This window comes from Equus przewalskii, chromosome 12, assembly GCF_037783145.1.
Source record: "Equus przewalskii isolate Varuska chromosome 12, EquPr2, whole genome shotgun sequence".
Lineage (NCBI taxonomy): Eukaryota > Metazoa > Chordata > Mammalia > Perissodactyla > Equidae > Equus > Equus przewalskii.
Genome location: NC_091842.1, coordinates 16,914,235 through 18,036,853, shown reverse-complemented (window position 1 = coordinate 18,036,853; position 1,122,619 = coordinate 16,914,235). Strand labels below are relative to the sequence as shown.

The window sequence follows — 1,122,619 nt, the reverse complement described above, 5'->3', positions numbered from 1 at the left end:
AATATCCAACTCAATGAGGAAATGCAACATAAGGATTATAGGTATTCCAGTGGAAGAAGGGAGGGAGAAAGGAGCAGAGAGCTTGTTCAAAGAAATAGATGAGAACTTCCCAAACCTGGGGAAGGAGCTGGAATTACAACTAAAAGAAGTTAATAGAACTTCTAATTAAATCGATGTAAAAAGATCTTTTCCAAGGTACATATTAGTAAAACTGGATAAGTTAATGACAAAGAAAAAAATATTAAGGACAGCAAGACAGACAAAAATAACCTACAAAGGAACCTCTATCAGGCTTTCAGAAGATTTCTTAGCAGAAACCTTACAGGCTAGGAGAGAGTGGAATGATATACTCAAAATCAGAAAGACAAAAACTTTTAGCAAAGAATACTCTATCCAGTGATAATATCCTTCAGATATGATGGGGAAAAAATAACTTTCCCAGATAAATAAAAGCTGAGGGAGTTCATTGCCACAAGACTCCCCCTGCAAGAAATGATCAAAAAGGTCCTCATACCAGAAAAAAAAGGGGGAGGGGGGCTTACGAAGCCTTGAGCAAGGAGATAAGTAGGCAGACATAATCAGGAAATTGCAGCTCTCTATCAGAACAGGCTAGCTAACACTTAATTATAACATTGAAGATAAAGGGAAGGAAAACATCAAAGATAACTATACCACTTCATTTTAAACACAAAACAGAATAAGTTGTGACAACAATAACTTACATGGGCATGAGGAAAGGGATGGAACCTGCTTAGGCTAAGGAAATAAGAGGCTATGAGAATGGATGACCTCATCTATGAAATCTTTTATACACACCTCACAGTAACCACTAAATAAAAAATCAGAACACAGACACAAATGATAAATAAAGAGAAAACTACCATAAAGAAGACCAAACTGAATTCGCAGTGCAAAATACATGGGATGAGAACAAGGGAAATACAGAATAACTGGAAAATGTGATAAAATGGCAGCATTAAGCCCTCATACATCAATAATCACTCTAAATGTAAGACACAGAATGGCTGGATGGATTATAAAAACAAGACCCGACAATATGCTGCCTCCAGGAGACACATCTCAGCTCTAAGACAAAAACAGGTTAGAGTGCAGGGATGAAAGATGATACTCCAAGCTAATGGCAAACAAAACAAAGCAGGTGTTGCCATGCTTATATCAGACAAAGTAGACTTCAAGATAAAAAAGGCAATGAGAAACAAAGAGGGGGAGTATATAAAGATAAAAGGAACACTCCACCAAGAGGACATAACACTTATAAAGATATATGCACTAACACAGGAGCACCAAAGTATCTAAAGCAACTATTAACAGACCTCAAAGGAGATATTAACAGCAATACAATAATAGTAGGAGACCTTAACAAACCACTTATATCAATGGATAGATTCATCCAGACAGAAAGTCAACAAGGAAATAGTGGAATTAAACAAAAAACTAGATCAGATGGAGTTAATGTATATATATATAGAACACTCCATCCAAAATCCCCAGAATACACATTCTTCTCAAGAGTACATGGAACATTCTCAAAGATAGATCATATGTTGGGAAACAAGGCAAGCCTTGATAAATTTAAGATTGAAATCATATCAAGCATCTTTTCTGACCATAATGCTGTGATATTAGAAATCAACTACAAGGAAAAAGCTGGGAAAGTGACAAATATGTGGAGACTAAACAACACGCTACTGAACAACCAATGGATCATTGAAGAAATTAAAGGAGAAATCAAAAAACATCTGGAGACAAATGAAAATGAAAATACATCATTCCAACTCAAATGGGATGCAGTAAGAATGGTCCTAAGAGGGAAATTCATGGCAATACAGGCCTACCTTAACAAACAAGAAAAATCTCAAGTAAAGAATCTTAAACTACACCTAACAGAACTAGAAAAAGAAGGACAAACAAAGCCCAAAGTCAGGAGAAGAAGGAAAATAATAAAAATTAGAGCAGAAATAAATGAAATTGAAACAAAAAAAAAAGTAGAAAGGATCAATGAAACAAACAGCTGGTTCTCTGAGAAGATAAACAAAATTGACAAATGGTTAGCCAGATTCACTAAGAAAAAAAGAAAGAAGACGCAGATTTAAAAAATTAGAAGTGAAAGAGGAGAAATTACAATGGATACCACAGAAATACAAAAGATTACAAGAGAATATTATGAAAAACGATATGCCAACAAATTGGACAATCTAGAATAAATGAAATAGTTTTTAGACACATACAACCTCCCAAAACTGAACCAGGAAGAAATAGAGAATCTTAATAGACCAAACACAAGTAAGAGATTGAAACAGTAACCACAAACCTGCCCCCCCAAAAAAGTCCAGGGCCAGGTGGCTTCCCTGGAGAATTCTACCAAACATTCAAAGATTTCATACCTATTTGCAAACTATTCCAAAAAATTCAAGAAGACAGAACACTTCCTAACACATTCTACAAGGCCAACATCACCCTGATCCCAAAACCAGAGAAGGACAACCCAAAGAAGGAAAATTACAGGCCAGTATCGCTGATGAACGTAGATGCAAAAATCCTCAACAAAATATTTTCAAACTGAATACAGTAATACAGTAAAAGGATCATACACCATGGCAAGTGAGATTTACACAAGGGATGCAGGGATAGTTCGACATCTGCAAATCAATCAGTGTGATACACCACATTAACAAAATGAGGAATAAAAACCACATGATCATCTCAATAGATGCAGAGAAAGCATTTGACAAGATCCAACATCTGTTTATGACAAAATCTCTCGATAAAATGGGTATAAAAGGAAAGTACCTCAACATAATAAAGGCCATATATGACAAACCCACAGCCAACATCATACTCAATGGGGAAAAACTGAAAGCCATCCCTCTGAGAACAGGAACAAGACAAGGGTACCCACTCTCACCACTCTTATTCAACATAGTACTAGAGGTTTTGGCCAGAGCAATTAGGCAGGAAAAAGAAATAAAAGGTATCCAAATTGGTAATGAAGCAGTGAAACTCTGTTTGCAGATGACATGATTTTATATATAGAAAACCCTAAAGAATCCATTGTAAAACTATTAGAAATAATCAACAACTATAGCAACGTTGCAGGGCACAAAATCAGCTTACAAAAATCAGTTGCCTTTCTATACTCTAATAATTAACAAACAGAAATAGAACTCAAGAATACAACCCCATTAAAATCACAACAAAAAGAATAAAACATCTAGGAATAAATTTAACCAAGGAGGTGAAAGACCTATACAATGAAAACTATAAGACATGACTGGAAGAAATCAATGATGACATAAAGAAATGCAAAGATATTCTACATATATGGATTGGAGGAATAAACATAACTAAAATGTCCATATTACCTAAAGCAATCTACAATCAGAATCAATCCAATCAGAATCAATGCAATCCCAATCAGAATCCCAGTAACATTCTTCCCCGAAGTAGAATAGAGAATCCTAAAATTCATGGGGGGCAACAAAAGATCCCGAAGAGCTAAAGCAATCCTGAGAAAAAAGAACAAAGCCAGAAGCATCACAATCCTTGACTTCAAAATGTACTACAAGGCTGTAGTAATCAAAACAGCGTGGTATTGGTACAAAAACAGACACACTGATCAATGGAACAGAATTGAAAGCCCAGAAATAAAACCACACATCTACGGACAGCTAATCTTTGACAAAGGAGCTAAGAACATACAATGGAGAAAGTAAAGTCTCTTCAATAAGTGATGTTGGGAAAATTGGGCAGCCACATGCAAGAGAATGAAAGTAGACCATTATCCCTTGTCATACAGAAAAATTAACTCAAAATGGATCAAAGACTTGAAGGTAAGATGTGAAACCATAAAACACCTGGAAGAAAATATAGGCAGTACGTTCTTTGACATCCGTCTTAGAAGGATCGTTTTGAATACCATGTCTACTTGGACAAGGGAAACAAAAGAAAAAATAAACAAACGGGACTTCATCAGACTACAGAGCTTCTGCAAAGAAAAGGAAATCAGGAACAAAACGAAAAGACAACCTACGAACTAGGAGAAAATATTTGCAAGTCATATATCCAACAAGGGGTTAATCTCCAAAATTTATAAAGAACTCACACAACTCAACAACAACAAAAACAACCCAATCAAAAAATGGGCAGAGGATATGAACATTTTTCCAAAGAAGAAATATGGATGGCCAACACTATTCAATATCACTAATCATCAAGGAAATGCAAATCAAAACTACAATGAGGTATCACCTTACACCTCTTAGAATGGCCATAATTACAAAGACAATAAACAACAATTGCTGGAGAGAATGTGGAGAAAAGGGAATCCTCATACACTGCTGGTGGGAATGCAAACTGGGGCAGCCACTATGGAAAACAGTATGGAACTATCTCAAAAAATTAAAAATCAAAATACCATTATGACCCAGCTATCCCACTACTGGGTATTTATCCAAAGAACTTGAAATCAACAATTCAGAGACTTATGCACCCCTCTGTTCACTGCAGCATTATTCACAATAGCCAAGATGTGGAAGCAACCCAAGTGCCCATCAACTGATGACTGGATAAAGATGTGGTATGTATATATATATAATGGAATACTACTTAGCCATAAAGAAAAAGACAAAATTATCCCATTTGCAACAACATGGATGGACCTTGAGGGTATTACGTTAAGTGAAATAAGCCAGACAGAGAAAGACAAAGACGGGTAGGATTTCACTCATAGTAGAGGATAAACAAACACATGGACAAAGAGAACAGATCAGTGGTTACCAGAGCGGAAGGGGTTGGAGGGTGGGCCTAAAGGGTAAAAGGGCACGTATGTATGGTGACTGACAAATAACAATGTACAACTGAAATTTCACAATGTTATAAACCATTACGACCTCAATAAAATTAAATTTTTTTAAAAACGGTTTGAAGACGTAAAACGATCCCTAGAAGAGCCCCTGTGCTGCCCCGGCCCCCACCAGGGGACACAACGCCCAAGGATGCAGACAGGTATGTTGGATGGTGCTGGACTCCGCCTCACCAGTCTGTGAGCTTCTTTGGATGGGGTCTGTCTCCATTTGCGTGTCCAGCTACCCAGCGGAGGAACTGGCACGGAGACGGTGGAGACTCTGTCATTCTTAACTGAACTCAGTTACCCCTATTTTGAGTTTTCGTTTTCAGATTCCCGCTTGAGTCAATAAAGAAGGACTGGAAACCCAGGTTTTGCAGCTTAAGGAGAGTCAGCCCTGTCGCCGTGCTGCTCTCTTAACACCTCAGTGGCCTCAGCCATCCTCCGCCACATCTTCAGGCGTCTTCCTGCCACCTCCATTGAGGCGACCTGTGCCCCGACCTCCCCTTTTCCCTAGCCTTCGACGCCCAAGGAGCCACAGGACCCGCTGTCCTGGAGACATACGAACGACTAAGCCGCGAGCCCGCCCTCTTCTCAAGTCACTAGGTTTCGACCCCGACGCGGGAGCCACCCTCACAGCCACAGAGAAGGCCCGCTTAGATGCTGTGGCCGCGCACGCCCGCCCTGCGCGGCGGACGAGGGGTAGCGGGTGGAGAGGGCGCGCCGCTGGCCAGAGGGCCAATCAGAGCACGGCAGGCCAGCAGGCCCGGCTCCCAGTGGCCACTCAGGCGCAGGCTGAATGCGCCGCCTGCTCTAGGTCTGGGCGAGCTTCCTGCCAATCAGGGGCGGAGCAAGTGGGGGCTCGGCCAATAGTGGGAGGCGGCCGGGTCGGGTCGGTGGCCCTGCGGTCCGCGCGGTGGTCCTCAAGCCAGCCGGCTGAGGGAGCGGCCGCCCTACGGTCCGTGGGCGCTCGCTCCCGGCTGCTCCGGCCCCGCTTGTCGGCCGCGCCGCGTCATGCCAGGCGCTGCTAGGCGCTAGTGCCCAGGCCTCCGCCCGCCTGCCCGTAGCCGCGCCCACTGCCTAGAGCCAGAGGGATGGTGGTAGTCACGGGGCGGGAGCCAGACAGCCGTCGCCCAGACGGTGCCATGTCCAGCTCCGACGCCGAAGACGACTTTCTGGAGCCTGCCACCCCAACGGCCACGCAGGCGGGGCACGCGCTGCCCCTGTTGCCCCAGGAGGTACCTAGAAGGAGGGAGGGGGGCCGTGGGAAGGGGCGCAGAGGGAGAAGCAGGGGCGGGTCAGAGCTGACCTTGGGATGTGAGCAGCGCTGGGGATGGCGATGCGGGATCAGGCTGAGGGCAGCCCCAGAGGAGCTGTAGCCCCCTGCCCACCCACCCACTCCCACCCCTCCGTAAAACCCACCAGGTGTGTCTCTCCTGCCCCGGGGGCACCTGGCCCCTCACCCTCCTCTTCCCAGTACTCACTGCCTTCAAGGTTAATATACTCTGGTCCTTATGTCCCACCCTTACCAACCAGAGGAGGGAGGGTAGGCCGTGGGAAGGGGACCTTGGAGCCCCAAGAGATGATAGTGTCTTCTAGAAAATCAAAGAGGAGGCCTTGGTGGTTGCCCAAACCCAATCTCCAACTGCTCAGAGAGTGAAGTAAGGGGCTGTGTGCAGATAAGAAGAAGGGCAACTAATGGATGTGTCCACACTCACCTGACAACTCCATGGCTTTCCCTCACTAGCTGCTGTCCCGTGATGCCCCGGTGGCTTCTACTGGTCTTACTTAATGTGTATGACACTATCATATTAACGCCTGAAATGATCATCAAGAGAAGGGAAAAGAGGAGGGAAGGTGGAGCACTGCTGGGTACCGAAGCCAGAAACTAGGAGGAAGGGACTAAGGTAGTGCTGAATATGCATGTGGAGTATGGAGTCCTAGGAGAGTGGACAGAGCCCCAGAAGGGCAGGGCTGGGCTGGGGGAGGCTCTTGGGAAGCAGATAGTGTCCTCTTAGAAGCCCATGCCCCCAATATTGTGGGGCACTTGAGAAAGTGAGCAAAACCCTAGAAGTACTTTTTGCAGTTGGAAAAATAGAGCTATCAGAGACACAGTGGTGCAATTTTTTGTGCACTGTCATTGGGGAAACAATGTGGCTTGAGAGAAAGAGCACAGGACCCAGAGACTATAGGCCAAGGCTATAGCGCCAGCTGCTCCACCGGTTACATTGCTTCATGTGAGCTCTAAAACTACTTTTGATTGCTTTTTCCTCCCTGCTTTAGTCTTTTCATCACTAATATGGAGCAAACGCTTGGATTAGTATGAGATATCCTTGGAAAAGGTTTAAAGAGCTCCAGAAATGTAAAGTATTATTATCCCAAAATAATATTTGAGTCCTTGGTATGCACATAGAATAGTTTTAGAAGAGCTATACCATATGCAGAAGGCATTCCTATCCTTTGGGTGCAGAAGAATAACAACACCTGGCTGTTTCATTCATTGATTCAGTGCATATTTGGGTCTTTACTGTGAGCCAGGCACTGTACAAGGCCCTGGGTAACTTTGACTTATTGTATTTGTATCCTGCTTTATTTCACAAAGGATTTGAAAGTTGGGAAAAAGGACTGTCTAGATAAATATACATAGACTTTCAGTGGAGCCAGAGAGATGTCATAATATTGAAAAGTATGCACTGGGATAAAATTTTAGTTAATCTGGAAGAAGTTTATGGAAAAACTAGAACTGGTTTCATTTCTTTCAAAACTACAAGCAGCAAAAGATATCCCCCCAAAATGGTCCTGAGCATTTTAGGGAGAACCTCAAGCTTCTCAGGGCAGATCTATACCATCATTCTTTGTTCTGCACCCTGCCCTTGCCTCCAGAATGTTAGCCGGACTGGGTACTAATCTTCTCACTCTACAGATTAAGAAGGAGAGAAGTGGTAAGGTAGAGAAAACGAGGAGTGGATGCCTGGAATTATTCAACAAACATCTATGAGCCAAGCTGTGCGTGACTTCCTGATTGATGAACAAGATGCTGTCCCTGCCCTTGGGGTCCTGTAGGGTAGGCTGACAGAAGAAAATAATTGCCCATGTATTCTGCTAGTCACTATAATAGAGTGTGACACATGGTGATGGCCCAATGGAGGGAGTGTTTAGTTACCTCTGTCTTGGGGACAGGTGAGAGACAATAGAGCAGAAATGCTCGCAGAGTAGGGAAACTTGAATGGAAGCTTTTAGAGTGAGTGGATGCTGCTCATCAAGGATGTGCCTTGGTGTGCATTAGAAAAAGGACACACAGCCCTGCTAGCAGATCACTCTCATCCAGGTGCCCCGTGCAGTGAACAACGTACACCACCATATGGGGAAGTCAAATTTGTTAGATGGACAGAGGGAGAGTGGTAAGAGCATTTTGGACAGAGAAGACAGCATGAGCAAGACACAAATATGGTAAATTAAGGAAGTGGAAGGAGGACAATGAAGGCTTTGAACTCTAGAGCAGAGAGAGTGGGATTGGGGTGGAGAGACCTGATTTAAGAGCTATCAGAGGGAGGATGGAAGGACTTGGCAATTGACGAGTGTGGGGAAAGGGAAGAGAGAAAAGAGTGTTCAGAAAGACTCCTGGGTTTTGGCCTTGGGTGACTGAGTGAATGGAGAAGCATAATCAGACCCAAGAAGACTATAGACAGAGCAGCCCCAGCTCTGGTTCCCCAGTGCCTGGCTGAAAGTGCCCCATGGTTCCTTTCCAGTTTCCTGAGGTTGTCCCACTTAACATTGGAGGGGCTCACTTCACCACACGCCTGTCTACCCTGCGGCGCTACGAAGACACCATGCTTGCCGCCATGTTCAGTGGGCGGCATTACATCCCCACTGACGCTGAGGGCCGCTACTTCATTGATCGGGATGGCACGCACTTTGGGTATGTTTCTCTCTAGTCCTGGCAAGTGAGTGGCCTGGGCTTGGGTATGGGGCTTCAGTATCTTTGTAGATACCTAGAAGAGGAGATATCATACTGAGGGAATTTAATAAATGTGCTTATGGAATTGGATCAAAATTCTTTCCCAGAGGAGATAAGGACAGCTGGAGAAATCCCAAGTAACACACACTGGCTGGAGTGATAAAACTGCTTCCATCCTACACAATTTAAGATTGGGAAGTTGTCATCTGTGTGGAAGGAATGGATCACACCTAGTGGCTGGGAGTTCCAAAAGAACTTCTTGGAGAATACCCTCAGATCTAGATTTGGGGCTCAGCATTGCTGAGGGAGGAAGCATAGTTATAGAGGTGGTTCCCAGACTTCTTTCAAAAGTTAAAACAAACAGACAAAAAAGGTGAGGGAAGGGCCAACACAGGGTTGCCATCCTTTAATTTTGCCCAAAGAAAGCCTTAAAAAAAAACCCTTTTAATTATTATTGCCATTTTAATACTAAAACATGGAAAGACACAATCTCTAGAAAAAGATAGCACTTCCCAAGAAAAGACTTTTGACAGCCTTACCCATAAATAATTTAAAGACTTTATACTTCAGTTTCCTTGTTTTTGAAATGAGAAATAATTATAGCTGCCTCGCAGGCATGTTATGCTGATTAAATAAAGAGCCTTGATGTTACTCCTGGCCAAGTCCTTTCAGTGTATGTGGCTGAAGCTCTTTGCCCCTTCAGTCTGACTTTGGAGATGACTAGAGAACTAATGTGGTCCTTGACCTTGAACAAAAATGACCAGGGAGGCAGAAACTCTCAACCACCGTATCTCTGTGCTGGCCTTCAAGTAGGATTGCCCACATTGGGAGAATGGTCATTTTTATCCTCAGAAAGGAGCCTATTATCAAATAATTTGCTTTGAAGCATCTGGGTTTCCCCAGTGGGCTGTCAGCTGCCTCCAATGCTGAGAAAACAAAGTGTCACATCGCTCTGCAGAGCTATAAAAAGATTTTTGTTTGCAGGCTGTTTGGGGGAGGAAAGTGCTGGCCTCAGCTGGCAGCTCCCACAGGGCTCTTAGCTGGGCCTTGTCCCTGAGGTTATGGTTTTCAGAGCTCACCAAGATTTGCTTAAGATCCTAGAGGACTAATTTTGGGAAGGGCTGTCGGGAGGGGAAACAGGGTTTGGCTCGAGCCTGATGCGCCCATGCCCAGGTGGTCATGGCTAGAGAGTGGTAGAGCCAGACAAGGATGTGGCAGAAAGCAGGATATTGTGGCGTTTATCCTCAGGCTGCTGGACTCCAGTGGCCTATGATTCATCAGCAGCAGATGAAGCTGTTGAAAAACTCAAAAGAAAATAGGGATTTAGCACATTTGGTGGGGTATATTTCTCTGCTGGTGTAGCTCATATACGCCCAGCACCTACCATGGAAGCTTCTTGGGCCTCCACCTGAGGTGGTTTCTCATTGTGATCAGTGCACAGTGCTTTGGACTAAAGTATGAACCAGTGGGTGTGGGCTTGGAGTCAGCAGGGTCTGCATCTGAGCCTCTGGCTAGCTGTGGCTCCTTGAGCAAAGGTGTCCCTTAACATCTCCGAGTTTCACTTTTTCCTCATTTATGAAACGGACGTAAGATAGCACTTACTCCATGATGTCATTGAAAGTATATGTACCATATAAATGGTATGACACATAAATAGTGGCTGACACAGATTAGTACTTAGTATTATATTATGGTCAAAGACTAACTGCTGAGGTAACGGCTTGATTTTGGCGTTTACTCACATATCCTTACCGAAAAGCCCTTCCCAGGCGTGCCAGTGATGGATCTGATTACTCTTAGCACTAAAGAATCTGAGGAGAGGATTAAGAGAACTGAATTTTTATTTTAAGACAATGCAGTATGTGATTTTATTCACTCCTGGAACCAGTTTGTTGGGATGTTAGGGTTAGGCATTTGATCTTCTCCATATAGCTACAGAATAATACCAATGGCAAGGGTTTGTAGAAGATGTGGGACTCTCCTATGTTGCTGGTGGGAGTGTAAAATGCTACAAACACTTCATTAAACATGCATGTACTCTATGACTGAACAATTCTACTCCTAATATTTACCCAAGACAAATTGGTGCATGTGTCCACAAAAAGTCTCTTATAGGAATGTTCATCACAGCTTCACTCATAAGAACCAAAAACTGGAAACAACACAAATGTCTATCAACAAGAGAATGGGTAAATGAATTAGAATATACCCATACAGTGGTATACTACTTAGCAATAAAAGCAAAAACTACTGTCACACACAACATAGGGGATAAATTTCAAAACCATGTTGAGGAGAAGAAGCCAGGCACAAAAGTGAACATATTGTATGATTCTACTTAGGTGAATTTCAGGAAGAGGCAAACTAATCTTTGTTCCTACTTGGCTTCTACTTCTGTAGAAGTTTAGAGTGGTCGCCTCTGTGAGGACTGACTGGGAAAAGGCACAAGGAAACTTTAAGCAAATGGAAATGTTCTGTATCTTGATCTAGGTGGTGGTTATATGGGTATATTCATACATAAAAAAGTAATTGAACTATACAATTAAGGTTTGTACATTTAGGGGCCAGCCCCGTGGCAAAGTGGTTGAGTTTGTGCACTCCGCTTCGGCAACCCAGGGTTTTGCTGGTTCAGATCCTGGGTGTGGACGTGGCACTGCTCATCAGGCCATGTTGAGGCAGCGTTCCCACATAGCACGGCCAGGAGGACCTACAACTAGAATATATAGCTATGTACTGGGGGGGCTTTGGGGAGAAGAAGAAGGAGAAGGAGAAAAAAAAAGATTTGTACATTTATCAAATATTAGTTATACCTCAATTAAAATACATGAAGAGGCTAGATATCACATCTTTCCATTATTGTTGTATATAACCTAATCATAACAATACCTAATATTTTATCTAATAATAATTGTAATTATGATAATGATACTGATAATAACAACTACTAACATGTAGGGCTTACTCTGTGCCAGGTATTTTCTAAGCACTTTTTATATATTAACTCATTTAATCCTCTCTTAACATTCTGGGGTGGTTTTCTTATTTTCTTCCATTTTGCAGGTGAGAAAATCAAGGCACAGAAAAGTTAAGTTCACTTACCAAAGTTCCACTGCTGGTTGTCCAGATTCTGTGCTCTAACCACTAAGTAGCACTACCCAGGTCCGTTAGCTCTTTCTCACCAACCTCTTTCCTTCCTGCTCAGAGATGTGCTGAATTTCTTGCGCTCGGGGGACCTGCCACCTCGGGAACGTGTACGGGCTGTGTACAAAGAGGCCCAGTACTATGCCATTGGGCCCCTCCTGGAGCAGCTGGAGAACATGCAGCCACTGAAGGGGGAGAAAGTGCGCCAGGCGTTTCTGGGACTCATGCCTTATTACAAAGGTGAGGGGTCAACTGCCCAGGGCAGACAGGGTGTGGGGAAGGAGGGTTGCAAGGCTTCTGTCAGGGCCTATGTCTCCACCAGAACAGGTTCATCTATATTACTTAAGATGAGAGAGAATCCTGCTTCTCTTCCTGTTCTCCTCTCCCAGTCACACTGGCAAGATTCACGTTAAATAGAGCCCAGCTTGCCTGTGACAGCCTTCAAATCACCTTTCAAAAGGACAGTCCTCATCCCACCCCATTGGTTTCCTTTTGCTGTGGAGAACGATGATCCCTGTTTAAGTTTGTGCCCTTCATAGGCCCACAGAGTCCCTTCCTCAGGAATCTGTCTCTTCCCTCTTGGATCCTGCTGTCACTGGGGCTCTCTTTTTGTGCCCTCCCACTGTCTTGCCCCACCCCACCCTCACCTGTCAACCCCTGTCCCAGTGATGGGTGCTGTGTTCACCCCATAGACCATTTGGAGCGGATTGTGGAGATTGCTCGGCTGCGTGCGGTACAGCGGAAGGCCCGCTTTGCCAAGCTCAAAGTCTGTGTCTTCAAGGAGGAGATGCCCATCACCCCCTATGAGTGTCCGCTTCTCAACTCCCTGCGCTTTGAGCGGAGCGAGAGCGATGGGCAGCTCTTTGAGCATCACTGCGAAGTGGATGTGTCTTTCGGGCCCTGGGAGGCTGTGGCTGATGTTTATGACCTGCTGCACTGCCTGGTCACGGACCTCTCAGCCCAGGGCCTCATTGTGGACCACCAGTGCATTGGGGTGTGTGACAAGCACCTCATCAACCACTACTACTGCAAGCGCCCCATCTATGAGTTCAAGATCACATGGTGGTGAGTAGTCCTGGTAGGAAACAGGGTCCCATCAGGAAGGGTGTCCATTCCCCTTGGTGGCTCTGGGAGTAAGATCCCCGGAAGGGCTTGTGGCTGCCCCAGAGCCTGCTGAGGTGAGGACTGAGTCCTGAGGCACAGCTCCAAGCAGACAGAGGTGCAGCTCCAGTCTCCCCCACTGTCCCTCAGGGTTAGGCTCAGGTCTGGTGGCCCACAGGGACTTGGTACCTGCACTTACCTGGCCTTTCCTCGAGGCACGGCAATCTTTGTCTTAGACTGATGGGGTCCGGCTCGCTAGGGCTTGACCAGGAAGTCCAGAGAGGTTTTGTCACTTCTTTGACCTTGTGAGAGAGTTTCTGCCCTTTTTAGAGCCACATTACCAGCTAATGTAGGTATGATCACTTCCTCAGCCCTGTTAAGTATCCCTTCCCTGTGCTCAGTGTATAGGTCTGAATATAGAAAATGATGGGGATTTACCCAAGTAGCTACTCTGTAGGGGTACTTCCTCTGGCTGAAGAAGGAACATCATCTCTCCCTTTTCCCCCCAGAATAGTCCCACACTTTGATCTAGGATGTGGAAAGACTCTTTTCCCCCCAAACATATTCTTCACCACCTTTTGGAGATATAATCATAGTTGCCAAAGCCATGCACCAGGTTGGCCTTAGAAAAGCACAATGTTTACAGCCCTGACTCAGGGCCTTGGCTTCTCCTACCTTCCACCAACCTTCCTTGCTTGAAGGGTTGTCTTCTCACAGAGCTGGAATGCAAATTTCACAGGCTCCTTTTGAAGATTCCCTAAGTCAAGGAGGCAAGATACCTAGGTCTTCTGTTATCTTCAAGATGTAACATCCTTTCTAGAGGCTCAGAATACCTCCTTGACTGCCATTTCATGTATTAGGATCCAATGTGTGGTGAACCTGCTTGGATGGGAACCCCCTCTTTAAAGCCTGTTGCTTTATCCTGCTGTCTTTCTCCTTCAGGAGAGTGTCTATTCTGGAGAAGTAAAGAATACTTTACTTGGGTCAGGTGAGAGGCACAGCTATCCCAGGAGCTATAGGAAGATAGTAGCAAACCTCTGTTATGTTTTATTCCCTAGATTTCAGAGAGAAAAAGATCCGCAAGGTTCTCCTCCCACTGCATTTCCTTCTTGCTCCGTCTGCAACCTGGGGCAGCTAGTCAGGGTATGGACATGTGTCTTCTAAAGAAAGAACTATGTGGCACCAGTAATTGGAATGTAACATCTCTGTGCTGCATTAAGGGCTTCTCCCCATAATCCTGATTGTACTTGACCGTTCCTGGGGGTTCTTGTAGGGAGATTTTTTTTATATGTAAAAACTGGTGACGACAGCCTCACTGGTCTCAGACTTACAAGACCAGATTGGTGAGGTAGGGCAAGGGGGAGCTGAAGATGTCTGCGTCCTGAGGAGAAGACCAAGCCCTGGGACCTTGGCTGAATTCCTTCACAGAGCAGTGATCTCCTGGCCCTGGTGTGGGGACAGAGATTCCAGGGCATGATTTTGCTCTCTTATATTGTATTCTTATATGGGTGGAGCAAAGGTGCAGACTGAGATCAAAGAGGAGAATACAGTCCGTTGTTCAGGTTCCGCAATATGCATTCTCTCTGTTCTCATCCACAGTTGGATTGCTAACTTTTCTGGAGCTGGTGTCCCTGCTTGGCACTTAGCCCAAGAGCCTGGAGCTCTTGCCTTGTTCTAATAGAAAAGTCTTTCGTTTAAGTTGCTCTGATTGGTGTTACCGCCTAATACAAGTTCATCTTTTGACAGACATTGAGGTAAACTATTCAGGAGGTTGTCAGTGTGGGTAGAGAGCAGATAATTAAGCCCAGTGCTTTCAGTAACCTGGCCTTGGCCCCTTCTCTTTCCCACCCCCAGCACAGAGCTTCACAGTGCTTGGTTATATAGACTCCGTACATGTAAGACAGGGAGCAGCTGGTTCACTCAAATGTAGGTTTTCTCAAAAACGGGTCTGAAGACTTGCTTGCGACTACAGGGATGTTGGATGTCCCTGTGCCTTTTGCTGGAGACACCACTGTTTTTCTCTTCCCCACTGTTGTCCTCGTGGTGGTGTGCTCTGTGCCATTGTGGGGAGACAAGACTCTGGGCCAGTAGACCAGGCAGAGCAGGGGCAACTGGCAGCCAGCTCAGAGCTCTTTCTAGGTGGAATAAAAGAATTTAGTGGCCCAGTTTGGCCATTCTCTGATGAGAAGCTAAGGCCAGGCTGAAAGTGCTTTTGGTTGTGGTGGTTTATGGTAGTGGCCTCCAAATAAAGGTCATCTCTGAGGAAATGACTTCTCCCAGTTGGATCCCTTCCCACTCTAAATGTCCAGGCCCAGAGCATGAGAAGGGTTGGGGCAGGAAGGAGGACTCCAAGGGATCAATGCTTCTTCATGATCGAGAGGAAGTCTATTTTCATAGAATTCTTGTGCATTATGTCGATGGGTCAAACCAAAGTGCCTGCCTTTGGAGCTTCCCTTATGTTTGATTTTGGGCACCTTTTCTCCCAGATGCCATGCTCACTGGTTGGGAAGGTGAAAATTTAGGAGATGAGACTGTGTGGTGCAATGATAGCCATAACAAAATTCAAGGAAAATGAAAAACTTAATGGCAACAAAAAAGACTGAAACAAAACCACAATGAGACACATTATGCCATCCCAAGTGGAGGAATTCTTTGGATAACACTAATAGAAGAAATAGAGGAATCATCACCATCCTCCTTCTGCCTCTGGTTAATTTACCAGGCTGTCCAGTGCTTATCATGTGGAAAGCAATCAACTGTGCTGTGAAAGTTTCTATTCTTTCTTCCTGGGGCTTAAGATATCCTGGGAGCTGTCTGAGCCTTGCACCTCGGGCTGGTCAGGTGATATAATCTTCCTATTCTGGGTTGCTTGTTAGAGGATTAGGAAATTGACATTTGCAAGCCACAAAGTAGGGTGGGCCTCAGCATGTGATCTTGGTCTAAGCTAGATCCTGAAGAGGTTAAGACAAACAATAACAAAACAAAAACTACTCATACTGAGCATTTTGATCCCAGTTAGAATTTCAAATATCATCCTTCTGCATACCTTCTGTCCATATTTGATTCTGATATAAGTGATTAAGCTTTCTTCCCGTACCTTTTTGCTGGGCCTCTTTCCTGAAGGTAGTGCCTGCCTCGTGATCCTTAAAAGAGGGCAGCTTCATTCATCAAAAACAAGAGTGTGGGGAACTGTTGTGGGAGAGTCACTTTGGATTTCTGAAAGAAACATATATGTACACATATGTTAATTGGGGGAAGGGTGGGTTGGCAGGGATCAGAGGAGGTGGGAACGAAGACTGGGTGTAGGAATAAGCAGTTGCCTCTGGAGTATGGGAGGTCACCTGGGTCCATTGTCTTCCTTCTGTATGGCGTTTGGTTTGTATACACAATGTAACACTTCCTGTGTTCATTCATTACATGTCCGTGAGCGCTTTGGTGCATGGAGCCTCAGTACCCTCACATGGCATTAAAGTCAAGAATTAGAACCTGGGTGCTGTGCCTTTCTTAATAGAGACTTACTCTCATCCCTCCTCTGCCTCCTGCTTTGCCAACAAATTTGTCTTGATTTCTGCTTAAAATTGGTATGTTCTGGCATGCCACACTAAATAAAACAGGTTCTTCCCTGAGACCAGAAGCTAAACTTCTACCCTGACTTGAAGAGGGATGGGCCCACAAAGGCCCTGCTGCTATTACTGTAGCCTTGTCTCTGTTCCAGGTAGGAGTGTGCCCACCCACCCTGGGCAAACAGCTCTATTCTCTCCTGTTGAGAGGTCTCCAAGGGAAGAAGATGCCACAATTGCATAGTCACTTGTATGGCTCATAACCATGTCGGGTAATTCTGAAAGAAAGCCCTCCTGTCATATCACCACTTCTTTCCAAAGGACAGAGAAGCGGCCCTAAGCTTATGTGAGCCTCAATGGTTAAGACCATTCCTTGAGGAAAATGGACATAAGTTGCCCTTCCTCTGAAAGGAGAGTTTGACATCTTCCTGGCTAATGAGCGTCCTCATTAAGATGCTCCTTGGAGTCGCTTCATGGATTAACCCAGAAAGGTGAGTTCTGAGATGCTGGGTAGCTATGCCACCCTCCAACTACTTCCCTTAAATCTCTGATTATTCTGACTTTTAAACAAAAGCACTGCATAATCTGTGTCAAATGTATCCCTTGACCTAATTACTGCTCACATAATCACATAGTAATAATACACTAATAACACCTTACAAGTTGGAAACTGAAGTGTAAAGGGTGTAATTTCCCCAAGGGCAGATAGCTAGTAAGTGGCAGAGCCAGGATTCAAACCCAGAGCCCTTTTCTCAAATCCTCAGGGTGTTCAACAGCAGGACCCTCCCTTCCTCTTGGCAGCTCGGCATCCCACCTGTGAGGCTCAGGGCTTCATCCTGCTTAACCTGTGAAGATTTGAAAAGCAAATATTTCTAGAAGGAATATTAGAAAGACTTCCTTAGATGTGTAGGTTAAGTAGCACCTAAGCATTAAGAAGATAGATGATGTTCCCAATTTACTGTCTTTCTTTTTTTTTTTTTTTTAAAAGATTTTATTATTCTCCCCAAAGCCCCCCGGTACATAGTTGTACATTCTTCGTTGTGGGTTCTTCTAGTTGTGGCATGTGGGACGCTGCCTCAGCGTGGTCTGATGAGCAGTGCCATGTCCGCGCCCAGGATTCGAACCAACGAAACACTGGGCCGCCTGCAGCGGAGCGCGCAAACTTAACCACTCGGCCACGGGGCCAGCCCCTACTGTCTTTCTTGATGAAGGACACATGTCCACTAGGTGGAGAAGGGCCCTGCTCATGGGGCAACGAGTGGAGGATGACTTAGCAGGTGAGTCATGGTTCCCTGGCTGGACCCTGGGTGTGGCAGGGTAATCCAGGACAGCCTGAGTTAATCAGACTCCTGCAGCGTATAGGTCTAATCATACAGAGGTGCTGTGCAGCCTGACCCCATGGGGAGGTATGCCCATACCACGAGTGACTGGCTCGTGTCAAGAGAATAATTGAATGGGAGGCTCTTAAGTTTAGCTCAGGGGATGTTGTATGCCTGGCTCATCGCCCTTGGATTCTGGGTCCCTACTCTGCCTGTGTGTTCCTTTGTCATCATTTTGAAGATGGCCTCTTAGCTGGTTTTGCCTACTTTTCATTTTGATTTAACTTAGAGTGTGTTCCTTTAGCTTTTAGTTACTTACTTTTAACTTTCTGTCCTTTGATTCCTTACCATTTTGTTTTTCCTATAATATATTTTAGCTGTCTCTATTTTTTACATATGATTTTAAACTTTATTTATAACATAACTTTTAAATAAAGCACATGTATGAATAGGATGTCAACGAAGGTGGTTCTTGTTCTGAACAAGGGTAATTATGTGCTTTTTTTTTTTCCTCCTCCATTCATTTCTACAGTGATCTTATTAGATGTGAACGTCAGGTACATCATTTTTCCCTTAGATAAATATCTTCTAAAATATAAGTAACAAGAAAAAACTGACAGTGTTTTATGAAAGTCATAGATCTTGGTTATCTACTAGATCCAATAGCCAAACTTTACCTCTCCCTCCAAAATGCACCCCTCCACCACAAACACACACATACACAAAATAACAGTAAATAAAGCCTTAGGAACAGGGCAGTTCCATTCCTGGACTATTAAGGGCTTCTTCCCTCACACACTTGTTTTTCCTGAGGAACGACATGATCTAGAGACGCTGGGATCCCACCTCCTCCAACCACCCAATACCAAGTGGAAACAGGACTATCATGCACCAGGAAAAACTCCACCACAACTCTGGGAAAGATTTTGAATTGTACTATCCAGAAGCACTCCATAACAGGGGTCTGTAATCAGATTATGATGTATCTTTTCCAGCCTTCTATAATTTCATTAGCAAGCTGATTCACCCTTTAATAAACTATGACTTTTAGAGGATTCTCCTGATTATTACAGACCCCGATTTCTTTCCTATATCATGCGATCTTGGTAGATGGTCCCAGCTCAAATAGATCTTTGGAATAGTTTCCATACTTCTCTTAGTTATTAAAAAAAATCAAGAAATAGAACCCCAAAGCACCACAAAACTTGGAGCTTGACCTCCATTAAAAGAAACTTACAAATTGAGAGTCGAGTTGAAGAAATTTTCTTTATACTTTTGTTATTTTTGTAAAGAGAGTAGGATGGTATCAGGAATAGACTTAAGTCCCTAGAATGTGTATCAGGCTCTATAAATGCCTTTATTAGTGTCTTTCTCAACATTACATCCTGATCACCAGCTATATCTCAGCTTACTCTGCCCCAGGGACCTATCTGTGTGCACATGTTGTGGTGCTTACTGTCCCTACTCTCACCATGTCATCTCCACTTCCTCCCTCTGCTCATGACTGTCCTGTTTTTGGCATTTTAAAGCTTGTTGGCCACTTCTGACCATGCCTCATCCTACTTCTTACCAGATGATGCTTTGCCCAGGACTGCCCCCTTTTTATTCTCAGGCAGGGAGGTGTTGTTTGCACTGAGGTCCCTAGCTGTCCAGTTCAGCTTTCTCATCTGGCCTGCTAGGATTTGGAGAGCATTTTCAGCCTCCCTCTCTAAGCTGTGTATCCACCTCCATGGTGGCAGCAGAGGACGACCACAGGACCCCATTGAGCAGACAAGTTAAATTCATCTCCCGCTACCCAGGAAGGGAGAATTGAAACACTTTTTCTGGAAACCAAGTTCACCAAAAGCTTCCTAACAAAAATATGAACTTCCCTGGTGAGCTGACCACATCAGTATTGGCTGAAATAAGGGTGGCATTATTCACTTGGCACTCCCGGAAGTCAAAGCAGAATGTATCTGCTTTCAGGCATATTCAGGGAATATTCCACCCAATTACCTGAATTTATTCTTCAAAGTGCAGGTCTATTTGGAAACTCGCATTGGTCCGGAGAGGCAGAATGTCGAGGAATCTCCTCTGTAGTCACTTGCAGGAATATTCCACCACTTTCATAGGCTGGGCCTTTAGCCCAGAGGATTCCAGTAGAGTGGCATTTATTACTTGATTTTTAACCCGTCAGTGCTGTTCCCTGCTGGGATGGCAATCCTGACCCCTTTATGGCAGCAGCACCCCTAAGACAACCTGGATTTGTAGATTGAGATCCAGAGGTAGAATTCCCAGATAGTCTAACCAAGGTATCTGCATTATAGCGGACAAGAAAGTGATGTTTCTTAGGTGGAAGGCTTTCTATATACTCATCTGTGCCCCAGGATTTCTGGGGTTTATAGGCAGTAGGGTCATGTGGTCATGACCCTCAACTTCCTCACTTGACCATTCTGTCTTTTTAGAAAGTGAGTTCACCTGATCCCTCGCTAGGGACCCAGAATTCCAATAGCTGAAAACCTTGTACATCTTTTTTCTTATCCTGGCCTTACACCACCAAGACATACTTCAGTGCCTTAGTAGGGGTCACAAGAAGGCAAGAGCATGGGCAGCCTCTGTCCCTTGTTTCTACATCTCCATGATTGGCTGAGGCCAGCAACCCTTGTAGATGTGAGAGTTGCAATATAATTAACAGATTCAAGGTCTAGAGGCACCATTTGAAAGAACTGCTTTAGAGATATCTGTCCACAGCAGCTTGGAGCAGTTAAGGTAAACCTGGGAGCTTGGTCCACACAGTGAGGGTGGGCCATGTTTTTCAAACATTTTGGCTTCAAAGATGCTCCATTATCTATGCAAGACCCCAAGAGGCCAGCAGAATTCCAGCTCTGGTTATAGCTGACTGAGAGAAGCCACTGCAAGCTGCAGTTAGGTACCCATGTGCAGCAGAGGCCAGCCAAAACCCAGAGCTTCTCAAAGTGGACACAAAAGGGACTGTATCCTCTTACAATGGTTGGCTAGTGTGCCAGGAGGAAACTGAACTCAGATGCTCCTGCTCCACCCTATTGCCATCCATGTAACTTTACATCTTACCCATTCAAAATGGAAAATAACATATAGAGACTTCTTGGGACCTTACATCTGACATATCAATGTATATTATCTCCTTGGGTGATCTTGCCTGAATTTCGTTTAGAGTAATTTGTATCAGGAGGAAAAAAAAAACAAAGTAATTTGAACAAGTTATATATTTAATATAAATAACTATTAATTATAGGGTTGGAGTAATGAAGGATTGGTTAATAAAAAGTAGCAATAATTACAAAGAATATAGGAATAGCAGATATAAGAAGCAGCCACTACCCTTAGGGCTGAGATAAAGGGTACAGGGAAGGGTATCCACCCTCCCCTCCGAAGCTGATATCCAGACCTTTTTGGAGAGGGCATGGTCATGGTTCACTGAATGGCAGAGAAGTTACTGGGGTGCTGTGCTGTTGGAATTTGCTGGAAATCCACCCTCTAGTGTGTTGGGACAATCTGTTCATGGGAAAGTGTCTTGCCAGAGGCATTGTACTACAAAACCACCCAAGGGGAGTGCTGGGAAAAGCTGCTGGTCTTTTTGTGCTGCTGATTACCATGCACTGCAGGAGCTGGGTGCTGGAGAAGTTATATGTGTTGTGAGCAAGGACACCAGAACCAGAAAGGAAAATATCTTTTCTCTGACAATGTCTCACCAACATCATCTACTAACAAAGCTTATTATCATGTTAATTGGCAAAGAGAAAAAATATTCAAAGGTCCCAACCCAATTTTTGCAGAGGCAATAAAGGATGAATAGGGAGCTAAGAGGAAATCAATAACTGGCACATCATCTATATGTTAATGACTCCCAAATTTATACTCCTGCCCAGGCCTCTTTCCTCAACCTTGAATTATATACCCAATAACCTGCTAAATATTGATACTTCAGTATCTATTAGCCATGTCAAACTTAATACATCTAAATAGAATTCTTTATTTTTCCCTCCCTACCCCAAACATCTTCCTCATTCCATCTTCTCTATCTTAGGAAATGGCACCACCATCCACCTCGTCAACAAAAACCAGTTAGCAAAAAAAATCTTTGACTCCCCTCCTTACCTCACCTTCTACTTGCAATCCATCACCAAGTACTTGAATCTGTCTTCAAGATGTATTTTGAAAACGTTCACAAATTAGCTTGTCTGAATCACCATCGTCTTTCACCCTGCATTACTACAAAGACCTCTTGGCTTAATTTGGCCCTTGATTACCCCCTCTAACCTATTCTCCAGAATAGTCTTCTGAAAGGGTTGATTAGATCCTGTTATATGCCTACTTAAAACATTTTGCTTTTAGAATGAGATTGAAAAGACTTAGTATGTTTGATCTGGCTCCTGCCCACCTCTCCAGCCTCATTTCACAACCCTACTCCTTGTTTCCCACTTTCCACCCTGGCCTTTTTTCAGTTCCTACCTCAGGTTTTTGAGATTGCCATTCCCTCTGCCTGAAATGCCCTTCCCCCAGCCTTCTCATTCATGGCTGGCTCATTTTCATATTTTATGTTCCAGCTCAAATGTCACATACTCAGTGAGACCTCTAATCACGCCATCTATAGCATACTCCCATTACTGTCTATCGCATCACCCTATTTATTTCCTTTATTGCGTTTTTCTTTACCAATATTAATTATCTTGTTTGTTATGTCTCTTTTTCCTTTCAAATAAGCTCCCTGAGGGCAGTGATTTTGCCTCTAATATTCACAGATATCCCAATGCGTAGAACAGTGCCTGGAAAAGAGGTGCTCAGTTAAGATCCGCCAAACGACCTGTCTAGTACTTGGGCAGGAGACCTCTTAGGGTGTCTTAGTATTACCCTGCCTTGTGATTAAAGTCAATGGAAAACTACAACAACCCAATCCAGGCAGGACAACTAATGGCCCAGACCCTTCCTTCATGAATGAAAGTTTGGGTCATTTCCTCCCCCCCAGCCCAGGTAAAGAGATTGAGTATGGAGATTAAATATGATTTAAGGAGATGCATATGGGTGCCAAGTTGACAAGGGGTGGATTTGTGGTGGTTAATTTTATGTGTCATCTTGATTGGGCCACAGTGCCCAGATATTTGGTCAAACGTTGTTCTGGATGTTTCTGTTAAGGGTGTTTTGGGATGAGATTTACATTCAAATCAGTGGACTTTGAGTAAAACAGATTTCCCTCCACAATGTGGGTGGACCCCATCCAGTCAGTTGAAGGCCTGAATAGAACGAAAGGTTGACCTCCTCCAAGTACAAGGAATTCTGACAGCAGGCTGCATTCAGACTTCATCTGCAACATCACCTCTTCCTGATTCATCAGCAGACTGCCTTTGGACTTGAACTGCAACTCTTTCCTGAGCCTCCAGCCTGCTGGCCTCCCTCATCAGATTTTGGACTCACCAAGCCTGGATAATCACATGACTAATTCCTTAAAATAACTGTCTTCCTAAATATGCTATATCATCTGTCTATCCCAGGATGTCTATATCTGTCTATATCTACAGTCATGTGCTGCATAATGACATTTCAATCAATGACAGACAGCATATATGATGATGGTCCCATGAGATTAGTACCATATAGTCTAGGTGTGTAGTAGGCTATACCATCTAGGTTTGTGTAAGTGTACTCTATGATATTCACACAATGACAAAATCACCTAATGACACATTTCTCAAAACATGTACCCACTGTTAAGTGACGGATGACTGTATCTATCTTCTAGAAAGAGATTTATACACATCCTAGAATATGTATCTATAATGAAGTCCAAAGGTAGCACACCACATGTTCTTCCACCTTATTATCCTCATTTAATACTATCTTTTGGATATCTGTCCATTTCAGTACATGTAGAGCTACCCCTCCCCCCCATTTTTTTTTAAAGATTGGCCCTGAGTTAACATTTTTTGCCAATCTTCCTCTTTTTTTCCTTCTCCCCAAAGCTCCCCAGTATATACCCCCAGTTGAGTAATCTAGTTGTAGGTCCTTCTAGTTCTGCAATGTGGGATGCTGCCTCAGCATGGCTTCATGAGTGGTGTTAGGTCCCCACCCAGAATCCGAACTGGTGAAACCCTGGGCCGCTGAAGCGGAGCATGCAAACTTAACTGCTTGGCCATGGGGCCAGCCCCCGTGCCCCCTTTTAAATTTGACAGTAGTATTCCATTAGAAGTATGTTCCACAAAAGAAACTTTTAAAAATAATTTCTGCTGCCTTTTGAGAAACACATGCCTCTGACTATAAACAGATTAATAAGCCTTTCCCACACTTAGGCAAACACAGCTCTCTCATTCTTGATACAATAAAGACTACTTGGAAACTTAAGAAAAAATGTAATATGAAGATCTTTGGTTTAGCTGGTTGATTCTATAATGTTTATAGATTTGGGTCATGGTTGCCCACAATATGGTTTGAGCAAGAGAGAATGTACTCCTTTCCTTATCTAAACAATCTGTTTTCCCCAATTTTTGATCCTACAGATAGTGGCTTAAATTGTGTGGTTCCTAAACTGCTTCTCACTTGGGAACCTTGTAATATGGTAAGCCCTTCTGCTGTAGCTATTTGGTCATCTCCCTGAGTCTATCCCTGAGACTTTCCCCTGGGTTGCCTTAGTCTTAGGCAGTCTTTTATCCACTGGGGCAGAGATTGCCTTTGCCAACTAGGATTACACTGCCCTTAGCAAAACCAGAGAAGAGAGAAAGAGGGTGTCTCTTTCTTGAAAGCAAGAGAAGTCCTAGGAAGGACTTATGGGCAATCCTGATGCATTCATTGTGGCCAGGGGAATGACAGAGCTCACATGCCTACTCTTGGAGCCAAGGGATAGGGTCATCAATGGCTGAACTATGTGCACTAATTATGTAGGGCAGTGTGGTTCCCCAAAGAGAAGCTAGTTAGACCAAAAAACACACATCCTCTGCAAGTTTTACAAAACTGTGTACTCTTTCTCTGTTCTAATAGGGACCTCTGTTTTCACTGTTGGACATTAGTCATGGCCACATTATATGAGTTTAGCATAGATACCCAGCTGCTGATGGTTTCTTAAAGTCTTACAATTTGCAAAAATAAGAAAAAAATTATTTCCCCTGTGGGATGAAGTAAAAAGGAAGGAGAGGGCCAGCTTTAACTCCTTTTATCTTTATTTATTAAATGGTTTAATACTAGTTTTTGATGAACTGAAACATGCCCTATCATATAGCAAGTAGAAAAACTAATTCTCCTCTCTGGTAATGATGTGATTTTACTATCACAAACCAGCTAAGTCTCATCAAGAAAGATTTGTTTCCTTAATAATATTGCTGCTAGAAATAATGGCCCAATATTATATAAAGTTAAAATTCCTGTCTTAGACACACATAAAATTTGAAATGATGGGATAATTTGAGCATCAAAATAAATAATTATAGTAATGGTTTATAACCTACTGAATAAAGTAAGAACCTATGAATTCATGTTGACACCAATAAATAAATAATTACATAAAAGAGGTAGAAAGGAAAGTTCTCAATTAGAGTAAAATGTCAGCTAATAAATATAGGAGGAATGATGGCATTAGAAAATCTCTTATTTAGCAACCATCAGAATTGTAACTAATTTAGGCAAAAATCATCAATGGATTCTGAAACTGATGGATGAAATTTTGAAGAAAAACAGGATATTTACATAGTCTCAAAGTATTTCCCTACAAATGAGTAATTAATTACAAAAGTAAACATAGTAACTTCACAGTGAAGACACCTGAAAGACTCCACCTTAATTATATAACCAACGCCAACATCAGCCAAAATAGGACAAACTAATATCATGTGCATCACCTATCTTAATGCCCTGAGGACACAACATTATTTATGTTTTTTTTCTGCCAAAAATGAATAACCTGAATCTAATCGTTAGAAAACATCAGACAAACCCAAATTGATGGACGTCCTTTAGAATAATTATCTTATACTTTTCAAAAATGTCAAGATCATAAAATAAAAATTAAAATGGAAGAACTATTCCTGCTTAAAGAACAATAATAGACATGACAAGTGATCCTGGGTTAAGTTTGGGACCAGGAAAAATAATAGCCTATAAAGGACATTCTATGCACAATTGATGAAAATTGAATAAAGGCCTGTAGATTAAATAATAGGATTTTATCAATGTTAATTTTCCTCATTTTGATAATTTTGCTTTGGTGGTTTTTTTTTTTTTTTGAGGAAGATTAGCCCTGAGCTAACATCTGCTGCCAATCCTCCTCTTTTTGCTGAGGAAGACTGGCCCTGAGCTAACATCCATGCCCATCTTCCTCTACTTTACATGTGAGACACCTACCACAGCATGGCTTGCTAAGCAGTGCCATGTCCACACCTGGGATCTGAACTGGCAAACCCCAGGCTGCCAAAGCAGAATGTGCGAACTTAACTGCTGCACCACTGGGCTGGCCCCTGCTTTAGTTTTTCAAAGAGAATATCTTTATTCTTAGGAAATACACACTGAAATATGTAGGCTTCAAGAGTATGATGTCTGCAACTTAGTCTCAAATTCTTCAGGAAAAAAATGTGTGTGTGCAAGTATGTGTGTAGAGGGAGAGAGACTGAGCAAATGATAAAGAAAATGGGGCAAATCTACAAATTCAAGAAGCTTAAAGAACTCCAAATAAGATAAATGCAAAGAGACTGTCACCAAGACACATTGCAGAAAGAAAACTCAACAAAAATGTGGAAATTAAAAAACAAGCTCTTAAGCAACCAATGGTCAAAGAAGAATTCACAAGAGAAATTAGAAAACTTTGAGACAAATGAAAATGAGAACACAACATACAAAACCTATAGCATGCATGAAAGCAGTGCTCAGAGGGAAATTTATAGCTGTAAACATTAGAAAAGAAAAAAGATCTCAAGTCAATAACCTAACTATACACCTTAAAGTAACTGGAAAAAGAAAAGCAAACTGAACCAAAGTTAGCGAAAGGCAGGAAATAAAGATCAAGTGGAGATAAATGAAATAGAGAATAGGAAAATGAGAATATAGAAAATCAACCAAACCAAAACTTGGTTTTTAAAAAGAACAGCAAAATTGACAAATCTTTAGATAGATTGACTAAGAAAAAAAAGACTCAATTGCTAAAATCAGAACTAAAAGGACATTACTACTGACTTTACATAAATGAAAAGGATTATAAGAGAATATGAACATATGTACACCAACAAATTGAATAACCAAATGAAATAGACTAATTCTTGGAAACATTCAAACAAGTCTAAATCACAAAAGAAACAGAAAATTTGAATAGACCTATAATTTGTGAGGAGATTGAATCACTAACAAAAAATCTCCCAACGAAGCAAGCCCTGGACTTTATGGCTTCACTCTGGTGAATTCTACCAAACATTTAAAGAACTAATACCAGTCCTGATCAATGTTATGCACTATCTAAGAGAATAAAGGGGGAAAAAACACTACCTGATATTCTCAATTGATACAGAAAAAGCTTGTGACACAATTCAACACCCTTTCATGATAAAAACACTCAACAAACTAGGAATGGGGGAAACTACCTCAGTATAAGAAAGCCATGTATGAAGAACCCACAGCTAACATAGTCAATGGTGAAAGACTAAAAGCTTTCTCACTAAGATCAGGAACAAGATAAGGATGTCCTTTTTTGCCAGTTCTATTCGACACAATATTGGAAGTTCTAGCCAGAGCAACCACGCAAAAAAGAAATAAAAGACATCTATGGTGGAAAGGAAGAAGTAAAATTATCTCTGTTCAAAGATGATATGATCACATATGTAGAAAACCCTAAGGATTCTGCAAAAACCTGTTAGAACTAATAAAGGAATTGAGCAACACAGTAGTACAAAATCAATGCACAGAAATCAATTGCATTTCTATATACTAACAATGAATAATCCAAAAAGGAAATTAAGAAAACAATTCCATTTACTATAGCATCAAAAAGAATTAAATACTTAGGAATTAATCAAGAAGGTGAAAGACTTGTACACTAAAAACTACAAAACATTGCTGAATGAAATTAAAGAAGATGTAAATAAATGGAAAGACATCTTATGTAAACTGGTGGTTTGTTGTTGAGTTTAGGAGTTTTCTACATATTCTGGATAACGATCCCTTATCAGACAGGTGATTTGCTAATATTTTCTCCTATTCCGTGAGTTACGTTTGTACTCTGTTGATTATGGCCTTTAAGACACAAAAGCTTTTAATTTTAATAAGTCCAATCTGTCTATTTTTTTTCTTTTATCACGTGTGCCTTTGGTGTCATATCTAAGAAATTATTGCCAAATCCGGTGTCATGAAGCTTTCCCCTTGTGTTTCCTTCTAATTTTTATCTCTTACATTCAGGTCTTTGATCCATTTTGAGTTAATTTTTGTGTATGGTGTTAGGTAAGGGTCCAACTTCATTCTTTTGCATGTAAATTTTCTGTTATGTATATTTTACAACAAAAAAATAAAGTTTAAAAAAAATTTAATACCCTTTCATGATAAAAACACCCAGGAAACTAAGAATAGCAAGGAACTTCCTCAACATGATAAAGGCCATAAATGAAAAACCCAAAGGTAACATCATACTCAATGGTCAAAGACTGAGTTTTTCCACTAAGATCGGGAACAAGACAAAGATGCCTACTGTTGCCACTTCTATTAATATATTTTCATTTCTCTTGGGTAGATCCATCTTACCTACCTTTCTGCAGAATCTGACTCTTCCATTCAATCCCTTGGCTTTCTCTCTTTCCTCTTAGCTTCCACATTACTCCTCTTTTTTAGTTTTCCTCTTCTGTTTTTTTTTTCACTCTTTTTTGCTGGCTTTTTTTCTTTTGACCCACTTTTTCTTTTGACCCACTCCAGGATTCATTTTTAGTCCTCTTTTATCTTCACTTTTTCCAATGGGACTAATTCTTATAAATTTATATGCAAAGATAACACATAAACTGAAATAAAGAATAATATAATGAATATCTATATACCTATTATCCAACTCAAGAACTAAAACATTACCTGCTCAGTTAAATATACCTTCAGTGCCCTTTTCCAGTAGCCTCCACTCCCCTTTCTCCCAGAGGAAGAAGGCATGTGGGATAGTTTGTTCCATTAATGGCCCCAATGAGTCAGACATTCTGGTGTCCTCAATTTTGCTAGTCCCCTCCCACAATGACTTTGGGGTTAGCCCCTCACTTGCTTTGCCCAATTACCTTTTGATCTCTACTACCTCCCCCTAATTCACTCTAGTACAGCTATACATGTTGGAGGTGTCAAGAGGACATTTGCACTTGCTGTTCCCTGTGCCTAGAACACTCTAGCCCAAATATTTGCCTAGTAGCCTAGCTAGCTTCCTCACCCTTTGTTCAAGTCACCTTCTCAGCTAGGGCTTTCCTGTCCACTCTAAAACTGCAAACCTCTTGGTTGCACTTTCTGTCTCTCTTCCCTGCATTATTTTTCTGCGTAGCAATTGTTACCATCTCATGTACTAGTATAAATAATTTTTTGTTTGTTTATTGGCTCCTCCACCTCTACCCTACAATGGAGGCTTCTCAGCATAGGTACTTTTATTTTATACTGTGGTATCCTCAGCCTAGCGCATAATAGGAACTGTAGGGGAGGGCAAAAATTTTCCCTCTACCTGTCTGAGTTCTTGGCTCAGATCCCTGTAATAAAAGACAGATTAACAAGAGAAAAACAAATAGAAATTTACTAACATGTATATTTCATTTACACATAGGAGATACCCAGGGAAAAGGCTTAGAATGCCAACTTAAATACCATATTCAGGTAAAGACAAAGGAAGAAAGGTGTGTACTGGGGGGGGGGGGTGGGGTGGGGGGACCAGTTATGGAAGGTGACCAGGGAAAGAAAAGTAAACCAAGCTTAAGCGTTGTCATGCCGAATTAAGTCTGTGTCTTTTCCATTGATAAGTCTCTTGTGATTTAGAGTCATCCTCTTCTTCCTAGTGGAGAGGGAGAAAATGGAGATTTCCTTTATAAACGTAAATTTCCCTTACAAAAGGGTAACTTCTAGTTTGTTTTCAGAGTTTCTCTTGTGTCTACTTTCTCCAAATAATCCTCATGCCAAAGAGGCATATTTTGGGGTGGCATATTCTGCTACCCTTCAGCACTTAGGAAGAAGTGGAGGAACGAATCAATCTCCATTTTGCAAACAGTGAAGAAAGACTGAGAAATAAGGCAACCTGTCCAATACCACAGAGATAGCATCTAGCAAAACTGGGATTCCTATCCAAGCCTACCTCCCACAGTATGGTATTTTCTTTTCTTTTTTTTCCTTTCCCTGTTGTGGCTGCATTTTATGCCATAGATGGTGTCCAGGATAAAGAAGCAGCTGCTGTTTCCAACATTTCTGAAATGGGAATCACGAGAACTGGATTCCATTTATTTCTAGACCATTAATACTGGTGACACGGTAACATTTAACTTCTGGGTCTTAGTTATGCTCAGCTGTAAAAACAGCTTCAGAATCAAGCAATCTCTTTAAGGTCCTTTAACTCGAACACTTTTAAAATCCCAAGATCCATGAAGGGATGGAACTCATTCGTTTTTCAGGCGGCCTCATTCCCTACGGGCTGACAACTATCTACTGGCCCAGTGACTACACTCCCGCAGCCTTGGCGGTCAGCGCCTCCCATTCCACCCTACTACAGCGGCCGAGGGTCAGGCGACACCGAAGGGGCAGTGTCACCCTCCGGCTACCGCGAGTCGGAACCCGGAAGCAGGGACTGACGAAAAGATAAGGAACCACCGGCATCTCCGCCAGCGCCCGAGTCAGTGCCCCAAGCCTGGCCTGGGGGCCGCCTCCTTTCCCTCGCCCTCCCACATCGTCGGTGCTGTCATTCAGGCCAGCCTCGGCCTCGCTCCACCCAGCGCAGATTCTCAGCGGAGCCCGCAACAGAATTCTCCCACAGAAGGCCACGGGCCCCGGAAGTGACGCTGTGCGTGCGTGACGTGAGCTTGCCGCGCCGGGGGCGGGGCGTGGAGAGGGAGGGCGGGCTGGAGGGCGGGTTGTGGACTACCGGAGCCGGGACCTACTCGAGCGACGCGCGGAGAGCGGCGGTCCCGACGCCGGTGGAGCAGTGGATAAGGTAAGGAGCAGACTGATGGGGGCCGAGGGCGGCGCAGTTCTCGGCTCCGGGCAGCGGGGAGGCAGCGCCGTGCTGGCAGGGGTTGCTGGGTCATCCGTCCGTGCCGTCCAGGCGGCCGGGGCCGTTTCGCTTCAGTGCCTCCTGCCTCCCCCCGTCCCAACCCCGGGCCCCCAGCGCGGCCCTGGCCGGCACCAGGCTGTCGCCCGCTCCCTTAATCCCCTCAGTGCTCAGTCTCTGGGTTTCGGCTGCTCGTCACCAAGTTCTCCACGGCCCGGCCCAACTCCGACGAACCGATGCTTATCATTTCCTGGCCGCCTCCTGCCACCCGTCCACCCCTCGCGGGATAGCTTCTGTCTGGCTGGCTCCCTCACTGTCCCGTCCGCGGAGTCCGAGGGGACACCTGTGGTGGCGGCCGATTGGGTCGTGCTCTCGGCCCCTCGGGGATCGGTCTGGATTGGAGGCTCAGACCTAGATCGCAGTCCCGCCTTGGCAGGGGCGCCGGGACTTCACGAACCGGCGTTGGTCTTGGGCAGGGTGCTGTCTTTCATGGCGCGGAGACTTGAAGACTCGTCCTAACTTTCGCCCCGTGGCTTAGGGCGAAGTTGTGGGCCTGGGATTAGGAACAGAAGTCCCTGCTTCCTACCCGTCTTGGAGGAGAGCGGAGGTGATGCCCATCACGGAAGTTTAGTAGATAGGGAGGGAAGGACTCAGCTGCTTTAGAGAGTAGGTCATAGACTGGTGGTGTCTCAGCGCTGGTGACCAAACCCTGTGGTTGGGAAGTGTGTCAGTCGGCGTTGGTGGGCTCGTGTTGCCCTTGAGATAAGATGTGCACATTTGCCAGGACGAGTTTACAGCATCACCTGGTGAGCAGTGTTTTGGATCTGAAGAGTCCTTTTTTTTTGGTAAATTTAACACTGCTAAAAAAAAAAGTATTAGTTAAAATAGTTGTAGCAAAAAAGCTTGCTGGAAGTGCAAGAAGATTTGATTATATTATTAGTCTATTTCATGATAAATAACAATAACTTTTAGAGAGTTACTGGTTCTTAATTTTGGAGATTAAGAAGTGTTCAGGATTTAAATTTTTACTGACCTTCGAAGCAATCGTGTTTCTTCTCTAGAAGTTAGCCAGTTTTTAGGAGAGAGAGGACAGCAAAGATACTTTCAATATAATGTGGTAAGTAGTGTGAGCAAGGATAGCACACTGAGGAGGGATACTTAGGGACTGCAGGGTGTGAAGGGTGGAGGAAGGTATCAAAGAATACTTTCTGGAAGTGTGTTGAAGGGTGAGTAACATTCAGATTAACAAGGTGGGGTGGGAATTTTAGGGGTAGATGGGTATGTGGGAGTCGGGCAACTGAAGGAGAATTGGCCAGTAACTACCAGGACATGGTTTTTGAGAAGCGAAAAAGTGCAGGGCAGAGGGTGGTGGCAGGTAGGGGCAGAGATGCAGGAGCTTGGACTTTTATCTGATGATGACCGAACTAGAGTTTTAAGGAGGGTCATTGTGTGTTTAAAATGGAATTTTATGTAGATCTTACACACAGGCTGCTACGCGGCTGATGAGGATTGTGCCCAATACAGTGCTTCATTATGTGCTGTCTTGTGTTTTAATCTTTTCTGCTCATTAAATGTTGGAATTGAATTGTATAGTCATTTACTAATTGTTTCTTTGTGTGAGCGTGTCTGACCCTGCTAATTTGTAAGCTTCTATAAACAAGAGTTCTGCTTTTGTCTCTTTGCATTCGCGATCCAACTTGGACATTCACAAGTGTTCCATGAGTACTTGTTGACTTAATGAGAATTCATTGATTTCTGATACTGATTTTCAGTGAAAAAAAGTTCGATCAGTACTCAACATATTTTATTATCTATGTATAGAAGAATTAAGATCCTATTTCATTTATTTGTGTCAGTCTTTGGCTAGAGACACAGAATTTCAGTCCTGACAGGGTGGGTTTAATTTTTGGCACATATGTTAATACTGGTTGCAAAATAAACATCTCTAACAGAGATGACTCATCTCTAAGATATAGGAGAGACCTGTATAACATAACACTTGTCTATTCTGTGACTCAGAATAGAGATGCTATTAAGTAGCTTCCTAACCCATCAATAATGTTATCATACTAAAAACAAGAGTTTCACAGTAGAGGCCAAACATTTTGAAAGTCTTATTAAATGCTCATTTCTATCATAAAACTTTGTAGAAACATTATGTATGTTGTTTGATGACTGAAATGTCTTGAAATAATCTAGACTATTGTTGAATAAACACTTAGGAGAAACAACAGTTGACTTATCTTTATCCCACTTAATGTTATGTAACTCATATTTTATCTGTTTGATATTTGGATAAAGCTCCTAAAATGTTTTAAGAAAAGGCTGTCCTTTTATGGTGCTGCTTTCAAGTTGTTCTGTGAGATTCCTGTTGTTGATCAAGTTGCTGTTGGTGGGGTAGGAAGTGTAATTTTTGTCCTATAGTAGAACATTTTTTCATGTTTCTCATAGCATAGCTCACTTGTTTATGGTCACTAGAAGGGTGAAGAACTGTAATTACAATCAATTAACTTCATAAATATGTGGTTAAAAGTCGGAAGTTATAATCACAATGGTAAGTATGAGTTTATGAATGGGTAAAATTTTACACACTAAGAAAGTTGTAAGCTTTTTGTTTTCCTCAAAAGGCAGCAAGGAGATTGGTGAAATCCCTGAAGCAGGAATGTGGCAAGAGCCTTTGGGGCTCTAAATTCACCTTAAGGAATGGTTGGCAGCATCCTCTTCTGTGCCAGGCCAGGGCAACTCTGAAGGAATTGTACAAAAATCTTCTAAATCATTTTTGAAGCTAGTCTTTTTAGTTCCAGTTGAGAATAAGGACTCAATTGTAATTGCATTTATGTTGATTTGGTCTGTATTTTCAAACTAAAAATGACTTTTGGGGGATTTTTACATAGGGATATACTTACAATTTTCTGTGTGCTCCAAAGTTAAAAATACCTAATGAAAGTGTTTTATTTTTGTAGGTCCTCTGTTGCTAGAATTTCTAATTTTAGACATAATATTTACTAAAGCATTTTCTTTTTTTTCCTTTTTGAGCACAAAAAAGATAATGCCTTTAGAAATTGAACTCATAAAATGTTTATTAATGTTGGAAAAGGCTTATTGTGCTATAATGTCTTTAAGTAGAACGTATCATTTACTTACACATCTTGTTCCAGAAAGGATTTCTAATAACTTACAAAGATACATACGGCACATACTGTTGGTAACTTACAGAAATAAGGGGGTGATGAATTCAGGACGAGGGAGAAAAATTAAGATGGAAACAGGAATGAGATCTGTACACAAAGTTCTTGGACTGAAATCTTAAGTATGTTAGAGTGCCACAAATTTGACTCTGTTTTTTTAGTAGCCAGTTCAGAGAGAAATATAATCAGTTACGTGGTTGAATGATCATAAGACAAAAGGCCAATTTCTGCTTTGGATTCCCAAAGACTCCTTGTATTGTGAAACTCCTCAACTACATCCTTGAGTAAATACGGCATGCATTTCAAAGGGCTGTGTTGTGTTTTACTTTGTTTTTCAGTGAAATTCCTCATTGCCTCGTTGTGTGGGTTGATGACATAAAAACGTAATTCAGTAAAAGCAGTTCTGGTGCTGGCAAAATTATGTGGTCTAAGGACTTAGATCTCTAGACTGATTTAATTTAAGGAACTGTTTTTGATTATCTAGATAAGAAGACGGATTTCATGTTCTTCGGGTTTCCTTCCATAACTGTTTTGTTTCTCAGTGGAACTTTTATTACGAATTTATCAGCAGTGGGGTTTGAGTTTGTGTTTCCTGACAAGTTCCTTGAGTACATCTATTTTTTGTGTTGTTGGTTAATCACAGAGCCATGTTTTTAGCAGACATGCTTTATCATGGGGGTTATAAAAATGAAGGAGTCTGACAAGGACAAATATTTATAGGAAAGTCCCCTCACCTCCACACAGAGATGGGCTAAAGGAATACCAAACATTAGACCTAAGATTCCTTCCTGGAAGTAGATTTGGGATATTAGCTCCAGCACAGAGAGCATGGCTTGAAAAGTTCTGGCATATCATTTAATTTTAAGAAGGGAACAGATCCACTCATCTTGGATGGAGCGTCCAGTAAATTGATATATCTGTATTTTGCTCAAGCTAAAATGTTGCCCTTTTATGTAATAATAATTCACATTTATCAAGTGCTAAGGTGGGCCAGGCTCTGTGCTAATAATAAGCTCTTTACTTGGATTATCTCAATGTGATCATCTCCCCTCACCCTGCTTCTTAAAAGGAAAATATAACGAAATGTGATTCAGAACAGTAACTTGTTCCAAGTCATACAAGAGGTGCTGGAGATTTGAACTCAGGTAGTCTGGCTGACTTAGTGTCTGCACCTAACTAGGACTGTGTACTACCTGAGGCGCACGACTCTGGGCCCCCAAGATGGAGCTGGACCTGTACAGTTAATAGAAGTAAACACATTGGCAAGTATCAGAACCCACCGTTACAAAAAGCCATTGAATAGTTCTGGATCTTCCCATCCAGAAAATGTGCTGGGAGCTACAAGTTCAGGGTATTTAGCCATAGTTTGTAAAGCTGGAGAAAAAATACATCCTCTAGGCATCCTTCAGGACTGGGGAAATGGGAATATTGTTTTATGTGTTTGCATCTAAAATGCATGTTTCTGCTTTCTATTTGCTGTAAATGTGTCTCATGAGATCAGGAAATCCATAATGGTATTTATATAGAGAGTGTGCCATTCTGGAAAAAGAGGTTTATATTTATATTTCAGAGTAAAACTGGAACTGGTAATGTCACCGCTGTGATTTGGGATAAATTTAAGTTATACTTTTGTAGTGACATTGCTTAGGTGTTTGTGTTTTTAAATCTCATTCTGTGTTTTATTAGGAATTGTATTGCATTGGAGTTGTACAGATAAGTCAGACCGTTATTTATTGTGAGTTTTCATATGAGACTATTCCGGGTAATTCCAGATCATTTTATTTTGAAGTATTATAATTCCTACAGTATACCATGACTTGTGACCTAGCCTGTGAAACTAGAGAATAGAGAACATCCTTATTCATCCTTAATCAGTAAACAGTGGGCGGAACTGTGCTTGTCTAAATATAATTATGTAACGTGGTGGTTCCTTAATTGCATTTCCATGAGCTTTTGACATTGTTTTTTAAATATGGTCCTGAAAAATGAGTTGGGCTAGTGACCAAAGTTTTGAATAGAATATTATAGAAGGAAGCAAATACAAAGTGTGAAAACAAAAAACAAAACTGTAGGCTGATGAAATAGGATGTCTAAAATCCATTATAATTAGCGTCTCAGGAAGTAAAATGCTTGGCTTCTGCTTAGCAAATAAGAGTGTATTTTTATTTGTATAAATTTATTAGCCATTGCAGTTGGGGTTGTAGTGTGATAAGTATGTAGATTTTATTTGTCTAGGGTTTCAAATGTTGAATAGTCATGAATGGACACATCTTAAATATCATTTATGAGAAATAATCAAATGGCAAAGTGTTTTCATACCCATATGCTAACTGCTGATGCTTCTACAAAACATCGTTATGATGTTACCTGCCCCAGGAAACAGGATGTCTGATGACAGAAACAATATGAAAATTCAGTATTTAAGTCCTTTGAATGTCAGCGGCATTGAGTAGATACCTCTTTCTCCCCAGAGTCTATTCTTGTTCTTGGGCATTTTTGGGGAACAAATTACAGACAGATTTTTGTTGTTGTTGCCCATAAGAGGTTGTAGGCTAATTCCTTAAAGAAGAATTTTTGCCTTTTCAGAACTTTGGTTTAGTAAGTGAATAAATAAATTACACATATATTATAAGAGTCTCAACTTATTTCTTTATATATAAATAAAATAGTGCTTGAGAAATAAGTTGAGGTTCTTTTGAAGTTTAAAATTCTTAGTTTCTGGCAGAAAAACTGATCAGGAGTCTGGATTTTAGGCCCAACCAGTTCCACCCCAAACGCAACCAATAATGTTTGTGATGATGAGTCTGCCATTTAGATTATGTGTTAATGCAAAGATTTCAATTTTGTTCTTCATTAAATACTTCAGCTGTATTTCGGGAAGAAGAATCTGAGTACTAGAAAATTGCTTTAAAAGGTTTTTTTTTCTCCTTTCTGAGGGTTTAATTTTAGGAAGTATAGTTTTTATAGTTATGAATTTTAGTGACTTTATCAGACTACCCAGTCAGTAAACACTATATCATCTCAGAATGTCTTCTGATCCTTATTAATGTACAGTCGTGTACTGCATAATGACGTTTTGGTCAATGACAGACTGCATACATGATGGTGGCCCCATCAGTTTATAATGGAGCTGAAAAATTCCTATTGCCTAGTGGTGTCATAGCTGGCATACTAGCACAATGCATTACTCACATGTTTGTGGCAAGGCTGGTGTAAACAAACCTACTGCGCTGCCAGTTGTATAAAAGTACACCACATACAATTATCTGCAGTGCTTAATACTTGCTAATGATAATAAATGACTATGCTACTGTTTTATGTTTTTACTGTACTATACTTTTTATCATTATTTTAGAGTGTACTCTTTCTGCTTATAAAAAATAAAGTTTACTGTAAAACAGTATGCTCTGTTACACTGGCAGCAGCCTCATACATCTCGTGTTTACTGCGTCTCTTGATTGCATTATTTTCTCTTGTGTTTGATTTAATCTTTTGTTTTTTTCATTATGGCCCCTAAGCATACAAAATCCACTGCTAATGTTGCCAGTAAGAGGCCACATTGGGTGATTGACCTGGAAACAAAATTAAAGTGATTAAGGACTATGAAGGTAGAAAATCAGTGGTGGTTATTGCTCACTGGTCAGGCATATCCCATTCCACCATAGCTGTGATCTTGAAGAACAGGAACAGTGACAGAAGCTGTTACAGAATCTGCTTCATTGAAGGCAACAAGACTAACAGAAATTCAAGAAGGGCCTATATCAGACATGGAGAAACTTCTGATGACCTGGATTGAAGACCAGGCACAGAAGTGTATCCTTCTCAGCCCCATGACAATCACGGCCAAAGCAAAAAGTTTGTGATGGTGAAAGAAAAGACTGGATCTGACTATGATGTTGAATTTATTGCTAATTGTTATTCATTAAATAATGTGAAAGTGAGTAGTGAGTCTGCAAATGCTGATTTGAAGGCAGCTAAAGAATGTTTGGAAACTCCAGATAAGCTGATTGTGGAGGAAGATTACTTGCCACAGCAAATATTCACTATAGATGAAACCTCCCCATTCTGGAAATGGCTGCCTGAAAGGACTTTCATCCATAAGGAGGCCAGATCAATGCCAGGTTTCAAGGCTTTTAAGGACAGGATAATATTCTTGCTTGGGGCACTGTTTCAGGCTACAAATTGCGCCTCTTTGTGATCTGGCACAGTGAGAACCCCAGGGCTTTCAAGCATATCAGTAAGCATACACTGCCAGTGTACTGCAGGACCAAGAAGAAGTCATGGATGACCCAGCTTCTCTTCCAGGATGCCCTCCTGAATTACTATGCCAGTGAAATAGAGAAGTACTGTTTAGAGAATAACATACCTTTCAAGATTTTGCTTATTGTTGGTAATGCTCCCAGACATCCTGCTTTTTTATTAGTGCTCTTCATCCCGATATCAAAGCAGTGTTTCTCTCTCCAAACATCGCTTCTTTGATCCAATCAATGGATCATGGAGTTATAACAGCCTTTAAGACCTATTCCCTGAGGAGGACCTTTGCCCAGCCTATTGCTGCAACTGAGGAAGACACTGAGAAGACACTGATGTAAATGTGGAAGGATTACAACACCTGTGACTACATCAAGAATCTTGCTTGGGCTTGGGGCGATGTCACCAAGGAGTGTATGAATGGCATCTGGAAGAAGGCACTCAAGAGGTTTGTCCATGACTTTGAAGGATTTGCCAAGGAAGAGGAGGCTGCAAAAATCAGCAAGGCTGTGGTTGAGATGGCAAACTTTAACCTGGGTGTGGATGAGGATGACATTGAGGAGCTCCTAAAGGTGTTTCCTGAGGAATTGACTAATGAGGAGTTATGAGAACTGGAACTCGTAGCTGAAGAAGAGGCAAGAGAACAGGAAATTGCAGGAGAAGAAAAAGAAGAACCTTTAAGAAAATTCACAGTGAAGAGTTTAGCAAAAGCTTTTGCAGACCGCAACAAGCTGCCTAAAGTTTGAAAACATGAACCCCAACACCAAAAGGTTTTCATTAATAGGAATATTCTGGTTATAAGCAACGTGGTACATTATCTGCTTGCAAGCAAATCCGTGATGAAAAAAAAAAACCCCAATCAAACCACCATAGACATATTTCTGAAAAGAGTGACACTTCCTCAAGAAGAGCCTTCGGCAAGTCCTTCAGGTGGTCCTGACGAAGGCATTATTATCATAGGAGATGACAGCTCCACATGTGTTATTGCCCCTGAAGACCTTCCAGTAGAACAAGATGTGGAGGTGGAAGACACTGCTATTGATGATCCTCACCCTATATAGGTGTAAGCTGATGTGTGTATTTGTGTCTTAGTTTTTAACAAAAAGTTTAAAAAGTAAAAAAAAATAAAAAATTTTAAAAATAGAAAAAAGCTTATAGAATAAGGATAGAAAGAAAAAAACTTTTGTACAGTTGTACAATGTGTATTTTAAGCTTTGTTATTACAAAAGGCTCCAAAAGTTAAAAAAAATTTATTGTGTTTATAAAGTTAAAAAGTTACAGTAAGTTAAGGATAATTTATTATTGAAGAAAATATATTTTTAAATAAATTTAGCATAAATGCACAGTCTTTCTAAAGTCTACAGTAGTATATAGTAATGTCCTGGGCCTTCACATTCACTCACCACTCACTCACTGACTCACCCAGAGCAACTTCCAGTCCTGCAAACTCTTAACTCCATTTGTCTTTTCTCTGCCTTGTTATATTACTGTTTCATCCGTTTTAGTTCTACATATATTTTAAGACCTATAAGAAATTATTGTTTTGTATAATCAGTATTCATATACATTTACTTACATATTTACTCTTTCCATTGCTGTTCACCTCTTCCTGTATTTCTGTGTTTCTGTTTGGGATAGGGTAATCTTTTCCGTGTGAAGAGTTGCCTCTGGTATTTCTTCTGATGCAAGTCTGTATGTAATGAAGTCTTTGGTTTTTTGTTTGTCTGAGGTATCTTTGTTTTGCCTTTATTTTTAAAGGAAATAGTCACTGAGCACCACATTCTAAAGGGTGTTTATTTTCTTTCAGCATTTTCAAGGTGTCATTCCATTGTCTTCTGTTTTTTATTATTTCTTTTGAGAATTTAGCTGTTAATTTTATTGTTGCTCCTAAGAAAGTAATGTGTGTTTTTTCCTCTGGTTACTTTTAAGCGTTTCTCTTTGTTTTTAATTATCAACAGTTTAATTATCCTATAGCTTTGCATGGTTTTCTTTGTATTTATTCTGCTTGGGGTTCACTGAGTTTCTTAAATTTGTAGGTTGTCTTTTCATCAGTTTTGAAAATTTCATTCTTCTTCTTAATATTGCTTCTGCCCTATTTACTCTCTCCTCTCCTTTTGAGACTACATACCTGGTAGACTTTTTCAGTGTCCTTCATTCTCTTTATACTTTTTCCCCCTGTATTTTCTATTAGTTTTTCTCTCTGTTTCAGTATGGGTATATTTTATTGATTTTGTTTCCAGTTACTAATTTTCTCTTCTGCTGTATCTGGTCTGCTGTTAAATCTACTCTTAGAATTCTTAATTTTAGTTATTGTACTTTTCAAATCATTTGATTCTTATAGATTCCAGTTCTCAGTTGAAGTTCTTCATCTTTTTATGTGTTCTTTTCCCTTTTTTAAATAGGAAATTTAAATAACCATCATTATTTTAAAGTCTTTCTTTTGACTTAAGTGTCTGGGTCATTGGAGCATCTGTTTCTACTGTCTGTTTTTTCCTTTTCTTTTTCAGTTATATGAATGCTGGGTGCTGTGAAGAAAATGAAGCTCCAGTGATGCTATTCTTTTTCAGAAAGGAAATCTCCCCTTGCTTTTGCTAGCCAGGTAGAGTGGGGGCCCATCGTCTAATACTGTTATGGACTGAGCTGATGGTTGAGGTTGTGTTGCAGATTCAATAAGGCTGTGTTTTCCTCTAGTTTGCCTTTTACTACTAGCAAGTAGCCATCTGGGGCTTCCAACTAATTTTCTAGTGAATTCACAGGGGCCCCTCCCTCTGATGGCTTCTATACTGTAATCTTTGTCTCCTGAGAATAGTGAGATTGCTGAAAATTCTACTCTTGATTTTCAGAGGCTTTCAGTTTTTCTTTTGAAGCCTTCTCTCTGCAGCTGCAGAATTTAGTCAGTGTCTTTAGGGGAAAACCAGCCTTGTGTCAGGCTCATTTCTTCGACTCTCCTCTTTCACTGAGATCTTGGCTCCTTCAGTGTTGCTTTTCATCTCTTCCAAAAGCACTCTTGGTTCCTCTGCCTAAGGAAAGTCTGGATTCTCAGCCTTTTGCCCCAGAACCAGCAAATGCACTTTGGGAAAAAGTGTCTGCAGATTGTCATCTTGTTTCTCTGCAGTTCCTCTGTTTTTCCAGAATCTAGACCCCTCTAGTCTTGGTTGCTTCAACTGCTTTCTGATGCCTTTGAACATTGATTTAAAAAATGCGTCTAACTTTCCTAGTTCTCAGCAGGAGTGTTAGTGGCCACAAGCTACTTTATCATATTAAGAAAAGAGAGTCTCCCACTAGGAATGAAGTCATGAGAAGAAATTAATCTTTAATAATTGTAGTGCTTACTTTATAGCAGTGATTCTCAAAGAGTAGTTCCTAGCTGCATCACGTGGGAATTTGTTAGAAATGCAAATTCTCGGCCCCTACCTTAGAAACTCTTGGTTGGGGCCCAGTACTCTGTTTTAACAAGTCCTCCAAGTGATACTGATGTGTGCTTAAATTTGAGAACCATTGCTTTATAAGTTAGTTGTTTTGCTACTTAATTTTCTACTCCTACCTTCTTTGGGACCTGGAGAGTGTATAACGGACAAAAGTGAAAGAAAACTGTCTATGCAGGTACTTTGTCAATCTTCTGAATAAATCTTTTGATAAATTTAGAAAATATCTATCGAGTACTCACTCTGTTCCTGGCAGTATGCTATGTGTCTATGAACATGGAGTGACACCTAAGCAAGTAAGTGTAACAGGATGTGAGTACTGTTATAGCTGTATTTATAAAATGCTGTAAGAACCAGAGAGATAGGATTATTCTGTCAGTGGGGAAAGGGGAGTCAGATATTATTTGAATAGGGTGGACAAATAGAAGGGTATTGCTGGGCTTGTTCATAAATAAGACAACCATGTAATTTATTTTCCAAAGCGAGTAACTTTTGAGAATCAAAGCAGTGCTTTTATGCCAGGACAACAGGCGTAAGCCAGGACTGTTCTCACTCACTGGGGTATATGATTACCCTTTTTGTAAAGAGCAAGTGATGCTGTGAACCCACAATTCTATGTCAACTTCTGGAAAACTCATTTCTTTTAATTATTAATAGAGTTTACAACAATTCTTAATGGATGGTTTATTAGCTTCCTAGGGCTGCCGTAATACATCGTAAACTGGGTGGCTTAAAACAACAAACTTACTCTTTCACAGTTCTGGAGGCTTCAAGTCTGAAATCAAGGTGTCAGCAAGGCCATGTTCTCTCTGAAGACTGTGTGGAAGATGAGTGCTGGCAGTCCTTGGCTTGTAGCTGCTAGACTCCGTTCTCTGTCCCCACGGCCGTAATGCCTCAGTGTCCGTGTGCCTCTGTGTCTCTCAGAGCCTTCTTATATAAGGACACCACTCATTGGATTTAGGGCCCATCCTAATCCATTATGACGTTATTTTAACTAATTACATCTGCAAAGACCTTATTTCCAAATCAGTTCACATTCACAGTATTGAGGTTCAACCTATCTTTGTAGGGGACACAGTTCAACCCACAACAGATGGGATGGTTTTAGCAGCTTTTGAAAGTTTCTGCAGTTTGATTGGATTACACTTTTTTTTTTTAAAGATTGGCACCTGAGCTAACAACTGTTGCCAGTCTTCTTTTTTTTTCCTGCTTTTTCTCCCCCACCCCCCCTCCCAGTACATAGTTGTATATATATATTTTTAGTTGTATATATATATTTTTACTTGCAGGTCTTTCTAGTTGTGGCATGTGGGATCGCCTCAGCGTGGCTTGATGAGCGGTGCCATGTCTGCGCCCAGGATCCGAACTGGGGAAACCCTGTGCCGCTGAAGCGGAGCATGCAAACCCAACCACTCGGCCACGGGGCCGGCCCCTGGATTACATTTTTGTTACTCATAAGGCACTTCTCAAAGGCTTAAAACATAATACAAATATTTATTTGCTGAGCCATCTAACAAATCTGAATAAATACATGTTCAATCCAGACAATTGCTTTTTGTATTTCTCTCATCTCATAGATGTGTGTATATGTATCACTTTGCGCAGCTTCAGCAAATGGCTGAGGATGAAATGGCTGCTGCAAAGCTTAAAACTGAGGTATAACTTTGGGGAAAAAACCGTTAATGGTTGAAACCACCTTATATATTGCAGCTCGTTATTACATTTTTTTCTCTTGCCTTTTTTTTTTTCTCTGAGGAAGACTGTCCTATGCTGACATCTGTTGCCAATTTTCCTTGTTTTGCTTGAGGAAGGTTTGCCCTGAGCTAACATCTGTGCCAGTCATCCTCTGTTTTGTATGTAGGTTGCCACCACAGCTTGGCTGATGAGTGGTGTAGGTCCGCACCCAGGATCCAAACCTGCAAACCCGGGCTGCCGAAGTGGAGCATGTGAACTAGGCCCTGGGGCTGGCCCCTTGCAGCTTATTACTTTAAGTGGAGTTGAGACATCATTTTTGGTCTGTTACTTATGGAATAAATTGACCAGTTGGGGAATTGGCTGCTTCTGTGGAAGAGAGAGTAGAGCACGATAGGAAGTAAACTAGAGCAGCCAGATGATTTTGCATGTAATTTTGAGTTATTAGCCTGGGAAATGGCATGCTCAGGTTGGAGTCATAATTTCACTTAACTGAAGAGAGTGCAATTTAGTATGATAGAAGATTGTTGTCTAGAACTCATTCTTCAAGAATGCTGCTCTGCTGGCTCAACTCATTCCAGCAGCATGAATCTGCATTATGTTGCAAGGGTTTGATTATCATTTGGAATTATTTGGGCAGGCTAGCGTTTGGATACTTTGTTTTGTTACATTTAACATCGAAACTCGGCTGTTGATTCTCTGTGACATTCACTTTCATTTTGGAAGCAATGTCTTTAATGATATGAAAGTTGGTGAAACTTGGATACAGAGTTAAAACACTAAGTCCTTGATTAAATGGTGTCTTCATAACACATAAAGTCAAGGACTAAAAGATAACAAAAAGAGCACATATAAAAAGAAAAAAGATGGCAGAAAAATGAGCAAAGAAGATGAACAGTTAAATTCTTCAAAGAAGATAGACTAGTAGTGGCCAATAAATATCTATAAAAATGGTTAATCTCCTTAAGGAAATGCATTTAAAATGAAATGATTTATGTTTTTGCCATTCAGATCACCAGAAATTAAAGATTCATAATGCAATGTGTATGAGTTTGTGTGAAAGCAGGTTCTTTGGTACACTGTAGGTGGGAAGGTAAAGAGGTACAACCTTTTTGTGAGGTCAGTTTGGTAGTATACTATCAAAACTTAGTTTAGTATCAAAATTTAAAATGCGCAAACTCCTTTCACATTCCATTTCTGTTTCTAGGAAGCTATTCCCGTTTCACGAATGGTCTGCTCATTCTCTTATCCTGCACTTCAGAGATTTACCAGTTCTTTTTATTTATTTATTTATTTATTTTTTATTGAGTTATTGATAGGTTACAATCTTGTAAAATTTCAATTGTACATTAATGTTTGTCAGTCATGTTGTAGGTGCACCATACCAGTTCTTTTTATTGATATAATTTCTAAATATGATAAAAGACTTCATTCTCCTATTTATTTAAAGTATTTTTCATAGTCTCTTATTTGCCTTTCTATTTTGGTTCTGAGTGGGGCCTTTTAAAAACTAGATAGAAGTTTCCATTTATGTATTCAAATCTGTTTCCTTTTTGATTTCTTCTGCAGCAGTCTTTTTTTTTTTTTTGAGGAAGATTAGCCCTGAGCTAACATCAGCCGCCAATCCTCCTCTTTTTGCTGAGGAAGCCTGGCCCTGAGCTAACATCTGTGCCCATCTTCCTCTGTTTTATGTGGGACACCTGCCACAGCATGGCTTGATAAGTGGTATGTAGGTCTGCACCTAGGATCTGAACCAGTGAACCCTGGGCCGCCGAAGCGGAACGTGGAAGCTTAACTGCTGCACCACCGGGCTGGCCCCTCTTCTGCAGCTTTTAAGCTTAGCCCTCACCTCTTTAGAAGTTTCATAAATACCTAATTTTAGTTCTTTCTATTTTTCCGTTTGTCTTTAAAAAACTTTTTTTTTTTTTAAAGATTGGCACCTGAGCTAACAACTGTTGCCAATCTTCTTTTTTTTTTCTTCTCCCCAAAGTACCCAGTACATAGTTGTATATTCTAGTTGTGAGTGCCTCTGGTTGTGCTGTGTGGGATGCCATCCCAGCATGGCCTGATGAGCAGTGCCATGTCCGCACCCAGGATCCAAACCCGCGAAACCCCGGGCCGCCAAAGCAGAGCGCGTGAACTTAACCACTCAGCCACGGGGCCAGCCCCCAAAAACTTTAACTCTTTAAGATACCTGTAATTAATTTTGGGGGTACCAGATTGCTGAGCAGTTACTCCAACATTATTTACTGAAGATTCTTCCCTTCTCCTCTTTCCTCTAAGAAGAAGTTATTTTATGTATTATATTAGCATTCATTTTTGGGTCAGTTTATTTTGTAGTGATTTGCCAGTTCTGTTGCTAAGTTCACACTATTTTAACTAGTCTTCAGAAAACTAAAATTCAGTAAATTAAATTAATTTAGAAAATTTAAGAAAACTTCTTGCCTGTTTATTATTGCTGATGAAATATGAAATAATTTTGTCAAGTTCAAAAAAGTCTTAGAATTTTATTGTCATTTATAATAAACCTATACATTTTTAAACATTTGCCACTTATATAATATTTAATTTTCTCATACTGTATCCTGGTATGTCTTACCAACTATTTGAGCCTTCTTTATATCTCAGTATTTTTATGTAGATCACATACTTTTCTTATTAGAATATTTCCTAGGTGTTTTTACATTTGATATCATTGTGAATGAGATCTCTTTATATTTACTAACTTGTTATTGTTAGGCTATTATAAGAGTTCCATAGATTTCCCGTACACATATTTAGCTTGTTTCACATGAACACAAATTCTTGTGTGAAGTTTCGTAATTTTAGAATTAATTAATTCCTCAGTGTTCATAGTGTTTTAATTTCCTCTTTCAGGCCTTCTAGATATATAGTCATATCTTCCATACTATACAGTCAGCGCCACGAGGACTAAAACTTTATTTTTACTTACATTTGTATCCCAATTACCTGTCATACAGTGTAAATCAGTGTATAAATATTTGTTGAATAATTGAATGAGTGATGAGTTGAGAAAGCACTACAAGAGTTTAGTGACTGTCTCTGTATGATGTTTTTCTTTATTTTCTTTCCACTTTATTTTCTGCTTGTCTATATATCTCAGGTTTTTTAGAGTAAGCGTCTTTTACCTCTGCTACTAGAAAAAGCAAACTTAAGGACAAAAGTTTACCTATAAGTTTTATTTCTTCACTGAGGTCAAGAATAGTTTGTCATTTTGGTAGAATTGATTGGATGTTTCCTGTAAATCCCAGGTGAGTTGCCTACAGGTATGATCTGTGAGGATATGACGTTGAACCCAAGAATAGGAAGCAGGACTCTCCCAAGGAGATAGTGGGAAGCTACTCAAATCCTCAAAGTGTTGTTTCTGTTTTTGTTTCTTATGAGATCAATCTGGTTTGCATGTAGAGCCTTAGGGAAGAACATATACAACTCTCTGGGCTTTGTACTCCTCTGCCCTTTTTTAGGGTACCTCAACCCATATTAAATCCTGGCCCTGGGGCGTAATTCTTGGGAATCTCAACTGTCTCAGCAGTAGAGATCGTTTTTCCTCTGTCTTTCCTAAGGTGAGTGGGATAATTGAGCTATGTATGCCCAGGTTGCTCAATAAAAGCCTACTTATTGGAGTGGGGTACTCAAACAGGAGCTGGGTGTGGCCCCGGTGACCTCTCTGCTGGGTGCAGTGGTACTTTTATAGCTTTCCTCTGGATTGTGGCTCCACTGACTAGGGATAGGTGTTTCTGCCCAGGAAAGACAGAATCGAGTCTCAGGCAGTTAATCCCCTGTGTTTCTCTCTAACTGAAGAGGATACGCTGTCCATATACTTGTCATGTCTAATCTGAGTGTGCAGACTGTACTACCTGCTTTGCCCCACCGAAACAGCTATCATCACCATTACATAGCTTTTCAAATCATGGTATGAACTTTTGGGGGTTCATTTGCTTTCTTTGTTTTCTATACTTAGAAATTGAGTGCTATGTTTAACTGTATGATACACTTTGGTTCCAACCTATCAGTCATAGGTATTTCTATTTAAAAAAAAATTTTTTTTTTTGAGCAAGATTAGCCTTGAGCTAACTGCTGCCAATCCTCCTCTTTTTGCTGAGGAAGACTGGCCCTGAGCTAATATCCATGCTCTTCCTCGGCTTTATACATGGGACGCCTGCCACAGCATGGCTTTGCCAAGCGGTGCCATGTCCACACCCAGGATCCGAACCGGCGAACCCCGGGCTGCCAAAGTGGAATGTGCGCACTTAACCGCTGCGCCACTGGGCCAGCCCCTAAAAATTTTTAAGTGGAATTTCTAAAAAAGTTTTTAATTTGAAATTACAGATTAACAAGAAGTTGCAAAGATAATACAGAGAGGTCCTGTGTACTCTTCACCCAGTTCGCCCCACTGGTTACATCTTACGTAACTATAATATCAAAACCAAGAAATTGACATCTGTACAATGTGTGTGTATAGTCCTGTGTCGTTTTATCATGTATGTCGATTTCTGTAACCACCACCATATTCAGGATACAGAGCTATTTGATTACCACTAAGATCTCCCACATGCCACCCCTTTATAATCACAAGTCCCCAAGACTGCCCCCAGGTTTGGTAATTCACTGGAAGGACTCACAGGACTCATGTATTCCTGGTTATGTTTTATTACAGTGAAAGGATACAAAGCGGGATCAGTAGAGGAAGATGGTGCATTGAGCAGAGTTTGGAGGATACTAGACATGAGCTTCTGAGAGTCTTCTTCCAGTGGATGCATTTACTCCCCCAGCAACAAACTGTAGCAACACATGTGAAGTGTTTTCTGTTAGGGAAGCTCGCTTAAGCCAAAGATTCCAAGGTTTTTATGGAAGGCTGGTTAACATAGACACAAGCCTCTTCATGATTGACGATTACTGTAACTCCAGCAACTACCCAGAAGGAGAGCAGGTGTTCACCATACATCACAGTGTTTGCACAAACTGTCTAGACAAGCTGATACTGTGTGGTTCAAGGCTCCAAGCATACAAAACACCCTTATCAGTTAGTACATAAGGACACTCCAAGACCTCTGTTCCCAGGAGCTGGCCAAGAGCCGGTCTTACAAGCAGGTCCTTCTTAGAATGTGCATGATTTGAGCAACTCAAGCTTGCTTGGTTAACTGTTTCCTGCACACCTTTCCTTACTCTCCCTTGTTAGAAATAGGTAGGATTTGGGGAAACAATGCTGGACCCAGGGTGGAGGTGAAGGTTGGGTAGGTTGGGATAGGTACTACTTTAGACAGAGTGGCCAGGAAAGACCTTTCTGAAAGTGTGACGTGAAAACTGAGACCTAAATGATGAGAGAGAAAGCAACATATGAACAGCAAGGAGCACAGCATTCTAGGCATTAGCACACATATGCAAAGGCCCTCAGAAAGAGAGAAGTAGGAAGGAGGCCTATTCAGTTTTCTGTTGTTGCCATGACAAGTTACCACAAACTTACTAGCAGCTTAAAACAACACCCATCGTTATGTCAAAGTTCTGTAGGTTAGAACTCCTGGCTGGCTCAGCTGGGACTCTGTTAAGGATCTTGAGAGGTCAAAATTAAGGTGTCAGCCAGCCAGGGCTTTTCTTCTCTGGAGGCTGTGGGGAGAATCTGCTTCCAGACATACTCATGTTGGCAGGATTGAGTTCCATGTGGTCATAGGACTGAGGTCTTCATTTGCTTGCAGCTGTCAGCGAGGGCTTTTTCTCAGCTTCTGGAAGCCACCCACATTCCTTGGCTTATAGTCTCGCCACATTCAAAGCCAACAAAAGTGCTTTGAATCTCTCTGTCTTTGCATTCTGCCCTCTTCTGCTGCTTTTTATTTTAAACACAACTTTATTGAGGTATAATTTACATTCCATTAAATTACCCATTTAAAGGGCACAATTCAGTGGCAACCATCAACATGGCCAACTTCAGAACATTTTCATCACCTCAAAAAGAAACCCCATACCCTTTGGCTAATTCCTTTATTCCCGTCCTCTCCCTCTCAGTCCTAAGCAACCACTAATCTACTTTCTGTCTCTATAGATTTCCTTGTTCTGGACATTCCTAGGAATGAGATCATATAGTACACGGTCTTTTATGACTGGCTTCTTTCACTTAGCATAATGTTTTCCCGGTTGTTTTTGTTGTAGCATGTATCAGTACTTAATTCTTCTTTATGACTATATAATACTTCATTGTGTGGATATACTACATTTTGTTTATTCATCAGTTGATAGACATTTGGGTTATTTCCACCTTTTGGCTATTATGGATAATGCTGCTATAAACATTTATGTACAAGTTTCTGTGTGGACATATGTTTTCATTTCTTTTGAGTTTATACCTTGGAGTGGAGTTGCTGGGTCATGTGATAACTATATTTAATCGTTTGAAGAACTGTGAGATGGTTTGCGGCTGCACCATTTTTTTTTTTTATTAAGATTATGATAGTTTTGGGGCCGGCCCGGTGGCGCAGCGGTTAAGTTCGCACGTTCTGCTTCTCGGCGGCCCGGGGTTCGCTGGTTCGGATCCCGGGTGCGGACATGGCACTGCTTGGCAGCCATGCTGTGGTAGGCGTCCCACGTATAAACTAGAGGAAGATGGGCACGGATGTTAGCTCAGAGCCAGACTTCCTCAGCAAAAAGAGGAGGACTGGCAGTAGTAGTTAGCTGAGGGCTAATCTTCCTCCAAAAAAAAAAAAAAAAGATTATGATAGTTTACAACCTTGTGAAATTTCAGTTGTACATTATTGTTAGCCATGTTGTGGGTACACCACTTCACCCTTTGTGCCCTCCCCCCACCTCCCCCTTTTCCCTGGTAACCACCAATCAGTTCTCCTTGTCTATATGTTAACTTCCACCTATGAGTGGAGTCATACAGAGTTCGTCTTTCTTTGTCAGTGTTATTTCGCTTAACATAATACTCTCAAGGTCCATCCATGTAGATGTGAATGGGACGATTTTGTCCCTTTTTATGACTGAGTAGTATTCCATTGTGTATGTATATACCATATCTTCTTTATCCAGTCATCAGTTGCTGGGCACTTAGGTTGGTTCCACGTCTTGGCTATTGTAAATAATGCTGCAATGAACAGAGGGGTGCATGGGACTCTTGGGATTGCTGATTTCAGGTTCTTAGGATAGATACCCAGTAGTGGGATGGCTGGGTCATAAGGTATTTCTATTTTTAACTTTTTGAGAAATCTCCATACTGTTTTCCATAGTGGCTGCACCAGTTTGCATTCCCACCAACAGTGTATGAGGGTTCCTTTTTCTCCACAACCTCTCCAACGTTTGTCACTCTTAGTTTTGGATATTTTTGCCATTCTAACAGGTGTAAGGTGATATCTTAGTGTAGTTTTGATTTGCATTTCCCTGATGATTAGTGATGATGAGCATCTTTCCATGTGTCTATTGGCCATCCTTATATCTTCTTTGGAGAAATGTCTGTTCATGTCCCCTGCCCATTTTTTGATCGGGTTGTTTAATTTTTTGTTGTTGAGCTGTGTGAGCTCTTTATATATTATGGAGATTAACCCTTTGTCAGGTAAGTAACTTGTAAATATTTTTTCCCAATTAGTGGGCTGTTTTTTTGTTTCAATCCTGTTTTCCCTTGCCTTGAAGAAGCTCTTTAGTCTGATGAAGTCCCATTTGTTTATTCTTTCTATTGTTTCCCTCGTCTGAGGAGTTATGGTGTCCACGGCTGCACCATTTTACATTCCCACCAGCAGTGTGTGTGAGTTCCAATTTTTCTGCATCCTTGTCAACACTTGTTATTATCTGACTTTTTTATTCTAGCCATCCTGCTGGATGTGAAGTGGTATCTTGTGGTTTTGATTTGCATTTCCCTGATGAATGATGATCTCGGACAATTTTTCATATGCTTATTGACAATTTGTATATCTTCCTTGGAGAAGTATCTATTTGCATTTTTTACCTGTTAAAAATGAGTCATCTTTTTAAATATTGCCTTGTAACAGTTCTTTATATATTCCAGATACAAGTTCTTTATCAGATACATGACTTGGAAATATTTTCTCCCATTCTGTGGATTGTCTTTTCACTTGATTGATGAGGTCTTTGGAAGCACAAAAGTCTTTAATTCTGATGAAGCATGATTTCTGTATCTTTTCTGTTGTTTCTTATGCTTTTGGTGTCATACTTAAGAATCTTTTGCAAAATCCAAGATTATGTAATTTTACCTCTATGTTTTTATCCAAGAGTTTTTGTAGTTTTAGCTTTTTTTTTTTGAGGAAGATTAGCCCTGAGCTAACATCTGCCACCAATCCTTGTCTTTGTTTTTTGCTGAGGAAGACTGGCCCTGAGTTAACATCTGTGCCCATCTTCCTCTACTTTATATGTGGGATGCCTTGCCACAGCATGGCTTGACAAGCAGTGTGTAGGTCCACACCCAGGATCTGAACTGGTGAACCCTGGGCTGCCAAAGCAGAATGTGTGAACTTAACGTTTGGCCACCAAGCTGGCCCCTATAGTTTTAGCTTTTACATTTAGATCTTTGATCTATTTTGAGTTAAATTTTGTATATGGTATGAGGTAAGAGTCTGACTTTATTCTTTTGCATGTGTCTATCTAATTGTCCTGGTGCCATTTGCTGAAAAGACTTCTTTTTCTGTTAGATAGTCTCAGCATCCTTATGACCATAGATGTATGAGTTTGTTTCTGGACACACAGTTCTATTCTATTGATTTATATGTCTATCCTTGTGCCGGTACCACACTGCTTTGATTATCATGGCTTTGTAGTAAGTTTTGAAATTGGGAAGTATAAGTCCTCCTACATTCTTTTTCAAGATTGTTTTGGCTATTCTGGTTTCCTGTCCTCTTCTGCATTTAGGGCTCATGTACTTGGGCCCACTTGGATAATCTAGGATAATCTCCATATTTTAAGGTCAACTGATTGCTAATTAATTACCTGCAAAGTCTTTTTTGCCATGTAAGGTAACATAATCATAGGTGTGACACCAGAGAGCAAATGTCATGGGGGCACAAGGCCTATGAGGCTTAGATTTGTAAAAAGATGGAGAATGGTAGGAGCAGAAATTGGACAGAGAGATATGAATGGAAGTTTCAGAAGTAATTTGTCCAAAGTCACATTTCTAATAAGTAGCAGAGCTGGGATTTGAATGTAGATTTGACTGATCTCCACGATCTCATGTCCTCCCCAAATCAGTCTTTATAGACTCATAGCTATTATCATTGTTTTCATCTCAATACCTATTAAGCCCTTAGTATGTGCTAAGTAGTTTTCACAGCAATCCTATTATGTTTTTCTAGCTCTAGAATAGTACCTGGACAAGTCTGGGTGCAGATAATAGGCTTTGCTGGAATTAGCATAAGAAAAAAAGAAAAAAACAGTGGGAAGTCAAGCAGTGTGTCTCAGAATCTGAGGGTAGACAGGCATCTAAATCTTAGCAGAGGATTGGAACTGAGAAATGGAAACCCCTGAATACCTAGGGAGTATTTTTCTTTTTCTTTTAAAAAATTTTATTGAGGTCACAGTGGTTTATAACATTGTGTAAATTTCAAGTGTACATCATTATATTTTGGCTTCTATATAGACTGTGTGTGTTCACCACCAAAAGTCTAGTTTCAATCCATCATACACATATGTGCCCCTTTACCCCTTTTGCCCTCCTCCCATTCCCTTCCCCTCTGGTAACCCCCAATCTCTTCTCTGTATCTATGTGTGTGTGTGTTTATCTTCCACATGTGAGTGAAATCATATGCTATTCGTCTTTCTCTGTCTGCCTTTGCTTAACCTAATACGCTCAGTGGACCTAGAGAGTGTTTTTCTTCTGCCACTTTTCTCTGCTTCTTGGTGTGTATCTATCTATTTCACTCTGCAGATTGGTTATCCTATTACTGAGACCATTTGATGGAAGATGGTCATCCCACAGCTCCTCCATCGTTTACGAGAACAGCCTAGACTTAGTCCCATTTCCAAAACTTCAGTTTGGGTTATGTATCCACCTCTGGTTCAGTCAGCTGTGACCCTGAAGTGGCAGGGAACGGGGGACACTCACTTTATACACACATGGCTGTTAGCAGTCTACCTTTGTGGGTTGGGGACTTAGTATAATTGTAGGCTCTAGTGATGTCCCTGCCTTTCTACTTTTCGATTGAACAAATCGTAACTTCATCTCAGTGTTGTCATCTGTATTATAATAAGAGAAAGTAGATGATTTTTAAAGTGTTTTCAATTCAACATTCTAGACTCTGGCTAGATTTACTTATTCGTCCTTTCTACCTCCACCTCGTTTACTAAATGGTGGGCGTGTTGAATCTAAATCCTGTCCATGGAGGGTTTTAATCTTGTAGAGGCAGTAAAGAGTGTTTGTAAACTTGCAAGTCTCCCTGCCATGTCTCATTCGTTAACTGTTTCAGATGCAACCTTCACAGTGTTTGACCATCCCTCCCTTCTCCATCCCCTCTGTATTACCTCTATTATATAACTTCTTATTGAAGTTGTCTCTTGATCACTATCTCTGTCTGCTACATTTTTCTCAACCCAACCTAGAAATTGCCTCTCAAATTTTTTTAAAAATCCTACAGTAAAATTGAATTTGGAGGGAATGTACAGTTCTATGAATTTTAAAACATGTATGGATTTATGTAAACACCTCCATAATAACAGTTACATCACCTCCAAAAACCTCTTGTGCTATGCTGTTATAGATACCCTCCCCGAACCCTAATTCCCAACAAACGCTCATCATACACTATGTAAACTTTTAAACGTGGCTTTGTTCACTCAGCATAAAGCCTTTGAAATTCATCCAAGTTGTTGGGTATATCAGTACTCCCCACCCTTTTTTTTTTTTCTGAGTAGCATTCCATTGCATAGATGTACCACACAGTTTGTTTATCCATTCACCCATTGATGGATATTTTGGTTGTTTCCGTTGTTTAATGATCATGAGTATTGCTATTAGAAACATTTGTGTGTAGATTTTTGAGTGAACATCAGTTTTATTTTTCTAGAGGAAATAACCGACAGTGGGATTGCTGGGTTGTGTGATAAGTGTATATTTAACTTTTTATGAAACTATCAAATTTTTCAATGGTAGCTGTACTATTTGCATTCCGCTAGGAACATGTGAAGGTTTAGTTGCTCTGTATCCTTGTTACCACGGTATTAATGGTATTTAAAATTTTTGCCATTCTAATAGGAATGTAGTGATATTTCATGGTGGTTTTAATTTCCATTTCTCTAATGGATGATGATGTTAAACAGCTTTTCATGTGCTTATTTGCCCTGTTGTTAAGAACTGTGAAGGACCTGAGTTTTTTTTTTACCCGACTTAGAAGCAACAAGTCAGCCTGCCACAGTTTCATGGATCCTGGCAGAAGACATGAGATTCCTGAGTTGGAGACAAAAGACTTTATTATTCACAGGACATCAGCAAAACAAGCTTTTTCTTCACATGGGCTGTCCTTGCCCCCCAAGTCCCATGGGATTGATGTCGCAGCTGAGGAACCCAAGTTTAGAGAACCCAAATCTTTTGTAAAGGCAGCAAACAAACCTGCCTGACCTTTGACCTGGAGTGAAACAATTCTATCTGTTGTTTGGGACAGTAAGCAAACTTGCTCTCTGCTCTAGAGGGAGATAATCATCTATGTCTTCTAAGAATGTTAGATACGCAAACATGTGCAAAGAGATAGTCTGTTCCAAAGGCCTGTTGTACCGAAATGTGAGTCCCCCGTGGAGAACTGTCTCCCAGTGTATATATCCTCTTTGGTTAAGTTTCTTTGAAGTCTTTTGCCAATTTTTTTAATTGGGTGGTTTTTCTCACTATTGTGATTTGAGGATTCCTTATGTATTCTGAATACAAGTCCTTTGTGAAATATGATTTGCAAATATTTTCTCCTGGTCTGTAGTTTATCTTTTCATTTTCTTAATAGTGTCATTTGCAAAGCAAAAGTTTTTAGTTTTGCTTCCAAGTTTGGGCTGCAAGTTCCAACCCACCTTCTGTGGGCCATGGTTCCAATGGCTGTTCCTTTATCAAAGCCTTTGCAGTGCTGTTTTGATCTGTTTCATGCATGCCAGTCTGAAACCTGTGTGGTGGTCTCCATTAATTTGAATTTTAGTCTTTGGTCCTGCATAGCATCAGATCCATGCATGCACAGCCTAGGGGGAGCCCAGGAGTGCACAAACAACATTTTCAGGTTGCTTTCTTGAGTACTCCTCAATGATTTCTTCTGTACTTTTTTTTGTTCCTTAGGGACTCACCTTTTCTTTCCTCTGGCCAGAAAACTGTGGAGTTCTTTACCCTACTCTGTTATGTATTTCCACAACAGTCTGCACATTTGGGGCCAAGAAATAGGAGGATAGAACATAGGAAAAACTGATAGTTCCTCTTCCTCAGAGTTTGGCTCCTGCAGACTCTCACTTCAACCATTGCTGCAGACACCACGTGATTGCTTAGGTGCTGTGGCTCAAGAGAAGGTGGGGAAGACAGTAAAATGGAGGGATTTCCATATTTTCTCAGTGCTAGGAATTCCCTTTCTCTTTCCTTGAACAAAAACCAGAGGAGCGGAGGGGAAAAATGGTAAACTTACTAGGGTTCGGTGATTTGTTGACTTGAGGTCATCTTCTCCAATTCTCCTTCTCCCTTTTGCCTTTGAGAATCCTCAAAAGTAGTGCTTGATGCAAACCATCCAGGTTTTATAGCTGGACTAAATCTGTGAGGTTTCTCTCTCCCACAAGGTGTGGCCCCTGATATCTGTGCTCAATTTTTTTCTTGTTTTTACTTTTTTAGTTTTATTCCTTCTAGGGGTCATCCCTGTGCCTGCATACCTTAATGTTCAACCAAAAATTGTTGTTTATTTAGACAAAGATTAAGTTTGTGTGCAATCACATCTAGCTAGTAAGGCCAACAGAGCCTGTGCATACACGGAGACACGAGAGACCCCAGCAGAAAGAGCTGGGGTCCTGAGGTTTAAATGCATTCCTTGCCTCACGCTTAGATCCGTCAGCGGAGAGTAAGTTTTGTCCATCTTTATGGTTGATTTTAGGGCAAGGATTTTATTGTCCTTCTCACTTCATCATGATGGAAGATAGAACTCCATCTCTCAAGCTTTATGTCTTAAAATAGAGACTTTATGATTTCCCCATTTCAGGAGCTTTCAATGATGCTTCAGTCCATACTCTCTAGCCTGGAGTTTTAAAAAGCTATCATAATTTGACTTCACACCTAACTTCTTCAGTTTACCTCCTATTTATACCACGTCATTCATGTTCTACATTTACTTTCCTGTCTCTGAACTTTTTGTGAAAGATACTCTTTCTGTCTGTAATGTCCGGCCTCTTTTGTGTCATGTCTCCAAGATCCTCTAAGGTTCAACTCAAGGCTCTTGAAAGTCTACACCCCCAAACCCCTACCTCTGGCCCAAGTTGTCTCTCCATACTCCCTCAGTCAGAATTACCTGGCCTTCTCCTCCCCCACAGTTTCATTTCACTTTCTCTTTTTCTGTGTTGTATAGTCTGCCTGTGTTTTTGGTTATGAGCTTCTTGAGGGCAAGGACGTGTTCTGTGAATGGCATTATCAATGGCATCTAGCTCAATTCTGTGCACACAGTTGACACTCAGTAAATGTTTGAATTAAATTAATGGTAGGCTCCTCAAGATTTAGGACTTAATTTTGTCTGGACTTTTGAATTTCTTGAATACACACTGTGAAGTGCCACTTTTTCTGTGCTTGTTTGGCAGTTTATTTGTTTATGTAAAGAAGAATGAGGGCCATATGATTTGAATTTGAAGGGAAATTGTTGGGTAGCAATTTATAATACAATCCTGATGCTATGAGCAAATAAGATATGATATAGTAGAAAAGAAAACAGACTTTGAAACTTAAGATGTCATTTCAAATTTTAACTCTAACATGTGTGACCTTACCCAAGTACTGACCTCTTCAAGCTTCATTTATTTAACTTTGAAATGGGGATATCAATTCTTTAACTTTTGCTAAGTAAATGATTCTCTATTTTGTAAGTACTTGACATAGGTAGGTTTTCTACAACTGTTTCTCTCTCTCTGTCTAAACCAGAGTTATCTCGTTCTGTTTACTGCCACGGGCAAAGAATCCTTCCTTTTAGGAGCTCTTAGGTGGTTCTTCTTCACTCCCTTAACAGCTATAACACGATAGTAGCAAGAAGAAAATAGGGGTTGGTAAGATGAGTCAACCTCACAAGATTGGTGAGATCCAGTTGATTGCCAAAGATGAAGTCTGCCATAATATTTTTTACCTGCCAAGTAAAGAATCTTGTTAGGAAATAGAGTTGCAGAAAAATCTACATTATTTTGCTGATAGTCTAAAAATGAAAGTCATAGGTAAAAGTTTCCCTGGTTTCATAATCAACTCAATACACATTTTTTATTGGTTTCTCCTTATTATTTAAACATCTTTCTGACTTTAAACATTACATAAGTCCTCAGATTTGTATCAAATCTTATAGGGAAGCTTATTCACTGTCCAAATGAAGGCTGAGTACAAAACCGCCCTGTCTCCATGTGCAATCGAAAACACATATCGAGCACCTTACGGCCTCACTGTGTTCTGTCGGGAATATAGAGCAGCTCCTCAAGATGCTTCTAGTCTAGGCAGGAGGAAGACAAACATAAAGACAATTCTTTATAACAATGTAAAAGACAATTCTTTATAACAAAGTAGGATGATAGAATTGGTTCCTAAATAAGCAGTGTTACGAGAATGCAGGTTCCAAGTTAGTGCTGGTTGGGAGGAAGCTCATGGGAAGCTTCACTGAGATGACTCTTAAAATGAGCTTCATCTTCAGAGAGAATCGTCTTTGAAAAAGCAGAAGAAAGGTACAGGAAAGAATTCCAGGCTGAGGCATGAAGACACATGATCTTTTTTGGAAATGGTGATGTGATTGAACTTTACGGTGTTCGGGGATGTGAGTCTAGACAAGTAGACTGGGAATAATGTGATGCAAGGATTTCGGAATCCTGCCTGTTTTGAATCTCTGTTGCTTGTTTTTAGTAGAGTTTACATACTTTTGAAAATTTCTCTGAACCTCAGTTTTCACATATAATAAAGTAGAGATAATATCTACCTTGGTTCTTGTGAGAAATAATTGTAAGTATCTGTCACAATATTGGGCATGTAGTGAGTGTTGGCAGATAGTAGGCTCATATTAATTTGTCCTATATTACTGAGGGCCTTGAATGCCATCTCAACAAATTTGGACTCTATTCTGATGCTTTAATTATACTCACGTTCTTGGTAAATATTAAATAATTTCATTTGAGACAAAGTATTCACTTTCATATCATTGAAATAAAGTTGTCTTTTTGAGCCAAATAGCATACTGTACTAAGAACACAGAGTATTTTACTTTATCGCTCAGGTTAAAAATGTAGAACTTTTTTTGGTAGCAACTAAGAAGGATCTGTTAGCCCTTTCTTTTTTGTTAATGTTAAAATCTATTTTTTATTGTGGTAAAAAACATAAAATTTACCATCTTAACCATTTTTAAAGTGAACAGTATAGTAGTGTTAACTAGATGCACCTTGCTGTGCAACAGATCTCTAGAACTTTTTTGTCTGGCAGAAATGAAAGTCGGTACCCACTAAACAACTCCTCTTTGTCCCCTCCCCCCAGCCCCTGGCAACCATTATTCTACTTTCTGATTCTAGAAGTTTGACTACTTTAGATACTTCATGTAGGTAGAATCATGCAATATTTATCTTTTTGTGACTGGCTTATTCTACGTGGCACAGTGTGCTCAAGGTTCATTCGTGTTGCTAGCATATGACAGGATTTCTTTCCTTTTTAAGGCCAAATAATATTCCATTGCATGTACCACATTGTCTTTATGCATTCATTCTTCGATGGACATTTAGGTTACTCCAGCTCTTGGCTATTGTGAATAATGCTGCAATGAACATGGGTGTGCAAATACCTCTTCAAGATCCTGTTTTCAGTTCTTTTGAATACATACCCAACAGTGGAATTGCTGGGTCAAATGGTACTTCTGTTTTTAATTTTTTGAGGAACCGCCATACTGATTTCCACAGTGATTGTACCGTTTTTCATTCCCACCAACTGGACACAGGGGTTCCAATTTCTCTACATCCTCACTGACACTTGTTATTTTCTGTTGTTTTCATAGTGGCCATCCTAACGGATGTGAGGTGCTATCTTGTTGTGGTTTTGATTTGCATTTCCCTGGTGATTAATGATCTTGAACATTTTTTCATGTTAGTTGGCTATTTGTATATCTTCTTTGGAGAACTGTCTATACAAGTCCTTTGCTAATTTTTAATTGGATTATTTTCGTTGTTGAGTTGTAGGAATTATTTATGTATTCTTTATATATTCTGGATATTAACCCCTTATTAGATACATGGCTTACAAATATTTTCTTTCATTCCGTAGGTTGCCTTCTCACTCTTTCCTTTTCTGAGCAGAACTTTTTAAGTTTGATGTAGTCCCATCTGTCAACTTTTGCTTTTGTTGCTTGTGCTTTTGGTGTCCTATCCGGGAGATCATCACCAAATGCAAGGTCATTAAGTTTTTCTCCTATATCTTCTAGTTTCATGTCTTACATTTAGGTCTTTAATCCAATATTAGTCCTTTTTTTAAAGTGTTCTTTATATTATTGTGCAGAGAATTAGAAGTCTTTTCTCATGACTGTGTCAGACATTTGCTATATTTAGTCTTTCTCTTTCCCTCTTTCCCACCTTTTCTTCCTTCCTTACTTCCTTCTCTCCCTTATAGCTTGAAGATTATGGACTCACTCATTTTTCTGTTCTTAATTGCTGTGCTGATAGAATGACAAGAAATTCATTTTCAGCAATACTTTCTTGTTTGTTACTTCATTAGCAGGAAGAAGATGAGCCTTAAGTCTGAACGCCGAGGAATTCATGTGGATCAATCGGAGCTCCTATGCAAGAAAGGATGTGGTTACTATGGCAACCCTGCTTGGCAGGGTTTCTGCTCCAAGTGCTGGAGGGAGGAGTACCACAAAGCCAGGCAGAAGCAGATTCAGGAGGACTGGGAACTGGCAGAGCGGTAAAAGGACTTAACTAGGGGTGGTTTAACAGAGATATAACTGGATACATGGTTTTGTCACTGTCAGAATACATGTTTCTCTTCTGTTTTGATCTATCAACAAGTCAGCTTAATATTAACAGAATGAATTTTTTTCCTTTTCTTCTCAGTCAACACTTACTGAATAGTTTTCAGTGATTTCTTCACTTGGCTTTGTCTTAACTTTTAATTATTTATGTTTGGGGTATGTTAGTCTTACTTTTCTAATATAGGCAATAAGATCCTTGGAGGAGAAGAATGGAGATAGAATGAGGTGAAGATTAAATGAAGTAATATATGTGATGTACCAACCACATGGCTCTCATCAAGCATTGTTTTCCTCGTTCTTTTAATATATCCATTATGGCATCTGGCACAGTGATAAAAACATAATAGTAGAAACCTGTTGATTTGTATACATAGTCCTTGCATTATGGAAATTTAACTTTTCCTTAAAAATGGAGTTTGTTAGTCAAAAGTAGTTTGTATTATGCAGAAATATGATTACGGTAAAAATTAAAAGAATACCTAGTGAGCATAGGCACTAATAAAATGCCATGCATAATGTTAATTCTTTGCCAGAGCATCCTAGAAACTGTAAAACTTCTCAATAAAAGAAAGTCTGCCTGAATGGTGACAGCTTTTGCTAGTTTTGTGTCTAAATTTCATCAATATTTGTTGAGTGACTACCTTGCTAGCATCTGTGGTGAACTCAGAAAATTATAAAGTACACTCACTGCTTTCAGTGAGTCCATGGTCAATCAAAGAGAGAAAATATAGACGTAGAATATTAACTGCTTCCTCATGCTTCCTGCTGCACTCCTATAATTCTCAGTAGCTGATATTATTTCACAAAGAAACTAGAGGTCACTAGGTGTGAATTCCCTTAGTTTTCTCCCCTTTCCTCATCAAAAAGTACTAATATCTTTATGTATGTTAACTTTTAGTTTGTCTCAGAGAAAGATGTGTCCCTATTCCATTCTCAGACTAACATCTCTACCTGTGATTTTCTTGCTATTTGTTACTGCTTCCAGTTGTGACTTCACTTGAAATTTCCCACAGCATTATTTCTCAAATTTGAACAGGTATGAAAATCACCTGGAAAGCTTGTAAAAACAATGATCGCTGGACCTCACCCTCAGAGTCTCTGATTTTAGTAGTTGGGAATGACGCCTGCGAATTTACATATCTAACAGATTCCCAGGTTATACTGATGCTGCTGTCTAGGGAACAATTGTTATATAGGTAGCCTTTGAGATTTAGTATAAGTACCTCAAATTCAACTGGTCCAAGGCCAAGTTTCTTTCTTTTATTTTTTCTAATCCCCACTTCCAACATTTCCTTCTAACTCTCCTCCTGTATCAGTTAATGACATCACTATTCAGTTGGCTAAAAAACATTGGAGTCATCTTAATTTCTCCTTCACCTCTCACACTATCTACAACTAATTGAACAAGTTCTACTTACTCCAGCCCAGAGAAGTCTTTTGAATTTCCTCCTCTTCTGTTTTCCAGGTTCTTATTTTCTTTCACTTAAGTCTTTGTAATATATTCTTTGTTTGTTTGTTTGTTTGTTTGTTTGAGGAAGAGTGGCCCTGAGCTAACATCCGTGCCCATCATCCTCTACTTTATATGTGGGACGCCTGCCATAGTATGGCTTCACAAGTGGTGCTAGGTCTGCACCCAGGATCTGAACCAGTGAACCCCAGGCCGCCAAAGCAGAATGTGTGAACTTAACTGCTGCACCACCACAGTTATAATATATTCTTAATTATTCTTAATAATTAAGAATTAATATGTTCTCTTTTTTTTTTTTTGAGGAAGATTAGCCCTGAGCTAACATCTGCTGCCAATCCTCCTCTTTTTGCTGGGGAAGACTGGCCCTGAGCTAACATCCATGCCCATCTTCCTCTACTTTATATGTGGGTTGCCTACCCCAGCATGGCTTGCCGAGTGGTGCCATGTCTGCACCCGGGATCCACACCGGTGAACTCCACGCCACCAAAGCGGGACGTGTGCACTTAACTGCTGCACCACCAGGCCAGCCCCATGAATTAATGTATTCTTAATTATTGTTCCTATCTCTGGTCTCTGTACCTCTCAAATTGTCACACAGCTACCTGCATTATTTTTCTAAAGTACAGATCTGATGATGGTAACTTACTGGATTGCCAGTCTTTTTTGGTTCCCTGCCATGAAATCCAGGATTATAGAGTAAGTTGGCAGTCAAAGTTCCTTACCACTTGGTGCGTACCTGTACCTCCAGCATCATAGTTCATCATACCATCAGTACTCTGACTATGGTCAGCTTGGTCCACAACAAAAACCACATGCCTTCACATTTGTAGTTCCTTCTTCCTGGAATGCCCTTTCACTTGACGAAATCCTACTCATCCTTTAAGACCAACCTAAATGTCACTCACCATTATAAGACCTTCTTGGACTCCTCCAGCACGTTTAGTTTTAGTTGTTCTTTCCTCTGTTCTCGTAGCACTTGGGTTTCACTCTCTGCCGTAGGAACTGTCATGTTATATGGTAGTTATTTACTTACCGCTTTCTCCCTTCCAACCTTGAGCTTGTTAGGGAAAAGGACTAGACTTTATTTCTTTTATGTAACCCTAATACAGTTACTTGAATGAACATGATCCATAGAGAAGGTCCATTTTGAAGTCGGTAGTGGCATGTAGGGTAGTTTCATATCAGAGACCTCAGACCTATTGGGTGTATTTATCCTCTAGTTCTAAAAATTTCAGATCCTCCTCAATTAGTTGAGTAATAACCTTTCGATACAAGGAAAACTTGGGGAATATCTGGGTCATTCTTAATCCTCTCTTGAGTTACAGACTTCAGCGGGAGGAGGAAGAGGCCTTTGCCAGCAGTCAGAGCAGCCACGGGGCCCAGTCCCTCACATTTTCCAAGTTTGAAGAAAAGAAAACCAATGAGAAGACCCGCAAGGTTACCACAGTGAAGAAATTCTTCAGTGCTTCATCCAGGGTTGGATCAAAGAAGGGTAATTTTCTGATTTTTTTCTTTCTGTGCCCAAATGAGATACAGAGTAGATCCACAATGCATATGGGCTCACTTTTTTAATTTCTGTAAGCTTTCAGAAAATATCACCCCAGATTTGAGACCCGAAATTGGGTTTGAGGGTCAGATGATATATGAAACCAAAAATCTCTTTGGTTGGAAGACACTGTGTTGTAGAAAAGCTCTTTTATTCTATAGGAGGAATAAAGAGAATTGAAACAGTATATTGTTTCCTTTATAAAACTCATTATCATCCAGATGGCTGTCTTTTGGGATGTTTTATTTTTTCTGCCTTTAATTTTTGGATTCTGGTTTATTCTCCTTTGTATAGTATCCTCATTCTCCATAACTTAATCAGAAATGGCTGTTTGTAGGCTGAAGTCATCTAAAAAAGAGGTTTTCTGAGAGCTTCTTTGAGAGACAGCTTGTGTCTTGAGGAAATAGAGAACATATAGGAAAAGGCTCACTTTAGGCTTTTAGAGGAGTGAAAGTAACCCATAGTAGGTATTTTCTAGTGCATGGATTTCCATGTACTTGACCTTATTCATCCTACTTCTTAAAATGCTGTATAATCAGCAAAAGGATTGTCACTGAAGTCACACTTGTTCTACCAGTGAGCAGACAAGCTAGTGGAAGTGGCCTAGGAGGAAGCAAGAAAGAATGTCTGTTCTTAGGGCTCAGTCTCTGAACCTTCATGTTGGTAATCAGAGTTATGCAGGAAATTTGAAATGGTAGGGAGACTGGGAAGCACCGCTGATGCTATCAGAAGATCTGTCCTTTTGAACTCCCATCTTGCCCCTGCACCCCACAACCTGGGATAATTGTCATGAGGTTTTTGGTCTGCGTAAAAGCAGGGGAATGAATAATAATATCGCACCTGAAGATCTTTGCTGATCATTAGGATTTCGTGACTTTTGTTGCTTTGTTTTTATTAAAAGGAAAAATTGCTTACAACCAAACTCACTTCTCTTTAATAAATGCAAACCTCTAAATAATCTTTTTGTTCACATGATTAATTTGGAATTGTTTCTTGGTCGGCTGTCACTCATAGCAGTTTTCTCTACTGCAGTAAGAAAGGGAATAATCAGTATCTGCTAGAGATTAAATTAAGAATGTGTTTGGCTGATGATTTATTTATTAGGAGGTAGTGTAGTAGGCTGGTTAAGAGCATAAGCTTTGGAGTCACCCTGGTTTGAGTCTCAGCTTTGCAGTTTACTGTCTGCATGACCGTAAGTAAGCTAATCTCTTTAAGCATTGTCTCTTCCAAGGGACAGTAATACTTAGCATAGGCATGTTTTGAGGATTAAATGAGTTGATGTGTGTAAAGAGTTTAGCATAGTACCTGATAATGTCTTCAATAAGTGTTAATTATTTAAGAATATGTTGTTTTTTTGATAGAATAATCTCTGCTGGTAAGGAACTCAAGGGTATTGACCAAAGCCATTCATTACTATTTAGCTAATTTCTGTTTCTGGCTTTGGGAATGTCTCATTAACCTTACGAATTTATGACGTGGTGAAATGGTATATGGCAATAGATAAATTAGTAAAGAAATTATAAAACCATCAGCTCTGCCTCATTTTACAAATGACAGTATGAAAGTCCATAAAGGTTAACTAATTTACCCAAGGTCATATAATGCATTGATGTATTAGAACTCAGGTCACCTAATTCCTGGTTCAGTTTTTTGCTATTATATCCCTTGTTGTCTATATCTATATAGATATATGATGAGGTTTCCAATACTGAAGTGCATAATAGTCACGGACATTTGCTGGCTGTCCTTGGCAGTTTTAGAAAAATCATGTCCTAAGAGCTTCTGACATCGTGCATTGTATTATAGAAAGAAAGTTTGTACTTTAAAAGAAACAATTCCAAGTAATTTTTATTTTAGAAACTTTTATATGGAATAGTTCTTACCTTTTTTCCTTTTCTTTTAGAATGATAGATTTTTACTTTAGATTTTTGATCTTTAGTTGTTTTTTGATCTATGGAAAGCATATGGGGATAAAGACCTCAAAGTACTGAAAAAAATTGATGAGTGTGTATTGGAAAAGAGGATGCTATTGGATCTTTCTTTCATAGATTGCTTATACAACTTTGCCAGATGAATGTTGCATTTCAAACTGATTTGTTTGTTTGGCCTTTGTGTGCAGATAAAGTTAGCCTATACTAAATGCAGATTTAATTTATTGGGTCTATACTAAAACAGACCTTTTGTGTTCTGTATTCTTTATTTTACTTAATTAATACATGATCCCCTTGCTCTTGATATTTTACTTACTTCTGTTGGTAGCACAAAAGAAAGACCTTAAGCTAGGGCAGCTTGGTAGTAAACAGGACACAAATAATCTTCTAAGGGATTTGAAGAATATTTTAACAAGAGTTAGATGCCCCTTCAGAGAAGGTAAATGGAATAGCTTGACTGTAAAAACTCAGAGAGTTTACTTACAGTTTTTTAATCTCCAAAGTAAGGTTGAGTGAGCTGTAGCTTAAATAGTAAATCGTAGTGGATCGGCCAAGTTGATACGCTTGCTCATACATTCAAAAACGCCCCTTTCTTTTAGAGTTCAAATAATCGTTGTCACCCCGAGTAGAATCTTGTATACATCTTTTGCAAATTAATCTAAAAGCAATGCTTCCAGGCAGAATGTGTGTGTGTGTGTGTGTGTATCTAGAATTAAAATACCAATCTTCCCATTCAGATTTTAAATAACTATTCTTCACTAAAGTAAACTAGGATTCCTTGGAGAAATGACTGATTCCGGGATTGGAGCAGGGAAAGAAGGCCCCTCCCCCCCAAGATTTGGGGACATGTGGAAGACCCAGAAGCCAGCTTGAATGGGTTCCCACTGGCCAAATTTGAGTATCAAAATAAATAAGGACAATAAATGGGGTATAACTGATTGAATAAAATAATAGTCCAGGGGCCGGCCCAGTGGCGCAATGGTTAAGTGTGCACATTCCGCTTCCGCGGCCCAGGGTTCACACGTTCGGATCCCGGGTGCAGACTTGGCAGGCCATGCTGAGGTAGGCATACCACATGTAAGGTAGAGGAAGATGGGCACGATGTTAGCTCAGGGCTAGTCTTCCTCAGCAAAACGAGGAAGGATTGGTAGCAGTTAGCTCAGGGCTAATCTTCCTCAAAAAAAAAAAAGTAGAAAAAATGTTAATCCGTTAGTCCATCCAACTAATAAAAGAGATACAAAGGGAGAAGAGAAAGCTTTTCTTTACTATAGAATGTTGACAAATATAGAAGAAGCAATGGAGATAGAAAAATCACCATTTTGCAATCATCATAGTAAGAATTGATTCAGGCAAATTTCTTTCTTTTTTTTTTTTTTGAGGAAGATTAGCCTTGAGCTAACATCTGCTGCCAGTCCTCCTCTTTTGGCTGAGGAAGACTGCCCTGAGCTAACATCCATGCCCATCTTCCTCTATTTTATATGTGGGATGCCTACCACAGCATGGCTTGCCAAGCGGTGGCACATCCGCGCCCGGGATCCGAACCGGTAGGCCACCGAAGTGGAACGTGCGCACTTAACCGCTGCGCCACCGGGCAGGACCCAATGCAGGCGAATTTCATCAATGGATGCTAAATCTGGGGCAAGGGGAGGGAGTTTCCTGAGGAACAAGTTGTGAACGTGATCTCAAATTAACTCCTACAAGTTATTTATTAATTACAAATAGGAAAATAGTAACTGTATAACGGTGGGGGGGAAATAGACATTATATGTCTCCATAACGGTGGAGGGGAAATAGACATTATATGTCTCCAGATATGATACTTTGAGAAGAACACAATATGAATTATGTAATATTTAAGCTGAAAATTTATAACCTGAATCTAGTCATGAGGAAACAGCAAAGAAACTTAAATTGAGGAGCGTTCAGTAAAGTAACTGGCCTATATTCTTCAAAATTGTCAGTGTAGTGAAAAACAAAGGAAAGCTGGGGAACATTTCCAGATTAAAGGAGACTGAGTATACATGACCACTAATGAATGTGTGACCCTCAGTTGGATCCTATGTGAGAAAAAAAACACCCTCTTTTTCTTTTTTTTTTTAAAGACGACTTTTTTTTTTTCCCTTTTTCTCCCCAAAGACCCCCAGTACATAGTTGTATATTCTTTGTTGTGGGTCCTTCTAGTTGTGGCCCTTTTTTTCAATAACATGCTGTAGTTATGTAAAAGAATATCCTTGTTATTGAGAAATACTGGTATTAAGGGGTAAAGAGCATGATCTGCTCTGAAAAAGTTTACAAAAATTAATATACACAGACATGTAGCAAAATATTAAAATTTTGTGAACCTGGGTAAAGGAGTTAAAGGAATTCTTTGTTAACAGTCTTACAACTTTTCTGTAAGTTTGAAGTTATTTCAAAGTAAGATTTAAAAAAAAATTATGAAACTATAATCCTTCAGCATTCAGTGCTATTCCAAGACCTCAGAATTTCAGATGTTAATTGAGTAGAAGCATAGTATTAATTACATCATTTGAAGGCTCACTAGTGAATTACTACTTTAATCATAGGGCCTCTGTGGCACTTAGATGAAACTGGGGTAATAATTCCCCAAGTTGAATTTGGAACTGATTTTATGATCGTGCCTATTTTTACAGTCATTTCTCAAGTCAGTTTCTGCTTGGTTGCCTCTTCTTCTTTACTCTGAAACTTGTTTATCTGGTGAAATCATCTTTTATAATGTATCGAATAGAATGTATTTGGAACACAATCAGTTTCTGACTTGCATTGATAACGACTATGAGAATCTTTTCCTTGACACCAAGTATGTGGTGTTTTTTATTCTCTGACACCAACTGGGTGTCCAACAATTCAGTCCTATTCTGACACTAATTACCTGGAGTCAGCACAGACCCCAGAGGTTAAGGGCTCAGTCCCACAAGACTTTCCCCACTTCGCTTGCCAGCTGCAATCTCTGGGAGTGAGGGCACTTGTACTTCTGACCAACCAGCTGTAAATCGAGGGTTCCCACAACCCTCTCCTAAGGTTTGATATTTTGTTGGAACAACTCACAGAACTCAGGAAAACACTTTATTTGCACTCAACGTTTATTATAAAGGACACAACTCAGGAATAGCCAAATGGAAGAGAGGCATAGGGCAGGGTAGGGAGGGGGCGCCAAGCTTCCATGCTCTCTCTGGGCATGTGCTCCCAGTACCTCCATGTGTTCACCAATGTGGAAGCTCCCCGAACCTCGTTATAGAATGGAGGTTTCATTTCATAGGGACGAGTGATTAAATCATTGGCCACTAGTGATCAAAAATCTTCATCCCCTTTTTTCACCCTGGAAGTCAGAAGTTGAGGGTGGGGTATAAGTGAAAGATTCAACCCTCTAATCTGAAATTTCCAACCGTCTTATCCCATGATTGGTTCCTCTGGTGACTGGCCCCTATCCGAAGCCCTGAAACTATTTATGGGCCCACAAGAGTCACCTCATTAGCATAAACTTAGATTTGGAAGAAGGGGCTTGTGAATAAAAAAAAACACTTCTCTCACCCCCATCTCTTAGGAGCTTCCTAGGGTTTTAGGAGCTCTCTCCCAGGAACCCAGGGGCAAAGACCAAATATATATTTTTTATTATACTACAGACTATCTGCCTTTTAGTCCATGTTATATAACTGTAGTCAGAACAGCTGAAAAAGTCAGAAGAACTGTAATATTCTACTCAACTGCCTTATTGTGTTTGGATAATCTGAGAAATGGGGGTTTTCAATAAATTTTTTAATATTGAGATATAAAATCTGTTTTTAGTACTAGAAATGGTGTTAATCATCTTTACTACATAATCATGGTCTTTTTTGGTGTTGACATTTTCAGGTGGTTTTTACTCTTTCCCAAGTATTTTTCAGATAAACTTATTAGTGAAGACTTTGCTTTTACAGGTTTAGTCTGTACATTAAAAATTTAACTAGATTTAATATGTGATCTGCCTTGCAGACAGCCTTACATAGTAGGTGCTCAGTGATTAATTTCAATAGGAATAAATAGATGCTGTAATAATAGGATGGACGTTATGGTGTGGTTGTGAAGAATTTGGGATTGGGAATCACACAGATCTGGATTCAAATCCCAGCTTTTCCTCTTAACTACCTGTGTGACTTTCAGCACTTAAGTGATTTATCCTCTAACCTCAGTGTATTCGTGTGTAAAGTGATAATACCACCTACCTAACAAGAAAAATTTTTAGTGGCTTAAATAGTAAACATTTCTTATTTCATATGTTTTCAGGAATCTAACAAAGTTTTTAAGGATTAATGAGAGAGTATAGTCAAGCACAGTGTCTGCCATGTAGAAAATTCTCATTGAATGGTGGCTGTAAATATTATCATTATAATTCAAAAGCTATGCTGGAAAGACTTTTTAAACTGAGTCTTTAGAGTGTGAAATGGAAAGCTTGGTAATCATGGCAAACTGGCTAAACTTGAAATACAAGCTTTGTTTCTATATTAAAAACAAAAGATTTTAAGTTGAGGAGCAAGCAGTTGCCCTTTGAGTCCTAGCCAAAATGTAATGTTTCTTTCCGTTCTCCCTTCTGAATATCCGTTGGCCATTCAAAACTACCTCTCACCTTCTTTCTGTGAACCAAACACCTAAGCTGTGTCTCTCTCACTTTCTACTCTCTAATCCAAACTTCTATTCATTCATTAGAGGTTGATTTCTAGGAAGGTCTGAGAGAAATAACCAAGTGTTGATTTTAGTAATTTTTACTAATTCATTATTAGTGAATAGAATTAATCTTTAAAAAAATTTTTTTTAATTTTAGATTTTTTTTATTGCAGTAACATTGGATTATAGCATTATATAACTTTGAGATCCATCCAATATGTTTCGAATTCTGTGTAGATTACATCATGTTCACCACACAAAGACTAATTACAAGCCATCACCACACACGTGTGCCTAATCATCCCTTTCACCTCCCCCTTCCCCTCTTCCCCTCTGCTAACCACCAATCCAATCTCTGTCTCTAATAAATTCTTTTCTCCAAAGACAGGTAATCTTGATTTTAAAAACCCCCCTTTCAAAATGTAAATGAAAATAAAACCTAAGTGAAGATACTCTGTATGAGATACTATAATGGTGTATACACATTGTTATTCGTTTGTTCAAATCCATAGAATATATAACACCAAGAGTGAACCCTAATGTGAACTATGGACTTTGGATAATGATGTGTTAATGGAGGCTCATCAATTCTAACACAAAATGTACCACTCTGGAGGGGATGTTGATAATGAGGGAAGCTGTGAATGTGTGGAGCAAGGGATATATGGGAAATCTCTGTACCTTCCTCTCAATATTACTGTGAACCCAAAACTGCTTAAAAAAAAAAAAAAGTAAATCAAGACTAATCCTGAGTTTCTATACACTATGCAACCCCTATCAAAGTTCCAACAACATTTTGCACAGAAATAGAACAAAGAATCCTAAAATTTATATGGAACAACAAAAGACCTGAATAGCCAAAGGAATCCTGAGGAAAAAGAACAAAGCTGGACGTATCCCACTCCCTGATTTCAAAATATACTGCAAAACCATAGTAACCAAAACAGCATGGTACTGGCACAAAAACAGACACACAGATCAATGGAACAGAATCAAGAGCCCAGAAATAAACCCACACATCTACGGACAGCTAATTTTCGACAAGGGAGCCAGGAGCATACAATGGAGAAAGCAGAGTCTCTTCAATAAATGGTGTTGGGAAAACCGGACAGTCACATGTAGAAGAATGAAAGTAGACCATTATCTTACACCGTGCATGAAAATCAACTCAAAATGGATTAAAGACTTGAATGTAAGACCTGAAACTGTTTGTTTGTTGTAGCTTTTATCTTCTACTTATGAGTGAGATCATACGGTGTTGGACTTTCTCCCTCTGACTTATTTCACTTACCATAATACCCTCAAGGTCCATCCATGTTGTCACAAATGGCTGGATTTCGTCATTTCTTATGACTGAGTAGTATTCCATTCTGTATAGCACGTCTTCTTTATCCATTCGTCTCTTGATGGGCACCTAGGTTGCCTCCAAGTCTTGGCCTTTGTGATTAATGCTGCAGTGAACATAGGGGTGCATATATCTTTATGCGTTTGTGTTTTCAAGTTCTTTGGATAAATACCCAGCAGAGGAATAGCTGGATCATCTGGTAGATATATTCTTAATTTTCTGAGCAAACTCCATACTGCTTTCCATAGTGGCTGCACCAGTTTGCACTCCCACCAGCAGTGCGCGCGGGTTCCCTTCTCCCCACATCCTCTCCAACACTTGTTGTTTCCTGTCTTGTTAATTATAGCCATTCTGACTGGAGTGAGGTGATACCTCATTATAGTTTTCATTTGCATTTCCCTGATAGTCAAAAACCCTGCTGCCTATGTTTTCTTATAGAAGTTTCACAGTTTGAGGTCTTACATTCAAGTCTTTAATCCATTTTGAGTTGATTTTTGTGCAGGGTGTAAGATAATGGTCTACTTTCATCCTTCTACATGTGACTGTCCAGTTTTCCCAACACCATTTATTGAAGAGACTCTGCTTTCTCCATTGTATGCTCCTGGCTCCCTTGTCGAAAATTAGCTGTCCGTAGATGTGTGGGTTTATTTCTGGGCTCTTGATTCTGTTCCATTGATCTGTGTGTCTGTTTTTGTGCCAGTACCATGCTGTTTTGGTTACTATGGCTTTGCAGTATATTTTGAAATCAGGGAGTGGGATACGTCCAGCTTTGTTCTTTTTCCTCAGGATTCCTTTGGCTATTCAGGTCTTTTGTTGTACCGTATAAATTTTAGGATTCTTTGTTCTATTTCTGTGCAAAATGTTGTTGGAACTTTGATAGGGATAGCATTGAATCTATAGGTTGCTTTAGGAAGTATGGACATTTTAACTATGGTAATTCTTCCAATCCAAGAGCATGGAATATCTTTCCATTTCTTTGTGTCTTCTTCAATTTCTTTCAATAATGTTTTATAGTTTTTGGTGTACAGGTCTTTCACCTCTTTGGTTAAGTTTATTCCTAGGTATTTTATTCTTTTTGTTGCAATTGTAAATGGGATTGTATTCTCAATTTCTCTTTCTTCTTCGTTGTTAGTGTATAGAAACTCAGGATTAGTCTTGATTTACTTTTTTTTTTAAAAGCAGTTTTGGGTTCACAGTAATATTGAGAGGAAGGTACAGAGATTTCCCATATATCCCTTGCTCCACACATTCACAGCTTCCCTCATTATCAACATCCCCTCCAGAGTGGTACATTTTGTGTTAGAATTGATGAGCCTCCATTAACACATCATTATCCAAAGTCCATAGTTCACATTAGGGTTCACTCTTGGTGTTGTATAGTCTATGGATTTGAACAAACGAATAACAATGTGTATACACCATTATAGTATCTCATACAGAGTATCTTCACTTAGGTTTTATTTTCATTTACATTTTGAAAGCGGGGTTTTTAAAATCAAGATTACCTGTCTTTGGAGAAAAGAATTTATTAGGGGGGAGAGTATGCACAAGTAAAGCAATAAGGGTGCTTTACTTGTTGGCTTAGAGACCTCCAAAGTGTCGGGTACTCCTTTGAGGAGTCTTCGGTCCTCTCTTTGGCATGCAGAGGCAATTACAGCATAATAAAGAGCTCAGACTTGGAGATAAGGCACGTAGACCTGGGGTCGAATTCCAGAGTTTACCACTTAAATAACTGCAACATTATGCAAGTTATGGAACATCTTCAAGCCTCAGCTTCCTTGTTTGTAAACAGCATAAAAGTACTACCACATAGTGTTGTGAGGATTGTACAAGAAAGCATTGTAAAAGCCATTAACACATAAATGTTCGTGTATGGAAACTGTTATCCTTATTTTGTCAGATTGAATGTGTATTCTGTTTTTGTTGGGCAGAATGTTTTATATCAGTTAGGTCAAGTTGGCTGTAGCATTGGTTAAGTATTCTGTCCTTAACTGATTTTCTTTTTATTACCTATAGTATCAGTTACCAAGAGAGGAATGTTGAAATCTCCAACTAAAATTATGGTTTTTTTTTTTTCTCCTTTCAGTTCTATCAATTTATGCTTCATGTGTTTTGAAGTGGTGTTATTAGGTGTATACACATTTAAGGTTACTATGTCTTCTTAAAGAATTAACCCCTTTTTCATTTTGAAATGCTCCTCTTTATCCTTGGTAATATTCCGTGTTCTGATATTTACTTTTTCTGATACTGATATAGCCACTTCAGCTCTTTTTGATTGTTTGGTATATCCTTTTGATTTCTTTAGTTTTTAACATATCTGTATCTTTATATTTAAAATGGATTTCTTATAGACAGCATATAGAGGGATCTTGTTTTTATCTAACATGACAATCTCTGGCTTTTTTGAATTTGCTTTTTGCTGAGGAAGATTTGCTCTGAGCTAACATCTGTGCCAGTCTTCCTCTATTTTGTATATGGGTTGCCACCACAACATGGCTGCCAACAACTAGTGTAGGTCCATGCCTGGGAACCAAAGCTGGGCCACCGAAGTGGAACACGACAAACTTAAACACTAGGCCGTGGGGCTGGCCCTGACAATCTCTGACTTTTTTTTTAATTTATTTTTATTTTTTTTTAAAGATTTTATTTTTTCCTTTTTCTCCCCAAAGCCCCCCGGTACATAGTTGTGTATTCTTCGTTGTGGGTTCTTCTAGTTGTGGCATGTGGGATGCTGCCTGACAATCTCTGACTTTTAATTGGACTATTTATACTACTTATATTTAATGAAATTTTTGATAAAACGGAGCTTAAACCTACCAGCTTGCTCTTTGTTTTCTATTTATCCCATCTGGATTTAGTTCTTTTTCTCCTCTTTTCCTGCCTTCTTTTTGGCAGATTATTTTTTGTGATTACATCTTTATCTCCACTCTTGGCTTATTAGCTATACCTCTTTCTTTTGTTGTATTCTTTTTAATGGTTCTGGGGTTTACAAAATACATCTTTACTCTAACTTCAAATAATATGATACTTAATATATAAGAACCTCACCAACAGTATTCTTACGTTTCTTCCTCCGACCCTTTGTGCTGTTGTTGTCCTACATTTTACTTCTACATGATGTAAATCTCACAGTCCATTATTATTACTTCAGCTTTGAACAGTTATCTTTTTTTGTTTTTAAAGATTGACACTTGTGCTAACATCTGTTGCCAATCTTTTTTTTTTCCCCTTCTTCATTTTTTTTTCCCCAAAGCCCCCCAGTACATAGTTGTATAGTCTAGTTGTGAGTGACTCTGGTTGTGCTATGTGGGATGCTGCCCCAGCATGGCCTGATGAGTGGTGCCATATCTGCGCCCAGGATCTGAGCTGGCAAAACTCCAGGCCGCCGAAGCAGAGCGCACGAACTTAACTACTTGGCCACAGAGCTGGCCCCCTAATTATCTTTTAAAGAAACTTTTAAATGGGAAAAATACCTTTTACATTTGCCCACATATCTCCCACTGCTGATGCTCTCTGTTCCTGGCTGGTGGGAAATGAATGACTCCCAGCCATGTGTGCTCTGGGATTGTTGTGTCTACTCCTTTACCTGGTCTTGGGTGGTGTTCTCACATACACGTGCAGTACTCAGTAGAAACTCAAGGGAACCCCTCTGCAGTTATCTGGAGTTTTTTCTGTGCAGCTCCATCCTCTCTGTATTTTGTCATGCAAATTCGAGAGACTTTGGCCTCCCTGAGCTCTAAATGCTGTTTCCCTAATTCCACAAGTCTGCTGGGCTCTGTTGAATTGCCTCTCCCTGTGCCATTGCTTAAAAATTCTCCCCACAGTGAGCTGGGGTACTTGTAGGACATGAGCATGTTTGTCCCCTTCTTTCATGGGTTGCTCTCCTGTCTGCCTGTTGTCCACTATCTAAAGACCATTATTTCATATGTTTTGTCTGATTTTTCTAGTTGTTAAGGCTGTAGGGTAAATCCAATCCCTGTTATTCCATCATGACCAGGAGTGGAATTATCAGATTGAGTGAAGGATTAAATTTCAAGTGTTAGAGAATCTTTTCTAATCATACAAGATGTCAAATACAACTTTTGGTTTTCCATATTGGTGAAAAAACCTTTCAGAAAAGATGCTGCCAGTTTTTGTTTTGAGTTCAATTGTACCTGATTTATTTGCTTAGAAAAAATAGGTGGTGCATCCAAATGACTTAAAAATAAAAGGTGTATATTCCTGACCCACCTAGTTCCCAGCCACTTCCACCATCCTTCCCTCATGTTCAGATAGCCTTTGTTGTTAGTTTCTTGTGTATTATTCTGTGTTTTTGTTTTCATTTATAAACACATATTCTTATCCCACTCTCCCTTGTTTTACATAAAAGAGAACACACTACACGTACTCTGCTTTTTTGTACTTAGCAGTACATTTAAGAACTCTTCTTATCAGTACATAAAAAGCATACTCTTTATTTTAAAACTACATAATATTCCATTTTATGGATTAAACCATAATTTATTTAGTCCCTTAGTGGTGGCTGTTTATGCCATTTCTAGTCTAGTAGCCTTGTGCATATTTCATTTTGTACATGTGCAATTATGTCATAGAAAATTTATGATAAGTGGAATTGTTGGGTCATAGGATAAATTATTTTTAATTTTGATGATTATTAACACCAAATGCGTTCCATTGCAGTTATGTAATTTACATTCTCACCTCCACAGTATGATAGTACCTTTTCCCCCATATCCTCATCAACATCAGCATCAAACTAGTTGCAAATTTTTAAAATGGCATCTCATAGTAGTTTTAATTTGCATATTTGTTATTGTGAGTGAGATTGAGCACATGTCTTATGTTTAAGATCCATCTCTGTCTCTTTTCTGTGCACTGTTAGTATTCTTTACCCATTTTTCTATTGAACTTTTGGGCTTTTTCTGTGTTAGTAGGAGTTCTTACACATTAGGGAGAGTAATCCTTTGTAATGGAGCTTACAAACATTTTTTCCAGTTTGTTGTCTGACTTTTGACTAACAGTATCTTTAGTCATACCTATAAGTGTTTTTTGTGTGTTTTTTTTTCTTTTCCTTATTTCCTCTTTTAATGTGATTGAATTCTTTTAGGGCTTCTACATTTTGAATCATAGTTAGGAAGCACCTGATAATTTAAATGATAGGTAAATAATTTGGAAAGATAACTATAAAGTGCAGTTTTGTTGTGCTAGCTACTTAATAGTGCAGTTTGGCGGGGGGGGGGGGGGAGGTGTTTTTACTTTAATTTGAACATAAGTCAAGCAACTAAGTACCACATTAGTTTCATAGCCAGTTATGTAATAATAAATGAAAGGTGGAATCTTTAGTTTGCCATAGTTAATAGTGTATTCTTTTAGGTAATCTATACGTGTTTGTCTCACTTGAATAAACTAGTCACTCTAATAGGAATAATGCTTTTATTATCTTAAAACTTTATTGCAGTTCCATCATGAAAATGTATCTCAGGTACTAAAGTTCAAAAGATAAGATTATAAGAAATTATTCTGAGAAGGCATGTAATAGGTTGATTTTAATACCTGCAAAAGATACTTTTTCTTCTTAATTATCTTTCTTTTTGTGTATACAAGGGAATCATGGGGCTATGAGGTACTTCAATTCCTTACAGGTATTGAATTAGAGAGCACAGTTTAAAATTAGGAGCCATAGAATGTGATCAGAGACCATGCGCTAGTTTATGCTTTCTAAGAGCGCCTACTGTGCTACAACACCCTTATCTGTTCTGTGGAGATCCCATTTTCCTTTCAGTGTATTGATTTGAAGAGGGGAAACAGCTGTGTGGCCAACTGATTGGACATTGTTTTATTTGCTTCCCTTGCCTCTTTGCTGTCTTCTCTGTCATGGTCATTTGCTATTTTGGATGCATTCTTTCACTTTGAGAAGTATGACTTGAAAACTGAATGTTGGGTAAATAATCGTTAGTCTCCACTTAAGTAAATTAGCCGTTGCCTTTTTTGGCAAGTAAAATGGATTTGGAAAGGTTGTCTAACATTTTATAAGTCTCTAACATTTTTGTGCTTCTACTGATTATTTTACTCGTTGACTGGTTTTGTAAACTCATACAATCTTTGAGAAAGTTGTTCAAGATAGTGGTGTCATTTCAATATTATCGATTAAATATATAGATCAAAGCTTGATATATTTTAGCTAATAAAATACTAGTAGAGCAATTTTTGAGTAGGAATATCTTTTAGATGATGTAGTTTTATCTACTTGTACTTCCTACTCATAAAATAGATTTAGCTTACTTTAAGGAAAGTTGTTTAACGTAAAATAATTCAAATTCAAGTTTAACTTTAAGCACAATTTAAATAATCTTAAGTTAGATACTTAAAGTAATTCCATGCATGGATCTTCTATGTAATGAAACTTACTATGTTTAATTTTCCCAGCAGAAATTCAGGAAACAAAAGCTCCCAGTCCTTCCATAAACCGGCAAACCAGCATTGAAACGGATAGAGTGTCTAAAGAGTTCATAGAATTTCTCAAGACCTTCCACAAGACAGGCCAAGAAATCTATAAGCAGACCAAGATGTTTTTGGAAGCAATGCATTACAAAAGGGTAGGTTGAGAATAAACACTTAGAAACATAGAGTTTTGGTTTTAGGAAAGGTCTTAGAGATAATCTAGTGCACTTTGTCATTTTACACCTGAGGAAATCAAGACCCAGAGATGTTAAGTTACTTACCTGAGAAATGTCACTGAACTAAGTTAAAACCCAACTCCCAGGCTAGTACTTTTGGTTGAGTACAACTTGGGATAGCTCCTGTGAGGTAATGAAATGTGTCATAGTGAGAATAACCAACTAAACTTTCTAGTTATCTTATTCTAATTACCTACTGAATATGAAAATTCATTCTCATCTGTTTGAAACTGCCCTGTTGACATTGCCATTAACTGATAATTCTTCCTACTGCATCCCCACAGTATTATTCTTCCTGAATTTCTGAGGTCTAGAACAATGAACCATTCCTGCCATCTTTTTCCACTTCATTCCTGTTTTCTTCAGTCCTAGTGTATGCCAGTTGTGAGCAACCTTTTCCACATGTAGGTCAGGTCTGGAAAATTAAATATTTTCAGAATTGCATTAAAAATTTTTCAGCCATCTTATCTTTATCAAGAAACACTTTATCTGCACTCAGCCTTTTTAAAAAATTTCCTCATCCCAAAAGGGTATGTCTTTTGGCTAAAATTTCATTCAGCACCTACATAATTCACACACACTGCAGTATTGCAATATAATGCTTTACTCGTCAACAAATATTATTTGCTAAGACTTCTGAAGCTGGTTTATTTTGCCACTTTTTAGAAATTAATCTTATTAGCTACTTACTATTAAAATATGTATTGTCTTATAGTCCCTTTTCATGTTCTTTAAGAGATATTTCTATTACAGACAAGACAGGCAGCCAAATCATTAACACAAAATCTATTTATATTGAACATAGAGTTGTTATCACCTACTTTTCTCTTCTTAGAAGTCACCATAGCAAGAATTTAAAGTTTATTGAGCAAATGGCTGGGGGTTCAGGGGAGCAGCCTATGCAGAAGAAGCTAAGAAGAATTTACAAGGTTTAGTTTTTTAAACTTCTCTTCATTACAAAATAACTAGAATTTAAAAATCTCACTGTAAGAACCAAGCTTCCAATAGGTCTAAGAGTGGCCACAGATTCAGGGATATATATGGTCAGCAGTGAAATGAAGGATGTGTAGATTTCTTTTGTTGTTTGGACAAAGCCTTATGTGCCCAGAGTAATTTTAAAGCATCACATAGATACAACTAGATGTTAATCTTTCCCATCATAACTAGAAAAACCATAGTTTCTACTTGATGAAATTCCTGGCTTGGGGAAGAGTTTTTTCCCACAAGTTTATTTATATGAAAACATTTTCAAAACACACAGACTACAGTTAAATAAAAGTAAATAAGACTCCAGATACATTTTCCTCTCTTCTGAAAGTGTAGCCTGCCCTGTTTTAAAAAGTGTAGCCTGTGTAACCCTCTACTTCCTCAAAAGACAGAACCTTTAATTTATTGGATATTGCATTAAAGCTTTTTAATAAATACATTTTCTGGGTTTCTCAATGTAGTTTTTAAAACAAGATTCCTTTATTAGCAGTCATTCAAATATACTCTTTTTTATTACTAAGGAAGCAGTCAAACACAACATAAGACCTTTGCTGCTTTCATTGTTCTTTTCCCAGCTGTTCATTCTATTAAAATCTGGTATTGATTACATTATGTAAACTTAAAACTTTTCTGATATTTTCCTGAAAAACTGTTTTTCTAAACCTGAATGAGGAGAAAAATCTGTTATATATAGTATATAGTTTAAAACATAGCTATATCTTCATTTGTCTCCTTTTACCCAGAATAAATAGAAAGATAGGCATCCCTCCTATACCTTAAAATGACTTCGCTATTCTAAACCCTATGTGTATACAAGGAGTAGTTTCCTTGCTGAGTAGTTATTGCTAGAAGAGCAGAAATATATATCCAAAACGAAGAAACTTAATCAACAAAGACTTTAATTATGGTAAGAAAATCGGGGGGTAGGAGGAAGTAACCAGGACCCAATTTTAAAATTAGAAGCAGCAAGAATGAGAAGTGATGCAGCAAGACAACAGGAAAACATCTGAGCTGATGGAATCTGTACATCATAAGACATAAAAGTAGATAAAAGATTGAGTTGATAACTGTGTTGAAAGTGATGAATGAATGAAAATAAGAACATGTGATAGAAGAATACAGTGATATGTGAGAGAAAACTTACAACATTGTTGAGTGGCTGCCATCATGTCTAAGTGAGTGAGGCCAGTGCAGCACAGGCTCCTGGCTTTGGCGTTGTCTCTCAGGACCTCTCCTGTTGTGCACTGCTACAAAACAATTGAACAATAGCCAGAATAGAAGAGGAGATGGGTCAAAATGGAACAGAAGAGAGAGACGCCCTCTACAGAGAAGAAACTCACGGAAGAGAAGGTCAAGTTAGAAGAGCAACTAAAAGAGACTGGAAAAATAAAAGCAAGGTTTGGCAGATACTGAGAACTTGTGGCAGAGGAGCCAAAAATGGTGGAGGCTGCAAAATTATATTTTTAGATATTTAAGGCTTCTGCAAGGACTTGTTAAAGGTTGCATACATCTTGGAGAAGGCAACATGATGTGTTCCAAAAGAAGAAATTGAAGGTGATAACCCTCACCTGAAGAATGTCTATGAGGGCCTTATAACGACTGAAGTCCACACTCAGAAGGTGTTCATGAAGCATGGCCTACCCATGTTGAGTCAATTATGGTTCAAATTGAGCCAAATTTAACTCTTACAGGTGTGAGACTTTGTTCCACATGCTGATTGAGAGGAAAGAGCCAGTCACAGTGGTGCTAGTTAACAAGGTAGGGTACAAACTGCACAGGCACACCTCAAGACCCACCCTGGTGGATGCGGGGAAAGAAACTTAGCTGCCTCTTGAAGAGTTTCTTTTCTTTTTTTTTAAAGCTTTTATTTTTTCCTTTTTTTCCCCAAAGCCCCCCAGTACATAGTTGTATATTCTTCGTTGTGGGTCCTTCTAGTTGTGGGACGTGGGACGCTGCCTCAGCATGGTTTGATGACCAGTGCCATGTCCGCGCCCAGGATTTGAACCAACGAAACACTGGGCCGCCTGCAGCGGAGTGCGCGAACTTAACCACTCGGCCACGGGGCCAGCCCCTAGAGTTTCTTTTTTTTGACTAGCCACTATAACTCTTGAAAGGCTGGTTCACTTTTTTCATCTGTGAATACTTTTGACCTTTTCCCAAACATTGTTGGAAAGCTCAAGTGACCAGTGGCTAAACACACAGTTGCATTAATGAACTCTAATTTGGGAGTCTGTTCATTGATTTTAGGACTACATGTTCAGTAGTTCCACATTCTTACAGAATAAGCCAACAGGACACCACTGGACCTCTAGAGTATCATGAATAACACTATGTCTGCTCAAACTCTGATGACGTTAAAGTATTTTAAACGAATACAACATCTACGGGAATTCTGCTGTTTGGCTACCTGGCCACACCGAACTGTACTGTTTTTTCTGCATCTCACTGTAGCATGTGAGTTACTGGAATACTTAGCCCACTACACATTTCATTCAGTGAAGGAAAGGCAAGAGTTTAAATATTTTTCTTGCTAAAAAAAATTTATGACCTGTCTGAAGAACATGTAAGTTTATCTGTAATTAGTAACTGTCCAGCTGCTAAAAATGATCAACTACTGGCTTTTCCTTAGAGATGTGAAATGAACATATGTACCTTAACAGTTCTCACTGCCTTTGTTTTGCTAGTAATTGAATTTGACAAAAATCAATTACTTTTGCCCTATTTTGTTCCTCTAAATGTAGAAATGTTTAAGTCTATATTCAGCTAACTACTAATGACCTCAAGGTATCTTCGCTGCTAAGACAGACAGTCTCAAAATATGACGCCTGCATGCTTGCTATACTTTAAATGTTAATGTTTACTTTTTAAGTTTTATTGAAGAAGATTAAAGTCCTAATACGTTTATTTTCCTAGAAGAAATTATTGAAGGCAGCAGAATCTAGCAGTACAAAAAATATGGACATAAAAGCTAAAATCTTAATAGATCAAACGGTTAACTATAGTACAAAGGAAGCCTAATGAACCCAGGAAGTAAATCATGAAGATCCAATTTCTAAAGATAGGAGTTCCAGATGAAATACACAGAAAACATAATTTAAAAAATAGTCAAAGATTTTCAAAAGTAGGGGTGGGGAAGAAAAGACTTTAGCCAGACAATTAAGAAAGTACAGAGACCCTCTCAGTATTAATATTCAAAGGAATACACCCACTTGTCAAACTTTTAAACTACAAAGAAAAATTTTTTTAAGAAAAAAACTGTACACAGACGTAGAAAACATGATTCCAGGCAATGATTAGAGAATACTTAAGGAAAGTGGTTCGTTTACACTGCTAGACTCAGTTTTTTCTTAGAAAACTATGAAAAAACTTGGAATTTTGTAGAACCTAAAAGAACTTACCAGCACAAAGTTGCTATCACTTAGCTCCTTTGGCAAGAACTGTGAAGAATCTGAGATTTACACTATTTGCAGGTTAACAAGTTAGCCTGCCATAGTTTCATGGATACTGGCAGAAGACATGAATCTTCTGGGTCAGGAAAAAAGGCCGGTTTATTACAGCAATAGCAGTAGCCAGAGTATTATCAGCATTCGCACCAGTTCTCTGAATATCAATTCCCACAGGGCAATGCAAAGAAGACTAGGTAATGCCTGTACATGCAGTGAGTTACATTAGAGAAGAGGACCTTTAATGTGCTGGGAGCTTGCCTGACCCTTGCCCCAGAGGGAAATACTATGATACTGGACAGTAAACAATTTACCCTTTACATTTAAGGGGGGCCTTGTCTGTCTTCCAAGTCTGTTTGCTGTGCAGCTGTCCTTGAAAAGAGTACAGAACAAAGGCAATCAGTGCCTGTCCTCAGAAGATGTGTAGAAATATGAGATCTATGTAGAATTGTCTCTCAGCATCTTTGCAGTATTATAAAGGGAAGAACAATAATAAATGGCCACAGTCATTCCTTCTTTCATTCCACTACTGTTGAGCGCTAGTCCTATGCTTGGCTCTGTGTAGGCACTAAGGATATGTTGGTGCACAGTGTACTCATGGAGGTGACATTTTAGTGGAGATGATAGATGACAAACTAATTTATAATTTAACATAGTGATAAGTCCTACAAAAAGTCTAAAGCAGGGTAAGAGGACAGAGTAGAAGGAAAGTTATTTTACATTATGAAATAAACATGAAAAAGTTATTTTACATTTATGTGACTTAAACACTGTCAATCTGTGCAGTATAAATAGAAATATAAAGAATTTTCTGAATTGTAACATACATTACAGTGATTGTGTAGAGCTGGGGAAGGAATACATGATCCCTTGCCACCGGTAAAACAGGCAATTTAGGCTTTTAAAAGGAGGTCCAGTGTTTCTAGTTAGAAGTGAGTACTAGTAATAATCATAAGAAGGAATGTAGTTTGTTCTGAGTTAAATGTTAGGATTTGGTGCATATCTTGGTAACCACGTTTAAGCTACCTAAGTAGCTGAAAAGAATGGATAATCCATTGCAGAAAGTCCCTAAACTAAAAGAATAATAAATAAAGCATAAATAAAGGAAAATGAAAGTATCACAGTTAAAAAGTTAAGTAAGGTCCTCCATATTAAAAATAAAATTAGATTTACAAATTTAATAGTAAAAAAAAGATCTCTTAAATTTCATAATGATAGTTCATCTTTCATTTATTTAAACCCACTGTGTTTATTGGAAGAATTTGAGATTTACAAAATGATTTAAATTAAGAATTAGAACAAAAGGACAATTTGATAATATTTAGAATTTACAAACATGTTTTTATGGACATATTCATCATGTAGCTGCTGCTTTTGACTACCCTCATGAAAATCCAAGCATAATATTAAAACCAGACCTGAAAATTGTTTAGTCCATGGGTATATTTGTCTGGTGATCTAATTTAGTACAAAGATGAAACTTACGGAATTTATAGTATAAATTTCTTTGATAAACTCAGAGATTAGGACTAGATAGGAAACAAAAGATCGAAGTCTTCTAAGGAACTGGCAATAGAGAAAGGAAAGCCATGTATTTGACTTATTTGACTTTCTGAGCATGCTCACATGGAGACCCACCCTACCTCCTCATAGTGGAGCAGCAGGAGTGTGGTCGGTAGGATCAGGACTTTTCTCATATTGTAGCCAAGAAATCTACTTGGGTTCACACCACAGAGCATGAGAGAGACAACCTTTCTCATGAGCATCACTAGAAACATCTCATCACTACCATCTCACACAGATACTAGTATGAAACAGTAATACTTACTACTGCTATCGCCATGCCTATTTAGAGATGATCGTTGAAGATAGACAGAGGAAGAAAAAGAAGTGAGAGATTTAGTGTATACCCCATGACACTTTGTCCTTCTGGCTTATAATTATAATAGAATATTTTAATTATTTATTTGCACTTAGTCTTCCCATTTAATCTGAATGCTCTCTGAGCATTTTATTAATCTTTTTTATATTACTGTCTGGTACAGTAGCTGACACTTCTGCTAATCATGTAATAAGTGTTTTCAGAATGGATAGAAATATGATTTTCAGGAAATTTGGGAAAAATAATCTTGAAAATCCAAAGGAAAACAGCATAGTAATAGAGGTATAAACTTAGCAACATGGTGAGATAAATCCACAAAATTCACTTACAATATGACATGCTAGTGACAAAAAGCTAAAAAGCCTAACACATTTTTTAAACATAGCATTTTTAAAAACGATAGCAATGAATAACATTAAATATTAATAACTTAATCTAATATAGGAAGAGGTTCATTCAAAGAATTAAAAGACTTTTGAGGATTGTATCTTGGACCTAGCTGAGGAAAATAAAAAGATAAATTTACAAATCTTTTGCAGATCAATATAAACACTTAAAATATCATTTAAATTACGTTGCATTGTTTATTCTAGAAAAACAAGGACACAAGTATACCACATAATCTTTTTGGGTGATGGGGGAAATAAGGATTTAGGAGGGGAGGTTTCTAAATCTAGCAGACTTCAAAATGCATTCTAAAATGAAAGTTATCACAACTAGATGTGATTTTGATTAAAAAAATAAAAATATAGAATAGTGAAATAAACCAGGGATTCTAGAAATAGATTTAGTTTCTCAGGAGCAAATTATAACTGGAAAACAAAGGGGAACAGGGTTTCTTTTTACTAATTGCTGCTAAAAAAAGACAAGGAAGTTTGTATAACAGATTATTTAAGATCTATGTGCCTTATATTCCAGCCAAATAAAAGAGCTAAACATGAAAAAACTTAGAAGAAAGTAGATTAAGATATTTATTTCACCTGTGGAGAGGACCTAAAATTGAACTGTTGAAGAATTGTTCTTAATGATCAGGTAAAAGGTTTAATGGTATTAACTTTGTAAACATCTGTGCAGTGAAAAATTAAAGTCAGGTTAAAGTGGAAGGAAACAGCAGGAAATCGTGGTGAGTATATAAAAGCTTAACATTATAAAATATATAAAATTTACTAAGGGTAGTACATAGACCTTATTAGACAAGGGATCAATTTTAATTCAACCAAATGACTCTTGTATAAATAACTAATTAAAAGAGTAATGAGAGTTGCTGTCAGTCTAGTCACAGAGTGCTGTAAGTGCTATGAGGTAACTACAAGGTTGTTTTGACTAAGGGAATGAGGACAACTTGTTAGAAGAGGTAAGATGTGAACTGAGTCTTAAAGGAGATAGTCTGGGAACTTGCTTGGACAGCTATTGGACAACTGGAGAGGAGTAAAGGTAATCTGGACAGAGAGAGTAATTTCACAGTGTTAGAGAGATGGGAAAACTAAAAGCAGATACTCAGAACAATAGGAAACCTGACAGGGTTAAGTGAGGAGCAGGATGGGCTATTTGGACTGAGTGTGCTCTTCAGCATCCGTCTGATGGACAGCCATTGGAGGTTTGAGACCCAGTTTGACCAGATCATAGTCTAAGATCATCAGTTGGACTGTGGTGTGTAAGATGGGTGGAAAAATGAGGAAGATCAAAGGTGAGGAGATAGCTAAACTCCAGGTGAAAGGTAACGAGGGCCCAAACCAAGAAGGGATCGACAGGAGAGACATTGTAAAGGCAGAGGGACAGGATGTGGTCCCTGCTGCTGACCCCAAGGCATCTTTTCTGAACTAAGCCAGAACATCAGGGTCTGCATGCTTCCCTGGGGTTTTATCAGCCCATGGTGTGTGTTGTCATTGGCCTGTGCAGAGGCAGTCTATGAGAAACAGTCCTTTGGAATTTGTCCTGGGCCATATTCATGCTCTTCTACGGTGACATCTTTATAAGACTGCTTGGGAGAAATTTCTGATTTTGTTGTCAGAATTTCACCTGAAGAATTAATTTCCTTTTATATTTTGGGCACACAATTATGCAACTCTTTTCATTTTAGTGATGATTGCTAGAAAGTTTGGTTAAAGACAAATTTATGGGGTGGCTCTTGACTGACTTCTGTGTCTTCAAGGAGTACATTTTTGTGTTGTCATCATTCCTGCCTCTACTTTCTTTTTCTCTCCATGTTTTGTTTTTCTTTTTTATCACCTTCTAGTTTATTGTGCTGGACTGCGTTTTTCTTTTATAGAGACTTCAAATAGTCTTTGGAAGAAAGTGGAGAATAAATATATGTAATTATACCTATAGAATTAGTAAAACTAAATAAAAATTATAAAGCCCAGCATTGTAGGGTCCATGGAGAAATAAGTACACATACTTGGCTAATGACTGTACTGTGGGTTTTCCTAGGATTGTAGCTAGCAGTAGGTACTTAGAGCTATAAAGTTTTCATACTTAGTACTGTTAATGCCACTTTTGAAAATGTATCACAAAGAACCCGAAAGAAACAGTCTCACACAACTCTTTCGAGCTGCAGTACATCACAGTGAGGCAAGGAAAGGAGCCCAAATGCGCAGTGGCAGAGGATGGCTGAACTAACTAGATAATATGATGGAATGTCACAAAGCCATCAAAAATGATTAAGTAGATTAGATAAATAGAAATGTACATAAATGTGTAGATTATCAAAATCTGCATTATACGCATGTAAGAATATATATGTACAGCAAAAAGAAATAAGAGGTCATGGGATGTTGTAAATAGTATTACTGGGTAGGCTTTTCTTCCCTGCAGAGTTAATATAGTTTGTAAGTACTTTTGAGATTAGTACCAATTCAAGGAGTGAGTTTTGGAAACTGTGAAATTTAGACTTTACTCATGATCTTTCTTCAGCTACCAAGCAGCCTCTTTGTCCCTTTTTTTCAGGATTTAAGCATTGAGGAACAGTCAGAGTGTACTCAGGATTTTTACCAGAATGTGGCTGAAAGAATGCAGACTCGTGGAAAAGGTAATACTTTGTTAGCCAGCCATTGAGGGATTGCTGGTGGTTGCACAGGCCTGACTGCTGAGTCTCTTAGCAGTTCCTCTCTTTCTCTGAAGGCCTGGTTGGTTGTCCACTCTGTCTGTAACTACTCCACTGATACTCCGGTAGCTAGTCTCATACTTAGCAGTGCCTTTGAATACCACCATGTATACCATTCCAAGATCATCAAAGCAGTTGGATAATTTATTGAGCAATGCTTAATAACTTCATTAGGGGAAGAAGCAGAGTCAGTTAAAACCCCTTGGAAGGGTTCTAAATGAAACCTCCATCTTGGAATTACCGTCTTAGTGAGTCTTTGTTCATGGTTATGTATTTGGGGCAGGAAAAAAATCGAGAAACACTGACTTAGTGCTTTAGGTTTTTACGGACTCTTGAATTTGACTTCCAGTGATGTTGGATTTTAAGATGTACTTAGCATATATGTATATATGAGAAATCTGCCCCATATATATACGTCAGAGAGATCTCTAAGGTTTTATAGTAAAGCTCAGAAAAATGAAAGGTGAGTTTTGCCAGCATTCATCAGTATTGGGAATTTCAAGTGCTTTTCTGATGTAGTAATAGAGAGTGACCCATGCTGAGGTTTTTCCACTTGGCCAGGTATCTACACCTGTTAGGTCCTGCCACAACAGCTTAACTTAGAAGTGGGGATTCGGTAAAACGCAGTCCCAACAGTAGAGATACTTTTTAAAAGAGTATTTTTTTAATGTAACATCTCATACTTTTGTTTCTGGGTGTATTTAATGTCTTTTTAGTAAATTAGTTTTCTGCTGTGTAGAAAGTACTATGAAAACATAATCTTAATTTTAAACGTCCATCCTTCTCTTAAGCTTTTATATCCATTTGGACATTTCAGTGCCTCCAGAAAGAGTTGAGAAGATAATGGATCAGATTGAAAAGTACATCATGACTCGCCTCTATAAATATGTGTTCTGTCCAGAAACTACTGATGATGAGAAGAAAGATCTTGCTATTCAAAAGAGGATCAGGTAGTTGATTGTTTTGCTTTGTCTTGTTGTATTTACTACTACTGATGGAAGAACACATTGTGGGAAAGCAAGGGCACTTGAGTTTCAAACCTTTAGAGCAAGTAACAGTAAGGTCTCTGCCATCCTTAGCATGTAAGCTTCTTGGTGGTGTCAGAAAGAAAAGGAATATGGTAAATTGACAGGAGGCTGTGACTGTCAAGGCAGTGGGTGTCATTTTTCCTCATCCCTACCAGGTGTGCTCATTGTTCAGCCATTCCTCCAATCACGTCTTTCCACTAGCACTGGGTTGATAACACTTTGCAAAGCATCCAATCTTCCATGGCCAGTAGACTGAGCCCCAGTGCTCTCCATGTCAGTGGCAGTAAAACAGTTAGGAAATAGGCCATCTAAATGTAGGAGTAGGGCCAAGATTTAGAATGATGAGGTGTTTCTGGAGAAGAGGGGCCTAGGAATCCCAAATGGAGTTCCAAGATAACAGGGCTGGTAATTGGTAGATCTGTACTTGATGGTGTTACACCAGAAGTGAGGAGTTGATGTTGGGAAGATGGAAAATAGGCTTTGGACTGAGAAGCAAGGTGAAAGCATTAATCAAGCAAGTGGTGAACGTCAGCAGCAGAATCTCTAGAGTGAAGTTACGATGTGACCAGGAAACTCAGTGATTCAGTCTGAGGTGACACATGCTTGTTGACCTCTTACATAGGCTCTGCTGTGCCTTGGAAGTTAAGGACAGAGCCTAAAAGGACATTAATGGTGGTGAACAGTAAGGACAGGGAGCAGCAGATTCTTCTCAAATCTGCACTCTCAAATATCGAGTGCTTTTCAGTCTTAGTATAATCTCATTTCAACCAATAAAATTGCCCTCTGCTTTTCTTGTGTTAAGTGCAGAAGAGAAGCCTCATTTTAGGTTTCTAGTTACTTGGATACATCAGCTAAGCTCCTAATATGTGCAGGGGGGATGTGTGTAGGCCTAGGATTGCCTCATTAGTCAGTGGTACCCCATATTTTCCCTTAACTGAAGGAAATGACAAGATAAATTACTACAGTCCATTCTTGGAACTCTTTTTTTACTGTCTTTCTCTCTTTGTAGAGCCCTGCACTGGGTTACTCCTCAGATGCTTTGTGTCCCTGTTAATGAAGAAATTCCAGAAGTGTCTGATATGGTGGTGAAAGCAATTACAGGTCAGTGAAATGGAGAGCTTTTATATTTGGATCTTTTGCCCTTGAAGTTCACATTTTGCTTTGTAAATCCATACTTATTTCAGTGAGCAAAAAGACAGTGAAGTATTTCTAAAATGCAGACTGCCAGAGATATATTGAAATGTGGTAAAAGTGATTTGCAACAGTGTTAGTTTTATGAATTTGAAGCGTTCAGATTAGCAGGTCAGCTACTTTTCCCCTTCACTTTCCCTGATCAGGGTCTCTTATTTCTTGGGCATTGAACTAAACTAAGGTCAAATACAGCTATGGTAAATTTCTTAAAACTCAGTTGCATTTATGTATTCAAAATAATTTTGGAAGATGGGAGAGACCTAGTGAGGCAAGGTAAGCCCCAAGCTAGAGTTAGGTATTAAAGTGATGCCTCTAATTGGTTGTTAATCAGAGATGTGCTTTGAATTATTTTTCTGGTTTGTTCAGGAAGTAAATGAAGTGACCTAAATTGATGTGGCTCTGCCATTCTGAACAGGTCCAGGCATCTGTTTCTTATTCATAGGAATAACTCAGGAGAAGTGTAACACAAAAGTTAAAAAACAAAACAAAACAACAACCTCCTAATGGAGAAGACATCTAGTCTTGGCCAACTTCTCCTTTTAATTAAGGAGAAGAGTTGGAAAGACTTGCTCATTTAGAAATTGTTGATGAAATTCTACTGGGAAGGAAAGTGGGTCAGCTACTGTTAGCGTTGTTGGAGGCAGGCCATTAAGTAGGTTCCTTGGGTTATAAGAACCAGAAACTCACTCAAGTTACAGGAAGAAATGAGGGTTTGCTTAAGATGTTGTCAGGGTTGGCAGGGAGTCAGGACTCTCACCGAAACTTAACTCTAAGACCCTTCTAGGGACTGGGTTATCCTCTATTAACATGGTTCTTCCACTTTCACAGGTTCTGCTTCTCTTTATATATCTTCGCATTTCAACTTCTCTTATTAAATGAATTATTCTCTGTAATTCCCTATGTAGAGCCTGATTAGCCTAGCTAGGTACTGTCATCTTTGTTGTTCAAACTTTTCTGCTAGGCTATGTCAATAGGTCCCATAAATTGACTCCTTTGGGTCAGTGCCCACCTCTACTCCTACCTCTTGCTCAGGGAACTTTGTAAGAGATTAAAGGTGAGAGCTTCTCAAAAGCCTGGATAAGGACCTTGTACTTGCATTTTTCCAAAGACTCTTAGTAGTAAGTTCAAGACCAACTGGTTTATGTTTAAAGTACTGCATAGGAATTTATGTTGAGGACTCTTTTCTGAAAAGCCACAGGACAGACCTTGTAAAGCCAGAAACTACAAGTACCAGACTGTTGTTTACTTAAACATAGAACTAACAAAGTGGATTTCAGCACATCGACAGTTCGTTGTTAATAGAATTTAAGAGGTAAAACTTTTCTCTTAAGGAAGCTAAGATAGAGTGTCAAGAGATCTTTTGATAGTGAAAATTTGGCCACAAGATTTTAAAAGCCTTCTTACTCTTTCTCATCTTAGCTCCCATATCTTGCTAATCCAAGTGCAGAGACATTCCGCCTCTCTGAGGACCAACGGTTGTATGACCACTTTCTTCCTAACCTAAAATTCTCAGCCTAAGAGAGGACAGTCTATAACAATGGTCTTAAACATGGAAATATCAGTTAAATTTCTCCAAATTGTCCTGTGTGCTACTAATCAGCATTATCAGTTTTGTTTATAAATACACTGAATGAGGAATTTTCCATTTCACTTGACATCTGTCACCATTGGGTAGAGGCCAAGGATGCTACCAAACATCCTGTAGTACACAGGACAGTCCCCTATAACAAAGAATTATCCAGCCCAAAATGTCAATAGTACCCAGGTTGAGAAACCATGGTGTAGGAATATAGCCTGCTTTGTTTCCTGTTAAAAATAAGTCTAGACATCTGCTAAGAAAGAGTGCCTACACTCAACTCTATCTTTCTTACTGATTACAAGGAAAAGCCCAGGACACAACACCCAAGGCAATTTTCTGAGGACTGAAAAGTAAATAATAGCAGACAGATTAGGGGGGATCATTACTAGAAGAACGGGGAGTTTCTGTTTTATTTGGTGTTTCCTCCCATATCTCCTAGTGTGGACTTTGGGGCAGTGCAAATCATGGAATAGCCCATCGGGGTGAGGGGTCCAAAAGAGTTCCAAAAAAGAATCTTCTTTCAGGCTAAAGCATACTTAGGAAGGGAAGGTTTGCTGCAAGATGAGTATGGGAGAAATCCCTTGCGTCTTGGGGTTTTTTCCCCCTTTATTCTTCTTTCCTTTCCTTCCATTCTCTTCCTGTTTACACTCCTGGCTCTGCCCCTTAACAGTGGCAGCTACACATGCATCCAGATAAAAGGTAATTCACTTTTGGTGCTGGCCCAGTGGTGTAGTTGTTAAGTTCGTGCACTCTGCTTCAGCAGCCCAGGGTTTGTGGGTTCGGATCCAGGCATGGATTTTAACCGTTTTAAACTATGTTAAACATTTAACCATTTTCTCATTAATCTTTATTCTTTAAGTTCTAAAGTGAATAAAAAGTGAATTACTGGGGCCAGTCTCAGTGAATTTAAAAGAAGTGAATTAGGGGCCAGGCCAGTGGCATAGCAGTTGGGTTCATGCACTCCACTTTGGCGGCCCAGGGTTCGCTGGTTCGGATCCTGGGTGCAGACCTACGCACTGCTTATCAAGCCATGCTGTGGCGGGTGCCCCACTAATAAGTAGAGGAAGATGGGCACAGATGTTAGCTCAGGGCCAGTCTTCCTCAGTAAAAAGAGGAGGTTTGGTGGTGGATGTTAGCTCAAGGCTCATCTTCCTCAAAAAAAAGAAAAAGAAAAAAGTGAATTAAAAATAACTCACTTTTTTTTACATGTGTGGGGAAGACTGACCCTGAGCTAAGATCTGTTGCTAATCTTCCTCTTTTTGCTTGTGGAAGATTGTCCCTGAGCTAACGTCTGTGCCAGTTTTCCTCTGTTGTATATGTGGGATGCCACCACAGCATGGCTTGATGAGTGATGTGTAGGTCTATACCTGGGATCCAAACCCACGAACCCTGGGCTGCTGAAGCAGAGTGGGCAAACTTAACCAGTATGCCACCGGGCCAGCCCCAGTAATTCACTTTAAAACTTAAAGAATAAAGATTAATGAGAAAATGGTTAAATGTTTAAAATAGAGAATGAAAATCAATGATAAAAGGTAGGCGAAATAGAGTGGATGAAAGTAGTGAAAATAGTTAAAAAAAATCTTCCTCCAAAATCTTTTTTATAATAATTTCTATTTAAATAGAAAAAGAAAAATAAATAGAATGAGACACAGTAACAATAATTACAGCCCAGAATTAAAAGATTGAAGGAACTTACCGATAAAATAAGCAAAAATTATGTAATTCACACAATAAATGTGTAAGTATGGAGAATAAAAGTGTTACTGAGTTAAAATGAGGCCTCTGCACTTCCATGGCTGGTGGTCCTGTGAGCATTCCCCCAGGTGGTCATCCTCAGAGATGAGAGCTAAGATTGGCAAGAACTCTTTGGCATGTACCACCGTCTTGCCTAAATCTGAAACGTTTATTCCTGCTACTGGCAAGAAATTGCTGTCAAATTAAGCTTTCTCAGCTATTTTCTTGCACGATGTTCCAGACTGCCAGCAGATATATACATCCAAAGGCACACTCCCTCCCTCCTCTTGTGTGGTTCAAGCTGTGCTGACAGTTTGTACCTAACTTTTCCTCACCACCTCCTAGTCTTTGTGACAAAGGATGCATTTATAAGAGCCTACCACTTGGACTTAGTTGTAGTTAGGGGCAGTGAAATAATTTTTTTTGAAGAAATACAGTAGTGTTTATGAGATTAAATTTATACCTATGCTTTATCCTGTCTGCTAACCCGCAGGTTATAAGAATCATACAGGTGCTATAGATGTTCATAGCTCATGGAGATTTACATGCCATGAGAATTGGCCACAGTGGACCTCCATGTGATGAATTTCAGCATCTGTATTTTGATATGCAATACACAGATGCTTTGTATAGTAGCCACATTTCTAAAAAGCAGTATGCAAATTGAGGCTTTCTAAACTGAGTTTTACAATGTATTGAGAGGAACAGAAGCAGTAAAATGACTCTTCTTGTTTCTCCATTGAACTAATTAGTAGTTTACCATCATGAAAAAGAATGGGCTTTCGAGTCAGATAGACTTCGTTTCAAATCCCGTCATTTGCTGTCTGTATGGTCTTGGGGAAATCATGAAACTTGTCTGAACCTCAGATCCCTTAATCATTAGTGTCCATTACATAATCTGAGGATAAAAAAGCAAAGTATGCTTGGAGAGCATACTGTGTAGTGCCTGGCTCATGGTCATGTGTTCTATAACTATGAGTTAGTATTTACTCTTTTTTGCCATCTAAGTTTTTCATACACTAAGTTAACTGGTAGAGAAGGGGTTAGTAGGGGAACCTCTGTAACTTAATAGATAAAAATTGATTATCCTAATGCTTCCTTTATGTAATTATTTTCTCATTGGAAGCAGTGTCTTTTCTGCTTTATAGATATCATTGAAATGGATTCGAAGCGTGTGCCTCGAGATAAGTTGGCCTGCATCACCAAGTGCAGCAAGCACATCTTCAATGCCATCAAGATTACCAAGAATGAGCCAGCTTCAGCCGATGACTTCTTACCCACTCTCATCTACATTGTTTTGAAGGGCAACCCCCCACGCCTTCAGTCCAATATCCAGTATATCACCCGCTTCTGCAACCCAAGCCGATTGATGACTGGAGAGGATGGCTACTATTTCACAAATCTAGTAAGTATTTGATTTCTTGGTGTTATGGAGAAGAACGATGAAATTATTTATTTTGCAGATGTGACAAGTCACTCATAGGCCTGTGACAGGTTAATGCTCCTGAGTTGAGGAGTCAGCATAGCTGAGGATGCTACCTTGGTGTCACAGAGCACATGTGACCAAGCTGTGCAGACACCCCACCTCCCAATACTTGACCAGAGACCGTGGTACTCTTACAGGAAACATGACAGCCTCGTTGAGGAGTCTCTGCTGCTGTTGGCCATCACTCCCTGGGGTCCTAGGCACAAGAGCCATTCACTTAGTTGGGTTGTTTCAAACATGAAAAAGTCAGATCTTGGACTTTGGTTCCTTTATTAAAAGACTTGAGATTTATTTATTTTTTATTTCTACAGTTACCTCTTAGAACTGAATACTCAGTATTTTAAGAAAGGGTCAGTTTAGAGAGTATGAAATGGTTTTCAACTGTTGTTCTGTTACAGTGCTAATTGATTCTAGGCAAGACGGTATTAAAGTATATATATCTAAGCTACACGGCTGAATACTTCTTTACTGACTGCTGAACTTCTGCTTCTTTGCTTTAGACTAGATTTACTGTCAAGCTAATGAATTTGAACCTCAAGACACGTATGTGCTTTGTGTCCTGTGCTGAAAGTTGTACAGGGTAATAGGTAGGGAGAGGAGGCCTGGTTACGTAAGGAAGCATTTCTGGTAAATTATCTAAAAGGTACTTGAATCTCCAAGGCACCAGAAGTGTGTTGTGGTTTATTTTTACATCCTAAATATGTGTTGACTTTTGTACCTAATTTTGTATCTGTCTTTTTTTGTTTTACTTTAAGTGGGTTCACAAAAGTATATAAGCTTTGAGTCCCTCAAAACCTGGACCTGCGCCTGTTACTTATCACCCTCAGCCATTGTGTTCAGCTGCTATTGACTGCAGTTGCCAGCATCTTGAGAGTGTGGTTTGCAGATGGAGGGACTTGGGAATGCTCTTTTTCAAAATGGTGGTTCTTCCGTTATTTGCAGTGTTTTTCATCCTTCTAGACACATGGTTGTTTAAACTATACTCCACAGAAAAGTTTGTGGCCAAAGTATTCATATTCCTTAACATAAGTGAAATATGCACTTGACAGCACCTTGCTAGAAAAGAGCCTTTTGGATTCAGTTCTTTATCCAGAGAGTATCAGACAATCTGGAAATCCCTGAGAAGTGTGGGGATGGAAACATGACCAGTGGTAGGAGAAATGAAGCAGGACCAGGAGGTGTTTGAGGGTAGCCCTTGTCAACAGTGAAGGCTGCTGGTTCATCTATTCTCTGTATCTTCCCAGCACCTTGACCTAGAGCCTTAGCTATATTTGCGTCTTCTTTCTTCATCCTCTTCTTGCCTAACACAGAGTCTGGCTTCTGCTCCCACTGCTCCAATGAAACTGCTCTGGCAAAAGTAAAAAAATCTGCCATTTGCCAAATCCCATGGAAACTGTCAGTCTTCATCTTACTTCTTTAATACTCTGACGACTCCTTTGTTCTGGAACTTCTTAAGTCCCTTGGCTTCCACAATTCATTTCCTTTTCCTTGTCTCTTTGTGGGCTTTGTGTCCTCTACTTCATCTTGAAGTGTGTTATTCCCTGGGTTTCTGTCCTCTATGCATCTCTCTCCCTAGACTCCTCTGGTCACAGCTCTGTGGTCCACCTGTACAGTAAGGACCTACAGGTTTATGTCACCTGTGTTGACCTCACACTGAGCTCCACTTCCAGCTATTTGTTGTGCCTCAAATTTAATTTGTTCAAAACTGAAACTGCTTCCCTATAAAACGTTTTTCTCTTTTCCAGTATACACTATTTCCGTTGGTGGCAGTACCATATATCCATTCACCTAAGCTGGGAATGTTAGAATCATCTTAGATTCCTCCTCTCTCCAGGGAATGGGGCTGCAGCGATTCCACACACACGGCGTGAGCCTGTGTGGAAGGGTCACATAGGCACCTTCTCATCACATGAATCAATTGTAATAGATTTGCTAAATATTCCTTAAAGAGATGATTCTCTTTTTTATGAATAATAATGTAGGATCCTGTGAATGAGTTACTCAGAAGAAATTCTGAGAACTGCCTATCACTGAGTGCCCTAGCATTTCTATACTAATAATTGCTACCATTATTCATTGCTTAGTACAGACCTATGACCTAAGCACGTTACATGTGTTATGTTGTTTAAGTCTCACAATAAATCTGGGTTGTATTTCCTCCATTTTATGGATGCGGAAACCTCAGAGAGCTTAGGTTACTTTCCTAAGGGTCGTACAACTCTTGGCTGTCAAGTAACAGAGATGACACTTAACTCAGGTTGTCTGATTTCAAAGCTTATTTTAACCATTTGGTGTTAAAATATCTTTTTGAGGACCAGAGGTCTGTGTGCCAAACCAGTACCTGAGGACAAGCCCAGTGACTGGCCTTGTACTGAGTGGGCATTGTGGGTCTGGCAAGACCTCAAAAACAGTGACTTTCTGGGCATGGCCCCCAGACACTTGACGCTGGAGCTCCTGGACACAACAGTGATTTCTCTGCCCTACAGCCTGACAGGGAAGCGGAGAACCTTCGACTTCAAGGCATTATTCAGTGTTTGTCCACGGGAAGCTCTGTAGTAGCCAGCGTGGAACAAACACTGAAGGTGCTCCTAATTATTTCACTCTGTACTAGACCCTAGGACCGTCACATAACCCAAGGAGAGGACTAAATGTCTGACAGTCAAACTCATGGGAGTTGGCAATTAGATTTAGTTTTTTTTTTAAAGGAAGAAAGTTATTATTTCAGATGGGAGTATAAAGGAAACATGATTGGTTACAAGTTGGTTATTTTTGAAGCTGAAGTCCATGGAAGTTCATTAGTCTGTTTTATCTACTTTTTTACTTGTTTCTCTGTTTGTTTGAACACAGTTTATTCGAAGAATATCTTACCCAAGGTCTGAATTTAAAAATTAGCTCATGGAGGTCCAGCCCCATGGCCGAGTGGTTAAGTTCACACGCTCCGCTTGGGCGGCCAAGGGTTTTGCCAGTTTGGATCCTGGGCACGGACATGGCACCGCTTATCAAGCCATGCTGAGGTGCTGTCCCACATGCCACAACTAGAAGGACCCACAACTAAGAATATACAACTGTGTACCGGGGAGCTTTGAGGAGAAAGAGGAAAAATAAAATCTTTAAAAAAAATTAGCTCATGGAGGGGAACTGAAGCATTCTCAATCACCCATATCACCAAAATATTATCGTTAATATTTCCTTTATTATTATTAAGACTTTATTTTTTTAGAGCAGTTTAAGGTTCAAAGCGAAAATGAGAGGAAGTACAGATTTCTGCTATAGCTTCTCCCTCCACACATTCACAGCCTCCCCCATTACCTACATCCCCCACGAGTGGTGCATTGTTACATGATGACCTAGTGTCACATCATGATCACCCAAAGTCCAGAGTTTACATCGTGGTTCACTCTTAGTGTTGTACATTCTGTGGGTTTACAGGAACTTATTTACTTACTTTTTTATTGAGGTCATAATAGTTTATAATATTAGAAATTTCACTTGTACGTTATTATTTGTTAGTCACCATATAAATGTGCCCCTTCTCTCCTTGTGCCCAACCCCCAACCCCTTCCCCTCTGGTAACCACTAATCTATTCCCTTTGTCCATGTGTTTATCTTCCACATACTAGTGAAATGATACGATGTTTGTCTTTCTCTGTCTGGCTTATTTCACTTAACATAATATCTTCAAGGTCCATCCATGTTGTTGTGAATGGGATGATTTTGTCTTTTTTTTATGGCTGAGTAGTATTCCACTGAATAAATATGTGACATCTTCTTTACCCAGTCATCCATTAATGGGCACTTGTGTTGCTTCCATGTCTTGGCTATTGTGAATAATTCTGCAATGAACATAGGAGTGCATAAGTCTCTTTGAATTGTTGATTTCAAGTTCTTTGAATAAATACCCGTAGTGGGATAACTGGGTCATATGGGATTTATATTTTTAATTTTTTGAGGAATCTCCATACTGTTTTCCATATTGGCTGCACCAGTTTGCATTCCTGCCAGCAGTGTCTGAGGGTTCCCTTTTCTCCCCATCCTCTCCAACATTTCTTATTTTTTGTCTTGGTGATTATAGCCATTCTAATGGCTGTAACGTAATATCTTAGCTGTAGTTTTTTTTTGAGGAAGATTAGCCCTGAGCTAACATCTACTGCCAATCCTCCTCTCTTTTTGCTGAGGAAGACTGGCCCTGACCTAACATCCGTGCCCATCTTCCTCGACTTTATATGTAGGATGCCTGCCACAATGTGGCTTGCCAAGCAGTGCCATGTCTGCACCCAGGATCCAAACCAGTGAACCCCGAAGTGGAATATGCAAACTTAACCACTGCACTACTGGGCTGGCCCCTTAGTGTAGTTTTGATTTGCATTTCCCTGATGATTGGGGGTGTTGAACATCTTTTCATGTACCTATTGACCATCTGTATATCTTCTTTTGGAAAAATGTCTGTTCATATCCTCTGCCTATTTTTGGATTGGGTTGTTTGGTTTTTTGTTGTTGAGTTGTGTGAGCTGTTTATATATTTTGGAGATTAACCACTTGTCAGATATGATTTGCATGATTTCTTTTTGTTGTGATTTTAATGGGATTGTATTCTTGAGTTCTCTTTCTGTTAGTTCATCATTAGAGTATAAAGGCAACTGATTTTTGTAAGTTGATTTTGTACACTTCAGCTTTGCTGTAGTTGTTGATTATTTCTAATAGTTTTCTGATGGATTCTTTAGGGTTTTCTATATAGAAAATGATGTTGTCTGCAAACAGCATGAGTTTCATTTCTTCCTTGCCAATTTGGATACCTTTTATTTCTTTTTCTTGCCTCATTGCTCTGGACCAAACCTCCAGTAACATGTTAAATAAGAGTAGCAAGAGACAACACCCTTCTCTTGTTCCCCTTCTCAGAGGAAGGCTTTAAGTTTTTCCCCATTGAGTATCTTGTTAGCTTGTGTTTGTCGTCTATGGCCTTTATTGTGTTGAGGTACTTTTCTTCTATACCCATTTTATTGAAAGCTTTTAATCATAAATGGATGTTGGATCTCATCAAATGCTTTCTTTGCATCTATTGAGATGATCATGTGGTTTTTAGTCCTCATTTTGTTGATGTGGTGTATCACATTGATTGATTTGTGGATGTGAAACCATCCCTGCTTCCCTGGTATGAATCCCACTTGATTATGCTGTATGATCCTTTTAATGTATTGCTGTATTCAGTTTGCCAATATTTTGTGGAGGAACTTTGCATCTATGTTCATCAGTGATACTGGCTTGTAATTTTCCTTCTTTGTGTTGTCCTTGTCCGGCTTTGGGACCCTGGTGATGTTTGCCTCATAGAATGTTAGGAAGTGTTCTATCTTCTTCAATTTTTTGGAATAGTTTGAGAAGGATAGGTATTAAATCTTCTTTCAATGTTTGGTAGAATTCTCCAGGGAAGGCATCTGGCCTTGTACTTTTATTTGGGGGGATGTTTTGATTACGATTTCAATCTCTTTACTTCTGATTGGTCTATTCAGTGTCTCTATTTCTTCTTGATTCAGTTTTGGAAGATTATAAGAGTCTAAGAATTTATGCATTTCTTCTAGATTGTCCAATTTGTTGGCGTATAGTTTTTCATAGTATTTTCTTATAATCCTTTGTATTTCTGTGATATCCGTTGTAATTTGTCCCCTTTCATTCCTAATATTATTTATTTGAGCCTTTTCTCTTTTTTTCTTAGAGAGTCTGGCTAGGGGTTTGTCAATTTTATCTTCTCAAAGAACCAGCTTTTTGTTTGATTGATCCTTTCTACTGTTTTTTTGTTTGTTTGTTTTGATTTCATTTATTTCTGCTCTAATTTTTATTATTTCTCTCCTTCTGCTGACTTTGGGCTTTGTTTTTCTTTTACTACTTCTGTTAGGTGTAGTTTAAGATTGCTTATTTCAGATTTTCTTTGTTTGTTAAGGTGAGCCTGTATTGCTATGAATTTCCCTCTTAGAGCCGCTTTTGCTTCATCCCGTATGAGTTGGTGTGGTGTATTTTCATTTTCATTTGTCTCCAGATATTTTTTTACTTCTCCTTTAATTTCTTTGATGATCTATTGGTTGTTCATTAGCATGTTGTTTACTATCCACATATTTCACTTTCCCAGCTTTTTTCTTTTAGTTAGTTTCTAGTTTCATAGCATTATGGTTGGAAATGATGCTTGATATGATTTCAGTCTTCTTAAATTTATTGAGGCTTGCCTTGTTTCCCAACGTATGGTCTATCCTTTAGAATGTTGCATGTGCACTTGAGAAGAATGTGTATTCTGCTGGTTTTGAATGGAGTGTTCTGTATATATCTATTAAGCCCATCTGGTCCCATTTTTCATTTAACTCCACTATTTCCTTGTTGACTTTCTGTCTGGATGATCTATCCATTGATGTAAGTGGGATGTTAAGGTCCCCTACTATTATTGTGTTGTTAATATCTCCTTTTAGGTTTGTTAATAGTTGTTTTATGTACTTTGGTTCTCCTGTGTTGGGTGCGTATATATTTATAAGTGTTATGTCTTGTTGGAGTGTCCCTTTTCTCATTATATACTGACCCTCTTTGTTTCTCATTACCTGTTTTATCTTGATGTCTTTATCTTTACTTTGTTTAATATAAGCATGGCAACACCTGCTTTCCTCCGTTTGCAATTAACTTGGAGTATTGTCTTCCATCTCTTCACTCTGAGCCTGTGTTTGTTGTTGGAGCTGAGATGTGTTTCCTGGAGGCACCCATATTGTTGGGTCTTGTTTTTTAGTCCTTCCAGCCACTCTGTGTCTTTTGATTGGAGAATTCAATCTATTTACATTGAGTGATCATTGATATTTGAGAAGTTAATGCTGCCATTTTATCACTCGTTCTCGAGTTTTTCTGCCTTTCGCTTGTTTCTCATCCCATGTATTTCGGACTACCAATTCAATTTGGTAGTTCTCTGTGATGATTTTCTCAGTTGTTTATCATTTGTGTCTCTGTTTTGATTATTTGTTTAGTAGATACCATGAGGTTTGTGTAAAAAATCTCATAGATTTGATTGTCTGTATTCTCATAGCTTCTTATTTCCTTAGACCAAGATGATTCTATCCTATTCCTCTTCCCCTTCAAAGTTATTATTGTCACAACTTACTCTGTTTTGTGTTGTGTTTGTGGTTAAAAGGACGAGATTGTATTTATTTTTGATGTTTTTCCCCCTTTATTGTTAATGTTATAATTAAGAATTTGCTAACCTGTTCTGACAGAGAGTGCAATTTTCTGATTTTGCCTACCTATTTATCTCCTTGCTTAAGGCTTTGTAACCCTATTCTTTTTTTTAGGTATGAGGGCCTTCTTGAGCATTTCTTGTGGGGGTGGGGGTCTTCTGGTGATGAGCTCCCTTAGCTTTTGTTTGTCTGGGAAAGTTTTTATTTCTCCATCATATCTGAAGGATATTTTCACTGCATAGAGTATTCTTGGCTGAAAGTTTTTGTCTTTCAGAATTTTGAATATATCATTCTAGTGTCTCCTAGCCTCTAAGGTTTCTGCTGAGAAACCCACTGAAATCCTGATAGGGGTTCTTTTGTAAGTTATTTTCTTCTGCCTTGCTGTCCTTAATAGTTTTTCTTTGTCGTTGACTTTTGCCAGCTTTACTACTATATGCCTTGGAGAAGGTCTTTTTACATTGAAATAGGAGATTTATTGGTTTATTTCACTTGTATTTCCAGCTCTTTCCCCAGGTTTGAGAAGTTCTCAGCTGTTATTTCTTTGAATAAGCTTTCTGCTCCATTCTCCTTCTCTTCTCCCTCTTGAATACCTGTAATTCTTCTGTTGCATTTCCTAATTGAGTCAGAAATTTCTCGGGAATTTCTTCATTTCTTTTTAGTCTTAGTTATCTCTCCTCCTCCATCTGAATCATTTCTATATTTCTGTCATCCAGACTGCTGATTCTCTCCTCCATAATATCAGCTCTGTTATTTAAGGACTCCAGATTTTTCTTTATCTCAACTATTGTGTTTTTCATCTCCAACATTTCTGATTGGTATTTCTTTATAGTTTCAGTCTCCTTTGTGAAGAATTCCCCCTGTTCATTAATTTTGTTTCTGATTTCATTGAACTGTCTATTTGTATTTTCTTGTAATTCATTGAGTTTTTTTATGATAGCTATTTTGAATTCTCTGTCATTTTGCTTATAAATTTCTGTGCCTTCAGGATTGATTTCTGGGTGCTTGTCATTTTCTTCCTGGTCTAGAGTATTAATATATTTCTTCATACTGTTTGATGGTGTGCATTTGTGCCTCGCAGCTTCCACCTGCCACCTCTGGTGGGAGTCAAGAGTTGTGTATTCTGAATCTGCTGCAATCCCTGGCTCACTCACAGCTGCTGCTTTTCTAACCTGTTTGTAGGCACTCTGGCTGACAGGCTGAGCTGCAGCACCTGGTGTGGGGAGGGGTGCTTTCTTTCACTTGCGCCATCCTGGGGAATTCTCACTCTGCCCGGGCTCTCTACTCGCCTGGTGTGCTGGCTTGATGAAGATACCCCTGCACCTTTTCCACCTCTGTGTGGGGCTTTCCTGAAGGCTGTGAGGGAACTTAGAGAGCAAAGGTGTTCCCACAGAGTGCTGCCCCTCCCTTTTTTCTATGAAAGCTGTGCTTGGTCCTGCAACCTGGGTTGCTGCCACTAGGGGAAGGAGAAGAGATCCTCTTACCGCCTGCCACTTCCTCCAGGGGGTCCAGCACCTCCACTTTCAGATGTATGGCTGCATGGATCTCTCAGATGTCTTTTCTGTTGTGTGAATGTTCTCCGTTGGTTTATGAATGTCGTTTTCTTTGTATCTTAGTAGGGAGAGTCTAAGGGAAGAGCTCACTCTGCCATGATGCTGACATCACCTCATCTACTTTTGATTCTGTTATAAATTCTCCATTAAAAAAGGATTTTTAAAAATCTTATTGAATATGTGTGTAACATTCCTCATATGATCTTAATAAATAACATTCTCCTTTTTTTGTAGTGCTGTGCCGTGGCTTTCATTGAGAAATTAGATGCCCAGTCTCTAAATTTAAGTCAGGAAGATTTTGATCGATACATGTCTGGCCAGACTTCTCCCCGGAAACAAGAATCTGAGAATTGGTCTCCTGATGCTTGCTTAGGTGTTAAGCAAATGTATAAGAACTTGGATCTCCTGTCTCAATTGAATGAACGACAGGAAAGGATTATGAATGAAGCCAAGAAACTTGAAAAAGACCTAATAGATTGGACAGATGGAATTGCAAAAGAGGTTCAAGACATTGTTGAGAAATACCCACTTGAAATTAAGCCCCCAAATCAGTCTTTAGCAGCTATTGACTCTGAAAATGTTGAAAATGATAAACTTCCTCCACCATTGCAACCTCAAGTTTATGCAGGATGATAAAAACTTACATGGATAGTATTTATTTGAATCTAAATTGTTGCTAGCCCTTACTACAGTCCACTGATTGGGATCTTGAGTATGACTTAATTGCTTATAAATGTCAGAGCATTTTTATAAAGGTACAGTTTGTGGGGATTGTTTTGTTTTATTTTGTTCTTCCTGGCAAAGGAATCTTAGTAAATAATAAAGTACTATTTATTTGAGTTACTGAAATAGATTCACTTAAGGTTGTGTGAAAATTTTGTCTCAGTCTATTTTTTTTTCCTCCATTACTTTTCTATGTGCTTCCTTCATGGCATTCACTGTGTTTGGATTTGGGTAAATAATTCCCTTTCAAAGGATAAAGCAAATGAATGCCACCAAATGTGTGTTTAAGGAAATTCAATGGTACCACTCTTCTACAGTTTGAAATAATTTTATAATTGTAAAGATAAAAGATATATTGATAAGTAAGTGTGTAAAGTTGTAAATATATATTAAAGAAAGAATGGCATCTGCTGTGCATGGCATTTCATCTGTTAATATTTTTAGTTTGAAATGAAGTATATTGAATGTTTGCCTTTAACACCATTTTATTTGGTTTGCCCCACTAAAATGCATCTAGAAGTGTTTAGACATACTCCCTTTAAAATATTAGCTCCATCTTTAACAATATATTAGCCATAACTTTGAGGTCCTGTAGAGTCAGAGACTATGACACCATTGAGGTTCAGTATAATTTTTAGGTCATATAAAGTACTATTCAGTATAGTCAATTGAAGACTTTGAACCATGCTTCTTACACCCCTTTCCTCCATTCATTCAGCAAATACTTATTGAGTTCTTTGTAAAGGAGCTGGCCTTGGGTCTGGGTCAAAAGACAGAAGAATGAACAGGTCTCTACTGGTAAGAGCCAATGGGGAATCCCTCAGAGCTGTAGTGTGCAGGGAGTGCCTCCATAGTGTACTTTTGACTGTATGGACAACCCAGGCACATGTCGTACAAACCTCTTTCAGGGTGTCTCAACCTCAGTACTATTGACATTTGAGGCCTGAGGAGTTTTTGTTCTGGGGGCTGCCCTGTGCATTGTAGGATGTTTAGCAACATCCCTGGCCTCTATATCTGCTAGTTTCTGGTAGCACTCCCAAGAGTTGTGAAAAATCAACAGACATTGATTGCCAGATGTCTCCTGGAGGGAAAACTGTCCCCAGTTAAGAACGACTGATCTATTTTGTAAGCAAGGGATTTATTCTTATGGTGGTTAATATGATGTAACCAAAGAAGATTGCATTAAATGCACAGTATAATGTTAACTGATAAATCATTCAGTCAGGCTTTACCACACTGTGGAACCTTTTCTAATTCTAATGGAACCTTTCATAACCTAAATACACCATTTATGATCCTCCTTCCAATCAATGATTTCTACCGATTATCAGCATACCTGTGAAATTGTAATTCTCAGGGCACTATTCTTGAACAAGGTCACATCACACAAGCAGTTAGGGAAGGTTCCCTTGCTTTCCCAGTATCTTCCTGGTAGTGTAACACAAATTTATAGTGCAGTAATTTTGGAATAAAACTATAGTGATTATAAAACTTTTTATCCTTTCTTTAAATTTACATATAAAATCCATCAAGTTGACACATGTATTGTCATAAAGCACTGAAGACTTGAAGCAGTTGAGTCAGCTGATCACCAAGCTTACATGGACTGTAATGAGTTATTATCAAATGCCGGTGAGAATCAGCTCTTAGAAACCTGGGCCCAAATGATTTTCATAGAAAGTTTTCCCCTTTTTTTTTAAAATTTTCTATGTACTTTCTAGGTGCTAATCCAGATATACACACTCTTTAATTCTCCTGGGACTATACAGTTCTTTTAGTCGTTGTACATTATGTTTGTTAAATAAAATGTACATACCGGTATCCCAGAAAAGCTGTCTTCTTTTGGTTTCTTACATATCTTTAAATTGTTGAATTGATTTTTTTGGGTATATATCTCAAATTGGTTGAATTCTTCAGATATAGACTCTTGCCTTAGGTAGAAACATATATTTCTCTTAAGTCAGCATCAATACTGATGGCCAAATTTTCTGTTTTCTCAACAAGAAAGTATTGATATTTTATGTACTATAAATGTGATTGGAATAAACCTTTGAAACAGAAGTCCTTATCAATAAAGTTTCATAATCCATCCCTCTTTCAAATACATTGATTTTGGTTCTTCATCTTAGGAAAATATACATTATTAATATTCTCTTGTTACAAAGCTTTCCTTTTCAGCCACAGCTATGATTATCAGACTTAAAAATGAACCATTAGAGACATTCTAGTTAAAATTAAGAACAAAAGAAGGACATTTGCTATCACTAAAATCAGCATTGTTCTGAAAGTTTTACCCAAGGTACTCAGTCTTCAAACAGAAATAAAGGTAGAGGGAAAAAGGAGTCAATCTGATCAATATAGAGCTATCACAGCACAGTGGTTGAGGACATCAACTTGAGCTTGGCGGCTTGGATTTGCTTTTGAATTTTGACTCTGGCACTTACTTGTTAGCTCTTTGGCCTTGGGCAAGTCTCGTGTTTCACATACCTCATCCTGTGAAATGGGCATACTAATAGTACCTGCTTCAAGGAGTTGTGAGGGTTAAATGATTTAGAACAGTACCTAGCAATGCTAACTGCTCAAGAGATGGTAATTATTTGTAGATGATTTTTCTATGTAGAAAACCCAAGAAAATTGATATTGAAACTATTATCCCTAAAATGGTGAGATATGAAATGCTAAAATAGCCATTAAAAGTAACTGTACAAAATGACTTTTATATATCCCATTACTATCTGGTTAGCAAATATCATGGGAAAAATTTATTCACAATAGAAACAAATATAAATCACCTAGAAGTAGCAAGAGCTTTTGGGATTTATATGAAAAAAACCCTGCAAAGTTGAGTGAGATACATGAAAAGAATAGAGAGACATACACAGGGCCTGTGTGGTTGCATAGGCCCCTGTGCTCAGAAGGTCCCTGCACTTGGGCTTTAATGTTCTGTCTTCCCCATCTTGGAATTCTTAATAATTTTATCTTTGAATTTGTGTTTTCAGGTGAGGTTTGATGGGGCAATACAGCATGCAGTGGGAGACTTGGACCTTCTCAGCTCACACACAGTTCTGCCTCCCACCATCCCCCTGGGTGGGTTCTTGGTCTCCCCCAACCATGCTGTGACCACTCTAGCCAGGGCCTGGGCACTCAGGAATGATTGGGGCTGGGCGTGTATTCCTGTGGTGTCTTGGGGTACAGCATGATGGTGCATATAGTTGGCAGCTGGCTGGGAGTTGCATCTTGGCCAGTGGGGGTCAGGGACAAACCTCTTGCCCACCCATGATCCAGTGTGCTCCTTGGAGAAAACACTGAATCCAGGGCTGGGGAAGGAAAAAAATCAAGGAGTGAGAAAGATCTTTTTGGTCTGAAAGTAAGCAAGTAAGAAAGACTAATGGGCATATCTTGATAGGACACAGGAGTCAGCTGAAGGGTTCCAACAGGCCAAATTTGGAAGAATTTGAATGAAAAACTACTGAGAGAAGTTAATTGTAACACAAAAATATTATTTAAAAAAAAAATACCTTACATATTGGAGGTTGCCATTATATCAACCCATTTTGAGGAAGAACTGTAGTTGACACCCAATTGATAGAAGGAAAGCCTTCTTCACAGAAAAATGATATAATAAAATTTTTAAAATCATTGTTTTATCCCAGGACCAGATGGCTTCACCAGCTAATTCTACCATTTAAGGAGGAATTAACATGAATCCTTCTCAAACTCTTTTTAAAAATTGAAGAGAAGGGAACACTTCCTAACTCATTCTTATGAGGCCAGCATTGCCCTGATGCTAAAGCCAGATGAGGACACTACAAGAAAAGAAAACTATAGGCCAATTTCCCTGTTGAATATAGATGCAAAAATTCTCAAAACTACTAGCAAACTGAATTCAACAGCACATTAAAAAAGGTTATACACCACAACCAAGTGGGATTTATTCCTGAAATGCCAGATGGTTCCATATGCAGAAATCAATGAAATACATCACATTAACAGAATGAAGGGAAACCACCTTATGATCATCTCTCTTGTTGCAGAAAAAGCATTAAACAAAAAACACCCTTTATGATAAAAAAAAATTCAATAAACTAGGGATAGAAGGAAACTACCACAACACAATAACAGGCATATGTGAAAAACCCAAAGCTAACATCATACTCAATGGTGAAATACTGAAAGCTTTTCCTCTAAGACGAGGAACAAGACAAGGATGCCCACTTTTACTACTTCTGGTCAAGAAGACACATGTTGGAATTATTTGACAAGAATATTAAAGACACTATCATAAAAATGCTTCAATGAGCAAGGATGAGCATGCCTGAAACAAAAAGTTCCAGCAAAACAAAGATATAAAGAAGAAACAAATGAAAATCTTAGAACTGAAAACTATAATAACTGGAATTAAAACAAAACAAAACTCACTGATAGGCTGTGTATCAGAATGGCAATGACAGAGGAATGAATCTGTGAACTGAAGATGGATCAATAGAAATTACCCAATCTGATCAACAGAGAGAAAATAGACTGAAATTTAAAAAGTGAATGTAGCCTCAGGAACCTCTGGGACAATAACAAAAGATCTAGCATCTTTGTCATTGAAGTCCCAGGAGGAGAAAAGTTTATGGATAAAAAATATTAAAATAGGTAGCAGCTGAAATTTACCAAATTACCAAAATTGGCCAGAGGTGTATATCTATAGATTTAAGAAGCTGAGTGAATCCCAAACAGCATAAACCCAAAGAAATCCATGCAAAGATGCATCACAAACTTCTCAAAATTAAAGACAAACAAAACAAGCCTTGAAAGTAGTTAGCAAGGATACATTCCCTGTAATGGAGTGATGATTTGAATGACATTGGATTTCTCACCAGAAACTATGGAGATCAGAAGGAAATACTGACAAGGATGTGGAGAAGGTGGATCACTCATACAGTCCAACGAAAATTTAATATGGTATAGCTGTTCTGGAAAATAGTTTGGCAACTTCTTGTAAAACTGAACATGTCATTATCATACAACTCACCAGTTGCATTACTCGGCATTTATTCCAGGAAATTGAAACTTACGTTCACACAAAAGCATTTACACAAATGCTCATAGCACCTTTAATTCATGATAGCCCTAAACTGGAAACAATCCAAATATCGTTCAACAGGTCAGTGGTTAAACAAACTGTGGTACATTTATACAGTGGACTACTACTCAATAAGAAGAAGGAATGAACTGTTGATACAGCAGCTTGAATGGATCTCAAGGGATATATTCTGAGTGAAAAAACTCCAGTCCCAAAAGGTTATATACTTTATGATTCCACTTACATGTAGATAATTTTCTGAATATATAATTTATATAATATTTAAGTATTCTTAAAATGATAGTTATGCAGAAGGAGAACAGATTAGCCGTTTACAGGGATTCAGAATGGGGAGAGGAGGGAGCTGAGTGTTGTTATAAAAGGGCAGCACAATGGATCGTTTGGGTGTGAAATTGTTTTGTATCTTGACTGTGGTGGTGATTACACAGATTTACAAATGTGATAAAATTGCATAGAACTAAACCACAAATGATGTGTAAAACTGGTGAAATCTGTGTAAAGTCAATGTATTGTTTCAGTGTAAATTTCCTGGTTATGACATTGTATCATAGTTGTGCAAGATGTTGCCATTGGGGAAAACCAGGTGAAGAGTACATGGGATCTCTATTGTTTACTCCTGCATGTGAATCGACAATCATCTCAAAATAAAAAGTTTGATTTTTAAAATCTATTAAATCATGTGGAAACAACCCAAATGCCTACCAAGTGATGAATAGATAAACAAAAATGGTATATCCATACAATGGAATATTATTTGGCCATAAAAAGGAATAAAATATTGATATGTTCTACAACATGGATAAACGTTGAAAACGTTATGCAAAATGAAAGAAGCCAGACACAAAATACCACATATTGTATGATTTGATTTATATGAGATGTCTAGAATAGGCAAATCCACAAGAGAGAGAAAGTAGGTTAGTGGTTGCCACAGGCTGGATGAAGGTGAGAATGAGGAATGACTGCTAATGGGTACAGGGTTTCTTTTTCGGGTGATGAAAATGTTCTGAAATTGGATAGTGATGATGATTTCACAACTTTGTGCATATACTCAAAACACTAAATTGTATACTTTAAAAAGGTGAATCGTATCGTGAGTTACATTTCAATAAAGCTTTAAAATATCAGAATAGCAGCTGTGGAGCTCATTGTTAGTGTCTAAAATTTTTCAGACAAATCCTCCAGGCTGAATTGTGTCATTTGCTTTAAGGTTTTTTCTTTACGTCAGGATACTATTAATTAACATTGATGCACTTTAATGCACATCAGACAATGCGCTGTACATAATTTTCGCAGGTTTCATTTAAAGTTTTCCTGGTGATTTTGCTAAGATGTTTAGGGGAATAAATATTTGCCAAAAAAAAAAAGAAATATGTTAGCAAAAAGTACAAAAATAAATGGAAAGTAAATAGGCACTTTGCAGTGTAGGATGATAAACGTTTGATCCTCTTTTGTTTAAATAAAAATAAGGTTTTGTAGACATAAAAAAATACATTATATATATGCCAACAATGAACAGCTGGAAACCAAATATAAAATACAGTACTATTTACAAATTCTCAAAAAACAATATATTAAGGTGTAAATATAATAATACATGTTCTGGACATCTGTGCTGAAAACAACAAAATGCTACTGAAGAAATCAAGAAAGAGCTAAACAAATAGACATTCTATGTTTATAGATTGGGACGCTCAATGTAGTAAAGATGAATTCTCCACAAACTGATCACTAGCTTTAATGCAATTCCTATCAATATCCCAGCAAGTGTTTTGTAGATATAGATGAGTTTATTCTAAAATTCATATGAAAAGCCAAAGGAATTAGAACACCTAAAACAAATTTGAAAAAGAAGAATAAAGGGAAGGAATCACTCTATCCAGTTTTAGATTTGCTGTATAGTTACAGTAATCAAGACAGGGCAGTATTAGTGGAGGGATAGACATATAGATCAATGGAACAGAATTAAAAAACCAAAATAGACACATAGAAGTATGACCAATTTTTTTTCCTCAACTGATTTCGGTTAAAGGTGTAAAGCAGTTAAATGGAAGAAGGATAGACTTTCAATAAGTAGTGCTGTAGCAATTGGACATCCATAGGCAAAAAAAATAAGAAACCAAAACTTTCACCTATGTGTTATAACTTCTATAATACTTATAAAAGAAAGCAAAGAAAATCTTTGGAACCTTAGGGCTACGTCAAGAGTTCTTAGACATGACACCAGAAGTGTGATCCATAAAAAAGATTGATGTTGGACTTAATAAAAATTTAAAACTTTTGCTTTATGAAAGTCCTTGTTAATAGAATGAAAGGGCAAACTAGAGACTGCCAGAAATGTTTGTAAATTGCATGTCCAACAAACTAATATCCAAATATATAAAGAATGCTCTGAATTCAACAGTTAAGAAATGAATTAGAAAATGGGCAAAAGATTTGAACAGAAACTTACCCAAAGAAGTTATATACAAGACCATTCAATGGGGAAAGGATAGTCTTTTCCATAAATGGTGTTAGGAAAACTAGATATCATCACGCAAAAGAATGAAGTTGGACTCTTACCTCACAGCATAAACAAAAATTAACTCAATAGATCAAAGACCTAAACGTAAGCTAAACTTATAAAACTTAGAAGAAAACAGAGGGGAAAATCTTTATGGTATTTTGTTTGGCAATGATATCTTGACTGTGACAACAAAAACGCAGTCAACAAAAGAAAAAATAGATCAATTGGACTTCATCAAAATTTAACACTTGTGCATCAAAGGACAATAACAAGAGAGTGAAAAGATAACCTACAGAATGAGAAGGAAAAAACCTTTTAAGTTCTACCTATTTAATCTATACAACTCTATGAGTTTGAGGATAAATATACATCTGTGAAACCATCACCACCATCTAGGCCATAGACATATCCATCACCTCCCACAGTTTCCTCTCATTCTCTTTATTAATATTATTTGTGTGTGTATTAAGAACACTTAACATAAGATCTATCCTCTTAGAAAAATTTAAGTATATAATACACTATCATTAGTTCAGTATAATACACTGAAACCTTGTACCCTTTGCCAATCCACCTCCTCATTTCACCCTCCTCCCCAGCCCCTGGAAATCACCATTTTACAGGAGAAAATATTTGCAAATCATGTGTCTGATAAGGGTTTAATATCCAGAATATATAAAGCACTACTACAACTGAACAACAATAGAAAGAAAACCAGTTCAAAAATGGACAAACAGCTTGAATAGACTTTTCTCCAAAGAAAATATACAAATGCCCCCATAAACACATGAAAAGATGCTCAGCATCACTAGTTGTTAGAAAAATGCAAATCAAAACGACAATGAGATACCACTTCACACCAATCAGGATGGCTATTGTCAGAAAAGCAGAAAATAACAAGTGTTGACGAGGATGTGGAGAAATTGGAATCCTGGAGTATTGCTGTTTGGAATGTAAAATGACACAGTCATTGTGGAAAACATTTTGGTGGTTCCTCAAAAAGTTAAACATAGAATTACTGTATGATCCAGCAATTCCACTTCTAGACATAATACCCAAAAGAATTAAAAGTATAGATTCAAAAAGATACTTGCTGTATTAGTTTGCTAGCACTGTCATAACAAAGTACCACAGGCTGGGTAGCTTAAACAACAGAAATTTACTTTCTCACAGTTCGGGAGGCTATATAAGTGTGAGATTAAGATGTCAGCAGAGTTGGTTCCTTCTGAGGTCTCTTTCCTTGGTTTGTAGATAGCCATCTTCTCCCTGTGTCTTCACATCAACTGTCTTCTGTACATGTCTATGTCCAGATTCCCTCTTCTCATAAACACACCAGTTATATTGAGTTAGGGCCCACCATAATGACCTCATTTTAACTTAATTACACCTGTAAAGGTCCTATCTTCAATTATGCTCACATTCTGAGGTACTGGGAGTTAAGACTTCAATGTCTAAATTTTCGTGGGGACACAAATTCAACTCATAACACTTGTACACCAATGTTCCCAGGATCATTATTCACAGTAGTCAAAATGTGGATACAACCCAAATGGCCATCAAGAAGTGAATGGACAAACAAAATGTGGTATGTTCATACAATAGAATATTATTCAACCTTAAAAAGGGATGAAATTCTAATATGTGATACATACTTTGAAAACATGCTAAGTGAAATAAACCAGAGACACAAAGGGCAATTATTGTATGATTCCATTTATAAGGTAACCAGTATAGACAAATTCATAGAGACAGAAAGTAGAATAGAGTTTACCAAGGGCAGGGGATGGGGCAATGCAGAGTTATTGTTTAATAGTATAGAGTTTCTGTTAGGGATGATGGAAGAGTTCTGGATTTGGGTAGTGGTAATGGTTCCATAACATTATGAATATAATTAATGCCACTGAACTGTACACAAAATAGATAAAATGTTAAATTTTGTTACGTATTTTACCACAATTTTTAAAAATTTAAATATAAATAAAGAAGTGAAAGGAACTAGTATTGATAAACAGAAAGGAAAATGAATCCAAGAAATAAATAGGAGCATGGAATCAGAAAAAAAAAAGGGGGGGGGGCGGGGAATTGCTGGGAAGATGGCAGTGTAGGAGGACTCTGAACTTAGCTCCTCTCACAGACACAATAAATTTACAACTACTTTTGGAAAAATTACCCCTGAGAGAGAACTGAAAACTGGATTTTAAAAATCCCACAACAAGAGACAGTGCTGACTAAGGTAGAAGAGGAAGAAATTCCTTTCTGCAGAGGAAATACCCACATTCTAGCCATGGCACTTCATGGCTTGGAGCTATCTTAAGGTATGATGCTTTTCCTGGAGGAGTGAGAGATCTGAGCAGGAGAGCTTTTCCACAATAAGCAGCTTTTGAACTCAGTGCAACCAAGACAAGTATCATAATATCTGGCTTTGCTGGCTATTAACAACAGCAGGGAATGCCCCCGGAAAAGCTATCAGACATAAGAGAAAGAAAAGCCTGCTCTTAAAGGGCCCACTCACAGATTCACCTGTTTTGGAAAGCAACCTAATATCACCAGAAAGAAAGGTGTATAGTCTTTTGCTGAAAAGAGAGTCACTTGATAGGCTCTGGGCACATCTCAGTGAGAGATGACCTCCCCAGGCTGGGACCACCTCCCCAGGGACTGAGACATTGGCAGCAGCCATTATTGTGACCTAGGACAGGCATGCTGACACAGACACTGGCAGACGCCATTGAAGTTCTTCTGGTCTTTTAGCACAGGGGTCTGCCACACCCACTAGAGCACTGATTCAATCCAGCTCAGCCAGGACAAACAGCCCACCCTAGGGAATGGCCCCACTCAAGAGCAAGCCCTTGGGCAACTTGTGGGCCCTCGTAGGCAGGATGTGTGGGACCTCTGCAGTGGAGCGAGTGGGTCCACCCTTGTGGGGCAGGACATGCACTAGGGGCAGGGCATGGTCAAGGGGTGGGCCTGCATTGGCAGAGTGTGTGGGGCCTCTGCAGTGGGGTAAGTGGGTTCACTTCAGTGGGTGGGGTGTGCACACAGGGCAGGACTGCGTTGACTGGATGTGTGGGCCTGTGGGCAGTGGCGTTTGTCAGCTGCAGCAGACGTATGCTTCTCAAACAGCCACATAAGAGATTGGCTCCACCTTCCAATGCCTGAAATAGCATGCTACCACACCTGGGGCCAGCCCCACCCAGCTGCACTCCTGAGAGAGCTGACAACAGCTTTGCAGCCTGTAGGCCTATAGCAATTGTAAGTCCCTGAGCCTAGAAGCCAGCCACACTGGGGGCCTACTCACTTAACAGAAAAACTGCAGCAGGAATGTGCTGCTAGACATTGTAGCCAACTGTGCTGGGGCTCCCCACACCTAATAAAGTGACTGAAGGGACCATAGCAGCCACATGCAGCTGAGTATTACAACCAGCCAGCCACAGGGACAGCCTTGTCTCCCCATGCACCTGTAGCAAGAACAACCCTGCCACAACAAAAGGACACACACAGCTCACACAGGGGATGCTCTAGCACTGGTGACAAGAGGGAAGCACATTGCTGGGCCTCATAAGGCACCTCTTACATAAGGCCACTAATCCAAGATTGGGAGATGTAGCTGACCCACCTAATATATAGATATAAGCACAGAGAAAGAGGCAAAATGAGGAGGCAAAGGAATCTGTTCCAAGTAAGGGAACAGGACAAAATGCCAGGAAAAAACCTAAATGAAACAGAAATAAACAATCTACCTGACCAAGAGTTCAAACAAAAAATCATAAGGATGCTCACTGGTCTTAGGAGAAGAATGGATGAACTCAGTGAGAACTTCAAAAAAGGATTGGTAAATATAAAAAAGAACCAGTCAGAAATGAAGAATACAATAGTGGAAATGAAAAATTCACTAGAGGGACTCAATAGCAAAGTAGTTGATACAAAAGAATGGTAAGCGCGCTGGATGAAAGACTAGAGGAAATCACCCAAACCGAACAGATAAAAGAAAAAAGAATTAAAAAGAACGAAGACAGTCTAAGAGACTTCTGGGACAACATCAAGCACACTAACATATGTGTTATAGGAGTCCCAGAAGGAGAAGAGAGAGAGACAAAGGGGCAAAGAATCTATTTCAAGAAATAATAGCTGAAAACTTTCTTTTTTTTTTAAAGATTTTATTTTTTCCTTTTTCTCTCCAAAGCCCCCCCACCCCCCCCCCCCAGTACATAGTTGTATATTCTTCATTGTGGGTCCTTCTAGTTGTGGCATGAGGGACGCTGCCTCAGTGTGGTTTGATGAGCAGTGCCATGTCCACACCCAGGATTTGAACCAATGAAACACTGGGCCACCTGCAGCGGAGCACACGAACTTAAACACTCGGCCACGGGGCCGGCCCCTGAAAACTTTCTTAAGTAAGGAAGGAAACAGACATGCAGGTAAGGAAGCACAGAGAGGACCAAACAAGATAAACCCAAAGAGGCCCACACCAAGACACATTATAATTAAAATGTCAAGAATCAAAGATAAGAGAGAATCCTAAAAACTTCAAAAGAAAGGCAATAAGTTAAATACAAAGGAAACCCCACAAGGATATCAGCTGACTTATAGGTTAGAAGGGAGTGGCATGATATATTTAAAGTGATAAAAGGAAAAAAACTACAGCAAAGAATGCTGTACCTAGCAGGTTATCATTCAGAATGGAAGGAGAGATAAAGAGTTTCCAAGACAAGCAAAAACTAAAGGAGTTTATCACCAAGAAACCAGCCTTACAAGAAATGCTAAAAGGGCTTATATAAGTGGAAAAGAGAACACTACAAATAGAAATAATAAAATTATCAAAGAAAAAGCAATAAAATCACTGGTAAAGGCAAATATACAATAAAAGTAGCAGATCAACCACCTATGAAATAAATGTTAGGTCAAAAGACAAAAGTACTAATATTATCTATTTCCATGATAAGTGGGTAGTGGATACACATGCACAAAAAAAGAAGTTAGATATGGTATCAAAAAGATAAAATCTGGGAGGAGAGGACTAAAAGAGTAGAGCTTTTAGCAAGAGGTCAAACTAAAGAGACCATCAACTTAACATAGACTGCTATATACATAGGTTACTATGTATGAACCTCATGGTAATCACAAACCAGAAACCTATAATAAATACACAAAAAATTAAGAGAAAGGAACTCAAAAGTAATACTAAAGAAAGCCATCAAACCACAAGAGAAGAGAGCAAGAGAAGAAGAAAGGAACAGGGAAGAACTAGTAAAACACTGTACCCCCCAAAAATGGCAATTATCTTATCAATAGCTACTTTAATTGTCAATGGACTAAATGCTCCAATCAAAAGGCATAAATTCTCCAACTGGATAAAAAAACAAGACCATATATAAGCTGCATGCAAGAGACACACTTCAGACCTAAAGACACTCACAAACTGAAAGCAAAGGGATGGACAAAGATATCCCATGTAAATGGCAAATAAAAGAAATCTGGGGTAGCCATAGTTAGACAAAATAGGCTTTAAAACAAAAACTGTAACAATAAAAATGAAGGGCATTACATAATGATAAAAGGAAGAATCCAGCAAGAGAATATAACACATAAATATCTATGCACCCAACATAGGAGTGCCAAAATATATAAAGTAATTATTAACAGACATAAAAGGAGGAATAGACAGTAACACAATAATAGTAGGGGACTTTAACTCTCCACTTACAGCAATGGATAGATCATCCAAACAGATCAATAAGGAAATATTGGCCTTAAATGACACATTAGACCAGATGGACTTAATAGATATGTACAGAACATTCCATCCAAAAGCCACAGAATACACATTCTTTTCAAATGCATGCAGCACATTCTCCAGGATAGATCACATATTAGCCTACAAAACAAGTCTCAATAAATTTAAGAAGATTGAAGTAATACCAACAATCTTTTCTGACCACAATAGTATGAAACCTAGAAATCAATCAACTACAGGAAGAAAATTGGCAAAGACACAAATATATGGAGATTAAACAAAATGCTACTGAACAATGATTGAGTCAATGAAGAAATCAAAAAATAGCTGGAGACAAATGAAAATGAAAATACGACACGCCAAAATTTATGTGATACAGCAAAACGGTTCTAAGAGGGAAGTTTATAGCAATACAGGCCTACCGCAACCAACAAGACAAACCTCAAATAAACAATCCAACAGTGCACTGAAAGGAACTGGAAAAAGAAGAAAATACAGAGCCTCAAATCATTAGAAGGAAGGAAATAATAAAAACCGAGCAGAAATAAATGAAATAGAGACTAAAAAAACAAGAGAAAAAAATCAATGAAACTAAGAGCTGGTTCTTCAGAAACATAAACAAAATTGAGAAACCCTAACTAGACTCACCAAGGAAGGAAGAGAAAAGGCTCAAATAAATAAAATCAGAAGTGAAGGAGGAGAAATTAAAATGGACACCTCAGAAATACAAAAGATCATATGAGAATACTATGAAAAGCTATACACCAACAAATTGAATAATCTAGAAGAACTGAATAAATTCTTAGAATCATACAACCTTCCAAAACTAAATAAAAAAGAAATAGAGAATTTCAACAGACCAATCACCAGTAAGGAGATTGAAACTATAATCAAAAACCTCCCAAAAAATAAAAGTCCAGGACCAGATGCCTTCCCTGATGAATTCTACCAACCATTCAAAGAAGACTTAATACCGGTCCTTCTCAAACTCTTCCAAAAAACTTAAGAGGAAGGGAAGCTTCCTAACTCATTCCATGAAGCCAATATTACCCTGATCCCAAAACCAGACAAGGACACTACAAGAAAAGAAAATTACAAGCCAATATCACTGATGAACATCAATGCAAAAATCCTTAACAAAATACCAGCAAATAAAATACAACAGTACTTTAAAAAGATCACACACCATGATCAAGTGGGATTTATTCCAGGGATGCAGGGATGGTTCAACATCCACAAATCGATCACCATTATACACCACATTAACAAAATGAAGAATAAAAATCACATGGTCATCTCAACAGATGCAGAGAAAACATTTGACAAGATACATCATCCATTTATGATAAAAACTCTGAATAAAATGGGTATAGAAGGAAAGTACCGCAATATAATAAAGGCCATATATGACAAACCCACAGCTTTAATCATTGTCAGTGGAGAAAACCTGAAAGCTATCCCTCTAAGAACAGGAACCAGACAAGGATGCCCACTTTCACCACTCTGATGTAATATAGTATTGGAAGTCCTAGCCAGAGTAATCAGGCAAGAAAAAAAAATAAAAGGGACCCATACTGGAATGGAAGAAGTGAAAGTCACTATTTTCAGATCTCATGATTTTATATATAGAAAATCCTAAAGAATTCACCAGAAAACATTTAAAAATAATAAATGAATATAGGAAAGTTGCAGAATAGAAAATCAACATCCAAAAATCGTTTGCATTTCTATACACTAACAACAAAGTAGCAAAAAGAGAAGTTAAGAATACAATCCCATTTACAATTGCAACAAAAAGAATAAAATACCAAGGAATAAATTTAACCCAAGCAGTGAAAGACTTGTACACTGAAAACTCTAAAACATTGTTGAAAGAAATTGAATAAGACACAAAGAAATGGAAAGATATTCCATGCTCTTGGATTGGAAAAATTAACATAGTTAAAATGTCTATCCTAAAGCAATCTACAGATTCAATGCAATCCCTAGCAAAGTTCCAATGACATTTTTCACAGAAATAGAACAAAGACTAATAACATTTATTTGGAACCACAAAAGACCCTGAATAGCCAAAGGAACACTGAGAAAAAAGAACAAAGCTGGAGGCATCACAATCCCTGATTTCAAAATATACTACAAAGCTATAGTAATCAAAACGGCATGGTACTGGCACAAAAACAGACACACAGATTAATGGAACAGAAGCAAGAGCCCAGAAATAAAACACACATCTTTGGAAGGCTAATTTTTGACAAGGGAGCCAAGAGTATACAATGAAGAAAGGAGAGTCTCTTCAATAAATGGTGTTGGGAAAACTGGACAGCCACGTGCAAAAGAATGAAAGTAGACAATTATCTTACACCATGCACAAAAATCAACTCAAAATGGATTAAAGACTTGAATCTAAGACCTGAAACCATAAAAACTTCTAGAAGTAAACATAATCAGTACACTCTTCGACACTGATCTTAGCGGCATATTTTTAAGAACATGTCTTACTTGGCAGGGCAAACAATAGAAAGACTAAGCAAATCAGACTGCATCAAACTAAAAGCTTCTGCACAGCAAAGGAAACCATCAACAAAACGAAAAGACAACCTAACAATTGGGAGAAGATATTTGCAAAACATATATCTGGTAAGGGATTAATATCCAAAATATATAAAGAACTCACAGAACTCAACAACAGCAAAAAAACAAACAACCCACATAAAAAATGGGCAAAGGATCTGAACAGACATTTTTCCAAAGAAGGTATACAGATGGCCAACAGGCACATAAAAAGATGTTCAACATCACTAATTGTCAGGGAAATGCAAATCAAAACTACAATGAGATATCACCTCACACACATCAGAATGGCTATAGTTAACAAGACAAGAAATAAATGTTGGAGAGGATGGGGAGAAAAAGGTACCCTAATACACTGCTGGTAGGAATGCAAACTAGTGCAGCCACTATGGAAAACAGTGTGGGGATTCCTTATAAAATTATGAGTTAGAAGTACCACACAACCCAGCTATGCTACTGCTGGGTATTTATCCAAAGAACATGAAAACATGAATGCATGAAGATATGTGCACCCCTATGTTCATTGTGGCATTATTCACCATAGCCAAGACTTGGAAGCAACCTAAGCTCCCATGAAGGGATGAATGGATAAAGAAGATGTGGTATATATACACAATGGACTACTACTCTGCCACAAAATGATGATATCTTACCATTTGTGACAATATGGATGGACCTTGAGAGTATTACACTAAGCGAAATAAGTCAGAGTGAGAAAGTCAAACAACGTATGATCTCACACATGAATAGAAGAGGAAAACAACAACACACAAATACGTAGAGACAGAGATTGGATTGGTGATTACCAGAGTGGAAGGTGGGAGGGAGGAGGGCAAAACAGATGATTAGGCACATGTGTACGGTGATGGACGGTAATTAATTCTTGGGTTGTGAACATGGTGTAATCTACACAGAGATCAATGTATAATGATGTACACCTGAAATTTATATAATGTTATAAACCAATGTTACCTCAATGAAAAAAGGAAACATTATTTTTTTAAAAAGATAAAATGTTACTACAATAAATTGCTTTTCCAAAGATCAACATGTAATAACCAATTATTATAACTGTGGAAATATATGAAAGTTATAGAATAAAAAACACTAATTTTCTACAAAAGAAGATATATGGAAGGCAAATAAGCACATGAAGAGATGTTCAATATCATTTGCCATTAGAGAAATAAATTAAAACCATGATGAGCTACCACTACGCACCAAATAGAATGGGTAAAAAAACACAAAACACAACAGTATCAACTGCTGTTGGTGATGCAAAGAAATTAGATCTTAAACATTGCTGGTGGAAATGCAGACTGCTACAGTCACTCTGGAAAATAGTTTGGCAGTTTCTTAGAAAACATACTTACCATGCATCCCAGTACTGCTGGGAATTTATCACAGAGAAATGAAAACTTGTGTTCATGCAAAAACCTGTGCACAAAGGTTAATAGCATCTTTATTTTGAATAGCCTGAAACTGGTAAATTTCATGTGTCCTTTCATGGGTTAAACTAACTGTGATGCATCCATACAATGGAACACTACTCAGCAATAAAAAGGAAGAACTCTTAAGACATGCAACAACTTGGATGGATCTCAAAGCCACTATGTTTAATGAAAAAAATCCAGTGTGAAAAAGTTACATATTTCATGATTCCATTTATACAACATTATTGAAATGAAAAAATTATGGAAATGAAGAAAAGATTAGTGGTTTCCAGGGGTTAGGTACGTGAGTGAATGTTAGCATGAGGGTGTTGCTTTGTGATGGTGAACCTTGATTTTGTTCTGTATCTTGATGTTGGTGATGGCTACACAAATCTACACGTGTGATAAAATTGCACAGAACTACACACATGTGTGCACACACAAATGAGTGCATGTAAAAATGATGAAATCTCAATAAAGTTTGTAGATTGTACCAATATCTATTTTCTGGTTATGATATTGTACTACAGTTGCCGTTGGAGGTAGGAATGTCCAGGAGACCTCTCTACTGCTTTTAGTAACTTCCTGTGAGAATTTCAAAATTTAAAATTTAAAAAATAATGTTAAGTATCATTATTTCAATGGTTTACAAACTTATTTTCACATTTGAGAAGTACCCAGGGGTGACACACTTGGATAGAGCCAGCTTCAATGGTAAGATGCTTTGATGGAAGAATGAAGTCTATATAAGAAAGACTGGGAGAGGGGAATATGTACACTGCCCAGACAGCTCATTTTCACTCTACTTCTTATCACAAGTGATTGCTCCCCACTCCCCAGTCATATACCACTGAAGTACCAATTTTTGGTAAGTAAAAGTAGAGCTTCATCTCACACTATCTTGAACTCAATTCCAGGTGGATTAAAGAGACAAATGTAAAAACAGTAGATGGTAAAAGAACTAGTGTAAAATATATATAAATATTCCTTTTACCTTTTGTTGGACATAACATGTTTCCTTTACATTGGTAGAATGTATATTCTATAAAGGTGATTAAGTTGGTAGAAATTCATTCTATGTATAACACTAATTAAATAAAACACTATTAAATGTAAATGGATTAAATTCTCCAACCTAAGGCATAGAGTGGCTTAATGGATAAAAAGAAGACTCAAATATATAAATCAATGTTACCTCAATAAAAAATTTTTAAAAAGAAGACTCAAATATATGCTGCCACAAAAGACTCCTTTCAGTTTCGAGAACACACATAGGCTCCAAGTGAAAGGACAGAAAAAGATATTCCATGCAAATGGAAACCAAAACAGACCAGGGGTAGCTATACTTATATTAGACAAAATACACTTTAAGCCAAAAACCATAACAAGAGACAAAGAAGGTTATTATATAATGATAAAGGGGTCAGTTCATCAAGAGAATGTCATAATTGTAAATATATGTGCACACAACTGTTGGAGCACCTAAATATATTAAACAAATGCCAACAGATCTGAAGGGAGAAATTGAAAACAACGCAATAGTGGGGAACTTCAATTCTGCACTTTCAACAAAGAATAGATCATCCAGACAGAACATCAATAAGGAAACATTGGACCTGAATGACACTCTAGATGAAATAGACCCAACAGACATATACAGTACATTTCACCCAACAGCAGCAGAATACACATTCTTCTCAAGTGTACATGGAACATTGTCCGGGATAGATCACATGTTAGACCACAAAACAAATCTTAGCAAACTTAAGAAGACTGAAGTCATATCAATATCTTTCTTGACAAAAATGGTATGAAACTAAAAATCAATAACGTGAAGAAAAGTGGAAAATTCACAAATATATGAAAAATAAACAACACATTCCTGAACAATCAATGGGTCAAAGGAAATGAAAATATTTCTTGCAACAAATGAAAATGGAAACACAACATATCCCTTATGAGATGCAGCAAAAACAGTTCTAAAAGGGAAGTTTATGGTGATAAATGCCTACATTAAAAAAAGGGAAAAATCTCAAATAAACAATATATGTTTACACATCAAGGAAATAGAAAAAGATCTAAGTAAGGAAGTTAGGAGAAGGAAAGAAAGAAAGATCAGAGCAGACATAAATAAAATAGAGACCAGAAAAATAATAGATCAGTGAAACTAAGAACTGGTTTTTTAAAAGATAAAAAAAAATTACAGATCTTTGGCTAGACTATCTAAGAAAAAAAGGAGAGATGATTCAAATAAATAAAATCAGAAATGGAAGAAACATTACAATGGATACTATAGAAATATGAAGGATTATAAGAGACTACTATGAACAACTATACATCAACAAATCAGATAATCTAGATGGAATAGATAAATTCCCAGAAATACACAACCTACCAAGACTGAATCATGAAGAAACAGAAATTCTGAGCAAATCAACGAGTAAGGAGATTGAATCAGCAATCAAAAACCTTCCAATAAACAAAAGTCCAGGACCAGATGGTCTCAGTAGTGAATTGTACCAAACATTTAGGGAAGAATTAGTGCCAATCCTTCTCAAACTCTTCCAGAAAAATTGAAGAGGAGGGAATACTCCCAAACTCATTTAACGAGGCCGGCATTATCCTGATACTAAAGCCAGTTAAGGACACTACAAGAAAAGAAAATTACAGGCCAATATCCCTGATGAATATAGACTCAAAAATTCTCCACAAAATACTAGCAAACTAAATTCAACAGCACATGGAAGGATCACAGAGCATAATCAAGTGAGATTTAACCTTGGGATGCAAAAATGTTTCAATATATGCAAATCAATAAATGTGATACAACACATTAATAGAATGAAAGATAAAAATCATAGGGTCTTCTCAATAGTTTCAGAAAAAGCATTTCACAAAATTCACCATCCTTTCATAATAAAAACTCTCAACAAATAGGCTGTAGAAGGAACTTAATGAATGCAGTACATGACAAGCCCTCAGCTAACTTCATACTCAGTGAAAGGTTGAAAGCTTTTTCTCTAAGATCAGGAACAAGACAAGAATGCCCACTCTCACCACTCCTATTCAACATAGTCCTGGGGTCCTAGCCAGAGCAATTATGCAAGAAATAGAAATAAAAGGCATCAAATTTGGAAAGGCATAAATAATATTGTCTGTGTTTGCTAATGATATGATTTTATATACAGAAAATTTTAAAGACTCCACCAAAAAACTGTTAGACTAACAAATGAATTTAGTAAAGTTACAGGATACAAAATCAGCTTGCAAAAATCAGTTGCATTTATATGTACTAGAAAAAAATTACCTGAAAAGAAGTGAAGAAAACAATACCATTTATAATAGCATCAAAAACAATAAAATACATAGGAATAAATTTAACCAAGGTGGTGAAAGATCTGTATACTGAAAATTATAAGACATTGATGAAAGAAACAAATAAATGGTAAAGTATCCTGTGTTCATGGATTGCAAGCACTAATACTGTTAAAGTGTCCATACTACTCAAAGCCACCTATAGATTCAATGCAATCCCTATCAAAATTCCAATGGTATTTTCCACAGAAATAGAAAAAAAATTCTTAAAATTTGTGTGGAATCACAAAAGATCTGAATAGGCAAAGCAATCCTGAGGAAGAACAAAGCTGGAGGCATGATACTTTTTGATTTCAAAATATATTACAAAGCTATTGTCAAAACAGTATGGTATATATTATTAAAACAGTATGGTGCTGGCCTAAAAACAAAAACACAGACCAATAGAATAGAATTGAGAGCCCAGAAATAAACCCACAGATACTTGTCAAGCAATATTTGCCAAGAGAGCCAAGAATACTCAATGAGGAAAAGATAGTCTCTTCAATAAAATGGTGTTGGGAAAATTGGATATTCACATGCAAAAGAATGAAATTGGACCCCTTTCTTACATTACTCACAAAAATTAACTCAAAGTGGATTAAAGACATAAATCTGAGGCCTGAAACCACGGAAGTCATAGAAGGAAACAAAGGGAAAAAGCTGCTTGGTATTGGTCTTGGCAAAGATTTTTTGGATATGACACCAAAAGCACAAGCAACAAAAGCAAAAATAAACAAATGGGACTGCATCAAACGGAAAAGCTTCTGTGGAAAAAATCCAGTTCAGTGGGGCCGGCACCGAGGCCAAGTGGTTAAGTTCGCATACTCCACTTTGGCAGCCCAGGGTTTCGCTGGTTTGAATCCTGGGCGCAGACATGGCACCACTCATCAGGCCACGCTGAGGCAGCGTCCCACATGCCACAACTGGAAGGACTCACAGCTGAAAATGCACAACTAAGTACTGGGGGGCTTTGGGGAGAAAAAGGAAAAATAAAATCTTAAAAAAAAAAACAAACCAGTTCAAGATGGCAACGTAGTAGGCTTCCGAACTCGCTTCCTCCCACAGAAATACTGAACCTACAGCTACATATGGAACAATTTCCCTCTGAAAGAAATCCAGAAACTAACTAAGCAACTCCGATACATTGGATGAACAAGAAAAAAATCTCCATTGAAAAGGGTAGGAGAGGCTGAGGCACAATCTTGCCATAACCCCCACCCCTGGTACGGTGACAGATAACTGAGAGGGAACTCAAAACTCTCAGCTTCTCCCTGAAGAGTAAATAGTTTGGGCCCCACATCTGGCACACTAACTTTTAAGACTTTCACCTGAGAAATGGGCTTCCAAAACATCTAGCTTTGAAGCCAACGGGGCTTGCATCCATGAAACCCATAAGGCTATAGCAATTTAAGACACAGTTCTTAAAGGGTTTACATGGAATCACCATGGCTAACCACCCCACTGTCTGGGCTCAGCAGAGACAACAGACTAAAACCAGTCTTTCCATGAAAGAGGTCTATTTGCTTATATTAATAGCTTGGCCTAAGAAGCAGGAGTCTTACTTAACACACATCAAAAGGCCAACTGCAATACTTTCCAGAGACAGGGAGGCTGGTAGACACCATCTTTTCACTCTCCCTCTTCCCCACCCCAGTTTGCCAGTACCTCTGAGAAAAGAGCTTGTGCAAACATCTGGCTCCCTGGATTTTGTGGCAGCTTCCAAGAGGACACGTCCTTTGATAGCATGGCTCCGGTGACCAGCAGAGTTTACGTTCATAGGTTCAACAAGACATCAGCAAAACAAGAAATAGTCCTTAACTGGCTATCACCCCAGGGCTCAGGGCAGAGGGAACAGAGAGAAACCTCCATCTCCCAGTCTTCTCCTGAAAGAAGTATATTTGCATACTTTAAAAGCTGCTGTCTGAGGGTCTGGTGTCCATTCAGCCTGCATCTAGGTGCTGACTGAGATCCTCCACTTTGGGACACTAACAGGTATTGGCACACCCCCAACTACTGGGAGCCACTAAGAACAAAGAAGTCTACTTGGACAACCACAAAGATTTGAGAAACAACCAAGAGCTGGGGCAGGATTGAATAAGGTTCATCTCCTACACAAGGCCAGTCCTTCAAGACTGGGAGAGGTGGCTGTTTCATCTAATGCACAGAAACCAACATAGAGGGTCAAAGAAAATGAAGAAACACAGGAATATTTTCCAAAAGAAAGAACAAGATAAAACCTTAGAAAAAGACCTTAGTGAAACAGAAATAAGTGACTTACCACATAAAGATTCAAACTATGGTCATAAAGATGCTTACTGAGGTCAGGAGAACAATGCATGAACAAAATTAGAATTTCAACAAGCAGATAGAAAATATAAGAAAGTACCAAACAGAAATCCAAGAGCTGAAGAATACAATAACTGATGTGAAAAATACAATAAAGGGATTCAGTAGCAGACCAGATGAAATTGAAGGAAAGATCAGTGAACTTGAAGACAAGACAGTAGAATTCATTCAATCAGACTATCAAAAAGAAGGAAAAGAGTGAAGATAACTTAAGAGACTTATGGGACAATATCAGGTGGACCGATATTTGCATTATAAGGTTCTCAGAAGGAGAAGAGAGAGAGAAAGGGGGAGAAAACTTATTTGAAGAAATAATGGATGAACCTTCCCTAAACTGGGGAAAGACAGACATTCAGACACAGCAAGCTCAGAGAGTACCAAACAAGATGAACTCAAAAAGACCTGCATGAAGACATAGTATATTTAAATTGTCAACTTTAATGACAAGGAGAGAATCTTAAAATTAGCAAGAGGAACACATCTTATTACATACAGGGGAACCCCCATAAGACTATCAGCACATTTTTTTAGCAGAAATTTTGCAGGCCAGCAGGGAGTGGCACAATATATTCAAAGTTCTGAAAGAAAAAACTGCGAATCAAGAATACTCTACCCAGAAAAATTAACCTTCAGAATTGAAGAAGAGATAAAGAGTTTTCCAGATAATCAAAAGCTGACAGAGTTCAGCACCACTGCTGGACTTACAAGAAATGTTAAAAGGACTTTTAAAGCTTAAATGAAAGGGCACAAATTAGTAACTGGGAAACATATTAAAGTATAAATCTCACTGGTATAGATAAATATGTAGCTAAATTCAGAATAATCTAATGTTGTAGCAGTGGTGGGTTAATCACTTATAAGTCTAGTATGAAGATTAAAAGACAAAAGTAGTAAAAAATAACTATAGCTACAATAACTTGTTAATGGATACACAAGATAAAAAAATGTAGATTTTGACATCAAAACCACAAAATATAAGGGGGAATAAGGATGTGGAGCTTTAAAATGTGTTCAAACTTAAGTTGTTATCAACTTAGAGTATTATAAATATAAGATGTTTTACGTAAGCCTTATGGTAACAACAAAGCAAAAACCTATAGTAGATACACAAAAAATAAAGAGAAAGGAATCTTAGCATTCCACTACAGAAAATCATCAATCAAAAGGAAGAGAGCAAAAGAAGAAAAGAATAAAGGAATTACAGAACAACCAGAAAATAATTAACAAAATGGCAATAAGTCCATACCTATCAATAATTACTTTAAATGTAAATGCACTAAATCTCCAATAAAGACATAGAGTAGCTGAATGGATTAAAAAACAAGACCCAACTATATGCTGCCTACAAGAGACTCACTTCAGCATCAAGGACACATAAAATGTGAAAGTGAAAAGATGGAAAAAATTATTTCATGAAAATGGATATGAAAAGAAGCTGGAGTAAAGAAAAAAACGTTGGAGTAGTTATACTTATATCTGTCAAAATAGACTTTAAGACAAAAACTGTAATATGAAACAAAGAAGGTCATTATACAAGGATAAAGGGGTCAATCCAACAAGAGGATATAACTTTTGTAAATATTTGTGCATCCAACATAGGAGCACCTAAATATATAAAGCAAATGTTGACAGACCCAAAGGGAGAAATAGAAAGTAATACAATAATAGGAGGGGACTTCAATATCCCTGTTTCTTAAATGGATAGATCATCCAGACAGAATCAATCAGGAAACATTGACCTTAGTTGACAAGTTAGACCAGATGGACTTGAAGATGTTTACTGATCATTCCATCCAAAAGCAGCAGAATACATATTCCTCTCAAGTGCACTTGGAAAATTGTCCAAGATAGATCAAATGTTAGGCCACAAAACAAGTCTTAATAAATTTAAGAATACTGAAATCATATCAAGCATCTTTTCTAAACACAGTGCTATGAAACTAGACATCCATTACAAGAAGAAAACTGAAAAATTCACAAATATGTGGAGATTAAAGAACATGCTACTGGACAACCAATGGGTAAAAAAGTAATCCAAAGAGAAATAAAAAATATCTTGAGACAAATAAAAGTGGAAATACAATATACCAAAACTTATGTGATAGCAAGAACAGTTCTAAGAAGAAAAATCATAGCAATAAACAACTTAAGAAACAAACCTTAAGGAATTCATTAAGAAATAAGAAAGATCTCAAATAAACAATCTATCTTTACACATCAAGGAACTAGAAAAAGAACAAACTAAGCCCAAAGTTAGTAGAAGGAAGGAAATAACTAAGACCAAAGTAGAAATAAATGAAAGAGAGACTAAAAAGACAATAGAAAAGATCAATGAAACTAAGAACTGGTTTCTTGAAAGATAAATAAAGTAAACAAACCTTTAGCTAGGCTCACCAAGAAAAAGAGAAGACTCAAATAAATAAAATCAGACATGAAAGAGGAGAGATTAAAACTGATAACACAGAAATACAAAGGATCATAAGAGACTACTATGAACAATTATATGTCAACAAATTGGACAACCTAGAAGAAATGGATAAATTCGTAGAAACATACAGCCTATCAAGACTAAATCATGAAGAAATAGAAAATCTGAATAGACAAATTACTAGTAAAATGATTGAATCAGTAGTCAAAAACTTCTCAATAAACAAAAGTCCATGAAAAATGGCTTCACTGGTGAATTCTATCAAACACTTAAAGAAGAATCAATAACAATCCTCAAACTCTTCCAAAAATTAGAAGAGGTGGCAATACTTCCAAACTCGTTTTATGAGGCCAGCATTACCCTGATACCAAAACCAGACAAGGACACTACAAGAAAAGAAATTTACAAGAAAAGAAAATTACAGTCCAATCTCCCCGGTGAATATACATGCAAAAATCCTTAACAAAATATTAGAAAATCTAATTCAACAATACATTAGAAGGATCATACACCATGATCAAGTGGGATTTATCTCTGGGATGCAAGGATGATTCAATATATGGAAATCAATCAATGTGATACACCATATTAACAAAATGAATGATAAAAATCATATGATCATCTCAACAGACGCAGAAAAAGTATTTGACAAAATTCAACATCCATTCATGATAAAAACCCTCAACAAAGTGGGTATAGAAAGAATGCACCTCAGCATAAAAGAAGCCATATATGGGGCCGGCCCATTGCTGACTGGTTAAGTGTGCAATCTCTGCTTTGGCAGCCCAGGGTTTTGCCAGTTCGGATACTGGGCCTGGACATGGCACTGCTCATCAGGCCATTCTGAGGTGGCGTCTCAAATAGCACAGCCAGAAGGACCTACAACTAGAATATTCAACTATGTACTGGGGGGTTTTGGGGAGAAGAAAAAAGAAAGATTGGCAACAGATGTTAGCTCAGGTGCCAATCTTTAAAAAAAGAAGCTATATATGACACACCCAAAGCTAACATCATACTCGCTGGAAAAAACTGAAAGCTTTTTCTCTAAGATAAGGAATAAGAGAGTGTCTACTCTCACCACTCCTATTCAACATAGTACTGGAAGTCCTAGCCAGAGCAATTAGGCAAGAAAAAGAAGTAAAAAACGTCACCCAAATCTGAAAGGAATAAGTAAAACCATCTCTATGTGAAGATGACATAATCTTATATGTAGAAAACTCAAATGATCGCACACACACCAAAAAACCCTGTTACAAATAATAAACAAAATCAGTAACCTTGCAGGATACAAAATCAATCTACAAAAATCAGTTGCATTGTTACACAGTAATGAACTATCAGAAAGAGAAATTAAGAAAGCATCCCCATTTACCATAGCATCAAAAACAATAAAGTACCCAGGAACAAATTTAACCAAGAAGATGAAAGACTTATACACTGAACATTATAAGACACTGATGAAAGAAATGGAAGAAGACACAAATAAATGAAAAAATATTCTATGCTCATAGATTGGGAGAATTAATATTGTTAAGATGTCTGTACTACCCAAAGCAATCTACAGATTCAATGAAATCCCTATCAAAGTTCTGATGGCATTTTTCACAAAATTAGAACAAATAATCCTAAAATTTGTCTGGAACCACAAAGACCCAGAATAGCCAAAGTGATCTTGAGAAAGACGAAAAAGCTGGAGGCATCACACTTCCTGATATCAAACTATATTACAAACTATAGTAATCAAAGCAATAACGTATTGGCGTAAAAACAGACACATAGAACAATGGAATAGAATAGAAAGCCCAGTAATAAGTCCAACCATATATGGTCAATTTAATTTACAACTAAGGAACCAAGAATGTACAATGGGAAAAGGACAATCTCTTCAATAAATGGTTCTGAGAAAACTGGACAGCCACATGCAAAAGAATGAAAGTAGACCTTTATCTTACATCATACACAAAAATTAACTAAAAACGTATTAAAGACTTGAATGTAAGATCTGAGACCATAAAACTCCAAGGACAAAACATAAGGGGGTAAAAGTTTTGACATCAGTCTTGGTGATGATTTTTTGAATTTGATGCCAAAAGCAAAGACAATAAAAGCCAAAATAAACTCATAGGACTACGTCAAACCGAAAAGCTTCTGTACAGCAAAGGAAACCACCAACAAAAGGAAAAGGCAACCTACTGAATGGGAGAAAATACTTGCAAATCATATATCTGATAAGGGGTTACTTTCCAAAATATATAAAGAACTTACATACATCAATAGAAAAAACCCAAACGATTCAATTTTAAAAAACATTTTTCCAAAGAAAGACATACAAATGTCCAAAAGATACATGAAAATTGGCAAAGATGAAAATTTATGATAACATTTTATGACTGTGACTGTACAGAGAAATATACTTCATTGATGGAAGTACAATTTGTAACATTTCCAGAGAGCAAATAAGTGTATCAAGAGCCTTAAAAATCTTTTTATTTCTTGGCATAGTAATTCCATTTCTAGAAAGCTACACTAAGAAAATAATTTAAAAAACAATTAAAATTTTATATAAAAATATTGACTACAGAAGTTAAAAATTTTTAGTGTTTAAATTGTGTAGAAGAGGGTGTTTAAATTAAAGAATAATTATGCAGAAAACTATCCTAGCATAACGTTAAGCATAGTTCCAAATTTGTTTTAAAATTCCCTACAATGCTAGAGAAAAAAAGAAAGAAATACAGCAAAATCTTATCGGTTGTCACCATTGGGTTTGGGGATTACAGGTGATTTTAATTTTCCTTTTTAATGTTTTCTAAATTTTCCTAACTTTATACAATACCATGGTTATAAGCAGAAAATTGGAAAAAAAAAATTATTCTAAGAGTATGAAAGCAAAAGCTATCCAGAACACAAGAGAAAGCAGAATTGTTAATAGTACATCTTAGCTCTTAAAGGGAGAAGTCTGTTTTAAAAGTGACACAGCTGCCTCTGAACAGGGTTTCCCAGGCAACCTCTCCGTGGTTGCCAATACAGAATGCCACCTCTAGAGGGAGAATCACCCTCTTGGAAGGTTCTGAGGCCTGCCCCTCTGTAAAAGAATAATGAGTTGTTTGCAGGGGTAGATGTCTGGTTGAAATTCCATCTACACAAGTGCACACCTGATGAATGGTTTCACTGCCAGAGGAAAATCACTCACTCCCTTAATAAAAAGTCAATGAAGCCGAAAGAAATCTAGTTCCTTGGGTTTGGCGTGGCAGCCAGAAGACTGGTAAGCATTCTTAAATATGGAGAAATCTCACCTAAGCACCGACAGCTTGTTATCAGAATTAATCTGAAATTCTGGTGGCTCCTGCTATGCGGTGGTCAACAGGCAAGTTGCAGGTGGTATCTGATCATTTTCTCCTGATTTAAAGTCAGAAGGGCGTGGACATGATCACTATTGCAAGTGGAAACTTTCTCTTATCACTTTGTAAATAATAGTGACTCATTCTGAAAGCTCTCTCTTTTTGTGTGTTTGGATGACCAATCAGTGGGGGGCTGGACTAGGTGGTCTGCTGAAGGCTCTTCCTTTTAAACTGCATTAATTATATGCCCTAAATATATGTCCAGCCCAGAGTACATATAAAGAATGGTGCTTGAGGGATCACAAAAAGGCTCATGTCTTGGACTTTGCTTTCAGCTTATTTACAATCCATAGAAACAGGAAGGTATAAAAACGTGAAAAGTTAAATAGCTCAAGACTTGGTTGAGTATAAGATACAACGGAAGTGAAAAGGCACCAAAGGTGTGTTTAACTTCCCAGTGGAATAATTACAGTGTCTTACATGTATTTAGCTTTTATGTACCAGGTACGGTGCTAAGCAAGCACTTAAAGTGTATTACCTCTTTAATATGTCTAACAAACCTAGTCTAGCAGGAATAAGATGAGGTAGCATTAATTAGTTAGTGCTTCATACACACTAGGCACTGTGCTAAGTGCAGATCATGTGGAACAACACATTGAATCCTCTCAAGTTCCCTGCAGGCATGCATGATGATCATCCTTTGGCACAAAGAGGAAGCTGGTGCACAGAGATGCGAGCATCTTGTGTAAGATCACAGAGCTGAAGTAAGGGAGCCAGGATTCCAACCCAGGCAGTCTAGCTCCAGAGCCCCACTCTTAATTTTTTTTACCTTTTATTGTGGTAAGAACACAATAAAATCTATTCTCTTAACAAATTTTTAACTGCAATAGAATATTGTTGACTCTAGGTGCAATGTTGCACAACAGATCTCTAGAGCTTATTCATTTTCCTTAACTGAAACTTTATGTCTGTTGATTAATAACTCCCATTTCCCATTCTTTTCAGCCCCTGATAACCACCATTCCTATGTTTGATTTTATTAATTTGGCTATTTTAGATACCTCATGTAAGTGGAATCATTCAGTACTTGGCTTTCTGTGTCTGGCTTATTTCACTTAGGTTAATGTCCTTAAGGTCCACCCATATTTTCCTGTATTGCAGAATTGCCTTATTTTTTAAGACTGAGTAGCATTCCATTATATGTATACACATTTTCTTTATCCATTCCTCTGTTGATGGACATTTAGGATATTTCCACGTCTTAGCTATTGTGAATGGTGTTGGGATGAACGTGAGATTGCAGATCTCTTCAAGATCTTGATTTTGATTTCAGTTCTTTTGAGTATATACCCAGAAGTGGAATTAGTGGATCATATGGTAGTTTGATTTTTAATTTTTTGAGGAACCGCCATATTGTTTTCCATGGCGGCTGCACCATGTACATTCCCATAGAGTCCCCACTTTTAAGTATCATGTTACACCGACTCCCCGCAAGATCTCAGAGAACTGAGAAAGGAGTTTACAATAGGCATTGGAGCTTTATTTTTTTTATTATTTATTTATTTTTTAATGGAGGTAACATTGGCTTACAAGATCATATAAATTTTAGGTGTGCATCACCATATTTTGACATCTGTATAGACTACACAGTGTTCACCACCAAAAGTCTAGTTGCCGTCCATCACCGTACAAACGTGCCTGTTTACTTCTTTCGCCCTCTTCTCCTTTCCCATCTGGTAACCACCAGTCTATTCTCCATATCTACATGTTGGTTTGTTGTTGTTGTGTTTGGAGTTTTAGACCTTTGGATTCAGGGATATAATGAAATTTGAAGAGATTTTATTAGAGGAAAAATGAAAAAGAGGAGATGACATCTTAAGTGAGATGTGACTGTTAGATCCTCAGTTATTAGCAGATTAGGACCACAGCATTTCAAACTACAATATTTGATTCATGTTGTAAAAAAATTTGTCAATTCCTGAGCAGCCTTGAATTTCTAGCTGACCATAGGATCAACTAGACATTGGATAGCCCTGAATTTCCCAAAGCCTGAAGTGGGGCTCAGAAATATGGCCTGCAGCCAAATCTGACCCATTACCTGCTTTTGTAAATAAAATTTTACTAGAACACAGCCACACTCATGTTTGTTGCTTCCACAATACATGGCAGAGATGAATATTTGCAACAGAGACCATATGGCCCATAGAGCCTAAAATACGTTTTGCAGAAAGTTTCCTGACTTCTGGGCTAAATGTATTACAGTGACTGGTATTTTTTCCCCTAAATTTTTATTTTGAAAAATGTTAAATCTACAGAAATATTGCAAGAATACTATAATGAACACTCATATGCCCTTCTCCTTGATTCAACACTTAACATTTTGTTTGCTTCCTCTCTCTCGTCAAATGCACACAAACACATAATCACTCTCTGGCTGTGTTATCTGAGAATTAGGTGCAGATATCATAACCCCTAAATACATGAGTATATATCTCCTAAGAATAAGGACAGTCTATTACATAACTACAGGATTTTAACATTGATGCAATAAACAGATCACATCCAAATTTTCTAAGTAATATCTTTTACAGATTTTTTGAAATCCAGGTTCTTGTGCAGGTTTAATTATTGCATTTAGTGGTCATGTCTCCTAGTCTCCTTTAATCTAGAACAATTGCCCAGCCTTATTTGTTTGTTCCTTTTTTCCCCTAGCTGTACTGAGGTATAACTGACAAGATTGTAAGATATTTAAAGTGTATATCATGATAATTTGATATATATATATACACATTGTGAAAAAATTGTTTCTTGTTTTTCATGACACTGATATATTTCAAGAGTGTGGGCTAGATGTTTTACAGAAGACCCCTTATTCTGGATTTTTTAGATTGTTTCTTAATGATTAGATTTAGGTTTAACGTTTGGGACAGGAATACTGAAGAGGTAATGTTACTGGCCACAAACACAGGTTCTTTTACCTGCCACCCAAGAGAGAGACCAAAATAAAAAAGGGAGCACTAGGCTTATGGCAAGGAAAGAGTTTTATCAAAAGGCAACCAGATAAGGAGACGGGAGGCCATTAGAACTCAGGGCCACCTCCTCAAAGGAAAAAAGGTAGGAGTTTCTATTTGAAGTTTTAGGTAGGGGAGGGGGAGCACGTGGCCTTACAAGTCAGCACTTTCCCACCAGCCTGCATTTGGCCTTGTGAGGCTGCTTGTAGAAAGGAGGATGGCAAGATAAGGGAATCTGCAGGTGGATGTCCTTGGTTGTCTGCCTCCATGGTAGATAGTGGATTCTGGTGGCAGGAAGCCAAGGAGTTGGGGTCTGGGAAGCTTCAGCTTCTTGATAGTCTCTGGATATCAGTTTCCCTGTAATAAAACTTTAAAGGATCCATAACTAGCCAAAATTTTAACATGAGGCCACCTGGGCTCTAACAATTTGTAACTTCTGTTTGCCTTGTGAAGTTCAGGGATACAAAGGTTTAAAAAACTGATATTTACATATGAATGTAACTTAGAGAAGCAGGGGAAGGGGATGAGTGCTTTTGGTTTTAACGCCATATCTGCTGGGTTTAATGTAGGTGAACTGATATCAGGGCCGTTATCAGTAATATGTCTTTCTCATTGCACCCCATCAGAAGACTTGGTGATAGTTAATGCATGAAAATTGCACCAATGGTAGTAAACAGTTGAACTGCTAAAGACAACAGTTTGTCAGTGCTTACAAATATATGCAGTCATGTGCTGCATAACAATGTTTCAGTTAACAGTGGACTGGATATGTGACGGTGGTCCCATAAGATTATAATGGAGCTGAAAAATTCCTATCACCTAGTGACATTGTAGCCATCATAACATCGTAGTACCATGCATTACTCATGTATTTGTGTCAAGGCTGATGTAAACAAACCTACAGAACTGCCAGTCATATACAAGTATAACACATACAATTATGTGCAGTGCATAATACTTGCTAATGATAATAAATGACTATACTACTGTTTTGTGCATTTACTATACTATACTTTTTATTTCTATTTTAGAGTGTACTCTTTCTATTTACTAAAAAGTTTACTTTAAAACAGTACTCTGTGTTAGGCTGGCTGCAGCCTCATACATCTTGTGTCTACCATGTCTCTTGATTGCATCATTTTCTCCTGACCTTGAATTAATCTCATGTTGTTTTGTTCATCATGGCCCCTAAGTGTATAAAATCCACTGCTAATGTTGCCATTTAAGAGTCCACATTAAGTGATTGACCTGGAAACAAAATTAAGGTGATTAAGAACTATGATGGTGGAAAATCAGTGATGATTATTGCTCACCAGTCAGGCATGTCCCATTGTACCATACCTATGATCCTGAAGAACAAGAACAAAGTGACAGAAGCTGTTAAAGGATCTGCTTCATTGAAGGCAATAAGACTAACAAAATTCAAGAAGGGCCTATATCAGACATGGAGAAACTTCTAATGACCTGGATTAAAGACCAGGCACAGAAGTGTATCCCTCTCAGCCCCATGACAATCACGGCCAAAGCAAAAAGTTTGTTTGTGATGTTGAAAGAAAAGACTGGATCTGACTATGATGTTGAATTTATTGCTAAGTGTTATTCATTATATAATGTGAAAGTGAGTAGTGGGTCTGCAAATGCTGACGTGAAGGCAGCTGAAGAATGTTTGGAAACTCCAGGAAAGCTGACTGTGGAGGAAGATTACTTGCCACAGCAAATATTCAATATGAATGAAACCTCCTTATTTTGGAAACAGACGCCTGAAAGGACTTTCATCCACAAGGAGGCCAGATCAATGCCAGGTTTCAAGGCTTTTAAGGACAGGATAGTATTCTTGCTTGGGGGCAATGTTACAGGCTACAAATTGAAAGCCTTTATGAACTGTCACAGTGAGAACCCCAGGGTCTTCAAATATATCAATTAGCACACGCTGGAGTATACTACAGGACCAACAAGAAGTCTTAGATGACCCAATTCCTCTTCCAGGATGCCCTTCTGAATTGCTATGCAAGCAAAATGGAGAAGTACTGTTTGGAGAATAACATACTTCTCAAGATTTTGCTTATTGTTGATAATGCTCTAGACATACTGTTTTTATTGGTGATCTTCATCCCAATATGTAAGCAGTGTTTCTCCCTCCAAACTCCAGCGTTTTGATCACCAATGGATAAAGGAGTTATAGCAGTTTTAAGGCCTGCTGCCTGAGGAGGACCTTTGCCCAGGCTATGACTGCAACTGAGGAAGACACTGAGAAGACACTGATGTAACTCTGGAAGGATTACAACACCTATGACTATATCAAGAACCTTGCTTGGGCTTGGGGTGATGTCATCAAGGAGTGTATGAATGGCATCTGGGAGAAGACACTCAAGAGGTTTGTCCATGACTTCAAAGGATTTGCTAAGGATAAGGAGGTTGCAAAAATCAACTAGGCTGTGGTTGAGATGGCAAACAGCTTTAACCCAGGTATGGATGGAGACGACACTGAAGAGCTTCTAGAGGTGGTTCCTGAGGAATTGACTAAGAGGAGTTGTGGGAACTGGAATAGGAACGCATAGCTGAAGAAGAAGCAAGATAAAAGGAAAGTACAGGAGAAGAGAAAAAAAGAAGTCCCAAGAAAATTCACAGTGAAGGGTTTAGCAAAAGCTTTTGCAGACCTCAATAAGCTGCTTAAAGTTTGAAAACATGAACCCCAACACCAAAAGGTTTTCATCAACAGAGAGGAATATTCATGGTGCATAATCTGCTTACAAGCAAATCTCTGATAAAAAAAAGAAACAAACCAAGCAAACCAACATGGACGTATTTCTGAAAAGAGTGAAACTTCAAGAAGAGCCTTAGGCAAGTCCTTCAGGAGGTGTTCCAGACGAAGGCACAGGAGATGACAGCTCCATATATGTTATTGTCTCTGAAGACCTTCCAGTGGAACAAGATGCAGAGAGGGAAGACAGTGCTGGTTATGATCCTCACCCTGTGTAGGCCTAAGTTGATATGTGCGTTTGCATTTTAGTTTGTAACAAAAAACTTTACAAAGTAAAAAAAAATTACAATTTTTAAAAATAGAAAAAATCTTATAGAATAAGGATATAAAGAAAGAAAATATTTCTGTACAGCTGTACAATGTGTTTGTGTTTTAAGCTAAGTGTTATTACAAAAGAGTCAAAAAGTTTAAAAAATTAACAAGTTTATAAAGTAAAAAAGCTACAGTAAGCTAAGGTTAATTTATTATTGAAGAAAGAAAAATATTTTTTTAAATTTAGTGTAGCCTTAGTGTACAGTGTTTATAAAGTCTACAGTAGCGTACACTAATGTCGTAGGGCTTCACATTCACTCGCCACTCAACCTACTGACTCACCCAGAGCAACTCTCCGTCCTGCAAACTCTATTCATGGTAAGTGCCCTATACAGGTGTATCATTTTTTATCTTTTATACCATATTTGTACTGTACCTTTTCTATGTTTAGATATTTCTAGATACACAAATACTTGCCATTGTGTTATAATTGCCTACAGTATTCAGTACAGCAACATGCTGTACAGGTGTGTAGCCTGGGAGCAACAGGCTATACCATATAACCTAGGTGTGTAGCAGGCTATACCATTTAGCTTTGTCTATGATGTTCGCACAATGATGAAATCACCTAATGACTCATTTCTCAAAACAATTCCCCATTAAGTGACACATGACTGCAGTTTATTTCAGGAAGAGGATACAAAATAGTGTTAACCTAAAAATAAAGAGCCAGGGGGCCAGACTGGTGGTGTGGTGATTGAGTCTGTGCATTCCGCTTCAGCAGCCCAGGGTTCACCAATTCAGATGCTGGGTGTGGACCTGCACACCACTCACGAGGCCATGCTGTGGCAGCATCCCACATGGAAGAACTAGAAGGATTTACAACCAGGATCTATGGCTGTGGACTGGAGCTTTGGGGAGAAAAAATAAAAGAGGAAGATTGGCAACAGATGTTAGCTTAGGGCAATGTTCTCCACCAATAAATAAATAAACAGCCAAAAAGACGTAAAAGAGTGTTTATTTGGGATCAAAGAATTGCAACTCAGGGAGCACAGATTCAGGTAGAAACCCAAACAGTGTCTCACTAAGGAGTGAAAGTCAGGGGTTTTTAAAGGTAAAGTAGGGAGGTTTGCTTGAGTCACCTACAAAGAATTTTAATTGGAGCTGGCAGCAGAAAGCTAATCTTGGCTAAACATGATCGATTGATAAGACTGTAGCTAAGCAAGGGGTCCATCATTGCAACAAGTTGCAGGTGTTTTTGTAGCATCCTTAGAATCTTTGCCCTTTGGCCCAGTTCATGGTTTCATTCGGTGAAGATGTGCATAAGGCCCATTTCCTTAATGACCTTGTGGCTCCGTTTTAAAACCCCTTGACTTAAGTAACTCCATTTTGTTCCACATTTTTCCCTTTTGATCAAGATCTTTCTCTGAAATCATCGTTGATCAACCATAGATTTCTTAGTCCTGAGTCACTGTGATGGACCTGTCCCAGAGTGTCATGTCCCACATTGGGGGGAATTTTTAATCTCTGATGGCTATTCCAAGGATCAGTGTCATCGAGGTTATGCCACACTGAAGCAACAAGGAGGCAGTCAGGAAATGACTCTTAGGTAATTTCCTCATCTGGGGATTTCATCAAGGAACTTGAAGGCTCAGACGAGTAAGCCATTTTTTAATCATTTTGTTCCATTGAACAATCATAATCTTGGTGTTTCTAGAAGTTCTGAAGCATATCTGAGTTACTAGTAGAATAAGAATTTTAGGGGCTGGCCCTGTGGTTAAATTTGCATGCTCTGCCTTGGCGGCCCAGGGTTTCACCAGTTCGGATCCTGGGTGTGGACCTGGAACTGCTCGTCAGGCCACGTTGAGGTGGCATCCCATGTGCCACAACTAAAGGGACCTGCAACTAAGATATACAACTGTGTACTGGGGGGATTTGGGGAGATAAAGCAGAAAAAAAAAAAAGATTGGCAACAGTTGTTAGCTCAGGTGCCAATCTTTAAAAAAAAAAAGGATTTTAGACACGAATACACGTAGCAATCATCCAATAATAATCATTAACAATATTTGAAGGCCTGATCTTAACCAGGTGCCTACTCCTGAAAGGAGCCAGCTAAAAATGTCAATAGGGAACCAGACGGTGCTAAAAAAAAGACATTGGACCAGAGAGATCCTGTTTTTTTTCTAATTTTTTCTAATTTTTTTGAGATCTAAATTCACCAGCATAAGGACATGTTGGCTATGGCACAGATGCTGCCCTGTTCTGCAAAGAGATAATTGAGTGCTATGTGATTATCTAATACCACTCTTGCTAGGGAATCCAAGAATCATTGTTGTTGGACCAAGGCACAAGCAGTTAAATTTGATAATTTAACTATGGTTAAGGATAAATCTTTTTTTTAAAACTTTTTATTAAGATTATGATAGTTTACAACCTTGTGAAATTTAAGCTGTACATTATTGTTAGTCATGTTGTAGGTGCACCACTTCACCCTTTGTGCCCTCACCCCACCCCCACCCCCCCTTTCCTCTGGTAACCACCGATCAGTTCTCTTTGTCTATATGTTAACTTCCACCTATGAGTGGAGTCATACAGAGTTCGTCTTTCTCTGCCAGGCTTATTTCACTTATAATACCTTCAAGGTCCATCCATGTTGTTGTGAATAGGACGATTTTGTCCTTTTTTATGGCTGAGTGGTATTCCATTGTACGTATATACCATATCTTCTTTATCCAGTCATCAGTTGATGGGCATTTAGGTTGCTTCCACGTCTTGGCTATTGTAAATAATACTGCAATGAACATAGGGGTGCATGGGACTTTTGGAATTGCTGATTTCAAGTTCTTTGGATAGATACCTAGTAGTGGGATGGCTGGGTCATAAGGTATTTCTATTTTTATTTTTTTGAGAAATCTCCATACTGTTTTCCATAGTGGCTGCACCAGTTTGCATTTCCACCAACAGTGTATGAGGGTTCCTTTTTCTCCACAACCTCTCCAACATTTGTCACTTTTTGTTTTGGTTATTTTTGCCATTCTAACAGGTGTAAGGTGATATCTTAGTGTAGTTTTGATTTGCATTTCCCTGATGATTAGTGATGGTGAGCATCTTTTCATGTGTCTATTGGCCATCCGTATATCTTCTTTGGAGAAATGTCTGTTCATGTCCCCTGCCCATTTTTGGATCGGGTTGTTTGATTTTTTCTTGTTGAGCTGTGTGAGCTCTTTATATATTATGGAGATTAACCCTTTGTTGGATAAATAACTTGTAAATATTTTTTCCCAATTAGTGGGCTGTTTTTTTGTTTCAATCCTGTTTTCCTTTGCCTTGAAGAAGCTCTTTAGTCTGATGAAGTCCCGTTTGTTTATTCTTTCTATTGTTCCCTTCATCTGAGGAGTTATGGTGTCCAAAAAGATTCTTCTGAAACTGATGTCAAAGAGTGTACTGCCTATATTCTCTTCTAGAAGACTTATTGTTTCAGGCCTAATCTTTAGGTCTTTGATCCATTTTGAGTTTATTTTTGTGAATGGTGAAAAAGAATGGTCAATTTTCATTCTTTTACTTGTGGCTGTCCAGTTTTCCCAGCACCATTTGTTGAAGAGACTTTCTTTTCTCCATTGTAGGCCCTCAGCTCCTTTGCCAAAGATTAGCTGTCCATAGATGTGTGGTTTTATTTCTGGACTTTCAATTCTGTTCCATTGATCTGTGCACCTGTTTTTGTACCAGTACCATGCTGTTTTGATTACTGTAGCTTTGTAGTATGCTTTGAAGTCAGGGATTGTGATGCCTCCGGCTTTGTTCTTCTTTCTCAGGATTGCTTTAGCAATTCGGGGTCTTTTGTTGCCCCATATGAATTTTAGGATTCTTTGTTCTAATTCTGTGAAGAATGTCATTGGGATTCTGATTGGGATAGCATTGAATCTGTAGATTGGTTTAGGTAATATGGCCATTTTAACTACGTTTATTCTTCCAATCCATGTACATGGAATGTCTTTCCATCTCTTTATGTCATCATCAATTTCTTTCAGGAAAGTCTTGTAGTTTTCATTGTATAGATCTTTCACTTCCTTGGTTAAATTTATCCCAAGGTATTTTATTCTTTTTGTTGCAATTGTGAATGGGATTGAGTTTTTGAGTTCTTTTTCTGTTAGTTCATTGTTAGTGTATAGAAATGCTACTGATTTAGGTATGTTGATTTTATACCCTGCAACTTTGCTGTAGCTGTTTATTATTTCTAATAGTTTTCCTATGGATTCTTTGGGGTTTTCTATATATAAGATCATGTCGTCTGCAAACAGAATTTTACTTCTTCATTGCCTATTTGGATTCCTTTTATTTCTTTTTCCTGCCAAATTGCTCTGGCCAACACCTCCAGTACTATGTTGAATAAGAGTGGTGAAAGTGGGCACCCTTGTCTTGTTCCTGTTCTCAGAGGGATGGCTTTCAGTTTTTGTCCAGTGAGTAGGATAAATCTTTTATTAACAGATGATTATGGATTGCCCCAAACCAAGGCACAAATCCCCTGGCAATGGTGAGCAATGGAGAGTAGATGGGATGTAGAGAGGAGCTGCCAAGTCTCACCTAACTCTATGATATCGTGGTTGGGTTTTTCTTTAATGAGGACTTGAAATGGAATGCTGTGGTAGTCCAAAAGATGTTGTCCTGCCATGTGTCAACTATCTATAATTCATAAGCCTATGGTTCCCCACTGTAATCACATACAAAGGTGTATCTGGAAGGGCACATAGCACACCACCAAGAATGCAGTTATTTATGTTTTCATTGACAGATATGAGCTTAGGAATACATTCCAGCCAAGGATCAGTGTGGCCGTTGCAGCCTATTAAGGGGCAGGCTGACAACCATTTGGTCCCAGTGTGACAAGAAGCTTCAAATAGAGGGGTGAGATTACATTTTTTACAACTTTGGCCAGCCATCTGCTTGATGCTGAAGATGAAGGGAAAAGTGGCAGGTTCCAGGCAGTTGGAATGTTGTGGGAATAGGGCTTTTGTGAAACATTTTGTGGAGACATCAGCCAGAAATAAGGTGGACGTGCTGGCTCAAATAGTTTTACTCTGTAGGCGGTTTTTAGGGATAAACACTTAAAATCTTCCATAGCATTGGGAACCAAGGAGAAATTGGTGACAGGTATAACTAGGGAGTCTCTATATCTGGATGATTGCGGCCTTTGGAGGCATCCTGAGCATTCAGAGAAATTTCCCCCAGTCGCTACAGTTGGACAATTTGCTAGGACATTGTTTTTTCATTTGCTAACAAAAATGCCCTCGAGGGAGGTAAAAACTCCAGTTAAGATTAAATAAATTCCCATAAGTTACAGTCTTGGACATAATAAGGCAAGTTATTAAGTGATATTCTAAAGTCATCAGCTAATTAAGTGGACCTTCCATAGCAAAACATGTTGAACTATTATTGAGAGGCTTAATAAACTTATCAGTGACAGAGTAGGTCTGTTATAAAGAGGGTCAGCAATAAGGTTAGAGTGGTGTGTGTATATGTACTGGCTTGGTCTCAAATCTTGGGAAAGCTGTCAGCATCAGATGCCATCTGCTTCACTTCTTGGTTATTTTAATCTTAATTCTCCAGTCGGTTCACAAGTCCAGTTGGGCGATGAGGCCTTCTTAAGAGAGAAACATGAATCCTTAAGTTTTGCAGCAAAAGGATTAGTCAAAAGTACCTGATATAGTCCCTTCCATCTAGGTTGTAAAGAATCTTTTTGAAGATGTTTTCAGTAGACAAAATCAACTGGTTGCAGATTGTGATGTTTGTTGTCTTGTCTCCCAGGACCACACTGTGGAAAGACTGCTCTACTAGGGTATGGTTTTTATCCAAAACTCTAATCATTCCTTGGCAATATGGGAGCATGTCCCCATTAATTTATTGAATATCAAGAGCAGAGAGAGCAAAGTGCATAGGTTGGCTGGTAATTATTTCAAATGGTGACAGCTTGTTTCCCAAAGGGAGCAGCTTTCAGATTTAGAACGACCAGAGGAAGTTCCTTAGGCCAAGCCAATTTTAAGGTCTCCATAAATTCTGCCAATTGAGTTTTAATAATGGCATTTGTTCCTTCTACCAGTCCAGAGGACTCAGGGTGATAAGCACATAAAAATACTGTAGAATAGGCCACAGTTCACAGACCTGTTTTATAACATGGCCAGTAAAATGCATTCCTTGGTCATTATGCAGTTCTGAGGGAACACCCCAGGTGGGTATAATTTTTTCCAATAATATTTTTGCAACTGCCAAAGTGGAGGCCTGCCAGCCAAGGAATGCTTCAACTCAATGAGAAAACATGCAAACCATAACAAGAACAAACTTATAGCCTTGGGAAGGAGCCAGCTGGATAAAATCCATTTGCCATACCTTGAAAAGACCTTTAGGCAAGTCACAGTACCCTGGGGCTGTTTGGATAGTTTTCTCTGGATTGAATTTAGGACACATGGCACAGGTCAATTGCACTTCCTCGGTAGCCTTAGAAATATTTCCCCACCAGTTTTGTTTCATAAAACTTATACAAGATTATGTGCTGCCCAGTGGGTCATCTGGTGAGTTATTTCCATCAAGAGTCTTTTCATGGACTCTGGAAAGATAGGTTTTCTGTTTGGATTAGTTACTGAGCTAAAAATATAATTTCTGTCAGCCCAATAAAGTCTTTCTTTATAAGGTGCCTTAGATTGTGTGTTCTTGATCATTTCCATTAAATCTTCTTTTGAAAGATAGTCAAATTTGCTATAACAGTTTCAGATTTGGGGGCTTGTAAGGCAGCTGTCCGTGTGACCCAATCAGCTAAATTATTTCCTTTGGTTTCTTCTGAATTTAACCTTGAATGCCCAGGCGCTTTAATGATGGCTAAGGCAGATGGAAATCGAATCGACTTTAGTAACTCGTCCACCCAATTTCCGCTCTTGATCTGGTTTCCTCCTGAGGTCAAGAATCCTCTCTGTTTCCACAGCATGCCAAAGTCATGAACTACCATGAAAGAATAATAGTGGCTATCTGTATAGATACTTGTGGTTTTACCTTCTGCTGAGTTGCAAGTCCTAGTTAGGCATGGAGTTTCCCCGGCTGAGCTGCAGTAGCGGGTGGCAGGAGAGCTTCCTCAATAACTTCAAAGGAAGAGGCGATCACATACCCTGCACGATATTTTCCTTCATCATTGTTTAAACTAGAACCATGAGTAAGTCATGAAATCTCTGCATTAGCGCTAGGGGTTTCCTGTTAGTCAGCCCTAGGGGTTAACAATTGATCAGTCAGGGTCAGACAGTCATGAAAAGTTTCATCAGCTGACGGAAAACAGAAAGGTTGCAGGATTGAAACTGTTGCAGCAGGAAAGGGTTATGGGAGAAGAAGTTAGCAGCGATATTTCATTTGAGGTAAGACGGCTTACAGAAGGGTGTTGAGTGTGATAAGAATTGAATAAGCATTCTCCTGCTCCATGGGGAACACACATGGTGAGTGGAGAGCCCATAACTAATTCCTCAGTTGATTTTGTAAGGGTTGGTGTTGCTGAACTAGCTCTCATACATGGAGGGAGACCTTTGGCTACAGGGTCTAATTGTTGACTGTAATAGCCAAAGGGTAGGTGTTGACCCCCATGCTTTTGAGTAAGCACTCCTAAGGCATTCCCTTCTTTTTTCATATATGAAAAGGAAAAAACAAAGCTGGTAATTAGGATGTCCTAAAGCAGGGGTACTGAAAAGTCCGTTTTTTTACTGAGCTCATAATAGTTTACATTAATGCGAGATTTCAGTTATCCATTATTTCTTGACTGTCACCACATAAGTGCTCCCCTTCACCTGCTATGCCCAACCCTAGACCCCCTTCCCCTGGTAACCACTGAAGTGTTTTCTTTGTCTGTGTATTTGTTTATATTCCATGTATGAGTGAAATCATCCGGTGTTTGTCTTTCTCAGACTGGCTTATTTCGCTTAGCATAATTCCTTCCATGTTGTTGCAAATGGGATGATTTTGTCTGTTTTTATGGCTGAGTAGTATTCCATTGTATATATATACCACATCTTCTTTATCCAGTCATCAGTCAGTGGGCACTTGGATTGTTTCCATGTCTTGGCTATTGTGAATAGTGCTGCGATGAACATAGGGGTGCATATGTTACTTTGGATTGTTGATTTCAAATTGTTTGGGTATATACCCAGTAGTGGGATAGCTGGGTCGTATGGTAGTTCTATTTTTAATTTTTTGAGGAATCTCCATACTGTTTTCCATAGTGGCTGCACCAGTTTGCATTCGCACCAGCATTGTATGAGGATTTCCCTCTCTCCACACCCTCTCCAACATTTGTTATTTTTAGTCTTAGTGATTATAGCCATTTTAACAGGCATAAGGTGGTATCTTAGTGTAGTTTTGATTTGCATTTCCCTGATGATTAGTGATGTTGAACATCTTTTCATGTGTTTATTGGCCATCTGTATATCTTCTTTGGAAAACTGTCTGTTCATCTCCTCTGCCCATTTTTTGATCAGGTTGTTTGTTTTTTTATTGTTCAGTTGTGTGAGTTCCTTATATATTATGGAGATTAACCCCTGTGAGATATATGATTTGCAAATATTTTCTCCCAAATGGTGGATTGTCTCTTTGTTTTGATTCTGCTTTCTTTTGCCTTGCAGAAGCTCTTTAGTTTGACGAATTCCCATTTGTTCATTTTTTCTTTTGTTTCTCTTATCTGAGAGAACCTGGTATTTGAAAAGATCCATTTTAGTTCTATGTCAAAGAGTGTACTACTGATATTATCTTCCAGGAGTTTTATAGTTTCAGGATGTAGCTTCTAGTCTTTGATCCATTCTGAGTTTATTTTTGTGTATGGCGTGAGATAGTGGTCTACCTGCATTGTTTTGCATGTGGCTGTCCAGTTTTCCCAACACCATTTATTGAAGAGACTATCTTTTCTCCATTATGTTCTTGGCACCTTTGTCAAAGATTAGCTGTCCGTAGATGTATGGTTTTATTTCTGGGCTTTCAGTTCTGTTTCATTGATCTGTGTGCCTGTTTTTGCACCGGTACCATGCCATTTTGATCACTATGGCTTTGTAGTACATTTTGAAGTCAGGGATTGTGATACCTCCAACTTTGTTCTTTTTTCTCAGGATTGCCTTAGCAATTCGGGGTCTTTGGTTGCCCCATATGAATTTTAGGATTCTTTGCTCTATTTCTGTGAAGAATGTTACTGGGATTCTGATTGGGACCGCATTGAATCTGTAGATTGCTTTGGGTAGTGTGGACATTTTAACTATGTTTATTCTTTCAATCCATTAGCAAGGAATCTCTTTCCATCTGTTTATGTCATTATCAATTTCTTTCAGTAATGTCTTATAGTTTTATCATATAGGCCCTTCACCTCCTTGGTTAAATTTATTCGTAGGTACTTTATTCTTTTAGTTGCAATTGCAAATGGAATTGTATTACTGAGTTCTCTTTCTGTAAGTTTGTTATTGGAGTATAGAAAAGCAACTGATTATTGTAAGTTGGTTCTGTACCCTGCAACTTTACTGTAGTTGTTAATTATTTCTATTAATTTTCAGATGGATTCTCTGGATTTTTCTGTATATAAGATCACGTCATCTGCAAACAGCGAGAGTTTCACTTCTTCACTCCCTATTTGGATTCCTTTTATTCCTTTCTCTTGCCTAATTGGTCTGGCCAAAATCTCCAGTACTATGTTGAATAAGAGTGGTGGTAGTGGGCATCCTTGTCTTGTTCCTGTTCTCAGGGCGATGGTGCTCAGTATTTGCCCATTGAGTATGATGTTGGCTGTGGGTTTGTCATATATGGCCTTTATTATGTTGAGGTAATTTCCTTCTATCCCCATTTTGCTAAGAATTTTTATCATAAATTGCTGTTGGATCTTGTCAAATGCTTTCTTGGCATCTATTGAGATGATCATGTGGTTTTTATTCCTCAATTTGTTGATGTGGTGTATCATGTTGATTGACTTGCGGATGTTGAACCATCCCTGTGTCCCTGGTATGAATCCCACTTGATCATGATGTATGATCCTTTTGAGGTATTGCTGAATTTACATTGCCAAAATTTTGTTGAGGATTTTTGCATCTATGTTCATCAGCAATATTGGCCTGTAGTTCTCCTTTTTTGTGCTGTCCTTGTCAGGCTTTGGTATCAGAGTGATGTTGGCCTCGTAGAATGTGTTAGGAAGTGTTCCATCCTCTCTAATTTTTTGGAATATCTTGAGAAGGATAGGTATTAAATTCTCTCTGAAAGTTTGGTAAAATTCCCCAGGAAAGCCATCTGATCTTGGGGTTTTATTCTTTGGGATGCTTTTGATTACTATTTCAATCTCTTTCCTTGTGATTGGTCTATTCAGATTGCTTCTTCTTGACTCAGCTTTGGGAGGTTTTAAGAGTCTAAGAAGTTATCCATTTCCTCTAGGTTATCCATTTTGTTGGCATATAGTATTCTCTTATAATCCGTTGTATTTCTGTGTAGTCTGTTGTTATTTCTCCTCTTTCATTTCTGATTTTGTTTATCTGAGCTTTCTCTCTTTTTTTCTTTGTAAGTCTGGCTAGGGTTTTGTCAATTTTATCTTCTCAAAGAACCAGCTCTTTGTTTTAGTGATCCTTTCTACTGCCTTTCTTGTTTCAATAGCATTTGTTTCTGCTCTGATTTTTATTATTTTTCTCCTACTGATTTTGGGTTTTGTTTGTTCCTTTTTTTCTAATTCAGTTAGGTGTAATTTGCGATTGTTTATTTAGGATTTGTCTTATTTGTTAAGCTGAGTCTGTATTGTGATGAATTTCCCTCTTAATATGACTTTTGCTGCATCCCATATGAGTTGGTATGGTATGTTATCATTTCACTTGTCTCATGATCCATTGCTTCTTCAATAGCATATTGTTTAGTCTCCATATCTTTATCCCTTTCTCAGCTTTTTTCTTGTAATTAATTTCTAGCTATATAGCATTATGATTGGAAAAGATACTTGTTGTTATTTCAATTTTTAAAAAATTTATAGACACTTGCCTTGTTTCCCAACATATGGTCTATCCTTGAGAATGTTCCATGTGCACTTGAGAAGAATGTGTATTCTGCTGGTTTTGGATGGAGTGTTCTACATATATCTATTAAGTCCAACTGTTTTAGCTTTTTGTTTAATTCCACTGATTCCTTGTTGATTTTCTGTCTGGATGATCTGTCCAATGATGTGAGTGTGGTGTTGAGGTCCCCTACTACTATTGTGTTATTTTCAATATCTTCTTTTAGGTTTGTTAATAGTTGCTTCATGAACTTTGGTGCTCCTGTGTTGGGTGCATAGATATTTATAAGTGTCATTTCTTCATGATGGAGTGTCCCTTTGATCATTATATACTGTCCCTCTTTCTCCCTCTTTACCTATCATATCTTTAAGTCTACTTTGTCTGATATAAGTATTGCAACACCTGCTTTCTTTTGTTTGCCATTAGCTTGGAGTATCATCTTCCATCCCTTCACTCTGAGCCTGTGTTTGTCATTGGAGCTGAGATGTGTTTCCTGGAGGCAGGAAATTGTTGGGTCTTCTTCCTTAATCCATCTTGCCACTCTGATCTTTTTATTGGAGAGTTCAATCCGTTTACATTTGAGGGTGATTATTGATGTATGAGGGCTTAATACTGTCATTATATCACTCATTTTCTGGTTTTCCTACATTTCCTTTGTTTCTCGTTCTGTGTGTTTTTTTCCATATTTATTTTTTGTGTCTCTGTTCTGCTTTTTCATTTAGTGGTTACCCTGAGGTTTGTAATCAGAATCTCGTATATAAGTTAGTCCATTTTCGGATGGCCTCTTATTTCCTTAGTATAAACTGATTCAGTCCCTTTCCTCCTCCCGTCGTAAGTTGTTTTTTTCATATCTTATTCCAACTTGTGTTGTAAGTTTGTGGTTAAAGTGTCCGAGAGGTGCTCCAGCCTCTCCACCCTCCATCATGTGGCTGTGTGTCTCTCTGAGGTTTTTGTGTTGTTAGGATGTCTTCTGTTATAGTATGGCTGTCCCTTTTCTTTGTGTGTTGGAGAGGAGAGTGTCCCACGCAAGTTCACTCTGCCATGATGCTGATGTCACTCCTGAAAAGTCCATTCTTAAGTCCTGGGAAGCCATGAAGTTGTTTCCTTCCAATTCAAGATGTCTGGTCTTTCAGCTTTGAGCACTGTATAAAGAGGCAGGGCAATTAGGGGAAAGTTAGGTATCCAGCTTCTACTGTATCCAGCTATATCCCCAAATCCTCAAAGTTGCCTTTTGTTCTGTGGCTGTGGGAAGCTTAAAATGCTTTGAATCCTGTCCAGGTCTAAAAGGAGCCCTTGATTTGAGATCAAGTGTCCTAGGTATCTGACCTGTGTCTGAACTAATTGTAATTTCTTTTTAGACACTTTATGACCTTTAGTTGCTAGGAAGGAGCTTGAGGAGGTGAATGCTGTTTTGCTCACTTGCTTCCTTAGGAGGCAGCAGAGAAGATGATCAACATATTTTAAGGGGGTGGACCATTGTGGAAAAATGACATCTGCTTTTAGGATCTGTGAAAAGTAGGAAGGGCTTTCAGTATAGCTTTGTGGCATAACAGTCTGGATATGTTGTCATCCTTCCCACATAAAAATGAATAAGAATTGACTTTCAGGATCCACAGGGATCTATTACGGTGAAAAATTTGTTTTCTGTGGGTTCTGCCATTAGAAGAGTATGAGGGTTAGGGACTACTGGATAATAAGGGATAACAACAAATCTTGGAGAAATCTCCATCGTCGCCCATGGTGTTTCTTAGGAAGAATGGGCATGTTACAAGGAGTAGTGCAAGGGTCTAGGAAGCCTCATGCCTTATACTCTTCTATAATTGGTTTAATTTCTGCTAAAGCCTTGGAATGTAAAAGATATTGTTTAATGTTAGGAAGACGCTTTCTAGTGTAAATTTGGATTTTCATTGGGGAAGCTGAGTGAATACGCCCAATACCAGTTGTGGATTTTGGCTTCTCAGGGACTACTTTGAGGAGTTTTAGGTTTGTGTTATTTTTAAAGCTTGTTTGAAGGGCAAAACTTAATGGAGTAGAGGAGTCCTGAATGCCATCAGTTGTTGATGAGTTTGAATCAATTTCGAGGATAATTTCCCCCTTTTAATAAAAAGAGATGAAAACGTGATATTTTTCTAGAAAGTCTCATCCCAGTAAGTGGACAGGAGCAGAACCGACCAATAGGAAGGAATGAATGTCCTGAAGAGGGTCTAACTGGAAAGGTAAGAGAAGGGATTTAGAACCTATGAGGAGTTTATGAGATACTCCCACTATTTGAATTTTTCAGTTCTCTGAGGAAGGGGTTGTTTGAGGTTGGTCGGGTTGAGCATGGAAAGTGTGGCTCCAGTATCGATTAAGACAGTAAGGATCTCATTTCTGGTCACAAGGGAAGTTTTGCACAGGTGATTAGGGGGAAGGATTAGAAAAACCCCTTGCTTGTCCTTGGAGCAGCCTCAATTCATGGGGGAGCTTAAGGCTCAATGTTGGAAGATTGTTTAAGATGTTTTAGCTTAGGGCAATCCTTTTTCCAATTTTTGCAAAAATGGCAAACATTTTTAGGAGAAGTTAATAGTCTAGATTTAGGTTATCATGGCTTATGAGAGGAAACAGTCCGTTGTGGCATCATCAAGAGTTCTGGCCAACTATTTGCTAAGTTAATTAGGTCAGGGGTAGAGAAGGTTTCCCATTTTATCTTACTTCTTTTATCAAGGAGGGAAAGAGCTTGGTTTAATCCACTTACAAACACTGAATTAAAGCCAACTTTAGTAGAATCTTCACTTAGAGGAATACCTGGATTTTCTTTGAAGACAGTTTGGAGCCTGTTGTAATAGTTATGAACAAATTCATTAGGTTTTTGGGTACAGGCCTGACTCTTATTCCAATCAATGGCTTTGGGAAAAGCCCTAGGGACGGCCTCATGCAGCACCCTAGCCATTCACCCAGTGACTTCAAAGGCTCAGGACCTGTGAGAGGTCATCTAGAGGATGGCTTTTAACATCTAATGTTGGACATGACCTTCTCCAACAAGGAGGTGAATTAACTGATAGAGGCCAGAGAACACAGGTTGGTAATTCTGGATGAGAATATAAAATTCTTTGGCAAACCTGTGGGCGTTCTCAGTCACCTTAGGAAATTCTTTAGCTATATTTCTTAACTCTGTTTTGGCCCAAGGAGTATAGGTAGGAATGACTCACAGTTGAAGGAGATGGTGGTTTGTGGAAGCAGTGAGACCCAAAGGACTAGTGTGGGTAACTGCACCTGGTTCCAGGAGACACTGATCTTGTGGTGGTGAGATGGCTTTATGTCCTGCTTCTGACACCAGATATGTTAACATAAAATAAAGAGGCAAAAGAGCCTTTTTTTTGGATCAAAGAATTGCAATTCGGGGAGCACAGATTTAGGTAGAAACCCAAATAATATCCCACTAAAGAGTGAAAGTTTAGGGTTTTTAAAGGTAAAGAGAGGAGGCTTTCTTGAGTCACTCACAAAGAATTTCAGCTGGGGCTGGTGGCAGAAAGGCACTGTGGCTAATCATGTTTGATTGATAAGACTATCACATAGCCGAACATCCATCATTGTGACAAGTTGCAGGAGTTCTTGCAGCATCTTTGGAATATTTGCAGTTTGGCCCAGTTCAAAGGTCATGGTTACACTCAGTGAGGATGTGCATAAGGCCCGCTTCTTTAACAGCCTCCTGGTTCCATTTAAAATCCCTTAACGTAAGTGACTCCATTTTTATCACATTTCACAATAGCAACAGTGTTAAAGTAAGGAAATGTGTCACAGCCAAAGGCTGTCTTACAGCAAGGGTCTAGAAAGGCCAAGTGCAAACACCTATTTTTCTCTTGGATCAGAAACCACCTACATGTGCACAGAACACCTTGGAACAAGGATCCTGTTCATATAGAGAATCCAAATGTGCACACAGTTTCCAAAAGTCTGCAGTCATTTGAGGGGTTGTTATTCATTTAAACAGACAGCTGACCTACCCAATAATACCAGCACAACTTTTTCATACTTTGTAATTCTTTTCCTCCCAGATCAATGACTACCTGCACTTTATCGCATACTTCTGTTGACTGATTAAACCATAATTAATCTATCGTTGATTATTTTGTCCCTCCCAACAAAATCTACCTTTTCTCATATACCATATATTATCTCTTATAGGAGTCTAGGCTAGAAAACTTATCTGTTATTTCAGGTTCAAAATATCCTGAGGGCATAGCCAAACTGCTTTTCTCAGGTCATGTGGTTTGACAGAGTTTGGTTCCCATTAGGAGGGGTCCTTCTTGGGATCCCTATTGGGCCCATGTGTCCCCCATGGGAAGAACTCTGGTGCTGCTTAAAATCTGTCCAATACCTGCAACTTGCACTCAGTCATGGTACCAAAGTGCTAAAAGCACTTCGATAAGTTGCATTTTCCTGTAAAAATCCCATACACTGAGGTATGTCCCCCATAAGTGCAGATCCTGGGCTTCTACTATGAGAATTCCAGGCCATTGTGCCTGGGATGCCCAGACACCTAACCTAGCAGTGCTGACATGCCAGCTGTTCCCATTGTGGGTGTGGCCATGTTGTCTTAGTGTCTGCTCTAATTGCAAGGCCCATTTGACAGTGCCCTGTTACCATTCCAGGCAGCTCGCACCTCCTTACCATTCCTCTTGGAATAGGATGCCTTTAAAGCAACTTTATGTGCACTAGGAGGTCTTTTTCATCAGTATGTCTTTCCTCATTAAGAGTGATTTCCACCTAGCCAACTATGCCTGGCCCAGTTCCTTATTCTCCTTGGGCTCTTTCATTTCTAGTGGGTCAGTGGTCTGACCCATTTTTCTAGCTCCTGAGGTTCAGATTCTTTCATTTCCAGATTTCACTGGAAAGTTTTGTTATTAGTATCTAATTCCAAAGTCTGTGCTATTTCAAACCAAGAGTAACTTGTTTATTTTCATCAGAATCATCTATTTTCTTTCTAAGTAATGCCTTAACCATATTTATTTATTTAGTTTATTGAGGTTACAATAGTTTATAACATTAAGAAATTTCAGTTGTACATTGTTATTTGTCAGTCACCATATAAATGTGTCCCTTCACCCCTTGTGCCCACCCCCCAACTCCTTCCCCTCTGGTAACCACTAAACTGTTCTCTTCATCTGTGTTTTACTTTATTTTCCACATATGAGTGAAATCATATGGTGTTTGTCTTTCTCTGTCTGGCTTATTTCACTTAACATAATACCCTCAAGGTCCATCCATGTTATTGCAAATAGGATGATTTTGTCTTTTTTTAATGGCTGAGTAGTATTCTGTTGTATATATGTATATACCACATCTTCTTTATCAATTCATCGGTCAATGGGCACTTGGGCTGCTTCCATGTCTTGGCTATAGTGAATAATGATGCAATGAACATAGGGGTACACAGGTCTCTTTGAATTGTTGATTTCAGGTTCTTTGGATAAATACCCAGTAGTGGGATACCTGGGTCATATGGTATTTCTATTTTTAATTTTTTGAGAAATCTCCACACTGTTTTCTATAGTGGCTGCACCAGTTTGCGTGAGTCCCTTTTCTCCACATCCTCTCCAACATTTGTTGTTTTTCATTTTGGTGATTATAGCCATTCTAACCGGTGTAAGGTGATATCTTAGTGTAGCTTTGATTTGCATTTCCCTGATGATTAGTGATGCTGAGCATCTTTTCAAGTGCCTATTGGCCGTCTGTATATCTTCTTTGGAAAAATATCTGTTCGTATCCTCTGCCCTTTGTCTAAGCCATATTTTGAGTGAAGAATGAGTCAGGGGTTTTTCAGTAAATCCTACTTCTACCAGCTGCATGAACTGTGGCAATTAAGTAGGGTTTAACAGGGTTTGGGTGCTAAAGAAGACACACAGGACCCTAAGTGACAATGCTAACAAATCTACAGTTTATTACGGGAACAAAAATATAATGTAGCACAGTATTAAAGTAAAGATATGCATCACAGCCGAAGGCTGTCTTAGAGCAAGAGGTCTGGGAAGGCCAGATGCAAGGTCCTATTACCTTTCTTTTGTAAAAGCCAAGAGAGAACCCATTTTCTCTCTTGGATCAGGGACCATCAACATGTGCATGGAACACGTTGGAATAGGGAGCCCAAAGTGGAGTTTGAGTTTTTTTTTTTTTAAATATTGTGCTAGTCACATAGGCATAGTCTTGCTATGTAACGAGCCTCAATTGCAGAGCCATTTGGGGGGAGGGGTCTCACTGAGACCAGGTGAAAATCATCAGTCTGACTATTATCAGTAAATAATGCTAAGAAACTGACCTAAACTACTCTGAAGCTCCTTGAACCCGTGAGTTACAAAGCAATACTCTTAATCAGTTTCTGTCATGCCTTGACCAGGGGTCAGAACCCTGGAGGAACTGTAACAAAGCCGTTCAGGTTAGCTCTGGTCCTACCACGGTTAACTCTCACAGCACACAATTTATCTCTGGATAGTGCTTTCTAGTTTACAGAGTGTTTGGAAGGTTTTTACCAACTTGAATAAGCTGATATTATCATCCCCATCTTACGAATGAAGAACATGAGGTTCAGAGTGTTTGTGACTTGCTCAAGGTGACCCACACTGTTACCGAACCTGAAGTGAGTTCGCTCACCCGTTGCGCAGCAAGCCAATCTCTGACACCGGGGGTGGTGGAAGAAAGTAGGAACTTTATTTTTGCACAGTGCTGAGCAAGGAGAGAGGGCAGCTAACGCTCAAACTCCAAAAACTCCCCGAAAAGCTAAAAGGAAGGGTTTTTATTTGGGGCTTTAGGTAGGGGAGGGGGAGCATATGGCCTTGCTGGTCGGAGCTTTCCCACCAGCCTGTCTTTGGCCTTGAGACACTTGCAGAGAGGAGAGAGCTCATGACCTTGCTGGTCAGGAGCTTTCCCACCAGTCTGTATCTCTTTGTGGGGAGGAGACAGTCCAGGTGCTTGTCCTTGACGGTGTCTGTCTCCATGGAGCATAGTGGATTCTGGAGCCAGGAAGCCAGAGAGTAAGCAGGGAATGAGTGTTTTGGTTTTAACCCCATATATGCTGGGTTTAGTGTGGGGAAGCTGATATCAGGGTCGATATCAAAACTGTGAGCCCCAGAGCCAGGTCTCGACCCCAAATCCCGCCTCCAACCAGTGCCTCCCACTCTCCTTCCTGCTGTCACATACCCTTCTTCCTAGTAAACTACTATCTTATCCTCAGTGAGTCCCTTATTGTTACTACCCATGAAAGATGTCATTGGTAATGTCAGTGGTAATGACAGAAAAAGGTGTTCTGTCAGAATTCAAATTTCTTCTTTTACGAGGAAGAAATTTCACTTATTCAACAAGTATTTATTGATTCAATATTTCATTGAGTGTAAGATGGTCATTGATTTACTAACACGTTTTCAGAAAAAAATTACATGGTGTGTATGAAAATAGTGGAGTGAAACGTTTTTTTTTCCTATTTGGACTTTGATGCACAGAGCTGACAAAATTTATTTTTAACTCATGACAGAATATATTTATCCTGACTCAATGACCCACCACGTTGCTCTTCACCTTCACAATCCAAGTTTAAGTTTAATCCATATTCACCAAACTGTAAATATGCATTTAAATAACCCTTGGTCATTGGCAGTGTTCACTGCTTGCATTGGCGTGCTTGTCAAAGCCTCTACTTATACCTTGGATTACTTTAACAACTTTAAGATTGAGGGTATGATCTTGAGGATAGAAGCTTTATCTTCAGTTTAAGGACTTTCTACAGAAATTAAGCAGCTTCTTTTGAAAACCAGCTGAAAGCTGTTGACACCTTTGTCAAAAGATATATGTTTGGGTCTGCAGTCATTCTCTGTCATGACTCATGAATGACTCACACCAACGTCTCCAAGATTTGACCTATTTTAAGGTACTTAGGAACTTCTACTGCCTTTGTCATCTGCACACTCAGCAACTTTGTAGTTCAATGGTAAATCATAGTGTTTTTTGTTTTTATTAACTATTTAGTAGATACAAAATAATATTTGTAAGTTATGTATAAAATACAAACAATGACAATTCAATAAATAACTGTGTAACCATCACCCTCTTTAAGATAAAAAACATTTCTATTACCTTTGACATAACCTGTGTACCCCTCCCCCGTTCCATCCTCTTAACACTTATCCTGAAGTTTGTGCATCTTTTTCTCATGCTTTTTGTCAGAGTTCTATGAATTATATATGCATCTTTAAACAATATGTTGATTAGATTAGCATGTTTTAGAATTTTATGTAATGGAATTATGCTGCAATGTATCATTTTGTGATTTGCTTCCCCAGCACATTATATTCTGAGGTTGATCCTCATTGTTGTGTTGGCTGTTTTCAATAATTTTCACTGCTCTTTTGTATTTGATTATATATGAATATACCAAAGTCTATTTTTACATTTGACTGTAAGGGAATTGGTTTTTGTCCTCAATTCTTAGTCATTACAAAAAGTGGTGCTATAAACATTATTAGGTCTACTTGTGCAGATGTGCAAGTGTTTCTCCAACACAATGTATCCTCCAGAGAGGAAGTCTATCTTCAAGTTTACTGGATAATGCCAAATTATTTTGAAAAGTGATCGTACCAAATTATACTTTCATCAGCAGTGATTAATATACGAGCATAGAAACACACACACACACACACCATACATACCTATGCATGCACCCACCCTATATTCACACCCACCACACACTAAACATGCGTACAGATCCACGTGTGTGCATGGGAAACGGCCTTGTACATAATGCATACTGACACAGACAGATCTGCTCCACGTATGCACGCTTAACTGTTACCGAAACCAAAGTGGATTCCCTCCTGGTGAGTTAAATCAGACTCTCCACCAGAAGTAAGTTGTCTCACAAAGGCTATTTGTAGCAAATAGGAGGCCATGAGGAAGCACTTCCAAAGTCATGGCATTCCCGAACAAAGGGAAGCAGGGACACTCATTTTGGATAGGAAATGAATATTCAAAAGGGGGGGGGTTTGCTTGCGCAGGCTCAGTTGGAAACCATGCTTCCACCTACACTGCAGGCTATGAGAATAGAATTTAAGCTCCTCCTGGAGAGATTTTAGCATTAAAAATAAGGCAGGGGCTGGCCCTGCGGCGCAGCGGTTAAGTTCGCAGGTTCTGCTTCGGCGGCCCAGGGTTCGCCAGTTCAGATCCCGGGTGCGGACATGGCACCTCTTGGCAAGCCATGCTGTGGCAGGCGTCCCACATATAAAGTAGAGGAAGATGGGCATGGATGTTCGCTCAGGGCCAGCCTTCCTCAGCAAAAAGAAGAGGATTGGCAGATGTTAGCTCAGGGCTAATCTTCCCCCCTCCCCCCTCCAAAAAAAGGCAAAGGTCTTAGGCATAGCTCTTGTGGTGAGGCTTGGTCTGGTTCAAGGTGGTTGTTGATTACATCTCCTTGATGTAACAAAAGGAAAAAAAAAAATTTGGAAAAACAGTTAAACGCTTCCAAACCCACCCTTGAGTTCCTCGCGGCAACTAGTCGGTGACATTACCACAGTCCCACTCTCACAACAGCACACTCACACGCAGAAACACACATACTCCATGCCTGCACGCACACAGCCCACGTGCTCGGTTGCAAGCCCCCCTTGTGACCCAACCAGGAAACGTGGTCTCCTCCACCCTCGACTGAGGAATCTTGTCCCAGCCGCGCTGCCGTTGGGCGCCAGGTGTCGGAGGTCACGGCAGCGTGGGCGGTGGCTTTTTTTTTTTTTTTTTTTTTTCCTACCCGGAAACCGCGACTGCCGGATCCCAGGCGGGCCCGTGTCGCGGCGGCGTGAGGCAGACTGGCCTGGGGCTCGCGGCTGTCCCGTGGAGCCAGACGCTGCGGCCGGCGCGCTGGGGAGGATGGTGCCGAGCGGCCCCGGGCCCGCCGCGCGCCGTCGCGAGTGAGCCCTGGGCGTCCGCGGGCGTCCGCCGAGCAGCTGGCCCGGCCGGGCCGGGGCGCGCCGCTGCCCACCGGGGCGTGGTGAGCCGGGGCGGGCGGGCTGGGGTCGGGGCTCAGCCGGGGCTGGCCGCGAGGCCGGGAGGGGCCGCGCTGCTCCGGAGCGGCCCTTCCGGCGGGTTTCTTCGTCGCCTTTCGGGGCTGCAGCCCCCGCCCCAGCTGCTGGTGGGGGTCGCGCGCCTCAGTCCGGGACTGGCCTGCGCTGGTGGCCTTGGCCTGCTCACCCGCCGCCGGGATTTGTCCACCCGCATCCCCGGAGCAAGGGCTCTCCCTCCCCACTCCCTCACCCCCCCCACTCTCTCACCCCCCGACATGGTGAGACTGCCGGCATATGGAGCTGAGGCCTGGATCATTTGGATTTGGCACGGGGAACATTTTGGTAGTTTGCTGTTTTTGACTTTGGGTAGTGTTTCGTTACTTCTCCGTTTGCGAATTATACACATTTCAGAAAGAAGATGGGAGGGACAGACTCACGTATGTGCAAAAACTTAAAAGTGAAATAGTGGCATATTATACGTGTCAAACTTGGTAAATATCTAGAGATGGGATGGTTTCTTATTTGTAGTCGTATTTTAATAGAATGAGTAGCTTTAGGGTCATCCCGAGGAATGTAGTTCTAGTTTCCTTGCTAGGCACCGTCAGAAATAAAACTAGGCCTGTTGTGCGGTTTTGAATTGTGTGAACACCATAACCGATGGACAGCTGGTGAGGGGGGCTCTTGTTGAAGAGTCTAATGTCTGTAGTTCTCAACTAGTAGATTACAGCCCTCACTGAGTGATGAATGATGAGCTGCTTTGCAGCCTGCTAAAGCAGGAAAGATTGTGGCTCCTCCTGAATTGCTACTTTCCTGCCTCACAGGTGAGCTGCTATGGGAGGTAGTGGGAGGAAACGCTCCAGGACTGATGATGAATATTTGATAAACTGGTTCATCCCTATAGCACTCTTGGTCAGCTTGGGGTCTGAGCATTTGTATCCCAGCTGTAGATGTCAGTGCTTGAAAGGTGAGAGCACCTTCCTGCATCCACACTTCATTTAAGGATTCCAAAAGGAAATAGATCTGTTGTGCAGCTAGGATATACTTCGTCATTCCAAGCCTGTTTACTCTCTAGGAGTAAGGAGGCAGTGTGTTGACTTCCTAGTAAAAGTGTGGGAAGAATTTCTGTGGCCTAATTGAGGTAGACCGGAATCAGAGCTGCCACCTGCAGCTGGGTACTGAGCTTACCAAATGCTGATTGAGCGCACCTTCTCTGTTTGGACTGTAGCTGCAGCTGCTGCAGGGAAGAGAGACCTAAGTTCGAATATTAGTTTCTCCCTGCAAGGAACTTACTTAGAGAAAGCAATAGGCTGTAAAATGTGAGAGGATTTAATTGCCCTATGGAGCTAACAACTATTAGGGATTTCGTTATGGTTAGGATAAGAAAAGGCTTCATAAAGGAAATGAGTTTTGAGGTGGACCTCGAAGGATCAGGAGGATTTGGGTTATTCAGAATTAGCTGGGAAATGAAAGAGCTAGGGGCAGTTGGCGGAACAGCACCCAGGCTGGGTAGCTGGTCAGTAGGTACCTAGAAGTATTGACAGAGGCAGCCAGGTAAGGATTCGTTGCTTTTCTAAGACAGAAAAGCATGTGCTACCCAGTCTGGCTTCTGGATATCAAAGGATTGTTTGCATTTGATGAGTTTTTCTTGTTCTGTTAAGCAGCCAATGACATAAAGCAGTACTTAGCTTATTTTAAGGACATTGAAGAAGATGCTGATTGTAATTCCTGTCTGGTGTTAACAATCAGGAAATTAAATTTGGTGTCTGCAAGTTGTTTCAGTGCCTGTGTTTCATTTGCGGGAGCACAGCTCTAGTACTGTCTCTGCCACTCTGGCTACAGCCAAGTGATAAACGGCAAGCTCCTTAGCCATCCCCTGAGTGTTTTTAGTGACATCTAGTTCACTTCACAGAGATGCTGTTTGTTTCTCTTACCCAATATTATTGAAGAACCTTTGAAGCCGTTCACACATGATGCCATGAAATTGCTCTGGAACGTTGTGACTAGTCTCCGGACCTCACTTGCTTCAGCCTTACCCTTTTAACATGCTCAGGACTACATTATCTTAAATTTTTAATGCTTTTTTTTTTGACTCTTCTACCTTCTCTCTACCCACTTCTCTATCTCCTTCTCATTATAGACCTGAAAAAGGGTGGTCCTAACGGGACACAGCATGTCATATTACAGGGGATGGCAGATCTATGGGATGTTTTTTTGGCAATGTTAACATGCCACAGAATTCTATTGCCGTGTGAGAGGGCTTTAAGATTTTTATTTTATCTTATTTTTTGCTATGGCATTCCAGTTAAAATGAAAAAAAAGGAAATGAAGGAAAGATAGGATTTTTAGCAGATTGAATTTCCATTTAGGATTTATTTTGATAAACATGGAAATCCTTAAATTATCTTTCCAGATGTACAAATTGACTAAATTTGAGAAGAGGTCTATAGCTCTTTCTGTGTATGATTACAAAGCTAAATGTAGTCCTGGGGACTACGCAGTGACCTTTGGTGATGATAGTCTCCAAAGGACTATCATTTGCTAGTTGGACTTTTGTGCTGTTTGGTTAAAAGTACTGTTTTCAAAACATTTCCCAGTTTTTACATTGAGTTTGGATGTAATAATATAATTTTATATTGAGCTTGTAGTGTTCATTTAATCTTGTTATTGCTTATAGTTTTTTTCTTGAATATCTAATTAAACCCCAAATCATTAAATTTTAATATGAGGATACTTTTAATTTGTCTTTTAAGATGTCAGCAATTAAAAAATTGAAGAATAAAGAGATTTTCAATTTTGGGACTGTGGTGAATTTATTTTTTAAAAAAGAGAGGGGGCATGTTGGAAGTTACCATGATTTTATATCATGACTTTGAAAATAGAACAATGCATTCATTCGTTATGAGTAGAAATACAGCTGAAGTCTGAATTTTGGGAATAAGTCTGGTTACAGATATGTAATTATATCAGCCCATGTTGTTCTTCCCTTTTTGTCTTTATTCGAGTACCGAAGTTGCCTGAAATGCATGTTTAGCAACTAAAAGTTGATGCTTTCTGTTGTAGTTTCTCTTTTGATCATTTAAACTTGAGTTATTGTGAAAGTTTCTTCTGCACTGTGAATTGTATTAGATTAAGAAACAAGAAACCATTGGTAGAAGATTCCACTCACCTTTGCTTTATGCTCTAATTGATGAGAGTGCTGAGTGAGATGGGAGTTGCTTTGCTAAAGAGATGGAAAATAAGTTAACCATTTTAAACTTCAAAAAATTGATCCTAATTGTGCTTTTATGGAAGTCAATGACTAAAATACACTTTATGTATCTGTGACATGTGATTTTTTTTTTTTTTTTTTTTTTTGCTTTTCAACTTGGCATTTGACTTTTGAAACCTGCTTATCCACCCTGGTGTTGTGATTGATGGCACAGCTTTTGGGGTCAGATGAATTAAGTCACAGTCTGTCTCTGCCATTTCTTTGAAATATAACCTTGTACAAATTACTTCTTTTATTTTCCTTTTCTGTAAAATGAGGATAGTAACGTCTACCTAGGAGTATTGTGAAGATTGAAAAATAATGTATGTAAAGCACTTGGCATGGTGTCTGGCACATGGCACGTTTTAAGTGGTAGCTGTTAAAAATGCTGCTCTCTCACTCTCTCCTTAGCCCTTTGTAATGTGGTTTCTGCCTTCACATCTCCCTAATGAAAGGGGTTTCACTTACATCACTGTTGGTGTCTTGATTGCAAAATTGTATGGATACTTTTCAGTTTTTATTTCATTTGATGGGATTGACTTTTTATTCAAACCCATCACATTTGTTGGGAGGCAGTAGCATGCCTAATGGTTAATGCGTGGGCTCTGGAGGCTGGCTGGTTGACTCTAGTTCAGTTACTACTGTGTGACCTTGAGCAAATTAGCTAACTTTCTTTTGCCTTAATTTCCTCATTTGTAAAATACAGATGTTGTGAGGATCATAAAACAGGGGCAAAACTCTTAGAACGGTGTGCCTCTCTCACAAAAAGTTGGCAATAATGTTAGGTGTTACTGTTAAGCACCTTCTCAGTGCTGGGCACTGCCGACATACAGAGACTGCAGAGACAACATCCTAACAACGAGAGACAGCAGGAGCAGGCTGCATTTGGAGTGCAGTTTGGCTGACGAAGGCAGTGTCATTTGGGAGGGAGTGAGAGCAACTTGTGAGAGACATTTAAGATGTGGGAACGGAGTGGTCACTGATAACTGGTTGTAGGAGAGTGAGAGAGTCAGAAATGGCTGGCAGGGGTCACTGGGTAGATGGCTGTCTTTCCTTATGGGGAGGAGCTGATTTGGCGACTTGGGATAGATTTTGGCCTTGTTGGTGCAAGGTGCCTGTGGGTCATCTAAGGAGGGAGCTTCAGTAGGTGGATGTTTGGATCTGGAGTGAGGAGATACGTAAAACTGACAGGAAGCTCTGAATGAGCGTGTCCACCTTGAGCAGAGGCCCAGCAAGAACTCAGGGGGACTTTGGAAGAAGAGTGAGAAGGAAGGGGTGGCCACAGAAGTAAAAGGAAAGCCAGGAGAGTGAGGTCCTGGAAGCCCGAAGGCGGCGTGGCTCTCAGTGTCAAATCCCACATGGAGGTGAGTTAAGGCCTGAAACTCAGAGTGGCTTTAGCATCTGAGCCCTTACTAGGTCTTTAGACCTAGCGCGAGGTCTTACTGGAGACCTTCAAGTTTTCCTTTGTCTTCCTTGCTACTCATTTGCCTCTCTGAGGATCTGTCTGCCTACACTCACTGCTTCATGATGGGGGAATGAGGATGGTTTCTACTCAGTGCTGTGGTAGCTGGGTGCTTGAGGTTGCACGGGGTTTCTTTGATAGAGCGCATATCTTCATCTCTGCTAAGTTTTAGATGATCTGGCACCACATCCATTAATGTTCTTTATTAGACTCAGGGTTTGCAGCCCCCAGCCTTAAAGCCCTTTGAATATCTCAAACATCACAGGATATTTGAGAAATGCTACTTTAATTTTTACATTCCAAATGGACCTCTCGCATCAAAGTGAGTTCCTGCCATCCTGTCCTAGCACAAGACCAGTGTGTTTGCCGAGGTGGGCATATAGAGCAGGCTTGTGCTCTCATCCTCCCCTCTCTCTCATTCTCCCTATGGCCTTCCCCCCCGGGTCCCCCAACACTTAGTCTCTTCAAAACTTTGAAAAGGGCATGACTTTATAGGAGAGCTTTAAGGAATTTTGCATTTAGCCTGAGGTCAAAAATCTAGTTTAAGATGAATGGTGATTTTGTTCATGAGAAGTGAACTTTTTGGTTTGGGTCTCAGGTAGTGTTTTAGTGTATCTTAATTGAAAATGTTAGGAGCTATTTAGGAGATATTATCTGGGAATACGGACTCCCTATCCTGTCCAAAGATTCTAGTTTTAAACCTGGAGAAGTAGCCATGTGGTATAAACGGGCTTCAGAGGGAGGGAGAGAGACTGTGAAAGGACTCGTGTATCTGGCATAATGGGTGTTAATTTACTTCCTTTCTAATAAAATATTATAATCAAGTTGCAAATTAGATATTTCTGCCCTCCCTGGTCCCTTGGGAGACCAGCGTCTTTTCCTGGCTCTGTTCTCTGCTTACAGATGTGTTTGTTTCCTCGCTTCTTTTGACCCCACGGTCTCTTGTCCCTTTCATTTGAACCAGTGGTGTTCACTTAGTCCCTCAGTGTCCTCATCCCTGTTCTTATCTCCTTTCCATTTGATTTCTCCCCTCCTGGAGGAGGATTTCAGAGGTCACCAGTGATCTTGCCAGATAGAGGATTATGCAAGCTCAATTTCACTTGCATGCTTTTAAAGAACAGAGAGGCTCAGAGGTCTTTCTTTTCTTACTCTTGTTCACTTCTCAGCAACATTTGACTGATACCTCTCGCTTTCTGAATCTCTTTTCCCTTGCCGTGCAGGACACCTCACCATCCTGGGCACCCTTTTGGCTCATGGTCACATCCTCCACTGGCTTCTCAACCTCTGCCCTAATGGAGGAGCCTCTGCTTCTCTGGAAAACCTCTGTGCACCGCCTGCCCCAGGAGCACACAGTACTGGATTGTGTGGAGGAGCCTAGTCTATATGTTCTTTTTCATTTTATTCTTGGTTTCTCACAGATCCGTCTAACTACAAATCAGTGCAAGTTAAGCTTTGCCTTTTTGTAGTACCAGGACCATTCTGGTTTTAGAGGATCATGTTGTTTTCTATTTTTTTTTTCTGGGTTGGTTTAAGAAATCACTCTGAAGTTCTGTTTTTTCCTATTTATTGCCTTTATTAATGAAGAAAATGAATGGAATTAAGATTTAATGAAGTTTTATTTTGGCCACCAGTCTTGCAGGATCAAATGAAGATTATTTATATTTATAAATTTTATGTTTTTGTTTTTAAATTTTATATAATATATAAAATTTATATATGATAAATTTTGTTTTTATATTTTTATATAAAAATATATTTTATTGTTAGAAATTATTACAAAGGAAATACATATTCATGATGGATATTTTAAAAAAACATAGACAGAAGAAAAAAAATGTAATCTCACCAGCTAGAGATAATCACTGCTGTTTACATTTGAGGATATGTTGTCTTTTTTCCCATGTGGATGCTTTCATATATAAATATACTCTCTCATACTTAAAAAATCTGAAATAGCCTTTATTTTGTGAATGTTACTTTAGATTCTTTTTTTGTATTATATAAGTTTCAGGAGTACAACCTTATAATTCGACATCTGTGTACATTACAAAGTGATAATCTCCAAAAGTCTAGATAACCATCCATCACCCTACAATTTGACCTCCCTTCACAATGCTTGTGCCCACCCTCCAACTCCTCTTCCCTCTGGTAGCCACAGTGTATGCTCTCTATCTATGAGTTTTGTTTTGTTTTTTGTTTGTTTGTTTTAGAGTCCACATATGAGTGAAATCATATGGTATTTGTCTTTTTCCTTCTGACTTTTTTCGCTTAGCATGATACCCACAAGGTCCATTCATGTTGCTGCAAATGTCAAGATTTCATTCATTTTTATGGCTGTCGTATTCTATTGTGTGTGTGTGTGTATATATATATATATATATAGCATAGTTTCTTTATTCATTCATTCATCAGTGAACAACTTTGGTTGTGTCTGTATCTTGGCTATTGTAAATAATGCTGCAGTGAGCATAGGGGTGCGTATATCTTTTCAAATTAGTGTTTTTGTATTCTTTAGATAATTAGCCGGAAGTGGGGTAGTTGGATCAAATGGTAGTTCCATTTTTAATTTAGCTTTTTTTTATTGAGTTTATAGTAGTTTACAACATTGTGAAATTTCACTTGTGCATTATTACTTGTCCGTCACCATGTAAGTGCTCCCCTTCACTCCCCTGTGCCAGGAAGCCCCCTTCCTGGTAACCAGTGAACTGTTCTCTTTGTCCGTGTGTTTGTTTGTCTTCCACATATGAGTGAAATCATGTGGTGTTTGTCTTTCTCTGTCTGGTTTATTTTGCTTAACATAATTCCCTCCAGGTCCATCCATGTTGTTGTGAATGGGACGATTTTGTCTTTTTTATGGCTGAGTAGTATTCCATTGTATATATTTACCACATCTTCTTCATCCATTCATCAGTCGATGGGCACTTGGGTTGCTTCCACATCTTGGCTATTGTGAATAATGCTGCAATGAACATAGGGATGCATAAGTCAGTTTGAATTGTTGATTTCAAGTTCTTTGGGTAAATACCCAGTAGTAGGATAGTTGGGTCATATGGGATTTCTATTTTTAGTTTTTTGAGAAATCTCCATACTGTTTTCCATAGTGGCTGCCCCAGTTTGCATTCCCACCGGCAGTGTATGAGAGTTCCCTTTTCTCCACAATCTCTCCAACATTTGTTATTTTTTGTCTTAGTGATTATAGCCATTTCCTGTTTGTTTGTTTTTTGAGGAAAATTAGCCCTGAGCTAACATCTGCTGCCAGTCCTCCTCTGTTTTGCTCAGGAAGACTGGCCCTGAGCTAACATCTGTGCCAATCTTCCTGTACTTTATATGTGCAACACCTACCACACCATGGCTTGGCGAGTGTTGCATAGGTTCGGCCTGGGATCCAAACCAGCGAACCCCAGGCCGCTGAAGCAGAACGTGCAAACTTAACTGCTGTACCACCAGGTGGGCTCCTGATTATAGCCTTTTTAACAGATATAAGGTGATATCCTAGTGTAGTTTTGATTTGCATTTCCCTGATGATTAGTAATGTTGAACATCTTTTCATATGCCTATTGGCCATCTGTCTATCTTCTTTGGAGAAATGTCTGTTCATATCCTCTGCCCATTTGTTGATCAGGTTGTTTTTTTTGTTGTTCAGTTGTGTGAGTTCTTTATATATTATGGAGATTAACCCCTTGTCAGATATATGATTTGCAAATAAGTTCTCCCAGTTGGTGAGTTGTCTTTTTGTTTTGATCCTGATTTCCTTTGCCTTACGGAAGCTCTTTAGTGTGATGAAGTCCCACTTGTCTGAGAAGACTTGGCATTCGAAAAGATCCTTTTAAGATAGATGTCAAAGAGTGTACTACCTATGTTTTCTTCCAGAAGTTTCATGGCTTCAGGTCTTACCTTCAAGTCTCTGATCTGTTTTGAGTTTATTTTTGTGTATTGCATAAGATAATGGTCTACTTTCATTGTCTTGCCTGTCACTGTCCAGTTTTGCCAACACAATTTATTGAAGAGACTATCTTTCCCTATTGCATGTTCCTGGCTCTTGTGTCAAATATTAGCTGTCCATAGATGTGTGGTTTTATTTCTGGGCTTTCAGTTCTGTTCCATTGATCTATGTGCCTGTTTTTGTACCAGTACCATGCTGATTTGAGTACTATAGCTTTGTAGTACATTTTGAAGTCAGGGATTGTGATGCCTCCAGCTTTGTTCTTTTTCTCAGGATTGCTCTAACTATGTGGGGTCTTTTGTTGCCCCCCATGAATTTTAAGATTCTTTGTTCTATTTCTATGAAGAATGTCGTTGGGATTCTGACTTGGATTGCATTGAATCTATAGATTGCTTTGGGTAGTATGGACATTTTAGCTATGTTTATTCTTCTGGTCCATGTACGTGCAATTTCTTTGTCATTAGCAATTTCTTTCAATAATGTCTTATAGTTTTCTTTGTATGTGTCTTTCACCTCCTTGCTTAAATTTACTCCTAGATATTTTATTCTTTTTGTTGCTATTGTAAATGGAATTTTATTCTGGAGTTCTCTTTCTGTTAATTCATTATTAGAGTATAGAAATGCATCTGATTTTTGTAAGTTAATTTTGTACCCTGCAACTTTACTGTAGTTGTTGATTATTTCGAATAGTTTTCCAGTGGATTCTTTAGGGTTTTCTATATATAAAATCATGTCATCTGCAAACAGTGAGAGTTTTACTTCTTCGTTTCCTATTTGGATTCCTTTTTCTTGCTTAATTGCTCTGGCCAAAACCTCCAGTACAATGTTGAATAAGAATGGTGAGAGTGGGCACCCTTGTCTTGTTTCTGTTCTCAGAGAGATGGTGTTCAGGTTTTTCCCATTGAGTATGATGGCTGTGGGTTTGTCATACATGGCCTTTATTGTGTTGAGGTAATTTCCTTCTATCCCCATTTTGTTAAGAGTTTTTATCATAAATGGCTTTTGGATCTTGTCAAATGTTTTCTCTGCATCTATGTAGATGATCGTGTGATTTTTATTCATCGTTTTGTTAATGGTATGTACCACATTTATTGATCTGCAGATGTTGATTGCTCCCTGTGTCTCTGGTATAAATGCCATTTGATCATGGTATATGATCTTTTTGTTGTATTCTTGTATTTGGGTTGCCAATATTTTGTTGAAGATTTTTGCATCTATGTTCATCAGTGATATATTGGCCTGTAGCTTTCCTTTTTTGTGTTGGCCTTGTCAGGTTTGGTATCTGGGTGATATTGGCCTCATCAAATGTATTAGGAAGTGTTCCATCTCCATAATTTTTTGGAATAGTTTGAGAGGGATAGGTATTAAATCCTCTTTGAATGTTTGGTAGAATGGTAGGGAAGCTGTCTGGTCCTGGACTTTTATTTTTTGGGATGCTTTTGATTACTTTTTCAATCTCTTTACTTATGAATGGTCTATTCAGATTATCTGTCTCTTCTTGATTCAGCTTTGGGAGGTTTTAAGAGTCTACGAATGTATCCATTTCTTCTAGATTGTCTGATTTGTTGGCATATAGCTTTTCATAGTAAGTAAGCTTTTTCTTTGTAAGTCTGGCTAGATGTTTGTCAATTTTGTTTATCTTCTCAAAGAACCAGATCTTTGTTTCATTGATCCTTTCTACTGTCTTTTTTGTTTCGGTTTCATTGATTTCTGCTCTGACTTTTATTATTTCCCTCCTTCACCTGACTTTGGGCTTGTTTGTTCTTCGTTTTCTAAATCAGTTACGTGTAGTTTGAAATTACTTATTTGGGATTTTTCTTGTTTGGTAAGGTGAGCCTGTATTGTGATGAATTTCCTTCAAATACCACTTTTGCTGCATCCGATATGAGTTTGTATGGTATGTTTTCATTTTCATTTGTCTCCAGATATTTGATCTCTCCTTTAATTTCTTCAATGATGCTTCTGTTGTTCAGTAGCATTTTGTTTAGTCTCCACATCTTTGTCACTTTCTCAGCTTTTTTCTTGTAATTAATTTCTAGCTTTATAGCATTATGATCGGAGAATATGCTTGTTATTATTTCAATTTTTTTTTAATTTATAGAGGTTTGCCTTGTTTCCCAACATGTGGTTTATCCTTGAGAATGTTCCATGCACGCTTCAGAAGAATGTGAATTATGCTGTTTTTGGGTGCAGTGTTCTATATATGTCTATTAAGTCCAACTGTTTTAGGTTTTCGTTTAATTCCACTGTTTCCTTGTTGATTTTCTGTCTGGATGATCTGTCCAATGATGTGAGTGTGGTGCTGAGGTCTCCTACTTTTATTGTGTTATTTTTAATATCTTCTTTTAGGTTTGTTAATAGTTGCTTTATGAACTTTGGTGCTCCTGTGTTGGGTGCATAGATATTTATAAGCGTTATTTTTTCTTAATGGAGTGTCCCTTTGATCATTATATATTGCCCCTCTTTGTCTCTCTTTGCCTGCCTTATCTTGAAGTCTGTTTTGTCTGATAAAACTATTGCGACGCCTGCTTTCTTTTGTCTGCCATTACCTTGGAGTGTCATCTTCCACCCCCCTTCTCTGAGCCTGTATTTGTCGTTGGAGCTGAGATGTGTTTCCTGAAGGCAACAAGTTGTTGGATCTTGTTCTTTAATCCATCTTGCCACCATGTGCCTTTTTATTGGAGAGTTCAATCTGTTTACATTGAGGGTTATTATTGATGTATAAGGGCTTAGTGCTGTCATTATATCACTCGTTTTCTGGTTTTCCAGCATTTCCTTTGTTTCTCGTTCTGTGTGTTTTGGTCTACCCATTGAATTATGCAGTTTTTTATGCTGTATTTCTTAGTTTTTTCTTTCTTTATTTTTTGTGTCTCTGTTCTGCTTTTTAGTTTAGTGGCTACTCTGAAGTTTGTGTTCAGAATCTTATGCATAACATAGTCCAATTTCTGATGGTCCCTGATTTCCTTGGTCTAAACTGATTCAGTCCCTTTCCTCCTTGCCTCCTAAGTTGTTATTCTTATATCTTATTCCAGCTTGTGTTGTGAGTTTGTGGTTAAAGTGACAAGATTGTCTTTGTTTTTAGTGTTTTCCTTTCCTTTAGTGGAATGATATACTTAAATATTTGCTGCCCTATTCTGATTCTGTCTACCCATTTAGCACCTTACTCTGTGTTTTGTGACCCATTTCTCCCTTTTTTCTTTTTTCAGGTATGAGGGCCTTCTTGAGGATTTCTTGGGGGGTGGTTGTCTTGTGGCTGTGAAGTCCCTTAGCTTTTGTTTGGGAAAGATTTAGTGTCTCTCTTATATCTGAAGGATATTTTTGCTGGATAGAACATTCTTGACTGGAGATTTTTATCTTTTAAAGTTTTGAATATGTTGTTCCATTTTCTCCTAGCCTGCAAGGTTTCTGCAGAGAAATCTGCTGAAAGCCTGATAGGGGTTCCTTTGTAGGTTATTTTCTTCTGCCTTGCTGCCCTGAGTATTCTTTCTTTGTCATTCATTTTTGCCATTTTTACTACTATATGCCTTGCAATAGGTCTTTTTCCATTGACAAATCTAGGAAATCTGAAAGCTTCCTCCACACACATTTCCCTCTCATTCCCCAGATTTGGGAACTTCTCTGCTATTATTTCTTTGAGCACGCTTTCTGCTCCATTCTCCTTCTCTTCACCTTCTGGGATACCTATAATTCTTATGTCACATTTCCGCATTGAGTGGCATATTTCTCAGAGACTTTCTTCATTTCTTTTTAGTCTCAGTTCTCTCTCCTCTGTCTGGAGCATTTCAACATGTCTATCTTTGATTATGCTGATTCGCATCTCTCTGGTGTCCACACGAGCATTCAGGGAATCTGTATTTTGTTTTTTCTCTTCCATTGTGTCTTTCATCTCTAATATTTCTGATTGATTCTTCTTTATAGTTTAAATCTCTTTTGTGAAGTAGCTCCTGAACTCGTTGAATTGTTTCTCTATATTCTCTTTTACCTCATTGAGTTTTTTGATGATAGCTATTTTGAATTCATTGGCATTTAGTTTACTTATTTCTGCATCTTCAGGACTGATTTCTGGGTGCTTTTTTTCTCTCTGATCTGGAGATTTGATGAATTGTCTGATGCTGGAATGACAGGTCTTTCCTGTTGTGATATTATTCGGTTGCAGTTACAGCCTGTCGCCACTGGATGGGTGTCGAGAGCCACATATTCTGAGCTCTCTGCCTTCAGTGGAGATGCCACAGTGTGGGTTGGGGGAGGAGTGCTTTCCCCTGCTTGCAGTCCTGGGTTTCCTGATCAAGTGTTGCTGTCTGGTCCCCTGGGGTTGGCTTGATGATGTCACCCCCACACGAAAGCTTTCACCCTTCACGTTAGAGGGCTCTCCTCTAGGCTGCAAGGACCCTAGGGAGTCCTGGGTGATCCCACTGATGTGCGACCCCTCCCCCACTCCTTCCCTCATGTAGCCTCCCGTGGCAGCTATCCCGGTCTTTAGGGGAGGGAGCGAAGTTTTCTCCTACCCCATTCCAGCTCCTCTGAGGGCTGCTCCAGCCTCTCTGCTCTCTGTCGTGTGGCTGCTGTGACTCTCTGAGGATTTTTCTGCTTTTAGGGTATTTTCTGTTGGAATGTGGTTGCTCCTTTTTGTGTATGTTGGAGGGGAGGAGGAGTCCCAGGCAAGCTGATTCGCCATGATGCTGATGTAACTCCCACTGTGTGTCTTTTTATTAGAAAATTCAATCCATTTACATTTAGAGTGAATATTGATATATGAGGGCTTAATGCTGCCATTTTATCACTCGTTTTCCAGTTCTCCTGCATGTCCTTTGTTTTTCGTCCCATGTACTTCGGACTGCCAATTTGGTTAGGTGGGGTTTTTTTGCTGGATTTCTTAGTTTTCTCCTTATTTATTATTTGTGTCTCTATCCCACTTTTTTGTTCAGAGGTTACCATGAGGTTTGTATGCAAAATCTCATAAATGAGATAGTCCATTTTTTGATGACCTCTTATTTCCTTAAACTAAGCTGATTCAGTCCCTTTCCTATTCTTCTCCTAAGTTGTGTTTGTCACTTCTTATTCCATCTTGAGTTGTGAATTTATGGTTAAAATGACAAGATTATTTTTGTTTTTGGTGTTTTCCTTCCCTTTTTCCTTAATGTTTTACTTGAATATTTGGTAACCTGTTCTGTTGGATAGCTACACTTTTCTGCTTTTGTCTACTTATTTATCTCCTTATTCAGGGCTTTTAACCCCTTTCTTCTTTTTTTTTTCTTTTCAGGTATGAGGGCCTTCTTGAGGATTTCTTGTTGGGGGAGTGTGTCTTGTTGCAGATGAACTCGCTTAGCTTTTGTTTATCTGGGAAGGTTTTTATTTCTCCATATCTGAAGGATATTTTCGCTGCATAGAGTGTTCTTGGCTGAAAGTTTTTGTGTTTCAAAGATTTGAATTAACCATTCCATTCTATCCTAACCTGTAAAGTTTCTGCTGAGAAATCCCCTGAATGCCTGATAGGGGTTCCTTTGCAAGTTACTTGTTTTCCCTTGCTGCCTTTAGTAATTTTTCTTCCTCATTGACTTTTGCCAGTTTTACTACTATATGCTTTGCAGTAGGTCTTTTTACATTGATATAGTTAGGAGATCTGGTGGCCTCTTTCACGTGGCTTTTCATTTCCTGCCTCAGGTTTGGGAAGTTCTCTACTGTTGTTTCCTTGCATAAGCCTACTGCTCCATTCTCCTCCTCCCTCTGCAATACCTATAATCTTTATGTTGAATTTCCTGGTTGAGTCAGATATTTCTCAGAGACTTCCTTCATTTCTTTTTAGTCTTACTTCTCTCTCCTCCTCCATCTGAAGCATTTCTATGTTTCTGCCCTCAATTTTGCTGATTTATTCCTCCATGATATCAGCTCTGTTGTCCAGGGAATCCTTATTCTGCCTTATCTCATCAGTTGGGTTTTTCATCTCCAGTATTTCTCATTGGCTATTTATAGTTTCAATCTCTTTTGTGAAGTAGCTCCTGAGCTCGTTGAATTATCTATCTGCATTCTCTGTTAACTTGATGAGTTTTTTAATGACAGCTATTTTGAATTCTGTCATTTAGGTTATAGATTTTTGTGTCTCAGGATTGATTTCTGGGTACTTGTCATTTTCCTTCTGGTCTGGAGACTTAGTGCATTTTTTCATACTGCCAGATGGTGTGGATTTGTGCGTCTGCATTGTGGTAGTATTTGATTGCTGCTTGCACCTGTTGGCATGGGCTGTAGGTCAAGAGCTGCATATTCTGAGCCTGCTGTGATCCACAGGACAGCTTCCAGGTGAGGGGCTGGGTTTCCTGGTATGGGGGCGGAGCTCTTTCTTTCTCCTGCGTGATCTCAGGGGCTTCTCACTCTGCCTTCACTATCTGTTCTCCTGGGGTGTTGGCTTGATGAAGACACCACTGCAGTAGCTAGTCACGTGGGGTTTTTGGACTTTTGGACATCCATGGTGTTCTTGTTAAGGGCTGCTGCTCCCTCCTCACTTTCCTCTTGGAGGCCTGCAATACCTGGGATGCTGTCCTTTGGGGAGGAAGAGAAGCTTTCTCTTCCCTTGTTCCACTTCCTTGGTGGAGAGGGGGTGTTACATCCATTGATGTAAGTGGGGTAATAAAACCCTCTATTGTTATTGTATTGCTGTCAATTTCTCCCTGTAGGTCTGTTAATAGTTGCTTTATATACTTTGGTGATCCTATGTTAGGTGCATATATATTAATAAGTATTATGTCTTCTTGATAGATTGATTTTTTTATCATTATGTAATGTCCATCTTTGTCTCTTGTTATCTTTCTTAGCTTGAAGGCTATTTTGTCTGCCGTAAGTTTGGCTACATCTGCTTTCTTTTGGTTGCTATTTGCTTGGAGTATCAGTTTCCATCCCTTCACTTTGAGCTTATATTTGTTTTTATAGCTAAGAAGGGTCTCCTGGAGGCAACATATTGTTGGGTCTTGTTTTTTAATCCATCCAGCCACTCTGTCTTTTGATTGGTGAATTCAATCAAATTCACAATCAAATGTAAATTCACCGTAATGTACATTTAGTGTGATTACTGATATATGAGGACTTAGTGCTATTTTAGCATTTGTTTTCTCATTGCTCTTTGTTTCCATTATTTCTTTTTCCTTGTGTTTCTGTCTGCCATTTTGGTTCGGTGGTTTTCTGTGATATGGTTTTCAGTTTCCTCTATTTTTATGTTTTGTGACTCTGCTCTGAATTTTTGCTTTGTGGTTACTATGAGGTTTGTATAAAAGGTCTCATAAGTGAAAGAGTCCTTTTTTTGTTGATAGCATCTTCATTTGCCTATGCACATTTCATCCTTTTCCTCTTCCCTTCTTTTTTTATCACAAATTATCCCTTTTTGTATTGTGAGTTTGTTACCAAATTGAAATGGTTATTTTTAGTGCTTCCTTTCCCTTTGTCCTTTATAAGTGTTTACTAACCTATTCTGATGATACAGAGTTGCCATTTTCTGATTCTATTTATCACCTTGCTCAAAACTTTGTATACCTTTGCCTTTTTGTGTTAGGTAGGAGAGCTACTTTGAGCATTTCTTGTAAGGCAGGTCTAGTGGTGATGAACTCCCTCAGCTTTTGTTTGTCTGGGAAAGCCTTTATTTATCCTTCATATCTGAAAGATAACTTTGCTGGGTAGAGTATTCTTGGCTGACAGTTTTTATCTTTAAGTGTTTTAAATGTGTTTTTCTACTCTGTCCTGGACTGTAGACTTTTCTGTTGAGAAATCTGCTTAATGTGAGTTACCTTGTAGGTTATTGTTTTCTCCCTCCTGGCTTCCTTTAATAACCTTTCTTTGTCATTGACTTTTGACAGTTTTAGCATGTGTTTTGGTGAAGATATTTTTGCATTGAGATAATTGGCTGTTCTTATAACTTCAAGGATTTGTATATCCAGTTCCTTCCCCAGGTTTGGGAAGTTTTCTGCTATTATTTTTTTAAATAAACTCTCTGCTTTCTCTCTCTCTTATTCTTCTGGGACACCCTTTATGCTTATGTTGCCATTTCTAATGGAGTCAGATAATTCTCATAGAATTTCTACATTTTAAGCCCTCCGCCTTTAGCCACAATGGTGGTGCGCAGCGTGGATTGGGGGAGGAGGGGCACTTTTTCTTGGGCACAGACCTGGATTCCGATCAGCTCTCACTCTCTGGTTTCCCGGGGCCCTGGCTTGATGGGGGTCCCCCCACATGAAAGCTTTTCCCCGATAGAGGGTTCCTGCTGCACGGGCAGTGGGAGTCCTGGATGATCCCACGGACATGTGGCCCGTCCCCCGCTCCTTCCCTCACCCGTGGCAGCAATCCCAGTCTCTAGGGGAGGGAGTGAAGTTCTCTCTTACCCCGTGACAGCTCCTCTGAGTACGGCTTCAGCGTCTCTGCCCTCTGTCATTTGGCTGCTGTGGGTCTCTGACAATCTCTGTGTTACTAGGATTTTTTTGGTTGTAATTCAGTTCTTCCTTTGGTTGTAGTTCCTTTGGAGGGGAGAGAGTCCTGGTGAGCTCACTCCAGCATGTTGCTGACCTGGTTGGAGGAGGAGCTCAACAAGGAATGTCTCTCTCCTTTTCTGCTCCCTATTTCTTTTTATATGCAATTCAGATTGTGTTCTTTCTTAATAAATGAAAGCCTAATTTAATATTGATAATTTCATTTCTGAATCCATTTATTAATCTTATTTAGGGTCATTACTAGATTTGTACTTGTTTTTTAAAAAAATCAGTTTTTTAAAGCAGATTTCAGGTCACAGCAAAATTGAGAAGAAGGTCCAGGGATTCCCCATATAACACTCGGCCTCCACACATGTGTAGCTTCCCCCATTGTCAACATCCCCAAGCAGAGTGATAGATTTGTTACAGTTAATGAACCTGTAATTAACCTGAACACATCATTATCCCCCAAAGTCCATAGTTTACATTCGGGTTCACTATTGGTGTTCTATGTTTTAAGAGTTTAGATATGTATCTACCATTATAGTATTGTGCAGGGTATTTTCACTGATCTAAAAATCCTCTGTGCTCTGCCTGTTCATCCTTCCCTCTCTTCTGCAACTTCTGGCAACCACTGATCTTTTTTTGCCTTTTCCAGAATGTCATATAGTTGAAATCATATAGTAAGATAGCCTTTCAGATTTGCACCTTTCATTTAGTAATATGCATTTAAGCTTCCCCCATGCCTTTTCATGACTTCATAGCTTGTTTGTTTTTAGTGCTGAATGATAGTCCATTATCTGGATATATTAGTTTATCTGTTCACCCACTAAAAGATATCTTGGTTGCTTCCAAGTTGTAGCAATTATGAATAAAGGTATTCTAAACATCCCTGTGCAGGTTTTTGTGTGGACATAAGTTTTAAACTCCTTTGGGCAAATAGCAAGGAGTGAAGTTGCTGTATCATATGGTAAGAATGTGTTTAGTTTTGTAAGAAATCACCAAAATGTTTTCCAAAGTGGCTGTACCATTTTGCACTCCTACCAGTAATGAATGAGTGTTCCTGTTGCTCCACATCCTTGCCAGTGTTTGATATTGTCAGTGTTTTGGGTTTTGGCCATTCTAATAAGTGTGTAGTGTTATCTCCTTGCTGTTTTAATTTGCATTTCCTGATGACATATGATATGCAGCATCTTTTTATTTGCTGATTTTCCATTTGTATATATTCTTTCATGAGGAGTCTGTTAAGATTTTTGGCCAATTTTTTAATTGTGGTGTTTATTTTCTTATTGTTGAGTTTCAAGAGTTCTTTGTATATTTTGAATAATAGTCTTTTATAAGATATGTCTTTTGCAAATATTTTCTCCCAGTCTATGCTTACCTTCTCATTCTCTTAATGTCTTTTGTAGAGCAGAAGTTCTTAATTTTAATGAAGTGCAGCTTATCAATTCTTTCTTTCATGGATTGTGCCTTTGGTGTCATATCTAAAAAGTCAGCACCAAACTCAAGGTCATCTAGGTTTTCTCCTATATTGTCTTCTAGGAGTTTTATCGTTTTGTATTTTACATTCAGGTATGTGATCCATTTTGAGTTCACTTTTGTGAAGAGTGTAAGGTCTGTGTTTAGATTCAGTTTTTTGTATGTGGATGTCCAGTAGTTCCAGCACCATTTGTTGAAAAGACTTGTCTTTGCTCCTATGTCAAATATCAGTTGACTTTATGTCGGTGGGTCTATTTCTGGGCTCTGTATTCTGTTCCATTGAACTATTTGTCTGTTCTTTTGCCAATACCACAATGTCTTGCTTATTGGAGCATTATAGGAAGTCATGTAGAGTCAGTCGTCCAACTTTGTTCTTCTCCTTCAGTATTGTCTATTCTGGTTCTTTTACCTCTCCATATAAACTTTAGAGTAAGTTTGTTGATGTCCACAAAATAACTTTGCTGGGATTTTGATTGGGATTGTGTTGAATCTGTAAGTAAAGTTGGGAAGAACTGACATCTTGGCATATTGAGTCTTTCTATCCATGAACATGGTATATCTGTCCACTTATTTAGTTATTCACTTTTGTTCATGAGGGTTTTGTAGTTTTCTTCATACAGATCTTGTACTTTATTTGTTAGATTTGTACCTAAGTATTTATCTTTGAGGGTGCTGATATAAGTTGTACTGTGTTTTCAATTTGGAATTCAACTTGTTCTTTGCTGGTATATAGAAAGCAATTAACTTTAATATATTAGCCTTATATCCTGCAGTCTTGCAATAATTACTTTCTAGGTTATTTTTTAGTTTATGTTTTAGGTCTGGATTCATTTGATTCATTCATTTAAGAAACATGCATTTTTAAATCACCTATTTTGTGTCTAGATATTGATTATGCACAGACAAGTAAGACATTGTATCTGCTCTTAAGAGGCTTACAGCTTGGTTGGGAAGATAGGCATATACACAGGCAACTGCAGTAAGATGTTTCAGTCTCTGAGAAATTTGCAGAATAGAGACATAAAAGTGAAAGTGATTGCTTCTCCCTGTGGGGCTGGCAGACAGGGGCCAAGGGACATTTCATAGAGGAGGTAACCCTTGAGCCAAGTCTTGAAAGAGGTGGGTGAAGTAATTGGGTGTGGTTCATTAAGGTCAAGAGGACCAATAGACTTGAAAGCTTGAAGCTCCGATATTGTCTGCTATGTTCTGCGAATTGGAAGCAGTTAATCAAGCCATTGAAAAGTAGATAAGACGTGGCTCATGGTGGACTGCCATTCTAAGGAGCTTGGACTTTATACCTTGGTCATTTGGAGCTCTGAGAGATTTAAGCAGTAACATGATTAGATGTGCATTTGGAAAAATCACTGACAGCATGTGGAGGATGGATTATTTGACTGGTAGCAGGAGGATCCAGTTGAGACTCTTAGCCACAGTTAGAAAAAAATATAACAAGGGCCTGAACTAAGGGGAGTAGCAGAGGATTATGGAAAGGAAGAGGCAGAAGTAAGAGATGTTAAAGAAATAGAATCTTTAATACTTGGTAGTTTTGTGGATATGAGGGGTAAGGCAGAAGTAGTCTAGGATGTTTTCCAAAGTTCCAAATTGAAATGGGGAATACAAGAGAAGGAGTCAAATTGGGCAGAAAAGCAGATGAGTTCAGTTTTGGATATGTTGTGGAACATATAGGTATAGAGATATTCAGTGGGCACTTGGATATAGAGGTCTTAGGGCTGTAGAGACATGTGGCAAGCTCATACAGTGATCAGTCTATCATCTTAACAAGAAGATAGAGCACAGTGGGTGGATCTGAGATGTATTTTGGAAAGAAAATCAGTAAGATTTGCTGTTGGATTAAATTGGTGGTAGTGGTGATGAAACGTAATGCAGCTAAAGAAGGAGTGTGTTGAGGGAAATTTATATTCTGAAATGTTTAATGAGAAAAGACAAAAAAAAATCTGAGATAAGGTTCCAACTGAAGAAGTTAGAAAAACTGAACTGAGTAAACCCAAAGAAAGCAGATGTAGAAAAATAATAAAAAATGTATTTAGAAATTATTGAAGTAGAAAACAAACAAATTACCTAGATATAATCTACAAAACCAAATATTGGTTCTTTGAAAACAACAAATACAATACATATCTGTTAAGATTGATTAAAAATAGAGTGGAGATGGCAAACAAACAAAAACGTTTGTAATGAAAAAGAACATAACTACAAGTAAATTAAAAATTAAACAAAACACAAAGTAATACTGGGCCAGAAAGCTTAAAAACTAGTATGAAATGGGCAATTTCCTAGAATAATGTATCTTATCAAAATTGACTCAATAGAAATAGAAAACTATAAGTAAAACTGTAAGTCTATACAGATTAGTCATTAAAAACATGAATAAGTGGTTAAGACAACCCACCAAAATACAAAACCAAACAAAACTTGATGGACCCAGATGGTTTTTTAGTCATGGTCTATCAAGCTTCCAAGAGATAGAAGCGAGTATCTTATACACATTGTTCTAGAAATAGATGAATGAACACATTTAATTAATTTTATGATAATAGGATGACTTAGTCATACTAGTCAAGGAGTTACACAGTTAAGGAGAGTGTGACAATGGCCTATAATTTTCTTATCCCACTTATGAATAGATGTGGCAATTTGAATAAAATTTAGTAAGTATAAATCAGCAATGTAGTTTTAAATCATCACATTAAGTTTTTCCAAGGAATGTAAATATGAATCAACATAAAATCCATTAACGTTGTTTGTTTGTTTGTTTGTTTTTTAAAGATTTTATTTTTTCTCTTTCTCCCCTAAGCCCTGGTACATAGTTGTATATTCTTCGTTGTGGGTCCTTCTAGTTGTGGTATGTGGGACGCTGCCTCAGCGTGGTTTGATGAGCAGTGCCATGTCCGCGCCCAGGATTTGAACCAACGAAACACTGGGCCGCCTGCAGCGGAGCGGGCGAACTTAACCACTCGGCCACGGGGCCAGCCCCTGTTTATTTGTTTTTTGAGGAAGATCAGCCCTGAGCTAACATCCGTGCCCATCTTCCTCTACTTTATATGTGGGTCGCCTACCACAGCACGGCTTGATGAGTGGTGCCATGTCTGCACCTGGGATCCGAACTGGCGAACCCGAGGCTGCTGAAGCAGAATGTGCGCACTTAACTGCTGTACCACTGTGCACCCCATTAACATAGTTTATGGTAACAGATTAAAGGAGAAAAATTGATTGTTCAGAGGTTGCAGATAAAGAATCCATTAAAACGTAAAATTTACTTATAATGAAAGTCTCTTTGCAAACGTGAAATAGAAGAGTACTTCCTTAACCTGTTGAGGGATTTCCTTCAGAAACTTTTATCATATACTGTATTTAATAGTGAAGCATTGGAAGCATTTCCTTTAAAGCCCAGGGATGAGGCAAGGATTTCTATTGCAACTTCTTTCTTCTTTCTAAGAAAAAGAAAAAACAAGAGCTGAAAAGGAAGAAACATTATTGTTGCTTGCAACGTGGCTGTCTACACAATATCCAAGAGAAGCTACAGACAGGCTAATTAGAATTTAAAAGATTTCAGCAAAGTGTCTGGACTCAAGATTAATATGCAAAAGTCTGTTACTTTTGTATAAACTCATAACAATAGAAAATGTACGATTTTTTTTTGTGTGGCTTTGTTTCTTTTTCTTATTTATTTTTTTTAGTGCAGTAACATTGGATTGTAACATTGTATGGCTTTCAGATGTCATCATAATGTATTTCAAATTCTGTGTAGATTACATCATGTTCACCACCCAAAAACTAATTATAGTCCGTCACCACACTTGTGAGCCTAATCACACCTTTTGCCCCCCTCCCTCTCTCCTTCCCCTATGGTAACCACCAATCCATTCTCTGTTGCTATGTACGTGTTGGTCGTTTTTATCTTCTACTTATGAGTGAGATCATACAGTATGTGACTTTCTCCCTCTGACTTATTTCGCTTAGCATAATACCCTCAGGGTCCATCCATGTTGTCACAAATGGCTGGATTTCATCATTTCTTATGGCTGAGTAGTATTCCATTGTGTATATATACCACATCTTCTTTATCCATTCGTCCTTTGATGGGCACCTAGGTTGCTTCCAAGTCTTGGCTATTGTGAACAATGCTGCAGTGAACATAGGGGTGCATGTATCTTTACACGTTTGTGTTTTCAAGTTCTTTGGATAAATACCCAGCAGTGGAATAGCTGGATCATATGGTAGATCTATTCTTAATTTTCTGAGGATACTCCATACTGCTTTCCATAGTCGCTGCACCAGTTTGCACTCCCACTAGCAGCATATGAGAGTTCCCTTCTCTCCACATTCTCTCCAACACTTGTTGCTTCCTGTCTTGTTAATTATAGCCATTCTGACTGGAGTGAGGTGATATCTCATTGTAGTTTTGATTTTCATTTCCCTGATAGCTAACAATGTTGAACGTCTTTTCATATGCCTGTTGGCCTTTTTAATTGGGTTGTTGCTTTTTTTGTTGTTGATGTATGAGTTCTTTGTATATTTTGGATGTTAACCCCTTATCTATATATGGTTTGGAAATATCTTCTGATTGTTAGCTTGTCTTTTCTTTTTGTTGATGGTTTCCTTTGCTGTGCAGCAGCTTTTTAGTTTTTGTTTTTTTTTTTTTAAAGATTGGCACCTGAGCTAACTGTTGCCAGTCTTCTTTTTTTGTCCCCCCCCAAATCCCCCCAGAACATAGTTGTATATTTTTTAGTTGTGGGTCCTTCTAGTTGTGGCATGTGGAATGCTTCTTCAGCATGGCCTAACGAGCAGTGCCATGTCCACACCCAGGATTGGAACTGGCGAAACCCTGGGCCACTGAAGTGGAGCACGCGAACTTAACCGCTCGGTCACAGGGCCAGCCCCCCAGAAGCATTTTAGTTTGATGTAGTCCCATTTGTTCATTTTTTCTTTTGCTTATTTTACCCGTCAGACATGGTACTTGAAAATATGCTGCTAAGACTGATGTCAAAGAGCGTACTGCCTGTGTTTTCTTCTGGAAGTTTCATGGTTTCAGGTCTTACATTCAAGTCTTTAATCCATTTTGAGTTAATTTTTGTGCATGGTGTAAGATAATGGTCTACGTTCATTCTTTTGTGTATGGCTATCTAGTTTTCCCAGCAGCACTTATTGAAAAGACTCTCTTTTCTCCATTGTATGCTCTTGGCTCTCTTGTTGAATATTAGCTGTCCATAAATGTGTGGTTATTTCTGGGCTCTCAGTTCTGTTCCATTGTTCTGTGTGTCTGTTTTTGTACCAGTACCATGCTGTTTTGGTTACTATAGCTTTGTAGTATATTTTGAAATCAGGGAGTGTGGTACCTCCAGCTTTGTTCTTTTTTCTCAGGAATCCTTTGGCTATTCAGGGTCTTTTGTTGTTCCATATAAATTTTAGGATTCTTTGTCCAATTTCTGTGAAAAATGTTTGAACTTTGATAGGGATAGCATTGAATCTATAGATTGCTTTAGGAAGTATGGACATTTTAACTATGTTAATTCTTCTGATATAAGAGCACAGAATATCTTTCCATTTCTTTGTATCTCCTTCGATTTCTTTCAACAATGTTTTCTAGTTTTTGGTGTACGGATCTCCCATCTCTTTGGTTAAGTTTATTCTTAGGTATTTTATTCTTTTTGTTGCAATTGTAAATGGGGTTACATTCTTAATTTCTCTTTCTGCTACTTCGTTATTAGTGTATAGAAACGCAACCGATTTTTGTATGTTGATTTTGTATCCTGCAACTTGACTGTATTCATTTATTATTAAAGTTTTTTAGTGGGTTCTTTAGAGTTATCTGTATATAAAATCACATCATCTTGCAAAGAGTGACAGTTTCACCTTTTCTTTTCCAATATGGCTCCCTTTTATTTCTTCTTCTTGCCTGATTGCTCTGGCTAGGACTTCAAATACTATGTTAAATAAGAGTGGTGAAAGTGGGCATCCTTGTCTGTTTCCTGTTCTTAAAGGGACGGCTTTCAGTTTTTCTTTGTTGAGAATGATATTTGCTGTGGGTTTGTCATATATGGCCTTTATTGTGTTGAGGTATTTTCCTTCTATACCTATTTTAGAGTTTTTATCATAAATGGATGCTGTATCTTGTCAAATGCTTTGTCTGCATTTATTGAGATGACCATGTGATTTTTATTCTTCACTTTGTTAATGTAGTGTATCACATTGATAGATTTGTGGATGTTGAACCATCCCTGCGTCCCTGGAATGAAACCCACTTGATCATGATGTATGATCTTTTTAACGTATTGTATTAGATTTGGCAGTATTTTGTCAAGGATTTTTGGATTGATGTTCATCAGTGATATTGGCCTGTAATTTTCTTTTTTTGTGTTGTCCTTGTCTGGTTTTGGTATCAGGATAATCTTGGCTTCATAGAATGAGTCAGGAAGGCTCCCCTATGCTTCAATATTTTGGAAGACTTTGAGAAGGATAGATATTAAGTCTTTGAATGTTTGATAGAATTCACTAGGGAAGCCATCTGGTCCTGGACTTTGCTTTTTTGGGAGGTTTTTGATTACTGTTTCGATCTAGTTACTGGTGATTGGTCTATTCAAATTCTCTACTTCTTCTTGGTCCAGTTTTGGAAGGTTGTATGTTTCTAAGAATTTACCCATTTCTTCTAGATTATCTAATTTGTTGGCATGTAGCTTTTCACAGTATACTCTTACTCTCTTTTGTATTTCTGAGGTTGTCCATTGTAATTTCTCCTCTTTCATTTCTGATTTTACTTATTTGAGCCTTCTCTCTTTTTTTCTTGGTGAGTCTAGCTAAGGGTTTGTCAATTTTGTTTGTCTTTTCAAAGAACCAGCTATTGGTTTCATTAATTTTTTCTATTGTTCTTTTAGTCTCTATTTTGTTTATTTCTGCTTTGATTTTTATTATTTCCTTCCTACTGCTGATTTTGGGCTTTGTTCTTCTTTTTCCAGTACCTTTAAATGCACTGTTAGATTGTTTATTTGAGATTTCTCTTCTTTGTTGAGGTAGGCCTGAATTGCTATAAACTTCCCTCTTAGAACCACTTTTGCTGTATCCCATAGGTTTTGGCATGTCATATATTAATTTTCATTTGTCTCCAGGAATTTCTTGATTTCTCCTTTGATTTCTTCATTGACCCAATCATTGTTCAGTAGCATTTTGTTTAATCTCCACATTTTTGTGGCTTTTTAAATTTTCTTCGTGTAGTTGATTGATTTCTAGTTTCATACCTTTGTGGTCAGAAAAGATTCATGGTATTGTTTCAGTCTTCTTAAATTTATTGAGACTTGTTTTGTGGCCTAATAGGTGATCAGTCCTGGAGAATGCTCCATGTGTGTTGGAAAAGAATGTATTCTGTGGTTTTTGGATAGAATGCTCTATGTATATCTACTAAGTCCATCTGGTCAAATGTGTCATTTAAGGCCAGTGCTTCCTTGTTGATCTTCTGTTTGGATCATCTATCCGTTGGCATAAATGGAGTGTTAAAGTTCCCTACTATTATTGTGTTACTGTCTATTTCTCCTTTTATGTCTGTTAATAATTGTTTTATGTATTTAGCTGCTTGTATGTTGAGTGCATAGATATTTACAAGTGTTATATCTTCTTGTTGGATTGTTCCCTTTATCATTATGTAGTGCCCTTCTTTGTCTCTTGTTACAGCTTTTGTTTTAAAGTTTCTTTTGTCTGATATAAGTATTGTTACCCCCACTTTCTTTTCTTTGCCATTTGCATGGAATACGTTTTTCCATCCTTTCACTTTCAGTTTGTGAGTGTCTTTAGGTCAGAAGTGGGTCTTCTTTTTTTATCCATAAGGCCACCGTAGGCCTTTTGATTGGAGCATTTAGTCCATTGACATTTTAAAGTAGCTATTTATAAATATGTATTTATTGCCATTTTGTTAATTTTTTTTTCTGGGTGTTTTAGTAGTTCTTCTCTGTTCCTTTCTTTTTCTCTTGCTCTCTTCCCTTCTGGTTTGATGGTGTTCTTTAGTAATATGTTTGCTTACTTTTGTCTTACTTATTTGCTTACTTACTATAGGTTTCTGATTTGTGATTACCATGAGAATCCTAAATAATATTCTACGTATATAGCAATCTATATTGAGTTGATAGTCTCTTTAGCTTGACCTCTTTCTAAAAGCTCTACTGTTTTACTCCCCTCCTCCTACATTTTATATTTTTGAAATCACAACTAATCTCTTGTTTTGTGTGTGTCTGTCCATTACCCTCTTATCACTGAAGTAGATAATTTTAGTAGTTTTGTTTTCTACCTTCATATCATCTTCACAGGTGTTGGTCTGCTACCTTTACTATATTTTTATCTCTACCACTGATTTTATTGCCTGATTTTTTGGATAATTTTCTTATCTCTATTTGTGGTCATTGCTTTCCCACTTAAATGAGTCCCTTTAGCCTTTCTCATAGAACTGGTTTCTTGGTGATAAACTCCTTTAATTTTTGCTTGTCTGGGAAGCTCTTTATCTTTCCTTTCATTCTGAATGACAACCTTGATGGATAGAGTATTCTTGGCTATAGGTTTTTTCCTTTTAGCACTTTAAATATGTCATGCCATTCTCTTCTTGCCTGTAGGGTTTCAACTGAGAAGTCCACTGATAGCCTTATGGCCTTTCCTTTGTATGTCAATTGTTGTCTTTCTCTTGCTGCTTCTAGGAGTCTCTCTGTATCTTTAATTTTGGGCATTTTAATTATAATGTGTCTTGGTCTGGGCCTTTGGGCTTATTTCGTTTGGAGCTCTCTGTGCTTCCTGTACTTGGATGTCTGTTTGTTTCCTTAGGTTAGGAAAAATTTCAGCTATTATTTCTTCAAATAGATTTTCTTCTCCTTTGTCTCTCTCTTCTCCTTCTGGGACACCTGTAATACGAATGTTAGTGTGCTTGATATTGTCCCAGAGTTACCTTAGACTGTTCTCATTCTGTCTAATTCTTTTTTCTTTTATCTCTTCAGGTTGGGTGATTTTTCTCTAGTCTTTCGTCTAGCTTGCTGATCCATTTTTCTGTATTCTCCACTCTGCTATTGAGTCCTTCTAGTGAATTTTTCATTTCCAGTATTGTATTCTTCATTTCTGATTGCTTCTTTTTTTTATATTTTGCAATTCATTATTCATGAGCACACTGTATTCATCCAGTTTTCTCCCAATACCTGTGAGCATCATTATGATTTTTTGTTTGAACTCTTTGTCAGAGCACTTATTTCTGTTTCATTTAGTCCTTTCTGGGGTTTTGTCCTGTTGCCTTGTTTGGAATGTATTCCTTTGTCTCCTCATTATGCCTCTTTCTCTGTGCTTCTGTATTAGGTGAGTTGGCGTTGTCTCCTGATCTTGGAGAAGTGGCCTTATGTAAGAGATCCCTTTTGAGGCCCAGCAGTGTGCTTTCCTCTTGTCAGCAGTCCAAATGATCCAGGAGTGACCCCTTTGTGGGCTACTTGTGTCCTTCTGCTGTGGCAGGGTTGCTCTTAATGCAGGTACCCAGGGAGTATAGTCTTTCCTTCCCTGGCCTGCTGTTTGTAAATCTGGTTTGGGGAGCCTCAGCACCGTTGGCTACAAGGTCTAACAGCACACTCCTGTTGCAGTTTTCCTCTTAATTGGGTAGGTACCCAGTGTAGCTGGTTGCTAGGCTCAGGGGTTTACAGTTGCTATAGGCATCAGGCCTATAAGGCTGTTGTCAGTTCTCTTAGGAGTACACCTGAGTGGGGCTGGCCCTAGGCACGGGAGCACTCAATTGTTTCAGGCTTTGGGAGGTGGGGCTGATCCTTTTTATGGGTATTTGTGAAGCACAGGTCTTCTGCCACTGATAAGCCTCACCCCCCGACAGGACCACACACACTGTCAACACAGTCCTGGTCCATGCACACTTCCCAACCCTCTGGAGTGTAACCCAACGCCCCACTGCAGAGGCCCTCACCTCTCCACCAGTGCCCCCCACAGTTGTCCTGGTTCTCAGACAGGCCTTGCCCCACAGAGGTGGACACACTTGCCTGCCTGTAGAGGATCAAGGCACTGAGTCAATGCAGGCCGACAAGTTGCCTGAGGGCTTGCTGTTAGGTGGGGCTGGTCCCTAGGGCAGGCTGCCTGCCCTGGCTCAACTAGGTTAAATCTGCACTCGAGTGGGTGTGGCAGACCCCTGGGATAACAGGCTAGGGGAAGAACTTCAATGGTGTCTGCCTGTGTCAGCACTCCTGGACTAGGTGACAACAATGGCCACCACCAATGTTTCAGTCTCTGGAGAGGTCTCTCTTCTCACCGAGATGCATGCAGAGCCTAACGGGTGAGTCTCTTTTCACCAAAGGACAGTCAGCCTTCTTTCTGGTGATTTTAGGTTGCTGAGACGGGTGAGTTTGTGCCTGGGCCCTTTAAGACCTGGGTCTTTTTGGCTTTTGTCCAATAGCTTTTCTAGGGGTATTCCCTGCTGCCATTAATGGTCAGCAAAGCCAGATAGTAAGACCCTCGTCTTAGTTGTGCTGTGTCTGAAGAATGCTTATAGTAGTATCAGCCCCCGCTAGTGCCTCACTTCTCCAGGGAGGGCTGCGTACCTTAGGGATGGCTCCCACCTGGCTGGCTGAGAAACTCTCCTGCTCCTGAAGGTGGCTTTTTTGTCTCCAGAAGGAATTTCTGCCTCTTTTGCCTTAGTCAGGATTGTCCCTTGTTGTGGGGGTTCTTTTCATCCAGTTTTCAGTTTTCTATCCACGGTAATTTTTCCAAAAATAGTTGTAACCTGGTTGTGTTTGTGGGAGGTGATGAGTTCAGAGTCCACCTATGCCGCCACCTTGATGAGATGCCTTAAAATGTACTATTTTGAAGATAATATCAGTGATAGCTGCGTAAGTTAGTATGTCTTTGAATCAATCTAACAAGATATGTAACAGAAAGTTTTAAAAAATTATTGGAAAAAAAAAAGTGGACCCAAGTAGATGGAGAGAGAGATACTGTTTTCACAGGTTAGGAAACACAGTGTTGTAAAAATGTTATTTCTTTCCCAAAGTAATAGTACATGTGCTGTAATTTCGGTTTAAATCTCAACAGGATTTTTCTGGGAACTATACAGTTGGAACCTAAAATTCATAAAGGGCAGAGTAAAGGGCCAAAAATAGGCACGGCAATTTTGAATCAAATAAAATGGTAGACTTCTTGTTGTAGATAGAAAGATTTAAAACAGCATGGTATTGAGGTAGGGAGAGACAGATATAGTGGTGGAGCACAAGTAAGAGCCTAGAAACAAACCTACATATGTGTGGGAGCTTGTTATATGTGAAAGACAGCATTATAAATCTGTGGGAAATCTATGTTGAATACAAAACCATATTCAGTAAGTGGTATTGGACAATTGGCCACCTATGTAGGGAAATACTAAACAAGAAACCTACCTGATTCTGCACTCCTAAATCAATTCCAAGTAAACAAAAGACTAAAAGTCAAAAGTAAAACTATAAAACTTATAGAGAAAAATAAAATCTTATGACATATAAAGATAGAGAAAGGGATTCTTAAATAATACACATACAATCATAAAAGGAAAAGGTTGATAAATTTGAATATATTAAAATCAAGAACTTACAGCTATCAAGGAAATGCAAACCAAACCTGCAGTGAAACACTGCCTCACACACACCAGGATGGCTAGAATAAAAAAGTCAGATAATAACAAGTGTTGGTGAGGTTGTGGAGAAATTGGAACTCTCCTTGCACTGCTATTGATAATGCAGAATAGGGCAGTTGCTTTGGAAAATGATCTGGCAGGTCCTCAAAAGGTTAAACATATGGTTACCACATGACCCAGCAATGCCACACCTAGGTATTTATAGGACAGATAGAGCCAAGAGAAATGAAAAGATATGTCTACACAAAACCATACATACACATGTTCATAGCAGCAGTAGTCACAATAGCTGAAAAGTGGAAACTCAAATGTCCTTCAGCTGATAAATGGGTAAGTAAAATGTTTATGAATAAATAAAACATTTCATACAATGGAATATTTTTTGCAATAAAATGGAACCAAGTACTGATACATGCACTGGATAGACCTTGAAAACATTATACTGAGCGAAAGAAGTCATTCATAAAAGACCACCTATAATTCCACTTACTTAAAATGTCCAGAATGGGCAAATCTGTAGACACAAGGTATGTTAGTGGTTGCCTTAGGGCTGGGGGGAATAGGAGGTTACAGCTAAAAGGTATGAAGTTTCTTCATGAGATGATGAAAATGTTTGAAAATTGGTTAATAGTGATGGTTGCCCAATTCTGTGAATTGAATTGTGTACTTTAAATGAGTGAATTGTATGGTATTTGAATTATATTTCAGTAAAGCTTTAAAAAAATCAGGAACCTTTTGTATGGCAAAAGATACCATAAACCATATTAAAGAAAATCCACAGACTAGGAGTAGTTATATACAGCTATATATATATATATATATATAAAGTTGGAAAAGGCTCACCATCCAGAATAGAAAAAGAACTCCTAAACATTAATAAGAAATTGACAAACATCCTACTAGTAGATGGCCAAAGATTCAGGCAGTTCACCTAGGAAGAACCCAAATGGCCGATTAAGAAGTGGAAAGATGCTCAGTTTCAGAGAGGTGCAATTTAAAATAATGGTGAGATACAATTTTACATCCATCTTGTTGGTTCTAGTAAACAAGACTGCCTTAGAATATCAAGTGTTGGCACAAACGTTGGGAAATGGAGGGGGCCCTTTCATTGCTGGGGGAAGTGTAAATTGATACGACTTCCTTGGAGAATGGTCTGACAATAGAAAGTCAGGTTGCATGTGGGCCTACCCTGTGACCTAGTTGTGCTAGAGCCACTCTTGTGCCTGCTGCAGTGCCTTTTGTGAGACAGTAGGAAGAACCTAGCTGGGCTCCTCAGCCTGGGATAACCCAACTGTAACACAGTTGTGTGCTGTACAGTTCAATGGAATAGGTCCACAGAGATAAATCTTCTCAGAATGTCAAGCAAAAATAGCACAAAGATATATCCTAAATATTATTTCTACCATGTTTTCAAATGCAATGTCAGTAATTATATCTGTTTATGTATCCACATGTAGTAAAAGTACACAAAACATGCATGGATAGTGGTGCTTGCCCATTTAAGAACTGGGGTTGCCTCTGGGGAGAGTGGAAAGGATATTATTTCCCATCTCCAAGGACTCTTGTAAGGACAGACAAGTACACAGCCTGGCTTATTACGAGTGGTTGCTGTTAGTTCTTAGGGGCTCTTGGTGCTTCTTTTTCTCTCTAAAATTTAAAAGCTAGTACTGATTGTTTTGATTGGGTTTTTTAGTGTTGTGGTAAGTCTGCTCATATAAGTGCTCATTGTGTGTCAGGTACTGTTCTGGGGACCCGTGGCCAGGGCTATCGCAGTGAACCAGACTGGCCAAATCTCGGCTTTCCTGGAGCTCACAGTGCGGGTTAATAGACAATAAACAAGTAGAAAATTAGTTGTACTCTTGACTGGCACTAAACAGTGTGAAGGAGGTAAAGCATGCACTGAGAGACTAGGGGCTGAGGGTGGTCAGGGAACGCCTCTCTGAGGAGCTACTACCTGGAGACCTGTATTATAAGAGCAAACATACGGAAATTTGGGGGGAAATCTTTCCAGGCATAGGTAAACACCTTCAGACATGTATTAATTAAAAAATTCCAAAAAGAGGGGCTGGCTCCGTAGCCGAGTGGTTAAGTTTGCGTGCTCCGCTGCGGCGGCCCAGGGTTGGGATCCTGGGCGCGGACATGGCACTGCTCGTCAGGCTACGTTGAGGCGGTGTCCCGCATCCCACAACTAGAAGGACCTGCAACTAAGATATACAACTATGTAGAGGGGGGTTTGGGAAGATAAAGCAGGAAAAAAAAAAAAAAAAGAAGATTGGCAACAGTTTAGCTCAGGTGCCAATCTTTAAAAAAAAAAAAAAATTCCAAAAAGAGTAAAATACTTAGAAATAAATTTAGCAAAAGAACTGCAAACCATATACTTTGAAAACTACAAAACATTGTCAGAATAAAGGAAACCTAAATAAACGGAGAGGCATCCGAGGTTCACGGACTGGAAGACAGTATTGTTAACGTGGCAGTACTCTCCAGACTGATCTATAGATTCAGTGTAATCCCTCTCAGAATCTCAGCTAACTGCCTTGCAGAAATTGACAAGCTGATCTTCAAAAATAGAAAGGCCAGTGTGGCCAGAGCCCAGTGAGGGAGAGGGCGAAGTTGGTAGAGATACAGTCATTGAGATTGGCAGGGCGTCTGGATCATGAAACCCTGTGGGCCGTGACAGGGAGCTGTCACTGACCTCATCCTAGGTCTAGTGGGAAGCCTTAGAAGGGTTTTAAGTAGAGGAGTGATAAAATTCAATATTTATTGAGTGCCTGTTCTGTGCCAGGTGCTGGAATGGGCATGAATATGGCAGTGCACAAGACAGAATGTTGAATAAGTGGAATTCAGCTTCTCACTAGTAGGAAATGAGAGCGTCGTCAGTTTATTTTCTTATGTGTTGGCATATATTTGTGTCATATTACTAACCTACTTAAAGATTTTCTTAAGTGATATGGAAGTAGCAAATATTCACTATGGAATAATTAGAAGATTCATACCAAAAGAGAATGCATATCTTTCAAGATCTTACCCTTTGGAAATAATGACAGTTAACATTTAGTGTTTTTTCCTTCTAGTCTTTTGGATGGATTTATGATCAAACACTTCTGAGGTTCAGTAATGAGTGACCCCCTCACCCCCTCAACACCATTAAAGGAAGTAAAAGTGAGAATCATAGGTTTTCTTGCGGCAAGTCAGTCCGTGAGTTTTCTGATTACTTCCTTTCAGGTGGAGCTGATCAGAATAATGTTCAGCATCAACCCCCTGGAGAACCTGAAGCTGTACATCAGCAGTCGGCCTCCCCTGGTGGTCTTTATGATCAGTGTAAGCGCCATGGCAATAGCTTTTCTGACCTTGGGCTATTTCTTCAAAATCAAGGAGATTAAGTCACCGGAAATGACAGAGGTATAGTATACATTCTAAGTTTTTTTCTCAAGTTGGCTGGACCTTATAGAGTGGGAAAACACCTTTGGGCTCTCCACATACTTTTCTTTGGTTGTGACTTTTTTTATCCCAGTAAGAAAGATCAGTATCTATTCAGAGTTCTCTGTCTTCCTTCTCCCTGTGACTCTCTTTGTTAGGAAATATCTAGTCAGATAGTTATTAATTTAAATAATGCTCCCAGTTTCAGTTAGACTGTTTCAGCAAAGAAACGTGTATTTTGGAGAATATATTTGTAAAATGTTTGTGTCAAGAAGCTATAGAACTAGCTTCTTTGATATTTGCATTAAATTAGTTCATTACAATTTTTAAAAAGTAAATGTTTGTTATTTTAAAGCCACATATCATGGTGAAGTTTTATCGGCTCTACTAATAGCTTTTTCATTGAATAAGAAGAGATCTGAAAGAAATTAGAAAGCGGGATCTTATTTCCAAATATATGTCTTTTTTTTTAATCAAGGAAAACTTCAGTTATCTACAAACTTGCCTTCTGGATTTTACATTTTGGTCAATATAAATAAATTATTAGGGCTTTGCTCTTTAATCCTTAGTCTAGGCGTAATAGAACACTCAATGCAGATTTTATAAGATGTGTATTTTTACATATCAGAAAACAATTAAAAGTTAATAATTTCTGTTTAATAAAGGTGAATGTCAATATACCTATTAATAAATTTACATGTTAGAAATTATGCTGAATTAGTGATATGGTGAATTTACTGGTAGATAAGGTTTCATTTAGGACAAACTAGTTCCTGTCTTGGTAGATCCTTGAGGCCCGTCTTACACTTTTTCCTCTTGGATATGTTCCTTGATGGGAGTGGGAATGAGAGTAGGGATTGAAATGACTTTGTTGTCGCGTTGTCTGTGCCTTGTGTGGGAGAGGAGAGTTCTATGCAGTGTAACGGGGATAGTGGCTTTCTCTTGAGCTCCCTGGGATTCCTGATCATAGATGCTCTTGGGAGGAGGCCCCACCTTCACACTTGAACTCTCTAACAGTTAAAATAACAAGCTTTAGCTATTTCTACCATGGAACCCTTTCAGAGAGTTTCTTAACCAAGAGACGTACTGGCTGGCTTACTTCTCCCTTTTATGACCCTGCCTGAGTCTTTAAAGGTTGTGCAAACAGGCTGCACCCACGTTAGGGCTTAAAATGACCATTCCAGTCACAACCAAAGCTCTGCAGCATCCTGGCATTGCTTTCCCTCAGAGCTCCATGTTCGACACTTGGCCAAGGCCAATGTTTAGGATGTAGCTTGGATAATTAGCCCTTAATAATCAAAATGGGGACTGACATTGGCTTTGGCAGACTGTCCAAAATTGACTTGAGCTCTACAGAAGAGCAATGCCAAGATGCTGCAGAACTTCGGTTGTGATTAATTTAGTGATTTTATTTTCAAATAAGGATCCCGGGTATATGGGAAGAGTTTTGGCATGTGAATCAGAAAACTTAATCCTGATTCTGCCTTCAACTGTGGAATTAGAGAGTCCCTAATTTGCTCTGGGCCTCAATTTCTTTATGTCTAGAATATGAAAGGATGAGACTGGAACGTTCATTTTCAGCCCTAATGTTCTTGAATGGTCTGCTGAGTTTGTAGATGTTAGGGAAAATGTAGTTCAGTTGCAGTCTTACTGAAGGCCATACACTGATATGCTGACGCTAGAAAGGTAGACTTGCTCAACTGCCTGGGGATTGCTCCGTTGGCATTTTTAATTAACGCTAGTGTTATAATAATCGAAAGTGTAAACTTGGTTTGTCTTCATATTTGCAACTTTTTGTAGACTAATGTTGCTTAAGAGAAAGAAGTTAGACGTAACAGCCTAGGTTAGGTTTATCATTGCTGTTTCGGCTTGAGTTCCTCTTTGGGTTTCTGCTAAAATTAAAACAGACCCTGGTGGGTACTTTACTATGTTGCCATCAGTTTAACTAGGAAATAATTGGCTGTATGTGTTGTTAAAAACTGCTTATGATTTAACCGTCAGTCCAGGGTGTAGATTTTCTCCTTCCCCTTGAAATTCTTCCTGTTCTAAGGTGGCATCCAAAATCTGTGATGAGGGGAGAAAGTACCACATATGCCTTGGTGTGTACTGCAGTTTTGCATTCTAGAGAAAGAAAACAAGATGTATAGAATTACCTTTTGAGGAATTATTTTAAGGCAGCCTTATTTTTTAAGAAAATAACTAATTGTAACTGCTAAATGAGTTTGGATTAATTTGATTCTGAGATTAGATTATTTTCTGTAACTATAATACACTGTTACGGTTTTTACGTTTTCTTGAATAAGTTGGTTTAGTCTCACAGCATATTTAATCTCTCATGCCAATGAAGTGTTTACATTTTAGATTATGAATATGAGAGTGGTTTGGGAAACCACACTGCTATGCTAGTGCGAGAGGCTGATGGCTGTATTGTCATTGTTACTTTAAATGATTGACTCTGAAGTGTAGTTTTCCCATTGTGGTGTGATGCCCCACTTAGGGTCATGGCTATATGGCTGAAGTGACAGCACTTTCAGACCGCTTACACTTGTTTCTCTCCATTTCATTTTACTGAAGGATTGGAATACTTTTCTGCTGCGGTTTAATGATTTGGACTTGTGTGTATCAGAGAATGAAACATTAAAGCATCTCACAAATGACACCACAACTCCGGAAAGCACAATGACCAGCGGACCGGCCAGAGTGTCTACCCAGTCCCCACAGGCCCTGGAAGACTCAGGCCCAGTTAACATCTCAGTTGCAATCACCCTAACCCTGGACCCACTCAAACCCTTTGGAGGGTACTCTCGCAATGTCACCCATCTGTACTCAACCATTTTAGGGCATCAGATTGGACTTTCAGGTATGTGAGTGTTTGTCAGTTTCCTTTCAGACTTTCTCAGGCAACAACTATTACAAGACAGAGTATTAGCAGTGTATGGTTATACTCATGAGACTATTTTTTATTTTTGCATGTGTCTCCTCTTTTGTTGAGTTTGAACTAAATGAAGTCAAGAAGGAACCATTTCTACTATATCTTTAGTTAATAAAGTGCTTTGTACACAGTAGGCTCTCAATAAAAGCCTATAAGAATGAGAAACTAGGAAGAAACTATAAGGCCTATTTCTGGTCTTAATATTTACAAACATAAAATTTTTATTCAGGTTTATCATGTTGGAGTTTTCAATACACACTACAAATATTGCTGTTAGTTTACAGATTTTTGAATGCCCACTATTAGCTTAACACTGTGCTAGCTACTAGAAAGAACTAGAAAAAGCCTAAGATCTGGTCTCTTTCCTTTGGAATATTGGGATTCTGGAAGAGAGTAGGATAATGGGAGTTCATATTTATCAAGCACTTAGAGTAGTTCCTGGTACAATGGATATGCTATATAAGTGCTTGTTAAATAATACTAAAAATAAACATCTCTCAAAACCTTGAGCACTGCCCTTTGACCAGTACTAAACCTGTTAGAGACTGTAAGTGATTTAGGAGAAGGTTGACAAAGTAAGGGAACCTGGAAAGGCTTTAGGCCAGAGACCTGGGCCTTGGAAGAATAGTCTTTGGTTCTTTGGTTACCAAGAGCCCTTTAAACTCCTTAAAGAAACTTGGGAGTGTCTGCCAGCCTCCTCTTGGCTGTTACAGGCGAGAGCTATTCCCATGGTAGAAAGGCTCAGGGCGACTTCCGGGTTTTCCGTGTAGTGAGTGGACCTCCTTCTGCTCTGGTGTTGTAATACCTTGGTTTTCATTTAAGCTTCACCACTTACTGGTCCCGTGACCTTTCTTAAGTCTGTTAGACCCTCCGAACCTCAATCTACTCATATGTAAAAGGGCAACAGTAACACTTCTTTGCTCATGTTTTTGGGATAAGGGTAGATTTTAAGTGAGACAATACATGTAAAAGCAGTTTGAAACGGTAAGAATGCTGTACAAATGCTGAAGCAGTGGTGGTGATAACTCACCCGGCCCCCAGCCTTCCGACTTGGGCGCTGCCGGGGCTCTTGCCTGGCCTTTGCAGGTGCTGGCTGAAAGTGGTTGCTCTCCCTTTGCCATTTTGTGGCTCTACTAGGTCAGCAGGCTCAGAGTCTGGCTCAGAGATCTCACAAAGGCAGATATCCTGCTTCTGTGGGCTAATGGGTGATTCCTGAGTGGGTTTGATTTCAGGATTCATTCAAATCCCAGAGAATAATAAATACATGAGTTCTTACCTTTAATTACAAAAAAAAAAAACCAAAACGATTTCTCTTTCATAGGCAGGGAAGCCCACGAGGAGATAAACATTACCTTTACCCTGCCTGCAGCTTGGAGCTCAGACGACTGTGCCCTTCATGGTCACTGTGAGCAGGTGGTGTTCACAGCCTGCATGACCCTCACAGCCAATCCTGGTGTGTTCCCCGTCACCGTGTAAGTGGTCTCCAGAGCCCAGTAGCTGTGTGTGAGAAGCTCCGTTTAGCGTGAATATGACTGGGATGCTTCAGCAGCAGATTCGCAGGATGGCTTGCATTGTACTTTGTGGAACTGCCACTCCTCAGACCTGTCTAAAGGGTTATTTGATTTAATCTGGAATTCTAAAGGTGGAGCTTCTACATATAAATACTAGAAAATGAGTGCTTCACTCAGGTAGTAAAAGCATGTGGCTGTTGTTGCATGTTCGTAGGCTGCCTTTCCCATCACTGGAAGCAGCACGTCACAGAAAAGATAAGTAAGAGCTGATCCTATGACCAGAATGATGCATAATTAAGGCTTCTGAAAGAGAAAGGTTTTGTTCATCTCCATGATCTAGAAAGAGCTATTTTTTAAATTGAGAGCATAAATTGAACCTTATTTTCTATGAAACAGTTACTAATTCTGAAGCTTTTGCTTCATATTTTTTGAGCAGCCATCAATGTTATTGCTTGGCCTTTAAGGGTTTTTTTTTTTTTTTTTTTGTCTTTTTCTATAAAGGACATAATGATCTATAGATACATGAAATACACAAGGTGTAGCCTATTTAAAAGAATTCTGTGGTGAATCCTTTTAAAATAATAATTATCCCAGGATTTCTCTATTTTAGACATTTGGAGGTTTTTAGGACAAGATCAGATAAGTCAAACCCTATTTGCTGTTGGTTGTTATATCTGATGGAGAAGTTTCTATGTAAAACTTCCAGTTATAACTAAGAATTTAGATAATTTGAGAAAATAGGCTTAAAAGGAGCAGGTCCCTCTTTGGCCACATCATATGCGAGGGGACTGTGGGTTGAATTCCAAAGGCAAAAATATGACACCCAAAGCCTAAATGTCAGATGCCTATTGCTTATAGTGTTATTGTTAATTAAAAAAAAAAAAAATCCCTGAACTAAAAACATAGTGATACTTATCTCAAGAAACATGTATGTCTCTTATTTCTCCTTTCCACACATGTGGCTATGCTCAGTGTTATGACAGGGACCTTGGGGGAGACACAAGTAAATGTCTCAGGCCACTGAGCATGTGTCTGTCCCTCTCTTCCCCTGCAGACAGCCACCGCACTGTGTTCCTGACACATACAGCAATGCCACGCTCTGGTACAAGATCTTCACAACTGCCAGAGATGTCAACACAAAATATGCTCAAGATTACAATCCTTTCTGGTGTTATAAGGGGGCCATTGGAAAAGTCTATCATGCTTTAAATCCCAAGCTTACAGTTATTGTTCCAGATGTAAGTAAGAAAAAGTGTGTGTGTGTTTGTCCCCGGGAACTGAGGAGGCCCTGTTTACCTCCTTGGGTTAGCTCAGCCTCTGCCATTCTAGATTTCTAGCTGGGTTGGGAGACTAAGTGGAGTGGTGGTGGAGACTCGGAAAAACACACCGCCTTTTGGTTAAGAAAACCCTGCTTTTGTTCTTGTTTTCCATTTTGTTCAGCAGCAGTTGTCATTGAGCAGCTGTGGTGTGCCTGACTCATGGGAGTGACAAGAGATGCTTGCACAGTGTTACTCATGCACACAGATACTCACAGGGCAGTATTGGGCTAGTGTCAGTATGAGCTTTGGAATTCAGAAAGTTAGACATAAATCGGAGGAGATGAATCTTTGGCTGGATATTGAGGGCTATATGGGATTATACTTAAAGAGGCAAAGAGAGGAAGACACAGTAATCTAGACTGTGGGGTAATATGCTCGTTTAGCTTCCCGCTTAGACTTGAGCCCATTTTTAAAAGACTGCACTGATTTTTGGTAAATGCTCGTACTTTTCTTCCTGTCAGTATATGTTAGGTAGATTTCTTTTTGCCTGGTCCTTTTTTCTTATGTCTCATTTTTATCAAGTTGTAGAAATTGGTAGGCTGGGGGCATTTGAGTGAGCTCAACATTTTCAACCAGGGACTTGTAAAAGTGAGAAGAAGGCAGAAGGAAGGAAGCTGCCTCCAGGGAGAGGTGATGTGCAGAGGCCTTCCTGGGGGGAGGGCGGGTGACAAGGAGTTGGGAACACAGGCTTGGACTGTCAGCCATGCAACTTGAGGGCTGTCAAAGGATGTAAGAGAAGATTAGGGGTTAAAGACTGCGTCTCTGGAAGCTTCTCAGGGGAGGAGACCTGTGGGAGAGGGGTTCGGGCAGTGTGGGGTGCAGAAGCCGGGGCAGAGGGCTGCTTTAAGAAGGAGTGGGTGGTCTCAGGAACACCATGTCTTCACCTGATGAGATCCAGTTTTCATAGTTTAGAAGACAAAAGGGGAAGCCGCCTGTTCCGGTTTAAGAATTGCAGTTGAGGCGAGTCTGGAGGCTGTGAACCCTGTTTCCAGAAATGTAGCATTAAGATCTTTCAGTAACTCAATGCAGATGTTTTTGGTTTATTTTCTTTATTTAGGATGACCGTTCATTAATAAATTTGCATCTCATGCACACCAGTTACTTCCTCTTTGTGATGGTGATAACTATGTTTTGCTATGCTGTTATCAAAGGCAGACCCAGCAAATTGCGTCAGAGCAATCCTGAATTTTGTCCTGAAAAGGTGAGCAGTGGATGGGGTCTGGCCCAGCATTTTGCTAGAGATCTCTGTATGCAGAAAGTCCCAGTTAGTCCTTATTCCATTTATTGTGGGTGGCATCTTTCCTTCAGAGAAATCAGTTCCTGTCTTTTTATCAGAAGTAGTCTACCTTCAGCCTAAATTATGATACTGGATTTTCAACTATATTACCCAAGTCTTAGCTGGTTAAAGGTACTGATTGTTCTCAAATCCCCATTGCAGAGCAACTGACCCTGGAAGGCTGCCTCCCCTCCACTTTCGTCAGCTTGAGAAATCATCTCACGGACTGCTGAGCAGGGTTCCAAAACAGTTAACTTTGTATCTCAGCTGAGTGGTTCCATTAGATCAGCTGCTTTTTGCAGGAGACTTTTAGATTTCTATTCTTTCCTTCCTACGTGAGACTTTTTCTTAGGGATTTAGTAATTCCCCTGCCTGATAGATCTATGCAGTATGGCTCCCTAGTCTTTGGGTTGGGACCCGAGCCCAGTAAGGGTACTAGTGGGGCTGAGTTACCTGGGCTTTGGTCTGTGACTGGATTGCTCATCTTGCTTTTTTCTAGGTGGCTTTGGCTGATGCCTAATCCCACAACTGCCTGTTTTCTGAGAGAACCATAATCGTTGCCTGCTGAACCCAGCCTGGCCCTGGACACTCTGTGAATACGTTATCTTGTGATGTTGGGTTATTCCAGCCAAAGACCTTTTTCAAGTGCCTGTAACTGATTTGTATATATTTATAGAGATCTATTCAGAAATTGGTCCAGTGATGCACGTGCTTTGCACTGGGTGCAGCCAGAACCCTTCAGCCTCATCCGTGGACTTGGTGGGATGATTCCACGTGGCGCCAGAGAGGATCCGTGGTCTCACTGCATTGGAGAGGGCCATGCTGTCTTTACCAAGGTCACGGGCGTTTCATTACTGGTGGGGTTGAGGTCTGCTTTGGTTCTTGTTTCCGCCCGATATGTACAGAATGTTCAAAACAGTCTGCACCTTTGATATGATACTGCATTTCCAAAGCCACCAGTCTATTTTGTGGATTTTATGTGTCTGTGGCTTAATAATCATAGTAACAACAATAATACCCTTTTCTCCATTTTGCTTGCAAGGAAAGATATCTATCTTTCTAAGTTTTTTTTGAAGACAAAAATAAAATAGTCACATTTTAATACTACTCTAGTTAGGACAAGACTTGTGCTTTTATCTTGAGTAAAAGGCTAAATATTTAAAAGTCACCTACGTGGTAAAGATCTAAGTTTCATTTTCCACATGGATGATGAGGAACCTGGTCTTGTTTGAGTTGAGTTGGCACAGAATATTCCACTGTCTTTCTACTTTATTGTCCCCTCCATTATAAAAGTTAAAGCAGCTTTCTCACTCAAAAAGGCTTAAAAATTAAGTAAATGGCTCTAGAGTAGAGTAAAACTAGCTATTCTGTTTTCTGGAATGCACATGGTAGAAGAGAGAATGATGATTTGGTTTAATAGTTATGAAAGGGTTTCCTGTTTTCTTTGAAGAGGGAGTGGATTTTCCTTCCTCCTCCTTCTCTTTTTTTTGTATTTATTTTTATGCAATTAATTTATCTTCAGAAGGAAAATGGCAGCTAGTAGGTCAGTGACTTTATGAAAACGATGCTTGTAAATTTGAAGGAAAGCAATTCTCATTTGCCGTTTGTCAGGAAAACCAAAAGTGTTTTTCTTTCCTTTAATATTTCTATAATCTAATTCCTTTATCCCTTTTTCTTTCTAATCTATCTTCATTTAAAAAAATCGTGTGTTATCTTTTCCAGTCCTTTCTTGTTACTTGTATTCTTACTGTTTTTCTGTGTCTTAATAGCTCTTTGCCTTAATAACTTGTCATTAATGACTTCTGTGTTCTCCCAAGCAATGTTATAGCAGAAGGGCAATTAAAATCTTGGGCATGACTGGCAGCACTTCTTTTCCTTAACTCCAGGTCTATAGTCTGTTATAAATCAGAATCAGTCCTGCAGTCTGAAATATATTGGCCTAGAACGAAATTTTATCCCAGGCATTCTTTTTTTTTTGGTGAGGAAGATTGGCCCTGTGCTAATATCTGTGCCAGTCTTTCTCCACTTTGCATATGGGACCCTGCCACAGCATGGCTTGATGAGCAGTGTGTAGGTCTGCACCTGGGATTGGAACCCATGAAACCCAGGCCACTGAAGTGGATCGTGTGAACCTAACCACCACACCACTGGGCTGGCCCCTCCCAGGCATTCTTGAATGGAAAACAATTGTGGGCTTTTATCAATGATTGTTAATCACAAGAGTAACTTGGTATGTTAATATTCCTTTCTTCCTTTTACTACATTTCAAGCGCAGTAATCATACTTGTCTATCCAGTTTTTTTGTATTATGAGTTACTTACATGGTGCATGGCTAACCTGTTAATTTAGTTTTCTCTTTAGAGACTTTGAGACTCTTACAAGACAAGATTGAGAAAGAGCCATTTGGCTTGGCTTTTAGAAACATCAATATCATTAAGAACAGATTTTAGGTTAAGTTGCTACTGAATTATTAAAATCCCAATGAAGCAGAACTATAGGGATAGATTTATAACTGGGAGAGTAACATAAAAGGAGAAAGGCGAAAGTCAGTTTCACTGGTTTGTTCAATCCAGCTTTTTTGCTGATATTAGTTACCCTTGTTTGAATTACAGGGAGTGGCTGGAATCTGTAAGCAGGGAGGAAGGACACTGTTAGGCATGAGGAAAGGAAGTGCCAAAAATGCCTGGACAGTATGACTTGTCATGAGGCCAGGACACACACTTTAAAATCCAACATCCACCCTAATAGGTAATTCTCAAAGATGTAACTGAAATCCAGAGTCAGTCAGCTATATAAAGGAAGGCTGGGGAAGAGGAGAGGCCCTGGGGCCTGGGCAAAAGAGGTCTAATAACTGAAGAGACTCCACTGAGTGTCTGGAGGTCCAGAGGACCTATTACTGTCTGGGCATTTACAGACAAGGCCCGATCCCCCGCTGTATCTTGCTGGGGGACCTCAGGATTAGAAGAGTATCACGAACAGGGCCCGTTTGCCATTCAGAGGCGACCCTGCTGGGACCATCGGCTCATCCTCAGGCATCTTGGACTGGAGGTCCAATAAAAGGTCAGCAACTTACTATTAAAATGATTGTTTCAGATCATATTGATCTCTTTCCTTTTTCCTTTTGTCCTTTCACTCTATGACTTGAATCAGTTTTGATTCTATTTGTAAGTTTTTCTTGTCATAGGAACCTGCCATTTCCGTTGCATCCTCTCGGGCGGTCTGTAGGGATTCAGTCCCCTGGTTCTGCAGCCCTGCTGCAGGCACTGTGGGGTTGCGAGGGCCAGTGGATCCATTTCACTTACCTTGCTGCATGATGGTCAGTAGCTGATCTGTTATGGCATTCACTCTCAGATTAATTTTCCGTATTTGAACTATGTGCATATGTGCTTTACAGAATAAAACATCTGAATTTATTTGCTGTATCTTTGTTTCCTCCAGTCTGATGAGTGTTTTCTAAAGGAAGAACATACGTGAAAAGTAATTGAGGGTTTTTTGCAAGCTGTTCTTTTGAAGTGTCACCTATCATCAAGATGAGGGGTGGGCAATATTTCCTACTAAGCTGGTGTCGCTAAGCACATGGGTCTTTTCCCTGAGAGTACAAAACCTCTTCTAGTGTATTGGACCAACAAGTATTCACGGACCTGACCCAAATCCTGCCTCGGAGAAGTAAGTAATACAGACAAGTAGGGAGCGCTCGAATAGGTATGGGAATTTAAAGGTACTTTTCTCAGTTACATAAACCCTTCGTGCGCACTTGGTCTGAGTTACCAGAAGCAGTCTCCTAGCCGGCTCCGCCTTCTAAGTTACAGACCTCCCACATGTGCTAGACTTCTTGCCCAGGATAGTGCATCCTCTACAGTTACTTTTGTAGAGTTAGTTTTAAAGGGAGATTGTGTTCACTAATGTGAATTCTTCCCTTTTCCAATGGGCAGAGGCTCTGTGGACCTTCCTTCACTCCCCGGCAGGAACCAGAGGTGGTAGAAGTCCATCTCAAGGCACTCTGTGGGACAGGACAGCATTGAGGAACAGGACACCTCAACGGGCTCTTGGTTTCTGCCTCCTCCAGCTCTTCCTGCCTTCTCTCTCTAACGGGTAAAATAGTTATACACGCAACACTTTGTGCCATTCACTGCTCTGTCCTTGAACTCTGAGATTTGTGAGTGTGTGTAGAGAAGTCCTTGGAGGATAAGATCAAAAAATTAAAAATAGAACTACCATATGATCCAGCCATTCCACTACTGGGTATCTATCCAAAGAACTTGCAACGGGCTCTTGGTTTCTGCCTCCTCCAGCTCTTCCTGCCTTCTCTCTCTAACGGGTAAAATAGTTATACACGCAACACTTTGTGCCATTCACTGCTCTGTCCTTGAACTCTGAGATTTGTGAGTGTGTGTAGAGAAGTCCTTGGAGGATAAGATCAAAAAATTAAAAATAGAACTACCATATGATCCAGCCATTCCACTACTGGGTATCTATCCAAAGAACTTGAAGTCAGCAATTCCAAAAGTCCTATGCACCCCAGTGTTCATTGCAGCATTATTTACGATAGCCAAGACATGGAAGCAACCTAAGTGCCCATCAACAGATGAATGGTAAAGAAGTTGTGGTACGTATATACAATGGAATACTACTCAGCTGCAAAACAGAACAAAATCATTCCATTTGCAATAACATGGATGGACCTTGAGGGAATTATGTTAAGTGAAATAAGCCAGTTAGAGAAGGATAATCTCTGTATGACTCCACTCATATGAGGAATTTAAAAATGTGGACAAAGAGAACAGATTAGTGGCTACCAGGGGAAAGGTGGGGTGGGGGGTGGGCACAAAGTGTGAAGTGGTGCACCTACAACATGAATGACAAACATTAATGTACAACTGAAATCACACAAGATTGTAACCTATCATTAACTCAATAAAAAAAAAAAAAAGAAGTCCTTGGAGGATAAGAGTTCACACCTTCCTCCTGTACGTCTAAAATCTGGCACAAACCACGTCATCAAGTGAAGTTAAAGATGGTGCTTTAGGCAACCAGAAGGACCTACAACTAGAATATACAGCTATGTACTGGGGGCGCTTTGGGGAAAAGAAGAAGGGAAAAAAAAAGATCAGCAACAGACGTTAGCTCAGGTGCCAATCTTTAAAAAAAAAAAAAAAAAAAGATAGTGCTCTAGACCCGTTTCATTTTCCTGGTAGGTGCACTGTGCTTGAAGTTCTGAGACTCACAGACAAGGAGTACAGAAGAAGCAGAATGAATGCACAGACCAGAGGAGTGCTGTGAAGTCTTGTCAAGCTCCTTGTGAATTTATTTGCTATCTCAAACAAACTTCTCTGCCCATCTGTGAGAGCCCACTTTTTTTCCACCTCTGAAGACCCCAAACTCCTTACACCATGCTGGGTGTTTGATTATGGTTGAACTGGAGTGGTTTGAACATACCAAGAATAGACGGCAAATAAATGATGCTGTGTCCAAGGGGGGAGAGGGTTTGAGTTTTGCTTGTGATACTAGTCAGCCTCTTTCCTCCAAACTTTTGCTTATTCAGTAACAACTGTTTATGGGATTCCTCTTAAGTGCCATCACTGTTCAAGGAACTCAAGTTACAGCAATGCGTGGACAAAATGCTTGCCCTCTTCGACTTCCTTCTAGTTGGGAGACAGTCCATAAACACTTAAGTTTGTTCATAATCTAGTGGCAGATAGTGATGAAATAGAGGGTTTCTGGGATGGAGAACGATAGACATGATGCCCCAGGGTGGTCACAGATGGCATCTTGGCAGAGGTTCATTTTGAAGGCACACGGAAATGGGGGAGTTCTGCACCCAGGCATTCCATGCAGAGGGCAGGGCTGGCCCTGCTGCGCAGAGGCTGTGCTCTAGGGGCCCTGGTTCATTGCCAGGTGGAGAATGGGAGTCCTATAGGGTCTTGTCTCCCCACATGAGGATAAGATTCCTCAGACTGCTACCAGAGTGACACTACAGGGATGGCGTGCCAGAGGCAATGCAGGTAGATACTCCTTCACCATCTGGTCCAGGAAAGGAGTTCTCAGAACTGAAGCACAGCATGGTAGGTGTGAGCCCTGGCTCCACTGCCTGTTGCCATGTACCTTTGGCCATGCTGCGGCAGGTGTCCCATGTATAAACTAGAGGAAGATGGGCACGGATGTTAGCTCAGGGTCAGTCTTCCTCAGAAAAGAAAAGAATTAGTTTTGTCATTTTGAGCAAGTTACAACATCTTCAGGTCTCAGGACTTTGGAGCCTGACATCTTGAAATCATGTTGACCAGACCTTTGTTTTAAAGATGAAGAAGCTGTTGATCTAAAGGGGAAAAAAAGACACATGAAGAGGCTAGGGAAAATACTCCTAGTTAAAACCTTTGTGCCTTTAAATGCTTTCTCCATCCAACAGTCCATCACTCCCCTGCCCCTTTATCACCAGCCTGGCTCTCAAATCACATCCTGTATCTGGAAAACCCTTCTCAGAGGCACCTGACACCTTGACAGACTCCTTCTGTCCCTATCCTTCAACTGAATCTTGATGTCTTCCTTGCACCGGTATCCATGACCATGCGACTGGTTGACTTGCCTCATCTGGGCAATCCACCTCCTGTGCCCAAAGTGCACCGCTCCTTGGCATAGGGGTTCCCACCATTTCCTAGTCGGGCACGCATGGTGTGCACTGTGGTGGTCTGCTACCTGGAAGGGGGCCCTTCCCTTTCCTGCTGGTCCAGAGCACCCATTCCAGCATCTGCCTGGCTGCTTTCCTTCCCTAGCACTGCCCCAGGGGCCACTAATGCTGTGGTAGCTGCAGGCTACCCATGGACACACTCAAGAGCAGAAGCAAGGTCACATGTAATACATCAGGGACCTCATGGCCTTCTCTAGCACCTTGACCTCAACCTGATCACTCCTGATCCCTTTTTGTGAATTTTACTATCCTGAAAAGAGAGAGAAGATAGAATTTAAAAAGGAAAATAAAGGATTAGCTGAAATGTAAAGAAGGAATAAAAGAAGAACAACATACAATAAACTCACATGTATTTCAATAAGTAAAGGCCTGGGCGCGACTGCCCTAAAAGTGGTGACAACGGGATTAGATGCTTGTATCTGTGAGAGAATTGCTGCGAATGGGACAGCTCTACACACACAGTGACAGGTGAGGTGTCGAACGGGCCACTGTGCCTCCTGCAGCAGGGGTACTGGAGAGATGATTTTTGTTAAGTTTCCTAAGAAGACAAAGTACGCTCTTCCTCAGTTTACTTGCATTCCTAGGAATTACTGTGTATGTATAGAAAATACTTTGTCAAAATAGAGTTAGGTTCCAGGCTCCAATGATTATAAACATTTTTCACCTCTACCTGATTGTTGGATAAGAAACTGGAAACCATGTAAAATGTGACAAATCTTTGCACTGTCTTATGCTTTTTTGAGTCCACATCTAAGGAGTGGGCCCCTGTTATTGTGATGACCAAAAACATCCCCCACATCTCCACAGTGTCCCTTATTGAAAATCAGGGCTCCAGCATATTCACCCTGTGCATCCTGCTCCAGACTGAAAGGTTTCTGATACCTCAGCTTTTGGCCTCTAACCAACCCCAGGAGCTTAGAGCAGCTGTCATCCCCCAGCTGCTACAGACCAGGTCCATCAGCCTGTAATCTATGCCTCTTCCTCCCACTTTGTCTGACCGTGGCCCACACCTCAAGATGATGCTGTGACCTGGAGAGGTACTGCCTTACTCCTGGCGCTCTAGGAGGAAGGGGGATTGGCCCAAGAGAACAGTCCTGGGATTTGCCTCCTGCCCCAAGATGTCTGTGTGGCACCCTAGGAAGCCCAGGTTCCGCTCAAGCAGGCATTGGGGCTGGGAGACAAGTGGTGTAATTCCTGTCCCCATCCCTTTTCCTGCATACAACACCCGCCACCACACACACACACCCCTAGTGCACAGAATGCCATAGGAGCTAGAAGAGGGAGTAACTGATCTTATCCACAGTCGTACATTTTTGCCATACCCAAATACAAAAAGGATAGCTTATAGCACTGGGGTGTAAGAAGTTCTACCCATAAAGTTGCTGGTGCCACAGAAACCTGTATATTGGACTGGGTGGGTGGGCTTGCATTGGAGGATTCATAAGGTGGTAGTGGTGTGGGCTGGAAACAAGCCAAACTACATAGTGAAAAACCAAGACTTTGGCCAGAAGTGTGCAATTTTTCAAGAACATGGGATACACAGTTCTATTTTAGCGATAGTGATGTTAGAAATTTTGGCCTGGGTTGGACTCTGAAAAAATGAGAGATTTTGTTAAAAATCTAAACAAGGCAAGCAAAGCAAAGCAAATCCTTGAAGGGGTCTGCCCAGAATCTGAAAATGTTGGCAACAAATGGATGAAGGAAGATGCTGTGTGTGGGTGCCTGTGGCTTTTAGGTAGGGACCCTCTGAGTACATCTCCATGTATCTTAATCCCCAGTTATGTAAACCTGCAACATGCATACCCTATTTGGAGCAAACGATGGGTCTGTCCCTCTGGTAGCCAGTTCTAATGCCAGAAATTACTGGTGACCAGGTCTTGGACAGATAGTTGCATATGGAGAGGCGGGAGAACACAGTGGTTAATAGTGGTTAGGAGATTAGGATTAGGAGCTGGATTGTCTGGGTTCAAATTCTGACACTGCCACTTTTGGGCAACCTTGGGCAAATTTCATTTATACTCTCTATGCCTCCATTTCCTCATCAGTAAAAACAGGGATTAATAATAGTGTTTACTTCCTAAGGATCTCGTTGAGGATTCAATGAATTGAAATATGTGGAGTGTGTAGATGATAAATTTTAGCTGTAAGTGTGGAGGTCTGGAGTCAGCCTACTTACCTTATCCCCTGTCCTTGCAGGGAATATTGTGGGGATGCGGGACAGCTATTGGGGGTCAGTAGGCAGAGGCAAGACCAGAGCTGAACTCATACACCCTGCCTACTGTCCTATTCATGCCCTCCCTCCTTTGGTCCTTGGAAAAGTTAAAGGTTAATGGTGCAATTCCACCAGTGATCTACTCCATTGTACAGATCAAACTATGTGAAAGAAGACATTTCTCATGACCTCTCTGATGGCAGATATAGAGGACTGGGAGGTCGCCCATCTGCAGTTGTTAGCCCCCATTGATAAAGCAGATACCTTGGTTTAGGGCAGGAGAGTGATTTCAGAGGCTGCAGGACATAACTGCTGGTTATGTATTGAGTTCTGGTCCTGAAAGTTCTGCCCCAAAGCTGCATGACACATGACTGGAGCCCAAGATGGAGAGTGTTTGGGACTTGCCAGTCCCATGGGAGAGTCCCCAGCTGGCCAATGGGATCCCAATGCAAGAGTACCCCAGAGACCAGCAGGACTTTATCTCAGACCTCTATTGGTAGGGAATTGTAGTGCACGTAATGGATGTAAATTTGCTTAGAATGTTATGTACGTGCACTACTATATTTCTATATCATGTACCTAATAAAATATAGATAAAATCAGAAACATGAAATACAGCAGTTTAAAGTGCCTTGGCAATTGTGATGACATCATGATGTCAATGGCTCATATCTCCAACTACATAAAGGGTTTAAGGTGAGGTTCATCACTGAGAATTTGTCAATCTATATTTGAAAATGTAGTCTTGTTAATTTGGCTTTGTTTGCTGGATAGCTTCTTGTCAGATCTGATTAAAATATCATTGTACTTAGCTCCTAATGGGACTTAGGGAGACCACCTAGTAGGAGGAGGAGAAGGGGTTGGTTCTGCCATTATCTTGTTCTTTGCTTGTACTTGTGTATTATTTTCAATCAGTGGTTTATTTGAAGGAGTCTTTTTAACCCATTTGTCCATGTTGTGGGGATTAATTTAAAACTACATAATATAAGGGCACGACTCCCCTTAATAGTGTCCATATGAACTGCAATACCTCTTGATAAGCTGAAAGGGAATGAAAGTGTGAGGGTGCTTCCATCCAGGCAACTGTATGAAGAACATCCACTCCTTCTGCAGGAGTGTGTGCTTCTAATTTTTATATAAAAGTTCCCACACCTGGGGCCAGCCACATGGCTGAGTGGTTAAAGTTCCACATGCTCCACTTTGGCGCCCGGGTTTGCAGGTTCAGGTCACAGCACAGACCTACTCCACTCATCAGTCATACTGTGGAGGCAACCCACGTACAAAGTAGAGGAAGACTGGCACAGATGTTATCAGGGCTAATCTTCCTCCAGTCAAAAAAAAAAGGAGGAAGATTAGCAACGGATGTTAGCTCAGGGTGAATCTTCTTCATAAGAAAAAAAAAGTTCCCACACCTTTATGAATTGACTAGTGCCATCCTGTCCTCTGGGTTATGTGTACTCCACTCTGGAGATTATTGTCCTAGACTGTTGGGACCTCTCAGTAGGCAAACCTAAAAACTTCTGAGCCTTCACCAGAAGAGGCAGGTCTGGTGTTTGAATGGAGAGCTTCGTTTAAACAAGGCTTGATGACTTCTTTACACTGGGGCTGTGGCTGGGAGGGTAGAGTGAGGATCCCAGCTGGATCCTAAGATGTGTCCAGCGCTGAAAGGTTCAGTTATGTCTGGGTATTTCTGACAAAGTGTTAGGCAGCTATAAAACAGGACAAAAATTTCAAAACCAAGCATTTCAGGGCTCTGGAAGTTGACCAAAGGTAATTAAATAAAATAGAAAAGCATCTATTTATGGAAAAACTGCTGAACTTCAAGAAGAGTGTGAGTCTTGGCTGGAGCTACTTCCATTTCCTCCTGCACCCCCAGCTTGTAGTGCCACCAGGGTGAGCTTGTCTCTAAAAACTAGCAGCTTCATTATTGGACTTCATTTAGAGGGGAGGGTGGAGAACCCATGCTCAATGGCATTGTCAGTAAAAATAGCAAACTTAATAAGAAATGAAAGAGGAAAGCCCACAGCTTTGCTAACCTGAGGTTGCAGTCCCACTTGAGGCAGGTGACAGACAGTGGACTACACAGAAGTTTACCAGGTAAGTCCTGGAAAAGACAGCCAGAGAGGGCTAATCAAACTTTCCTCACATTCCTGGTTGAATGAGAGGCTGCATGCATACACACAGTGGAGACCCAAATAGGCTCAAGCTCTGCGGCAGAAAGTAAAGGCTAAGATAGACTTCAAAACTGACTGACGTTTTAATAGGCTTCCCGCAAGCCCCTGGATCCATTGGCAAAGGATGAAAGCCTTACTGGCTCAAGATGTTTGAGTAAAACCTCTAACCAATCATTGCCTGACCACTATGCTATACAGACCCAGGGGTAATCTTTAGGGAGATTTTATTTTGCAAACAAATGAAAATATGAATTAAAAAACTGCACAGAGACATCATGGGCTGCATACCACAGGGGAGACAGATTCCACAGATTGAGTCTAGGCAATTTATTAAAAATAAAACAATAGCAACCACCACCTTCAGGGGAAAAACAAATTGGAATCAAAAGTTCCTACAGTATTTTATCTAAAATGTCCAGTTTTCAACAAAAAATGGAAATTTCAACAATTTTCAAAATTAAAAATACCATTTACAATCACTTAAAAATACTTAGGTGTAAATCTAACAAAATATATAAAGAAGTTATATGCTGAAAACTACAATACACAGGTGAAAGAAATCCAAGACCTGAATAAGTGGAGAGACATACTCTGTTCATAATTTGGAAGACTCGACCTAAAAAAGATGTCAGTTCTTGCCAAATTGGTTTAAAAGTTTAATGCAATTCATATCAAAATCCCAGCAAGAGTTTCTTTGTTAGACATAGACAAGCTTATTCTAAAATTTATAAGGGAAAGCACAGGCCCTAAAGTAGCCAGAACAATCTTGGGAAAGAAGAAAGTGAGAGGAATTGCTCTGCCCAACATGAAGGCAGATATAAGTGATACTAATGAGGACAGTAGGGCATTGTTGGAAAGACAGAGACATAGGTCAATAAAACAGAATAGAGAACCCAGAAGCAGACCCACACAAATATGCCCATTGTATTTTTGACAAAGGTGCAAAAGCAATTCAGTAAAGGAAGGATAGTTATTTCAACAAATGTTGCTGGAGCAATTGGACATTCATAGAAAAAAAATTCAACCTTTACCTAAGTCTCACATGTTATGCAAAAATCAACTCAAAATTAATCATGGACTTAAATATAAAATGTAAAACTTTAGAAAAAATACTTTCTTTACCTTGGACTGGGTAAAAAATCCTTAGACATGCCATCACAAGCACGATCCACAAAAGGAAAAATTGGCAAATTGGGCCTCATCAAAATGTAGAACTGCTCTGTGAAAGACACTGTTAAAAGGATAAAAAGACAAGCTACAGACTTAGAGAAGATATTTGCGAACCACATATCCAACAAAGGGCTACCATCTAGAATATGTAAAGAACTCTTGAAACTCAACAATAAAAAAAAATAACACTGAGGGGCTGGCCCCATGACGTAGTGGTTAAGTTCACATGCTCTGCTTCTGTGGCCCAGAGTTTGCAGGTTCAGATCCTCGACACAGACCTACACACTGCTCATCAAGCCATGCTGTGGCAGCATCTCACATACAAAATACAGGAAGATTGGCACAGATGTTAGGTCAACGACAATCTTGCTCAAGCAAAAAGAGGAAGATTGGCAACAGATGTTAGCTCAGGCCCAATCTTCCTCACTAAAAAAAAAAAAAAGTTAAAAACAACCCAAACAAAAATAAACCAATTCCCAAATGAGCGAAAGACATGAGCACGTTTCACTGAAGAGGATATACAGATTTTAAATAAGCACATAAAAAGATATTCAACATCATTAGCCATTAGGGAAATGCAAATTAAAACCCCAATGAGAGTGGGGGCCGGCCCAGTGGCACAGCAGTTAAGTGTGCACGTTCTGCTTCTCAGCAGCCTGGGGTTTGCCGGTTCGGATCCTGAGTGCGGACATGGCACCTCTTGGCAAGCCATGCTATGGTAGGCGTCCCACATATAAAGTAGAGGAAGATGGGCATGGATCTTAGCTCAGGGCCAGTCTTCCTCAGCAAAAAGAGGAGCATTGGCAGTAGTTAGCTCAGGGCTAATCTTCCTCAAAGGAAAAAAAAAATCCAATGAGATATCACTACACACCTAGAATTGCTTAAATGAAAAAATAGAGACATCAACTGCTGGTGAGAACACAGAAACTGAATTACTCATACACTGCTGGTGGGAATGCAAAATGGTACACTCACTCTGGAAAAAAAGTGCGAAATTCTCATAAAACTAAGCATAGAACTACCATACAACCCAGAAATTATGCTCCTGGGCATTTATCCCAGAGAAATAAAAATGTATGTTTACACAAAAACCTGTACATGAATGCTCCATAGCAGCTTTATTTATAATAATCAAAAACTAGAAGTGACCCAGGTGTTCTTCAATGGGTGAATGGTTGAACAAATTGTGTCTTAGTCTATTTGGGATACTATGACAAATTACCATAGACTGGGTGGTTTGTAAATGACAGAAACTTATTTCTCACAGTTCTGGAGACTGGGAAGTCCAAGATCCAGGTTCCAGAAGCTTTGATGTCTGATGAGGGTCTGCTTCCTAGTTCATAGGTGACCATCTTGCTGTGTCCTCACACGGCAGAAGTGGTAAGGGAGATCTCCGGAGTCTTTTATAAGGGCACTAATTTAATTTATGAGGGTTCCATCCTCATGACCAAATAATTTCCAAAGGGCCCGCCTCTCAATGCTATACTCTTGGGGATGAGGTTTCAACATATGAATTTTGGGGCAACACAAACATTCAATCTATGGCACTGTGGTATATTCATACCATGAAACACTACTCAGTAATAAAAAGGAATGAACTATTGATATACGCAACAACTGGGATGAATCTCAAAGGCATTATGCTAAGTAAAAGAAGCCAATCTTAAATGGTCACATAGTATATGATTCTACTTATATAATTTTCTTCAAATGACAATTATAGAATTGGAGAACACTTAATAGCTTCCAGGAGTTAGGGATGGAGGATAGATGTGGTTATAAAAGGACAACAGAAGGGATTCTTGTGATCCTTCTATCCCTTTTATAGATAGAACTGTTCTGTATTTTGACTATCAATGTCAACATCATGGTTGTGATATTGTATAGTTTTATAAGATATTACTATTAGGGAAAACTGGATAAAGGTTTCATGGCATCCCTCTGTATTATTTCTTAAAACTGCATGCATACAATTATCTGAAAATAAAGATATCAATTTAAAAAACTGATCAGAAATCTCATTCTCCCTCACACGTTCCACCTATTAAGTTCAGGCAAGTTACTAAAAGCAAAACAATATCACCTCTTCAGGCGAAAAATCAGAATCCAAAATTACTAAAATATATTATCTAAAATGTCCAGTTTTCAACAAAAAAGTATGAGGCATGTGTACAAACAAGAAAATATAATCCATATTCAGGGAAAAAACAGTCAATAGAAGCTGTTTGTAAGTGGACGCAGATGTTGGATTTAGCAGACAAAGACTTCAAAGCAGCTATTATAAATATGCTCAGAGAATTAAAGGAAATCATGATTAAAGAATTGAAGCAAAACATAATTACAACTAAAAAACATCTCAACAAAAACAATGAAAAATATAACAAAGAACCAAATGGAAATTCCAGAGTTGAAAACTGCGATAATTCAAAGGAAATATTTTACAGTAGATTTGAGATAGTAGAAGAGTCACTGAACTTGAATATAGATTATAAAAATTACCCAATCCTGAAGACGAGAGAAAAAGTGGCTGAAGTAAAATGGATAGAGCCTCAGGACCTGTAGACAGCATCAAACATACCAACACAGGGAAATGGTAGTCACAGAAGAAGACAAGAGAAAGAAAGGGACAGAAAAAATATTTGAAGAAATAATGGTCAAAAGCTTTTATATTTGATAAATAGCATTAATCTACACATCCAAGAATCTCAATGAATCCCAAGCAGAATAAATACAAAGAGATTACCACCTAAACACATCATAGTCACACTTGAAAGACAAAGACAAAGTCTTAAAAGCAGGAAGAGAAAAATGACTCAGGGAAACAACACCGCAACTAACAACTGACTTCTCAGAAGCAACGGAGGAAGAAGACAGTGGAGTGGCATATTCCAAATGCTGAAAGAAAAAGCGCTGACCAAGAATTCTACATTCAGAAAGATTATCCTTCAAAAGTGAAGTTGAAATAAAGACATTCCCAGGTAAACAATGCCTGAGAGAATTCATTGCTAGCAGATTTACTTTCTAAGAAATACAAAATTAAGTCCTTCAGGCTCAAAGGAAATGGCAACACGTGATGTCTCAAATCAACTTGGAAGAAATGAAGAGCACTAGAAATGGTAAATATGAGGGTAAATATAAAAGACTGTAAAAATATGCATGTTTCTCTTTCTTTAATTCCTTTAAATCCCATAAGATTATTTAAAGCAATAATTGTAGCACTGTATTTTGGGCTTTATAATGTATGGATGTGATACGTATGACAATAATAGGTAAAAGGAGGGGAGAATGAACTGTCGGCAAGCAAAGCTGCCATGTTTTGCCAGAATGAAGTCAGCATTAACCTGAAGTATATTGTGATAAGTTAAAATGTATATGGCAATCCTTAGAGCAGCCACTAGGAAAATAACTCAAAAAAATCATTGCAAAATCAAGAGAGGTGTTAAAATGGTACACTAAAAATATTTTTTAGCACAGAAGAAGACAAAGGAGAAACAGAGGGGCACACATATACGCAAATAGTATAATGGCATATGTAAACCCATTAGATGTGAATGAATTAAACACTGTTATTGAAAGGCAAAGATTCAAAAGCAAGATCCAACCATAGGCTGTCAACAAGAGATAGATTTCAGATTCAAAGCCACAATTAGAGTGAAAAGAAAAGAATGGGAAAAGATATATCAAACAAACAGTAGCCATGAGAGCTGAGATGGTTACATTAATATCAGATAATATAGACTTTAAGACAAAAAATATTACTAGAGCCAAAGAAGGACATTTCAAAATAGTGGCCAAGTGTTAAGTTCATGCATTCCACTTTGGCGGCCCAGGGTTTCTCTGATTCGGACCCTGGGCACCGACCTAGCACCACTCATGGAGCCATGCTGAGGCGGCATCGCACATAGCACAACTAGAAGGACTCACAACTAGAATATACAACTATTTACTGGGGGCTTTGGGGAGAAGAAGAAGAAGAAGAAAAAATGTTAATATATTAGGAATATAAGAAATATAGAAATGTATATACACAGCTAACACCAGCCCTAAAATACATGAAACAAAAACTGACAGAATTGTAAGGAGAAATAGACAATTCAACAATTGTAGTTGGAGATTTCCATACCAAACTCTCAAAAATTGATGGAATAACTAAGCATAAAATCAAGAAGGAGACAGAAGAGTTGGATAACACTATCACTCAGTTGAACCTAATGTTTAGTTAGTTAACTCCACTCAATAGCGCCAGATTTTACGCTCTTTTCAGGTGCACTTGGAACATTGTTGGGATGTTAGGCTCTAAGAATGAAATCATTCAAAGTATGTTTTATGACCAAATGGAATGAAATACAGAAATAAATTTGGCAAATCCTCAAATATTTGAAAGGTAAATAGCATCTTTCTAAATAATACATGAATCGAAGAAATGACAAGGAAAATTTTGAATGGAATGAAAATGAAAACACAACATATCAAAATTTATGGAATGTGGCTAAAGGAGTGTTTAGAGGGTGTTTAGAGTTTGTTGAGGTACATGAACATCTAGAGCTGATGGAAATGTTCTAAAACTGGATTGTAATGGTTGCACACCCTATAAATTTACTAAAAATATCATTCAATTGTACACTTAGAATGGATGGATTTTATCTGTGTAAATTATACCAAATAAAGTTGTTTATTGAGTATTGGAGGAGGGAAGAATGGTTAACTGCAAAGGGCCCACAGGTAGGGTGACCAACTTGTCCTTGTTTGTTAGAGACTTTGCCAGTTTCGTAACGTTGTGGGACCCCCTCCTCAGTCTGGGTAAACCAGACAGTTGGTCACCCTATGCACAGGGGAATTTTTAGAGTGATGGAACTGTTCTGCATGGTACCAGGGTGGGGTATACTCCATGAATTTGTCAAAACCCATACATTGTAAACGTTATGCAAATTTTAAGAAATCGACCCAAGACATCATGGGATCCCAGAGTGGAATGCAGACTGTGACAAATTAATTTAACATTACATATGTACAACATAACCTCAGTGAAGGGAGTGGGAGAAAAGAAACTGATCTAAATGACTTTGGAAAATGATGTTTTGACTAGATACTGGACGGCTAAAGACAAAAAAGTGCTGTATGTTAACACTGTACTCTAGTCGGTAAGTTTGTTTCTCACAGAGTATATGTAGGCAATTCTGAAACTACTTTATGTATGTACTAGGACTGAACAAATAAATAAATAGACTGTAGATAATGGGAGCCAGGTTACAAATAAGCAAGGGGAATGACTATAATAAATGTGCTGGATTAGAGTCAGAGCTCTCACCATGAACTCATGTTTATTTTAGTATATACAGATAGTTATATGTGTATACACATGGGTTAGTATGCATACATATGTATATTTCCAAACTCTGTCAACTGAGAGGGCCTTGAAGCAGAGACAGTCCAGTAGGAACAAGCATACCTGGTACCCAGATCTTGGTTTCTAAATACCACATTCCAGTAAAAGAAACCAGGGCTCCTTAGAAAAGTGACCAATTTTAGGACTAGGCAGGGAATGTAGGATAAGCCTGAAGCATCTTGTACCAGAAAGTAACAAAGTGCTTAAAAAGAAGAAGGAGGAAAGCGATGGGGAGGGAGAGAGAAGAAAAAGAAAATGAAAAAGAGGGACATGTCAAAAGGACACAGGAGCTGACCTGAAAGAGCTCCAATACCCAAAGCAGAGCAACAGAAATAATGGCAGTGTTGAGTTACAACCCATGAGTCCATACTGATGTAAAGAAATGATTAATAAATGGAGAGGAGGGGACAAATTTTCCATACAGAAGAATTCCAAATAGTAATATGTGTAGATGCCCCCTGCCCCATTCTGGGAGGTGGAGCTTAATTCCTTTCCCCCTTGAGTGTGGTCTGGGCTGAGTGATCCACTCAAAAAGTAGAGTAGAGAGAGAGAAAAACAGTAAATTTATAGTGGAGAAACCAGGCAGATGCAATCTTAACCAAGTGATTAATATTAATATTACCATTAATGTCATGTTAATATTGTGTGCCCCTAATATGATGCATTCAGAGGGTACTTCACTTGTGCTATTCTTCCCAAAAACTTATAGCCTCTTTCTGATCACAAGAAAACATCAGAAAAACCCAAATTCTACAAAACACTTGGCCAATATTCTTCAAAAGTGTCAAGGTCGGGGCCGGCCCCATGGCTGAGTGGTTAGTTCGCATGCTCTGCTTGGGCAGCCCAGGGTTTCGCGGTTTGGAGCCTGGGCGTGGACATGGCACCGCTCATCAAGCCACAACTAGAAGGACCCACAACTAAAAATATACAACTATGTACTGGAGGGCTTGGGGGAGAAAAAGGAAAAATAGTCTTAAAAAAAAGTGTCAAGGTCATAAAAATACAGGAAGATTAAGGAATTGTCACAGATTGATAGAGACTAAGGGGACACGAAGATGAAATGTTAAGGGGACCATAGGTTGGGTCCCGGAACGGAAAAAGGATATTAGTAGACAAATTGGTGAAACTGGGATAATTCTGTAGTTAAGTTAACAGTATTGTACCAATGATAACTTCTTAGTTTTGACAAATGTGCCATAGTTATGTTAGATGCTAATATTAGGAGAAGCTGAGTGAAGGGTGTATGGGAGTTCTCTACTGTCTTTGCAATTTTTTTGTAAAACTAAAATTATTCCAAAGCAAAAAGAATTTGTTTAAAGCATGAGAAAGATGTCTATGTAATGATCGAGAGAAAGCTCCAACACACAAGTGAAAAGAGTAAGGTGCAGAATGATAGGTATAGTTTGCTATCTTGTGGTTGTAAATGCTGGGACCATTTCTGGAAAGATACCACCAGAATTGGTAAGAGAATTGCCTTAAGGGATGGTAATTGAGTGGGTAGGGGGCAGGAGTGGGAGGGAGACTTTTTGCTTGGGAACTTTTGTACCTTTTGGATTTTATATCGTGCAAAAAAGTAAATTCAGAAGTGGGCAAGATACAATTGCTTTTGGTCAAAAGTACCTGTAAAATCCCTTCAATTACCCAGGATTAGGAAAAAAATGATTTAAAAAAATTTGGTCAAGCTCCCAGAAGAAGCTGCTGGCTTGAATGTAGGAGCCACGATGAATGGTATCCACACTCAGGCAGTGAGAAGGGGCTGCCCTGCGAAAGCTGTGAGCCTGAGGCAAACGAGGCACGGCAGGTTTGCACATCCATGGACAGATGGTCCTCAGTGCCCATTCTCTGCTCTTCGTTCTTGCTGGGTTTTTTCTTCCTTAGCAGTTTTGGTTGAATTCACTTAATTTGCCACTCTCCTCATCAGCATTTCACCTACGCTGCTTTGTTTTTCTTTATAAAACTCTCATTGCATAACACTGACATTGCATTGTATATTTCTTTGTTCTGGTTATGTATTGCGGCATAACAAGCCATCCCAAATTTAGTGAGACAAGAACCATTTTATTATGCTTGTGGGTTCTGCAGGTCAGGAATTTGGACAGGGCACAGCAAAGATGAGTTGTCTCTGCTCCACGATGACTGGGATCTTGGTTGGGAGTGAGTCCAGTGGCTGGGGGCTGGAAGCATGTGTCTGGCACCTGTAGCTGAATGATTGGAAGACAATGCTCACCTGGGACTGTGAATGGAGCACCACCATGCGGCTTTTCCACTTGATTTGAGCTTCTCAGAGCATTTACAGGTATGTCCTGGAGAGGAGTGTCAAAAGAGCAAGTGTTCCAAGAGAACATGGCCTTTTATGTTGTCTTGGGGGGCGCTTCGGCCGTTCTCTATTGGCTGAAGCAGTCACAGCTCTGCCCAAACTCAAGGGGGAGGGACCTTGACTCCACCTCTCCCTGGGAAAAGGGGCAAAGAATGTGGGGCCATGTTTTAAAACCACCACACTTGTTTATTTTCTGTCTCCTTTCTGTGAGGGCAGGGACTTTTTCAGCTTTGTTTTCCACTGTATCCCTTGTAGGCACACAAAGAAACGTTTGCTGATGAATATTGTATAATGATCATGTAAGGAAAGTCTCATTTTATTCCTTGTTTTAAAAGTTTTTATTAAGAAAACTCAAATGGTGAGAGTATCTTCTCAAATGTCTCTGTGAAGACAACCAGATGGCCCACCCACCTCACTTCTTCTGAATTCACACACTGTACTCACAGCCTTTCTTCCCACAGCCCAGTGCTTCTGCCCTTTCTGCTTCCCAACACCATGGTCTTGATGGAATCTATGAGCTGTTTAAGACACTCTCAGACTTGCTGAGGAATGGGTGTAACCTACGCATTCCCAGGACCAAGCAGCATTTGCACATGCTGAGCAGTGTCAAGCAAATTAGGGGCCCCCTGGATTTGCAGTGCCTTCTGGCTCTTCCTGACAATGCCAGTTGTGGACACCAAACCCTGCAGCATGAGTTCCTGGGACCTCACAACTTCATAGAGCTGAGAGACCTCTGGGCTGAGAATGTCCCCTACCGTGGTGATCCATCTTGACCCTCACTGAATCCTGGTCCTTTTGGCCCAAACCGAGAGCTTCTTGACATACTCTTGTACCTTGCTCTAAGCAGAACAAGAATTTGCCTTTTTTTTTTTTCACTGAGAAAGATTTGCCATGAACTATCTGTTGCCAATCTTTCTTTTTTTTTATATATGTGAGCTGCTGCCACAGCATAGCTACTTACGGATGAGTGGTGTAGGTCAGTGCCCAGGAACTGAAACCCGGCCGCTGAAGGGGAGCACACCAAACTTAACCACTAGGCCACCAGGGCTGGGCCAAGAATTTGCTGTTTTGAGCACACACAGGCCTTCTTGGATGACCACACATTATTACACTTTGGGAACACCTCTCTGCCATTGTGTGCCATCTTGTTGGGATGGCACATCCCAGTTATCTCCCTTTCTGCTATAGAAACTAGAGCAACTCGTGGTCGTCCCTCCGATGGACACTTTCTTCCCCCTCTTCAAGCTGCCAAGGGCCAGGCTTGCAATCTATGTGCAGCTGGTCAGTAGATCAGTTGTGGGGCCAAACATCTTGAGGGCGGTGACAGGGTGGAAAAATGCCTAAAGCCACTCAGCAGTAGCTCCCAGACAGGACTATTGAGCAGTTCCTATTATCGAGGCCCCCCCAGAGATGCCAGGTTCCTGTCTGTTCTAAGGCTGGATCTTCATCCTCCCTTTAATCCTATAGCTTCTCCCACGTTCTTCTCATAACATTCCTATTGCTTGAGATGTGAGCTGGACTCAGTCCTGTTGCTTGCCACCAAAGAAGCCTGAGTGATGTGCTGTGACCCTAATCACCTGAGATTGGGTTGTAGACTCCCTGTAGCCCTAAGGCTGGTCCTAGGGTCTATGGTTACTAGGAGAGGTATAAACCAGGAGCATGGCTGCCAATCCCAGAAAGCATCAAAAAAGATTAAGGTCTTGGGGCCGACCCCGTGGCCGAGTGGTTAAGTTCGCGTGCTCCACTGCAGGTGGCCCAGTGTTTCGTCAGTTTGAATCCTGGGCATGGACATGGCACTGCTCATCAAGCCATGCTGAGGCAGCGTCCCACATGCCACAATAGAAGGACCCACAACTAAGAATATACAACTATATACCAGGGGGCTTTGGGGAGAAAAGGGAAAAAATAAAATCTTAAACAAAACAAAACATTAAGATCTTGCAACAGGCAATGTCAGAACATCTTAGGACGTGGTGAGGCTGCCCTATCCTCGAGATTCAGCTGATGTGCTACACAAGCATTGAGCAGTCATTTGTGGGCAGCTGTGCTCACTGCGGGGCCTCCTCTCTGTTCCCCATGTGACCCATTGCTACGTCTACCTGGTTCCTGAGTTTGTACCCGGCTTCCTTTATTCGGGGACTCTTTAATAAGTGCTTCTCTGGCCAGCCTTCTCCTTAGTTCTAGATACTACACACACCAGATTAGGAGAACTGTCCCATCTGTTTCATCCCAGAGTTGCCATTGCTGAATGAGCTATCTCCCCTCTAACATTGCTCTTCCTTCCAGATGTTTATGAGAGGGCATTCCAGGCCTAGAGCATTCATAAAAAGAGATGAGAAAATGTGAGCCTGGAAGATACTAAAGGGAAAAGATAAGCACTGGGGGTAGTAAGGATGTCATGGAGAAGAGGAAAAATGAGAGGGACATTGGAGACTCCAGTCTTTCTTTTGGTTGTCCAGTAGTTGAACCTTCTCTCTCTGTTTGCAGAACCCTTCACATTATGAAGCTGACTAACCTCTAGGTATAGACATTGAAAATGCCAGCCTGGCTTTTTAGGCTCCCTTGGGCCCTGATGAAGGCTGCTGTGGACTGAATTGTGTCCCCTCAAAATTCACATGTTGAAGCCTTAACCTCCAGTGTGACTGTATTTCAAGATAGGGCCTATAGGAGGTAATTAAGGTTAAATGAGGTCATTATGGGGCCCTGCTCCAATAGGATTAGTGTCTTTATAAGAAGAGACTCCAGAGAGCTCTTTCTCTTTAGCTAACCCCTCTGCCAGCATGTACAAAGATGAGGTCATGTGAAGACACATCAAGATGGAAGCCACCTGCAAGCCAGAAAGAGGCCTCACTAGAAACTGACAATGCTGGTGCCTTGAACTTGGTCTTCTAGCCTCCTGTGAGAAAACAAATGTCTGTTGTTTAAGCCCCTCAGTCTATGGTATTTTGTTATGGCAGCCCTAGCAGACTAAGACAGGGACACATGACCCAAGGTCCACCAATCAGGTGCACCCATCCATATTCTACTAATCGGAAGCATGTGATGAGAAGGAGCTGGGTCTGGCAAATCTCTTTTGGTGAAGGTGCAGCCATGTTGGCTGATATGTCCAGCCTCAGAGGCAGTTTTCAGGGTCCAGTGTGGGTGATGTGAGAAGTATTAGTGATCTTGTATGTCTTCAAAGCTGTGTCTTCAGCAGACAAATTCTGTGGGGTGTTCTTACTGTCTCTACAGACTAAAAGCCTGGTTCTGTGATCCTTCAGAGAGTCTGTGAGCCAACCAATAATAGCCCTTTAAAAAAAAGTAAACCATTTACTGAAGTATAACATATCACAAGCATACAACTTGGCAGGTTTTTACAAAATGACTATGCCTATGTAACAAGCATTAAGATCAAGGAACAGAAAATTAATGCCGTTCCCCCAAAACATTCCTCATACCTCCTTCCGGTCACTACCATCCTCCTATGGATAACTACAGTTCTGACTTATAAAAGCATAGTTTTAGTGGATCACAAAGAATATATTCTTTTGTGGCTAGGTTTTATTGCTTGAATTATTTTTGTGAGATTCATACATATGTTGCTTGTAGCAGTAGTTCATTCTTTTTCATTGTTGCATGTTATTCTTTTGTATGAATCTACCACATTTTATCTGTTCTATTGTTGCTGGGCATTTGGAAGTTCTCCATTTGCGATCTATTACAAATATTGATGCTATGAATATTACCGTACATGTCTTTTGTTGGACATGTGTAAGCATGTCTTTTCTTCTTTGGAGTGCGAGTGTTGGGCCTTTGGGTATGCACATACTCGCCTTTAGTAGATAATGCCAAACAGTTTTCCAAGGTGATTTTACCAATTTATCCCCTCTCCAGCAGTGCATTAGAGTTCTCTTTGCTCCGCATTCTCTTCAGTATTTAGAATTGTTTGTCTTTTTATATTTTAGCCACTTTAGTGGTTGCATTTATTGGCCCCTTAAATATTCCTTTTTTGAAGAGCCTATTTAAATATTTTGCCCATTTTGAAATTGCATTGTCAGTATTTATCTCACTGATTTCTTTATATTTTTGAGATACAAGTCATTTGTCAGGTAACGTATTCCAAATATCTTCTCCCACTTCATGACTTTTTCATTCTCTTAATGGTATAGTTTAATAAGCAGAAGTTTTTTTGTGTGTTTTTTTTTAAAGATTTTATTTTTTTCCTTTTTCTCCGCAAAGCCCCCCGGTACATAGTTGTATATTCTTCGTTGTGGGTCCTTCTAGTTGTGGCATGTGGGACGCTGCCTCAGCGTGGTTTGATCAGCAGTGCCATGTCCATGCCCAGGATTCGAACCAACGAAACACTGGGCCGCCTGCAGTGGTGTGCATGAACTTAACCACTCGGCCACAGGGCCAGCCCCTAATAAGCAGAAGTTTTTAATATGAATGTAGTTTAATGTATTAATTATTTCTTTTATGTTTGCAGGTTTTGTGTCTTGTTTAAGGAATCTTTTCCTAACGCAAACTCAAGAAGATATTCTTTTTAGGTTTCCTTCTAGAAACTTTATTGTTTTATCTCTCACATTTAGATATGCAATCCATTTGGAACAGATGGAGTGCATGAGGTAGGAGTCAAGTATTTTCTCTGTATAGTTAGTTAATGACCAAACAGCATTTATAGAAACAACCATCTTTCTTCACTGAACTTCAGTGCCACCTTTCTAATAAAATCTCTATTCTGTTCTACTGATTTCTTTGTTTATCCTTATTCTCACATCACAAGACAATTTTTTTCCAATTTTTTATGGTGGTAAAATACATACAACATAAAATTTACTATCTTAACCTTCTTCTTTTTTTTTTTGGAAGATTAGCCTTGAGCTAACATCTGCCACCAATCCTCTCTGTTTGCTGAGGAAGATTGTCCTTGAGCTAACATCTGTGCCCATCTTCCTCTATTTTATATGTGGGATGCTGGCCACAGCGTGGCTTGATAAGTGGTGCATAGGTCTGCACCCAGCACCCAAACCAGTGAACCCTGGGCCACCAAAGCGGAGCAGGTGAACTTAACCACTATGCCACCGGGCCAACCCCTATCTTAACCTTTTTTTAAATTGAGGTCATAATAGTTTATAACAGTGTGAAATTTCAGTTGTACGTTATTATTTGTCTGTCACCATATAAATGTGCCCCTTCACCCCTTATGCCTGCCTCCCAACCCTCTTCTCCTCTGGTAACCACTAATCTGTTCTCTTTGTCCACGTATTTGTTTATCTTCCACGTATGAATGAAATCATGTGGTGTTTGTCTTTCTCTGTCTGGCTTATTTCACTTAACATAATACCCTCAAGGTCCATCCATGTTGTTGCAAATGGGACGATTTTGTCTTTTTCTATGGCTGAGCAGTATTCCAATCTATATATATACCACATCTTCTTTATCCAATCATCAGTTGATGGGCACTTGGATTGCTTCCACATCTTGGCTATTGTGAATAATGCTGCAGTAAACATAGGGGTGCATAAGTCTTTTGAATTGTTGATTTCAAATTCTTTGGATAAGTACCCAGTAGTGGGTTAGCTGGGTCGTATGGTATTTCTATTTTTAATCTTTTGAGAAATCTCCATACTGCTTTCCTTAGTGGCTGCACCAGTTTGCATTCCCACCAGCAGTGTATGAGGGTTCCCTTTTCTCCACATCCTCTCCAACATTTGTTGTTTTTTGTCTTGGTAATTATAGTCATGCTAAGGCATATAAGGTGATATTTCATTGTAGTTTTGATGTGCATTTTCCTGATGATTAGTGATGTTGAACATCTTTTCACGTGTCTGTAGGCCATCTGTATATCTTCTTTGGAAAAATGTCTGTTCAGATCTTTTGCCCATTTTTTATTTGGGTTATTTGGTTGTTGGTTTTTTTTTTTTTTTTTTTTGCTGTTGAGTTGTATTAGTTCTTTGTATATTTTGGATATTAACCCCCTTATCAGATATATGGTTTGCAAATATCTTCTCACAATTGCTAGGTTGTGTTTTTGTTTTGTCGATGGTTTACTTTGCTGTGTAGAAGCTTTTTGGTATGATGTAGTCCCATTTGTTATTTTTTTTATATTGTTTCCCTTGCCTGGTCAGACACGGTTCTTGAAAATAGGCTGCTAAGACCAACGTTGAAGAGCATACTGCCTATGTTTTCTTCTAGAAGTTTTGTGGTTTCATGTCAGCTTCACATCTTCAATCCATTTTGAGTTTATTTTTGTGTATGGCGTGAGATAATGGTCTATTTTCATTCTTTTGCATGTGGCTGTCCAGTTTTCCAACACCATTTCTTGAAGAGAATTTCCTTTCTCTGTTGTATGTTCTTAGCTCCTTTTAAAAAGATTAGCTGTCCATAGATGTGTGGGTTTAGTTCTGGGCTTTCAATTCTGTTCCATTGATCAGTGTGCTTGTTTTTGTACTAGTACCATGCTGTTTTGATTACTATGGCTTTGTAGTATATTTTAAAGTTAGGGATTGTGATGCCTCCAGCTTTGTTCTTTTTTCTCAGGGTTGCTTTAGCTATTCAAGGTCTGTTGTTGCCCCATGTGAATTTTAAGATGCTTTGTTCTATTTACACGAAGAATGTCATTGAGATTCTGATTGTGATTGCATTGAATCTGTAGATTGCTTTGGGTAGTATGGACATTTAGACTATGTTTATTCTTCTGATCCATGTGCATGGAATATCTTTCCATTTCTTTAAATTATTATCAATTTCTTTCAGTAATGTCTTATAGTTTTCTTTGTATAGGTCTTTCACCTCCTTGATTACGTTTATTCCTAGATATTTTATTCTTTTTTTTGTGATTGTAACTGGGATTGTATTCTTGAGTTCTTGTTCTGTTCGTTATTAGAATATAGAAATACTACTGATTTTTGTATCTTGATTTTATACCCTGCAACTTTGCTGTAGTTGTTGATTATTTCTAATAGTTTTCCAAGGGATTGCTTGGGGTTTTCTATATATAAGATCAGGTTGTCTGCAAACAGCGAGAGTGTCACTTCTTCATTCCCTATTTGGATTCCTTTTATTCCTTTCTCTTGCCTAATTGATCTGGCCAAAATCTCCAGTACTATGTTGAATGAGTGGTGATAGAGGGCATCTTTGTCTCATTCCTGTTCTCAGGGGGATGGTGCTCAGTTTTTGCCCACTGAGTATGATGTTGGCTGTGGGTTTGTCATATATTACCTTTATTATGTTGAAGTAATTTCCTTCTATCCCCATTTTGTTAAGAGCTGTTATCATAAACGGCTGTTGGATCTTGTCAAATGCTTTCTCGGCATCTATTGAGATGATCATGTGGTTTTTATTCCTCAATTTGTTGATGTGGTGTATCATGTTGATTGACTTGCGGATGTTGAACCATCCCTGTGTCCCTGGTATGAATCCCACTTGATCATGATGTATGATCCTTTTGATATATTGCTGAATTTGGGTTGCCAAAACTTTGTTGAGAATTTTTGCATCTATGTTCATCAGCGATATCGGCCTGTAGTTCTCCTTTTTTGTGCTGTCCTTGTCAGACTTTGGTATCAGAGTGATGTTGGCCTCATAGAATGTGTTAAGAAGTGTTCCATCCTCCCTAATTTTTTGGAATATCTTGAGAAGGATAGGTATTAAATCCTCTCTGAAAGTTTGGTAGAATTCGCCAGGAAAGCCGTCTGGTCCTGGGGTTTTATTCTTTAGGATGCTTTTGATTACTGTTTCAATCTCTTTCTTTGTGATTGGTCTGTTCAGATTGTCTGTTTCTTCTCAGCTTTGGGAGGTTTTAAGAGTCTAAGAATTTATCCATTTCCTCTAGGTTATCCATTTTGTTGGCATATAGTTTTCTCTTATAATCCATTGTATTTCTGTGGAGTCTGTTGTTATTTCTCCTCTTGCATTTCTGATTTTGTTTATTTGAGCTTTCTCTCTTTTTCTCTTTGTAAGTCAATTTTATTTACGTTCTCAAAGAATGAGCTCTTTGTTTCATTAATCCTTTCTATTGCCTTTTTTGTTTTAATAGCATTTATTTCTGCTCTGATTTTTATTATTTCTCTCCTTATGCTGACTTTGGCCTTTGTTCTTCTTTTTCTGATTCAGTTAGGTGTAATTTGAGATTGCTTATTTGGGATTTTTCTTGTTTGTTAAGGTGCGCCTGTATGGTGATGAATTTCCCTCTTAACACAGCTTTTGCTGTATCCCATATGAGTTGGTATGGAATGTTATCATTTTCATTTGTCTCCAGGTATTTTTTGATTTCTTCTTTAATTTCATCAATGGTCCATTGCTTGTTCAATAGCATATTGGTTAGTCTGCAACATCTTTTTCCCTTTCTCAGCTTTTTTCTTGTAAGTGATTTCTAGCTTTATAGCATTATGATTGGAGAAGATGCTTGTTATTATTTCAATTTTTTAAAACTTTATGGAGGCTGGCCTTGTTTCCCAACATATGGTCTATCCTTGAGAATGTTCCATACGCACTTGAGAAGAATGTGTATTCTGCTGGTTTTGGATGGAGTGTTCTATATATGTCTATTAAGTCCAACTGTTTTAGCTTTTCATTTAATTCCCCTGTTTCCTTGTTGGTTTTCTGTCTAGATGATTTGTCCAATGATGTGAGTGCAGTGTTGAGGTCCCCTACTATTACTGTGCTATTTTTGATATCTTCTTTTAGGTTTGTTAATAGTTGCTTTATGAACTTTGGTGCTCCTGTGTTGGGTGCATAGATATTTATAAGCATTATTTCTTCTTGATGGAGTGTCCTTTTGATCATTATATATTGCCCATCTTTGTCTCTCTTTACCTGCCTTATCTTGAAATCTACTTTGTCTGATATAAGTATTGTGACACCTGCTTTCTTTTGTTTGCCATTAGTTTGGGGAATCATCTTCCATCCCTTCTCTGAGCCTGTATTTGTCATTGGGGCTGAGATGTGTTTCCTGGAGGCAACAAATTGTTGGATCTTGTTCTTTAATCCATCTTGTCACCATGTGTCTTTTTATTGGAGAGTTCAATTTGTTTACATTGAGGGTGATTATTGATGTATGAGGGCATAATGCTGTCATTCTGTCACTCATTTTCCGTTTTTCCTGCATTTCCTTTGTTTCTCGTTCTGTGTGTTTTGGTCTACCCATTGAATTATGCAGTTTTTTATGCTGTGTTTCTTAGTTTTTTTCCTTATTTATTTTTTGTGTCTCTGTTCTGCTTTTTAGTTTAGTGGCTACTCTGAAGTTTGTGTTCAGAATCTTATGCATAACATAGTCCAATTTCTGATGGCTTCTTATTTCCTTGATCTAAACTGATTCAATCCCTTTCCTCCTCCCCTCCTAAGTTATTCTTCTCATATCTTATTCCAATTTGTGTTGTGAGTTTGTGGTTAAAGTGACAAGATTGTCTTTGTTTTTAGTGTTTTCCTTTCCTTTAGTGGAATGATATACTTAAATATTTGCTGCCCTATTCTGATCTGTCTACCTATTTAGCTCCTTACTCTGTGTTTTGTGACCCCTTTCTCCCTTTTTTTTCTTTTTTCAGGTATGAGGGCCTTCTTGAGGATTTCTTGGGAGGGGTGTGTTCTTGAGGCTATGAAGTCCCTTAGCTTTTGGTTGGGAAAGATTTAATGTCTCCCTTATATCTGAAGGATATTTTTGCTGGATAGAATATTCTTGGCTGGAGATTTTTATCTTTTAAAGTTTTGAATATGTTGTTCCATTTTCTCCTAGCTTGCAAGGTTTCTGCAGAGAAATCTGCTGAAAGCCTGATAGGGGTTCCTTTGTAGGTTATTTTCTTCTGCCTTGCTGCCCTGAGTCTTTCTTTGTCATTCATTTTTGCCATTTTTACTGCTATATGCCTTGCAGTAGGTGTTTTTCCATTGACAAATCTAGGAGATCTGAAAACTTCCTCCACACACGTTTCCCTCTCATTCCCTAGATTTGGGAACTTCTCTGCTGTTATTTCTTTGAGCATGGTTTCTGCTCCATTCTCTTTCTCTTCACCTTCTAGTATACCTATAATTCTTATGTCGCATTTCCTCATTGAGTTGGCTATTTCTTGGAGACTTTCTTCATTTATTTTTAGTCTCAGTTTTCTCTCCTCCTCTGTCTGGAGCATTTCAACATGTCTATCTTCAATTATGCTGATTTGCTCCTGTATGGTGTCCACATGAGCATTCAGGGAATCCGTATTTTGTTTTCTCTCTTCCATTGTGTCTTTCATCTGTAATATTTCTTTTCTTTCTTTTTTTTTTTTCCTTTGAGGAAGATTAGCCCTGAGCTAACTACTGCCAATGCTCCTCTTTTTGCTGAGGAAGACTGGCCCTGAGCTAAGATCCATGCCCATCTTCCTCTACTTTATATGTGGGACGCCTACCACAGCATGGCTTGCCAAGCGGTGCCATGTCTGCACCCGGGATCTGAACCGGCAAACCTCGGGCCGCTGAAGCAGAACGTGCGCACTTAAAGGCTGTGCCACCAGGCCAGCCCCTAATATTTTTGATTGATTCTTCTTTATAGTTTCAATCTCTTTTGTGAAGTAGTTCCTGAACTCGTTGAATTGTTTCTCTATATTCTTTTACCTCATTGAGTTTTTTGATGATAGCTATTCTGAATCCATAGTTTACTTATTTATGAGTCCTCAGGACAGAACTCTGTGTATTTGTTTTCTCTCTGGTCTGAAGTTTTGATGAACTGCTTGATGCTGGGAGGACGGATTTTTCCCATTGTGATATTATTTGGTTGCAGTTACAGCCTATTAACACTGGATGGGGGTCGAGAGCCATGTATTCTGAGCCCTCTATCTTCAGCTGAGATGGCGTGGCACAGTGCAGTTTGGAAGGGGTGCTTTCTCTTGCACACAGTCTCTGGTTTCCTGATCAGCTCTCACTATCTCTTCTCCTGGGGTCTTGGCTTGATGAGGTCACCCTGCACGAAAGCTTTCACCCCATTAGAGGTCTTCCCTCTAGGCTGCAAGGCCGCTAGGGAGTCCTGGGTGATCCTGCAGATGCAGGACCCCTCCCCCACTCCTTCCCTCACGATCCAAGTCTTAGGGGTGGGAGTGAAGTTCTCTCTTACACCATTCTAGCTCCTCTGACAGGGGGGCTCCAGCTTCTCCGCCCTCCACCATTTGGCTGCCATGACTCTCCAAGGATTCCTGTGCTATTAGGATATTTTCTGTTGGAATATGGTTGCTCATTTTTGTTGTATGTTGGAGGGGAGAAAGTCCCAGGAAAGCTCACTCCACCATGATGCTGACGTCACTCTTCTAGATTCATTCTTTTGTATGTGGATGTCCAGTTGCCCCTACACCATTTGTTGAAAGCCCTCCTTTTCCTATTGAATGCCTTGGCAAAATTGTCAAAATCAATTGAACATAAATATATGGATTTATTTCTAGTCTCAATTCAATTTCCTTGGTCCATAGACTGTCTTGACTATTGTAGCTACGTAATAAGTTTTGAAATTGGAAAATGTGAGTCCTCCAACTTTACTTCTTTTTTTCAATATTGTCTTGACTTTTCTACATCGCTTGCAATTCCATACGAATTTTAGGACCAGCTTGTCTATTTTTGCAAAAATATCATGTAGAATTTTGATAAGGATTTTATTGAATCTGTAGACCAATTTGCCATCTTAACAATATTAAGTCTTCCAATCCATGAACATGGGATGTCTTTCCATTTATTTAGATGTTTAATTTCTTTCAACAATGTTTTATAGTTTTTGGTGTAAAAGTCTTGCACTTCTTTTGTTAAATTTATATTTAGGTATTTTATTATTTTTGATGGCATTGTAAATGGGATTGTTTTCTTAATTTCATTTTAAGATTGTTCATTGCTAGCATATGGAAGTGCAATTGAATTTTGTATATTTATCTCATATCCTACAATTTTGCTGAACTTATTTATTAACTCTAATAGGTTTTGTAGATTCTTTAGAGTTTTCTATTATGTAAAATCATGTCATCTGTAAATAAGACAGTTTCACTTCTTCTTTTCTAATCTGGATGCCTTTTATTTCTTTTTCTTACCTAATTGCCCTGGTCAGAACTTCCAGTACAGTAGAATATAAGTGAATAATACAGTTGAATAGAAGATGAGAGCAGACATCCTTGATTTATTCCTGACCTTAAGGGGAAAGCTTTCAGTCGTTCACTATTAAACATGATGTTAACCATGGGTTTTTCATAGATGCTCTTTATCAGATTGAGAAAGTTCCCTTCTAATAGTTTGTTGAATGTTTTTATCAACAATGTGTCAGATTTTGTCACATGCCTTTTCTGTGTCTATCAAGATGATCTTTTGTCTCTCCCTTTTTAACTAGTGTAGTGTATTACATTGATTGATTTTTGTATGTTGAACTAACCTTGCATTCTTTGGATGAAGCCCACTTGGTCATGTTGTATAATCCTTTTTATATACTGCTGGATTCAATTTGCCAGTATTTTGTTGAGAATTTTTGCATCTGTATTCATAAGGGAGGCTATAATTTTCTTTTCTTCTGATATCTTTGTCTTTGGTATCAGTAATACTGGCTACATAGAAGGACCTGGGTAGTGTTCCCTTTTCTTCTATCTTTTGAAAGATTTTGGGAAGGATTGGTATTAATTCTACTTTAAATGATTGTTAGCATTCATCAGTGAAATCATCTTTTGGTCCTGGGTTTTTCTTTGTTGGAACTTTTTTGATTACTAACAATATCTCTTTACTTGTTACATGTCTATTAAGATTTTTCTGTTTCTTCTTGGGTCAGTTTTTGTAGTTTGTGGGTTTCTGGAATTTGTCCATTTCATCTAGGTTATCTAACTTGTTGGCTTACAGTTATTTATAGTATTCTCCTATAATCTTTTTTATTTCTGTAAGTCAATAGTAATGTCAGCTGTTTCATCCCTGGTTTTAGTAATCTGAGTCTTCTTTCTTTTCTCTTGGTCAGTGTTGCTAAAGGTCTATCAATTTTGTAGATCTTCTTGAAGAACCAGGTTTTGGGAGTTTTTGTCTTCTCTATTTTTTTGTTATTCTCTATTTCACTTACGTCCCTCTAATGTTTATTTTCTTCCTTCTGTTTGCTTTGGGTTTAGTTTGCTCTATGTTTTCTAGTTTCTTAAGGTGTAAGGTTAAATTATTGATAATGTCATAATCATATCCAGAAAATTTTTGAGTTGTAGGACTTCTTCATGTATTCTGGATACACTTCTTTTATCAGATATACGATTTGCAAATATCTTTTCCCAGTCCAGCATTGCCTTTTCATATTCTTAATAATGTCATTTGAAGTGCATAAGTTTTAAATTTTGACCCCAGCAGAGTAACATAACCTGACAGAGAAGACGAAAATCCCACCTGGACCTGTAGAGTTACCCTGGACAAATGTTTGCTTTGCCCTGGAAATCAAGTTAGGAGTTATGCTTAATCTTGCTTTCCAGATCTTGTCATCCCCCAAGGGGTCAAGACAGGGGCAAAGAACACTTCAAGGACATCAAACCCATCACAGGCCTGTCCACATTGAAGGGGAGGGGAGTGGTAAGTTTCTAGAAGAGCATATTAGGCAGGAGATATTGATGCTGCCATCTTTGGAAAATACGCATTTCCACATCAAGAATATTTGCTTTTGGGGACAGCCCAGTGATGTAGCACTTAAGTTCATATGTTCTGCTGTGGCGGCCCGGGGTTCACTGGTTTGGATCCTGGGCACGGATCCACACACTGCTTATCAAGCCATGCTGTGTGGGCGTCCCACATATAAAGTAGAGGAAGATGAGCACAGATATTAGCTCAGGGCCAGTCTTCCTCAGCAAAATGAGGAGGATTGGTGGTGGATGTTAGCTCAGGGTTAATCTTCCTGAGAAAAAAGAGAATATTTGCTTTTATCTTGAGAACATTTTTAATTGTGCAATTTACCAGATTTCTGGTTTTGCATTAGCTGTATTATTTATCCTTAAGTTTTTTTCAGGAATATGATGGTGAATAAATTAATAAAGTTATCTGAAGGTTTTAAAAATATTTTAATATTAGGATATATATTAATATTGGTTTTCTATTTTTATGGGTCAATATAAAAGCCATATGATTATTGTTGGTAGATGTTAAAAATGCATATAACAATATTATATACTTTATACTGATGAAAAATTCCCAGTAAACTAGAAAGCACTTCCTTAATATGATAAATAATATCTCTCACAAACCAATAACTAATATCTTACTTAATGCTGAAAACTCTAATTCTCTTTTAATATTTTGATTATACTTTCCAGCGGCTCACCCTTAATATTTCCAATCATAAAAAGGAATCATAACTCTTTCCTATATTTATACATTAATAGTATTCCTAGAAAATTCTGTGTATATTAAAATAGTGCTGAAACCTTTAGTGTCTAGTATACAAAATAGAGTTAGGTTCTGGGCTCAGATAAGCAGATTTTTCACCCACAAAATAATGATTACAAGTTACTTGAGACCCATAATTCTTTGCTTCTTTATGACTTCTTCCTTTTGGAGTGGGAGTATCTATCCTATGCCTGTCCCCCCATTGTCTTTTGGAGGCAGATAGCTTATCTGGTCTCACAAGTTCGCAGCTGGAGAGAAATTTTGCCTCAGAATGAGTCAAATCTCACCTGCCCTTGACTTAAATGATATTTGGATGAGATTTTGGACTTACAGTTGATGCTGGAATGAGTTAAGACTTTGGGCTGTTGGGATGGGAGTAAATGTAGTTTGCACATGAGAAGGACATGAATTTGAGGACTCGAGAGGTCAGAATGTTATAGGCTGAATTGTGTCTCCCCCAATTTATATATTGCAGTCCTAACACCCAGTATTCAGTATGTCACTGTATTTGGAGATAACCCCTTTAAAGATGTAATTAAGGTAAAACAATGTTATATGAGTGGGCTATAAATCCAATATGACTGGTGTCCTTATAAAAAGAGGAGATTAGGACACAGATATGCACGTGCACAGAGAAAAGAGCATATAAATATAAAGTAAGAAGGCGGCCATCTACAAACCAAGGAGCAAAGCCTCAGAAGAAACAAAGCCTGCCAAGACTGATCTTGGACTTCTGGTCTCCACAACTGTGAGCAAATAAATTTACAAAGTTTAAGCCACCCAGGATGTAGTATTTTGTTATGGCAGTACAAACAAACAATGAGGAAACGGGCTGTATGGAGCTTCCTTTTTTTTTTTTAAAGTAGGATATATGGGAAACTAATAAATTGGTTGCTTCCTGGAAGGGGTACAGAGTTGTCTCGGGGTCAGTAGAAAAGAAATTTTCACTTTATACCCTTTGGAATTTAAAAAAATCTTTTAAAACTTTTAAATTAAAGGTTTAAACTTCTATATGAGAAGTTACATACATAAAAGAACACAAATCATAGGTGTTCTGCTTGATGAATTATCACAAAGTGAACACACGTGAGTAACTGCCACCAAGTAAAGGAATGCAGCATTCTCAGCCTCCATGCTCTCCCCTCCTGTCCCCTTCTGATCACTGCATCCTTCCTACTTCCTGAAGGTAACCAACCTCTATCCTGACTTCTTGGATTAGTTTTGCCTGATTTTGAATATTATATAAATGGAATCAAATACTGTATATCCTTTTGCATCTAGCTTCCTTTACTTTACAATATATAATTCAGCCTGATATTTTCCATTTACCTATAACTCAGTTTCCTGATTCTCTCTTGATCTGTGTTTAATCTATTACTAAACTCATGCATTGCATTCTTAATTTCAGTCCTTCTTTTTTCCCAGTACTTCCATTTGGTTCTTTTTTTATACTTCCAGTTCTCTCTCAAAGTTTTCAAGCGAGTCTTTGAATTCTTTGAACATTAATCTATTCTAAGGTCTTTGTCTATGTCTGATAACTTTGTTATCTATCTAGCGACGTTTCTTTATAATGTTAACTTTTTATTGAAGCATAACATACATACAGGAAAGTACACAAGTCATAAGGGACTGCTTGATCAATTTTCACTGAGTGAACACACCCATGTAACCAGCTGCTCAAGAACCAAAACATGTCCAGAACCCCAGAAACCCTCTCATGTCCCCTTCCAGTCACTATCCCACGAAGGGTAACAAATATCCTGATTTTTAATACAACACATTTTCCTGATTTGGTACTATTGAATGAATTAATATAAATTAAAATAAAGCACAAATGGCTCCTTTCACTGTGATGTTGCATGTAGTTGTAGTTCATTTGTTGACACTGCTATCTAGCATTCCATTGTGTAAATATACCACAGTTTATCCATTATACTAGTGATGGATATTTGATTATTTCTGATTGGAGACTCATGAGATGCTGCTATGAACTTCTTTGAATATGTCTTTTGGTGAATGTATATACTCATTTCTAGGTGCTCATTCTAGGGCATACTTAAAAGTGAAAATTCTGGGTACTATAGTATACACTCAATTTTAGTAGATACTGCCCAAATAAAATTTTCCAAGGCGGTTGTACAACTTTACACTCCCACTAGCAGTGTATGGGAGTTCCAGTTGCTCCACATCTTCACCAGTACTTGATGTTGTCTGTCTTTTTATTTTAGCTGTTCTGTTGTTATGTTAGCGTATGGTTTTAATTTGTATTTCTCTGCAAGGAGGATTTCCTTTTGCTTCTGAGAGGCAGCTGGACTGTGCATACTAGCAATTCTCTCTCATCTTAATGCAATCAAGAAGGGAGCTAATTGCAGTTCCTGTGAGGGCTGTGCAATTTCCAGTTTCCACTTTGCATTCTTTTCTAGAGTGTAGCCTGAAGATTCCCTCTAAAAACCTGGTGCATTTGCCGGAGACCTTCCTTCTTGGGAAGCCCTGAACAACTTTTCCCCCTAGACCCAGGAATCTATCAAAGCTCTGCTCAGCTTCTCATATTCTCTGGCACCTTTTATAGAAAAGGCAGGTGACTCTAAGGCAAAAGCAGCCACAGATTCTGGACTCAGGTCTCCAGGTTTTCTCTTCTCTGATATGTTGGAATTAATTCTTCACTACTCGGTAGCTCTATAAGGCCTTCTAATAGATATGTTCTATTTCATCTAGCTTTTCTAGTTGTTTTCATTTGTAGGATTTGTCTAATCTTCTTAGTCTATTATTTCTATTAAAATTAAAAAATATTTTTAAAATTTTTATTGAATAAAAGAAACCATGGGGCACAGAGAAACGTGGTTTGGCCTGTGGACATGTTTGCACCCATTTGAGAGGCAGAGGAGTCTCCAACTGCCTTCACTGCTTTATCTGTAAAATGCATCTCTTTCAAACCTAAGAGAAAGTTTGCAGCACCAGTAATATAAAACCAGGCGATGGCCTTGTTCTCACCCCATGTGCTGGGCCCTGGACGTGTGAGGTCAGCACTGTCCCAGGCAGGGCCTGGACTTCTGCTGGCAGGTTGTGCATGAATATAAACTCTGGAATTTGAGTGAGCACTTTTAGCACATATCAGTAGCTAACATACCATATTTATACTGTTATTTGTTTGTCTTCCTTTCTTAGGGCAGAAAAATTTGTCTTTTGTTCACTGTTGTGTCCTCAGTACCTAGAACAGTGACTCAAACAGTATTTGTAGAATGAACGAATAATGAAGACTGATAGGTTGAGACCAACAAGGTGAAAATCAGTGGAGATCAATGTAAGTAGTCGAAGTTAGATTTTAAAAACTAATGGCACAGGTACAGAATTCAGGAGTTGTAGCTTAAAATAAAAGTGTGATAGGGGCTGGCCCCGTGGCCGAGTGGTTAAGTTCGCGCGCTCCGCTGCAGGTGGCCCAGTGTTTCGTTGGTTTGAATCCTGGGCGCGGACATGGCACTGCTCATCAGACCACGCTGAGGCAGCGTCCCACATGCCACAACTAGAAGAACCCACAACGAAGAATATACAACTATGTACCGGGGGGCTTTGGGGAGAAAAAGGAAATAATAAAATCTTTAAAAAAATAAAAATAAAAATAAAAGTGTGATAGGGGCTGGCCTAGTGGCATAGTGGTTAAGTTCATGCACTCCATTTCAGCAGTCTGGGGTTCGTTGGTTCGGATCCCAGGCACAGACCTACACACTGCTTATAAAGCCATGCTGTGGCAGCATCCCATATACAATAGAGAGGAAGAGTGGTACAGATGTTAGCTCTGGGAAAACCTTCCTCACACACACACACACGCACACAAAGTATAGCTAAGAGAAAAATAATGTGATAAAATTATCACAAAATTGAGTTGCATTCTTATCTTGAGGTAATTACACATATTAGTTTCCTATGAGGGAGGTAAGGGCCTTTTAGCACTCTGTCTGAGGAGGTGACATCCTAATTTCAAATATGTGTTTTTGACAGTATTACACTACTAGCTTTATAAATCTGAATGAATATTACATGACACACATTTGAGTAACATACACATATGGGTCCATTCCAGATGCTTAATACACTATACGGATAATTCGCTATTCATTTTGGTCATTAAGGCATAGAGTGGATCTGAAGATACTTCCAGAAGTATATTTATTGGCATTTATTTATTACATTGAGATGTAATGTTCAACATGATGACTATAGTTAGCACTGCTGTGTGATATATATGAAAGTTAAGAAAGGAGATTCCAAGAGTTCTCATCACAAGGAAAGAAAACCAGTTTTTTCTTTATCTTTTTTTTTATATCTGTATGAGATGATGGATGTTAACTAAACTTATTGTGGTAATCATTTCACAATAAATGCAAGCTAAATCATTATTCTGTACACCTTAAACTTATATCATGCTGTATGTCAATTGCATCTCAATAAAACTGGAAGAAAAAAATGAACACTGATCATGAAAAAAGTGTGTAGGAGGCCTTTAAAGGTGGCTTTACGGGTGGGCTGAAGACTGCAGGAGCCTTCTCCAGGGGCACTCAGTGTTGACTAGCCCAGTGGATTCCTGAGGGCCTGGGAACGGAAGGTCCATCTCAGTGCTGGGTAACTGCCACGTTTCATGCTGTGTGGTCATTCTCTGTCTGCTGTGACGAGTGCCACAGAGGCTAAAAGGGCTCATTAATTATTACCAACCAATAGAGTACTATGAGCTTAGTACTCTACTAAGGTCAAAGGGCTTTCACATAACATTGTTTTTTGTGATCACCAAAACTCTGTGAGGTAATCTGGAGACCCTAATCTCCATCACGAGGGAGGCAACTGAGAATGCGCCATGGGAAGTGAGATACCAAGGCTGGTGGTTGGCAGAGGCAGTGCAGGAACCTGACCTCTGACCCTGGGACCCTCTCCACCCCGCACGCCCACCTCCCTTGCGGTGAGGTGGCGGGAAGGCGGGGCTGATGTTCTGGGACGACAGCACTCGTTGCTACTCTTCTGGTAGTGGAGACAGCTCTCATTGGGATGGGCATTTGCCGCTAGTCCAGCTGGGCCCGCTGTTTGATGGAGAGTGAGAGTCTGAGCCAGGGTTTCTCAACAAAAAAACCCCAGAAGCTTTTGTCAGTAATAAATGTACATTTTAGTCAACTTGAAATTTTACAACAGTTCCTTTTGGGCAGTTTATTTTTCTTTGAAGCTGCTCAGAGTTTGGATGTTTGGACTCAGTTAGGAGCAGTCTGGCGGTAGAGGCCGTGGAATGAGCGCGGGTAGAACGGACTTGAGCATCACGCAGTAAAATCTGTGTCTCTTTCACTGCCATGTAATGATGTGTTTTTAGACATATCCCCTTATCATCTGTGGGGTCCTTGAGGGCATGAGGTGTGTCTTTCTTGCCGCTGTATCCTCAGCATCTGGTGTTATCCATTGATTTGTTTCAAATCAAGGAAGAAAAAGCTCTGTCTTTGTCATTTTAAGGGGTTGTTCTAGGATACCCAGGAAGACTGATCTTAGGAAAGGAAAGAAGCTTTCTGAAAGCACATCAGCTTCAGATATTGAAATCACAGAAAGGCACCTTGTCATCATTTCCTTGCCATCAGAACAAGTTATCTGTGGATGCCCAGGCTTCAGGTCAGCGAGCAGAGACTGGGTAATAGTCATAGGAGACACCCTGTTCCTTCTGCCTGAGAGCAGAGAGGGAAGTACAGAGCTCACTCTTAAGACTTGGAGGGGCAACTTTACTGAGCCCACTGTGTGCTAGACATTGTTTTAAGTATTTCATGTACATTATCTCATTTAGATTGTCATCAACCAAGATAAGGTATGAGGTAGATATTACACACCTCCTTTCACAAATAGACATTGAGGTTTCAGGAGATTAGATAAGTTGCTCAAATGTCTTAGCAAAGACTTGCTGGTTGTGAGTCACAAAATCAACTTGAGCTCTACTTTTTTTATTTTTTTATTTTTTTGAGGAACATCAGCCCTGAGCTAACATCTGCCACCAATCATCCTCTTTTTGCTGAGGCAGATTGGCCTCATACATGTGGGACGCCTGCCACAACATGGTTTGGTAAGCGGTGTGTAGGTCCATGCCTGGGAACCAAACCGGCGAATCCCGGGCGCCAAACTGAAGCGCATGAACTTAATCGCTATGCCACCGGCCGGCCCTGAACTCTACTTTGTAAAGAAAAAAAGAGAGGACCAAGGAGGATCATTTTAAGGATCCAAGGATGTCTTATCAACCCAAGAGCAGACTTGACACTAGACTCAGGAAGGTATTGAGCCTGGATCAAGAAAGAACTGGGAACCTAGGAAACATGCCCCTGATTCATCTTTCTCTCTGCCAGCAAAACAGGTTCTTTTTCTTGGCATCTTCATCTCTGTAGAGAACCATGGCTGCCCCACAGCTCCTGAAGTTGTATATTACAAGTCCAGCCACCTGCAAAAACCCGTGATTGTTGCTCAGTTCTGATTCTAAACTCCTTAGAGAGACAACCGTATCTTCCTAGTAGGTCCTGGAGTCAGGCACACAAACACGGTTGCAAAAGTGTCTCGACGTGTAGAAAGCCTGAGACACAGATTCTGCACAAGCAATGGAAAGACCACAAGATGCGCAGACACCCTGAAAACGTGCCTGCTGCGCACCAAGTTCACACAGCTAGTAAGATTTAAATTCCTGTTTATCCAAATCTGCTTTGAACAGATTCTGGGCTTTTCCTACTCCCGCAGTACTTTAAAACAGGTCTGCTTGATATTTTCTTTTTATTCCTTTTTGGCCTCCCAAAGGGTCGTCATGTTTCTAGAAAATTTGTTGCAGAAAGCTTGCTGGCTGAAAGACTGCTTCATGTGCTTCATGTACATTTGAACTATCTAAATGCCTGCTCTTAGCTTAAAATATTGATTTATGAACTCGAATAACGGTCCTCAGACTTCAGTGTGCATCAGAATCACCTGGAGAGTTTCTTGAAACACAGATTGCTGGGCCCCACCCCCGAGTCTCTGATTCATTCGGTCCGGAGTGAGGCTCAAGAATGTGCATTATTAACAAGTTTCCAGCAGACTGTAATGCTGCTGTCCTGGGGATCACACTTGTAGAACTGCTGATCTGGAAAAGCCAGAGTCATGAACAAAGCCCATAGCATAATGCCCTGCACCTGGTGGGTGATCAACAAACACTATCGTACAAATAAAATTCCTAATGCTGAAAGGGTATTTTTTTCTTTATTTCTTCATGTCTGTTTAGTTATTTAGATTGGAGTCCTTCTGTCAAACAAACTTTTTAGGATTAAAAAAAACTGTAATAAAAAGCTTTTTGCCTGCATAAAGTGGGATTTATTTAGCTCTTCTTACCTTCAGATACAAAATACTTTAATGCTTAATAAAAAGTTAAGTGTAAGAAGATGCTTTTTATTGCCATAAAGAGTGATCTCGGTAGCCAGGGCCGTTGCACTGCAAGAGTAGATGATGTGACCCCACCCAGGGAATTGTGCAGTGCTCAGCCTGTGCAACCACATGTGGCAGCCTGATGGGGTGCTCCTTTGCAGCAAACAGGAATGAAACTTTTCTCTCCCTTTCTCGCTTTCAAAACCTCATTTGTCAAAAGGTTTGGGCTTCTTTTAGTAACTTTTAAAATCTCATTTAATTCCCCTACTCCTTCTTTTCATTTTCAGGTGACTATTACACCACTTTACAAAAAAGCTGAAGTTTTTGTTTTATTTATTTATTAAAAAAAATTTTTTTGAGGAAGATTAGCCCTGAGCTAACATCTGCTGCAAATCCTCCTCTTTTTTTTGCTGAGGAAGACTGGCCCTGAGCTGACATCCATGCCCATCTTCCTCTACATTTTTATATGTGGGACGCCTGCCACAACATGGCTCGACAAGCGGTGTGTAGGTCCACATCCGGGATCCCAACCAGCGAACCTCAGGCCACCAAAGCGGAATGTGCGAACTCAACCGCTGTGCCACGGGGCTCACCCCGAAACTGAAGTTTTTAAATTCTTCTCTTCACAAATGAAGGTGAATGAACTGGTCAGCCCATGTCTGCCACATCACTTACTGAGTTAGTGTTCTAAAAATAAAATTGTAATACCCTAAGGGAAACATTTATACCTAAATTCTGGGCCTTGAAATGCAATTGTACCCCCAAGCCATTAAGTTCACGTTCTCCGCCTGAGAAGGATGTACAAAACCAGGACTACTTTGTAGACAGGGTAAATAAAATGATATCCGAAAACTACTCGTGACACACAATTGCCATGTGTTATGTACTAATAGAAGACACTGAATTAACAAAACATGCAGGGAAAATTCGGCTGTATTCATTCTTTGTCTGGGCACAATTTGGTAAAGAAATTGCTCAGCACAGTCTCTCTGAAGAGCTTGGGTACACTTACTATGATTTGCAAACCTTGGAAATGGACTGAATTCTTGAGAGCTGTAATCAGAAAATGGAACTGCTGCAATGAATTCGTAAAATAATAAAGGAGTCTAAGAGAGAGAGAGAAATGTCATTTGATGTTCTTTGGTCGTTTGAAAAGGGAAGTGTTTTCCTGTAAACACATTCAAGACTGTAAGAGACTCATGAACCCTTTGGGGTATTATGGTGTGAAGTCAACAGACATGGCAAATTACCTGTTGGCCCTGCCTGCCCCTCTGCCCCCGCATTGTGGCTTTTGAGAGAGGGGCAGGAAGCAAACGTGGGGTGCTAGATGTTGTGGAAATTTAATAAATAGAAACCTCATTTAAAATGGAGTCTGATGGCCAGAAGAGAGAACTCAAATGCACACGCCACTCAACTTACACCACAGACTCCAATAGGAAGAGACATATTTTATACCTCTGACAGGAAGTGATACTACTTTATTACCCCAGCAGAAAGAAGAAATTCCTCCTTGCCCAGCAACAGCTCAGCCAATGAGAGACCGCCATAACCCAGCCAATGAAGCCACTATAATGGGAACTCCCAGTTTCCTCCAGTGGACTCTTGGTTTATAACAAACCCTTCTAACTTCATAAGAGAATGGTCCTTTCCTTTGTTTCTCTGACTTGACTATAGTTCATCACAGACCGAATGTCCCAAATTATAATCCTTTGCTATTCCTGGATAAACCCATTTTGCTGGTAAATAACTGGCTGTTTATTTGTTCCAGGTCATCGATGTCCTAAGGCAGAGAGTTGGATAAGAGGTGAATAGCTGCACGTTCTGCACGTCACAGGTGCTGCAAGTGTCTATTGGAAATCACAATTTCTTTATGAGGAAGAGGAACGCAGACTCCATTGAGATGCAGCAAATAAAAACACAGGCCAAGAAAATGAAGGTTCAGAAAGAAGTGAGTTAATTCTCTTTAGAAAATCTATGTTTTGCACTAGACTGTGTCTCTTCACCCTTTGCTTGCTATTCCTGAAGGAGAAGGGCCAATTTTAAAAACTGAAATGTCTTCTGAAATGTTAAATGTCTTCCCACTCGGAAACCTACTCTAACACAGCAGTTTACCTTGAAGATACTTCCTTTCTTCTAATGGCCTGGTAATAATTTTTGGCCAAAAGTAACACAGTATGACTATGTAGAAACAAAATGATGGAAGCCCTGTGTTTTAAAAAGGAAAACAGCAGATCAGAAATATGGGTCTCCCTTTAAGAAGGGAATCATCTTTAAAGAAAAGGAAATTCTGAATCATGTCATTTTGACCCCAATGTGCTTGTTCATTCAGATGCTGTGCTGTAAAATGACTTAGTTTGTGCTAAGAAAATGAAATCTACAAGCTTCTAAACTCTACCAAGAGCTTGGGCTAGCCGATAATTTAATTTCAAGAGAGGGTCCCAAGTAAGACCAAACTTAATTATGTTCTGTGGTTTCCTCTGTTGTGTTTCCTTCCATCTAATGTAAAGAGATAAAGGCTCTTACTGTCAAATTGTTTTAGCACAGAGCTTTATAGAATTTTAAACATTTAAATAAAGTCTTATGAAAGTCAAAGTTTTCAAAAAGTGTTTTAGATAATTGTAGAAAGACACAGTAGTTGACTAGGGCAGTAAATGATGATGGTTCCCTATTCATTGATATTAAATGGACATTCTAAATGAAAACTTTTTGCCCTGCCTTTCTGGGTTTTTCATCTGCAAAAAACTATAAAAACCCCAGAGTAGCTTTTAGTTCCAAGAGTACTGTTATAATTAACAGCTTCTCTTTTGCAGATAGTTACAAGTTTAGATCAAATCAAAGTGTTTCTGACAGTTTCAAAACCCAACCCAATAGGGAGTTAGATTGTCATAACCTATGAGGAAACAGGAGATGGATGCATGGTCCAAGTGACATTGACTGAGTCATCCATTGACTTATCAAGTGCTTACCACGCTAAGCCCTGTCCTCTCTGGAGCCTCAGTTAGCAGAGGCATTGTGGTGATTACCAGAACAGAGAGAGACCTGCCTCTTGGACACGTCCATATCCTTGTTTGTGTCTGATCCTCACGTCCACTCTATAGGGTGGGCACATTTTATCGGCTAGAAGTCTGAGGTTCAAGCTATGGCTCACCTCTGGCCACAGTCCATCAACGTCTATCTAAAAGAGGCGGGAAACTTACCTACCCTCTGTTTCTACAATAGCACAGAACTTGGCCGTCACTCAAATTCAAGACATGAGGCCCATCTGCAAGTGCCTTTCTGTCACAGAAGGCAATGCAGCACACGTTGTGGAAGTGCAGTCTGACTGAGCTTGACTCGGTTCCACCTGGGCTACTGATCTGTGGTATGAAGGGGTACCAATTCTGCAATGCCCTCGCTCTCATTGACTTGGTAGCTGGAACGTCAGAGGTCCAGAAGCAGCTTGGGGAAGATGTGGAGAGAGCCTGAGACCAGTTGGACAGACAGCTCTTCTAGGTGGAAGCTGAAACCCAGCAGACCAAGAAGGCTTCCATGAGTGACAGCTCCTCCCTCCCAATGTCACTCCTCCTCTGAGATGCAAAGTACCTGCGATACTGCTGATTGAGAGCCTTAGAGGTAACCTCTTGCTTTTGGCCAAAGGGGAAGTCCCCAGTCCCATCAGGGACATTTCTCCAACTTCCCCTGAAATACTCTGTGTTTCACCCATCAAAAACCCATTGAAGAAAATGGTTTGGCAGTTCCTCAATGAATTAAATATAGAATTATCACAGGACCCAGTGTATTAGTTTGCTCAGGCTGCCATAACAAAGTACCAGAGACCGAGTTGCTTAAACAACAGAAATGTATTTTCTCATAGTCTGGAGCCTAGAAGTCCAAGATCGCGGTGTTGGCAGGGTTGGTTTCTTCTGAGGCCTCTCTCCTTGGCTTGTAGATAGCCACCTTCTCCCTGTGTCCTCATGGTCTTCCTTCTATACCTGTCTGTGTCCAAATTTCCTCTTTTTATAAGGACAGTCCTATTGGATTAGGGCCCACTCTAATGAACTTATTTTAACCTAATTACTTCTTTAAAGACCCTATCTCCAAATACAGTCACATGCTGAGGGACTAGGGGTTAGGACTTCAATCACGCATTTTTTGGGGGACACAATTCAGTTCATAACACCCAGTAATTCCACCCCTAGGTATACACCTAAAAGAACTGAAAATAGATGGTCAAACAAAAACTTGTATATGAATGTTTGTGGCAGTACTATTCAGAATAGCCAAAAGGAGGAAACAACCCAAATGTCCATCAACTGATGAATGGACAAACAAAATGTGGTCTATCCATAGAATGGAATATGCAGCCACAAAAAGGAATGAACTACTGATATCTGCTACAATGTGGATGAACACTGAAAACATTATGCTATGCAAAAGAAGTCAGATATGAAAGGCCACATATTACATGATTCCCTTATATGAAATATCTACAACAGGCAAATGCATAGAGACAGTACATTAGTGGTTTCCAGGAGCCGGAAGTGGGGGGAGAGGATGACTGTTAATGGGTACAGGGTTTCCTCTTGGGATGATGAAAATTTCTGGAACTAGATATGGTGATAGTTGTATAACATAGTATTTAATGTACTTAATGTCACTAAGTTGTACACTTTAAAATGGCTAAAATGGTAAAATTTATGTTATTTGTACTTTACCACACATAGGAAAAAGACCATGGAAGATTATGGCCGGACATGTGGCCTGGTGTCCTTAGCGTCCCCCTAAATGCTGGCATCTCACTCTTTTCTCCCTTGTTCTGAGGCAGGATTGCAGACTCAAAGCCCTCTGCTTCTTCTGTCTCCTCCAAAGAGGACTAGCCAAAACCACTTCTCAGTCATCCTCTTCACCTCCTGGTTGGGTCTTATGTGTCCAATAAAATCTTTCCTCTTTTGCCTCTCAAGTTTAGAACTAAATAACAGATAGACCTGGAGATCAAAAATCAGATTCGTACCTGAGAGAGGTCGTAGTCGAGGACCCAGCTTAGCCAGGCTCTTCAACTCTTCCCGCATTACAGGCTCTCCAGACTTGGTCAGCCTTGGATCAGCTAAGCTTGCCACATGTATGACCCATGAGGGGCGCACCTGTCACTGGGCAGGCAGATCTGAAGGAGAGGGGCCAACCCTCCTCCTCAACTCACCAGCTACGTATTCCCTCATCCCTCTGGGGAGGAGTGAGAAAGGCTGGAAATGTTCCCGCAACACTTTTCTCTGGAAAGAGCATGAAAGTTCCCTCCCTCTGTGGAAGCAGAGGAGGAAGATATGAGTGCTCCTCACCCTACATACCTTTCCTCCTCTCCCCACCTTACTCAATTGCTATTCACAGTGAATGCTCTAGAGAAGTTTGATTGTTTCTAGGCCTTCCTTCTCTTAATATTTAAGGAAACTGGACAGAAAATGAGCCCTAATTTTTTGCCTTTAACACAGCCTCCATTTAGCAGAGCAGTGGCTCTTAAACTTGAGTGTGCATCAGAATCCCCCAGAGGGCAGGTTAAAAGGCAGATTCCTGGCCCTAACTCTAGAATTTCTGATTCAGGTGATCTGGGTTGGGGCCTGAGAATGTGCATACCTAATAAATTTCCAGGTGATGCTGCTACTGGGGGTTGCTCCGGACACGCACCAGGTCTATTGCCTCAGCTGGACTCCCAGGAGGCAGTGGAGCTGCTGGCAGAATGTGGCTGAGGCTGAGAGCATGGCTGAGACTGAGCAGAAGTGATGGCTCCTGGAGCTTACCACTCTGAAAACCAAGGAGGGATGGGGCTGGTTGAGAAGAAACTGCGGGGGGCTGAGAGCGCACTGACGAACCTGGTCAAGGGTCTGATCACAGGTGAGGGAAAAGGCCTGTCAGCTTCTGCCCTGGTTGTCACCTGTGGCAGGAGCTGCAGCAGGTGGAGGCTCAAGAAGCCCCGTGAGGTTGGAATCTTCTGTAGCCCATCTCACCTGGGAGTGCCGGTGACATCTGTGAGGCAGGGTTCCTACTTCCTTGGCCTTAGAAAATTTATCTAGACACTGACACACTTTACTGTGATTTTCTATCTTGATGTACTTTCAAATTTACAGAAAAATTGCCAGAATAGCACAAAGAACTGTATATCTTTGGCCCACTTGCTTTATCTGAGTGTATGTGTGTGTGTGTGTGTGCATAGTGCATAATTTTTCTGAACCATTTCAGTAATTGGCATCATCCCCCTTTGCTCCAAGGATTTCTGTGAGTATTTCCTACGAATAAGGGCATTGTCTTACATAACCACAGCACAACACTTAAACTGAGGAAATTGAACATTGATACAAAACTGTTATCTACTCTATAGCCCATATTAAAATTCTGTGAGATGGCCCCATAACGTTGTTTACAGCTTTTCTCTTCTGGGATCCAGTCCGCCACCACACATTGCATCCAGTTTTCCTGTCTCTACCAACTCCTTTGATCAGAACACTCCCTGAGCCTTCGCCATTTTTGATTTTGTGTGACAAACTTGCAATGGAATGAAATGGTATTTGATTTTCAGGGCTCTTTCTCTTTGCCTGGGGACTGCTGTTGCTGTTGTTGCTGTCATAGTCTTGTGGGGTTGGGATGTTCCTGAGTCCTAACGTACCTTTTTCTTAGACATTTATCTGAGATGTGGTTGGTGAGGGGTGGAGACCTTGTCTTGGCATTACCCTCCAACCAGCTGGATTGAAAAATCCAGGCCACACTTTTGGACTCCTTTGGTTACTAGCCATGTTGATGTGGATTTGAATCTTGAAGCGAATTACACCAGACTCCAAAGGATGGGAGTGGGAAGTTATCTGAGTCCAAGAGGCTTGAAGACCTGTCAGGTTGCATCAGTGGGAAAGTGGGCAGTGGGAGGAGTTAGAGAGAAGGCAAGGCCAAACCAGGGGTGGCTCCTGTCAGCTGGCTCCACATTGTCTGCAGTGCACATGTGCCCATGCTCTGGCTGCATGGAGTCTCTGGGCCAGGACCAGGGGCCTGCCCTGTTCAGTGGGCACCAGACCAGTGAGCCTGGGATGAGGCCCCCTCTGAACAAGAACTGCTGGGCTGTGTTTCCGCTTCATTTCAGGCATGTTGTCTTTGAACAGAACCAAAGAAGCTCATCTTCTGAGACAAGACCTACAAAAAGCCAGAGAAGCTGAAAGAAGAGCCACATGGAGTTACTGGCCTGTGGGTTTGGTATTCTGCCCTGGGCCCTGGGCTCACTCCCTGCACTGCTTTAAGCACATCACATATATGACCTCATTTCACCCTCATCTCTTTGAGGTTGCTGATATTGATCCCCACCCGTTTCACAAACAAGGAAGTGAGCACAGTAAAGGTCCTCCCCTTTCCCCTGGCTCCCTGCCAGATCTGGACCCAGAAGCTGGTCTTGGTGGCAAAGGCAACAGCGTCCAGTTTCTCCTCAGCCTGCCTCCTCTCCCACTTGCTCTGCTGAAGGGAAGGAACGGAGCAAGAATCGTACAGGGAGTGAAGAGGGTTTACTTGACTGCACAGTTGTTACAAGACCTCAGTATCTCCTGCTGGTGGCAGATCCTGAGTGTTGGCTCACTGTACTGTCGGGTGCTTTTGTGGGTCTTCTGCTCACCACCCTGTGGGGTTCCTAATGCATAGTGCCCTTATGCAAGTCCCCCTCAGCTGGCAGGGTCCAGCTTCCTTCTCAGCTTTGCTTCTGGCAGTTGGTGGTACCTAGCTCTTGGGTGGGGTCTTTGCAGATGGTTTGGGTCAACATCCTTTTGAGCTTCCTTGGTGTCCACTCTGGCCCAAGGGAACACCCACCCTTGCCCCACCCTGAGTGGGAGAGCACCTTGCTCAACTAAATTTCTCCCTCTCTGCTCTGCTCTCAGCTTTTCGCCTTTTGGCTTTTTGAGACAAGAGGCAAGCATCAGTGTCTGTGTCCTTAAAGTTCCAAGGGACACACCTCAAAGTTCTGCAAGTCCCTTTGGCTTTTATTCATAAGTCAGCATGTTCTGTGTGGATGGGTCCTGCGTGGATGGCTGGCATTTCTCTGTAGAATGAGCAATTTGGAGATACTGTGAGTCTAATTTTGAAGTCCTGTTAGGCAGTGATGTCATTGAAACCTCACCCTGTGAGATAGATGAGGTATTTTTCTCCATTTTAAAGGTGAGGCATCTGAGCATCAGATAGAGCATGTACGAGGTTGGATTTGGGAGATATGGGCCTAAAGAGACTCTCCTTGGAGATCTAAAGACAGAGGCAGAGTTTTGCAAAAGCCATTTGTCATGCAACGGACCTGTTAGGAGTTGACCTCTGAAGTCTTGGGTCTCAGGGCAGGAAGGGTTAGGAACACTAATCACATGGTTTGCCCGTTGGGTAGGTCTGGTGTAAAAATGCCTGGCTTTGAGTGCAGGTGCTCAGCTAGAGTGAGTGCACAGGTGTGGGACTCCCTCTGTGTCAATGTCAGAGGAGGAGAGAGGAACGGAGGGGAAGATACTTTGTTAAAGTATCACTTCTAAAGCCAAAGGACAATGGAAAAACCATAATCCTTCCCAAAAGCTTTTGCTCATTATCTGGGATGATGTCACACAGAGCAGTGTTTTCAAACTGCGGGTCATGGCCTGCATGAAAAAACAATAAAAAAAGAAAAAAGAAAACTAATAAAATAGACAATAGGCACATTGTATGCAGCAAGGGTATTTTTTTCTGGGAAAAACCTGCATCTTAAGGATATATGTACACATATGCTGGGTCATGATGGAAAATGGAAAATGATGTAAAATGGGTTGCTCCCAAAATGTTTGCATATGATGCCCTGCTCATTTGCCCATCTGTGGTTTACTACACACTAGGGATTATTTGGAAACAGGCAAAACATTTGAAGACTGATTAAAAGAGCTTAAATCTGAGATCCATGCCATGAGACTCAAGGACAAAAAAATGGGACAGTTGTTTCACTAGCACCAAGTCCCTGGGCCCCAGGACCCAGCCTAGGAGGAGAAGTACATGGACAAAAGTTGGGGCCAACATATTTTGTCTGCCCCAGGGAGATGAACTAAGGCAAGAAGTAACCGCTATGCTTGAAACCCTCCTATCTTCTCTCTTCATCGGGAGCCTCCACCCGTTCCTGTCTCTGCTTTTGTTTGTTTTAAATCCTCCTCATGCTTCCCTGCCCGCTGTCCTAAGTAGCTACTAAATCAAATGCTTCCTTAGTGCCTGAGGAAGGTGGGAGACCACAACGTGGAACAACTCATTCATAGCTCTTAGGGTCAGGGTTGCCTGGTAAGGTCCTCATTACGTGAGTGACAGAGTTTAAGACCTCAAGTTCCCAGAACTAGGGAAGTCTCCCACAATTTCCAAAGGGCAGAGCAGAAGACATCCTTGAAAATGAACCTTGATGAGAATAAAGATTGAATGTTAATTTAAATTTACCAAAAAGTTTATTAAAGAAAATTCTTTTTGTGGTGAATCATTTTATTCCATGAAGAGTTGTCCCCCTCCAATTTATTTTTATAAATTGAACGTTTTCATGATTTAATTTCCTTAAAATTTGAGTCCAGTAGTATTCAAGACACGACAGTTTAAAAATTAGTATTTTCTTTTGTATTTCTGAGGTGTCTGTTGTAATTTCTCCTCTTTCATTTCTGATTTTTATTTATTTGAGCCTTCTCTCTTTTTTTCTTGGCAAGGCTAGCTAAAGGTTTGTCAATTTTGTTTATCTTTTCAAAAAACCAGCTCTTGGTTTCATTGATTTTTTTTTAGTCACTATTTCATTTACTTCTGCTCTGATTTTTATTTCTTATTTTTATTTCTTACACTTTTGAAAATCTGTTACTTTTTAATTTCAAAAGTAATCACACTGCCTGTGATACACCTGTGTAAGAGTCAGATGTGTCTTTCCACAGATTCCCCCATGCTCTTTCAAATAGACATCAATCTATACATACATATTTAGGGGTTTTTCTCTGAAAAAGGTACAAAAATAGGATCATAGCATAATACATTACTCCATGATTTGCTTCCCTCTCCCACCGCCTCCCACCTGCCTCCACTGTTTATTATCATGGATATTATGGAATATTACACGGGACACAGGTAAATATGTCTTATTTATAAAAACTACTTATTATTTTACAATAAGGAGGTATCTCAACTTATTTAACTATTTGCTATGGATGGTTATTTTCAGTTCTCACTATTACAAGCAGAAAACATCATTGTATGTATATCCTTAGAATTTAGGTAATTTTATTTCTGGAGGATAGATACCTAAACGTAAGATTTCTATATCAAAAGGTATACATATTTAAAATTTTTAAAATACCACCAGATTGCTTTCTTAAAAGGTTGTCACAACCTATACTTCAGTAAATGCATGAAAGGGTCTATACTGCCACATCCTTGCCAATGTCAGAATTATTTTTTTTACCTTTTCTTCAATATGATGGACAGAAAATGATTTCTCATTATTTTGCATTTTTCTGAGAGAAGCTGACTCTCGTTTTGCAGATTTTAAAATTCATGTATGCCTTGTTCCAGAGCTTGGGGGTGAGCAGAAGACCTTTTTATTGGTTTGTCTCACCTTGTTCATATCCTGCCTATCTTACATGCTGCACGTATTTTCTTCCAGCCATATTTTCTTTAAACTTTCTTGAAGTGTCTTTTGTCATTCAGAAATCTCACCTTTTTATGTAGCTAAATCTCTTAGTAACTTCCTTTATAATTTCTAGGTTTCTATTTTCCTTAAGAAAGCCTCTTTTCCTGTTAGGTTAACTATTTTCCTATATTTTCTAACACTCGCACAGTTTAATGTTACACTTCGTTCTTTAATTCATGTAAAGTTAATTTTCTCCCTGTTATGACGTAGGAGCCTGCGTTAGATACACAGCCAATCACCCCGATGTCGTTTAGCAAATCAACCATTTTTTGCTCATCATATTGAAATATCCATAATCTTTAGTTTCTATTTCTGGCACAACACATTACCACAAGCTTAGCAGTTTCCAATGCACAAACTTGTTACCTCACCGTTTAGTGCATCTCCCTGGGCTAAAACCAAATGGTGGGCAGGGCTACGTTCTGTCCTGGGGGCTCCAGGAGAGAACGTTTCCTTACTCTTTCAGGTTGTTGGTAAAGAATTTAGCTCCTTTCAGGTCTGCATTTCCTTGGCTGTCAGCGGTGGGTCGTTCACAGCTTCCGGAGGCTGCCTGTGCTCTCTGGCTCAGGGTCCACTCCTCCATCTTCACTGCCAGCAACGGCGGGTCAAGTACCTCTCATGCTTTAAATCTCTCCTGCCCCTTCTACTGTTTCATCTTTCTGGACCAGTTGTTCTGCTTTGTGGGTCCATTTTTAAAGGCTCATGTGATCACACTGCAACCACCTGGATAATCCAGGATAATCTCCCAATTTTAAGGTAACTTTAAGTCCATCTGCAACATTTCTTTTGCTAGGTATGAAAATATATTCAGGGGTTCCAGAGAGTAGAGCATGGCCATCTTTTGAGTGAGTGGGTGGGTGGAGGCATTATTCTGCCTACCAGAGCTGCATTTATCACATATTACGTTTTCATCTATTTTGGGTCTTGGGCGCACATCTCCGGGCTCTGTTCTGTTACATTGATTGATTTGTCTATTCTGTGCCAATTCTATATTGCCTTGATCATAGTGTCATAGTGGCTTTACAGAAAGTTTTATTATTTGGTAAGACAATTTCCTCTTTTTTTTTTTTTTGAGGAAGATCAGCCCTGAGCTAACTGCTGCCAATCCTCCTCTTTTTGCTGAGGAAGGCTGGCTCTGAGCTAACATCCATGCCCATCTTCCTCTACTTTATATGTGGGACACCTACCACAGCATGGCTTGCCAAGCGGTGCCACGTCCGCACGTGGGATCCAAACCAGCGAACCCCAGGCCGCCAAAGTGGAACGTGCGCACTTAACTGCTGTGCCACCGGGCTGGCACCAAGACAATTTCCTCTTGATTAATCTTTTTCAAAATTGTCTGGGCAGTCTTTTTTTTTGAGGAAGATTAGCCCTCAGCTAACACCTGTCACCAATCATCCTTCTGTTTTTTTGCTGAGGAAGACTGGCCCTGAGCTAACATCCATGCCCATCTTCCTCTACTTTAAATGTGGGATGCCTGCCACAGTGTGGCTTGACAAGCAGTGTGTAGGTCAACACCCGGGATCCAAATCGGTGAACCCTGGGCCACTGAAGTGGAACGTGCAAACAATCACTGCGCCACTGGGTTGGCCCTGGGCAGTCTTTATCCAGGCTTTCTTCCAGACTCTTAACGTCAGCCAAAGTGATTTTGTAGTAATTTTGGAGTTGCTCTAGCAGGCAGTTGGGAGAGCAATGATTTTATTAAAAATTTCTAAACATTTTATAAAAAATTCTTATGCTAAACATTTTATTAAAAACTTTTATGCAGGCCTGACCCAGCGCTGTAGTGGTTAAGTGTGCATGCTCTGCTTTGGCGGCCCAGGGTTCACAGGTTCTGATCCCCAGGCTCAGACCTAGCACTGCTTGTCAAGCCATGCTGTGGTAGCATCCCACACAAAATAGATGAAGACGGGCACAGATGTTAGCTCAGCAACAATATTCCTCAAGCAAAAAGAGGAAGATTGGCAATAGATGTTAGCTCAGGGCCAATCTTCCCCACAAAAAACAAAGAAAACCTTTTATGCTATTGCTTTCATAAACATAAACTTTGGGACTACTGTTGAGAAGGATTTTGGAGTTTGGGGATAAACATTTTATTAAGAACTAGTGGGCTTCCCCAGGGTGCTTGGGGGATGAACTATTGTAAATAAATCTCTGGCCCTCTGACACAGGAACACACTATGTTGCTCCTGTGAGGAGCGGCTTTGTGGTACATCAAACGATCATGATTGACCGCCCTTGTGACTTTGGGTTGAGGGTTCATAATCTCCAGCAGTTTGTCTTTTCTTCCATGGTCACTTAATACCAGAGGCTCACGCAGCTTTCCTGATGAAAATCATAATGTCCTCTTTCTAACCAGTTCCCACTCTCTGGAAGATGTCTGTGTCTCTGAGAGGGGCCCCCAAAGTGAGTTTCATGGATATTTAAAGTTATACCCTCCATATCTGGAAAAGATCCATCTAGCTGCTCTTGCTTGATTTGGCAACATAATAATTTTATTTACATAGTTGTAATGTCCATACTGTTTTTAACTTCAAAGCAAAATCAAAATTGCCGTGATAAGTCCTTTTTTAAATAATATTACATACTATTATGAAACCTTAATTATGGCAGCATATTCAGTAAAACAGCTGAACTCCTGAACAATCACCATATGTCTCTGAGAAAATCAGGCAGTTATCAATCAAGCTTCACGCAATTCTCTCTTTACACAAATTTCATTAACAAATGCTTTCTTTACTATTGCCTCTTGTCACGCCAATGTATGTCCAAAACCTTTCTATGGTCTGCCAAGTTTTAATTTTCAATTCACAAACTATTTTACCTTAATTACATGCAAGATTCCTAGTCTTGATCTATTCTCTCTGCCTGATAGTAAGAAATAAGCCTGTGGCTCTTTTCCCTTGTAAAGCATGTCAGCTATGCTTGTCCACCACAGGAAAAGTGCCACTCATGAGTCTTCTGGGAGTCAAGTGGCTTGCCAAATAGAAAAATCTCCTGAGATGTGAATGGTATTGAGTGTAGGAGACACATCTACTCCTTTCTGCAGTAAAAATGACTCTGCTGTCTTCAATTTACCTCCATTCTCTGCCAACTGAAAATCTGTAGAAACTCAACTAGGAATTGGTGAAATGGATGACGCTTCTGGGGGTGTTTGGAAGGAGCCCTGGGCAATTCAACCAAGTGTGCTCAGTTTTGCGAAACTGTTCCTGGGTAGAAGCTGGAATAGTCAAGCTGATAAAGATTCGGGTCAGGATTATCCTTAACCTCAGAATTGATGCTGTAAAATTACATTTAGACCCTTATGTTCTAAGTACCAACATGGATATATACGTGATGAAAATCAATGGCCTTCATCATCTCAGCCATTAAATGATGTTAGTGGCAAACTATGTATCCACAACCACCTCCATCTTACAGCAGCAGAAAAATATTTTCAAATAATCAATACCTTGAATTTCAGTAATCTAAGAGCAGGCACACAAAAAACTATAAAGGTAATAAGGAATGTCACTGCTACCAAAATCATAGGGACTTCATGACGTAGGCTCGATAGTAGCATGCAGGTTAAAATCGTGTGTGTGGTTATTGCTTATAGCAATGAGTGCTACCCAATTTCCTCCCATCACAGCCCATGGAATATGATGTGTCTGACACCCTGGGGCAAACATGAGAGACTGCTTGCAGGCAAAGACAAATGCTCTGAGGGCTGAGGGATCTGAGCAGACCAGAAACCACCAAGTGGCTACACCAGCATGTGTTCAGCATGAAGGGTGGGAATCTCTGGCTTAGGTGACAAAACCTCTATTCCAGCTTTAATGATGGATATGAAAAAGTCATTAGCCAGTCAAATTTGTCATCACCCATCCTCACTTCTGATGGCATGGGCCCTCATTTGAGATAGCACGTTTATTACTCCACAGACATTTATTCCAAATCTACTAGGTCCAAACCATGGTGGGATGCACACAAATGGCTAATCTCCTGCCTGGAGGAGCTCACAATCTAGCATGCCAGACAGGTATGAAGGCAGCTCCCTATAATACAAGGTAGGGTGAAATCGAGGCCTATGAGAAAACTTCAAAGTGGACGGGCTTCCATAGGCTGGAGCAAATCACTGTGCATGGGTACAAGAGAAGCTTCACAGGAAAGAGCTGTGCTCACAGAAAAGGGTTAATTCTGAAACGTCACTCTGACCCAAAGTACACAATACAGCTTGCACTGAATAAGCAAAATGAACACATCAATCCTTAAAACAATCCAACCCAGTATTCAGGAATTGACAACAGTGTACACCTGAAATTACACGTTACAAACCATTATAATCCCAATAAAATTACTTGAAAAAAATAATCCATCTAGTAGGGGTACTGGGAAGATGATCGCACACCTAAATTAACTACTTTTGAGTAATGAGATTAATATAAGGTAAAATTTTTTTATTTTTTATAGGTTCAGATGTTTACTCACATGTGATTGACATTTGACATTTCTTGAAGTTGCAGCTTTTTAGAAGAGATGAATAATGAGAATGAGAAAACGTAAAGCAAAGTCGTAGTGTTTATCTTTTCCTATTCAAGATGCACCTTTTGAACATCTTTAGTAATTAGGACTTTCAACTTGAAACATTGTTTTAACTGTTTAAGATGGAAATAAAGTTTAAGCTGGAAATAAACTACATTGGTTAAAATTATTTCCTGAGACTTCAAGTTTGGATCATCTTTATAAAACAACAAACTTGCATAAAGTAAAACGGAATCAATAAGGGAGTGATCTTAAGGACTATATCAAAACAGTAGTTCAATTTCAGTGTTAACACAAAGTGTGTGTTCCCAGGTTATCAGACAAGGATATTTCTTCTAACACTACAAGAAAAAATTTTGACTTCATAATTGAAGTTATTTTAAAATGGGAGCTTTCTGAGAACTTGTATTAGCAGTGAATTCTGCGTGCTTAAAACCAGTCAGGACCTGTTCAAGTTAAGAACTCTTTTTTCAATTAAAAACTTCTGTCCACAAAATACATCTGTATGTTTACTTTGAGTGAAACCCTAATTTATATTCTAGAATATCTCTTTTGAGGTTAAGATTTTAAAAAACTCACATGTTGTCCAAGTAAGTATTTACATACTAAAATAATTAAGTTCGATTACATCCCAAATCACGAAGATTTATCAGGTGTTTATCAGAACAGGCCCTGTTCTAGGTTCTCCTCATAATGACTTATTTAATCCTGCTAAGAAGTCTCCAACCCTACCAGACAAGAGGCAGAGACAAGAAAGGGAGTTAGGAAGCTGTCTAGAAACACAAGCCATAGTTTAATAAAAATAAAGAGTGGTTTTATTGGTTACATATAATTTCAGCTATATTAATATATACTATAAACTTTAAGAATTAGAAGTAAGTGACTATTTTTACCAATAATCATCTAGGTTATGGCAGCACGTTCAATGGATATTATTTAAGTCCTGCACAGCCATCATCTGTTTTTCAGAAAATCAGGAAGTCATCATCCAAGCTTTATGTTAGGCCATGATAAGTACCCCTAAACACACATTTCATTAAGTAGAAATAAGCTGTTATATGCTTTCTTTTTCACCAAATACTCCCATATTGTCATGCAGACATGAATATCTTATTGTACAAAATTTAAGTTTTTATCCACAAGAGTTGCATCTAATAACTTTTATGGTGGAAAGCTACAAAGGCCTGAGACAGCAACAAAATGCTACTCTGGACTTTGTATCTTGGATTTTTCATTTTTGCCTAAAACCCCACTTTATAATTAAAACTAAATTAATCCCACATTATAACTCTTATTTAGGAAAGTCTTTTTGTGCATATGTTTAACACAAAGATGGAAAACATCAAAGTTTGAGCAAGTATTTGGCAGACCAGAGAGTAAACAAAACTGGGAAATGAAAATGATTTAGTGTTTTATAGCTGAAGAGACTGATGAATATCATTCAAATTTCTCATCTCCTTCTTCCACATCTTTCAAATTGAGTACTTCCAAAGACCCTTTGCCTTTTGTTTCCTTTTTTATTAGCTCATCAATTTCTCTGAAGCAGCCCGGGTCAATGAGACACACCTGAAACATTTAACACAGCTCTTTACCACATGAAGATGAGCAATACAACAGCATGAACACAGCTTTAACTTCCTCTAAGACAAACACACGGCACTTTCTAGATATCTCTACTACCACAGTTCTGCAGTGCAAGAGAGAAGACCACGCACAGGCAGGAGACTAGGTCCTAGTCCAGCCTCTGTTCTTAATTATGCATGAAGGCTCCTGTTACAGGAATTAACCTCCCTATTTGAGGACTTATTCAGATTCCTCAGCTGTAAAATGAAGAGGCTGAACTACAAAACTATGGTCTTTTTCATACTAAAATTTAGCATTAAAACTTATAGTTCAATGAAATCACCTCTTTTTATCCACATTTGAAAGAAAAAAATTTGAAGGCCTATCTAGAAACTATGGGTAAAGTTTTGAAACAATTTTAGAACTTCAAAAACTGTCAGATGTGTTGTTTCACATCTAGAGTGGAATGTTCAACAATCCTCCAGAGCTCATTTATTTAAGAAGCTATGAAGCCTCAAAGACAAGACGGGAATTTGCAGACAGCTGAATTTATACTATGTCTGAAGCTGTGGGGTGAGAAGCCAAAGACACAATACTTTTGCTGCTTCTTTAAAATGTTCTGTGGTAAACGAGACTGACAAACTTTTAGTCCCATTTCTAATTTCCCCATAATAGAGGACTCACTGTAAAATATATTCTCTCATCTAAAACAAGCACAACCAACATAATTTTATCATGAATAATTTAAATAAAAAACAAAGAAACAAAAATTCTAAGTGTGCCTGACTACAATTTAGTTCTACTACTCAGACTTAACATTTTTACCTAATTCCAGGTGAGGTGTTTCTGGATACGTTTTACTGTTCATATCCTCTAAATGTTTATTACACATTTATGACTAGAGAATAAACTATTTCGGTAACAAGGAAGCAAAGAAATAAAAATATTAAACCTTACAATTTCTAACTGTTGACTGTAGTCTTCACTTTCTATAACCTTGATCAGTGGCTTGAGCTTTTCTTTCAGTTTTTTCCCTTCATTCACTGGAAGAATGAACCGAAGTCTCATGTGAGCACGTTCTATCTTCATTTTCTCCTTTAATTGCTTTATCACTTCCAAAGCCTATCAAAACAAAATTGCAAACATTTAGGATGTCTTTGCTTCTTCTGCTGACTTATCTCCTAAAATATTCAAAACAAAGCAGTTTCCATCTAGCTGGATTAGGCAATGGTTTCTTAGATATGACACAAAGAACACAAACCACCACAGAAAAATAGATAAACTGGACTTCAATTATAAATTTTTGTGCTTCAAAAAACTATCATGAAAGTGAAAAGACAACTCCTAAAATAGGAGAAAATATTGGCAAATCACACATTTGATAAGGCAGTAGTACCCAGAATATCTAAAGAACTCTTACAACTCAATAATGAAGAGAAAAATAGTCAATTAAAAAATAGTCAAAGGATCTGAAAAGTGATTTCTCCAAAGACAAAAGGTCAATAAGCACATGAAAATATGTTCAAATCACTAGTCTTTAGGGAAATGCAAATCAAAACCAGAATGATACCCCCAGGATGGCTATAATCAAAAAGGTGGACAATAAATATCGTCGAGGAGGTGGAAACACTGAATCCTCGTACACTGACTGTGGGAATGTCAAACGGTGCAGTTGTTCTGGAAAATGGTTTGGCAGTTCCTCAAAAGGTTAAATACAGTTACTATATGACCTAGCAATTCCATTCCTGGGTATAAAGAAATGGAAACATATGTACAATGGGATATCACTCAGTCCTAAAAGTCATGAAGTACAAACACAAGCCACAACATGGATCCTTGAAAGGGCCACATATTGTGTCATTCCGTTTATATAAATGTCCAGAATAGACATGTGCATAGAAACAGAAAGCAAATTTGTGGTTGCCAAGGACTTGTCAGAAGGGAGAATGAGCAGTGATTGCTAATGGGTACAGCGTTTCTTTTTGCATTGATGAAAATGTTCTCAAATTAGGTAGCAGGGAAGGTTGCAAAACCTTTCAATATGCTACCCAACTGTACACTTTAAAAGGGTGACTTTTATGGTATGTGAATTATGTATAAATAAAAAAATCTGAAAATTGGAATTAAAATTAAAAATCCAAGTTTTATCTTTAAAGGTTTGATTTAGATAGGAAGATGAAAGTCCTAGCATATTTGTGTTTAGTTAAAAAAATCCCATTACTCCTTTCTACAACCCCCATCCTCTCCCTCCCTTCTCTCCAAAACTTCCTACCCATTTGCTTCCAAGCAGTATCATTTCATTATTACAGACCGACTACTTTAATGCTTTCTTCAGAGAAAACTGATTTTCATGGATACTTTCTGATGACATTAAGGACCACTCACCTGCTGTTTTGTACTCTTGTTGGTTTTGACTGAATAGTGGATGTCCTTCATAGCTCTCTCAATAAGGATAACTGTGTATGGTCTCTTTGTTTCAGGGTTTACACATTTGTCAGCTACAATAGTTGCAATGTCCCTAAACATCTGCTCCAGCTGTGTGTGTCGTTCTTTATCTGATACTTGAACCTCTCCTTTAGTCAAAATCTAAAAAAAAACCCAACAAATTTAAGACAGCAATGTTTTTATTACACATTATTTGTTAACGAACCACAAGAATTAATAACTGAGAAGAAAATTAAATTCCATCCTCTCCAGCTACTGATATGCAGGTAATGATTTGAGCTTTGTCTAAAGAATGCACTGGATTATCTTGTGCTCCAAGATTTCGCTCATTTAGGGAGGGGGAAAAAGCAATCTTAGCAAAGGGTGTAAATGATGAAATACTTAGAAAGGAATTCTATTTTCAGGTATATTACATTAAAGATATATAAATGGACAAAATAAGGCAATTTAGCAGAAAATTTAAGTTCTGAAGTCTCTGGAAAAAAATATGCACATCCTGAATTATTAAAAAGTGATACGCACGTCAAATTATTGGGTGGTAACGGTTCACTCCAAAAAGTAATGTTTTAAAGTTTGACATACATATAAATACTTACACTACAAATGGATATTAGGGTCAATTATCCTGTGGCTGTTGCAACCCACCTGCTTACAGATTTCAGTCTGGTCGTCTGTTCCAAATGCACTGATGAGATCTTCTTTCTTTGCAACTTGGCCTTTAGAAACATTTACAAACACTGAGTGGGTCTGTAGAACTTCATCAAGGTCTTTTTCCCTTGGGAGGGCAGGAAAAAAGATCCTAAGTGAATACACTTGAAAGTTGGAAATTCATTCATATTTAAATACAAGATGGCAACACAGTAAATAGTAAGAAACAACAAATACTTCTAAATGACCCTCAGTGCTGAGGGAACATTTTCAAAACTCAGAACCAAATTTGTATTCGTATTTCCTCACTTGAGAAAAACCTCGTGGGAGTATGCATGAAACGCGGGGCGGGGGTGTGGTCGGGCTGCTGCCACGGAATACTGATCTCTAGAGGGCAGCAGTGAAGACACTACGCACTTTGCGGAAACTAACTGTGCTAAGATTTGTGACATCCAACGTACTCTATGGAAGTATTTGGAAGACTAGGCCCTTTGCCTTTATCAGTATTCTGTCAAAACGACTGAATATGGGGGTTTCTGGGCTGTAACTTTTATGATACCAACAAAGCAAAACCAAATCCCAAACCAACTAAACGAAAGATGAACGTTTGGTTTAGGCGCTAAGCTCGGGAAGGACAGTGACACCTCACGCACATAGCAAGAATAAATTTTCCATTTCCTTCCCATACAAGACCTCAGCCAGACCCACTGATTCGACGACCCGAGGTAGGCCACCTCGGAGGCTACCAGCTCCGGCCAGGGCCAGGAGGGTCACTCACACGCCGCTCCGCCAGCCGACGACCTTGTTTTTGTAGCAGGCGATTTCGAAGCGCTTCCCGGCGCGCTTCATCCGCACCACGGCCACATTGGTTAGGCGGATCTGGTTGGTGGGGGTGAAGATCGACATCGTGGCTGCTCACAGATCTTGGGTCGGGCGAACCAAGGTAGACCCGCGCCCCCGGCCTGGGGGCCGCCTGCGCTTCGCTGTAACGACCCGGCGGCGCGCGGCTCGGCAACGTCTGCAGAACGCCCGGTCCTGCGACTAACTCGGTCCGGGGCCGGCCGCCACAACACTCAATTAAGTTATTGCGCAGGCGTCAGGTACTGCGAAAACCGGGCGAAGAAAAGTGAGCAACAACGCCTGCGCATTGTGGTTTTTACGACATCGTTCCGCGCCGAGAACGGAGGCGCTCTTCCTGACGTAATTTACTTTGGCCAATGAGCTAGAGAGCTGTGATTGACTGAGTTGGTGTTTGCTGACCCGGTGGAAACACAGCGCCGGCGCCCCATAGTTCCGAGGCGTTAAGGGCTACACCCACTTTTATTCTGGAAAATTTTTAACACAAGACGTAGAAAAAAAAGTGCAGCGAACGCTCATGTACCTACCACCCCAACTCAATAATTAACATTCCGCCATTCTTGTTTCATTCTCCCTCATTTTTTTGTTATTTTAAAGCAAATCATAAGGTTTTAGCTTGAAATACTCCAGTCTGTACTCCTAACAGATACACCCAACATGATGAACCATAATCCCTTAATATCATCTAATAGCCAGTCCATAATCAAATTTCCCCTACATAATGCCTTTTTACAATCGATGTGTTTCAACAGACATCCAAAAGGGCTGACAGGTTGCACGTGGTTGATGACGCCCTTAGTTTCTTTTACAGCCCGCTTCTTTTCCCTTTTTACCCCGCTACCATGCCTGTCCTGACGGCCCCGACCCTTCCTCCTCTGAGCCAATCCGAGCGCGACCAGGAGCGCTCAGGCGTCCTCGCCCGGAGCTCTGGCGGTGCTTCCCTCTGGGCCCGCCTCCTTCCTCCTCTGAGCCAATCGGGACGGGCCTGCGAGTGGCATGGCTGCCTCCTGCTCCGCTTTGCGTGGGTTTACGGGTAAATCCGCGAGGCGGTAAACCTGCGCAGGCCGCCAGGTTTTTCAGGCCTGCGGTCCTAGTCTCCTGTCGGGCTCCGGGCCCGGGCTCTGAGGAGAATGGGTAAGGGCCCCGGCGGGCAAGGTTCGTGGGGCGGGAGGGGAGAAAACCGTTTTTCTGAGAACCTCTCCGGGCTCAGTGGTACCCTCGGGCCCTTCCTTCAGAGGTGGTTGCACTTGTTAGCACTCGACTGGTGCAGCTGGGGGCAGGGGAGGACTGATCTCTGCTTTTGATTGGCTTTTGCCTTTTGAGGCTAGGGGGTGAGTGTAGAACTATGCTTCTAACCTCAAAAGGCAGAGACAACTGCCCCTCCCCCCCTTATCCACGCGTGTTGGGGACTTTGGGTCCTTTCTAGGGTGGAGCGGCACCTTTAAGTCCCCAGTTTTACGCTTCGCCTTTTGAAATTGGGCACAGGTTCAACATTTGAGGCCAGGTCCATCCACATGTCCTTCCAAAAAATGGGGCATGAGGTCAATTATTTGAGAACACTTTACAAGTAGCCATAAGTCTTTAAAAATAAAATTAGAAAAAAGGGAATACATTTAAGTACTTTTTAAAGCTTTTCTTATGGAGCAAGCATAACAGAGCAAAATTAACTCCTAATTCCATATAAAGTGTTTTGACTTTATTCCCCTCTCTACCTTCCAAATGCTATATCGAAATGAAGTTACAATTTTATGTTCTTTTTTATTTTTCAGTTAGCATAGTCATTATGATAGTTTTATCACGTTACTGCATAGTGTATTATTTTTATTAGTTGATTATTGATAGACTTTTTCTCCCAGTTGTTGAATATGAAGGTTTTTTAAAAAAAATTCTTAAAATAGAGATGGATGTCTTTGTATATGTAGCTTTAAGTTACGTTTATGTATCATTTTAAATTTAGATCCTTCTTTGGATACATGGGACTTCTCACCTTTAATATCATTGTGGATACACAGGTTTTACATATATTGGGGCTTTGCCTTTGGCATCAGCCTTTGGATTTGTTTCCAGATTGTCATCAGGAAGCAGGTAAGTGGAGTTATTTTTTATAGGAGAGTGTTTAGACATCAGATTTTATAGAGAATTCATAGTACAGATTTTCTGAGAGTTTCAGGAAAATACAGAAAAGCTAAAAAGAACTTTTAAGTCACTCGTGTTTTTTCTCTAAAGTTTTTTGTAATGCCTAAAAAAATTTCTTCTCAGTTTTTAGAGAATAAGTTATTATCAACTAAGTTATTTACCGTTTCTTTGATGGGCTGTGTCTCATTCTTAAGATAGAGGAAGATTTGTAATGAAAAATTAAACTTTCATTAAAAAAATCTGTTTAGCACCTTTAAGTCGTAGTAGTCGTCTCTTTTCTTTCCACTAATTAAGAATCAGAAAATAGGTTCCTTCTGTTATTCCGCTAAGACATATTATGGGTGAAAGTATGTATAGTTTTATCCTGGAGGGAATGAGAATCATTATAGTCTTAAGAAATGTGGGTTCTGCCTTTAAAAGACCTAATTATATATACCAAGGGGTTAATGTTTGAGGAGAACAACCAGAGAGATTAAGAGAATAATAAAATGGGTCAGTGACTTTGCTAAGTTTCATCTCTCCCAAAGCTGGGAAAAGATTCAAATTTGATGGATTTTGTGCAATCGTCTATCCTCAAGGACAAGACCTCACAGGAGAAATCTCTTTCAAAAGCGACTCGGGATTTGGTGACAAATGGTTATATCTCTCTTCAAGAGAAGGAAGTCTTTGTGTCTGGAGTGAAGATTTTCTATGGTTCCCAGACTGGTACAGCAAAGGTAGGAACTTTATATGATGCTTTTTCTTGGGTTTCCTGATGTTTTCAGAAAATCCCTAGGAGCATCCTTTAGTAGTGAACTGAATTGGTCTTCTGATCTTCTTTAGTCTTCTTTTTTTCCCTTTTCCATCATACATTTTTCCTTTCTGGGATGGTGGGTGGGTTTTATCTCTTGTGCCCAATTCCACCTACTTGGTGGTATCTGATGGTCCCTGTCGTGAGGGCTCTTCGTTCTGAAGCTTGCTTCTTGCTTTAGCAGAATGGAGAGAGTTCTCAGTCTATTATTGACGCCTCTGGGGTTAGGGGTAGGGGACAGTGAAAAGAGAATGGCAGCACTAGTGTCCAGTATGGGCCCTGACTTTCAAAACTTCACACAGCTATTTAAGGAAACATTTTGATTTTTAACAGTGTTAAAAGTGTTGACAGTAGACATTGAATACTGTTTAAAGCAAATATACTCCACAGATATTTAGCTGAAAGATGCTTTCCATTCTTTAATTGTATCTAGATGCTGCTTGCTTCTTTGTTAGGAAGGTCACATCTATGTAGTGCTTTCTAGGAAGGAATTCTAAGGCTAACATGAAAATGAATTAAAAAAATCAAACTCCATTATTTTTGTAGAGCACTAAACAGGGTTCTACTGCCCCCTTGGGGATATTTTGTAGAATAGTACTTTTTAGGTTTTTGGTACTTCAGTGCAGGTTCTTTGTGCCACATCATAGTTTGAAAGTCACTTCTTATTAAGTTCAACCTTAAGCAGCAGAGGTGGGAAACCAGAAGAAAGGCAGAAAAGGCACCTAAGCAGCCAAAACAAAGTCCTTTTACGTTACTCATAAGAGTAATTCAGAGGCTCTTTGTGGTATGTTTTTTTTAAATCTTTTACATATATTCTTTTTTTTTTGAGGAAGATTAGCCCTGAGCTAACTGCTGCCAATCCTCCTCTTTTCGCTGAGTAAGATTGCCGTGAGCTAACATCCATGCCCATCTTCCTCTGCTTTATATGTGGGACGCCTGCCACAGCATGGCGTGCCAAGCGGTGCCATGTCCGCACCTGGGATCTGAACTGGCGAACCCCGGGCTGCCGAAGTGGAACGTGCGCACTTAACTGCTGTGCCACCAGGCCGGCCCTCTTTATGGTGTTTTTAAAATTTTTAAAAGATCAAATTAATACAGGTGTATGCAACAAATCCAGGTGTATGGAAGGTTCATGATGAAAAGTACTCTCCAGAGAACTTTTAACTATTTCTATTTTTAGTTTCTCTGATGGTTATTTCTTTAACTTGCTTATGCTGTGTTTCTAGATTTATCAAGATTACATAAAAGTTATTGATTCCTTTTATTAGTCAGTTAACGCAAACATTTCTCAAATCTCAGTGACTTAACATTGTTGCCCACATCACAGTTGATGAGTTAGATGGCCTGCCTTCTTAAAGCTATGCCATTGGAATTTCTTTCTTTTTTTTTTGTATACATCGTGAAATGGTCACCATAGTAAGTCTAGTTAATATGTGCCACCTTACATAGTTACAAAAATAATTTTTTTTCTTATAATGAGAACATTTAAGAGTTACTCTCCTAGGGACTTTCAAGTATGCACTACAGTATTGTTAACTGTCATCACCATGCTGTACGTTACATCTGCATAACTTATTTATTTTTTAACTGAAAGTTTGTACCTTTTGACCCCCTTCACCCATTTTGCTCACCCTCTGTCCTCCCCCCAATCTGTTCTCTGTATCTGTGAGCTTGGGTTTTTTGTTGTTTTTAGATTCCACATATAAGTGGGTATTTGTCTTTGTCCAACTTATTTCACTTAGCATAAGGTGATTAAGGTCCATCCATGTTGTTGAAAATGGCAAGATTTCTTTCCTTTTTTATGGCTGAATAATATTCCATTGTGCGCATGCGCGTGTGTGTATGTGTATTTTATTTATATATATATATATATATATATATAAAATATATACACATCTTCTTTATCTGTTCACTCTTCAGTGGACACTTAGGTTGCTTCTATGTCTGGGCTGTTGTGAATAATGCTGCAGTGAACATGGAGGTGCAGATATCTTTTCAAGTTAGTGTTTTTATTTTCTTCAGATATGTACTCAGAAGTGGAGTTGCTGGATCATATGGTAGTTCTATTTTTAATTTTTTGAGGAACCTTCAACTGTTTTCCACACTGGCTACACCAATTTGCATTCCCCCCAACAGTGTGCAAGGGTTCCCTTTTCTTCACATTCTTGCAAACACTTATTTCTTTTTGATGAGAGCCATTTTAACAGATGTGAGGTGATATCTCATTGTGGTTTTGGTTTGCATTTCCCTGATGATTAGAGATGTAGAGCGTCTGTTCCTGTACCTGTTGACCATCTGTATGTCTTCTTTGGAAAAATGTCTCTTCAGATCTTGTGCCTGTTTTTTAAGTGGCTTATTTATTTTTTGCTGTTGACTTATATGAGTTCTTTATAAATTTTGGCTATTAATTCCTTATCAGATATATGATTTGCAAATATTTTCTGCCATTCAGTAGGTTGCCTTTTCATTTTGTTGATGATTTTCTTTGCTGTATAGAAGCTTTTTAGTATGATACAGTCCCACTTGTTTTTGCTTTTGTTGCTTGAATTTTTTTATTCTGCTTTCACATTTGATTGATTTATATTTGGCTATAGAAGACTAGGTTCAAGTATTTTTCCTTACACCTTTGAACGAATTGCTTTATTATCTTCTAGGAGGTAGTGTTGCTGATGGGAAGGCTTGTCCTTGCATACTTTTGTAGATGACTTGGTTTTTTTCTTTCTGGAAGCTTTTTGAATCATTTCTTTGTTCTTTATGTTTGGAAACTAAGCGTGATGGTGTCTAAGTTGAATCTTTTTCCAACCATTGTGCTGGACACTTGGAATCTTTGTTTTGAAGATTTGTGTGCACTAGTTCTGCTAATATTTCTAGGCTAAATTTTTTTCCCTTCATTTTCTGTTCTTTCTGGGACTCCTGTTAGTTGAATGTTGGGCTTTTTGGATGGTCTTCTATGTCTCAGATCTTTTCTTTCATTCTTTTTACAACTTTTATTTTCCATTCTTATGTTCTTGGATTTCAATTCCAAACCGTTTTTTGAATGTCTTATTTTGGCTCTTATGTTTTTAATTGCAAAAATGCCATTTTGTTCAATTTTTATAGCATCTTGTTCATAATTTGAGAATCTGTCTTCATGAATTCCTTTTTCTGTTCCCTGATTTATCTGCTTTCTCAGTTTTTCTGCTGCTAGTGTTTCTCTTTCTTGCTGCTTGTTCTCATCATGTTCTTGGTGATCCATGGTTTTCTGTTTATAGTTAGGACAGAATGATGGGATAGGTGGTGTGGATTTTCTCTGTGACTGTGTGAACAGACTTGTTTTGTCTCACTGTAATTCTCACTGGATGCTCTGTGCAAGGTGGGTCAGGCATGCTCTGTGAGTTTTTGGTCCCACATCCCCCTCTCACTACCACCTAACAAGAGATTTTCACATGTTGAGGTAGATGGAGTAGCTATTCTGGTTCACAACTGATTCAGCTTGAACTGAAGAAGCCTGTCTCATGGCCCAACAAACATACATTGTACGTCTGCTGTCACATTAAAGTAAAGAATGCGTTCTCTTAAGATACAGAGGCCAGTATCAGTAATGCATGCCTGTATTAGTACTCCTGAAGATAAGGTCCCTTTCCTGGACATCAGGGTCATGTTTACCTGCTAATTTGCAACTGAATACTTCTTTGAAACTTTGATGAATGTGTATCCTGGGCGTGTTTAATGTATGTTCTTTGTTCTAAAAAGCTCTAAGACTGTACTGAAAACCATGCTTCTCCAGATTGCTTTCTTCCTTTGTGGAAATTGCCTTCCCTGGTTGTAATCCTCACCCTGGCTCAAGTAAAGGTCACTTTCTCTCTTTTATCTGTAGAATGGTTCTTGGTTATTTTGTGTTGACACACCCCAATTTTTTTTTTATAGTGAAACTCCCTGAAAGTGTTCTCTGTGTTTGCTATCTCCAGTTTCTCTACTTCTGGTTTTAGAGGGCTTGCATGCCCAGATGTGCTCCCATTGGCTTCCATCTTGCTAATTAATTCTCTGTCTTCATTTTACTTGACCCGTTAGCTGCATGACCACTCCTTTCTTCTTGAAGTACTTTCTTCACTGAACTTTTGAGTGACCGTTCTCTAGGTAGTCTCCTCTTACTTTGCTGAGGCTGCTCTTCCTTACTCTCATTTGCTGATTCTCTTCTCCTTGACCTCTAAAGGTAGGAATGTTCCAGGGCACAGTCCTTGAGACCATGTCTTTATCTGGGCTCATTTTATTCTCTAAGGGATCTTATTGTCTAGAGCTTTAAATTCTATCTGCTAGGTAGAATTTGACAAACTTTCTCTGGAAAGGGCCAGATATTTCGTTTTATATATATTTTTTAGGCTTTTTGGTTTTGCAAGCCATATGGTCTTTGTTGCAATACTCAACTCTGCTGATGTAGAGTGGAAGCAGCCATAGACAATATGTAAATAAACGGGCATGACTTTGTTCCAGTAACCTTTACTTAACAAAAGCAAAGAGAGGGCTGGATTTGGCCTGCGGGTCTTAGTTTGCTAACCCAGTATTAGATGATGACATCTAAATTTATGTTTCTAATATGAACTATTTCTCTCAACTCCAGACTCTCATATCCAGTTGCCTATCTTAGATCTTCATGTGAATGTCCAGTAGGCATCTCATAATTAATATGCTCAAAACTGAACTCCCAATTAGAAAATTGCCTAAACCTCTTCCACTTATAATCTTTACCACTTCAGTAAATGGCAGCTTCATCCTTCCACTTGCCTAGTTCAAAAATACTTTGACTTTTCTCTTACAACCCACATCCAATCTGTCAGCAAATCCTGTTTGTTTTGCTTTCAAAATAGACCCAGGTTCCAGTCACTTCTCACCACCCTCACTGCTACTGCCCTGGTCCAGACCACCCTCATATTTTGTCTAGATTACTGCAGTCAATTCCCTGTTGGTCTCCTTCATTCAGTACTGCTCAGCTCCTCCCCTGACTTCAGTATACTTTCAACTCAGCCACCACAGTGGCTCTGAAAACCTAGGTGAAATCTTGTTCCCCTCAGCTTAAAACCCGGCAGTGACTCCTTCATTCATAAGCGTAAATGCCAGAGTCCTCATAGTTGCCAAGGAACCCTCACATCTGATTCTCCATCCTCTCTCTTATCTCATGTCCTTTGTCCCCACTTCTCCAATCTTATTAACCTCCTTGCCAAGTTGGCTCCCTCCTTTGGGCCTTTTTACTTACATGTTCCCTCTGCTTGGGATAGCCTCATGGCTTGCTCTCTCATTTCCTTCAAGTTTGGCCTGAATCTTCATCTTGGAGACCTGCTGAAGTGTTTTCTGACATTGAATGTTTGTTGTTTTTCCACACCAATTCACCAGCTCTGACACTGACACCCCAGGGTTCTCCTCGGACTCCACAGGTTTGAGGGCTCAGTCTACAAGACTGTCCCCACTTCAGACACCAGTCTCAAGTCCCAGGGGCCACCCATACCTCTGACTGGCCAACTGTAAATTTGAGGGTTCTCACAATCCCCTTCTTAGGTTCAGTACTTCACTAGGATGACTCACAGAACTCAGGAAGTTGCTTTGCTTACCTTTACTGGTTTATTATAAAGGCTACAAGCCAGAAGCAGACAAATGGAAGACGTGCATAGGGCAGGGCTTTTGGCGGGGAGGAGTGGCACAGAGCTTCCATGCTGTATCTGGGCATTCTGCCTCCTCAGCATATCAGTGTGTTCACTAACCCCTATCATTTAGGGGTTTTATGGAGCTTCCATTACATAGGCATGATTGATTAAATCATCAGCCATATTTGATTGAACTCAGTCTCCAGCCCCTCCCTCCTCACCACAGGGAGAAAGGGTGCTGAAGGTTTTTACCCTCTAATCGCAGGGTTGATTTTCCTGTGACCCACCCCAATTCTCAAGTTACGTGGAGCTGCCTCCCCCCTCAATGAGTCATCTCAATTATATCCCAAAGATAGTAAGTTCTAAGAGTTTTAAGCTTTGTGCTAGGAACCGGGGTCAAAGATCAAATATTTATTTTTTATTATACATGTTTGCCCTGATCCTCCCTATGTAAAATAACAACTCTCCTTGTACCTCCAATATTGTGTTCTGACCCCTTATCCTGATTTATTTTCCTTTATAGCTCTAATCACCATCTGATATCCTGTGTCTTTTCTCATGTCTGTATTTATTTACTCTCTGTCCGTTAGAACATAAGTTCCTTGAGGGCAGGAACTACGTGTGTCTTGTTCAATGTTGTATAATGTTGTCCAGAACTGAGACTGGCATGGTAGATGACCAGTAAAGGAATAGACGCTTGGCAGGTGTAGCGTTAGTCTTGGCAGATAGGGAGCCAAGTGTTAGACTACTAAGCAAAAAAGAGGAAGGCGTTTTCCTGGGGTGCCAACATCTGGCGAAAAATTTTAGTTTACCGCAAACATTTGGTTCATCTTGTTTGGAAAAGAGCTGGCAGGTGTTTTGGCTAGGGGTAAAAGGTAGATGTTGCCTAGGCTCTGTGAGCACCTGTCCCATGTACAAATTGTCTGCTCGTTGACTCTTCTCTGCCCTGCGGTTCCCTCCCATTTCTGCTACAGTGGCTGACTCTGAGCCCAGAGCCTCTCTGGGGTTCTGTCAAACATATGAACTCTCTCATAAGGCTTTCATTTATCAGTCACCCTGCTCCTATTTGCTTTCTGTCTTCCAGAAATGTGTGAACATTTCTCATATTTCCCATTCACTCTTCAGTATTTCTTTTTGTACATCTGTGTGTTTGTTTTAATGGGACAAAGCAGCTGGAATGTCAAAAAGCCAATTTAGATTTAGTCCCATATGTGTACTTAGAGAGTGAGAACACCACCATTGAATGACTGATCTCTATAAATATGCTTGAGAAAATGGTAGAAGTGAGAATAGTATTTGTGTTTATGATGATAAATGTTGGTCACCAGAAAAGTTTTTCATGATAAATGCCTCATTCCCTTGCTAATGGGGTAAATGAAGATGATGCTTTACTTAGCTTACTGAATGCTTTATTTTTTTTTTCCTATTAGGGATTTGCAACAATTCTTGCTGAAGCAGTTACCTGCCTAGGTCTGCCTGTGGCAATTATTAATCTGAAAGAATATGATCCAGATGATCATCTAGTAGAAGAGGTTGGTAGTTATCTTATTTTTTCTTCAATAAAAACTCTCAGATTTAATTGATCTCTTATGTTCTGGGATAAATAGAATCTTCAGAATAAATTTAATTTTCATACTAAGAGATTTCCGTTGGTTGAGTTTTCACTGTCAATCAGAGGTGTTGACTGTATGGTACACTGATGTGTAAAGAGGTGTCTAAAGTGGTGTGAGTCCTGTCCCTCTGGAGTGTTAGGCTCTCCTGGGGTAGGGGTAAGAGTGGGAAAGATTGGGTGGTTTGAAGTTCCCTCCTCCTTCCTGCTATGAATCTCCTAATCAAGAGATGGTTGTTATTGATGGCAGTGTGCTGAGCATATGAACCATGTGTAAGCCTACCGAAAGGTCCGGAGCCACTTGGGTAGCAGAAGGAGTATGAGTTTTGGAGTTAGAGAAATCTCTTAATAGCTATGTGACCTCCATGTGTTACTTAATGTCTATGAAGGTTTAATTTCTTCACCTAAAAACTGCTCCCCCTCCTCTAGTCATAGCCAGTTAGGGAAGTTTGCCTTACAACAGTGGTTCTCAAAGCTTGTTCCTTGAACCAGCAGTACCAACATCTCGGAACTTATCAGAAATGCGGATTCTCAGGTTCTAGCCCAGCCCTGCTGCATCAAAGTCCGGACATAGGACTGTATTTTGACAAGTGCTCCAGGTGATTCTGAAGCAGCTGAAGTTGGAGAAGCACTTAGAGCATGGCTCGACAAACTTTTCCTATAAAGGGCCAGATAGTAAATATCTTCAGCTTTGTGGGCTGTGCAGCTACTCAGTTCTGCCTTTGAGGCACGAAAGAGCCATAGACAATGTGTAACAAATGAGTGTGGCCGTGTTCCAGTAAAACTTTATTTACAGAAATAGGCAGCAAGCTGGATTGGGCCTATGGGCTGTAGTTTGCCAGCCCCTTCTTAGTGGATAAACTTCTAGCTGTGACTCTCTCCATTTCTTTCTCCCCTAAGAAAACATTGGAGTGCACATGAATGAGCTAGAATATGCCCTAAATTTTTTGTGAAAAATTATTAGCTTTGGTATTTAATTATTAGTAAAGGATTACTTATAACTTACCTCATGACTTGGAACTGTTAAGATATGTTCAAGCAGATGAAATACTGTGGCAGGGCTAAAGATGTATTTTTTCCTTTGTATAGATGATGGTGCTAAGTGTTAAGTTACTTTACGTTTAAAAAGTTTTATTGTTTTAATTTTTCAAGTAATTTTTTAGAGATCTTTCTGTATTTTTCCTGACTGATTTGGATTTTGTTTTCAGTATGACATAGTGGAGATGATAGGAATTTATAGTCTGAGAAATAGAGTGGAGTCTGTGGTGAAGGGCAGCAGGAGGTATATTGGCAGGAACAAGGCACTGGGTGTTCTCCCGTGTGCAGGGTGTCGGTGCTGTGTTTTCTTCACTTTCGAAAATGAGTAGTGTTTCTGAAAGCACCTTTTGTCCTTAGAGATTAGTTGTGATATGAATGTTGGCATTTTAAAATAGGACTTTCTTCATTGAGATAACTTATATATTGAATATTCTTCTGAGGTAATTACTTTCTTGGTTAGGTTACTAGTAAAAGTGTTTGCGCCTTCCTGGTTGCTACATATACTGATGGTCGACCAACTGAAAGTGCAGAGTGGTTCTGCAAATGGTTGGAGGAAGCATCCATCGATTTTCGATTTGGCCAAACTTACCTGAAGGGTATGAGATACGCGGTGTTTGGCCTGGGAAATTCTGCCTATGCAAGCCACTTCAACAAGGTAGGTACAAGGTAGGTATATGTTGAATTATAGGGCTAAATTCTCTTTTTTCTTTTTTAGATTTAAAAAAATTTTTTTTCTTTTTTGTTCCCAAAGCCCCCCAGTACATAGTTATATATTTTTAGTTGTGAGTCCTTCTAGTTGTGGCATGTGGGATGCCACCTCAGCATGGCTTGATGAGCAGTGCCATGTCCGTGCCCAGGATCCGAACTGGCGAAACCCTGGGCCGCTGAAGCAGAGCGCACAAACTTAACAACTTGACCACAGGGCTGGCCCTTAAATTCTCTTTTAATTAGGAAAATATTCACACACACATACACATATATGTGCATAATAATCCACAAACTTTGGTATTTAATAATAAACTTAGTGTGTTGTTCTTTATAGCTGGGAATTGCTACATGTATATATCGAAGCTTCCTGTTTAGTAGGCTTTCAGTAAATTTTTATTGAGTCAAGTGAATGAATATGCCTCCTATTGTCTAGCATCTTAGCGGCCTTCACTTATGGCCATCAAGTCCAGCCTCCTGTCCCTAAGCAGGACCTTATGGGTGGAAAATCACTTATTCTTTGGACTTTGTCAACTGCCCCTTCTGTTCTTGAACAGCCTTTACTGCCCAAGCTAACTCTAATACAGTTGAACTCATTGTCTTTTTTTACTTTTTTTTTTTAAAGATTTTATTTTTTCCTTTTTCTCCCCAAAGCCCCCCAGTACATAGTTGTATTCCTTTTTCTCCCCAAAGCCCCCCAGTACATAGTTGTATATTCTTCGTTGTGGGTCCTTCTGGTTGTAGCATGTGGGACGCTGCCTCAGTGTGGTTTGATGAGCAGTGCCATGTCTGTGCCCAGGATTCGAACCAACGAAACACTGGGCCGCCTGCAGCAGAGCTCGCGAACTTAACCACTCGGCCACGGGCCAGCCCCTGAACTCATTGTCTTTTAATCATTAACTTCTAAAGGGAAGTAGAGGAAAAACATTCACTGCCCTTTATGTAGTAAAACATTGTTTTGTTTTCCTGGAACTTTTTTTTTAATGAAGTTAACTTGGCTCCTTTTCTTTTGCATTTAGTTCTCTATACTTTAAAAAGTAAAAATACAGAGCCTCTCCATTTCTTAGTGGTTCTGGAAAGTTACCAGAACTTTTGTGTGTGTCCTTCTCCCCAGTTATAGGCCTAGCCTGGCTCACCGGTCTTTGGTAGAATGTGAGCACAGGTCAAAGTGGAGATCTTTCTTTAAACTGGTTTTCATTCAGTTGTTGTATCAAGATGTATATTTTCCCCCATATTTTCAAAGGAATTAGATAAGAAATGGTAAAATTCAGATATGTAAATATTTTGTTTAATGTCTTGCCACTGAGGAAGCCTGTTTTTGAACTCTTAACTGTGATTCTTGATAACCCCTGTTCCTCAGCTTCATCGTGTCATCTTGCAGTAAGATTAATTTCCGACTTTATGAAATCACCAGTCTTGCCAGATGGGCTTTGTTTTAGCTGGGCTTTGGCACCGTAGGCTTTGTTACATCTTGGAACAAATTATTTTGCTAATGAGTTGTTTTATTCTGACTACGATTTAGAATAGTAGTTTTCAAATTCTTTTTTAGGTATTAATCCTTAGTTTAATAAAAGGGTTTGTCTGTCCCTTTACTTAAAAAAAGTCTTGTACCAAAAATCGAAATATATGTAAACTGCAGCCCTTCTGGGTCAAGGCTCAAAATCCTTAGTGCTGAGCAGCTCTCTCTTCCTCAGCCTCAGCCTGCGACTGGGGCCCCAGAGGAACTTTGGGCTTTTGCAGAGCAGTCTATAAACCTCTGATTTAGAGGATTGTGTTTTTAACTCACCTATCTCTTTTTCTTGTAGATTGGCAAGAATGTTGATAAGTGGCTCTGGATGCTTGGTGCTCACCGTGTGATGACTCGAGGGGAGGGCGACTGCAATGTGGTTAAAAGCAAACATGGCAGCATTGAAGGTGACTTTAGAGCTTGGAAGACCAAGTTCATCTCGAGGCTACGGGCGCTTTCTAAGGGAGAGAAAAAGTCCTGTGGTGGCAACTGCAAGAAAGGCAGATGCAAATCTAGTCAGCATGGCTCAGAGGAAATGGAGCCAGGATCTCCCGCCCAAGATGGATTGCATCAGAGAGACACTGAGGTATGAAGCCTATGTGTCCATGTCTCGTTGCTCTCTTCCTGTGTTTGGAGATGCTGAGCCTTACCTCTGCCATGAGAAACTCTTTCATTGGCTTCTGGTTAGAAGGAAGATCTGAAACTCGTGTAGTGGTGTTTTAGAGAGAGGGTGGTCTTAGGAGTTAAGCCATGTTGTGCTGGATGCTTTTCTATATCTCTTCTTGAATCCTTGCATTGCTAGAGTCATGTAGATTTCTACCAGTTGCAAGTTAGGAAACAGAGGCCCCGAGAAGTTAAATATGTCCTAGGCTGAACTCCTATCTTTTTATCCCCAAACCACTTATTCCTCGTGACCTACCTTCTTTAATGACTCCATGATCACTCAAACTCGAAGGCCGCAAGTCATCCTGGATTCATGTCTTTCATCTCTCACATTCCAAACATTTCTCTTTGTTCCTTCTTCAGATACCCCAGTTCCTTTGAAACTCGTGTCATCAGGCCACATCATCTCTGCCGTCTTCATAGTTGTTCTTTTGGCCACCTGGTCACTTGAGTCATTTAGAAACAGCTTTGCCTGCTCACTCATTGTGTGTCTACCTTTGTTCCTGTCATTACTCTTTGTGGCTGAGTCATCTGTGTAGATGACTTATCCAGCACCCTGGCCTGCCAGTCTCCTGGCCTTTACACCTCCAGCAACCATTTTCTTCACTGACCTTGGCCTCTCACTTCCATGATCACCTCTGAAATTTCATGTTCCTTTGACCCAAATTCTGACCTCTTTCTGGTGCTCCTACTTTCAAATTCTTTAGATCCCATACCTTTTTCATTGGATAGAGAAAACTGCTTACTTCTCTTCTGTCCTTACCCAGTTTAGATTTTATACTCATTCTTTTATAAACATATTCAGTTGCCCTGCCTTTCACTTCCTTTCTAATCCAATTAGCTAAATCCCTAACCAGGGTGAAACCTGCTATCTGCCTTCCCCCTTGCCTGCTGCTTGCTGCTTGACCACAGATTCATGGCCACTGGCTTGAGCCTGTATGCCCTCAGACCTACCCAACAATCGCCAGCATTCTCTCCTAAGTTCCCTTTCTCACTCTCCAAGATGATATTTCATATTCTTTTTCTCCCTACCCCTTCCTCCAGCTCTCAGAGGAGAGCTGTGTTAGTCCCCTCACCCTATCTACATATTTTCGTCTTTTCTGTCACAGAAGACCAAGTGTCTTCTCTCATTTTCAGGTCAAAAGACCACTCTCTGGATCTGCATGCTCTGGAATCAGGGACTTTTTTTCCTTTGTTTATTGCCTCTCTCCTGCATTGTTAATCTTTCCCTCTCTACTAGATTATTCCCACACATATATAAACGTGATCTGGAATCACCTGTGTTTAAACAAACCCAAAAAGGCAAACAAAAAATAAATCTTTACTTTGTTCTATTTTTCAGCTAGTTTAATTTTTCTCTTCTCTTTTGTAGCCAGTCTTTTCGCTTACATTCCCTTATCTTCCCTCCACTTGGCTCTTAACGTGTTTTTAAACCTTTTCTTAATTGAGGTAAAATTCATATAACATAAAATTAACCATTTTAGAGTATGCAATCCGGTGGTATTTAGCACACTCACAGTTTTGTGCAATCACTGCCTCTATCAAGTTCCAATACCTTTTCATTGCCTCAAGAGAAAACCCCTTACCCACTAAGCAGTCACTCTTTACTCCCCTTCCCCTACCCCTGACACTCTCCAATTTGCTTTCTGTCTCTATAGATTTACTTATGCTGGGTATTTCATATAAATGGAATCTTTACAATATGTGATCTTACAATACAATATGTATTTTTTGTGTCTGGCTTTTAATCACTTAGCATGATGTTTTTGAGGTTCATCCATGTTGTAGCATTTATCAGTACTTCATTCATTTTTGAGGCTGAATAATATTCTGTTATATGGATATACCACATTTTGTTGATTTATTTATCTACCAATTGAAATTTTGGTTGTTTCCACCTTTTGGCTATTGTGATTAGTGCTGCTGTGACATTCAAGGACAAGTATTTGTTTGAGTAACTCTTTTCTGTTCTTTTGGGTATATACCTAGGAGTGGAATTACTGAGTCATGTGGTAATTCTATGTTTAACTTTTCGAGGAACCACCAAACTGTTTTCCACAGTGGCTGCACCATTTTACATTCCCACCAGCCATGTACAAGGTTCCAGTGTCTCTACATCCTTGCCAACACTTCTTATTTTCTGTTTCTTTATTTTTAAATTATAGACATCCTAGTGAGTGTGGTGTCTCCTTGTGGTTTTGATTTGCATTTCCATTTAATGACTAATGATCTTTTCATGTGTTTATTGCCATCTGTATATCTTCTTTGGGGAAATGTCTATTCAAGTCCTTTCCCCATTTTTTAAATTGGATTGTTTCTCTTGTTGTTGAGTAGTAAGAGTTGTTTATTTTATCCTAGATAGTAGACCCTTCTCAGGTATATAACTTGCAAATATTTCCCCTCATACTGGTTTTCTTTTACTTTCTCGATCATGTCCTTTGATACACTAAAGTTTTTAATTTCTATGAAGTCAAACTTAGCTATATTTTCTTTTGTTGCTCATGCTATTGGGGTCATATATATGAACCCATTGCTAAATCCAAGGTAATGAAGATTTACTCCTATGTTCTAAGAATTTTATAGTTTTAGTTCTTATGTTTGGATCTTTGATCCATTTTGAGTTAATTTTTGTGTATGGTGTGAGGTAAAGGTCCTTGTGTATGGTATGAGGTAAGGGTCCAGTTTAATTCTTTGACGTGTATATCCAGTTGTCCCAGCAGCATTTATCAAAGTGGGTGTTCTTTCCCCATTGAATGAACTTAGCATCCTTGTCAGAATTCATTGTCCCTAGATGTGTGGGTTTATTTCTGGACTCTCAGTTCTACTCCATTGATCTGTGTGTCTCTCCTTAGGCCAGTACTACACTGTAGCTTTGTGGTTAGGTTTTGAAGTCAGGAAGTGAGTCCTCCAACTTTGTTCTTTCTCAATATTCTTTTGGCTATTTGGGGTGCCTTGCAATTCAATATGAACTTGAAGATTGGTTTTTCCATTTCTGCAAAAGAAATTGTTGGAATTGTGATAGGGGTTGCTTTGAGTCTGTAGATTGATTGGATAGTATTGTCATCTTAGCAATACTAAGTTTTCCAGTCCATGAACTTGTATATCTTCCCATTTATTTAGGTGGTCTTTCAGCAATTTCTTGTAGTGGTATTTTGGATTTTCAGAATACAAATATTTCACCTCCTTGGTTATATTTTTTCTTAGGTATTTTATTTCTTTAGATGCTATTGAATTCCACAGTGGTCAGAGAAGATATTTTGGATGATTTTAATCTTTAAATTTACTAAGACTTGTTTTGTGGCCTAACATATGGTCTGTCCTGGAGAATGTTTTATGTACACTTGAGAAAAATGTGTAATTTCCTGTTTTCGGGTGAAATGTTTTATGTCTCTGTTAGGTCTAATTGGTTTATAGTGTCATTCCAGCCATCTGTTTCATTATTGATCTTCTATCTAGTTGTTCTCTCCATTATTGAAAGTAAGGTATTGAAGTTTCCAACTATTGTTGTATAACCTTTTCTCCCTTCAGTTCTGTCAGTTTTTGTTTCACATGTTTTGTTAGGTGCATATGTCTGTTAGGTGCAGTATGTTTATAATTGTTATATTTTCTTGATGGATTAGTGCTTTTGTCAATATATAATGTCTTTTGTCTCTTGTAACCAGTTTTTACTTAAAGTCTGTTTTCTCTGCTGTTAGTATAGCTACCCCAACTCATTTTTGGTTGCTATTTGCATGGAATATCTTTTTCTGTCGTTTGACTTTTAACTTGTTTGTATCTTTGGATCTAAAGTGAGTCTCTTGTAGACAGCATCGAGTTGGTTCCTGCTTTTTTTTTTTATTTATTCCACCTGTCTCTGCCTTTTAATTGGAGAGTTTAATCTATTTTCATTTAAAGTAATTACTGATAAGGAAGCACTTCTGTCATTTTAATGTGCAGTCTATATATCTTACATCTTTTTGGTCCTCAGTTTCTCCATTACTGCCTTTTGTGTTTAATGGATTTTTTTGTGGTGTACCGTTTTGATTCTTTTCTCATTTCTGTTTCTGTACATTTGAAGTTATTTTTTGGTAGTTACCCTGGGAATTGCAGTTAACCTCTTTAATTATACCACTCTATTTGAATTAATGTTACCTTAATATACAAAAACTTTGCTCCTATTCATCTTTGTCCTTTCCTCTTTCTGTTGTTCTTGTCACAAATTATAGCTTTATACATTAAGTGCCCATTAACATGGATTTACAGTTAGTTGTTTTGTGCATTTGTCTTTTAATCATATGGGGGGAAAAAAGAGGAATTACAAACCAAAAATACAATAATACTGGCTTTTGTATTTACCTGTGTAATTACCTTTGCCTGTGTTCTTTATTTCTTTGTATAGCTTTGAATCACTGTAGATGTCTTTTTCATTTCTGCTTGAAGGACTCTCTCTAGCATTTCTAGGGCTGGTCTACTGGTAGTGAACTTCTCAGTTTTTGTTTGTCTGAGAGAGCCTTTAGTTCTCCTTCAATTCTGAAGGATGATTTTGCTGGATATAGAATTCTTAGTTGGTTTTTTCCCCCTACAGTGGTTTAAATATGTCATTCCACTGCCTCGCAGCCTCTTGGTTTCTTGATGACAAATCAGCTGTTAATCTGATTGAGGAGCCATTGTATGTGAAGAGTTGCCTCTGTCTTGCTACTTTCAAGATTCTCTCATTGTCATTGTCTTGACAGTTTGATTATAATGTGTCTTGGTTTGGTTCTCTTTGAGTTTATCCTTGGAGTTCATTGATTTTGTCGACCTATATAGTCATGTCTTTTATCAATTTGGGAAGTTTTCAGCCATTATTTCTTCAAATTGTTTTTGTTATTTCTTTCCTCTCCATTTGGAACTCCGCTTTTGTGTATATTTGTATGCTTGATGATGACCTACAGATCTCTTAGGCTCTGTTCATTTTTCAGACTGGACAATTTCAACCAATCTGTCTTCATGTTTGCTGATTCTTCTGCCTGATCAAATCTACTATTGAAAGCCACCAGTGAAATTTTTGTTCAGTTATACTTTTCAGTTCAAGAATTTCTTTGTTTTGTTTTTATAATTTCTATTTCTGTGTTGACATTCTCTGTTTGTTGAGACCTTGTTCTCTTGGTTTCCTTTAGCACTTTGTCCATGGTTTTCTTTAGCTCTTTGAGCATGTGTAAGACACTTGACTTAAAGTCTTTATTGGGTAAATCTAAAATCTGTGTTTCTCAGGAGCAGTTTCTGTTAATTTTTCCTGTGAATAGGCCATACCTTTTTCTTTCTTTGAGTGGTTCATAATGTTTTGTTGAAAACTGCATATTTTGAATATTGTAATGTGTTAACTCTGGAAATCAGATTCTTTCCCCTCTTCAAGGTTTATTTTTGTAGTTTGCTGTGGGTTGTAATTGTTTATTTGTTTAGTAACGTGTGTGTGTGTGTGTGTGTGTGTGTGTGTGTGTGTGAGGAAGATTGGTCCTGGGCTAACATCTGTTGCCAATCCTCCTCTTTTTGTTTGAGGAAGATTGTCATTGAGCTAACATCTGTGCCACCCTCCCTCTACTTTATGTGGGATGCTGCCACAACGTGGTTTGACAAACAGTGCTAGGTCTGCACCCGGGATCTGAACCTGCAAACCCTGGGCTGCCAAAGCAGAGCAGGCAAACTTAACTACTACACCACCAGGCTGGCCCCTGTTTAGTAACTTTTTAAAACTGTTTTTATAAAGACTGTATCTTCTGTCACGTGTGGTTTCTGAGGTATGTTTCTTTGGCTTGTGTTCAGCTGGTGTTTTGCAAAATTTCCTTGAACTCCATTTTTAAGTTTCTTTTTCTTGATTCAGTGTTTTATTGGTTGTTGTCAACCATTGACTAATTTCCAGAGTTCTGACAAAGTTGAATCTGTTGGTTTTTGCTTAATTTTAGGTGTTTCTATGGGGGAACAGGCCCTTGGAGTTACTTACTCTGCCATTTTTGCTGATATCACTCTTAGTTCTTAACATTTAAAAAATTTAAGTTAAAATTTTATTTTTAAATCAAAAATAACACTTGTATGTTTTAAATTTCAGATAGTACTTCTAGACTTATAATTAAAAACTGTACTTCCTTGCCTCCTTCTATCTAATTCTTATTTTCCCAAGGCAACCACTTTTAAATCTTTTACCTTTTTCATGAGACATTTACCTCTATATTCCTAAATAATAGGGCCTTCCTGATATTTCTTGATTTTTTTTTTTTTATTTCAAAACCACACACACACACGTAGACTGAGAGGCAGTATCATTTCCCTTCCTTTCGTTTTCTTGTATAGTTGTGTCACACTTTCTGGTTAGACCATTATTCATTGTTTCATTATTGTGGCTATGTACGTATTGACATCTGTGCCATGTACTATATTGTTATGTTTTCATTTTTATACATTTATTTCCCTTAAGATAATTACTGCATCTGCTTTGATTTCTCTGTATCACTAATTCATTCTAAAACTCCAGCAGAACTGAAAATTGTTTTTCAGTGTTCTGTAGTTTTTATTGATTTCTTGAAGTCTTCTGTGAGTCTTCTTCTTCTGCTCCAAATTGGTGTGGCTTCCCTCCAAGCCTTGGTACAGCTGACGTCCTGTGTCTTCCATCCACTGTGATGCACAGCCTTCCTTTCATTAGCTTCCTGGGTTGCATTCCCTGATTCCAGTATCTCATATCTTGTTTCTTGATTGACTTGTTTTTTGGAGCACCTTCTCTAGTAGCTCTCTGAGAAAGGGTGTTTTGGAAGTAAGTTTTCAGACTTTTCGTATCTGCTTGTCCTTATCCAACCTTCACAGTTGATTAATGCTTCAGCTTGAGTATAGAATTCTAGGTGAGAGTAATTTTCTTTCAGAAAATTGAACACATTGATCCATTGTCTTTTAGTTAGAGTGTTGCTTTTGGGAACCCCAGTTTAATTTGGTTCTGAATTTGTATTATATAATCCTCCTTCTCCACCCCTCCCAGAAACCTTAGAACCTCTGCATAAAATCCTTCTGATCATCTGTCTTTGGCTCTGTTCTTTCCCCCAAATTCTCTGCCTATCTTGCTTACTTTCTACTCTTGTACAGATCATTTATTTCTAGTTTACTTGTATACCAAGGATGCAGCCTTGTGGGGTCCCAGCTTTGACTCTGGTCTTCTGTGTTAGACTCCCCTCCTAGTGTTGTTTCCTTGACTTTACCTGCTCTTCCCTTGTCCTGTCCAGCTCTCAAAATATTTTCTCCAGAGTTCAGCAGATCCTCTCAGCTCCATTTCTCACTTACCTCCTAGGATTCTCTTTTTAGTTCATATTTTTTCTCTTTGGATTCCTTACATTTTTGCTAACTTAGTGGTACATTTAAAATTATGATTTTAAAATATTGTTATTAATTTTTAGTTCTTTTCTACAGTAGAGTTGTTCAATGTAATCCACCCTGCAGCTGTGAGCAGAAGTCCCAGTTAACTCTCACCCACTCCAGTTTGGCTTTTACCCCACTGCGTCTGCTTTTTTCCAGGTCCAAGGGACTTCATGTTGTCAAGCCCTGTGGATATTTCTGTCTTCATTTTACTTGACCTCTCAACAGCAGTTGACATTGCTGACTCCTCCTTTTTTTTTTTTTTTAAAGATTGGCACCTGAGCTAACATCTGTTGCCAATCTCCTTTGTTTTTCTTTTTTCTTCTCCCCAAAGCCTCCCAGTACATAGTTGTATGTATATTCTAATTGTGAGTGCCTCTGGTTATGCTGTGTGGGATGCTGCCTCAGCATGGCCGACGAGTAGTGCCATGTCCGTGCCCAGGATCCGAACTGGTGAAACCCTGGGCCACCGAAGCAGAGCCTGTGAAGTTAACTACTTGGCCATGGAGCCAGCCCCACTGACTTCTTCTTTGAGAAACTCTTATTTTTTGACTTTCGTGACATCATTCTTATGGTTTTCTTCCTTTTTTACTTGGGATCCTCTTCCTTTATCTAACCTGTACGTGTTGGAGTGATTCAAAGCTTGGTGCTATGTTCTTTTTTTTGTTGATAACTTTCTTCCTGGAGGATCTTATCTAAATTCATGGCTTTAAATACTGTCTATGTACCACTTATTCGTATGTTTGTATTTCCAGCTCTAAGGTCTACCCTCAATTTTGTTCTCTTATATGCGGCTCCTTTTTAAAATCTCTACTTGGAGGTGTAAGACGTCTCATACTTCACAAATTCAAAATGGAGCTCCTAATTTCAATTCTCCCAGTCTGTTTCTCTCTAGCTCTTTCTCATCTTAGTAAACACCACCACCATCTCAATTACTTAAAAAAGAAACCCAACAGCCGTGCTTGATTCCTTCCTCTTCCTCATTCGCATATTTAATTCCTCACTTAAGTCTGGTTTGTTCTTTGTCTAAAACAGAAGTCAGGAAACTTCTGTACAGGGCCAGCTAGTTTAAATATTTTCGTATGGTGATATGGTGGGTCATATGGTTTCTGTTGCAGTTATCATTGCTGCCATTGTATCAAGAAAGTAGCTATAGATAATGTGTAAATGATGGTCACCCTTAGATTTGACTTGAGGCTGGCTGGATTTGCACTGTGGGCCATAGTTTGCTGACCTGTAGCCTAAAATATGTCAAATCCATGCAGTGAACTCATGATTTGGGAGGGAGTATTGGATGGTTTACTACTTTGAACAATGTATTTCTGGACATTGATGTTCCAGGAGGAAGAACCCTTTGCGAGCACCAGCGAGGAAGATTCTAGTACTGAGGACCATCAGAGTCTAAGTTCTGTTGTTGATGTTGAGGACCTTGGCAAAATTATGAATCATGTGAAGAAAGAAAAGGTACTGTAATTCTGGGTAATAGTGAACTTGGATCCTGCAGTTGGCTAACATCTAGCATTCTGTATTGGTGTGTAATCCATCTGAGCTCATAACTAGACAGTTTTGTTTCTTTGCCTCCTGTCTTGAGAGTTTTATTTATTTATTTTTTTGCCATTTTTACATGAGCTTTGTGAAAATCTTCCTTCTTAGCCCTGTGAAAATGAACTTGTAGAAGGACAGGCAGAAGATTTTAGGACAAGAACTGAGGAAAGGGTAGATGAGTAGAGGGATTTCCAGCAGAGTTGTGGCTGATGATGGCGGGGTGAACAGCACGATAAAATTGACTAGTGTTGAGGTTCCAAGTGGCGCTCTTATGTAAAGTTGCTACCCTGTCGTACAGACCTAGTGCTGTTGGGCTTAGGGGTGTGGCAGCTTGATCTCGGTGTTGAGATCAGTGTAGGTGGAGGCCCTAGGAATCTAAGAAAGGTTAGTCTGGGGTTGTCATTGTCTCACTGACTAGATGAATGTGAAAATGTACAGTGCAGTTGGATTTTATGCAGATTCCAAGGATCTAAAATTGAAATACTATACTACATACCATAATATAAAAATATATAGCCTTAACTTATATGTGAGTTTCGGGAAATGAGAATATCCTAAACGAAAAATGTATCAATTGCATACAGTCTTAGAAACTTAACAGAAACTCAAAGAATTCAGTAAGGTAGCAGGATATAATAAGGTAAAAAGTCAATAGCCTTTATATTTCCAAACAATAATCAGTTAGAAGCTATAGTGGAAGAAAAGACCCCATTTACAACAGCCACAGAAGAAACCAATAAGTACCTAGGAATAAATTTAAAAGTAAATATCCTAAATCAACGTGAGGAAAACTTTCAGACATTCCTGAAAGATATAAAAGTGCCTTGACTAAATGGAAAGATGTCTGTTGTTTTTAGATATGGTGACTCAGTGTTGTAAAGATGTCAGTTCTTTTAAGTTAATACATAAATTTGATGCAATCCCATTAAAAGTTCCAGTAAGAGTTTTTTTTTCTGGAGCTAGACTGGGTGATTCATGTGGAAAAGTAAACGTGCAAGAATAGTTAAGGAACTTTTGGCAAAAGTAGTAATGAGAAACACTAGCCCTACTAGATATTGAAACTTACTACAAGGCATCTGTAATTAAAACTGTGGTACTGGCTCCTGATGGGTGCAGCAGAATAAAATTTCAGAAATAGACCTAAGAATATGTGGGAATTTCATATATGGTAAAGGTGACCTCTCTTTTCCCTGGGGGGAAAATAGACTTTTAAGATAAATGATTTTGACAACTGGATAGCTACTTGTGAAGAGATAAAATTGGCTCTGTACATTATACATACATCAGAATGAACTTCAACTGGGTCAGAGGTCTAAACGTTGAAAAAATATATATGTATATAATAGGACTAGATGCATTATTTTATAACTTGGAGAAAGGTTGTCTATATGATTCAAAATCTAGAAGCAATAAAATTAAATTTATCAATGATTTTTAAAAAAGATTTGCATGGCCATAAGCAAAATCAAAAGACAAGTGATAAAGTGAGGAAAAATATTTCCCCCTTCTATCAGAAAGAAGGGGTTAATTTTTCTATTCTTGAAAGAAAAAAAAAAGACCCAAACCCTAAAGGAAAAATCAGCAAAACATCAATAGTCAACTCTCAGAAAAAGCTGTACAAATAGACTAAATATATTGAAAAATGCTCAAATTCCATCATAATAAAGGTCATGTAAATTAAGACTACACTGACATACATTTCTCACCTGTCTAAATAGCAAAAGTTCAAAAATTGGACAGCATACACAATTGAGAGGCTGTGGGGAAACAGGCATTCACACCTTGCTGGTGGGAGTCCAGAATAGTATAACCTGTATGGAGGGGCTTTTGGCAGTCTTTACCAAACTCACATGCATTTACCCATGATCCAGCAGGCCCTCTTGTGTGAATTTACCTTGAAGATACATCTTTACAAACACAGAACAGCATCTGCACAAGGTTATGCCTCGCAGCATATATAGCAAACAGCTGTTGGATGCTGGTTGAAAAAAGCATGATATGTCCATACAATGTAATATTGTTGTGCAACTGTGAAAAATAAGCTGGATCCATTTGCATTAATGTGTTTGCCAGGTGGTATGGGATTTGAATTGGAGGCTGATATGAACTTAAGATTTAAAAAAATGTATATTTATTGTCATGTTATATTTGCAAATTTATACTTTGTGTGTGTGTGTATGAACAATATTTTGTAGCTGTGTTCACGGAAAGGACCTTTCATGTTCTGACACCAACTAACACCCAGTTCAATTGAAATGACCTACGATTCAATTCAGTTCTGACAGACTCCATAGGTTTGGGTGTATTCCTGCCCAAGACTGCCCCTGCTTCAGGTGGCAGCTGTAAGTCTTGGTGGCCACCTGCACTTCTGATCAACTGGTTATCAATGTGAGGGTTCTCATGACCCCCTCAAGTTTGATAATTTGCTAGACTGACTCAGAACTGACTGAAAGCACCATACTTACGATTATAGTTTTATTAGAAAGGATACGAAGTAGAAACAACCAAATGGAAAAGACACATAGGGCAAGGTCTGGGAGTGGGGGGATAGGGAAGAGACCCAGAGTTTCTGCGCCCTCTCTTGTGGAATCTGGGCACATCACCCTCCCACCACATCAATGTGTTCATCAACTAGGAAGCTCTCCTGAGCTTTAGTATCCAGAATTTTTATTGACTCTTCATTATGGAGGAATGTTGGATTAGCTGATTGGCCACGGGAATGGATTCAATCTCCACCCAACTTCCCTTCTGCTCTCCTCTCCCTAGAGACCCAGCTGGCCCAGAGTTGCGTTATGTGGTTGCTCTTTCTAGTGACCAGCCCCCATCCTGAAGCTCTCTAGAGGTCCCTGTGGGTCACCTCATTAGCATAACAAAGATATTTCTGTCATTTAGGAAATGCTGAGGTTTTTGAAGCTCTGTGCCAGGAACTGGGTTTAAAGACCAGATATATTTTTTATTATGCCATAGACCTAGAAACAAGCATAGTGAGAACTCAGATCTTGTTTTCTAAATATCATTCCCTGCAAAAGGAACCATGGCTCCTTGGAGAAATGGTTGAACCATTCCAGGCTTCCGGAAGGGAGAGTGACAGATGGATCTGGAACATCTTGTTGAGCAAGTAGGTCTTCAATGACTAATGGAGACAGGTCAAAAGGATATAAGAACAAGCTTGAACAGTTTCCTGCATGCCAAATTTGGGACAATGTGAGCATCAAAAAGGAACATAATGATTATCTAATGAACATAATGGATTGTATTACATCAAATTAAAAAAAATCAATCCTTGTGCTATTCAAATAAAGGAGAGGCACAGGAGAAAATCTTTATGGGAGATTTCCAGATAATAAATATAGAAGGTATGATAAAAATTAGAAAATTGCCTGTTTGCAATCCCCGGTGTCATAATTGATTCATGCAGGGGTTGGGTGAAATTTTGGAAACAGATATTTGTATAGTCTCTAAATATCATCCCAGAGTCTAAACCACTTAGATGTGTCAAATAAATCAGTGGAAAAAAAAAATATCCCACAGATTATTTACTAATTACAAAGGGGAAAATGTACCCTTTACAAATGGAGCGATTAGGTGATTCCCACCTATACCAAACAATCAAATTTAGCCTGATCGTTTGTATTAAAGCTTGATCTTATGTGCCTCCTGATCACATAAGCACATATAGCAAGACGTATATAACATCATGTATGTAGTTTTTTGTGAAAAATGTTTAACCCAAATCTAATCATGGGGAAACAATCAGACAAATCCAGAATTTGGGACACTGTGAGACAAATGGCCAGGCTCTTTAAAAGGTCCATGTCATAAACAATAACAACAACAATAAAACACGGGGTGGGAACTGTTCTAAAATTTAAAAAGACTAATGAAACATTACCAAACTCATTATATAAGCTTTTGTCTTGAATCTAAGAGAAAAGGCCATTGTCTGGACATTTGAGGATATTTGAAAGGGATTTTTATTTAGATATTGGATTTTTGTTCATTTTCTTCATTATAATAATAGTATTATAGTTCTATAGCATCATCTTTTTTTGGGAGGTGAATTCTGCAGTATTTTAAGGGTGAAGTGTCATGGTGTCTGCAACATACTTTGAAGTGGTTCAGCAAAATTTTATTTATGCATGTGTGTATTTTATAAATATGTGTGTGGATGGATGGATAGATAATGGTCAAGCAAAAGTGGTGAATCTAGGTGAAGGGACTATGGGTCTTCATTATACCTTTCAACTTTTCTGAGAATTTGAAATAAAAAGTATGGGGAGGAACTACTTTCTATGACCCGAAAACAAAAGACTAGTATCAACTGAATTTTAAATTATGATATTACCATATGAGAATATCTCCCATTTTTGATAAGACTAGTTGGTGACTGACTAGTTTTGAATTATATGAGGTTGTAAGAACTATGCGTTGCATAAAACATGAGGACCCTGTAATTTTACTCTGTGTGGCCCCATATTATAGCAAGTGGTAATTTAAGGAAACAAATTTAACATTTATTTAACTTGCCTGGTTAAAAATTTTTTCACTATAAATTAACATACCTGTAACAACGAGAGTTTAGAAAATAGAGAAAGGGCAAAAAACTGCTGATAAATTTCCCCAGAAAAATCACTATTAGTATTTAGAATTTGAATTTAGAATTTAGGGTTTGGAATATTTATTTAAATTTTGTTTCATATGCACCTAAATTTCTATTTTACTACAAAAATGTTTGTTATATTCTCAGATAGTCTTTATAACTTTATTTAAAAATCTTAGAGAACAATCTTTTAAAAGTAATAAATACTGGTATAGCCTGTATAGCACCAGTTTGATGAGTGGTGCTAGGTCTACACCTGGGAGTCGAACCTGTGAACCCTGGGCCTCTGAAGTGGAGTGTGCAAACTTAACCAGTATGCCACCAGGCCAGCCCCTGAAGCTGCTTTATTTTGAGTTTAATGTCCCTTTCAACCGTGCAGGAGGGAGAACCTTCCCCCATCTTGGGGTGAAAACTCTGGCAGACTGTATGACTTTTCTGGTCAGTTTTGGTAATAAAGCGTTGTATGTACTTTAAGACAAAAGTCTTTTTTTTTCTTTGAGGAAGATTAGCCCTGAGCTAACATGTGCTGCTAATCATCCTCTTTTTGCTGAGGAAAATTGGCCCTGAGCTAACATCCTTGCCCATGTTCCTCTATTTAATATGTGGGATGCCTGCTACAGCATGACTTGAAGAGCGGTGCGTAGGTCCATGCCTGGGATCCGAACTGGCGAACCTTGGGCTGCCGAAGTAGAGCATGCGAACTTACCGCTATGCCTCTGGGCTGGCCCAAGACACAAAGTCATAATTAGGCAATAGAATGTCCAATGTAATCTCAAGTAATATTAAATAAACTAAGTCAAAGTTCCTGATTTAATTCAGAAGTGAACCTTCTCCCTTCTTTATTGTCTACTTTCTGGCCTATTTGCTAGCTACTACTTTGGATCTTCTTAGGGTTTTGGGAAGGGATGGGGGAGGCAGGAGAGAGAGTGGGAAAGTTCTTCCTTGGCACTGTGATGACATGACTTTGTGCTCTCTCTCCTCATCAGGTGTTTAAAATTGACTCTTCCAGGCAGCATTTTCATCACTGCTTTGGAGACATTGTCCAAGCCTGTCTCCCAGCCTGGTCCCTTGCACTGAGCCAGTGTACTCTGAGAAGTGTGCTTCTCATGGTCACTCACTTTTTCCTCTGAGCCCTGTACCTCTGGCTTGCTCTCTTTTGAGGTCTGTCAGCTGTTCTCCTTGGTAGTTGCCCAATTGGTCAGGATCTAAGATCCCCCCACCCCCACCCTGCTTCCAAGAGAACCTTCCTGAGTTCTCTATTCTAGGAGGACAGGCTGATTCCTACCTAGCAGCAGTGCTCACTTACTAAAGCAACTAGTCAGTCCTTTTGCTCTCTGAATTTCCTGGGCAGGAATCATAAACCAGTCTGTGATGCCCTCTGAGCACAGGGGATACATAGCAGCTTCTTTGAGAGGCCCTGTCGATGTCTCTCTCCTTGGGCCTGAGGTGAGAGACAGGCACCCACCCGCCAGCGTCTCTCCGTTGAGGCAGAGAGGGAACTTAAAATTCCTTACCAATATTCTCCAAAATCCTCACAAATCCTCTTATCTCCATACTTTCTGCCCTTTCATATCCTTGATGTGAGGGAGGCATTTTTAAAGTTGTTAAACTAGTTCTTAGATATTTCCTTTGAAAATTTATAACTTGATCTGACCCTTTCTTTGGAGTTTCATTTAATACCCTTTTTACATACGTTTAAAAAATTCAAAGAATACGATTCCCTGTCCCTGTTCTTCCAGAATCTACTTTTAACAGGTAACCGTGTTTTACAGTTTGGCATTATTCTTCTAGGTACTTTACTGCCTTTACAGACACACCTAGATTTTGGTGTGTACTCTAAACCTACATACTGCTTTTTTTCATTTAACGTGGCAGTGTTCTAGTCCTGTCATATAGATCTACCTAATTCATTTTAATGTTTATGTAGTACTCCATAATTATTTGACTCTTGTTGATTTACATTTAGGTTTTTTCTAATTTCTATAATGAAGACTCTTGTTCTTATATTTTTTGTGGCTGATGTCAATTTATCTCAAGAATAAATTCATAAAATTAAGTTTCTGGATCAAAAGGAATGTCATAATTTTGATAGATAATTCCAAATTGCCCTGTAAAAAGTTGAAAACATTTTTATTTCTTTGTACAGTACAGGAGAGATGAGAATGCCTATTTCTTGATACCCTTGCTACCCTCCAGGTATTATCAGTCTTTTAAATCTTGCCAACCTGAAAGGTGAAAAATAATAACCTGATTTTAATTTGCATTTCTTCAATTTTGAGTGAGATTGAGTGTGTTTTTCCTGTGAGCCATTTCTTTCTGTCTGCCTGGAGTTAGACAAACGACTGTGCCCAAGACTGCTTTCACTTCTGACACCAACTGCAGGTTTGAGGGGTTCCTAAAAACCAGTAATTTGCTAGAAAGATTCACAGAACTTATTGAAAGCTGTCATTTTCACAGTTGCAGTTCGTTGCTGGGAAAGGGTACAGAAAATCAGCCAGAGGAAGAGATCCATAGAGCAGCAAGCATCTGGGAACCATTCGTTTGTTGTCCTCTGGACGAGTTACCCTCCCAGCATTCATGGGTGACAGTACACACGGAGTATTGCCAACCTGGGAAGTTCACTTGAGCTTCCATGTGCAGAGTTTTTTTGAGGCCTCATTATGTAGGTATGGTTGATTGATTGATTGCCCATGTGGTTGAACTCAGTTTCCAGCACACCCACTATCTGCACTTTGGCGTGAGTCACCTCATTAGTGTTAACTGTCAAGTGTGGTCTGAGGGGCTCACCATGAATAGCAGAGATACTCCTATCATTCAGGAAATTCCAAGGGTTTCCAGGAACTGGGGACAAAGGCCAAACTTCTCTTTGGGAAGGCCAAATTCTTTACTACACACTGTCCTGTATCCGTTTGTGTATTGGGCTGTTTGGCTTCTTTTGTAAAGCACATAACCAAAAAATACTCTGATGAGTGTAAAACTAAGCACAATATCCAAAATTATTTTCTGAATTTAAAATTACTATCTGTCTTTCCTGTTGTTGCAGCATTTTGTTACTTATTTCCTAATACTTCCGCATGTTGGTGTAGTCTCTCTCATTTATTATAGCTTTTGTATTTTAGAAGCCCTGGCAGAAGTGATGTTAAGAATGACAATGTGTGGAATATAGGTTCAGGGCCTGGCCCAGCCAGTTAGTAACTTGGTGATCCAAGGGCACTGCTTAACTTTGCCTGGCCTTAATCCTCTTGTCTGAGAAACATGGACTGCAACCTCTGCCTTCCTCACTGAACTGTCATGAGTCAGATGAGAACATGCATTATAATCTCAAAAATCCTGGCCGATATCAAAATGAGAAGTAAGTTTGCTTAGACATTTTAAATATTTTAAATGTGCGTATACATTTTCCTAGAGTTGGTCATGTATTCTGTTTCAGGTTTTCTGCTGTTATAATTAACACTGAAAAAGATCTAAGACCTTTATTACTTTTTAAAAATGTGTTATTTTCTTGGGTTATATTTTCCCCAAATTGATATACTGGGTCAAAGTGAATGTATAATTTTATGGCTGTTAATTAAAAATATGAGTAATTTGCAGTGGTGAAACTGTCGTAAAACAGGATAGATTTCAGTGTATGAGAGATCTGATTTAGATAGATGTCTGAATTTTTCTGCTAGGTTAAGAGAAGATATTTAAAGTTTTATTTGAGTGGGTGAAGAGATTGGAATAATTTTTTCCAACTTTATTGAAGTATGATTGACAAGTAAGAATTGTATATATTTAGGTTGTACAATGTGATTTTTTTAAGGTGTATAATGTGATTATTTGATATATGTATGCATTGTGAAATGATTACCATAATCAAGTTAACACATCCATCACCTCACATAGTTACTGTTTTTTTGTGCATGTATTGAGAACACTTAAGATCTCATCTCAGCAAATTTCAAATATACAATAAGAGTTTGGGATAATTTGTGGGTACATTTTGTTTTTTTTTAGTATTTTATTTTTTATTGTCATAATAGCTTTTAACATAGTGAGATTTCAGTTGTACGTTATTGTTTGTCATATACCATGTAAGTATGCCCCTTCACCCCTTGTGCCCACCCTCCACCCCCCTTCCCCCGATAACCACTGATTTATTCTCTTTGTCTATAAGTTTGTTTATGTTCCACATATAAGTGAAATCATGTGGTGTTTGTCTTTCTCTGTCTGGCTTATTTCACTTAACATTATGCCCTCAAGCTTCATCCATGTGGTTGCAAATGGGACGATTTTGTCTTTTTTTATGGCTCAGTAGTATTCCGCATCTTTATCCAATCATCTGTCAATGGTGACTTAGGTTGTTTCCATGTCTTGGCTATTGTGAATAATGCTGCAGTGAACATAGGGGTGCATAAGTCTCTGAATTGTTGATTTCTGGTTCTTTGGGTAAATAGTAAGTAGTGAGATAGCTGTGTCATGTGGTATTTCTATTTTTAATTTTTTAAGAAATCTCCATACTGTTTTCCACAGTGGCTGCACGAGTTTGCATTCCCAGCAGCAGTGGATGAGGATTTCCTTTTCTCCACAACGTCTCCAACATTTGTTGTTTTTTGTCTTGGTGATTATAGCCATTCTAATGGGTGTAAGGTGATATCTTGGTGTAGTTTTGATTTGCATTTCTGTGGGTAGACTTTTTTGTTTGCTTTTTCATCTTATGTCCATTAGAGGGCACTGGAGAAAAAGCACTGACAAAAATTTTGGCCATCCATGTAAATTATTTTTTGAAATGAAATGGTTTTGGACTTTATGGACTTTAAGTAGTTGGTTTGTGATATTTCATATTTCTCGTTAAATATTTCTGATAAAATCATTAGATCTGGCATAAAAATATGTATTTTTTCCAACTTTAGCATGAAATGAAAATAAGCCACCAGTTTTTGTTTTACATTATTAGTTTGCAGCAGAGTTTCCAAATATGTCTTGTGTTTTCATTTTATATTGGACATAGTATACTAAACTCAGTAGTGGATGTTATTACTACTTGGCTCTTCTTTTCCATATCTTTTTTGTCATTTTTGGGGGTCTCTTCACATGTATTGTTGAGCTGCTTTCTGCCTGATCATCATTACACATCACACTGAATTTCCTGAGTTGTTACTGTAAAGGAAGGTCTAGTATTTAAGAGCATTGGCTCTAGAGTTGGGCCAAAGCACTCCTATTGTAAGACCTCTTTAATAATACTCACAAACTGTCGTAGATCACACTGTCTCAGCTTGTGTGTTGGTGGGAAAGTTATTTCACTCTCTGTGCTTCCCTTTTCTCTAAAGTGGGAGATAACAGCAACAACTGCCTTATAAAGTTGTTTCGAAGTTTAAATAAGTTCATCCATCTAAAGCCTTTATTTTATTGCCGTCATGTAGTGTGCACTTAACTTTTATTGTATAAGAAGCTGTCTTCAAATGGGATAGGTTTGACTACTATACCAGAGTGGTGTTCTGCCTCACTCTGTAGCAAGATCTAAGACAGTAATTCTAGACCTGAAGAGACTTTGAAGGGTGGGAGTGATATCCAAGAACAAGAGAGCTAAAGTTTGAAACACTGGAAAGTTAGGAAGATAGATTCAGATGCAGAGGAGATGGGTGCTAGGAAGCATGACATGTTTGGGGAACTTGAAACAGTTTGGTATTTCTAGAGTTGAGTAGGGGTGGGGATGTGTGGAGAGGTGAAATAGAGAAGGAAGGCAGGGGCAGGATCCTGGAGGCCTTTTCATCCTCTGTCATGGGGGTGTGAGCTTTATTCTAAAGAACATGGGAAGCAGTGTGATTTGACTGAATAGGATGAGTAGGTTGGGGGTGTGGGCAGAGAGTAGTTCTGGTATTGGTTCAGAGTATTAGGAGAAATCAAAGTACACGTTGGGTTATATCATTCAGTCCTCACAATGCCCCTGATGTAAGTATTTTTATCATCTCCACTTTACCGTTTTACAGGATAGGAAACTGACTTAGACAAGTAAACAGTTTGTCCAGAGTCACATGGCTGGCTGGTGATGGGTCAAGCCTGGGCCCCATGTCTTTGTTTCACTCTCCTTTGCTGTCTTCCCAGGGGAGAAGTGGTTCCCAGAAGGGAAACTGAAGAGTTTGGGTGGAGAACAAGATGTCAGAAAGAGCCTGGCGATGCTTAGGTTGTTTATTTTCTATTTCTCTCATATTGTGATTTCCAAATGTAAAGCGGATTGCTACTTTTTTTTTTCTGTAGTAAATAATTGTTGCTAAGTACTCTGCAGCATGTTCTGGTTAAGCCGACGAACTGTGATATCAGTATCATTAGTTTTGGAAATAAATGGAGAATGCCTGGTAATTGCTCAGCAGAGAAACATTTCAATTTACGGAAGGATCTCAGTGCGTCCAGTTCTGATTATAAAGTTCCTTAGTACTGCAGTGCAATAACTTGAAGCTGGTTCTCCTTTTGTACTTATTTTAAGGCTTTGAGTATTTAGTTCTCCCAGAAACAAAAGGTGACATCCCTTCAGCCCCAAGACACTACCTTTACACCAGCCTGATTCATCCACTTTCCATGCAGCCAGGAGCACGTTATAGTGAGTTCTGGAATTATTTCCTTAAGTCAGGTTAAGGAATCACCTAGTCGAAGGAAAACCATTTTAAAGCTCTTGACACACCTGCTTAAACTGCTTGTCAAATAGTTCAAAAAGAATCTTTAAAACCTACCATACACAAAAAGCTTTGAATCTTGCTGAAAATTGGTCATTTAAAAACTGAGCTACGACCAGTAAGTGGTATATAGGGGATTCCTTTATTAAAGAAATAGGAACCTGCAGAAGTGGGGTTAAATTGCAGCATCAGGAGTTTTAGTTACACCTGAAGAAGAGTTTTATTGTTGAAAGGGGAAGTAGAGATTGGAGACAGGGAAACCGTTGAGTTGGGCTATTGTGGTTGTTCTTAGGAGAAACAAAGGCTGTGGGCAAAAGCAGTAGCATTGTGGATGGAGGGAACCAATATGTTAGGAATTAAAACTTTAGAACTTGGTCATCCATTGTCAAATAGGTGTATAGGAGAGGGAGGAATCAAGGTTGACCAATTCTGGGATCTTCGTTTATTTCTGCTTAGGCTGTGTAACAGCTATTAAAAAATAAATAAAAATACGTAAGTTCTCTGTAATTGTTGTATTGTTATATTCTGGGCAAACGTCTACACTTAGAAGATTAGAATTAGAATTTGAGTGGTGCTTTGCACTTCCTGGGGAGTATTATGAACCAATGTGTTTCTTTTTGGAAATGAAATTGCTGCTGCATATGGAAGATAGGATTAAACTACTGTAGAGGCAAGGAGTGGTAAATGTTGTTTGTCCTGAATGCTCAAGACCTTTAATCATAGCCTCTGATCTCTTTCCATATAAACTTTTTATCTAAATGATTGAATCTGGGCTGGCGACACTCACATTTTATAATAGATAATTTCTTTAGTTACGGGACATAGTCAGTGTTCCATCCTTTAAGAGTATATTTGTGTCATAGGGGTCAGAAGTTTCTTTTTAAAACCACAAGGGAGTGTCTGTAGAACTATGAGCACCATGGTCAAAGGCCAGTATCATGGACTGGCTCCAGTTTTGGATTTATGTGGCCTTTGGGGTAAGCAAATCAGCTGATGATGTTTTGTGGTGAAGACTTTCGAGGGGAAATACTGCTGCCTCTTATCAATTCTTGCATGATTAGTAGGGAATTACAGTAACTCACTGTGGAATTACTTCAGAGACTTTTAAATGCTTCAAGGTCAAGGTTAGTTCATTTTGCTCAATCATGGGATTTCCTTTTAAAGCTCATATATTGCTTTTAGGTCTGAAATAGACAAAAAAAAGCCAAAAGATTCTTTTATTTTGAAATATTTTAAAATAGTAAGTGGAGTCTTTTAATTTTTAATAAAATACCCAGCATTAAATTGATTATTTTTATGATAGATGAGAACAGATGTGATGTTTGTTTATAGTTTTTTTCAGTTCCATCTGAAAATGTAGTTGAGAACTCTATTAACAGAAGCAAAATTGTTTATTAACTTTGCATTTTGATTATATTTAGTAATTTGGAATGCTGACTTTTTAGGACAGAGAACTAACTGTGGGTTTATTTTTCTCATTTGGTACATTTGACTCTCTAAAGTGCTTTTTCACTGATTTCCTGTTTCAGAGCAAGTCCCTAAAGTAACAAAGAAGGTAGAGAATTTAACTCCAAATTTCATTGGTTTAACCTTTTTCTGTTTTTTAAACAATTTTAATCTGTTTTATGCTTTATACTAGAGAACTTTGAACATTACAAAAGTAGACAGAATGGTACAGTGAATCCCTGTCACCTATTGCCCAGCTTCAAACGTGGGCCATCCTCGCTTCTGTATTAGTTGGATGCACTTCTCAGACATCGTGTCATCTGTGAGGTGTTTCATTTTTAGGTAGAAAGGGTATTGCCGTGAGTCCACTTACTGACTTACTGGGGACTGGACATTGATAATGAACAGGGACTGAGGGTGGTCTGGGGCTTGGTGGTAGGGCTGCTGCCAAGGAGAGTTATTTTCAATGTCTGCAGCTCTTATTAAGATCTGCTGAGTGTCTCCTCTCAAGTGTAACACAGACTTTGTATGTTGTCTCCAAATTAATTGGCATTCTACCATCTTCCAAAAAGATATTGAGATAACTTTAGAAATATATATATACACACATATGGTAAGATTTAAAAAGAGAGGAAGAAATCAGTATAAAGAGTGAATGAGGGTCATCTTGTAATATGAAGCCACTTACATAGAATACAAGACAGGTAGTATGCAAGGCCTTAGACAGTGTTCAGAGGTGTGCTGCTGAATTGTCTAGTGGCCAAAGTCAAAAGAAAACACAGTCAGTTTTATATTATCCTTCAGATTTTTTTCTATCACTGAAGACAAATTTTCCCCATTGGATCTTCAAAAGGAGCCATGGAGGTGGAGGTGGTGGAGTAACTTGCTCTCTGAGCAGGTGGCTGTCTGGGCAGCTGAGAGCACTCTTTTGACTTGTATCTGGGGTTTGTAGATGTAATAAGCAGCAGTAGCTATAATTTACTGACTTCCTATTATGTATCATGCATTGTGCTAGGTAATTTTATTTCATTTAACCTTCAACACATTCCTGCTCCTTAGATACTACTATTCTTTTTCAGGTGAGCAAATTGAAATTCAGAGAAATACCTTGCTGCAGTTAGGCAGCTGTCTGTACTCAGATTGCTAAAAATATTTGACATCTAGATAAGTGGATTGTTGACTTATGTTTTGTTAGTGTATGTGTCTGAGTATGTAGTTACATTTTTTGGCGGGGAGAAAAGACTCTGGTATGTATATCTTTAGATCATTGTCTGCCTGAAATGTGATCACTTTGGAGCGAACAGGGTTTATGGGCCATGGTTTGTGATGAACCTTTTTATCCATGCTATGTGTTCGTGATTGTTGTGCTGTTATTTTTGTTGTACATTACCACTTCTGGATTTCATTCTTTTTATTTTAATACAGAGAGAAAAGGAGCAGCAGGAAGAGAAAACTAGTTTGTTCAGGAATACAGTGAAGAATGAAGCCAGTGAAAGAAGAGCTATGATAACTCCTGCTCTCCGAGAAGCCCTTACTAAACAAGGTGAAAATCCTCAAGAATCGTTGTTATAATGCTACACTCTTCAGCATTCTAGTTTAATAGCTGAAAGAGGAAGCATAAATTAGGGATTGCTAACAGGAAAAAGGATAACGAAGTTGCTCTGTCGTTGGCTCAGCAGCTATGTTACTGTGGAAGCTGTAGCTGTCTAAGGAGTCACTGCCTTGTTTCTGTGGATCACTTGTGTGTGGGTTGCCTGGGCCAGCAAATTTCCTCTTTGCTTGGTTTGTTGGGATGTTACTTTACCCTCAGTGTGGCTCAGGTATGCAGATAGAAAATTAAGAAGGCTGTAGTCAAACAAATTAATTATAATATTGGTTTCCTGTAGAAGAAAGAGTAGTGAATTGGGAGTCAATAGACTGACTTCCTCCCCTCCTTCCCTCTTTCTATATTTGTTGAGAGCCTTTTATGTGACAGTTCTGGCAATGCAGAGAAATGTAAGATAAAATATTTCCTTCAAGGAACTCAAGCTATTACAGGAGACAGACAAGGATATACAGATTTTATATATAGTAATATATATAATACATATAAATTATGTATGTAGTATATAAATAACAATTTATATATAAACTCTGCTTTTTAATTAGAGTATTTAGACTATTTAAAGTGATTTTATGATGGGTTTAAATCTGTCATCTTGCTATTTGTTTTATACTTGTCTCATGTGTCCTTTGATTTCTTTTTTCCTGTTTTTCTACCTTGTTTTAGATTAATGATGATGATGATGATGATAATGGTTATTATTTTTTAGCCCTGAGCTGATATCTGCTACCAATCCTCTTTTAGCTGAGGAAAATTGGTCTGAGCTAATACCTATGCCTGTCTTCCTCTGTTTTATGTGTGGGACGCCTGCCGCAGCATGGCTTGCTAAGTGGTGCATGAGTCTGTGCCTGACATCTGAACTGGTCGACTCCGGGCTGCCCAAGCGGAGTGCACGTGCTTAACCACTACACTACCAGGCCAGCCCCAAGATTAATTATTTTTTTATGATTCTGTTTTCTATCTTCTGTTGGCTTATTAGCTATAGCACTGTTGTGTTATTTTGTGGTTGCTTGAGGTTTTATACTATGCCTCTTTCTCATACCACAGTGTATCTTTGAGTGGTGGTCTACCACTTTGTGTACAATAGAAGAACCTTCAATGGCGTACTTCTGTTTTCCCCCTTCTCCAGCTCTGTGCAATTGTTATTACACATTTCACTTTTACACGTTACAAACCCTCCACTACGTTGTTACTGTTTTGGTTTAAGTAGTCAATTATCTATTAACGATTTAAGGAATTAGAAACAGTTTTAAATATTGACTCATGTAGTCACCACTTTGGGTGCTTTTCATTCCTTTGTGTAGATCTGCGTTCTCTCTAACAGTGTTTTCCTTTTGCCTGAAGTACTTCTTTTAGCATTTCTTATAGTGTGGGTTTGTTGGTGATGAATTATTTCAGCTTTTGTGTGTCTGAACAAGGCTTTATTTTGCCTTCAATTTTGAAGGATATTTTTTGATGGATATAGAATTGTAGGTTGACGGCTTTTTTCTTTTGCTGCTTTAAAGATGTTGCTCCACTGTCTGCTTGCTTGCACTGCTTCTGATGAGAGCTCTGCAGTCATCTTTTGTTTGTTCCTTTGAATGTGATGTTTTTTACCCCCTGGCCTCTTTTAAGATTTTCTCTTAATTACTGATTTTGAGCACTTTAATTATAATGTGTCTCAGTGTAGTTTTCTTCATGTTTCTTTTACTTGGCATTTGTTGAGCTTCTTGGTTCTGTGGATTTATAATTTTAATCAAATTTGTACAAATTTTGGCCATTATTTCTTCAAATATTTTTCTGTCATCCCCTCTCTCTCCTCTTTCTCATGGACTCCAATTACATGGAGTGTAACAGGCCGCTTGAATTTGACCCACAGCTCACTGATGCTCTTTTCATTTTTTAAAATTATTTTTTCTGTCCCATTTTTCACTTTTGGATAGTTTCTATTGCTGTGTCTTCAAGTTTAGTTTACTAATTTTTTCTTCTCTAATGTCTGATCTTTCATTAATTCTGTCCAGTGTATTTTTCAGCTTCGACATCATAGTTTTCATCTAGAGAAGTTCAGTTTGGGTCTTTTTATATCTTCCATGTCTCTGCTTAACTTTTTGAGCTTATGGATATGATTGTTTTAGTGTCCTTATCTGCTAATATCTGTATCATTTCTGGGTCAGTTTTGGTTGCTGGATTATTTTCCTCATTATTGGTCATGTTTTCTTATCTGTTTCATGCTTGGTAATCTTTGATTGGATACAAGATCTAATTTGACCTTACTGGGTGGTGGATATTTTTGTATTCCTATAAATATTCTTGAGCTTTGTTCTGGGGCAAAGATAAGTTACTTGGAAACAGTTTGAGCCTTTTAATCTTGCTTTTGTGACTTGTTAGTTGAGAACAGAGCTGGCTCAGTATACAGCTAATTATTCTCCACTATTGAGGCAAAACACTTCTGTATACTCTGCCCAGTGCCTTGTGAATGTTGAGGTTTCCTGTCTGACTGGTAGGAATAGGCACAGCTCCCAGCTGACTGTGAGTTCCAGGGATGCCTCTAATCCTTTCAGATGGTTCTGTCTCTTTCTTGGGTAGTTTTTCTCTCACATATGCACTAAGCAGTACTCAAGCAAATACTTAAAGGAATCCTCTGCAGACTCTAGAGTTCCATCTTTGTGTAGCTTTTGTCTCTCAAGTACTCAATCCTGCAAACTCTAGCCACGTGGGCTCCTCAGACTCTCACTTCTATGTCCTCAACTCAGGGAGAACACTGAGCTTTGCTTGGGTTGCCTCTCCTTGTGGCACAGCCTTGAAACTTTCAAGGCAGTAAGCTCGGGTAATCATAGGGCCCACCTTGTTTATTTCCCATCTCTCTGGGATCACTATTCTTTGTTGCCTGGTGTTTCATGTCTCGAAAACTATTGTTTCATATATTTTTTCCATGTTTTGGTATTTCAGCTGGGAGAGTAAACCCTCTGATACTCCATCTTGGTTAGAAGCAGATTCTGCACTGTGATTTTCAGCAACTGCATACCATTGGCTTATCTTGGTGGTGTGGTCAGCTACAGGCCTCTCTATCCTGTACTGTGCAGTATTTTTCATAGCCACCTAAATACAAAATTTTGTAGAACCCTATGTATCTTGGGGGAGAGAAAGATATAAAGAACTAGTATAATAGAGTATGATTTCTATGATGGTGGGATGAACAACATGATATAGGAATCCAAAAGAAGAGCTAGAATTTTCTCTCGGAATCTTTTAAATGCTTATTCTTTATCTGAGATTAGCTATTCAGTTGGACTCAGTTCCATCTTCAAGTAGATAATCAGTGCTTTATTTATTTATCTGCAAGATGTTTACATAAATGTGGAAGAGGATAAAGGGCAAAGCCCTGTAATGTTGCCACTAGAGACTTGTAATACAAATTGGCATTGTTCCATTAATCATCACACTGTGAATATGGATGTTTAACCAGCCACTGATCCACTTATGCCATCATCCAGACTGTATTTCTCCACTTGCCTCATTTGTCTACAAGTCGAGTCTTTTTTTGTTGTTGTTGTTTTCTTCTTCTTCTCCCCCAAGCCCCACAGTACACAGTTGTATAGTCTAGTGTAGGTCCTCTGGTTATGCTACGTCGGACACCGCCTCAGCATGGCCTGATGAGCGGTGCCATGTCCAGGTCCAGGATCTGAACCGGTGAAACCCTGGGCTGCCGAAGCAGAGTGCGTGAACTTAACCACTTAGCCACGGGGCTGGCCCCAAGTTAAGAGTGTTTTTGTGCAAGAGACTCATGATAATTGTAGCTTAACACTTGCAGCCTCATGAGAAACTTTATTACATCCTTTCTAAAATCAGAATGTTTTACTTGTTTGCTGTAAGTAGTTTGTTAAAAAAAAGTGTGATTACTTTGGCATGGCTTTTCCATACTTTTCATGGCTTATGTGGCTCAAAAATTTTAAGTGATAGGTTGTGGAGTGGTGCGGAGAATTCATGTTAGGTTGTAGTTGCTAGAGTTTGATTTTTCTGCTTTTCGGAGCAATGTTTCTTTATTTTAATCTCCTGTTGCCCATCTGATTCTTCATCTTTTTTCAAAGATTACTGCTGAGAGTTCCCAGTCATTCATTTGAAATATATTGTTACTTGCTTTTGCTTTATGGCCCTGCATATGTTTTTGGTGTTTTTTTTTTGAGGAAGATTAATTAGCCATGGGCTAACATCTACCGCCAATCCGCCTCTTCTTGCTGAGGAAGACTGGTCCTGAGCTAACATCTGTGCCCATCTTCCTCTACTATTGACGCCTGCCACAGCATGGCTTGACAAACTGTGCCATGTCCGCCCGCGGGATCCAAACCAGCGAACCTCTGGCCGCCAATGCGGAATGTGCGAACTTAACTGCTGTGCCGAGCCGGCCTCTGGTTCATTTTTTTAAAAAATTATTTTATTGAAGTCATGTTGGCTTATAATATTGTGTAAATTTCAGGTGTACATTATTATATATTGGTTTCTGTGTAGACTGCATTGTGGTCACCACCACTAGTCTAGTTTTTATCCATAGCCATACGTATGTGCCCCTTTACCCCTTTTGCCCTACCCCCACCCCTGTCCCCTCTGGTAACCAGTAATCTGTTCTCCTTATCCATGTGTTTGTTCATCTTTGACATATGAGTGAAATCTTAGGGTGTTTGTCTTTATCTGGCTTATTTCACCTAGCATAATACCGTCAAGGCCATCCATGTTGTTGCCCATCCATGTTGTTGCAAATGGGACGATTTTGTCTTTTTTATGGCTGTGTAGTATTCCATTGTGTGTGTGTGTGTGTGTGTGTGTGTGTGTGTGTACTGCATCTTCTTTATCCTTTCTTCCGTTGACGGACAGTTGGCTTGCTTTCATGTCTTGGCTATTGTGAATAATGCTGCAGTGAATATAGGGATGCACAAATCTCTTTGAATTGTTGATTTCAAGTTCTTTGGATGAATACCCAGAAGTGGAATAACTGGATCATATGGTATTCCTACTTTTGAGGAATCTCCCTACTGTTATCCATAGTGGCTGTACCAGTTTGCACTCCCACCAGCAGTGTATGAGAGTTCCCTTCTCTCCACAGCCTCTCCCGCACTTATTTCTTGTCTTGTTAATTATAGCCATTCTGATGGGCATGAGGTGATATCTCATTGTAGTTTTGATTTGCATTTCTCTAATAATTAGTGATGTTGAATATCTTTTCATGTGCCTCTTGGCCATCTGTATATCTTAGATTCATTTTTATAAATGTTCCCTGGGTCCTTGTAAAGCATGTGCGTTCTGTAGTTGTTGAGTGCAGTGCCCTCTCTGAGTCCTTGATCAAGTTTACTGTGTTGCTCAGGTCTTGGAGCACTGATGAGTTTTGCTCTATGAGATCCGTTAGATGCTGAGATGTTAAAATCTCTCCCTCTGATTTTGGATTAGCCTCTTTTTTCTTTATGTATTTTTAGTGTGTTGTTAGATGCATACATATTCAAATTGTTTTGTCATTCTGGTGAATTAACGTTTTAGTGTTTTTTTGCCACTGGGTTATTGCCTACCATTATTTAAGCAGTGAAAAATGATTTTGCTACAGTTTTATAATCATCTTTTGACATGAGGCTTTGAATTGATTCAATTTCGTGTTCCCTTTTTTTCCATTCAGGTTATCAGTTAATTGGGAGCCACTCTGGTGTGAAGCTTTGCAGGTGGACAAAGGTATTTGTTTTTATTCAAATGTTATTTCTGTTTAATGCATTGTTATGGCTATTATATGCAGTCAATGAATCTTACCATTTTAAAGGTGTAATTTACATTTAACAAAATGATTTTGAATGAATTTGTTAAATGAGTTCAGCAAATTTTGATGGATGTAAAAAACCTTTATTCACCACTTGAATTAAGATATAGACTATTTTTATCACCTCAGTAAGTTCAGTTGTGCACATTTCTAGTCAGTACCCCTCCCCCACAGCCAGGCTACACTTGTTCTAGTTCTATCACTGTAGTTTAGTTTTGCTGTTCTAGAATTTCGTATGAATGGAATCACATAATGTGTAGTTTTTTATAGGTGGCTTCTTGAAATCAACATAATGTTTCTAACGTTCATCCGTGTTGTAGTGTGTATTAGTGGTTCATTCCTTTTTATTGCTGAGTATTCAATAGTATGAATGTACCACAGTTTTTAAGCTGTTGATAGACATATGGGTTGTTTTCAGGTTTTGGCTATCCTGAATAAAACGGCTATGAACACTTTTGTACAATGCTTTTTTGTGACCATATGTTTCAGTTTCCTTTGAGGGTGTGTACCTAGGAGTGGAGTTGCTAGGTCATAGGGTAGGTATATTTAACTTTATAAGAAACTCCCAACCTGTTTTCAGTGTAGTTGTACTATTGATACTTGCATCAGCAAGTTATGAAAGTTCCAGTTGCTACATATTCTCACCATGATGTGATCTTGCAAGTCTTTTTAATTTTAGCCATTCTAGTGAGTGTAATGTGGTATCATTATGGTTTTAATTTGCATTTTGCTAATGACTGCTGTTGTTGAGCCAACGCCTTTTCATGTGCATATTGGCCATTCATATTTGTGAAATGTCTGTTCAAATCTTTTATCCAAATTGAGTTGTTTGACTTTATATTGTTGATTTGTAGGAGTTCTTTATATATTGTACATATGAGTCTTTTGCCTGATGTGCACTGTGAATATTTTTTCCTAGTCTATGGCTTCCTTTTTCATTTCTGTAATGGTATCTTCTGAAGTCTTTAATTTGAATAAAGTCCAATTTATCATTTTTTCTTTTATGGTTAATGTTTTTTGTATGTTAAAAAATCTTTGCTGACTTCAAGGTCACAAAGATATTCTGTGTTTTCTTCTGGAAGCTTCATATATAGTTTCAATTTTTATGTTTATGTCTATTATTCATCTTGAATTAATTTTTATGAATGGTGAGAGGTAAAGGTCAAGGTTAGTTCCTTCCCAACCCCTGCCCCCCATGTGAATATTCAGGTGTTCTAGCACCATTTGTTGAAAAAGACTTTCGTCTCACCATTGAATTAATTTTAGACCTTTGTAGAAAATCAGTCAACTATATATGGGTAGGCCTATTTCTAGACTCTTCTTACTCTGCTCCATTGATGTGTTTGTTCTTCTGCCACTACCACATTGTCTTGATTACTCTAGCTTTGTAATAAGTCTGAAATCATGCAGTGTAGGTTTGGTGGCTTGGTTTTTTTATTTCCAAGCTTGTTTCCACTCTTCTGAGTTCTTTGCATTACATTTTAATATAAATTTTAAGAATTTATAAATTCTTAGAATCAGACTGTGAATTTCTATTGTACATATTTGTTATGTTTTCTTAGATTATGTATTTGTCTGTTTGCCATCCATTTATGACAGGGCCAATTATATTAACTATTTTTATTATTTTCTGTATTCTTGATGCTCTGGCATTTGGGGACCTTACAGAACTGGGGAGAGACTGTCCTCTGAGCGAGCTAATTCCTAAAGATAACAGCTTGCCCCAACATACCTTTCATGTAGAAACCAACCAATCCTGAACCTAAAGCCTTGAACTACCTCCTTATTTAACTCACACACCAAGCCTGTATATTCCCTGCTCTAAATCATCCCAGAGCCATACCAGACAACTAGAGACAACCCTGTAGCCCAAAGCCTGCAGGAATTACTCAAACTGGCCAATCTGACATTGTTTACCCTGCTGTGCCTTGTCTTTCCTGAGGAAACCTTAAAAAAGGTTCTGGTTTAGGCCTTCTCCTCACTTTTCTCTCTGCCTCTTGAACAAACCTGGTGCTCTTCCAGCACCCTGTGTGGCATGGTGTGCCTCCTCCTCTTGGGAAATGTGAGTGGTAATATATTTTCTTTCAATGGCATTGATCTCTCCATGTTGGCACTCAGTCACCTCCATAAGTTAAAATCCCATGGGTACAAATAAGATAGCATTTTTTAATAACATTATTGAGATTTAATTTACATATCATTACAATGCACCTGTTTAAAGTGTACAGTTCAATAGTTTTTGGTATATTCATGGCGCTATGCAACCATTATCACAATCTAATTTTAGGACATTTTTGTCCCTTCTAAGTGAAGTCATGTACCCATTAACAGTCAATCTCCATTCTTCCTCCTCTCCCCAGCCCTAAGGAATCATTAATCTACTTACTGTCTCTATAAATTTGCCTAATCTGGACATTCCATATAAACGGAATCATACAATATGTGGCTTTTGTGTATGGCTTCTCATTTAGCATAGTCTTTTCAAGGTACATCCAAGTTGTAATATATGTCAGTATTCTATTCCTTTTTATGGCCAGTAATATTCCATGCATAGATATATCACATTTTGTTTGTCTGTTCATCAGTTGATGGACATTTGGTTTGCTTCCACTTTTTGGATATTATGAATAATGCTTCTTTGAACATTATTATATGTGCAAGTTTTTATGTGGACATATGTTTTCATGTGCTTTGGTTATATACCTACTAGTGGAAATGGTGGATCATGGTAACTCTATGTTTAAACCTTATGGCGAACTGCAAAACTGTTTTCCAAAGTGGCTGCACTATTTTATTTTATATTCCTACCTACAGCGTATGAGGGTTCCAGTTTCTCTACAACCTTGCTAACATTTGTCATTGTCCATTTTTTTGATTATAACTTAGTGGGTGTGAAAGAGTTATCTTTAGTGGTTTTGATTTGCATTTCCCTTAATGACAAATGTGTTTGACTATATTTTCATGTACTTATTGGCCGTTTGTGTATCTTCTTTGGAGAAATGTCTATTCAAATCCTTTGCTATTTTAAAATTGGGCTATTTGCCTTTTTACTGTTGAGTTTACTGTTGAGTTGTAAGAGTTCTTTATATATTCTGGATACTAGTTCTTTATCACATGTATGATTTGACTCTTCTTCTGCTGTTTGTGGCTGTGTCACTGAAAGTGGCCTGTTATGATTATTTGGGGATATCTGAGAAACTCTTCTTCCTTTTTTTCACCTCTCTTCCTCTGCCTTCATCCTTAGGGGGCGTGAACATTACAGCTGATGACACTTCTGGCACCTTATGTCATTCGACATATTCTTGCCCGCGTCTGTCTTTTTTTTCCAACCTCTCTAACATTTCACATTTGTTTCTTCCAATCCAGTGATTTTCAGTAATGTCAGACTCAATGCCTTCGCTTATAACCAGTATTTTGTAACATCCCTTCCTATTGCTAGATTAAATTTACAGATTTATAAATATAAGCTCACATACAGAATTTTTTAAAAAATTGGTGTTCTGCTCTAGCTATAATATAAAGAGAGGAAAAAGGAAGTACTTTATATTAAATAGTTTGTATTTCTGTATGAATGCTCAGACTCTACTACATTAGAAGGCATAATGGAACAGCTACTTGCACTTACTTATAATGGATAGGATGGTATTTAAGAGAAGTAAATAGATGAGAAGTTATTCTGTACAGGAAGTAATAACAACCTAGACTCTAAGAGTAATAACTCTAATTGAAGTAGGGCTAACATGCCAGTAAATTATAGACTATCAAAATGGAATTTATGGACAAATTATAGACTATCAAAATGGAAAATGAGAAAGGAAGATGTACTTGCAAATGAATGGGGTCTCATTTATAAGTGTTGAATCAGAACAATTTCTTATGCTGTAACTTGGGAGGAGTAGTGATGAATTGTCATAGAAAATATATCTCCTGTCTTGAAATTACATATCTTGTTGAGCTCTACATTCTGTCTTTAATTTGTAAAAAAACTTTGAAGACCATATCCTTTAAGTGGCAATGGGAATAGAGGTTGGATTGGAAACAGAAATGGTAGTAAGAGTGGCTGAAAGAAGTGTGGTGGACCTCTGGTGACAGTTTCAGAGTAATATTAAAAAATTTGTTAAAAATATTTTTTAAAATATTAAATCAATATTTAAAAATTAACATATTAATATTAAAATATATTAATTAAAATATATTAATATTAAAAATATATCCAGAATGCAGCTACTTTTTACCACTTAACTGCTATGGCTTGGTCCAAGTCCCCATTGGATGTCCCTTATATTATCTCAGTTCTCTCTCAACTGCTTTTCCTGGTTCTACTCTTGTCATCCTCTACTGTCTGTTCCCTACACAGCAGCCAGATATATCAGATCGTGTTACTCTTTTACTCAGAACCTCCAGGGGTTCCTATCTCACTCAGAATAAAAGCATAAGTCCTCAGGGTGGCCTCCAAAGCCCTATGTGATCTGCTCTTCCGTTCTTGAGTCCAACTATACTAGCCTTCTTGCTATTCCCTGAATATGCTGAGCCCAAACTCCTCCCTAGCTTTCCACTCTCTGTCTACTCTCTTAGATCTCTGCTCAGAAAGCCTCTGTCTGTCAGAGAAGCTTTCCCTTGACCACCTTATACAAAATAATAACCTTCCCTCTTCTCCCCTTATGCTCCTTGGAATTTCTCCACAGCACTTATTACCACTAATAGATTATATCTTTGTTTATTGTCTGTCTCCTTCCTTCCTCTCTCAGCCCCTCCTCAACTTAAGAGTCTTCGTTTTCTTTCCAATACCAAGAAAAAAAGCCTGGGCATAAAATGCTTCCTTAGTAAACATTTGTTGGATGAAAGAATTAGTAAAATAAAGCCTGATCCCAAGGAGGATCCTCCTCAGTATAGTTCTGACCCACTTGTTCAACTTTATTTTCTGTTTTAACCTTCAACCACCGTATGCTGCTTTTCTTCCCCACTCTAATCTCCACCTGACCAAATCCTACCCATCTGTATCAGGCAAACAGAAACCATTCTGGGTATTTTAGCAAGAACAGATTTAATAAAGTAAAATAACTAAGTGCTTCTAAAGCCATTGAAAGACCCTGGAGTAGTGAAGGTCAGAGAGAACTACTCCTGGCTTTGAGAAAATCGAAAAGTGCTGGACTCACAGGACACTGCTTCCAGTGACCTGAGCCGCTGGCAACATGAAGAGAATGTTTCCCAGGAGCTCGCTTGGAAGCTGCTGCTGACTTGATGTTTGCTGTATGTCCTTGTGTCTGCCAGCTGCTGCCAAAGAGCTATAATAGGTTCTCCTTTTTTTGCCTTCTGTATCTTGCATAAGTGCCTCTCGTTGGTGGAGTCTAAATCATAACCTTTCAGACCAGTGAAGCTGAGAAGTAGGGTGTTAGGGCTTCTAGCCCCTGTTTAGAAGGGCAGACACGGGACTGAGCATAACACAGTCTACCTTTTTGGATACTCAGCATCTGCACACACCCTTCTACCTGTATTTACATTTTCAAACAATAATAAACACAAAACCTTTTCTTCTGCCTAACCTGTTGAAATTATTACTCATACAAGGGAGGATGTATTCACTATCTTCCTTTAAAAGGGAAAATACTCTTTTGAGATCCTATACCTAAGGATGAAATTATAGGTTACCTACCACTGACCTATCTTACATAAAATAGTTGATGGAGAGGGGAAAAAAATTGTATATACCAAAGCAAGGAAGACAGTATGCATAGGTACAACTATCCTGATATTTGCGCCTGGTCACCTGTTCAATAGTTGGTGTTCATAACTTCTTTCTTCCTTAGCCAGGTCACGTTTCCTTTGTGCTCTATCAATACCTCCATATGCTGATTCCTTACCAGGTTAGTGATCCAGTCTGTCAGTGGAGAGTGAGCCAGTAGTGAGCCCTCCTTCAGTCTTCTCTTAACTTTTACTACTGTACGTGAGAGTACTAAGAGATGCCACAGAGGTCCTCTTGGTTCCTGACAAAATTTTTGATTCTGTGGCATGAAGAGCTCAGGAGCCAGGTGATAGTGGTAACTGTCAAGAACTGTGGAGTGTCTGCTATTTTACCCAACTTGCAAGCTAAGAAGTTAGCCCGGCAGAGTTTCATGGATGTCGGCAGAGGACACAGGACTCCTGAGTCAAAGACGTGGTACAGCAGGCAGCTTGAGCTTCATGTTCACATTGGTTCCCCTGCCCTGCAAATGCTGTAAGGGTGATGTGGAGGTGGGCCAGGGGAATGCTGGATGCAGAGTGGATTTATGTTACAGCTGAGGAACCCTAAGCTTAGGAAATGCCCAGTCTTATAAGAGGGTTGCTTGCAAACTTTCTCAACCTTTAGGTGTGAGGGAGATATTATCTTTATTATGCTGGTCAGGAAACAAATCTGTCTTCTACACTGGAGGGAGACGCTTTCTGTATCTTCCAAGACACTTTCTCTATCTTTGCTCTACAAACGTCCTAGAAAAGATAGTCTGGAAATAAAGCTGATCTAAGAAATGCAGAACCACCATGGAGAATTGTCCATTAACATAACTTCCCTGAAATCTGGTGGAATCGTTCTTCCCTTAGGAACCTGTAAACTGGAGTCAGTGTTCCGGGGATGGAAGGCAGCAGTGGAGTGAGTGGTGTATTGGTGCTAATAGTGAGAGGAGCCACACCTACATCCCTCTCTTCAGGTCTGTCCAATAGGACTCTCTGCAGTGATGGGAATGTTCTGTATCTGCATTATACAGTACAATATACTGACCATATACCTACCACCTAACCTAATACATAATACTTGATACCTAAGGACATAACCTGCTACTAGCCATTTGTGGCTGTTGAACACTTGAAATGTGGCTGGTGTGACTAAGGAACTGAATTTTAAATTTTATTTAAATTTAAATTAAATAGTCATAAGGGGAAGTAATTTTGACTACTCTTGATTCCAAAGCTCTTTTTCTGCATCTCTCTGGAAGCAGTTATCAGTTTCTTCCTCATAACACAAATGTTAACCAGGTGCCTCATTGCCCCATTGGAATATATATTCTGATTCATTTAAAAAGTAACCTTTTATTATTGCAGAAACAGTATCTGTGCATTGTTGAAAATGAGAAAATTTAGACAAATAAAAATAACAAGGTAAAACATATTTCCACTGTAGCAAAATCAGCACGAACACCTTAATTCATATGCTTTCTGTGTGTATATGTGCACTTTAACCTGAATGAGATCATACTGTATATACTATTTTATAACCTTTTTTTTCAGGCAGTGAATCTTGAGTTTCCTTTTCAGTAAATCTTCATCTCATCTAATACCCAGAACATATTCAGATTTCTTGAATTGACCTCCAGATGACCGTTATAACTCATTTGTTCTCACGTTTAACCTGGTTGTGTCTGTTGAGTCTCTTTTATAATCAAGCCCACTCGTTTTTTATTTTTTGTTAAGTGACACTGATTTAAGAGACTAGGCAAGTTTTGCATAAGATCCAACCTTTTAGATTCTTTGGTTGTTTCTTTGCTTTTTGGGTATATTTCTTTATCCCAAGTATTTCTTGTAAAGGAGAAGTTACATTGAAAGACTTGATTGATGTCTGACACTTTTGTGTTATCATAGAACACAGGTCACGTTTATTGCATCCATGTGATGTGTGTTGCGCCACGTCAGTAGACTTAATATGTGGTTGAGTCATCACCATTAATGGTGCTGATATTGACCACTGAAACAGGATAGTGGCGTTCTATTCCCCCCTTTTGTTCATTTATGTTTTTCTCCTTATTATTAGAACTCTACTTTGGCATTATTAAAACATTCGGCTTCCTGTCAACCATTAAGCTAGTGTTTACTTTTTTTGAAATACCAATTGATAGTACTTAGTTAAGGTTTGTAAAATCATAATATCAATTCTGTTATTTCTTCTACATTTATTAGCTAGCATTCTTCTGTTAAAAAGAGAGCTTTTTTTTTTAATCAACTGGGGTTATTTGGTTACTCTGAAATGCAGTTCCTATTGGCAAGTCAGGATAAATGCTTAATTCTTTCTCTTTAGTTACCACTTTTCAAAGTAGAAGTTGTTTTAATAGCCATCTCAAATGGTGACAAATGTTTCTTTTCATCTCTTTTTTGAATATCATTATGTAGTGATGTATTTTCATCAGTTTAATCCATCACAGTTATTTTCTTTTTTGATTCTCAAATTTTCACACTTTGGCTGGTGGGAACTTTTCCAGCTAACTCCTGTGTACCCCTCCCCCTGTTTTCCTTTTGTTTTAGTTAAAATTGTTTCAACTTTATTGAAGTATAGTTGACATAAAAGAAATTGTATGTATTTAGAGTATACAATTTGATGAGTTTTGGCATGTATATACTAGTGAAACCATCACAAAATCAAGATAATGAACACCCCCCCAAAATTTCCTTGTGCTTCTTTGTAACCCATCTGTCTCTTTACTCCTATCCCCAGGAAACCACTGATTTGCTTTCCTGTCTCTGTATATAAATTTATGTTTTTTAGAATTTAATACAGTCATGCATTATGTTCTCTTTTTGATCTGGCTTCCTTCATTTGGCGTAATTATTTTGAGATTCATCCATGTTTTGTGTGTATCAGTACTTCATGTCTTGCTGAATATATTCCATTGTATAGATATGCCACATTTGATTATTCATTCACCTGTTAATGGACACGTAGATTGTTTGCAGCTTTTTGCTATTTCGTATGAAGCCAATGCTGTGAACATCATGTACAAGTCTTTGGAGATAACACTCATTTTTCTTGGATGTATACCTCGGAGTGGAATTGCTTAAGTTTATGTTTAACTTTAGTAGATATTAACAGTTTTCCAAAGTGCTTGATTTTAACATTAGTTTTCAGTAATTTCTTTGATTTTATAATTGTACCACTTTTTTCCCCTCAACAAAATTCTTGATTTCTAACATTGACATAATTATTTATTGCCATTAACCTGCAACAGTGGGTCTTAAAGTGTGGTCTCCAGACCCATTGGGGTCCTTGGAGGGCAAAACTATTTTCATAATAATACTGTGATGTTATTTGTCTTTTTTGCTGTGTGGACATTTGAACTAATGGTGCAAAAGCAACGGTGGGTAAAAGCACTGACCCCTTAGTATGAATTAAGGCAATGTACTAAAGTGTGCTAGTAGTCAAGGTACATGTACTTCTTGTTTTTTTTAATGCCAATTTCACTTAAGAATTACCTTGATGAAGTAGCAAAAATTATTAATTTTTAAAAATCTCTACCTTTAAATACCTGTCTTTTTAATATTCTGTGTGAAGAGTTGAAAGTATCCATAAAGTACTGTTGTTGCATACTACAGTATATAGTTGTCTTAAGGAAAAGCATTTGTGCAGTTGTTTAAGTTAAGTTACTCTTTTCATGAAATATCATTTTTACATTTAAGAACAGTTAACTATGGTTATTCAGGCTTAGATATTTGACACATGTGTTTTAAAAAATAAAGTGAGCCTGACACTTCAAGGAAAACAACTGAAAGTATTTGTTGCTAGTAATAGAATTTGAGCTTTAAAATGAAAATTAGAATTTTGGAAGACTTGTATTAGTTGCCGTAAGTTTGACAGACTCCCAGTACTTAAAGAATTTAATGATGAGATCAGTTGTGATATTAAAAAATGTGATTTTTAAATATTATACAGTGAAACGTGTCGCTATTTGGAAGATCTGCATAAGCTGGTGAACCAGTATTTTCCAAATGACTGCTGCATGGTTATGAAATCAAATTCAAAGTGCAAGTTGGACAAATAGATTTTAATGTAACAAGATATGAAAAGTTTATTAATATGGTTTCAGATACCACAATCTAGTTAATCTTTATGAAACTACCACTTGTGGAGTTTTGGTAGTATCAAAGTACAACATTCATAATTTTCTGAAAAGGCTATTAAAATACTCCTTTTCTCCAGTTGTGTATCTGTGTGAGGCCAGATTTGTTCATATACCTTAACAAAAACAACATATCACAATTGGAATGTATAAACATATATAAGAATTCAACTGTTTTACTCTTTTTTTTGTTTTGGAAAATATATTTTTCATAAAACTGTGCTATTGTGTTGACATGTAATGGTCTCATCTTAAATGAAATACGTAAATATTTTAAGCATTTCTTGATTCTAATTTCTAATATGTAAATTTTGATTGATGTAAACCACATAAATGGAAGTTCTTTAGGGTCCTTGAATTTTTTTTTTCTTTGTATGAGGAATATTGGTCCTGAGCTAACATCTGTTGCCAATCTTCCTCTTTTTGCTTGAGGAAGATTGTTGCTGTGCTAACATCTGTGCCAGTCTTTCTCTGTTTTATGTGCGATGCTGCCACAGTGTGGCTTGACGAGCAGTGCTAGGTCCATGCCTGGCATCTGAAGCTGTGAACCCAGGGCCACCGAAGCGGAGCTCACAAACTTAACCACTATGCCACTCAACTGGCCCTAGGGTTCTTGATAATTTTTAAGATGAGAAAAGCTTTGTAGCTCCTTCTCTCTGTAGAATGCATCTCATTAAGCGTGTACATTCAAAATATTTTTTCTGAAGTTCTTTGGAATAGTATATTTGTGTGATTATGGAGGTAATTTGATATTTGGTTGATGTATTTCAGTTTAGTTTCAGTTTAAAGAATTGAAAAATTTGTTTATTTTTTTTGAATAGGTTAAACTTTTGTTTTTTAAGGTCAAAGCTGTAGGGTTATATAAAAAAGTATACAGTGAAGTCAGAATCATTATTCCTCTGTATCACTTAGCACATACTATGGTAAACATATATTAAATAAACATATTAAATACCTAAAATCAAGATATTTTCCTGTCTACTCTCAAAGAACTGCAATAATCACCAAATGTTAAAAGAATTTTGTTATAATAAGCAAAAAATTGATCTAGAGCTATTAGCTCTTAAAGCTCTTTGAAAACTAATAAATTATGATCACGTGAGGACTTTTTGTCTTTAGGCTTGAAGGTGAACATAATTAGTATAAGTGATGTAGGAGTCTATTGGCTGGGTAGCCCTTCATGAACCATGGCTTCCCGTGTTCACATTCTTGTTGGTCCTTTCCCATATGACACTAGGATTGGCCATGTGACCTGCTTTGGCCAATGGGATATTAACAGGCATGATGCAAGTAGAGGCTTGCTAAGTGCTTGCACATTGAGGCTTGTCCTCTTGGAATGTTTCCTCTGGGAACCTAGAATGTTTCCTCTGGGAACCTAGATACCATACTACAAAGAAGCCAGTCTTAACTCCTCAAGGAGTGAGGTGCCCCAGCCAGTGTCAAGTCTCAGATATCTGAGTGAGATCTTGGTGTGCAGCCCCAGCCAAACTCCTTCTGCATACAGCTGCGTGAGGGACCTCAGCACACACTTCAGGGAGTGGAAGAGCCACCCAGCTGAGCCGCAGAATTAGCAGAGAAAATAATAGATTGCTGTTGTATTAAGCCGCTGAGTTTTGGGGCAGTGTGTTACGCAACAGCAGGTAACTGAACCAGAAGACGTTGGCTACTTATATGGAAGTGATTGTGGTTTGCTGCTGATTTGGTGGGTGTTAAATATCTGTGTAGTGGGGAGAACAGTCATAGTGAAGAATGATAAAGCTTGAACTGCTGGGAGCCCTGAGCTGAAGCAACTCTCATGGTATAGATAAAGATTTACATGACAGTGCTGAGCAAAGCACGGGAAGTATGATTTTTTTTCTTTTCTCAGTGCTGTATCAGGGAGTATCTGCCTGAAAGGTTAAGGGCTTGGCAAGCAATCTGTCAGATGCTTTGTGGCTTTGCCATCTTCATTTTCTAAATCTCTATCACCTGAGTGGAATCCTGGAGTAGGAGATTGTTTCAGCCAGGAAAACATGACTTTAAGGATACTGATGGAGGAGGACTTGCCTATTTGATGGTCATTTACTTTAATTGACAGTGTCTTTTCCTATCCTGACCGTTGCAGTGTCCTAGTCTGGAAAATAAATGTATTTATCGTAAGTATATGTGTGTATGTATATATAGCGTATTTAACTCATATATAGTATATTTATACACATATATAGCATATATCATTTTTGATATAGCATTTTGACTTTTCATTACAACTGCGACTTTGTTATGTTGAGTTACAGTGGTAATATAGAAAATCATAAGGACTACCTAAGTCACATGTCACAGGGAGTAGGAGAAATCGAATTGTGATATTACTACACTACTGTCAGCAAGTATCGAGTGCTTTCTATATATCTAGAGATAATGTGGAAGGTAATAGGGATATGCAGGAGGCCTGCCCTTAGTGAATTCAATCATTAAGCTTGGTGAAAAGGTCCCTCTCCTATCTTTACTTTGTATGTCTTTTCCTGTTTCCCTCTCCCCACCCCCAAATACAACTCCAGGAAACCCAAACCCATATCAAAAGTTGATTTGATACTAGTCATTTTATATCCTTGCTGATTTTCTATCTACTTGTTCTGTCTGTTACTTAGAAGGGAGTGTTGAAGACTCCAACTCTAATTGTGGATTGGCCTATTTCTCATTTCAGTTCTATCAGTTTTTGCTTCATGCGCTTTGCAGCTCTGATGTTAGGTATACACATTTAGGGTTGTTATGTCTTCTTGGTGAATCCGCCCTTTTATCGTTATGTAATCTCCCTCTTTATCTATGGTAAGAAGTCCTTGTTCAGAAGTTTACACTGTCTGATGTTAATATAGCCATCCCAGCTTTCTTTTGGTTAGTGATTGTATACTCTACTTTTCCCCATTCTTTTGCCATGACTTCCTTTAGCATTTTGTGTAGAGCAGGTCTGCTTGGCAGTGAATTCTTAGTTTTTCTTCACCTGAGAATATCTGTTATTTTGCTTTCATTCTTTGTTTTTGGTGCATATTGAATTGTGTATTCACATCTTTTCTTTCAGTACTTTAAAGATGTTGCTTCATTGTCTTTTGGCTTTTGTTGTTTCTGATGAGAAATTCTCAGTAATTCATATCATTGTTCCCTTACAGTGAGTTCTGCTAGAACATGGAAGTTGGGGGAGGGGAATGTCTGTAAGTCTTATTGAAATGCCCAGCCACAAGAAAGTGCTGAAAAAGCACATTGTCAGCACTTGAGAATAGTGTGAAGTACACAGTGCATGGTGATGAATTATGCAGGTAGCAGTTGGAAAAGCTCCCATATTCTGGTGAAAAAAATAAAGTCACACAGAGCTTCAATTTGTGACTTTACATTGATGAAAATATTCACACACTTGTGGATGTTGCTATGTCAAGTTTATGATTCAAATTTTTTCCTTAACAAAATTGCTTTTGTTTACTAGTAAAAGAACATATTTTATGTAAAAAATAAGAAAAATATAGGAAATAAAATAAAAATTATATTCCACCTTGCAGAAATTTGGGTGTGTTTTCGTTCCAGCTTTTTTTACTATTCATCTTTATATATGTTTTTACATATTTGAAATCCTATTGTATATGAAATTTTGTATCAATTATTTCACCTAACATTATAATATAAGCCTTTTCCTATTGAAAAATCTTTTTTACATATAATTCTTAATGGACTATATAATTATTGATGAATGTGCCATAATTTAATTTGCTATTCATCTGGTGATGACATAGTTGTTTCCAGGTTTTTTGCTCACTATTACAATTAATTATGTGAAGAATATGTTTTTGCATAAAGTTTTATTTGCATTTAGATTATTTTCTTAGAGTGAAATCCCAGAAAAGACATTACCAGTTGAAAGGGTTTGCTAACAATCTTTTCTTATAATTTTCTGTTAACTGTTTGTAGAATTATTAACAAAGACTGGATTTGTTGTCTACTGAAAATATTTTTCCTAGTTTGTTTTTTTGATGTACTTAAATTTTACATTTTTATGTAGTTTTATCCATTTAATGTTACCTTATATTTTCTTCTCCAATTTTTCTTTTATTGAAGTCACATTGGTTTATCGCATTATATAAATTTCAGGTGTACACCATTATATTTTGTCTTTTGTATTGACTACATTATGTTCACTGCCAAAAAGCCAATGATAGCTGCCATACGTCATTGTACACGTGTGCCCCTTTGCCCGTTTCGCCCTCTCCCCACCCACTTCCCCTCAGGTAGCTACCAGTCTGTTCTCCGTATCTATGTGTTTTGTTTGTTTATACTCCACATATGAGTGAAGTCATACTGTAATTGTCTTTCGCTTATGCGTAATTTGCTTAGCATAATACCCTGAAGGTCTAGCCATGTTGTCGCAAATGGCAAGATCTTGTCTTTTTTAATAGCCAAGTAGTACTCCACTGTATGTGTATATATATACATACGTACCACATCTTCTTTATCCATTCATCTCTTGTTGGGCACTTAAGTTGCTTCCAAGTCTTGTCTATTGTGAACAGTACTGCAATAAATATGGGTGCATATGTCTTTTTCAATTAGTCTTTTCATGTTCTTTGGATAAATACCTAGAAGTTGAATAGCTGGATCGTCTGGTATGTTTATTTTTAATCTTTTGAGGGATCTCCATACTGTTTTCCAAAGTGGCAGCACCAATTTATGTTCCTGCCAGCAGTGTATGGGGTTCCTTTTTCTACATATCCTCTCCAACACTTGTTATATCTTGTCTTTTTAATAATAGCCATTCTGATGGGTGTGAGGTGATATCTCATTGTAGTTTGATTTGTATTTCCCTAATAATTAGTGATGTTGAACATCTTTTCATGTGCCTATTGGCCATATTTATATCTTCTTTGGAAAAATGTCTGTTCATATTCTCTGCCCATTTTTTGATCAGGTTGTTTGTTTATGTTGTTGTTATTGTGTATGAGTTCTTTATGCATTTTGGATATTAACCCCTTATTAGATATATGAATTTGCAAATATCTTTTCCCAATTGGTAGAACCATCTTTTTGTTTTGTTGATGGTTTCCTTTGCTGTGCAGAAGCCTTTTAGTTTGATGTAGTCCTGTTTGTTTATTTTTTCTTTTGTTTTGCTTGCGTGAGGAGACATCGTATTCAACAAAGTACCGCTAAGACTGATGTCAGAGAGCATACTGCCCATATGTTCTTCCGGAGTTTTATGGTTTCAGGTCTTACATTCAAGTCTAATCTGTTTTGAGTTAATTTTTGTGTATGATGTAAGATAATGGCCTACTTTCATTCTTTTGCATATGGCTGTCCAGTTTTCCCAGTACCATTTATTGAAGAGACTTTCCTTTCTCCATTGTATGTTCTTGGCTGTTCTATTTTTTTAAGCTTACAGAATTTTTTCCACACGGGGATTTGGAAAATAGTCACTTCTTTCTTTGTTTATATTTTTTTTATTTTATGAAGAATAATTTTTTAAATTCTGTTAAAATAAATACATTTGCCGTCTTAATTATTTTTAAGTGTACAGTTTAGTGGTACTAAATACATTCACCTTGTTGTGCAGCCATCACCACCATTCGTCCCCATAACTCTTTTCATCTTGCAAAACTGAAACTCTATATGAAACAGTAATTCCCCCTTTTTCTCTCCCCCCGCCCACTGGCAACTACCTTTGTACTTTCTATCTGTATTGTTTTGATGACTCACTACTTCATATTGGTGGAATCACACAGTATTGGTCTTTTTGTGGCTGGCTTGTTTCACATAATGTCCTCAAAGTTTATCCATGTTGTAGCATATTGCAGAATTTCCTTCCTCTTTTAAGTTGAATAATATTCCATTGTGTGTACACACCACATTTTCTTTATCCGTTCATCTGTTGATAGACACTTGGGTTGCTTCCATGTTTTAGCTATTGTGAATAAGGCTTCTGTGAACATGTTTGTGCAAATATTTCTTTGAGACCTACTTTCTCTTCTTTTTACTATATACCCAGAAGTATAATTACTGGATCCTATGGTAATTCTATTTTTAATTTTTTGAGGAACCTCCATAGTGTTTTACATAGCATCTGCACCATTTTACATTCCCACCAACAGTACTCAAGGATTCCAGTTTCTCCACATCCTCACCGACACTTGTTGTTTTCTATTTTTTGATAGTAGCCATCCTAATAGGTATGAAGCGTATCTCATTGTTACTTGGATTTGCATTTCCTTAATGATTAGTGATGTTGATCATCTTTTTCATGTGCTTATTGGCTATCTGTATATTTTCTCTGGAGAAATGTGTAGTCAAGTACCTTGTCCTTTTTTGATTGGTATTAGTTCTTTAAAATGTTTGGTAGAATTCACCAGTAAGACCATTAGGATTAGGTCCAGGGCTTTTTTTGTTGTTGGGAGATTTTTGATTACTGATTCAATCTCATTACTAGTGATAGGTCTATTCAGGTCTTCTGTTTCTTTGTGATTTAGTCTTAGTAGGTTTTCTGCTTCTAGAAATTTGTCCATTTCAACTGGTTATCCAATTTTTTGGTGTACAGTTGTTCATAGTACTCTCAAATCCTCTTTATTTGTGACAATGGGTAGTAATGTCCCCACCTTCATTTCTGATTTTAGTAATTTGAGGCTTCTTTCTTTTTTTCTTAGTCCATTTAGCTAAAGTTTGTAGATTTTGTTGATTTTTTCAAAGAACCAATTTTTTGTTTCATTGATTTTCTGTTGTTCTTCTATTCTCTGTTTTATTTGTCTCTGCTCTAATCTTTATTATTTCATTCCTTCTGCTAGCTTTGGGTTTGTTTGTTCTCCTTTTTTTAATTCCTTAAGTTGTAAAGTTAGGTTGATGTTTGGAGTTCTCTTTTTTTCTTTTAATGTAAGCATTTATAGCTGTAAATTTCCCTGTTAGCATTCCTCTCACTGCATCCCATAAACTTTGATGTTTGTGTTTTCATTTTCATTCATCTCTTAAGTGTTTTCTAATTTCACTTGTGATTTCTTTTTTACCGAAGAAGATTAGCCCTGAGCTAATATCTGCCAAGCCTCCTCTTTTTTCTCAAGAAGACTGCCCTGAGGTAACATCTGTGCCCATTTTCTTCTACTTTATATGTGGATGCCTACCACAGCATGGCTTGCCGCATGGTGCCATGTCTGTACCCAAGATCCGAACCGGTGAACCCCGGGCTGCTGAAGCGGAACATGAGCACTTAACTGCTGCACCACTGGGCCAGCCCCTCACTTGTGATTTCTTACTTGATCCATTGGTTGTTTAAAAATGTGCTGTTTAATTTCCACACTTTTGTGAACTTTCCAATTTTCTTTACGTTATTGATTTCTGTCTTCATCCTGTTGTGGTCAAAGAAGATATTTTGTATGATATCTATTTTTTAAATCTGTGGAGACTTAATTTGTGGCCCAACCTATGGTCTGCTTGGAAAATGTTCCATGTGCACTTGAGAAGAAAGTGTATGCTGTTGTTGTTGGGTGGAGTGTTGCATATATGCTTTTAGAGCTAGTTGGTTTATTGTGTTAAGTCCTCTATTTCCTTACTTATTTTCTGTCTGGTTGTTTTCTCCGTTACTGTGAGTGGAGTATTGAAATCTCCAAATATTGTAGGACTATTTCTCCCTTCAATTCTGTACATTTTTGCTTAATATATTTTGATAGTCTGTCATTAGGTGTGTAAATGTTTATAATTGTCATCTCTTCTTGTTGTATTGAACCTTTATTAATATATAATATCCTTCTTTGTCTCTTGTAATCTTTTTTGATTTAAAGTCTATTTTGTCTGATACTCGTATAGCCACCTCTACTCTCTTTTGGGTATTATTTACATTGAATATCTTTTTTTAATTGACATTATGATAGTTTACAACGTAGTGAAATGTCTGTACATTATTATTTGTCAGTCATCTTATAGGTGCACCCCTTCACCCTTTGTGCCCCACCCCCCCACCTCCGTTCCCCCTGGTAACCACTAATCTGTTCTCTTTGTCCATGTGTTTGTTTATCTTGCACATATGAATGGAATCATACAGAGTTTGTCTTTCTTTCTCTGGTTTATTTTGCTTAACATAATATCTTCAAGGTCCATCCATGTTGTTGTGAATGGGGTGATTTTATCATTTTCTGTGGCTGAGTAGTATTCCATTGTGTGTATGTGTGTATATATGTATATGGATATCTTCTTTATCCAGTCATCAGTTGATAGGCACTTAGGTTGCTTCCACATCTTAGCTATTGCAAATAATGCTGCGATGAACATAGGGGTGCATGAGTCTCTTTGAATTGTTGATTTCAAGTTCTTTGGATGGATACCCAGTAGTGGGATGGCTGGGTCATATGGTATTCTTACTGTTAATTTTTTAAGAAATCTCCATACTGTTTTCCATAGTGGCAACACCAGTTTGCATTCCCACCAGCAGTGTATGAGGGTTCCTTTTTCTCCACAACCTCTCCAACATTTGTTATTTTTTTCTTAGTTATTATAGCCATTCTAACAGATGTAAGGTGATATCTTAGTGTAGTTTTGATTTGCATTTCCCTGATGATCAGTGATGATTAGCATCTTTTCATGTGCCTATTGGCCATCTGTATATCTTCTTTGGAGAAATGTCTGTTCATATTCTGTGCCCATTTTTTCATTGGCTTGTTTGATTTTTTGTTGTTGAGTTGTGTGAGTTCTTTATATATTATGGAGATTAACCCTTTGTCAGATATGTGATTTGCAAATATTTTTTCCCAGTTGGTGGGTTGTCTTTTCCTTTCAATCCTGTTTTCCTTTGCCTTGTAGAAGCTCTTTAGTCTGATGACATCCCATTTGTTTATTCTTTCTTTTGTTTCCCTTGTCCAAGAAGACATGGTATCTGAGAACATCCTTTTAAGGCTGATGTCAAAGAGTGTACTGCCTATGTTTTCTTGTAGAAGTCTTATGGCTTCAGGTTTTACCTTAAAGTCTTTGACCCCATTTTGAGTTTATTTTTGTGAATGGCATAAGAGAATGGTCTGTTTTCATTCTTTTAACATGTAGCTTTCCACTTTTCCAAGAACCATTTGTTGAAGAGACTTTCCTTTCTCTGTTGTATGTTCTCAGCTCCTTTGTCAAAGATTTGCTGTCTGTAGATGTGTGGTTTTATTGCTGGGCTTTCAATTCTGTTCTCTTGATCTGTGTGCCTTTTTCTGTACCAGTACCATGCTGTTTTGATTACTATAGCTTTGTAGTATATTTTGAAGTCAGGGATTGTGATGCCTCCAGCTTTGTTCTTTTTCAAAGGATTGCTTTAGCAATTCAGGGTCTTTTGTTGTCCCATATGAATTTTTAGGATTCTTTGTTCTATTTCTGTGAAGAATGTCATTGGGATTCTGATTGGTATTGCATTGAATCTGTTGATTGCTTTAGGTAGTCTGGACATTTTAACTATGTTTTTTCTTCCAGTCTAGGTGCATGGAATGTCTTTCCATCTCTTTATATTATCATCACTTTCTTTCTATTTCATAAATGGATGTTGGATCTTGTCAGATGCTTTCTCTGTGTCTATTGAGATGATCATGTGGTTTTCCTCATTTTGTTAATGTGGTGTATCACATTGATTGACTTGTGGATGTTGAACCATCCTTGTGTCACTGGTATAAATACCACTTGATCATGGTGTATGATCTTTTTAGTGTATTGCTGTATTCGGTTTGCTAATATTTTGTTGATGATTCTTGCATCTATGCTTATCAGTGACATTGGCCTATAATTTTCCTTCTTTGTGTTCTTGTTTGGCTTTGGTATCAGAGTGATGTTGGCCTTGTAGAATGTGTTAGGAGTTGTTCCATCTTCCTCAATTTTCTGCAATAGTTTGAGAAGGATAGGTGGTATCTTCTTTGAATATATGGTAGAATTCTCCAAAGAAGCTGTCTGGTCCTGGACTTTTATTTTTGATCACTGTTTCAATCTCTTTACTTGTTATTGGTCTATTCACATTCTCTAATTTCTTCTTGATTCAGTTTTGGGAGGGTGTAAGAGTCTAAGAATTTATCCATTTCTTCTAGGTTGTCCAATTTCTTGGCATATAGTTTTTCATAGTATTCTCTTATAATCTTTTGTATTTCTGTGCTATGCATTGTAATTTCTCCTGTTTCATTTCTGATTTTATTCATTTGAGTCTTCTCTCTTTTTTTCTTAGTGAGCCTGGCTTAAGGTTTGTCAATTTTGTTTATTTTCTCAAAGAACCAGCTGTTTTTTTCATTTATCCTTTCTACTGTCATTTTTGTTTCAATTTTATTTATTTCTGCTCTAATTTTTATATTTCCTTCTTTCTCCTGAGTTTGGGCTTTTTCTCCTGTTTCTAATTCTCTTAAGGTGTAGGTTGAGATTGCTTATTTGAGATTTTTCTTGTTTGTTGAGGTGAGCCTGTATTGCAGTAAATTTCTTAATACTGCTTTTGCTGCATCCCAAATGTGTTGGTAAGGTGTGTTTTCGTTTTCATTTGTCTCCAGATAACGTTTGATTGTTCCTTTAATTTCTTCAATGATCCATTGGTCGTTCAGTAGCGTGTTGTTTAATATCCACATTTCGCCCCTTTCCCAGCTTTTTCTTGTAATTGATTTCTAGGTTCATAGCATCATGGTCAGAAGAGATGCTTGGTATTGTTTCATTCCTCTTTAATTTATTGAGGTTTGCTTTGTTTCCCAGTATATGGTTTGTCCTTGAGAATGTTTTATGCCCATTTGAGAAGAATGTGTAACCTGCTGTATTTGGATGGAGTGTTCTATATATATCTATTAAGTCCATCTGGTCTAGTTTTTCATTTAATTCTACAGTTTTCTTGTTGACTTTATGTCTGCATGATCTGTCCATTGGTGTTAGTGGGGTGTTGAGGTCCCCTACTGTTATTGTGTTGTTGTTGATGTCCCCTGTTAGTTTTGTTAGTAGTTGCTTTATGTTCTTTGGTGCTTCTGTGTTGGCTGCATATATATAAGTGTTATGTCCTCTTGGTCGAGTGTCCCTTTTATCATTGTATACTGCCCCTGTTTGTGTCTCTTTACCTATTTTGTCTTGGAGTCTACTTTGTCTGAAATTAGCATGCTGACACCTGCTTTCTTTTGTTCACTGTTAGCTTGGAGTATCGTCTTCCATCCCTTCACTCTGAGTCTCTGTTTGTCTTTGGGACTGAAGCATGTTTCCTGGAGGCAGCATATTGTTGCGTCTTGTTTTGTAATCCACGCAGCCACTCTCTGTCTTTTGACTGGAAAATTCAATACATTTACATTTAGAGAGATTACTGAAATGTGGGAACCTAATGCTTATCCCTCGTTTTCCAGTTCTGCATTTCCTCTGTTTCTCGTCCCATGTATTTTGGGCTATCAGTTCAGTTAGGTAGTTTTTTATGCTGGTTTTCTTAGTTTTCTCCTTATTTGTAATTTGCGTCTCTGCTCTAATTATTTGTTTAGTGGTTACCAAGTGGTTTGTATAAAACATCTCATAGATGAGATACTTCATTTTTTAATAGCCTCTTATTTCCTTAGATTAAGCCAGTTCCGTCCCTTTCCTCCTCCCCTTCTAAGTTATTATTGTCACATCTGTTTTTCTTCTTTTGTTGTGAGTTTGTGGTTAAAATGACAAGATTATATTTATTCTTGATGTTTTCCTTCCCTTTATCTTTAATGTTATACTTAAGCATTTGCTCACCTGTTCTGATGGAGAGCTGCAATTTTCTGATTTTGGCTTTCTACTTATCTCCTTACTCACAGTTTTCTAACCCCTTTCCTCTTTTTCTTTTCTTTTCTTTTCTTTCTTTTTTTTTTTTTTTAAGGTATGAGGGCCTGCCTGAGGATTTCTTTTGGGGGATGTCTTGTGGCGATGAACTCCCTTAACTTTTGTTTATCTGGGAAAATTTTTATTTCTCCGTCATATTTGAAGGATATTTTCCCTGGTTAGAGTATCCTTGGCTGAAAATTTTTGTCTTTCAGAATTTTGAATATGTCATTCCACTCTCTCCTAGCCTGTAAGGTTTCTGCTGACAGCCTGATAGGGGTTCCTTTGTAGGTCATTTTCTTTTGCTTTGCTGCCCTTAATATTTTTCTTTGGCATTGACTTTTGTGAGCTTTACTACTATATGCCTTGGAATTGGTCTTTTTACATTGATAAAGTTTGGAGATCTATTGGCTTCTGTCATATGGATTTCCTGCTCCCTCCCCAGGTTTGGGAAGTTCTCAGCTATTATTTCTTTGAACAAGCTTTCTGGTCCATTCTCCTTCTCTTCTCTCTCAGATACCTTTAATCCTTATGTTGCATTTCGTAATTGAGTTGGATATTTCTCAGAGAATTTCTTCATTTCTTTTTAGTCTTAGTTCTTTCTCCTCCTCTCTCTGAAGCCTTTCTATATTCCTGTCCTCCAGACTGCTAATTGTGTACTCCATATTATCAGCCCTACTGTTCAGGGAGTCCTGATTTTTCTTTATCCCATCCATTGTGTTTTTCATGTCCAACATTTCTGATTGGTTCTTCTTTACAGTATCAAGCTCTTTTGTGGTGTAGCTCCTGAGCTCATTGACTTGTCTATGTATATTCTCTTGTAAGTTATTGAGTTTTCTAATGATAGCTATTTTGAATTCTTTGTCATTTAGGTTATGGATTTCTGTGTCTTTGGGATTGTTTTCTGGGTACTTGTCATTTTCATTCTGTTCTGGAGATTCAATATATTTTTTCATACTGCTTGATGGCGTGGATTTGTCCAACTGCATAGAGTTTGGTTACTGCTTCCACTTGCTACCACTGGTCGGGAGGGAGCAGGAGCTGTGTAATGTTTGCCCACCAGGATCCCTGTCAGCTGTTCCTGACCAAGCCTGGGCCACTCCTTGGGATTTCAGTGACCCTGTTGGATCTCCTGTCAATTGTGGGAACAGTCACATGGGGTCTTCAGGTTGCTGCTGCTTGCTCCCACCGATCCGCCTGGACACTCTCACTCCTTAGGGACTGCAGCGGTGTTATGGCCTTTTGATGCAGCCAGGAGCTTATTTGCCCAGACTTACAGCTCTGCCGCCATCTGGTCCCCCTGGATCTCACTTGCTCCATCAGGGCTGCAGCAGAGCTATGGGTGTTTAAGGCAGCCCGGCAGTTTGCTTGCTCAGCTATGCTGCGTCTGCTCCTAGGTTGCACCAGCCTTTATGCTTGGTGGGTGGAGACTCTCCCTGGGGCCACTGAGGGACCGTGGATTTTCCCACTGGATTTGGAGCAATCGTGCTGGAGCTCCTGATTGTTACCGCCTGCTCACATGGTCCCACTGGATCTCACTTGCCTCCTCGGGGCTGCAGCAGTGCTATGGGCGTTTAATGTACCTGGTGGCCTGCTCGTGCAGCTGCACTGTGTCTGCTTCTTGGTCTGAATATCATTTTTCATCCTTCAGTTTCAACCTGCCTATGTCTTTGGATGTAAAGTGAGTCTGTTATTGACAGCATTGAGTTCGATCCTGTATTTTTATCCCTTATGCCAGTATCTGTCTTTTGATTGGAGAGTGTAATCCATTTACATTTAAATTAATTACTGATAAGAAGACTTGCTTTGGTTATTTTGCTGTTTGTCATCTTTATCTGCTATAGCTTTTTTGACCCTCATTTTCTGCATTCCTTTCTTGTTTTGTGGTCACTTTATCTTTTCTAGTGAAATGTTTAAATTCCCTGTTAGTTTCCTTTTGTATATATTCTATACCTATTTTCTTTATAGTTTCCATGGGGATTACATTTAACATTTCTAATGTTATAACATTCTAATTTGAATTTATAGCAGCTTAGTTTCAGTAACATTTACAAACTCGGCACCTTTACACCCCCATCCCCACCTCTTTTGTTTGTTGATGTCACAGAATTACATCTTTATACATTGTGAGCTCAAAAACATAAATTAATAACCCCTTAATTGCATTAATCTCCTAAATTATGTAGAAAACAAGATTTGGAGGTACAAACCAAAGTTACAGTAATACTACCTTTTCACTAATAATTGTTTTTTTACCCTTTAAATTTGTTAATCTCTTATGTAGAAAACAGAAAGTACAGTTACAAACCATCATTACAAATAACAGTAGCTTTTATAATTGCTCATGTGTTTACCTTTATTGAAATCTTTATTTCTCCGTGTGTGTTTGAGGCTCTGTCTAGTGTCCTTTCATTTCACCTTGCAGGACTCCTTTGAGCATTTCTTACAGGGCAGGTCTAGTAGTCATGAACTTTTTTTGATCAGCTTTTGTTTATCTTGGAATGTCTTGATTTCTCTCTCACTTTTGAAGGACATTTTTGCCTGATATAGGATTCTTGGTTGACATTTCTTTTCTTTTAGTACTTTGAATATATGGACCCACTGTGTTCTTGCCTCCAAACTTTCTAATGAAAAATCTGCAGGTAATCTTATTGATGATCACTTGTATGTGATGATTCACTTCTCTCTCCCCACTTTCAAGATTTGCTCTTTGTCTTTTGAAAATTTGGTTTTAATGTGTCTCAGTGTGGGTCTCTTTGCAGTCATCTTACTTGGAGTGTGTTGATTGTCTTGGATGTTTGTATTCGTGTCTTTTATCAAATTTCAGAAGTTTTCAGCCATTATTTCTTCATTTGTTCTCTCTGGCCCTTTCTCTCTTCTCCTTTTGGGATCCCCACAAGGTGCATGTTGTTCCACTTGATGATGTCTCATTGGTCTTTTGGACTCTCTTTGCTTTTATTCATTATTTTTCCTTTATGTTTCTCAGACTCAGTGATTTCCATTGTCTTGTCTTCAGATTCTCTGATTCTTCTGCCTACTTAACTATGCCTTTAAATCCCTTTAGAGGGGCCGGTCCTGTGGTGCAGTGGTTAAGTTTGCACGTTCCGCTTTGGCGGCCTGGGGTTTGCTGGTTTGGATCCCGGATGTGGACATGGCACCGTTTGGCAAGCCATGCTGTGGTAGGCATCCCACATATAAAGTAGAGGAAGATGGGCACGGATGTTAGCTCAGGGCCAATCTTCCTCAGCAAAAAGAGGAGGATTGGCAGCAGATGTTAGCTCATGGCTAATCTTCCTCAAAAAAAAAAAAAAGAAATTTAAATCCCTTTAGAGAATTTTTCATTGTAGTTATATTTTTCAGCTCTGGACTTTCTTTTTGGTTTCTTTTTAGGCCTTTATGTCTCTACTGATATTTCCATTTTGTTCACACATTGTTTTCTTGACTTTCTCCACATCCTTCTTTAGTTCTTGAGCATCTTTAGGACCGTTTTTAAAAAGTCTGTCTAATATATCTGCCATGAAGTACTTTTCAGGGACAGATTTTGTTGAATTATTTTTTTCCCTTTGAATGGAACATACTTTCCTGTGTCCTTGCATGCCTTGTGATTCTTTTTGAACACTGGACATTTGAGTCTAGGAATGTGATAACACTGGAAATCAGATTCTTCCTCTTCCCCAGGGTTTGCTGATTTTTGTTATTGTTTCTGTTTTTTGATTTTTGTAGGCTGTACTGAGGACCATAATGAGGTATAAACTTAATGTCTTATGTCTTTTCTGAGTCTTTCCTTGGACATGCACAGTCACTTTCTGTTTTTCCCCAAACGTGCTTTGTTGTTTTTGTTGTTTTTGAATGTTCTAGTCTTTAATGTTTGGCTTCTGAAAGGGGAAAAGTGAAAAATGAAGGGGGTTAAAAAGACAGAGCAGTCCTTTAAATTTTCTGGAAGTCACTTCAGCTGGAAGGGGAGAAGTTTGCAAAAAGGGAGGGAGGTGTAGCAACAGCAGCTGCTCACCTCTTTGTCTGTACCTTTGTGATAAGAGTCAGCAATCAGAGCACAGATCCCCAATATTTGGAGGACAGGGTCCTTTTTAGCTGTACCCTAGCTCCTGAAAGCTGTTGCAAACTGGTCTAGGAACATGTGCGCAGCTGCTTGCTATGGGGCTAGATGTGGGGAATGGGTATCTCCTACTGTGCTAAGAGCTGAAATTGACTGAAATGAACTGTGCAAGCCTTGCCTTGGAAATTGTAGGCCTTCACCAGACTCTGGACTCTGTCACCAGACTCCGTTATTTCCAACATGGTTCTATTAGATGGATTCTGCCAATCCGATTGTTCTCCAAGTCGGGGAGACACATTCCTGGTACTTGCTTCTCCTTTATCTTCCACAAATCCTCCTCTGGTTTGTACTTTTTAAAACAGTCTGTTTAATCAGTTTGGAATTTATTTTGCTCTGCATTATGAAATAAATATCTAAGTCAAGGGTCAGCAAACTTTTTCTTAAAGAACCAGATAGTGACTCTTTTAGATTTGTCGGTCATATGATATATATTGATGCGGGATCGGTGAGCCGAGGAGTCGAAAGAAAGATTTCTTAGACTCTCAAGATCTGGCAGTAGTGCTCTTTTATTTAGAAAATAGTGTGGAATAGCATGGGGACAGGACCCATGGGCAGTTAGAGTTTCTGCTGCCGCCGCTTCTGCTGCCCCCGCTGGCATGGGGACAGAGCCCATGGGCAGGCAGAGCCGCTGCTGCTGCCCCCGCTGGCATGGGGACAGGATCCATGGGCAGGCAGAGCTGGTGCGTGGGGACAGGACCCACGGGCAGTCAGAGCTCCTGCTGCTGCCCCGAGTTGAGGGTTAGGGCTAATTTTATAAGGCATAGGTATATGATTCATCTCTTTACAAGACAAAGGAAAGAACATGAAAAAAAGTTAAAATGGTATCAGTGCGGGTGGGGTCTGGTCATTGGGTGATCCCATGACTTTTAGACAAGAATCAAATCGGATTAAGTAAAGGTTAGAAAGGTTAGACACCACCACCCTAAACCAGTTACATGAGATTGCCAGACAGCAACCAATTTAAGTTCTTGCCTCTGGCATTGACCAAGAGCCTCTAGAGATAAGACCATCCCCCCCTCTTCCTGGCACAGAGAGGGAGGCATCTTCACAGATAGAGGGTTCCCTTAGAAATGTAAATGTTTCCCAACAAAGGGGCAAACAAATTCCACTCCTTGGAGCCTGAATCTCATCTGTAGTTTTAAAACTAACCAGCCTAAAAATCCTCATCATAAGCCATTTTAAAATTAAGCAGCCTAAAACTCCTCATCATATATTACAACTTCTGAACTGCCATTGTAGCACAAAAGCAGCCACAGAAATAAGTAAACAAATTTTGGTGATGGTATTCCAATGAAACTTTTCGTACAGAAATAGGCAGCATTTGGCCCATGGGTTGTTGTTTATTGACCTTTGCGTTGAGCTTTCTATCCCATGTCAAAAATGAAGACTATGAAATTTTACCCTACTTGCAAGCTAAGAAGTTAGCCTGCCACAATTTCATGGATGCTGGCAGAAGGCAAGGACAGTTTATTACTTATAATAATAGCAGTAGCCGGAATATCATCTTTTACTCTGGTTCGTAAGCCTCAGTTCCCATTAAGCAGCACTAGGAGGGCCAGATAAGATCTGCACATACATTTTAAGAGAGGAACTGCAAGCTTAGGGAACATGAGCCTTTTGTAATTGACAGTAATCCTGCTTGACCTTTGCCCTAGAGGGATACATCTTTGTTATGCTGGACATTAAGTGTACTAGTCATTTGCTACAAAGGGAGACACTATATTTTCCAAGACTATTCACTATACAAAGCTTTTGAGAAGGTAGTCTAGAATAAAGGCAGTTAATGCCTCATCTTGCAAGACATTCAGAGAGAGAGACCCGTGGAGAATTGTCTCCCAACACTCTGCCTCCATTCCCCTTCCCTAAATTGATGTGCACAGAGCCTTCCTAGTGATGGTGTCTTGTGTTAACTTAAAAAGTATGTTGGCCAGTTGTTTTACCCGCAAAATGAGTTTATTCGGGAACAACTAAAAGAATTGGAATTTGAGATATGCAGACTATGGCGGCCCATAGGTAAATCCAGGGAAACAAAGAAGGGGCTTACTTTTCCAGAGGAAAAGGGAAAGTTGGGATGGGCTGTAGTAAACAAAGAGTCCATTGGAGGAAGCTGGGAGTCCAAAGTGTAGAGGCTTCTCACTGATTGGGTTGCTACAGTCTCTTATTGGCTGGGTTGTTCCCAGGCGGGGAGAGGAATCTTCCTTCGTCTCTCTGGGTAGTAAAGAAGAAAACACTTTCCTGTCGGAGATGCACGTGGCTCTTCCTTTTTGGAGTAATTGATGTATGATAGGGTCTGAGAGCTCCCCCTACAGGCCTTCCCTGATACCAGTTTAGTTGAGGTTTCTTTAATTAGTTTCACACTTGAATTTATTCACTGTGGCTCTGCTGGGCTGCAGTTCTATTTTCTCAGACTCTTGTTTGCTTCAAGGACAAGCATTCATGGATTAATGAATCTGCAACTATAATTTCTTTTCCCCTAGATTCATAACATGAACACTTTTAATTCTAAACACGTGTTGCTCTTAGGTCTTTTCCTTTTCCACCCTGTTTACTAATTTTCAGATGAAGGAGTACTTCCTTTCAGAATGTAGTATCTGAGGACTTCTGGTCTGGACAAGATGGCATAAACCCTGCTCCTTACTGCTACGCACAATCTGAACTCTGGAAAACATAAGAGGTAACCAAACGAGAACTCTGAAAGTTGGTAAGAGGGAGGCTGACTGGTTTCGGACCCCAGAACTGGAGGAACAACAGCGCAGGATGTCTTACATCGCCCCACGTAAAGAAGAAGGCATCTGAGACCCTGTGTTTCCTGACTCTATTAAGAGTCAGAAGACTGCCTGAGGCGGCTCATGGAATGCAAGTGCCTCCGACAGGACCAGGTGAGCCCAGTACCACTTGCAAAGGAGATCAGTTGGGAGCCTCACTAATAATAAGCACCTGGGGCCAGTGCTCTCCTTCCCTGCTTGGTCTGAAATTCCCCCTCTCCTGCCAAGCGATACCAGGGCAGCCAAGTGGAAGTGGAAAGAGACAGACTCCTCTCCATCACCCTACCCCTGCCACAAGTGATCTGGCCTGTGAAGTGCTCTCCATCCTTGCTGGGCCTGAGACTCCCTTCCCTCTACTGAGAGATGCCGTGGTGGCTAGGTGACACTGGCAAGTGGAACCCCACCACCAGAAGTGGGCACCTGGGGAAACCTCTTGGTCTTTGAGGCCTGAGACTCCTCTTCCACCTACAGGTACTGGGGCTGCCAGGGGCATCAGCTAGAGACCCTGCCACACAAATACCCTGCCCTTGGAACCTGCTGGCCTAAGACCTCCCCTCCTTCACTGAGGGACCCCCATTGGGCCAGGCTGGAGAAACCCCTTCCACGCCACCTCACACAGCACCAGCAGAGACCAGTGGGAGCCCAAGAAAGATGACACTGCAAAGGTTCTGAAAATTAAGCTGCCATTGGAACTACAGGACACAAGAGTTGTCCAGGACCTGCATGCTCAGCTTAAACCAAGTGACTATCTGCTAAAGTAAAGAGTTAAATAGGATCCAGAGTTTCCTAACATAGTATAAAATGGTCTGGGGTGCAATAAAAAATCACCTGTTGTACCAAGAACCAAGAAAATCACAACTTGAACAAGAAAAGATAGTGAACTGATGTCAACACCAGTTGAATTAGATGGTGGAATAATCTGACAAGGATTTTAAAGCAACTGTCATGAAAATGCTTCAGCAATCAGTTACATATTCTCTTCAAACAAATGAAAAAATAAAAAATCTCAGCAAGGAAATGGAAGTTATAAAAAGAACCACGAGGGAATTTAAAAATGAAAAATACAACAATAAATAAAAACCTCATTGGATGGATTCAGAAGTAGAGTGGGGATGACAGAGGATAGAATGAGTGACTTTACTAGATCAATAGAATGATCTGTGAACAGGACAGGTCAATAGAATTTACCCAATCTGAACAACAGAGAGTGAGAACCCACAATAGGATAAAACCAAAGTAATCCACACCAAGACACCTTAAAATTAATGATCTGAAAACTAAAAAAAAAATCTTGAAAGATGCTGGAGATAAACAATATATTGACATCAGTTTGACATCAGATTTTTCATCTGAAATCATGGAGGCCAGGGGGGAGTGTCACATTTTTCAAGTGTTGAAAGAAAATAGCTATCAACCGTGAATTCTATATCCAGTAAAACTATCCTTGAAGAATGACGATCAAATAAAGATATTATCAGATGAAAGAAAACTAAAAGAATTTGTTGCTAGCAGATCTGCCCATAAAGATCAGCTAAAGGAAGTTCTTCAAACCTAATGAAATGATGAAACAAAGATTCTTGGTGCACCAGGAAGGAAGAAGGAATGATGTAAAGAGCAGAAATTTGGGTACATACAATAGATGATCATTTTCCTCGTGAGTTTTAGAAATTGTATTTGGTGATTGAAACAAAAATTGTAGCACCATGTCATACTTAAGAAAATGATATTTAATTTAAAAGAAAGAAGGTTAAAGGGACCTGAATGGAAGTGATGTTTTCACACTTCGCTTGAAGTGGTAAAATGTTGATATTAGTAGACTGTGATAAGTCATGTATGTATATTGTAATACCCAGAACAGCCACTACAAAAACTATACAAAGAGACGCTCAAAAACAAGGTAAATTAAGGCGGAATCCTAAAAATGTTTAACCTGCAGGAAATCAAGAAAAGAGTAACAGGAATGAGAACCCGAGGAAACAAGCAGGAAACAAATAATAAAAGAGCAGACTCAAGGGAAAACATATCAGTAATTACTTCAAATGTAAATATTCTAAATATGCCAATCAAATGTTAGAGATTGGGAGGGTAGATTAAAAAAATGACCCAAATATATGATGTTTACAAGAAACTCACTTCAAATCCATTGACATAAGTAGGTTGAGTAAAATGATAGAAAAATGTGTATCTTGCCAAAAGTATCCAAAAAGCAGGATTGTCTATATTAATACCAGATTAAATAGAACAAGCAAAGAAAATTGCTAGAGACAGAGAACGACACTTCATAGTGATAAAATTATCTATCCATACTAAATGAATATTCACCAAATATCAGAGGCTCAAAATAAATCAAGCAAAAACTGATGTGGTTGAATAGAGAAATTTAAAAAAAAAAAACCTAACCCACAGTTATAGTTGGGGACTTTGAAACCCCCCTCAGCCACTGCTGGAACTAGAACTACTAGACGGAAAATCACAAGGATATAGAAAATCTGAACAACACAGTTAATCAATAGGATCTAATTGCCATATAAAGAACACCACCCAGCAACAGCAGAATACATATTTTTTTTGAGTGCTTATGGAACATGCACCAAGATAGAGCATTGTCCTAGGCCATAGAACAAACTTCAGCAGATTTACAACAATTGAAATCATACAGAGTGTGTTCTCTGGCCATAATGGAATCAAACTAGAAATCACTAATAGAAACAAAAGGAAAATCTCTAAATATGTGGAAATTAAACAACACATTCCCAAAAAAGCCATAGGTCAAAGAGGAGGTCTCAAAGGAAATGAAAAAATACTTGCAACTGAATGATAAAAATAAAACATATGTGGGATGTTGCTCAATTAGTGCTCAGAGGGAAATTTACAACAATAAATGCTTACATTGGAAATGAGGAAAGATGTCAGTTGGGAAATCAATGAAAATCCAAATACATTGAAACAAATCTAAATAAATGTTTATGATTGGAAGACTCAATATAGTAAAATAGTAGTTTTCCCCAAATTGATCTGTAGGTTTAATGCAATTTCTATTAAAATCCCAGTAAGGTTTTTGTAGAAATAGACAAGCTTATTCTAATATTTATAAAGAAAGTCACAGTTCCTAAAACAGCTTAAACAATGTTGAGAATAATAATAAAATGGGAGAATCATATACCCTGATATTGTATCTTACTGTATTGCCACAGTAATCAAGACAGTGGTATGGGTGGAAGGGTGGACACATAGATCAATAGAATAGAATAGAGATTCTGGAAGTGAATCCACAAATGTGCTTAACTGATTTTTTACAGAGGTGCCAAAGCAGTTCATTGGAGGAGGATAACCTTTCCAACAAATGGTGCTAGGGCAATTAGATATCCACAGGTAAAAAAACCCCAAAAACACCACCACCACCACCAAACCACACACACCAAAAGTACACACAAACACACAAAAAACTTGTCTTAAACTTCACACTTTATATAAAAATTAACTCAAAATAGATCACGAACTTTAAAGTGTAAAACTTTAGGGGAAAAAACTCAGTTTTTTAAGGAAAAACGTGTCATCCCTTCTCTCATATGTCTTTGTCCTTTTATCTTTTGAGCCCTTCCGTATTCACTTTGGACATCATACCTCTGGGAAGTTCTCACTGGTCCTGCAAGGCTGGCTGGATTGGTCCTCTATATCATGGGCTTCAGTAACACCATGATGGATATTTGTCTTCTCTGCTTGCGCAGCATCTTAGCCTTTTCGTGGTTGGGGAATGCTCTGTTAAATGGGCTTTGTTTGGCTCGAGGGCCCACTGCCTGCTACAGAAGCTAAGGAGGACAGATACTGCTTCCTTTACCATGCTCTGGCAACCCAGTTATAAAAATATCATCTAGGATAGTCATTCTGTTCAGCCTGAGGCTTTGAGTGTGGAGTGAGTGATGGAAAGAGGCTGGGACACGGAGAACTCATTTTTTGTGACGATGGCAGCAGTATCTGCTTTTCAGGAGTGTGTGGGTTATGGTATCCAGGAGAATGGTGGTGTCTGTAGTAGATGGTTTCTGGGGCATTGAGTGGTAGTCCTGCTGCCAGCCTTCCTTCATTCCTGCCTTTCTAAGGATTCTTTGAGCTATGAGATAGTTTCTGTTTAGCTAAAGTCAGTTTTTCTTGCTTGCAAAAGAATCTTGATTGATCCAATCACTCTATCGTAGTAGTAGTGCACATTTTGCCTGCTTAACTCACCAATTCCTCAGACCAGATCATGGGTAGGGGCTCTGTCTTGTTCATCATTGTACATTCAACACAGAGCGTGCTTGAGGTCTATTAACTTCTCAGTAAATAATGAATGAAATGTGCAGGTCTTCAACTTTGTTTCTCTATTGGCATGATATTTAGTGATAATTACTCTGTGACTTTGTCATTTGGTAGACTTTTATTTTTAGTTTTCAGTGCTATTTGCAAGATCTGAATGTTTTGTTGGCCTTTCTTGGATAGTTTCTTGGGAACTTGGAAAAGAGTTTGTAGGCACAGTTATCATGAACAATATTTTTCCTTTACTCCTTTTTTTCCCATAATGCAAATACTAAGTGAAATGGACAGGGAAACCCCTTTTATCAGGACAAAAAAATAAAAGATTTTGTGATCAACTGACGTAGTAGTCAGGCTGGTAGATTTGATGTAGTTTTCTTTTGTTGTGCACAGCATTATAATATTAGTACACTGGTACATATGTGTAAAGCCTAACCATCTGTATCTTCTTGTTTGTTGTTCCTGTTTTTAATTCCATCAAAGTTCTGTCACATAGGCTCAAAATCTTAGTTATCTTGGATGACTTTCTCTGTTTTGCCCCTCTAATCAGGAATGCTAGTGATTGTATTTCTTTGGTACCCTTTCCCTTTATTCCACTAGTATTATAAGCCAAGTCACCATGACCTTTCTTGCATAACCTCCTCACAGGTTTTACTTTTACTGAAATCAGCCTTATCTTACACAGAGCTTCTGGATGGATCTTTCTGATGATACCTCAAAAAGCTTGATATTATTTTGTGATTCCAACTCTAAGTTGATCCTCAATGTTTCTTCAATTATCCATTCATACTACAGTTACCATGGTTTTACCACTCACATAATAAATGGTGTTCTTTTTTGGGATAATCTGTTTCTTACATACATGCTGCTTGTCCCCTTAGCAGTCTCAGTATGTTCAAATCTACCATTCAGTTGACATAGAATATGCTCCAGGATTCATTCCCTTAGGCACCCTCCCTTATTCAAAGCAGAGATACTCTTTCACCTGTGTGTTGTCCCCCTTTTCTAGGAGCCTGTCTTATCTATCCCTTGGCGTTATATATTATTGTACTAATATTATTTGAGGCAGTTGGATGGATTTGAAAATGAAAGCATCAGTGGTCCTCCCTATAGAGCTTTCAGAGTTAATGAATCATAGGTTTATTTTATTGGGTTTTAGAAAGCCAAAAGCGCTATCAAAACCCAATGCACCATCAAAACACTGTAATGCTGTAAAATTAATTTTTTGCATCCTGCAGATACCAGTAGGGGTATTTATGGTTATGAAATGCACGGTTTCTTCTTAAAAAATGATGCCTTGGTGTTTTGTTTCCTTGCTTTGAGGATTTTATTCAAATTATCATTTTTTTTTTTTACTTGCACAGTCGATGCTCCGAGGGAGAGGAGGTTGCTATAAACATACATTCTATGGCATCGAAAGCCATCGTTGCATGGAAACTACCCCAAGCTTGGCATGTGCAAATAAATGTGTATTCTGTTGGCGGTAAGTGAAAATGAATGGCTGTGGTGACCAAATATGTAATGATCTGTAATAATCAATTTCTGCCCAACGCTGTACTCATTTTTACCTAAAGCTCTGCTGTTTCTGTAATTATCTCCTTTTCCATTCCTAATGCTATATTTGTGCATTTGGTTGTTTTTTCTTGAACAGTTTTATCAAAAATTTGCCAATTTTTTTCTTTTAAAGATTTTATTTTTTCCTTTTTCTCCCCAAAGCCCCCCAGTACATAGTTGTATATTCTTTGTTGTGGGTCCTTCTAGTTGTGGCATGTGGGACGCTGCCTCAGCGTGGCTTGATGAGCAGTGCCGTGTCTGTGCCCAGGATTCGAACCAACGAAACACTGGGCCACCTGCAGTGGAGCGCGTGAACTTAACCACTCGGCCACAGGGCCAGCCCCAAAAATTTGCCAATTTTTTAAGTCTTTGAAGATCTAGATTTTAGCTTTGTGAATCCTCTCCATAATATCTTTGTTTTCTTGTTCAATAATTTACTACTGTTTATTCCCCCTGTTCTTTTTCTAACTTAAATTAGCCCATTAGCCCATTAATATTCAGTCTTCTGTGAATCTTTAATTATAAATTTCCCTCTATGTACATCTTCAGCTACAGTCCATAGATTTTGATTATTATTCAATTGTAGATATTTTCTGATTTCCCTTATGACTTTGTAACTCGTGGGTCAAAGAAATATTTTAAAAACTAGACATAAATTAGGTTCTTAGAATTATATTTTTGTTATTAAATTTCAACTGAATTGTATTATTGTTACAGTTACATAGTTTCTAATACAAACTATTTAAAATTTATTGAGAAGTGCTATATACCTAGTATATGGTCAGGTTTTAAAAGTCCATCATAGAACCAGTCTTGATGGCCTAGTGGTTAAAGTTCAGCACTCTCACTGCTTCAGCGGCCTGGTTTCAGTTCCCAGTGTGAAACCACACCACTCGTCTGTTAGCTGCCATGCTGTGGTGGCAGCTCACATAGAGCCAGAAGGACTTAGAGCTAGAGTATACACATATGCATTGGGGCTTTGGAGAGGGGAAAGAAGAAAAAGAGAGAGAGAGAGAGGAAGATTAGCAAGAGATGTTAGCTCAAGGCGAATCTTTCCCAGCAGAAAAAAAAAAATCTGTCATATACTCATGAAAAGAGTATACTTCTTAATTGTTGGGTAATAAAACAGCAGTAAAAACCGTGGTACTGATTATTTGTTTCATCATTGCTTAGTAGTCCTGTTTATCCATAATAATGCTTTTTACCTTAAAGTTTATGTTTTCTGATATTGATATAACTATACTAGATTCTTTTTGGTTACTAATACTTGTCAAGTCTTTCTTTTTCCTTCCTTTATGTGACTTCAACCTTTATGTGTCTTTATATTTTAGGCGAGTTGCTTATAAACAAGTGTTTGGCTGGACCAGGTTTTTAAAATCAACTTTATTGAAATTTTATTTATAATACAATGAAATACATCTATTGAAAATGTAGAATTCCCTGAGTCTTTGGTAAATACGTACACCTGTGTGAGGATGACCGTGATCAAGATGATGAACGTTTTCATTACCCCCAGACGTTCCCTTGTGCCCCACTCCCAGTCAGTTTCTCTAGACTCGCCCCAGCCCCAGGGAAATTGATTTTCTTTCTGACCATATTTATTAGTTTGCTTTTTCTGTAGACCTGCATAAAAATAGAATCATTCAGTACGTATTTTTGTGTCTGGTTTCTTTTGCTCAGTAAAATATTTTTGAGATTTATCCATGTAGTTATGTATATCAGCAATTTTTATTGCTGCGGAGTAGTGAGTTTTATGGTTTATTCCACAGTTTGTATATCTCTTCCCCTCTAGTTGAATATTTGAGTTGTTTCCATGCTTTGACTGGGTAAAACAGCCATGAATATTAGTGTATAAGTCTTTTGAAGACAGATGTTTTCACCTGTGTCTGGAATTGCTGGATTTTTAAAAATCCATTTGGACAATCCATCTTTTAAGTGATGAGTTTAGTTAGTCTTATCTATAGTGATTGTTGATATGGATAAATATTGATAAAGTGATAAATATTTATTTTTATTCTGTTATTTTGTGCCTTCTATTTACCTTGCTTTTCTACACTTTTTTCTTTATCTTTTTTCTAGCCAAGACTACTTGTATGGTAAGGTATCAGTTTGGATGTCATGTTGTAGGAGGCTTTTCAGGTTTTCTTGCTGGAAATACAAGCCCTGAGTATTATATTTAAGCTGGCTACAGTCCATCATATGTAGAATTGAATCTTTTAATAAATTGAGAAAATGCCTAAATTGCAGAAATCTGTCATGCTTGCTGCTAATCCATTTTTCTCTTTCACCTCCTCAGTTCTCTACAGGCTGACTCATGTCTCCACTGAAGCTCATTTTCTTGTGATCACTAGTGATTTCTTTACTATCAAATCTAATAGAGGTGACTTAATTCTCATCTTAATTGGACTCTGGCAAAGCATGCTAGAAAAGAAGGACTTCTATTGGATTCAGATATACCAATCTCTTGTAGTTTTTTCCCCAACCCTTTGGCAGTTTCTTTTTAATGTCCCCTCTTAGCTCTTCCTTGGCTCATTCTTTGCCTGATGAATTCTCTCTGATTCTGTCCTTAGCTTTCTTTTATTACTCTACATTATGATGGTAGGAGTAGTAAGCCATCTCCATGTCATCATTGAATACTTGTAATTTGACACCTTGAAGTTCTTTATTTCTAGCCCCAGTCTCCTGAGTTTTCATCCTCGGTTTTGCAGTTGCCTGTTGGATATATTCTCTCAAATGATCCACAGGCACTTCAAGCTCAGTTTGTCTACAATGAAGTTTATCATGCTCTCTGTTAACCTCTTCTTATTTTGGTAATGGTACCATTAGCTATCCAGTGGCTTAGACTGAAAATCTTCTTTCTCTAACTTACTATATCCTTTTGCATACCTAATTCTATTGATTGTGATTTAGATTCTCATTATTTCACCCTTTAACAACTGAAGTGATTTGATACTTTCCAATCTATGTCATCCCTTAATTTATCTTTCATATTGGTGCAAGAGCTATAATTCTTTCTTAAAAAATATTTTTTTATTTCATTGATCATAAAAGTAATCCATACCTAGTGTAGAAAATTTTGGAAAATACCAAAAAGTATAAAGAAAAACAGCTATTTATAATTCTAGCATTCAGACAAGTTGTTGTTAATGCTTTCAAGTATTTGCTTTCTTTTTTTTCTAAATCTTTCCCTTTTTTTATTTAACATGGTTGAAGTTATTCTCCACTGTTTTATGATCCTGTTTTAATTCTTTCTTAATAGAAGACTCTTGCTCTACCATTAAAATCTTATATTCTTAAACTTTTTGTTTTGAAATAATTTTAGATTTACAGAAGAGTTACAAAGATAGTAGAGTTCCTGTGTATCCTTCATCCAGCTTTCTCTAATGTAAGACCTTACTTAACCATGGAACAGTTATCAAAACCAAGAAATTAACATTGATGCAGTTCCATTAATTAAACTGGAAACTATTTGAGTTTCATTGATTTTTCCACTAATGTCCTTTTTCTTTCAAGATCCATTTCAGGATCCCACATCCCATGTAGGTGTCATGTCTCTTTAGTTTTCTCCGGTTTGCCATGGTTCTTTAGTCTGTCTTTGTCTTTTATGACTTCAACACTTTTGAAGAGTACTAGTCAGATATTTTGTAGAATGTCCCTCAATTTGGTTTCGTCTGTTGTTTTCTCATGGTTAGAGTGAAGTTACGGATTTTGGAAAGAGTACCATAGAAGTGATGTGACCTCAGCATGTCATATTAGGGAGTACCTGATATCAGTATGTCTTATTACTGGTGATGTTAACCTTCATTAATTGATTAAAGTAGTGTCTTCCAGGTTTTGAAGTGTAAAGTTACATCATAAAAATATTTTTTTATGGTGTAAAAATAAATAATAAAATAAAAACTAAAAATAATAATAGTATTTTGTAATTAATAAATATTTTAGGGGATAGATACTTTGCGGATATGCAAATATACTGTTTCTCCTTGATCTTTTGCCCACTAAATTTTTCATTCATCAGTTTATCTTACCTGCATCAGTTATTACTTTGGTATTCTCATGGCTGTTTTTTCTTTCTTTTTGTTTTGCATTTAAAAATTGAAATTCCTTTCTAAGGAAGAGTTACTTCTCCCTCTATTTATTTATTAAGTTATTTATATTAATTTGGGCTCAAGGATCTTTATTCCTTTGGTTATAATCCAGTGCTATTACTATTCATTTTATTGCTCATATTTTTCCGGCTTTAGCCATTGGAAACTCTTTTGGGTTGGCTTCTGTATCTTTGGTTTGTTTCTTTTTAAAACACTTCTGTATTTTCTGATGCTGGAGAGGGTCCAGGCTCATCTTGTGTTTTTCCTGCCTAGCCCTGGAATCAATCACTTCTTTAAGGAGCCCTAGTTCCTTTTACTAAAGAATGGTATTTAGAATCCAAAATTTGGATGCATGATGTGTTCATTTCAGTTGGAGTGTTAGTGCTTCTAGGCCCTCTCAGTGGATAAAAGTAGGACATATGTGTATGTATATATGTATCTTGGTCTGTGTATGTAAGAGTACAAAACCTCAAATCTATGAGTTTTTGCTGATACTTCCAACTCCAGTCACCACCATAGAACTTATTCTTACATTTCCTTTTTGCTTGTTTGTGACTTTTTTTTTCCTGTGATCTTTTCACATCAAAGTACATAAGCTTTAGAACTTGATTTTTAATCTACTAAATTAAATCATTATTTGGAAATCAGGAGAGGAAAATATGTGTGTGTATATATATATATATATATTTTTTTTTTTTGAGGAAGATTATCCCTGAGCTAACATCTGCTGCCAGTTGTCCTCTTTGTGCTGAGGAAGACTGGCCCTGAGCTAACATCGGTGCCCATCTTCCTCTATTTTATGTGGGTTGCGTGCCACATCATGGCTTGACCAGCAGTGCATAGGTCTGCACCGGGGATCCGAACTGGCAAACCCTGGGCCGCCGAAGCGGAAGGTGTGCATTTAACCACTGCGCCACCGGGCCAGCCCCAGAAATATATTTAAAGAGCCTTTTGTTTTTAAAGTAGTTACTAAGGTGTGTACCTGCCTCAAAAATGTCCTCATTCCCTATGTTTAGTAAGATCATGAGGTAATGTAATCATGATGTAACTCCAAAGCAATGTTTTATTATTATTATTGTGGTAAGAACACTTAACATGAGATCTACCCTCATAACAAAAATTTCAGTGTATAATACATATTGTTAATTATAATGTTATATGACAGATATCTCTAGAACTTGATAATCTTGCATAACCGAAGCTTTATACCTTTTGAATAGCAACTCCCCGTTTCCCCCTCCTCTAGACCCTGGCAGCGACCAATGTGCCCTCTGCTTTTATGTGTTTGACTATTTCATATACCTCATATAAATGGCATCATGCAGTATTTGTCCTTCTGTGTCTTGCTTATTTCATTTAGTATAATGTGCCCCAGATTAATTCGTGTTGTCATGTATCGCAGGATTTCCTTCTTTTTCAAGGCTGTATAATATTTTGTTGTATATATATATAGAGAGAGAGAGAGAGAGAGAGAGCACATTTTTAAAAAAAATTTTATTGAGTTAATGATAGGTTACAATTTTGTGAAATTTCAGTTGTACATTATTGTTTGTCAGTCGTGTTGTAGGTGCACCCCTTCACCCTTTGTGCCCACCCCCCACCCCACCTTTCCCCTGGTAGCCACTAATCTGTTCTCTTTGTCTACATTTTTAAATTCCTCGTATGAGTGCAGTCATACAAAGATTGTCCTTCTCTATCTGGCTTATTTCACTTAAAATAATTTCCTCAAAGTCCATCCATGTTGTTGCAAATGGTACGATTTTCTTCTTTTGTTATGGCTGAGTAGTATTCCATTGTATATATACCACATCTTCTTTGTCCACTCATCTGTTGATGGGCACTTAGATTGCTTCCATGTCTTGACTATTGTAAATAATGCTGCAATGAACATTGGGGTGCATGGGACTTTTGGAATTGCCAACTTCAAGCTCTTTGGATAGATACCCAGTAGTGGGATAGCTGGGTCGTATGGTAGTTCTATTTTTAATTTTTTGAGAAATCTCCATACTGTTTTCCATAGTGGCTGCACCAGTTTGCATTCCCACCAGCAGTCTATGAGGGTTCCCTTTTCTCCATACCCCCTCTCCAACATTTGTTATTTTTAGTCTTAGTGATTATAGCCATTTTAACAGGCATAAGGTGGTATCTTAGTGTAGTTTTGATGTGCATTTCCCTGATGATTAGTGATGTTGAACATCTTTTCATGTGTTTATAGGCCATCTGTGTATCTTCTTTGGAAAACTGTCTGTTCATCTCCTCTGCCCATTTTTTGATTGGGCTGTTTGTTTTTTTTATTGTTCAGTTCCTTATATATTATGGAGATTAACCCCTTGTCTGATATATGATTTGCAAATATGTTCTAGCAATTGGTGGGTTGTCTCTTTGTTTTGATCCTAGTTTCTTTTGCCTTGCAGAAGCTCTCTAGTCTGATGAAGTCCCATTTGTTTATTTTTTCTTCTGTTTCCCTTGTCTGAGAAAACATGGCATTCAAAAAGATCCTTTTAAGTTCAAGGATAAAGAGTGTATTACCTTTATTGTCTTCCAGGAGTTTTATGGTTTCAGGACTTATCTTTAAGTCTTTAATCCATTTTGAGTTTATTTTTGTATGTGGCATGAGATAATGGTCTACGTTCATTCTTTTTGCATGTGGCTGTCCACTTTTCCCAACACCATTTATTGAAGAGACTATCTTTTTTCCATTGTATGTTCTTGGCACCTTTGTGGAAGATTAGCTGTCCGTGGATGTGCGGTTTTGTTTCTGGGCTTTTGGTTCTGTTTCATTGATCTGTTTGTCTGTCTTTGTACCAGTACCATGCTGTTTTGATCACTATGGCTTTGTAGTGTATTTTGAAGTCAGGGATTCTGATATCTCCAGCTTTGTTCTTTTTTCTCACGATTGCTTTAGCAATTCGAGGTCTTTGGTTGCCCCATATTAATTTTAAGATTCTTTGATCTATTTCCATGAAGAATGTCATTGGGATTCTGATTGAGATTGCATTGAATCTGTAGGTTGCTTTGGCTAGTATGGACCTTTTAACTATGTTTATTCTTCCAATCCATGTGCATGGAATCTCTTTCCGTCTCTTTACATCATTATCAATTTCTTTAGTAATGTCCTATAGTTTTCATTGTGTAAGTCCTTCACCTCCTTGGTTATATTTATTCTTATGTACTGTATTCTTTTAGTTGTGATTGTAATTCCCCTTTTTCTTTTTTTTGAGGAAGATGAGCCCTGAGCTAACATCTACTGCCAATCCTCCTCTTTTTGCTGAGGAAGATTGGCCCTGAGCTAACATATGTGTTCATCTTACCCTACTTTATATCTGGGACACCTGCCACAACCTAGCTTGATAAGCGGTGCGTAGGTCCACACCTGGGATCTGAATTGGCAAACCCTGGGCTACCAAAGTTGAGCATGTGAACTTTACCGCTATGCCACTGTTTCAGTCCCTATTGTCTGTTTTTTTCATAGTGGTCATAGTAATGGATGTGAAGTGATATCTCTGTGGTTTTGATTTGCATTTCCCTGATGATAGTGATGTTGAGCATCTTTTGAACATCTGATTTGGAGAAATGTCTGTTCAAGTTCTTTGCTCATTTTTAAGTTGAGTTATTGGTGGTTTTGCTATTGAGTTAGACGAGTTTGTTATATATTTTGGATATTAACCCCGTATCTGATAGATGGTTTACAAATATTTTTTCCCATTTTATAGGTTACCTTTTCACTCTGTTGATTGCTTCCTTTTCTTTTTGGTTTTTCTTGGCCTGGATATGGTGTTTAGTTTGTTTTTAGGCAAATGAACTTAAACTGCCCCTCAGATTTTCCCATGTGCACTTTTGCTCTGGTAGGAGATAAATAGAAAATAAATACACAAATTATAAAACAAGTAAACAAAACTCTCAGTTGGCTGAATTAAAGAACTGGTCATTAGGCATTACATATGTATGTGTGGAGATTTCAAATATGATTGGAATTGGTAGAGGTTTTATTTATGATTGTATTTGTAAGATCAAAAATGGAGAGAGGGAACAAATAATATTAACTGTAAATGAAAGAGGACATGTAACTATAGATGCTATAAAGATTAAAGGCAATTAACTAAGTGAAAATTTAGAAAAGTAGCCAAATTCCTTATAAATTTAGATTATCCAAAGTAATACAAGAAGAATGTTATTCTAAATACTCCTTTAATCACTACAGTAATTGAATAAGTAGTTACAACTCATATCAGAAAGGAAGAGGCCTAGATGGCCTAAGTAAGTTCTAGCAAACATTCAAGGAAAAGGAATTCTCCTGATAGCAAAGAAAGAGGGAACTCTTCCCTTCTCATTTTAAGAAGCTATTGTAACCTTGATACCAACCCAGAGAAGAACAGCATGAAAAACAAAAATTGCAGTGCGGTTTCACTTATGAGCATGGATGTAAAATGCTAAGCAACATATTAAAATACTAAGTTTAGTATTGAAAAGCAGTGACGAAAGATCACGACCAAGATAGGTTTATTTTTTGCAGATATAATCTTTAATTGCTGTTATAGCTAGCTGTGTAATTAATATTCCGATGCACAAAGTGTTGTTTGCATTTTTGAGTATGTATTTTGGATGCAAATTATATCAATATATACTTCGGGATATGAATGCTAGTACTTCTTTCCTGTGTTTCCATCAATGTATAGCTCCTTTTTTTTAAAAAAAAAAAAAAAGATTGGCACCTGAGCTAACATCTGTTGCCAATCTTCTTTTTCTTTTCTTTTTTTTTTTTAAGATTTTTATTTTTCCTTTTTCTCCCAAAGCCCCCCAGTACATAGTTGTGTATTTTTAGTTGTGGGTCCTAGTTGTGGCATGTTGGATGCTGTCTCAGCGTGGCTTGACCAGCGGTGCCATGTCTGCGCCCAGGATTCAAACTGGAGAAACTGGGGGCCACTGAAGCAGAGCACATGAACTTAACCCCCAATGTATAGCTTTTTTTTTTTTAAAGATTTTATTTTTTCCTTTTTCTCCCCAAAGCCCCCCGGTACATAGTTGTGTATTCTTCGTTGTGGGTTCCTCTAGTTGTGGCATGTGGGACGCTGCCTCAGCGTGGTCTGATGAGCAGTGCCATGTCCGCGCCCGGGATTCGAACCGACGAAACACTGGGCCGCCTGCAGCGGAGCGCGCGAACTTAACCACTCGGCCACGGGGCCAGCCCCCCCAGTGTATAGCTTTTTAAGAAAAGCAAACCTTTTCTTATATGACAGGTTGCAAAGGTAGCATAGAGAGTTCCAGTATACCTTTCATCTGTCTTTCCCTAAAGTTAACATCGTCCTTGACCATAGAACAGTGGTCAAAATCAGGAAACACATTGATACAATGCAATTAATTAAACTGGAGACTATTTAGATTTTTCCAGTTTTTCCGTTACTGTCTTTTTTCTGTTCCAGGAACCAGTCCAGTATCCCACATCACATTTAGTAGTTGTTTCTTTAGTCTTTTCTAGTTCCTTAGTTTTCCTTGTTTTTCATGGCCTTGACACTTTTGAAAAACATTGGTTAGGTATTTTGTAGGTCTCTCAATTTGTGTTTGGTGTTTTTTGTTTTTAGCAAGTGCTTTTATGTTTTCATTGAGGTCATAATAGTCTATAACATTGCGAAATTTCACTTGTACATTTTTATTTGTCAGTCACCATATATATGTGCCCCCTTTACCCCTTATGCCCACCCTCCAACCCCCTTGCCCTCTGGTGACCACTGATCTGTTCTCTTTGTCCATGTGTTTATCTTCCAGATATAAGTAAAATCGTATGGTGTTTGTCTTTGTCTTGCTTATTTCACTTAACATAATACCCTCAAAGTCCAACCATGTTGGTGCAAATAGGATGATTTTGTCTTTATTTTTAATGGCTGAGTAGTACTACAGTTTGTGTGTGTGTGTGTGTGTGTGTGTGTATACACATCTTCTTTATCCATTCATCAGTCACTGGGCAGGTGAGTTGCTTCCACATCTGGACTATTATGAATAATGCTGCAGTGAACATAGGGGTGCATGAGTCTCTTTGAATTGTTGATTTCAAGTGCTTTGGATAAATACACATTGGGATAGTGGGGTCATATGGTATTTCAATTATAAAATTTAGGGAACTCCATACTATTTTCTAGAGTGGCTGCACCAGTTTGCATTCCTACCAGCAGTGTATGAGGGTTCCCTTTTCATGACAACCTTTCCAACACTTGTTATTTTTTGCCTTGCTGCTGCTAACTGGTCCAAGGTGATATCTCAGTGTAGTTTCGATTTGCATTTCTCTGATGGTTAGTGATGTTGAACATCTTTTCATGTGCCTGTTGGCCATCTGTATATCTTCTTTGGAAAAATGTCTGTTCACATCATCTGCCCACTTTTTGATCCAGTTGTTCTTACTGTTGTTGAGTTGTGTGAAGTCTTTATATATTTTGGAGATTAACCCCTTGTCGCATATATGATTTGCAAATATTTTCTCCCAGTTGGTGGGTTGTCTTTTTGCTTTCTTCCTGGTTTCCTTTGCTTTGCAGAAACTCTTTAGTTTGATGAGTTGCATTTGTTTATTTTTTCTTTTGTTTTCCTTGTCTGAGTAGACATGGTATTTGAAAAGGTTCTCTAAGACCAATGTCAAAGAGTATATACTGCCTATATTTTCTTCTAGGAATTTTATGGTTTCGGCTCTTACCATCAAGTCTTTGATCCATTTTGAGTTAATTTTTGTGATGGCAAAAGATATAGGTCTACTTTCATTCTTTTGTGTGTGGCTGTCCAGTTTTCCCAACACCATTTATTGAAAAGACTTGCCTTTTGTCATTGTATGTTCTTGGATCTTTTGTTGAAGATTAGCGGTCCACAGATGTGAGACTCTATTGCTGGGCTTTCAGTTTTGTTCCATTGATCTGTGTGTCTGTTTTTATGCCAGTACCATGCTCTTTTGTTTACTATAGCTTTGTAGTGTATTTTGAAATCAGGGATTGGGCTGCCTTCAGTTTTGTTTGTTTTTCTCAGTATTGCTTTAGCTCTTCGGGGTCTTTTGTTGCCCTATGTGAATTTTAGGATTCTTGCTTCTGTTTCCATGAAGAATGTCATTGGGATTCTATTTGATATTGCATTGAATTTGTAGATTGCTTCAGGTAGTATGGACATTTTAACTGTTTATTCTTCCAATCCATGTGCATGGAATATCAGTCCATTTCTTCATTTCATTATCAATTTCTTTCACTAACATCTTAGAGTTTTTATTTTATGTGCCTTTCACCTCCTTGGTTAAATTTATTCCTAGATATTTTATTCTTTTTGTTGCAATTGTAAATGGGATGGTAATCTTGAGTTCTCTTTCTGTTAGTTTGTTATTAGAGTATAGAAATGCAACTGATTTTTGTACCCTGCAACTTGATTGTAGTCGTTCATTATTTCTAACAGTTTTCCAATGAATTCTTTACGGTTTTCTGTATATAAAATCATTGTGTCTGCACACAGGGAGAGTTTCACTTCCTTGCCAATTTTGATAGCTTTTCTTTCTTTCTTTTTTTTTGCCTGATTACTCTGGCCAAAACCTCCAGTACAATGTTGAATAAGAGTGGTGAGACTGGGTACCCTTGTCTTGTTGCTGTTCTCAGAGGATTAGCTTTTGTTTTTCCTCGTTGAGTATGATGTTGGCGGTGGGTTTGTCATATATGGCTTTTATTCTGTTGAGATACTTTCCATCTATACCCATTTAATTGAGAGTTTTATTATAAATGGCTGTTGGATCTTGTCATATGCTTTCTCTGCATCTATTGAGATGATCATGTGCTTTTTATTCCTTATTTTGTTAATGTGGTGTATCACGTTGATTGATTTGTGGATGTTGAACTATCCCTGCATTCCTGGTATAAATCCCAGTTGATCATGTTCTATGATCCTGTTAATGTATTCCTGTATTCAGTTTGCCATATTTTATTGAGGATTTTTGTATCGATGTTCATTCAGCAATACTGACCTTTAATTTTCCTTCTTTGTGTTGTTCTTGTCTGGCTTTGGGATCAGGGTTATGTTGGCCTCGTAGAATGTGCTGTCTTTTTCAATTTTTTGGAATAGTTTGAAAAGGGTATGTATTAAATCTTCTTTGAATGTTTGGTAGAATTCTCCAGAGAAGCCATCTGGTCCTGGACTTTTATTTTTGGGGAGGTTTTTGATTACTGTTTCAATCTCTTATTTGTGATTGGTCTATTAAGATTCTCTATTTCTTCTTGATTCTGTTTTGTAATGTTGTATGAGTCTAAGAAGTTGTCATTTCTTCTAGATTGTCCAATTTGTTGGCATGTACTTTTTCATAGTATTATAATCTTTTGTATTTCTGTGCTATGCACTGTTATTTCTCATCTTTCACTTCTAATTTTATTTATTTGAGCCTTCTCTCTTTTTTTCTTAGTGAGTCTGCCTAAGGGTTTGCCAATTTTATCTTCTCAAACAACCAGCTCTTTGTTTCGTTGATCTTTTCTATTGTCTTTTTTGTTTCATTTTCATTTATTTCTGCTCTAATTTTTATTATTTCTCTCCTTCTGCTGACTTTGGGCTTTGTTTGTTCTTTTTCTAATTCTGTTAGGTGTAGTTTGAGATTGCTTATTTGAGGTTTCTCTTATTTGTTAATGTGGGCCTGTGTTGCAGTGAATTTCCCTCATAGGACCGCTTTTCTTGTATCCCATATGAGTTGGTATGGTGGGTTTTTGTTCTCATTTGTTCCCAGATATTTTTTGATTTCTCATTTAAGTTCATCAGTGATCCATTGGTTGTTCAGTAGCCTGTTGTTTAGTCTCCACATTTTTGTCCTTTTCCTAGCTGTTTTCTTGTAGTTTATTTCTAGTTTCATTGCAGTATAGTTGCAAAAGTTGCTTGATTTCAATCTTAAACTTATTGAGGCTTACCTTGTTCCCCGGCACATGGTCTATCTTTGAGAATGTTCCACGTGTACTTGAGAAGACTGTGTATTCTGCTGTTTTGGCATGGTGTGTTCTCTATATATATTAAGTTCATTTGGTTTAGTCTTTTGTGTAATTCTTCTGTTTCCTTGTTGACTTTCTGTCTGGATGACGTAGCCATTGATGCAAGTGGGGTGTTGAGATCCCCTACTATTGTTATGTTGTTGCTAAATTTCCTTTTAGTTTGTCAATAGTTAGTTTATGTACTTTGGTACTGCCGTGTTGGGTGCATATATGTTTATAATTGTTATGTCTTCTTCTTGTAGTGTCCTTTTTACCATTATATTCTTCCCCTCTTTGTCTCTCTTTCCCTGTTTTGTCTTGAAGTCTACTTTCATATAAGTATGGCAATACCTGCTTTGTTTTGTCTGCTTTTAGCTTAGGGTATTGTCTTCCATACCTGTGCTCTGTGTTTGTCTTTGGAGCTGAGATATGTTTCCTGGAGGCAGCATATTGTTGGATCTTGGTTTTTAATCCATCCCACCACTCTGTCTTTTGATAGCAGAATCCAATCCATTTACATTTAGGGTGATTATTGATATATAAGGGCTCAAAGCTGTGATTTTATCACTTATTTTCTGGTTCTGTTTCGTTTCCTTTGTTTCTCATCCCATGTATTTCATACTACTAATTCAGTTAAGTACTTTTCTGTGATGGTTTTCTTAGTTTTCTCCTAATTTTCATTTGTGTCTCTGCTCCTCCAATTATTTGTTTAGTGATTACCATGAGGTTTGTATAAAAAATCTCATAGATGAGGTAGTCCATTTTCTCATAGCCTGTTATTTCTTTCGACTAAGCAGATTCCATCCCTTTCCTCCACCCCCTCTAAGTTGTTATTGTAGCATCTTATTCCATGTTGTGTTGTGGGTTTCTGATTAAAACAACAAAATTATATTTATTTTTGATATTTTCCTTTCCTTTATCATTAATGTCGTAATTAAATGTTTGCTAACCAGTTCTGATGGAAAGCTGCAATTTTCTGATTTTTTCTACCGATTTCTTTCCTTGCTCAGAGCTTTGTAACCCCATTTCTTTTTTTTTCCTTTTTCAGGTATGAGGTCCTTCTTAAAGATTTCTTGTAGGGTGGGCTTTTAGGGCAATGAACTCCCTTAGGCTTTGTTTGTCTGGGAAAGTTTTTATTTCTCCATCATATCTGAAGGATGTTTTAACTGGATAGAGTATTCTTGGCTGTAAGTTATTTTATCTTTTGGAATTTTGAAGGTATCATTCCAGTCCCTCCTAGCCTTTAAGGTTTCTGCTGAGAAATCTCCTGAAAGCCTGATATGGGTTCCTTTGTAAGTTATTTTCTTTTGCCTTACTGCTCTTAATATTTTTCGTTGTCATTGACCTTTACCAGCTTGACTACTATGTGCCTTGGAGAAGGTCTTTTTATATTGATATAGTTAGGAGACCATTGGCTTCTTTCACTTGTTTTTCCAGCCCTTTCCTCAAGTTAGGGAAGTTTTCAGCTATTACTTGGAACAAGCTTTCTGCTCCATTATCCTTCTTTTCTCCATCTGCCATACCTGTAATCCTTATGTTGCATTTCCTAATTGAGTCAGATATTTCTTGCAGAATTTCTTCATTTCTTTTTGGTCTTAGTTCTCTCTCATCTTCCATCTGAAGCATTTCTATATTTCTGTCCTCAAGATTGCTTATTCCTTCCTCCATCATAGTAGCTCTGTTGTTCTGGGAATCTATATTTTTCTTAATCTCAACCATTGTGTTTTTCATCTCCAATATTTCTGATTGATTCTCCATTATAGTCTCAATCCCTTTTATGGAGAAGTTCCTGATTTCATTGAACTGTCTTTCTGAGTTTTCTTGTTTCTTGTTGAGTTTTTTTATGATATGTATTTTGAGTTCTCTTTCAGTTATGTTATAGATTTCTGTGCCTTCAGGAGTGATTTCTGGGTACTTGTCATTTTCCTTCTGAGCTGGAGATTTAATATATTTTTTCATATTGCTTGACAGTGTGTATTTGTGCCTCCACATAGTGGTAATTATTGGTTGCACCTTCCACCTGCTGCCACTGGGTCGGGGTCAAGATCTGTGTATTCTGAGCCTGTCACAATCCTGGCTCAGCTCACAGCCACTGCTTTTCTTGATCAGCTGAAGTGCAGTACCGATCAAGGAGACTGGCAGTTTCTTTTGCCTGTGTGATCCAGGGGCTTCTCACTCTGCCCTCACTATGTGGTCTCTTGGAGTGCTAACTTGTTGAATACATGCTCACACTTGCTGGACACCTCTGTGTGGGGCTTTCCCTTGGGTTGTGAGGGACCTTGTAGAGTGATGGTGTTCTCACAGAGGGCCACCCTCACCCCCCTGTCCTCTCTGATATGTACTCAGTCCCAGGGTCGTGCTCAGGATGTGGAGGAGATTTCCTTACCTCCTTTGACTACATGCAGGCGTCCAGCACCTCCTACTTTAGACATAGGACTGTGTGGGTCTCTCAGACGTCTTTTGTGGTGTGTGAATGTCCTCTGTTCGTATATCACTGTCCTTCTTGTTGTGTCTTAGAGGTGAGAATTTAACGGGAGAGCTCTCTCTGCCATGTTGCTGACGTCACTCCAAAGCTCTCTCATTGCCTTTGTTGTCTTGAAGTCTACTTTGTGTGGTATAAGTATGGCAACACCTGCTTTCTTTAGTTTGCCATTACCTTGGTATCATCTTCCATCCCTTCAGTGACCCTGTGTTTGTCTTTAAAGCTGTGATGTATTTCCTGGATGCGGGATAAATCGTTGGGGCTTGTTTTTTAATCCATCCATGCATTCTGTGTCTTTTGATTGGAGTATTCAATCCATTTACATTTAGAGTGATTATTGATACATGAGGGCTAATGCTGACATTTTATCACTTCTTTTCTCCTTCTTCTTCTATCTGCTTTGTCATCCTGTGTATTTCAGACTACCAGTTCAGTTTGATGGTTCTCTATGAAGGCTGTCTCATTTTTACCTTTACTTAACCATTTGTGTCTCTTTTCTGACTTTTTGTTTAGTCGTTACCATGGAGATTGTATGAAAGATCTCATAAATGAGATAGTCCATTTTCTGTTAGCCTATTTCCTTATTCTAAGTAGAGTCCATCCTTTTCCTCTTCCCCTAAGTTATTGTCACAGCTGATTCTGTTTTGTGTTGTGAGTTTGTGATTAAAATGAAGTGAGTGTAGTTATTTTTTCTGTTTTTGTTCCTTCCATCTTTATTGTTATAATTGTTTGCTAACCCGTTCTGATAGAAAACTGCAATTTTCTGATTTTGTCTTCCTATTTACCACCTTGCTCATGGCTTTGTAAACCTTTTTCTTTTTTTTCAGGTATGAGGGCCTTCTTGATCATTTCTTGTAGGGCAGGGTCTTGTGGCGATGAACTCCCTCAGCTTTTGTTTATCTGGGAAAGTTGTTATTTCTCCATCATATCTGAAGGATATTTTTACTGGGTAGAGTATTCTTTGCTGAACGTTTTTCTCTTTTGGAATTTTGAATATCTCACTCCACTCTCTCCTAGCCTGTAAGATTTCTATGGAAGAGTGCACTGAAATCCTGATAGGGGTCCTTTTGTGGATTATTTTCTTCTGCCGTGCTGCCCTCAATATTTTTTTTTCTTTGTCATTGACTTTTGCCACATTTCCTAATGTATGCCTTGAAGAACTTTTTACATTGATGTGATTAGAAGTTATATTAGTTTCTTTTTCTTGTAATTCCACCTCTTTCCCCAGGCTTGGGAAGTTCTAATCTATTATTTCTTTGAACAAGGTCTCTGTTCCTTTCTTCCTCTCATCTCCCTCTTGAATACCTATAATCCTTATGTTGCATTTCCTAATTGAGCCATGTACTTCTTGGAGAATTTCTTCCATTTCTTTTTCATTTTAGTTCTCTGTTCTCCGTCTGAAGCATTTCTATATTTCTGTCCTGAAGATTGCTGATTCGCTCCTCCATAATATCAGCTGTGTTATTTAAGGACTCCACATTTTTCTTTATCTCATACATTGTATTTTTAATTTCCAACGTTTCTGATTGGTATTTCTTTAATGTGTTAATCTCTTTTATAAAGGATTCCCTGTATTGATTAATTTTATTCTTGATTTCATTGAACTGTCTTTCAGAGTTTTTTTGTATTTTGTTGTGTCTTTTTATGACAGCTATTTTCAGTTATCTATGACATGGATTGTCAATTTCCATGCCTTTCGGATTGATTTCTGGGTGCTTGTCATTTTCCTTCCCGTCTGGAATGTTAATATGTGTCCTCATACTATTTGATGGTATGGATTTATTCTGTCTCATAGTGGTACTATCTGGTTGCAGATTCCACCTGCTGCCACTGGGGTAGGGTAGGAGATGTGCATTCTGAGCCTTCAGTGATCCCCGTTAGCTGCTCCTGTCCTTGGAAGCTCTGATAACAGGGCCCTTCTGCGTTTGCGTGCTGGCTGCCACTGCTTTACATAGTGTATGTGCCAGTGCTCTTGTGGCACTCCCTGGCCCTGGCCAACCAGTGGAGCTGGTGTGCCACGCAGGAGGAGGAGTTCTTGCTTTCATGTACATGATCCTGGGGGTACTCCCTCTTTGCCCTTGCTCTCTGCCCTCCTGAGCTGCCTGGCTTGGTGAATATGCCTCCACAATTGCTTAGCCTCTTCCTTGTGGAGCATTTCCCAGCACTCGGACTCAACTCCAATTCCAGAGGTGTTCCTGCAGATGACTGCTCCCTACCCTCTGTGTTTTCAGAGCTGAACATAGTCCCATGCCCCAGGTCACCTTAGTTCGGGGAGGCAGAGGATATTGCTTTACCTCTTTCTATTGCTTCCTGGAGGGTCCAGCACCTCCCCCTTTACATGTATGGCTGCAAGAGACTCTCAGATGTCTGTTGTGTGGCATGAATTTCTTCTGTTGGTTTATGAATGTTTAGTTTGTTGTATCTTAGGACCAGAGTCTAAGGGAAGAGCTCACTCCATCATGATGCTGACATCATTTTCAGCAAGTACTTTTTTCCCCTCTTTTTTTTGGTGAGGAATTGTGGCACTGAGCTAACATCTGTTACCAATCTTCCTCTTTGTGCTTGAGGAAGATTGTCTCTCAGCTAATGTCTGTGGCAGTCTTCCTTTATTTGCATGTGGGACACCACCACAGCATGGCTTGATGTGTGGGGTGTAGTTCCACACCCGGGATCTGACCCCGTGAACCTCAGGCCACTGAAGTGGAGTGCGCAAACTGAACCACTGCATCACTGGGCCTGCCCCTCAGTGAGCACTTTTTTAATCCTTAAATAGTGTAGTGTATATCTTCAGAAAGTATGCTTACTTTCCTGATGTCTTAACAACCACCATCAGCATGGCCGTGGTGACTGTGGCAGCAGCAGCCTTGTGGTTTTTTTAATGATACATTTAGATTATGGATTTTTGTGTGTGTGAAATATACCCCCTTCTCATGACATCATATAAGAAGATTCATGCTATCAATTTGTCTTACTACTGATGATGTCCAAGGCATGGATAGAAGCTCTTTTTTCTTTTTCCTATGGATATTCAGTTGTTCTAGCAACAGTTGAAAAAGACTCTTTTCTCCATTGAATCGCCTCTACATCTTGTCAAAAATCAATTGACAGTATATGTGTGCATATATTTCTGGTCTCTCATTGCGTTCTGTTGTTCTGTCTCTCTCTCTTTGTCACACTGTCTTGATCCCTGTAGGTTTATGAGTCTTTTGAAATTGGCTATTGTGAATCTTCCATCTTGATTGTCCTTGTTTAAAATTGTTTAGCCATTGTGGGTTTTTTGCTTCTATGTATAGATTTTAGACTCATCTTGTCACTGTCTACTAATTGGGGTTAGTATTGAGATTCCCTTAATCTATAGGTTTTTAACAATAGAATCTTCAGTCCGTGAGTTCATTAGGTCTCTCTTTTTGTCTAGGTCTTTCACTTGTATTCTTAGTTGTTTGCAGTTTTCAGCATCCAGATGCTGCATATATATTTTTAGGTTTATTCTTATGTGTATAATTTTTTTTGTTGTTTTTCTTTTTTTTGAGTTACAAATTATAGTTTTTTATTGCTAGTATATGTAAAGACAGTTGATTTGTACATATTGACCATGAATCTTGTGCACTTGTTAGGCTTTCTTACTAATTCTTATCATTTTTAGTATACTTTTTGTAGATTCTTTTGAATTTTCAGAGTAGATAATCATGTTGTTTGTGAAGAGAGTTTTAGTTTTTCCTTTCTTTTTCTTGCCTTATTTCACGAGATTTACATGCTGAATAAAATGGTGGGGAAGGACATTTTACCGTGTTTCTGATCCTAAGAGGAAAGCATTCATTCCTTACCTTTAAGTTTGATGTTAGCTATGAGTAATTTTTTTGGTCCATTTCATGAGATTAAGGAAATTCCCTTCTTTTCCTAGTTAGCTGAGAGTTTTTATCATGAATAGATGTTGAATTTTGTTACATACTTCTTCTGCATCTATTTAAATTAGCACATTTCTTTATTTCCTTACTCTGTGAATATGACGAAATACAGTGATTGAGTTTTGAATATTGAAAGAGGCTTGTATTTCTGGAATAAAGACTACTTGGTTGTGACACATTATCCTTTTTATATATGTTAATGCATTTGATTTGCTACCTGTTTTGTTTTGTTTTGCTGAGGAAGATTACCCCTGAGCTAACATCTGTGCCAGTCTTCCTCTATTTTGTATGTGGGTTGCTGCCATAGCATGGCCACTGACGAGTGGTGTAGGTCTGTGCCTAAGAACAGAACCTGGGCTGCCAAAGTTGTGCGCGCCCAGCTTAACCACTAGGGCATGGGGCTTGCCCCTGTTTTGTTTTGTTTTGTTTAGGCTTCTGTGTCTGTGTTCGTGGGGATATTGTTCTGTAGTTTTCTTTCCTTGTAATGTCTTTGTCTGGTTTTTGTGTTAGGGTAATGCTGGCTTCATATAGTTGGGTCTTGTATTTTAAGTTCATCTGATAATCACTGTCTTTCACTTGGTGTGTTTAAACTATTTATTTTTAAAATGATAATTGGTATGATTTGATTGGAATCTACAGTCTTTCTGTTTTCTATTTGTTCTCCATGTTCTTTTATTTTTTCTTCCTGGTTGCTTGTTAATTGAGCATTTGTAATGATTTTATTTTATGTCCATTCTTGGTTTATTATCTTTATACCTTTATAAATTCTTATAGCTTCCTTTAAGGTTTACAATTTATATCTTTAATTAATCAGAGTTTCTCTCTAGACAATATTATACCACTTCATGTGTAGTGTAAAAACTTTAAAACAGTGTATTCCCTATTCCTCTTTACATCCTTTGGCATTCACTGTACATCCATTGTTGGCATAAGTTTTACTTTTACATAAGCTGTAAACACACAATACATCAGTATTCTTTTTGTTTGTTTGCTTTTTTCCTGAGGAAGATTCACCCTAAGCTAACATCCATTGCCAGTTTTTCTTTTTTGTAAGTGTGCTGCCACCACAGCATGGCCACTGACTGACAAGTGGTGTAGGTATGCACTTGGGAACTGAACCTGGGCTATCAAAGCAGAGCGTGCTGAACTTAACTACTAGGCCACCAGGGCTGGCCCATGTCAGTATTCCTTTTAGTGACACTGTCACTTATTTTTAGAGCAATTAGAAGTAAAAAAAAAAAGAGTAAATTTTATATTTCCTTATTTTTTCCTTTTCTAACATTTGTCATTTCTTTGTATAGATCCAGGTTTTTATCTGGTATCTTGTTTCTTTTGTCTGAGCAATTCCTTTTATTGTGTGTTGTAATATAGGTTTTCTGTCAAGGAGATCTCTCAGATTTTGTCTGCAAAAGTCTTTATTTCTCCATTTCTGAAAGATATTTCCAACGGGTTGACAAGTTTGTTTGTTCCTTTGTTTCCTTTAAGCATTCTTCTCAGGTATCATTATAATTTTGTCTGGCTTATTTGTTTTCTGATAAGATGTCAGATGTAATTTTTATCTTTGTTCTTCTGTAATGTGTCTTTTTTTCTCTAACTTAAAGATTTTCTCACTTTCTTTTGTTTTCATCAGTTTGAATATGGTATTTTTAGGCTGTTTCTTATTTTTAAATAATCCTGATTTTTGTCCTGTGAGCTTCTTGGATCTGTGGTGGTTTCTCATTAACTTTGAAAAATTGTTGGCTGTAATTTTTCTACAATTTCTTCTGTTTTGTTCTCTCTTCTTCCCTTCTTGGATTCCAATTATACATATTTGTGACATTTTGATATTTTCCCACAGCTCTTGGACGCTGTGTCCTTTTTTCACTGCAAAAATTTCTTTTTTGCCTTTGTGTTTTAATTGGCTTATTTGCATTGGCCTCTCCAAGTTTTTACGCTCCTCAGCTGTTTGTAGTCCACTGTTGTGCCTTTCAAAGGCCTATTTTTTCATCTTTAGCATTTCTGTTTGATTATGTGTTACAGTCTCCATCTCTCTGCTGAATTTACCCATCTGGTCTTCCATGTTGTCCACCTTTTCTATTAGGGCTTTTAACATAGTTATCACAGTTTTTAAAAATTCCCTTTCAAATAGTTCTAACACTTGTGTCAAAAGAATTTGGTTCTGTTGATTGCTTTGTCTATTAGAAATGTGTTGTTTTTCTTACTTTTTTGTATGTCTCGTAATTTTTTTGTTTAAAGTCAGACACCTTGTTTAGTACATTAGAGACTAAGGGGAATGTTTTTTGTGTTTACAAATCGGCACACCTTTCCTTTCTGCTAGGCCTTTATTGTTGGTACCTTTTAGGGATACCTTGTGTGCAGCATGGGGGCTGATTTGCTAGAAGTTTTTCCTCAATGTGTGATCCATCATGAGCTTTAGGTCTTCCCGTTGCACTGCCTCTCAGGAAGAGTTTATCACTATGATCTTGCAACTCTTCAGGCAATATTCTCAATATTCTACTGTTAGTTGTTACAGGATTCTTGTTAGCCTGGTGGTGGGTGGCTGGGAGGGAGGGTTGCACATTTTGTATTGTTCTGATTAAAACCTCAATCTTGGCCGGAAGGTAATTCTCTATCCACTTCTCTCTGCTAGGTGTCCTGACTTAAAATAAGTTGGAAAATATAACTATAAATAGCTGAGCTCTTAGAAGGAAACCAACTCTGATTTTGTGATTTTTATGGACTACGTTATAGTAAATGACTAGCTGAGATCTTTTTACAGGGAGTCTTTTAGAACTTTTGCCTCCTTTTCCTAGACACCACACCAATCCAGTGGGCACTGAATGGCGGTGGAAAATGGACCAGCCTGAAATGATCTTAAAGGAAGCCATTGAAAACCATCAGAGCATGATCAAGCAGTTTAAAGGTATTTATCTTCCATCTACAAAGGAATGTTAGTAGCCTGAATTAAATTGGTAGAGAATTGCCTCTTTGTCAGGATTTTGTCCCCTCTGGCAAATTTTCATAGGGCAAAGTGAAAACTCTATAGAAGTATTATATACATTTTGGCCTGTTTAGTTTTTACTGATAACTTCATATTTGATTTCATGGAAGAACTGAAAATTTAATTCAAAGTTTAGCAATTTATAATATGGCGTACTCAGCCTGTAAGTTTTGCCTGGGAATGTAGCATCATACTTCCTCACAACTTTTGCGATTGTTCTATCTCGATGGGCACAAATAAGCCTTATGACTGGACTGCAAATTTTAAATCATTGGAAAATTCTTAAATATCAGTTACAGTATTAGGAAAGCATTTTTTAATAAATGCCATATAAAAGAGGAGAGAGAATATTAATAAAATTTCCTCCACATTTTTCATTGTGATGTAGTAAAATTCTGCCACTCAGTTTCTAGAATTTCATGATTTAGTTCTGTCTCATGGTTAAAGATATTTGACTTTCCATAGGTTACTAGTTCTCAAGCTTTAGTGTCATTTGGAGGGCTTGTTGAAACACAGATTCCTGGTTTCCTTCCACAGAGAATGGTTCAGTAAGGCTGAGGTAGGGACCAAGAATATGCATTTCACAGACTTCCAGGTGATATTGATGTTGTGCTGGGGACCACACCTTGAGACCCACTATGGTAGATAGATGTGGTGGACTTATAAAGTGATGGGTTTATAAAGACAGTTACAGATGATGAACTGAAATTTGTTAGGTTCCCTGTTAAATCTGTATGCTTCTGTCTCTACCTACCAGTTCTAAGTCCTTCTCCCCTATATTCTCCTTTCCTTTCTCATGCAAAAATAAAGAATGAATTCCAACCAAGGTTGTTTTGCTATAAGCACCCTTGTGGTGCTAATATCATATGCAGGAGTCTTTATAAACTCTAATAATTAGCATTTTGAAAAATCACGTGATTCTTTATGTGAAGAAATTTGTTTTCTTAGGTCACTCCTTCTTGAGATTATGGTGCTTCCGATGTGTGTTTTTTTCCAACACCATCAATCAATTCTTCAGTTCTCAGTAAACACTGACTGTCCTATAAATTTAATTCAGTTCTGACAATATCTGGAGATAGCATCAGACCTCTCAAGTTGAGGGTTCAGTCCTATAAGACTGCCTCTACTTCAGATGCCAATAGCAAGGCCAGGGTGTTGCCTGTGCTTTTGACTGACTAGCTATAAATTGGAGGTTCCCACAACCTCCTCCTTGGATTCAATTAATTTGTTAGAGTGGCTCACAGAACTGAGAGAAACACTTCCCTATGTTTATCAGTTTATTATAAAGGATATGATAGAGGACACCGATGAATAGCTAGATGAAGAGGTACGTAGGGCAAGGACTGGAAGAGTCCTGGGCCCAGGGGCTTCCCCATGGAATTGGGGTACAGTACCCTCCTGTACATTCACCAACCTGGAAGCTATAAAGTCATGAACGATCTTGTTGTTCAAGAGTGTTTATAAAGCTTAATCTGTAGCCTCCTTTTCCCCTTCCCACAGGCCCATGGGTGTGACTGAAAATTCCACCCTCTCATCACTTGGTCTTTCTGGGGACGAGCCCCATTCAGAGGCTATTTAGGGATTCTACCCTAAGTTACCGCATAAGCATAAACTCAGGTGTACTCAAAAGAGGCTTCTCATGAATGATAAAAGACACTCAGGAAATCGCAGGCATTTTAGGAGCTTTGTGGCAGGAACCAGGGACAAAGACCAAATACATTTTTTGTTATACCACAGTACTTCTTATTACTCTTCTCATTTCTTATGAGAAATTGAGAAAAGGAGTGCAAATGCTGATTCAAGATCAGTAGTATCTTTGTAAAGAATATAATTGTTATATCCTTTATCAATGATTATATCAATAATTATGCCTTTATTTTATTCTTTATGAATTTTCTAGGGAAAGTTTACCTGTACATATTTGTGTGTGTCTTAGGTCTGTGCTTATTTTTGTACATTTGCAAAGGTGCTAATCAATATTTTAATATTTCATCTTGACTTTTAGTCTCAAACTCCCCCCTCCCCTTTTTTTTTTTGAACAAATTACATTCTCTTATTTGGATAAAGCAGTGTCTCTTAGCCGTCTTATGGAAGATTAAATGAAACTGGTGAAGAACTTGTAAGTCTCCACATCTGGAATTTGACTAGCTTTTCTTGGACTCATTGTTGATTTAGTTAATATTGTTGATTGTTGAACTTCCAATAAACCATATGCCTTTTAAATAAATTTCAAGGCAAAGCCTTATTTTCTTTTGGATAGTGTATTAGAGTTCTCTAGAGAAACAGAGTCAACAGGACATTGTGTGGGGGTGTGTGTGTGGAGAGAGAGATTAATAGAGATTGATTTAAGGAATTGGATCACATGCTTGTGTAGGCTCTGTGAGTCAGAAAAAAAAATCTGATGGAGTAGGCTAGCAAACTGGAGATTTAGGGAAGAGTTTCAGCTGGCAGAATTCTGTCGTGCTTGGGGGAGGTCAGCTTTTGTTCTGTTAAGGCCTTCAACTGATTGGATGAGGTTCCATCCACATTCTGGAGGGCATTCTGCTTTACTCACATCTACTGATTTAAATGTTAATCTCATCCAAAAGACACCTTCACAGAAACATCCAGAATAATGTTTGACCAAGTATCTGGGCACCGTGGCCCAGCCAAGTTGACACTTAAAATTAACTATCACACATAATATCAGAAGCAGGCAAATGCCAGTAATTTTGTCTTTATGTTCTAATATGTTTGTTTTCATTTAGCTCCTAAAGAGCCAATTGAACCCTTAAAAAATGGCACAGTGACTGAGGATGTGTGTTTTCTGGATATCTGGGAATCTCCCTGAATGAATTGTGTCCCGGGCAGTTTGTGTGGGGAGGAAGCAGCCCTGAGGAGTAGACATTCAGTTTTCCATTCTGAGATGTCCTTGATACAGAATGACAATCTGAGTTTTGATAGTAATTTTTCTGACAGGAACATTTTTGCAAACTCACTTTTAATGGAAATAAGTGATGAATAAATCATGAGGCCAACTTTATTCACATTAGTAACGTGTTAGGGGAGCTCAGTGAGCACATATTTTTGTCTCCCTAGCTTGTTGAGGGGTTTGTTCTGTGCAGAAGGGTGTTATCTGATTTAGTAACTGTGGGCTTCCTTTAATCAGTAGGCATCTCAAATACTTTTTATTCAGGTTCCCATGGTGTAAGAAACAAAGGAGTTTTAAAATATGTATTGTCTTGTAGGGGGATGATAGATACAGGACCACAGGGAGAAAGAATAGAGCATGTCTGTGGATAAATGAATCCTGATTAGGGGTCAGAATGCCTAAGGGGGAGGGAATGATCTCCAGAAATTCCACGACTGCCATCAATTTCATTCTGAAAAATAGCATTTATAGAGCATCTACTTTGCCCTAGTAATTCCCACAAAGGATTCTTTCTTCATACCTTAATTAATTGACTTGACAAAATGCTACCATGTCAGCAAAACATCTGTTTATTTAATCAACGATAAATTTTCTAGAAAGGTTTTCAAATTGGAACTGATTGATATCAGTACACCTATACTCTTCAGGGTACCAAAGCAATTTTTCTTTAAAAGCAGTATTAGAAAACAGGTGTATACTTAAAGGTGTGCTGCGTTGCAGACTGGCCGGCACCTGGGTGAAAAGGAGCTCTCATTTGCTATACTTTCACAAAGGGTGAGAACTCCCTTAATTTGAATTTTTGGATTGTGGTGACTATCTGTCAGTGCTTCATTCTGAGCTTGAATAAGACATTACTTTTTTGGAAATCTGTCTCATTGCTGTAATAATCACAGTAAATCTTGTTTGAAACAGTAGTAGTAGAAGAGAAAAAAACTATTAAAAGATGAAATGCATAACTTGTCAGAATCTAGAACACTGCTGGAAAACTGGTAGTGGTCTGCAATACTTAAAAGACAAAAATGTTAATTGTTTTCTTTTTAACAATGTCTTGACTTTGGCAAAATCATAGAATTTTCGTATTTCAGAATACTGGTTATGTTTTCTATCTTGGCTCTCTGCAGAAAGTTATCTAAACCATTCAAATTGATAGTTGCTTATTTTATTGTAGACATTCACTAGGCAATGAGATTTTTTAACTTCACTCAGTCTTTATCAGTGATTATAGTCTCAAGTTTTCAATTTTATGAACCTGAATTTTCTCCTGCAATCAGTGAAATCTGTGTTCTGTCTTTCATTCATCCCAAGGGAGTAGGGTAGAAATAAAACAAGTCACCGTCCTTTCTGGATAGGCAGCCTCAGAGTAAGAATAGTGAGGCTAATGCAAGTCACTCCACCTGTTCTGAACCCACTCCCCTCACCTGGGTGCAGCTCCTACAAGGATCCTACTTTTGAACTCTAAAGATGCAGGAATGACTTTAGATCTTATTTCAGCCTGGTGGAGAGTCTATTCTCTGTCTTCCCCAGATCTGAACTCCTCAGTAGAGATTGGTTTGGAGAAGTGGCTTATCTCTTGTGGTGTAGAGTGACTCACCTACAGATGCCCTGCAGGAAACTAGTTCCCTTTCTCTTCTTCCACACCCATATTAGAGTTGCCCTGTTAAAGCCCCTGTGTCCCTTTGTGGCTTAAAACAAGCAAAACAAAATAGACCAAAAGGAAAGAAATGTTTCTGGTTTCCTTAGTTGGAAGTTGGAATACATTTTCCTATAGAGAAAATATTTGAATTTGATTAGGTGATATTGAAATAGATTTATTAGTACTATAGGTGTTTTACAGATTAATTTGATGTTGGGGGTTGGAATGACAACTTAATCTCCATTTTAGTAATAGTGTATCTGTGGGAATATGAATTTCTGGTTTAAACAGAAATGCTAAGTAACAGGACTCTGGTAAATTGGAAATTACAGGTAATTTTCAAAGGTTTGAAGCCATTTTCTTCTTAGTTTGTTATATTCTGAGTATCTCCACTTTAGCCTCTCTTTAGAGATCCACTCTTTTAACTCATTAATAATTTCCCTTAGTCTCCCTTTGTTTTATAGGATGCTTTCCCACTCCATGATGAACACCCACTCTCTCCCTGGGTCTGGTTCAGTCATTTTTTGATTTTATTTTTGTGTAGGGTGAGACTTGTGGGTATTGTTGCTTATTGTTTCTTAGTTTCCAGCTTTAGCTGAGTGACCAGCCTTGAACAGATTCTGAAGATATTCTAATTTTTTAAATGCTTCCCTTTTGTGCTTCTATTCTCAATTCTGAGGGCAATCATTGTCTTTTCAGTTATTTAATTAAATCATTAAGCCAGCTTTCTTGTCATGACCTTTGTTAGCTTTCCCTTTATACACATGCAAAATTAACTTTATATTGATTACAAGTGGGTCAGAATTTCAGTGCAACACAGCACCTTTTCAAAATGCTGCCTTCCCCAGTCTAAATACCACCACTGCAGGAAGAACTAATTCCCCAGGGAATGGGACTGAAGTTTCTTTAGCTCGGTTTCCCATCAGTTCAGCAGATGTCACGTGAGTGAACAGTCTTTGTCAGGAACATCCTCGGTGCTGAAGATACAAAGATGAAAAGGACATCGTTTTTTGCTAGAGGTTTATCTATAGTTTAAGCCAGAAAGAAGTGAAGTAATGGAAAAAATAAAGGGTCTCCAATAGATGGTTTTCACAAGCGACATATGCTAAAGTACACATCCAAAAGAAACATGGGGCAGGTGGGGGAAGTGAACACCACCTGCTAATTGTTTTCTGAAGCTTGTTTATGAAAGTCTCAGAGTGGAAGTGGCTATATTGAAGATATACATGACGTTCAGCCGGGAGGGGTCTTTAGGAAGGTCTTTGGCCAGGAACTGTATTGTTGTGAGAAGAAAGAAGAGAATATTTTATTTCTGATTGGTCTAATCTTTCGAAATAGGAATACTCATATATGTCTATTATACCTGAATAAAAAAAGAAGACATAAGAAAGTATTCAGAATAAAGGTGCATTATTAACCACTCCTCCTCAACCCCTCCAAAAGAAATAGCAATACTCTATGCTGAACAATATACCCTGTTTGTTTCTGTGTCATTCGGCTTATTGCAGCGACATTAGGATAAGAATTCTGGAATCTTAAGTTTCTCCTTTGGCATCTTTCGCTGAGATAAGGTATGCTTCTTAGTTAATCTGATGACTATAGTGATTGTCCAGGATCAGGAAGCTGTTTAGGATAAGAGAAATATCAGAAAACTTGCTTAAGAAAAAAACAAAATCAGAATAACAAAGCAGATTGTAGTTGTGAAAAGGACAAAGTTTAAGGAGACAGGAAGAGAACAGATTGTGGATGTGTGTGTGCGTGTGCATGTGCATGTGTGTGTGGGCTGCATAGTGGGAAATTATCCCTATAGATTTGCTTCTGAAATATAGTGTTTGCTGTTCCCTGGACTGTCTTCCTGCTCTGGGACTTCTTTCTATTAGAAAATTAGAGGATATCTTATTTTCTGGCACATTTCTGTGAAGACGGTGAAGAAATGCATGAGGTTGAGTCCCTGAGGGTCTTGTTTTCCGGAGGACTGCTGTAATAACCTCTAGCAATAGGCATGAAATAGAAATGTGCTTTTTGAAGGAGAGAACCAAGGTTTTACATACTCTCAATGCCTTACTTTTGAGAAAATTAGGATAATTTTTAAATCTCAGAATCATTACTTTAAAAGCTTTACCCATAGGGCTTTTTTTGTCTTGTTTTTTTTTTTCCTTTTTTATTTTGAAGAAGATTAGCCCTGAGCTAACATCTGCCACTCCTCCTCTTTTGCTGAGGAAGACTGGCCCTGAGCTAACATCCATGCCCATCTTCCTCTACTTGATATGTGGGACGCCTACCACAGCATGGCTTTATAAATGGTATGTAGGTCCGCACTCGGGATCCAAACTGGCGAGCCCCGGGCTGCTGAAGCAGAATCTGCAAACTTAACTGCCGCACTACTGGGCCGGTCCCCTTGGTTTTTGTTTGCTTGTTTTTGTAGTTGTCTAAATGGGCAAGTAAAATATTTTTGGTTGTAGCTTTGAGAGGCGGTGGTGGTTGATCTCTTTGCTTTTAAATTTTCCTCTTTCTTCCCTGGCTGCTCCTTGGCAGTGTTTGCTGGCCCCTCTTCCTTTCCCCAGATATGTAAGTGTCCTAGGACTGAGTCTTGGTCCTCTTCTCTCTCTATACTTACTGCCTTGGTAAATTATTCAGCCCCTGGATGGAAATACCATCCCTGTGTTAAAATGTTTATTTCTACCCAGTCCTTTCTCCCAGAATTCAAACTTGAATGTTGGACACACATTCAGATATCTAACAGATATTTCAAACTTCACATGTCTAAAATTGAACACATGATTCCCGTCCCCCCTGCTCCCCCGCCCCCAAAATTTCTCTTACCCACAAGGCTTTCTTTGTCTCAGGTGATGGCAACTCTTTTGCTCTGGCCAAAAACAGTAGAAATCATTAACACCTCGTTCTCTTATATCCTACGTCCAATCCATTAAAAAATCTTGTTGACAATACCTTCAGACTAGATCCAGCTGATGATCCCTTCATGCCACCTCCACTGTCACCACCTTGGTTCAAGCCACCACATTTCTTGCTTACATTATATAGTGGCCTCTTGGCAGATTAGCTTCTCTCCTTGCCCATCTGTTCTCAATGTCGCACCCAGTGTGATCCATTTAAAACAAAAATTAGATTAGGCCCCCCCTTCTCAAAACCCTGCATTGGCTCCCCACGTTACTCAGACTCTGAAAGTGTCAGCGTGCTCCCACCTTAGGGCCATTCAATAATAAATAAAAATAAAATAATTTAAAAAATTGAGTTTCTGTTTCAATTCACAAAATGATTGTTATTATGATAAAAATATTTGCAGCTAATATTTTCTGAATGCTTCTGTGCTAGACCTGCATCATACTAGTTATTTCATTGAATTCTTATAATAGCTGCGTGTGTGTGTGTGTGTGTGTGTGTGTGTGAGAGAGAGAGAAAGTGAAATCTCCATCTGACAGATCAGGCATTGGGTGTAGAGGGGGCGAGTGGCTTGACCAAGGGCACAAACCGGCTTAGTGGTAGAGCCAGAGTTTGGAACTGGTGCATCTGACTCCCAGTGGGTCAGGGCCTAGCCAGTGCTCAATTATTCTGCTTTCTGAGTTTTAGGTTAATTTTGCAGTTAAATTTGCGGGTTAAATTTGCCCTTCTACTCATTTGCTCACGGGGGGATAAAAATTAGTGATATTTTTTACATAAAAGAAATTTTATGTTTAGTGCTGAGTTGTCTTGGCAACACAGAGTAAGTTAAGGGTCAAGTTTTATTTAAAACCTTGATTCACTTGAGTTAAGATCTTAGATTTCAGTAACCTAAAAAATTATTCATCCAGAAATACTGACATGAAATACATTCTTAGAAATGCAGTTTGATGTCATAAAAGAAGATATCACCTGCCACTTTTAGATTGTTCTGATTTTAGCCTGTATTATGTTGGTTTGACCTCTTGAATATTTACTTCTACTTGCTTATTTCCAAGTAGCTTGTGTGTGTGTGTGTGTCTAAATTAAAATCACTTCATGGAAGCTAAGGCACAAGCGAGCAATGAAAGCTAACTTTATTTTCTACGGGTTTTGTTGTTGTTGTTAAGGCGATAGTGCCTGGGATTTAATTATTTTAAGAAACGAGGATACAAGTGATAATAACAAATTCTTAATGAATGTTTCTTGTGTGCCAGGTACTCTGCTAAAGCCTTTACATGCATTATCTCATTTAATCCTAACAACAGTTCTGTGAGGATTGAAAAACTAGTGACCGAGAGGGAATGTGAACATGCTTCCCCCACCACCAGTCTCCATGAGGAGTCTGTATCCCTTGGAGAGAATATGTTCCTCAAAAGGAACATAGAGATAATTGATGGAAATATCTCAGGTAAAAGAGAGAGATTTTTATTTGCCTTCTTACACTGTTTCCAAGTCTTTCAAATTCGGTCTTAGATTGAGGGACTTTCATGAATGCCTTCTACGTTTGAGTCTAGTGCAGTGCTTCTCAACTCATGCTGAACACTGGAATCACATGGGAGCATTTAAAAAACACTGATGCCTGAGTCTCATCCCCAGATACTGCAATTTAGTTGGCTTGGGATACTGCATGGACATTGGGACCTTTAAAAGTTCTTTGGGTAATTCCAGTGTCTGACTAGGATTAAGGACCAGTGGTGTGTGCCAGTGTTCCCAGACTTGTCTGAACATCTGGGGAGCTTCAAAATCTCCTCATGCCTGTGCTCCTTCTCCAGAGATGGTGATTTAATTGCTCTGTGCTGCTGCCTGGAGCTTGGAAGGTTTAAGATTCCCAGGTGACTCCAGTGTGCAGACATATTTGGGGACCTCTGGTTTATTTAGTGGTTTTCAACCTTGGCTGCATATTAGTATCACCAAAGGAACTTTTAAAGCTCCCATTACCCCCGGCTTGCACCCACTCCAGTTCCAGTGTCTTGGTGGTGGACCTAGGTGGCAGTAGTTTTTGACACTCTCCAGTTGATTCTCAGTATGAAGCCAGAGGTGAGAACTGCAGATTTCTTCTTTTTCTCTCTCTTGTACTTTTGGACCAGCTACATTTAGTTTCTCAATTCAGAATACATACTTGAGGAAGGAAGGAGGACATGGACATGATCAGTCTAGAGAGGCTTTTGCTTTGTAGATTTACTACGTTCGTTTTCTTAGACCAACGTGAAGGAATGCAGAGCTAAGCAGGTTATGGAAAGTAGTATGTGCTGTGTTCCATAATTAGCTAACAAAGTTAATTTAGCCTGCTTGTATTGCTGTAATTTAATTACTACTAAAGCCCTGAAACCAAGAATGAGATTGCTGATTTTTCTGATTTAATAATTCTAGTTTTTTTGCCCTCTGGCCCTTGTTTTGTATTATTGGCTGGTATCAAAAATTAATTTGCCCTCTGAAATCAAAGAACCATTAAATTTTTATTTAAGAAGAATAAAAGTGATATCTTCTATTTGTGCCTTATTGAGCTTGTTCCTATTCACTGTGTTCTCCAGGAGTACCGGGTGTCAAAGAAGAACGCTTTGAAGAAGGAATGACAGTAAAGCACTGTGCATTGTCCCTTGTGGGAGAACCCATCATGTACCCAGAAATCAACAGGTTTTTGAAACTACTCCATGAGTGTAAAATCTCCAGTTTCCTGGTCACAAATGCACAATTCCCTGTGGAAATCAAGTGAGTGGTCCAGCTTATTAAGCTACATTACTTGAATCTGTATTTGACTGAAAAGTAAAACTAGTAGGCGTTAATATACTCAAAAAGGTTTTATTGATTACTAACTACATACAGTTGTTGGCTTTTGGGGGCAAGGTGGTCCCGCCCTTAAAAATCCGTTCTTTTAGGAAAGATAACATTAAAATATAGAATATAAGAACATAAGGCTAGACGCACAGATAAGTTGCTGCAGGAATTCAAAAGAGAATGCAGTTTTTTCCAGATGGGAGAAGCGGGGTAAAACTTCTCAGAGAAGGCATTTAATTTGGATCTTAAAATACAGCTGGGATTGGTACTTGGGGAGGTTGAAAACTTTAGCTTTTTAATAAGAACCTCCCAAAAAAGATACTGAGTTAGGGTATTTGTGGTACCATTGTGAAAATATAATCAATCTGAACCACAGAGTGTACAAAAGAGACTGGCAGCTGGAAACCAAGTTGGAAAGGTTGGGAATAGATTGTGGAGGACTTCAAATGCCGTTCTTTAGAAAGATCTTACTTTCTGCAGAGTGATCTACTAGCGTGGTATAAAATGGGAGAGCCAAAATGCAGGAAACTGGATAGGAGATTATAGGCTTGTTTAAGTAAGAGTTATAAGGATGAAAGTACAACAGTGAGAATGAGGAGTCTTAAAAACAAGATAATATTGAGGCACAATAGATAAGCTTGGCAAACTGTATGACTCTGAGATCCCTGCATAAAAGAGGACTAAATGATGACACAGAGAGTTCTAGCCATGTTGGTTGCTAGGATTATGGTGCCCTGTAAGAGTAGAGGGATCACAAGGAAAGAGCAGGTTTAGGAGGTAGGATGATGAGGTTGATTTGGATGACTTAGAGGGAGGGCTCTCCAGATGGAGAGGACCATCTCCTGGGGTCTGGAAATGACCTGTTTTTGCATTTTACTTGAACTATGCACATTTTATAGTGCTGAAAACATTAAATTTTACTTAGTTGTTATTTACCTGTGCTTTCCCTATTAGACTGTGAGTTCCTTGGCCAGTGACCCCTGCTTATTTATCTTCATGCCACTAGTATAGTGTTAATGCTCAGTAGATGACTGGTAAAGTATTAGGCAAGTTCCCATATAGTAGTAAAAGACAATGATCTTTCTGACTGCAAATTTGTTTTGTAAATACTGGCCAATAAGGTATAACATGAAAAAAAGGAGAAAGTAATTGTCAAATATAAAAGACACTATAATGTGTAGAAAGAATGATCACATACACACAGGCACATGGACAGTCATGCACAAAGTTTAAAATTTAGCATCATAGGAAATCAAAGAGTTGATTAAAATTATTGGCTACCAGGCAATAATATGAAAATCAGCGACTTTGTTACAAAGACAGCTAAAATGCTGCTTTTTGCAGTTGTATAAAAAGGTAAAAGGAAAAAGTTTTTAAAAAGTGTGTAAATTTTGCATAGGGCCACCATTCCTTTTTTTTTTAAACTTTTGTTAGGTTTAAAATCCTTGACTTTTCAGATGGCTCATAAGGGAGAAGTTGGAATAGAGTGGTGTTAGGATATATACACACATATATAAAAAGGGAGTCTGGAGCTGGCCCAGTGGTGTAGTGGTTAAGTTTGTGTGCTCCACTTTGGTGGCCCAGGATTTGCAGGTTTGGATCCTGGGCGCTGACCTAGTAATGCTCGTCAAGCCATGCTGTGGTGGCATTCCACATAAAATAGAGAAAGATTGGCAACAGATGTTAGCTCAGGGCCAATCTTCCTCACACACAAAAATGGGGGGAGTCTATGCCAAATTTAAGGCATATATGCCTAAAAAGAATTGAATCTGCTAGGAGTAGCATATAAAATGGTAACCAGAGAGAATGATTCATTGTTTGATCATGCGTGGTTTACCTTGTGAATGTCATCATGGATTGAGGAAAATTATTGAGAATTAAATAAGATATGTACTTGAAAGTGTCCAGCAAAATGCCTGACACATAGTGAACGTTCAGTAGATGTTATTGGGTCTCTCCTCCCCACTGTTACTGGTGAGCCTCCTCTTGTCAGCAGGAGAATCATGATATGATAAGATATCAGTACTAGTCTTGACTACTCTCAGCCAAAAATGGGATACAATGGTGTATGGTTCCAAATAAATAATTCTTGATTGACTAAACCAGTCTTTTAGTAGTATGGGTACTGGTAAATTGAGAGGGAGGCAAAAAGGAGGACGTAAGCTGGCAGAAGTGGAGGAATAGGCTATTAGCAAATTTCTCCCATTTTGAACACAAGAGTTTAAAAATGGAAGAGTGCACTCTATGAGAAGTTCTTGTTAGTGCCATCGAGTCGATTCTGGCTCCTAGTTCTCCTGCCTGGTCTTTTTGTGCCATCCTCTCACCTTCTGGTGCCATATCAGACAATGCTCTGCTGCTATTCACAGGATTTTCATGGCAAATTTTTTGAAAGTGGGTGGCCAGGTCCTTCTTCCTAGTCTGGGAGTTCCACTGAAACCTGTCCACCTTGGGTGACCCTGCTGGTATTTGAAATACTAGTGGCATAGCTTTCAGGATCACAGCAATAAGCAGCCACCACAGTATGACAACCACAGTAGCAGATGTGTGATGTGGTTCCCTGACTGGGAAACAAATCTGGGTCACGGTGGTGAGAGTACCTAATCTTAACCACTATACCCCCAGGACTGGCACTATGAGAAATATGCAAGAAAGAAGGAATACTTAGAAAAGGGACATTCCTTTTTTGGATTTTTAATGTATTCTTCAAGCTCCTAATATTAAGGGTGCCATGATTCAGAGAATTGCATCCCTTTTTTGGTTATATGCTCTCCTGAGCATAGGAGAGAAAATGTAGAAAGTAGCCATTTTAAGTTTGGACTTTAAAGAGTGAGTGACATGTTGGGGCCAGCCCCCTTGGCCAAGTGGTTAAATTCTTGTGCTCCGCTTTGGCGGCCCAGGGTTTCACTGGTTTGGATCCTGGCTGGGGACATGGCGCCACACATCAGGCCATACTGAAAGGGGCACTCCACATGCCACAACTGGAAGGACCTACAACTAGAATATACAACTATGTACTGGGGGCCTTTGGAGAGAAGAAGGAAAAAAGAGAGAGAGAAGATTGGCAACAGATGTTAGCTCAGGTGGCAATCTTTTGTTTTTTTAAAAAGAGTGACATGTCTTGGTTATCCACTGAAATACCTATCTAAACAGAGGGGAAAAAAAACCAAAGGTGAGATTGACAGATTATTGCTAGGATCTGGGAAGAATTTCTGATAACTGAGACCCTGATAGAGACGAATTGAAGAGCATAACCTTTAGGTGTACCTGTCTCTGAAGAAGTGCAATCCTGCTGGCTTGGGAATAATGTATGTGCCCAAATGTTGGGAGTCCTAAATATAAGGCAACCTCCTGCCCTCACATTTCCCCAGTGAAGGATGTGAATAATTCAGAAAAAGTTTAAAAGAAGAGCAATGGGCTTTGCCATAAGAGATACTAAAATATATTATAAAACTCAAGTTTCAAATACTCTGGACTGTAGAGGAATGATACAAAATAGTCCTGAGACTCTATCTACTTTTAAACTAATTGTTCCATCACGTAAGGCCTCTTTGGGTTTAGCTAAGGGCTCTCTCCCTTAGCTCCCACCCCCATGCCCAAGAGAAAATGGAAAGAGAAATAGTTCTCTAAGTGCAGATAATATTGCTTTATTTCTGTGAATTAGGAGCAATCTAAATACCAATTGTCTCTAGTGTCTTAGTTTTTTTCAGAAGGAGTAGTCTATAGATTTATGAATATAATGCAGAGGTCATGAATTTTGGAAGTTACCCCTAATGTGTGTGGTACTAATTCTATATAACAGGTCAGCTGATTCAATTCAGCTATTAGGTGAACCTCTTGCAACCATTTTATCTTTGAGCCTACACTAGGAAGTAATACTAACCCATATTCTGGTATCTTTTGAGGAGAATCTTGACTTTGTCAGTTGGTCTTCCCTTGACCCACATGCAAGTGTTACATTCAGGCTAGTGGCCTTTTCAGGATGCTTAACTTTTCCTTAAGAGGATTTCAGTCTCCCCTCCAGCTCCAAAACATATGGCTCTTTGCTGACAGTGCTCCTATTGAGGGGAGTTTTCACAGTGAGTGGTCCTCAAAGATTTGTGGAAGATAGAAGCAAACAGGTAAATGAGAATGCTGTTACACTCTGAGTAGCTTTATATTTTTGTTTGTCAACACAGAGGCTAATAAAAATGACAAGAATGTGTAAGACACTTAGTGTTAGTAATAGAGCCGATGGTGTTTGGACAATGAAAGCCATTTCTTTTGTGGAAAAGCCCTTAGTTTTACCAAAACAAGTGCTTTTATAATGGTATTTTTGGTAGGCATATAACTGATATTCTGTAGCATGTATCATTTATCTTTTGTTGTAACCACTCACCTTAAAACTGAGTCACTCAAACTAGCAGCCATTTATTTAGCTCATAATTCTGTAGCTCACTTGGCTTTGCTGGTCTCAGTGTTGTTTATATGTCTAGTCAGTTGGCAGATTCACTGGGCTGGCTGGTATATGATGGCTTTGGCTGGAGCTGGAGCCTCTGCTCATGTAGCCTGTTATCCTCCAGCAAACTTCCTGAACTTCATTACATGGTGGTAGGGTTTCAAAGAAAAGCAAGAGAGGGCAAGCCCCACTGTATAAGTATCTTTCAAGTATCTGCCCTGTCACATTTGCTCACTTCCCATTGGCCAAAGCAAGTCACACTGCTGAGCTTAGAGTCAGTCAGTGAGAGGGCACTCAAAGCTACAGGGCAAGGGGACATGGATATAGGGAGAGGAAGAATTTATGGCCATGTTTGCAGTGTACCATATAGTAAAACAGACTTTTCTTGTCAAAGAGGATAACATTGAACTACTGGGACTCAGTATTTTTCAGGAACTCAATTGAAAAAAAATTGTGGTTATGTGTGATGGCCAGAGAGTTGTTAAGACCAGAGGTCTCAAACTGGCAGTTAATGAGAAGCTGGTCTTATTTGTCCTGAACCATGATTAAAAACTTTTTTTGAGCCAACATTTAAAATCCAGATTTTAGGCAAAATCTGACTCTTGAAAAAAGACAGTCTTGAAAAAAGACAAGTATGAAGTGCTGTTTTTACAACACAAGAACACTTCACTCTTATCTGTTTTTTTACTCACAACACTTCTGACACCACATGTGTGGGTTTTCCCATACCAAGTAATTCTGCAGTTCTCTGCGGACACCAGCTGGTGTCCTACAGTTCAGTCCTATTCTGACACTACCTGGAGTTAGTGCAGACCACACAGGTTAACGGTTCAGTCCCACAAGGCTACCCCCGCCTTCAGACACCAATTACAAGTCACAGGTTGTCATCTGTGCTTCTGAACAACCAGCTATAGATTGAAACTTCCCATGACCCCATCCTCAGTTCGATGATTTGCTAGAACAGCTCACAGAATTCAGGGAAAACAGTTTACTTAACTATTACTGGTTTATTATAAAGGATACAACTCAGGGACAGCCAAATGGAAGGGATGCATGGGACAAAGTATGGGGGGAGGGGCACAGAGCTTCCACACCCTCTTCAGGCGTGCCACCCTCCTAGCACCTTGAAGTTTTCAACAACCCAGAAGCTCTCTGGACCCCGTCATTTAGGGGTTTTTATGGAGGTTTCGTTACATAGGCAGGATTGATTAAATCATTGTCCATTGGCGATTAACTCAGTCTCTAGCCCCTCTCCCCTCCCTGGAGTTTAGGGGGTGGGACTGAAAGTTCCAATCCTATAATCACGTGGCTGGTTCTTCTGGTAACCAGCCCCCAGCCTGAAGCTATCTAGGGGCCCATCAAGAGTCACCTCATTAGTATAAATTCTGGTATGGTTGAAGGGGGCTTCTTATGGATAACAAAAGTTACTTCTCTTACCTCTGTTACTCAGGATTTAATTCTAAGGGTTTTAGGAGCTCTGTGCCAGGAACTAGGGACAAAGGCAAAATATGCATTTGTTGTATCACAATATGACACCAAGTAATGATTATCTTTTCGATAAAGCCTGTCCTTCTCAGTTTGCCCCACTCTTCACTATCTTGTTGTCTCCTCAACCCTGAGGCTGTGTCATCTGCTACTCTTCAGAGGAATTGCAGTGCTGATTCTCTTCCAGTAGAAAAATTTCTGTTATCATTTCTAACAAATGTGCAACAATGAAAGGTAGACCAAGAGTACCACATAGTCCAAGAAAAATGGAAGCATATTGCTTTTAGTCCACCTTTACTTTTATCATAATTTTCTTATCTATTTATTTTATATTATTTTTCAGTTTACATTTGAAATCTTATATATTTTCTTTGTTGGTAGATACTGTTAATTCACAACTTTCTGTCCGGTAGCAGGCTTCATAATAAGATAGAGCTGTGTTTCATATTTAACTGTGACACAGTTAACCTTTAACTTCCCACACTCCCCTCACCACCAAATTTGTCCTTTTGTACACTTACTTTTGAGCACCTTCTTCGCTGAAACTGGTGTGAACTTCATTCTTTTCCTTTGCTTTTCCCACCTGTGTATCTGTTACTTTGTTTACTTTGTGTTTTGTTTTCTTTAGTTTTTGCTAAGAATTTCACCATATGTGTTAGAGGACCTCTATAAATTAGATAGCTCTTCACATATTAGATGCTTAGTAAGTGTTTGAAGAAATGCATGGATTTTAATAAAAATAAAGTTTTCTTGTATTGTTAGCTCAAAGTGGTTACCGAAGACAGCTACAATGAAATGAAGATTGATTATAAATACCATCTGATCCTTTCAATAGAAGTTTTCTTTTTCTGCCAGCCTGTTTATGTGTAGTAAATATGTTAAATTTAAAATATAGTCTTCTCTTGTGTCTATAAGTTGATGGAACACTTGTAAGAAATATGCATGTCTAGATAGGCAGTGCAGTGAAGTGGTGAAGAACTTGGGTTCTGGTCTAGAAGAGATCTGGGTTTGAATTTTCACTGGATCTCCTGCTGTCTTTCTGACGCTGGAAAGGTAATTTTTCAATGCCTAGTTTTCTTACCTGTAAAATGATTATAGTAATAATGACTACCTTATAGTGACATTGTGAGTATATGAGATAATGCATGAAAAACACTTAGAAGTTTCACCTTTGGAAAGGTAGGCTAAGTAATGTTGTCAAAGTATACTTTAAGGCAAGAACCATTATGTAAGATGGACTTTTCTGGGGCCGGCCCGGTGGCACAGCGGTTAAGTTCACACGTTCTGCTTTTCGGCGGCCCAGGGTTCGCTGATTTGGATCCCGGGTGCGGACATGGCACTGCTTGGCATGCCATGCTGTGGTAGGCATCCCACATATAAAGTAGAGGAAGATGGGCACGGATGTTAGCTCAGGGCCAGGCTTCCTCAGCAAAAAGAGGAGGACTGGCAGTAGTTAGCTCAGGGCTGATCTTCCTCAAAACAAAAGATGGAGTTTTCTTAATAATAAAATATTAAACATAAACATAAAACAATATAACAATTCAAAATTTGTAAACACTCAGTAACATAATCTCAGAATTGCCAGAACTAGAAGGAGAAATAGTAGGTTTTTAACACACTTCTTTCAAACAGATGAAACAAGCAGATCAAAATCAGTAGCAGTAGTGAAGACTTGAACAACTAAATTAACAAATTCAGCCTATGTTACAGAAATAGAGCACCGAAACCAGAAACTTTGGAATATCACTTCTTTTTAAGAGCATAGAACTTGCTTGCAGAACAATTGCCAAATGGCCATATGCTGGGCATTATAGCAAGTTTCAACAAAGTATTGAAATCATATACTAGTATTGTAATTTAAGCAGTGTGCTTCTTATTTGCTTATGGGTCAAAGAAGAACACAATGGACATAGAAAATATCGTGATAAATGGTGATGGAAATAAAAACAAAACTTGTGTGTTGGATATTAGCAGGAATAGCCCAGTACAAACATTCAAAAACCTCTTCCTCTATAGAAACAATGAGAACCCTGGAAAAAATTGTCAGAATCAACTTTTTCTTAACCAAAGGTACGCAACAATCTAAGAAGCATTTATTCTAGAAAAATAGTGACTCTCAGTAAGAACAGTAAACTTTGTGATGTGTTAATGTATCCTATTCCACTCCAACTTCCCCAGCTCTGCAGTAGCCTTAAAACCAGTTGCCTGCAGTCATAGTGAAAACCAGCAGCTTGGCAGTCAGAGGAGGGGGCAAAACAGCATTGGAACTCCTTCAAAGTCCCATTCCCAGATAACTGTTATCATATGGCTTGTGTGGCAGTTTCCTGGAAACCCTCACTCACAAGGATTGTCTTTACTTGAAGTGACTCAGGGTTTTTCCAGTGAAAAAGCCTTTCATGGGTGTTTCTCACAAACAATTACTGGCAGTTGTAGAACTTCACAGCTGCCTGAGGCAGCAATAACAGTTGGGGCAAACAAGAAGCTAACCAAAATCTTAAAAGGAAAGGCTGGGGAATGAGTTGTCCATAGGGGACTTTGAAAAGCTCCAGCATATTCCTGGGAATCCGAAGACCACATGCATGGGCAGAGCTGTGGGCATGTGGGAAGATTTGAAAAGGCCCTATATTCTTACCTCTGGCTCTTTTACCAGGTTGCCACATATTATTATTTAAAATGTCAAGTTTTCATCCAAAAGTGATATAGACAAAGAAATAAGATTATGGCCCATATTTAGAGAAGAAAATAACAAATAGAAACTGTCCTTTTATTAAATTCCACATTTAGGTGAGTTCCTGCAGTATTTGTCTTGTCTGTCTGGCTTATCTTACTTAGCATAATGTCCTCCAGGTTCATCTATGTTGTTGCAAATGGCAGGATTTCCTTCTTTCTCCTGACTGAATAATATTCCATTCTGTGTATATACACATACAACATTTTCTTTATCTATTTATCTGTCAACAGACACTTAGGTTTTTCCATGCCTCGACTATTTTGAATAATGCTGCAATGGACATGGGAATGTAGATCCCTCTTCAAGACAGTGTTTTCATTTCCTTTGACTATATACCCAGAAGTGGGATTGCTGGATCATATGATGGTTCTATTTTTAATTTTTTGTGAGTCGTCTGTACTGTTTTCCATGATTGTACCAATTGGCATTTCCACCAGCAGCTCGCAGGAATTCCCTTTTCTCTACATCCTCGTCAGCACTTGTTAGCTCTTACTTTTTGTCTAACGGTCCTGACCGGGGTGAGGTGATATCTCATTGAGGTTTTGATTTGCATTTCTCTGATGATTAGTGATGTTGAGCACCTTTTCGTGTACCTATTGGCCGTTTGTGTATCTTCTTTAGAAAAATGTCTGTTCGGTTCCTTTGCCTATTTTTTAATCAGATTATATTTTTTTGTTATTGAATTGTATGAGTTCCTTATATATTTTGGATATTAACCCTTTGTTAGATATATGATTTTCAAATATTTTCTCCCATTCTGTAAGTTGCTGTTTGATTTTGTTAGTGGTTTCTTTTGCTGTGTGGAAGCTTTTTAGTTTGATGTAATCACACTTGTTTATTTTTGCTTCTGTTGCTTGTGCTTTTGGTGTCATATGCAAAAAATGATTGCCAAGACCAGTGTCAAGGAGTTTTCCCCCTATGTTTTCTTCTAGGAGTTTTATAGTTTCAGGTCTTATATTTAAGTCTTTAATCCATTTTGAGTTAATTTTGTGGTCTAAGATAGGGGTCCAATTTTATGTTTTGCATGTGAATATTCAGTTTTATTATCACCATTTATTAGGAGACTGTTCTTTCCACATTGAGTATTTTTGGCTTCCTTGTCAAATATTAGTTGACCATATATGCATGGATTTAGTTCTGGACTCTCGATTCTGTTCCATTGGTCTATGTTTTTGTTTTTATGGCAGTACCATATTATTTTGATTGCTATAGCTTTGTAGTATAGTTTGAAATCATGAAGTGTGATGCCTCCGGCTTTTTTTCTTTTTCTCAGAACTGCTATGGCTATTTGAGGTCTTTTGTGGTTCTATACTAATTTTAGGATTATTTTTTCTATTTCTTTAAAAAATGCCATTGGAATTTTGATAAGGATTGCATTGAATCTGTATATTACTTTGTGTATCATGGACATTTTAACAATATTAATTCTTCTGATCCATGAACATGGGATATCTTTCCATTTGTGTCATCTTCAATTTCTTTCATCAATGTTGAGAAGTTATTGAAACCAATATAAAAATACACTTTCCAAGGCCCTATCCCTGGCGACTGATTGAGTTTTGGAAGAGTTGCCCAAGCACCTGAGTTTCAGGTGTATCCGATGCAGATCGTCCTGACCACACTTGGAGAAAAGCTGCTGTGAGACTTGAAGTACTGCTCTTGGCTTTCTGTGACAAGAGGCTCAGCCTGCACTGCCCACAAACTGGCTGTTCTGCTGGAGGACTAGGAGAACAGACTCCAGAGTCACTTTCAGGCTTGAGTCTTGTTGTTGACACTTATCTTTGTGGGTCCTCGACCAAGCTGCTTAACCTCTTTGAACCTCAGTTTCATTACCTCTAAAGTGGGCATAAGTAACAGCTACCTTGTTGTTTTATTATGAAGATTCAGTGAATTCAATGAGAACATAAAGCACATAGCACAATGTGCCAGCACATGATGAGTACTCAGTAAATGGTAAATAGCTTTCTTCTTCTCCTTTATGCTCCTTCCCACCTCCTAAATTATTTGGCCTGATGTGACAGCCCCAGATTTTCTTAGAGATAATAGCATTGGATGTTCGGGCCACTTGGGTTACTTTTTGTCCAATAGGAGCATCAAACTTACTGTTTAAGCCACTTGATTTCTTACAAGCATAAATGTCTCTCCCTTTTCCCTTTCTATAGAGAGGGAAAAAGAGAGAGGGGTTTTTCTGTTCTATTACAATGCATTTCTATGTATGATCATTCTTAATTCAGAGATTTAAAATTAGCAGGATTAAGGGTCATCACAGTAATCATATCAAGATTCATTGGGCATTTTCACTGGGGATTGGGCTAAGGTTATATATCCCTTTTATTGTCCTTTTTAATTCTCCTCAGCAGCAATGTGAAAATCTCAGACACAGGAATTATTATGATGATTTTAAGGATATAACATTCTCTTGCTTTTTGCAAACTAAAATGATGCTATCTCTGTATAGACTGGAGATGGTCACATGCCCATGCTGGTAGTGTCATTGCCTGTCCTGAGGAATAGAGGCCAGTACTAGGCAGACGTAAGATCCTTGAGGCTCAGAAAATTTCTCCAAGATCCTTTTACTGCTTTTGAGTCCCTTAGGAATGAGCTCTATAATTCCTAGGGACTTTTCCTCTTCTTCATTCTTCCTCTGCTCCCTAGCAAGAGATCTATCAACTTCCTTGATAATAACGTCTCAGGCATTTAGTATTGACGGAAATTCCTCTTTGGTACTGTCATTGTCCAGGGCTTCCTTTTTCACAAATGATGGAGGTTTGTAAAATAACTATGGCTTTTGGAATTTACTGTTCATAATCTTAAGTAGTTATGGAGGCATAGTGAAAAGGTCAGACCAGTTCCCATTTTGCATCAGGCAGCTGTATGACAAAGTCCTGTAAGTATGAGAAGGTGATAGCCAGCAGTATCCATTAAGACAATCTTTTCATTTTTTTATAATGTAAAGTCCAGTTACGGTAGCATAGCGAGTCTATTTTTAAAGAGGCCGCCAGCAAAAGGGGTGATGAGACACTGCTCCTATTACAGTATGCTGTTATTTTGCATTTTCAGTAGTCGATATCCTTTGCTCAGTAGTGACACGTTACTGAACTTTTAAGGATTCCCTTTGTGTGTTAGTGTTGGAGAGGGATTAAAGCAATGAGAATCTGCCAATATTTTAATCTCTTCTTTCCTAATTTTGGTCAGAGTTTCTCCAGTTTTACTAACTTGGGGTTTAGACTCTTCTGATTTTTTTATATGTTACTAAGCCAGACCATTACGAACATTTGTTTGGCCTGTATGCCCTTAAAAGTTCTGTCAGCTGAGGTCAACAATATCAACTACAAAAAAAGTAGCTTTAAGTGTCTGCCCGTATGGCTGGATAAAAAGAAAAATATGGTTCTTGTCCTTCAAGATCTTACACTCGAAAGATTGATAACACTGATTCTGATAGAAAAAGTACGTAAACCACTTTGATGGTGAATTTTATGGCATGTGAATTATATCTCAGGTTTTAAAAGTGTATAGACTTTGAAGCAAAAAAAATGCATGAATAGCATTCTAGGAGTAAATACAAATTGTGGAATAGTTATAGTAAATTAATAGTGGGAGAATTTGGTCAGAGGATTGTTAAGGAGGAATTTCTTCTTTCTAGATCTAAATTCGTTGAAGAGAATGAATTATGAGACCCATTTGAAGGGAGAACAGAGAGGCTTTGGAAGAAGTACAATCTGGGCTTAAAACGTAACTGGCAAGAAATCTAATAGATAAGAATGACATTGTGAAATGAGTCAATGAATTTGAGAAAAGTGAAAAATGAGTGGTATGCATGGGTACTTATTAAGAAGGCAAAGAAAAATAAGAATCTGCAGCATACATTTTTCTTCTGGGGGATGGTCGTTTGTAAGTTCTTGATTGCTGTTCTAGCTCTGTGTTGCTTAAAGCTCCCTGAATGGGTCATTGTTTGCCCACACGAGGCTTCACTTTAAAACCACTCCTGCTCTCGGAGGCATAGGTGAGGCATTGCTGTGGCTTTGTGCCCTTCCAAGCAGCCTTGAGCTTTTTGGTTTTTTTCTTGTTCCTTAGAAAACTTCCAATGGGAGAGGGCTCATCAGCACAGACCCCACATGGTTGTGAGATTTCAGCTGTATAAGTCTTGAGTGGCAGAGTTTATGGAGAAACTTTGGTCTGAGACCCCGCTCTCATTGTGCTGAGCTAATGCTAGATCTTGTTTTATTTATTTTCCACTCAAACCTAGTGTTTGAAGAGGGATCAGTTTTAAGTAAGTGAATGTTTTCAGTTTATTAGGGATGGTGTCCAGTCATTTTTAAAAAAAACATCTTGTCATGTTATTAAAATGATTGCTTCATTCTTCTGGGAGAAGTAGAAGCCTCTAGACCTAGTGAAATGTTTAATTACTACATCTATTACAGATTGTAAGTTTTTGGTCATGAAAAGCCTTACCTAGGCATAATTTGGTTTTTCTCTCTTTTTTTAAATTACCAAGGAATCTCAAGCCAGTTACCCAGCTATACGTCAGTGTAGATGCTAGCACCAAAGATAGCCTGAAGAAAATCGACCGCCCACTCTTCAAGGATTTCTGGCAAAGATTCCTCGATAGTTTAAAAGCCTTGGCAGCAAAGGTAAGAATTATGACATCTTTAAAAGGAAAAAAAAAAAAAGAAATAGAGGATGTTTTTTTCTTTTTAAAATAAAAAAGACAATAAAATCTTTAACCTTCTTTTTAGGCCTCCACTTTTATTATTCAATAAGTATTTATTGAGTTCCTCTTAAGTTTGTAGCATCTGTCTTATATATAATATTTGCATTACATGTATTTAGGGAGAGAGATACACATTCCCAAAGGTCATTAGTAAGACATGGTGAAGTAGCAGTACATAGCAACCCTAGAAGAGGTGTCAGCAAATTGTACATGTTTAAATATGAAGTTAATTTTCTTGAATTTCTAGAACAAAATTTCCTACCCAGTAAGGGTAAGGAACTCAGCCTTAGAATGTCCAAATTAAATGTCTTTTCCTGCAGACACTTGCTCCTTCTTATGTCTTCTCTTATGGCATACTTACTTTCCCTGTTCTTTTAGACCTTAAGTAACCTTCTGATTCTTCTTTTCCATTCGCCCCATATCTCAATGGATGGTATTTTCTGTTAGTTTTCTCTGCCTTCTTCTCTTGTAACCATTTCCCCTTTTCTGTTCTCTTTGCTTCTGCCCTGCAGTCCTTCCTGCTCTACCCAAATCTGACTATTACTGAGAATCACTACCGGAGCTTAAATAATGACTGTTTCCTGTTCCTAGTGGGATTGGAGAATCTGCAGGATGTTTCAAACATCCCAGGTGACTTTGATGTGCAACCAGATAAGGGTGTCACTGTCCCAGAAAACCTTCCTTTCTCTCTTTTGCCCAGCACTTACTTTGGCATTTCTAACCCCTCACTGTTTGGTTACAGTGAACGTTTTCAGACTCGTTGTTCATGATATTTCCCAGGAATACTATACTTCCCTGCTTATCTTGCAATTTCTACAACTGTGCCCAACACTTTCTCTAAGTCCTTGGTTATCTCCTCAGAGTCTAGACTATCCTTTCTTTCCATTTCTTTGACTTGTAGAAATTCTATGCACCCTTCCAGTCTCAGCTTCCTTCGTACCTCTACTGTGAAGCCTTTTCCAGTTGTAAATAACTGCCCCTTTCTCCCTTCCAAAGTATTTTATCTATAAAGTCATGAACCATATACCTTACGTTTTTGGTTAACGATGGACCGCACATACAACAGTGGTTCCATAAGATTAGTACCACGTAGCCTAGGTTTGTCGCAGGCTATTCCATCTAAGTTTGTCTAAGTACACTCTATGATGTTCACACAATGATGCAATCGGCTGAAGATGCATTTCTCAGAACATTTCCCCGTGGCTAAGTGACACATGACTGTAAATACACTTTATTTCTTCTGTTTTATCCTAGTTTCTCTCTCCCCAACTGAATTCCTTACTCATGTATGAATTCCACACAGTGTCTAGCACAGCACATTTCAGGATATTTGATAAATGTTTTAAAAGAATGAATAAATGGAAACTCACCATAGCTCTATAGTGTACAGTATACATTTTCTTGACTGTTCAGCTGATTAAATCTTGTTTTCTCCCCCTATTTTATGTTTGAGAAGACAAATCAAAGTCTTTTTTGGTGATTAACACTGACATTATGTAAGAAATACCAAATAAACATTACTTTAGTTTCTGATCTGTCTTGGATTATTTAGAAAGCTAGCAGGTTAGGTGCTTCTTGGGTTCCTAAAATTTCTTGATCTTAGAATTTCACCTTTAGCCATATCATCTTCACTTGTTGTTGAGGCAGGAGATAAAAATCATAAAAATCAGAATGGATTTTTATGTGAGTAAACAGCAGGAGTTGGCAATACCTGAGATTGTTATCTAGCATATGTTCTGTTTCAGAGTGTGGAAGATGAGAAGTAGGCATTAGTAGAATGGCTTAATAGCTTACTTTTTTTTTCGGCCAAAATTTTCCACAAAATGAATTCTTATCTTGAAGTTACAAGACTTTGGATGCCCAATTCAATTGTTAAGTACTCTGGGTTGACTCATTGACAGTAATGCCGTAACACAAAGTTCTACAGTATTTCTAACTTGTGAACTTCTTACATAACATTATTGTGTCCATGTAATTCTGATTGAAAGAGTTTCCTTGGGTTCTTTAAACTCTCTGCCTGTAGATTAGGACAGTTGCTCTCTAAGCATTTTTTAGCAGTTATAATTTTTGTTTCTCATTCTTGTATTGTTTATGTTGTCGTTTAAGAAAGATCTGTGGCAGGAACCTGTTCTTAAAATAGAAAGTTTTCGGTAACTCAAGTTATGTTATTTCCTTTTGAATATCTATTATTATTGGTGCAGTAGATGCTCTCAAAAAAGGTCTGTTTTACTGCTCTTGAACACTCAAAAATAAAGCACGTATGTTTTGACTATACTTACTAGCTAGGGTCACCCATATTACTATAATCTGATGAAATTTGAGTTTTTAAATGAAAGTGCTATTTCCAATAATTTAATTAGAATATCTTCTGTTACTTGTTTAGGCTTTTAGTATACCTGAACAAGGAAAGGTATTTGATGAGAGAGACTTTCTTGAACTTTATAAACAAAGAATTTTGATTTGCCCCGAGATTTTCAGCTTATTTATTAGCTAGTGCAACCCAAAGGACAGGAGGTGGCTTATTTTGTTTTTTTACCCTTGGCAAGTATAATGTTTACATTTCCAGTTCTTTATCCTCTGTCAAAATGTTCCTTTTCAAATATGAGGGGAGAAATATATTGGCACTTGAGTATGTGGGGCTAAAAAGTAATTCCATCTAAATAACAGCAAAAAAATGTGTTAGCTTCAATTTCGTTTCGTGACAGCTACTTGTGAAACAGTCATTTTCTTAAGAAAGAGAAATCCATCTTGTATAAGACAAACACTGCCTACCTTTGGCAGGAGACTTTTATCAGCAGTGTGACCAGGTGTGTTTCTGGTGGTACATTATTATGCCAAGTCAAAGATCCGGTAGGAAATTGAAGTAATTAATCCTTTTCCATGTTTAAGCAATAATACTGCTATTCTTGAAATCTCATTTGAAAAGAAAGAAATAATTCCATGCATTCCACATTCTTGGATATCAAAAATGAACACGAGCCCTCTTTGTACAGATGTGAGCATGCTCTGACCTGACATTATCGGAGTAACGTTGTTCTGTAGTTAAGAAGGGCTTGGTTAGTGAGATAGCTCTCTATCTAATATTTAAATAAACCAGTGTATCCATGTGGCCCACAATTTACAGATTAAAAAACACTTAATATTTGATGTTCTTATCTGTGATTATAAAAATATTACATGCTGATTATAGAAATTTGGGAGAAATAAAGAGAAATATAAAGAAGCAAAGAAAGAAGTTAAGTATAATTCCAGGACTTTGAGACAATTACTACTAACATTTTGAAGTACTTCTGTTTAATCCTGTGTATTTTACTTACAAAATGAGATCATATTGTACATATTTTTGCAACTACTTTTTATTTAAAATATCATGAACAACTATGTCAACTTGTCGCCGTAGATTAATTTTGCGTATTCTTGAACTTTTAAATTTATTTTTTTCTGCCTATTTCTGAATTTTATCCAAATGGAATCATTTATTATGTATTCTTTTGTGTCTGATTTTGTTTTTTTGCTCAGTATCATCTTGAGATTCCTCCATCACATTATATGTAACAGGTTTTTGTTCATTTTTACTGCTGTACAGCATATATTATACAACAGATTATTTAGTGCTTCTGTCATTGATGGACATTTGAATTGTATTATGGTTTTGACTATTACAAATAATTTTTATGGACATTCTTTTTTTTTTTTTGAGGAAGATTAGCCCTGAGCTAACTGCTGCCAATCCTCCTCTTTTTGCTCAGGAATACTGGCCCTGAGCTAAGATCCATGCCCATTTTCCTCTATTTTATGTACTATGTACGGGACGCCTACCACGGCATGGCTTTTGCCAAGCGGTGTCATGTCCACACCCGGGATCTGAACCGGCGAACCCCGGGCCGCCGAGAAGCGGAACGTGCCAGCTTAACCACTGCGCCACTAAGCTGGTCCCCTGGACATTCTTGTATGTGTTTTTGGTGCACGTATACGTGCATTTCTATTGGGTATATACGTAGACTGGAATTGTAAGATTACAGGGTAAGTGTACGTCCCACTCTAGTAGACACTACCGGTTTTCCAAAGTAATTGTACCAGTTTATACTCCACTAGCAATGTGTGCGGGCTGGTTGTTCTACATTCTCACCTACCCTTGTTTGTTTTAATTTAGCCATCCTGGTGGTTGTTTAGTGGTATTTCACTGTAGTTTTAGTTTGCATTTCCTTGGTGAGTACGTTTTATGTTGAGTACCTTTGCAGATGCTTATTGGCCATTTGGATATCCTTTTTATGTGAATTGTGTGTTCAAATCTTTTGTTCCTTATTTATTTAGATTATTGTAATTTTCTTACTGATTTGTAGACATTTTAAAATATATTCTGGATCCAAGTGCTTTATCAGATACATGTGCTGAAGTTGTCTTCTCCCAGTCTGTCTTTGCCTGTTTACTCTTAATAATATCTTTTGATAGGCGGGAGTTCTTCCTTTTAACAAAATCCAATTTATCAATTTTTAAAAGTTTTATGGTTAGTACTTTACATGTCCTATTTATGCAATCTTTGCCTACCGCAAGTTCATGAAGATATTTTCTTATTTTTTTTGTAAAAGCTTATTTTTTCTTTCACATTTGGGTTTATGAGCCATCTCAAATTAGTTTTTATATATGGCATAAGAGAGCAAGTCTGGGTTAATTTTAAATTTTGAAATCTGTTAGTATAAGTCTTCTAGCTTCTTTCTTTACAATCTAGTAATCTTTGTCCTTTGTGAGTCTTGCCTTTAGTAACATGCTTAAAAAGTCCTCGTCCACCTCTCCTAGTTTATAAAAATATTTATGTATATTTTCCTGTTCTTTCATTGCACAATTAAAAAAAATTTAGCTCTTTAATCCAATTAGGATATAATTTAGTATTCATTTTTATTTAGTTATTCAGTACCACTTATTGAACGATCTATTTTTTATGCAATGATTTGATAAGCCACTTTTAGTATAGACTGGAGCATATATTTATACCAGTCCATTCCAAGAAGATGCTGTAGGTGTTGATTTTGAACTTTTTTCCATTAACAGTGTGTCATAGACATCTTTCTGCAGTAGTAAATACACCACTACAGCACCGTTCTTATTGTGTGGGTTATTTCTTATTCTATGGATATAACAATTTAGTTTATGGGTCTTTGGTGGCCTTCTCTGAGTCGCTCCTGCTCCCTCTCCCTCAGTCTGTATCAGCACTTATGTGCAGATGGTGCCTTGTGCTTTCTTTGAGCACTTCTTCCCAACACTTACCAAGGTTGGTTGTGATTGCTTAGTTCCCTGTTTCTTCTTGTGAACTGAAAGGTCCCTGAGAGAAGGCACGGTATACGTCATGTCTTTTTTGCTCACTGTGGTATCCCCAGCTCTTATCACAGTATGAAAGAATTGCCACATGATAAATGTTTGGTGAACGAAAAAATTGGATTTGTCCACTCCTCTCTTGACATATATTTAGTTTCCCAACAATCTGTCTTGTGTAGTAAGGAGCTTGGGATTTTGAAATAAGACTACCCAGGTTTGAATCCTGTCTCCTACCATTTCTTGGCTGTATTCTATTGGGCAAGGGACTCAGTTTTCTCATCTGTAAAATGGGGTTAATAACAGTGCCTGCCTCATAAGATCTAGATAGAAACATCTGAAAACATCATGGGGTACTTGTGTTTAAATTTTAAAATGTATTGTCTCTATCACTAATTTTGTATGTATGATTAAATATTTTGGATATATAAAAAGATATAATAAATAAGATGGTAAATGCCAATGTAATTACCACCTAACTTAAGAAATAAAATATTATAAATTTTTTGCAGTCGCTGTGAGCCTCTTTGCTATCATATTTCCTTTCCTTCCCTCTCTTTCAGAGGTCATTAGTATTCTGTATTTGGTGCTTATCATTCCATGCTGTTTATATACTTCACTCTGTATTTACAACTCCATAAACAACAGAGCTGTTTTCCATATTTTAAATCTGTACATAATAGTATCGTCCTATATGTATCGTTCTGCAACTTGGGTTTTTTTTGATCATTTAAAAAATTTTTTAAACATTTTAACAGTTTTTACATGTGCAGTTCAGTGGCATTAAATACATTCACATTGTTTTGCAACCATCACCACCATCTACTTCCAGAACTTTTTCATCTTCCCAAACTGAAACTACATACCCATTTATAATAACTCTCCATTCTCCACTTTCTACAACTTATTTTTCTTTGTTTAATGTTGTGTTTGTTAGATTTACTCATGTCGATACATTTAGTTTTTGAGACATTGTGACTGCTATATAGCATTTCATCCTATAGATATTCCACAGTGTATTATTCATTCTCCTATGTTTGGGCATTTGGGTTTTTCTGAGGTTTTCAACTCTGCAATGAACATTATTGAAAGTGTCTCTTTGTGTACATGTGTAGTAATTTCTTTAAGGTTCATACCTAGGGGTGGAAATTGCTGGATTGTAGGATATTCACATCTTCAACTTAACTAGATTTTTTCAAAGTACTCAGGAGAGTGGCTATACTTTGGAGACTAGTGTACTAGAGTTTCCATTTTCTATCCTCACAAATGTGTGGTATTGTTAGCTTTTAAATTTTGCCAGTCTGATGGATGTGACTTGGTATCTATTTGTGGTTTTATTTTGCATTCCTCTAATTAGTGGGGTGAGCATCTTTTCATGTTTTGGGCCATTCTTTTAATCGCCTTTCCATACCTTGCCCATTTTTCCATTGGTTGTTTGTATTTTATATTTATTTTTATTTCTTTCTTTATTATTTATTATATTTTATATTTATTTGTTTATTTTTTTAGGATTTGTTCTTTCTGTCTGTAATATTCTTTCCCTAACATTGGGGGGTTTGTTTTCTCACTTTCTTCAAGACTCCATTCAAATATTACCTTCTCAGGGAGTTACCCCCGACCATCCCTTGTAGAATAGTACTCCTCCTCGGCAGCATTCCTATCCCTCTTCCCTGCCTGTTTTTTCCATAGCGCATATCACCACCTGACTTGTGTGTTTATTGTCTGTCTCTTCCCCAACTCCAGTGTAAGCTTGTGAGAGGAGGGATGTTGTCTCGTTCACTGCTATATCCTCAGTGCCTATGATAGTACTTTGCCTGTAGTATGCATTTAATAAATATTTATAGAATGAATGTAAGAATGCACGTATGCAGGGATTCAGGTTTCCAGAAATGATTACCTCCACCCCGGGCTATTAGAATAAACAAGCGCTAAAAGATAATAAAAAGATACCATTTATCTGAACAACTTTGTGCACCTCAGCAGGATGAATGCATCCAGCTTGTCAGAGAATCTAGGGAAAAGCAGAAAAGCTTTCTGCTAGGCCAGAAAACTAAAGTCGACAAAGATCATAGGTAACCATTCTTAATTCTATCGATCTCCCCTCAGCAATGACCCCCATCCCCCACAATTGGATAGAAACTCCTTAGAACCATGGAAATGGAGAGACAAATGTTCTGTGTCTATGTTTCTTTTTTTTTTTAACTTGAGATGTTTATATACCATAAAATTCTCCTAGAGTGTACAATTCAGTGATTTTTGGTATATTTACAAAGTTGTTCAGCCACCACTACTATTTAATTCCAGAACATTTTCATCACCCTAACCAAATTTCTTTTTGATTTATAATGTTAAAACTTTTTTTTTTTTAAAGGCTTTACATGCTTAGTTCTCCAACTAACTGTGTTTCTCTGTAAAGTGTGTACTACATTTCAGGGCTGCTCCTCCTCCAGGGTCTGGCCAGCAAACCCACCCAGTCTAGTCCTGTTTTCTTATTTTTCTAAAGGTTTTTTGGTTGAGAATTGGTTGGTTCAAGTAAACTCCTTCTTCCACCACTTTTTAGAGTGAAAGATGCTAAAACTAAAGGTTATTCTAAGCAAGTCCTCAGAATTCCTACTCTCTTGCAGTTAATGCCTTATTTATTGTTACTGTCTTCTAAGACTAAGACTTTTTCTTCATCTCTTTCTAGGAATATTACAAAATATTCCTAACTTCACTTTTTTTGGAATATATTTGATAGTCCTGCCTAACAGGAAATGGTAAAGAGCTCTTTGCTAGTTCCACTGGGTGAAATGCTCCTAAACCCACATAAGAGGAATTCAAGCTTAGTAGTGAGTGGAATGGTTCGACACTACATTGCCAGTTTAAACAAGGCCTCTGGAAGTCATTGTTGTCTGACTTAGTGTGCGTGGCTGAACATTCCAGCTTCCCCGTTGGATAGATTTGTATGTCTGGAGGTATGGATTGAGACTCAGCCTTAAAAAAAATCCTTGAGGTGGCCTATGGGAGGAATCCATAAAGCCCCCCTGCATCAGGCATTTTCATCACTGTGGTGCTTAAATAAGTGCTTCCCTAAAGAGGCATCACAGCCACTGCTGAAAACAACCTTATCTTAGCAGCAGAGAGAGGCCCACACTCTCACCCCATGCTCCTCTTCCTCTTGATCTCAGGGTATTGAGAAATAAGTTTAGACCAAGAAACCTGGGAGATGGCCGCTGATGTGGGATAGACCTTGTGTTAAATGGTTGAAGTGGCTTTCTGAGAAAGGCGCTGGGCAGCTACCTCATTGTGGCCGAGGGATTGCTTTGGAGTTCCACCCTAACCAGGACAGCCTGTTCTGTGGAGCCTTGGCTTTCATGAGGCTTGGTTCTAGAGCAGGTGTAGCCACTTCTGAATCTAAGAGGGAGATAAATAAAATCATATGTGATCTTCTGGGCCAAGATATCACCATTGCTTGTTAATACCCTTCTGTATTTACTTCTGGATTCTGCAGACCTCCTAGTGTGGGCTACCCTAGAGCAGCCATGGCGCCTTGCTTCATATGAACCCTAGGAAATGTACCATATTTAGCCAAGGCATCCATATGGTACCAAACAGGGAATGTGGGGCAATGAACCTGGTAGGCCCCCTGGGCAATCAAGCACATCCAGTGATTTCTGAGAATCTCTGGATGCTCCTGGCAGATCATCCTGCGCTTGTCCAAACTGAACACTTTGGTAGACCTTCTAAAGAGAGGGCTTTGTCTTAGTCTCCAGCTGTTGATCTCAGTTGAAAGTGATCAAGGAATTCTGACAAGGATAGATTGCATACAGTTGTCCTTAGCCAAAAGCAAAAGCTGTCAGGGTACATAAATGGGGAAGCAAGGGCAGGGTAGTTCTCGGCTAATTCAGTCACTACATCCTGGTTTGTGTGAACTACACTTAGGTAGCTCTGTTTGGATGTACTCCACTGCATGCAGGCTTGGCTCTAACCCTGGCCATCTTGTACCTGGCAGAATGCTCTCCAGTGGGCCATGTTCAAGGTGGGGAAGGATGGAAGAGGTTATTAGGAAGAATGATAGTTGGATGCCCTTGTCATAATATGCTCCTTTGCTGTTAAGATTCGATCCTGATTGTCAACATTGATAATACTAGCAAGACAATGAGGTAGATCCATGCGATTGCGTGGCCTACAGCACTCTTTTGACAGCTTTCTGACTGGGGTGCCTGTGCTCTGGAGCCACACTGTCTGTGTTTGAATGTTAGCTTTGCCTCTTAGAGCTTTGTGATCGTAGGCAGCGTCCCTTTGCTTCAATTCTTCATCTGTAAAGTGGGGATAATAGAGCACCTACCTTCTAGGATTGTTGTGAGGATTAAATGAGTTATAATGGAAAGTGCTTACTGGAATGGCCTGAAACACAGAGTAAGATCTAATAAATAACTTACTTAGAACTCTCCAAAATGGTTTAATGAAAATTTATAATCTATATTTCATGTTGAGGACTTTATATGTCCTGAATTTTAAAAATACGTATTCTTTTAAATAAAAAATTATTCAGTGAAAACATTGACTTGAATTTATATCTATTTTGGATACGTACATTTTAAAGCATTCTGTTTACCTGGTCCCTCTGCTTTGAATGTTTATTCTCAAGATCGGAAAGAAGCTTTTTTTTTCCACTCGGTAACTCTAGGCCAGAGAAATTCAGTGCGTGAGGAAGATTCTGAAAAGAGTTTTGATGCAAATATCTGCAGTACTTAATCTTCCCTATTGCCTTATTACTTCAGTGTGTAATTATGTGTGGATCTTTTTTTACTTGTTTTAAAATGGAGCAAATATTTGTAATACTTGAAGCAAATGTATAGAGACACGCACACACGTATGTATGTATACACGAGTATGTGCATATGTATATTTTTTGTGGTATCTCCATATTTATGTGTATGTGATATCTCCAGATAAAAAATTTAAGTCCCAAAACTCTAGAAACTGTAATGCCCACCATATGAAAAAAAGGTACATTTCTCTCTTAGAATTATCTCCCTTGTGAATCATCATTTTGCTTCATGATCTGTTAATGTAAGAGGAAAAAGAGCTCTTGTTCTTTGCCTTTAGACTTTATAAAATACTAGTCAAGGGGCTGGCCCCGTGGCCGAGTGGTTAAGTTTGCGCGCTCCGCTGCAGGCGGCCCAGTGTTTCGTTAGTTCGAATCCTGGGCGCGGACATGGCACTGCTCATCAGACCACGCTGAGGCAGCGTCCCACATGCCACAACTAGAAGAACCCACAACGAAGAATACACAAGTATGTACCGGGGGGCTTTGGGGATAAAAAGGAAAAAATAAAATCTTTAAAAAAAAAAAAAAAATACTAGTCAAGCCCTTCGTTTCTTTCCTTGAATTTTTTCTGTTATGTAATGATGTGTTTTGGGATAGGGACAGTTTGAAAAAAAGATTTTTAAATTATATTTTAAAATAAAGCGAATAAAGTTAGTAAAGTTTAAAAAGTACTAAACTGTTTTAAACTTAATGAAAATACTACTACCAATCATTAAGAAAAAGACCGATAAACCAATAGAAAAATAAGCAAAAGATACAAACCCTTAATGGAAAATGAAATACAAATGGCCCTTAAATATAGATAAAAATATCAGTGAGGATAGGTGGAAGTTAACATACAGACAAAGAGAACTGCTCGGTGGTTACCAGGGGAAAGGGGGCTGGGGAAGGGCACAAAGGGTGAAGTGATGTACCTACAACATGACTAACAATAATGTACAATTGAAATTTCACAAGGTTGTAAATTCATAAGCTTAATTAAAAAAAAAACTTTGTAGCTGAACATACATTTTATGTTACTCTATTTGGTCCTATGATCTATCACTAAAATAAATGCATTTTCAATTGATAATCAAGTTACCATGAGTATATTGAATTCAAAACTGCCCTAGGGTCAAGTGCAAATTTTGTAATAAAAGAAGATATTTATAAGCAAAACAAAAATTAGTGAGGAAACATGTCCTCTCATACATCTCTGGTGAGAATATAAATCGATACAACTTCATCTGTGAAGGACAATTTTATCGTATCTACCGAAATAAAAATGCATGTGCCCTTTGAGCGAGTGGTTCATGTTTAGTAATTTACCCTGAGACATACTTACATCCACATAGAGTAGAGTATATACAAGATTATTCGTTGTGACATTATTTATAATAGCAAAAGATTGGAAGCAAATGAAATATCCTTCAGTAGAGAGCCAGTAAATTATGGTGCAGCCACACAGTTGAGTTCTTTATGATCTGAATGTTTGGAGGTGCAGGGAGATCTTTGGCTCTTATCCTCTTTGTACACTTTCAGTGTTACTTATTTTTAGAAAGGATAACCATCAGAAGCTGCCCCGGGAAGATAATTTTTCTAGGGAAAAGAATTATAAATACCGTTTTATATTCTTCTTTCTAGTATTAACAGTCATTACTGAAGCTTGTGTAAAGCAGAGAAGGTACTATAGAAGCTAAAAAGCCCCTAGCAGAGAGCAGAAATTTGTGAATCAGATCATGGAGGGTTGTGGAAAGTACAACATGTTAATTGTCTCATGTACAAACATTTTTATCTTGAGCTCGTGTTTCTTCAACATTACGTATAGTTGTTTTTCCTAAATATTCTAACCAACACATAAGATAATTTCCCAAGACTTATGCTCGTAATCGGTCATCTTAAACTTTTTTTTTTTCCTTGAGGAAGATTGTTGCTGAGCTTACATCTGTACCAGTTTTCCTCTATTTTGTATGTGGGATGCAGCCACAGCATGGCTTGATGAGCAGTATGTAGGTCTGCGCCCAGAATCCAAACCCGTGAACCCTGGGCCGTGGAAGCAGAGTGGGCGAACTTAACCACTACGCCACCCGGGCAGCACCTTAATCATGTTATTTGGTCACCATTTGGTACAATGTTTACTGAGAAACTTGACTTCCTTCATATTCCATCTCTAATTTTGTTGGTTGATTGGTTTGTTACCCTTTAGAAGCTTTCAGGCAGTGGTTTTTCTTGCAGTTAGTGTTTAGAGAGAGTATTTGACTGGAACCCCAAGGAGGTCTTTCCAGCTCTCAGAAAGTGAGCATAGTGGAGATATCTGACACCACAGTGGTATCATACCAGCTACGTGACCTTGTCTAAACTACTGAACTCCTGCAAAGCCTTTGCTTCTTCACCACCTAAGTGAGGTTAAGAGAAGTTCCTAACATGCCAGATTATGTTTAAGGATTAAATGGTGTAACACATATCTAACTCTTAGTACACTGGTTGGCACATGGCTCAATAATGTTAGTGCTGTTATTGATAAAATTAGTTTGGACTTAAATAGTGATCATTTGTCTCTTAGAATAATTTTTGGTTACAAATGATTCTCAACATTTTGGAAACTTTGTTGTTACTGTATTTATTTCAGCTACCTCTTACTTTGAGCTTATTATATTTCAAGTTCTGTTCTAGGCTCAGGGATATAATTACAACTAGGATGTGGTCCATGCCGTAGAGGAATTGCAGTCTTCTGGGGAAAAATCGACAGTTTCAGTATGAGGTGACAAGTGCTGGGGTAGGAGTATGCACAAGGGCTACAAGAGCATAAGGAGAGACACTGGGATCAGAGGAGGCTTCCTGCAAGAGGGGACAGCTAAACTGACTTAACCATCAGTTATTACTTAATGCATAATCCACTCATCAGATATAAACTGAAAATGTGAATGATGTGGAGTTAAAAGTAAGCTTCCCTCCAGCCCTCGTCTCCCAGCTGCCCAGTGCTCCTTGAGAGCTACCACTGATTCCTAAGGTGCATTCCCAGTGCGAAACAGGAGCAGAGCCTGGAGATAGGAAAAGCATGAGTGACTTGTTAATTCAGTTCTACTGGAATCCAAGAGCAAGGTGGTGGGCTGGGGTGAGGGATGGAATGACAAGAGTGTTGGGAAGCAGATTCCTCAACTGTGGTAAAAAACAGATCCATACTACTCAAAAAATGACAAATGGTCTTAAAAATCTATCCACAGGTTAATAGTACCTACCACAACACAGAATTTTTTAAAAATCTGTTAAAATAATTCTGTGCTTCTAAAAACACTCAGTCATTTGAAGCTGAAAAAGCCTTTGTTCTTTTTTTTGAGGAAGATTAGCCCTGAGCTAACATCTGCTGCCAATCCTCCTCTTTTTGCTGAGGAAGACTGGCCCTGAGCTAACATCCATGTCCATCTTCCTCTACTTTATATGTGGGATGCCTGCTACAGCAGGCATGTTTGCACCCAGGATCCAAACCGGTGGACCCCAGGCCGCCAAAGTGGAATCTGTCAACTTAACTGCTGCACCACCAGGCTGGCCCCTGATAAAGCATTTTTTAATGTATGTCGTAATTAGATACTTTTTAACTTAAAAACTGTGTTGAACAAAAATATTCTAATAGTTGTTTAACTCTGGGGTCATGGTACTATTTTAACATGTTTTTCAGTTTCCATTAAAAATAAACAAAATATGATAACATTAGAGAAGAACATTTGTATTTTATCTTTAAGGTTTGCTGTAATGCTATATAGTTCATTAATGTAGGACTAGATAATTTATTCAGTAGAAATTTCTAGAAATTGATGGTCTAAACAACCAATACACAGAGTAGTGTCTGTTTTAGGTGGATGACTTTCAGCGCCAAAGTGTTTTTCCATTTGCGAAAGTGTCTTTTACATGAAGCTTGCTGTATATTAAGGTCAACCCTGAGTAGATTTTGGTTTGAATAACAGTGAATAGTAGTGACACAACTCAAAAAATGAGAAATGGTTTTAAAGATCTAGCTATCCCCAACTTAGTAAGGTTTTTATCTACTCTTGACCTTCAGTTCATATATCATCAGATTGTCTGAAGGATGTAGGAAAAGATATCTCTTCCAAATGCAGGCATACCCCACAGACCATCTCCCTGTAGGTTATTGGTTTCCAAGTAGAACACCTTTTTGTTTTTGATATCCAAATTTCATATAGCATAGAAGTCTTTCAATACAGTGTTTTCAATTGATATTTACAAGGGCAAAATTTATATTTATTTTCCAAAACTTAATACGGCTTTCAAAACAAAACAAGATGCAAGAAAAGTCTTGACATGCCAAATACAATCATCAGATTCAGGTGTAGATGATTTGAAAAGCTCTCCAGGTGTCGTCTGAGGGGGATTTCCTTCTGAGCACTGAGAAAGGCCACTTTCCTTGACTGAGCAGCTGCTGGTAACCTTGTTTGTTTGTTTGCTTTCAGTTGTTAAATCAGAAGTAGTGTTTACAGACTAACACAATAGTTGTTACATTTGGGGGCATTTTACCCTGTTTTAGTTTCGTTTTAAGAAAGTCTTTGGAGGTTTTCAGTTGATATGTAACACATTTTAATTTTTCCCGTTTAAAATATTGGGAAATATGCTTCACTTAGCATTTTTATACATAATATTAGATTTGAGGAACAGATTATGCTCTTAACTGGGAGATGCCTGTGTTACTACTGTTTCATCACTTTTAATTAACCAGTGATATGATGGCTCTTGAAATGTATTGGATATGTGTTTCCTGTGGTCCTTTTTTCTGGTTGTCTTTCTGCTACCTACTATATTTTAAGTTGCATTTTTCAAATTTATAGTATTCAAGGAAGCACTACTTATATTCTCTTTTATTATGTTTTTAGTTCTTATTTAGGCATAATCTTGAGTTTTGGGTACATAGTTGTAATCATACTATATGTGTAACTTCATCTCCTTTGTAATGGAAGTGTTTTTCCATTCTGTGATATAATCTTGCTCTGTTATTTACCAATAATGATGGATTGCCTTCCTCTAATATTTATCAATTTTCCCTTGTATGTTTACTTTGATTATTATTCCCTCTTATGTGTGATGAAATTTCATATACTGGACTGTAAACAAATGTTTAAAAGATCTAAACTGCACAGACTACGTTAATTTGTTCAGCAAATATTTATTGAGTGCTTATATTTGGTAAGGATTCTTCTAGTCATTGGGAATTAGTGAATAAGGGACATAAGGCCCCTGTTCTCTGGTAGGAGAGACAGAAAATAAATAAATGAAGATATGCCAGTTATAGGCCACTGAACACAATGTGGCAAGACCAATAAAAGTTTAAACAAAGCCCAATCACTTGGTAATTCAGAAGAATAACTTTTAATTTTCATTAGGTAAAAGAACATCAAAACTACAATTACAGGTATTTGTAAAATAGTGAAAATCAGAATACTACATAACAATATCCAGAATTGAACCAATGGTGAACTGTATCACTTGGGATTCAGATTAGCTGCATATGACAGAGATCCTCAAATAGTGAGTGGGATAATCAAGTTAGAAATACCTTTTCTTCTAATGTCACAGAAGCCCAAATATAGATGAACCGAGAGTTGATATGGTGAACCAAGGGCTGTGAAATAATAGAAAACACATGTATTGGTCTGTGTCCCCACTTCCTGGCACAGAGCTCCTGAAACCTTTGTCATTTCCTAAGTGATCAGAGCACTAAGAAAATCTTTTGTTCTAATATTTGGTCTTTGACCCTGGTTCCTGACACAAAGCTGCTAAATCCCTTGGAATTTCCTTTCCTGGGTGATAGGAGTGTCTTTTATTCTAATGTGCTGACTCTTGGTGGGCTGCTGGTTGGGGGTTGGTCATCAGAAAGACCAAGCCTTGATTAGAAGCTTGGAATTTAACAGCCCTATTCCATATCCTCCAGGAAGGAGACGGGGGCTAGAAATTGAGTTAGTGATCAATCATGCCTACATGATGAAACCTCCATAAAAGTTCCAAAGGTACAGGGTTCAGGGGGCTTCCGGGTCACCAAACACATGGAGGTGCAGGGAAAGTGATGCACCTGGAGAAGGCATGGGAGCTCCTCACCCTTTCCCACATACCTTGCCCTACACCCCTCTTCCATGTGGATGTTCATCTGTATCCTTTATCATATCCTTTTATAATGGACTAACAGAAACAAGTAAACTGTTTTTCTGAGCTCGGTGAGCTGCTCTACCAAATTAATTGAACCCAAGGAGGTCGTGGGAATCTCTGACTTAGAGCTCATCAATCAGCAGCACGGTAACAACCTGGACTTGCAGTTGGCATCCGAAGTGGAGGTGGGAGCAGTCTTGTGGGGCTGAGCCCTTAATCTGTGAGATCTGTCACTGTCTCCAGGTAGATACTGTCAGAATTGAGTCATATTATAGGATACAGCTGGTATCACATAATTGCTTGGTATGGGAAAAACTCCCACAGATCTGGGGTTGGAAGTATAGTGAATGTGGTAGTAGTGTGAGAGTAAAGGAGAGACAGTGAATTTTTCCTTCACAGTGGCTTCACAGTGTCATCAGAGACCCAGGTTCCTGTCTTTCTCCTCTGGCATTCAACATGTGACTTTCATTCTAAAGTTAACCCCGTGGTCCAAACTGTTTGCTAGAGCTCCAGCCATCATCTTGGCATTCCAGCCTTCATTTTGAGCAGGCAGTGCAAGGATGGGTACAGGAAGGGTACATCTTCTTCCTTTTAAGATGATTTGCATAACTCTTCCATTTACGTCTTGTTGGCCAGGACTTAGTTCCTTAGCTATATCCTGGTCAGGGAGGCTAGGAAATCTATTCTTTTAGCTGAGTGTACTGTTGTCCCCAAATAGTTCAGACATTCTGCTTATAAGGAAGACAGGGAGAGAATGGGTATTGGTTGGCAACTAGCAATCTACCATCAATGAACTAAGCATTAAATTCAAATGTTAGACAAATAACAGCAAAGTAAGCCTATTAGGAAGAAGGAAATAAGGTAAAAGAAGAAGTCTATTAATTTTGGGGGGAAAACTCCCAAATATTGGACATATAAAAGATTACTGATGCCCATTACCAAAGTAATCTCAATGGTTTGGTGGAGACAGAAGGCAGATTGTATAATGTTTGCAAGAAGGACAGAGAACAAGTGAGGTCTTGGAGGGAGACAGAAGGGCTTTGGGGTTTGTTTAGGGGCTGTCATTTATTGCTTGGTTTGAAGTAGAGGAGGCTTGAACATGAACGTGTGGGTAGAGAAGAACATGTAAGAGATACTTGATCTTTATTTATCTTGGATAGAGGTATGTTTTATTTCTGATTTCTAGGATAGTGATTTCATTAGTGCCTCAGGATTCTTGAGTTACTGTGATGTATATGTTATTAAAAATAAATAATATTCTTTATACTCCTTCAGCACAGTATTTTTAGTAAGATTTAAAAAAAAATAGTGATAGTCCTGGACACCAAATTGGAACTAAGATCACCTAATAAGGCTTATTTGAGAGGAAGAGTTATTTGTCCTCGTGTGCAGGGATCATGGATTTTCACCCGGCAAAGGCTTGAGGGGGGATGCTCCAGGGGTGCCCAGGTGGTTTGAACAGATGTTTTCAAAAATGACCACCACTCTCAACTTGTTTTTACCTATATTTACTTTAAAATTTCAAATAGCATTAAAGGAAAATTTTCATGTGTATCAGAAGTGGTTTCGAGTTAACAATGATTGAAACTTACTGCCACAAATGGGTGTCAAGGAAGTCATCAGCCGCTCATCACTAAGAGACCAGTGGGCATTTTTTCCTGCCTCCTCAGAGAGTTCATCCTCTTTAATTCTTCCAAATGCAATCAGTCAAGGCCATTCATCTCAAGCCTTATTTGAAAAATTTTAGCTTAGGTATTGCCATTTTGGAGATTAGAATTGAACCTTTTTATGAGAATCATTGTTTTTGATTTATGAAAAGAGTTTGGAGGAAAAGAAAATTGAAAAGAATGGTCAGAAACTAATTTCTTTTGCTTACTAAAACTAGAAAGAAGGAAGTACTTTCTCAAATTGACATTTGAAGATCCTTATTAGTGCATTAGGGAAATGAAGATAGTGGAAACTGTGGGTTCTGTTTGATTTATGGCAACGTGAAGATAACTTGCTCCTTTGACGTAGCGCATAAGAAGCTAGTGGCAAATACTTATTTGCCACCTTCATAGGAATAAAAAAATTATGTCATTAGTTCCTTCATAGTCTGAAATGTTAGATTGAAATAAACAACATTTATATTCAGCCAATTGCACCTTCATTTCATCCAGCCACATAGTGGGGGAAGAATGTGTTTTGCCTGTGACAAGTTTGAAGGGTTAAAAAAAACCCATGTAAATAGAATTGAACAACCCTTGGAGTTTATTTCCACCAGTTTCAGAGTCTTTCTGGTGAGATGTCTTCTAGCTTTGGAGTTTGTGAAAAAAGAAAAAAAAAAAAAGGCAACCAAAAACACTTCTCTGCCTATATTAAATGTCAGTCATCTTCTTCTAACTATGAACCGCATCTCAAGATTTCGGGAGACCCTGACCTGGTACAGTGATTGAAGGAAGCTTCCATTTTATGTTACCCTAAAGAGCATTTCTATTTTTCCTGTTCCTGGCTCATGAGAGAAGATTATCGTCTTTTGACTTTTTATACTTTGAAGAATCTCTGGTAGACACTGAAGAAACTGGAGAATCCTTCAGTTGTAGATCCATTTGTATATTTGTAACCCTACAAGTAGAGTGTGTCATCCCCATTTTTCCCAGAGGAAAGGCAGTGGTTATCTTTGGACTCCTGGTTGCCTGTTTCTGGGGGTGGTAGGATGTAGGGACTGAGGGCAAGGATGGGGAGGAAGGCTGGAGACCACCTTATTTTCCAGATCTTACTCCTCATAATCTCTAAGAGGGAAGTAGAGAAGTACAGTCCACAAAACCACCTCTGACCCATCTTTTTAGATGGTCCTATTTAGTGGAATTGCATTTTTTAAATATTGTGGTTTCTTTACCAATCATAAAGATTATATTCTAAAAAGGTCCACATAGTAGGAGAAGTCAAGTTTGAGGAATTTAGCACATATGAAGGAAAATTTAGGCTGAAGTTGGGAATTACAGTGAATCAGTGAAAGCCCTTGTAAATACCATGTTCATTAAATAAAAGGACAGAGGAAATCATATTGAATACAGAGAATATTAATAACATTTTTCATATCTTTAAATTAGTAATGGGTGTTCTTCAATTAATTTCTACTTCTCTGTTCCTTGCTTGCAGTAACATCTTCAGACTCCCTGCAGTGACCGCATGATAATTATAAATTTGTCTTGTTCTGTGTTTGCACATAGAAATAAAGCCTTTGATCTTGTTTTCTGTCTGAGCCATGACTAAATTGTTGACTTTCAGGTTCCACTCTGGTTCAAGAAAGGCGGAGAATTTGATGCTTGAAGTTAAAAGCCTGGGAGTAAATATTGTTTAACCCATTTAGTTTATCATATTTTAAAATGTGCTTCTTGACACATATAGGTAGCTACCTTTAGTGCCAATCCATGGTAACTTTACACCAGACCTCACCAGAATTTAGTGGGACACCCTAATCCTGCTTGTTCCTCTCCTCCTAATAGGTTCCAGAGTGCATTGTTAGGGCCTGGGTTTGTTTTGTCCCTTTAGTTCTTACTCATGACTATAATCCAAAAACCTCCACTGCTCTCTCTTTTATTTTCTATCCTTTCTTCTCTTACTAATGCCTAGATCTCTCTTTTTTTTTTTTAACATTTCCAATAGTGGCGATTAAAACTCCCTCTACATTCTCAGTTGAATGTTCACAGTTAGGGAAAATAGATACAGGAGTAAATCTACAGGTGGTAGAAACAAGGAAGTGGTGACTGAGGAGGGATTACTGTGTCTAGAGGCAGAATCTGAAAGCAGTTATTTCTCAGTAGGAATGGTAGAGACTGGTGTGGGGTTGGGAAACTATAGCTCAGGGTCCTAATTGGACTTGCACCTGTTTTTGTAAATAAAGTTTTATTGGAACACAGCCAGGCTTCTTGTTTACATATAGCTTGTGGCTGCTTTCCTGCTGTACTGGCAGAGGGGAGTAGTTGCCACAGAGACCATTTAGCTTTCAAAGCCTAAAACAGAAAATGTTTGTGACCCCTGGATTAGACCCACCATTAGGATGTTTGGAAACTATTCTTCTGAGGCTTTGCTCGCTAATTGCCACATCTAAAACTGCTTCCTACTTGGTTTTCCTGAACTGTTTCACCTTACTTACCACCATTTTCTTCGTGAAACTCTCTCCTTCCTTGGTTTCTTAGAACACTTCACTCTTCTCAATTTCTTTCTTGCTCTTTGCTGCCTTCTTCCCTTTTAGACTTCTCCTCCTTTTATCCTCTAGTGGAGGTGTTTCCCAAGCTTTAGTCCTCAGGCTTGCTTTCTCTCTTATGATCTTGCTTGAACATACCCTTCTGTCCTCCCCTTCCCACCACCCAGTCTTGTTCTCCCTCTGTTTCCTGTTTTCTAACTGAATGTGCCTCCTAGACTTACTCACCAGTTGCTTTCCTGGCACTTTGGCATCCAAATGAGTGAAAATGAACTTGTCTCTCTTCAAGCCTGCTTTCTTCCCTGTCCTCATTCTCCTTATTAGCACTGCCATCTCCAAATCACTCTTCACCAGGAGGAACTCATTTTTTCTCTTAATTCACACTTATAGTTGCTACATGATGTTTGTCTTATGTTTCTCGGGCATTTTGCTTAAATTACCAAAGCAATGCGTACTGAATGTATGTTTTTAATCCTGTGTTTATGTGTGTGTGTGTGTGTATATGTATATGCACCCATACCCGTATTTTTAAAGTACAGTATATACTATTTTGTAGTCTTGTTACCTCTCAAGGTGGAAACAGTCATCTGCCCATCATGACATGCCAGTAGTTGAGAGGCAAGGTGGTGGGAGAGAAAGGGTTTTATTACAGCTTTCTAGGAAAGGTGGAGATGGCTAACTAATGTCCAAAAGAACCATCTTAGAGAACAAAAACTTGAGGCCAATTATATAGGGAGCTGGTCTCTGGGTCAGGGAAGCATCTGTACTTCAGGTGGGACAAGCATCTGGTTTTAGTTCTTGATAATCTTTTGTTTTACTGATATGCATCAGAGACTGGAGCAACGCCCTATAGCCAGATCTTTCAGTTGTCATTGATGATGGCTGTCAGCATAGGCTCTCTGCCCAGGGGTCGTCACATTCCTAGGGAACTCAAAAGAACTTATCCCAGCTAGGAGGGGCCATAAAATCTACAGAGCGTGTATGTTTCCTGAAGGGTGCACATCCAGCTAGGTTAGTTACTGAGAGGTCATTCAAAGTTAAAATATGATTTCTTTTCTACAGTATGGCTTCCCTTATGTCAACCTTGTGCTGAGCCAGTATCTGTCTTTTTAAGAAAAAATTTCCTTTGTCATATTTACTCTCATAAAAAGTAAGACGTATAAAAACGAAAACTTAAAACTGCCTTGTTTGAACCCCCACTTGCTCTCTCCTTAAATCTCACTCCCCAGAAGGGATCTCTGTTTACTTTAGGAAATATCTTAATTGGCATGTTTTATCCATACAAACTATACTTGAATTTTTAAAAATGCAAGTTTGATCTTGCCTTACATACTGCCTACAATTGCTTTTTTGATTATCAATATATAATACTTTCTGTTTGAATACAAATAATTTTACCTCATTCTTTTAAGTAGCTGCACCGTATCTCATGGATATGTTGTCATTTTTTTTTTAACTATTTCCTGATTGATGATTATTTCCATTTGTTTATTATTATAAATAGTTGAGCATATTTTTATTTTTTAATGAACTTGTATTTTAGAACAATATGCACCCTCTCTCCCCCCACCTACCCAGTTTCCTCTGTTATTAACATGTTACATTTGTATGGTACGTTTGTCATAATTAGTGGACCAATATTGATACATTAAATTCATATTTTATTCAGATTTCCTTTTTCTGTTCCAGGTTCTTATCCAGTATACCACGTTACATTTAGTAGTCTTCATATGCTTCTCTTGGCTGGTTCTTTTTTCAGACTTGACTTGTTTTCGATGCCTTGAGAGTTTTGAGGAATACTGTTCAGGTATTTTGTAGAATGTCCCATGATTTGGATTTGTCACGTTTTTCTCATGATTTGACTGCGGTTATGAGTTTTTGGGAGGAAGACCACAGAGCTAAAGTTTGTAAACATTAAGGTTCCCTTTAGTACTATAAAGTTCTGTGATTTTGATTAATGCGTATAGTGTCATCTATGCAACATTACAGTATCCTATAAAACAATTGCACTGCCCTAAAAAATCCCTTGTGCTTCCCCTGTGCAGTTGTCCCCACCTCCCCCAAATCCCTGGCAACCACTGATCTTTTTACTCTCTCTGCGGTTTTGTATTTTCCAGTGTGTAATATATTTGGAATCATATGGTATGTAGCCTTTTCAGACCGGCTTGTATCACTTACATGTATACATTTAAGGTTCCTCCATGTCTTTTCATGGCTTGATAGCTCATTTCTTTTTATCACTAAGATTTCATTGTATGAATATACCATAGATGATCTCTTTGCCTGTTGAAGGATGTCTTGGTTGCTTCCAGTTTTTGGTGATTATGAATAAAGCTGCTATAAACATTTGCATACAGGTTTTTGGGTAAACGTAAGTTTCAAATTAGTTCAGTAAATACCTAAGAACTCCATTGCTGGATTGATGATAAGTCTATGTTTAACTTTATAACGAACTGCTGAGCTGTCTTCGAGGGTGGCTGTAACATTTTGCATTTGCCCCAGCAGTGGAGAGTTTCCTTTGCACTGCATCCTACCCAGCATTAGGTATTGTTAGTTGTTTAGTTTTCATCATTCTAATAATAGCCACATAGTGGTATCTCGTTGTTTTAATTTGCAATTCTCTAATGGTAAATGATGTTGAGCATCTTTTAAAATGTTTATTTGCCGTCTATATATCTTTTTCTTGAGTAGTCTGTTCGAATCTTTTGCCAGTTTCTTAATGGAGTTGTTTTTTGTTTGTCTTTTTAGTTGTTGAGTTTCAGGAGTTTTTAGTGTATTTTGAATACAAGGTCTTTATCAGATATGTGTCTTGCAAATATTGTCTCTCAGTCTGATTTGTATTTCATTATCTTAACAGCATCTTTCTAGGAACAGAAGTTTTTAGTATTAATAAAATCAGACTTGCCAATTTTTTTCTTTTACAGATTGTGCTTTTGATGTTGGATCTATAAATTCATTACTAAACCGAGTCAGATAGATTTTCTTCTGTTTTCTTCTAGAAGTTTCATAGGTTTGCATTTTACATTTACGTTTATGATCCCTTTTCAATTAATTTTTGTGAAGGGTGTAAGGTCTGTGTCTAGGTTCATTAATTTTTTAATTTAATATGGATGTCCAAATATTCTAGCACCATTTTGTTGAAAAGATTATCTTTTCTCTGTTGGATTGCCTTTGCTCCTTTGTCAAAGATCAGTTGACTATATTTGTGTAGCTCCATTTCTTGCTTATTTTTTGATCTGTGTGTCTTCTTTTGCCAATACTATACTGTCTTAATTACTGTAGCTTTATAGTAAGTCTTGAAAATGGGCAGTGTGAGTTTTTCACCTTTGTTCTTTATTGTTGTGTTGGCTCTTCTTTTACCATTCTGTATAAACCTTAGAATCAGTTTGTCAGTGTCTACAAAGTAACTTGCTGAGATTTTGATTGAGATTGTGTTGAATCATAGATCAAGTTGGAAGGAAATGACATCTTAACAGTATTGAGTCTTCCAATTCATGAACACAGAAGAATCTCTCCATTTATTTTTTAAATGCCTTTGTCTGGTTTTGGTATTAGGATAATGCTAGCCTCATAGAATAAGTTGGGAAGTGTCCCCTCTGCTTCTCTTTTCTGGAAGAGATTGTGATGAACTGATATCATTTCTTTCTTAAATCTTTGATGGAACCCAACAGAAAGCCTACTGCTTTCTGTTTTGGAAGTTAAAGAATTATTGATTCAGTTTCTTTAATATACAAAGTCCTATTCAGATGATCTCTTTCTTCTTGTGTGCATTTGTGTTCAAGGAATTTGTCCATTTCATCTGTTATCAAATTCGTGGGCATAGTTTGTAGTATTCCTTTATTATCATTTTATTGGCCATAGGATCAGTAGGGCTGATCCCTCTTTTCACTTTTGATATTGGAAAATTATGTCTTTCCTGTTTTTTTCTTGGTTATCCTGGGAAGAGGTTTATCAATTTTAATTATTTTTTATTTTTTCTTCAAAGAACTAAGTTTTGATTTTGTTGATTTTTCTCTATTGGTTTTCTGTTTTTGCTTTCATTGATTTCTGCTCTAATTTTTATTTTTCTTTTCTTCTACATGGTTTAGGCTTAATTGCTTTCTCTGCTTTCCTAAAGTAGAGGCTTATGTTCTTGATTTTTTTCGCTTAGGGCTGTATCATGATCCTTTATATAAGTATTCTATTACATCAAGTTTAACTGCCACATAGTCATTCATCAAATGGGTTTCCCATTATTTTCTTGACTTGTCTACTATTAAGTATCTCTGTGAAAACCTATGCACATCTTTGCTCATATTTCTGATTATTTACTTAGAATAAATTCTAGAATAGATTACAGTTATAAAGGTTTTTAATAAGTATTGCTAGATTTGCCCTTTAGTAAGTTTGTATCATATAGTCTTGTCATTTCTGCACACTCTTACCAACTTCAGATATTAATATTTCTTTTTTTAATTTTTTAAATTAAATTAAAAGTAAATTTAATTAATTTAATTAAATCCTTAAAATACTGTCATTACACTAAACACATATATTGCTCAAGTTAAACTAAATCCTTGTACTGCTTGAGTTATATTCTTTTGCCCGTTAGTCAGCTTTATAAATAGTAAAGCTGTTATTTTATGTACTCTTTTATGTTCTTGTTTTTAATGTTAGTTTTCCTTTTATTTAAGTATAACATACATCATTAAAGTATACAAATCCTAAATGTACAGCTTGATGAATTTTTATAAAGTCAATTTACCTGTATAATTAGCACCCTAAAGTCCTCTTTCATGCTCCTTCTCCACCATTCCCCACCCCCAAAAGTAACAGATATTCTGAATTATTCAATGTGTACTCTTTTATTTGGTCTAACTTCTTTAGTAGCGTTATGTCTATCAAATTTATCCATGTTATGTATATAGCAATAATTAATTTCTTTTCATTGCTCTGCAGAATTCCACTGTAAACATGTCACAGAAATTTTTAAATTCATTCAACTGTTGATGAACATTGAGGTTGTTTCCAATTTCTGTCTGTTATGAACATTGCTACTCAGAACATTTTTTTTTCAAATGCCTGTTGTTCTAATGTATATTTAGTTATTTGTGATATAAAAAAATTGTGATATTTTTATTTGCGAAATATCTGTTCTGGTTCTTCATTATTGTTTTCTTTTGAGATGTTTGTGATTTTCATTGATTTACAAATTTTTGTGTGTCTGTGTGTGTGTGTGTGTTGATGAGGAAGATTGGCCCAGAGCTAACATCTGTTGCCAGTCTTCCTCTTTTTGCTTGGGGAAGATTGTCGCTAAGCTAACATCTGTGCTGGTCTTCCTCTTTTTTGTTTGTGGGATGCTGCCATGGGATGGGTTAATAAGCAGTGTGTAGGTCTGTGCCCAGAATCCAAACCTGCAAAACCTGGGCTGCCGAAGCAAAGCGTGCAAACTTAATCACTACGCCGTTGGGCTGTTCCCAACAAATGCTTTTTATTAAGGATTTAAGATCTCTTTCTGTAAGTAGTATACCTGTAGACACATACACATATGTATATGTGTGCATATCTATCTATATTTATTTTTTTAACTATTGTATGAGACAGAGATTCTTTTACCCCATATGGATTATTGATTGAACCGGCATCAGTTGTTGAATAATTCAATCTCTAGCCCATGATTTATAATGGCTGCCTGTTGTAATCAAGTTTTCATATATTCATGGATGTTTCTGAACTTCCTACTGTGTTATATGGGTTAATTTTTCTATTTTCTTGCATTACTGCACTAAGTTACTATAGTGTTATAATAAGTCTTGATATTTAGCACAAAAGACCCCTCTTACTTCTTCAAAATTGTTCTTTTTCAAAATTGTCTTGCTTATTCTTAGCCCCTTAATACATTTTCATATTTATCTTAGAATCAGTTTATCAATTTTCACACACACAGAATTTTGGGATATTGGCTGAAGTTGCATTTAATTTGTAGGTTAATTTGGGAAAGTTGCCATCTTTATGAAGTCATTTCTTCTGTTTATCTCTTAAAGTTGCCTGTTCTATCACTTTAATTTTTCTTTGACTGAAATTTATCTTCTAATTATAGAACGTGTTGGCTGTCTTTCTGGAGTGTTAGATTTCCACACGTCTTTTGGAGTTGTTGTTTGCAGGCTCTTCTTGAGTAGGTGGTTATTTTTGCTCGTGTGCTCCAGCAGGCAGCTAGGTCCAATTCATGGTCACAGGCTGTTTCATTATATTTTTTTAGCCAGCTTTATCCATTTAATTTTCCTTTTTCATTTTGTCTATGTTGCCATAGGAATGTCTCAAGAGATGAACTTAAAGTACCCTTTTGATTATATGTCCGTTTTGTGTATTATTTGGTAAATACTGCAAATTAGATAAGTAAAAATTTTGGATGAAAGCTTAAGTTTTGGCATTTTAGTGTTTGTGTAGCAAGTTCCGTCTTTCCTTCTTCTTCCAGCTCATCTTGCTATCATGCCAGGTTGACTTTCTTAGGAGTCAGACATGAGGTAGAGTGCTGTATACACAGGCACATCTTGTCACTAATAAGCTTTCCAGGGAGGCAACTTTATAGGCTTACTTCAAGGACTGAGTCACCTTCTAATGAGTCTGGGGTTGTTTTGGTTTTCGTTTTTTGGATTTTTTCTTTTGCAGATCCAGGCTTAGGCACAGGGAAGTTAATTGGTGGGTTAAAAACAATCTGAACGTTCCTAGACTACAAAGTGTTTGTGTTTGGACAGTTAGTTCCCTAGGAAGGCAGCCTTTAGTATATAACATCTGAGACTTGAACTTGTGAATTGTTAAAGTAATATTTCTGGAGAAATAGATGTATAGGAGTTAATTGATTTTAGGAATGTATGGTTTCTGGCTGCCGCATATTCCTTTCAAATTTACTTTGTTTCAATAGTTATGTGAAATATGTTTTAGCTATATTGCAATATCTTCCTCATACCATCTTCTGCACACTTTGGGTCTGTGTGTTTCTATCTGTTTGTGTCTGCTGCAGGATGATGGATAGACTTTGCCTGAAGGAATGTTGCCAGAGATTGTACTTTTTTGTCAGTCTCCTCGGACATCCAAGTCAATGTGTTGCTTCAGTGATGAGTGTGTGTGTATGCACCCTGGTGTAGACTATAACATGATCTTCTGCTTAGTGATTTTTTTTTTTTTTTTTTTTTTTTAGATTTTATTTTTTCCTTTTTCTCCCCAAAGCCCCCCGGTACATAGGTGTGTATTCTTCGTTGTGGGTTCTTCTAGTTGTGGCATGTGGGACGCTGCCTCAGCGTGGTCTGATGAGCAGTGCCATGTCCGCGCCCAGGATTCGAACGAACGAAACACTGGGCCGCCTGCAGCGGAGCGCGCGAACTTAACCGCTCGGCCACGGGGCCAGCCCCTGCTTAGTGATTTTTATGACATATTTCTCTGACTTCTTTTGACTTTTCTGTGGTTAGATTACCTCTCTCATTCACCTTCTACTGGTGACCTTAGACTTCTCAGTATAGGTCTTCTCCCATGTGGAAAGCAGAAAGAGCAGCCCTGTGATTTTGTAGGCTCTTTCTTCCTCTAGAAACCTTACCATTTACTTATTCTCTTTCATTTATTTTGATTTTGTTTTTATTCTTTACATTCTGTATCCCTTATTAATCATCGTTTTTTTATTGTTATTATTCTCATTTGTTTCCTTTTTCTTGTATTGGTGGTTCTCAGGCACAGGTCATTTTCACATTGAAAACTGTCCCATTCAAAATGCCAGTGGAGCCACGTCTTGCCAATCTCTTCCAACCTCCAAAGGATGGAAAAACAGTGCTTCATATTACTCCTTTGCTTTTCTGAAGTGTAAATAACTGTTGCTTTTTTAATCCTCTAGTGGGAAGTTTTTTTCTGCTATTGAGTGTTTATTCACAATTTCTCCTTGTCTCATTCAGCTGCCAGCGCTCTTAGTTTCTTTTGTCTTTGCATTTTACACTTCTCAGCTTTCTCTTCTTGTGATTTCTCAAGAGATGAACTTAGAATACCCGTTTGGCCATATGTCCATTATACGCATTATAATGTGTGTGTGCATGTGTGATATATATAGCACATATGTGGTTTCACCCTCCTCCTACTCCTTAACGTCTTCCTGCATATTAACTACATTGCCAGGAGGACGTCAAGCCCTTCTTTTCTTTTTGCTATTGTAAGTAACTTGTAGGGGTACATGACTCTTCAAATTCTGGCTGCAGTCTGTCTCACATTCCAGTAGGTATGCATGGTCTTTGAAGCTCTGCTGAACCCAAGACAAATCTTTTTCCATTTCCTTTACCAAATTTCTCGTCTTTGAGCATAAGAATTTTGTTTAAGGCATCTGCTATAATGGATAGTTGAGATCAGGCATCTCAGAAAACTTAAATTGATCCAGTTTCGTCTCCACAGTCAGAACTATTAAAAAGTGTGTGTGTGCCTGTGTGTGTACGTGTCCCACAACTTTTGTTTATTTCCTTCCAAGCCTTTTTTTCTGTGCATATATATATGTATGCCATTAATACTATGGTGCATGTACAATTTTGTTGGTAGCTTTTTAAAAATTCAACCCTATTATGTAAAAATTACCCCTCATCATTAGACATTTTTCTAAAATTGTTATTCTCAATGGGAGCAAGGATATTAAAAAAACAAGTTCCCCTCCCCCTTCTCTAGTCCTTTCTAAGAATCACATCTGCATTGAGCTCTCCTGTTGTTAGGAGTGTGTTCCTCTATCATGTTAGGATTCATAATCACTGTTCTGAAGTGTTATCTTTGGTGCTAAATAGCTGTATCGTAAATCATCTAGCTATTTCTTGGAATTTAACCTCTTGAGAGTTTATAATATCTCATTATTGTCCATAAAGCGGAAATGAACATTCTTATTCATCAGCATTTGTCCACAATTTTATCATTTCCAAAGACTAAATCTTTAGAAATGCAATGATTGGGTCAACAAATTTGAATATTTTTCAGATTCTTTAATTGTGTTGCCATGTTACTTTCCAGAATGTTTGTACTGAATTATGCTTTCACCATCAGTAAGCGAGTATGCATGTCTTGCTAAACTCTAGGCAGCACTGAATATTGCTATTTAAAAAAATCTTTGCCAATTTGATAAGCCAAAATGGTACCTCGTTACTGCTTCAATTTACATTTCTTTGATTACTAGTAGCTCCGTACCATATTTCAGGAGATCATTTTATCTTGTTTAGACACAGCTTCAACTCTAGTTCATCTTGAATTGCAACTGTCAAGATAAATCATTGAAATTAAGAGCTCTAGTCCTGGGATATAATAACCTCATCCAGACTATGTGGCGCTGAAAGCTGCCTAATTAGAAGCAACAGAATTCTATCTCATAACTTTGTATTTTTTAACTTTAATTATGGGTTTTTAAAACAGCCAAGAGAAGAGAGAATAATATAGTGAATTCCTGAGTAGCCATGATCTTTTAGTGTACATATTGTTCATTTATGTTGGCTATATATCTGGGAATGGAACTGCTGGACCATTTGGTATGCATTCATTCACCTTTAGTTGATAATGCCAGACAATTTCTAAAGCAGTGAATTTATGAATTTAGAGTCCTAACAGCTGTGTGTTCCAGTTGTTCTGCATCCTCTCCGTCAACTGGTTTTGTCAGTCTTTGTGGTGACTGTGAAGTACTATTTTCATGTGGATTTAATTTGCATTTCTTTTTATTGGTCATTTGGATAACCTCCTGTGAGAGGGGTTATTGCTTCCAAGTTAATGTTCTCTATCATCAAAACATAAAAACCATTCGTACTCAAGGCCATGCAAGAACATTGGTGGCTTCTGTCAATTTTTATTTTGCATTGTCTTTTTCTTACTGGTTTGTTAGGAGTTCTTTATATTCTAGATATGGGTAAGTGTTTTTTTCCATCCTGTGGCTTGTCTCTTTATTCTCTCATATCTTTTTATAATGAAAGGCTGCTAATTTTAATATAGTCTGGTTTAATCATTCTTACTTTTCTATTGAGTGCATTTTAAACTGTTTAAAGTTAAATCGATCGTTTTATTATTTTCTAGAAATTTGTTTGGTTTCCTTTCACATTTAAGTCTATAATCCATTAAAAACATTTTTTTAAGTATATATGTTTTTTCCCCCACGTAAGTATTCATTTGACCCAGCACTGTTGGTTTAAAATACTATCCTTTGCTACCCCATTTTTCAGTGCCAATTTTGTCATAAATCAAGCATCCATATGTGTTCGGGTCTGTTTTTAGACTCTATTTTGTTCCTCTGCTCTCCTTATACTACTGCCAATACCCCTTTGTCTTAGTTATTGTAGCTTTATTAAGTCTTGATATCTAGTAGTCTAAGTTGTTTACTTTGTTCTTCCTTAAGATTGATTTGGCTATTCTGGACCCTTTGCATTTCCATGTAGATTGTAGCATCATCTTGTCAATTGAAAAGAAAAATCCCTTCATTTTAGATTGAGGTTGCATTGAACCTGTATCCAATTTTGGGAGAGATGAATTTTCTTCATCAGAGGTTAGCAAATATTTTAGACTTTGCAAGCCATGAGATAAAATGAAGGATATTATGTAGATATTGATGTAATGAGAGAAGACACAATTTCACAAACTGGTATTTATAGATATCAAAATATAACAATAATGATTGAGTACACTTTTTTTTCTATAATACAGATCTACTAAAGAGAAGAATGCATTGAAATCTATTGGCCGTGTGTGTAATATTTTGCTTAATTGGGTTCCAAGTTACTGTTCTCTATCGTCAAATTGATTGTAATTGTCCATGAAAAGCCTTCTTAGCTCAAGGCCATGCAACAACAGGATTTAGCCTGTGGGCCATTGTTTACTGACCCCTGCATTAGAATTTTGATGTGTAAATGCGTAAACAACATATATTCCTCCAATTTTTTAGGTATTCCTTAATTTTTTAATGATGTTTTATAGTTATCTCTGTAGAGGTTATGCATATATTTTGTTGATTTATTCCCAGATGTATAATAATGTTGGATCCATTGGCAAATTATATTTTTTACATTTTACTTTCTAATTACTGCAGATGTATAGAAATAAAATTGATTTTTATATATTTACCTTCTATCTAGCAACTTTTCTAAAATGACATTAATATTTTATCTGTAGATTTTTTTGGAATCATATAATGTCTTTTATTTCTTTTTCTTAGGTTATAGCACTGTCAGTTATCTGGCTTCAACATCTGGTATGATATTGAAAATAACTTGTGAGAGCTGGCATTTTCTTATCTGTTTTATCAAAATTGAGAAAATTTTCAATATTTTACAATTGTGGGGATTTTGCTATTAATTTTTCATAAATAGTCTTCATCAAACTAAGCAAATTTCCTTTTATTCTTAGTTTTCTATGACTTTTTATTATAATGGCTGTTGAGTATTTATCAAATGCTTTTTCTGTATCTGTTGACATTATATGATAGTACTCCTTTATTCTGCTAATGTGGTGATTGAAATACATTGATTTTCAAATACCAAACCACGTTCCATTCATAAAATAAACCCAACTTGGTCATTATTTTGTGTTATCTATTTTATGTATCATGGGATAAAGCATAATATACCATATTATGTTTTAAAAGATGTTTCTAACTCTGTTCATGAGAGATTCTGAGCTGTAATTTTCTTTTAATGACCTTGTCAAATTTTTATATCAGCATTATGCAGGCCTCATAAAATGAGTAAGAGGAATGGTCCCTCTTTTTCTATTCTCTGAAAGAGTTTAATATTACAAATTGAAGTCCATTAATATAGGACCATTTTATCAGTTTTATTCAGTTGTAATTTCCTGGGACTTTGTCCATTTCTTTTAAATTTTGAAAATGATTGTACATAATTGCTCATAATATTCTATTAACATCTCTGTACTATCTATAGGATCTGTAATATTGTCTCTTCTTCAATCCTCACAGGAATTTTATATGCATATTTGAATTTTTTATCACTTTCCATTAATTTTATTCATTTTTATACAAATAACTTGAAATTGTTGCTTATCTTTTTTATTGAGATATAATTGGTATGTAACATTGTGTAAGTTTAAGGTGTACAATGTGTTAATACATTTATGTATTGCAATATGATGACCACCTTAGTGTTAGCTAACACATCCATTACATCAAATAATTATCATTTCTTTTTTTGTGGTGAGAACATTTAAGATCCTATTTCTTACCAACTTTGCAGTATATAATACAGTATCAACTATAATCACAATGCTGTGCGTTAGATCTCCAGAACATAGTCATCTTATAACTGCAAGTTTTTCCCCTTTGACCAACATCTCCCCAGTTCCTCCATCTCCCAGTGCTTACTAACCACCATTCTACACTCTGTTTCTGTGAGTTTGGCTTTGTAGATTCCACATATAAGGCATATCATACAGTATGTGTTGTTTTCCATCTGACTTAATTTCACTTATCATAATGCCCTCAATGTCCATGTCCATCTATATTGTCACAAATGGCAGGATTTCATTCTTTCTCATGGCTCAATTATTTTCCATTGTATACCACATCTTCTTTAACCATTTGTCTGTTGATGGACACTTAGGTTGTTTCCATCTCTTAACTATTGTAAATAATGCTGTAATAAACATGCAAGTACAGATACCTTTTCAGTATCCTGTTTTCATTTCCTGTGTGTATATACCCAGAAGTGGGATTGCTGCATCATACAGTAGTCTTATTTTTAATTTTTTGGGATCCTCCATATTGTTTTCCATAGTGACTACCAATTTACATTCCCACCAGCAGTGCACAAGGATTCCCTTTTATCCACATCCTCGCCAATACTTATCTATTTTCTTTTTGATGATAGCTATTCTAATGTGTGTGAGCTAATATTTCATTGTGGTTTTGACTTGCATTTCTCTGCTGATTAATGATGGTGAGCATCTTTTTGTGTACCTGTTGGCTGTTGGATATCTTCTTTGGAAAAATGTCTGTTCAGTTCCTCTGCCCATTTTTAAATCAGATTGTTGGCTTTTTCTGTTACTGAGTTATATGAGTTCTTCATATATTTTGGATATTAACCTCTTATCAGATATATAGCTTCCAAATATTTTCTCCCATTCTTTAGGTTGCCTTTTTATTTTGTTGATGGTTTCTTTTGCTGTGCAGAAGTTTTTTAGTTTGACATAGTCCCACTTGTTTATTTTTGTTTTTGTTGCTTATGCTTTTGGTGTCATATCCAAAAAATTGTTGCCAAGACCAGTGTCAAAGAGCTTTTTCCCTATCTTTTCTCCTAGGAATTGTATGGTTTCAAGTCTTATGTTTAAGTCTTTATATCAAGTCAATTTTTTGAGTGGTATGAGATAGGGGTCCAATTTCATTGTTCTATATGTGATTATCCAGATTTCCCATCACCATTTATTGAAAAGACTGTCCTTTCCCCATTGAGCATTCTTGGTTCCTTTGTCAAATATTAGTTGACAGTATATGCACAGGTTTATTTCTGGGCTCTTCATTCTGTTCCATTGGTCTGTGTGTCTATTTTTATGCCAGTACCTATTTCTGTGAAAAATGCCATTGGAATTTTGATAGACATTACATTGAATCTGTAGATGGCTTTGTGTATTATGGACATTTTTTCAGTGTTAATTCTTCCAATCGCATCCCTCTTTTATAGGTATTTCGTCTTCCATTAATTTCTGCTGTTTTATTTCTTTTTTTGTTATTTTTAGATTACTGTTCACTTTCTAACTTCCTGAGATGCTTATAGATGTGCAGCCTTTTTCTTATTTTTAAAATTGAGGTAATTTCTCATAGCATAAATTCACCTTTTTGAAGTTTATACTTCACTGGCTTTTAGTTTATTCACAAAATTTTGCAACCGTTAGCATTATCTATTTCCAGACTGTTTTTATAGTGTCTGGCTGCTTTCAGTTAGCATAACATTTTCAAAATTTGTGCATGTTATTACATGAATCAAAACTTTGTCTGGCTGTATAATATTCTATTGTATGGATATACCACATTTTGTTTATCCATTCTTCAGCTGATGGACATTTGCATTGTTTCCACCTTTCAGTTATTTCAAATAACAGTGCTGTAGAATATCATTTATAAGTTTTAGTGTAAACATGTTTTCAGTTCCCTCAGGTCTGTATCTAGGAATGGTATTGCTAGGTCATGTGGTAATTCTATGTTTAAGTTGTTGATTAACGGCCAAACAGAAGCACAAAAGTTTTTAATTTTGGTAACTCCAACTTATCTATTTTTTCATTTGTTGCTTGTGCTTTTGATGTCATCTGATGGCCTAATTCAAGACCATAAAAATTGTCCTTATGTTTTCTTCTAAAAGTTTTATTATCTTAGCTCTTATGTATAGATCCTTGATCAATTTTTAATTAATTTTTGTATACAGTGTGCGGTAGGGGTCCCACTTTATTCATTTGCATGTGAATATCCAGTGTTCTCAGGATTATTTATTGAAGAGACTATTCTTTCCCCCATGAATGGATTTGGCACCCTTGTCAAATGTCAATTTTCCATATATGTGTAGGTTTACTTCTGGACTCTGAATTCAAATACATTGACCTTTATGTCTGTCCTTTTACCTGTACCACACAGTCTTGATTTGTATAGCTTTGAATAAGTTTTGAAATCAGTAAGTGTGAATCTTCCAAATGTATTCTTCTTTTTCAAAATTTTATTGGCTCTTTAGGTCCATATGCATTTCTGTATTTTTTTTTTTTTTTTTTTTGCAAAATGAGCAGCTGGAATTTTGACAGGGATTTTTTTTTTCATTGAGATAAAATTCAAATAACATAATGTTAACCATTTTAAAGTGAACAATACAGTGGCATTTAGTACATTCATAATGCTGTTCAATCACCACCTCTAACTAGTTCATAAACATTTTCATCACTCCAAAATAAAATCCTGTAGCCATTAAGTAGTTATTCCCCCATCCACCCTACCCTCAGTCCCTGAAAACCACTAATCTGCTTTCTGTTTCTATGGTATACCTATTCAGTATATTTCGTATAAAAATGGATTCATGCAGTATGTGATATTTTTCATTCCTGGGATAAATCGTGCTTATTCATGGTGTGTACTATTTTACTCTGCAGTTGGATTCAGTTTGATAGTATTTTTTGAGCATTTCTGCATCTGTATTTTTAAGGGATATTGAATATTTCTTCTGGTATCTCTGTCTGATTTGGTTGAAGATGATGCTGGCCTCAGAGAAGGAGTTCAGAAGTGTTCCCTCTTCTTCTCTTTATGATAAGAGTTTGCGAGTATTCTTCTTGAAAGGTTTGGCAGAATTCACCAGAGAAGCCATCTGTTCCCGCACTTTTTTTGGTGAGAGTTTTTTGATTACTGATTCAATCTCTACCTGTTACAGGTTTGTTCAGATTTTCCATATCTCCATGAGTCATTTTTGGTAATTTGTGTGTTTCTAGGCATTTGTCTGTTTGGTTTAGGTTATCTAATTTGTTGGCATACAATTGTTCATAGTACTCTCCTCATCCTTTCTGTTTCTTTGAGGTTGACAGTATTGTCTTCACTTTCATTTCTGATTTCAGTTATTTGTGTCTTCTCTCTCTTTTCTTAGTCTAGCTAAAGGCTTGTCAATTTTGTTGGTATTCTTATGAACAACTTTTGGTTTCTTCTTCTCCATTGTTTCTCTGTTGTCTATTACTTTTACCTCTGTTGTCGGCTTTATTGTTTCTTTCTTACGGTTAGCTTTTGTTTCAATTTACTCTTCTTTTCTAGATCCTTGAGGTGCAAAGTTATGTTATTGATTTGAGATCTGTCTTCCTTTTTTAATGTAAGTGTTTACAGCTATTAATTTCCCTCTGAGCACTGCTTTCTCTGTTTTCCATAAGTTTTGGTATGTTGTGTTTTTGTTTTTATTTATCTCAAAGTATTTTCCCTTGTGATTTATTTTCTCTGACCCATTGGTCGTTGTCTAGTGAAGAATCAAGTTTACCTAAGAAGAGGTTTGGCCTTTACCCTTGGCTATAAGGAAGTGATTCTCAGAATGTCCTGTGTTATAGGAGTGTCTTTGTTTGCCTGGGAGCTCTGACCACTGGACATCTGGTAATGTGATTTATGATGGAGGCTTTGTAACATTATTAGTTTCATTATTGATTCCATTATTAGTTCCAACCTCCAGAGTAACTAGTGACTAAAAGTATGACCCTGAACCTCCAGGAGGGTCTGGAAATCAAAATTCAGCCATGTGGGCAGTATGTGATGGAGCTCCAATAAAAACTCTGGACACCAAAGGCTTATGTGGAATTTTCTAGTTGGTAATACTCCTGTTGAGGAATTGGCTGTTAATTTTATGAGAAGCCCTTTTATGTGACTGTTGCTTAGTACGTATATGTTTATAACTGTTATATCTTCTTGAAGAATTAAGCATTTTATCAATGTATAAAAGGATATTTCTTGTCTCTTGTAACAATCTCTTGGAAAGTCTGTTTTCTCTGATATTATCATACCACCCTAGCTCTCTTTTGGTTACTATTTGCATGGAATATAGTTTTCCCATCTTGCACTTTTAACCTGTTTGTATATTTGGATCTAAAGTGAGTGTCTTGTGGACAATGTAGAATTAGTTAGTGTTTTTGTTTTTTTTTAATCCATTCTATCTCTGTCTTTTAATTGCCAAGTTTAATCAATTTACATTTAAAGTCATTATTGATAAGGAAAGACTTACTTCTATTTTTGTTTGTTTTCTATATGTCCTAGATCCTTTTTGTTTCCAAATTCCTCCAGTACTGCCTTCTTTGTGTTTGATTGATTTTTTTCTAGTGTACCTTTTTGATTCTCTCATCATTTTCTCTTTTGTATTTTCTGTTAGTTATTTTCTTAATGGTTATCATGGAGATTACAACTTAGATCTTCAATTTATAGCAGTCTAGTTTGAATTTATGTAAGACGAACTTCCATGACGTACAAAAACTATTTCTATACAACTCTATCTCCCTCCTTTATGTTGTTAATTTCATAGATTACTTTTTATACATTACATGTTCATTAACATAGATTTATCATTATTGTGTTATGTGTACGTCTTTCAAATCATATAGGAAACGAAAAGAGAGTTACAAACCAAAAATAGAATAATAGTGGCTTTTGTATTTACTTATGTAATTACCTTCATTGAAGTTCTTTATTTCCTCATATGGTTTCAAGATACTGTCTGTACTGACTGGTGTCTTTTCATGTCATCCTGAAAGAATCCCTTTAGCATTTCTTCTAGGGCAGGTCTACTAACAATGAACTCCCTCAACTTTTATTTATTTGGTAGTGACTTTGTTTTTCCTTTATTTTTGAAGGATAATTTTGCCAGGTATAGAAGTCTTGGTTGATAGTTTTTTTCTCTTAGTAGTTTAAATCTCTCATCCCACTGCCTGTTGACTACTATGCTTGGTGGTAAGAAATTGGCTCTTAATCTTCCTCAGGATCCCTTCTATGTGACAAGTCACTTCATCCTACTGCTTTCAAGATTCTCTCTTTGTCTTTGTCTTTTGACAGTTTGATTATAATGTCTCTCAGTCTGTATCTCTTTTGAGTTTTTCCTCTGTGAAGTTTTTTGAGCTTCTTGGATGTGTAGGTTCATGTTTTTCATCAAACTTTGGAAGTTTTTGCCCATTCTTTTTTCAAATATTCTTTTTGCCATTTTCTCTCTCCTCTCCTGAGATTTTCATAATGCGAATGTTGGTACAGTTTATGGTGTTCTACAGGCCTTTAAAAAGAAAGGTAAGTAATAAACCTACAACCCTTCTCTTACTTCTGTTCCTCAGAAGTAAGCACTATTAATGACTTGATGTGTTTCTTTTTATTTCTTTTCCTGTTGGATCAGGTTTTCTTCACTGAATCTTATAATGTTTTCTTTGTCCTCTTTCCTTGATCTACATTTTCAGTTGTTCGTTAAGGTTTAAATAGGTTGGTTACTTAGTTAATTTACTTTGGGAGTAATTCTATAATAGTCTCCCTACTTATCTTTGAATATAGAGAATGCTTCATTTGGATGCATCATGAGTTATATCTTTGAATTTATTTTCTCCTTCTTTGCTTATTTCACCTATCGGATTGACATATTTTATTTTGTCTCCCAGAAACAGTATAAAACTTAGTCAATTAAAGTCATTTCAAGAATACATATGGTGTCTAATGACTTTGATAGATTACCCAATTTCTAGTAGAGGCATTAAATGTTTTTTTTGCTTTGGAAACAATGGCCATCAGTGAAGGATTGTTTTAATTTTAAGTTGTGTTTTGCTTTAAGTATTAGTAGGGATTTAATTTTTTTTGACAAGCATGTGATTTGTTCATTATTCAATTGGGTTTTTACAGATTGAGGAGACAGTGCAAAAGGCAGGAGTGGTGGAGTCTTACTGCTGATTTCTTGGATCCTCTCCTCTTTTGATATTGCTATTGTTGCTGATTTCTTTCCTGACTCTGGTTTTGTTGATTTACTAGAATAGAATGTAAATTATACCACAATTAGGACTTTGTTTGCTTTTTTCAGTGCTGTATCTCCAGCACTTAGAAGTATGCCTAGCATTTAGAAAGACCCAGTGACTAATGGTTGAGTTGATGCCTGTGTGAACAGATGAATCTGTGGAGCTGCTGGTGGTGGTGATGATGATGGTGGCTGAAATTTATTCATACTTTTCTGTGTGCCAGGCCATGTTCTAAGTCTTTTATTTGTTTTAGTTATTTTAATTTTACAACAATACTGTAAGATAGAAATACTATTTACACTCCCTATTTTACAGAGGCATAGAGAGTTTATCTAAACTGACACAGCTGATTGCAGAGCCCAGTAGATTAATTGCTACTCTGTACTCTTTTCCTCATATTATACTTTTTCCTCTTTTCTACCATCCTTCCTAACTACTCAGGCCTTTTCTACTTTGCACGTCATCCTTTTCTCCCTCAGTTCTGTTTGATAAGTATTTAACATTTACCTTTGGAGTTTTTACCTCAGTTTTCATCAATTTTCAGTCCATGTATTGCTTCCATCTAAGAAAGAAACGTAAATTAAAACTCGAATTTAAAATCTGTCACTAAGATCTGGTCTAAATTTTAGATGTGAACGTCTAGGTCTTTTGGCACGCAGCCGAGCTGTACATTCAGTGTGATGTCACTTTCAGATATTTCCCCTCCTTCCTTGTATTATTGTATTTGTCCCCACTACTAGGGGAAAAAAATCCTAGACTCTCAAACAGAAAATACTTGAAATTATAACATGCCAACTTCTTAACACTTCTTGCAAATCACATTGTAACATTTTACAAATCACATTGTAGCCTGAGTAGCAAGCAGCTAAACTGTTTGCCTGAATTAAATACCTTCCTCCCACAGGCTGGCCCCATGCCAAGTGGTTAAGTTTACGCGCTCTGCTTCAACAGTTCAGGGTTTTCCCAGTTCAGATCCTGTGCGTGAACCTAGCACCACTCATCATGCAAAGCTGAGGTGGCATCACACATACCAGAGCTGGAAGGACCTACAACTAGATTTAAAACTATGTACTGGGGGACTTTGGGGAGAAGAAGAAGAAAAAAAAGATTGGTAACAGATGTTAGCTCAGGTGCCAATCTTTAAATAAATGCCCTCATCCTCATTTTTATATTCCATAGCATTGCACCATCCCTGGCCCTACTAGGTAATATGCCACAATCAGAAAATCATGCAGTAATAACCAATCCAGCACCTGTGCAAATTAAAATTACTAAATCCCCAAACAGAAAAAAATGGGTTTAATTCAAATTAAATTAATACAATCCAGTTTCTACTCCCAGTTTTTTTTCTTTTTTAACGAAAACAAGGATAAAATAACAGTGTTAAGTATTTCCTTTCCAAAGGAAATTCCAGCTTTCAACTTGCAAGCAACATCTGCACCCAGGTTTTGTTTTAATCTAATCTATATGGCGTCTAATACCATTTAGACTTTAGGAAGTGCTTTAATTCATTTTAACAGACTTAAATGAAGTCTCTGATACCATTCCATTGAGCAAGCTCCCCACAGACACAGTGAAATCCAGAATATGAAGTTGATAATTTGAAATAAGATCTAATCAAATCAAATTTAATAACATTCCTTTTTCAGTAAACCATAGTGCTTCTGTATGTCTTTGGCAATCTGAATATAAGTATAATATAGATAAAGAGGTAAATGTACCGGGAGTAGTTATTTATATTGACCAAAAGATATGAAGAAAGTAAAAAGGAAAGCCATAAAGTAGATGGAAATATTCCCAGTACACTTATAACAGAGCTCTTATAGCCAGAATTATATAGAGAATTTGAAAAAGAAATCAGTAGGAAAAAGACACATATCCGCGTAGAGAAATATTCGAAACACTTTAACAAGTATTTTACAAAAGTAGAAATATACTTAACTAGTAATCAGGCAAATACAAAGTAAAACAATGCAAGAGTGATTAAAATTTAAATGTCTAAGAACATTAAGTGGTGTTGAAGAAGAGAAACAACTGGAACTCTGATACCCTGAGGGTGGAAGTATGATAAAATGACTTTGGCAACCAGTTTGGCAGTGTCTGCTAAAGTTGAATGTGTACACATCCTGTGACCCAGTATTTCCACTCTTAGGTACATCCAAGAAAAATGTATTCTCTTGTCCATCAGGAGTCAAGTACGATAACACTCATAGGAACATTATTTTGTAAGAGACCCAAACTGAGAAAAAACAAACAACTTTCACTAGTAGTATATGCATATAATGGAGTACTAAATGGCAGTGAAAATGTTTCTACAGTTTACATGCAACAGCCTGGATAATCTCACAAACAAATTCCGTTGAAGAAACCAGACATTAGAAGAATATATGTCCTAATAGCATTTCATACAATTTCCTAAAACAGGCAAAATTAAACTCCAGTGTTATAAGAGATAAAAGCATTGTTTCATAATAGCTAAAAAGTGGAAGTAATCCAAATATCTATCAATGGAAAAATGGCTGAATAAACTGTTGTATATTTATTTGATGGAATACTAGATAACAGAAAGTGAACAAATCTGAACATACAGCAACAGAAGAATTTTATAAACACAGTGTTGAATAACAGAAGCAAGACACAAAGACTATATGGTTGCATTCATATAAATTTCAAGCATAGGGAAATATCTATAATGTTAAAGTCAGGACATTAGATATCTTTGGGGCAAAGAGAGTGGATGGTGAGTGGGTGATAGGTATATTCTTTATGTTAATCACTTTAGCTGTACTTTTTTTTAATTGTGGTCATAAGAGTTTATAACATTGTAGAATTTCAGTTGTATGTTAATGTTTGTCATACACTATATAAGCATGCCCCTTCATCCCTTGTGCACACCCTCTGCCCCCCTTCTCCCTGGTAACCACTAAATTGCTCTCTTTGTCGATAAGCTTGTTTATATTCCACGGATGAGTAAAATCATACAGTGTTTGTCTTTCTCCGTCTGGCTCATTTGACTTAACATAATGCCCTCAAGGTCCATCCATGTGTTGCGAATGGGATGATTTTCTTTTTTTTATGGCTGAGTAGTCCTCCATTGTATATATAAACCACATCTTCTCTATCCAGTCATCAGTCGATGGGCATTTGGGTTACTTCCGTTTCTTGGCTATTGTGAATAATGCTGCAGTGAACATAGGGGTGCATAAGTTTCTTTGTGTTGTTGATTTCCAGTTCTTTGGATAAATACCCCATACTAGGATAGCTGGGTCATATGGTATTTCTACTTTTAATTTTTTGAAAAATCTCCATACTGTTTTCCTCAGTGGCTGCTCCAGTTTGCATTGCCACCGGTAGTGGATGAGGGTTCCCTTTTCTCCACAAACTCTCCCAACATTTGTTTTCTTTATCTTGGTGATTATAGCCATTCTAACGGGCGTAAGATGCTATCTTAAGTTTATTTTTGATTTGCATTCTCTGATGATTAGTGATGTTAAGCATCGTTTCATGTGCCTGTTGGCCATCTGTATATCTTCTTTGGAAAAATGTCTGTTCATATCCTTTGCCCAGTTTTACACTGGGTTGTTTATGTTTTTGTAGTTCATTTGTGTGATGTCTTTTTATATTATGGAGATTAACTCCTTATCAGATATATAATTTGCAAATATATTCTCCCAGTTGGTGGGTTGACTTTTCATTTTGATCTTGGTTTCCTTTGCCTTGCAGAAGCTCTTTAGTCTGATGAAGTCCCACTTGTTTATTTTTTCCTTTTGTTTCCCTTGTCTGAGTAGACATGGTGTTCGAAAAGATGCTTTTAAGTCTGATGTCAGAGAGTGTACTGCCTATATTTTCCCAGAAGTTTTATGGTTTCAGCTCTCACCTTCAAGTCTTTGGTCCGTTTTGAGTCTGTTTCTGTGCACAGAGAAAGATAATAGTCCATTTTCAATCTTTTGCATGTGGCTGTCCAGTTTTCCCAGCACCATTTATTGAAGAAGCTTTCCTTTCTCCATTGTATGTTCTTGGCTCCTTTGTCAAAGATTAGCTGTCCGTAATGTGTGGTTTTATTTCTGGGCTTTCAGTTCTGTTCCATTGATCTATGTCCCTGTTTTTGTACTGGTACCATGCTGTTTTGACTACTACAGCTTTGTAATGTATTTTGAAGTCAGGGATTGTGATACCACCAACCTTCTTCTTGTTTCTCAGGATTGCTTTGGCTATTTGAGGTCTTTTGTTGCCCCATATGTATTTTAAGATTCTTTCTACTATTTCTGTGAAGACTGTCATTGGGATTCTGATTGTGATTGCATTGAATCTGTAGATTGCTTTAGGTAGTCTGGACATTGTAACTATGTTTATTCTTCCAATCCATCTCCATAGAATATTTTTCCATTTCTTTATGTCATTATTGATTTCTTTCAGTAATGTCTTACAGTTTTTCTTGTATAGGTGTTTCACCTCCTTGGTTAAATTTATTCCTAGGTATTTTCTTTTTTGTTATGATTGTAAATGGGATTATATTCCTGAGTTCTCTTTCTGTTAGTTCATTATTAAAGCATAGAAATGCCACTGATTTTTGTAAGTTGATTTTTACCCTGCAACTTTGTTGTAGTTGTTTATTTCTAATAATTTTCTGATGGATTCTTTAGAGTTTTCTATATATAAAATTATTTTGTCTGCAAACAGCAAGAGTTTCAATTCTTCATTGCCTATTTGGATTCCTTTTATTTCTCTTTCTTGCCTAATTGTTCTGGCCAAAACCTCTAGTACTATGTTGAATAAGAGTGGTGAGAGTGGGCACCCTTGTCTTGTTCCTGTTCTCAGAGGGATGGCCTTCAGTTTTTCCCATTGAGTATGATGTTGGCTGTGGGTCTGTCATACATGGCCTTTATCGTGTTGAGGTACTTTCCTTATATACTCATTTTCTTGAGAGTTATGAATGGATGGTGGATCTTGTCATCTGCTTTCTCTGCATCTATGGAAATGCTCATGTGTTTTTTATTCCTCATTTTGTGAATGTGGTGTATCACATTGATCGATTTGCAGATGTTGAACCATCCCTGTGTCCCTGGTATGAATCCCACCTGAGCATGGTGTATGATCTTTTTAATGTATTGCTGTATTCACTTTGCCAATATTTCGTTGAGGAGTTTTGCATCTGTGTTCTTCAGCAATATTGGCCTGTAATTTTCCTTCTTTGTGTTGTTGTTGTCTGGCTTTGGTATCAGGGTGATGTTGGCCTCATAGAATGTATTAGGAATATTTCCATCTTCCTCAATTTTCTAGAGTAATTTGACTAGAATAGGTGATATATCTTCTTTGAATGTTTGGTAGAATTATCCAGAGAAGCCATCTGGTCCTGGACTTTTATTTGGGGGAAGTTTTTGATTACTGTTTCGATATCTTTTAATTGGTCTGCTCAGATTCTCTATTTTCTCTTGATTCAGTTTTGGGAGGTTGTAAGAGTCTAAGAATTTATCCATTTCTACTAGATTGTCCAGTTTGTTGGCATATGATTTTTCATAATAATCTCTTATAATCTTTTGTATTTCTCTGGTATCCGTTGTAATTTCTCCTCTTTGATTTCTAATTTATTTGAGCCTTCTCTCTGTTTTCCTTAATGAGCCTAGCTAATTGTTTGTACAATTTTATTTATCTTATCAAAGAACCAGCTCCTTGTTACATTGATCCTTCCTACAGTCTTTTTTGTTTCAATTACATTTATTTCTACTCTAATTTTTATTATTTCCTTCCTTCTGCTGAGTTTGGCCTTTGTTCTTCTTTTTCTAATTCTGTTAGGTATAGTTTAAGATTATTGATTTGAGCTTTTTCTTGTTTGTTAATGTGGGCCTGTATTGCTATAAATTGCTCTCTTTAGGACCGCTTTTGCTGCATCCTATATGAGTTGGTATGGTGTGTTTTTGTTCTGATTTGTCTCTAAATACTTTCTGATTTCACCCTTTATTTCTTCGATGGCCCATTGGTTGTTCAGTAGCATCTTGTTTAGTCTCCACATTTTTGTTCCTTTCCCAAGTTTGTTCTTGTAGCTGATTTCTAGTTTCATAGCATTATGATCGGAAAAGACAATAGATAAATAGATATAATTTCAATCTTCTTAAATTTATTGCGGTTTGCCTTCTTTTCCAATATATGGTCTATCCTTGAGAATGTTCATGTGTGCTTGAGAAGAATGTACATTCTGCTGTTTTGGGATGGAGTGCTCTATATATTTATTAAGTTCATCTAGTGTAGTTTTCCATTTAATTCCAGTAACTCGTTGATTTTTTGTGTGGGTGATCTATCCATTGATGTAAGTGGGGTGTTGAGATCCCCTGCTATTATTGTCATTGGTAATATCTCCTTTTAGGTCTGTTAATAGTTGCTTTATGTACTTTGGTGCTCCTGTGTTGAGTGCGTATATGTTTATAAGTGTTATATCTTCTTTGTCTAGAGTCTCTTTTATCATCATATTGCCCCTCTACGTCTCTCTTTATCTGTTTTATCTTGAAGTCTGTTCTGTCTGATAGAAGTATTGTGACATCTGCTTTCTTTTGTTTGCCATTAGCTTGAAGTATCGTCTTCCATCCCTTCACTCTGAGCCTATGTTTTTCTTTAGAGCTGAGATGTGTTTCCTTTAGGCAGCATATTGTTGGGTCTTGTTCTTTGATGCATCCTGCCACTCTGTGTGCTTTGATTAGAGAATTCAGTCCATTTACATTTAGAATGAATATTGATAGTTGAGGGCTTAATTCTGCCATTGTTTTGCACATTTTCTGATTTCTGCATTTCCTTTGTTTTTTGTCACGTGTATTTTGGACTACTGATTTGATTAGGTAGTTGTCTATGTTGGTTTTCTTCATTTTCTCCTTGTTTATCGTATATGTCTATGTTCTAATTATTCATTTAATTTTTATCATTAGGTTCGTATAAAAAGTCTCGTAGATGAGATAGTCCATTTTCTGGTAGCCTCTTATCTCCCGAGAGTATGCTGAATCTGTCCCCTTCCTCTTCCCCTTCTAAGTTATTTTTGTCATATCTCATTCCATCTTGTGTTGTAAGTTTGTAGTTAAAATGATGAGATCATTTTTGTTTTGGTGTTTTCCTTTTTTTTATCCTTGATGTAGAAGTTAAGTGTTTACCAACCTGATGTGATAGAGAGCTGCCTATTTTCTGATTATTGCCTACCTATTCATCTCCCTGCTCAGGGCTTTGCAGCCCCTCTCCTCTTTTATTTATTCTTTTCCTTTCAGATATGAGGACCTTCTTGAGGATTCCATGTAGGGGCGGTCTTGTGGCAGTGAACTCCCTTAGCTTTTGTTTATCTAAGAAAGTTTTTATTGCTCCGTCATATGTGAAGCAGATTTGCGCTGGATTCAGTATTCTTGGCTGGAAGTTTTGTCTTTCACGATTTTCAATATGTCATTCCATTCTCATATCGTGTAAGGTTTCTGCTGAGAAATCTGCTGAAAGCCTGCGAGGGGTTCCTTTGTAAGTTATTTTCTTCTGCTTTGCTGCCCTTAATATTTTTTCTTTGTCGTTGACTTTTGCCAGCTTTACTCCTATATGCCTTGCAGTAGGTCTTTTACATTGACATAGTCAGGAGATTTGGTAGTCTCTTTCACGTGGATTTCCATCTCTCTCCCCTTCACTTCCCCTAGCCTCTGCTTCTCTCTGTGTCAAGCTCTGGGCCATCCCAGGACTGGACTGCTGGGCGGGGGAAAGGGCACTTTCTTATACCTGCCTGCCTCCCCCAACTTCTGCCTCTTTCTCTATGTGGTGCTCTGGGTGCTCACAATGCTCCACCAGCCACCACCTCTCTCCCTGTCACCTGCTCTAGGCAATTGTGGGGCTGGTGTGCCAGGCGGGGACGGGGTGTCTCTCTTCACCTGTGCGCTTCCCCCAGCCACCACCCCTCTCTCTCTACACCGTGCTCCGGGTTATCGTGGGACTGGAGTGCCGGGTGGGGATGGGGCGCCTCTCCTCACCTGCGTGCTTCTGCTAGCCACAGCCCCTCTGTGCACTGTGCTCCAGGCGATCCTGGGGCTGGTGTGCCAGGCGGGCTCAGAACACCTTTCCTCACCTGCACACTTCCCCCAACTGTCACCCCTCTCTCTCCATGGATTCTTGCTGATCAACTTCCACTCCCTCTGGGGGATCCAGCCCCACCACCACCTTCAGACGTATGGGTGCATGGGTCTCTCAGACATCTTTTGTGTTGCATGTATGTCCTCTATTGGTGTATGAATGTCCTTTTCACTGTATTTTAGAGGGGAGAGTCTAAGGGAAGAGCTTACTCTGCCATGGTGCTCTATACATGCATGTTTTATCTCACAGTTTTAAAAGGTTTAGCAAAGTAAGAGAGAGTCTGCCCTGGATTCCTACTGTTTGGGTTCACATTGCTGCTTTCAGCTGTGTAACTTTTTGAAATTTATTTAACAGCTCTAATCCTCAATTCCATATCTGTAATGTGAAGGTAGCAAACCTATTTTGTAACGTTTTTGTAAAGATTAGACAAATATTGGAATCTTTGCTAAGATGTTAAGCACTTACAACAACAGCTGGCATATAGTAAGTGCTGATGAATTGCTAACTCCTGCTGCTGTTGTTATTGTTGGTATCTTTGCCAGTTTATTTGTTCAGAGGAATTTTAAACTCCCATTGGAATTACATTAGATTTATAAATCCATAATGGCTCTTCATGTTTTTGTTAGTGTCTCTCAGAAAAGTTTATTTTATTCACTGTCCATGTTATTTCATAAGTTAACGATTAGGTATTTTATAGATTTATTTTACAATTGTAAGTAGAATATTCTTTGCCTTCTGTTTTATAATTGTATATATAATGTATATCTAGCATATGTTTGGGAAATAGTAGCAAATACTTGGTATGATTTACTGCTCTCAGGCTTGGTTCTAGGTGCTACATGGATTAACACTTTTAATCCTGTATAAAACCCCCATTTTACACAGTTAGAACCTGAGAACAGAAAATTAAAGATAGCTAGTACGTGGTCTGGGATTCACTATGGCCCCAGAGTCCACATTTACCCCACTACTCTCTGCTAGGAAAGCTATTCATTTTTATATTTTTATTTGGTAACTGGCTATTTTTCCTTAATCTGATTTTTAGCTCATTTTCTTAGGTTTCCAAGAAGCCGTTTATATCATTTGCAAGTAATTGCTTTTTGTATACTGTCCAGTAATTCTTATTCATGTCTTACTGCTTTGATTTTAACTTTCAGAAATATTTATAGCATTATTCTGTTAGTCGGACTGAATGAGAAGGCCTCTATTTCTTAAACTACTAAGAATGGCATTGCCTATTGATTGGAGAGTATTTTCTTTATGTTAAGGGTATGTTATTTTAATTTTTGTGTTTACCATATGGTGTTTGATTTGTTTATTCTGCTTTGTTTTAAAATCAGGATGGTTTTTAAAGTATATCAGATGTTTTTGTGTATCTATGAAGATGATCACATGGCTTTTCTGTGTTGAACTATTAATGTTATGAATTGTATTCACGTATAGCATAATGTTGAATCATCTTTGCATTCCCAGAATTTCTAACATAGTGCTGAACTTTATTTGCTGAAATTTCTATAAGATTTTTGCATATATAAGTACAAGTGAGCTTGGTCTGCAGTTCTCTGCCATTTTTGTTAAGTATTTAGCATTGAGTACATTCTAGCTATGTAAAAGGAATCTGGAAGATTTGTCTTTTCGTGTATTATATACTGCATTTAAAAAATAAATTTTGAGTACCTTTTCTGGTATGGCTGCCTAATACTGTTTGTTAAAGATCTCTTGGTTTTCTTCATTAAAGATTTTAAGTGTTTCTTATTTTTTACAAATTATGGAAATCTTCAAACGTAGAGAGAAGCAGAGAGATTGGTTTCATTTTGTTCCTCTCTCACCTCACTTTGTTTTTCGCTTGAATATTTTGAACCTTGCTTCTTAAAGCATGGTTTGAGGTTTAACAGCATGGATTTTAATTACCTGGGAACTTGCTACGTATGGAGGTAATCATGTACACAAAACCACATGCATCACATCACCTTTACCTGATTCATTTGGTTATAGGCAAGTCACAGGTCCTGCTCCCACTCTTGGTTTAGATTTTAAACTATTGTCAATAATGTTGTTCTGAGATGTTTAAATCGTAGATCCTAGAAGGGAGCTACAGAGTCTCAGGGTATAAACTTTTTGAAGACTTTGATGACTATAGTCTAATTACCTTTCAGAAAACCAGTATCTCTTTTTGTTATATGGTAAACAAATGGCAACAGTGACAGCTCATAAGTTTGCCTTTTCTGCCAATGGGATCATTAAATAATGAGAAAGCAAGAAAGAGGACAAGAGTCATTAGAAAATCTCGTCATAAACAACTTGAGTGATTGGTACCTGAAAGCTGGAGGTTATTTGAATTAATTTTCAACAGTCCAAAACTGGTCAATTTACTATTCCTTGCTAAATCTAATTCAGTGTGTATTTGTCAAGAAACTTTTGGGTCCCTAATACAGTGTTAGATTATTTTGAGTGTGAGGAAAGAAATATACCAATATCTGTGCCTTTATAAGGCTTATGGGAATTTACTACATTGTTTACCTTTTTTTCATCTTTGTACAAAATATAACTTCTATTTATAGTAGCTCATGCTGGATTTCACCTTACTTGGGTTCTCTCTGGGTTGAAGAAATTTGAAAATCTTCCCAGCTATGTCTTCTACCAAAATAAAAACAAAGTCGGCTTTTCCTTTGTTTTAGCAACAGCGTACTGTCTACAGACTAACTCTAGTGAAAGCATGGAATGTGGATGAACTCCAGGCCTATGCTGAGCTGGTGTCCCTGGGAAGTCCTGACTTCATTGAAGTAAAGGTAAGTTCCTGCTGGCCAGTGCCATGCACATTTCCCTGATGCTCTGTTGGCCGTGGTGGAGTTAAAATCTTTTAAAACTCCACATTTCTCAGATGTTTTGTTTATTCATTCAGAAATATTAATCAGGAACCTGGCACTGTTCTAGGCATTGGAGATAAAAGCAGTAAAGACTAAGCTTTTGCTCTCATAAAGCTTATATTTTAGTAAGAGGTAGACAACACAAAATGAATAATTAAAAATGACATAGTAACATTAATAGGCTGAGAAATAAAATGTATTATAGTGAGTAATTGGTTGGCTTTTTAATAAACTTTTATTATGGAAAACTTCCAACATATACAGACATAGACTGGTCTAATGAACCCCCATCTGTCTATCACCCAGCTTCAAAAATTATCAACTCATGTTTCAACTTTACCCCTCCCCATTTCCTCTGCCCTTCCCGTATTATTTTGAAGCAAACCGCTACATTATATCATTCATCCATAACTGTTTAAGTATATATCTCTAAAATATATGCACTCACTTTAAATACTTATTCAGAATACTGTTCTCACAACTAAACAATTTTAACAACACTCTCTTAGTATTGGAACATATAAGGTTTCAAACTTGACCGGTGACTTCAACAATATTTTTGAATCTGGATCCAAATAAAGGCCATTCATTGTAATTGGATATTTCTCCCTTAAACTTCTCTTAATCTGTTAGTTCCTCTGCTATGTATTTTTCCCCCTTGTAATTTATTTTGTTGAGTAAAATTGGTCATTTACGCTTGCTAGTTCCCCATATTTATATTTTATAATTTGCTGATTGCATGTTCCTCTGCCCACTGTGTTTCCTGTGGATTGATAGTTAGATCAAGGAAAGATTGATCAGATGTGTGTGTGGGGGCGGGGTATGTATGTTTGCTTTTCAAGATTATTTCACTGGTGGTATTGTATACTTCCAGTGGGAGGCATGTAATGTCTGGTCATCTGTGTCATATTTTTACTGGTGTTTTTTTGAGATGGATTTCTATAAATGGATTGATGTGTCAAAGGGTAAGTGCATATATTATTTTGCCAGATATTGTGGTTGGCTGTTTTATAATTCATGAGCAGGAAGTCTTTTCTGAGGAGGTGAATTTTTTTAAAGTGATACCTGAATAATAAGATGCAACACAGTATGCAGAGACTTGGAGTCACAGCATTCTGGGCAGATGGCACAGCTAGTGTACAGAGGTCCTGTGTGCTCTCAGTGGGGCTGTTGGAGTGGGCGCTAACACAAGATGAGTCAGAAAGGTGAGATGGGGCCAGATTTTGTTAGGCCTTTCAAGCAAGGATAAGAGAATTGGATTGTATACTCAGTTGAATGGTAAGCTTTTTAATACTCGATGTGCTAGGAAAGGGTTTTAAGCTGGAGAGTGGTGTGATCTGATTTATGATTTTGAAAGATCACCCTGCTGCTGTCATGAATGGATTATAGAGGACAGTAGTAGAAGTAGGTAGACCGGTTACAAAGCTATTTCTTAATCCAAGCAAGAGATACTGTGGTTTGCAGGAAGGTCATTGGTAATATAGTTGGAGAGGATTGGGGGCAGTTGGGATAAATTTTGGAATAGAACCAGCGGAACTTGTTGCTAGATTACGTGTAGGGAGTGAAAGAACAAAAGGAATCAAGAACAGCACCTGGGTTTTTAACTTAAGAAATTGTGTGGATGTGGAACATTTTATTGAAATAGAGAAGAGTGGGGGAGGGAGGCAGGTTTGGGGAGTAATTTCATGAGTTCTATGTTGGTCTTATTAAGTTTGAAGTATCTTGTAAATATCCAAGTATAGGTTCAAATACGCCATAGGATATAGAAGTCTGGAGGTCTTGGGATAAGACAGGGCTGGCAGTAATGATTTGGAAATCGTAAGCATGAGAATGATAGTTAAAGCTATGGAGTGTTGAGGCAAATAGCTTTGTTGGACAGCTAAGAATCCACAAAATGAGAGAAAGTACCGGAAAATTCACCCAGTGTCCAAAAGTTCTTCACTTGATGTTTATGAAGCTGAATGCACCCTGTGTCCTATCAGGAGCTATTTCAGAGTTTTGCAGCTATCTTTTAGTAAGTTCAGCTTTCTGTATTACTCTACTCTGGAGGGGTGGGGAGGTGAGAATAGATGAAATGTTGCTGTCTGAATTGTGGCATTTTATCTCTAGTCAGGCCACAGACACTCCTTTCTTTTGAAATTGGTCTTAATTTCAAAAGGCTATCCTTGGCAAGAACTCTAATGATGCAAAGATACAGACTACATCTGAAAAATATGTTTTAGTTTAAGAAAACCTTGCCAATACCAGGGATTAGTGGTATTTTAATTTATGATTTAGCTATTAAAGAATGCTGCCTTAAATTATGTTGCAGTAAAACCTCTATTATAAAGCAACTTCACAGGATTACGTGGTCACCTTTTCCCATTTTCCTTCTTTCTTTCCTTTCTTCCTTCTTTCTTTGCAGTCATCTTTTCTATAATAAGTGAGATATTTTATAATCTGAAAAGAATCAACCAATATTATTTTTTAAAGAAAGATGGCTACTTTGTAAACTGTAATTCTCTGATGGGTATGTTTTAGTTGGGCATACTTTTAACATAACTAGGAAATAGATAACGCCTTCTGTCTGTGGCTGAGATGTTATAATGGCATAGTTTCTTTCAAACAACGTTTTCATTTTACTATTTTATCCCTGCATTCAAGAAATACTTTGGAGCTCTCTCCATGTGCCAGGCTTCCTCAAATCACCAGAGATACAAAATTTGATATGGATATGCTAGTTGAGAAATAGATGTCTTACTGAATAAGGCAAAGTCTACAGTAGTAAAATGAACTACTTTGGAAGATTTTATTTTAAAACTCTTGGAGAAATATGTAATCTAATCATAGTATAAAATGGTAAAATATAATGTGGTAAATAACAGTTTGTGTTGTGTTGGAGGAAAGCATGGAGATGAGGAACTTGTCTCTCGTAGACCTGCAGTATCAAGTGGCTGGGCCACTGGGGACTGGATCAAGTGCTTTGTTAAATTCAGCTCTCATTTGTCTAGCAAGCTAGTGAAGTATCTTCCTTTTAAACTGAAGTAGGAAAAGGGATCTTTACAGAATATATTATACTATTAAGAAACAAGTAATAAAATAATATTTATTATTTGATTACATTTTAAACTGTATATGTTTAGATATATTTATATAAGAAAAGAATGAAAGATATATATCAGATTGTTAATAGTGTTCTTTTTGGGAGGTGGAGAAGGAAAGGCTTATTTAAATTTACTTGTATTTCTGTGTTGTGTGAATTATTACAGTGAGCATGCGTGGCTTCTGTGATTCAAATGATTGAAATGAAATCAGTAAATGGAGAAGGCATGCTTTCCTGTTCAATAGGGTTAAACTATTTCATGTCTGAAAAGGCAACTTTTTTTTTCCAGGTAATTTTATTGAGATTATAATGGTTTATAACATTGTACAATTTCAGGTGTGCATTATTATTTATCACTTCCTGAATACACTTCATCGTGCTCACACCCAGTAGTCTGATTTTTATCCGTCAGCATACATATGTGCCCCCTTTATCCCTTTCGCCCATCCCCTAACTCCCTTCCCTTCTGGTAACCACTAATATGTTCTCTTTATCCGTCTGTTTGTTACCTTCCACATGTGAGTGAAATCATATAGTATTTGTCTTTCTCTGTCTGGCTTATTTTGCTTAACATCCTGCCCTCAAGATCCATCCATGTTGTTGCAAATGGGACAATTTTGTCTTGAAAAGGCACCTTTTTGTGTTGTTGTGTTATTATGTTTAAAATTTTCTAAAATAGAGCAGTTTTTAAAATAATAGTAATAAACCCTCTCCAAAAAACATTTAATAAGAGCTAGCAGTGTGACAGGCTGAGATAACCTCAAACTCTTCCAAAAACAAACACTTAGAGGTAAACATGTTCTGATAAACATTCTTCTGAGAGCGTAAGCGATCTGTGCGGTCTCTAAGGGAACTCCTTGGGGGCTGTGAAGAACAGCGACCAGCCTGGTGGTACTTCACAGCTCCGGTAGAGACAAGACTTGGGTTTAAAGGACAGAAGACTAGGCCTTTTCACCTTCATTGAAAGGACGAATTAGGATGAAATGACACAGAATGGCACTTGGAGGCTTGTCTCTTAAATATGCTCTTGGTAAAAAGAAAGATCTCCCAGGGCCTAACCGTCAAAAAGGCTTGGTGTTAAAATTTAATAGTACTTCAAGGTCACATAAGTGCCCTGAAGATGTGAAATTCATAATACAAGTAGACCCTAGGCTAGTGATATGCCTGGGGCTCTCTGCAGAAGGAAACACGATACTGTTCATATCCTTTATCTGTGTTTCCCAGACGTGTGTGCATGTGGAGGGTGTGGGGGGTCTGTCATAGTCTGCACACACTGGAATCTCACGTAGGGAAGGTGGAACAGCACAGCTTTGATAGGTTCCTCAAATGTACTGATGTAACCTAGGACAGATTACTTCTCCTTGAGCCTAAATTTCCTCAATAGTAAAATTAGAATAACAATATCAATTTAATAGGTTTGTTTTGAGAATTCAATGGGGTAACATATGCCTGGATTCAGTAAATGTTCAGATGACTTTCCATTAAGTACATTTATTTAAACTAAATCAATAGAAGCTATCTCCTTATTGATTTCTTTTCTTTCATTGCTAGTCTTGTAAAATATTTTTTTCTGTTATAGTTCCTGTAAATTAACACATATTTTTTAGCTTCATTAGGCTTAAGCAGGCCTCTATTTGCTAGCCTGAAAATCTTAACTATCATTATTTCCTTGCTTGTTTGTGAAAATGTGTTTCATGTTACAAACATCTGTCTTATTGGAGAATTTTCATAACACAATTCATGTGTAAATGAAATGCTGTCTTTGTATTCTCTGCCTGGCATTGCACCTTGAGAATAGTAAGTGATCAGTAATTATCTGTTGTCCACTGATTTAACACTCTTACTCTTAGCACTGTAACTGCCTACTGAGCTCAATCCTTGCAGAATGCGTCTTGCAAAACAGATGTCTTAGCATAGCCTCACTCTCTGTCTCCACGCAAAGGTAAGGATTACCAGTTGTTCGTGTGGGTAGCAGTAACCCGTGTTTATCAGTTGATTCATAATCATTAAAACGTAGAAAAATCCTGAATAATATGAATGAAATTTTATGTTAAATCGGAAAAGAGTTCTGGAGTTTAATGTCGTAGAAGAATATGTGACTTGATCCTTAGAGCATTCGGCATAGATTGGTTAGGGGTACAGAGAAGAACAAAGTACAGCCGCTGCCCTCTAAGCTCAGAATTGAGACACATCGTTATACTAGTTATCTGATAAGAGGTATGCACAGGATTTGGTGAGATTGGGGTCAGATGGGCTAGGGGTTCCTGAGAGGAGATTAAGGAAATGGTGGAGAATTTAGCCAGGTAGAGACTGGACACTGAAGTGGGGCAGTCGCGTGAGAAGGCTTCATGTGCCATGCTGAGAAGCTTGGGCTGTTTTTGCGGGGGAAGCTATTGAGGCATTTTTAGGATAAAGGAGTGACACATTTTGGGTATATTGCTGCAAAAAGTCATGGAGACAACGTTTCTTTTCTCATTAAACTATAGGAGACGAAAACGATATCAGGAGTCTTCTGACACCCAGTCAGTTTAATTAGAATGTCGAATAGTCAAACTGCCAAAATACTACTCTTCCCACAGATCTTGAATCCACAGGTAAACTTTCCGGGCAGCCAGTAAAAAAGACCTTATGGCCTGTATTTCTAGAGCAGAGTGATCCATCCAAAAGTTACCAATGTAATGGTGTGGGTTGTGCTTTGCACTGTAAACCTGAAGATGCATAAGTAGTCCTCGTCTTCAGGAACTTTCTTTGGGTCTGCTTGTCACTCCTCAACCCTTAGATTCTGGAGTGAATGCTTTTGGATTATCACATTGTACCCATCTGTTTTCTTGAGGTCATTCTCTTTTCAAAATTGTGAGGGCAGAACTTGGTGCTGGTGATAAATGGGGCAGGCATAGGGGTAGTGGTGGGATGAGAAGGTGGCAGACAGCTGTGATAGAAGGGAAAATGAAAGGTTTTTCGACAATTTAGGATCAAGTGTGGTCAAGAATAAAGTCAGGGCAAGTCATCAGTAGACAAGATTGTAGGATGAAGTGAAGTAGCCAAAGCAGAAAGGGGAGCACCAGAGAGTGGGGCATTAGGAGCTAAACTAAGTGAAGGGTCAGGGGTTCTTGACGGTGACTCGACATGCTAATTCACTGAGCCCAGTTTCTGCCCGTAGCATTTCTGTCATGGTGAAGCCTCAGGCTCTATGATTGGTTCAGGAAGTTACCCATACTGCCTACCTTACAGCATTTTGTCTGTTAAAATGAGAACGTTCATGTGAAAATCCTTTGTTACCTATAAAGCATCATGTGAATGTTTGGAAAAGTATTATGTGAAGGCATAATAATGAACTATGGCATTCATTCTCTCATTTCATTTCCAGACCAAATCTCTCCTTAACATTTCATGATTTATTATTGCTGAATAAGAAATATTAAAATGCTTTTCAAAGTCATGTCGTGAATTTAAGATCTTATCTAAAACCTCTGCTTCGGTGAACTAATTTTTTTAAATATTCAAAATAAATTCCTTTGAATTAGCTACTATGTTCGTGGTTGTTCATGTAATTCACACATCATAAACAGTATTGAAATTGAAATAAAGTTTATTTTCATAGCTAATTTGACCTATCAATAAATTATTTTCATGGTTTTTACATATTTGGGTGAGTTTAGCACAACTTTTCAGCCATGCTTTCTTAAAGATTTTTTTAAACTATTGTATTATTTGCTTTTTTTATTCACCTAAAACTCCAACTCACTTTAATGAATTCTATAAATCATTGAGCTGATAGAGAGGATTCTCGTGTTTATTATGGGTCACCTGAGTTCCTGTTAAGCAAGTCATCTCAGTTTAGTATACCAGTGATCTTTTTGAACAGCCTTCTGGAGTAGAGCGTTTTGCAGAGCTCATCGGGGTTGTCAGCCAATCCTAGCCCTGCCATCTGTAGGGTCAGGGTCAGTCTTCAGTGCTCATTTATGGATTTTTGATTTAATGTTCTTCTACCCCATCCAGTCTGTCTCTGTGTGTCTGTGTCATGTGTGTTGAGAGGGTGTGAGTGGTTATTATTGTTGTTTTATTTTAGTTATTCCCTTTATTTTAGTTAGCAGCAGCATATCAACAGTATTCAAACTATTTGTCAAGAAAGTTTGATTCTGGGTTATTTAAAGAGCCTATAAAGTTAAGATAGCTGTTATTACTAGAAAATTAATCATTTATTATTATATAACTTACCAAATAGAGAACTTAGTTTTATGAAACTTTGGTGTCTTATATGCCTGGGCTGTCAGATAGAGTTCAAAAGAGTCAGAAGCCAACTTATCTTATTGCATTGTACTGAATAGGGATTTCTGTAGAGGTGAGGTACGTGTATATACATGTATGTATGTGTAAAGGTATGTATGTATATCCACAAATTTATTGCGTTTTTGGCACGATTCCGTCTTTATACCTATCGATATATAGAATACATTATAAAATGATCTTCTTAAAGAATAATTCAAAGGGATCCCTATCTGGCCCATTTCAGAAAAACTTTACCATCTCAAGTCTAAACTATACTGGAAAATGGGAGCACATCTTATTTTTGCAGTGAATAAATTGTGCAGTGAATTTTTATGGGTATCAACTATGCCTCCATTATTGTACTAGGGGATTATACTCCCTTGGGAATTAATCTATTATAGTGCACAAATGAAGCTGAATGAAAAGATATATTATTGGTTCAAATATATTATTGTGACTAGACAATATAGATTGTGACATAGCACAAAGCACAGGTGCCCAAGCACCAGCCTTGTCATAGAGTGGAAAGAGCATCAGCCTGGGCTCTCTAGTGCTGTCTTTGTCACTAACTACTTGTATGAGCTTCTAAGAAAATTTTATCATCTTTGTATCACTTTCTTCACTTTAAAATATGGATTGGATTGGATGACTTCCAGAAGCCTTTCCAGCTCTGAAACTCTTACTCTGTGACATTTAAGTAGGTCTGTAACTCTCTCTAACTGTTGTAATGTTCCCACAGGGTGTTACCTACTGTGGAGAGAGTTCAGCAAGCAGTCTTACCATGGCCAATGTGCCCTGGCATGAGGAAGTGGTACGCTTTGTCCATGAGTTGGTGGATCTGATCCCCAACTATGAAATTGCTTGTGAACATGAACACTCCAACTGCCTCCTGATAGCTCACAAAAAGGTAAGAATAACACAAATAGTCATTCTTCTATCATCCTTATCATTACTGCTCTTTTCTTCTCTTTTCTCTTTATTTTCCCCTCAGCCCTCTTATAGTGAATATCTGCTTGTTTGCTACCTTTTCTAAAACAAACATTAAGAAAGCTCTAAATTCTGCCTCTGGGGCTCATAAACTCTCTTTTCTGTGGAAAATTGCTTTGTTTTTAGTCCTCACCTAGGCACTTGAAGTGCTTTCTGCTTTGTAATTGGTGCATGCTAAAAAACAAAACCAAGACATCCTTGTAATAACCTCTAGTCCTTTTCCAGAATGACAAGGGAAAGCTAACATAGTAAATAACCCTCATATGAGTGTTTCTGTCAGAAGAAATATTGAGGTAGTTTATCAAATTTTAGATCACTTTGAATCTTGGCCTCTGGAGAAATTTTTCTAGGATTCTGGTTCCTGTTTTTCCCCTTTACTGCTTTTATTGGACAAAATAGGTACCCAAATCTAGTGTAAATAATGCCTAGCACAGGAAAAATTCAGTTGTTGGTAGAGATAGGTCATTAAAATAAGGAGGAAAAAACCTTAATCAGAAGACCAGTGTTAGAATAGCTGTGATAATATATCCTTACTAAAATATTTACATAGAAATAATGTAGTGTCTGGGATTTAATTCAGAATATTATGAGGTGAGAAGTACATGGGTGTGTGGATGGGTTAAGGGTTGTTGAGGCTACATGATGGATACATAGAGGTTCATTAGACTACTCTGCCTAGTTCTTTGTTCAAATTCTCCTTTAAAAAATGCTTTTAAAAATGAGTGGGCATGGATGAACCTTGAAAACAATGCCCAAGGTGAAAAACAAAGCCAGACATGGTGATGTCAGCATCATGGTAGAGTGAGCTCTTCGCTTGGACTCTCCCCTCTAAAATACAATAAAAAGGACATTCATACACCAACAGAGGACTTAAACACAACACAAAAGACGTCTGAGAGACCCACGCAGCCATGCATTTGAAGGTGGTGGTGGGGCTGGATCCTCCAGAGGAAGTGGAAGCTGATTGATAGCTCTGCAGAGAGAGGCTGCGACTTGGGGATGTGAGCAGCTGAGAAGAGGTATCCTGTCCCCACCTGGCACTCCAGCCCCATGATCACCTGGAGCACAGCACAGTGAGAGAGGGTCTAACTGGGCGAGGTACGCAGCTCAGGAGAGGCACCCCATCCCCACCAGGTATTCCAGCCCTACACTCCAGCCTCATGATCGTCCAGAGTGCAACAGTGAGGGAGGGGCTGGCTGGGGGAGGTGTACAGCTGAGGAGAGATACCTTGTCCCTGCCGAGTGGTCCAGCTCCATGATTGCCCAGAGGGCAGCACAGTGAGAAAGGGGCTGGCTGGGGCAGGTGCAAACTGAGGAGAGGCACCCTGTCTCTGCCTGGTGCTCCAGCTCCATGATTGGCCAGAGCATGGCACAGTGAGAGAGGGGCCAGCTCGGGGAGGTATGCAGCTGAGGAGAGGTGCACCATCCCCGCTGGGCTCTCCAGCCCCATGATCACCAGGAGTGCGGCACAGAGAAAGAGGGACTGACTTGGGGAGGTGCACAGCTGAAGAGAGGTGCCCCGTGCCCATACAGCTCTCCAGCCCCATGATCTCCCAGAGCATGGTGCAGAGAGAGAAGTGGCAGCTGGTGGAGCTCCATGAGTGCCCAGAGCACCACGCAGAGAGAGAGGCAGAGGTTGGGGGAGGCACACAGGTATAAGAAAGTGCCCATTCCCCTGCCTGACATGCCAGTCCTGGGATCACTCAGAGCTCAACACAGAGAGTGAAGCAGAGGCGGGGGAAGTGCAGGTGAAGGAGAGGCCCCCCCCACCTTGCCCAGTGCTCCAGATCTGCCGTGAGCCAGAGCGTCACACAGTGAGAAAAGCAGTCAGTGGCTAGAGCTGGGGAGTTCCTGATCATGCTAGGCCCAGAATACACAGCACCTAATCCCCACCCAGTGGAGGTATGTGGCAGTGGCGACCAAATAACACCACCATGCAGAGGCAAAAATCCACACCATCAAGCAGTATGAGAAAGTATATGAAATCCCCAGACCAGAAGGAAAATGACAAGTACCCAGAAACCAACCCTGAAGACGCAGAAATCCATAACGTAAATGACAAAGGATTTAAAATAGCTATCATCAAAAAATGGAATGACAAGAAAACACAGAAAGACAAATTAACAAATTAAGGAGGTTCTTCACAAAAGAGTTCGATACTTTAAAGAAGAATCAATCAGAATTGTTGGAGATGAAGAACACAATGGTTGAGATAAAGAAAAATCTGGACTTTTGTCCCAAAACAACAGAACTGACAATATGGAAGACTGAATTAGCAATTTAGAGGACAGTTACTATAGAAATGCTTCAGAGGGAGGAGAAGAGAGAACTAAGACTAAAAAGAAATAAAGAAGCTCTCAGAGAAATATCTAACTTAATTAGGAAATGCAACATAAGGATTATAGGTATCCCAGAGAGGGAAGAGAAGGAGAATGGAGCAGAAAGCTTGTTCAAAGAAACAATAGCAGAGAACTTCCCAAACCTGGGGAATGAGACTACAAGTGCAAGGGTTGTGTTGAAGGATTACTTTCCTCTTATACCGGAAGACAGCCAGAAACTGAATACCAAGTCTTTTTACTTTGAAATAATTATAGATTCATAGGAAACTACAAAAATACTACAGAAAGGTCTCATGTACCCAGTTTTCTCCAGTGATAACATCTTTATGACTGCGGTACATTATCACAACGAGGAAATAGACATTGGTACAATCAGTAGACCTTATTCAGATTTCACCAGTTTTGAACTCACTCATTTGTGTGTGTGTAGTACTATGCCATTTTATCACATGTAGATTCACATAATCGCCACCACCATCAAGTTAAAGACTGTTCTCTTACCACAAAGATCTTTCTCATGCTACTCCTTTATAGTCAAACCCACCCTCGACCCCCAGCTATCCCTAACCTTTGGCAACCACTAATCTGTTTTCCATCTCTTATAATTTTATCATCTTGAGAATCATTATAAACAGAATCGTAAAATATGTGAGCGTTTGAGATTGGCCTTTTGCAGTCAGAGTGATGCCCTTGAGATTCATCTGACTTGTTGCACATGTCAATAGTGTGTTCCTTTTTATTGGTGAGTCATAGTCCATGGTCTGGATGATTTGTTTAACCATTTACCTATTGAGCATTTTGGTTTTTCCCTGTTTTGGGCTATTACAAGTAAAGCCGCTTTGAACATTCTTGTACAGGTTTTTGTGTGGACATAAGTGTTCATTTCTCAGGGATAAATGTCCAGGAGTACAATTTCTAGGTTATATGGTAAGTGTATGTTTTGGGCTTGTTTTGTTTTTGTTTTTTTAGAGAGGTAGCTGTACTAGGTTGCATTCTTACCAGCAGTGTATGAAAAGTCCAGTTTCTCCGTATCCTAAGCAGCATTTGATATTGACATTTTAAGGTTAGCTGTTCTAAGACGTCTGTAGTGTTCTCACTGGGTCTTCATTTGCATTTCATGAACATGATCTATCTCTCCATCTATTTGATTTCTTTAATGAGCATTTTATAGTTTTATAGTTTTCAGGACACAAGTCCTAATGTGCTTTGTTAGTTTTATACCTGTTTCTTTTTTTTATAGCAATTATAAAGTGTATTTTTAATTTCCAGTGTTGTTTGTGTGTGTGTGTGTGTGAGAAAGATTAGCCCTGAGCTAACATCTGTGCCAATCTTCCCCTATTTCATATGGAATGCCGCCACTGTGTGGCTTGACAAGTGGTGCTAGGTCTGTGCCTGGGATCCAAACCTGTGAACCCTGGGCTGCCAAAGTGGAGGACACGAACTTAACCACTACACCACCAGGCTGGCCTGGTCTAATGTATTTGCAATTTTTTAAATATGCATTTCTTCTTGGATATTTAATTTCTAATTTTTTAATTTATAATGTATTTTTAATTTCAGTTTTACATGTTCGTTGCTAGTATGTAGAAATAAAATTAAATTTTTGTATGTTGTTGTATCCTGCAACCTTTCTCAACTTACTAACTAATTCTGGGAGGAATTTTTGCAGATTTATTAAGATGTTCTACATAGATCATTATTTCATCTGCAGATAGGGACAGTTTTATTCCTTCCTTTCCATTGCATAGACTTCTAATACTTTATTGAATAAGAATGGTGATTTTGGACATCATTCCCTTTTTTCTGATCTTAGGGGGAAAGCATTTAGCTTTTTCCTATTTAACATGGTGTTAGCTCTAGCTTTTTTGTACATGTTCTTTTCCAAGTTGAGGAAGTTACCCTCTATTCCTAGTATTTTGACAGTTTTTATTAAGAATGGATGTTGAATTAAGTCAAGTGTTTTTTCTCAATTGATGTGAGCATGTGATTTTACTGCTTTTATCTGTTAATATGATGGATTTTTGATTATTGAACCATCATTGCGGTCCTGGAATAAACCCTACATGGTCATTATGTGTGTTTCTTGTTTTATATTGCTGACTTCTGTTTGCTAATATTTTGGTAAAGATTTTTGTCTTGTTATTCATGAGGTTCTATAGTTTTGTTTTCTTTTTAATTTTGTCTTTCTGTTGGTTTGATATCAAAGTAATACTGGCCTCATAAAATAGGTTGAGAAATGTTTCCTCCTTTTCTGTGTTCTAGGAGGGATTGTATAGAATTAGTGTTAATTCTTCTTTAAGTGTTTATTAGAATTCTCCAGTGAAATTGTCTGGTCTTAAGGATGTCTTTTGGAGGAGTTTTAAAATTATGAGTTAAATTTGTTTAATAGTGACAGGGCTATTCAAATTATCTTTCATCTTGGGTGAGTTGTGGTAGTTTGTGTTTTTCAAAGAGTTGGTCCCTTTCATGTAAGTTGTGAAATTTATGTGAGTAAATTGTTCATAGTGTTACCTTATTTTCCTTTTGATGTCTGCACAACATTCCATTTCATTTCTGATTTGTCTTCTCTGTTTTGTCTTTCTTAGTCTTTCTTGAGGTTTGTTGATTTTATTGGTCTTTCAAAGAACCAGCTTTTTGTTTAATTGATTTTTCTCTATTTTTTGGATTTCAATTTCATTGATTTTTGCCCTTCTCTTTTCTGTGCCCTTTTTTGTGTTTACTTTGGGTTTCTTTTGCTCTTCTTTTTCTAGTTTCTTTGGATGAGAGCTTAGATTATTGATTTTGCCTCTCTTCTAATGTAAGCATTCACTGCTATAAATGCTCCTCTATGGCCCATGGGTTATTTAGTAGTTTGCTGTTTGGTCTCCTAGTGTTAGGAGATTTTCCTCTTATGTTTCTGTTATTGGTTTCTGGTTTGATTCTGTTATGGTCAGAGAACACACTCTGTATGATCTCAGTTCTTTTTTTTTTTTTTTTTTTAAAGATTTTATTATTTCCTTTTTCTCCCCAAAGCCCCCCGGTACATAGTTGTATATTCTTCGTTGTGGATTCTTCTAGTTGTGGTATGTGGGATGCTGCCCCAGCGTGGCTTTGATGAGCAGTGCCATGTCCGCGCCCAGGATTCGAACCAATGAAACACTGGGCCGCCTGCAGCGGAGTGTGCGAACCCAACCACTCGGCCACGGGGCCAGCCCCATGATCTCAGTTCTTTTTGATTTGTTGAGGTTTGCTTTATGGACCAGGATGTGGTCTATCTTGGTAAATGTTTTGCATGTGCTTGCTAAGAGTAAGTGTTCTCCTATTTGTCAGTGACTGTTCTGTAAATGTCTACTTCATCCTGTTGGTTGGGGGTGATGTTGAGTTCTTCTGTATCGTTGCTGATTATCTGTATAGTTCTATCAATTGTTGAGTGAGAAGTATTGAGGTCTCCAGCTGTAATTGTGAGTTTTCTGTGTCTCCTTTCAGTTCCATTATTTTTTTGTTTCACGTGTTTTGCAAGTGTGTTGGCTGGTGCATACACATTTTGAACTTCTATACCTTCTTGGTGGATTTGACCCTTTTTTCGTTATGTAATGTCCCTCTCTATCCCTAGTAATTTTCTTTTCTTTGGAGTCTGCTTTTTCTGGCGGTAAGGTAACCACTCCTGCCTTTTTTTTCTTTGATTGCTGTTTGCTTGTTTTTGATATGCTGTTTGTATATCTTTTTCCATCCTTTTACTTTCTACCTACCTATATCATATATTTGAAGTGAGGTTCCTGGAGACAATGTATAGTTGGTCATGCTTTTTTAATGTACCTGCCAATCTATTTTAGAATTCCATTTTGATTTATCTGTAGTGTTGTTGAGTGTATTTCTTTGTATAGACTTTTTAGTAGTTGGTCTATTACATTGTACATATATATCAAACTCAACTGAAGTCAACATTTTGCTAGTTTGAATGAAATGTAGAAATCTCTCTTTAAGTCCCTTAACCTCCCTCATTTAAACATCTTAAATATTTCCTGCACATACATTGAAAACCATAATAGGTAATGTGATAAATTTTGCATCAGCCATTAGAAAACTCAAGAAAAGAAGATAAGTTGATTGTATTTACCTATTGTATTTACCTATATTTTTACTCTTTCTGTTCTTTCTCCTTCCTGATGGTTCCAAGTTTCCTTTGGAATCTTTTCTATGTGTCTGAAGAACTTTCTTTAGGACTCTCTTTAGAGTTGATGTGATGCAACCACTTCTTTTAGTTTTTCTACTTCTGACAATATCTTGGTTTCCTTTTCTTTCCTAAAGGATACTTTTGCTAGATAAGAATTCTGGATTGACAGTTGTTTTCTTTCAAGACTTCCTTCTGGCTTCCCTGGTGTCTCATGAAAAATCCTGTTATTTGTTTTTCTCCAGTAGGTAAGGTATTGTCTCTGTCTCACTGCTTTCAAGATTTTATACTTTTCATATCTTTAGTTTTCAGAAATTTGATTATGTTGTGTTTTGGCTTAGATATCTTTGGGTTTATCCTGTTTCAAGTATGCTCAGTTTGTTGAATCTCTAGGTTTATGTCTTTTACAAATTTGGGAAATTTTTAGCCATTGTCTCCTCAAATACTTTTTCAGCCCCACTCTCTTTTCTCCTCTCTTTTTGCGACTCTGACCACACAAATACTAGGTCTTTTGTTTTGGTCCCACAGGTGCCTGAGGCGTTGTTTCTTTGTTGTTAAGGTTGGATACTTTGTATTGTTCCAATTTCAAGTTCACTGATACTTTTTTCTGTCCTCCCATTTCCTATTGAACCCACCCATTGAGTTTTATTTTGGTTATTGTATTTTTGAGTTCTAGAATTTCCATTTAATTCTTCTTTCTTTTATTTAACTTTGTTTTTCACTTGTTTCAAGTGTTTAAAACTATCCATTGAGGCATATTTATGGCTGCTTTAAAATCCTTATCAGATAATTCCAACATATGTGTCATCTTAATGCTGGTGTCTTTTGATGGTCTTTTTTAATTCAAGTTCAGATTTTCCTTTTTCCTAGTATGACAATTGATTTTCATTTGTATCCTGAACATTTTGTGTATTAGACTGTGAGACTCTCCATCTTATTTAAATCTTCTGTTCTACAGGCCTCTTTTGACACTCTACCAGTGGGGATGAGATGTAGGAGAGTCACCTTATTATTGCTAGGTAGATGTAGAAGTCCAGGTTCCCCACTCGGGCTCCTTGACCTACTCAGGCAGGGAGGCCTCATTGCTGCTAAGTGGGGATGGAAGTTCAGGCACTTCCCTCAGCCTCCTCTGATACCACTCTCACTAGGAATGAGGATCACCTCATTGCTGCTCCCCACTGACGTTATGGCATGAAAGTGGGGCCCTCATTGCACCTGGGCTGTGGTGAAAGTCCTGGCTGTCCACTAAGCTTCCTCTGACACCACTCTAATGTGAATGGGGAGAGGCACATTGTTACAACTGGATGGGGATGAAAGTCAAGGCTCCCTACAGAATTTCCACTGACACCACAGAGCAGGGCTGAGATCGCAAGATTCTCCACTGGACTTTCTCTGACTCCTCCCCAGGAGTGGGGTGGGGTAGAGGTACAGTGCAGTACATCTGGGCAAAGGTGGAAGTCTACGTTCTCCACTCAGTGTTTACTGATGGGTGAGAATGAGGCCAGTTTTTCTCGTGGCCTAGGGTGGTTATTGTCTGAAAGTTTTCTGTCTTGTTGGGCTACCCCTTTCCTGCCTTTGACTAAGGAGAGCAGGCTTTATTTGGGGTTTTTGTTCTTTTTTAATTATTCATGCCCATTGGTTTTTCTGGGTTAAAGGCTTCAACCAGGCTTCTTGGTTCCAGCACCCAGTCCGGGATATGCGAGCCAAAAATAAAACTCAGGGAACCATACTACTGTGTTGCTCCTCAGGTCCCGAGGTCCCTAGCTAGTCTGCCTTCTTATATCCACCCTTCAGAGTCTCCTTATGTTTCTTTCACACATAATGTATAAGGTTTTTAGCAGTACTTAGTGGGAGAAATACGTCTACTCCATCTTGTCCTGAACCAGGAGTCTTATAACTATACAGATTTTACATTTAAAATTTTTGGTTTACTATCTTTCCAGTGAACAGTATTGCCAGTCCACTTGGCACTGTTTCTTATTAGCAGATTATTTCCACTTTGTAAACTTATTTTCTTTGTTTATGTTAAAAGTGTCACCCCTGAGGCTGGCCCGGTGGCGCAGTGGTTAAGTTTGCATGTTTGGCTTCTCGGCAGCCCGGGCTTCACCGGTTCAGATCCCGGGTGCAGGCATGGCACCGCTTGGCAAAAGCCATGCTGTGGTAGGCGTCCCACCTATAAAGGAGAGAAAGGTGGGCATGGATGTTAGCTCAGCGCCAGTCTTTCTCAGCAAAAAGAGGGGGATTGGCAGTGGTTAGCTTAGGGCTAATCTTCCTCAAAAAAAAAAAGTGTCACCCAGTATGATTTCAAGGCTTCCCCTGCAGTGTTGCTGGAAAAATTTCCCTGAAACTTACATGGAAACATTTTTTTCTAATCCTAATCAGATCCCATTTAATAAGTAGGCTAGCTGTACCTGTGACCATGTGACCAGAGGCTCCAGGAACCAAGGCAGCCCATGTTCCCAGACACTGCAGGAACTGCTGCAGCACCTGTGACTGGAGGCTCCAGGAACTGCAGTGGTACCTGTGACCCAGTCGCCTCCCTCTCCCACAGTGGTAGCACCTCTGTCCCCTGCCCTCCCAGCAGTGGGGGCTGCATCCAAGACCCCAGTGCCTCCAGCAATGGTGGCAGTGCCCATAACCTGAGGCTCAAGAAAGTATGCCAGTGCCCCAGGCCAGAGGCTTCAGGAACTACAATGGCTCTTGTAACCCTGGCCCACCCAGCAATAGTGATAACACCTAGAAACTCAGCCCCCCTGGCAGCAGTGGTGCCACCATGCATGGAAAACCTGGGAGCAGCAATGTAGATGGCACATGTGGCAAGAGCACCTGAGGCCGTGAGGAGCCCAGTATTGTCAGCATCAGAGCCCTTGACTCCAGTTCCCCTCAGCTGCAGCAGCACCCGCAACGTGGGCCCCCGACCTGCAGCAATGGCACCTGCAGACCCAACAACCTTCGGAGATATGAATGTAGAAATGATTCAGGTGGAAGAGGAGAACTAAGATTTTTTCAAAATGGAGAAACTCTACTCAAGAATTATCTGACTCAGTTAGGAAAAGCAACATAAGGGTAATGGGTATCCCACAGGGAGAATGGAGCAGAAAGCTTATTTAAAGCAAGAATACCTGAGAAGTTCCCAAACCTGAGGAAGGAACTGGATGTACAAGCACATGATGCTAATAGAACACTTAGTTATCTTAACACAAAAAGACCTTATCCAAGGCACATTATGTTAAAACTGTCAAAAGTCAGTGACAAAGAATATTAAGGATGACCACAGAGGAAAAAAACCAATAGCCTACAAAAGAAGCCCAGTTAGGCTGTCAGCAGATTTCTCAGCAGAAACTCAACAGGCCAGGAAAGAGTAGAATGATATATTCAAAATATTGAAAGATAAAAACTGTAAGCCAGGAATACTGTTATCTGCAAAGGTGCTGTCAGCAGAAACAGGGAAATGGAAACAAGATGCTATCTCATCCATGTGATCTTTTATGCAAACCTTCAGAGCAGCCACAAAACATAAAAAGAATGAAGAAATTGAGAAACACATCACAGAAAACCAAACTGAAATGGCAGACAGAAGCACAAGGAAAAAGAAACAATGAAAATATAGAGCAACTAGAAAACAAAAGATAAAATGGCAGTATTAAATCCTTATATAACAATAAATGCCCTAAATATAAATAGATTGAATTCACCAATTGAAAGACAGAGTGGATGGATGGATTATAAAACAAGACCCAACAATATGCTGCCTTCTGGAGATCCATCTCAGCTCTAAAGGTAAACATAGGCTCAAAGTGAAGGGATGGAAGATGATACTTCAAGCAAATGGCAACCAAAAGAAAGCAGGCGTAGCCATACTTAGAGCTTCAAGCCACAAAAAGACAAAATAGACAAGTAAGACAAAATAGACTTCAAGCCAAAAAAGATAAAGGGAGACAAAGGTGGACATTATATGATCGTAAAGGGGACAGTCTATCAAGAAGACAAAACATTTGTTAATATATATGCACCTAACATAGGAGCACCGAACTAAATAAAGCAACTTAACAGACCTAAAGAGAGAAATTGACAGCAACAGAATAATACTAGGGGACTTTGATACCCCACTTACATCAAAGGATACATCATCTAGACAGAAAGTCAACAAGCAAACATTGGCCTTAAGTGAAACACTAGACTAGGTGGACTTAATAGATATATATAGAACATTCCATCCAAAAGCGACAGAATATGCATTCTTCTCTGGTGCACATGGAACAGTCTCAAAGATAGACCACATGCTGTGAAATAAAACAAGTCTCAATAAATTTAAAAAGACTGAAATCATATCAAGCATCTTTTCTGACCACAGTGGTATGAAACTAGAAATGAACTACCAGAAGAAAGGTGGAAAAGTCACAAATATGTGGAGACTAACCAACATGCTACTGAACAATTATTGGATCAATTAAGAAATCAAAGGAGAAATCAGAAAATACCTGAAGACAAATGAAAACACAACATACCAAAATCTATGGGGTGCAACAAAAGTGGTACTAAGAGGGAAGTATGTGGCAATACAGGCCTACCTCAAGAAACAAGAAAAAAATCGCAAATGAACAATCTAACACTATACCTTATAGAACTAGAAAGAGAACAAATGAAGCCCAAAGTCAATAGAAGGAAGGAAATAATGAAAATGAGTGTGGAAATAAATGAAAAAGAAACTAAAAAGACAATAGAAAAGATCAAGGGAACTAAGAACTGGTTCTTTGAAAAGATAAACAAAATTGACAAAGCCTTAGCCAGACTCACTAAGAAAACAAGAGAGACACTCAAATAAATAAAATCAGGAATGAAAGAGGAGAAATTACAACAGATACCACAGAAATACAAAGGATTATAAGAGAATACTATGAAAAGCTATACTTCTAAAAATTGGATAAACTAGCATAAATGTATAAATTTTTAGAATCATATAACCTCCCAAAACTGAATCAAGAAGAAATAGAGAATTTGAATAGACCAATCACTAGTAAAGACGTTGGAACAGTAATCAAAAACCTCCCAAAATACGAAGGTCTAGGACCATACAGCTTCTCTGGTCAATTCTACCAAACATTCAGAGAAGATTTATTACTTATCTTTCTCAAATGCTTCCAAAAAATTGAAGAGTAAGGAACACTTCCTAACTCATTTCACAAGGCCAGCATTCTCCTGGTATCAAAACCAGACAAGGACAACACAAAAAGAAGAAAATTACAGGCCATTATCTCTGGTGAACATAGATGCAAAAATCTTCAACAAAATGTTAGCAAATTGAGTACAACAATACTTTAAAAGGATCGTTCTCCATGATCAGGTGGAGTTTATTCCAGGAATGCAAGGATGCTTCAATATCCACAGCTCAATCAATGTGATATACCACAGTAACAAAATAAAGAAAAAAATCACATGATTATCTGAATAGATACAGAGAAGGCATTTGACAAGATTCAGCATCCATTTATGATAAAAACCCTGAATAAAATGGACATAGAAGGAAAGTACCTCAACATAATAACAGCTACCTATGACAGACCCACAGCCAACATCATACTCAATGGTGAAAAACTAAAAGGAATCCCTCTAAGAACAGGAACAAGATAAGCATGCCCACTCTCACAACTCTTATTCAACATAGCATTGGAGATTCTACCCAGAGCAATGAGGCAAGAAAAAGACATAAAATGTATCCAAATTGGAAAAGAAGTAAAACTGTCACTATTTGCATGATGTTATATATAAAACCCTAAAGAATCCACCAAAAACTATTAGAAATAATTAGCAAATACAGTAAAGTTGCAGAATACAAAATCAGCATAAAAAAGTTGCATTTCTATACACTAGCAACGAACTAGCAGAAGAGAAATGAGGAATACAATCCCATTTACAATCAGAACAAAAAAAGTAAAAGCCCTAGGAATAAATTTAACCAAGGAGGTGAAAGACCTGTACACTGAAAACTTACAAGACATTTTTTGAAAGAAATCAAGGAAGACACAAAAAATGGAAAGAGTCTGTGCTCATGGATTGGAAGAATTAGCATAATTAAAATGTGCATATTATTACCTAAAACAATTTATAGATTCAGTGCAATCGCTATCAAAATCCCAATGATATTTTTCGCAGAAATAGAACAAAGAAACCTAAAATTTGTATAGAACAACAGACCCCGAATAGCCAAAGGAATCCTGAGAAAAAAGAACAAAGCTGGAGGTATCACACTCCCTGATACCAAAGTGTACTACAAAGGTAGAGTAATCAAAACATCGTGGTACTGGCACAAAACAGACGTGCAGATCAGTGGAACACAATCAAGAACCCAGAAATAAACTCACACATTTATGGACAGCTAATTTTTGACAAAGCAGCCAACAACATACAATGGAGAAAGGAACGTCTTTTTAATAAATAGTGCTGGGAAAACTGGACAGCCACATGCAGATAATGAAATTAGACCACTGTTGTACACCATACACAAAAATTAACTCAAAATGTATTAAAGACTTGAATGTAAGAACTGAAACCATAAAAATCCTAGAAAACATAGGCAGTACGCACTTTGACAAAGGTCTTAGCAATATCTTTTTGGTTATGTCTCCTTGGACAAGGGGAACAAAAGAAAAAACAAACAAATGGGACTACATCAAACTAAAAAGCTTCTTCCAGCAAAGGAAATGCTCAACCAAACAAAAAGACAACCTACCAGTTGGGAGAAGATATTTGCAAATCATATATCCAGTAAGAGATTAGTATCCAAAATAAATAAAGAACTCATACAACTGAACAGCAAAAAAATGAACTACCCAATTAAAAAATGGGCAGAGGATCTGAACAGACATTTTCCCAAAGAATATGTGCAGAAAAAATACATACATGAAAATATGTTCAATATTACTATTAGGGAAATGCAAATCAAAACCACAAAGAGATATCACCTTACACCCATCAGAATGGCTATTATTAAAAAGACTGGAAAAATAAGTGTTAGAGAGGATGTTGATAAAAGGGAACACTGATACACTGCTAGTGGAAATGTAAATTGGTGCAGCACTATGGAAAACAATATGGAGAGTCCTCAAAAATTAAAAATAGAACTACCACACAATCCAGGTATTCCACTTCTGGATATTTATTCAAAGAACACAAAAACACTAATTCAAAAAGATATATGCACCCCTGGTTTTTTTTTTTTCAGCATTGTTTACAATAGCCAAGACTTGGAAGCAACCCACGTGCCCATCAAGGGATGAATGTATAAAGAAGATGTGGTATATACATAGAATGGAATACCACTCAGCCAAAAGAAAAGATGAAATTGTGGCATTTGTAACAAGATGGATGGACCTTAAGGGTGTTATGCTAAGTGAAATAAATCAGATGGAGAAAGAGAATTACTATATGACTTTACTCATGTGTGGAAGATAAACAAACACGTAGGTAACGGAGAACAGATTGTGGAAGGGAGTGAGGGGAGGGCAAAAGTGGCAAAGGGTTACATATGTACTGTGACAGATAGCAACTAGCCTTTTGGTGGTGAACATGATGTAGTCTATACAGAAGTCCATATATAATCATGTACACTTGAAATTTATGTAATGTTATAAACCAGTGTTACCTTAATAAAAAATATTTTTAAAAATGTAAAACTTCACTGCATGCAAAAAAAATAAATACCCCTTTAAAGGTACTAAAAGCAGAAATACAACTAAAAGACAAAGGAAAGAAACTGAAAAAATCGAAAAGCAAAGCAAAACCTATAAACTAGATGAATCCACAAAACATAATTTGGTGCATAAATAACTGACAGGTTATATCGACTGTACAACCTCCTCATTGTTTATGCTGCCAATCCCAAGCCTGCTGTTTCTCTGCTATACTTTTGAAATATCTCACAGAACATTCAAGAGAAAAAACATTTCATTTGCTTTGTAATGGCCTTCACAATCAAGTCCTTTTCAGCTTCATTTCATGTGCACTCCCTGGTACTTTACAAGGCACTGCCATGTTGTTTCTTTTTCCTCTGTGCATGTCCCCAAGATACGTCTTCTGGCAGAAATGCCCGCAGTACCTCACCGCACCCCAATTGACTGGGCAAATTTCTGCTCTGTAAAACTGTAGAAGAAATATCTCCTTGGAGACCACTTCTCTCAAATCTGTATGCACATATATAAAGCTGCCTTCTCTAAAAAGCTGTGGGTTCCTGGGACACAAGGTCCATCGTCCCCAGCACTTCCTGGAGTACCTAGAACATTTTACATTCTCAGTGTTTGCTTAGTGAATTAACCACCTCTTCACCTTCATCTGCTTTCCTTTTTAATTGTCTTAATCAGAGACATTGTTCCATCTTGCCCATTTTAGTACCTTCCTTCCTTCTTATCATTCATGCACTCATTTATTCAATAAATGTTTATTCTACTGAGTTTGCTATTTTAAAGGCCATTAGTGACCTGCTGGTTGTTAATCTAGTTGTTTTCTCAGTCACCATTCCTCTCTCTTTTTCAGCAGCATGAACTGATGCCCATCCATGTTTGTTGCAAGTCTGTCTTATTATTGTACTATATATTTTTTCTTCTAGCAAAGTTGACTAGCAGAAATAAGAACACTTCATAAAGTGGAACATTGAAAATCCCCCAATTGTGGCATTTCTTTCTTTACCCTCTTCAAAAATTTGAAATTTCCTCTGATCCAGGATACTGTATAGACCCAAATGTAAGGTAATCTTAAAAAAAAATTCTCAGGTGATCCCAAGCATTGGTTGAATACTTACATTTAGATGACCTTTAAAGATCCTACATTAAATTTGTGAGACTTTCACAACATGAAATAGCCTCTGGAGAATCCATTTAATATTTATTACTCTGTCCATACCCTGTGGTGTTTTGCAGTGCAGTGATCTTGTCATTGCCATACCACATGCAAAGCACTTCTTAATTATTATAGTGGAATAGTTTTTACATGGATGATTATTTTTATTATCTCTGCAGAACAATTTTGTCATTTAGAAGTGATGTTTAGACTCTAGATAAAGGAGTTTCTGCTATTGATGAGAGGCAGGCTCCTTAGTAGATGGGAAAGTACATGGGAGTAGAAAGTTCAGTGAGTTTCTCTGACTTTGAACAAAGGAAAGACGTAATAGACTCACATTAAGATGAATAAGTCAGCATATTTTTGTTCCAAAGTTGAGCTAAAGGAACAAAGACATGACAACAGTTGCCTGCAGGAGGCGGTCTACAGGAGGAGGGCGGACCTGTGTGCTTTGGAGGGGTCACTGAGGATAAGAAGTTACAGTCAGCCCTCTGCTTTTGGGTTTCCAGTCTAGCAGCTTAAATGTAACCTTGGTCCTATCAGTCTGCAAGCCATTAAGACCCTGGTGAATCCAATACATTTTGATCATTTTAGTTGAGAAATAGTTCCTTCTACATATTGGTGATATCCTATTAAAGTATATCACTGCCTGTGGAAACCAAGTGGTAGGTTATATATATATAGCTTGCAGAATCCATATAGCATTGTTTTGAAACTTAATTCTTTACTTTGTAAAAGCATGGACTTTGTGTTTTAGAACAGTTTCAATTTACAGAAAAAGCGTTTCTGTATACCTTGGATTTGGCCTGTTGTTAATATCTTACATTGGTGTAGTACATGTGTTACAATTAAGGAACCAATATTGATACATTATTAACTAAAGTCCCCAGTTTGTTTAGATTTCCTTCAGTTTTACCTAATGTCCTCTTTCTGTTCTGGAATCCCATCTAGGATAACACATTACATTTAGTTGTCATGTCGCTTTAGGTTCCTCTTGGCTATGACAGTTTCTCAGATTTTGATGATATTAATGGCTTCGAAGAGTATTCATGAAGTTTTTTGTAGGATGCACTACTACTGAAATTTGTCTGATGTTTTTCTCATAAGACTTGGGTTATGGGTTTTTAGGAGAAAGGTCACAGAGGTAAAGTGCCATTTTCATCACATCATTTTAAGGATGCATACTATCAACATTATTTACAACTACTGATGTTGACCTGGATCAGCTAGCTGAGGTAGTGTTTGTCAGGATTCTCCACTGTAAAATTACTCTTCCCTTCTCCCTTACTGTACAGTGTACTCTTTGGAAGGAAGCAACTATATGTAGCCCATATCTAAGGAGTGAGAGTTAGGCTCTGTATCTTTGAGGGTGGAATATCTACATAAATTATTTAGAGTTGTTCTGCACAGGTTTATCTCTTCTTCCCATTTATTAATTTATTCAATCATTTTTTATATCAGTATAGACTCATGGATATTTATTTTATACTTTAGGTTGTAATCCAATTCTACTTTCTTTTGCTGAAATTGATCTAGCTTTAGTCATTAGGAGCTCTTTTAGTTGGCTCCCATGGTCCTATGAGGTGCTCCCATCAATGTGGAGGCGGGGGGCAGGGGGCGGTATTTGTTTTTATTTGTTTTGAGCACTTCTTACTTTCTGGTGCTACAAGATACTCCTGGCTCCTCTTGTATATTTATTGCCCCATTCCTAGAATCAGTCATTTCTCTCAGAAGCCTTTGTTCATTTTATTGGAGAATGGTGTTAGAAACCAAGATGTGGGTGAAAGTGTGCTTGTTGCTACTAAGGTGTCATTTCTTTTAGGCCCTCTCAGATGACAGAGCAATGAAATATATGTGTGTATACTAACCTTGTATATGCACATGTCTGTAAATAGTTATATTTCTAATCATTTTATATGTATTAAGCTAAGCATACTGATGTCTCAAACTCTAATCCATTACCACATGAATCATTCTAGCCTCCTCTCCTTATTTGTAAGTTCTCCAACAATGAGAAGCCTAGCTCCAGCTCCTGTGATCAGTCATCTATTTACTTAATCATTCAATTCCAGTATACATGTATTTCAGTATCAGAATTTTCAACCCTGGAATACAGTGCTGATGTGTAGTTCCTTTTCCCTTTAGTCTTACAGGTTCCACTCATTTCCAGAATTACTTAGGTCAGCACCTTTTCCGCTCCCTCCCCATTATTTCACACATTTGTAATTTAGTTAGGTTCTCTTGCCTCAGTCTCCACCTCTTCCTGGGAGTCTCCTGACTTCCTACGTGGGTTTTTTTTTCATTTGCATACTTTAAGGTTCAGTATTTGTGCTATGAAGTTCTGTAGGCTTTGAGAAGTGCGTAATGTCTTGAAGATGAATGAACATCTTTTCTTATGCTTATTTGCCATCTGTACATCTTTGATAAGGTGTCTGTTCAGATCTTTCACCCATTTTTTAATTGGATTTGTTGTTTTCTCATTGCTGAGTTTTAAGAGTTTTTTTAAATATTTTGGATACAAATCATTTATCAGATGCATTTTGCAAATATTTTCTCCTGGTCTATGACTTAACTCTTTATTCTCTTAACTCTGCTTTTCTCAGAGCAAACATTTTTAATTTTTAAAAAGTTCAGCTTATCAGTTTTTTCTTTCATGGATCCTACTATATCTCCAAACTCAAGGTCACCTAGATTTCTTCCTTTGTTATCTTCTAGAATATTGTATACTTTTATATTTTATGTTTAAGTCTAAGGTACATTTTCAAAGCTGTAAGATCCGTATCTAGATTTCTTTTTTTTTCCTGGTCTTTCTATTCTGTTTCATTGATTTATGTGTCTCTTCTTTCAACAGTACTATGCAGTCTGGATTTCTATAGTTTTATTCTAAGTCTGAAGTTGAATGGTGTCAGTCCTCCAACTTGTTCATCTTCTTGACTATTATGTTGGCTATTCTAGGCCTTTTGCGTTTCCATATAAACTTTAGAATCAGTTTGTCAGTACCTACAAACTAGCTTGCTAGGATTTTGATTAGGATTGCATTGAATCCACAGATCAAGTTAGGAAAAATTGACATCTTGATATTGAGTCTTCTGATCCATGAACATAGAATATTCCTCCATTTAATTAGATCTTCCATGGTTTTTTTCATCAGAGTTTCGTATAGTTTCATCAAACAACTATATGCAGAGTTACTTCTTGTATATAGATCCTATACATGTTTTCTTAGATTTATGCATATGTATTTCATTTTTTAAAGCTAATATCAATGGTATTGTGTTTATAATTTCAAGTTACAGTTGTTTATTGCTGGTATATAAGAAAACAGTTAGCTTTTTTATATTAACCTTGTATCCTGCAACCTTGATATTAGTTCCAGGCAGGTTTTTTGTTGTTGGCTGATTCTTTGGGATTTTCTACATAGATTAATCATATCATCTGTGCATAAAGACAGTTTTATTTCTTTCTTCCAAATCTGTATAGCTTTTATTTCCTTTTCTTGTCTTACTTACTTACTTACTTACTGTTAGCTAGGACTTCTAGTATGTTGAATAGTAATGGTGAAAGGAGACATTTTTACCTTGTTTTGAGATAAAAAGCATCTAGTTTCTCACCATTGAGTATGATGTTAGCTGTAGCTTTTTTGGTGATGTTGTTTATCAGGTTGAGGAAGTTCCCCTCTATTCCTAGTTTGCTGAGAGTTTTTATTCGTAAATCTATTTGGATTTTTGTCAGATACTTTTTCTACAACTATCGTGATTATATGATTTTTCTTCTTTAACCTGTTGGTGTGATGGATTACATTAATTGATTTTTTTTTTTTTTAAAGATTTTATTTTTTCCTTTTTCTCCCCAAAGCCCCCCGGTACATAGTTGTGTATTCTTCGTTGTGGGTTCTTCTAGTTGTGGCATGTGGGACGCTGCCTCAGCGTGGTCTGATGAGCAGTGCCATGTCCGCGCCCAGGATTCAAACTAACGAAACACTGGGCTGCCTGCAGCGGAGCGCGCGAACTTAACCACTCGGCCACGGGGCCAGCCCCCTACATTAATTGATTTTTGAATGTTGAACCAGCCTTGCATAGCTGGAATAAATCCCACCTGGTCATGGTGTATAATTCTTTTTATATATTGTTGGATTTGATTTTTACATATCTGATAGTTACTCTTGGTAGTTCATGATAGTTATTGTTCTGTGGTTTTTCTTTGTTGTAATGCCTTTATCTTGTTTTGGTAATAGGGTAATGCTTCTCTCCTAGAACATGTTAAGAAGTTTTCCCTCTGCTTTTATCTTCTGGAATAGTTAGTGGAGGATTGATATTATTTCTTCTTTAAATATTTTGTAGAATTCACCAGTGAACCTGTCTGAGACAAGGAACTAGGAAACTGTCAGGCCACTCCTCACATCCACCTGTCTGTTAGTCTTTCTGACTGCCTCCCTCCCTTTTTCCTTTCTCCCTCTCTCTCTCTCTCTCTCTCAGTTTCTTTTACTTCTTCATTTTCATATCATCTGGTATGGCTGCTGATACCAGCTCAGCTCAAGCATTCACCAGCACTTGGAATCTCAAGTGCCAAATTCACAAAAGGGAACTCACCTGCATATAAGATCATATCGTCTGCTAGTAGAGATCATTTTGCTTCTTCTTTTCTTATTTGGATGCCTTTTCTTTCTTTTTCTTGCCTAATTGCTCTGGCAGGACTTCCAGTAGTATGTTGAATAGAAGTGATGAAAGTGGGCATGCTTGCCTTGTTAACTGTTTTTAGAGGAAAAGCTTTCAATTTTTCACCATTGATATTCACGGTGTGTTTTCAAATATGGCTTTTATTATGTCAAGGTAGTTTCCTTCTACTCCCAGTTTGTTGAGTGTTTTTATCATGAAAGGGTGTTAAATTTTGTCAAATGCTTTGATGTGATCATGTGGGTTTTTTCCCATCTTTCTGTTAATGTGGTGTATTACATTGATTGACTTTCATATGTTGAACCATCTTTGCATTCCAGGAATAAATCCCCACTTAGCTATGGTGTATAATCCTTTTACTATGCTGTTGAATTTGGTTTGATATTATTTTGTTGAGGATTTTTGCATGAGTGTTCATGAGGGATATTTGTATGTGGTTTTCTTTTCTTGTAGTGTTTTTGTCTGGCTTTGGTATACAGGCTTCATAGATTGAGTTAGAAAGTATTTCTTCCTCTTCAGTTTTTGGAAAAGTTTGAGAAAGATTGGCCTTGTTTAAAAGTTTGGTAGAACTCACTGTTGAACCATCAGGTCCAGGGCTTTTCTTTATTGGGAGATGCTTGATTACTTACTCAATCTCCTTGCTAGTTATTGATCTATTGAGATTTTCTGTATCTTTGTGATTTTGTCTTGGTAGGTTTTGTATTTCTAGGAATTTTTCCATTTCATCTAGATTATCTAATTTGTTGGCTACAGTCATTCATAGTGTTCTCTTTTAATCCTTTTTATTTCTGTGTAATTTGTAGTAAGTCTACTTTTATTTCTGATGCTAGTAATTTTTTACTAGAATCTTTTCTCTTTTTTTCTTAGTCAGTCTAGCCAAAGAATTGTCAATTTTGTTGATCTTTTCAAAGAACAAGCTTTTGATTTCACTACTTTTTTTCCCTTCTCTTTTTCTGTTCTCTGTTTTGTTTATCTCTGCACTAACATTATTTCTATCATTATGCTAGCTTTTGGTTTAGTTTGTTCTTTTTCTAGTTCCTTAAGTTGTAAAGTTAGATTGTTGATTTGAGGTCTTTCTCCTTTTTAAAGTAAGCACTTATAGCTATAAGTTTTCCTCTTAGTACTACTATTACTATGTCCCATAAGTTTTGATATGTTGTATTTTCATTTTCATTAGTATCTAAGAATTTTTTAATTTCCCTTGTGATTTCTTCTTTGGTCCATTTAAGAGCGTTTTGTTTAATTTCCACAAATTTTTGCATTTTCCAGTTTTCCTTCTGTTATTGATGTCTAACTTTATCCTGTTATGGTTGAAGAAGAGACTTCAACTGTATGATGTCTGTCTTTTAAAATCATTTAGACAATTTGTGGCCTAATATATGGTCTATCCTGAAAATGTCCCATGTACACTTGAGAAGAACGTCTGTTTTGTGTCTGGGGGCAGAATGTTCTTTATATGTCTGTTAGATCTAGTTGACTTATTGTATTGTTCAAGTCCTTTGTTTTTTTACTTACCTTCTGTCTTGTTCTATCCATTGCTGAGAATGAGGTATTTAAGTCTCCAACTATTATTGTAGAACTCTGTATTCCTCTCTTCCATTCTGTCACTATCTGCTTCATATATTTTAATAATCCGTGATTGGGTACATAAATGTTCGTAGTTGTTATATCTTCTTGCTGTATTGAACCTTTTATTAACATAGAATGTCCTTCGTTTCTTGTAACCATTTTGATTTGAAGTCTATTTTGTGTGATAATACTATAGCCACTCCTGCTCTCTTTTGGTTACTATTTACCTGGAATATGTTTTTCTGTCCTTTCACTTTCAGCCTATTTCTGTGTTTGGATATAAAATAAGCCTCTTTTAGACAGCTAAAGTTGGATTTTGGTGGAGTTTTTTTAATCCATTCTGCCAGTCTCAGTTTTTTGATTGGAGAGTTTAATCCATTTACATCTCTGTGATCAGAAGCAGCCAATCAATGATCAGAACACAGACCCCCAGTATTTGGAGGACTAGGGTCCTTACTGCTCACTCTGTCTCCCAAGGCTGCATACAAGCTGCTCCAGGAACATGTTCACGGCTGCCTGCCATGAGGGTGGGAAGTGGGAGATGGGTAGCTGCTGCCAATCTAAACTGAAATTGACTGCAATTTATAGTCCAAACTTTCCCATCAAAATTGCAAGCCTTCAGTAGATTTCAGAGTTCCAACATAGTTAGATCAGACAGATTCTGCCAGTATAATTTTTGTCAGGGTAGGGACAAGTGTTCCTGATCCTTCCTACTTAACCATCTTCCCAGAATCCTATACTCTTACGTTTTTTAAATTTATACTTAGTTTAATTCTAAAGTTAATCGACATTGCTATCCTCCTTCAGCACAATACCAGGACTTCCCAGCACTCTTTCCTGCAGTTAGTGCTTCTTTCGATAGATCTGGATAGATCCCACATTCTTGTTCCCCTTTGCTTCTTGCCTCCCAGTTCTTCCTGCTGGGTGCAATTTCCTTCTCACTGAAGTGAGTGGTAAACTTCATCTTTTTTTCCCCTGAAACATTTTTGTTTTACTTTTGCTCTTGAACGATAGATCATCAGAGTAGGAAACTCTAAGTTGAGGTATTTCCTCCTAGCACTTTGAAGATCCTATCTTCTTATCTTCCAGCATAATCTTTTCGCTGTCTTCCAGCATCTTTCCTCATTGATGAGATGTCTTCTGTCATTCTTTAGTTTTAGTGTCTGCTGATAAACTCAATAACCAATAACATTTATTAAGGTCTCTTTGGTAACATTGTACGTGCCTTAATTCATTTAATCCTTACAAAAATTTTGTGAGTCATAAATACTGTTTTTCTTCATATTCCAAAGGAGGAAACTCAGGCTAAGAGAGTGCATGTCTTGTCCAAGGACAAATAGGGCACAGTTAAAATTCAATCCCATATCTTTCAAAATGCAAAGTCTACTTTGGATCACAGCACTGTACTGTTTCTCAAATGCTACAGACAAGATAGGGAAAGAGAAGTGTTGATTGGAAACAAGCTGCAGAATCCTCTATCCCAGCTCACCAACCAGCTGTCTCTTTGATCTCCTCCAAGATCATCAACTCTGAGAAGGTTTTTGCCAGATTTGAGACCCTGTAGGTAATTAAGCACTGATCACAGAGGGGTCCCTCTTCGATATATAAACTTGCAATCTGTAAAGGGAGGAAATGAAGAGCCATCACCTCCCCGTGCCTTCCTTTCTTGGAGTAAGAAGGGAATGGTGTGTCTCCATTTAGGTTTTGTGCAGTATTTTCTTAACAAGACCTACTGACTGAATACTTTTCCTTTGGTGTTACATGTGGAATTCACTCTTATCAGAGGCCTGAATGCTCCCAATGATTGCTTTCAGAGAAATGTCACAGAAAATTGGCATTTTAGTGACACTGCTGAGAGGACTTAGCTCTACCTCAGCAAAATTGGAGATTAAGATTGAAACTCCAGAAACTGAGTTTCCAGATAAAAACATTTTTTAATTGCACTTGGTCATATCTAGAATTCAATCACATTGTTGTAGTTTTGTCTCTCAAAATGGTTCCCCAGGCAGCTGTGCCATATGAATACACTTGTCACCAGTTAACTCAGAAAAGGGTGGCAACTCTGCTCCGTGTTCCCCTGTTGCAGGCAGTCAGGTGCACTTTGAAGTCTGTGTTTGTGATCTTTGCCTCCTCTCACCCAAAGAGCAAACAGCACAGGCAAGAACAAAACTCATAAATCTGAGAAATTCAAAAAGCACTACTGTAACACTCTTTTTTTGTATTCCAAAAGCACTTCTCCCTCTACCTCCCTCTAACTTCCTCTGCTTCTTCCAAGTTAACATGTACTTCTGAGTCATGAAAAAATCTAGCAGAGCCCCTCTTCTGTCCTTTAACCAGAACTTTCCCGCTTGTTTGGTTTGTAAGTATTACTGTAGGTTTGGAGGACCCAACTAAAAAATAATTGATACTAAGATCACATAAAAGCCCCTCTTCAGTGTGTGAAAATGAAAATGATATGTATGATTCTTATTTTTGTATTATTCTACTATGCTCGTTACATATGGGCTTTGAGGTCTGATTGTACAGTAAAGGATTAATTTTACATAAAGAAAGGGCTGACCTTTGCCCTCAGCTTCTAGGAGGTAATCTCTGAGCTCTTGGAATGTCCTGCCTGATAAAAGTGTCTTTGTTTATCTGGGGGCTTTGGGACACACTAGATAGTTTACACTAAGCATGTGATGTAGGGTGGGGACTTTGGGCTACACAGTATCTGCTCAACTCCCACAGAGGCTAGAAACTAAGTGAGCAACTTGGCAATCAACCATGTCTAGGTGACCATTCTCAATAAAAACTCTGGACACCAAGGCTCAGGTGAACTTCCCAGTTGGCAGCACTTCATGTCTGTTGTCATATGTCACTGCTGGGTGAAGTTAGCACTGTCCAGGGCTCTACTGGGAGAGGACAACTGAAAGCTCTGTACGTGGAACTCTCCTAGACTCTGCTCCGTGTCCCTCTTCCCTTGGCTGATATTTAATCTGTATCCTTATGCTGTAATAAGCCATACTATGTGTGAGTAGAACAGCTTTCAGTGAATTCTTTGGGTCCCCGTAGTGAATTGTCAAACCTGAAGGTGGGCTGAGGAACCCCTAAATTTGTAATTGGTGGCAGAAGTGGGGGTGGTTTGGAGACTCCTGAACTTTGGTATATCTGTTTTCAAATCCCAGCCTCACCATTTCTCATTTTTCTTATCTGAAAAATAGGGGCAATTCTGTTTACAGGGTTATTTTGATGGCTACAGAAAATGATGTTTATAAAGCATCCAGAATAGTGCCTTGCCTATCCACAGGCTCTTAATGAAGGCTCTTCCCTAAAGCTGTTGATCATTTTATTGTTCAGTAAAGAATACTACAGTATCATGTGGAGGAGTGTTTGTACCAAATACCTCCAATGGTGATGTTAATAAATAACTTTTGATTTGCTCTTTTCAGCTCATATGGAGGATTTCCTCCTTTTTTTAACTCTTGGATGTATAGAAATATGATGCCTTTAAATTGTTAGTACTTTTCCAGTAACTACATGGTATTTATAATTTAAAAATTGGGATAACTTCAGCAGAGCATGGTTGAAGCAGGGGATAGGATGGCCAAATGGTAAAAATTTTTATTTGTGACGTTTTGAGTTTGAAGTAGCTGTGGATCTTCTATATAGACTTGTCTATATGGACGATACAGTGAAACTGATGGGAAGTCAGTTCTTCATCTACACAAAAAGAAGCCACGTGCTTACCTAGGCTGTTAGGAGCCAGTTTTCAAATTATTATTTGAAGGGATGAAAGCTGTATAAATAAAACAGAACCAATCAAAGGCAGAGCAAGCTGCCTTTGGAGATCAGCATATAAAGCTTTTGGTTCCCCTGCATTTGCCTTGGACCAGACATTCTCTGTTGTGCTGTACTTGGATAGAGAAATGATTAATAGACAGTGTGCTTCACCTGAGTGGGCTCATCGTTTAGACTTTATGCTGAGAAATGTTGAAGTCCACTAAGAATTTGGAATATACAGATTATTTTCTGTAACTTTTAGATCAGTTAAACAGAGTTAACTTAGAAATACTATACATAAGTAAGTCTAGGGGTAAAAAAAAATCTCTCTTCACGTTCAGAAATACTTGAAAGACATGATGATTATTATTAGTTCTGTCATTTTTCTGATTTGACAGCCAACAGATAGCATGGGATAATGTAATGACCATGGGCTCTTGAACACCCTTGAATTTGAATCTTGTCTCTTCCACTTACGGAGGATAGACACCTTAGGATATAGTACACAGATAGTGTGTGTTTGTTACTTAGCTTTTTTGGACTTTTGCCCTCGTTTTAAAGTTGGGAATCCAACCGCACATGTTAGTTAAGTGGAATACACAAGTGCCTAGTACACAGTAGGATACTTCAAAAGTATTTTTCACTACCTCTCTCATGCAAGTCTTTTCCTTTCCTCCATCCTACTTTGTTGGCTTAGGTTGTTGATAATAGACTCTTTCCTTGCTTGGATGGATTAATCATTACTATTTTAAACTTTTATTTTTTGGTTTTATCAAAATTCTTATGATTGCTGTTTGTTTCCAGCACAGTTTTTGGTTTCCTTAGAGTTCATATTTATCTTATTTTTTCTTTGTTTAGATTTCTGTGTTCTTTAGTTAAATCAGCTCTCCGGCTCTGCCATCATCTGTATCTCCTCTCAGACTTTCATATGTGTTGGGTTTTCTATCAGATTCACCTTTTTAAAGGAGACTCTCCAGAGGCAGCTTCTGACTCACCCACTTTGAATACACAGGTGTCATACTGGGATTTCTTTCAGCTCCCCGCTGTATGAGATATCTTGTTTCTGGGATCACATTCTCTTTTTGATTTACTTTCTCATTCAGGCAAAGCATCCTCCAGTAGTTTCCTGAGACAGGGTACGTAAGAGGTGCAATTCATTGAGATCTTGAATGTCTAAAAATGTTTTTATTCTCCCAAATGCTTGATTGATAGTTTTGCTGGATATAGAATTCTAAGTTGGACTATTTTCCCTGTGCAGTTTGCACCACTGTCTTTTAGTGTATAGGCATACCTTGGAGATATTGCAGGCTCAGTTTCAGACCACCAAAATTAAGCAAATACTGCAATAAAGCAAGTCACGTGAATTTTTTGGTTTCTCACTGCATATAAAAGTTATGTTTGGGGGCTGGCCCAGTGGCATAGCAGCTAAGTTCACGTACTGTGTTTCAGCGGTTTGCTGGTTCAGATCCCAGGCGTGGTCCCACAGCTTATCAAGCCATGCTGTGCTAAGCGTCCTCCATATAAAGTAGAGGAATATGGCCACAGATGTTAGCTCAGGGCCAATCTTCCTCAAAAAAAAAAGTTATGTTTACACTATACTGTAGTCTAAGTGTGCAAAAGCATTATGTCTAAAAAACAATGTACATACCTTAATTTAAAAATACTTTGTTGCTAAAAAATGCTAGCTATCGTCTGAGCCTTCATTGAGTCATGGTCTTTTTGCTGGTGGGGAGGGTATTGTAAAAAACGCAATTTGTGGAAAACACAATGAAATGAGATGTGCCTGTAGTTGTTGAGAACTCTGAAGGCATTCTGATTCTTAATCCTTTGTATATGGCCATTCTTTCCTTGTTTCATGTATCTTTGTCTCTATTGTTTGAAACTTCACTGAGATGTGCCTCAGACAGGTTTCTGTTTTTATCCATTGTGGCCCCCTTTAATCTGGAAACTCATGGCCTTCACTTCTTAAAATTTTTCCAGAGTTATTTTATTGAGGATTTACTCCCTCCTATTTTTCTCCTTTATTTCACAAACTCTTATTATTTTACAATTGGGCCTCTTGGGCAAGCCCTTTAATTTTTTAAATTTTTTTTCTCCTAGTTTCTATCTTACTTTTTTACTCTACATGCTAGGAAATTTTTTAAATTTTATTTTCTTAACTTTTCTCATGAATCCTTCATTTCTGTTCCTATAGTTTTAAAAATCTAAGGTCTTTTTATTCTTTGAGTGTTCCTTTTTCTAGCATAGCTTTTTTTATGGATACAGTATCTTCTCTCATTTCTTGAGGATAAGTTGTTTTAGGTTAGTTGTTTGGGTTTTTATTTTGTTTTGTTTTGTTTGTTGTTTTCTCCCTGCATAGTATCTATTTATCTGTTACTCTTTTCTTTTTCTTTTTATCTCTAGTTAGAAGGATGATTAGTTTGCTGCTCATATTTAAGTGGGAGATTGAAAAGCATATTGGGAGTCCTAAGTGCATAGGTGGGGTTTGACTTTATCTTAGAGAAATCCAGCTGGGTTATTTCCTTAGGGAACCCAAACAGTATCTTTCAGTCAGTCTTCTGGGGCTGGTCAGAAGGATCCTGGAATTTTCCCCAACTTGAATGGTACCAGAGGTCGGGAAGCAGGTACGGAATGATAGGGCTGTTCTAATCCCCCATTATCAGTATAATAGCCCTGTTCTCCACTCTACTTGATATCCCATTGTCCATAGATTTTCTTTTGTTGTCTTCTGAGAATAAACCTCCTGTCTTCTGTTGGGTGTCAGGGTGTAGGCAAGGCAGCTGCTCAGCTGTGTCAGGAACTTGGGATTCTATTACTTAAATAGAATGTAAACCTATCTTTGGGTTTTTTGGGGGGAAGCTTGGTGTCTTCTCTACCCTCACCTCCAAGGGTGACTGGTGCCACCAGTTTCTGAGCCTTTGGGGAATTGTGAAGCATAAATTGGGTTGAATCTTGTCTTCATTTGCTAGCTTAGGATTCAGCTCTTTTGGGTCTGCTAAGCCAGTTATTGGTCATTCATCATCTTTTTAGCTTCTAAAAGTTTGATACTATTTTCTTCTCTCCTGAGCTCTTTGGTTTTATAGGTTACATATCTATTGCCTTTACTGTCATTTTAGTGAAATTTCAAGAAGAAAGGAAAGTAAATGTATGTGCTTAATCTGCCATCTTTAATAGAATCTTTTTGAACATTTAAAATAACGAAGAACCTATGTTGTCATTATTCTGCATAGGGAGATTTTTCCCTGTATGAAAGATGAGAAATAATGAGAACAAGACCTCGTGTGTAGCAGTTTGTGTGTTCTGGATGCTGGCTCGTCTGGCCAGCAAGGCCACAGATCCTTAGGAGCCTGGCTTTATTGAGGCAGGGCTGTACCTTGTTGTGCTCGTGCTGTGGTTTTGGGATCATCTGTGACCTTTTGAGTTTATTTGTAATTCTGCAAAGATTTGCCTCTTCCCTTGCTGTTGGATTAGAGGAGTTCTTGAAGCAGGAGGACCTCATGTCTCAGCATACTTAACCTCAAATTTTGTGATTTGGGGTTTTATTCCTCTGGTTGTGCAGCTCTGTCTTTCAGCATTATTTTTGTGCCAGTCATACTAAGATTTGCCCTTTTAGCTTCTGCCTTTTGCATGAAACAGTTAAGACTTTTTCTGAGCATATTATTCAATGTGATTATTCTCAGATTGTCTTAAGAGGGGCGTACATAGATTCAGTTTTGTTGAAGGGAGCTGATAGCTCACCATTAATTTAAGAGTAACCTACTCTTATAGTCTGAATTTTTTTATGTCCCTTGAAAATTCAAATGTTGAAGTCCTAACCCCCACTGTGGCTTTATTTGAGATGGGGCCTCTAAGGAAGTAACTGAGGTTAAATGAGGTCATAAGGGTGAGACCCTGATCTGCTAGGATTGATGTTCTTATAAGAAGAGATCCAGAGAGCACCCCCCCCACACACCCACCACCCCCCACGAAAAAGCAATATGAAGCCATAGTGAGATCATGGCTATCTGCTGGAACCTTCATCTTAGACTTCTGGCATACAGAACTGTGAGAAAATTAATTTTTGTTGTTTAAGGCACCCAATCTGTGGTATTTTGTTATGGCAGCCCAAGCAGACTAGTACGCCTACTTTGTGTTACATTTACTTGGTCTTCTCATTTGTTTTCCTAGACATTGGCAATCAGAGTTATCAGTTGTCAGATATTAACTTAGAATTGTCATATCTGTGCAACTGATTTCTCCCATTTTAAGCCAGCATAGAGTTTTGTAGTCGGAAGACACCAGATCTTCTTCAAACTGTGTTAGAATTAGGAAATCAATTTAATGGATTGCAGCCAGCAATTTTTTAAATGAAATACATTGCCTGTAGTTTTGTGAAAATTATGTTTCCAGAGTATGTGTGTGTGTTCTAGATTGAAATTTAAAATGTATTTCTTACTGTAGATTGTGGTAAAAAAAAAAAAAAAAAAAAAAGATTTTAAGTCTATTGCTCTAGTCCAAGGTAATCTTTTAGTCCATCTTAGACCATCCATGGCAAGTCATTACTGTTAGAGTTTGAGGGGAAAAAGAACACCAGGATTGTGGACCCTGAGGGGTCAGACTTCAGACCTAGAGATCCAAACTCAAAAAGAGAAAGTCGTAGGGAAGAGGAGACTATGGTTATCTGTTTTACTCAGAAAGTAAAGCAAGGAGCCCCCAAAAGGATTCTTCTAGCAGGACCAAGCTCCTGGGGGGTGGGTGTGATTTACTCTTTCTCTGTACTCCCAAAGTGCCTTGTGCATAACTGCATTCACTGCACACACCACGTTATGTTATAATTATTTTTAAAATGTCTGACTGGGCCAAGTCCATAGTTGGCACTCTATAAATGTTAATAGCAAGGAGGAATAAAAAGTAGGCATCATTATCAGCCTCATTTTACTGTCATACACGTTAATGATGATTACTCCTGCACTAGTTGGAAAGTAACCCCACTTCCAGTCACGTGTAAGTATCAGGCCTTCTATCATGAATACACTGTGAAAACAGTCCATACTATTCTGTGGAGCCAATAGGAGCAAAATTCCATCCTGTCTCTCAAGATGTCAGTGGAACAGGTGGAAATGGTTTTCGTTATGTGGTCTTTTAGCTTTGTTCAGAGGTGAGGAGGAAGAGCCTAGGCCCTTGTATGTCCTAAGTGATGGTATAATTACAATAAGTCAGTTGTATTCACAAAGCCAGTAGTCTTAGCAGGGTAGGGTGGAATAAGGGAGGTAACTACAGAAACAATTATAATATGCTGTCAGACAAGTTCGGGTTACAGTGAGGTCTTGTGGCAGGGGAACTGTCATAGTCTAAAGGGATTCGGGAAGACTTACCAGAGCAAAGGACATTTATGAGGGGACCTGTGGCATAAGTAAGTGTTACTCAAACAGAGGGAACAGCATGGGAGTCACATGAAAGGTGGGCAGCTCATGAAGAGCCTCCCGATAGAGATTTGATATTTAGACTGTATGTTCTAGATAATGGGGCTCTGTGCTGCTGTAGGCATAGTAATCTCAGGTAGTCTGAAGAAGTTGGAAGCAGCCAAAACTGGAATCAGAAGATCAATCAACCGGAAGCCTGTTGCTGAGTCCCAGAAGTAAGGACCGGTGTTAGGGCAGGGTCAGGGCACCGGCCATAGAGATGCTGCTAAGGAAGAAACTATGGGGCCTGGCCGTTTTTTTGACGTGAGGGACCAGGGAAGGGGGCAGCGCCTTTGACTCTAGTTTTGAGTCCCAGCACCTAGGGATGACAGCAGTTGCCTTCACAGTAATAGAAAACGCTTGGGAGCGGTCAGTCTTGAGAGGGTAAATGATAGAGAGATGGGGAGTTTACATCTTGGGTTGTAGAGTTCATAGAGCCCTTGGGGCACCATTTCAAAGAATGGTCTTCTTACAAGAAAATTTCTCATGATTCATACGTAGATTAAGCTTTTCTACTTATTTAGCATTTTTTTCCCTAGAAAGCTCTTAGCTGTTGGGTAAAAAAATCAGATGTCATTGAAATTCAGCATATTTTAATATTCCAAGTCCAGGAACCTATATATTTTCAATATTTTTCTCAGCTAGAACATGAAATTTTTACTTAACTTGGCTCATAATAAGGGTTTTTTAAAAGGTAGTGGCATAACAGAAAGATTTTTCTGTTTATAAATCAAGTATCAATGTATTAGACATTTACACGAATGAATGCCAAATAGGTGCTTTGAATTAAAAGCCTTCACAGGTCAATTAGTTGTTCCTTCAGAGTGTGCTCAACTTACTTTCTGTTTTCTTCATCCCTGGTCGTTATTCTACAGTGACTTTTGAGAAACAGTTTTCTTAAAAAAGTACAAATTGGATTGATCCCCTTTATTGAAAATTTTTTTTTAAATGATTGGCACCTGAGCTAACATCTGTTGCCAATCTTTTTTTCTTTTCTTTCTTCCCAAAGCCCCCCAGTACATAGCTATATACTTTAGTTGTGAGTCCTTCCACTGTGGCATGTGGAACACCACCTCAGCATGGCTTGATGAGCGATGCCATGTCCACACCCAGGATCCAGTGAAAACCTGGGCCACCGAAGTGGAGCGCAGAAACTTAACCACTCGGCCGGCCTCTGAATTGAAATTCTTATAAGGCTTTCCACTAATGAGATACTGTATCCATGTTAGGCTACAAAGGCTAGTTTGAGTCATTAAGTTAGCATTTCAGAATTAGAAGTCATTGATTAAAGCTTCATTAATAACTCAAGCAAAGTTTAGTAATAAGAAGGATTCCACTAGGTGCTGCTAACACAACTATGAAAATTCATACCAGATGAAAAGTGGCAACAAGAGGAATTAGAATTAGCTCAGCCGTTAACACATGATTATGCCAAAAAATTTAATTAACCCTCTTTCAATGATACTGCTCAAGATAAACTTGACTTTCAATTGTATGATATATTCTTTATTCAGCAGTTGAGGCTTCTAGGTCTAGTATGGCCGCAGTCCTAAGGGAAAAGAAACTCTTTTGACTGTAGTACATTCTTCTTTGATATGGAGCCATATCTGGAGCATGAAAGAATTTTCTTTAACATGATAGGGAGAAAAGATCAGGCTCATTTTTTATTTATTTGATATTATTTTATGGATGTTTTTACTTCTGACCTGATGACATTTTTCTTTTTCAGTTTAAGATTGATAGAGAATGGTGGACATGGATCAATTATAACCGCTTCCAGGAGCTCATCCAGGAGTATGAAGACAGCGGTGGATCAAAAACTTTCAGTGCAGAGGATTATATGGCTAAAACTCCTCACTGGGCTTTATTTGGTGCCAGTGAAAGAGGCTTTGATCCCAAGGACACGAGATATCAGAGAAAGAACAAATCAAAGGATATTTCTGGATGTTGAGATTATCTGACTTTAGGATACTGAAGGACAAAAACTGATGGCCTCAGAAGGTTCTGAGACTCCACTGTGGTTTTTCCAAGGACAAATTAATACAAATTATATTTCCTATAGAGGAGACTGTAAGGCAGAACATGGGAATGCAAGTCACATCCCGGGGTTGAGGAAGACAGCATCCACGCTTTGAGTGCCTGGGACTCAGCCTTGCCATTTCTTTCCAGAACTCAGTCTCTTTCCTGATTTTACTTCTGAGAGGAAAATCATTTTGGGGGGGAAGTACACACTCATTATTAGAATGTAACTGACAGTTTTGAATTATAATTAGTAAGCCTCCCTAGAATGCTGTTCAGCCAAGTGTTGTATGGAGTTGAATATCTATTCCTCTTCCCCTCCTGGGCTTTTGGCCTTTGTGGATTGTACTCCCTGAGGTAAGTGTGTCTGCTCCCTTTGAAACCTCCAACTTTCTTTTATATCTTAAGATAACGCCTCCTGAAGGTAATTTAAGTTGTCATAATTCTCAATTATTTTTAAATGCTGCATAGATTACTTGAAATTTTTGCTTAGCGCCAACCCTTTAGAAATTGAATTGGATCTGAAACTATCCTGGATCTCATTTTGTTGCCATACAAATTGCCATAGAAGGTAATAGATGGGCTGGATTAGAGTAACAGTTCTCTTCTGTAAGAGGAATTGCTATCTGATGTCATTGAGTAATTAGTCTCACAAACTGAAATAGTACATTTTGCTTTTTGCTTAAAAGGTCAGTGTTTAAGCCTCTTCCTGCTGCACACGTACCAGGTCTCCATCTTCTTCCACGCTTGTAGCCCCAGCTGCTTTATGCAATCTGTTCTTTAAGGTTCAGGGGTTTTTTCTAATTGGAAACATCATTAAGTACACAGTAGTTTTGGGGTTTTTTAAGTATCATAGTTATTTTTAAAATTCCTTTATCCTAAAATACTAATTAATAAAAGATCTTTTGTAAAGACTTAGAACACAGATTTTCTTTTGCATGTTTATTTTAAAGATGCTTCTCGTTTTATAGTTCTAAGCCCCATCAGGCCCAGTTCCTCCTTATATGTCAGCTATTTTGTAACACCCTCTATTCTCTGTGGAAGTAAAATTCATATATAATATAATCTACCTACTCATTTAGTTGAAAACTGGGCACCGTATTTATTTCTAAGTGGTAGAGTCAAAACATTTCTCTCTGTTGTAACATAGGTTGGGATAGTGACAAAGTGTCACAGGAATCATATGTTCTTTCTTGAACCCACCACATCTTCAAGCTTATGTTTAGTCTCCTGTTCTGTTGACTTAGGAGACAGACAAGAAATAGGAGTGGTCTAGGTCAGTGAGGCAGAATCTCATTGAAACTCAGATGTGTTAGTGGTCACTGAATAGAGGTGGAAAACACCTTAAAGTAGAATGAAGTGCTAAAAAGCAAGAGCTCGTGCTAAGGGGCCCATGGACGGGCTTCTGTCTGTGACAGTGAACCGAGCAGCCAGTTGTTGGCAAATGCCTCAGGGGCTGCCTGAGGAGCGCGGCGGAGACAGCAGGCAGTGCTTTGGACCATCCCTCAACCTCTTTTTCAACCAGACAACTCGTTTATTTTTTATGTATTGAGGTTCTGCTTAAGATTTAACTTGGGCAAAGATATTCTGTTTCTTCAAAGAAGAAAAATAGCAAACCTCTCACCTTTATAATGAGCCCTCCTGACTTCATTAATTTTAGGTATATAAATGAGTAGTTTTTCTTCCCCTCTAGAAAATATTTGCCTTATATTAAAAAAATAACATGGCATATTAATCCCAGTTCACAGTTACAACAAAATTTCTAAATGCCTAGGGAAAATACAATGGCATCTACATGAAAAAAAATTCAGTAAGTTTGCTGACAGTATTAGAGTAGAAGTTATTTTTGGAGCTTGAACAAATGATTCTAACATTCAGCTAAAAAATTAGCCAAACAGGCAAGAATAGTTACAAAATTCTAGAAAAATAATTATTAAAGGAAAATTGCTTTACAAGATATTAAAACATGCCATCTAAAATAATTGAAACAGTATGAAACAAGAGATCAACTGCCAAAATGGCAGAGTAAGGACCTTATTTAACTCACTCTCCCTCTAAAACAATGAAAATCTAGGCAAAACCACTAAAATCAATGAATTTTAGAATTCTGACATTTAACCAAGGCTTTACAAGAACTGAAAATCATATATTAAGAGAAACTGCTGTACCTCAATAAAATTAACCATTGGCTTTTCATCAGAAAACATGAAGGCCGGAAGACAGTGGAATGATATCTTCAAAGTGCTCAAAGAAAAGACTCTCAACCAACAATTCTATACCTAGCTAAATCCTCTTTCAAAAATAAAGGATAAATTAAGACATTTCCAGATTAAAAATAAGAGGATTCTTCACCTGCCAGACCTTCCCTATGAGGAATACTAAAGGAAGTCCTTCAGGCTTTAATGAGAGTCCGCTAACACTAACTCAAAGCCACATGAAGAAATAAAGAGCGCTGGTAAAAGTAACTACACAAGTTTTATAAAAGATGCATAAATGTATTTTTGTTTGTAGCTCTCCTTTCTCTTCTAAAAGACAATTGCCTAAAGCAATATCTATAAAGCTGTGTTGATGGACTTATAATGTATAAAGATGTAATTTGTATGACAATAATAGCCCTAAAGAATGTGGAGGCAGAAAAGTATATTGGAGCAATTATTAACTACTCAATACTGAAATTAAATGGGTATGAATCCAAAGTAGAGTGTTTTAAGTTAAGATGCTAATTGTAATTCCAAGAGCAGCCACTAACAGAATAAATCCAAAAAATCTAGTAAAACTCTGGGGTTCTGCTCCCAATTTTGATTGTGTGGAGTTTTTCCTCACACCAAGCAATTGTCCAACACCAACTGGGTGTCCTCTAATTCAATTCAACTCAACTCTGATACTGTCTACCTGGAGATAGCATAAGATCCCAGGGTTAAGGGCTTAGTCCCACAAGACTGCCCCCCACCCTCCTTCAGATACCTCTCACGAGTCCAGCTTGTCACCTGTGCTTCTGACCAACCAGCTGTAGGTTCCTTTAAACCCTTCCTTGGGTTCAATTAATTTGCTTGAATGGCTCATAGAACTCAAATTATTAGATTACTAGTTTATTTTATAAAAGGATATAACTCAAGAACAACCAGATGGGAGAGATGCTTAGGGCAAGGTATGAAGAAAGGGCTCAAAGCTCCTATGCTGTCTCCATGAGCACCGGTCTACCAGCACCTCCACATGTTCACCAGCCTGGAAGCTCTCCAAACCCCATCCTTTAGGGTTTTTATGGAGGTTTCATTACAATGATTAAATCATTGTCCACGTGATTGAACTCAAAAGACAAACCCCTTTCCCCTCCCTGGAGGTCCAAGGTGGGCCTGAAAGTTCCAACCCTCTAATCACATGGTTCGTTCCCCTGGCAGCCAGCCCTCAACCTTAGGTTACTTAGGGGCTTTCCAAAAGTCACCTCATTAACATAAAAAAAGACCTTTGCCACTCTTCCATTAGGAATTTCTAAGGGTGTTAGGAGCTCTGTGCCAGGAACAAGGACAAAGATCAAATATATATTTCTTATTATAAAATAGAGTATCACCAAAAAAAACACAAGGGAATTTAAAAAGTTCACTAGAAAATATCGATTTAACACAAAAGAAGGCAGTAAGAGAGGAATAGAACAACAAAGACATGACATTCGAAAACCAAAGAGCAAAAATATCAGGTATAAATCCTACCTTATGGGTAAGTATATATTATATATAAATGGATTAAACACCCCAATCAAAAGACAGAGATGGATATTTTTTAAAATCAAATTATATGCTGTCTACAAGAGACTCTCTTGAGAGTCAAAGACTGAAAGGATAGAAAAAGATATACCATGGAAACAGTAACCAAAAGAACTTGAGTGGCTGTACTAATATCAATAAAACAGACTTTGATTAAAAAATAGTAGTTTTTTGGGCAAAAAAGGACATTTTATAATGGTATAATAATTATAATTAAATTATAACTGTATCTTACTAGAAAGATGTAATGATTATAAATGTATACGCACTAACAACAGAGCCCCAAAATACATGAAGCAAAACCTGACAGACTTGAAGGGAGAAAGACAATTCGGTAATAATCGGAGACTTGTATAACCCACTTTCAAAAATGGATAGAACAACTAGGCAGAAGATTGATAAGGAAATAGAAGATGTGAGCAACACTATAAACCAACTATGCCTCACAGACCTCTATAGAACATTTCACCCAACTACACATTATTCTCAAGGGCACATGGAACATTCTTCAGTATAAACCATAAAAGTTTAAAAGTACTGAAATTATACAAAGTATGTTTTCTGACCAGTGGAATGAAATTAGAAATCAACAGCAGAAGAAAATTTGGGAAATTCACAAGTATGTAGAAATTAACCACTATCGTAAATAATCAATGGGCCAAAGAAGAAATCGCAAGGAAATTAGAAAAGATTTTGAGATGAATGAAAATTAAAACACATATACCAAAACTTATGGAATGCTGTTAATGTAGTGCTTAGAGGGAAATTTATAGCTGTAAATGCCTAAATTAAAAAGAAGATACATCTCAAATCAATAACCTAACCTTCTATCTTAAGAAACTAGAAAAAGAACAACTAAAGCCAAAGCAAGCAAAAGGAAGAAAATAATGGATGTTAGGGCAGAAATAAATAAAGGAAAGGAAAGCAATGGGAAAAGTTAGTGAAACCAAAAGTTGGATTCTTTGAAAAAAATCAACAAAATTGACAATACTTTAGCTAGACTCACCAAGAACAAGAGAAGATGCAAATAATTAAAATCATCTATGAATGCACAACCTTGTGAATATACTAAAAACTATACACTTTAAATGGGTGAATTTTATGGTATGTGAAATATATCTCAAGCTATTAGAAAAGAAAAAAAACCCACAGAAGCAAACCTAAATGTTTATAAAAACCAATATAGGATAAAGGAAGCATCATAAATCAATGGGGATTTGAAAGAAAAAAATAACTTAGTCCTCTTCTTTGTACTAAATATCAAAAAGAGTCAAGTGAAGGAAAAGCTCAGAAGAAACCTTAGGTGAGGAGGCCTTTCTTGACCAGTGGCTCCCAACTTTCTCATACATCAGAATCACCTGGAGGGCTTGTTAAAACAGGTTTTTGGGCCCCACCCTGGAGTTCTGATATTGTAGGTGTGTACTGGAGAGCAATTTGCGTTTCTCACAGGTTCCTGGGTTACGCAAATACTGCTACAAAACCACACTTTCAGAACCATTTGTTGATATAAAAACAATGTAAGAACTCATACAGGAAAGGTCAAAAACTGTGGATATGTTTAAGTATCTAATAATATCAAACATTACATAAAATTGGGAAAAACAATTCGTGTGAAATATGATTGACAAATGCTTACTCTAAAAGCTCACTTAGTTTAATTAATCAGTCAAGTCTTATTTAAAAGTTTTTAAGATTCATTTGTAAGTAAAAGACACGTAATTCCTACCATTGTGATGCTGAAGACATTCACCAAAGACAGAGATTCACACAAATAAATGTTAACCATCAAACACTGATGATAAGGCTACAGAGAGGACAGTCCCCATGTGAGTACGTAATTGGAGAGATTTCCTGGTTGGAGGAGGTGAGCCTGATTCCAGAGGTGGGGTTGGGGAAGGAGAAACTGCAGGTGGAGGACTGAGTACATTCAAAGTCCCTGTAGGGAGAGGGTCATGGCACATTTGAGTAGCTGTAGGAAGGCCACAGTGGCTGGAAGATGCTGCACAAGATGTAGGAAAGGGCCCAGCCACGTAGAGAAACCAGGGGAACATAACGGTGATGACTCAGGGAGATGTTGGCCAGGCCAGGCCCTGAGAGCAATTATGCAAAGGAACAGCACAGCGTGCTTAGATTTACATTTTACTAAGATCCCTCTAACTGTAGGTTGGAAAATGGCTTGGAGAGACATAAAGGGAAGGATATGAGTTGGTAAGTATTCTTGTAGAACATGCCTGATTGGTGGCATTTGTGCAGTGCACACCCCTACACTCTGACCCTGCTGGTTGGGATGAAAGCAGTGGATGGATTTGAAAGAGACCTTAGGAGGAAACACTTACAGATTTGGCCACAAATTGATTAGATTGAGGGGAGGTGGATGAAATGTCAAGGATGACTCCTGGGCTCTGGCATGAGAACAGGATGGGTGATGGTGCCATTCTCCAGGCTGGCTAATGTGGAAGAGGCCAGGCTTGGCGGAGATCCTGAGTTCGCTCATGGACGTGTAGGCTTTGACTTCCAAGGGGAAAGTTGAGGCAGTGGTCAGGCACACAGGCCTGGGGTGGAAAAAATGTGAATCATCATTGTAAGTTATAATTGAAGCCTCAAGGAGGGCTGTCACCTAAGGAGAGAATATAAAATGAGAAGAGGAGAGTTCACACCTGAAGGAACTCCAGCAGGTAGTGGTGGGGTAGAGAAAGGAGGAGAAGTCCCTTGACATCTGACTGGAGAGACAGGAGGGAAACTAGTCCCGTGGAGTCACGGAAACCCGGAGAGGAGGACCGATCAAGAAGAGACTGACCAACAGTGCCAGAGGCCAGTGAGAGGTAAACTACGGAAGATGACAGGAAAATGTCCTCTGGATGGGGATCGACCATGTGATGGACACTTTCAGAGGAGTGCTGGTGCCGGTGAGTTTCTGAAGGATGTTTAATGACAGAAGAGGTTTATGATATAAAACTAAGTTTAAAACATAGAATACAAAGTCAGTTACCATCTTAATTATGTAAAAATCATGTGTATGAAGAAACATGCCTGAATATGTATTATTTTCATGAGAAGAGCGCAAGAAAAGGTATGAGGAAATGTGTTTTCTACTTTGTGGAGTAAGCCTCTAAGCTTTTCCTTAAATAAAAGCCTGAAATTGGAATTCAGCCTATGGTTGGAGTTAAATATATTCAAAGCAGCATATTTTGTCTGCTGAAAGATTTATCGTTTTTTGTTGTTCTTTCAGTGTGCTGGGTGGTTTTTCTCTTTATTTAAATACAAATTGATGAACTCTTCCTGGGCACTATGGATTTAACGCAGGTTGGCATTGACTGAGCTGCTTGTGTTGGCCGCCAGCCTGCTCAGTGCTGTCCGCCTTTTCCAGTTCCTTTTCGTTCTCTGTGATAAAGCACGTCACTTTATGACTAGGTTTTGAAGCTGTTTAGTACAGTGCATTTTCTGGAGAAAGAAGGCCCTCTTGTTTGGAAGGAACCCCCATGCATTTAGATCTCTGCTCACTGATTTCAGGAATTCTGGCCTACGTGTTAGAAAAAGAAAAACTGATAGTGGCCACAGACCTCAATATGAGGCAAGTATATTTGCAACTAATTGTGAGGGAGATAAGTTTGCAAGTACTCACTTCTAGGCGCGAAGAGTGTCTATTTGCAGAAAATCTGAACAGGCAAACATTCTGCAATTTCTTCTCTAGATTTTGAAAATTCTTGTGAAGATGCTGTGAATCCCCAGATAATGCCTTCACCTTCCTCTTTATTGAGGAAGCTAATCAATTGTGTAGCTAGTTAACTGGCTCTCACTGAGGACTACTAGAAATGTATTCTCTGATTATTGGCTAAGGAGAAGTTGGATAAAGTAATGTGGACTGCTGAAAAACGGAAACTTTTTTTCGACAACTAGTCCCTCTCCTGCCCTGCAAGGAGGAGCCTGCATTTCCCCTGTTGTGCTTGTCACTTAGGCAGTTAGAGCGTCCGAGCTGTCGCCCAACCTGTGAGCCCAGCTCTGAAAGGGATTAGGAAATGCCGGGCTCGCTGTATTATAGCCCCCCTCTCAAGGAGTAAGTGGGGGCTTAGAGAGGAGGGCCCAGGAGCATCAGCACAGCCCAGTTCACTCCTGAGCAGTGAGCAGCAGGGCAGCAACAGCTTCCTGAAAACGTGCGCATAGGCGATAAGCCCAGACCATTCAAATGGCCGCCTGAGCAGGCACTGAGGACGTTGGGCACAGCTGAGTTGAGCAGGGAATGCTGCCGTCAACTGATGTCTGCGGGGCTGCGGGTGGTCTTGGACCTCTTACCACTTACTTGCTGCACACAGAATGGGAATTCCCAGTGAAAGGCCCCAAGGCACCTGGGACATTTCTGGTCAGGGACTTGGGTTCCTCTGACTTGTGTCTGAGCTGGCCCCTTGCCAGGTGACCAGAAGTCAGTTTCTGATCCCCAGTATAGGGGCTGGGAGCTGGAGTTCAGTCTGACAAGCAAGGCACTCGTGAGTGAGGTAGACCACGGAGGTGGGAAACGGGGAAGATGTGCATGGAGGGGTGGGCATAGCTAAAAGGCTGTCACCACAGGTTGTCGGCAAGTGAGTGCTGTGTCATTGGGGTGGGGTGTCAGGAGCGGCTGATAGAAGCCCGGCAGCAGCAGCATTCCTCTGGTTGACATGCTCTGTTCAGCCATCAGTCTGCAGATGATGCTGCGGGATACATATCATACACACAGTAACAGTGGCCGTTTATTGAGCCCTTCCTCTGTACCAGGCACTGTGCATGACTCTGCCCTCCAGACTTGGGGTCTAAATGGCAGGCACTGGTCAGGATTTAACTCTGCCTGATCCCTAACTCTGTTTCCTTTCTCTGTCCAGCCACCAGACAGGCTGCCAGAGGGAGAGTTCTAGAATGCACATTTCACGACATCCCTTCCACCTAAACCCTCCCAAGTCTCCTTCGAGCCTGTAGACAAGTGCAGACTCCTCAGCCTGACTTGGACCTCTGCTCTCTACACACCCTCCACTTGGGTCCTGCTTGTGCTGCGCTTCTGTCTGTAATCCCATCCTCTTCTCCCTGCCCCGACCAGCTCCTGCTCAGTTTCTAAACTGAAACTTTTGTGTTTGTGATTAAGCTCATTCAGATCCCTCCTTTGGCTTGCCGGTAAAGTACACATTTGCCTAGATTTTTTTCGCCTAAGGCAACTTGGTGCAGAGATTTTCAACATTTTGCATAATTCATAGCCTGTGAGGATCGTATTGAGAGAGATTACCCTGGTGGCGGAGAATCCTTGTTCATGTTGCCCGGTCTTCAGGTCCAGAGCCTTGGGAAGGGGTGTGATGCTCCCCAAAGGAGACAAGCAAGACTGCATATGCTCAGGTGGCTGCCCCAGGAGTTCTGACCTCTTGAGTTTATGCTCAAGCCACAGAATATTATTATTCACTTTGTACTTAACTTGAAAACAACATGGATAATATTTTCATAATTTTCAATTTTGAGGTGGTTTTCTCTTCTCGTTTTCCTAAACTGCTGCTAGGTGGGAAAAGACGTTTTTATACTGTAGAGTCCCTAACTGCTGTCATGCACATGAAAGCATGTCTCAGTTAGCATGCTCTCTGCTACCAGTAACAGAGTTACCCACTAAAAGTGGTTTTAAACAGTAGGCATTTTTATTTTCTCATATGAACAATCTGGAAGTAGGTGATTCCTATTGGACTTAGGGATGAATAATCAAAGACCCAGGCATCTTCCAATCTTTTCACTGCATCAGTTTGAACATATTCGCTTTTATCTTCAGGCTGTTGCCCCAAGGTCTCAAGATGGTTGCAACAACTCCACCCATCACGTTCTCTCACAGTTGTGTTCAAAGAACAGAACAGGAAGGAGGACAAGGAAGAAAGCTCTCCTCTCTGAAGTTGCTCTTTTTATCAAAAGGGGAAAAAAGCCCCCAGGAGACTTCTCTTTAAGTCTCACTAACCATAAACGGGTTACTTGGTTACCCCTATTTGCAAGGGACGCTGAGAATACAAGTATGTGGTATTTTCAGTCTCTATCATGGGAGGTGGGTTGTATTAGGAGAGAAGGTGGACAACAACTCCATCTGCCACAGAAGATATGTTCTTGCCTATGTAGTTCATCTACCCACCAAACAGGATAGAGCACCTGTGGAGTGCCAGCTTCTTGCTCTAGGAGCTTCACACCATAAGACTGGGTTCCTGCCCTCCTAGGAGAGAAGCAGTACCCATGAGCCAGAGATTCAAATTCAGTGAGGTAAACGCAGCGTCCTCTTGAAACCTGGGAGCCAGACTGAGAAACTCTCTTGGTCTTTGAGAATTGAGAGCTTCACAGAGGAGGTGACATTTGAGCTGTGTCTTGAAGAATGAATAGGAGTTTACAGATGAAGAATGCAAGAAGAGGCCATTTCTGGCCAAGGAGCAGCAAGGGCAGATCCAGAGCTCTGCAAAAGCTTGCTTTTGTTTTCACCGACCACCACCACCCCATCTTAGTTCTACCACCCCAGCTCCGAAGGAGCTCCAGTGTTTCTGAAAGCTGAGCTCTACAGCCCCTTTGGCTGTTCTCAGAGCAGCAGAGATGTGCGCTCATTCCACTCGGGGATTCTCCAGTCGAGGGACTTGAAATCCTTCAGAACTGCAGTGGGTGGCATGAGCTGCTGTGTGGGGCCTTTATTCTGTGTTCAGCCTGATGGCACCACTGTAGGGGGTGCACTGGCCCTCGCCCACTGCAGCAGGGGAGAGGGTCAGTGGAGGCTGCACTTTTCGTCTCCCCTCCCCTGTCCAGACCCTGAGATTGGTCATATGACCCTGAGCTGGATCAGTTGCTATACTCACTCCTCTGGGTATGGTGAGGGGTCCAGAGGGACTCAGACTGAGTCAATTGAATGCCTTCCTGGATTTCTTCAAATCAAACTGAAAGAAAGGGCTTCTTTTCTTCTTTGGGCACAAACTGTAGGTAGGAAAGGTTAGAACTGCCTGCTCTCTTGTCCTAGCCGTGTGCAGAGGCTGATCTGAGATATGGAGCGTGTGTCCTGTTATTATTGCCACAAACGCAGGTTCTTTACCTGCCACACAAGAAGGCCCAAATAAAAACTGGAATGCCAGGCTTATGGCAAGGAAAGAGTTTTTATTTCAGTTGATATCAGCCAGGAGATGACGGTGAGCCCACAAATTTGTCTTGTTTCATCTCGTCTCCCCAAAAGAGGGGAGGTGAGGGGTTTTAAAGGTTTATGAGGAATGTGGCTGCTTGTAGGCTGGGGGGTAGTCAGTGGCCTTGCTGGCCAGAGCTTTCCCACCAGCCTGCATTCGGCCTTGGGAGGCTGTTTGCAGGGAGGAGGAGGAGATAAGGAAATTTGCAGGTGTGCGACCTTGGCTGTTTGTTTTCTTGGTGGATAGTGGATTCTGGAACCAGGGAGCCAGAGAGTAAGCAGGGGATGAGTGCTTTGGTTTTAACCCCATGTATGCTGGGTTTAATGCAGGAGAACTGATATCAGGGCCGGCATCACTCTCAGGGCTTGATCCCGGATCCAGGGGTCCTGCAGCAAAGCCTCCCCACACACCTCAGTTGTGGGAGTGACGATCACCTAGTTTCGCTTGGGTTCGTTGGAGCTAGTTTTATCACTTGCACCAAAGTCTTGACTAATGTAACAGCACATCAGCAGCAAAAGCCCAGTATCTGTGGCCCAGCTGCCACCTCTCCTGGAAGTGTCCCTGTCCCCAGTGGTGCCTTCTCTTCTGTCCTGCTGAGGCTGGACTCCTGTGGGGCCTGCCTCAGCGTCTCTTCTCCCATTTCTCCAAGATGTTTCCTCTATGACTCCTTTCACTTCAAGCCATCAGATGGCTCCTGTGGGCCCAGCAGCCTGGGCTGCCTGGCAGCAGGCCAGTTCCATGACCACAGCTACGCGGGGATGCCATGCCACCCATGAAATTCCCTCAGGAGCAGCGGGAGCCTGTGGCAGGTGATAAAACTCCCTCCACCTTTCTACTCCCTTGGGAAGAAGTGTTCACACCTTCCCCCTGTGTTTGGGGGTCCACCTGCCCATGGGAGCCCATTAACTTGCTGACATGTGGGCCAGAGCACAGAGGCACAGGCAAAATGAGCAACGTTATACCACCCAGTTGGGCCCAAGAGCTCCTTTCCCCAGGCTGCCCACCAGCTGCAGGTTCTCCAGACCTTCAATTATCCCATAATTAGATGAGTGACTGCTCTGCTCCACATTTTCTTCTCTTGAGCAGAATGTCCCCCTGAGTGCTCTACCCCTGGGATCAGCAAACCACAGCCTGTGAGCCAGATCTAGCCTGCGACCTATTTTTGTACAGCTGCGAGCTAAGCATAGTTTTTACATTTGTAGATGGTTGAAACAAAATTATAGGAGTAATATTTCATGACATGTGAAATTACATGAAACTCAAATTTCCATGTCCATAAGTAAAGATTTATTGGAACACCACCACACCTAGACATTTACATATTGTCTGTGGCTACTTTCACGCTACAGTGGCAGAAAGTGAACAGTTGTGACAGACTATATGGCCCTTCGATGCCTAAATTATTTACTATTTACAGAAAAGCTTTGCAGACTCTGCTGTCATTTCCCTTCAGCTTTCTGGTGACTTCTATTCCACGCAAATCTTCCAAAGAAAGGAGCACTCATTGTGCAGCTCGTATGTGGGGACTTCGCGTTTACAGGGAAAAAGAGGACACTTCTTTATTAATATCAAGAAATGACTGTTAATGCTGGCACTTCAGACATCTAAGGGACTTCTTAAGGGTGAGCGGGCTTCTGATGCCCTTCAAATGACAGCATATCTCAGTGTGTGCTTCAGAGGCAGAGACCGACTCAGACCAGCACGGGGCTGCTGCTACTTCTGCAGCACTCCTTCCCCTGTGCACCAGCTGAGGGCTGCCTTTAGGGGTACCTGGCTGGCTCCATAAAGAGAAGCCTAAATCTTCCTCCTTCCTGGGCCAGCTGTTATTTCTGCCTTGCTGTGAGGATTTAGGAAACTAACTGGGACCTTGGGCCAGGATCTCCTAGGGCCACCAGGGCAACCTCCCACTAATTTTCTGAATGGAACCCCAAGTCTCCAGGCTGCTGCCATGCCCGCAGTCTCAGCAGGCCTGGCCTTCAGGCAGGGTTACCCCAGATTCCATTCTGAGTCCTGAGACCTGCCACCACCTGCTATTACAGCTAGCTGATCCAAGAGGCACAGGTAGAACTGGCTGGCTGGATACCTGGGGAGTGTCTGAGCTCGAGGTGGTGAGCATAGACATCACTGATGGGTCAGCATTGATGGAGGAGACCACAGAGGTCTGTCAGTGTGCATTTGGCTGCAAGTAACAATTCTATGTCAATAGTGGCTTAAGCGCAAATGACATTTAATCATCTCGCATGGTAGGGAGTCTGAAGGCGGGTGTTCTGCATTTGCTTTGGGGCTTGGCAATGTCAACAAGACCCAGACTCTTTCTATCCTTCCATTTTATTATCCTTACAACATGGTCATCAAAGCTCCAGGCGTGACAAACACCTTCAAAGGCAGGAAGGCCAGGGCAGCAAAATACTTGATGCTTGCTCAGCTCTTACTCATTTTCAGGGAGAGAATGCCTTTCCTGGAAGCCTCTAAGCAGACTTCCCCATACAGCTCACTGGCCAGAGCCATACTTCACATGCCCACCAGGGCAGGGACCAAGACTTCCCTCCCTGCACATAAAGGAACTCCAGCTCGTACCTGAGCAAAATCAGGGTTTTGTTAACAGGAAGTCTGGGAGGCGCAGCCTGAGCAGCTTACCCTAGATGGCTGCTGGGGAGGGCTACTCCAGGACTTTTTCGACCAGTGAGAAGATGGCTCCTTATTCTTTCCCTGCCCAGTCACATCTTACAGAAGATGCATTGGAGAAGTGAGATGCACAGAGTGGGGAGGGGCAGGGATGCCGCTCAGTGTTGGGGTTCTATGCAGCTCTCAGCACCCTCGGGGGAGGAGGGGAGTCCACTGGGCAGCCAAGGGGAGGAGGGTCAGAAAACTGGGAACCCAGCGTAACTCCTTTGAAAGCTGAGAGGGCAAGATTATCCACAAGGCCTATAAAAAGACTTGGCTTGTTGGGTGGAGACTTGTTCACAGGCCTAAAAGTCAGGAAGGTTTGGCATGCCCCGCCCAGCCTTCCCTCCCTTGCCCTTCTCAGCTTATGAAATGCTGCTCTTATGACGAGCAGGGCCAGGCCGGGGCCTTGCTGATGGAGGAGGCTGGTGTTGCTGACCCCGCAAGGATGTCACCATGTCACGGAGTCTGGTTTCCAGAGCAGGCAATTTCCCTTCCCCCAAGTGTCCCCCTCCCAGGCCTTCTCCACCTCCACCCAGACCTTGTCTCAGCAGGGCCCTTCTCTCACAAGAGAATGCTCAAGAGTAGGTGCTCGTCCTCGAGCGATTTACTGTGTAATCACAAAGTTACACTCCCAATAGGTCATCCCAATTCCCTAGCCCTGACGGGCAGGGTTCCTGGGACTCCTTTCTTAGTCTGTTTCAATTGATGAGGATCAAGGCTGCCCCAGGGAGGGAAGCCCAGGGCATCCTGCCCTACGTACCGTGATCTATATCATCCTCTGGGAATTGTAGGACGTCATGATTCGACCTGATTCGTATTCAAAGTTATAGGACCACCCAATAACCAGACCCCACCTGCAGTGATACCATTTTAACAACTTTTTTACATGATCTTTCCTTTGTCTTGTAAAGAAATAATTCACATACCTATGCCTTGTAAGTTTAGCCCTACCCTCAACCCATTGCAGCTCTTCACTGCCCGTGGGTCCTGTCCCCATGCCATTTGAATAAAGGAGCACTGCTACCAGACCTTGAGAGTCCAAGAAATCTTTCTTTCCACTCCTCAGCTCCCGGAGCCCACATCACAATGACTAACGAGGGTCCCCTCTTCTTGGGTTCCTTGCTGCTCCTTTGGCCAGGGGGCTGCTGGAGGTGACATTTCAATCTGGCTTCACCAGGATCAGTCAGCTGCGGGTCTGTCTGGGTCTGTCTGCAGCTAATGCGCCATGTGCAGGCCATTAAGTAGAGCCTTACCCGGCTCTTGTTTAAAAGTCTATTATTTTAATTCCCAAAGCTTTGTACGGGGAATGGGCAGCAAATACAGCAACAGCGACACACTCTGTTTGCCTTCTAATTATGACAATTTGTGACTCAGAATCGGAAACTGGTCATTTCTTTGGCCACTGCATCCTGCCCCACTCTTCCCAGAATCCCCTCCAAAAGGGTCAGCCCATGGTTCTGAGAGGGGATGCTGACACAGTACATCACATTACAGACACAACTGTGTGGGGGGAATAGCAGTGCTGTCTGTAGCAGGGCAGGGGGTGCAGGGAAGGACTAAAACTTTTCTCAGTAAAAACCAAGAGAAATCACATCCCCTCTCATCCCTGCCCACTCATTTTACTGTGTTCTGTTTACTAAAGCTGTGTGTTTAATTTTATTGGAAAATAAGGAAATACCAAAAAAATCACTGCCTCGCACAAACATGCCTGAAAAAGAAAAAAGTGTGTGTTGATAATGAAGACTGTCTCATTAACAGACCACTTCAGGGCCTGCTGGGACCCCCACAGCAGGTATCCAGCGCCCGTGGTGGTGGAGGGGTGGGCGTGGGCACGCCTGCACCAGGAGCTGCGGGGCAGGGGCAGGCCCCCTTGTCCCTGTGGTGCGAGTCCCCGGCCCCTCCCTCTATCGTGAACAAGCTTTCCAACAATGCTCCATTTCCTGAGCCCTGACTCCATCCCTCATGTTGCCGTGTCAGGTTTCTTCCAAATAACAGCTGGAAATGTTTCTCTAAGGAGAGCTTCGGGTTTCCCATTCTGATGAATAACAAGTCAGGCCAGGTGAAGACACCCTCTTTCTGACTGCCAGTTAGTTCCCTGCTGAGTCTGCTCCGCCTGACTTCATGCGCAGCCACAACACTGGATCTGCCTGAACAAAGTCCCAGTGACCGCCCCAACCGCAGATCCAACAGACACCTCTCCTTCGTCCCTCCGGATTTTCCGAGCATTCCACACCGGGACCAACTCGCTCTCATCCTCCCCTCCCTGGTGTCTCTGAGCCCCTCTGCCTGCTCCTCGGGCCTGGGGAGGCGTTTCCTGCACTTCTCTTTCACTCTCTTCCCTTCTCTCCACCCACTACACACTGTACCTGTGACCTCAGCTCCCCACGACAGGTCTTCATCACTCTCAAATGGGTGTCCCCAGCCCTGAACCACAAGCCCATTTATCCAACTGCCTGAGGTGGCCCCGGCTCCCCAACTCAGCAGCTCTGCTCTTGCAGCCTCCCTGAACGGTACTCCACCTTGTCTACAGGTCGGGATCCCACGGGCATCCTCGGTCGCTCTGCTCTGCCGTGGCTCACAGGCAATTGAAGGCCTTCTCATGGAGCTCCACGCGGCCCGCACGACTGCTGCCACCAGCTCGAGTCAAGCCCTCCTGGCCGCCTGCTAGGCCTTTGCAAGTCACCCCTCTTCTGCCTTGCCCTGCCTCTGAGGCAGGGATCTCCCCACTTTTATTGATCATGCACCTCTACTGGAAAAAAACTCAAGCAGGCACTTCCAGGACATGCATGTGAACTTATATGCATAAATAATAGAAAACACTCACCAAAAGAGACATTTGACAGGATGCAAAAAAAAAAAAAAATACAAGTTCTAGTATTTCTCTGGTAGCTCTGGGATTCTCACCCTACTGGAATCTGCTGGTCCAGGCTCTGGCTGCTCCAAGACATGCCCTCTGTGAAAGGCCCTACGCTGCTGCAACTAATTGCTCCAAACTTGGTGGCCTAAAGCGGCACCAGTGTATTCTCCCTCAGTTCTAAGGTCAGAAGTCCCAAATGGTTTCTTGGGGCCAAAACCAAGGTGGCAGCAGGGCCAGGCTGCCTCTGGAGGCTCTAAGGGAGAACCTGTTTCTTTGCTTTTTCCAGTTTCAGGGCCCTTTTCTCCATCTTCAAAGCCAGGAGTGCAGCCTCTTTGTCTTTTTTTTTGGCCGGGGCACGGGGCAGGGGTGTCGGGGGGCAGGGGGGTGGTGAGGAAGACTGGCCCTGAGCTCACATCTGTTGTCAATCTTCCTCTTTTTGCTTGAAGAAGATTGGCCCTGAGCTAACATCTGTGCCAATCTTCCTCTATTTTGTCTGTGGGATGCCGCCACAGCGTGGCTGATGAGCGGTGTGTAGGTCCACACCCTGGATCCAAACCCGTGAACCCCAGGCCGTCAGAGCAGAGTGTGCACACTTAACCACTAACCACCAGGTCAGCCCCAGTGCAGCTCTTCAAACCTCTCTCTGCTTCCGTCGTCACGTCACCTTCTTCCCTTCTGTGTCTAATCTCTCTCTGTCTCCCACTAGTGATTTCTTTGGGCCCAGCCAGATGATCCAGGATAATCTCCCCGTCTTAAGATCCTTAACTTAATCACTTCTGTGAAGTCCCTTTGCCATATAAGGTAACACTTGCAGGTTCCAAGGATTAGGACCTGGAGATTTGGGGCTCCATACTCAGCCTCCCACACCCTCCCTGCAGCCGGGGCAAGCTTCTGCACGTGCTGCCTGGACACCTCTTTCTAGCTCTCCACTGCCAACTGGAGTGGAGACCTTGCAGTCGTGCAAGGTCCTTCACGATTTGGTTCTACCCACCTTTCTAACTATGTCTCCCACCGCTGTTTCCTCTTCCCTTCATCACCACCCCCTAACATACATGGCCTCAGTCACCCTGATTATACTTTGTGTTCCAGCAATAACAAATGCTTGGAGTCCTGTCAACAAGGCCCTGCATGTACAGCTGTTCAGGTTGTGAACTGAACAAGGGAGCCACAGGTCAGGAGGTTCATGTTGTGGGCATACACTAACTTATATGAGAGCACAGAGGTCTTCCCGTTGAAACTGCCCTCCCACATAAACCTTCGCAGGCTCACACTTAGGAGAGCACGTAGTAATATTCCTAACTGATTTTTTAAACTTTATAAAGGTGGTGTCTTTCCTCATTTATGTGTTTGCGCTGCACAGCCAGTGGCAGCCCCGCCCTCACACGCACCAAGCAGTCTTACACTCCCTGTCTTTGCACTTGCTGTTCCCTTCACCTAGACTGCCCTCCCAGCGTCCCCCTCTTCTTGCTTGCCTGGTCACTTTCAATACACGGCCAAGATATCACGGCCCCTCAGAGGTCCTCCATGCCCTTTCTTTGTACACACTTCTAGAATTGTCCATTGCACGTGGGGTTGCAGTTTATTGGTTTAAACGTTTGCTTTCCCTCCTCCACCCAGATGTGAGCCCCCTGCAGGGGATGGCACCCTTGTCACCTCCCTCCCGGCAGCACCCAGCTCTGTGCAGTCCTTTTGCAAAGCCATCATAACTCTCTGCCCAAGAATGAACATAGGAATTATGTCCTTTGCCAAGCTCACAAAATAACAAATTTCTAACTGCCCTAATTATTTTCCTTTCCCTCCTATTCAACCAGTTCTCAGAGCCCTAATATCTCATGAATACTTTCTAATGGGCTCATTTATAAAATGATTCTCTTTTTTAATAAGTCAGGGGTAACTTGCCACATCTATTAATAACAGCCTTTTTCAAAATGTCTCAGCACCTCCTTTGGTTTTGAAAGGCCCTAAATGGTTTTCTGAGTTTGAGCAGGACCACTTTATCCTTTTAAGGTATACCAATCTGCAACAAGAACATTTCTAAATGAGTCATAATATCTGTATCGCAGTTTTCTTCCAGTGGATTCAAAATATTTTACCATCTTTGATATTTTTGTCCTGATATGTAGCGTCAGCAGATAAGGGCCCCCTTTCAAGTGACCATGGCTCCCTGGGGTCAGCAGTAGTTTATATTATTTGTCCACATATTGACTGCCCCTCTCTGGGCACATCACTTGAGCACCCTCCCTGGTGTCCACCCCCTCTCTCCCATGGGATGAATAGACTTCCTTTCTGACCCACTGGCTTCAGGCTTGGCTATTTGACTTCCTTTGGCCAGTGGCATGCGAGCGGACATGACATGCATCATAGCCCAGCAGAAGTTTTAAGAACCGATGAGTATTTCTACCAGCTTCCTTCCTTTTTCCCCTTTGCCAAGGAAATGGCCTATCCCAGATTAAAGCTGCTCCTTCAGTTTGTCTCCCTAGAGTGATGAAGACACTTGGACCAGAGCCACAGCCAAGTCAACATGTAACATGAGCAAGAAACAAAAGTTTGTGGTTGTAAGCTCCTGTGCTTTTGGAGTTGTTCATTACTGGGTCACAACATGGCAAAAGCTGATACAAATGCTTAGGATCATTCAGAGAAGAGAGAGATTTATATGTTTGAAAACTCTAAGGAGGTTTTTTACTAGCCCACTGAAGCATGGGCCATCTGCTAGCTTGCTGGAGGGGGTACATTTCGAAGAAGACTCATTAAACCTCCAAAACCCCATTTCCCATCGCAACATGTCAGCATCTCCCAGTTTTAGCGTCCCTTCCTCCCATCACCATAGCAACACATTCTGGGACAGGAGCTGGAATATCCTCGAAAGGCATGGGGAAAGCAAGTTTCACGTCTTCCTCTGACCTCGGAAACCTCATCTTATCTTCTGTAGCTTTATTATCTATGCTAAAGATGAAGGTAAAAAGTTCTAAGACAAAAGAGGGTGTAGACCAGAGGTCTGCTTGTGTATGAGGAAGTGTTCGCTTGTCTGCCACTGGAGAGGAAAGATTGCTCAGAGCACGTTCAGTTTCAGGGGGATCCCATAGATGTGGGGCTCCAGAAGAGCTCCCCCAAATCCAACTGAGCCACTCCAGACATAGCAGCAGCTTCTAGGTGGTACTTTGTTACTTGACAGCGAGTCTGCCCTGCGTGACACTAGAATCGCCCACATCTTGGATCCAGCAGCCCCAGATGCTCTAATGAATCATGTCTACAGTAGTCCCCCCTTATCCGCGGTTTTACTTTCTGCAGTTTCAGTTACCCCCGGTCAACCAAGGTCCAGAAGCAGATCATTCTCCTTCTGACGTAGCGTACCGTTACAAAGTCAATAGTAGCCTAAGGTTACATCACATTGCCTACGCCGTTGACCTCACTTCATCTCATCACGTAGGCATCGTATCATCCTGCATCGTCACAAGAAGAAGGGTGAGTACAGTCCAATAAGGTATTTTGAGGGAGACTACATTCACATAACTTTCATTGCAGTATATTGTCATAATTGTTCTATTTTATTATTAGTTATCATTGTTCATATTGTTAATATCTTACTGTGCCTAATTTATAAATTAGACTTTATCATAGGTGTGTACATATAGTATGTAGGTATAGGAAAAAACATGGTGTATGTAGAGTTCAGGACTATCTGTAGTTTCAGGCATCCCCTGGGGGTCTTGGAACATGTCCCCCGTGGATAAGAGATACTACTGTATTTTGAAGTTGTTGAATCTAAACCAGCTCAAACAGCTTAATCTCCGTCAGGATCTGGCCACGTGCATCCCTTCCTTCTTGCATAGAAGTCTCAGTTTTCATTGTTGATTTGTTTCACCAAAGAGATACACCTGGATTTTTTAAAAGAAAAGATTCAGCACTGAGCTTTGGAAATAAATGTCCTGATAACTTTCCATGCTTGACCCTGACTCAGAACAAAAGCAGGGCAGACGCGAGCAATGACTTGTGTCTGCGCCATGTGTATGCATCCTACTCTGGAGAGCTTGGCTTTGAGGCGCAATAAGAGGGGCTCAGCAATGTAGCCCTGCAGGGTGTGGAGGTGTATCTGTCAGGGTTCTCAAGAAACAGAGAACCAATAGGAGATTATATATATCGAGAGGAATTGGCTCATGCAGTTATAGGGGCTGAGAAGTCCCATGATCTGCTGTCTGTAAGCTGGACACCCAGAAAATCCAGTGGTGTAATTCAGTCCAAGTCCGAAGGCCTAGGGACTAGGGAGTCAATGGTGTAATGTAACTCCCAGTCCAAGGGCAGGAGAAGATGAGAGGAGATGGCCCAGCTCAAGCAGTGAGGCAGGAGAAAAGGGATGAATTCTTCCTTCCTCCAACTTTGGTTTTCTTTAGGCCGTCAACGGATTGGGTGGGGCCCACCCACATTGAAGAGGGCAGCCTGCTTTACTGAGTCTGCTGATCCAAGTGTTAATCTCACCCAGGAATGCTCTCACAGGCATAGTGTTTAATCTGGAGCCCCCATGGCCAGTCAAGTTGACATGTAGAATTACCCATCACAGGAGGGAAGCCAGAAGCAAACTCAAGGCTGCCCCAAGGAGAGGGCAGGTGAGGTAATGCTAGGAGCCTGAAAGTGTATGAGGAAGCCGGGCTCACATCTGGGGAGGCAGCAGGGTGGACACAGCCCTGGACAGGAGTGCAGAGGCCTCAACTGTGTGGTCTCAGAGTCACCTGTTATCAGCCAGACTCTTACTAGCAGCTGGAACAAGAAGGAGGGTTGGAAAAACAACCCAGAAGGAGGTGGGTGGCAGGAGGTGGCCAGGAAGGAGTGCCCTGTTGGAGCAGGCAGAGCTGAACTTCCAGTAGGACTTGCCTGGAGTGCTATCAGAGAAACCAGGGCAGACATCGTGAGGCGAGATCTGCACTGGACAAACGCACTGGGGAAGGCCTACGACTCGTGAGCTTTGGGGCCCCCAGGAAGTTGGGACACCAAGGCTCTGGTGAAACAATCCGTAACAGTCTCCCCCATGGTGAGCCAGCTTACTTCCCTGGGTGTCACCAGGTCTTTGCGGATTGTGTGGGGTGGAGCCCATAGCCCTGCATGGCCCTTGCATGGTCACCGGAGTGTTGAAGGAGCCTGCTGCCCTGCAGCCCCCCTCAACTCAGACAGTCCACTTGTTTCTCTCTCCACTCCTGTCAACTGCATCTGACAGTTTCACTCACCTGGGCTGTTAAGACATTCATTTCCTTTCATGTACAAATGGAAATTAGGTGGAGTAAAGTGCACTAGAATTATTTGATGTTTTTCTAATTTGATTCCCAGCAGCCCTCTGAATCTGATCATCTCATCACTGCCACAGAACGAAATGTGAGAACATCAGTGGGGGATTTGGTCTCTGTCCTCTCCTTACACCGCAAAAACCAAAGTGCCCCTTGAGAGAGAGCGTTTCCTATCGTGTCACAGACAGATGGATTCCATAAATTAATTGAAAGGCATTGAGTGATTTCTGAAGGAATACCAAGAGAATTGCCTTCCTGTTTATGATCAATTTCTAGCAGTTTCCTTTCATCTGTTTTCCTGGAGGGAGACATCTGCAAGAAAGCGTCATTCAAGAGCCATAGCAATCATGACCACCCTTGACCATCCTGAGATGGGCGATGTAGTTCTATTTTATGAATCTGAGTGAATATTCTTGTTTCCCTTCCATGTGGAATGGGGGACTGGGCTGGGCATCAGAATTCTGATTTACTTGGCCCCATTACAGCTTTCGAAAGAGCCTCTGCTGTGTTTCTTCCTGGCGTAGGGGTGGCAAATGCTATCATTGGCTCCTCAGTCTCCTGGGTCTGGCAGGTACATCGCTGCCAGAATAACTTTCTGTACTTCTAATAGAAGGCAATGTGATGAGGGTTAACAATGTCCCAATTTTCTGAAATGATTTGGAAATGAGGTATTCAGCAAATTGAATATTTGAAGTTGAGACTTTTTTAATGTCAGTGTGTGTGTGTGTGTGTGTGTGTGTGTTTCTTTCAAGCCTTTCCTATGGAATCTTCCCAATGTAAAGGCAGTATTAATCTGCCTGGTAACCACAGCAAACAAAATGCATGGGGATTTTAAGTAGAAAATTGAGGATTTAAGGGACTTTGAAGTCCTGGAACCCAGCTCCCAGCCAGTGCTCTGATTGTTTCTCCAGAATCCCGACCTGGGGCTGTCCAGTCCAGAACAGAATGCTTCTAGTGATGGTGACCTTATAACTGCTCAAAGGAGCACAGCTCTACAGGGATCAAACCACTAATGAGAGACTGTGTTAGCTGAGTTGGAACAAATCTGCAGCAGTTCTCATCCCCTGGTCTTGATTCCCACCTCAGGAAACAGAGAGTTGGTTAAAACTGCTCCCCGAGGTTCCCTTCTTCCCTCTTCTCCAGACCAACACACCAGCAGCTTCCACCATTGCCCATATGAACAAAGGCTCAAATTCTCTTGGATTTCTGGCACATTCTGCTCATCAGTTTCTATCTAAGGAAAACCAGGAGTCCAGGTTTCCTGAGCGGGGCTGCCTCTCCCTCCACTTTGAGAACTGGAGGGGCAACCTGTTTGGAAACCACAGCACCCTGCATCCCATCGGGCAACAGCCCTCCTCATTCTCTCAATGCAGACGTGTGCAAACAGGGGCTAACAGCCAGGTGGCATGCACCATGCCTACTGAGGACTCCAGACTCCAGGAGTGGCCCCCTGGTCCGTGAATTGACAGCCTCTTTTTAAGTGTTGTTAATGAGTTTATTGAGGTATAATTGACCTATGATAATCACAGGTCTTTAAAGTATACAGTAAATACACATATAAACATACATTTGACATATACATCTGTGAAACTATCACCTCAATCAAGATACTGGACGTGTCCATCACCCCCCAAAATGTCCTCGTGTCTCTTTATAAACATTCCTTCTCCTCCCTTGCAGGCAATCGCTGTTCTGCTTATTGTCACTAAAGATTAGTTTGCACTTTGTAGGGTTTTATATAAACGAAATGATACGATAGGTACTCTTTTTTTGTCTTGCTTCTTTTACTCGTTATATTTCTTTTGAGATCCATCCATGTTATTGCACATATGAATAGTCATTCCTTTTGATTGCTGAGTAGTATTCCATTGTATGGATATAGCACAATTTGTTTTTCCTTTCACTTGCTAATGGATATTTGGATTGTCTCCAGTTTGGGGCTATTACAAATGAAGCTTTTATAAATATTCACATACAAATATTTGTATGAACATACGCTTTTTTTTCCTCTTGGGGAAGTCCCTAGAAATTGACTGAATGGATTGTAAGGAAGGTATATGTTAACTATCAAGGAAATTGCCAAAATCCTTTCCAAAGTGTTTGTACCATTTTACATTTCTACCACTAGCATTTGAGAGTTCCACTTCCTCCACATCCATATGGATACGCAGTATGTTTTAACCATTTCAATAGGTATGTAGTGGTATCTCATTGTAGGTCTAATTTGCATTTTTGTAATGACTAATGATGTTGAGCATCTTTGACGAAGTTCAAATCTTTCACCCATTTTTTAAAAATTGAGTTGTTTGTTTGCTTATTATTGAGTTTTGAGAGTTCTTTATTTCTGGATACAAGTCCTTTATAAGATATATTTTCCTCCAGGTTGTGGAATTTTTTTTCCTTTTTATTCTCTTAATAGTGTCTTTTGAAGAGCAGAAGTGTTTGATTTTGATAGTGTAATTTATCATTTCGTTCTTTTGGATCACACTTTTGATGATGTCTTGAAGAAATCTTTGCCTAACCAAGGTCACAAAGGTTTTTTTCCTATGTTTTCTCTTAGAAGTTTCATAGTTTTAGTTTTACATTTAGACCTCTGACCTATTTTGAATTAATTTTTGCATGTGAGGCAAGGTATAAATCAAAGTTCTTCTCTCTCTCTTCATATATAGATATCCAATTTTTCTAGCACCATTTGTTGAAAAAACTCTCTGTTCTTCTCTGAATTGCCTTTGCATATTTATCAAAAATCAGCTGTACAAAAATATATGTGGGAGCCAGCCCAGTGGCCTAGTCAAGTTTACATGCCCCGCTTCAGCAGCCCAGGGTTCACGGGTTTGGATCCCTGGCACAGACCTACACACCACTTATCAAACTGTGCTGTGGTGGCATCCCACTTACAAAATAGAGGAAGGTTGGCACAGGTGTTAGCACAGGGCGAATCTTCCTCAAGCAAAAAGAGGAAGATTGGCAACAGATGTTAGCTTAGGGCCAATCTTCCTCACCAAAAGGAAAAAAACCATATGTGTGTGTATATATATATATATATATATGGATCTACTTCTGGACTCTTCAGTTCCATTGATCTATTTGTATATCTTTACTCCAATATCACAATGCTTTGATTACTGCTCTTTATAATAAGTTTTGAAATTGGCATGTGTTAGTTCTCCAACTTTGTTCTTCCTTTTCAATATTGTTTTGGTTATTTGTTGCTCTTTGCAATTCCATATGAATTTGAGAATTGGCTTTTCCATTTCTGCAAAAAAGACTGTTGGAATTTTGATAGAGATTGTATTGAATCTATAGATCAATTTGAGGAGAATCGACATATTAACAGCATTGAGTCTTTTGACCCATGGGCAAGATATTTCTCCATTTACTATGTCTTCTTTAATTTCTCTCAGGACTGTTTTGTAGTTTTCAGTGGACAGGCCTTTCAGATATTTTGTCAGATTCTTCCCTTAATTCGTATTTTTTTGCTGCTGTGCATATGGCATAGTATTCTATTTATTTCAGTTTCCCATTGTTCATTGCTAGTATCTAGAAACACAGGGTTTCTTTGGTTTTCTATATTGATCTTGTATCCTGCAGCCTTGCTAAACTCATTTATTAGTTCTTGTAGTGCTTTTGTAGAATTCATTAATCATATCACCTGTGAATAAAAAGAGTTTTACTTATTTCTTTCTAATCTGGATGACTTTTTTCTTTTTCTTGTCTTATTCCACTGGTTAAAACCTCCAGTATAATGTTGAATAGAAATGGTAAGAGCACAAATGATTGTCATCTTCCTAATCTTATGGGGAAACTGTTCAGTCATGATTAAGTGTGATGTTAGCTATAGATATTTTGTAGATACCCTTTTTCAGGGTTGAGGAAGTTCCCTTCTATTCCTAGTTTGATATAAGTTTTTATTAGAAATGAATGTTGGATTTGGTCAAATACTTTTCTGCATCCTCTGGAATATTTGTGCAATTTTCTTTTTTATTTAGTCTGTTAATATGGTGAATTAGACCGATTGGTTTTTGAATGTTAAACCAACCCTGCATTCCTGGGATAAACCTCACCTGGTCATGATGTATCCTTTTTATATATCATTGAATTCAATTTTCTAAAGTTGTGTTAAAATTTTTTGCATCTTTATTCATAAGGGATATCGGGCTGTAGTTTTATTTTCTTGTAGTGTCCTAGTCTAATTTTGGTATTGGAATAATGTTGGACTCATAGGTTGAGTTGAGCAGTATCCCCTCTCATTCAATTTTCTGGTAGAGAGTAAGCAGAATTGATTTTATTTCTTCATTAAATGGTAAAATTCAACGGTGAAGTCATCTGGGTCTAGCAGTTTCTTTGTGTCTTTAAACTACAAATTCAATTTCTTTGATATAAACTTTTTAAATTGTCTGTTTCTTCTTCAGTGAGCTTTGTGATTTTCAAAGAATTTGTTCATTTCATCTAAGTAATTAAATTTATAAGCATAAAGTTGTTCATAATATTTCCTTATAACCCTTGTGATGTCTGCAGTGACATCATCTCTCTCATTCCTAATATCTTCTCTTCTTTGTATGACTTAATTCCTTCTAAACTTATTGCAATGTGTTTTCTGGCCTAGAATATGGTCTATCTAAGTAAATGCTCTCTGTGCACTGGAAAATAATATGGAGTCTGCTGTTGCTGGGTGAAGTGCTTTACAAAAGTCAATCAGATCAAGTTAGTATTATTCAAGTCTACTGTATCCTTGCTGATTCTGTCTATTTATTCTTTCCGTTGTTGAGAGAGGGAGTATTGAAACATCTGACTATAATTGTGCATTTTCCTGTTTCTCCTTGTAATCTCCTCAGTTTTTGTTCTATTTTAAAGCACTGTTATTATTCCCATTTAGCCTTGTCATGTCCTCTTGATTACTTGACCCCTTTATCATTATGAGATGACCGTCTTGGTAATATTCTTTGCTCTGAAGTCTACTTTGCCTGGTATTAGTATAGTTACCCCAGCTTTCTTTTGACTGCTTTTTCTCTTTTTCTGCCTTCTTTTGGTTTGAGGATTTTTTTCACTTTTTTTTTTTATTAATGTTATGATAGATTACAACCTTGTGAGATTTCAGTTGTACATTTTTGTTAGTCATGTTGTGGGTACACCACTTCCCCCTTTGGAGGATTTTTTTTAATGATCTCATTTTATCTCCTTTTTTGGTTCATTAACTCTAACACTTTTTAAAAAATTTAGTAGTTGCTTCAGGATTTGTTGAAAATATCAGGTGATATTATACAGCTTGACATTAGCGAATAAGAAGCTTTCAAGTGGATGCTTCCATTTCTCCCCCATAACCTTTATGCTATTGTGGCCTGTGCTTTACTTTTGTGTACGCTATAAGCTCCATGGTACATTGTTTTCATTTTCACACACCCTGTCAATGATCTTTTAAAGAGGTATATACAACAACAAAATTTTATATCTACCATTTCTGTTGCTCTTTATTCCTCTGTGTAGATCCATACTTTCATTTGGCATCTTCTTCCTTCTGCCTGAAGGAATTCCTTTAACAACATTCTTGTATTGGGGCTTTGCTAATAATTCATTCTTTTAGCTTTTCTATGTCTGAAAACATCTTTATTCCACTGGTTTTTTGAAAGATACTTTCGCTGGGTACAGAATTATAGGTTTAGCTTTTTTTCTTTCATTACTTTGAAGATGTTGTTCTACCTTCTTCTCATTTGCTTTGTTTGTGACGAGAAATCTGCCATCATTTTTATCTTTGTTCCTGTGTACGTAACACGTCCTTTTTTGTCTGGATATGGCTTTTAAGGTTTTCTTTTTCATCCCTGGCTTTGAGCAACTTGATAATTATATGCTTTGGTGTAGTTTTCTTCATGTTTCTTGTTTATAGTTTTCATCACAGTTGGAAAAATTTCAGCTATTATTTCTTCAAATACTTTTTCTGTCCTTTTCCTCCCTGTGGGACTAGCTCACCGAGGCTGCTTTCATTTTTTTAAATACTTTTTTCTCTGTGTGTTTCATTTTGGATAATTTCTCTTACTAAGTCTTCAAGTTTTCTTTTCTTCTGCTATGCCTAATCTGCCATTAATCCTATTCTCTGTATTTTTTGTCTTAGGTATTATAATTTTCATCTTTAGAATCTTTTTTTAAAAAAATCTCTCACATCTCTACTTAACTTTTTGAATTTATGGAATACAATTATAATGACTATTTTAATGTCCTTGTGTGATAATTCTAACGTCTTTATTAGTTCTGGATAATTTTCCTTTTTTCCCATTTATTTATTTATTTATTGTGGTAATGTTGGTTTATGACATTATATAAATTTCAGATGTACATTGCAAGTTCCAGGTCATTTTCAGTTGATTTCCTTTTCTCCTCCTGATGTGTCCTGTTTTCCTACTTCTTTGCATGCTTTGTAATCTTTGATTGGATGCAAGAGATTGTAAATTTCACCTTATTGGGTGCTGGATATTTTCATTTTCCTACATTCTTGACTTTGGTTATAGAATGCATCTAAGTAACTTAGAAACAGTTTGACACTTTAGGGTCTTGCTTTTAAGCTTTGTCAGGTGGAGTCAGAGCAGTTCAGTCTAGAGTAGTGACTCCCCACTGTTGACGCAAGACCTTCTTGAACACTCTACCCAGTGCCCCATGGATTATGTATTTTTCCCCTCTAACCAACGGGAACAGGCGTTGTCCCTGTGCCTGCATGAGCACCAGGCACTGCTCACTCTAATCATTTTGGATGGTTCTTTCCCCAGCCACGGGCCGTGTTCCTCACACTAATGGGCTGATCCATCTTGGTTGAGTTCTGTAGGGGAATCTTCTGTGGATCTCTGAGGTTCTCCTTCTGTGTCACTCTTTTCTTTCCTATATTCTGTTCTGTAAACTCTAACTGCTTTCATTTCCCCACACTCTCAAGCTGAGGGATTTTTAAGCTACATAACTAGAAAGGCAGTAGGCAAAACACACACTTCACATAATCAGAAGCCAGGATAAAATACCCATATGACATGCTATAATCTTGGGCTCAGCCTCATCCTACCAGCTCAAGATGTGTGTTTGGAGGAGCGGGCATCAGCCTCTGTCCTGGCATGATCTGGAGGCTAGGGATTAACCTTTTCAGTTGCCAGGGACAGGATTTATCACATAAGAGTTCACAGTTGAAGAAGCACTCTCCTCCTTTGCTGCATGATCAGGAGATTGAGGTCAAAGATTTGTGGTTGAATGGGATTGATTATTTTAAGCACTGGACTGTAGTTAGTTTCTGTGCAGGTTTGCAGGAGGGTGATTCCTTTTCTTCAAGGCTATACTGCAGGGGATCAATTTCAGAAAAGTTAATTTTTAAATTTAAATTAAAAACAACACAGCAAAATAAAACCAAATCTGTGCAAAATACATGTCAGAGTGAAGTGGCTTAGAAGTAGCACATGTAAAAACACTAAGAGTGTTAGTAGACATCATACGAATTAGAGTTGATATGGCTGCCAAAAAATAAACAAAAACTAATGTGACCTCAAGTTGAGTTAAAAGAAATATTACATTTAGGACAAAGGAGGTGACATTTGCTCCATTCTAGCAGCCTGCTATGAGGGCAAGAGCCTTGATGACACTCTTGACCTACTCACCAAATCCAGAATCCTTTCCCTCTACACTTTTTCCTTTAATACATACTCAAATATCTACAATTTAAAGCTGATTTTAGCTAGATATTCCCTAACTTTCAGTGGAATACTCTTCACTAATGCAATCTTCCTAAGGAAAATTAATTGCTCCCCATTATGAGCAGATGTCCTTTCCTCTTAGACTGTGATCTCATGGGACTAGATTCATTGCCTGACACATAGTAGAGAATATAAATATATATTGAATGATGCATGAAAAATGAAAATCTATATACATTTTAGGAGCCTTGCCCATTTTCCTCCATTGATAGATAATAGCAGAATATAGAAAAATGATTCTCAGAGTTTAGTGTGGATCAGACTTCCTGGTGTATATTACAATCCAGATTCCCTGCCCAGAGATTCACCTTTGGTAGATCTGGGGTAGATCGCTGGAGTCAGCATTTTTACCAGCACCCAAGGAGACTCTAATGTTGAGTGTCTGCAGGCTACTTTGAGGAACAGACATAGAGAACCAAGGGCTACTAAAATATATACATGGAGACTTCCCCAAATTTTGAGGATAAGTATTGCAGTTACTAAATTATCTGGAAAAACTCTTTATGTATCTTTAAGGCTCTTCATGTGTCTTTAAGTGATGTAGAGCAAACTCTCTTTTCCAGGATATCGTAAGGATTGAGTCCAGCCCAGCCCAGCCCCATTCCTGGGACAGCAGTTGTCCTCCCATGGCCCTCTGAAGTCTTGCTCCTTCTCATGGCTCAGAAATTTCTCCCTACCATTTCTTAGGTCTCTTTGACACTACCTATTCTCTTTCCCACCAAACAGGTTAGTCTGCTTGGCTTGGCCTGGATCTTTGCTCCAAGTCTGGAACACAGGAAAGAGAGAGAGAGAGAAAGAGAGAGAGAGAGAAAGATTGAGAGAGAGAGAGAAACCATCAAACACAGATGGTCCATTAAGTCTCTTTCTTCTCTGGAGAACTGGTTCAGTTCTTCTTTCTTTTGGTTCAAAAGAAAATCTAAGCACTTAATCATTTGCACAGCAGGAAGGCTCCAGACAGTCAATAATATTGGGACCAAAAACGTGAGACTGAAACAAGAAAACCATACTTTCAGTCCTATAAGCCATATGCAAGTTACATAGAAATCAGAAATTTTTAAAAGGAAATATTCAGTGTTATTTTTTATCATATTTGTTAAAGAATATTTAGATAATACAAAAAATAAGTATCATCATTTATAGTTCAATAACCCAGATATACCCACAATTAGAGTTTCTATGCTTACACAAACATGTACTTTGTAACTCTTAAAAAACTGGAAGGATAATTTTAAGTCTATGTTTTTCACTTAATTTTTTTATGGACATTTTTTCTGTGTAATCAAATATTTTTTAAAAACCTATTTGACTAACATCTGCCTATGGCTGGATATCTAGATTATTTCTCACTTTCTCTGTTAAATGTAAATGCTATTCTTCATTCTTCATTTCCCCTTTTCTCTTTCCTTCTCATATTCCCTTTCCTTCCTGTGTTCCTTTCCCTTTTCCTTCTCATCTTGCTTCCCCTCCTAGTGTGAGGATGCTGTCACCCAGCATCCACGGAAGCAGGCCAACACGGGCGAAAGTGGCCATGCAGAGTCTCTAGTGGGGTGTCCCCAGTGGCTGTGGAAGCAAGCAAGGGAGTTGGGGTGCCACATGGAGGACTGGGTGGCAGTGTACCCAGCGAGTTTTGCCTACATTTCTGATTAATTTCTAGATATGAACTTAATGGGTCCAAGGGGCTTCATTTTTAAGATTTTTCAGAACGGTTATATGACATCATACTCTCATCATCAGTGTATGGGGGACCTGTTTAATGACATTTGGCTAGTACTATTCCCTAAATCATTGTGAGAATGATAGGTTAAAAATATATATGTGTAATATATATATATCTTTGATTGCTAGTAAAGTTCAAAGTTCTTTATGTTCATAAGTCAATAAGCAATATTTCTTCTTTTTTGAATTTGCTGTGCCTGTCCCTTGCCTATTTTTTTTTTTTGTGGGTTAGTATTTTACATATTGACTGTTAAGAGCTAATTTATTTTGAAGGATATTGATCCTTTGTTTCCTTAGAAATCTCTTTCTCAGCTTGTCGGTTTCCTATTTTGTATTTGCATTTTAAATAAGTAATTGAATGATTTATACATAGTCAAAACATGTCTTCTAAAAGCAATGTGTCTTGTAGTGGATACGTAGGATTCTGAACAGAAAAAATACCTTAGTAGAAAAAATGGTGAAGTCAAAATAAACTCTGATGTTTCGTTAATGGAAACGTACCAGAAACCAGTGTTGGTTTCTCAGTTTTGATAAAAGTACCATGATACTGTAAGACAATGACATTAGAGGAAAATGAGCGAGTATATGAGAACTTTATATACTATCTTTGCAACTTTTCTGCAAATCTAAAATTATTCCAAAATAAAAAGTTTATTAAAAACAAAAAAAATCAATCTTTAAATTTTTTTCCCTCTGCCTCTTCTCATTATTTTAGACTCAGAAAGTTTTTGCCCATATAGAGATCATCAATATATTTGCCCATATTTTCCTCTAATGTTTTCATGTTTTGCATTTTATTTTACTCTTATCTGTAGTTTATTTTAATGTACGTCATAAAATCAAGATCTAATTTGATGTTTTCTCATATATTTCACTGCTTTCCCTAAAACCATTCTCTAAAATCCTTCATGCCATAAATTATCCCTCATTATTGATTTGAAATGCTTCCTTTACCATATGTAAAATTTGTGTGTGTCTGACTTCCAGACTCTTGCTACTGATCAAGAGGGAGTAACAGGGATAGGATTTACCCACTCACTTGAAATAACCAAAAATTGGGCAAAATATATGAAGTAATGACTCTCAAGACAGTGGACACCAGGCAATGAAGAATGGTGATCCCTAAAAACCAAGAAGCAATGAGATGAGCCCTGTGCTTGCCCCAGCTGACAGCCTAAGGTGAGTTTCCAGGCCATGGTGTGGGGAGGGGAAAGTAGGCAGAGCCCAACAGTCTCCCTGACTTGAGGACATGGGGCTGGGAGTCCAGGGAGACGAGCTCTGCAGAGTTTTCAGGGCAGAGGGCTGGAGAAAAGAGATCTGTGTAGAGAGAGAGCACCCGAGATCTGCAGAAGATACTCAGACTTTAGCTGAGTTCTGATCAATGTGTGCATGTGAGGAACTACTTGACATTGGAGAAAAAATCCTCTGAAAAGATTAGCAGGAGCAATCCTCGGAGTTCAGATAGGACCAGGAATAGTTCCTGCTCCTGCCAGCCATCATAGCGTTGGATAGAGTACTAGGAAGCATTTTACCTTAGTGTTGAGGAAAACAGGACAAAGAGCATGTGGGATAAATAGAAAACAAGTAGCAAAATGGTAGAATTAAATTCTGCCATATCATTAATCACATTAAATATAAATAGTATAAACACTGCCTAATTAAAAAGCATGCATAAGACTCTTTTAGTTAAAAGGCAGAGAAGATCACCTTGGACAGACAACCATGACCTAATTATATTCTATCTTCAGGAAACCCACTTTAAATATAAAGACACAAATAGATTAAACTTAAAAAGAAGGAAGGAGGGGCTGGCCCCGTGGCCGAGTGGTTAAGTTCGTGCACTCTACTGTAAGCGGCCCAGTGTTTCGTTGGTTCAAATCCTGGGCGCGGACATGGCACTGCTCATCAAACCATGCTGAGGCAGCGTCCCACATGCCACAACTAGAAGGACGCACAACTAAGAATATACAACTATGTACTGGGGGGCTTTGGGGAGAAAAAGGAAAAAAATAAAATCTTTAAAAAAAAAAAAAGAAGGAGAGAAATATATCATGCCAGCCTTAATTTTAAGAAAAGCTACGGTAGCTATATTGATATCAAACAAAATAGATTTCAGAGCAAAGAATATTGCCAGAGATAAAAAGGTCATTTCATAATGATTAAGAGCTCAATAAATTAGGAGTACGCTACAATCTTAACCACTAACACTTATTCATCTGAAAAGAGCACTTTGAAATTTATTAAGCAAAAACTAATAGCAATGCAGGCAGAAATGGCTATCATCACAATTATAGTCGACTGTTTCAACAGTCTTCTCAATAACTGATAAACAGACAGAAAATCAGTAAGGATGTAGAACTTAAACAACACTCAATCACCTTGACTTAACTGATATGGAACACTCCATCCAACAACACGGTAGGAGAGGAGAACTTCTTTCTTCCTTCTTAGGTTCTGTGGTTGGCCTAAGAATTAAACGGACATAAGAAAGATTAACAGAAGAAAAGCATGCAGATTTATTTGCTATTTTTACATGTAGATGGGCATCTTCAGAAGGAAAAGGGAGACCTGAAGAAGCTATTGGTTGCCAAAGCTTATATACCTTTTTACACAAAGAACAATAAATTGTGGGCTTGTGACAAGGCAGAGGGGCTTGGGCTAGGGGCAGTAGGCTGTGGGACAGTGACCAGGAAATATATGGGGGAAACTAATGGGAGAAAAGAGTATTTTAGTAAGTTTGTTTGTACAGGCGCATTTTGCATAGACTCCCGGTCTCTAGTGATAAGAATGTTCTTCTCTTCCTGGTACAGGGAGGGCACCTTTCTTATGGGAAATTTTATGACCTGCTTTTGTGCAAAAAAGGGGAAGGTCAGAGAGCCTTCTCATGTGCTGTTCCTTTACTGCCTTCAGCATGACAATCAACAAAATAATCAACATGCCAAAGCGGCGTATTTGGGGATGGCGTGTTTAAACCCCTCAGCAGAAAAATACTACTGAATAAAAATATTCTTTTATTTGTTTAATAAAATAATATTTAAATATGCTAAATGAAAATATTCTTTTTAGGATAGACTATGTTCTGCGCCAGAAGTCTTGGTAAATTTAAAAAGATGCAAGTCATACAAAGTATAGTCTCTGATTACAATGGAATTATATTAGAAATTAATTACAGAAAGATATCTGGAAACCCCCAAATATTTGGAAGCTAAATAACACACTTCTGAATAATCCATGGGTCAAAGAAGAAATCAGATGAGAAATTGGAAAGTATTTTTGAACTGAAGTAAAATGAAAAGAAAACTTATCAACATTTGACATTCTAAACAGAGCTTAGAAGGATATTTATAGCAATAAATGCTTATATAAGCAAAGAAGAAAGATCTCAAACCAATAATCCAAAGTTCCACATCAAGAAACTAGGAAAAGAAGATCAAAACAAATCCAAATCAAGCAGAAGGAAATAATAAAGGTAAGAGCAGAAATCAGTAAAATTGCAAGCAAACAACAGAGAAAGTCAATGAAACTAAGAACTCTTTCTCTGAAAAGATCATTAAAATTAATAAACTTCTAGCAAGGCTGACAAAGAGAAAAAGAGAGAAGACACGACCAATATCAGGAATGAAAGAAGGGTTATCACTACATACCTCATGTGAATTTAAAAAATAAAAAGGAAATACCATAAAAATCTTTTCACTCATAAATTTGATAACCTAGATGACGGACCAATTCCTTAAAAAGCTACAAACTACTAAAACTTACTTAAAATGAAATAGACACTCTGAACAGTCCTGTAACTATTAAGGACATTGATTTGTAATTTAAAACCTTCCAAAAAATAAGTCTCCAGCTCTATTAGTTTTCTAGGATTGCGATAACAAAGTACCATAGACTGGGTGGGTTAAACAACAGAAATTTATTTTCTCACAATCCTAGAGACTAGAAGTCTTAGATCAAGACGTCAGCAGGGTTGGTTTCTTCAGAAAGCTGTCTCCTTGGCTTGCAGATGGCTTTCTTCTCCTTGTGTCTTCACATGGCTTTCCCTCTGTATGTGTCTGTGTCCTCATGTCTTCTTATAAGGATACCAGTCATGTTGGATTAGGGCCCACTCTAATGATTTCATTTTAACTTAATTACCTTCCTAAAGATTCTATCTCCAAATAAAGTTGCATTATGAGGTACTGGGGATTAGGTCTTCAACACCTGAATCTGTAGGGGATTCGGCCCATAACACCAGCCCCGATCATTCCAATTGTGATTTTTACCAAACATTTAAAGAAAAAATAACACCAATTCTACATAATCTCTTCCAGAAAATAGAGAGGAAGAACTTCCCAACTAATTTTGTAAGGCCAGTGTTATTCTAGTATCAAAACCAGATAAAGATAGTCCAAAAAAGAAAACCACAGAGCATATCCCTCATAAATATAGACATAATTATACTAAACAATATATTAGTAAATCAATTTCAGCCATATATAAAAAGAATAATATACCACCACCAAGTGGGCTTTATTCCACAAATGCAAGACTGGTTTAGCACTCAAAACCAGTCAAGATAATCCTCCATATTAACAGTCCATGGAAGAAAAACCACATGGTCATATTAATTGCTGTAGAGAAAGTATTTAACTAAATTCAACACCCATTCAATGAAACATCTCAGCAAACTAGACATAGAAGAGAACTAACTTCCTCAACTTGATAAATGGCATCTACAAACTACCTTCAGATAATATCATAATTTACATTGAAAAATGGAATACTTTCCCCTATAATTAAGTACAAGGCAAGAATATCTGCTCTTACCACTCTTATTCAATAAAGTGCTGGAAATATTAGCCAGCATAATAAGGCAAGAAAAAGGAAGTAAAAAGCATACATATTGGAAGAAATAAAACTGTCCACATACTTGTCTATGCAGAAAATCCCAAAAAACGTACAACAAAACTGCAAGAACTAATAAGTGAGCTTAGCAGGGTCACAGAATACAAGGTAAACACATAAAAAGTAACTGAATGTCTATATATTACCACTGAGCAATTGAAAACAAAAATTAAAAACATAATACCATACACAATAGTGTCCCCTAAGTGAGATTCTTAGGTTAAATCTAACAAACTGTGTACAGGATCTGTATGCTGAAAAGTGTAAAACAGTGATGAAAGAAATAAAAGAAGACCTAAATAAATGGAGCAACATACCATGTTCATGGATTGGAAGACTCAATATAATAGAGATGTCAATTGTCCCCAAATTGGTCTAGTATGTGTAATAAGGAATTTGGCCTCACTCAAAGAGAGGTCTGGCCATTGTCCTTGGCTAACTTCTAAACCTTTGGAATCTCCTGAATGTCTTTGTTTTTCATGGTGAGCCTCTTAGACCACATCTGATAGTTTATCCCAATGAGGTTATTCATGGTAGGCTCCTTGGACCATGTGCTATCAACCTAATATCCAGGGAGTCGCATAGCGATGCTGAAGATTGAGTTCAATCACATGGGCAGTGAATCAGTCAGTCATGCCTACATAATGAAACCTCAGTACAAACTGTGGACACCAAAGCTTGAGTGGCCTTTCCTGACTGGCAGTTGTGTGCTTGTATTGTCACAATGTAACACCAGCCATGCCTCTATCGGGAAAGGATGACCCATCCCGTATTCTGCCCTATGTGTTTCTTCCTTTTTCTGGTTCTAATTTGTATCCTTTCCCTGTAATAAATGTGACCATGACTATATTATCATTCAGTGAGTTCTAGGAGTCTTCCTAGCTAATTATTGAACCTGAGGGCAGTTTTGGGAAACCCCCAATCATACAGTTGGTTTCAGAAGTCTTGAGCAGAGTTGGCAGTCTGGAGGACTGTGCTCTCAAACCTTGCAGTTTGGCTAACTCCAGGTAGGTATTAATGCAGTTCCTATCAAAATTCCAGGAAGAATTTTTTGTAGATATATATAAGTTGATTCTAAAACTTGCATGGAAAGCCAAAAGGAACTAGAATAGCTAAAACTATTTTGAAAAAACAAGAATAAAGTTGGAGGACTCACACTAGATAGCTACAATAATCAAGACAATAGGGCATTGTCATGGATAGAAAACGTATTAATAGAATAAGCGCATTCTCATACAGCCAACTGAATTTTGAACAGGATGCAAAAGCAACTCAATGGAGTAAGAATGATCTTTTCAACAAATAGTGTTGGATATCCAATGGCAAAAAAACCCACAAAAAACAAAAAAAACCCTCAATCTCAACCTCACACCCTATACAAGAAGTGTGCTCAAAATTGATCGTAGATCTAAAGAGAAAAAGTAAAACTTTTGGATGAAAACATAGAAGAAAGTCTTGGTAAACTGGGAAGATTTGAATTTCTTAGTTTTGACAAAAAGCACAATCAATAAAAGAAAAAAATTATAAATTGGACTTTATCAAAATCAAAACTTTTGCTCTGTGAAAGATGATGTTGAAAGAATGAAAAGATAGGTACAGACTGGAAAAAATATTTACGAGTCATATATTCAACAACAGACTTGTATCCTGAATATATAAAGAATTCTCTAAATGTGACAGTAAGAAAACAATCCAATTTAAAAATGGGCAAAAGATTGGAACAGACATTGCATCAAAGAGGATATAAAGACAAAAAATAAGCATATGAAAAATACTCAATATCATTAGCCATTGGGGAAATGCAAATTAAAGCCATGATGGCATACCACTATATATCTATGAGAAATAGCTAAATACTGAGAAAACCAAGTGAGGGTGGGCATGTGGAGAAACTGGAACTCCCATACATTGCTGGTGAGAATGAAAATGACAAAGCCTCTCAGGGAAACGGGTTGTCAGTTTCCTTAAAAATTTAAACATATATTTACTATATGACCCAGCAATTCCATTCTTGAGAGAAATGAAACTTTTGTTCACATAAAAACCTGTACATAGATGTTTGTAAAAGCTTTCTTTGTAATTGCCAAAACCTGTAAACAACCAGAATGTCCTTCAATGGTTAAATGAATTCTTGGACATCCATGTAATATACTACTACTTAGCAGCCATGTGGAAGGAACTATACTGATGCATGCAAAAAATTGGATGGATTTCAAGGACATTACATTGAGTGAAAAAAATCAAACTCAAAAGATTACATACTGTATGAATCTATTATATACTATTGTAAAATGACAAAATTATAGTGTTGGAGAACAGAGTAGTGTTTGCCAGGGTTAGGGGTGGGGAGAGGGTGTGATCTTAAAGGGGCAGCTTGAGGGAGTTTTTTGGGGTGATGGAACTGTTCTGTATCCTGATTGTGGTGGTGGTTACACAAATCTATACATATTATATAATTCATAGAATGATACATGAAAAAAAACACTTGAGTGCATACAAAACTGGTAAAATCCAAATAAGGTCTATAGCTTAGGTGATGTTATTGTATCAACATCAATATCCTGGTTTTGATTATTGCATTATGGTTATGTAAGATGTTAACACTGGAGGAAGCTGAATGAGGCATACACAAGAACTCTCTACACGACTTTAGCAACTTTGATGTAAATCTAAAGTTGTTTCAAAGTAGAAGGTAAAAGAAAAAGAAAAGCGATTGGATCCTCAGCTCTCCACTCCCACCCTGATGTACAGCCCGCAACTTCCTTCCTCCACCCTGGCAGAAGATCAGAAGTTTATTATCTGAAAAATGGATGTGTGCCGTGGCAGACTGGGAATGCCAGCCCCGTTGAAGGCAGGTGAACAGTAATGAAGTAAAATGAGCATTTATATTCTGAATGCGGAGACCCACCCCCAGCCCTCTTCCCTTACTAAGTCCCAACATTGCTGATGATCCTGCTGATTCTGACCAGCCCAGAAAAAAAACTTGAAGACCCTGATACCAGGGTATCTCCAAGAAAATGGCCCCGTCAGACCACCTCCCATGCTAGCCCATAGTCTGAGAGTTCGGGACTTCTAGCCAAGTTCTTAGCCCCCAGCTTCTAAACATGAGTAGAAGACCAAGGAATGTCAGATAGCTCAGGAAATGCTCTAACATGAAAGATTATAACACAAACAGCAAGCACCTGGGAGGAAATAGACAATTCAGGAAAAAGAAATCTGTAAAAAGAACAGTCATTTTAATAATCTCAGAGAAGTAAGAGGGCATAATATGTTCATTAAGCAAGAACAGAACAGGATGCTGCTTTAAAAAAAAAAAGGAATACTCAGAACAAAAAGGAACACTTAGAAATTAAATGCATGATAGGAGACATGACAAACTCAGTAGAATTTTGGGGAGAAAAATGAAGAAATCTCCCAAAAGGTAGAGCAAAAGGTGATGGGAAATAGGAGAGAAAACAAAATTCAAGGACTACTGGAAGAAGTCCAACGTCCAAATGGAAGCTCTAGAGATAGAACACAGAAAAACAGAAGGGTGCATATAAGGAAAGACACGGTCCAGAAAGTTTCCCAAAACTGAAGATACAAACAACAATAGACCCACACCACGGCCCTTCATTCATTCTTCTATCAGGAGATGCTTTACGCCAGGCATTGGTCTAACCGTGGGAACACAGCAGTGAACACAAAGATCAATGTCCCTGCCCTCGCTGAAGCACAGACTGAAGAGACAAACATCAACAAGATATAAAATAGTAAAATAGTAAAAGCAGGAAAGGGAGCTATAAAATAGCAAGGAGGGGACTGAAACTTTAGATGGGATGGCTATGGAAGGCCACCCATTCAATGTGAAATTTTGGAACATTGAAGGGAAGAATAAGATCCTAGAGGTTTTCAGAGAAAAAATAATGGCTGTGAATTTCTCCAAATAAAACTTGTTACTGAAAGAAAATGGAAAAATGCTTTTGAAAAGTAAGAATGACTCCTATATTAGTCAGTCTGCGCTGCCCTAACAAAATGCCACAGGCTGGGTGGCTTAAAGAACAGAAATGTATTTTCTCACAGTTTGCAGAGGCTGGGAAGTCAAGGCGCCTGCAGGGTTAGTTTCTGCAACAGGTCCCCAGTGGCGCAGGTCAGGTGACACCTGGAGAGGGTTTCTCAAGACTATGAAATTGACAAACACCTGTTGCATTGGAACCTGAAGAGAAGAGTTGTAGACAATTGGAGGAACGTTTAGTTTTGAATTAGTGCTAAGTATATAACAAAGTGTAATGAGACAGTAGAAAGATCAGTGGTTGCCAGGGGTTCAGGGGGAGGGAGGGAGGGATGAACAGGTGGAGCAAAGGAGATTTTTAGGGCAGTGAAACTATTCTAAATGATGCTGTCATGGTGGATACATGTCATTATGCATTTGTCAAAACCCATGGAACATACAACACAAAGAATGAGCTCTAATGCAAACTGACTCGTCAATTGTAACAAGTGTGCCACAGTAATACAAGATGTTAATAATAGCGGAAACTGTGCGTAGGGGAGAAAGGGTAGATGCAAACTGTCTATACTTTCTACTCAATTTTCTGTAAAGCAAAAACTTCCCCCAAAATGAAGTCTATTAATTAAAAATACAATGCAATGAGAAAAACAAAAAAATATGTTAACTCCAGGGGAAACAGACATTGTTTTTAAAGGAAAAGGATTCATAATTTATGACGGGGAGTATCTGTGTAAATGGAACAGTAATTTACCTCCAAGTCTGGTATAAACACATTGTGAATATGGGGGATGGGAAGGATGTGTGGGAGTGATGGGGACCCGGCATGAAAGAGAGCAAATCCTCATCTTCCACAGTGGGAAGTCCATAAAAATGCCTAAATCTGAGAAGCCAAGAAGTAGCCATGTGTTAGAGAGCTGGGGTGTGGGGGCGCGCCTTGTAGAACTATTTGACTTTTTAAAGAGTGTGCATAGCACTTCTTAGTAAAAACAAAACCTTTGCAGACAATTCAGCATCAAAAATATATTCAACCTCAATGCTGTTAAATATCTTAGAAAACTTTTTTCTTGGGTTATTTTGGATATTTTCCTGTTATCATTTTGAACAGATTTGCTCCCCGCCTTCTATTTTCTTCTGAATGGAAAAAATTATTAATTTAAAAAGTTCTTTCCTACTGAATTTTCTCATTAATTTTCAGAGTTTTTTACACACTTGGATTTTTAGGTATTTGAGAATATCTGCCAGTACTTACTCCTGTTGATCATATATGATAACATTTACTATTGTTATACGTTTTTTATTTGTTTCAAATCTTTTTGCATCAGTCAGAACTTCTACAACACTGTAAAATAGTACTCATGCTTGCTGGCATCCTTGTATTATTCTTGTTTTTATGGAAATGCCCGAGTCAAAAGTGTTCTCTACTCTAAGTTATACTGTTGGCTGTTGAATTAAGATATAAAATCTTTATCATGCTAGAGAAGAACCCCTTTAGTTCTAGTTATTGTGTTTTATCAAGAATAAGTATGTATTAAACAGCATAGGTCTTTTGGGGTTTCTTTGAAATTGTGGTATGATTTTTCTTATTGGACCTAGTTTTTTGACTTTTCATAGTATTACACATCTTAATATTCAACTCTCTTGCATTCCCGGGATAAACTGTAGGTAGCTGTGACTCTCAACACATTGTTAGATTTGGTTTGCCATTATTTTTTATTCTACATATGTCAGGGAGGTTTGGGTAGAGTTTTCCTTCTTTCTGCCTTTTTTTTTTTCTTTTTCAGATTTTGATATCAGGGTTCTAGTTTTTTTTTTCTTTTCTTTGTCCAACATCAAAACCATTTATTCCTGGAAAAGTATAAGGTGGTTTTGTTTAAGACATCAGATTGAACCCTCATTTGCCTTTCTGCCCCCAACTCCCTTTGAAATGAGCATAAAGGAGTACAAGCAGATGTGCACGCAGTGGGAAGGATTCACAGGGGGAGAGAAACCTTAACTGACCAGAGATATGGAGGAATGCTGAGGGATCCTGCAGCCTTGGTCCAAGAGACGCTAGGATGGGCGAGCCCTGCTGCTCAGTGGGGCCCCAGAGAAGTCTCAAGCCCAGAGTGAAGGATGGTGAGCAAAGTGGGAAGGGGAACAAATCCAGGTACCACCTCAAGGTCGCTCCGGGCAGTAGCTGCACCATGGCCGACTAGCCCCTTGCCCTGCCCTGTCCCACATGTGCGCCAACTCCAAAGGCCTGCCCACGGATTTCATCCCCACCAGACTTCACTGATTGTCAGATTCACCAACTCTTCAGGTAGCGTTAATGAAATGATGACACAGTGCTTTCTTAAGACTTAGAGTTCTTATTTTTATACCTACGCAAAGATTTTTTAGAGTTTTTAGAAATAGATTTTGTTAAATCCTGTCTTACTCTTACACATCCATGAAAAGAAAAAGGGAAGTGAGACAACTGAAAAAGGCACTGATTCTCAAACTCAACCATGCATCAGAAGCGCCCGGAGGGTCTGTTAAAACACAGATTGCTGGGCCCCCCTCCAGAGTTTCTGATTTAGGAGGTCTGCTTCAGTGGGGCCCAAGAATTTGCATCCTAACAAGTTCCCAGGTGAAACTGACGCTGCTGGTCCAAGCGCTGCACTTTGAGAAGCGCTGGATTGAGGTGTGACTAATACTGCTTCACAGAAGAAGTGCACACTTCTGAATCACTTTTTAACTCAGAGTTATTGACGTGCATGATTTTAACATAATTTTGCGAACCATTAAGAACTTAGGTGATGCAGCATTTTTTACAAGAATCCGTAAAAGACTAAGGGCCATCAGTGCTGAGCTCTTCAGCTGACTTTGCTGTTGTATAGAGCCTGCCCACTTTTTAAAAAGAGCTTTATTGAAATGTAATTTATACAACATAAAATCTATACATTTTAAATGTACAATTAAATGATTTTGAGTATATTTACGGAACGGTGCAACCATTGCCACCATCTAACTTTAGAACATTCTCATCACCCCAAAAGAAGCCTTACTCCCATTTGCATTCACTCCCCATTTCCACCCTCAGTAGTAGGCAACCACTAATTTACTTTCTGTCTGTCTAGATTTGCCTTTTCTGGAAATTCAGTGTAAATGGAATCATACAGTATGTGTTTTTTACGTGTCTGGCTTTTTTTTTCCTGCTGAGCATAATGTTTTTGAGGTTCATTCATCATGCATCAGTACTCTGTTCCCTTTTGCTACTGAATAGTATTCCATTATATCAATATGCTGTATTTTGTTTATCCATTTATCAGTTAAGAGACATTTGGGGTTTTCCACTTGTTAGCTATTAAGAATAATGTTGCTATGAACATTCATGTACAAACCTGCACAGACTTTTTCACTTCTCTTGGGTATATACTTAGGAGTAGAATTGCTGGGTCACGTGGTAACTTTATGTTTAGCATTTTGAGGAACTGCCAGGCTGTTTGCCAAAGTGGTGCACCATTTTACGTGCCCACCTGCAGTTTCTGAGGGCTCTGATTTCTCCACATCCAAGTTAACAATTGTTCTTATCTGTCTTTTTGATTATAGCTATCTCAGTGAGTGTGAAGTAGTGTCTCATTGTAGCTTTGTTTTGTATTTCTCTGGTAACTAATGATATTGAACATATCTTTGTGTGCTTGTTGGTCATTTGTGTGTCTTCTCTGGAGAATGTCTGTTCAGATCCTTTGGTTATCTTTTATTTGGGTTGTTTGTCTTTTTATTCTTGAGTTGTAAGAGTTCTTCAAATATTCTGGATACAAGTCCCTTATCAGATACATGATTTGCAAAAATTTTCTCCCATTTCATTGAGTGTCATTTTACTTTATTAATGGTACCATTTGTGGTGTAGATATTTTTAATTTTGATGAGGGCAAATTTGTCTATTTTTTCTTGAGTTGTTTGTGCTTTTAGTTTCGCATCTGAGAAACCATTGCCTAGCCCAAGACCATGAAGATTTTCTTCTATGTCTTCTAAGAATTTTAGAGTTTTAGCTCTTGCATTTGGATCTTTGATTCATTTGAGTTACTTTTTGTATCTAGTAATAGGTAGGGGTCCAAATTAATCTTTTTTTCATATCATACACAATTTTCCCAGCACCATTTCTTGAAAAGACTGTTCTTTTCTCATTGAATTTTCTTGGCATCTTTGCTGAAAATCAATTGACTGTAAATGTAGAGATTTATTTTGAGGTATCTCAATTCTCTCCCATTGATCTGTCTATCCTTACGCCAGTAACACTTACTGGCAAAACTTTCTATGCCAACATTGTGTTAAATTTTGAAATCAGGAGATGTAGGTCCTTCAACTTTGTTCTTTTTCAAGATTGTTTTGTCTACTCTGGGTCTTTTTCAATTTTCATATGAATTTTAAGATCAGCTTATCAATTTCTGCAAAAAAGCCAGCTGAGCCAACCTGCTTTTTATCCTGCTTGAGAATGTTGTTAAACACCTCTGATTCATCTCTTCCACTCCCCTTGTCCCTGTGCTTTCTATGGCTTGTGTTGTCAGGTTTTTCTTATAAGCTGTTGACACTTGTTCCAGAAGTTTTGATACAGGCACTTTTAATATCTGAGTGTGTTTGGGCAGGACAACTAGGCCATCTACGCCACCGGCCAAGAGTGATTGTGAGTCTTCAACTGTAGACGTGCGTTGATTTTAGAGAAGTTAAAATGTGAAAAGAACGTGTGTCTTAGAATTGACCAAATATGGTACCCGGTTTCCTTTTCCCATCCTTGCACCAAAGTGTACTTTTCTGCAGACCGATCATAGTGAACTTTTTAAAAAGAAAATTTAACTGTATCACTTCTTTCCTCAAGACCTTCTGATGATGTCCCATGCCAGTCATCACGAAATTCAAACTCCTTATTGTTGTGTTCAAGACTTTGTGGGATTTGATTTTCATGAAGAATCAGCCTCTTCGACATTTCCTGCAGCTCTTCCTCTGACTTCCCTGCTCCAATCACACTGGCCTCCTTGCCACTCCTCAAACACATCAAGCACATTTCCATCTCAGGGCTTTTGTACTTGCTGCTCCCTCTGCCTGGAATGTTCTTCTGAAGACACCTACACAACCTACTTCCTCACTTCATTCAGGTTTCTGCTCAAATGTCACCTCTCACACAGTCCTCTTTGCCCAACGGATCTAGAAGGATCCCTCCTCCCATCCCTGTCTCCTTTATCTCTTAATTTTTCATCTCACCACCATCACCTTCATCACTTTCTTCCCCGTCTAGACTGTAAGCTCTCTGAGAGCAGGGAATTCGTCTGGCTTTGTCACCCTGTGCATAGAATGACCAGCAGGCAGTAGGTGCTCAATCAGTATTTGCTGAATAAATATATGGATGTTCAGAGCACATGGAAACAATGGTGTTTACTCTCTTGCTAAAAATGGGTGCACTAATCTTTGAAGCAGTGTAGGAAATTCAAACATGTGAATAGGCTTAAGACAGTAGAGAGCAGTGGGGGCTGTGGAAAACTGGAGAACACAGGCCCTATGTCAAGTGTTCCTGTTGTTAGTTTTTTCTAAAGCATGTTCTTGGCTGAATCTGGCATAGTGTGTGTGTTTTGGGGCAAGGGGTGGAGGGAGAAGAAACACATTTTGATCCAAGGTGAAATGAAATCGAACAACTTGCTTGGGAATTGTAGGGTTCCTCATGAGGGTGTCGGCGTCTTAGAGCTCTGGTCTCCAAAGAGGAAAACGTGCAGGTGAAGTTCAAGGCAATCCACCGGGCTGTGATAAGGAAATATTAGGACATTTATTTAAATCCATTTTCATGAAAATAAAAAATTAAGCTCTACTGGTATTTACCATGCAATCTGACCCTTGCCCCCTCACTTTCTGCCTATGTCTGATAGTCATGGGTTGTGAGCACCACACAAGGACTCCTGAGGGAAGGATAGAATAAAAACTGCAAAGATTCTCAGTGCCATCACTCAGCTATTCACTTTCAGAGCATTGTGGCTGATCGCAATCTGCGTATTGGCTGGTTGAGTGGATATATGGATTGTATTGTCTAGATTAAGCTCATATAACCCCCACAAAATGGACAAGTGGCTTGCAAAAGACCACAGATGAACAATAATGCTAATTATACAAGGAACATCCACCACAACAAAATAGCAGAGCCAGCACTTACCACCACGTAGGAGTAATAGCAGTCATTTCAGATTTACAAGTTCAGTTCCTTTGCTGTGATCATTTATTAAAGGTAACCAAGAAACATACTTTTATTTCATTACAAATACATTTTAAAAATTATGTATTCATATTTATTGGCTCTTTGACTAATCCTTTTACAATTTCTATTTGTGTGTTTTTCATGTACATAACAAACTACTACAGTTATATGTGTAATTTTTAATTGATTACACATATGTTGAGGTCCTGTGAGAATTTTCAAGTTTTTACTGATAAGGCTGTGTAATCTAATTAGCCTGGGGTCACAGTCCTGATGTGAAACCTCCTCTGTTGGTCCCTCGGAGGGCCTGGTGAGCCTGCCTGAGCCACACCCAAGCATTTAAAGTGAGGGTGTGAGTTATTCTGTTGTCCACATTTCTAAAGTCACAAGGGAATGGTTGGCTAGAGATATAAACCAGCCAATGTCAGAAGAAATAAAATCAGCTTTCCTTATCAAGCAACCAAGTCCTTTCTTCATAAATGTGACTATGAAGGATCTTCACATATTTGAAGAAAGTCAACAGCATATGACACAATTACCAAGCTGAATAAGCAGAACAAGAAAACCTAGAAGAAACAGATAATTTGGTGAAAAGAGAAATTACATAATTCTTATTAATATCATCAGAGAGACTAGAGGAGATATTGTGCAGAGTAAGATCCAAAAACTAGAATAGTCTGCAAAGTGAGGAATGAGAGAAAGATACATTTCAGATATAAAGAGGCAATCAAGGAAGTCCAATATGCCTCTATCAGGCATTCTAGAAAGAGAAAAGAGAAATCTAGGAAGCATATTTGTCTTTTTTCACTTTTTCTAATCATTTGTATAAAGCATGTAGGACGTTGATAACAAAACTTGATAAAGACAGTACGAATAAGAAAATTATAGACCTAAATCACTTATGAACATTTATTCAAATGCTCTCTATAAAGTATTAACAAAAAGAATCCAATACCATACTAAGAAAATGATGACCAAGTGGGATTTATTTCATAAGTGCAAGGTTGGCTCAATATTTGAAAATCCGTACTATGATACACTATGTTAAGAAATGTAAGTGAAAAATATCATTTGATTATCTCCATGTGTGCTGAAAAACCCTTGAACAACATTCAACAGCCTTTCCTGATAAAAACACACAAGAAAATAGAAATTGATGACTATATATAAATTATATACAAAAATTTTATACAATTATAATAAATATAAAATGTATACATAAGACATATATTTAGGAATATAAGTATTCCTAAATTAATTTTAAAATTCAGTGCAATCCCAATAAAAATACCAACAAGCCTTTTTATGGAATTAGACAGGTTAAAACTAAATCTCTGATTCATTTGGAATATATTTTTGTAAATGGTGTCAAGTATGGATCCAATTTTATCTTTTTCCTAGTGGCTAACCAGTTTTCCTGGCATAATTTATTTAAAAGTCCATTTTTGCCCCAGTCATTTGAGATATCACCATTATCATACACTAAAATTCCCTATGTACTTGCATCTATTTCTGGATATTCTATTCTATTTCATGGGTCTGTTTTTCTATTCATGTACCAACATACACTATTTTAGTTATAAATGCTTTGTAGTATTTCATATCTGATGGTATTTTATCTGAGAGAGTCTGTAGTATTTTAATATCTGATAGGGCTAGTTGCCTCTCATAGTTTTTATTTTATAGTAGTTTCCTGGCTATTATTGAATTTTTGTTTCTCCTCATGAAGTTTATTATTGTTTACTAATATTTAGTTACCTAATATACGATCAGTTCTATGAATATTCCATGTGTGCTGGAGAAGATGGATTTCCTATTATCAGGGGTAAAGTTTAACACATATTCATCAGGTCTATGTGATTTCTTTTATTATGACATTAATTTCTTTTATATCCCTACTTATTTTTTTGTCCACTTATCCAATGCCATTGAGCAGGTGAGACTTATCCAAGGGATATTTCAATCCTGATGACTTTGGGGTTTAGCTTCTTGTTCCAACAGTGAGAGATTTTCATTGGTTCACGCTGTGTTTTGCAGAACCTCACCTAGATACACTGTTCATGCTGCTACCTGTCGTGCTTGCAGTTATCAGATTAACAGTGTGAAGCTTGGCTTCTCTTCCTTCCACATTTCCATTAATCAGTTGTAAGCTTGTTTTTCCAGCAAAGAAAATTTACGGTGATCCTGAGTAATGGTTTAATACCTTTTTTATCATTTCCTGGTATGAACACGGATCTAGGAACAATGGAATATCTTGGGATGCGGTACCGAGGCATTGCCTGGGGCAGAGTTGTGCTGAGGATTCTGGATATAGTCATGGGAAGATAGTGGGGGAATATCTCGGAGGTTTGGGTATAACCAGTAGCCTGGAAAATGTTGGACAAATTCTGGAGGAGCTTGACGGAAGTGAGGTTAAGTTCATGCCAGCCCCTTTCTGTTTCTCCAGGTTTGCCTTTGGCACATCTGGCTCCCAGGGAGACCTCTCGAAGGCATGCTGAGCGAGCCCAGCATGGCTATTTGAGTGGATTTTCACCCCCCCAGGCCCTCTAGTATCCCTCTACTCAGCAGTCAGCAGAGACTAGCAACCGGTAGTGAAGAAGATTGACTCTTCTTAATGTCCCAGAAGACCAAACATCTGGAGGCACTGGCTCTCTTCCCTATTCTCAGCTCCCACCTGCTACTCTCATTACCCATTTTTCTCTTCAAAATGTCTATTGTGAACTTTTTACCTGAGTTTCCATTTTGAGGTGAACTGGGGTGACCGGCCTCACTTGCCACTTTCCTTCCATGACCTCAGAGGTATGCACACTACATATGTGTGTGAGAAGAGGTAGAGACAATGAGGAGCCCTGTGAGCTATTCTGGAAAGGAACAGGAAATTCATTGCAGACAGAGGCAAACTAATCTGAAGCACCAAGTGAAGACCTGCCTTAGGAAAGAAAATTATGCTGCCAACCTTGAAACAGGGAGCCCGGATGACATACATTTTTACAAAGCCTGCGTTTTGATCCACTTCAAAGGACTCACTGGAGTTAGCCTTGTGAGTTTCATAATCTATCAGCCACTGGGCTTGTAGAATGACACTTCATCCTGAAAATAGACTCATCAGGGGGAGGGGAAGAAGAATCAAAGACACAGGAGATTTATGACCCACGCACTCAGGCAGAGCAATCCATTTGCCATCCTAATCTTAACCTTTATGATGCAGGAGTTTCAGCCTGAGCCTCAACTGTGGCCACCCAAGGAGTTCACCTCAATGCAGGGTCTACCCACTCGGGACATGGACACGTGCATGAGGGAAGGGGACACTCTAAGGGAGAGTCAGGACAAAGCAGGACAGCAAGGTTTGCCTTGTGTGACCCTCCCCCATCTCCCCTCTTCTTCCCTTTGTTTTTCTCTCTTCTCTTCTCCCTCCTTTACCACCTCTATGGGTGACTGGATTTGTTTCTAGAACTCTCGGAAATAGGAGCAACAATAAAAAACATATGAAAATTTTCCATGAAATCCTCTGTGGGCCATTAATAAACCAAAGCATTTCCACCTTGACTGACAGCCCAGGTCAAGCATTAGCATTTCCAGCACATTGTCAGCTCTGGCCATAAACTCTCAGATCCTCACGGCAAATGGGGACTGAGACCATGTGTTTGACAGGAATGCCACCGGATTCACCTCCAGCTGCTGTAAAGGAGAGAATGACTGTTTTATTTCATAGATTGGGAAATGGACTCAGAGAAAGTACTGGTACTGGATTAATTGGTTTTCCGGAAAAGTCACGATAGAAACAAAATTCTGGAAGCTGGAAATAAAAAGAATAAATGGAAAGAAACTTAGCAAATTGGAGAAAACGAAGACTCAAGCTTGTAGAGGGGAAAGGCTAAGTGCAACATGGAATTGCATGTCTGAACTCCAGAAGGACACAGATACCTCCAAAAGTGAGGATATAGCTTGGGTTCAAAATAGGAGGTTTGGTGGAAGGTCTATAAGAAAAAGTTGGCTCTCCATTTCTGCTCCCAAACCCTACAGCATCAGTGACTCTGCCCACCTTAGCAGAACACACTGAATGGTGCTAACATCCCAGCCCTTGCCCCCTGTTTGCCACCTAGAATAACTCATAGCCAGGGTTATACAATTATATACAACTATTGATAGGTGTAGAAAACAAGCAAATGAAATAATGAGACATTATTATTAACTCCAAGGTAAACAAAATGTTGTATAAGAGAGAAATTTTTTTTCCATAGTACACCATTCAGCCATGAATAATGTTTACATAGGCACTGAATATTGAATTAACTACAATTATAATATAACAGCATTGGGAAGATGAGGGAAGATTTATAAGAAAGTTAATTCTTCATCTTCCGTAACAGGAAGTCAATAGTTAATACTTAAGCCTGAAAAATCGAGGAAGAGTAGGATAGATATGCAATTCTGTAATGTGAAGGTAAACACATATACACGCACAAAATGCTACAATATGGTGAAAGTATTTACTCTGTGGAGCGAGAATGGCGGATAGAGGAATTTACCTTAAAGTTTTGGATGTGTGTAATAGTAGTTCACAGAGGCATGATAAAATGTCTGAATTATATTTATATAGAATATAAATTATATAGAATGTATATGTACATATATACACACAGACGTATAATATGTATGCGTAATAGGTGGAGAGGATGTCACAGTTTGAAAGATAAAGATAAGTGTTTAGATCTTTAAGAAATTATACCTTATATTTTTAGACTTCAATAATAAAATGTTCTGAAGATTCTAAAGCCAAAAATCTACTTTTATTGTATTTAAATTAAATAGTTTCCCCCCTAAGCAATTCAACAATGAGATCGTAATATTCTGATCTCCGCACTTCCAAGGTTAGAAGGTTTCTTCTGATAATAGTATAGCAGGAAAATAAATTTCAGTTATTTATGAACATGTAACTCAAATTTTGAGACCCTAAGTACTGACAAAGAAACAATAGTCAGCAATTAAAAAGTCATTCTAACGTTGACTTACGTCCTTTAAAGAGCATTATAATGAATCCGTTCAGAACCCACAGCCCCTGGCCTTAGAATGTCCTTTTCTCTCCAAGGGAGTTCCCTCTCACGTCCAGGTACTCCAATGTCACCCAATCTTGAAGCCTTTGATTATTCGCTCTTTACACCGTCTTGTCTCTAAGCATTTTACCTCTCCAATGTCTTTCTATCCATTCTCCTGACTTTGTATCACCAAAGGTCTTCTTGGAAGGTGTGAGCAGAGAGGAAAGACAATTTTTGCCTTCAGCAGGTAAAAAAGAAGAGAGAAGTCCTGGGGATATTTATTGATTAATGCGTTTTGTTCTCATCAAAAATGCAAAAATTTATTTTTAACTAATTCCTCATTATGATAAGTAAATAAAGTAATAACGTAGGTATTGCTCTTTTGAATGCTTTCATACAAAATTGTGATAAATTATTCCTATAAATTATTATTATTTTGAAAAAATCATTTAAGACAAGTTAAACACAGTGACTCTGAAATGGAAATAACTGGAAATTTTTAACAGAAAGATTTAAATATAGAAATGCACAAAAAATAAATAATACCAGTGCCTCACCACCCAGAATTAATATATGCTAATAAGTTTTCATGTTTGCTTTAGGCATTTTTTTATTTTAAGAAACAAGATGTTACATATTAAATTAAGTAAATAAGGCCTGGTGGTCACAGGAGTTGGAGAGGTATATAAGCAGGGGAGGGCCTTGGTAGGGAAGGGAACCAGGAGAGTGTAGTAGTGTTCCGAAAGTGAGTCCAAAAAGGCCACAAAAGAGAGGTACAGGAAGTTATAGCTGGAAACGAATAGTAAAAATCACAATTAATGGTGGACTGCTAAAAAAATCCTTCCTTTTAGAAACAATTATTTTTGTATATTTGCCCACATATTAACCATTTCCAGTACTCCTCATTCCTTTTTGTATAGTCAAATTTCAGGTCGTATTATTTCCATTCAGCTTAAAGAACTTCCTCTAGCACTTCTTGTAAGGCAGGTCTGCTGGCAGCAAATTATCTCAACTTTAATTTATCTGAAAATATTTCTTTTCGCTTTCATTTTTGATGAATAGTTTTACTGAATATAGATTTCTAAGTTGACAGTTTTTTCTTTCCACATATTAAAGATGCTATTTTATTGTTTATTGGGTGAGAGGTCAGTTGTTAGTCATATGATCGTTTTCTGTATCATTTTCTTATCCTGTGTAATGTTCTTTCTGCCCGGCTGCTTTTAAGATTTTCGGAAATACTTTGATTTTTATCTGTTATGTGGTTAGGTGTAGATTGTTTTTGTTTTGTTTTGGTATTGATTCTTTTGGGAGGCTTGTTAAGCTTTATAAATATTATGTTTGATGTTTATAATTAAATTTGGAAAAATTTTGGTCAATATTTCTTCAAACATTTTTTATTCTTTATTCTCTCCCCTTCTGAGACGCCAATTACACAGGTATTAGGATATTTGATATTATGGCTCTATTTGGTATTATTTGATTTTGAGGCTCTAGTCAGCTCTCTTTTTTTTAATACTTTACTCTCTCTGATTTATTCTGCATAATTTCTATTTATTTGTCTTTAAATCAATAATCTTTCTTTCTTTTTCTCTCTATCCAATCTTCTGTTAATCTTATGCTATGAATTTTTTTAAATTGCCACATATTGTGTCATTCAGCTCTAGGGTTTCTACTTGGTACTTTTTTAGAATTCCCGTATCTTTTCTGAGATTCTCTATCTCTTCATCTGTTATATCCATTTTTGTTGTAAAACCTTTTAATATATTGATCACTTATATTAAAGTCCTTTCCTCCTAAATCCTAAATGTGGATCATCTTTATTGACTGCTTTTCGTCTCTCTTGATTTGTCGTCACATTTTCCTGTTTCTTCACATGTACGGTAGTTTTTTTGCTGTATGGCGATATTGTGGATGACATACTGTGGAGAATCTGGATTCTGTTGTCTTCCTCTGAAGAATGTTGAGCTTTGTTCTAGCAGATCTAACAGGTCTGCTGGCAGATCACCTGGATTTTGTGGAGGCTTGGTTCTAGGCTTCGTTAGGGTGAGTCTGTGTTTATGTTGCTCTTAGTCCTAGGATATAGCCCTTAGTGCTAGGATGTGCTTTCTAATCCTAGGGCATGGCCTTTTTAGAGTTTCACTGAAAAAGCAGAAGTGTTCAACAAGGTCCACTAATTTAGTGAGCCTTGAAATCTAAAGTCTGTCTTTCTACTGAAATTTTTGCTCAGCTTTTCCCTTCTTCCAGCTATTCTTTTCCTCTGGGCTCACTGGAGTCTTTCCCTGTGCATATGCATTTTCAAAGTCAGCCAAGGACCTGACAGGGTATTTATACATAGATTTTGAGGCCCTTTCCTTTCCCATATTTCTCCCACCTCTCAATTGCAAACTTCTCTAGCAGCTCCAAACTCCCATCTCTGATTTGTCAACCCAATAAGACTTTGTGCTTGAACTCCAGTCCCCATGCTCCAGGCAGATTGGGGAGTACCTGCCGGAGAAAAACTCCTCCAGTGTGATCTCACGTCACTTTCTTCTATTCTTCTGAGCTTTGTATCCCCATAATTTTGTCCTGCTTTTGGTTATTCTCTAAGAACACTATACAGTTGTTTTAATATCTTGTTCATAATTTATAATTGTGAGTTTTGTCTGATGTGAGCTACCCTGCCATTATCAGAGCTGGAAGAAAAAAGTATTCAATAAAGTAGCAATGTCTACTAACATTACTTCTATTCTGCATTAACTGGAGGTCTTAACAAGTCCAATAAAATAAGAAAAAAGAAAACGTATACAAATTGGAAAGGGAGAAATAGAATTTGAATTATCTGCATATGGTATCAATATCCAAAAGAATCTATAGAAAAACTTCAATTATAATGAGTTAAGGAAGAATGCTAGATATTAGAGCAATTTTAAAAATCTGTCGCTTTCTATACAACAGCTTCAGATCTCTTAAATGATATTTTAAGAACAATAAAGATTTTTCTCAGATTCAGAGCAATTTTACAATCCTAATTCTTCTTTTTTTTTTAAGGTATGCTTTTTTGGTGAGGAAGATTGTCCCTGAGCTAACACCTGTTGCCAATCTTCCTCTTTTTTTTCCTCCCCAAAGCCCCAGTACGTAGTCGTATATCCTACTTGTAGGTCATTCTAGTTCTTCTATGTGGGATGCTGCCACAGCATGGCTTGATGAGCAGTGTGTAGGTCCACACCCAGGATCCAAACCGGTGAACCCTGGGCCACCGAAGCAGAGCATGTGAACTTAACCACTCGGCCTCAGGGTTGGTCCTTACCATCCTAATTCTTAATCACATTTTTCTGGTTTCTTGGAGTAATTTGAGTTTTATTCTGTTATTTGCTACTGGAAAGCATTGGCCAAAAAAGAAGAGGTTCCTCTAAAATCAGATATAGAGAAGATGGACAAGGGGTCCCTTGCTCAAGGATGTGGTACAGGCCTCCCGGAATGGAATGAGGAAGCTAAACTAAAACGATCCCTTTAGAGGCAAAGACTGTATCTGTCTCATTGCTATATGCCTAGCAGCTAACACACTGGGTCCCGTGCAGAGTAGATCTCGATCAATGTTTATTGGAGGAAGATGGATGCTTTTTTAAGTATTTAAAGGTCTTGCATAGAGAAGAAACTAACTCAGTCTGCAAAGGAGCTCTCAAAGGGTCAGTAACATCTGAGGACAGACTGGTCAGAGTTGGATGACCCTGAGCTCCTGCCTGCAGGGATTCAGGTAGAGGTTGGGTGAACACCTGGCAGAGGTTTAAAGAGGATATTCAAACAAGAGTCAGGAGTTTGAATTTTGACCTTTAGGGTGGAAAATGGAAGGAAGAATGAATAGTAATGTGGTAGCCAGCCTCCAAGATGGCACTCAATGATTCTTACCTCCTGGTATGCACACTCTTATGTAGGCTACTGCCATATTTGATGGGGGCTGGCCGTGTGACCTATAGAATATGGTGGAAATCATGGTATGTGACTGATAAGACCAGGTCATAGAAGGCATTGGGTCTCATGCTAGCCCTCATGTGCTGAGGACACTCAAACAGCTCTGTGGGAGGCCCATGTGGAGAGGAAGACTCTTGCCAGCGTCAGCTTGCTAACTATGTGAATGGGCCACCCAGGAAGAAGGTCCTCCAGCTCCAGTCAAACTTTCAGATGATTCTAGCCCTTGCCTATATCTGACTGCAAACCCATGAGACTCTGGGCCAGAACCACCCAACTGAGCCACTTTTGAATTCCTAACCCATGGAAATTATGAGAGATAAAAATTGCTATTATTGTTTTAAGTTGCTCAGTTTTAGGGTGATTTGTTACACATAACCTTTGAGGTTTGGAACTGTGGAATCTCACTGCAGTTCTCTTTAACTCTAATGACCTATACTGTTTTCACATTTTGTCATCTCCCTTTGGGTTGACGTGACACCTGAGACAAGTGTTCTGGACAGTGCCCAGGTACAGAGAATTCCTGAAGTTGGAGAGGTTGTGTTGAGCAGGAGTCCTAGCATGTGACTGAAAGTACTTCTCCTCTAGTCAAGGAATTCCTGAAGGACAAGAATCTTCTGCCCCATCTTTCACCACCAGGACAGCGTCTGACAGTGTAGGTGCCCTTCAAAGGTTCTTCGAATAATGAATAAATAAAGCGAATTTGTCAGAAATAGGTCCTCTGGCCCTCTGGTGTCTCTTCATATTCTTCTGATTTCTAGTCTTCCTGGCATACCACTCAGCAGAGGGCAGTGTAGTACATCCCTGAGATGCATGAAAATTCATCTGTTGTAATAGGGAATTTTCCCAACGTCCATGGCTCTATTATTTTGGGGATAATTACTTCCGCAAGCCCTCCATTTCTATATGACCAGAAAACTATGCCCACAAAACACAGCTAAACATTCCTGAAGCCAAGCTATCTAGTGGCTGTTAATATAGACATACAATTGATTTACCTCATCTTAGTAATAATACAATGTTACCTACATTAGAACAATAAAAGCCTGGATAAATGGAATTTGTAGTCATTATGATTTCTAGTAATTACCAAAATGTTTGAGAATGGCTCAGGAAGCACTGCAAAATCTAGAAAAGAGGTGTAAGAACTATGAAAAGAAGAATTAATCTATAGCAGGGGTGAAGCTTGCAAATGTTATGCTAAGTGGAAGAGGCCAATCACAAAAGACCACATATCGTGATTCCATTTTTATGAAATGTCCACGATAGGCAAATCTATAGAGACAGAAAGTAGATTAGTGGTTGCCTAGGGCAGGAGGAGATGGCGGGTATAGAGGATGACAGCTAAAGGATGAGGAGTTTATTTTTGGGGGTGATAAAAATGTTCTAAAATTAAGTTGCAGTGATGGTTGTAAAATTATGTGAATATATTAAAAACCATTGAATTGTATACTTTTAATGGGTGAATAGTACGGTATGTGAATTATATCTCAAAGCTGTAAAAAACAATTAATAATATTCAGCTAAATTTTTACTTTCAACTTGTTATCTCCCTGGTTTAATCTCTGAACATATGTTAGTCATCTGTGATGGAAATGATGACTTTCTAAGGACTGAACATATCATTGCTCATACGTGCTGGATAGCACATGCCAACAGGGATCCATGTAGAATCGTGACTATTCTGGTGCTTTTGGCCGTCAGTCTGTATTTTTATCATTGCCGTGGTGCCAAGGGACTCATCTGTTGTCCCCATTCACAGATAATGAGCAGGCTGGGATGCGAGTCAGTGTTCTCATTCTAATCACCAGTCTCACTACCAGAACAATGGGGCCAACCTAGAGGTTGGCATGGTGCTAGCTAGCCCCTCTGGCAGTAGCTAGGGGTGTGCAAGAGTCTGTGGCTGTGAGGAACAGCAGCCTCAGGACAACGCATGTGCTTTGCTTCCACTTCTCACTCAGCTTACATCCAAAATGTGCCTTCTTCCAATTTCCGTGACAGCCCCCTATAGTAAGGACCTTCAGGAAAGTCCTCTATGGAACCAATAGTCTCAGCAATATAGGGCAAAGTAAAATCTGTCTTTAGAGGAAGTATCCCTGACTGGGAACTAGGAAGCTTGGCTTCTAGACCTGGCTTTGCTGGTTGAAGCGACCAAGACAACTCCCTGAGTTCTTTCTGACCTTGGGTATGTCACGTTGAACTTGAGAACTTCATATGGGAATCAAGGCTTCAAACTGTAAGGTTATCCTCAGTTCTAAGTTCCATGAGCTATTGACTTACACTTTTGGGAACAAATGTAGTTCAACTATTGAAGGCCAATGGATTCAGTATGTGTAATATATGTTTATCGTGCAAAACGTGGATGATAAAAAAAAAAGTAGAAGGAAGAAGTTACCTATAGTATTACCACTTAGGAGCTACACTAGTAAATAGTTTCCAATTTTTGAGCATTATTTTATGTACTAGGCACTCTGCTGTATAATTGCATACATTATGTGGTGTAATTTTCACAACAACTCTCTGAGATACGTGCTATTATTTCGTAGTGTAGAGAAGGAAACTGGGGTTCAGAGAAGTTAGACAACATGCCCAAGGCAGCACAGCCAGTAAGTGGTAGAGCTGAGATTAAAATCCGAGTCTGACTGACTCCAGAGTCTTTGCACTAGAAAACCTCCCCTCCTAACATTTTGTAGTATTTTCTGCCAATCTGTTTGTCGCCATGATTTTTGTTTTATCCTTGCATAATTGTGGTCATACTGTGTTTTCTAGAGGTCTTCTACTTGCCAGACTTCCAAGCCCTCAGGGGCTCTTGGATGTTAGATCTATGGAGAAATTCACACTGTAGACAAAACCATTTCTGGAGGGCTCTAGTGCATTCTACCGGTATGGAAGTTCTTTCTCTATTTGGCAGCCAAGAGTCATGATCTCTTTTTCAATCTTTCTTCAGCCCCTAATCTCTTGAAGCTTTACTCACAATTCCTTTGCCCAGAAAAGCAAAGACCCAAAAGACAGTTATCTGTATCTGGAATGATCTCCACCGGGCTGTCCAGAGAGCCTTGGCTAGAAACCAGGAGGCCTGGTGGCATGTGAGGTCCCAGGCGTGTGTGGGGTCCTTGATACCTGAGGTATACAACAAAGACTTGGGGGTACACATCCCAGCAACCCTGGAGTGGAGAGTGCTGAGGAAGGGTCTGTGTGAGGCCTCTGCAAGGAATGCAACCAGACTCTCCCACCAGGGAACCAGCACATACAGCCACCTCTGCCCAGTCAGGGGCTGCAGCTTGGAGCTGCAGCACGGACCCACCCCTGGATAGGGCGCCATCCCATCAGGCCTTTCCTCCCACCCTCACTGACTCTGGTAGCATGCTCTATTGCCCCTCCCCTTCCCCATCCAGTTTTCAGGAACTTCAAATAAAGGCTCTTTCAAGAGGCTCCCTGGAGGCAAACAGCCAAGAAGCAACATTTAGTTCTGCAGTTCCAGCAGGTGAGCCAGCTCGATGCGATTCAGCCACTTTCATAGAGATTAGACTGTCCTGGGCCGGATCCCTCACACTTCATAGCACATCAGGCTTAAGCTGGGAGAAAAACCCTATAAAGAAAATGTGAGTAAAAATTAAAATTCTAAACTCTTCTTTCTTACTTCTACTAAGAATATTTACAGATAAGATTGTGTCAGAAATCGAAGCCTCGGGAGGGCAGGGACCTCAGGTACTCAGCAAGTGTCTTGAGTTGAAGTTAGAGAAGCTGTGATGATTCTTTTCAGCAAAGGGGAAATGTTTTTTCCTTTCTTCTGCATGTTTGCAAAGAGGAGGTGTCCTTGTGGAGGAGTATTGGGGTGAAAATCTCCACACCCGTTCCCGCCAGTTACTTTGTTCTTCACAGGGGCAGGGAGTGACTGCGGTACTCCAGGACCCATATCACCAGGGGTTGTCACTGTGCTTCAGAGGCAAACGATATTCCACCACATCCACCCGGACTGTCTGTCTCATGGGTTGATAAGAGAGTCCACGGGTTCTCCTCAGCTTCTAGCACCTGCGAGTAAGCACACTGCGGTCAGGGCAGGGGCCAGTTTTGAGAAGTAACTGGGTATGTGAGGTAGGCCTGTGATCCTCCATGAAGCTGGCAGGGTAAGTGGCGATCCACTGGGAATCTGGTCCAAGACACATATGCTAACATAGTTTAGCTTTAAATCCTGTTCTTTGGGGTCACTAGATACCATCTGGTCCATTAATAAGGATGATTCTCTGGTATCCATTTGACTACCCATTTATGTGTTCTCTGATCAGCTGGAATCCTAGAGAAAAGTGGGAGTAAGCCTCAGCCCCTCTAACCATCAGCAACTTCCCAGGTACTCATCCTTAAACTCAGGCTCCAACCGCCCTCCATGCTGATCTCTGCTTTCTCATCCCCCAAGGGGGGTTTTCTTTCCTGATCTCACAGCCCAGAAGAAGCTTCTCCCCCAGTCTTTGTCATACTTGTCAAGACTTTATAACATCCTATTTTGATCCTCCTTCAGTGCCTGCTCTTTTCTTTTTTCATACTATTCTCCCCAACTTGTCTACCCTGCAGAGCTTTGTCCATCCCTGACCTACATCAAAAAGCAAATAGAGGCACATCCACATCATGATGATTCTACTTAAGTGTGGCACACATATGATGCAAAGTGTGCACCTGTGTACCACGCTCCCATGAATGTTCCTGGATTTTGAGCCCTTTAACACTTTTATAGAAGCAAAATAAATTTTGCCCTAGAGGCATTTTATAAATTTGTGATTAAAGTAGCCATTAAAATAATTGAAGTTGATGTTTTATAAGGAAATACACTACCAAAGTACATAGTAGGCAATCAATAAATATTTGTTGAATGAACGGATGAATGAAAGGGCATGAAGGGAAAACAAATGGTGATGATAAAAATTTATAAACATTAAATTTCATTTTTTAAGTCACTTTTTAAAGAGAGCGTAAATAAATCTTGTTGTATTGTAAAAAAGGGTATAATTCAGATGATTTACATATTTACATATATTATTACTTTAGTACTTTGGTGAGAATTTCATTTGCATTGTTATATGTACATTTCGCCCAGTAACAGTTAACTTTCAAATTAAGCAAAATGATCATGAATCAATCTAGCTTATGAACAATGTGTATGTAGACAGCACCACTTAAACTTTTTTTAATTTCTTATTTTTAAATGATATTTATACATAGATTTTTAAAAAGTCTTTTAATTAAAATAGTGAAAAATTTCAAAATAAATTCTGTGATGATTCATGATCACAACTATGATTGGTACTTCAAAAATGGTGACATAGGTAAGAGAGGCTATGGGTTATTTGCCTGTCTTGCAGGCCAGGTACAAGACCACCCTTTCTGTCTCATTCCAGAAAGTTAGGGACTTTCACTTCTAGTCAAGGTGGAATAACAGGGACTAGATTTACTCTCCAGCTTTAAATACTAAAAAAACAGATGAAATATATAAAAAACAGTTTCAAGGCCCTGAACGCCAACCAAAAAATGACAGTAATCCCTAAATAACACACAAAAATGAGATGAGTCCTATAATTGCCTAGCTTACTCCTTTGAGAGAGTATCTAGGCAATGTTGCATGGAGGGGAATGCCAGGCAGAGCCTGGCAGATTCCCTGAGTTGAGAAGAGATAGCTGACAGTCTGGGGAGATGAAGGTGGCCAGAATTCTAAGGACTGAGCACCAGGAAGGAGAAAGCCATACAGAGGAATCCTGAGATCTGCAAAGGATAGCACTATTCAGCTGAATGCTGATTAGTGCATGGATGTCAGGAAACTTCTCAAAGCTGGCAAAAGAACCATCCAAAAGAATTAGAGGTAACAATGCTTGACATTCAAACAGGCTGGGAATAGAGCTTGCTCCCACCAGCCAGAACAGAAACACTCAGGCTTCATGGGACGTTGGGTAGAGTACACAAAGAGTCTTTCCTCAATAGAGTAATTAACCCTAATCAGTGTTCTGGTTCCACCTAACAAATCTTAAAATCAAAACCCAAACAGGTAAAACTGTTACCAAATAACTGTGCCTCAGGAAAAAAGCCTCAAGAATGTTTATAAGAATGAAAAAATAGCCATCACCCAACATAAAATTCACAGTGCCTGGTATCCAATAAAAAATTACCAGATATGCAAAGAAGCAGAAAAATATGACCCGTAATGAGAAGAAAAGTCAATAGTCAAAGCCAATGCAGAACTGACAAAGATATTAGAATTAGTAGAAAGGACGTTGAAGCAATTATTGTGATGGTATTTCATATGTTCAGAAAGTCAAATAGAGACATGGGAGATATAATAAAAAACCCAAATCAAACTTCTGGAAATAAAACCCATGATGTCTGAGAAGAAGAGTACACTGGATGAGATTAATGGCAAATTAGACATCGCAGAATAAAAGTGACTTTTTAATGACTTGAAGATAAAGCAATTGAAATTAACCAAAATGAACCACAGAGAGAAAAGAGAAAAAAGAAAGAAGAGAGCATCAGTGAACTATTGGTACAACTTCAAGCAACCCAATAAATGTGTAACTGGAGGGGGCCGGCCCGGTGGCACAGTGGTTAAGTTCGCACATTCCGCTTCTTGGCAGCCCAGGGTTCGCCAGTTCAGATCCCGGGTGCGGACATGACACTGCTTGGTGCACTATGCTGTGGTAGGTGTCCCACGTATGAAGTAGAGGAAGATGGGCATGGATGTTAGCTTAGGGCCAGGCTTCCTCAGCAAAAAAACAAAAACAAAAAACAAAAAAACAAACAAAAAAATGTGTAGCTGGAGTCCATGAAGGAGAGACTCCTTCACAAAGCAGAAAAATATTTGTAAAATAATGGCTGAAAATTTCTAAATTTAATGAAACCTCAGAGATTCAAGGAGCTCAATAAACCCAAAGCATAAGAAACAGAAAAGAATTTCACCAAGGCATATCATAATGAAACTGCTCAAAACTAGTGATAAAGAGAAAAATCTTAAAAGCAGCCAGATAAAAAAGACATGTTATATATAAAAGAATAAGATAAGGATGGCAGTGGCTTTCTTGTTAGAAACAATATGGATGAGAGGACAATGGAACACCATCTCTAAAATACTAAAAATGGGGGCTGGCCCCATGGCTGAATGGTTGGCTTTGCATGCTCTGCTTTGGTGGCCCAGGGTTTGCTGGTTCGGATTCTGGGCATGGACCCATGCACCACTCATCAGGCCATGCTGTGGTGGTGTCCCACATAGAAGAATTAGAAAGACCTACAAATAGTACATACAACTATGTACTGGGGCTTTGGGGAGGAAAAAAGAAAAAGAAGAGGAAGATTGGCAACTGATGTTAGCTCAAGGCCAATCTTGTTTATCAAAAGCAAAAAATAAAATAAAATACTAAAAGAGTAAAAATCAAACGAAAAATAGCTTTCACACTAGGAGGAAAATATCCTTCAAAAATGACAGTGAAGGGGGCTGGCCCAGTGACATATGGTTAAGTGTGCATGTTCTGCTTCGGCGGCCCAGGGTTCGCCAGTTTGAATCCTGGCTGTGGGCATGGCACTGCATGGCAAGCCATGCTGTGGTAGGCATCCCGCATATAAAGTAGAGGAAGATGAGCACAGATGTGAGCCCAGGGCCAAGGTTCCTCAGCAAAAAGAGGAGGATTGGCAGCGGATGTTAGCTCAGGGCTAATCTTCCTCAAAAAAAAAAAAAAGAAAGAAAGAAAGTGAAAGAAAGAGTTCTTTGGATATAAAAAATTGAAAGGATTGATCACCAGCAGACTCTCAATACATGAAACATTTAAAAAATTCTGTCAGGCAAAAGAAAAATGATGCCGATGGAAATATGGATCTATATAACGGAATGAAGAGCATTGGGAATGCTAATTAAAGTACATATGTAATATTTTTACTATTTAAATTTATTTAAAATATATTGACTCTTTAACCAAAAATATTGATACTGGAGTATTGGGTTTATAACATATGGAACAGTAAAGTGTATGGTAACAATAGTGCAAAGATTGGGAGTGGGGAAATGGAAGAATACCATTATAATATCTTTACATTATATGTGAAGTGACATAATATCACTTGAAGGTAGACTGTTATAAGTTAAAGATATATTCTATAAACTTTGAAGCAACCAGTAAAATAAAATGAAGCCAACAAAGGGGAGAAAATGGAATCATAAAAAAAAATACTCACTCAATCCACAAGAAGAAAAAAAAGGAAAAAGTGACTGAAGAAAAAATGGAATATATAGAAAATAGATGCCAAGATGGTAGACTTAAATATAGCCATATTACTAATCACACTAAACACAAATGGCCTAAACACCCCAATAAAAAGGCAGGGATTTTCAGTTTGGCTAAAAAGGCAAGACCTACGTATATGCTGCCTGGAAGAAAAACACTTTAAATGTAAAAATATGAATAGGTTAAAAGTAATTGATGCTAATACTAATCAAAATAAAGCTGAAGTGGCTGTTGTAATATCAGACAAAGTATATTTCAGAGCCAAGAATATTCCCAGTGAATAAAAGAATATTGACTTCATAATAATAAAGAGATTGATTCATGAAGAGGACATAATGACTCTACATGTTTATGCTTCTAATAACAAAGCTTCAAAACATCTAAAGCAAAAACTGATAGAACCACAAGGAAAAATAGACAAGTCCACAATTATAATAGAAAGTTTCAATACCTGTATGTCAATATTTGAGAAAACAAGTAGACAGAAAATCATTAAAGATACAGAAGATTTGAACAACACTGTCAACCAAGGTGACCTATATGACATTTATAGAACATACAAGTCCCAATAAATTTCAAAGGTTCAAGTAATAGAAATATGTTCTATGACCACAGTGGACTTAAATTAGAAATCAAATTAAATTCTAAATCTATAGCAGAAAGATCTCCTGAAAATCCTCAAATATTTGGAAACCAAATAACACACCTTTACATGAATCATGGGTGAAAGGAGAAATCAGAAATGAACTTAGAAAGCATTTTGAATGGAATTAAAATCAAAATACAACATATCAAAATTTGTGGGATGCCACTCAAGTACTAGTTAGAGGGACATATATAGCACCTATATTACAGAAGAAGAAAGGTCTTAAGTCAATAACCCTGCTTTCACCTTAAGACCCTAGAAAACAAAGAGCAAAGTAAACCCAAGCAAGTTAAAATAAAAAGAAATAATAAGATCAGAAAGAAAAATCAGTAAAATGGAAAACATAATAAATAAGTAATATTAATGAAATCAAAAGTTGGTTCTTTAATAATAGCAATAAAATTGAGAGATATCTAGCCAGACCGATCAGGTGAAAAAGAAGACATACATTGCCAAAATCAGGAATGAGAGAGATAACGTTATTAGAGATTCTACAGATAGTAAATGGATAATATTTTTAAAAATAAAGTTGGAAAACTAGCACTATCTGATTTCAAGGCTTATTAAAGAGCTGCAGTAATTAAGACAGTGTGTTATTGGCATAAAAATAAACAAAAGTTCAATGGAATGGAATAGAAAATCCAGGAATATACCCACACATATATGGGCAATTAATTTTCAACAAAGTTTCAAAGGCAATTCGGTAGAAAGCTAATCTAGTCTATTCAGTAAATAGTGTTGTTGCAATTGCAGATCCATATGCAAAAAAGGAACTTAAATCCATACCTTATATCACATGCGAAATTAACTCAAATGAATCAAAGACCTAAGCATAAAACCTAAAATTATAACATTCTAGAAGGAAACATCGGAGAAAATCTTTGTGACCTGTGTTAAGCAAAAATCTCTCTCTCTTTCTTTTTTTTTTCACAGCTTATTGAGGTATTGCTTACATAACAAAAAACTGTACATATTTAATATATATAATTTGATGAGCTTGAATGTATGTATACACCTATGAAACCGTCACCACAGTTAAGGTAATAAACATAGCTATCACCTCCAAAAGTTTCCTGTGTCCGTTGCTTTTTGTTTTTTTTGTTTTTGGTAAGAACATTTAATGTGAGATCTACACTCAAAAAATTTTTAAGTCACGACCCTGTATCAACTATAGGCACTATGTCATATAGCGGATCTCTACAACTCATTCATCTTGTATAGCTGTGACTTTATACCCACTGAACAACTGCTCTCCATTTCCCTCTCTCCCTATGCCCTGGAAACCACCAATCTATTTTCTACTTCTGTAAGTTTGACTATTTTACATACCTCATATAAATGGAATCAAATGTACATTCACAGACAAATGGATAAGGAAAATGTGATATATACATACAAAGGGATATTATTCCACCTTAAAAAAGAAGGTAATCCTACCATTTGCAACAACATGGATGGGCCTGGAAGACATTAAGCTAAGTGAAATAAGCCAGTCGCAGAAGCAAAAATTTCTTAAATACAAAAAGCATGAAGCATGAAAGCACAAATTGATAAATTACAGTTTATCAGTTTTAAAAAAATTTTCTATAAGATACTGTTAAGAGATTGAAAATACAAGGCACAGAAACATATTTATGAGAGAAAATATTTGCAAAACATAAATGCTATAAAAGTCTTATATCCAGCATATAAAAAAAACTTTCAAAACTCAATAATAAGGAAACAAACAACCATTAAAATGGGTAAAGTATGTGAACACACGCTTCACCAAGAACTCATATGCGTGGCATATAAGCTTGTGAAAAAAGATCAATACATTGGTCTTTAAGGACTTGCAAATTAAAACTATACTTACACCTCCTCTAACTTATTATTTTAATTAGATTATTTGCAAATGTTGATTTCATTTTTTGTACTCCATTACTTATTATACACTCACAATTCATCCTTGTACACCAGGTGTCAGAACACTAGACTGATGGGGAAAAAGTTAGTGGTGGAGCAGTCATAAAGACACGGGAACAGGTATTCTCACTAGGCTCTGAGACGTCAGGGACCTCCTCTGGGCTTGATACTCTCATTGGGATGAATCTGTCCAGAATGGCTGGGCTACCCATGACATATCTTGGGTACAGATGTCTCGGAGTTGTCATGTCATCATTCATTCTTTCTTTCATTCATTTATTGCCTTCTTATTCTGTTCCAGGCAATGTGCTGGGTCCTGAGGGTATAAAGAGGAATACCACACAGTCTCTGTCTTAATGGAGCTTAGAAATTAATGGATAAAGTAAGGATGTAAGAAAAGTGTTACATTAATTCAACTGTGATAGGGAGATTTCATAGAGGAGAGTTTGGAGGAGAAGAGCAACTTGTCTTGGGAGGGACAGTAGACACAGAGATGATTCTTGGCAAGGTGATGAAAAGAGAAGGAGAAGGCAGTGGCCTCTAGCAACATCAGTTAGGTCTCTTCTAACTCTCTTGTGAACTGGTTGCTTCACATGTCTCTTCCCTGTCTCCCATCTCCAAATTGTTCTTTGCTTTTCTTAATACAATTCTTCCCTTCAGATCTCAGCTCAATGGATCCTTTCTCTTCCATGTTCCCAGGACACGCACCTGTTCTTTATGACATTTATTCCAACTCTAATTTCACATTTATACATGCACTTAGTTGATTGCTTTCTCCCGCAATAGAGCATCATCTCCAGCGGGAGACTGCCTCTGTCTGATTTGCTAAAGTTCTCCACCTCCAGCATCGAGTACTGTGTCTGGCACATGGTAAGTGCTCAGCACCTATGTGTGGAATGAATGAATGAATGAATGCATGGTTTGAAGAGAGGCTGGAAAAGCAGCCCTGAATAATGTGGGCTGATAGGATTTGAAGGCTGAGAGTATTGATTGTGCAAGCCCCAAGTGTGCTGGCAGGCTTAGGCTGAGATGTGATGTGGGCACATCCAGGAGAATTCCACTGACTCAGGGGACCTGAGAGATCTCCATCAGGAAGTGACTTACACCACTACACTTTATTCAAGGGTGAGGCTTTGCCAGCCAAGCTTGCTCCAGAATTCCCAAGGGCTCTCAACAATCTCCACAGTAGATACGCTTCTTCCACTCCCGTCATATCTCTTCATGGGAGCCAGGCTTGTCCAATTTTCAGATAGTCTTGGGCATTCTATGTAGCAGGCACATGCCATGAAACTCATTTTCTCAGGGAATGCATGAGAACCCACACGAGCAGTGTGAAAAGTAAAGCATTCCAGAGTAGAGGAACGAGTATGGTTATACATCCGAAAGATGTATGATTGAGTCTTACCTTGACCACTTTCCAGCTGTGTGATCTTTATATGAAAAATGGGACAAAATTATCTTTGTTCAACCTTTTTAAGGGTTTCAATTGGATAAGATCAATAAATGATTTAGGACAAAGACTGGCATGTGTTAAGAACCAGGTAATTGCCACTATAAATACTGTTTTGGGAGGGTTTGACTCTCCAGGTTTGGGGGAGTCAAGGAAGGATTTCTGGAGAAAGTAGTCCCCGAGGCATGTCATGAAGTAAGCACGGGAGTAATCCAGAAGGACAAGATGGGGAAGTGTGTCAGGTTCAGGGATAATGAGACTTGGACAAAGTCAGAGATGGAAGAGACCTGGTGTTCAGGGGTCTGCATGGACCAAAGTGCTGCGTACTTGTGTAGATGTGCCAAGAGATTGTTTGGCTAAGGGCTCAGTGCCTACAAGGCAGTGTGTGTCCTGCTCAAGAGTTAAACTTTATCCCTGTAGGGAACAATGAGATGTCACTGTGGAATTCTAAGCACTGCAGGTCCATGTTTTAAGATATTTCCCTGAGAGCCTGGCTTTCCTGGGTCTTAGGGAGATCTTCACAATCCACTCATGGAGTTAAGAAAAACATCTAACTCGTGGAAATAAGGCAAAGAAAGGACAACATGTTCTTTCAACGTCACACAGGGCATTGTTGAACAAGCCCCCAAAGCGTTATTTAATTATAGGGGAATGTACCTTTGTTTGATTCACTATTCATCATTGATTAAAAGCCCAGATGTTGCGGAGTTACATGTTAACTTGATGATTTTTTTCTGGCGGAAATGCAATTGATTTCTCTCTGGTAGGAAAGATAACTCCTACCAGATTTTATGGTCTTACTGCACTACTAGCACATTAACTACTTTTGTATCTAACCTAACAACTTTATTCTAACATTCTTTTTTCGAAAACCTATAAATGCCCAATTCCTCAAATGCTTTTTGAGTTAGCTTTACCCAACCCTCTGATTCTCTCACTAATAAGCTGAATAAATCTTTGACATGTGCTCATTCTATATTTGCATGAGAACCATGTTAACTTTTTGAAAATCTTACCTTCATGCAGATGTTTCAGGCTAAAATCCCTATGAAAGAGTGAATGTTGGAAATGGAAAGCCTGGAACCATTTTCTCAGTCTTAGTCTTGGGATGCCCAGCTTAGAGGAGGCAAGGGGATGCCTGAGATAGTCAGAAAGTTTATGTTGAAGATTAGTAGGGAGTACGGAGATTCAGGTGGGAGCCTTCAGACCTCAGCAGCTTTGGTTGATGGTGAGGAATGGAAAGCATAGGGACAGGAGAGGTGACTCAGCTAAGCATGGGTGTATGGGGTTTGTTTTGGGCCTCTGGCCCAACAGATGGAACAGGCAGGAGGATGCCCTGCAGCAGGTAATATCAAAGTCAGACCACTAGCAGCAGCTCTCCCTATATGTTGCTATATGTAAATCTATTGAAATCAGGACTTGAGCCAACAGCTGGCCAACATCCGGGGATATAGGCAGCAGGTCTAACTCCTTGGGGAAAAGTTAGCAAGAGCGTTCAGGCTACAGGGACCTATGTTCCAGTGGGGAACTGGAAACAAGGCAAAAACTCTACCTTTCAGATCTGGCCAATCGAATGGGGCCAGGCGAGAGCAGGAAGACTATAGCTCAGGAATATGTAGGGTCCCAGGGTTCAATCCCAAACATGCCAGATATTATGAAGCAAATAAGAGCTGCCTACATTGTCTCCTTTGTTCTTTCATTCATTCACTTGTTCAACAAGGATGTACTGCCTAGCAAATGCTAGGCTCAGGCGGCAAGTGGGAAGGTTTCTGTGACTATGGTTGACAGGGCTAGGGAAGGTGGGCAATGTCAGATCCTGTCTTTCTATTGGCCAATTTCCCCTGCCTTCACTGCAATGGGATTTAGAGGAGAAGAACAGTATTCTGTTTACCATAGGACCTCATTATGACTCCCCAAGTGGTGGACAGCTGTCATTCTTTTTAACATTTAGTTCCTTTGACCACCCAACCTGCATTGGGAGAATTCCTCATGTGATGTGTCACTGCCTCCCCAAAGTAAAGCTCATGAATAAAGTTTCCCCAGTCACTCTTGCAGCTGGAGGCAGGCATGTGACTGAGGCTCTCTGCCAGTCACATGCATCCTGGACAAACTTCAGTTTGGAAGCAAGTGACCCTGAGAAGCAGGGACCACAAGAGCTTCACTTTGGCGAAGGTTGTGCAGAGACCCCCAACATCCAGAAACAGCACAGGTTCAGCTCATGCCCAGCAATGAAGTGAATGTGTTTCCCAGGGAGGCTCAGGGATAAAGATATGCTGATTGTTGGCAGCCCCTCCTCAGCACTTGGCTCAGGCCAGTTGCCCTGCAGCCCTGAAGGTTTCCAGGCCCTTCAGGGGCTCCCTTTCCAAAGGAGATTCCAATTCAATACATCTGTTTCCTTTTAGAGCTTTACCTGAACATCTAGAGATGTTTCACACAAAAGAAATTCTGGGGAGCAGTTAGAAAACTCTATAAGCTCTGTCTTGCTTGTTTCTTTAATAGAAGTGTAGGATGATTAATTATATTGGATCTCTTCCATCAAGGAGGGGAGAGTGATTGGTTACCACTGAAAGAGACCCTCATTCTGGATATGGATTTGCCTTCCCTGTTCACCAAGCTTCTGACAAGAACATTATTTGTGGACTTAGAGAAAGCTTTGCTCAACGTTATGGTATCCCACATAACACTTTTTAAAAATTAATTTATGAAGGAGCTCATTTATAGCAAAGGAAGTAAGGACATACAAAAGACTAATGTTGTCTCTTCTACTGCCTGGTCTGGCTCAGGGTGTGCCTGTGGCTGATTAGAGGCAGTCAAGAGATCTACCTTCGATGCACACCCTTCCAGAGTAGGTATATCTGATCTTGGAGTAGTCAGGATGTGCCATGTTTCCACGGTCATTTCCCACTTCCATTTTGTGCTATTTATTAAGTAGCTACTCCGGGTTCAATGCTTCCTGTACATTATTGCACATATGCAGTTCTCACAACAGCCCTTTCTCCACATGACAAAATTGAGGGCCAGAGAGGACAAGTTGCCTGTAACTACATAGCTAGTAGGCTACAGAGTTGGACTTGAAATCCAGCCATGCCCATGTTCTTTTTACTGCGTTATGCGCCCCCCTGCCCCTTTTTTAATAGAGAACTGAAGGGGGCAATTCTTACTCTGTCTCTCATGACTCTCCCTCTACCCACTCCCTACTGTTACTCTGACTTCAGAATTAGATCCATAATCCACAGTTTCAATGGATATTTTTGAGTAAGGGGTTACTTATGAGGGATCCAGTTAGGAAAAGGAGCACTGTTTCAGGTCACATGCCCTTGACTAGGTTTAGACAAGATTAAGGAAAGAGATTTCACAACTTATTATAAAGCTATAGTGATCAAAACACTGTGATACTGGCACTGAATAGACAGCTATATCAAGGGAATAGAATTAAGGATTCAGAAATAAATCCATACATCTATGGTCAATGGACTTTTGACAAGGGTATCAAGACCATTCAATGGGGAAAGAATAGTCTCCAACAAATAGTGCTAGAACAACTGGAAATTCGCATGAATAAGAATGAAGTTGGACCCCTATCTCACACCATATAGAAAAATTAACTCAAAATGGATCAAAGACCAAGTATAAGAGCTAAAACCACAAGACTCTTGGAAGAAAACATAGTGGTAAATATTCATGACCTTGGATTTGGCAATGAGTTCATCTGATAGGGGTCTAGTATCCAGAATATATAAAGAACTCTTACAACTCAACATCAAGAAGACAACCCAATTTAAAAATGGGCAAAAGATTTGAACAGACATTTCTCCAAAAAGATGCACAAATGGCCAAGAAGCACATGAAAAGATGCTCAACATCATTAGTTATTAAAGAAATGCAAATCAAAACCCCAATGAGACAGCACTTGACAGCCTCAATGATGGCTATTAAGAAAAAAAGAAGGTAAGTTTGGATGAGAATGTGGAGAAATTAGAACTCTTATACATTGCTGGTGGAGATGTAAAATGTTCAGCTACTGTGGAAAACACTTTGGCAATTCTTCAAAAAGTTAAACATAGAATTACCATATGACCCAGCAATCCCACTCTTAGATCCATACCCCAAAGAACTGAAAACAGCTACTGAAGCAAATGCTTGTATCTGAATGTTTGTAGCAGCACTATTCACAGGAGCCAAAAGGTAGAAATAATCCAAATGTCCATCAATGGATGAATGGATAAACAAGATGTGTTCATACATACAAAGGAATAGTATTTGGTCATAAAAAGGAAAGAAGTACTGATACGTGCAACAACGTGGATGAGCCTTGAAAACATTATGCTAAGTGAAAGAGAGTGAACACAAAGGGTCGCATATTGTATGATTACATTTATATGAAATATCCAGAATAGGCCAATCCAAAGAGATGGAACACAAGTTGTGGTTGTCCGGGGCTGGGAGAGGGGGAACATGAGAAGCAACTGCTTAATAGGCATAGGGTTTCCTTTCGGGGTGATGAAAATATTTTGCAACTAGATAGATGTGGTGGTTGCACAACATTGTGGATATATTAAATATGACTGACTTGTTCACTTTAAATGGTTAATTTTATGTGATGTGAATTCTGTTTCAAAAAAATTATATTACGGAAAAAAAGATTAAAGCAAGACAATGGCCAGTCCCGTAGCAGAGGGCTCTATCCAGGGTATGTTGCTGGGCGGGGGTCTAGCTCAGATTTAAGCAGCAAGTCAAAGTTAACCAGGAGCATATCCAGAGTACTGGAGTGAGGAGGGCGCTCCCCACCAACCTGGGTGGGGCTCTGCAGTGGGCTTAGAGGTGGTGGTCAGCCCACTGGTTCTACGGCTCATTGGGAGTTAATCTGATCTTCTGGAAGTTTTACAAGGCTCTCTCCAGCTCCTCCTCCACCTGCCTTCTGGCCAGAGAGGCCTGGCTGGGCTCCAGGATGCTCGCAGCACACTTCTCCCTCTTGCAGTCTGAGCAGGCGGCTGAGCCAGGGTCTGGCACAACTTCCGTGGGCTCCGAGGGGCCGGGCAGGGGACAGCTCTGGAGTGGGGCTCCTCGGCTGTGTGGACACTGCAAATCTATTTTCTCAGCCCAGCTAGCAGGATTGGGACCAGTTTGGCAGCTCCAGGGAAGGGATTTGGGACCGCCTCCAGGAACTCAGGTAAGTAAGAGGGTCTGTGAGCTCTTGGACCTCACAAGGGGAGTAGACAGGATCTGACACAGTGGAAGTGTGTGACTCTACGTTGGTCTCCTTATCTTAGACCCACAGGAGGGCTTGTAGCTGTTCTCCAGGGGTGGGGGTAAGGGGTATTTCGGGAACATTCTTCTGGTTAACTTCTACTTGATCTTCAGGGTCCAACATGGACATCACCTTCTCCAGGAAGCCTTCCTAAGCCCTAAGATGACTTTTCTCTGTATCCTCAAAGCATCCTGCACTTCTATGTGACATTTTCTACACAATATTGTAAATGCCTAATGACCTCTTGGTTCCCCACACACACCAGACAGTAGACTCCCTTGTGGCTGGGTGCCCTCCTCCAGGTGTCCCCTTACCTCCACGTCAATGACCCTATCTGTCTTGGGTCATTGTCTTGCCTTGGGTGCCTGCTACTGATGTATAGGAGGAGGGTTAGTTCTTTTTCTTAGTTTGCAGGGAAGTGCCTGTTTACATGTGCATGCATATATGTACACAGACACACACACAACCTCAAGAAAAGTTCAGTCTGTTTTTCAATCCAGGTCCCTGTGATAGAGTATAAACTATACAAAACTGGGGTGGCAGCAGGCTGAGGATGAGTATTGTGGCTGCAAGCTAATTGGCTCAGACCCTCACATCATACCAAGCGTGGGCCTCCCTCCCCAGACATTTAGGGTGTTGGCCCCATGTGGAGGTCCTCTTGGTTGACCAGATCTCCCACTTGGACCAATTTTTCATCCTCATTCTGCTCCATTTTGCTTTTCTCCTCTCCCAGGTTGGGGCTTTTCCTTCTGTGGGGGTGCTCAACTCCTCAGTTTTAGAATCCCCATTCATTTTACTGATGCCCAGAGTAGAAGGAGACTGAGAGCCTGGAAGGCAGAGAATAGAAGGGAGGCGATCCTGCTCTCTGGGTGGAAGCTTACTTTTTCTTTCTGTTCCTCTGTGATCATCCCAAACTATTTTAAACAACAAATCACTTATACTGCAAGAGTTAATCTCCTGCCCACAGACTTCAATGATCTACATACAAAATTCATGTCTCCTGCTAGCATAATTTTTGAACTTTATTATGGTGGAATAGTGTCTGTCTCTTTCTCAACCTTGACTGTGACATTACAAAACTCTCTTCTATTGGTTTGGCCTAGAGCTCTGTTTTCAATTCCTACTTCTCATTTCCCCTGGCTACAGCAATTAGGGGTGGGGGCAAGTGGAAAGACATTAACCTTGGTACAAATAGACAGAGACCAAGTCTTAAAACACAAATTTGGTGTTGGGGGCACCCAGGCTACTGGTAGATGCAGGAGGTCACTGTTATAGCCTCCGATAGGAGCCAGTAAGACAGCCTAGGCTCAAAAGCACACAGTCTAGCATGTGTATGGGAGCAGAGAGGTCTCCGAGAATTTACAATATGGTGTGAGAAGTCTAGATAGGAGGTACATGATGCTTTGAGAGGACAGAGAATGGAAGCCTAAACTTGTGCATGAAGGAAGACTTCCTGGATGAGGTGATGTCTGAATTGAGCCATGAAGAACAAATAAAAGTTATCCAGGAGCGTGCCCATCTGTGCCCTGATCCCCAAATTCTCACCTCTCTCAAGTTCTGGAAAGACCGGAGAGAGGCATCAGAGACACCTTCCTGTGTTTTGTCCAGGATATTTGAGTTTGGTAGCCTGGACTCCAAAGTATTAGCTGGACTGAGAGTACCTGTGGGTACTCCTCTGGGATCCCGGGCAGATGTGGAGACATCAAGAGGGCCTGGGAGCTCTCAGAAAGCCTTAGAGGTTGATGTATGTGGTACCACTCCTGACTTCTGTCCAGAGGATTCTCAGATATGGATTGAGTCCCAGTTTGGGATGTAGGGCATTGGTGGTTTCTGCCTTCAGCACATTTTCTCTGTGATTGCATCTATCCCAATGACGACAACTTAAGACTCCAAGTGGGACCATAAGTCATCCTAGCTGTACCTGTTCCTCCTGTGGGTGAGGAAGGGAGTTGGGGCTATTACTCTGACTTTACTTGCGTGGTGCACTTCCCAAAGCTGGAGTTGTTCGAGACACGCTGTTACCTGGGTCAGCTGCAGTTGGAGAGTCTAGAGTGGGCTTTGCTCTCCCAAGTTCAATGAACAATCTCAGCTGGGCTTAGGAATGCCAAGAGTGGTTTAGCTGCAGGGCTTGTGATCTTCCTCACTCCCCTCAAGCTGTCCTTGGGTTCTTGGCATTCTCCGAGTCCCTGGAAGAACTAGTTGTTGGCTCCAGGATGGTCTTTAACTCGTAAAATGTGCTGGTTCTTGAACATGAGAAGGCAGTTGAGGGAGTCCAGTCTCGGCCTCCGAGGACAGCCTGCCCAAGGAGGTGTTGAGCACCTGTGGCCCAGTCTCTGCCCTAGCTGGGTGCTGGGCGCAGTTGTGTAAAGAAGTGTGAGGTGGGGAGGGAAGCTTTTTCCAGGCTCTCGTTGGTGATAAACATTAACAGCAGTGACACTTGGATGGTGGTGTTTGGGGAGACTACCTTTCTGTGCTTTCTAATTTTCTATGATGTGCATGTATTAGTTGTGTGGAAATTAATGAGGACTCTGGCCAGGGAAGCCATAGATCCAGTCCAGGCTCACAGTGGACTGTGGCAAGTGGCCGGGCTGGAGTCAACCACGTGGGATTCTTTTGGTTTGGCAAGGGAAGTGGGTGCTTTGGGCATCCTGGCAGCTCCAGTCCCGTTCCCCACTCAAGCCTCCCTGCATGGCTTCCATCTCTTGGCCCAAGAGGACCCTGGTTGCAGGGCTGGCTGGTGGCTGTTCACACCTTTGACAGGGCTGCCCTTTGCCCAGCACTCGAACTTCCCCAGATCCTCATGGCTTGACCATAGCCCTCTCTCCACACTGGGTTTTCTGTGTCTACAGCTGGGATACTGGGACTGTGGACATCACTCTGCTTCCCTTCCTCTGGCTTCAGCTTGTGTCGGTACACGCAGGCTTATCTGACTGATTTGTCTTTTTGGTTTTATTGTTGAGTTTGGCATCTCCTCCAGCTATGCGATAAGGAGAGGAAGTTGGGTCTTTGAGCATTGGTAGATGGCCTTGCCAAGTGACAGCGGCATGATTTAGGGAAATGATACTGCCACTTACAATATGCATTATCCAGAGCATGCCCTACTGGGGCTGCTGTACTCCGAGAGCTCAGACGGCTTGGCCAGCTGTGCTGGTGCCCAAGGTCAGGTGAATGGAGCAAAGCTATCCATCAAGCTGTTTGCCAGTCACTCATCACCTCCAGGAAATTCACTCAGGGATGACTTCCTGCCCCTCTGCCTCCCTGGGTTGCTGTGTTAGCCAGCGAGCAGCACAGGGACCCAATGACCTTCCACGTCACCCTCTGGGTCTGGATTTAGAAGGGGCTCCCTAGGCCCAGAGCTCCCCATGCTCTGGGAAGAGATTTCATTAATGATACTTTATCCTTCACATGTTCTGTTCATGCTTTGAATCTGTCATGCCCTCTCCTAAGTTATTCTGTGGCTCAGAAGTGCCACCCTCTCAACCTAAGGAGTGGGATAGAGACAAGGAAAGAAGAAGGAGAGGGGAACTGGAGAGAGAAGAATCTGACGTGGTTGGAAAGAACAGAACAGGATCCTGTTTCTGCTGGTTGCAGGTCCCCTGAAACCTTGAACTTCAGGGCCATGGAGCAGAAGCCAGCTTCACAGGCGATTCAGGAAGGCAAAGCTCTCTGCTCTGCTATGGCGGGGGCGGGGGATGCAACACCTGTGCCAAATCCACATCCACTACGTAAAGGTGGCCACAGAGGCTGGCCCATGACATTTCAGAGCACAGGGCATGAGAGCTGATCGAGAAGTTAGATCTGGGACGCAAGGGGTGACTTTGACAGACCTTGCATTTATACAATTGATCCCATGTGTTCACAAAAATCTGACAGGGCAGTAAGTGTGGGGATTTTCATCTCCACTTTACTATCCACGGAATGAGGTGGACATCTTTTTACCTTCATGGGAGAAGGCTGTAAGTTGACGCTTAAGCTGCTGGCTCCAAATCTTGCACGCCCGTACTCCTACACCTGGAAGCCGTGACATGTTGGAATGCTTTTTCTTTAAAATGGGACCCTATCCATTTCCTTTGCTTCAGTGACTCACAGGCAAGACTAAAGGAGCAGTTGCCTCCAGGAGGCCTTTTGTTCTTGCGTTGGGTTGGTCTAGCCTGCCTCTGCGGGCGGGGACAGGGAAACGTCTCTAGAAAACTTGACTAATGTGAGGAAACAAGAAAATTAATACATCATTACTTGTGTAGTACTCTAACAGGACAGCTATTTACTTATTGAGCTGACTGTCCCTTGATTATAGGCCATTAGTGGCTATAGATTGTTGACACTTTATTAGAACGTCGCAGGTGTGAGTTTTACAAATTTTGCATTTTACACCAGGGAGCTAAACTCACTTAGCTTGTTAATGTGGAAATATATCCTCCAGTTTATTTTATCCAGAACTTGTTGTGGGACCACCCTATATCAGGCACTAAGGACAGGAAGGTGAAAGACACCTGTTGCTACCCTTAGGAGTGGGAGACAGTCAAGTGGGAGGAAAAATGTCTCTACAATGAGGTGATTGCTACACCTCTCTATCTGGAGGATGGTGGGGCTGAGGGTAAGGAGGACCTTGGTAGATGGTTTCCCAGAGAATGTGACATCTGAGTAAGGCCTTGATGGGTAAGTAGGAGTTTACTGGGGCAGCAAAGAAGGACACGCTAGGCTGGAGGAGCAGCAGGTGCTAAGGCCCAGAGACGTAGAAGATGGGCCTCTTATGGGAGTTGCGAGTGGTTTCACGTGGCTGTAGCTGATGTGGAGTAGGAAGGGACCTGGAAGGAGATGAGAGGTGCTAAAAATTAGGTTGGTACCAGCAGCTTACAAAGGGCCTTTCAGGTAGATTAGGGAGTTTAATTTTATCCCAAACACCATGGGTAGCAAATGTGATGTATTTTAGAAAGATTGATCCAATTGTGCTCCAACTGTAGATCCTTGTTCAAGTTTCCTTCACTGTTTACTTGGACTGTACAACTGATTCCTTAGATATTCCGTGTAGATGAAGGCTCTTTTATAAAGGCGCATCTCCGCTTGTCACGACCCAGCTTAGCCCCATAGCAGCTGCCTCTTTCCCTTACCATGAAGTCCACAGGCCTCACGAGCGCCCCCTGCTTACCCTGCTACCTGACCATGAACAAGTCTCTCCTTTTGGTCACTGCTGCCCTTTCTTCCATTCCCTGTCCTTGCCTGATGCCTGGTCCCTTGGAGCCTGTTCTGTCTATTGGGAGCAATCTCTCCCCCAGCATATCATCAACAGCAGGTCCCAGCTTCCCCACCCACCTCAGGGGCCTTCCCTGATTCCCCAAAGTCAGTCAGTCCTACAGTGAGAACCGGGGACAGCACTGTGCATTTCTTGTTCCTTGTCCTCGTTCTTCTTTGCAATTGTTTGATATTTGTCTTTCTGCAAGCTCTGGAGCTTTCCAAGGGCTGGGCCTCAGCTCCCCTGTTTGCCATCTTGTCTCCAGTGCCCAGCAAGACACCAGGCAGTATTTGTGAATGGATGGAGGTAGGGGGATTCATTTAGAATTTTCTTGTAGGAGATCAGACGAGAGAGAAAAGGGCTGAGTAAAGCCAGTGGTGGTGGGGATGGAGAGGAGGGGACTGCGTGGGGCCTTGTCTCTGGGGTGGTACACACTGGGTCATGCTGGATGTGGCGTCCTGGAAGAGTGGAAAGAGGCAAGGATGATGTGAGGGGCCGCAAAAACATTTCACTCCCTCTCCCCACCTCCTTACCCCTGCCCATAGAAAAGGGAACAGTTTTGCTCTCTGTGACTCGCTGTGCTGCTAGCCTCCCCACAACAGCCTCCCAAAGGAGGAGGATTTGCTAATCACTGGTCTTAGCCTGGGACCTGGATTAGTGGGCAGGGTCTGGTCCCGGCTCAGAAATTTCATCACCATGCACAGTCACTTTGTTGCTCTTCCTGTCTTTTTGCAGACAGCCCACGTGGACTAGAGCAGGCCTCGCCAGCCCTGGGGGCTGCTTCCATTTGCTGCCCCTCTCTGTGTGTGTCTGGGTGATGTCAGACCAAGGCTTGCTCTCAGGTCTCATTGCCATGCATTCAGTGTGGAAGAGAAGACAGCAGCGTCCTCCCTCAGACCTCTTGGCCTAAGGCACCTTGTCCAGGCTCTGCCCAGGGGTTCTTTGTTCTTGGTGGGCTGTTCTCAGAATTCAGACCCCTGAGAGGATGAAATGAGAGATGAATCCTGGCCCTCCAATTCTCTAATAGCTACAATGTCCAAGTTCCAAAATATTAGTGAAACACCCTAACATTTACCTAATGCACCTAACACAGCTAAGTAATAAGCAGAATGATAATGTAGAAGCTCCCCAGAGTCCTTCCCTGCTGGGCTGGTGTTGAGGTCAATTCTCTCAAGGCTCACTTCCTAAGTTGTGCCTTAAGATTCTTTTGTTTTGAATTCAGTGGATCTAAAATTAGACTGGGAGCATTTCTTTTTGATATGTCTAAATTTGGGGTAATAAATGACAAGTATGTAATATAAGGATGTGCCAATGGGCTGCAACCTGCTGAATGATCTTAATAATTTACTCTCTCTGGTCATTTCTTTTAATCTTTAAATGTTTACATTTATATGCTAAAATGTGTAATATGTGCCAGAATGTTCAGATTGTGACTATCAGAACACTCCAATTTGGGATCTCCAAGGAAAATTCTCGTCCAGTCAGGAAAACAAAACCACACTAGATGTTTCAAGCAGATGGCATTTAATACAGAGGATTAGTTACACAGGAATTGGAAAGCTGAAATAACCCAAGAATTAATCATTGCAAGAACAGATACTGCCTGCAAGGCTGAGGGAACAAGAGAAGAGGTGGTCTCACCTAGCCTAGGAGGGGCCCTGCAGGGGCAGTACTCAGACTCCTGAGAGAGGCGTCAACGCAGCAGGACTTGCCATGGCTGAGGGGACACGAGGGTAGAGGGTGGAGTGTGGCATGGCTGGTCGTCTGACCACCGAGGGTCATGATGCAGCTGCTGCTGGCACCTCTGTGAGGTGAGCAAAGCTGAACCTTGAAGGGCATGCAGGGAGGCTGGTCTTAGCGGTACCCAAGGAAGCTGGGGGCAGGAGCCATCCTTGTGCAGCTCTCTCCCTTCTGGCTTCCTATCTCCATCTCCCTTGAGTCCTCCTTTGCTGAACCAACAAGAAGCCAGCAGGCGGGGGTGGCTGGAAAGAGTGGTCTGGAGAGCCCAGCCCTAGCATTGCAGAGCGTGTGTGGGTGGCCCAAGCTGAGGGGCCATAGTGAATGACCAGATTCACAAAAGCAGATTTGTGGACAGGCCAATTTTGAGGCTCCACAAAATCACTCCAACCTTATCCAGAGATTAGGCCTCCTGGGTTGTATTCTGATAAGCTTATTTTGTAGAAGTCTGATAAAGTTAAGTCCCTGCATATGGGAAGGAAGAGAGTGGACGTTCCCACTTGCCTGTCACCAGAGAACAGGCAGGTCATCATTTGGGCCAAAGGGCGCGAACAGTGGAGCTTAGACAGGAGGGGAGGGAACACCTCCTTCTCTCTGGGCCGCAGGCTCTTCCGTTTGGGCTTGAAGAGGTCAGCACGTCAAGAGGGCACCTTCTGGTGGTGGATGCTGCAGACAACCTCTCCTTCCCTACTCAGCGGGGGGCTGCAGCAGAGCTGAGTAAGCCATTCACTGCCTGTGCCCAAGGGCCTTGGCTTCCTTTAACTCTCTAGGCTCATAGCCTGTTTATCCAAAGAATCCAGCCTGGTCTTAGTTCTGTCCTGAGAAAGAAGACTTGAACTGTCGCCCATGAGTCCATCGTGGTGGTAGCAGGTTAACGTGGGGAGCATGTGTACTTCAAGACTACTCCAAGCGAAAGGGTGTCTAGGCCACTCTTCCTCCCCTATGTAAGCATTCTGTTTGTTGCCAGTCTCAGAAATGCGGGGCTTGAATTTATTAATGAAAACTGGGAAGAAGACCCTCGGGGTTGCCGGGGGCGGTAGGAGTAGAACTTGGAATTCCCCTCCAGACATTTCTGTGTCAAGTGGTTCTTTTCGGCATCTCTCTGCTGTGCCAGCCTCTGTCGGTCCCAGAGTCCATCCTCCTCGGAGATGCCCGTGCGGTGCCAGAGGGCTCTGGAGTTGTGAGTCTGTGGGAACACTCTTCATGCCAGGCACACATCTCCCACTCCGCCCCCAGCCCCAATCGCACCATTTCTCTTGCTCGCTTCATTTAAAAGTGAGAGAAGATGCCATATGCAAGTGTCCCGGGAAGATGGAGACAAGAAATTACATTGAAGTCATGTCTAAACGGGTGATAGCAGATTCTTTGCTGACAAGGTTGTTATTGCCAGTAGGTGTGAGGGGGCTGGGCATGTGAGGGGAGGAGGAGGATGCTGGGCAGGGGTTAAGTGTGCACAGAGAGAGATTTGGGGGAAAGGTGGGGAGACACTGCAGTCGTCAGTGATTTTACCTAAGGCTCAGCTGGACTCCAAAGTGCTGTCTCTTTCTGACCTTTGCCAGCCTGAGCTGGCTGCATGCAGGATCCATCTCTCAGAGGAGAGGCTGTGATCAGGAAGAATATGTCCACCACAGTCCATCCCTCATTGACTCTGAGGCCCTTGGAGATTATCCTGTGTAGTGTTTCTCAAGATTTTTTAGCACAAGCCCTCTGCAGTGTGCTGTCCCCACCAGCCAAGAGGATTTGGTGTTTAGGTGACGGAATGTGCTTTCTAAAAGTCTGTGTGTCTCCCTTCTTGCTTCCCCTCTCTGTTAAGAGCATTGCTGGCTTTGTTCAACACTGTCATTTTACAAATGAGAAAATCCAGGCTCAGGATGGGGAGGGGGTCACACATATGCTCATAGCAGAGCTGGGTGGGATCTCAAGGTCTCCCCCCATCCCACAGCTCAGCTCCCTCCTAGACATCCCCCAGCACTCGCTCCAAGGTGGGGCCCTGAGTCTGGTGAGCCCCACTTGGCCAGACTTACTGTGAGTGCTTACTAGGGAAAAACGGTATTAAAAATATCGCCCAAGGTGCTACTGTATTGGCTAAAGAAACAACACAGAAAAATCAACTCCATGGCATGAATGCCAAGCATGGGATAGGGAGATGGGAAGCCAGAAGGGAGAGAGCTGCAGAAGGATGGCTCCTGCCCCCAGCTTCCTTGGGTACTGCTAAGATCAGCCTCCCTGCATGCCCTTCGAGGTTCAGCTTTGCTCACCTGGCAGTATGAGGATGAGGCACTGAGGTCTTACCCAAGGTGAAGCTCCACAATAGACCAGCAGGAGCAAGTGGAAAGAGGCTGTGTGGCCAGGGCCCATCCGGGGCTCATGGTCTTGAATTGAAACTATCCCTGACATAGAGCCCTGCTCTCAGACAGGCAGCCTGAGAGGCAGGGAACTCCCCACATGGGTTTGCTCTCCCCTTTGTACCCCCACCACCCTAGCCCAGGCTCCCTCCTGGCCATGCTCTGTGTCACAACTATTTATCTTGGTGATCTACTTGTAAAACACAGGGGTGTAGACAGGGCATCTGGCTGGCTGCAGGTACTGTGCCTTTGCCTCTGCATGTCTAGAAGATAGGCGTGTGTGCGTACATGGACAGACATGAGTATGTGCACGGGCAGACGTGTGCATGCAAAGGCATGTGCGTGTACAGGGCAGGCATGTGTGTTCATGGCAGATGTGTGCATGTAGCTTATTTGGTGGCTGTCATCCAGGCAGGCATGCTCTCAGTAGAGAGCACAGCAGAGACCATACTTTCCACTTTGCTGGGCACTGTCCGTGCAGCCCCATGTCAAGAGGGGGAGCTCCTGATGCCACCTGCACCCAAGGAGCCCAGCCTTTCTCCTTGGTTTGGGAGACAGCGTGTAGGGCACTGGCTCTCATTCAGGTGGGCAATGCCTAGGTCCACGGCCCTGAGGTTGTGATTCAAACCACGCAGCCCAAGACCCCCAGTGTTACTGGCCGTACTTTTCCACTTTCACAGCTCCGTTTCCTCACTGAGGTGAGAGGTCTGCGGGAAGCTGTTCCAGTAGCCAAGAGCAGTGGCTGGAGCAGCCGCAACGGCAGCAGCAGGAGCAGCACTGGCACCCTCCAAATTGGGACTCTAGCCCTTTAAATCTGCTCAGTTACCAAAAAAGAAGAGGCATCAGACCCTGTTAATTAAAGCTCGTCCGTCCCGGTCCATCATTCCGAGGAGCTGCAGTGCTCTGCTCCTTCCTGATGGCTTAGAAATTCTCCTTAACTCCCAGCCATGGATCTTGGCGAATTTCCCCCGGGATCAGCAGGAGGTATGATCCTTGTCGATGGCACTCTGGGGCTTGTGTGGCTCTAAATCGATAATGCAACTGACTGCATGGACGCTGCCTGGCCCCCCTTGCTTTCCCTCTTCCCCTCCGCCTCCTCTCCAATTTCCAAGCTTGTGTTTAGTTGAGATGAAGCAAGTTGTCGTGGGTTTCGGAGAAAGGGGAGGGGTCAAGGGGGTCTGGAGGTAACTCCTAACGTGTTTGTTTTGGCCTTGGCTTCACCCAGCTGCCAAAGTGGCTTGGAGGAGCTTGGAAACGTGTTTCTTCAAGCTTGGGCTCATGCAAACCCATTTCCTCCTGGCTGAGTCCCTTCCCTCAGGTTATAATTAAAAGGGCAGAACCCTGACTGGTCTTGCTTCTTAAATCAGTGACCTGCCACTTGGTCAGTCTGAAGATGTCTGTGTGGCTGTTCCCCTGTGTTATTGGAAAACTCATTCCATGCAACTTTATGTTCGTAAATTGTCCTGGCAGGAACACGGCGCTGTCACCTGGCCTCCAGTCTCGCCGTCCCTTTGCTTTGATGCTGGAAGATTAAATCCTTGCTGTAGGATTTCAGGAATTCATAGTCTTTTCCCTGTGCCTTTTGAGGAAACTCACTTCTAGCCGAGTCTAAGGTTCTGTTGAAAAGAGTTGTTTTTATTCAGGAATCTGTTCCAGCCTGGCAGAGAGAGGGAGGAAATTGATCTTCTTTTCCGTTGCATTTTGTAAATTGTACTCGGGCCCAGAGAACATCTATCTGCAAATCCTTCATTGATTTGTTTTCGCCCCCACAGCTTCCTTCTGGGTGAAATGCTCTTCTAGAGTCGTACCCGAAGGAAAGGTTTCCTTTCAGTCAGCTTGACACGACTTCACAGATGTCCCTGAAAGCCAGGCCCTGGCAGAGGGAACCATTGTTCCTCATCGTCCTGAGTAACAATCCCCAGGAGCCCAGAACGTGGGTCCCTGTGCCTTGAGGGAGAGCGTCCCGGGCTTCCGGTCCCCCGAGAAGAGGAGCTTGGAAGAGAAAGCCCTTTCACTGATTTTTCCAGGGGCTTTAATACACTCTGGATGATTAACATTGCTTCTCAAGTCTTGAAAGGGATCTGAGCCAAAACACAGCTCACGGAAGTGGGGATTTCCCCCAAAGTTATTGCCTGTAGAGTCCTAAACTGTTTACACAACAGTAGTTTACGGTGTGTGCAGCTAAATCCTTTCCAGGCCCCCAGCGAAGGGTGGGAACTTCTCTGAGGGAAAGTTGTGGAAGCTGGCATATCTGCCTCTCACACACTGTGGGTGCGATGTGATTCATATTCTCAGAATAATAACACTCTCAGCTGTGGCAGAAATGCTCTGCCTAGGAGAGACTATTCAAAGCCTACCAATGAAGCACCTTTGATGCAATTCCTCATCACTGTGCCCATCGGTGGATTCGTGTGATAATTTGAAGATTCTGGGGGAGGGACCCAGGGAGAGGTGTTTCCTGGAAACAAAAAGCCACAGTGGAAGCAGGGTGAGGGCAGCCCCACACAGGAAGAAGAGAGAGGCCGTGGGAGGCGGCAGTGTGGGCTTGGGGCCTCTTCCAGGCTTTGTCTGCAGCTGGTCTGTGAAATGGCTTCTTTGAGGGTCAGCTCTCACTGGAGTTAGGGCTGTAAGCCAAAGTGTGGCCACAGTGAGCAGGGGTCTCCCCTGAGCTCCTGCTTCTCCCTCCACTCCCTGGGGTCTGAGCGTGCTAGGCCCTCTGCCTCTCCGTGCACTGTGGCCCAAGTGTTAACACCCTTCTGCTTTCTAGGGGAAGCCAAAAGCCCCTGGCCCTCACAAAATCCCTCCCAGAGTAGGGAGAGGCCTGGCATAGATGTCGCTCACTGTGTCCTTGGACTGGCGATGCCTGTTAACAATAAGTGAACACGTAGACTGTTCCTTTACGTCAACTTTTCTTTTCAACTTAATGATATGTGTTTATGTGTGCTTCATTTGTAAATTTATTGGATGGCAGTTGGCTTTCAAGGAGCTGTAAACAGATCCCAGTAGAGTTTGTTTAGACTTGGCGACTTTGTACAGTTCTGTGGGCCGTGGGTATTCTTTTCATGGCCTTAGAGGGTGTTCCTATTACCAAGGTGCTGGCGTGTAAAGGGCATGGCCTTCAGGGAATGACAGATGTCACTGGAATCTTAGCTCCACCACTTTTTAGACTGTGGCCTGGGCCGCTTATCTAGTCTCACTGAGTCTCAGTTTCTTCATCTGTAATGTGGTAAAGTTGCCAGGATTAAATGGAATAATTTAGCTGGAGTCTGTGCCTGCAGCAGGTACAAAAGAAATCGCTACTCTTTGCTTCCAGTGAAGGCAGCTGCCTTCAGTTCAGTAAACCATAACACGAAGTGTGGAACCATTTAAATAGCTCCAATGGCTCCTTCACGGACCCTTGGACAGTGCCTTCTCTGAGGGTAGAGACGACCTCTTCCATGTCACCACACCTCCCCCAAAGGCTGGCGCAGGGCCTGGCATGGCACCGAAACTACGTAGAAGTTTATTGAATGAATACATGATGGTCTGTGGACATTTAACCTTCAACGTAGGTGATTTTTAATGACTAAATGAAACCAGCTCTCATTCAGTTTACTTTAGAAATGCTGCTAAGCCAGACAGATCAAGGAGTCCCATGACTATAATAAATTTGGGCTAAAATGTGTCTTTTTTGTGGGGAAATTTGAACCGTAATAAAAAACTTCTCCTGCACTAGGACATGCACCAGGTGCCTGTAGACTCCAGGAGTGTCCTTGAAGCCATTCTGATTGCTGAGTGTCAAGGTGACTTCTGCTTTCCCTCATCATGTGCTTCTCCCTCTTTTTTATGCTTTGAAGAAAAGAAGCTCTGAAAAGGGAAATCAGCTCTGTCACTCTGCCGTGTGAACAAGTTAATCTATATACTGATCCATGAATCAGTAAGATGAGCTGTATGTCGACAGTACTTATTGGGGAAAGTCATTGATTTAATAAATGTTTACCAAAGATAATAATAATAATAACATTCACCAAGCGTCTCCTTGGCTAGGGTCTGGAGGTACCAACTGGAGGGTGACAGCACCTCTGCTCTCAAGTAGGTGGCAGACGAGTGAACAAATGAGTGAGACTGCTACAGGCTATGAGAGGCAAGGGTCCAGTGGACCATGGGAGCACAAGAGTGGGACCTACCCCAGCTTGGGCTCAGGTCAGCTTCTTGGGCTCAGGTCACTCATTTGGGTGACCCCCAAAATGAGTCCCAAAAGAGGTGACTTCTGAAGAGCATGCTTGGAAGAGGAGGTGGCACATGAGAAAACCAGATGTGGAAGAGCCACTGTAGGCGGTGGTGGGTCATTCCATCCAGCTGTGTTCTGGAGGGCAATGTGGTAATAGAGGAGGTCAGAAAGGTGGGCAGGGGCCAGACCCCAAAAGCCCTTTTGTGCTGGCAAAGGAGGGGACTTTCTTTGGAGGGAGATAAGAGTCACTGAGGGATTTTAAGCAAGAGAATCACTTGGGAAAATTGAATTCAACAAATATATATTAAGCATCAATCATAGTACCTAGAACACCGAGGATGCAACAGTGAACACAATAGACAGGAACCCCTGCCCCTGTGGAACCTTCATCCAGCAGGGAAGAGGAAAAGTAAGCAAGAGAAAGATAAATTGTAAATAGCATGTTAGGGAGAGAAATAAATCAGAGAAGGAGGATAGGGTGCAGGGACAGTGCTGGGGCCTGGGTGCGCACAATCTGAAGCAGGATGGAGGCAGAAGGAACTGTTGGAATAAAGACTCTTGGAGGTGTCGTAAGAACTTTGGCTTTTTACTTTGTGTGAGATGGAAGTTAACACTGGGTTCTGAGCAGAGGAGAGACATTTAAAAATGATCCTTCTAGAGGCCAGCCCAGTGGTGCAGCAGTTAAGTTCGCACGTTGTGCTTCAGTGGCCCAGGGTTCGCCAGTTCGGATCCCGGGTGCGGACCTACACACTGCTTGTCAAGCCATGTTGTTGCAAGCGTCCCACATATAAAGTAGAGCAAGATGGGCACAGATGTTAGCTCAGGGCCAGTCTTCCTCAGCAAAAAGGAGGAGGATTGGCAGTAGATGTTAGCTCAGGGCTAATCTTCCTCAAAAAAAAAAAAAAAGGAAAAAACAAAAAAAAAAAACCAAAGGGAAAAAAAGAAGATCTTTCTAACTACTGTGTTGAGAAAAGATTGTAGATGGGAAGGGTGGAAGCAGGAAGACCAGCCAGGAGGCAAAGACAAAATCTTGGTGAGGGCTGGCCTGGTGGCGCAGCGGTCAAGTGCACACGTTCTGCTTCAGTGGCCCAGGGTTCCCCAGTTTGGATCCCGGGTGTGGACATGGCACTGCTTAGCAAGCCGTGCTGTGGTAGGCGTCCCACATATGAAGTAGAGGAAGATGGGCATGGATGTTAGCTCAGGGACAGTCTTCCTCAGCAAAAAAGAGGAGGATTGGCAGTAGATGTTAGCTCAGGGCTAATCTTCCTCAAAAAAAAAAGAATCTTGGTGAGAGGGATGGTGACTGGACAAGGGGTAATGGTGGAGGTGTGAAAAGTGCTAGGATTCTGGACTTTTTTTCTTTTCTTCTTCTTCTTTTTTTTTTTTAGGATGGAGGCAATGGGATTTGCTGATGGATTGGGTGGTTGTGTGAGAGAAAGAGATGAGTCAAAGATGACTCAAGCTTCTTTGGCCTCCTATGGGGACGACTGTGGGTGGAACAGGTTTGGGGGAAGATCAGGAGTTCGGTGTTTCTCGTGTTAACTTTAAGATGTCTGCCGAGCATCCTGGCAGAGATGTTGAGTAGGCAGCCCTGAGTTCACAGCAGAGATCTGGGCTGGAGACAGCCTTGGGAGCCATCAGAGTACAGATGGTATTTAAAGCTTTATCAGATGAGATCATCAGGAGATGGATTATGGATGGCGAGGACAAGGACTGAATTCTGAGACATTACAACTATTTACAGCTTAAAGAGAGGAAGAGAAACCAATGAAGGAGCCTGAAGAAGAGGTGTCTCTCCTGTTTAACAGAATGCACCCCCTTCCTACCTTCTATCTCCTCTCCTCTCCTGGGAGTAGAGTCATAGGCCTCCCTCCGCATTTTCAACTTGTCCTTTCTCCTGGCTTCTTCCCGCCTCCTTCGAGACCTGCTCAGGTCTCTCTCATTTGAAAAGAACCTTCCTTGACTTCTAAGCCCTCTATTCACTGTTATCCTATTTTTCTATTTTTCTTTACAAATAAACTATTATTTCTTTCAACGTTAATCAAACAACTATTATATGCTAGGCACGAAGGATATAGAGACAAAAAAATAGACTTTATTCTACTTGAAAGAATATCTATTTATTTCTACCTGTCTGCTTCCATCAAGCACTTTGGATAGCATTTTGGCTGTGTATATAGAATGAAATATAAAATATATAATCATAAACTAAGGATAAAAATTTTGTGCCAAGGAAAATACAATTTAGAATAGAAGAGCAGGATCAGGAAAAAAACCCAGAATATGCAAATAAAAGTTAAAGGGTGTATAAGAATATAACAGAGGGCCAGCCCCACGGCCTAGTCATTAACTTTGGTGTGCTTCGCTTCAGCGGCCCAGGTTCAGTTCTCAGGAAAGGACTCACACCACTTGTTGGCAACCATGCTGTGGTGGCAACACACATACAAAATAGAGGAAGATTGGAACGGATGTTAGCTCAGGGTGAATCTTCCTCAGCAAAAAAAAAAAAAAAAAAAAGATATAATTGAGCCACCAATCTGATCAGCACTTCCTGCTCAGAAAAAGGAAAATGGGAATTCCTTTAAAAATTTACTGAAGTATAATATACACCCCCCAAATTTTCATGTCATAATTATGTGGCCCCATACATTTTTGAAAACTAACACCCTATCTAAGCAGCACCCAGATCGAGAAGTCAGACATGATTTGCACCCAAGACTCCCCTCACCCTTTGTAGTCATTTCTGATCAGTGTTCCCCACAGGGGCTGATGTGATTGATTTGCCTGTTTCAAACTTTTGGGGAATTGCTTTTTGAGTGCCAGTGTCCATGAGATGATATGCTAGTTCCTCAAGGAAAACAAAAGTTTTCTGGCATTTAATTCTAAAAGAATATTTTCTTCTGGAGTTTCCTTTAAGAGACACTGGAAAAATTAGGTAGACTAAACGTTGTCTATGTCCAACATATGTTGGGTAGCATACATATACATGTGCGCGCAGAATGAAACATAAGATGCAAAATTATAAACTAAGGGTAAAAAGGGGAAAAGAGAGGCAGTTATTTAAGCATGACTGGAAGCTGACCAGAGACAGTCAGAAGGTAGAATATGGAGAGAATGGGGTTAAATGCCAGAGAGATCACGCAACCCAGGAGCTGGGGAGCAGCCTTCCAACCTGGACAGTAGCAGGTGACTAGCAAAGTTTCCTCCAGTGACGAGGCAGGAGCCAGGTTGGGGGAGGTCAAGGAAGGAACTGGAGCTTTGAGGTGATAGCTTTGAGTGGAGACAGCTCTTTCAAGAAGGGCCATTCTTGTGGGAAGGAGAGAGGGTGGCAGGCAGAGGGAGGGTGCTGTTTATTTCTCAATAGAATGGGAGAGACTTAATCATGTTCTTGGAGAAAGAGGTAGTCCAGAGACGTTGGAGAGAGAAAAGAAAATTAAAGAAGCAAGGACCGAGGTGGTAAATGCTCATATTGTGCACACACACACTAACACACACACACATACACACACTCAACCTAACTTGGTTTCTCACTCTCTTTAACTTCTCCTGGTCATAGACCCGTCTTCTTAGCATTGTTCTCTTTTGTTCCGAGGCTAAGATGCCCTTAGCAACCACACACCCAAGTGGGGGCTCTAGGATGTGTCCACTCGGGCCTCTCCCTGTAGAGGGGGGCACTGTGGGGTATCTGCTGGACTTAATTTCAGCCATCAGTTCCAGAATGGCAGGGATGCAGGAGGCCTTAGTGAGTGTCCAGCTCGTGTCATTATTTTCCACATGAAGAAACTGAGGCCCGAGTTTTCCTGGCAAGGTGGAGACAGTAGCGGCAGAGCTAACCCACAGACCTCTGGACGGCTCCTTCAACAGCATTTCCAGAACTCTCCCTCTTGATCCCTCAAACCTGAATTTTTCTCAAATTTCAGCATGCATCAAAATCACCTGGAGGGTTTGTTAAGCCATAGATTCCCTGGGTCCCACCCCCAGAATATCAAATTCAGTAAGTCTGGGGTGGAGCTGAAAGTTTGCGTCTCCAACTGGTGGCCACACTTTGAGAACACTGCTGGGGAGGTGCTGTAGGCAGGGGAGGCAGTAGGAAGGAGGAGAGAGGGAGGGAGGAAAGCTGGACCTGGCCCTTAGGAGTGTTTCCTTTGGGCTGATCTCATTTCCCTCAGGTTGGGCCTGAATGAGGCAGGGGTGGGCAGCTGCCAGCCTGAGAAGATGAGCCATTCCACCTTCTAGCCGCCAAAAGATCCAAGGAATGCAGTGGGGCAGGCTGCGCTCTGAGACTAATCCCAGCAGAGCAAGGCTGTCCTTAAACACAGCACAGTCCGGGCTATTCCATCGCTCCGGCCTGTCTCTGGGGGAGAAAATCACAGGGAATCCCACTGGCTGCTCGGACCCAGGCTGGGACTCCCAGATGACACTCCACTTCCAGCCAATTCTGAGGGCTGCTTGCCCTCCCCTATGCCCAAGGAAAGGAGGGGCACCTAGCTGGGTGTGACCCAAGGTTTTTCCTCTGCATATTCCATTATCTGGGCGCTCAGAGCATATGTCAAGTGAATTCTGTGTCTCTGGCAGGTTATTACGCACTGAATTAGTGTGGTGAAATAAAAACTATAATAAAGCTGTACCAGACTCTTAAATTGTTAAAATTTATTATAAAATGTGCATAGTTATTAACTGATTTTTGCCTGTGTGCGTTTGCCTGCGCCTGAAGCCAAAGAAGATGAAAAGTGACTCTGTCAGAAGGAGGCCGAGAGTTGGCTCCTGGAATTCTCCAGAGAGTCCCAATGGGGCAGCAAATTCACAAATTCACGGAGAACACCACTGGCCTCTCACTGATGGCTGCTGCTTCTCCCTGGCGCCGCCTGGGGCTCTCCAGGCTGCACGTCACAGGCCCACGGGAGGAAGCCCGTCTGTCCACTGCAAGGAGGTCCCGGGAGGGCGGAGGGAGGGGTGGATAAATGGGGCCTCGAGTTTCACTGGCATGTTTACAATCAGGAGGCCTGATTATTCACCCCCTCTAATCTGGGGACCGAATGTTCGAGCTCAGGAAAGCTGCCGCAGATGGGCTTCCACCACATTCTCTTCTGCCATATCCGCAGGCCTGTTTCCTATTCTGGCTTTTGAGAACTAAATGAAGGTGCCAGATTTTCCTCAGCTCAGCTAAGGCTGTTTCCTGATTGGTCCATCACCAAGGAGCTGGTCGCTGGGCTGTCTGGGTCTCCCAAGGATTCTCCAGAAATGAAGTTAGGGTGTTTTCCTTGCTCTCAACTCTGGGGGAATTTGGAGGATGATGTTTTCTCTGTTGTAGAGAGAGATGCTCTGTAGGATGGAGGCAGGCGCCTAACTCCCAATGCATAATTTGAATCAAGTCCCAGGTCTTTTTTTTTTTAATTATTATTATTAAAGATTGGCCCTGAGCTAATATCTGTTGCCAATCTTCTCTTTTTTTTTTCTTCTTCTCCCCAAAGCCCTCCAGTACATAGTTGTATATTCTAGTTGTAGGTCCTTCTTGTTCTGCTATGTGGGATGCCCCCTCAGCACGGCTTGATGAGCGGTGCTAGGTCCGTGCCCAGGATGCGAACCAGCAAAACCCTGGGCCGCCGGGGTGGAGTGTGCGAACGACCCCCCACCCCGGGTGGCTGTCTTGACCCTGGCTCCAACCCCTTACAGGTGCTTTTGAGCGGATGGCGGCATCCTCACTGGATGAGGATAGAAGATAACAAGATTACATGAATATGTAATAAAGTGAAATCTAGTTAGTTCATCAGCATCATCTCTTTGGCCAGGCAGAGTGATTTCCTAGTTTTAACAGACAGTGAAATTGCTGATGTGTGAGCTGATGCCTGCTAAAATAGATCATACAGTGGCCAATCTGAGAGAGCCATGGTGCACTGCAGACACCCCACGTTTAGGATCCATTTATATGTTCTCCACCTTGTTCCAGAAAGAATGCGAGGCAGTTTGCAAAGATGCATACCCAATTGCAAGACATAATTAAATGAAAAATAAATGGGCAAAGAAAATAAGACAAAAGGAAAACAAGACAGAGGAAGCAAGAATGCAGCCAGGAATGAGGTTAGGACACAAAATTCATGACATCAGACCCTGTGTATTTGCTAGAGGTGGAACTCTGGGGCAGCCCTGAGCTTTCTCTCAAGTAACACAGAGAGGGAAACAGTCTCTTGATGCAGACCCAGGGTCCATGCAAACCAGCTGCTCAGGGGAAGCACAGCTATTCCTGTTACTGGAGGCAGAGAGAAATATTCCGCATGGGTCCTCAAAGAGAGGACACCGTGTAATGCACCAAGCAGTGTCCTGAACTGCCTTATAGTCCATATGGCAAGGAGTTTAATAAGATTGTCTCTTCTAACATTCCTCAAGGTAGGGGGGATAGCTGGGAGACAGAGCTGCCCCAAAACACTCTCTGAAGGTCTGACTCAATCTTAGTCAGAGTTTAGATTATCTATGATAGGTTGTCTTTCCTTCAAGTCATTTTCCATAATGAGTGATTCCATGGTGTGGTGTTAGAGGCTGCCACAGTGTTTAAGGTGTGTGTTTGTGTGTGACAGGGGGATGGTAAAGGATGGGGATGCAATGAGGGTTTGTAGACTCCAAACCTTCAGCTTTGTTGCTGTCATTTTTCATATTGAGGTCCCTTATAAGATTTACTTGAAGAAAGGGGTCCCCCATAACCAGTAATAGCTTTAAAAACCATGGTTTAGAAAAATGGGTCAACTTAATTTGATGGGCGGTTGTTCTCCCAATGGTGTGAGCATTGGGCAATGAATTTTGAGGTAATTCTCCTTGACAAGTACTTGGAGGGCGGCTGCCCTGGGCTGCTGGTTGGGTACAACCCCATATGCTTTAACAGTTGGTGGAGCTGGAGGTGGCACTGCATCCTCTTATGGAAACTGAGGAGGTGACCAGGACACCTGCCTGAACAGAGCCCTATTCAGGATGCAGCTACTGCCAGACCGTTGTCTCTTCCGATTGGTTGGTGCTCCTCTAGCGTCTGTTTTGATTGGTGAGTGCCAGTACCCTATGGGTTGTTTCACATTTTGAATATCACCCTGCCTGTAGCAGGGATGAGAAACTCCTCAAGGAGAGTTTGGGGTCCCACGTAGAGTCCAGACCAAGTGTCTAATGACTCCCCAAACTCTGACTGTGGCAGCAAAATTTAATCTAGGAAAAATTTAAACATTTACCTCAGTGATAAACTTCCCCATAAAAACCCATTTTATTTAACCTTAGACATCATGATTTCCTCTGATATTACCTGGGACACAAATTAAACACCTAGGTCCTGGAATGAGCTAACTTTATATGCATATTTTTGTCTCTAAGGCAGTTAAATGATGTAAAATGTTTTCTGAAAAAATGATGACATTGGGTTTCAGAATAGCTGATCCACATGCTTTCTTTTTGGCAGTAATTGGAGATCAAAGCCATTCTCTATAGCAGCCACTACTGACTCATGACCATAAAACATGCCCTCTGTTCAAAAGAGAATAACGTTCTCTGTCAGTGTTCGGTTCATCTAGGAGGGACCTCAAGTCATAAAGATAGAAAATAAGGAGGAGAAAATACAATCCTGCTTTACACCACGTTCATATTTTGCGGTGCCTTCTATGCACCATTTGCTACTCTAGGAGCTGGGGAAAGAACAGGAACAGTACTGATTAGGTTCCTGCTCCTACAGAGCTCACATTCCAGGGGTGAAAGACACACAATAAAAATTTAGCAAGTATTTCTTTTTATAACTTCGAGCTAATTCCAATATCTTAACCAGCTTGAGGTTGGTGTCCATCAATTGCCTTTTCTCTTGAGTTCAGATGCCATTTTCCTGTTTGTATGTCTAGTAATTTTGAATTGTGTGCTGGACTTTGTGAATGATATATGGTGGAGACTCTGGGTTCTGTTATGAGCATCTGAAGAGTATCAACTTGTTTTCAGTTTGTCTGTTTTAGCAGGCAGTTAGCTTGACTCTGCAGCAGCTGAGATGTCCACTCAGTTCTCTGAGGCTTAGCTGGGTGGCTGGAGTCTGCCCTGGGGGTAGATTTTGGGCTTAATTAGAGGCCTGCTAGAGTCACTGACGCTATTTGGGTCTCCTCCCTGTGACTCTCTCCTTTCTGGTTCGTCTCTCATCCTTTCTAGCTGCTGGCGATGCCCGGAACTCTGTCTTCTGGTTCCTCAACAGTAAGACTTCAGTTTCAGCCTCACAGGTCACTGATGGGGTGCTGCCCTCAGGTGAAAACCATAAAAATGAGAAATCACCCGGCACCTTTTCCTCTTCCAAATATCAACTCCCCTTCAGTTTCTTCCTGCTTTTAGTCAGTCTCAGTGCCTTTTGAGCATTGTCATTTAGATATTGCCCAGAATTTATGATTGTTATTTGTAGGAGAGTTGGTCTCATATGAGCTACTTTGCAATCATTAGAAGTAGATCTCCCAAATTTAGCAAATAAATAGATAGATAAATAGGTAAGATCATTTCAGATGGTGATAAATGCTATGATAGAAAAACGTAGGACAGAGAGTGTCTGGAGCGTGCGGTGAAGGGGCCCTTCACCTGAGTGATTGAGGAGGGACTCTCTTAGGAGGTGACATGGAACTGAGACCTGAATGATAAGGAGAAGCTCATGGATCTGGGCATGAGCACACCAGACGGAGCATCAGGCATACAAATGCTGCAGTAAGAAGGAGCATGGTGTGTTAAGAGGCAGGGATTAGGTGGTGGGACAAGAGAGCGGGTGGTCAGAGAGATGGGCAGCAGCTAGATCCCACAGGGCCTCGCAGACTATGGTAAGGCATTGGCATTTTATTCTACAGATGAGGAGAAACCTTGGGAGGATTTTTAAGCAAGGCATGATGTGATCTATTTTATGCTTTCAAAAGATTGCTCCAGCTCTGGGGAGAACAGGCAGCAATGGAAACAGGTTGCCCTGGTCATCTGGTTCGGGGAGGACAGAGGCTTGGGCAAGAGTGACAGCCCGCAACAGGCCCCACCCACTGTGGGCAATGGCCCGAGCAGTGGAGAGTCTGAATGAGCAGCAAACATCAGGGGTCAGTGCTGAGCATAGCTGGTCACTGTCCTCATGATGCAGGCTCAGGGAGCTGAGGAGTGGAAAGAAAGATTTCTTGGACTCTCAAGGTCTGGTAGTAGTGCTCCTCTATTTAGAGAATAGCATGGGGACAGGAGCCATGGGCAGTCAAGAGCTGCAATGGGTTGAGGGTAGGGTTAAATTTATAAGACATAGGTATGTGAGTTATTTCTTTACAAGACAAAGGAAAGATCATGTAAAAACGTCATTAAAATGGTATCAGAGCAGGTGGAGTCTGGTTATTGGGTGGTCCTATAACTTTGGATAGGAATCAGGTCGAATCATGACGTCCTACACTTCCCGGAGGATGATATAGATCGGTATGTAGGGCAGGATGCCCTGGGCTTCCCTCCCTGGGGCAGCCTTGATCCTCATCACCCAGAACAAAGGCCTGGTGAGGCTGACCAAAGTGGCTCCTAAGATACCACTCCTAGGGTGATAAATTCAGCCCAGTGGTCACAGCCTCTGCCCAGCCCTGCCTTCCTCTCTGTGAGCCTGGCCTGGGAAGTTTGGCTCACAGAATTCAAGTGGAGAGCCAGCAGGCACTAGATGGGCTGCCAGCCTCCTCAGGCTGGGCAGGGCCAGGCTACACACAGTCTGGTCCCTCAGTCAGGCAAGGCTCTTCCCTTTAGTCCCCGGGTCAGCGGACTCAAGCCTGGACCTCATATCCTGCCACGCATTCTTCACTTTCTGGAAGACAGTAGCAGAAAATCCCTCCTGGTTTCCCAGCCTAAGCTGGGGTGCCAACACAGCCCAACAGAGAAGCCCCCAACTGGGGCAGCAGCTTGCTTTCAGTCTGAGGCATTTTGCTCCCTCTCAGCTGGCATTCTTGACATGTTTGGCTCCCTCAGAGGGTACCCTAAAGGGAGGAAGATTACAATTATTGGAACCTCTTCCCTAAAGCCAAGAGATAGCCGTCTCCCTGGGCTGAGAGGGGCAGGGGGCAGCCAGGCTTTGGCCTCTGTGTGCAGACAGGCCTGGATTCAAATCTGCCTCTGCCACTCTCCGGGTGTCTATCATCAGCCACATTCTGAAACCTTCCTAACTGTTGTTTCCTCATCCGTCAGTGGGAATAGGACACCTCATGCTTCATGGGGTGGCTGCAAGGATCAGAGGAGACACTAAATGAGACAGTGATCGGCACAGTGTTCTACAGGACTTGATAACAGGAAGCGCTCAATCAATGTTAGCTGCAGTAATAATGAGGATATATATTACTTTTCATGATTAAGGATGACCGACCCACCAGGAGAATGTAGTCGCAGTGCCGTGCAGACCCGAGGTGCCTAGAGCTGTGCTGGAACTCATGACCGATGAGGAGCACCATCATGGGCACCTGCCTCTCAGGGGTCACGGTCCCTGGTAGAAACTGGATGGGAGGAGCCCTCAGTGACGTTGTGTAGGTAGGACACACGCCATAGCCAGCTCCCTCTCTGAGGTCCTGCAGGAACGTAAATGCTAAAGGAGGGATCGTGCCAGTGAGGCCTGGAGCCTGGGGATTGGTTAAATCATGTGCAGCGGCCTCATCCCCAGGAGAGAATACTGAGAGATGGGCCCAGCCTCCGACCTGCCAGAATGCTGAGAACTTGGCGGTTCGTCCAGGGCAAGCCTCTAGTTATTAAGGTAGAAAATAAGAAGGATGGGAAGAAACAATTCTGCTTTCCGTCACATTTGTATTTTCACAGGGCCTATGATTTGGAGGTGAGATGGTTCTGAAATGCTGGGTGAGGTTACCTTGTCCAAAATTTATCTTCACAATTTAAGAATGCCATCAGATGGGGGCACTAAAAGTTTTAGCCCTGAATTCTAGAAATTTTAAACTTTAAAGCATTTAAAAAATGTAAAATCCCCAGATGGTACCAGTGCACTGAAGCCAGGCCTCTGCTTTAGGAGCCTCTGGAAGGAATGGGTCCTCCTCTGTAGACCTGCATACGGAGGAAAGGAAGCCTGGAGGAGCTGCCAGCAGAAATCTCTTCTTAAAATCCCACAAAACAAGGGATTTTGCACAGTGCTGGTCTCCCTCTGTGGCCTTTCCCAGGAGGTTGGCTGGTCTTGGGGGTCCTGCGCAGAGGGAGGGAGCTGGGCCCCTCCCGCCTGGCAGGAGGGCACAAAGTTGGATGCCTGTGTTTTCCAGAGCAGCTGAATTATGAAATGTGAGGCCTCCTTCTGGTAACCCTAACTGGCGTGGGGCATCAGGATGCGAAGCCTTTTCTGTAGAGTGTGTGTCCTCTGTAGGGAGGTAATAATTGCTGCCTGGCCCGAGGGGCAGCGTCTCAGATGTCTACTGTGGGAGGTTATCTGGAGAGCCAGCCCAGGACTGGAGAGAAGGTGGGATGCCTCCTCCCTTGCTGCGTGCAGCCTCACACTGCCTGCCCTGGGGCGAGGCTTCCTACTGGCTTCTCAGAAAAGCAAGAAAGAAAAGAATGATGAAATAGACCATTATCTTGCACCAGACACAAAAATTAACTCAAAATGGATTAAAGACTTGAACTAAGACCCAAAACCATAAAACTTCTGGACGAAAAAACAGGCCGTAGCTCTTCGAAATCAGTCTTAGCAGCATATTTTCAAGCACCGCAGACCAGGTAAGAGAAACAAAAGAAAAAATAAACAAACGGGACTACATCAAACTAAAAAGCTTCTGCACAGTGATGTGGGGTCGGTGAGCCGAGGAGTCAAAAGAAAGATTTCTTAGACTCTTAAGATCTGGCAGTAGTGCTCTTTTATTTAGAGAATAGTGTAGCATGGGGACAGGACCCATGGGCAGTCAGAGCTTCTGCTGCCGCTGCTTCTGCTGCCCCCACTGGCATGGGGACAGGGCCCATGGGCAGGCAGGGCCGCTGCTGCTGCCCCCGCTGGCATGGGGACAGGACCCATGGGCAGGCAGAGCTGGTGCGTGGGGACAGGACCCACGGGCAGTCAGAGCTCCTGCTGCTGCCCCGAGTTGAGGGTTAGGGCTAAATTTAAGGCATAGCTATGTGAGTCATCTCTTTACGAAGACAAAGGAAAGAACATGAAAAAAAGTTAAAATGGTATCAGTGCAGGTGGGGTCTGGTCATTGGGTGATCCCATGACTTTTAGACAAGAATCAAATCGGATTAAGTAAAGGTTAGAAAGGTTAGACGCCACCACCCTAAACCAGTTACATGAGATTGCTAGACAGCAACCAACTTAAGTTCTTGCCTTCCCCATTAAGAGTTTCTAGGGACAAGGTCATCTCTCCTCTTCTTCCTGGTACAGAGAGGGAGGCACGTTTTACAGGTAGAGATTTACCTTACAAATGTAAATGTGTCCCAACAAGGGCAAGTTCCATTCCCCAGAGCCTCCTTCCCTGTCCCAGCCCATCAAAAGCAATCAGCCCAAAACAATCCTGATGCCAAAGAGACATATCCTGGGGTGGCCAATTTCAGGTCCCTACAAGGTCATCCCCCCTTCCTTCACAAACGCAAATGTCTCAAAAGGGCAAGCAAAATTCCAGTCCTCGGAGCCTGCTTCTCATCTGCAGTTTTAAAAGTAACCAGCCTAAAATCCTCATCACACAGTAAAGGAAACCATTAACAAAATGAAAAGACAATCTAACAATTGGGGGAAGATGTTTGCAAACCATACATCTGACAAGGGGTTAATATCCAAAACATATAAAGAACTCATACATCTCAACAACAAAGAAACAAAAAAACCAATTAAAAAATGGGCAAAAGATCTGAACTGACATTTTTCCAAAGAAGATATGCAGATGGCCAATAAGCATGCAAAAATATGTTCAACATCGCTAATTATTAGGGAAATGCAAACCAAACCTACAATCATATATCACCTCACTCTGGTCAGAATGGTGATAATTAATGAGACAAGAAATAGCAAATGTTGGAAAGGATGTGGAGAAAAGGGAACTCGTATACACTGCTGGTGGGAGTGAAAACGAGTGCAGCCACTATGGAAAACAGTATGGAGATTCCTCAAAAAATTAAGACTAGAGGTACCATACTATTCAGCTATTCCACTGCTGGATATTTATCCAAAGAACATGAAAACACGAATGTGTAAAGATACATGCACCCCTATGCTCATTGCAGTTATTCACAATAACCAAGACTTGGAAACAACCTAAGTGCCTATCAAGAGAAGAATGGATAAAGAAGATGTGGTATATATACACAATGGAATACTACTCAGACATAAGAAATGATGAAATCCAGCCATTTGTGACAACATGGATGGACCTTGAAGGTATTATGCTAAGTGAAATAAGTCAGAGGGAGAAAGTCAAATACCATGTGATCTCACTCAAGATAAAAACAACAACAAACGAATACATAGAGACAGAGATTAGGTCGGTGATTATCAGAGGGGAAGTAGGGAGGGAGGAGGGTGAAAGAGGAGACAGGACACGTGTACAGTGATGGATGGTAATTAGTCTTTGGGTGGTGAATATGATGTAGTCTACATAGAAATCAAAATATAATGATGTAGGGGCCAGCCTCGTGGCCGAGTGGTTATGTTCCCACGCTTCGCTGTGGTGGCCCAGGGTTTCGCTGGTTCGGATCCCGGGCGCGGACGTGGCACCACTCACCAGGACCACGCTGAGGCAGTGTCCCACGTGCCACAACTAGAAGGACCCACAACTAAAATATACAACTATGTACTGGGGGGATTTGGGGAGAAAGAGCAGAAAGAAAAAAAGAAAAAGAAGATTGGCAACAGTTGGTAGCTCAGGTGCCAATCTTTAAAAAAAAAAAAAAATATATATATATATATATATATATAGATGTACACCTGAAACTTATACAATGTTATAAACCAATGTTACTGCAATAAAATAAATAAATAAATAAAAAGAGTGATGACAGGACATAGTGGGAGCATGTGTACATGTGATGTGTACATGTGTACAGTGATGTATGAATGGTAGAAAGTAGGAAAATTGAAACGAGATTGAAAGAAAATTAAGAGGGAATAAAGAGAAGGGAATAAAATAGAAATGCAAATTCTGAATAAACACAGTAAAAAATAAGATTAGGTAATACAAATAAGATGAAATCGATGAGGTTAGTGTCAAAGAGAAAGCCAACAAGATAAGAAATGAAAAAATAGAAAGACTAGGGGCTGGCTCCGTGGCCGCGTGGTTAAGGCCACGTGGTTAAGTTCGCGCGCTCTGCTTTGGCAGCCCAGGGTTTCCCCGGTTTGGATCCTGGGCACAGACATGGCACCGCTCATCAGGCCACGCTGAGGTGGCGTTCCACCTGCCACAACTAGAAGGACTCACAAGTAAAATGCACAACTATGTACTGGGGTGACTTGGGAAGGAAAAAAAAAGAAAAAGAAGATTGGCAACAGTTGTTAGCTCAGGCACCAATCTTTTAAAAAAAAAAGACTAAAAACGAGAGAAACAAGATGAAAAGGTGGAAATTTGTACAAAGGATTAAGAATTAAAAACATGAGTGATAAATGTATTGAAATAGAATCTCACTGGGAGGGAATATTTTAAGAAGTCAACTGAAAGCACGATGCCAGTCACTTGGTGGCAGAAGCAAGAGCCTCTTGGGGCTGACAGTCCCCTAAAGAGAAGGAACCTGTTGGTGGGGGCGGGGAGGCAGGTCTGTAATGATTTGGTTTGCAGAGCACTAGGGCTGCTCTTGAAAGGATGGAGACCCTCAGGAGAGGAGCCAGGCAGCCTGGGCCCTGCAGCTTCTCGGCCTCCTGTGACCGTGGGGGCTCTGTAGACAAATAGACCAAGGCGGGGTGGTCACTCAGGAATCTGCGTTCAGGACAGCTCCCCAACTACTGCCTGCTCTGCAAAGGTGCTAGGCAGAAAGGAAAGTGCAATTAGGACCTGCCCTGCCTGGGTCTCTATGCCCAGCGATACCCAAAAATAGGTCAGTCCAGCAGGCCTCATCAGCTCGTCTCCTGCTGAAGCACTGTTGCTGGGTGTCGTTTAAGAGGGAAGTACCTTATCCTGGGGACCAGATGCTCAGGTGAGTGCCAGCTTCTCCCCCTCTCTGTACCCCTGCTCCCCCACCCCGTGGCAGTTGGGGGTAAAGGAGCCCTGAAATTCAGGTCTCCAACTGCAGTGAGTGAAGCCTGTCAGGCAGCGTCTACCCAGCAAAAGACACACAGTGGCACCTGTTTGGGGTTACAGGAGGCCATGCTGCCTGTGGGCCGCAGGGTGAGATCAGAAGTTTTTCACCCTAGGCTGGAGCAAATCCCGCATGGTGTGTAAGGTCACGTCTGAAACTGATGTGTCTGGCAACATCTTGCCTTATTTTCTCAAGCTGCTTTCTGGTTATGTCTCCATACAACCCTAAGGTCAGGCTTAGGGTTAGGGTTATAGTGAACACCTGATCTGCATACCCACCCTGGGAATGCGGGAGTCATTCCTGAGATGACTTCAAGGCCAGCTGGGGAGAGTGGGGTCTCCGGGACACCAGTAGTCCTGCAGTCAGGACTAAGAGAAGCAACCAGTGCTGCCCCAAACCAGCCTCTGAGGATCACCCAAAAAGACCCAGACATGAACTCTGAGTTAAAGATGACCAGCAAATGCCCTGCGTGGCGGTGTCACCGGGCACGAGTGAAGGAAGACCTAACTCTCCTGGGATCTTCTTTCTTCCAAGCTTCTCAGTGGTTTGGGGTCTGCCAAACCAGGAAGCAAAGTTACTAGTTGGGGTGTAAAGAGCTTGGGATGTGAAGAACTGGAAGTCCGTCCAGACAGGGTTGATCAAAACCACTGCAGTCCCTGTGGAAAGCTCACTCAAGCTGGAGGAGCCCTAGGTGAGCTGGCAGAGAGGCTGTGGAGGACCATGGCCTGAAAGTGCCAGAAGCGGTGAATATAGGGCTACAGGCAGGCCTTGTGCCAGGCACTGGGGACACTGGTGAATGTGGGGACTGCTATCCTCCAGAGCCCTGGGGTTGGGGGCACAGCCCCCTACCAAAGATGAGGAACGGGGAAGAACAGGGAGGCGAGAGGAGCTCCAGGTGGAACTTGGAGACCCAGTGATCCCTGGGTGGGGCACAGAGCACAAGGTCGCTATGAAGGAGTCTAGGGCCCCTGTGTCCCAGGGCAGCCAGGGTTACCCAGACCCATTGAGGAGGCCCCCACAACCATGACTAATGAACATGAAGAGCTAATGGACTCCTCTCCATTCTCAAAGCCTCTGCCAACACTGCCACCGAGAAGAATAAGCGTTTAGAAACTAATTACACATCTGGACAAATCTGTTTCTGTCTACTGGATTGAACATAATCATATTAAAATATAATGAATACATTCAAACACACAATGCCTGGTGGAATAGTCACTTAGGAACCAGCGCTGGCAGAGGATGCTGGCGGCTAATGGAGAGCAAGGCAACAAGAGCTCAGCCTGCAGCACGGTGGGAGCAGAAGCCCCCCCGACCCTCCACCCCCGCAGGCCTGTACAAGCTTTGCCTGCCATCCAAAAATACAGCGTTCCTATGAAACCTTTCATAAGCTGAAATGGTGGAAAATGAAGAACCCTTCATTTATACGGGAAAAGCTTTTAAGCATTCCTAGACCCCCAAATAACCTACCAAATCGTATCAAATAATACATAAACCCTGAAATAACACTAACACATAGTCAAAGCGGGAATGGTATGATAAATCCACAGCCTGTATAAAGTAGGAATAATGTACGTACAGTGTAGTTTCACTTATCAGAATCGGGGAGACAGCGAGCACATCAGGAGGCTGAGAGTGGTGGTGGTGACGGTGGTGGGTTAGGCTGAGTCGTCGGAGGTTGCGGTGGTAGGAGGTACAGGAGGCTGGACTGTAGGAGAGAGCAAGAGGGTCATCTATTAACGTCTCATCATTGTCTGAATCCATCAGGGCAGGCAGGTCACCAACGTCTACTCCTTTGTCTGTGTCTGCCAGCCTCGGTTTCGAAGGTGGAGGATTGTCATCTACTGTGGCTGATGTGGCTGATGTGGAGGCTTGAGACACGACCATCTGCCTGACTGCTCATCCTCTATAATGGCTCACTGCAAAACAAACGCTGAACACCGTTTTTGCTTTGCACCTTTTTTCATAAAAGCAAAAATCTTTGAATCTCTTTTAGTTATTGAAAACAGGTACTAATGTAGATCTTTTGTAAAAGCGAGTGGCATAAAGTGAACTTTCAGATAGGAGGGGAGCCTGTAGTTGATTTCCTTGTCACTTTTGGTTTAGGTCCTAATTTTCTGCCTCCCACCCTGCCGCAGGCTCATCTACACAAGCTAGTGGTGTTCTGCGCCCTGATTTTGTTGTTAGGTGTTTGACCTTTGTCTCATTTGGGTTGGAGAGGTGGAGAGGGGTTGCAGGATGTTTTTGGCGTGCTGGTGACAACAGCCCCCAACCCTCTGGGCAGCCTGGCCAGCCCAGCAGGCCCTGGAGTCCACTGAAGGCAGGCCTCGTTCCATCGCATGCGAGGCCTTGTCCATGTCCTCCCTGGGGAGGGGGTGGGTGGAGGGCACCAAACAGCCCTAATGCTTCCCAAACCCGGCCTCCGGATCCCAGCCTGGACCTTCCTCAACTGTGCTTATTGAACGTGTCTCCTGGTCTCCAGTTCAGAGGGAGACTCAGGCCTCTGCCGGGAATCCCCGAGGAGCCAAGCCCCCTCTGGCAGCAGATCTGGCACCTGGAGCATGTTTTGGCTTAGCATGCCCTGGAGCAAGGCCTTGGTCTCAGCTCCCTGTGGCACGCACTTCTCTGCCTCCTAGACCAGCCCAGCCCAGCCCTGCGTAGCCCCCAGCTGGGTGTGACGTTGCAGGTGGAATTGGGAAGTCCCGATCATGGGTGAAGGGGCCGTGCCGGCCTCGGCAGTCAGCTTCCACAAGAGCAGCCCCTCAGCATGAAAGCAAATGGAGTCTGGGACCAAGGTGGTTTTTCTGTTTTTGTGCTGCCTGTAGATGGGGGGTCCTTGACCCAAGCAAATGCATCAGAGGCAGGCGCCGGGGTGACTGGAGGTTAGGAAGACACAGGTGAAAGGGCCCGATTGCACCGTCCGACCGTTCCCCACAGTGAGGTCAGTGGGCCTGCTCTGCCCCACAGCCACTCTCACAGGCGTCTTCCCACTGCTTGGCATCCCACCGTCCTAGTCACCGCCCTGGCTTCTTGTCCCAGAAGGTTCTGCTAAGGTGGGATTGTGAACTGCTGGCTCACAGGCAGAGCCAGCTCACAAACAGGCTGCCGTTGTTGTTGTTTGCTCGCCCTTGTTGTGTTGTTGCTGTTTTCTCACAAAGTGTTTTAAAACTTTGAAGTAGTTGCCGACATTTAATATCAACTGATTTGTTATTTTAACAATCTGCATTTCCGGCTTCTTTTTAAACATCACATCCATCCATCCTGGGGCCACACTGTCTCTCGGCAACCGTCAGTTGATGAGCTGTGGCTGCCCCCTTGGACAAGGTGAACCATCCGCCGTGGTCTCCTGCCACCCACTTGCTTCCAATTTGGCTTCTTTGCCTCCTTTCATTATTGCCCAATCCCTGTAAGCATTTGAGCCACCACACTTTGTTTTAAAATAAGAAGGATAATACAGATGTATCGGCAGTGGATCACATATTGCTATGAATTAGACTCTCTCTAGTGCCCTAGCTGAGAGAAGGATGCAAACTAATCTTGTATTAGTCAGCTCAGGCTGCATAACAAAATGCTATTGACAGGGTGGTTTAAACAACACACATTTATTTTCTCACCATTCTGGAGGCTAGAAGTCCAAGATCTGGGTACCAGCATAGTCATGTTCTGGTGAGAGCTTTCATCCTGGTTTGCAGGCATCCACCTTCTCACTGAGTCCTTGCATGCAGCAAGAGAGAGATGGGCATTGCTTCCTCTTCTTATAAGGCCACAGTGCTACGGGATTAGGCCCTACCCTTCCAACCTCATTTAACTTTAATTACCTCCTAAAGACCCTGCTCCAAATACATCACAGTGGAGATTAGGGCTTCAACAGATGGATCTCGGGAGACATAATTCAGTCCAGAGCACGCCTGGAATTCGGGATGTACATTTGGAGGCAAGAGGACAGCCATGGGAAAGGGAAAGTAAGTGACCGCTAGAGGTCTCAGGCCAATCCAGGCATGTCACAAAATGGAAAGAAACGCTTGGAAAGGGATGGACTCAGCAACTGAGAAGGCTGAGGGCACAGAGCACATGTTCCCTGGTCCACAGCCACAGCCTCTCAGCAGTCTTGGAGAGATACGATTTATGGGAAATTCAGGACATCCCCCCTCACACATTTGCTTCAACTATCTGTGTTGGCAGTTTACACTGGACATTTCCAAACTCTGCTACTATGTACTATATCTGGGAAGTTCTATGCTCCCATACTGCGGTGAGAGCGAGAGCGGCGGCGGGGTCAGGGAGGGTGGTGTGAGGGTCCTTCCGCCACCCATCACAAGAGCCCCTGGTCTTGCATCAGGAAGGCCTCTAGCCTTCAAGAGATGCTGTGGGATCTTTGGAAGTTTCTCCTCCTCTCTGAGTTTCCATCTCCCCATTTGTGAACTGGGGGAGGGACTGGGTTGCTTGCTTTTGCAGGTTGCTTTATTGATTTCAGCACATAATTTTAATCCCTGGTTAAGGACCCAGCCCTGTGTGGGCACACAAAATAAATAATCTGCCCAAGTTCCGCCATGGGCTGTCCTGGGTCTGCTGCTAAACTCCCTGATCCCAGATCTTTCTGCAGTTTGATTCCAGCATGTGACTCAGCCTCCTACCCCACTGCTCCCCGATGGGTGAAGGCAGTGAGAAGATATGGTACTAGCTGATAATTAAGTTATTAGCTGCCAAAGCTTAGTTGTTCTCAGGAGTATTTTAATTTTAATAGGGGACACAAAAACAGATAGCCTTGGAGACCCCAGAGACATCATGGAAGCAGAAGGAAGGGGAACTGAACTGTGTGTGTGTGTGTATGTGTATGCGTGTGTGTGCGCGTGCTCACGTGCGTGCAGCAGAACCTGCCTCGGCGACCTTTGCCAAGATGCCCAGCAGTGAGAAAGCAGACAGTAAAGTCTGCCCATGCATGGGGCGGCCCCAGGTCAGAAGGCGGGACTGATCTGCTCCAGGTGGGTTCCGGTGCCAGCCTGCGTGGCCTTCAGGGACCATTCTCAGGGAGCTGGCAGGAGCTGGACCAGCTGTGGCCAGGAGATGAGTGGATGAATATTGTCCCACGGGAAGGCCAGGCCTGGCACTGTGGCTTCTATGATCTGGGAGCTTCTTTTGGGGGTGGAGAGAGGGATCCTCCAGAAAGAGCCAGGGGTTTTGGGGATTCTTCTGTCCTATGGTTGAATGGTCCTAGCAACTTTTCCCAGGGCTGGGGACAAAGGACTTTGACCAAGGCCTGGGGCTTGATTTGGAATGTGGGGGATGTTTGATGTTCCAGTTTTTTGTTTTTTCCAAAATAGGTTCAGTGGGGTAGGAGGGCGAGGATAAGGGTTGGGGGTCAACTCATCCAGTGTCTGGCCCTGGGTGGGCACAGAAACCAAAAGGTATGCAGGCTCAGCTATGTGGCCAATGACAGCTGGGGCCTGGCTGGGCCAGGGTGGGGTTCAGGCAGCAGCCAGCGTTCTGCATCCATATTTGGGAGCCATCTGACTACCTCTCCTTGTCTGGGGAAGAGTTCCAATGTGGCCCGATTCCAGCCGGGAGACTGGGTGCCCTGGGGGCAGTGCTTCACTCTGGAGAGGGGAACACGGTGGAACAGTGGGGGACCAGGGCCCACACAGGGCTTATGACAGAATACTGGGTGCCGAAAAGCAGAGAGAGCGCTCCTGGCCCCCGAAGTTCCTGACGTGCTTGTGGGAGGCAGTAGAGGGCCGTGTTTGCCAAGCATGTTCAGGCCACGCCACGTGTGGGAAGTGACAAATTTGTACAGCACAGTAGGTAAAAAGAGAGGCTGCTTGTGGCCAGGTGGACCCTGCCAGGATGCTTTGGTGGCCCCTGAGGGCTGTGGGGAGGGATACTAGCCTGGCACACCTGGAGCTGGTTTGCAGAAACTTAGAGGGTCCTCGTGGGGAGCTCAGGGGAGGAGTGGTGTTTGGTAGTGCGCCTCGCAAGTTCCTAGTTCTGCCCTCACCAGCTCTGTGCCTCATGCCTCAGTTTCTTCATCTCTAAAATGGGGATGATATTAATATTACTACCTGTCTCATTGGGTTATTATGAAGATTAAATGAGTCAATTCATGTTAAGTACCTAGAAGTATGCCTGGCATGGAGTATTTAATTTGTGTCAACTATTACTAGGTATTATTTCACCCAGTTTAAGATGTCAATGATTGTAAAAGATGATTTCAGGGGGCCAGCCCCATGGCTGAGTGGTTAAGTTTGTGTGCTCTGCTTTGGCGGCCCAGGGTTTTGCCACTTAGAATCCTGGGTGCAGATACGGCACCGCTCAACAAGCCGTGCTGAGGCAGCATCCCACATACCACAACTGGAAGGACTCACAACTAAAAATACACAACTATGTACCTGGGGGTTTTGGGAGGAAAAGGAAAAATAAAATCTTTAAAAACAAAAAAAGAAAAAAGATGATTTCAGAGAAGTTAAAACATGAAAATAATTAGAGTCTTGGAAATAATTAAGTATGGTAATTGTATGATATTGATTACAAGGGGATCAGAACAAAGGGGCTTTGCCTAAAGGGAAGCCAGATGCTGTGGTCTGCGCCACCACAGCAAGTAGGACACGATCTGGCTTTGAGGCCCTTTTGGTCTGGCGTCCTGAGGTCAGAGGATGGATGTGGGGCCAAGGTGGCAGGGACTGGGTGAGCTTAAGGTGGTGGGGGCAGCATGGGGTCCCAGAAGGGCTCACTGGGCCCTGAAGGCTGGGGCTGATGGACTGACTGAGCACCAGGTCCTGCTGCGCCCGCCAGCCTGTGAGAAGGAGGCGGTCTGCTGCACTGGGACCTGGAGCGGGGCTGCACTACCGGGCCCTTGAAGACCAAGGCAAAGCAGCAGATGTCCCCTCCTTTCTTGCTATTCTGTGCAAGGCTCTGGTTCTGCGACTTTCCTCGTGCAATGAAGTAAGACTAATGATACACTTCCCTTAAATTTATTTACTATTATTAGTAACAACTTGCTTGCCACTTACCTTGTAACCAATTATGACACATAACTGCATAGAGAAACCATGTTTGAGAACAATTGCTGTAACGATGCCATGGACCAAAGGATTGTCTATAATTGAGGAAATTCTGGCCATTGTGATAGGCTGGTGTGAGAGGGATAATTTTGACCAGGAGTGGATTGTTTGGAATGCATCACAACACATCCTGTAGATAGTTGACTTAATAACATCTGGCATTCATTCAACAAACATTTACTAGGTGTCTACTCATGCCAAGCCCTGAGCATATTTGTAGCGACAAACCTAGCTACTATGTCAATGATGAGAGCAAGGGTGGCAGAAACCCACTTAAGCCGTCTTACTCAGCCGAGGAAAGCTAAGAAAAGACCCCTGTCTCGTGCCCTGGTTTCCCCATCTCCATAGCTGTTCATCTTAACAAACTCTATTGACTGTCAGCCCCATTTGAATGCAAAACTGACCATATGTGTCCAGGGCGTGCTTCTTTTCCCTTAATTTACACACAAGATACCGCGCCTTGAGATCCAGACTCATCAACTCGTGTTTCCAACCATTTAAGAAAACTTCTTGTGGAAATTTTCAAATATTCAAAAAGGTGGAGAGACCAGTATAATGAAACTAGATGTATCCAAATGCTTCAATAATTATTGATAGTCTTCCAATCTTGTTTCCTTTTTCCTCATATAACACATAATTTCACCTGTAAATACATTACATATCTCTAGCAGATAGAGATGCTTTTATTTATTATAACTGAAATGCCATTATCACTCCCAACAGAATTAACAATAATTCCTCAATATCATCTCCATGTTCTATTTTCCCTGTTGCCTCAATTATGTAGTTTATTCAAATGAGGAATCAAATAAGGTCCACATATCACAATCAGTTGATAGTTCTTTCCGGCATCTTTTAATCTATGACAGTTGCCCTCTTTTTCTTTCCATGCCATTTATTTGCTATGGAAATGGTATAATTAATTCTGTGGACTTCCCACATTCTTATTTTGGTTTACTCTGTTCTCACGTGTTGTTTAACATATTTCTCCGTGCTCTTGCGATCCTATATTTGTATCTGAGGGCTTGATGAGATTCGTATTCAGTTCTTTCTATAAAGAGTGCTTTTAGAGTATGCTGTGTGCTTCTCATTGCCTCACATCAGAAGGCGTTAATATCTGGTTGTCCTACTTTATTGATTTTAAGGTTGAGGGTCTGTTAGCCTGATTCATCCCTGACCAAGTTCCCTGTCAATCTTACACCTAATGATTTTAGTAGCCATTGATGGTCATCACCTGGGTCTGTTATTTCGTTAGAGTTGGCAAAATGGTGAAGTTCTAATTCTATCATTCCTTCTTAGTTTATTAGTTGTGATTCCTCTCTAAGGAAGAACTTTGTCTCATCATTTTGTTATTGTGTAACAGTTTGTATAGAAAAGGCAGGGTAATTGCTTGATTCTTTCCTTTCATTTATTATTTTTAAAAATAATAATTAGTTGGTGCCTTAGCAATTAATATTCATATCAGTTTTCAGAATGAAGGTTTGTCCCATATCTGGTCATTGGGACATTTCTTCAAGTTGCTTCCTGTGTCATTGACATCATTGGGAGCTTGCCTGCATTCAGGCCTGACAGGAAGTCCTGGGCTGACTCATATTTCTGTCCCTGGAGCTGGCTGTTTACAGCTGGCGATGGCATTTAGAGACCCCAGTTTGAGTGCTAGCGGTGCTCTTCGCTACTGAGTTTTATTACTTTGAAATTTTTTCAGTGACAGAACTGGGACGCATATTTTTTGAAAGAGAAAAATTAACCCTGAATTCATATTAATATTCTTATTAAAATTAGATTTCAGAGTTTTTATTAAACTTTAAAAATTTACATTTATTTCTCTTTTCTCTAATACAGAAAATCTTGGTTCCTAATGGCGTTAACTTATTTATGATTTTTCTGTGGTTCTATTTGTCCTTAGGACCTGTCTCACTTATAATGTACAGTCAAAATATTATATTTTAGGGGCTGGCCCAGTGGCATAGTGGTTAATTCACTCATTCTGCTTCTGTGGCCCAGGGTTCTCAGGTTCAGATCTCAGGCGTGGACCTACACACTGCTCATCAAGACTTGCTGTGACAGTGCATGAGGAAGATTGCCACAGATGTTAGCTCAGTGACAATCTTCCTTAAGCAAAAAGAAGAGGATTGGCAACAGATGTTAGCTCAGGGGCAATCTCCCTCACCAAAAAAAAAAAAATTATGTTTTAAAGTAATTTGAAAAAAATTCTTCCCTCTGTAGTTAAGCCATCAACCTGAGACACAATTGTGTTTGCATGTTTTAATTTACTTTCTATGTTTAGGAATTGTTTTTACTTTTTCTTTTTTTAAAGATTGGTACCTGAGCTAACAACTGCTGCCAATCTTGGTTTTTTTTCCTGCTTAATCTCCCCAAATCCCCCCGGTACACAGTTGTATACCTTAGTTGCACGTCCTTCTATTTGTGTCATGTGGGACACCACCTCAACGTGACCTGAGGAGCAGTGCCATGTCCATACCCAGGATCCAAACCGGGGGAATCCTGGGCCGCCGTAGCTGAGTGCGAGGACTTAACCGCTTGGCCATAGGCTGGCCTCTTACTTTTGATTTTTATATAATTTTTAAATATGTAAAACTTGTAATTTATTTAATTGCTTTTGCCATTATAAATAGGTTTGGTTTGTGCATTATTTCTTCTAACTCAGTATTATTTCTATATATGTAGTCAAGTTCTGTATGTTAATCTTACATTTTGTAAATTTATAAATTCTTTCATTATTTGTAATAGGTTTTTCATGGATTCTTTTGGGTTTTCCAGATACATAATCATATCACCTTCAAGAAGAGATAGTTTTATCCTGTTTCTTCTCTTCCAGTCTTATGCTGTCTAATCATGTTGGTTAACGGCTAATATATGGTGTTCATAACAGTGGAGGCAGGAACAATATAGTGATTAGTAGTGGTGACAGTGACTTTTTCTTGATTTTAGCAATTAGGTCTCTGATGTTTCCTCAAAAGTAAGAGGCTCGATGCTGGCTTTTGAATTGATGTAGATGCCTGTGTATTTATGTTAAGGAAATATCCATTGTTTCTTATTTTACTGTGGTTTTCAAGTTTGGTTGCTCTGAACCATTTATAGTTCTTGACTTTCATTTCGAGGAACCAGAGTTTAGGACATTTTGCTCATGTGAATCTGAGCCAGGACTTGAAGGGACATTAGGACTCCTGAGAGGTGGCACTCAAAGAAGAATTGTATTGCAGGTGCTTTTGAAGGACTAGTTCCAATTTTCAGACTTGGGCTTAGAATCTTGGCTTTGCCTCGATATACGTTTTACTTTCATGATATCAAATTGGTTTTGGACAGAAATAGGGAGAAAATGAACTTTGATTTTTATGTCATGTTTAATACACCATTTAGCATGTGCTTTTGCATTTTTCAGGAATTCAATGGATATTTCATACATGCTAGAGGAGCAGTTTATTTTTTCTCTTTTATTGGTGCTTTTGAATACTTCTTAGTATTAAAATATCTAAAATGACAGTGAACAATGACCTTTTCGGTATAGCAGCGTCTCAGAGTCAGTACACACAAGTACAGTGGTCAGACTTTGTTGCTCGTCAGCACTTTGAAGAGTGTATTTACGTTTTTGACAACCTCTCTTCTACAGAAGAAGCTCCAGTGCTCACATGTTCTGGTAAATGCAGGACTGAACTTTGGGGCTGGCTGGACCTCACAGTACACCTCCGACTTCTTGCTCTCAGCAAGTTGTACCCCACCAAACAGCATGTGGCGAGACCCATTTCAGTCAACATTCTGTCTGAAAGCTACCTTCAAAATAATTATATTAAGGGGTGATGTCAGCATCATGGTGGAGTGAGTTGCTCCCTTTGTCTTTCCACTCTAGTTACAACCAGTAGAGCATCCATTGACCAACAAAAGACTCCCTGCACAGCACACCAAAATGTCTGAGAGATCCATACATCTATTCATCTGAAGCAGGGTGAAATAGACCTTTGGGAGACAGTGGAAGTAGGGGGGCAGCCCCCTTCTGCTCCCCTAGTGGTGGTGACTCCAACACTGGTCCTCCCAGTAACGTGGGCTACATCCAAACTGTGGATTCCCCTGGTAGTGGCAGTGGTGCCCTGACCTGAGGTTTCAAAGTGTGCACTAGCACTGGAGACCAGGGGCTGTAGGAGCAGCAGTGGCACTCACAGCTCAGCCTACCCCTTCCCCCAGCAGCGGCAGGGGGCAACTGCAAACTGAGGCTTCAGGAGCCTCATCAGTCCTATGACCCAGCCCCCAGTGACAGCACCCCTGACACCAGCCCTATCACCAGTGAGGGCTGAATACAAGACCCAAGGCCCCTGTGGCAGCAGTGACACCCATGAACCCAGCATCCCTGGCAGCAGTGCTGACAGTACCTCCAGATAACTGAGAAGCAGTAAAGCAGGTGGTGCACATGGCATCAGTACTGAGCCTGTGCAGAGCCTACACAGAGCCAGTGGGGGAACATGAGACTGAGGCAACCCTGGAAGCAGCAGAGGGGCTTTCAGCCTGGTGACCCCAGTGGTGATACTTGTGACTGCAGCAACATCATAAGTAGCAAGGCATCAGCAACCTCAGAGGCACAAGCAGCACAAGGAGGGACAAGGCCTCTGGCAGAGGCAGTGGAGGGTGGAAAGTGCAGGCTCTCAAATACAACTAGAAGTGGCTCAGAATAAAAATAATCAAAGCCTTACCCAAATAAATAAGGTGTTTACTACCACAAATGCCTGGCAGAGGAACAGTTCATCACGCACCATGAAAAACTACAGTAACATGGCAGAACAGAAAGAAAATGACCACTCTCCAAAGCCAAACTTGAAGTCACAGAACATAGCCATCTGATTGACAGAGAATTCAAAATATCTGTCATGAAGAAACTCAATGAATTAGAAGAAAATTCAGAAAGAGAGTTCCATGAGCTCAGGAATAAAACTAACGAACAGAAGGAGTACTTCAACAAAGAGATTGAAGACAAAACTCTTAAAAAAAAATAGAAATTCTGGAAGTGAAGAACACAATTAATGAGATGAAAAATAAAGCATTTGAGGGGCTGGCCCAGTGGCACAGCAGTTAAATGTGCACATTCCGCTTTGGGGCCTGGGGTTCACCAGTTTGGATCCTGAGTGTGGATGTGGCACTGCTTGGCAAGCCATGCTGTGGCAGGCGTCCCACATATAAAGTAGAAGAGGATGGGCAGGGATGTTAGCTCAAGGCCAGTCTTCCTCAGCAAAAAGAGGAGGATTGGCAGCAGATGTTAGCTCAGGGCTAATCTTCCTCCAAAAAAAAAAAAAACATTTGAGATAGAGCAGACCATGTGGAAGAGAGAATTAGTGACCTTCAAGATAAAAATCTAGAAATGACCCAGGTGGAAGAGGAGAGAGAACTAAGATTTTTTTAAAATGAAGAGATTCTATGAGAAATACCTGATTCAATTAGGAAAAGCAAAATAAGGATAATGGGTACCCCAGAAGGAGAAGAGAAGGAGAAGGCAACAGAGAGCTTATTTGAAGAAATAATAGCTGAGACCTTCCCAAACCTGGGAAAGGAACTTGATATACAAATACATGAAGTTGATAGAACTCCTAATTATCTCAATATAAAAAGACATTATTCAAGGTACATTATATTAAAACTATCAAAAGTCAACAACAAAGAAAGAATATTAAGGGTGGCCAGAGAGAAGAAAATAACTTACAAAGGAACTCCCATTAGGTTATCAGTGAATTTCTCAGCAGAAACTCTACAGAGCAGTAGAGAATGGAATGATATATTCAAAATATTTAAAGACAAAACCTGTCAGCCAAGAATACTCTATCCATCAAAGTTTTCCTGCAGATATGAAAGAGAAATAAAGGCTTTCCCACACAAACCAAAGCTGAGGGAGTTTACTGCCACTAGACTTGGCTTATAAGAAATGTTTAAAGGAGCTCTCCTACTTGAAAGAAGGAGGCAAAGGTATACAAAGTTTGAGCAAGGTGATAAATAGAATCAGGAAATTGCAGCTCTATATCAGAAATTAATTATAATATAAAGGCTAAAGGGAAAGACAGCATCAAAAATAACTATAATCACTTCAATTTGGTAACAAACTCATGAAACAAAAATGGATAATTTGTGACAACAAAAACATAGACAGGGAAGAAGAAGTAGACAGGACCTACATAGGCTAATGGAGATGAGATGGTATCAATAGAAAATGGACTATCTCATCTATGAGCTCCTTTATACAAAACTCATGGTAACCAGGGGGCTGGCCCCGTGGCCGAGTGGTTAAGTTCACGCACTCCGCTGCAGGCGGCCCAGTGTTTCGTTAGTTCGAATCCTGGGCGCGGACATGGCACTGCTCATCAAACCACGCTGAGGCAGCGTCCCACATGCCACAACTAGAAGGACCCACAACGAAGAATACACAACTATGTACCGGAGGGCTTTGGGGAGAAAAAGGAAAAAATAAAATCTTTAAAAAAAAAAAAAAAACCTCATGGTAACCACAAAACAAAAAATCAGAGCAGAGTCAGAAAACATAAAAAAAAGAGGAAACTGGAAAGATGACACAGAAAACCACCAAACTGAAATGGTGGACAGAAATACAAGGAAAAGGAAACAATGGAAATGTAGCGTGACCAGAAAAAAAAAAGATAAAATGTCTGTATTAAGCCCTTGTATACTGATAACCACTCTAAATGTAAATGGATTGACTTCACCAATCAAAACACACAGAGTGACTGGATAGATTAAAAAACAAACCCCAACAATATGCTGCCTCCAGGAGAGCCATCTCAGCTCTAAATACAAACATAAGCTCAGAGTGAAGGGATGGAAGATGATACTCCAAGAAAACTGCAACCAAGAAAGTGGGTATAGTCATACTTATATCATACAAAATAGACTTCAAACCAAAAAAGATAACAAGAGACAAAGATAAGCAAAGATGTATAATGATAAAAGGGAAATTCCACCAAGAAGACATAACACTTATTAATATATATGCACCTAACATAGGAGCACCAAAGTATATAAAGCTATTATTAACAAACTTAAGAGAGAAAGTGACAACAGAATAATAACAGGAAATTTTTAACACTCCATTTACATCATTGGATATATCATCCAGACAGAAAGTCAACAAGGAAACATTGGTCTTAAATGAAACACTAGACCAGATGGACTTAATAGATATATAGAGCACATTCCACCCAAAACCAGTGGAATGCCCATTCTTCTCAAGTGCATCTGGAAGATCCTCAGAGATAGGCAATATGTTGGGAAACAAAAGAATCCTCAATAAATTTAAGAAGATTGAAATCACATCAAGCATCTTTCCTGATCACAATAGTATGAAACTAGAAATCAACTACAAGAAGAAAGCTGGAAAAGTCACAAATATATAAAGACTAAACAACATGCCACTGAACAACTATTGGATCAGTGAAGAAATCAAAAGAGAAATAAAAAAAATACCTGGAGACAAATGAAAATGAAAACACAACATATTAAAACTTACGGGATACAGCAAAATCAAAAAAATACCTGGAGACAAATGAAAATGAAAACACAACATACCAAAACTTATGGGATACAGCAAAACAATCTAACACTATACCTTAAAGAACTTGAAAAAAAGAACAAATGAAGCCCAACGTCAGTAGAAGGAAGGAAATAATAAAAGTCAGAGAAGAAATAAATGAAATAGAGACAAAAAAGATAATAGAAAGGATCAATGAAACTAAAGCCAATTCTTTTGAAAAGATAAACAAAATAGACAAACCGCCAACTAGACTTACTAAGGAAAAAAGAGAGAAGTCTCAAGTAAATAAAATCAGAATTGAAAGGGGAGAAATTACAAGGGATACCACAGAAATATGAAAGAGAATACTCTGAAAAGCTATATGCCAACAAATTGGATAACCTAGAAGAAATGGATAAATTCCTAGAATCATACAACCTTCCACAATGAAATAAAAAAGAAATAGAGACTAGAGAATCTGAATAGACCAATCACAAGTAAAAAGATTGAAATAGTAATCAAAAACCTCCCCCAGAACAAAAGTCCAGGGCCAGATGGCTCCTCTGGTGAATTCTACTACTCAAAGAAGATTTAATACCTATCCTTCTCAAACTCTTCCAAAAAACTCATGAGGGTAGGATGCTTCCTAACTAATTTCACAAGGCAAGCATTACCCTGATGCCAAAACTAGACAAGAATAACACAGAAAAAGAAAATTACAGGCCAGTATCACTGATGAACATAGACACAAAGGTCCTCAACAAAATGTTAGTGAAACAAATACAATACATTAAAAGGATCAAACACCATGATGAAGGAGGATATTCTAGGGATGCAGGAATGGTTCAACATCTGCAAATCAATCAATGTGATACACCACATTAACAAAATGAAGAATAAAAATCACAGGTCATCTCAATAGTTGCAGAAAAAGCCATTCAACAAGATCCAACATCTATTTATGACAAAAAAAAAAAAACCCTTTCAATAAAATGGATATAGAAGGAAAGTACCTCGACACAATAAAGGCCACATATGACAAACCCACAGCCAACATCATACTCAGTGGGGAAAAACTGAAAGCTATTCCTCTAAGAATATGAACATGACAAGGATGCCCACTCTCACCACTCTTATTCAACATAGTATTGGAAGTTCTAGCTAGAGTAATTAGGCAAGAAAAAGAAATTAAAAGTATCCAAATTGGAAAGGAAGAAGTGAACTGTTACTATTTGCAGATGACATGATTTTATATGTAGAAAACCCTAAGGATTCCACAAAAAGCTTTTATAAATGATAAATGAATACAATAAAGTTGTAAGATATAAAGTTAACATATAAAAATCCATCACATTTCTATACACTAACAATGAACTAGCAGAAAGAGAAATCAAGAATACAATCCCATTTACAATCACAACAAAAAGAACAAAATATCTCAGAATAAATTTAACCAAGGAGGTTAAAGACCTGTATACTGAAAACTAAAAGACATTACTGAGAGAAATTGAAGAAGATGTAAAGAAATGAAAAGATATTTTGTGCTCATGGATTGCAAGAATTAACATAGTTAAAATGTCCATATTACAGATTCGTCCATGCAAAGCTATAGTAATCAAAACAGCATAGTACTGGCTGAAAAACAGACACACAGATCAATGGAACAGAATTGAGAGCCCAGAAATAAACCCAAACATTTATGGACAGCTAATTTCTTTTTATAGTTTTTTTCTTTTCTTTCTTACTTTTTTTCTTTGAGGAAGATTAGCCCTGAGCTAGCTGCTGCCAATCCTCGTCTTTTTGCTGAGGAAGACTGGCCCTGAGCTAACATCCATGCCCATCTTCCTCTACTTTATATGTGGGATGCCTACCACAGCATGGCGTGCCAAATGGTGCCATGTCCACACCTGGTATCTGAACCGGTGAACCCTGAGCCGCCAAAGCAGAACATGAGCACTTAACTGCTGTGCCACTGGGCCAGCCCCTGGACAGCTAATTTTTGACAAAAGTGCCAAGAGCATACAATGGAGAAAGGAGAGTCTCTTCAATAAATGGTGTTGGGAAAACTGGACAGCCACATGCAAAAGAATGAAAATAGACCATCATCTTACACCATACAAAAAAATTAACTCAAAATAGATTAAAGATTTACATGTAAGACCTGAAATCGTAAAACTAGAAGAAAACATAGGCAGCACAGTCTTTGACATTGCTCTTAGCAGCAGTATCTTTTTGAATATCATGTCTCTTCATGCAAGGGAAACAAAAGCAAAAAATAAATAAATGAAACTACATCAAACTAAAAAGGTTTTGCACAGCAAAGGAAATCAACAAAACTAAAAGACAACCCACTAACATGGAGAAAATATTTGCAAATCATATATCCAGTAAGGGATTAATATCCAAAGTATATAAAGAACTCACACAAGTCAACAAGAACAACAACAACAAAAAACCTGCCCAAGAAATGGGCAGAGGGGGAAGCTGTCAGGAAATGAATCAGGGAGGGCAGATTATGGCCATTTGAGTTTCTTTGGCTTTTCTCTAGGTCCAGGTTGGATCTTTCACCTCTGAAAGTACAGTAAAAATTTATACTGGAGAAAGGTGACATCAGCCTCATGGCAGAGTGGGCTCTTCCCTTAGACACTCCCTGCTAAGATACAATGAAAAGGATATTCATAAACAAGCAGAGGACATTCACACAACACAAAAGATGTCTGAGAGACACATGCAGCCATATATCTGAAGGTGGAGGTGTTAGACCCCCAGAGGAAGTGGGAGGAAGTAGGGGATCTCCTCTCCCTCCTGAAAAGCAGTGACCCAGGTCATAGGACCATGCATGGCACTGAGAAAAGAGGGGAGAGGGGCAGCTCTCCATGGGTACAGCTTTGCTCTCCAAATACCCTCACAGCCCATGGGAAAACCCCACATAGAGGTGGCTAAACTATTATGGGGATGTCTTCATCAAGCCAGCACCCTAGGATACCAGATAGTGAGGGAAGAGTGAGAATGCCTGTGGGATGATGCAAGGGAAAGAAAGCAGCCCCCCTCCACTTGGTGCTCCAGCACAGCCAGTCATCCAGAGCAACCACACATAGGTTAGAAAAGCATCTGCCATGAGTGAGCAAACTGGAAATCACAGACGCAACCTGTCAGCATGGATTCTAAGGACAGGCACAGATGCCAGGGATTGTGGCTACCTCAGAATACACAGCTCTTGACCCCCACCCAGTAGCAACAGGTGAAAGCTGTGACCAGATACTATCACTATGTGAAGGCATAAATCCATGCCATCAAACAGTATGAAGAAATATATTAATACTCAAGATCATAAGGAAAATGACAAGCAGCCAGAAATCAATCCTGAAGGCACAGAAATTTATAATCTAAATGACAGAGAATTCAAAATGGCTATCATAAAAAAAACTCAACAAGTTACAGGAAAATACAGATAGACAGTTCAATGAAATCAGTAACAAAATTAATGAACATGGAGAATTCTTCATAAAAGAGATTGAAACTGTAAAGAAGACCAATCAGAAGTGTTGGAGATGAAAAATACAATGAATGATATAAAGAAAAATCTAGACTCCCTGAATAACAGAGCTTATGTTATGGAGAATAGAATTAGCAGTCTGGAGGACAGAACTGTAGAAATGATTCAGATGGAGGAGGAGAGAGAACTAAGACTAAAAAGAAATGAAGAAATTCTCTGAGAAGTATCCTACTCAATTAGGAAATGCAACATAAAGATTATAGGTATTCCATAGGGAGAAGAGAAGGAGAATGGAGCAGAAAGTTTGTTCAAAGAAATAGTAACTGAGAACTTCCCAAACCTATGGAAGGAGCTGGAAATACCAGTAAAAGAAGAAAATGGAACTCCTAATTATGTCAATGTAGAAAGACCTTTATCAAGGCATAGAGTAATAAAGCTGGCAAAAGTCAATGACAAAGAAAAAATATCAAGGCAGAAGAAAATAACCTGCAAAGGAACCCCTATAAGGCTTTCAGCGAGTTTCTCAGCAGAAACCTTCAGGCTAAGAGAGAGTAGAATGATATATTCAAAATTCTACAAGACAGAAACTTTCAGCAAATAATACTCTATCCAGCAAAAATATCCTTCAGATATCATGGAGAAATAAAAACTTTTCCAGATAAATAAAAGTTAAGGGAATTTGTCACCACAAGAACCACCTATAAGAAATGATAAAGAAGGCCCTCATACCTGAAAAAAAAAGATAGAGTTTACAAAGCTTTGAGAAAGGAGATAAATAGGCAGACAAAATCAGAAAATTGCATCTCTCTATCAGAACAGGTTAGCAAACACTTAATTATAATGTAAAAAATAAAGGGATGGAAAACGTTAAAAATAAATATTATGTCATCATTTTAATCAAAACAACAACTTAGAAAGGGAAGAGGAAAAGCAGGGAATCAGCTTAGTCTGAGGAAATAAGAGGCTATCAGAAAATGGACTATCTCATCTATGAGATCTGTTATACAAACCTCATAGTAGCCACTAAGCAAATAATCATAACAGAAAAACAAATGATAAAGAAAGGGAAAACCATCATAGAGAACTACCAAACTGAACTGGTAGTCTGAAATATGAGGGATGAGAGACAAGGGGAACAGAGAACTACTGGAAAACAAGTGATAAAATGGCAGTGTTAAACCCTCATATATCAATAATCATCTAAATGTAAATGGATTGAATTCCCCAATCAAAAGACACAGAGTGGCAGGATGAATTAAAAAACAAGACCCAATAATATGCTGCCTCCAGGAAACAGACTTAGCTCCAAAGATAAACACAGGCTCAGAGTGAAGGGATGGAACATGATACTCCAAGCTAATGTCAAATGAAAGAAAGCAGGTGTTGCCATACTTATATCAGACAAAGTAGACTTCAAGATAAAACAAGTAATGAGAGACAAAGCAGGGCAGTATATAATGATAAAAGGGACAGTCCACAAAGAAAACATTACACTTATATATGCAACCAATACAGCAGCATCAAAGTACATAAAGCAACTATTAACAAACCTAAAATGAGATATCAAAAATAACACAATAATAGTAGGGGACCTTAACACCCTACTTCCATCAATGTATAGATCGTTCAGACAGAAAGTCAACAAGGAGATAGTGGAATTAAATGAAAAGCTAGAGCAGATGGGCTTAATAGATATATACAGAGCAGTCCATCAGAAAACAGCAGAATACACATTCTTCTCCAGTGTACATGGAACATTCTCAAGGATAGACCATATGTTGGGAAACAAGGCAAGCATCAATAAAATTTAAGAATATTGAAATCATATCAAACATCTTTTCTGAACATAATGCTATGAAAGTAGAAATCAGCTACAAGAAAAATCTGAGAAACTCACAAATATGTGGAGACTAAACAACATGCTGCTGAACAACCAATGGATCATTGAAGAAATTAAAGGAGATATCATACAATGGCTGGAGACTAATGAAAATGAAAATACACCATACCAACTCATATGGGATGCAGCAAAATTGGTCCTAAGAGGGAAATTCATAGCAATACAGCCCCACCTTAACAAACAAGAAAAATCTCAAATAACAATCTTGAACTACATTTAACAGAATTAGAAAAAGAAGAACAAAGCCTTAAGTCAGCAGAAAGAGGGAAATAATAAAAACTAGAGCAGAAATAAATGAAATTGAAACAAAACAAACAAACAAAAAAAAGTAGAAAGGATCAATGAAATGGAGAGCTGGCTCCTTGAGAAGATAAACAAAACTGACAAGCCCTTAGCCAGACTCATTAAGGAAAAGAGAGATAAGGTTCAAATAAATCAAATTAGAAATGAAAGAGGAGAAATTACAATGGATACTACAGAAATACAAAAGATTATTATGGAATACTATGAAAAACTATATGTCAACAAATTGGACAATCTAGAAGAAACAGGTAAATTCTTAGACTCTTACAACTTCCCAAAACTGAATCAAGAAGAAATAGAGACTCTGAATAGACTAATCACAAGTAAAGAGATTGGAACAGTAATCACAAACCTTCCAAAAAATAAAAGTCCAGGACCAGATGGCTTCCCTGGAGAATTCTATCAAACATTCAAAGAAGATTTAATACCTATCCTACTCATACTATTCCAAAAAGTGAGGAAGACAGAACACTTCATAACACATTTTACAAGGCTAAGGTCACCCTGATCCTAAAGCCAGATAAGGACAACAAGGAAGGGAAATTACAGGCCAATATTGCTGGTGAACATAGACGCAAAAATCCTCAACAAAATTTTGGCAAACTGAATACAGCAATACATTAAAAAGATCATAGACCACAATCAAGTGGGATTTATACCAGGGACGCAGGGATGGCTCAACATCTGCAAATCAATCAATGTGATATGGCACATTCACAAAATGAGGAATAAAAACCACATGATCATCTCAATAGATGCAGAGAAAGCAATTTGACAAGATCCAACATCTATTTATGATAAAAACTCTCAATAAATGGAGAAGAAGGAAAATACGTCAACATAATAAAGACCATATATGACAAACCCTCAACCAACATCATAATCAATGGGGAAAAACTGAAAGCCATCCCTCTGAGATCAGGAGCAAGACGACCACTCTTATTCAACATAGTACTGGAGGTTTTGGCCAGAGAAATTAAGCAAGAAAAATAAATAAAAGGGGCCGGCCTGGTGGTGCAGCGGTTAAGTTTGCATGTTCTGCTTTGGCGGCCCCGGGTTCGCTGGATGCGGACATGGCACTGCTTGGCACGCCATGCTGTGGTAGGCGTCCCACATATAAAGTAGAGGAAGATGGGCATGGATGTTAGCTCAGGGCCAGGCTTCCTCAGCAAAAAGAGGAGGACTGGCAGTAGTTAGCTCAGGGCTAATATTCCTCAAAAAAAAAGAAAGAAAGAAAGAAAAGGAATCCAAATAGGCAATGAAGAAGTGAACTCTCACTGTTTGCAGACGACACGATTTTATACAGAAAACCCTAAAGAATCCTTAAGAAAACTATTAAAAATAATCAACAACTACAGCAAAGTTTCAAGGTAAAAAATCAACTTACAAAAATCAGTTGCATTTCTATACTCTAATAACGAACTAACAGAAAGAGAATACAATCCCATTTACAATTGCAACAAAAAGAATAAATTATCTAGGAATAAATTTAACCAAGGAGGTGAAAGACCTTTACAATGAAAAGTATAAGACATTATTGAAAGAAATCATGATGACATAAAGAAATGGAAAGATATTCCATGCGCATGGATTGGAAGAATAAATATAGTTAATATTCCATACTACCTAAAGCAATCTAGAGATTCAACGTAATCCCAATCAGAATCCCAATGACATTCTTCATGGAAATAGAACAAAGAATTCTAAAATTCATATGAGGCAACAAAAGACCCTGAATAGCTAAAGCAATCCTGAGAAAAAAGAACAAAACTGGGGGCATCACAATCCCTGATTTCAAAACACGATACAAAGTGTATACACTACAAAGCTAGTCAAAACAGCATGGTACTGGTACAAAAACAGACACATGGATCAATGGAATAGAACTGAAAGCCCAGAAGTAAAACCGCACATCTACAGACAGCCAATCTTCAACAAAGGGGCTAAGAACATACAATACAGAAAGGAAAGTCTCTTGAATAAAAGCTGTTGGTAAAACTGGACAGCTACATGCAAAAGAATAAAAGTAGACTATTATCTTTTTCCATACACAAAAATTAATTCAAAAAGGATTAAAGACTTAAAGGTAAGACCTGAAACCACGAAACTCGTAGAAGAAAATATAGGCAGTACACTCTTTGACATTGGTCTTAGAAGGATGTTTTCCAATACCATGTCTACTCAGACAAGGGAAACAAAAGAAAGAATAAACAAGTGGGACTTTATCAGACTAAAGAGCTTCTTCAAGGCGAAGGAAACCAGGAACAAAATGAAAAGACAACCCACTAACTGGGAGAAAATATTTGCAAATCATATATCTGACAAGGGGTTAATCTCCAAAATATATGAGGAACTCATACAACTCAACAACAACAAAAGAAACAACCCAATCAAAAAATGGGCAGAGGGGGCCTGCCAGGTGGTGTTGTGATTAAGTTTATGTGCTCCACTTTGGAAGGCCAGGGTTTTCAGGTTCAGATCCTGGGCATGGACCTATGCACTGCTCATTAGGCCATGCTGTGGTGGCATCCTACATATAAAATAGAGGAAAATTGCCAGAGATATTAGCTCAGACACATTCTTCCTTAAACAAAAAGAGGAAGAATTGCAACAGATGTTAGCTCAGGGCCAATCTTCCTCACCAAAAAAAAAGAAAAGAAAGAAAGAGAGAGAAAAAAATGGGCAGAGGATCTGAACAGACATTTTTCCAAGAAAACATACAGATGGTCAATAGGCACATGAAAAGATCTTCAATATCACTAATCATCAGGGAAATGCAAATCAAAACTACACTAAGATATCATCTTATACCTGTTAGAATGGCTATAATCATCAAGACAAAAAATAGCAAATGTTGGAGAAGGTGTGGAGAAAAGGGGACCCTCATACACTGCTGGTGGGAATCCAAACTGGTGCAGCCACTGTGGAAAACAATATGGAGATTGCTCAAAAAATTAAAAATAGAAATACCATATGACCCAGCCATCCCACTACTGGTATCTATCCAAAGAACTTGAAATCAACAATTCAGAGACTTATGCACCCCTATGTTCACTGCAGCATTATTCACAATAGCCAAGACGTAGAAACAACCCAAGTGCCCATCAACTGATGAATGGATGAAGAAGATGTGGTATATATACAATGGAATACTACTCAGCCATAAAAAAGACAAAATCGTCCCATTTCCAACAACATGAATGGACCTGGAGGGTATTATGTCAAGCAAAATAAGCCAGACAGAGAAAGACAAACACCATATGATTTTACTCATGTGTGGAAGATAAACTAACACATGGACAAAGACAACAGTTTAGTGGTTACCAGAGGGGAAGAGGATTGAGGGGTGGGCATAAAGGGTGAAGGAGCATATTTATATGGTGCCTGACAGACAATAATGTACAACTGAAATTTTACAATGTTATAAACTATTATGACCTCAATAAAATAAAATTAAATTTAAAAAAATGGGCAGAGGATATGAACAGACATTTTTCCAAAGAAGATACACAGATGGCCAACAGGCACATGAAAAGATGTTCAACATCACTAATTATTAGGGAAATGCAAATCAAAACTACAATGAGATATCACCTCATGCCCATCAGAATGGCTATAATTAACAAGACAAGAAATAACAAGTGTGGGAGAGGGTGTGGAGAGAAGGGAACTCGTATGCTGGTGGGAGTGCAAACTGGTGCAGCCACTATGGATAACAGTATGGAGATTCCTCCAAAAGTTAAAAGTAGAAATACCATATGATCCAGTTATTCCACTTCTGGGTATTTATCCAAAGAACATGAAGACACTAATTGGAAAAGATATATGCACCCCTATGTTCATTGCAGCATTATTCACGATAGCCAAGACATGGAAGGAACCTAAGTCCCATAATAGATGAATGGATAAAGAAGATGTGGTATATACATACAATAGAATACCATTCAGCCATAAAAAAAGATGAAATTGTGCCATTTGCGACAACATGGATGGACCGTGAGGATGCTAGGCAAAATAAGTCAGACAGAGAAAGCCAATTACCATATGACTTCACTCATATGTGGAAGAGAAATAAGAAAACAAACACAGATAAGGGGAACAGATTGGTGGTTAGGGGAAGGTGTTGGGGAGAGGGTGAAAGGGGTACATGCGTATGGTGATAGACAATAACTAGACTTTTGGTGGTGAACATGATGCAGTCTATATGGAAGTTGAAATATAGTGATGTACACCTGAAATTTATGTAATGCTATAAACCAATGTGACCTCGATAAAAAAAAATGTATCTGCTGCCCAGGGTTGAATACTGAGACCACTGCCCTTTGAAAACAATGCTGCATCAGTGTTTTTCAAATTGCTGACATCGTCAACTAATTTAGTGTGCCACTACTGGCATTTTAAAAAAACGATATAATACAAAGTGCAGATTGTTTCATAAATCTTTTATTCAATGGTAAATAATATAATGTATATACTGAATCACATTGCAAAATGTATTTCTTATGTGAGCTGTGGTCAAAACATTTGAAAGACTATGTTCTAAATTAGTGGTCTTCAAAATTTTGTTTGCATAAGTTTATCATTGTTAGTTTAGCTGCAGGGATTTCAGGTAGATTGTAAACATTAACATTGTTAAATAAAACTAAAAAAAAAGAATTATATTACAGGGATCCCTTGTGCACTATTCTTGGGAATGTAAATTGGTATAGTCACTGTGGAAAACAGTATGGAGGTTCCTCAAAAAATTAAAAATAGAATTACCATAAGATCTAGCAATCCCACTTCTGGGAATATATCCAAAGGAATTAAAGTTAATATCTTGAAGAGATATCTGCACCCCCATGTTTGTTGCAGCATTATTCACAGTAGCCAAGATATGGAAATAATCTAAGTGTCCATCGACAAATAGATGGATAAAGAAAATATGGTTTATACACACAATGGAATATTAATCAGCCATGAAAAAGAAGGAAATCCAGCCATTTGTGACAACATGGATGAACTGGAAGGACATTATGCTAAGTGAAATAAGCCACACACAGAATGACAAATATCGCATGATCTCACTTATACGTGGAACCCAAAAAAAAGTCAGACTCATAGTAACAGAGAGCTGAATAATGGCTATGAGGGGGTGAGGGTGGGGAAAGGGGAGATGTTAGTCAGAGGGTACAAACTTTCAGTTGTAAGATGAATAAATTCTGGAGACCTAATGTACAGCATGATGACTATAGTTAGTAATAACGTACTGTACACTTGAAATATGCTAAAAAATCGTAAGTAAAAACAAGTGATGAACAAAAACACAGAATTATATTCAGCTGCAAAAAAATAAATTTTACTTGTGGATCAAATTTGATAACACACATGCGGAGGGTTTTGAGAGAAAAGACCCACATGCAAAACCCTTGTCAAGCATTACAGAGGATACAGTTCTGATTATAACATGGCCGGCAACAACTGTGAAATGTAGCAGAGGCCACAAGACACAAAAGACCCTCACCTGATGCCCTGTGTGATCCGAAAGGAGGGAGTGTTTCTTGGTGAGCATTTGAGCTGGATCTTAGAGTGCTGGGAAGCACCGTTCCTTGGGGTTCCCAGAAACTAAATAGAACCACCTACATCATATTTATGAATTATTCATGCCAATAAACAATGCAAGCTCGTGCACTCTGTTCATAAACATTAGGTTTGCAGCCATACCCAACTCCCACAGTGACTGTAATTTTAGACACTCCAAAAGGGACCAAAATCCGTGAAGGACTGAGTATGCCTGCGACCCGTGCACCCAACTGGATGCTCAGAGTCACAGATGCTGGAATGACGAGGTTGACCAGTTCACCCCACTGTATCCATGTGTCTCCCTTCCTCACAGGCAGGTACATTGATCCATTTAAGAACATTCTTGGTGAGTGTGAAGGGGAGAATCAAAACCTCCCCTCTCAAACACCCTCGGGGACAAACTGACTCTGAACTGAAGGAGCAGGAGCAGCCTCCTCTGTAGTCTGTGTCTGTGTCCCCAGCTTGATTCTGAGCTCTGTGGGGCTATACCTGTGGTAGATTCACTTCCGCACTTCCCCTCATCCCATTATGGGTTCAGCCCAGCACCCGTCTGAGCAGAGTGGGTGCTCAGCCACTGCCTGTTAGGTGCAAAGGGAAGGAATGGATAATGATAGCTAGCACATCTAGCACTTACTCTGTACCACGCATTTTACAATAATCCTGAAAAGTAGTTGCTATTATTGTCAGGCCCATTTTGCAGATGAGGGAACTGAAGCACAGAGAGGTTAAGTAACTTGCCCAAGGTCACACTTATGAGTGGCAGAGTCAGGGCTGGAACTGCATGGTCTGATTCCATTAGCCATGTTCTTAACCATGTCACTCCCTCAGTCTCTGCATATTATGGGTTGGTAAAAGTGATGGAGGCGATGGAGCACCTTGAGGGCAGAACGAAGGTAGCATCTCTTTTTGGGTGGCCCAGAGTGCCTCACACGGGGTGGCCGGTCCTCAAGGAACATTTTAGGTACTGAAGGAAGTGGGTGGGTTATTTGCTGAAATGAAAAGCTGAAGAGGACACTCATGTGGGTCCAGGAATTAGCCCAAAGCTCTAACTTCAAGACTTGGGCTCAAAACCCAGTTCCTGGCTGACCTTTTAAATAATCACAATAAAGCCAACTGGAAAATAGACTTAGAGGAGAAATCTTGAAATGAATTGCCTTTAGGAATCTCTTCAGAAAATGAGGTGACCAGTTAATTTGGGGATGGAGTCATTTTCAGTAGGTATGTATGGTGAGTCCCAAGGTACATAGGGCCACTGGAGACTGGGGAGGTGCACGCACCATGGCTTCTGACTTTGGGAATCTCCTAGTGAAATGGGGAGATGCAGGCCCATCTTCTATCCAGATGCCAGCTTAGGGGGCCTCATTCATTGGCCGTGGACTGTCAGTCTCAGATTGTGGAGGGCAGCTTGGCTTCCCCCACTGTGCGTCAGGTCAGCCCTGACCTGGAGAGGAGCCTCCTGGACAGATGGCTCTTGGCTGGAGGAGTCAGCTCCTTCTTTGGCTGAGAGCCAAAGCTGAGCACATAGCTGTGTGTTTCTCTGGCATGTCATGAATGCCACAGTGAAGGGCACCAGAGGCCATCTGCGCATCAGGAGCAATTGTGCCTTGTGGGGAGCTGCCACCTCCCATGCCACGCTCCTGTTGAGCTATAAACAAGGTCCAAGTAATTTAGTGGGTTGGGTTATGAAGCCATTGTGGCCCTTGGCTTGGACATCCTTGCCAAGAGCTCCTGGCAGTTCCCGTCACCATCCTGGAAGTCAGACTAGCACTGGGGTGCCTCTGCCCTGGTGTCCACTCTGCCTGGAGAGGACTCAACGTATTTGAAAGTTCTTGTATTTGGGGAGCTAATTACTCTTCCGAAATCTACGTTTGCCCCCAATCATAGCTTTCCTGGTGCTGGGACTGTCATGGTAACTAAAGGCATATCTGAAAATAAAACGTTACTTTCTTTTGCATTTCTACTGTAATGACACAGGAAACTTGTTTTTCCTTTTTAACTTAATGTGATAACTAGAAATGATAGAAAGAGTAGAGGTGTGTGTGCAGCGTGTGTGGGTAAGTGGGTGCTGTAGTGTGTGTGAACATGTGAGTTGTGTGTGTGTGTGTGTGTGAGGATGTATATGGGTGTTGATGTTGGCAGGGATAGTGTGTGCAGCTGTGTGGCTGTGGGGTGGGTCCTCCTTGTATGTGTGTCTGAGGAAGATAGGGGCTAAATCTGAATCTGAGATCACACGCAGGCTGTGAGTGTTTGCAGACAGGTCTGTGAGCGTGTATGTGACAGCACTGGTGTGTGTGTATGTGTATGTGTGTACAGTGCTGGTGTGTGTGTGTGTCTGAAGACAAGTGCTATTGCATGGATGTTTTATACCTGTGTTGTTTGGTGAGACAAGGCTTCTGGCTTTGGGAAGCTTTCTCTCTATAAGGGGTCCCTGTGGTCCCAACCTTTGGTAGGTTCCAGCCCAACCACAGGAGACAGAGCGCCTCTTTGCGGGAGGGCCCAGCTCCATGCCACAACCCTCAGAGAACCAGAGATCTTATAGATCAGGAGCACCCAGACATCACCCGGTCCAGCCCTGACCTGGATTATGGGGGTTTCTGGTCAAGGTGGACGTTACAAAGCACACAGTCAGTTTGTGTCTGTCACTCATTCATTTTAGTACCCAACGTGCATTATGCATAGGGCTGACCCTGTCTCATTTGACTTGTGATGGGGCTGACGTTCAGTGCCTTCCACGTGCACAGATTCACAACCTTGATTTACAACAATGATAACATTCACACACACCTCTTTAAGGCTTCACGCTTCTTAAAGTCGTTTTCTGAGCCTCATCTCTTATCGGCTTGCTTCCAAAGGAGAAGACTTCCCAGGTATGGAAATGGACCTCTTGTCAGAATTAAGATGCTGCAAGTAGTGCTGGGAGCCTATTGTCAGGATGCGAGGTACAGGGGCTGAGCAGTGAGGAATGGAGACTCATCTGCCTGTCACTGGGAGAGGCCACTGCCCGCTACAGTGTGGAGACACCCCCACGGGCCAGCTTTCCCAGGCAAGGACTCCATCCATGGTGACCAGGGCTTTTTTGTTTCATCACCAAGATTCTTCTAGCTAAACTGTCTCCAGTTAAATCTCACATCTCTTGAGATTCTTTTTATTATTATTGTTTTTAACTTCAATATGGAACCAACGAGAACCAATATTGATTAAACATTAGTTCAATAAGTATTTATTGAACACCGATTATTTTAAAGTCGTCCCTACCTGGGCCCAGATGACACAATGTGCATCTGAATTACTCCCTGCCTGAAGCTTTTCTCAATGCAGGGTTTTGGGAAGAGAGAGACAGAAACCAAGGATGACATCAACAGAACCAGGCACAGAGGAGGGATGCCCTAACCCAGCCAGGTGCCTTAACCTGAGCCGAGTCATAAAGGACAAGTAGGGATTAACCATATGTCGGGGAGAAGGAGAGAGATGGTGATATAAAGCGAACTCAGAGGCTCTGTCCATGTGGGAAGCCAGTCTGGACTGGAGGTGGTAAAGAGACATTAGTCTTGGATGCTCTTTGCTTTGTTTAAGGAAGTTAGGGTGACATTGCTCTGGGATCATGAGCAGTGTCACAAGCTTAGGAGGTTTTCAACAGTCCTCTGCATAAGGCAGCGATTTCTAACTCTGCCCCCCACTTTGTTTCTTTGGCTCTGTTAATGTCAATGGCAAGGAAACAAATTATGCTGGCAAGGTGCTGGGCTTTCTTGCAAGTTTCAATCACGTTAGCTGCTATAGCTCTCTCCACATAGCTTACTCTACAGCAAAGCCCACAGGAGCGGGGAATGGAAAAGTACCTGTAAATATTAAGGTTGATTCCACAGGCACATTATTGGTTTGTTGAGTAATACCCTCTGGTGACATTGAGGCCTTATTAATAACTAAACATCTGTCACAACTGTAATTATATTTCTTGTGCCAGGGTTGTGTTTCTACCATTGTCCTGTTTAAACATAGAAGGGAGGGTGTGAATTATTTAGGCAACGGACTTTGGGTAAATAATCAACCAGCACTGTGCAGGCAGTAAGTTTCTGTCAACTCCTTGCAGAGTCTCAGTGTCTCCGCTGACGTTCCCTTGATGTGCTCACAAATCTCTCTGAGAACATCGCCCTGGACCCCTGATGCGGCTGCCTGAGCAACCCGGAGAGGGGAAGCCTGAGAATGTGGAAAAAGGGGGCAGAGGAGCGCCTGGAGGGGGAGAGGAGCCACCGAGGAGCCAGGCCCCCGACTTCCCCACTTGGCAAGTCTTCTCCCCCAAAACCCCCTGGAGAAACGAGCTTTTTCAAGTGTTTGCTCAGGACTTGATTATTTTCAGCCCTCAGGTAGGGGGTGGTGAGGGGGCTGGGAGCCTTTGCTGCCAAGTGTCTGGGGGGAGAGGAGACCCTATGGACAGGATGCCTGGGAGGGGTCCCGAGAGGATGCGTGTCCTAGCTGGGGCAGAGATTTTACTATACGTCTTGAGCCTGACAGGTTTCCACTGATTATATCTGAGATGTGTGGACGGGAAGAGGGGATTGGTTTGAAGCTGACTCTATCAGGAACTGATTAAGTGTGTGTGTGGAGGTGCTTGTTGTTGGGGAAAACAGCAACAGACATCATTCGTAGAGTTCATACCATGTGGCAGCATGGAAGCAAGAGCTTTGCAGAGATCATTTCAATTAATCCCCACAATAACCCCATAAAGGTGTTATTAACCCCATTTTTACAGGAGAAAAGTAAGCTGTTTAATGTTTATCAAACAACTTGCTCCAGATCACACAGGCAAAGGTAAACCCAGGACTCCTACCCACATCTCTCTGAATTCAAAACTTACATTCTAACCACTGAGGCACCCTACCTCTACTGCTTATAGGTGAGGCGCTCAGTTCAGGGGAGCTTTCTATGCATTCCAAGCCACAGGCTTCCCTGGGTTTGATCCCACTCTCTTTCTTTTCCTCAGAGACATTCATGGCTGTAAAAACTCATGAGGAATTTCAGCTCTAGGTGATTTTGTATGGGAGGAAATTTTTATCTATGTGGTGTTGGTGTGTAGTGAGTCCTGTAAATGACTGTGTTCTGAAATGGTCTCCCTAAGGCTGAGTGGGATCTCCTGCCCTCTCTGCCAACAGCTCCCAGGGCTGGTCGAAAGTCTTTATGGTGGGCACCGTGAGTTTCAGGTTAGGCTTACGGGGAGAAAAAGGAAGAGGAAATATTTCTGATGACTATAGCTCCTGATTTTCAGCAGTTTCTCCCAGGAGCTTAGGGCTGGACCACAGGGCCCAGCACAGGATGCTATAAGACCCTATCTAGACCCTTCTCCAAGACAACTCATTGTTTGGGAAATCAAAGATGGGAGCTGACGAGATCCCTGGCCAAGGTCATGCTGACCTGCAGGGTGAGCCCTCCTCATCAAACCTGAGGAAAAGTCTGGAGGAGGGCAACATGAAGCTGGAAGTGATGTATGCTAATGGGCAGGCTCAGAACAAGGTTCTGCTCAGGGAGGTTGGCCAAGGGTTAGAAGACAACCCGAGTTGGGCTTCCCCAACCCAGCTCACCTCTTTCAGGAGAGGAGCCCCAGCAGGAGGTCTAATCCAATGGTGACATTCCTGGTCAGGACAAGTGATAGAGTCCTGGGCACTTGCCCTGGGAAAGGGACTGCTTGTTGAGGGAAGGAGGGAAGGACTGGGGCACAGAAATGTCCTATGAGGGCTATGGCAAATAACAACTGTGCCTGACACTAAAAAGGAAAGGATGGTTGTCTATCTTAGTGGATATGAAAATATCATATGGCAATCAGACAAAGAAGTCCGATGGAGTCAGAAAGACTCTTCTTGCTCAACATACTCCCATGTTAAAAAGTATTCCCCCATTTGTTCCTGTGACTTTGGGATTTAGAATTTTGGGGCCAGAGCTGTGACAGGCATGAATTAGGCAATCTACTTTCACCTGTCTCTGGGGGCAGCAATGACACAAGTGGAATGAATTCACCTCTCCCAAGACATCAGCTCCTCATTGGGGGTGAGCAATAGCTCTTTGGACCCCAAGCTGAGGGTCTGCAGGGCTCCTGGCTTGTTCCCATCACATAAATTCACACCCACGCCCACACACAAACATGTAACACTTTTGCGTACTCCTCCCTTGAGAACATACCCACCATTTATCAACGATTTGTTTGTGCAGTGGGCAGAGAGAGACACCTAAAAAGAAGAGAGATCAGGTGGGGCCATGGGAGGGAGTTCCTCTGTCACAATCTCAGCACCAGGGGTTGGATGTGGAGGGGAAGGGAACACAGCCCACCTGGAATATGTTCTCACGTCAGTTTCCATCAGCGAGGTCTCTCAGAATACACTGACTTCCTGTCCTTCATTACCTTGGCTGAGAACCTCTTTCTGATAAAGCACAGCCTGGGTATTGGGACTAGCCTACAGAGCATCAGGGGCTTCCTCAGACCACAAAGCACTCTGGGTGGTGGCCAGATGGTTATGACAAGTGTGGGCAGGGTAGGCAAAATTTTAAGTTAGGGAGGAGTCTCCTTGACTTCCCGTCTTCCGGCCCCAGGTCACTTTCACACATTCTGGTACCATTTTGGTTGCAAGTAACAGAGGTTCGGTAGGGTTCTCCTAAGTAAAAAGAGAAACATGTTAGGAAGAATTCAGGAAGGGGTCAGGGGGAAGTATCTCATAGAATCTGAGGCTTCAGGGGTGGCTGGACTGAGAACATAGAGAAATATAGAAAACCCAAGAAAGCTGCTTTCTGTCTGCCTGTCTGCATCTCTCTGGCTTCTCTGTCCATATGAAAATCATCTTGGTCAAATAGCTGCCAATCTGGCAGCCAGCCATAACTGGGAATCAGTATGGTCTCAATTCCAAATTCCTCAGGAACAGGCTCACTGCTACCCGCCCCTGATCAAATCAACAGTGGTCAGGGGAAGAGGGTCAGAGGGTCTGAACATGGCTGCTTCCACTTTAAATACATGGATGAAAGAGGATGCAAGGCAGTTACCAGAGAAGCAGGGCACTGCCTCACCCCAGTTCCTTGAGATACTGGTTTTGTATCCCATTCTTGAAGTCGGTTGGCTATCCATTAGGTGCTGGTGAGGTGCTTGCTACTAAAGCTCCAAGTTGGAGACGTTAAAAGAAGGTGGTTCCCACGTGACCAAGAGGAGTGTACTACCATTAGTGGAAAAACAGAAGTGGGGTAGATAAAGCTGGCTAGGAGCACTGCAGCGGAATGTGGAGAGAGACCTTATGCAGAGGGTAGGGACTGGAGAGGTAGGACCCACTCGCAGCTTTCCTCCCAGGCTGTTCTCCTCATGCTTGTCAGCCTAGAGGATTGCAGAATTCCCCAGACTGTCTGTTCCTATGTCTTTCCCAAGATGTGGCCAGGCTTTCCCTTGATGTATCTGGAGGAGATGACCTGTAGATGGGGCCTCCTTCTCTTCTACTTCTTTCCCTAAAGAGTCTTGCAAGGGCACACGGCAATGAAGACCTGACTTGTCTCTAGCCTGCCAAGGTGCTGACTTCTCAGTCTGGAGACCTGAAAGGATGTTCTTCCCCTTTCATCAAGACTATGGGATCTGGGCTCTTTGGGCCAGGTCTGGAGCTGACTCATAGACAGTCAGTAGGCCCAGGAGGCCAGCTAGAAGAGAATCCTCAGGGATTAGAGAGACACCCAGGTGGCTTCAACAAACTACAGCTAAGTAAATAACCCTATTACTATGGTGCTGCTCCAACCAAATCAGAAAGGAAGCTTCACTAATATGGGGAGAAATGGATGTGCACTATGGATATATGAGCTAAAAATAGCCCATGTTCCAAACAAAGTGTTTTTTAGTGTTTTGAAATGAAAATGTGTAGACAAAGCAAGGATTTATAATGCATGACTCACTAAATTGCTGACTCTAAAAGCAAGAGAAATTCAAAGGGAAATTTTCTCTCCCTATATTTCTCCCTCCCACCTCTGTTCTGAATAGCTTATAAAGAGTCTCTTCATAAACAAGACCCATAAACTCCTCTGTGATTTAAGGTCCTGCACAGTGAGAGTCAGAAGGAACTCAACCTTTATTGCTTGGTTACTAAGCTGGCCTCTCTAGGTAGACTGGAATCATTGACCAGAGTCTCCCATGGCCTGCCCATCCTCATTTCTCCTCCTCGTGTCTCATTGCCCTGTCCCTAACAGGTGTCCAGGGAATTCCATAGCCCATCTCTGGCCAATTCTCCTCCCTCCCACTCTGGACCTCAGCGGCACTCAACTCATCAGCCCTAACAAGAGTGTTTCATCACCGAGAATTAGCTTTAGGGGCTGTCTCTTAGGGGAGAGTGTACACCAATGGTACTGCAGCAGGATGCAGCAGTGGATACCTCCATCAACTCATTGGGTGGTCTCAGGCTCATTCTTGGGTTGAATGGAAAGGTTGGGCCTCATAAGTGGTGTTCAGTGTTTTTTGCTCAAAAAAGCCTTTCTGAAATAAGTCTTACAGGGAATCCTAGTTCTTAAAACAGAAAAGAGTGGACCCCTCTGGTTGGATCAAGGTGTGTATATGTGTGTTTGGGAAGATAGAGAGGTCCTCCAAGACCCCTGAGAGGAATGGCGAGATGTTTCACTTGAAGGTAGACCATCATATCATGGTTCCTTAAGAGTTGTGTAAAAATCTCACCTCTGACCTCTCCTTGCTATCATCACCTGCTTTCCTTCTGATCATCCCCCACGCTCCTTGAATACCTTAGCGTCTTATCCAGTCTTGTATCTCCCCTGAGTCCTGATGTCATAAGAGGAGGCTAAAATGACCATGTGGATGATAAAGCAACATTTTCACTTCATGTTGCCTCAACTTCAACTCCAGTGACTTTCCTTCCTTATGACTTTCACTCCCATAGCCTCAACTGTAATCTTGTCATCCTCGAGAACTTCCCATCTCTGAGAGCTCACACTGCAATACTCCTCTCTTTGCCAACCTCCTCTGCAGCTGTTTACCATTGCTAGTCCTATTTCAGGATGTGGAGTGCTCTGAGAGAAAACCCTACACAGATATGGGACATGGATAGGTGATGCTACATACTCATAACTTGCAACCCCAAAGGGTCCTCAGTGTGGCTCAGTGATTGTTCTAGTGGTCAGGTCTCATCCCCATTCTCCATTATGACTGTTTGAACCCTTACCTATTCTTCTAAGAATGATGTCAATTCCTCATTCTCAAATAAAACAAAGGCCCCAGGAAGAAACTTCTTCAACTTTGTGCCCACTCCTCTATCACATTTACTTCATTCATGTCCCTCTTCACCTCTTACTGCCCATCATAGTGGAGGAGAGGTCCCTCCACTAATCCCAGGACCACCTGCCGCATGTGCTCAGACCTCTACTCCCTGCACTCTCTCTTCAGGGACCTTATTCCAACAACTGTACTTCCTCTCTTATTCTTCAACCTCTTTCTTCTTCCCATAAGCATAAACATTGGTTCTGATGTCGCTCATCTTTTAAGAAAAAGGCTGACATGGTATAATTTTCTTCAAATTTCTTGAAAAACTTGCCTATGCTTGTTCTATTTCTCTGCCTTTTATTTACTTCTCCCTCTTCTCTCACTGTTACCTGGCTTCTGCCTCCATCATTCCATTGATCATATTCTGGCTGGAACAAGGGACGATGTTAGGGACAAGGAAGCATGCTAAGGAGGGAGCCAGTTCAAAACTTAGCTGAGCATCAAAATTTATCTGGGGAGTTTATAAAATCTATATGTTTGTCAGCTCTCCCTCCTAATCAGAAGCTTTTTAATTAGGACCTGAAAATCTGCTGCCCCCAATTCCCTTCTCCCTGAGACCTTCACCGACAGCCCTGCCAGGTCCCCAGGAGCCCCAGTCGAGAGGGTCTCTGCTGCCACAATGCCACATCAACAAGCATGGTTTGCTCACTGTTGTTACATTGGCCAAATCTTTTCCTTTCCCTTTACTCAGCAATTCCAGCCATCCTACTGGAATTTCTACTGATCGTAGCTAAGAAACTTAAAAAGAAATTTTTTTTATTGTGGTCTAAATAGTTTACAACAGTGTGAAATTTCAGTTGTACATCATTATTTGTCAGTCACCATACAGGGGTGCCTCTGCACCCTTTGTGCCCACCTTCCCCCAACCCTTCCCCCCTCCCCCCCCCGTAACCACTAAATTATTCTCTTTGTCCGTAAGTTTGTTTATCTTCCACAAATGAGTGAAATCGTATGGTGTTTGTCTTTCTCTGTCTGGCTTATTTCGCTTAACATCATGCCCTCAAGGTCCATCCATGTGGTTGTGAATGGGACAATTATGTCTTTATTATGGCTGAGTAGTATTCCATTGGATATATATATACCACTTCTTCTTTATCCAGTCGTTAGTTGTGGGGCACTTGGGTTTCTTCCGAGTCTTGGCTATTGTGACATAGGGCTGCACAAGTCTGTTTGTATTGTTAATTTCAAGTTAGCTCAGAAACTTTTAATCACTCTTTCACTCTCCTGGAAGTTGTCTGACTATCTGTTGGAAATCTTCCTTTCACCCAGGACCCATTCACTTTCTTTGAGATTCTTCTAACGCAGCATGTTACAAATTGATGATCCTCAGAACATCAGTGTAAAGAAATATTCCTCTAAAAGTGCTTGATGGTCAGTAAAATTCAGATGATGCTCCATACTATATCTACTTCTTGGAGAATATCAATGCATATTAAAATCTTAGAGATGCCCTTCAGCAAAAAAAATGGTTTATTTTGTCAAACTCAGCTTTTCCAAACAGAGTTTGAGCCCGGAACACTGAGTGTGAGTGAATGTGTGTGTGTGTGTGTGTAAAAGCCTAGAAATCACATACTAAGTGTTTATTTCCTCTTCCTAGGACACACCTAATTCTCAGATCAATGTAAATGATAAGTAACTGATTTCCGCTGGGCCCAGTGAATGGTCACACCTATATTCATTCAAATACGATTAATTAGTGTGCCAGGCTCTGTGCTGGGTGTTGGGGATAAGAGAGGAATCATCCCTTTCCTTGCGAAGTTTCTAGGCTCATGGGGAAGACGGATTAGTATTTATCATGGAATTTACGTGTTAGGATAAAATCATGCACAGGGCATGCCAAGGAACATGTCAAGGGACACACACACACACACAGCTCCAGGCTACACCATTCACTTACAAAAAAAGAATACAATGTGAATGCACCCCCTGAAGATGTGCAATATACATAGAATAAGTAAACATATATCCATCCAAATATGCATAGTTTGTTGTTATTAATGTGGCCATATTGCTCCACAAGTGTTTTTCACTCAACAATTTATTACAACATCCTTTTCTGTTGTAGTATGATTTATGTAACCTGTCCCCTATTGGTGACTGTCCAGGTTGCTCTGTTTTGCTTTCACAAGCAGAGCTGCAATGAGCATCCTTATATATTTATCCTTATGAACTGGTGCAAGTCTATCTAATTATAAACTTTCTAGAAGTGAAATTTCTGGGTCAGAAAGTATACACCCTTTTTCTTTTGCTAGATTTGCCAAATTGCTCTCCAGAATTGTTGTACCAATTTACCCAAGGAAAGGGCTTCGGAGGACAGGGGCCACTGGAGTAGAGGGGAAGGAGGCAACAGAGAAGGACTTGAAGGTGATAATTAGTGGAGTAGTGTCCCCTAGGAAGTGAGGGGGCATAGGATCAAGGACGCAGTCTTTATGAAGAAAAATTCTATATTCACAGCCAAAGTGTAAATTCCGGACTACACGGAAAATATTACAAATGATCTCAGCTCAGAATTTTTGATTGCTCTGTCACCCTCCTGGAGATTCTGTGACCCAATCTCTTGGAAATTCTCCTTTCATCCTGGATCCCTTTACTTCCTGTGTGATTCTTCTAATAAAACATGCCACGAATTGAAGATCAACATTGATATTAAGAAGTATTCCTCTAAAAGCGCTCTGTAGTCAGTAACCCAGCTGGCCCCTAGGAAGCTGATTTCTTTGGAAGGGCTTTGGGCATCAGGATTCCACATGCCGGTCCTTCTGGCACTTGCATGGGGGACACAGTGATGGGCCAGAGCATATCTGACATCATTGGAGAAACAGGGCACGTGGTCATGCCATGTCCATTTCACCTCATGGCAGGGAATCTAAGAAAGTTTAATAGGAAAACAAAACTTGACATGTTATAGTGTAGAATGCTAGTTTCTAAGACAAAAATGATGGACTTCAAAAGTGGTTTCTTGCTTGCAGGGGCCTGTTTTGGGCTGTGACCCCGTAATTTTCTATCATCAGAAGCCCTTTTATGGAAAAATTTAGAGTCTTTGGGACAGACCACATTCATCTAGCACACTCCTGGTGTTTGTATCAGTTTAATTTGAGCATTTTGCTCCTGTTGAGAAAGTGGGGCAGGGGGAGGGGAAAGATGGTAGAATCCCTGTTCTAATAGACCTGCTGTTGGCAAAAGACGGTATAAAACAGCACTTTACCTCAGGTTCAAGTCTGTCCTGCCAATCACAGAGTCCAAAGGGAACTGTAGAGACACAGTGGCCCCTCAGGCCTGTCCCACAAGGTTACCCCCCATCTCTCCCACTGATGCCAAGTCCAGCTTTCTGCCCATGGTCCACATGAGGCCATCGCAGGAGCCTCTTCCTCCTGGACCTCCTGTCTTTTCTTAGTCCGGCTACTATTGTTTTGTAACAAATCACCCCAAACTTAATGGCATACACCAACAAACATCTTATGCTCATGGGGTCTCTGGGTCAGGAATTCAGTGGGGATGGCTTATCTCTGCTCCACAATGTCTGGTGCCTCTGCTGGAAAGACACAGATGGCTGGGGGCTGGAATCATTGGGTCACTCAAAAATTTCGTGCCTGGGCTGAGATGGCTGAGGGACCAGCTCAGCTGGGAGAATCTATATATGATTTCTCCATGTGGCTTGTGTTTCTCACAGCATGGCATCTGGGTTCTAAGATGAGCATCTAGGGATGAGCCTTCCAAGAGGACCAGCTGGGACATGGCTGGCTTTTTATGACTTCACCTTGTAAGCATCACTTCTGGCATATTTTAGTGGTCAAAACAGTCCAAATCTTTTGGATTCATGGAGTGGGAGCATAGCAACACATATCAGTAGGAGGAGGTTCAAAGAATTTGGGGACCATATAATAAAACTACCACACTTTTCATTCATGGATCCTGGATCCTTCTGCCACCTGTTCCCAGTGATGCTCCTCTTTCAGCATCTTCTGATTTCCTGCTGGGTGACATGGAAGAATAGGATGCTGGAGGCAATCAAGATAAGGGGTCTTCCCAGTGATCTTAGAATCCTATGGATAACTCTCAACATTATTATGTTAGAAAACTGTTTGTCTCTTAAAGTTATCCTAATCTGGTGTGTGCCAGACTCCAGCAGGAGGAAGGATATGGAGGAAAAACCCACACTGGCACATATAGGAACTCTAGCCATATGGGCAGAGGCAATAACCAGGACAGGTATTTAGGAAAAGTGACAACAAGGCACTTTCCAGGAGAGAGTGGCCAGGCCATGGCATATCATTATGCAGTGACACACACTCCACAACTCTAGGGGCCTCTTAGAGAGTATAATTAATTGGGCCCTGGTCACACAGGTCTCTGCTAGGGCTTATTTAAGAAAAAGCAGTACCTGTTTCCACTGTGCTTCTCTTAGTCAAATGTCTGCCGCATTCCCTTTCCAGGGCTGTCTCCTCATATTAATTTGGGGAAACAGGTGGGCCTCAAGTCTGGTCTTGAGTCTGTTCACCACACAGCTGATTCTTGTTACCTGCTCCTATGTGTGGGCTTAGCACTATCTTAGCACTCCACAAATTCACTTCCAGTTTACCTCTGGGACTCTGGCATCACTGTCTTCTCTCAGTAGCTACCAAGTCACCAGCCTCTGGAGGTGGTACTGGATCCAGAGCATGACTTCCATTGCTGCACCCTCTCTCAACTCCTCATGACTCCACTAACACACAGCAGATGGTTATAAATCACAGACTCTACTGAAGGCTTGGGAATAACCGGGGAATTTCAATGTAGGAAAAAATTATAATATACAAAGAAAGCTTAGAGTCGGAAAAAATAAAAATATTTTTAAGAGGACTTTGCATGTGTGGGTCCCTTTGGCAGTCTGGTGAAACCTATGAATTATGTGTTTAAATACATGAAATAGAATTATCAAGGTAACAACAAAGAAAATCAATTATATTTAAGTACAGTTTCAGAATATTAAACAAAACAAATGTGTGAGATAATAATACAGTATTCTTTGTTGATGCATTAAATAGTAAGATCTAGCAGTGGGTATAATGCGTATCATAATTTTGAAGTACTGCAGTGGTAAGGGTAAACAACATTGTGAAATAATTGTGACAACTGTAACCTAATAGGAAAATGTTAGTGGCAAAGTCACAGTACTGCTAATTCTATTGCACCTTGTAGCTTGTGTTCATTCTTGAAGAAAATTCTAGATTCTATTCAGAGGTTAAAGAAAATAAAGGTATACTCTTTCCATCCAAATTCATGGACCCCTCGAATTCTATCCTCAGGCCACCAAGGGTGAGAGTCTCTGAGGACCCCTGTCTGGTGAGCTTCTCGGCCATGTTTCCAGGCTTGGGGCAGCCCTGCCTTCTCATTTCTCAGAGCCAGTGCTTCTTTCTTCAGGCCTTCTCAGGGCAAATCTCCATCTCTCTTTAGGAAACTAAAACTACTACTATAGGACTAATCTCCCTCTGACTTCCTCTCCCACAGGGACAACCCATAAAACTCAAAACACCCTGGCAGCAGGTAATAGGAATAATCCTTTGGCAAGTATTACAATGATGCATGTTAATATTAAGGGTGAGCTGAAGTCAAGGGACTTCTCACCCCAGGGCAGAACAACAGGTATCTGACTTCTTGGGGAGACACTGGGCTTCAAAGCTAAGTTTTGTAGGCAGAGAAAACTTGCAAGATTAAAGGTTCACAGGGAAGACTGAGGCCTTTGAATTCTGCTAGTGTAAAGAAGATATCTCTGACCACTTTTCAGGTTTAATGGTGAGGCTGGGGCCAGGAAGAAGAAGCATATGACACAGCAGAAGTAAAGGAAACTTCTCTCCATTTTCGAGTCAAGGGTTAGGGGGAGAAGGACAAATGACAAGGAGGTTTGAGAACCAGAAGGATGTTCTGCTTCCACCTCTCTCTCTTGGTACCCAGGAGACAGAGGCTCCTGCCTCACCCTTCCATGGAGACTTTGGAAGACCACCATACAAGGCATCTGCCCCAAGATGCTGCCTCTAGTCCAGTTAAACGTGTGGAGGGTGGAACAAGGTTGCTCCCCTGAGTGTCAGTCACTGTAGGGCAGAGACACTGAATGAAGAGCTGGCTAGTCTGCCATGGCAGCATGCCGTGGTGTCCCCAGAGGATGAAGGTGGACTCCTGAGCCAGACCTGGATGGAGGGCAAAGCAGAGACCCAGGGATGTGCAACCACATAGAGCTGAGAGGAGCCAAATATTTAGGGCAGGACCAGAACTCCTAAAAGGGTTGCACAACTAGAAGAAGGAGCCCCAATGCACCAGTTCTAAACTTCAGGTTTGGAATTCAGCAGGTCACCTGTGACCATGTGACAAGACACGTCACCTGGGGAGACAATATGAGAGACTAGACATTTTTTTAAATAAATTTTATTTTTTTGGAATATTTTTAGGTTTACAGAAAAATTGAGAAGATAATACAGAGTTCTTACATACCCAACACTCAGTGTCCTCCAGTGGCATTTCACATGAGTATGGTACATGTGTTACAATTAATGAATCAATATTGATACACTATTATTAACAAAGGTCCACACTTTTTTCAATTTCTTTAGGTCCTTAGGCGTAACGTCCTTTTTTGTGTTCCAGGATCTCATCCAGGATATGACATTACATTTAGTCGTCACACCTCTTTAGGCTCTTCTTGGCTGTGACAGTTTCTCAGACTTTTCTTGTTTTTCATGACCTTGACAGTTTTGAGGAGTCGTGGACAGATATTTGGCAGAACGTCTCTCAATTGGTATTTGTTTGATGTTTTGATGATTAGACTGAGGTTATTGGTTTCGGGAAGGAGGACCACAGAGGTAAAGTGCCCTTTTCATCACATCATGTCAGGGGTACACACTATAAACATGACTTATCACTGTTGATGTTGACCTTGACCACCTGGCTGAGATGTGTTTGTCAGGATTCTCCACTGTGAAGTTACTAATTTTTCCCTCTTTCCATACTTAAAAAATGAGGAGTTATGCTCCATCTCCGTGAGGGCAGAGTATCTACATAAATTATTTGGAATTCTTCTGTACGGGAGATTTTGTTTCTTCTTTCTTTCTTTATTCAATCATGTATTTACATACTTATGGACTTATGGATATTTATTTTATAGTTTGGGTAATAATATAACTTTTTTTTTTTTTTGCTCAAATGGTTGCAGCCTTGGCCACTGGGAGCTCTGGGCTCCTGTGTTTTGAGCACTTCCTTACTTTCTGGCACCACAAGATGCTCCAGGCTCATCTTGTGTATTTCTTGACCCCGTTTCCTGGCCTGGTTTCTTTTATTAAAGAATGGTATTAGAAACCAAGATCTGAGCCCTTGCTGTGCTTGTTGCTACTGAGGTATGGTTGCTTCTAGGCCCTCTCAACTGACAGAGCAAGGAAATATATCTGTGTGTGTAGTAACCTTTGCATATACACACATCTATACATATTTCTGTATGTAACCATCTGTATCTACATAAAGCTAAACATGGGTTTATACTGATGTCTCCAACTCTACTCCAGTACCACATGGATCTCTCTAGCATCTTCCTCTTACTTATCTGTAAGCTCCCACTTCAACAGAGAGAAGTCTGGCTCCCACCATCCACCATCCCTTTACGTAATAGTCTAATTGCAGTATCCATGTATAGTAGTATCAGGATTGTTGACACACACACCTGTGGGAAATGAACTCAAATGCTATGTATAGTTCCATCGCCTTTAGTTTTACAAACTCCGCTCATTTCCATAGTTACTTGTGTCAGCACTCTCTTTGGTGAGGTTGTTTCAAACATTTGTAATACAGATTGATCTGTCACATTCTGCATCTCATCCTGGGAGTTTACTGACCTCCTAAATGATTTTTAAAAATTTGCATACATTAAGGTTCACTCTTTGTGCTCAAGTTCAGTGTATTTTGACAAATGCATATTGTCACATATCCACAATTACAGTATCATGTGGAGTAGTTTCCCTGCCCTGAAAAATACCCTGTGCTTCACCCATTCGACCTTCCTCCATTATCCCTGAACTTCTGGAAACCACTGATCTTTTTATGTCTCTAAAATTTTGCCTTTTCCAGAATGTCACATAGTAGGAATGATACAGTATGTAGCCTTTTCAGACTGGCTCCTTTCATTTACATATATCCATTTAAGATCCTTCTATGTCTTTTTGTGGCTTGATACCTCATTTCTTTTTATTGCTGAATAATATTCCATTATATAGATGTACCACTGTTTGTTGCTGCTTCCAGATTTTGGTGATTATGAATAAAGCTGCTATAAATCTATATATTTTTATGTTTATATATGTGTACATAAATACATTTATAAATAAATCTAATGCTATAAATCTGCATGCAAATTTTTGTCTGGACATAAGTTTTCAAATTAGTTGGGTAAATACCTAGGAGCATGATTGCTGGATGATACGATAAGATTATGTTTAGCTTTGTAAGAAACTTCCAAATTGTCTTCCAAGGCGCTGTACCAGCTTTGCATTCTACCAGCAAAGAAGAAAGTTCTTGTTGCTTCACATTTTCACTAGCAATTGGTATCATCATTTTTGTTTTTGGATTTTAGCCATCCTAATAAGTGTGTGGTGATATCTCATTATTGTTTTAATTTGCATCCCCTGATTGCATATGATGTGGACCATATTTTCATATGCTTGTTTGCCCTTTGTATATTTTCTTTGTTGAGGTGTCTGTTCAAATCTTTTCCCCATTGTTTTCATTAGATTATTTTCTTATTGTTGAGTTTCAAATTTTCTTTGTATAGTTTGGCTGTAAGTCCTTTATCGGATATGTGTTTTTCAAATATTTTCTCCCAATCTGTAGTTTTCATTCTCTTAACACTGTCTTTTGCAGAGCAGAAGATTTTAATCTTTTTTTTTTAAAGATTGGCAGCTGAGCTAACAACTGTTGCCAATCTTTTTTTTTTTTTTCTGCTTTTTCTCCCCAAATCCCCTCAGTATATAGTTGTATATTTTAGTTGTGGGTCCTTCTAGTTGTGGCATGTGGGATGCCGCCTCAACATGGCCTGATGAGTGGTGCCATGTCTGTGCCCAGGATCCGAACCAGAGAAACCCTGGGCCACCATAGTCAAGGGCACGAACTTAACCACTCAGCCACGGGGTTGGCCCCAAAGATTTTAATCTTAATATAGTCCAACTTATCAAGTTTTTCTTTCATGGAGCATGCTTTTGGTATTTTATCTGAAAGCTCATTACCAAACACAAGATCATCTAGATTTTCTCCTATATTTTTTTCTAGAAACTTCATAGTTTTGTGTTTTACATTTAGGTCTATCATCCATTTTGAATAAATTTTTATGAAAGGTATAAGTTCTGTGTCTAGGTTCATTTTTTTGCATTTGGATGTCCAACTGTTCCAGCACTATTTGTTGAAATCAACATATGCTTTCATTCTCCCTGCAGTCTTCTGGTCTCCTAGGAGTGAATATTGGAGAGAATACACACTCCTGCATGCATTTGCAAACACTTGCTTACCTCCCAGGGACAAACAGTAATTCCCAGAGATAGTTCAGTGTAAGTTCATATAAAAGAAGAAAACTATTTTATTAAACACAATTTAATCTGCTCATAATGGGGAGTGCATTTTGCCTCCTTCTTTCTCTAAGTCATACTCAGGGATGCAATTATGCACAAGAAATGTGGATTGTTGTGTTAATAATGTGACAATAGGGCCAACTGCTCTACATCCCTACCCTTGGCTACAGTATGGATTGGAAATGAGTTATGAAATCATCACTTTTTCTCTATATGGGCAGGAACCAATATTTAGACAATGGTTTTCTCCTCTTCAGTATAAAAACTCACCCCTACTCCTTCCCAGCATGATCCCTGTGCTACCGAACCTGAAGTGAGTTCACTCACCTGTTGCACAGCAAGCCAGTCTCTGACACTGGGTGTGGTGGAAGAAAGTAGGAATTTTATTTTTGCACAGCACTGAGCAAGGAGTGTTTTGGTTTTAACTCCACATATGCTGGATTTAATGTGGGGGAACTGATATCAGGGTTGGTATCAATTCCCTCCTATTTTATGTCCATCCCTCAGTCTTGAGGGATTTGAGGCAGTGACCAATCTAGCTACTTCCTGATGAAATGGGGTGTAGGTTGTTTCATCCCACTGAACCAGTCTTTTAATAAGGTGGTGATGCAAGCAAGCTCCCAAAGTTAGGCCTGTATCATGTAAGTAACCAGGTATTTCATAAGAAGTTTTTCTAGAGAAACAAAAAGAGAAAAACAAGGTTAATTGTTGGAGCAAATTGTAAACTAGTTCTTGAGCCTAGGGGGAAGCCAATCAATATTTCTAGAAGTTAAGGTCGAAGCATCTTTTGCAGTTTGAAATGTCTCTGATGGTGTCATCAGGCACTCAGGTAGCTTTCTGAGTGGCTTACAGAGCAGTAGACATGAATCTCTCCTAAGTTTATGTTAAGTCCTCCAGCTTCAGTTTGCAAGGCTTCAGGAAAAAGGGCAGATTTGGTTTTCACTGATTCTGAATGAAAATGATGGGAAAAAACATGAAAATGTTAGTTTGGAGGTTTCTAGCTAGATATTTCAGGAGACTAAAAGAATTCAGGATCCAGTTCAGTTAAGAGATGTAACAAAAATCTTAAAAGACAATTGACAAAACCAAAATCCAATATCCACAAATGTGTATTATAGTTTCTATTGAAACATAATCTTTTTCTCTAAACTCATCCTCTACTTCACTAGACATAGCCAAATTAAGACTAACTGGTTTGCAAAATAAGTCTAGTTTTAATTAATTGGGCATAATTACTTACACAAGTACAGCAAGAATAGTAATTGACTATATAGGCTCTTTTAAATCTGCTTTGCTGGAACTTTATAAGGAATCTCAGGTTGAACTTTAAAGGCCTCTCAAGGCCAGGAAAGCCATGCCAAGAACTTGTCATCAGATTCTACCTGTAGTACCTGCAGATTTGGGTGAATCCCTCTCTTTGTGAGGTGCCCAAAATATTGAGGTTCCTTGTGCCTGCCAGAGGCAGTGACATTCTTTGCTCAACCTTACCAGGTCACTGAACCCATAAGCACAGTACCAGGCCAATATTTCCAAGTGACTTTATTCCAGAATTTCAACCTTCATTCCTTAAAAGCTGTCTTGTCATATCCGAGTCTATATGTTTCTCTCAAATATGACATTCCAATCAAAGCCTTGGTATTATAACCAGTGTTTCCAATTGTGTCCTGTTATAAGAAGAACAGATTCTTATTGGACTTATGAAAACAACCATATTGCCTTGAGAATAAGAATACTTACTCATCAGGAGTTTTTACATTTTGGAGGGCTCAGAGAGAAAAAGATAAATGCTTCAATTTTGCTTACAAATTGCTATAAGTCATAGTTCCTTAAGAGAATAGAAAAAAAGGTTTTCTTAAATCTGAAAAAAAATCAAAAATCAACACTATCTCAAGCAAAAAGCCATAAAAAATTATAATCATCTCTATCAGTTTATTCTGTCCTTATACTTGGTTCTTGATCTTAATCTTGTTAGCAGTTTCATGAAATTATCAGTTTCTCTGTTAGAGTTCTGTAATTTCTTATCCAGTTCAGTTTTATAACCTGAAAGTTTATTGGAACCTGTATTCTAGAGTAAGCACCAGAGTCCTCTCCATGAATTTCTCTAAAGATGAAACATATTTGCAAAAATATCAGAGTAAAACAACTGTCTGTAAATGACAGAACATTCAAAAATGGTAATTGACAAAGACATTTGACCATCTCTGTGATATACAACATTTTGATGTAATAACCAGAATTATGGCTGACAATCAGAACCGATCAGAATTTTACGTAATTTAGAAAAATACTTACATCAATAACACTCATTTACATAATACCATTGAAGAAAGTTTGTCATTACTTATCTGACAATGCTTCCCATATAGTCTATTATGCCAAACAAGACTAATTAGTTGAGCACTTTTTCTTAGAGGAAGAGAGCAAATCTCTCCAAGAAGTCTCAGGGGCCTTTCGAAAATCCCCAGAGAAACACTCCTTTCTCTTCCAAGTCAAAAGAAAGCTTTTATTCAGGACTTGAATATTTTTGTTGGGGGCAGGGAGCTTGTCAAAAATATTAAAAGCTTTAAAACATTTGTTCAGATAGGAAACAGAGCTCACTGTGAAACCTTGTTTAGGTATCTATTCAAAGTGACAACAGAAACAGTCAAGGGGAAACAGAGTTAAAAGAGTGAAAAAACCTTTTTATAATCTTTTTATGGAGAGCATATTAAAAGCTTAGGAAAATTATCCTTTTAAGAAAGAGGAGACCAAGTTTTAATTTTGTACCAGTTTACTTTTGACATATAAATTTATTTACTTAATTGGATTCACTTTAATCTTAGCCAACTTGACCATGCACAAAATTTCACAGAGTTTTACTTTCACAAACTGTTTGTTGCTTTTTTTACATTCAGAATTTGTCCCAGTACTTAAGGCCAAATTTATCTTTTTTTTTTTTTTGAAGAAGGTTAGCCCTGAGCTAACACCTGCTGCCAATCCTCCTCTTTTTGCTGAGGAACACTGGCCCTGAGCTAACATCCGTGCCCATCTTCCTCTACTTTATATGTGGGACGCCTGCCACAGCATGGCTTGCCAAGTGGTGTCATGTCCACACCCGGGATCTGAACCAACGAACGCTGGGCTACCAAGGCAGAACATGCGAACTTAACGGCTGCACCTCCAGGCCAGCCCCCAAATTTATCTTTCTTAACTAAAGAAACAAAAATATTTTTATTCTTTATACCTTTTTACTGAAAACATATATTTTTTTTTAAAGATTTTTAAAATTTGTTTCCTTTTTCTCCCCAAAGCCCCCTGGTACACAGTTGTATATTCTTCATTGTGGGTCTTTCTAGTTGTGGCATGTGGGACGCTGCCTCAGCGTGGTTTGATAAGCAGTGCCATGTCCACACCCAGGATTCGAACCAATGAAACACAGGGCTGCCTGCAGTGGAGCATGCGAACTTAACCACTCGGCCACAGGGCCAGCCCCATGAAAACATATATTTTATTTCCTTGTATACAGATCTTTTAGAAATATATGATTTCTCAAAGGAAATTCCTCAGCATACATAAAACATGTTTATCAATAAACCTAAGCACTTTTCAGTTTCTTTGATATAAGAAACCAAAGGCAGACAAATCTATGGTTAGTAGTAACTGTTATTATTTAACTTAATTTAGTAAAGCTATAAAGTTTGTTTCCAAAAAGATTTTGGAAGCTGTTTTTTAAGTATGCAAACTATAAAACATAATTATTGTACTTAAAACTCTTACCCAGTTTTAACAATTATGTTTAAATTACTCTTAAAAACTTCATGTGACATTAAAGCAGTTAACCATTATCTTAAGTCATTTTAAGTATATACATCATAATACATATAATTATTGTTAAAAAGTTTTTCCAAAAACTTTTATTCTACATTTATTTAGTTTACCTGTCTTTTGCAATTATCGTTAGATCATCTACAAAAACCTCATGAGACATTAAACAAAATCAGGTATTATACTGAGTCATTAGTTTTGCTGATGAATTTTGTAGCAGAGATGACATGAGCTCATTTGACCAGGAAACCCAGGCTGTATGTCTGCATCATATCCGGCACTGATAACTTTGAGGACATGTCTATTTTAAATCAAACCAGCAAACTTAAACAGGCTTTTATTCATCAAAGATCATTTTATATCATGTTAAAATAACTTTGTCTTTTAGAAGTATTGCATATTAATTAAAGCCTGAATTTCATTATAAGAGATTTTAAATCCTTTCTTTTCTGAAACAGAGTTTCCCAGAATGGCCATTACAATTCCAAATTATCTCAGAAGTTTACTTATTTTCACTTGTTCAATTTTAGATCAGGAATTTGGGGGAGTTGAAGCGAAGCGAAGCTTGCTGGGAAGCTCAGCAAGAGAGTAGACAAAAGCAGCAGATTTGGGTTCAGCTGCTGGGATGTTTAATTATTTAGTTATTTTCTCTTAAAGAGGCAGTAAAGTCTGATTTTATCTAGAAGCCTCAAAAGATGAAAATAAGCTTTCTGTTGTTGTAGCTGGCTTTTTCCAATTGCATATGTAAATACACCAATTTGGGTAAACTGAAACTGTCCATTTAAGTATATCAATTTTTACAAAACTTTATCTTAATTTTTCAACTCTTATACTTCTAATTATAACTTATGTTAGAATTCCATTAACAAGTTTTGGTATTAAAATATTGTGACGGGGAAGCATTCCCAGTTAGACATAACATTTACTCCCAAAGCAAATATCCAGGCAAAGTTGACATAACCTCTTCATATGATATTAGCTTAAACATTTTAATTTTTATAGTCTTATTAACCTTAGTAGCCTAACTGTTGCCCCAAACAATTGCTGGTCAGGTTTTTTAATTGTGATTTCTGTCTTCTGACCTTTTAAAATTTTTCAAACTGGGGTGAATAGAACAGGTTTGTCTGATGTCCTTTAATGTTGGGGGGCCAATAGGGGTCCCTTTAGCCCATCCAACCTTAGGCAGTGTTTTATTAAAACCTTGTTTTAGTTTTATTTATATTTGTGCCATTTATCCCATTTTCCTTTTTAATAACTAGCAAAAGACTTCCATCCTGTTGGAATGAGTCCTGTGACTCTTTCCTTTCTGATTTCTCTTTGTTAACTTAATGTTTTCATTAGCATCTGTAAGACCAGAAGAAGAAGCTGAGACTCCAAGTTTAAGTTCTTAAGAGTAGTCATTGTATTTTCCTTTTAATTTGGTCTTTTCATAGGTACCAATAAAACAGATGTTTATCGTGAGAACTCTCTAAAAAGTTTCCCAATGTAAGGATCCATCATTTGGTCTTTTTTCTTCCTCCAGAGTCTAAAGAATATTGTGGCCACGTGGTGTTACTAAAGAAGATTATCCCTCTTCAGACATTGGCTTATAGCTATAGGTCGACCAGTCAGCCAGTTTTTCCCAAGGGGTTCTTAGGTGGAATAGATGTGGCACCTCCCATGTTAACACTTTTAAAAGAAAAGGCAAACAGACAAACAACAACAAATACCAAACAAGCACGCTCTCCCAAAAACCCTCAGCCACAAATGGAAGCCAAAACAAAGACCAAAACCAAAACCAAAAACCAAAAACCAGAATGCTTCCAGTCCCAGCTTAGTCCGTACCCTACACTCGGGGGGCATCCAACAAATGATGATCCAATATGCAGATCTTCCCAAATGAGCAATGACAAGGGACCTTGGTTGTGCACACCCAGGGGACTTACCAAAATCTGGCTGGGGCACTGCGACTTCAAAACAAACAGAGCCCAGAGGGCTGCCAGGTACCCATTATTTCTGGCTGGTCCTGTTGGAAAAGGTTAGCACAAGGACAAAAACAAAAACTACCAGCTACTTACAAGAGATGTCTTCCTAAGGCCTGAACCTAGTTTCTTCCACTACCAAAGCAAAAGCGCCGTGGGCCAAGGACATCTGGCTAATAGCCGGTCACTTGGGGCTGTCCCTGAGACAATGGGCTCAGGCAGCTGCAGGACAGCTTCCAAGAGAGCCTTTTAGCCAGGGGCCGATGAACCACAGGTGAGATGTCCACTTGGGACATTGTCCCATTGGGGTCGACAAATTTATATCGAACCTGAAGTGAGTTTGCCTGTTGCACAGCAAGACAATCTCTGGCACCGGATGTGGTGGAAGAAAGTAGGAATTTTATTATTGCACAGCACTGAGCAAGGAGAGAGGGCAGCTAACACTGAAATCCCAAACTCCCCAAAAAGCTAAAAGCAAGGGTTTTTATTGGGGTTTTAGGTAGAGGAGGGGCAGCATATGGCCTTGCTAATCAGAGCTTTCCCAGCAGCCTGTCTTTGGCCTTGAGACTACTTGCAGAGAGGAGGGAGCCCGTGACCTTGCTTGTCAGCAGCTTTCCCACCAGCCAGTATCTTGCGAGGAGGAGACAACAAATCCAGGTGCTTGTCCTTGGCTGTGTCTGTCTCCACGGAGGATAGTGGATTCTGGAGCCAGGAAGCCAGAGAGTAAGCAGGGAATGAGTGCTTTGGTTTTAACTCCACATATGCTGGGTTTAATGTGGGGGAACCGATATCAGGGTGGGTATCACATGGGGGTGTGTGAATTAAGTTCTGTACTGCTAGGGACAAAGGTGAAGACATTTTTCTCCTTTCATCATCTTTCATCATCAAGGTGATGCCTCCTCTCCTGTGACTCTCTGATGTCTAACAGGAAAGATTCTGTTGCTGATTCTCATGGATGTGGCCAGTGCTGGGACACAGCTGAGCAATGCCCAGGGACTCCAGTCAACTTCAGGGCTTAACATCAAGACTTACAGGTTTGATTCATCTTAGAGTCCTTCCAAGAGTCTTTGGGTTTTTTTTGGATTGTGTTGTGTTTTGCCTGTACATTCCAGTTAATTTCCCCCATCTCTGAATTTCAAAAAGTTTACCAGCACATATCTACATGAGAGTCTCTTCTTATTAATTTTTCCAGAAAAATATGATACCCACTGATTTTCATACCTGTTTTTTAATCATTTCCCAAAATTTTCTTATTTTTTGTATTATTATCTCTCCTGAGTAGTTTTGGTTTATTTCTTGGGAACACCTATAATTCTCAGGTGCATCTTCATTTCTTTGTCCTACGTACGTAATACATTTTTACTTCAACATGTTTATATCTTTATTTCTGCATTTTAATATAGGGAGAGCTCTTTTAATTTTTCTCTCATATCAAAGCTTTGATTTATTTTTCAATGAAGCGTCCGCTCTTTATTGCCTCTCACGTGCACTTTTATTCTGCTGTCAGATGTTTCCTTCCTTTCTCCTCATTTCCGCACTTGTACCTCTGCCTTCACCTTGATTTTTTCTCTCCCTGCCCCAGCCTCACAAAGTCTGTGCATTCCTATATCCTTTATGACAGCACCAAGTACACGATTTCTACAATTTACTTCTGTTTCTTAAGACGTCATCTCCAAGAGTAGGCTCTTTCTTTGAGACTTTAGAACCATATGTCCCTTCCTGCATGTTGTGATGTCATCTCATAGGCCTCATGTTTGGCTTCTTTATTCTTATTGAAGCTTGGCATTTGCCAATTTGTGGAGTTTGACTTGTACACATTTGGCCTGGAGCTGTACAACCTCTATAGGATCTTCCATTTTTCTGATGGTTGGATTTCCTGACTCTGTCAGAGAATTCATGGAATTAATAAAAACAATATGCACTGCTTCCAACTCTCTATCTACAATGCTTTTCATATATTATATTTCAATAATAAATATCCTATCTACAATAATTTTCCTTCTACAGTGTATACTGGGAGGCATACTTGGTTCCTTGCATAATAAGACTTGCAGTGAATTGAAGCAGAAAGAGGAGCTGCATGAATGGGGAAGAGAGTTGGCAGGATGCTGACAGCCTCAGAAAATGTTCTCATGCACTGAGAGGTGGCCACGTAGTTTTCAGGTCCCTGCAGCCTCCATGCCCCTGCATCAGAATCATATTAAGGGACATACCAGCTGGACAACTGTTTAGGGCTCACATAGATACATACATACATACGTATAGTTATAGATATGTAGATATAGAACTATATCGATCTCTCTCTATCTATCTATCATCTATATCTCTATGGAGTGCTAAAACATTACTGAAATAAATGAGAAATGTGATGGCAGTTAACTTGAATTTCCACACACAACACTTCATGTAACTGGTACAATATCAATTAGTACTGCTATAAGTGAAATATGAAGTACCTTCAAATAATGTGAAGAAATTCCTCATTGGTAGAGTCCTATTTCTGTTGGATATTTTTGTGAATGTGTTTGCACAAGTTGCAAGGTGAAACTTGGTCTGTGTCACCAAAACTGTGACCAGAGAAAAGCTGACAGTTACCTAGAGTTGGCAGTCTTGGTCAGTCAGAATTCTGAAACAAGGTAATGAATGGCATAGTGCTATTTACAGAGGTTGAATAATTTTCCTGGTATAACTTTTATATTAAATGAGATAATTCATAGAGAGCATTTAGCCCAGTGTCTGGCACATGGCATGCTAGCTAACATAACTGTTAGCTAGCACCGTGGTCATTAATTGAATGTAATTTATCTAAGGTTAAACCATCTAATAGATCCTTTTAAAACTGTCTTATTATCAGAGAAAATAAGAATAAACTATATTTATTAGGATAGACTTTCTCATAGTAACTTAATATCTTAATGGCTTAATAAATAAAGTGTATGTGTCACTCCCATGAAATCTGATACAGATGGAGACATACTTCCCCATCTAGGAGCTATGTCATGGGGTGCATAGGGCCTCCAGGGTCATATTGCAGGGGAGGAAAAAGAGGAAACACACTAACTTTTAACTGCTTTGATCTGGGAGTGGTACATATCACTGTAGCACACATTTCATTGACCAGAGCTAGTCACCTGGCACCAATTCAACTGCAAGAAAGGATGGGATATATAAAGGAGCTCATAGATAGATCATGAGTCTTAATAGATTCTTCCAAAGATCAAAAACTGGGAAATCCTAATATTTAAACATTTTGAACAAGACTTCAAAATCAATTTCACGTAAATTATTTCTTTATTTTTCAGAGAGGTATTAATTCTAGCCAACTCTGTGGGATGGCAAAACACACAAATTGATAATAATTCAAAAGGACAAAGGTTATAATGTTTTGTCACATTCAATACATGCAAGAAATTCCTTATTTTGATAACTCCAAAACAGAAATGTAAGTACCCACATTCCCACTATACGTTGGCCGATGTTGAAAGAAAATTTTTTTGAAAAGTAACCAAATTATTAGCTTTCCCAGGTACCCCTAAGTCTAGAACTAGTTTTCCCTGGAGTAGTTACTAGGTAAATCAGTAATTGGATCAAATCTTGTCCAAGATTCTCTGGAATTGCTCATGCTGATCAAACACAAGAAGTGAACATATTTAATTAAAAAATGGAGTTTTAAGAGACTTTTGCTCTGGTCAAGGAATAGTATAAATTGAATTTACCCTCCCAAATTAAACAATAGCACCAGAAACTGCAAAAGTTTATGAAACAATGGTTTTCAAGGTATTATAATAAGGCAGGGAAGAACAGTGAAACCTGAGAAACAGGAAGCAAATTGAGCATTATGATTGCCCCAACTTAGCGTGTGAAGGATTCCTGGGCCTCAGCTCAGTGACGAGCAACTCATGCAGTAGAGTTTCGAAATGCATGAAGTCAAAATTGATAGAGGTTCAAGGAGAAATAGATGTATCTACAATTATAGTTGGAAATTTTAACACTCTCTCAAACTTGATGTGAATAATACCATCATTCAACTTGATGTAATTGGAACTTATAGAATATTCCATCTAACAAAAGCAGAATACACATTCTTTTTATGTGAATATGGAAGATTTACAAAGATAGACAATATTTCAGGCTATAAATAGTAAATAGCTTTAAAAGAATTCAAATCATACAAGATATGTTCATTGATCACATGTAATTAAATTAGAAATCGACAGCAGGCAGATATTTGGGAAAATCCTAAAATGTTTGGGAAATAAATATGCACTTCTATATATATAACATATGAGCCAAAAACTCAAATGACAGGGGCCAGCCCAGTGGTGCAGCAGTTAAGTTTGCAAGTTCTGCTTCTCAGCGGCCTGGGGTTCACCAGTTTGGATCCTGGGTGCAGACATGGCACCGCTTGGCAAAAGCCATGCTGTGGTAGGCATCCCACGTATAAGTTAGAGGAAGATGGGCATGGATGTTAGCTCAGGGCTGGTTTTCCTCAGCAAAAAGAGGAGAATCGGCAGTAGTTAGCTCAGGGCTAATCTTCCTCAAAAAAAAAAAACAAACAAACCTCAAAAGACAAACTGGAAAGTATACTGAACTGAATGAAAATATAAATGCAACATATCAAATTTGTGGGATGCAGGTAAAGCAGTATGTAAAGAAATATTTATAGCATTAAATATACATATTAGAAAAGAAGAAAGGTCTCAAACCAGTGATCTAAACTTCTACTTTAAGAAACTAGAAAAAGAAGAGAAAATAAATTCAAAGCAAGGAAGGAAATACTAAAGATCAGAAAAAAATCAATAAAATAGAAGAACAATAGATGAAATCAATGAAACCAAATGCTGATTCTTTGAGAAAATCAATAAAATTATAAACCTTTAGCTAGCCTGTCAGGAAAAAAAAAGTGAAGCCAAAAGTTACTAACATTGGGAATGAAAGAGGTAATATCACTACAGATTGTACAGAATAAAAGAACAATAGAATGTTGTGAATAACTTTTTGCCAATAAATTTGATAACTTAAATGAAATGGATGAGTTTCTCAACAGACACAAACAAGCAAAGCCCTCTAAAAAATAAATTCACAATCTAAAAAGTCCTATTTCAGTTTGAAAAATAAATTTGTGGTTAAAAATATTCCCATAAAGAAAACTCCAGAGTCAGATGACTTCACTGGTGAATTTTACTCAAGAAACAATACCAATTCTACATAAACTCCTACAGAAAATTTAAAATCAGAAAATACTTTCCAACTCAGCACTATTCTGATTTTTCAAAAATAGACAAAAATAGGACAAGAAAACTATAGAACAACATACTTCATGCAAAAATTCTTTACAAAATTTTGACAAATAAAGATAAAAGCATCCATATTGGAAAGGAAAAATTAAAGCTGTCTTTATTTACAGATAACATGGTTGTTGTGTTGATTTGTTATTGCTGCATAACAAATTACTACACATTCGGTGGCTCAAAAAGACTATTTCTTGTCTCACCAGGGAAGGATCTTCTTTCAAGCTCCTTTAGGTTGCTGGCAAAATTAATTTCCTTGAGGCTATAGAATTCATGACAGCTTGCTCTTTCAAAGCCAGTGACAGAGGGCGTGCTCTATTGCTTTGGGTCTCTGACCTATAAAGGATCACTTAATTAGTTCAGGCCCATCCAGGATAATCTCCCTGTCGATGAAACTAAAGTCAACTGATTAGATATTTTAATTACTTCTGCAACTGTGAATTTTAAACTTATCCCTTCACCTTTGCCATATTTTATTGGTTGGAAGCAAGTCACAGGAACTGTCTTCACTGCAAGGGAAAGGATTACACAAAAGCATGAATACTGGACGTTGAGAGTCATGGGGGCCATGTTAGAATTTGCCTACCATACTCACCTATGAGGAAAATCTAATAAAATTGTCAAAAGAAAGTTTAGAGAGTTTTGCTTGATATGAATATTTTATTGAGCAAGAAACAAGCTGAATAGGGAGACTTCAAAATCAAAAGTGGTAAGAAACTCAGCTCTCAGCAGTTTCAGTGCAGTTTGTAAAGCATGAATAAGGAAGTGCATTGTTTTGTAGGTTACTAGAAACTTACGTTCCTTCTAGAGTAGTAGCTCTACTTAAGCTTACTTGTCTGTGGATGGCTGGCTCAGAAGCTGCAAGGCTGTGTTGATGTGAAGAAGGCTTAAGTTCTATTTAAGGTCAGAGTCAGCATTTGGAAGAAATCAGGACAGTTTCAGTTTTGGCTACGTGGCTATGGGTGGTTGGCTTAGGGGTATACTCACACTGTGGTCTCCATTTTGGTTTTTCTTTAACTGAATCTGTGAAGAACCTTCTAGAAGTAATGAGTTTAGCAAGTTGCAATATACAAGACCAATATCCAAAAGTTATTTGTATTTCTATGCATTAGTAAAAAAATAAATAAAAATATAAAAATATAAAATAAATATGACCAAGACTAAGATCTACGTACTGAAAACTGTAAAACATTGCTGAGAGAAATTAAAGAATACCTAATTTAAAAGAGAGAGATATTGTTTTATGGATTAGAACTTTCTATATTGTTAAATGTTGATTCTTTCCAAATTAATCTATGTATTAAATGCTATTCCAATCAAAATCTTAGCAGGACTTTTTCTATAAAAATTGACCAGCTGATTCTAAAATTCTTATGAAAATGCAAAGGACCTAAAACAGCCAAAATAACTTTCAAAAAGAAGAACAATGTTGGAGGGCTTACAATACTTGATATCATAACTTATTACAAAGCTATGGCAAATACGAGTTTTGTATTGGTCTCAAGAAAGACAAATAAGTTGATGAAACAGAATGGAGTTGAGAAACAGATATATACATATATGGTAAATTGTTTATCTTTTTTTCTTTTTTAAATTAGTTTTTAGATTACTATATGTGAATTAGTAAATGTGACTTTTCATGTTCAGTTCTATAACGTTTAACACATGCATAGATTTGTTATGCATCACAATCAGGAAACAGAATATCTATTTATGACCCAGAGAAATCTCCTCAAGCTAATCTCTTGTAGCCATACCCATCACACGTGTATCCCTTTGCCAATACTACACTGTCTTGATTAGAGTATTTCTATAATGTCTTGAAATTAGAGAGTGTCATTCCTCTGATTTTACTTTTCTTTTTCAAAATTGTTGTGTATTCTAGTTTGTTTGCCTTTACATATGAAATTTAGAACCACCTTGTCTATGTCTACAGAAATACCTTCTGGGATTTTTATTAGAATCACATTAAATTATACACATTTGGAGATAACTGACATCTGTACTATAAAGTCTCCAAATCCATGAACATAGTATGTCTCTCCATTTGTTTGTCTTCTTTAACTTCTTTCATCATTTTTTTTATTATTCCATACAGAGATCCTGTAAATGTTTTCTTAGATTTATAACTATTTTATTTTTTGTAATTACATCAATAGGATTTAAAAAAATCGTTTCCAAATGTTCATTGCTAATATATAGAAATGTGGGTTTTTTGTGATCATAGCTCCTTTGACCTTAGTAAAGGAATGCTTTAGTTCCAGGAGTTGTTTATGGACTCTTGATTTTCCACACAGACAAACACGTCATCTGTGAATAAGGACGGTTTTACTTCATTCTTTTCAAACTAGATGCCTTTTATTTATTCTTCTCGTCTTAGTGCACTTTCTAAAACTTCCATTATAGTGATAAATAGTGGTGGCAAAAGTGGGCATTCTTGCCTATTTTCTGATCTTAGGGGGAAAGTCTTGAGTCTTTCACCATTAAGCATGGTGTAGGTTGTAGTTTTGTTCTGTTTTTTGTGTGAGGAAGATTAGCCCTGAGCCAACATCTGCAGCCAATCCTCCTCTTTTTGCTGAGGAAGACTAACCCTGAGCTAATGTCTGTGCCCATCTTCCTCTAGTTTTTATATGTGGGATGCCTACCACAGTATGGCCTGACAAGTGGTGCCATGTCCACACCCAGGATCTGAACTGGCGAACCCCGGGCCAGCGAACCAGAACGTGCGAACTCAACTGCTGCGCCACTGGCTGGCACCACGTTGTAGCTTTTTTGTAGATAGTCTTTATCTGGTGAGGAAGTTTTCTTGTATTCGTAGTCTGCTGATAGTTTTTATTATGGATGGAGATTGAATTTTGTCACATGTTTTTTCTGCATCTATTTGTGAGATCATCTTTTTTTTCCTTTGGGCTTTTAATGTGGTGGATTACATTGGTTATTTTTTGAGTATTAAATCAGCTTTGAAATGAACAGCACTTGGTTATGTTGTATTGTCCTTTTCTATTTTGCTGGATTTAATTTGCTAATTTTTTGCAGGAATTTTGCGTCTGCGTTCATGAGGGATATTGGTTTGTAGTTTTCTTTTATTGTACTTTCTCTAGTTTTGTTATCAGGGTAATGTTGTCCTCCCAAAATGAGTTGGATGATCTTCCCTCTCCTTCTACATTCTGGCATAAATTGTGTGGAATTGATGTGTTTGTTTCTTTAAAGGTTTGGTAAAATGCGATAGTGGAACCATCTGGACCTGGAGATGAGATTTCTTTTCAGGAGGTTTTAAATTACAAATTCAATTTTTCTAATAGTTACAGGAATATTCAGATTATCTATTTCATCTTGGGTGATTTTGGTAGTTTGTTGGTACTTTTATTCCATGCTATCAAGTTTATGTTCATAGAGTTGCCTTTGGTATTTCTTATTATCTTTGTTAATGTCTGCTAGATCTGGAGTGACACCCTTCTTTCGTTCCTGATACAAATAATTTGTGACCTTTCTGTTCTTTTCATTTTCAGTCTTACTAGGGGGTTGTCAATTTTACCAGCTTCAAGCAACCAGTTTTCGGCTTTGTTGATTTGTTTTTCTGTTTTCAATTTCATCAATTTCTGCTCTTATTCTTTGCTTTATTCTGCTTGCTTTTTATTTATTTTGCTTTTCTTTTTCTTGGGTCGTAAGGTAGAAGCTCAGATTATTGGTTTGAGACTGTTCTTCTGCTCTAATGTAAGCATTTAGTGTTATGACTTTTCCTCTAAGCACAGGTCCATCCCACAAATGTGTTTTAAGTTTTGTTTAACTCAAACTATTTCCTAATTTACATTGAGACTTGCTCTTTGTCTCGTGGATTATTTGGAAGGGTGGTATATGATTTCTAACCCATTTAGAGACTTTCCATAATGTTTTGTTACTGATTTTTAGTCTAATTCCATTATGATCCTAGATCGTACCCTGTATGATTTCAATTATTTTAACTTTATTAAGGTTTGGTTTATGGCCCAGGATATATTATAGCTTGGTGACTGTTCCATGTCTACTTGCAAAGGATATATATTCTGTTCTTGGGTTTAGAGCTCTATAAGTGTAAATTAGATCCACTTGGTTCATGATGTTATTCAGGTCTACATTTTTGCTGATTTTCTGCTTACTTATCCTATCAATTACCGAGAGAGGAGTGATGAAGTCTCTAACTATAATTGGTGATTTGTCTTCTTCTCTTTTTCAGCTTCACTAGGGTATGCTTTGTGTATTTTGAACCTCTATTGTAATGTGAACACACATTTAAGAAAATTATACTTCTTGGTAAATTGACTCATTCATCAATATATAATGTACCTCTTTTGCTTGATAACTTTTTTGTTCAGAAGTCTATTTTGTCTGACATTAATATAGCAACTCTAGCTTTCTCTTGATTAATATTTGCATTATATATCTTTTTCCCATCTTTTTACTTTTTTTAACTGCTTATTGAGATTATGATAGCTTACAGCCTTGTGAAATTTCAGTTGTACACTATTGTTTGTTAGTCATGTTGTAGGTGCACCACTTCACCCTTTGTGCCCACCCCCACCTTCCCCTGGTAACCACTAATCTGTTCTCTTTGTCTACATGTTTAACTTCCATGTATGAGTGGAGTCATACAGAGATTGTCTTTCTCTGTCTGCCTTATTTCAGTTAACATAATACCCTCAAGGTCCATCCATGTTGTTGTGAATGGGATGATTTCATCCTTTTTTATGGCTGAGTAGCATTCCATAATATATATATACCACATCTTCTTTATCCAATCATCAGTTGATGGGCACTTAGGTTGCTTCTACATCTTGGCTATTGTAAATAATGCTGCAATAAACATAGGGGTGCATGGTACTTTTGGAATTGCTGATTTCAGGTTCTTTGGATAGATACCCAGTAGTGGGATGGCTGGGTCATATGGTATTTCTATTTTTAATTTTTTGAGAAATCTCCATACTGTTTTACATAGTGGCTGCACCAGTTTGCATTCCCACCAGTAGTGTATGAAGGCTCCTTTCTCTCCACAACCTCTCCAACACTTGTTACTTTTTATTTTGGTTATTTTTGCCATTCTAACGGGTGTAAGGTAATATCTTAGGGTAGTTTTGATTTGCATTTCTCTGATGATCAATGATGACGAGCATCTTTTCATGTGTCTATTGGCCATCCTTATATCTTCTTTGGAGAAATGTCTGTTCATGTCCCCTGCCCATTTTTTTATCAGGTTGCTGGATTTTTTTGTTGTTGAGTTGTGTGAGTTCTTTATATATTATGGAGATTAACCCTTTGTCAGATATATGACTTGCAAATATTTTTTCCCAATTAGTGGGTTGTTTTTTTGTTTCAATCCTGTTTTCCCTTGACTTGAAGAAGCTCTTTAGTCTCAGGAAGTCCCATTTGTTTATTCTTTCTATTGTTTGCCCTGTCTGAGAAGACATGATGTCTGAAAAGATCCTTTTAATACTGATGTCAAAGAGTATACTGCGTATATTTTCTTCTAGAAGCCTTATGGTTTCAGGTCTTACCTTTAGGTCTTTGATCCATTTTGAGTTTATTTTTGTGAATGGTGAAAAAGAATCGTCAATTTTCATTCTTTTACATGTGGCTTTCTAGTTTTCCCAGCACTATTTGTTGAAGAGACTTTCTTTTCTCCATGGTATGTCCTCAGCTCCTTTGTTGAAGATTAGCTGTCCGTAGCTGTGTGGCTTAATTTCTGGGCTTTCAATTCTGTTCCATTGATCTGTGCACCTGTTTTTGTACCAGGACCATGCTGTTTTGATTACTGTAGCTTTGTAATATGTTTTGAAGTCAGGGATTGTGATGCCTCCAGCTTTGTTTTTTTTCTCAGGATTACTTTAGCAATTTGGGGTCTTTTGTTGCCCCATATGAATTTTAGGATTCTTTGTTCTATTTCTGTAAAGAATATCATTGGCATTCTGATTGGGATTGCATTGAATCTGTAGATTGCTTTCAGTAGTATGGACATTTTAACTACGTTCTTCCAATCCATGTGCATGGAATGTCTTTCCATCTCTTTATGTCGTCATCAATTTCTTTCAGGAAATTCTTATAGTTTTCATTGTATGGGTCTTTCACTACCTTGGTTAAATTCACCCCAAGGTATTTTATTCTTCTTGTTGTGATTGTGAATGGCATTGTGTTCTTGAGTTCTTTTTCTGTTAGTTTGTTATTAGAGTATAGAAATGCTACTGATTTATGTAAGTTGATTTTATATCCTGCATCTTTGCTGTAGTTGTTGATTATTTCTAATAGTTTTCCAATGGATTCTTTGGGGTTTTCTATATATAAGGTCATGCCATCTGCAAACATGAGAGTTTCACTTCTTCACTCCCTATTTGGATTCCTTTTATTCCTTTCTCTTACCTAATTGCTCTGGCCCAAACCTCCAGTACTGTGTTAAATAAGAGTGGTGATATTGGGTATCCTTGTCTCGCTCCTGTTCTCAGGGTGATGGTGCTCAGGTTTTGCCCATTGAGTATGATGTTGGCTGTGGGTTTGTCACATATGGCCTTTATTATGATGTTGAGGTAATTTCCTTCTATCCCCATTTTGTTAAGAGTTTTTATCATAGATGGCTGTTAGATCTTGTCAAATGCTTTCTCAGCTTTTATTGAGATGATCACGTGGTTTTTATTCCTCAATTTCTTGATGTGGTGTATCGCGTTGATTGATTTGTGGATGTTGAACTGTCTCTGTGTTCCTGGTATGAATCCCACTTGATCCTGATGTATGATCCTTTTGATGTATTGCTGAATTTGGGTTGCCAATATTTTGTTGAGAATTTTTGCATCTATGTTCATCAGCAGTATTGGCCTGTAGTTCTCCTTTGTCGTGCTGTCCTTGTCAGGCTTTGTTATCAGAGTGATGTTGGCCTTGCAGAATGTGTTAGGAAGTGTTCCAACCTCCCTAATTTTTTAGAACAGCTTAAAAAGGTTAGATGTTAAATTCTCTCTGAAAGTTTGGTAGAATTCCCAAAGAAAACTGTCTGGTCCTGGGGTTTTATTCTTTGGGATATATATATATTTTTTTTAAGATTTTGTTTTTCCTTTTTCTCCCCAAAGCCCCCCAGTACACAGTTGTATATTCTTCGTTGTGGGTCCTTCTAGCTGTGGCATGCGGGACGCCGCCTCAGCGTGGTTTGATGAGCAGTGCCATGTCCGCGCCCAGGATTCGAACCAACGAAACACTGGGCCGCCTGCAGCGGAGCGCGCGAACTTAACCACTCGGCCACAGGGCCAGCCCCTTCTTTGGGATATTTTTGATTGTTGTTTCAATCTCTTGCCTTGTGATTGGTCTGTTCAGATTGTCTGTTTCTTCTTGACTAAGCTTTGGGAAGTTTTAGGAGTCCAAGAATTTATCCATTTCCTCTAGGTTATCCATTTTGTTGGCATATAGTTTTTCATAGTATTCTCTTATAGTCTGTTGTATTTCTGTGGCGTCTGTAGTTATTTGTTCACTTTCATTTCTGATTTTGTTTATTTGAGCTTTCTCTCTTTTTTTCTTTGTAAGTCTGGCTAGGGGTTTGTCAGTTTTATTCATCTTCTCAAAGATCCAGCCCTTTGTTTCATTGAGCCTTTCAACTGCCTTTTTTGTTTCAATAGCTTTTATTTCTGCTCTGATTTTTATCCTTTCTCTCCTTCTGCTGACTTTGAGCTTTGTTTGTTCTTCTTTTTCTAATTCAGTTAGGTGTAATTTGAGATTGCTTATTTGAGATTTTTCTTGTTTGTTAAGGTGTGCCTGTATTGTGAAGAATTTCCCTCTTAATATAGCTTTTGCTGTATCCCATATGACTTGGTATGGCATGTTATCATTTTCATTTGTCTCCAGATATTTTGTGATTTCTTCTTTAATTTTATCAATGATCCATTGCTTGTTCAATAGCATATTGTTTACTCTCCACATCTTTGTCCCTTTCTCAGCTTTTTTTGTCATTAATTTCTAGCTTTATAGCATTATGATCAGAGAAGATGCTTGTTATTATTTCAGTTTTTTAAAATTTATAGAGGCTTGCCTTGTTTCCCAACATATGGTCTATCCTTAAGAATGTTCCATGCGCACTTGAAAAGAATGTGTATTCTCTGTTTTTGGATGGAGTGTTCTACATATGTCTGTTAATTCCAACTGTTTTAGCTTTTTGTTTAATTCCACTGTTTCCTTGTTGATTTCCTGTCTGGATGATCTGTCCAATGATGTGAGTGCAGTGTTGAGGTCCCCTACTATTATTGTGTTATTTTTGATATCTTCTTTTAGGTTTGTTAATAGTTGCTTTATGAACTTTGGTGCTCCTGTGTTGGGTGCATAGATATTTAGGAGTGTTATTTATTCCTGATGGAGTGTCCCTTTTATCATTATATATTGCCCCTCTTTGTCTCTCTTTACCTGCCTTATCTTGAAGTCTACTTTGTCTGATATAAGTATTGCGACACCTGCTTTCTTTTGTTTGCCATTAGCTTGGAGTATCATCTTCCACCCCTTCACTCTGAGCCTGTATTTGTCGTTGCAGCTGAGATATGTTTCTTGGAAGCAACAAATTGTTGGATCTTGTTCTTTAATCCATCTTGCCACTCTGCATCTTTTTATTGGAGAGTTCAATCCGTTTACATTGAAGCTGATTATTGATGTATGAGGGTTTAATGCTGTCATTCTGTCACTCGTTTTCCTGCATTTCCTTTGTTTCTCATCCTGTGTGTTTTCGTCTACCCATTGAATTATGCAGTTTTTTATGCTGTGTTTCTTAGTTTTTTCCTTGTTTATTTTTTGTGTCTCTGTTCTGCTTTTTAGTTTAGTGGCTACCCTCAAGTTTGTATTCAGAATCTCGTGTATAACATAGTCCATTTTCTGATGGTCTCTTATTTCCTTAGTCTAAACCAATTCAGTCCCTTTCCTCCTCCCCTCCTAAGTTATTATTCTCATATCTTATTCCAACTTGTGTTGTGAGTTTGTGGTTAAAGTGACAAGATTGTCTTTGTTTTTGGTGTTTTCCTTCCCTTTAGCCTAATGCTATAGTTGAATATTTGCTGTCCTCTTCTGATTCTATCTATCTCCTTACTCTTTGTTTTGTGATCACTTTCTCCCTTTTTTTCTTTTTTCAGGTATGAGGTCCTTCTTGAGGATTTCTTGTAGTGGAGTTCTTGTGGCTACCAAGTCCCTTAGCTTTTATTTGTCTGGGAAAGATTTAGTTTCTCCCTCATATCTGAAGGATATTTTTGCTAGATAGAGTATTCTTGGGTGAAGATTTTTATCTTTTAAAGTTTTGAATATGTCATTCCATTTTCTCCTAGCTTGTAAGATTTCTGCAGAGAGATCTGGTGAAAGTCCGATAGGGGTTCCTTTGTAGGTTATTTTATTCTGCCTTGCTGCCCTGAGTATTATTTGTTTGTCATTCATTTTTGCCAGTTTTACTACAATATACCTTGCAGTAGGTCTTTTTACATCGACAAATCTAGAAGATCTGAAAGCTTCCTCCACACACATTTCCCTCTCATCCCCTAGATTTGGGAACTTCTCTGCTATTATTTCTTTGAACACACTTTCTGCTCCATTCTCCTCTTCACCTCCTTGGATACCTATAATTCTTATGTCACATTTCCTCATTGAGTTGGATATTACTCAGAGACTTTCTTCATTTCTTTTTTGTCTCAGTTCTCTCTCCTCCTCTGTCTGGAGCCATTCAACATGTCTATCTTCAATTATGCTGATTTGCTCCTCTATGGGGTCCACATGAGCATTCAGGGAATCCGTATTTTGTTTTCTCTTCCGTTGCGTCTTTCATCTCTAGTATTTCTGATTGATTCTTCTTTGAAGTTTCAATCTCTTTTGTGAAGTATCTTCCTGAACTCGTTGAATTGTTTCTCTGTATTCTCTTTTACCTCATTGAGTTTTTTGACGATAGCTATTCTTAATTTATTGTCGTTTAGTTTACTTATTTCTGAGTCCTCAGGACTGAATTCTGGGTATTTATTGTTTTCTCTCTGGTCTGGAGTTTTGATGAACTGCCTGATACTTGTGGGAGAACAGGGTTTTCCTGTTGTGATATTATTCAGTTGCAGTTACAGCCTATAGCCACTGGATGGGGGTTGAGAGTCTCATATTCTGAGCCCTATGCCTCCAGCCGAGATGGCATGGAGTGGTGCAAGTCCACGTAGGGGTGCTTTCTCCTGCGTGCAGTCCCTGGTTTCCCTATCAATTCCCGCTATCTGGTCTCCTGGGGTCTTGGCTTGATGAGGTCACCCCATGTGAAAGCTTTCATCTCTGTTGAAGGGCTTCCCTCTAAGGGCCCTAGGGAGTCCTGGGTGATCCCACTGATGCACGACCCCTCCCCCACCCCTTCCCTCATGGAGCCTCCCACAGCAGCGATTCCAGTCTTTAGGGGAGGGGGCAAAGTTCTCTGTTACCCCATTCCAGCTCCTCTGAGTGGGGCTCCAGCCTCTCTGCCCTCTGTCATTTGGCTGCTGTGACTCTCCGAGGATTCCTGTGCTATTAGGATATTTTCTGTTGGAATCTTGTTGCTCCTTTTTGTTGTATGTTGGAAGGGAGAGAGTCCTGGGCAAGAACACTGTGCCATGATGCTGATGTCACTCCCATATTTTTACTTTTAACCTATTTATATCATATTTGAAGTGAGTTTCCTGTAGACAGCATATAGTTGGGTCATCATCTTTATCCATTCTGGCAATCTCTGTTTTTCAATTGTGCTTAGACCATTTACATTTAATATAACCATTATATATTTGGATTTGTGGCTATAATTCTATTACTTCTTATTTGTTTATATTCTCTGATTTTCATTTCTCTGTTCTCCTCTCTTTCCTTATTTTGGGTTATTTGAACCCTTTTTTAGTATTCCATTTTAATTTATCTGTTCTTTTTACTCTATCTCTTTGTATAATATTCCCACTTTTGCTCCAGGAATTATAATACACATACTTACCTTTTAACAATGTAATTAGAATCCATATTTTAAAAACGTATTTATTAAAAAATTGTTTAATTGACATAAAAGTCACATAGCATAAAACTGACCATTTTAAAGTAATAACTCAGTGGTTGATAGTGTAATCACAATGTTGTACAACTATTACAACTATCTAGTTCCAGAGCATTTCCATCATTCCAAGAGAAATCCCATTACTCTCATTTCTCTCTTCTCCCTATCCCATGGCAATCACTAATCTATGTTTTATCTCTATAGATTTCCCTATTCTGGATTTCTTATAAATGGAATCATGTCATATATGACCTTTTGTGTCTGATTTCTTTCACTTAGCATGATGTTTCTAGGTTCAGCTATGTGGTAGCATATATCAGTACTTCATTCCTTTATTTGGCTGAATAATATTTTATTGTATGGGTATACTATATTTTGTCTATCCATTCATCAGTTGATGGATGTTTGGGTTGTTTCCAATTTTTAGCTATTATGAATAATGCTGCTATGAACATTCATGTACTAGTTTTTGTGTGAACATGTGTTTTCAATTCTTTTTGTATATCCTGGGAGTGGAATTGCTAGGTTGAATGGTAAATCTATGTTTAAGTCTTTGAGGAATTGCTAAACTGTTTCCAAAGTGACCATGTCATTTTACATTCCCTCTAGCAATGAACAAGAGTTACAATGTCTCCACATCCTACCCAACACTTATTAATTTAATCATCATTATTATTACTATTATTGCCATCCTAGTGGGTTTTGATCTCATTGTGGTTCTGATTTGCATTTCTCTAATGACTAATGATGTTGAATATCTTTTCATATGCTTATTGACCATTTGTATATCTTATTTGGAGAAATAGCCATTTAAATTCTTTGCCCATTTTTAAATGAGTTATTCGTGTTTTTGTTATTGAGTTGAAAAAGTTCTATATATTCTAGATATTAGACCATTATCAAATATATGCCTTGCAAATGTTTTATCCCATTCAGTGGGTTGCCTTTTCACTTTCTTGATAGTGTCCTTTGATTCACAAAGTTCCTAATTTTCATGAAGTCAAATTTATCTACTTATTCTTTTGTTTCTTGTGCTCTCTGTGTCATATTTAAGAAGCTGTTGCCTAACACAACGTCACAAAGATTTACATCTATGTTTTCTTCTAAGAGTTTTATAGTTTGAGCTCTAGCTTTAGGTATTTGATACATTTTAAGTTAATTTCTATATATAGTGTGAAGTAGGTGTCCAAATTTGTCCTTTTGTATTATGAATACCCAGTTATTCCAGCACCATTTGTTGAAAAGGCTATTCTTTCCACAATGAATGGTCTTGGCACTCATGTCAAAAATCAATTGACCACAAATATATGGGTTTTATTTGTGGACTCTCAGTTCTATTCCATGGATATATATTTCTATTCTTACAACAGGACCAGATTGTTTTGATAACTTTGTAGTAAGTTTTGAAATCAGGAGAAGTGTGTCCTCCATCTTTGCTCTCTTTTTCAAGATTATTTGCCTATTCAAGGTCCCTTGAATATCCATATGAATTTTAGGATAAGCCTATACAGTTTTGCAAAGAGGCAGTTGAAATTTTGATAGAAATTTCATTGAGTCTGTAGGTCAACTTGGAGAATATTGTCCTTTAGTTCTTTAGACATAGTTTCCTTTAGCTCTTTGAACATTTTAAAAATAGCTCATTTAAAGCCTTTGTCTAGAATTTCAATGTCTAGGATTATTCAAAGATAGTTTCTATTCATTTTTTTTCTCTATGGACCATATGGGCCATTCTTTCTTGTTTCTTTGCATATTCTGCAATTTTTGGTTGCAAACTGGACATTCTGACTGCTATAAATGGAACAATTCTGAAATTTAGGTCCCCTTTTTCTCTCCTGAGGATTTGTTGTTGCTGCTTGTTTTAGTTGTTGTTATTTGTTTGTTTAGTGACCTCTCTGACCTAATTTTGTAAAGTCTGTATTCTTTGTCATGTGTGGCCACTGAAGCCTCTTTTCTGTTAACTTAGTAGTCAGCTAATGATTGGATAGAGATTTCCTTAAACTCTTGGAACCAAAATATCTCCCAGTCTTTGCAGAAGGGATCTGTGTGTGTGTTGGGGCACACGTTCAACACTCAGTGGTAAAATCATTGATTCTGCCTTAGTCTTTACTTTCTGCTTGCATAGAGCCTGCAGGTCAACCAGAGGTGACTACTTAGGGCCTTCTCAGGTCTTTCTTGAGTATGCCCACAGCCTGGGAATGCATGTTGTCTTCTAAATCCCTAGGAATATGTTAGAGCCTTTCAAAGCCCTTTTACCCCAAAGCATTTCATTTCCCAGGCTTTCTTCCTAAACTTTTTGGTTAGCCTATTTTTTACCTCAGCGGTTATCCATTGGTTCAGGCAGCAGTGATTAAAACATTAGCATGTAAATGTTTTCAACTAATGACATCTGAGTAGTGGCTTTAGCACTAAGTGAGTTCCAAGCTAGGTGAGACAAAGTCAAGCCTTTTGAGGCACCAGACAGGTCAAAACAAAATAATTACAATTCTTTGTGATTGAAGTCCTTTCTGCTTTCTCTGGTACCAGTACTGGGAAGGTGGGCCATCATTTTCAAGGCTACTACTGATCTGGAGAGCAAGGACTAGAATAAATTAACATGCCACAAAGTTCATTGTTCTTACCAGGATTCAGTCATTTTTTTCTTGAATAAGTCATTCCCAGGTTTCTGCAAGCTTTTGGCAAATTTCTAGACTTCCTCAAAAGTTAATTGTTTTTTCATTGCTTTCATAGAGGGGCAGAATTTTAGAGTTCCCTACTCTGCCATTTTCACTGACGTCACTCCCTATTTTATCACTTCAAGTGGAATGTAGAAATCTTACCACCACCTAAGTCCCTTTACTCTCTTCTTTTATGTTGTAGTTGTCTTATATATTGCTTCTACATACATTGGAAAGTTCATCAGATAATATTATAATTTTTACTTCTGTCCATTCAGCATATTTCAACAGAAGAATAGTCTATTATATTAACCCAGATATTTACCTTGTTTTCCTTCATTCCTAATGTTCCAAATTTCCTTTTTGTATCATTTATCTTCTATCTAAAGAACTTCTTTTAGCAAATCTTTTAGAGCAGGTCTGTTGGCAAGAAACTCTCTTTGTTTTCCTGCATCTGAGAATATCATTATTTCACCTTCATTCCTGAAGGATGTTTTCACTACATATAGAATTCTTGCTTAACAGTTCTAACTGTTACTTTTTCTGCACCACATTGTTTTTCTTCTCCTTTGGGGCTCTAATAGCGTGAATAGTATTATACCTTTTAATATTGGCCCTCAGGTCTCTTAGGCTCTGTTTGCTTTTTTTGAACTCTTCTCTGTGTGGTTCAGACTGAATGACTTTTGTGGATCTGTCTTCAAGTTCTCTGGCTCTTCTCTTTATTAATTCATGTGGAGCTAATCAAGTGTGTTTTCATTTTCACTACTGTATTATTTTTTAAAGATTTTATTTTTTTCCTTTTTCTCCCCAAAGACCCCCCGGTACATAGTCGTATATTCTTCGTTGTGGGTCCTTCTAGTTGTGGCATGTGGGATGCCGCCTCAGCATGGTTTGATGAGCAGTGCCATGTCCGCTCCCAGGATTCGAACCAACGAAACACTGGGACACCTGCAGTGGAGAACGCAAATTTAACCACTCGGCCATGGGGCCAGCCCCTCATTACTGTACTTTTAAGTTCTAAAATTTCCATTTTGTTACTCTGTGTATTTTCTATTTCTCTACTGAGATTTTCTATCTTTCCATTATTTTCAAAAGTGTTCGCCCTTACTCAGAGCATTTTATGATAGCTGCTTTAAGGTTCTTGTTAGATAATTCTAATGTCCATGTCATCTTGACATTGGCATGTGTGCTTATCTTTTTCCAAGCAAGTTTAGATTTTCTTGGTTCTTTGTGTTTTTAGAATTTAGGATTATAACATTTAGAATATTTTATTATGTGATTCACAGTCTTGTTTGCACACTATAGACAACGTTGTTTTTTTTTGGTATGTTAGCAGGCAATCAACCCGTTTGTGTTCAGGCCTCAAGTTCTGACCAATTTTATGTTGGTTGTGGTTCCAATTTCAGTTAAGTTTTCAAAGGCTTTGCGTTGCTCTTCAGCTCTGTCCCATGTTTGACACCAGTGGTTAGTGTGGCACTTGCGCTATTGTCTAATCCATTGTTCAGTTCTCAAAGTGTATGTGTGCTCATTAGAGTCAGACCAATCTACTCATATGAGGTTGAGCCCAAAATTTCACAAACAACTCGAAGTAGTCACTTTAGCAAACTTTTCTCTATTCATGGTATCATCAGCACTTTTCATTTTACTGTTATTCTCCATTTTGGTCCTCCAACTAGAAAGCTGCAACTTTAGTTACCCCAAGCTACTACACCCTTTGTGCAACTGCACTTGCATCAGGAAGAAGCAGAGTGAGAAAAGGGAAAGACAAGAAGCAATGGAGATCCTGCCCCTTCTTTTGGGACCAAATATTATCTGATCAGAGAGAAAGATTCTCCTTCCCCAGAGTTTCAGGCTCTGACTGGCCCTCGTTGTCACTACTGCTTCTGTTTCCAAGGATTGTTTTGGGGCTGAGGTACAAAAGAATAGAGAAAAGAAAAAGAAAGAATGATGAGAATTTCCATATTCTCCCTCATTCATCAAGCCAGAACTTGAGACATCTCCTGGACCCTTCTCTGCTGTGCTAGTGCTCATTTTCAAGTTTCAGACTGCATTGAATTCAAGCCCAGAAATACAACAAGAAAGAAGTGATAAACTTACCACCAGTTGGTGGTCCTTTGAATTTTCACATTCTTTCCCTACCTGTCTGTTAATATTTATTTTCAGAGTCCTCAGATTGCTGCTCCATGCATTCTGCCCTGATTTTAGACTGTTTTCAGTGGGAGACATAGGGTGCAGTATGTTTACTTCATCTTACCCAGAAGTGGAAGGCTGGTCAATTGATTTTTCAACATAAGTGGAAAGGCAATTCAACGGAGAAAGCATAGTCTTGTTAACAAAACTTGTTGAAACATCTGGATATCCATATGTAATACATACATACATGTCACCATAGACAAAACTTAACTCATAATAAATAATAGACGTACATGTAAAGCACAAAATTATAAAAGTGCTAGAAGAAAACAGGAGAAAACCTTTGTGACCTTGGGTTAGGCAAATATTTAAAAAATATGACAATATATTCCTATATCCTTACTCACACTGGGTTTTCTCTATATTTTTAACTCTTGTCAATCTGATAGTTGAAGAATAATTTCACATCTTTGCATTGTTACTTTTTTTATTTTTATTTTTTAAAGATTTTATTTTTTCCTTTTTCTCCCCAAAGCCCCCCGGTACATAGTTGTGTATTCTTCATTGTGGGTTCTTCTAGTTGTGGCATGTGGGATGCTGCCTCAGCGTGGTCTGATGAGCAGTGCCATGTCCGCGCCCAGGATTCGAACTAAGGAAACACTGGGCCGCCTGCAGCGGAGCACGCGAACTTAACCACTCGGCCCCGGGGCTAGCCCCTGCATTGTTATTTTTTTACTAGTGAATTTTAACATCTTCTTATAAACATATTTCTCATTTTACGTTCTTTCCTAATTAGTCTATTATCTTTTTCTGATTGATTTATAAGAGTTTTTTATATGTTGAGGAAGATAATTCTTGGACTCCTATCTATGTTACAAATAATTATTCCAGATTTTTGTTTACTTTTTAATTTGGTTGTATGTGTTGCGGTGGTTGTAGTTTTGGCACACATTTTTGTTGTTGTTGTTGTTACCATTTTTTGCTTTCTCTTTGATGAAATCAACTTTAGAAATCTTTGCCTTTATGGTGTCTGGCTTTTGTTTTATACTTTAAAAGGCTTCTCACACTTTAAGATTATAATAGCAATCTTTTTTTTCTTGTAGCGTTTTATTTTTTAAATTTACATCTTTGATCAAGCTGGAAAGTCTTTAACTATATGGAATGAAAAGTTTAGTTTAATGCCTTTCCAAACAACTAGCCAGTTGATCCAATACTTTAATCGATTGTTTCTGCTCTAATTTGAAATATCACTTTATCATTATCCTTACGTATATGTGTGTGCCTATTTCTACACTGAGAATTCAATTCTATTGCTTTATTCATCCATTTATCCAACAAATACTTACGTGGCAGACACTTTCTAAGCAGTTGAGCTATATCAGCAAAAAAAGGAGACAAAACTCCCCTCCTCATGGAGCTTACCTTTCAGGGGGAGCTATAAAGACAGATAATGAACCATAAACGTTATTTTTATTTCATCTCCTGAATTAGTATGATGAGGTTTTAATTACCATAGATTTATGGTACATTTTAATATCAGGTAGAGCTAGTTCTTCCACATTAATTACTTTGCCTCTTTGTAAATATTGAATCTTACAGATGAACTTTAAAATCATTTGATAAAATTTCAGTATAAATCCTATTGGGATTTTGATTGTGATTGCCTGGAATTTTGAAATTAATTTAGGGAGATTTGAAATCTTTATAATAGTTTCTTCTTATCTAATAATAAAGTATGCTTCTGTATTGAAGTTTCCTTTTATTCAAGTGTCCTTCTATATCCTTTAGTAGAATTTAAAATTTTTCTCCATGTACATTGAGTTTTTGGTTTTTGGTTGCTATTGTGAATGGAATTTTATTTTGCTTTCATCATGTTTTATACCTTACTATTATTGTATATAAGAAAGCTATTGATTTTGGTATATATTTTTATAACTTCCCACTTACGTGAATTCCCGTATGGTCCTAATAGTTTTTCAATTGATTTGTTCTCAGGTTATTTGTTCCATAATGGTACATGACAAATATTCTCACTGTAGATTGTACTCTTTATCATTATTAAGTGACTCTCTTTGTCCTGTTTAACCATTTTCATCTTGAATTCAATTTTGTCTGATATTTAAACTGTGGACTTCATTTTCTTTTTTGACTTGGCCTACATTACCCACACTTTCACTTAAAACTTTTTTCTGTTACAAAAGAAATATATGCTTGCTATTCAGACACTAATTATTCTGTTTCAACCCCTACTAGTTACTGCAATTTAATTCTGACACTAACCATCTGGAGTGAGCTCAGGCCCTACAGGTTAAGGGCTCAGTCTTCCATAAGACTGCCGCTGCTTCAGACACCAGCCTCAAGTTCATGGAGTTCCCAGACCACACACTTCTGACCAACTAACTTCAGATTTTGGGGTTCTCAGGATCCCCTCAGGTTCAATAATTTGTTAGAATGACTCACAGAACTCAGGAAAGCACTATTCTTATTATTACAAACAATACAATTCAGGAACAGCAAATGAAGAGACACGTAGGACAAGGTCTGGGAGGGTTTCTGAATGCAGAGCTTCTGTGCTCTCTTCCCTTGGAATCAGGGCACATTGCCCTCCCAGGGCGCATTGATGTGTTCACCAACCAGGAGCTCCACCAAGCATCGGTGTCCAGAGTTTTTATTAGAGTTTCTTTCCATAGCACAGTTGATTGAATCATTAGCCACATGATTGAACTCAACATTCAGCTTCCCTCCCTCCCTGGAGATCAGGCTGGTTCAAAGTCCCAACCCTCTAATCACAAAAGTTGCTCTTTCTAGTGACCAGCCCTGGTCCTGAAGCTATCTCAGGGCCCACTATGAGTCACTTCATTAGCAGAAACTCGAGTGTGATCTAGGGGCTCACGAACCACAAAGACACTCCTATTACTTGAGAAATTCCAGGAGTTTTAGATTATCTGTGCCAGGAACTGGGGACAATGACCAGCAAATTCCTTATTATATAACACTTATGTAAAAACTTAATGACACAGAAAATGTTAACATAGAAAACAAAAGTTACCCATACTCCCCCAATGCAGAGATAGCCACTGCTAAACTTGAGTGAATGTTCTTCCAGAGTTGTTTTCTGTGTGCATATCAGCATGTAAATAAAATTGCTTTTATGCAAGTGTCACTACATTTAACATACTGTTTTGCAACTTGCTTTTTTCAGTTAATGATTTATTTTGGACCTCTCTCCATATCACTACATAGAAACCAACCCTGACTTCGTAATTTTAAACTGTTGTATTAAATGCACTGCTGCTTATTTTCTAAAAACAAAAACAAACAAAAAAGCCCCGTTTAGTGGTAATTATGGTAGTTTCTAGGTTTTTTGTCCTTTTGGAAATTACCCCAATGTTTCCATGAATATCTTTGTATACCTGTTAAAATACACATATAAGATGAATTTCTATAAGAGAAACATATGGATAAAAAGATACATGCATTTTATTTTTTCCCATAAGTTGCACATAGTACTTCAAAAACATTTAACTCATGTATATTCCCACCACTCAATGTCTGCTATCAATTCTTTTACTTTCCACTTTTTGTGTCTGTTAAATGCTAAACCTAACCTGGCACTTTTTTTTTCTTTTAAAGGGTGAGTTTTATGTGCATTTGTCTTTTTTTAAAAAGTCACATAATTTAAAAGTCTTTTTTATCTTTGGTGATTTGGAATATATATTATATTGCTCTTTAGTTCCACTAATTTATAACTTAACTTAGATGCTTAAACATATCTTTCAATTAAACAATTTGAAATGAAACAGGTTCTATTTGAACTTTTCCTCTGAAAGATAAAGAAACAGAGTATTTCCTTTCAACTTTTCCCCTTCTTTCTTCTCCTTTTCCTCTTCCTCCTCAGTTGACTCTTTCTGAATCTAGTATATGGTAACCAGGTAAACTTTTGGTAAACTATACCATTATGTAAATGTGGTATCACTTGATCCAATGTATGATATGGTAAACTTTAAAAAAACATTTATATGTACAAATTAACCTGTGGATTTATAGGTGAAATCATTTTTATTTAACATCCATTCTACATGTTAATAGATTTTATGGGAAGTGATAATCAAAATACTTAGCATCCAGCCCTAGGGACCAGGGTTCTAGAGGCTTCTTGCTGAGCCCTGGTTGTTGGAGCTGGAAATCCAGGGGCTCCAGGGACGGGTGAGGAGCATTGCATGTAGTTGATGAGACTTAATGCTTAATCCTGATTTGTACATGAATAACCTATGGAGACTTTTTTAATTACGAAAAGTAAGCTTTTTTTATACAAAATAATACAAAAACAGCCATATACGCTTCACATTTTCTTTCTTTTTCCCTCTCCTGAACCATTTGAAAATTTGCTGAGAATAAGTTGAAGACATCATGACAGACTTTACCCCTAAGAACAATCACATTCTTCCACATGACCACAATATAATTATCATACCCAAGAAATTTAACATTGATATATAGTAAATACAGACCAAAATAAACTTCCCCTGATTGCTGCCATAATTGCCATAATGTCATTTACAATTGTTTGTTTGTTTTAAATCCAAGATCCAACATAACTGTGCATTACATTTAGTTGTTAGGTCTTTAATCCAGAACAGTTCCCTCCCCCTTTTTATGTATTTTATGGCATTGACCTTTTTGCAGAGTTCAGGTCAGTTGTCTTGCAGAAATTCCCTCAATTTCAGTTTGTATGATGTTCCCTTGTGTATGGAATCAGTATGCATTTTTGGCAGGAATACTATATAAGTGATGTTATCTTCTCAGCGTATCACATTGGGAGGCGTGTGATGCCAGGCTATCCCACTATTTATTATGCTAAGTTTAACCATTGGTCAGGTTTCTCCATATCCTGTTCTCCAACTCTCTTTCCTTGAATGTAGAAGTAGGCAAACTTTTTCTGTAAAAGGCCAGAGAATACATATTTTAGGTTTTGTAGGCTGCATAACGTCTCTGTCACATATTCTGTTTTCCTTTCCAACTATTTAAAAATGTAAAAATCATTCTTAATTGGAGAGCCATACATAAACAAGTAGACTGATAATTCTTGCCTATATCAATCATTACTTTAGTGGTTGTGAAGTGGTAACTTTTGAATTTCTATTATTCTTTCTACATTTATTAGTTGCCATTCCTCCGCAAAAAGAAATACCCCTCCCTTTTAAAAAATATTTTTGGAATCTGTATGGAGTTATGGATCTTTTTCCATTTTTTAACAGCATCAAAAAAAAAAGCTAGATGTGTTAATTTGTTATTCAACTAGAATTTGTAGAGTGCCAACTGTGCTAGTCACTAGGGATGCAATGTTAAACATAAATAGACATAGTCTCTTGTTGACAAAAATAATCCATAACCAATCTATAAATGAAAATTTGGGTGAGTTTATTCTGAGCCAAAATGTGAGGACCATGGCCTGGGGCATTCCTTCCCAAAGGAAGGAAGGGCACCAAAGAAGTGGGGTGTACAGACTGGTTATGTACCCTCAAAGAGGATGTTTCACACATGATTGAAATGTCCCTTGTACAATAGTCATGACATTGCTCTGTCGGCACAGCAATTGATGGACATGGCAGGTAGTAGGTCTGCTGTCTCGGTGGACACAGCAGGGTGGCAGGTCTGTTGTCTCGAGCTGGGTGGTCACAGGTGAGCACAGCAATCAGTTCCTAGCCTAGGGAGAGATGCTTATCCTTAAGGAAATGCCAATGTGGGGGGAAGTTGCACCTTTATCTTAAGGCCATTTGTTCTTGCCATAGCAAATGTTTAAAGCAGATATACAACGTATGCTCAATGGCCATGTCAGGCCCTTTTGGAAAAAACAAAGTCAGGCCAAATTAGGTTTACATCAAGTGGCTTCCTTCAATATATCCTATTGCTTGCCATTTCTATTTGTCACCCTGTCCCCATGGAACTTACCTGCTAGTGGGAGAAGCAAGCATTAATCAAATGATCACATAAATCAATGTAAACTTGCAGCTATAATTAGATCTATAAAGGGGAGCACGTAACAGGGGGATAGGAGCTGGTCAGAGCAGTCAGCAGGAAATGGATACTGCTCTCAGGAGGTGATGACTGGACCGAGATCCAAGAATAAGTACCATTACTTCCATGAAGATGGGGCTGTGAGAACAAAGTCCTGAGAAAAGAGGAACACAGGGAAACCCCCTGGAGATGGGTGAGAGTTAGGCACACAGGTGGATGTAAATCATGGGCAGTAGTATGGAAACGAGGAAAGAACACGCAATAAAAAGTAGTGTCAGATGGGGCTGGCCTGATGGCGTAGTGGTTAAGTTCACACACTTGCTTTCGTGGCCAGCAGTTCACTGGTTCAGATCCTGGGTGCAGACCTACACATTGTTCATCAAGCCATGCTATGGCAGCATCCCACATAGAAGAAGTAGAAAGTCTTACAACTACAATATACCACTATGTCCTGGGGATCTGAGGAGAGGAAAAAAAGAAGATTGGCAATAGATGTTAGCTTAGGGCCAATCTTCCTCACCAAAAAAAAAGTGTCAGAGAAGCACAGAGAGGTCATTGAACCTGGCCACGGGGGAATCATAGTCAATGAAAGAATTTGGATCTTTGTCCAGAGGGCAAAGGGAAGTCAAGGAAGTGTATTTTACAGATGGAATGGTGCCCAGACCAGATAAGCCTTTGAGAGAAGCACTCTGCTGGAGTGAGGTGCCAGGAGACCCATCAGTAAGGCACCAGTGAAGCTGGTAGAGAGAGGATGACGACTTGGATATAGTGCGCTTGGCCATGGAGAGAGGGTAATGAACTGTGAAATGTGTATGATATGAAGCTAAGTGACTCTGGGTGATGGTCATATTCTTTGTCTTGATTGGGAGGTGGTCATATAAGTGTATCACTTATCAAAAGTCATCACATTGGTACACAGAAGATCCAGGCACCTCTCTATATGTAAATTTTACCTAAAAACATTATCCTATTAAGTGAAAAACAAAAATGCAAAACAATATATACAGTATGGTGCCATTTATATAAAGAAGTAGCGTATTTGTACAATATCTCTGGCAGGACACACGAGAAAGCAACAACAGTGCTTGCTTGGCGGAAGGAAAGTGGAGCAAGTGGAAGAGAGAGGTGGGAAGCAGACGTTTTACTGAATGTTGTTTTTTCCTTTGGAATTTTCAACCATGTGAGGGGACTTAGAGATGGATTGCGAATGGGGTTGGGAAAGAGAAGGCGCCGAGAATGATTCTGGAGTGGTCTGGCTTCTAAAATAGAGGGTTATGCCAATTATTGAACTAAAAGCCACAAAGAAAGGGTATCAGATGTAGTACAGAGTTGCCGCACATGAGGAGGAATGTGGTCCATAGCACAGCAGAGGGACTGGCCTGAGGCAGGAAGAGACCCAGGGCCTTTCAATGGCCAAGAAGGAAGACAGGATGCAGGATGTATGCTATGTTGTATGGTGGGTAGCAGTAAACATTATTTTTACATATGTGTTTGTTGACTGCCACTGATGACAAATTGAGAGGAATCAATAAATTGCATTTCTTTTCTCTCACCAATTGAAGTTTTTAAAAAAGCTGAGGTCAGGCAGATGGAGCTCAAAACATCAGCTTCATTATACTGTACCCAGAATTAGGTAATTTAGTACTTGGCCAGTCATAGGAAGTGATGGACACGTGCAAGTTCAACGCCAACAGTGCTCTTTGCAGGCAGGGATAGCCCATAAGAGAGCACGAGAGCATGAGCTACCAGTCCTTTCCCTTCCTCCAAATTTACCAATTGGAGAAGGGAGTGAGGAAGCAGAATGTTAAGCTGATGGACATTGCTCCACGTGGAAACATGAAATCCAAGAAAAGGAGGTTTCTTACCACTGATTTTTCCCTCAGCATTCCTATAAACATGTTATTTATCCATACTTCTGCCAGCAATAGGTTATGAGTATTTTAAATTTTTACCTATTTATTGGGCTCAAAATGTTATCTCATCATGGAGATATTTTTCAACTACAGTTGCCTGGGCCTCCCTTTTGTTGATTCAGATTCAGTTGATTTGGCGTGAGTCTCGTTCGTGCATTTAGAACCACTGAGAAATCTCATTCCTCATAATCGCGTTATACAGCTAAGAGTGAGAAAGCTCGGACATTTTATTGGGGGTAGGATGCTGTGGTATCAGCAAATGCTTTTCTCTATCTCTGATTTTCCGCTTTGATTAGAAGTTTGCTTCATTTCTAACGTAATCTCTCCCTTTCCCAATCAAAAAGCTGGGATACATTAAAAGTGGTCCCTCCCCAGCCTCTGGCTGTAGCTGAACTGAGGTGAAGGAGGAGCCTTGCTCTTTCTGAGGCCCACGCACACCTCCAGGCCTCCGCTCTAGCCCGGGGGGCGGGGCGGGGCGGGGCCGGGGCAGAGCTGGGGATGCTGTTAGGGAGGCTCTCCTGCCGACAGCACCGTGCTGGTTGTCAAGTTCAGGAAATGTGGTCAACCCTCAGCATCCTATTTATTTTGGTTCAAGTTGTGCTGTGTCTGGCAACTATTCTTTGGCATTTGCAGGAAAAGATTAAGGTTGTCCGGAGTTTGAGCTTAGTTTTCATTTTAACTGTTAGTCCCTTTGTTGATTTTTGTAAGTTTCGGGGAGGAGGCTTGAAAAATATCTGCTTATGCCGCCATATTTCCTACAAGTCCCTCGTTTCTTCCCTGAATTAAAAAAAGAAAAAAGCTCAGAAGTATTTATGTTGAAAAGCAGTTTCTTGCCCCAGGCGTTCTCACCCGTCCTGAGGCAACTATGCTTAAACAGATCTGTTTCAACATGCACAGAATAAATAATATGCTCAACTTTTTTCTTAATTCATAGATTTTATATAATATATTTTGATTTTTTTTTACATTTCGATTTATGTTCTCTTTTTAGGTCTTTGATTATTTACTCTATCAGTCAGATCGGGCTAGCCTATGTTTCTAATTCTAACAATTTTGCTTTCTGTATTTTGAGTATATGTATCCAATTTTGGAAATATTATATCTTCCTGGGAGATTGACACTCTTATCATTATGAAATGCCATTCTTTGTCTTTAGGAAAACCTCTTTACCTTAAAATTTGCTTTGTTTGATATTAGCAGACCGGCACCAGCTTTCTTTCACTTAGTATTTGCATATACCATCCTTTCCTGTTTGAAAATCCCATGGCCCCATATTTAATGTGTGCCTATTGTAGCAAAGCCGACCTGGACATTTTTCTATTTGTATCTAAGTCTTTGTCTTGATGTTAGAATATACTTAGTTTGGTAATATTGAATGAAGTCACTGATTTATTTGGATTTCAATCTACAATCTTACTATTTACTTTCTATTCATCTCATCTATGCTGTGTTCCCCTTTTACTCTTTTTTTCCTTTTTGTGGAATTAGTCAAGTATTTTTATTGTTCCATTTTCCCCCTATTAGTTACACCTTCTCTTGCTATTCTTTTAGTGATCGCCCTAGAGACTGCAGTGTATGTCCTTGGCCCACTGGTGTATACCCTAAATTAGCGCATTTATCACTTTGACGTGATGCAAGGACCTAAGAAGACTAACTCCCTTCACTCCACTCCCACCTTTTATGCAATTGCCCTGTATTTTATTTCTTCATATATTTAAAAGCCTACCAAACATTATTACTAAGATGTATTATTATTATTAGATTAAAATATAAGAATTGTTATTTAGAGTCACCACATATTGACCATTTCCAGTGCTTTTTATTCTTCTTGTCTTCATTTCTGTATTTGGAATCATATTTCTTCTACCTGATCATTATAACATTTCTTTTAGGATGGATGTTGGTGACAAATTCTCTATCTGTATGTCTAAAAATGTATTTAAAAAAAATTCGCCTGATGGACTAGTGGTTAAAGTTTGGCGCACTCTGCTTTGGCGGCCTGGGTTGGCTTCCTGGACGTGGAACCACACCACTCATCTGTCAGTAGCCATACTGTGGCGATGGCTCTCATAGAAGAACCAGAAGAACTTACAACCAGGATAAACAACTACATCCTGGGGCTCTGGGATGGGGGGCCAGGGGAGGGAGAAGAAGAAAAAGGAGGAAGATTGGCAACAGATATTAGCTCAGGGTGAATCCTCCCCTGCAAAAAAAGGAAAAATCACCTTAAAAAAATTTCATAGTTTCTTTCTTCATGTGTCTTTTAAAATCAACCTTATTGAAGACAATTTCCATGCACTCGTTTTAAGTGTACAGTTTGGTGAGTTTTGACACATGTCTAAACCTTTGTAACTTTCACCATGATCAAGACATAAGCATTTCCATCAATCCAAAAAATTCCTTTGTTTCCCTTTGCAGTCAGGCCCCCTGCCAGTCTCTACTCCAGGCATCTGTTCATTTACTTTCTGTCACTATAGATTTGTTATGCCTGTTCTAGAATTTTATAAAAGAATGAAATAATGCAGTGTGTACTCTTTTGTGTCTGGCTTCTTTCATTCAGAATAAGGTTTCTGAGATTCAACCATGTTATTGTGGGTATTCAGTTTGTTCCTTTTAAGTGCTGGGTAATATCTCATTGTATGCATATGCTATAATTTGTTTATCCATTCACCTATTGAAGAACATTTGAATTGTTTCCAATTTTTGGTTATTGTGAATAAAGTTGTTATGAACATTCATGTAAAAGTCATATTGTGGACTTTATTTCTCTAAAAAAAATACCTAGGACTGAAGTTACTGAATCATAGTGTAGTTGTGTGTTTAACTTTACAAGAAACTGCCAAATGGTTTTTCAAAATTATTAACTATTTACTATTAACATATTAACTATTAATTATTAACTATTTATTTTAGCTATTCACATTCCTAACAGCATTGTATGGCAGTTCCAGTTGCTCCACATTTTTGTCAACACTTGTTACTCTCAGGTGTTTTAATTGTATTCATTCTACTGGTTGCATAGTAGTATTCCATTGTGGTTTAATTTACATTCCCTTATGACTAATGATGTTGAGCATTTTTAAATGTACTATTGGTCATTCATATATCTTATGAAGTATTATTATTTTTTTTTTGGTGAGGATGATTGGCCCTGAGCTAAGCTAACATCTGTTGCCAGTGTTCCTCTTTTTTTTTTCATCCCCAAAGCCCCAGTATATTTGTATATCCTAGTTGTAAGAGCTTCTAGTTCTTCTATGTGGGATGCTGCTACAGCATGGCTTGATGAGAGGTGTGTAGGTCCACGCCCAGGATCCAAACCAGTGAACTCTGGGCCACCAAAGCAGAACGTTCAAACTTAACCACTACACCACCAGGCTGGCCCCTGAAGTGTTATTCTAATCATTTGCCCATTTGAAAAATTGAGTTTATTTTTATTTTATTGAGTTGCAAGATTTCTTGATATGTTCTTGATACAAGTTCTTTGCTAGATATATATAGAACTACAAACACACACACACACAAACACATATAGAATTTTTCCCTGTATATGGCTTGTCTTTTCGTTTTCTCAAAGGTGTCTTCTGAAGAGCAAATGATTTTAATTTTGATGAAATAAAATTATCAATATTTTCCTTTTATCATTTGTGTTTTTTGGGTCCTATTTAAGAAATTTCTGCTTATTGAAGGTTGCAAATTTTCTCCTATGTTTTCTTTTAAAAGCTTTGTGGCTTTAGCTTTTACATTTAGTCTATGATCTATTTTGAGTTAATTTTTGTGTACGAGATAAGCTAAGTATCAAAGTTCACTTATTTCCACATGAATATTCAGTTGTCCAGCACAATTTGATGAAAAGAATCCCCTTTCCCCATTGAATGAGCTTGGCACTTATGTCAAAAATCAATTGATCACATATATGTAGATCTATTCTGTTCCTTGGACCTGTATGTGTATGCTTTTTGCTAAACCCACCCTCTCTTGATTAACTTTACAGTAAGTCTTGAAATCAGGTAGTCCTTTCCAACTTTCTTCTTTTTAAAAATTCTCTTCGTTATTGTATGTCCCTTGCATTTATATATAAATTTTAGAACCAGCTTGTCAAATTCTGCAGAAAAAGCTTTTTTTTTCTGCATTTTGATTTTGATTATGTTTACCTAGAGATCAATTTGGGAGAATTAGCATCTTAAAACTATCAAAAGTCCAGTTCATGAACATGTTATATCTTTCCATTTATTTGTAATCTTCTCTAATTTCTCTCAGCAGTGTTGTGGTTTTCGGTATACAGATCTTGCACTTATTTTGTTAAACTTATCCATAATATTTCATGTCTTTGATGCTATTAGGAGTGGTACTGTTTTTTCAAATTTCATTTTCCAGTTGCTTATTTGCAGTATTGATCTTGTATTCTGCAAACTTGCTAAAGTCATTTATTCGTTCTAATAGCTTTTTTTGAAAATTCTTAAGATTTTCTATGTATACAATCATGTTGACTTTGAACAAAAACAATTTTACTTTTTTCTTACTGATCTGTATGCATTTTATTTCACTGGCTGGAGCCTCCACCAAGTGTTCAATAGAAGCCTTGTTCCTGGTTTTACAGGGGCAGCATTCAATCTTTGACCACTTGCATGATGGTAGCTGTAAGTTTTTTGTAGACATCCTCTATTAAGTTGGGGAAGTTCACTTCTGTTCCTACTTTTGTGAGAGTTTTTATCGTGAATGGTGTTGCAAATGTTCTTTATGCGTGCTTTAGGATAATCATGATTTTTTCTTCTCTGAATATAAATTACTCTGATTAATTTTTAAAAATTTAAACCAACTTTGTATGCCTGGGAAAAACTCCACTTTGTCAAGATGTATTATCGTTTTTATATATTGCTGGGTTCAGTTTGCTTATATATATATTTTGTTTGTTTGTTTGTTTTTAAAGATTGGCATCTGAGCTAACAACTATGGCCAATCTTCTTTTTTTCCTTCTTCTTCTTCTCCCCGAAGCCCCCCAGTACATAGTTGTATATCCTAGTTGTGAGTGCCTCTGGTTGTGCTACGTGGGACGCTGCCTCAGCATGGCCTGATGAGCGATGCCATGTCTGCACCCAGGATCCGAACCGGTGAAACCCTGGGGCGCCAAAGTGGAGCACATGAACTTAACCACTTGGCCACAGGGCCAGCCCACTAATACATTTTTAAGGCTTTTGTATTTATATTCATTTTCTTTTCTTCTAAAGTCTTCATCTGATTTTGGTAACAGGGTAACACTTGCCTCATAAAATAACTTGAGACAAGTCACCCTCTCGTTTATGAAAGATTTTTGTAAGATTGGTATTTGTTCTTCATCAATTGTTTGTTAGGATTCACCAGAGAAGTCATCTGGGCATAATGGAATCTGTTTGTATTTCTGGAAGGAGGAGGTTAATAATTATGAATTAAATTTCTTTAAAAGATATAGGACTATTCAGATTTTCTATTTCTTCTTGGATCTGCTTTGTTAATTTGTGTTTTTCAAGGAATTTTTCTATTTTATCCAAGTTGTTGAATTTTTTGGAATAAAGTTGTTTATAATATTCCTTTGTTATTTTTAGTGTCTTTGGGATCTATAGTGAAGCCTCTCCTATCATGCCTGATCTTGGTAAATTGTGTTTTCTCCATTTTTTAAATCAGGTTAGATAGAGAGTTATTAATTTTATTGACATGTTCACTGATTTTTCTCTATTTTTCCATTTTGTATTTCATTGATTTTTCTGCCCTTATCTTTATTATTTCTTTCCTTCTATTTTTGGGGGATTTAATTTGCTCTTCTTTTTCCAGCTTCTTAAAGTGAAATCTTAGAATATTGGTTTAAACCTTTCATCTTTTTCTTTCATTTTTTCTTGAGGAAGATTAGCCCTGAGCTAACATCTGCCACCAATCCTCCTCTTTTTGCTGAGGAAGATTGGCCCTGAGCTAACATCTCTGCCCATCTTTTTCTCCTTTTTTAAAGATTGGCACCTGAGCTAACAACTGCTGCCAATCTTTTTTTTTTTTTCCTACCTTTTTCTCCCCAAATCCCCCCAACACAAAGTCGTATATTTTTAATTGTGGGTCCTTCTAGTTGTGGCACGTGGGATGCTGCCTCAACGTGGCCTCATGAGTGGTGCACCCAGGATCCAAACCAGTGAAACCCTGGGCCGCCGAAGCAGAGTGCGTGAACTTAACTACTCGGCCACAGGCTGGCCACTTCTACTTTTTTATACATGGGACGCCTGCCACAGCATGGCTTGACAAGCAGTGGGTAGGTCCATGCCTGGGATCGGAACTGACAAACCCTGGGCCGCCGAAGCAGAGCTCATGAACTTAACTGCTGTGCCATTGGGCTGGCCCCTGTCTTTTTCTAAAATAAGCATTTTTAAGCTATAATTTTCCCTCTAAGCATTGTTCTAGCTGCATGCCACAAATTTTAACAGCTGTTTTCATTTCATTTGGTTAAAAATATTTTTAAACTTCCTTTGTGATTTATTCTTTGGCACATGCGTTATATAAAACTGTGCTTTGCTTATAGAATATTTGAGGATTTTCCAGAGATCTTATTGTTATTGGTTTCTAATTTATTTCTGTTGTGATGAGAGCATACTTTCTGTATGATCTCAATACTTTTAAATTTATTGAGAATTGTTCTATGGCCCAGTGTGTAGTCCATCTTTCATGAACATCCCATGTGAACTTGAAAAGATCGTGTATCCTGCGCTTGTTAATACAGTGCTCTGTAAAGTCGGTTTGGTCAAGTTATTTGCTGGTGTTTGACAAGTCTTCTGTATCTTTACATGTTTTATTATTTTTTTAATTTTTGTTTTTTTTGAGGACGATTAGCCCTGAGCTAACATCTGCTGCCAATCCTCCTCTCTTTGCTGAGGAAGCCTGGCCCTGAGCTCATATCTGTGCCCATCTTCCTCTACTTTATAGGTGGGATGCCTACCTCAGCATGGCTTGCCAAGCAGTGCCATGTCCACACCCGGGATCTGAACCGGCGAACCCCGGGCTGCCAAAGTGGAACGTGCACAATTAACCACTGTGCCACCGGGCAGGCCCCTGTATCTTTACATGTTTTATCGATTACTGAGGGTGTGGCATGTTAAAGTCTCCCACTATGTTTGTGTGTTGGTTGTTTTCTTCATGAATTGTGCTTCCTGTATTTTAAAGCTTTGCTATGGGAACATTTTGGATTGTTATATTTTCTTAATGAATTGACCTTTTATCATTGTGAATTAACCTTACTTATCTCTAGTGTTATTTCTTGTCTTATATTAACATAGCTGCTTCAGCTCTTTTATGGTTAATATTTTTATGGTATGTATTTTCCCATTCTTGTACTTTTAACTTATCTGTGCTAATATATTTAAAGAGCGTTTCTTGTAAACAGTCTATAGTTGGGTCTTACTGTATTTTTTCCAGCCTGGTGGTCTCTGCTTTTGAACTGTAGCATTAGACTCTTTAAATTCAATGTAATTCACAACATGCTTAGATTTAAATCTACTATCTTGCTTTTCCTTTTCTATTTATCCCACCTGTTCTTTGTTTACTTTTTCCTCTTTTCATGCCTTCTTTGGTATTAATTATTTTTTAAATATGCCATTTTATTTCCTATGTTGGAGATTATTTGCTATACTCTTTGTGCTTTAGGATTTACAATGTATACATCTTCGACATACAGAAGTCTAATGTCAAATAGTATTATACCACTTCATAGATAATGTATATTAAAATTGTATAGTGTAAAAGTATACTTTCATTTCCTCCCTCCCATCCTTTGTACTGTTGTTGTTATATACATTTTACTTATACAAATATTATAAATTCCATAATACAGTGGTATTATTATGATCATTATTATTTTCTGATGAGTAAGATTGTCCCTGAGCTAACATCTGTACCTGCCTTCCTCTATTTCTGTATGTGGGATGCTGCCACAGCATGGCTTGATGAGCAGTGAGTAGGTCCATGACTGAGATCTGAACCTGCAAACCCTGGGCCATCAAAGCAGAGCACACAAACTCAACCACTATGCCACCAGGCCAGCCCCACAATGGCATTATTTTTACTTTAAACAGTTATCTTTTAAAGAAACTTAAAAAGGAGAAAAAAAAGTTTATATTTATTCACCATTTCCGGTTCTCCTTATGCCTGAGTTTCTGTTATCATTTTAGTTCAACTTGATAGCTGTAAATTCTTTTACTTTTTGTTTATCTGAAAAACTCTTTATTTCAAGTCATAATTTAAGAATATTTTTGGTGGCTAGCAAATTCTAGGTATTTTTGTTTTTTGTGTTTTTTTGAGCACATTCAAGATAATGTTCCATTGTCTTCTGGCTTGCGTTATTACTGAAAAGAAGTTAGTCAATTATTATCTTTGGTCTTCTGATATAATGTGTCCCTTTCCCAGGGATGCTTTAAGATGTTCTCTTTGTTACTGGTTTTCAGAAATTTGATTATGATGTACCTGATGTTGTTTGCCTTGTTTTTTATCTTGCTTGGGGTACATTGAGCCACTTGGATCTATGTATTTATAGCTTTTATCAAATTTGGAAAATTTTAGCCATTGCTTATTCAAATCTTTTTTCTGCCTACATTCCTCACCACACACACACACTTCAGGTATTAAAATTGAACATATGTTAGATTGCTTGATATTGTCTTACAGGTCACTGAGCTCTATTTTTTCCATCATTTTTCTTTCTGTGCTTCAGTTTCTATTGCTATGTTTTCAAGTTCACTTTTCTTTTTTCTACAGTATCTAATCTTATGTTAAACCCATCAAGCAACTTTTTAATATTAAATATTATATTTTTCAGCTCTACAATTTCATTTCCTGGTTAAAATAGTTTTCATTCCTTTCTTTATTGTGTTCATATTTTCCTTTAACTCCTCGAGCATATTTATAATAGCTATATGAGAGCCCCTGTCTCCTAATTCCATCATCCTCATTATTTCTGCTTCTGTTTCTATGAAGACTGTGAATGTTACACTGCAGGGCTTCTGGATTTTGTTGTTGTCCTTTAAGAGTTTTGAAGTTTGTTTGTTAGGCAGATAAGTCACTTGAGAATTAACTTTATCCATCTGATGATTTTTAAAGCTTTGTTAGGGCAGTAGAATAGCCTCTAGTCTAATGCTAGTTCAGTCCTACTACTAAGTTGCAAACTACCTGGGGTCTCTACCATAATCCCAGGTGTTCTCTCCACTCAGGCTCATCAGAACTTGAATATCTTCCAGTTCTTTCTTACCTCTAGAAACTGTTCAACTTACGGCTCTCCACCAACTATCCTTTGCTTGGCTACATGGAATTTTATCCTAGTATGCACATCTTAGTTATCAACCAGAAACTCAAAGAAATCCCAATCCAGATCATCTCAGTTCTTTATGGACACAGTTTTCTCTTTTTGGTTCCCTGCCTCACAAATTCCAGCTACCTATGCCTCTGTGAATTCTGATTTCTGTCTCCTCAACTCAGTGAGACCACTATGCTCTGCTTTGGTTTCTTTTCCCTTTGTAGTGGTACAGAAAATGCTACCAGGCAGAAAGCTGGGCAATTGTAGGGCACATCTCATTTGTTTCTCTTCTCACATGGATCACAGTCCAGTTATCAAAAGCAGTTAATTCATATATTTTCTCTAGTTTTCTATTTGCTCAACAGCAGAGGGGCAATTCTTGTGCTAACTCAGAAGCAAAAATTCCTTAGCTTTCTTTTTAATGAGTATTTTCACTGTATTCAGAATTTTAGGTGGACAGTTATGTTCTTTTAGCACACCAAATCTTATACCAATGGTTGTAACTTTAATCATCTCTTTTGAGAAGTTATCTATTTTTCCTCTGAAAATAATTGTGTGTGTGTGTGTGTGAAGAAAAGGGGGACTGGCTTCTTTTAATATTTTTTCTTTGGTTTTTAGAAATGTAATTGATTGCCAATGTGTGGCTTTCTTTGTACATATCTGTCTTAGAGTTTCTAGGACTTCCTGAATCTGTGGTGTAATGTCTTTACCAATTTTGGAAAATTCTCAGCCAATATTGCATCCACCCCATTCTTCATCTCCATTTCTTTTCAGACTTCAATTGCATGTCTGACTATTCACCATGTTCTATGTATCTCTTAAGCTCTTTTCTTTATTTTTCATTCTTTCTTTTCATACTTTAGTAGGATATTGTCTACAAACCTAATTAACAGTTCACTAATTTCTTTTGCTGTGTCTAATCTGCTTTTAGCACATCTATCAAGTGCATTTAATTTTTACTTTGGCTCCAGAATTACTATTTCGTTATGTTTTAAAATAAATAAATAATTATTATTATGTTTTTAAAATAAAATAAATTCTAGTTCTTTGCTGATGAATTTCTATCTAAGGCATTCACTTTCCTGAACATTTATTGCAATTGTTTTAATGTTTGCTTTATATAGCTCCAATACTGGATTATCTATGTTTTTAATTGTCTCTTTTTTCTTTTGATTTTTCTTGATTTGGCCCTATCGCTTGGCATGTTTGGCAATTTTTGATTAAATGCCAGATATTATATCTGAAAAATTGTAGTGGCTCTATAGGTTGTTCTCTCCCCTCAGAGAGACTCTTAATGCATATAGTCTGTCAAGAGCTTCAACTGAAACCCTGGGGTGTTTATCAGTGACCTTCTTCCTTGGTAGGTTCTAAACTCCAAGTTTTGTTCTGCTGGCATTATGAGATTCTTGAGGATTCTCCTTCACTGTGTAGTCACTTAGCTGCTGCTTGGTTTCTTTTCTTTGCCTTTCACCCTGTGCAGCTTCAAATGAAGCAAATGTCATTAGGAGGAAAATGGAGCAGAATGATGCTTTCATTTTTCTGAGGTTTCCTTTCCTTTAGATTTTAGTCCTTAAGGTCCTGGCTGTCTTGGTAGCACTGAAACCTGGTTATTTTCTCTCTATGCTTGTGACACTCTCAAAATCTCTGAGACATTACTTCCTTTTTGGCCTTTTGGTCCAATGCTATTTGGAAATCAGCTAATGTTTCAAAAGGAAAGGCAGCAGAGAATGTCAAGTTTGCATCAATGCTTTTCTCTTCTTTCTGGATTCTTGGCCCCGTTCTTGAGTTCTTAACTTTGATTCCACTTTTTTTTATTAGCTAATATAAGTCTTTGAGTATTTTTTTCAGAAAAAGTAAAAAAGCCATTTATTTTCTCACCTATTTCATTGGGAAGATATTTTTCTCTTACTTTCATGCATGGTAACAACTTAACTGAATGTACAAGCCCTGGATGAGACCATTTTACCCTCTAAGTTTATTGGTTCATTTTTCTTCTGTGATCTAGTGTTACATACACTCCTGAAGCCAACCTTGATTTGTTTTTTTCTTTGTTGGTAATTTGAAATATTTTTATCCTAGAAATTAAAAGAATTATCAGCATATGTGTCAATCTAACCTCTTTTATTTAATAACCCTGAAATGGAGTAAACCCCTTAGTTTTTTTTAAGGCAGTGTGTTATTCCTTTTGTAGGTATACACTATATATTGATAGCTTTGAAATAAAGTACAGGACACTTTTTCTCATGTTTTAAAATATTAAGCCAATATTAAAATTACTTGCTGTAGAACATTCATATAATATATGTCTAAAAAGTAGAAGTTCCCCTAATACTGATTTTCCAGAGTCAGTCAGGTAACACATAGCATTCCAATGCTATTCTATGCTGTTATATTCTGTATATATGGATACCACATATAAAGTTTTCTTTTTCAAAAATGGTATCATATGTGTTATCTTGCAGTTTGCTTTTTCCACTTTATAATATAGTTTGGACATCTTTCCAAGTCAGCAAATTTTTCTGGTTCTTTGTTGCTTCATAACAAATTGCCCTAAAACTCAATGGCTTAAAACATCAATTTATTACTAGCTCTTCTAGTCTGTGAGTCAGGAATTCAGGCAGGGCACAGTGGGGATGGCTTGTCTCTGTCCTACCAAATCTGAGACTTCAGCTGGGGAGACTCTTACAGCAGGGGCTAGAATAACGAGACTAGCCAGACATTTCTCTATCTCTCTATCTGTCTCTGTCTTCCTTCTCTCTCATCACACAGCCTCACCTCACAGCATGGTGGCCTCAGGGAAATTAGACTTCTTATGTGGTGACACAGGGCTCTAAGAGTATTCCAAGGGATAGGAAATGAAAATTTCCAGTTTCTTAAGTCCTAGGCCTGGAACGCTGTCACAAAATAACTTCTTTATTCTATTAAAGAAATAACAGGGTCCAGCCCCGTGGCTGAGCAGTTAAGTTCGTGCACTCTGCTTTGGTGGCCCAGGGATTTGCCGGTTCGGATACTGGGCGTGGATGTGGCACCGCTCATCAGGCCATGCTGAGGTGGCATCTCACAGAGCACAAGCAGAGGCACTCACAACTAGAATATACAACTGTGTACTGGGGGGCTTTGGGGAGAAGAAGATGGAAAAAAACAAAAAAGAAGATTGGCAACAGATATTAACTCAGGTGCCAATAAAAAAAAAAAAAAGAAAGAAATAACAGATCCTGTCCAGATTTAAGGATAGGGATATGAAGAGCCCACCTCCTGAAGAGAGAAAATTTGCAGCTATATTTAACTCATCACAGTTAAAAATTCATCTTCAGTCAAAAATTATTTATATTCTTTCAACATGAAAAATACCCAGAAACATCCAAGAGCCTCAAAAAGTTTCATCTCCTTGTGGCACCAGGCTCAGGCTTGAGGTCCTGGATGTCCTCATCTAAAGCAGGTTCAGATGTGGATGAGTCTCCCTGGATGAAGTTCTTTTCAATCTGAAGATATGTGCACTAAAGAAACAAGTTATCTCCTCCTTCTTCTCCCCTATACACCCAACATACACTCGTGAAGCAGAGATATAATAACCGTGATAGAGATTCCCATTCAATAAGGGAGGATATGAGAGAGAGTTCCCGTAGCAGGCACTGGTCCATAGTAATTCTGAAATCCAGATGAGAATGTATCGTCAGTTCCTTAATTAGGGCCTGGTTCTACTTCTTGAGAATGATTCTCCGGGGCTCTTGGCTTCACCTTTTGGGCTCTTGCTTCCACTCTCTGAGTTATTATCCCTCTTCTGTAAGAAATGTCCTATGTTTCGCTGCCTGTTTATTGTCCACAGAGGACTGGGGATCCAAAGGCCTCCTTTTATTTTGTACTGTCTCTGTCCCTTTCGGTTTCAAGTTAGTAAACTTTCTTTAAAAACATTGAGGTCTTCCTGTGATTCAAACTATAATCCATCCATTAGACAAAAGCCACACATAAAAATCTCTTTAAGAAGTCACTTCTCTATCTTCAACCCCCAGTGAGGCTGCTGGAGGACCATGTCTCTAAGATTCTTAGAAGCTCTGCTTTTTTTTTGGTGAGGAAAATTGGCCCTGAGCTAATGTCCATTGCTTATCTTCCTCTTTTTGCTTGAGGAAGAGGGTCCCTCAGCTAACATCTGTGCTAATATTCTCCTATTTTGTATGTGGGATGCTGCCACAGCATGGCTTGATGAGCAGCGTGTAGGTCTGTGCCCAGGATTTGGGCCTGTGAACCCTGGGCTGCTGAAGCAAGTGTGCAAACTTAACCATTATGCCACCAGGCCAGCCTCCTTAGAAGCTCTTTTAGGTATGCCCTTAAATATGTGAGAGGTCTTAAGAAAGGATCTTACAGTCGCATCATTAACTTAATCTTTATCTAGAGCCAACATTTTATTGCTCTGGATTTGAAAGCAGTAAAATGCCTGGAGATACAAGAATGAGAAAGTTATTCTTTCTAGCCCAGAAAGTCCTGGTTCTTTCTATTTCCTGTAAATTCTATTCAAAAAGTGGAATAGTTTCTCCTTTAACTCATCTCTGCTTGTCTTTTATCATAGGCATCTAGAAAAACTCAGTTAGCATTTTCTACATTCTACTTGGAAATCTTCCTAGTCAGATCCATGAGTTCATTGGTAGCTGTCCCATTTGTCATGTTATTATAGGCAACAGTTTTGCTAACTGTCCCACCAGTACATGACTCAGGTGCTCTCTTCTTCAGCTTCTAATAGCAATTTTCTTAGCATCCTTCAAGTCCTCTCCAAGCTTCCTGAGGTCCTTGCACATTTCACTAACAGTCTTTCAAGGCACTTCTAGCTTCTTCTCATTGTCCAATCCCAAAGCCAATGTTTTAAGTTTTTGTTACAGTGGCACTCTACCTCTAGATACCAAATTTTGTTCTGGTTATCTGTTGCTGCCAACAAACCACTCTAAAATCTCTCGCCACAAAGTAGAGAACATGCATTATAAAGAATCCAAAGCATTCTATAGTTTGTATTTTGATGGAATGCATGAAAAACTTTACCCTCCAGCATATACTTACCCAAATGATTTTTGTTTTTCTGCCTATTTTTATTCAGACTGCAACAGACCACTTCATCACACTCTACCCTCGGCTGTCTCAGGTACTGGAAATAGAAGTATTTATTGAAGGTAAAACAAAGAAGGAAGGGCAGTGGAAGGGAAGAGGTAGACTTTGGCCATGTCACAAAATGATTACCACGTGGTAAGGGAGCGATTGTCCAGGTGTCTGATTGGTGTAACTCCGTGTCCCAAAGCTAGAGGCAGGTGGTGGAACAGAGTCAAGGTTCACTCCTCGTTGTTTCCTGGAGGGCTGAATTATTTTGGGTTGGAGAGAATACTTATGATAAATCCAGCTATAGATGAATGGTAAAGAGAAGTCTTTCCCACTCATTTTCTTCCATGTTGTTTTTAGCTTCCATTCTGATAATTGGTACGAGATTTTCTTTGGCATTTTAATAAGAAGGAGCTGGCACATTTTGACCCTTAATAAATATATATTGAACAAATGAATAAAAGTTGGAGCAAGAGTATCAGGCCCTGTAAACCTGCAACCCCTCATTGTGGAAGTCTCAAAAAGGTTCTAGCTGGTGAGGACCAACAAACTGTATTTGGCATGCTCACCGAAATCTGCCACCTGGTTTCTCTAGTTCTTGAGGTTTGTTGAGCTTAGTATCCTGGGGCCAAAGATCCTTGACTTTTTTTCCCAAGGTAACGTCTTTGATACGTGTTCACGGCTTACTAATAATGACAACAGCCAACCTTTGCTATAAGCTTACTTTATGCCTGGAACTAAGTTAACTGAGCCAACTGCTATTTCATGTCATCGCATTTCATCTTTGCAACAAACTTATGGAATAGATACTGTAATTATTCTCAGTTTACAGATGAGGACAGTGAGATTTAGAGAGAACACACAACTTGTCCAAACTCACACAAGCAGTAAGTGAGAGCAGAGAACTTCTGCCAGATGTGTCCCACTCTGGTTAAATAGTGACCACTCTATTCTACCAGGAACTCCATGTGTGTACGTGGACTTGCCAAGGGGCTTTGGTGACCTGGTTGCCATCCAGAAAGCGACAAAACAATTGTCTACAGAAACAGATTGTTAGAAGGTGCAGCTTTCATCCAAACTGAGAGATCAGAGGGAAGGAGCATACTGAGACCCCACCCACTCTATTAGTTCATCTGCCGGCAACCCTTCATGGAAACTCCTGGAGATGCCTTCTATCGCATCTCTGAACTAGATACATAAGACTCAGCCAGTGGCTCAAGAAGATAATTTGGGAAGTAGGGCTGGTACAAGAAAAGATAATAATAATACAGAGTGGCAAATGCTAAATGCCAGAGGAATGGTACCCCAATGAGTGCTGTAAGGACTCAGAGGAATCACACCGAGGCTGCAAGCCAGGACGTGCAGGCAACGAGGGGCCCCTGATTAACTTGTGCTGCTGGCTGGCAGTGCCAATACCCACATTCCCTTGGCAGCTGCACAGCCAGCAGAGAGGTGATTGCTGAGCTGTTTGGACCAGAGGCTTATGGCAGTATCAGTTGTTTTGTTCCTGATCAGTGTGAGAATTTTTATGTATATCTTTTCTTTGATTCTGGGAATTGGAAGCATCTGAACTGTGAGCAGTCTTTCTGCCACCTAGAGGGGGCAAGAAACTGGAGACCCCGGAAAGGAGAGTGTTGTAAGCAAAGACTAACCTGCTCCCTCCAGGTGGGTTGTTCCTTCTCCCTTGGCACAACCTTGGGAGGAGCAGAAAGGGAGCGGCAGGTGTCTGACTCTGTCAATGGGACACTCTGAGACCCATCTTGATCTGATTTTTTTTTTTTCTTGACAACACAAACCTTCATCGCACTGTGTATTCTGTCAGCTTCTGGGCACATGAGATATAGACAGGTGCACCAGGAAATCTGAGAGGAGACTCTAAACTAACGTGTTGCCCTTGAGGTACAGGGCAGAGGAGGAAAGGGGTCTAGGTACAGACTTGGCAGAGGGCAGTGCTGGGGCAGGCTGCAGATAGTCTTCGAGGTTTTAGCTCACACCTGTGTCCAAGCACCCTCTCCCCCTCATCAAATCCATTCTATGACCTTGGGAAGAGAAGTGGGAGACAAACCACGTGTTCTCAGGCCCCAGGGGAGCGGGATCGAAGGTTGGCGGGCTATGGCCTCAGACGTGCCTCCCTAGATGGTGCTAGCGGTGGGCACGCCGAATCCTCCTCTTCCCCTAGTTTCGACCGCCGGGCCCCTCAACTCCGCGCCCCGCCCTCACCCTGGAAGGGGACGCAGGTGGGATTGTGGCCCAAGGGTGTGGGCACCGGGGATGAAGTAGTTAAGGCGGGGGGCGCTTGGGTGAGTTGTCCAATACGGAGGAACAGCAGTTTGCCGGAGTTAACGTGGGCGCTTCTTTGGGGAGGAGAGGAAGGAGGACCGTCTGCCAAGCTCCAGCTCGCCCCCCGCGTGTGTGCCTGTGTGTGCGCCTGTGTGTGCAGTGCGTGTGTATGCGAGTGTGAGTGCGCGCGCGCCGAGGCGTTCCTCAGGTTGCGCTGCCTGGAAACCGAGGGAGCCATTGGAGAGGCGGCGGGGTGGGGGTGGGGGCTCCCCGACCCTCGGAGCAGGCGAGGTGCGGGTGGCGAGGCAAGCCCTCAAACTCGGCTCCTGACGCGGGCGAAAGCAGGGCGGGGACGGCGCTGCGGGCGGCCTCAAGGCCCCGGGGGGCCCGCCAGGGAGGAGCTGGGGAGGAGGCCAGAGCTGCATGGAGTTTCTAGGGCGCGCAACTCCGGCGGGGCCTCGGCCACTGGGCTCCGGGGCGCAGCGAGGCAGCCGCGCACATGGGCTGAGCCCGCGCGCCGGGGCTCTGCACGGCCAGCGGGAGCGGGAGGGGTAGAGGAGCGCGCCGTGCCGGGGGTGCGGGGCACACGTCCCCAGACGGGAGCAGAGGACAAGGACAGGGAGGAACGCGCTCGGATCGCGCTCCGAGCCGACGAGGGGCTCGTGCCGGCCCCGGCGCGCGCTTGGGGAGCGGCCCCGGGGCGCCGTGGGAGCCGGCAGCAGCGAGGATGCCGGCGCGGGGACGCGGCTGCCGGCTGGGGGTGTGAGCGTGAGGCTGAGCGCTGCCCGCCGGCGCCTCCATCCGCGCCGCCCCCTCCCTGCGGGCCTCGGAGGAAGCCCCCCGCGCCGCGCGGAGGCGCCTCGGAACCCGGGCTGCGGAGCAGCGGGCCCGCGCGGCCGGCCCCGGCCCAGCGAGAGGTGAGTGCTGCCGCCCGCTCGCTCCCTCCCCTCGCCTCCCGCCCTCGCCTCCTCCCTCCGTCCTCGCCCCTCCGCACGGCTCCCGAACCCCGCGGCTGTCGCGGGCCCCTGTCTCTGGAGTGGGCAGGCAGCCGGCCGACAACGCCTCCCATACCTGTTGGCACTGGCAAAGGGCAGCGGGCGGGCTGGCGGCCGCCCGAGCCACCTAGCCCTCCCTTGGGGGCTGCTCCTGGCTGGCCGCCCGCCCGGGGGCGTGGGGCTGGGGAAGGGCCGCGGGGTGTCCCACTCGGGTGTCCCGGAACTGTGCGGGCTGCATGCAGGCTGGGAGCCGCTCACCGAGCCCCCGGCGCCGGTGGCCGCGGGCGCCCGGGAGGTGGAAGGGAGGGAAGGAGAGTGGGAGCCGCACCGCAGCCCAGGTGGGAGAGCAGGGCGGCTTCCAGGTCTTCGGGAAGCCGAGAGTCATGGCGATCAGGAGAGGCGGGAGGCGGGATTCCCTCCACCTCCAGCCCTCCTGGGCGCACGCTCCTGGCCGCCACCCGCCCGGGGTCCGCGAGCCGTGGGGAGCGCGGGATAACCGGGGAGGCCTCCGGCAGCCAGCCTGGGACCTGGCTGGCTGCTCAGCGGGCCCCAGGGCCCTAGGCAGCTCGATGGCCCGGCGCCTGGGCAGGGGCGGGCTCCGGCTGTCCCGGGCAGTCTGGGTTCCAACGGGTGCCCCAGCCTCCCCGGACTGCGTGACCGGGAGTGAACTTCCTCGGACTTGGCCTGAGGGCGCCTAGGCAGCAGCAGGTAGTTCTGCGGCCGGCCTCGGGGCTGGGGCGAGCGGAGGACGCCTCACACCGACGGGATGGTGGTGCTGAGCGTGGACGGAGGGCTACGTTTTGCCTTCTAGGCGCCAGCCACGTGCGCCCTCTGCCCCCGCGCCCGGCATCATTTCCCACAGCTCTTTTTTTTGAGGAGTGTTTGAGGAAAGCGCCTTCCCTGCCTTAGGTGTTGCGAGGCCCTTAGTCCCTGTGAAATGCCTGCAGTTCCCTGGGTGCCAAGACTGGGGCGCCATCCCCAGGCCCTGCGCCTGTTTTTTTTTCCGCAGAGAAGGAAACTTTCCCGAGCTCAGAGAATAGCAGCTCAGTGCTGACTGTGTGTGGCTGTGTTGGGTCGTGTCCACTGAAGTCTGAAGTGCTAATAATAACTACGTTCTAGAGTGAATAAGAGCCGCGTCGGTGGTGGCTTGGAGATGACCTTGCCTAGGAAGAATGGGTAGATTTCTGCCCTCTGTGTGGCCAGACACAGGCAGCGTTTGTGCAAATATGAAAACTCATCACTCTTCAGATTTCCATGTTCTCCTTTAACTGCTGACTTTCAGTTGAAAAGATAAACTCTTTTTCAGTGTAGGCATCGCAGCTTTGCAAAGGGTTTTAAAGCCACTTGGTGTGAAATTTTCTTGAGGCTACAGCAGGACATGTTTTTTTATCGAAGTCGACTGCGGCGCTCCTCCTTGGCTTGTTGGTGGTTTTTATTTCATTTTTGTGGGATGGAAGGAAGTGTTGGTGGAAGAAGAAGGAAGTGTTGGTGGAGTCCAGATTTTATTTGCTACCTGTTTATATGAGGCTTTGACTGAAGTCTACACAGCGGCTCAGACCTCCCCTGTGCTTGCAGCTCTCTCGCAACGCCCAGTTTAGGATTCATTCCCCTTTCCAGAAGCTGCATAACTTCGCCAGTTCCTTAGGCAATGTTGGTGGCCTCCGTGAGTGCCCCATGGATGCCCCTGGGCTGCATTCCCCCAGCAGTGGCCCCCTTTCTTAGTTCACCGCAGATGTGTGGGTTTTTCATGGCACTAGCTGTCTAAAGAAGGGCTTTGTTTACTGAGAAACTGGTCTACGGTACTGCAGTTGGTTACTGGGTGTATCTAAGTGGAGTAATGAAAACAAAACTCTCTAGAAACCCAATCCCTTGGATATTTTATTGGAAGAGTGCTAAATCCTCTTAGAATTGTTCACCAAGATCACCTTTCTCTGAACTCGCAATGTAACTATTGCCAGTAATCAGGCCTTCAGTGAGGGTGCAGAATAAGGGCTTTTTAGAAAGAAAATAATTTAATTCAGCTGGTTCAGTCAAGAAAATGATGGGCAAGACTTGATGGAGATACACAACACCCTTTCCTCTCTAAAGGGTGGGAGGGGGCACTGATGTGAGGAGGGGGTATGTGTGTGACAGCTGGTTTGTTGAGTTTAACATTTATCTTCCCAGTGGGAGGCCTCTGATCAGTGCTTAAATATCGGGCAGGGTAGGGCTCCAGTCCAGAAATTTCTTTTCCATAGCCAGTGGCTCTGGGAAGGACAGTGTGCTCCTGGGTCCCCAGCCCTGGGGAGAGGTATCTGTGCACTAGTCCTTGAGCCTGTGGCTGTGTCTGCAGTCCTGGCTTTGCAGCCTACCCCAGAACTCCAGCACATGCAGTGCTCCTTGGGTGCCCGAAGGGGGCAAGTTCTTATATTGGGAGGAACTCTTGTGGCCCTGATAGGCCTTAGACATTTAAGGTCTTTGGAGTCTCTCTTAATTCAGATTTCTGAGACCCTGCTTGGTGCCAGACACTTTCACATATTTGAGCTCGTGTAAGCCTCATTTTTCATATTTGGAACTTGATGCTAAGGGAGATTAAGTAACTTTCCTGAGGGTGCATAACTTAGGGGGAGGGGCGGGGTTATGGTTTGATTCTCAAGGTTGGGATTCCTGATGCTAAGTCCAGGGCTCTTTCCACACTGCTGCTTAGGATCTGAAGCGTGTTTTGGTAACCTTCGACCTTTGGTGCTTTGTTTAGAGTCAGATCGTAGTGGGTGCCCTATGTTGGCTGAGTGAATCTAGGTCAGCGTCTCATTCCTCATTCCTAATGAGGAAACTCGGGCACAGGAGGAGCTGTGCCTTGGGCACTGGGTCAGAGGAGGAGGCCTTGACCCCTTGAGTGCCCACGTGGAGCTGTGTGAGGTTTGGGCCCAGATTGGTTTGATTATCGGCTGCTGCTGCTTTGCTCGTTCCCTGTCTGTGCCCACATTGGTATGGGATGGGTGATATCTTTGCCTTTCACTTGAGGCTTAAACTAATGTAGTCAGAGTGTCTGAAATATCCTTTCATGATGGAGAACCATTAGGCAGTGCAACCAGCAGTAGCCTCTGATGCTTGTTAAAACAGTGTGAGTCCTGCCTCTCAAGCAATGAAGCCATCCTTTAAGATGGACAAAGCATTAGCTGATCCCTTGGTGGCTCAATTTGAGGGTAATTCCGAATGTGGTTAGAAAGGAGGAAAATGAAAACACAATTGTTGCATCCAACCTGGGGTTTTCAAAGTGAATTATATTTTTAAGCATTTAACATCTACCAAAAATGTATTCAGTGCCTATTAATGTGGTACAGATATAGAGATGAATATGACACAGAGCCTGTCATCTAAAAATTCACAGATTAGTGGGGAAGGCAGGCCATGTGTTAGGGATACACATTTGTGAGCAGAGATGGAAGGTAGCTAGCCTAGGATGGAAGTGATGTCTGAGCTGAGCTTAAAGGATGATTATGAAGTGGTCAGCTTTAACTGGGTATTCCCATGCAGAAGAAATAGGGTGAGCACAGGGTGAAAGATTTTAAAAAACATGGAATATATGAGGAAGCAGCTGGTAGTGTGGAGTTCCTGGAACTTAAATGTCGAGGCTGGGAGTAACAAGAGAAGAGGCTGGAATGATGATGGAGGGTGATGGAGGGTGATGGAGGCCTTTGATCGGGACCAGGGGCTCAGCATTTCTCTGGTAGGGGGTGGGCCGCGTGGTCAGATTTGAGTTTTAGGTGAGTCTGGTTGGGGGACCCTGTGGAGAATGGATTTGAAGACTGGAGGCATAAATACCAGTGAGGCGGCTGGCGCTGAGGCCGTGGTGGGGAGGATGGATGAGAAGAGGGAGGTCCGGCAAACATTTAGGAGAATTCGGGCAACAGAAACCAGCTCTGGCTAACAAGAAAAGCAAATAAAGGGGATGTATTAGAAGTACTGATGGGAGCTCACAGGACTGAGGGCACGCCTGAAGACCGGGCCTGGAGCAGAGGGGAGTCAGGCAGTTGAGGGGATCTTGGTGGCAGGAATTGCCTTACGGTTTCTCTCAGATGTTCCCATGGAAGTAAATGATCCCCCACCTTTTCTATCATCAGCATCAGCATCATCAGCATCATCGTGGTATTAGTCTGCTACATTCAAAATGCTCAGAGGAAGTGTCCTGTTAGCATAGCTTTGGGTCTTCATGTCTAGGAGTAATTTTCTGAAAAGTCATCCTAATGGAGAGAGGTAGTTTTCTGAAAGGAAACTGGAACAATCTTGCTCAAACCTTGACATGGATATTGGGCATGTTGTCCACAGGAGGGACAGTTGGCTGGACTTATTGATGAATTGATGGAGAAGTGGGAGAAAGGGAAGGGTGTAGTGTGTCCACTGGGTTTCCGGTTTAGGTAATGGGGTGGATAAGCAAATGAAAGTCTGGTCAAGAACAAATAACTTGCTTGTTTTCCCTCTAGCAGGGCTGTGGGCAGCTCTCCGTGACCAGGCTGCAGGAGAAGGTGACAACCTATTTTAAAAAGTCTCATTAAGGGGCTGTGCTGCTGTGAAGAAAGCCTGTTTAAGTAGGTTGCTGTATCTCATGCCCCACAAATCTGGATACTTTGAAAACATTTTCATTCATTCAGCCAATATGTGTTGAGCATCTCTGGTTTAGGTACTGGGGAATATGGTGAATTAGATCGATAGAGGTGGTACTCTCATATTCTAGTGGTGGAAGGCATAATAAAAAGAAAAGAAAAGAAAAGAAAATTAGAGACATGCAGGGGCTCCCTCAGGTTGGGTGGTGAAGAAAGGTCTCATTGAGGAGCCATATTTAAGCTGGATAAGTTAGGGGAAGAGCTGGAGAAGAACTTTCAGGCAGTGGCAGCAGCCAGTGCAAAGGTCCTGAGGTAGGAACAACTGGGGTGCATTAGAGGAACAGGAAGGAGGCTAGTGTGTCAGGAGATGAGTTCACAGAAGCAGGGTCTAGTTCATGGGGGGTCTTGGGGGTCTTCCTGTGGAATTTGGGTTTGATACAGAGTTTGTTGGGAGCCACTAAAGGCTTTTAAATGAGAGAGTGACATGATTTAATTTACGTTTTCGAAAGATCACCCTGGCAGCACTACCGTATGCACTACCTTGAGTCTTCATCCGTTAGAGTGTAAAATGAAATGTAGTGTTTAAGATGGAGAGAAAATGCTTTGTGGTTTCTAATGTAGCAATTAAATTTAGTGGTTTCTAACGTAACAATTAAATGTAGGTAAGGACAAACTTGCATTTCCAGTATGATTCCGGTTTTGTTTAAAAACATGATATAGAAGAATAATGGAAAGGAATGGACTAAAGATGTTAACATTGCTTGTCCAAAGGTGTTGGTGTTATGGGTGATTATTTTCGAAAACGAGCACACATTTCTTTTATAATAAGAAAAAATCTTTTTAAAATGTAGACACTGATGGCCACAAATGTCTTGAATGGGGTGTTGTGAGACTGTATCTACTAAACACTTTTTTCCTACTATTTTATGTCAGGAAATTTTAATATCAAAAATCCATGGTCCTGTTTTGACAGAAGATAGGATACTTATTTTGCACCAGCTGTCCAATGGGTGGTTCTTTGTTTCATGCTTAAAAAATATTTTTAGTTATGAAAGCAAACATTCCTTTAAAAAAAAACAAAACAAATTAAGGCAATGTAGAAATGTTATATAAAAAATGAAAGCACCTTTCCGTACTCTCATTCCCCAGACCATTAACATTTCAGTATGCGTATTGTTAGATTTTTTCCTATGCATTTCAAATACATACATCTATATTTTGTTGAAAGATTTTGGAATATTGTCATAACAAGTTACCCTCTCTAAATTACTCTTCAAAAATCCTTGCCCTATAACTTGAAACCTAGATGGCCTTTTTCCCCCCTTGAAACAAAATTGTTAGGAAACCTAAACACCTAACTGAGCTAGAAGAAACTGAATCTTGCCTTTTTAGTATTCCGAGCGTTCACTGAAAGCATACTTTGTGTTTATAAAGAATAGAGCAATTAAATATTGATTAAAAGTTCATCTCTGAGCATTTAAACATTATTGCTGTAGTATCGGAGCCCAAAAGTTGGTGTCATGTTTATAAATCACTTGCACTTTTTCATTAACAAAAGCTAGCCGGTGTGAAAACTGAGAAGCACAAATCAAGGAACTTAGCTAATTATTTTGGTGACATATTTATTACAACAGAATATTATCCTTTGAAAACAGGAAAAAAGAGGCATTCACTGAAGTGTTACATGGAGCCATTGATGTGTCTGGATACCTGCGTGGTCTCGCCGTGCAGACTGGGTTGGGGGCTGAAGTGTCAGGAATGAAGGGCCACAAACTCAGTGTTAATGTCACTAAACAGTGTTGGATTGGAGTTTCATTACGTGATTCAGCAAAATTGCTACCTTTCCCATCATTGCTTTAATTAAACACATCCTTTCTTGGTGAAGAGAAGAGCGAATACGTGCTTAGAAGAGATGATTGTAAAGTAATAGAACCATGGAGTTGAAGAGGGAGCAGGGCCCTTGGTTATCTCATTTTACAGATGGGAAAAAATGAGGACCAGAGAGAGAAATGACATGTACTCTCAAACAGAGCCAATTTCCCCACCCCAGCGCCTCTTCTCTACACTCAGCAGTGGCTGTGTTGTTAGAAAATGAATTTATTTTGGTAAACCCAAGAATTAGGAAAGCATTCTGAACCTGATGAAAAATGGGAGGGTTTTTGAGCTGTTCATTCATTCTGTAAAGTGTAATCTGTTTGTGTACTGATAACAGGCCTAATTACTGTGTAAACATTTTTGTAGCCTGGTAAGGAAACCTCAAACATCTGTGCTGCACATTGATGCAGCGTCTCAGCCACCAGCATTCCTACTGCTTGTTCTTAAAACCAGTCGCTCTGTTATTTAATCTGGTCTATGGTTGATGATTCATTTTATACACAGACACATAAACACACATTCCAGAACCAGCAGGAAGTGACAACTAATAATAGCAAACTTGCACAGTACTTACTGTGTGTCGTCAACTCTCTGATTATTAGTATTTCCCCCATTTTACAGATGAAGAAATGAAGATGCAGCAAGATTTGGTAACTTGCCCAGGGTCCCAGGTTAGCGTGTGATGGATGGGAACTGCCACCACCATCATCTCAATCCGGAGGCATGTGACTCACCAGCTAAAATCTCCACCTTTGCTTGCCTCTCAAAGTCAAGCAAACTTTCAGCCAGAAAGATTGGTATCTGACTTTATGAAATCAATTTAACTTGTTAAATCACTTGTTGTTTGGGCAAACTCACAGATGTAGAGCTGCAGAGAGTTCTCCACGGGGACTGCGTTTCCAGGTCTCTTTTGTGGGTTGCCCCAATCCCGTCCCCTCATGAGTCACTTGGTGGTAGCAGGTCAAGGAGAGATCATCTGCCCTCAGCTGAGCCTAGTGGCTCTCTTTTCACTGCAAGACCCAACCCTCAAGTTAGTTGCATGGGCGCTCACCTGCTTCTGACCCCTAGTAGATTCAAATACTGTGAGCTTCCAGCTTGGCTAATAGGTCATCCTAATAAATACCAAAGTTCTCTACTTCTCACACCCAAAGAGATAAAATGCTTCTTTCAAAAATCCAGAAGTACAGAATCTGTGGAACCTTCAACAGGCAGTAGGCAACAGGGAAGCATCACATAATTAAAAAGGAGGGGAAAATAAGTGCAGGCGGGTACTGTCAATGGGTCGTCACTCAGAGATCTTAGCTAGCCTTAAATTATTAGTTATGATGCATGCTGACTCAGAACCTTATATACCAGAAGGGACGAATGCCAAGGAGCATTTGCCACGGACTCTTCTGGCTCCCTCAGTTTTACCTCTGGCCCCAGGAAGTCCATGTACTTGGAGATCCCTGCCTGAAAGATGTTGCTGAAGAAGGAAGTTCTGTCCTCTGCTTTGGAACACTGCAGTTGCCATGAGAGACAGAGAAAGAAAGAGAGAGAGAGTGAGCCAGTGCTGACAGGTAGCTTTTTCTGGGAGTGGCCACCTCCTGCAGGAGCTTGGAGGCTCCTAGCACTTATCTCAGACATGAAGGTAAATGCAAGAGGCAGGTACCAGGCCATCATCAGTTAGAACTCCAGCAGGCGGGTGGCCTTGCTCTGCTCTTGGGAAAGGTGATACAGACCCTTCTGTATTTGTGTTTTAGAACCTGAAGTGGAGAATATAGTTCAATGTTTTTCAAACTTTCCTGCACATTAGAATCTCCTGGGGAGCCTTAAAAAAGTCCCAATGCCCCATCACATCCCAGACCAGTGACATTGGAATCTTGCTGGGGTTGGGCGGGCACCAAGCCTCCTGAGTGATTCTACTGCACAGCCCACTTTGAGAACCAGGGCTCTAGGACAGGTTTTCTCAAATGGGGTGCCTGCAAATCACCTGGGGATCTTGTTCAAATGCAAATCCTGATGCCTGGGTCTGGAGCAGGCCTAGAGCCTGCATTTCTAAGCAGCTCCAGGCACTGCTGCTGCTTCAGGTGGGCCACACTGGGAGGGCAAGGCCTAGTTCGGAGAATTATGATCCTGACTTACTTGGCATCACGTGGGGGTCTTCTGCAACCATTGCCTTTTTATGAAATTATGGCATCTTTGGCTCATTCAGAGTAGGATTGGAGAATAGGGGGCCTAGACCCCTCTCCTCTGTATATATTCTTATAAAGAATAGAGCAATTAAACATTCATTAAAAGTTCATCTCTGAACATTTAAACATGATTGCTCTGGTGTTGGAACCCCAAAAGTTGGTGTCATGATTACAAATCACTTGTACTTATTTGTCCTTTGGGATCCAGTGCATTCCCCTGTCCCTGGTCAGCATTTGCAGAGTCAGAATCAGAGGGTCGGAGAGCTGGAAGGGACCTTAGGAATTATCTAGTCTAGACCACTCAGTTTTGGAGAGGAGGCAACTGAGACCCAGAGGGATCTGTCCAGAGTCACAGATCATCAGGCCAGGGCTGCTATGGACTGGAGACCAGGAGGATGGATGTGGCAGGATGAGGCCTGGGGAGAAGATAACCCCCCCATGCTGCTCCCAGTGCAGGGGAATCACAAGACAGGCATCCAAAAAGACTGCAGGTTTAGTCACCTTAAAGGCACCTGTGAATTGAGAGATGTTACTGTTAATTATACCTGTGACTTTCCATCCCTCCCTCCAGCCACCCCACCAGCTTTAGTTAACTACGCAGAAGCTTGACGAAGTTCTTCACTTCTGCGGTTGGAGCCGACACCTTGACAGATGTTCAACAGCCTGTTCCCAGGTGGGATGCTGATGCAGGCTGCCCTACTTCATGCAAAATAACTACATCTACCATTTTCACCCCAAATATTTTCCTCCTGTCTCTAGAACAAATAAAGAACATTCTTGACACATAGGTTTCTTGATGTTGTGGTGAATATGTTAAACCTGTTGTAAGAATAGTTGATAATTGATGTTCTTGGCATTTATCACCCAGCCGTGACGTGTTCAGCATGCAGTGACTAATAAATTATATTTTGTTGGATCCTTTTTTTCTACTTTTTCAGTTCAAGGCACCTGTTTCGGCATGTCAGTGTTGACAGGGCCGGTTTCCTGCCCATGTCTTTGTGCTTTGTAACCTGGCTTGAGATGAAGACAGTGAGTGTGAGTCTCAGGGACTGAAATGGACTTTGCTTTCTCAGGGTACTTTGCCCTAGAAGATCAAGTCTTTAAATTGAGTAGGAGAAGAATTAGGGGCACAGCAACGTTAGCATAAAGATTGCGGCAGTATAATTATAGCTAATGATTATATAAGTACTCCTTTCCAAGTACCTCATGTATGTTAACTCCTGTAATCCCTTGAACAACCCCTTGAAGTAGATTCCATTATTGATGAGGATACCAAACCACAGAGAAGTTACGTACCTTGCTGAAAGTCACACAGCTAGTGAGTAATGAAGCTAGTGACTATAGAAGCCATGCTCTTAAGCCACTTGGCTATTCTGCCTCTGTAACTGTGATCGCCCAGGATGTGCCAAGAGCTGCAGAGAACTTCCACAGAACGTTTTCACACAGACTCCGACTCTGACAGATTCCCTCTTGGAGCACCCTTTTACCTTCATGTGGATGCCTGCTCCCTCGCACCACTGGAGTTAGTCCTGCTGATGCTGGCCCTGTCCTATTTCCCCAAGTCTTTGCTTTTCTAGCTCTCTGTAGATGTGTCCACTGATGGGCCCACATATGGGCAAACCCTAGGTCATAAACAAAGAAGAGAATCCACGGCCAACTGGTAGGGATGGAATGTCAGTTGGGGCAACTGAGTGTACAGTAAGCCCCAGGTCTCTGTATTGCATCTGACTTACAGACTTCATCACCTTCTCATGTTGGCCATGCACTGGACTCATCTTGGCCTTCCTCTTCCTTCAGTGGCCAGTGGCCACCCATTGACCCGTGTTGGCCTACTCTCCCAGGACTGTGGCTCTGCTGTGCTTTGAGCCTGGCAGTCTCTCCCTCATTCTTGCTGGATTGTTCATATTGATTGATCATATTCCCCCAATATGAGCCTTCAGTTGGGGTTCTGCAGCTGGTGGACAGATGGAACCATTGAGTTCTCCCTTGCTTCAGGTCTGGCTCTCTGGACTGGAATTCCTGGGTCCAGTCCTTGTCTGAATTGTGCCACCATTGCCTTGCCCTTGATCATGGGCTGAGGCTGCCTGATGGTTGGTTCATTTTCCCCAGCCCAAGCCCACTGCCTTGGCCATTAGTTTGGCCCACTCTTGGCTCTCCCTCTCTTTGTGCTTGCCTGGTGTTGCTGCCTGATTTTCTCACCGCAGTCTGTTCCTTTAGGAGTTGGCAAACTTTTTCTCTAAAGGGGCAGCTAGTGAATATTTCAGACTTTGCAGGTCATATGGTCCTTGCTGCGATTACTCAGCTCTGCTTTTGTGGCCAGAAAGCAACCACTGAAAAGACGTAAATGAATGAGTGTGGCTTTGTTGCAATAAAACTTTATTTACAAGGGTGGACTGAATTTTGGCTCATGGCCTGTAGTTTGCTGACCCCTGCTTCAGGATATCTATTCTCTGCCTCTTTCTGACTTCCGCCCTGCGATGACAATGTCTCTTTAGAGGCCATTAGTGAGCCTAGTCTAGAACCCTGGGCTGCGATTTCTACTCCGAATTCCCTAGAACCCCATACTCATTGACCTTCCTGACCTATTGCTGTATTCACTTTGCAACCTTCACCTTGAATAAAATCAACCAGCCATTCACTTTTTGAAGTTCTCAGTCAGCTAAATTGGTTCCATTGAGAATTTATGTTCTTCAACAACAGCTTGGTCCCAAATTCTTTTTACTAATCCTTCTATTGAACTCTTGGCTGATTTCTTGTCCAATTCACTATGCTATATTCCTGAATCTCTTCTACACTTCTTAATTTCCTACTCCCCTCCCACCCATTCATTCTCAGCAGACGACCTTGCCTCCTACTTTGAGACTCTGAGGGTGTGAGCTCCCTCACTTCTTTCCTCGACTTCAACATTCTCCATCCTTTCTACTTCAAAATTTCTCCTTTCTTCCCATTTCAAAGGAAGAAGTATCCTTACCAAGGAAAATTTGGCTGTGCCATTAATCTAATCAGTTTCCTTTTCTCCTCAGCTTCAGTCTCACATTTTCCTTCCTTTAGCTCATAAACATTGTCTCCCCATAACTTCGCTTGACCTTGCTGCCTCTCCCGGCTGCCATCCTCTTTCACTCTCTCTCTTTATTGAAAAGCTTCTGAAAAGGAGGCTCTGCCCCTGCTGCTCTCACTTTTTCACCTTATTCTTGTCTTGTTCATGAACTGTTTGCTGTTGGCCAACTCTACCGTTGGTCCCCTACTATATTGTCTTATATGCTTAGTATATTGTGAACTTGCTTTTTTAAAGATCACCGACATCCTCATTTTATTTTATTATTATTACTTTTTTGGTGAGGAAGATTCCCCCCAAGCTAACATCCATTGCCAACCTTCCTTGTTTTTTTAACTTTTCACTTGAGGAAGATTAGCCCTGAGCTAACATCTGTACCAGTCTTCCTCTATTTTTTGTACATGGGATGTCTCCACAGCATGGCTGATGAATGGAGCAGGTCCGTGCTCGTGATCCAAACCCGCAAACCCAGGCCTCTGAAGTGGAGCATGTGGAACTTTAACCACTCGGCCATGGGGCCGGCCCCAAGATCCTCATTTTAAAATCTAAGGATGTGGACTCATTTCTCATACTTGGCGACATTTGACACTGTTGACCATCCTCTTCCTCAGGTGACTCCCCCAAATGAACTCTCCTGTCTTTCTTCTCCCCTCTTAGCTTTTTGTATTAGTGTGCTAGGGCTGCTGTAACAAAACACCACAGACTGGGTGGATTAAACAATAGAAATTCATTTTCTCACAGCTCTGGAGGGTGGAGGTTCAAGAGCAGGGTGTCAGCAGGCTGGGTCCTTTCAAGGGCCGTGAGAGAAGGATCCGTTCCAGGCCTCTCTCCTTGGCTTGTAGATGGCTGTCTTCTCTGTGTCTTCATGAGGTTTTCCTTTATGTGTGTCTGTGTCCAAATTTCCTTTTCTTATAAGGAAACCAGTCCCACTTGGTTAGGGCTCACCTGAATGACCTCATTTTAACCTAATCACCTCTTTAAAGCCTATCTCTAAATATGGTCACATTCTAAGGTTAGAACTTCAACATAGGAACTTTGGGGGAGATGCAATTCACCCAGAAGACTTTTCTATTTCCATTTTCCCTTTACTACACCTCAAATGTACATGTTCCCAAAGTCCGTGCCTTGGCCTCTTTCTTTTCATGTTCTCTCTATCTTTGAACAATCTTCTTTCCCTCCATACTTTATCTCTTGTAGCATCAAATCTTATCAGGCATTAGATGTAAATTGTCCCATAGGCACTGCAAACTCAACATGGCCCAAACAGAATGGACAATTTGCTCCCCCATACACAGTGCGTTCTCCTGCCTGACCTGAAGCCCCCAGCCCCACAGACACTCAGAATAAGAAACTTGTTGTCATTTCTGGCACTCTCTCCCCACCCACATGTGATTAATCAGTGTGTCAGTTCTGTTGTTTGGCATCAACATTCTGACCTTATTGCCACTGCTGTTGTTCTGGCCTGGACTTGAGCCAGCTCCGACAGGTCCACCCACTGAAAAAATAAGATGAGTAATGCCATTCTGGTCTTCCAGAAACTTCCAGGTGCATCTCACTGAGATTAAAACTTTGACTGACTGGTGACTTTCATTTGGCCTCCTTGGACATTTACCACTGCCACCTTTGCTGTGTTCAAGTTCCACCAGATGACAGACCTCTGTGTCTTTGCTTCTGCAGCTTAGAAGCTCCTTATCATTCAAAGGCAAAGTTAAATCTGACCTTGCCTGTCAAGTGTACCTTGATCCCCAGCGTTGGATTGAATTTCTCCTTCCTCTGTGTTAGTATAATACTTACCTGTACATGTACTCTAATGCTTATTGGCTCGTGCTAGGTATCGCATTTAGAATTACAGAGTCCTCCTGGAAAAGTAAAATTAAAGGGATTTTAGAAGGCATCCATTCCAGTGAGGAGACAGACCCTCTCTATAAGCTAACTTCCAGTTAGGTCTCTTCTTCTTCTTCTCAGTTGTAAGCCCTTTCAAGGGGCTTGGTGGCATGTGTGCGTGTGCGTGTGGGTTTTCTCTACAGCTCTTGGCAGAGTGCTTTGCCTTAAGACGTGTAAAGGTGTTTCTTAAGTTTAATTGGAGGACAGTACGGTAGGGATCTACCTGTGCCTTTGGCCCTCTGTGATGTTAAGAATTGGACATCAGGGTGGTAAGAACAAGCCTGTGTTGGTTTGCAAGGTGGTTCTCTGCAGTAATCTTTGCCTTCCATTGCTTGCTCTGTGGTTATTCACTTTAGTGCAAAATGGAGATAGTAGTTCAGACACTTCTCCCATGGGGAAGGTGGCAGGTAGGGGAGGAATGGAAGTGGGTTCAATGAACTACTTCTTACAGTACCTTGAGTTCTTTGGAGAAGAAGCAGGAGAGGAAACCAACTAAAATCAAGGTGCTTCTTAAAAGAACCCTTTAAGTAAATCTGAACAGACGAATAAGGAAGTAATTGTTTGCATTGAAATCAAATAATTCACTGTAGTGTCCTCTTAAATAGGATCTCCCCTCATGAATCTGAGTGCAGTTTCCAGATCATTAGGTAATTGACAGAGGGAGGTGAGAGCAGAGAAAATCATCTGTGGGAACAGCAATAGAAAGCACAATCAGAAATAACAGCAAGCAGTTCAGATATTGTGACGCAAATCACTGGGAAAGAGAGTTTGATCTGTTGCACAAAGCTAAGATGTTTTTCTGAAAGGGTGTGGTGGTTTAACATTCTTTTTCCTGGCTTTCCAATGCGTGCATGAATCTTCACGTTTCCCTCTTCTCAAGGAAGCTCTTTGGATTCCTGCATTTACCAGGACTGGTAACCAGCTGGCGCCTTGTGAAGGGAGCATTACGCCCTTTACCTTTGAGGGACTGGAAGTAAGGCCTCCGTCATCCCATCCTTTTCTGTGGCTCAGGACTTCTTGTTGTTTCTGGGGGCAGACACTCCCTAGACCAGGGCTGTCTGTGTGCCACAAGGAGCCCCCCTTATGGTCACAGCTCTGTCCCCGGCTTTGTCGCCTGGCCATCTCATCCTGCCAGATGCTGGCTGTCGTCAGACCGCTGGGGGAGCCAGCCAGGCAGAGTGAATGGAGTTGCGGGAACAGTTGTAACACCGCTTTGCCCTGTTGAGACCCAGTCAGCCTTCTTAGAAATGTCGGGATGGAGCTCCCCTGCGGGATGCCGCGCGCTCCGATTCCCTGGTGCACGGGGCTCCCCCGGGGAGAAATCTGCTGCCATCTGGTCACTGCTTCCTTGCATGTAAATATTAAGCACGAAAGTAAAGATTTGTGGTCAAACTTTTAAAGATAAGCAAATAGAGGAAAATAAAATTTACTCAATCCCATGAACCCAGAGAGAACTGTGGATCACGGTTTGGGGATAAAACCTCACAGAGTCTGTGTTTGTGTGTAGGCACGCGAGGGACGGGTGTTCGTGTATTTGCGAAGGGGCTGTGACTCTTGCGTGACCTGCTTTTTATCTGACTCTCTTATGGGAGTCTCTCCAGGTTGCTCAGTTGCTCCCGCCTCCTCATTTTTGATGAATGCGTTCTACTCGGCAAAAGCGGGTACCATGTGTTATTTTTGATTATACTATCGAAAAATATTGTACGTCCATAAGTGTTTTTCTGAGGATAAATTCTCAGCAGTGTACTGATTGGGTCAAGGATTTGGGTTACTTTCCTCAAGATTTTTCCCATTCCGCTTCCGGCTTTGACATATGAGGAAACGAGAGGTTCATTGCAATACATCCTCACGGGCGCTATTGGCATTAACTGCTTTGGAAATTTGATAGCCAAAATGGTTTTGACTTCTTGTTTTATCCTGGATTTCTGGGATTATAAGCACACACAGGTTTTGTTTTTTCATTTACTTAATGGCCATTTGATTTTTTCTTTTGTGAATTGTGTTTTATGTCTATTTTTCTATTGAGGTGTTCTCTTAAAAAAATGACTTGCAAGAACTCTAGTAGAGAGAATGTTACTCTTTGTTTATTACATGTTACAGAATTTTCCAAGTTAACTGTTTATCTCTTTATTTCTTTTATATTACTTTTAACTTATTTTCAAAAATATTTAATCAAATGTTTTATCGTGTTCTTTTAAATATTTAAGTTTTGAAGTCATGCTTAGAAAATGCTTCCTCATCCTCAAGATTACATAAATATTTACCTCTAGGTTTTAAATTTTTCTTCTAAACTAAAAAAAAACCCTTTTTTTAAAATTAACGTAGTGTATAGCTTAAAAGTTGAATAGTATTAAATAGCTTCTAACACGAAGTGATGGTCCCTTGCCATCCTGGGGCAGTGTGCTGCAGAGCAAGGATCCAAGGAACTTGGGTGCGGGAATTCTGCCATCAGGCCAGGGATGGAGACTGAGGACCCCTGGATCTCAGCTTGGCCCCTATGATCTTGGTCGCAGCAGGCACCTCACCCCAGCCCTGCAGTGGGCCTGGTGTGCCCTCTCGTTATTTCTGCCCAAGTTAGCTTGCTGGCTCCCAGGACACAGGGCACCGGAGCAGGGCTCTGTCTGTCTGCCCCTGACCCAGGCTTCCTGAGGCACTGACGCTGCCAGTGTGTGCCTTTCAGGGTTCCCACTCCGACTGGCCAGCTCCTTCCTAGTGTAGACCCATGACAGGCACAGAGTTTGTCCTCCCCTTCACTCTGCTCGGGCATTCACTCCGCCTTCCACCGTCTGACTTCCACAGCTCCTGTGAGCCTTTCCTTCCACTTCTTTCTGTCCCTCTGGCTTACAGGGCAGTGTCTCCCTGCCTCCCGTCCTTCGTTCCTATTTGAGCAGTGTTGTAGGAAGGAGATGCGAGAAATGAGTGAGGTTGATTTGCCAGTTTTTACCGGAAGTCTAATATATATTTTCATCATTACATTTTTTAATCCATCTGATATTAATTTTGGCTGGGGTGTGACGTAGGGTCTAACTTTATTTTTTTTCCAAATTGTTTTCAATTTTTCTAATACTGAATTGAAGAATTTGTTGAATTCTAAATTGAGTAATTTAGAAGTGCCAGTTTTGTTATATACCAAATTGTTATATACCAAATTACCATACTCATTTGGACTGACTTCTAATCTGTTGGTTCTGCTCCACTGTTCCATCTATTCTTTTTCCTGGTTTAATTATAGTACCTTTAAAAATCTGTTGTGGCCAGCCCTGTAGCCGAGTGATTAGGTTTGTGTACTCCAGCAGCCTGGGGTTCACCAGTTTGGATCCTGCGTGCGACCTACACACTGCTCATCAAACCATGCTGTGGCGGCGTCCCACATAGAAGAACTGGAGGACTTAGGACTTGGGTGTACAACTATGTCTTGGGGCTTTGGGGAGAAAAAGAAAAAGAGGAAGTTTGGCAACAGATGTTAGCTCAAGGGCCAATCTTCCTCATCAAAAAAAAAAAAAAACTGATAGGGCAAATTTTCCCTTTCCTTTCTTATATTTTTAAATTACTGATTTTTTTCAATGGGAAAATAATTATGATCTTTATAGTCACTATTTATCCAGATGTCCCCAGAGCTTTCAACCTTCGAAACAGTTTTTTTAATGATGCCATTGTCATGTTTTTCTTTGACTTACTTGTCCTTCTTGAATTTTCTACACCTGAGGCACTTTTCTAAAGTTATATTTCAAAAAAGTTATATTGCAAAAAAAATATTCCCTGGGATGGGGATCTCTTGGTGTGTGTGGCTTGCCTGTAACCCAGTTTACTGTCCCCTCAACTTCAAAGTGGTACAGTGCTGTCTGTTATGGGGAACACAGCTTCTGGGTCTAACCCAGGTCAAAAAGCAAAAAACACACAACACAGATGAATGACTCACTGGAACCAGAATTCTCCCTGTAGTCTGGGGCAGGTGGCCCTCAGCAATGCTGAGAGAAGTCAACTGTGTGTCCCAGGTGTGAGTGGCTCTTACCTGTCTGGAAATGGTTACCTTGTGGCAGGTGGCCCCTGTCATCTTTAGTTTACTCCTTCCCTTTTTTCTCACCGTTTTCCTATGCACATCTCTTGGATCTTTCCTATTTCCTTGTATTATCCCTATCTTTCTTTAAAGTCTGGGCCTTGCTATGGCATCCAAACCTTTATGGATCACCTTAGTCCCCTTAAAATATATAAATTCCACATCTTTTACTCCTTTTGTGCACTACTGTCATTTTCCTTGTTGGCCACTCCTAAAACTTGACCCTCCTGCTGGTGTCTTTTTTTCTTTTTTTGTTTTTTGAGGAAGATTAGCCCTGAGCTAACTGCTGCCAATCCTCCTCTTTTTGCTGAGGAAGACTGGGCCTGAGCTAACGTCCATGCCCATCTTCCTCTACTTTATATGTGGGACGCCTACCACAGCATGGATTTTGCCAAGCGGTGCCATGCCCACACCAGGATCCGAACCAGCGAACCCTGAGCCACCAAGAAGAGGAACGTGCAAACATAACGGCTGTGCCACCAGGCCCGCCCCTGCTGGTGTGTTTTGACACTGATGTCATCAGATGCGTCAAAGTGCCTCACCCTCCTCCCAGTTCACGGTTGAGTTCTAGAACTCCCTGAGGTATTGTCTAAGTGATACATGTTGATATCACACTGGTGATTATGGCCACTGAGGTCACATTTTTCTTGCTTTCCCCTCCCTTCCCTGCCTGGACTGCCCTTAGCCACTGATGTTAGTGAGCACTGCCTTGTGGAGGCCATTGCTGTGGGTGTTCAGCAGCAACCTAAGTGCCAGGAGCTGGATGCATTGCTTACCATGTGCCAGGCTGTGTGCTAAGTATTTTCTGGATAATCTCGTTTAGTGCTTAAGACTGCTTCAAGAAGTAGATACCATATGACTCCCATTTTATCAATGGGCAAACTAAGGCTTAGAAGGGTTGCATTGTCTAGGGTTTTACAGCTAGAATTTGGCAGAACCAGGACTGTCCAGGGGTCTGTTTAGCTTGAACACCAATCCACCATGCTGCTTCTCTTTGCATGTTTAGAGGCCAAAGAGTTGGGAAAGGCCCCCTCCTCCCTGAGCGAGTCCTTGAGCTCAACATTGAGAAAGGCCACCATTAGCAGTCAGAGAGTGATGACATGAAGGGGTGGTGTGTGGGGCATGGCAGAGAGACAGCAGCAGAGCACTCAGGTGGGAGAGGGATGGCAGGTACCCCTTTAGAAGTGTCAGCACCTTGACCGGAATCTGCGTCTTTCCGTACACTCTGGTCTGAAACCCCACAGCCCCTGGGCAGCCTTGAAGCAGGAAGCACCAGCAAACCTCCTCATTCAAACTCAGAACATCTCCCTGGACCTGGTGAGCAAGGTCATTTCGGGAGAGAGTGGAGAGAAGATGACTAAATTAGGTTGGCTTTTGTACCTCCTTGGCTTGGAGTGGAGTGTGGGAAGCGATCCAGTGTTGCTTTTCCTGGCTGGCTGTGGGACAGAAGAAGACAGCAAACAGTGGGGGACCTTGTGCTTGTGTTTGTTTTGCCTCTTCGTGCCCTTCCCTGCCTGCTGACTCTGATCCATCAGCTTCCCTCTGATGCCCTCGGCCAAGGGCTCTGGAAGGTGGCTTCTTGTCCTCTGTCATGGTGCTACCCCTGCATTCCTTGAGTCCCTGTTTGCATAACTGATGTGAATGTTCCTGTCCCCCATTCTTTTCTTTAGTGCCTTGTACACTCCATGGGACCTTGTCCTGGACCTTTTGCTTTGTCAGAGAAGAGGGCTCCATCCTGAGTTCCCTGGAGCCTTTTTTTATTGAGGTCATAATAGTTTATAACATTGTGAAATTTCAGTTCTACATTATTATTTGTTGGTCACCATATAAATGTGCCCCTTTACCCCTTATGCCCATCCCCCCAACTCCTTTCCTCTATGGTAACCGCTAATCTGTTCTCTTTGTCCCTGGACCCTTTTGAGCCTCACACTGGCCTCTGGTGTATTTATTTGCAGCCAGACTAGTACGTAGTGTGTACGTTTCACGAGCAGAGGCCCTGCCTCATGTTATGCCTTCAGAAAGATGAAGAGGGCCAGCAGTTAATGAGTATTTCTAGGATGAATAAATGCCTTTAGTTGTTGCTCTCTCAGGTATTGCCTCTGGAGCCAAGCCACTTGGGTTTGACTTCTCACTCTACCACTTAGTAGCTCTGCAGTTTGGGACCAGTTATTTGATTTGCCTATGCTTCATTTTCCTCATCTGTAAAATGGGGATAATATTAATCCTACTTTGCAAGCTAAAACTGAGATGTTACTTAACTGTTCTTAGAATTGCCTACCACACAGTGAGCCCTCTAAGAATGTTCACTATTTTCACGCATGACCCGTTCTCAGGAATTTTCCTTTGGTATTTTTATGACAGCTGGGCATGGTCCCCAGAGAAGCTTCTAGCATCATTCTGACTCCATGAGAGCTCTTGCTCCCAAGGTTTACTTTCCTGCCCCCAGTGGCCTTGAGGATGTGTTTTGTTCCAGGCTCACTGTGGAAGGATAGTAGCTCCAGCGGATGGGTCATTTTATTTCCTCTCTGTCATGGTGGTTCTCAGAAGGACAAGCTCCTTCATATCGTTCATTCATTCATGCATGCATTCATTCAACAAACATTTCTAAGTTCTCCTTATGCCTGATGCTGGGCTCGATGCTGGGAGACACCGTGTCCGAGGAGCTCATGCTGGTTGGACTTGGTGGACTTTTGTTGTTGTTCATGTTTTGTTTTTTGTGTCTCTCAAGCATAGAACAGCTTCTCATTTCTTTTAGCAGATTCCTCTCCACCACAGTGTCTTTGTGAAGGTTAGACGGTGACTGAGAGACCTCGCAGTGTGTCCTCCTGGTGAACTCACCAGCTTAGCCTGTGCTTATTTTGGTCTCTGCCTTTTGCTTCTTCTGTCAGCTGAGACCCTCCTCTTGCCAGCAGATGTCCCTGAGGTGACTGCCATCCTGTATTCACTGTCCTCTGCCTGGCTGTCGGGATGCCCTTGTGTCCTGTTTGTGACATTCCCGATGCTGCCCACTGTCTTGGGCATGGCATTCTGCAGGGCATCGGTGTCTAGTCTGCAGGTGAGGGATCTGTGCCCAGTGTCAGCCTCCTCATGCCACCTGGACCAAGACTTAGCCGGACTGCTTGCTTCTGGGCGCCACTCTTCTCTGCCTGAGTGTGCATGGTTCTCAGGCAGCTGCATGGCCCAGATATGACTTAATCTCTGGGACTCATATCCCAGTAGTTTGTGCCTTTCTGAGGATGTGGCCTGGGACTTCTGCTGTGTAATCCTGGGTCATGGCGCACTAGATGCTTTAAGTCCCTGCCACCCAAACAGCTGAGCAGATGAGCTGACCTTCACTGTGGTTAGATCGGCTTTAGCTTTCCCTGGGTGCACCCTCAATTTTATGGTAAAATGAGAAGAAATCTCAGGAAAAAATTAAGACTGTGTCCTCAGTGCAATAGTCTTATTTCCAAATATTCTTATGCTGCCAACTCCATAATAATGGGTAAATTTTTACCACTTTCCATCTGAATGATGGATTGAATGGATCTAATTTGCATGCTTTCCATTTTGTGTAAATTGGCCAAAATGAGGCTAAATCTCCAGGGGTCCTGTGCCTTTCTCTATGAATCTCTCATTGTCTCTTCCTGGTAAGTTAGGGCTAATTCATGTTTAAAAGCAATAACGAAAAGCAACAAACTTTTAGAGTCCTGCTTGATTTTGTCCATCTTCAGCCATATTTGCTCTCCACTTGGCTAGTGCTATAGACTGAATTCGGTCCCTTCCAAAATCCGTATGATGAAGCTCTAACCCCCAATGTGAATGGGATTTGGAGGTGTGGCCTTTGGAAGATAATTAGGTTTAGATGAGGCCATGAGGGTGGGGCCTTCATGATGGGATTAGAGCCCTTAAAGGAAGAGATACTAGAGAGCTTGCTTACACTCTCTCTTCCCACCATGTAAGGACAAAGCGAGAAGATGGCCTTCTACAAACCAGAAAGAGAGTTCTCACCAGACACCAACCATGCTGGCACCTTTTGCCTTGGAGTTCTAGCTTTCATAACTGTTCCAAAAATAAATTCTTGTTGTTTAAGTCACCCAGTCTATGATATTTTGTTATGGCAGTCTGAGCAGACTAAGACAGCTAGTAAAGAATTGAAAGCGCCATTCTGGAGACCTCTCCACAATCACTGTTGGGTGCTGTGTGCAGCTATTTTCCACAGATCCAACAATTTCCTGCTTCCCAATGTCTTCGGGAGAGGGCTCCTGACTCAGCCAACAGGCTCCCCCACGTTTGCTGAAAGGTGTGTAGGGCTCTCTGATACAGATGTCTGAGCAGCCAAAAATGTCTGGAAGAGTTAGCAGGACAACCTTACATGAAGATTTCAAAAGAAGATACATAGAAATTTATTAAAGTTAAATCCTTTCATATTCAATTTATTAATTAAAAAAGATTATAATAGTCTTAAGGAGGAGCCTTAAAAAGCAGTGGAACTTTTTGTCTAATTACTTTCAGAAAGAACAACTCAAAATCATCTGCCAAAAGCATCTCTGTTGGCAGGCGAGCTTCAGCATTCCTCTGACACTGATATAGAATTCCTTCCAGCAGGTGCATTCATCTAATTACCTGTGGGCTGTGATCCTTGGAAATTCTGGGGGAGACAGTTCCACTCAGAATCAAAATTGGCATAAGAGATGCACATCCATTCTTGTTGACACAGCCAGTTGTTAACACTAACCCTTAACATTCTCCGGCCAAGCCTCCCTCTTCTGAGACCTGTGCTGCAGACACAATGTGTGTTCACATGGGATGGCTGTGGGTGGCTTGAGCCCTGGCCTTGAAGCAGCCTTGGTCCTGACTTCAGGCTCCCTGGGGCCCTACCTCACATGGGGGAAATTCTGGGCAGGCTCTTCAGGTTGTAAAATCACGTTAGTTTCTTTCTAGCTATAAAAATGAAATAGACCCATGGTACTAAGTGTGGAAAGTTCAAACAAATAAGAATACAGTTACAGTAAATCCATCACTCAGCAATAACTAGTATTTACATTTTCGTTTATTTCCTTCCAGTAACTTTTTCTATGAATATATATATGCATACATATATATATACATGAGTATACATATGCATATATGAATATGCATATGAATATATGTGAATATAGATATGTGACTAGGTAATTATATTTATATAGTTGTGATTATTCTCTCCATATAATTTTATGGTTTGCTCTTATAAGAGTAATACAGGAACAGGATAGTAAAAAACAATGTAAGAGGGTACAAATAAAAAGTGAGAGTCCCCGGAAGCCAAACCCTACCTGTCAGAAGCAGCTACTTTTAACCATTTGTAACTGTGAGTGCCCTTGGTGGATGAAATCACTCCAGATCGGTTGCATCTGCGTTTTTGCTTCTCCACTTTCGATAGAATCTCTCTGTCCACTCTCATGAGAGACAAGGAGATCCCTGCTGCCTTGCCACTGTCCTCTCCGTTCATCTTCCAATCTCTGCCAGTCACATTTTTTTCTCAAATCTTTGAATTGAAGAACTTTATTGCTTTAGCTTGTATACTAAAATCTTTATTTCTTTATTAACCTAAAACAGTACCTTTGGACCTCCCATTGTGAGGGATGAGGGACTTTGCACCCCACATTCCCTTCTCCTTCTCAACCAGTTTTATCACTAGACTATCATGGTGTCAAGCACTTAGACTTTGTTCTCTCTCTAGAATTAAAATTTCCATGATTTTTCTATTGATTTCAGACTCAAAAACAAAACAATTGCTGTTTATAATGTATGATTATGTAAATATTATTCCCTGCAGAAACAAATATTGTATCATTAATCCTGTCATTTGTAGGAGACGTATTTTTAAAAAACCCATAAATTAGAAGGGAGAGTGAATTAGGGAGGGGGAAGCCCAGGCCACTGATATTTGACATTTGACATTGACAAATGGCTTCTCCCCCTTCTGGCCATGGTGCTCCAGCTTCAGCACACTGTCTGCTGGTGGCAGTCTCTCCTCTCCCTGCCTTGGTGCTTTGGATCCGATCTGCTCCCACCGTGGTCTTCTGGGAGTGTACCTCTGTTCTTAGATTTTACCCATGAGTTGGATCCCAATTTCTTGGATTTCTTTGTGTTTTGCTGAAATAATACATTGAGTGAATCTGTTAGGAAGTGTCTATGAATCGTAAACTTTCTCAACCTGTATCTTGATTGGATTTTGACTGGGTATAAATTAATTTTTCCTGGAGGCTTAGATGAGGCTTGCTTCATTATCATCTAGTATCTGATGCTGTTGAGTCTTTAATGCCAGTATGATTGTACCTCATTGGAAAGTTGTCGTTTCTTTCCTCTGGAAATTCTAGAGTGCTTTTTTTATCATGGTGTTCTGAAACTTTATGAGGTTTTGGGCTATTTATGAGGTTTTGGCTATTTGACAAGCTTTTTAAATGTGAAGGTTTATATCATCAGCTCTGGAAATTTTTCTTCTCGTTTTTCTTCTCCTCCATATTCTCTCTTCTCTTGTTCCAAAATACTTATTAGGTGGATGTGGCCCTTCCACATTAATCCTTACTGTTTAGTGATTAAATTTTCTATTTCTGTTATTCTATATTCTGTGTAATCTCCATGAATTTTCCATCTAGTTCTTCTACTGATTTTTTTCCAATTAAAATTTTAATGTCCCTGAATTCTTGAACCGAGACTGCTCATTTTTCCTAGCAGCCTTTCAGATCTCCCTGAAGTGTTACGTTAAAATTCTTCCAAGGTGTCTTCTTTTTCCAGGATCATCCTTGACTCTGGGGTCACTTTTTCTGTTATCTGTTTTGGTGATGCTGATTTTCTTCAAGTGTCTGGTAATCCTTGTTTGACCATTGGCATTTCTGATATTTCTGAATGAAATGTGCCAATAGGAAGCAGGTTTCTTCGCAACACCAGCTTTCCCCCCCTAATGATAGGAATGCTGCACACCTTTGTGAGTGGGGCATCCTGATCAGCAGAATTCATTTTAGGTTTCAAGACTGAGACGGGGGTAAACAGGTTGCCCCCATGCAAATACCAGAGGAGGAGGGCCCTGCCCGGGAGCACTCACCCACCCTCAGATAGATCGCTCCTTTAAAAGAGGACCTTTGCCTTATGTGGGAGACCCACTCAGCTGTTCCAGGTAGATAGCTGTAACATCACCTCCGAGTTCACCTTGTCTCCATTCCAGCTCTTCGTATCTGTCAACTCGGGGTGCTCTGTGGTGTTCCATGGCTTCTCTTCGTCATGCTTTCAGCCTGGCCTCGCTCTGCTCAAACTTGTCCATCAAGATGAGCGAAATAATTCTGCCTTCCAGAGATCTGCCAATTTTTTTGGACTGATGATGGTCTCCCCTCCTCCTTATTTGATGCTTTTGTGATTTTATTCCATTTCATTCTTCTATACCATGATTTTAAAGGGATTTTAGAAGAGAGAAATATGTTCAGTTTCCCTACTTGAAATACTTTTTAGAGTTAACAGTATAAAGATTTCTGATGTCGTTAAAATTTTAGTAAATATCACTAATACACAACATACTAGATATGAATGTACTTTGCTTATTGGTTTCTCTAGTTTTAGATTTTTTTCTTGTTTTCTCCTTTCTTTTCTTATCTTTGTTTTTCTGTTTTAAATACAATACAATAAAACTTTTTGGTGCACAAATCTTTGACCATATCTCAGGATAGATTTCATACAGTCGAGTTATTGGGTCAAAGGGTGAGAACCATTTTTTAGGTTCTTGATATGTAATTGCTAAATTATTTTCTCTAAGCTGTTATTTCAACTGCTGCAAAGTACCAGTCTCAGTACATTCTCACCAGCATGTTAAAAACAGAAACCGACCAACAAACAAAGCCCTCCAACACTGACAAAGCAGATAGCATAAAAATTGTATTTCTTTGATTACTTGTGAGATCAACTATTATTTCCACATATTTGATTAGTTGTTTGCCTTTCCAGTTTTGTGAATTGTCTATTTAGGTCCTTTTTGGACTCGTTTGCCTTTTACTTTTAGTTATGCTGTTTATAATGATCAGAAGTTTATATTTTTATGCCAGTAAGGCTCTCAAACTTTTCCTTTATAATTTCTTTAGTTACACTTCAACTTTGAATGTCTTTTAACGATGAAAGGTGAGTTAAATATTTATATATATTTCACTCTAGGTTTTTGATTATTTGATTTTTTTTTCTTGGTCTACTCCTTTTAAATAGTCTTACTGCATTGAATAGAATTTCTACAGTAGTGTTGGTTAATAGTGGAGGTAATGGACATCTTGTCTTTTTCTTTGTTTTAATGGCAATATGTCTGCAGTGGTTTTCAAAGTGGTGTGTGTAAGGTGTTCTTTTGGGGTGTAGGAAGAAAAGAGAAAGAGGAAGAAATGACGCTTCACTAACATCTGCTGAAGAGGCTCACATTGACACCCTCAGTTGCCCATATGCCCAGCAGTCCGATGTGATGGGTGTGATGTGTTTACGGAAGGTTCCACTTATGGGGGGGCATTGACAGTAAGACCTTCCTCATGCACTTATTTCCAGTGACTTGTGACACAAGGCCTGGCAAGGGGGATTTACAAATTAATTAGTTTTAACTAGACTGACACTCAGAAAATGGGCAAGATGTCTGCCAAGAAGCTCCGCTTCATTGATCATGCAGGCCCAAGTGGACTCAAGACAGTGGCTCAGCTGGCATTTCCTGTGGTCCCCAAAGGAGAACTTCATCAGCTACTTTGTGAATTAAAACACTGACTAGCCCATCAGATTGGACAAAAGTTGACCAAAACAATTTAAAAACTTCAAAAAGGCTGTTTAAAATGTCAATCTATATTCGCTTTCATGAATAATGAGACCTGACCTAAATCTTTGAAATGAGATGGAAAATGACTGCAGATGGCTTTTATACCACAATAAAATGTGTGGCTTATTTTAGGGCAAAGTTCTTAAAAGAGTTGTCAAACAAAGAAGAGTCACACACTGTCTCTCATAAACAGGCAAATTGTTCACATTTGCTGATCTTTTCTGAGATGGCAGGATGTTGTCTGCTACACACACTTAAGGACGGCATTTTAACCAAGATTGAGGAAATAACTGCTTTTCAAAGGAAACTCATGCTATGGAAAGAGCATTTTTGAAAATGGATGTTTTTGGAAATGTTTCAACCATTACGTGATTTTGTGGCTAAAAAAAAATGACGTCCGTGTGCTGTCTACAAACCCAAATCTGTGAAGTTAAAAAATCTGGAAACAGAATTTTGTCAACTGTTTCAGAATCTTCCAAATGAAGAGATCGAGTGTTTTTTAGACCCATTTGTTAAAAATATGAAAATGCTACCTCTTTCAATCAGTTTGCAAAATCATCCATCGACATTAGGGAAGATGAAACTTTACCAGCCAAATATCAGCAAAAGTCTTGGCATGCTTGCAGGATGGAATTAAAGAGTGAATATTGTGATTTAGTAAATACTGCCAATGACATTTTTCTTTCATTTGGATCTGTGTCTCTTTCTGAGGTGTATTTTTGGTTATGGTGGATGTTAAAATCAAGTATGGAAATACACCCAACCTAACACCAGATCTTCAAATCACTGTATAACCAAGTGTTGTGTCACAATTTTCAATAAGCATGAATAATATTAAATCACATTGCTTCCAATAAAAAATCCAATTTCCATATTTTGAGAGAAAAATCATTCCTTTAAGCAGTTTTAAATTTATTAGTCTAGAATTGCACATAAAATTCCCGTATTTCAGAATGTTATGTATTTGTACTTTCTCTATTTGTTTTAATAAACTTGTTAGAGATTTGTCTAGTTTATTGCTTTTGTTTCAGAGAACCAGCTCTTTTAATTTATGTTTCCCAAGTCATCTCTTCCATTATTTCCTTTTTTCTGTTTTCTTAATTTATTTTGTTGTTATTTTTCAAAGAAGTTAGCATTGAAGGCTTAGCAAGCATTTATTTTTCCTTTCAAATAATGAGAGTGCTTAAATACCTCACATTTTATCTGAATACTGCTTTGCTACCATGCATATCCTGTTTTTAAAGAATTATTTCCATTTTTGTTATTTTAAAGGTAAACTGTAATTTTAATTTTACTCGAAACTTTGATCTAGGAAGTATTTAAGAGAGCATCTTAAAATTTCAATTTTAATCAGTAAGTTCTGGGGATCTACTGTACAGCATGATGACTTTAGTAATAATACTGTATTATATCGTTGAAAGTTGCCAAGAGTAGATCTTAAATGTTCTCATGACAAAAAAAGATGGTAATTATGTGACATGATGAAGGTGTCAGCTAACGCTATGGTCATATTCATATCATATTGCAATATATATGTGGATCAAATCAATACTTTGTACACCTGAAACATACACAATGTTATATGTCAAGAATACCTCCAAAAAGCTGGAAAAAATTTCAATTTTAGCTTTTAAAATATTGACTTTTATGATCGTTTCTACTTATATTCAACTGTGCTAGCCCTGCTTTGGAGCACCTTTTACTGAAGTTTTGTGGTCTGCTGTTTGATAAATTTTGTAAATGTTCCACACACATCTGAAAAGTGATCTCTGGGGGCTGTGGACACACATACACACACACAGACACACTATAAATCAGCCGTGATAGAAAATGTCTACATTTTTCATATCCTCTTTCTTTTTATTTTTTGTCCAAGTAATTTGTCACAGGCTTAGAAGATGTCTTTAAAGTCTTCACCAATTTTTTTTATCAGTTTTGCTTTATATTTAATTTATTTTTACTGTATAATGGTATGATATATGAGACATAGAGGTTTGTGACTAATATATTATCATTTTGGATTTTATCCTTTTTAAACATAAAATGACCTTCACTGTACTTTCAATGCTTTTTATTTTTCATTGTTTTGAAGTTAGAAGTTTCTTTTCTTTTCCATTTGCCTTAGAATCGTTTCCCATAATTTACTTTGTAAACTTCCCTACTCCTTTGGCTTGAATGGACCCTCTAAAGGCAGCGGTGGGTTGAGATTCTGTCTTTATTGTGGCTGCTTGCTGTTCTGAAGGAAACTGGGTCTCATTTTGTTCCTTTGTGGGTAACCTGTATTTTCTACTGGATGCTCAGAGGACTTTTCCTCATCTTTGAAATTCAAAATGTCCAGGATATCTAGTTCTGTCAATGTGGTCGCTAAGGTAACTTGGATTCTTTTCCTGCTATAGACACAGAAATGCTGGATAAAATATAACACAAATCTAATCGTGTAGCTCTGCCAGTTGTTTGCCTTTGCTTGCTTGCTTACAGACTTATCCTTCTCCCTCCGTCTGCTCCACTCTGCATCGTAGGGACTGATCCTTGCAAACTGCATTTCCAGATTCCCTGGCCAAAGGGAGGCCGGCGGGATGATGAGAAGGCAGGGACAGAGAGGGAGGCTAGGGCACTCCTCCCTCTCTCTGCCTTTGACAAATGCCTCTGGCAGTGCTTGTTTCTCTTCAGTGGCTCCTGCCCTGCATCTTAGCACGGTCTTCCTTCCACAGCCCCGGTTCCTGTTGGGCAGCCTCTACCATGGTTCTAGCTCCTTCTGGGCACCCCGACTTTCAGATTCTGGTAATGCCACCTTCGCCCTATGTCCCTCCAGACTAGGGGTTGGAAGAACTTTCTGCTATTGCTAATCTCTGATAACCATGCTCTGTTGGGTTTTTCAGCCCTTCTCACCACTTAGTAGATAGCTCACTGTTTCATGTTTTTTTATTGAACTACCTGACATGGGCTGTGTTTTCCTGACTATGCTCTAACTGATAAAATAACTTAGTGTGAAAGAAAGGAAGAGGAAACGCAGAGCCCAGAGAGGAGAGCGTAGGAGTGGGTGCTGCTGCAGAAGAGGAAAACCCAAAAAGGCTCTGGTCATTGGGAGTTTTAATGTCCGCACAGGGATGAAAGAAGTGGTCTTGGACCCAAAACAGCAGGAAGCAGGAAGTGAGACCCTGGTTTGGCTGCCCCTTCTATAAGTGGGGACTTAGATTCAACCTGCCCACTGCTCAGCAAAGTGGCAGAGATGCTTATTTCTGCCCAGAGCAATGGCTGCGGAAGAAAAAGGCCCCAGTGGCAAATCAGAACTCCAAACCTGTGCCTCAGGGATGTCCAGTCCAAATTTACACTCCCACGTGGTGTAGGCATTCCAAGCCAAGAGTGAATGTACAAACTGGTCCTCAGCTGATGAAAAGCCTGTGGCACCTGTGCACGGGCGTGGATCTTTGAGCACAAAGGGAAAAGCAACACCTGCTGAAGATGCTGCTAGAGTTGTGGCCCACAAAAAAGTGACAAACCACACTGGGAAACTGTTTACTACTGGGAAAAGTCAGAGAAGTACAAAAGAGGATTAGTGCCTTAAGAAATTGAGATCACAGAATGATATTCTGAAAGAAAATATGAAGAGGTAAAAGAATAAAAATTATAATGAAAGATTCATACTCAGTGAAAAGTAAGGGGTAGATTTATAAAAGAAGCAAATTAAACTGCTAGAAATGGAAAACGTTCATTAAGATGAAAAACTCAGCGGACAGTTTAAGCCACAAGTTACAAAAGAAAAAGAGTTTGTGATTTTGAAAGTAATTTTGGGGAATTACTTATAAGATACAAAGAAAGATAAAAATATGAAAAAAAATTTCAAAGAGTTTGAGAAACTTGGAAGATAAGTAATGTCTCAGTTAAGGTTTAGTTCAAGGACCAGTAACCACTCTGGGTATTGTAGTCAGGAAGGAATTTAATACAGGGAATTTGATGCTTACAAGATTGTTGAAGGGCTGAAGGAGTGGATTAGGTGATCTTTAGATTGACTCCCAGAATAATTCAGAATCGACTCTCCAGAACAGTTACTACCACTGAGGCTGCTACTGGAGTGTGTTTGCTCTTTCTAAAACTTTCTCTTTACCCCTCAAAAGCTGGAGAATGGACCCTTAAGCCATGATCCAAGGATTCAGAAGCCATTGTTACTCTTCATACCGTCACCGTGACTTCTTCCCAGCCAGGTAGCTGGGGAGTGGACAGTGGAATGTTGCCACAGGAAAATGTCATGTTTCCATCATTTTTCTTTCCTGTAGAAACAGCCAGAAGTGATCAGGGAAAGCGCCTTTATCCAGTGGCATGCTGGAGCCAGCTCATACCAGTTTGAGCCAATTGTTAAATTTTCAGTAATTTTATGAGCTGGTTATTAAACATACCCATTCTTAAATGAATGATAAATGAAATATAAACACATTCTCAAATGAACTACAAACTTACAATTAAAAAAATTATAAAAATCAAAGGTGATAAATACTAAAAACTCATTACTTCCTAAGTATTTGACTACATTTTATTATTGTCTATGATTTTGTAATCAATTTAATCTATGGTGGAAATAGTGTGTAATGGTGTACTGGTATACCACTGCGCATCTTTTCCCAATACCATGTTCAATGACATCATGTTGGTAGCTTCGAATTGGCCACGGTGGGAGTATTTACATCATGGAAATGGGAAAATGCTGCAAGACGTTTTTTGAGACCCAGTTAGTAAGCATTTACCAGTACACCACTGCTTTTGCTTCACTTCTACATTCCATACTTGTGCAAGTGCTTTTGTATACGGGAACTAAATCTCATCCAGAACTCTAGTAGCAGGAGAGTCTGGAAAATACACCTATTAGTTTTTCAATTTTCTCAGTCTGATGGAGTATGAATGGATGTTGGATGAGCCAATCAAGAGTACTGAGCTTGAATGAAGAGGTCCAAATACATCTAATAAAAATTTACGAAAGAGAGAATATAGATATTGGGAGAGAGCCTATATCTGAAAATATAGACTTAGAATTGTCTAGAATGAGTATTAACAGGTGAACAACAAGTAGACTTCTCAAGAGCAACAAATTATCTTCAGAGTAGTAAGGAAATAATTAGCTTATAATTCTTTACCAAGTTGAACTATAATTAAAATGAAATTGAGATATAGACCTTTTTCTTTTTGTTTTTTTTTTGGTGAGGAAGATTAACCCTGAGCTAACATCTGTTGCCAATCTTCCTCTTTTTTTTCTTTGCTTGAGGAAGACTAGCCCTGAGCTAACATCTGTGCCAATCACCTCTATTTTGTATGTGGGTTGCTACCATAGCCTGGCTGATGAGTGGTGTATGTCCATGCCCAGTATCCAAACCTGTGAACCCCAGGCCACTGAAGCAGAGTGTGCCAAACTTAATCACTACACCATGGGGCCGGCTCCCTAGATATAGACATTTTAAAGACAAAGACTTAAAAAGCTTTCCATTTGCAGTTCCTCAATGAAAAAATTGCTAAATTCCCCTCATTGAGAAGGGAATTGAACCCAGAAGGAAAGAGTGTTCTGCAAGAAGCAACAGTAAACAGAAAAATTGGTAAACTTGTGGGAAAGTTTAGATAAGCATTGGTTGTAACATGCAACAATAACAACAACAACAATAATGATTAATTTTGGGGGGTTTAAGAGTAAAGTTGAACTGAAATATTGGACAATAACATGGAAGAACAAAGCAATCCAAAGATGATAAACAACCCAGTGGATAAAGATGAAAAGCAAATTTATAGAAGAGGAAATAAAAATGGCCAAAAACCATATAAAAAGATGCCTAAATTAGCAATCAAGGAAATCCAATTAAGGAAAATGGGACAGTCTGATAATACCAAGTGTTGGCAAGACTACTGGGGAAACAGACATGCTTTTAGACTAATGGTGGTCTGTAAATTGCCACAACCACTATGATGGTTTGAAAATATGTCCACAAATTCTTTGATACTCTATCTTTCAAAAAGTGGAGCCTAATTCCCCACTCCATGAGTGTGGGCTGTACTTAGTGACGCTTCTAATGAATAGAATGTGGCAAAAGTGATGGTGTATGATTTCTGACACCAAGTCATAAAAGCTCCCTCCATCTGTCTCTTGGATCACTTGTCCAGGGGAAGCCAGCTGCCAAGTCATAAGAACACTTGAGCAGCCCTATGGCGAGGCCCAAAAGGAAGTGAGACCTTTTATGAACAGCTAAGTGAGTGAACCTTCTTGAAGTTGGAGCCTTTGTCTCCAATCACATCTTCTGATGGTGGTAGCCCTGGTCAATGTCTTGACTGCAACCTCAGGAGGCCTCCTGAGCCAGAACCACCCAGCTAAGCAACTCTTGATTCCTGACACACAGAACCTGTGAGATGATAAATATTTGTTGTTTTAAGCCACTAAGTTCAGAGATAATTTGTGATGTGGCAATAGGTAAATCAACCACTATGGAGAGCAATTTGGCAAGATCCAGTAATACTGTATCTAGGTATGTAGGCTAGAGAAGTTCCTGCAAATGTATACAAAAAGACACACCTGAGGATATTCATTGCGTCGTACTTTTCTGTCAATTGAATAATGGGTAAATAAATTGCAATATATTTATACAATGGAAAAACAATGGAGAAGTTAAAATAGAATTAACTAAGTGTGTGTTTATGGATTTTGATAAATTTCTAAAATTTAATATAGAGTGAATTGTGCAAGTTGCAAAAGCATATGTATGGTGTGATATTATTGATGTAAATTTAAAGGTATATACAGCAATACTATAATATATTCTATATGGTTACATTTAAATGCAGAAAAACTTAAAAACATGGAGGGCAAGGATACATTCCACCTCCAGAATAGAGGTGTAGTTGTGGAGGGAGGTGGAAGAATAGAATAGATGGGCAAGGCTTCAATGTAATACATTACTTCTTTAAAAAGATCTGAAGCAAATAAAGCGAAATATTGGCCTGTGTTCAATCTGGGTGGTGAGTCCATGGGAGCATTATATTATTTGCTGAATTTTCTGTTTGTTTGAAATAATATTTATTGCTATTAATGTAGATTTTCATTCTGCTACTGTTTTGGGATGTCTTCTTTGCTTTGCAAAGGTCTGCACCTTTTCCAAATCAGCTTGCCTCTAACCTAATGTCTTTCTTTTTGACTTAATATCTCCTCACCTTATTCTGATATTTCCTTGTGAATTTGCATTCTTATTTCGTAGACAACCTGCTTTTTTACTTGTTTTTAAGGACATAACCACAAACTTTGTAAAATTGTCTTCTTTCTTTATCGTATCATTGTTGACAATATGCTTCTTGGTCTACATCTTCTTGAAAGTGCTTCCTCCTCTAACGATGCAGAACTTTTATACAAACCCCCACATTGGTGTTTTCTGCTTACTCATTGCTATCTGATTTGAGCTCCATCCAAACCCTGTTTGCCAATTGGCATGCCCCTGCAGGAGCTTAACAAGGGAACACAATTGTTTTATAAGTGCTTGGCAAACACCCAGGGTCTAGCTGGCATTCCTCTAGTGCATCTTTGCTGGAGTAAGATGGGATCTTCTTGTCCCTATAACTTAAATCTTGGACTCTGAGGAGGAGACAGACATTTCTGGGGTATCTGAGGTCTTCTGCAGTACTTCCTTAATCAAAAGCAATGCATGAAAAAAAGCCATAATCCTCGTAGGTCATTGCTCCTAGGGTCGTTCTCACAAACACCCGTGCCTGCAGCAAATTTCACATCTTCCTGTGTAGGGTCCATGGTCCATGCCTCACACCCTTCCATTGCTATCCGTGTTGCATATGGGAGGTATGATTCCTGAGTAGCTAGAGGAAGGGGGTTCCTGCTTCACCGTGGTGCTAAGGACAGTGGCGATTTGACCTTGGCTGCTTTTAAAAAGCAATTCCAATGTAGCCAGAAGAGTGATTCTCTGATGTCATGGTTGGTCATCCCTGAGTCGCTGAAAAAGAAGAGAATTTGGGTAGATAAAAATTTCTTGTTATCCCTTTACTATCTGACTCTGTTATTTAGTTTCTGAATTCAAAGTGTCGGTATGCCACTGATTATTTGTCATTCTAATCCTAATGTGGTGACTTAATGGAAGCTTCTTCCATACCCTGGTGCTGTCAGGAATATTGTTAGTTTTGTGTCCCTTCGTGGGTATTTTTAGGGGAATTTGACAAAGGCCTTATCGGGGTCGGCTAGGCTCTTTAACTTTAGAATGCAAGGTCAACATAGCCCCTTGTATGTCTGGTAATTAGAGGACAGGAACCCCTGTCAAGTCTGCAGTAGATTCCACACACTCCAGACACTCTACCGAGAGCCCAGACTTCAGCTGAGGTCTTGCAGCTCCTTTCCAAAGTCCATCTAAGACTTTAAAAAATCTTAAGTTCTTTGAAAAAGTATCGGAGACAAGTTAAAATGCATTTCTCTGGATATCTTTCCTCTTCTCTTTGTGGTCCATTACCAGAAATTTGTGCAACTTAAATACTTTAGAGCAGTGCTTCTTAAACTGTTAGTGGGGAAAGACTAGTTTTTTTTTTTTTTTTTAAAGTTCCAGTCCTTGGCAGACTGATACTTTTGTAAAATAAGGTAAGAATGAATCACTGTAAAAAGAAATTAAAAAGCAACGATATACAAAAATCAAGTCAACTGGTCACATGCTTAGATCTTTGGACAATGCTATAAAAATTTCAATGCATTCTCTCAATTCCTGTGCTTATCTCATTCAGACCAGCAACAAACAGTGTTCGACTGGCCGTGGTCCACAGACCACACTTTGAGTAGCACTGTTTCAGAGGCCATGCAGAATTATGTTTGGTATACTCTTTGTCCAGAATAATAATATCAGACTATAGCAATGTGCCAGGGTCTTAGGTACTGTAGTGAAAAAAAGTGGAAGGTGTGTTAGTCTGCGTTCTCCAGAGAAACATAATCAACAGAGTATGTATAGAAAGAGATTTATTATAAGGAACTGGCTTACATGATTGTGGAGGCTGAGAAGTCTCAAAATCTGCGGTTGGCAAGTTGGAGACCCAGGGGAGCCTATGGTGTAAACTCCAGTCTGAATCTGAGTCCAAGTCCAAGGGCAGGAGAAGACGTGCTCCAGCTCGGCAGTCAGGCAGAGAGAATGAGTTCTCCCTAACTCTGCCTTATGTTCTATTCGGGCCTCCAACAGATTAGGTAAGGCCCACCCACATTAGGGAGGACAGTCTGCTTTACTCAGTCGACCCATTCAAATATTAACGTCATTCAGAAACATCCTCACAGACACACCTAGAATAACGTTTAACCAAATATCTGGGCACCCCGTGGCCCAGTCAAGTTGACAGATGAAATAAACCATCGCTGCAGGGCATCATCTCAAGTCACTGTGAACGGGGCTCTTCAGCTTATTACTCTGCCAAGAAATATACCAGTTCCTGGATCCTGAAAACAGGAGCTACCTCTTTTGTTTTTAACTTCCCGACACCTTGTCCATTATGTGACCATGGAGCCAGCCTCCCTGGAGCCCAGGAAATAGACTCTTCTTCAGCTCTGATGCTTTCCATTCAAACAGCCTCCTCCTCCAGATTCAGCCAGCTGCTTGCTGACACCACCCCCTGGTGCTCTGCTGCTCACACACCGGATCCCTCAGCACCGTGATGCACCAAGCCGGCCAGCTTCTCTCTGAAGCTCCCCCTCTGCCAGGTCCTTACTGACCCTCCTTCAAAACCCAGCATGTTTTATCTTCCACCTAAAGCATCCAAGACCTGCTTTGTCCTGGATCCTGCTTCACAGAATCCTTAGCAAGTAATTTACTGATGATATTTACTGAGAATGTGCCTGGTGCTAAGTCTGGTGCTTTCCATACCTTATCTTATTTCATATTTACAAAAATACTATTCAGTATGTATCAAAACCCTACTTTTACAGAGAATGAGACCTAGGCTTACAGAGGGTAAGTAACTTACCTACATGGCTATTAAGCGCAGAGCTATGATTTAAATCTAACACTGTTTTTGATGAGAAAGTCCTGATTCTTGACCATGAAACCATATTGCCCTACCAAAAATACAAATTATTCACATGATAAACAATCTCTTTAATATTTCTCAATGAGTAAAATTGCTGTTGAAAATATTTATATTTTTTCACCTCCACGTAAGGATCCGTCTTTAAGTTTTAGTTCAACACCATGGTTGTCTTTGCTGGTGAACTTGTATGTTTCCCTTCCTTAGCCAAAGAGAGGCTCTTAAAGCTTGGGCTCTTAAAGCTCCATCAGTGGCTTGGAGCAAAATTTAGTCCTTAATTGCAGCAGCTGTTTTTAGCTTACTTGGGATAATGTTCTTCCCTTTCCTGAACATGACTTTATTTATCGATATGGATAGTTCACTTGCACGTTTCTGGAACTTCCCGCTGGACTTTGAGCATTTTGGCTGCAGAGACTGATGAACTGAATGTGTACCTAATTTTGTAAGCTGATTTTTCCGGAAGCAAATTGTGTTGATCTATCAAGTGGGATTCAGATATGACCAGTTTTCTCTGCACTATCTGCTAGGGAGTGGCTTGGATATGTTCGTTTGAGTATAACCTTGTAACTGAGGCTGTAAAAATTTGTGTGGTGTATCCAAAGCTTCAGACAGCCAGATAAAGGCGGTAATGGGAAGATATTTACAAAATGCTGGGGAACTAATGTGATGAGTGGCGAAATGGGAAGGAAGGCTGTCAGCGCCTCTACTCACCTGCGTGGGGCTCTCTCTGGGTAGTGAAATTAGATAAGATCAGTGAGGGTGTCTTTGCATGTTTATGAAGGACTTATAGGATGGTTAAAATAACAGCTGGTGAGGCTCCAGGATCTTGGGGGGCCAGTGCCGAGGGGGAAGCTGGAAACACATAGGAAGCGTTAACCGGTGTTGACTTCTCATCCCCAAGACTGGGAACCTGTCCACACTGAAATGACCACAGCACAATGGTCAGGAGTGGCCTAACTTGTATGTCTGATTCTCACTTTTAAACCTCTTTGGTCTGAAATTTAACTTAGAGACAAGAAGAGATGGTAATTGAAGCGTCCTTGCAGAGAAAGATTCTTGAATTCTATTTATGTGTAGAGAGAGCCTCCCCAACGGCTGGGAGGGTGAGGTCTGACTGATAATCAGCTAAAGATATACCCCTTATAATTGGCAAATGTGTGCACACTTTGTATCTAGCATCCGGCCATTTGTGATCGGCTTGGGGAGGTATAATTTGTTAGCTGTGGAAAGAGTTAAGGGTGGTTGGGAGGCTGACACCTGCCTCTTGCCTCAGCCATGTGTCTGTTTTACTTTTCGGGGCCCAGAACATTTGGGAGAGTTCTCCCAGTTGTATGATGAGTGCAAAGTACCTTTCATAGAAATAAAGGAATCAGGAAGTGTGGTGTATTTTTTTGGAAGATAATTAATTCATTTTTAGACATGTTGGGTTTGAAATGAGAGTTTGACGTCTGGATGGAACTGTCTAGTGCTCAGCCGAGGCTGCTTAGTTGCAGTAGCACTAAGGAGGCTTGTGTTCCAGAACTGATTCTTTCACTAACTGGCTTTGTGCTCTTGGTCAAGCCCTGTTACTTTTAGGAGTCTCGTTGGTTGGTCTCTAAGTCAGCAGCTCTCAGCCCAAACAGGGACATGCTGGTGTGTGCTCTAGACTGGAGGGAGAGAGTGGAGGGGGTGTCCTGCAGGGCCTGTCACTCAGTGGTGTCCCAGGGAAGAGAAGACAGGAGCCCTCACTCCCTAGTGCCTGCCAGCTCCAACATCCCGTGATCAGTGACTTGAGTGTGCTCTGAGGGATGGCAAGCTTTGGGTGCCCTGAGCAGTCATCCTCAGAGACTAACCTTCTGTTGGCTGTCTTTTCCTGTAATTTACACCTTGTTACCCAGCAGTGCCCAGAGGGGCCGCTTGGGCCACTTCAGCTTATGGTACAGATGAAAACTTTAGTGCCAAGGGGACTCTAAAGTGACATACACGAGTCTGATAGGTGTGTGGGGAGAGAGCTCAGGGGTCATTTCTCTCCCACAGAACCCCTGGTGGGAGGCCCTCAGCCTCTCCTTGAATGCCCTCAGTGGCAGGGAGATTACTTCTTCCCGTGCTGCCCAGCTGACCCTTCTGGAGCTCTGTTCAGAAGGTGTCCTTTACCCGTCCCTTATAATTCACTCCGCATACTTCCTACCCATTCCCTAATTCCGCTCAGAGGCTTATCGGTCCTCGGTCCTCTTATCCCCCTTTCCACATGGGGAAGCAGAACCTTATGTGCTCAGTGACTCACCTATCATGACAGCCGGGTTCTTTCTGCTGTGGAGAGGCCCACCTTTCTAATTGCCCTTCCTCTTTCTGTTCTGTGCCTGCTCTTTCATTCTCCTTATGCCTCTCTTCCCTCCCCCCTACCTTAGCCTGGAGGCTCCGGCCTGCCTTGTGCTTGTGGGAACTTCTAAGCCCCAGTGGTGGCTGCCTGGGCAGAGGAGCTTTGCCTGGAGGGCTTGTTATTCTGGTCCAAGGGGATGCTTTAGTTTCCTGTGAGAATGCTGGAAGCTGCTTCGTTCTGGGGCACCGTAAGGCATCACTTACCTTTGCAGCAGGGCAGGTGTGAGTGGTATCTCAGAGGGGTGTGCTCGTAAGCCACTCATACAAGCAGGCGTCTGCATCCCAGGCAGTGTGGGGGCTACTTCTCAGAGGTGCAGACTGCTGTGTGTGTTTACTTAGAGCCCGGGCATCTCCCCGCTCTGTGAGTGCTGTGTGAGTGGAACACCTGCTTTACCTGGGAGAAGAGAAACGCTTGGATCTCCCCATGGTCACAGCCAGGACACCCTGTCCCTGGGCAGCCCAGCATTTCTTGGATGCACAGCCCTTTCTGACAAGGACTGAGAAAGAGTTTATCAGGCCAAGAAAAGGAGCAGGGCGTATTCTTGTTTGCATGGAGAGAGGGTTTTATGATGACATGGTGTCCCACAGTCTGCAAAGACAACATGGTTCAAATTCATAATTAAATGGGAAAAATGAAGTAAGACATGAATTGAAGGGAAGGATAGAACTTGAGATCATTTAAGATTGTTCAGGCCAAGGGGACCCTGGAATTTTCTGACTTTCCCTCTAGAAATGTTATTGTTATTTTAAAAGTGACACTGGCCATCTGAAAACTGAGGTGGTCCTTGAAGGAAGGAAAGGAAGAATGAATGATGATGTCTCTTTCCCCGCCCCCTGCTCTCCTGTGAACAGGGAGAAGATGCCTTTCCACCATGTGACCGCTGGCCTGTTGTACAAGGGGAATTACCTCAACCGCTCTCTCTCTGCTGGCAGCGACAGCGAGCAGCTTGCTAACATCTCTGTGGAGGAGCTAGACGGTAAGGAGCCAGCCCTGTCTGGGAGGTTAGCCACCCAAGGGAGGCATTTGTGGCTATTGTGCATCTAAGGTGAAAGCACCAGGCTCTGGCCACCAGTTGTGTCCAAATCTAACCGTGGTACAACGGGAAAGAGTTCAGAGATAAATCTGCCTAAGTGACTTCTTTGTGTGGGATAGACCTTATAGCCTGAAAGATCTATGGTGAATGTTTTGGTTTCTTGGATACTGACTGAGGGGATAGCCTTCAACTCCCAAAATGTATTTTCCAGGTTATGGAATCTTTGTCGCCAGTAGTGTTGTCGTGTTTTCATATTGTCATTTACGATGGGGCCCAGGTGCAGGGGAGGTTGAAGCCCTGCTAACTGCTGTCTCTTGACTTGTGGCCATGGTGCTCTGAATCCTTATCCAGATCAGAATCATCTGGAAGCCATGTCAAGGTGGGAAGGACAGCAATTATTTTAATTGCCCCTGTCCCTTTGCAACACAGTACAGCTCTGGGTACTCAGGGCAGGGTTAGGGATGGGAACAAACCTGGGAATATGAGGACCACATTCATCCTGGGACAGGGCCCCACAGTCTCCCCATGGGTAAACTAACCCTTTGATTAGAAAAAATTAAAAAGAGGAAGAAGGAATTTTTTTCTAGAATAGAGAATTAGGTTGGTTCAGCCAGATGCTGTACCTAGGTGCTATATCTGCTGAGGCCAAACCGGAATCAGTTTTCCCTAGTGTTTGGAGTGCTGTGTTTCGTGTGACACCATTTTAAAACGTGAAGTTTAAATTTACTTTCTGAAACAGAGAAGTCAAAATTACCCCAGATGGCCCACATCTTTGCTCTGTAAGTGTGCTTTCTCTGTGCACAATTCTCACAAGGGGAAGTTGGGAGATGCGGCTCTGGGTCAGGGAGGCCAAACTTGCTTCCTGATCAGCGGGAGATGAGGAAAGCGAAGGTTAGGGCCCAGGGATAGTTTTCCTGCTCTTGTCCACTTGGTGTGCTTGCTTCTCTAGAGTGTGCTTATTTACAGGAACGCAGGAGGGCTGGGTCCGAGGAGAGGCTGGGATGTTAGAGGATGTGGGAGTGATGTGGGAGGAGCCTGGCTCCTTTGGGCCAGCAGCTGCTCACTGCAGTCTGGACAGAGACTGGTGGCCGGAGAGAAGAGCAGGCCCTTCGGATCTCCTGGCCTTCAGTTGGCCAACGGACATTTGGATACAGGACACAGAAGGAAGCAATAGAGCCCTGACCACCTCCAAAGTGGGTCTGGCCTGGTGACCGTAAAGAAGGCCGAGGCAGGGGCTGGCCCCATGGCAGAGTGGTTACATTCACACGCTTCACTTTAGCAGCCCTGGGTTCACAGGTTCGGATCTCGGGCGTGGACATACACATCGTTCATTATATCATTCTGTGGAGGTGTCCCACATGCAAAATAGAGGAAGATTGAGATAGATGTTAGCTCAGTGACAATCTTCCTAACAAAAAAAAAAGCAAAAAACAAACCGGAAGGCCCAGGCTGGGCTGGCTGCGTTTGGTAGGCAAGGTGAGGCCCAGGCTTTCCTGCACCCTGGGAGTGGAGATTAGGGCAGGTGATGCACTGATTTGGGTGGGTTTGCGTCATGTTTGAGTAGGTTCCCTGGGTTTAGTCATCAGGTAGCAGGAAGGACTGGGAGCCTCATGGTGGGGCCCTGCTGAGTGGAGGCCCCGAGAACTGGTGCCTCTTGAAGAGGCTGTGAATACCAACCAAATGAAGTTGGGAAATCATCTGTGGCTTTCACACATCCTGGCTTTCACATCTCCCTCCTTCCTCCCTCTCCACTTTGCCATGAATAATCAAGACATGATTTCTCCAAGGCTTTTTTCTCTGTTAAATCTGGGCACCTCTGGGGTGCACAGCTTTTCAAGAGGACGATGGCTGGCTTTCAGCCCTTCTCCTCGCTTGGGGTGCCTGGCAGAAATGGCCTCCATGTTCTTGGGCAAGCAGTAGAGCCGAGGAGCTGGTTTCACTCAGGCCCAGGCAGCCGAGCAGGGCTGAAGCATGTCTTCTCCGCAGGTGCGGTGAGCAGGCAGTGATGCTACAGCCCTCCAGCCCAGGTGGGCAGACTTAGCAGTGGAAGCCCTGGTCGGGGTCCCTGATCCAGCGAAGCTGGGCTTTATGGCCTGAGGCTGGTGAGTGAGGATGCTGTGTTTGTCCTTCAGGAAGGTAATCCAGGCTCTTAGCTTGGAGAAGGGCCATTTATTTTCTGACAGAAGATTCCTTCTGCTTATTTATCTATTTTTTGCCAAGGTGAACCCTGAGTTATGACTGCTCGTGCTTTATTATGAGCACCTCGGGGCTCTGGGCAGGGCTGTGCAGATGCATGCTGAGTTTAGAGCAGGTGGCAGGGTCTGCAAACGAACTGGCCCAAATCAGTTTAGATGACCGTGGGTTGGTTCTTGGGGAAGCCGAAGTTTCTGAGGTTTTTTCCTGTTTGCCGTTCTCTTGGGCCTGCCTCGTGTCAAGCCAAGCCCTAAAGTCCTGTAGCTCCGGGCCACTCTTTTATCCTCAGAGGATGTGTGGTGTTGCACAGGGAGTTGCTGTATTGGACGCTGCTGGACATTGAAGCATCCTTTGTGGTCCAGCTACTGTCCTCCCTTACTGCTCCCCTCTCCCCACCCCGCAGTGGCTCTAGCTTTCTGCATATGGGTTACGTGGGACAGGTTCCCCCGCCTGATTAGTGTTCATCACCAGGGATGGAATGCCCATTTTCTTCAGTGTAAGGGTCAAAGGCACCCAGTCCTTGAGTGATTACCCTCTGAGACCAGGCATGAAAAGAGCCACTCCCCACGCAGACCATCTCCAGCTGCCATTCACTCTGGGAAGTTTCTATTTTTTCTCTTTAAACAAAGATCAGGAGGAAAAAATGCAAAGCTGCATCAAGTTGGCCAAATTGGAGTTGGAAATCACCGAACAAACTCAGCAACGAGGAATTGGTTGAGACATTCATTCATTCATTCATATTCATTCATTTACTCATTCCTATTCATTCATTCATTCCAGGAATGTTTACCCAAATGATTTCTGGGTGGAGGAGGAAATCAACTAAGTATCATATTTGTTGCCTGTGCCTGAGGAGTTTGCAATCTACCCATAGAGTTTATGTACATACAAAATTTATAAGCAGTCTCTTGTACATTTTAGAGTGTGTCATGTGGAATTTTATTACACATAGGAATTATAATTTTTTCAAAACAGTTTTCTCAATGCTATTTATTGAATAATCTTGTTCTGCTATCCTAATCTTAATTAAATTTGCTTCTATCTGAAGTTCATTCATTTTCATTGATATGTGGTATTCCATTGTATATAAATATACCTCAGTTTCTATATCTGTTCTATTCAGGTGGATATTTGGGTTGTTTCCAGTTTGGGGCTATTCCGATATAACTCAGCCATCTCTTGTGCAACTGTGATGTTAGGGCATGCTCTCCTCACAGCTCCCTCATGGCTGGTGTGAAATGTCTGAGTTTGGGTATTTCACATTATTTTTGCCAGTAACAGTGTCAGCCCCTCAGATGGCTGTCTTGGGTCTTCCTTTTAGCTTAGCTTAGTTTGCTCTCACATCTTTGATGGCTGTTATTTCTGTTTTTTCTTCAGGAATGCCTTCCATTTAATGCTGGATCTTCACTGTTTGTTTTCCACAATATGTGTCTCTTCTCACATTATTTTTCCCTTTTTGCATTTCTGCATTCATTCTTAAGTTTGTCTTCCACATGACTGATTCAGTTGTCTGCAGCCATTCAAAAAATTTCTTTATTATTACCTTTAGAGCCTATTTTGCTTATAGATGAAAGTTTCAGTTTATTTGTAGCCTGATTTTGTTTTAGTAGCTCTCCTTTTTTTCCCAACTTTTTGGTCAATGTATACCACAGAATATAGAATATAATACAGTATAATAAAATACAGTACAATACAGTATGATACAGAAAACTACTAATGTGCAGTTCAGTTCTTATGGAACGTGAAACATGCACCAACCACCTGGGTTAGGGAATGAGGTGTTACTGGCACCCTGCAGTCCCCGAGGGCCCTCCCCAACCTCTCTTCCTCGAAGACGACCACTGTCCTGACGTTCTGTCATCGCTGAAGTGTGTTTGGTTTTCCCTTCAGCTCAGTGGGGTCATGCCATATCTCTTCTTTTGTGTCCAGCCTCTTGTCCTCAACATTATATTTGCAAGATTCAACCATGTTTTTTGACGGTAGCTGAAGTTCATTCATTGTCATTAATGTATGTGTTCCATTTTCTATAAATAAGCCTCAATTTATTTATCTGTTATTCTGGACAGGTGTTCGAGTTGTTTCCAGTTTGCAGCTGTTAGGACATACTCTAAGCGTCCTCCATTTTGTTGCTACTGTGCTCTTAGGATGTGCTCTCCTCATGGCTCTCTCTTCCTGTTTTACTGGGGCCATATTTTTTTTACTCTCTTCCAACTCTTTGTCTTATTCAAACAACTTGTACACAGTTTATGGAAGTCTCTTCTGTTATTATCATAAATTATATACTACCTTTATTTTGCATTAGGAGATGTCCTTTTTGCTTTTTGCTGTTCTGCTTTGTGTGTTAACAATTAAAGTTCTCTGTAGGCCCCGTATCTGTTAGCAAACAAGGTTTGCAAAGAATCTTTAGCTTTCTTCATTCCACCTTTACTTTATCTCAGCCCTGGGATAACTTTCCCCTTTTCTGCCCCAGCTGGAGAATCCAGTTTCTAGGAGACATTCACCTGGTGCATGGTTGCTGGGCAGAGGTGGGGTCTTGATTGTCCCGACTGTTGAGTTCACTCGCTAGGTCACAGATTTGTCTAACTCCTTTGTGCTTCCCCTCTCCGGTTCTCCTTCATGTTTCCAAACTAGTATCCAGCATTCAGCGATCCCAGGTACATTCTGGTTCTCATCTCCCCTCTGCAAATCATACACGATGGGACATACCAACCTGTGACTCCAGTTATTCTTTGAGAGTTGTGTTCCGTAAATGAGCTTAGAAAAAGGGTGCTGCTGAGGTGGGTTTGGGTTGGGGACTAGATCATCATGGAAAACAGTTGCTATGAAATAGGGAGCAACTGCTCGATTTGCTCATCAGTGTAGCCTCTGAGACCTGGCAGGGGCAGTGGTGGTGGGTCGATGTCTTCCTTCCATATGTGCCACTGTAGTTCCCACAGTGGGTGGCAATTGTGTTTCTCCAGTTTCATTGGTGTTGCAATTAGCAAAAATTCTCCTCAACCTCTGACATGTGTACATGTCTCAAGGTTAATATTTCTGGTGATGTGGCTATACATATATTTTTGGGGTATTAATTTGAGTTTGGGAGTGGATGTATCAATCACGAAGCCCTATTTTAGTAGCTGGCTAAACTTCACTTAGACTGATCCAGAGTCACTGCCTCAGTGACCCCTGTTTGCCTAATCCAATGGACCCTCAGTATTTATTCTTGACTTTCTGCAGCATCTGGCAGTGCTGCTCACACCCTTGCTTTTGAAGTTTGTCACTGCTTTGGAATCCGTGTCGCTGGCTGACTCTCCTTCCACTTCTTTTCTACCTCTTTGTCATTTCCACCGTTCCTGTGTGCCCCTCATCTTCTGCCCATTCCTTATGCACTATTGTCTCTTGGGGTTGTTTTTTCTTGTCCCAAAGAGGATCTTTGTGCTGATTGCCTCAAGATGTACATCTTCAATCCCTTCCTCCCTCCTGCATTTTAGACCTGCTACCTACAGTCCTGTGCAGATGTCCCACAAGTTCCTTAAACTCTAAAGACCCAAAGCTGAACTGATTTTCTTTTTTCTCCAAAACTGCCCTCCTCTGGAATTTTTCTCAGGAAATGATATCACTTTATACCCAGTCAGCCGCAGGGTAATTTGAGAGTCATCCTTGGTTCCTCTTTTTCTCTTGCTCTCTGCATATAATTGGCAAAGTCCTGCCGATCTTGACCTCTCACCTTATCTCCTAACTATCTTTCCTGTTTAACCACATTGCTATTGTCTTGGGCCGGGTCCCCACCTCCCAGGCAACTAGTCTCTGGAAGTTCATCTCCTTGTGCCTTGTCCATGATATCCTCCCATATCAATCCACTTCCATTTCCTTAGAGGGAAGCTTCTCAAATACATACTTTATTAGGTTGTCTCTCTGCTTATAACTTTTTTCATCTTGTCCTACAAATATATAAATATATATGTTTAATATTTTTTAATTTTAAAAAATTTTCAAATCTACAGAGGTTTTAGAAAGTACAGTGAATGCCTGCATACTCTTCATTTAATTGTTAATATCACAGCATTTGCTTTCTCTCTCTTTCCCATTCTCCCAACGCGCGCACACACACATACACACATAATTTTTTGAGTTCTAGAATTTTAATTATGTTCTTTTTGATAGTTTCCATTTCTCTTCTGAAATACTCTGTTTACTCATTAAAACAATATTTTTCTTCAATTCTTTAGACATATTTTCCTATATTTATAATAGTTCCTTAATGTCTTTATGTCCAAAAGCCAACAGCTAGGCTCTAAGCCATCTTAGGGTTGGTTTTTATTGTCTCCTTTTTTCAGATGGTCAACTTTTCTTGTTTCTTTCATGCCTGTTAATCTTGGACTCTATACTGAACATTGTGAATGTTATATTATAGAGACTCTGTGTTCTCCTATCTTTCTCTGAAGGGGGCTGGTTTTTACTCTAGTAAGTCATTCAGTTACTAGCTGACCACCTTAAACTGGTGTAGGTTTGGTTTTATGCTTTGCTGGGGTAGATCTGTGAAGTCCCAAGGTATCTCCCAGGCGCCTCTAACTTGGCAGGGACTCGGCCTCCAGACTCTGTCTTCCTTGTGGATCTTGTCAAGGCTTGGTTTTAGGGTTTGTTCAGGCAGGTCTACCGTAGGCCTTTAGAGTGTGTTCCTTACTCTTAAGATGTGGTCTTTCTAGTGTCTCAGCTGGATGCCTGGGGTATTAATGAGATTTTTCAGACATCTCCTAAGGCTGCTTAAATTCTGGTTTCTGTTTTCCATTCTCCACCTCATAGCACCTGCTTCCTGGTCAGTCTGGTTTAATCTCAACTTGCACATGGGTAGCCCAGCCTTCAGCCAAGTATTCATAGGGAACACAGACACAGACTTCTGGAGCCCCCTCTCTGCATAGTTTTCTTCTCTCTGCTGCCTTACCCCACAGATTATAGCTCCTTCAACTACCCCTAAGTATGAACTGTGGTTGGGAAAATGTCCTCAGGAAGAGAACCAGGGTGGATATTGGGGCTCACCATGTGAATTTCCTTTCTCCCTGCAATTGCAATTCTGTGCTACCTGTTGTCTACTCTCTGAAAACAGTTGCTTTACATATTTTGTTCAGTTTTATGATTGTACATGGTGGGAGGGTTATTCTTGTGCCAGTTACCAAAAGTTTTTTATTAATAATTTATTTTTTTACCTGAACCAGTTAAAACTAATTTTCAACCATCATAGCACTTTATCCTTTAAAACTTCACTTCTGCTTATAATTCTTAAATGGCTCTCTACAGCCTGCAGCTGTGTTAGCTATACCTAAACACTGTAACACAGCATATGAAGTCCTGTGTGGCCTGAACCCTTCCTTTTTGTCTGCTTTGACTTCCTACTTGCCTTCCAGATGGTTCCCTGCTGCCTCTGGATCTTTCCTGCTTCTCTGCCTTTGTTATAGCTGCTTGTGTCAGGAATGTTCTGTCTACCTGGGAAAAACCTACTCATCTTTTAATTTTCAACATTGTCGTTGTTGTGATCATCATCACAGATGAAGTTTATTGAGTGCTTACCATGGGTTAGGAACTGTCCAAAAAGTGCGTTACGTGAGTTGACTCATTTGATCCTTTCAATAATCCTATGATGGAGGTACTATTATTAGCCCCATTTTTGCAAATGTGGAAAATGGAGACTTTCAATAACCTTGTTCGAGGTCACGTAACTAGCATGTGTTGGAACTGAGATGCGAACTCCACCTGACTTCAGAGCTCATGCCTTTTAAGTTTTGTGCTCTGAATTCTCCTCCCTGCTAGATAAGACCCTTTGTGCCTTCCTGGCACCTCATGTCACCATCATATATATCACTGCCACCACTGTGACACGTGGGTGAGAACTTGGCTGATTAATCAAACTTTCAGTGGGTGGAGAGATATTTTTAAATCTCTGTGAGAGCCCAGTGTGCTCCTCACTGGGAGCAGAGGTAGAGTGCAGTCCGGGGAGGGCTGATGGTGGGCATGAGTTCATGCCAGAAGGAGGCTGGCTCCTGTGCCGTGAGCTCTGAGGAGCCCCTCCCCACCGCCACCCATCTGGTCCATCATATATTTTCTTGTAAAGAAGAGTCTCCTCCCCGCCCCCCTTTTTTCCTCCTCTACTGTGCTGCTTGATTTAAAAATCCCAGAGGCACACCCTACGTGCCCTTTTTGAGATACTTCCCTCTACAGGCTTTTCAAGAAGAGTTTTAAGGAGGCAGAAACATTATCGTCACAAGAAGAGAAGCTCTCAAGTCTTATCTGAGAAGGCTGATGGCTCAGAGTTCTCTCCTCCAGAGGAGGCGATAAAACCTACACAATGGACCACATCATCCAGCAGGAGTGGGAGTGCCAGATATACAGCTCTGCTCCTGAGCTAGGAATTAGCCTTACAACCTGGGCTTTTTATCCACCTGGGTACCTTCCTCCTGGAGGCTTGACCTGCCTTTGAGCCTTGAGAGGGAAGTCTTTTGTGGAGAGTTGTGAAGCTTTGTTAGCAGAGCCAAGGAGGGATTTCTCTGATGGTAGCTGTTTCCAAGGACCCACTCCTTAAAGGGACATTTGCTTAAGTCTTCTTGTGGTTTTCTGCATCTTGTTCTGAAAATGCATTTTGATAGCTGTGGCCAAGAAGGAAACCTGAGTACCATCCCTGCCACTTTCATTTTATTCATTTGTAATTTATGTTCTGCCTGCTTCCAAAAGTGATCGAGACATCATATGATAAAGGAAGAAATATAAACTGCAAAGGCTGTCAGAGTAGAAATAGAAAAAAAAAATTCACATGTAAAGAGGAAGAAAAAAACATGACGGCCCCTAAAATGAATACATTTACTGTGAATGAACATTAAATTTAGCTCCAAGCTTCCAGCTGGTTGGAGCAAAAAGCTAACACGAATTACCTTGTTCCAATGACAGCTTAAAGTGTCCCATTGGAAGAATGGTCTTCTCATTTAAATAGGAGCCCTTTGGCCTATAATTAAAAAAAACCAATATACAACCATTTTGTACTGTTATTTCAGAGATTTGGGGGGGCTTTCAACTTTTTTTCACCCTCAAATTTCCAAGGATTTTATTTTTATTTTTTTATCTATTTTTACTAGTAATAGTGGCTTGTGATGGTGGTGATTCTCAGTGAAGGAGGAGGTGCTAATCTTAGGCTCTCCAGATGCAGAGAGATGAGGGCAGATTGTAGTTTAAAAAGCCTTCCCACCAGATGATTCTAAGTAAGCCATGTAGAACATGTTTCTCTGATTCTTACTGCTAAGAACCCTGCTTGAGATAGTACTCAGAAGTGATATCTTGGTACAAAAGTTCAAGGATCTGCCTCATAAAGCATGACCTTGAATTGGGATATTTGAGGAACAAGAGTTACCAACCATTCATCTCTATGGTAAAACAACCTTGATATTATTCCTATGGAACCTTCCACTCTCAACAGACATGCATCCTAATAGATCTAGTAAGGTAATTAAGCCCCCTCGTGCTTCCCCAGAGAACTAAATAAGTTAACCTGTTGAGTAGAATTGTTCAGCATTATCCATCTGGATGCTGAAGAGAGTTTGCCAAGACTCATCATTTTGATGTTGGCTTCATTGATACTGAGCTGTTTCTCCTGGTGGTAATTGGCGAACAGCAGATTCAACTGTTTCCTGGGGCTACTCAGGGATGTGATATTAGCAATATGTTCTAGCAGGGATGGCTCACTGGTCTTTCCCCTTCACAGTGGCATTCAGAGAATCTCATCTAAACACTACTCCAAGTTATTTAAAAGCAGATGCTGAGCTGGGACACAGCCGTTTAAAATCCACGTTCTTTATCAGGATGGTCATTTCTGCTTTCTCTAATTCTCAAGCTGGAAGAGCACTGGATTTACATTGAGACCTGTATTGCTATATTGCCGTATAACAAATTACTCCAAAACTTACTGATTTAAAATGAAAAAACATTTTTATGTCACAGTTTCTGTGGATCAGGAATTCAATAGTGGCATAGATGGTTGCTTTGGCCAAATGTCTTTCAAAAGATTGTAGTTAAGACATTTGCTGGGACTGTAATAATCTGAAGGCTTGACAGGGGCTGGGGAATCCAATTCCAAGCTCACTCACATGGTTGTTGGCTGGAGGCCTCAATTCTTTCCTTGAGGACCTCTCCATAGAACTGCTTGAGTGACTTATGACATGGGATTTGGCTTTTCCTAGAATGAATGATCATTTTATGCCTTGTCTCAGATGTTACATATTGTCTCTTCTGCCATATATATTCATTAAGAGTGAGTCATGGAATACAGCCCACACTTAAGATGAGTGAAATTAGTCTCCATCTTTTGAGGGGAGGAGTATCAAAGAATTAGTAGGTATATTTTAAAACTACCAAAGACCATACAAATTAGTTTGGAGATGGTTTCTAGCTATTGAATTGAAAGCTAATGAAATGTTATAGAAAGTTCTAAAATCATACCTAGAAGTTTCTTTATGCAGTGAAGAGGAGAGAACTAATGGTCATTGGTGTAAAAATAAGACTTAAAACCTACCTGGTCTTGATGGAGTAGGGTCTCTGCAGTCCCTCAGATCTGGGTTCCTCTCAGTACTGCTTAGCAGCTGCAACAGAGATTCTTATCACCTCCCCAATATCATTTCTTCCTTAATAGTAGAAATTTCATCTGGATAAATGGATACTAGAATAAAGACTACAGTCTCCTTAAGAGCTAGGTGTGGCCATATTAGTAAATTCTGGCCAATGGGATGTAAGCAGAAATGACATTGGGCCAGTTTGGTGCACTTTGCCTCTTCTTTATCCTTTCCTCCTTATTACTGGAATTGGAATGTCATCATCTACCATGAAGACAAAGAGTCTCACCCTTGGATGATAGAGTGGTGAGCTGGGAGGACAACAGGTGCCTGTGGATTGTGGTAGTAGAACAGAGAGAGACCAACTTCTGTCTTGGTTGTTGTCACTCACACCTGAACCTAAACACAGCAGCCATGTCACCACAAAGTAATCCAACCTCTAAACCCATTTACCAATTTTTAAATTAGTGTCTTACATAAAATACTACTCTTAAGAATCTCCCACTTACTGCTTTTGAGGGTGAAGTATTGTTGTAGAAGATTAAGAATGATGGATCTATAATTTCGAAGCATTGGAGGTTTGTCCTTTTTCTAATGTGTATATTGACTATATTTTAAATTCATCTGTTGAAATGTTCAACAAGATGAAAGGGGTGGGGCCAGGAGGGAAGGCTAGATGGCAGAGACCTTGGTGGCCTCCTGGAGGACGTTAACTTTTGGTGGATTTGTCTCATCCTTGAGTGCAGGGCCCATGTACTTCACGTTCGTCCCTGTGAGCAAACCTGGGGAAAGTACAGGCACATAGTGACCACTCAGAAATACTTGCTGAATAAATGAATGCCATTTATTCAACAAGGAAGTGAATGTCCTCTGATGGGAGAAGGTGTCTCCAAGTGGGCTTATTGTTCCCAATTATTCATTCTATAATGAGGGTGGAATTGAGATGATACATATGGCAGTGAAGCATGGTTGATGGTCCATGGACTCTAAAGAATCAAATGACATACTTCAGTGCTCTATGAGTTCTGTTTTTCTCACCTGTACAATGTGGATAATAGTATATATTTATAGGAATAATATGAGGTAAATATGCAGAATGAGTTACTATTGCGTATTGGGCATGTAGTAAGTGCCCGATAAATAGTGACAGTAGTTGTTGCTATTATTGTGGTGATGATAATGATGACAATGATGACAACAAGACACATCAGAGAAAGGACTATCACTCCCACATTAGGGCAAGTTGGCTCTTCAGAGGAAAAAGCAAAACACTAGCCAGTGTCCTATGGAGTTATTCTGTCAGGACAGGCTCGCTTCAGGATGTCAATGCCCATAATTGAAAGGCCTGTCAATGTGGAAGTATCTAGACACTCCATCATGATTCTCTGTCTTAGCTCTAAGTCTATAAGGACACCTTTCCTACTCACGTCCGGCCCAACCCCAGCACTTTATCTGTCAAAGACCCTGACCTCATTGGTATGGAGGTCAGAGTCTAAATTGTCAAAGAAAGGAGAAGACAAGAGACCCAGTGACACTGGCTTCCAAACCTTGGGTTGTCCTGAGAGATGGAACTGGGATCCTGTAAGACCTGGGCTTTGACATGGGAAACATCTGTGGATGGCTGAAAATTCAGGCCTTACAAGTTGTCACTGTGATGCTCCCAAGGATCAGGAGTGACCATGACCATATTGGGGCACGTGGGGAAGGGGAGTCATGGGGACAAACCTGAGAACTCAGGTTTCCTGCACTTCCATGCTGCCTCTCCTCAGATGGCCACGTGCAATTTCTTAGCCAGCACCTGTTGGGGCCGAAAGAACTTCTGAGAGTTTCAAGTGCATGACTGATTATGATTTTATGCTACTCTCTTTAAGAACACTTCAGAGGTGCCATCTATTTCTGGGAAAAGTGCCTTGAGCTGACTGCTGAACTCTCTTGCCAGAATTTGGGGACCCTGAATATGCAAATTAAGAAACGTGTTGTTTCAAACTTTGAATCCTCAGTGACTGAGGTTAGTCAGCCTACAGGACAGGTTGATGAAGAGCTATGAAGTTGCTAAAGGCCAGGTCAAAGAATGTTCTAAGTCTTTGAACCTGGAGTCTGTGTATCTCCTGGAGCTTCTGAATATTTTGGGAGAAGATCTACAACTTTTGTTATATTCTTAAAGGAGTTCAACAAAAGGGTGACACCAGTTGCTCATCTGTGCCTCGTGAACTGGACCTCTCTTACACCCATCACTACATAAAAGTTTTTGTTTTATTTTACTTTCTGTGGGAAGACTGGACAAGGTGTATCGATGCATGCTACTGAGGTCCTGTTGTCTTTACTAATATTGCATTGGTTGTGGAGTGGAGAATGGATTTGGGGAGCATCTAGAGGCTGGGGCACAACCAAGAGCCCGTTCTCATAGTCAGGGGAGAAATGGTGAGGGCCTAAACTTAGAAAGTGGCAGTGAGTTGGAGAGAAGTGGGCCTGGGAAGTTATAAATACAGATACTTGACTGTGTTTATGCTATTCAATTAAATGCCTACAATAACTCTGGGAGGCATTGTTGTTCCCATTATTCAGATGAGGGAAATTAGTGTGAAAGTGATTACCTTACTTGCCCAAGGTGCACAACTAATAATTGCTGTACTCAGATTCATACTCAGCTTTCTCTGACACCAAAGCCCATACCCTTCATTAACTACCATGTTGTACTATCTCCACCATAGCAAGTCTTGATGAAATGTGCATGTGGAATGGGCAAGGAGGAAGAGGAGTTAGGTGCATGGCTGCTAACTAGGAAACGAGTTAGGTGCAGGTGCTGCCAGTCACTGAGACCAGGGACATAGGAGTTTGAAGAAGGTAGGAAGAAGATGATGAGAATCGAAGATCATTCCACTGGAGGGGGCCAGTGGGCCCTTGAATACTGAATTCTGGGGCTTGATATAGCTGGGAGATAGAGATTTTGGAATCTTCATTATGTTGGAGTGATGGGTAAAGGAAAGAGAGCCAAAGAACCAATCCTAAGGCCCAGTGGCCCCTTATTCCTTTGATCGCAGGTGGTTGTCAATGATTGGGGGATTGGGAGGCACCACTTCTCCAGCTAAGCTTCTTCATATCCTTTAACTGTGCTGGATATGCCATGTGTAGTCTCCTGGCTATCCTTCATATTCTCAAAGCCAAAATGCTCTATCAGAAGGAAGAACTGTTTGAGTTAACATAAGAGGTCGTGTATTTGTGCTTAATTAATTTGTTTTATTGATTGACAGTGCCCCTCTCTTTCAAACTGTTAGTTTGAGTCAGAAACTTTCCTGAACCCATTAGCTGTCTTGGATTTTCAAAGTTCATTCTGGATCTAGGCCACACAAATCTCTTTTTCAGGTATCATAGAAATACACTGTAGTTTTTTTCTGCTAAATAGACCTACAAAGAGACTATATTACATCAGAGGTCACCTGCCTATAATTAAGACTGCCACAGGCAACCATTAGGCCGAGGATAAGGAGCCTGAGTTCTGGCCTGCAGTAATGAATTCCAGGGATTCTGGAGTTAGACTGAACTTAGTTCAAATCCTGGATCTGTCATTTATCATCTCTGTGTCCTTGAGCAAGTTTTAAACACTCACACATCTTGGAGTCCTCATCTATATAATGGGGTAATATTAGTACCCACATCATGGGAAAAGCATGTAGCACGATGCTCGGCACATGGCAAAGTGCTCTGTGGGAACAAAGTGTTAGGTTTATTGCTTGGCAGCCTAGGGAAAAGGAGTAAGATTAGAGGGAAATGCTGAATTTCTTTTCTCTTTCTCTTGCTCAGCCAATTGAAAAGGAGTTGATTGAATCAAACTAGAAAGTGTGAAGGATACTTTAAGAAAAGAACAGAACTAAGTCTTATCCGTGAATATGGAATTTGGTCATCTTTTCATCTTTTTCAAGGTAGTGTGTGTGTGTGTGTGTGTGTGTGTTGTGCAGGGTGCAGTGATGCTGAGAGCCCTGATTCTGGGCTTGTCCCTGAGCCTCCTCCTTAGGACCTCCAGAACAGCTCAGACCACAGGGGCCCTTCCACTGCTGACATGCCATCATGGTTGTATGAACCCACAGTTCAACAGCATTTTGCTGATGTTATTGGGCTGGGCATGCAGAGATATCAAAGGAGAGGGATCCATAGCTATTGAGTATTTCTTTTGTGCCAGGTACATATACTAGGCTGTTTCACTGTCATTCATCATCATCACCATCATAGTTACCCCAGAGAGTCACTCTCCTCTCTTATCCCACTCTGGTCTTCTCTTTCCCTTTCTTGGAATCTCAGAAGCACACTGATTCTGCTGCAAGAGAGAGGTTACACAGATAGGGATCCTGGGGTGGAGGGTAATGTCCAGGTTTCAAAGGCCTATGGTGTATTTCCTCCTCTTCTATGTGGGACCAGGGCCAGATTTACCAAGAATTCTTCAAGATGGAATGTCTTTCTTAAAGTATAGAGGTGATAAACCTGCCATCTAATACTACACTAATAATGTCCCCAGAAGTTGTTAAATCTTGAAATTTACCCATCTGTTCAATATATCTCTCTTTGAAGAATATTTATTTAAGTGAGATAAGACATCAGGGAAGGTGCTAATGGCTTCAGGTTGACTTGTGGCACATGTCACCACTGTGAGCTCAGAAACAGACTGTCCCCTCTGCAAAAAAAAAAAAAAAAAACCTGTGGAAGGAAAGTGTTTTCCCCTGAGCCTCTGATGATGTTTTTTGATTACAATATGTTTTTTGGCTCTAAAGCATTGCCCACTCATGGCATAACACATTTGTCTTCATAGAGAAAGTGACTCAGTGTGTGTGCTCGAGATGGCTCAGGTCACTTGGGAGGTTGATGAGTGGGGATGGCAGACACTAGACCCAGGGCAGAGGACTCATACATCATGTTCTACCTTCATGGCCTTAACAGATTATCAGGCAGAGACAAATAAAGTACACTCTCACAGTCATGCTCTTTGCATTCTTCCAAAATTTGATCCAGTCCTGAGCCAATTCTAAGCAAAAACAAAACAAAACCCAAAACAAAAAAAAACCCCACGGAGTATTTGTCAAGAAGGCAGCTATAAAATTGTCCATTGCCAGGCTAATGAAACCCGATAAGAAAAACCTCATTCATGAGATTCTGCAATGCACTGGGCAAGAAAGACAGCATGTCACTGAGAAGGCTGAGAAGCTTCCTGTGAATTCTGGGCTTTGGTCGGTTTAGTTTGCTGTCAGGCAGTGTTGCCCAGTGGGGAGAGCCTCAAAGAGGAGCAGAACTGAGCCTCAGTTTGTCTCCCAGTAAAATGGGGATCAGTATCTTGGAGTCACACTTTGCCTCACAGAAGACAGTTGTGAGAAGTTAGGTACCAGTTACATAGAGCTAATACATACATGAGAAATAATAACTGAAGTTATTAATTATGTTTTAGTAAATAGATAAAAAGTTGCATTCACTCTGCAAGTATTCATTGCATCCATGCAATATTGAAGCACTATGTCCAAATGCTGAAAGTCAAAATGATCCATCAGACACAGATCCTGCCCTTAAGGGCCCACCCAAGAGACTAATTCCAGGTAGAACAGGATGGGTGGCTCTCAGAATAGGGGACCTCTGGCCCTCATGCTTTGCAGAGCTCGTTGGCCTTCTCTGAACTTCATTTTCCCCACTTGTAAGAATGAGACAGTAATGTTGACCTCAAGAGTTTTTTTTTTTTTAATATCAAAGGCATAATATCATTCATTCATTCAACACATATTACTGAGTGCCTGTGATGTTTCAGACACTGTTCTAGGCTCCAGGATGCAGCAGTGAAGAAAGCAGAATTCCTTACCCTCATGGAGCTTTGCTCTCATGGCAGGAGACACAGTATATTACCTGGTGATAAATTATAGAGCCTAAAAGAAGTGGGACAAGGGGGTAGCGAGTGTCAGAGTTGGGGTAGAAGCTGTTGTATTAATCTAGATGAGAGACGATGGTGGCCAGGGACCAGGGTGGTGGCCGTGGAGGTGGGGAGGAGGGGTTGGATTCTAGATCTATTTTGAAAGTGGATTTGTCAGGATTTGCTAATGGGTAGATATGGAGCATAAGAGAAAGAGAGGAGTCAGGGATGACCTCAAGACTTTTGGCCTAACCACCTAGAAGAGTGGAGAGGAGATTCATTTAGAGCAGGAAAAGCCCAGGAACTCAGTACTGGATGTGTTGGCTCTGAGATGCTTATTCGAGATCCAGGTGGAGATTCTGAATAGGCCGTTGGGTAATCACGTCTGGAGTTCACGGAAGGATTGGGGCTTATATAGACAGATAAGATGTCTTCTATAGACAGGTGAGGTGTGTGGTAAAGGTGAGTCCTGAATAAATTTTTAGTCCATAGTAATTTTTAAAATTAAATTTCTTACTGTTGGATCATTGTAGATTCATATGCAATTGTAAGAAATAAAACAGAAAGGTCCGCTACCTGCCTTACCCAGTTTTCCCCAATGGTAACATCTTACAAACCTACAGACAATAACACAACCAGGATATTGACACTGATATAGTCGATATACAGAAAATCTCCATCACCACGATTAATCTGTGTGAATTTAATTGAGTAAATGTCAAAACTGCTACATACAATAAACTACAGGAGTTCAGAGGAAGGAGCAGTAATGTCCTGGAGTAGGGGGGTGTGATTCGTCAGAGAAGGCTTCCACAGAGGGAGGCACTTGAGTTGGGCCTCGACGCATGGGAAGGATTTGGATCCATGACAGAAAGGGCAGACTGGAAAAAGTCCCGGGATGTGGAAGTTTGGTGTGTGTTGGGCCTTGGAGGCTGTTTGGCTTGACCAGTGTGGAGGGTGAGAGGTGGGCACATCAGAAAGCAGGGTGAAAAGGTTGGTTAGGTCCCCGGGCAAAGGGGGCCAGGCCGAGAGGTGGGCCTTTAGTGGGCAGGCAGTTGCAGGAGCTGAGCTTGGAAGTGATGCAGCTCAAGCTCCAGGAAGGTTGATGTGGTCCCTATGTCTGAGTGTGCTGGAGCAGAGGGAACTTTGAGGGGACCAGAGAGGGCCTGCCTGACAGCCAAGGCTAGAGGGAAGTGAGGCCCTTGTCATCAGAGAGGAAGGAAAGGGACACCCCAAGGACGATTCCATTTGACATGTTGAGTGGTTGAGACTGCAGGCTTAGGAGCCTCACTGTGTGCCCCGCATCTCTCTTGTTCGGTTCTCACAACTGCTCTGTCAGGACCTTGCTGTTATGATTCTCATTTCCAGATGGAAACACTGAGGTGCAGAGAGGTTAAGTCACTGCCTCAAGGTCACACAGCTAGTGAGGAGAGGCTGGATGGAAGACCCAGGCTATCTGACTCCTGAGCCCCCAGTTTTAACCTCTAATGGTTCAGCCTCTCATAATCTTATTCAGAAGATAGGCTCATTTTTTAAGGGGAGGAGCCAGTGGCTAGGGAAGAAGAAACTGAGCGCCTTCAGATAGAATCTTTTAGTTAAATTTGAGAAGGGAGTATCTGAGAGACAGTGGGATGGAGCTGGAGAGGGATAGGAAAGATTTGGAACTAGAACTGTAGGGAGTTGTAGAGAAGGGTCTGTTTGAGTTAAAGGAAGGATCTTATCAGGACCAGCAAGGTTCATTGAAGGTTTATTTATTGTTGAAGATTCTGTGAATGTGAATGGATTTGATAGCTCCTGGGAGAAAGCATACACTCTGGGCTGGTTCAGCCTCTACCTGTGATTAAGCGTGTGACTTTGGGTAAGGCTTTTGACTTCCTGACCTGACACAGGAGGTGGAGTGCTTGGTGGCCTCTCCACAGTGTGGGGATGATGGTCTCATAGGATGTGCATGGGCAACTGTCTGGTGCTTTTCACAGGAAGATGGCGCCTCTATAGCTCGCAGCTGGCTTGCGGGGCTGGCCAGTCCTTTGCATTTGCAGCAGCAGTGAAACTGAGCCAGGCAGTGGTGGCCTGAGCCTGTCCCCACTCAGGGGGAGGCGCTGGGCTGAATGATGAATCTGCATGTCCCTGTCTAATCAGGTCAGTTGGAACTACAGGATTTCTAGTTGCTTTTTAACACAACCCATATGGTTTTTCAATATTTCTTTAATGAGTGAATCTATGATCTACCACTGCTTATGTGATTTTTCATTATTTTGCCTAGCTTTCCTTTTATCTTCTTGATTAAAAGAATTTTATTTTTACCTTTCTCATCAATCTTGGAATATCCTGAAACTTAAAACATTCTTTTGAAAATGCTTTCTTTCGATATCAACAAAAATGTAATCCGTTGTAGACGATCCTGATTCTCAAAATGTGATTGAGATTCTATTTTTGAAAAAAAATTCAGTTGAAATTTAATGGATGTTGTCATAAGCTGAGTAATATGTCCATGTCCTAATTCCTGGAACCTGTGAATATGTTACTTTACACGGCAAAAGATACATTGTAGATGTGATTAGATTAAGGATTTTGAGATGAGGAGATTATCCTGGATTATCTGAGTGGGAATAATGTACTCATGAGGGTCCTCATAAGAGGGAGGCAGCAGGATCAGAGTCAGAAGATGATGTGAGGATGGAAGCAGAGAAACAGAAAGACTGGAAGATGCTGTGCTGCTGGCTTTGAAGATGGAGGAAGGGGCCACAAAGCAAGGAGTGCAGGCAGCCTCTAGAAGCTGGAAAAGGGAAAGAAATAGCTCCTCCCCTACAGCCTCTGGAAGGAATGTAGCCCTCCCCACACCTTGACTTTAGGACTTCAGACCTCCAGAACTAGATGAGAATAAATTTGTGTTTTTGCGGTAATTTGTTACAGCAGCAATAGGAAACTAATACAGGCATCTACGGAGGACTAAGTTACCACATCTGTAAAGGGGGCATGATAATCATAATTTATCTTTCATAGGAAAATGTTCTATTGAAACCCCTGCAACTCCAGGCCTCATGAGTCACTCTCGTATGTTCATAAAACACTACCTAGCCTCAGCCTCGATGGTCTGCACCGCGGCGGGGATGTGGAGGAAGATGGCCTCTGGGTGTGACTACGTAGAATTCTTTTTGGTAGGATTGGGGACAGTTGGCCTGGCAGTGGGGAGGGGGAATCAGATAGTTCTGGGCAGAACTATAAGGTAGCCAAAGGGCCACATTCCTATGCCTTGTCTTTTTTCTTCTGGTCACTTTCAGTCATTTAATATCTTTCTTTTTTCATTGGTCTCCTCTCAGCCATGCTCTCAGGAGAGAATCTGATAATAGTGATGTAGGCCTTGTGTGAACTCAGGAATTTGCAGATTCGCTGACTGTTAGCCCCGGAAGTGACTTTGACAGCGCTGGAGGCCAACTCCGCTGTCTGTTCAGTGAGTATAGCACTTGCTAAGGGTCATGACTCGACCACACCACATAGTTTGTTAGTTCCCCCCAGAGCCCAGGTCTTCACAGTGGGAGTCAGTCCAGAGCAGTTTCCAGGAGACCTCACCCCTCTTGATGATGTCGGCATTTTCAGGCCAGTCTGTCATTTTGAAATGAGAGCTTACGTCCTCTGCCAAAGATAGGAACTTCAGGGATATCTGAGGGAGGGAGGGCGGCATTTTTGAGGTAGGGCTTCTATGGTCCAGAAGTCCATTGCATAAGGAGTTGCTCACTTCATCCCAAGACCCAACAGGAGCAGACCCAGGAAGACCTCACCTTGACAAGAAGATCTGGAATTCCTTTTGTCAGATAACAGGAGACTGTGGGTTTGGGCATGGGAGAAGGGACATGAGAGGGGAAAGACATGAGAGTTTAGGTACCTCTTATGTCTGAGTTGCGTTTTGCAGTGACATTTTTTCAATTAAAAACGTGGGGGAGGCATAATGATACAAGCGTTGCTGCACGGACGGGGAGACTTTGTGGGCAGCTACATTTCTTTGCAGTTTGTTGCTGATGGAACAGAAAAAAATATAGAGACCGTGACCAGCAGAACACTTGTGCACACTTCCTGTTGAGAGAATAACTGAGCTTTTGAGATTTGTGAGGCGCCAGCAGAGAAGGACCTGGGCTTTGGAATCACAGATACCTGGGTGAGAATCCGAGCTTTGCCTCCAGCTGACTGTGTGACATCTGGCAAGTTACTTCAGCTCTCTGATCTTGGTTTACCCAGCTTTAAAATGGGTCACATCACAGTGCACCACATAGGGTTGTAGGTGAAGCCTGGCACTGCTGGTGCCCAGTAGTTGGTGGCTAGGAGAATGATTGTTCTTTCAGTGATTGGACCTGACTGCCTGACACAGGGAACGACTTGGACAGATTGGAGGGATGAGGGGCACAATCAGCCCCCACAGTGCCTCTGGAGGGATTGGTTTGTTTGCCTTGCCCCCTTTGAGCACTTTCCTACGAGAGAACTTGTCCCAGATGATGTTTGGGCATGGAGAAAGGTAATGATGATGCCGAAGAAGGTCATGTTTTATTTCCCTCATGTGAGAAGCAGGAGGCTGGTGAAGGGTCTCTCCCACCGTTCTACCCCACGACAATGATGAAGCCATGGGGAGCTGGAGGTGGACTGAAAGGCAGAGAGTCAGATGGTTTGATACAATTTAATTAATTGGAATTTGAGCTTTTTCTCTCTTCAAAGTCAGTGTTAGATTACATAAATTATAGCTAGTATAGAGTTGATAAAGGCAATGATCATTGTCTCTGTCAATTGATAGTACAGAAAAACCGCATTTTTCTATCACCAAGCTGCTTATAACTATGTTTTCAGTCTGGGCAGCCCTTGCTGTCCCTTCTTTACCTGCTGGGATCCTACCCCACCACCCCTTTCAATTGCCGCATCTTCAATGAAACCTCTAAAACCGCCCCTATAAGAGGAAATTCATTCTCTGTGCTCCAACCTAGCTTATTCCTCATTTATATCACAATAATAGGTTGTAGCGCTGTTTTTTCCATTTGTATGTCTTAGTTCCTCTACTAGATTATATCCTGGAGGGCAGGAACACATTTACTTTTGAATCCCTTGTAGTGTTTACAACAGAGCCTCACACATTGTAAGGACTTAATAAATATTTGTGGACTTCTTGAATTGCTTTGAATTGAAATAATTGAAACCAATTCCCAGGATTCTGAAATAATCAGACTTTGAGGGATCTTTACTCTATCATTTCATTAGGATCCAGTAAAGACTTACTGAGTGTCTGCTACATGCTAGGCCCTGGGAATGCAGTGATGAAAAAGTCAAGGTCTCCATGGCTAAAATCAGAGATTTCTCCAAAAAAGGGACTTTAGTTTCTCTTCTGGCGTTCCATACAGGTTCAGCCCACTTGTTCTACTCTCTGTGTCTATAGTCCTGAGCAAGGAGCTCTACCCTTCAGAATGACCTGGTTTAATTCACTAAGGTGGAATTTAAGGTGTAGACTCTCCAGTGGCTCCTGAGAGGATCATTGTACAGTACATGAGATAGAACAATAGGCACTCATGGTGACCCTGGGCCAGCAAATCAAGATTGAAGAGAAGAAATAGAAGTATGTCGTATATTCTAGAAATATTCCCATTCAAGCTTATTAAATAGAAATTGTCTCTGGACCTTGGTTAGGTAGAAAATCCACTGATGTGGAATGACTTCTTTCCTGTGGGCCAGTCAGGCAGGACTCACGGCTCCATGGCCCCTTGTGCCATCCACAGACAAGATCTGGTGAGGTCAGTCCGGCAGTTCTATGGGCTCAGAGAGCTCAGGTGTCACTCACCACAGCCAGCAGAACTACAGAACCCTGACAGTGAGGTGGTGGTGGTAGTGGTGGGGGTCATGGGCTCCTTCTCCCTTCCTGCCACAGGGCTGCTTCTCTGAGTGTCCTTCGTACTGCATCTTTCCTGCACCTTCTGGCTCCCTGGCTGCAGCTGATGGTGCAGCTGAGGTCTGCTGGGTCATTGCTGAGTGCTGAGAGAAGAGCGATTTAAAAAACAGGTGGGCATTAGTCAGTTGGGAGTAGGCAGAAAATCAAGTTTACTTCCTTTTATCTGGATTACTGGTTAGGTTTAGACAGTTGAGTAAAACTGGTTTTTGGGAATATCTACGGATTTCAAATGCCCTTGCTAACCTTGGTATCATTTTTCTGGCAATAATTGAGAGCCAGTTAGTTTTTTAATTTCAAAAGTATTTATCCACTACTTTTAGAAGTCTCTGAATGTGTGATCGTTTAATTTCTCTGAGTTGTTTACAACTAAGAGAAGCCTGACATTTCTTCTAGGATGGATTTTATTTTCTCAAAAGTGTGTAAAAAATTATGAATTTGCCTCTCTTACTCCCAAAGGTTAAAAATACGTTTAAGATTTTAAACTCAAACATAGAATTACCATATGATCCAGCATCCCTCTTCTAGGTATAAACCCAAAAGAACTGAAAGCAGAAACTCAAACAGATATTTGTGCACCCATGTTCATGGCAGCATTATTCACAATAGACAAAAGGTGGAAACAACCCAAATGTCCATCAACAGATGAACGGATAAACAAAATGTGGTATATACACGCAATGGGATATTATTCAGCCTTAAAAAGGAAGAACATTCTGACACATGCTCCAACATGGATAAACCTTGAAGACATTATGCTAAGTGAAATAAGCCAGTCACAAAAGCACAAATTCTGTATGATTCCACTTACATGAGGCACCAGGAGTTGTCAAATTCATAGAGACAGAAAGGAGAATGGTGGTTGCCAGGGCCTGAAGGCACTGGGAATGGGGTGTTACTGTTTAATAGGTACAGTTTCAGTTTGGGATAATAAAAAAGTCCTGGAGATGGATGGTAGTCCACTGAACTGCACACTTAAAAATGGTTAAAATGGTAAAGAAAGAAGAAGAAGAAGAAATGAAACAAGATTTTACCTCCATAACCTTTCGTCATGGTGGCTTGTGCTTTTCGGATACATATGCTGCCTGTGTTTGTGGACAGAGGCTTGGCTGAGTTACACTCTCTGTCAGTTTAGATGTGAGAGTGGATTGTCTTGGATGTATTTGAGCCTTCCTTGTTTACATGTGCGAGGGAAAAACAGAACAGTACTCTTACCTTTCTTGACTTTTTAAAATTATTAAACACAGAACAAAACAAAAACACCAAAAAACTGCGCGGGACAAGTCTAAAAAATGTTGCCACCACTTCACATAGGCTCATGCCTGGCACAAATCTAGTGCTCAGTAAATGCCTGTTGAATGGGTGGGTCCTGTCCATTGTGCATGGCTGACTATAAAGTGGTGTGAGTAGTGCCTAAGCAAACCTCCTTGAACTAAAACATTCCAATTCAGCAAATGTTAACTGAGAATCTACTGTGTGCCAGAGGGTATAGTTAATGCTAGGTCTGAGTTAAAGGGGTTAAAAAATAGTTTAACTCCATTTCAGTCCATTGAGAGAGGCAATGTAGACATTGATGACCATACTTGGGAATAAATGATAAAGCGTGGTCCATGCAGCAGAAGTATGTATGTACAAGGCCAGAGGAGGGAAATTAATTCTTTCAGAGGAGGCTGGTGGCACCATTCAGGGAGGGTTTTCTGGAAGGTCTGATGACTGAGCTGGGTTTTAAAGGACTAGGTGTTTGTCCAGTGTAGACAGTCAAGGAAAACAGCATCCTGGGCAGAGGGAGCGCAGGGGCAAAGACTGGAGGCGTGATGTGCTCTGGGGTGCACATGTCACTCTGAAACATTTCAGTCCAGTGGGAGTGAAGGGCCCTACAAATTAGTTATCTTTCTCCAAGAAAACTGCCCTTACTTTCTTTTTGGGGAACTGACTACAGGCCTTTGAGACGTCCTCAGAGAGAGACTCACTGGTGACAGCTCTCTCTTTGGAGGGTGAGTGTAGTTTTAGCGTTAGCTAATGGCTGTTCAGAATCAAATTAGGTCAACCAGTTGACTGACCACGCTGGCACCACTGCTTGTGTGATTATGCAGTGACCAAGTTGATGTGTATTCCTTGGACGCTGGCTTTGAAGGACTTTCAGAAGAAGGTTCCCCCAAGTGTTTTGAGCAACGATGACGGAGTAGATCCTGTGAGGCTCACTGGAGAGTATTAAAAACATCAGTCTCATGTCATTACATTTGGGCCGGGTGAGGGGGGCTGAAATTGTTTAGTTATTTTTGCAATAAAATGAGCTGGTTGCAAGAGAGTATCACTCACATTTAAACTTGAAACTTGATTTCAGCGCTATCGTGAGACTCAGGCAGAGCTCAAAAGAAACTACCAAGTCCTGCCGTCCTTGGCTTGAATTTGCATTTCCTTACCTCTCCTGGTCTGCAATTTCCAAGGCTAGCCTACTTTCGGTAGGAAAGGCACTTTGAGGGGTGTTCTGTTGGTTTCAATAAAGGTAAAGGTGTTGTTCTAACTATACATGCTGTCTTCTCCAAACCCCGCTGACGTTGAGGGCACATTGGAGCTGGGTGTGCTAAGTCATTAGACAAGCCACATTTTTGGTTTTTCGGTTGGATCATGTTGGCCTACTAAGCTAAGTGACCTACAAGCCCCCTTACCTTGGGGATTTAAAAAATTAGCACCTTAAAAAAGTGATACATGCTCAGAGAGTTTAGAAAGATTTTGCTGTTTTCATATAAAATATAGTACCCTAAATTTTTATTATATGTTGATATTACTACTGTGTAGGATAACTATGTTCAGGATACAACAGAAGTAAAAACATATTATCCTTGCACTTGGAGTGTGCTCAGAGGCTGAGACAGCAGAGCACCATAGAACATTTGAACAGGAAGCACCAGGAGGTACTTTAGAAATCATGGCGTGCCACATCTCACGTGACAGGTAAGGAGGTAAAGGAAGGATCAGTAGAGACTTGCACATGATTGTTAGCTGTCCGCGTGGGTCAGGGGTCTGAGGCCACTCTTGCTCCGTAGCCTTGTCTACTCCAGTGAGAGTTTCTTCCCATGATGGGTTTCCGTCTTGTTACAGATGGGGTTCGGTCTGTCTTTTTTTTCTGTTACACTCCTTGTACCATGAATCCCTGCAGAATAGGTGCTAGCAGCTCAGGCTCCTTGCTACTTGTTCTCATAGATATTTATTTCTGTGAGTGGAGCAGGCTCTAGTTAAAATTTAAAAGGCAAAGAAAAAAAGTTGAAATATTGAAACTTAATTTCAATGTGCCCTTGTAACCAACATAAATTATTCCTGAGCAACAATTTTAATGTTCCCCAAGGTCAACACATACAGACTCCAATCCAGCCCTCACTGGAGCTTTGGCAAGCCCTCCCGTCTTTCACGGGGCTTCCTTCTTTCGTGGGTCATTGCCCTTACAAGATTCTGGAAGCTACCTCTGCTCTTGGAGTGCTTCAAGATGCTTGATTATGCATATGTATCATCCAGGCAAAAGTCTTGTCCTTTACGCATTTGCTGCCAACAATGCCAGGCGGAGAGGGCTGTGACGTTGACGTTGCAGGCTCTTCCCTTTTTCATGTTGGTTCCCATTCTCCTGATGTCTGCAATCCCACCTTTTAGATTTCCGTGCAAAGGGCCAAAGGAATCTGGTTTGTGAAGGGTCTAGAGAAGGGTCCGTCTCCTTTTTGCCTCTCTGTTAGGCATTTTGGTAAATTCCTAGGAGATGGCATTTCCAGCAAAGGGCCTGATAGCTCATAAAGTGAAGCCAGGTCACAGCCTACAGGCTGTTCTCCAGCCCCTCTCTAATGCTCTGCCTGCCCTGGCGTCTCATCTCCCTGGTCTGTGTGCTGGTCTCCCTGTGGTCTCAGTTCCTGCCTGTCCCCTCCTGGTCTCCTACTCTCGCTAGTCCTCTGCTCAGTGGCAAGTGCAGGCTGCCCCTCTGGCCTCGTCCTCTTCCCCTCATCCTCTTATCCAGAATAAGGACCCCTGACTTCAGCTCTTGGCCAGAGGGTAGGATTCATGCCAGCAGATGTTTGCAAGATGTTTGTGAGACTGCACTTTATGAAGCCTCAAATCCATTCGATTTCCTCTCATCAGCAGAGTAAGATTTCCCCACCTAGTCAAACTTCATCTCCTCTGCACATTAGCTAAATTGTGCAGAACCCTGGCTCCTGGGAGGTGGTAGGACGTAAACCTGCCCCTTCAACATAGACCACGAACATTGCATGTGAGATAATCATAACTGACATTTATTGTGCCTTTTCCATGTGACATTTATTATATCATTTGAGTTGGCAACAATGACACCCCCATTCCACCTCTCCCCTCTCTCTCCCCCATAGCACAGTTAGCTCTGGGACATTTGGTTTAGATAATCTGCTTGTAGGGATAATCTGATTTGGGGGAGAGGGTGGCACTATCCACCATTATGCAAAAGGAAAAAAATCTGCAATCTAAACTTTTGGTGTATGCATGGGGTTCTCATTGTGTCTGGACTACTGTCTTCATAGGCAGGTTTTTCTGACTTCTTCCCTGCTTTATTCAAAATGTTTGAACCTCTGTATTGTGTCCTCAGTAGAACTTCCCTGGGGAGAGACCACCCCATTTTGTTGGTTTCTTCTCTAGTCGATCTGGATGGCGGATGAGCTAGATGGGAAAATCTGATGCTATTTGAGTATGTTCCCTTTTGACCCTATAAGCAATCAAATATTCATTAGGCACTTAATAGTGATGCTGAACCTTAATGAGCCCTTACTATATGTGATAGACATCGTTTGCATAATAACCCTTCATGATTGGTATGATCGCAATCCCTTATAAAAGATTAGGTGATTTTTCTGAGATTTTTGCAGCTAGTAAAGGGGTGGGGCCAGAATGTGAAATCAGGCCTTGGTCTTAATCTGGACACACTCTTACCTTGATGCCTGTTATTCACCTTATAGGTGGTGTGAGTGCAGATGTGTGAGTATGGGGGAGGAGGAAGGCAAGGCACAAAGGGAGAGCTGGTTATAACTTGACTTTGCAGGATTACATGGCCAAGCTGGGGAGATGAGACAGAGATTTGATTGACAGATTTAATAACAACATAAGACAACAGTATGAGAGATGTCACGGCAGAGTCCAGGCTTGGGGGAACTGGAGAGCTTTCCACACGTTTAGAAGTGTGCCAGGTCCCCTGAGTGGAGACCCCAGCACTTTGACCATCTAGTCGATGAGGGCTGCGTTAGCGTCCTTCTCTGCTCCACAGCATGGTGTGTGGGACTCTTTCTGCTGGGCCTGTGAAGGGATTCATTTGCAAGCCTCTCTGTACTGGTGTTAAATAATTTTTACACCATGGAGATATTTCTTTAGGGGTTGCCTCCAAAATGGATTTCTATAAAGAAAATTCTTTTAAAACTGCACTAAAAGAGCTCAGTATTTAAATAAATTTTATAAGTCATGGTCACATTCTAATTTGTTTGATTTAGAAGTTTCTATCTATTGTGTTTATTTAAAGCAAGTTTTAACCAATATGTTGGGAAACCCTGAAGGATTGCTTCTCCTCCATTCCTTTCCACTATCATTGAGTTCTCGCTGGGAATCTGCTGAAGCCGAGGATCTGGGGTTCATGCAAGCTTAAATTAGAGACAGTCTCTGTTCTCAAGAAGTTGGGAAGATTAGACAAGCAGACTTTAAATAACAATGGAAACAACAGTTCGAGATTTGTGACAAGGCCACCTTGAGGGACTAGCCTCAGGTGTGTTTGACTTTGGGGGAGATACAGGGCTGGCTTGAGGCACCTAGGGAGGGTCTTATGGTTATGGAAGTCAGAAGTTCAAAATGGGTTTTACTGGGCTAAAATCAAGGTATCGATAGGGCTGAGTTCCTTCTGGGGATGTTGGGAGAGAATCTATTTCCTTGCGTTTTCCAGCTTCTAGAGGCTGTTTACATTCTGTGGCTCATGGCCCCTTCCTCTATCTTCAAATTCATCAACGTGGCATCTTCCAGTCCTTCTCTCTCTGACTCTCTTCCCATCCTCTTCCATCTTTTAAAAACTCTTGTGATTACTTTGGACCCACTTGGATAGTCCAGGATAATATCCCCATCTCAAGCTCCCTAATTCAATCACGTCTGTAACAGTCTCTTTGCCATGTAAGGTAACATATTCATAGGTTGTAGGGATTAGGATATGAACATCTTTGGGGAGCTATTTTTTTTAAATGTTTCTTTTTTGCAGGGGAAAATTCACCCTAAGCTAACATCTGTTGCCAATCTTCCTCCTTTTTTCTTCCTTTTTTCTCCCCTAAAGCTTCAGTACATAGTTGTGTATAGTTGTAAGTTCTTCTGGTTCTTCTATGTGAGCTGCCACCACAGCATGGCTACTGACAGATGAGTGGTGTGGTTCCACACCCAGGAACTGAACCTGGGCCACTGGAGCAGAGTGTGCTGAACTTTAACCGCTAGGCCATCAGGGCTGGCTCTGGAGAGCTATTTTTCTGCCTACAACAGCACCAAAGCTTTCTTCCACATTATTTGTTCCTTTTCCCAAATTGTAACTTTTGTGCTTGACTAATAATAATAATAATAAAACAATCACAATAGAAGCTAACACTTGTAGAGTGCTTGCACCATGCTAAGTGCCTTCCATGCATAACCTCATTTAAATCTCACAAGTATTCTACAACATCAGTTATCATCTCAGGTTACAGATGAGGAAACTGAGGCCCAGAGAGGTAATTTGCCCAAGACAACACACTAATGTACAATGCAGTTTTTAAAAAATGGCTTGATTGAGGTATAATTTACATACCATAAAATTCACTAGTTGTAAGTGTACAATTCAATGAGTTGTCGTAAATTTACAGAGTTGTGCATACATCACCATAATCCAGTTTTAGAACATATCTATCACCCCAAAATATCCCCAGAGAAGATCACAGTCCAAAGGAGATGCGAGACCTTTAAACTAATTTTTCTATGATGCACTAGGCTCCAGAATAGTTACTTACGTGTATTATGGAGCACAGAGGACAGGGAGGTGGGGGAGGGGAAGGTTTCTAGTCCCTAGAAACACGACTTTGCCTCTTTGGTTTACCTAATTAGATGAGAAAAATTGCCCTTGGGACCAGTGACATCTCAGTGACACAAGCCCAACCCTGATTCAGCTGCTGCGTTGACAAAAGTTCCCACAACAAGGGAAGCAAAGCGATGTCGATAGGCACTCACGTGGGAGTTCACTGTTCCAAAGCTTGATCTGAACTGATCTGGTTTGCTGTGAACCTGAAATCTGACCTTGGAGAGGCTCAGCAGAAATGAGACCAGGGCTGATGGAGGGCAAAGCCCATTGGGAGAGGGCATGGCTGGATCCTTGGACAGAGTGCTTCCCAGGCCAGCGAAGATGGTCAGCCTGGCGCCCATAGTGTAAGGTAGGGGAAGCTACCTCAGCTTCTGGTGCCTCCACATCTTATGTTCATAGTGGTCCAGAGACTTCCTGCCCTCTCTCTTATCTCTATGGCAGATGTGGTTGGTGATGATAACTTTCATCCTGTCCATCTAAGCTTTGAAAACACTTGGATGGTGGAGTTTGACCTTGGATGACATGTCTGAGGGAGAACCCTAATAATGTAGAGGGTGGAAGCTGGGTCATGCAGTGTAGCTGTCTCCCTTCGTGACCCTTCCCTACAATTTTATAGGTGAGGAAACTCAGACCCAAAAGGGGAAGGGAAAAGACCTACAAAAGACGCTGGTCTTTGTTCCAGGCGCTTCTGTGCATTATGCCATTATGTCACCCCAGAGAGATGGGTGGTATCATCCTCATTTTGCAGATGAGTATTCATGGCTCAGAGAAGAACCCAGCTTCATGAACAGTTTTCCACTGCTATTTCTTTCCATATACCCTTTCACCTCACACAAAATGTGCACAGTTTAAATTGCATGCCTTAGACATTGTGGGTGCTTGCTAAGAGTTCAGACGCAGCCGAGTTTGATTTTCTTGCAAAGAGCACATGGAAGTGGGGAACACACAAGATGGTGTGACATTTTATGCCCTTTCAGTGTAAATTCTACAAAATCAGCAAGGTAGCACCAAGGGCTTGGCTTTAAAATAGAATACACACTGAATTATCTGCCTTCAGAGACTGAGCACTCTGTGATCTTCCTGTCGAGCCGCTGGTCTTTGGCACAGAAAACTGAAAATGACCCCTTTCACTGTCTGGTTGCTCCTTTTGAACATCAATAAGCATGTTTAAAAATCCCTGTGCACTTCTTTGAAAATGGAGCTTTTGGGGTGTCATTTCCCACCCCCATCCCAGTGACTGGAAGTGGGACTTAGGGATAAAGTCAATTGGAGGAAGACTGGAAGCGCTGGGCAAGAGGAAGCAGGGCCATCCCAGAGGACGGCCTCTGCTCAAGGTGGCCCGCTGGCCCAGATAGAAACCCTGGTGCCGAGAGAAGGAACCTTCCAGGGGTGAGAAGGAGACATCTGAGTTCCTTCAGTGGGGGCCTGTGCGGCCCCACAGAGGGTCTGTGTGTGACTGAGTTCAGGGAAAGCACTGGGCATCGCTGGCTCCTTTTAGGCAACAGAGCTGAATCTTCCTTCAGGTCTCTGGGTTTTATTTCTGAGCACGTGCAGCAGCAGTGAGAGAAACTGGTTGCTTCCCTTTTTCCCGCTTTGTCTGTCAAAAAATCCAACCCCCTTCTCTCTACTTGTGAGCTGAAGGAGCAGTTTCTTTGTGCAGGCTCGTCTCCCCGTTTTCTGTGAAAGGACAGTGTTTCCTTTGCGTTCACCTCCTCTGGGGCTTTGGAATCATTCCTCCAGACTTTAGCTCTCCTGGTGGTTTTGGGGTGCGAACAACTCCAGGCACAGTTTCAGATCCAGCACAGCTCTGCTGTTTCCGAGAGCGGGACCATCTCTTCTTCCCTCTGCCTGAACACAGCCCACCAAATACATGGCAACAAGGAAACCCACCATTCTCGCTCTTTTGCTGCCTCTGTCCCAGCACCAACTGCTTTCTTGGGAGCTCACCCCAGGCAGCGGCACATGCTGGAGCTGAGGTGCTAAAGGGCAGCACCCCAGAGTTACTGGGGGAGCAGTTGCTGATATGTGGGCCTGGTGGCATGCCCCAGATTCTGACACAGAGAGGCTCTGAGGAAGCTTGGGCACGGGAATTGGCATTAAAGCCCATGCACAGACAACCAACCAAACAAGAGTCCTTCTAGGACTGTGCTGCTTGGCTCCTTGGCAGTGAAGTGCTGTTTTTCAGAAAGGCCTGCCGGCTTTTTGGTGGGTAGGCGCTAACATTTCTCTCCTGGGGCCGTGGGTGGGCTGGGCTGGGCCTTAGGGAGAGTTTGGTGGGGTCGACCTTAACTGGGGCTCTGTCTGTCATTTGTCGTGGCTGGCACAAGTGGGCCACCAGCTCTGCCTTCTAATCTGTGTCCATCTGACTTGTAGGTCATAGAAATGTCTCTTTTTTAGAATTTTGGTCTTTGTTTCTCCGTTGACATCTAGTGGGAAGTAGAGAGATACTGTCTTAGAGGCAGCAGCCTGATGCCTTTTTAATCTGGAACCAACTTTCATTGATTGAGTACCTAGTCCATGCCCAGCACCCCTGCCTCAGCTGGGCTTCTAGGAAGGAGGCATAGAGTATAAATGAGAAGGTGAGGGATCGGAGTGAACTAAACCCCTTCCTGCCCTCTGAGGCCTTACTGTCTAGTAGAGGAGACACAGGACACCCAGAGAAGGGGAAGTGTGAGTGCTCATGTCCCAGGGCGCCAGGGGGAGCTTTGTCCATGACAGTTCTCAGCCTCGCTTGTATAAAGCCATATATGAAGGAAGCATGAAAATCCCTATTTTATTTCACTACTTGATAATAATGAATCTCTGCAACGAAACCATTCTTTTTGTTTTAAATCAGACAGTAAGAACTCTATTACCCAAAGTATTTCCTGTTCTGCTGAAGCTGTCAGGAATCTCAGTGCTAAACTCAGTACCCGACTGCAATAATTAATCACTCCCTGTTGTCTGGTGGCAACTATTTTTCTGCTCCTTTCCCCTCTTTCATTCTTATTTTTAATTGTTCTTTTTTGTGGGTTTAGTTTCACAGGGAAATAAAGTCTTTGTAGGCTTTGGGAAGAATATAAAGGTAGAAATTCTAAATAAATAAGATTTATTGGCCAGCTCAATATCTACCTCCTCACGTTCCCTCCTCTATTCATTTCCCCCTTGGATATTTTGCTCCAGGTTACATAATTCATCTCACATTCAGAAAATGAACTCCTCGTCTTGGTTCGACTCGCTGCAGCTCTGAGTGGGAGGCACAAAGCTGACCTGGGTCAGATAGTGCCTGGGGGGCAGGCACAGGTTAGGTTAATGGCAGGTCTGAATGGGGGGTGCTCAGTGGGAAAACACCAGCTAATGGGGAGATGTCTTTACCCTCGTTGATTTCATCCTCCCCCTGCCGTCAGCCATTCAGCTGTATTTCCACTTCTCCCTGATCATGAGTGATGCTGCGATGAGTGACTGCCGGAGAACTCTTTGCCTGTATTTGTGATTGTTTTTTAAATCCAGACTTGTTCAAATGAAGACACTGGGTCAATGCGTATAAACGTTTTTGAGGGCTCTTATTATATATTGCCAAATTGCTTCCCTGAGAAGTTATCTCAGTTTCCACTCGCACCAACTGTGTATGACAATTCCTGTTTCAACACACTCTCACCAACAATGTGTTTGTAATTTTAAAAGTTGTTGCCAATTTGGTAGTTTTAAATCATGTTGTATTTTTGTTTTACTTTGATTACTAGTGAAGTTGAATTTTTTTTCTACATGGGGTTACTCAAAGTATTTTCCTGAATTCTTTGATATTTATACTGTTCTGTTTTAGAAGGTAGCTTTTGCCTGGTTCAGAGTTTTTTTTTCTCAAACTGACACTATTGACAATTCAGCCGTGGAAATTTCTCCCTTTCACACAGGACATTCTCTTACATGTAGTTTATTATTCTGTTGCCGTGTGTGTGTGTGTGTGCATGTGTGTATGTGCATGTGTATATGTATATGTGAGCGCATGCGTGCGTGCACACGTGTGTGTGTATCTCTTCATGAATTTTAATGGAAAGTTGGGTCAGCATGTACTACATGTTGCACCTCTGCTTTCCGTGTTGACTCATAAATTCAGTTGACTCTTCAGTGAAGGGCATTTGACTCAAATACGGATGGCTGTGCAGCTGCCACTGGAGAGGAATTTTGCATGTTCTGTGCTCATGGTCAGATCTTAGAGTGATTAAAGGTAATTAAGAAATAGAATGGCTGAGAGCTTATTTAATGAATGCATATTCGAGAAAAGTGCATGTCATTAGACTCAGAGTCAGGCTGGGGAAATCCAGGTGGGAGCATTTTCCTATTTCAGTTGTGTGCTCCATGGCAATTCTCTGCATCCAGCTGCTCTTGGAGCAGGAAAATCTGCATCTCTCCTCTCCCTCCTGATTTTTCACCTTCGGGCTAGAACAGATTAGGTGAATTTAGCTAAGTACCACTGAATGAGGCACACTCCTCCTGCAGAGGAAAATCAAATGATGAACACAGTGCCTGTTAAGGACTGAATGTTTGTGTCCCCCCAGAATTCATATGCTGAAGCCCTAGCCTCCAGATGTGATGGTATTTGGAGGTGGGGCCTTTGGGAGGTGATTAGGTTTAGATGAGGTCATGAGGGTAGAGTCTTGATGATAGGATTAGTGCCTTTAAAAGAAGAGGGAGAGACTCCAGAGCTTCCTTTCTCTGCCATGTGAGGACACGGTGAGAGGGTGGCTGCCTGCAAGCCAGGAAGTGAGCCCTCACCAGGAACTGAATCTGCTACCTTGATCTTGGACTTCCAACGTCCGGAACCATGAGAAATAAATGTCTGTTGTTTAAGCCACCCAGTCTGTGGTATTTTGTCATAGCAGCCTGAGCAGACTAAGACAGTGCCTCACAGTTATTGTTTTATAGGGTCATAGCCACTAATGTCTCTACGAAGGACTTAATGACCAGGTTGTACCTACTCTTGCCAGTGTTTCCTTGAGTTGGTTAAGACCTTTCCCGTGTTTGAAGGACAATTATATTTATTTAGACCTTGTGTACTAAAGCAAAATGATGTTTATTTTTTGGAAACTTCTTCATCGAACATGCTGTTCTCTACGTGGTCAGGGTAGAGACTCCCACTCAATCCCCCACCCCACAGAACAGAAAACCAACAAATTACAACAACAGACTGCTGTGCTGGACACTTTGCCATTGCCTCAGGACACTGTAGTTTGGATCTGGAGATGCCTGCTACATCTCTCCTTCCCCCAGATCTTCCCTGATGATGACCTCTGAACTTTTTTGTGGCTTTATGGTCAGTTCACTCATCTGGCACGACTTAGCGCCTTCAGTTTTGATTTTGTTTTTCAGTCTCCCACATTTTGCTCTTTTCATTGCACTGGTTGCCATAGAAGCGGTGATTCAGGGCCAGGGAGACAAGTGCTTTATAGAGTTGTTTTCTGCAATAATGTTTAGGGCTGGTGTTAGTCATACTACAAAGGCAGGATGCCCAGTCTCAGAACTGCTGCCACCGCAAAGCTCCTAAGTTGTACTACTCGTTGGGGCACTCTGCTCTCCTATCCTAGGAGGCTGCCTGTGCGTGGCTTGCTCTTCTGGAACCCTCTTGTCCATCTAGCCGTGTCCTACAGTGGAGTAGACATAGCCTTAGGGGGAGCATGGAGGTGGGACAGGCCTGTACCTTCATCAGTGGGGGAGCAAACACCCCAAAAAGACATGTACTGCCACCTCTCTGAGTCCTTTCTAGCCTTCTCACTATTTCCTCTAACATCTTGTCACATTACACATTGTTTTTAAAATGCTGAAAACGTGCCTCTTTTGGAGAAAGAGTATAGGGGGAGGAACCACTCTGCTACACTGTCCCCTGCTTTATTCTGGGATCAGAGGGGCACCTTGGCCCAACTTTCATGCCCAGTGCCCACCAGAAAGAGGATATCCTCAGCCCCAGTTTATGTCAGACATCAGGAGCAAGAGGACAGGTGAGGTGAAAAGAAAGTGATGTGAAGGTTAGAGCCATTCACCCCAGCTTTCCTTTCTTGAGGGCTCCATACTGATCTTTCTTTACCTCCCAAGGGTTAAGGCACTTTCCACTTTGGATGTGCTCTGTGACACGCAGAATAATGGTTCCTCCTTAGGGCTGGCCCGGTGGCACAGCAGTTAAGCTCACAGTTCCACTTCTCTGCGGCCCAGGGTTCACCGGTTCCGATCCTGGGTGTGGACATGGCACTGCTTGGCATGCCATGCTGTGGTAGGCTTCCACATATAAAGTAGAGGAAGATGGGCATGGACGTTAGCTCAGGGCCAGGCTTCCTCAGCAAAAAGAGGAGGATTGGCAGAAGTTAGCTCAGGGCTAATCTTCCTCAAAAAAAAAAAAAGAAGAATGGTTCCTCCAAAGGTGCCCACATCCTAATCCCCAAAACCTGTGAATATATTATGCACAACAAGGGAGAATTAAGGTTGCTAGTCACCTACCCTCGAGATAAGAAGATTCTCCTGGGTTATCCAAGTGAGCCCAACGTAATCAAAGGGGTCTTAGAAGTGAAAGAGGGAGTCAGGAGAGTCAGGAGAGTCAGGAGCAATGTAATGCAGAAAGAGAGGCTCAACCAGCTGTTGCTGGCGTTGAAGATAGAAGGGGGCCTGGAGCCAAGAAATGCAGGCAGCTTCTAGCAGCTGGAAAAGTCGAGGAAACAGACTCTCCCTAGAGTCTCCAGAAGGAACTTAGTGCTGCCAACACTGATTTTTAGCTCAGTGGGACCCATTTCAGACTTCTGATTTCCAGAACTATAAGACAGTGAATGTTTTGTATTGTTTTAAGCCACCAAGTTTGTAGCAATTTATTACATCAGCCGTAGGAAACTGATACATATTCCTAGGCCCTCTCAAAAGATATGGCCTGCCACCAAAAGACTTCCCCATGGACTGTATCTCTTTGGGGTTCATGAACTCCAGGACAAGAACCCTTGCCTCAGAAGTGAGAGTGGGACCAATTACAGGTTTGGGGTGGGGATTGTCATAGAAAGGAGGGATCTCAGTGACTTTTGAGGTCACCGAGTATGCCATTTGGGTCTTCCTGGAAGCAGCTGGTGAGAAGGAGTGTGCAAGGTTTATTTGGGTGGGGGGAAGCAGTAATGGCTGTGAAACATTAGGGGCTGGAAGCGGGACTAGGCTGAGGAGCCTCAGACTGTGATGAAGATCTGACAAAGCCTCAGCCAGACCAATGGGCAATCCTGCGGCAAAGGTTGCCCATTAAAGAATCCCACGTTGGGTAGGAATGGTCAGGCCCAAACACCATTGGCTGGGGCTGCCCAAGGAGCGTGACCATGACTCCAGAGCTGAGAAGGATCCTGAAGGTGCTGTTGCAATGGCGGGTTCTTTCTTGACGGGAGATCCTGGCAGTGACCCTACGGCTGCCACACTAAGGCAATCCAGAAGCTACTTTTAGGATTATCTCTGGTTTTAGGTCTTTTGAAGTATTATGAGACAACAGTGATTCATGCTGGGGCTTCACGCCTTTTCTCTCCCTTGACTTTAATCTTTGAGAGAGGTGCTGAGCAGAGTTTGCCATTTCTGTCTGGGCCAGACTTCTGTAAATGTGGGCATTGCTAGTGGACGAGATTTGGCTTCTGCACTGCACAGATCTGTGTGCTTGTGCCTTGCCCTCTGAGACCAGGCCGCCCTAATACTGCCCGTGCTTCTCCTATGGCTGTAATGCAGTCACCTCTGCCTCCCTGCTGCTCCAGACCACGGGCTCCCTGTGGCAGCTGCTCCTAGACCCTCATCTGGGTGAGAACATGTCCCAACAGTGCCTTGACCCAGCACACTTAGTCTCTCACCTCAGTCTCTGTCACCTCTGAGGTGCAAGAAGCTTCTGGACCCTCTCTGGGCTTGTGTGCAACCCAGTAGTGCAGTGGCGGCTGGAGTTGGTGGGTGCATTCTTCTCCCTCCTCTCCTGGACACACAGGTGTGGGACAGAGCACATTCACGAAGGTGTCAGGTGAGAAGACCTGGCTGTGCGGTCTTTCAGAGTTGCTCTACTCCCTTCCCTGCCTCATTCTTCTTTCCCTTCTCTCCTGCTTCCCTGGGATGCTGCTCGCCCAGTAAAGTGTTAGCCTTTAAGCTTTTATTTTTTAAACAGCTTTACTGAAGTATAATTTATATACCATGAAATTTACAGCATTGTGCAGCCATCGCCAGTCCAATTTCAGAACATTCCCATCAGCCCAAATCCACCCCTCAGGCCTTTTACAGTCGTGCCCTGTTCTGCTCCAGCCCCGGGCAGCCAGTAATCTGCTTTCTGCTTCTCTAGATTTGCCTTTTCTGGCCCATAAGCGTTTGCCTAAGGCTCTGTTGTTTAGGGGACCCAGGTTAAGACACAAAGCAAATGATCCAGAAAATTCCTTCATCTTGAAGAATTGCCACTTGACCTCCTCTAACTCTGAGGCAAGAGTGAGCATTCTGGACAGCTTGCTAGGAGTGGGGAACAGGGATGTGTTAACAGATTTTAGTTATTTTTAATTAAGACATAAGCTGCATTAACAATTATAATAACAAGGCAGGATAGAACATGTCTTAGAAAGGTTTCTGCTGAAATAGCCCTATTTGCTGAGAGCAGTTTTCATTCTGATCAGAAATTCATCCTCTGATCACATGCTCTATGAAATAAGGGTCGGCAGCGAGGAAGGCCCTGAGGGTGGGTCTTTCTCTAGGAGGCCTGTCAGCTCTTTTTATTTTTGGGGGCTTCCCAGTCAAAAGTCCTCCTTAAGAGTTTTCTCTATGTTAATGGTGATCCACAAAGGGTTTTGTGTTAAGGTGTTTTGCATCATGCCCATTTAGGTTTATATGCTACCTTCTGTAGAAATATCTTCCTAGTAAGTTAGGGCTTCAACCTCTTTACCCCACTGCAGGACTGAAGATGAGGAAGCTATTTTGGAGTAGCGGCGGTGGGTGTTGGGTTGCTCCTCAGTCAAACTCTTGGGCTTTCCCATGTCACTTTCCTGGTGGGCAGGTTCAGCCCCTCTATGATATTTAAGAAAAAGCAAATGCTTCTGAAGTATAAAACAATCAGATGCCTGGAAACCATAAAAAAGGTTATTTGTCAAGCACCTAAAATGAATCAGGTCCTAAGTTATATATAAAGCGATTTATTATGCCTTTAGTGTGGGCCAGAAAATGTGCCAAGTGATTGCTATCATTATCTTCTTCTTTAATCCTCTTAACAACACTATCATATTTCCATTTTAGAGATGTGGAAACCGGCCCAGCTAATCGGTGGCAGAATATTAATTCAAACCTGGGCCTGACCCCGTTGCAGGCCATCGCATCATCAGCTGGCAACTTAGATGAATAAGATTGTGCTCAGGGGCTCACATTTAGGAAGCATGGAACAGAAATATGAATAAGCACATCCAGGGAAGTTTTATAGCAATAACTAGCATTCAGTGAACATTTGTGATGTGTCAGGCACTGGTTTTCGTACTTTAGGTATGTTATCTAATTTAATTCTTGAAAGCATCTATTGAGTCATTTCTGTTATTATCACCATTTTACTAGTGGGTTCAAGGGGTTAAGTCAACTTGCTCAAAGTCAGGAGACAGGAGACACACTATTCCACAGGGTCTTTCATCGGTGACGATAGGTGAAATGGAGCTCCACGGGACACCCACGAGCTGGACAGCACCGCCCCAGACAATCAGAGGAGGTATTTTAGCTGAACCACAGAAGATTAGTAGGTATTTACCAGGCAAACAGGGAAGGGAATGGAAGGGAAAGGAATTTTAAGTGGAAGGAACAGCTTTAGCAAAAGCGAGGTTGTGTGAAACAGCGTAATGATTTGGGGAACCGTACAAGGCTCCCGTTTTCTAGAGCATAGATTTGGGGAACAGTCTAGAGCATGGATAGGGTAGGAAAAGAGGTGCAAAGAGTGAGGTCTGGAAAGGTAGGAAAGGGCAGGTCAGGGACAGCCTTGAGGGTTAGGCTACTGGGAGCCTGAGTTAATTTTGTTGGCAATGGAGAGCCTTTGGAAAAATTTAATTAGAGGTGTAACAATCAAATTTTCATTTTAGAGTGATTACCCTGACAGCACAAAATATCTTAACACAAAATAATTTATTCTTCACATTCAGCAAGCCTCCCAGGGGATAGAATACACACAAGAGAAATCTTATTGAGGTGGAGGTGGAGGAGACCAGGAAAAACAGAACTGCCGGCATGCACTGAGGGCCTTCTCAGAGAAGCCGGTCAGCACGGCAGGACGGGGGAGGGTAGAGGGAAGATGGTGAGTGTGAGTAAACATCAGGGCTAGGATTGTCCATCTCAGTAGGACAAAGGGAGATGTGTGGTGAGCAGTCTGGGAAGGGGCCCCCCAAGGTGGGCAGGGAGTTGGGGGAGGGCAAGCATCTTCAGAAATGAGAGCCTCAGGTGGACACTGCTGGAACAACTTTGGACTTTGTTTTTAACTTTTATTGTTTGGAATTCTGTACAGCTCAGAGAATTTTCACAAAGTGGAGTGACCAGCACGTCATTCAAGAAAAAGAACGTGAGCCTTGAAAACATTATGCTAAATAAGAGAATCTAGACATAAGTGATTTCATTTGTACAAAATGTCCAGAATAGACAAACCTATAAAGACAGACAGAAGGCAGATTATTATTGCTTAGGGCTGGGGGGTGGGGGATGATAGCTAAAGGGTATGGGGTTTCTATTTGAGTTGATGGAAATGTTCTAAAATTGCCTATGATGATGACTGATGTGCACATATCTGTGAATATACTAAAAACCATTGATGGGAAGAAAAAAGGAAGGCGAGGAGGGAGGAGGGAGGAGAACATGACCAGAATTTCAGAGCCCAAGTGGTGATGCCTCCCAGTGCCCCAGCCACTACAGCCACTACCCGCACCTCTAACACTGGGTATTTCCTTCTCCTGTTTTTGCATTTCATGAAAAAGGAACCAAATGGTGTATGGTGTCTGGCTTCTTTACCTCAAGATTATGTTTGTGCGATTTGTCCATATTGTACATGCCCCTTGGCTTTTTTAAGAATAGTTTTTCCCCGTTACAAATGAGCACACATACATCAAAAAATCCCTAGGAAATTCAGAAAAGCAAAAAGAAAGAGTAAAGGTCCCTAAGTATTCCACCCCCCACTAGAGCCACTGTTAATGTATTGGTGAATGTTTTTCAACCCTTTTGCTGTGTGTATTAACCTTTGCACAAATACCAGTAGGTGGTATATCCCCATGGTTTTCAAAATATCGTCCATGAAACTGCCATCTTCCATGGGTATGCTTCAGGGGCTATTTAAGTGTTTTATTCACATTTAGTATTTTAAATATTTTCCAATCTATTTAAAGCTATAACAACAACAACCAAAAAAACAGAGTCAAATGGATTATAAACCAAATTTATTAGAAACCTTCAGTGTGAGAATTTGTGTAGCTTGGTTAATTTGTGATTGTATAACCTTAAGAATAACTTTTTTCCATAATCTATGTTTCATTTAAGAATATCATAAGAACAGATGATTTACTAAAAACTGTTACTGTTTGCAACTACCTATGTACGTGAATCAGAATTTTTCTCAATACTAAACAACGAAATTAAAATAAGTTAATGTCATCTGAGGCTGTCGTTGAACAGAAACTTTCATCCATACTCCTAAATTTACAGTTCAAGTTTTTATTAAAAGAGTGTCTCTGTTTTACTGGTTGATTTTATAAGAAGCGTTATAATCTGAACTTTAAAATACATTGATTATTAAAAAATACTGCTTTTATCTCTTTTATATATTGGGAAAATCCACAAAGATTTTGTAAAAAGGGCTCACTGCTAAAAACTTTGAAAACGAATTGTACATATAAAATTGCATAGACATTTTTGTCTTAAAATATACTTTTTTAACCATAAAAGTAAAATATATTCATTATAAAATATGAAAAATAAAGAAAAATAAGAAGGGAAAAATAAAAATCTCCCAGAGTCCCAGCTATCATCTATAACCATTATTCACTCAAGTATTTATTGCATGTCTGCTCTTACACAAAACTCTTCTAGATTCTGGAGTTACAGTGATGAAAGGACAGACAAAGTTCCTGCTCTTACAGGTTTATATTTTTGACAGGGGAGACATGCATAGATAACAAATAAACAAGATGATTTTAGCTACTGGAAAATGCTATGAAGAAAATAAAACAGAATTGTGAGATAGGAATGACATAGGAGGGGGGCAGTTATGATGGTCAAGGGAGGGACATTGAAGGGGAGACCTGAAAAACAAATTGTCTGCCATGGGAATATCCAAGGGCAAAGCATTCCTTTCAACTCCAGACTCAAAAGGTGGGAATAAGTTTGTGCTTGACTAAGAGATAGAAGGTTAGGGTGGCTGGAGCATGGTGGATGGGAGAGAAGAAACTGGAGAGGAGCCAGATCATGTGCGTACGTCCTTGCCAGCCATGGTACAAAGTTCAGATCTTACGTCATTTTGAGTGGTTCCTTAGAGTCTTTTTCTTTTTGTCGTACTTTAATATTTGATATTTTATCATATACATTGATGTTAGAGATGATATAGGAGCTGTTTCAACAACTTTTCAAGAGACAATGATATAAAGAGGGGCTTAATGACAGATAATGTCTGCATTTGGGTAGATTACTAGTCTTTATTTCTATTAAAAATATAGGGATCTCAGTCATTCAACATGATTCCCAGCTTCCAGGTGGCCAGGTGAGAAAATATCATCAAGGGATAAATCTGTTTCCACTGAAAGCTGAAGAAGCCAGAATAACAGAACCCTCAATATGGGATGTATAAACAAATCTGTGACATGAAAGGAGATAAACACATCCTGCAAGAAGTAAAGAAAGGGCATATTTAAAAAAAGATTTTTCTTCAAGAACCAATTTTTAGTCAGCATCTGTTTTAGTTGTAGGGAGACTTAAGAAATCATAGACTCTAAAACAAGAGACAAAATATAAGAAAGATAAGCTTATATGATAAGGCAATAGACTAAGATGAAAATGAATTTGGCAAAATTTAGCAGAAAATATAAGGAAGCAAATCATTGGAGGCAAAGCTGTATGTGGCGTTAGAATCAGTAAAGAGAAGAATTAATATTACAGTGAATCTATTTATCAATAAGGAAGACGGATTTGAGAAGAACTGTAGAATGTAGAGGACAAGGACAAGAAACTAAAAGTCATTCGTGAGGTTATGAATAAAGAGGGCAGGCGGTGAAGATCCAACATATGGATAATTTATATCTTTGAAGAAGAATCCAAAGCAAATAGAATAGCAGCTGCTGTGTTTCAAATATAACAGCAACAAAAACAAAATTTCCATCAGGCTTTTTTTGGAAAGTGACAGAATTCTAAAGTTCATCTGAAGAATATTGTTGAAAAGAGCCAGTTAAGTCATTAAAAAACAAAAAGAAAATGGTGGGTGGGTACTTGCTCTTCCAGGTGTTAGAAGTCACTTTAAAGCTATAATAATGAAGAGTGGTGCTAGTGTCAGAATAAGGAGAGCAATAAAATGGAATAGAGAAGCAGGTGATGTATTTAAGTTGATATGGTTAGTATATGGCCAAAATCTGAAATCAGTGAGAAAAGGATTCAGTAAATATAGTTGGGAAGATTTGTTAATATTTGGGAAGAAAATTGTTTGTTTCTTTCCTTATGGTAATACATGAAATAAATTGGATTTGGATTAAAGAGTTTAATAGAAAATATGAAATCACAAAGAACTGTCAGAGATGGCGATGTAGGTGAAATACATATAAACTTGGGTTTGGGAATGCTTTTCGAACTATAACCCTGAAGTCTTAAATTATAAAGGAAAAATATAGTAGATTTGATGTTATAAAATTCATAGTATTTTAAAAAATCGAAAATTATGAGCAAATCTATTTGTAAGAACTAATGCTAAGGACAAACTGAGGTAAAGTATTTCCAATATAAAAGATAAATGGTTATCCTTGAGATATAAAGTTTCTTGGCAATCAATAGAAAAATACTCCTGACAAAAACTGAGCAAAGAACATGAACAAGTTTTGCAAAAAAGGAAAAAAATCAAAATGATCAATAAGCCTTTGGAAAAAGTGGTCAGCTTTATATTATAATAGAAATGCAAAATAAGACAGCAAAATGTTGGTTTCATCCATTATCTTAGCAGAGTTGTGGGAGAAAAAGTAGTTATCCAGTGTTAGCCAGGCTGTGTGAAAATTAGGCATTTTCATTCTTTGTTGGTACGATTATAAAATTATACAACTTTTTGGTGTTAAATTAGACAATAGGTACACAAGTTGAAACATGGGAATTGCCTCTGGACCCAGGAATTCCATTTCTAAGAATATTATCTTAAAAATAATTGTATAAGTTAAAAAAGATACATATAGAAGGATGCTTGTTCCATACTGTAGCAAAGAACTGGACAAAAAAACACTCAAATAGGTACTGTTTCCCATGCTGCAGGGAGGGTTCTAAAGCTTGGATTACTTCATGTAATCCACAATTCTCTGAATACTGTTGTAATCCCCATTATGCTTCTGAGCAAAGAGCACAGATTGTTTAATTAATTTGCCTAACATTGCTTGGCTAATAAATGGTGGAACAGGGATTTGATCTTAGGAAATTTTGCTTCTAAACTTAGACTTTTAATTACTTTATTGCATGGTATAATGTATAATGGATAATTTCTGTAATTTCCAAAACAAATGTTCAATGATCAGGGATTGGTTGAGTCAAACTGAGTCAATTGTTCATGGGATGGAATGCTGTACAGCCATTCAAAATAATATTTTTTGACATGGGAATTTAAAAAAATCAGATAATACTGTGTAAACTACATATGATTAGTATGAAAAATCATACCCTTACAGGAAGGATACGCACGGGAAGTGCTGCATGAACAATAGGAAATTTAGCGCTGTTTCTATTTGGGTGTTGGGATGCTGGGCGCTAACTTCCCTCAAGGTACATTTCTGTATTTTTGGCGTTGCACGTGTATTGCTTCTGCATTTAGAAAAAATGTTATTAAGTAATAAAGAAACAGAAAATCTGACCTCAAGTTGCTTGGTGATGAAACACCTTTTAAATTCTTTATGTTGCCCCGTTTTGGGGAAGGAGGAAAAGCTCTTCATATTAATTCTTATACGGTGTGCAGCAGTGTAAATAGCCTTTGCTGATTCGAATGGAGCAGAGAAACACCTGTTATTCTTGAAGTGATTGTAAAACTTGGTGTGAAGTGTAGGGCACAGGATGTGCTCCTGGTCCTGGGAGTGAGCAGAGAAGGGGAGCCACTTGGGGAGGTATCACAGGATACTTGGCCAGGGCCCCCAGAAACATCCCTACAACTTAACCTGCCTGGATGCTGGGACTAAATTAGTTAAGGGAAAATCCACCATTCCATTTATAGCATGACCTACTCATTTTTTTGGCATAAATTTCAAGTGTTTTTTTTGAAAGATGGTAATTGGCGGCATGTATTCTCAAAGCAGGAATAGCCAAGGATGTGTCTTCACAGATGTCAGAGTACACAAGTGTGCTTTCGTAATCTTGGGCCTCTAATCTTTCCCCTCAACTGTTCGATTCAGTTCCAGTGTTTTCTAAAACTTTTTATTGCAGAGAAGCTAGGGTCAGTCTGATTTTTGTTCCTTTCTAAGTGTTTTTTCCCTCAGATCTTCAAATAGTTTTAATTTTTCCAATATTTTAATAAATATTTTGCCAGGACATGTCCATGTGAGGATCTCTTTTCATAGAATATCATTTTTCTAAAGGTCAAGAAAAAATGTTTTCTGTTCTGTTTTTCATTAGTTTGTTTTGTTCTCTTCTATTCTTCCAAAAAATGAATTATCTTTATATTGGAGTTTTTAAATTGGTTTTCACGTATTTATCATTCTCATTACTTTAACTTCTTACTTCTTTTCCTTTTCCTCTGCATTCTTGGAAAACTTCTCAAGTGTATTCTTACCATTACTGATCTGATTTTCCTGCAGTATCCATCTTGCCTCACCTCCATGTGGATATTTAAATACATCTTGGTTTCTTACAATTCTTGTGTTACTCATTTCTCTTTTCATCTCCTCCTGTTTTCTTTTTCCCTCAGGGTGTTCTCTCACTATAGATTTTTGCTTCTCTCTCTCTCTCTCCTTTTTTTTTTTTTTTCCCATAAATAACTCTCTTTTTTTAAGATTGGCACTTGAGCTAACATCTGTTGCCAATCTTTTTTTTTTTTCTTTTCCCCAAATCCCGCCAGTACATAGTTGTATATTCTAGTTGTAGGTCCCTCTGGTTGTGCTATGTGGGACGCCGGCTCAGCATGGCTTGATGGGTGGTGCTAGGTCTACACCCAGGGTCTGAACCGGTGGAACCCTGGGCCGAAGTGGAGCATACGAACCTAACCACTCGGCCAGGGGCCAGCCCCCGCTTCTGTTTCTTGAAGTTCACCTGTCCTTGAATTCTTTTGAGGCATGCTCTTCCCTGGGGACTCCAGGATACGGCTCTGAAATAGTTTCACAGACCTCCCTGTCACTTTTTTTTCTCTTTATTTCAAAGCAGGGTCTGTTCAGATATAGTTCTTGCCAACAGACAGGGTACGTGGATTGTTCTGGGCTGCACCTTCCGTCCACTTGGGTGACAGGCGCTCAGCTCTCCTTCTAAAGCTGCAGTTAAGTGTGATGTATGATGCTCCGAATTTAGGTGTCAGGTTCTAGTCAGCTTTCACCTAATACAACTACTGCTTTGACGTGGTGACATCTTGTCCTTTCCCCACTGTCTCATTCTCTCCTATTTTAAACCTACAGAACACTTGAAAAACAACCACCATCACCATACACTACAGCCCAGGTTGCTGTTTTCTTTGTCCCCGTGTGTCGTGTGTTGTCCTCTACCCATGGAGACCACACCTCTCAGGGGAGTAGCATGGTATGTTGATAAAGAGCCCCTAGCTTTGATGTCAGATCTCAATTCAAGTTCCAGCTCCGCCCCTACTAGCTCCATTACCCTGGGCTGGTTACACAGCTTCTCTGAGCCTCCATTTGTTCGTCTATACAATGCGACTCAGCATTTTTATGATGATCAAATGAGAGAATATGAGATACTCTTTGTAAAGTGTTTGAAACCAGCGCTTAGTATGGCCAAACACTGTCCTGAGTACTTGCCATGTTTTAAAATAAGAGGTAGGCACTGTTAATATTTCCAGTTCACAGATAGGAATGAAGCTCCAAGAGGTTAAGGTACTTGCCTGTGGTTGCACAGCTAATAGGTGGTGATGCCAGGATTCACCCCAGGCAACTGGCTTCAGAACCTGGGCTCTTCACCATTGTGTCCTCATGTATACTGCCTTGAAAACATTGTCCCTTGTCACTGCCGCTCTCTCCCACTCCCCACATTTCAAACTCATTTGGCTCTTTTTGAGTTGATGTATCTGAACATCAGAATTCATGAAGAAAGACAATGAGATACAAAGAGGATGGGAGGGAAGGGAGAAATTGGGATGCAGAGTGCCCTGGATTCCCCATGTTCATTTCTTGGCAGCTCACTTTTCTGTTATGTGAAGACTGAGGGGTTAGTAAGTAGAGGTCCGTTGAAGCATCCTGCTGACTCTCCCAGCTGGCTGTCTTTGTTTCAGGAACAGAGCCTGGGGTACCATAAAGCCAGACCTGGGTAGTTTTTGTCAAACCAGCCTTATAGTTGGAGATAGGATGGGGATTGCATCTAGACTTGGGCTGCAGTTTGACCATTGGCTTAGTTTTTGAGGGTTGGCTGAGCTCCCATCTTTTTAGGTTTTGACCTTTCATGGGAAGCTGGGAGAGTGGATATTAGATGCTATTATTTAAGCCTCTACTCCTTATTCTTCAGATGGTTCTGGAAAGATCCTTCCATAGGTGCCTTTAAGAGCACAAATGTCACCATAGGGATTGGTGAGGGCTTGATGACTTGGATGCCCTTCTCTGGTTGCAGCACCTCTTAGACTGTCCCTGGTGAGGAAAATCTGCCCAGCCTGAAGAAAAGCAAGCATGAGGTCATAGGGCACCGATCTGCCATTCAGTATTGACTGTACAGTGTGTATAAGGACAAATTCGGTGCCTGAGGACACTTCTGCTCTTCTCTGGCACAATTTTGATGATGATTTTTTTTTGTACTTCTTTCTTCTTTTTTATGTTAGTGCCATGCTATAAATGTAGGAGTTGGTGGAAGGCAGAAGTGGTGGGAGTGGGTTATTTTAGGAGGAGGGGTGTGTGGCAGGCAAGCAAGAGAGAGGAGAGGGTAGGAGGGTGGGAGGAGAATGGTTTCTATGTGTAATATACTTGGAAATCCTCTTTTGTAGACTTTGATCTCAGGACAAAGTGATCCTTGCTGGAAAAATTGCACATTATTTTAGGAAAAAGCCTGGTGTGGTTTGATAACAGTGATTTTTTTTTTTTTTATCTAATCTCAGTTAATAAATAAAGTAAGGTACCTGTGATCCTTTGCCAAAATTCAAATGTCAAATTGATTATGTAGAAAGCAGAAGAAGCCAAGTCTTTTACAAGAAGGTTTATATCTTATGGCCATTCATCACGCCGAAGTAAAAAGCCTTGCAAGGATTGAAATATTTGACTACAAGTGGCTGGGTTCTTCCTGGCCTTTTGAATTACTCGGGCTTATTCATCCTCTTTCGACTTCTAAGTGTGTTGCTTGCATTAAGAATGTATTATTGAAGATGCCATTGCTATTTTTAAAATAATTTAAGAAGAAATTGGAATTTCCTTTTTTGAAAGTCATTAAACAATAAAATATATTTACTATATCGGGGGAGCATCAGGCGCCTCCTCTGTAAAGACGGAATGAGACTTCTCTCCTGGAGTCCCTGGGGTTTTTACAAAACTTGATAGTACATTAGATCACAAAGAAAATGTATTAAAACCCTCAATGCAGAAACTGTGCAGGTCACATTCTCTGGCCGTAATGTAGTACAAATCTGAAGAAGCAAACCACCATTTGATAATGAAAAACCAACAAAAGGAAATCAAATATAGAAAAACGAATTATTTAGACAATAAAAAATGAGGTCAGTCCAAATGACATATTGCCAGAGTTCACTAAAAAATTACACAGAGGTAATTTCATAGATGTAAGTACTTTCATTATTAAAGAAAATAAACAATTCATTCAACTAAAGAACTTTGAAAGATTATTCTCGCTTGAAAAAAATGAAAAGGAAAAACCCCAACATACCCATGAAGTCCATAAAGGAAAGTGGTCAAGAGTGTGGATTTTGGAACTCATCTGCTTGGTTTCAAATCCTGGCTTTCACCCTCTACTAACTGTGTGCCATTGGGCAAATGACAGGAATTGTCTGCACCCCAGTTTTCTCATCTCTAAATAGGAATAAAAATGTCTAATAGGAATTTAAAAATGCAAGGGAGGTGCCTAGCAATAGTCAACAGCACATAGTGTATAAGTTTAATATATGTTAACCTTTACTCACTTTTCCATTCCAGTCTGCCTGCCTGGATGAATATCCACCATCATTTGGGTCTATCTCCCAGTACCTCTCTGATCCTTTCTTTTTACTCATGACTGAATTATATTTGATTCTAAATATAACATGTTTTTTTGATAACAGTTTTATTGAGATATAATTCACATACCATACGACTCACCCATTTAAAGTGTGCAGTTCAATGGCTTTTAGTATATTCACATAGTTGAGCGTTTATCAGCATGATCAATTTTAGAACACTTTTATTATCCCATAAAGAAACCCTATACCCCTTACACTTCACCCTCGCCCCCACAACTCCTCATAGCCCTCACCCCCAGCCCTAAGCAACGAATCTACTTTTTGTCAATGTTCTTCATTGATTGATTTATTCATTTGCCAGACATTTATTTAGAGGCCATAAAATGTTAGGTGCTATGTTAGCCACCAATAATGGGGTGATGAAGAAGATATTGTTTTTGATTTCAGAATGCTTATTTTCCATCAGAGGGAGAATTATGGACCTAAGTATGTGCCTGTGTTTAAATAATTGAAGCCCGTATATACTTCACCGATATGGAGAAGGCAGTGGTCATTCTACCTGGCAGGGACATAAAGGAATGCACAGAGGAGCAAAGGCTCAAAAGATGAGCATGTGTACAGTCACAGTTGGGACAGACAATCCAGGCAGTGGTGGCAGTATGAGCTGATGCAGGGAGGCACCTAACGATGTGCCGTACTGGATAAGAGGAACTATAAAGTGATTTGACTTGGCTGAAGAAATGCCTGGTATGTTAGACTGAGGAGTTGACTGTAACCTAAATTTTGGGGGACCATGGTGATGGAGAGTTGTGGAGCATAGAAGAGGGGGAGGAACAGAGGTAGGAGACTAGTTAGGAGAACCCCTTTGCCCAAACCTACTCTTCCTGGGAGTGTTTTTATATTGATTAATGGCATAGCCCTCCTCATCTAATCACTCGTCAAGTCCTGTCAGTTCTACTTGTTTCAGTAATTAGACACTGCTTACTATGTCCACTGTTATTGCTTTACCTTAGTATTGTGTCTTAGCAGGTCTGAATACCTCCAGTCTGCCCTTGCTCCAGATCGTCCTACATATTGCCATCAGAGTTCTTTATCATGATCTGATCATGTCACTTTCCTGCTTAAAATTCTCCCATGGCTTCTTAATGCCTGTGGTATAAAACCCAGACTCTCGGCAGGGCATACAAGAGCCTTGTAGTTGAGAGAATAATGCCCTCTTCTTCCAAAGATTTCCACATCTGAATCCTCAGAACCTGTGATGATGTTACCTTACAATGTAATCACAGGGCCCCTTATCAGGGGGAGGCAGGAGGGTCAGAATGAGAGAAGGAAATGTGATGACGGAAGCAGAGAGTCTGAGGTCAGAAAGGAGAGAAGATGCTATACTTCTAGCTTTAAAAGACGGAGGAAAGGGCCACAAAGCGAGGAATGCAGGTGGCCTCTAGAAGCTGGAAAAGGCAGGGAAACATCCTCCTCTAGAGCCTCTGGAGGAGCACAGCCCCGATGACACCTTGATTTCAGCCCAGTGAAACCCATTTCAGCCTTTTTTTTTTTCTGAGGAAGATTCGCCCTGAGTTGATATCTGTTCCAGTGTTCTTCTGCTTTATATGTGGGTCACTTCCACGGCATGGCATGGCTGACGAGTGGTGTAGGTCTGTGCCCGGGATCTGAACCTGCAAACCTGGGGCTCCGAAGTGGAGCACACTGAACTTAACCACTAGGCCATGGGGCTGGACCCCCCCCATTGCAGACTTCTGACCTCCAGAACTGTAGGATGATAAATTTGTGCTGTTTTAAGCCACTAAGTTTGTGGTAATTTCTTACAGCAGCAACAGGAGACTAATACAGGCTCAAACTTCCTTTACCAGTCTTGCCTCCTGCTGTCCTCTGCCGTGTTCTCTAGACTCCATCCTTCCTTTCTTTATTCACAGGCCATGATTCTCTCTTCTCTTGCGTGACCTGTAGTGTCCTAAATTGCTATGTGGTTCTCTGTTGGTCTTTTAGGACCTGAAGTCTGAAGATGGCCCCAATTCCTGCAGGCTGTTAATCACATTATTGTCTTTCCAGCCTGTTTGCATGCCTTTATTGCATCCCTTATTACAGAGAATTGTAATTGTTTGCTTCTGTATCTTTCTCTAGACCATGAGTTTCCCAAAAGCAGTAACTATGTCTTAGCCATTTTTCACGTCTAGTTCCTGTTCTACAATAGTCACTTCAAGTTCTTTGTTCAATGAGCGAATGCAAAAGATATAACAAAATTACAAATGAGTGTGTATATGACATAGCTATGAAGTATATTTAGACATGAGGACATACAATTGAATGCTAATCAGGTTTTAATCTTTCAGTAATGGAACACGTTTTTTAACTGAAAAAAATTTAAATTTATGAAAGTAGGATCCTTGCCTCAGGCAGGGTAAGTAAGGGCTAAGAAAGAGTTTACAAAATTTATCAAAATTTTGCCCATTCCCATGAGGCATCTGATGGAATCACAGTGAATTCCTTCAAATTTTCAGGGTATAAATCACTCCTCTATTGAACAAGCCTGAAACATGGACAAATTTACTGAATGTATTCTATTAGGAAAACATGATCCTGAATCCAGACCTCAACAAAAGTATTTCAGAAACAAACAAACAAACACAATAAACAAGTCTTGCTCTTTAATTAACCAGCATTTTGAAAACTTGTGTTCTGCAGAACACTGTTCTGGGAAATGTAAACAGATGTGCTGGAAAAAAGTTCCACAGTCCAATAAGTGAGGGGAATGCAGCAGACTCTCTCCTCCTCCTTGAGATTCACAACGCACGCAGCCTGTTAAAGCTTCTGCAGAGCCATGCAGTAGAGACCTGCTAACATTGTACCCCGCCATTTCTCAGGCTGGAGAATAAGCCCTTTTTAAAAATCATTGCACATTTAATAACATCTTGCTGAACGGTTTAGAAAATGCTGATATAGGCTCAAAAATCCAAAAGAGTTTACGAGTGGACAGAATTTGGCTCTATGCATTCAAAGTATTGCATCCCAAGATGGGGAGGCTTGCTTTAGCAGTGCAAGAATAATTCAGTATGAAGTAATTCATTAACCTGCTATGTCTTATTAATAGTTTAAGAAAGAGAAAAAATAATCTCAATACATATTGAAATGATGTAATAAAATCCAATACTTATTCCCAACTAAAGCTTTATAATTCTAATATAATAAAATCCTATTTGAAACTAGGTTTAGCTGATACAGAAACAAAATCATTTTCCGTAAATCTAGGAGTAAGGCAAAAATGTCCATCATCCCCATTATGTGAACATTATTTTGGAAATTTGGACACACAGCAGAAATAATATAACTACTTGGCTTCTTGACATCAACTCTAAAGGTTTGAACTTGAACAAGCACACTAATTTCCCGTAATGATAGCCATGATGATTCTCATCTGTGACTATGTTCACACCATTTCTGAAGCTAATTTATGTTTTCTTTTAATTTTTTAAATTATTTTTTTAAAATATATCCTTTTTGGTGAGGAAGATTGGCCCTGAGCTAACATCTGTTGCCAATCTTCCTCTTTTTTTTTCTTTCCGCAAAGTCCCGGTACATAGTTGTATATCCTAGTTGTAAGCTCTTCTAGTTCTTCTGTGTGGGTTGCCGCCTCAGCATGGCTTGATGAGCGGTGTGTAGGTCTGTGCCCAGGATCCGAACCAGCGAACCCCAGGCCGCCGAAACATAGTGTGCAAACTTAACCACTCAGCCACAAGGCTGGCCCCTAATTTACGTTTTAACCTGAACGTTTTTGGGGGGTTAAAAATTCCTCATTTTTAGCCCTCATCAGATATAATAGCAGCTAAGGACTGCTCATTTATTCTTCTAGATTCCTTTCTTAGTCTCTTTTTTTTCCTCACCACAAGACCCACGGTCCTGAGGCAGGGAGAGTCTTGGTGGGAAGAATGCTTAGTTGCCTCTCCTAGACCAGGATGGGGGAACATTTTCTGTGTGTGGTGAGGAAAGATGAAGGGACTTGACTTGTGGAGTGATGCTCTCTACTGCGGGCCCTCACTGCTTACCCACCCAGCTCCTCTATCTAGCCTTTCATTAGCTATAAGTCCAGGAAGCAGCCATTGTCATGCTGTGCAAAGTCCCTGGCCCGGGGAGAGCCTAGTATCAACCTTGGCTTTGGAAATTACTATGGTTTTGGTCCTTGTGGTACCTGGTCCTGTGCCACTACTGTGTGATGTCACAAAGTCAATTCCTGGGAAGGTGGAATGGAGACAGACCCACATGCCTGTGGGCTTTATTAGCTACGTTACAGTTCTATCCTAATAAAATATTACAGGGTAAATTTTTGAAAACATGAAATCATGACTCTCATACAGATATAAAATGAACAAATGTCAAAGATTTTATTTAAGTCATCAACTGAGGGAGCCAGTAAGATGATACAACTTGTTCCAAGGAAAAGTCCAACAACCACACGTATATAGGCAAATAAGGAATACTGAAGTGGCTTTACAAAGGGATCCAAAATGGGTCCATCCACTGGGCAATGAGCCTACTCCACTGGACGCTACTGATCTGATCTCTGGACAAGACTCACTTGCATTATTCTTAGTTTTCTCCAACTTACAGATTGTCTAATAGCTCAAGGTTGATGAAGGGGCTGAGAGAACCTGGAAAAGTGTGTTCAGACAAGATACCCAGGAATCTTTTTCATCCGTTTCAAAGTCTCACAATTCCCCGCCCCCCCAGAAAAAGCAAAACAGTAATAATAATAATAACAATAACCTCTTGTCACTCCTAATGGCTAAAGCAGTCACATTCTTTTGCCAAATTCCGTCAGGCTCACATTGGTTCCGCTTTCATCTATTTCTGCGTACTTAGGCACCTTGTCACTTTTTAGACGATGGTCCTCTAATTTCTTTGCTTTGCATCTTCTGCTCTGCTGCTTCGCTTTGCATGTTCAGAGAGTGCACGCGGACTTTGCTCCTAGGCCCCTCCTCTTTTCCTCTTGTGGACATATTTGCTTCCTATCGCTGCTGTAGCAATTATTACAGACGTAGTTTAAAACAACACAAATTTATTGTCTTTTACTTCTGAAAGTTATAAGTCTAGAATGGGTCAGCAGGGCTCTGTTCCTTCTAGAAACTCTAGGGGAGAGTCTGTTTCCTTGCCTTTTCCGGCTTCTAGAGGCTACCCGCATTCCTTGGCTCATGGCCTTGCATCACTCTGACTCTGCTTCTGTCATCACATTTTCTTCTCTGACACTCCTGCCTGCCTCTTAGTAAGGACCCTCCTGATTACATTGGATTCATCTAGACAATCCAGGAGAATCTCTCTGTCTCAACATCCTTAATCACGTCTGCTGAGTCCCGTTTTTCCATGTCAGGTGACGTATTCACGAGATATAGACACCTTTGGAGGGTCGCTATTCTGCCTACCACAACCTGTTTGCTAGCCTTGACAGGGTGAGTTCTGTGCCCTCCTCTGCTCATCTTGGGGCTTTCCCAGGACAGCTTCCTGAACAATCCTTGAAAAATTTCTGAATTTTCCCCACCTGCCCACTTTTGACAGGCTCGTCTCCTTTTGTCTTTTCCTTTCTACTTAAGGCAATCCTTAGCATTTCCAGCAAACGCTCCTTCCTTTTATGTACTGGTGAACATTTTACCAGAGAGGACACTCTATGCTTGGACTCTTTGGGTGAGCTGGCTGACTTCAGGCCCGTTACCCACAGGCTGCCAATTCCTCATACCCATTAGGAAATGCCTTGAGTGCTTCGTCCTGACTGCTTTATCCCCCACGGACCTGCAGAATTCTGACAATTCCTGAGGTCCCTTTGGAGCTCTGAGGGGCGCTGGAATATTTTACTGCATGGTAGAATAGACAGGTAGGAAGCCGTGAGGAAAGAACCAGAAAATCATCCATTATTTGTATGTGGCAGAGGACATATGTAAGAAGCAATACTAATTATAACCAAGGGTTATTGAGTGCTTACTATGTGCCAGAACAGTGTCAAGCACTTTAAATGTATTTATTTATTTAATACTCACAACACTATGAGGGAGGGTACTATTACTATCTCCATTTTACAGATGAGGAAACTGAGGCACAGAGACATTAAAGAATTGCTCAAGGCCATATAGATAGGAAGGGCCAGAGCCAGGATTCAAAGCCAGGGTCCAGAGCCTGTGTCTTCAACGAGTACATGACATGTAAGATTATGGCCCCGACATGTCCATCTGTTTGGGGAAGACACCTGAAAAGTTAACAGCTGTGCAAGGCTGTGTCTCCAGGGTTATACCAGTGAGAAGAGATGAGCGTGTGCTGGGATTAGTCAAGGACGGGAAATGGGCAGTGACCTGTATTGAAGATTTTAGAGGGGTTCTTGGAGAAGGTGGGATGCCCCCTGCTGGTTAAGCGGATGCAATTTTGTTTAAATGAACTAAAGTCCTAAGGTCAGTTTTTAATGATCATTTCCCCTTGCTCCTGTTTTAGATCTGTGACTTTACTGGAAAAAAAAATGTCAGTTTTTCTCTGCTCAAGGGGACTCTGGTTGCTAGGCAACCTGTACCTCGAATTTGGGCATCTTCTTCGACTCTAGGAATGGCATCCTGGAACACTGGACATTCATAATTTACTGTGAATGGAACATTAAAGTTTAAAAATGGAGAGGCTATAAATGTTAGTTGTCCTGTATGCATTTTCAAAATTGAAATCCTATGAGTTTGTTTCTCTGAGATGTTTTTTGCAACTTGCCTATTTGCAAATATACTCAATATTAATTCTTAATCAACGTGTACTCTGATTTCGCTAGTTAGTAAATGGAATTACATTTCAACTGCTTCCTGTTTACACTCAGTCATCCTCCAATCTCCTCCCTGACGTCTCACATGTCCTCAGGAACTAAGTTTCACCTGGGAAAAGCTTCTTGATTCAATTTCTGCCTCCTTTTCTCTCCCTGGCAAGTTCAGGGATACTTCTAGGCCTCATAATTTTTCATCAAGACCAAAGTAGGCTTCCAACTCATCTTTTTTCTTTACTTTCTCTCCCTTTTTATTCATCTACCTCCTTCTCCTCCTTGCCTCCCCTGAGTTACCCTTTTAGAACATAGATCTGACTATATATTCTTGCTTAACAACCTTGATGGTTCCCTATGACCTAATGATAACATCCAGACTTCTTGTCCTGCATTCAGTGCCTTCACCACTGGCCCCACCCAACCTTTCTCTGCTACTTCACAAATAGGTTCTGTCTTCTGGCCACACAAAACCTAGAGCTGTTGGCCATACAATTCCCATATCTCTATGCCTTTGCAGAGGCTGATCTTCATGCCTAGAATGTTCTTTCCTCCTTTTCGTCAACACTGGTTTTCAGTCATTGTTCAAAGCCAAACTCATATTTACTTCTCACTGAGATTTTTTAATCATACACTCATCGGTGTTCTTATAGCATTGTGAGAACACATCACAGTGTGTTATATTTATCTGATGACACATTTCTCTTACTACACTAGCATTTTTTTTAGACCATGACACACTTGATCAATGATGCATATGTTCGGGACCCACTGCCATGTGCAACGCCCAGTGCTCCAGCTGTGTCCACCCCCTAGTCCTCTGCATATTGAGATGCATTGAGACTAGCAGCATTGTAAGGCTAACATTGAACCTGTTCTCATTAATTTTTTTAAAAAGCGAGTCATTTGAAAACATCCATACTCTTATCTATGGTGAGCAGTAAATGGTTTATGACAAACTTCCCACCTGATCCTGACATGCTGGCGTGCTACAAGGTTGTGTTCACAAACAGCAGCTCTAATTCATGAGGCTCTGAAGAATAGGGAAGGTGCTTTATGTGTCTTTGTAATCCAGCCACCTTGCCCGTGCCTGGTACAGAGTAGGGATCCGATAAAGTCTCACAATATAGATATATTGAATGAGCTGAATACTTGTGTTCTTATTGATCATTTTTATGTGAGAATAAGTGTAGCTTTCATATATTTGTAGATAAAAGTTATAGAACTCCTTACTGTGAGCTGGGTGGTGTGCTAAGTTCAAAGACTAATGGGTTATCATAAGGACTCGGAGCCAGCCACAAAAAAGGGGCTCTGCTGCCCAAAAGAGAGTAATATAAGCATCAAAAGGAATAATAAATGCAATTCATAGGAATACATTGGAAAAAATTATATAAGTACATATCTATCTATCTATCTCAACATGTTTCTACCTACATACATTTATATATAAATATATAAAATACAAATGTATAAAATCTATAAAAATAAAAATATATAAATATGTATATAAATGAGATACTTGCATCAAGCAAGGGTCATCCATGGAAGAAACCATTAGATGAAAGGTTAATGAGGAACTTTGTAATGGAAATTTCAAGATTTCACTGCCTGTATCTGTTGATCGTCACTATAATTGAGAGATCCAGATATTTTGGGCTCCTGATATGAAGCAACGTGAAGCTCACAGCACCAAATATGAAGTTGTCTTCCAAAAAACTTAATATGAATCTAATCAAGCCTCTAAACCCAACTTCCATTTATAGGAAATCTGAGGGACAGAGGAACAAGTTGAATGACATCATAAAGGCTTCCAGAATATGGGTGTCTAGGAGAGACTCACTGTTTTCCTTTACTGTCACTCTACTAGCATGTTCACAGCACTTCCAACACCAGATGTGTGGGTTTATTCCCACATCAACTAATTCTCCAGCACCACCCAGGAGTCCCACAATTCAATTCACTTCTGACCCTATCTACTGGGAGTTCGTGTCGGATTCCATAGATTAAGGTCCCAGTTCCACAAGATTGCCCCCACTTTGGATAACAATAGCAAGCCCCAGCTTGTCTCCAGTACTTCTGTCTGACCAGCCATAAATCAGGGTTCCCACAAGCCCCTCCTTGGGTTCAAAAATTTGCTAGAACAGCTCACAGAACTCAGGGAAACACTTACCTTTACCAGGTTATTATATAATAAAGGATATGGTAAGGATACAGGTGAACAATCTGATGAAGACATGCATAGGGTGAGATCCAGAAGGGTCCTGAGCACAGGAGCTTCTGTCTCTATGAAGTTGGGGTGTGTCATCCTGGCATGTGGATGTATTCACCCACCTGAAAGCTTTCCAAATTCTGTAGTTTGGGGATTTTTATGGAGGCCTCATTATATAGGCATGACCTATTTCCAGCCCTTTTCCCCTCTCCGGAGAATGGCGGCTGGGGCTGAAAGTTCCAAACTTCTAATCATGGCTTGGTCTTTCTGATGACCAGCCCCCATCTAGGTGCCCACCAAGAGTTGCTTCATTAGAACAAAAAATGCTCCTAACCCAGGAAATTCCAATGGATATAGGAGCTCTGTGTCAGGAACAGGGTCAAAGACCAAATATTACTAGGAGCTAGCGTCAGAGACCAATCTATGTATTTCTTATTACTTCACGGTGGAACTGTCTACAGGACAGGTGGCCTAGTTTCTGTAACAAGTTAATGGCTTGAAAAGAGTAGGAGACAGGGAAGAGGGTGGTGGGTGCTAGATGAAGACAGGTAATGTGTGAGCCTTTTGTTTGTGTCCTGATGTGATCATGTAAGATGACCTTGTGACACAAACAGGGAGATGGGATTATGGATGAGTATTAGATGATACAGAGGAATTATTGTCTATTTTGTTAGTGTGATAACAGTATATGGTTATTTAAGAAAAAGTTTGTTTTTTTTATAGATGTGCACTGAAGTATGTAGGTGTGAAATGATATGATGTCTGAGATGTGCTTTAAAATATTTCAGCAATAAAGGGGGGAAAAGGACAGAAGAAGCAAATGTGGCAAAGTCTTGAAAATTATTGAATCTGGATTATGGTTATGCGGGGATTCATTTTATTATCCCTGTAATTTTCAGCATGTTTGAAAACCATGTATACATATAGAATTATACATATACATGATATTTATTTTCCATTTCAGTCTTAATTTCCATGGTGGTAAGTTAAATTATCCATAAGTGTACAAAGAGACAAGACTCTCTGTTAGAGGAAACTTGCCAGTTCCGGTTGTCGGAAACCAGGATCTGCACTGGAATGTTTAATAGGATTGCCTAACCCTGTTTTGTTTTCTAGGGCAGATGTGTTCACCGGGGCCAGCCATTACTCTGAGTTAGAGTAGGGACATTCAAGAAAGTTTCTGTCCTTTAAAAAAAAACTTTTAATCTCAGGCATATTAGTCTTCATGCAAATGTTATTAATTACGGATGAAACTTGTTTAATCTTCAGAGCTGTCCTAGTTAGACATATAAATAGAGTATTTTTCTTCTCTACTTCTTTTTGTTATTGAATACCCTTGAAAGTCATAATGAGGAATATATTTTAGAGAATCTCTAATTCAGATCAACGTTTGACCCTAATAGTCCAACGGAGGTCTGAGTCCAACTAAAAGAACTTACTTGCGCTTGAGAAAATATCTAAATTTTACTCTTTGTTAATTTTAGTTTAAAAAAGTTACCAATTTTCATCTAGCATCTTGTTTGTTGCAGAAGAACCATATATTGTTTTGGAGTCAGTCTTTTAAAGTAAACCATGATACCTAAAGACAAAACAACTTAAAACATAGAAAAGCTCTGACTTCAGATTTTATCAAACAAATTTGATATAAAATATAAGATAAAAGCATTTCACGGTTTACTGCTTATTTTTTAATGAGGTCTAAATTTGAAAAACTGAGTTTTGCAGTCCCTAATTGAACTAGACATCTATGATGTGCTTAAAAGGTACTGACTATGTTAAAAATAAAATGAGAATACGTCACAGAACCATGTTCAAGTCAATAATCACAGGGCCTATGTGTTGGGCTTTCCTCTATTTGATCTCCTGCATGACGACTCAGTTTCCTCTATTTGATCTCCTGCATAACGACTCAGTGTGGTCCTTTACAGTGGCCACCCTTTCCATCACCTTTTCTTTATCAGAATTTCCCTTGAATATAGAGCTAAAATAATTCTCAGTGCTGACCAGGGCCTGATTTGGATTTGCTGGAAAGAGGTCTTCCTGTGCCTGACCCTACCTTTGTCTCTGAACCTTTGTTTATTCTTCAAGGATTAATATTCCTTAGCCCGGTACACGTTGGACTTTCTTCTCCCTCTGAATAGCTTACAGATTTTTCCATTGCACTTTCAGGATGTTATTTGGAAAAGCTAAATGCAAACACATCTCCCTATTATCCTTTGAAATTGGGGCCAGTGAGATCAATGAAATTAAAAATCCTCAGATCAAGCTGCTGACCAAATGAGCTGCCACCTTTCCTCTCCAAGAGAGAGCAGTTGGCTGGAAAACAAGTGGTTGGATCCTAGTGATTCCTTTTCTCACCCTTGCTCAGCACCTGGTGAAGGTGCTCATGAACACTGGCTTGTTCACAAAAGAGAGAGCTAGAGCGAAGACAAGAAAGAGCAAATAGCTTGGCTGCTGCACTGGCTGGAGTCCTGGGGAATGACTCTTCTTCCTGTAATAGTGTCAAATCTCCAGAAAATGTCCCATTTTAATATAAAGTTTGGCTTAAAGATTATGAACCCCAAGTTTCCCGAGCATAGTCAGAAATTCAGAGCAGAAACCGTGAGCTGCTTATCAGTCTAACATTGACCCTTCGGCCAGGCCTACAGGAGAGTCTTGTGGCAGCCTGGGAGATCTTATTTCTCTTTACTTTCCTTAAATGAATCTCCTCCCATGAGTATCCCCCTCCCTAAGTCAGGTTAATTGCTTGAAATAACAATGAGAAGAGCCCAGACAGCAGGGAGGAGCGGGTACTGTACCTCAGAGTGCTCACATCTTAATTGAATGAATGAATGAATGAATGACTTCTTGTAGTTTTGTCATGATGCTTAAGGTTTACACCCACACATCTCTCCAACACTACTTCAGCAGGAGATGAAGGGATGAGTTAGATGTCATGTGAGGATGGCTTTGAGAGTCAGCTGCCACAAATTACGATAGGTGTTTCCACTCAACCATGGGTGTTTGTGTTAACCTCAGACGTTATTCATGACAATATGAGCTTTTGAAAAGGAGCAAAAACAAAAATCATCTGTCTTAGGTGAAAGGGTTTCTAGACCAGAAGAAGGAAGGGGTCAGACACCAAACAGAGAGGGTGGAAAATTCCTCCTTAATTCCATCCTGACATTTTAATTTTCTTTGGGGAAAATCATCTGGTCAAACAAGATGACTTAACTTTGGGCTTTTCTAGCTCAACAACAAACAATAGGGAGCCTCTAGTCTTGCAGAATTCTAGAATCTTCAGGTAGGAAGAAGCCTTAAGGGTTATTTCTACCTTTCCAAAAATTTTTCTACAAAGTCCTAGTCTGCCCTGCTTTTCCATGAATGCCTCCAGCACCAAGAAACTCTCTCGTCAGCATGGCAGCCATTTTTATCTTTGGATTATTCTTTTTGGTTACGAAATTCTTCTTTATTTGCAGATGAATTTTGCTGTCTTCAGATTCCACCAATTTATCCTGGTCCTTGCAATTAGACTGCAGAATCAGACTCTTGCATTTGATGACCCACCAGACACCTGGTGGCAGTGATGATATCCCCCAAGAATCTCCGCTTGTTTCTCAGATGGAATGCTTTCTGGCCCCCTCACTCTCTTCTGAGTTTGCTCTTGTTTATTCTTATTTTAAAAAAAACACACGTACTGAGATATAGTTTACATAAAATAAACTGCACATAAAGTATGCAATTTGATGACTTTTGGCAGAGTAGACACCTATGAAACTAGCACTGTAATCAAGATATCAAAGATTTCTACCACACCCCAAAACTCCCTTATTCCTTTGCCAGTCCATCCCATCCTCTGTGCTCCCTTCTCCCTGCCCCCAACTGATCTGCCTTCTGTTACTACAGATTGGTTTTTATTTTCTAGAATTTTGTATAAATAGAATCATACAGTATATACTCTTGTGTCTGGCTTCTCTCTCTTAGCACAATTATTTTGAGATTCATCTATGTTGTTATGTATCATAGTTTATTTCTCTTTAGTGTCAAGTAGTATTCTATTTTATGGATATTCTACAACTTATTTATCCATTCACCTGTTGATGGTTTTTTTTTTTTTTTGCTGCTTTTTGACTGCTGTAAATAAAGCATTCTTGTACAAGTCTTTCTGTAAGACATATGTTTTCATCTCTCTTGGGTAAACACCTAAAAATGGAATAGGTGGTGCTATAGACTGAATGTTTGTGTCCCCTCAAAATTCATATATTGAAACCTAAGCCCCCATGTGATGGTATTTGGAGATGAGGCCTTTGTGAGGTGATTGTGTCATGAGAGTGGAGTCTCCATGAATGGGATTAGTGCCCTTATAAAAGAACACAGAGAACTCCCTTGGCCCTTCTGCCATGTGAGGACACAGCAAGAAGATGGCCATTTATGAACCAGGAAGCAGGCCCTCATCAGCCACTGAATCTACTGGTGCCTTGATCTTGGACTTCCAGCCTCCTGAACTGTGAGAAATATACTTCTGTTGTTTATAAGCCACCAAGTTTATGGTATTTTGGTTATGGTATTTATGGTATTTTGCTATAATTGACTAAGACAGGTAGCTTATACGGTGGGTAGATATTTGACATTTTAAGAAATTGCCAAACTGTGTACATTCCCACCATCAGTGTGTGAGATTTCCCTCAGTGTATGAGGTGCTCCAGATCTTTGCCAATACTGATATTGATAGTCTTTAATATTAGCCATTCTCCTGGGGGTGTAGCGCTTTGTAATTGTTGTTTTTATTTCTGTTTTCCTAATGACTAATGACACACATTTGGGTGTGTTTATTGGCTATTTGTATTTCTTCATTTGTGAAGCCTCTGTTCAAATTTTTTATTAGGTTTGTTTTCTTGTTATTTAACTATAAGAGTTCTTTAAATATTCTACATATAAGTCTTTTATCTGACATGTATGTTGCAAATATTTTCTCCCCTACTGTGGCTTGCCTTCTCATTTTCTCAATAGTAGCCTTCGAAGAGCAAATGTTTTATTTTTTATAAATGAAAGGTAGTAGTTTTTTCTGCTACAGTTCATGCTTTTTGTACCCAATCTAATGAATCTTTATCTATGCCAAAGTCAGAAAGCTTTCTACTATTTTTTTTCCTAGTATTTTGTAGTTTTTAGCTTTTATATTTAGGACTCTGGTCAGTTTTGAGTTCATTTTTATCTATCATATAAGGTAATGTTTGATGTTCATTTTTTTCCATGTGAATATCCGGATGTTCAAGCACCATTTATTAAAACAAAGACCAAAAACCAAAAAAACCCCTAAACTTTTCTTTTGCCACTTAAGTACCTTAGCACCTTTGTAAAATATCAATTGACCACATATATGTAGGTCTATTTCTTTACTCTTTTTTTTTTTTGGTGAGGAAGTTTGGCCCTGAGCTAACATCTGTTGCCAATCTTCCTCTTTTTGCTTGAGGAAGACTGTTGCTGAGCTAACATCTGTGCCAGTCTTTCTCTATTTTGTATGTGGGATGTGCAACAGCATGGCTTGATGAGCAGTGTGTAGGTCTGCACCCAGGATCTGAACCTGCAAACCCAGGCTGCTGAAGGGGAGCATGCAAACTTAACCATTACACCACCGGGCCAGTCCCTATTTCTTGACTGTTTATTCTGTTCCAGTGATCTATAAGGGTATGCTTTTTGATTACTGTGACTTTAAAATAAATCTTGAAACAGGATAAGTACTCTAACTTTGCTCTTTTTTAAAAAATTGCTTTGGCTTTTTCTAGATCTTTAGCATTTCCATATTCATTTTGGAATCCAAATGGTTAATTTCTATATAAAAACTTGATGGAATTTTGATAGGAATTACATTGAATCTGTAGATCAATTTGGGGAGAATTAACCTTAAGAAACTGAGTATTCCAATCTGTAAAGATGGTATATATCTCTCTTTATCTAGGTTTTCTTTAAGACCTAAATAATCTTAAATTCTAGCTTTCAATTTAAAGGTATTGCATATCTTTTGGTTAGATTTATTCCTATGTACTGCACTTTTAATTTTTTTAGTACTGCTATAAGTGGAATTGGTTTTTATAATCTCATTTTCCATTTTTTATGCTGCTATATAGATATACAATTGATTTTTTATATGAGCCTCATTTGCTGTGACCTTGTTAAATTCATTTATTAGTTCTAGAAGTCATTTTGTAGATACCTTGTAATTTTCTTTGTAAGCAGTCATATCATCTACAAAAAGGGACAGTTTTATTTCTTCTTTTCAGATCTTTATCTGTTTTTATTTCTTGCCTTATTGCAATGGCTGATACTTATAGTACAATTGTGAATAGCAGTAGTGAGAATGGGCATCTTTGCTTTGTTCCCAATTTTAGAGGGGAAAGACTTCAGTCTTTTACCATCAAGTATGATGTTAGCTGTAGGTTTTATCACAGTGAGGAAATTACCCACTACTCCTATTGCTTTGAGGTTTTGTCATGAATGGTTTTTTGATTTTGTCAAGTGCTTTTTCTGCATCTTTTGAAATAATATATGGGTTTTCTACTTTATTCTGTCAAAATGGTAAAATTCCCTTTATTTTTGAATGTTTGAAGCCTTATATTCCTGGGATAAGCCTTACTTAGTTATGATGTGTTATCCTTTTTATATATTTCTGTACATCGCTGGTTTAACTTGCTAAGATTGTGTTAAAGATTTCTGCATCTTTGTTATTAGAGTAGTAACTTTTTCACTGTAGTTTTCTTTTCCTGTAATTACTTTGTTTTCGCTCTAGTTCATACCTGAGCACCAAGTACCAGGCTGTGCATCTCTAGATAGTGGGCATCTTCTGCCTGTGAATGTTCTCTGTCAATGGTTGCTAGGAAGAAGAGACAAATGGTCTGAATGTAACTGAAGCACTTTCCTAGTAGACATCTCACATATCTTTATGGCATCCTTCACAGGAAAGGATAAACCTATTTTTACTCAGGGAAGTCTTGGAAAGCTAAGAGATAATGCAGCAAATCTTTGAACAGTGGCTGTTTAAAGCTCAGACTCTCTGGTTCAGCCTTTATACAGGGTCCCCACTCTCTGCCTGGTCACAGTCCAGCTGGGCTCTGTGGGTCTGCTCCCCTATAAATTTCCCGTTTGCTGATGATTCTGTTTGTGACTGTTGAAGAGTAGGGGAATAAACAAGGGCCAGCAGTCAGGGACGCTGCTGGGATGTCTCCTGCTCTTGTTCTTGTTCTGGCTGTGCTCCTTCATAGCTGTGTGACCTGTCACAAATTTCTTGATCTTTCTGGACCTCAATTTCTTTGTCTTTCAAATAGGATAATAATACATTCCTGGTAAGGTTGTGAGAATCAAAGATAATGTGTGTGTGTATAAATGATAACCTTTATTACTACTTCAGTAAACTCTCTGAACCTTAGTTTACTCATATGTAAGATGAATATAATAATGTGTGTAAGGCCACAAGTCCAGCTGGGCTAGGGCGGATATTGTGGCAAGAGACCGAAGAAATGACCCAGAGACTACAAATGGGATGTATAGGTTTACTGGGTCCTACTTACAGGAGCGTGCTCAGTGGCGGCTGGCTGGACGGAAGTGTGCACCAGCAACTGCCCCCCGAGAGAAGCTTGCTTAAGTAAGCAGAGTAACAAAGGCTGCATGCTTGCCAAAGGGCTGTCCTTGGTACGACCAGCGTTCCCAGAACAGTACCTCACATGAAGGGGCTCTGAGTCCCTGTAAGACGTGATGTTCTTCTTGTGGGATAAGGAAGGATCCAGGTTGGTGAGGCCCAGATCGTTACAAATCCTAGTAGCTGGGCTACCTGCCCAGAAGGGAGCCAGAAGGACATATGGTTGCAATGGGCCTGGGGGTTTCTGCTGAGCAAGCAAGGCCCAGGCCCTACAATGTGTAAAATGAGAATGATCTCTGTATTATTTTGAAACTAAAATGAGGTATCAGTGTCTAGTATGCAGTAGATCCTCAGAAAGTTCTTTCTCTCTTCTCCTTTCATACTTGACTTTTTAGACCTGGTTGTGGGCATCTATTTTGGAGGTCAACAAATTTGTAATAAGAACATACATGGCTAAATAATCTAGGTTTCCATATGTTTTTCATTTATTAATTTATCCATTCATTCAACAGCCATGTATTACAAATCATCTCTATATCAGTCACCATGAATTTAAGGAATGTATCTTAGGAGACTTTCGATAATTTGGAGGTCTACAGCTCTAGGTAATGGCTCTGAAGCTGGATTTGCTGGGAAGCAAGCTTGTCTTTTGGGGGTTGAGGTGACAAGTTTAAACCAGCCAATACCTAATCTTGATTATGTGAAGTCCTATTCAGTGTTCATCATTCTGTCTAAAAGTTCCCACAGGTGTGGGTTACAAGTATTTATTCTTAGCTCAATTAATTATACAGTTCATCTCAAATCTATGGTAAAATATAATAAATAGCTCTTCTCCTTTCTCTGAATAGTTCAAAGAATTTGGGTATATCTATATTTCTTAGTTGTTCTGAATCCTTGGTCAACATATGACAATGAGAGATGAATAAAATTCAGCTGCAAATTACTCAGGGACCCCATCTTAGAGCTTAGACTCTGGGGCTCTTCCTGTGCGGATGTTTTCTGTTCTCTGGGGGAAATGACAGAGATGATGCCACTGAACATGACATCCAGCCTGACATTCCTGAGACTGACTGAATTACTGAAAAATGGTCATGAACTTTTTTTATCCTTTTAAAGATTGTTTTGCAAGTGGTTGCAGCTGCTGCTCATCTGGTAGGCTTAGAGTGGGCCTCTGTGATTGAAGACTGAATGATGAGTGCTAAAAGAATATGAGATAGTTCTTAACTAGCTTCAGTTATTAAGGCCATAAATAGACAAGAGAGTGGAAGTAAATGGCAACAAAAGAACTAGTTGGAGGGAGAGTAAGGGTATAAACAAGAAGCCAGTGGGGGCTGTGGAGAGTGAAATTTACTTTTTCTGGAGCATTTTTCTCCTTCAAGTCCTTTTCATAAGAAGGAGATGCAATGTATTGAGAGTTCTGGTCCTTCATTAAATAATTATTTCTGTCCCACCACATTGAATAAGTGGAAATGTAGAGGAGAAGGTGATAAGGAAGATGTAGATGTCACTGTCTGCATCCTTGAAGAATTTATCATAAAAGGGACACAAAACATACCACTATGAAACCGGCAGGTGAAGGGTGCTATGGTAAGTTGTCCTGGCAAGTTTATAACAAAGGAAAATATGGTAATAGACTGAATTAGACTGGGAAGGAGTCAGAACACTATCCCTTTTTCTTTTCAAGTTATAGTGCATAAATCTGGTTTTGAAAATACATTGGAAGAGACAGATGGGCACAATGTCCAGTTTCATGCAAACATTATAAATAAAACATTTCTTGTAATCCTTGGAATTTTGCTTGGTGCATTTTAAAAGTTCTATATTTTAAAGCTCTGAGCTGTGGATTCACTGGAAAATGTAATTTTACTACTGATGCTAAATATAAATACATATCCATGTAATTTTATACAGCTTGAATAACTTTTTTATTTTTTCAATTTATTCACAGTCTACTTCACAAATAATCAACTTTTGCTTCTCTGTCCTGAAAATTATTGACTTGGTGGATTATCTTTGTGAATATGTCATCTCAGGCCCTCTTCTCAATTCATGATCCAAGTCACTCTTTGTTTTTTCTTCTTTTTTTGCAAAAAGAAACTGTGTTGAGAAAATGTCTACTTCTAATGTTAATTTCAGGGGAGAAATAATTTTGCTATCTAAAAATAATCACTGTACCCCCAAATCAAAGAAAATTGGTTTGTAGCCATTAATGTAGATTGTATAGTGTGACAACAAACCCCCATCTTACTGGACAATAATTCCTTTCTTAAGTTCATGGCTGTTGTGTTAGTATGTTGAGATCACTTAGGAAGTTATTATCTTTATTTACAGAATCCTGTCTTCCATATCCTTCCCTGACCATTTGTGCCAAGTGTCTGGCGCTTAGAATAATCAATTTCTATAGCTCCCTTGACGTGACCATGATGTTTCATAAATATTTCATAAATTCTTACAAATCTAGCCAAATTACTTGAGCCAGACTAAATAGGTCAGAAATTAGAATGTTTAGATCTCAAGTGGACCCTGTGGATAATTTTCTCCAACATTTGCCTTTAAGGGAAGGAAAACTATCCCGGAGAGATTAAGTGATTCTGCAAATTCACAGAGCACAGGAGTAGTAGTGTCAAAACTAGAACGCTCTACCCATTCTTAGTCTAGTACTCTTTTCTCTAATATACAATTTTAGCAGCAGCCCCAGATACTTAGTTGATTTTAACATGCTAACTGTTACTGTTTCTTGACTTTATCCTGGTGAAAGAGTTCCCATCTGAATTGGTAATGCAATGCGTATAAATCTCTTAGAACCTACTAAGCCATCAATAATGTTAGCAATTCTTACTTTTCTTCTCCTCCTCTTTCTTGTATTATCAACTGTTTTAGTTTTATTTTGATATCTTTATGCTAGAGGTTGCCAACAAACAGACTTAGATCTACTCATACCTTTAAAGAATACTTGGCATGTTTACAATTGATTTGCCACCCCCTCTGTTGCTCATCTTTCTCTCTCATTTGCTAGAACGATTAGGTAGGAGGAATAAAGTTGTTAGTTTTATTAGTTAGGAAAGCATTGGACAGCAAGTAGCACCAATCTTGATGAACAGTGGCTTACATCACAAAGACAAGTATCATTTACTTAATAAACAGTCTAAAGATGGACAGGTTATGGCAAGCACAGCAACATATTGATTGCATTAAGTCTTCAGGATTTTTCCAGCTTACCCTAGCTGTTGGCCTGTTGTCCTCATGTTTGGTGCTTCATGGTCTCAAGATAGCTGCTTAGGTCTAGGCATCACACAAGCATCTGAAGCATCAAGGAAAAGATGGGGGCAAAACATCTTCACTTCCTGAGATTCTCTGTTCTCGTTATGTATTTACTGGCCAGAACTCTAAGACATGGCCAGCCCTAACTGCAAGTGAGGTTGGAAAAGTGAGTATTTAGCTTTTCAGCCTCTGTAGTAAAGGATGGTAAAGGAGAAGGAAGTTAGGAATGATTGCTAGGTCAGCCAACCAAAAGGTCTGTCATAGGTGGCTGCCTGGCACAACACATGCCCCTTTCCCCTGTACTTTACCTAAAATGCGCTCAACTTTCTACAAAGAGACAACTCCCATGGCTAGAATTCTGTTTATTTGTAGGTGATTTTAAGTGTGAGTATGACAGCTAAAGATCTTTTTTAGACATCATTTAAAAAAATCTAATGATTCTTGTCTGTTCCTATGACTTTCTGGGTTCTGCTTTCTTAGACCTAAATTTATGCGCAGTTGCCTTGAAGAAATTTGAAAGAACAGGTTCTGGTGGGTAGACAGACACCATGCTGAATCTGTTCTTTGCTGCCAGGGTCTCCAATCTTATATCTTGGTAAGGTCTCAGATTCTTGCTTACACTTTTTTAAAGCTTTTTTTTTCTTTTTACTATCAATTTGGAAACAGTGAAATGCACAATGCTTCAGTGCACAATTTGATGGGTTTTGGTAAATGTGTGTGTCCATGTAACCCTGTAAACACATATGCCCATCTAACCACATATATTAGGTTCCTAGGGCTGTTGTAACAAAGTACCACAAATTGGATGGCGTAAAAAACAGAAATTTATTGTCTCACAGTTCTGGAGGCTGGAAGTCTGAAATAAAGGTGTTAGCAGGGCCATGCTCTCTCTGAAGCCTATAGGAGAGAATGCTTCCTTGCCTCTTCCTAGCTTCTGGTGGTTTCCAGCAATCTGGCATTCTTTGGCCTGCAGCTGCATAACTCCAATCTCTGCATTCATCATCACGTGATCTTCTCCCTGTGTGCCTGTGTCTTCAGATGGCTGTCTTCTTTTAAGGACACCAGGCATATTGGCAGTGGCCCTATTTCCAAATAAGGTCACGTTCTGAGGTACTAGGCATTATGACTTCAATATATATTTTAGGGGGGATGCCCATAATTCAACACATAACTCCATGTAATTGTATACACCTGTGTAACTATGTTACCCCATGACATATGTTACATATTGGAACACAGGTCAACAAACTTTTTTCTATAAAGGACCAGATAGTAAATACTTAATGGTTTGTGGGCCATACTCTCTGTTACACCTACTCAACTCTCCCTCTGTAGCACAAAAGCAGCCATAGACCATATGTAAACAAGTGAGCATGACTGTGTTACAATGAAACTGTCTTTACACAAATAGGAGGTGGGCTGGATTTGGCTAATGGGCCCTATTTTGCTGACCCTTGTATTAAAGCATTTCCGTCACCCCAGAAAGTTCCATCAGTCCCCTTTCCTATCCAAGCCTCACCTCCCACAGGCAAACATTTCGTGACTGTCTATCACTGGAGATTAATTTTTCCTGTATTTGGACTTCATATAAATGGAATCCTACAGTATGTGCTCTTTTGTGTCTGCCTTTGTTCGCACATGTCCATGAGATCCTACCATTGTTGTTATCCTACCAGATCCTGTTGTTATTTGTATCAGGATTATATTCTTTGTTTTTTACAGCTTTATTGAGGTATAGTTGACAAATAAAATTGTAACATATTGAAAGTGTACAACATGATTATTTGATATACACATACATTGTGAAATGATTACCGCAATCAAGGTAACACGTCCATTACCTCACAGTTACTTTTTTTTTTTTTTTAAAGATTTTATTTTTTCCTTTTTCTCCCCAAAGCCCCCCGGTACATAGTGGTATATTCTTCGTTGTGGGTCCTTCTAGTTGTGGCATGTGGGACGCTGCCTCAGTGTGGTCTGATGAGCAGTGCCATGTCCGCGCCCAGGATTCGAACCAACGAAACACTGGGCCGCCTGCAGCGGAGCGCGCGAACTTAACCACTCGGCCACGGGGCCAGCCCCTTGTTACTTTTTTTTTTTTTTTTTTTAGTGCGAATGCCTAAGATCTACTCTCAGCAAATTTCAAGTATATACTAGAGTATTATTAACTATAGCCACCATGCTGTACTTTAGATCTTCAGAACTTCATCATCTTACAACTGAGAGTTTCTACCCTTTGACTAACATCTCTCCATTTCCCCCACCCCCCCGCCCCTGGCAACTGCAATTCTACCCTCTGTTTGTATGAATGCATGTTTTTTATATTCCACATATAAGTGAGATCATACAGTATTTCTCCTTCTCTCTCTGGCTTATTTCACTTAGCATAATGCCTTCCAGGTTTATTCATGCTGTCAGATGTGGCAGGATTTTCTTTTCATGGCCAAATAATATTCTATGGTATGTGTGTTTATTTTTATCTTCTTCAGTTTCTTTCATCAATGTCTTATAATGTTCAGTGTACAGATCTTTCACCTCCTTGGTTAAATTTATTCCTAAGTATTTTTTTTTCTTTTTGAAGCTATTGTTAATTGGGTTGTTTTCTTAATATCTTTTTTGGATAGTTCATTGTTAGTGTATAGGAACACAACTAGCTTTTGTGTGTTGATTGTGTATGCTGCAACTTTACTAAATTCGTTTGTTGGTTCTAAGTTTTTTGGGATGGAATCTTGAGGATTGTATCTATATAAAGTCATGTAATTCGCAAACAGAGACAGTTTTATTTCTTCTTTTCCAATCTGGGTGTCTTTTATTTCCATTTTTTGCCTAATTGCTCTGTCTAGGACCTCCAGTGCTATGCTGAATAGACGTAGTGAGAGTGTGTACCCTTGTCTCGTTCATGATCTTGGAGGAAGAGCTTTTAGCTTTTCACCATTGAGTATGATATTAGAAGCGGGCTTGTCATATGTGGCCTTTATTATGTTGAGGTATATTTCTTCTATACTTAGTTTGTTGAGAGGTTTTTTTTAATCATGAAAGGCTGTTGAATTTTTTCAAACGCTGTTTCTGCATCTGTCAAGAAGATCACATGATTTTTATCTTTTATTCTACTAACGTGTATCACATTTATTGATTTATGTATGTTGAACCATTCTTGCATCTTAGGGAAAAATCCCTCTTGGTCATGGTGTATTATCTTTTTAATGTAATTTTGAATTCAGTTTGCTAATATTTTGTTGAGGATTTTTACATCTATGTTCATCAGGGATATTGGCCTGTAATTTTCTTTTCTTGTAGTGTCCTTGTCTGGCTTTGGTATCAGGGTAATGCTGGCCTCATAAAATGAGTTTGGAAGTATTCCCTCCTCAACTTTTTCGGAAGAGTTTGGGAAGGATTGATATTAATTCTTCTTTAAGTGTTTGGTAAAATTCACCAGTGAAGCCGTGTGTCCTGGAGTTTTCTTTTTGGGGAGATTTTTGATTAACGATTCAATCTCCTTACACATCATTGGTCTGTTCAGATTTTCTTTTCTTTTTAAATGTTATTTATTTTGTCATTATTATTTTTATTGAAGTAACTGGTTTATAACATTGTATAGGTTTCAGGTGTACAACATTATAATTTGACATCTGTATATACTACAGTGTGCTCATCACCAAAAGTGTAGTTCCCATCCATCACCATGTAAGTGACCTCCTTTATCTATTTCACCCTCACCTCACCCTCTTTCCCTTCTCGTGACCGTCAATCTGTTGTCCGCTTCTATGAGTTTTTGGTTTTTGTTATTTTTTATTTTCCACATGAGTGAAATTGCACAGTATTTGTCTTTCTCCATCTGACTTATTTCACTTAGCATAATACCCTCAAGGTCCATCTAGGTTGTTGCAAATGGCAAGATTTCATCTTTCTTTTTTTTTTTTTTACGACTGAGAAGTATTCCATTTTATGTATATACTGCATATTATTTATCCATTCATCTGTTGATAGACAGGTTGTTTTCATATCTTGGCTATTGTAAATAATGCTGCAATGAACATAGGGGTGCAGATATCTTTTCAAATTAGTATTTTCGTGTTCTTCAGATAAATACCCAGAAGTGGAATAGCTGGATCATATGGCAGTTCTATTCTTAATGTTTTGAGGAATCTCCATACTCTTTTTCATAATGGCTGCAGCAATTTACATTCCTATCAACAGTGTATGAGGGTTCCCTTTTCTCCACATTCTCTTCAAAACTTATTTCTTGTCTTTGTGATAATAGACATTCTGACTGGTGTGAGGTGATATCTCATTGTGGTTTTGATTTGTATTTCCCTAGTAATTAGTGATGTTCACCATGTTTTCATGTCCGTGTAGGCCATCTGTATTTCCTCTTTGGAAAAATGTCTATTCAGATCCTGTGTCCATTTTTTTTCCCTCAGGAAGATTTGCCCTAAGCTAACATGTGTTGCCAATTTTCCTCCTTTTTTCTTCTTTATCTCCCCCAAAGCCCCAGTACATAGTTGTGTATAGTTTTAGGTTCTTCTGGTTCTTCTATGTGAGCTGCCACCACAGCATGGCTACTGACAGACAAGTGGTGTGGTTCTTCACCCGGGAACCGAACCTGGGCCGCTGAAGCAGAGCATACTGAACTTTAACCACTAGGCTATCAGGGCTGGCTCCCTCTGCCCATTTTTTAATTGGATTGTTTTATTGTTGTTGTTGGTTGAGTTGCATGAGTTCTTTATATATTTTGCATGTTAATCCTTTATCAGATATATGATTTGCAAATATCTTCTTTCATTCAGTAGGTTGTCTTTTCATTTTATTGATGGTTTCCTTTGCTGTGCAGAAGCTTTTTAGTTGGATGTAGTCCCATTTGCTTATTTTTGCTTTTGTTTCCTTTGCTTGAGGAGACATATTAAAAAAGATAATGCTAAGCCCAATGTCAAAGAGCATTTGCCTATGTTTTCTTCCAGTTTTACAGTTTCAGGTTTTACTTTCAAGTCTGGTGTAAGAAAATGGTCTAATTTCATTCTTATGCATGTGGCTGTCCAGTTTTCCCAAACCTACTTATTGAAGAGACTTTCCTTTCTCCATTGTGTGGTCTTAACACCTTTGTCATAAATTAGTTGTCCACATATGTGTGGGTTTATTTCTGGGCTTTCAATTCTGTTCCATTGATTTGTGTGTCTGTTTTTCTGCCTCTACCCTGTTGTTTGGTTACTATACCTTTAAAGGTAGTATAGTTTGAAATCATGGAGTGTGATACCTCCAGCTTTGTTCTTTTTTCTCACGATCGCTTTAGCTATTTGGGGTCTTTTGTGGTTCCATATAAATTTGAGGATTCTTTATTCTATTTTCATGAAAAATATTGTTGGGATTCTGATTGGGATTTCATTGAATCTGTAAGTTGCTTTAGGAAATATGGACATTTTAACAATGTTAATTTTTCCAATCCATTAGTATGGAACACTCTCATTTCTTTGTGTCTTCTTCATTTTCTTTCTGTAATATCTTATAGTTTTAAGTGCACAGGTCTTTTACCTCCTTGTTAAATTTATTCCTAGGTATTTTATTCTTGTTGCAATTGTAAATAGGACTGTTTTCTTAACTTCTCTTTGATAGTTTATTGTTAGTGTATAGAAATGCAATAGATTTTTGTGTACTGATTTTGTACCAAGCAACTTTACTGTATTTGTTTATTATTTCCAATAGTCTTTTGGTGGAGTCTTTAGGGTTTTCTATATATAAAACTATGTCATCCATACATAGTGACAACTTTCCTTCTTCCTGTCTAATTTGGATGCCTTTTATTTCTTTTTCTTGCCTAATTTCTCTAGCTAGGACTTCCAATACTATGTTGAATAAAAGTGGTGAGAGTGGACATCCTTGTCTTGTTCCTGATCTTAAAGGAAAAGCTTTTAGTTTTTCACTATTGAGCATGATGTCAGCTGTGGGTTTGTCATATGTAGGCTTTATTTTGTTGAGTACTTTTCTTCTATACCCATTTTATTGAGAGTTTTTTTTTTATCATAAATGGATGTTGGATCTTGTCAAATGCTTTTTCTGCATCTATCAAGATGATCATGTGATTTTTATAGTTTAATTTGTTAATATGTTCTATCACGTTGATTGATTTGCAGATGTTGAACCATCCCTGCATCCTTGGAATAAATCCCACTTCATCATGTTGTATGATCTTTTAAATGTATTATTGTATTTGGTTTGCTAATATTAGTTGAGAATTTTTGCATCAATGTTCATCAGAGATATTGGCCTGTAATGTTCTTTTTTGGTGTTGTCCTTGTCTGGTTTTGGTATCAGGGTAATGTTGACTTCATAAAATGAATTAGGAAGCATTCTCTCCTCTTCGGTTTTTTGGAAGAGTTTGAGAAGGACAGGTATTAAATATTCTTTAATTGTTTGGTAGAATTCACCAGTGAAGCCATCTTGTCCTAGACTTCTGTTTTTGGGGAGGTTTTTGATTACTCTTTCAATCTCCTACTAGTAATTCATCTGTTCAGATTTTCTATTTCTTCATAATTCAATCCTGGTAGATGGTATGTGTCTAGGAATTTATCCATTTCTTCTAGGTCACCCAATTTGTTGGTGTGTAGTTGTTCATAGTAGTCTCTGATGATCCTTTGTATTTCTGTTGTATGTCTCCTCTTTCATTTCTGATTTTACTTATTTGAGTCTTCTCTCTTTTTTTTGTTAGTCTAGCTAAAGGTTTATCAATTTTGTTTATCTTTTCAAATCACAAGTTATTAGTTTTCTTGATCTTTTCTATCTTTCTAGTCTATTTCATTTATTTCTGCTGTGATCTTTGTTAATTCCCTACTACTAACTTTGGGCTTTGTCTTTTCTTCTTTTACTAGTTCCTTGAGGTGTAAAGTTAGGTTATTTATATGAGATTTTTATTTTTTCTTAATGTAGCTGTTTATCACTATAATCGTTCCTCCTCCTACTGCTTTTGCTGCATCCCATAAGTTTTGCTATATTGTGTTTCCATTTTTACTTGTCTCAAGATATTTTTTCATTTCCCTTTTGATTTCTTCGACTCATTAGTTGTTCAGGAATGTGTTCTTTAATCTCCACATACTTGTGAGTTTTCCTGTGTTCCTCCTGTTATTGATTTCTAGTTTCATATCATTGTATTTGGAAAAGTTGGCTAATAGGAGTTCAATCTTATTTAATTTGTTAAGACTTGTTTTGCGGCCTAACATATGATCTGTCTTGGAGAATATTCCATGTACTCTTGAGAAGAATGTATATTCTACTGTTGTTGGATGGAAAGTTCTGTATTTATCTGTTAGATCCATTTGGTCTAATGTGTATTTCAAGTCCAGTGTTTCCATATTGATTTTCTGTCTAGATGATCTATTCATTGTTGAATGTGGGGGTACTGAAGTCTTCTACTATTGTTGTATTGCTTTCTATTTCTCCCTTCAGACCTGTTAATATTTGTTACGTATATTTAGGTGCTCCAATGTTGCATACTTATTTTTTTAATTGATGAGTAGTATTCCATTGCATGAACACCTCAATTTGTTTATCTTTTCTCCTGATGATGAACAGTTAGGTTGTTTTCAGTTTGGGGCTCTTAGGAAGAAAACTTTTTTTGAACGTTTTTGTAGAAGTTTTTTGGTTTGTTGTGGATGTACTTTCTTCTTTTTCTTGGGTAAATATTCTGGGGTAGAAGTGCTGGATAGATATATGGTCGATTTTATAAAAAACTGTCAAACAGTTCTCCAAAGTTGTTGTACCATTTTACACCCTCACCAACTATTGTGAAAGATCCAGTTGTTGTATATCCTCATCAGCTTTTGATGTTGTCTGTCTTTTTAATTTTAGCCAATCTAGTGTGTGTAGTGATATCTCATTGTCGTTTTAATTTACATTATCATGATGGCTAATGATGTTGAGTTGATTTTTTTCTCTCCCTCTTTCTCTTTCTGTACCTTCCTTTCCTTTCCTTCCATATCAGTTCCGGAAAGAGGAATGTTAACATCTCCAGCAGTGATTGTGTGTTTGTCTATTCCTTCCTTTAATTCTGTTAATTCTTGTTTCATGTATTTTGAAACTCCATTATTGGGTGCATATGCATTTATGCATCTATGTTAGGATTGTTGTGACTTCTTGAAGAATTGATTCTTTTAGCATTAGCCTAGAACTGTTGTATCTTCTCACTTTGCCTGACTAAGTCCTTTACTCTCTCTCTATTATATCAGCTCCTAGGTTTATACAATATATATATATATATATATATATGTATATACATATATGCACACATATGCATATACATACAAACACATAGAGTATACATATATACATATATTATATATTAGTTATATAAATATAGTATGAAGTATATTTAGTATATAATATATATATACACACGCAAACACACTGTTATATCAGTATATAGTGGCATATATCAGTCAGCACAGGCTCAGCCCCTAGATTTGTCACCACCATATTACAAGGATCACCACCTTTTTAATCCAGAATAGTTGAGCCTTCTCTGCCTAGCAGTCTACCTCTTCATTCTGCTAATTCCACATTTTAAGGTCTGTTACCTGCAGCCACCATTTCAAGTATCAAATTCTAGATAATTTAGGACACGTTTAGCTGGAAGTAACCAAAAACCAGTGCATTAAACAAAAAGGGTACTCTTTTTCCTATTTGGGAAGTCTGGAGGCCGAAAGCCACTAATTTGTGTTCAACTGATTGAGGACACCATTCAGGCCTCTCTCTGGCCTTCTTCACCACCCCCTATGTCATCCTTCCATTTTATTGCTTGTTTCCTTATGGTGATAAGGCGAGCTATTGAAGTTAGGCATGGTGACCCGACTCTCTAGAGGGAAGGGAGAAGGAAAACGGCAAGTGGCCATTTGTCTGTCGTTTTTGTCAGCAAAGCAAAAGCTATCTCAGCAGCTCCTTGCCAGTGTCTGCTTAAGTTTCATTGACCACCACTGGGTTCCATGGTTTCCCTTACATGGAGAGGAGGCTGGGGAAGTGAATGTCCTATGTCCTGCTTCTCCTGGCTCTATGGGGAAGGGGTGTGGAGGGAGGATGTGGGAATGGGTGTGGGGTCAGCCTAGCACCAGTGCCGCCCTAGTGGAGATGCTGCTTCCTTTCTCCATTCAGTGATTTGCTGTCCATATCGTGCTCCTGCCAGGCCTTGGGATCTCAGGCTGTAGGGAAGTGAGACATATCCCCTTATTATGACAGTACTTTAGATCCCTGGATTTACTCTATTATCGATCAGGGTGGGGAGAGATCCAACCATGTCTATATTGGGTAACTACTAAGCAGCAGAGGCTAACTAAGCATCGCATAGAAATAAAGCATTCTTTAATGCTGGTGATTTTGACCGAATCCTCCTCTTACTTGTATCCATCATGAGAACTCAGAGGGGAGCTGATAATTTGATAGTGTCCTCATCTCTTGCTTAGGAGAAGAGCCAGGTTCTTCTGTTCTGGTGTCATTGTGTAATTTCTATTGCAGACTCACAGGATAGGGAAATGCCAGTTGGATTTGTTTGGGTCGGTTGCCCAGACCAGCCCATGCCTTTCTGTCCATCCTCATCCAGCCTTCACTTGGACATCTCAAAGGAACCTCCAGTTGTCCACATCTGCTCCTCTTCCTGTGTTCCCTGACACAGCAAATAGCAGTCCACCTGTCGAGCTGTTGAAGTCACAAAATTCAGAGACATCTATTTTTCCAATGACAACTACCAAGCCCTGTCGTTTCTTCCTTCTAAATGTACTTTGCGTATACCTACTTTAGACTTTCACTGCCACCATGCTAGCTTTGCACATCAAGTTACTGAAGCTGTTTTTGGTTGCAGTAAATAGAATACCCAACAAAAAGTGGCTTAATCTATAAGAGGCTTTTGTTTGTTTCTCTGCAAATCTCACATAGCAAGAAGTAAGAGTCCAGGGCCAATTTAGTGAGTTATAAATACTCAGGTGCTTTCAAACTTCCCACTCCACTACCCTTAATGTGTCAGCGCTGTTACTTCTTTGGGATGTCAAGGTGGCTGCAACAGTTCTTGGCATCACTTGCTGATACAACCACATCAAGCGAAGAAGAGGGACATATCCTGCTGTGTGTCACTTCTTATGAGCAAGGATAAACCTTCCTAAGACGTCCCTCTGCAGCCTTACTCTCAGGCCCAGTGGTCTTGATTGGGTCACTTGTCCATGCGCTTGCTAAAGAAGGCCAGAAATACTCTGGCATATCCAGCTGGTATAGTGGAAGGCAGGTTCCGCTGGCTGGGAGGAAGGTTGGAATGGGAGTGTAGAGGGAGGGAATGTTGCTTTGGGGAGGCATTCAATAGAGTCTGCCACATTCACACTCATCCCTCACTTGGACTATGGTCAGAGCCTCCTACTCTTCTTCTCTGTAAGACTAGAGTTTTCCTTCCCTTCCATCCATTCTCCCTATGTTTCTGCTGCCAGAGGGGTCTTTCCAAAGTGTGTGGTTTATCTGGTTAGTTTATTTGCTTACTTGTTTATTGTCAGTATCTCTCATAATATTCAAACTGCGTGAGGGAAGAGACCTTGTCTGTTTGTCCCCTAGAACAGGGCCTCACACATCACAGGTGCTCATTACCTGGCTGAATGAGTAAAAGGCAAGCTTGATTCTAGCAGTCACCTCTTAAAACCTTCAAGTATTTGCCCCTCGGATAAAGTCACATCTTCTGGAAGTTGTTTATAAGGTGTTTCGTGAAATGGTCTGTGCCTACATTTTCACCTCTTCCCGCTCCTCCCCACTCCTCTACTCTTCTCCAGCTTTCTGGAACTTTCTTCAGTTTTTCAAATATGCCATGTGTTTTCTTCCCTCTACATGCTTCCCTCCATCTGCCTAGAACTGTTTTAGCTTCTCACTTTGCCTGACTAAGTCCTCCTCTAGAAGTGAATTTCTGTTTAAATGTCACCTTTTCTGGGAAATCTTCCAGACATTTCTCTCACTAGGCATTGTTGGAAGCCCCTGAGGACCCTGGACCTCTCCATCTTAGAAGTCGGCACATGCTATTGTGACAACTGAATTGTTTCTCTACCACCATGATTTCTTTAAAAAATCAGCTTTATTGAGATATAATTCACATTCCATACCTTCACCTATTTAAACTGTACAATTTAATTGTTTCTAGTAAATTCTTAGAGCTGTGCAACGATCACCACAATCAGCTTTAGAATATTTTCATCACTCCCCTTCCCCCCCAACAAAATACCCATGACCATTAGCAGCTGCTCCCCACTTCCTCCCAATCTCCCCAACCCTAGGCAATGACTAATCTACTTTCTGTTGCTATGGATGTGCCAATTTTCGATATTTCATAGAATGGAACTTAACCTCCATGTGGTCAGGGATTGTGTTGGTCTGTAACCACTGTGTGCCTGGTGCCCAGCAGGGAGCCTGCTATATGGTTAGCACTCAAGACACATTTGTTGAATGACTGGCTGCTTGAATAATTGAAAATTTAGATACCTCAAAGCCAATCACTCCCTTTTCTGTATATCTGCTACGTTTTTACATGTATTTATTGCTGTTTTTATCACCCTGCATTGAGATGTTTTTATGTACTTGTTTATCTTCCTAGATCAGGAGTTTCTTGAGGACAAGAGCCATGCCTGATTCATCTTTGTATATCTTTGTCGAGTAGAGTACTTGGCATGCATTGCATTTGACAAATATTTGCCAAATGAATAAATGAATGAATGAATTAGCTATGACCACTTGTTCCCATATCATCGGTCAAGTTCTTTCACTGGGACAGGTGGGCTCAGTTCATTTGTTTGTTCATTCTTCCAGGGTTTATTAACAAATTAGGACATTATTTTATTCTTCCCCTCAGCATTCTGTGACCACCCGGAATGAAACTCTATCCATGGTGGTCACCCCTCTCTGTCGGCAGAGGCTGTTTTTCTGTCTCCCTGGCATCCTCCCAAGGCCCTGCCCAGCCCTTCACACAGGCCTAGGGGTTCAGCAAATGCTTTGTGATTTAAAGTCCATGCCTCAGAGGCCTTGAGGCCCTGGATCTCAGGGAGAGGGCCAGTGTACCAGATGGGGTTGTGATGTTTAACTTCATCATCCTGAGGCACTTTAGTAGGAATTGGTGGCTTCTGAGCCTCTGCCACCCAGATGACACCACCAGGGCTGGTCCATCCCTCAGAGTGAGGCAGTCATGACACAGAGAGAACACTCTTCCTGGGTAGGGCACCTGTGTCTGTATGATGGTGGGCATGTTCTGGTGTGTTGGGATACTAGGCTTGAGCTGCACCAGACCCTTTTCCAGAAGCTTGCCTCTGAGGTAAAAAGGGAACCAGCTGGGCTTGTTCCTACAGGCTGGCTCTCTGGTGGCTTCCAGTTAGCGAGCCAGTGCCTCCAGACCTGTCCGTGTGGGGCATGAGCCAAGCTTTGTGGCCTGGGCCCTGGTGCCGTGGGCCCACCTGCCCATGATGCTGCTGAAGAGTGGCTGAGGATCCAGGGGGCTCTGTCCAGCATGCTGTGCACGGGAATCCTCTCTGAGCAGCCAGGCCAGGCTGTTTTGCCTACAGTGCCCCTGTTCCTTGTTTCTCTGAGAAATGATCTGCTGTTGCCCGCTAAACCTATGCCCTACCCTGCACGTAAACATGGAGGCCCATGGCTGGGCCTTGGTGGCTTCACAGGCCTCTGCTCCCATGTGCTTTGGCCTCTCCTGGAGAATCCCAGAAAGTGCTTGTGGACCAGGTTTTGCCTGTGTTAGGCTGAATAATGACCCCCCAAAAGTGTTCATGTCCTAACTCTGGAAACTGAATATGTTACCTTATACAGCAAAAGGGACTCTGCAGATGTGAGTAAGAGATCCTCCTGGATTATCTGGTTGGGCCCAATGTAATCACAAGGATCCTTATAAGAGGGAGGCATTTGCTCAAAGAGAAGAGAAGATGCTACATGGCTGGCTTTGAAGGTGAAGGAAGGGGCCATGAGCAGCCTCTAGAAGCTGAAAAACAGGCAAAGATTCTCTCCTGAAGCCTTCAAAAGGAAGCATCCCTGCCAGCCCCTTGATGTTAGCCCCATAAGACTCATTGCAAACCTCTGACCTCCAGAACTGTAGGAGAATAAATTTGTGTTGCTTTAAGCTAGTACATTTGTGGTAATTTTTTACAGCAGAAGTAGGGGACTAATATCTTGCCCCTACCTTGGTTTGAAGCTGGCCTTGATACAAAGGATTTGTGTCTGGCCAAACGGGAGCATTCATTTTTTGAACCCAAAGTGAGGCTGTATGAGTCAGCTTGTGCTGCCATAACACAGTACCACAGACTGGGTGGCTTAAAGAACAAAAACTTATTTTCCTACAGTTCTGGATGCTGGAAGTCCAAGTGCAAGGTGCCAGCAGGGTGGATTTCTGGTGAGGGCTCTCTTCCTTACTTGGAGATGGCCACCTTCTGGCTGTGTCCTCACACGGCCTGTACTCTATGCGTATACAGAGAGAGAGAGCTCTGGTGTCTCTTCCTCTTCTTATAAAGACACCAGTCCCATCAGATTACGTGCCCACCCTTCTGACCTCATTTAACCTCCATCACCTCCTTAAAGGCCCTGTCTCCAAGTACAGTCACATTAGAGTTTAGGGCTTCAATGTAATTTTGAGGGGGACACATTTAAGTCCATAACACAGACCCCCTGCAGTTATATCCATGCAGAAGGGGCAAAGGTTCCTCAAGCCTTTTACATCCTGGGTACTCATGCTCTTTGTAAATAAGAATAGTGTGTGGTCTGGGTGCCAGCATGATAGTGTCCTCAAGCAGATCTCCAGGTGAGCTTACCTTGTTCTTCTGTCATCCAGGGCTTCACAGACTAATTTGGGGTATTTGAGGGTTTTTTACTGAGCTTGTTCGGGTAGTCCTTCACTGATGGCAAGTGTGACCCCTCTGGGCCCATCATCAGAAGTGCATACTGAGAGCACTGGGAGTTAAGCTATGGAGTTCTTGGGCGAAGTTCTGTTTGGCTAAGACGTTTCTTGTGATGCTAGACAAGGCGGCAGCAACCTGGTAGTATGCCTCTCTCTCTCTTTTTCACTGCCTTCCTATATTAATAAGGGAAGCAGTTTGTCTGGTCCCTTGCCAGGATTTCATCTTCCTAGCAGTTAAAACCATTTTATGTCTTCCTATCCCGGCCTTCTCTGATCCAGCCTGATGTTATACTGTTCCAAGGATGTTTCCAACACTGTTCCGGGGGCACCTTATCATGGGACCCAGTCCCAGCGACCTCCACTAAGGTGTCTAATTCATGAAAAAGTTACTTCTAACTGAGTCCACTCCACTGTGCTGGGATATGGATAGTTAGTGGTTCAGGTTACCTGGGAAACACGAAAGCCTCATCTCAGGAAAGCTGGCCACTGTAGAAGTGGATTCTAGACACCAAAGCCTGGGTCAGCCAGGGCCAGCTCCCAGACTGACAGTGGGCAGAGTGCTCTAAAGCAGCAGAATCTGCCGAGTTGATGTCCTGTGATGGAAGCCACAGGCCTTGGGGCTGCAGAAAACCCCTACCCTCAGACAGCCTCTTGTCTGACAACTTTCTGGAAATCCAGCACTGGCAGCAGGCAGACAATTCCTGACCAAGATCCAGCCACCCTCCACCCCTGCCCCCACCCCTCAGGTTACCGAAGGGCAGAGTGCAGACAGGACCTCCCCTTTTGGAACCATGGGCATATTTCCTGGTGGAGGAGTCCATACTTGGATGTGGTGGCCCTGCAATAATGTCACACTGGCAGGTGAAATCACTGCAGCCCAGAGGTGTTAGAGGCAGATCCTTAAATATATTTCTTGGAACAGAATTTGGATCTGCAAGCAAGAAGTATCAGTCTTCACAGTCACCATTAGAGACTGATTTATAAGGAAAGGGACTTGATTCTTCTAGCCTGGGGAGCCCAGTTGTAAGACTTAAGTTTTTCTCCTACTCTAATGGGTGTCTTGATTTGCACTCAGCTATGAGGGGACATAGCTTCAGGCACTGAGAAAACAGCTGTGTGTTTGGGTTTATTTGTCCAAGTGGCCAGGGACAGTTTGGGGACAAACAATGCCTTATTTGGAGTTGTTTATTCTTTCCATACCTCTCCCCTATGGGGTGACCTCAGATAACCTTTCCCAGCTTGGAAGACCTGAATCTGCTTATGGACAGCCTAGTGCAACTTGTCCATAGCCTGGGGAAAGCTTCCATCACCTTCAGAACCCTAAGAAAAACTGGCAAAGTCTCAGGCCTATTTGGGTCCCTCTCCCTTGGCTAGTGGCAGGGAGTTGAGTCCTGAGGACCTCCTGCTTCCTAGACGGCAACCTGTGCTTGCTTTGGTAGCACCTCAGATTTCTGCGTCTGGGAAAGTAAACATGGGTTTCTCAGAGTTGTCCCTAGGGCAGTTCTCTTGGACTGCTGTGACCTGTAGTTCCTTTGTGTTTCCTGGCAGATAGGTTGTGTCAAGCCTGTCCTTAGCCACTGGATATGGATTGGCATTGGATGAACGGAAATGCCCTAGGAAGGTTGTCTCCCATTTGTTGCTCTCTTGGGCCATGCAAGGTCTAACTTTGTGAAGACTGTGGTTCAGTGGGGCTCCCATAGGAAATAGGACATCTAAACAAATGGGCTGCAAATGTGATGGTGACTGCCTTGAAGCCAAAGGCATCTGGCAGAACACCCTGTTTTTCTTCACAGAGAACGCTGCGCAGGGAATGCTGGGCTCCTCGTAGGGGAGGCAGAGAGACTGATGAACTCCCATCACAGCTTTAGGTTTGGAAAGAATGTTTATCTGCTAGGCAGGAACATGGGTCCAGGTACCTGGTTGGTCTTTCAGTCACACTCAGAATGTTCTCTGGCTGGTCTGAAACGTGTGTGAGAACAGGATATGGGAGGGGGGATGACATTGGACAGGGGACCTGTGCATGTGAAGCAATGGTGATGGTAGAATCCCAAATGTGAGGTGTGGGTCTGTTGTGGGTCGAATTGTGTCCCCCTAAGAAGATTTGTTTGTGTCCTTACTTGCCAGGAACTCAGAATGTGACCTTATTTGGAGATAGGGTCTTTACAGAGATAATCAAGTTTAAATGAGGTCATTCAGCTGGGCCCTAAACCAATATGACTGGTATCCTTATAAAAAGCGGAAATTTGGACAAAGACACACACAAGGATAACACCATGCAAAGATGAAGGCAGATCATGATTGCCAACACACCACCAGAAACTAGGGAAGAGGCAGGGAACAGATCCTCCCTCACAGTCCTCAGAGGGAACCACCCCTCTCTGTTGATTCTCAGCAGGAATCAACACCTCCATCTCAGAATTCTAGCCTCCAGAACTGTGAACTCCAGAACAATAAGCTTCTGTTGTTTAGTCCACCCTATTTCTGTACTTTGTTACAGCACCCCTAGCAAACGGACACAGGGACTTACAGGCAGTGGCGCGCTTGTGAGAATCCAACCAGCAAGACGTCAAGGATCAGAAGGCAGTGTGGGCCAAGAGTAATAGTAGGGTCTGCTCAATAGATAGTGCCTAAGGTTTCTGTCATTAGGAATGCCAGCCCCACAATGCAGGCCCATGACATCAGCGTCATCATCATTGTCTTTTGCCTCCTCCTCTTTCTCCTCCTCCTCACCACAGCTAATGTTTATTGAGTATCTACTATGTGCCTGACCTATACACTTTACACGTCTTATGTCATCAAGTCCTTACAACCTACAAGGGTCGATGTTAGTATTATTCTCATTTTACAAATGAAGAAACTGAGGCACAGAGAAGGAGGTAACTTGCCTGAGAGAATATGGCTGATAGGTGGCGCGGCCTGAATGCAGCAGCTCTCAGCCCCACTCCCTGTGCTCTAGTCCCTGTGCATTCCCTCGGTTCCTTCCATGTCAGCTGCACCCTCTCAGGGGCTTTGTGTTGGCTGCTCCCCTACCCAGGTTGCTTTCCCACTGGATTTCCGCCTGGCCAGTTCCTTTCTTTTTCTATTCGAGTCTCAGCCCTGATGCTTCGTCTTCAAGGAGAGCCTTTCACCTTCCCAGTCATCTCAGCACACTGTGTGTTTTATTATTTTTTACAGCCCTTGCCAGTATCTGAAACTTCCTTCTTACTTACTTGTGAGTCATCTGTCTTAACTCGCTAGAATGTAAGTTTTATGAGAATAGGGACCTTGTCTGGCTTCTTCAATCCTCTATCCCAGAAACTGGGTCCATTCCTAAAGAAGAGAAAGTATTCAATAGCTCGGTTCCAGTTACTTAATTATTCAAATAATTTGGGCCCTCCCAACCTAATTGGAGCTTGGGCTCCATCTTGCATATGCAACAGAATCATGAAGATCTTCTGCTAAACAAAAGGCAGCTACTCTTTGTCCCTCTAAGTCTTTTTAAGTGCCTGGGAACTGGAGAAAGCTCCAACCCCCACACCCCATAGGTCTGTAAGTGGAAGGGAGAGGCAGGGAGATTGACTTTCTTAACTTATAGAGAGATTTGGAATGGTGCTTCCCGCCTCCTCCCAGCTGGAGACTGCAGGGCTGCACTGGGCTGCCCTACAAGGCCCCAGTGCCTGGGGAAGGGCAGCCGTGCACAGCCCTGGCCCAGTCTCCCCTTCCCCCAAGTTGTTGAGGCAGCCAGGACTGTGTGGAGAGCCTGTCCTGTAAGTCGATAAGCTCCAACAGGTTGCCACCTGGGACACCCCATGCAGTTTCTGAGGCCCTGCTGAGGCCACTCCACTGTCTATGTGCAGGGCCAGCTCACACCACTCAAGATCTACCCAGTGCTGTTTTGGGTCATTCATTTTTTTTTCTGCCATTCAACAGACAGTTATTGAGCACAACTGTGTGGGGGAGACAGATGGTAGACCAGTAGCTGCAGGAGCATTTATTAGAGACAGTATTTCACTGGGACATGTGTCATAGAGTGACGTGCCATCTAGCAGAGGTGCTTGGCATTCAGTGCCCTCAGCCCCAGACTAACCACATCCCTCCTGCAGGGCTGGGGATGCAATCCCCGATAGGGCTTCTTCCTTTGTCCACCCTCCTTTGATGAATGAGAGAAAGAATTGCCCTCACCAGGATTTCCTCTGAGGGGGCTGCCCAGTATTGCTGCATGTGCCAAAATCATCTGGGCTGTTTTGGCAGGAGCCTCAGAGGTGAGGCGGGACTGTGGCTGGGCTGGGGGGCCCCTCTGAGCACACTTCCCTAGCTGCTCCTCCCTGGCCTGGTGGGACATCCAGCAGGATTCCAAAGGAGAGAGTGAGCTCTCTTCTCCCTTCCCAAGGAGAGCTCAGTAGGAAACCTGACTTTGGCTGTGAATCTTAAGGAATAAATAGGTGCCACTTGCAGAAGACAAAGGGAAGAGGCTATTCTGAGTAGCAAAATAGCCTATAGTCTTGAAAGAGAAGGTTTGCTCCTAATTCAGCAAAATGCCGGTGTCTGCTGTGTAGCTGGTGGTGGGGGTGGGGGCTGCCAAGATGCGTGAAGAAGGTGGGTGTGGCCCAATTTAGGAAGAGCCTGGCACACCGAAGAGGGGGTCTGACCCTGCGCCATGGCAGTGGGCCCTGGCCTGGCATTGAACAGCAGCCCCATAAATGCTTGCTGAATTAATTAGTGAGTGGGAGTCAGTGAGGAATTAGCTGCTGAAGTGAACCGTGGTTAGATGTGCTGTTTTAGGCCCACAGCTCTGGATGGTGCAGGTATAGTCACCAAGAAGGGGAGGGGTCGAGGGTGAATTTTCAAGGTTGAGCTATAGATGATGACATTCAAACCTTTGGAATGTGTTCAGGTGGAAAGAGCAGAATGAGTAAATGTTTTGTGGTGGTTTTTATTTTCATAGAATGTGTGAACAGTCCTGGTTCACTGCTCCAGAGTTCAAGAAAATGTCCCAACTTATTTTTCCATTGAGAGAACCTCATTTTCCATTTGAGTGACACGACCGAGAGAGGGTAATGACTGAGAGAGGGAGGGCGCGCTCAGGGAGATGGGCCTGCCAACACTTCCTTTATGGGCCGTTTTTATCAGGCATATTGTCATGAACCAATTTCCATGTTGAAATGGCTTTTCTCCCCCAAAAGAAATTGCTTTTTGTGTTGTTGAAGGGGATGGCAGGTGCCCTCTTTGAAGATTAGCTAACTCAGTTCTCAGCCTGTGCTAAAATACGCACGTTGTAAGCCCATCTAAGGGCAGCGTCCGTGTCTGGTTTGCTCCTCACGGCTGAATTGATTAGTATGAGTTGGGAAAAAAGAGTTTCCAAAGGAATTGGGTATAAGAACAGATGTCTGGAGTTTTGTGAAAGATTTCCACTCTGAGACTTTGGATAGTCTCAGAAAAATGGATCCCAGAGTGGAGAGAGCCGTTGCAGTCAAGTCTTCAGTTCATTCATTGCTTTGGTTTTGTTTTTAAAAATAACGTTTGGTTCTTCTTATAAAAATTAGTCTCAAGGACACATTTGTAAATAAAGAAAAGTATAATGACCACCACCCCCTTCCCACAATGATCCTGAATATCACCATTCTGTGATAATTCATTTAACCTTTTATTCTGTTTCCTTCCTGTCTTTTTTCCCCTAGGCCCATGGTTTTACAGATTTTAAAATCATATTGCTTATATAATTTTTTATCCTGACTTTTAAAGAAAACAATTTTGCCCATGTCATTTAGTAGATGTGATATAGTAGGGGGGTGTGTGTGTGTGTGTAATATTCCATCATACGGCTGTAATTAAATTGACATCACATAGTCTTTTTTGTTTTTACTATTTTATTTGAAATATGGAGGAAAGTTTTAAAAATAGTACAATGAACTCCTATATATCCCTCACTCAGCTTCTCTGATTATTGACATTTGGTCACGTTTGCTGTATTTTTCTCTCTCCCTCCCAAATATATCTGTACGTCTGTAAGTCTGTCTCTATCTGTCTCAGATTCAGGAAACTAATATTGTGTAATACCACCGCCTAATCCACGGTCTCCGTTCAGATTTCCCCAGTCATCTTGGTCCTGCTCTTTACAGCTAAACCGTCTGATCCAAGATCATATTTGGCATTTATCTGTGATGTCTCTAGTTTCCTCCAGTCTCAAAAGATTGCTTAGGTTTTGTGTTCTGCTTTCACTACCTGGATGTTTTTGAAGTTGTAGGTCAGTTATTTTGTAATGTGCCCCTCATGTTGGATTTGTCTGATGTGTCCTCATGGTTAGATTTAAGATATGCAGCTGTGGCGGAATTATCACTGAAGTGATGATGACGTGCCCTTTTCATGGCGTCCGATCAGATGACACATAATGATGATTGTCCCATTACTGGTGATATTAACTTTGATTACTGAATTAGGATAGAGTCTTCCAGCCTTCTCACTATAAAGTGACTCCCTTTCAGAATTAATAAGTATTTTGGGGGAAATACTTTGAAGCTGTATAAATATCCAATCGTCCTCAAACTTTCACCCATTAGTTTTAGTATCCATGAGTGATTCTTGCCTGAATTACCTACTACTATGGTGGTTATCAAATGGTTTTTCTAAGTCCATCATCCCTTCTACATTTATTGGCATTATGCTGTAAACAAGAGCCTCTTCTTATCCACATTCATTCATTCATTCATTCATTTATATCAGTGTTGACTCATCAATTCTCATTTTATTCAATAGATCATAATCTCTTCCTGTCAGTGTTTATTTTGATTTTAGCAGTAGCCCCTTCAGGCTGGTTCCTGGATCTTTTTGGTATAATCTTATCATTCAAAATGATGATCACACAACACATAACGTTTAGAAATTTATTTTTCCACTTGACACAAATAATGAACATTTTCCATGTCATGAAGACTCTGTAGCATTATTTTTTGTAATTGCACAATGTCCATTAAATGAACTTCAGCTTTCCTGGTGACGGAGATGGTCTGGAAGAGACCCCACTCACATCCTAAGGCCCTCATTTCATTAGCTAGGGGCACAGAATGTTGTCAGAAACAGTTAGCACACAAAGTGGGAGCAAGCCCAGCATAGTGAATATATTTTTTTTCTTGGCCCCAAGCTTGTAATTGACTGTGCAGCTGTTAGAGAGAGGTACTCTCTACACAGGATGCAAGAATATTCCTTGTGAGGATTTCTTTCATATAAAAACTTGTCACAACATATATATCAATCAACTGGAGATGGAATATTACGTAGTGGTTAAAACAAACTAGAATTATATGGGTCAATACTTATACGTGTGTATGTATCCATTATATTATGTATACAGGCCCACCACACATACACACATATGTGAATGCATATATATTCAGAATAAGGATAAAAAAGTCCAAGGCAACAATAAGTACTGAAATCATGATAGTGCTTACTATTAGCATGGAAGGAGAGGAATAAAATAGGGAAGTGATCTATAAGGAACTTCAAACTATTGTATATAAATTAAAGTCACTTTAGAAAAAGATTGGAAGTAAATATGGTATAAGGTATAGACTTGATAAGGCTGGGTTAGGTAAATACATGTTAATGATATGATTCTCTTTCCTAGAATCTTCAAAATATTTTATAAGAAATGAAGAATTTTAGAAACATGAATGGGAATGATCAATACCAAATTCAAGACAGTGATTATATCTAGGGATTGAGAGAAATGGGATCAGGGAGAGAGATACAGGGAGCTTCACTTGCAATGTCTAATTTCTTTTCCTTTTTCTAAAATAATTAAATCAAAATGGCAAAACGTTAAGATTTGATACAGTTTGGTTGTGGGTTTACAGAGGTTCACCTATATCATTCTCTAGGCTTTTCTGCATTTACAGAAAAAAATGCTATAGACTTGAGAAAATAACTAAGGTTCAAAGTCTCTGGACAGGAAGGAAGTAATGGAATTCATAGCACGCATGGTATGTTAGCTCCAGAAAGCAGAGCCTGAGGCAAGGCTTAAGTGCTAATGTCTTTGGGGAGGTGAAAACCCAGGATATCAAGAATGAGGAAAAAGAGAAGTGAGAAAAGGAAGGATAGAAATTAAACTATGAAAGTTATGCAGGATGTCTCCAGATAGGCTGTACAGAAACACTGGGGACAATTCATTGGAGAGAGGAATGAAGAGGGAATTTCCTAGCTCTCTTCTTTCCTCTTCTGATTGGTCAAAGTTGAATTTTCAGGACGTTAATACCCTTGTGCTTCTGGTGTGTGTCATCTAGCCCATTTGGCTGCCACTGGGGAAGCCAGATTGCATACACAGTGTGGTGCTTCATCCAAGTTTAGAAACTACAAGGGAGCAAGAGACCCCAGCAGTGGCATCAGGCCTTGGGGTCTTGTGGCCCTAAAGGAGTTTGGTTTGAGTCCCCATGCTGGTAACAGCTACAGCAAAGCAAGTAGCCAAGGGTATGGGAGCTGGACGAGGTTGAGAGAATCTCTGGAGTCCCATTAAATGAGTCTGATCCAAAGGAATGGGATACCTCTTTTGTCTAAAAGGAGAGAGGAAATGAGAATGAATTTTGCAATAAGTAAGTTTACAGGGGAGAAGGGGTGAAAAATTGAAACCATTCTGGACTGATAGTTTCTTTCTTTTCTGAAGAGCAATTGAAGGATTACATTATTCACTGAAAGTTTGAGGATGGATTTGGGAAGTGGAATTGGGAGTTTGTGGACAATCCTGAAGATCTTGAATAGCAACTGTGGGGAAAGGATTGTGTCTGGCTACAAAATGGAGACGGTGCTTGGGATGCAGACGGCAGGCCCATCAGGAAGCTAGTAAGGGAACTGGAGAGTGGGTGAATTGAACTGGGCTTCAGGTAACTTGTCTGCTTGGGTTGAATAGCAAAGGAAGACTATGGTGGCTGCTGGTTTGGAGAAATGCTGAGGAGTTAAGGTCTTGGAAGGTTAAAGAGCAGCTGGTGGGAGTAACAGTTGGAAAAATCGGAGGTTGTGCGTGATATGAGAGTGAAATTTTAGAGCTTAAGAGTTGGAACAATGTTAGGTCAGGACGAGGACAGCCTGTGGCCCCATGTGGGGTTTCTTGAGTGGAGTGGAGGTAAAAGCTATTAGAGAACTAGGGGTTAAGGATATTGAAGCCACTTAGTAGCAGGAGTCTGGGAATGGAGCAAGATGGTTGTTGTGCTACACGGTCAAAGTTTAAAAGCATGCAGTGCAACGATAAGCAAATTCAGCTCAGCTCTGCGCTGGAGGACCAACGCCGATGGTTAGGGACTGTTTTAGTGCTGAGTCACCAAGAGAGGCCAATTAGCAAATGGGGTCAGCCGTTTTATCGTTGACACTAAACTGAATCATCACCATATAATCTTGAATCCAATTACCATCCATCTTAAGGATCTTATGCGTTTTCCCACTGAAAAATCAGTTTCCTCCCATGATCTCCCTTCCCAGCTTTCCTAAGTTGTGGGTATGATAGCACTTATCACATAGTGTTGTAATGGCCTGTGTGCATTTCTGTCTCTCTCCCCACTCTCCCCATCATGAGCGCTCTAAGGGCAGAGCCAGATCTCATCCAGCATCATGTCCTCACCCTAGCCAGGTCCCTGCTGACTTGTGGGTGCTCAGTGCGCTGGAAGGTGTGGTGCTGGAAGTAAGAAGGCTTGTGGCAGTGTCAGGCACCTGGGAGTCCGTGGTCACCTTCTGTGTGATGATTCAGACAAGGTCTTCAAGTCATTTCCTGCTTTTTGCCTTTCAAACATAATCTTCTCTCTCTCCCCAAAATTGCTTAAGAGATACACGTTCCTTGTAGAATATTTGGAAAATAATAACAATCACCCATAACCCTATCCTTCAGCAGTAACCACTATTAATGATTTAGTGTATATTTTTACAGAGATTTCATTTATTTATTTGAATAGATCATACATTAATGGTGCAAACTTCCAAAGGTAGACAGGTATAGCTAGTGAGAGTGTCCTCCATTCCCATCCCAGCCCTCTGCCCTGCCTGGTTCCCGTCCCCAGGGGAACCAGGCTTCCCTGCTTCCTGCATATTCGTCCAGAGAGACTTCGTGCATTTACAAGCAAGTTTGTACAGTTCTTTTCTTCTTTTTCTTACACAAATGGAGGCGTTTGATGCCTGCCTTTCTGCATCTTGCTTTTTTCATTTAACCATACATCTTGCAGGTCACTCTACATCAGGATATAAAGAACATTCTTATTATTTTTACAGCTGCATACTCTTCCATTGTTTGGGTACACTATAATTTATTTACAGTTTTCTCTTAATGGGTATTTGAGTTGACTCTGATCTTTTGAATTTTTAATGTTTTATTATGGAAAAGTCGAGTGTAATGAGCACCATGAGCCCAGCACCCAGCTTTCACTGTGACTAAGCTTGTTTCATCTGTACCCCATCTGCCAACCCTCCTCCTTCTGATATTATTTTAAAGCAAATCTCAGACTTTATATCATTTCACCTGTAATTATTTTAATATAGATCCAAAAGAAATGACTTGAAAAAATTACCAGTATCACACCTAACACACTTAGCAATAATTCCTTAATATCATTAAATCTGATCTTTTAAAAACCATATATAAACAATGCTGCAACCAGTAGCCTGTTTCCTACCTCATTCCGCGTGTGTGTGAGTATGCCAGGAGGATCTGTTTCCAGAGGTAGAATCATTGAGTTCAAGTGTGTATTCGTAATAGAATGAGGATTGCCAAATTGCACTTCAAAGATTAGACTAATTTACACTTCTACCACCACAGTTTGAGAGGGACTGCTTCCTCTCAGCTTTATCCAGACAGTGTGTTATCTAACTTCTTAAACTTTGCCTGCCTCCCAGGTGAAATATATTATACAGCTGTCATTTTAATTTGCATTTCTCTTATTGTGAGTTAGCTTGGACATTGTTTCACATGTTTAAGAGCCGTTTGTTGTTCCTTTCCTGGGAACTGTCTGCTCATATTCTTTGAACGTTTTTCTCTTGGTTTCTTGACCTCTTTCTTATTGATATAAAGGAGCTTTTTACATATAAGGGAAATTAGCTCCTTATTTGTAATATAAGTTGCACATATTTTTACTTTGTTTCTGATTTTTGATTTAGCTTACAATGGTTTTTGCCAAGTTTTAAATTTTTACTTAGAATTTATCAGTCTTTTATTTTATGGCTTTTGGTGTTTGTTCCCCTAAGTACAGCCTATCCTCGTAGGTTTTTTTCTATTACAATTATGACTTTATTTTATATGTTTAATCTTTAGTTCTTCTGGAATTTATTTTGGGATAAAGTGTGGAGTATAGTTTCCTTCTTAATTTTTTCCAGATAGCTACTTAGTTGTCCTGACATCGTATGTTGAACCCGTCTTTTCCCATTATTTGAAATGTCGCTTTTGTCATATACTGAATTTCTGTATGTATCCAGACCAATTTCTGATCTTTCTACCGTTTTCATATAAATGGCTTATTATCATTTATTTAGCTAATCGCCTATTGTTTGTGGTTTCCCATTTTTATTATTAAAAATAAGGCTGTGATAAGTATCTTTGTAAATAAATCTTTGTACACACCTCTTATTTTTTAAGGATAAATTCCTACAAATGGAATTGTTGAGTCTAAGAGTATGAACACCTAAAAATATTTTTATTATGGAAATTGTCAAACATACTGGGAAGAAGAGAGGATGGTATAATCTCTTGAGTGGCTGCCACTGAGCTTCAGTGATTTTCAGCGTTTTACCGATCATATTTCATCCCTTGCCCCTGCCACCAGCGTCTTTTCCTGGAGTATTTTAATACAAAGCCCAGACATCATATCATTTTGTCCATAATTACATCAGTATAGCTCTCTAACTTTATGCAACTTATTTCTCTATTATGATTATCTCAAAAATGTCCATTTAAGATTTGCTCTAATCAGAATGGAAATAAGATTCATATTTTTAAGGCTTTTGTTACTTACTTCTTCATTGCCCTGCAGACAGAGTGCCAGTTTACACTCCCACCAGCAGTGTGCAGAGTTGCTTTAACCCTGTATCCTTGACAATTCTGAGCATGTTATCAAACAAGCCTTGCTGGTCTTCCAGTTGCTGCGGTAGAAACCTTGGAGCCCTCCTGACTCCCCCCCTCCTTCTCTCACATCCCATAACCCATCTTTCAGGACATCCTGCTGGCTCTACCTTCAAATCCATCCAGAAGCGGACCACTTTTCCCTCCTTTGTTGCTCTCATCCTCTCTCACCTGGACCACTGGAGCAGCCTCTCTCTGCTGTCATGTTCTCTCTACAGTCTGTTATCAACACAGCAGACAAGGCATCCTTTTTTATTTTGAGGTATAATTGACATATAATATTATATTAGTCTGACATGTATGATATAATGATTTGATATTTGTCTATATTGCAAAATGATCACCACAATAAGTCTAGTTAAAATCCATCACCATACATAGTTACAAAAATTTTTTTATTGTGATGAACACTTTTAAGATCTACTCTCTTAGCAACTTTCAAACATGCAGTGCAGTACAATCATGCGTCGTTTAACGGTGGGAATATGTTCTGAGAAATGCTTCATTAGGTGATTTAGTGGTAGTGTGAATATCATAGAGCGTTTCACACAAACCTAGATGGTATAGCCTACTACACACCCAAGCTATATGGTACTGATCTTATGGGACCACTGTTATATTTGTGGTCTGTCGTTGACTGAAACGACATGGTTATGCGGTGCATGACTGTACTGTTAACTGCAGTCACCATGCTGTCCATTACATCCTCAAGACTTATTTATTTTATAAGTGGAAGTTTCTACCTTTTGACCCCTTCACCCGTGTCATGTCCACTCACTCCCTCCCCGCCTGCCCCCCAGCTTCTGGCAACCACCAGCCTGCACTCTGTATCTATGAGCTTGGTGGGTTTTCTGTTTGTTTTTTGGTTTTTAGATTCAACATATAAGTGAGATTATATGATGTTTGTCTTTCTCTGTCTGACTTGTTTCACTTAGCATAGTGCCCTCAGGGGCCATCCATGTTGTCACAAATGGCAAGCCGTCCTTTTTAATGGCTGAATAATATTCCAATGTTTGCATATGCCACATTTTCTTCTTCCATTCATCCACAGATGAACACTTAGGTTCCTTTCATATTTTAGCTATTGTGAATAATGCTGCAGTGAACATGTAGGTGCAAATATCTTTCTGAGTTAGTGTTTTCATTTTCTTCAGATATATACCCACAAGTGGGATTGCTGGATCATATTGAGTTCTATTTTTCATTTTTTGAGGAACCTCCATACTGTTTTCCATAGTGGCTGCACCAATTTACATTCCCACCAACAGTGCACACGGGTTCCCTTTTCTCCACATCCTTGCTAACATTTGCTATCTCTTGTCTTTTTGATAATAGTCATTCTAACAGGTGTGAGGTGTTATCTCATTGTGGTTTTGATTTGCATTTCCCTGATGATTAGTGATGTTGAGCACCTTTTTGTGCACCTGTTGGCCATCTGTATGTTTTCTTTGGACAGAAGCATCCCTTTAACACAAAATCAAGACCACGTCACTCCTCTGCTCATCCCACCTCACTCAAAGTAAAATCCAAAGAGCTGACAATGGCCTACAAGGCCTTACATGGTCTGCCTTCCCACCCTTATCTCTCTAATATTCCCACCTACTTCTCTCCTCGCTCACTCACTCCACTCCACCCATGTCCCTCGACCTCCTTGCTGTTCCTTCAGCACACCAGGCACATGCCCACCTGGAGATTTTGCATTTACTGTTCATTCTGCCTGGAACACTCTTCTCCTGATATCCCATGGCTACCAACCTTACCTTCAAGTCTTTGCTCAAATGTCTTCTCACTGCAGCTCAATTGCCCTAACCTTTGTACTTACACTGGAACCTGCTCCTCGCCTCCCCAGAGTTCTGCAGTGCTGTCTACTCTGCTCCTCTAATTTGTCTTTCCCTTAGCACTTATCACCTTCCTACACACCACGTTATTTACTTGACAAAGAGCCTATTGTTTAGTGTTTGTCTTAAGTACGCGTGGAATGCAAGCACACGGGGTCAGGGGTCTTTGTTGTCCTCTCCGTCACATCCTACCTCCTAGAACAGTGCCTGGCTCAGAGTAGACACCAACAAATATTTATTGACTGAGAATAAATCTGATAAGACAAAATGTGGTATAGTATGGTTCTATTCATTTGCACTAGAAAATGAATAGTAAAAAATATCACAAGTGAAAAAATTAATAGTGAGATGGAATTCTACTTTATATGATTTTTGGCTATATGTATTTTTCCTTTTAGAGAATGTCTGTGTCTTTTTCTATTGTTCTCTCAGGGCATTCCAGTAAAACCTTTTACATATCAAAGATTATCCCTTTGTCTGCCATATGTCAATTCATCTTGTTTTTTTCCAGGCTGTTTCTTTGTCTTAATTGGTTTTTTTATGTATCAATTTGTCTTCAGTTCTTTAGAAAGAACTTTTTCTTTTGTAGTCTGATTTTTATTGTCTTAATTCCCTCTACTTTTTAAGTTCTCAAAAGTAGATTTGGGTATGTGGTGTGATGTACAGTTGTAACTTAATATTTTCCAAGTTCTTAACTGATTACTGCAGCCCTATATATTAAATAATCCTTCTTTTTCTCCATGGATTGAAATGTTGCCTTGATCACACTGTTCATCTTCATGAGCTGAAAATCTACATGGGCACGCAGGGCCCTCAGCTGCCTCCTCTACTCCCAGCCTGGTTGCCTTCTCTTTAGGAGAAATCTGGAGTGATTTGTGTGTGTGCGTGTGCACGCGCGCGTGCATGTGTACGCACTTGTATGTTCTTAAATAGTTGGTTTACTCTCTTGTGATTTGCTCAGGGTTAAGTTTCTGGGTAAAATTCCTAAAGCAAGTTTTCGCCTTTTCTGAGCTTCCCTTTGAATACTGGAGGGCTGGGCTGGGGTCAGTCTGCCTCAGCTGATTGCAGTTTTATTTCTCACGCTAGAGCCAGTGCCAGGCTTTGAAAGTAGCCGTTTCAAAAGGGCAGACTTATTTCCATAGAGAACCAGCATGTTAAAACAAAATGAGAGAGTTGGCAGTTTTAAGCAAATAAATTGCTTCCGATTGATAATGGGATATTTATGCAGCCTGCAGTGGAGAACAATTTCTTTCTTATCCAGGCCCTTTATCAATTATCGGGAAGGCAAAATGGAGTAGGAAGTAATGTGGCCAGGAGCCGATGGAGGGCCGGTGTGCAGGAATTTGGTGAACTAAAGGGGGCGTCACTCTGTGGGCTTCTCCTGAGTGGCTGTGAGTCAGTCTAAACCTGTGCCTTTTCCTTTGCACATTTTACCAGGGGCCTGGGGTTCATGTTGGCTTAAATTTCATCTGGCTTCCTTTCTCCAGGCAGCAACTCTGGGGTGATTCTGTTTGCGAGGCTGTTAGAAACAAGACTTGGGCCATGTTTCTCTGTGTGCTGGCATGTGAGAAAAGGAAGAACAGGTTTGATAAGTTAAAATTGAAAAATTACACAACAGAAGGGGAATTCTTTTCTGGATTTGAGCCAATTCCTGTACCTCCCACCACTTGTCATTTTGCCCTCAGTCTCAGTGCCATGAATTATTTGGAAGATGACTTTATGAGAGTTTTTGTTTCATCGACTGAGCTGGCCAAGCAAAGTTTTCTGCCTGCCATGGGCAGCCAGAAGTCTTATGGGCCCCTTTTTAGGCACTGTAGCTGCTTTGGTCTAAGACGCTGCCAAAAGGATGAATTAGGAGTGGAGAGTCAAGCTAAACACATGTGACCATTGCTGTCCTCTTGTTCTTTTGGAGTCAGTCTGTAAAACTGGTAAATGCCTGGGCAGGAAGAATCTGCGTGCTTCCACACCCTCCCTAATCTGTGGCTGAGGTTGTGACAGACAGGTCTGAGGGCAGGGGCAGGCAGTGGCTTTGGGCTGGAGATGCAGCTGGGAGGTTTTAGACCTGCAAGAACTAAATCTATCACTCAGCAGGTGTTAAGTCTTAAGATTGGTAGGTTTTGTGGAAGTTACAAAAACGAAGACCTTTCTCTATCCTTACAGAATGTAACATCCCTCTGGACTCAGGAAACACTCAAGAAACACTTGTTAAGTAGATGGTGGTACAGAGGTGGGTAGCATGTGCTGCTTTGATGGCAGCGAATGAGAGCTAATTGCTCAGTGCAGAAGTAGGAGCGGAGGTGGTTCCACTCCAGCCACAGTGATGAAGAAAGGCATTGATTCAGGGGACAGAGAGATGCTTGGGGTGTCATAGACAAGCTCGGGAGGCTGTTGGGGAGAATCCAAAGTGGTAACAAGAAGAGGGTGTGCCATAGAGTAACTGTGGTACAGAGGCTGCCCTGGGGAAGCCAAGACATGGGCGAGGCCAAGGCTTCTCAAAGTGTGGGTCCTGAACCACTCGTGCATAGTGAGATCAATTTAGTGGATTTGGGTGTATATTAAAAAAGAAACAGAATAGAAATATCAGAGTGTGTGTCACATATGTCACTTCGGGAAGAGGTGCGTGCTAGTGCAGGAAGCGTTGTTTGAAGAGAGAGACTCTGAAGTTTAGAGGCACAGACGCTGGGCCCAGAAGGCCTGGGTTCAAATCACCGCCCTGACACTTACAACCACGTGACCTCGGGTGAAGGGTAATGGCAGAACCTACCTTGTGGGTGGTTGTGAGGAGTAAGTGAGCTAATACACAAAGAGCGCTGACAGCGATGCCTGGTTCCTAGTAAGCACACAATAGATGTTAGCTGTTAACATGGTTGTTGAAGCCAGAAGAAATTGCTGCTATTTGATTTTTTTTTTACCTATGCTAAAGCAATTTTATGTGGTTCAACCTAATATATACATACACCCGCATATGTATATTATAACTACTTCATGCATCTGTCATGACGTGCGATGCATTTCTCACTATGGGTTGGAATAAAAAAGGTCGTGTGCCATCCTGGCTCTCCCTGGCAAGGGAGTGGATATGAGGCATCAGTTGCAATAACCAAGTGTGATATTTCTCTAAGGCTTTTGCTCTGAAGGGGCTCTTTTGCAGTCTTTGTCTAGCCTTCTCCCACGTGTCATTTAAGGGTAGGCTGGGTGCTGGGCTTCCTGGAGATCTCCTTTACTGAGTGCTGAACAGAAGCGTCTGGGTCACGCAGTAGGAGCCGAGCCCACCTCGTGATTGACCCCAGGCCTCCTTCCTGGCTCTTCTTGAGCCCTGGGCATGAGGCTGCGCTGTGTCTTCTCACTTAGCACAGACTGACAGAATCAAAACAAAGCTGTATTGCCTCTACAAATAATTTTCCCTCATTAAGGAACAAAAGCAAAAAGAGGCCCTCGTGTTTTCTTGGACTTAGTCGTTGGTCTTCTGTTATAAAGTTCTTTTCTGTTCCCAGCCTAGGAGAGATTCCAGAGGCCAGGGAAAAGACGTGGTTTCTAGAATAATGTTCTGTGAGGGACAGAGAAAGAATCTGAATTCCAGCCACTAGCTGTCCTCCACAGTCCCCCTGTGGGCTCGCGTGGGCTTCCCTCCCCGAGCAGGTGTCCCGTTTGCTAGCATACCTTGGTCTCCTGGGACCTGGCCCCCAGCACCTAGAAATACTTGTTGGATTGAGTTGAATTGAATAATCCGAAGAGAAATTTGGCTTCTTGAGAGGATTCCCAAGACCCCGGGGTGGGGGGAAGGAGTGTGGGCCATACCTGAGAGACCCTCTCCCTTCTCTCCATTCGGTTTGTCTCTGGTTTATTTCTGGAACTTGGATCGTGTTCTTTGGCCTCCACTTCTGTGCTAAATCCACAAAATGATTTTGTTTCCTTAGATAGAGATTATTCTCTGATCTCAGGATACTAACCTTTACAGCTTAGGAAAAGTGTGACTTAATGAAAAACTAATTGTATTGATTATTACCATGTTGTTCACAGATAATTTCCACTCAATTTGCTGCTTGCAGATACCTCCAATATTGTCTTATGTGCCAAAGGACACAATGCCTATTTTCTGCCTTGGGCTATTTCCCTGAGACGGTGCTTGTTGCCGTGTGAGAAATGGCTCCTTTCGTGGAGGACCACCAGCTTTGTCCCCATGATGCTATCCAGTCTGCTGGACCGTGGGAGATGGCCCACCTCCTCCTAGGACAAACTACCCAGCATCCTGCCCTGGACACAGTCCCCGCCTGCAGACAGCAGACGAGCGGCTCTTTCCTCCCTCCCTGCTCCTTCCTTGTCAGGGGACTCTCCTCCCCTCTCTGAGCCTCAGCTCCCTCATCTCAGCCTTGTGTGGGCATTTCTGGGATACCTCCTTCGGGCCAGGCCCCATGCTGAGTGTGGCGTCCACTCACAGTCCTGTGATTACCCTCTAGGTCTTTTTCAGACAACATCTGAATTGTCTACCTTGCCTTGAAGCCTCCTTTTATAGTCATCTGGATCTTGAACTTCAGGAACTAACGCCTAAGTGATAGCTGGATGAAAGGCACATCTCATAGTTATTTTGGGTTTCTGTGCATAAAAATGATGTGAAATGGAGAACAGTGATAATTGATACTGCCTTTTTGGAGAGTGTGATATTGTGATATAATTAGAAATATATATTTGGTCTTCTTCTAGTTCCTGGCCCAAAGTTCCTAAAACCCTTGGAACCTCTGGAGTGACAGGAGTGTCTTTTGTATCCTAATGAGATGACGTGTGGCTAGATATCCTAGATAGCTTCAGGATGGGGGCTGGTTGCCAGAAGGACCAAGGCTTGATTAGAGTGTTGGAACTTTTAGCCCCATCCCATGACCTCCAGGGAGGGGAGAGGGGCTGAAGATTGAGTTCACTTGTAACCATGGGCCCTCGAGGACCCGTCCAACCGACCCCATCTGATCAACAGAGGAATTAAGAGTTGTCTTTCAGGAACTGAGAGTCCCTCCTCGTCCAGTGCAGGACGACTGAGGCCACCAACCTATCAACCAGGCCTGTGCAAATGCTTGATAAGGGGCCTTTTTGATGTCAAGGAGCTGAAAATTCCACCCTCAGATCATGCTAATACCACCATTTGGTGAACATGCGTCCTACAAAGAGCCATGAAGCTTGACTACACTTGTGCACATCATCAATTACCTCATTTCTCCTCACCTCCAATCATCTATCTCCACACTTCAGACTGCTCTGCCCTTCATCCCATAAATCTTGCCAAAGCCCTGGATCAGGGAAGCAGATCTGAGGGCACATGGCCCCTGTCTCCTTGCAGATCAATCTAGCAGTAAAGCTGTTTTCTTCTCCCAAAACCTGATGCCTTAATAATTGGCTTTTTTCACTGTGTATCAGGTGGTGAGCCCTTGCTCGGTAACACAATTGCCAATGGCCAATGGTTTAATCAACCATGCATACATAATAGAACCCCCATAAAAACCCTAAATGACAGGGTTCAGAGAGCTTCTGGGCTGGGAGGATGGTGTTCCCAGAAAGGCACGGGAGCTCTGTGAACCCCCCACCTCCCATACCTTGCCCTATGTGTCTCTTCCATTTGGCTGTTCCTGAGTTGTATCCTTAATAGTAAACCAGTAACTGTAAGTAAAGAGCTTTCCTGAGTTCTGTGAGCTGTTCTAGAAAATTTTTGAATGTGAAGAGGGGTTGTGGGAACCCAGGACTTTACAGCTGGTTGGTCAGAAGTACAGGCGGCCTAGACTTGCAACTGGCGTCTGAAGTGAGCAAAGTTTTGTGGATCTTAACCTGTGGGGTCTGCACTAACTCTGAGTAGTTGGTGTTAGAACTGGATAAAATCGTTGGACAAGCTGATTGGTATCCAGAGAGTTGGAGAATTAGTTGATGTGGGAAAAAACCCCTACACATTTGGTGTCAGAAGTGTTGTGAGTAGAAATGGATCATACAGGGCAATTGGCAAGGTGTATTAAGTGCCTTAAAAATGTTCCTCCCCTTTGACTGAGTAGTTCCATTCCTAGGATATCATCCTAAGGAAATGATCATCAAAATACATGAAAATTTATGTACAAAGATTTCCATTGCAACATTATTTAAAATTGGAAATAATCTAAATGTCCCACGCTAGAGGTTTGGTGAAATCAATTTGGCTATAGCCATTTTACAGAATACTGTGTAGCCATCAAAAATGATGTTTTAAAGGCTAGTAAACAATATGGAAGATTGAAATAATAGTGTGTTAAATGAAAAAAAATCAATATAAAAATCAATATAAGGAGAGTGCGTGATCCCAATTTGATTACGAATATTTGTATGTAAAAAAGTTTGGAATAAAATGCCGTAATGTGCTAACAATGGTTATTGCTGACTGGTGAATTAGAGGTTATTGTTTTTCTTTGTACACGTTGGGGGCATTTTTAATAAGAAGCATAAATTAATGTATAACTGAAAAATGTGGCATTCCTGCAGTCCAGCTCTGGTCTTTGCAGGGGGCTGTCCCCAACCCAGAGGTCAGGCCCAGAACCCCCCTAGACAAGGAGAACCGCCACTGTTCTAGCTAGACTAGACGCCCTGTCTCTCTTCACTTAGCTGCAATCATTTTGTATCTTTTCTACCTTCAGCCATTCTTACTCTCCTACACGTTCAAATCTAATTTAATGGTTCTTCTTTCAGCCCTGCGGGAGCATTCACTCCCTCACAGGGTGCCCCTGCCCCCATGAGCTTTCATTGTTAGCTTCTGTTCTAATTTGCTTTGCTCTATTACTGTTGGGGATTTTCCATTAGCTTTAACCAACATGGCATGCTAAAATCAATTCAGCTTAATCTGTGGAGGGGTCAAATTTGGTGACAGGCAAATTCTGTTCTAGCTCCTAAACTCTTAGAAATACCCCTAGTTTAGGAAAGAAATGGTTTTTTTCATAACCTGGGATAGTTAGTCTTTGTCTATAAAATTTCACCGCCTAGTAAGTTCCTGAATGCTTTTCTTTCCAAATGCTAGCTAGGAAAGGAGTTGGCTTGATTTTTTTAAATTCCAGGTGTCATTTGGGCTATGAGGCAGTGAAAAAGGCCAGGAGCATGGGGATACCTGAGCTACACAATATGAGCATCCATCACTGACCCACCTGCCTTGAGCACTGGGCCTTTGAGCAATTTTTTCAGCTCTACCACTTGCCTGTTCCCCAGTTAACAGCAACTCTCAGTGGATCTGGGGCCCAGGAACTTACAGGAGCCCTGCTCAACCTGGGTTCTAACCTCAGATCAGATGCAGTTATGCTGTCACAGAGGGATGGTCACTATTGCTAGCCCAGTCCTTTTGCAGGTGCCTCCCATCAGGGGCCCTCGCCTCCAACTGAGGGCTGGGAGCTGTGAGTGCAACCCTTTCCTCCCCTGGCCCATGTTCTGCCCCTGCTGGAAGCCCTTGCTGGGGCCGTGACTCCAATTCTCAGCCTCGCTCCAGGCTCTCTTGAGTTTCACCTCCCCCCTGTTTATTTCCCTAGTGTTTTCTATTTCATCTTTTCCTCTTCTCTCCTCTAACTCCTGTGCATTCTCTTTTCTTCTCAGGCAAATTTCAAGTCCTTTAAGCCTCCTAAAATCCTTTGTGAAACCTGACTCCATTTAAACAAATAAACAGACAAATAATTACAGAAGTGCCTCCTGGGCCAGGACCCCTCTGATGTGTCTTTGGTGTCCTGCTGTAGCATTCATCACAATCTGGGCCTGTGGGAGAAGCACAATAAATGAGCATTTGTTGAAATGGATGCAGTCACACCTCAAATAGCAAGTAACCTAAGAGTAAGGATCCTTTAACTCTTTTAAAATTTAAGAAAAACAAAGCCTGGTTAAAAAAGTGAATTATACGAAACAGCGCCAAAGCCCCTACCCTGCCCGGTCTGTGCGGCCTGTCCCCAGTCAGCGTTATTAACTGTGGGAACACTTCTGAGTTCCTGTTGCATCCCCGCCACCTCCAAGCATGTTTCTCTTGTCCTTGAGGGCCCTGTCCCCCTTGCTCTCTGACCTCTCACCTCTGTGTTCCCTAATTGCTGAAACCAGTTAGTTGTATTTGCGGACTGATTAAGTATAATTACATTGGAACTCGTTCACATGAACACCTGCACTGGGATGGAACCAGCATTGTATGTGTAGTTATGGTCATTCTATTCCCATTTTCCATTCTCATTGTCTTTTCAGCATCGCAGTCTGCAAATGCTATCCGCATATTTCCAAATGCTCCCCAGACCTGACTGCCTGGGTATCTCTCAGGGGCCAGTACTCTGTGTGGCCAAAATGCCAATTCCCTTCCCTCCCTGAAAGGCTGTGGCTTCTCCAGAATCTCTCTCAGTTAAAGTCATCACCATTCGCCCCGTCAAGCAAACTAGAAACTCCAGCATCCTCTTCCAACCCTTCTCTCCTAAACCCCAGACACTGGACACCTGAGAGTTCACTGAGCACTGACCACTCCGAAAATCTCTGGGACCCCTCCCAGCAACTCCATGTTGCTTGGCTCCAGGTTCCTCATCTCCCCTTTGACTCTGTGACAGTCCCCAGGTGAGGGCTCTGATTCTCATCACTTGTCAGTCTAGTCTTAGCCACCCTGATGCCAGCGCCTTGGCTTAAAAATCAATCTGATCCTTTAAAACCACCAAGGGCTCCCTGTGGCCCACAGAAGGGGTTCACAAACTTTAACTATAAAAGTCCAAAGCGTAAATATTTTAGGCTTAGTGGTCCAAACCATCACTGTCACAATTACTCAATTCTATTTATGTAGTTCAAAAGCAGTAGACAATAGACAACAGACACAGACAATATGTAAATAATGAGCATGGCTGCATTCCAATAAAACTTTATTTGCAAAAAAGGTAGTGGGCCACCTCTGGCCACAGGCCATCATTTGTCAACCCTTGGCCTGCAGGCTAAAGCTCAGATGGCTCCCAAGGCCTTGCCATCTTGCCCTAGTGGGCTTCTCACCCTCGTCTCTTAACGTGTCTACGCCCATCATGCAGCCAGGATGTTACACATGCCCATCTTGGCACATTCTCCCCACTCTGCCTCCTTTCCCTTCTTTCCATGGCTTTAAGATTCAAAAGATTCGAGTGTGACCCTTTCACAGAGTCATCTCTCTGGCATATGGAAGGACTTGCATGGGATTTTGTACAGACTTGTATTATTGCAATTGTCGTTCTCTCTTATAAGTATCTAGTCACCTCTCTGTCTCTCCAACTAGATTATAAGCTTCTCAAGCCTGGAAAATTTCTCTTCCTACCTATCTATCCTAGCATAGCATCTGGCATATAATAAGTAAACAGCAACTCTTCATTGGATGAATGCCTATATTAATCATCTCTAATTATTCATTTGTTATCTTTCATAGAGAAGGTGGAAACTCCTAAATCTCTTTTGTCGTTGGCTCAGTCCCTGTCCTATTATGTCTTCTGAATAAAGACCTCGAGGTTTGTATCATACATTCTGGCACATTTGTGTTGGTATTTAATAATTGCCTGGCCTAGCCTTGCTGAACTGCATCTGTCTCCAGTTTGGCAATTTCTCAATGGCGTGCATCAGCAGAATGCATCTTGTTCATTAATACAGCCATCACTTTTTGTGGTTGAAACCCACATTCTTCCTCAAGATACATTTCTGTGGAGAATAAACAGATTTCGAATCTAACAGGGATTGAGATAGGATAAATTGTTTTTCTTCGTTACTAATTAGAGTTTGCAAATTAAAGCACTGTGAATTTCAGCTGACTCTTCAAAACCAGAACATTAGCCAATGAGTATTGACTCTGGCTGGTGCCTGAATTTCATCTGATGCGCTCTATTTGGGCGGCCTGATTGGTGAATCTGTTCTGTGAGATAGCTATGCCTTTGCCTTTGTTCCTGCCCAAATTGGCTATGTCTCTAGAGAGGATCATAGAACCAAGGCCTGGTTCTCAGAGGGCACTGGGTTAGGATCCAGATGGTACCAGTGGTGGCTGTGGATATTTTTAAGAAAATAGACTTGCTGGTACAACGAGAAGTAAATCCATTGGGCCCTGGAACAGGATTGTTTCTAGCCCAGGCCTTGCTTGGCTCCAGAACATCAGCGTCACTCCAGGGAGGAGAGGCCCAGATCCCTGTGGGAATGCAGACTTTGATTTTGGGAGATTCCATATGCAGAAAGTGGTTTCCTTTTTTCAGAAGACATGACTTACCATGTTTCCTTTCATACTGTACACAATGACAGTTGGACAGGTTCCTATCACCGTTACACACGCCCTTCTGCAGCCCGCAAAGGCATCTGGGAGGTGGTAGAATTGTCATACTGCTGCCTGCTGTGCATGTGTTCTGTGAGACTGAAATTGAATTAAAGACCAAAAGCACAGCATGCTTACATAACTCTGAAGCACATGGGACTTTAGCCCAAAGAGAGGATAAATTCCACTGAAAAGCACACCACATTACTGGCTTCTTCCTGAAAACTTGATCTGTGGTCCCCACTTCCCAAGGATGTGGAAAGTGGCCAGAGCCCAAAGCCCCTTTGTGCTGCGAGCAGGCTGCCTGTAGCCAGAGGCAGACGGGTCCGGCCGTCTTCCATGTCTCTGCTGGTTTTATGGGCATATTTCTCACACCCCGTTCTGCTATTAAAAATAAAATGAGGCACACATCACATGTCTCAGACTGCAAGACCCATTTCCTTCTAATAAGCTTCTCATTTGCCTGGGCTTTCCCTACCCTGGAAAGATGAAATCTCCAGAGACTCCCATTATGGATTTTTGGTTTTCTACGTTTTTTTCCTCTCTGCTGTTTTGAAAGAAAATGAAGTTAGTGAGCTCTGTCTGCCTCTCCAGACACATGTACACACACACACATACACACACACACACACACTGTCTACCTGGGAGCCAGGAGTAGATCGTCTATGCAAACAGAGAAGGATGGCTTTGTCCTGCTTACTGAGGCCCACAGAAAACAGAACTCTGAGCTGATACATACCTGCCCTGCCCTGTCCCAGCTGGAGCAGGGCCAGCCTGGGTGCATACTGCAGACAGGGCAAACCATGGGGGTTTGAGGCTTGAGGGAGCATGTCCCTTCACAGCAGGGCAGTTCTGGAGTGACTTCTGTCTGAGGTCTGACTTCCCAAATCCAGTAGCCCAAGGGGAAGGCAACTCCGGGAGTAGCCCAGGCAGCCAGGTCAGAAGGCACACCCACTAAGGCCCTCATTTCCAGGAGAGGTTCTCAAACACCCCAACCAGGCCCCTCTAGGGTGTCCAGTGTAAGAATACAGGCTCGTTCGTCAGTAAGATCTAGGGCATGCAAGGGGACCCGAGAAATGAAGTCTGGCCCCATCAACAGAAGGGTACTGCCCTGTCAGAGTGACAGCAGCAGCCCAGAGAGTTCAGGAGTGAGTGAGAGGGATGAGAAGTGGAGATGGCGCCTTGAGAAAGGAGTGGTCCAGAGAACAAGGGGCAGGGTGCAGCATGCAGCTGGCCATCCGACTGGCTCACCTGGGACCCTGACCTTCTGGTACCCTGCCATCATCTGACATTTTCCACTGTTGCATGGTATGTGCCAGCCCCATTAAAAATCCTACCATAGAGGCTGAAGGGAGATCAACCCAACCCATTTTTCAAAAGGCTGAGGGAGAAGCTTGCCCCGGTCGCAGAGCAGAGCCAGACTGACTTCCCTGTGGGCTGACTCCCACCTCAGGAGACCCTGCCACTGCAGCCTCTGCCCTCAGCACCTGGGCTCGGCCTCATGAGGCTGTGTTCTCTGCCCTCAGCGTCCTTGAGGGCTCTGTGCCACGACCTCAAGCTGAGCAGCGGCTCTAAGCTCTTTTCGGCTACCCGAGACTTGGTAGGAAAAACATATGGCTGCTTTAGGTAATCTTGGGCATGTTTCATTGACAAGAAAAGCCTCAGAGTGCAGACAAACCCCTTCATTCAGAATTTGGATTGGGCTAACATTTTTTCTATATTGTCAATGGAAAAAAGAAGGGTGTTTGAACAGCAGATTAATAGGGTATGAAAGAGAACACAGGCTTCCTGTTCTTAAACATTTTAACGATGTTCACGGATCCACAGAAAGGGGCTGGAAGGACCTTAGGGATCCTCGTGGCCAAACCAGCTCATTTTACACATGAACAAACTGAAACCTCTGGGTTTGGCTGCAGACCTAATTAGCTAATACGCCTGGCTGGGAGCCTAGGGTCCCCCCTCACAGCCTGGTCTTCTGTCTCTTGGAGCCCACAGTTATTCACAGAAAACGTTCAGCTAAATTAGTATTGACAATAAGTTTGCTACTAATATATGATCCTTATTTATTCAGACTCATCATCCATTGAACAGCTGTCTGTCTAGCGCCTCCTTCAGAGTGTGGGTGGGAACATACACAATGAATAAAGTGTATGAGGAGCTTACAGTTCAGAGAAGCCATGATTTCTGCACCAGTTATTGTATTTCTAGATGAGACGTGCTAGATGTCACGTAAAAGGAATGAAGGACCTGCTGAACAGTCAGCAGAAAGGGAGGTAACTTTGGCTATGGAGAGCAAAGATGTTTTTGTGGAATACCCAGCTCTTGACTTGGCCTTGAAAGCTTGATATGATTTGGGCAGGTAAAGAGGAAGGCGAGGTGTTTCAGGTGGATGTACCAGATGGAATAGTGTAGTAGTCTGAAAAACAGCCCCCAAAGGTATTGGCTTCTCATCCCTGGAACCCGTAAACGTTACCTTGGCAAAAGAGTTTTTGCAGATATAATCAGGGATCTTGAGATGGGGAGATTATCCTGTATTACTGGAGTGGACCCTAAATGCAATCACAAGTGTCCTTATAAGAGGAAGGCAGAGAGAGATCACAGACAAAAGAGGAGAAGGCAGTATGACCAGAGAGGTAGAGATTGGAGTGATGCGGCCACAAGCCAAGGAATGCTGGTAGCCACCAGAAATAGGAAGAGGTAAGGAGCGTCTGGGGAGAGCGCGGCCCTGTCCACACCTTGATTTTGGTCCAGTGGGTACTGGATTTGGACTTCTGGCCTCCAGACTATGAGAGAATAAATTTCTGTTGTTTTAAGCCACGAAGTTTGTGGTAATTTGTTACAGCAGCCACAGAAAATGAATACAAATAGGAAAGGGAAAGCCTATTTGAGAAAGGGTATGGTTCAAGGTATTTGCCAGGAGCATCTTCAGATATTTAGAGAAGTAGTAAGACCCTGGGTTAGGGCAGTGTCTGGTATTAGTTTGAAGAGTTCCTGCAAGTTTCTGTATGGATCTTACCTTCCCCACTGGAGTGCTGGGCTCTGGAGGAGAACCACGATGCTCAACGGATGGCTGTTCTTTCTCTGCATACTGACTACCATGCTCCTCAGGTAGAGGCAGCCGATACTTGCTGAATGGCATGATGAATTTTGGCAGCTGCCACACTGGGGCTTGGACCAGGTTTATTGATGAAAAGTTAAAGCTGGCCAGGCCTGGTGCTCAGATAGGATTGACGAACCTGTCATCTTCAGACCGTCATCTAGAATTCCCCATGTCATGCCTCACAGTGGTGTGGTGCGGTTTGTCAGGAAATGCTCAGCCAACCAAGGACCAAAGGGTGGCAGGGGCTGTGGAGGGAGGGACTCAGGGTGGAAGGCAGGGCACCTGTGGTTGTGGTGAGAGGCTGGGAGCTCGCCTGCCAGTGAAGCGGCCTTATTGATGGCGGAGTCCAGTTCTCTGCTGGCCCTGAGCAAATGTGATTAAAGATCATTGGGGGCTTTTATGACACTTATCGATCTGAGGTTGTTTATAGCCATGAAACAACTGTAAATAGAGGAATGAAATAAAAACAGTAGGATACTTAACTCTGATCCTCCTATGAGGTCGAGAAAGCTTTCCGCACAGCTCCTGCAGCAGCAGGGAGCTGAAATGCACGTCTGCAAGGGGAATCTTATTCTCCTGTGCTCCTAATGGCTGATTTAAGAGGCAGCTTTCTTCTCACAGCTGAAACCTAATCCTCATTCTTTCCCAGGAAGTGGCCCCGGTTAACAAAATTGTCTGCTGGCACCACTAATTGTTTACCTCCCATAGGGTTTTAGGATGCTCATGGCCAGTTACCTCCTCCTTCCAAAGCTGTTTTTCTTTTTTTTCCTCCTCTTCTCTCCTTCTTTTCCCTCTCCTCTTATTTTCTTTTTTCTTTCTTTTCTTCCTTCCTTTTCTTTCTTTCCTCTTTTGGCCGCTCATTTATTGGATTGAAAGGTTTTGACCTATGACTATTTGTAAAGCGTTAGGAGCCTTCAGTAGACAGTCACCAATCATTTCAATGCAATAGACCAAGCCATGTGACCGTTGGACTTTCTTTGCTTTCCCCTTGTAGAAATCCGAGAGGCCTTTCGGGTTCTGGACCGAGATGGGAATGGCTTCATCTCCAAGCAGGAGCTGGGAATGGCCATGCGCTCTTTGGGGTACATGCCGAGTGAGGTGGAGCTGGCCATCATCATGCAGCGCCTGGACATGGACGGTGAGACCCGGGCCAGCAGCATCTCCCCTGACGTGAGCCCTGACTCATCAGTGACACCTTGGGTTTTAAAGAGTCTTGCACTTGGACTCTAAAGACTTAGGTTCAAGTCTTGGTTTACATTTGAAGAGTGGAAACATGGACTAGATCAAGGTTTTTCAGACAACATTTCATAGAGCTGTAGGGGCCTGCAGACGTGGTTCTGGGGCCACTAGAGGGAGCAGGGTGAGGAAGGAGCCCTGGCTGCAGGAGCAGCAAGAATAGTTTTGTTTTTTCTTTTTTAAAAGAACAGCTTTATTGAGATAGAATTCACACACCATAAAATTCATCCATTTAACCTGTACAATCCAATGGTTTTTAGTGTATTCACAGATTTGTGCAACCAATGCCATAATCAATTTTAGAACATTTTCAACAGTTCAGAAAGAAACCCTGTACCTCTAGCCCTCACCTCCTGACTCCTCTATCCCCCCAAGCTCTAGGCAACCAGTAATCTACTTTCTGTCCCTATGAATTTGCCTCTTCTGGACATTTCATATAAATGGAATCACACAATATGCATATCCTTGTGACTGGCTTCTTTGACCTAGCATATGTTGGCAAGGTTCATCCTATTGTAGCATGTATTAGTACTTGGTTTCTTTTTATGGCCAGATTGTATTTCATTGCTTGGATAGAACAGCTTATTTTCTGTCTGTTTTATATACTGGGTTTCTACATACAACCCCATTGGGGAAAAGGGTTTCACTGTATTTACAAAGTTCTAAAAAATGACATATTGGATCTTTAAGGTTCTTTCCTGCTCTAAATCCTAAGAGTCTATCCCAAACCAGCTGTGACCTGCCTGACATTTAGATCCTGCCTTGGCTGAAGGTCCAGGAAGGAGCCTTCTTATTTTGTTTTTCAACACACATTCTCCCACTCTGAAAAGCAGCTTGATTCCAGGCCTAAGGGATCCAGAGTGGTGGGCTGTGGGGCCTCTCAGGTAGTACATCAAGTACAGACTGAGTAAAAGGCAACAGAGGAAGGGGCAGAAATCTTTTGGAGGAATAGATCAAGGCCATCTTAGGATGTTTGCTTGGCCTGCGGGCTGATTGGAAGAACACAGCTCTCTCCTGTCATCTTACTGGATTTGTTGGAAAGATGATCATAAGGGTGACCATATGGTGAATGAACCGAGTGCCAACCACCAAGTGCAGCTGCGGACATTCATTTTCTGGTTCAGGATAGAGATGTTGGATCAGGGATGTTCAGTTTGAGCAGTCCCAGCCTTGTCCTTACAACTCTGATTGCGAATCATTGTGTCTTTGCAGGCCTGGTTTGACCTTGCTTTGCATTTCTGAAAAACTGAAGCAAAGCACACATTGTATAACCAAATCTCTCTTCCATTGACTCCCAGCATCATTTCAGAGATACATTCCCAGAAAAAAAAGTTTCCTCCTTAATGTAATAGAAATCTTAATCTATACCTCTCTTCATGGAACTAAGAAAGTTTCATGCTTTTGTCTCTCCTCTCACAGCTCCTATTGTAAAATCTAGTCAAATGGACTAAAGCAAATGGAATTAGCAACATTTACTAAAAAGGAGCTGGGGCTATTGTGGGAGAGTTGATGAGAGTTAAGGGTCTTCATCAAAGGCCATCTTTGTTCTTTATATGTTCACCCATTGGCCCCTGGGTCATGGGGAATTTTCACGTGATTGCAAATCTCCGCTGATCTCCTGAGGCCTTGGCATCCTGGGGGATCTTGCTCTTGTTCAAGGGGCTCATCAGGACTCAGGCCAAAGCTCCATCTGCGGTGCAGTTTAAGAGACTTCAAGTTTCATGAATTTATTTGCTACTTACTACACTCAGCTACCCATGCTGAAGACAGAGTTTTACAAGCACATCTTGTAGAGAATTTCTGTTAGTTCCTTTAACAAAAGCCCAAGTCATCAGCTGTTTCACCATAACCCCATCAGGTAAAAGCACATTTATTTCCTTTTGAAGTGTTGCTTCCTCGAAGTTTTGCTTTGTTGCCTGCAAAAGATTTAATAGAGAACATATGAAAACAGTGCAGCAGTGCAGGCACAAGGACTTGCCGACACAATTTATTAAATCCTAAGTGTGAAAAGAACTAAGTGAAAAATGCCCAGTCTGAGGCTGAAATGGGTGTCTTTAAGTCTTTTGTAAATAATGCTCTTAAGTGAAATGTCCAGGGTATTGGGTTCTGGATATGGATGGACTCAGTGTTTTTAGTGTCCTTCTCTTAATGGGGCCTTTTGAGCTGTTCTGTTAAAAAAAAAAAAAAACTCAGGTTCTAATTATATCCGTCCTTCCTAGCTTCTGTAACTGGGGATCCTCCACAGAGATTCGGCCTACCTAATTAAGCTTCTCTTTGGCGTGAAACTTGTGGAATGGCAGAGATTTTTATGGGGATGATGCCAAAAAAAAAGAAAAAGAGTGTTTGGGCTGGAATTTAGGATTTTTAGCTGTGAGATGACTGTTCCTCCTGATCCACAGACCCTGGTGCCCAGAGGTTACAGGAGAGGTGGCAGTGCTTCCATCCATCCCAGCTGGCCATGATTAGGAGCAGGTCTGGCCCACACATTGGTCTTCTTTCTGGGGTCCCTGCTGGTTTGGTTTGCCTAATGGTGAGGTCACACCTTGGGCACAAGGCCCAGCTGGAATTAGCCTGAGTGTGTCTGTGCAACCTAAGTCGACACATGAGGCTTTCATTAGGTGGTTCCTTGTGAGTGGGGTGCCTTGCTGGCTCGCATGTAACAGTAACCTCCCTGGATTAGGGAGCTCAGCAAGATTTCCTGGACATGGAGCCTGCAGGAGCCAGACAGTTTCAGTCTGTGTGTGGAGCAGAATGGGAGATAGGCAGTAGGGTCTGGGATTGCTCTCATGGCCCATGGCCAATTTGACTTCAGTGCTGGGACTGAGTCTGTGTGTATCTGTGTGTGTGCTGTGTGTGCATAGCATGGGCTGAACTACTCAGAGTTAAATAAACAGAAAACCAAAATTTCTGCCCAACGCCCAGGGCTTCCTCTTTGGCCCATTACCACAAAGGCTCTTTCTTGGAACTTTAACTCAATTCCACAACCCCTGGTGTTCACTGTCCCTCTCCTCTTTCATCAGCCTCTGCATCTGAGGGGACTTTTGCTCTAACACTAGTTGGGGACCAGAATTAACCATTCCTGGATGCTTTTCACCAGGATTTCTCCTTAAAGCCAGATTCTGGAAGCCTGTAGCCCTTTCAGTCAGGCTCCTGGGGCATTTAAGCCCAGTCCCCTAAGGCATTCCTTGCATGTTGGGAATCAACTTCTCTCCAATGCATCATAGTACTAGTTACGCACCATCCTTGGAAGAAGTGATAAAATAGTCACCCAAAAAAGTGTCTCCAAACTTAAATCTTCTATAGAAGTGGGGCGGGAAAGGCTGCTAGAAAGTGACTGCGGGCTCTGCCATGCTCCTTCTGCTCCCCTCGGTTCCGTGGTCCCACGGCAGCTCCTGGAGCCCCACAGAACTTCCCGCATCATTCACTGGGGAGTAAGGGCTTGGTATCTTCAAGACTCAGTGAATATTTTTGACTGCTTTCTACATTTCAATGATTTTACCAACCATACCCCGATGGCCATCTGGAGTGATTCCAGCCAGCTTTGCAGATGGTTTCCTGAAACAATCAAACCAGGAGGCATTCTCAGCAGCGCGTGGCCTTTGCCTCGCCTGCTCACGTTTCCTGACTCGATCCTCTCCTGCTCTAGGCTGCCCTCCCCTCTCCTGCACTTAAAGAACAAAGGCCCTCTGTGAAACAAATGCAGACTTCGTCCTCTTCCTACTTGATTTTCTTTCTGCTCCTCAAAGATGGAGAATCTCATGAAATTCCAACAAGTTTGGGGTTTTGAAATGAATTCTTGTCTCTCAGCAGGGTTTGTAGGGGTTTTTTAGGTTCATTACTGCCTGGATGGTGAATTTGATTCAGTCTAGTTCAATTTAAAAAGGATTTATCTGGTGTCTATTATGTGTGAACTTATTTTTATGGTTGACAAGATTCACTTTTGGTTCATTTTGAGACAAACCACTGAGCTACAAAGAACAAAATTATAGCCAGAGTCACATGAAAGAGTGAACAGTGTCCCATTGTTAGCCTGTGTGTCCACACCTCCCTCTCTCAACTACTCATTCATTACAAGTATTAATCCTTTGCCGATTAGTCATATGGTTATGACCTTTCTGTTTTCACTTGTGATCTCCTAGAAGACAGAAAAGTATATGCTTGATTCTGAATAGCGCTCACTTCCACTTTACATTCACACACGTCAGTGTACTGATGTGGATGCCCTGGAACTGGCATAGGTCTATTTTGTGAGTCAGAATGTACCCTTCTTTCCTGTGTGTGAGGGAAGACGCTCACCCACAAACTGCATGGCATGGAACTGTCTGGTGTGAGGTGGAAGCAGCTGGGGCTTATTAGCCCAAAGCAGAGGTTCCTGAACCTGAGAAAACAGTGGGGAGCGTGCTCCACACAGACTGGTAGACTCTGAATCCCCAGGGTGGGGCCCAGGAGCCTGCATCCTTTAACAGTTTCATCAGGTTATGGACAGCAGTGTCTCCACTGACATAACCAGGGAATCTTTGCTTAAAGGAAAAATCTAGAGCTAAAGGGAAATCTTCAAGCCTGTGAATATTTGTGTGAGTAAGAAGGTCTGAGTAGGAGGTAATGCCTGAAAGGCGGATAAGGAGCCTTTCCTTTGGGAATTTGATGAAGGAAGCGGACAGTCCGTGCTCAGTGCTGGTCAGCCCTGCCTAAAAGCGGGAGACCCTCCCAGTGCTCGCACCTGCGGGGGCCTCAGCCTCCTCGCTCCACCAGCTGTGGTCTAGAGACCTGCGGAATCAGCGTCACCTGGGAGCTTGCTTAAAATGCTGACTCTCAGGCCCACACTAGACCTGCTGATTCAGAGCCTGCATTGTAACAAGAGTCCCAGGTGATTCGTATACACAGCGAAGTTTGAGAGGTGCTAGTCTAGGGCACACTTTGAGAAATGGGAAGCAAACCCAACCATGTTTGCTCGTCTGAGGATCCCTCCTGTGGAGTGCAGACTCTCCCTAGTCTCCTGCCAGGATCTCAATGCACAGGGATTTTTAACTTAAAAACTGGAAGTGATTCACAAAGCCAAAGTCCTGGTGAAGGTCAGTTATAGGAAATATCTCTCCAACTGTTTGCATCTGTGAATAAGCATGGTTGGCATCAAACTGTTTCCTATTTCATTCTTTGTTGGTGAGTTATTGCTCCCTGTACTTTGTGGTCTTACTGTGGTAGGTCTTATACTGGTAATGATAATGTATTAATGCTTGCCATGCCCCCCATAATAATACTGAATAACAATAATACTAAGTAACATACAGAGTCTGCACCATGGGCCATGCACTGTTCTAGGCACTTTTTTTTTTTTTGAGGAAGATTAGCCCTGAGCTAACATCTGCTGCCAATCCCCCTCTTTTTGCTGAGAAAGACTGGTCCTCAGCTAACATCTGTGCCCATCTTCCTCCACTTTATATGTGGCACGCCCACCACAGCATGGCTTGCCAAGCGGTGCCATGTCTGCACCCGGGATCCGAACAGGCGAACCCCAGGCCGCTGAAGCAGAACATGTGCACTTAACCGCTGAGCCACCAGGCCTGCGCCCTAGGCACTTTATTAACCTATTTAGTCCTCACATCAGCCACAGGTACTAACTAGTAGGATTCTCATTTTGTTGATGAGAAAAATGAAGTGCTGAGGTTTCAAGTAACTCACCAAGGTCATGCTACTAGTAAGAGCCGTATGAATCCAAGACCTTAACCACATATCTTGTCAATATATTATTCTCTTTGTGGTTTTAGTGGATATGGTCACTTAGGGTGACAAGACATTGAAGCAGTGACTGAACAGAACACACACATACACAGGCACACACACTCCAGTCATGACATCACCTAGGTATTCCAGGTCTATGTGTGAGTGTTTTGGTTTCCAATTACTATTCCACATAGTCTCCTGTGGTCGCCTTTGGCTGGATGACAAACTCTAGCCACTCGCCACGTTATCCTTGTAGAGTGAAGCCTAACCCTAGAGCAGAGTTTGTGAACTGGAGATGGTGTCTTTGGGTTTCTTGTAGCATTAGTGAGGTGAGTCCTTTAGGCCCTCTTGGGATAGATATTGGTGGATGTTTGTGACAAATTCACTCCAAAATTCCTGTCTCCATAAGCAGTTCTTTCCTCTGTGTTATGCCAAGAAAAGTGTGTTATCTTAACCTTTATGAGAGTTGGCCACATTGAATCCAAATTTCAGCTAAAGACCAAAGTGTTCAAGCCACTTCCAGCTACTCAAGCCAGCATAATAAAAACAGAGTTTCTGGGAGCCAGCCCAGTGGCATGGTGGTTATGTGTGCATGCTCCACTTTGGTGGCCCGAGCTTCACAGGCTCAGATCCCGGGCATGGACCTATGCACCACCCATCAAGCCATGCTGTGGTGGTATCCCACATACAAAACAGAGGAAGATTGATACAGATGTTAGCTCAGCAACAATCTTCCTCAAGCAAAAAGAGGAAGATTGGCAACAGATATTAGCTCAGGGGCAATCTGCCTCACGAAACATAGTAAAAAAATAAAAACAGAATTTCTGGTGTGTGCACCCATTTCAGGAAGAGTATCCTCAGCCAATATTATATTCTGTCTTGCTTGTTTTAGCATCCTAGAATCCATTGCTACACGTAGCCCCTGGTTCACATTGATATAAATTAGCAACACCTTGCAACTCTGTGTTCTCCCATTTCGGACTTGGAACTCCCTGGGACGTGCAGATCTGATTCTGGTCATGGATTTAGAGACAGTGAAACTTGGTGGGAGTAGATATTGAAAACAGGCATCCCCTTTCAATGCAGCTGCCTCAACTGTGTTTATTATAGGTCTTCATAGTCTCCAAGTTCTTTAAGCTGATCTGTCCCATCTCAGGGAGACTTGGGCATTCAGTTTTCTGAATCTACCCAGATGTCCCCTTTCCAAGTCTCAGGTCCCACCCTTTCCAGTCAGTGCCCTAAATTTAACATGAGAGACTTGAGGAGCCTGTGACTTCACCTTATAATTCTATACACCACACAATTAAATTTGGGTCTTCCCTGCAGCTGTAAGAAGTAAGTGATTACTTTCAGGGCACCCTAGAAGCACTGAAGTTCTCTGTGACCTGCGCTGAGAGTTTCAAAGCCATAGCTCAGTTTTTCTTTCAAGGGTGTTCAGAAGTAGTCATCCCACCCCACGGTCCTTGTAGTCATCTTTGCTACTGTAAAAGTCAAACACAGGAGCTACAGGGGTCTTCCAAAGCCTTGCTTTCAATAATTATTTTATCCCAAGAAACCACAGATGACATTGAATTAATTATGACGTAGTGCATCCCATAGATAGTGGTATCCCATAGATAGTGGTATCCCATTTTTCATAGCAAGAAGGTCAGCACTTCATTTAAGATCAGAGATAAGCAAACCAATCTCAGAATCCCACTTAGGAAGTTTGTTTCCTCCTGGTACCACATACTGTATCATCTTGAAAACAGAAACCATGCTGGATTCCTAGAAGTGAGAATGTTATGTGAAAGATAAGAACCTGCTAAAATTATTTATACATAAATAAAATTTCTCTCAGGCAAGGTTTACCAAAAGGAATGTATGAAAGTGCCCATCTCAGAACACCCTGACCAGTATTGAGTATTATTTAGCAAATCATCACTAATATGATTGGTGAGGAGTGGGGACTTATTTTGTTTTAACTTATAAGTGAGATGAAGTATTTTTCATATGTTGATTAGTTATCCATTTTGTGTGTATGTGGATTATCTTTTTCTGGAGGGGGGAATCTGTCTCAGTGAGGATAGGCTAAGTTATGCTTCAGTAATAAATACCCCCAAATATCAGTGGCTTAGTACCACAAAATAAAAGTTCTCATTCATGCTATATGTCCATTGTGGGTTGGCTGGGTGTTTCCCCTTTGTCATCCTCACTCAGGAGTCCTGGCAGAGGGAGGCCTCCATGTCTGTGTTTCCATGAGAGCTATGGCAAGGGAGAGAGACTGGGTGAATTACATAGTGATTCTTGAAGTTTTTGTCACTTCTGTTCACATCTCATTGGCTAATGCAGGTCACATGGCTGTGCCTACGATCAGGGGTGTTGGGAAGTAGAATCAGTTTCCATGCCCAGAGGGAATGAACTTTTTGGTGAACAACACTAATGATGACTTAAGGATTTTAGGCTTTTTAATTTTTTATTAGAATGTCACATTTAGTGCAAAAATTTTATCTCAGGAAAAACTTTTAGAAACACTATGAATAGGGGCAAAAACAATTATAGGAGATTTTACACATTCTTTTCAGATTGATCAAGTAGATGAAACTAACAGAATTTTAATGACATTCAATGTGTGTATATGAGTATGTGTGTGTGTGTCTGTGTAATATAAATTCTATATCCTTAAAAAGAGAAATAATATCCTCCTTTTTAAGTGATTCTGGAACATTAACAAAACATGGCTATGTGTTAGGCCACAAAGACAACTTAATTAAATTTGAAAGGACAAATATTACAGGTATGTTTTCTGAGTACAATGCAATAAACCAGAAATTAATAACAGAAGTTTGAGTAAGAATCCCACCCACTTGGGAATTGAAAAATCAAAAACCAAAAACCTTTTAATTTAATAAACAGATCCAAGAGCTGATTCTTTGAAGACAAAATGCAATAAATTGACAAATATAGCATATTTAATTAACAACTGAAGAGAGTGATCACTAAACTAGAAATGGAAAAATATGGAAGATTTTTAAAAAAGAATACTTGATACAATTTTGTGTGAATACATTTGAACATCTACATGAAATGGAGATTTTTCTGGAAAAATATAAGTTATTGAAATTGATTCAAGCTGAAGTAAGTAATATAAATGGGAAGTTGCATACTTGCAGCCTGCCAGCCAAATACAGCCCATAGCCATATTTTACTTGGCTCACACATCGTTTTATAAAGCAGAAAATCTCATATTATAAACTTGCACTTCTTTCTCCTCTTAAAACATTGGAGAATTTGGCAAGACTTGACCTACATTCCTTCCTTGCAATAATTTGGTGGAGCTGAGTAGCTATCCTCTCTAGGCGGGGCAAATGCCACAGTGTCCACCATTCCTTTATTGTCTTACACCTGCTACTTCCCCTTGGATGGCCCGGCTCGGTCCCTATGGGCTTTGAAGTTTGTGACTCTGCCTAAATGGACCAGTGAGTGATGAGGGGATCTTCCACTGTTGTGGTAATTTATTCTTCATTGCCCTTAGTTTTAACTGTAGGGTGTTTTTGTCTTGTTTGTTTTCTTTTCTGTTTTTGTTTCTGTTTTGCTTATTTGTTGTCATTTCTAGCAACTTCACTAGCTTACTTATTTTAATTCCTCATAATTTAATAATTAAGGCAACTAGGACAACAAATTTGCCAATGAGAAGAGCTTTAGTGATAGCTCCCAAACTTTGATAGTTTTAATTGTTTCCTTGTTTTCTTTACAGTATTTTATTGTATTTTTAAATTCCCTCTGCTACTCTACAAATTTTTTAGGAAAGTATTTTATAATTCCAAGTCGTTTCTATTTAAAATTTCTAGTTTACATTTAAATTTTCTATTTTTGTTGCATTGTGGAAAATAAATATGATCTTCAGTTTGCTAGGATTTTCTTTATAACCAAGAATAAGATGAATTTTTATGAAAGTATTGCCTCTATGGTATGGTCTAAGGATTTTGTACAAGTATAGAAGTTATCTTCATATTACCTGTTTCCCCTCCACCTGTATTTTTGGTTATTTTATCTGAGATAAATTGCTGCAATGTGATGAAGTCTCCCACTGCAGTTCCATTGCTTTCTTGGTTTACTGCAACAGTTTTTATTTTAATTTTCAATGCTCTGTCTGCCCTCATAGTGGATTTTACCTTTTATCAATATAAATGTTCTTTAAACACTTGAGTTATACTTTTGCTTTCTGTTGATTTTTGCCACATAACCTTTTTGCCTGTGTTTGCATAACATTTGTTGTTACTTGTGGTCATTGGGGAGCATTCACCATCACTCAGCTGCTTCTTCGAGGAACCGGGTGCGCTGTACTCTTGCCCTTTCCGTGTGATGGTTTTAGATGTGAAGCTTTTACCCAATACGCACCATTATGATTTCATTTTTAATTATTCTGAGGGCCTAACTTATTTGTTTCAAAACTTTTAGCTTGGATCTTAATTCTGTCATTTTGTTTTCTGCTGGTTTCCATGTGTATTTACTTTTGGATTTGTCTTCTTTTTTACTACAGTGGGTTTTTAAAACTATATATTTGCCTCTCAGTTGTTTTGAAGTTAGATATCTTGCTTTCACTTTTTCTAGTAATGGCCATAAAGTTTTGTGAACTTATCTTTAACTCCTAACATCAGTTACAAATTAATAATACTCTCTTATGTGGGAAGATGAGAAATTAAATGTTTCCCCCTTTCTCTTTTCTATTCTTTGTTAAATTCAATGTGTTTGTTATAAATGTTTCTTCCTCCTCCTCTTTTTTTAAAAAATTTTTATTATTTTCAATTTTACAGAATATTATCAGTTTTAGAACCATATTTTGAAACATGTGTTTTCCCTGTGTATTTAACTGGTTTCAGTGCCCATACCCAACCATTTCTCGTTTTCTGCTTCTTATTTTAATTAATATACATTTGCTTATTTTAATTAATATGCATTTGCTTCTTATTTTCTGGCATAAACCTTTCACAATTTCATTGTTTTTTTTTTTTTTTCAGGAAGTTTATCTCAACCCTCAATCTTCTGAGTATTGTAAATCTGAGAATATCTTTCCCTAAACACTCACACACAAATGGCAACTTGATTAGGTATAGAATTCTTGGGTTATAGCCTTCTGCTTTAAAAATTCTATGATTGCTACTCCATTATTTTTGGTTTTTAATGTTGTCAGGAAACTTGTGACCAACTTACTGTTTATTCCTGTGAACAACGTAATTTTTTTTAGGATGTAATCATTATCCGTGAAGTGTGAGCATCTCACCAGTCTGTTTCCCTGTGTGTGTTGTTGCTGTTCACGGTGGTTGGTGCTGTGGCTGTTGCTGATGTTAGAATTCCTTGTGATATGATTCACACTCTCAATTTTTAAACTGAGTTTTTTCCTAGAAAACATTTCTTTGACCCTCTTTGTTTTCAGTCTGTCTTTCTAGCCTTTCTCACAGGGTAGATCTCGGGCTGTGGTCCCCACATCTTTCCCTGACAGTTATTCTTTCTCCATCTTTTTTTTTCAGTCTTCTGCATTTCTTATATGTTTATTTTGTTCACTACTTTGAGATTTTCCAATGAACAGTCTAGTGATTACTGGATTTTATTTCTGTAACAATGCTGTCTCATCTCCTTGCAATTTTTCTTGTTACTTTTCTAATTTGATTGATGTGACGTCTTCTCTGTGTTCTTGTGGACATAAACTAGAGCTTTTCAAACGTTCTTTGGTAAATCTGTTTGAGAGTGAGGCAGTTGCCGAATTCTAAGACAATTGGTGGTGACTTTTGAACCGCAACGTCCATTCACAGGTCTCTTGATTTTCCCACTGGAGGTTGATTCAGCTTGCCTGATGCTTACTCAGGGTCAGATGGGACCAGGCTCTGGCAAAGATGGATGCAGGACACCAGTCAAATCTCCTTCCAGTGCCACTCAAAGAAAGGAGGTGGTGTGAGGGAATTATGAAGCAGGTAATTATTCAGCATCTTAGGCAAATTGATGAGGAAGCCAAGTAGGTGTCTCCTACAGTCCTGGTATGCATGGATCCCTGTAAAAAATGCGCTCTGTAGTTTCTAGATCTGTGCTATGTGGAGTCTCTCTTACTTTTCATTTCTGCCTTATTTTAGTGGATAGAACTTTGAGATCAAGTAATAATAGTAATTTCAGACATTTTTTTCTTGTCTCTGATTTTAATGGGAATGTCCCCACAGTTTGAGCTTAAACTTGCAAACAGCATTGATTGCTGTTTGAGATGGATATTAGTTATTATGGTAAGGTAATATCATACTCGTGGTTTATCTTTTTTTCTTTTAAATCAGTACTGGCTATTGAGTAACTTTTTGGCATCTACTGAGATAATCATATAGTTTTTATTATTTTACCTGTTGATGATATGTATTTAATTGGATTTACTGAAATTAAAAAACTCCTACAGTTCAGGGACGATTCCTCCTTAGACTGCATGAATTTCTCTCCCAATATCCTGTTGTGTTTGACTAGCTATTGTTTTATTTTTTATTTAGGTTTTTGCATGTATATCCATAAAAAATAATTGATCCGTTGCTTTTTCTTTCCATTTGGCAGGTTTTTGTATCAGGGTTTTGCTTAACTTATAAACGTATTTGGGACTTTTCCATTTTTTATGCACTGCAAGAGATTATAAAATAATCACTTTTGAATATTTGAGCACATATTCCTGTGAAATCGTGTAAACATACAGCAGATTGGGGTAGTTCTTTAACAGTATTTACTTCATATCATCTTTACTAATCCAGTCAAATGATCATTTTCTTTAGTGAATTTGATTATGTATTTGTTCCCAGAAATTACCCATTTCTTTTGGATTTCAAATGTATTAAGATAAATGTATACTTGTCATTCTTTGTATTTTAATGTCCTTTAATTTTGTAAATACATCATCTTTGTGATTTCTAATTTTGTATATGCTTGTTTTATTTCATTTTTCTTAATTTGATTTCCAGATGATTTTCCTTCTAAATATATTTTTTCTTAGAGAATTTTACCACTGTCATGGTTATCAGTGTTGTTAGTTCAGGTTTTGGAGGGAAGGTTTACATTGTGGATTTTAATTCTGCTAGTCGTTTTTCAGTTTTGTTGTATTCGTTCCTTATTTTCCCCAGCTTCCTTTTCATCTCACCTGTACCAACTGATTTTTATTTTTTGATTCATAATTCAAATACTAAAAAAGGCACGGTTCTCGAGTGTACAATTTGATGAGTTTTGACAATTGTGTACAACATTGTAACTCATACCCCAATATAAATATAGAACATTTCTGTTACACAAAATGTTTCCTTGACAAATAACTTCTCCTACTCTGCGGCTTATATATTCATTTCTTAATAGTATTGTTTGGTTAGCAGACATGTTACGTTTTGATTAAAGCCAATGTATCACTTTTTTTCTTTCATGTTCAGTGTCTTTTGATTCCTGTCTAAAAAAATATTTGCCAGCATTGATGTTATAAAAATATTTTGCCACATTTTCTTCTAGAAGGTTATTGTTCTAGTTTTTGCATTTAGGTCTGTGATCCATGTGAAAGTAGTTTTTGTGTATGAAGTGTAGAAGTTGAGGTTTGGTTCGCCCTGTACAAGTTTTCGGCTATCCTAAGACAATTTGTTAAAAAGACTTTTCTTTCCTTATTGGATTGACTTGGAACCTTGACTGAATATCGACTGAGCATCAATGTGATGCTCTGTTTTTGGATTCTCTGCTCTATTCTATTGATCTATTTGTCTTATTTTGTACAGTAACGCCGTACTGTCCTGATTCCTATAGTTTCATGCTAAGACTTGAAATCAGGAAGTGTGTAGGTCCTGAAACTGTTATCTTTTTCAAAATTGTTATGGTTATTCTAGATCCTTTGCATTTCCACACAGATTTTAAAATCAGCTTGTCAATTTTGTCAACAAAACTATCTGGGGTTTGGATTCCAATTGCATTAAATCTACGGATAAATTTTAATAGAATGGACGTACTAACAACAGGGAGTCTTCCAATCTATAAAAAAGGTATCTCCCTCCATTTCTTTAGCTCTTACTGAACTTCTCTTAATGTTTTGTATGTTTCATCGTGGATGACTTGCAATCTTTCATTAGATTTATTCCTAGGTACTTGATGATTTTTTGATCGCATTGTAAATTGTATTATTTTTAAATTTGACTTTTAGATTGTTTCCTACTATTATATAGAAATACAACTGCTTTAAAAATTAATTTTGTATTCTGCTATCTTGCTAGTTGTAGTAGTTTTTAATAGCTTCTATAGGATTTTCTACATCCTCAAAGATGCTGTCTGTGACTAACAGTGTTAATTAGTCTCTTCTAATTTTTATATCTTTTGTATTTCTTTTCTTGCCTTATTGCACCAGGTAGGATTGATTAAAGTGATAACAGGAGACATTTCTATTTCTTTCTTGACCTTAGGGAAAATCTTTCACCATTAAGTATGAAGTTAGCTATAGGCTTTTTGCTGATGCTTTTATCAGATTGAATCAGTTCCTTCTATTCTGGTTTTCTGAGAGATTTTATCTTGAATAGGTGTTGAATTTTTTCACATCCTATTTCTGCATCTATTGAAATGATCATATGGGGTTTTTCTTATATTCTGATAATGTGGTGAATTACAATGATTTTTTTTTACATGTTAAACCAACCTTGTATTCCTAGAATACACCATTACTTAGTGATGATGTATTTTCCTTTTCACAAATTGCTGGATTTGATTTGCTAATATTTTGTTGAGGATTTTTGCATCCATGTTTATGAGGCATATTGGTCTGTAATTTTCTTGTTGTGTCCGATCAAGGTTTAGTATCAGGTTCATGCTGGCCTCGTGAAATCAGTTGGGAAGTGTTTGTTTTTTCTCCTCTATATTCTGAAAGAATTTGTATGAGATTGGCATTTTTCTTCCTTAAATGTTTATTTGAAGCCATCTAGATCTGGAATTTTCTTTGTTAGAAGGATTTTTTTCCTCTAGCATTACATTATAAAAATTTCTAATCATGCAAAATTGAATGAGTTGTACCCTGAAACCAATAACTCATCAAATTGATTTGCAATGCTACATTTGCTTTATCATACATCTATTCATCACTATATGGGAAGTTTTTTGATTATAAAGCATTTTCTTTAAAATCTATTTATATTTTCTATTTATTTTTGCATCAGTTTTTGTCACTTTTGTATTTCAAGAAATTTTTTCATTTTAATAAATTGTCAAATTTATTGACATAAATTTTCCTTAATATTTTCTAGTTATCTTTTTAACGTCCATAGTATCTTTCATTCCTAATATTGTTAATTGTTTTTACTCCATTTTTTCTTCATCAGCCTTGTTAGATGACTTTCAGTTTCTTAATCATTTTAAATAACTAACAGATGATAATTTTCTCTATTTTTTATTTCATTGATTTCTGCTTTTATTTTTCAATTATTTCTTTTCTTCAAGTTACTTGGGTTTAATTTCCTCTCCTTTTTCTAAGTTGTTAAAGTGGAAGCTTAGATCATTAATTTAAGAACTCTCTTTTCTAATATAAGCTTTAGCCACATTTATAAGACCTGTTTTGAACATTATAGTAAATTTCATTGCATGTTCAGAGAATTGGGCATGGTTTGAAGAGAGAAAATAGGTAAGGCAGACTGACTGAAGACTTTCTTCATGTTGTAAGGAAAGAAGCATATACCCATTTTACAGATGAGGAACCCAAACCGTGCTACTTTGTGAACAATCTAAGAATCTTATAACATAAAAATGTATGTTGTTATATATATTTTACTTCTCCATATACTGTCTTGCATTTAGCATCATTTTGCCTTTTCTAGTGCTCTTTATTCCTTCTTGCGTATTTGAGCTTTCATCTGGTTTCATTTCCTTTCAAGCTAAAGGTCTTCTTTCAGCATTGCTTCTACTGCACTCCTACTGGAGGGGAACACTGTCAGCTTTTGACTGATAGAAAATGTCGTTTATTTTTGAATGTCTTGTTGTTGTAAAACACATATAACATGAAATTTGCCATTTTAAGCATTTTTAAGTGTACAATTCAGTGGCATTAAGTACATTCACAATATTGTACAACCATCATCACTGTCTATTTCCAGAACTTTTCCATCATCCCAAACAGAAATTCTGTAACCATTAAGTAATAACTCCCTATTACCCCAACTCCTGGTAACCTCTAATCTACTGACTCTGTGAATTTGCCTATTCTAGATATTTCATGTGTGTGGAATAATCATACAATATTTGTCCTTTTGTGGTTGGCTTATTTGATTTAGCTCAATGTTTTCAAGGTTCCATGTTGTAGCGTGTATCAGAACTTCATTCCGTTTTATGGCTGAGTAATATTCCATTATATGTCTATAGCACATTTTGTTTATCCATTCATCTGATTATGGACACTTGGGTTGTTTCTACCTTTTAGCTATCGTGAATATGCTGGAATGAATATTGGCATATAAGTATCTGTTTGAAGAAAACATCTTTATTTTGTCTTCGTATTTGAATAATATGTAAAAGATAGATGATTCTAGGTTAGCTTTGTTTTGATACTTTGAAGATATGATTTTATTATCTTCTGGCCTCCATTGCTTCTGGTGAGATGTCCCTGATTTTTTTTAGGAAGATTAGCCCTGAGCTAACATCCGTGCCCGTCTTCCTCGACTTTATATGTGGGACGCCTACCACAGCATGGCTTGCCAAGTGCTGCCATGTCCACACCCAGGATCCAAACCAGCGAACCCCGGCTGCCAAGCGGAATGCACGCACTTAGCTGTTGCGCTGCTGGGCCGGCCCCTGCACAATTATTTTTAATGTTGCTCCTTTTTATTATCTAGTGTGTCTTCTCCATTGACTGTTTCTATGATTTTTTTTGAAAATTTTTGGCAGTTCGACTGTGCTGTGCCTAGCTTTGTGATTTTCTTTGCATTCGTTATGTGTGATGTGTGTCAAGCTTCTTGGATCTATGGATTGATCTCTTTCATTAATTTTGGTAAATCTCATAGCTATCATCTCTTGGAATATTTCTTCTTGCTTATTCCCTATCTTTTCCTCTTCTGCCACTCCAATTCCACACTTGTTAGGCCGTTTGGTCTTGTTCCTCAGATCTTTAATGCTGTGCTGTTTCTTTCCTTTTCACTCTTTTTGTTTTTTTGTTTCAATAGATACTTTTTATTGACTGATCCTTTTATTTGCTGTGTTCGATCTGCTTTTAAGTCTATCTAATGAGTTCTTCGTTTCTCTATTTTCTCTCTTTATTTCTAGCATTTTCATTTGTTTCTATTTTACAATTCCCATGTCTCTGCTGAACTTCCCCATTTTTTCACCTATTTTTTTCTGTTTACCCCTAAATCCTTTAACATATTTATCATAGTTATTTTAAAGTCTGATCAGTAAAACACCTGGGCCATCTGTTTGGTCTGCTTCTGCTGAATTTTCCTCTCTGGACCATCAGTCACACTTTCTTGCTTTTTCTCCTAATTTTTTTTGAATGTCAGATATCATGTTTAAAAAACCTATAAGACTGAAATAAACAAAATTCACCTCCAGAGAATGGCAGGACCCTCCTTCCGTCAGTCCCTGGTGTCAGGGTCTTGGTCAATCTAACTTGTAGTTGAACTGAACAGGGGCTTTGCTCCTGCTTTAGTTAGATTTGGTTCACAGTGACCAAAAGTTTGGGCGAGGTGTCAGGACCTGCTATTCACCAGAGCCTGTGGTCTGACCACTGCTGAGACCCCGCAGATCTCTTTATGCTTTTTCATAGCTGAGCTGCCAAGCTTTCAGGAGCAGAACAGCTTTTTGGTCACTGGGGAGTTGTCTTTGCTCTCCAGTTCCACCCTGGTTTTCTGAGTTTTCAGGAGCTCTCTCTCCATTCTGCCTCCTGTTCCTGGTCTCTGGACAGCGAGTGCAGACGTTCCATGAAACCTGCAGGGCCTCAAAGGGATTTCTCTCAGCTCTTCTGCCCTACCTCCACCCTTACCCTACTCACTGCTGTCCCTCAGTTAAGGTCTGTGGGACAGAGCAGTGGTGGGGACACAGTGCTCCACAGCTGGCCTCGTGGGTTTCAAATCTGTCCCAGCAGCCCACATGCAGCCGTTATAAGTTTGTTAAAGTTAAGACCTTCACCCCAATCTACCATGAATGAAAGCAGCCGTGAGTCTTTTCTCTGCTAGGAAGGGCTCGTCAATTTCTAGAATTCAGTTCATTTAGATTTCTTTGATTCCTCAGCTCTCTGATGGATTGAAAAAAGAAAGAAAGAAACTATGATTTTGTGACTTATCCCGCTTGCTCTCATTATTAGGTGAGGATGGTCTCTTATGAATTTCTACATTCCAACCACAAATGCAGTTCTGCTAGCTCCTTTTTGCTCGTCTTTCACAGCCTATGTTTTCTAGAAGTTTCTTAGGATATGAAGTAGATCGTTGATAAACATTTCAGTGGTTTCTGTAGTAACATTTGTTTCAAGAGTATGCTGTTCCTGAAGATAGTTTTTTCTATAGCAAAATCTTTTCTTACATTCTACAGATATAATACTACCACTGCCATAAATTGGTCCTTGAATGAGAAATGAAGGACTAGGCCCGACCTGATCGTTTGCCAAATGTGAGGGTATGTGGACTGCCCTCAGCCCACACTCGTGTCTCAGGTCTACCGAGCGTGGCCCTCCTCTTGTCCCTGGACTAGCCAGAACTCATCCAGAGCACCTTGCTGGTTAGAGTGGACGTCTTTCCTGCTCTGTTCTCTGTCCAAATCAGAGCTAACAGCCTGCATGATGCCTGCTCGCTCTAGCGCACCTCCGGCACACCTGTTCAGCTGGTACTTCCCCACCCCTCTGCTGACGTCTCTCCATCTGTCCTCGTGTGCCAAATGCCCCAGGGCACAGTACACCAGTGACTCTCCCTATTAACCTCCTCACACCCTCTACAGTCCACATTCATTGTTAATGGCCAATTCATTCATTCCACATTTATTGAGCATCCTACATGTGCCCCAGACTGTTCTAGGCACTTGGCACAGATCTGTGAATGGCATGAACCAACCAGCCAGATCCCTGTCTGTGTGGGGCGTCCATCCCAGTGGGAAAATACTCATTTAATCCTCACAACAACCTTATGAAGTAGGTTCTTTTATTGTTCTCATTTTCTGGATGAGAAAATGGAAGCACAGAGAAATTAAGTAAATTGCCCAAGGTCTCCCAAAATCATATGGATGATGTTTCCTGTGGGAACAGAATTTGTTGGCTGTGCAGGAGGGGCTGTTCCCTTCCCAGTCACTGTGGAAGTTGACGTGTCCTTTCCCAGAGGCTCCACCTCGGGGCAGCACAGTCGCTTGACCGTCTGTGGATCTGGGTTGTCACTTGTCTCAGTCTCCGTTGTTGCCAGTTTTTGTCTGTTTGTGGATTTTCAGGGCGTTTTAATTAGGAATCCGGGGAGGGTAAGTCAGACACTGTTAGTCTGCTGCTGGGACAGCTTGGGAGTCTCTTAGGCCTTACTTAAGACACAAACTACCCACACAGACCAAAATTTGGGCTGGCTGCTGGTGATAGAAATGTTTGCAGCAGTTTTCTCTGAGGGACACAGTGCAGGTGGTCTGCTCCGTGTGTCTGTATTTCTCACGAACTCTGAAAATAAACATTTAACCAAAATTTGACTAAACGTGTTTTTGTAACACCCCTCCCCCCTTCACTCCCCTAAGCCTCAGAAAGGGCAAGCACTTAGCACCACTGGCAAAGGGTGAATAGATTCTTCCCTCATTTACATACCTATTCATTAGCTGGGATTGCCATGGCAACTGTGCCTTCCAGACACAGACCTGTGGGCCCAGCACAGCTTCCTTTTGGAGGCTGTCTGGAAGCTTTGTACTACTCTCCCAGCACTTGACGGACAGGTGGGGAGAATTTTAGAGTGCAGGAGCCTAGAAGTTTCCAATTGTGTATGAGGGACAATTACCAACAGTCTATAAGTGGACATAGGAAGGACAGTATTTTGCTGGAAACCAGTCTGCAAAACTATGCCTCTGGTTTGCTGCCCACCTGTCCCTAGGTGCAAGCTATTCAAATGTAACCTAGTGGGTGCACTCTTGTTTCACTGGTGTTTTTCCCCTTGGACACATGCCTATCTGTGTGAGATCCTGGTATGCAAACACACATACATCTCTACAGAATTTTTCCAGGGAAAGCAAGACTCCTTTTGGGGAAAAGGAGGTTGGGAGTACGGAGAGAGTGAGAAAGAGACAGAGGGCTGGAGACTCTTAGAAGTGTGTTCTAAACTTTTCCCTGCCCCTGCCTCTGGGTGGTCCGGGATCTTGGCCCAACCCAGTGGCCCACAAGCCTCTTTCACCCAGTCTGGAAGTGGTTCCAGCTTTGCAAGTGAGAACTTTCCAAGGGACAGCAAACAGCTTCCAAAGTACGGCTGCTTGATGCTGTCTTCCTGGTGATCCTGGAGAAGCGAGTGACAGCTGGAGAGACACAGCTCAGAACCAACATCTTCACTTCAGTCGCGTGCCAATGTTGCAGTTTTTCATTTTGAAGTGAGGTTATTAGCCACCTTATGTTTTTCATCCCCGAAGATTTTCACTGAGCTGATTATATTTTAGCCTAGAACAGAACTTGGCATTTCGTGGGTGCTCAAGAAGAATTTGTGGAATGAACGAATCGGCCTTATCCATGCAGGGCTTTTCTTTCCTCTCCTTCTGATACTCCTCACCCCTGCAGGCTAGCCGGTGCTTATGCCCTGTGCTCTGGAGAGACCTCTGCCCTCTGATCCTTGAGTACTTCCATCTTCCACCTCCTCACATTTGTTCTCTCTGCAGAGCCTAGCTTCCCCTGTACCCAGATTTCTGTTTGTTGAAGTCTTACCTCTGATGGCTTGAGGCATCAGTGCTGGCTCAGGGATCTTCAGGGACATGACAGGGGAGCCTGGGATGTAGGGCTGAATGAAACTATCAGCTGGAGGAGCAAACTCGACAGTGAGAATCTGCCAGTGTCCCAGGGAGTCTGAATGAATCAGTGCAGAGACAGATAGAGCTGGTCAGCGCCCGGGGATGAGCCTGGGTGGGGTCCCCCAGGAAGATCGAGGATGGTGCTGTCAGGCGAGGGCTGCAAATTCCCCACCTAGCTGTTTACTGAGCTCTCCCTCTGTGTCCATCACCCTTCAAGGTGGGCTGTAGACTGATAAGGCACAGGCTTAACTGGTAGAGAGAAGACTATAATAAAATAGTAAAACTCCAAAATTCTCTAAAGATAAGGAAACTTTGCTTCAGCTGAACTGAAGTGTGAAATTCCCAGTGCATGTTTTTTGCCTTCCAGCCTGTTTGCCTTTATTCCCACTTGTGATGGTTAATTGTATGTGTCAACTCGACTGGGCCACAGGGTTCCCAGATACTTGGTCAAACATTATTCTGGGTGTGTCTCTGAGGGTGTTTTGGGATGAGATTAACATTTGAATGGGGAGACTGAGTAAAGCCAGTTGCCCTCCCTAATGCTGGTGGGACTCATCCTATCAGTTGAAGGCCTGAAAAAACCAAAAAGGCTGACCCTGTCCCCTAGATAGGGAGCTCTTCCTGCCTAACCGCTGAAGCTGGAACATCAGTCTGTTCCTACCTTCAGACTCAAACTGAAGTGTCGGCTCTTCTTGGGTCTTGAGTCCGCTGGCTTTCAGTCAGGAACTGCACCGCCGGTTCTCATGGTCCTCAGGTCTTTGGACTAGGATGCAAATTACACCATCAGTTCCCTTGGGTCTCCGGTTGGTCAACTACAGATCTTGGAACTTCTCAGCTTCCATAATCTCAAGAGCCAATTCCTTATAATAAATCTCTTTCTGTATATATATTATCTATATAACCATCCTATTGCTTCTGTTTCTCTGGAAAACCCTGATTATATAGATACTGAGATAGTTCTAGAAGAACAGATTCTTTTTTTTTTTTCTTTAAGGAAGATTAGCCCTGAGCTAACATCTGCTGCCAATCCTCCTCTTTTTGCTAAGGAAGACTGGCCCTGAGCTAACATCCGTGCCCAACTTCCTCTACTTTATGCATGGGACACCTGCCACAGCATGGCTTGCCAAGCGGTACCATGTCCTCACCTGGGATCTGAACCGGTGAACCCTGGGCTGCCAAAGCAGAACGTGGGCACTTAACTACTGTGCCACTGGGCGGCCCCAGGAATAGAAATTTAAGGGTAAATTTTCTGAATTGGTTCTAGGGTTTCTGGAATTGACTCTCTAATCTGATTAGATTTAAAGACGCTAATGACTATTTCCTAATAAAGAGATGCTGATAGTCCATTGTGTGGCCTGGCAATAGAGATATGCAAAGTATCACCATTGGATACTCCTAATCAACCACATAGAAGAAGCAAGGATCTGGGTGACTCCACATATGAAACTTTTGAACATTTTTGGCAAACTAATGAATCTAATGAGATTGGCTGTTTGCTCCTAATGTTGCTAGAAAAAGTAGGGAAAGAAAAGGGTGAGCTCAGGCATTCAAATTCCCAGCTCAACTGTCACAGAAATGATCTGAAATGTTCTATGTGTGCCCTGGAGGAGACCCTTATGTCTTGTAGCTGCAGGGCTGAGATTGCTGAATATCAGTCCCAGAAGTTCATCCTGCAATTGGCTACATTACAATTCAAGTTGAACTTCTAGCCTCATAGAGTGCCTACTGTTGTGGGGCATTGATTCGGAAGGAATGGGATCCTGAAAGGTGGAATGGGGATGTGTGGGAGGACCCTGATGAAGCTGGAGACATCAAGCCCCAAAATTCTGATGAGTCTTTGCCCATGGAAGCTGCTTCCCCATCCCCAGTGGGAGAACCCCCACCCCCGCTCCAGGGGATTAGTCCTGTGTTGTCTGAGGAAACTCAAATGGCCCCTCCTGAGGCAGTTATCATGCAAGACAATGCTGATTCTCCTCAGGAACCACCCTTCACCATCCCTCTTTGCTTCTAGACCAATAATTAGACTCAAGTCCCAGCAGGACCCTAAAGGTGAGGTACAAAGTGTGACCCAAGAAGAGGTGTGCTACACTCCAAAAGAACTACATGAGTTTTCTAATTTACAGACAGAAATCAGGGGAACATGTATGGGAATGGAAATTAATGTATGGGATAATGGTGAAAGGTACATAAAATTGGGTCAGATTCACTAAGCAGAGATTCTGCATTTAATGCTGCAGCTCAGGGAGTCAGAAAGGGCTCTATTTGCTTGGTTGTTTGGCTGAAATAGGGACCAGATCATGGCCCAGGGTGAGTGAGTGAGTTGGAAATGCTGGACCTCCCTTGGTTTCACATAAAGGGAGGGATTTAAAGGCTTAGGGAGATTGGAATGCTATAGTGGATTTGTTATTTAAGACCTGTTAACCCATACTGGGAGGTCCAGAAGACATACCTTTCACTCATACTGTGAAGAATAAATTGATGAGGGGATCCCCATCATCCTTGAAGAGCTGTGTGATCACTCTTCTCTGTAGGCCAGACCTTCCAGTGGGAACTGTAGTCATTGAATTGGGAGATCTAATGCAATGGGAGTAATTGGATCCTAGGGCGCCAGTGGCCAAGTGGTGACACTCAACTACAAAGGCAAGATTACTTGGTTACAAGTTACATGGTTACTGTAATGGATAGCAGAGTCAAAGAAGCAATCAGAATAGTCTGACTTGTACACAGCTGTCGCATTGGCCAGTTGATGTTCCTAGAAAGTAAAGTTGATAGGAAGCTTACTAAATTCTTCTTGATCTGTATAAGCAGAAAGGTTCTAGATCAAGTGGACAAAAGTCTAGCCTGAGTCGTAAAAACAAAACAGAGAGTCATGGCCCCTCAATCAGTTCCCAGACTTGAGCAAGTTTACAGACCCAGAACCCCTTTAATGAAGGGGAGGCCAGGTCCCCTTGAGGAAGGACCCCAGTATACAGCCCAAACTAATATATACTGTTAATCCTTCTCCCAGCCTTCCCGAAAGGGACCTGAGGCTTTTTACCAGGATAACTGTGCGCTGGAGAAAAGGAAATAATCAGACCTTTTGGAGACTATTGGACACTGGCTTTGAATTGACACTGATTCCAGGAGACCTAAAATGTCACTGTGGTCCACCAGTTAGAGAGGGCCTTATGGATGGCAGGTGATCAATGGAATTTTAGCTCAGGTCTGTCTCACAGTGGGTTCAGTGGATCTCTGAACCTATCCTGTGGTTATTTCCTCAGTTTTAGAATGCATAATTGGAATAGATATACTTAGCTGCTGGAAGAATTCTTACATTCCTTCCCTGACCTGTGGAGTGAGGGCTATCATGATGGAAAAGGCCAAGGGGAAGCCCCTAGAACTGCCTCTACATAGGGACATAGTAAACCAAAAGCAATACCACATTCCTTGAGGGATTACAGAGATTAGTGCCACCATCAAGGATTTGAACAATACAGGAGTGGTGATTCCACCCACCACATCTCCATTCAGCTTGCCTATTTGGCCTGGGCAGCAGACAGACAGATCTTGGAGAATGAGGAGGATTAGTCTAAGCTAAGCCAGGTGCTGACTCCAGTTGCAGCCACTATACCAGATGTTGTTTCAGTAGTTGAGCAAATTAACGCATTCCCCGGTATCTGGTATGTAGCTATTGATCTGGCAAATGCTTTCTTCTCCACTCCTCTTCTAAGGCCCACCAGAAGAAAGTTTGCTTTCAGTTGATAAGGCCAACAATACACCTTCACTGTTCTGCCTCAGGAATATATCAGCTCTACAGCTCTATTTCATAATTTAGTTCTCAGGGATCTTGATTGACTTTCTCTTCCATAAGATATCACACTGGTCCATTACATTGATGACGTTATGCTGATTGGACCTAGTAAACAGGAAGTAGCAACTTACTCTAGACTTATTGGCTAGACATTTGCAGTCAGAGGATGGGAAATAAATCTGACAAAACTTCAGGGGCCTTTGCCTCCTGAAATTTCTGGGGGTTCGGTGGTGTGGGGTCTGTCAAGATACATCTTCTAAGGTAAAGGATAAGTTGTTGCATCTGGTCTCTCACAAAAAGACACAATGCCTGGTGGGCCTCTCTGGATTTTGAGGCAACACACCACTGGGTGTGTTACTCCAGCCTATTTACCAAGTGGCCTGAAAAGCTGCTAGTTTTGAGTGGGGTCCAGAACAAGAGAAGGCTCTGCCACAGGTCCAGGCTGCTGTGTAAGCTGCTCTGGCAGTTGGGCCATTTGACAGTAGATCCAATGGTGCTTGAAGTGTCAGTGGCAGATAGGGATTCTGTTTGGAGCCTTTGGCAGTCCCCTCTAGGTAAATCACAGCATAGGCCCTTAGGATTTTGGAGCAAAGCCCTGCCATTCCCTGATAATAACTACTCTCCTTTTCAGAAACAGCTCTTGGCCTGCTACTGGGCCTTAGTAGAAACTGAACACTTATGGGCCACCATGTTACCTGAGCTGCCCATCTGACTCATTAAGCTTTTGAAGTTGGGAGTGCACAGCAGGACTCCATCATCAAATAGAAGTTCGGTTCTGGGCAGGCCCTGAAGACACAAGTAGGTTACATGAATAAGTGGCCCAAATGCCCATGGTCCCCACTCCAGCAACACCGCTTCTCTCTCCTAGCCTGCATTTGTGGCCTCATGGGGAATTGCATATGATCAGTTGACAGAGAAAGAGAAAACTTGATTTACAGATGGTTCTGCAGGATATTCAGGCACCACCTGAAAGTAGACAGCTGCAGCACTGCAGCCCCTTTGTGGTACATCCCTGGATATTCCCTGAAGGACAGTGTGAAGGGAAATCCTCCCGTTGGGTTCAACTTCGAGCAGTGCACCTGGTTGTTCACTTTGCCTGGAAAGAGAAATGGCCAGACATGTGATTATTTGCCAATTTGTGGTCTCTGGCAATGGTTTGGCTAGATGGTCAGGGACTTGGAAGTAACACACATGGAAAATTGGTGACAAGGAAATTTGAGGAGGAGGTCTGTGTATAGACCTCTCTGAATGGACAAAAATCATGAAGATACTTGTGTCCCATGTGAATGCTCACCAAGAGCGACCTCTGCAGAGGAGGGTTTTAATAATCAAGTGGATAGGATGACCCATTCTCTGGATACTAGTCAACCTTTTTTCCTAGCCACCCCTGTCATTGCCCAATGAGTTCATGAGCAAAGTGGCCATGGCAGCAGGGATGGAGGTTATGCATGGACTCAGCAACTTGGACTTCCACTCACCAAGACTGATCTGGCTACAGACACTGCTGAGTGCTCAATCTGCCAACGGCAGAGACCAAGACTGAGTCCCTGATATGGCACCATTCCCTGGTGTGATCAGCCAGCTGCCTGGTGGAGGTTGATCACATTGGACTGCTTCCATCATGGAAGGGGCAGTGTTTTGTCCTTACTGCAATAGACATTTACTCTGTGTATGGATTTGCCTTCCTTGCATGCAATGCTTCTGCCAAAACTACCATCTGTGGACTTGGAGAATGCCTTATCCACTGTCACAATATTCCACTCAGCATTGTTTCTGATCAAGGAACTCACTTCACAGCAAATGAAGTGCAGCAATGGGCCCAAGTTCATGGAATTCCATATTCCCCATCATCCTGAAGCCACTGGTTTAATAGAACAGTGGAATGACCTTTTGAAGACTCAGTTAGAGCACCAGCTACTTGCCCCTACACCTTGCAGGGCTGGGGCAAGACTGTCCAGAAGGCAGTATATGCTCTGAATCAGTGTGTAATATATGGTTCTGTTTCTCCCATAGCCATAATTCATCAGTATAGGAATCAAGGGGTGGAAATGGGAGTAGTACAACCCACTATTATTCCTAGTGACCCACTAGCAAAATTTTTGCTTCCTGTCCCCATGGGCTTATGCTCTGCTGGCCTGGAGGTCTTAGTTCCAAAGGGAAGAATGCTTCCACTAGGAGACACAACAATAATTCTATTGAACTGGAAGTTAGGACTGCTGCCCAACCACTTTGGACTCCTTATACCTCTTAGTCAATGGGCAAAGAAGGGATTTACTGTGCTGGCTGGGGTGTTTGATCCTGATTACCAAGGGGAAATTGGACTACTATTCTGCAATAGAGGTAAGGAAGAGTATGTTTGGAATACAGGAGATAGATCCCTGAGGGTACTCTTAGTATTACCATGCCCTATCATTAAGGTCAATGGAAAACTACAACAACCAATCAGACAGGACTACTATTGGCCCACAACCTTCGGGAATGAAGATTTGGGTCACCACAACTACCTGAGGCGTTTGCTAAAGGCAAAGGGGAATACAGGATGAGTAGTAGAAGAAGGTTACCAGCTATAACCACTTGACCAGTTATGGAAACTAAGACTGTAATTGTTATGAGTGTATATTGAGATATCTCTCTCTCTCTCTCAAATATCTTTGTTTTCTTCCCTCTCTTATTCCCTTACCATGTAACATAAGATGTATTGATTTTGTATCATACTATTTAAGTATTGTTAATTTTCCATTGTAGTATTTAAGTTATTGGATATCAAGGAGAAAAGTAAACATCATTCAGGGACTTACCTCCTCTTCTAGGAAAGGGATTAGTGCATTTTTGGTTGTATGCATCTCTGATCTTCAGATGCTTTTTCTCCTTCACAAAGCCTTCTCTAATATTTCCTGCTTGGCTGGAAGTAATGTCTTCTTCCTTTAATTTTCATAGCATTTATTTGATAACTCTTTTACATCTGTTTATTTATAGATCTTATCTCATGAGACTATAACCTTCTTGCAGGTATGATCTACTCCAGTTTACATTTGGCTCCCCCTGGCTCCTAGCACAGTGCCCTACACAAGGTAGATACTCTGTAAATATCTGTTCATTAATGGAATAAATGAATGTCTGTGGACTTGGCAAGCAGGTTGTCAAGGAACTGAATCTGATGCCAGGTTTCCAGTAAAATGGGCAACTGTGCTAACCCATTTTGAAGGGCAAGGGGAACAGACCCCACAGAGTCATTGAGGTGAGCCCTGAGGGGTCCTACCCCTATGACTAGGGCACTGCCTTGCTTTTGAGATCCAACTGGGACTGCATCTTCTCTCTGGAAATGGTTTTGGTCATGAATACAAATGGGATCTGTTTTTCTCTGAACCCATAGCATGATTTTTGATATCTCCTCTCTGGTTCATCTTCTCAGTTACCCAACCAAAAGCTGGTCTTGACCGTCTCATCCAGAAAGACTGATGCGGTGGTTGTACTCATGTTTTATGCCCCCTGTGGCATGGTCAGCTTCTTTTGGCTTTTCTCTGTTAATTTTTTAAATTGAGATATAATTGACATATAACATTGTATTAGTTTAAGTTGTACAACATGATTTGATATGTGTATGCATTGCAAAATGATTACTACAATAAGTTTACTTAACATCCGTCACCACACACAGTTACAAAATTCCTTTCTTTTTTCTTGTGATGAGAACTTTAAGATCTACTCACTTGGCAACTTCAAATATATAATACATATAATACAGTATTGTTAATTATAGTCATCATGCTGTACATTACATCCGCAAGACTTATTTATCTTATAACTGGAAGTTTGTACCTTTTGACTCCCTTCAACCATTTTACCCACCCCGCACCCCGACCTTTGGCAACCATCAGTCTGTTCTATCTATGAGTTTGTTTTTTTCCCCTTAGGTTCCTCATATAAGTGAGATCATCTGGTGTTTGTCTTTCCCTCTCTGACTTATTTCACTTAGCCTAATGCCTTCCATGTTGTTGCATGGCAAAATTTCTTTCTTTTCAATTGCTGAATAATATTCCACTATTTTATATATATATATATCTCCTTAATGGATAAACACAATGTGGTGTGTATATATATATGCCACATTGTGTTTATCCATTCAGGATGGTCATCTTCTTAGGGCAGGGCCTGGCATATTGAGATTTGATTCGCTCAGTTCTTAACTGATCCCTGTACATAGTAGGTGCTCAGCAAGTAAGGAGGGACTAATGCCTAATCCCACCTCTTACGTTCCCAGAGAAACACTCTTATGATACCCACCACCTCTAGGCTAAATTTTAATAGCCACACTTGGATTCCAGAATGGTAGGTTTTTAAAGTCACAGGGAGCTAGAAAGAAAGCAGGACTGATGGGTGGCTCTCTGTCTGACTCTGTGTGACCTCCCCAGTGAGCTTGATCAGGCCTTGGGATTGAACACATCTCTGTTTCATTTTGCAACAAGACTTTATGAACCAAACCTCAAATAGGACTTTAAAAATTGAGCCATGGGTAGGGGAGGAGACCTTACAAAAACATACGACAATGTTTTGTCCTCTCAGAATGAAGATGTGAAGGCTAAGAGGGGACAAAATTGAAATCTATAGTATTGTCATTGTAGACAGTTAACCCAGGATTATACGTCAAATTTTGAAATTGATACTTTGAGATCTCTTTAATTTTGAATGAGAAGTTTTGGATACAAAAACATTAAGTCCTATCATAGACCCATAATAAGCTCAGGGAACTCTTACCCTTGAAGAAGATAGAAGCAGAGGATATAAACAGATTCCAAAGGAGTGCAAACAGATTCATGAATCACAAATAGGTATCCAGAGCAGGTGGATTGGATGTAATGTTTGAAGTTGCCATCAGGTAGGAGAACCTGGCTGAACCCCAGAGGCCTCCAGGAACAGCAGATGCTGGGCCAGGTAGAGCCTCATGGGCCTGAGGCAGCTGGACAATTCTCCATCCCTGAACACACCTCACCTGTTCTGTCCCGGTGTCTTGAGGAAGCAGTGTCAAAATGATAACCCAGTGCACATTGTCTTCTGACTTCTTGGAAAGGAAAAGATGAAACTGTAATAACTGTTCTGCGTTCCTGACAGCATGTCACCTTCAAACTGGTCTTGACAGAGAGGCTGTTTGCTTTGTAGTGACAAGAGTTTTCCCTAAAGCAATTAGAAAGATCAGGTGGAAGTGAGAAGAGAAAAGGATAGACCAGGGCCACGGGAATTGCCTGGAGACTGTCAGGCACTGGACTCTCCTCTGTACCCCACAGGGTTTGGGGGCAGACGCTGTGTTCATGGGAAGGACACTGCCTGTGGGGGCCTTTCTATATCCCCTGGAGGCCGTGGTTGGGCTCTTCCTCCATCCCTGACTGCTTCTGCACTCAGTATGCCATTTATATAGTTCCTTACTTTATTTGTGCTGTTGCATATGCATTAACCATGGGATCATGGGATCTCAGAGGATCATGGGAGAGGAGTATGGTAGGCTGAAAAGTGACCCCCCAAAGATATCAGGTTCTAACCCTTGGAACTTATAAGTGTTACCTTATTTGGGAAAAAGTGTCTTTGCAAATGTGATTAAGTTAAGGATCTCGAGTTGGGGAGATTATCCTATATTATCAGGGTGGGTCCTAAATGCAATCACATATATTCTCATAAGAGGGAAGCAGAGGGAGATTTGACAGACACAGAGCAGAAGGCCATGTGCAGACAGAGGCAGAGATTGGAGTGATGTAGACACGAAGCAAGACGCATGGGCAGACACCAGAAGCTGGAAGAGGCAAGGAACGGATTCTTCCCGAGAGCCCCCACGGGGGATGTTCTTGATTTTGACCCAGTCATACTGATTTCAGACTTCTGGCCTCCAGAAGTGTGAGAGAATAAGTTTTTGTTGTTCTAAGCCACCAAGCGTGTGATAATATGTTACAGCAGCCACAGGAAGTTAATACAAGGTGTCACTTATTACAGGCAAATGTCCCACCCATCCTTGATGGATGTCTGCCTGAGCAGCCCCTGCTTGAACATGGTACTTTCTAGGACAGCCCATTCCACAGTCAGAGAGTTCTGACAGTTGGGGTGGTTCTCATGAAGTCTGTAATTTAACTCATGGATAACACATGGGTATCACCTGTGCGCCCCACATGCTTTGACATCTCCTGCTCTGGTTGAGTAGCCAAAGTGTCTTTGATGGGAAAGTGATTTTTCATTGTACTCGAAAATGGTTTTGAACTCTACTGTAACTTAGAATCAGTCTACTTCTACTTCTGAGAGTTTTCAGTGTGTCTTTTCCCTCCAGCTTTTCACAATCATCAATACAATAGTCATCATAATAAAAGTAGCATTGTTTCGCATTGACGTTATCGTTTAACCTTTTTGGAGTTTTTTTTACCATCTTGTGTCAGGTAGCTAAGTAAGTAATATTAGTCCTAAAGAAAAACATGGAAAATGAGGCTCAAAGAAGAGGAGTGATTTGGCCCAAGTCAATAAGTAATTAACATTAAAGTGTGATTGTAATCCAGGATCCCTTCAACTTCATCACGGTCTATACCACTGGGATCCAAAGTGGTGTGTCTGCAGTCCACAGGGTGTGGAAAAAATCTGTTGAGGCGTAGGAAGAAAATACTAGAACTTCCTCATATCTATTTTTAATCTAAAATTAAGAAGAAAACTGAACTTTGTTAATATTTGACAAGTAAATAGTATATGTATATGATTTATGAATATGTGAATATGTGAATATTGAAAGAGTTTTCAAATCTCTTATTGATGGAAGTGTATGCTTTTTAAAAAGCAGGGAGATTACTGCTCTCCCCCATCATTGTCCTTTTTAGCCAAAACTGATGATTTGAGGTTTGATTCAGGATGATATTTATGCATGAACATGTGGACACAAATTGGTTGGTGATAATGAGATTACTAAATTAGTCTAGTTTAACTCATTGTCTAGTAGGGGAGCCAGACATGAAAACAATGACTAATCTACAACCCACATAGAAGCAGAAAAGGATGGAGGGATTACGTTTTGAAAAATTAAGATGCTCTGTGAAATTTGTGAGGTGGGAGAATTAGCTCACTTTCCTTGCCCTTGACCCCTAGTTTGTATCTGCCACTTCATGCAGATGAAGGAGGCAGCAGAAGGTAGGCTGAGGTCAGCCCTTGCTGGACCTGGGCCCATGAAGACAGCATGCTGCCAAGGACACATGACAGAGGCAGGCCATTCAGTACATCACTTGGCAGCCCGCGCCAACTTCTCCTTAGCAAAGCTATTTATTGACCAACTCCCCTATACTTTTTCTTTTTTGGAGAGGTATCTGATATAGTTTTTTATTTTTCTCTACAAAATACTGCTCTCTGAATGCTCTGGAGGCTCAGGAGCACCATGGAAAAGGTGTGAAGGACCCATTTTGGCTCTGTAAATGTCAAGCTCAGCTTGAATTTCTGCCTGTTTTTTCCCACCTCCCCATCACTGGACCAAAACATAGAACTAGTCTCTTCTTCTATTTCAGACCATTTCTACTGGGCTCTTAACTGCTGTGCCTTGCTTTCATATCTGTAAAATAGGGGATAAAAATAGTGCCTAGTCATAGGGTTGTTGTGAGGATTACGTGAATTGGATGTTTAAATTTCTTAGACTAGTGCCTGCCATATAATAAATGGTCAGAAGGTGTAAGCTAATATTATCATAGCTGTTGTCAAAGAGACCGATAAAGGCGTAGTTCTAATGCTGACGTGCTTCCTCACTCTTTCCATCGGGTGGGAAGCCTCTTCTGGAATAGGCACCTGGAGTACTCTGAATCTGAGCTCCTCAGATGCTGAGACCTCCCACCCCTCCCTGTCCACTACTGGTGTGCAATGTCCATACTGACCCTCAGGTTTCCTTAAAAAGTTTCTGTGTGTCATCAGACCCCCAGGACAAACTAGTATCCTAGAGCAGAGAATTCTGGAAGCTTAGTCCTTACCAACTTCTGGCACTTTCACTGGCCTCTGCAGAAGTCAAATCACACAGAATGCCATCATAATTTTAGTCTTGTTTCTGTCAAAGATTTGAATCCTTGTTAAAATTCCCCAAGTGATTGTCACCAAAGGCAGATCAAATCATGTATGGTTGTTTTTGGTCATATGGCAATAAACAGAAAAGGATGCTTGGTCCCTGGAAACATTTACTTTTATTGAAAAAAAAAATGAACTGAAAAGTAGGGAAAATGACTGCCCTAGACAGAGTGTATCTGGGCTTCACCAAGACATTTGGCCAGTTTATTTTTAGTATGTAAAAATATTAACAGAGAAGCTGGAAAAAGATGGGCTGGATGCTACTATAATTAGGTGGATTTAGAACTGAGTGAATAACTATGCTCAAGGGATGGCTCCCAGTAACATGCCACAGGGGTTTGTCTCCAACTTTATTTTGTTTAAAAATTTTAGCAGTGATTTGCTGAAGCCAGCGCATGCTGGAATTAGGATCCAAAAACGTCTTGACAGGCTGGAACAATTAGGCTGAATCCAACAAGCTGAGATTTAGCAGAAACAATTGTAAGGTCTTGAACTTGCATCCAAATGACCAACTATACAGGAATAGGAGGTGAAAAGCGTGACAAGAGAGGGATGGCTTTCAGCACAGGTGCAAATGCTTGGCACTAGGTTTGATGTGGATCCACAGGATGATGGAATTGTACTTCTAGGCTATGTGGTTAGAGGTATTGTATCACAACAAGAGAAATAATTATCCCCATCTGTGCTTGCTGTTTAGCCCACAGATGATGTATGGGATTCAGTGCTGGTCTCCTGACCTTAACATCCCATAGAGTACGTGCAGAAGAGAGAACCAGGATCCCAACCTGACTCCAGATCACGTTCTCCAATGAATCTTAATTGGGATTGAGAATGCTTGCTTTATAGAGAAGCTTCTGTGAAGACATGATAGTTGTCTTTAAATCTTTTAGGTTGCACTTGGTATTTGAAGGACTGTCATGTTGAAGAAGAATTAAATAGTTTCAGCAGGGACCCTCAGGACTAGAACACAGCTACTGCTGTGAAGGCAGAATTTGATGTAAAGTAACAAGTCCCATTACTACGAACACTTCCAATAGTCCACAGACGATTGGAATGCAGTGGGAGTGCACCTTAGAGCTAGTAGTTAGGAGTTGATGTTGTTGGCCAAGATTTAAGGATATGTTGTGTTGTTGATTTAAAGGTAGCTCATGTTTTTTTAGATTCCAAATATGTGAGTGCCAAAAATCACTAAAATGTAATAGCCTGATGTCAGTTCATGCCCAAATGCAGTGTCCCTGGAACCGCGTAAAAGCAAGGCCAGGGTTTTTTTTTTTTTTTTGAAAGATGAGTTTGGGATCAACTAAATACCTGAGCAAGTACTGACTGGACAGCTCGCAGTCCTGCAGTATGGAGCATGAAGGAGATGACCTTGAGTTGGATGATTTCATACCAGGATTTACAAATACCCCTTTCTACATTAAAGTAATGTAGTTCTTGCAAAATATACGATTTTCAGTGGGATTACATCATCATAGCTTGTCAAGATGAGCTGGCTCCAAAACCCTTCCCTACCTAACTGGGTAAGTTACCCAGTCTAATAGAGTTGTTTAGAATTGTCCATCTGGTGAACAAAAGTGACTGCCAAAAGTGATTAGTTTTATATTACCTTAATTGGCTTTGAATAGTTTTCTCAGTAAAGGGTTCAATTGCACCTTGACGGTTCATAGGATCTTCATAGAGAAAAACAATTTATTTTCTTATTTGCTATTAACAAGAAGGCATGTTTCCAATTCATCTATAAAAGCTATGCAAAGCAGTTCAAATATCCATTCAGGCATACTATCCAAGTTAGACTTTTTCAGCTGCTAGTGAAATTATATGGCTTTATTAACTCTCATGATAAGTCTGGAGGTAAGATGAGTTCCTGGCTGGCTAATTCAACCACTCAAGAATTTTTTTTTTTTTTTGAGGAAGATAAGCCCTGAGCTACTTCTGCCAATACTCCTCTTTTTGCTGAGGAAGACTCAACCACTCAAGAATTTTAAGTCAGCCACTCTGCAATTCTCTTGATTTCCCCTCATGGATGCAAGATGCTTGCCACCTATCACATCTTCAGGACAACATCCAGAGCAAGGTCTGTCCCCTTTTAAGAGAGCAGAAACTTTTCCCAAGAGTCCTCCAACTCCCTACCCTTCCATTGCATCGCATCATACCATTTTGAAAGATTATTACGTGGTTTTGCAGATGTTGAAGCCTGCCAATTCGTGCAGTCTGAGACTTATAGCCCTAAAAGATTTCATTTTTTTAATTTAAGTATTTAATTAACATACAGTACAATTGACTTTTTTTGGGTGTATAGTTTTGTGAATTTTAGCACATGTAGATTCATGTAACCACTAACATATTCAACATACAAAACAGCTTGATCATGCCAAAAAAAAATCTCCTTATGCTTTCCCTTTTTATCTAATTTCATGAGAGACATTGGACTCTGGGTTTTTTCCACCCCCCCCCCCCCCCATCGTAATAATTTTATCTGGGTAATGTTAGCCTCATAAAATAAGCTGGGAAGTATTCCTTCCTTTTTTATTTTCTGGAAGAGACTGTGTAGAATTGCTATTATTTCTTCTTTAAATGTTTGATAGAATTTGCCAGTGAAGCCATCTGGGCCTCAAGATTTCTTTTTCAGAGAGTTTTTAATTATGAATGCAATTTTTTCAATAGGATTGTTCAGGCTGTGTTGTAATGTCTTTCATCTTTGGTGAGTTTTGTATTATAAAAGAAATCAGTCCATTTCCTTTGTCATTCATGCTTGGATTTTATATATTTATAACTACCTACACTGGAAACTCCATCAGATGTATTATAATTTTTCTGTCAACCATCAAACATTTTTTAAAGAACAAAATGTAATAAGAATAGTCTATCGTATTTGCCCAGATATTTGCCATTTCTTCTTTCCTGATGTTCTAAGTCCCCTTCTCATATCATTTTCCTTCTCTATGAGGAACTTCCTTTAAAAATTATTTTAGAACAGGTCTGCTGACAATGAATTTCTATGCTTTTCTTCATCTGGAAATTTCTTTATTTTACCTCCATTCCTGAAGGATATTTTCACTGGATATAGAATTCTGGGTTGGCAGTTTTTGTCTCTTAGAACTTTAAATATGTTGTTCCACTTCCATCTGGTTTCTGTGTTTTATGATGAGGAATCTGCAGTCACTTGAATCATTGCTTCTTGATTGGTAATGCATCATTTTTCTCTGGCTGCTTTCTAGATTTTTTTCTTTGTCTTTATTCTTTAATAATTTGATTATGATGTATTAGGCATGTATTTCTTTAGGTTTATCCTGTTTGGGGCTCACTGAGTTCCTTGAATCTGTTGATTTATTTCTATTAGCAAATTTGAGAAGTTTTCAGTCATTATTTCTTTACATATTTTTTCTTCTCTGCAGCCTTTCTCATCTCCTTTTGTGACTTTGATAGAATGAACATTAATGACAGAGGAGGGGAGAAGGATCCATAATTTTTATTGATCCATCTGCAAGTTCATTAACTCTATCTTCTATCATCTCCATTTTGTAATTGAACCCATCTATAGAAGTTGTTTTTTGTTCGTTTGTTTGTTTGTTTTAAGATTTTATTTTTTTTTTCCTTTTTCTCCCCAAAGCCCCCCGGTACATAGTTGTATATTCTTCGTTGTGGGTCCTTCTTGTTGTGGCATGTGGGACGCTGCCTCAGCATGGTTTGATGAGCAGTGCCATGTCTGCGCCCAGGATTCGAACCAGCAAAACACTGGGCCGCTTGCAGCGGAGCGTGTGAACTTAACCACTCCGTGACGGGGCCAGCCCCTATAGAAGTTGTTATTGTTATTTTTTTCAGTTCTAAAATATCCATTAGGTTCTTGTTTGTATCACCTATTTCTTTGTTGAGACTTTCTATCTTTCCATTCCTCTCAAGAGCATTGCCCTCATCTGTTGTAGTATTTCTATAATTATTTTGTTAAAGTATTTTTCAAATAATTCCAACACATGTGTTACTGGCATCTGTTGATTGTGTTTTCTTATGCAGGTTGAAACTTTCCTGGCTCTTCATATGCTGAGTAATTTTGTATTGTACTCTGGGCATTTTGAATATTGTGTTATGAGACTCTGGGCCTTCTTTAAATCCTATGAAGAATGTTGATATTTTGTTTAAACAGGCTATTGATTTGGTTGGATTTAAGCCACAAATTCTGACCAGCTTTTTTTGAGATGTGGTCCCAATGTCTATTCCATTTCCAAAGACTTTGCAGTGCTGTTCAGATTGGTTCTGCTTGTGTACCACCCACTGACCATTCTGGCACCTGAGTAGCAGTCAGTCCTGTTTTCCAGCTCAAAGTCTATGGTATGCTGTTTAGGGTCAGCTGCATGAGCAGCTCGTGGGTGAGCTGGGGACTTCATAAACAATATTATGGGGCAGCTCTGCCAAGCTCTTCACTCTCCCAGATCTCCCTGATACTTTCAAGTTCTTTTCCTTTTTATTCCTACAGCCAGAAATCTGGGGCTTTATTTGTCCCATTCTGCTGCACAGTATCCATGGCTGTGCCCACTTCTTGGTCCAAACAGCAAGAGAACAGATAGAGAAAAAAACGTCTCAGGGGTTTTCCCCTCCTTGAGACAATGACTCCTCTGCTCAGAGAGGAAGGTTCTCCTCTCTCAGAGTTTTAGGTGCCTACAGGTTACCATGGGGTGGGGCATGATGGAATGGAGAAATGAAAAAACATTATTTCCCCCACTGTCTCTGAGCATTGGCAGACCCCCTTCCCATCCCTGAAGCCAGAACTGGAGGGCTTCCTGGAGCTCTCACTGTCTACACCAATGCCCACTTCCAGGCTTCATTTTATATTGCATCTAGCCTGAGAATACCAAAGGAAAACATATAGTAAACTCTTTGCTGGGTTGGTGGTTGTTCGAATTGAGTTCTCCTTCCCCAGCTGTGCTGCTACTGTTTACTTCTTGGATCTTCACGTAGCTGCTGCATAAATTCTGTCCAGGCTTCATAGCTGCATTTATTGCAAGAGACAGGGTGCAATGATGTTCCATCTGCCTAGAACCAGAAACCCTTAGAAAATTTTCAGCAAAGTTTTCTTTCACCTACATGGTTAATTGAATGTTCTGTCATAGATGAAATCACTATACCTGAGCTATAGAGAATCAGGAGTCTAAAAAGTACTAAGTGAATGCCACAAGACTCACCAGAAATAAGGCTGTCAGCTGTCATGAGTCTTTCACTGTTGGTACGCTATGAACATCTGGGTGCATGATTGACAACCATTCTCAATCTTGATAGGTAAGCTCTGAAATCTATTACAATTCAATTTCCTTTTTGAAATATTGTGCTTATGATAAGATTTCAAAGCAAACTAATTTCCAAACAGTTTCCTTTAAAGTACTGACTTTATTGGATTTTCAAGAATCTTCTATGAATGCAAGAATACTTAGGGAGCTCTGTAAGTACTAGGAATGTTAGGAGTTTTGGTTTGATCTGTCCATGGTTCCTTGGCATGTGTTATTAAAGAATTTCATCCCTAATATTCTCCCTTGGACATTTCTCTTATACACCATCCCTGCAGTGGCATTGCTAAGCAAGAGACAGGGTTAGTGTCAGAAGGAAGTAATCCCTTCTGACCTAAGTTAGGCAGAAAGTCTACATCTTGGAAAGAAAGAAATGGAGAAAGACTCTGAAGACCATAAATCAGATGATATTCCTGAGAGTGGTCTGTTCATTTTCCTCAGTAAAGATTTTTTTTAAGAGATCATTTAAAAAAGTTAATTCTGCATGTCTCTTGTATATCCTAGAATTTTTTGAACTGTTTCATACACTACTAAAGTTTCCATTTAAAAATATAGATGAAATTGGATTTTCACAATCCAGGAAGCATGACATTTAGGTTTAAGTCCAAATTTAAAACCTTGGATCTTCAATGAAATGGAAACATGTCAAAAGGATTATATTTCCCTCTGTTGACAGCCAGCTTTTAAAGCCAGACAGTTCCAGAGGTTGGTAATTTTTGACTTTTGTTTGTTTAATGCAGAATGTCATAGCGTCTTTTGCACGTCAGTGTCCATTTGTGTTGCATCGTCTCTCAGGATGCCTAATGCCTATGATCTACATGGGGCAAAGGCATATTTTTCCTAGGGAATTTGATGATTTTCTTCAAGTATTTCAGTTCAGAAGTCACTGTCTTCTAAAGTCCTAGACCATTGGTCTTCTGCCCAGTGTGTGGACACAGCAATATGGAAATACCCATGGGTGTGCTCTAAAGATGCCAGCTGGTTTCGGCCTTTGTCAGCCATAGCAGCCACCACACAATATTTACCCCTACTTTGTCCTCAAGCAATCTAACAATTTCTGGAGGTAGAACAACTGAACTTATTATCATCCAGGGACTCATTGGAGGAGATGTGTAGTGTATATAGATATCTAATGTGCTGTAATTTTTATATGTGGTATAATGATAGGGCCCCAGAAGAGCAATTTTCTATACAATTCTAATTTTGCATGAAATGATCTGGGGGGTGATTATACAACATTCTATATAAGACAGGTTGGCGCCAAGTAGCATCTTACTTCTGTACAACTTGGAAAGCTGTGGTACATGTTCCACAGAAGAAGTCCTCAGATTTCAGCTGCATTCTTGGTCCAGCGAGCAATTACCCCTTAAGAACTATTTCATACGGACTCTTCAAAGCATTAAAAAAGAGAAAAAACTTATCATTTTATTACAACCATTTTACATGCTGTTATAGAAACAATCAGATCTTCCAAAAATAGGGGACTGCTTGAGAAAACTGTGGTTCTCTGTAAGGTGTTATGTGACCAATTATGTTTTAAAAGATTTTGGAGAACATGGGAAATGTTCACAATAGAAAGTCAAGTAGAAAGGACAGGAAAATGTTATTTAAATTACTTTATTTGCTTAGAAGGAAATACTCAAATGTTATCTCTAGGTGGTGGGTTGATTTTTAATTTTTTATTTATATTCTTTATTCCTTTTCATTTTTGACTATTATAAATAATGCTATGATGAACAACATGATACAGAGATGTTTGTCCAAATTTCTGATTAATTCCTTAGGAAAGATTCCAGAAAAGGAATTACTGAATCAAAGGAAAAGAACACTAAAAAGGAACTTTTATCTAAATGGCATTTCCAAATTAATATCCAGAAAGGCTGTGCCAAGGCCTGTTGCCATCAATGTGAATGAGAAGTCTCAGCAAACTGCACGCTCCATCTTCTCACTTAAAAATCAAATCTTCATGTGCTGGGGATGTGGGAAATGCTATCTCGTTATTGCTTTAATTTGCATTTATTTTCATATTATTGAATTTGAACATTTTCCACGTTTAGCAATCATATTTTTCCTTTGTGAATTATCTGTTCCCGTCCTTTAGCGTTTATGTCTTTTAATGAGGTCCTTTGTACTTCAAGAGCATGATCCCTCTGCCCTAGTCATTGCGTACAGTTTTCCTCGTTGATTGCTAAATATTCAATTTAGTCTCTGATGTTTTCAACATGCAGATTATGTTATCAAGTCTATGAATCTTTACTTTTCTGCTTTCTTTTATTGATTTTAAGCTTAGAAAAATTTTTCCTCATTTTACCTATGTACTCCTCTAACTTACATCTTTAGTGTTTAGAGTAAAATATTATATCTTTAATGTTTAGAGTAAAATATCTTTAGTGTTTAGAGTAAAATAAGAGAAGGAAAATTTATTTTTCTTTCCAAATTCTTAACTTAGCTTCCCGACACCATTTGTCAAGTAAACCTATTTTCTATTGAATAATTTCTATTCACTGTCTATATTTACTCTAGCTTATTTCTGAACAGTCCTGTTTTATTTTATTTATCTCCTATCCATTCTGACATGAGTACTTTTTTCATTACTGTAGTTTTGTAATACATTTTATAATTTGATATAGCGTTACTGTTCTTAATTATTTTCAAAGCTTTCCTTGTCTGCTCTGCCAATCCTTCCAAATGGGCTTGAGTTATGAGAAAGCTTTAGAAAAATTCCATAGGGATTTTTATTGGAATTGCATTAAACATATAAATGAATTTGGGAAGATTAACATCTTTACAATGATCTTTCCATCAAGAAGCATGGTATTATTGCCATTTCTTTAAAGGCTTTTAAAATATCTCATATGTATAGGTTTCTTCATATGGGTCCTACATACCATTTTCAAGTTTACTCCTGGTTCTTTTATCTCTGCTTGGTGGTTATAAATTAGAGACTTTCCTCTTTAGCTGGGGGTCATTTTCTCTATTATTTGTCGAGTCACTACTAATTAAAAATGGCTGGCTTTGTGGCTAAAATTGTGGACCCTGGAGTCAGACAACCTGCATTTCAGACCCCACCCAGCCCCAGGCCTGGCCAGTGCAAATATGGCATAGCCTCCCCTGATTCCCACTTGCTGGTTTAGGACATGAGATAATAATAAGAGTAGGCTACCTCCTAAGTGTGCTGTGAGGGTTAAATGAGTTAATTCATGTAATTCTAAGCACAATGCCTGGCAGATAGAAGATGCTCAATGAGCGTTAGCTCGCCATCATGAGTAGCATCTCTCCCCCATCTGTTCTTTCGTTCTTTCTTTGGAACCCCTGCCCTTCGTGGGTGAAGTCTGGCCATCCAGGCTCCAGGCCCATCAGCCTTTACCTCCCGCTCTGGTTCGTCTCAGCTCTCCCCATTCACCAGGGCTGTTCCGGTGTGTCTGTGAATATGTGTCTTTGGAATTCAAGCTTTTTAGTTCCTGAGAATCTTTGGTGTCGTCGAATTCCGCTATCTGAGAGCTCACCTTTCCTTCCTTTCTGTTTTTTTTTCCAAGTTCTGGTCAGTTCTTCCTGGTCCACTTGCAGTCCAGTGGCTCAGTCTGGTCACCCCCATCTCGTCACGGCACCCCCTGAAATGAGCTGCCTTTCTCTGCCTGTCTTCGCTTTTCTGTCCCTCTTAAGGCCAAGTCAGGGCCTTTTGGGCAGGGGCAGAGCTTCAGGTAGAGGGAAGGGCTGCGCAGGGAACAAGTGTCTGTCCTCCTCTGAGGCTGCAGGAGGCAGCCCCCTCTGTGGAGAGCTCCCCTACCTGGAGCGGGGAGACCTCAGCCCAGAGAGCACATTTCCTCTGGGTGGGGTCAAGAACCGTCCCCCACCCCGCTCTTGTGAACAGGTGAGGCCCTTTCCCCAGGAGCCCCCGGGTGACGCACGCAGACCCCCTTTCTGTGGCCCAGGGAAGTGCAAACCCTCTCCACCTTCCCTCCCCCTTCTCCGCAGTCCTGCCAGCCCAGCACGTGGCCCCTGCAGAGGGGACTGTCCTGGAGCTGGGAGGGAGAGCCAGTTAGGAGCTCTGGCTACCGGCTGCACTCAATTCCCTTGGCTCTTCTTTTCTGTTAAATTTTCTAAATGGTTATTGCTGCCACACAAGAAAACTATTGATTTTTAAATGTTTGTCTGTACCTAGCCACTGTTACTAAATTCCCCAGAGTTATAGTTATATTTGTTGTTTCTAAACAGACAGTCACACTGCCATCTGAGCGGTGATAATCTTGTCTTTTCCATTCCTGCGGTCGTATTTCTCACTTCTATTTCACGTCATAATATTGGCCTGCACGTGGAGAACAATAGTGAATACAAATGAGCGCAACCATCCGGGGCCTGGCCTCTCTGGGTGGGGATTCCTCCCTGTATGAGGATGTCTGCTGTTGTCTTGAGACAGACCACTCTTCCTTTCTTTAAGTATTATTCTTTAACGAGTTTTAAAAAGTCTTGAAGGGATGGTATATTTTACTCAGCTCCTTTGCAATATCCATAGGGACTACTCCTTTTAAAAATTGCATCTCTTGGGGCCGGCCTGGTGGCACAGCGCTTTAGTTCCTCTGTTCTGCCTTGCCGGCCCGGGGTTCCTGGGTTCGGATCCCGGGTACGGATATGGCACCTCTGGGCAAGCCGTGCTGTGGTAGGCGTCCCACGTATAAAGTAGAGGAAGAGGGGCATGGATGTTAGCTCAGGGCTAATCTTCCTCAAAAAAAAAAAATTGTATCTCTTGATTTGATTTATCGTATTAATTGATTTTCCTAATGTTCAGTTGTAATCAAGACCTGGAATAATCGATACTCAGCTGTGGTAGGCTATGCTTTCAGCATATTTTAAATTAGATTTTCCAGTTCAAGCTTTAGGATTTCTGCATGTATCCATAAGTGAGATTTGTCAGTTGTTTTCCTTTTGTGTATTTTGGTATTAGGATTATATTGAGTTGTCCTTCTTTTCTTCATTCTGGAACAGTTTATATAACACGAGGAGTATCTATTTCTCAACAATGTGAAAAAAACTCAGGTGTAATTTTTCCTCTCTGAAAAGCTTTTCAAGTATTTTATTGTAATTACTTTACAATTTCTTAAATCTTATTCCATTGCTTTTCAATCTTTTCTTAAATCAGTGCTGGTAAATTATCCTTTTTCAATAAAAGCACTAGTTTCATCAAAAATTTGAAAAATGTATTAGCTTTCAGTGATACAAAGTATTTAATAATTTTTGTTTGTTCTATATTTGTTGCTAATAACTTTTCTCAATTGTAATTTTATTTGAATATTTCTAGATTTGATATGCCAGTAATTTATATATTTTATAGTATTTTTCAAAGAATTTGCTCTTTTCTTTTTAATACAATGGTTATCATATCTGTTTGTATATTTCCCAATTAATTAATTCTGCCCTTACCGCAATTTTATCTCTTACCTCTATTATCTTTATGTCTAACTTCTTTTCTAAATTTTTCTTTGAATGTTCCCCCCCCACAATCTTTTAAAATAATGAAATTCTTTTGAATGCTTTGAATTTATTTCTGAGGACAGCTTTGATTAATACCTGTGTATTTGAGATATGTGATGTTTTTACTGTCATTTTCTTTAAAGTTTATCTTGCATTTGTGTTCTTCGTTGATCAGGAGAGTGCTTTTCAATTGTGGAGAGGTTTAGGGATTTCTGCTTAAATGTTTGCTATTAAGTCCTAGTTTCTTTGGATTTGAGCAGGAGACTGTGACCTGCTAATTTCAGCCCTGGAGAGTTAGTTGGTGTTCTCCCTGTAATCTTGCATATATCTTATATTTATAAATGTTTCATGAATGTTTTGAGAAGTGTAGCCACAGCATTCAGTACCTGGTGATGATTGAGTAATTGCGATTGTATTGCTTAAATTATCACCTTGGAAGCCAACATCGCCTAATGGAAAGAGCGAGTTGGGAGTCAAGATGAACCGGGTTCAAACCTGCGTTTTGTTATAATTAATGGCATGATCTTGTACAGGTGATCTATTATCTGGACCTCCTTTATGCCTTAGTAAAACGAGGACATCACTCTCTACCTTTCAGTGTTGCCATGAGAAGTGAACAAGACCCCTTACGTGAAAGACCCTAGCAATGTGCCTGGCCTGTAGTTCATCATAATAAATGGCAACCATGATTAATTTTTGCCTACTTGGTCTGCTATTGACCGATAGTCCATCAAAGTCTTATCTCTCTCAGCTCAGGAAAATGTCTTGTTGTTGCACCTTTGAGGATTCTCATGTTTTTCTTCCTTGTGAAATTCAAGTCTCTGGTTTCTGTCTTTTGTCTCTGTCATCTTCTGTCTCATCATTTTATTTTTCTCTTACTTCCCTCTGTCTTTATTTAAAGTAAGTTAGAGTTGTAGGTTATTCCTACGATTGTCTCTGCTGCTGCTGCTGCTACTTATTACTGCTACTGCAATTGCTTTTTTCCCTACATAATATCATATTTTCCAAATAGCACTTATGTTTGCCTACATAAAATCAATATGCTAATTCATTATTTTTAAGTAATATGTAGAGGAGTATACTAAGTAGAAATGTACAAGTGGAAAGTTCATGATGTATAGATTTCAGTTTTTGAATACACAATGACCTCTCTTTTCTGCCCTTCCCAACTTGTGTGCCCTGTCTTTCCCTGTTTATTTATCATATTATATGTAGGCACTACTCTGCTAATATATTTTGGACCTTATAACACATACCCAAAAAAATATAAATTAAAAAGGATGAATACAAATAGACATGGATGGAGCTTGTAATATTTTTTCTGGCACCATAGTGAATGTTCTTGAGTGTCCCTTGCCTTGCTGTCACCTTGGAGACCACTGTCCTAGCCCATATTGAGTTTCTCTGCTTTTTCCTTCTGCAGCACTTCCCTTTTACAGAAAACACACACTTTTGGTTCCTTGTTTGTCTCCCTTCCTAACTGAACTCTGACTTCCAAGAGGACACTGTTGATGTCTTGTGTGTTCACTGCAACATCCCCAAGGCCTAGCACAATGGCTGTCACATAGTGAGTTTGGGTGCGTATTTGTTGACTTGACTGAGGAGTTGCGGTTCTCTGCCAATGGATCCCAAGTAGACCTTGACTTTGCTAGCGCATTATTAGTGTCCTTGCATTTTCTCCTCACTGAAGCCAGGTCCTTCTTCCTTCCACTTGTAGAAGGCTTCTCCCCTCATCCTCATATGTCTGTACAAACTCTTGTTTGTGCAGGGCTATTTTCATCTATCATTCTTGAAATACAAAGCAGTTATTCCTTAAACTTTCTTCTCTTTCTAGTAGTGAATGATTTTCGGAAGTGTTTTCTTTGGGTATACAGGATAGTGTTTCTCGTCTCTTTTGGACTTATCCCTGTTTACTTTTCCTTAGTTTTCAATTCTTAACTTGGAGACCTGGGTCCCACCGTTGCCCAACCGTCAGCATGTGTGGGTGTCACTGACCACCTTCTCTTCCCACTTGGGTTTCAGATTATTTCAGTTGTGGGGTGGAATTGTGCAGTACCTAGTTTTTGGTGTGTAGTAAGTATTAGGTAAAAGAATACTGGACAGAGTGTGATTGTTTTCCTGCTTCCACTCACCAGTTCTCTAAACCTGAGAAGAATTTATAGGAAAAGAATCATGGTCAAGAAGCAGTACATAAAAAGTGATAACTGCCAACACATACTGCATTCTGGGTTCCTACTGTCTCCTACCTGCTTCGAGCACTCCACAGAAGGAGACCTCCCACATGCTGTGCAGTGCTGGCCCATGCTGGAACTTCTGCCTATGTGATATGCTAGGGTTGTACCTACAAGTGGAGGTTGAACGTGGACCACTACAAGGGAGAGGAAAAGAACGGCAAAAGGGGACAAGATGCTAGATTTCCCAGCAACCCAGGGACACACACTCAGGAGCTGGTTGCCTGGGTTTCTACATTTTGCAAAGTCTGGGTCTCTGAGCTTGGGGTGGACCATGTATGATGCTCATGCTTCTTCCTACCACTTCCTAGCAGTTGCTGCAGTTCCCTTTCTAAGAGTGCAGCCTGCACAGACCACCAGTTTTATTTCTCCATCTGCTTCACTGGAACTGTGGTTAGTAACCATTTCCCCAGATTTTTTCAAGTGGTCGATGGTTATCTTCAGCTTCTGGCTATCAAAGAATTTCTGTGAGTTTTTTTCTTTTTCTGGTTTCATGGATTCTTTAATGGAAAGTTGAGCAAGACACATTAGAAACTTTTCTTCATTCTTCTTAATCCTGAAGTCAAGATTATTCTGCAGTCACTGCACCCGTTTTCTCAAAATGTACTCCCTCCCTTACATATTTCAGACAAGCACTTTCAAGCCAAAACTATTGTCTGGAGGTTAGAAATGACCTTGCAACTGTTGGAGTAGAAGGTGAGTTTGGTGCTAGTAAGATGCATGGTCTGTCTTGTCTTGACAGTATCTCTTCCATATTGATCCCTGAGAGAGACGTGTGCATAAGAGCAGTAGGAATGAGAAATAAAGTGCCCCTTTATATTCAGCCTTGCTCATGGCCCATATCCCCATGCAGAAAAGAAGAGAGGAGATAGGCTGGCTTGGCTTGCTCTGACGAGACCAGGCCTGGATGAATCTAGTGCATAGATGGGAAACCCTACCAGGGAGTAGGCTCCAGCTGTGAGCATGGACTTTGAACAAATCCTGAGAGCCAACCGTCTCTGATTAGCTGCTGCTCTTCTTTGGAGGAGAGAGGTGAGGGAGGGCAGTGGCAGTGCTAGGAGGTGCCACCAGCATCCACCAATCCCATCTTCACCCCACTACTCCTTGGCTTTCTTATTCTGCTAGAGTCAATTGTTATTTCCCATTCAGATGTTAAATGTAAAAAAAAGCATTTTTTCTATTTTTATTGTTCTGTATTATATAATACATGCAAAAATTTTGTGCTTCCTGGGACACTGGGTTGCTGGAGGCAGGTGTACTGCTCTGGGTTGTCTGGGCCTCAGTTCTGCTTTTACCAACAGGGTGAGAATGGGGAAGTTCAGGACCTAGGAGAGCTTGATGTATGTAAATTTCCATGAACAGAAGCAGAGGATGAAGAGACTGTGCTAGTCTTTTCAGAAAAATGGCCATGGTGCTGCACAGAGTGAAGCATCTGAGGTCTAGGAAGACCTACCTTGTGTTACCAGCAGCCGCAAGATCTATGTTAGGGACTCTGAACCATAAGAAGCCTTGCATCCATTTCTGTCCTAGGTGGGAGTATTGATTTGATAAATTTCTGTTGCCTTGGCTCAATGACTCAAGGACTTAGAATGAAGTTGGAGATGTGTGCAGAAAAGAGTTAACACAGCAGGCTACCCTTAGAAAGGCCTGTTTGCAAGGTTAGCCCTGGGCTGATGTCTGGGAAATTGGATTGGGGAGGCTTCCCATCATTCCTAGAACTGATAACTGTGGCTTAATGTGCCTAGCTGTTCATGCATACAGTATGGTTTGTGCTAAGCACCTCCTGCTTTCCTTCTGGGAGTCTTGAATTTTAGAACATGCCAGGCACAGGGTGCCTACTTGGCCGGTCCCCAGTAAACACCTTGGACACTGGGATTCTAATGAGCTTTCCTGGTAGACAGGATTTCACATATGTTGCCACTACTCATTGCTCGTGGAATTAAGCATGTCCTGTTGTCTCCATTGGGAGAGGATTCTGGAAGGTTGTACCTGGTTTCCTCCAGACTTCACCCTGTGCACTTTTCTCCTTTGACGATTGTATTTTATATTTTGTCTCAGTAATAAATCATGGTCATGAGTAGGACTATATGCTATTCTGGGAGTCTCTTAGTGAACCATTGAACCTGGGGGTAGGTTTTGAGATCCCTTCAACACATAGTCCACCAACCCAGGGTGAGATCTCACCACTACACAGCCTACCAACTCAGGGTGACATCCCTCCAATACAGTCCGACCTGGAAAACTACAGGCTCCTTCCAACCAGGTTCCTGCTCCTAAGGCCCTTCTCTGTTCAAATTCAGGTGCTGCTGCCAGGGCAAGGACCTGGTTTTGGCCACCCCCACCCCCAGGTACAGTAATCAGCCATGCAAGGTCCCTTTCTCAGCCTTCATCCTACTTTGCCCTCTGTGGCATTTAACATTACTGGAGACTAACTACCTGCCCCTTATTGAAGAACTCCCTTGACATCTGGGGTGACCCTCTCTCTGTCCTGGTTCTCCTCTCAGACACTTCCTTTCCAATGCCCTGCTCCTCCTGCTTCTGACATAGAGTATAGCAGGATATCAACATGGCACTCTTATGTCTCAATTTGAGGCATTAACTCACAGAACAAAACAGTAAGTACCAAGTTTGCCAAGAGCCCATTGTTCTTCCCTACCTTTCTGTGTTAGTCAGCTCGGCCTGTCAAAACAAAATACCACAGACTAGGTGGCTCAAACAACAGAAATTTATTTCTCTCAGTTCTAGGGGCTAGAAGTCCAAGATTAAGGTTCTGGGAGGGTTGGTTTCTGGTGGGAGCTCTCTCCTTTGCTTGTAAATGGCCACCTTCTCACTAAAGTCCTCGTGTGGCCTTTTCTCTGTGTGTGTATTCCTCGTGTTTCTTCCTCTTCTTATAAGGACATCATTCCTTTTGGATCAGGGCTCACCCTTATGACCTCATTTAACCTTAGTTACCTCCTTAAGGCCCTATTTCTAAATACAGTTATATTGGGGGATCATATAAGGGCTTCAACATATGAATTTGGGGGGACACAGTTTAGTCCCTACCACTTGACAAGAGGTTGACGTGGAAGCATTAGGCAAAATAATTTCATTGAAGAGGGTTGATGGTGGGCTTTGAGTTTTCCTTAACCTTCTTGGAATAGGGAGGAGGTATTTCTCATTCAGTTAGAGCTAAAGGTGTTTCCAAAGAGCCATTTATAGAGACTGACCTGTGTTCATGGGAGTTTAAAGAATGTAGGGGCTGGTGTTTGCACCTTATGTGAAACATCTAAAGGCCTGGGCTAGAGCTGGAGCTGGAGCTGCTGCCTACTGTGGGCAGCTAAGCAGAGAAGGGCAGGGCTGGTTTGGGAAGAGCTGTCTTTCAGTGACATATGGGGCAAAGGAGGAGCCAGTTTGGGGCAAAGCAGAAGCCAGTTTGGGACCACCTAGAGGGTTGATGTCACCCCAGTGGAGGGAGAGGCCACCAGAAGCCCAGGGTTCTGGGGAGAGGGGTTATAAGCAGCCAATGGCGGGGAGAGGCACAGCCCATTGGAGAAACTGCAGCCTCCTCATAAGCTTATTCCAATCCAGGTGTGGCCAGAAAGCACAGCTGGGGAATGGACAGGGAGGTGGACCTAGGAAAGAGTGAAGAAACTGACCTGGCTCTTCCCTGTTCCAGGTTACCAGCCTGGGTCAGGCCCAAGTTGAAAGAGGGAACACTTTTTAACCAAGGGAGGTCTAGAGTTATGTGATCATTAGCCTGACTGGACTTTTGATTCCTTGAGAGTCAATAACAAAGCTATGGGACCAGCCCAGTGCTTCACCCAGAGTTGAGAGAGAGCTGCAAGACAGGGGCTTGAACAAGGAGTGTGACAAAGAGTGAAGTTGTTTCTTCTTGCGCCCTATAGAGCTAACCCATCCAAGAAACCAGCTCTGTAGGCGTGCCCAAGGCCCTCCTCCATCCTCTTCTCTTCTCTTCCTTCTTCCGTCTTCCTGTGCTCTCGATGAGTTCATCCAGATGGATACTGAAGACTGGATTCCTTGTTTAATTTTTAAAATTTAATTATTTTTGAGCAGGTAATACATGACATGGTTCAAAAATAAAAAAGTATATGAAGATATGGAGTGAAAATACTCATTCCTGTACCCTACCAGCCCAGACTCACCCATGAATAAACCACTAACTATTATGAGTTTTTTGGAGGAGGGTACACTTCTAGAACTTTTATGAAAATATTTATCCAATCAAATAGGAATGTATCTTCTCCCTTACCATCTTTTTAGACAAAATTGTAGCATACAACAATACAGTTCTGCACTTTACTTTTTTCATTTGAGAAGCTATCTTGAAGATCTTAGAGATCTTTCCATAGATCCTGAAGACTTTTAGATCCACATTTTTAGCTGTTAGACACTCCCCACCCCCATCCTTTCAGTACCTCAAAGCCAGCACTTCCCAAATACATGCTCCTCCTGACTTCTTCATTGTTCCTAATTAACTCCACGGTCCATCCAGTATCCCAGACACAAACTTCAGTCACCATTGTCTCTTCCTCCTTCCTGCCCGTCCAGTCAGTTGCCAAGTCTTGTCACTTCCACTGGAAATGCCCTTCCCCTGAATCCGGTCTTCTCCACTCCCGATCCTCTACTCCTCTACCTCCTTCTTCTCTATTGTCTTAGGCCAGCTCTGCCTCTCCTATCCAGCCTGTGCACTGTTATCAGCCTGATCTTTGGTAAGCAGCACACTGATGCTCTCCCTTCCAGATGTGGACACTTTCCACGGACCCTGCATCAAGGATGAGCAGGGCCTTATCTCATCCTGCTCTCTTCCCACAAACATCCTCCATCCAGCATGAAGGGAGGGTAGCCGCAGCTCCTAGACATCCTCCATCCCTCCTGGTGTCCCCCCCATTGCTCAGGCTGCTCACCTCATCTCCCTTTTCTGCTTTTTAGAGCCCTTCCCTCCTTTAAGGGCTCACTGCTGAAGTTTTGAGAATTTCCTCATTGGAGCCTTTGCTCCAGCCTTAGTCCTGCCTTAGCACAATGCTTTGAGGACAATCACAGCACGTATTGACTCTGTCCTGAGTAACAGATTGCAAGCTCCTGGAGGGTAAGTCTGGGCCTTATTTATCTCTCTGTTGCCCCACAGCACGTTGCCCATGCACCTGCTCCTTTGCAGGTGTGCTTTTGGAGTTTCGTTAATTGATTTGAATGGAGTCTCAGACATTTTTTCTTCCTCCTCTCTGGTCTCCTGGTTACCCTTTAGAGCCCATCCTTTTTTTCTGTACATTCCTTTCCTTCCTTTTATTTTGCAGTGATTTTTATTATTATTTTACCTCTTTGTGAAAATTTCAGCTGGTTAGTCTTAATGAATGTTGTTCAGTCCTGGCGCTCCTGCAGCTTCCTGCCCTAGTTCAAGTTCATTACTTTGACTTACATAGCAGTGGGAAGCAACAGGACACAGTCCTTAGCAGGTTAGCTTCCTGCACTTCTTGCTAAGTGGATCATGATATTTGGAAGCTTGAGAATGGAGAATGAGGTCTGGTACGAGTGCATTCCATTCTTTCATTCTACAGTTACTTGCTTGTTCACAATTTGCAAAACAATTTAACAAAATGAAGTTTTTGCGTTCAGAACCTACTGCATTCTGTGAAAGGGGGTGGGTCTGGGAAGAAGCCCACCTTTGTATTTGGGGCATGTGAATCCATAGTAGCAGTCGGTGTCACCCTGCCAGGCCTGGATAGGATTGTTCATCAGACCAATTCTTTTTGGTGGAAGAGGTTTCAGATGCCTGGAGGGCTTGCATGTGGGCGCCCTCTGAGAACTGACCATCCAAAGAGAATCACTGAGACCCTGAATGTAGGAAAAATGGTGATTTAGGGAGCAAATGCCTTTCAAGCATTGGTCGTTTGCATTAAAGCTCGTGGAGGGCTTCTCTCCCAGTTTCCCACTAAATTCCTTCCTAAATGCCTAGATAGGAAAACGCATTATACTCTCAAACTTTGAGGAGATGTGAACCTCTGCTAGGACTTATGTTAGGGTCATTGATGCAGAGGGGAGATGGTGTAACGTGAAAGTTATTGTCGGGTTCTGATCAGAGTCCCTGTGCAGGCATGTACTAGCTGTGTGGCCTTAGTGTAGCTACTTTTAACCTCTTCTTGCCCAAGTCTTCTCATGGGTAAAATGTGGAAGGGGAGAACCTATTCATAGTGTTGTGGTAGAATCAGACAAGGTCACAAATGTGAAGCCCTGAGCTCAGTGCCTGGCATTTAGCGAGCATTACATAAATATTTTCTATTACTGATTATCACTCTTTGAAATGATTAAGAAAGACTTCTAGTGGCTGACCTGAGACCCAACAGCTAGACCAGACAGAGCAGTTTAGATTTCAGTCTCCCTCTCTGTACCGGGCAACTGTAGCACTCCCCTGCTGGGGAACCCTGGCATCAGGGGAAGGAGTGTTCCAGACAGAGCCCATCCCTGACCAGCCTCCTGAGAGGCAGCGAAAACACAGGCAGACTTGGAATCCCAGCTCTGCTCCCTGCATGAGCTTCTGCCAGCTACGCAAACTTTCTGTGTCTCAGTTTTCTCATCTGTAAAATGGGCTGCTGGAAGATTTATGTGAACTAGTGTATGGAAACTACTTTAAACAATGCCCACCACATTGTGAGTGCTCAGTAAATGTTAGATATTTTGATCATCAGACTTCCCAGACCTTGCCTTGGCCTGGGAATGGTTTTCGTGTGAGGAACTTAGTGGAAAACCTCTCTCTGAGATTCTGTTTGTCTCACTTCTTCTGGGATGGATGGAGGGAGGAGGTGGGCTAGAACTCTGAGAGCAGTGTTGATAGCTTGTGGGGTGTTCTCAGTTCTGTTTGTCCATTAAACTAAGATCTGCATAAGAGAGCTTTTCCTCAGTCTAAATCCACGTAGAACCTAGTACTGCCAGTGGGACTGGTGTATGTATGAGAAGGAGTCTTCATTTACTGAAAGTCTGCAGAAAATATGCTAAGTACACACATGCTTAGGAGCCAGAGCTGAGGAAATCCTAAGGGGCCCCACCCTGATTATTTCTTCAGCTGTGAGCCTGCAGGAATCTCCATGTGCTCAATGTTAGTGAAAAAAAGGCGCGGTGGGGGGAGTCGGGGGACTCATATTTTGATCAGTAAAAAGTGTGAGGTTCCAAATGCCCTCTGCTTCATAGTGGAAGCAAATCATTCCCTGAGCTAGATAGCCCTCTCCCCCAAGGAGCAGAAAGTCTCTGTGAAGCCACCTGTACTCCTGCACCACAGATGGCACTGCCCAGAGGGTCCTGAGCATCCCTCCCCCAGCACTTCCCCTCTGGCCAAGGATTTGAGTAATGAATGAGCTATTTCCTTCACCGAGGCCAGGATGTGGTTCTGAAGCATTGTTTCTGATTGTCACTTTGGGGTTGGTGTTCTTTGCCAAGGGCAGCATCTGTGAACACTCTCTGATGACTATGAGCAGAGCTCCATGCACACCAATTCCACACTGCTGCACTCCCATCACCCTGGGGGGAGGTTTCAGAGAGGTGGATGGTCTCTCTCCTCCTATCTGGAAGGTGGGCTGTTCAAAGACAGCCCCATTTTCCTGGCACTGAGCAGCAGGAGTTTGCCATCTCCTATGGACCATCCCCTTATTAGGCTCCCAAGTGAGAGGGAGCGGTGCCCACTACACCATGGCTAGGAGCTTGAGAGACCCAGCCCGGTGGACATATTTTAGTCAAGGTCTCATGGGGTCTTTGTGAAAAAGTGATCCATTCCCCTGGGCTTCTAAGCCTTTATGAACTGCCCGACCTCACCATGGGTGACAGGTAGTTGGGATGATGCCCACTGCTAATAGACCAACATTCCAGAGGGAGGGCCTGGGGAAGAAGAACCACAGTACTTGGGACATCTTCTAGTCTAGTGCTTCTCAAACTTCTTCTTTTTTTGTAATAGCCACTGCCCAGGAGGCTTTTAAGATATTTGTTTTCCTGGTTGTCCCACCCCCATGAAATTTTAATAGCAAAGATATACTGCATGTCTGTTTATGTACTGTGGCTCTAGGGGGGCCACAAACCATTGTAATATCTGAGATTGTTTGGTCCTCTAGGAACCACTTTTCTTCTCATTGAGGGTGATACTATCTCTAATGAGAATGCATATTTTAGTCTGAGACTTTTTGGCCACCCAGCCCCAGCTCGGACTAGCAGGCTGATTCAGGTGAGCCGAGGGTTAGTGCCTGTGTATAATAAATATTATCTTTGAGCAAACATCTCATCTGCATTTAAGTTCATTTCCTTGTTTTGTTTTTTCTTGAAAAGTGAAGCTATTTGGTAAAAAGGAACCAGCATGTTACAGCATTTTAAGTACTACCCGTCAATACCCTGAATGAATATACCAGGAATGCATAAGAGAGCCTGTTTCTTCCCTGTATCTCTGTCAACATTGAGTGGTAGTCTTTTTAGAAGTATTTGCTATTTTGAAAAACAAGATGGTAACTCATTGTTACTTGAATTAGTATTCTTATGATGACCAGTGAGGGTGAAAATTTAGATCCCTTTATCTTGTTGAATGATGAGAGATAAACCAGTTTCCTCTCAGTAGTCCACTGACTGCCCCACCCCATTTGGTGACTAAATCTTCCTTTCCCACTGACTTGCCACGCCTCCCTTATCCTCTAGGAAGTTTTATCTACACTGGGACCTGTTCCTGGACTGTCTTTTCTGAATTATTGACATCTGGTGATGACATCTGCTTGACTTTTTGAAATAGGTTTCGAATGAGGCCTCTTTAAAGGCAATTGCACTCTGGGAGTGGATCCACGTGTCTGCACTTTGGCAAACTTGTGTGCAGACACCTGGGTGGTCTTCACTGCCTAGAGCCAAAATGTGGTGAGCTCTTGGTGGAGATGCCCTCTTGAACAGTCCTAAGAGTACAGAATGCCACACTGATGACTCATTGAGACTCGGACAATGCCCTGAAGCATTGAATGCTTTTGTCTAAGTCGGCTCAAGCCCACCTTTGGGTCAGTGTCAGCTCTAGCCTGAAAGATCCAATAGATGCTGAACTGAACAGAGAAAAAACAAACAAGAGACATCTTTCATTTATTCTACAAGTACTTACTGAGTGCCTACCATGGTATTGAATATACGAAGAAGTTTCAGAATGGGTCCCTGACCTTGCAAAGCTCAGAATCCAGGTGGGAAATACACATGCAAATCAGTGACTGAGATACAGGGTGCTAAGTTCTATAAAGGATGTAAGTTAGCTTAGTAGGAGAGACAGATGAAGGTTTGGCCAACTCTGTTTAGTGAGATGAGGGTGGGTCAGGAAAAAATGAAAAGTGAACATGATATTTAAGTTCCATTTAGAGAATGAGATGGCATTCACCAGGTAGGCAAATGGAAGGCATCCCAGGTGGAGGGAACAGTGTGTACAGAGGCATGGAGCTCCGAAAAAGGATGGCATTTTGTGTAGAGGTAAGGGGCAAAAAGGGGCAACAGAGATAGTGGGACTTGAACGCTATCCTGAGGTGGTTTCCCAATTTTCAGTCATTGATGCCACTGAAGTTTCTAAAGCATGATCAGACATGCTTTGAGGGAAGTAAACTCGAAAATATATAGAAGATAGTGTGGAGGTGAGAGTGTGAGGGCAGAAAGCCTTTCTACCTGTAACATTATTATTATAACTAGAAATTAATTCTTGGAAGTATTTTTCCACCACCACCATCTTTGGAAAGGGGACTACCAATTGGATTAACAAGGAAGATATAGTAGCCACAGGTGTTTAAGAGGTGAAATAAGTAAGACTTGATGACTAAGTTTATGTGTGAGTGACAAGGGTGAAGGAAGAGATAGGGATGAAACCATAATTTCTATCATGTACAGCTGGGCAATTTGAGGTCCAGGAGGTAGGGGAGGTGTGAGCTGTGGCCATTTAAATGAGAGGTACTGGTTGGGCATTTAGATAGAAATAGTGGGAAATGATTAGGAATATGTGGTATTGGATGTATTCCTAATTGCCAGTTGCTTGTGGTCCTTTTGGTGTTTTGGTATTTTAAGAATGTTGCACAATTTTGAGTACTGCTACCAGCGAGTCTTCATTGATTGAGATCATGCCAAGGAGAAAAGCATGGAAATGTTTATTTCATGGGGTACAGTAGGTCCATTTTAGCTACTTTTGGACTCATGTTTATATCTTCTCCTTCTAGGGGATGGCCAGGTGGATTTTGATGAATTCATGACAATTCTTGGCCCCAAACTCGTGTCTTCAGAAGGTCGCGACGGTTTTCTTGGAAACACAATAGATAGCATATTCTGGCAGGTGAGTAAGATTTTTTTTTAAGATTAAGTTTGACAGTAAACATGTGCCTGGGATTAACTGTTGACTGAATTATTGAGCTTCTGTTCAGCACATGAAGATCTCTTCTGGGCTGGAGGGGCATACATTCCTTGAATAGGATGTCTAAGTTGAAGTCCATACTGGGTCCTTTAAACAAAAAATCAAAATTATACTCATTTAAGGCTTGGAGGAGGGAAATATCTCCCTATTTTTTCCTAATATCAAAAACATTTGTACATTTTGGACAAATGAGATTCCTTCACTTTTTTTAAAATTGAGTTCATAATAGTTTACATCAATGTGAAATTTCAGTTGAACATTATTTCTTGACTGTCACTACATAAGTACTCCTCTTCACCCCCTGTGCCGACCCCCCACCCCCATTCCCCTGGTAACTACTGAACTGTCTTCTTTCTCCATCTGTTTGTTCATATTCCACATATGAGTGAAATCATCTGATGTTTATCTTTCTTAGTCTGACTTATTACGCTTAGCATAATTCCCTTCAGGTCCATCCATCTTGTTGCAAATGGGATGAGTTTGTCTTTTTTATGGCTGAGTAGTATTCCATTATATATACATACCACATCTTCTTCATCCAATCATTGGTCGATGGACACTTGGATTGTTTCCATGTCTTGGCTATTGTGAATGTGCCGCAATGAACATATGGTTGCATATGTTACTTTGGATTGTTGATTTAAAGTTGTTTGGGAAGATATCCAGTAGTGGTATCTACTAGCTGGGTCATATGGTAGTTCTACTTTTAGTTTTTTGAGGAATCTTCATACTGTTTTCCATAGTGGCTGTACCAGTTTGCATTCCCACCAACAGTGTATGCGGGTTCCCTTTGCTCCACAGCCTCTCCAACATTTGTTATTTTTAGTTTTAGTGATTATAGCCTTTTTCACAGGCATAAGGTGGTATCTTAGTGTAGTTTTGATTTGCATTTCCCTGATGATTGGTGATGTTGAACATCTTTTCATGTGTTTATTGGCCATCTGTATATCTTCTTTGGAAAAATCTCTGTTCATCTCCTCTGCCCATTTTTTGATCAGGCTGTTTTTTTTTTTTATTGTTCAGTTGTGTGAGTTCCTTATATATGATGGAGATTAACCCCTTGTCAGATATGTAATTTGCAAATATTTTTTCCCAATTGGTGGGTTATCTCTGTTTTGATCCTAGTTTCTTTTGCCTTGCAGAAGCTCTTTAGTCTGATGAAGTCCCACTTACTTATTTTTTCTTTTGTTTCCCTTGTCTGAGAAGACATGGTATTCAAAAAGATCCTTTTAAGTTTGATGTCAAAGAGTGTACTGCCTATATTATCTTCCAGGAGTTTTATGGTTTCAGGACTTATCTTCAAGTCTTTGATACATTTGAGTTTATTTTTGCGTATGGCGTGAGATAAAGGTCTACTTTCATTCTTTTGCATGTGGCTGTCCAGTTTTCCCAACACCATTTATTGAAGAGACTTTCTTTTCTCCACTGTATGTTCTTGGCACCTTTGTTGAAGATTAGCTGTCTATAGATGTGCGGTTTTATTTCTGGGCTTTCAGTTCTGTTCCATGGATCTGTGTGTCTGTTTTTGTATGAGTACCATGCTGTTTTGATCACTACGGCTTTGTAGTACATTTCGAATTCAGGAATTGTGATGCCTCCAGCTTTGTTCTTTTTCTCAGGATTGCTTTAGCAGTTTGGGGTCTTCAGTTGCCCCATACACATTTTAGGATTCTTAGTTCTATTTGCATGAAGAATGTCATTGGGATTCTGTTTGGAATTGCATTGAATCTATAGATTGCTTTGGGTAGTATGGACATTTTAACTATGTTGATTCTTCCAATCCATGTGCATAGAATGTCTTTCCATGTCTTTATGTCATTATCTATTTCTTTCAGTAATGTCTTATAGTTTTCATTGTGTAAGTCCTTCACCTCCTCGGTTAAGTTTATTCCTACGTACTTTATTCTTTTAGTTGTTATTGTAAATGGAATTGTATTCTTGAGTTCTTTTTCTGTAAGTTCATTATTAGAGCATAGAAAATCAACTGGTTTTCGTAAGTTGATTTTGTACCCCACAACTTTACTGTAGTTGTTCATTATTTCTAATAGTTTTCCAATGGATTTTTTAGGGTTTTCTATATTTAAGATCATGTCATCTGCAAATAGCAAGAGTTTCACTTCTTCGCTTCCTATTTGGATTCCTTTTATTCCTTTCTCTTGCGTAATTGCTCGGTAAAAACCTCCAGTGCTATATTGAATAAGAGTGGCGATAGTGGGCATCCTTGTCTTGTTCCTGTTCTCAGGGGGATGGCATTCAATTTTTGCCCCTTGAGTATGATATTGGCTGTGGGTTTGTCATATATGGCCTTTCTTATGTTGAGGTGATTTCCTTCTATCCCCATTTTGTTAAGAGTTTTTATCATAAATGGCTGTTGGATCTTGTCAGGTGCTTTCTCTGTACCTATTGAGATGATCATGTGGTTTTTATTCCTTAATTTGTTGATGTGGTGTATCACGTTGATTGATTTGAAGATGTTGAACCATCCCTGTGTCCCTGGTATGAATCCCACTTGATCATGATGTATGATCCTTTTGATGTATTGCTGAATTTGGGTTGCCAAAATTTTGTAGAGGATGTTTGCATCTATGGTCATCAGTGATATTGGCCTATAGTTTTCCTCTTTTGCGTTGTCCTTGTCAGGCTTTGGTATCAGAGTGATGTTGGCCTTGTAAAATGTGTTAGGAAGTGTTCCATCTTCCCTCATTTTTGGAATAGCTTGAGAAGGATGGGTATTAAATCCTCTCTGAAAGTTTGGTAGAATTCCCCAGGGAAGCTATCTGGTCTTGGGGTTTTATTCTTCGGGATGCTTTTGATTACTGTTTCAATCTCTTTCCTTATGATTGCTCTATTCAGATTGTCTGTTTCTTCTTGATTCTTCTTGATTCAGAGGTTGTAAGAGTCTAAGAATTTATCCATTTCCTCTAGATTATCCATTTTGTTGGCATATAGTTTTTCATAATATTCTCTTATAATCTGTTGTATTTCTGTGGTATCCATTGTTATTTCTCCTCTTTCATTTCTAATTTTGTTTATCTGAGCTCTCTCTCTCTTATTTTCTTTGTAAGTCTTGCTAGGGGTTTGTCAATTTTATTTATCTTCTCAAAGAACCAGCTCTTTTTTCATTGATCTTTCCTACTGCCTTTTTTGTTTCAATAGTATTTATTTCTGCTCTGATTTTTATTATTTCTCTCCTGCTGACTTTGGGTTTCGTTTGTTCTTCTTTTTCTAATTCAGTTAGGTGTAATTTGTGATTGCTTATTTGGGATTTTTCCTGTTTGTTAGGGTGAGCCTGTATTGCGATGAATTTTGCTCTTAATACAGCTTTTGCTGCATGCCATTTGAGTTGGTATGGTATGTTTTCATTTTCATTTGTCTCTAGATATTTTTTTATTTCCCATTTAATTTCTTCAATGATCCTTTACTTGTTCAATAGCATGTTGTTTAGTCTCCACATATTTGTTCCTTTCTCAGCTTTTATCTTGTAATTAATTTCTGTTTATAGCATTGTGATTGGAAAAGATGCTTGTTATTATTTCAGTTTTCTTCAATTTATTTATTGTTTCCCAACATATGGTCTATCCTTGAGAATGTTCCATGTGCGCTTGAGAAGAATGTGTATTCTGCTGTTTTTGGATGGAGTGTTCTATATATGTCTATTAAGTCCAAATGGTTTAGCTTTCATTTAATTCCACTGTTTCCTTTTTGATTTTATGTCTGGATGATCTCTCAATTGATATGAGTGGAATGTTGAGGTCCCCTACTATTACTGTATCATTATTAATGTCTTCTTTTAGATTCATTAATAGTTGCTTTATGAACTTTGTTGCTCCTATGTTAGGTGCGTAGATATTTATAAGCATTATTTCTTCTTGATGGAGTGTCCCTTTGATCATTATATACTGCCCCTCTTTGTCTCTCATTACCTGTCTTATCTTGAAGTCTACTTTGTCTGATATAAGCATTGTGATACCCACTTTCTTTTGTTTGTCATTAGCTTGGAGTATCATCTTCCATCCTTTCACCCTGAGCCTGTGTTTGTCATTGGAGCTGAGACTTGTTTCCTGGAGGCAGTATATTGTTGGGTCTTGTTCATTAATCCGTCTCGCCATTCTGTGTCTTTTTACTGCAGAATTCAATCCATTTATGTTAAGGGTGATTATTGGTATATGAGGGCTTAGTGCTACCATTTTATCAATCGTTTTCCAGTTCTCCTGCATTTCCTTTGTTTCTCGTCCTGTGCATTTTGGTCTACCCTTTGAATTATGTAGTTTTTTATGATGTGTTTCTTAGTTTTCTCCTTATTTATTATTTGTGTCTCTGTTCTTCTTTTTTACTTAGTGGTTACCATGAGGTTTGTATTCAGAATCTCACGTATAAGATAGTCCATTTTCCGGTAGCCTCTTATTTCCTTAGTCTAAACTGATTCAGTCCCTTTCCTCCTCCCCTTCTAAGTTGTTTTTCTCACATCTTATTCCATCTTGTGTTGTGAGTTTGTAGTTAAAATGACAAGGTTATCTTTGTTTTTGGTGTGTTCCTTCCCTTTCTCTTTAATGCTGTACTTGAGTATTTGCTATCCTATTCTGATTCTGTCTACATGTTTATCTCCTTACTCTGTGCTTTGTAACCCCTTTCTCCCTGTTTTTTTTTTTTTTTTTTTCAGATATGAGGGCCTTCTTGAGGATTTCTTGTGGGGGGAGTCTCGTGGCTATGAACTCCCTTAGCTTTTGTTTGTCAGGGAAAGTTTTTATTTCTCCATCATATCTGAAGGATATTTTTCTGCATAGAGTATTCTTGGCTGAAAATTTTTGTCTTTCAAAGATTTGAATATGTCATTACATTGTCTCCTAGCCTGTAAGGTTTCTGCAGAGAAATCCACTGAAAGCCTGATAAGGGTTCCTTTGTGGGTTATTTTCTTCTCCCTTGCTGCCCTTAGTATTCTTTCTTTGTCATTCATTTTTGCCAGTTTTACTACTATATGCCTTGTAGTAGGTCTTTTTGTATTGACATATCTAGCAGATCTGGAAGCCTCTTCCACATGGATTTCCATCTTTCCCTAGGTTTGGGAATTTCTCTGCTATTATTTCTTCAAACACACTTTCTGCTCCATTCTCCTTCTCTTCTCTTTCTTGAATACCTATAATTCTTATGTTGCATTTCCTAATTGAGTTGGATATTTTTTGGAGACTTTCTTCATTTCTTTTTAGTCTTAGTACTTTCTCCTCCTCTGTCTGGAGCATTTCAACATGTCTATCTTTGATTATGCTTATATGTTCCTCTATCATGGCCACTCAAGCATTCAGGGACTCCGTATTTTGTTTTATTTCTTCTATTGTGTCTTTCATATCTAATATTTCTGATTGATTCTTCTTTATAGTTTCAATCTCTTTTGTGAGGTAGCTCCTGAACTCGTTGAATTGTTTCTCTACATTCTCTTTTATCTTGTTGAGTTTTTTGATGATAGCTATTTTGAATTCATTTCCACTTAGATTACATGTTTCTGTGTCCACAGGACTGAATTCTCGAAACTTGTTGTTTTTCTGTGGTCTGGAGATTTGATGTAATGTTTGATATTGCTAGAGGGCGTGGCTCTGTTTTTATGCATCCTGGTATTATTTGGTCACCGTTACCTCCTATCCCCACTGGGTAGGGGTCAAGAGCATCATCTTCTGAGCCCTCTGCCTTCAGTTGAGATCCACGGTGGTGGAGCCATGCTGGGTGGGTGGCGGGAGTGGCACTTTCTCCTGTGTGCTCTCGTGTTTTCTCACTCTGCTCTTGCTATCTGTTCTCCTGGGGTGTTGGCTTGATGAAGTCACCTCCATGAAAGCTTTCACTCTGGTAGAGGGCTTCCCTCTAGGCTGCAGCGGCCCTCAGAGTTCCTTGATGTTCCCACAAATGAACATCCCCGCCTCCGTTCCTTCCTTCTCAGAGGCCTCCTGTCCCGGATCACAGTCTTTAGGGGAGGGAGTGAAGTTCTCTCTTACCCCATTCCACCTCCTCCGAGGGGGGCTCCAACCTCTCTGTCCTCCATCATATGGCTGCATGCGTCTCTCCAACATTATTTGTGTTGTGTTTGGTTGTCCTCTGTTGGAGTATGGATGGTTTTTTGTTGTATGTTGGAGGGGGAATATTACGGGGAAAGTTTACTCTACCATGATGCTGAAGTCACTCCTGAGATTCCTTCACTTTTGATTCACAAAAGTCTTTTTCTTGGGGACACTTAGAAAGGCCACATGGGTATTATCTGAACCTAGTTTTATCCTGGTTCCAGGGGATCCTTGCTTAAAGGATGGCATGGTTGCCTTGTGTGTTTTGACCCTATCAATACTCTTGCCCTTAATATGACAGAAAATAAGAATTTGTATTTGATGCTTCTCAATTTGCTCCTGTTTCTGTCTTGTAAAATCTCTCAGGAAATTCCAAATGTCTACATTGGCCTTATTAAAATGCTAGAAATCATTTTTTATACTAGTTCTTTAATCTTAAAATGTGACTATTATTTTGTGATTACAGAATTTGGGGAATGGATTACCAATCATTATTTTAAAAATTTGAGTCAAATAATTTGTCAAGTTAAATTGAATTATTGGTTAGATATGTAAAACACCATTCAAACACAGCGTGGTTTCTTTCATTTCTTGATGTGTGTTTTTTCCTTAACTAAAGATATTTCTCTAACCTAGATAAGGATTGCAGTTGACATGTATTTCTAGTCTTGTTCTGCTACCCATCTTGCATGTAACCAACACATATTTAGTAAGAACATGTTATGTGCCCTGTAGTCTAATAGTCACTGTGGGTTTTACAAAAGACATTTTAAGACACAGTCTTCTTGGCTATTTAAGAATTTGTTTGGGGAAACACAATTAAGAGACAGAAAACAACGAAGTGGCTAATTGGTGTGATGATTAGTAGACTGTACTCTCCTTAAAGCAAGGACTTCAGTGTTGAAGCACCCAGCGCCTTGCACATGGTCCACAGCAGGCCCTCAGTAACTAATTTTTTTGAATAGAAGTTCAAGAAAGGAGAAAAATGTGTTCTTGAGGGGTCAGATAAAGCTTCAGGAAATGGGGGCAATTGCTTCAAACCTTGAAATATGAGGGGGTTAAGTGAGTAAAGAAAGAAAAGAGAGCATTCTAGGCCTGTCACAATTAGAGTTTGAAAGGGTAGAGGCAATGAGTATAGGAAATCATTGACCATAGTTAAGGTACAGTATAAAGGGAAAGACCTCAGGACCTGCTGGCAGAATGGATGTAGGGCCTAAAGACAGAGAACAGTTGAGATGACTCCAAGGTTCCCAACTGCCTATTACTGACAGGAATACAATCATGAGAAAAAGAAGTCTTCGTGGAGTTGAATTCCAAGTTGGACATGTTGATTGTAAGGTGAGGGCCAGACAACCAGAGAAGGAGGAAAGTCTATGCCTAGCTGAAATCAGGGATGGATCAGAGTGAGAGGCCAGGGCTAGAAACCCAGATTTGGGATTCATCAGAGTGGTGGCTGAAATCGTAAGCCAGGTTGAGCTCACCAAGGGAAGTTGCATAAAGGAAGATGAGCAGAGACAAGACCTGGTCCAGGAGGATATTCCATGGGCAGGGGAAAGTGACATGGGGCCTCTGACCTCCGCACTGCTGATGCACATGGGTAGAACACCTGCCTTACACATACTGAACTGTATTTAAATCAGCCCCAACTCTCCCTAGAGAACGACCTCCATGACCCCACTCTCCACATGGTGAGAATATCTTACTGCTCCTGTAACCTTTTGAGTATAACTTGACACTTGGAAGGACAGGCAGGTAGAGTCCTCTGGCAGAAATAAAAAACAAGTTAAGAAGATGGAGAAACATTGTTTCCCACCTGGCCATCTTCTAGCCAACACAGATCCACTCTGGATGAGCATTGGGAGGTCCTTCTCTCCCTGGTTTCCCTTCTTCTCTGCCCTCCTTTATTTCCCATTGTGAATGCTTCCTACCCTTTGCCTCTGCCTTCACGGCCCACTGTAGCCTAGAAGAATGCTGCAAGACCTTCCAGGCTCTCAGTGTTCTTCCTGGTCCCCATTCTGGAGGAGAAGGAGCTGCGGGTACTTAATCTTTGCCTTAAGGGGAGGCCTCACATCTTCCAGGTTCTTCATAGCAGAACCTCTACATGGCAAGGAAGTATTTCTCTCACAATGTATTGACTGCCTCTACTGTAATTTGGAAATGCTATTATGCTCACAAAGTCTCATGTTTTTGTCTTACCAAAGGCCCTCCTCTTCACTCAGGGTAATAAACAGGACGGGAAAAGAGAGTAAGAGAGTAAAGGGTGAAAATTCCATTCTCAAATATTTCAACAAATGCAGGAATGCACAGACTTGTGGCCAAGGCTTTCTTTTCTTGCTGGTGTACACCAGCTCAGAATTTTATGACTAGCAGAGGAGAACAGACACATCTATCAATTCTCAGTAGTCAGCTGTGCTCCCCACCCTACCCCCTACCATCTGTCCATTCAGAGACAGCATGAGAAAATGGTACTTAAAACATATAAGAACATCCAGTCCTTCCTGGAAAAAAGTTCATACTCCTAGCACTAGAGTGATTTTTCAGGTTTAAAAGAAAGCTGTGTGTGTGTGCATGTGTGTATATGCATGTGTACATGTATGTGTTTACTTCACCACAGTGGGTGAAGATAGTACAGAAGAAGAGCAGTAGAAAGGTAACTTTCTGCCTCTGGATATCCAGGCAGGGGATATTGATATCAGGAGGTACTGATATTCTAGAAAGGAGAAGACCATCCATTTAAGACTCTGACAGGGCTTCCTACCAGGGACAAAATCACTTTCCTGTGGAAACAGACATGATGGTACAGCTGGTGGAGTGCAATAGTGATCTATTTGCTACATAATACATTACACCCAAAGCTAGTAGCATAAAACAACAATTAAAATTCACTACCTCCCATGGTTTCTGTGGGTCAGGAATTTGGGAGCAGCTTAGTTGGGTGGTTCTGGCTCAGGGTCCCTCAGGAGGTTGCAGTCAAGATGCTGGCTGGAGCTGTGATCATCTGAAGGCTTGACTGGGGCTGGAGGATATTCTTCAAGGTGGCTCACTCATGTGGCTGGCATGGTGATGCTGGCTGTTGGCAGGGGGCCTCAGGTCCTTGCCACATGGGCCTCTCCATAGTGCTGCTTGAGTGTCCTCATGATATGGCAGCTGGCTTCCCTCAAAGTGAATGATCCACGAGAGTGCAAGGCAGAAGCTGTGCTGTCTTTTATGACCTAGCACTGGGCGTCAAACCCCATCATTTCTGCAACATCCTATTGGTTACAAAGGTCATCCCTATTCACCATGGGGGAGAACCACTTCCTGTGAATACCAGGAAGTAGGGGTCATTGGGGGCTATCCTGGAGGCTGTCTACCACAAGGGTAAAGATTATGTAACTGGGCTTCAACTTCTGATCCAACATTGCTGTGACAGCCTTTCATTTTCCTTGGGCTTTGATTTCTTCCTACCTTAGAGGAAACCTATGACACTGGCTGTTTTCTGTGTTCTGAGAAGTGATCCTACCAGGCACTAGGCTCATCTTGCTAATTGAATCTGTTTTCCAGTGCTCCCTTCTTCCTGGCTCTAGCCTCCAGTGCCAAGGGTGAAATTAAATCAAATGGGATTCTGCAGAAACAGCTATTTATCAGTTGGTGCTCATCCCAAAAGTTATGAGCCCCTGGCTCTTTGCAGGAAATTTCTGTCAGTGAAGGTGGACTGTAATCGGCCTCTTTCCCAAGGAGGATGGTCTGAGGGCCATGGCCCAGAGTCTCCATCCTCCCGGGGTTCTCAGCCCTCTGGGTATGAGGATCATAGATTTCTTGGCAGCCAGTTCAGAACCTCTCTCTCATGCAGCGAATAATAACTTGTGGAATTTTTATTGTGTTCTTACCCTTCATCAAGTTTCTGTGTGTTTGCTGTTACTGCAGTGATATATTTGGGGAAGAAATGTGAAATTGTGTTTGAAGTTAGCCTTAGGACTTGGTGTACATTAATGGTGGAGAGGAAAGAAGGGAGGGGCTGAAAGGGGCTGGGACTTAGGATTGGTGGGTGGCTTTCATGCTCAATGCTTCAGGTTGATTGTAACAGCAGAGAAGGGGTCCTCAAAGTCTCTGTTGTTCCCCCGTTCATTTGCACCACACACAGCATGAGTCCACTTGTACCCAAGAATGGGAGTCTTTAATGCAGTAGATGCCCCCAAGTGGCAGAGGACGCAGCCTTGCTACTGCACCCCAAGGTTTACTGAGACACTATGGCATCCTTGGTCTCTTCTCCTCCTTTCCCTCCAGCGCTGGGCTGCACTGTGTTCTGCAGTGAGTTTGCAGACAGCACACAATGGCAAGGCTAATGACAAGCATCATGGGAGATCAAACAGTGCTGCTGATCCCAATGTCCAGCCAATACTTCTGTTAAACTTTTCTCCCTCTGAAGAAAGAGAGAAATGAGTCCCACACTTAGCTGGGAGAGCCGAGCTGCTTGTGTGTCTTACTGTGCATACCAGAAGATGCAGGGAAAACACCTTGGTTCCTCACTCATATTTTTATCTTATTTTCAGTCAAACCTCATTCAAGACTTCACTAATTTAGAGTTTCTGTTTTAAGAAATAAAACACATTAATATTTAAGCAAATGGATCTGTTCGTTAGATGGCGCTGGGTGTGTGGGAACACGTCTGGGGTTCGAGGTGAAGAAACAAGAAACTCATCGGGCTCCCTGGACTTTGTGTGTGCTCCAGAGTATTGCCTAAATATCCTGAGCCTTCGCTTGCCCATATGCAAGCTGGTCATTATCATAGCTAGTATATCTCACAACTATTGGCAATGTCCAAGACACTGTAAGTGACCCTAACATAAAAGTACATGGGGCATCCACCCCCATATTTGGTCCAGATCTGTTTGTCACACAGACTTCTCCAACCACAATCCTGCTCAGCATCCTTTCCAGCTGTCCACTCCTCCCCATCTGGTAGGAAAAAACACAGCAGGTATAGTAAAATACAGCTGCTCCCCGGAGTCTTTCTAGGCTTGGCCTCTGTCCCTCCCTCCCCAATCCTTGCTCTGGTATTATGTCTTCCCTGGCTTCCTGTTTCTGCTCTGGTCCTAGACTCTTGATCTCTGTCCCGTGCCCTGATCCAAAGGCCGGTCCTCCACATCCCAGGTCCAGGCTTTTGCTTGGGACATTTATGTGCTGGCCCCAGGGCCATGGCTGACGTAGGTTAAAATTCTTGACCCGTGGGCAGTTGAGAGCACTGGAGTTTCCACGTTCAGGATATGTGAAAGAAACACGACCCAAAGCCACAGGTACAGTATGATCCGAATCTGTTATCCATAAAAAGCCTGGAAAGAAGTAGATCCAAACACTGACAGTGATTTTTCATGTGTGGTAGGATGATGAGTGATCGTATCTTTCTATATTTTCCAAAATCTGGACAATGGGCATGCATTACTTCTATAATCACAAAAAGAAAATTAGAGGAAAGAAAATCTAGTCCCCAGCTAGTTGAGTACCTATTAAATACTCACAGTGTTTTCATCTGTAAAACTGGAGATTACCTGTCCCATGAGTTGACTGTTGACAAAACTTGCAGAGAAAGCAAATGAAACAGAAGAAGTCGTTTCCATTCATGTGCAGCATTTGTTGCATGGGGCCAAGACCTAGAAGACACTAGGACCATTACATTTTTTATTTTAAGGATAACATATTCCAGTAGGCAGAGACTCCTCACGTCAAATCTGGCACCAACAAGATTGTTCTCCCCTCAATATTTTGTCAACGTGCCACCCTATCAGAGTTTTGGATCCAAAGCTGCTGCTCCTCAGTTCTTAATCATCCAACAGAACCTAAATAGCTTTCAACAGCGACGTCCATCACGAGGCCTGTTAGATTGACAGTGAGAACTTGAATCACCGAAGTGATTTCACTGCAGTGAAAAGTGGAGTGTCAGAAGCATTACTGTCAGCCTCACCTGGGACTTGTTAGAAATGCAAATGCCTGGGCCCCAACCCAGAATCACTGAATCCGGAGCTCCAGGGTGGAGCCAGCAGGCTGGGTTTCAGCAGGCCCTCCAGGTGACTGCTGCTCACTCACATTTGAGAGCCGCTGAGCCGTGATGTCAGTGAGCCTGGCACGTGGGGCAGGTGTCGGGCAGGCTTACTGGTCTGACTCAGACCTTGGTAATTTGTTTTTTTTTTTAAACTTACCCATATTTATAAGGGTAACTGATCTTTAGTATATATAACACTTGAAGTTTTCACTGTTTTTAAAAGGTGGAGAAATCAGATGTCAAATATGTAACTAACTTTCTAAGTAGGAGATGGCTTTCTAAGCATTAAAGCAATAGAAGAATCATAAATAAAAACTATTAACCTATTAAATTGAAAGAATATTTCAAAAACTAACAAATAGGAAAAAATATGCAATTGATAGAATAAAGCATATGTGAAGAGCATTTCTAAAACAATATGAAAACCTCTTAACATGACAATAGAGAAATTGGATCAGGAACAACAGACAATTGATACTTTCAATAGACATATTAAAACAGTCCAATCTCACTAGAAATCTAAGAAATGTAAACTCAAATAGTAATTGGATAACAGTTTTCACCTATGAGATTGGAAAAGAATAAAACATGTGATAATACTCAGTGCTATCAAGAATGAGATAAAGATGGTTAAACTTCTATACTACTGTCAGAAATGTAAATTGTGCAACTTTTCTGAACACTATTTGGTGGTACTTAGCTACAACTTTTCAAGCATTAAACCCTATAATTAAAATAATTCTGTGTCTAAGACTGTCATATAAAATTAGTCAGAGATGTAGAAAAATGCACTTACAAAGATGGAATAATATACAATTATTTAAGATAATATTTTCACTTTACGGTCTGTAGAGATTTAATCTACGGTATAATTACATTGCTGTTCTACATCTATTATAGCTACATTTATATTCATAGAGGTAAAAAACGGGAGAAAATGTAATAATTCTGATGAAGCTAATTATTATGGACTGGAATAAAGGTGAATGTAATTTTTTCTTTATCCTTGTTTGTCTTTTCTGAAATTTCTATAAATAGGCTGTGTGATCTATTATGTTACTATTTGATCAAGTTAACAAAATCTCTAACAAACATTATGAAACAATTGTTTTCAATGGCAAAAAAAAAAAGTGATGAGAGTTTCTAATACTCATGCCCATTGTCACTGTAAACAAAGCACAAAGTTGAGCTGAGAGCATGAAAGAATATAATCAAAATTGCAGCAATCAGCTGCCAGGAGGAAACGAACTCGTGCCAGGCCTCTGAGTGGCAGCCACCACCCCCCAAGCTGTTGCTTGGCCCTCAGCAGTGGAAGTCACAGGAGGCCCAGCTGCAGCCCCCCAACATATCAGTCATGTTCTATCCAATTAGTATGCTGAAAATTCGCACTTTAGGAGAATGTCTGAATTGATTTTATAATCAGAAAAAAAATTGAAGGTAATTTTAAAAATCTCTTCTAAATAAATTCACGACTGGTCTTTGAGTCTCTGGCTGGGATGGACTGACAGGTGACCTCTGCCAAGAGGAAGTCCTGGCACCGGTGGCTTAATTCTTATATCCTGAGTTTTATGTAAAGTTATTTTCTTTTATTCAATCTACTTACCTTCAAGGGTCTAACACACAGGGTCTGTGTATAATATGTACACTGTAGACTCTCAGGAAAGCATAGAATTTTCATTCAGCGTTACCTAAATAAAGAGGACAGGAGAAAAAGGAAAGATGGTTAGGACTGATTCTGTCGAGGGTAGAATCTTACATTAAAGTTCAGAGGGAGCAGAGAAAAGAGCAAGGCAGGTGCGAAAGTTGCTGGGGACCTCTTGGGGTCAGGCAGACAAATCCTCTAACACCTACAACAAGCAGCACCCAAAGGCAGACTTCTGACAGAGAGAGGTGTCTCCTGTGCTTCAGGGACAGTGTCCTAGAGACATTTTCTTCTCCTTTTTTTAAACCATTTTATTGAGTTATGATTGACATATAAAAACCTGTTTATATTTAATGCATACAATGAGTTTATATGGGCATAAGTAAACACTCTTGAAACTATCACCACCATCAAGGCCATAAACATATCCATCTCCTCCTAAAGTTTCCTCCTGCCCTCTATTATTACTGTTATTATCATTATTATTATTACTGTTTTTATTATTTTTTGTATGTGCTAAGAACAATAAGATCTACCCTCCTGGCAAATTTTATGTATACTATATTTTTGGCTATAGGCACTATGCTGTGTAGTAGATCTCCAGAACTTACTGATCTTGTGTAACTGAAACTTTGTTCTCTTTGACCATCAGCTAGCCACTTCTGTCTTCTCCCAGCCCCTGGCAACCATCATTCTACTCCCTGCTTCTAGGAGTTTGACCATTTTAGCTTCAACATATAAATCAGACCATATGGTATTTGCTAGAGACACCTCTGACCACAGCTCCAATGATCTTGATGCCAGAGACAGAGTTTTTGAGGTTCTCAGGCCCAGCCAGGGAGGTAGAGGGAAGTGACCTCATCAACCCTCCCATCTGGTGCACAGGCCCTTTTCCCCAAGCTCCTGGCCCTCTCTTGGCCAGGCCTCTGGGCTGTAGGCGCCACACTTGCTTCTTGATATACCACTGTGTATTTTTTTGTTTTTACTGTTATGAATAGGATTTTAATTTTTCATTGCGTGTTTCTAACCATAGTTATTCTAGCGTGATAAAATTAATCAACTTCTTTTCATTTTTTTGTGATCTAAAATAAATTCTATACAGATTGGAATTTATTTATGACCTTAAATTTGAGCAGGCTAGTTCACAAGACTGCCTTGATCTAGTGGTAGGATTTTTTTGAGGTATTTCTTTGATGATAACTTTTAATTGTTCTTTAGTATATTTTGAAAATTTAAATTATCTTCAGGAAGATTCCAGTTCCTCAAAATTACTTAATTTATTAGCATTTACTTGTACATAGTATTGTTTAAAACTTTCCCGGCAAGCAATACTTTACCATTGTTATAGCTTCTTAATTGTAATTTTTGTTTTCTCATTTTTAGTTAATCTATGATAGAAAGTTGCCTATTTTATTGATTTTTTTGAGAAAATCTACTCTTCTATTTAATTAACAATTCTTTTGTTTTTCCTGATTTCTACTCTGGTATTTTCAACTTTTTTCTTCACTTTCTTTCTCCTGCTTTCTCTTCTTATTGTTATTATTTCTGAACTTCTGTGTTAAATGATTATTTCATTTATGTTTCATTCTTTTTTATTAGTGAAAGAATTTAGGTATGAATTTTCCTCTTAGTATAGCTTTGTCACCAACCTGAGAATTTGATATATAGTGTTATCATTAACTATATGGTGTATAGTTGTAGTTAGTATCTTTCTTCACCCAATGGTTATTTGGGAAGATCTTACTGAATACTTTAATTATTTGTATTCATTTTTCTCATTTTATTATTACATTGTAATCATAGAATATCAGTTATGTAATCTCTTCATACTATTTACTGTGTCCATTTAATGTGTCTCATTATGTTTTCAGTTTTTGCAAATGTAATATGGTGATTGAATGCACTACTTTAAGTTTATAGGAAATGAAACTATTGATATATGCCCCTTTCCACTAATAATTATTTTAAAATCTTGAATGTCCTGGTTTATTTTGTATCTACTCACTCTGTCTTAGATTGATAGTGTTAAGTCTATCTCAATTCTGTTTCTACCATTTTGTGTGTGTGTGTATCTGTGTATTTGATATTGTCATTCATTCTTTGATTGATTAACCCATTCCACAAATGCTTATTGAGAGCCTCTAATTGGGCCAGCATGGATATAGTGGTGAATGATAGACAAGTGTCTTGCTCTCGTGGAATTTATATTCTAGTTTAGGGAATAGGGGAGAAATAGACATTAAATAAATAGATAATAAATAAGATAATCTTAGATAATACTTAGCTCTATGAAGTACATAAAACAGGATAATACAATAGAAGGCAATCAGGGTGGGTACTATACAACTTCAAATAGAATGTGAAGAAAATGCTTCCCTGAAGAGGTGATGTTTGAACTCATCCCTAAATCATGAGAAAACTCCTGTTGTGCAAGTTCTGGGGGAAGTGCTCACCAGAGGGAGCCAACTGCAAGTTCTAGGGTGCTGAAGTGGGACAAACTTCACTAGAACTTGGTGGGCAGGGGAAGGCTGGTAGAGAATGAGGTTGAAGATGGTGGTGGAGACCAGCTCTTGTAGGATTTGTACGTCCTGTGTTGGGATATAGGCTCAGCAGAATGTGATTGAGACCAATCTAACAGTGGTGCAAATAATCTTATTTCACTCCCACTTGAGTCTCTGCTGCCATGTAGCTTTGTTCTGCAAAGTCCTCAGGTCTGGTGTGGTACTCCTTGGGCTCCATCTGCTTCATTGCTCTGAAATCCTGGGGTATTGCCCAATCCACATGGCTTACATCCACATCTGCATTCCAGCCGTTAGAAAGAGAGGGAAAGAAAAGGGGAGACAAGTGAAGTTGTGCACATCACTTCTATTTATGTCCCGTTGGTCAGAAGTTGGTTACATGGTTAGCCAGAAGTTGGTCATGTTGCCACATCCAGCAGCAAGCGATGTTGGGAAATGTACTCTTTATTTTATTTATTTGTTTAATTTGGTAGGGGGTGGGGAGATTAGCCCAGAGCTAACATCTGCTACCAATCTTCCTCTTTTTTTTTTTTTTTTTCCTGCTTTATCTCCTCAAATCCCTCCTGGTACATAGTTGTGTATCTTAGTTACAGGTCCTTCTAGTTGTGGCATAACCAATCTTTCTCTTTTTTGCTGTGGAAGACTGGCCCTGAGCTAACATCCATGCCTATTTTCCTCTACTTTGTATGTGGGACGCCTGCCACAGCATGGCTTGACAAGCGGTGCATAGCTCCTCATCTGGGACCCCAACCAGCCAACCCCGGGCCACCGAAGCAGAATCTGCAAACTTAACCGCTGCGCCACCAGGGCAGCCCCAGAAATGTACTTTTTATTCTGGACCGCTGTGTTCCCAGATTTTAAAACTGAGGGTTTTGTTGCTATTAAGAAAGAGTGAATTGACACTTAGGAAAGAACTCTCTGTCTCAAGTCCTATCAAGGCAAAGAGTTTGGTATGATTTTCCGTAGAAGCAATACTCCTTGGAGTGTTTTAAGCACTGGAGTGACATGATCTGATTTACATGTAAACAACATCACTGTTGCTGTGTGAAGGGAGTGTAGGGGGCAAGAATGGAAATGGAGACTCAGTTAGGAAGCTATTTCAGGAGTTGGAGAGACATGCTGATGGCTTGCTCTGGAGTGGCAGCAGCTGAGGTAGTGAGAAGGCGACAGGTGCAGACTTTATTTTGGAGGTAGAGCTATTCACTAAATGAAAATGTGACATTTTCATTATGTATCCATTATTACTATTTGTACCTACAAATAGCCTTCTTGGACCATCCCCTATTTTTGTCTTGAATGCTCCTTTTCTGAAAGTAGTACAAACCTCATCTCATTTTCTTTTTGTTGTTTTTACTAATTGTATCCTTTCCATACTTTTCCTTTAAAAAATTCTACTTTTTTAGGTGTTTCTCTCTTTATAAGAATTATGGCGTCAGATTTGTTTTTATAAGCCAGTCTGAGAGAATTTGTCTTTTAATAGAGCAGTTTAATCCATTGGCAATCCTTTTATAAGTGGTGTGCTCACAGTTCAGTTATCTCGTATTATTCATTTTGGTTTTAAGCTATGTCCTTTGTTTTCCATCTTTTGCTATATTGATTGTTTTGTATGCTTTATCTTCTAAATTAAATATAAAGCTAGCTCTTCTTCTTATAATCCTTTTACTGATTTCTACCTTTATGAAATACATATTTAAAATATTTGTCTGAATATTAAAGTCAAAGGGATAAATAACTTTTGACTTTTCCTAAAAGAAAATTTGGCTTATATTTATTCTCTTCTTTCACTTCCAAATTTCTAACTTAATCCAGCATTATATATTTTGGTTTTTAAAATTTTTACTGAAATAGTTGTAGATTCACTAGCAGTTTTAGTAAATATTCAGAGAGATCCCATGTCCACTCCACCCAGTTTCCCCCAATGGTAACGTTTTGCAAAGCCATAGTACAATATCATAAACAAGATTTTGACATTGATAAAATATACCAATATTCTTCAGATTTCCCCAGTTTTACTTGTGCTCACGTTTGCGTGTGTATACGTTTACTGCTATGCAGGTTTATCATAAGTGGAGTTTTCTGTATCTACCACCACAATCCAGAGAGTGAACAGTTCTACCACCCCCCACCGCTCCACCCCCTCCAGAATCCCTGCCAACCACTAATCTGTTTGCCATTTCTAAAGTTTTGTTATTTCAGAAATTTTGTATAAATGGAATCATACAGTTTGTAACCTTTTGGGATTGACTGTTTTTTTTCACTCAGCATAATATCCTTGACATTCATTTCCAGTTGTTGCCTATCGATAGTTTGCTCCTTTCTATTGCCGAGTGGTATATCGTGGTATGGATGTACTATAGTTTATTTAACCGTTCACCTGTGAGGAACTCTGAGATGTTTCAACTTTTTGACTATTATGAATAAAGCTGCTATTAACATTTGTGTGCAGGTTTTTGTGTAAACATAAGTTTTCATTTCTCTAGGATAAATGACCTTGAGCGCATTTGCTGGGTCATAAAGGCATGTTTACTTTTATGAGAAATTGCCGCACTGTTTTCCAGAGTGACAGTAATATTTTGCATTCTTACCAGCAATATGTGAGTGGTTCAGTTTCTCCATATCCTCACCACCTTTGGCATTACCACTGTTGTTTTAGCCATTGTGATAGGTGTGGAGTGAGCTCGTGGTTTAACTTGTATTTCCCTGAAGGCTAATCTTTTCTAGTGCTTATTTGCCAACTATATCCTCTTCTGTTTAAGTCTGTTCATCTCTTTTGCCCATATTCTAATTGGATAGTTGTTTTTGTTTTATTGTTGAAATTTGAGAATTATTTGTATATTCTGGATACTTTTCCTTTGTTAGATATGCCGTTTGCAAATACCTTGTCCCAGTAAATAGCTTTACTTGGGCTTTGGCAGAGCAAAAGTTTTAATTTTGATGAGATTTGGCTTATCAGTTTTTCCCATTATGGGTGGTGCTTTTGGTGTCAAAGAACTCTTTGCCTAACGCTAGATCATGGAGATTTTCTCCTGTTTTTTCCTAAAAGTTTTATAGTTTTACGTTTTACATTGAAGTCCATGATTCATATTGAGTAAATTGTTGTGTAAGGTGTGAGGTTTAAGTCATGGTGAATTTTTTTTGCCTATGGAAGTCCACTCTCTCCCACACCATTTGTTGAAAAGGCTTTCTCCATTGAATTCCTTTGACAACTTTGTCGAAAATCAGTCGAGCATGTTCTGTTCCATTGATCTATGTGTCTATCCCTCTGCCAATACCACACTGTTTTGATTACTGTAACTACATACTAAGCCTTAATATCAGGTGATTCCTCCCACTTTCTTCTTTCCTGTCAAGATTGTTTTAGCTATTTTAGAACTTGTGTTTTTCCATATAAATTCTAAAATAAGCTTGTATATGTCTACTAAAACTTTGCTAAGACTTTGATAAGAAGCACCTTAAACTTATAGATAAATTTGGGGAGAATTGACATCTTTGTTATGTTGGGTCTCCCAGTCCATGAACATGATTTATCTCTCCATTTATTTAGGTCTCTTTGATTTCTTTCATCCACATTTTATAATTTTCAGCATACAGATCCTGTACTTATCTTGACAAATGTATACCTAAGTATTTCGTCTTCTTTAGAGCGAATGTAACATGTTCATGGTTAGTAAATAGACATGTGACCTTGCTGAACTCACTTGTTTGTTGTAGGGTAGTTTTATTTGTAGATGTCTTGGGATTATACTGTGATCTACAAATAGAGACTTTTTTTTCCCTTTCCACTGTATGCCTTTTATTCCTTTCCTTACCTTATTTAGTTGGCTATAACACTATTATGCTGAGTGGCAGTGGTGAGAATAAATATTCTTGGCTTGTTCCCAATCTCATGGGGAAGGCATTCAGTCTTTTCAATCTATCACATTGTGTGGTGTTTGCTGTTGGATTGTTATAGTTGTTCTTTTTCAAGTTCAGTTAATTCTCCCTGTATTCTTAACTTTTTGAAAGGTTTTATCATGAATGATCTGTGTCAATTGATATAATTATATGATTTTTCTTCTTTACTTTGTTCGTGGTGTAATTTTTGACAATTGAACCAGCCTTGTAATACCTGAAATAAATCTGACTTGGTCATGGTGTATAATTCTTTTTTGATACATTATTGGATTTAGTTTGCTAGTATTTTGCTAGGATTCTTCCATCTAACTTCATGAGAGCTACTGGTCTGTAGTTTCCTCTTTTATGTACTGTCTATCTGGTTTTGTCATTAGGCCTCATAAAATGAATTGGGAAGTATTTCCATCTCTTCTATTTTATGGAAGAGGTTGTGTAAAATTGATGTTAATTCTTATTTAAACATTTGGTAAAATTCTTCGGTGATACTATCTTGGCCTAGAGATTTCTTCTTTCAGGAGCTTTTAAATTATTAATTCAATTTATTTAATTCTTACAATACTATTCAGATATCTGTTTCATCTGTTTGAGTTTTGGTAGTTTGTGGTTTTTGAGGAATCTGTCCACTTCTTCTAAGTTATTGACTTTATGAGTGTAAAGTTGTTCATAGTATTCCCTTATTATCTCTTTAATGGTTGCAAGATTTAAAGTGGATACCTCCTATTTCATTCCTGATATTGGTGATTTGTGTCTTCTCTTTTTATTTTTTGTCACCATTGCTAGAGATTTGCAAATTTTATTCATTTTTTCAAAAGAATCTGCTGTTTTGTTTCATTGATTTTTCTCTATTGTTTTCCTGTTTCCAGTTTCAGTGACGTCTGCTCTTACCTTTGTTATTTTCTTCTTTCTGTCTGCTTTGGGTTTTTTGTTTTTCTCTTTTTCTAGTTTCTTGAAGTAAGAACTTAGATTATTGATTGATGTTCTATTTTGACTTTCATTAACTCTCCCTGTTTTTACTTACTTTGAGCCTTCTCCTTTGAACCGTGGATTATTTAGAAGTGTGTTGTTAAATTTCAATGCAGTTACAGATTTTACTAGTGTTTTCCTGTTACTAGTTTCTAATGTGATTCCATTATGGTCAGAGAACCCACTCTGTGATTTAAATTCTTTAAATCTTTGAGGTTTGTTTAATAATCTCAGATATGGTCTATCTTGGTGAATGTTCCATGAGCACTTTAAAAAATGTGTATTCTGCTGTTGTTGGGTGGAGTGTTCTATGTGTGTCAATTAGATTCTACTGGTTGATTGTTGATTGGTTGATTGTGGTGTTTAGATCTTCTATATGCTTGTTGATTTTCTCTCTAGCAGTTCTAACATTTGCTGGGGGGTGAGTGTTGAAGTCCCCAGCTATAATTGTGAGTTTGTCTATTTCTCTTTTCAGCTCTATCTATTTTTGCTTCATGTATTTTGAGGCTTTGTTTTTTGGTGCATCCACATTTAAGATGTTATGTCCTCTTACTGATTCTTTTGGTGGATTGATCCTTCTACCATCATGTAATGTTCCTCCTTGCCTCTAGTAGTTTCCTTTGCTCTGAAGTCTACTTTATGGGATATTAATACAGCCACTCCTCCTTCTTAAAATTAATACTTGCATGACATATCTTTTTCCACCCTACCTATGTTGTTGAATTTGAAGTGAGTTTCTTATAAATGACATATAATTGTATTGTGTTTTTTATCCACTCTGCCAGTCTTTTTTTTTCTCTTTTTTGTGAGGATGATTGGCCCAGAGCTAACATCTGTTACCAGTCTTCCTCTTTTTTGCTTGAGGAAGATTGTCACTGAGCTAATATCTGAGCCAATCTTCCTCTATTTTGTATATGGGACACTGCCACAGCATGGCTTGATGAGTGGTGTGTAGGTCTGCACCTGAGATCCAAACTGGCAAACCCTGGGCTGCCGAAGTGGAGCACACAAATTTATGCCACTGGGCTGGCCCTTCGATCACCATTTTTTGATTGGTATACTTAGATCATTTACAATTAAGTTATTGAATTGTGTAAGTCTGCCATTTTATTATCTGTTTTCTGCTTCCTCTGGTTCTCCATCCTCTGTTTTTCTTGTCTTCCTGTGGGTTACTTGAACATTTTTTAGAATCCCATCTTGATTTATTTATAGTATTTTTGAGTGTGTTTGTACGGTTTTTGTAGTGGTTGCTCTGGGTATTACAATATACAGATGTGACATCACAGTCTACTAGTATCAACATTTTACCTCCTTGAGTAGAGTATAAAAACAGCACTTTAAGTCCTTTTACCTTCCCACCTTTAAATGCCATTGCCTTAAGGATCAGATGGTGTTATAGTTTTTGTCTCAGTCATTAAATATGATTTGTAAAACTCATGAGGAAAAGGATAGACCATTGTACGTACCCATATTTCTTCTCTTTCTTTTATTCCCTCTTCCTTATTGATGCTCTAGATTCTTTTATCATTTCCTTTCTGTTTGAAGAACTTCCTTTCAGCAGTCTTTAAAGGTAAGTCCAATAGTGACAAATTCTTTGTTTTTCTTCATCTGAGAATGTCTTGATTTTGCCTCATTCCTAGAGGATAGCTTTGCCACAGATGATATTTCTTTTCTTTTCAGAACTTAAAAAATGTGGCACTTTCTTCTGGCCTCCATGATTTCAGATGAGCAATCTGTTGTCATTTAAATTTTTTCCCACTATAGGCAATGCATCATTTCTCTGTGGCTGCTTTCCAAAATTTTTCTGAGTTTTTATTTTTCAAAATTTAATTATGATATGTCTTGGAATGGAATGGATATGTCTTGAGTTAATCCAGTTTGAGGTTTGGTCAACTTCTTGAATTTGTAGGTTCCTGTTTTTCACCAAATGTGGAAATTTTGGGCCATCACTTCTTTGAATACTCTTTCCGCACCACTTTGTATTTCCTCTCTTGGGACTCTGATAAGTGTTAGATCATTTTTAATGTCCCTCCCATAGGTCCCTGAGGCTCTGTTAGTTTGTTTTTAGTCTATATTCTTTCTGTTGTTTATATTGAGTGAATTCTATTGATTTATCCTCACACTCACTGATTTTAACCTCTGTCATCTCTACTCTACTATCCTATCCAGCAGCTTTTTATTTCTGCAATTGCGTTTTTCAGTTATAGAATTTCCATTTGGTTCTTTGTATAACTTCTGTTTCCTTATTGAGATTTTCTCACTCTTCTTTTGTTTCAAGAGAACTTATGATTGATTGTTGAAGGATTTTTATGATGTCATCTTGAAAATCCTTGTCAGATAATTCCAACGTCTGATTCATGAGTGTTGGTGTCCATTAAGTGTCTTTTCTCATTCAAGTTGTGATTTCCTTAGTTCTTGATATGATGAGTGATTTTCTGTTGTATCCTGGATATTTTGTCTAATATATTAGTGGACTCTGGAGGCTCTTTAAATCTTTTATTTTTGTAGGCAGTCACCCTGTTTAGGTTTAGCTTATAGGTCCTGGCTTACTTTTGTGAGCCATGGTTCCAATGACAGCTTCATTTCAGAGCCTTTGTGGTGATAGTTTGGTCTGCTTGCTTTAACTGATGCTACGGGGGCTCCTACTGGTCCCTCCTCATGCTGTTTTAGGGGCAGAAAGAATTTCCTTAGGCCAGGATGGCAGGTGTCTCTCCTTGCAAGAGGAGACCCTCAGGCAGGAACGAAGAGGCTTCCTGAGCCAGGCAAATCTTGTGGTGGGATTCTCCCCTGCCTGTGGGGGACAAAGACTGCTTCCCAGGCCAGGTGCTTATTGTGGTAACGTCCATTTTGCTGTTGACCCCAATCTTTGGGCAGAGGTGGAGATTCTCAGGCCAACAAGGACAGAGCCTTCCTGGGCTGGGCCATTTGATTGGGGAGAGGTGCCACTTGCTAGGGCTTCCCTGTTACATCCCCATGGGGGAGGGGAATTTTAGGCCTGCCTTGGAAGGAGAACACTCCTCTGAGCTGTTTATTGTTGATGGGGCTCCCAAACTGTGGGCTGAGGGACTCCCATTCAGTCTGGGGAAGGAACGAGCCTATCCGGGCTGCCTTCTGTTGCTAGGTTGAGGGACAGGAAACGTTAGCTCTGGGTTGCCTCCTTCTATGGGGTGGGGGAATGTAAGACGTCCTGCCGCTCTGGTGTTCCTCCACTGCTGAGTCCTGAACTAGTTCACCTCCCTCCAACCAGCACTGAGAGTTCTCCTTTGGCTACCTCTTACATTATTTCCATGGCTTATTGTTGTACTTGGCAGGAAGAAGCCCGGAGAAACAGGACTACACCATCTTGTCCAGGCCAGAAGTCCCATTATGATTAAACCGCTATTTTTAATTATTAAATGTTCTTTTTTGAGAATATTTTTGATCTTTGTGTTTAGTTTTGTATCCACATTTACAATTTTACTTATCTCTAAACAGTTTTTATTTACATTGTTGTTCCTTTATACTCTAAGTTTTGCATATTTGAATTATTAATTATAATTCACCTCACCTCTCAGTTGACTGGAGGATTTTTTTTTTAATTTTTCATAGTGGGGATGGGGGGATTACTCAAGAGATATGTCATTCAAATTCTTACCCTTCTGTGAACTTTGCTCATGAAATAAAAATATCGTTGAGTGTAGAGTTCTTGGGTCACAAAATGATAACCTCAGTGTCCTACGACTACTATAGCTTTTGACACAAGAGCTGCATTTGGAATAGGGTGGAGGTGGCATAAAATGTCTTTTTTCTAATGGTTCTCTTTCTTATAAGGGAAGACTTTCTTAGAAGGCTTCTAGCAGGTTTTCTCTTTAAATGTCATCTGTCAAAACAGAATCACATGCATAGCTGCAGGGAAGGCTGAGAAGATGGGTGCCTGGCAAAGAGGAATGCAGTAGCTTGTCTAGCTTAGGTCTGTCATCATCTACCGTTAAGGCTGGGCTCATTGTTCTCCCAAACCAGATCAGGTTTGTTTAAGAAGGGAAGATGGAAGGTAAGTGGCCGCTGGGTACTCCACAAATGGTGCTTGCCACAACCTTCTCCTAAGTAAAATGTAGGCAGGATTCGTTTTTGGAAATACTTTTAGGTATCTGTCCATTGTTTTCTTGTAGTTTGTAGAGACGAAGTTGGAAGACAGCTTGATTATATTTCTCGTAGAGTCTGTTTTGTTCTGCCCAATGCTCATAATTTTTTCCTGTTTATTTAAAATTATATATTGGGCAGAAAGAGTCTTTTTTATTACTTTGCCTGAATCTCAGAGAGCTCTTTTGATATGTCAACTCAGACCTTTCTTCCAGCCGGTGCAGTATGCTATTATTCTCTTTTTAATTATTGCTTCTGCTCTTATTGTTTTGTTTTTCTCCTGTGCAACAGATAAAATGCCTAAGTTGGACTTCTGTTCCCTTCCTTCTTATTGTCAACTTCTCTATTTCTGTTTCATTTCTTTTCCATCCGAATTCTGAGAAACTCTAACGTTGGTCCTCTGCGTGTTAATCCTGATTTCTGGAGTGTATGTTCTTCTGTGTATGACCTTCAATGTAATTTTAATTTTGCTCTTGAGTTTCTTAGCATTCTCTTCTCTCTTATTTAAATCCTTTTCTCTTTCTTTCTTTATTTCAACCTTTTTCTCCTCTTGTGGCTTCCTGTTTCTGTCCCATGGTGACCAAAATCTCTCTTGGATGTTTTGAAGACTCTAAACTACTTTAAAATATCATCAATTTTGTCAACAGTGATTTTTCAGCTATTTTTTCCCTCTAATGAGAGTAATGTTGATTTTTCTTTGTTCTTCAATATCTTCTCAAAAGTGCTGTGTTAACATTTTTTTTTCTAATCCACATTGCTCCCATGCCCTGGGGTTTCTCAGGGAGCACAGAGGTTATTTAGCAAGGTTTCCCAACAAGTCTAGGCCTGTATTTTCTCTCTTGTGGCTCAGAGGGTATAGTTGGTGGTTTCTTTCTCCATTCATCCCTAGGAACATGGCCATTAGTGGGAATTCCTCCCAGATTTTGGTCTGTGGTCTTCTCTTATCTTCAGTTCACAGTTGGTACTGACTGTCTTTCCTTTTAATTTATTTCTGTGTGTATTCTTTGGGGAAATTAGCAAGAAAATATAGTTCGATTGTGGGCCAGCACTCATATCCAGTTGCTTTGCACTTGGGAAATTCCCAGAGTGGCAGTGTGCAGTCATAGGAAAAAGTACAGGTCTTTAGAGGCAAACAGCCTTACTCCCAGCTCTGCTTTTTCCTTGCTGTGTGACTGTAAGCCCGTTATACACTCCCCGGAGCCTCTGCTTCCTCAGCTATAATAGGAATATCTATGTGACGAGGTTGCTGTGAGGATGAAGTGGGATACCAGTCTGAGGTGCTTGGCACAGTGTCACACTCACTGTGTGTTCAGTCTCCTCCCTCCTATTCCCAATGCTCTACATAGAAACAGCAAGCATTGAGTTGAACTTCCTGTCAGCCAGCTCTGTTCTCATGGCCCAGGTCCTGGCCTGTGCCTGGACCCCATTCTCAGAACCAGGATCTGCTTCATATTTAGGGAAACATTCCACATGGACTGTGGGCTTAGGGTGCTGAAAGTCCTTCCTGAGATACCCCTCTGCCACCTTCACTCTGCCTGGCAGGACACACCCAGGGTTCCTTTGTGAGAGGCAACAGTGTGTAACGGTTGAAATCATAGACTGCTTCTGAATCCTGGGCCTGCCTCTTATGAGTTGTGGGACCACAGTCAGACTCCTCCCTCTTTGCTTGATTTTCCTCATTTTTAAAATGGGGATAATGACATACCTGTCTCGTAGGGTTAACTGAACTATGTAAAGCCCTTAGCGCACTTCCTGACACATGGTAAGACTGGTATCAGTGTCTGCTGTGGTGATGATGATGATGATGGCATCCATCACCATCTCCGTCATTAGACCCCCCTGCTGTAGACTGCTACATTCTGCTTGTTTGCAGCAGCCTTCTCTGCCACGGCTGAGCCTGCCACCCTTCCCTTCCCCACCTCCTACCCCTGTGCCTGTTGGACCTCAGGAACTGGGTCTGATTCCCTTCCCCATCTGTCTTGCCCTATGGCAGTCACCTTCTCCACTCCCCGCTGTATTTGCCCAACACCATGAAAGATGAAGGATGGAGACTGCAGAGTCTCTGTCCTTGGAGACACTGAAAAAGAGACAAGCCTGCCATCCGGAAAGACTTAGACATTTATCTGCCTAAAGGCCAGAAGCTGAACTGAGTGATCCTTCAAGGTCATGCCTCTGCTTAAAATCTTTCAAAGTCTCCACTTCTCCCTCAGGACAGAGTCCAAATTCCAAACCCTTTATGATCTGCCCTGCTTTCCTCTTCAGCCCCAGTGCCCCTGGCAACACCCTCGCAAGCCTACCCTGCAAGCCTCACCCATGGTCCCCACCACACCACACTTCCGCGTACCTCCACACCTTCCCACTGGCTCTCACCTTTGCTCAAACGGCCTCTCCTTTCCCGCCTTCCTCCCTACACCTGGGGAAACCCTACTGCTCCCCTGCCTGTGGTACAGCCTGTGTATCGTTCAGCCCTCACTGAGGAAATAAACCCCCTGCCCTACCCCTGAGGCCCTAGTTGCCCTGTCCTCACAGTGTCCTGCCTCCACTTATGTATCAGCATGACGGCCACCAGCCTGAAACCAGTGGTTTCTTGTGGTAAAAGGGTGCTGAATAAGCACCCCCCCATGACATCATCAAAGCACAACTGTGTTTTTGTCCTCTTTGCCCCTTAAAACATATCCAGTCACAGTCATGTCATCTTGCCCCGGATGAAAATCCTGGCAGGATGTGACTTTTTTATTCACAAGACTTTTAAGAATTAAATATTTTACTCATACAGAAAAGTACGGAGCAATGTAACAAACACAGTGTTATGTAAATAATCACGTATATTGAACAAATGGTAACGTGATACAATATTTGCTTCGGAATTTCTTAAGAAATTAAATATTATAGACCTAGTCTCATGTTCCTCCCTTTCTCCCACTATGCCAAAGTTGATTTTTATGTTTTCTATCCACGTTTTTGTGCTTTTACTACGAATGTATGTTCTGTAAACAGTAATTCATTTTATAGCTTTACATAAAAGGTATGATCTGGAAGTGGCGTCTGTAAATGCACACGGTACAGCCTTAAGATCAAGACTTTCCTCTCCACTCAGCCAGATGCCCACACACTGTGTGTGTCTAGAACAAGATCTCATCTTAAAATTCCACATAAATGGCATAATATTGCAAGTAGCTGGGTTTTTGTTTTTACTCAAGATGCTTTTTAACATTTATCCATGCTGATGTGTATTCATCTAGATTATTGTAAATGCTGTGGAGTATTCCATTGTACCAGCATTGAAATATTCAGTGACATACCAGTGGCCATTGAGATTGTTTTCAGGTTTTTGTGATTATAAGTAGTGCTGCCATCAAAATCTTCTTAAGTACCTGTGCCTGAGTTTCTCTAGGGCACGTACCTGGAACTGGACTTGCTGTGTTGGGGGAATGAACATCTTCAGCTCCATTAAGAATGGCTCAATTGTGTTCTAAAGAGTTTGTGTCAATTTAATATCCCACTAATACTTTATGTGAGCTCCCACTTACCCACATCCTGGCGAACTTAATCTTTGCCAAGATGCAGAATGTGAAATGGTATTTCATCGTTGTATTAGTGTCTTCCGCCTTAACACTGGAGAGGGTGACCATTTCCCCTTATGTGTATTGGCCATTTGGAAACAATTTGTGGTTTCCTGCTCATATTCTCTGCCAAGTTTTCAATTTGTCGGTGTGTCTTTCTCTTATTGATTTGTTTGACTCATTGTTCTGCTCCTACCTCTGGGTGATCAGTGCTCCTGGCTATTAGCAAAGGTAGAAAGAATAACTTAAGCCAAGTTTGCTACAAACTCAAGCCAAAACGCCACATCCCTATATCTTTCCCCAGTAGAAGAATCTAGATGAAATGAGTAAAAGAGTCAAGATAGCATGGCTACGTGACTGCAGGATTTGCAACTTCTTGGTTTGTTTCTTACACCGGCTTAGTCAGCCTCACTGGATTCTGGGACCCATCAGCATCACCCAGATGCTCTTCTGAGTTCTTGGGGGCAAGTTAACCCTTCCATGCATAGCTCAGATCATTCCCATTCGTAACATACTTCTTGCTATTTTTGTATTGTGGTTCTTCAGGGGGACTCACTGAAGCTCTCTTCAAATTACTGTTTATTTCATGGGGTCCGTGAGTCCCAATGCCGGAATGGGCCACACACCGTGCAGCCTTGATCAAGCATTTCACTCTGCTGGGTTGGATTCCCACTATTTTCTCAGCCTCCTCATTTATATGGTCACACATCTGCCTGTTCTCTATTGCTCTCTCCTGCACCCTCTGATAAGATCTCACTCTTTCCACAAGGTCTGGCTGACATATTCTGTTTCATCTGACTCTCCTAACTTTGCTGGCTAGATAGCCATGTTGTTTTTCTTGATCTCTTTGCAAGACATAGTTCCTGGGATTAATTGTTTATACTTAATAATTTACAGAAATTTTTTGAGAAGATTAGCTACAGATCCATCTGTTTTATTAAATTTTTCAAACTATTGTCTTTTGGTTTGGTTTATTATCTTCTCTACTTTTAAGATTCTAATTTACTAATGTCTGCTCTTTAACATAGGTCTATTTTATTTATTTCAACATTTGTGTGTATTTTTTTTTTCTTGGGTTTGTCTTCGTAAGCAGCATATAGCTGGATTTTAAAAATCCAACCAGATAATCTTTGTCTTTAAATAGATAAATTTAATCCACTTCCGTGTGTGTGTGTGTGTGTGTGTGTGTGTGTGCGTGTGCATGAGAGAGAGAGAGATTAGAGACCTTTCTGGACTCCATTGTCCTATCCTTTTTTGTGTTTTCTGTTTTCCATTGGATAGATTGCCTTCCCTTACCCATTGAATAGTTTGCCTCCCACACCCACACCTTTTTCTTTCCCGATTTGTAAGCTATACATTATATAATTGTATACATTGTATTTCTATTATTTTACACTTTAAATATATGTTTCAACATTTTTTTACAAAGTTCAAAATTATTCAGCATCTCTGGGTTTCTCATAAGTAACTCAGTGAGCACTGCTCTCATGTCCTTGATGACTGTTGTCTAGAATTTGGGTGACCCTGGTGCTGTCGTAATGCAGTGTGACTGCCACACCACCTCGGCCCATGTCCTGGTATGAAGTTTGTCTGCTCTCCCTGGCCTCCCTGGGGTTAGCTCCATGTCAGCCCCAGGGGGCGGTTGGAACTTTGTGGCCTCCTTTCCTGAATAGGGAAGCCTGGTGGGTCTCCATGCTTGGTCTTAGCAGGGAGCCAAGCCCAGGTTCCTCATTTCATGTGTGGCAATTCTAGCCTTCTTCCCCGTGGGAGAGGAGCTCCCCGCTACCTCTGTCTATTTCTACACCTGAATCCAGCAGGCCCTCAGGTTCAGTAAAATTTTCTGCCTTACATTGGGGTTCCGTTTCTGACCGAAAGAAAGGATTGTGTTGTTCTTTAGCGGAACTGCCTTTCCTTTTCCTTCTTTATACTGGAGTGGGGTGGGGAGTGGTGCTCAACGCATGCCCGCCCTTCTAGTGCCAATTGACTGGTGCACTCCTGCTAGATTTTCAGTTTCCTGAGGGTAAGAACTACTTCTTTCATTTTATATTGTCCCCTTTAGGAGCACTATGCTGAGTTTATAAAGTAGTGTCAAGAACTATGACAGGTCCGAGATATTATACTACTTGCAAGCTGGCAAGTGGGCTTGCCACAGTTTCGTGCATGCTGGCAGAAGACATGAGACTCCTGGTCAGACTATTGCTGACAGCAATAGCAGTGGCCAGAGTATGATCTTTTTAGCTGGGTCCCTGAGCCCCAATTCCCACAAGGTGATGCCAGAAGGGCCCGGTGTCACCTGCCTAAGATTATAGGAGAAGACTCCTGAGCTTAAGGAAACAAAATCTTTTATAATGGACAGTAAGTCAGCCTGACTGTCCTGGAGAGACATGCCATCTTTACCATACTGAACCATAATCAAACTTGCCCTTTAGAGGGAGACATTATGTCTTCAAAGGTTATTCGCTCTACATCCTTGAGAAGACAGTCCTGAGCAAAGGCAGACAGTGCCTGTCCTGGAAGCTGTGTAGAAAGGTGAGAGACGAGGGGGTAGCTGCTCAATACTCTTCTCTGCAGTTCTACTTTGTGCATTAATGTTTGATTATAATAGTGGTATCAGAAAAGCAGAATAGTCGTAGAAATGAAGGGTAGGTCTTTAGAGCTGCCTATGGCTCTGGGAGTAAACACCAATGAATACAGGGAGAAACTGGTCTCTTTTTATGTCCTGTGGAAGGATAACAGTGTGGCCAGGCAAAGGCCTGTCTCACAGGTCCTGTGAAGACCACACAATCCCTGCCGCTTGGCCCTGGAGCCTCAAGCTCATGCTGCCTCTGCCCTTTGTACTGGAGCCACTGCTGCTCCTCTGTCAGGTCCATAAAGAACTCTCTAGAGTCCCTGAGTTTTGCAATACTGGCTCAACTTTCCAGATCCTGGGTGAGTACATCCGGCTGGGTGAGCCTTAGGCAGAGCAGCTGACTTTTTGAGGATTTATTCTGAGAAGTAGACTCAGATTACCAAGATGCTTATGGTAGGGAACTTTCCAGGCATGAGAAGGGAATTCAGACCCTGAGCCTATGCTTTGCTTTGGCACACATCTTTGGTAGCAGCTAATATATGTATTAGTGTGCTTTGCTTTGGTTCAGGAGCTGATGGACGTGAGTACAGATGATTGTGTTTTCTGTGTATCAGGTGAGCCCCTGCAGGTGTCCATCACCTGTGGGACAGGCCTGTCAGGCTGAGTGCCATATACCAGCCCCTCTGACTGTAAAATCTTGTGGGAGAAAGCAGGTAATTTCTACTTGGCTTTAAGTCCTCATCCAGCACACTGTTTTCAAACAGGATAAATGTCAAGGGCAGAACCTACTTCACCTCCCGTCTCCAGGAACACCTCAGCCCTTCCCCCACCTGGCCCTCTTTTCCCGGCTGATGTGAACCTGGGCCAGGGTCCATGTAGGAACCTGTAGAGGCAACCATTGCTCAAGGACAAAGTCTCCTGATATTTCTGTATTTGGGGAGGAGACTGCTCTGGGAGAAAAAGCAGAGCTCAGCCCTGGGAGCATGTGACCCCAGGCCATCTCCATCGCTTACCTCTGTGAGGGAAGGACTCCCTAAGATGTCATGTTCAGCTGCCAAATTTGCCTTTTCTTCTGGTTCTTCGGTTAACCCTACTGTGGGACACTGTGGTGCCCCTGACCTTTCAGTCATCGCCATGACCAGGTGGTACCTTGTTCTTTACCCTCATGTGATCCACAGCACTTTATCCTACAACACTCCTTTGTTCTTGACTGAAATCATTGTCCAAAGAAAGTCAATGGTTGACCCAAGCCCAAATACCAAAAAAAAAAAATGTTTATCTTGAGGATCCTCTAAATCAGTTGTGCATAGTTGGAAGTGGTCCCTCATGGAGCCCTAACTCTGACATAATTAGGGTATACTGGAGATGTCAAATAGAAACACCATAATATAGTTGATAATACTGTGTTTCATACTGGAACTGACAACCTAAAGACAGGAAGAGGGAGCAAGAGGGTGTGAAAGTTAGTGCATAGAAGAGTGACCAAGGGGGCACAGAGCCTTCAAGAGCACAAGCGTTGCCTATGAAGCCCATGGTAGATGTTGAATATGGATCATGTCAGGAAAGTCAACAAAGGACTTTGGAAAGGAGAGGGAATACAAATATTGATTCTGACATTGGACTTAAACGTCATTCTTTTTTTGCATGTATTTTTTTAATTGAGGTATAATGTATAAACATTATATTGTTTTCAGATTTACAACATAATGGTTTTATATTTGTATATATTGTGAAATGATCACCACAATAAGTCTTGTTAAAATCCATCACCACACAGAGTTACAAATTTTTTTTTTGTGATGAGAACTTTTTATTTTGTTTGTTTCTTTTTGAGGAAGATTAGCCCTGAGCTAACATCTGCTGCCAATCCTTCTCTTTTTGCTGAGTAAGACTGGCCCTGAGCTAACATCCGTGCCCATCTTCCTCTACTTTATCTGTGGGATGCCTGCCATAGCACGGCTTGCCAAGTGGTGCCATGTCTGCACCTGGGATCTGAACCTGTGAACCCCAGACCGCCAAAGCGGAACATGTGCACTTAACCACTGCACCACAGGGCTGGCCCCCATGATGAGAACTTTCAAGATCTACTCTCTTAGCAACTTTCAAATGTACAATGGAGTATTATTAACTATAGTCACCATGCTGTACATGACATCCCCATGACTTATTTATTTTATAACTGGAAATTTGTACCTTTTGACCCCCTTCACCCATTTTGCCCAACCCTGCAGCCCCTGCCTCTGGCAACCACCAATCTCTTCTCTGTATCTATGAGTTCAAGTTTTTTATATGTTTGTTTGTTTTTAGATTCTACATATAAGTGAGAGCATATGGTGTTTGTCTTTCTCTGTCTATCTTATTTCACTTAGCATAATGCCCTCAAGGTCCGTCCATGTTGTTGCAAATGGCAAAATTGCCTTCTTTTTTACAGCTGAATAATATTCCATTATATATTTATACACCCGTTCTTTACCCATTCATCCTTCAATGGATTCTTAGGTTGCTTCTGTGTCTGGGCTGTTGTGAATAATGCTGCAGTGGACATGGGGGTGCAGATATCTTTTCAAGAGAGTGTTTAAACTTCATTCTTTTAAGTGACTGAGAACACAGATGCCACTGATCAGAGAAGACAGTGTCAGATGGGTGATACAGGGAGGGAAGAGGCTAGCACATGGCTCAGAATCCCCCCAAATGTGTGTCTCTATTTCAGTGCCTCTCTCTGGGCTTGCTTGTTTGAAGTGGGTCTGCCCAGAGAAGCACATCTATAAATGCACAGCGCCCTTCTTCCAACAAGAGCAAATTGAGCTAATTGGATTCAACGGAAGGCCCAGCTGGTGTGAAGCCCTGCTGTGGGCTCCTGGCTAGAGGATAGGACCCTCTTCCCCCAGACAGAGGTTAATGAGAACAGAGAGCAACATATCCTAGGAGTCTTCATCTCAGCTTCCAGAACTATTGCTCAAATGGAGTCAGTGCTGGCTTCCAACCTAATAGCTAATCTGAGCAGAAGTGCCCCACTCCAGGCAGGGGCTACAGAGCTGCGAGCAGAGCCAGGCCCAGGTTGTGACAAGCTCCTCTCCCTTGGTGCTCATAAAGTTCCTTCCAGCTGACAGCAGGGCTGGGAAAGAACATCTGCTCCTCCATTTTCCGAGTCACAGCTGTCTCTGCTGATGGCTTATTCCTTAGAACTTGTCAGTATCTGCCCACTTATTCTTGCCAGCTCCTCCAGGTCCCAGAGTATCACAGTTGTCACTATTGTCCACCAAATTCTGTCCTGGAACCTTTAGGAACAGAATAATCAATTAGTATGGCAGCAGAGGAAAACACCCCAAGAGATCAGTGGAGCAAGTGCTCGAAAGCCGGGTAGAAGCTGGCCGTTCGTTCCTTCCCAGGAGACGAGCAAACAGCGGTGGGACCTCGGCCTTTACTGCAAGGATGATCCAAACTCGTAAAGATGGTTATGTTCTTTTCTGCATATTTGGTTGAGCTACATCAGTTCAGTCTGCATAAGGAAGGTCAGCCTGCATTCGAGATATCTCATTCCTTAGGCATTTTCAAGAAATGGGGTTCTATTAGTATTTCCCCACAATTTTTATGTCTAAGGTAATTGAAATTAACTGCTACTTTTAAAAAGTGTTTTTAAATGGAAGCTCTGAGATGCATTGATAATTAGCATCCTTTTATACCCTCAATTAAACTGCTTAGCAGTTTTCTTTTTTCTCAAGTTACTTAAATGCAGCTCTGTAATTTCGTTTACCCGATTCGCTCGCCCAGGCAGCTCTTTTTCAATGATGATGAAGAGGAAGACTTAGGCCCTGCTCACATCAGATGATCATGAATTCTAAATTTTCCAAGTCCAAAATTCTTAACCAGGGTCTACAGTTTATAAATGCATCTTTGGTGTTAAAAGCCTATATCTTGAGCAAGAGGACACATTTCTGCTCTAAGCACACAGTGAGTCTGCCATATATTGGCTTTTAGACCCGTGTCTACTAGCATATCTCTTTGTTCTGTGGTGCAGACGTCAGAAACAGAGAGCACTGGAAGCAGAATAGAATTTTCAGGAAATGCATCTGTTAAGTGGCACAGGATTACTTTTGTCCTGGGTGCCATGAGACCACCAACTAGAATATATCGGCATCTGGCCTCAACACACCATTCAGTTTGGGGATAGTGTCAGGGGTTCAAAGGGCAAGCAGGTTGTGACCTGTTGGGCATCTCCTGGGCCTCAGTGCTGGCAGCACTGTTATCTTTTTATGAGCTAGCGTCAGATGACCGTTCTGAGCTGCAGAATCTGGGGAACAGACGAGAGATCACAAAAGATCATGCTCTGGCCGGGTGCTTTGCAGGTTTGCAAAGCAGCGCTCCCGATTGCAGCTGGGACAGCTGATGCTTGATTGCATTACAGGAATCAAATTAGAGGAATTAAAACACCTATCAGTCACTGCCAAGCACATGTGCCAGTGAAGCTCAAAGTCAAAGCTGTATGGTAATCAGCAGAGAGCAGCTCATTAAAATCCATTAAATTCCCTAAGTTGGAAATTGATTGCTCCCTCCCGCATACCTTCTAAATCTCATCTGACAGCTTTGTCTGACATCATTTATCACTTGTGACAAAATACTAACAGACAAGTGGACACGCCTTTGGCCAAATTACCACACTTTGGCTCTATTTTTCCTGTGTTCATGGAGGTAACTGAACTCTCTTCTAGCAGACAAAAATAGAAGAAAAAGTAAAAATGTTCTCTTTTCAGATATAAACTAAAACAACAAAAACAAAAGGATCAGACTTCCATTTAATGCTTCCTCACAAAGGCCACAGACCTTGAAGTCCTTTGGGCAAGACAACTCTGACGTCAGATGCACGCTAAATTTCTTTTCCCCAACCGTGGAACAAAATGCAAATACCCACTATTGAAACTTCCTAGGGGAAGTTCAGAACTTGGTGAATGTCATTGTTAAGCTTTGTGCCTGTGTCCTCTGAAAGGCTGAGGGTTTCAGAGGGACATGAAAATTACAATATATTAGGGTCCAGATGTCTGGAGTCCATTGTGTGTCCATTTGTTGGATTCGTCTGTGGGTATGAAACCTTTCTTCACCAATTTTTGGTTGGATTGAACTTGCACAGGGAGCTTAAACACTCAGAACCTCTGTTTCTTCTCTTGTACAGTGGGGAGAATAACATGACCCTGCTGCCTGCAGTTCTTGTGAGGATCAGATGAATCATGTACATAAAATACCTCGTTTGGTACTTAGCACATAGTAGGTGCTCAATAAGTTGTTTTTGTTGTTTTGCATTCTTACTGTTTCCCCCCTAAAATACTAATACTGCAATGGAACTTTGTAACTTAAGATCCAGGAAATTCCTGACATAAAATATCTTTGCTATGGAGGATTTTCCTGGGGGTTTAGGGAAGATGTTACTATCTGATGAGGTAGCTAGGTACCTTCTGACATCGTCACTTGGCTCATCTTTTTGCCCACTTTTTCCCCCAGCCTTGTTGAGATATACTTGACATATAACATTGTGTAAGTTTAAGGTGTACAACATGATGATTTGAAATACGTATATATTACAAAATGATCACCACAATAAGTTTAGTTAACACCTCTATCACTTCACATTGCTACCATTTGTTTATTGTTGTTGTGATAACATTTAAGATCTACTGTCTCAGCAACTTTCAAGCATACGCTACCACGTTACAGCCTTAGTCACCAGGCTGCGTGTTAGGTCCCCAGAACTGATTTACCTTATATCCGGGAGTTTGGACCCTTTGACCACCATCACCTATCTCCTCCAACCCCAACTCCTGGAAACCGATAATTTACTCTCTGTTTTCAGCTTTTTTAGACTCCACATATAAGTGAGATCGTACAGTGTTTGTCTTTTTCTGTCTGACATTTCACTTAGCATAATGCCTTTGAGTTTCATCCATGTTGTCGCAAATGGCAGTATTTCTTTCCTGTATATATATAAAATAACATTTCATACACATATTCACACAATGGAGTATTATTTAGCCATAGAAGCTTATATTTACTTAAGAAGAAATTTACATTTTCTTTATGCATTCGTCTGTTGATAGACACTTAGATTGTTTCCATGTCTTGGCTATCGTGAAGAACATTGCACTGAACATGTGGTGCAGATGTCTCCTTGAGATAGCAATTGCGTTTCTTTCAGACACATACTCGGGAGTGGGATTGCTATTTTTAATGGTAGTTCAACTTTTAATTTTCTGAGGAGCCTCATGCTGTTTTCCATAGCGGCTGCACCAATTTACATCCCCACCAACAGTGTAGGAGGGTTCTCTTTTCTCCACATCCTCACCAACACTTATCTCTTGTCTTCTTGATAATAGCCATTCCAACAGGTGTGAGGTGATATCATTGTGCTTTTGATTCGTATTTCCCTGATAATTAGTGAGGTTGAGCACCTTTTTATGTAACTTTTGGCCATTTGTATGTATCTTCTTTGGAAAGATGTCTCTTCAGATCCTTTGTTTTTGGCCTTTTTATACTGTGCCTTCCAGTAAACGCACTCATTATTTTCCCACTTACCAGACTTCTTTCGTAGCTACCTACCTGTAATTTCCCAAGTGTTGCTTTTACTCTTTTCTTTGCTCTGTTCCTAGTTTGGCTATCAGACCTAAAATGCCTTCAGAGCATTTCTCACCAGTTACTTGTGTCTTTTGGGAGTGCTCCGTGAAGCCACACAGCGTTGGAACCTAGGCATTCAAGCCAGCCTGAAATTGCCTCTCAATTTTTCAGGATAATCACCTTCGGGTCGCTGGTGCTGATGGAATTGAGTTTTAAGTTGTCGGTCTCAATGTTTGGCAATGACTGGGCTTCGTCAGAAGGGAAAATGCCGAGATGATGCTGGCTTGAGCTCTTCCGTGAATAAGGAGCACTTCTCCTCCTCTGCTTTTGATTGAAATTGTCATGAGCTTTATTGCCTAAGTGTTAAATCACGAGGACAAAGTGGGAAATCATTTTTACTTCCATTCAGAGAGTGTTGTGTTGCCTGTCTATTTCCAGAGGGCAAAAAAGGGCAGCTGGCAGTGCAAGAAGAGGTGTATGTTGCAAAGAGTCCCTAAAATTCTAGCTATAATTTTGTGTTTCATTTTTGAAGGGCCTGATCCTAGAATAGTTGTAAGAATGTCTGCTTGCTATGACCTTTTTACTTGTTCTAACATATTGAGGTTATGATACAACTTAATATAATGAAACACATTGATAAATAAGAAAAAAATAATGGGGGGCCGGCCCAGTGGTGCAGTGGTTAAGTTCGCGTGTTCTACTTCGGCAGCCGGGGGTTCGCCGGTTCGGATCCCAGGTGCAGACATGGCACTGCTTGGAAAGCCATGCTGTGGTAGGCGTCCCACATATGAAGCAGAGGAAGATGGGCACGGATGTTAGCTCAGGGCCAGTCTTCCTCAGCAAAAAGAGGAGGATTGGTGGCTTGGTGGCAGATGTTAGCTCAGGGCTAATCTTCCTCAAAATAAATAAATAAATAAAATAATGGTGTTTGCTTAGTCAAAATAAGTTTTCTTTATATTGGAAGGGTACTGTTTTCTCATAGGATTAAATAACTATTGAATCTTGAGGTTAGAAGAAAGAACCATTTATGTAAATGAATCTTTATAGGAGATCCCAGCCAAGTGACTATCCAACCTATGTTTGGTTATTTCCACTGCCAGAAATTTTTTCCTCAGACAATACATTGTGTCTTGCTGTACTCCATTAGAAATATATGCCTTATACTAAGCCACAGTTGGTCCTGGTATAGCCTGCACCCTTTTGTCCTACACCTAATTCAATAGGACAAGTCAGAATTAATTCACCTGTCTTCTACCTGACAACCTGTAAAATATTTGAAGACAGCTTTCCTATTTGCCCTGTCTTTTCTCTTCTCCAAGATAAACTCCCTAGTCCTCTGTTTCTTACATACCCTCCTGTTTACTTTTCCCCAGTAATGCTATGTTTGATCCTCATTCCTTGTAAAAGGAAGCATCCAGAAATGAATAAAACATGTTAGATATTACATGATAGTATGCTTTAATGAATTAGGATTTTATGGCATGCACTTTTATTAATGTGTGTCGGGAGGAGACACCTCCATGATTTATTACATATTCCATGATGTATTTATTTGGTTATGTATACTCTACCTTGATAAAAAAAAAATATACTTAGTCTCTGAAAAGTACACAGACCACATTAACATAAAACAATTTGTCAAGAACTCAGGTCAAAAGGCAAACAAAAGTAGGAAAAATAAGATGATGTCAAAGGTAAGATTCATACCCAAAATACATGTCAGACACCCAGCTCTCAGGTTTCACAGCCCCAGCAAAGAGGTAACTCTCATTAATTACATGATTCACATTCTTCAAAAGATAAAAACAGCCCCAGTACTCAAGAGAAGTGTCAGCATTTCTCCCTTGGCTCCATGTGAAAAGGACACTGGATGGAGTATTTTGAATACCATTTCTAAAATGTCTTTTTAGATGTACAGTTCTATGAATTGTGATAAATGTATACACTCATGTAACCACCACAATAAAGATATAAACTACTCCCATTACCCCAGAAAGTCCCTCATGCCCCTTTGGAGTCAGTTCCCCCAGCCCCAGCCCCTAGTAATTACTGATCTGACCTTACTTCACATAATTTTGCCTTTTCTATAATGTTGCATAAATAGAGTCATTGAGTATCTTGCTTTTTCATCTGGCTTCTTTCATTCAGGCTAATGCTTTTGAGATTCATCCGTGTTGTCATGTGTGTCTGTGGTCTATTTCTTTTCACTGCTTAGTAGCTCTTCAACGTCCTACTACAGCTTCCACCCGGTTTGTTTATCCCTTCACCAGTTAGTGGACATTCGGGTTATTTCCAGTTTGGAGTGTGGCCTTAGTCCACTTGGGCTGCTATAACTGAAATACCATAGACCAGGTGGCTTATAGACAACAGGATTTTATTGCTCACGGTTCTGGAGGCTGGGAAGTCCAAGATCAAGGCACCAGCAGATTTGGTGTCTGCTGAGGCCTGATTCCTGGTTCATAGATGACTGTCTTTTCAATTTCTTAACGTGGCAGAAGGAGCAATGGAACTCTCTGGGGTCTCTTTTACAAGGGCAGTAATCCCACTCACAAGGGCTCCGAATCATCTCTCAAAGGCCCCACCTCTGAGCACTGTCACCTTGGGGGTTAGGATTTCAACATGGAGATTTGGGAAGACACAAACATTCAGTCCATTGCAGAGTGATTATGAATAAAGTTGCTATAAACATTCATGTACAACACTTTCTGTGGATATTTGTTTTCATTTCTCTTGAGTAAATATCTAGGTATGGGAATGCTGGATCATATGATAAGTATATGTTTAACTTTTTAAAAAACTGCCAAAATGTTTTCCAAAGTGGCTGTACCATTTTTGATTCCCACTAGCAACGTGTGAGAGTTCCAGCTGCTTTACCTCCTTGCCAGCACTTGATATTTTCAGCTTTTTTCCTTTTAAACTTTAGTCACTCCAATAGGTATATAGTGATATCTCACTGTGATTTTCATTTGCTTAATCTTCTTCAGTGATATGTATGTTCATATCTTTTGCCCGTTTTTTTTACCATATTGACTATTTTCTTATTATTGAATTTGAGAGTTCTTTATATATTCTGTACACAAATTTTTTTAACACATATTTGTTTTGCAAATATTTGATGCCGGTTATGGTTGTGTTTTCACTGTCTTAACAATATTTTTTGAAAAAGAAGTCTTCAAGTTTGTGAAGTCCAGTCTGCCATTTTTTCTTTTATGATTCATGTTTTATGTGTCTTATCTAAGAAATCTTTGCCTAACTCAAGACCTCCTATGTTTTCTTCTATGTGCTTTATCATTTTCAGTTTAACATGTGGGTTGTATCAAATTGAGCAGTTTGTCCATTGCATTATTGGAATAAATATTTGAACAAGTGTCAAAGCAATCTTTCCTAAACAGTTCTTAATGAAAGTCGATGACATTGTGTCAAAGATTATTCTAGAAACAGCTTCCATTGGAGAAGCTGAACCAAGGCCATATCTCTCTGTTGTTCTGACATAATTCAATGATAGATTATAGAGAGTCTAGAGAAAGCTTGACTTGGGAGTTTTAAACTTATAAAGTTGCACACAAAATTAATCTGATTGAATTGTTCTGATAAGAGGAACTATAATTTTCATCAGACTTTCAAAGGAGACAGTGAGCACAACTTGCTCCCCAAAACGTTAAGAACCACTGATCTAGAGCGGGGATCCACAACCGATGGCCCACAGGCCAAGTCCAGCCTGTCACTTGTTTTGTGAATAAAATTTACTACAGCATAGCCACCCTAATTTGTATTATCTCTGACTGCTTTCTCGCTGTAACAGTAGAGTTGAGTAGTCAGGACAGACACTATGTGGCCCATGAAGCTTAAACTATTTATTAACTGGCCCTTTACAGGGGAGTAGATGGACTGCACATCCTCCAGTTTAACCTGCAAAAATAGAAATGATCTCACGAGGTTTTTCTTGAGTATTGTGTATATTGAATTCACAGTTACATACCGAGACAGTACCTGGAGAGCCGATGTATATTGTTGATGATTACCTGCAGAACTCCATATTTTAACCGTTGAAAGCTCTAAGAAGCACACAGTCTTGACCAGAAGGCTACCCTCCTTTTCCCCAGAAAGAAGACCAAGGAAGATCCTCTAGGTTTATAAATATCAAGTTATCTTTGCAAAATTATTGAGCTCTCACTCAATGGAGTGATACTAGCACTCCATTTATGTTACAGAATATGGCCGCAATAATTTTAAATTGGGAAATATTTTAAGTAGTCATTACCATATTCCCAACTTTGAACTTTGAGCAATGTGGCTTTTGGTTGTGAAAATAATGATTGGAAAATGGGCCTTTAGGAAGTGGTTGAGGTGACTCTCTACATGGGAAATTAACATTAGCCATTTAAATGCATTTAATGTTTGCTTCTTATTGGTTTTGGTTTATTTTGAGGAAGATTAGCCCTGAGCTAACATCTGCCTCCAAGCCACCAATCCTCCTCTTTTTGCTGAGGAAGACTGGCCCTGAGCTAACATCCATGCCCGTCTTCCTCTATCTTATGTGGGACACCTGCCACAGCATGGCTTGCCAAGCAGTGCCATGTCCGCACCCGGGATTCAAACTAGCAAACCCCTGGCCACCAAAGAGGAACATGCGAACGTAACTGTTGCACCACCGGGCCAGCCCCCTGCTTATCACTTGTTTTTAATAGTAGGTCTGAGTGAAAGTAGGTCTTTTCTTTCTAGAATAAATTTTATGTCTGTTAAAATTACTCCTGACTCAAGATGGTAAAATCATGCTGTCTGCAAATGGGAGGAAGTTTTTAGTATTCCTTTATAGAAGGTTGAAGGAAAGGGCATACACAAAGACTTGAGCTTTTCCAAAAGTAGTATCTAAGCAATTAAAGGCATACTTAAAAACAAATTTGAGCCAGAAGACATTTCTCTGTTTCCCCGAATCTTCAAAAACTATTTCTACCAACTCAGACTCTAGTGGTATTTTTAAGGTGCTAATTCTGAGTTCAACCCAAGTCAACAAAACCATCTTATTCTTTATAGATTTCGCCATAGGGTAATAGAATATCACATTGGTCAATACTGGAAGAGCCTTACTATAGGCCACCTCATTTAGAATATTGTCTGAGAAGCCCAGACTTGTGATTTATATAGAGAAAAATATGCATACACTTTTAATGAAATATTAAATAAGTTAAATATATCTATAGTTTGGAAGGGAATAAAGAGTCATCCTTTTGAAAATGATATTAATGATCACAGGGTAAAACTAGATAGGGCCATACCCATGGAGTTGACACAGGCACCTTTAAGTTGGCAAGGAGCTACACCCTAAGTTCAGTGCGATTAGGCTTCACGTCTTTCTTGTTCATGCTTATATCCTCAGTTCCTAGCTCAGTGCCTGTCACACAGGAGGGGACGAATGAATGAATGAGTGAATGAATAGATCGATGATTGAATGAATATTTCCTGGACCCTGTTAAGACGTTGCTTGGGCAATCTGTAAGTACTTAGTGATATTAAGTATGCAAATGTCCAAAAATCCCAGGCTGGGTATTCTTCCTAGAGAAATTCTCACATAGGACTGTAAAAGGGCACTTAGGAGGATGCTGATCATGGTCTGGTTGTGGTACTGAGTTGGAGGTAGCCTAACTGTCCGTCTCTAGGGGAATGGGTAAGTACTCGTGTATAATATGAAACACTGTGTATAATATGAAACAATCCAGATGCACATATATAGCAATGTAGATAAATCTCAAAAACTGAGACTTTAGTCAGAAAAGTCAGAGCATAATGAGATTCATAGCATGATACATTTATGTGGTTTAAAGCACATGAACATTTAAAGCAACACATATTTTGAGGCAGGGTATCAAAGGGGATAAGAACATGGATTCTGGAGCCAGACCTGATGAGTCCAAATCCCAGCTCCACTAACACCACATAGCTTAGGTGTGTTACTGAATTTCTTTGCGCCTTAGTTTTTTGTCGTTTGCAAAATAGTGATAGCTCATTGTGTTGTTATCCAGGTTAAGTGATTTAATATATAGTCATGCACTGCATAACGATGTTTCCATCAATGATGGACCGCATAAACGATGGTGGTCCCATAAGATTAGTACCATATAGCTTAGGTGTGTAGTAGGCTATACCATCTCGGTTTGTGTAAGTGCACTCTATGAGGTTTGCACGATAACAAAATCACCTAACAATGCGTTTCTCATACTGCGTCCGCATCGTTGGGACACCGTAAGTCATAGTAAGCAACGTGACTGTATGTGAAGCATTTAGAACACATAGTAAATGTCCCATAAGTTTTATCTATTATAACTATTATTACAATGGAATATGCATATTTGAAGATATGTATCAGATACTTTAGAGTGGTGACCAAGGGCGTCAGGGTTGGAAGTGGGCTTTGGAGATGAAGAGAGGGAGGAGAAAAAAAGAACGTTACTTAGGGCTTTCTGTTTGGGGCAAGTAACCTTAATTTGTGACACTGGAAAGAATAAACTTTCCAGATTTCCCTAGCATCTGAGATTAGAAAACTTCAATAGCACTTTGAAATCTTGGAAACCTGTGTCCAGACCTGTCCTCATTATAGTATTTGAAAGCCAAACTTTGATCCTCATGTAAAAATTTATTGTACCTGAGCCTTTCAAGGTTACTAGAAATTTGCATCAGTGTTGAATTAATGAGATCTCCACTGATCTCTTCTGATTTCACTTTTCCTTGTCACTTTGTTAACTTCATCATGGTTTGTCTTTTTTTTCCCCTCCCTGGCAATCCCTGACAGATCAGGCACTAGAAGGGAGAGACACACATTTGCAGTGACATACTATCAATAAAACTACTTTTAAATTTTCAGCTATTTGTAGATAAGATGTAGAAGAGAAATCTTTTCCTCAAGGCACCAAAGATGGGATTTTAAAAGATCTTTGGATAATGAAAGGTTTTTAGTGGAGTTTGAAATCTTCCTAGTCAATCTCACTCCTTCGAGCTCCCTGATCTCACCAATATAAAGGCTTAAAATGAGGACAGATAGTTACTCTTTACGAAGTCCAAAATGTCCATCCAAACATTGATAGGAAGCAGAGAGACCAAGTGTGACTTGGTTTTAGTCAGCTGTTCCCCGACATGGAGCCAGTATTGGTAGTGAGGTTTGTTACATGTAATTTGCTTCTACTAACATTAATATGTGAGTAGATTCAGGTTATTTCCATAATAATTTTTCTCTCCATCACTTGCATTTTGTATCAGAATTTCATGAGGAAACAGAACGCACCCAGATACAAATGAGGAGGCGTTAATGAAGAGACTGTTTACATAGTGTAGGCAGGTTAAAGGAAGAAACAAGAGATTGTGAAGCTCCCTGAGACTAACATAGCTTGAAGATGTTCCCACCCACCAAGGGCTGAAGGGAAAGGGTTACTAGAACCCTATTAGAGCTGGAAGAGGTGCCACCCGGGGGGAATTGCCACTGCCAGAGTAACACAGCCCTACCAGGAAACAGGCGGGGGAGAAATACCCCGACCTCTCTCTTCTATTGCCCCTGCCATTGTCTCCCATTGGCCTAAACCAACCTGAAGTCAGTAGCAACCTTGTTTAGGAGATGCAACCCACAGGGATCAGCTTCCCCGAGCCCAGGACAGAGAGCTGCAGAGAATGGACTGGGGAGATGGCAAATGAAAAATTGTCGGAATACATTTCCATATTCTTTTCTTTCCTCTTCTTCTTCTTCGTTTTTTTTAACAAGAGAGAAAGAGGTTTGAGAATTTCATTTAACAGACCCATGGGAGTGTGGTAAAAATGTGAACATAATCTACTGTTTTATGGCAGAAAAGAGATTGGGAATTACTGGTCTATAAGCTTACTCCCAAGGTAGAAATATAGGTAACATTTTCCTCAGATATATCTCATATGCTATCATTGAGCACAACTAGAATCTATTTATAAATACATTTGGTAGGCAAATTTCTGTTAAGATTTAAATATCTGTCTTTAGAAGAGAGGTCCCCATGGAATGTAAGCTCCCTTTCTGATTCCTTATCTGTCTTCTTTGCCATTGTATCTCCAGCATCTAGCACAGTGCCTCCTGGCATTATGAATGAATGAATGGGAAGTGGTCTTTGTGCACCTCAAATAGTCTAGGTATGTCTAGGTCATTCGATCCACATCCAATTCAGAGATAATGATAGTGGCTTTGCTGATTACATAAAATTATTTGAAAATAAATGACCTTAATATCAGAACCTAGTTAGCACTGCATGTGTTTGCACCTTGATGGTAAAGTGGAGCGATATAACTAAGACACCTCACGTTCAGTTTGCCAAGGAATGGAAGGGAACCAGGACTGGAAACAGATTCTGGTCCTATGAGCCATGGAGTTTGATCATGGTCCTCTTGTCCTGATAGCATTGTGGTGGGGTGACAGTCCTCTCTTATCTTTGCTGAAAGTATTCACTGCACAAATTCCTCGCCCCCCCCCACCCCGGAAAAAGTTGGAAATGTAAAAAGTCAAAAGTCTGGAATATATAGAGATTTCCTAAACTCCAAGTTTCTTCTACATATATAACAGTAAAACTCATCAGAAAAACTGGTATGCCTCTGTTCTCCATGTTCTGGGAAAGGATTCTTAGTCATTTTGGTGGACATTTTGAGGATGCTACTAAACCTGATTAAAAAGGAGGGGGTAACAGTCTCATGTCTTCTGGTGGAAGAATACCTATGACAATGAGTACAGGGGTATCTGTTCTATGTTACAAGGTCTAAGTGCTTTGTAGTGATGCATAACGTTCTTCTGTTTCACACGTCTGTTCTCTTTCGTCAGTCTAAGTAAATTCCATCTGAATAAACTCTTTTCATAAAATAATATATTTATATATCTTATATTTGCATAACACTTTATATTTTTAAAAGGACCTCTACATACACTGATTTCATGTCATCCTCAAAGCTATTGTTTGTCTATTTTTTAATGGTTTCCTTTTAAAGTCATGGAAATACCATAAAATAGAGATACAGAGGGCCCCCCAAAATGTATCTGGTTGAAAGAATACTGTTTATTATAAATATTCTTGTTTTATTCATTGGCACTGTAACCTTTTAAAAATATTTGTTGAATTTGTAGCTAGCATTGAAACAAAATAAGTGTTACTGGTTTGTTTGTTTTTTTAAAAAAAGGAGGGGGTAAAACCATTCAGGTTACTCTTTGTCCTCACCTGTGATAATCCACAGCTTCTGGTAGAGTGCTTTGCTTTAGATTGAGCAGTCTATGCTCATCTGTGATGACTAAGCATCCCAAAGTAGAAGCATCTGCAGGCTTGACCCTCTAGGTCACCCATTGTAGGGAAAGCCAGTCTGAGAGGTCAAATAGTGTGTAGTGAAGTGCTCTGGGGGTCTAATCTCCCAGTTAAGGAAATGCTCTTGGCAATTTCTATTATAAGCCTGGGTGGGAGATACAGCCCGTCAAGGTAGGCAGTGATGGGTCAGGTCTCATGGTGGGGAAGGGGCTGCCCTCTGCTGGGTGTTATAGACAAGCCAACATGAGGTCTAATGGAAGGAACTACATAATGTGGCTATTGCCATTGTGATCAGTTCTAAAGGTTGAGCAAGTTGTCCCAAAGTGTGTTCTATCCTTTCTTAGGGACCATAGACATAGGATTGGAGAATCCACACTGAATTCATGCATTCAGAGAACTTTCCTAAAATGGGTGAGAGAGTCAAGTGCTCCTGAGAAGAAGTAAAAGAGTCTCCCTTTCTCCCCAGAATTGGATATTCCAGGTGTCTCTGGACCAACCAATAAGGCTCCTGACAGGGACTATCCACAGGGGCCTCACTGAGATGTTTGTTGTGTCTCTATAATGAGGAAAGAGAACTGGAGGATGCCAAGAGCCAAGAACCTCTTGGGAGGGGATTGGATCAAACCAACAATAGCTCATTTCAGATAGACCAGGATTGGGCAAGAAGCCCAACTCCCAGCCCACTAATGTCCCTCAGGAGGTGTAGGACTCCTCTCTAGGACTGACCTCTCCCCCACGATCCTCCACTGCCCAATGGCCCTTGAGAACAGTTTGCCCCAAATCCAGTGAGCCATACGTCAGAAATCTCGGATTATAAAATAAGTGGCTCTCCATCAGAGGAAGGCCTGATATGAAAAGCTGCACTGTTCTGATGAATGTAAGTGTCATTTGCACAGAAAGGATGATTATTACCTTGGGGGGAATTAACCTGGGTGTTTCCCAAGTCACAAAGACTTAGTATTTTTAAATAAGTGTTCATGAAGTGGAGCCACAGAAAGGAGCAAACTGGGATTTAGCACCGGTGGAAATGGGAGTAGATGCCTCCACGACCGTTGTGTATGGTGTGGTTTCTCCAACACTTCCACCCTCATGGCCACTCTTGTTCTGTATGGAACAGAACGGAAGGTGCAGAAACAGATCTATATGAGGCATACGGTTACTTCATTTATGATAATGCTGAAACTGCAATGCAGTGGACTAAAGATGGCCTTTTCAAAGGTAGTCAGTTGCTATGTTATAGAAAAATGTGAATCTTGACCCCTATCTTATACTATGAGCAAATATCAATTCTAGGTAAATTATAAATCCCAATGTGAAAAATAAAAATAATAAGGCTTCTAGAAAAGAAAATGAAAGATATCTTTATGACCTTGGGGAGGCAAAGATTTTTTTAAAAGGGTACAAAAAGCACTAACCATAAAGGAAAAAATTGACATTTGGGACTACAATAAAATTAAAAACATCAGTTCATGCAAAGATACCATTAAGGCAAATAAAAAGACAAGTCACAGACTGGGAGAACATAGTTACCTATATATACACACACGCAGACACACACATGCATACATAAAAGGACACATCTAAAATATATAAAGAATACCAAGAAATCGAGAAGACAAATACAGGTGGCCCAAGAGAAAAACTTGAATAAGCAACGACTTGAATAAGTGCTTCACAAAAGAGTAGATTCAAATGACTAACAAACTTAAAGATCATCAGTCATCAGGTAAATGCAAATTAAATTCACAGTGAGAGAGGTGCTAGTTCTGGGTAAGATGGAGTAAGCTCTCACAGAATGCAATTAAAAGTCCTGAACAATATGCGTGGAGCAGCTATCTGTGGACTCATAAAAGTAAATGCTAGCGGGAGATGGGGGAATTCAAAGTACCACTGAACTGGCTGTGACTTGTCTGTTGTTTTTATTCTTTTCTCTCATGTCCCCCAGGCCCAGATAGAAAGACAGTCCCAAAACCCAAAGTGCACACCAGGTGCAGAAAGTGAGTCATCTGGAGAATCCCTTTTTTTTTTTTTCGGTCTGTAGAATGGGAAACTAGGCCTCTACCAGACAGAGTGGGGGTGTCCCCATTTTTGTCTGTATCTTTTCCATTGTCTTCTGGCCCAACACCCAGACCTCACCCTGCAGGAGAGGAGGTGTGATAGTCCACCAGCATCATGGTACCTAACCCTTTGTGTCAGACCACGGGAGGAATGCTTGTTATTTTTCCTGTTTCCTCTCTCTAACCTGCAGTCTGTTGCATTTCTCCCCTCTCTCCATCTTCTCTGTCCTCCCAGGCAGAGCCAGTTGTGAAAAGTATGTAGCAGAGTGTGGAAGCTAAAGTTCCACCTTTCTAGCCAGGAGGGGAGGCCCTGAGTGCACATAGAGAAGTGACCTTGGAAAAGCAACTCCGTAAAGTTGTATGAACTTCTGGGCTCACACCCAAGTTGCACAGGCGTGGCTCTGACCCTGAATAGCATACCAAAGGCTTTGAGAACTGATTCATAGTGTAGATCATCACCCAGCTTCCAGACTGGCCAATGGACAGCACACACACAAGACAGATCTAGATATCACTGCAAAGACTTTGTGAACTGAACCGATACTGGAAACACAGAGGGTGGGTCAGAACCTGTGGCCTTGGTGTTACGCAAAGACCTTCCTGACCTTGAGTTAGGCAAAGTTCTTAGAAATGACCGAAAAGCACAACCCATAAAGGAAAAAAAAAGATAAACTGGACCTTATAAAAAATAAAAGGTTTTGCTCTTTAAAAAAAAAATAAATACTGTTAAAAGAATGAAAGGACAACCCACAGAAGGAGAGAAAATATCTGTAAAGTACATATCTAGAAAGGATTTGTATTCAGAATGTATACAGAATTTTCAAAACTCAACAGTAAGTCAACAAACAACCCAGTGCAAAAATGAGCAAAATATTTGAACAGACCCTTCACCAAAGAAGATATTTGGATGGCAAATAAGCACATGAAAAGATATTCAGCATCATTAATCCCTAGGGAAATGCAATGTAAACCCACAGTGAGACATACCTATTAGATTGCCTAAACTTAACAAACAAACAGCCTGGTAATACTGAATGTTGATGAGGATACAGAGCAACTGGAGCTCCTAGACTTTGCTGATGGGAATGCACGATGGTACAACTACTCTAGAAAACAGTTTGGCAATTTCGTACAAAGTTGAACACATGATTATCATATGATCCAACAATCCCACCAAGTATTTATGCTAGTTGAATTAAAAACCTATGCACATACATAGGGTATGACTTATACATGAATGTTTACAACTACCAAAACTTGGAAATGACCTACATGTCTATCAAGGGGTAAACAGATAAACTGTGGTATTTCCACAACATGGATTACTACTTGGCAATAAAAAATGAATGAACTCTCGATGGACACAAGAACTTGAGTGAATCTCAAAGGCATTATGCTGAGTGAAAGAAGCCTGTCTCAAAAAGGTATATACTGTATGATTTCCATTTATATGATATTCTGGAAAAGATAAGTGTATAGGGATGCAAACAGAGGGTGATCGTCAGGGTTTGGGGGTGAGGGGAGGGCTTGATTACAGAGTGATACACAAAACTATTTGGGGGGGTTGAGGAAACTGTTCTGTATCCTGATTGTGGTGGTGGTTACATGAGTCTATCACATCTATAGGATTGTACATAATACCCAGGAAAAAAAACTAGAATCATGTATATGTTGATATGGTGGTAGTCACCACCATACAGGTATATACATTCATCAAACCCACTGAACACTTAAAATCATTGATTTTTGTTGTATGTAAAGTATACCTCAATAAAGTTGTATAAAAATATTGATGAATCAAACAAATTGTAATGAAATACCACTACACTCTTTTGTGCATGGTTAAAATGAAAAAGGATGGCAATACCAAGTGTTGGTAAGGACACAGAGCAGCTAGAACTCTTATTTCCTTCAAGTAGGGGTATACATTTTTGGGAAAATTCTTTGGCGCTGTCTCCTAATGCTGTGCATACCTGTACTTGAGAACATGTCTCAATGTGTACCTTACGGAGGAGAGCACACAGAGCACCAAGACCCATGAGTGCCAGTATTCAGAGTAGTGCTATTCCAGCTCCAAACTGGGGACAACCCAGATATCCATCAAAAAGAGTGAAGAAATAAACTGTAGTGTACTCATTCCCTGGAATATTATATAGCAATGAAAAAGACAAACTACTACAGGAGGGGCAGGGTGCAGTGAGACAAACAAAAGTCAATGCAACCTCAGCAGACTTCCCAGGCAAACACCAGATCTACCATATTTGATTCAAAGAAAAATTTCCTAGTCTTAAAATGAGAAGACTCTTATTTTTTCCCCTCATTCAAAAAATTGACAATGACAACAACAAAAATCCAGAGTATCAACTAGCTGATTTCTGTCGAATTCTCCTCCTTTAATTGCGTTCATCTGTCTGAGAACTGAAGTTACTTAATCAGAGGCTTGGGGTTTGTAAGCTGAGGAAAGCCCCTTAGGTTTGCTGTGGTCAGTACGGGCGACAGTAGGCTGAGGGCCTTGAGTGAGTGGAGAGGGAGTGTCAAGGTTGGGAGCAGTGTCTTTTTGGGGTTTGAGTTTTTGGAGGGTGAGGTATTTTATTCCTGAGTTTCCTACTGCAAAAGACTGTCTTTGATTTATTTTTCAAACCTTTTTGTTTTACTTTTCATGCTGTTATATCAGATTCCTTTATATTTTCACCTTTCCAGAATCAATAATGATAAATTTCTGGCAGTCAAGAGAAGCATTATGTTTAACCATGAATCAAAGAGCCACAGTCCTACCCACCTCCTATCAACTTTACCAGAAGAGTAAATCAAAATTCTTTCACAGAAAATGAAAGAGGCTTGTCAATCAGAGCTGAGAGTGGTTGCTAGATTATTTGGGCATCCAGACCATGACTTTCGCTGAGAAAAAAACAAGATGATTAATTTCAAAGTCTCTCTTAATGTCTCATTTAGCTTTTCCCACTCTGTACCAATTCATAAAGCTCTCATGAAGGGAGATGAAGGGAACAACTATCAAAAAATAAAATATAAATGCTCCTGGCCTGCCGTGTCTGCATTGCCAAGTTCAATCACGACTTTGAATTGGAATAACACAGAATCATAAAATTTTCAGACACCCGCGTCTGTCTGCAGTCTGCCTGCTTGCAGCTCCTCCCCCACAGCATACACTTGTGCTCAGTCACCCCATCCATCACAAAAGGGGTTCTTTTCTGCTATTAAAATTCCAGAGACGTAGACTGCTCCATCTATGCTTTCTAGGTCGGGGGCTTTCAGTGAAACTGCCTGCTCTGGGATCACCTGGGAGCACCTAGGTGCCAGACTCCACAGTTGCCTTTCAGTCTTGAGACCCTAGACCCTCCTGAAACATGTTATATTTCTGACCCTCCTCCCGGGGGTGGTCGTCTACCCGCTCGGCCTTAAGTTCATCATAGTCAGGTCATGCTAGAATCTGTGTCTCAGCCCGGCTGGCTCCCCTGAGTTCCAGAGTATCACAGGCCCATGGAGCCTGGGGACTCTCCAGCCCTTAGGTCTGTCCCATGTATAATATAGGGTCGGACCCTATACTGATTAGTTAGTTTTTGAATCTAAGGAAACTGACGTGGCATGCTCGATTTCCCACATCGAACAGTGGGGAAAGCACTCATGTTGGGGTCCAACAGACCTGGGTCTGAACCCCAGCGGCGCCATGTACTATGTAATCTCTAAATTCATCAACTGACAGTCCTCATTTATAAAGTAAGAATCATGGCTACCTCGTTGAGCATTTTGAGGCTTAAGGAAAAGAACCTATGTAAAATCTTCATCGGCTTCTCCCTCTCCACTGGATCATTCCATTAGGACAGAAACATAAAGACAACTCTCATCCTAAAAAACAACAAACGAGATTCTGTCCACTCCCTGCCCCCTCCAGCTTATCATTTGTTTCTCTTCTCCCCTCCTGAATAACCCCCCAAAGAGTAGTCTATACTCATACTCTCCCACCAATTCTCTCCTCACGGTGACTCCTGAATCCACCCTGACTGGCCAGATTTCCATGCCTACCACTCCATAAACAGCTCGCGTCAAGGTCCTGATGACCTCCAAGTTGCTAAATCCAGCAGTCAGTTCTCAATCCATGGCCTCTTGGCCTCTCAGCAGCCCCGGCGAGGTCAACCATCCTGCCTCCTTGAAACACTCCTTTCACTCGGCTTCCAGGACAGCACATGCTCCTGTTCTCCGTCAGCTCTTCTCCACTCCCTTACTGACTCTCCTCACTCCTCACTGCTAAACCCTGGAGGGCCCTTACTCTTCTTGGACTCATGTCTGTGTAGACCTCACCCATGCCCACGGATTTAAATAGCTCTATATCCTGAAGGCTCCCAAACTGGTACATCTAGATGTTTCCCCTGAACTCCAGACTCCTACGACGTCCTCACTTGGATATCGCCACTTTGTCTCTCACACACCGCATCCAATCCGCCAGCAAATCCTATGGAAATAAATCCAGAATCTGGCCAATTCCCCTCCCCTCAGTGGTCCAAGCCACCACTCTTGTCTGAATTAGCATAATAGCCTCCTCGCTGAACTTGCCACTTCTGCCCTTGCCTGCCTCCCTTCACCAGCACAACCAGAGTTATCTCATGGTGTGAGACAGACCATGTCACCCCTTTGCTCCCCTTTCAGTCTCTTTTAAAAGCTGAAATCCTCCATGCTGTGTCCCCACTACCTTCCCATCTACTCTCACCCTCACTCGGCTGCAGCCGCACGGGCTTCCTTGCTGCTCCTTAAACACACCAAGCGAGTGGCTGCCTCAGGGCTTTGCACTTTCATCCCTCCAGTTAAAAGCCCTTCCCCCAAACACCTAAGGGCTCATTCGCTCGTTCTCTTCAGGTCTCTGCCCAAAAGTTCGAGAGGTCTTTGTTGACTGCACTGTATAAAGTGGTATCTCCTTTCCCCCTGCTCCCCTCTCCTGGTCTTCCTTGTCCCCCATGTCCTGACTTAGTTTTCTCCATAGCACGTTTCACATTCTTTCATAAAATGTAATTGCTTTGTGTTAATTTATTCTCTGTCTCCTCTCACTAAAAGATAAGCTCATTCAGCAAGTTATGAAACCTATGTCTGTTTCCTCGTCTAACCAAATGGGCTAAAAGTCTGTTTTCTAGCCACTACTCAAGGACCTTGTAAGGAGTAGACAGGATAATATATATGGAAATGCATTGAAAATAGTTGAAAGTGCTACCCATATATAAGGCATTAATTCTATCATTATTAATATTAATAAAAAAGATTCCAGGGTGTTTCTGCTTCTATCCCTTTGGATATGTGCCTGTGGGAAGGCTTTTCTTCTTGTTACATTTGAGAGGAAGCCCACATCTCTCCGCGAATACCAACAGACAGGGCAGCTGAGGCTGCCGAGGAGGCCAGGAAGGGCAGGGAACAGGATGAGTGGCATTGGCAAGCCATTGTGTGTTTCAGAACCTTAGTTTCAAAAATATGCCAAAAATGAGTTTTTTATAATTTATACTCTGCCTTGACTCTCAGAGTTGATGAGATCAGAAGAAATAGATATGCAAGCACTTGGTCTACACAAAAGATCCAGCAAAGTGACTAGGTGCAGAATGCTGGTGCCGACACCTTCTGGTTGTATAACCTATGACCTTGGGCGAGTTACGTTACTCCCCCCTGCCTCGGTTCCCTCAAATGTGAAGTGAAGTGCTAATAGAACCCATCTCTTGGGGTTGTAGTGTGGTTAACTGTAAAGCACTGAGTATAGTACTGGGCTGTACTAATAAATGTTACCTATCTTTTTGTTGTTAGTGCTGTCAAGTCAATCCCAACTCCTATTGACTGTGTGTACAGCAGAGCAGAACCTTGCCTTGTCTTTTTGCACCATCTTTCTGGTGCTACGTCAAACAATGCTCCTCAGCTCTTCATAGGGTTTTCATGGACAATTTTTCGGAAGTGGGTGGCCAGGAACTTTTTCCTAGTCTGTCTTAGTCTGGAAGCTCTGCTGAAACCTGTCAACCGTGGGTGACCCTTGCTGGTATTTGAAATACCGGTGGCAGAGCTTTCAGCATAACAGCACGTGCAGCACCACAGTATGACAACTGGCAGACAGATGGTGTGGTTCCCTGACGGGGAAACTAAGCCAGACCTGGGTGGTGAGAGTGCCGAATTTTAACCACTAGATCACCATACCTATTTTATTATCTTATTACTATTTGTAAAGTGTGGAGCACCATGCAAAGAATATTATTATTTTTGCATTAATGTGTACTCTTTTTTAGCTGGGGCCAATGAAAAGTAGTAAAAAAGATTAGGGGCACTTCATTTACACACACATTTATTGGATCCTAGCTACCCACTAAAAGCATTTTAAAGAGATGTTTAATGACCAAAGTCAAACTCAGGTCTATAAAGACCCCCTGTCTCTGTCTTTCAGAATTCTTTTGATGTTCTTTGATAACTCTCTTAGGAAAGAATAAGTGAGAGAAATCAGAAGATTCAAGAACTCTCTGATGTAAAGTGAGAGATAATGGAAAGGTCGTGTCAGTGTGAGCTTGGTTTGCACTCAGATTGTGATTAGAATTGTGGATTTCATGGGAGTCTTTCCCAAAGGGATTTGAGGTGTGCATTAGCTCTTTGAAGTCACTTTCATAAGTTACTTCCCTTCTGAGTCTTAGTTTCCATACTGTAAATTTGAGAGTAATAATAACTGCCCTAAAAAAAATAGCAGTCGCTCTCCATTCCCATATTACCCATGATTCTCTGGCAATAATGAATTAATTGCAGTTGTTCCAATAAACCAGGTGCTGTCTTACCTTTGGGCCTGGATCATGTCTTTTTTAGGCATTGCCAGCCCCAACTCCAACTTGCCCGACTAGCTCCTCCCTCTCTTTCATGACTGTTCCTAGTTTTCACCTCCTCTGGGAGAGGGATCTCTCCCATGTGCCCCTCTAGAAGCATGCCCACCACCATCAGAGCACTTGCCACGTGATATGAAAATTGCTCTTGTATTTGTCAGTCTCTATCACAAGCCCACAAGCCCTGCTATCCATTGGACTCCCAGTACCCAGCACAATGCCTAGCATATAAACTACACTCAGTGTATAGTTATTTCTCAGGAAATTTTACTTACAATTATTCGAAACATTTTTTACACACTTCTTGAAAGATTTATTATGCAGACAAAATACCATCACATATGTGAAAACACCTTAGAAAACTAAAAGCGCTGTGAAAAGAATATATGTTAAAAATGAAATAGACCTTTTAGAAAAACCTTAATGGCATGTAAAGGAGAAGAACTGCGTCTTTCCCGTGCCAAAGATACAATGACACTCTGTTGGCTTGGAGTGATCATCTAACCTCTTTAAAATAGTAAACCTATTCTCTTAATGCAAGTGTGTGTTGATAGCATCTACTTAAACAGTGCAATGCACAAGGGTCTGTGGAGAACACAGAGATGAAGAGCAAGGTGGAGATGAGCCATGGGCACCAACAAGTCAAGGTCGAAAATGTGGAGGACTGAGACACAAAAGAAGTGCAGGGGTGTTTACAAAAGTTTAGAGGGGGAAGACCTTCCTACCTCTAGAGGAATCAAAGAACACTTTATGGAGATGACTTGAGGGATGAGTAGAAGCTGGACAGGTCCTGATGGGCTTTGAATGTGAAGGTGAAAAGGATGCAGGGAACCCACAGTGCTGAGCTGACAAGAGCATGGTGGGAACTTGGTTTCAGAAAGAATAATCTAGCAGGTTGTGCAAGATGGACCAGTCCAGAGCCTGGGGCATCAATAAGGATGCTCCTGTAATAGTCCAGGTAAGGGCTGAGAGGGTCTCATGTAGATGTAGGGCAGCAGATGAAAAGCACAGACCCTTTAGAGAAAGAAATGATTGTAGTGACATGTGGGAGGCCACTGGGAGGATGTTGAGGCATCAGAGGAGGAGCCAAGAAGGTGAGGGCACTGAGCATGAGGATTTCGTGGCTCAGGAAAGTGCTGCCGAGTTACTTCTGATTTCTTCAATTTAGCAGTTGCAGTCAGTGTATTCAATTGGACAGATCAGTGGCTTGATTGAGACACAAGGAGGAGACTGCTGGAATGGCTAGGCTGTTCATTGTTCATGCTTCAGCAAGCAATTGTTTCCCTTCGAGATGCCCCAGAAAGCAGACTCGGTTCTCGGGTGGTCCTGCCCTGGGTCTCACTCTGCAATCAGCAGCTGCATCTGTTAGTTTGGGCAAGTGATTGATGGGTTGAGTCTGCCTCCCGCGGGGGGTGGGGACGTTGGGGGAAGGCTGCAGCAGTCTGACAAACTAGAGCACAGAAAAAGCCCGAGAAGAAAGAAGATCCACAATTGTTCAGGTCACTTGACTGCATTTCAAAGTCAAGTGCTTTGATTTCAGACGCTGGCTCAGGGTGAACCAATCAGAACAAACCATCAAGCCAAAGTGACTGGTTTTTCTGGTTATTATCTGTGTGATTTTAGTATGGAATGTGACACCTTCAAGTCCAAAGAATGTATTTTGAGGTGCTATAACAGACCAAGCTGCTCACTGAGTTCTCTCGGAAGCTGGAAAGCCTTGTTTCTGTTATTTACTTCTTCACTGGAAGTGAAGTGTTTTCCTGCAACTGCCTGGTGCTAGGGCTGTTTGATCAAATTCCAGTATGTCATCAAAAAAAGGTGTGTTGTGCTATAGGGCGAGCCACAGTAGTCATCCTTTAACAGAGTAATTACACCCATATTTGTTAAGAGCCTACTATGTGCTACGGTGACATTATAAAACAGGATGCTAGGATGGAGACTGGGGCTAATGGGGAATGGATGGTTAGGGCAGGCTTCTCCAAGGAGGTGAAATGGTTGGGAAAGGAATGAGACAGTGGAACTGGCTTTATGAACTGTAGGAATGGCCTTCTGTGCAGAAGGAACAACAAGTACGAAGTCCTAAGGTGGGAACGACTTGGCATGTGCCCCAAACAGCAAGACAGCTGGTCTGACCAGAGCACATTGAGGCAGGCACGTGGCAGGGGCAGGTGGGCACAAGTGTACAGGCCGCCACAAAAGAGTTTGGATTTTGTTCCTTCTGTGGTGGGAAGCACTGTGAGTTTAAACATGTGTGTCCTGACTGGATTCATGGTTTCAAAGGCTGAGCTCTGGTGGCTGTGTGGGTCATGGTGTAAGGGACAGAGAGAGAACATGGAGTAGGGGTTTTGTTTTGTTTTGTTTTAGCAAGAAATAGTCTGTAATATCAAAAAGCATGATAGTGGGAATCAGAAACTTAGATCCTGTCCTCAACCTTTTGACATATCCATGTGTGACCTTGGACTGGACCCTCTGCCTCCATTTCCTCATCTGTAAAAAGAGGGAGCAGGTCACATCTAGGATCCCTTTCCTCTCACCCAGGCCTGAGCTGTGGGATAAAACATGTGTAAGTCATTATCCATAAGGCGCTTCCTCTCCAGACAGTCGGAGAATAGCCTCCTGCCTCTGAATGTCCATCATATTTGTAGCCAGTCCTTCAGTCCAGGCCACACTGTAATAATGACCAACCAGTATCATAGAAAACAAATTCTAAGGGAGTCCAGAGTAGCACGTATGACGACTCCCTCTCAGGTAGCCTCGGCTCTCTTCCGTCACAGGAGTGACGTAGCCATTGAGCATTTGAAGACCCAGCAAGTCAGCTTTCATTTGCCAGTGCCCCGCGGAGGAACCTTTGCCACCTGGCCAGGGAAGGATGCTAGCTGGCACCCCTTCCCCTACTCAAAGCAGAGTCCATGTAGCAGAACAGCCCCCCACTGCAGACAGTCACAGCTTCCTGGACCCACTACAGAGTCACCATAATGCCTACCATCTCCTTAAGGGGTGCCCAGTCAGTGTGCCCCTTCCTGTCATGCTCCACTACAAGGCATTTGTGAATCTGGCAGACATGTTATCACCTGAACAAAATCGGGGAGTCAGTCCCCCAGTGACTGGAGCAGCTCTCACTGGATCTACCCTTATCTCTACCTCCCTGGAAAGGAGAAAAGGAAAACACATCCGCAGCCTCCCTAATTTCTGGCTGTTGTATGAAGCTTCTGTCTCTAGTGTTCACGACTCCTTTCGCCTTCCTCTCATCAGTCCAGGTGTCTTGCTTTGGGACTAGATGTCTCAGACTCATCTGCACATCCACCCCTTTCTGTCTTCCTTCTAGACCACTCCTAAATAGAGAGGAAGGGGAAAATCCTATGGGTGTTCTAGAAGTTTCCTTGAAGAGGGGTTCCTTTAGCCCAAACCTGAGGGTAGGCAGATTCAGAGGTGTTGAGGAGATAAAGAGGGCATAAGACCCATAAAGCTAGAGCAGTGGGTTCTAGAAACTGCCAGGAATCATTGGGAAATAGTAGTCCTTAGAATAAGCAACGTGACAGCAGCAAAAGGTTGGTAATACCAAAAGTCACCAAGAGAGGTAAACTGGAATAGTTAGGGGCTATTTACATCTGGTGATTTTTCTAATCATAACTGCGTTATGGGAATAGTATTATAGGGCAGACTGATTTATGTGGAGATTTTTGGGGGAAAAATAGCCCCAGTACAATTTTATTTTCATTTTTAAATCCAATAATATTTTCAGAAATTCCAAAACAGACCATGGCACAGGGAAATTGTGTGATAAGAGAGTTTGGGCTTAAATTCCTGATGTAATTTTTATTGTAACTATATTATAACTTAAATAAGTTGCTTAACCTTTCTGATTTCTCAGTAAAATTGCCTTAGCTCACAGTGTGGTTGCATTAGCTGAGATAATGTACATAAAACTAGCAAAGAACCAGCGCATAGTGACACTCAGTAAAGGGACAGTTGTTGTTTGTAACTGCGGTCATGCACTTGATTCAAAACCGGGGTACCTGGTTCCAGTCTGTGACAGGTGTCACCGCATGCCGTAAAGTCTATTTTCCATCGCAGGAAGAAAAAATAGGTTTTGCAATGCTTGCCTTGCTAAGACAGGTATGGAAAAATCATGTGTTCCTATGAAAAGTTCTTGGAGCCCTCTGGATGTAAGATAATATATAAATTCAGGCACCTTTATCATCATGCTGTTTTTGTGTGAATTGGATTTTGTTGCTCAAGGTCTTTGGAAACAGACCAAAATAGAAATGTATGAAGATACCCTGATTTGCCTCCTTTGGAGGGACTCTATTCTTGTTATGTTATTCATCTAATTAAAAGAAAATAAACCCAGAGTTGAGCATTTCCCTGGAGTCTACTATTTCCAGAAAAGCTTTTGGAGCCCAAACTGCTTAACTGATCTATAAAGCCAGCATTCAGGCTTCTGCCAGGGGCCATCCCCAAGGCGACCTTTACCCTGTTCCTGTCCTCAGCAGAAGTCCGTTTAGTGGGTACGTCTTTTGAAAGCCACTCAGGGCTTCACCTGTTACCTTCTCTGAACTCTCGGGGCACTTCTGGTCCGTACCACTAGTTTGTATACTCACTGTGTTCCGCCTGGTCTCAGTACTTAACTGTGTCGTTTGTGTATCTTGTTTATTCGCTAGATTTCAGTGTGGTCACCTTTAAGGGAAGCCATTAATGTCTTTTCTCCCCACTCTTTTCAAAGAATGCTGAGAAGCAGGGACCAAATTGGTACCCAATTTCTTCCTGAACAGAGTTCAAAGATCAGAGGGAGGGTATGTTTATATTTGTAAACATAACAGATCCTCAAATTGGGACTTATTAAGTAATTGACTAATTCACAATTAGTAATTAATTAAACAGAAATTAATTAAAAAATAACTTAATAAGACACAATAGGAAAATTATTACATGAATTTACTCAGCAGGCTTGTTCAACACCACAGACATGTCACATGAATGAGATTTTAGTTTAGACCACTCAGCTCCTCCTCAGAAGGTGGTAATGATTTGCTACTGAGAATGGGGTTTGAATTTAACTCTTTCAGGTTTGGGGAGCTCAGGCTCAGTTCAGGGCACACCATTACCATCAGCCCATGAAAGACCTGCCCCCATTGATTTATTTTATTATTTTTTCATCTCCATCTTCATTCCCTCATTTTCATCCTAACTATAGATATCCACTCTAGAAGTTTTAATCAATGTCTTTGGAAATAATAATTATTGATAACCCTAACTGAATGTATCAAGACCCTGTTCTGAGTACTTTAAGCACTTCCACATACTTTATCTTTTTTAATCCTCCCAACAACACTATGAGATAAGTTCTTTTGTTGTTCCCATGTAACAGATGAGGAAACTGAGGCACAGATATGTTAGTAACTTTCCCAAGATCACCCATTTAATACACGGCAGAGTGAGGACTGAACCCAGGCAGGCTGTGTAGAGAGCCTGAGCTCTAAGCACTATGCAGGACTGTATCTACCATATATTTTTAAATACAGTGTGTTGTTTTGTATATTTATGTTTTAAAAAGTGTATTTAAATATTATCATGCTGTTATGGATATCCTTCTATATCATACTTTTTTTCATTCTACATTATGTTTTTAAGATGTAAACAACTGCTAAATGTACCTCTAGTTCATTGATTGCCACACAGCACTGCATCATATCCATCCATCCCAGTCGACTCTTTTATTTCCTTAGCACTGGACACTTAGAATGTCTCTCAATCCCTAATCCCAAAACATTGTTGGCATAAACGTCCTCATACATGTCCCCTTATAGACCTCTGTGAATTTCCCTAGAATATATCATGTGGAACAGGATTGCTGGGTTATAAAGTAAAAATAAATACTGCCTGTCAGATTGATTTCTGGAGTGGTGATACCAACCCCCCCACCAGCAGTGTAGAAGCTTCTTTGTTCCTCATTTGTCTCATCAACATTATCTGACTTTCCAATTTTTACCAATTTGATGATTATAAAGTGTTATACCATTGTTGTTTTTGTTTACATTTCTCCAATCACTCATGAAATTGAACACCTCTTCATAAACCTGCGGTTTGGTTTACTTTCCTGTGAACTGCTTATTCATATCCTTTCTCATTTTTTTACTGAGTCTCCTATCTTGTTGTGTCCTAGATACTATCTGTTTGTCAGTTTTAGAAGTTGCAAATATCGCCTTTCAATCTTCCTCCCATCAGTTAACTTTGTCTGTGATATTCCTTGTTGAATAAATTCCCAATAGTAATATAATTATATCTACTTATTTTGTTGCTTTTATTATTTGTACTTTGGAGTCTTATTTTAAAAATAATTCCTCTAGATATCTTCTTCTGGGTATAATGGAGTAATTTTGTGTAAGACTAAACTTTTATTATGAAGAACTGTAAAAGCTGGATGAAGAACAAAAAATCAGATGTTTGAAGGCAGTGGAAAGTAACCACGGCAACTAAGACTTGAGGGTCCAAAAACTCGTAGGTAAGGGTAGTACTCTGAAGAAAACCAGATATTTGCCACAGCTTTTTGCCTCTAGGGAATTTTCTAGATCAAATATAAAGATGAAACAGAAAGAAATGGCTTTGAGCTTGTGGGATTTCCATGGGGATGAGTGTACAAAGTTGGAAGTGAGAGCTACTAAGTCAGCCTGAAGTTGAAGAGCCACTATCCCAGGAAGAAGCACTGCGTGAAATTTTACCTCGAGGCAGTTGCCAACTTCTAACCTGTAAACACATGAGTGCAGGTATCTTTGTTTCTAGGGTCTAGGAGGATAAGAAGTTAATCATAAATTTTGTCAGTTTCACAGTGCTGGGGAGACAAACACAGGAGTTCAGGGCCTGCAAAGAAGGAGGAGCCCTGTGAGCAAACATCCAGGGCTTCTGGATGCAGCCCTAAGGGATATGCTCTAGAAGTCAGGGAACACTGAAAATGAGCATGAAACTCATTATTGGGTGGATTAAGACACCAGTCCATGCTCTATCTATCTGACAGAATAAAACTAAGTCCTCTGTGAATCAAAAATAACTACACATGGAAAGAAATGGGACCAAATAACCAAAATCAATAGAAAATATAGATAATGGAAAGACCCCAAAGTGAACTACATCTGAGTTATGAAACATGGTTTAAAATAACCATGATTAATATGTTCAAGGAATTGGAAGAAAAGATAGAAACATTTACCAGAGGCCTGGAACCTTTTTTTTAAGAAATATTCACATTGAAACTCTGGAAATGAAAAACACAATCACTGAAATTGATAATTCACTGGGTTTAATAGCAAGTCAGACACAGCAGATAAATGAACAGGAAGACAAATGAGAGAAAATATCCAGACCGAAGCAAGAGAAAAATGATGGAAAAACAGAAAGACGTAATTAAAAAGTCTGTAACGTGTAATTGGAGTATCCAAAGGAGAGTGGAGAGAATTGGGCAGAAGCAATATCTGAAGAGCTACTAACTGAAGAGTTTCCAAAACTGATGAAAAATATCAAGGCACAGACTTGTGAAAGTCTCTGAACCTTAACAGACTAAATACAAAGAAAATCACACCTGAGTACATTATAGTAAAACTGATGAAAGCTAAAGACAAAGAAAAAATCTTGAAAGCAGTCACAGACAAAAGACCTTATCTTCAAGGGAGTGACAATGACCTACAGCTGACTTTTCAATAGAAATGATGAAAGTAAGAAGACAATGAAAGGATTCTGTAGAGTGTGGAGAGAAAAAAATTCCATTGTGAAAATCTATACCCATAAAAAATATCCTTCAGAAATGTAGGTGAAATAAAGATATTTTCAGACACACAAAAACTGAGATTTTGTTGCTAGCAGATTTGAACTAAAAGAAATACTAAGGAGAGTACTTCAGGCAAGAGAAATGTGATCTCAGATGAAAATATGATTCAGGAAGGAATGGAGAGAACTAGAAAGGATAAAAATGTGGTGGATATGTGAGTAAAACTAATGAATATTGAATGTTTAAAACAAATGATAATGTACTGTAGGATTTAAAATATGCATAATCAAAACATGGTGATAATAGTACAAAAAGGAAAGGAAGCAGATTGGGTTACAGTGTTATAAGGTCCTTGTATTTTCTCAGAAATGTTGAGTGTAGTAATTCAAGATCATCTTTAATAACTCGAGGATGCAATTAACAAGGAATATTTAAGCCCAAAAATATCACTAATTACACTAGCTTTAAATGGTCTAAATATTCTAATAAAAGATAAAGATTTTCAGACAAAAATAATGAAAATCCAACATTATGAAGCTTACAAGAGACATACGTGAAATATAAAGATGCAGAAACATTGTAAGTATAAAGGCAAAAATATGTATCCAGCAAGCATGGGCCAAAAGAAAAGTCTGGTTGTATCAATATCAAAGTGGACTTTAAGACAAGAAGCATTGCTAGAGATGAAAGGGGTAATTCAACAGGAGGACGTGGCAGTCCTAAGTTTATGTGCATCTAATAGCATAGTTTCAAAATTCATACAGTGAAAACTGGCTCAGCTAAAAGGAGAAACAGACAAATCCACAGTTATATTTTGAAACCTCGACATACTTTTCAGCAACTAGTAGAAGAAGTAGGCAATTAATCAATAAGGATGGAGGAACTTGGAGCTTCATGAATAACAAATATGACAATTGATATATAAAAAGCATTCATCCATCAACTGCAGGTTATACATTGTTTTCAAGTGCATATGGAACGTTTGCCAATATAGATCATAGAATGGAATTCAAAGCAAGTCTCAGTAAATTTCAAAAGTGGAATAATAATGTGTGTGCTCTGATCACAATGGAATTAAGCTAGAAAACAATAATTAAAAGAGAAATTAAAAATCCCCAATACACTTTTCAATAAGCCGTGGGTCAAAAGAAGCTGCAATAGAATTAAATATGTTTTGAGCTGAATGAAAATAAAAATATGGCATATTAAACTATATGGAATCCATATATTTAAAAGACGTTTGTATTTCTTTTCCTATGAATTGTGAGTTTATGTCTTTCTGTTCATTGTTGGTCTTATGAATTTGTAGGAGCTTTTACTAGAATAAATAAATTAGTGCTTTTTATGTAGACTAAGTTACAACTTTTTTTTTCTTTGTGTCACTTGGCTTTTGACTTTTTAAAGACATAGCAAAAGTTTTTATTAAAAATATTTATGTGATCAAATTTATAAATCTTTCTTTCATGGCTTTTGGATTTTGTGTCATAGTTAAAAAATCCGTCTTGCGCTCCATGTTTTTCTAGTACCTTTATATATAGTGTTTTCCATTTAAATATGCATCCATTTGGAATTTTCGCTAACATGCTGTGAGATGTGGATTCAATATTTTTTCTCTAGATGACAAGCCTTTTATCCGATTACCATTCCTCTATTGATGAACATAAAAGTGGTTTCCAGGATTTTGCTATGACAAACTCTTTGAAGCAGCTAACCTTGTGCTTTTGTCATTTCTGTATGTACAAGGATAACTGAGGGGCACATTTGTAGAGGTGGATTTTCTGGGTCAAAGGATGTGTACATTTATAAGTTAAATCCAGTGTTGCACTTAAGTCTGAAGCCAATAAATCCTTGCTCCTGGGAAATCTCCAGGATAGGCTTCCAGAGGGAAACCAGGAGCTCATTTTGGATTTCCACCGGTGGATCTCAGTGTTTTCTAGAGCTGTGTAGAACACTGGGCGAGATTGTGGAAAATGGAGCCAGATGACAGGGTCTGAATCCCGATCCTAGCTCTGCCACTTCCAAGCAGTGTGACTTGGGCAAGTTACTTCCTACTCCTGCCTCGTTTTTCATATCTATAAAATAGAGGGAATTATCATAACTGTCATAATTACCATCTCTTAAACACTAAGCTTATTAATACTGTGGTCACTGCTGTATTCTTAACACCTAGCACCATATCTGGCACATGGTAAACACAGAATAAATAGTATCTGGTATCACAAAAGATATTACCTAACATTAATAATTCTCGACCTGACTTACCCTTGTCTATTATTTGTGTAGCAAGAAGCTTAATGTTCATACCTACCTTTATTCTGTCCACTTACTCTTTTATTAGAACTTTGCTGAAAATCTCTGGGTCTTTTGGGTATAATTTTGTTTTCCTTTCAACATTCTACTTTAGATTCAATCATTCACTTATTCATTCATACCCATATCATTGATGAAGTGCACACATTTGACTGTCTCTTACTCCTGCAAGCCCTGTGCCAGGCTGCTGCGGTCCCACTATGCCTCTCAGTTCTCCATGGATCTGTGTGCCAGCTCCGTCCTCACAGTGCTCCTCTCACATCCCTCAGTTCTCATCTGCCTGTCCACTTCCCCCTGAAAAACACACATTAGGGCTAACGTACTCCCCAGTGGGAAGCTCTTGGAAGCCCTCAGAAATGCCCTAGTCCCTGCCAGTCACTGACCTCACTTCATTGGGTTACCAAGTGTTGATTGAGCACCTTCTGTGACCCAGGCACTGAGGATATAGCCTTGAACAAGCAGCAAGTACCCCAGTCGTCATTGTGCTGCATCTTTCTCACATCCTTCCAGGCAGCGTAGCGACAACTCCTTATCTCTTCTGGAAGTTGTCAGTACAGAGTGAAGGTTCAGTGTTCTTGGCAGAGGGTAAGGAGGAAACCCGTTTGGCACCATGGCACCAGGAGAGAATGAAACCCCCATGTCTATGATGCTCCCTGATTTTATCTCCCGGAAACATTACCCTGTCTTTGTCTACTGAGCTCTTTCTCATTCTACAAGCCACAGTTCAGTTATTGCCTAAAATGTCAAGCCTTCTCTGACTCCCCCAAGGGCCCTCTCTGAATGCAACATAAATCTGTAAATTTGTAAATGAACACAGACATGGGTCAAATAAGTGTGGTTCTGAAAGAGGGAAACCAGACTGCTGGAAGCATGAACTCTATTTAACTTGAGTAGTAGTTGATGGGACCTGGTTTTCTTTTGTTTTGTTTTGTTTCCTTCTTTTTCTTTTTTTTGAGGAAGATTAGCCCTGAGCTAACATCTGCCACCAATCCTCCTCTTTTTTGCTGAGGAAGACTGGCTCTGAGCTAACAACTGTGCCCATCTTCCTCTACTTTTTTATATGTGGGATGCCTGCCACAGCATGGCTTGACAAGTGGTGTGTGGCTCCACACCCGGGATCTGAACCGGCAAACCCCAGGCCACCAAAACAGAACGTGTGAACTTAACCACTGCACCACCGGGCCTGCCCCCTGGTTTTTTTGTTTTTTGTTTTTTTTTTCTTGGAAAAGAGCAAGTAGGAAGAAGACATGGACACAGCCTTTAAATATTTAAAGAGCTACCTACTGGAGTTTGGGACTGGAGAACAAAATTGGGAAATGCTTTCACGAGGGTAGTGGACAGGGACAGAATACCTTGGAAATAAGAGCAGCTCAGCAGACAAGACTCAAACATCCACTCTGAGCCTTTGTCACTGCCCCACATCTGACATGGAGAGTCCTCATGTCCTGGAGCCCAGACCCCATGCTAACCTCCCTCCAGAACTTCTTTAGACCAAGAGGATGGCTCAAGTAGTGTCAGTGGCCCTTCTGGCTCGGTGGTCAGTGCCCGTGGAGTGAAGCAAAGCTCTGTGCACATCTATTTTTAAGCAGTCAGATTTATGCAGTCATGCCTAAGAGGCCCTGGGAAAAATCTGATTATTGTTAGATTAAACCTGTGGTTTCTGGAAGCCTTTTTCTAACTCAGCAGGCTATGCCATTAGAGGCCTGACATGGTTTCTAGTCATGCAGAGAAGAACTTCCAGGGTACTATTTTAAGAACATCCCCATCCTCTGCACAACTTCACCCAGCACACCTGGGAGTCTCTACTACACTGACAAGTCAACACTTCCCCGTGGCCTGCATTGTCAGAATGAGGCTGTAAGAGCAGGTTCTGTGGAGAGCAGAAACTGTGGAATGCACATTTAACCTGTAGATTGTGTTTTGTGGCTGAGTGTCCCAAAACCTCCATTACCATTGGGCAGATGAGTATCTTCAGTTCTCTCACAGCTGACGGAGGGAGAAGGGAAAAAGCAGTGCCCTTGTCATGACCGGAGTGGTGCGTCTTCATTTCTTCCTTGACAGCTGCTGGTTCATTCTCTACACACCCTTGCTCCCACTGGAGAGACCTTTCCATTCCTCGCTAGGGCCATGACTACCTTGCCTTTCTTTCACTCTTATAAATCATTTCTGTTCTGTCCTCTGCTCTCATTTCTTCAACTCTCTCTGCTCTTGGAATAGTCGAAACAACTCCTTTGCCAGATGGATACAAATGTTAGTGGCCTTCTGTCTAGTTTTTTTTGAGGAAAGCCCCTGACCAGTGCCTTGTCTTGGACCCCACAAGCCTTTGCATCCAGCCCAGACCCGGAGATGACAACATCTACACTGATGATCTTGGCTTCACACATCCCACGGGTACCAACAATCTTCCCCAGGGTGTCCATCTACTCCAGTCAATAGAACATTTTCAGATATTAGATAGAAGAAAGAGAAGTTCCCATTGAATATGATCTTTCTTTGATAATTCAAGTTCTTTTGGGGTATTATGAAAACTATTTAAGACAGAGGTTGCAAACTGCTGGCCCATGAGCCAAATCCAGCCTGCAGCCCTATTGTATCTGGCAAACACAAGTTAAAATTTTTAGAATTGGTTGACAACTTTTTAAAATAGGGCAATTCCATATAAAAACTCAGATGAGCTATCTGGAAAGAGCAGGCCTGCATTCCTGCATGACGCCCCTGGATGAGGCTGAGCATAGCTGCTATCTTCGGACAGGCATGCATTTCTAGTTTTCTCCGTCCCTGCCGCCCGACTGTTCTGCACCCACTCCATTTCACCCACTTATAATCCCTGCCTGGCCCTGGGGTTGACACCCCTCCATTCCTCCGGCACCAATAATTATCAGTACTGCTGTGAGCCTAGCACCGTGACTTAGAGTATTTCACTTTAAAAAGTCTCTCAGCATAAAGGAACTACATTCTGACTGGGAAATAAGTTCACGTTTGTAGAGAGGAATTAATTAGAGAACAAAAACTTAGAAATGCCTATACGGCCAGACTGTGCATTCATTTAACACATTTCATGGAGCTTTGCTTACTACCAGGCAGCAGTGATTCAGAGACAAAGTGCCTGCCCACAGAAAGCTTGCAATCTGATGGAAACAATACATAAGAAAACCAACCGTTTCTTTATAACATGATATGTGCAGTATCTGGAATTATGAAAAGAAGGGATTGTAAATGGGGATAAGCTTATAAGAATAACTTTCCATGCCTCCCTAGAGTCCAATATGTACCTATTGTTGTCAGATTGTATACAAAAGATTCTACTTTATGTAGTATTATGTTTTATTAAAGGACGTAGAGAGCTCACCGGATTGTTGGAAAGGCTCAGCTTCCAAAAACCACTCCCCATATCACACTACAGACCTGGGTCACCAAGGAACCGACTACCTCTGACAGGGAAGCTCCCAATTCAAGAAGCCATTTCTGAATCTGGAAGCTCCCACCACAGCTTCCAGCTCCAGATTAGACCAGCAGTGTCATAATCCACACCAGCAGGTAGCATGCCTGATGCCCTGCTTCCCTCCTTATGCTTCAGTCTCACTTCCAAATTAACAGTTTGTGTAAGTACATTAGGTCAGTAAGAACCCTAGCTGCAAGACAGCCTGAGAAGTGAGTTTTTAGCTCTCTCGACTCTACAGTCTGGGAAGACATTCTAGAAGAGCATTGGAATGGCTATTGATTGAGCTGATCTGTAATCCCTGCCACTGTAAACCTCCTCTCATTCTCCTCAAAGAGGATCCCTGCCTAGCCATCCACAATCACGGCTGGGATTCGACTCCACCCCTCGGGTGTATTGCGTCTGAAAAAGGCCTGAAACTCCTGATCTAGAACAAAGCCAAGAAACTATGGCTCATCGTCAAATCTGCCCCCCCCACATCTTTTTGTATGGCCCAAAACTAAGAGTGATTTTCATAGATGAACATGTGCCATCAATTTCATGATTGAGAACACTAACTTTGAACCCCAATTAAGCAAAATGTTATCTCCTTTCAAAAAAGAATTCCATTTTCCTCACTCATAAATCTGTGCTATAAAAAAAAAGTACTTCATTATTATTTTATCTTTAATTTCATCACTAAAAATTTTTTGGAAATTTTTTTCTCTCTTGTTATTTAAGTACCTGCATAATTTCCTTGATTTTGCATCTTGGCACACCAAGCTTAAAATATTTACTTTCTGACGCTTTACTGAAAAAGTATGCAGACCCCTGATCTCGAAGAATGCACAGTGTTGTAGAAGCACTGAAAAGGGATATCTAAATTAGACCAGGAAGTCAGAGAAGACTGCTTAGGATACGCTTAATTTGAAATGCAAATAAGAATTTATTTATTTATTTATTTATTTAAAGATTGGCCCTGAGCTAACATCTGTCGCCAGTCTTTTTTCTTCTTCTTCTTCTTCTGCTTCTTCTCCCCCAAACCCCGCAGTATATAGCTGTATATTCTAGTTGCAGGTCCTTCTAGTTCTGCTATGTGGGACGCTGCCACAGCATGGCTTGATGAGCTGTGCTAGGTCCACGCCCAGGATCCAAACCAGCGAAACCCTGGGCTGCTGAAGTGGAGTGTGTGAACTTAACCACTTGGCCCTGGGCCAGCCTTGCAAAGAAGAACTTAAAAGATGGAGGGACCGGCCCCGTGGCAGAGTGGTTAAGTTCGTGCGCTCTGCTATGGCGGCCCAGGATTTCTCTGGTTCGGATCCTGGCACGGACATGGCACCACTCATCAGGCCATGTTGAGGCAGCATCCCATGTACTACATCTAGAAGGACCCACAACTAAAATATACAACTATATACCGGGGGGATTTGGGGAGAAAAAGCAGAAAGAAAAAAAAAGAAGAAGATTGACAACAGTTGTTAGCTCAGATGCCAATCTTTAAAAAAAAAAAAAAGAAGATGGAGAAGGGAAGGGGAGAAGTTTTGGTACACAAGAAACAGCATGTGAGAAGCACAAAAAAGTTTATGGAGCTGGGACAATAGATATACACATGCAAAAGAATGAAATTGCACCCCTTCATTATACCAAACATAACAATTAACTTGAAATAGATCATAAATCTAAATTTAAGGGCTGAAGTGATAAATCTCAGAGAAGAAAATATGGGAGTGAATCTTTATAACCTTGGGTTAGGTAAAGCCTTCTTAGATATCACATCAAAAGCACAAGTGAAAAAAGGTAAAATAGATAAATTGGACTTCATTAAATTAAAAACATCGTTAAAAAATGACTAAAAAAGAAGACACTATCAAGAAAGTGAAAAGACAACCTACACAATAAAATAATATATTCATAAATTATGTAGCTTATAAAGGACTTGTATCTAGAATATATAAAGAACTCTCTCAAATCAATAATAAAAAGACACAACAACCCAATGAAAAAATGGGCAAAGTATGTGAAAAGACAGTTTTTCAAATATATACAAATGGTCAGTAATCACATGTAAAGATGTTCAACATAATCTCATTAGGGAAATGCAAATCAAAACAACAATGAAATACCAATCCCTATGTGGGCTATAATAATATTAATAATAATAATAAAGACAGACTATAACAACTGTTAGCAAGGATGCGGAGAAATTGGAATCCTCATACGTTGCTGCTGGGAATGCAAGTTGTGCTGCCGGTTTGGAAAACAGTCTGGCAGCTCCACAAACGGTTAAACATAGACTTACTGTAAAATATAACAATTCCACTCCTAAGGTAATACCCAAGAGGAATAAAACATATGTCCACCCAAAAACATGCATAGTGACATTTATAATAGCATTATTATTCATAGTAGCCAAAAAGGGGAAACAATGCAAATATCCATTAACTGATGAATGGATAGACAAAATATGCTATATCCATACAATGGCATATTATTTAGGTATAAAAAGAAATGAAATACTGATATATGCTACAACATGGATGAACCTTGAAACGTTTTGCTCAGTGGAAGAAGCCAGACACAAAAGATTGCATATCGTATAATTCCATTTATGTGAAACGTAGAGAACAGGCAAATTGATAGAATCAGAAGGTAGATTAGTGGTTGCCTAGCACAGGGAGGATGCTGGTGGGATTGAGGGGTGATGGTTAAAAGAAGGAGCATTTCTTTTTGTGATGATGAAAATATTCTGAAATTGATTGTAGAATTGCAATAGTTGTACAACTCTGAATATACTAAAAATCATTGAATTGTATACTGTGAATTGCGTAGAATGTGAATTATATCTCAATGAAGCTGTCCCCAAAAATAGAATGAGTTCATGGAACTACATGAGGAGTTTTCATGATGGGAAAGCAAGGTGCAGTGAAGCAGCAGCCAGAATAGAGACATAGGTGGTGTCCAGACAACACATGGCACTATATGCTCATCAATGTGATCTTAATTTATTGAAGTATTTTAAGCAAGGAGTGACCTGATCAGATTTGGATCTTACATCACTCTGGCACCAGCATGGAGGACGCATTAGAGGAGGAGAGATTGGAGGTTAAGAGAAGAGGAAGAAGACCACTCTAGCCATCTTATCTGGGAGTGAGTAAGCCTGAGGGAGCTTAATAAATTAAGAGAAAATAGCAGAACCAAGAGACAAGAGATCTTAATGTAGTCAAAGGACAATGTATTGGGAGTAGCACATAAGAAAATTAGGATGTTAGAAAATAGGATCAGAGAGCTATTTTAATGAAGATTTCAGAGGTAGAGAAGTTACAGATAATAACACAGTTCAGTTTGGAACTATAGGTCTGAATTTCTGAAACGTACTCAGTGGAAGAAATATTAATGACATTACAATAACCCAGTGCTAAAACCTTCAATAATTGTTGTGGAGAAAGAGAATATCAGATTGTTTTTTCTGAAGTAGATCTCTTAAATGCTACTTAAATGACACATTTAAAGTACAAGAATATAGAAAGATTGAAAATAAGATAGAAAAAGATAAAAGGTGGAGACTAACTCAAAGAAAACTGGGGTGACTATATTAATAAGAAGTAGATAAATTAGACTTTAAGAGAAAAAGGCATTATTAGGATGAAGAGAGACATTGTTTGATCATAAAATGTTTAATTAACCAGCAGAATAGAATTTTAAAAAATTCTATGCATCTTTTAACATAGCTTCAAAATATATAAAGCAAATCTCACATCTTATACAAAAACTAACTCAAAATAGATCACAGACTTAAATGTAAAACACAAAACTCTAAAACTTTTAGAGATAATTGTAGGAAAAATTCTCCTAGATTTAGGGCTAGGCAAAGAGTTCTTCGAATGATCCATAAAAAAAACTTGGTAAAATTAAAAACTTAAACTGATAAATCTTAAAACTTTTGCTCTGTGAAAGGCCATGTGAAGAAGATGAAAAGACAAGCTACTGACTGGAAGACAATATTTACAAACCAAATTTTTTTAAAAAAGGAGTTATATTTAGAATATATAAAGAAATTCCAAAACACAATAGTAAATTTTTTAAAAATCCAATTAGGAAATGGACAAAATACATCGACAGAGATTTCTGAAGAGGATATACACCGAAGAGATTATACAAATAGCAAATGAACACATGAAAAGAGGTTCGACATCCTTAACCATCAGGGAGATGCAAATTTAAAACAAATGAGGTGTAGCTACACTCTTATCAGAATAGCTATAATAAAAAATAGAGAAAAAAAGAAGTAGACATATTTGAGATATAACTTATAAGTAGATTCAAGAATATATATGCATAGAGAGATGTATAAAATGATGACTGAAAGGAAAAACTATTTCTAGGTATATGGAATTTGATTGAGTTATGGCTATTTTCTTTGTATTTATTTCTATTACATGAACTTTTATAATGTATTGTTAAAAAGATCATAAAGCCATTAACTTGAAAATAAAAGTAAAGTATAAAATAAAAAATACACACAAAGCAAAACATTGGTGAAATATGAGTAGTAATTGGTCAATGACAGTAGGTGATTTTGACACACCTCTCTAAATTACTAATAGCTTAAGAAACAAAAACTGGTAAAGATCCAGAGAATATACCTACAGACCTCGAAGCAGATTAAGGGGAGAGAATGAAATATTTTGCATTGTTTTTGAGCTTCCTCCTCTGCATAGGAAGTGGGAAAGCAGGAAAGAGCTTTGCTCCCTCTCTAATAACCAGAAAAATATGGATAAACTACAAAAATCACAATTTTTCTTTAATTCTTCAGAGAGCTGAAGCCTCAGGGCGACCAAGTAGCCTCAAGTCTATGGAAAAACAGACACCATGAAGGACAGATGAGTCACAAACCTTGAGTCACCTGTGGGAGGTCGTGTTGGAAGAGATGCCCAGTGTACAAGTGGTCAAGAAAAATTCAGCAAAAATTTCTAACAAATTTCTAAAGTCTGAATGTGGGCTAGCATAAAAATACAGATTTGCACCCACTCACAGACTCTTCTGCATGAACCTCCAACTTACACTCACAGGAAAGATTTAGGATGGGCAGGAGATGAGAGAGAGCCTTCCTCAGTGTTGAAAGCCTGGAAGAGATGAATGGCCACCTCTGTGGGAGAGTGAAAATCCCCACCAGGACTCTTCTTATGGAGTAAAAACCTTAAGGTACTGAGTTAGGGGTAGCACTCCTTGTCACCACCAGGGCATAGGTGAAAACCATTGCAGCTAAGAGGGAGGTAAAGGAAAACCCCCTCCACCCCTGAACGTGAGACCCAGGCCATTAAAGATCTCTCCTACCACTGGTGGAAGGGCAAGGAACTCTCCCACACACAAGACCCGCCAAAGATTCAGGTATAGTTTGGCTGCTGCAGGGAGGATGGTCATAATTACAGAAAAGCCTGATTCTGAAGATACAGGACCTGCCTAAGACCAAGGCTGGACCAGGAAAGCAGAGATGCCCCTTCCCCTCCTATTAGACTAGCAAGCACCAAGTAACAACAGCAGTCTACCGCTGAGAGAAGAAATAACAGCATGGGGAGAGACTTTCTTTGAGGTGTAGAAACATAGGGAAGGACAAAAGCTGAAGTTTAAGCGGAAATATTAGAAAAACTTTCCAGCAATCCAGCCTACACCCAAACTACAAGGTAGCACTAAAAGCATTTGAAACCAGTAGTGCACTGAAGGTAACCATAGCAACAACAAAAACCAAACCCAGCTCAACTCCTGACTAGGTTTTCTCAATATCCCATCCTAAGAGGCTAGCAGCAGAAGAGGCATGTTGACTTCCAAGCATAGATACCATTTGCCTCAGTCTCCACTGTTGTACATCACAATGTACCACATACAATAAAAAATTATGAAACACACAAAAATGGAAGACAAAACATCCCACTGTCAGGAGTCAAAGTAACCAACAGAACCAGACTCAGTGATGACCAAGATGTTGGAACTATCAGACAGGGAATTTAAAATAACTATGATTATTTCTGAGGAACCTACATAGTGTTTTCCGTAGTGACTGCACCAATTTACATTTCCACTAACAGGGTGCAAGGGCTCCCTTTTCTCCACATCCTCGCCAACACTGGTTATTTTTGTCTTTTTGATGATAGCCATTCTGACGGATGTGAGGTAAATTAAAAATAGAACTACCATATAATCCAGCAATTCCATTTCTGTGTATTTATGTGAAGAAAACAAAAACACTAATTTGAAGAGATATATACACCCCTATATTAATTTCAGCATTATTTATAATAGCCAAGATATGAAAGCAACCTAAGCGTCCATTGATAGATGAATGGGTAAAGAAAATGTAGTGTATATATACACAACAGAATATTTCTCAGTCGTAAAAAAGAATAAAAGCTTGCCATTTGCGGCAACATGGATGGACCTAGAGGGTGTTATGTTAAGTGGAATAAGTCAGACAGAAAAAGACAAATACCGTGTAATTTCACATGCATATGGAACCTAAAAAACAAATGAACAAACAAAACAAAACAGAAGCAGACTCATAGATACAGGAAACAAACTGGTGGTTACCAGGGTGGGGAAGGGTTGCAGGGCGGATGAAATAGATGAAGGGGATTAAGAGGTACAAACCTCCAGTTATGAATAAGTCATGGGGATGTAATGTACAGCTTAGGGAACATAGTTAATAATATTGTAATAACTTGGTATGGTGACAGATGGTAACTAGATCTATCATGGTGATCATTTCGTAATGTATATAAATATCACTATAGTATAAAAATCACTATAATGTACACCTGAAACTAATAGGATATTGTATGTCAGTTATGCTTCAATAAACCAATAATTATGATTAACATGTTAATCATAATGGAAAAGACTGCCAACATGCATGAACAGATGGGGAATTTCAGCTAAGAGATGGAAGCTATAAGAAAGAGTCTAATGCAAATGCTGGAAATAAAAGATGTGATAACAAAGATGAAGAATGGTTTTGATGGGTTTATCAGTAGACTTAATACAGCCAAGGGAGGAATTTGTGAATTTGAAGATACATCAACAAAATTACCCAAAAATGAAACACAAACTAAAAAGAAAAGAGTAAAACTGATTATAAAAACAGAACAGAGCATTGAAGCACAATAGGCCAATATCAAACAATCCAAATTGCATGCAGCTGGAATGCCAGAAGTACTAGAAAGAGAGAGAGAGACAGAAGAACTAGTTGAAGAGATAAAGCCAAGCATTTTCTAAAAATAAGCTAAGACATCAAACTGCAGATCCAAGAAGCTCAGAGAACCCTGTAATAGTATGAGTCTAATTAGGAGGTAGAAACCACACAGTAGCTTAAACAGGGGAAGTTTAATATAAAGCATTATTAGTTATGGTAAAAGAGTAGCTATAAGATATAATGAAACACTATCTGATACCTAGGGCTGAGAAAAAATACCCAAAGAAGTACCAATGTGGAAGGGGTTTAGATCTCATTGGAGAAGATGTGGTCCAGACACTGGGTAGCAGAGAAGTTTATTAGCGTGGCTAGGACAGAGCTGGTCTGGAGAATGGGGAAAACAGCAGGTAACCTTCCAGAGTGCAGGCTAGGGAACAGGCATACAGTGGGTGCTGGCTGGGGCAAAAGGCTGTCAGAGCTCGTGGGGTATGCCCGGGGGGTAGGAGGGCTTGCAGGAGCATGACTGTCTGGTGTGTAACCATCTGAGACACATGCAGTTATATGCAAACTGTGCAGAGTCTTGCTGAGGGAGTCCAGGCAGGCAGCTGCATGCAGGCATGTGGAAGTTTGGCTTCCCCGTTGAGAGGGATGCAGAAAGGTTATTCCCAAGCCAGAGCTGCAAGGTCACAGAGGGGCCTCACTCTGAGCCACGGCTAGGGCAGTTCCTACCAGAAGGCCTCACAGCAACACACTGACCCCTACTGGCCCACACCAGAAATTGCAGGAAGCCTCTTCCTCCTCCATTATTTCTTCAGCACCCTGTGCTGAGAAAGCTTAACATTGTGCTTTACTCACGTTAAAGGAGAAGTGCTCACAGGAATTCCATTGTTTGTCACAGAGCACATATTGGAGGGTGCGCTCAGAGCTGAGAGGCAATAAATGGACAACTGACACAAATCCCAGGAGGAAAAATACCAAAGTCATGCACACACATACACACACATACTCTGCCCCTAGATACATCGTTCAAAAGATAAGAATCACAATAGGCTTCTTGTCAGAAACTATGCAGATCAAAAAAGATGAACAGATATCTTTAAAATGCTCACGGAAAAGAAATCTGTAAATCCAGAATTCTAAACCCAGTGAAAGTACTTTTTGAAACTAAAGGCAATATAATGACTCTTCCAGACAAAAATGACCTTGAGAATTCATTACCAAGCAGACCTGCACTATAAGAAATGGCAAAGGACATTCTTAAAGCAGAACAAATAAGAAAATGAGAGAAATTTGGATCTACATAAAGAAATGAAGATTTCCAGGAATAGTTGAAGTGCACGTGAATATAAATTTAATTTGTAAACCACTCTAAAAAAAATAATCGACCTTTTTTTTTTTGAGGAAGATTAGCCCTGAGCTGACACCTGCCACCAATCCTCCTCCTTTTGCTGAGGAAAAATGGCCCTGGGCTATCATCCATGCCCATCTTCCTCTATTTTATGTGGGTTGCCTGCCACAGCATGGCTTGACAAGCAGTACGTAGGTTTGTACCCGGGATCCAAACTGGCGAACCCCGCGCTGCTAAAGCAGAATGTGCCAACTTAACTGCTCCACTTGGCCAGCCCCAATAATTGACCTTTTAAAACAAAAATAGTTGTAAGATACTGTGTGTTTGTAGCACATGTGAAGCCAAATGTATGACAACAATAGAAAAAAAGATAAGAGGGAAGAACTGGGAGGGTACTGTTTTCAGGTCATTGTAGTATGTGTAATGTAGCATTGTATTATTTGAAAGTAAATACATTATAGTCAAACTGCTGAAAACACAATGTAAAGAGAAATCATGAAGGCGGACAGAGAAAAAAAGAAATGTTACATAGAGAAAGACAAAGTAAGGTAGAGCTATTTAAAAGCAAGGAATTAGAAACATGAACTTCAAATACTGTTTTATCTGAGATAGTTTGCAAGAGGATGGTACTGTGAAGACCCCATAGGTCAATTCAAGAATATTGGTGGTATTCTGGTTCCTAACATATATAATGCATTCACAGGTGTTGGTTATATTATGCTTCATAGCTTCTCAAGTAATATACATACATTCTTTTGTGTGTATTAAGCATTATATTGAACATTTTCAGATTGTTTAATTTAATACCTCCCACCAAGAAAACATATTCTGTGTCTGGCAAAGCAGGTTCTGAGGTGTTGGGTGAATTCTACCAACCCCTGCAAAAAACCCCTGAAATGCCAGCCTTAGACTATGTGCTTCTGGCTACAGACTCATCAAAGACAGTGCTAACACTGGTGACTTTTAGAAATCAAATGGTCATTGGGGGAGCAGGCGGTGTCTTTTGTGACCTCTAAAAAAATGTGTGCATCTCTGTCTGGCTCTCTCCAGGAGGGATGTGAATGTTCCTATGTGTACTTTCTAATTTTTCATAGAATCTGAAAATTATATGAGAACATTATCCCTGAGCCAGGTCATTGCTCTAAATCTTCTTGGCACCCAGAAAAAACAATGAGCTAGCTCTTTATTTAAATTAGGTAATCACAGTGTCTGCCCCTTAGGATCACAAGGAAGGCAGGGAAGAGTGCGCTGCAGACGGAATTGATTTAATGAAGGAATTGGAATAATGGAGTGCATTTTCTGTCTGGACCTTGCTTGAATGACACGCCGTTGAGGTTAATTGGATGAATCGCACATGTTTTCTTCCTCCTCTAATCACAAGTGCACAAGGGAGCGACCATTTCCCAAATAAAATGCATTCTTTCTTCAAGCTAGCTCTAGTTTGAAGCCATTGATTATGTTTGTGTTTTTATAAGGCCTGAGAGAACCAAAGAGCCAAATAAAAGCAAGTATCAACAGAACACAGAAGTAACTGTTCTGAGGTTGGCTGTGGGCTTTTTCTGTCAGAGAGAACAGATGCTATAGAGAGCGTCTTCTCTGCATCGTGCGATGTGAAGTCCGCTGGTTACCCACACAGAACAGCAGCCATGGCTGGGCCGAAAATCAAGAAAAGGCTCCAACAATTACCCATTTCTTAGGCCTGGAATTAAGTGGCAAAAGTTGTTTGATGTGTTGGCAAAAACAAAAGAAGACAAATAAAATATATATAAAAAACATATAAATATGTGTATTTAAAAATGGTGGTCTATTGGTTAAGATACCCAATTTACAGATGAGGAAACTGTCCATCAAAGATGTTAAGTAACTTGACTGAGGTCAAACAGTAAGGAAGTGATGGAGACAAGATTCAAAACCAAGTGTGTTTGTCCCCGAAGTCCATGATTTCACTTGCAGGCCAGGCCAGGTGTGCCTAATGAGTTGGGTGGAAGTACAGACCAGTGTTTGCAAACTGCGGCCATCCTCGGGTCCCATTCTGCAGGAAATAACATGGTGGTGTCACTTTCCTTGGATAAATAAATTTGGGACACTTTAAACACCTTGTTTTATTGCAAGACTTAGGAGAACCTTTAATATGCTTATAAACATGATAACTTTCCAAGGAAGAGGAGAGCATATATTTACTTTGCAAACTTTTTTGACCACAGAACACTTTTTAGAAGTTTTTTTTGTCCTCGTGGGCATCTGCTTGCTGCCTCTCAGAACTGGATTCAAGGACACAGTTGAGAAATACAGACATAGGCAATAAATACCACTTCACACACCACAGGGATCCCTTTTAGTTTGAGTTCAGCTCCAACTAGGTCTTCTCGAACCGCTGTAGGTTTATACCATGTTTCATGACATCCACGCTTTTTCTGACGAATATCTCAATGCCCTCTCTGTCTCAAATGTCCTCTCTTTACCCCACTGCGTGGGGTTTTCTGGGAAAACCACTCTGCCTCGGTTCCTTTTCTGCCAACCCTCCCCTGACTCCCTCAGGTCAACTTGGGCACTAGCTCCCCTGCCCTCCCCGTATTTCTTACCACTTAGAATTGTAATAGGCCCTTTGCTTTCTTCCACCCCACTGGATGGCAACTGCATTGAGATCAGGGACAGGGTCTTTTTATATATATACACCCCTACCACCTAACACAATGACTGAACATAGTAGGCGCTCAACCCATGCTTGATGAATGAATGAATGAGTAAATGAATGAGGCACCCAGCCTCACTGGTTTGGGAATGTATGGGCTGAATAAGTTCAAATAGCTGGATTGGAGCCAGCTGGTGGAGAGCCTTACCTTTAACATTTTGAAGTTTTTACCTCATCACGTAGGCAGTGTGAAGCCTTTAAAAGATTTTGAGTGGGAAATTTGAATAACGTGTTTTAAAATGGCATTTAAAGCAGATGAATTGGGGAGGCCAGTCCGAAGACAAGAAGTCTGTTAAGAAGTATTGCAGCATCCAGGCATTAGATGGTGATGGCAAACGCAGCCCTCATTGCATATTTATAGGATTGGCTTTAGATGAATGATGACATAAGAACTGGAAATATATTTCATTTAAAAAGCAGATATCATTATGGAGCAGTGTAAAGGACACAAGGATGAAAATACATATTCCTTGTTCTCCAAAGTCTCATAGACCAATCCAAGGTGCACACAAAAAAGAAACTGTGGCAAACTGTATGTTTATATAAACATAAACTTGCCATAGGAGGCAAGTTTTTTCATGTGGAATAGTACAACCTGTACATGTATGGGTTATTACAATAGGAAAGACATTTGTCCTTGCACAGTTTATTATTAAATTTTGAATGTGTGAATTGTTCAAAAGAAATCTTTAGTTTTTCAGTAATTTCTATTCTTTTTGTGCTCATGTTGATTTCTTAATGGTAAATTTGTTTAAGACAGTGTTCTCTGTTGAGAATATTTTCATGGAATAAAACAATCTTTTCATGGTCAAAAAACAATGTGTCCCGCTATATGTGGGACAAGAAAAAAGTGGGAGAACTAGAGAAACCATGGAAATTCCAACTGAGGAGGTCTGGGAATATCTCACAAAGGAGGGAAGACTGAGCTTGACCTTAGAGATGGATGGAATTCCAAGCGTCTGGGGCCTGGATTGAGCGTCATATGGACAGCAAGAATGAGCCCTTGATGGTGACTCTCAGCCAGTGTCCTTGGTCTAGGCTGGTTCAGGTTGGCCCTCTCCTTTCTGGGGATGTGCATTTTCTGCCTGGGAAGGTGAGGGGGTCTTTGTTCCCCACAGCTTGTTCAAGAATTTCAGGCCTAGGGCCAACTGTCTCTCCAGATGTTCCCATTTGAGAGCTTGTATGCAAAAACCAACCAAGGAGCAAAAACCTTGACACACTTCAGTTCTGCTGGTGAGGAAAGCAGCCTACATACACCACCTCCTGTAATTGTCGGAAACCCTAAACCCTACAAGAGCCAAATTATTGTTCCCATTTTACAGATGAAGAATCTTGAGGCTCAGAGATGTTAACATATTTGCTTGATTTCAGTCTTGGTTCGGATCCATTTTGAGATGTCCTGACTCCTACAGACATATTGTTTCAAATGGAATAGTTTCCTCAGGATGTCACCTCCCAACATTTGAGAGTGTTCAGCTGGACAAAGATGGCAAAAGATGCTTCTTTCTCAGGTCCTCATGAAAATAACTCACCCAGGCAGCACATTTGTTGTAATATTGGTGTTTTAATATTGGTGAGGATGGTGCTAAGAACATATATTTGTATACATACTTTGCAAAGCACTAGTCTACACATTATTCAGTTTGCTCCTTACACTATCCCTATCTTCTGGGTAAGTCAGGAATTATTATCCACATTTTCTAAGTGAGGAATCTGGAGCAAATTGAGGAATCCAATAAATCAGTTTGCAATATGTGCCATCAACCCTAGATGCATTTGCTTTGAAAGCTGGATTTTCAGATCCTGGGGTTTTTAAAGTTCCCCAGCTCTCCATCCCAGTCCCAACTGTACCATTGGCTCATGAGACAATTCCAGTGAAAGCCCCTGGAGAGATGAAGCACTCTGCTTCTGCTGCTCCGGGCTCGAGGTTTCCAAATCTCAGGGAAGCACCTTCTGAGCAAGCTTGATTCTCTCTCTTAGATGTGATGTCCATTATCTTTAGAGTGCATGTGTTGGTTTTTGCCATCTCTGCTGGGTATAAGGTTGGAAATGGAAATTTTTGTCCCTGCCTCCTTGGATGAGGCCCTCACAGTCTGAGAAGGACCCTGGCTGTCCACAGAGACCAGAGTGGTACCACTTCAGAGGCTTCCCATGGCCCACGCTAAAAAACTCAGTGGCTCCCCTGAGCCTTTCTTTCCTCCTCTGTCTGCTGTGTCCAACTCTTCTCTTGATGTTTAAAAAATTCCCATTTGCTTCAACCCTATCCTCTGCTTGGCTGCAGATGATTCACCGTCTCCTCTGGAGAAGGAATCTACATTTTACCTCCCAGGTCATCTCTCCTCTCCTGAACTGAGAATGCTTGACTGACTACCAGATACGTTTGTACCTCTAGTACAGACTCCAGATTCTCTTTCTTATACTGCTGTCCTAGGCAGCCTTAATGAGCACAACACTTCGGGCTCTTGAAACCCATTTCCAATCTTGGCTCAGGTGTCACATCCCCTTTTAAGAAAATAGCCCTTCCTTAGCATTGATTTCCTGGGAAGTTCACTGTGGAGATAGTCTTGGGATCTGCTGGACTCGGGGTGGAGGTGAAGGATAGTGGGAGGAGGAAAAATGCTATTGCACTGTCGCTTTAATTCATCCCTAGAATTGGTGGAACTTGGGTCCCATCTTTTTAGCTACTAGACGTGTGTTGCTGCAGATGTGCAGTGACAGTGGTGCCCCTACTTCCGGAGGGTGGGAGGAGGGGGTCTGGAAAGGCCTATGCCCTGGGAATCCCAAGGGCGGTCTCCTGAAGGTAGCACTTGGCCTCTGGGCCTGCTCCACCTCTTGGTCAGATTGCTGTTTCTTACCTATACTTTTTTGTAGCTACTTGACATCCCCCAGGCTGTGTCCCTATTCTTAGACATTTGGTTTCACAGCTTTATGTGATCCTTTTGAGGGGGAGAAGTGAAAGGGAGATAGAGACTGTCAAAAACGTAATTGGTTCACCTCTCTTCAAAAGGAAGTGCCATTGACATGGCCTCATTTATTTCCTCATTTCTAAGGAAGTAAGTACAAGTGTTGCTTAGAGTTAATCCTTGCTTTGTCTCTCATTGTGCTGAGAAGTTCGAACCTGTAAGAGGGTGAGATTTAGGCCTATGATGGAGAATCAAGGCTATGAAGAGAAGAAAAGTTAGGCCATCTTGAAAGTTGTCCTAGAGACCCAGGGCAGTGGAGACCTTAATCCCTTTATGACTTTGCCTTAAACAACACACAGAAGTGATCATGCACCAGTGTCCTGTTGCCACCACACTCCATATAGATTCCATATCCTTCAGTAGGAGTTGGCGACATTTTATAAACTTTGTTTTTGGAGAAACAGTGTGGCAAATTAAAGAATTCCAATTTTGCTCCTTACTGGTTGTTATCTTAGGCCAGGCACTTCGCCTCAGCACTTCAGTTTTTATCATCTGTGAACCAGAGACAGGGATTCCTGACTCGCCCCCTCACAGGCCTGTGATAAGGATCCAGTGGACAGTGTGCATTGAAACCTTCTGCAACTCAGGTAGCAGTGAGGGATGGAAGCAACTCTGCTACCATCATCCTTTTCTCTCGTAAGAAAGGGAAGCCAGCCCCTGAATTCTGTAACTAGTACCTATGCAGTGGGCACTGTTTATCTCCTCCGTTGAAACATTGTCCCCAGGGGGTTATTGACCCTCTGATCTTTTGAATAATTCCCCACTAGAGGAGCTTTTAGAAGCTACATCACAGAATCCTAAGAGTAGCTGTAGGGCTTTGTGTAATAAGGCTCAGAGAGCTCCCCTAAAGTACAGTCAAGTGACTTACCACTGGAATTCAGAACTGATGGAAGCCAGCCTCCACGCCTGGCCTGGCAAACCCTCCATTGCTCTTATCACCTCACCCCTTTCTGTCCGCAGCACCACATGGGGTGAGGTAGCCCTGGGGGATTGTGCACATCTGGTCTCAGCATCAGCCTTTCATGGGAAATACTCCTCAGTTCCTCGTCTGCAAATGTTTGTGCCGGATGCTGCTCCCATCCACCTGGAAAGCCTCCACTTGTGAGGTGCTGGCTTTCCCCCAGCTCAGCACCCCAAGCCTTCCCTCTGAGGACTTCTGGCTCCATCGCAGCGTTGGCTCAGCTGTCAAGCCAGTCTGTGCTGAAACTGCTGAGTCTGTAGGAATCTCATGTGCAGATTGTTTTTACAAGGTGATGTCCTGGAACCAAACACTGAAAAAGACAACTCAGAGCTGCCAGGTCCATAGTTAAGGCCGTAACAGAATCATTGGAGACTAGTTTCCTGGATCCAGAGGAAAATTCCCAACCCCAAACCCGCTGCGCCCTGAGTCAGTCATCTTGCTTCTTGGGTTGCATGGATATAGCTTCCGTTCTGCCAAATTCTTGGGTTCTCTCTCTCCTGCCAAGGTCAGCAGGAACTCAATTAATCTGCTGGGTGAGTCCTAGCTGAGAAACAGCCAGAACTGGGGAGAAGTAAATAATTTTAAAAATTCCCTACCTTGCATTAAAGACAGAAACCATTTTAAGCCACATTTCCGATGTCAAACACAAACATGCACTATTTTGCGTGGGTGGTTTCTCAGTTTCTAAGTTGCTGCAAGTATACGAGTTGCAACTCTATTAAAAAGGTACACTGCTATTGAAACACTTGGGAACCTGGGGTCCTAGAGCAATCATACCCTCAAGTTGCCAAGCGCTTGGGTTTGACAGGGCACAGCCTCGGTTATCCTCAGCTGAGACGGCTATATAGGAGCATTTGCTGGTCACATTCCATAAGGACTCTGTGCCCAGCAGAAAATCTCAGATTTCACATGAGGGGCCCTGCTTGTGAGGACCTTCTGGAATCTCTGGGCAACTGGATCTCTCTTCTGCTCAGCTACTCAAGCCTTTCTTTTCTCACCCCACCCAGAGGACTAACATGCACTGAAATCCACTTTAAAATGTGGGCATATTTGTTCAACCCTGGGGTGGTCAAGATCTTAGACTGAGCCCTTTCCACGCAGGTAGCTTTGCAGAGAGGAAGAAAAATCTGCAGCCAGAGGTTGCCCTTTGACCACAGCTTATGGAACCAAAGGCCCCTGAGGTCCCCCTGACCATAGTCTTCTGCGATTTGGTGAAGCCCCTTCGTGGGTTAGAAAGACAAAATGCCTCCATTGCCCCTTGTAGAGATTGGTCTTCATCCTGATTTGGCCAGAGCAAGATATCCTGAAAAATCCCCTTTTCATAAATATAAGAACAAGAGAGAGTCTACTTTGGCAGGAAGAATAATATGTACAGAGAGGCCCTTCTGATTTAGTGAGTCATTCATATCTCAGTGCATCACCCTTTTATCCTAGGCAGAATTTTAATCAGAGGTGAAACTTATTCACAGGGAAAGTCATCTCATTTTTCATCCGTGTACCCACCTGATGAGAAATGCTTAGGATTTTCTCTCTGCCCAGCTCCTGGGGTTCTTCTAATCAGAGACAGAGAGCTGAGAGTTTTTGTAATCATTACTTTTATTGATATTAATATATCACAATGTTCTGGAAATGTCAGGTTCTTCTGCCTCTTGGATACTAAGCTGACATATAAGTGAAGGACTTCACCTAATCTCAAAAAAACTAAAGGATGTAGTACACGGTAAATAAGAACCAGATGAGGAACAGGCATGATCGCTTGCAGTGAATGCCTCCCTGAAGTCCCAGGGTGGATGGCGTGTCCTCAGACTGATGCCGGGATCTCTGCGTGTTTGAAATGTAAAATAGAAGCAATCGTGATTTCCTAGGCAAATGTGATTCCAAGCAAATGCGTTGAGTTGACAAGTTATTTATCAAACTGTGGGGCCTGGTTTCGGTTTCAATCAGGGACCAACATACAGGGTTTGTGCTTGTCTCAGCAATCCCAAAATGACACAGTCATGGTCCACTGGAGCCAGAAAGAACTTTGAAGATCAACTTGTCCCAGACCCTCATTTTACAGATGAGTTTTTGTGTTGGCTCAAGTTCACACACCAAGATGAGTGACACAGCTGAGACTGGAACCCAGTTTTCCTGGCTTCAAGCCTAGTGTTTTTCTCTATCTCTCCCTACAAGTCCAGACCCATTGGTACATCTCATAGAACCTGGCAAATCACATCAGCTGGGCATTTGGTTTTCAGCTTTTGTTTTCTGTTTGTGAAATTTTGGGTGCAAGTAACAAAAATGGACTCTTACCAAGCAGAAAAGGAATATATTGGGAGAGTATCGGGAGTCCTCAAAATTCATAGGAAAGGCTAAAGAAACGGGTTGAGAAAAAAGGGGCAGAAAGCAAGGGTAGTTTCAGGGGGACTGGAGTGCAGAAACTAATTGACAGTGTTAGCATAGGGGGGCTGCTAGAATGAATGAGCCCTTTTTTCTGTTCTTTTATAACTCCACTCAAGAGCGAGCTCCCTGGAGAGACCTTGATCTCCAGGCCCAGCTAGTTCATTGGTATTGCAGGCTAAATATGAGATTGTCTGGCTCAAGTATTCAGTGGATTAAATATCCTGGAGAGAGGGTCCGGTTGGCCCAGCTTGGATTACCTGCCTGTTAGGTGTGGATGCTGAATAGTCAAAACCAACAAATGTCCCACGTGTAGACATTATTAATGTTCACCGATATTTCCTGATCTCCTCCAATTCTAGCCTATAGGGGGAATATCTTTCCTATCCCCTGAAAGTTAGATGTAGCCCTGAGGCTTGATTTAGATAATGAAACTTGAGCAAAATTGATGTGGGTCACTTCTGGGCTGGAAGCATTTAAGAGCTCCTGCTTGACTCTGCACATTTTTCCCCACCATGGCAAACCCTCAGGCCTCTTGTTGATATAGCAGCATCCTAAGCTAATGGAACCTCTGTCACCTGCGTCTCTGAGGGTGACTCAAGTCATCAACAGAGTTTTTTGGGTTGTTACGACAGCATAACCTACACTCTCCTAACCAATACCCCTGCTTACACAATGCCCTTCAGAATGCTTATACAAAAGGAGCCCAGTGATGTCAAATGTCCGCCACGTAACTTTGGGGGAAATCTGGCTTGCAACTTGAAGCACCATAAATATGATGAAAAGATGGGGTAGCCTGTCTTTTTATCCCAATCCTGTTCAGATGAATGTCTGGCTAATTTCATTCCTTCAATCTGAGATGCACAGATTTAGAGGGTTATTATTGGATAGAAAGCTCACGTGCCTAGGATGTCAGACACAAAATGCCTTCGTCAGCAGCCAGTTTGTTTTTTTTTAACCAGTGAGTGTTTGTACAAAGGAGGAATCACTGGTGGGTTTGTATAAGAAACATATGCCTATCCTGACATACATGATTTTATCTTAAGGAATTTATGTCTGACAAGTAAAGGCAGATTGATGCCATGGAAAACTCAAAATTAAATATCATATAGAAGTCATAAGATATAATATGCAGAAATTATACATGAAGAAGCCTAAAAGCATACAACTCAAAGTTGCTGGATCCCCTAAAGGATATATGTCAATTAATAATTAATTATTGAATTAATTGAATTAATGAATTAGTCAATGATGAAGTATTGAATTAATGAATTATGAATTGATTGGTAAATCAGAGGGTCTCCCAATTACTATATATACTTTATATGTATAGTTAAAACCTCCCGATTTCCTTTGAATCAGAAGACTCGGTTAATTCACTGGGGACTGGACACACGTGCCTTGGCATCATCAATTCAAGCAGTCTGGGCTGAGCACTGTGGGAGCCCCCAGCTCATTTTCCTTTTAGATGGAGAATGAAGAGGACATTTCCGTGCTTGCCTTTCCCTCCTTCTTGAGGATGCGGTAAAGATACCAAGGCAGGCACAGGAGAGAAAGTTTTGAATAAAAAGCAGCCTGCTTATGCATCATTATATTTATTTTTCAGTGCACTTTACAGTGTCCTTTTAACCTGTCTGCTTTTCTCCTAAATCTGAGAACTTGAAAATTAAACAGAGTAATTTTTGTCTTCCAATCCTGGCCAAACTTGCCAGGTCACCTTTAGGTTTGGCCTTTCTCCAGGATCCTAAGAAACCTTTTGATGTTAACTTTTTGATTAATGTTCTGTCTCCATTTGGCATTGAAAGTAGCTACTCTTGACCAAACTCTATGCTCTGTGATTGGGTTTAAATTGGAAGAAAGATAATTCCAAAATAAAACAACATGATTTTTTTTTTAAAGATTTTATTTTTCCTTTTTCTCTCCAAAGCCCCCCAGTACACAGTTGTATATTTTTAGTTGTGGATCCTTCTAGTTGTAGTATGTGGGATGCTGCCTCAGCATGGCTTGATGAGTGGTGCCATGTCCGTGCCCAAGATCCGAACTGGCGAAACCCTGGGCTGCCAAAGCGGAGCGTGCGAACTTAACCACTCGGCTATGGGGCCGGCCCCCAACATGATTTTAAAAAATTTAAATGGTGTAAGTATAGGAGAAAAGTCCAGATTTGCGACACCTAAAGCTCAAATTTGTGGGAGCCTGGGGCCCAAAATGGGATAACTTTGGGGGGTGGTTGGGGACAAAGAGGGTCAGTAAGTGAGACAGAAACCGGGATTCGATCAGAGTTAACTGCTGATATGAAGTGAGAAGCCAAGAAAAATCATGTATCTGAAGGGTCACTAAACCATGTAAAAATGATTAGAACAATAATTCCAAGCCTAGACCTAAAACCCACAATAATCTGGTATAGGAAACATTTCTAACTCCAAAGAGCAATTTTCATACTGTCTGCACACTCACATGCACTCACGCACACGCTCACTCATGCACACACATTTTTTCTTAGTCTTTTCTCTCTGGGGACAGAATGTCATCAGATCTAACACTTTTGAATACAAAATATGAGCATGACAAGTCATCTTATAGACTAATAGAAGAACCAGCAACATGTGCTTGACACGTTACATATGTGAGCTCTAAAATGGGAATTGAATCGTTTTTACCTCATAGGGATATTTACGTCTCAGAATTCACAGATAGAATGCTAAACACTGCCTGGTACATAATAGGTACCTCGTACAGGTGAGCTAGTATTCTTATTACCAAGTCATTTAATTCTCAGCAAGATCTGGCAAAGTAAGTATAATTGCTCTTTAGAGAGGAGGAAATTGAGGCCCGGAAGTTAAGTAATTTGCCCCAAAATCACACAGTGGAAGAACTGAAATTGGAATCTAGGTCTTTTTCTGACTCCAAACCAGGTTCTCACGCACCACATTATTCTGCTGATGTTGAATATGCACCTGCGTGGTGCTCTTCATATTATTCATGGAGGATCACTAACCTTTGCAAGAGAGAAAAAGAACACTGCCATTCAAATCCCGCCATCCCCTCCCCAGCTTATCATTGTGGTCTGCCACGTAAGAATGGACCATGTGGGCTTCCCAGTGAGAGAAGTGCAGCGTTCTAAAGGTCCTTGCGATGAAACACATCAAGTCTTCATTAAGTTGTTTTTCTTTTTTAAACCTCACTTCTGTTTAAAAATAAATTGATTTGGCAATTTGCACAGTGCCTCCCTGGACCATACTTTATGAAGTGGAACAATCACTTTAATGTTCAATTATTCTAAGCAGAAAAGGCCAGAAGAAGCATGCACGCACACCACACCCTTATCTCGGCCCCCCATTCCTCCCAGTCAGCCAGGCCTGGCCCAGGGTGAAAGCAAACAGCAAAAAGGCAAGGCAGCACCAGGCTGGCCTTCCACTATCACCTGAAGCAGGCCATACTCCTCCCCATCCAGATGCACGAAGGCAGGACACAGCAGAGCTGCGGACTTCAAAAGCACACGCAGCCATTTCTTTCTGCAAAAAGACACATCGTGCACCCATTTACCACCTGAGCAACCCAGCCCTTACCTGGGCTGCTACCAAACCTCTCCTCCTTACTTTCTGCTTCACTCTGTAAATTATGGCCCAAACCCTAACTCTGTCTCCATGCCATGTTTATTTCCTTCATTACACTCATGAAAACTTGCATTATTTTGTGGGTTGCCCATTTGTTTGTTGTCTATTTGATTTCCCAGTCTTCCCCATGACACCATCAGCTCCTTGGTGCTAGGCCTCATCAGTCTTGTCACCACCATACTCCCAGCACTTACACGGTGCCTGGCCTAGAGCTCCTGTTCTGCGTTGTTTGTTGAATCAGTGCATGAGCTCTTCAGTCAGGCCTTAACTGCCATCGTTATGTGCTGTCTTCCTGGCTCCAGACCAAGGTTTTTTTTTTATTGGGGTAAGAACACTTAACGTGAGATCTACCTTTGTAAGAAATTTTTAGTGTACACACAATATTGTTGACTCCAGGTACAATGTTGTGCAGCAGATCTCTGGAGCTTGCTCATCTTGCCTAACTGACAGTCTGTGCCCTTTGATCTTAACCTGACCTTCACCTGTGCCTGCTGTCCTGGGCGTTGGAACTCCAGTGACCTCCTGTATTCCCCTGAATTCTAAATCCTGTAAACAGCTGCCCACATGATCCAAGTCTCTGGATCAGTATCTGAGACTCCCCTCACTGCCCGCTGACTCCTGACCCCGGAAATATATTATCGGCATCTGAACTGCACTTTCCAAAGCCTGGAAAATGCAAAGTTATGCTTACCTGCTGCCAAACTCCACGGCATAAAGAATTTATACTAATGATTAACCGAACATGCCAGAGACGTTGCACCAGGAACAGTGCCCCCAGCAGCTGTTGAGAGTGTCCATTTCACAGCATTAAACACTAGATTTCTTTTTAAGGTTTACCAATTTGATAGATTTTTTAAAGTTTCTCATTTATATTTGCTATTTTTTAAGATGAACCATAGCTATTTGTATTTTCTTTTCTGTGACCTTAACTGCTTTACTTATTGATCTGCAAAAGCAACTGTTTTTTATTTTTTGGTCTATAAAAACTTCAGTACTCAGAATGTTAAACATTTGTCTGCCACAATAATGGAAAATATTTGGCAATTTTCCTTTGTGTTTTCATTTTGTTTCTCATGTTTTTGACATGGTAAAGTTTAAAAATTTTAAAGCTGACAAGTATAGACATTTTTTATTTTGTTATTTACTCCATCACTTTTATGATTAAAAAGTCTTTCTCCATCTAGTGATTAATTTAAGTTGCCTATCCTTCTAATTTTTATGGTCTACAGCTTGATTTAGTAACAGTAAATTCTTCAATCTTTCTAGAACTTACCTTCATTTACATGATGAGGATTTCATTTGATTTTTTTCCCAGAGAATCAAATACCCTAAAATGCCTTATATATGTCTAGACCTATTCTGTGCCCTGGATGTATATGTTGATTATTTCGCTGTTACCACATGGTGTCAGTTATTCTGAATTATACTATACGCTTTAATATCTGGAGATACAGTTCTCCCACATTAATCTTCCCTGTTTATTTTTCATATGAACTTTAGAATCTTTTTTCCTAATTCCAAAATAAATATCATTGGATGTTTATTAAATTACTTTGAGGACTGACACCTTTAATATATAGGCTTTTGCCATTCAGGAACGTGGAATGGCTCTCTAAATATTTATTTTCCTTTATAAATTTCAGTAGAGATTCTCACTCTTTTCCATAAAAGTTCCATACATTTTTTGTTAGCATTATTTCTTGACATTTTATAAAAGATAAGTATGGGGAGGCTCTGGGAGGGAAAGGAAGAGAGCGAAGCTGTATGTTGTGGAATTTTTTTCTTTGCGTTTTAGTATTGGCTGTAGAGAAGCCACTGAGTTTTACTGAATTTCATTTATCCTATTGAATTTGAGTCTCTTGGGTCTTATAAATGTATGATTATGTAGAGTTCAATAATTATAATTTGGTCTTTTAATTTCTGATAGTTATGCCTCTTATTTTTGAAATGAATTTCTAGGCAAATAGTTCCTTCCTCATCCTCGATATAACAATATTAGTTTGTCATCTTCTTGATTCTGTTGTTACTGAGAAGACTGCTCTTTGTCTGAATATTATTTCTTTGAGGGTAATCGGTCAGTTATCAGTCTATCTACTGCTTCTTTGAGGATAATCTCATTTTTTTAATGGATCCTTTGGGAGTTTCACTTTGTCTTTGAATTTTGCAGTTTGACTCTGACATGTCTAGTTGTGGATTCCTTTTTATGCGTCTTCCTTGGACTTTGCTGGGCTTTTACAAACCACGGATTGCATGTCTCCGCCTCCACATCCTCACATCTTGCCTCTGCCCCATTCTCTCTCTTCTCTCCTTCTTCAAACTCTGGAATTGACCTTATGTCAGATCTTCTCACTGTATCCGTTATGTCTCTTATACTCTCCTACTTCTACCTGTTTCATTCTGGAGTATTTATTCTGACCTATATTTCAGTTCACAGATCCTTTCATCAGCTGCTGTTAAACTCATTCATTGAGTTTTTAATTTGGGGTTATTATATTTTTTAATTTATTCTTTATTTTTTAAAATTTGCTATATCTATGTTATTTTTGATAGTTTCCAATTCATTACTGAAATTGTCAAGCTTGGTTTATTTCGCCATGAACATTGTAAGCCTCATTATTTCATGGACTGGAACCTCAATATGGAAGTCCCTGCAGGTCTATTTCTGTTCTCTGTTGTTTCTACTGGTTCTTGTGGTATGTCTGTCGTCTCTTCATGTGTTACGTTATTTTTGATTGTTTGCTGGACATTAGATTTGAACACTACGTATAGAGATTTTTGAGGCCTGGAATGATATTATCTTCTCCAGCCCCTCTCCTTATTTCCAAGATAAAGGTCTTTTTGTATCCTGTTGATATTGCACGAATGCTCAATTTACTTCCTTCTGTTTTCTTTAGGAAATAAATTTCAAATATATATACTTACTCTGAGTACTCACAGTTATGTTCTCTTTATGTTGTGTTGGAGTAATTTTCTATAGGTTTCTATGGTATTTTTGTTTTCTATTTTTTATCCTTGAACAAGAGGAAATGTATGCAGGACTAATGTTTATCAACAGACAGCACGTGTGGTGAATCCTTTACTCTGCTCACTGGCCCTTTGGGTGCTGGTAGAATCACCTAATATATCCGTGTCTAGAGGATGCATTTAATTCCAGAGCCGCTTGCAAATTTCCAGGATTTTGTTTTTGTTTTAGCAAATGTTCATCTAATAAGGTTCTGCTGGACTGAGATGGGGTCTTCTCATGGCCTTATTTCCTGGTTCCCTGAAACACAGACATGGTAGAGTACAGGAAAAGCCTGTGCCCAGCACATTCTGGTCTTCTCTTTGGCACACCTTCTCTGCAAGTGAGAACACTCCTCCCAGGAAGCTCACCAGTCCTCCTCCACTTGGGAGCAGAGTGTTATCCGGGAGTTACAGGCTCTGTGTGGGCAGAGAAAGAGACACAGGTGGAATGAAGGTGGGGAGGAGCTAACAACCCTTACCGGCTCCACCCACACCCCCACCTCCTGCCTCAAAACAAAGGTTTTGCTGCTCAAAACCCAGCTTTGCTGTTGGTTCAGTCTGTGGCTCTCAGGGCCTGAGGGACATGCTGAGGGTTTTCCAAAGCCCTGTCCTCCTTCCTTTCATACTCTAGAGGAGGAAGCTTAATGGACCTACACGAGGCCTCCTATGATGTTTGTTAACCCAACCCACAGGCCTTCAGTTGTGAATTCCTTCAAGATTCTGGTCTAATTTCAGTGTTTATTGTTTTTTGCTCTTTCACAAGTATTTGAGTGAGAATTTGGGAATGGTTGCATCAGGACTTGTAAGCTGATTCCATTTTAACCTGCTCAGCTATTTTTTAGAAACCTAATCTTTCATTAAACATAAGGAAGTGCTGAGCTTGCGAGACAGAAACAAATTCTCTAGGGACATGTTGAATTAATAAAGAAAGATGATAGTTGGTGACAAATCAGCCTTCAATTCTCAAGTTTGTATAGTCACAGATTTTCAAGTATTCATATTGTCCAAGAGACTCAGTGTCCTGCAAAGAAATGTGACATTACCAATCAAGTCACATCCTTTCTCACATCTGGGTGATGATTCCAAATGAATGGACTCTTAAAAAGAATGTTAAGCATATATTATTGAAATTGAAAGATATCGTATGTGTCATTTTCGTAATAATTGGTGCCCTTTGTAGAATTCAATTGACTTCTGAGACACAGCAGGCATTATACGGGCATCCTACTCCTATTTTAGATAGCTTACTGAGCTCATTATTTTTGGGAAATAAGTATTTTTGTGGCCAGTGTGTTTCCAAGTGTATTAACAATTGAAATTTGTAGCATCCCCTCAACTAGTTCAGAATCTAAGTTAACAATGTTGTGGAACTAGTTATGTGTTGCTTTGTACTCAGATGGAGTCAAGCATGAACTCTAATGATTGGCCGGCTGGACCAAACCCGGCCTCAGTGAGTACATTTCTGGAAGATCTAATTCTTCTTCTCAGGTCTCTTCTTTTAAAGGTAATTTTGTTCCCTTCATAGTATTTTGTTCTTGTACTACAGCTCTTAGACACAGTTCTGGTGGCCACATGGCATGAGTGTAATATTTATATCATAATTCAGTCCCCATGACAGAAAATCAGATTTTCACCAGGAAGTGGGGAAAATCAATCCAGCCAAAGGGGATGCATGTAAAGCATTCCCACCAAAACCAGAAACAAAACAAGTCATTAGTCAAATTAATAAAAAATCAAGAGCATCATAATTATATAGCATTCTTCTAAAAGTTCTCGGCAATTTGATGAAATAAAAACAAGAGGAACAAGTAAAACAAGATACAGTTGTCAAGAAAATCACTAGAAATAACACTAGAATTAAAATTAGAATTCAGCAAAGTAGCCAAATACAACATAAATATTACAAAGTTGGTTTTTCTTATATAGCAAAAAACCAGTCAGAATATGGAAAAAGATTTCATTTTTAATAACAACAAAAATATGAAGCACACAGGAAAACCCTTAATAAGAAATACACAGAATTGATATAAATTAAACTAAACTCCTAAGAACTAAAATAAGCATTGGTTAACTGAAGAAGCATATCATGCTTTCAGGAAACAAAATAAATATAGTAAAGATATGGGATTTTTTTCAAGTTAATGCATAGGTTAATGCAATCTGAATCAAAATTCCCGTGGAATTTTTAATGACATAACAGATGTATTCTAATTCTATCTGGAAGAATAAAAACTTGAGAATATGAAGAAGAAAAAAATTTTGGTTGAGTCTCCTTAGAAAGAATAATAAGACTTGTTCAACAGAATATTAGAACATTTTAAAAAACTATAGTATTTAAATCAGTGAAATCAGCAGAACAATATCTTAGTCTAGAAATAAACCCCTGTGTAAATAAGAATGTAGGCTATGACTAAGGAGACATTATCAGTCAGTAAGGGACACTCCACAAGTAGGACCTGGGCTTCTGGTTAGGATATCAAGTACCAGGATCCACTTTCAGTAGCTATGGGATTTCGATCCTGGAGAACTTGACAGAATATGAGACCAATTTTTCCAAGCTTGATATATGTTGGGAGATGTTCTCAACTTCATACCGTCTATCTAGACAGCACCATGGGAGGCAGCCCAAGCCTGATTTGCAGGGGAAACATTCACAGATCCCTCAAAGATGATGGCCGAGTATTGTTTGGCCAAGTATTGTTTCTCAGCCTCTCCTCAAGCCTGCACTTCCATTTCCACAAAGCCTCAAATCCCAAAATGAGACAAATGAAAGAGGCTCAGAGGGAACCGTAAGGATTCATCTCACAGAATTTTCTTTAGGTGTTCCAAGCATAGCCTCAGACTTTCCAGAAGCATCTTATTTTAACTAGATTGCATTCCTCAGGTTAAAATGAAGTTTCTCAACCTCAGCATTGTTGATATTTTGGGCCAGATAATTCTTTGTAGTGAGGGGCTGGATGTTTAGCTTTCAAGCGACTCACTTATTCTGCCATCAGAGGTGCTCTTCCTCTGACGCAACACATTTTGCACAGACATTATCTGTAGTATCATCCACTCTGTCACTCAAGGTAAGCCTTGTCATCCTGTGCTCTACCATCTCCCTCTTGCTCCATCTCCAGCCTGTCACCAAGCTCTGATGATTCCAAATTCCCAAGCATGTCTTATCTGCATCTCCCTTCCTTACGTGCACTGCTGCCGTCTTAGTTAACACGTTTATCACCTCTTGCTTTGCCTCTTGCGGAGACCTCCCTATCTGGTCTCCCTACCTCCAGATTTGCTGCAAGGGCTGTCTTCCTTAACTATAGAGATAATCATGGCCTTGCTGGCCAAAGAGCCATCAGTGTGTGCCCAGTGCACTTCACATAATGGATCAAGATCAAACACTTGCGTAGAGTTTAAGGTCCTGCACGAGCAGAATCTTATATGCTTTGCCAACCACACACTGCTCTCTTTCTACACACCCAACCCACCACACAAAATCCCTGATGTTCCCTGTCCATGCCATCCTTTTCACACCCTCGCATATTTGAAATGCAGTTTGGAATTTCTCTGTTAAGAATTTCCCCTTAGCAGAATCTCACTCATCTTCTAAAATGCAGCTCAAAGTCACCCCAGATTGAGGTAGCCGCTCTCCCCCTGAGATCTCACGACACCTTGTACCTAATCCTGTTTTAGCGTGTCCACATTGTCGTAGTTTGTTACACATCTCTATGCCACAGCAGAATGCGAATTCTGCAAGAACAAGTGCCCCTTCTCAGTCCTCTGGGATCCTCAGTGCTTAAGACCACACCCACGAAATGGAAGGCACGCAATAACTGTTGATTAATTGCATGCATGAATGAATGAAAAACTGAAACTTTATCTTAATTCCTTTCAACACGGGCCATGACTTGCTAAGGGGAAGCAAGAGTGGCTGAGATGCTGGACGTTGAACAGAAAAAGCTGGCTCTGTCACATCCCTCCTGGGGCAGCTCCGGCCGGCATGCTCCACTCGGCTGCTATGACTCTGAGTTGTCATATGGACCCAGCTGGATTTAATAATGAAGTTTTCAAAGGGGACGTTTGCCTCAGGGGGTGAGGGCTTTGTAGGTCACCATGAGATGATGAATCACTCCCTTCAAGCAGAAAAAACCTGCTGCTTTCTTTTAGGTTTGTGTTAAAATTGTGTTGGGTTGTTTGTTAGGCCTTGGAACCCACCCTGAATTTCCGAGCCAGCTATTTTTCTGGACCCTCAGATTGACTTCTTTGTACCATTCACATTTTAAAATTGTAGATATATTTGCTAGAATGAATCACATCAACTCATTCTATTGGCAAGCCGGGATGGTTCCGAGCCTATTACTATGGAAATGAATCTGTTACTTCTGTGGTTCCTTCCTGATTTTCAGGCTGTACAGTAACATTTGCAATGCTCCTGTGAATTTCTCCCCAAAGAGGGGGAAGGATGAAAATAGAATCATAGGGATAGAGAGCCAGGGATTTGTAATAGTCGAAAACATTTGGCAAATCTCTTTGCTCCAGGTCAGCGCATCTCACTCTTGTTTATTTGTTTTGTTTATAGTTTATGTGCTAAGCTCAGCACTTCCTTGAGCTTACTCACTCTGCTCTGACATAATTCACTTTCTAGGAGAAAGAAAATATTATTTGTAAAAGTGACTGTCCCCAAAATATACTACCGCCACCAAGGGATCAGCCTGGCCCAAGCTGGGAGTATATGACTTCATGGCCTAAGTGCCCACTTTCCCCAGCCCAGGGTCTGTGGCTCTTCTCCAGCTTTCCATTCCATTGATTTTGGTGGCATTCTGTGGCATGATAAGGTAATCCTTCAGCCCTCCTCAGTGCCGTGATAGCGAGAAGGGAAGCAGGGAGCTCACACCTCCCGAGATGTGGAAGCTCCTTAGGTTGCATTACCTCTTGCTCATCATATTCCTAAGAAGAAATAGGAGGAAGGGAAAAAGAGAGATTTACTGATGCTCCTGAGTTCGGAGACCTCTTAAAGGTGGCTTCTCATTCCTGTTGTCATTCTACATTGTTAGATAAACAGGAGTTCATTCATTTTTTCATACAGCATCAAATACTTGAGTACCTATTTTGTGCCACACCCTTTTCTAACCACTGGGGATACAACAGTGAACAAACAAAATGTAAGGGTGTGTCGGGGGAAGGGGGCCTTGCACCACTATTCTCATAGAACTCAGTATGGTAGAGGAAAAAGAAAATGATTAAATAAATATATAATAGGTCAATGATAAGTGCTATAAAAATAGTAGGATGAGGGAATAAAGTATTGAGGAAGTACCATTCCAAATTGGATGGAAAGAGAAGGCCTCTTTGAGAGGTTAGCAGCAATCTAGGACAAGCATAAGGTATCCAGGATTAGCAAGATGGCTAATGTGACTGGAACCAAAGTGTTGAGGTGGGAATTAGGAGATGAAGTTGGAGCCAAGCAGGTCTGGTAGGCTGACTAATGGCCCCTCAAATATGTCCATGTCCTAATCCCTAGAACCTGCTACTGTCTCACCTTACAGGGTAAAAGGGCTTTGCAAATGTTATTAAATTAAGGCCTTGAGATGGGGAGATTATCCTGGATTATCCAGGTGAGCCTAGTGTAATCACAAGGATCTTTACAAGAGAGAGGCAGGAGGGTCAGATAGATGGAGAGAAGCTATGAGGAAGTAGAGGTCAGAGAGGAGAGAAGATACTGTGCTACTGGCTCTGAAGATGGAAGAAGGGGCCACGAGCCAAGGAACATGAGCAACATGGAGGAGCTGGAAAAGCTCAAGGAGACAGCTTCTGCCCCAGATCCTCCAGAAAGAACACAGCCCTACTGACACTTGACTTTAGACTTCTAACCTCCAAAATTGTAAGAGAATAAATTTGTGTTGTTTAAGCCACTGGGCTTGTGGGTAATTTGTTACGACAGGAATAAGAAATCAATACAAAGGTTGAATTCTGTAGAGCCTAGTAAAGTCTCGTATCCTTGTAGGTAAGGATATTGAACTTTAATCTGAGTGTGAATCAAAACCTATGAAAATATTCTGAGCAAAGGAAAGCTATGACCAATCTGCATTCACACAGTCATTTAGGCTCCTGGGTGGGAGACAGACCCAGAGAGGGAGAAGTTTAAGTATGGAGACCAGTTAGAGAGAAGTGGTGATGGGGTAGTGTGGGAACTGTGAGAAGGGTCAGATCTGGGATGTTTTAAAAGTAGAGACATTGGGACTTACCAATGAACTAGACTGAAGGAATGTGAGGAAAAGAAGTAGGGAGGATAAACCTGCGCAACTGGTGCAATGGAATTGCCAATACCGAAAGACAGAAGCCTGGGAAGGAAGGAGTGTAGGGGTTTTATTGTTGGTTAATCTTTTTTGCTATTTTTAGAGGATGGGAAGGTTTAAGAATTATGTTTTGGACTTAAGTTTGAGCTGGTTGTTAGATGCCCAAAGAGAGATGTTTAGTAAGCAGTTTTATATACAAGTCTGGAACTTAGGTGTGAAATAGTAGAAAATATATATATTGATCTCTGCCCCTGGTTCCTGGCACAGGGCTCCTGAGACCCTTGTAATTTACTAAGTGATAAGATCACTAGGAGCATCTTTCGTTCTAATATTTGGTCTTTGATCCAGGTTCCTGACACAGAGCTCCTAAATCCCTTGGAATTTCCTGGGTGAGAGCAGTGTCTTTTGTTCTAATGAGGTGACTCTTGGTGGGGTCTTGAATGGGGGCTGGTCATCAGAAAGACCAAGCCTTGATTAAAATTTTGGACCTTTCAGCCCTACCCCCAATCTCTGGGAAGGGGAGAGGGGCTGGAAATTGAGTTAACAATCCATCATGATCATTGATAATTTAATGCTCAATGAAGCCTCTATAAAAATCCTGAAAATACAGTGTTCAGAGAGCTTCCGGGTTGGTGAACACATCCACATGCTGGGAGGGTGCCATACCCTAACTCCGTGGGGACAGAAGCTTCTATGCTCAAGACACTTACAGACCTTGAGCTATGTATCTCTTCATTTGGCTGTTCATCTGTATCCTTTATTATATCCTTTATTATATAATAAGCTGGTAAATGTAAGTAAGTGTTTCCCTGAATTCTGTGAGCCGTTCTAGCAAACAATTGTATTCAAAGAGGGGGGTTCATGGGAACCTCTGACTTGTAACCAAGTCGGACAGAAGTTATGAGTAAACTGGGGACTACCACTTGACGTCTGAAGTGGGGGGCAGTCTTGTGGGGCTGAGCCCTGAAGCTGAGTAGTCTGTGTTAACTCCAGTTAGTGTCAGAATTGAATTGAATTGTAGGACACCTAGCTGGTGTCACAGAGAATTGCTTGATGTGGGGAAAAAAATACACACATCTGGTATGAGAGGTGCTGTGAGTATAGTCATAGTTTGAGAGTAAAGGAGACACACAGGAGGAGTGTGTCTTTCCAACTGATCAGGGGAGAGCTTGGACAAGAGAAATAAATACAAGAGTCATCTACTGAGAACCTGACATGGCAAAGAAAGGGAGGAGAAAGAATGGAAAGGAGGTGAGCAGAGGTGGACGGAGCCTTGGGCCATTCCTGAATTTAGAGGGCGACCTGAGCTATGTAGCCACAGAAAGGCAGAGCAAAGTGCACTCGACAGTAATGATGAAGTAATTACATTCCTCCTGAGCTGTAATACAAGCTGGTGGAGGAAATAGAATCAACCCTAGGAGAATGCGATAGAATGTAGAATTAGCACCGTGTCAGGTTAATTTCTTTCCCAGCCTCACCTGAGGTGGATGAGCTCAATTTAAGGATAAACTAATGAACCTTGAGCAATTGTTGAAAAATGGGAAATCTCTAACCTCTGCTTTTCACGACTTTCACTTACAATATGTGTTCAGAGCATAGATGGATATAGCCAAAATATGTTGTGTTCCCGAGTGGCTATTAATTCACTTCACAATCAAAATTAATCTGGCTCTAAGCCTCCCTCACCAGAGTGGCAAGAAGTTCCGTTTCAGTCATGTTTCAGGAGTGCCTCCTCATCCCTACAGGCATGTGAGAACCCCAGTGGTACCAGGGGCCCTTCTGTGGAGGTTGCCATAGTTACTCTCTTGTACTTTGCCTTGGGATGTTGCTCGAAGCTTCCTCTCTGCCATCTCTTGGGCCCGAGTGCTCCTCAGAGTCTCCTTTCCAGTCAGCTATTACTCTCTAAGCCTGAGGAAAGACTGGCCAGCCCCACAGCTATCCTGCTTTCATCCCATCTGGGAAAGTATTTACAAGAAGAGCCAGGTCTCTACAACTTTCAGAGACCCCACAAGTCCTGCCCTTTCTCAGTCTCTGAAAGGGAAGACTATACTCACAGGAGACCATTTCTGCCTTTCCATTCCTGGTAAGAGTTTCTCTCACCTCCCCTAAACAGGCCTTCCCCTCTCCCACAAAGTCTTCAGAGGGGAATGTGGGTGTGGTTATCTTCCGGATGTCAGACCATTGCATTTTTGGTGCTCAAACTCTACAGCTATTAATGGCCCCCAAGATATGATGTCTCCCTACTCAGAGCTCAGAGACAATGTTCTTCTAATGGAGAGAGAAAAATGCATCTCAATTTTTTATTGCAATTCATTTAAATATTTTATGATTTTATGTAACTCTTAAATTGATCAAATGCACTCTTGAAATAAAGCAACTCTGTTTTTTTCTCCTGATGTCCCTTAACTTTTTTCTTCCATCATCAGGGGAAAATAGGGGCAGATTTTTCTGATCACTCTTAAACAATATAAATGTTCTGTGCTATGATCAATTTTAGTCACATAACACAGTCTTAATTCAGTCATTAACGTGTCTGACCAAAACTGTCAATTTGATTTAAAGTCACAGTTTCTCCTGGGCCCCCTGGCCCTGCCCCAGGTAGTGGGTGGGAAATCAGCAGTTAGGGGAGGGGCTTGGTTGTCTCTTTTCCCACCTGGTTCTCTGGCTCTTCCTCCACCTTCGTAGCTGTGGTTTCTGAGGTGTCAGGGACAGGGCTGGGGTGCAGGGAAGGAGAGAGGGCATTCCTATTGACTGGCACTGCTGTGATGTTGCGTCTCAGCTCTCCAGACTTGGCAGCTGGTTAAAGCCTCCTCTTTCTCATGTGGGCATTTTCATGTTTTTGGGGATACCCTCTGCCCTCTATTGCTCAGGACCTCTGCCCTGCAGTTCTCATGTCAGGTCAAATCCATCTCCATTCTAGCTGGTCACTTCCCTCTTCCTCAGCCCCTAAGGACTCAGTGCTACCTCTCGCTTCTCTGCATTGAGGTCCCTTGTCCCCTCCATGTCCCTGTCTAGGAAAAACTGCATTTCTCTTTTGCTCTCCCACTCATACTTCTGACACCAGATGTGTAGGTTTTCCACACCGTGCAATTCTGACATTAACATCCTAGGACTAGCATCAGATCCCACAGGTTAAGGGTTCAGTCTCACACAACTGCCCCCCTCCCCCAACTTCAGATGCCAATTGCAAGTCTCAGGTTGTCTGTCACAGGTACTTCTGATTGAGCAGCTATAAATTGGGGTTCCTGTGACCCCTTGTTGGGTTTGACAGTTTGCTAGAGGGGCTCACAGAACCCAGGAAAACAGTTTACTTACTATTGCTGATTTATTACAAAGGATTTTTTAAGGGATACAGATGACAGCCAGATGAAGAGATTCATAGAGCGAGGTTTGGAAGGGTCCCAAGCACAGAATCTTCAGTTCCCATGGAGTTGGAGTGTGTCAGTCTCCCAGTATGGATGTGTTCACCAACCTGGAAGCTCCCCCAAACACTGAACTTTTGGGATTTTTACGGAGGCTTCATCATGTAGGCACGATCGATCATTAACTCAATTTCCAACCCCTCTCTCTTCCTGGAGGATGGGAAGTAGGGCTGAAAGTTCCAAGCTTCTAATCATGGCTTAGTCTTTTATTTTTCGATATGCATTAATAATATTTTCTCCATCACTTTCTTTTTTTCCAGCTTTATTGAGTTCTATTTGACAAAAAAAATTGTAATATATTTAAAGTGTGCAATATGATGATTTGGTATTATACATTGTGAAAGGCTTCTCACCATGTATTAACATATCAATCACCTTACATATTTACCTTTTGTATGTGCATGTGTGAGAACACTTAAATTCTAGTCGTAGCAAATTTCAATTATACAATACAGTATTAGTGACTAGAGTCACCATCTTATACATTAGATCCTCAGACCTTATTCATCTTACAACTGAAAGTTTGCCCCCTTTTACCAGCCTCTTCCCATGTCCCCCACCCTCCAGCCCCTGGAAACCACCATTCTACTTTCTATTTCTATGGGTTTCACTTTTATTTTTAGATTTCACATATAAGTGATATGATTGCAGTATTTGTCTTTCTGTGTCTGGTGTAATTCACTTATCATAATGCCTTCCAGGTTCATCCCTGTTGTTGCAAATGACAGGATTTCCTCTTTTGAAAAAACTGTATAATATTCCATTGTATATGTATATATCACATTTTCTTTATTCATTCATCTTTTGATGCTTAGGTTTTTCCATATCTTGGCTTTTGGGAATAATGCAGCAATGAACATGAGGGCACAGATATCTCCAAGATAGTGATTTCGTTTTCCTTCAGTTATATAACCAGAAGTGGGATTGCTGGATCATGTGGCAGTTCTATTTTTAATTTCTTGAGGAACCTCTATACTGTGTTCCATAGTGGCTGCACCAGTTTACATTCCCACCAACAGTGCACAAGGGTTCCCTTTTCTCCACATCCTCACCAACACTTGTGATCTCTTGTCTTTTTGATAATAGACATCCTAACAGGTGTGAGGTGATATCTCATTGTGGTTTTGATGGCTTGGTCTTTCTGGTTACCAGCCCCCATCCAGGAGCCCCCCAAGATTTGCCTCATTAGAACAAAAGACGCTTTGAATACCCAGGGAATTCCAAGGGATTTATGAGCTCTGTGTCAGGAGTGTGGGTCAAAGACCAAATATTAGAACAAAAGACTCTCCTATCACTCTTATCACTGAGGAAATTACAAGGGTTTTAGAAGCGCAGTGCCAGGAACTGAGGGAAGAGAACAAACTAAATATTTTTTGTTATTTTGCAGTGGCCCTCTGGATAACCCCATACCAGCTCTGTCTCTTATGGCCCACCTGGTTCATGAGAAACTCATCTTGTGCCTACAGGGATCATACATCCAATTTGCCCAGGACCATCCTTGTTTATGCCTGTTTTCCCAGCATAATACTTTCAGGCTCAAAAGTGTCCTATTTGGATGAAAAAGTTATGTGGTCATTCTACCTATTTCCACAAGTTTTGAGAGTGAAGAACACCCCAAACAGCTACCTTTCCTGCCTTCTACCATCCTCTACCACTTAGAAAGCCTCTTAGGTTTCCCCGGCAGAAGTCAGACCGCAGTCTACTCCATGCCTGAGCTGCAGGAATATTACTAGAGACCATTCTCAAGGCTTGAGAGGAGGGGCAGCTGTTCCCCACTCCCCCTTTCAGGAGGACTTTCCCCCTGCTGATGGCACTCTCTCAACATCCTCTCCCCAGTGGCGCCAACCCCTGAGATGTGGGCAAACATTAATAACCCAGTAAAAAGTTTCCTTCACTTTCTTTTTGATAAATTCTTCATGGTGCAGATCCCTAGAATGTGAGCTACATGAGAAAGAGGGCTTTATTTTGTTTGCTGTCTAGATCAGAGCTTCACACATAGTAGCCATTTAATATTTATTTGTGGAGTGAATGATAAATGGGAGTGTCTGGCATCCCACTTTGGAATGTAGATTTTATTGTCTTTGGATCTCAGCTCAAACTCCATTTTAACATACCATTAATCACGGCCATGTGTAATTTTACCTAAATGCATAAATGTGATAATATCGTATATATTGGTAATTTTTTAGTGCTGCTTTGTCTTTTCTTTTTGGCTGGATTCCCCTACTCCTCTTCTCTGCCATCTTCATTCCCTTCAGCCCATGTTAACCATATATATACAGTATATATATATTCACACACACAGAGTATTGTATTTTCTTTTAGACCACATTGCACAAATTTTACACATCATACTTTTCTTACTTAGTCACACCTCATGAATATCCTTTCTCATTTATGAAATACTCATATATATTAGGCTAGTTTCTGGCTTCTCTATTCTGTTCCATTGGTTTATTTGTTTATTTATTTTGGCCAGTATTATGTTGATTTCTTACAGTAATGGTTCTCAAAGAATATTCCCCAGTCCAGCAGCATCAGCATCGGCTGGGAACTGGTTACAAATGCAAATTATTGGGCCCCAACCCAGACCTACTGGATCAGAAACTCTGGCTGGTGCCCAGCAATCTGTGTTGTAACAAGCCGTCCAACAAATTCCAATGCAGGCTATTCTGATGAGGATGCGTTAAAATAGTGTTCTCAGATGTGTTTATATGTTGCACTATCTCATGAAGCAAATTCCCCCTAACTAGTCTTTTATGTCAGACTTTCTTGGCTTTTCTTGAGCATTTGTTCTTTCAAACGAACATTAAGATAATTTCATCCAATTAAAAAAAAAAGCTTGTGGTTCCAATGGGAAATTGCAGTAAATTATATATTAATGTTGGGATAATTGGCATTTTTGTGACATTAAGTGTTTACATTTGAGAATATAAGATGTCTTTTCATTCGTCATAAATTAGATCTTATTGGTTTTTTTAGTAAAGCTCCCTTGACTTTCTTGTCAAATTTATTCATAAATAATTATAGTTTGAGATCACTATACAATCATGTACTGCTTAACAATGGGGATACATTCTGAGAAAGGCATTGTTAGGCAATCCCATCATTGTATGAACATCATAGAGTGTACTGACAGAAACCTAGATGGTACAGCCTACCACACACCTAGGCTCTATGGTACTAATCTTATGGGACCACCATCGTATATGCGGTCCACTGTTGACCGAAACATCGTTATATGGCACATGACTGTATTGGGTTCGTCAAAGGTTCAGAAATAACGAAAGTGAAAATCAATGAGTCATTGAGGTAGTAATTAGTAAAAGTTTATTGTGCATACACCAAAAAGACAGTTTGCAAGCCAGGAGCACTCAAACGAAAACATGGAATGAGGCTCCGCAGTGTATTGTTATAGAGCAGCGTAAATAGTGAGAAAGCAGTGACTGTTTATTCTTCACAGTGACTGCTTACAATATTAGAACTTTCACTGATTACCTCATATTAATCTTGGGAAACAGTTCAAGTTTTGCTTATCATTTCCAGAGGCACAAGCAAGAAATGATCCAGGTCGAGTTAGCCTAGCAAAATAAGCTAAATTAAGCTTTGTTTGCATGACTAAACTGGTTCTGTTCACTCAGGGAACATTCTGACTTTAACAGGTTAAATATTTTTCTCATTTCCTTTTCTAGATTCTCATTTCTAGGATAGAGAGAAAACTATAAGATAACTAAATGTTTATCTTACATGTAGTCACTTTATTAAATTCTCTAGTTAATTCTAGTAGCGTGTAATTTTCAGTCGTGACATTTTCAACAAAAAGATAATTGTGTTTCTTTTTTTCCTGTGTATATATATTCTTCTTTATTTTGTTATGCTGCATTTACTAGGACCTGGAAGCAGTGTTGCAACAATAATAGCAAAAACAACTGCCTCTGTCTAGTTTCTGATTTAATTTGAAATGGCTTTACTGTTTTAAACATTTAGAATAATGTTTACTATTGGATTTTGGTGGTCTTTAATACATTTAAATGATTTCCTTCTAGTCCTATTTTAATTAGGATATTTTTTAGGAATGGCTGTGGATTTCTATCAAATGTCTTTTCAGCATCTATTGATACGTTCGTATGGGTTTTTTCCCTTTAATGTATTGTTCTCCTTCTTTTGAGTGTCCTTCTATAGCAACAGTGAAACACAAGTTACTGTGTCAATCAATTTTCCTGTCTCATTAGTTTTACTTTTTTTTTTTTTTCCAAACCAAGGATTCTAATTGCTTACTTGGATAAGTTATGTGAAGCTAAGGGGTTGGGAGAAAGACAACATAAATCTGATAAGCTAAAACACAAATGCAGGCACACCTGACTTTTGGAGCTATTTCATCTTTGACCAGCTCAACTAAGGAAAGCTACACATACAAAAATAATTGGGAACAGTAATCATGTAGAGGGTCAAAGCCTGAGTTTCCATGGCAGACAGATCTGGGTCCAGATCTTAGTTGCTCACTGGGCAGCTTTGGGTAATAAAAATGGTTAGCATGTACTGAATTTTGACTGTTTTTTTCTCAACATTTTATGTGGATTCATTTTGGTTACTTGCTTCGCTTCTCTAAATCACATTATTCCCCCTTACTAAACACGGAATGTTATATCTACTTCACAGGGTTGTTATAATATGAACTGCAAGGAGTTCCAAAAAGTTAGCTCTATACTCTCAGTTATGGATTTTTTAAATAAAAGATCTTCTCTTTTTCCTTTTTAACTGCCCAAAACTAACCTATTATGAAGCAGAGGGAGTCACTTGTGTGGTTTCTTGGCCAAATGCCCCAAATCTCTTATCTGATAAATAGGTGGGGGTGGAGGTTTGCTTTTGACTGCTGGTCTTGAGCCTGTGCTCGTGGTCAGGCACACCTTTCCTATGGACCATGGCCTGTGGGCACCACCTTTTCTTCACCATGGTGGAGTGAGTAGGAAATACCAAAAGTGCCAACAGATCACATTCTCCCAATGGACTCTCCCAGGGACAGAGATTTATGGAGTACCCAGAATTTGATCCTGTCCAGTGTATGAGCTAAGGACGTACTCTGGGCTCCCTTAGCCCTTTCTCACCTCACTTCTGTGAGACAGGCAGCTCCATAGTCACCCATTCTCCAGATCCAGTCTCCAAATGCCCCTGATGGCAGTTGCTCATTCAGTGGCTGAGCAGAGGATTGGGGCATGCTATTCCACCTCTCTTCCTGGTATCAGGATCCCATTGTTTGGCTTTCTGCCTCTTTCTTCCCACCATTGGCTTGAAATTGAGGGCTGTACTCTTGGCCCAGACCCTCAGTAACTGGCTTCACTCTACCACAGTTCAGCACTCCCTCAATTGGCTTTCTACTGCATCTCCCCAAGCCACCAAATGATTTCCTGCTTTGCACTCAGGGCCTTCGTTGACTGCAGTTCCTGCCTGGGAATCCAGGCTTTCCTGTAAACTGATCCCTGAGACCTGCTGGCAGACTTTGACATGGCCCACACTTTGAGATGGTTTGTCCGAGTCCTAGCGGAACTCCAGACTCCTGCATTGCTCCTCGCACCTGCATATCTGCTAACACAGCTGGTGCTGCCAGCCATCGGGGACTTCATATTACCAGTTCCCCCACCCCACCCAAAAACACACAGCTCTCCTGACTGTGTGCTCCACCTTGCTCGATTTGGCTCCTGTGTCCCCACTCTGAGCCTTTATCTACTTGGACTTCCCCCCGAACCATGGTCTCCTCTAGACCTGACTTTTACCACTCAAAACCTCAGAAATCAGAGCAAAAACCAAAAGCTCTGCCAGGATCTCTTCTTGCTGGCCCAGGGGAATCCAGGAGAAGAAAGTTGTTGTCTTCCTCCAGACCTCGTTGCTACAATGACTGGCAGCTGTACAGAAACAACACTGGAACTCAAGGCAGTCCCAGTCCACACATCAGCTGAGGCTTCCTGTCACAAAGTCATTGCAAGCTCTGGAACTCAGGCTGGAGAATATAAGCATGGCAGCAATGCATACGCGTTTGCTTTTGCAGGAGATGACCTTGCTTACCTCAAGGAATAATCACCTTTCAGACTCCTGTTATTAGTCTTGATGGCAACAATATCCTCCTAGGTCTTCACACTTGACGAATGGATCTTTCTGTTCCCCAAGAGGCACTAAAAGAATCTGGAAATATTTCTTGAGCTATAATCTGTCACTGAAACACGTTTTTTATTGATCACATCTCTACTTAAGGTACAGTACAGTCAGATTAGTTGAACATGTGTATCAGTGCTTAAAATCCTCATTTGGTTTCCAACAGAGTAGCTGTTACAAGTTTCTGAGTAGCAAGCTAATAAAAATAGCTTGTGCTTTCCCCTTTAGAATAAAAACTCAAGACAGCTTATACTTCTATTCAGAAAGTGAATTTAGCACAGTGGGTCTTGTTAACCTAAAAAATAAAACAGCCAGTTATTTTACTAGCAAAATGGGTATATTCAGGAACAGTAAAAGAATTGCAATTTAGGACAAACCAGCTATTGCAAAAGCTGTAGGCAAGTCCAACAATCAAAGGAGAGGAAGGTTATTTTATAGGGAAAAGGAGGAAACTGGGAGGGGTTTTTTTGAACGAAAGTCCACTGGAGAAAAGCAAGAATTCAGAGTGGTGAGGGTTTCTCATCGGCTGAGTTGCTGAGGTGGCTGATTTCTGTTTGGGAAGCCATGTGCATTTCTTTCTGTTGAGGTCTGTAATTGACTATCCTTCCTGTAATTGACTTCCTGTAATTGAGTGGTAGTGTGTAGGGCTCCCCCTTCTGGCCTCTTGACTCTAATTTAAAGGAGGTTTCCCTTTTTTAATTTTCACAGTCTCAAAGTCTACTATGCCTCAAATCTATAGATTGCTGGGCCCTGGTCCCCAGGACTCTGATCCAATAGGTTTAGTGGGGAGCTCAGCGCAAGTGATTTTTAGTAGATGGTTTTAAACCAGACTTTTGAGAGAACTGGATTAAAAGAAAGAACTCTCAACTCAGAGGGAAACACTTGGGTTTTAATTCCAGCTCAATGGCCTTAGATTTCAATCCTTTGCTTTTCATTTTCCAATCTATAAAAGGGGAATAGTAATAACTGCCCTCTTTGTTATTACAGATATTTCGTGAAGGGTGTTTTTTCAGGCAACCAATCTCTCTGAACAGGCTGTGAATGTATCCATAGCAAAAGTCACAAATCTTATAGTATTTAACTCTGGGAGAATGGAAGTACACTCAAGCGTTTTTCAGTTATTTCTCTTGAAAAATAAATAAGGCACAGATTAGAGACAGCAGCAAGAAAAACTTAATGATAAACAGTTAGTACACAGACTATAAAAACCCAGCAATCTGGTGCAGTTAATGAAAGGATGACATTAACGGTCTCTGAGGACACAATTTATTGCAGCATAACAATTTATGTACAGAAAAGTGACATCGAAATTGCAAGGAAACAATATATTCTGGTACTGAATTAAGGAAAGGACATTATATACAGTTAGAAGAATCTCTAAAAATGTTTGAAATAAAACTTTGGCACTTAAAATGATAAACTTGAGGTAAAGGTCGTTTGTTCAGCAAATATTTGTTGAACACCTATTATGTGTCAGGCACAGAAGAAATCTGCCTTCATGGAGCCTACATTCTAGTGGAGGGGATAAGTAAATTATGGCTGTCATTGTCATGAAGATTATATTTACAGACATCCAACCTTTAAACAAACTAGCAGAACAATAAGTAAATTACAGTAAAGTATAAGGAAATATAGACTTACTCTGTCCAATACAGTAACCACAAGCCACATGTGGCTATCTAAAATTAAATTTAAATTAATTAAAATTAAACACCATGACGAGTTCAGTTCTTCAGTTGCACTAGCCACTTTCAAGTGCTCAATCCCACATGTAGCTAGTGGCTATCATATTGGGACAGTATGGAATCGAAATGTCCATCATCACAGAAAGTTCTGTTGAACAGTGCTATGTAGAAGATGAAATATAGTATGGTGGAAGTAGCACAGGACAGGATGACAGGCTAGTGGAAAGTAAAGCAGGACAGATGACAGGCTATGCTGGGAACAGGGGAGTTGTCATTTAAATAGATCTTAGAATGTCTCTAAGAAGGTGACATTTAAGGAAAGACATAAGAGAGGAGAGTAAACCATGGGAAATCAGGGAAGAGCATTCCAGGAGAGGGAGCAGAAATTCCAGGAGCAGAAAGTGCAAATGCCCTGAGGAGATGCCAAGTCTGGGATAGTCCAGGAACAACAGGGAGTCCCATGTGGAGTGAGGGACGTGGAAGGGATGAAGTCAGAGATGTAAGGAGGGGAGTACCACCTTACCTGCCACTGTAAGGATGTCTTTGTTTGGAGAGGGATGGAGAGTCACCTCACTGTTGTGTGACACATAGACAGAAAGAAGGCAAGGGCTAAAGCAGGGACCAGTTAGGAGATTTTAATAGTCATCTCAATAAGAGATAATGGTGACTTGGACCAGCATGGTGGCAATGAGCTGGAAAGAAATGATCAGATTCTGGGTATACTTTGAAAGTAGAGACAAGAGGATTTTCTGGATGTAAGGTGTAAGGGAGAAGAGTCAGAGCGGAGCCAACCAGAGTTAAGGATTTGAGTCTGAGCAACTGGCAGGACTGACTTGCCATTCACTGAGGTGTGCAAGACTGTGAGACAAGCAGATTTGGTAAGAACAATCAGAAGTCCAGTGCAGGGCAATTTAAGATTGGAATGCGTATTAGACATCAAAGTGGAGAAGTGGAGGAGACAATGGGATACATGAGTCATAAGTTTACAGGAAAGGTCCAGGCCAGAGCTATATCTCTGATAATGACCTGTATCTTGGCCATGAGCCTGGATGGGATCACCCAGCAAGTAAGAGTACATTGAGAAGAGTTCTAAGTACCCACCCAGGTACTTGAATATGATGAAGTCTGAATGACAAGGAGGAACCAGCAAAGGAGGTAGAGAAGGAGGGGACGAGGACGATGGTATCCTGGAAGACACAGGAAGAAAGGATTTCAAGGAGTCAAAAATCTTGACAGGTCCGATAATCATACCTCCTTCCTGATTTGCTGGACACAGTTTGGAGTCTCCCTGTTATCCTGTCATAATTATAAATAGTGTGCCTTTTCATTCTCAGCATTCGCATTACAATAAATTATAATATATAGTCATCCTATTAATAGGCCAAGTGAGAAATGAACCATTGTATTTAGCAGCTGTGGAGGTCACTGGTGACCTTGACAAGAGTATCGGGGTGCTGTGGTGGAATGGGTCTGTGAGAGAACGGGGGAAGAGGCCCTGGAGACAGTCAGCATGCTCAGCTCTTTGGAGGAGTTTTGCTGAGACAAGAAATAGGGTAGTAGCTGGAGGGGAAATGGGCTCAAGACAGGTTTTAGTTTTAGATTTTGTTCTTGTAAGATAAGAAACATAACAGCTCGTTTGTATGCTGATAGGAAAGATCCAGTGGACAGGAAAATTCATGATGAGGACAGAGAGACTTCTGGAGAAATGAGTGGGGCCGAGCTATGGTACACGAGCTATGGCGCACTGAGCTTGCTTACTTGTGTACTTTCTTACTCGCAGGGGCACAGAGGGGAGGGCCAGGTGGACTGGTTCAGGTGCAGGGCAGTGGGAGGGGGTGGTGGGATCTTGTGGAAGTTCTCTTCTGCCTGATTTAATGCTTTTTGATAAAGTAGAAAGCTCAAGTCATCGGTTGAGAGGAAGCATAGAGGAGTAGATGGGGGAGTGAGGACAGAGGAGAAGGTGTGGATCCCTTGTCCAGGGGAGTAGAAGAACATGAACAGGGAAACATGCTGTGCTGGCTGGGCTGCAGCACACGCCCTCCTGCACACGCCCTCCAGCGGATGGGGCTGGTGAGTTTCCAGTGAGACCAGGCAAACTGGAAGGTGCTGTTCTCCAGCCACTTTCAGCTATGTGGGTGCAGGCCTGGGGGAGATAGAGAGCTGGATAGGCCTAATCTTTGTTTGAGAAAGACCTGCAGGTCACAGGTACCGGGAAAATGAGGCTTTAGGATAATTCACACTAACTAAAAAAAAAAAAAGGTCAGTCAGCGTTAGCAAAAACATAGTTTCTTTTAAAGCTCTTTTATTCATTAAAAACTTATTCTGTAATTGATGTTCGGCCGGATCTTGCTAAACTGAATAAATAAAGCTGTATTTAATTAGCTACAATATTTACATTTCAACACTTAATGAGCTAACAGCTATTAAAAGAGTCTATTCTCTTAAGTAGATTGAGACTTTCCCTGAGATTTTACTTACCTTTTTTGCTAAATCTTTCCTTCAACAGGTGTGGGTTGTCAGCCAGTCAAGGGCTCAGAAATCTCTGGAAGGGAAGGAAGAACAAAACACGTAGGAAACATGTCCCTTGCCTAGAGGAAATGTGTAGCTGGGCTAGAGGATACAATAAGAATTAAGAATAGGAAGCCACGTGGTACTAATAAGCAGTCTTTCTTCTCCAATTGTGTAAGGTTCAACCCAATTGTCCACTAATTAATTCAGAATAAGTAAAGTACAAATTAATGGGATTTAACCACATTTTATGCTTTGTCATTTGCCTTTTTCATTTGCCATTTTATCAGCATCATCCTTGATCCATTTTCCTTCTCAGTATATTCCTATTTATCTCAGTTGATTAGTTATACGACTTTTTTAAATAGATTTTTTTTTCCTATTTATAAAAGTAACAAAGACAATTTAAATTTTGGAGAATATAGAAAATTAGGAAGGAGGAGGAGAAGACAGCCACTAATAATATTTTGTCTTTCTTTTTAGCCTTTTTTCTTTAAAAAAATTAATCTTTAATTATGAACAATTTCAAACATACAGACAAGTATAAAAAATAATATACAAACTTATATAATATACAAACACATATAAATATAATAACAAACAACCCAGATTAACAGATGTTAACATTTTCTATATTTGCTTTAGAGAAATAAAATATTATAGATCCAGGTAAAGTCCATGTCTATTTATCACTCCTCCTCTCCCCAGAGGTAACTACTGCTCTTGGCTATTGCCCACAAAGCAGTAATCGATGGCCATCTGAGTTTGGCATCCTAGTTTTGGCAAGGTGAGGAAGCCTCAGGGGTCAAAACTGAGGCCCAGCCTATGGAGTGGTGACCGCCACCCCTGCCATCCCCAAGACACTATCTTGGAGCAGCCATCAGCCTCATTCACTCACCTTCCAATGGCATCTTCCAAGTGTATTATAAGAGTCCATTTTCTCCTTCAAATAACTTAAGATAATCTAAAGCGTGGGGTACAAAGTGGACTAACTCATACCAAATTGAAATATATGCAGTATGTAACAAGAATGAAATTATTCCCAGGTTAAAATGGTTGTAAAGCAGTCTGATTTTCCCTCTCTAGACTTCAATTTCACGTTCAAAAACTACTGAGTGCCTGTTATTTTTTATATGATGAAATACCAAAGGACAAATTCAACAGTACTACAAGGCCAGAGGTTGATCATACACCAGTATTTAAGGAGTGTTTTTCCCAGGTCTCAGAAAAGTCTGATGAATTCTCTGAGATACAGGTCTCCAGGATTGGTAGTATTTAGGTCCTTCAGGGAGTGTTTGTTTTTCTCCCTCTCGATGAGAGAGGGAGAAGCACTCTCTCTTCCTCCCCATTGTGGGGCTGACTCTCGCCGAGGTTGTTAAAAGTGGAAATAGATACCTCACCCACTTGTCTTTGAAAAAGATATTATCAAAGCTAAAAGGAAAGGATTCAGAATGAAAGTTTGGTCAGATGAGCTGGCCTCTCCTTGTCTCCTTTCCCACCAGTGCTGCACAGCTCCCTGCAGATGCAGAAAGAGAGGCAGCCAGATGCTGGTTCTTGCCTGTCACATAGTGGGTTATAGGCAACCCAACCTAATAATGTCAAGGAAGTTTATTGTGGGGTCCACGAAAACGGTTCCTGCTGAAGTGGGTACAGCCCTTCATGTGGCAGTGCCTCTGCCTCTGCCCTTTGCCATGGTCATGGCCAGCGTGAAGGGAGGAGGTAGTGACATTATGTCTGACTGGACTGTGGCAACATCAAATAGGTGATTTTCAACAAAGGTATAAAGACAATTCTGGGAAGAAAGGTTAGTGTTTTCAACAAATGGTATTGGAATAATTAAATATCCATATGCCAAAAAAAAAATCAACTTTGCCCTACACTTTGTACCATATAAAAGATCAGTTCAAAATGGATCATACTAAATGTAAAACCAAAAACTATAAAACTCCTAGAGAAAACCTAGAAGAAAATAGTTGTGATCTGGAGTTAGGCAATAATTTCTTAGATATGACACCAAAAGCATAATTCAAAAAAGAAAAACAAAAACTTGATGAATTGGATTTCTTTAAAATTAATGTTTTGCTCTGCCAAAGACACTGTTAAGAGAATGAAAAGATAAGCTATGACTTTGAGAAAATATTTGCATATTACATATTCAATGAGGACTTGTATACAGAATATGTAAGGAACTCTCAAAACTCAACAGCTAGGAAACAATTCAATTTAAAAAAAGAGCAAAAGATTTGAACAGATATTTCACCAAAAAAGAGATATGGATGGTAAATAAGCACATGAAAAGATGTTCAACATTACTAGTTTTTAGAAAAACGCAAATTAAAACCAGGAGATACAACTACATACCTATTAGAATAGCTACACCCACAAAGAGTGATCTTAACAAGTGTGGGTGAGGATGTGGAGGACCTGGAACTCTCATACACAGCAGGTGGGAATGTAAATTGGTATGACCACTTTGGAAAATAGTTGGGCAGTTTCTTAAGAATGCGAAATATATACCTATCGTATGATCCAGCCATTCTGCTCCTAGGTATTTGCCCAAGAGAAATGAAAGCGTATGTCATATAAAAAGACTTGTATATGAATGTTCATTATAGCTTCATTGGTGATAGCCCAAAACTGGAAACAACCCAAATGTAGTGTGGCATATCCATAAGCTGGAATACTACACAGCATTTGAAAACAGGGCCATTGATACATGCAACAACATGGATGAACCTCAAAATTAGTATTCTCAGTGAAAGACACCAGACATAAGAAGCTAAACATAATGTATGATTCTATTTATATACAATTCTGGAAAATGCAAACTAATTTATATTGATAGAAAGCAGATCAGGGAGTGCCTGGAAATGGAGAAGAGGCAGTGAAGGAAGGTATTGGAGGGATTACAAAGGGACACAAGGAGACTTTGGGGGCTGATTGATATATTCATTATGTTGAATTTGGTCATGGTTTCATGAGTATGAGTAACATATGTTAACACTTAACAAATTGTGTACTTTAAATATATGCTACTTAGTATATGTTGATTATTCCTCAGTAAAGCTGTTTAAAAAAAGATGGACTCAAATACAAATAAAAAAAGAAAGAATGGAAAAAGGAAAGAAGAGAAAGAGGGAGGAAATGGGGGAGGGGAGGGAGAAGAGAGGAAGGGAAGAAGGAAGGGAGGGAGGAAGGGAGGAAGACTAACTGGATTTGCGTAATGGCTGCTGTTGGAAACTTGGCAAAATGGCACAGAGGGACACTTTTAGATAGAAACACACTAAATAAATGAATGAATGAATCAACAAACAAACAATTGTTTGGATGCACAAAACTAGCCAAGACTGCCGTGCGTAAGTGGTAGAGGGATGTTTGGGACTAGGTGTGGCAAAGCAGAAGGAAGATGTTGCTGACTTAAGACAAAGAATCTATGGGACGTGGTGGAAGGGAGAAAGAGAAGTTGAGGGTGGCCACAGGAACTGTCACTCTGCCAGTGTCATGTGTGACACAGTGTGGTCAAGACCAAAAGGAGCAGGCTAATGGCAGGACTGAAAGTCTAGCCTGGGGTCCCACTCTTCAAAATGAGAACCTCTGAGGAGTGAGCTCTGGCAACTGTACCTTTTCCCAACCGAACCCCGACCCGGGCACTCTTCTGATCCTGGGCAAGTAGAGGAAGATGGGCCTGGATGTTAGCTCAGGGCCAGGCTTCCTCAGCAAAAAAGGAGGAGGACTGGCAGTATTTAGCTCAGGGCTAATCTTCCTCAAACAACAACAACAACAATGAAATTGCTAATTCTAGTTGCTAGGTTTTAAGAAAAAGTATGTCATTTTTATCTCATTATTATCTTGAATTTTTTTCCTACTGCTTAAAAGCTATGGGCATATCTTCTTTAATTAATTTTCTGTTTGTATTTTTGGCCTTTTCTTTTCTGTCATAAGCTTATATTTCAATGGGTACGTTTGTTTTAGGCCATAAACACACTGACTAAAATATTATCGTTTGTCTTCTTTTAATATTAATAGGGCGAACAATTCCATCTCCCTCCTGCCAACTACTTGATTCTAGGATGGGGATAGACTTTGGAAACATAAATGTTTTTATCTTTTTTAAAAAATGTTTTCATTGTGGTAAAATACACATAACATAAAAATTTGTCATCTTAACCATTTTTATGTGTACAGTTCAGTGGTATTAAACGCATGTATTATGTTGTGCAACCGTCACCACCATCCACCTCTGTAAGTCTTTTCCTCTTATAAAACTGAAACTCTACACCCATTAAACACTAACTCCCCGTTCCCACCCCCCAGCCCTTGGCACCCACCTTTCTGCTTATGTCTCCATGAATCTGACTACTCTTGGCACTTCATATAAGTGAAGTCATATAATATTTGTCTTTTTGTGACTGATTTACTTTACTTAGCATAATGTCCTCAAAGTTCTTCCATGTTGTAGCATATATCAGAATTTCCTTCCTTTTTAAGGCTGAATAAAATTCCATTGTATGTGTGTACCACATTTTGCTTATTCATTCATCTGTCAGAGGACACTCAGGTTGCTTCCATGTTTTAGCAATTGTGAATAATGCTGCTATGAACATAGGTTACAAATACCTCTTCAAGACTCTGCTTTCAATTCTTCTTTGTGTGTGTGTGAGGAAGACTGGCCCTGAGCTAACATCTGTTGCCAATCTTCCTCTTTTTGCTTGAGGAAGATTGTTGCTGAGCTAACATCTGTGACAGTCTTCCTCTATTTTATGTGGGATGCCACCACAGCATGGCTTGATGAGCAGTGCTAGGTCCGCGCCTGGGATCCAAACCTGCAAACCCAGGGCCTCTAAAGCAGAGCACGTGAACTTAACCATGAGGCCACCAGGCCAGCCCCTCTGCTTACAATCAATTTATGTATATAACCAGAAGTGGAATTGCTGGATCATATGGTAATTCTATTTTTAATTTTGTGAGAAACTTCCATACTGTTTTCCATAGCAGCTATACCATTTTACATTCCCACCAACAGTGCACAAAGTTCCAATTTCTCCACATCCTTGACAACACATTGTTTTCTGGGTTTGGGGGTTTTGTTTTGTTTTGATTGTTTTGTTTTTGATAGTAGCCATCCTACTGGGTACAACATGGTATCTCATTGTAGTTTTGGTTTGCATTTCCCTAATGATTAGTGATGTTGAGCATCTTTTCTTGTATTTGTTGGCCATTTGTATATATTCTTTAAGGAAATGTCCAGTCAAGTCCTTTGCTCATCTTTGAATCAGATTGTTTGTTTTTTTGTTGTTGAGTTTTAGGAGTTCTCTATATATTCTGAATGTTAATCATTTATCAGAGATGTGATTTGCAAATATTTTCTCCCATCCTGTGGGTTTTCTTTTTACTCTGTTGATAGTGTCTTTTGATGCACAGAATTTTAAAATTTTTATGAAGTGCAATTTTCCTATTTTACCTTTTGTTACCTGTGCCTTTGTGTCATATCCAAGACATCATTGCCAAATTCAATATCATGAAGCTTTTGTCTTGTGTTTTCTTCTAAGAGTTTTATTGTTTTAGGTCTTACATTTAGGTTTTTCATCCCTTTTCAGTTGTTTTGTATACAGTTTTAGGTAAAGTTCCAACTTCATTCCTGTGCATGTGGATATCCAGTTTTCCCGGCACCATTTGTTGAAAAACTATCCTTTCCCCATTGGATGTTCTTGATACTTTTGTCAAAAATAATTTGACCAGCTATGTGAGGGTTTATTTCTGGGCTCTCTATTCTATTCCATTGTTCTGTATGTCTGTATTGATGCCAGTACCACACTGTTTTGACTACTGTAGCTTTGTAATAAGTTTTAAAATCAGGAAGTGTGAGTCCCTGAGTTTTGTTGTTTTTCAAGTTTTTTTTTTTGGTACTCAGGGTCCCTTGAGATTTCATATGAATTTCAGGATGGATTTTTCTATTTCTGTGAAAAATATCTTTGGTATTTTGATAGGGATTGCGCTGAATCTGTAGATTGTTTTGGGTAGTATTGACATTATAATAACATTAAGTGTTCCAACGTGCCATCTTCCATGGGATGTGTTTCTATATGTCTTCTTTAATTTCTTTCAACAATGTTTTGTAGTTTTCATTGTATAAGTTTCCACCTCCTTGGTTAAGTTAATTCCTAAGTATTTTATCCTTTTTGATGCTATTGTAAATGGAATTGTTTTAGTAATTCCCTTTTTAGATTGTTCATTGTTTGTGGATAGAAATGCAACTGTTTTTTGTGTGTTGACTTTGAGTCCTACTACTTTGCTGAATTCATTTATTAGTTCTAACAGTTTTTTTGAGGAATCTTTAGGGGGTTTTACATATAAGATCATGTCATCTGCAGAGATAATTTTTATTCCTTTCCAATTTGTATGCCTTTTCTTTCTTTTTCTTGCCTAATTGCTCTGGCTAGACCTTCCAGTACTGTGTAGAATAGAAGTGGTGAAAGCAGGCATCCTTGCCTTGCTCCTGATCTTAGAGGAAAAGCCTTCAGTCTCTCACCATTGAGTATGATGTTTTCTGTGAGATTTTCATATATGGCTTTTACTACGTTGAGCTAATTTCCTTTTATTCCTAGTTTTTTTACTGTTTTTATCATGAAAGGGTGTTGAATATTGTCAAATACTTTTTCTGCACTAACTGAGATGATCATGTGGTTTTTTTCCTTCATTCTGTTAATGTGGTGTATTACATTGATCAATTTTCCTTGCATTCCAGGAATAAATCCCACTTGATCGTGTTATATAATCCTTTTAATATGCCACTGAATTCAGTCAGTTTGCTGGTATTTTCTTTCTTGGATGGATTTTTGCATCAATGTTCATAAAAGATATTGGTTTGTAGTTTTCTTTTTGTATATTGTCTTTGTCCAGCTTTGGTATCAGGGTAAGTCTGGACTCCTAGAATGAGTTAGGAAGGGTTTCTTCCTCTTCAGTTTTTTGGAAAAGTTTTAGAAGGATTGTTATTAGTTCTTCTTTAAATGTTTTGTAGAATTTATCAGTGAAGTCATTGGGTTCAGGGCTTTTCTTTATCAGGAGATTTTTGAGTACTGATTCCTTCTCCTTACTAGTTATAAGTTTATTTAGATTTTCTATTTCTTCATTGTTTAGTCTTGGTCGGTTTTGTGTTGCTAGGAATTTGACCACTTCATGTAGGTTATCCAATGTATTTGCATACAGTTGTTCATAGTACTCTCTTATAATTCCTTTTTATTTCTCTAGCATTGGAAGCAATGTCCCACTTTCATTTCTGATTTAAGTAATTTGAGTTTTTATCTTTTTTTCCTTAGTTCATCTAGTAGCTCAAGGTTTGTAAATTTTGTTCATCTTTTCAAAGAACTAACTTTTGGCTTTATTGATTTTTCTTAGTTTTCTATTCTCCATCTCATTTATCTCTGCTTTAATCATTATTATTTGCTTCCTTCTGCTAGCTTTGGGTTTATTATATTCTCATTTTTCTAGTTCTTTTAGTTTTAGAGTTTAGATTGTTGATTTGAAATATTTAGTATTTTTTAATATGTGTTTATAGCTATAAATATCCTCCTGCCATTGCCTTTGCTGTGTCCCATAAGTTTTGGTATGTTGTGTTTTCGTTTCATTCATCTCTAAGTAGATTCTAATTTCCCTTGTAATTTCTTCTTTTATCCATTGGTTGTTTAAAAGTATGTTAATTTCCAAAATTTTGTGAATTTTCCAGTTTTCCTTCTATTATTGATATCTAACTTCACTCTGTTGTGCTCAAAGAAGATACTTTGTATGATGTCTGTCTTTTTAAATTTACTGAGACTTAATTTGTGGCCTAACATATGGTCTGTCCTGGAAAATGTCCCATATGCACTTGAGAAGAATGTGTATGCTGCTGTTGGGTTGAGCATTCTGTGCATGTCTGCTAGAGCCAGTTGGTTTATTGTGTTAAGTCCCCTATTGTCTTACTTGTCTTCTGTCTGGTTGTTCTATCCATTATTGTGGTGGGATATCGAAGTCTCCAACAATTATTGAAGAACTATTTCTTGCTTCAGTTCTCTCAGTTTTTGCTTCCTATATTTTGATGGCCTATCACTAAAAGAATAAATGTTTCTAATTGTTATATCTTCTTGCTGTATTGAACCTTTTATATATATGTGTATTTGTGTGTGTGTGTGTGTGTGTGTGTGTATGTATAATGTCCTTCTCCATCTCTTATAATCTCTTTTGATTTTGTCTGATAACCTATTTTGTCTGATGTTAGTATAGCACCTCTGTTCTCTTTTGGTTACTATTTCCATGGAATATTTTTTCCTATCCTTTCACTTTCAGTCTATTAGTGTCTTTGGATCTAAAGTGAGTCTCTTGTAGACAGCACATAGTTGGATCATGTGTTTTTATCTATCCTGCCAATCTCTGTCTTTGGATTGGAGAGTCTAATCCATTTACATTTAAAGTAATTACTGATAAGGAGGGACTTACTTTTGTCATTTTGTTATTTGTTTTCTATATGCTTTATACCTTTTTGTTCCTCATTTCCTGCATTCCTGTCTTCTTTTGCATTTAGTTGATTTTTTGTAGTGAAATGTTTAAATTCCTTTCTCATTTTCTTTCATGTGTATTCTATAGCTATTTTCTTTGTAGTTACTATGGGGATTATACTCACCATCCTAAAGTTATAACATTCTTATTTTAATTTATACCAGCTTAACTTCAATAACATATAAAAACTCTGCTCCTTGGCAGCTCTTCCCCATCTGTTTTGGTTGTTGATGTCACAAAATTACATCTTTATACATTGAATACCTAAAAACATAAACTAATAGTCCTTCCAAATTAATTTTTATCTTAAATTATCTATAAAATAAGATTTAGAGTTACAAACCAAAGTTCCAAAAATACAAGCTTTTAGACTAATAGTTGAGTTTTCTTTCTTTAAATGTATTAGTCTCTTAAATTGTGTAGAAAACAAAAAGTACAGTTACAAACCATTGTTAGAATAACACTAGCTTCTATAACTGCCCATGTGTTTACCTTTGTTGAGATCTTTATTTCTCCATATGACTTTGAGGCACTGTCTAGTGTCCTTTCATTTCACTTACAGGACTCCCTTTAGTATTTCTTGCAAGGTCTAGTGGTAACAAACTCCCTCAACTTTTGTGTATATGGAAATGTCTTAATTTCTCCCTCACTTTTGAAGGAGAGTTTTGCCAAAATATAGGATTCTTGGTTTACAGTTTTCTTCTTTGAGCACTTTGAATATATGAGCCCACTGCCTTCTGGCCTCCAAAGTTTCTGATGAGAAATATGCTGATAATCTTATTGAGGATCCCTTGTATGTGATGATTTGCTTCTCTCTTGCTGCTTTCAAGATACTCTGTCTTTGTCTTTCAGAAGTTGATTATAATGTCTTGGTGTGGGTCTCTTTGAGTTCATCTTACTTGGAATTTCTTGAGCTTCTTGGATGTTTGTATTCATATATTTCATCAAATTTTGGAAGATTTCAGCTGTTATTTCTTCAAATATTCTCTCCATCCTTCTTTCTCTCTTCTCTTTCTGGGACTCCTACAATCCTTATGTTGGTCTGTTTTATGGTGACTCACAGGTTCTTTAGGCTCTGCTCATTTTTCTTCTATTTTTTTTCTTTCTGTTCCTCAGACTCAATAATTTCCATTGTCCTTGCTTCAAGTTCACTGATTCTTTCTTCTGCCTGCTCAAATCTGCCTTTGAATCCCTCTGGTGAATTTTTCATTGAAGTTATTATACTTTTCAGCTCCAGAATTTCTTTTTGTTTTTAGATTTTCTCTCTATCAATATTTTAATTTTGTTCATACATCATTTTCTTTTACTTTCTCCACTTCTTCCTTTATTTCTTTGTGCATCTTTAAGGTGGTTGTTTTAAAATCTTCGTCTAATATATCTGCCATCAGGTCTTTTTCAGGATGGTTTCTTTTGATTTACTTTTGCCTTTGAAAGGCCCATATTTTCCTGTTTCTTTGTATGCCTTGTGATTTTTTTTTTAACTAGACATTTGAATCTAGTAATGTCTTAACGCTGGAAATGTTTGTCCTCCTTCCCCAGGGTTTGCTGATTTTTGGTATTGTTTTTGTTTTTTGTTTATTATAAACTGTCTCTGTGCCAAGGTCAGCCTAAGCTGTAAACCTAAGGTCTCCTCAGGTCTTTTCTGAGCCTGTACTTTCCCTGGGCATGCACAGTCACTTTCTGATTTTCCCTGTATGTGAAGTTATTTTTTAATGTTTTAGTCTTTGATGTCTGGTTCCCAAAGGAAAACAGAGAAAAGTGAAGAAGAGAAAAAAAGGTTGCCAGCCCTTTAAATCCCCTGGAAGTTACTTCATCCAGGGGGGCGGGACTTACAGCAATGGGGGGAAGTGCAACAATAACGGCTGCCTACCTCTTTGTTTGCACCTCTGTGATCAGAAGGGCAATCAGTGATCAGAGAACAGATTCCTCAATATTTGGAGGACAGGGTCCTTTTTGCCCATCCTGTCTCCAGCAAACTGTGCACAAGCTGCTCCAGGAACACATGTTCAGCTGCCTACCATGGGGCTGGAGGTGGCGGATGGGGAGCTGCTATTGTGCTGAAAGCTGAAATTGACTGATATTAACCACAATTTACCATCTAAGTCTTCCTCTAGAAGTTGCAAGCCTTCAGCAGACTCCAGAGTTCCAATATAGTTACATCAGACAGATTCTGTGAATGCAATTGTTGTCTAGGTAAGGAGACAGATTCCTGGTGCTTCCTACCACACCATCTTCCCAGAAACCTCCCAGCATAAATCTTTTGAAAGCCTCAATAAGACAAAATTTTGGTAATATATTTGAAAACAAAAATTAAAACCTTAATATATAAAAATACTGTACATTAAGGGGAAAATGTCTATTATATGTATAAAAACAGAAGTATATTGTTTTTAATATGTAAATAGTTCTCATAAATCAATAAGAGCTGAGTTAGAGAATAGTTCAGCCACCTGTAAACCTGTAAGCCTGTCTTTGGCATGGCTATGTTTGTTCTTACAGTCCTGATATAGCTGTTCGCAAATACTATAGATATTTCATGGCTTAACGGAGGACCCAAAAGAAAAAAAAAGAATGAAAAAAAGGAGGACTAGGCAAAGTGGTCCCCATCTTTCCCACAACCCACAATCAAACAGATTCAAATCCACATATGGTCTTATTCTAGTGGGCTTAAGTGTCTTTTATGCTTCTAAGGATATTTTGATGTATTTTGTAGTTTTTATATTATTGTAAATAGGATCTTTTTTCCTCATATTTTCTATAAGACTCTTTCTGATGTGTAAGATAGCTATTGATTTTGTATGTTTATTTTTGTTTCAGTTTGTACTCTATTAGTTCAAGTAGTGTTACTGTAAGCACTCTCAGATTTTTCTAATAGACAAATTATCTGCAAATAATGTAGTTTTTAATCTTTTCTTCAAATGACAAATATTTTTTTCCCTACTTTATGACTGTACACTATTGGTTTGAAATTCTAGAGTAATGTTAAATTATTTCAAAGTTGAGAGGAATCCAGTATGTCCCTGATTTTAACTGGATCACCTAGGGCAGCATCCAGTGGGATGTTGACTAGTGGTTTCAGCTGGCTATTATCAATCATTTTAGGGATTCGATGCATTTCATTATTAGTTTACTAAAAGGTTTAAAACTCAGAACTGAATATTGCATTTTTTCAAATCTCTTTCCAGCATCTACCAATTATCTATATTTTTTAAACTTATAGGATGTTTATGTTAATAAACAAATAGCCAAAGGGGAAAAAGTCTGTAATATATGTTATTTCATGTATTACATATTATACATATAACACCTATGTAATATGTGTATCTCATAATACATATATAATATATGTAATAAATAATTAAAATTTTCCTAATCTTAAATAAATTTTGTATTCCTCAGAAAGTTGCTATTAACATACTTTTAAGTTTTATTTGCTATTCTTTGCAAATTGGTAATTTCGCATTGGACTTTTTCACTTAAAAATGAAAATATTTTGTCCTGTTATTAAGTATTATTCTACAAAAGTAATTTTGAGTAACCTTTATGTTGGCCCTAACATACATAAATAGAAGTCACAAATCCTAATGTACAGCTCAACGAATTTTCACAAACTAAGTGCGCCTGATCAAACGGCACCTGGATCAAGAAATAAAATATTATCAATACCTCACAAGCCCTCAGATTGCCCCTTCCAATCACTCACCCCCTCCAAGGTTAACCGTGTGACAAAACTATGTATAATGATTGCAGGTTGAGTGAAGGGAAAGGGTTATGGCAGATAAAGCCAGAGAGGCGGGGGAGAATCAGATAAGGCTGGGCTTCAAGAACCACAGTGTATTGGTTTTCCATCGCTGCATAGCAGATTGCCACAAATAAAGTGGCTTAAAACAATACAAATGTATTATCTCCCAGTTCCCGTTGCTCAGGAGTCTGGACACGGCTCAGCTGGGTCATCTGCTCAGGGCTTCACAAGGTGTCAGCTGCACTGTGGTGCTCATTTGGAGTTCAGGCTCATCCAGGTTCATTCCAGTTTCTTGTCAAAATTCAGTTCCTTCTGGTTCCGGGATTGATGTCCTTATTTTGTTACTAACTGCGGGCCAGGAACAGCTCTCAGCTCCTAGAGGTTGCCCACAGTTCCTTGCCATGTGGAGCACATAATCATTTCACAGTGTGGATGTTTGCTTTCTCTCAGGCCAGCAGGAGCGTATCTCACTGAATTTACCCTCTTTTAAAGGATCTTCTGATTATGTCAGGCCCTCCCAGTGTAATTGACTTTGACTAACTCAAAGCCGAGTGATGAGTCGTCTAATCATAAGAGTGATATCCCTCACTAAAGGGGAGGGAATTATAGAAGGGTGTGGGTCATTGGGGGTTATCTTAGGATGCTACCTACCATAAATTGAAAGAAAACTTTTTTTCTGTCTGCAATAAGAAACTGTTTGAAGGCTCATAATCATCGGGTGGGAGATCTGATTTAAATGTTAAATAAAACTAACATCAATAAACTATTAACAAAGAAGAAAGCTAACTGGGTGCTATGTGGAGAATGGAATAGGATTTTGGCTTCAGTAATTAGGAGGAGGATAGTAACTTTTTCTGAGTTCAAGAAGAGCATGGAGGTGGAAATGTAAAGCTCAGCTTGGGACATGCTAAATTTTAGATTCCTATTCTATTTAGACATCCAACAGAGATATACATACGTGGAGCCCCAGGGAGAGGTCAGAGCTGGAAATGTAGATTGAGAAGTCATCATCTGGGATGGACTGTCAGCTTCAGAGACTTGATGAAAACACTAGGGGGGAGATCCAGATAGGCCAGTGGATTGCTACAGATGTCATGATTTCTTAAATTATAACTCTTAGTCTATAATCAGTTGCACAGACAGACTCCTGCCTGGAGTCCTAGAAGTGACCCCATTTTTTGCAGTATATTTTCTACGGCATCAAGTTAGGTTTGTTTTTTTTCTTCTTTATACATCCTCTATTGAGCAAGTTCTATCCACGTTGATTCTTGTCATTGGATGGCACTTGTTCTGCTCTGTCTATTTGATCAAACTGAGGGTACCATGCCTCCTACCTGAATTTCCGTTCTTTAGTAGGTTCTTATCTTGGGCAGCTCTGATGTGCCTGCAATGGCCAGGTTCTTTGATAGACTGAACCAATGGAATCGTAAGTTACCATAGTGCCTTACTTAGAAGAAACACTGAGCAAAATCAGGGAATTTGGATCCTGGTCAAGATAATGTATCTAAAGATATGAGGTTGTCAAAATTGCTGAGTCTTTATGGCAATTACAAATCTAGAATCTGGAATCAATTTGTCTCTCTATTCTAGCTCAAGGCACTTGGGCCTTAACAGCATAAAATAGAGTCTCCATCATGTGAGATGGAGATTACTTATTCCTTCCCCACCCTCGACTGTTCAAGGGGGAATAAGCCTTGGATCCTGAGCTGTTCATAGCAAGTTCCTTTGCTGCTTATAAGAGGCTAGTTGCTCCTGAGAATTAGGCTCTCTGTCCAGCCCAAAAAGGTGAGGGAAAACTTAGATAACCATGTCTTAGAGAAAATTGGTGCTATCCTTTGAAGAACCAGGCACATCTCACATGCCAGCAGCTTCAAGGGGAAGCTCCATCAATTCTCTGCTTCTGCTTGTTAGGATCTCTTAGATGGTCAAGGATTTCCACCTAATAGACCTGCAGCCCTGGAAGCCTCTAAGGAAACTGCCCTCAGTGCCATTAGGGACCTGAAAAGCTCCATATCAGGGTCCAAGTGAAGTCCCTAAGGCTCCAAACCCAATCAACATTGTTGGACATTGCTCTTGATCACAGATTTGATAGTGTACAGAATCCTTCTGAGAGTAGGGCCCAAATCGGACTTTCATCGACACAGGTAAATAACACCGGAAGAGATTCAAAGAGAGATTTTTATAAGGACAAGAAAATTAAGTGAAAAGAGCTGATTCCAAATCATGGGCAGAACAATCACAGGCACCATGGAGGCAGGGAGGGTGTCCCTTTCTTCGCATTCTCAGTTTGGTGCCTGACAGTAGAAACAATAGATATATAGTGACTGATCTGTACTTGTATAAGCATCGCATACACACACACCCCAGTTTGCTTCATACATGCAAAGTGGCGTTCCGAGTGCAGCATTAACCACATCTCCACATATTAGGAATCAGAGAAACCCTTTTGGAGGTAGGGCGTGTCTGTTCTGTCTGACTGCTCTTCTCCTCTTGTTCTGTCTCTGTGTATCTGACCCACACAGGACCATGTGTTAATCTAACAACGTGGGCCACCTTGAACTAGATGTTTTCCTTTGTCACTGTGGGTATACTGGTCACGTGGGGTTCTCTGTGGAATCTTTCTCTGCCTGTAAATGTCCCCTCAGCAAATGCTCCCTGTGGCTTCAGTGAGAGGAGAGCTGCAGACAGCTCAGGCATTAAGTGCCCTCAAAGGACATTTCGCTGGAAGTTTTCTTTTGTGCATAGCCCTTGCTCTGAAGAATTTCTTGTTGCCTTCCCCATCTCTCTTTTGGCTGCCTCTCCTGGTAGTGATCAGCAGCCTTAAAATCTTGCAGCATAATGTTGACCTGGTGATCAATGTCATGCCATTTTTTGTGGTTTATGTCATAACTACGGGTCTTTGTCACCATGGGCCTAATTAGGGTGAACCAGCACCAACAGTTATTCCATCCTCTGCTCATCCAAAGGCACTGATGAGGCAGTGCCAGGTAGCCAGGAAGGGCAATTTTTTATTTGGTTTCTATCTTGAGATCCCTCACTGATGTGGGAACTTTCAAGTTTGGAATGGGAGAAGGAATCAGATCAGATGAACTGGAGTACCCCCAGATACAAGAGTCAATGCTTAGTCTCAAATTCATATAGCCAAGGGCCATGACGTAAATTGGGAGTCAGAGGTTGAAACAGGAATCAAAATTCATAAGCGCCTCTGATTGGAACAACCCACAACCTTCCTTTCAAAGACACGTTGAGTGATAGGGACATAGCCACACAGAGAGAGGGCTGAGGCTGATTGGGTGTCATGAGGTAAAAAGACAACGGAAAAAATGTTCCCAAGGAGAGGAACTCTGCCACTCTGAGCTCAGGGAAGCTTGTTTAGGTTAAACCTTCCGTAACATTTTCATCACTGCCTGATTTCTTATGCGCCAGGTTCCTGCAACTCTTTGGCCTGCTTCCTGAGTACTAGAAAGGCAGGAGGAACGATGTTTCCACGCACACTGTGTGCTCTTTGGTGCCTCTGAACCATGAGGAACTAGGCTATTACTCATTCTGCCCTTTCCTTTTCTCATTATTGTTTTATATTTTCATCAAACATCTTTGTTAAAGATACCTTGGTGCTTGGGCCCTTCTCCCGTGGAAGGAGTAAATTAAACAATTTACTTTACATTAGAATTAATGACAGAGAGCAGAGCCCTGGCCTGGAGCGATCAGCTTCTGCTGCCTCTGCAGCCTCAGCCGCTGGCCTGATTAAGTGAGCGTGGGCAACCCCGCTGGCTGGCGGCTGGCGAAGAGAGCAAGACAGGGTAAGGGAAAGGAGTCCAGGAGACAACCGGTTGGCTGGAAAGGGAATGAAGGAATGGATGGGTGCAAACCTCCCCTGATGATTTTCAAGGGGATAAATCCTTTGAAATGCCCCTGGCAGCAGCTCTCAGCCAGAATGAATGAGCAGCAGTCCTAGTCAACACTTTCAGCCCCTCAATTTAACTTTCTTTGAATCACATACTGAATTTTCATTTCACAAAACTCATTTCTTATGGGGTTTTTTATATGGAATTCTTGACTCTGAGCAATATGGCATTTGCTTTGATGTACCAGAAGCATGCGGCTGTGTAATAAACATTTCTTCAAAATTCGAATATTTCAGAGCCATATAAGATTCCAGCGTATAGATATACCAAAAGTTATTTAGCTATTGCCCATTTGTGAGATTATTTAACTCATTTCCTTTGTGCTAATTAAATAACTATAACAGATATCTTTGACATAAATCTTTGTTTGAATTTTGGATTTTTGTTTTTAAAGAAGGCTGGTCCATTTGAATAACATGATTTCTACATTTAAGCCTTGACAAGTTTAGAGTTCATACCACACAAACGCACACACACACATACACAAGTACCATGATCCTGTCCAAAAGTAACAACATTTTTATAATTTTTTATTTGGACATTAATGTATATTCTTGGTAAAACCAACATAAAACTATAGAAAAGTGGAAAGTGAAACAGAGTAAATAGTCTGGTTCATTCTTTCCATATTTTTTTTATTTCCACATACAGATGTATGTATGTTCATATATATATAGCTATTGTTTTTATTCCAAAATGGCTTTGACTCTGAAATATTTCATCAATGTGAAAAGAGCCTTTGGAGGAAAAAAACAAGATAAAACAAATCAATAAGCACTCCATTAAACACATGTGTAGTCAGGATGCTGGATGCCAGCCACAGACATCAACTCTGACTAATTTAAGGTAATTTAAACAAAAGAAATTATCATAAAGATGCTGGGTAGCTCATAGAATTGATAGGAAAGCTAGTGGACCAGGCTTGGGGAAAGCATAGGAAATAAGTGAGATCATGTAGCTGGCACCAGAGTCCAAACTCCACCACAGAATTGCTCCAGTGAGACCTCTGCTGGCACCCCTGGACTCAGAGTGCCACTCAGTGCCCTGACATTGTTGCCCAAAGTCAGATGGAACCTTGCAATCCTAGCTCCAGATTGAAAGTCTGGCATAGCACATCTGATTGGCTAAGCTTGGGTCACATGACCAATTTATAGTTGCATGGCAGACTGTTGACATTTGTGGTCTTTGGGGCGTCTCAGGTAAGGTGGGCAGTACTTCCCAACGCTCATGAAGTGGAGAATTCTCCAAACACAGGAAGGACGTTTAGGTTTCGTATTAGTCAATGTTCTCCAGAGAAACAGAACCGATAAAAGATACATATATTCCTATAATATAATAAATTCTTATATATGCGTATACATATATATCTGTACATACACACATATATATATATACACATATTTAAGAGATTTATTATAGGAATTGGCTCAGGCGATTATGAAGGCTGAGAAGTCCCACAATCTGCCATCTACAAGCTGGAGACCCAGGAAAGCTAGAGGTTTAATTGAGCCTGAGTCAAAAGGTCCAAGAGCCAGGAGCATTGACGTCTGAGGACAGGAGAAGATGGATGCCCCAGCTCAAGCAGAAAGCAATTTGCCCGTCCTCCGCCTTTTTGTTCTATTCAGGTGCTTAGTGGATTGGATGATGCCCGCCCACATTGTTCAGGGTGATCTTCTTTACTCAGGCTACCAATTCAAATGCTAATCTCTTCCAGAAACACCCTTATAGACACACCCAGAAATGAGGTTTTATCAGTTTTCTCGGCATCCCTTAGCCAAGTCAAGTTGACACATAAAATGAACCATCATAGGTGCTGTATGTCTAAAAAGAAATTGTCAGATTTCCACTAGAGCAGCAGTTCTCCAACATTAGCAGAGGAATCCCCTGGAGAGCTTCATAAAGCATAGATTCCTGGGCTGCTCCTCCTGAGATGGTGTGCATCTGGTGTGAGACCTGCAAATCTGCATTCGTAATCAGCGATCTGGTAATGCTGATGCTGCTGGGCCACAGACCACACATTGAACACTACACTAGAGCACGTCTTTGTTCTTAACTGACCATGGCATTAATGTCTGCAATTAAATATCACTTTCTGTATTAGCACAAAGTTCGTGTTTAAACTGCATTCACATGAAGAATGTTCTACATCACTTTTGGCCATCGGCAGTTCTTTTTTCAAAGTATATGCCCCTCATCCTGATAGCTTCAGCATTGTTTTGAATTACAGTATAATATTAAGATGTATCAGAGAATTCTGAGGTTTTGTGCTATTCATATTTTAGGAGAAGCCATAGTTGCTTTTCTTTGCTTAACTGAATCATGTTTAGCTTCACATTAAATAGTTTCTCTTGAAAAGTGAGCCTGAAACTTATGAGAGATATTAGCCCCTGAGTGATAGACATTCACAGTGAACGAAGCAACCACATAGCTTCTCCAAGTTTGAAGATTTCTGTGATCTTTGAGACTTGGCAGTTTCTACTGCATTAAATCGTATTGTCTACCATGAAATTGACAATCTTCATTATTCAAAGTAGCTTTTTTATTGCTGTAGCATAGTGTACTCTTTTTTTATTATGCATTTTTTTTTTTTTGAGGAAGATCAGCCGTGAGCTAACATCTGCTGCCAATCCTCCCCTTTTTGCTGAGGAAGATTGGCCCTGAGCTAACATCTGTGCCCATTGTCCACCATTTTATATGTGGGATGCCTGCCACATCATAGCTTGGTAAGCAGTGTGTAGGTCTGCACCTGGGATCGAACCAGGGAACCCTGGGCCCCTGAAGGGGAGCTCGAACTTCACTACACCACCCAGCCAGCCCCGAAATTTTTTTTGAAATAGGAAAAAGAGCAGAGACTTTGCAACAAACACCAGTGTAGCCACTATGCAAAACTAAGAAACATCCTCAGCTTCCTATAATTGCTCCTGACCTTTTCTTTCTTCTTAAGCTAAATAACACATTACTGATCTATTTGATATCCCTTTCACATGCCCTTTCAATCGCTTTTCCCTCTGTGCCTTTTCAGGGGAAACCACTGTCATGAGTTTGGGATGTTTTCTTCCTGCCCGTTTTGTGGAGATCTTTTTTAAGCAAAACTCAAGGATCCAAATTTAATTTAAAATTCTACCATCTGCTTGGCCCCTATCTCATACTTACACACACAAAATCAGTTTAGGGTGATTCATAGACCCAAAAGGCCAGAACTATAAAGAGTCTAGAATAAAATAAGAGAATATCTTTACAACCTGGAGATAGGCAAAGGTTTTCTGGACAGAACACAAAAGTCACTAACTATGAAAAAATTAATATATTGAACTTCATCAAATGTAAAACTTCTCCTCTTTAACAAGAACCACTAAGGATATGAAGAGGCAAATCACCAAGTAGGAAAAAATATTTTCAATATATGTATCTGAGAAATGACATATGCAGAATATATACGTATATATATGTATATATGTGAACTCATGACTCAGTGATAAAAAGACAACTTGATAAACAATGTGTACAATATTTGGCCACTTCACAAAAGAAAATATATAAATGGCCACAATAAATGTAAAGCTGTCATTACATCATTTATCTCAGAGAAATCACAAATTAAAATGGCCATGAGCTACCCAATCCTTGCCCACAAAAAAGGCTAAAGTTTAAAAGACTAACAGTACCAAATGTTAGCAAGGATGTGGAGTAGACGGGATTCTCATGCATTACTGGTAGCAATGTGAAGTGGTACAACCACTTTAGGAAACTGTTTGGTGGTTTCTTATAAAGTTAAATGTACGCTTACCATATGACCCAAGCATTCGTTCCCCAGGTATTTTCCCAAAAGAAGTGAAAACGTAAGTCTATGAAATGACATATACAAGATTGTTCATAACACCCTTAATCATCATAGCCAGAAACTAGGAACAACCAAATGTCCATCAATAAGAGACTAGATAAACAAAACTGTGGCAAATGTATGTAATGAAATGCCATTCAATGGTGAAATGAAATGAACTGATCACATTTTGTCAACATGGATGACTCTCACAACCATTGTGTCTGCCCCTTAGCATTCCACCTTTATGTAGAACCTCTTTGAGACCCCTGTCTCATGTAGTCCACAGGCTTTGCCTTCTGTCGTCAGTGCTCTGCAAGGTCATCAAAGCCGTGGCTTGCAGTCACAAGGCTTGGGCAGAACCTCTCAGGAAGAAAGCCAGCTCAGAGCTCTCCTTAATTCTCTAGATTCCTGCTTGGACTTAGAGTTCTCCCTCTGAAGAATCCTTTCTTTCCTGCCAGATACCTTTGTTTGTTTGTTTTTGTGTGTCAGGTGCAGAGTTGAATTAATCATCTTCCTCAGTGTATGGCATAACATCATCTTAGATCCATACAAAGCCCCCTCTTATTTAATTTCTTTATTCTCTTCCCCTCAATTCCCCATTCCTGTTCTACCTCCATCCCATTTTATTGTGCATTTATTAGGGCAAAGTTTGTACTTCTGTTTTGAGTGCATGGACTTTTAATGGACATAAATGGTATTATGTTTTTTCATTCATTAATCAAATATTCATTGAGCACCCACTATATGCCAGGCACTATTCTAAGCATAGAGATACAGCAGTAGACAAAATATATTTCGTTCTGTTCCTTTAATCTGTGCTTTTAAGAATTAACCATGATGTTGTATGCCCATCCACCTTACTACCACTACCAGAATGCCAACACTGGGACTCTCTGGAGCTAGCTAACCACTATTATGGATCCTTTCAGAATCTTTTCTGTGCATAATCCCAGAGAAAAAGTGCTATTGGTTGAGTATTTTTTTCTTTTTCCATAAATAATACCATACTCATTTAGTGTTCTTGCTTTTACTTTCACTCAACAATGTGTCAGTATATTGAGCAATCATATTTCTTAAACTATGGCATAGGTTCCAGCTTAAGAATATAATATATTTTACTTAGCCATTTCCCTGTTGATGGACACTGGGTTCCAATGGGTTTTCCTTTTATAAAAATCCTGCAGGGAATGTGCCTGTTCCGGCCTCCATGTGCAGATGTGTGAGGGTTTCTCTAGGGGAGATACAGAGAAATAGAATTGCTAAGTTGTAGGCCGTGTACATTTTCAGCTTTAATGGATTTTGTCAAGTCAACTTTAAAAGTTTCTCTACCAAAATAGAAGACTTTTTCTCACCACATTCTCTCCAACCTTCAATACCAAAAAGTTAAATTTTTGCCAACTTGATAGATTAAAAATACCACCTTATATTTTTAACTTGCACTTCTTTGATTACTAATAAGGCTGAACATCTTTTCATGTATTTATTGGCCACTTGTATTTCTTCATCAATAGGTTATTCAGTTTACTCTTGGGTTGTCCATCCTTTTCTTTTATATATATATATATATATATATATATATATATATCTGGATGCTAATCCCTTGTTTGTTATGAATGTTGCAAACATTTTCTTCTGGGTAGTAGCTTGTCTTTTAATTGTTTATGGTGGCTTTCATCATGCAGAGGCTTTACATTTTCATTTAGTCAAAGCTCTTTATCTTTTCCTTCTGGCTGTTGTTTTTGTCTTGTTTAAGTTGTTTACCACAACAGTATAAATTTATTCTATTCTATTTGCTTCTGTTTTAGAGTTTTTATGTTTAATCTACCTGTGACTTATTTGTATGAACATTGTAAGCATGTAACTTTTTTACATCCCCAACAGACAGGCCGTTGCCCAACTCTATTGAGTCCTTAACCCGAGTGATTTGAAATGCCCCCTTCATGCTAAATTCCCACACATAGTTTGTGTATTTCTGAACTCTCTAGTTCATTCCTCTGATCTAGACTCTATTCTGTTAACATGCAATACCACATAGGCTTATCGTTTAGCCTGATATCTGGTAACACAAGTCTCTACTCTGTTTTTTTTTTCATCGTCTCTTCCTGCTTTTTTTCTTTGTCATATACATTTTAGGATCAATTTAATATTTCCATGACAAATCTTGTTAGGATTTTGATTGGGATTGAATTGTTCACTAATTTCATGATGGATATATTGAGAATTCAAGTTTTTTCATCCATGAATACACTGTTTTTTATAACTGTTTTAATAGCTTCTCCTTAGATTTATTCCTAGGTACCTCAAATTTTTTTCTGTACTGGCAATTTTTTACTTATATTTACTAAGGAGTTATCATTGATGATAGGAAAAGTATTGATCTTTGTGTGTTGACACTGTTTCTGGCCATCTCGGAGTACTTTCTTATTCATTAAAATTTCTCTGAACAATAGGAAGCTCTGTCAATCAGCTGACAGGTGTTTTCTTATGCTTCTGATTATAGCTTCTCATCTGGTTTCTTCTTCAGTGGTGCTATTTTTTGAAAAATAATCAATGGCCAGATTATCTATCTCTTAGTTTTCATCTCTGTTCTTTACCTCAGCATTTCTGGTGAGCTTTACAAGTTTGTTTTCTATAACCTGAATTAGAGCTTCAGCATCGTTGGTCCTGCTTTCTATTACCTCTAATGCTGTCTTTGTCTACTATGTTTTTAGTATTCTTGAATTTTTTTCTCGCTGAATTCCTTTTTGGTCTTAACTTAAAAAAAAAAATCTTATCCCAGTCTTCAATTATCATAGCTCTTGTTTCATAGATAATATTGTGTGTGTTTGTGTGTGTGTGTGTGTATTTCATTGAGGACACAAAACAAATGCTTTGTAAGCTTTTTTTCTGTAGTAAACCCTTTGAGTACTGCACCTTTCTTTACTTCTTTGAGTACCTCTCCTTTAACTATGCAAAACTTTTCTTTTCAATATTCTCTCGTGGTTTTTTCTCGATTTGTACTTCGAAGAGGAAAGATCTACCCTACCTTAGTGATTCCAGGCCACAGAGTGGATAGAGTCTTCTTCATCTTCCTCTTTGGCCTTCTGGGTAGCAATAGAATCCCAGAATTTGTTCTTAAACTAAAGGGGCCATTCAGTTTAAATATGGCTGCTGGCATCAAATTTGACAAGCTAGCAAAAATTTGGTGCAGTTCTGAGGAGGATAATCTGTCAGTCTTTCTTCTGATTATGGGAGTATGGTTCATTTCTGGCTAATCTGACACTGTCGGAAGTCCTTTCTTAACTAGAACAATGTAGAGAAACTGGAATTCTTAAAGTACCCCTTTGCGGGGTGCTTACTCTTACTGTCATAATTAAAATTGACTTCACTTCTATGATGGTTAAGTTTATGTGTCAACTTGATTGGGCCATGGGATGTTCAGACATTACGTCTAATATTATTCTGAGTGTGTCTAAGAGGGTGTTTTTGGATGAAATTAGCATTTGAATCTCTACTCAGTAGACTGAGTAAAGCAGATTGCCTACATATCATGGGTAGGCCTCATCTGATCAGTTGAAGGCCTGAAGAGACCAACAAGACTGAGAAAGAGATGATTCCTCCTGCCTGACTGTCTTCTAACTGTGACATCCATTTTTTCCTGCCTTTGGATGCAAACTGAAACATTGGCTCTTCCTGGGTCTTGAGCATGCCAGCCTTTGCACTAGAACTAGATCATCAGTTCTCCTAGTTCTCAGGCTTTCAGACTCAGACTGGAACTTAGACCATGGGCTCTCCTGGGTCTCAGCTGCCAAATCATCCCGCAGATCTTGGGTCTTGTCAGCCTCCACAATTGCATAAGCCAATTCCTTGTAATAAAGCTATCTATCTATCTATCTATCTATCATCTATCTATCCATCTCCTATTGGTTCTGTTTCTCTGGAGAATCCTCACTAATACAACTTCCCAAGGAGGAGTGCTTGATGCCTTTCCCACTCAGCAGACAGCTGAAAGCCCTTCTTGCCTCATGAAGGACCAGTGTTGTTACTTTCATAACCACGGACAAGACCTTGTTCTGGCCATAACCTCAGCCTGGCATCTCCCAAGGGTCATCTAATCTCTGGAAATAAGAGAATCAGAATTGCAAAAAGTACACCATTTGAGGAATTTAAACTTCCTTGGTCCTTGACATAAATATATCGCCAGTGAGAAGTGTATCTCCCTTCACAGGGCAATCCTTTGTTGGTATATCCTAAGTGCCCCCGTCAGTGCTGGAGATCCAGCCTTTCTCCTGTGTGATGCGGTTATTCACAGTGGTCAGATGCAGGTGAGATCCAGGAGGAGAGTGCAGACCTTAACCCAGCAGGAAATCCCGGGGCAGCACCAGAAGTGATGTGTCTGAATCACCCAGATTCTGCATGCTGGGCCCCACTCCCAGAGTCTCTCCATTTCTAATGAGTTCCCTAGCGATGCTGATGAACCTCTACATTAAGGTTCAGGGCTGAGGGAAAGGGCTAGAATCAGATCATAAAGCAGGAAGTCAGGAGCATTGAACAAAAGTCAAGAAGGAGAGGGCAAGGTTGAAGAGGGACCAGGACGTGGGCATGGACAATGCCATGATGCCAAGCACTTGTTTTCATTGGATGCCAGCCTCTAAAAGTAGAGATGGGGTGGACTACACAGGGCCAAACCACACCTAAACAAAAACGCAAGTGTGAGGAAAGCCTGCCTGGGCCTCCTCTTTAGTCCCTTCTTTCTAGCAGGTAGAGTGTGTGTCAAATTGGAAAGAGCAATGGATTCTGTCGATACCGATGTCCAATATAAAATGCTCAGCTGACACTGATTTTCAGACAGCTTGTTTTATCAGCAGACAGGAGCTGTATGAAGCTGAACTAGTAAGGCACATTACAGATCTCAGATGAGGTTGTGTTTTCTCCTGTTTATAACATGTAATGCTTCCAGTAAGTCATAGATCCTTAGGTTAAGGCAGAATTTGCTATATGATGCTGTTTCCTCCCTGCTTCGGACATACTAATGGGCAATGAGTCCACTTCACAATCACTTCTCAGTTTACCCAGGTTTCCTCCTTTTTTCTCCTGCCTTTCCAATCAAGTGTTGTGTTTCCTCTGTTGCTCCAGTCCATTTAATATTAATCCCTTTCCATCATCTTAAAAACTTTAATTAGCTATTTTGATATATTCCCTTAAGAACTCTGAAGTCTGATTCATCAAAGTGATAACAAGAAGATATTTTGGGAATTTGTTCCAATTTAAATGACTAAATTATTTCCCCATTTGTAATTTATCTGCTTATGGATATTCTTTTTTTTTAGAAGATTTTATTTTTTCCTTTTTCTCCCCAAAGCCCTCAGGTACATAGTTGTATATTCTTAGTTGTGGGTCCTTCTAGTTGTGGCATGTGGGATGCCGCCTCAGCATGGCTTGATGAGTGGTGCCATGTCCGTGCCCAGGATTTGAACTAACGAAACACTGGGCCGCCTCAGCGGAGCGCACGAATTTAACCACTCGGCAATGGGGCCAGCCCCTGCTTATGGATATTCTAATGCTTGATACCAAATTTACACTCAAGTAGCTGACTATCCACAAGCCAGCTTTTCCCAGGGTGAGTGGAGCATAAATTAGAACCTGAGTTGTGTCCTGTACAAATGAGGCAGGTAAGACTAAATCAGAAGAAATTAGGCCTTGCTTGAAACCATTTCCCTGGGAAGAACAGATCTCAGCTGTAGTGATGGCAGTGGCATTCGACAGGGAAGGAAGTAGATCTCATCATGAAAGGAATCTACCCCAAGTGTGAGGCTTCAGAAATACAGCCTCACCAGTAGCCCATCCTACAAAGAAAGAAAAGACACATCACAATGTTCTCCTTATGGAAAAATGGACTCTCTCACCTTCAGGGTCCTTCTTTACAAATACCAGAAGGCCCCATGCATCCCATTAACTACAAAGCTGCTGCTGAGATCGATTCCTGAGTAACCTGCATTTTAGCATCTTGTCTGCTTCCCTTACCCTCTTTCCTCTCCTTTCTGTATGAATCCAGAAAATAAGGCACACTGTGCAAAACAACTCAGGCCATCTGTTACGCAGGCTTCAGTTGCTGCAAAAGAAGCCAGGGGAGGCGGGGGAAGAAATTAACATCTCTGGAGGGCCCGCTGGTGCAAGGCAGTGCGCCAGGCATTTACCATAGCTCGTGCCACGGCAGCCCAGGAGAGAAGTGTAATTGATCGGCTCCATTGTAAACCCATTCTACAAATGAGGAAACTGGGCTTAGCTTCACCATGAGGAACTTAGCTTAGCTCACTATTATAAATAAAAATAATATAGCACTTAGATTACTTATTACCTGTTCGTGTCAGGCACTGTTTACTTAATCCTCACAACCATCTTATAGCATATTATTATTATCGCCACTTTACAGCCAAGAACACTGAGAAACAGGGAGTTTGAGTAACTAACCCTAGTCACAGGGCTAGTGAGAAGGAAGCCAAGATCTGAAACCAGGAATTCTGGCTCAAGAGTCTGCACTCTTAACTGCTTAACAACACCATAGTGTCTCTGGTTACAAAACTGTACTGTTAACTGGAATGAATGTTCATGAAGTAGTAAGTGATGGAGCCAGAAATGTATCTCATTTATGTCTTATTACTGCATCAAATAATTAAGAGTTAGAAAAAGTGAAAATTCAGGAAGGCCTGGCCACTCGAGAAGTGGGCTTTATGTAGATGGGTAACGTGGCTTGGCTCTGCCTGTTACCAGACCTGTCATCAGATTCAAGTTAATGGTGATTATCACCCTCCCCAGTTCTCTCTGAATCCTTACCATAGTCAGTTAACAAGGGTGCTTGGATTTAGAGATGCTGATTCCCTAGTGATTCCAACAATGAGATAATTCTTGGCCCTTCTTCAAGAACCTTATCAGAAGCAGTCTGAGATTTTCTTTCCTTTCCCCCGTAATTTTTTTGGGAGCTAGACCCGTCATCACTGCTCACTGACAACAACAACAACAGAGACAGGGATTGAGAGGGTGATGTTTTACTCCCACACCATGGCTGTGATTCTAGAAAGCCCACTCCATCCTGCTCAAGTAAAGGGCAACCGGGGCTGGACTCATCCAACCCTTTTTTTTTTGGCCTCTTGTGGAAGGAAGACAGATTGTGTATGAGACGGAAATTGCATTTATCTGCCTGTAAAGAGGACTAACTACAATGACATAAACATATAAGGATCTATTTTTCTCACTTACGGAGATGATCAGAGGGGGCAGTTTTTGCTCTTGGTTCAGCAGGTTCAAGATTGTCAGGGCTGAGGTCTCTGCAATTCACTTGGTCTTTCCTTCATTGTCTCAAGATGGCTGTTGCAACTGCAGCCATCAGGGCTGGGCAGGAAGGAAGTGGAAGGAGGGAGGAAAAAGGGTGCCTCCTAACTGAGTAATCTCCTGTTGAAGAGCTTCCCCTAAACTCTACCCACTACTTTTACATATGTCTGTAAGGGAGGCTGGGCACCTAGCCACCCCAATGATGTACAACGAAGGGGAGAGTAAATGTTGGTTAGGCAACAAGCGATCGCTGCTATAAATTCCTGTTGGCCCAGGACTAGACTGTCATCACCTCCAGCATCTCAGTACTTTAAGTCTCTGCTGCCCACTAAGAGAGCCTGGGAACAGTGGGCTGCTACAGCATCCTTGCTGGCTCGGACCAGCATTCTAGGACTTGGAGAGCCCAGTGCAGTTAAAACTGTGAAAGACCAAAATGGAGCAATCTATATTTCTAAAACATTCATATTTCAATGGATAAAGGACAAATGGTTTTTTTAATTTTTCACTCTTACTCATGATTGGTGCCTGGGTGTGGTTGGCTGCCGTTGTCTGTATTTGTGAGTCAGCATGGTGGTCCACTGCATCTACAAGCTGCCCCAACTTCTAAGACGTCTTCAGGAACCATAGAAAAGAAACATTTAAAGAGAGGAAGGTGACTTTCTCCTTGTTAATCAAGGGTGTGGGAGAATAAGAATAAGATGTGGAAATCATGGTGGATCAGATTACTATAAGTTATATTTTTTACCCACATTGCATACTTTGAGGATGTCCAGTGCTCATCTTCACATCTCTATCTTTATTATTAATGCCTAGCAGAGAACAAAGTAAACAACTTCTCACCACGCTAGAATTCTGAGTGTTCAGGATTTTCCATTACTGATTTTCAAAGAACCATTGTAAAGCAGATAAAGTATTCAGATTATAAAATGCATTCTAATGTAGTTATGTTACAATCTTAATGTAATTCCAAGGAGCTATAACTCCAAAGTTAGGCAGTGCTGGGATGCAGGGAAGGACCTGTAGGCTCTTTGGCATAATTACTTGCAGAAGTACTCACAGTTATGGGGTTCAAAGCCAGGAAAGCTCCAAGAGGCCCTATTATTTATTTTTACCTCACTAAGTGTATTAGTGTGTTATCAAAGCACTCCACAACAAGCGCAGCTTGCAGGCATCCGCAAAGGCTGCAGATGGAAGTGGAGAAACTAATGTCCCAGTGCATTTCTCTGGCTGAATTCCAGGCTGCACTGAGGTTTCCTTAATTTAGAATTGACTGTAAACTTGGACATCTTGCTTTTGTGCCACCAACCATGCTGCAAGCATCCCAGGAAGAAATCAGCTAAGCCACAGGGGCAAAATACCAAGACTCTGACTCATCTCCCAATTTTTTGAAACCAGTGTTGATCCCCTGAGGGTAGATTCTGAGTCTCTGGGAACCCACACAAAATGGCAGCTGTCAACATCAGAGGAGAAATTTGCAAGGGATACCCAGTGAATTGGAGCCAGCTGGTAGGGCAGTGCAGAGCCCCCTGTACTCCCTCCAGGGCGCCACAAGCAGCCCCGGCAAGGCAGCATTGCACTTCTTTCTTGAATCATCCAAGTCCCACGCTGCAGGTGTGATTCTCCAAATGTCACCCCCAGGGAATTCTGTCCTTCTGAGGCAGACACACAACTTCATATACTCAGTCTCTCTAAGTGAGGTAGGAGCCATGTCTCTCTCCCTCCACCACAGCCAGAATCTGGGGTCTGGGGTGGACCTTTGGCCAAGATGGGCTAAGAGCTGTGTTAGTCTTCTTGGAATTGGCCCCTGGTGATTCCTTTCAGTCTTTGTTGACATGAACTGAATGGTCATGCAGGGCCCCTTCCCATCGTGTGCAGAGAGAGGCAGAAAGAGTTGAGGGTCTTAGAGTCCTGGAGGGGGCAGGGGGAGCAGCAGCTGCCTTCTTGGGGGATCCCATGTTCCACTTTCAGTTGTCCTATGGAGCCGGGCTGCCCTTGTGTCCCTTGGGTCCTGAGAATTACTGTCGTATCCTTCATTTCCTCTCCTAGGATTCTATGACCTCCTGCCCCTATCCTTCCAAAATAGCACCTGTTCACTGTTTAATTCAGTTTGAATGGATTTCTGTTTTTTGCAAAATTTCTACACTCAGACACTGAAGAGCCCTCAATGGTCAAATCACAGGTGTCCCTTACTTGAATGCCTGCATTCTTTACCAGGACACAAGCACTGTCTGGACAATTTTCTCCACACTCTTGGCTTATCATTTTGTGACAGATGCTTGCATGATTTTTTACTTTTAAAAGGGCATTCTTTCAGAGGGGAAGGAAGATTACTTGAATAAAGACCTAAAACACACACACACACACCCTAGTCAAACATAGAAAGGATGCATCCTAAATGTGGTTTTTTACCCCAAATGCTGCCATATATTTAATGCTAAAACAGTGCTAGTGAAGGTTATCATTTATTGTTTTCCCTGTGTCAAGCACAACAATATATATTTTACAAATGCTGGTTCATTTCATCCTCACAACAACCCTATTAGTATTGTTCCCATTTTACAGATAAGGACACTGAGGCTTGGCTCTGAGAGGCTCAGTAAAAGCCCAAGAAGACCCAATGGTCAAATCACAGGTGTCCCTTACTTGAATGCCTGCATTCTTTACCAGGACACAAGCACTGTCTGGACAATTTTCTCCACACTCTTGGCTCTGCGGGATATGAATAGCTGTTCATTTCTGTTCAAATGCTTTCATTGTAAGTAGCAAAAGCACCAGTTCAAACTGGCTTAAAGGGTGAGGAATGACCTCAGAAAACAAAGTCCAGAGTTGTGGAGCTTCAGGGTTGGCTGAGTCAGTGCCTTTGACTCTGTTCCTCCTCCTTGGTGTTGACATCTGTGCAGATTGTTCCCAAATATGGCCAGAGCACTACAGTTCTTCTGTGTGACCTTGGCAGTCTACTCATAGGCAAGTGGGTCCATCTTCCCATGCCTTGAATCTAGGCAGGCTTGTGACTTATTTTAACCAACAGAATGCAGTGAAAATGATGCTAGCTCAGAAAAGGCCATGCAGGACCTACCTTGTGTGCTGGAACACTCGCACTTGGAGCCCTGAATTGCCATGTCAGAAGTCCAACCACCCTGAGGCTGCCATGCCATGAGGAAGCTGTCACATGAAGAGGCCATGTGGAGGCTCTAGCGCTGGCAGTCCTAGTCTCAGAATCCTCCTAGCCCTGGCGCCAGACTTGTGAGTGAAGGAGCCTGCAGATGATGCAACCCCAACTGTCAAGTTACCCCAGCTTTTGAGTCTTTCCAAATGAGGCCGCAGACATTGCAGAGCATAGACAAACTGTGACAACCAGAACAATGTCATTTTCATCCCGGTAACAAGATGATTGTAGCTATTACAGACATCACATCTAGACATGACAATACCCAGAGCTTAAATAGGGCCCATCGTTTTCTGTGGCTGTTATTCTCAAGACAGACAAAATACTTCCCAAGGGCCCTCAGCAGGCCTCATATCATGTCTCTTTGGACAAAAGTGGGTCACATGCCCCCCTGGGACAGGATGGATGTTAGGGACAATCTCAATGTCTATGATAATATGACCTGAGAAAAGTTTCCCTGATTTAATTATTGGCAAACACTAGACTAAAAAAATTAAACCCATCTCTTAACTACAAGACTGCTCAGAAACATTTATGCTAACTGTATTTTTCATTTCTAGTAGGGGAAATCATATCCCATATTTCTCATTCATATTTACCATGAAAGTATTTTTACTTTTTATTTCTTTTTTTTTTTTTTTTGAAGAGCATTTCACTTCCTGGAACTATTTTCTACAGAACAAAATTTGGAAAAGACAATACAATTATATACAGCCTCTAAAGGCATTTCCATTAAAATCATAAACATGATAAATATGCCTGTTACCACAGCTATCATTTAATATTAATCCACAAACCAGTGCAATTAAATAAGAACTCTGCCCCTACTTTAATAAAGACATAAGTACTTTTTGCCCCTTCTTATTCCTCCTGTTCCTACTTTTTGGTCTTTGTTTATGCAATATAGGATTTAGATCCAATTTACTAGGGTTAAATTATTGGATTTTCATATTGTGCCTTCCCTTTTAAGAAGTAGCCTCCTTATCTGAATTTTGTTCTATAGTCATGTTTGCAACATTTATTTTAAATTTTATATTTGGATGCTTTCTGTTCTCAGAAACAGTTCCTTTATACCGTGCTTTCCCCATTCTTGAATTCCTTATTTCAATTCATCTCTCAGGGGGCTGATGTGCATTTTAAGTAATTTATTTAAGAAAGGCGGTGAATTTTATCCTTTCTGAGCTCCTGCATAGCTGATTTATGTTCTGTTGCCTTCGTGGATGAATTTATACAAGTGAAGCCTCACTAAGTGTCAAACTCTTAAGTAAAAGCCCATACCCCTAAAAGCTCAGTGCTGTCTCTCCACTGTCCCTGGAGTTTGGAGTGGCACAGGACATGTCCAGGAAGGCCCGGTTTTCTTACCCTGCGCTTAACCTCCTTTTTATGACCAGAGGTTTGCCAAATGTTTTCTTTATTCTTGCGTTTGAAACACATCATGAAGCCATGTCTAAGAGTTGACATCTTTCAAATTATTTTACCTGGTTAACAATAAGCCCTAAAGATCTGGAGACCTACATTTTTAGGAGTGGGTTTTTTTCAATTATTTTGTTGAGGCCATAGCAGCAGCTTATAACATTGTTTAAATTTCAAGTGTACATTATTGTATTTCAGTTTCTGTATAGACTGACTGCATCATGTTCACCACTGTGTAGTTTTTATCTGTCACCATACATATGTGCCTCTGTACCCCTTTCACCCTCCCCCAACCACTGGTAACCACTGATCTGTTCTCTTTATCCATGTGTTTGTTTATCTTCCACCTATGAGTGAAATCATACAGTATTTGTCTTTCTCTGACTTACTTCTCTCAGCATAGTACCCTCAGGGTCCATCCATATTGTTGCAAATGGCACAATTTTGTCTTTTTTTTATGGCTGAGTAGTATTCCATTATATATACCACATCTTCTTTATCCATTCTTCCGTTGATGGGCACTTGGGTTGCTTCCACATCTTGAGTATTGTGAATAGTGCTGAGATGAACAGAGGGGTGCATATATCTGTTCGAATTATTGATTTCATGTTCTTTGGATAAATATCCAGTAGTAGAATAGCTGGATCATATGGTGTTTCTATTTTTCATTTTTTGAGAAGTCTCCATCCTGTTTTCCATAGTGGCTGCACCAGATTGCATTCCCACCAGCAGTGTATGAGAGCTCCCTTTTCCAGGAGTATTTTTATTATTATATTTTTTGGTTATTGCTTCTGTTTTTTTCTTCTTGGCTCTTCTTTAGTATATTTCTATTCTATATCCTTCATATTTATCATCTCTTCTCATATGCTTTTCGTCCCTGAATTCTTCTTTTTGCATGTCAGAGCTCATGATATTTATTTTGCCATCTGAATCACTGAGTCCATCTTCTCTCCTATAAATCTTGCTCTTTACTGCTTCTGTTGTCATTTCTGCTATGGCATTATTAGATTTTTAAAACATTACTTCTTATATATTAACTAGTTTTCATCTAATCAACAAATATAAGTACATATGAATACTACAGGGAGTACAAAGCAATTGCTATGTAAAGTTTACTTTTATTTCCTATATTTTTCAAAAGTATGTTTTTTTCATCTCCAAAGTTCTTGGTTCTTCTGCAATTTTTATATCTTAAATCCCTTTGACAGGTTGCAAACTTCGTTTCTGTGTTCATTTCCTCCAGTACCCATGACCTTTGCATAAAGAAAGATTAATAATGGAATAGAACTTGCCATAAACTAGTACAAGTCTCAGCGAGCTAGCAGCGTCTGTTGAGTGTGGAGAGAGCCGGCAGCATGGGCAAGTCCATTAGGGGAAGTTCACCTCTGCAGGGCTGCTTCTCCATGAAGGGTGAAGCCAGTGAAACCGGGTCAGCTTTGCTTCCTTTGTTTTCTATTGGACCTGACCTCCACTCCAGAGCCACATCCAGCTGTGTGACCTTTTTCTTTGCGCTGCTTCCTGCTCCCATCTTGTGGTTACTCTTGCCATTGGAATTCCAAATGTATCAATTAATGTGGCACAACGATGCTGCACAACACATTGCCCCCAAACTCAATGACATTTAACAAGAAGTGCTTAGTCTGATGTTCAGGGGTCTGCAAGTCAGCTGAGGCTCAGTTGGAGGCTCTGCTTCTGGTATAAGTTGGGTTCAGGTCTACTCCACACCATTCTGGGCCCAGGCTGCAGAAACTCAGGGAAAGTTTTTCTCATTGAGATGACCTTGGTGGGCATGCCCAACTGCCTCTGCTCATGCCGCATCTTCTAACATCTCATTGCCCAAAGCAAGTCGCATGACCAAGTCCAACACTAATGGGGCAAGAATATACTCCAATCACAGTAGAAGTATGAGGAGTAAATATTTGCTTTGTAATAATTCAAATTATAATACCTAGCTCTTCTCCAAGGTGATGATCCACAGTGGTAAAGAGCTATCTAATGGGATGTCCTTGGTCTATCTCACTTATCTTCTGATACCCTCACATTGCCAAATCTGGTGGGGTTGGTATATTTCTTCCAGAATCCTTCATCTTGACTCCCTAACTTCGACATGATCTCAACCTTCCTTTTTAAATGTCTGGAGCTGGTGATTTTATGGTCTCAGTTATCTTTTTTTCTATAAAATGTTTGTCTTGAGCTAATTAAAATTTCATAGGCAACAAATAAAATTTTAAAAGATGAGGCTGGGGTGTATAATTGAATCCAATAAATGCAGCATTTCACAGCTTTGCTGTGTGCACAGTTTGTGATCTGAGAGGCAATGCCACCTGCCACATGTGTGACTTGTTTATTAAAAGGGAGAGACTATGGCTTGACCACAGTCTAAGTCTGTCATCTGGTTCCTAAATTGGAAATTTCTACCACTTACCCGTGTGTGATATTTGTGATCTGGTTACTAACAGAGAGAGTTGTAATTCCTGACCACATGCCTGATTTGTGATTTGGTGAGGCAAACAGGAGGAAGCACGACTTAGCCAAGTGCCATACTGGTGATCTGGTTACTAAACAGGGGACCATACAGCTCAACCATATGTTGTATTTGTGATCCATTACTAAAACACAAGGCCAGGGGCTTCACCAAGTGCCATGTTTGGGATATGGTTACTAAAACAGAGTGCCATACCACATTCCCACACACCATATTTGGGTTCAAATTACTAAAACAAAGGGCATATGGCTTAACACAGTCTGCATTTGTGATCTGGTTCATGAGCAGAGGGCCATGGGCTTAACCTTGGACTCCTGTCTGATTGTTTACGGGAGGAAGAAGGAGTCTCTGAACTGCATGGGGTTTCCTCTGGGAACCAAAACTGGGTCAGGGATATTCTAACTAATTTTGGATTCTAAGAAGAAAATAACCACCTTAGTTTCACTTCTCAGTCTCAGAACAAAGTATCTTTGTTTTCTTAATTTTTAGCAATTGATGCTAATATTTTTATAGCATGGAAGGGACACACAGTCCAACATTGCCATTCCTTCATATCACTTCTATAAATTCATTTCTTTTCTACTCTCCATTCAGCCTAGACCCATTTAATTTTGGTCTTCTGATTCTTTATCCTCTATTTGGTCATCTTTTCTTTTCTTCATTCATTTTACATCCCATATTTTCCATTCTTTAAGTCTCATAATTGTCATTAGATTTTATCCAGTTCCTCTTCTTCCTTTCACGTTGATATGAATTCATGGCCTATTTGGTTGAGTATTTCCATTTGCCGTGTTTTTCTTTGTGCATGGGGATTTTCCTCAATGCATTGGTTGTTTTACCTATTTCGCAAGACAATATGCACTTGTTCTTTCATTCAACAAATGTTGATCTACGGCTAACTTTTCTAGGTACTGTGGAGATAAAACTGCCAACAGGACACATCTTTATCATCCAGGATCTTATGATCTAATGAACAAAACAGAAAAGTCAGCAGGCAATTTTCATATGCTGTTGTAGGTGCTGTGATAAAGTTGAGTATGGAATAACATGGATCATATATGAAGGGAAGCATGTCCAAACTCAGGGAATTCAAGAAAGCTTGCCAGAGGAATGTCACAGAAATTGAAGCCTGAAAGAGGAATTGGTTTGGAGGAGGACGTGGGTCAGAGAATGGTGTTCCAGATAGAGGGAATAGGCAGAAGCCCAGAGATGAAAGAAAACCTGATGCACATGGCAGCCTGAGAGCTCAGAAAGGTCGGCACATGCACAGCACGTTCAGGGGTGGGATGGGGCAGGACAAGATGGCAGGGCCAGATGACAGAAGCACCTGGGAAGCTGTGTTAAAGAACTTGGATTCTATGATGAAAGGACCAGGGGGCCATTTAAGGGTTTCCAGCAGGTCACCTTAGCTTCTGGGACCTTGTTTCAGAACAGGCACCTGTATCTGGAAAGGTCACAGTCCTTACAGACATAATCAAGGTAAATCCAAACCTCATTCGTTTGTTCAACCCGAGCAGATCTCCATTTCTTTATCTGTCAGAAATGGCTTTCCTCTTTATCTGAAGATAGTCACTAAGAATTACTTGTCTAGGGTCTCGGGTGTGGTAAAAGGCACGCTCCAGAATGAGCCAAGTAATGCAATGACATCTCATCCTAATTCTTTGCTGAATGCCAGATGGAAGCTGTCAAGAGAATCCTAAAAGCCTAAATGACATTCTTTAAATGAGAAAAAAGCAAGTGTGCTCGTGCCACGAGGAGCTTAAGTCTCCCTGTTCTCAGACAGAATTATGTGTTGGCCAACTTCAGCCTGCAGCCTGGAGCAGGGATGAGCCTAAATACAGAGATGAGATTGGATATCACGTCATTAATAGGCCTATCAAAGTTATGTCTTGTATTTGTATTACTTTGCATTTTTCATTTAAAAAGTTAACATTTCTTGTTTTATTTGATACTCACAAAATCTCTATGAGGTGGATGAGGCAGGTATTCTTCCTACTGTTATTGTTATTATTATCTCATTATTACTATTCTTACTATTATTTTTATTATTACTCTTATCTATTAAATGGATGAGGAAACAGATTCTGAGCTATTAAGTGACCCAAGGACATTCCACTAGTTAGTGGCAGAAGCCAGCCTAGATGATAAGTCTGTTGAGTCCCAGCACAGGACGTTTCCATCAACCACTCACTCAAATACACTGAACTGCTCTCTACATTTATCTGTGAGGAGATGCAGAGAACTCAGCTGATTAATCTCATTTTCTGGAACTGCTTACGTTGCCAACTAAGGTTGATGCAAGAACTCTGGACTTGGAATCAGGGCGTCGGTTGAATCTTACCTCTGTGATAACTAACCAAGTGACTTTGGTTCCACTTAACTTTTCATGTGTGAGCCACAACAAACAAAGGGTCAGGGAAGCAAAATGTATGAAGTACAAGGAACCATGCATTTTATGATAAACAGAGGTTTATCCACAGAACAACCCGATGATATAATAACGTGATCTCTATATTTCACAGGGGGAAACTAAGGAAGAGAGAAGTTTAGTGAATTTTACTGGGTCACACAGCCACTACCTGACGGTGTCTGAACAGAAACCAAGGTCATGGGCCTTTTCTCAATTTATTCCTTCTAAGAGCTTATTCACTGCCACACACACACACAGACACACACTGTGTTTCCTGGCTTCTTCATTTTGCCTTCACCATCAGTCAGATCTGTCATACGTGCTTGCTGTAACACACTTTCACATTAACAGCATGAACCACTGTGGCCATCAGCACATCCTTTTAGACGTGCAAAGGGGAATTTTGTGTGTGTTTTCATTCTCTAGAGTTTCTGTAGAATGTGACTATTTTCCTATGTCTTCCTGCTTGTTTTCCATTTTCTTATTTCATCGTTCGGACTCCACAGACTCTGCACACATCTCCCAGGGGTCAAAGAGAGTGGGCTCCCTGTTGGGCCCCTCTGCCTGTCTCACGGGAACCAGCTCTTTGGGAGAGTTTCACAGTTTACCCTCGGCCCCCAAACTGGGCAGTCCAGGGCTGTGCCACCCTCGTCCGACCATCCACAGCGTACCCTGTGCCCAAACTCTTGAAGATGAGATGAGTTCTTCCCAGACCTAAGTGAGCTCTTGGCAAAAATGCCTTTACTTTATAACAAAAACCAAACATGAACCTGTATTAGATTCTTATTGCTGCTATAATAAATTACCACAAAATTTGTGGCTTAAAACAACACAAATTTATTCTCCTAGAGATCAAAAGTCTGACATCAGTCTCACAGGGCTAAAATCAAGGTGTTGGCGAGGCTGTATTCTTCCCGGAGGCTCTGAGGGAGAGAGTCTGTCTCCTCAGCGTGTCCAGCCTCTGATGACTGCCTGCATTCGTGGGTTCATGGTCCCTTCCTCCATCTTCAAGTACATCACTCACATCTCTGCTTCCTTCATCATATTGCCTCTCCTCTTGAGCCAAATCTCCCCCTGCCTCCCTCTTGTAGGACCCTTATGATTCCATTTAGGGCCCACTGAGATAATGCAGCGTGATCTCCTCATCTCAAGGTCCTTACCGTAGTCACGTCTACAAAGTCCCTTTTATCACATAAAGGATTAGATTTACAGGTTCCCGGGATTAGGACGTGGGTATCTTTGGGCCATTATTCAGCTTACCACAAAACCCACTTCCAGGAGGGCAGAAAAATGACTGTTCTCTGGAGTTCTCGCAGGTTCACACTCCAGTGGGACAGATCAAATGGTGGAAACGGCTGAGCACGAGCAGATTCTTCTTTCAGTCGAAGGCTCCTGTCACAATGGCCGTCGAAATCTGGAGCAGAGAGCTGCTAATGGGCCTCTCCTCTGACCTGTACTCAGAAACCAGACCTTTAATTTTACCCTAGGGAATGCACTTCGGGCAGCAATTCTCTCCTTTTTGAAAGGAGGAACACGTTCCTGATTCCTACTTTGAGAAATGCTCCTGGTAGACCAATGTGCCCTCTGCTCCCCTCCAGCTCAGCCCTCGCTCACTGCCCTCCAGCCCCTCCAGCCCCTCCGGCTGGAAGCCCAAGTGAGTGCCCATCTCGTGGCCTTGGCACTCAGCACTCCCTGTGCCTGGAATGCCCTCCCCCTGAAAATCCCCCATCCACCCTCACCTCCTCTGTCTCTGCCCACATGGCTCCTTCTTGGGGAGAGCTTTCCTGACGTGCTCATTTAAAACCACAGCTCCCGCAAGACCTCCTAGCCTCCTTCCTGCTTCCCTTGCACACAGCTTGTCCCACCGGCAGACATTCTGTTTCACTTGTTTCTTCACATACTTTCAGTCTTTCCCAACAACACTATCAGCTCCACGAGTACAGCAAGTTTTCTCTGTCCTGTCTCTGAAGTATCCCCAGTGCCTAGAACAGCGCCTGGCACTCAGTAGGTTCTCTGTATGTATTTGTTGAATAAGTGAAAGAGAAACAAACCGAGACAGTAAACATCCTCGCCAGTCAGAGTCTGGGGTTGGCCTGTGGCTCCCTCCCTGTCATAGGAGAATGTGGCCAGCACGTTTCAACAGCAGCATCAGGGAGAGCAAGGCACACACCCCGAATCCAAGTTCAGATTAAAGCAGCAGAGAATGTGGCCCTGGCAGAGAGGGAGCAGAAGGCATGTGCACAGACGATTCATGCTAAATCCGAAATCCTTTATCTCACTCGTGGGCTCCTTGTCTTTGGCTACATTATTTAACCTCTCTGAGCTCCAACATATTCATCTGTAAAATGGGCATAAGTAGCCTGCACTAGCTCAGTGAGTAACCCCTGGGAGGCTTAAATGAGGCCACGCCTGGCACAGAGGATGCTCCCCCTACATCTAGCCTCTCCTCCTACCAGCTACCAGACACACTAGCTGGAAACGAGGCCTCAGGCACCTGAAGAGTTTGGTTCTGGTCCCTTCTCAGATCTGCAGCCAGAGGACCCATCTTTGGGCACAGCTCCTAGGCAAGCCCTGTGTATATACCGATCTTCATCTAGAAAGGCACTGCCAATGGAAGTATGACCCCCTCTTACCCACACTAGTGAAACTTCATGTCTTATGTGGAGCCTGGGTTCTGTGATAAGGCAAAAGCCACATAGAGTCAAAGTAACCCTGGACTCTGGCTACACAGCATCAGTATGTGCGGCAGGGCCAGCTTTTCCTCCAGGGTGTGGAGACCATTCTTCATCTGAGCATCACTGATGTGGCTGGCTTGTGTTTCACCACTGCTGCCCTCGGTGGGTTGAACCACCACACATGGAGAAGCCTGTGGGCAATGAGAACAGTGGGAAGACAAATGCCCACCTCTCCTTACTGAGTGCTCAGCGGGTGTTCTCTCCCACCTGCCCTGTTGTCAATTCCCTTAAAGAGGAGCAGAGGGAGAATCCCTCAGCCAGCGGCTGAGCTGCTTTAGGAGCAGACCCTGGAGAGGGGCACCTGCCCAGGGTTTAGCCTGGGTAGGTCAAAGTGCCTCCATGCTTTCATTCAGAATGGTGGGTCTTTCCTGGGGGCAAAGCCTTTCAATGTCAGCACAGATTCTGAGCCACACATCTGCTCCATAGGTCTTGCAGTTAGTGGAAAATTTCTTCCAGACTGTGGCTCATAGGTGCTCAATCTTAGTTTTGGTGTGATTGTGAATTTTCATCTTTTTCTGAGTCACCACTGCATTCCAGGGGGAGTTTACAGAGGCTGAGCCACATGTTAAGACCCAATCCCCGAGCTAACATGGACTGATTCCTTACAGGGCTAAAGAACACAGTACACTCCTCTCTCTCGGTTCTCGTGTCCCCCACACCAAGTTGGGGGAAACCTGCACAAGTCCGGATGGCTCCATCCCCTCACAGCCTAGTGCCCCCTGTTTTTCAGTTCCTTTACCAACCTCCCATTCCTTTGCTCAACCTGCTCATCTGGCCCAAGGCTCCAGGCGTGCCTGCCTCTTTGCTCGTGGTGGGGAAGGGTCTCACAATGCCTTGCATTCCAATCTCCCTGTGTAATTCTTGGAAATTACAAGAAAACTGGGGAAATCTTGGAGCCAGGAAGGACTCTGGAAGTCTCTCTGGTGATGCTGGTGTCTCCTGTACTTCTCATGCCGACACCACTGGCAGGCTGATGGCAGGACACACCCTTTGGGGGGTCTTCTTATTAGACGCGGAGGCTGTGTTGCCCCTGGTGTGGGGCCCAGCATGAAAGGGAAGGTACAGGCAGGAAATTCTGTAGATCTAATGACCTTGGGTGGCCTTGCCACATTGGTGCTTGGGGCACACTTAGAAAATGGCTGTGTTTTTATGCCACACCGAGATAAATGGATGAGAGTGCTCAGCCACGTGGGCGCAACTCTGGCTGCCCAAGATCCTGTCCAGATACCTCAGACTACAAGGCTTTCTACCGTGGCTGTAGGAACTGTGACCAATTCCATCCCCTGGATGAGAAGCTCTGACCACTGATCTTCCAGGCAGTGCTCTCTCGGTAGGATGATGCCTTTGGTGGAGAGGCAAAGAGAAGAATAAAGGTAGACAAGGTTCTGGAACTTATTCAGCCCATCCTCCTCTCCAGAGGAGAAGGAACTGTGTCATCAAACTAATTCCACACCTTCTGTGAAAGCTGAAATGAGTCTGGATTCACCTAAAATCTGGTCAGGGAAGATGTGGCCACCAGCTGTGCAGGTCCCCACATGAGGCAGAGATGAAGAATGGAGGCCTCACAGAGCTGAGCGCCTGGCAGAGAGCAGAGAGCTCCGTCCTTCCAGGGGCCACATTTCCTCTTATCAAGAATTCAGGGCTTGGCTGGAGACTCAGCACCCCTGAGCTTCCTCTTGCAGCAGGAAAACACATTCAATTACTGTGTTCTTTCACCTTGAAGTGGTAGGGAATCTGAACACAGGAAGTCCCATTGCACAGGGGGCTCTTCCTGGCCTTCTCACAGATTCAGGGGCACATTGAGTGGGGAGGGAAGGTACATAGGAAAGATTGTGCTTTGGAGCAAATGGAGGATTCACATTTATTCAATCAACAAATATCTGCTGTCCATCCAGCTGGAGCCAGGCTCTGTGATAGACTGGTGGTAAACACTGTGTAAGATGCAGTACATGCCCTCAGAGGGCCCATCAGCTCCTGGCAGAGGCTGATAAACAGAGAAAAACAACTCCCAGTGGGAAGAGCAGTGACAAAGAGTTCTGGGAAGCCAGATGCACCTGTGCTTATGCTGCCCTCATTAAGGCCCCCTGAACTGGTAGAGGAAGGTGGACTGAGAGGGGCCAGCTTGCAGTCACTATTGTGTTCCTCCCTCTGTCAGACCAGGACAGAGGACCCCAAAAAGGCTGGGGACATCCTTTGACTCTCCTCCACTGTTTACACCTAATTCCCAGACACAGTGCCTGCCCAGAAGAGAAAAACAGAGGAGATCCTGAAAGAATGATCTTGTCTGCCTGTCAACACAAGCACTGCCTGCCCTCGGAGTGCCATCAAGTCCTCTGTCTCGGCACCTATTTGGAGACTGTAATTCCCAGCATACAGTGAGGCGGAGAGCACAGCAGGAAGGCCTAGGGGGATTTGTCACCTCGGTGGACAGCCACGTGGGGGCAGCATGCCGTGGGGGAAGGTTCTCCTTTACTACTAGAACTTCACGTGCTTTTGTACAGACTTGGGTGAGCATCAGAATCCCTTGGAGGACATTTTAGAAACAGGTTGCTTAGGACGCACCCCCTGATCCCTGCTTCAGTGGTCCTGGGTGAGGCTGGAGAAATTGCATTCTGGACGGTTTCCAGGTACTGGTGGTCCAGGGAACACCTTTGAGAACCACTGCGCTAGATCAATCGAGGATACACAGCAGTCTTCCCAACTTAAGAGACCCATGCTTCCTGAGCAAGAGAGGATCTATTTCCACACAGCGGCACCTGAGGAATGGCTGCGGGAACTGCAGACTGAGCTCCCAGACACACACGGCTCCTGACGCTCAGCAAAAGTCCCCACAACTAACCAGGCGATGAGGGGCCAAGAACGTTGCATCCACTGTCTCAGGTGGCAAGTCCTGCATTTGGGCTGCCCGTCTCTCATTCACACATACTTACAAATAAACAGAAACACGGCAACTGTAACATTGGGCGAATTACAATTTAGCCTGCTTAAGGCTAAGCGACGCAGAGGAGGAGCGTGGCTCTGAAGAGTGAATCAGGTGAGCATTGTAGAAGATGCCTGTTTGATGTTCTTTAATATTTTAATCTTTAAAAGTGATGCATGAGATTTGGGATCTATTGGGGAAAAAAAGCAGTGACCATAAGAGTCTGGGGCACAAAGAGAATGGACTAAAATAAGAAGAGTATGGAAGGAACCAAAATGGAGCTGCCGATTTAAAATCTTCACTGGAGGTAGTAGGAACAGAAGTAACAGTCAAAAAAGAAAAAATGAGTGGTGTGAAATATAAAACAAAGAGATGGAAATGATTAGAGAAAAGATGAAAAATATGGAAACAAAAAACAGAAATCTAATTAAGAATGATTTGTGTTCTAGAGGAAGGAACCTATTAGATAGCACCGGGGAAAGACAGTAATCAGAATGGTGGTCAGGACACAGTCACGAAGCAGAAAAGGACAGTGGCATAGAAATTAAAAGCCCTCTCACAAAACTCCAGCCAAGATGAATGCTGGAACACGTAGCGTAACATGGCATGGAAAACATTTTTAAAATTTCATGGAGAATGAAATATTTCTACTAGTGTCCAGGGAGAAAAAAGAAATGGTCTTCAAAGTAAAAACTCAGGCCACCATCCAACTTCATTTCTCCTCCCCACTTAACCACAGAAGGAAGTGGAGACATTTCAAAAGAGCTTTGAGGCAAAAATTTGTGTGATTCTAGAATTTTACACCAAACTAAGTTGTCTGTCATGGGAGAAGGGGGAACAAAAGTATTATCAGATTATGAGAACTAAGAGAATGTAATGTTCACAAACGCTTTATTGTCAAACGATGTTTAAAAGTTCTCTAGCAGATATTTGGGTGAAAACCAGGTACTCAGGGTCGCAACGGTCATAGAAAAACAGAAGTGAGCACTGAATCAATTAGATATAATTAAGTAGCAGTAGCTTTTATAAATTTTGTTACAAAATTAAATGCAGAAGCCAAATACTATTCTAGAAAAAGATGCAAATAGTAGAAAATAGGTCATAATAAATCTTATTTAATTTACAAAAACTGTAAGTGTCAGGGGGAAGAAAGTAAAGATATATTAATGTTCTTATCTTTATACAAGGAAAGTACAATTCAATTTCTTGAATTTGATAATATAAGAAATGCTGGCATAAGTAATGCATTTGATAAATGGAAAGATATCCACCAGTATAATCAAAACTAGGATGACTATAGGGTTTTGTTTTTTGTTTTTTGGGGTTTTTTTTGCAAAAGGCAAGGAAAATATAAAGAAGACTGAAGACTAGAATGCAGAAGATGAAATAACAGGAGTACAGCCAAACATGTTTATAACAATATATGAAAATGTAGTTAGACGCTACCATTGGAAGGGAAAACATCTCAAGTTCAATTTTATAAATCCAACTCTATTCTCTGTATAAGAGACATATCTGTTTAAAGAGACACGTGTTTAATATTATACAGAAAGTTTAAAAACAAAAGGGTAGACATTTAGCAGAAAAATCAACACAAAAAGAAAACAAGCATGGCCATATTGATGTAAAAAATAGATTTTTTCAAAGAGAAGGTACTTAAATATTTTTTAATGGATGATTGTGTATATTGATAAAAGGCACACTACAGTTCTCCACCCAATTCCATGTGTAGGTTTTTTCCAACATCATCAAGCAATCTCCAACCCTAGCTGGGTGTCTTACAATTCAACTCAATTCTGACATATCCGAGGGGAGACAACGTCAGATTCCAGAGGTTAAGGGCTCCATCCCACGAGACCGTCCCCGTTCCCGCTTCAGTCACCAAAGATAAATCCAGGTTGTTACATGTGTACTTCTGACTCACTGGCTTTAAATCAGAGGTTCTCACTTCCCCCTTCTTGGGTTCAATTAATTTGCTAGAGCGGCTCACAGAACTCAGGAAACAGTTTACTCACTAGATTACAGGGTTATTGCAAAGGATATTAAAGGACACAAATCAAGGGCTAGATAAAGTGATACATACGGTGAGATCCCAAAGGAGCTTCTGTCCCTGTGGAGTTTGGTGCCTGGAACAGTGGTATGTGAAAGTGTTTTGGTTCACTAACCAAGAAGCTCTGAACCCCCTCCTTTGGAATTTTTACGGAGACATTGGTAAATAAGCATGATTGATTAAATCACTGGCCATTGGTGATTGATTCAACTTCCAGCCCCTTTCCCCTTCCTGGAAGTCAAGGAGTGGGACTGAAATTTCCCACGCTTTACTCATGGTTGGTTCCCCTGGGAACCAGGCCCTCCCCTCCCTCTTTAGGAGATTTCCAAAAGTCACCTCATTAACATAAATTCAGTTTTGGTTGAAAGGGGCTTGTTATGAATTACAAGACACTCATTTATGGTTCTGAAGCAATTTCAGGAACTAAGGACAAGAGACCAAATATTATAACAAGAAATGCTCCCATTGCTCTTATCATTTAGGAAATTCCAAAGGCTTTGGGAGCTGTGAGCCAGGCACCAGGAACCATGAACAGAGAACCAAAATATACATTTATTGTAAATCACAAGATCACACACACCCTGCCCATTCTTTAATGGAGGCTGCCCACCTGTTTATCTTAGTGTCCTCCCAGTGCCTTTCCTGGGCTTTTTCATACTCAGTAATCTTCCTGGAAGTTGCCATCCTTTCTGATGACTTTTATTATTATCTCTATGCAGATGACTTCCAAGTCTGTATCATTAGCCCATATCTATACATCCTACTACCTCCTGGGCTGTTCTACTGGGCTGTGCCTCCAGAACCACCAATGCGCATGTCCAAATTTTAACTGTCACCTTTCTCTCTAAGCCTGTTCTTCCTCTGTTACCATTCAGCTCAACATACAGCCCAGGTGTCATCCTAACTGGCTCATTCTCCTTCACACTCCATACACAATGAATCATCAGGTCTTGTCAACCTCTCCAACATGGCTCTTGAATTCTCTCTGTCTCCATTGGCCACCATGGTTTCTAAACCTGTTATTTCAATAACCTGCCTGGTTGTCCTGCCCCTCCTACCAGCAAACAGTAATTTTTGTCAAGCTAAAACTTGATAAGGTAAATTTCTTTGATGAAAATCCTTTAGTGGTACCCCATTTTACCCAAAAGATAAAACTAAGTGCCATTCCTCCAAAAATTAAACAGAACTACCATATGATTCAGCAATTTCACTTCTGGGTATATAACCAAAAAAATCAAAAACAGGGACATGAGCAGATATTTGTACACCCACATTCATAGCAGCATTATCACCAACAGCCATGAGGTGGAAGCAATGTAAGTGTCCATGGATGGATAAACAGATAAAATGTAGCACAGACACACAATGGAATATTGTTCAGTCTTAAAAAGGAGTAAAACTCTACAGCATGAAGATAAACCTTGGACACATGATGCTAAGTGAAATTAGCCAGTCACAAGAGGAAAAATACTGTATGATTCCACTTACATAAGGCACCTGAAGCAGTCAAATTCTTGTTTGACTTTCTTTCTCTTTTTTTTTTAACCAGTTTTATTCTTAATAGAACAGATGATAGAAATGAAGTGAGGGAAATGGCATACTCTACTTATGACAGATGCTTTAATATATTTTAACCATCTTGGTTGATAAATCTTTTTGTGGTTTTTAAAAAATTTTTTTATTGAGGTAACATTGGTTTATAATATTATATAAATTTCAAGTGTACATTATATTTTGATATCTGTATAGACTGTGTCATGTTAACCACCAAGTCTAGTTGCCATCTGTCACCATACATATGTGTCCCTTTACCCCTCTTGCCCTCCCCCCACCCACTTCCGCTCCAGTAAATGGGACTCTATTCTTGAGCTCTCTTTCTGTTAGTTCATTATTAGAGTATATAAATGCAACTGATTTTCATAAGCTGATTTTGTACCCTGCAACTTTGCCATAGTTGTTGATTATTTCTAATAGTTTTCCAATGGATTCTTTAGGGTTTTCTATATATAAAGTCATGTCATCTGCAAACAGCAAGAGTTTTACTTCTTCATTGTATGTTTGGATTCTTTTTATTTCTTTTTCTTGCCTAATTGCTCTGGCCAAAACCTCCAGTACTATGTTGAATAAGAGTGATGAGAGTGGGCACCCTTGTCTTGTTCTGGCTCTCAGAGGGATGGCTTTCAGCTTTTCCACATTGAGTATGATGTTGGCTGTGGGCTTGTCATATATGGCCTTTATTATGTTGAGGCACTTTCCTTCTATACCCATTTTATTGAGAGTTTTTATCATAAATGGATGGTGGATCTTATCAGATGCTTTCTTTGCATCTATTGATATTATCATGTGTTTTTTATTCCTCATTTTGTGAATGTGGTGCATCACATTGATTGATTTGCAGATGTTGAACCATCCCTGTGTCCCTGGTATAAATCCCACTTGATCATGGTGTATAATCTTTTTCATGTATTGCTGTATTTGGTTTGCCAATATTTTGTTGAGGATTTTAGCATCTATGTTCATCAGTGATATTGGCCTGTAATTTTCCTTCTTTGTGTTGTCCTTGGTGTCAGGGTGATGTTGGCCTCATAGAATGTGTTAGGAAGTGTTCCATGTTCCTCAATTTTTTGGAATAGTTTGAGAAGGATAGGTAATAAATCTTCTTTGAATGTTTGGTAGAATTCTCCAGAGAACCCATCTGGTCATGAGATTTTATTGTGGAGTTAGGTTTTTGATTACTGTTTCAATCTCTTTACTTGTGATTGGTCTATTAAGATTCCCTCTTTCTTCTTGATTCAGTTTTGAGAGGTTGTAAGAGTCTAAGAATTTGTCCATTTCTTCTAGATTGTCCAATTTGTTGGCATATAGTTTTTCATAGTATTCTCTTATGGTCTTTTGTATTTCTGTGGTATCCATTGTAATTTCTCCTGTTTCATTTCTAATTTTATTTATTTGAGCCTTCTCTCTTTTTTTCTTAGTGAGTCTGACTAAGGGTTTGTCAATTTTGTTTATCTTCTCAAAGAACCAGCTCTGTTTCATTAATCCTTTCTACTGTGTTTTTTGTTTCACTTTCATTTAATTCTCCTCTAATTTTTATTATTTCCCTCCTACTGCTGAGTTTGGGCTTTGTTCTTCTTTTTCTAATTCTGTTAGGTGTAGTTTAAGATTGCTTATTTGAGATATTTCTTGTTTGTTAAGGTGGGCCTGTATTGCTATGAATTTCCCTCTTAGTACTGATTTTGCTGCATCCCATATGAGTTGGTATGGTGTGTTTTCATTTTCATTTGTCTCAAGATATTTCTTGATTTCTCCTTTAATTTCTTCAATGATCCATTGGTTGTTCAGTAGCATGTTGTTTAGTCTCCACATCTTTGTCCCTTTCCCAGCTTTTTTCTTGTAGTTGCTTTCTAGTTTCCTAGCATTATGGTTGGAAAAGGTGCTTGATATGATTTCAGTCTTCTTGAGAAGAATGTGTAATCTGCTGTTTTTGGATGGATTGTTGTATATATATCAAGTCCATCTGCTCTAGTTTTTCATTTAATTCCACTATTTCTTTGTTGACTTTTTCTCTGGATGATCTATCCATTGATGTAAGTGGGGTGCTGAGGTCCCCTACTGTTATTATGTTGTTGTTAATATCTCCTTTTAGGTTTTTTAATAGTTGCTTTATGTACTTTGGGGCTCCTGTGTTGGGTGCATAAATATTTATATGTGTTATGTCTTCTTGGTGGAATGTCACTTTTATCATTATATATACCACTCTTTGTCTCTCTTTACCTGTTTTATCTTGAAGTCTACTTTGTCTTCAAGGAAGGAATGGGGAGGTTTAAGTCTGGCAACACCTGATTTCTTTTGTTTGCCATTAGCTTGGAGTATCATCTTCTATCCCTTCACTCTGAGCCTTTGTTTGTCTTTAGAGCTGAGATGTGTTTCCTGGAGGCAGCATGTGTTGGCTCTTGTGTTTCAATCCATCCAGCCATTCTGTGTCTTTTGATTGGAGAATTCAATCCATTTACATGTAGAGTAATTATTGATATATGAGGGCTTAATGCTGGATAATGGTCTACTTCTATTTTTTGTTTGTTTGTTGCATGTGGCTGTCTAGTTTTCCCAGCACAATTTATTGAAGTGACTTTCCTTTCTCCATTGTATGTTCTTGGCTCCTTTGTTGAAAATTAGCTGTTCATAGATCTGTGGGTTTATTTATCGCTCTCAATTCTGTTCCATTAATCTGTGTGTCTGTTTTTCTGCCAGTACCATGCTATTTTGATTCCTATAGCTTTGTAGTGTATTTTGAAATTTGGGAGTGTGGTAGCTCCAACTTTGTCTTCTTTCTCAGGATTCCTTTGGCTGTTGGGGGCTTTTGTTGTTCCACATAAATTTTAGGATTATTTGTTCTATTTCATGAAAAATGTCATTGAGATTCTGATTGGGATTGCATTGAATCTGTGAATTGCTTTAGGTATTATGGACCTTTTTACTATGTTAATTCTTCTAATCCATGAGCACAGAATATCTTTCCATTTCTTTATGTCTTCTTCAATTTCTTTCAATCATGTCTTATAGTTTTCAGTGTATAAGTCTTTCACTTCCCTGGTTAAATTTATTTCTAGGTATTTTATTCTTATTATTGCAATTGTAAATGGGATTGTAGTCTTGATTTCTCTTTCTGCTAGTTCGTTGTTAGTAATAGAAGTGGAACTGATTTTTGTATGTTGATTTTGTACCCTGCAAATTTACTGTATTTGTTAATTATTTCTAATAGTTTTTTGATGGATTATTTAAGGTTTTCTATATATAAAATCATGTCATCCAAAAATAGTGACGAGTTTACTTCTTCCTTTCCTACTTGGATCCTTTTTATTTCTTTTTCTTGCCTAATTGCTCTGGCTAGGACTTCCAATACTATGTTGAATAAGAGTGAGCATCCTTGTCTTATTGCTGCTCTTAGAAGGATCTCTTTCAGTTTTTCACCATTGAGTATGATGTTAGCTGTGGGTTGACTTTACATAGAAAGTAGAGTGGTTTTTGCCAGGGTTTGGGGAGGAAGGAATAGGGAGACAGTGTTTAATGGGTATAGAGTTTCAGTTTGGGAAGACGAAAAAGTTCTAGAGATAGATGGTGGTGATGGCTGTCCAACACTGTGAATGTACTTAATGCCACTGAACTGTACACTTAAAAATGGGTAAAATGGGGGCCAGCCCCATGGCTAAGTGGTTAAATTTGCATGCTCAGCTTCAGCGGCCCAGGTTTTCACCAGTTTGGATCCTGGCATGGACATGGCACTGCTCATAAGGCCATGCTGAAGTGGCATCCCACCTAGCACAACCAGAAGGACCACAACTATGATATACAACTGTTTACTGGGGAGTTCTGGGGAGAAGAAGAAGAAGGGAGAAAAAAAAAAAGATTGGCAACAGATGTTAGCCCAGGTGCCAATCTTAAAAAAAAAAAAAGGATAAAATGGGGGTAAGTTTCCCACAACAAAAAAATAAAAACAAAAACAACCAAGCTTGTCACCACGGGATAGAAGCCTTTACTGATTGGCACCCCACCTACAGCTCTCACCTCATCCCCTACCACCTTCTCCTACTGCTCTCGTCCTCCAAAGAACTTGACATGAGGCCATTCCATGTAGGTGTAGAGCTTTGCTTCCCTAGGCCTTGAAATGGTGTTCCCTCTGGCCGACATGCCCTTCTCCCCTCCCTTCTCCACACGCTTCTCCCACCCACCCCATTCACCTAGCGAACTCTTTTTCCCGGGTCTTAGATGGCATGCCTGTTCTCCAGGAAGCCTTCTAGGCCCCCCTCTCCCTTCCCCATGGGTTTCTAAGCCATCCTGTGCTTCCCGTGTCACAGTGCGTATCACCCTGAATTAAAATTGCCTATGTGCTTGTCTTTGGAGAGCAAGATTTATGTCTTGCTCACCTTTGTGTCTCCATCTCAGTTTTGGCATGGAGTCATCCTCAATAACTATATGTTGGATTAGGAAATCAATCTTTTGGCACTAAAGAATATCCTCACTTAAGAAATATTAGGAGTATAAGAAAAATTTATGGAGATAGAATTCACAGACTTTAATATGTTACTCGTGGTCTTTGACAAATCAAGTAGTCCAAAAAAATTAAGTTATGGAAGATACTGATTATAATTATAAGGCTACTCAATATAATTAATAAAGATAAATATATTTGTATAATTGATCCTACAGAGATTCCACCATACTCCTTAGGTTCCTAAAAATAGGAGATGTACAGGCCAGGATCCACTAAAAACGGAATAAAGCAACAAAAATCAAACCTGGAAGAAGGAAAAACAAATAAGATTATAAATACAAAATGATATATAAAAAGTATTGAGAGAACTTTAAAATTAGGGGACTACTGTGCATAGTTACATGCTAATAATAATAATCTTTTGGCTGGTTTTCTGAAAGGAGACAAGATTCTGAAGTTGACTCAAGAAAATTAAAAGCTAAGTGGATTGATAATCATGGAGGAAATACTTGCTGGCATTATGTGCATATTGTTCGATAGTGATTTCTTTCAAATTTATAAAAGAGATCAATTCTGACAATATAGAAAACATATGGAATTCTACTCAACTAATTTTGTTTAAATGTTGGTATCCTAATATTAAAACATGACCCAGATAGCCAAATAAAAGGAAAACTATATTTCTGGAATCCGCATCTTTCCTTCCCTTCTCACAGCCCCTGGCCAATGCTTTTTGTCTAATTTCTGAATTTCAGAAAATTCTCAGCTGGTTAGTGTTTCCAAGCACTCCAGTCCTTCAATTGGTCTTCTAGGAAACAGTTACTCATTTTCTCAGAATCTCTTTGATTTCATCACTCTTCATCTCTGACCATGGCAGGGAAGGGGGTCCTAATTTTCTCATCTGTGAGGTCCGTCACCCTCACCATGCATCTTGCCAGCCCTCTCCCAGCACCCAGGCTGACAGCCACATGTTCCCCTATCAATGAAAGGGGGATTATACTGTAGCTCAACCCTGAGTGTATTTCAAAATTCACTTTTATAGTCAATAAACTGTGATGCAGAAAACAAATCCACTGCACAGCCCCCTTCAGTTCTTTTACTCATATAAATGGCTTTGAACTTGAGTCATTTAGAATTCCAGAAAATTGCAGTAACTCAATTTAATTTAATACTTAAAGCAAGGAAGAATTGCTTTACAAAGAAAGCAGAGGAAGAAATATGTCTAAAACTTTCTTTCATCCTGGTTCAGACTAACTTAAAATGTTGATTTCTGTCTTCATTCTTGGCTATGTTATACTGTAGAAATCCCAAAGTCTTAGTGGTTAACAACAAGGGTTTACTTCTCACTCAAATTATATGCCCTTCATGGGCTGATCCCACGCTGTGTTCATTCCAGGACCCAGGATGAAGGACCAGCCCTTATTTGGTGTAAGTGTTCTTTTGGCAGAAGAAAAAGAGAAATAGCAGAAAACATGGTGGCTTCAAGACTTCTTGGACTTTCATCACTTTCAAATATCACTTTCACTTTCATTGAATTGGCCAAAGCCTGCTGTCAATGGGCAGGGAGATATAATTCTGCCACGGAGAGTAAAACAAATAATTGGAAATAATATAACCTGTTACAATCCACATTCTTGCTCATAAATATTTATTTCCCTCCCTTCTGCCACAAAATATACCCATCCTCTCCTCAAGAGAGACACCCAGTCTCATCCTATTACCACATGAGATTCAAGATCTAGAGTTTCATGATACACATCAAATCTGGATGTGGCACCTCTTGATCTGGAGACATATGAACTAAAAAGACAAATTATACCCCCTCACACACACTCAACATAGGATGGTGGAACAGGGTCAGGCTAACTACCGCAAACATTCTCATCCACAAAGCAAAAAATGGGAGACACAGCCATCAAAGGTGCAGAGCAGTTCTGAAATCCTGTTGGGACAGACCTTGGGGTGAGGAATATTCCTTGTTTAGACCCTAGTTCTGCTTCCTGGATATTGCTCTTGATTTCACTGCAGTGATTTCAAGCATGATTCCCAGCCTCACCCTCTGAGAGATCCAGCCTTTTCTACTCCTTGTACTCATCTGATGAGGGAATTGGAAAATAGGCCCTTCTTGTGGCCGGTATAGTTTATCCTGATAATGGTGTGTACCCTTAGAACATTGGGACCTCAAAGATCATTTTACATTTTGAACAGTCATAGAGTCTTTTAATCCCAGGCTGTTGGCTCTTGGCCAGTACAACTCTCTCAAAAATGTAGTCATTTTCTTATCTATTCAGTTTCAATTGGTTTATGCTAATAGCCAAAACCACAAGTATTTTTGAAACATACTTCTTAAACTTAATAACCAGCTTCCTAGGAGAGTCACTTAACATATTCAAAGGTTTTAACAAGGGACACTTTGATTTGTTTTAATAAGCCTATATTATTATTTAAAGGATTGCTCACATTTTTCTTTTCCTAGGTGGACATGAGAAGCAACTGCTTCTTTCAACCCTGCAAGACCAGGAATTTCTGATTGTCTTTATTCCTGGCTTAGAAACCAACCAATTCTTTCCTGAGCTCGTCTCTTTCTTGTAGTACCCTTTCAGATGCAACCAGATGCAACCAGAGCATGCTATTTCCCAAACTTTTTACCTAAAGCCACAAACTCATTCAGTATATATCTGTCCTCCAAGTTATCATAGGCAACAATTTTACCAAATGCTTTGCTACTGCATAACATGGGTCATTACCTTTCCAGCCTCCAATAACAATTATCTTATTTCCTACTGCCTAGCCCTAGAACCAATACACCGTATTATAGAATGTTTTTAGGGTAGCTTCTCACTTCTCTGTATTAATATCTGTATTGTTGACTTAAACTAAGTTATGCTGTGGTAGCAAACAAGCCCAAAATCTCTATGGCTAATAACAACAAAGGGTATTTCTTACCCACATTACTTGTCCTTTATGGGATAGCTGTAGATCTTCTCTATTTATCCTCATTCTGGGACCCAGACAGAAGGAGCAGCCCCTCTGTGGGGCAGGTTGTGCTCACAGCAGAGGGAAAAGAACAAACAACAGAACTACACAATGACTCTCAAAGCTTTTATGTAACTGGATGTGGCATATGTGACTACTCACATTTCATTGGCTAAGAAAGTGACCCAGCTGGACGTGATAGATATGGAGGAGACGAGTTTAATTCCCTCACCAGGATGGGAGGAACCTGACTGGGAATGCGTCATGCCCCCTTCAGCTGTTCTTCCTCGTAAACACAGCTTTGAACTTGCATTTTATCTTGTTAGAACAAGATACATACTTAAAGCAAGATGGGAATTGCTGGCTTCTTGGGAGATGAAAAATTTTAGAGACGTATGCATTGTCTCCAACTCCAAAGCACATGAGGTGTGGAGGGGTGGCAGCAGATGGCTGAGTGAGTGGGAAAGCAAACTAGCAGGTGGCTTTATGTTGCACTCACTGTGATCCCAATAAGCCCCTGCAAATTCACAAGGATGCTTGGAGCCGAACGTAATGGAAAGCTGCCCAGCTGATGTCCTGAAAATCTGAGAGAAGTTTCCAGAGAGCAGCTTTAGGGCGTTAGGCCTTGCCAGTTGTGGCCCAAGCTGAGTCCTCACCCTCTTGTGCCCCAGGCCCTCTTACTCCTCTTTGTCTCCGCAGTTCGACATGCAAAGGATCACTCTGGAAGAGCTGAAGCACATCCTCTATCACGCCTTCCGGGACCACCTCACCATGAAGGACATTGAGAACATCATCATCAACGAGGAAGAGAGCCTGAATGAGACATCAGGGAACTGCCAGACAGAGTTTGAAGGCGGTAGGTATCCCCTGCTTCTGCTTCCTTCCTGGTCTGGGATAGGCCAACACCTCCACATCTTCTGTATGAAAAAATGTGTCTATAGTCTCCTGGGCTGAAGTGGCCTTGTACTGAAGCCACGAATCCAGGACTGAGGTTAAAAGATCCCTTTTGCAAAGATGCAGTAAGTTTCTTTTTTTCCAATTTTTTCCCGAAACTCCACATTCTTGCAGGATTGACCCCGTTCTTCTTGCAGTGACCCGCTGGGTCTGTGGTTAGATGTGTGGCTAGGTGGTATTTGCCTTTACTAAGTGGGGGCTACATGGGGTGGTGGAAAGAGGCTGTTTAGGCTGTTGGTAAACTTGGATCAAGTTCAGTGGCAAATTGTGTGACCTTGGGCAGTAGTGTACCTTCTCTGAGTGTTTTCCTCGTCTATAAACATCAGGGTAATTATGTCTACCTCACACAATCCTTAGGAATGGATGACCTCTCTGCCATGCTCCCTGAATACACTGGTCAAAGAGCCCTGTTCATGAAAGGACTCTCATGAACTTAACCATGTAGTTACAGAGAAATAAGGCTCTCCTGAGGCCAAAAGAGAGACCCATGAGAGACCATTTTTCTTAGGCTCATGAAAGAAAATTTAAGAAAAAAAAAAAGCCACCTTATCCCCTAATCAGTAGAGAGTTCCCGGGAAGCTAAATAATTTCATCTCTCTTTCTAACTTTGAAAATCTGAGCTGCTTTAACAGCTCTGATGTACAAAACAATTCTATAATTACATTAAAACAGCATAGCAGGCTAACAACAATTTTTAACTTGTCCACTGCTGAGATTTCTTAAAGAGGCAAACTGTTTTTTTCTATTCTTTTTTCTGAACATTTGAACAAGTCAGTATATAGGTGGTAAGCTGTCACCTAGACACCAGCATGGCATTTGGTTCCCTGGTCTTGGAGCTGGCCAGCGATTCATTCAGACCTGGCCTCCCATGGCCCTGTTGGGCCTGCCCTGCTGCATCACATGCCAGGATGAAAGGCCACAACAAGAAGAAACAGGAGATGGCTTTCACTCGGAGGTGACAAACTAAATTAACTCAAGCCAGGGAAATAGGAAGTGGCGCCGACTGGGGTAAACTTGAAAGCAATGACCCTTGTAAAACCATTCAAATTTAAAATTTTCAGAAGTGCTATGCAGGGCAAACAAAACCCAGTTGTGGTCCAGAAGCTGCCGTGGTCTCCCTTCTTGTGACCTGGGCTGTAGCATCAATGCCTGTATTTGGAGTCGGAGCCGTACAGACCACAAAGGGCAGGATGGTCACAGCCAATGCCACTTCCAGCCAGACAGGCAGCAGGATTGAGAGGGTGAGCAGGAGTGAGGAGGGCAGAGATTGGACTAAAACTTGGGAGAACAGCAGGCCCGGACTCCCAGTTCCACCTCATTCCTAGCTGACAGACTTTGTGCTCAAACAACGGAAGCATGTGGGGCTCCAGCCCCCAGCTGTCAGCCACCACTCTTGAGACAGGTTTGGGGGAGTATTTCTGGGCATCTCGTTTTCCACAAGAGCTTTTGTTTATGGATCAGTGTTTTGTTCAGAGAAATGTCACAAGTTTTAGTAATTTGAGAAAGGTCACAGTGCACTGAGAAGTAATCTGAAATCTAAGCAATGTCTTTTTACAACTCAAAAGCTCACATGTTAATAAAATAAGTGACTGACAAAAGAGTTGCCAAATGGAAGCCTTACTGGGTCTGCTTTAATGATTGGTACATGTAACATTGGCAAAAGCTACCATTTTGGGGGAGAAACTAAGTGCCAGGCACTGTGCCAAATGCTTTAAAATTCATTATCATATTTCATAAAAGAATTATTTGTAATTAGCACATGGCTTTCTTGAATGACCGCTGTGGTCTTGATTACATAATCCCTTTTGCATATTTTCATGTCAGTTCGTTTAATATTATATCACTTCATTTTGGCCCCAAATGCAAGCTCGTTGGTTTGTGTTTAGGTTTAAGATTTTTCCAATCTCTGATACGATCAAAATCAGTGGTGCATGTATTTCATGCCCACAACCCTCTCTATACTCAGGAAAGGGCCTTCCTGATTGTATTTTGGGAAAAAGTGTCCAGGAAGAGATGGACGCATAGGCACTGAGTTCACCCCTGGTGCCCTAGGACTGAAAGAGTCCATCTGAGACCCTGCGACTGACCTTGGCCTCCTCCCTTCCATCTTTCTTTCACGTCTGCTGCCCACAGACAAGGCCCTACTGGTGTGTTGAAACTCTCCCTTCTTCTCCTGCCGTCTGATCGTGCAGTTGCATTGCCCATGCCTCCTCAATCTGCTCACCCTCCTCTCAGCCCCGAGCCCTTTGGGACCTCCTTGTCCCCCAAGCTGTCAACTCCTTCCTGTCTGTCTTGCCTCAGCCCAGGCTGCGTGCCCTCTCCAGCCACTTCAGGGATGTCCTCACTGGCATCTCAAATGCCCCACCCACCCAATCAGCTTCTACCATCCCAAGGCTTGATAAATCTAGCATCTAACTCTGAAGGGACAAGGTGGTTTCCTTTCTTTCTTTCTTTTAAGCAATGAGACACTTTCTCTTCATATCTAATCTTCTTTGTAACCCCAAGTGACCAACAAGAGAGGACCCAGGCAGGACATGTCCCCCAGACTCCCCCACTCAGGCCACCTCCTCTCTTGCTGCTTGCTCCCAGGAAGCTCTTCCCTCCTCCTCTTGTTGGGGCTTTGCTGCAGCAAGTATCTACCCATGCTAACCAGCTTATCTTCAAACCAGCTGATCCAAGGGGAGTGGAAGTCCTGCCCTAGTTCATGTCAGAGGAAGGAGTCAATGAGAAATAAAACCTAAAGGTGCAGAAGGTCTTTGCCTTAAAAAGGTGAAAGGGCACATCTGTCTCGGAGCAAAGAAGAAGGAGATGGTCAAGAAAACAGATGTTTTGTGGCAGAGTCAGAATTTAAAGAAGCCCACATCAGATTGCTTTGAGCTCAGCAAAGTTAGAGTCAAGACCGAGATCCTGGAGTGTGGAAAAGGTTTGAAAATGTTGCTGCAGCCAACCTGCATGACACTGTGCCAATCAGCAATTCACGGGTGAATGAATGGAGAAGAATAAAGGAAAGAGAAATAGTCCAGGAGCCCAATGGGTGTGGTACCCTCGATGGGAGAAGTTTAGGGTTTTTGTCCTCCTTTTAGTTTTCATTTTGGCTTGATTTTGTTTTCTTTATTTGATTTTTAAGTAAACACAAACAAGAGATACACACACACACGCGCGCAGCCCCTCATACCTTCTGATCTGGCTTATCTTTATGGTAGGGAGGGCTCTGTGATCATAAGTAAGCAGCAGTTTTTTCCATCTTCTCCCAAGGAAAGAACAGAAGGAACTAGGATGAAATTCCAAGCTGCATATAAGGAAAGGTTTCTGACTTCGAGGAACCCAGAACTGGGGGCTCACATCATGTCTAGAACCCATTTTCCTGAAGAACCAAAAGAAGTCATCTACAGAAACTCCTAGGAAGGCAGGGAAGAGACTAGAAGAATGTAACTCAAGGGTTCAGAAGTAGACCCTTCCTTCATTCACGCGTGGCTTCCAGATGGGAAATCATCTAGTCTGAGTCAGGCACTTGGCCAGGTGCCACCCACTGTGCTGGGTGCTTTGGGCATGAGGTCATTTAACCCCCTGAATCCAGGGGCTCTTTGGCATTACTCACTGGCTGGCAGCCTATATGTCCCCAGTGCAATAAGAACATTGCTGAAAGTAGGACTTTCAGGCACTCCCAATGCCTCAGATATTTTTTAATTCCCTTATTAAGATAAATTGTGCTCAATGTACTGAGGTGTTAGTTGTCAGTATATTGTGTTGTAATTCTTTGGAAAAATAAATAGGTCAGCATCCACCAAATGGGTTAGATACAAGATTATGTGACTACCCACAATGCCCACTCACCGTCCATGCTACATAAGAGAGGTTTAAGATGGTTTGCTTCAGTTTGACCACTTGTAAGACATTTTGTTTTCGGAGAATATAAGCTCAGTGACACTGAAAGACAAATTCGTATTTTTATTGGTTCCAGTTGCTGACGTATAGGGAACTGAATAGTCTTGTGGTCAAATCATTTATTTGCCTGTCACTGGGTCCTTATTAAGCGTTCTTATGATAAATTATACTATACATTAAGTTTGGCTTACTGCTTCCAATATGTTTACAGATGAAGAAACTGAGGCTCAGCAAGGTGGAGTAATTTGGCCAAAGTCAAACAGCGAGTAAGGATTTGAACCCAGGGCTACCTGACAAAGCCCTCGTCATTTGTCGCCCTGGGTCATTTATCTGGGCATAGGTGTTTCCAAGGCTCCTTACAGAACGATGCCTCATCATCATCCTTACTCGTTTCCAAGTGCACTGCCAATGAAATCATATTAGATTTGGAAGTTGAGTAGAAGTGCAGCAAGATCTGTGTGTGAGCCCTTTCAAGACGCATCCCCCCAAGTGTTGTCCCTGAATGGAATACCAGCTGTCATATTTTTCTAGACATTCTGACAACACACATGGCAGAGGGAAGTAAAGCAAAATCATCAACGGAGGAATAAATAATTTCTGTGAAAGGCATGGCAGAGCTGCTCTGCACCATTCAGCGCCTTGGTACGATGGACAAGAGAAAAAAATGTCAAGGGAGGTGACACAGGCCAGATAGCCCCCAAAGCATCACTGTGCACACATATGGGTTCTGTTCCTAGCCCTGTGTAGACTAGCTGTGTGACCCTGGGTAAGTTACTTTTAAACTCTCTGAGCCTTATTTTCTTCATCAGTCCAATGCAAAGACTGGTCGACGGTCATATCTAGTTTCAAAAACTTCTGGCCTCAGAGGAAGGTCAGAAAGAATCTGCAGCCAAATCCAAGGTCTCCAGCTCAGCCATCCCTGCTGAAGTCCCAGCGTTCCTGTCAGGATGTCAAATGCACACCCGAATGGGGAGACTGGCCACACACGTTGGGTATTTCAGGCCCATCCAAATGAAAAGGGCATAATATGTCATCTACACCATCTGCTCCCAGCTCGCCAGGTGCTATGACTTTCCTGAAATAAACCTGTTCTCCTTGGGTAGGTGTAGGAGGTTAAGATGGAGCTGAGGTCCGTGGCAGGTGGTGAGACAGGAGACAGTTTTCAAATGAGATTTGGGACTTCGGACAAAAAAAGCTTTTTCTTCTTTTGGGGAACACTTCATAACAAACCAGTAGGAAAGTGTTCTGGAGCCATGAGTGAGGGGTGATGAGATTCTGAGACACAGGATAGAGATCTGAAGAGCTGTTTTTGATAAATACACATGATGGTTAAGAACTCCAGCTCTGCACTCTGGACAGGCCTGGCTTAAAATCCTGCCTCACCACATATTAGGTCACTTGAGTAAGACACTGAAATAAATATTAGGAGCCTAATTTTCCTCATCTATGAAATGGGAATCATATAATGACCTACCTCATACGGTTGTTATGAGGATTAAATGAGATACATGATAATATTTCATACAATGCTTAACACATTAGTAAGCACTGAAAACAAAAAACAAAACAACAAAACTAGCCAGGCTAGCCAGTTCTCTTCTTATCGTTATTTTTTTTCATGGAGACGTTATGGAGTACATACTGCTGGAACTCCACCTCTTTGAAGGATGCGACAGGGACCAAATTTACAGGGCTTGAACCTTCCTCTTAACACATTCATTCCTAAAGTTAAGTCATTGCCAGCACTGGAGTTAGCAAGAGTACTGATCAAGATTCTTTTCGTTTCAAGTAACAGAAACTCAGCCCAGTCCCCCTTAAACTAAAAAGCACCAGCTTAAATAATGGGGAAAGTCAAAGGGAGGAACTGTGGCTGACCTGGACCCAAAGTGTTCAAGCAACATTCTGTCTCTGCTCCTGCCTTCTCTGTCACTCTTGCTCTCTCTCCCTGAGGTGACAGGATTCTCTTTCTCAAGATCCATCTATATTCCAAGAAGGGGCTCTAATCAAACTTGCTTGGCCCATGTGCCTACCCCTGGACCAAGCCAAGAGCTTGGGGTGCTCTACTTGGCCCGTCTAGCTTGTTACAGTGGGAAGGTAAAGCCCTGAGAGTCCCAGTAGGTGGAGAGGTACAGATCCCCGAACCGAAAGATAAGAAGGGGCAGGACTGCTGGAAAGGACAAAACAATGCCTGGTCACTACACCAAGGGTCCATAGTAGGACCCTCAAAACAAGACATTGCTGTCTGACAGCTAGAAACCTGAGATGGTTTTGTAGTGGAGAAGGGAACAGCTCCCACTCCCCCAAGGAGAGGTGGCCCCTCTTCCTCCTAACAGAAACATCATAAAACTTATCAGCCTCACTCCTGTTCCCTCAGAGGCCACATCCTCCATCTCTGCCTCCAAGTCTTCCTTAGGTGCCTGGGCATTTCTCATATCACTGAAAATTCTCTTTCTAAAGCTCTTAATTAGTTCCACTGTAGGCTATGGAAATACCCAGTGTCATAGAATCATAAAGTGTTAGCCCAGGAAGGATCACAGAGCCATAACAGCTCCCAGACTTGGTAGCTCTGGCTTATTGCGAGAATCACCTAAACTGGGTTTTTATTGTTTTAACATTCCAGAGCCTCATATTCTCTGCCAGAAATCTCACTTACGTCGGTTGATGTTGGGGCAATTAACCAGAATTGTTATGAGTCTGATTTGGCTCATTTGGGAGCCAGTGCCTCCGAAGACATGCAGCCCCATTTCCAAGAGATCAAAGCCAGAGGGATTATGAACCCAGTACATCTAGGGTCCCCCACCTGGTCAGTGGCAAAATCCGCATAGATTCATGTCTCCAGGAAACCATCCAAGAGCTGCTGTCGGTCATTTGCCTAGTGGAACAGTGTGAATCTGTTAAAATAAGAAGGGGAAGCAACCGTCTGTCACTAGAGCCTACAAACCCAGGTCCTGCTATGGCAGCCAGGAGGCTGGTCAGTGCACTGGCTTGCTAACAAGCCTTCAAGAAAACAGGAACCCCACTTCTATGAACCTACCCCAACTCACATTTCATCCCCAGGTACTTTTTAGACACCTACTGTGTTAAGTACTCTGCTGGAAGAGAGCTTAAGATTGACTGGAAAGATAGACATAGAAAAAATCGCCAGTTTCATGATGCATTCTTGCCATTTTCAGTGTTCAGTAAGATCCAAAAAGGAACGGCTTCCTCAAAAAGTTAGAGTTCAACTCCTGGATTTGTACCCAAGAGAAGTAAAAATACGTTCACACAAAAACATACACAAATGTTCACAGCAGCATTATTCATAACAGCCAGAAAACTAGAAAGCAACCCAAATGTCTATCAACTGGTAAATGGTGTCTATGAAAATAATCCATAACCAATCTATAAATGAAAATTTGGGTGAGTTTATTCTGAGCTGAAATCTGAGGACCATGGCCTGGGGCCTTTCTTCCCAAAGGAAGAAAGGGCACCGAAGAAGTGGGGTGCACAGAGTGGTTATATACCCCCAAACAGGATGTTTCACATATGATTGAAATGTCCCTCCCACAATAGTCACAAGATTGCCCTGTGGGCACAGTGCTTGATGGACACAGCAGGTAGTGGTCTGCTATCTTGGAGGGCATAGCAGGAGGCAAGTCTATTGTCTCGAGCTGGGCGGTCACAGGTGAGCACAGCAATCAGCTTCTAGCCTAAGGAAAGATGCTTAATCCTTAAGGAGATGCCAACGTTGGGAGGGGGAGGGAAGTTGCACCTTTATCTCAAGGGCCTTTGTTCTTGCCATAGGGAATATCTAAAGCAGATATACAATTCATGCTCAACAGCCACGGTCAGGCCCTTTTGGAAAGACAAGTTCAGGCCGAATTAGGTTTATACCAAATGGCTTCCTCATATTCTCCAATATATCCTATTGCTTGCCATTTTTATTTGTCAACGGATAACCAAAATGAGGTACATTCATTTGGTGGAATATTATTTAGCTACAAGAAGAATGAAATGCTGATACATGCTACAGCGTGGATGAACCTGAAAAAGATTATGCCAAGTGAAAGAAGCCAGACACAAAAGGCTACCTAGGGTGTGGTTCCATTTACATGAAAATGGAACAAAATAGATAAATCCATAGAGAGGAAAGCAGATTAGTGATCGCTAGGGGCTGGGGAGAAGGGGGAATGAGGAGTGACTGCTAATGTATATGGGGTTGCTTTTTAGGGTAATGAAAATGTTCTGGAATTAGGTAGTAGTGATGGTTTCACGACCTTGTGAATGTACTAAATGCCACTGAAATATACACCTGAAAACGGTGAATTTTGTGGTATGTGAATTAGATCTCAACTAAAAATAAATAAATATTAAGAGCTAGACCATTAAAAAAATAAAAAGATCAGGCCCTTTGAGAGCAGGATGTTTGAGAGAAGCCTCATGGGAAAGTAAAGTTTGGGTCAGGCCAGAAGAAATGAGAGAGAAGGTCAGCAGACACCCCTAAGCAGAGGGAATGGTGTAAACAGTACCGCAGAATCTTGTGTAGACAGCAGCAAGAAGTCCTGCGGGGCTGGAACAGAGGTGGCGGGGGAACAGGGGGGCAGGTAGGCACAGTGGTCCAGGAGCAGAGGTGGGGAAGGGGTAGGAGGAGGTCTGTGGTTCTCCCTCCTAAGTTAGGAGCTGGATGGAACATGCTTCTCTCAGCAAGGGGGGTCCTTTGCAGGAAGGTTACAGAGAGTGGTGATGCCTACTTTAGGAAGGCGAGTCTAGCGGCAGTTGGGGATGAATGAATGAAGGAAAGGACCAAAGCAAAGGTTTGGGAGCATCTGTATATCCTCAGCCCCCTGCTAGAGGCTACAGGGAAGAGGAGAACAACAAGCAGGTGTTTCCTGCAGCCCTCAGGGGATACAAGAAGGAAGGCTTGCATGTCTCTTGCAGTTCACGGTTGGACCTAGCTTTCACTTTTTTATTTGCTCATTGATCTTTGAAATAAATGAGATTAGCACAAAGGCTATCATTATCTCCTTTTACGGAGAGAGAAACTGAGGCTCAGAAAAGTTCAATCACTTGTCCAGGGCTGCTCCTAAGTGGCAGTTAGGAGAAGAAGCCATACCCCGACTCACAGTTCCTCCTCTGCTGACCTGTGGTCTTGTTGGGGAAACAAAACATAGACAGGAAGAATGAATAAATATACAAAAATATAGTGCAATGCAAATATATGATAGCCAAAGACAGCGCTTAAGTTATTATCAACGAACACATTAATCAGATTAATCAGTGCCGGGTCATACTCTGTCAACCACATCAAGTGTTTGAAGTGCATTTTCTTTGGATCTTTCTACTGCTGACCTTTCTATTGCTACACAAAAGATCAAGAAGAGAGAGTTGGTGCAGAAGTTTTGAACCTGGATATTACAATCAGACCTGGGCTCAAACCCCACCTCCACCATTTGCCAAATAACCTTGGACTCCACTTTGTGGAACTTCAAGCCTCTCACCTATCAAATGAGGATCATACACCCAGCTCACAAAGGACTGTTGCCCTGACATATATAAAGTACTTCAGGCACACCTAGCCCATTGAGGCGGGTGTTCAACAAGAAAAGGGGAGCTTTTAAAAGGTTTGTAAAAGGGAATTGGCATTCGTTAGGCACAAACAATATTCCAGTACCTTCATATGCCCTTAATCTTCACAACAAGGTATGTCTTATTACCCCCATTTTATAGATGAGGAAATTGAGGCCCAGGGAAATTAGTATGCCCAAGGTCACACAGGTAAGATGTGGGATAATCATGATTCAGATTTGGGCCTGGCTCCAAAGTCACTTTTTCACTTTGCCACACAACTTATGGTGACGGTAGAACAGGAGGTAAAAGGATTCTTATCAAGGCACAGAGTCTGAATTACGGACTCAAACGATGATCAGTTTCAGAACTACGGAGGAATGAGCTAGAAGCTTCACTCTGCTCACAGGACTTTGGTGTGGATTCAGATTTGCATGGCCTTACATACACACTATTAGGTCTCTAGGCCTTTCCTCTTCCTTATCTCTCTCTCCTACTGCTTTGAAGGATTTTTAGATCAAAGGTGCAGCCGTCCTCCTGGAGGATAATCCTGTAGGCTGTGACCTTGTTTTCTGAGTGTCCTTCACAAAGAAGGGCTTCAGCAAAAAATTTCTCCCTCAGCCCAATCACAAAGTTTTTCTTTTCCGTAAGCCTTCGTCAGTTCTCTGGAAGGAAGGGTAAATGACTGCCTTCAGAAGCATTCTCATGCCGAGGAGCTGCCCAGAATAAATTAGCCAGTCCTCGGAAAGTGTTAGATACGCTACTTCCACATCCTCATCTGATTGTCTGTTTTGGTCCTTCCTTCTCAAACGCCACCTCCTTTTTCCTTCCTGAGGACTGGCGTCTCTGCCCACTCCTGGGGGGGAGGCACGTCTCCACACCAAGGAAATTTTCTTCCTCCAGCTAAGAACTTATAGGATTCTAAGACACAGACAAGATCAGCAAGTAAAGAACTGAACCAAAAATACTTTCCATCACCCAAGGGAAGCGGAAGCCCAGTGGATCCAGAAGGATTAACGATAAGACAAGACTTAAGAGATGATGGCGTAAATAACCAACAGGCACTCATGAGGGAGCCGAGGGCTGCGCCAGGGCCACTGGGTCTCTGTGAAGCGTGGCGGTCGATGTAATTTATAGAGGCCCCTTGACAAGCCCCTGAGACCCCTTCTCTTGGGGAAAGCTCTGTTTGTCTTTGGAACCATCACCAGCTTCCTACTTCCTCCCTGTTATTCCCAAGGATTCAGAGGAGCCGCTGAATGTCAAGGGGAGAGGTACTTGAAACTGAATATTTTGTAGGTTCTTTAAAGGCATGTGGACCCTACCTAGACATTTTTCTTTTGCCAGTCTTCTATCCTGCAGAGAGAGACTGAGAGTAATTTGAAAAGAAATTGCATTTCTTTCTTTTTTCTTTTTCTCCTTAACCCGCCTAAAGAAAAACTCCTTTCCTCAGCTGGTGGTTGTTTGCAAAGGTAGACTATAATGTCCAGCAGAAGGACCCTTTCCAAAATGTAAGGTAATCTGAAAATGTTCTTCTGTCCTGGCCTTGGGTTTCTTAACATCTGAATCTAAAGAACCATCTTCCCCAGTCTGCCCACACCAATCTTCCTAATGCGCATGTGCACAGACGCACAATCCCCCCGCCTACTCCTTTTGTCTCCAGCAACTCAAACTCTATCAGAATCTTTGGCCCCACCAGACCTACTGAACCAAAACTCCAGGGGTGGGGCCCAGTGATTCCCTAGTCACCTGGAGAGCTTATTAAAACACAAATTCCCAAGCAAGCCCTGGTGGTCTGGTGGTTAAGACTTGGTGCTCTCACCACTGTGGCCCAGGTTCATTTCCCAGTTGTGGAACCACACCACCCGTCTGTCAGTTGTCATACTGTGGTGGAGGCTCACATAGAGAATTAAAGTAACAACCAGGATACACAACCATGCACTGAATCTTAAAAAAAAGAAAAGAAAAGAAAAGAAAAAACAACAACACAAATTCCTAGCTTCCATCCCCAGAGATTTGGACTCTAGTTCTGCAGTGGGGCCTGAGAATTCACGTTTATATCAAACTTCCAGATGGTGCTAATGCTGCCGGTCAAGTGAGTAGCTCTGGTGTAGGTAGCTTCCTGACTGCCTCCAGAGCACAGATTTCTTCCATAAACTAGGTGGTAAACTGTACGCAAAGATCACTGCCAGATGGGGAGAGAGGGTAGACAAAAAGAAGAAGGAGAAGGGGAAAGAAAGTCTGGCCTGGGAAGCAGTGCCTGGGAGAGATCTGTTCTTCCTCAGCACACTTCATCAAAGCTTTTCTCTTTCATTATTTCCATTTCCCTGTGTCTAACCCATATTAGTAACCCATGCCTTTTGATTGAGACCTACTAACGGTTTCTCATGGGCCTCATAAAAATGGCGGCGCAAGACATAGGCCAACAAAAGGATTAAGAGAACGCAACCCCAGAACCCAAAGTCAGACTCCTGGAGCTGCAGAATCTGGGAACACCCTACCTCCGGGAAGTCTGAGAGGGTTTTGTGGCCCCCTGCTTCACACTGGTCCTGTCCACAGAGCATGTGGTCCCCAATTCTCAGACTTCAGCACACACTGGGATCACCTAGTTAAACATGGATCACTGGCCCCACCCTGAGAGTCTCTGATTCAGTAGATCTGGGGTGGGGCCAAGCCTGAGAATCTGCATTTTTAATAAGCTCCTGGTGATGCGGATGCTGCTTGCCCAGGGACCTGACTCTGGAACCACTGGTGTGCGTATCTGAAACGATGCCAGAAGTCACTTAAGAGTCACTTCGGCCAGCAGTCACCCAAGAACAATTTCACAAAAGGTAAGTTGCCTCCAGCCCAGCATAACATGTAGAGAGGTGTCTGAACCTCGCTCTATCTGAATCAGCTGCCTCAGACGTGGGAGCCAGGCATCGGGCAGAAATGGACACAGCAATATCTGGATGATGCCTTTCATCAAACTCACTCTGAAATGTTACGTATGTTTTTCACTCAGAAAGTCACTGTAACTATTACATCTGGAAGTTTATACCTTACTCTGAACCTTACATCTGTCATGGTTTTTGTTATAGAAGTTTTACCATTTCATACCATTTACTGGAAGACATGACGTTCAGTCTCCTCCAAGAGTGGTCCCAGAAGTGCTTGTCCACTTACTTTGATCACTCCTTCTCCTATAGGACTCATTCTGGGCTTGTTGAGGAAGAGGTTCAACCTGTCTCACTGTGTCATTTCTCTCTTCTCTCTCCCCCTACTCCCTCCACATCTCCTTGTCCTTTGCTCCCCCACCCCCAGTGCATTCCCAGAAACAGAACAGACAGACCTGCGTCCGGAAGAGCCTCATCTGCGCCTTCGCCATGGCCTTCATCATAAGCGTCATGCTGATTGCGGCAAACCAGATCCTTCGGAGCGGCATGGAGTAGCAGCCTCCCCACACCGCGCTGCGTTCCCAGCTCACCGCGCATGTGCATGCCCTGCGGGCAGACTCTGTTCCTCCACAAAAGCGGATATGAACGATGACGACGTGGCGGAGTTCAGTGAAGAACCCAACGTTGCAGTGCAACCAGTGTTGCAAATCAACTTCATCTCCTTGGCAGGGACACAAAAGGGCTGTCTTAAATGCTTTAATGGTTTTGTTTCCTAATGCAATAAATAGCCAGGAGTTCCGAATGATTGCTTCAACCACTTGTAGGAACTCTGAAGAAAACTTCATTTTCATTTCGGAATTCCAATGGCCATCCAGGTTGGTGGTTTAAGAGAGCACGAGAGAGGTGTGAACACACAGTCACCTCCATGCCCCATACTTTCAACCCAGGGCTCAACTGGGGACCCCCTCCGCTTCCCCGACCAGGGCAACCCTCAGTCCCAAGAGGCTGACTTTGGGTTGTCACAGAAGAGGGGGCTTTCCATCCTACCCTGGCTTCGTTCCTCCACCCAGTGGAGCAGCCCCCCAAGGCTTGAGGGGAAAGCCATTGAATGGGGTGCAGCGCCTGGCGGTCTGCAAGTTGCACCCACTTCGCTTCCATTCTTACTGCCTTTTCTACAGGACTCTTGTTGGCAGAGTTGGGGAGCTCTCGGTTTCCGTTGGCACTTGGCTTTCTGTTCCTAGAGCCCATCACGCACCAGCATTTTGGAATCTGCGGAGAGCCTTCCTCCCAGCTTTGCCGCCTGTGCTGCCATTAGAGAAAAAAGAAGCATAATCATGGGCATCTCAGAAACATAGACACATAGACACACATATATATTTGGCTTCTTCGTATGTGACATCGTTCTTCCCTAACCACTTACTCCTGCTGAAGGCTGTCCTCTGACATGCGTCTCTGCCTCTTTGGGGCAGGCAAGGTAGTTTAGGGGACAGGGAGGGACTGAGACTGGTGATGCAGAGGCATTACAGCGTGCACCCCAGTGATCCGGAGTAATGGAGCCCCAACACATCTCCATGCCGGAAGACCTCTGTAAGTTAAGGTCCTCGTGCATCTTACCTTTTTCTCATCTTAAAGTTGGCTTTGTTAGTCAGTCTTCCCCGGAGCAAAAGAGACATGCAATCCGAAGCAGAAAGATGGAAAGATCAAACTACGTACTGTATTTTACATAACATCTTCTGGCATTCAGATTCTGCAACTGACTCATTTTCACGAGAAAAGAAAAAAAAGATGTTAATAAGCTTAGCCAACACGACAGGTAATTTACTCCTGCCTGCAGAATACTTCTGTTGGGGAAGGGAATGGAATCTACTAGTCCATTGTCAACACCATTTCAAGTCTGTAATCTGACTTTTCCTAGATGCCGTATCAGCCACCACTATGAATTCAAGCTTGCATAGTCTGCTTAGTCGATAATCTTTTGATGTAATATTTCCCTTTGTACTTTTCTAAGCTCAGGTCTTTATTTCTGTAATGGAATAGTCTTGCTCCTGTTTTCTTTCAATCGCATCCTAAAGCTAGATGCTTTTCCCTTCTCCCTTTTCGCCTTTCTTCCAGTATTGGGGCGCTAGAATCTTTCCTCTTTCACGGCTGCCCGGTAGGTTTTTTGGTTTGGTATGTGTTCCTGGGCCCCTCCTCAGGCCTCACCTCCCTCCCAGCTTTCTCCTTCTTGCCTTCTCAGACCTCGTGTATCCAAGGTCTCAGCTGAGGGTCTTCTTCCAATTCACCTCTGCAAGTGCTTCAGGCAACAGCCTGGGGTAGCTGTAGAAACTTCCCCACTGTGGGAGACTGCAAATATTCATGATGAGCACAAGCAAAACTAGGGTTTGAGCCATAGGATGGAGGAGGGAGCAGGCGTAATCTCCCGAGAGCCCAGGGGGCTGAGAGTCCCTCTGTGAAAATGCCTGGGATCCTGCACATCCAGGCCAAATGAGGCAGCAGCCCCCCGTCCCTCCTGCCCGCCCTGCCCTGCCAGAGATCACACTGCACATCTGCCTCTCCTCTCGCCCCTTGCCTGACTCACCACGGTCCCTCAGGGTCAGAATCCTAAACGAGAACAGTACAAATGCAGAATTCTAATACATGGGACAACTTCGTCGGTAGTTTCTGCCCAAAGCAGTTTGCCCTCCCTCTCTCAACTGGACTTGAGTGGGAGGGACCCCCTGACCCACTAGACCATGTCCTTCTGGGGAGGGGGTGCAAGACCCTAAATAGACTGAATGGAGACCGCGGGGCTGATTCTTAAAGGACCCTGCCCCATGAGAGGGGAGCACAATGCTGCAGGTGAGGCTGAACTTCAGGGCAAAATTGTGTACTTCTTCAAAGGCTGCTATTCTGCAAGTTCTTCTGCCCCTCACTGGAGGACGGGGACCCTGAGGGATGTGAGGGTTAGACTTCACTGGAAAAGAAATTAACCACTGTGCAGGGGTGGAGATTGAAAGAAGTTCTGGAGAGGCACCAACAGCCTGTTCCATACAAAGGCCTCAGCATCCTCTCCCTAATTAGGACCCTTTTCCTCTCTCCCAGGGACCAGGAAGCAAGCCCATCCTACCCAGGAGAAAGTCTAGGAGAATGAGTCCCTTGTGGATGTTGCTAGGGAGAGAGGGCAAGAAGGAAGCACAGAATTCTCTTTGATGGGCTAAAAGTGATCCTCCTACCATGGTAACCTCACACGTGGCACCCAGGGACTGAAGCATGTGGAGATGTCAGAGAGCTAGTGGCGTTGCTGAGACTCTGGGAGCTAAGAGCTTGTCCCTGTGACTGGCATCCTGGCTGTTTTGCGTGGATGGTCTGTCAAAGGTTAAGCTTCTTTGTAAGGCTTAAGATGCTGATTTCCCAAGCCCCACCCCAATCCCGTCCACACCAGTGCTACTCCAGGGCCCCATGCCAGTGAGCACCCTTGCCAAAGGGGTTATGATGCTCATGGAGGAAGACTCCAGAAGGTCCTGATCTTCCATGCCCAAGGTGTACCATGTGGCCCTGGATGGAGGTAACCTCTGCAGGGACCAAGCAAGAGGAACCCGACTCTCGCTCTGTCCTCCCGGTGATGGACTTAGGAGTGATTGGCAAACCAAGCTTGGCTCATTCTTGTTGCAGGAATGGATGCCTGCAGACCACACAAGTGATGATCAGGGAGGCATTTTGCTTGGAAGACAAGAGATGTAGACCCTGATCCCTTCCGTCCCCAAAGAACCTGTCTCCTATCACTCCAGAAGGAGACAGAGTCCCCAAAACCAGACCCAGCATGGGGACTATTAGCAGTGGCTTCCAGAATGTGCGTGGGTCCCACGTGACCAATCGGTAAAAAAATGGATGTTGCCATGACAACCCTTGCATTGCACCCTGTGTTTGCCAAGGCACACAAAAATAGGGAACATTTTCTTAAAGAACGTTTGGGTTCCGCCTGATTATAACCTAACTCCTGGCATCCATATCCCGCTGCTGGAGGAAATTACCCTAGAAAAATCCAGTGATTTCTCTGCCTTTTCCTCTGGTGTTTGAACTCGTCCTTCCATTTGCTCTGGAGAACAGGAGCTACCTGTGAGCCAGGTGGTATGCTCTCCACCCCACCTTCTCCACCTCCCAGGGTCCAGAGCAAGGACATCTTAATGTGGGCAAAATGGAAGAAATGTCATCTGGAAGGCAAAAGATATTTTAAGCCTCAATCTTTGAAAGCATGTGTTTGCCTATGGAGAAGCTGTCCCACAAGCCAGAAAGGTGACCTTCTGAGGTGAACTTCTGAGGTGAACTGAGGTCACGTGGTCTTAGGCAAGCCCAGTGGTTTCAGAAGTTTTAGATGTTTTATTTGCAGAGAACAAGATGTGTACTATGAGTCTTTTTCTTGGTACCTGCTCCTGTCTCATATTTCACATGACAAATGGTCTACTATGTTGTGTTTAGCCGAAAGAACCTAATGAAAGATGGCGAGCTCATTTTGACAATAATGCCACTCCCAGCCTCCCATCCACAGAATCATAAAGCTATGTATCTAAGAACTGGAGAGAGAAATTTATCTTTTATTCCGAATGCCTTCTCTAGGCTTAAGTCCAGACTCAGGTCATAAATCAAAGAGAGTTTTACTCTTAACCCATAGCTAGCAGCCTCCCTGGGACATTATGAAGGCACGACCGCAAAGTTAAGGGTGTGACTGCCATGAACAGCTCCTTGGATTGGCTGGCCTGGCCATGTGTGGCTGCATGCTGTGAAAGCCTGTTCTCTTGTGCCCTTGCTCTCCATCCCTGAGGAAGCTGCTGAGCTCTGCTCCTCCCAGCTGGAGGTCTCAAACCACACTGGGTCATTTTACTGCACTGATTATTTCTCCAAACGCCCATAGGGATCATGTCATTCACCCTATTCCACTGAGGTATAGAGATGGTCTGGAGCCCCACTGCAAAAAGGAGGGGCCCCTTTTTCTATAATGCCTTGATGATCTAGATGGACTGAGCTTAAACTTGTAGACGTTGGCACATACTCATTGTATTACCGGGAGGACTGTAGACCTTCCTTCCCTGGAGAACGTCTGTCTGAAATGACCTCAGATCAGAACTTTCTCGTTGGCCTCTTCAGAGAACCTCACGGGGGTAAGCGTCCTTAACCTAAAGGTCTTGCCATAGCCATCCTCCTCACCACCTCATTGCTCAACTCCCCCAGAAAGGAAAAAATCCATCAGAAAGAGAAAAGAAACATTATTCAGCAGCAAGGGTTTTCAACTTGAATTATTTAAAGCGACGGCAAAATAGAGGAAGGATTTGAGCTGCCTCTTACCGACCCTGTCTCCACGACAATTTAAATGTCAGAACTGTTCAGCTTCACTTCATACTTCCTTTGACTAAGGCACTCAGGGGACTATCCTCAGTTATGTGGCCTTGCTATGGACGCTTGGTTTGGAGGAATAAGGTTAAGTACACAAACCAGTCAAGAATTTCTCTTGGTATCATATGTTCATTGCCAATGCACGTGGTCATTTAACAGCTATGGTTTCTACTTCATATTGGTTTGGGGACCCTCTGTAGATGTTCTCAAGAGACATGATAACAGCGCTCAAAAAGTCTCCAAGGCAAAATTAATTTGATTCAGTTGGTTTGAAATATGGCCACAAAGAATCAGATTTTGCCAGTCCCACAAAGACTGTCCTCTGATACTGGACAGGACTTTCCTGGCCTCCTGCCCCTGCCCCTGCCTTGGGTGGCTTATCAGTTGAGCACAACTCCCATGCTGGGCATAGCTGTCGTTCACCCTTTTTCCTTGATCATGATGACTTGGCTTTCAAACCGGTGCTTCTCTCATTGTTAGACGTTATTGTCCGGATGAAAGAGACGCAGAAGCTGGAATTTTCCAGTTGGTAGAAGAGCAGGATAATTAAGAAAGAATATTCCAGGGAATGTAAAATTCAAGTGTGATTTTGCTCCATCCCTGGACCTGAGAGAGAAAAAGAGTTTTTAAAGGGCTGCAGAGGCTGGTTTCTGAACATTTTCCCTGTATAGCTGGCCTACTTTGGGAACACACAGTGGCTTGAGTGCCATGGGGCTGCTGTCCAGCCACCTGATCCCAAGGATGTGTGCTGGGAATTTCAAGAGGAGGCTGGTAGTTTGCGTTTCCTTGGGGGATGCTGACATCTGCCAAGCCCAAAATGCCTCTCTCAGGGCACTCTGTCTGGGCTCAGACCTGTTGAACTGAGGCCAGGAGAGCAGAGCTTAGAACCAGAAGTGAGGGCAGCACTTTCGGCTGGGAAGGGCACACAAGGCAGGACCCCGGTTGCCTCTGCCACCCACCAGCCAGATAGTTTTGAGTGACTTTCCTTCCTGGCCTCAGGTTTCGCATCTCTAAAGCAAGAGGAAAGGTAGAGGGGATGACCCATAAGAGCCCTCCCATGGTGAATCTGTCTGAAACAAGTCAAAGTGAATGCCCACATTTGAGAGGGTCCCTATATCCTCCTTGAATTGTGTTAGGGACTGGCAGGTTCTTTTTTAACACAAGTCCCAAGAGGCAGTTGTCATAAAGTATCTCTTGGTGTCTATTGTCTGTGGATGAAACAATGCAGATTGGCCTATGTCAAATGTGTCGGGTCTTGCAGGCAAGAGTTTTTGTTTGTTCTCTAAGGTCTTGCTGATTCAAGGGAGCATTGAAGATGGGCTTTGTGTCCTGTGTTAACCAGTGTAAGAATTAAGGGGATCTGATCACCTTACCACAGGTCGTGTGACTCAGAATTCATGTATAAGTAGTGTGAATCAAAGCCAGATTGCAGGAAGGATGCTTGTTTCTCCATCTGAGAAAGCCTAACTGGAAGCTACTGAATAAAGAGCACAACTTCCACTCATTTCTTTCTTTCCTTCCTTTTCTTCTGGCCACTGGAACAGCCGTTCCAGTATACTCGATCATGGTTTGTAATTATTTGTCACACTGCGGAAGGAAGAGAGTCATGATCCCTGGTGGTTGTCGGGAATTAGATTAACAGTCTGGGAGTCCAGCAGCCTGCGATCGTCCTTTAGAGGGCTGACAAGTGATGCCGAGCTCAAGTCCCTGTTCTAGATGCCATGCAACCATGCTCAGGGACGGAGAGCAGGAAGAGAGCGACTACAGGATCCACGAAAGTCTCCAGCCTTCTGCCCCATAACAGCATAAAATCCTAGGTTTCTGTCCTTTTTTCTCCTTCTGAAGTAGACTGAGGTCCCAGTCATTGTTTTATAGCAAGGCTTGCTGTTCTTCCCTGGAAAGACCTAGATTGGCCAGGAAAGGGCCCTCTCATTCCTGGTAACGCAAGTCAATGTCCCTCAGCTCTCTCCAAGGAAAATCAAAGAACATTCTATTGTTTTTCTGACCTGAAAATCGGGTTTCAGGGGTCTTTGAATGGCTTCTTAGTAGAGTTTGATTTTCTTTTCCAATTCTGAATCTAGGAAGAAGCTATTTCTCCAAGGACTAACCAAAGATTCCCTTGGAGGGAAATCAGACCCAAAAATCTGGTTAGGGAGTGAGTTGGCAAACTATCATCTGTTGCAGGCAGTTGGAGGGGGTCACTGTGATCTTAGGGATCCTTAGACTTGAGACATGAGTTTTTTCTCGAAGCACAGTAGTAAATGGCTGGATGCCACTTGGAGCACAGCTGAGGACTGTTCGAGCCAGGATGGCTGGAGCCGGGCAGCCCTCGTATCCAGAACGGGCCACGGAGACTGGAATCCTGGGTCACACTCTTCCCATTTACCTCATTCACGTTCCATTGTTCTCATTTAGTATTAGTTGATGATTTCTGCTATTAAGTGATGAGAGAGTCAGCAGATTAGTCAAAAGAAAATCTTTATATAAAATGTAAATATTAATATAAATTATCTTGGCATGCCACTTACTGATCCAATGAAGTATATATTATAATATGTTATCCTAGTGTATAAAGGAAAACTGACTGCCATATTTACCAGATGTTTTCTCTAACCAAACTTGTCTGTAAATATATAATCTGTATAAAAAAAGAGTCTAATTTACCATTATTTATGCAATAGAAAAAATAAAAGTTCCTTTTTTTCTTTTGACAAGAGATTCAGTTTATTATCTGTGGTGTGATTTGCCAAATGGGTCATGAAATTCATTCCTATGACCCTGCAGGGAACCAGATCTTTCAATGACAAGCCAGCATCACCTCCTTCCAAGAAGCAACTGATGAGAAAGCAGCTGGGGAAAGACTACAGTCTTGGGGTGGGGCTTTGGAGGGGAATAATTGACATGAGGGGGAAATGAAATGACTATGGAGCATGTGGTGAGAAATATGAAACATCTTCTAGTTTGGGAGCAGACATTATAATCAAGGATACTCTGCAGACACCCAAGCTAATGGTGTCAGCCTTTTGGGATTCCATTTGCCAAAGTCTTCCCAACATTAGCATTCGGGCATTACTAGATTTCACTTAAGCTTTTGGAATTTGTAATGTTATCTGAGCTTCTTGAGCACGGATAAAGACACCCATTCCCTTATATCAATAAGGAAAAAAAGGGCACCAGAAGTTCAGTGACTTGATTAAGGGCACTAGCTGAGGTCCTGCCCCAATTTGGACCAGAACGCTGGCTTCCTGTCTCCAGGCACCTTGAAGGCATCACATATTTTCTTCACTTTTCAAAAATATTATCACATTTTCCCAAACATCTTGTACTTAAACCAAAAATCAGAGTTTCCATGTAGGTAGGATCTTCCAGGGTCCCCAGTTTTAGGTGTTGCGTTTTATACACCTTCCCAGGGGAAACTTATGAGAAAATCACTAAACATTTGTTGTTGTTTAAAGATTTTAAAAATAGAATGTTCTAGGCACAAAGAACATGTTTTTCTCTCTTTAAAGGGGGCCTCTGGCAAATTCCCGTAAGATAATGACTTGGCTTTTATCCTCTCTGATGTAGGTTTTAAGATGTTTTTTATTGTAAGGGAGCATTTAGTCATGAATATTCATTCTCCTGGAGTACTTAACCAGGCAGGAAGTGTCCTGTAGGACAAAAGGCCCACCAGGGGACTGACATCAGAACTCAGTGTCTCTGACCCTGACCACAGATATAATGAAGCTTGAAGACATTACCCAACACTGGCCCAAACTAGACAATATACCAAGCTCTCCCTTAAGATGTGAACATATCTTTGCTTCCTATTGGGATTTTTTCCATAATTTTGGTGATAAGTAAATTTCAAAGGCTTTTCTTTCAGGTAAATGTTTGTCTGTGGTCCAGCCATGTGCACAGATAGAAAGTTGTGCCCATTGCTTTTCCTGCCAATTTTGGAAGGTCTACCTGTAGCATTTAGCTTGGCTTTGAGGGGCAACAGATTAGTGCCTGGGCTGTTGCAAGGACCTGAGGCCATGTTTCCAGGCCTGCCTTACACTCCTTGGTTTTATTTCAACGCAGCACACCTGGGCTTCAATCACTGGACAATGGGCCGAGGGAGAAAGTAGCTGTGCTCCAGCCTACCTCAATAAGCACCCCTAAGTCTTGGGGTGTTGCACCAGGGCCATGCTCTAGCCCCAAGTAATAGGCAAGTGTGTGGCCAGAAGGCTCTTCTGGCTTGAGGGGTCTTCAGCCATCAGTCCTGCAGTGGTGCTCAGAGCTGGCGAGGACCCTACCCTCACTTCTGCATTTCCTTGGACGAGGAAGAAAGATGCAGCTACCTCCTTGCAGAAGAGCTTCCTGGCTGTGCTAAGATGACATGCTGGCTCAGATGCTTTGGGGCTCACTGCCCCACTCTGGCTCTTGTAACCTTTGTTGTTTCCCACTCTCTCCTCACCTTTCCTCTCTGCTCTCAAGATAGTTTGAAGTTAGTTGAGCTTCAAAGACCTTGCAGGGCAATGGTTCTCAACCCCGGATGCCCATGGGAATTGCCTGGGGAGCTTTAAGAAAATGCCAACTCTTGGGCCCTGGCCGGATATTCTGATTCCATTGGTCTGGAGGCAGCCGGGCATCGGGATTTTCACTCACCAGGTGATTGTGATAAGAGTTAAGAACTGGGGCAACAAATTTCTGCTCTTTCAGATTTGGGTGATTTCTGGAGGACAGGACTGTCCGCTTAGCAAATGGCTCTCAAAGTGTGGTCCCTCAACTAGAACTTCAGAACTTGTTAGAAAACCAAATTCTCAGGCTACGCCCCAGCCTATGGAATCAGAGATTTTGGAGGTGGAGCACGGCAACAAGCCTTCAGGTTTGAAAACCTCTGTCTTAGTAGCACTAGTTTTCACACTGCTGGACATCGGAATCAATACATAATTACAAATATCATCCAAATCACCGGATTCGGTGATGCTTCACCTCACCTCAGACCTATGGAATGAGAACCTTTGGGGAAAGGGTTGCTGGTGGAGCCACTTGAGGAAGCCTTGGGGGATGCTCAGGTGAGAGGTCTGAACTTGAGTCTGCTCAGCAGCCTCAGGCAGCAGGGCCAGGATCAGAAGCCGTTTCCTTGGGTGGCCTCTCAGTAATGCTCCTAGCTTCTAGGTCTCAGGAGGTATTTCCTGGGATGATCTCCAGGTTGTGACCTGCAGTTGTGGCCCATATTCCCTAAGCACAGCAGCACAGACCTGCTTGGGGCTGCAGGGACCTCTGCTCTCCCTCCTAGGCAGGTGCTGCTGGCTTAGAAACTGGAGGCTCTCTGTGGTCTTCCCTCCTGCCTTTCCAATGTCAAGGCCATGGCTGCCAGACTGTCCCTAGGAAGCCAAGGGGTGGGGGGAGTGAGTATGCAGAATGAATGACACTCCCCCTACTTTTGCCTAAGATTCATCCAGATGAGAGCAGAGTAAACGTGAGCACACAGGAGTGAATTGTCTGATGTGTGAAGTACATCTGAATAAAGCTGTTATAAAAAATGAACATGAAAGCAGTCTTGAAAGAGAAGCAATAGGTGGAGGCCTGGGGCTGGCTCTGAGCCTCCAGGTATGGATGGGAGCCTCGGGTGGTGATCTGGGGCAGCCGACAGAGTCCTGCTTCTCAGTTGCCTCAGACAGCAAGTCCTACGTCACAGAAGCAATGCTGGAACAGGCGTGGGCATGCCCCCCGGCGAGGGTCTCTGCTAGGGGCTTCCTTCAGCCTCAGCTCTCCCAAGCCTTTCTGAATGAAGAGGACTCAGCCTGATCCATATGAGTTTGAGTCTCTCTGGTCTAGAAACCACATACTGGTTTCTTCTTAGTCAGCATCACCCCAGTGCCACCCCTCCACCAGCCGTCTCCTCTCTAAAGATGGCATGTCCAGTCTAGAAAAGAGAACTTGGGGAGTGGGGGCACTGGAGATGTCTGCAGTGCCATCATGTAAGGGAGGAAATGGGGTCATGCTGTGTGGTTCAGGGGCAGGCAGTGCACAGAATCCAGTTTGTCTGTGACCCTGGATGGGCAAATGACCTCAGCCATGTGACTAAAATAAGCTTCCTTGGCTACACAACAGCTTTTTTGCTCATCGTTGTATTCCCAGCACCTAGCATTGTGCCAAGCACGTAGTCAAATCTCAGTAAATATTCGCTAAGTAAACAAACAAACAAGCCAGATTACCTCATATTGCTCAGATATACAAGTTTTCCCATGGTGCAAGGTCCTGTGCCCTCCCTTCTCTCTGCCAAATTCCTTCATTTCGCATCCTCGGGCACTTGCTTCCCATGCCTTTGTCAAAGTCAGCTACATCTGTGTTTACATGTTGATTTGTTTTGTTTTAGTTCCTCCAGCCTGTCCAGAAATTCTTTATCCTCTTTGATAATCCAGGTTCAGCCCATTCAGTTTCTCCTTGAGGGTGATACCAGCTGGCTTCTGGTACCACAGAGCTGGGCTCTCCTCTGGCTGAACAACAAGCCCATCGCCCCCCCCGAAAGCCATTGTGTCAGCTCCCTTGGCTTAGTCTGAGCTGGGATCTCAAGGGCTTCACAGCCTCAACATCCCAGGAGGCCTGGGATGGATACAGTTCTGCCAGCTATGCAACTCCCTCCTCTCCACTCTGTAGCTCCCTGTCAACACCTGCCTACTGCCAGTCCCACCGTGTAGTACCAGCCTTTACTGATGCTTTCGAGACTCATTCGAGTAACTGGCAAGTGTCTCCCAAGTGCTGATAGGCTGTGGGTACAACACACTGGGAGTTTGCCGTCTAGTAGAAATAACAGACAAGTAAGCCTGGAATTAGAGCCCAGGGTCAGAAGCCCTGTGGGAGGACTCACTACGGAAAGTTGAAGCAAGACAAAGAAGGCAGCATCACGCATTTAACAACATTGTTTATTTTTAATTATGAAGCGTTTCAAACACACGAAATAATATAACAGGCACAGTATGCCTATAATCCACATTTAACAGAGGTGAATATTTTTACTGAAATCTTTCTCTCAAGAAATGGAAGCTTAGAGTTGCAGCTAATGCTCCAGCCAATTCTATCATTCTTTCTTCCTTTCCTCTTCTAATGTGACCACCTTCCTGAAATTGGTCATTCCCATCCACATTTTTGGTAGGGAGATCCTTGGAGGGGCAGGACAAAGAAATTAGCCAGGCAGGGGAGGCAGTGCATTCCAGGCAGAGGGATCAGCATGTGCAAAGGCCCAGAAGCATGGGACACTTGTCTGAGAAACCAGTTGTAAAGACTTTGTATTAATCCACGAGATACGTGATGGTGGCCTAAACTCAAAAAGTGAGAGTAGGGGTGGAGAAAAGAGGTCAGGACTTAAAGAGATTGAGAAAGGAGAGCCTGGTGATTGATTTGGTATAGGTCTTGATGGAGAGGGATGACAAAAGGATAACATCTTGTTTCTGGTTTGAGAGGGCTAGGGGAGACACTGAATTTAATTTAAGTCCTGATTACTTTGAGATACCTTCAGGGTGTCGACATGATATCAGGTAGCAGAGAGAGAAACCAGGACTATTTAGCATTTGCTGCAGAAAAACAAGTGGTTGGTCAGTCTCTCTGCGCCTCTAAAAGCTACAGAAAAAGGCACCCAACTAGAGAAACTTGTTTTCAAACCTTTCTCATCCATTTCTTCCTTCCTTCTCCACCTTGTGGCAAGAGACAAAACTGAGTCCTATCTTGGCTATTTGCCACTGTTCAAACATTAATTGGGACACACCCAGTGTTCGAGTAAACTGCTCACTTTCCTTCCAGTTCTTTGGTGTTGTGTAGACCCAGCATCAGCCTGGTTCTGTAGGAACTGGGAAAATGAGGGAGTTTTGTGCCAGTGGCAGGCTGGAAGGTGGAAATAAAATCAAAGCCATCTCTGAAAGAGTAAACAGGCTGGTGTTGTGGAAACTGAGCATGGTACCTACATTGCCTGCATTGCAAGAAATCCTGCTACTGACTTTGTCACTGTTCCCTTTGTAGCCACTGACTTCCCAAAAAATTCAAGGAGAGACTCTGTAGGGATTTCCTAGGGTCTAGATAGGCAGAGGTGGAGGCTATGGAATTAGAACACCACCCTAAGAGCCTTGCTCTGCTCATCTTGTATGAATGGCCCAGCACAGACTTGTCGAAGCCCTTTTACAATGTGCACACCTAAGCAGTTGGTCAATCACACTCTCAACCACAACTCTACTCCCCCCATTCCACACTTTTCTAATCTTGACCTTGGCTCAATTATTTAACAGATTTATTGCCAAACCTTGGTTTACATAAATGATTTCCAGGAAATATGAGGGTTGAAATCAAGTTGAACTCATGTGGTTTTGCTCTTTAACTTGAGTTTTCTCTGTGATTTCTGGAAGATCTTGCAGCTCTGACTTTGGTAACCTCTGCTGGTTGCTTATTTTGACTCCAGGAAGCTCCAAGGTCATCTATCCTCTTAAACCCAAATAGAATGTTGGCAAGTAAGAGTGTCAACATCAGCCCACACAAAGAATAGTTTATCTTGCCTAAGAATTACAAAATCAAATATCCACATCATTGGAGTGAATTTTCTTTGCTTGGGTTTCAGAATAAAATGTACTTTGAACTCCCTTTTCAGAGGTTAAAAAAAAAAAGGCACAATTCTTTGGCTGAGTCATTTTGGCAAGACCACTGCCCCTGCCTTCTCTCTGCAAGTTTGGAGACTTCAGATTTTTATGAGAGTGTCTCAGTGCTGAGCATTTCCCAGGTGTCCTCACTACACTGCATATTACCACGTCACCATATTGAAGGCCCTGAGAATCAGTTTATTCTCACTTGTCAGGATAGAAACCTTTAGTATAAGAACTGATATGAAATACGAGACCTTCACAACACAACTTGATTATTGAAATCACTTCTGGTTTTATGTGGATGCTTCTCAGTTTCCAGATGTATTTTACCTCAACTACCAGAGATTTATATGCCCAGAGACATTAGTACCTAGCCCTTCCTGAAAAGCATCCTGTCTGCCATTCTACAAAGCAAAGAGAGACAGCTATTTGTGAGGAGACTTCTATTTTTTTATCGTGGTAATTTTCTTGTGCTTTTCTTTACTTCATTGCTTATCTGTTGTGTAAAAGCCACTCAAGAAGTTATAGCACTGTTAAAAGATAATGCTTCATTTTCTCTCTCCTAAGTTTCCATTAAAATAATCAGGAAGATGTAAAAGTAGAGGGGAAACTGCAACACAGGAAACCAAAGATAAGAGTTTACAGGGAAGTTCTAATAACCACAGAACCAAAGAGGCTGAATGAAGAAATGCAATGGATGATCAGCTCACATTCTACCTTCGGAGCCACAATAACTCTGCCAAGCTATGAGTGGTAGGGAGTCTTCAGCCAGCTTAAAGTGGCCCAGCCTCTGCCTCACCTCTCTGACACAAGAGAGGTGGCTATTGAGCTGGCAGGAACTGTCTGAAGTAACTAGTTTGGAACTCTGGAGTCTGCTTGAACACTTGCAGTGTCCAGGGGAGAGGTTGGTGAAGACACTGGTAAATTTTGGTAAAATACAGGGAATTTTGGTCTTTTGCCCAGTGGCTACCAGCCTCCAGCCCCACAGCAGGCAGCTGCGGGAACAGCAACCAGAATTCCTGGTGTGACTTCCTGGAGCCAATGTGGGATTTGTCCTCCAAATATCAGGGTCATGTGTTTTGAATTCTGATAGTTGCTTTTGACAGCTAAGGGGCTAACACAGAGGCTGGCTGTTGTTTCAAATCTCTTGGACTAAAAGTTTCCAGGGATTTTAAAGAGATAGTACTTGTGGGATTTCTCCCCACTTTTGGAACTAGACATTTAAGGAAATTTTTGTCAGGTCACGGACTGAGCGTAGAGATAATGGAACAGAAACTCCAGTGATCACACACAAGAAGGAATGCACACTCTGCAAAAATAGTTTGGAAAAGTCACAAATGTCACAGCCCTCAATGAGCAAGATTAAACAATTCCTGAAGAATGGGAGAATTAGATTTCCAGAGTTAAAACAATATAATACTGGAAATATTGAGTTCTAATGAAAAAAAAAGTTACAAAACATACAAAGAAAAGGAAAGTTGACACATTCACAGGGAAAAAAAACAGTTTGACAGAAACAATCCTTGAGGAATCCCAGATATTAGAACTATTAGTCAAAGATGTTAGATCAGCTGACTTAAATATGTTCAATAAGCTAAAGGAAACCATGACAAAAAAGACAAAAACAAAAACAAAGGAAATCAGGAAAACAATGTATGAACAAAATGAAAATATCAATAAAGAGAAATTATAAGGAGGAAATAAACAAATTCTGGAGCTCAAAAGCACAATAACTGAAATAAAAACTCACTAGAGGGGTTCAACAGAAGATTTGAACAAGCAGATAAAAGGATCAGTGAACTTGAAGAGAAGAATATTGAAATTATCTAGGCTGAGGAACAGAAAGAAAAAAGAATGAATAAAAATAAACAGAGCCTGAGGGACTATGGGACTCCATCAAACATACCAACACATGTATTGTAGGAATCCCAGATAGAGAAGAGAGAGACAAAGATCAGGAAAAATATTTGAAGAAATAATGGCCCAAAACTTCCCAAATCTGGGGGGAAACATGAATATACACCTTGTAAAAGCCAAAGGAATTCCAGAGAGCTCAAAAAAAAAAATACAAATCAAGGCACATTATAGTGAAATTGTCAAAATCCAAAGACAATGAGCAAGAGAGCAGCAAGAGAGAAGCAATTAATCACATCCAAAGACTCCTCAATGAGATTAACAGCTGATTTCTCCTTAGAAACTATGGAGGCCAGAAGCCAGTCAGATGACATAGTTAAAGTCCTGGAAGAAAAAAATTTGTCAACCAAGAAATTCATATCCAGCAAAACTATCTATCAAGAATGATGGAGAAATTAAGACATTTCCAGATAATCAAAAGCTGAGAAAATTTATTACCAGTGGACCTACCATATAAGAAATACTAAAGAGAGTCCTTCAGGCTGAATTGAAAGGACACTAGAAAGTAACCTGAAGCCATAAGAAAAAATAAAGAACTTTGGTAATGGTGATTACATAGGCAAATATAAAAGCCAGTGCTGTACTTTAGGTGTGGTTTGTGACTTCTGTTTCTTATATGATTTAATAGACCATAAATAATAGGCATAAAATGATAATTATAAACCTAGATTAATGGGTATGCAATGTATAAATATATAATCTGTGAAAATAACAACATAAAGAGAGAGGGAAGAAAATGTGTAAGAATAGAGTATTTGCATACTATTGCAGTTAATTTAGTATTATTCAAAGTAGGATGTTATAAGCATAAGATATTAATTATAATCCCCAAGGTACCCACTAAGAAAAGAACTAACAAAATACAGAAAATGAAAGAAAGGAATCAAAATAATACACTACAAAAAATCAGCTAAAAACTCAAAAAGGCAGTAATGGAGGAATTGAAGTACAAAATCATATAAGTCATACATAAAGGAAATAGATAAATAGCAGACATAAATCTTTATCAGTAAACACATTAAATGTAAATAAATTAAACCCTCCTATTAAAGTGCAGTGACTGGCAGACTGGATAATAAAATAAGATCCTTCTTATGCTATATGCTATCTACAACAGTTTCACTTTAGATAAAAGGACATAAAGAAGTTGAAAGCAAAATGATGAAAAAAGATATCCTATGAAATTAGTAACCAAAAGAGAGCTGAGTGGCTATACTAATATCAAAAGAAACAGACCTTAAATTTAAAAGCTTATGAAAGACAAAGAAAGTCATTCTATATTGATAAAATGTTCAATACAGCAAGAAGATATTCAAGTATAAATACATGCAGAGCTAACAACAGAGCCTCAAAATATGTTAAGCAAAAAACAACTGACAGAATTGAAGGCAGAAATAGACATTTCTACAATAATAGTTGGAGATTTCAGTGCTCCACTTTCAATAACTGATAGAACAGTTAGACAGAAGTTCAACAAGGAAATAGAGGATTTGGACAACAGTATAAACCAAGTAGACCTAACAGACATACAGAACACTGCACTCAATGATAGCATAATACACATTCTCCTCAAGTGCACACAGAACATTATTCAAGTTAAACCATATGTTAGACACAAAACAAATTTTTAAAAATTAAGATCTTACAAAGTATCTCTTCCAATCATGATGGAATAAGAGAAGGAAAACTTGAATATTCATAGCTCTTTGGGAATTAAACATCACACTCGTAAACAACCAATTTCAAGGAAGAAATCACAAGGGAAATTAGAAAATGCATTGAGCCAAATTAAAGTGAAGACACAACATACCAAGAGTCATGGGATGCTGGACCAGCAGTGCTAAAAAGGAAATTTATAGCTGTAAATGTATACACTAAAAAGGAATCTCAAAATCTCAAATCAATAACTCAACTGTACACCTTAAAGCACTAAAAAAAGGAAAGTTAACTAAACCCAAACCTAGAAGAAAGAAAGAAAGAATTAAGATTATAGAAATGTAAAGGAGAATAGAGAAAACAATGTAATGAAAAGTTTTTTCTTTGAAAAGATCAACAAAATTGACCAACCTTTAGCTAGATTGACTAAGAAAAAAAAGAGAGGTTTCAAATTTCTAAAATCAGAAATTAATGTGGGACCATCACCACCAATTTTACATAAATAAGAAGGACTATAAGAAGAAACTATGAAAAATTGTACACCTTCAATTTGGATAATCTAGAAGAAGTGGAAAATTTCCTATAAATCCACAATTTATAAAATCAGCTCATAACGAAGTAGAAAATTTGCATGGACCTATAACTAGGAAGGAGGTTAGATGAGTGATCAAAAGTGTCTCATTGGAGACAAGCCCAGAGCAGATGGCTTCACTGGTGAATTTTACCAAGCATTTAAAGAAGAATTAACATAAATGCTCCTCAAAATTTTCTGAGAAATTGAAAAGGAAAGAATTCTTCCTAACTTACTTTAGGAGGCCTGGATACCAAAGCCAGACAAAGACACCACAAGAAAAGAAAACTATGAAGCAATATCCCTTATGAATATTGATGCAAAAATCCTCAACAAAATATTAGCAAACCAAATCCAGAAGCATCTTGAAAAGGTTATCACCATTATCAAGTATAATTTATTCTCAGAATGCAAGGATGGTGCAATATAAGAAAATCAGTCAATGTAATGCACCACATTAATAGAATGAAGGAGAAAACACATGATCATATCAGTCAATGGCAAAAAAAATTTTGACAAAATTCAAACCATTACATGATAATTTTTAAAAACTCAATAAACTAAGAATAGAAGAGAACTTTCTTAACATGATAAAGTCCATGTATGAAAACTCACAGTTAACATCATACTCAGTGGTGAAGGACTGAAGTTTTCCCCTTAAATCAAGAATGAGACAAGGATGCCGGTTTTCATTACTTCTACTCAACATAGCACTGAAAGTTTTAGCCAGAGGAATTAGGCAACAAAAAGAAATAAAAAACATCCAAATTGGAAAAGAAGAAGTAAAATTATTTCTGTTCACAGAAGACATGATTTTTTATGCAAAAACCCTAAAGATTACACACACACACACAAACTTGTTAGAGCTAATAAATTAATTCAACAAAGTTAATGATACAAAACCAACATGCAAAAATCAGTTGCATTTCTGTACCTTAACAATGAACAATTCAAAAAGGAAATGAAGAAAACAATTCTGTTTACAATAGCATCAAAAGGAATAAAATACTTAGAAATAAATGTAATGAATGTATCACAAAACTTGTATACTGAAAACTATAAAACAGTAATAAAAAAATTAAATAAGGCATAAATAGATGGAAAGACATCTATGTTCATGGATTGGAAGACTAAATATTGTTAAGATGACAATACTATCCAAAATAATATACAGATTCAGTGCAACTCCTAATCAAAATCTCACTGGTGCTTTTTCTTCAGAAATGGAAAAGTGAATCCTTAAATTCATATGGAATCTCAGGGGACTCCAAATAGTCAAAAAAATTTCAAAACTTACTAGAAAATCACAGTAATAAAAGTAGTGTAGTAGTGGCATGAAGACAGACATATTGACCAATGGAACACAATAGCCCCAAAATAAATCTTCACGTATATGGTCAAGTGATTTTCAACAAGAATGCCAACACCATCCATGTGGAAAGAAGAGTTTTTTCAACAAATGGTGCAGGGGAAACTGGATATCCACATGCAAATGATTAAAGTTGGATCTTTACCATATACCATATGCAAAAGTTAACTCAAAATGGATCAAAGACCTAAAATTAAGAGCCAAAACTTCAAAACTCTGAGATGAAAAAATAGGGAGAAATATTTGTGTCACTGGATTTGGGAATGATTTCTCAGATATAAAACCACCTGCATAGGCAACAAAAGAAAAAAACTGATTAAGTTGGACTTCATCAAAATTAAGAACTTTTCTGCATCAAAGGGCACTATCAAGATAGTAAAACCACAACCCATACAATGGGAGAAAGCATTTGCAAATTACATACCTGATAAGAGACTAATATCGAGAATGTATTTTTAAAAGACTTCTACAACGGAAAACTAAAAATCAAAAAACCAATTTAAAAGTGGGCAAAGGCATAAATAGACATTTCCCCCAAAGAAAATACACAAATGACCAATAAGCACATTAAAAGATGCTCAGTCAGCATCATCAGTTATTAGGGAAATGAAAATCAAAGCAATGAGATACTGTTTCACACCCATTATGATGGCCATTGCCAATAAAACAGAAAAGAACTAGTTCGGTGAGCCTATGGAGTAACTGGAACTCTCATACATCGCAAGGGTGAATGTAAAGTGGTGCAGCCACTGTGGAAAACAGTTTGGTAGTTCTTCAAAAAGTTAAACATGGAAGTACCTTATGATCCACCAACTCCATTCCATTGAAAGCAGAGACTCTAACAGATATATGTATACTAATGTTCATTACATTACTCACAATAGACAAAAAATGGAAATTACTCAAGTCCATGAGCACATCAACGGATAAACAAAATGTGGTATGAGCACACAATGGGATATTATTCACCCATAAAAATAAATGAAATTCTGATACATGCTACAACATGGATGAACCTTGAGGACATTAAGTGAAAGAAGCCAGACATGAAAGGATAAATATTGTAGGATTACACTTATAAGAGGTACTAAGAATAGGCAAATTCATAGAGATAGAAAGTAGAATAGAGGTTACCAAGGACTGGAGGGAGGGAAAAATGGGAAATTATTCTTTAATGAGTACAGAGCTTCTGTTTGGGATGATGAAAAATTCCTGGAAACAGACAATGATGATGGTTACACACACTGTAGATGTATTTCATGCCACTGAATTGTACAGTTAAAAATAGTTAAAATGGTAACTTTTATGTTATCTATATCTTACAACAATAAAAAAATATTCCATGCAAACAGTAACAAAAAGAGAATTGTAGGGGGCCAGCCTGGTGGTGCAGCAGGTTCACACGTTCCACTTCAGTGGCCCGGGGTTCACCAGTTTGGATCCTGGGTGAGGACCTATGCACCACTTGTCAAGTCATGCTGTGGCAGGCATCCCACATATAAAGTAGAGGAAGATGAGCACAGATGTTAGCTCAGGGCCAGTCTTCCTCAGCAAAAGGAGGAGGATTGGCAACAGATGTTAGCTCAGGGCTAATCTTCCTCATAAATAAATAAATAAAAGAGAACTGTAGTGGCTATATTAATATAAAAAAGTGTCAACACAATAATTGTTACTACAGACAAAGGAGGATATTATATCATGAAAAAGGGTCAATCCATCAATAAGATATAGCAATTATAAACATATATGCAACTAACAACAGAGCTATAAAATATGTGAAGAGGTGAAAACTGGCAGAATTGAAGGAAGAATAGATAATTTAACAATCATAGTTGAAGACTTCAATATCCAGCTTTCAATGATGCAACAAAAAAATCTAGATAGAAGATCACAAGGAAATTAAAAACTTGAAAACACTATAAATCAGTTTGACCTATCAGACATCTATAGAACACCCCAACCAACAACATTCCTATCAAATGAACATGGAAACTTCTCCAGGAAAACCATTTGTTAGCTTGTAAAACAATCCTAAATAAATTTTAAAAGATTAAAATCATACTAAGTATGTTCTTTGACCACAATAGAATGAAATTAGAAATCAATAACAGAGGAAATCTGGAACATTCACAAGTATGTGGAAATTAAACAACACATTCTTAACTAATCAGTGAAAGGAGAGATCATAAGATAAATAGAAGTACTTTGAGATGATGAAAATGAAAACATACCATACCAAAACTTACGGGATTCAGTGAAAGCAGTGCTGAGAGAGGAATTTATAGCTGTGAATACAAATGTTAAAAGAAAAGAAAGGCTTCAAATCAATTACAACCCTTCCACCTTAAGAAACAAGAAAAGGAAGAGAAAAGTAAACTCAAAGCAAGAGGAAGGAAGGAAATAAAAAGATGGAGGATATATAAAGTAAATAGACAAAAGAAAGACAATAAAGAAAATTAACAAAACCAAAGGTTAATTCTTTCAAAGGATCAACAAAGTAGACAACCACTTAGCTAGAGTTACCACAAGAAAAAATAAAGACTCAGATTACTAAATCAGGAAGGAAAAGGGGATATTGCTAACTACCTCTCAGAAACAGAAAGGTTTATAACAGGATACTATAAACAATTGCATGCAAACAATTTAGATAACCTAGATGAAATGAACAAATTCCTAGAAATACATAAACTATCAAAACTGACTCAAGAAGAAATAGAAATCTGTTTTGAAGTTGATATTTTGAATTTGAATATACATATTACAAGTAAAAAGATTGCATCAGTAATCAAAAACCTCCCAACAGAGAAAAACACAGGACCAGATCGTTTCACTGGTGAGTTCCACCAAACAGTTAAAGAGTTAACACAATTCTTCTCAATGTCTCCAAAGAACGGATAAGGAGAAAACACTTCACAACTCATGTTATGAAACCAATATTATCCTGATTCCAAAGCAAGACAAAAATATAACAAGAAAAATTACAGATCAATATCCCTTTTGAATATAGACATACAGATCCTCGACAAAATACTAATATCAAATCCAGTAGCATATAAAAAGGATTATACACCATGACCAAATGAAATTTATCTTAGGAATGCAAGATTGGTTTATGATCCAAAAAATCAATTAATGTAATACTCCATATCTATATAATAAAGGATAAAATCCTCATGATCATCTCAATTGACTCAGGAAAAACATTTGATAAAACCCAACACTGTTTCATGATAAAAGAAATGCTCAAAAAATTAGGAATAGAAGGAAGCTATCTCAACTTGATAACAGCCATCTACAGAAAGCCCACAGCTAATAATGTACTTAATGGTGAAAAACTGAAAGCTTTTCCTCTAAGATCAGGAACAAAACAAAGAGGTCCACTCTTGACACTTGTATTTAATGTTGTATTGGAGGTTTTAGCCAAGGAAATTGGGCAAGGGAAGAAAAGGCATCTCAAATTATAAATGAAGAAAGAAACCCATCTCTATTTCCAGATGAAATGATCTTATATGTAGAAAATCTAAATAATCCACACACAAAAAATGTACTAGAACTAATAAAGGTCAGCCAAATTTCAGGATACAATGTTAATATACGAAAATTCATTGTATTTATATACTCTAGCAATGAACAGTATAGATATGAAATTAAGAAAACAATCCTGTTTACAATAACATCAGAAAGAAGAAAATACTTCAAGATAAATTGAACCAAAGAAATCTAAGACTTGTGCTCTAAAAGTTACAAAACGTTGTTTAAAAATATTAAAGTGATCTAAATAAATAGAAAGACATCCTATGTTCAAATACTGGAAGATTTAATATTATTAAGCTGGTAATACACCCCAATACAGGTTCAATTAAATCCCTAACAAAACTCCACTGCCTTTTTTGCAAAAGTTGGGAGCTGATCCTAAAATTCACGTGGAAGTGCAAAGGACCCCGAACAGCCAAAACAGTCTTGAAAAATCACAAGGTTAGGGGACTCACACTTCCCAGTTTCAAAACTTATCACAAAGTCACAGTAATCAAAATGGTGGGGTACTAGCATAAGGACAGCTACATAGATCAATGGAATAGAATTGAGAGCCCGTAAATAAAAACATACATCTATGGTCAAATGATTTTTGACAAGGGCGACCACCATTCAATGGGAAAAAGAACAGTCCTTTCAATAAATGGTGCTGGGACAATTGGATATCCACATGCAGAAGAATGAAGCTGGTCTCCTCCCTCATATCTTATGGAAAAATTAACTCAAAATGAGTAAAAGATCTAAAGGCAAGGGCTAAAACAATTAAACTCCTAGAAGAAAAAATAGGTTTAAATTTTTATGACCTTGGATTAGGCAACATTGTCTTAGATATGACATCAAAAGCACAAACAGACAAAAGAAAAAGCAAATAAATTGGACTTCATCAAAGATAAAAACTTTCTGCATCAAAGAACACTACCAAGAAAGTGAAAAGTCAACACACAAAATGAGAGAAAATATTTACAAATTATATATCTGATAATGGTCTAGTATCCAGAATAAATAAAGAACTACTACTATCATAATATTTCTTTCACAAGAAAAAGATGAATAACTCAATCAAAAAATAGGCTGAGGAGGGACTGGCCCCGTGGTCGAGTGGTTAAGTTTGCGCGCTCCGCTGCAGGCGGCCCAGTGTTTTGTTGGTTCGAATCCTGGGCGCGGACATGGCACTGCTCATCGGACCACGCTGAGGCGGCGTCTCACATGCCACAACTAGAAGGACCCACAACAAAGAATATACAACTATGTACTGGGGGGCTTTGGGGAGAAAAAGGAAAAAAAATAAAATCTTTAAAAAAAAAAATAGGCTGAGGAGTTAATTAGATAACTTTCCAAAGAATAAATAAATGGTCAATAAGTGCATGAAAAGATGCTCAACATCATTAGCCATTAGGGAAATGCATATCAAAACCACAATGAGATACCATTTCACACCCTAGGGTGGCTATAATTTTTAGAAAAGTAAAATAAGGATTGGTGAGGATACGGAGAAGCTGAAATCCTCTTACATTCTGATGGGAGTGTGAAACGGTACGGCTGCTGTGGAAAACAGTTTGGCAGTTCCTCAAAGCGTTAGACGTAAGGTTACAATATGACCCAGCAATTCTGCTTCTAGGTATATACAAGAGAATTGAAAACATATATTCTAACAAAAATTTGCACAAGAAAGTTCAGAGTAGCATTATTTACAATAGCCAAAAAAATGGAAATGACATAAATATCCATCAACTGATCAATGAATAAACAAAATGTGGTACATCCATACAATAAAATACTGTCTAGCTATATAAAGAAATGGTGTACTGATTCAAGCTACAATATAGATGAACTTTGAAAACATTACTTTAAATGAATGTAGCCACTAAGTGACAAAAAGTCACATATCATTTGATTCTATTTTTATGAAATGTCCAAAAAGGGCAAATCCATAAAAATACAAAGCAGATTAGTCATTTCCAGGGGATGGTAGGAGCGGGGAATTGGGAGTGACTGCTACTAGGTACAGGGTTTCTTTGTGAGGTGGTGGAAGTATTCTGGAATTAGGTAGTGGTGATGGTTGCACAGCATTGTGAATACACTAAAACTCACTGAATCATATGCTTTAAAATGGTGAATTTTATGTTATATGAATTTTATCTCAATAAAAATTTAACACCAAACAGTAGAGAAAATCAATAAAACTAAAAGTTGGTTCTTTGAAAAGATCAACTAAAATTGTCACATCTTTAGTTAGACTGAGGAAAAAAACAAGGAAAATTCAAAGTCCTAAAAATCAGGAATGAAAGAAAAGACATCACTACTGACGTTACAGAAATAAAAAGAACTATAAAGAAATACACTGGATAACTGTATGACAAACGCTAAGTACCAAAACAGACTCAAGAAGAAATAGAAGATAAGAATAAACTTGTAAAATAATTGAATTAATGATTTTAAAACTTCCCATAAAGAAAATCCCAGGACCAGATTGTCTCACTGGTCAATTCTACCACATATTTAAAGAAGAATTAACACCAGTTGTTCTCAAAAACTTCCAAAAAGTAGATGAAGAGAAACACTTCACAACTCATTTTGAGGCCAGTATTACCCTGATTCCAAAGTTAGACAAAGAGATGATGATAACAAGGAAACTGTAAACTAATATCCATTATGGATATAGACACAGAAGTCCTCAAGAAAATACTAGTAAACCAAATCCAGCAGCATATAAAAAGGATTATACACCATGACCAAGTGAGATTTATTTTAAGAATGCACAGCTGATTTAACATCAAAAAAATCAATTAGCGTAATTCACCATATCGATAGAATAAAATACAAACCTTTGTGATCATGCCAATAGATGCAGAAAAGGCATTTGACAAAACCAACATCCTATTTTGTGTTAAAAACACTCAGCAAACTAGGAATAGAAGGGAGATTTCTCAACCTGAAAAGAATCATCTACAAAACCCCCTAGCTAATAGCATACTTAATGTGAAGGACTGAAAGCTGTCCCTTTAGCATGGGGAACGAGACAAAGGAGTACAGTCTCATCACTTTACCAACATCCTACTGCATGTTTTAGCCAAGGCAATTAGGGAAGGAAGAAAAAATTAAAAGTATCTGGTTTGGAAAGGGAGAAGTAAAACTCTCTCTAAACATCTCAAATTTAATGATCAGAAGACTTCTTATTGTAAAGATGGCAATACTCCTCAAATTGTCTACAGATTCAACACAATCCTTAGCATAAAACATTTGGCCTTTTTGCAGAAATTGACAAGCTGATCCTAAAATTCATATGGAAATACAAGGGACCCCAAAGAGTCAAAACAATCTTGAAGAAGAAAAAGTTAGAGAATTCGCATATCCAAATTTCAAAACTTGCCACCAAGTTATAGCAACAATGCAGTGTGATACTAGTACAACGCTGGACATACATATCAATGGAGTGGAACTGAGAGTACAGAAACAAACTCTACATTTGTGGTCAGTTTATTTTCAACAAGGATGCCAATAAAATTCAGAGGAAAAAGAATAGTCTTTCCAATAACACTGCTGGGACAACTGGATATACACATACAGAAGAATAAATTTGCAACCCTACTTCACACCATTCAGAAAAATTAACTCAAAATGGATCAGAGACCTAAATATAAGAGTTAAAACTATAAAATTCGCAGAAAAGAACATAGGCGTGGGGGAGGAAGACATTTCCTCTACTCACTGTGGGTTCTTCTGGCTGGAGAATGAATTAAGTTCACATGAGACAGAATAACAGGAGAAAATTAAACAAAGCTTTATAACATGTATACATGGGAGAGGCTCAGGCAAGCTGAGCAATTCACCAATATGGCTGAAGCCCCCACCTTAAATATCATCTTCAGCTAATGACAAAGGAGGATGTTGGGGGTGGAGGGGGAGTCAATCATGGGAGATTACCACACAAGTACAGTAAACAAATGCAGATTTAAGTCCTTGCCTTTGGCATTGATTAAGAGTTTCGAGAGATAAGGTCATCCCCCCTTCTTCCTGGTACAGAGAAGGAGACAATTTTACAGATGGAGATTTCCTTTACAAGGTAAATGTCCCTTAACAAAGGGTAAGTAAATTCTACTTTTCAGTTGCTTTCCTGTCTGCAGTTTGTTAAAAGTAACCAGCCCCAAATAATCCTCATGCCAAAGAGACATATCTTGGGGTGGCCAATTCCAGGCCACCCACTTCATGACCTTGGGCTGGGCAATGCCTGGGCTGCTGGTTATATTCTTTGTCTCCGACTGGGTGAGAGACCATACAATGTTCTTTGATAATAGATAACCATAAGTTTATGTTTTATATGCTTTTTACATGCTCACTAAATTTCACTGTTTACAAATTTAAAAAGAAAAAATGTATAAGAAATCCAACCTCACACCATTAAAAGTATTAATTTGAAATGGATTGTAGTCTTATCTGTGGAAGGTTAAATAATAAAGCTTCAGTACGAAAATATAGGAAAATATCTTCAGCACCTTAGAGTGGGTGGCAATTCCTTAGGTAGGACACAGAAAAGTACAAACCATAAGAAGAAAAATTGACAAATTGGAATTGGCCAAAATTTAAATGTCTACTCATCAAAAGCTACAATTAAGATAGTAAAAAACACAAGTCAGAGACATCAACCTACTCTGACCCAGCAATTCAATTTCTAGATATATACCCAAGAGAAATAAGTACATACATCCAGCAAAAGGCTACAAGATTGTTCATAGCAGCTTTCTTCATAATAGTCAAACACTGAAAATAACTCAAATGTCCATTGACAGGAAAATGAACAAATAAACAGCAATATATTCATATAAAGGATACAGCTGACAGAAAAAAACAACAAATACTATATGATGTTAACTAGACTTATTATGGTGATCATTTCACAATGTATGCAAATATCAAATCATTATGTTGTACGTCTGAAACTAATATATGCCAATTACACTTTGATTTAAAAAAAACAAATACTAGATGGATTACTCTCACGGACATAATGACAAATTTAAAAAGTCATATACAAAAGAGTTCATGTCTATTATTCTGTTGTTTTGAAGTTCATGAAAAAGCAGTCAGAAGAGCGTGTGTCTCTAAGGGGGAAGCAGGTAGTAAGAGGACAAGAAGGAGCCTTCTAGAGTGTTGAAATATTCTACACTTTGATTTGGTTGGCTGTTATATGGGTGGAAATGAATGTAAAAATTCAAGAATTTACACTAAAAATTTGTACCCTTTCTTATATATGTTAGACATCAATTTAAAAAATTCAAAAGTAAAGAAATTCTGTATTTTACATAGACAAGGATTTGGAAAATGGGCAACACCCTGCTACACTGCTGAAGAGATCATAAATTGGTCTAGCATATCCAGAGAAAGCTTGCTGTGAATTGGCCTTAAATTTATATATTCCCTTTAACCCATTTCACTTTTTTTACAAGGATATTCATCACAGTATTATTCCTAACAGAAAAAAATTATAAGTAGTTTATATGTCTGAATAGTGAGTTTGTTAAATAAATTATGAAATATCTATAAAGTAGATTACAATGCAGCTCTTAAAGATATTGCAGAATCTTTAATGCCTAAAAGTGTCGATAAAATGATGTATAAAAATCACAAAGTATGTACCATATATTTTATTTTCATAAAACATTATATCTATGTTTTTACCTGCATAGACAGGAAGCTTGATGATTAATCACAAAAATGTGAATAGTGATAGATTACCACAACTGCCAGTGCAAGAAGGCACCCTGAGCACCCAGTCTCCCTCCCCTCCCACATTCAGAATCCCAGACAAATGTCACCAGAGGGGGAGGAAGGCCATCAGGGACCCTGTGTATTTGACAAGTGTCCAGAGGATGGAAGGGAGACTACATAGGTAAATGGGCTCGGGGGAGTCCAAGCAGGAGCGGGCTGGGAGAAGGCTGCAGGGGAAGAGAGCATGTGCTGGTAGGTGGACACGGAGAGACCCTGAGCTCAGAGTTCCCATCCACAGACAACAGCAGTATATGCTGGCTCAATACTCGGGGAATTTAAAGGACTATTTACAGAATGACTTTTCCATTGGCCCCATCCAATTAAGACAATACAGGAGTCAATTTTGACCATAGAATTTACCAAAAAAATGTTAAATAATACTATCCAGTGTTAATGACAGTGTGGAAAACTCGATAGTTGATATCCTCATATATTGTTGGTGGGGCTACCAACTGGAGAAGTCTTTTTGGAAGGCAATTTGTCAGTATTTATGAAAAATTTAAATATATGTGTTCTTCAACGAGCAGTTCTACTTTTGACTTTTAGATATCTATCCCACTCAGCGGGCATAAAGATATAGGTTAAAAGATGTGCATCACCGTATTTTTTAGAAAAGCAAAATTTTTTTTGAAATTCAAATGTTCATCAATGGGGCAATTGTGAGATAAATGATAGTATTTCCATTCTGTGGCATTCTTCTCAACCTCTAGAAAGAATAATCTATGTACCGACATGGAAAGATTTCTAATAAACATTGTTAAATGAAAAAAGCAAGTTGTAGATCAGTAAATTCTGTATCAACCAATTAATGGAAAAAGCCTCAATTATACATTGTTTTCTCTGTGAATATCTAGTTATATAAAGCGTGCCTAGAAATGTATTCCAAACGGTTACCAGTAACTCCCCTGGGCAGAGGAGTTGGGATGATGAAGGAGATTTAACTTTTAACTCTATACACTTCTGTATTTCATGTTTTTTTCAATTAAAAAGTGTTGACTTTTGTTTAAAATTTTATAAAAGTACACCAGGATCACATTCATATATCACTGGTGTACTCGTTAAACTAAGCAGTGGAGGAAAATTTTGCTGTGCTGAAGAGCCTAACTAGCGAGAGGACTTATTTTTTTTAATTTCAAGGATAAAGTAAAAAGTCTTTTAGGTCTTCAAACAAATAATAAAAAAAAGGGATGATTTACATACAAAGGAAAAAATATTGGACTGTTCTAAGAACCTCTACATATCAGAAAACAATACAGCATTGTTTATATCAGTGCTGTCTGATAGAACTTTCTATAATGATGGAAATGTTCCATGTCTGTGCTGTCCAATACACAAGCCACTAGCCACATGTGGCTATCAAGCCCTCGAAGTGTGGCTAGTACAACCGAAGAACTGTATGTTTTAGTTTAATTTTAATTATTTTAAAATGAAATTTACACAGCCATATGTGGCTAGTGCCTACCATATTGGACAGCACAGGTCTAGAGGGAAAAGCTTTGAAAACACATTGTACCAGAAACAACATATACATATGTGTACATAAAAACTTTATTCAAGATGTATATCAGCAACTGGAGAGATAAGGAAAACTTAATAGCTCAAAAATGGAGAACTTGTGACATCAAAGGCCTGGTGGTGACGCCCAGAAAAGTTAAAATAGAGATAGTGCTAAATAATCATGGCAACCGTTATAGAAAGTAAATGTTAGCCGCAGCCCCCCAAATTGAAAGACATGTAGCTAGAAGAATGAGAGCAATAGAATGTAACAGCCTTAATGATGACTACTATAAGCACTTTGCTAAGTATTCTTATTATCCCGTTTAATCCTAAGAATAACCAGATGAGACTGATTTTATTATTGAGCCTGATACGCCAGTAAAACAATGGGACCTTAAGAGTTTAACCACCCTTCTCAAGGTCACACATCAAGAAAGTAGGAGATCCTTGATTTAAACCTAATTCTATGTAACTCTCAGATTAAATTAATTAAGACCAAGAAAAAAAATGGGAAGGGGAGGTGTTAGGAAAAAACACTTTTTTTCCTTATCATATATGGAAGGAGAGAAAGCCTACAGATTTTTCCTAACTTGGAATTGTAGAAATAAAAGTTTAAGAACGCACTTTTAAAATGTAATACTAGTTTCAAAAAGATGTAAACATCTAAAAATACCACAAAATGTAAGAGTAGACCAAAGCTCTGTAATGATTATTTTGAAACAGACATGCCAATAGGAACTCACGATTTTTCATTTTAGCATATTCCCTGGTCTTTCTTTAGAAAGAACAGAGAAGCAAAGAGACTCCTATAGCAATGAGGACACCTGGTGACCAGACCTGGTTTCTAAATGCTACCAAAAGGAACCAGACTGATTTTAGAGCTGGGGCTGGGAAAATACAAAGTGAGTGTGGGACATATTGTTGTGACAATAATTAAGCAAGTTTTGAAGAATAGTGGAAACATACCAGAGTCAGCATGAAGGAGTGCCACTGATCAAATCTAGAATAATCTGAACATCAAAAAGAGAAGAATATCCCACGACTAAAATATACAACTATGTACTGGAGGGATTTGGGGAGAAAAAGCAGGAAAAGAAAGAAGAAGAACTGTAATTTCTTTTAACATAATAAATAAAAAGTCATGAGCTAGTAGTCATATTGAGAGAGAGACACAAAGACAGAGAGACAGAGAGAGAGAGAGGTGAAAAGAGAAAGCAAGAATGGGAGAATGCTAATAATTGTTGAATTTAGATCAAGGGTATATCTATGTTCATTTTACTATTTCTTTCAACATTTCTGTATGTCTAAAAACTTTAAAAATATGGAAGAAAGGATAAGAATACATTTTATTAAATTTATTTAACAGAAAGTAGATAACTAAAATACATGAAAGTTATCCTAAAGCCAAATGCAAATGAACTACCTACTAAAGAAAGGAAAACTTCTTCATTAAGAGCTACAAAAAATATGAGAGACAAAATGGAGTAACCGGGACTGATCACCCCACATGAAATAAAAAACAAACAAAAGGACAAATTATATGAAACCCTGGCTCCTCGACCCTAGACATCAGGCAGAGCCCAGTGATCTCCCTGACTGAAAGACATGGGGATGCCAGGGTGGCTGGAGTTCACTGGACAGAGGACCGAGAGAAGAGAGTTGCACACACAGAGAACTCGGACCTGCAGAGCATCCCCTTCTGTACTCAGCTGAGCACTGATCATCACATGTGTAAGGACACCACCAGAGGATGGGAGAAAAGAATGTTCAACTAATGTGTGTTCCCAACATCCAGAGCAGAAACCTCACACTTCACCACTTACGAGCAGTGTATTAGTTTCCTAGGGCTGCTCTAACAAACTACCACAAACTGGGTTGCTTAAAACAACAAAAAGTTATTCTCTGACAGCTTTGGAGGCTGAAGTCTTAAATGAAGGTGTGGCAGTGCCATACTCCCTCTGAAAAATTCTGCCTTACCTCTTTCTAGCTTCTGGCGTTGCCAGCACGCCTTGGCATTCCTTGGCTTGCAGCTGCATCACTCTGATTTCTCCCTCTGTCTTCATACATCTGCAAAGACTATTTCCAAATAAGGACACATTCTGAGGTTCCAAGTTGACATGAATTGGGGGGCAGGCATTATTCAACCCAATAAAAGTGCTAAGAAGGGTCTGGTGTCAGTACTGGGGAAAAGTTAACCCTAGATTAAATGCTGATTTGGTCCCACTTAACAAAGCTTCAAAGCAAGACCAAAAGATTCAAACTGTCTTAGGTAATTCAAGTGAATCTCAGAAAAAAGTTCAAGAATTTTGTCAGTAATACAAAAATATCCAACAACGAGGTAAAATTCACAACATCTGGCATCCAATAGAACATTATATTTGAAGAAATAATGTCTAAAACTTTCCTAAATGATGAAAACTATAAACCATAGATCCAAGAAGCTTAATGAATCCCAAACACAAGAAACACAAAGAATATTATAGCAAATTGCTTAAATCTAGTGATAAAGAGAATTTTTTAAATATCCGAGGGAAAAAAGGACATTATATACAAAGAACCAAAAAAAGAATAACTGCAAGTATCAGGAAACAGTCTAGAAGAGCTTGGAGAAATCTCTTTAAATCACCGAAAAGAAAGATCTGTCCACCTAGAATTCTTTACCCAGTGAAAACGTCTTTCAAAGACAACAGCAAGGGTCAGCCCTGTGGCACAGCGGTAAGTTTGCAGGTTCTGCTTCGGCAGCCCAGGGTTCGCCAGTTCGGATCCCGGGTTTGGACATGGCACCGCTTGGCAAAAGCCATGCTGTGGTAGGTGTCCCACATATAAAGCAGAGGAAGATGGGCATGGATGTTAGTTCAGGGCCAGTCTTCCTCAGCAAAAAACAGGAGGATTGGCAGTAGTTAGCTCAGGGCTAATCTTCCTCAAAAAAAAAGACAAAGGCAAAATAAAGGGTTTTCGGACTTACAAAACCTGAACAAATTTATCACCAGCAGACCTGCACTACAAGAAATGTTACAGTAGTCCTTAAAGCAGAAGGGAATAATAAAGATCAGAAGGGAAAATGAATGAAAAAGGAAACAGAAAAACAATAGAGGGAATCAGTGAAACCAAAAGCTGGTTCTTGGAGAAGAGTAATAAAACTGACAAACATCTACTACAACTGAGAAGGAAAAAAATAAAGAAGGCACAAATCACCAATACCAGGAATGAGTTAGGTGCTATCACTACAGATTTTATAGGTATTAAAAGGATGGAGTTTTAATTAAAAATCTTCCCACAAAGAAAACTCCAGCCTCAAATGGCTTCCGTAGTAAATTTTACCAAACATTTAAAGAAGCATTAATACCAAATCTATACAAACTATTCCAGAAAATTAAACATGATAGAATAATTCCCAATTTTTTTTCTATGAGCCCAGAATTACCCTAATACAAAAAACAGAAAAGGACATTAAGAGAAAAGAAAGCTACAGACCAATATCCCTCATTAACTTATATGCAAAAAAATTTTAATAAAATTTTAGAGAATTGAATCCAATAACATAAAAAGAATAAAACAGCATAACCAACAAGAGTTCATCCTAGGGATGCAGGCTTGGTTTATCATATGAAAATCAATCAATGTAATTCACCTTAATAACAAACTAAAAAGAGAAACATAAAATGATTTCAAAAGATGCAGGAAAAGCATGTGACAAAAGGCAACAGCCATTCCTGATAAAGACTTTTAGCAAAGCAGAAATAGAAGGGAACTTTCTCAGCCTGATAAAGGGGAGCTACAGAAAACCTACAGCTAACAACAGACTTAATGGCGACAGACAGAATGCTTTTGTGCTAAGATTAGTAACCAGATGAAGAGGTTCCTCCTCACCATTTCTATTCAGTTTTGTATTGGAGACATTAGCCAGTGCAATATGGCAAGAAAAAGAAACAAAATGCATCCAGATTAGAAAAGAAAAGGAAAATTGTTTGTATTTCTAGGAGATAATATTATCTATATGGAAAATCTGATAAAATCTACAAGAAAGCAACTAGCCTTTAGCAAGACTGGGAGATCACACCCCTGGCAGCAGTTTTCCCGGTTCAGTGTTGGCTTTTATGCCCAGAGCCCTTTTTCTGTACTTCTCTGCAGCTCAGAACTCCTACCTGTATTTCTGATCCCTCAACCTCAGCCTATAACTGGGCACTGACCCCTGCCCATTCCGTGGGCACCACGTGACTTTACTGCTGGGGCTTCCCAAGTGCCTGCCTCTGCCAGGACTTGAAGGATGTGCTGGAGTCTCCCAAACCCAATGCCAAGCTTCCTTCCACACTATCAGCACCATGGGGGAAGGGACTTTATTGAATTCACTGCTATATTTCCAGTACCTACAATAGTATCTTGAGCATAGGGGATGCTCAAATAATCATGGAATAAATTTCAACCATTTCAGCTCCTGTCTTTTGAGTCATAAGGTCATTTTGCCCTCTCTGGACCCAGGACATACCACAGAGAGTCAACAGAAGTCATCGAATGTCAGCATTGAAAGGAATACTTGATAGCCCCTCATTTCACAGGTAAAAAACCTGAGACTGAGAGAGAAGTGCCAGGCTCAAGGTCATGTACCAAGAAATTAATGGCAGAGCTTGGACAGGAACTAGGCCTGCCAAGTCTTGGCCCTGTTTCTTCCCTCAAGACTTCTCCTCTCAGCATTCTAACAGCTGTAGAATCTCAGTTCCAAGAATGGGTCCAAGCCTAAGCAATGAGGACGCTGATGAGTTTGCTCAGAATGTGGCCCATGGAATGTCGCATGTTGCAGTTAGAGATCATCCCCTCCCTGGACTCACCACTCAGAGCTCCTAACACACAGCAGCAGCATTCTGGTTGCCAGCTCAAGATGTGGACCAAGAAAGGGAGAAGAGGGACATTGTTCTGGAAAAGGAAGGTTCTCAAGAAAACGTGGAAGCTGGGGAGAAAGGCTGAAGCAGGAAAGCCATTCTAGATGGTGGAAGCTGCTGCCAAGCAGTCAACACAACTGCCATCAGATTGGGGGGGTGGGTGAAGTGGAGAGGGGAGAACCAGGCAGGAAGCAGCGGAGGAAAGGGGTACAGACGCAGGGGAGAGAGAGAAGGGAGCCCCTCTGCTTGTCATGCCCATATCCATCCACAGCATGCAGAGGGACTCAACAGGCTCATAAGCCTTGGAGGAGGCTCCCCCAAATACCACTCCATGCCTGTGACAGTGCCAGGTATGCTGCTGTGGGGGACTGGAATTGGCCACGCCAAGATATGTCTCTTTGGCATGAGGATTATTTAGGGCTGGTTACTTTTAATAAACTGCAGACAGGAAAGCAACTCGGAAAAGTAGAATTTACTTACCCTTTGTTAAGAGACATTTACATTGTAAAGGAAATCTCCATCTGTAAAGGTGTCTCCCTGTCTGTACCAGGAAGGAGGAAGATGACCTTATCTCTAGAAACTCTTAATCAATGCCAAAGGCAAGGACTTAAATCTGCATCTTGTTTATTCTACTTGTCTGGTAACCTCCTGTAACTGGCTCCCCCAGCCCCCACATCCTCCTTTGTCTTTAGCTGAAGATGATATTTAAGGTGGTGGCTTCAGCCATTTTGGCGAGTTCCTCAGCTTGCCTGAGCCTCTCCCATGTATACACGTTATAAAGCTTTGTTTAATTTTCTCCTGTTATTCTGTCTCATGTGAATTTAATTTGTTCTCCAGCCAGAGGAACCCACAGTGGGTAGAGGAAATGTCTTCCTCTGCTACACTGCCATTAGAGATAAATTGAGTGGGGACTTTCCTGTTTCCAGCAGTTTCCTATGAGAATGCAAAGATTTCTTAGCAGGAATTAGATGCCAGAGATTCCCAACCCTGGCTGCACATTCCAACCATCTGGGAACTTTGAAAAAGTCCTGACTGCAGACCAATACATCAGAATGGGGGGTGGGCAGGGGAGGAAGGAGTGCCTAGACCATAATATTGTAAAGCTCCCCAGGCAGTTTTAATCTGAACCAGGGAAGGTTGAGAAACTGGACTGTTTAACTACTCGAAATGTCAGCACAGAGCGACTTTAGAAATCTTCAGAACCTTTTTGGCAGGTGGGGAAACTGAGGCCCAGAGAGGGGCTGACCCAGGGAATCTGTGGCAGAGGCCAGCCTGGAAGGGTGCAGGCGTCATTCTGCTCCCTCCTCTGTTAGGGCTGTTTCTGGAAGCTCTGAGAACATGGTGTGAGGAAAGGCTGGAGAGAAAGCTCTGGTGAATGAGAGAGGCAGGCATGGGGCTCTGGGGTGGGGCAGGACATCCATACGCCAGGGGGGCTCCAAGGAGACCTGCGCAGTTCACCGTTTTGTCCACACGATCTTGGCATGAGGGTCTGGCAAGGGCTGGCTTTTTGGCACAAGGCTTCCTCCACCTCTCCTTTGCCTCCTTCTTTCTTCCGTCCTTTTTTTCCTAGATGGCCTTTACTCAAAGTTTGCCCTCATAGAATTTTTCCCCGTGACCTAGAAAATCATATCCTAAAATGAGGACTTGACAGATGGGGTCTGAAGTGCAGAAAGACGGGGTGACCTGCCCGCAGCTACACAGCAGAGCCTTCCCAGGGTTGGCAGAGTTGCTGGCGCTTCTGCCCCAGGGAGGGTCCTCTGCCAGCATCCTCTCTTTGCCCCACTGGCTGGGAGGTAAGGAGGACGCTGGATTGATGGAATTGTTCCTCCTTGTGTGACACTTGCTTTCCAGTCAGCCAGAGGGTGGAGGCAGACTCAGGCTGGCAGCGGCCCTCTGTATCTATACAGACTTCTGCCCACACCAACAGCCTGGGCACATCAGGACCCAGGGGGAACGCACTGCTCTGAGCCATTCTGAGAATCACAGGTCCCCAATTCTCCCAGGTGTCATCCCCAGGTGCAAACCCATGGGAGCAGAGAATCAGTCAGATGGCCGTACTGCCCCAGCACGGAGCCTCTGGGACTAACCAAAGCCCGTAAGAAATGCCCACAGTGTGGCCCCGGGGGTGGCAGGGAAGAGGCGCCCAAGCCCTAGCTTGCCGGGGACCACCGCCTCGCCTGTTGTGGCCACAGAAGCGGCTGGGCTGGGTTGGCCAGAGTGTCCCAGAGCACGAGGACTGACGGGAGGACAGAGCAGGGCAGTGGGTGGGGAGGGCCGCTCTGCAGGGTGCAGGGCGCTCCCTGCGCTCGCTCTGGCCGGCTGCGCCCTCCCGCCGGCTCCCAGGCGCCTCTCGCGGCGGCCGCCGGGCGCCCTCTAGCGGCCAGCAGTGCTCTCTGCGGCGGCCCCGCCCGACTCAGCGAGCGCCCGGCGCCGGTCCGGAGACAGCCGCCCCAGACCCCCAGCCTGCGCGGTCCGGCTGGGCAGCCAGCCGAGCTCAGCGTCTTCCCCACGTCCGAGTCTCGGCCCATTGTGCTGCTGTTGTCGTTGCTCCTGCCGCTGTTGTGTTGCACTCCCTGGGACCCTGCGCCGTGAAAGGTTTTGTCTTTATTAAACAATGCTCAACCCTTTTCCTTTAAAATAAAATCGAAATTCCAGGCGGAGTGAGACGGGCTGAGCAGCAGGTATGACAACAGGGAACTGCTCTAACAATTTTGCAGCCGAAAGCAAAGAAAGGTGACCTTTGGCTAGCCTTTGCTGCCGCCAGCAGAGCAGAGTGCCACCCTGTGCCCTCACACCTGTTTGTGCCAAGGTCAGGGCCATGCCCTCTGCCATCCCACACAGGGCCTGGCCCCGGGCTCGGTGCACGCTTGAGCCCTAGGACGTGCGATGCAGCCTGCCTCACCTCCGGGGTTATGCTTAATCTAGAAGCCTGAATGGCTGACTCAGTGGTTCTCAAACTTGAGTGTCAGGATCAGCTGGAGGGTTTGTTAGACCCTGGACAGCTGGCCCACTCCAGAGTCTCTGACTCAGTGGGTCTGATGCGGGGTCGGTGAGCCGAGGAGTCAAAAGAAAGATTTCTTAGACTCTCAAGATCTGGCAGTAGTGCTCTTTTATTTAGAGAATAGTGTGGAATAGCATGGGGACAGGACCCATGGGCAGTCAGAGCTTCTGCTGCCACCGCTGGCGTGGGCACAGGACCCACTGGCAGTCAGAGCTCCTGCTGCTGCCCCCGCTGGCATGGGGACAGGACCCATGGGCAGGCAGAGCTGGTGTGTGGGGACAAGACCCACAGGCAGTCAGAGCTCCTGCTGCTGCCCCCGCTGGCATGGGGACAGGACCCATGGGCAGTCAGAGCTTCTGCTGCCACCGTTTCTGCTGCCCCCGCTGGCATGGGGACAGGACCCACGGGTGGTCAGAGCTCTTGCTGCTGCCACTTCTGCTGCCCCCGCTGGCATGGGGACAGGACCCATGGGCAGGCAGAGCTGGTGCGTGGGGACAGGACCCAGGGGCGGTCAGAGCTTCTGCTGCCGCCGCTTCTGCTGCCCCCGCTGGCATGGGGACAGGACCCAGGGGCAGGCAGAGCTGGTGCGTGGGGACAGGACCCACGGGCAGTCAGAGCTCCTGCTGCTGCCTCTGCATGGGGACAGGACCCATGGGCAGGCAGAGCTGGTGTGTGGGGACAAGACCCACAGGCAGTCAGAGCTCCTGCTGCTGCCCCGAGTTGAGGGTTAGGGCTAATTTTATAACGCATGGGTACGTGACTTATTTTTGCTGGAGAAAAGAAAAGATGATGTAAAAAGTCATTAAATGATTTCAGTGCAGATGGGGTCTGGTTATTGTGCGGTCATATAACTTTAGATACGAATCTGGCCATATAGATCGGCATGTAGGTGAGGATGCCCTGGGCTTCGCTCCCTGGGGCGGTCCTAATTCGTACCATAAAAAAAGTCCACTGGGTCGTATAGTTTGGCATGTAGGCCAGGTCACCTTGGGCTTCTCTATCTGGGGCAGCCTTAATCCACGTCAGGTCTGGCAAAGACCCCAAGAAGCTGCATTTCTAACAAGTTTCCAAGAGATTCTGATGGTGCTGCTCCTGGGACCACGCTTGGACAACCACTGAGTTAGCTGTAGGATTTTGAATACCAGCAGCACTGCCTAAATGACTGAGAAAAATTAGAACAGCTTTCTTAAACTTTCCTAACACCTCTGCACCAGCCACAAAGCTAATCAATTGACAGCCATGTAAACCACCCAACCCCAGACTCTGGCTGATTCTCTCTCCCCCTTTCCACGGCCCTCTCTCAGCTTCCACCAAAGCATTAGTGAGCCCTCACTGGGATCCCCAAGAAACACGGAACCACTGATGGAAGCAGACCAGGAGGTGAGCACATGCATTGTGCAATGCCAGGTGCCCTGGGAGTCTGGCTGTAAGAGACAGAAGTTCGAGTGGCATCCTGGGTCCCCAAGGTTGGGGTGTGGATCTGGCCACAGGACAGTTCCATCGCTAAGACGCGGTTCCAGAGGCTACAGAAGGCTGAGGGATGGAATGTGCTAGGCAAAGGTGGCAGGTGTGGGTGCCTTCAAGTAAGGGATGTCCTCTGCCCTGTCCATCAACAGGCTCCCAGCATTTATTTGCTCCTTTAGCAAATTTCCTCCCTTCAATGCCAGGGCCATGCCCTTTCCCACAGAAGCACTATGAGGGCACCTTGGCCAAAGGGGCAGGGGACTTTATGATCTTTGCCAACCTCTGGGCCTGGCGATCCCACTGCCACTCTGAACCATTCTAGATTATAAAGTTCACCCTCTTGTCCAGCCTTACTTGGCAGCTGCCTTGGTTGGGTCCTCCATAGACGTGATTCTCAAAGAAACCAGAACCTTATGCTCCCCTCATTTTTACCTAAATGCTGAAGCTGTTAGTGCCTGTGAGCTTCCCAAGCTTGCAGATCAAAGTCCCATGAGGCATCTAAACAGTCCTCTCTCCCCAGGCTGTAGGCTGAGGCTCTCAGCACTCTGGCCCTCCTCATCCCTGCCCAGGGGCATCTCTAACAGCCAGGCCGCTGCCCATTGCTGGATTCGTCCACTAGCAAGATCCTCAAGCCACCCCTGGGCCCAGGGGGCTTAACACTGCTCATCTCACTCAGTCCCTTCCTCCCACAGTCTCCCTGTCTTGAATTGTACCCCTCTGGGATGCAAGAGCACTGATCTGGCAGTAGGAAACCCCACTTTTTATCTTATCCTTTGTGACATTGTCACATTCCAATCTCAGTCTCCCTGTGTATTGGATGTGATTGGATGTAGTAATTCTTGCCCGGCCTGCCGGTCCAGTAGAGAGCTAACTCAGCAGGCCCAGGGGGTCCCAAACCCTGCATTCCAAAGGTCTTCAGGATCAGCCCTTGCCCAGCTCTTGGGATATAAGCCCTGAGCCCTTGGAATACCCTGGCTGGTAAGAGGGTCTTTACATGCCTAGGGCCTGGGGCCACATCAGGCAGTGGAAAATAACAATGTGATTTGTGGAGAATGCTTGCTTTTGCTTCCCTGGGCTCTATCACTTTGACCTCTGGGGATGGGGGTGGGGGCTGGAGACCAAGTATCTAAAATTAGTCTGGCCCTTCATACCTATAGATCCCCCAATAAAAACCCTGGACACTAAGGTTCAGGCGAGCTTCCTTGGTTGGCAAGACTTCACACATGTGGTCTCACATTGTTGCTGGGAGGATTAAGTGCTGTCCGCATGACTCCACTGGGTGAGCACAGCTGGAAGCTCATCCTGGTCTCTCCTGGAGTCTGCCCAGTGTACCTTTTTCTATTGCTGATTTTCATCTGTATCTTTTTTTATTGAAATAAATCATAATTTTGAGTATAAACGTTTGTCTGGATCCTGGGAGTCCATCCTGTGAATCATTAAACCTGAGAGTGACCAGAGGGAACCACAACACACTGTCTTCCAGGGGTAGTAATGTTGATGATCATGCTTACTCAATATTGTGCTTGATAGTTGCACAAAGTGCTGGAAGAGAGAAAAGTTTTCTGTGGTTACTAAGGAAGTATGGGGTGGGTTGGGAGGAAAGCATTGGAGGCAGTTGGCTTCCAATAAGTTCTAAATGGAGGACTCCATAGCTGCTGTCAGGACTCCATCTTCAGATTGATCAGAGGTGAATGCCCTGAGCATCCAGGACACGCCCTCTTATACCACCCAAGGGGTCAGACCAAGTGGGGGGTTGGAGAATTATGCTCAAATCGTCATCTCGAGGCTGGTTGCCAGAGGGGCTGACTTGGAGCCTGTAGGAAAATGCCTGCCCTTGTCCCACCCTCCTTCACACGGTCTCCTCACTGCCCGCCCCACCCCCCCTGTACACACACATTCACACACTAGCAGAACCATGACAACCCAAAACATTTGTCTACCGTTAGCTCTTGCCAGTGAGAGTATAGGAATCACTGGAGAACTCGATAAAAGCAGAGCTTCTCAGGCCTCTGTCCAGGCACCTCTGACCCGTTGGGTTGGGGTGGAGCTCAGGAATCTAAATTTTTAATAGCTCCACAGGTGCAATAATGGGATCTGTCAATAACCTTGTCACACCAAGCTGGAGGCACAAGCTTTCTCCAACCAAGGTTTTGAAATGACTCAGTTTTATGCATACATCAAATGTTTAAAATCTTTGGTTTTTGAAAACTACAGACAATTCAGTTTAGTTCCAATAAGCAAAAACATTCAAGAAAGTCTGCTTGCCACTGTGTGGAACTTATTGGAAGGACAGGCATCAGGGCCAAGAATGTTATATTGTGCTGCAAGCTCTCCATCTATGGTGACAAGACCAAGCCCACAGACGTGAACCTACACACTGCAATCATTTATGAAAAGACCACAGAGGGTCTATACCACTGGGCAGTGGCCTGTGCGGAAAAATTAAAAAGAAGAAAAGGAAGGAGGAGAGAAGGAGAAGGAAGGAAAGAAGGAGAAAGAGGAGAGTGCAACTGATAAGACATTAGCTTTCAGACCAGGAGGGACTGTCACAAATACTAAAAAAAGGAAAAGAAAAGAAAAAAAGGAAGTTTGCTCTCCTCACAAGTAAAACTTGTAGAAAAATTTGCATTGACAGATCCTGATGCTGTTGGCATTTACTGAACAACTAAAGACAGTGAATCAGGAAAAGGATTATCTACAAGAGAAGGTTTTTTTTTTTTTTTTTTAAAGATTTTATTTTTTTCCTTTTCCTCCCCAAAGCCCCCCAGTACATAGCTGTATATTCTTCGTTGTGGGTCCTTCTAGTTGTGGCATGTGGGATGCTGCCTCAGCATGGTTTGATGAGCAGTGCCATGTCCGCGCCCAGGATTTGAACCAACGAAACACTGGGCCGCCTGCAGTGGAGCGCGCGAACTTAACCACTTGGCCACAGGGCCAGCCCCTACAAGAGAAGGTTTTAATGACAAGGAATTAGATTTGTTTCAAGAACAAATTCCTTACAGAATTTTTATTAGCTGTGTTTAAGAATATATATTAATGTTACTTTTAATCCCCCATCTTCAGTTTTCCATCAAGCTTCCATCCTGCCAGTGATGGCTGGCAACAACATTTTCTGGTACAGAAACCGACAAGAGATTCTTCTGTTTCTAGGATGGGAGGTTATCTGATTCTCTGTGCCCCATCTCCAGGAATGGTCCTGTTCCGTTTACAAAGCTGCCAGGCCATTTAATCTTGTTTCTGTGTGACAGTGATGCAATGGGGGAGACAAGCCCCTTCTTCTTTCAGAGCTTCATTTCCTCCCCTGAAAACCAATAGGATTGGCCAAGATCCTCCCTAAGGCCCTCTGTAGTCTGATGTTCTAGCTTCCAAGATTTCTCTAAAGGTGGCCAAAGGCATTAGCCTCTGGACCAGAATGAGAAAATTAGTGCTTTGGCTTTCTCATCTGTCAAATTGGAGTAATAATGTTGCCTTGTTTGCTACAAAGAGATGCTGGGGACTCCAATGTGCCAGAAGGTAATTACAATATATTTTTATAAATTGAATCTGTAACATGCTTTCCAAAGGTGTGGGGCAGATTACACTGTCAAAACTAGCCAGATGGATGCCTTAAAACAGTAGTTCTTAACTTTTTGGGTAATTTGATATTTTGAGAATTTGCTGAAAGCTTTGAACTCTTTCTTCTCCTCAAATGGGCACGCATGTAAAATTTTATTTAACAAGAGATAAAATTTTCTTAGATAATAAACTAATGTATTTTCATTCCCAATAACCCCTAATTCTTGGTTGAGCAGGTCTCTCCTTCATCTGTTAAAAAAGAAGGCGCATTGCTTCAAAGAGACGGTGGATGCCGCCTGACACAGGGGTCCTTGTTTAGTTCTGTATTTCGTATTACAGTTTTCTGAGTCAATAGGAAGCCCACAGTTGTAGGCTTTGTTGACAGAGAAATGGATTCCTGCAATCCACTTGCCTCCCTTTACAGAGGAAGAGAAAAGCTGGGTGACTGAATATAGACTTTCACGTGGCTGCCAGTGCAGGGAGGTCCTGCGCCCCAGAAGGGAGGGGAGCCCCTTTCACCTTCCAGTGGTGGAGTTGTGTGGGAGAGGGGAGGAAAGACAGAAAGAAGCCAAAGAAGACGGGGCTTTGGAATTTAGTGGGAAAGCAGGCTACCCACAGGGGGTCCTGTACCAACAATGTGGTGGCCACAGTTCTGTAGATATAGTGCCCAGACTAGTGAGGCAGATGAGGCCTTCAGTTCCTTATAGCCTGGGCAGGGCCCATAGGAAGTCCAGGAGTTTCTCCAGGCACCACTGTAGGTCCCTGGAATCAGTAAAGGAACCAATGGTACAGAATAAGCCTGGGGACAGGATAAGATGGCCACAAAGTGTTGCACCTTTGTGCCCAGAAGGTGCCTCTGGTTATCAGAGGTGGCTCCAACACGATTCAGTTACTCACTGAGACCATCCATGGGACACAGGATGAGCGACATCCCAAGAGAGGTCAGGAGTGACCTCGAGGACAGCATGCAGACCAGAGACCCCACCCTATCCCCACCCCTGCTTCCAGGAAGATATACACAGTCATGTTTGAAATGATGAGATACGTCAAGCTAAAAACCTTCTGCACAGCAAAGGAAACCATCAACAAAGTGAAAAGGCAAGTTATGGAAGGGAAGAAAGCATTTGCAAATCATATAAGGGGTTAATATCCAAGATATATAAAGAACTCATACAAGTCAACAGCAAACAAACAAACAATCTGATTTAAAAATGGGCAGAGGAACTGATAGATGTTTTTCCAAAGAAGACGTAGAGATGGCTAACAGGTTCATGAAAAGATCTTCAGCATCACCAGCCTTCAAGGAAATGCACATCAAACCACAATGAGATATCACGCCACACTTGTTAGAATGGCTGTTATCAAAAAGACAAGAAATAACAAGTGTTGGTGAGGATGTGGAGAAAAGGGAACCCTTGTGTGCTGCTGATGGGAATGTAAATTAGTGCAGCCAGTGTGGAAAACAGTATGGAGGTGCCTCAAAAAATTAAAAATAGAACTACTATGTGATCCAGCCATTCCACTTCTGGGTATATATCCAAAGGAAATGAAACCACTCTCTTGAAAAGATATCAGCACCCTGATGTTCATTGCAGCATTATTCACAATAGCCAAGACATGGAAACAATGTGAGTGTCCATGGATGGATGAGCGGATAAAGCAGATGTGGTATATGCATTCAATGGACTATTACTCAGTCATAAAAAGAAGGAATGCTGCCATTTGTGACAACATGGATGAACCTTGAGGGCATTATTCTGAGTGAAATAAGTCAGACAGAGAAAGACAAGTACTGTGTGACATCATTTATATGTGGGATCTGAAAAAACTGCACTCATAGGTATAGAGAACAGTTTGGTGGTTGCCAGAGATGGGGGGGTGAGGATTAGGGGAAATAGATGAAGGGGTCAAAAGGCACAAACTTCCAGGTATAAAATAAATAAGTCCTGGGGGTGTAGTCTACTGTGCAGTGACTTTAGTTAATAATACTGCATTGTATATTTGAAAGTTGCTAAGAAAGTAGATCTTAAAAGTTCTCATCACAAGAAAAAAAATTGTAACTATGTACGGTGATGGATGTTGACTTATTGTGGTGATCATTTCACGATACTTATGGATACCAAATCATTATGCTGTACACCTTTGACTAATACAATATTATATGTCAATTATAACTCAGTAAAACTGGAAGAAAAAAAGGTGAGAGAGAAGAAGTTTGAACTTTAAATTACCTATTTACCTAAAAAGATTGCTTTTGAATAGAAGTAGGAGGGACTATGCCTCCATGAACTGTCAAGTTTCTTGTCACCTGCCCACCCCTCCCTCACGTTGGGCCCAGGAGCTCCAGAGCAAGAGGAGGTAACAGAGGGAGTAATGTGCGTTGCTGAGCTTCAAAGACCCCATATTTCAAGTCTACTCTATTTTTATAAAATTTCAGCTCATTCGTGGGCCCCTGAAGACATGGACAAACTTCAGAAAGCCTTCAAGTCATAACGTCCTGCCTTAAAAAGATTCGAGGCAAATGTGGAGAGATAGAGAAGCTGTTTTCCTGCCTCAAACTTCCTCCTAGACAGAGTCACCCACACCAAAACACACTCATAGCTTTCACTCCGAAAATCTGGCATGAATAAAACTCAGGTCCCAAGTGCACCTGAGTCAGACTTGGACCAGCCAGCACCGCCTCAGCTCCTGCCATCGCCCAGGATTGCATCTCTCTCTGCTCTGTTTGTAAGGGGGGCAAAGACGGGTCCAACATCTTCTAACTTCTCAGAAATTACAATACCACAAATTGACCACCGAGGTGAAAGAAATGCTCCAGAATATTTGAAGAAATTAGAGACGGCTCTTCATACAACTGTCAACTATCTAAGTTTTAGAATTGTTACTTATGGTTGGCATGTGAAGCTGGGGACCATGAAACCTGAAGTTGCAGACTGTGGGTAACTAATATTATTTAAATGAGCTTGTGGGTGGTGCCAAAGTACAAGTGTCCCAGGGAGATGGGGTGTGGGCCTGAACTCCTTTCTCAGGCATTCATCGCAGCCTCTTTTTTGTCATGAGGAACCACTGGAATAGATTCCCGTGAGAATGGGGTTCAAGATGGCAGCCTGACATCTTACTACTCTCCTTCCTCTCAGAATCCCATGAATAGTTTTAAAAGGAAAAAAAAATCACTGAGTACCTAGTCAATGACACCTTCTCCCAGAGCAGCCCAGAAGCTCTGTTCCTGACTTCCGTATCCAGGACAGAGGGGCTGCCCTGCCAGGCAATGGCCTGAATTGGGGCAGGGAGATGGGCAGGAGGAGCCTGGGAGAGCCTGGCACAGGCAGAATGTCTACCCTGATGGATGGGACAGAGGAGGCTTTGCTCCTGCAGCATCCTGGGGCTTCATGGGGACGGGGACTCAGAAAAGATGGGTGAAGAATGAGGAAGAACAATTGCATCAGACAAAGCTGAACAGGCAAGAAGACTTTATTCAAGACCATGGCAATAAGGGTGAGAGACTAAACCCAACTCTGCTGAAACGGAAGCTGGGAGAGTTTTGAAGCACTGGGGTGAGCTGGTGGAAAAGTACTAGAGGACGCTGGGGGGAGGTCCATCAATGGGCTATGTCCAGCACATTGAGTTAGTCCTGAATTTGCAAATGGTTTTCTCTGTGATCAGGCCATCTGTGCTTGCTAATTGGCACCCATATCAGTTCAGCTTCCACTCCCTCCTCCAGAAACTGGGAGATAAGGACATGATCTTCCTACATGATTACAGTTCAGAAGGATGGTTCCCAGGTCCTTGAGAAAGACATTCCTGTGCTGTAAAACTAGCAAGAGGCTGGAAGAAGATTTACGTACATTTCAAAGTGGCAGAGAAAGAATTTCCGACGACCGAGTTTTGGAAAGTAAATGCCCCAAGAAAAGGGAGATCAGGGGCCTGGAGTCAGGAAGAAGCCAGTCTGAAGGTTAGTCATGCCTTTAGTCAGGGAGGGGCACAGGAAGGCCTTGGTCCAAGTCTCCGGCCCCTGAAGCAGGAGGTTCGGCTCCGGATGGGAAGAGCATCTCAGTTGTGACATTCGCCTCTTGCCCACTAGATGGCACTGCCGCAGTGTTTGCTCCCGGACACCTGGGCAGGAGGCTCAGCTGCAGGCTGGGCCCGGGAGGCAGGACGGATCGCAAACGTCTGCTCTCAGAGGCGTGCGCCCCGAGGTTGGCGCTGCGGTGTGCGTGGGGACTCGAGTTCCAGATTTACCCCAGCGCACATTCGCCTGTCCTAAGGGCAGTTGTGTGAGGTCACGGTTTTCTTGGCCGTGTGCGCCTGTGAGACGAGGGCACAGGAACGGGCCTTTGGCTGCGAGCCCTGCGGGCAGACTTCACCAGCCCTGGATTCCTAGTGACCTGGGTCTCTGGGTATAGCCACAAGAGCTGATCCTTGCTCTGTGGCCCAAAGATCGATCTGTTGTGTCCAAGGATGTGATCGCAGATGTGGACATTGTTCGCACAGCTGGACAGCCCACCCCACTCCGTATTTTCTGGCAGACGAGCCAGCTTTGCTCTGGGGGAGAATCACGGCAGGTCATTAACTGAAGCGCTTAAAGCAACTGCTCTTATCTTCGGTAAAACCCTGACCCACGGAGGGTCTTCACTGGTGATCCTGCAGGGAGAACCTACACAGGGAAGTTCCTCCGAGGGCATGGAGCCCCATAGCCTTGGGGAAGGTTTAAGTATTGAGAACCCCATTCCTGACCCACAGATACACCCCCAGCATCCTCTGCTGATGAGCGCATGCATGGAAGCCTTCAAAAGACCCACCAAAGAGCCCTTTACCCCTCACGAAGCGTCTAAAGAGGGCCGTCTGAGCCTGGGTCTGGGGTCCAAGGCTGGAGCCAGTTGGCTGTGATTCTCCTCAAACATGAAAGGACTCTAGACCAACTGTGCCCCAGACCACAATTCCTTCCCCAGAGACGAACCTTCCAGACAAGGATGTAGCTATTTGTCTTCACTCGGTTTCTCTCAGAAAGAGATGCTGAGACAAAGATTCAAGTACGGGTAGCATATTTGAGACATTTAGAAAACCAGTAAGGAAGTGAAAAAGGGATAGGAAGGCAGCCAATCTATCAAGCCAGCTACCACTGTGGGTGACTGGAGTTTAATCCCATGGGAGAGATTAAGGGAAATGGCATGGATGGCTTCCCAGAATTCTGATGGCTCAGAATTTTTCCACTTGAGCACTGAGGAAGCTGGGGATTTATACACGACTCTTGTCAGGCATTGCTCCATGGCTGTTGGAGGCCCCAAGGCAAAGAGATGCTGGTATCAGCATTTGGAAGTCAGCCTGAGCACAGTGATGTGTAGAGTGTGAGGGATACAGGTGGGCTACCAACAGCATCTCTTACCCTCGTAATCTTGCTCTGCTGACAGGAAGGCCCTACGAGAAGGGCTTTACCAGGTCCTATGGGTCCAAGAGGAGGACCAAAGTGTTTCCTATCTATAGTTAGAGAGACTGTGGGTAAATGCTCGAGCTGAGGCTGAACCAGAGAAACATGCTGAAAATAGGTCATCAAAGAAGGTGACACAGGCAAGCATCTTTGGCTCAGTGTGTGGCAAAAAGGAACTCAGAACCAAGAAATCTGGGAGTAAAGAGTAATAGAGGAGAGTCAGCTAGCAGACAAATTCCAGACTGACAGCCTCCTGCAGAAGCCCCCCCAGGCTGGCTGAGAGGTGGGTTCCCAGAACTACTTCTGACCTGTCCCTCCAGGGACTAGGGTGCAGGAGCTGGCTTCGCTCACCCAGGAAGCAGCACCACTCTGTGATATTGGCAGGTTGTCTGCGCTGGTCATGGGGCTTGGGGCAGACTGATCGAATGAGATAAAGCCCTTTGCGTGGTGTTGGCACATATGACATTTTGGGCATCCTTCTTTTTCTAAAGTGTGTTGCTGTCACTATTATTAGTGACCAGAGCATCCATCCATCGAGTTGCTGCTTGCCTTGAACTTGCTTGGGAGTGTCGGCTCCAAGCAGCCTGTCTGGCGCCAGGTGGTACTAAGGGAAGATCTGGACAGGAACTCTCCCTCTGCAGCTCCTTAACCTCAGGTCCATGGACTCCTAAGGCTCCACGGGTGGAATTCGGGGAGTCTGTGAACTTGGATGGGAAAAATTCATGCCCTCAGTTTCTTCCGCCTCCACATGAATTTCTTTCACCTCTTCCTTCAATTATCAAAGTGGACAACAAATCACAATAGATGAAAAGTACCCATAACCTTGTCACCAATAGAAATCACAGAGTTTCATGTCAAATGATGGTTGTTGCAGAAATCTTGTAATGTCATCTATACTCATACAACTTTGAAATTATAGTGATTAGACCCATCACTTAGATCTTACTGAATGCATCAATAAAATGATGTATATACTTCTATATCATAAAATTGGTGTAGTTCTATTAATAATTTTCTTTGTAATCCTATGTACTTCATTTTACACATTTCTAAAATGTTATTAGAAGAAGGGGTCTACACGCTTCCACAGACTGCCAAGAGGGTAGATGGCATGGAAAAGGTGGAAAGCCCTTGGCAGCCTCTCAAGTGCAGGAGGTCAGCATAGGGCTGGTACCACCTGTCAGACCGGAGGCTGGAGCCCACGGGAAGGTACTGACAGTTCTGGTCTCTTCTGACCCACTCCTCCTCCCCACCCCTGAGGAATAAAGTGTCACAACCCCCTAGTTTTCTCTTAGCTCACTTCAGAGGAAAGGAGCAGCAGGGATCAATGTCAGGCACCTGCAGGGGCTGCAGCAGCGTCGCTCTGAGCCGCCTACCAGAGGCAGGACACCCAGGGAGCCCAGACCACATCTTTTCACACATCCAATCACAACACCCCACCCCGCCCCACTGCACACCGTGCCACTGTCCTTGGCAACCATGGCAACCACTCCACACATCAGGGCCAGACCTAACTGTGGGCAACCCTGGCTGGCTTACAATTCACTGTCCTTTCGAACCCCACAATTTGCTGTCCTCTTAACAGGTAGGAGGGATGTGGGGTCCATGCCATTGAGAAATGTAACTCAAATTTCCACCAGGGGGTGCTGGGTATGCAGGTTCGAGGAAAGCTCCCCTGCATTTCTCCCTCCTTGAAAAGAGTGCCTGAAAAGAAAGACTTGAGCAGCCCAGCTTTCTCTTCTGTTTTTCTCTTTGCCTATCTATCCCACTCTCTCTCCTTCTCTTCTCTTCTTTCCTTCTTTTTCTTCCTTCCTTCCTTTCTTTTTCCTTCTTTCTCTCTTCCTCTCTTTGTTTCTTTCTCTTTGCCTTTCTCTCTCAATATCTCTCTCTTGTCTCCCTCTATTTCTAATTCTCTTTATTTCTCCCTGTTGTTCTGTGCTTCTTTCTTTCTCTCTCTTTATATGTGTCTCTTTTGTCTCTCCGTGTCCATTTCTGCCTCTCTCTCTCTCTTGTTCCTTCTCCTCTTCCTCTCTCTCTCACACACACACCACCCCTCACATTTCCCCCTTGAGGCTGCAAGCAGTTCTTTGGGGCTGGGGCCAGCTCTGCAGCTCATGAAAGCAGGGCTTCTGCGGAGGGATTGCAGTGGGTGGGCCGCCTCTTGCAGACTCTCCCATGATTGATTGCTGTTCCAGGCAGCCCCACTCCAGGACCACGATGCACCTGCAGCCTGGACAGTGGGGCAGTAAGACAAGCACAGGTGCTGCCACCATGCAGACCATCTCCATCTACTACTGATGACCCGAGTAACCCTGGAGAAGCCACTTGACCTCTCTGGGTCTCAATTTCCTTGTTTAAATGGGCCTCAACAAATCAGAGTAAATACTGGATTTAAGTAGGGTTCTTGTGAGGCCTAAATATGTGTGGTAGGCAGTTTTTGAAATGGCTCCTGGTGACCACAGCCTCTTAACATCCAAGCCCTTGTGTATCCCCTCCCTGAATGTGGGATGGACCTAATGACTTGCTCCCAGCAAACGGAATATGGCACAATTCTGAGTGGATTTCACTTCTGAGGTTAGGTTACACAGGACTGGGATTTCCACCTTGCTAGTTCTTTTTCTCTCTGGCGTTCTCGCTTGCTTGCTCTGATGAAGCTGCCATGTTGTAAGCTTCCCTGTAAAGAGGGCCACATGGCACAGAACTGAGGCCTCTGGTCTCTGGTCAACAGCCAGCAAAGAACTGAGGCCCTCAGTCCAACTGACTCATCCCAACAACTCTGGGTCCTGGAAGGACATCTTCCCCTAGTTGACCTTTGAAGTGACTCCAGCCGTGACCAGCATCTTAATTGCAGCCTGCAAGAGGCCCTGAAGCAGAGGACCCAGCTAAGCTGCCTTCAGAAGGTGACCCACAGAAACCATGAGATTGTGAATGTTGTGGTTTTACGTCACTAAGCATTGGGATCATTTGTTACACAGCAGTAGATAACTAATACAATATATAAAAGATATGGTATTAGCTAGGGTAGGCTGAAGTGCAGTAACAAATAGACCCAAACATATAATGGCTCAACAAAACAATCCTAGTTTGGTATTCAGGTCAATGACAGGGTCTCTTTCATGCAGTCATTCAGGGGCTGAGAATCCTTCCACCTTATGGCTCCACTAGCCCCTAAGACCCTGCTGTTGTCTGCACCCAGCCCTGAAGGGGAAAGGGGGAATGATGGAGCCAATCCCACTTCCGTAAAATCCCAGCCCCAAAGAGACATCCATCAAGTCCACTCACACTCTCTTGAGGAAAACTTAGTCACATGGTCCCACACAGTCTATTTTCAGAAGAGACTAGGCACTGTGTCTAGTCAGGGGGGCTATAACCTTGGAGAGAATGGATACGGATGGCCTAGCCTAAATCCTCAATATACACTGGCAAAGACAGCCTGGCCCTGGGCTCTTCTTCTCCAGGTCACCTTTCCTGACACTGAAATTGTCAGGGAAGTTCTTGCCCTTCTTGTCTCATCCTGGCTCACGTGTGCTAACGTTGCCTAACAAAGGCTGGGAGTCTTCTCTCATCTGGCCTCTACTGATCAGGTCGGGGGTCCAACGGAGTACTTGGCCTGCTTCAGGGAGTGGTCTGCGTGTGCTGCAGTGGTTGACTTATTCCTAACTCAGCTGACAAATTCTGAGCTCCAGAAGGTTCCCACACCTCACTACATCTTCACCTTCAGGGTTGAACCATTGCACCAGACGTGTTAGATCATCCTGAGTCAGATTTCCTGAATCAGCAGAAATTTTGTTTCTTGAATCAGTAAAGATTAGGTTCAATGGCATATATCAAGAAACCAAAATGCCTGTGCATAAACAAAAGGTTTATTTTTCACTTTGTTTTTCTCTCATTTAAAGGAACCGTTAAGTAGGCAACCTCGGGTTAGTATGGTAGCTTCATCAAGAGCCCAAGGTACCTTTATTTTCTGTTGCACTGTTCTCAAAGTCACCTTATAATTACAACATGGTTGCTGTAGCTCCAGCCATCATGTCAATGTTTTAGGCAGCAGGAAAAGAAGAAAGAAAGGGTAAAGGGTATACCTCCAAGCTGAATGGGCCTCTTTAAAGAGCATTCCAAGAGGCTCCACTCATGACTTCCACTTACCTTTCACTGGTCACCTCTATCTGCAAGGGATACTGGGAAATATGCTTTCCTAGCTGGGCACTTTGCTGCACACAGGAATAGTGAGGTTCTCTTACGAAAGAAGTGGAGATTGGCAGGCAGCCAGCAGTCTCTGATACATCCTCTTACTCCCTAAGGGAGCAGAAAGATGGATTCCCACAGATCCAAGTCCCAATTGGCTTTCCCATAATAGCCATTAATGGTATTGACTAAACTGTTTGTATCATTGCACTTTTATGGCTCTGCTGAAGAATGCCCGTAGGCCACGGCTCCTCTGTTATAGCCAGTAATGGCCGAGTGCAAGAGAGAGGCAGTGCTATCTCCTGGGCGGATGGACAGCCACTTCCTAGACTCTGGCATCCAGTGCCTGAGAGGATTGGAGGAGACCGTGTCCACGGAGCACTTTTTTCTTTTTAGTAGAAGTAGACTTATTTTAGAATAGTTTTAGGTTTATAGAAAAATTGAGCAGATAATACAGAGTTCTCATAATATGCCCCCCACATACACAGTTTCTCCTATTAATAACACCTTATTACAATGATGCATTTGTTACAATTAATGAATCAATATTGATATGCATTATTAACTACAATCCATAATTTATTCAGATTTCCTTAATATTTTTTACCCAGCGTCCTTTGTATCGTTCCAGGATCGCATCGAAGATACTACATTACATCGAGTTTTCATGTCCCTTAGGCTTCTCTTGACTGAGACATTTTCTCCGACAATCCTTGTTTTAATACCCTGACAGTTCTGAGGAATACTGGTCAGGTATTTTATAGGGTGCCCCTCTACTGGAATTTGTCTGCTGTTTTTCTAATGATTCAACTGTGACTGTGGGTATTTTGGAGGAAAACTACAGAGGTGATGTGCCATTTTCACCACCTCATATCAGTGGTGTGCACTGTCAACATGACTGACGGCTGGTGACGTTAACCCTGCCTGGCTAAAGTGGTATTTGTCAGCTTCCTCCACCATAAGGTGATTTCCTTCCCCCCACTTTCCATACTGTATTCTTCAGCAGGAAGTCACACGTGTCACTCCCTCCTCCTTGGAGTGAAGTAGCTACATAATTTGTTCGGAATTCTTCCACACGTGAGATTTGCGTCTTCCCATGGAGAAACTTTGAAACTATAAGAATCTGTGAGAATTTCTTCTCTCACTGCTAGACCTACAATAAGCCTGTTGCATTTTTTGAAACAAAAACTTAGGAATGCACGTTTTGACTTTGCCCGTGATTAAATATTAAGCAATGTTTTTTTTAAAAAATGATGTACTTTATTCTCTTTTTTGTGTCATCCAGTTGAATCCACTATGAACAGTCAAGCCCAGTCCTCTTCTTCAAAAGTGACATATGACAAGTATGACTTTCATCCCCCAGCTGTCATGCACATCTCCACGAAAAGAAGCTCTTCTGACACCTACTTCCGTCACCCCAGCACACAGACCAGGCCAGCTGCTCTCCTTTGAGTGGATTCCAAGGTGACAGGACTATCACTTCCTCCTGGATTTTCCACTCCAAGATCCCACCGGCTTCTTTTGCAGACTGCTGACCCATAATCAGGCAACTATTAAATAAAGCCCATTTCATTTTACACTAATGCTTGCTAAACCGTATCTCCACTAGCATGCATTAGTGCAGCTGGCTTTTTGGACCAAAGTGTAGGAACTTCGATTTATCCCATTAAATTTAATTGCAACCCCATTATGTATCATATATATGAAGTTATAGGTATCTGCATGCAAGGAAAAAGTAGAGAAGGATGTTCATGAACACAGTGAGCAGTAGTTTCGAGTCTCTCTGGATGAGGGGCTTATTGATGCCATTTTCCTCCTGTTGTCACTCACTTGGATTATCTAATTTTTCTCTAATGAACCATCAATTAATTTTTAGCTTACCAAAAAAAAATTGCTCTTGTTTGAGTCAGACTATTTTCCCAGCCTGCTGAGAACTCTTTGAACCGTTTCAGGCAGAACTGGCCATTCTTTCTTGTGAGTCCTCACAGTACACAGTTGTGGGCACTACGAGCTGACGAAGAAACAACAGCAGTTTGAGGCAGGAGGCGAGAGTCTAGGGCAGCTCTGGCTGTTCCAAGTCAGCTGCCGCCCCCCTGGGACGAGGGTGCTCCCAGGACCTGGGGCTGTGCTAAATGCAGTCAGTGACGCTCTGCTCCTCATCACCTAAGGGTCCATGGCAGGGAACCCGGACATATCCTTGCTAACAGCTCTGCCCTCCTCCTCCTCTTGTATCTGAGACTTTCGTATTAGAACCGAGGCGACAGAGCAAAGCCGCCACAGAGGCAGTGTGGCCTGATAATTATGAACCAGTGCTTTTGAGGGAGACGCTCCCAGGTCTGAAACCCACACCTGCCACTTACAGACTCCACGATATTAGGACAGGCTTTTGATCTCTCCCATCAGGGCCTCATCTCTAAAGGAAAGACCATAGCACCTGCCTAGAGGTCCCCGGGAGAATTTAAGAGAGAGGATGCCCATAAGAGCATTTGCGCAGCGCCTGGCTCAAATCAGGGTGGTGGTTAGAGCTATGGTGTTAACTACACTTTTCTACCCCAACCCCAGGCCCAATGCTGCTCAGTCCTACCAGAAGAAAACCCACCAAATACCAGCAGGGAGGACCAGCCTCTGAAGAAACCAGCCCACCAACAAGAGGAATACAGGGAAAGCAGGAAAAGCGAAAAGGACCAAAACAAAACCGAAAAGCAAAAATTAAACCCTCCCTGTGTTAGAGAGAAACACTCGCCTGCGCTTACCTTCCTCAACCTCCAGCCTTTGTTGCCCAACCTCCTCAACCCTCTGGATAATTCTTTTGGGTTAAGAAAGATTTTTAAAGGGCAGATAACTTAAAACAAAACCCAAAAGCAAGACAAAACAAACAACAAAAAATAACATCCCACACAACTAAAAGACCGCGTATTTCTTCCTGGGAGACGGAGCTTTCTTCCATCAAGCCGTCACCACTCGTGTTTATCTCACAGCTGTCAAGAGTTGGGCCCCGTCTAATATGACACCTCTGGGAGATTGTCACACGAACCGGGGGAGCCTAGGAGAGCAGAGGCTCTCCATCAGGGGCGGGGACAGGGGCAGGGGGCAGGGGCAGGCTGTGGGTGGCCTGAGCACAGGGTTGATGAGAATCAGGGATTTCTGGCTTTCTCGTCCTGGGCTCCTGCAGGCAGCCGATTTCCTCTGCTGTCACCTGCTTTGAGCCCAGCACTGTGCTGGTTACTGATTAGAACCTCATGGAAACTCTCCAGAAAGAAACGCAGGCTCACTTCAGGGGCCAGAGCAACAATTCCACCCTCTGAAAGAATTCTAGAAACACCCCTGAGGAACACTTAGAACCTCACTAATTTGGGCAAATTCATGGTAGGTTAGGGTTGGGCTCCCGAGGATGAAGGGAATCTGAATAATGAAACAGTGGCAAGGAAGTGCAGTTTTTTATTTTTTAAAGATTCACACCTGAGCTAACATCTGTTACCAATCTTTTTTGTTGTTTTTTCTTCCTTCTTCTTCTCCCCAAAGCCCCCCAGTACATAGTTGTATATTCCAGTTGTGAGTGCCCCTGGTTGTGCCATGTGGGATGCCGCCTCAGCATGGCCTGATGAGTGGTGCCATGTCCGCGCCCGGGATCCGAACCAGCGAAACCCCAGGCCGCCGAAGCGGAGCGCGCAAACTTAACCACTCGGCCACGGGGCCCACCTCAGGAAGTGCAGTTTGAGTGCACACTGGAAGCAGTTCTTTTCTTTGCTTTCTACTCTGGCACCAGGTGGGGGACCCTCTTCAAAGAACATCTAAGAAGTGAGTATAGACAGCAGAGTGGTAGAATGCATCTCAAGCAGAGTCTTGGAGGCACTTAGAGGCTGTGCGGTTGAATAGCTTTTTGTTTAAATTCTTCATTTTCGAAGCCTTGTTCATATGAGCAAACGTACAGGCAACTTTAACTCAAGAATCAAGAATTCTGAATTGGAGAGGTCGTGGCTTGTAAGGATGCAGAGAAATTTGGAGACATGAACTTGGGCATCAGAAACTTGGTTTGGTGCCTTGGACTAGGATGGGGAAGTTTCATTCTTCTTTGTGTGTTTGCAAGGGCAAAAAGTCTGGGTGCAAATTTCAAAACTGAGCAGCACGTACATTCTTTTTTGTTATCTACATGGCTGGGTTATAAACACCCGGCCGTGTAACTAATCAGTGACTCTGCCACAGGCCCTGTAGAAACCTCAACTTCTGAAGCTCATGCTGACGCTGCAAGTTCCCCCAGTGCCTGTTGCCATGTGCCCACTGGATGCCCACTTTTCCTGCCTTTCCAACCTGGATTTCACACTGGATGAGAGCCCAGACTCCTGGGACGGAGGTGCATTACGTCAGCTGCCGATGAACCATGTTTTTGTGAAAAGCTTAGTCCAGTTGACGTTGATCAAGTTCACCGAGCATCCCTACACCTCAGTCTGAGCAATGCTTTCCGAAGTCCACCCAGCAAGCTTTTGCACCAGCATTGAAAATCCTGTAATTTTCAGTAATGAGGTTGTGCTCTTTTCCACATATTGTAACAAGCCTGGGAATGACCAAAAGGTGAGCAATCAGAAGAAAAGCAAGAGTTGAAAACAAGCCCTGATGGGAATAATTTCTCTCTCAGAGGGATGAGAGCTGTCGTCGGTCTGAAGGTACCACATCTTTATCGAAACAAGCTCTAAGGACGCGGAAAGCATCTAAGGACCCAGCTGTGCTTCTCCGACGGCGCTTCTTAGCATCTGGGGCTTCTCAGCAGACTCCTGCAGCTGCAAGATGTCTGTAAGATTTTCAAATTTTGTCTTTCATTTTGATAATTATCTAAAAATTAATACAAGCATATTCTGGATTACGTGGATGACCAGCTTAGCATTGATGGTGAGTTTAGAGCATCTGTTTGCATTTGTGTCACAACCACATTGGTGCTAAATAGTTCTACAGTACTTGTTACAGGTGAGAGAGAAGAGAGTGGAGATTTTAATGTAAATGTGTTTGTCCCTCAGGAAAACCACTGGAATATAAATTCCTGGAGAGCAAGGTTTCTATCTGCTCTGCTCAGGACTAGATCCTCGGCTATGCCCAGACAGACAGGAGGTGGTTAGTAAATATGTGTTGAATGAATGAACAGTGAATCAATATTTCAAAAATACGTGGAGTACAGAAAAGTGGTGGGAGGTCCAAGTTATCGGGAGGCACAGAAGAGCCTCTGCAGAGCAGCTGGCGCCAGCATCAGAGGAGCAGTCATTTGGTCTCAGCAAACAACGCTGCCACCACGTTGAATGAACATTGTTAACTTTTTATTGACTTTGTAGATTTGTTTGGATTGACTTGTAAATTTATCTTTATTTTATAGTTGTAATGGACCTATGAGCAAAAGCCATTTTATGTTTACACGTATTTGAGAAACATAATAATAAAAAATAAATTAGATCAATGCTGAGGGTCTGTGAGAATTTTTTCTTCTTTGGAAGGATTCCATCTATTAGTTAAGAAATGGCAGATAAACATCTTCCACAATATATGCCCAACTCTGTGGCAAATGGGACATGGCCTCCCTCACCAAGAAGGTTAACCGTTTCTCCAGGCGGCAGCCATGAATTCTGCACACTGGGGAAGTCGCTGCCAGTGGGATATGGGTTGTTTCTCTCAGTTTTGAGCAGCAGTATTAAAGCTTCCAGGAGGGCGCTGACTTGAAGGACGCTGTAGATTTTAAGGGGCAGTTAGTCTTGTTCAGAGCTCCAGGGGGTAGGACAGTGGGAATAGGTTAGACTTGGACTTGGCTCGCTGTCAGAAAGAATTTTCTGCTCTAGAACAAGCTGTCTCTAGAGTTTATCAAGCAGATACGGAGGGATTACCTGGACAGGTGGGTGGGAGAGTGGATTCGATGCTATTTTGACCCTGGAGTAATACGAATCCTCTGACCGTCGAGTAAGGATGCTGATAATAACAGGCTAAGCCTGACAGTCTCCTGTGTTCTGGAACCGTTAGCAGCACCAGTGATCCCTGTCTGGCTTTCTTAGTTTCTCAGCTTGGCTCTTTGTGTTTGGGCGGTGTTGGGAGCTTGTGTCAATAGGTAGCAGATGAAGTCAAGCTGGGAGCCATATTTGCAAGATCCTTCCATCAGCTAGCTGGAGGCTCTTTGGAGAAAGAACACTGGAATTTGCTAATACGCCTTGACCCCCATTTATGCCAATAGGCGTAGACCCCATTTCATGAC

The 1,122,619-nt window shown here is 40.4% G+C and overlaps 6 protein-coding genes, 3 long non-coding RNA genes and 1 pseudogene across 49 annotated transcripts; 6 read left to right on the top strand and 4 right to left on the bottom strand.

Annotated features, from left to right (window-relative positions):
- The first annotated feature begins 5,706 nt into the window (after positions 1 to 5,706).
- Positions 5,707 to 24,315, top strand: KCTD7 (potassium channel tetramerization domain containing 7). Of its 9 annotated transcripts, none has more exons than XR_011524730.1 (7): positions 5,707 to 6,102; positions 8,614 to 8,783; positions 12,025 to 12,203; positions 12,656 to 13,028; positions 16,780 to 17,115; positions 17,613 to 17,901; positions 23,181 to 24,315. XR_011524730.1 is itself a non-coding variant. In XM_070567843.1 (6 exons), coding segments are annotated over exons 2-6 (762 nt in total). In that variant the 5' UTR covers positions 5,783 to 6,102; positions 7,788 to 7,889; the 3' UTR covers positions 14,131 to 16,549. The 9 variants fall into 9 exon arrangements, 4 of the variants coding, with proteins under 4 accessions (XP_070423940.1, XP_070423942.1, XP_070423944.1 ...); XR_011524732.1 differs by lacking the exon at positions 23,181 to 24,315 and adding an exon at positions 7,788 to 7,928 and having other exon boundaries at positions 5,783 to 6,102; positions 17,613 to 18,395; XR_011524731.1 differs by lacking the exon at positions 17,613 to 17,901 and having other exon boundaries at positions 23,181 to 24,304.
- On the bottom strand, positions 16,123 to 30,948 carry LOC103564349 (uncharacterized). Its single transcript, XR_548047.2, has 3 exons — positions 30,224 to 30,948; positions 28,667 to 28,913; positions 16,123 to 16,280 (listed from the first exon to the last, which is right to left on the bottom strand). It is a non-coding gene; the product is annotated as an uncharacterized lncRNA (long non-coding RNA).
- On the top strand, positions 30,855 to 106,437 carry RABGEF1 (RAB guanine nucleotide exchange factor 1). Of its 8 annotated transcripts, none has more exons than XM_008540022.2 (10): positions 30,949 to 31,072; positions 41,076 to 41,167; positions 60,565 to 60,753; positions 63,614 to 63,780; positions 78,196 to 78,365; positions 87,705 to 87,786; positions 88,679 to 88,811; positions 89,899 to 89,990; positions 94,542 to 94,798; positions 103,860 to 106,437. In XM_008540022.2, the coding sequence occupies exons 3-10, from the start codon at positions 60,575 to 60,577 to the stop codon at positions 104,256 to 104,258; spliced, it is 1,479 nt and encodes a 492-aa protein (XP_008538244.2). In that variant the 5' UTR covers positions 30,949 to 31,072; positions 41,076 to 41,167; positions 60,565 to 60,574; the 3' UTR covers positions 104,259 to 106,437. The 8 variants fall into 8 exon arrangements, with proteins under 8 accessions (XP_008538243.2, XP_008538246.2, XP_008538244.2 ...); XM_070567837.1 differs by having other exon boundaries at positions 30,963 to 31,072; positions 78,199 to 78,365; XM_008540021.2 differs by lacking the exon at positions 41,076 to 41,167 and having other exon boundaries at positions 30,855 to 31,072.
- On the top strand, positions 79,319 to 81,403 carry LOC139074966 (grpE protein homolog 1, mitochondrial pseudogene; annotated as a pseudogene).
- Positions 106,438 to 132,832: 26,395 nt separating the features above from the next.
- TMEM248 (transmembrane protein 248) lies at positions 132,833 to 204,301 on the top strand. Of its 4 annotated transcripts, none has more exons than XM_070567832.1 (7): positions 132,833 to 133,074; positions 193,656 to 193,832; positions 196,425 to 196,710; positions 198,104 to 198,254; positions 199,348 to 199,531; positions 200,670 to 200,813; positions 201,388 to 204,301. In XM_070567832.1, the coding sequence occupies exons 2-7, from the start codon at positions 193,674 to 193,676 to the stop codon at positions 201,406 to 201,408; spliced, it is 945 nt and encodes a 314-aa protein (XP_070423933.1). In that variant the 5' UTR covers positions 132,833 to 133,074; positions 193,656 to 193,673; the 3' UTR covers positions 201,409 to 204,301. The 4 variants fall into 4 exon arrangements, with proteins under 4 accessions (XP_070423933.1, XP_070423932.1, XP_070423934.1 ...); XM_070567831.1 differs by lacking the exon at positions 132,833 to 133,074 and adding an exon at positions 159,733 to 160,207; XM_070567833.1 differs by lacking the exon at positions 132,833 to 133,074 and adding an exon at positions 159,963 to 160,127.
- A 53,296-nt stretch (positions 204,302 to 257,597) lies between these two features.
- SBDS (SBDS ribosome maturation factor) lies at positions 257,598 to 264,190 on the bottom strand. Its single transcript, XM_008531056.2, has 5 exons — positions 263,132 to 264,190; positions 262,351 to 262,480; positions 261,646 to 261,846; positions 260,218 to 260,382; positions 257,598 to 259,263 (listed from the first exon to the last, which is right to left on the bottom strand). Exons 1-5 carry the CDS (start codon positions 263,257 to 263,259, stop codon positions 259,135 to 259,137), a joined length of 753 nt encoding a protein of 250 aa, XP_008529278.1. The 5' UTR covers positions 263,260 to 264,190; the 3' UTR covers positions 257,598 to 259,134.
- On the top strand, positions 264,019 to 478,472 carry LOC103558201 (S-adenosyl-L-methionine-dependent tRNA 4-demethylwyosine synthase TYW1). Of its 13 annotated transcripts, none has more exons than XR_011524726.1 (17): positions 264,019 to 264,345; positions 265,169 to 265,296; positions 265,926 to 266,063; positions 273,183 to 273,284; positions 274,860 to 275,054; positions 276,910 to 277,197; positions 285,969 to 286,091; positions 300,294 to 300,411; positions 306,110 to 306,162; positions 340,371 to 340,489; positions 362,785 to 362,894; positions 372,988 to 373,165; positions 386,378 to 386,513; positions 422,233 to 422,365; positions 436,239 to 436,349; positions 444,518 to 444,685; positions 477,258 to 478,472. XR_011524726.1 is itself a non-coding variant. In XM_070567822.1 (17 exons), the coding sequence occupies exons 1-17, from the start codon at positions 264,342 to 264,344 to the stop codon at positions 477,477 to 477,479; spliced, it is 2,229 nt and encodes a 742-aa protein (XP_070423923.1). In that variant the 5' UTR covers positions 264,019 to 264,341; the 3' UTR covers positions 477,480 to 478,472. The 13 variants fall into 13 exon arrangements, 11 of the variants coding, with proteins under 11 accessions (XP_070423923.1, XP_008529281.2, XP_070423930.1 ...); XM_070567822.1 differs by lacking the exon at positions 422,233 to 422,365 and adding an exon at positions 418,211 to 418,246; XR_011524725.1 differs by having other exon boundaries at positions 264,179 to 264,345; positions 265,875 to 266,063.
- On the bottom strand, positions 289,101 to 291,988 carry LOC139074863 (uncharacterized). Its single transcript, XR_011524727.1, has 2 exons — positions 291,891 to 291,988; positions 289,101 to 289,305 (listed from the first exon to the last, which is right to left on the bottom strand). It is a non-coding gene; the product is annotated as an uncharacterized lncRNA (long non-coding RNA).
- Positions 478,473 to 549,913: 71,441 nt separating the features above from the next.
- CALN1 (calneuron 1) lies at positions 549,914 to 1,071,705 on the top strand. Of its 11 annotated transcripts, XM_070567812.1 has the most exons (8): positions 549,964 to 550,159; positions 608,859 to 609,132; positions 630,314 to 630,419; positions 715,704 to 715,828; positions 827,007 to 827,150; positions 882,927 to 883,039; positions 1,051,068 to 1,051,224; positions 1,064,052 to 1,071,705. In XM_070567812.1, the coding sequence occupies exons 3-8, from the start codon at positions 630,337 to 630,339 to the stop codon at positions 1,064,177 to 1,064,179; spliced, it is 750 nt and encodes a 249-aa protein (XP_070423913.1). In that variant the 5' UTR covers positions 549,964 to 550,159; positions 608,859 to 609,132; positions 630,314 to 630,336; the 3' UTR covers positions 1,064,180 to 1,071,705. The 11 variants fall into 11 exon arrangements, with proteins under 11 accessions (XP_070423915.1, XP_070423918.1, XP_070423911.1 ...); XM_070567814.1 differs by lacking the exon at positions 630,314 to 630,419 and having other exon boundaries at positions 549,914 to 550,159; XM_070567810.1 differs by lacking the exon at positions 630,314 to 630,419 and having other exon boundaries at positions 549,922 to 550,159; positions 608,859 to 609,050.
- LOC139074862 (uncharacterized) lies at positions 1,048,474 to 1,050,468 on the bottom strand. Its single transcript, XR_011524724.1, has 2 exons — positions 1,050,339 to 1,050,468; positions 1,048,474 to 1,048,967 (listed from the first exon to the last, which is right to left on the bottom strand). It is a non-coding gene; the product is annotated as an uncharacterized lncRNA (long non-coding RNA).
- Positions 1,071,706 to 1,122,619: the final 50,914 nt, after the last annotated feature.

Bases quoted from the DNA above. Each gene is read 5' to 3' on its own strand.
- KCTD7 (XM_070567839.1), top strand. From the start codon at position 5,959: ATGGTGGTAGTCACGGGGCGGGAGCCAGACAGCCGTCGCCCAGACGGT. The intron at 6,103-8,613 runs GTACCTAGAAGG...GTTCCTTTCCAG, and splicing joins TGCCCCTGTTGCCCCAGGAG to TTTCCTGAGGTTGTCCCACT. The intron at 8,784-12,024 runs GTATGTTTCTCT...CTTCCTGCTCAG, and splicing joins CGGGATGGCACGCACTTTGG to AGATGTGCTGAATTTCTTGC.
- RABGEF1 (XM_008540021.2), top strand. From the start codon at position 60,575: ATGAGCCTTAAGTCTGAACGCCGAGGAATTCATGTGGATCAATCGGAG. The intron at 87,787-88,678 runs GTAATACTTTGT...TGGACATTTCAG, and splicing joins AATGCAGACTCGTGGAAAAG to TGCCTCCAGAAAGAGTTGAG. The intron at 94,799-103,859 runs GTAAGTATTTGA...CTTTTTTTGTAG, and splicing joins GCTACTATTTCACAAATCTA to TGCTGTGCCGTGGCTTTCAT.
- TMEM248 (XM_008540028.2), top strand. From the start codon at position 160,515: ATGGAGCTGAGGCCTGGATCATTTGGATTTGGCACGGGGAACATTTTG. The intron at 193,833-196,424 runs GTATAGTATACA...ATTTTACTGAAG, and splicing joins AGTCACCGGAAATGACAGAG to GATTGGAATACTTTTCTGCT. The intron at 199,532-200,669 runs GTAAGTAAGAAA...TTCTTTATTTAG, and splicing joins TTACAGTTATTGTTCCAGAT to GATGACCGTTCATTAATAAA.
- SBDS (XM_008531056.2), bottom strand. From the start codon at position 263,259: ATGTCGATCTTCACCCCCACCAACCAGATCCGCCTAACCAATGTGGCC. The intron at 261,847-262,350 runs GTGGGTTGCAAC...GTTTTTTTTTAG, and splicing joins AGACTGAAATCTGTAAGCAG to ATTTTGACTAAAGGAGAGGT. The intron at 260,383-261,645 runs GTGAGTGGTCCT...TTGTTTTGATAG, and splicing joins ACAAGAGTACAAAACAGCAG to GCTTTGGAAGTGATAAAGCA.
- LOC103558201 (XM_070567821.1), top strand. The intron at 275,055-276,909 runs GTAGGTACAAGG...TTTTTCTTGTAG, and splicing joins ATGCAAGCCACTTCAACAAG to ATTGGCAAGAATGTTGATAA. The intron at 362,895-372,987 runs GTATTTATCTTC...TGTGTTCTCCAG, and splicing joins CATGATCAAGCAGTTTAAAG to GAGTACCGGGTGTCAAAGAA.
- CALN1 (XM_070567809.1), top strand. From the start codon at position 560,497: ATGGATCTTGGCGAATTTCCCCCGGGATCAGCAGGAG. The intron at 630,420-715,703 runs GTTTGATTCATC...TCCTGTGAACAG, and splicing joins CTTAACATCAAGACTTACAG to GGAGAAGATGCCTTTCCACC. The intron at 883,040-1,051,067 runs GTGAGTAAGATT...TTGTCTCCGCAG, and splicing joins TAGATAGCATATTCTGGCAG to TTCGACATGCAAAGGATCAC.